A 1,153,433-nucleotide genomic window follows, 5' to 3' on the forward strand; every position below is an offset into this window, starting at 1 on the left:
GATTCTGGGTAACAGAACCTGTTCTGAGCCCCGCAAGTCACCCCTCTTTGGATTCCCCTAGGTCTCTAGTTTTCAGAAATGCACAGGTTTGGTAGGTTTCCCTAGGTGCCGGCTGAGCTAGAGGCCAAAATCTACAGGTAGGCACTTCGCAAAAAACACCTCTGTTTTCTTTAAAAAATGTTGATGTGTCCACGTTGCGCTTTGGGGCGTTTCCTGTCGAGGGCGCTAGGCCTACCCACACAAGTGAGGTACCATTTTTATCAGGAGACTTGAGGGAACGCTGGGTGGAAGGAAATTAGTGGCTCCTCTCAGATTCCAGAACTTTCTGCCACAGAAATGTGAGGAACATGTGTTTTTTTAGCCAAATTTTGAGGTTTGCAAAGGATTCTGGGTAACAGAACCTGGTCCGAGCCCCGCAAGCCACCCCTCCTTTGATTCCCCCAGGTCTCTAGTTTTCAGAAATGCACAGGTTTGGTAGGTTTCCCTAGGTGCTGGCTGAGCTAGAGGCCAAAATCTACAGGTAGACACTTCGCAAAAAACACCTCCTGTTTTCTTTGAAAAATTTGGATGTGTCCACGTTGCGCTTTGGGGCGTTTCCTGTCGCGGGCGCTAGGCCTACCACACAAGTGAGGTATAATTTTTATAGGGAGGCTTGGGGGAACTCTGGGTGGAAGGAAATTTGTGGCTCCTCTCAGATTCCAGAACTTTCTGCCACAGAAATGTGAGGATCATATGTTTTTTTAGCCGAATTTTGAGGTTTGCAAACGATTCTGGGTAACAGAACCTGGTCCGAGCCCCGCAAGTTACCCCTCTTTGGATTCCCCTAGGTCTCTAGTTTTCAGAAATGCACAGGTTTGGTAGGTTTCCCTAGGTGCCGGCTGAGCTAGAGTCCAAAATCTACAGGTAGGCACTTTGCAAAAAACACCTCTGTTTTCTTTAAAAAATTTTGATGTGTCCACGTTGCGCTTTGGGGCGTTTCCTGTCGCGGGCGCTAAGCCCTACCCACACAAGTGAGGTATAATTTTTATCTGGAGACTTGGGGGAACGCTGGGTGGAAGGAAATTTGTGGCTCTTCTCAGATTCCAGAACTTTCTGCCACAGAAATGTGAGGAACATGTGTTTTTTTAGCCAAATTTTGAGATTTGCAAAGGATTCTGGGTAACAGAACCTGTTCTGAGCCCCGCAAGTCACCCCTCCTTGGATTCCCCTAGGTCTCTAGTTTTCAGAAATGCACAGGTTTGGTAGGTTTCCCTAGGTGCCGGCTGAGCTAGAGGCCAAAATCTACAGGTAGGCACTTCGCAAAAAACACCTCTGTTTTCTTTCAAAAATGTTGATGTGTCCACGTTGCTCTTTGGGGCGTTTCCTGTCGAGGGCGCTAGGCCTACCCACACAAGTGAGGTATCATTTTTATCAGGAGACTTGAGGGAACGCTGGGTGGAAGGAAATTTGTGGCTCCTCTCAGATTCCAGAACTTTCTGCCACAGAAATGTGAGGAACATGTGTTTTTTTAGCCAAATTTTGAGGTTTGCAAAGGATTCTGGGTAACAGAACCTGGTCCGAGCCCCGCAAGCCACCCCTCCTTTGATTCCCCCAGGTCTCTAGTTTTCAGAAATGCACAGGTTTGGTAGGTTTCCCTAGGTGCTGGCTGAGCTAGAGGCCAAAATCTACAGGTAGACACTTCGCAAAAAACACCTTCTGTTTTCTTTGAAAAATTTGGATGTGTCCACGTTGCGCTTTGGGGCGTTTCCTGTCGCGGGCGCTAGGCCTACCACACAAGTGAGGTATAATTTTTATAGGGAGGCTTGGGGGAACTCTGGGTGGAAGGAAATTTGTGGCTCCTCTCAGATTCCAGAACTTTCTGCCACAGAAATGTGAGGATCATATGTTTTTTTAGCCGAATTTTGAGGTTTGCAAACGATTCTGGGTAACAGAACCTGGTCCGAGCCCCGCAAGTTACCCCTCTTTGGATTCCCCTAGGTCTCTAGTTTTCAGAAATGCACAGGTTTGGTAGGTTTCCCTAGGTGCCGGCTGAGCTAGAGTCCAAAATCTACAGGTAGGCACTTTGCAAAAAACACCTCTGTTTTCTTTAAAAAATGTTGATGTGTCCACGTTGCGCTTTGGGGCGTTTCCTGTCGCGGGCGCTAAGCCCTACCCACACAAGTGAGGTATCATTTTTATCGGGAGACTTGGGGGAACGCTGGGTGGAAGGAAATTTGTGGCTCTTCTCAGATTCCAGAACTTTCTGCCACAGAAATGTGAGGAACATGTGTTTTTTTAGCCAAATTTTGAGGTTTGCAAAGGATTCTGGGTAACAGAACCTGTTCCGAGCCCCGCAAGTCACCCCTCCTTGGATTCCCCTAGGTCTCTAGTTTTCAGAAATGCACAGGTTTGGTAGGTTTCCCTAGGTGCCGTCTGAGCTAGAGGCCAAAATCTACAGGTAGGCACTTTGCAAAAAACACCTCTGTTTTCTTTCAAAAATTTTGATGTGTCCACGTTGCGCTTTGGGGCATTTCCTGTCGCGGGCGCTAAGCCCTACCCACACAAGTGAGGTATCATTTTTATCTGGAGACTTGGGGGAACGCTGGGTGGAAGGAAATTTGTGGCTCTTCTCAGATTCCAGAACTTTCTGCCACAGAAATGTGAGGAACATGTGTTTTTTTAGCCAAATATTGAGGTTTGCAAAGGATTCTGGGTAACAGAACCTGTTCCGAGCCCCGCAAGTCACCCCTCCTTGGATTCCCCTAGGTCTCTAGTTTTCAGAAATGCACAGGTTTGGTAGGTTTCCCTAGGTGCCGGCTGAGCTAGAGGCCAAAATCTACAGGTAGGCACTTCGCAAAAAACACCCCTGTTATCTTTCAAAAATTTGGATGTTTCCATGTTGCGCTTTGGGCCGTTTCCTGTCGCGGGCGCTAGGCCTCCCCACACAAGTGAGGTATCATTTTTATCGGGAGACTTGGGGGAACGCTGGGTGGAAGGACATTTGTGGCTCTTCTCAGATTCCAGAACTTTCTGCCACAAAAATGTGAGGAACATGTGTTTTTTTAGCCAATTTTTGAGGTTTGCAAAGGATTCTGGGTAACAGAACCTGGTCCGAGCCCTGCAAGTCACCCCTCCTTGGATTCCCCTAGGTCTCTAGTTTTCAGAAATGCACAGGTTTGGTAGGTTTCCCTAGGTACCGGCTGAGCTAGAGGCCAAAATCTACAGGTAGGCACTTCGCAAAAAACACCTCTGTTTTCTTTAAAAAATGTCGATGTGTCCACGTTGCGCTTTGGGGTGTTTCCTGTCGCGGGCGCTAGGCCTACCCACACAAGTGAGGTATCATTTTTATCGGGAGACTTGGGGGAACGCTGGGTGGAAGGAAATTTGTGGCTCCTCTCAGATTCCAGAACTTTCTGCCACAGAAATGTGAGGATCATGTGTTTTTGTAGCCAAATTTTGAGGTTTGCAAACGATTCTGGGTAACAGAACCTGGTCCGAGTCCCACAAGTTACCCCATCTTGGATTCCCCCAGGTATCTAGTTTTCAGAAATGCACAGGTTTGGTAGGTTTCCCTAGGTGCTGGCTGAGCTAGAGACCAAAATCTACAGGTAGACACTTCGCAAAAAACACCTCCTGTTTTCTTTGAAAAATTTGGATGTGTCCACGTTGCGCTTTGGGGCGTTTCCTGTCGCGGGCGCTAGGCCTACCACACAAGTGAGGTATCATTTTTATAGGGAGACTTGGGGGAACTCTGGGTGGAAGGAAATTTGTGGCTCCTCTCAGATTCCAGAACTTTCTGCCACAGAAATGTGAGGATCATGTGTTTTTGTAGCCAAATTTTGAGGTTTGCAAACGATTCTGGGTAACAGAACCTGGTCCGAGTCCCACAAGTTACCCCATCTTGGATTCCCCTAGGTCTCTAGTTTTCAGAAATGCACAGGTTTGGTAGGTTTCCCTAGGTGCTGGCTGAGCTAGAGGCCAAAATCTACAGGTAGGCACTTTGCAAAAAACACCTCTGTTTTCTTTAAAAAATGTTGATGTGTCCACGTTGCGCTTTGGGGCGTTTCCTGTCGCGGGCGCTAAGCCCTACCCACACAAGTGAGGTATCATTTTTATCGGGAGACTTGGGGGAACGCTGGGTGGAAGGAAATTTGTGGCTCTTCTCAGATTCCAGAACTTTCTGCCACAGAAATGTGAGGAACATGTGTTTTTTTAGCCAAATTTTGAGGTTTGCAAAGGATTCTGGGTAACAGAACCTGTTCCGAGCCCCACAAGTCACCCCTCCTTGGATTCCCCTAGGTCTCTAGTTTTCAGAAATGCACAGGTTTGGTAGGTTTCCATAGGTGCCGGCTGAGCTAGAGGCCAAAATCTACAGGTAGGCACTTCGCAAAAAACACCTCTGTTATCTTTCAAAAATTTGGATGTGTCCATGTTGCGCTTTGGGCCGTTTCCTGTCGCGGGCGCTAGGCCTCCCCACACAAGTGAGGTATCATTTTTATCAGGAGACTTGGGGGAACGCTGGGTGGAAGGAAATTTGTGGCTCCTCTCAGATTCCAGAACTTTATGCCACAGAAACGTGAGGAACATGTGTTTTTTTAGGCAAATTTTGAGGTTTGCAAAAGATTCTGGGTAACAGAACCTGGGCCGAACCCCGCAAGTCACCCCTCTTTGGATTCCCCTAGGTCTCTAGTTTTCAAAAATGCACAGGTTTGGTAGGTTTCCCTAGGTGCCGGCTGAGCTAGAGGCCAAAATCTACAGGTAGGCACTTCGCAAAAAACACCTCTGTTATCTTTCAAAAATTTGGATGTGTCCATGTTGCGCTTTGGGGCGTTTCCTGTCGCGGGCGCTAGGCCTCCCCACACAAGTGAGGTATCATTTTTATCGGGAGACTTGGGGGAACGCTGGGTGGAAGGAAATTTGTGGCTCCTCTCAGATTCCAGAACTTTCTGCCACAGAAATGTGAGGAACATGTGTTTTTTTTAGCCAAATTTTGAGGTTTGGAAAGGATTCTGGGTAACAGAACCTGGTCCGAGCCCCGCAAGTCACCCCATCTTGGATTGCCCTAGGTCTCTAGTTTTCAGAAATGCACAGGTTTGGTAGGTTTCCCTAGGTGCCGGCTGAGCTGGAGGCCAAAATCTACAGGTAGGCACTTCGCAAAAAACACCTCTGTTTTCTTTAAAAAATTTGGATGTGTCCACGTTGTGCTTTGGGGCGTTTCCTGTCGCGGGCGTTAGGCCTACCCACACAAGTGAGGTATCATTTTTTCGGGAGACTTGGGGGAACGCTGGGTGGAAGGAAATTTGTGGCTCTTCTCAGATTCCAGAACTTTCTGCCACCGAAATGTGAGGAACATGTGTTTTTTTAGCCAAATTTTGAGGTTTGCAAAAGATTCTGGGTAACAGAACGTGTTCTGAGACCCGCAAGTCACCCCTCCTTGGATTCCCCTAGGTCTCTAGTTTTCAGAAATGCACAGGTTTGGTAGGTTTCCCTAGGTGCCGGCTGAGCTAGAGGCCAAAATCTACAGGTAGGCACTTCGCAAAAAACACCTCTGTTTTCTTTCAAAAATTTGGATGTCTCCACATTGCGTTTTGGGGCGTTTCCTGTCGCGGGCGCTAGGCCTAGCCACACAAGTGAGGTATCATTTTTATCGGGAGACTTGGGGGAACGCTGGGTGGAAGGAAATTTGTGGCTCTTCTCAGATTCCAGAACTTTCTGCCACAGAAATGTGAGGAACATGTGTTTTTTTAGCCAAATTTTGAGGTTTGCAAAGGATTCTGGGTAACAGAACCTGGTCCGAGCCCCGCAAGTCACCCCTCCTTGAATTCCCCCAGGTCTCTAGTTTTCAGAAATGCACAGGTTTGGTAGGTTTCCCTAGGTGCCGGCTGAGCTAGAGGCCAAAATCTACAGGTAGGCACTTCGCAAAAAACACCTCTGTTTTCTTTCAAAAATTTTGATGTGTCCACGTTGCGCTTTGGGGCGTTTCCTGTCACGGGCGCTAGGCCTACCCACACAAGTGAGGTATCATTTTTATCAGGAGACTTGAGGGAACGCTGGGTGGAAGGAAATTTGAGGCTCCTCTCAGATTCTAGAACTTTCTGCCACAGAAATGTGAGGAACATGTGTTTTTTTAGCCAAATTTTGAGGTTTGCAAAGGATTCTGGGTAACAGAACCTGGTCCGAGCCCCGCAAGCCACCCCTCCTTTGATTCCCCCAGGTCTCTAGTTTTCAGAAATGCACAGGTTTGGTAGGTTTCCCTAGGTGCTGGCTGAGCTAGAGGCCAAAATCTACAGGTAGACACTTCGCAAAAAACACCTCCTGTTTTCTTTGAAAAATTTGGATGTGTCCACGTTGCGCTTTGGGGCGTTTCCTGTCGCGGGCGCTAGGCCTACCACACAAGTGAGGTATCATTTTTATAGGGAGACTTGGGGGAACTCTGGGTGGAAGGAAATTTGTGGCTCCTCTCAGATTCCAGAACTTTCTGCCACAGAAATGTGAGGATCATGTGTTTTTTTAGCCAAATTTTTAGGTTTGCAAAGGATTCTGGGTAACAGAACCTGTTCCGAGCCCCACAAGTCACCCCTCCTTGGATTCCCCTAGGTCTCTAGTTTTCAGAAATGCACAGGTTTGGTAGGTTTCCATAGGTGCCGGCTGAGCTAGAGGCCAAAATCTACAGGTAGGCACTTCGCAAAAAACACCTCTGTTATCTTTCAAAAATTTTGATGTGTCCACGTTGCGCTTTGGGGCGTTTCCTGTCACGGGCGCTAGGCCTACCCACACAAGTGAGGTATCATTTTTATCAGGAGACTTGAGGGAACGCTGGGTGGAAGGAAATTTGAGGCTCCTCTCAGATTCTAGAACTTTCTGCCACAGAAATGTGAGGAACATGTGTTTTTTTAGCCAAATTTTGAGGTTTGCAAAGGATTCTGGGTAACAGAACCTGGTCCGAGCCCCGCAAGCCACCCCTCCTTTGATTCCCCCAGGTCTCTAGTTTTCAGAAATGCACAGGTTTGGTAGGTTTCCCTAGGTGCTGGCTGAGCTAGAGGCCAAAATCTACAGGTAGACACTTCGCAAAAAACACCTCCTGTTTTCTTTGAAAAATTTGGATGTGTCCACGTTGCGCTTTGGGGCGTTTCCTGTCGCGGGCGCTAGGCCTACCACACAAGTGAGGTATCATTTTTATAGGGAGACTTGGGGGAACTCTGGGTGGAAGGAAATTTGTGGCTCCTCTCAGATTCCAGAACTTTCTGCCACAGAAATGTGAGGATCATGTGTTTTTTTAGCCAAATTTTTAGGTTTGCAAAGGATTCTGGGTAACAGAACCTGTTCCGAGCCCCACAAGTCACCCCTCCTTGGATTCCCCTAGGTCTCTAGTTTTCAGAAATGCACAGGTTTGGTAGGTTTCCATAGGTGCCGGCTGAGCTAGAGGCCAAAATCTACAGGTAGGCACTTCGCAAAAAACACCTCTGTTATCTTTCAAAAATTTGGATGTGTCCATGTTGCGCTTTGGGCCGTTTCCTGTCGCGGGCGCTAGGCCTCCCCACACAAGTGAGGTATCATTTTTATCAGGAGACTTGGGGGAACGCTGGGTGGAAGGAAATTTGTGGCTCCTCTCAGATTCGAGAACTTTATGCCACAGAAACGTGAGGAACATGTGTTTTTTTAGGCAAATTTTGAGGTTTGCAAAAGATTCTGGGAAACAGAACCTGGGCCGAACCCCGCAAGTCACCCCTCTTTGGATTCCCCTAGGTCTCTAGTTTTCAAAAATGCACAGGTTTGGTAGGTTTCCCTAGGTGCCGGCTGAGCTAGAGGCCAAAATCTACAGGTAGGCACTTCGCAAAAAACACCTCTGTTATCTTTCAAAAATTTGGATGTGTCCATGTTGCGCTTTGGGGCGTTTCCTGTCGCGGGCGCTAGGCCTCCCCACACAAGTGAGGTATCATTTTTATCGGGAGACTTGGGGGAACGCTGGGTGGAAGGAAATTTGTGGCTCCTCTCAGATTCCAGAACTTTCTGCCACAGAAATGTGAGGAACATGTGTTTTTTTTAGCCAAATTTTGAGGTTTGGAAAGGATTCTGGGTAACAGAACCTGGTCCGAGCCCCGCAAGTCACCCCATCTTGGATTGCCCTAGGTCTCTAGTTTTCAGAAATGCACAGGTTTGGTAGGTTTCCCTAGGTGCCGGCTGAGCTGGAGGCCAAAATCTACAGGTAGGCACTTCGCAAAAAACACCTCTGTTTTCTTTAAAAAATTTGGATGTGTCCACGTTGCGCTTTGGGGCGTTTCCTGTCGCGGGCGCTAGGCCTACCCACACAAGTGAGGTATCATTTTTTCGGGAGACTTGGGGGAACGCTGGGTGGAAGGAAATTTGTGGCTCTTCTCAGATTTCAGAACTTTCTGCCACCGAAATGTGAGGAACATGTGTTTTTTTAGCCAAATTTTGAGGTTTGCAAAAGATTCTGGGTAACAGAACCTGTTCTGAGACCCGCAAGTCACCCCTCCTTGGATTCCCCTAGGTCTCTAGTTTTCAGAAATGCACAGGTTTGGTAGGTTTCCCTAGGTGCCGGCTGAGCTAGAGGCCAAAATCTACAGGTAGGCACTTCGCAAAAAACACCTCTGTTTTCTTTCAAAAATTTGGATGTCTCCACATTGCGTTTTGGGGCGTTTCCTGTCGCGGGCGCTAGGCCTAGCCACACAAGTGAGGTATCATTTTTATCGGGAGACTTGGGGGAACGCTGGGTGGAAGGAAATTTGTGGCTCTTCTCAGATTCCAGAACTTTCTGCCACAGAAATGTGAGGAACATGTGTTTTTTTAGCCAAATTTTGAGGTTTGCAAAGGATTCTGGGTAACAGAACCTGGTCCGAGCCCCGCAAGTCACCCCTCCTTGAATTCCCCCAGGTCTCTAGTTTTCAGAAATGCACAGGTTTGGTAGGTTTCCCTAGGTGCCGGCTGAGCTAGAGGCCAAAATCTACAGGTAGGCACTTCGCAAAAAACACCTCTGTTTTCTTTCAAAAATTTTGATGTGTCCACGTTGCGCTTTGGGGCGTTTCCTGTCACGGGCGCTAGGCCTACCCACACAAGTGAGGTATCATTTTTATCAGGAGACTTGAGGGAACGCTGGGTGGAAGGAAATTTGAGGCTCCTCTCAGATTCTAGAACTTTCTGCCACAGAAATGTGAGGAACATGTGTTTTTTTAGCCAAATTTTGAGGTTTGCAAAGGATTCTGGGTAACAGAACCTGGTCCGAGCCCCGCAAGCCACCCCTCCTTTGATTCCCCCAGGTCTCTAGTTTTCAGAAATGCACAGGTTTGGTAGGTTTCCCTAGGTGCTGGCTGAGCTAGAGGGGCAAAATCTACAGGTAGACACTTCGCAAAAAACACCTCCTGTTTTGTTTGAAAAATTTGGATGTGTCCACGTTGCGCTTTGGGGCGTTTCCTGTCGCGGGCGCTAGGCCTACCACACAAGTGAGGTATCATTTTTATAGGGAGACTTGGGGGAACTCTGGGTGGAAGGAAATTTGTGGCTCCTCTCAGATTCCAGAACTTTCTGCCACAGAAATGTGAGGATCATGTGTTTTTTTAGCCAAATTTTGAGGTTTGCAAACGATTCTGGGTAACAGAACCTGGTCCGAGCCCCGCAAGTTACCCCTCTTTGGATTCCCCTAGGTCTCTAGTTTTCAGAAATGCACAGGTTTGGTAGGTTTCCCTAGGTGCCGGCTGAGCTAGAGGCCAAAATCTACAGGTAGGCACTTTGCAAAAAACACCTCTGTTTTCTTTCAAAAATTTTGATGTGTCCACGTTGCGCTTTGGGGCGTTTCCTGTCGCGGGCGCTAAGCCTACCCACACAAGTGAGGTATCATTTTTATCGGGAGACTTGAGGGAACGCTGGGTGGAAGGAAATTAGTGGCTCCTCTCAGATTCCAGAACTTTCTGCCACAGAAATGTGAGGAACATGTGTTTTTTTAGCCAAATTTTGAGGTTTGCAAAGGATTCTGGGTAACTGAACCTGGTCCGAGCCCCGCAAGCCACCCCTCCTTTGATTCCCCCAGGTCTCTAGTTTTCAGAAATGCACAGGTTTGGTAGGTTTCCCTAGGTGCTGGCTGAGCTAGAGGCCAAAATCTACAGGTAGACACTTCGCAAAAAACACCTCCTGTTTTCTTTGAAAAATTTGGATGTGTCCACGTTGCGCTTTGGGGCGTTTCCTGTCGCGGGCGCTAGGCCTACCACACAAGTGAGGTATAATTTTTATAGGGAGGCTTGGGGGAACTCTGGGTGGAAGGAAATTTGTGGCTCCTCTCAGATTCCAGAACTTTCTGCCACAGAAATGTGAGGATCATATGTTTTTTTAGCCGAATTTTGAGGTTTGCAAACGATTCTGGGTAACAGAACCTGGTCCGAGCCCCGCAAGTTACCCCTCTTTGGATTCCCCTAGGTCTCTAGTTTTCAGAAATGCACAGGTTTGGTAGGTTTCCCTAGGTGCCGGCTGAGCTAGAGTCCAAAATCTACAGGTAGGCACTTTGCAAAAAACACCTCTGTTTTCTTTAAAAAATTTTGATGTGTCCACGTTGCGCTTTGGGGCGTTTCCTGTCGCGGGCGCTAAGCCCTACCCACACAAGTGAGGTATAATTTTTATCTGGAGACTTGGGGGAACGCTGGGTGGAAGGAAATTTGTGGCTCTTCTCAGATTCCAGAACTTTCTGCCACAGAAATGTGAGGAACATGTGTTTTTTTAGCCAAATTTTGAGATTTGCAAAGGATTCTGGGTAACAGAACCTGTTCTGAGCCCCGCAAGTCACCCCTCCTTGGATTCCCCTAGGTCTCTAGTTTTCAGAAATGCACAGGTTTGGTAGGTTTCCCTAGGTGCCGGCTGAGCTAGAGGCCAAAATATACAGGTAGGCACTTCGCAAAAAACACCTCTGTTATCTTTCAAAAATGTGGATGTGTCCATGTTGCGCTTTGGGGCGTTTCCTGTCGCGGGCGCTAGGCCTCCCCACACAAATGAGGTATCATTTTTATCGGGAGACTTGGGGGAACGCTGGGTGGAAGGAAATTTGTGGCTCCTCTCAGATTCCAGAACTTTCTGCCACAGAAATGTGAGGAACATGTGTTTTTTTAGCCAAATTTTGAGGTTTGGAAAGGATTCTGGGTAACAGAACCTGGTCCGAGCCCTGCAAGTCACCCCTCCTTGGATTGCCCTAGGTCTCTAGTTTTCAGAAATGCACAGGTTTGGTAGGTTTCCCTAGGTGCCGGCTGAGCTGGAGGCCAAAATCTACAGGTAGGCACTTCGCAAAAAACACCTCTGTTTTCTTTCAAAAATTTGGATGTCCCCACGTTGCGCTTTGGGGCGTTTCCTGTCGTGGGCGCTAGGCCTACCCACACAAGTGAGGTATCATTTTATCGGGAGACTTGGGGGAACGCTGGGTGGAAGGAAATTTGTGGCTCTTCTCAGATTCCAGAACTTTCTGCCACCGAAATGTGAGGAACATGTGTTTTTTTAGCCAAATTTTGAGGTTTGCAAAGGATTCTGGGTAACAGAACCTGTTCTGAGCCCCGCAAGTCACCCCTCTTTGGATTCCCCTAGGTCTCTAGTTTTCAGAAATGCACAGGTTTGGTAGGTTTCCCTAGGTGCCGGCTGAGCTAGAGGCCAAAATCTACAGGTAGGCACTTCGCAAAAAACACCTCTGTTTTCTTTAAAAAATGTTGATGTGTCCACGTTGCGCTTTGGGGCGTTTCCTGTCGAGGGCGCTAGGCCTACCCACACAACTGAGGTACCATTTTTATCAGGAGACTTGAGGGAACGCTGGGTGGAAGGAAATTAGTGGCTCCTCTCAGATTCCAGAACTTTCTGCCACAGAAATGTGAGGAACATGTGTTTTTTTAGCCAAATTTTGAGGTTTGCAAAGGATTCTGGGTAACTGAACCTGGTCCGAGCCCCGCAAGCCACCCCTCCTTTGATTCCCCCAGGTCTCTAGTTTTCAGAAATGCACAGGTTTGGTAGGTTTCCCTAGGTGCTGGCTGAGCTAGAGGCCAAAATCTACAGGTAGACACTTCGCAAAAAACACCTCCTGTTTTCTTTGAAAAATTTGGATGTGTCCACGTTGCGCTTTGGGGCGTTTCCTGTCGCGGGCGCTAGGCCTACCACACAAGTGAGGTATAATTTTTATAGGGAGGCTTGGGGGAACTCTGGGTGGAAGGAAATTTGTGGCTCCTCTCAGATTCCAGAACTTTCTGCCACAGAAATGTGAGGATCATATGTTTTTTTAGCCGAATTTTGAGGTTTGCAAACGATTCTGGGTAACAGAACCTGGTCCGAGCCCCGCAAGTTACCCCTCTTTGGATTCCCCTAGGTCTCTAGTTTTCAGAAATGCACAGGTTTGGTAGGTTTCCCTAGGTGCCGGCTGAGCTAGAGTCCAAAATCTACAGGTAGGCACTTTGCAAAAAACACCTCTGTTTTCTTTAAAAAATTTTGATGTGTCCACGTTGCGCTTTGGGGCGTTTCCTGTCGCGGGCGCTAAGCCCTACCCACACAAGTGAGGTATAATTTTTATCTGGAGACTTGGGGGAACGCTGGGTGGAAGGAAATTTGTGGCTCTTCTCAGATTCCAGAACTTTCTGCCACAGAAATGTGAGGAACATGTGTTTTTTTAGCCAAATTTTGAGATTTGCAAAGGATTCTGGGTAACAGAACCTGTTCTGAGCCCCGCAAGTCACCCCTCCTTGGATTCCCCTAGGTCTCTAGTTTTCAGAAATGCACAGGTTTGGTAGGTTTCCCTAGGTGCCGGCTGAGCTAGAGGCCAAAATCTACAGGTAGGCACTTCGCAAAAAACACCTCTGTTATCTTTCAAAAATGTGGATGTGTCCATGTTGCGCTTTGGGGCGTTTCCTGTCGCGGGCGCTAGGCCTCCCCACACAAATGAGGTATCATTTTTATCGGGAGACTTGGGGGAACGCTGGGTGGAAGGAAATTTGTGGCTCCTCTCAGATTCCAGAACTTTCTGCCACAGAAATGTGAGGAACATGTGTTTTTTTAGCCAAATTTTGAGGTTTGGAAAGGATTCTGGGTAACAGAACCTGGTCCGAGCCCTGCAAGTCACCCCTCCTTGGATTGCCCTAGGTCTCTAGTTTTCAGAAATGCACAGGTTTGGTAGGTTTCCCTAGGTGCCGGCTGAGCTGGAGGCCAAAATCTACAGGTAGGCACTTCGCAAAAAACACCTCTGTTTTCTTTCAAAAATTTGGATGTCCCCACGTTGCGCTTTGGGGCGTTTCCTGTCGTGGGCGCTAGGCCTACCCACACAAGTGAGGTATCATTTTATCGGGAGACTTGGGGGAACGCTGGGTGGAAGGAAATTTGTGGCTCTTCTCAGATTCCAGAACTTTCTGCCACCGAAATGTGAGGAACATGTGTTTTTTTAGCCAAATTTTGAGGTTTGCAAAGGATTCTGGGTAACAGAACCTGTTCTGAGCCCCGCAAGTCACCCCTCTTTGGATTCCCCTAGGTCTCTAGTTTTCAGAAATGCACAGGTTTGGTAGGTTTCCCTAGGTGCCGGCTGAGCTAGAGGCCAAAATCTACAGGTAGGCACTTCGCAAAAAACACCTCTGTTTTCTTTCAAAAATTTTGATGTGTCCACGTTGCGCTTTGGGGCGTTTCCTGTCGCGGGCGCTAAGCCTACCCACACAAGTGAGGTATCATTTTTATCGGGAGACTTGAGGGAACGCTGGGTGGAAGGAAATTAGTGGCTCCTCTCAGATTCCAGAACTTTCTGCCACAGAAATGTGAGGAACATGTGTTTTTTTAGCCAAATTTTGAGGTTTGCAAAGGATTCTGGGTAACTGAACCTGGTCCGAGCCCCGCAAGCCACCCCTCCTTTGATTCCCCCAGGTCTCTAGTTTTCAGAAATGCACAGGTTTGGTAGGTTTCCCTAGGTGCTGGCTGAGCTAGAGGCCAAAATCTACAGGTAGACACTTCGCAAAAAACACCTCCTGTTTTCTTTGAAAAATTTGGATGTGTCCACGTTGCGCTTTGGGGCGTTTCCTGTCGCGGGCGCTAGGCCTACCACACAAGTGAGGTATAATTTTTATAGGGAGGCTTGGGGGAACTCTGGGTGGAAGGAAATTTGTGGCTCCTCTCAGATTCCAGAACTTTCTGCCACAGAAATGTGAGGATCATATGTTTTTTTAGCCGAATTTTGAGGTTTGCAAACGATTCTGGGTAACAGAACCTGGTCCGAGCCCCGCAAGTTACCCCTCTTTGGATTCCCCTAGGTCTCTAGTTTTCAGAAATGCACAGGTTTGGTAGGTTTCCCTAGGTGCCGGCTGAGCTAGAGTCCAAAATCTACAGGTAGGCACTTTGCAAAAAACACCTCTGTTTTCTTTAAAAAATTTTGATGTGTCCACGTTGCGCTTTGGGGCGTTTCCTGTCGCGGGCGCTAAGCCCTACCCACACAAGTGAGGTATAATTTTTATCTGGAGACTTGGGGGAACGCTGGGTGGAAGGAAATTTGTGGCTCTTCTCAGATTCCAGAACTTTCTGCCACAGAAATGTGAGGAACATGTGTTTTTTTAGCCAAATTTTGAGATTTGCAAAGGATTCTGGGTAACAGAACCTGTTCTGAGCCCCGCAAGTCACCCCTCCTTGGATTCCCCTAGGTCTCTAGTTTTCAGAAATGCACAGGTTTGGTAGGTTTCCCTAGGTGCCGGCTGAGCTAGAGGCCAAAATCTACAGGTAGGCACTTCGCAAAAAACACCTCTGTTATCTTTCAAAAATGTGGATGTGTCCATGTTGCGCTTTGGGGCGTTTCCTGTCGCGGGCGCTAGGCCTCCCCACACAAATGAGGTATCATTTTTATCGGGAGACTTGGGGGAACGCTGGGTGGAAGGAAATTTGTGGCTCCTCTCAGATTCCAGAACTTTCTGCCACAGAAATGTGAGGAACATGTGTTTTTTTAGCCAAATTTTGAGGTTTGGAAAGGATTCTGGGTAACAGAACCTGGTCCGAGCCCTGCAAGTCACCCCTCCTTGGATTGCCCTAGGTCTCTAGTTTTCAGAAATGCACAGGTTTGGTAGGTTTCCCTAGGTGCCGGCTGAGCTGGAGGCCAAAATCTACAGGTAGGCACTTCGCAAAAAACACCTCTGTTTTCTTTCAAAAATTTGGATGTCCCCACGTTGCGCTTTGGGGCGTTTCCTGTCGTGGGCGCTAGGCCTACCCACACAAGTGAGGTATCATTTTATCGGGAGACTTGGGGGAACGCTGGGTGGAAGGAAATTTGTGGCTCTTCTCAGATTCCAGAACTTTCTGCCACCGAAATGTGAGGAACATGTGTTTTTTTAGCCAAATTTTGAGGTTTGCAAAGGATTCTGGGTAACAGAACCTGTTCTGAGCCCCGCAAGTCACCCCTCTTTGGATTCCCCTAGGTCTCTAGTTTTCAGAAATGCACAGGTTTGGTAGGTTTCCCTAGGTGCCGGCTGAGCTAGAGGCCAAAATCTACAGGTAGGCACTTCGCAAAAAACACCTCTGTTTTCTTTAAAAAATGTTGATGTGTCCACGTTGCGCTTTGGGGCGTTTCCTGTCGAGGGCGCTAGGCCTACCCACACAACTGAGGTACCATTTTTATCAGGAGACTTGAGGGAACGCTGGGTGGAAGGAAATTAGTGGCTCCTCTCAGATTCCAGAACTTTCTGCCACAGAAATGTGAGGAACATGTGTTTTTTTAGCCAAATTTTGAGGTTTGCAAAGGATTCTGGGTAACTGAACCTGGTCCGAGCCCCGCAAGCCACCCCTCCTTTGATTCCCCCAGGTCTCTAGTTTTCAGAAATGCACAGGTTTGGTAGGTTTCCCTAGGTGCTGGCTGAGCTAGAGGCCAAAATCTACAGGTAGACACTTCGCAAAAAACACCTCCTGTTTTCTTTGAAAAATTTGGATGTGTCCACGTTGCGCTTTGGGGCTTTTCCTGTCGCGGGCGCTAGGCCTACCACACAAGTGAGGTATAATTTTTATAGGGAGGCTTGGGGGAACTCTGGGTGGAAGGAAATTTGTGGCTCCTCTCAGATTCCAGAACTTTCTGCCACAGAAATGTGAGGATCATATGTTTTTTTAGCCGAATTTTGAGGTTTGCAAACGATTCTGGGTAACAGAACCTGGTCCGAGCCCCGCAAGTTACCCCTCTTTGGATTCCCCTAGGTCTCTAGTTTTCAGAAATGCACAGGTTTGGTAGGTTTCCCTAGGTGCCGGCTGAGCTAGAGTCCAAAATCTACAGGTAGGCACTTTGCAAAAAACACCTCTGTTTTCTTTAAAAAATTTTGATGTGTCCACGTTGCGCTTTGGGGCGTTTCCTGTCGCGGGCGCTAAGCCCTACCCACACAAGTGAGGTATAATTTTTATCTGGAGACTTGGGGGAACGCTGGGTGGAAGGAAATTTGTGGCTCTTCTCAGATTCCAGAACTTTCTGCCACAGAAATGTGAGGAACATGTGTTTTTTTAGCCAAATTTTGAGATTTGCAAAGGATTCTGGGTAACAGAACCTGTTCTGAGCCCCGCAAGTCACCCCTCCTTGGATTCCCCTAGGTCTCTAGTTTTCAGAAATGCACAGGTTTGGTAGGTTTCCCTAGGTGCCGGCTGAGCTAGAGGCCAAAATCTACAGGTAGGCACTTCGCAAAAAACACCTCTGTTATCTTTCAAAAATGTGGATGTGTCCATGTTGCGCTTTGGGGCGTTTCCTGTCGCGGGCGCTAGGCCTCCCCACACAAATGAGGTATCATTTTTATCGGGAGACTTGGGGGAACGCTGGGTGGAAGGAAATTTGTGGCTCCTCTCAGATTCCAGAACTTTCTGCCACAGAAATGTGAGGAACATGTGTTTTTTTAGCCAAATTTTGAGGTTTGGAAAGGATTCTGGGTAACAGAACCTGGTCCGAGCCCTGCAAGTCACCCCTCCTTGGATTGCCCTAGGTCTCTAGTTTTCAGAAATGCACAGGTTTGGTAGGTTTCCCTAGGTGCCGGCTGAGCTGGAGGCCAAAATCTACAGGTAGGCACTTCGCAAAAAACACCTCTGTTTTCTTTCAAAAATTTGGATGTCCCCACGTTGCGCTTTGGGGCGTTTCCTGTCGTGGGCGCTAGGCCTACCCACACAAGTGAGGTATCATTTTATCGGGAGACTTGGGGGAACGCTGGGTGGAAGGAAATTTGTGGCTCTTCTCAGATTCCAGAACTTTCTGCCACCGAAATGTGAGGAACATGTGTTTTTTTAGCCAAATTTTGAGGTTTGCAAAGGATTCTGGGTAACAGAACCTGTTCTGAGCCCCGCAAGTCACCCCTCTTTGGATTCCCCTAGGTCTCTAGTTTTCAGAAATGCACAGGTTTGGTAGGTTTCCCTAGGTGCCGGCTGAGCTAGAGGCCAAAATCTACAGGTAGGCACTTCGCAAAAAACACCTCTGTTTTCTTTAAAAAATGTTGATGTGTCCACGTTGCGCTTTGGGGCGTTTCCTGTCGAGGGCGCTAGGCCTACCCACACAACTGAGGTACCATTTTTATCAGGAGACTTGAGGGAACGCTGGGTGGAAGGAAATTAGTGGCTCCTCTCAGATTCCAGAACTTTCTGCCACAGAAATGTGAGGAACATGTGTTTTTTTAGCCAAATTTTGAGGTTTGCAAAGGATTCTGGGTAACAGAACCTGGTCCGAGCCCCGCAAGCCACCCCTCCTTTGATTCCCCCAGGTCTCTAGTTTTCAGAAATGCACAGGTTTGGTAGGTTTCCCTAGGTGCTGGCTGAGCTAGAGGCCAAAATCTACAGGTAGACACTTCGCAAAAAACACCTCCTGTTTTCTTTGAAAAATTTGGATGTGTCCACGTTGCGCTTTGGGGCGTTTCCTGTCGCGGGCGCTAGGCCTACCACACAAGTGAGGTATAATTTTTATAGGGAGGCTTGGGGGAACTCTGGGTGGAAGGAAATTTGTGGCTCCTCTCAGATTCCAGAACTTTCTGCCACAGAAATGTGAGGATCATATGTTTTTTTAGCCGAATTTTGAGGTTTGCAAACGATTCTGGGTAACAGAACCTGGTCCGAGCCCCGCAAGTTACCCCTCTTTGGATTCCCCTAGGTCTCTAGTTTTCAGAAATGCACAGGTTTGGTAGGTTTCCCTAGGTGCCGGCTGAGCTAGAGTCCAAAATCTACAGGTAGGCACTTTGCAAAAAACACCTCTGTTTTCTTTAAAAAATTTTGATGTGTCCACGTTGCGCTTTGGGGCGTTTCCTGTCGCGGGCGCTAAGCCCTACCCACACAAGTGAGGTATAATTTTTATCTGGAGACTTGGGGGAACGCTGGGTGGAAGGAAATTTGTGGCTCTTCTCAGATTCCAGAACTTTCTGCCACAGAAATGTGAGGAACATGTGTTTTTTTAGCCAAATTTTGAGATTTGCAAAGGATTCTGGGTAACAGAACCTGTTCTGAGCCCCGCAAGTCACCCCTCCTTGGATTACCCTAGGTCTCTAGTTTTCAGAAATGCCCAGGTTTGGTAGGTTTCCCTAGGTGCCGGCTGAGCTAGAGGCCAAAATCTACAGGTAGGCACTTCGCAAAAAACACCTCTGTTTTCTTTCAAAAATTTGGATGTCCCCACGTTGCGCTTTGGGGCGTTTCCTGTCGTGGGCGCTAGGCCTACCCACACAAGTGAGGTATCATTTTATCGGGAGACTTGGGGGAACGCTGGGTGGAAGGAAATTTGTGGCTCTTCTCAGATTCCAGAACTTTCTGCCACCGAAATGTGAGGAACATGTGTTTTTTTAGCCAAATTTTGAGGTTTGCAAAGGATTCTGGGTAACAGAACCTGTTCTGAGCCCCGCAAGTCACCCCTCTTTGGATTCCCCTAGGTCTCTAGTTTTCAGAAATGCACAGGTTTGGTAGGTTTCCCTAGGTGCCGGCTGAGCTAGAGGCCAAAATCTACAGGTAGGCACTTCGCAAAAAACACCTCTGTTTTCTTTAAAAAATGTTGATGTGTCCACGTTGCGCTTTGGGGCGTTTCCTGTCGAGGGCGCTAGGCCTACCCACACAACTGAGGTACCATTTTTATCAGGAGACTTGAGGGAACGCTGGGTGGAAGGAAATTAGTGGCTCCTCTCAGATTCCAGAACTTTCTGCCACAGAAATGTGAGGAACATGTGTTTTTTTAGCCAAATTTTGAGGTTTGCAAAGGATTCTGGGTAACTGAACCTGGTCCGAGCCCCGCAAGCCACCCCTCCTTTGATTCCCCCAGGTCTCTAGTTTTCAGAAATGCACAGGTTTGGTAGGTTTCCCTAGGTGCTGGCTGAGCTAGAGGCCAAAATCTACAGGTAGACACTTCGCAAAAAACACCTCCTGTTTTCTTTGAAAAATTTGGATGTGTCCACGTTGCGCTTTGGGGCGTTTCCTGTCGCGGGCGCTAGGCCTACCACACAAGTGAGGTATAATTTTTATAGGGAGGCTTGGGGGAACTCTGGGTGGAAGGAAATTTGTGGCTCCTCTCAGATTCCAGAACTTTCTGCCACAGAAATGTGAGGATCATATGTTTTTTTAGCCGAATTTTGAGGTTTGCAAACGATTCTGGGTAACAGAACCTGGTCCGAGCCCCGCAAGTTACCCCTCTTTGGATTCCCCTAGGTCTCTAGTTTTCAGAAATGCACAGGTTTGGTAGGTTTCCCTAGGTGCCGGCTGAGCTAGAGTCCAAAATCTACAGGTAGGCACTTTGCAAAAAACACCTCTGTTTTCTTTAAAAAATTTTGATGTGTCCACGTTGCGCTTTGGGGCGTTTCCTGTCGCGGGCGCTAAGCCCTACCCACACAAGTGAGGTATAATTTTTATCTGGAGACTTGGGGGAACGCTGGGTGGAAGGAAATTTGTGGCTCTTCTCAGATTCCAGAACTTTCTGCCACAGAAATGTGAGGAACATGTGTTTTTTTAGCCAAATTTTGAGATTTGCAAAGGATTCTGGGTAACAGAACCTGTTCTGAGCCCCGCAAGTCACCCCTCCTTGGATTCCCCTAGGTCTCTAGTTTTCAGAAATGCACAGGTTTGGTAGGTTTCCCTAGGTGCCGGCTGAGCTAGAGGCCAAAATCTACAGGTAGGCACTTCGCAAAAAACACCTCTGTTATCTTTCAAAAATGTGGATGTGTCCATGTTGCGCTTTGGGGCGTTTCCTGTCGCGGGCGCTAGGCCTCCCCACACAAATGAGGTATCATTTTTATCGGGAGACTTGGGGGAACGCTGGGTGGAAGGAAATTTGTGGCTCCTCTCAGATTCCAGAACTTTCTGCCACAGAAATGTGAGGAACATGTGTTTTTTTAGCCAAATTTTGAGGTTTGGAAAGGATTCTGGGTAACAGAACCTGGTCCGAGCCCTGCAAGTCACCCCTCCTTGGATTGCCCTAGGTCTCTAGTTTTCAGAAATGCACAGGTTTGGTAGGTTTCCCTAGGTGCCGGCTGAGCTGGAGGCCAAAATCTACAGGTAGGCACTTCGCAAAAAACACCTCTGTTTTCTTTCAAAAATTTGGATGTCCCCACGTTGCGCTTTGGTGCGTTTCCTGTCGTGGGCGCTAGGCCTACCCACACAAGTGAGGTATCATTTTATCGGGAGACTTGGGGGAACGCTGGGTGGAAGGAAATTTGTGGCTCTTCTCAGATTCCAGAACTTTCTGCCACCGAAATGTGAGGAACATGTGTTTTTTTAGCCAAATTTTGAGGTTTGCAAAGGATTCTGGGTAACAGAACCTGTTCTGAGCCCCGCAAGTCACCCCTCTTTGGATTCCCCTAGGTCTCTAGTTTTCAGAAATGCACAGGTTTGGTAGGTTTCCCTAGGTGCCGGCTGAGCTAGAGGCCAAAATCTACAGGTAGGCACTTCGCAAAAAACACCTCTGTTTTCTTTAAAAAATGTTGATGTGTCCACGTTGCGCTTTGGGGCGTTTCCTGTCGAGGGCGCTAGGCCTACCCACACAACTGAGGTACCATTTTTATCAGGAGACTTGAGGGAACGCTGGGTGGAAGGAAATTAGTGGCTCCTCTCAGATTCCAGAACTTTCTGCCACAGAAATGTGAGGAACATGTGTTTTTTTAGCCAAATTTTGAGGTTTGCAAAGGATTCTGGGTAACAGAACCTGGTCCGAGCCCCGCAAGCCACCCCTCCTTTGATTCCCCCAGGTCTCTAGTTTTCAGAAATGCACAGGTTTGGTAGGTTTCCCTAGGTGCTGGCTGAGCTAGAGGCCAAAATCTACAGGTAGACACTTCGCAAAAAACACCTCCTGTTTTCTTTGAAAAATTTGGATGTGTCCACGTTGCGCTTTGGGGCGTTTCCTGTCGCGGGCGCTAGGCCTACCACACAAGTGAGGTATAATTTTTATAGGGAGGCTTGGGGGAACTCTGGGTGGAAGGAAATTTGTGGCTCCTCTCAGATTCCAGAACTTTCTGCCACAGAAATGTGAGGATCATATGTTTTTTTAGCCGAATTTTGAGGTTTGCAAACGATTCTGGGTAACAGAACCTGGTCCGAGCCCCGCAAGTTACCCCTCTTTGGATTCCCCTAGGTCTCTAGTTTTCAGAAATGCACAGGTTTGGTAGGTTTCCCTAGGTGCCGGCTGAGCTAGAGTCCAAAATCTACAGGTAGGCACTTTGCAAAAAACACCTCTGTTTTCTTTAAAAAATTTTGATGTGTCCACGTTGCGCTTTGGGGCGTTTCCTGTCGCGGGCGCTAAGCCCTACCCACACAAGTGAGGTATAATTTTTATCTGGAGACTTGGGGGAACGCTGGGTGGAAGGAAATTTGTGGCTCTTCTCAGATTCCAGAACTTTCTGCCACAGAAATGTGAGGAACATGTGTTTTTTTAGCCAAATTTTGAGATTTGCAAAGGATTCTGGGTAACAGAACCTGTTCTGAGCCCCGCAAGTCACCCCTCCTTGGATTCCCCTAGGTCTCTAGTTTTCAGAAATGCACAGGTTTGGTAGGTTTCCCTAGGTGCCGGCTGAGCTAGAGGCCAAAATCTACAGGTAGGCACTTCGCAAAAAACACCTCTGTTTTCTTTCAAAAATGTTGATGTGTCCACGTTGCTCTTTGGGGCGTTTCCTGTCGAGGGCGCTAGGCCTACCCACACAAGTGAGGTATCATTTTTATCAGGAGACTTGAGGGAACGCTGGGTGGAAGGAAATTTGTGGCTCCTCTCAGATTCCAGAACTTTCTGCCACAGAAATGTGAGGAACATGTGTTTTTTTAGCCAAATTTTGAGGTTTGCAAAGGATTCTGGGTAACAGAACCTGGTCCGAGCCCCGCAAGCCACCCCTCCTTTGATTCCCCCAGGTCTCTAGTTTTCAGAAATGCACAGGTTTGGTAGGTTTCCCTAGGTGCTGGCTGAGCTAGAGGCCAAAATCTACAGGTAGACACTTCGCAAAAAACACCTTCTGTTTTCTTTGAAAAATTTGGATGTGTCCACGTTGCGCTTTGGGGCGTTTCCTGTCGCGGGCGCTAGGCCTACCACACAAGTGAGGTATAATTTTTATAGGGATGCTTGGGGGAACTCTGGGTGGAAGGAAATTTGTGGCTCCTCTCAGATTCCAGAACTTTCTGCCACAGAAATGTGAGGATCATATGTTTTTTTAGCCGAATTTTGAGGTTTGCAAACGATTCTGGGTAACAGAACCTGGTCCGAGCCCCGCAAGTTACCCCTCTTTGGATTCCCCTAGGTCTCTAGTTTTCAGAAATGCACAGGTTTGGTAGGTTTCCCTAGGTGCCGGCTGAGCTAGAGTCCAAAATCTACAGGTAGGCACTTTGCAAAAAACACCTCTGTTTTCTTTAAAAAATGTTGATGTGTCCACGTTGCGCTTTGGGGCGTTTCCTGTCGCGGGCGCTAAGCCCTACCCACACAAGTGAGGTATCATTTTTATCGGGAGACTTGGGGGAATGCTGGGTGGAAGGAAATTTGTGGCTCTTCTCAGATTCCAGAACTTTCTGCCACAGAAATGTGAGGAACATGTGTTTTTTTAGCCAAATTTTGAGGTTTGCAAAGGATTCTGGGTAACAGAACCTGTTCCGAGCCCCGCAAGTCACCCCTCCTTGGATTCCCCTAGGTCTCTAGTTTTCAGAAATGCACAGGTTTGGTAGGTTTCCCTAGGTGCCGGCTGAGCTAGAGGCCAAAATCTACAGGTAGGCACTTTGCAAAAAACACCTCTGTTTTCTTTCAAAAATTTTGATGTGTCCACGTTGCGCTTTGGGGCGTTTCCTGTCGCGGGCGCTAAGCCCTACCCACACAAGTGAGGTATCATTTTTATCTGGAGACTTGGGGGAACGCTGGGTGGAAGGAAATTTGTGGCTCTTCTCAGATTCCAGAACTTTCTGCCACAGAAATGTGAGGAACATGTGTTTTTTTAGCCAAATATTGAGGTTTGCAAAGGATTCTGGGTAACAGAACCTGTTCCGAGCCCCGCAAGTCACCCCTCCTTGGATTCCCCTAGGTCTCTAGTTTTCAGAAATGCACAGGTTTGGTAGGTTTCCCTAGGTGCCGGCTGAGCTAGAGGCCAAAATCTACAGGTAGGCACTTCGCAAAAAACACCTCTGTTTTCTTTCAAAAATTTGGATGTCTCCACATTGCGTTTTGGGGCGTTTCCTGTCGCGGGCGCTAGGCCTAGCCACACAAGTGAGGTATCATTTTTATCGGGAGACTTGGGGGAACGCTGGGTGGAAGGAAATTTGTGGCTCTTCTCAGATTCCAGAACTTTCTGCCACAGAAATGTGAGGAACATGTGTTTTTTTAGCCAAATTTTGAGGTTTGCAAAGGATTCTGGGTAACAGAACCTGGTCCGAGCCCCGCAAGTCACCCCTCCTTGAATTCCCCCAGGTCTCTAGTTTTCAGAAATGCACAGGTTTGGTAGGTTTCCCTAGGTGCCGGCTGAGCTAGAGGCCAAAATCTACAGGTAGGCACTTCGCAAAAAACACCTCTGTTTTCTTTCAAAAATTTTGATGTGTCCACGTTGCGCTTTGGGGCGTTTCCTGTCACGGGCGCTAGGCCTACCCACACAAGTGAGGTATCATTTTTATCAGGAGACTTGAGGGAACGCTGTGTGGAAGGAGATTTGAGGCTCCTCTCAGATTCTAGAACTTTCTGCCACAGAAATGTGAGGAACATCAGTTTTTTTAGCCAAATTTTGAGGTTTGCAAAGGATTCTGGGTAACAGAACCTGGTCCGAGCCCCGCAAGCCACCCCTCCTTTGATTCCCCCAGGTCTCTAGTTTTCAGAAATGCACAGGTTTGGTAGGTTTCCCTAGGTGCTGGCTGAGCTAGAGGCCAAAATCTACAGGTAGACACTTCGCAAAAAACACCTCCTGTTTTCTTTGAAAAATTTGGATGTGTCCACGTTGCGCTTTGGGGCGTTTCCTGTCGCGGGCGCTAGGCCTACCACACAAGTGAGGTATCATTTTTATAGGGAGACTTGGGGGAACTCTGGGTGGAAGGAAATTTGTGGCTCCTCTCAGATTCCAGAACTTTCTGCCACAGAAATGTGAGGATCATGTGTTTTTTTAGCCAAATTTTTAGGTTTGCAAAGGATTCTGGGTAACAGAACCTGTTCCGAGCCCCACAAGTCACCCCTCCTTGGATTCCCCTAGGTCTCTAGTTTTCAGAAATGCACAGGTTTGGTAGGTTTCCATAGGTGCCGGCTGAGCTAGAGGCCAAAATCTACAGGTAGGCACTTCGCAAAAAACACCTCTGTTATCTTTCAAAAATTTGGATGTGTCCATGTTGCGCTTTGGGCCGTTTCCTGTCGCGGGCGCTAGGCCTCCCCACACAAGTGAGGTATCATTTTTATCAGGAGACTTGGGGGAACGCTGGGTGGAAGGAAATTTGTGGCTCCTCTCAGATTCGAGAACTTTATGCCACAGAAACGTGAGGAACATGTGTTTTTTTAGGCAAATTTTGAGGTTTGCAAAAGATTCTGGGAAACAGAACCTGGGCCGAACCCCGCAAGTCACCCCTCTTTGGATTCCCCTAGGTCTCTAGTTTTCAAAAATGCACAGGTTTGGTAGGTTTCCCTAGGTGCCGGCTGAGCTAGAGGCCAAAATCTACAGGTAGGCACTTCGCAAAAAACACCTCTGTTATCTTTCAAAAATTTGGATGTGTCCATGTTGCGCTTTGGGGCGTTTCCTGTCGCGGGCGCTAGGCCTCCCCACACAAGTGAGGTATCATTTTTATCGGGAGACTTGGGGGAACGCTGGGTGGAAGGAAATTTGTGGCTCCTCTCAGATTCCAGAACTTTCTGCCACAGAAATGTGAGGATCATGTGTTTTTTTAGCCAAATTTTGAGGTTTGCAAACGATTCTGGGTAACAGAACCTGGTCCGAGCCCCGCAAGTTACCCCTCTTTGGATTCCCCTAGGTCTCTAGTTTTCAGAAATGCACAGGTTTGGTAGGTTTCCCTAGGTGCCGGCTGAGCTAGAGGCCAAAATCTACAGGTAGGCACTTTGCAAAAAACACCTCTGTTTTCTTTCAAAAATTTTGATGTGTCCACGTTGCGCTTTGGGGCGTTTCCTGTCGCGGGCGCTAAGCCTACCCACACAAGTGAGGTATCATTTTTATCGGGAGACTTGAGGGAACGCTGGGTGGAAGGAAATTAGTGGCTCCTCTCAGATTCCAGAACTTTCTGCCACAGAAATGTGAGGAACATGTGTTTTTTTAGCCAAATTTTGAGGTTTGCAAAGGATTCTGGGTAACTGAACCTGGTCCGAGCCCCGCAAGCCACCCCTCCTTTGATTCCCCCAGGTCTCTAGTTTTCAGAAATGCACAGGTTTGGTAGGTTTCCCTAGGTGCTGGCTGAGCTAGAGGCCAAAATCTACAGGTAGACACTTCGCAAAAAACACCTCCTGTTTTCTTTGAAAAATTTGGATGTGTCCACGTTGCGCTTTGGGGCGTTTCCTGTCGCGGGCGCTAGGCCTACCACACAAGTGAGGTATAATTTTTATAGGGAGGCTTGGGGGAACTCTGGGTGGAAGGAAATTTGTGGCTCCTCTCAGATTCCAGAACTTTCTGCCACAGAAATGTGAGGATCATATGTTTTTTTAGCCGAATTTTGAGGTTTGCAAACGATTCTGGGTAACAGAACCTGGTCCGAGCCCCGCAAGTTACCCCTCTTTGGATTCCCCTAGGTCTCTAGTTTTCAGAAATGCACAGGTTTGGTAGGTTTCCCTAGGTGCCGGCTGAGCTAGAGTCCAAAATCTACAGGTAGGCACTTTGCAAAAAACACCTCTGTTTTCTTTAAAAAATTTTGATGTGTCCACGTTGCGCTTTGGGGCGTTTCCTGTCGCGGGCGCTAAGCCCTACCCACACAAGTGAGGTATAATTTTTATCTGGAGACTTGGGGGAACGCTGGGTGGAAGGAAATTTGTGGCTCTTCTCAGATTCCAGAACTTTCTGCCACAGAAATGTGGAGAACATGTGTTTTTTTAGCCAAATTTTGAGATTTGCAAAGGATTCTGGGTAACAGAACCTGTTCTGAGCCCCGCAAGTCACCCCTCCTTGGATTCCCCTAGGTCTCTAGTTTTCAGAAATGCACAGGTTTGGTAGGTTTCCCTAGGTGCCGGCTGAGCTAGAGGCCAAAATCTACAGGTAGGCACTTCGCAAAAAACACCTCTGATTTCTTTCAAAAATGTTGATGTGTCCACGTTGCTCTTTGGGGCGTTTCCTGTTGAGGGCGCTAGGCCTACCCACACAAGTGAGGTATCATTTTTATCAGGAGACTTGAGGGAACGCTGGTTGGAAGGAAATTTGTGGCTCCTCTCAGATTCCAGAACTTTCTGCCACAGAAATGTGAGGAACATGTGTTTTTTTAGCCAAATTTTGAGGTTTGCAAAGGATTCTGGGTAACAGAACCTGGTCCGAGCCCCGCAAGCCACCCCTCCTTTGATTCCCCCAGGTCTCTAGTTTTCAGAAATGCACAGGTTTGGTAGGTTTCCCTAGGTGCTGGCTGAGCTAGAGGCCAAAATCTACAGGTAGACACTTCGCAAAAAACACCTTCTGTTTTCTTTGAAAAATTTGGATGTGTCCACGTTGCGCTTTGGGGCGTTTCCTGTCGCGGGCGCTAGGCCTACCACACAAGTGAGGTATAATTTTTATAGGGAGGCTTGGAGGAACTCTGGGTGGAAGGAAATTTGTGGCTCCTCTCAGATTCCAGAACTTTCTGCCACAGAAATGTGAGGATCATATGTTTTTTTAGCCGAATTTTGAGGTTTGCAAACGATTCTGGGTAACAGAACCTGGTCCGAGCCCCGCAAGTTACCCCTCCTTTGATTCCCCCAGGTCTCTAGTTTTCAGAAATGCACAGGTTTGGTAGGTTTCCCTAGGTGCTGGCTGAGCTAGAGGCCAAAATCTACAGGTAGACACTTCGCAAAAAACACCTTCTGTTTTCTTTGAAAAATTTGGATGTGTCCACGTTGCGCTTTGGGGCGTTTCCTGTCGCGGGCACTAGGCCTACCACACAAGTGAGGTATAATTTTTATAGGGAGGCTTGGGGGAACTCTGGGTGGAAGGAAATTTGTGGCTCCTCTCAGATTCCAGAACTTTCTGCCACAGAAATGTGAGGATCATATGTTTTTTTAGCCGAATTTTGAGGTTTGCAAACGATTCTGGGTAACAGAACCTGGTCCGAGCCCCGCAAGTTACCCCTCTTTGGATTCCCCTAGGTCTCTAGTTTTCAGAAATGCACAGGTTTGGTAGGTTTCCCTAGGTGCCGGCTGAGCTAGAGTCCAAAATCTACAGGTAGGCACTTTGCAAAAAACACCTCTGTTTTCTTTAAAAAATGTTGATGTGTCCACGTTGCGCTTTGGGGCGTTCCCTGTCGCGGGCGCTAAGCCCTACCCACACAAGTGAGGTATCATTTTTATCGGGAGACTTGGGGGAACGCTGGGTGGAAGGAAATTTGTGGCTCTTCTCAGATTCCAGAACTTTCTGCCACAGAAATGTGAGGAACATGTGTTTTTTTAGCCAAATTTTGAGGTTTGCAAAGGATTCTGGGTAACAGAACCTGTTCCGAGCCCCGCAAGTCACCCCTCCTTGGATTCCCCTAGGTCTCTAGTTTTCAGAAATGCACAGGTTTGGTAGGTTTCCCTAGGTGCCGGCTGAGCTAGAGGCCAAAATCTACAGGTAGGCACTTTGCAAAAAACACCTCTGTTTTCTTTCAAAAATTTTGATGTGTCCACGTTGCGCTTTGGGGCGTTTCCTGTCGCGGGCGCTAAGCCCTACCCACACAAGTGAGGTATCATTTTTATCTGGAGACTTGGGGGAACGCTGGGTGGAAGGAAATTTGTGGCTCTTCTCAGATTCCAGAACTTTCTGCCACAGAAATGTGAGGAACATGTGTTTTTTTAGCCAAATATTGAGGTTTGCAAAGGATTCTGGGTAACAGAACCTGTTCCGAGCCCCGCAAGTCACCCCTCCTTGGATTCCCCTAGGTCTCTAGTTTTCAGAAATGCACAGGTTTGGTAGGTTTCCCTAGGTGCCGGCTGAGCTAGAGGCCAAAATCTACAGGTAGGCACTTCGCAAAAAACACCCCTGTTATCTTTCAAAAATTTGGATGTTTCCATGTTGCGCTTTGGGCCGTTTCCTGTCGCGGGCGCTAGGCCTCCCCACACAAGTGAGGTATCATTTTTATCGGGAGACTTGGGGGAACGCTGGGTGGAAGGACATTTGTGGCTCTTCTCAGATTCCAGAACTTTCTGCCACAAAAATGTGAGGAACATGTGTTTTTTTAGCCAATTTTTGAGGTTTGCAAAGGATTCTGGGTAACAGAACCTGGTCCGAGCCCTGCAAGTCACCCCTCCTTGGATTCCCCTAGGTCTCTAGTTTTCAGAAATGCACAGGTTTGGTAGGTTTCCCTAGGTACCGGCTGAGCTAGAGGCCAAAATCTACAGGTAGGCACTTCACAAAAAACACCTCTGTTTTCTTTAAAAAATGTCGATGTGTCCACGTTGCGCTTTGGGGTGTTTCCTGTCGCGGGCGCTAGGCCTACCCACACAAGTGAGGTATCATTTTTATCGGGAGACTTGGGGGAACGCTGGGTGGAAGGAAATTTGTGGCTCCTCTCAGATTCCAGAACTTTCTGCCACAGAAATGTGAGGATCATGTGTTTTTGTAGCCAAATTTTGAGGTTTGCAAACGATTCTGGGTAACAGAACCTGGTCCGAGTCCCGCAAGTTACCCCATCTTGGATTCCCCTAGGTCTCTAGTTTTCAGAAATGCACAGGTTTGGTAGGTTTCCCTAGGTGCTGGCTGAGCTAGAGGCCAAAATCTACAGGTAGGCACTTTGCAAAAAACACCTCTGTTTTCTTTAAAAAATGTTGATGTGTCCACATTGCGCTTTGGGGCGTTTCCTGTCGCGGGCGCTAAGCCCTACCCACACAAGTGAGGTATCATTTTTATCGGGAGACTTGGGGGAACGCTGGGTGGAAGGAAATTTGTGGCTCTTCTCAGATTCCAGAACTTTCTGCCACAGAAATGTGAGGAACATGTGTTTTTTTAGCCAAATTTTGAGGTTTGCAAAGGATTCTGGGTAACAGAACCTGTTCCGAGCCCCACAAGTCACCCCTCCTTGGATTCCCCTAGGTCCCTAGTTTTCAGAAATGCACAGGTTTGGTAGGTTTCCATAGGTGCCGGCTGAGCTAGAGGCCAAAATCTACAGGTAGGCACTTCGCAAAAAACACCTCTGTTATCTTTCAAAAATGTGGATGTGTCCATGTTGCGCTTTGGGCCGTTTCCTGTCGCGGGCGCTAGGCCTCCCCACACAAGTGAGGTATCATTTTTATCAGGAGACTTGGGGGAACGCTGGGTGGAAGGAAATTTGTGGCTCCTCTCAGATTCCAGAACTTTATGCCACAGAAACGTGAGGAACATGTGTTTTTTTAGGCAAATTTTGAGGTTTGCAAAAGATTCTGGGTAACAGAACCTGGGCCGAACCCCGCAAGTCACCCCTCTTTGGATTCCCCTAGGTCTCTAGTTTTCAAAAATGCACAGGTTTGGTAGGTTTCCCTAGGTGCCGGCTGAGCTAGAGGCCAAAATCTACAGGTAGGCACTTCGCAAAAAACACCTCTGTTATCTTTCAAAAATTTGGATGTGTCCATGTTGCGCTTTGGGGCGTTTCCTGTCGCGGGCGCTAGGCCTCCCCACACAAGTGAGGTATCATTTTTATCGGGAGACTTGGGGGAACGCTGGGTGGAAGGAAATTTGTGGCTCCTCTCAGATTCCAGAACTTTCTGCCACAGAAATGTGAGGAACATGTGTTTTTTTTAGCCAAATTTTGAGGTTTGGAAAGGATTCTGGGTAACAGAACCTGGTCCGAGCCCCGCAAGTCACCCCATCTTGGATTGCCCTAGGTCTCTAGTTTTCAGAAATGCACAGGTTTGGTAGGTTTCCCTAGGTGCCGGCTGAGCTGGAGGCCAAAATCTACAGGTAGGCACTTCGCAAAAAACACCTCTGTTTTCTTTAAAAAATTTGGATGTGTCCACGTTGCGCTTTGGGGCGTTTCCTGTCGCGGGTGCTAGGCCTACCCACACAAGTGAGGTATCATTTTTTCGGGAGACTTGGGGGAACGCTGGGTGGAAGGAAATTTGTGGCTCTTCTCAGATTCCAGAACTTTCTGCCACCGAAATGTGAGGAACATGTGTTTTTTTAGCCAAATTTTGAGGTTTGCAAAAGATTCTGGGTAACAGAACCTGTTCTGAGACCCGCAAGTCACCCCTCCTTGGATTCCCCTAGGTCTCTAGTTTTCAGAAATGCACAGGTTTGGTAGGTTTCCCTAGGTGCCGGCTGAGCTAGAGGCCAAAATCTACAGGTAGGCACTTCGCAAAAAACACCTCTGTTTTCTTTCAAAAATTTGGATGTCTCCACATTGCGTTTTGGGGCGTTTCCTGTCGCGGGCGCTAGGCCTAGCCACACAAGTGAGGTATAATTTTTATCGGGAGACTTGGGGGAACGCTGGGTGGAAGGAAATTTGTGGCTCTTCTCAGATTCCAGAACTTTCTGCCACAGAAATGTGAGGAACATGTGTTTTTTTAGCCAAATTTTGAGGTTTGCAAAGGATTCTGGGTAACAGAACCTGGTCCGAGCCCCGCAAGTCACCCCTCCTTGAATTCCCCCAGGTCTCTAGTTTTCAGAAATGCACAGGTTTGGTAGGTTTCCCTAGGTGCCGGCTGAGCTAGAGGCCAAAATCTACAGGTAGGCACTTCGCAAAAAACACCTCTGTTTTCTTTCAAAAATTTTGATGTGTCCACGTTGCGCTTTGGAGCGTTTCCTGTCGCGGGCGCTAGGCCTACCCACACAAGTGAGGTATCATTTTTATCAGGAGACTTGAGGGAACGCTGGGTGGAAGGAAATTTGAGGCTCCTCTCAGATTCTAGAACTTTCTGCCACAGAAATGTGAGGAACATGTGTTTTTTTAGCCAAATTTTGAGGTTTGCAAAGGATTCTGGGTAACAGAACCTGGTCCGAGCCCCGCAAGCCACCCCTCCTTTGATTCCCCCAGGTCTCTAGTTTTCAGAAATGCACAGGTTTGGTAGGTTTCCCTAGGTGCTGGCTGAGCTAGAGGCCAAAATCTACAGGTAGACACTTCGCAAAAAACACCTCCTGTTTTCTTTGAAAAATTTGGATGTGTCCACGTTGCGCTTTGGGGCGTTTCCTGTCGCGGGCGCTAGGCCTACCACACAAGTGAGGTATCATTTTTATAGGGAGACTTGGGGGAACTCTGGGTGGAAGGAAATTTGTGGCTCCTCTCAGATTCCAGAACTTTCTGCCACAGAAATGTGAGGATCATGTGTTTTTTTAGCCAAATTTTTAGGTTTGCAAAGGATTCTGGGTAACAGAACCTGTTCCGAGCCCCACAAGTCACCCCTCCTTGGATTCCCCTAGGTCTCTAGTTTTCAGAAATGCACAGGTTTGGTAGGTTTCCATAGGTGCCGGCTGAGCTAGAGGCCAAAATCTACAGGTAGGCACTTCGCAAAAAACACCTCTGTTATCTTTCAAAAATTTGGATGTGTCCATGTTGCGCTTTGGGCCGTTTCCTGTCGCGGGCGCTAGGCCTCCCCACACAAGTGAGGTATCATTTTTATCAGGAGACTTGGGGGAACGCTGGGTGGAAGGAAATTTGTGCCTCCTCTCAGATTCCAGAACTTTATGCCACAGAAACGTGAGGAACATGTGTTTTTTTAGGCAAATTTTGAGGTTTGCAAAAGATTCTGGGTAACAGAACCTGGGCCGAACCCCGCAAGTCACTCCTCTTTGGATTCCCCTAGGTCTCTAGTTTTCAAAAATACACAGGTTTGGTAGGTTTCCCTAGGTGCCGGCTGAGCTATAGGCCAAAATCTACAGGTAGGCACTTCGCAAAAAACACCTCTGTTATCTTTCAAAAATTTGGATGTGTCCATGTTGCGCTTTGGGGCGTTTCCTGTCGCGGGCGCTAGGCCTCCCCACACAAGTGAGGTATCATTTTTATCGGGAGACTTGGGGGAACGCTGGGTGGAAGGAAATTTGTGGCTCCTCTCAGATTCCAGAACTTTCTGCCACAGAAATGTGAGGAACATGTGTTTTTTTTAGCCAAATTTTGAGGTTTGGAAAGGATTCTGGGTAACAGAACCTGGTCCGAGCCCCGCAAGTCACCCCATCTTGGATTGCCCTAGGTCTCTAGTTTTCAGAAATGCACAGGTTTGGTAGGTTTCCCTAGGTGCCGGCTGAGCTGGAGGCCAAAATCTACAGGTAGGCACTTCGCAAAAAACACCTCTGTTTTCTTTAAAAAATTTGGATGTGTCCACGTTGCGCTTTGGGGCGTTTCCTGTCGCGGGCGCTAGGCCTACCCACACAAGTGAGGTATCAGTTTTTCGGGAGACTTGGGGGAACGCTGGGTGGAAGGAAATTTGTGGCTCTTCTCAGATTCCAGAACTTTCTGCCACCGAAATGTGAGGAACATGTGTTTTTTTAGCCAAATTTTGAGGTTTGCAAAAGATTCTGGGTAACAGAACCTGTTCTGAGACCCGCAAGTCACCCCTCCTTGGATTCCCCTAGGTCTCTAGTTTTCAGAAATGCACAGGTTTGGTAGGTTTCCCTAGGTGCCGGCTGAGCTAGAGGCCAAAATCTACAGGTAGGCACTTCGCAAAAAACACCTCTGTTTTCTTTCAAAAATTTGGATGTCTCCACATTGCGTTTTGGGGCGTTTCCTGTCGCGGGCGCTAGGCCTAGCCACACAAGTGAGGTATCATTTTTATCGGGAGACTTGGGGGAACGCTGGGTGGAAGGAAATTTGTGGCTCTTCTCAGATTCCAGAACTTTCTGCCACAGAAATGTGAGGAACATGTGTTTTTTTAGCCAAATTTTGAGGTTTGCAAAGGATTCTGGGTAACAGAACCTGGTCCGAGCCCCGCAAGTCACCCCTCCTTGAATTCCCCCAGGTCTCTAGTTTTCAGAAATGCACAGGTTTGGTAGGTTTCCCTAGGTGCCGGCTGAGCTAGAGGCCAAAATCTACAGGTAGGCACTTCGCAAAAAACACCTCTGTTTTCTTTCAAAAATTTTGATGTGTCCACGTTGCGCTTTGGAGCGTTTCCTGTCGCGGGCGCTAGGCCTACCCACACAAGTGAGGTATCATTTTTATCAGGAGACTTGAGGGAACGCTGGGTGGAAGGAAATTTGAGGCTCCTCTCAGATTCTAGAACTTTCTGCCACAGAAATGTGAGGAACATGTGTTTTTTTAGCCAAATTTTGAGGTTTGCAAAGGATTCTGGGTAACAGAACCTGGTCCGAGCCCCGCAAGCCACCCCTCCTTTGATTCCCCCAGGTCTCTAGTTTTCAGAAATGCACAGGTTTGGTAGGTTTCCCTAGGTGCTGGCTGAGCTAGAGGCCAAAATCTACAGGTAGACACTTCGCAAAAAACACCTCCTGTTTTCTTTGAAAAATTTGGATGTGTCCACGTTGCGCTTTGGGGCGTTTCCTGTCGCGGGCGCTAGGCCTACCACACAAGTGAGGTATCATATTTATAGGGAGACTTGGGGGAACTCTGGGTGGAAGGAAATTTGTGGCTCCTCTCAGATTCCAGAACTTTCTGCCACAGAAATGTGAGGATCATGTGTTTTTTTAGCCAAATTTTTAGGTTTGCAAAGGATTCTGGGTAACAGAACCTGTTCCGAGCCCCACAAGTCACCCCTCCTTGGATTCCCCTAGGTCTCTAGTTTTCAGAAATGCACAGGTTTGGTAGGTTTCCATAGGTGCCGGCTGAGCTAGAGGCCAAAATCTACAGGTAGGCACTTCGCAAAAAACACCTCTGTTATCTTTCAAAAATTTGGATGTGTCCATGTTGCGCTTTGGGCCGTTTCCTGTCGCGGGCGCTAGGCCTCCCCACACAAGTGAGGTATCATTTTTATCAGGAGACTTGGGGGAACGCTGGGTGGAAGGAAATTTGTGGCTCCTCTCAGATTCGAGAACTTTATGCCACAGAAACGTGAGGAACATGTGTTTTTTTAGGCAAATTTTGAGGTTTGCAAAAGATTCTGGGTAACAGAACCTGGGCCGAACCCCGCAAGTCACCCCTCTTTGGATTCCCCTAGGTCTCTAGTTTTCAAAAATGCACAGGTTTGGTAGGTTTCCCTAGGTGCCGGCTGAGCTAGAGGCCAAAATCTACAGGTAGGCACTTCGCAAAAAACACCTCTGTTATCTTTCAAAAATTTGGATGTGTCCATGTTGCGCTTTGGGGCGTTTCCTGTCGCGGGCGCTAGGCCTCCCCACACAAGTGAGGTATCATTTTTATCGGGAGACTTGGGGGAACGCTGGGTGGAAGGAAATTTGTGGCTCCTCTCAGATTCCAGAACTTTCTGCCACAGAAATGTGAGGAACATGTGTTTTTTTTAGCCAAATTTTGAGGTTTGGAAAGGATTCTGGGTAACAGAACCTGGTCCGAGCCCCGCAAGTCACCCCATCTTGGATTGCCCTAGGTCTCTAGTTTTCAGAAATGCACAGGTTTGGTAGGTTTCCCTAGGTGCCGGCTGAGCTGGAGGCCAAAATCTACAGGTAGGCACTTCGCAAAAAACACCTCTGTTTTCTTTAAAAAATTTGGATGTGTCCACGTTGCGCTTTGGGGCGTTTCCTGTCGCGGGCGCTAGGCCTACCCACACAAGTGAGGTATCAGTTTTTCGGGAGACTTGGGGGAACGCTGGGTGGAAGGAAATTTGTGGCTCTTCTCAGATTCCAGAACTTTCTGCCACCGAAATGTGAGGAACATGTGTTTTTTTAGCCAAATTTTGAGGTTTGCAAAAGATTCTGGGTAACAGAACCTGTTCTGAGACCCGCAAGTCACCCCTCCTTGGATTCCCCTAGGTCTCTAGTTTTCAGAAATGCACAGGTTTGGTAGGTTTCCCTAGGTGCCGGCTGAGCTAGAGGCCAAAATCTACAGGTAGGCACTTCGCAAAAAACACCTCTGTTTTCTTTCAAAAATTTGGATGTCTCCACATTGCGTTTTGGGGCGTTTCCTGTCGCGGGCGCTAGGCCTAGCCACACAAGTGAGGTATCATTTTTATCGGGAGACTTGGGGGAACGCTGGGTGGAAGACAATTTGTGGCTCTTCTCAGATTCCAGAACTTTCTGCCACAGAAATGTGAGGAACATGTGTTTTTTTAGCCAAATTTTGAGGTTTGCAAAGGATTCTGGGTAACAGAACCTGGTCCGAGCCCCGCAAGTCACCCCTCCTTGAATTCCCCCAGGTCTCTAGTTTTCAGAAATGCACAGGTTTGGTAGGTTTCCCTAGGTGCCGGCTGAGCTAGAGGCCAAAATCTACAGGTAGGCACTTCGCAAAAAACACCTCTGTTTTCTTTCAAAAATTTTGATGTGTCCACGTTGCGCTTTGGGGCGTTTCCTGTCGCGGGCGCTAGGCCTACCCACACAAGTGAGGTATCATTTTTATCAGGAGACTTGAGGGAACGCTGGGTGGAAGGAAATTTGAGGCTCCTCTCAGATTCTAGAACTTTCTGCCACAGAAATGTGAGGAACATGTGTTTTTTTAGCCAAATTTTGAGGTTTGCAAAGGATTCTGGGTAACAGAACCTGGTCCGAGCCCCGCAAGCCACCCCTCCTTTGATTCCCCCAGGTCTCTAGTTTTCAGAAATGCACAGGTTTGGTAGGTTTCCCTAGGTGCTGGCTGAGCTAGAGGCCAAAATCTACAGGTAGACACTTCGCAAAAAACACCTCCTGTTTTGTTTGAAAAATTTGGATGTGTCCACGTTGCGCTTTGGGGCGTTTCCTGTCGCGGGCGCTAGGCCTACCACACAAGTGAGGTATCATTTTTATAGGGAGACTTGGGGGAACTCTGGGTGGAAGGAAATTTGTGGCTCCTCTCAGATTCCAGAACTTTCTGCCACAGAAATGTGAGGATCATGTGTTTTTTTAGCCAAATTTTGAGGTTTGCAAACGATTCTGGGTAACAGAACCTGGTCCGAGCCCCGCAAGTTACCCCTCTTTGGATTCCCCTAGGTCTCTAGTTTTCAGAAATGCACAGGTTTGGTAGGTTTCCCTAGGTGCCGGCTGAGCTAGAGGCCAAAATCTACAGGTAGGCACTTTGCAAAAAACACCTCTGTTTTCTTTCAAAAATTTTGATGTGTCCACGTTGCGCTTTGGGGCGTTTCCTGTCGCGGGCGCTAAGCCTACCCACACAAGTGAGGTATCATTTTTATCGGGAGACTTGGGGGAACGCTGGGTGGAAGAAAATTTGTGGCTCTTCTCAGATTCCAGAACTTTCTGCCACAAAAATGTGAGGAACATGTGTTTTTTTAGCCAAATTTTGAGGTTTGCAAAGGATTCTGGGTAACAGAACCTGTTCCGAGCCCCGCAAGTCACCCCTCCTTGGATTCCCCTAGGTCTCTAGTTTTCAGAAATGCACAGGTTTGGTAGGTTTCCCTAGGTGCCGGCTGAGCTAGAGGCCAAAATCTACAGGTAGGCACTTCGCAAAAAACACCTCTGTTATCTTTCAAAAATTTGGATGTGTCCATGTTGCGCTTTGGGCCGTTTCCTGTCGCGGGCGCTAGGCCTCCCCACACAAGTGAGGTATCATTTTTATCGGGAGACTTGGAGGAACGCTGGGTGGAAGGAAATTTGTGGCTCCTCTCAGATTCCAGAACTTTATGCCACAGAAATGTGAGGAACATGTGTTTTTTATGCAAATTTTGAGGTTTGCAAAAGATTCTGGGTTACAGAACCTGGGCCGAACCCCGCAAGTCACCCCTCTTTGGATTCCCCTAGGTCTCTAGTTTTCATAAATGCACAGGTTTGGTAGGTTTCCCTAGGTGCCGGCTGAGCTAGAGGCCAAAATCTACAGGTAGGCACTTCGCAAGAAACACCTCCTGTTTTCTTTGAAAAATTTGGATGTGTCCACGTTGCGCTTTGGGGCGTTTCCTGTCGCGGGCGCTAGGCCTACCACACAAGTGAGGTATCATTTTTATAGGGAGACTTGGTGGAACTCTGGGTGGAAGGAAATTTGTGGCTCCTCTCAGATTCCAGAACTTTCTGCCACAGAAATGTGAGGATCATGTGTTTTTTTAGCCAAATTTTGAGGTTTGCAAACGACTCTGGGTAACAGAACCTGGTCCGAGCCCCGCAAGTTACCCCTCTTTGGATTCCCCTAGGTCTCTAGTTTTCAGAAATGCACAGGTTTGGTAGGTTTCCCTAGGTGCCGGCTGAGCTAGAGGCCAAAATCTACAGGTAGGCACTTTGCAAAAAACACCTCTGTTTTCTTTCAAAAATTTTGATGTGTCCACGTTGCGCTTTTGGGCGTTTCCTGTCGCGGGCGCTAAGCCCTACCCACACAAGTGAGGTATCATTTTTATCTGGAGACTTGGGGGAACGCTGGGTGGAAGGAAATTTGTGGCTCTTCTCAGATTCCAGAACTTTCTGCCACAGAAATGTGAGGAACATGTGTTTTTTTAGCCAAATTTTGAGGTTTGCAAAGGATTCTGGGTAACAGAACCTGTTCTGAGCCCCGCAAGTCACCCCTCCTTGGATTCCCCTAGGTCTCTAGTTTTCAGAAATGCACAGGTTTGGTAGGTTTCCCTAGGTGCCGGCTGAGCTAGAGGCCAAAATCTACAGGTAGGCACTTCGCAAAAAACACCCCTGTTATCTTTCAAAACTTTGGATGTTTCCATGTTGCGCTTTGGGCCGTTTCCTGTCGCGGGCGCTAGGCCTCCCCACACAAGTGAGGTATCATTTTTATCGGGAGACTTGGGGGCACGCTGGGTGGAAGGAAATTTGTGGCTCCTCTCAGATTCCAGAACTTTATGCCACAGAAATGTGAGGAACATGTGTTTTTTTAGGCAAATTTTGAGGTTTGCGAAAGATTCTGGGTAACAGAACCTGGGCCGAACCCCGCAAGTAACCCCTCTTTGGATTCCCCTAGGTCTCTAGTTTTCAAAAATGCACTGGTTTGGTAGGTTTCCCTAGGTGCCGGCTGAGCTAGAGGCCAAAATCTACAGGTAGGTACTTCGCAAAAAACACCTCTGTTTTCTTTCAAAAATTTGGATGTGTCCATGTTGCGCTTTGGGGCGTTTCCTGTCGCGGGCGCTAGGCCTCCCCACACAAGTGAGGTATCATTTTTATCGGGAGACTTGGGGAAACGCTGGGTGGAAGGAAATTTGTGGCTCCTCTCAGATTCCAGAACTTTCTGCCACAGAAATGTGAGGAACATGTGTTTTTTTAGCCAAATTTTGAGGTTTGGAAAGGATTCTGGGTAACAGAACCTGGTCCGAGCCCCGCAAGTCACCCCATCTTGGATTACCCTAGGTCTCTAGTTTTCAGAAATGCACAGGTTTGGTAGGTTTCCCTAGGTGCCGGCTGAGCTGGAGGCCAAAATCTACAGGTAGGCACTTCGCAAAAAACACCTCTGTTTTCTTTCAAAAATTTGGATGTGTCCACGTTGCGCTTTGGGGCGTTTCCTGTCACGGGCGCTAGGCCTACCCACACAAGTGAGGCATCATTTTATCGGGAGACTTGGGGGAACGCTGGGTGGAAGGAAATTTGTGGCTCTTCTCAGATTCCAGAACTTTCTGCCACCGAAATGTGAGGAACATGTGTTTTTTTAGCCAAATTTTGAGGTTTGCTAAGGATTCTGGGTAACAGAACCTGTTCTGAGCCCCGCAAGTCACCCCTCCTTGGATTCCCCTAGGTCTCTAGTTTTCAGAAATGCACAGGTTTGGTAGGTTTCCCTAGGTGCCGGCTGAGCTAGAGGCCAAAATCTACAGGTAGGCACTTCGCAGAAAACACCTCTGTTTTCTTTCAAAAATTTGGATGTCTCCACATTGCGCTTTGGGGCGTTTCCTGTCGCGGGCGCTAGGCCTACCCACACAAGTGAGGTATCATTTTTATCGGGAGACTTGGGGGAACGCTGGGTGGAAGGAAATTTGTGGCTCTTCTCAGATTCCAGAACTTTCTGCTACAGAAATGTGAGGAACATGTGTTTTTTTAGCCAAATTTTGAGGTTTGCAAAGGATTCTGGGTAACAGAACCTGTTCGGAGCCCTGCAAGTCACCCCTCCTTGGAGTCCCCCAGGTCTCTAGTTTTCAGAAATGCACTGGTTTGGTAGGTTTCCCTAGGTGCCGGCTGAGCTAGAGGCCAAAATCTACAGGTAGGCACTTCGCAAAAAACACCTCTGTTTTCTTTCAAAAATTTTGATGTGTCCACGTTGCGCTTTGGGGCGTTTCCTGTCGCGGGCGCTAAGCCTACCCACACAAGTGAGGTATAATTTTTATCTTGAGACTTGGGGGAACGCTGGTTGGAAGGAAATTAGTGGCTCCTCTCAGATTCCAGAACTTTATGCCACAGAAATGTGAGGAACATGTGTTTTTTTAGGCAAATTTTGAGGTTTGCAAAAGATTCTGGGTAACAGAACCTGGGCCGAACCCCGCAAGTCACCCCTCTTTGGATTCCCCTAGGTCTCTAGTTTTAAAAAATGCACAGGTTTGGTAGGTTTCCCTAGGTGCCGGCTGAGCTAGAGGCCAAAATCTACAGGTAGGCACTTCGCAAAAAACACCTCTGTTTTCTTTAAAAAATTTGGATGTCTCCACGTTGCGCTTTGGGGCGTTTCCTGTCGCGGGCGCTAGGCCTACCCACACAAGTGAGGTATCATTTTTATCGGGAGACTTGGGGGAACGCTGGATGGAAGGAAATTTGTGGCTCTTCTCAGATTCCAGAACCTTGTGCCACAGAAATGTGAGGAACATGTGTTTTTTTAGCCAAATTTTGAGGTTTGCAAAGGATTCTGGGTAACAGAACCTGTTCGGAGCCCCGCAAGTCACCCCTCCTTGGATTCCCCCTGGTCTCTAGTTTTCAGAAATGCACAGGTTTGGTAGGTTTCCCTAGGTGCCGGCCGAGCTAGAGGCCAAAATCTACAGGTAGGCACTTCGCAAAAAACACCTCTGTTTTCTTTCAAAAATGTTGATGTGTCCACGTTGCGCTTTGTGGCGTTTCCTGTCGCGGGCGCTAGGCCTCCCCACACAAGTGAGGTATCATTTTTATCGGGAGACTTGGGGTAACGCTGGGTGGAAGGAAATTTGTGGCTCCTCTCAGATTCCAGAACTTTATGCCACAGAAATGTGAGGAACATGTGTTTTTTTAGGCAAATTTTGAGGTTTGCAAAAGATTCTGGGTAACAGAACCTGGGCCGAACCCCGCAAGTCACCCCTCTTTGGATTCCCCTAGGTCTCTAGTTTTCAAAAATGCACAGGTTTGGTAGGTTTCCCTAGGTGCCGGCTGAGCTAGAGGCCAAAATCTACAGGTTGGCACTTCGCAAAAAACACCTCTGTTATCTTTCAAAAATTTGGATGTGTCCATGTTGCGCTTTGGGGCGTTTCCTGTCGCGGGCGCTAGGCCTCCCCACACAAGTGAGGTATCATTTTTATCGGGAGACTTGGGGGAACGCTGGGTGGAAGGAAATTTGTGGCTCCTCTCAGATTCCAGAACTTTCTGCCACAGAAATGTGAGGAACATGTGTTTTTTTAGCCAAATTTTGAGGTTTGCAAAGGATTCTGGGTAACAGACCCTGGTCCGAGCCCCGCAAGTCACCCCATCTTGGATTCCCCTAGGTCTCTAGTTTTCAGAAATGCACAGGTTTGGTAGGTTTACCTAGGTGCCGGCTGAGCTGGAGGCCAAAATCTACAGGTAGGCACTTCGCAAAAAACACCTGTTTTCTTTCAAAAATTTGGATGTGTCCACGTTGCGCTTTGGGGCGTTTCCTGTCGCGGGCGCTAGGCCTACCCTCACAAGTGAGGTATCATTTTTATCAGGAGACTTGGGGGAACGGTGGATGGAAGGAAATTTGTGGCTCTTCTCAGATTCCAGAACTTTCTGCCACAGAAATGTGAGGAACATGTGTTTTTTTAGCCAAATTTTGAGGTTTGCAAAGGATTCTGGGTAACAGAACCTGTTCGGAGCCCCGCAAGTCACCCCTCCTTGGATTCCCCCAGGTCTCTAGTTTTCAGAAATGCACAGGTTTGGTAGGTTTCCCTAGGTGCCGGCTGAGCTAGAGGCCAAAATCTACAGGTAGGCACTTCGCAAAAAACACCTCTGTTTTCTTTCAAAAATGTTGATGTGTCCACGTTGCGCTTTGGGGCGTTTCCTGTCGCGGGCGCTAAGCCTACCCACACAAGTGAGGTATCATTTTTATCGGGAGACTTGGGGGAACGCTGGGTGGAAGGAAATTAGTGGCTCCTCTCAGATTCCAGAACTTTATGCCACAGAAATGTGAGGAACATGTGTTTTTTTAGGCAAATTCTGAGGTTTGCAAAAGATTCTGGGTAACAGAACCTGGGCCAAGCCCCGCAAGTCACCCCTCCTTGGATTCCCCCAGGTCTCTAGTTTTCAGAAATGCACAGGTTTGGTAGGTTTCCCTAGGTGCCGGCTGAGCTAGAGGCCAAAATCTACAGGTAGGCACTTCGCAAAAAACACCTCTGTTTTCTTTCAAAAATGTGGATGTCTCCACGTTGCGCTTTGGGGCGTTTCCTGTCGCGGGCGCTAGGCCTACCCACACAAGTGAGGTATCATTTTTATCGGGAGACTTGGGGGAACGCTGGGTGGAAGGAAATTAGTGGCTCCTCTCAGATTCCAGAACTTTATGCCACAGAAATGTGAGGAACATGTGTTTTTTTAGGCAAATTCTGAGGTTTGCAAAAGATTCTGGGTAACAGAACCTGGGCCGAACCCCGCAAGTCACCCCTCTTTGGATTCCCCTAGGTCTCTAGATTTAAAAAATGCACAGGTTTGGTAGGTTTCCCTAGGTGCCGGCTGAGCTAGAGGCCAAAAACTACAGGTAGGCACTTCGCAAAAAACACCTCTGTTATCTTTCAAAAATTTGGATGTGTCCATGTTGCGCTTTGGGGCGTTTCCTGTCGCGGGCGCTAGGCCTCCCCACACAAGTGAGGTATCATTTTTATCGGGAGACTTGGGGGAACGCTGGGTGGAAGGAAATTAGTGGCTCCTCTCAGATTCCAGAACTTTCTGCCACAGAAATGTGAGGAACATATGTTTTTTTAGCCAAATTTTGAGGTTTGCAAAGGATTCTGGGTAACAGAACCTGGTCCGAGCCCCGCAAGTCACCCCATCTTGGATTCCCCTAGGTCTCTAGTTTTCAGAAATGCACAGGTTTGGTAGGATTCCCTAGGTGCCGGCTGAGCTGGAGGCCAAAATCTACAGGTAGGCACTTCGCAAAAAACACCTCTGTTTTCTTTCAAAAATTTGGATGTGTCCACGTTGCGCTTTGGGGCGTTTCCTGTCACGGGCGCTAGGCCTACCCACACAAGTGAGGTATCATTTTATCGGGAGACTTGGGGGAACGCTGGGTGGAAGGAAATTTGTGGCTCTTCTCAGATTCCAGAACTTTCTGCCACCGAAATGTGAGGAACATGTATTTTTTTAGCCAAATTTTGAGGTTTGCAAAGGATTCTGGGTAACAGAACCTGTTCTGAGCCCCGCAAGTCACCCCTCCTTGGATTCCCCTAGGTCTCTAGTTTTCAGAAATGCACAGGTTTGGTAGGTTTCCCTAGGTGCCGGCTGAGCTAGAGGCCAAAATCTACAGGTAGGCACTTCGCAAAAAACACCTCTGTTTTCTTTCAAAAATTTGGATGTCTCCACGTTGCGCTTTGGGGCGTTTCCTGTCGCGGGCGCTAGGCCTACCCACACAAGTGAGGTATCATTTTTATCGGGAGACTTGGGGGAACGCTGGATGGAAGGAAATTTGTGGCTCTTCTCAGATTCCAGAACTTTCTGCCACAGAAATGTGAGGAACATGTGTTTTTTTAGCCAAATTTTGAGGTTTGCAAAGGATTCTGGGTAACAGAACCTGTTCGGAGCCCCGCAAGTCACCCCTCCTTGGATTCCCCCAGGTCTCTAGTTTTCAGAAATGCACAGGTTTGGTAGGTTTCCCTAGGTGCCGGCTGAGCTAGAGGCCAAAATCTACAGGTAGGCACTTCGCAAAAAACACCTCTGTTTTCTTTCAAAAATTTTGATGTGTCCACGTTGCGCTTTGGGGCGTTTCCTGTCGCGGGCGCTAAGCCTACCCACACAAGTGAGGTATCATTTTTATCGGGAGACTTGGGGGAACGCTGGGTGGAAGGAAATTTGTGGCTCCTCTCAGATTCCAGAACTTTCTGCCACAGAAATGTGAGGAACATGTGTTTTTTTAGCCAAATTTTGAGGTTTGCAAAGGATTCTGGGTAACAGAACCTGGTCCGAGCCCCGCAAGTCATCCCATCTTGGATTCCCCTAGGTCTCTAGTTTTCAGAAATGCACAGGTTTGGTAGGTTTCCCTATGTGCCGGCTGAGCTAGAGGCCAAAATCTACAGGTAGGCACTTCGCAAAAAACACCTCTGTTTTCTTTAAAAAATTTGGATGTGTCCAAGTTGCGCTTTGGGGCGTTTCCTGTCGCGGGCGCTAGGCCTCCCCACACAAGTGAGGTATCATTTTTATCGGGAGACTTGGGGGAACGCTGGGTGGAAGGAAATTTGTGGCTCCTCTCAGATTCCAGAACTTTCTGCCACAGAAATGTGAGAAACATGTGTTTTTTTAGGCAAATTCTGAGGTTTGCAAAAGATTCTGGGTAACAGAACCTGGGCCGAACCCCGCAAGTCACCCCTCTTTGGATTCCCCTAGGTCTCTAGTTTTCAAAAATGCACAGGTTTGGTAGGTTTCCCTAGGTGCCGGCTGAGCTAGAGGCCAAAATCTACAGGTAGGCACTTCGCAAAAAACACCTCTGTTATCTTTCAAAAATTTGGATGTGTCCAAGTTGCGCTTTGGGGCGTTTCCTGTCGCGGGCGCTAGGCCTCCCCACACAAGTGAGGTATCATTTTTATCGGGAGACTTGGGGGAACGCTGGGTGGAAGGAAATTTGTGGCTCCTCTCAGATTCCAGAACTTTCTGCCACAGAAATGTGAGGAACATGTGTTTTTTTAGCCAAATTTTGAGGTTTGCAAAGGATTCTGGGTAACAGAACCTGGTCCGAGCCCCGCAAGTCATCCCATCTTGGATTCCCCTAGGTCTCTAGTTTTCAGAAATGCACAGGTTTGGTAGGTTTCCCTATGTGCCGGCTGAGCTAGAGGCCAAAATCTACAGGTAGGCACTTCGCAAAAAACACCTCTGTTTTCTTTCAAAAATGTGGATGTCTCCACGTTGCGCTTTGGGGCTTTCCTGTCGCGGGCGCTAGGCCTACCCACACAAGTGAGGTATCATTTTTATCGGGAGACTTGGGGGAACGCTGGATGGAAGGAAATTTGTGGCTCTTCTCAGATTCCAGAACTTTCTGCCACAGAAATGTGAGGAACATGTGTTTTTTTAGCCAAATTTTGAGGTTTGCAAAGGATTCTAGGTAACAGAACCTGGGCCAAGCCCCGCAAGTCACCCCTCTTTGGATTCCCCTAGGTCTCTAGTTTTCAAAAATGCACAGGTTTGGTAGGTTTCCCTAGGTGCCGGCTGAGCTAGAGGCCAAAATCTACAGGTAGACACTTCGCAAAAAACACCTCTGTTATCTTTCAAAAATTTGGATGTGTCCAAGTTGCGCTTTGGGGCGTTTCCTGTCGCGGGCGCTAGGCCTACCCTCACAAGTGAGGTATCATTTTTATCAGGAGACTTGGGGGAACGGTGGATGGAAGGAAATTTGTGGCTCTTCTCAGATTCCAGAACTTTCTGCCACAGAAATGTGAGGAACATGTGTTTTTTTAGCCAAATTTTGAGGTTTGCAAAGGATTCTGGGTAACAGAACCTGTTCGGAGCCCCGCAAGTCACCCCTCCTTGGATTCCCCCAGGTCTCTAGTTTTCAGAAATGCACAGGTTTGGTAGGTTTCCCTAGGTGCCGGCTGAGCTAGAGGCCAAAATCTACAGGTAGGCACTTCGCAAAAAACACCTCTGTTTTCTTTCAAAAATGTTGATGTGTCCACGTTGCGCTTTGGGGCGTTTCCTGTCGCGGGCGCTAAGCCTACCCACACAAGTGAGGTATCATTTTTATCGGGAGACTTGGGGGAACGCTGGGTGGAAGGAAATTAGTGGCTCCTCTCAGATTCCAGAACTTTATGCCACAGAAATGTGAGGAACATGTGTTTTTTTAGGCAAATTCTGAGGTTTGCAAAAGATTCTGGGTAACAGAACCTGGGCCAAGCCCCGCAAGTCACCCCTCCTTGGATTCCCCCAGGTCTCTAGTTTTCAGAAATGCACAGGTTTGGTAGGTTTCCCTAGGTGCCGGCTGAGCTAGAGGCCAAAATCTACAGGTAGGCACTTCGCAAAAAACACCTCTGTTTTCTTTCAAAAATGTGGATGTCTCCACGTTGCGCTTTGGGGCGTTTCCTGTCGCGGGCGCTAGGCCTACCCACACAAGTGAGGTATCATTTTTATCGGGAGACTTGGGGGAACGCTGGGTGGAAGGAAATTAGTGGCTCCTCTCAGATTCCAGAACTTTATGCCACAGAAATGTGAGGAACATGTGTTTTTTTAGCCAAATTTTGAGGTTTGCAAAGGATTCTGGGTAACAGAACCTGGTCCGAGCCCCGCAAGTCACCCCATCTTGGATTCCCCTAGGTCTCTAGTTTTCAGAAATGCACAGGTTTGGTAGGATTCCCTAGGTGCCGGCTGAGCTGGAGGCCAAAATCTACAGGTAGGCACTTCGCAAAAAACACCTCTGTTTTCTTTCAAAAATTTGGATGTGTCCACGTTGCGCTTTGGGGCGTTTCCTGTCACGGGCGCTAGGCCTACCCACACAAGTGAGGTATCATTTTATCGGGAGACTTGGGGGAACGCTGGGTGGAAGGAAATTTGTGGCTCTTCTCAGATTCCAGAACTTTCTGCCACCGAAATGTGAGGAACATGTATTTTTTTAGCCAAATTTTGAGGTTTGCAAAGGATTCTGGGTAACAGAACCTGTTCTGAGCCCCGCAAGTCACCCCTCCTTGGATTCCCCTAGGTCTCTAGTTTTCAGAAATGCACAGGTTTGGTAGGTTTCCCTAGGTGCCGGCTGAGCTAGAGGCCAAAATCTACAGGTAGGCACTTCGCAAAAAACACCTCTGTTATCTTTCAAAAATTTGGATGTGTCCAAGTTGCGCTTTGGTGCGTTTCCTGTCGCGGGCGCTAGGCCTCCCCACACAAGTGAGGTATCATTTTTATCGGGAGACTTGGGGGAACGCTGGGTGGAAGGAAATTTGTGGCTCCTCTCAGATTCCAGAACTTTCTGCCACAGAAATGTGAGGAACATGTGTTTTTTTAGCCAAATTTTGAGGTTTGCAAAGGATTCTGGGTAACAGAACCTGGTCCGAGCCCCGCAAGTCATCCCATCTTGGATTCCCCTAGGTCTCTAGTTTTCAGAAATGCACAGGTTTGGTAGGTTTCCCTATGTGCCGGCTGAGCTAGAGGCCAAAATCTACAGGTAGGCACTTCGCAAAAAACACCTCTGTTTTCTTTCAAAAATGTGGATGTCTCCACGTTGCGCTTTGGGGCGTTTCCTGTCGCGGGCGCTAGGCCTACCCACACAAGTGAGGTATCATTTTTATCGGGAGACTTGGGGGAACGCTGGATGGAAGGAAATTTGTGGCTCTTCTCAGATTCCACAACTTTCTGCCACAGAAATGTGAGGAACATGTGTTTTTTTAGCCAAATTTTGAGGTTTGCAAAGGATTCTAGGTAACAGAACCTGGGCCAAGCCCCGCAAGTCACCCCTCTTTGGATTCCCCTAGGTCTCTAGTTTTAAAAAATGCACAGGTTTGGTAGGTTTCCCTAGGTGCCGGCTGAGCTAGAGGCCAAAATCTACAGGTAGACACTTCGCAAAAAACACCTCTGTTATCTTTCAAAAATTTGGATGTGTCCAAGTTGCGCTTTGGGGCGTTTCCTGTCGCGGGCGCTAGGCCTACCCACACAAGTGAGGTATCATTTTATCGGGAGACTTGGGGGAACGCTGGGTGGAAGGAAATTTGTGGCTCTTCTCAGATTCCAGAACTTCCTGCCACAGAAATGTGAGGAACATGTGTTTTTTTAGCCAAATTTTGAGGTTTGCAAAGGATTCTGGGTAACAGAACCTGTTCGGAGCCCCGCAAGTCACCCCTCCTTGGATTCCCCCAGGTCTCTAGTTTTCAGAAATGCACAGGTTTGGTAGGTTTCCCTAGGTGCCGGCTGAGCTAGAGGCCAAAATCTACAGGTAGGCACTTCGCAAAAAACACCTCTGTTTTCTTTCAAAAAATTTGATGTGTCCACGTTGCGCTTTGGGGCGTTTCCTGTCGCGGGCGCTAAGCCTACCCACACAAGTGAGGTATCATTTTTATCGGGAGACTTGGGGGAACGCTGGGTGGAAGGAAATTAGTGGCTCCTCTCAGATTCCAGAACTTTATGCCACAGAAATGTGAGAAACATGTGTTTTTTTAGGCAAATTCTGAGGTTTGCAAAAGATTCTGGGTAACAGAACCTGGGCCGAACCCCGCAAGTCACCCCTCTTTGGATTCCCCTAGGTCTCTAGTTTTCAAAAATGCACAGGTTTGGTAGGTTTCCCTAGGTGCCGGCTGAGCTAGAGGCCAAAATCTACAGGTAGGCACTTCGCAAAAAACACCTCTGTTATCTTTCAAAAATTTGGATGTGTCCAAGTTGCGCTTTGGGGCGTTTCCTGTCGCGGGCGCTAGGCCTCCCCACACAAGTGAGGTATCATTTTTATCGGGAGACTTGGGGGAACGCTGGGTGGAAGGAAATTTGTGGCTCCTCTCAGATTCCAGAACTTTCTGCCACAGAAATGTGAGGAACATGTGTTTTTTTAGCCAAATTTTGAGGTTTGCAAAGGATTCTGGGTAACAGAACCTGGTCCGAGCCCCGCAAGTCATCCCATCTTGGATTCCCCTAGGTCTCTAGTTTTCAGAAATGCACAGGTTTGGTAGGTTTCCCTATGTGCCGGCTGAGCTAGAGGCCAAAATCTACAGGTAGGCACTTCGCAAAAAACACCTCTGTTTTCTTTCAAAAATTTGGATGTCTCCACGTTGCGCTTTGGGGCGTTTCCTGTCGCGGGCGCTAGGCCTACCCACACAAGTGAGGTATCATTTTTATCGGGAGACTTGGGGGAACGCTGGATGGAAGGAAATTTGTGGCTCTTCTCAGATTCCAGAACTTTCTGCCACAGAAATGTGAGGAACATGTGTTTTTTTAGCCAAATTTTGAGGTTTGCAAAGGATTCTGGGTAACAGAACCTGGGCCAAGCCCCGCAAGTCACCCCTCTTTGGATTCCCCTAGGTCTCTAGTTTTCAAAAATGCACAGGTTTGGTAGGTTTCCCTAGGTGCCGGCTGAGCTAGAGGCCAAAATCTACAGGTAGGCACTTCGCAAAAAACACCTCTGTTATCTTTCAAAAATTTGGATGTGTCCATGTTGTGCTTTGGGGCGTTTCCTGTCGCGGGCGCTGAGCCTCCCCACACAAGTGAGGTATCATTTTTATCGGGAGACTTGGGGGAACGCTGGGTGGAAGGAAATTTGTGGCTCCTCTCAGATTCCAGAACTTTCTGCCACAGAAATATGAGGAACATGTGTTTTTTAGCCCAATTTTGAGGTTTGCAAAGGATTCTGGGTAACAGAACCTGTTCCGAGCCCCGCAAGTCACCCCTCCTTGGATTCCCCTAGGTCTCTAGTTTTCAGAAATGCACAGGTTTGGTTGGTTTCCCTAGGTGCCGGCTGAGCTAGAGGCCAAAATCTACAGGTAGGCACTTCGCAAAAAACACCTCTGTTTTCTTTCAAAAATTTGGATGTGTCCACGTTGCGCTTTGGGGCGTTTCCTGTCGCGGGCGCTAGGCCTCCCCACACAAGTGAGGTATCATTTTATCGGGAGACTTGGGGGAACGCTGGGTGGAAGGAAATTTGTGGCTCTTCTCAGATTCCAGAACTTTCTGCCACCGAAATGTGAGGAACATGTGTTTTTTTAGCCAAATTTTGAGGTTTGCAAAGGATTCTGGGTAACAGAACCTGTTCTGAGCCCCGCAAGTCACCCCTCCTTGGATTCCCCTAGGTCTCTAGTTTTCAGAAATGCACAGGTTTGGTAGGTTTCCCTAGGTGCCGGCTGAGCTAGAGGCCAAAATCTACAGGTAGGCACTTCGCAAAAAACACCTCTGTTTTCTTTCAAAAATGTGGATGTCTCCACGTTGCGCTTTGGGGCGTTTCCTGTCGCGGGCGCTAGGCCTACCCACACAAGTGAGGTATCATTTTTATCGGGAGACTTGGGGGAACGCTGGATGGAAGGAAATTTGTGGCTCTTCTCAGATTCCAGAACTTTCTGCCACAGAAATGTGAGGAACATGTGTTTTTTTAGCCAAATTTTGAGGTTTGCAAAGGATTCTGGGTAACAGAACCTGTTCGGAGCCCCGCAAGTCACCCCTCCTTGGATTCCCCCAGGTCTCTAGTTTTCAGAAATGCACAGGTTTGGTAGGTTTCCCTAGGTGCCGGCTGAGCTAGAGGCCAAAATCTACAGGTAGGCACTTCGCATAAAACACCTCTGTTTTCTTTCAAAAATTTGGATGTGTCCACGTTGCGCTTTGGGGCGTTTCCTGTCGCGGGCGCTAAGCCTACCCACACAAGTGAGGTATCATTTTTATCGGGAGACTTGGGGGAACGCTGGATGGAAGGAAATTTGTGGCTCTTCTCAGATTCCAGAACTTTCTGCCACAGAAATGTGAGGAACATGTGTTTTTTTAGCCAAATTTTGAGGTTTGCAAAGGATTCTGGGTAACAGAACCTGTTCGGAGCCCCGCAAGTCACCCCTCCTTGGATTCCCCCAGGTCTCTAGTTTTCAGAAATGCACAGGTTTGGTAGGTTTCCCTAGGTGCCGGCTGAGCTAGAGGCCAAAATCTACTGGTAGGCACTTCGCATAAAACACCTCTGTTTTCTTTCAAAAATTTGGATGTGTCCACGTTGCGCTTTGGGGCGTTTCCTGACGCGGGCGCTAAGCCTACCCACACAAGTGAGGTATCATTTTTATCGGGAGACTTGGGGGAACGCTGGGTGGAAGGAAATTAGTGGCTCCTCTCAGATTCCAGAACTTTATGCCACAGAAATGTGAGGAACATGTGTTTTTTTAGGCAAATTCTGAGGTTTGCAAAAGATTCTGGGTAACAGAACCTGGGCCGAACCCCGCAAGTCACCCCTCTTTGGATTCCCCTAGGTCTCTAGATTTAAAAAATGCACAGGTTTGGTAGGTTTCCCTAGGTGCCGGCTGAGCTAGAGGCCAAAATCTACAGGTAGGCACTTCGCAAAAAACACCTCTGTTATCTTTCAAAAATTTGGATGTGTCCAAGTTGCGCTTTGGGGCGTTTCCTGTCGCGGGCGCTAGGCCTCCCCACACAAGTGAGGTATCATTTTTATCGGGAGACTTGGGGGAACGCTGGGTGGAAGGAAATTTGTGGCTCCTCTCAGATTCCAGAACTTTCTGCCACAGAAATGTGAGGAACATGTGTTTTTTTAGCCAAATTTTGAGGTTTGCAAAGGATTCTGGGTAACAGAACCTGGTCCGAGCCCCGCAAGTCATCCCATCTTGGATTCCCCTAGGTCTCTAGTTTTCAGAAATGCACAGGTTTGGTAGGTTTCCCTATGTGCCGGCTGAGCTAGAGGCCAAAATCTACAGGTAGGCACTTCGCAAAAAACACCTCTGTTTTCTTTCAAAAATTTGGATGTCTCCACGTTGCGCTTTGGGGCGTTTCCTGTCGCGGGCGCTAGGCCTACCCACACAAGTGAGGTATCATTTTTATCGGGAGACTTGGGGGAACGCTGGATGGAAGGAAATTTGTGGCTCTTCTCAGATTCCAGAACTTTCTGCCACAGAAATGTGAGGAACATGTGTTTTTTTAGCCAAATTTTGAGGTTTGCAAAGGATTCTGGGTAACAGAACCTGGGCCAAGCCCCGCAAGTCACCCCTCTTTGGATTCCCCTAGGTCTCTAGTTTTCAAAAATGCACAGGTTTGGTAGGTTTCCCTAGGTGCCGGCTGAGCTAGAGGCCAAAATCTACAGGTAGGCACTTCGCAAAAAACACCTCTGTTATCTTTCAAAAATTTGGATGTGTCCATGTTGTGCTTTGGGGCGTTTCCTGTCGCGGGCGCTGAGCCTCCCCACACAAGTGAGGTATCATTTTTATCGGGAGACTTGGGGGAACGCTGGGTGGAAGGAAATTTGTGGCTCCTCTCAGATTCCAGAACTTTCTGCCACAGAAATATGAGGAACATGTGTTTTTTAGCCCAATTTTGAGGTTTGCAAAGGATTCTGGGTAACAGAACCTGTTCCGAGCCCCGCAAGTCACCCCTCCTTGGATTCCCCTAGGTCTCTAGTTTTCAGAAATGCACAGGTTTGGTTGGTTTCCCTAGGTGCCGGCTGAGCTAGAGGCCAAAATCTACAGGTAGGCACTTCGCAAAAAACACCTCTGTTTTCTTTCAAAAATTTGGATGTGTCCACGTTGCGCTTTGGGGCGTTTCCTGTCGCGGGCGCTAGGCCTCCCCACACAAGTGAGGTATCATTTTATCGGGAGACTTGGGGGAACGCTGGGTGGAAGGAAATTTGTGGCTCTTCTCAGATTCCAGAACTTTCTGCCACCGAAATGTGAGGAACATGTGTTTTTTTAGCCAAATTTTGAGGTTTGCAAAGGATTCTGGGTAACAGAACCTGTTCTGAGCCCCGCAAGTCACCCCTCCTTGGATTCCCCTAGGTCTCTAGTTTTCAGAAATGCACAGGTTTGGTAGGTTTCCCTAGGTGCCGGCTGAGCTAGAGGCCAAAATCTACAGGTAGGCACTTCGCAAAAAACACCTCTGTTTTCTTTCAAAAATGTGGATGTCTCCACGTTGCGCTTTGGGGCGTTTCCTGTCGCGGGCGCTAGGCCTACCCACACAAGTGAGGTATCATTTTTATCGGGAGACTTGGGGGAACGCTGGATGGAAGGAAATTTGTGGCTCTTCTCAGATTCCAGAACTTTCTGCCACAGAAATGTGAGGAACATGTGTTTTTTTAGCCAAATTTTGAGGTTTGCAAAGGATTCTGGGTAACAGAACCTGTTCGGAGCCCCGCAAGTCACCCCTCCTTGGATTCCCCCAGGTCTCTAGTTTTCAGAAATGCACAGGTTTGGTAGGTTTCCCTAGGTGCCGGCTGAGCTAGAGGCCAAAATCTACAGGTAGGCACTTCGCATAAAACACCTCTGTTTTCTTTCAAAAATTTGGATGTGTCCACGTTGCGCTTTGGGGCGTTTCCTGTCGCGGGCGCTAAGCCTACCCACACAAGTGAGGTATCATTTTTATCGGGAGACTTGGGGGAACGCTGGATGGAAGGAAATTTGTGGCTCTTCTCAGATTCCAGAACTTTCTGCCACAGAAATGTGAGGAACATGTGTTTTTTTAGCCAAATTTTGAGGTTTGCAAAGGATTCTGGGTAACAGAACCTGTTCGGAGCCCCGCAAGTCACCCCTCCTTGGATTCCCCCAGGTCTCTAGTTTTCAGAAATGCACAGGTTTGGTAGGTTTCCCTAGGTGCCGGCTGAGCTAGAGGCCAAAATCTACTGGTAGGCACTTCGCATAAAACACCTCTGTTTTCTTTCAAAAATTTGGATGTGTCCACGTTGCGCTTTGGGGCGTTTCCTGACGCGGGCGCTAAGCCTACCCACACAAGTGAGGTATCATTTTTATCGGGAGACTTGGGGGAACGCTGGGTGGAAGGAAATTAGTGGCTCCTCTCAGATTCCAGAACTTTATGCCACAGAAATGTGAGGAACATGTGTTTTTTTAGGCAAATTCTGAGGTTTGCAAAAGATTCTGGGTAACAGAACCTGGGCCGAACCCCGCAAGTCACCCCTCTTTGGATTCCCCTAGGTCTCTAGATTTAAAAAATGCACAGGTTTGGTAGGTTTCCCTAGGTGCCGGCTGAGCTAGAGGCCAAAAACTACAGGTAGGCACTTCGCAAAAAACACCTCTGTTATCTTTCAAAAATTTGGATGTGTCCAAGTTGCGCTTTGGGGCGTTTCCTGTCGCGGGCGCTAGGCCTCCCCACACAAGTGAGGTATCATTTTTATCGGGAGACTTGGGGGAACGCTGGGTGGAAGGAAATTTGTGGCTCCTCTCAGATTCCAGAACTTTCTGCCACAGAAATGTGAGGAACATGTGTTTTTTTAGCCAAATTTTGAGGTTTGCAAAGGATTCTGGGTAACAGAACCTGGTCCGAGCCCCGCAAGTCATCCCATCTTGGATTCCCCTAGGTCTCTAGTTTTCAGAAATGCACAGGTTTGGTAGGTTTCCCTATGTGCCGGCTGAGCTAGAGGCCAAAATCTACAGGTAGGCACTTCGCAAAAAACACCTCTGTTTTCTTTCAAAAATTTGGATGTCTCCACGTTGCGCTTTGGGGCGTTTCCTGTTGCGGGCGCTAGGCCTACCCACACAAGTGAGGTATCATTTTTATCGGGAGACTTGGGGGAACGCTGGATGGAAGGAAATTTGTGGCTCTTCTCAGATTCCAGAACTTTCTGCCACAGAAATGAGAGGAACATGTGTTTTTTTAGCCAAATTTTGAGGTTTGCAAAGGATTCTGGGTAACAGAACCTGGGCCAAGCCCCGCAAGTCACCCCTCTTTGGATTCCCCTAGGTCTCTAGTTTTCAAAAATGCACAGGTTTGGTAGGTTTCCCTAGGTGCCGGCTGAGCTAGAGGCCAAAATCTACAGGTAGGCACTTCGCAAAAAACACCTCTGTTATCTTTCAAAAATTTGGATGTGTCCATGTTGTGCTTTGGGGCGTTTCCTGTCGCGGGCGCTGAGCCTCCCCACACAAGTGAGGTATCATTTTTATCGAGAGACTTGGGGGAACGCTGGGTGGAAGGAAATTTGTGGCTCCTCTCAGATTCCAGAACTTTCTGCCACAGAAATATGAGGAACATGTGTTTTTTTAGCCCAATTTTGAGGTTTGCAAAGGATTCTGGGTAACAGAACCTGTTCCGAGCCCCGCAAGTCACCCCTCCTTGGATTCCCCTAGGTCTCTAGTTTTCAGAAATGCACAGGTTTGGTTGGTTTCCCTAGGTGCCGGCTGAGCTAGAGGCCAAAATCTACAGGTAGGCACTTCGCAAAAAACACCTCTGTTTTCTTTCAAAAATTTGGATGTGTCCACGTTGCGCTTTGGGGCGTTTCCTGTCGCGGGCGCTAGGCCTCCCCACACAAGTGAGGTATCATTTTATCGGGAGACTTGGGGGAACGCTGGGTGGAAGGAAATTTGTGGCTCTTCTCAGATTCCAGAACTTTCTGCCACCGAAATGTGAGGAACATGTGTTTTTTTAGCCAAATTTTGAGGTTTGCAAAGGATTCTGGGTAACAGAACCTGTTCTGAGCCCCGCAAGTCACCCCTCCTTGGATTCCCCTAGGTCTCTAGTTTTCAGAAATGCACAGGTTTGGTAGGTTTCCCTAGGTGCCGGCTGAGCTAGAGGCCAAAATCTACAGGTAGGCACTTCGCAAAAAACACCTCTGTTTTCTTTCAAAAATGTGGATGTCTCCACGTTGCGCTTTGGGGCGTTTCCTGTCGCGGGCGCTAGGCCTACCCACACAAGTGAGGTATCATTTTTATCGGGAGACTTGGGGGAACGCTGGATGGAAGGAAATTTGTGGCTCTTCTCAGATTCCAGAACTTTCTGCCACAGAAATGTGAGGAACATGTGTTTTTTTAGCCAAATTTTGAGGTTTGCAAAGGATTCTGGGTAACAGAACCTGTTCGGAGCCCCGCAAGTCACCCCTCCTTGGATTCCCCCAGGTCTCTAGTTTTCAGAAATGCACAGGTTTGGTAGGTTTCCCTAGGTGCCGGCTGAGCTAGAGGCCAAAATCTACAGGTAGGCACTTCGCATAAAACACCTCTGTTTTCTTTCAAAAATTTGGATGTGTCCACGTTGCGCTTTGGGGCGTTTCCTGTCGCGGGCGCTAAGCCTACCCACACAAGTGAGGTATCATTTTTATCGGGAGACTTGGGGGAACGCTGGATGGAAGGAAATTTGTGGCTCTTCTCAGATTCCAGAACTTTCTGCCACAGAAATGTGAGGAACATGTGTTTTTTTAGGCAAATTTTGAGGTTTGCAAAGGATTCTGGGTAACAGAACCTGTTCGGAGCCCCGCAAGTCACCCCTCCTTGGATTCCCCCAGGTCTCTAGTTTTCAGAAATGCACAGGTTTGGTAGGTTTCCCTAGGTGCCGGCTGAGCTAGAGGCCAAAATCTACTGGTAGGCACTTCGCATAAAACACCTCTGTTTTCTTTCAAAAATTTGGATGTGTCCACGTTGCGCTTTGGGGCGTTTCCTGACGCGGGCGCTAAGCCTACCCACACAAGTGAGGTATCATTTTTATCGGGAGACTTGGGGGAACGCTGGGTGGAAGGAAATTAGTGGCTCCTCTCAGATTCCAGAACTTTATGCCACAGAAATGTGAGGAACATGTGTTTTTTTAGGCAAATTCTGAGGTTTGCAAAAGATTCTGGGTAACAGAACCTGGGCCGAACCCCGCAAGTCACCCCTCTTTGGATTCCCCTAGGTCTCTAGATTTAAAAAATGCACAGGTTTGGTAGGTTTCCCTAGGTGCCGGCTGAGCTAGAGGCCAAAAACTACATGTAGGCACTTCGCAAAAAACACCTCTGTTATCTTTCAAAAATTTGGATGTGTCCATGTTGCGCTTTGGGGCGTTTCCTGTCGCGGGCGCTAGGCCTCCCCACACAAGTGAGGTATCATTTTTATCGGGAGACTTGGGGGAACGCTGGGTGGAAGGAAATTTGTGGCTCCTCTCAGATTCCAGAACTTTCTGCCACAGAAATGTGAGGAACATGTGTTTTTTTAGCCAAATTTTGAGGTTTGCAAAGGATTCTGGGTAACAGAACCTGGTCCGAGCCCCGCAAGTCACCCCATCTTGGATTCCCCTAGGTCTCTAGTTTTCAGAAATGCACAGGTTTGGTAGGATTCCCTAGGTGCCGGCTGAGCTGGAGGCCAAAATCTACAGGTAGGCACTTCGCAAAAAACACCTCTGTTTTCTTTCAAAAATTTGGATGTGTCCACGTTGCGCTTTGGGGCGTTTCCTGTCGCGGGCGCTAGGCCTACCCACACAAGTGAGGTATCATTTTATCGGGAGACTTGGGGGAACGCTGGGTGGAAGGAAATTTGTGGCTCTTCTCAGATTCCAGAACTTTCTGCCACCGAAATGTGAGGAACATGTATTTTTTTAGCCAAATTTTGAGGTTTGCAAAGGATTCTGGGTAACAGAACCTGTTCTGAGCCCCGCAAGTCACCCCTCCTTGGATTCCCCTAGGTCTCTAGTTTTCAGAAATGCACAGGTTTGGTAGGTTTCCCTAGGTGCCGGCTGAGCTAGAGGCCAAAATCTACAGGTAGGCACTTCGCAAAAAACACCTCTGTTTTCTTTCAAAAATTTGGATGTCTCCACGTTGCGCTTTGGGGCGTTTCCTGTCGCGGGCGCTAGGCCTACCCACACAAGTGAGGTATCATTTTTATCGGGAGACTTTGGGGAACGCTGGATGGAAGGAAATTTGTGGCTCTTCTCAGATTCCAGAACTTTCTGCCACAGAAATGTGAGGAACATGTGTTTTTTTAGCCAAATTTTGAGGTTTGCAAAGGATTCTGGGTAACAGAACCTGTTCTGAGCCCCGCAAGTCACCCCTCCTTGGATTCCCCTAGGTCTCTAGTTTTCAGAAACGCACAGGTTTGGTAGGTTTCCCTAGGTGCCGGCTGAGCTAGAGGCCAAAATCTACAGGTAGGCACTTCGCAAAAAACACCTCTGTTTTCTTTCAAAAATTTGGATGTCTCCACGTTGCGCTTTGGGGCGTTTCCTGTCGCGGGCGCTAGGCCTACCCACACAAGTGAGGTATCATTTTTATCGGGAGACTTGGGGGAACGCTGGATGGAAGGAAATTTGTGGCTCTTCTCAGATTCCAGAACTTTCTGCCACAGAAATGTGAGGAACATGTGTTTTTTTAGCCAAATTTTGAGGTTTGCAAAGGATTCTGGGTAACAGAACCTGTTCGGAGCCCCGCAAGTCACCCCTCCTTGGATTCCCCCAGGTCTCTAGTTTTCAGAAATGCACAGGTTTGGTAGGTTTCCCTAGGTGCCGGCTGAGCTAGAGGCCAAAATCTACAGGTAGGCACTTCGCAAAAAACACCTCTGTTTTCTTTCAAAAATTTTGATGTGTCCACGTTGCGCTTTGGGGCGTTTCCTGTCGCGGGCGCTAAGCCTACCCACACAAGTGAGGTATAATTTTTATCGGGAGACTTGGGGGAACGCTAGGTGGAAGGAAATTAGTGGCTCCTCTCAGATTCCAGAACTTTATGCCACAGAAATGTGAGAAACATGTGTTTTTTTAGGCAAATTCTGAGGTTTGCAAAAGATTCTGGGTAACAGAACCTGGGCCGAACCCCGCAAGTCACCCCTCTTTGGATTCCCCTAGGTCTCTAGTTTTCAAAAATGCACAGGTTTGGTAGGTTTCCTTAGGTGCAGGCTGAGCTAGAGGCCAAAATCTACAGGTAGGCACTTCGCAAAAAACACCTCTGTTATCTTTCAAACATTTGGATGTGTCCAAGTTGCGCTTTGGGGCGTTTCCTGTCGCGGGCGCTAGGCCTCCCCACACAAGTGAGGTATCATTTTTATCGGGAGACTTGGGGGAACGCTGGGTGGAAGGAAATTTGTGGCTCCTCTTAGATTCCAGAACTTTCTGCCACAGAAATGTGAGGAACATGTGTTTTTTTAGCCAAATTTTGAGGTTTGCAAAGGATTCTGGGTAACAGAACCTGGTCCGAGCCCCGCAAGTCACCCCATCTTGGATTCCCCTAGGTCTCTAGTTTTCAGAAATGCACAGGTTTGGTAGGTTTCCATAGGTGCCGGCTGAGCTGGAGGCCAAAATCTACAGGTAGGCACTTCGCAAAAAACACCTCTGTTTTCTTTCAAAAATTTGGATGTGTCCACGTTGCGCTTTGGGGCGTTTCCTGTCGCGGGCGCTAGGCCTACCCACACAAGTGAGGTATCATTTTATCGGGAGACTTGGGGGAACGCTGGGTGGAAGGAAATTTGTGGCTCTTCTCAGTTTCCAGAACTTTCTGCCACCGAAATGTGAAGAACATGTATTTTTTTAGCCAAATTTTGAGGTTTGCAAAGGATTCTGGGTAACAGAACCTGTTCTGAGCCCCGCAAGTCACCACTCCTTGGATTCCCCTAGGTCTCTAGTTTTCAGAAATGCACAGGGTTGGTAGGTTTCCCTAGGTGCCGGCTGAGCTAGAGGCCAAAATCTACAGGTAGGCACTTCGCAAAAAACACCTCTGTTTTCTTTCAAAAATTTGGATGTCTCCACGTTGCGCTTTGGGGCGTTTCCTGTCGCGGGCGCTATGCCTACCCACACAAGTGAGGTATAATTTTTATCGGGAGACTTGGGGGAACGCTGGGTGGAAGGAAATTAGTGGCTCCTCTCAGATTCCAGAACTTTATGCCACAGAAATGTGAGAAACATGTGTTTTTTTAGGCAAATTCTGAGGTTTGCAAAAGATTCTGGGTAACAGAACCTGGGCCGAACCCCGCAAGTCACCCCTCTTTGGATTCCCCTAGGTCTCTAGTTTTCAAAAATGCACAGGTTTGGTAGGTTTCCTTAGGTGCCGGCTGAGCTAGAGGCCAAAATCTACAGGTAGGCACTTCGCAAAAAACACCTCTGTTATCTTTCAAAAATTTGGATGTGTCCAAGTTGCGCTTTGGGGCGTTTCCTGTCGCGGGCGCTAGGCCTCCCCACACAAGTGAGGTATCATTTTTATCGGGAGACTTGGGGGAACGCTGGGTGGAAGGAAATTTGTGGCTCCTCTCAGATTCCAGAACTTTCTGCCACAGAAATGTGAGAAACATGTGTTTTTTTAGGCAAATTCTGAGGTTTGCAAAAGATTCTGGGTAACAGAACCTGGGCCGAACCCCGCAAGTCACCCCTCTTTGGATTCCCCTAGGTCTCTAGTTTTCAAAAATGCACAGGTTTGGTAGGTTTCCCTAGGTGCCGGCTGAGCTAGAGGCCAAAATCTACAGGTAGGCACTTCGCAAAAAACACCTCTGTTATCTTTCAAACATTTGGATGTGTCCAAGTTGCGCTTTGGGGCGTTTCCTGTCGCGGGCGCTAGGCCTCCCCACACAAGTGAGGTATCATTTTTATCGGGAGACTTGGGGGAACGCTGGGTGGAAGGAAATTTGTGGCTCCTCTTAGATTCCAGAACTTTCTGCCACAGAAATGTGAGGAACATGTGTTTTTTTAGCCAAATTTTGAGGTTTGCAAAGGATTCTGGGTAACAGAACCTGGTCCGAGCCCCGCAAGTCACCCCATCTTGGATTCCCCTAGGTCTCTAGTTTTCAGAAATGCACAGGTTTGGTAGGTTTCCATAGGTGCCGGCTGAGCTGGAGGCCAAAATCTACAGGTAGGCACTTCGCAAAAAACACCTCTGTTTTCTTTCAAAAATTTGGATGTGTCCACGTTGCGCTTTGGGGCGTTTCCTGTCGCGGGCGCTAGGCCTACCCACACAAGTGAGGTATCATTTTATCGGGAGACTTGGGGGAACGCTGGGTGGAAGGAAATTTGTGGCTCTTCTCAGTTTCCAGAACTTTCTGCCACCGAAATGTGAAGAACATGTATTTTTTTAGCCAAATTTTGAGGTTTGCAAAGGATTCTGGGTAACAGAACCTGTTCTGAGCCCCGCAAGTCACCACTCCTTGGATTCCCCTAGGTCTCTAGTTTTCAGAAATGCACAGGGTTGGTAGGTTTCCCTAGGTGCCGGCTGAGCTAGAGGCCAAAATCTACAGGTAGGCACTTCGCAAAAAACACCTCTGTTTTCTTTCAAAAATTTGGATGTCTCCACGTTGCGCTTTGGGGCGTTTCCTGTCGCGGGCGCTAGGCCTACCCACACAAGTGAGGTATAATTTTTATCGGGAGACTTGGGGGAACGCTGGGTGGAAGGAAATTAGTGGCTCCTCTCAGATTCCAGAACTTTATGCCACAGAAATGTGAGAAACATGTGTTTTTTTAGGCAAATTCTGAGGTTTGCAAAAGATTCTGGGTAACAGAACCTGGGCCGAACCCCGCAAGTCACCCCTCTTTGGATTCCCCTAGGTCTCTAGTTTTCAAAAATGCACAGGTTTGGTAGGTTTCCTTAGGTGCCGGCTGAGCTAGAGGCCAAAATCTACAGGTAGGCACTTCGCAAAAAACACCTCTGTTTTCTTTCAAAAATGTGGATGTCTCCACGTTGCGCTTTGGGGCGTTTCCTGTCGCGGGCGCTAGGCCTACCCACACAAGTGAGGTATAATTTTTATCGGGAGACTTGGGGGAACGCTGGGTGGAAGGAAATTAGTGGCTCCTCTCAGATTCCAGAACTTTATGCCACAGAAATGTGAGAAACATGTGTTTTTTTAGGCAAATTCTGAGGTTTGCAAAAGATTCTGGGTAACAGAACCTGGGCCGAACCCCGCAAGTCACCCCTCTTTGGATTCCCCTAGGTCTCTAGTTTTCAAAAATGCACAGGTTTGGTAGGTTTCCTTAGGTGCCGGCTGAGCTAGAGGCCAAAATCTACAGGTAGGCACTTCGCAAAAAACACCTCTGTTATCTTTCAAAAATTTGGATGTGTCCAAGTTGCGCTTTGGGGCGTTTCCTGTCGCGGGCGCTAGGCCTCCCCACACAAGTGAGGTATCATTTTTATCGGGAGACTTGGGGGAACGCTGGGTGGAAGGAAATTTGTGGCTCCTCTCAGATTCCAGAACTTTCTGCCACAGAAATGTGAGAAACATGTGTTTTTTTAGGCAAATTCTGAGGTTTGCAAAAGATTCTGGGTAACAGAACCTGGGCCGAACCCCGCAAGTCACCCCTCTTTGGATTCCCCTAGGTCTCTAGTTTTCAAAAATGCACAGGTTTGGTAGGTTTCCCTAGGTGCCGGCTGAGCTAGAGGCCAAAATCTACAGGTAGGCACTTCGCAAAAAACACCTCTGTTATCTTTCAAAAATTTGGATGTGTCCAAGTTGCGCTTTGGGGCCTTTCCTGTCGCGGGCGCTAGGCCTCCCCACACAAGTGAGGTATCATTTTTATCGGGAGACTTGGGGGAACGCTGGGTGGAAGGAAATTTGTGGCTCCTCTCAGATTCCAGAACTTTCTGCCACAGAAATGTGAGGAACATGTGTTTTTTTAGCCAAATTTTGAGGTTTGCAAAGGATTCTGGGTAACAGAACCTGGTCCGATCCCCGCAAGTCACCCCATCTTGGATTCCCCTAGGTCTCTAGTTTTCAGAAATGCACAGGTTTGGTAGGTTTCCATAGGTGCCGGCTGAGCTGGAGGCCAAAATCTACAGGTAGGCACTTCGCAAAAAACACCTCTGTTTTCTTTCAAAAATTTGGATGTGTCCACGTTGCGCTTTGGGGCGTTTCCTGTCGCGGGCGCTAGGCCTACCCACACAAGTGAGGTATCATTTTATCGGGAGACTTGGGGGAACGCTGGGTGGAAGGAAATTTGTGGCTCTTCTCAGTTTCCAGAACTTTCTGCCACCGAAATGTGAAGAACATGTATTTTTTTAGCCAAATTTTGAGGTTTGCAAAGGATTCTGGGTAACAGAACCTGTTCTGAGCCCCGCAAGTCACCCCTCCTTGGATTCCCCTAGGTCTCTAGTTTTCAGAAACGCACAGGTTTGGTAGGTTTCCCTAGGTGCCGGCTGAGCTAGAGGCCAAAATCTACAGGTAGGCACTTCGCAAAAAACACCTCTGTTTTCTTTCAAAAATTTGGATGTCTCCACGTTGCGCTTTGGGGCATTTCCTGTCGCGGGCGCTAGGCCTACCCACACAAGTGAGGTATCATTTTTATCGGGAGACTTGGGGGAACGCTGGATGGAAGGAAATTTGTGGCTCTTCTCAGATTCCAGAACTTTCTGCCACAGAAATGTGAGGAACATGTGTTTTTTTAGCCAAATTTTGAGGTTTGCAAAGGATTCTGGGTAACAGAACCTGTTCGGAGCCCCGCAAGTCACCCCTCCTTGGATTCCCCCAGGTCTCTAGTTTTCAGAAATGCACAGGTTTGGTAGGTTTCCCTAGGTGCCGGCTGAGCTAGAGGCCAAAATCTACAGGTAGGCACTTCGCAAAAAACACCTCTGTTTTCTTTCAAAAATTTTGATGTGTCCACGTTGCGCTTTGGGGCGTTTCCTGTCGCGGGCGCTAAGCCTACCCACACAAGTGAGGTATAATTTTTATCGGGAGACTTGGGGGAACGCTAGGTGGAAGGAAATTAGTGGCTCCTCTCAGATTCCAGAACTTTATGCCACAGAAATGTGAGAAACATGTGTTTTTTTAGGCAAATTCTGAGGTTTGCAAAAGATTCTGGGTAACAGAACCTGGGCCGAACCCCGCAAGTCACCCCTCTTTGGATTCCCCTAGGTCTCTAGTTTTCAAAAATGCACAGGTTTGGTAGGTTTCCTTAGGTGCAGGCTGAGCTAGAGGCCAAAATCTACAGGTAGGCACTTCGCAAAAAACACCTCTGTTATCTTTCAAACATTTGGATGTGTCCAAGTTGCGCTTTGGGGCGTTTCCTGTCGCGGGCGCTAGGCCTCCCCACACAAGTGAGGTATCATTTTTATCGGGAGACTTGGGGGAACGCTGGGTGGAAGGAAATTTGTGGCTCCTCTTAGATTCCAGAACTTTCTGCCACAGAAATGTGAGGAACATGTGTTTTTTTAGCCAAATTTTGAGGTTTGCAAAGGATTCTGGGTAACAGAACCTGGTCCGAGCCCCGCAAGTCACCCCATCTTGGATTCCCCTAGGTCTCTAGTTTTCAGAAATGCACAGGTTTGGTAGGTTTCCATAGGTGCCGGCTGAGCTGGAGGCCAAAATCTACAGGTAGGCACTTCGCAAAAAACACCTCTGTTTTCTTTCAAAAATTTGGATGTGTCCACGTTGCGCTTTGGGGCGTTTCCTGTCGCGGGCGCTAGGCCTACCCACACAAGTGAGGTATCATTTTATCGGGAGACTTGGGGGAACGCTGGGTGGAAGGAAATTTGTGGCTCTTCTCAGTTTCCAGAACTTTCTGCCACCGAAATGTGAAGAACATGTATTTTTTTAGCCAAATTTTGAGGTTTGCAAAGGATTCTGGGTAACAGAACCTGTTCTGAGCCCCGCAAGTCACCACTCCTTGGATTCCCCTAGGTCTCTAGTTTTCAGAAATGCACAGGGTTGGTAGGTTTCCCTAGGTGCCGGCTGAGCTAGAGGCCAAAATCTACAGGTAGGCACTTCGCAAAAAACACCTCTGTTTTCTTTCAAAAATTTGGATGTCTCCACGTTGCGCTTTGGGGCGTTTCCTGTCGCGGGCGCTATGCCTACCCACACAAGTGAGGTATAATTTTTATCGGGAGACTTGGGGGAACGCTGGGTGGAAGGAAATTAGTGGCTCCTCTCAGATTCCAGAACTTTATGCCACAGAAATGTGAGAAACATGTGTTTTTTTAGGCAAATTCTGAGGTTTGCAAAAGATTCTGGGTAACAGAACCTGGGCCGAACCCCGCAAGTCACCCCTCTTTGGATTCCCCTAGGTCTCTAGTTTTCAAAAATGCACAGGTTTGGTAGGTTTCCTTAGGTGCCGGCTGAGCTAGAGGCCAAAATCTACAGGTAGGCACTTCGCAAAAAACACCTCTGTTATCTTTCAAAAATTTGGATGTGTCCAAGTTGCGCTTTGGGGCGTTTCCTGTCGCGGGCGCTAGGCCTCCCCACACAAGTGAGGTATCATTTTTATCGGGAGACTTGGGGGAACGCTGGGTGGAAGGAAATTTGTGGCTCCTCTCAGATTCCAGAACTTTCTGCCACAGAAATGTGAGAAACATGTGTTTTTTTAGGCAAATTCTGAGGTTTGCAAAAGATTCTGGGTAACAGAACCTGGGCCGAACCCCGCAAGTCACCCCTCTTTGGATTCCCCTAGGTCTCTAGTTTTCAAAAATGCACAGGTTTGGTAGGTTTCCCTAGGTGCCGGCTGAGCTAGAGGCCAAAATCTACAGGTAGGCACTTCGCAAAAAACACCTCTGTTATCTTTCAAACATTTGGATGTGTCCAAGTTGCGCTTTGGGGCGTTTCCTGTCGCGGGCGCTAGGCCTCCCCACACAAGTGAGGTATCATTTTTATCGGGAGACTTGGGGGAACGCTGGGTGGAAGGAAATTTGTGGCTCCTCTTAGATTCCAGAACTTTCTGCCACAGAAATGTGAGGAACATGTGTTTTTTTAGCCAAATTTTGAGGTTTGCAAAGGATTCTGGGTAACAGAACCTGGTCCGAGCCCCGCAAGTCACCCCATCTTGGATTCCCCTAGGTCTCTAGTTTTCAGAAATGCACAGGTTTGGTAGGTTTCCATAGGTGCCGGCTGAGCTGGAGGCCAAAATCTACAGGTAGGCACTTCGCAAAAAACACCTCTGTTTTCTTTCAAAAATTTGGATGTGTCCACGTTGCGCTTTGGGGCGTTTCCTGTCGCGGGCGCTAGGCCTACCCACACAAGTGAGGTATCATTTTATCGGGAGACTTGGGGGAACGCTGGGTGGAAGGAAATTTGTGGCTCTTCTCAGTTTCCAGAACTTTCTGCCACCGAAATGTGAAGAACATGTATTTTTTTAGCCAAATTTTGAGGTTTGCAAAGGATTCTGGGTAACAGAACCTGTTCTGAGCCCCGCAAGTCACCACTCCTTGGATTCCCCTAGGTCTCTAGTTTTCAGAAATGCACAGGGTTGGTAGGTTTCCCTAGGTGCCGGCTGAGCTAGAGGCCAAAATCTACAGGTAGGCACTTCGCAAAAAACACCTCTGTTTTCTTTCAAAAATTTGGATGTCTCCACGTTGCGCTTTGGGGCGTTTCCTGTCGCGGGCGCTAGGCCTACCCACACAAGTGAGGTATAATTTTTATCGGGAGACTTGGGGGAACGCTGGGTGGAAGGAAATTAGTGGCTCCTCTCAGATTCCAGAACTTTATGCCACAGAAATGTGAGAAACATGTGTTTTTTTAGGCAAATTCTGAGGTTTGCAAAAGATTCTGGGTAACAGAACCTGGGCCGAACCCCGCAAGTCACCCCTCTTTGGATTCCCCTAGGTCTCTAGTTTTCAAAAATGCACAGGTTTGGTAGGTTTCCTTAGGTGCCGGCTGAGCTAGAGGCCAAAATCTACAGGTAGGCACTTCGCAAAAAACACCTCTGTTTTCTTTCAAAAATGTGGATGTCTCCACGTTGCGCTTTGGGGCGTTTCCTGTCGCGGGCGCTAGGCCTACCCACACAAGTGAGGTATAATTTTTATCGGGAGACTTGGGGGAACGCTGGGTGGAAGGAAATTAGTGGCTCCTCTCAGATTCCAGAACTTTATGCCACAGAAATGTGAGAAACATGTGTTTTTTTAGGCAAATTCTGAGGTTTGCAAAAGATTCTGGGTAACAGAACCTGGGCCGAACCCCGCAAGTCACCCCTCTTTGGATTCCCCTAGGTCTCTAGTTTTCAAAAATGCACAGGTTTGGTAGGTTTCCTTAGGTGCCGGCTGAGCTAGAGGCCAAAATCTACAGGTAGGCACTTCGCAAAAAACACCTCTGTTATCTTTCAAAAATTTGGATGTGTCCAAGTTGCGCTTTGGGGCGTTTCCTGTCGCGGGCGCTAGGCCTCCCCACACAAGTGAGGTATAATTTTTATCGGGAGACTTGGGGGAACGCTGGGTGGAAGGAAATTTGTGGCTCCTCTCAGATTCCAGAACTTTCTGCCACAGAAATGTGAGAAACATGTGTTTTTTTAGGCAAATTCTGAGGTTTGCAAAAGATTCTGGGTAACAGAACCTGGGCCGAACCCCGCAAGTCACCCCTCTTTGGATTCCCCTAGGTCTCTAGTTTTCAAAAATGCACAGGTTTGGTAGGTTTCCCTAGGTGCCGGCTGAGCTAGAGGCCAAAATCTACAGGTAGGCACTTCGCAAAAAACACCTCTGTTATCTTTCAAAAATTTGGATGTGTCCAAGTTGCGCTTTGGGGCCTTTCCTGTCGCGGGCGCTAGGCCTCCCCACACAAGTGAGGTATCATTTTTATCGGGAGACTTGGGGGAACGCTGGGTGGAAGGAAATTTGTGGCTCCTCTCAGATTCCAGAACTTTCTGCCACAGAAATGTGAGGAACATGTGTTTTTTTAGCCAAATTTTGAGGTTTGCAAAGGATTCTGGGTAACAGAACCTGGTCCGATCCCCGCAAGTCACCCCATCTTGGATTCCCCTAGGTCTCTAGTTTTCAGAAATGCACAGGTTTGGTAGGTTTCCATAGGTGCCGGCTGAGCTGGAGGCCAAAATCTACAGGTAGGCACTTCGCAAAAAACACCTCTGTTTTCTTTCAAAAATTTGGATGTGTCCACGTTGCGCTTTGGGGCGTTTCCTGTCGCGGGCGCTAGGCCTACCCACACAAGTGAGGTATCATTTTATCGGGAGACTTGGGGGAACGCTGGGTGGAAGGAAATTTGTGGCTCTTCTCAGTTTCCAGAACTTTCTGCCACCGAAATGTGAAGAACATGTATTTTTTTAGCCAAATTTTGAGGTTTGCAAAGGATTCTGGGTAACAGAACCTGTTCTGAGCCCCGCAAGTCACCCCTCCTTGGATTCCCCTAGGTCTCTAGTTTTCAGAAATGCACAGGGTTGGTAGGTTTCCCTAGGTGCCGGCTGAGCTAGAGGCCAAAATCTACAGGTAGGCACTTCGCAAAAAACACCTCTGTTTTCTTTCAAAAATTTGGATGTCTCCACGTTGCGCTTTGGGGCGTTTCCTGTCGCGGGCGCTAGGCCTACCCACACAAGTGAGGTATCATTTTTATCGGGAGACTTGGGGGAACGCTGGATGGAAGGAAATTTGTGGCTCTTCTCAGATTCCAGAACTTTCTGCCACAGAAATGTGAGGAACATGTGTTTTTTTAGCCAAATTTTGAGGTTTGCAAAGGATTCTGGGTAACAGAACCTGGGCCAAGCCCCGCAAGTCACCCCTCTTTGGATTCCCCTAGGTCTCTAGTTTTCAAAAATGCACAGGTTTGGTAGGTTTCCCTAGGTGCCGGCTGAGCTAGAGGCCAAAATCTACAGGTAGGCACTTCGCAAAAAACACCTCTGTTATCTTTCAAAAATTTGGATGTGTCCATGTTGTGCTTTGGGGCGTTTCCTGTCGCGGGCGCTGAGCCTCCCCACACAAGTGAGGTATCATTTTTATCGGGAGACTTGGGGGAACGCTGGGTGGAAGGAAATTTGTGGCTCCTCTCAGATTCCAGAACTTTCTGCCACAGAAATATGAGGAACATGTGTTTTTTTAGCCCAATTTTGAGGTTTGCAAAGGATTCTGGGTAACAGAACCTGTTCCGAGCCCCGCAAGTCACCCCTCCTTGGATTCCCCTAGGTCTCTAGTTTTCAGAAATGCACAGGTTTGGTTGGTTTCCCTAGGTGCCGGCTGAGCTAGAGGCCAAAATCTACAGGTAGGCACTTCGCAAAAAACACCTCTGTTTTCTTTCAAAAATTTGGATGTGTCCACGTTGCGCTTTGGGGCGTTTCCTGTCGCGGGCGCTAGGCCTCCCCACACAAGTGAGGTATCATTTTATCGGGAGACTTGGGGGAACGCTGGGTGGAAGGAAATTTGTGGCTCTTCTCAGATTCCAGAACTTTCTGCCACCGAAATGTGAGGAACATGTGTTTTTTTAGCCAAATTTTGAGGTTTGCAAAGGATTCTGGGTAACAGAACCTGTTCTGAGCCCCGCAAGTCACCCCTCCTTGGATTCCCCTAGGTCTCTAGTTTTCAGAAATGCACAGGTTTGGTAGGTTTCCCTAGGTGCCGGCTGAGCTAGAGGCCAAAATCTACAGGTAGGCACTTCGCAAAAAACACCTCTGTTTTCTTTCAAAAATGTGGATGTCTCCACGTTGCGCTTTGGGGCGTTTCCTGTCGCGGGCGCTAGGCCTACCCACACAAGTGAGGTATCATTTTTATCGGGAGACTTGGGGGAACGCTGGATGGAAGGAAATTTGTGGCTCTTCTCAGATTCCAGAACTTTCTGCCACAGAAATGTGAGGAACATGTGTTTTTTTAGCCAAATTTTGAGGTTTGCAAAGGATTCTGGGTAACAGAACCTGTTCGGAGCCCCGCAAGTCACCCCTCCTTGGATTCCCCCAGGTCTCTAGTTTTCAGAAATGCACAGGTTTGGTAGGTTTCCCTAGGTGCCGGCTGAGCTAGAGGCCAAAATCTACAGGTAGGCACTTCGCATAAAACACCTCTGTTTTCTTTCAAAAATTTGGATGTGTCCACGTTGCGCTTTGGGGCGTTTCCTGTCGCGGGCGCTAAGCCTACCCACACAAGTGAGGTATCATTTTTATCGGGAGACTTGGGGGAACGCTGGATGGAAGGAAATTTGTGGCTCTTCTCAGATTCCAGAACTTTCTGCCACAGAAATGTGAGGAACATGTGTTTTTTTAGCCAAATTTTGAGGTTTGCAAAGGATTCTGGGTAACAGAACCTGTTCGGAGCCCCGCAAGTCACCCCTCCTTGGATTCCCCCAGGTCTCTAGTTTTCAGAAATGCACAGGTTTGGTAGGTTTCCCTAGGTGCCGGCTGAGCTAGAGGCCAAAATCTACTGGTAGGCACTTCGCATAAAACACCTCTGTTTTCTTTCAAAAATTTGGATGTGTCCACGTTGCGCTTTGGGGCGTTTCCTGACGCGGGCGCTAAGCCTACCCACACAAGTGAGGTATCATTTTTATCGGGAGACTTGGGGGAACGCTGGGTGGAAGGAAATTAGTGGCTCCTCTCAGATTCCAGAACTTTATGCCACAGAAATGTGAGGAACATGTGTTTTTTTAGGCAAATTCTGAGGTTTGCAAAAGATTCTGGGTAACAGAACCTGGGCCGAACCCCGCAAGTCACCCCTCTTTGGATTCCCCTAGGTCTCTAGATTTAAAAAATGCACAGGTTTGGTAGGTTTCCCTAGGTGCCGGCTGAGCTAGAGGCCAAAAACTACAGGTAGGCACTTCGCAAAAAACACCTCTGTTATCTTTCAAAAATTTGGATGTGTCCATGTTGCGCTTTGGGGCGTTTCCTGTCGCGGGCGCTAGGCCTCCCCACACAAGTGAGGTATCATTTTTATCGGGAGACTTGGGGGAACGCTGGGTGGAAGGAAATTTGTGGCTCCTCTCAGATTCCAGAACTTTCTGCCACAGAAATGTGAGGAACATGTGTTTTTTTAGCCAAATTTTGAGGTTTGCAAAGGATTCTGGGTAACAGAACCTGGTCCGAGCCCCGCAAGTCACCCCATCTTGGATTCCCCTAGGTCTCTAGTTTTCAGAAATGCACAGGTTTGGTAGGATTCCCTAGGTGCCGGCTGAGCTGGAGGCCAAAATCTACAGGTAGGCACTTCGCAAAAAACACCTCTGTTTTCTTTCAAAAATTTGGATGTGTCCACGTTGCGCTTTGGGGCGTTTCCTGTCGCGGGCGCTAGGCCTACCCACACAAGTGAGGTATCATTTTATCGGGAGACTTGGGGGAACGCTGGGTGGAAGGAAATTTGTGGCTCTTCTCAGATTCCAGAACTTTCTGCCACCGAAATGTGAGGAACATGTATTTTTTTAGCCAAATTTTGAGGTTTGCAAAGGATTCTGGGTAACAGAACCTGTTCTGAGCCCCGCAAGTCACCCCTCCTTGGATTCCCCTAGGTCTCTAGTTTTCAGAAATGCACAGGTTTGGTAGGTTTCCCTAGGTGCCGGCTGAGCTAGAGGCCAAAATCTACAGGTAGGCACTTCGCAAAAAACACCTCTGTTTTCTTTCAAAAATTTGGATGTCTCCACGTTGCGCTTTGGGGCGTTTCCTGTCGCGGGCGCTAGGCCTACCCACACAAGTGAGGTATCATTTTTATCGGGAGACTTTGGGGAACGCTGGATGGAAGGAAATTTGTGGCTCTTCTCAGATTCCAGAACTTTCTGCCACAGAAATGTGAGGAACATGTGTTTTTTTAGCCAAATTTTGAGGTTTGCAAAGGATTCTGGGTAACAGAACCTGTTCTGAGCCCCGCAAGTCACCCCTCCTTGGATTCCCCTAGGTCTCTAGTTTTCAGAAACGCACAGGTTTGGTAGGTTTCCCTAGGTGCCGGCTGAGCTAGAGGCCAAAATCTACAGGTAGGCACTTCGCAAAAAACACCTCTGTTTTCTTTCAAAAATTTGGATGTCTCCACGTTGCGCTTTGGGGCGTTTCCTGTCGCGGGCGCTAGGCCTCCCCACACAAGTGAGGTATCATTTTTATCGGGAGACTTGGGGGAACGCTGGATGGAAGGAAATTTGTGGCTCTTCTCAGATTCCAGAACTTTCTGCCACAGAAATGTGAGGAACATGTGTTTTTTTAGCCAAATTTTGAGGTTTGCAAAGGATTCTGGGTAACAGAACCTGTTCGGAGCCCCGCAAGTCACCCCTCCTTGGATTCCCCCAGGTCTCTAGTTTTCAGAAATGCACAGGTTTGGTAGGTTTCCCTAGGTGCCGGCTGAGCTAGAGGCCAAAATCTACAGGTAGGCACTTCGCAAAAAACACCTCTGTTTTCTTTCAAAAATTTTGATGTGTCCACGTTGCGCTTTGGGGCGTTTCCTGTCGCGGGCGCTAAGCCTACCCACACAAGTGAGGTATAATTTTTATCGGGAGACTTGGGGGAACGCTAGGTGGAAGGAAATTAGTGGCTCCTCTCAGATTCCAGAACTTTATGCCACAGAAATGTGAGAAACATGTGTTTTTTTAGGCAAATTCTGAGGTTTGCAAAAGATTCTGGGTAACAGAACCTGGGCCGAACCCCGCAAGTCACCCCTCTTTGGATTCCCCTAGGTCTCTAGTTTTCAAAAATGCACAGGTTTGGTAGGTTTCCTTAGGTGCAGGCTGAGCTAGAGGCCAAAATCTACAGGTAGGCACTTCGCAAAAAACACCTCTGTTATCTTTCAAACATTTGGATGTGTCCAAGTTGCGCTTTGGGGCGTTTCCTGTCGCGGGCGCTAGGCCTCCCCACACAAGTGAGGTATCATTTTTATCGGGAGACTTGGGGGAACGCTGGGTGGAAGGAAATTTGTGGCTCCTCTTAGATTCCAGAACTTTCTGCCACAGAAATGTGAGGAACATGTGTTTTTTTAGCCAAATTTTGAGGTTTGCAAAGGATTCTGGGTAACAGAACCTGGTCCGAGCCCCGCAAGTCACCCCATCTTGGATTCCCCTAGGTCTCTAGTTTTCAGAAATGCACAGGTTTGGTAGGTTTCCATAGGTGCCGGCTGAGCTGGAGGCCAAAATCTACAGGTAGGCACTTCGCAAAAAACACCTCTGTTTTCTTTCAAAAATTTGGATGTGTCCACGTTGCGCTTTGGGGCGTTTCCTGTCACGGGCGCTAGGCCTACCCACACAAGTGAGGTATCATTTTATCGGGAGACTTGGGGGAACGCTGGGTGGAAGGAAATTTGTGGCTCTTCTCAGTTTCCAGAACTTTCTGCCACCGAAATGTGAAGAACATGTATTTTTTTAGCCAAATTTTGAGGTTTGCAAAGGATTCTGGGTAACAGAACCTGTTCTGAGCCCCGCAAGTCACCACTCCTTGGATTCCCCTAGGTCTCTAGTTTTCAGAAATGCACAGGGTTGGTAGGTTTCCCTAGGTGCCGGCTGAGCTAGAGGCCAAAATCTACAGGTAGGCACTTCGCAAAAAACACCTCTGTTTTCTTTCAAAAATTTGGATGTCTCCACGTTGCGCTTTGGGGCGTTTCCTGTCGCGGGCGCTAGGCCTACCCACACAAGTGAGGTATAATTTTTATCGGGAGACTTGGGGGAACGCTGGGTGGAAGGAAATTAGTGGCTCCTCTCAGATTCCAGAACTTTATGCCACAGAAATGTGAGAAACATGTGTTTTTTTAGGCAAATTCTGAGGTTTGCAAAAGATTCTGGGTAACAGAACCTGGGCCGAACCCCGCAAGTCACCCCTCTTTGGATTCCCCTAGGTCTCTAGTTTTCAAAAATGCACAGGTTTGGTAGGTTTCCTTAGGTGCCGGCTGAGCTAGAGGCCAAAATCTACAGGTAGGCACTTCGCAAAAAACACCTCTGTTATCTTTCAAAAATTTGGATGTGTCCAAGTTGCGCTTTGGGGCGTTTCCTGTCGCGGGCGCTAGGCCTCCCCACACAAGTGAGGTATCATTTTTATCGGGAGACTTGGGGGAACGCTGGGTGGAAGGAAATTTGTGGCTCCTCTCAGATTCCAGAACTTTCTGCCACAGAAATGTGAGGAACATGTGTTTTTTTAGCCAAATTTTGAGGTTTGCAAAGGATTCTGGGTAACAGAACCTGGTCCGATCCCCGCAAGTCACCCCATCTTGGATTCCCCTAGGTCTCTAGTTTTCAGAAATGCACAGGTTTGGTAGGTTTCCATAGGTGCCGGCTGAGCTGGAGGCCAAAATCTACAGGTAGGCACTTCGCAAAAAACACCTCTGTTTTCTTTCAAAAATTTGGATGTGTCCACGTTGCGCTTTGGGGCGTTTCCTGTCGCGGGCGCTAGGCCTACCCACACAAGTGAGGTATCATTTTATCGGGAGACTTGGGGGAACGCTGGGTGGAAGGAAATTTGTGGCTCTTCTCAGTTTCCAGAACTTTCTGCCACCGAAATGTGAAGAACATGTATTTTTTTAGCCAAATTTTGAGGTTTGCAAAGGATTCTGGGTAACAGAACCTGTTCTGAGCCCCGCAAGTCACCCCTCCTTGGATTCCCCTAGGTCTCTAGTTTTCAGAAATGCACAGGGTTGGTAGGTTTCCCTAGGTGCCGGCTGAGCTAGAGGCCAAAATCTACAGGTAGGCACTTCGCAAAAAACACCTCTGTTTTCTTTAAAAAATTTGGATGTCTCCACGTTGCGCTTTGGGGCGTTTCCTGTCGCGGGCGCTAGGCCTACCCACACAAGTGAGGTATCATTTTTATCGGGAGACTTGGGGGAACGCTGGATGGAAGGAAATTTGTGGCTCTTCTCAGATTCCAGAACTTTCTGCCACAGAAATGTGAGGAACATGTGTTTTTTTAGCCAAATTTTGAGGTTTGCAAAGGATTCTGGGTAACAGAACCTGGGCCAAGCCCCGCAAGTCACCCCTCTTTGGATTCCCCTAGGTCTCTAGTTTTCAAAAATGCACAGGTTTGGTAGGTTTCCCTAGGTGCCGGCTGAGCTAGAGGCCAAAATCTACAGGTAGGCACTTCGCAAAAAACACCTCTGTTATCTTTCAAAAATTTGGATGTGTCCATGTTGTGCTTTGGGGCGTTTCCTGTCGCGGGCGCTGAGCCTCCCCACACAAGTGAGGTATCATTTTTATCGGGAGACTTGGGGGAACGCTGGGTGGAAGGAAATTTGTGGCTCCTCTCAGATTCCAGAACTTTCTGCCACAGAAATATGAGGAACATGTGTTTTTTTAGCCCAATTTTGAGGTTTGCAAAGGATTCTGGGTAACAGAACCTGTTCCGAGCCCCGCAAGTCACCCCTCCTTGGATTCCCCTAGGTCTCTAGTTTTCAGAAATGCACAGGTTTGGTTGGTTTCCCTAGGTGCCGGCTGAGCTAGAGGCCAAAATCTACAGGTAGGCACTTCGCAAAAAACACCTCTGTTTTCTTTCAAAAATTTGGATGTGTCCACGTTGCGCTTTGGGGCGTTTCCTGTCGCGGGCGCTAGGCCTCCCCACACAAGTGAGGTATCATTTTATCGGGAGACTTGGGGGAACGCTGGGTGGAAGGAAATTTGTGGCTCTTCTCAGATTCCAGAACTTTCTGCCACCGAAATGTGAGGAACATGTGTTTTTTTAGCCAAATTTTGAGGTTTGCAAAGGATTCTGGGTAACAGAACCTGTTCTGAGCCCCGCAAGTCACCCCTCCTTGGATTCCCCTAGGTCTCTAGTTTTCAGAAATGCACAGGTTTGGTAGGTTTCCCTAGGTGCCGGCTGAGCTAGAGGCCAAAATCTACAGGTAGGCACTTCGCAAAAAACACCTCTGTTTTCTTTCAAAAATGTGAATGTCTCCACGTTGCGCTTTGGGGCGTTTCCTGTCGCGGGCGCTAGGCCTACCCACACAAGTGAGGTATCATTTTTATCGGGAGACTTGGGGGAACGCTGGATGGAAGGAAATTTGTGGCTCTTCTCAGATTCCAGAACTTTCTGCCACAGAAATGTGAGGAACATGTGTTTTTTTAGCCAAATTTTGAGGTTTGCAAAGGATTCTGGGTAACAGAACCTGTTCGGAGCCCCGCAAGTCACCCCTCCTTGGATTCCCCCAGGTCTCTAGTTTTCAGAAATGCACAGGTTTGGTAGGTTTCCCTAGGTGCCGGCTGAGCTAGAGGCCAAAATCTACAGGTAGGCACTTCGCATAAAACACCTCTGTTTTCTTTCAAAAATTTGGATGTGTCCACGTTGCGCTTTGGGGCGTTTCCTGTCGCGGGCGCTAAGCCTACCCACACAAGTGAGGTATCATTTTTATCGGGAGACTTGGGGGAACGCTGGTTGGAAGGAAATTAGTGGCTCCTCTCAGATTCCAGAACTTTATGCCACAGAAATGTGAGAAACATGTGTTTTTTTAGGCAAATTCTGAGGTTTGCAAAAGATTCTGGGTAACAGAACCTGGGCCGAACCCCGCAAGTCACCCCTCTTTGGATTCCCCTAGGTCTCTAGTTTTCAAAAATGCACAGGTTTGGTAGGTTTCCCTAGGTGCCGGCTGAGCTAGAGGCCAAAATCTACAGGTAGGCACTTCGCAAAAAACACCTCTGTTATCTTTCAAAAATTTGGATGTGTCCAAGTTGCGCTTTGGGGCGTTTCCTGTCGCGGGCGCTAGGCCTCCCCACACAAGTGAGGTATCATTTTTATCGGGAGACTTGGGGGAACGCTGGGTGGAAGGAAATTTGTGGCTCCTCTCAGATTCCAGAACTTTCTGCCACAGAAATGTGAGGAACATGTGTTTTTTTAGCCAAATTTTGAGGTTTGCAAAGGATTCTGGGTAACAGAACCTGGTCCGAGCCCCGCAAGTCACCCCATCTTGGATTCCCCTAGGTCTCTAGTTTTCAGAAATGCACAGGTTTGGTAGGTTTTCCTAGGTGCCGGCTGAGCTGGAGGCCAAAATCTACAGGTAGGCACTTCGCAAAAAACACCTCTGTTTTCTTTCAAAAATTTGGATGTGTCCACGTTGCGCTTTGGGGCGTTTCCTGTCGCGGGCGCTAGGCCTACCCACACAAGTGAGGTATCATTTTATCGGGAGACTTGGGGGAACGCTGGGTGGAAGGAAATTTGTGGCTCTTCTCAGTTTCCAGAACTTTCTGCCACCGAAATGTGAAGAACATGTATTTTTTTAGCCAAATTTTGAGGTTTGCAAAGGATTCTGGGTAACAGAACCTGTTCTGAGCCCCGCAAGTCACCCCTCCTTGGATTCCCCTAGGTCTCTAGTTTTCAGAAATGCACAGGTTTGGTAGGTTTCCCTAGGTGCCGGCTGAGCTAGAGGCCAAAATCTACAGGTAGGCACTTCGCAAAAAACACCTCTGTTTTCTTTCAAAAATTTGGATGTCTCCACGTTGCGCTTTGGGGCGTTTCCTGTCGCGGGCGCTAGGCCTACCCACACAAGTGAGGTATCATTTTTATCGGGAGACTTGGGGGAACGCTGGATGGAAGGAAATTTGTGGCTCTTCTCAGATTCCAGAACTTTCTGCCACAGAAATGTGAGGAACATGTGTTTTTTTAGCCAAATTTTGAGGTTTGCAAAGGATTCTGGGTAACAGAACCTGGGCCAAGCCCCGCAAGTCACCCCTCTTTGGATTCCCCTAGGTCTCTAGTTTTCAAAAATGCACAGGTTTGGTAGGTTTCCCTAGGTGCCGGCTGAGCTAGAGGCCAAAATCTACAGGTAGGCACTTCGCAAAAAACACCTCTGTTATCTTTCAAAAATTTGGATGTGTCCATGTTGTGCTTTGGGGCGTTTCCTGTCGCGGGCGCTGAGCCTCCCCACACAAGTGAGGTATCATTTTTATCGGGAGACTTGGGGGAACGCTGGGTGGAAGGAAATTTGTGGCTCCTCTCAGATTCCAGAACTTTCTGCCACAGAAATATGAGGAACATGTGTTTTTTTAGCCCAATTTTGAGGTTTGCAAAGGATTCTGGGTAACAGAACCTGTTCGGAGCCCCGCAAGTCACCCCTCCTTGGATTCCCCCAGGTCTCTAGTTTTCAGAAATGCACAGGTTTGGTAGGTTTCCCTAGGTGCCGGCTGAGCTAGAGGCCAAAATCTACAGGTAGGCACTTCGCATAAAACACCTCTGTTTTCTTTCAAAAATGTGGATGTGTCCACGTTGCGCTTTGGGGCGTTTCCTGTCGCGGGCGCTAAGCCTACCCACACAAGTGAGGTATCATTTTTATCGGGAGACTTGGGGGAACGCTGGATGGAAGGAAATTTGTGGCTCTTCTCAGATTCCAGAACTTTCTGCCACAGAAATGTGAGGAACATGTGTTTTTTTAGCCAAATTTTGAGGTTTGCAAAGGATTCTGGGTAACAGAACCTGTTCGGAGCCCCGCAAGTCACCCCTCCTTGGATTCCCCCAGGTCTCTAGTTTTCAGAAATGCACAGGTTTGGTAGGTTTCCCTAGGTGCCGGCTGAGCTAGAGGCCAAAATCTACAGGTAGGCACTTCGCATAAAACACCTCTGTTTTCTTTCAAAAATTTGGATGTGTCCACGTTGCGCTTTGGGGCGTTTCCTGTCGCGGGCGCTAAGCCTACCCACACAAGTGAGGTATCATTTTTATCGGGAGACTTGGGGGAACGCTGGGTGGAAGGAAATTAGTGGCTCCTCTCAGATTCCAGAACTTTATGCCACAGAAATGTGAGGAACATGTGTTTTTTTAGCCAAATTTTGAGGTTTGCAAAAGATTCTGGGTAACAGAACCTGGGCCAAGCTCCGCAAGTCACCCCTCCTTGGATTCCCCCAGGTCTCTAGTTTTCAGAAATGCACAGGTTTGGTAGGTTTCCCTAGGTGCCGGCTGAGCTAGAGGCCAAAATCTACAGGTAGGCACTTCGCAAAAAACACCTCTGTTTTCTTTCAAAAATGTGGATGTCTCCACGTTGCGCTTTGGGGCGTTTCCTGTCGCGGGCGCTAGGCCTACCCACACAAGTGAGGTATCATTTTTATCGGGAGACTTGGGGGAACGCTGGATGGAAGGAAATTTGTGGCTCTTCTCAGATTCCAGAACTTTCTGCCACAGAAATGTGAGGAACATGTGTTTTTTTAGCCAAATTTTGAGGTTTGCAAAGGATTCTGGGTAACAGAACCTGTTCAGAGCCCCGCAAGTCACCCCTCCTTGGATTCCCCCAGGTCTCTAGTTTTCAGAAATGCACAGGTTTGGTAGGTTTCCCTAGGTGCCGGCTGAGCTAGAGGCCAAAATCTACAGGTAGGCACTTCGCAAAAAACACCTCTGTTTTCTTTCAAAAATTTGGATGTGTCCACGTTGCGCTTTGGGGCGTTTCCTGTCGCGGGCGCTAAGCCTACCCACACAAGTGAGGTATCATTTTTATCGGGAGACTTGGGGGAACGCTGGGTGGAAGGAAATTAGTGGCTCCTCTCAGATTCCAGAACTTTATGCCACAGAAATGTGAGGAACATGTGTTTTTTTAGCCAAATTTTGAGGTTTGCAAAGGATTCTGGGTAACAGAACCTGGTCCGAGCCCCGCAAGTCACCCCATCTTGGATTCCCCTAGGTCTCTAGTTTTCAGAAATGCACAGGTTTGGTAGGATTCCCTAGGTGCCGGCTGAGCTGGAGGCCAAAATCTACAGGTAGGCACTTCGCAAAAAACACCTCTGTTTTCTTTCAAAAATTTGGATGTGTCCACGTTGCGCTTTGGGGCGTTTCCTGTCGCGGGCGCTAGGCCTACCCACACAAGTGAGGTATCATTTTATCGGGAGACTTGGGGGAACGCTGGGTGGAAGGAAATTTGTGGCTCTTCTCAGATTCCAGAACTTTCTGCCACCGAAATGTGAGGAACATGTATTTTTTTAGCCAAATTTTGAGGTTTGCAAAGGATTCTGGGTAACAGAACCTGTTCTGAGCCCCGCAAGTCACCCCTCCTTGGATTCCCCTAGGTCTCTAGTTTTCAGAAATGCACAGGTTTGGTAGGTTTCCCTAGGTGCCGGCTGAGCTAGAGGCCAAAATCTACAGGTAGGCACTTCGCAAAAAACACCTCTGTTTTCTTTCAAAAATTTGGATGTCTCCACGTTGCGCTTTGGGGCGTTTCCTGTCGCGGGCGCTAGGCCTACCCACACAAGTGAGGTATCATTTTTATCGGGAGACTTTGGGGAACGCTGGATGGAAGGAAATTTGTGGCTCTTCTCAGATTCCAGAACTTTCTGCCACAGAAATGTGAGGAACATGTGTTTTTTTAGCCAAATTTTGAGGTTTGCAAAGGATTCTGGGTAACAGAACCTGTTCTGAGCCCCGCAAGTCACCCCTCCTTGGATTCCCCTAGGTCTCTAGTTTTCAGAAACGCACAGGTTTGGTAGGTTTCCCTAGGTGCCGGCTGAGCTAGAGGCCAAAATCTACAGGTAGGCACTTCGCAAAAAACACCTCTGTTTTCTTTCAAAAATTTGGATGTCTCCACGTTGCGCTTTGGGGCGTTTCCTGTCGCGGGCGCTAGGCCTCCCCACACAAGTGAGGTATCATTTTTATCGGGAGACTTGGGGGAACGCTGGATGGAAGGAAATTTGTGGCTCTTCTCAGATTCCAGAACTTTCTGCCACAGAAATGTGAGGAACATGTGTTTTTTTAGCCAAATTTTGAGGTTTGCAAAGGATTCTGGGTAACAGAACCTGTTCGGAGCCCCGCAAGTCACCCCTCCTTGGATTCCCCCAGGTCTCTAGTTTTCAGAAATGCACAGGTTTGGTAGGTTTCCCTAGGTGCCGGCTGAGCTAGAGGCCAAAATCTACAGGTAGGCACTTCGCAAAAAACACCTCTGTTTTCTTTCAAAAATTTTGATGTGTCCACGTTGCGCTTTGGGGCGTTTCCTGTCGCGGGCGCTAAGCCTACCCACACAAGTGAGGTATAATTTTTATCGGGAGACTTGGGGGAACGCTAGGTGGAAGGAAATTAGTGGCTCCTCTCAGATTCCAGAACTTTATGCCACAGAAATGTGAGAAACATGTGTTTTTTTAGGCAAATTCTGAGGTTTGCAAAAGATTCTGGGTAACAGAACCTGGGCCGAACCCCGCAAGTCACCCCTCTTTGGATTCCCCTAGGTCTCTAGTTTTCAAAAATGCACAGGTTTGGTAGGTTTCCTTAGGTGCAGGCTGAGCTAGAGGCCAAAATCTACAGGTAGGCACTTCGCAAAAAACACCTCTGTTATCTTTCAAACATTTGGATGTGTCCAAGTTGCGCTTTGGGGCGTTTCCTGTCGCGGGCGCTAGGCCTCCCCACACAAGTGAGGTATCATTTTTATCGGGAGACTTGGGGGAACGCTGGGTGGAAGGAAATTTGTGGCTCCTCTTAGATTCCAGAACTTTCTGCCACAGAAATGTGAGGAACATGTGTTTTTTTAGCCAAATTTTGAGGTTTGCAAAGGATTCTGGGTAACAGAACCTGGTCCGAGCCCCGCAAGTCACCCCATCTTGGATTCCCCTAGGTCTCTAGTTTTCAGAAATGCACAGGTTTGGTAGGTTTCCATAGGTGCCGGCTGAGCTGGAGGCCAAAATCTACAGGTAGGCACTTCGCAAAAAACACCTCTGTTTTCTTTCAAAAATTTGGATGTGTCCACGTTGCGCTTTGGGGCGTTTCCTGTCACGGGCGCTAGGCCTACCCACACAAGTGAGGTATCATTTTATCGGGAGACTTGGGGGAACGCTGGGTGGAAGGAAATTTGTGGCTCTTCTCAGTTTCCAGAACTTTCTGCCACCGAAATGTGAAGAACATGTATTTTTTTAGCCAAATTTTGAGGTTTGCAAAGGATTCTGGGTAACAGAACCTGTTCTGAGCCCCGCAAGTCACCACTCCTTGGATTCCCCTAGGTCTCTAGTTTTCAGAAATGCACAGGGTTGGTAGGTTTCCCTAGGTGCCGGCTGAGCTAGAGGCCAAAATCTACAGGTAGGCACTTCGCAAAAAACACCTCTGTTTTCTTTCAAAAATTTGGATGTCTCCACGTTGCGCTTTGGGGCGTTTCCTGTCGCGGGCGCTAGGCCTACCCACACAAGTGAGGTATAATTTTTATCGGGAGACTTGGGGGAACGCTGGGTGGAAGGAAATTAGTGGCTCCTCTCAGATTCCAGAACTTTATGCCACAGAAATGTGAGAAACATGTGTTTTTTTAGGCAAATTCTGAGGTTTGCAAAAGATTCTGGGTAACAGAACCTGGGCCGAACCCCGCAAGTCACCCCTCTTTGGATTCCCCTAGGTCTCTAGTTTTCAAAAATGCACAGGTTTGGTAGGTTTCCTTAGGTGCCGGCTGAGCTAGAGGCCAAAATCTACAGGTAGGCACTTCGCAAAAAACACCTCTGTTATCTTTCAAAAATTTGGATGTGTCCAAGTTGCGCTTTGGGGCGTTTCCTGTCGCGGGCGCTAGGCCTCCCCACACAAGTGAGGTATCATTTTTATCGGGAGACTTGGGGGAACGCTGGGTGGAAGGAAATTTGTGGCTCCTCTCAGATTCCAGAACTTTCTGCCACAGAAATTTGAGGAACATGTGTTTTTTTAGCCAAATTTTGAGGTTTGCAAAGGATTCTGGGTAACAGAACCTGGTCCGATCCCCGCAAGTCACCCCATCTTGGATTCCCCTAGGTCTCTAGTTTTCAGAAATGCACAGGTTTGGTAGGTTTCCATAGGTGCCGGCTGAGCTGGAGGCCAAAATCTACAGGTAGGCACTTCGCAAAAAACACCTCTGTTTTCTTTCAAAAATTTGGATGTGTCCACGTTGCGCTTTGGGGCGTTTCCTGTCGCGGGCGCTAGGCCTACCCACACAAGTGAGGTATCATTTTATCGGGAGACTTGGGGGAACGCTGGGTGGAAGGAAATTTGTGGCTCTTCTCAGTTTCCAGAACTTTCTGCCACCGAAATGTGAAGAACATGTATTTTTTTAGCCAAATTTTGAGGTTTGCAAAGGATTCTGGGTAACAGAACCTGTTCTGAGCCCCGCAAGTCACCCCTCCTTGGATTCCCCTAGGTCTCTAGTTTTCAGAAATGCACAGGGTTGGTAGGTTTCCCTAGGTGCCGGCTGAGCTAGAGGCCAAAATCTACAGGTAGGCACTTCGCAAAAAACACCTCTGTTTTCTTTAAAAAATTTGGATGTCTCCACGTTGCGCTTTGGGGCGTTTCCTGTCGCGGGCGCTAGGCCTACCCACACAAGTGAGGTATCATTTTTATCGGGAGACTTGGGGGAACGCTGGATGGAAGGAAATTTGTGGCTCTTCTCAGATTCCAGAACTTTCTGCCACAGAAATGTGAGGAACATGTGTTTTTTTAGCCAAATTTTGAGGTTTGCAAAGGATTCTGGGTAACAGAACCTGGGCCAAGCCCCGCAAGTCACCCCTCTTTGGATTCCCCTAGGTCTCTAGTTTTCAAAAATGCACAGGTTTGGTAGGTTTCCCTAGGTGCCGGCTGAGCTAGAGGCCAAAATCTACAGGTAGGCACTTCGCAAAAAACACCTCTGTTATCTTTCAAAAATTTGGATGTGTCCATGTTGTGCTTTGGGGCGTTTCCTGTCGCGGGCGCTGAGCCTCCCCACACAAGTGAGGTATCATTTTTATCGGGAGACTTGGGGGAACGCTGGGTGGAAGGAAATTTGTGGCTCCTCTCAGATTCCAGAACTTTCTGCCACAGAAATATGAGGAACATGTGTTTTTTTAGCCCAATTTTGAGGTTTGCAAAGGATTCTGGGTAACAGAACCTGTTCCGAGCCCCGCAAGTCACCCCTCCTTGGATTCCCCTAGGTCTCTAGTTTTCAGAAATGCACAGGTTTGGTTGGTTTCCCTAGGTGCCGGCTGAGCTAGAGGCCAAAATCTACAGGTAGGCACTTCGCAAAAAACACCTCTGTTTTCTTTCAAAAATTTGGATGTGTCCACGTTGCGCTTTGGGGCGTTTCCTGTCGCGGGCGCTAGGCCTCCCCACACAAGTGAGGTATCATTTTATCGGGAGACTTGGGGGAACGCTGGGTGGAAGGAAATTTGTGGCTCTTCTCAGATTCCAGAACTTTCTGCCACCGAAATGTGAGGAACATGTGTTTTTTTAGCCAAATTTTGAGGTTTGCAAAGGATTCTGGGTAACAGAACCTGTTCTGAGCCCCGCAAGTCACCCCTCCTTGGATTCCCCTAGGTCTCTAGTTTTCAGAAATGCACAGGTTTGGTAGGTTTCCCTAGGTGCCGGCTGAGCTAGAGGCCAAAATCTACAGGTAGGCACTTCGCAAAAAACACCTCTGTTTTCTTTCAAAAATGTGAATGTCTCCACGTTGCGCTTTGGGGCGTTTCCTGTCGCGGGCGCTAGGCCTACCCACACAAGTGAGGTATCATTTTTATCGGGAGACTTGGGGGAACGCTGGATGGAAGGAAATTTGTGGCTCTTCTCAGATTCCAGAACTTTCTGCCACAGAAATGTGAGGAACATGTGTTTTTTTAGCCAAATTTTGAGGTTTGCAAAGGATTCTGGGTAACAGAACCTGTTCGGAGCCCCGCAAGTCACCCCTCCTTGGATTCCCCCAGGTCTCTAGTTTTCAGAAATGCACAGGTTTGGTAGGTTTCCCTAGGTGCCGGCTGAGCTAGAGGCCAAAATCTACAGGTAGGCACTTCGCATAAAACACCTCTGTTTTCTTTCAAAAATTTGGATGTGTCCACGTTGCGCTTTGGGGCGTTTCCTGTCGCGGGCGCTAAGCCTACCCACACAAGTGAGGTATCATTTTTATCGGGAGACTTGGGGGAACGCTGGTTGGAAGGAAATTAGTGGCTCCTCTCAGATTCCAGAACTTTATGCCACAGAAATGTGAGAAACATGTGTTTTTTTAGGCAAATTCTGAGGTTTGCAAAAGATTCTGGGTAACAGAACCTGGGCCGAACCCCGCAAGTCACCCCTCTTTGGATTCCCCTAGGTCTCTAGTTTTCAAAAATGCACAGGTTTGGTAGGTTTCCCTAGGTGCCGGCTGAGCTAGAGGCCAAAATCTACAGGTAGGCACTTCGCAAAAAACACCTCTGTTATCTTTCAAAAATTTGGATGTGTCCAAGTTGCGCTTTGGGGCGTTTCCTGTCGCGGGCGCTAGGCCTCCCCACACAAGTGAGGTATCATTTTTATCGGGAGACTTGGGGGAACGCTGGGTGGAAGGAAATTTGTGGCTCCTCTCAGATTCCAGAACTTTCTGCCACAGAAATGTGAGGAACATGTGTTTTTTTAGCCAAATTTTGAGGTTTGCAAAGGATTCTGGGTAACAGAACCTGGTCCGAGCCCCGCAAGTCACCCCATCTTGGATTCCCCTAGGTCTCTAGTTTTCAGAAATGCACAGGTTTGGTAGGTTTTCCTAGGTGCCGGCTGAGCTGGAGGCCAAAATCTACAGGTAGGCACTTCGCAAAAAACACCTCTGTTTTCTTTCAAAAATTTGGATGTGTCCACGTTGCGCTTTGGGGCGTTTCCTGTCGCGGGCGCTAGGCCTACCCACACAAGTGAGGTATCATTTTATCGGGAGACTTGGGGGAACGCTGGGTGGAAGGAAATTTGTGGCTCTTCTCAGTTTCCAGAACTTTCTGCCACCGAAATGTGAAGAACATGTATTTTTTTAGCCAAATTTTGAGGTTTGCAAAGGATTCTGGGTAACAGAACCTGTTCTGAGCCCCGCAAGTCACCCCTCCTTGGATTCCCCTAGGTCTCTAGTTTTCAGAAATGCACAGGTTTGGTAGGTTTCCCTAGGTGCCGGCTGAGCTAGAGGCCAAAATCTACAGGTAGGCACTTCGCAAAAAACACCTCTGTTTTCTTTCAAAAATTTGGATGTCTCCACGTTGCGCTTTGGGGCGTTTCCTGTCGCGGGCGCTAGGCCTACCCACACAAGTGAGGTATCATTTTTATCGGGAGACTTGGGGGAACGCTGGATGGAAGGAAATTTGTGGCTCTTCTCAGATTCCAGAACTTTCTGCCACAGAAATGTGAGGAACATGTGTTTTTTTAGCCAAATTTTGAGGTTTGCAAAGGATTCTGGGTAACAGAACCTGGGCCAAGCCCCGCAAGTCACCCCTCTTTGGATTCCCCTAGGTCTCTAGTTTTCAAAAATGCACAGGTTTGGTAGGTTTCCCTAGGTGCCGGCTGAGCTAGAGGCCAAAATCTACAGGTAGGCACTTCGCAAAAAACACCTCTGTTATCTTTCAAAAATTTGGATGTGTCCATGTTGTGCTTTGGGGCGTTTCCTGTCGCGGGCGCTGAGCCTCCCCACACAAGTGAGGTATCATTTTTATCGGGAGACTTGGGGGAACGCTGGGTGGAAGGAAATTTGTGGCTCCTCTCAGATTCCAGAACTTTCTGCCACAGAAATATGAGGAACATGTGTTTTTTTAGCCCAATTTTGAGGTTTGCAAAGGATTCTGGGTAACAGAACCTGTTCGGAGCCCCGCAAGTCACCCCTCCTTGGATTCCCCCAGGTCTCTAGTTTTCAGAAATGCACAGGTTTGGTAGGTTTCCCTAGGTGCCGGCTGAGCTAGAGGCCAAAATCTACAGGTAGGCACTTCGCATAAAACACCTCTGTTTTCTTTCAAAAATGTGGATGTGTCCACGTTGCGCTTTGGGGCGTTTCCTGTCGCGGGCGCTAAGCCTACCCACACAAGTGAGGTATCATTTTTATCGGGAGACTTGGGGGAACGCTGGATGGAAGGAAATTTGTGGCTCTTCTCAGATTCCAGAACTTTCTGCCACAGAAATGTGAGGAACATGTGTTTTTTTAGCCAAATTTTGAGGTTTGCAAAGGATTCTGGGTAACAGAACCTGTTCGGAGCCCCGCAAGTCACCCCTCCTTGGATTCCCCCAGGTCTCTAGTTTTCAGAAATGCACAGGTTTGGTAGGTTTCCCTAGGTGCCGGCTGAGCTAGAGGCCAAAATCTACAGGTAGGCACTTCGCATAAAACACCTCTGTTTTCTTTCAAAAATTTGGATGTGTCCACGTTGCGCTTTGGGGCGTTTCCTGTCGCGGGCGCTAAGCCTACCCACACAAGTGAGGTATCATTTTTATCGGGAGACTTGGGGGAACGCTGGGTGGAAGGAAATTAGTGGCTCCTCTCAGATTCCAGAACTTTATGCCACAGAAATGTGAGGAACATGTGTTTTTTTAGCCAAATTTTGAGGTTTGCAAAAGATTCTGGGTAACAGAACCTGGGCCAAGCTCCGCAAGTCACCCCTCCTTGGATTCCCCCAGGTCTCTAGTTTTCAGAAATGCACAGGTTTGGTAGGTTTCCCTAGGTGCCGGCTGAGCTAGAGGCCAAAATCTACAGGTAGGCACTTCGCAAAAAACACCTCTGTTTTCTTTCAAAAATGTGGATGTCTCCACGTTGCGCTTTGGGGCGTTTCCTGTCGCGGGCGCTAGGCCTACCCACACAAGTGAGGTATCATTTTTATCGGGAGACTTGGGGGAACGCTGGATGGAAGGAAATTTGTGGCTCTTCTCAGATTCCAGAACTTTCTGCCACAGAAATGTGAGGAACATGTGTTTTTTTAGCCAAATTTTGAGGTTTGCAAAGGATTCTGGGTAACAGAACCTGTTCAGAGCCCCGCAAGTCACCCCTCCTTGGATTCCCCCAGGTCTCTAGTTTTCAGAAATGCACAGGTTTGGTAGGTTTCCCTAGGTGCCGGCTGAGCTAGAGGCCAAAATCTACAGGTAGGCACTTCGCAAAAAACACCTCTGTTTTCTTTCAAAAATTTGGATGTGTCCACGTTGCGCTTTGGGGCGTTTCCTGTCGCGGGCGCTAAGCCTACCCACACAAGTGAGGTATCATTTTTATCGGGAGACTTGGGGGAACGCTGGGTGGAAGGAAATTAGTGGCTCCTCTCAGATTCCAGAACTTTATGCCACAGAAATGTGAGGAACATGTGTTTTTTTAGCCAAATTTTGAGGTTTGCAAAGGATTCTGGGTAACAGAACCTGGGCCAAGCCCCGCAAGTCACCCCTCTTTGGATTCCCCTAGGTCTCTAGTTTTCAAAAATGCACAGGTTTGGTAGGTTTCCCTAGGTGCCGGCTGAGCTAGAGGCCAAAATCTACAGGTAGGCACTTCGCAAAAAACACCTCTGTTATCTTTCAAAAATTTGGATGTGTCCATGTTGTGCTTTGGGGCGTTTCCTGTCGCGGGCGCTGAGCCTCCCCACACAAGTGAGGTATCATTTTTATCGGGAGACTTGGGGGAACGCTGGGTGGAAGGAAATTTGTGGCTCCTCTCAGATTCCAGAACTTTCTGCCACAGAAATATGAGGAACATGTGTTTTTTTAGCCCAATTTTGAGGTTTGCAAAGGATTCTGGGTAACAGAACCTGTTCCGAGCCCCGCAAGTCACCCCTCCTTGGATTCCCCTAGGTCTCTAGTTTTCAGAAATGCACAGGTTTGGTAGGTTTCCCTAGGTGCCGGCTGAGCTAGAGGCCAAAATCTACAGGTAGGCACTTCGCAAAAAACACCTCTGTTTTCTTTCAAAAATGTGAATGTCTCCACGTTGCGCTTTGGGGCGTTTCCTGTCGCGGGCGCTAGGCCTACCCACACAAGTGAGGTATCATTTTTATCGGGAGACTTGGGGGAACGCTGGATGGAAGGAAATTTGTGGCTCTTCTCAGATTCCAGAACTTTCTGCCACAGAAATGTGAGGAACATGTGTTTTTTTAGCCAAATTTTGAGGTTTGCAAAGGATTCTGGGTAACAGAACCTGTTCGGAGCCCCGCAAGTCACCCCTCCTTGGATTCCCCCAGGTCTCTAGTTTTCAGAAATGCACAGGTTTGGTAGGTTTCCCTAGGTGCCGGCTGAGCTAGAGGCCAAAATCTACAGGTAGGCACTTCGCAAAAAACACCTCTGTTTTCTTTCAAAAATTTGGATGTGTCCACGTTGCGCTTTGGGGCGTTTCCTGTCGCGGGCGCTAAGCCTACCCACACAAGTGAGGTATCATTTTTATCGGGAGACTTGGGGGAACGCTGGGTGGAAGGAAATTAGTGGCTCCTCTCAGATTCCAGAACTTTATGCCACAGAAATGTGAGGAACATGTGTTTTTTTAGCCAAATTTTGAGGTTTGCAAAAGATTCTGGGTAACAGAACCTGGGCCAAGCCCCGCAAGTCACCCCTCTTTGGATTCCCCTAGGACTCTAGTTTTAAAAAATGCACAGGTTTGGTAGGTTTCCCTAGGTGCCGGCTGAGCTCGAGGCCAAAATCTACAGGTAGGCACTTCGCAAAAAACACCTCTGTTATCTTTCAAAAATTTGGATGTGTCCATGTTGCGCTTTGGGGCGTTTCCTGTCGCGGGCGCTGAGCCTCCCCACACAAGTGAGGTATTGTTTTTATCGGGAGACTTGGGGGAACGCTGGGTGGAAGGAAATTTGTGGCTCCTCTCAGATTCCAGAACTTTCTGCCACAGAAATATGAGGAACATGTGTTTTTTTAGCCCAATTTTGAGGTTTGCAAAGGATTCTGGGTAACAGAACCTGTTCCGAGCCCCGAAAGTCACCCCTCCTTGGATTCCCCTAGGTCTCTAGTTTTCAGAAATGCACAGGTTTGGTTGGTTTCCCTAGGTCCCGGCTGAGCTAGAGGCCAAAATCTACAGGTAGGCACTTCGCAAAAAACACCTCTGTTATCTTTCAAAAATTTGGATGTGTCCATGTTGCGCTTTGGGGCGTTTCCTGTCGCGGGCGCTAGGCCTCCCCACACAAGTGAGGTATCATTTTTATCGGGAGACTAGGGGGAACGCTGGGTGGAAGGAAATTTGTGGCTCCTCTCAGATTCCAGAACTTTCTGCCACAGAAATGTGAGGAACATGTGTTTTTTTAGCCAAATTTTGAGGTTTGGAAAGGATTCTGGGTAACAGAACCTGGTCCGAGCCCCGCAAGTCACCCCATCTTGGATTGCCCTAGGTCTCTAGTTTTCAGAAATGCACAGGTTTGGTAGGTTTCCCTAGGTGCCAGCTGAGCTGGAGGCCAAAATCTACAGGTAGGCACTTCGCAAAAAACACCTCTGTTTTCTTTCAAAAATTTGGATGTGTCCACGTTGCGCTTTGGGGCGTTTCCTGTCGCGGGCGCTAGGCCTACCCACACAAGTGAGGTATCATTTTATCGGGAGACTTGGGGGAACGCTGGGTGGAAGGAAATTTGTGGCTCTTCTCAGATTCCAGAACTTTCTGCCACCGAAATGTGAGGAACATGTGTTTTTTTAGCCAAATTTTGAGGTTTGCAAAGGATTCTGGGTAACAGAACATATTCTGAGCCCCGCAAGTCACCCCTCCTTGGATTCCCCTAGGTCACTAGTTTTCAGAAATGCACAGGTTTGGTAGGTTTCCCTAGGTGCCGGCTGAGCTAGAGGCCAAAATCTACAGGTAGGCACTTCGCAAAAAACACCTCTGTTTTCTTTCAAAAATTTGGATGTCTCCACATTGCGCTTTGGGGCGTTTCCTGTCGCGGGCGCTAGGCCTACCCACACAAGTGAGGTATCATTTTTATCGGGAGACTTGGGGGAACGCTGGGTGGAAGGAAATCTGTGTCTCTTCTCTGATTCCAGAACTTTCTGCCACAGAAATGTGAGGAACATGTGTTTTTTTAGCCAAATTTTGAGGTTTGCAAAAGGATTCTGGGTAACAGAACCTGTTCGGAGCCCCGCAAGTCACCCCTCCTTGGATTCCCCCAGGTCTCTAGTTTTCAGAAATGCACAGGTTTGGTAGGTTTCCCTAGGTGCCGGCTGAGCTAGAGGCCAAAATCTACAGGTAGGCACTTCGCAAAAAACACCTCTGTTTTCTTTCAAAAATTTTGATGTGTCCAAGTTGCGCTTTGGGGCGTTTCCTGTCGCGGGCGCTAAGCCTACCCACACAAGTGAGGTATCATTTTTATCGGGAGACTTGGGGGAACGCTGGGTGGAAGGAAATTAGTGGCTCCTCTCAGATTCCAGAACTTTATGCCACAGAAATGTGAGGAACATGTGTTTTTTTAGTCAAATTTTGAGATTTGCAAAAGATTCTGGGTAACAGAACCTGGGCCGAACCCCGCAAGTCACCCCTCTTTGGATTCCCCTAGGTCTCTAGTTTTCAAAAATGCACAGGTTTGGTAGGTTTCCCTAGGTGCCGGCTGAGCTAGAGGCCAAAATCTACAGGTAGACACTTCGCAAAAAACACCTCTGTTATCTTTCAAAAATTTGGATGTGTCCATGTTGCGCTTTGGGGCGTTTCCTGTCGCGGGCGCTAGGCCTCCCACACAAGTGAGGTATCATTTTTATCGGGAGACTTGGGGGAACGCTGGGTGGAAGGAAATTTGTGGCTCCTCTCAGATTCCAGAACTTTCTGCCACAGAAATGTGAGGAACATCTGTTTTTTTAGCCAAATTTTGAGGTTTGCAAAGGATTCTGGGTAACAGAACCTGGTCCGAGCCCCGCAAGTCACCCCATCTTGGATTCCCCTAGGTCTCTAGTTTTCAGAAATGCACAGGTTTGGTAGGTTTCCCTAGGTGCCGGCTGAGCTGGAGGCCAAAATCTACAGGTAGGCACTTCGCAAAAAACACCTCTGTTTTCTTTCAAAAATTTGGATGTGTCCACGTTGCGCTTTGGGGCGTTTCCTGTCGCGGGCGCTAGGCCTACCCACACAAGTGAGGTATCATTTTATCGGGAGACTTGGGGGAACGCTGGGTGGAAGGAAATTTGTGGCTCTTCTCAGATTCCAGAACTTTCTGCCACCGAAATGTGAGGAACATGTGTTTTTTTAGCCAAATTTTGAGGTTTGCAAAGGATTCTGGGTAACAGAACCTGGTCCGAGCCCCGCAAGTCACCCCATCTTGGATTGCTCTAGGTCTCTAGTTTTCAGAAATGCACAGGTTTGGTAGGTTTCCCTAGGTGCCGGCTGAGCTGGAGGCCAAAATCTACAGGTAGGCACTTCGCAAAAAACACCTCTGTTTTCTTTCAAAAATTTGGATGTGTCCACGTTGCGCTTTGGGGCGTTTCCTGTCGCGGGCGCTAGGCCTCCCCACACAAGTGAGGTATCATTTTTATCGGGAGACTTGGGGGAACGCTGGGTGGAAGGAAATTTGTGGCTCCTCTCAGTTTCCAGAACTTTCTGCCACAGAAATGTGAGAAACATGTGTTTTTTTAGCCAAATTTTGAGGTTTGCAAAGGATTCTGGGTAACAGAACCTGGTCCGAGCCCCGCAAGTCACCCCATCTTGGATTGCCCTAGGTCTCTAGTTTTCAGAAATGCACAGGTTTGGTAGGTTTCCCTAGGTGCCAGCTGAGCTGGAGGCCAAAATCTACAGGTAGGCACTTCGCAAAAAACACCTCTGTTTTCTTTCAAAAATTTGGATGTGTCCACGTTGCGCTTTGGGGCGTTTCCTGTCGCGGGCGCTAGGCCTACCCACACAAGTGAGGTATCATTTTATCGGGAGACTTGGGGGAACGCTGGGTGGAAGGAAATTTGTGGCTCTTCTCAGATTCCAGAACTTTCTGCCACCGAAATGTGAGGAACATGTGTTTTTTTAGCCAAATTTTGAGGTTTGCAAAGGATTCTGGGTAACAGAACATATTCTGAGCCCCGCAAGTCACCCCTCCTTGGATTCCCCTAGGTCACTAGTTTTCAGAAATGCACAGGTTTGGTAGGTTTCCCTAGGTGCCGGCTGAGCTAGAGGCCAAAATCTACAGGTAGGCACTTCGCAAAAAACACCTCTGTTTTCTTTCAAAAATTTGGATGTCTCCACATTGCGCTTTGGGGCGTTTCCTGTCGCGGGCGCTAGGCCTACCCACACAAGTGAGGTATCATTTTTATCGGGAGACTTGGGGGAACGCTGGGTGGAAGGAAATCTGTGTCTCTTCTCTGATTCCAGAACTTTCTGCCACAGAAATGTGAGGAACATGTGTTTTTTTAGCCAAATTTTGAGGTTTGCAAAAGGATTCTGGGTAACAGAACCTGTTCGGAGCCCCGCAAGTCACCCCTCCTTGGATTCCCCCAGGTCTCTAGTTTTCAGAAATGCACAGGTTTGGTAGGTTTCCCTAGGTGCCGGCTGAGCTAGAGGCCAAAATCTACAGGTAGGCACTTCGCAAAAAACACCTCTGTTTTCTTTCAAAAATTTTGATGTGTCCAAGTTGCGCTTTGGGGCGTTTCCTGTCGCGGGCGCTAAGCCTACCCACACAAGTGAGGTATCATTTTTATCGGGAGACTTGGGGGAACGCTGGGTAGAAGGAAATTAGTGGCTCCTCTCAGATTCCAGAACTTTATGCCACAGAAATGTGAGGAACATGTGTTTTTTTAGTCAAATTTTGAGATTTGCAAAAGATTCTGGGTAACAGAACCTGGGCCGAACCCCGCAAGTCACCCCTCTTTGGATTCCCCTAGGTCTCTAGTTTTCAAAAATGCACAGGTTTGGTAGGTTTCCCTAGGTGCCGGCTGAGCTAGAGGCCAAAATCTACAGGTAGACACTTCGCAAAAAACACCTCTGTTATCTTTCAAAAATTTGGATGTGTCCATGTTGCGCTTTGGGGCGTTTCCTGTCGCGGGCGCTAGGCCTCCCACACAAGTGAGGTATCATTTTTATCGGGAGACTTGGGGGAACGCTGGGTGGAAGGAAATTTGTGGCTCCTCTCAGATTCCAGAACTTTCTGCCACAGAAATGTGAGGAACATCTGTTTTTTTAGCCAAATTTTGAGGTTTGCAAAGGATTCTGGGTAACAGAACCTGGTCCGAGCCCCGCAAGTCACCCCATCTTGGATTCCCCTAGGTCTCTAGTTTTCAGAAATGCACAGGTTTGGTAGGTTTCCCTAGGTGCCGGCTGAGCTGGAGGCCAAAATCTACAGGTAGGCACTTCGCAAAAAACACCTCTGTTTTCTTTCAAAAATTTGGATGTGTCCACGTTGCGCTTTGGGGCGTTTCCTGTCGCGGGCGCTAGGCCTACCCACACAAGTGAGGTATCATTTTATCGGGAGACTTGGGGGAACGCTGGGTGGAAGGAAATTTGTGGCTCTTCTCAGATTCCAGAACTTTCTGCCACCGAAATGTGAGGAACATGTGTTTTTTTAGCCAAATTTTGAGGTTTGCAAAGGATTCTGGGTAACAGAACCTGGTCCGAGCCCCGCAAGTCACCCCATCTTGGATTGCTCTAGGTCTCTAGTTTTCAGAAATGCACAGGTTTGGTAGGTTTCCCTAGGTGCCGGCTGAGCTGGAGGCCAAAATCTACAGGTAGGCACTTCGCAAAAAACACCTCTGTTTTCTTTAAAAAATTTGGATGTGTCCACGTTGCGCTTTGGGGCGTTTCCTGTCGCGGGCGCTAGGCCTCCCCACACAAGTGAGGTATCATTTTATCGGGAGACTTGGGGGAACGCTGGGTGGAAGGAAATTTGTGGCTCTTCTCAGATTCCAGAACTTTCTGCCACAGAAATGTGAGGAACATCTGTTTTTTTAGCCAAATTTTGAGGTTTGCAAAGGATTCTGGGTTACAGAACCTGGTCCGAGCCCCGCAAGTCACCCCTCCTTGGATTCCCCTAGGTCTCTAGTTTTCAGAAATGCACAGGTTTGGTAGGTTTCCCTAGGTGCCGGCTGAGCTGGAGGCCAAAATCTACAGTTAGGCACTTCGCAAAAAACACCTGTTATCTTTCAAAAATTTGGATGTGTCCATGTTGCGCTTTGGGGCGTTTCCTGTCGCGGGCGCTAGGCCTCCCCACACAAGTGAGGTATCATTTTTATCGGGAGACTTGGGGGAACGCTGGGTGGAAGGAAATTTGTGGCTCCTCTCAGATTCCAGAACTTTCTGCCACAGAAATGTGAGGAACATGTGTTTTTTTAGCCAAATTTTGAGGTTTGGAAAGGATTCTGGGTAACAGAACCTGGTCCGAGCCACGCAAGTCACCCCATCTTGGATTGCCCTAGGTCTCTAGTTTTCAGAAATGCACAGGTTTGGTAGGTTTCCCTAGGTGCCGGCTGAGCTGGAGGCCAAAATATACAGGTAGGCACTTCGCAAAAAACACCTCTGTTTTCTTTCAAAAATTTGGATGTGTCCACGTTGCGCTTTGGGGCGTTTCCTGTCGCGGGCGCTAGGCCTACCCACACAAGTGAGGTATCATTTTATCGGGAGACTTGGGGGAACGCTGGGTGGAAGGAAATTTGTGGCTCTTCTCAGATTCCAGAACTTTCTGCCACCGAAATGTGAGGAACATGTGTTTTTTTAGCCAAATTTTGAGGTTTGCAAAGGATTCTGGGTAACAGAACCTGTTCTGAGCCCCGCAAGTCACCCCTCCTTGGATTCCCCTAGGTCTCTAGTTTTCAGAAATGCACAGGTTTGGTAGGTTTCCCTAGGTGCCGGCTGAGCTAGAGGCCAAAATCTACAGGTAGGCACTTCGCAAAAAACACCTCTGTTTTCTTTCAAAAATTTGGATGTCTCCACATTGCGCTTTGGGGCGTTTCCTGTCGCGGGCACTAGGCCTACCCACACAAGTGAGGTATCATTTTTATCGGGAGACTTGGGGGAACGCTGGGTGGAAGGAAATTTGTGGCTCTTCTCAGATTCCAGAACTTTCTGCCACAGAAATGTGAGGAACATGTGTTTTTTTAGCCAAATTTTGAGGTTTGCAAAAGGATTCTGGGTAACAGAACCTGTTCGGAGCCCCGCAAGTCACCCCTCCTTGGATTCCCCCAGGTCTCTAGTTTTCAGAAATGCACAGGTTTGGTAGGTTTCCCTAGGTGCCGGCTGAGCTAGAGGCCAAAATCTACAGGTAGGCACTTCGCAAAAAACACCTCTGTTTTCTTTCAAAAATGTTGATGTGTCCAAGTTGCGCTTTGGGGCGTTTCCTGTCGCGGGCGCTAAGCCTACCCACACAAGTGAGGTATCATTTTTATCGGGAGACTTGGGGGAACGCTGGGTGGAAGGAAATTAGTGGCTCCTCTCAGATTCCAGAACTTCATGCCACAGAAATGTGAGGAACATGTGTTTTTTTAGTCAAATTTTGAGGTTTGCAAAAGATTCTGGGTAACAGAACCTGGGCCGAACCCCGCAAGTCACCCCTCTTTGGATTCCCCTAGGTCTCTAGTTTTCAAAAATGCACAGGTTTGGTAGGTTTCCCTAGGTGCCGGCTGAGCTAGAGGCCAAAATCTACAGGTAGGCACTTCGCAAAAAACACCTCTGTTTTCTTTCAAAAATTTGGATGTCTCCACATTGCGCTTTGGGGCGTTTCCTGTCGCGGGCGCTAGGCCTACCCACACAAGTGAGGTATCATTTTTATCGGGAGACTTGGGGGAACGCTGGGTGGAAGGAAATCTGTGTCTCTTCTCTGATTCCAGAACTTTCTGCCACAGAAATGTGAGGAACATGTGTTTTTTTAGCCAAATTTTGAGGTTTGCAAAAGGATTCTGGGTAACAGAACCTGTTCGGAGCCCCGCAAGTCACCCCTCCTTGGATTCCCCCAGGTCTCTAGTTTTCAGAAATGCACAGGTTTGGTAGGTTTCCCTAGGTGCCGGCTGAGCTAGAGGCCAAAATCTACAGGTAGGCACTTCGCAAAAAACACCTCTGTTTTCTTTCAAAAATTTTGATGTGTCCAAGTTGCGCTTTGGGGCGTTTCCTGTCGCGGGCGCTAAGCCTACCCACACAAGTGAGGTATCATTTTTATCGGGAGACTTGGGGGAACGCTGGGTGGAAGGAAATTAGTGGCTCCTCTCAGATTCCAGAACTTTATGCCACAGAAATGTGAGGAACATGTGTTTTTTTAGTCAAATTTTGAGATTTGCAAAAGATTCTGGGTAACAGAACCTGGGCCGAACCCCGCAAGTCACCCCTCTTTGGATTCCCCTAGGTCTCTAGTTTTCAAAAATGCACAGGTTTGGTAGGTTTCCCTAGGTGCCGGCTGAGCTAGAGGCCAAAATCTACAGGTAGACACTTCGCAAAAAACACCTCTGTTATCTTTCAAAAATTTGGATGTGTCCATGTTGCGCTTTGGGGCGTTTCCTGTCGCGGGCGCTAGGCCTCCCACACAAGTGAGGTATCATTTTTATCGGGAGACTTGGGGGAACGCTGGGTGGAAGGAAATTTGTGGCTCCTCTCAGATTCCAGAACTTTCTGCCACAGAAATGTGAGGAACATCTGTTTTTTTAGCCAAATTTTGAGGTTTGCAAAGGATTCTGGGTAACAGAACCTGGTCCGAGCCCCGCAAGTCACCCCATCTTGGATTCCCCTAGGTCTCTAGTTTTCAGAAATGCACAGGTTTGGTAGGTTTCCCTAGGTGCCGGCTGAGCTGGAGGCCAAAATCTACAGGTAGGCACTTCGCAAAAAACACCTCTGTTTTCTTTCAAAAATTTGGATGTGTCCACGTTGCGCTTTGGGGCGTTTCCTGTCGCGGGCGCTAGGCCTACCCACACAAGTGAGGTATCATTTTATCGGGAGACTTGGGGGAACGCTGGGTGGAAGGAAATTTGTGGCTCTTCTCAGATTCCAGAACTTTCTGCCACCGAAATGTGAGGAACATGTGTTTTTTTAGCCAAATTTTGAGGTTTGCAAAGGATTCTGGGTAACAGAACCTGGTCCGAGCCCCGCAAGTCACCCCATCTTGGATTGCTCTAGGTCTCTAGTTTTCAGAAATGCACAGGTTTGGTAGGTTTCCCTAGGTGCCGGCTGAGCTGGAGGCCAAAATCTACAGGTAGGCACTTCGCAAAAAACACCTCTGTTTTCTTTCAAAAATTTGGATGTGTCCACGTTGCGCTTTGGGGCGTTTCCTGTCGCGGGCGCTAGGCCTCCCCACACAAGTGAGGTATCATTTTATCGGGAGACTTGGGGGAACGCTGGGTGGAAGGAAATTTGTGGCTCTTCTCAGATTCCAGAACTTTCTGCCACAGAAATGTGAGGAACATCTGTTTTTTTAGCCAAATTTTGAGGTTTGCAAAGGATTCTGGGTTACAGAACCTGGTCCGAGCCCCGCAAGTCACCCCTCCTTGGATTCCCCTAGGTCTCTAGTTTTCAGAAATGCACAGGTTTGGTTGGTTTCCCTAGGTGCCGGCTGAGCTAGAGGCCAAAATCTACAGGTAGGCACTTCGCAAAAAACACCTGTTATCTTTCAAAAATTTGGATGTGTCCATGTTGAGCTTTGGGGCGTTTCCTGTCGCGGGCGCTAGGCCTCCCCACACAAGTGAGGTATCATTTTTATCGGGAGACTTGGGGGAACGCTGGGTGGAAGGAAATTTGTGGCTCCTCTCAGATTCCAGAACTTTCTGCCACAGAAATGTGAGGAACATGTGTTTTTTTAGCCAAATTTTGAGGTTTGGAAAGGATTCTGGGTAACAGAACCTGGTCCGAGCCACGCAAGTCACCCCATCTTGGATTGCCCTAGGTCTCTAGTTTTCAGAAATGCACAGGTTTGGTAGGTTTCCCTAGGTGCCGGCTGAGCTGGAGGCCAAAATATACAGGTAGGCACTTCGCAAAAAACACCTCTGTTTTCTTTCAAAAATTTGGATGTGTCCACGTTGCGCTTTGGGGCGTTTCCTGTCGCGGGCGCTAGGCCTACCCACACAAGTGAGGTATCATTTTATCGGGAGACTTGGGGGAACGCTGGGTGGAAGGAAATTTGTGGCTCTTCTCAGATTCCAGAACTTTCTGCCACCGAAATGTGAGGAACATGTGTTTTTTTAGCCAAATTTTGAGGTTTGCAAAGGATTCTGGGTAACAGAACCTGTTCTGAGCCCCGCAAGTCACCCCTCCTTGGATTCCCCTAGGTCTCTAGTTTTCAGAAATGCACAGGTTTGGTAGGTTTCCCTAGGTGCCGGCTGAGCTAGAGGCCAAAATCTACAGGTAGGCACTTCGCAAAAAACACCTCTGTTTTCTTTCAAAAATTTGGATGTCTCCACATTGCGCTTTGGGGCGTTTCCTGTCGCGGGCACTAGGCCTACCCACACAAGTGAGGTATCATTTTTATCGGGAGACTTGGGGGAACGCTGGGTGGAAGGAAATTTGTGGCTCTTCTCAGATTCCAGAACTTTCTGCCACAGAAATGTGAGGAACATGTGTTTTTTTAGCCAAATTTTGAGGTTTGCAAAAGGATTCTGGGTAACAGAACCTGTTCGGAGCCCCGCAAGTCACCCCTCCTTGGATTCCCCCAGGTCTCTAGTTTTCAGAAATGCACAGGTTTGGTAGGTTTCCCTAGGTGCCGGCTGAGCTAGAGGCCAAAATCTACAGGTAGGCACTTCGCAAAAAACACCTCTGTTTTCTTTCAAAAATGTTGATGTGTCCAAGTTGCGCTTTGGGGCGTTTCCTGTCGCGGGCGCTAAGCCTACCCACACAAGTGAGGTATCATTTTTATCGGGAGACTTGGGGGAACGCTGGGTGGAAGGAAATTAGTGGCTCCTCTCAGATTCCAGAACTTCATGCCACAGAAATGTGAGGAACATGTGTTTTTTTAGTCAAATTTTGAGGTTTGCAAAAGATTCTGGGTAACAGAACCTGGGCCGAACCCCGCAAGTCACCCCTCTTTGGATTCCCCTAGGTCTCTAGTTTTCAAAAATGCACAGGTTTGGTAGGTTTCCCTAGGTGCCGGCTGAGCTAGAGGCCAAAATCTACAGGTAGACACTTCGCAAAAAACACCTCTGTTATCTTTCAAAAATTTGGATGTGTCCATGTTGCGCTTTGGGGCATTTCCTGTCGCGGGCGCTAGGCCTCCCCACACAAGTGAGGTATCATTTTTATCGGGAGACTTGGGGGAACGCTGGGTGGAAGGAAATTTGTGGCTCCTCTCAGATTCCAGAACTTTCTGCCACAGAAATGTGAGGAACATCTGTTTTTTTAGCCAAATTTTGAGGTTTGCAAAGGATTCTGGGTAACAGAACCTGGTCCGAGCCCCGCAAGTCACCCCATCTTGGATTCCCCTAGGTCTCTAGTTTTCAGAAATGGACAGGTTTGGTAGGTTTCCCTAGGTGCCGGCTGAGCTGGAGGCCAAAATCTACAGGTAGGCACTTCGCAAAAAACACCTCTGTTATCTTTCAAAAATTTGGATGTGTCCATGTTGCGCTTTGGGGCGTTTCCTGTCGCACGCGCTAGGCCTACCCACACAAGTGAGGTATCATTTTTATCGGGAGACTTGGGGGAACGCTGGATGGAAGGAAATTTGTGGATCTTCTCAGATTCCAGAACTTTCTGCCACAGAAATGTGAGGAACATGTGTTTTTTTAGCCAAATTTTGAGGTTTGCAAAGGATTCTGGGTAACAGAACCTGTTCGGAGCCCCGCAAGTCACCCCTCCTTGGATTCCCACAGGTCTCTAGTTTTCAGAAATGCACAGGTTTGGTAGGTTTCCCTAGGTGCCGGCTGAGCTAGAGGCCAAAATCTACAGGTAGGCACTTCGCAAAAAACACCTCTGTTTTCTTTCAAAAATTTGGATGTGTCCACGTTGCGCTTTGGGGCGTTTCCTGTCGCACGCGCTAGGCCTACCCACACAAGTGAGGTATCATTTTTATCGGGAGACTTGGGGGAACGCTGGATGGAAGGAAATTTGTGGATCTTCTCAGATTCCAGAACTTTCTGCCACAGAAATGTGAGGAACATGTTTTTTTTTAGCCAAATTTTGAGGTTTGCAAAGGATTCTGGGTAACAGAACCTGTTCGGAGCCCCGCAAGTCACCCCTCCTTGGATTCCCACAGGTCTCTAGTTTTCAGAAATGCACAGGTTTGGTAGGTTTCCCTAGGTGCCGGCTGAGCTAGAGGCCAAAATCTACAGGTAGGCACTTCGCAAAAAACACCTCTGTTTTCTTTCAAAAATTTGGATGTGTCCACGTTGCGCTTTGGGGCGTTTCCTGTCGCGGGCGCTAAGCCTACCCACACAAGTGAGGTATCATTTTTATCGGGAGACTTGGGGGAACGCTGGGTGGAAGGAAATTTGTGGCTCCTCTCAGATTCCAGAACTTTATGCCACAGAAATGTGAGGAACATGTGTTTTTTTAGCCAAATTTTGAGGTTTGCAAAAGATTCTGGGTAACAGAACCTGGGCCAAGCCCCGCAAGTCACCCCTCTTTGGATTCCCCTAGGACTCTAGTTTTCAAAAATGCACAGGTTTGGTAGGTTTCCCTAGGTGCCGGCTGAGCTCGAGGCCAAAATCTACAGGTAGGCACTTCGCAAAAAACACCTCTGTTATCTTTCAAAAATTTGGATGTGTCCATGTTGCGCTTTGGGGCGTTTCCTGTCGCGGGCGCTGAGCCTCCCCACACAAGTGAGGTATCATTTTTATTGGGAGACTTGGGGGAACTCTGGGTGGAAGGAAATTTGTGGCTCCTCTCAGATTCCAGAACTTTCTGCCACAGAAATGTGAGGAACATGTGTTTTTTTAGCCAAATTTTGAGGTTTGCAAAGGATTCTGGGTAACAGAACCTGGTCCGAGCCCCGCAAGTCACCCCATCTTGGATTCCCCTAGGTCTCTAGTTTTCAGAAATGCACAGGTTTGGTAGGTTTCCCTAGGTGCCGGCTGAGCTAAAGGCCAAAATCTACAGGTAGGCAGTTTGCAAAAAACACCTCTGTTTTCTTTCAAAAATTTGGATGCGTCCACGTTGCGCTTTGGGGCGTTTCCTGTCGCAGGCGCTAGGCGTACCCACAAAAGTGAGGTATCATTTTTATCGGGAGACTTGGGGGAACTCTGGGTGGAAGGAAATTTGTGGCTCCTCTCAGATTCCAGAACTTTCTGCCACAGAAATGTGAGGAACATGTGTTTTTTTAGCCAAATTTTGAGGTTTGCAAAAGATTCTGGGTAACAGAACCTGGGCCGAGCCCCGCAAGTCACCCCTCTTTGGATTCCCCTAGGTCTCTAGTTTTCAAAAATGCACAGGTTTGGTAGGTTTCTCAAGGTGCCGGCTGAGCTGAGGCCAAAATCTACAGGTAGGCACTTCACAAAAACACCTCTGTTATCTTTCAAAAATTTGGATGTGTCCATGTTGCGCTTTGGGGCGATTCCTGTCGCGGGCGCTGAGCCTCCCCACAGAAGTGAGGTATCATTTTTATCGGGAGACTTGGGGGAACGCTGGGTGGAAGGAAATTTGTGGCTCCTCTCAGATTCCAGAATTTTCTGCCACAGAAATGTGAGGAACATGTGTTTTTTTAGCCAAATTTTGAGGTTTGCAAAGGATTCTGGGTAACAGAACCTGGTCCGAGCCCCGCAAGTCACCCCATCTTGGATTCCCCTAGGTCTCTAGTTTTCAGAAATGCACAGGTTTGGTAGGTTTCCCTAGGTGCCGGCTGAGCTAGAGGCCAAAATCTACAGGTAGACACTTCGCAAAAAACACCTCTGTTATCTTTCAAAAATTTGGATGTGTCCATGTTGCGCTTTGGGGCGTTTCCTGTCGCGGGCGCTAGGCCTCCCACACAAGTGAGGTATCATTTTTATCGGGAGACTTGGGGGAACGCTGGGTGGAAGGAAATTTGTGGCTCCTCTCAGATTCCAGAACTTTCTGCCACAGAAATGTGAGGAACATCTGTTTTTTTAGCCAAATTTTGAGGTTTGCAAAGGATTCTGGGTTACAGAACCTGGTCCGAGCCCCGCAAGTCACCCCATCTTGGATTCCCCTAGGTCTCTAGTTTTCAGAAATGCACAGGTTTGGTAGGTTTCCCTAGGTGCCGGCTGAGCTGGAGGCCAAAATCTACAGGTAGGCACTTCGCAAAAAACACCTCTGTTTTCTTTCAAAAATTTGGATGTGTCCACGTTGCGCTTTGGGGCGTTTCATGTCGCGGGCGCTAGGCCTACCCACACAAGTGAGGTATCATTTTATCGGGAGACTTGGGGGAACGCTGGGTGGAAGGAAATTTGTGGCTCTTCTCAGATTCCAGAACTTTCTGCCACCGAAATGTGAGGAACATGTGTTTTTTTAGCCAAATTTTGAGGTTTGCAAAGGATTCTGGGTAACAGAACCTGGTCCGAGCCCCGCAAGTCACCCCATCTTGGATTGCTCTAGGTCTCTAGTTTTCAGAAATGCACAGGTTTGGTAGGTTTCCCTAGGTGCCGGCTGAGCTGGAGGCCAAAATCTACAGGTAGGCACTTCGCAAAAAACACCTCTGTTTTCTTTCAAAAATTTGGATGTGTCCACGTTGCGCTTTGGGGCGTTTCCTGTCGCGGGCGCTAGGCCTCCCCACACAAGTGAGGTATCATTTTATCGGGAGACTTGGGGGAACGCTGGGTGGAAGGAAATTTGTGGCTCTTCTCAGATTCCAGAACTTTCTGCCACAGAAATGTGAGGAACATCTGTTTTTTTAGCCAAATTTTGAGGTTTGCAAAGGATTCTGGGTTACAGAACCTGGTCCGAGCCCCGCAAGTCACCCCTCCTTGGATTCCCCTAGGTCTCTAGTTTTCAGAAATGCACAGGTTTGGTTGGTTTCCCTAGGTGCCGGCTGAGCTAGAGGCCAAAATCTACAGGTAGGCACTTCGCAAAAAACACCTCTGTTATCTTTCAAAAATTTGGATGTGTCCATGTTGCGCTTTGGGGCGTTTCCTGTCGCGGGCGCTAGGCCTCCCCACACAAGTGAGGTATCATTTTTATCGGGAGACTTGGGGGAACGCTGGGTGGAAGGAAATTTGTGGCTCCTCTCAGATTCCAGAACTTTCTGCCACAGAAATTTGAGGAACATGTGTTTTTTTAGCCAAATTTTGAGGTTTGGAAAGGATTCTGGGTAACAGAACCTGGTCCGAGCCACGCAAGTCACCCCATCTTGGATTGCCCTAGGTCTCTAGTTTTCAGAAATGCACAGGTTTGGTAGGTTTCCCTAGGTGCCGGCTGAGCTGGAGGCCAAAATATACAGGTAGGCACTTCGCAAAAAACACCTCTGTTTTCTTTCAAAAATTTGGATGTGTCCACGTTGCGCTTTGGGGCGTTTCCTGTCGCGGGCGCTAGGCCTACCCACACAAGTGAGGTATCATTTTATCGGGAGACTTGGGGGAACGCTGGGTGGAAGGAAATTTGTGGCTCTTCTCAGATTCCAGAACTTTCTGCCACCGAAATGTGAGGAACATGTGTTTTTTTAGCCAAATTTTGAGGTTTGCAAAGGATTCTGGGTAACAGAACCTGTTCTGAGCCCCGCAAGTCACCCCTCCTTGGATTCCCCTAGGTCTCTAGTTTTCAGAAATGCACAGGTTTGGTAGGTTTCCCTAGGTGCCGGCTGAGCTAGAGGCCAAAATCTACAGGTAGGCACTTCGCAAAAAACACCTCTGTTTTCTTTCAAAAATGTGGATGTCTCCACATTGCGCTTTGGGGCGTTTCCTGTCGCGGGCACTAGGCCTACCCACACAAGTGAGGTATCATTTTTATCGGGAGACTTGGGGGAACGCTGGGTGGAAGGAAATTTGTGGCTCTTCTCAGATTCCAGAACTTTCTGCCACAGAAATGTGAGGAACATGTGTTTTTTTAGCCAAATTTTGAGGTTTGCAAAAGGATTCTGGGTAACAGAACCTGTTCGGAGCCCCGCAAGTCACCCCTCCTTGGATTCCCCCAGGTCTCTAGTTTTCAGAAATGCACAGGTTTGGTAGGTTTCCCTAGGTGCCGGCTGAGCTAGAGGCCAAAATCTACAGGTAGGCACTTCGCAAAAAACACCTCTGTTTTCTTTCAAAAATGTTGATGTGTCCAAGTTGCGCTTTGGGGCGTTTCCTGTCGCGGGCGCTAAGCCTACCCACACAAGTGAGGTATCATTGTTATCGGGAGACTTGGGGGAACGCTGGGTGGAAGGAAATTAGTGGCTCCTCTCAGATTCCAGAACTTCATGCCACAGAAATGTGAGGAACATGTGTTTTTTTAGTCAAATTTTGAGGTTTGCAAAGGATTCTGGGTAACAGAACCTGTTCTGAGCCCCGCAAGTCACCCCTCCTTGGATTCCCCTAGGTCTCTAGTTTTCAGAAATGCACAGGTTTGGTAGGTTTCCCTAGGTGCCGGCTGAGCTAGAGGCCAAAATCTACAGGTAGACACTTCGCAAAAAACACATCTGTTATCTTTCAAAAATTTGGATGTGTCCATGTTGCGCTTTGGGGCATTTCCTGTCGCGGGCGCTAGGCCTCCCCACACAAGTGAGGTATCATTTTTATCGGGAGACTTGGGGGAACGCTGGGTGGAAGGAAATGTGTGGCTCCTCTCAGATTCCAGAACTTTCTGCCACAGAAATGTGAGGAACATCTGTTTTTTTAGCCAAATTTTGAGGTTTGCAAAGGATTCTGGGTAACAGAACCTGGTCCGAGCCCCGCAAGTCACCCCATCTTGGATTCCCCTAGGTCTCTAGTTTTCAGAAATGCACAGGTTTGGTAGGTTTCCCTAGGTGCCGGCTGAGCTGGAGGCCAAAATCTACAGGTAGGCAGTTCGCAAAAAACACCTCTGTTTTCTTTCAAAAATTTGGATGTGTCCATGTTGCGCTTTGGGGCGTTTCCTGTCGCGGGCGCTAGGCCTCCCCACACAAGTGAGGTATCATTTTTATCGGGAGACTAGGGGGAACGCTGGGTGGAAGGAAATTTGTGGCTCCTCTCAGATTCCAGAACTTTCTGCCACCGAAATGTGAGGAACATGTGTTTTTTTAGCCAAATTTTGAGGTTTGGAAAGGATTCTGGGTAACAGAACCTGGTCCGAGCCCCGCAAGTCACCCCATCTTGGATTGCCCTAGGTCTCTAGTTTTCAGAAATGCACAGGTTTGGTAGGTTTCCCTAGGTGCCGGCTGAGCTGGAGGCCAAAATCTACAGGTAGGCACTTCGCAAAAAACACCTCTGTTTTCTTTCAAAAATTTGGATGTGTCCACGTTGCGCTTTGGGGCGTTTCCTGTCGCGGGCGCTAGGCCTACCCACACAAGTGAGGTATCATTTTATCGGGAGACTTGGGGGAACGCTGGGTGGAAGGAAATTTGTGGCTCTTCTCAGATTCCAGAACTTTCTGCCACCGAAATGTGAGGAACATGTGTTTTTTCAGCCAAATTTTGAGGTTTGCAAAGGATTCTGGGTAACAGAACATATTCTGAGCCCCGCAAGTCACCCTTCCTTGGATTCCCCTAGGTCACTAGTTTTCAGAAATGCACAGGTTTGGTAGGTTTCCCTAGGTGCCGGCTGAGCTAGAGGCCAAAATCTACAGGTAGGCACTTCGCAAAAAACACCTCTGTTTTCTTTCAAAAATGTGGATGTCTCCACATTGCGCTTTGGGGCGTTTCCTGTCGCGGGCGCGAGGCCTACCCACACAAGTGAGGTGTCATTTTTATCGGGAGACTTGGGGGAACGCTGGGTGGAAGGAAATCTGTGTCTCTTCTCAGATTCCAGAACTTTCTGCCACAGAAATGTGAGGAACATGTGTTTTTTTAGCCAAATTTTGAGGTTTGCAAAAGGATTCTGGGTAACAGAACCTGTTCGGAGCCCCGCAAGTCACCCCTCCTTGGATTCCCCCAGGTCTCTAGTTTTCAGAAATGCACAGGTTTGGTAGGTTTCCCTAGGTGCCGGCTGAGCTAGAGGCCAAAATCTACAGGTAGGCACTTCGCAAAAAACACCTCTGTTTTCTTTCAAAAATTTTGATGTGTCCAAGTTGCGCTTTGGGGCGTTTCCTGTCGCGGGCGCTAAGCCTACCCACACAAGTGAGGTATCATTTTTATCGGGAGACTTGGGGGAACGCTGGGTGGAAGGAAATTAGTGGCTCCTCTCAGATTCCAGAACTTTATGCCACAGAAATGTGAGGAACATGTGTTTTTTTAGTCAAATTTTGAGATTTGCAAAAGATTCTGGGTAACAGAACCTGGGCCGAACCCCGCAAGTCACCCCTCTTTGGATTCCCCTAGGTCTCTAGTTTTCAAAAATGCACAGGTTTGGTAGGTTTCCCTAGGTGCCGGCTGAGCTAGAGGCCAAAATCTACAGGTAGACACTTCGCAAAAAACACCTCTGTTATCTTTCAAAAATTTGGATGTGTCCATGTTGCGCTTTGGGGCGTTTCCTGTCGCGGGCGCTAGGCCTCCCACACAAGTGAGGTATCATTTTTATCGGGAGACTTGGGGGAACGCTGGGTGGAAGGAAATTTGTGGCTCCTCTCAGATTCCAGAACTTTCTGCCACAGAAATGTGAGGAACATCTGATTTTTTAGCCAAATTTTGAGGTTTGCAAAGGATTCTGGGTAACAGAACCTGGTCCGAGCCCCGCAAGTCACCCCATCTTGGATTCCCCTAGGTCTCTAGTTTTCAGAAATGCACAGGTTTGGTAGGTTTCCCTAGGTGCCGGCTGAGCTGGAGGCCAAAATCTACAGGTAGGCACTTCGCAAAAAACACCTCTGTTTTCTTTCAAAAATTTGGATGTGTCCACGTTGCGCTTTGGGGCGTTTCCTGTCGCGGGCGCTAGGCCTACCCACACAAGTGAGGTATCATTTTATCGGGAGACTTGGGGGAACGCTGGGTGGAAGGAAATTTGTGGCTCTTCTCAGATTCCAGAACTTTCTGCCACCGAAATGTGAGGAACATGTGTTTTTTTAGCCAAATTTTGAGGTTTGCAAAGGATTCTGGGTAACAGAACCTGGTCCGAGCCACGCAAGTCACCCCATCTTGGATTGCCCTAGGTCTCTAGTTTTCAGAAATGCACAGGTTTGGTAGGTTTCCCTAGGTGCCGGCTGAGCTGGAGGCCAAAATATACAGGTAGGCACTTCGCAAAAAACACCTCTGTTTTCTTTCAAAAATTTGGATGTGTCCACGTTGCGCTTTGGGGCGTTTCCTGTCGCGGACGCTAGGCCTACCCACACAAGTGAGGTATCATTTTATCGGGAGACTTGGGGGAACGCTGGGTGGAAGGAAATTTGTGGCTCTTCTCAGATTCCAGAACTTTCTGCCACCGAAATGTGAGGAACATGTGTTTTTTTAGCCAAATTTTGAGGTTTGCAAAGGATTCTGGGTAACAGAACCTGTTCTGAGCCCCGCAAGTCACCCCTCCTTGGATTCCCCTAGGTCTCTAGTTTTCAGAAATGCACAGGTTTGGTAGGTTTCCCTAGGTGCCGGCTGAGCTAGAGGCCAAAATCTACAGGTAGGCACTTCGCAAAAAACACCTCTGTTTTCTTTCAAAAATTTGGATGTCTCCACATTGCGCTTTGGGGCGTTTCCTGTCGCGGGCACTAGGCCTACCCACACAAGTGAGGTATCATTTTTATCGGGAGACTTGGGGGAACGCTGGGTGGAAGGAAATTTGTGGCTCTTCTCAGATTCCAGAACTTTCTGCCACAGAAATGTGAGGAACATGTGTTTTTTTAGCCAAATTTTGAGGTTTGCAAAAGGATTCTGGGTAACAGAACCTGTTCGGAGCCCCGCAAGTCACCCCTCCTTGGATTCCCCCAGGTCTCTAGTTTTCAGAAATGCACAGGTTTGGTAGGTTTCCCTAGGTGCCGGCTGAGCTAGAGGCCAAAATCTACAGGTAGGCACTTCGCAAAAAACACCTCTGTTTTCTTTCAAAAATGTTGATGTGTCCAAGTTGCGCTTTGGGGCGTTTCCTGTCGCGGGCGCTAAGCCTACCCACACAAGTGAGGTATCATTTTTATCGGGAGACTTGGGGGAACGCTGGGTGGAAGGAAATTAGTGGCTCCTCTCAGATTCCAGAACTTCATGCCACAGAAATGTGAGGAACATCTGTTTTTTTAGTCAAATTTTGAGGTTTGCAAAAGATTCTGGGTAACAGAACCTGGGCCGAACCCCGCAAGTCACCCCTCTTTGGATTCCCCTAGGTCTCTAGTTTTCAAAAATGCACAGGTTTGGTAGGTTTCCCTAGGTGCCGGCTGAGCTAGAGGCCAAAATCTACAGGTAGACACTTCGCAAAAAACACCTCTGTTATCTTTCAAAAATTTGGATGTGTCCATGTTGCGCTTTGGGGCATTTCCTGTCGCGGGCGCTAGGCCTCCCCACACAAGTGAGGTATCATTTTTATCGGGAGACTTGGGGGAACGCTGGGTGGAAGGAAATTTGTGGCTCCTCTCAGATTCCAGAACTTTCTGCCACAGAAATGTGAGGAACATCTGTTTTTTTAGCCAAATTTTGAGGTTTGCAAAGGATTCTGGGTAACAGAACCTGGTCCGAGCCCCGCAAGTCACCCCATCTTGGATTCCCCTAGGTCTCTAGTTTTCAGAAATGGACAGGTTTGGTAGGTTTCCCTAGGTGCCGGCTGAGCTGGAGGCCAAAATCTACAGGTAGGCACTTCGCAAAAAACACCTCTGTTATCTTTCAAAAATTTGGATGTGTCCATGTTGCGCTTTGGGGCGTTTCCTGTCGCGGGCGCTAGGCCTCCCCACACAAGTGAGGTATCATTTTTATCGGGAGACTTGGGGGAACGCTGGATGGAAGGAAATTTGTGGATCTTCTCAGATTCCAGAACTTTCTGCCACAGAAATGTGAGGAACATGTGTTTTTTTAGCCAAATTTTGAGGTTTGCAAAGGATTCTGGGTAACAGAACCTGTTCGGAGCCCCGCAAGTCACCCCTCCTTGGATTCCCCCAGGTCTCTAGTTTTCAGAAATGCACAGGTTTGGTAGGTTTCCCTAGGTGCCGGCTGAGCTAGAGGCCAAAATCTACAGGTAGGCACTTCGCAAAAAACACCTCTGTTTTCTTTCAAAAATTTGGATGTGTCCACGTTGCGCTTTGGGGCGTTTCCTGTCGCACGCGCTATGCCTACCCACGCAAGTGAGGTATCATTTTTATCGGGAGACTTGGGGGAACGCTGGATGGAAGGAAATTTGTGGATCTTCTCAGATTCCAGAACTTTCTGCCACAGAAATGTGAGGAACATGTGTTTTTTTAGCCAAATTTTGAGGTTTGCAAAGGATTCTGGGTAACAGAACCTGTTCGGAGCCCCGCAAGTCACCCCTCCTTGGATTCCCCCAGGTCTCTAGTTTTCAGAAATGCACAGGTTTGGTAGGTTTCCCTAGGTGCCAGCTGAGCTAGAGGCCAATATCTACAGGTAGGCACTTCGCAAAAAACACCTCTGTTTTCTTTCAAAAATTTGGATGTGTCCACGTTGCGCTTTGGGGCGTTTCCTGTCGCGGGCGCTAAGCCTACCCACACAAGTGAGGTATCATTTTTATCGGGAGACTTGGGGGAACGCTGGGTGGAAGGAAATTAGTGGCTCCTCTCAGATTCCAGAACTTTATGCCACAGAAATGTGAGGAACATGTGTTTTTTTAGCCAAATTTTGAGGTTTGCAAAAGATTCTGGGTAACAGAACCTGGGCCAAGCCCCGCAAGTCACCCCTCTTTGGATTCCCCTAGGACTCTAGTTTTCAAAAATGCACAGGTTTGGTAGGTTTCCCTAGGTGCCGGCTGAGCTCGAGGCCAAAATCTACAGGTAGGCACTTCGCAAAAAACACCTCTGTTATCTTTCAAAAATTTGGATGTGTCCATGTTGCGCTTTGGGGCGTTTCCTGTCGCGGGCGCTGAGCCTCCCCACACAAGTGAGGTATCATTTTTATTGGGAGACTTGGGGGAACTCTGGGTGGAAGGAAATTTGTGGCTCCTCTCAGATTCCAGAACTTTCTGCCACAGAAATGTGAGGAACATGTGTTTTTTTAGCCAAATTTTGAGGTTTGCAAAGGATTCTGGGTAACAGAACCTGGTCCGAGCCCCGCAAGTCACCCCATCTTGGATTCCCCTAGGTCTCTAGTTTTCAGAAATGCACAGGTTTGGTAGGTTTCCCTAGGTGCCGGCTGAGCTAAAGGCCAAAATCTACAGGTAGGCAGTTTGCAAAAAACACCTCTGTTTTCTTTCAAAAATTTGGATGCGTCCACGTTGCGCTTTGGGGCGTTTCCTGTCGCAGGCGCTAGGCGTACCCACAAAAGTGAGGTATCATTTTTATCGGGAGACTTGGGGGAACTCTGGGTGGAAGGAAATTTGTGGCTCCTCTCAGATTCCAGAACTTTCTGCCACAGAAATGTGAGGAACATGTGTTTTTTTAGCCAAATTTTGAGGTTTGCAAAAGATTCTGGGTAACAGAACCTGGGCCGAGCCCCGCAAGTCACCCCTCTTTGGATTCCCCTAGGTCTCTAGTTTTAAAAAATGCACAGGTTTGGTAGGTTTCTCAAGGTGCCGGCTGAGCTGAGGCCAAAATCTACAGGTAGGCACTTCACAAAAACACCTCTGTTATCTTTCAAAAATTTGGATGTGTCCATGTTGCGCTTTGGGGCGATTCCTGTCGCGGGCGCTGAGCCTCCCCACAGAAGTGAGGTATCATTTTTATCGGGAGACTTGGGGGAACGCTGGGTGGAAGGAAATTTGTGGCTCCTCTCAGATTCCAGAATTTTCTGCCACAGAAATGTGAGGAACATGTGTTTTTTTAGCCAAATTTTGAGGTTTGCAAAGGATTCTGGGTAACAGAACCTGGTCCGAGCCCCGCAAGTCACCCCATCTTGGATTCCCCTAGGTCTCTAGTTTTCAGAAATGCACAGGTTTGGTAGGTTTCCCTAGGTGCCGGCTGAGCTAGAGGCCAAAATCTACAGGTAGACACTTCGCAAAAAACACCTCTGTTATCTTTCAAAAATTTGGATGTGTCCATGTTGCGCTTTGGGGCGTTTCCTGTCGCGGGCGCTAGGCCTCCCACACAAGTGAGGTATCATTTTTATCGGGAGACTTGGGGGAACGCTGGGTGGAAGGAAATTTGTGGCTCCTCTCAGATTCCAGAACTTTCTGCCACAGAAATGTGAGGAACATCTGTTTTTTTAGCCAAATTTTGAGGTTTGCAAAGGATTCTGGGTTACAGAACCTGGTCCGAGCCCCGCAAGTCACCCCATCTTGGATTCCCCTAGGTCTCTAGTTTTCAGAAATGCACAGGTTTGGTAGGTTTCCCTAGGTGCCGGCTGAGCTGGAGGCCAAAATCTACAGGTAGGCACTTCGCAAAAAACACCTCTGTTTTCTTTCAAAAATTTGGATGTGTCCACGTTGCGCTTTGGGGCGTTTCATGTCGCGGGCGCTAGGCCTACCCACACAAGTGAGGTATCATTTTATCGGGAGACTTGGGGGAACGCTGGGTGGAAGGAAATTTGTGGCTCTTCTCAGATTCCAGAACTTTCTGCCACCGAAATGTGAGGAACATGTGTTTTTTTAGCCAAATTTTGAGGTTTGCAAAGGATTCTGGGTAACAGAACCTGGTCCGAGCCCCGCAAGTCACCCCATCTTGGATTGCTCTAGGTCTCTAGTTTTCAGAAATGCACAGGTTTGGTAGGTTTCCCTAGGTGCCGGCTGAGCTGGAGGCCAAAATCTACAGGTAGGCACTTCGCAAAAAACACCTCTGTTTTCTTTCAAAAATTTGGATGTGTCCACGTTGCGCTTTGGGGCGTTTCCTGTCGCGGGCGCTAGGCCTCCCCACACAAGTGAGGTATCATTTTATCGGGAGACTTGGGGGAACGCTGGGTGGAAGGAAATTTGTGGCTCTTCTCAGATTCCAGAACTTTCTGCCACAGAAATGTGAGGAACATCTGTTTTTTTAGCCAAATTTTGAGGTTTGCAAAGGATTCTGGGTTACAGAACCTGGTCCGAGCCCCGCAAGTCACCCCTCCTTGGATTCCCCTAGGTCTCTAGTTTTCAGAAATGCACAGGTTTGGTTGGTTTCCCTAGGTGCCGGCTGAGCTAGAGGCCAAAATCTACAGGTAGGCACTTCGCAAAAAACACCTCTGTTATCTTTCAAAAATTTGGATGTGTCCATGTTGCGCTTTGGGGCGTTTCCTGTCGCGGGCGCTAGGCCTCCCCACACAAGTGAGGTATCATTTTTATCGGGAGACTTGGGGGAACGCTGGGTGGAAGGAAATTTGTGGCTCCTCTCAGATTCCAGAACTTTCTGCCACAGAAATTTGAGGAACATGTGTTTTTTTAGCCAAATTTTGAGGTTTGGAAAGGATTCTGGGTAACAGAACCTGGTCCGAGCCACGCAAGTCACCCCATCTTGGATTGCCCTAGGTCTCTAGTTTTCAGAAATGCACAGGTTTGGTAGGTTTCCCTAGGTGCCGGCTGAGCTGGAGGCCAAAATATACAGGTAGGCACTTCGCAAAAAACACCTCTGTTTTCTTTCAAAAATTTGGATGTGTCCACGTTGCGCTTTGGGGCGTTTCCTGTCGCGGGCGCTAGGCCTACCCACACAAGTGAGGTATCATTTTATCGGGAGACTTGGGGGAACGCTGGGTGGAAGGAAATTTGTGGCTCTTCTCAGATTCCAGAACTTTCTGCCACCGAAATGTGAGGAACATGTGTTTTTTTAGCCAAATTTTGAGGTTTGCAAAGGATTCTGGGTAACAGAACCTGTTCTGAGCCCCGCAAGTCACCCCTCCTTGGATTCCCCTAGGTCTCTAGTTTTCAGAAATGCACAGGTTTGGTAGGTTTCCCTAGGTGCCGGCTGAGCTAGAGGCCAAAATCTACAGGTAGGCACTTCGCAAAAAACACCTCTGTTTTCTTTAAAAAATTTGGATGTCTCCACATTGCGCTTTGGGGCGTTTCCTGTCGCGGGCACTAGGCCTACCCACACAAGTGAGGTATCATTTTTATTGGGAGACTTGGGGGAACGCTGGGTGGAAGGAAATTTGTGGCTCTTCTCAGATTCCAGAACTTTCTGCCACAGAAATGTGAGGAACATGTGTTTTTTTAGCCAAATTTTGAGGTTTGCAAAAGGATTCTGGGTAACAGAACCTGTTCGGAGCCCCGCAAGTCACCCCTCCTTGGATTCCCCCAGGTCTCTAGTTTTCAGAAATGCACAGGTTTGGTAGGTTTCCCTAGGTGCCGGCTGAGCTAGAGGCCAAAATCTACAGGTAGGCACTTCGCAAAAAACACCTCTGTTTTCTTTCAAAAATGTTGATGTGTCCAAGTTGCGCTTTGGGGCGTTTCCTGTCGCGGGCGCTAAGCCTACCCACACAAGTGAGGTATCATTGTTATCGGGAGACTTGGGGGAACGCTGGGTGGAAGGAAATTAGTGACTCCTCTCAGATTCCAGAACTTCATGCCACAGAAATGTGAGGAACATGTGTTTTTTTAGTCAAATTTTGAGGTTTGCAAAAGATTCTGGGTAACAGAACCTGGGCCGAACCCCGCAAGTCACCCCTCTTTGGATTCCCCTAGGTCTCTAGTTTTCAAAAATGCACAGGTTTGGTAGGTTTCCCTAGGTGCCGGCTGAGCTAGAGGCCAAAATCTACAGGTAGACACTTCGCAAAAAACACCTCTGTTATCTTTCAAAAATTTGGATGTGTCCATGTTGCGCTTTGGGGCATTTCCTGTCGCGGGCGCTAGGCCTCCCCACACAAGTGAGGTATCATTTTTATCGGGAGACTTGGGGGAACGCTGGGTGGAAGGAAATGTGTGGCTCCTCTCAGATTCCAGAACTTTCTGCCACAGAAATGTGAGGAACATCTGTTTTTTTAGCCAAATTTTGAGGTTTGCAAAGGATTCTGGGTAACAGAACCTGGTCCGAGCCCCGCAAGTCACCCCATCTTGGATTCCCCTAGGTCTCTAGTTTTCAGAAATGCACAGGTTTGGTAGGTTTCCCTAGGTGCCGGCTGAGCTGGAGGCCAAAATCTACAGGTAGGCAGTTCGCAAAAAACACCTCTGTTTTCTTTCAAAAATTTGGATGTGTCCACGTTGCGCTTTGGGGCGTTTCCTGTCGCACGTGCTAGGCCTACCCACACAAGTGAGGTATCATTTTTATCAGGAGACTTGGGGAACGCTGGATGGAAGGAAATTTGTGGATCTTCTCAGATTCCAGAACTTTCTGCCACAGAAATGTGAGGAACATGTGTTTTTTTAGCCAAATTTTGAGGTTTGCAAAGGATTCTGGGTAACAGAACCTGTTCGGAGCCCCGCAAGTCACCCCTCCTTGGATTCCCCCAGGTCTCTAGTTTTCAGAAATGCACAGGTTTGGTAGGTTTCCCTAGGTGCCGGCTGAGCTAGAGGCCAAAATCTACAGGTAGGCACTTCGCAAAAAACACCTCTGTTTTCTTTAAAAAATTTGGATGTGTCCAGGTTGCGCTTTGGGGCGTTTCCTGTCGCGGGCGCTAAGCCTACCCACACAAGTGAGGTATCATTTTTATCGGGAGACTTGGGGGAACGCTGGGTGGAAGGAAATTAGTGGCTCCTCTCAGATTCCAGAACTTTATGCCACAGAAATGTGAGGAACATGTGTTTTTTTAGCCAAATTTTGAGGTTTGCAAAAGATTCTGGGTAACAGAACCTGGGCCAAGCCCCGCAAGTCACCCCTCTTTGGATTCCCCTAGGACTCTAGTTTTCAAAAATGCACAGGTTTGGTAGGTTTCCCTAGGTGCCGGCTGAGCTCGAGGCCAAAATCTACAGGTAGGCACTTCGCAAAAAACACCTCTGTTATCTTTCAAAAATTTGGATGTGTCCATGTTGCGCTTTGGGGCGTTTCCTGTCGCGGGCGCTGAGCCTCCCCACACAAGTGAGGTATCATTTTTATCGGGAGACTTGGGGGAACTCTGGGTGGAAGGAAATTTGTGGCTCCTCTCAGATTCCAGAACTTTCTGCCACAGAAATGTGAGGAACATGTGTTTTTTTAGCCAAATTTTGAGGTTTGCAAAGGATTCTGGGTAACAGAACCTGGTCCGAGCCCCGCAAGTCACCCCATCTTGGATTCCCCTAGGTCTCTAGTTTTCAGAAATGCACAGGTTTGGTAGGTTTCCCTAGGTGCCGGCTGAGCTAGAGGCCAAAATCTACAGGTAGGCAGTTTGCAAAAAACACCTCTGTTTTCTTTCAAAAATTTGGATGCGTCCACGTTGCGCTTTGGGGCGTTTCCTGTCGCAGGCGCTAGGCGTACCCACAAAAGTGAGGTATCATTTTTATCGGGAGACTTGGGGGAACTCTGGGTGGAAGGAAATTTGTGGCTCCTCTCAGATTCCAGAACTTTCTGCCACAGAAATGTGAGGAACATGTGTTTTTTTAGCCAAATTTTGAGGTTTGCAAAAGATTCTGGGTAACAGAACCTGGGCCGAGCCCCGCAAGTCACCCCTCTTTGGATTCCCCTAGGTCTCTAGTTTTCAAAAATGCACAGGTTTGGTAGGTTTCTCAAGGTGCCGGCTGAGCTGAGGCCAAAATCTACAGGTAGGCACTTCGCAAAAAACACCTCTGTTATCTTTCAAAAATTTGGATGTGTCCATGTTGCTCTTTGGGGCGATTCCTGTCGCGGGCGCTGAGCCTCCCCACACAAGTGAGGTATCATTTTTATCGGGAGACTTGGGGGAACGCTGGGTGGAAGGAAATTTGTGGCTCCTCTCAGATTCCAGAATTTTCTGCCACAGAAATGTGAGGAACATGTGTTTTTTTAGCCAAATTTTGAGGTTTGCAAAGGATTCTGGGTAACAGAACCTGGTCCGAGCCCCGCAAGTCACCCCATCTTGGATTCCCCTAGGTCTCTAGTTTTCAGAAATGCACAGGTTTGGTAGGTTTCCCTAGGTGCCGGCTGAGCTAGAGGCCAAAATCTACAGGTAGGCACTTTGCAAAAAACACCTCTGTTTTCTTTCAAAAATGTGGATGCGTCCACGTTGCGCTTTGGGGCGTTTCCTGTCGCAGGCGCTAGGCGTACCCACAAAAGTGAGGTATCATTTTTATAGGGAGACTTGGGGGAACTCTGGGTGGAAGGAAATTTGTGGCTCCTCTCAGATTCCAGAACTTTCTGCCACAGAAATGTGAGGAACATGTGTTTTTTTAGCCAAATTTTGAGGTTTGCAAAGGATTCTGGGTAACAGAACCTGGTCCGAGCCCCGCAAGTCACCCCATCTTGGATTCCCCTAGGTCTCTAGTTTTCAGAAATGCACAGGTTTGGTAGGTTTCCCTAGGTGCCGGCTGAGCTAGAGGCCAAAATCTACAGGTAGGCACTTCGCAAAAAACACCTCTGTTTTCTTTCAAAAATTTGGATGTCTCCACGTTGCGCTTTGGGGCGTTTCCTGTCGCGGGCGCTAGGCCTACCCACACAAGTGAGGTATCATTTTTATCGGGAGACTTGGGGGAACGCTGGATGGAAGGAAATTTGTGGCTCTTCTCAGATTCCAGAACTTTCTGCCACAGAAATTTGAGGAACATGTGTTTTTTTAGCCAAATTTTGAGGTTTGCAAAGGATTCTGGGTAACAGAACCTTGTCCGAGCCCCGCAAGTCACCCCATCTTGGATTCCCCTAGGTCTCTAGTTTTCAGAAATGCACAGGTTTGGTAGGTTTCCCTAGGTGCCGGCTGAGCTAGAGGCCAAAATCTACAGGTAGGCAGTTTGCAAAAAACACCTCTGTTTTCTTTCAAAAATTTGGATGCGTCCACGTTGCGCTTTGGGGCGTTTCCTGTCGCAGGCGCTAGGCGTACCCACAAAAGTGAGGTATCATTTTTATCGGGAGACTTGGGGGAACTCTGGGTGGAAGGAAATTTGTGGCTCCTCTCAGATTCCAGAACTTTCTGCCACAGAAATGTGAGGAACATGTGTTTTTTTAGCCAAATTTTGAGGTTTGCAAAAGATTCTGGGTAACAGAACCTGGGCCGAGCCCCGCAAGTCACCCCTCTTTGGATTCCCCTAGGTCTCTAGTTTTCAAAAATGCACAGGTTTGGTAGGTTTCTCAAGGTGCCGGCTGAGCTGAGGCCAAAATCTACAGGTAGGCACTTCGCAAAAAACACCTCTGTTATCTTTCAAAAATTTGGATGTGTCCATGTTGCGCTTTGGGGCGATTCCTGTCGCGGGCGCTGAGCCTCCCCACACAAGTGAGGTATCATTTTTATCGGGAGACTTGGGGGAACGCTGGGTGGAAGGAAATTTGTGGCTCCTCTCAGATTCCAGAATTTTCTGCCACAGAAATGTGAGGAACATGTGTTTTTTTAGCCAAATTTTGAGGTTTGCAAAGGATTCTGGGTAACAGAACCTGGTCCGAGCCCCGCAAGTCACCCCATCTTGGATTCCCCTAGGTCTCTAGTTTTCAGAAATGCACAGGTTTGGTAGGTTTCCCTAGGTGCCGGCTGAGCTAGAGGCCAAAATCTACAGGTAGGCACTTTGCAAAAAACACCTCTGTTTTCTTTCAAAAATTTGGATGCGTCCACGTTGCGCTTTGGGGCGTTTCCTGTCGCAGGCGCTAGGCGTACCCACAAAAGTGAGGTATCATTTTTATAGGGAGACTTGGGGGAACTCTGGGTGGAAGGAAATTTGTGGCTCCTCTCAGATTCCAGAACTTTCTGCCACAGAAATGTGAGGAACATGTGTTTTTTTAGCCAAATTTTGAGGTTTGCAAAGGATTCTGGGTAACAGAACCTGGTCCGAGCCCCGCAAGTCACCCCATCTTGGATTCCCCTAGGTCTCTAGTTTTCAGAAATGCACAGGTTTGGTAGGTTTCCCTAGGTGCCGGCTGAGCTAGAGGCCAAAATCTACAGGTAGGCACTTCGCAAAAAACACCTCTGTTTTCTTTCAAAAATTTGGATGTCTCCACGTTGCGCTTTGGGGCGTTTCCTGTCGCGGGCGCTAGGCCTACCCACACAAGTGAGGTATCATTTTTATCGGGAGACTTGGGGGAACGCTGGATGGAAGGAAATTTGTGGCTCTTCTCAGATTCCAGAACTTTCTGCCACAGAAATGTGAGGAACATGTGTTTTTTTAGCCAAATTTTGAGGTTTGCAAAGGATTCTGGGTAACAGAACCTGTTCGGAGCCCCGCAAGTCACCCCTCCTTGGATTCCCCCAGGTCTCTAGTTTTCAGAAATGCACAGGTTTTGTAGGTTTCCCTAGGTGCCGGCTGAGCTAGAGGCCAAAATCTACAGGTAGGCACTTCGCAAAAAACACCTCTGTTTTCTTTCAAAAATTTGGATGTGTCCACGTTGCGCTTTGGGGCGTTTCCTGTCGCAGGCGCTAAGCCTACCCACACAAGTGAGGTATCATTTTTATCGGGAGACTTGGGGGAACGCAGGTTGGAAGGAAATTAGTGGCTCCTCTCAGATTCCAGAACTTTATGCCACAGAAATGTGAGGAACATGTGTTTTTTTAGCTAAATTTTGAGGTTTGCAAAAGATTCTGGGTAACAGAACCTGGGCCAAGCCCCGCAAGTCACCCCTCTTTGGATTCCCCTAGGACTCTAGTTTTCAAAAATGCACAGGTTTGGTAGGTTTCCCTAGGTGCCGGCTGAGCTCGAGGCCAAAATCTACAGGTAGGCACTTCGCAAAAAACACCTCTGTTATCTTTCAAAAATTTGGATGTGTCCATGTTGCGCTTTGGGGCGTTTCCTGTTGCGGGCGCTGAGCCTCCCCACACAAGTGAGGTATCATTTTTATCGGGAGACTTGGGGGAACGCTGGGTGGAAGGAAATTTGTGGCTCCTCTCAGATTCCAGAACTTTCTGCCACAGAAATATGAGGAACATGTGTTTTTTTAGCCCAATTTTGAGGTTTGCAAAGGATTCTGGGTAACAGAACCTGTTCCGAGCCCCGCAAGTCACACCTCCTTGGATTCCCCTAGGTCTCTAGTTTTCAGAAATGCACAGGTTTGGTTGGTTTCCCTAGGTGCCGGCTGAGCTAGAGGCCAAAATCTACAGGTAGGCACTTCGCAAAAAACACCTCTGTTATCTTTCAAAAATTTGGATGTGTCCATGTTGCGCTTTGGGCCGTTTCCTGTTGCGGGCGCTAGGCCTACCCACACAAGTGAGGTATCATTTTTATCGGGAGACTTGGGGGAACGCTGGGTGAAAGGAAATTTGTGGCTCCTCTCAGATTCCAGAACTTTCTGCCACAGAAATGTGAGGAACATGTGTTTTTTTAGCCAAATTTTGAGGTTTGCAAAGGATTCTGGGTAACAGAACCTGTTCGGAGCCCCGCAAGTCACCCCTCCTTGGATTCCCCCAGGTCTCTAGTTTTCAGAAATGCACAGGTTTGGTAGGTTTCCCTAGGTGCCGGCTGAGCTAGAGGCCAAAATCTACAGGTAGGCACTTCGCAAAAAACACCTCTGTTATCTTTCAAAAATTTGGATGTGTCCATGTTGCGCTTTGGGGCGTTTCCTGTCGCGGGCGCTAGGCCTCCCCACACAAGTGAGGTATCATTTTTATCGGGAGACTTGGGGGAACGCTGGGTGGAAGGAAATTTGTGGCTCCTCTCAGATTCCAGAACTTTCTGCCACAGAAATGTGAGGAACATGTGTTTTTTTAGCCAAATTTTGAGGTTTGCAAAGGATTCTGGGTAACAGAACCTGGTCCGAGCCCCGCAAGTCACCCCATCTTGGATTCCCCTAGGTCTCTAGTTTTCAGAAATGCACAGGTTTGGTAGGTTTCCCTAGGTGCCGGCTGAGCTAGAGGCCAAAATCTACAGGTAGGCACTTCGCAAAAAACACCTCTGTTTTCTTTCAAAAATTTGGATGTCTCCACGTTGCGCTTTGGGGCGTTTCCTGTCGCGGGCGCTAGGCCTACCCACACAAGTGAGGTATCATTTTTATCGGGAGACTTGGGGGAACGCTGGGTGGAAGGAAATTTGTGGCTCCTCTCAGATTCCAGAATTTTCTGCCACAGAAATGTGAGGAACATGTGTTTTTTTAGCCAAATTTTGAGGTTTGCAAAGGATTCTGGGTAACAGAACCTGGTCCGAGCCCCGCAAGTCACCCCATCTTGGATTCCCCTAGGTCTCTAGTTTTCAGAAATGCACAGGTTTGGTAGGTTTCCCTAGGTGCCGGCTGAGCTAGAGGCCAAAATCTACAGGTAGGCACTTTGCAAAAAACAACTCTGTTTTCTTTCAAAAATTTGGATGCGTCCACGTTGCGCTTTGGGGCGTTTCCTGTCGCAGGCGCTAGGCGTACCCACAAAAGTGAGGTATCATTTTTATAGGGAGACTTGGGGGAACTCTGGGTGGAAGGAAATTTGTGGCTCCTCTCAGACTCCAGAACTTTCTGCCACAGAAATGTGAGGAACATGTGTTTTTTTAGCCAAATTTTGAGGTTTGCAAAGGATTCTGGGTAACAGAACCTGGTCCGAGCCCCGCAAGTCACCCCATCTTGGATTCCCCTAGGTCTCTAGTTTTCAGAAATGCACAGGTTTGGTAGGTTTCCCTAGGTGCCGGCTGAGCTAGAGGCCAAAATCTACAGGTAGGCACTTCGCAAAAAACACCTCTGTTTTCTTTCAAAAATTTGGATGTCTCCACGTTGCGCTTTGGGGCGTTTCCTGTCGCGGGCGCTAGGCCTACCCACACAAGTGAGGTATCATTTTTATCGGGAGACTTGGGGGAACGCTGGATGGAAGGAAATTTGTGGCTCTTCTCAGATTCCAGAACTTTCTGCCACAGAAATGTGAGGAACATGTGTTTTTTTAGCCAAATTTTGAGGTTTGCAAAGGATTCTGGGTAACAGAACCTGTTCGGAGCCCCGCAAGTCACCCCTCCTTGGATTCCCCCAGGTCTCTAGTTTTCAGAAATGCACAGGTTTTGTAGGTTTCCCTAGGTGCCGGCTGAGCTAGAGGCCAAAATCTACAGGTAGGCACTTCGCAAAAAACACCCCTGTTTTCTTTCAAAAATTTGGATGTGTCCACGTTGCGCTTTGGGGCGTTTCCTGTCGCAGGCGCTAAGCCTACCCACACAAGTGAGGTATCATTTTTATCGGGAGACTTGGGGGAACGCTGGGTGGAAGGAAATTAGTGGCTCCTCTCAGATTCCAGAACTTTATGCCACAGAAATGTGAGGAACATGTGTTTTTTTAGCTACATTTTGAGGTTTGCAAAAGATTCTGAGTAACAGAACCTGGGCCAAGCCCCGCAAGTCACCCCTCTTTGGATTCCCCTAGGACTCTAGTTTTCAAAAATGCACAGGTTTGGTAGGTTTCCCTAGGTGCCGGCTGAGCTCGAGGCCAAAATCTACAGGTAGGCACTTCGCAAAAAACACCTCTGTTATCTTTCAAAAATTTGGATGTGTCCATGTTGCGCTTTGGGGCGTTTCCTGTTGCGGGCGCTGAGCCTCCCCACACAAGTGAGGTATCATTTTTATCGGGAGACTTGGGGGAACGCTGGGTGGAAGGAAATTTGTGGCTCCTCTCAGATTCCAGAACTTTCTGCCACAGAAATATGAGGAACATGTGTTTTTTTAGCCCAATTTTGAGGTTTGCAAAGGATTCTGGGTAACAGAACCTGTTCCGAGCCCCGCAAGTCACCCCTCCTTGGATTCCCCTAGGTCTCTAGTTTTCAGAAATGCACAGGTTTGGTTGGTTTCCCTAGGTGCCGGCTGAGCTAGAGGCCAAAATCTACAGGTAGGCACTTCGCAACAAACACCTCTGTTATCTTTCAAAAATTTGGATGTGTCCATGTTGCGCTTTGGGCCGTTTCCTGTTGCGGGCGCTAGGCCTACCCACACAAGTGAGGTATCATTTTTATCGGGAGACTTGGGGGAACGCTGGGTGGAAGGAAATTTGTGGCTCCTCTCAGATTCCAGAACTTTCTGCCACAGAAATGTGAGGAACATGTGTTTTTTTAGCCAAATTTTGAGGTTTGCAAAGGATTCTGGGTAACAGAACCTGTTCGGAGCCCCGCAAGTCACCCCTCCTTGGATTCCCCCAGGTCTCTAGTTTTCAGAAATGCACAGGTTTTGTAGGTTTCCCTAGGTGCCGGCTGAGCTAGAGGCCAAAATCTACAGGTAGGCACTTCGCAAAAAACACCTCTGTTTTCTTTCAAAAATTTGGATGTGTCCACGTTGCGCTTTGGGGCGTTTCCTGTCGCAGGCGCTAAGCCTACCCACACAAGTGAGGTATCATTTTTATCGGGAGACTTGGGGGAACGCTGGGTGGAAGGAAATTAGTGGCTCCTCTCAGATTCCAGAACTTTATGCCACAGAAATGTGAGGAACATGTGTTTTTTTAGCTAAATTTTGAGGTTTGCAAAAGATTCTGGGTAACAGAACCTGGGCCAAGCCCCGCAAGTCACCCCTCTTTGGATTCCCCTAGGACTCTAGTTTTCAAAAATGCACAGGTTTGGTAGGTTTCCCTAGGTGCCGGCTGAGCTCGAGGCCAAAATCTACAGGTAGGCACTTCGCAAAAAACACCTCTGTTATCTTTCAAAAATTTGGATGTGTCCATGTTGCGCTTTGGGACGTTTCCTGTTGCGGGCGCTGAGCCTCCCCATACAAGTGAGGTATCATTTTTATCGGGAGACTTGGGGGAACGCTGGGTGGAAGGAAATTTGTGGCTCCTCTCAGATTCCAGAACTTTCTGCCACAGAAATATGAGGAACATGTGTTTTTTTAGCCCAATTTTGAGGTTTGCAAAGGATTCTGGGTAACAGAACCTGTTCCGAGCCCCGCAAGTCACCCCTCCTTGGATTCCCCTAGGTCTCTAGTTTTCAGAAATGCACAGGTTTGGTTGGTTTCCCTAGGTGCCGGCTGAGCTAGAGGCCAAAATCTACAGGTAGGCACTTCGCAAAAAACACCTCTGTTATCTTTCAAAAATTTGGATGTGTCCATGTTGCGCTTTGGGCCGTTTCCTGTTGCGGGCGCTAGGCCTACCCACACAAGTGAGGTATCATTTTTATCGGGAGACTTGGGGGAACGCTGGGTGAAAGGAAATTTGTGGCTCCTCTCAGATTCCAGAACTTTCTGCCACAGAAATGTGAGGAACATGTGTTTTTTTAGCCAAATTTTGAGGTTTGCAAAGGATTCTGGGTAACAGAACCTGTTCGGAGCCCCGCAAGTCACCCCTCCTTGGATTCCCCCAGGTCTCTAGTTTTCAGAAATGCACAGTTTTGGTAGGTTTCCCTAGGTGCCGGCTGAGCTAGAGGCCAAAATCTACAGGTAGGCACTTCGCAAAAAACACCTCTGTTATCTTTCAAAAATTTGGATGTGTCCATGTTGCGCTTTGGGGCGTTTCCTGTCGCGGGCGCTAGGCCTCCCCACACAAGTGAGGTATCATTTTTATCGGGAGACTTGGGGGAACGCTGGGTGGAAGGAAATTTGTGGCTCCTCTCAGATTCCAGAACTTTCTGCCACAGAAATGTGAGGAACATGTGTTTTTTTAGCCAAATTTTGAGGTTTGCAAAGGATTCTGGGTAACAGAACCTGGTCCGAGCCCCGCAAGTCACCCCATCTTGGATTCCCCTAGGTCTCTAGTTTTCAGAAATGCACAGGTTTGGTAGGTTTCCCTAGGTGCCGGGTGAGCTAGAGGCCAAAATCTACAGGTAGGCACTTCGCAAAAAACACCTCTGTTTTCTTTCAAAAATTTGGATGTCTCCACGTTGCGCTTTGGGGCGTTTCCTGTCGCGGGCGCTAGGCCTACCCACACAAGTGAGGTATCATTTTTATCGGGAGACTTGGGGGAACGCTGGATGGAAGGAAATTTGTGGCTCTTCTCAGATTCCAGAACTTTCTGCCACAGAAATGTGAGGAACATGTGTTTTTTTAGCCAAATTTTGAGGTTTGCAAAGGATTCTGGGTAACAGAACCTGTTCGGAGCCCCGCAAGTCACCCCTCCTTGGATTCCCCCAGGTCTCTAGTTTTCAGAAATGCACAGTTTTGGTAGGTTTCCCTAGGTGCCGGCTGAGCTAGAGGCCAAAATCTACAGGTAGGCACTTCGCAAAAAACACCTCTGTTATCTTTCAAAAATTTGGATGTGTCCATGTTGCGCTTTGGGGCGTTTCCTGTCGCGGGCGCTAGGCCTCCCCACACAAGTGAGGTATCATTTTTATCGGGAGACTTGGGGGAACGCTGGGTGGAAGGAAATTTGTGGCTCCTCTCAGATTCCAGAACTTTCTGCCACAGAAATGTGAGGAACATGTGTTTTTTTAGCCAAATTTTGAGGTTTGCAAAGGATTCTGGGTAACAGAACCTGGTCCGAGCCCCGCAAGTCACCCCATCTTGGATTCCCCTAGGTCTCTAGTTTTCAGAAATGCACAGGTTTGGTAGGTTTCCCTAGGTGCCGGCTGAGCTAGAGGCCAAAATCTACAGGTAGGCACTTCGCAAAAAACACCTCTGTTTTCTTTCAAAAATTTTGATGTGTCCACGTTGCGCTTTGGGGCGTTTCCTGTCGCGGGCGCTAAGCCTACCCACACAAGTGAGATATCATTTTTATCGGGAGACTTGGGGGAACGCTGGGTGGAAGGAAATTAGTGGCTCCTCTCAGATTCCAGAACTTTATGCCACAGAAATGTGAGGAACATGTGTTTTTTTAGCTAAATTTTGAGGTTTGCAAAAGATTCTGGGTAACAGAACCTGGGCCAAGCCCCGCAAGTCACCCCTCTTTGGATTCCCCGAGGACTCTAGTTTTCAAAAATGCACAGGTTTGGTAGGTTTCCCTAGGTGCCGGCTGAGCTCGAGGCCAAAATCTACAGGTAGGCACTTCGCAAAAAACACCTCTGTTATCTTTCAAAAATTTGGATGTGTCCATGTTGCGCTTTGGGGCGTTTCCTGTTGCGGGCGCTGAGCCTCCCCACACAAGTGAGGTATCATTTTTATCGGGAGACTTGGGGGAACGCTGGGTGGAAGGAAATTTGTGGCTCCTCTCAGATTCCAGAACTTTCTGCCACAGAAATATGAGGAACATGTGTTTTTTTAGCCCAATTTTGAGGTTTGCAAAGGATTCTGGGTAACAGAACCTGTTCCGAGCCCCGCAAGTCACCCCTCCTTGGATTCCCCTAGGTCTCTAGTTTTCAGAAATGCACAGGTTTGGTTGGTTTCCCTAGGTGCCGGCTGAGCTAGAGGCCAAAATCTACAGGTAGGCACTTCGCAAAAAACACCTCTGTTATCTTTCAAAAATTTGGATGTGTCCATGTTGCGCTTTGGGCCGTTTCCTGTTGCGGGCGCTAGGCCTACCCACACAAGTGAGGTATCATTTTTATCGGGAGACTTGGGGGAACGCTGGGTGAAAGGAAATTTGTGGCTCCTCTCAGATTCCAGAACTTTCTGCCACAGAAATGTGAGGAACATGTGTTTTTTTAGCCAAATTTTGAGGTTTGCAAAGGATTCTGGGTAACAGAACCTGTTCGGAGCCCCGCAAGTCACCCCTCCTTGGATTCCCCCAGGTCTCTAGTTTTCAGAAATGCACAGGTATGGTAGGTTTCCCTAGGTGCCGGCTGAGCTAGAGGCCAAAATCTACAGGTAGGCACTTCGCAAAAAACACCTCTGTTATCTTTCAAAAATTTGGATGTGTCCATGTTGCGCTTTGGGGCGTTTCCTGTCGCGGGCGCTAGGCCTCCCCACACAAGTGAGGTATCATTTTTATCGGGAGACTTGGGGGAACGCTGGGTGGAAGGAAATTTGTGGCTCCTCTCAGATTCCAGAACTTTCTGCCACAGAAATGTGAGGAACATGTGTTTTTTTAGCCAAATTTTGAGGTTTGCAAAGGATTCTGGGTAACAGAACCTGGTCCGAGCCCCGCAAGTCACCCCATCTTGGATTCCCCTAGGTCTCTAGTTTTCAGAAATGCACAGGTTTGGTAGGTTTCCCTAGGTGCCGGCTGAGCTAGAGGCCAAAATCTACAGGTAGGCACTTCGCAAAAAACACCTCTGTTTTCTTTCAAAAATTTGGATGTCTCCACGTTGCGCTTTGGGGCGTTTCCTGTCGCGGGCGCTAGGCCTACCCACACAAGTGAGGTATCATTTTTATCGGGAGACTTGGGGGAACGCTGGATGGAAGGAAATTTGTGGCTCTTCTCAGATTCCAGAACTTTCTGCCACAGAAATGTGAGGAACATGTGTTTTTTTAGCCAAATTTTGAGGTTTGCAAAGGATTCTGGGTAACAGAACCTGGGCCAAGCCCCGCAAGTCACCCCTCTTTGGATTCCCCTAGGACTCTAGTTTTCATAAATGCACAGGTTTGGTAGGTTTCCCTAGGTGCCGGCTGAGCTCGAGGCCAAAATCTAGAGGTAGGCACTTCGCAAAAAACACCTCTGTTATCTTTCAAAAATTGGGATGTGTCCATGTTGCGCTTTGGGGCGTTTCCTGTCGCGGGCGCTGAGCCTCCCCACACAAGTGAGGTATCATTTTTATCGGGAGACTTGGGGGAACGCTGGGTGGAAGGAAATTTGTGGCTCCTCTCAGATTCCAGAACTTTCTGCCACAGAAATATGAGGAACATGTGTTTTTTTAGCCCAATTTTGAGGTTTGCAAAGGATTCTGGGTAACAGAACCTGTTCCGAGCCCCGCAAGTCACCCCTCTTTGGATTCCCCTAGGACTCTAGTTTTCAAAAATGCACAGGTTTGGTAGGTTTCCCTAGGTGCCGGCTGAGCTAGAGGCCAAAATCTACAGGTAGGCACTTCGCAAAAAACACCTCTGTTATCTTTCAAAAATTTGGATGTGTCCATGTTGCGCTTTGGGCCGTTTCCTGTTGCGGGCGCTAGGCCTACCCACACAAGTGAGGTATCATTTTTATCGGGAGACTTGGGGGAACGCTGGGTGAAAGGAAATTTGTGGCTCCTCTCAGATTCCAGAACTTTCTGCCACAGAAATGTGAGGAACATGTGTTTTTTTAGCCAAATTTTGAGGTTTGCAAAGGATTCTGGGTAACAGAACCTGTTCGGAGCCCCGCAAGTCACCCCTCCTTGGATTCCCCCAGGTCTCTAGTTTTCAGAAATGCACAGGTTTGGTAGGTTTCCCTAGGTGCCGGCTGAGCTAGAGGCCAAAATCTACAGGTAGGCACTTCGCAAAAAACACCTCTGTTTTCTTTCAAAAATTTTGATGTGTCCAAGTTGCGCTTTGGGGCGTTTCCTGTTGCGGGTGCTAAGCCTACCCACACAAGTGAGGTATCATTTTTATCGGGAGACTTGGGGGAACGCTGGGTGGAAGGAAATTAGTGGCTCCTCTCAGATTCCAGAACTTTATGCCACAGAAATGTGAGGAACATGTGTTTTTTTAGTCAAATTTTGAGGTTTGCAAAAGATTCTGGGTAACAGAACCTGGGCCGAACCCCGCAAGTCACCCCTCTTTGGATTCCCCTAGGTTTCTAGTTTTAAAAAATGCACAGGTTTGGTAGGTTTCCCTAGGTGCCGGCTGAGCTAGAGGCCAAAATCTACAGGTAGGCACTTCGCAAAAAACACCTCTGTTATCTTTCAAAAATTTGGATGTGTCCATGTTGCGCTTTGGGGCGTTTCCTGTTGCGGGCGCTGAGCCTCCCCATACAAGTGAGGTATCATTTTTATCGGGAGACTTGGGGGAACGCTGGGTGGAAGGAAATTTGTGGCTCCTCTCAGATTCCAGAACTTTCTGCCACAGAAATATGAGGAACATGTGTTTTTTTAGCCCAATTTTGAGGTTTGCAAAGGATTCTGGGTAACAGAACCTGTTCCGAGCCCCGCAAGTCACCCCTCCTTGGATTCCCCTAGGTCTCTAGTTTTCAGAAATGCACAGGTTTGGTTGGTTTCCCTAGGTGCCGGCTGAGCTAGAGGCCAAAATCTACAGGTAGGCACTTCGCAAAAAACACCTCTGTTATCTTTCAAAAATTTGGATGTGTCCATGTTGCGCTTTGGGCCGTTTCCTGTTGCGGGCGCTAGGCCTACCCACACAAGTGAGGTATCATTTTTATCGGGAGACTTGGGGGAACGCTGGGTGAAAGGAAATTTGTGGCTCCTCTCAGATTCCAGAACTTTCTGCCACAGAAATGTGAGGAACATGTGTTTTTTTAGCCAAATTTTGAGGTTTGCAAAGGATTCTGGGTAACAGAACCTGTTCGGAGCCCCGCAAGTCACCCCTCCTTGGATTCCCCCAGGTCTCTAGTTTTCAGAAATGCACAGTTTTGGTAGGTTTCCCTAGGTGCCGGCTGAGCTAGAGGCCAAAATCTACAGGTAGGCACTTCGCAAAAAACACCTCTGTTATCTTTCAAAAATTTGGATGTGTCCATGTTGCGCTTTGGGGCGTTTCCTGTCGCGGGCGCTAGGCCTCCCCACACAAGTGAGGTATCATTTTTATCGGGAGACTTGGGGGAACGCTGGGTGGAAGGAAATTTGTGGCTCCTCTCAGATTCCAGAACTTTCTGCCACAGAAATGTGAGGAACATGTGTTTTTTTAGCCAAATTTTGAGGTTTGCAAAGGATTCTGGGTAACAGAACCTGTTCGGAGCCCCGCAAGTCACCCCTCCTTGGATTCCCCCAGGTCTCTAGTTTTCAGAAATGCACAGTTTTGGTAGGTTTCCCTAGGTGCCGGCTGAGCTAGAGGCCAAAATCTACAGGTAGGCACTTCGCAAAAAACACCTCTGTTATCTTTCAAAAATTTGGATGTGTCCATGTTGCGCTTTGGGGCGTTTCCTGTCGCGGGCGCTAGGCCTCCCCACACAAGTGAGGTATCATTTTTATCGGGAGACTTGGGGGAACGCTGGGTGGAAGGAAATTTGTGGCTCCTCTCAGATTCCAGAACTTTCTGCCACAGAAATGTGAGGAACATGTGTTTTTTTAGCCAAATTTTGAGGTTTGCAAAGGATTCTGGGTAACAGAACCTGGTCCGAGCCCCGCAAGTCACCCCATCTTGGATTCCCCTAGGTCTCTAGTTTTCAGAAATGCACAGGTTTGGTAGGTTTCCCTAGGTGCCGGGTGAGCTAGAGGCCAAAATCTACAGGTAGGCACTTCGCAAAAAACACCTCTGTTATCTTTCAAAAATTTGGATGTGTCCATGTTGCGCTTTGGGGCGTTTCCTGTAGCGGGCGCTAGGCCTCCCCACACAAGTGAGGTATCATTTTTATCGGGAGACTTGGGGGAACGCTGGGTGGAAGGAAATTTGTGGCTCCTCTCAGATTCCAGAACTTTCTGCCACAGAAATGTGAGGAACATGTGTTTTTTTAGCCAAATTTTGAGGTTTGCAAAGGATTCTGGGTAACAGAACCTGGTCCGAGCTCCGCAAGTCACCCCATCTTGGATTCCCCTAGGTCTCTAGTTTTCAGAAATGCACAGGTTTGGTAGGTTTCCCTAGGTGCCGGCTGAGCTAGAGGCCAAAATCTACAGGTAGGCACTTCGCAAAAAACACCTCTGTTTTCTTTCAAAAATTTGGATGTCTCCACGTTGCTCTTTGGGGCGTTTCCTGTCGTGGGCGCTAGGCCTACCCACACAAGTGAGGTATCATTTTTATCGGGAGACTTGGGGGAACGCTGGATGGAAGGAAATTTGTGGCTCTTCTCAGATTCCAGAACTTTCTGCCACAGAAATGTGAGGAACATGTGTTTTTTTAGCCACATTTTGAGGTTTGCAAAGGATTCTGGGTAACAGAACCTGTTCGGAGCCCCGCAAGTCACCCCTCCTTGGATTCCCCCAGGTCTCTAGTTTTTAGAAATGCACAGGTTTGGTAGGTTTCCCTAGGTGCCGGCTGAGCTAGAGGCCAAAATCTAGAGGTAGGCACTTCGCAAAAAACACCTCTGTTTTCTTTCAAAAATTTGGATGTGTCCACGTTGCGCTTTGGGGCGTTTCCTGTCGCGGGCGCTAAGCCTACCCACACAAGTGAGATATCATTTTTATCGGGAGACTTGGGGGAACGCTGGGTGGAAGGAAATTAGTGGCTCCTCTCAGATTCCAGAACTTTATGCCACAGAAATGTGAGGAACATGTGTTTTTTTAGCTAAATTTTGAGGTTTGCAAAAGATTCTGGGTAACAGAACCTGGGCCAAGCCCCGCAAGTCACCCCTCTTTGGATTCCCCTAGGACTCTAGTTTTCAAAAATGCACAGGTTTGGTAGGTTTCCCTAGGTGCCGGCTGAGCTCGAGGCCAAAATCTACAGGTAGGCACTTCGCAAAAAACACCTCTGTTATCTTTCAAAAATTTGGATGTGTCCATGTTGCGCTTTGGGGCGTTTCCTGTCGCGGGCGCTAGGCCTCCCCACACAAGTGAGGTATCATTTTTATCGGGAGACTTGGGGGAACGCTGGGTGGAAGGAAATTTGTGGCTCCTCTCAGATTCCAGAACTTTCTGCCACAGAAATGTGAGGAACATGTGTTTTTTTAGCCAAATTTTGAGGTTTGCAAAGGATTCTGGGTAACAGAACCTGGTCCGAGCCCCGCAAGTCACCCCATCTTGGATTCCCCTAGGTCTCTAGTTTTCAGAAATGCACAGGTTTGGTAGGTTTCCCTAGGTGCCGGCTGAGCTAGAGGCCAAAATCTACAGGTAGGCACTTCGCAAAAAACACCTCTGTTTTCTTTCAAAAATTTGGATGTCTCCACGTTGCGCTTTGGGGCGTTTCCTGTCGCGGGCGCTAGGCCTACCCACACAAGTGAGGTATCATTTTTATCGGGAGACTTGGGGGAACGCTGGATGGAAGGAAATTTGTGGCTCTTCTCAGATTCCAGAACTTTCTGCCACAGAAATGTGAGGAACATGTGTTTTTTTAGCCAAATTTTGAGGTTTGCAAAGGATTCTGGGTAACAGAACCTGTTCGGAGCCCCGCAAGTCACCCCTCCTTGGATTCCCCCAGGTCTCTAGTTTTCAGAAATGCACAGGTTTGGTAGGTTTCCCTAGGTGCCGGCTGAGCTAGAGGCCAAAATCTACAGGTAGGCACTTCGCAAAAAACACCTCTGTTTTCTTTCAAAAATTTGGATGTGTCCACGTTGCGCTTTGGGGCGTTTCCTGTCGCGGGCGCTAAGCCTACCCACACAAGTGAGATATCATTTTTATCGGGAGACTTGGGGGAACGCTGGGTGGAAGGAAATTAGTGGCTCCTCTCAGATTCCAGAACTTTATGCCACAGAAATGTGAGGAACATGTGTTTTTTTAGCTAAATTTTGAGGTTTGCAAAAGATTCTGGGTAACAGAACCTGGGCCAAGCCCCGCAAGTCACCCCTCTTTGGATTCCCCTAGGACTCTAGTTTTCAAAAATGCACAGGTTTGGTAGGTTTCCCTAGGTGCCGGCTGAGCTCGAGGCCAAAATCTACAGGTAGGCACTTCGCAAAAAACACCTCTGTTATCTTTCAAAAATTTGGATGTGTCCATGTTGCGCTTTGGGGCGTTTCCTGTCGCGGGCGCTGAGCCTCCCCACACAAGTGAGGTATCATTTTTATCGGGAGACTTGGGGGAACGCTGGGTGGAAGGAAATTTGTGGCTCCTATCAGATTCCAGAACTTTCTGCCACAGAAATATGAGGAACATGTGTTTTTTTAGCCCAATTTTGAGGTTTGCAAAGGATTCTGGGTAACAGAACCTGTTCCGAGCCCCGCAAGTCACCCCATCTTGGATTCCCCTAGGTCTCTAGTTTTCAGAAATGCACAGGTTTGGTAGGTTTCCCTAGGTGCCGGCTGAGCTAGAGGCCAAAATCTACAGGTAGGCACTTCGCAAAAAACACCTCTGTTTTCTTTCAAAAATTTGGATGTCTCCACGTTGCGCTTTGGGGCGTTTCCTGTCGCGGGCGCTAGGCCTACCCACACAAGTGAGGTATCATTTTTATCGGGAGACTTGGGGGAACGCTGGATGGAAGGAAATTTGTGGCTCTTCTCAGATTCCAGAACTTTCTGCCACAGAAATGTGAGGAACATGTGTTTTTTTAGCCAAATTTTGAGGTTTGCAAAGGATTCTGGGTAACAGAACCTGTTCGGAGCCCCGCAAGTCACCCCTCCTTGGATTCCCCCAGGTCTCTAGTTTTCAGAAATGCACAGGTTTGGTAGGTTTCCCTAGGTGCCGGCTGAGCTAGAGGCCAAAATCTACAGGTAGGCACTTCGCAAAAAACACCTCTGTTTTCTTTCAAAAATTTGGATGTGTCCACGTTGCGCTTTGGGGCGTTTCCTGTCGCGGGCGCTAAGCCTACCCACACAAGTGAGATATCATTTTTATCGGGAGACTTGGGGGAACGCTGGGTGGAAGGAAATTAGTGGCTCCTCTCAGATTCCAGAACTTTATGCCACAGAAATGTGAGGAACATGTGTTTTTTTAGCTAAATTTTGAGGTTTGCAAAAGATTCTGGGTAACAGAACCTGGGCCAAGCCCCGCAAGTCACCCCTCTTTGGATTCCCCTAGGACTCTAGTTTTCAAAAATGCACAGGTTTGGTAGGTTTCCCTAGGTGCCGGCTGAGCTCGAGGCCAAAATCTACAGGTAGGCACTTCGCAAAAAACACCTCTGTTATCTTTCAAAAATTTGGATGTGTCCATGTTGCGCTTTGGGGCGTTTCCTGTCGCGGGCGCTGAGCCTCCCCACACAAGTGAGGTATCATTTTTATCGGGAGACTTGGGGGAACGCTGGGTGGAAGGAAATTTGTGGCTCCTATCAGATTCCAGAACTTTCTGCCACAGAAATATGAGGAACATGTGTTTTTTTAGCCCAATTTTGAGGTTTGCAAAGGATTCTGGGTAACAGAACCTGTTCCGAGCCCCGCAAGTCACCCCTCCTTGGATTCCCCTAGGTCTCTAGTTTTCAGAAATGCACAGGTTTGGTTGGTTTCCCTAGGTGCCGGCTGAGCTAGAGGCCAAAATCTACAGGTAGGCACTTCGCAAAAAACACCTCTGTTATCTTTCAAAAATTTGGATGTGTCCATGTTGCGCTTTGGGCCGTTTCCTGTTGCGGGCGCTAGGCCTCCCCACACAAGTGAGGTATCATTTTTATCGGGAGACTTGGGGGAACGCTGGGTGAAAGGAAATTTGTGGCTCCTCTCAGATTCCAGAACTTTCTGCCACAGAAATGTGAGGAACATGTGTTTTTTTAGCAAAATTTTGAGGTTTGCAAAGGATTCTGGGTAACAGAACCTGTTCGGAGCCCCGCAAGTCACCCCTCCTTGGATTCCCCCAGGTCTCTAGTTTTCAGAAATGCACAGGTTTGGTAGGTTTCCCTAGGTGCCGGCTGAGCTAGAGGCCAAAATCTACAGGTAGGCACTTCGCAAAAAACACCTCTGTTATCTTTCAAAAATTTGGATGTGTCCATGTTGCGCTTTGGGGCGTTTCCTGTCGCGGGCGCTAGGCCTCCCACACAAGTGAGGTATCATTTTTATCGGGAGACTTGGGGGAACGCTGGGTGGAAGGAAATTTGTGGCTCCTCTCAGATTCCAGAACTTTCTGCCACAGAAATGTGAGGAACATGTGTTTTTTTAGCCAAATTTTGAGGTTTGCAAAGGATTCTGGGTAACAGAACCTGGTCCGAGCCCCGCAAGTCACCCCATCTTGGATTCCCCTAGGTCTCTAGTTTTCAGAAATGCACAGGTTTGGTAGGTTTCCCTAGGTGCCGGCTGAGCTAGAGGCCAAAATCTACAGGTAGGCACTTCGCAAAAAACACCTCTGTTTTCTTTCAAAAATTTGGATGTCTCCACGTTGCGCTTTGGGGCGTTTCCTGTCGCGGGCGCTAGGCCTACCCACACAAGTGAGGTATCATTTTTATCGGGAGACTTGGGGGAACGCTGGATGGAAGGAAATTTGTGGCTCTTCTCAGATTCCAGAACTTTCTGCCACAGAAATGTGAGGAACATGTGTTTTTTTAGCCAAATTTTTAGGTTTGCAAAGGATTCTGGGTAACAGAACCTGTTCGGAGCCCCGCAAGTCACCCCTCCTTGGATTCCCCCAGGTCTCTAGTTTTCAGAAATGCACAGGTTTGGTAGGTTTCCCTAGGTGCCGGCTGAGCTAGAGGCCAAAATCTACAGGTAGGCACTTCGCAAAAAACACCTCTGTTTTCGTTCAAAAATTTGGATGTGTCCACGTTGCGCTTTGGGGCGTTTCCTGTCGCGGGCGCTAAGCCTACCCACACAAGTGAGATATCATTTTTATCGGGAGACTTGGGGGAACGCTGGGTGGAAGGAAATTAGTGGCTCCTCTCAGATTCCAGAACTTTATGCCACAGAAATGTGAGGAACATGTGTTTTTTTAGCTAAATTTTGAGGTTTGCAAAAGATTCTGGGTAACAGAACCTGGGCCAAGCCCCGCAAGTCACCCCTCTTTGGATTCCCCTAGGACTCTAGTTTTCAAAAATGCACAGGTTTGGTAGGTTTCCCTAGGTGCCGGCTGAGCTCGAGGCCAAAATCTACAGGTAGGCACTTCGCAAAAAACACCTCTGTTATCTTTCAAAAATTTGGATGTGTCCATGTTGCGCTTTGGGGCGTTTCCTGTCGCGGGCGCTGAGCCTCCCCACACAAGTGAGGTATCATTTTTATCGGGAGACTTGGGGGAACGCTGGGTGGAAGGAAATTTGTGGCTCCTCTCAGATTCCAGAACTTTCTGCCACAGAAATATGAGGAACATGTGTTTTTTTAGCCCAATTTTGAGGTTTGCAAAGGATTCTGGGTAACAGAACCTGTTCCGAGCCCCGCAAGTCACCCCTCCTTGGATTCCCCCAGGTCTCTAGTTTTCAGAAATGCACAGGTTTGGTAGGTTTCCCTAGGTGCCGGCTGAGCTAGAGGCCAAAATCTACAGGTAGGCACTTCGCAAAAAACACCTCTGTTTTCTTTCAAAAATTTGGATGTGTCCACGTTGCGCTTTGGGGCGTTTCCTGTCGCGGGCGCTAAGCCTACCCACACAAGTGAGATATCATTTTTATCGGGAGACTTGGGGGAACGCTGGGTGGAAGGAAATTAGTGGCTCCTCTCAGATTCCAGAACTTTATGCCACAGAAATGTGAGGAACATGTGTTTTTTTAGCTAAATTTTGAGGTTTGCAAAAGATTCTGGGTAACAGAACCTGGGCCAAGCCCCGCAAGTCACCCCTCTTTGGATTCCCCTAGGACTCTAGTTTTCAAAAATGCACAGGTTTGGTAGGTTTCCCTAGGTGCCGGCTGAGCTCGAGGCCAAAATCTACAGGTAGGCACTTCGCAAAAAACACCTCTGTTATCTTTCAAAAATTTGGATGTGTCCATGTTGCGCTTTGGGCCGTTTCCTGTTGCGGGCGCTAGGCCTCCCCACACAAGTGAGGTATCATTTTTATCGGGAGACTTGGGGGAACGCTGGGTGAAAGGAAATTTGTGGCTCCTCTCAGATTCCAGAACTTTCTGCCACAGAAATGTGAGGAACATGTGTTTTTTTAGCCAAATTTTGAGGTTTGCAAAGGATTCTGGGTAACAGAACCTGTTCGGAGCCCCGCAAGTCACCCCTCCTTGGATTCCCCCAGGTCTCTAGTTTTCAGAAATGCACAGGTTTGGTAGGTTTCCCTAGGTGCCGGCTGAGCTAGAGGCCAAAATCTACAGGTAGGCACTTCGCAAAAAACACCTCTGTTATCTTTCAAAAATTTGGATGTGTCCATGTTGCGCTTTGGGGCGTTTCCTGTCGCGGGCGCTAGGCCTCCCCACACAAGTGAGGTATCATTTTTATCGGGAGACTTGGGGGAACGCTGGGTGGAAGGAAATTTGTGGCTCCTCTCAGATTCCAGAACTTTCTGCCACAGAAATGTGAGGAACATGTGTTTTTTTAGCCAAATTTTGAGGTTTGCAAAGGATTCTGGGTAACAGAACCTGGTCCGAGCCCCGCAAGTCACCCCATCTTGGATTCCCCTAGGTCTCTAGTTTTCAGAAATGCACAGGTTTGGTAGGTTTCCCTAGGTGCCGGCTGAGCTAGAGGCCAAAATCTACAGGTAGGCACTTCGCAAAAAACACCTCTGTTTTCTTTCAAAAATTTGGATGTCTCCACGTTGCGCTTTGGGGCGTTTCCTGTCGCGGGCGCTAGGCCTACCCACACAAGTGAGGTATCATTTTTATCGGGAGACTTGGGGGAACGCTGGATGGAAGGAAATTTGTGGCTCTTCTCAGATTCCAGAACTTTCTGCCACAGAAATGTGAGGAACATGTGTTTTTTTAGCCAAATTTTGAGGTTTGCAAAGGATTCTGGGTAACAGAACCTGTTCGGAGCCCCGCAAGTCACCCCTCCTTGGATTCCCCTAGGTCTCTAGTTTTCAGAAATGCACAGGTTTGGTAGGTTTCCCTAGGTGCCGGCTGAGCTAGAGGCCAAAATCTAGAGGTAGGCACTTCGCAAAAAACACCTCTGTTTTCTTTCAAAAATTTGGATGTGTCCACGTTGCGCTTTGGGGCGTTTCCTGTCGCGGGCGCTAAGCCTACCCACACAAGTGAGATATCATTTTTATCGGGAGACTTGGGGGAACGCTGGGTGGAAGGAAATTAGTGGCTCCTCTCAGATTCCAGAACTTTATGCCACAGAAATGTGAGGAACATGTGTTTTTTTAGCTAAATTTTGAGGTTTGCAAAAGATTCTGGGTAACAGAACCTGGGCCAAGCCCCGCAAGTCACCCCTCTTTGGATTCCCCTAGGACTCTAGTTTTCAAAAATGCACAGGTTTGGTAGGTTTCCCTAGGTGCCGGCTGAGCTCGAGGCCAAAATCTACAGGTAGGCACTTCGCAAAAAACACCTCTGTTATCTTTCAAAAATTTGGATGTGTCCATGTTGCGCTTTGGGGCGTTTCCTGTCGCGGGCGCTAGGCCTCCCCACACAAGTGAGGTATCATTTTTATCGGGAGACTTGGGGGAACGCTGGGTGGAAGGAAATTTGTGGCTCCTCTCAGATTCCAGAACTTTCTGCCACAGAAATGTGAGGAACATGTGTTTTTTTAGCCAAATTTTGAGGTTTGCAAAGGATTCTGGGTAACAGAACCTGGTCCGAGCCCCGCAAGTCACCCCATCTTGGATTCCCCTAGGTCTCTAGTTTTCAGAAATGCACAGGTTTGGTAGGTTTCCCTAGGTGCCGGCTGAGCTAGAGGCCAAAATCTACAGGTAGGCACTTCGCAAAAAACACCTCTGTTTTCTTTCAAAAATTTGGATGTCTCCACGTTGCGCTTTGGGGCGTTTCCTGTCGCGGGCGCTAGGCCTACCCACACAAGTGAGGTATCATTTTTATCGGGAGACTTGGGGGAACGCTGGATGGAAGGAAATTTGTGGCTCTTCTCAGATTCCAGAACTTTCTGCCACAGAAATGTGAGGAACATGTGTTTTTTTAGCCAAATTTTGAGGTTTGCAAAGGATTCTGGGTAACAGAACCTGTTCGGAGCCCCGCAAGTCACCCCTCCTTGGATTCCCCCAGGTCTCTAGTTTTCAGAAATGCACAGGTTTGGTAGGTTTCCCTAGGTGCCGGCTGAGCTAGAGGCCAAAATCTACAGGTAGGCACTTCGCAAAAAACACCTCTGTTTTCTTTCAAAAATTTGGATGTGTCCACGTTGCGCTTTGGGGCGTTTCCTGTCGCGGGCGCTAAGCCTACCCACACAAGTGAGATATCATTTTTATCGGGAGACTTGGGGGAACGCTGGGTGGAAGGAAATTAGTGGCTCCTCTCAGATTCCAGAACTTTATGCCACAGAAATGTGAGGAACATGTGTTTTTTTAGCTAAATTTTGAGGTTTGCAAAAGATTCTGGGTAACAGAACCTGGGCCAAGCCCCGCAAGTCACCCCTCTTTGGATTCCCCTAGGACTCTAGTTTTCAAAAATGCACAGGTTTGGTAGGTTTCCCTAGGTGCCGGCTGAGCTCGAGGCAAAAATCTACAGGTAGGCACTTCGCAAAAAACACCTCTGTTATCTTTCAAAAATTTGGATGTGTCCATGTTGCGCTTTGGGGCGTTTCCTGTCGCGGGCGCTGAGCCTCCCCACACAAGTGAGGTATCATTTTTATCGGGAGACTTGGGGGAACGCTGGGTGGAAGGAAATTTGTGGCTCCTCTCAGATTCCAGAACTTTCTGCCACAGAAATATGAGGAACATGTGTTTTTTTAGCCCAATTTTGAGGTTTGCAAAGGATTCTGGGTAACAGAACCTGTTCCGAGCCCCGCAAGTCACCCCTCCTTGGATTCCCCTAGGTCTCTAGTTTTCAGAAATGCACAGGTTTGGTTGGTTTCCCTAGGTGCCGGCTGAGCTAGAGGCCAAAATCTACAGGTAGGCACTTCGCAAAAAACACCTCTGTTATCTTTCAAAAATTTGGATGTGTCCATGTTGCGCTTTGGGCCGTTTCCTGTTGCGGGCGCTAGGCCTCCCCACACAAGTGAGGTATCATTTTTATCGGGAGACTTGGGGGAACGCTGGGTGAAAGGAAATTTGTGGCTCCTCTCAGATTCCAGAACTTTCTGCCACAGAAATGTGAGGAACATGTGTTATTTTAGCCAAATTTTGAGGTTTGCAAAGGATTCTGGGTAACAGAACCTGGTCCGAGCCCTGCAAGTCACCCCTCTTTGGATTCCCCTAGGTCTCTAGTTTTCAGAAATGCACAGGTTTGGTAGGTTTCCCTAGGTGCCGGCTGAGCTGGAGGCCAAAATCTACAGGTAGGCACTTCGCAAAAAACACCTCTGTTTTCTTTCAAAAATTTGGATGTGTCCACGTTGCGCTTTGGGGCGTTTCCTGTCACGGGCGCTAGGCCTACCCACACAAGTGAGGTATCATTTTATCGGGAGACTTGGGGGAACGCTGGGTGGAAGGAAATTTGTGGCTCTTCTCAGATTCCAGAACTTTCTGCCACCGAAATGTGAGGAACATGTGTTTTTTTAGCCAAATTTTGAGGTTTGCAAAGGATTCTGGGTAACAGAACCTGTTCCGAGCCCCGCAAGTCACCCCTCCTTGGATTCCCCTAGGTCTCTAGTTTTCAGAAATGCACAGGTTTGGTAGGTTTCCCTAGGTGCCGGCTGAGCTAAAGGCCAAAATCTACAGGTAGGCACTTCGCAAAAAACACCTCTGTTTTCTTTCAAAAATTTGGATGTGTCCACGTTGCGCTTTGGGGCGTTTCCTGTCGCGGGCGCTAAGCCTACCCACACAAGTGAGGTATCATTTTTATCGGGAGACTTGGGGGAACGCTGGGTGAAAGGAAATTTGTGGCTCCTCTCAGATTCCAGAACTTTCTGCCACAGAAATGTGAGGAACATGTGTTATTTTAGCCAAATTTTGAGGTTTGCAAAGGATTCTGGGTAACAGAACCTGGTCCGAGCCCTGCAAGTCACCCCTCTTTGGATTCCCCTAGGTCTCTAGTTTTCAGAAATGCACAGGTTTGGTAGGTTTCCCTAGGTGCCGGCTGAGCTGGAGGCCAAAATCTACAGGTAGGCACTTCGCAAAAAACACCTCTGTTTTCTTTCAAAAATGTGGATGTGTCCACGTTGCGCTTTGGGGCGTTTCCTGTCGCGGGCGCTAGGCCTACCCACACAAGTGAGGTATCATTTTATCGGGAGACTTGGGGGAACGCTGGGTGGAAGGAAATTTGTGGCTCTTCTCAGATTCCAGAACTTTCTGCCACCGAAATGTGAGGAACATGTGTTTTTTTAGCCAAATTTTGAGGTTTGCAAAGGATTCTGGGTAACAGAACCTGTTCCGAGCCCCGCAAGTCACCCCTCCTTGGATTCCCCTAGGTCTCTAGTTTTCAGAAATGCACAGGTTTGGTAGGTTTCCCTAGGTGCCGGCTGAGCTAAAGGCCAAAATCTACAGGTAGGCACTTCGCAAAAAACACCTCTGTTTTCTTTCAAAAATTTGGATGTGTCCACGTTGCGCTTTGGGGCGTTTCCTGTCGCGGGCGCTAAGCCTACCCACACAAGTGAGGTATCATTTTTATCGGGAGACTTGGGGGAACGCTGGGTGGAAGGAAATTCGTTTTTTTAGCCAAATTTTGAGGTTTGCAAAAGATTCTGGGTAACAGAACCTGGGCCGAGCCCCGCAAGTCACCCCTCTTTGGATTTCCCTAGGTCTCTAGTTTTAAAAAATGCACAGGTTTGGTAGGTTTCCCTAGGTGCCGGCTGAGCTGAGGCCAAAATCTACAGGTAGGCACTTTGCAAAAAACACCTCTGTTTTCTTTCAAAAATTTGGATGCGTCCACGTTGCGCTTTGGGGCGTTTCCTGTCGCAGGCGCTAGGCCTACCCACAAAAGTGAGGTATCATTTTTATAGGGAGACTTGGGGGAACTCTGGGTGGAAGGAAATTTGTGGCTCTTCTCAGATTCCAGAACTTTCTGCCACCGAAATGTGAGGAACATGTGTTTTTTTAGCCAAATTTTGAGGTTTGCAAAGGATTCTGGGTAACAGAACCTGTTCGGAGCCCCGCAAGTCACCCCTACTTGGATTCCCCCAGGTCTCTAGTTTTCAGAAATGCACAGGTTTGGTAGGTTTCCCTAGGTGCCGGCTGAGCTAGAGGCCAAAATCTACAGGTAGGCACTTTGCAAAAAACACCTCTGTTTTCTTTCAAAAATTTGGATGCGTCCACGTTGCGCTTTGGGGCGTTTCCTGTCGCAGGCGCTAGGCCTACCCACAAAAGTGAGGTATCATTTTTATAGGGAGACTTGGGGGAACTCTGGGTGGAAGGAAATTTGTGGCTCCTCTCAGATTCCAGAACTTTCTGCCACAGAAATGTGAGGAACATGTGTTTTTTTAGCCAAATTTTGAGGTTTGCAAAGGATTCTGGGTAACAGAACCTGTTCGGAGCCCCGCAAGTCACCCCTACTTGGATTCCCCCAGGTCTCTAGTTTTCAGAAATGCACAGGTTTGGTAGGTTTCCCTAGGTGCCGGCTGAGCTCGAGGCCAAAATCTACAGGTAGGCACTTCGCAAAAAACACCTCTGTTATCTTTCAAAAATTTGGATGTGTCCATGTTGCGCTTTGGGGCGTTTCCTGTCGCGGGCGCTGAGCCTCCCCACACAAGTGAGGTATCATTTTTATCGGGAGACTTGGGGGAACGCTGGGTGGAAGGAAATTTGTGGCTCCTCTCAGATTCCAGAACTTTCTGCCACAGAAATATGAGGAACATGTGTTTTTTTAGCCCAATTTTGAGGTTTGCAAAGGATTCTGGGTAACAGAACCTGTTCCGAGCCCCGCAAGTCACCCCTCCTTGGATTCCCCTAGGTCTCTAGTTTTCAGAAATGCACAGGTTTGGTTGGTTTCCCTAGGTGCCGGCTGAGCTAGAGGCCAAAATCTACAGGTAGGCACTTCGCAAAAAACACCTCTGTTATCTTTCAAAAATTTGGATGTGTCCATGTTGCGCTTTGGGCCGTTTCCTGTTGCGGGCGCTAGGCCTCCCCACACAAGTGAGGTATCATTTTTATCGGGAGACTTGGGGGAACGCTGGGTGAAAGGAAATTTGTGGCTCCTCTCAGATTCCAGAACTTTCTGCCACAGAAATGTGAGGAACATGTGTTATTTTAGCCAAATTTTGAGGTTTGCAAAGGATTCTGGGTAACAGAACCTGGGCCGAGCCCCGCAAGTCACCCCATCTTGGATTCCCCTAGGTCTCTAGTTTTCAGAAATGCACAGGTTTGGTAGGTTTCCCTAGGTGCCGGCTGAGCTGGAGGCCAAAATCTACAGGTAGGCACTTCGCAAAAAACACCTCTGTTTTCTTTCAAAAATTTGGATGTGTCCACGTTGCGCTTTGGGGCGTTTCCTGTCGCGGGCGCTAGGCCTACCCACACAAGTGAGGTATCATTTTATCGGGAGACTTGGGGGAACGCTGGGTGGAAGGAAATTTGTGGCTCTTCTCAGATTCCAGAACTTTCTGCCACCGAAATGTGAGGAACATGTGTTTTTTTAGCCAAATTTTGAGGTTTGCAAAGGATTCTGGGTAACAGAACCTGTTCTGAGCCCCGCAAGTCACCCCTCCTTGGATTCCCCTAGGTCTCTAGTTTTCAGAAATGCACAGGTTTGGTAGGTTTCCCTAGGTGCCGGCTGAGCTAGAGGCCAAAATCTACAGGTAGGCACTTCGCAAAAAACACCTCTGTTTTCTTTCAAAAATTTGGATGTGTCCACGTTGCGCTTTGGGGCGTTTCCTGTCGCGGGCGCTAAGCCTACCCACACAAGTGAGATATCATTTTTATCGGGAGACTTGGGGGAACGCTGGGTGGAAGGAAATTAGTGGCTCCTCTCAGATTCCAGAACTTTATGCCACAGAAATGTGAGGAACATGTGTTTTTTTAGCTAAATTTTGAGGTTTGCAAAAGATTCTGGGTAACAGAACCTGGGCCAAGCCCCGCAAGTCACCCCTCTTTGGATTCCCCTAGGACTCTAGTTTTCAAAAATGCACAGGTTTGGTAGGTTTCCCTAGGTGCCGGCTGAGCTCGAGGCCAAAATCTACAGGTAGGCAATTCGCAAAAAACACCTCTGTTATCTTTCAAAAATTTGGATGTGTCCATGTTGCGCTTTGGGGCGTTTCCTGACGCGGGCGCTGAGCCTCCCCACACAAGTGAGGTATCATTTTTATCGGGAGACTTGGGGGAACGCTGGGTGGAAGGAAATTTGTGGCTCCTCTCAGATTCCAGAACTTTCTGCCACAGAAATGTGAGGAACATGTGTTTTTTTAGCCAAATTTTGAGGTTTGCAAAGGATTCTGGGTAACAGAACCTGGTCCGAGCCCCGCAAGTCACCCCATCTTGGATTCCCCTAGGTCTCTAGTTTTCAGAAATGCACAGGTTTGGTAGGTTTCCCTAGGTGCCGGCTGAGCTGGAGGCCAAAATCTACAGGTAGGCACTTCGCAAAAAACACCTCTGTTTTCTTTCAAAAATTTGGATGTGTCCACGTTGCGCTTTGGGGCGTTTCCTGTCGCGGGCGCTAGGCCTACCCACACAAGTGAGGTATCATTTTATCGGGAGACTTGGGGGAACGCTGGGTGGAAGGAAATTTGTGGCTCTTCTCAGATTCCAGAACTTTCTGCCACCGAAATGTGAGGAACATGTGTTTTTTTAGCCAAATTTTGAGGTTTGCAAAGGATTCTGGGTAACAGAACCTGTTCTGAGCCCCGCAAGTCACCCCTCCTTGGATTCCCCTAGGTCTCTAGTTTTCAGAAATGCACAGGTTTGGTAGGTTTCCCTAGGTGCCGGCTAAGCTAGAGGCCAAAATCTACAGGTAGGCACTTCGCAAAAAACACCTCTGTTTTCTTTCAAAACTTTGGATGTCTCCACGTTGCGCTTTGGGGCGTTTCCTGTCGCGGGCGCTAGGCCTACCCACACAAGTGAGGTATCATTTTTATCGGGAGACTTGGGGGAACGCTGGATGGAAGGAAATTTGTGGCTCTTCTCAGATTCCAGAACTTTCTGCCACAGAAATGTGAGGAACATGTGTTTTTTTAGCCAAATTTTGAGGTTTGCAAAGGATTCTGGGTAACAGAACCTGTTCGGAGCCCCGCAAGTCACCCCTCCTTGGATTCCCCCAGGTCTCTAGTTTTCAGAAATGCACAGGTTTGGTAGGTTTCCCTAGATGCCGGCTGAGCTAGAGGCCAAAATCTACAGGTAGGCACTTCGCAAAAAACACCTCTGTTTTCTTTCAAAAATTTGGATGTGTCCACGTTGCGCTTTGGGGCGTTTCCTGTCGTGGGCGCTAAGCCTACCCACACAAGTGAGATATCATTTTTATCGGGAGACTTGGGGGAACGCTGGGTGGAAGGAAATTAGTGGCTCCTCTCAGATTCCAGAACTTTATGCCACAGAAATGTGAGGAACATGTGTTTTTTTAGCTAAATTTTGAGGTTTGCAAAAGATTCTGGGTAACAGAACCTGGGCCAAGCCCCGCAAGTCTCCCCTCTTTGGATTCCCCTAGGACTCTAGTTTTCAAAAATGCACAGGTTTGGTAGGTTTCCCTAGGTGCCGGCTGAGCTCGAGGCCAAAATCTACAGGTAGGCACTTCGCAAAAAACACCTCTGTTATCTTTCAAAAATTTGGATGTGTCCATGTTGCGCTTTGGGGCGTTTCCTGTCGCGGGCGCTGAGCCTCCCCACACAAGTGAGGTATCATTTTTATCGGGAGACTTGGGGGAACGCTGGGTGGAAGGAAATTTGTGGCTCCTCTCAGATTCCAGAACTTTCTGCCACAGAAATATGAGGAACATGTGTTTTTTTAGCCCAATTTTGAGGTTTGCAAAGGATTCTGGGTAACAGAACCTGTTCCGAGCCCCGCAAGTCACCCCTCCTTGGATTCCCCTAGGTCTCTAGTTTTCAGAAATGCACAGGTTTGGTTGGTTTCCCTAGGTGCCGGCTGAGCTAGAGGCCAAAATCTACAGGTAGGCACTTCGCAAAAAACACCTCTGTTATCTTTCAAAAATTTGGATGAGTCCATGTTGCGCTTTGGGCCGTTTCCTGTTGCGGGCGCTAGGCCTCCCCACACAAGTGAGGTATCATTTTTATCGGGAGACTTGGGGGAATGCTGGGTGAAAGGAAATTTGTGGCTCCTCTCAGATTCCAGAACTTTCTGCCACAGAAATGTGAGGAACATGTGTTATTTTAGCCAAATTTTGAGGTTTGCAAAGGATTCTGGGTAACAGAACCTGGGCCGAGCCCCGCAAGTCACCCCATCTTGGATTCCCCTAGGTCTCTAGTTTTCAGAAATGCACAGGTTTGGTAGGTTTCCCTAGGTGCCGGCTGAGCTGGAGGCCAAAATCTACAGGTAGGCACTTCGCAAAAAACACCTCTGTTTTCTTTCAAAAATTTGGATGTGTCCACGTTGCGCTTTGGGGCGTTTCCTGTCGCGGGCGCTAGGCCTACCCACACAAGTGAGGTATCATTTTATCGGGAGACTTGGGGGAACGCTGGGTGGAAGGAAATTTGTGGCTCTTCTCAGATTCCAGAACTTTCTGCCACCGAAATGTGAGGAACATGTGTTTTTTTAGCCAAATTTTGAGGTTTGCAAAGGATTCTGGGTAACAGAACCTGTTCTGAGCCCCGCAAGTCACCCCTCCTTGGATTCCCCTAGGTCTCTAGTTTTCAGAAATGCACAGGTTTGGTAGGTTTCCCTAGGTGCCGGCTGAGCTAGAGGCCAAAATCTACAGGTAGGCACTTCGCAAAAAACACCTCTGTTTTCTTTCAAAAATTTGGATGTGTCCACGTTGCGCTTTGGGGCGTTTCCTGTCGCGGGCGCTAAGCCTACCCACACAAGTGAGATATCATTTTTATCGGGAGACTTGGGGGAACGCTGGGTGGAAGGAAATTAGTGGCTCCTCTCAGATTCCAGAACTTTATGCCACAGAAATGTGAGGAACATGTGTTTTTTTAGCTAAATTTTGAGGTTTGCAAAAGATTCTGGGTAACAGAACCTGGGCCAAGCCCCGCAAGTCACCCCTCTTTGGATTCCCCTAGGACTCTAGTTTTAAAAAATGCACAGGTTTGGTAGGTTTCCCTAGGTGCCGGCTGAGCTCGAGGCCAAAATCTACAGGTAGGCAATTCGCAAAAAACACCTCTGTTATCTTTCAAAAATTTGGATGTGTCCATGTTGCGCTTTGGGGCGTTTCCTGACGCGGGCGCTGAGCCTCCCCACACAAGTGAGGTATCATTTTTATCGGGAGACTTGGGGGAACGCTGGGTGGAAGGAAATTTGTGGCTCCTCTCAGATTCCAGAACTTTCTGCCACAGAAATATGAGGAACATGTGTTTTTTTAGCCCAATTTTGAGGTTTGCAAAGGATTCTGGGTAACAGAACCTGTTCCGAGCCCCGCAAGTCACCCCTCCTTGGATTCCCCTAGGTCTCTAGTTTTCAGAAATGCACAGGTTTGGTTGGTTTCCCTAGGTGCCGGCTGAGCTAGAGGCCAAAATCTACAGGTAGGCACTTCGCAAAAAACACCTCTGTTATCTTTCAAAAATTTGGATGTGTCCATGTTGCGCTTTGGGCCGTTTCCTGTTGCGGGCGCTAGGCCTCCCCACACAAGTGAGGTATCATTTTTATCGGGAGACTTGGGGGAACGCTGGGTGAAAGGAAATTTGTGGCTCCTCTCAGATTCCAGAACTTTCTGCCACAGAAATGTGAGGAACATGTGTTATTTTAGCCAAATTTTGAGGTTTGCAAAGGATTCTGGGTAACAGAACCTGGTCCGAGCCCTGCAAGTCACCCCTCTTTGGATTCCCCTAGGTCTCTAGTTTTCAGAAATGCACAGGTTTGGTAGGTTTCCCTAGGTGCCGGCTGAGCTGGAGGCCAAAATCTACAGGTAGGCACTTCGCAAAAAACACCTCTGTTTTCTTTCAAAAATTTGGATGTGTCCACATTGCGCTTTGGGGCGTTTCCTGTCGCGGGCGCTAGGCCTACCCACACAAGTGAGGTATCATTTTATCGGGAGACTTGGGGGAACGCTGGGTGGAAGGAAATTTGTGGCTCTTCTCAGATTCCAGAACTTTCTGCCACCGAAATGTGAGGAACATGTGTTTTTTTAGCCAAATTTTGAGGTTTGCAAAGGATTCTGGGTAACAGAACCTGTTCCGAGCCCCGCAAGTCACCCCTCCTTGGATTCCCCTAGGTCTCTAGTTTTCAGAAATGCACAGGTTTGGTAGGTTTCCCTAGGTGCCGGCTGAGCTACAGGCCAAAATCTACAGGTAGGCACTTCGCAAAAAACACCTCTGTTTTCTTTCAAAAATTTGGATGTGTCCACGTTGCGCTTTGGGGCGTTTCGTGTCGCGGGCGCTAAGCCTACCCACACAAGTGAGGTATCATTTTTATCGGGAGACTTGGGGGAACGCTGGGTGAAAGGAAATTTGTGGCTCCTCTCAGATTCCAGAACTTTCTGCCACAGAAATGTGAGGAACATGTGTTATTTTAGCCAAATTTTGAGGTTTGCAAAGGATTCTGGGTAACAGAACCTGGTCCGAGCCCTGCAAGTCACCCCTCTTTGGATTCCCCTAGGTCTCTAGTTTTCAGAAATGCACAGGTTTGGTAGGTTTCCCTAGGTGCCGGCTGAGCTGGAGGCCAAAATCTACAGGTAGGCACTTCGCAAAAAACACCTCTGTTTTCTTTCAAAAATGTGGATGTGTCCACGTTGCGCTTTGGGGCGTTTCCTGTCGCGGGCGCTAGGCCTACCCACACAAGTGAGGTATCATTTTATCGGGAGACTTGGGGGAACGCTGGGTGGAAGGAAATTTGTGGCTCTTCTCAGATTCCAGAACTTTCTGCCACCGAAATGTGAGGAACATGTGTTTTTTTAGCCAAATTTTGAGGTTTGCAAAGGATTCTGGGTAACAGAACCTGTTCCGAGCCCCGCAAGTCACCCCTCCTTGGATTCCCCTAGGTCTCTAGTTTTCAGAAATGCACAGGTTTGGTAGGTTTCCCTAGGTGCCGGCTGAGCTAAAGGCCAAAATCTACAGGTAGGCACTTCGCAAAAAACACCTCTGTTTTCTTTCAAAAATTTGGATGTGTCCACGTTGCGCTTTGGGGCGTTTCCTGTCGCGGGCGCTAAGCCTACCCACACAAGTGAGGTATCATTTTTATCGGGAGACTTGGGGGAACGCTGGGTGGAAGGAAATTCGTTTTTTTAGCCAAATTTTGAGGTTTGCAAAAGATTCTGGGTAACAGAACCTGGGCCGAGCCCCGCAAGTCACCCCTCTTTGGATTTCCCTAGGTCTCTAGTTTTAAAAAATGCACAGGTTTGGTAGGTTTCCCTAGGTGCCGGCTGAGCTGAGGCCAAAATCTACAGGTAGGCACTTTGCAAAAAACACCTCTGTTTTCTTTCAAAAATTTGGATGCGTCCACGTTGCGCTTTGGGGCGTTTCCTGTCGCAGGCGCTAGGCCTACCCACAAAAGTGAGGTATCATTTTTATAGGGAGACTTGGGGGAACTCTGGGTGGAAGGAAATTTGTGGCTCTTCTCAGATTCCAGAACTTTCTGCCACCGAAATGTGAGGAACATGTGTTTTTTTAGCCAAATTTTGAGGTTTGCAAAGGATTCTGGGTAACAGAACCTGTTCGGAGCCCCGCAAGTCACCCCTACTTGGATTCCCCCAGGTCTCTAGTTTTCAGAAATGCACAGGTTTGGTAGGTTTCCCTAGGTGCCGGCTGAGCTAGAGGCCAAAATCTACAGGTAGGCACTTTGCAAAAAACACCTCTGTTTTCTTTCAAAAATTTGGATGCGTCCACGTTGCGCTTTGGGGCGTTTCCTGTCGCAGGCGCTAGGCCTACCCACAAAAGTGAGGTATCATTTTTATAGGGAGACTTGGGGGAACTCTGGGTGGAAGGAAATTTGTGGCTCCTCTCAGATTCCAGAACTTTCTGCCACAGAAATGTGAGGAACATGTGTTTTTTTAGCCAAATTTTGAGGTTTGCAAAGGATTCTGGGTAACAGAACCTGTTCGGAGCCCCGCAAGTCACCCCTACTTGGATTCCCCCAGGTCTCTAGTTTTCAGAAATGCACAGGTTTGGTAGGTTTCCCTAGGTGCCGGCTGAGCTCGAGGCCAAAATCTACAGGTAGGCACTTCGCAAAAAACACCTCTGTTATCTTTCAAAAATTTGGATGTGTCCATGTTGCGCTTTGGGGCGTTTCCTGTCGCGGGCGCTGAGCCTCCCCACACAAGTGAGGTATCATTTTTATCGGGAGACTTGGGGGAACGCTGGGTGGAAGGAAATTTGTGGCTCCTCTCAGATTCCAGAACTTTCTGCCACAGAAATATGAGGAACATGTGTTTTTTTAGCCCAATTTTGAGGTTTGCAAAGGATTCTGGGTAACAGAACCTGTTCCGAGCCCCGCAAGTCACCCCTCCTTGGATTCCCCTAGGTCTCTAGTTTTCAGAAATGCACAGGTTTGGTTGGTTTCCCTAGGTGCCGGCTGAGCTAGAGGCCAAAATCTACAGGTAGGCACTTCGCAAAAAACACCTCTGTTATCTTTCAAAAATTTGGATGTGTCCATGTTGCGCTTTGGGCCGTTTCCTGTTGCGGGCGCTAGGCCTCCCCACACAAGTGAGGTATCATTTTTATCGGGAGACTTGGGGGAACGCTGGGTGAAAGGAAATTTGTGGCTCCTCTCAGATTCCAGAACTTTCTGCCACAGAAATGTGAGGAACATGTGTTATTTTAGCCAAATTTTGAGGTTTGCAAAGGATTCTGGGTAACAGAACCTGGGCCGAGCCCCGCAAGTCACCCCATCTTGGATTCCCCTAGGTCTCTAGTTTTCAGAAATGCACAGGTTTGGTAGGTTTCCCTAGGTGCCGGCTGAGCTGGAGGCCAAAATCTACAGGTAGGCACTTCGCAAAAAACACCTCTGTTTTCTTTCAAAAATTTGGATGTGTCCACGTTGCGCTTTGGGGCGTTTCCTGTCGCGGGCGCTAGGCCTACCCACACAAGTGAGGTATCATTTTATCGGGAGACTTGGGGGAACGCTGGGTGGAAGGAAATTTGTGGCTCTTCTCAGATTCCAGAACTTTCTGCCACCGAAATGTGAGGAACATGTGTTTTTTTAGCCAAATTTTGAGGTTTGCAAAGGATTCTGGGTAACAGAACCTGTTCTGAGCCCCGCAAGTCACCCCTCCTTGGATTCCCCTAGGTCTCTAGTTTTCAGAAATGCACAGGTTTGGTAGGTTTCCCTAGGTGCCGGCTGAGCTAGAGGCCAAAATCTACAGGTAGGCACTACGCAAAAAACACCTCTGTTTTCTTTCAAAAATTTGGATGTGTCCACGTTGCGCTTTGGGGCGTTTCCTGTCGCGGGCGCTAAGCCTACCCACACAAGTGAGATATCATTTTTATCGGGAGACTTGGGGGAACGCTGGGTGGAAGGAAATTAGTGGCTCCTCTCAGATTCCAGAACTTTATGCCACAGAAATGTGAGGAACATGTGTTTTTTTAGCTAAATTTTGAGGTTTGCAAAAGATTCTGGGTAACAGAACCTGGGCCAAGCCCCGCAAGTCACCCCTCTTTGGATTCCCCTAGGACTCTAGTTTTCAAAAATGCACAGGTTTGGTAGGTTTCCCTAGGTGCCGGCTGAGCTCGAGGCCAAAATCTACAGGTAGGCAATTCGCAAAAAACACCTCTGTTATCTTTCAAAAATTTGGATGTGTCCATGTTGCGCTTTGGGGCGTTTCCTGACGCGGGCGCTGAGCCTCCCCACACAAGTGAGGTATCATTTTTATCGGGAGACTTGGGGGAACGCTGGGTGGAAGGAAATTTGTGGCTCCTCTCAGATTCCAGAACTTTCTGCCACAGAAATATGAGGAACATGTGTTTTTTTAGCCCAATTTTGAGGTTTGCAAAGGATTCTGGGTAACAGAACCTGTTCCGAGCCCCGCAAGTCACCCCTCCTTGGATTCCCCTAGGTCTCTAGTTTTCAGAAATGCACAGGTTTGGTTGGTTTCCCTAGGTGCCGGCTGAGCTAGAGGCCAAAATCTACAGGTAGGCACTTCGCAAAAAACACCTCTGTTATCTTTCAAAAATTTGGATGTGTCCATGTTGCGCTTTGGGCCGTTTCCTGTTGCGGGCGCTAGGCCTCCCCACACAAGTGAGGTATCATTTTTATCGGGAGACTTGGGGGAACGCTGGGTGAAAGGAAATTTGTGGCTCCTCTCAGATTCCAGAACTTTCTGCCACAGAAATGTGAGGAACATGTGTTATTTTAGCCAAATTTTGAGGTTTGCAAAGGATTCTGGGTAACAGAACCTGGTCCGAGCCCTGCAAGTCACCCCTCTTTGGATTCCCCTAGGTCTCTAGTTTTCAGAAATGCACAGGTTTGGTAGGTTTCCCTAGGTGCCGGCTGAGCTGGAGGCCAAAATCTACAGGTAGGCACTTCGCAAAAAACACCTCTGTTTTCTTTCAAAAATTTGGATGTGTCCACATTGCGCTTTGGGGCGTTTCCTGTCGCGGGCGCTAGGCCTACCCACACAAGTGAGGTATCATTTTATCGGGAGACTTGGGGGAACGCTGGGTGGAAGGAAATTTGTGGCTCTTCTCAGATTCCAGAACTTTCTGCCACCGAAATGTGAGGAACATGTGTTTTTTTAGCCAAATTTTGAGGTTTGCAAAGGATTCTGGGTAACAGAACCTGTTCCGAGCCCCGCAAGTCACCCCTCCTTGGATTCCCCTAGGTCTCTAGTTTTCAGAAATGCACAGGTTTGGTAGGTTTCCCTAGGTGCCGGCTGAGCTAAAGGCCAAAATCTACAGGTAGGCACTTCGCAAAAAACACCTCTGTTTTCTTTCAAAAATTTGGATGTGTCCACGTTGCGCTTTGGGGCGTTTCGTGTCGCGGGCGCTAAGCCTACCCACACAAGTGAGGTATCATTTTTATCGGGAGACTTGGGGGAACGCTGGGTGAAAGGAAATTTGTGGCTCCTCTCAGATTCCAGAACTTTCTGCCACAGAAATGTGAGGAACATGTGTTATTTTAGCCAAATTTTGAGGTTTGCAAAGGATTCTGGGTAACAGAACCTGGTCCGAGCCCTGCAAGTCACCCCTCTTTGGATTCCCCTAGGTCTCTAGTTTTCAGAAATGCACAGGTTTGGTAGGTTTCCCTAGGTGCCGGCTGAGCTGGAGGCCAAAATCTACAGGTAGGCACTTCGCAAAAAACACCTCTGTTTTCTTTCAAAAATGTGGATGTGTCCACGTTGCGCTTTGGGGCGTTTCCTGTCGCGGGCGCTAGGCCTACCCACACAAGTGAGGTATCATTTTATCGGGAGACTTGGGGGAACGCTGGGTGGAAGGAAATTTGTGGCTCTTCTCAGATTCCAGAACTTTCTGCCACCGAAATGTGAGGAACATGTGTTTTTTTAGCCAAATTTTGAGGTTTGCAAAGGATTCTGGGTAACAGAACCTGTTCCGAGCCCCGCAAGTCACCCCTCCTTGGATTCCCCTAGGTCTCTAGTTTTCAGAAATGCACAGGTTTGGTAGGTTTCCCTAGGTGCCGGCTGAGCTAAAGGCCAAAATCTACAGGTAGGCACTTCGCAAAAAACACCTCTGTTTTCTTTCAAAAATTTGGATGTGTCCACGTTGCGCTTTGGGGCGTTTCCTGTCGCGGGCGCTAAGCCTACCCACACAAGTGAGGTATCATTTTTATCGGGAGACTTGGGGGAACGCTGGGTGGAAGGAAATTCGTTTTTTTAGCCAAATTTTGAGGTTTGCAAAAGATTCTGGGTAACAGAACCTGGGCCGAGCCCCGCAAGTCACCCCTCTTTGGATTTCCCTAGGTCTCTAGTTTTAAAAAATGCACAGGTTTGGTAGGTTTCCCTAGGTGCCGGCTGAGCTGAGGCCAAAATCTACAGGTAGGCACTTTGCAAAAAACACCTCTGTTTTCTTTCAAAAATTTGGATGCGTCCACGTTGCGCTTTGGGGCGTTTCCTGTCGCAGGCGCTAGGCCTACCCACAAAAGTGAGGTATCATTTTTATAGGGAGACTTGGGGGAACTCTGGGTGGAAGGAAATTTGTGGCTCTTCTCAGATTCCAGAACTTTCTGCCACCGAAATGTGAGGAACATGTGTTTTTTTAGCCAAATTTTGAGGTTTGCAAAGGATTCTGGGTAACAGAACCTGTTCGGAGCCCCGCAAGTCACCGCTACTTGGATTCCCCCAGGTCTCTAGTTTTCAGAAATGCACAGGTTTGGTAGGTTTCCCTAGGTGCCGGCTGAGCTAGAGGCCAAAATCTACAGGTAGGCACTTTGCAAAAAACACCTCTGTTTTCTTTCAAAAATTTGGATGCGTCCACGTTGCGCTTTGGGGCGTTTCCTGTCGCAGGCGCTAGGCCTACCCACAAAAGTGAGGTATCATTTTTATAGGGAGACTTGGGGGAACTCTGGGTGGAAGGAAATTTGTGGCTCCTCTCAGATTCCAGAACTTTCTGCCACAGAAATGTGAGGAACATGTGTTTTTTTAGCCAAATTTTGAGGTTTGCAAAGGATTCTGGGTAACAGAACCTGTTCGGAGCCCCGCAAGTCACCCCTACTTGGATTCCCCCAGGTCTCTAGTTTTCAGAAATGCACAGGTTTGGTAGGTTTCCCTAGGTGCCGGCTGAGCTAGAGGCCAAAATCTACAGGTAGGCACTTCGCAAAAAACACCTCTGTTTTCTTTCAAAAATTTTGATGTGTCCACGTTGCGCTTTGGGGCGTTTCCTGTCGCGGGCGCTAAGCCTACCCACACAAGTGAGGTGTCATTTTTATCGGGAGACTTGGGGGAACGCTGGGTGGAAGGAAATTAGTGGCTCCTCTCAGATTCCAGAACTTTATGCCACAGAAATGTGAGGAACATGTGTTTTTTTAGGCAAATTTTGAGGTTTGCAAAAGATTCTGGGTAACAGAACCTGGGCCGAACCCCGCAAGTCACCCCTCTTTGGATTCCCCTAGGTCTCTAGTTTTTAAAAATGCACAGGTTTGGTAGGTTTCCCTAGGTGCAGGCTGAGCTAGAGGCCAAAATCTACAGGTAGGCACTTCGCAAAAAACACCTCTGTTATCTTTAAAAAATTTGGATATGTCCATGTTGCGCTTTGGGGCGTTTCCTGTCGCGGGCGCTAGGCCTCCCCACACAAGTGAGGTATCATTTTTATCGGGAGACTTGGGGGAACGCTGGGTGGAAGGAAATTTGTGGCTCCTCTCAGATTCCAGAACTTTCTGCCACAGAAATGTGAGGAACATGTGTTTTTTTAGCCAAATTTTGAGGTTTGCAAAGGATTCTGGGTAACAGAACCTGGTCCGAGCCCCGCAAGTCACCCCATCTTGGATTCCCCTAGGTCTCTAGTTTTCAGAAATGCACAGGTTTGGTAGGTTTCCCTAGGTGCCGGCTGAGCTGGAGGCCAAAATCTACAGGTAGGCACTTCGCAAAAAACACCTCTGTTTTCTTTCAAAAATTTGGATGTGTCCACGTTGCGCTTTGGGGCGTTTCCTGTCGCGGGCGCTAGGCCTACCCACACAAGTGAGGTATCATTTTATCGGGAGACTTGGGGGAACGCTGGATGGAAGGAAATTTGTGGCTCTTCTCAGATTCCAGAACTTTCTGCCACCGAAATGTGAGGAACATGTGTTTTTTTAGCCAAATTTTGAGGTTTGCAAAGGATTCTGGGTAACAGAACCTGTTCTGAGCCCCGCAAGTCACCCCTCCTTGGATTCCCCTAGGTCTCTAGTTTTCAGAAATGCACAGGTTTGGTAGGTTTCCCTAGGTGCCGGCTAAGCTAGAGGCCAAAATCTACAGGTAGGCACTTCGCAAAAAACACCTCTGTTTTCTTTCAAAACTTTGGATGTCTCCACGTTGCGCTTTGGGGCGTTTCCTGTCGCGGGCGCTAGGCCTACCCACACAAGTGAGGTATCATTTTTATCGGGAGACTTGGGGGAACGCTGGATGGAAGGAAATTTGTGGCTCTTCTCAGATTCCAGAACTTTCTGCCACAGAAATGTGAGGAACATGTGTTTTTTTAGCCAAATTTTGAGGTTTGCAAAGGATTCTGGGTAACAGAACCTGTTCGGAGCCCCGCAAGTCACCCCTCCTTGGATTCCCCCAGGTCTCTAGTTTTCAGAAATGCACAGGTTTGGTAGGTTTCCCTAGGTGCCGGCAGAGCTAGAGGCCAAAATCTACAGGTAGGCACTTCGCAAAAAACACCTCTGTTTTCTTTCAAAAATTTTGATGTGTCCACGTTGCGCTTTGGGGCGTTTCCTGTCGCGGGCGCTAAGCCTACCCACACAAGTGAGGTATCATTTTTATCGGGAGACTTGGGGGAACGCTGGGTGGAAGGAAATTAGTGGCTCCTCTCAGATTCCAGAACTTTCTGCCACAGAAATATGAGGAACATGTGTTTTTTTAGCCCAATTTTGAGGTTTGCAAAGGATTCTGGGTAACAGAACCTGTTCCGAGCCCCGCAAGTCACCCCTCCTTGGATTCCCCTAGGTCTCTAGTTTTCAGAAATGCACAGGTTTGGTTGGTTTCCCTAGGTGCCGGCTGAGCTAGAGGCCAAAATCTACAGGTAGGCACTTCGCAAAAAACACCTCTGTTATCTTTCAAAAATTTGGATGTGTCCATGTTGCGCTTTGGGCCGTTTCCTGTTGCGGGCGCTAGGCCTCCCCACACAAGTGAGGTATCATTTTTATCGGGAGACTTGGGGGAACGCTGGGTGAAAGGAAATTTGTGGCTCCTCTCAGATTCCAGAACTTTCTGCCACAGAAATGTGAGGAACATGTGTTATTTTAGCCAAATTTTGAGGTTTGCAAAGGATTCTGGGTAACAGAACCTGGTCCGAGCCCTGCAAGTCACCCCTCTTTGGATTCCCCTAGGTCTCTAGTTTTCAGAAATGCACAGGTTTGGTAGGTTTCCCTAGGTGCCGGCTGAGCTGGAGGCCAAAATCTACAGGTAGGCACTTCGCAAAAAACACCTCTGTTTTCTTTCAAAAATTTGGATGTGTCCACATTGCGCTTTGGGGCGTTTCCTGTCGCGGGCGCTAGGCCTACCCACACAAGTGAGGTATCATTTTATCGGGAGACTTGGGGGAACGCTGGGTGGAAGGAAATTTGTGGCTCTTCTCAGATTCCAGAACTTTCTGCCACCGAAATGTGAGGAACATGTGTTTTTTTAGCCAAATTTTGAGGTTTGCAAAGGATTCTGGGTAACAGAACCTGTTCCGAGCCCCGCAAGTCACCCCTCCTTGGATTCCCCTAGGTCTCTAGTTTTCAGAAATGCACAGGTTTGGTAGGTTTCCCTAGGTGCCGGCTGAGCTAAAGGCCAAAATCTACAGGTAGGCACTTCGCAAAAAACACCTCTGTTTTCTTTCAAAAATTTGGATGTGTCCACGTTGCGCTTTGGGGCGTTTCGTGTCGCGGGCGCTAAGCCTACCCACACAAGTGAGGTATCATTTTTATCGGGAGACTTGGGGGAACGCTGGGTGAAAGGAAATTTGTGGCTCCTCTCAGATTCCAGAACTTTCTGCCACAGAAATGTGAGGAACATGTGTTATTTTAGCCAAATTTTGAGGTTTGCAAAGGATTCTGGGTAACAGAACCTGGTCCGAGCCCTGCAAGTCACCCCTCTTTGGATTCCCCTAGGTCTCTAGTTTTCAGAAATGCACAGGTTTGGTAGGTTTCCCTAGGTGCCGGCTGAGCTGGAGGCCAAAATCTACAGGTAGGCACTTCGCAAAAAACACCTCTGTTTTCTTTCAAAAATGTGGATGTGTCCACGTTGCGCTTTGGGGCGTTTCCTGTCGCGGGCGCTAGGCCTACCCACACAAGTGAGGTATCATTTTATCGGGAGACTTGGGGGAACGCTGGGTGGAAGGAAATTTGTGGCTCTTCTCAGATTCCAGAACTTTCTGCCACCGAAATGTGAGGAACATGTGTTTTTTTAGCCAAATTTTGAGGTTTGCAAAGGATTCTGGGTAACAGAACCTGTTCCGAGCCCCGCAAGTCACCCCTCCTTGGATTCCCCTAGGTCTCTAGTTTTCAGAAATGCACAGGTTTGGTAGGTTTCCCTAGGTGCCGGCTGAGCTAAAGGCCAAAATCTACAGGTAGGCACTTCGCAAAAAACACCTCTGTTTTCTTTCAAAAATTTGGATGTGTCCACGTTGCGCTTTGGGGCGTTTCCTGTCGCGGGCGCTAAGCCTACCCACACAAGTGAGGTATCATTTTTATCGGGAGACTTGGGGGAACGCTGGGTGGAAGGAAATTCGTTTTTTTAGCCAAATTTTGAGGTTTGCAAAAGATTCTGGGTAACAGAACCTGGGCCGAGCCCCGCAAGTCACCCCTCTTTGGATTTCCCTAGGTCTCTAGTTTTAAAAAATGCACAGGTTTGGTAGGTTTCCCTAGGTGCCGGCTGAGCTGAGGCCAAAATCTACAGGTAGGCACTTTGCAAAAAACACCTCTGTTTTCTTTCAAAAATTTGGATGCGTCCACGTTGCGCTTTGGGGCGTTTCCTGTCGCAGGCGCTAGGCCTACCCACAAAAGTGAGGTATCATTTTTATAGGGAGACTTGGGGGAACTCTGGGTGGAAGGAAATTTGTGGCTCTTCTCAGATTCCAGAACTTTCTGCCACCGAAATGTGAGGAACATGTGTTTTTTTAGCCAAATTTTGAGGTTTGCAAAGGATTCTGGGTAACAGAACCTGTTCGGAGCCCCGCAAGTCACCGCTACTTGGATTCCCCCAGGTCTCTAGTTTTCAGAAATGCACAGGTTTGGTAGGTTTCCCTAGGTGCCGGCTGAGCTAGAGGCCAAAATCTACAGGTAGGCACTTTGCAAAAAACACCTCTGTTTTCTTTCAAAAATTTGGATGCGTCCACGTTGCGCTTTGGGGCGTTTCCTGTCGCAGGCGCTAGGCCTACCCACAAAAGTGAGGTATCATTTTTATAGGGAGACTTGGGGGAACTCTGGGTGGAAGGAAATTTGTGGCTCCTCTCAGATTCCAGAACTTTCTGCCACAGAAATGTGAGGAACATGTGTTTTTTTAGCCAAATTTTGAGGTTTGCAAAGGATTCTGGGTAACAGAACCTGTTCGGAGCCCCGCAAGTCACCCCTACTTGGATTCCCCCAGGTCTCTAGTTTTCAGAAATGCACAGGTTTGGTAGGTTTCCCTAGGTGCCGGCTGAGCTAGAGGCCAAAATCTACAGGTAGGCACTTCGCAAAAAACACCTCTGTTTTCTTTCAAAAATTTTGATGTGTCCACGTTGCGCTTTGGGGCGTTTCCTGTCGCGGGCGCTAAGCCTACCCACACAAGTGAGGTGTCATTTTTATCGGGAGACTTGGGGGAACGCTGGGTGGAAGGAAATTAGTGGCTCCTCTCAGATTCCAGAACTTTATGCCACAGAAATGTGAGGAACATGTGTTTTTTTAGGCAAATTTTGAGGTTTGCAAAAGATTCTGGGTAACAGAACCTGGGCCGAACCCCGCAAGTCACCCCTCTTTGGATTCCCCTAGGTCTCTAGTTTTTAAAAATGCACAGGTTTGGTAGGTTTCCCTAGGTGCAGGCTGAGCTAGAGGCCAAAATCTACAGGTAGGCACTTCGCAAAAAACACCTCTGTTATCTTTAAAAAATTTGGATATGTCCATGTTGCGCTTTGGGGCGTTTCCTGTCGCGGGCGCTAGGCCTCCCCACACAAGTGAGGTATCATTTTTATCGGGAGACTTGGGGGAACGCTGGGTGGAAGGAAATTTGTGGCTCCTCTCAGATTCCAGAACTTTCTGCCACAGAAATGTGAGGAACATGTGTTTTTTTAGCCAAATTTTGAGGTTTGCAAAGGATTCTGGGTAACAGAACCTGGTCCGAGCCCCGCAAGTCACCCCATCTTGGATTCCCCTAGGTCTCTAGTTTTCAGAAATGCACAGGTTTGGTAGGTTTCCCTAGGTGCCGGCTGAGCTGGAGGCCAAAATCTACAGGTAGGCACTTCGCAAAAAACACCTCTGTTTTCTTTCAAAAATTTGGATGTGTCCACGTTGCGCTTTGGGGCGTTTCCTGTCGCGGGCGCTAGGCCTACCCACACAAGTGAGGTATCATTTTATCGGGAGACTTGGGGGAACGCTGGATGGAAGGAAATTTGTGGCTCTTCTCAGATTCCAGAACTTTCTGCCACCGAAATGTGAGGAACATGTGTTTTTTTAGCCAAATTTTGAGGTTTGCAAAGGATTCTGGGTAACAGAACCTGTTCTGAGCCCCGCAAGTCACCCCTCCTTGGATTCCCCTAGGTCTCTAGTTTTCAGAAATGCACAGGTTTGGTAGGTTTCCCTAGGTGCCGGCTAAGCTAGAGGCCAAAATCTACAGGTAGGCACTTCGCAAAAAACACCTCTGTTTTCTTTCAAAACTTTGGATGTCTCCACGTTGCGCTTTGGGGCGTTTCCTGTCGCGGGCGCTAGGCCTACCCACACAAGTGAGGTATCATTTTTATCGGGAGACTTGGGGGAACGCTGGATGGAAGGAAATTTGTGGCTCTTCTCAGATTCCAGAACTTTCTGCCACAGAAATGTGAGGAACATGTGTTTTTTTAGCCAAATTTTGAGGTTTGCAAAGGATTCTGGGTAACAGAACCTGTTCGGAGCCCCGCAAGTCACCCCTCCTTGGATTCCCCCAGGTCTCTAGTTTTCAGAAATGCACAGGTTTCGTAGGTTTCCCTAGGTGCCGGCAGAGCTAGAGGCCAAAATCTACAGGTAGGCACTTCGCAAAAAACACCTCTGTTTTCTTTCAAAAATTTTGATGTGTCCACGTTGCGCTTTGGGGCGTTTCCTGTCGCGGGCGCTAAGCCTACCCACACAAGTGAGGTATCATTTTTATCGGGAGACTTGGGGGAACGCTGGGTGGAAGGAAATTAGTGGCTCCTCTCAGATTCCAGAACTTTATGCCACAGAAATGTGAGGAACATGTGTTTTTTTAGCCAAATTTTGAGGTTTGCAAAAGATTCTGGGTAACAGAACCTGGGCCGAGCCCCGCAAGTCACCCCATCTTGGATTCCCCTAGGTCTCTAGTTTTCAGAAATGCACAGGTTTGGTAGGTTTCCCTAGGTGCCGGCTGAGCTGGAGGCCAAAATCTACAGGTAGGCACTTCGCAAAAAACACCTCTGTTTTCTTTCAAAAATTTGGATGTGTCCACGTTGCGCTTTGGGGCGTTTCCTGTCGCGGGCGCTAGGCCTACCCACACAAGTGAGGTATCATTTTATCGGGAGACTTGGGGGAACGCTGGGTGGAAGGAAATTTGTGGCTCTTCTCAGATTCCAGAACTTTCTGCCACCGAAATGTGAGGAACATGTGTTTTTTTAGCCAAATTTTGAGGTTTGCAAAGGATTCTGGGTAACAGAACCTGTTCTGAGCCCCGCAAGTCACCCCTCCTTGGATTCCCCTAGGTCTCTAGTTTTCAGAAATGCACAGGTTTGGTAGGTTTCCCTAGATGCCGGCTGAGCTAGAGGCCAAAATCTACAGGTAGGCACTTCGCAAAAAACACCTCTGTTTTCTTTCAAAAATTTGGATGTGTCCACGTTGCGCTTTGGGGCGTTTCCTGTCGCGGGCGCTAAGCCTACCCACACAAGTGAGATATCATTTTTATCGGGAGACTTGGGGGAACGCTGGGTGGAAGGAAATTAGTGGCTCCTCTCAGATTCCAGAACTTTATGCCACAGAAATGTGAGGAACATGTGTTTTTTTAGCTAAATTTTGAGGTTTGCAAAAGATTCTGGGTAACAGAACCTGGGCCAAGCCCCGCAAGTCACCCCTCTTTGGATTCCCCTAGGACTCTAGTTTTCAAAAATGCACAGGTTTGGTAGGTTTCCCTAGGTGCCGGCTGAGCTCGAGGCCAAAATCTACAGGTAGGCACTTCGCAAAAAACACCTCTGTTATCTTTCAAAAATTTGGATGTGTCCATGTTGCGCTTTGGGGCGTTTCCTGTCGCGGGCGCTGAGCCTCCCCACACAAGTGAGGTATCATTTTTATCGGGAGACTTGGGGGAACGCTGGGTGGAAGGAAATTTGTGGCTCCTCTCAGATTCCAGAACTTTCTGCCACAGAAATATGAGGAACATGTGTTTTTTTAGCCCAATTTTGAGGTTTGCAAAGGATTCTGGGTAACAGAACCTGTTCCGAGCCCCGCAAGTCACCCCTCCTTGGATTCCCCTAGGTCTCTAGTTTTCAGAAATGCACAGGTTTGGTTGGTTTCCCTAGGTGCCGGCTGAGCTAGAGGCCAAAATCTACAGGTAGGCACTTCGCAAAAAACACCTCTGTTATCTTTCAAAAATTTGGATGTGTCCATGTTGCGCTTTGGGCCGTTTCCTGTTGCGGGCGCTAGGCCTCCCCACACAAGTGAGGTATCATTTTTATCGGGAGACTTGGGGGAACGCTGGGTGAAAGGAAATTTGTGGCTCCTCTCAGATTCCAGAACTTTCTGCCACAGAAATGTGAGGAACATGTGTTATTTTAGCCAAATTTTGAGGTTTGCAAAGGATTCTGGGTAACAGAACCTGGGCCGAGCCCCGCAAGTCACCCCATCTTGGATTCCCCTAGGTCTCTAGTTTTCAGAAATGCACAGGTTTGGTAGGTTTCCCTAGGTGCCGGCTGAGCTGGAGGCCAAAATCTACAGGTAGGCACTTCGCAAAAAACACCTCTGTTTTCTTTCAAAAATTTGGATGTGTCCACGTTGCGCTTTGGGGCGTTTCCTGTCGCGGGCGCTAGGCCTACCCACACAAGTGAGGTATCATTTTATCGGGAGACTTGGGGGAACGCTGGGTGGAAGGAAATTTGGGGCTCTTCTCAGATTCCAGAACTTTCTGCCACCGAAATGTGAGGAACATGTGTTTTTTTAGCCAAATTTTGAGGTTTGCAAAGGATTCTGGGTAACAGAACCTGTTCTGAGCCCCGCAAGTCACCCCTCCTTGGATTCCCCTAGGTCTCTAGTTTTCAGAAATGCACAGGTTTGGTAGGTTTCCCTAGGTGCCGGCTGAGCTAGAGGCCAAAATCTACAGGTAGGCACTTCGCAAAAAACACCTCTGTTTTCTTTCAAAAATTTGGATGTGTCCACGTTGCGCTTTGGGGCGTTTCCTGTCGCGGGCGCTAAGCCTACCCACACAAGTGAGATATCATTTTTATCGGGAGACTTGGGGGAACGCTGGGTGGAAGGAAATTAGTGGCTCCTCTCAGATTCCAGAACTTTATGCCACAGAAATGTGAGGAACATGTGTTTTTTTAGCTAAATTTTGAGGTTTGCAAAAGATTCTGGGTAACAGAACCTGGGCCAAGCCCCGCAAGTCACCCCTCTTTGGATTCCCCTAGGACTCTAGTTTTCAAAAATGCACAGGTTTGGTAGGTTTCCCTAGGTGCCGGCTGAGCTCGAGGCCAAAATCTACAGGTAGGCACTTCGCAAAAAACACCTCTGTTATCTTTCAAAAATTTGGATGTGTCCATGTTGCGCTTTGGGGCGTTTCCTGACGCGGGCGCTGAGCCTCCCCACACAAGTGAGGTATCATTTTTATCGGGAGACTTGGGGGAACGCTGGGTGGAAGGAAATTTGTGGCTCCTCTCAGATTCCAGAACTTTCTGCCACAGAAATATGAGGAACATGTGTTTTTTTAGCCCAATTTTGAGGTTTGCAAAGGATTCTGGGTAACAGAACCTGTTCCGAGCCCCGCAAGTCACCCCTCCTTGGATTCCCCTAGGTCTCTAGTTTTCAGAAATGCACAGGTTTGGTTGGTTTCCCTAGGTGCCGGCTGAGCTAGAGGCCAAAATCTACAGGTAGGCACTTCGCAAAAAACACCTCTGTTATCTTTCAAAAATTTGGATGTGTCCATGTTGCGCTTTGGGCCGTTTCCTGTTGCGGGCGCTAGGCCTCCCCACACAAGTGAGGTATCATTTTTATCGGGAGACTTGGGGGAACGCTGGGTGAAAGGAAATTTGTGGCTCCTCTCAGATTCCAGAACTTTCTGCCACAGAAATGTGAGGAACATGTGTTATTTTAGCCAAATTTTGAGGTTTGCAAAGGATTCTGGGTAACAGAACCTGGTCCGAGCCCTGCAAGTCACCCCTCTTTGGATTCCCCTAGGTCTCTAGTTTTCAGAAATGCACAGGTTTGGTAGGTTTCCCTAGGTGCCGGCTGAGCTGGAGGCCAAAATCTACAGGTAGGCACTTCGCAAAAAACACCTCTGTTTTCTTTCAAAAATTTGGATGTGTCCACGTTGCGCTTTGGGGCGTTTCCTGTCGCGGGCGCTAGGCCTACCCACACAAGTGAGGTATCATTTTATCGGGATACTTGGGGGAACGCTGGGTGGAAGGAAATTTGTGGCTCTTCTCAGATTCCAGAACTTTCTGCCACCGAAATGTGAGGAACATGTGTTTTTTTAGCCAAATTTTGAGGTTTGCAAAGGATTCTGGGTAACAGAACCTGTTCCGAGCCCCGCAAGTCACCCCTCCTTGGATTCCCCTAGGTCTCTAGTTTTCAGAAATGCACAGGTTTGGTAGGTTTCCCTAGGTGCCGGCTGAGCTAAAGGCCAAAATCTACAGGTAGGCACTTCGCAAAAAACACCTCTGTTTTCTTTCAAAAATTTGGATGTGTCCACGTTGCGCTTTGGGGCGTTTCCTGTCGCGGGCGCTAAGCCTACCCACACAAGTGAGGTATCATTTTTATCGGGAGACTTGGGGGAACGCTGGGTGAAAGGAAATTTGTGGCTCCTCTCAGATTCCAGAACTTTCTGCCACAGAAATGTGAGGAACATGTGTTATTTTAGCCAAATTTTGAGGTTTGCAAAGGATTCTGGGTAACAGAACCTGGTCCGAGCCCTGCAAGTCACCCCTCTTTGGATTCCCCTAGGTCTCTAGTTTTCAGAAATGCACAGGTTTGGTAGGTTTCCCTAGGTGCCGGCTGAGCTGGAGGCCAAAATCTACAGGTAGGCACTTCGCAAAAAACACCTCTGTTTTCTTTCAAAAATTTGGATGTGTCCACGTTGCGCTTTGGGGCGTTTCCTGTCGCGGGCGCTAGGCCTACCCACACAAGTGAGGTATCATTTTATCGGGAGACTTGGGGGAACGCTGGGTGGAAGGAAATTTGTGGCTCTTCTCAGATTCCAGAACTTTCTGCCACCGAAATGTGAGGAACATGTGTTTTTTTAGCCAAATTTTGAGGTTTGCAAAGGATTCTGGGTAACAGAACCTGTTCCGAGCCCCGCAAGTCACCCCTCCTTGGATTCCCCTAGGTCTCTAGTTTTCAGAAATGCACAGGTTTGGTAGGTTTCCCTAGGTGCCGGCTGAGCTAAAGGCCAAAATCTACAGGTAGGCACTTCGCAAAAAACACCTCTGTTTTCTTTCAAAAATTTGGATGTGTCCACGTTGCGCTTTGGGGCGTTTCCTGTCGCGGGCGCTAAGCCTACCCACACAAGTGAGGTATCATTTTTATCGGGAGACTTGGGGGAACGCTGGGTGGAAGGAAATTCGTTTTTTTAGCCAAATTTTGAGGTTTGCAAAAGATTCTGGGTAACAGAACCTGGGCCGAGCCCCGCAAGTCACCCCTCTTTGGATTTCCCTAGGTCTCTAGTTTTAAAAAATGCACAGGTTTGGTAGGTTTCCCTAGGTGCCGGCTGAGCTGAGGCCAAAATCTACAGGTAGGCACTTTGCAAAAAACACCTCTGTTTTCTTTCAAAAATTTGGATGCGTCCACGTTGCGCTTTGGGGCGTTTCCTGTCGCAGGCGCTAGGCCTACCCACAAAAGTGAGGTATCATTTTTATAGGGAGACTTGGGGGAACTCTGGGTGGAAGGAAATTTGTGGCTCTTCTCAGATTCCAGAACTTTCTGCCACCGAAATGTGAGGAACATGTGTTTTTTTAGCCAAATTTTGAGGTTTGCAAAGGATTCTGGGTAACAGAACCTGTTCGGAGCCCCGCAAGTCACCCCTACTTGGATTCCCCCAGGTCTCTAGTTTTCAGAAATGCACAGGTTTGGTAGGTTTCCCTAGGTGCCGGCTGAGCTAGAGGCCAAAATCTACAGGTAGGCACTTTGCAAAAAACACCTCTGTTTTCTTTCAAAAATTTGGATGCGTCCACGTTGCGCTTTGGGGCGTTTCCTGTCGCAGGCACTAGGCCTACCCACAAAAGTGAGGTATCATTTTTATAGGGAGACTTGGGGGAACTCTGGGTGGAAGGAAATTTGTGGCTCCTCTCAGATTCCAGAACTTTCTGCCACAGAAATGTGAGGAACATGTGTTTTTTTAGCCAAATTTTGAGGTTTGCAAAGGATTCTGGGTAACAGAACCTGTTCGGAGCCCCGCAAGTCACCCCTACTTGGATTCCCCCAGGTCTCTAGTTTTCAGAAATGCACAGGTTTGGTAGGTTTCCCTAGGTGCCGGCTGAGCTAGAGGCCAAAATCTACAGGTAGGCACTTCGCAAAAAACACCTCTGTTTTCTTTCAAAAATTTTGATGTGTCCACGTTGCGCTTTGGGGCGTTTCCTGTCGCGGGCGCTAAGCCTACCCACACAAGTGAGGTGTCATTTTTATCGGGAGACTTGGGGGAACGCTGGGTGGAAGGAAATTAGTGGCTCCTCTCAGATTCCAGAACTTTATGCCACAGAAATGTGAGGAACATGTGTTTTTTAAGGCAAATTTTGAGGTTTGCAAAAGATTCTGGGTAACAGAACCTGGGCCGAACCCCGCAAGTCACCCCTCTTTGGATTCCCCTAGGTCTCTAGTTTTTAAAAATGCACAGGTTTGGTAGGTTTCCCTAGGTGCAGGCTGAGCTAGAGGCCAAAATCTACAGGTAGGCACTTCGCAAAAAACACCTCTGTTATCTTTAAAAAATTTGGATATGTCCATGTTGCGCTTTGGGGCGTTTCCTGTCGCGGGCGCTAGGCCTCCCCACACAAGTGAGGTATCATTTTTATCGGGAGACTTGGGGGAACGCTGGGTGGAAGGAAATTTGTGGCTCCTCTCAGATTCCAGAACTTTCTGCCACAGAAATGTGAGGAACATGTGTTTTTTTAGCCAAATTTTGAGGTTTGCAAAGGATTCTGGGTAACAGAACCTGGTCCGAGCCCCGCAAGTCACCCCATCTTGGATTCCCCTAGGTCTCTAGTTTTCAGAAATGCACAGGTTTGGTAGGTTTCCCTAGGTGCCGGCTGAGCTGGAGGCCAAAATCTACAGGTAGGCACTTCGCAAAAAACACCTCTGTTTTCTTTCAAAAATTTGGATGTGTCCACGTTGCGCTTTGGGGCGTTTCCTGTCGCGGGCGCTAAGCCTACCCACACAAGTGAGGTATCATTTTTATCGGGAGACTTGGGGGAACGCTGGGTGAAAGGAAATTTGTGGCTCCTCTCAGATTCCAGAACTTTCTGCCACAGAAATGTGAGGAACATGTGTTATTTTAGCCAAATTTTGAGGTTTGCAAAGGATTCTGGGTAACAGAACCTGGTCCGAGCCCTGCAAGTCACCCCTTTTTGGATTCCCCTAGGTCTCTAGTTTTCAGAAATGCACAGGTTTGGTAGGTTTCCCTAGGTGCCGGCTGAGCTGGAGGCCAAAATCTACAGGTAGGCACTTCGCAAAAAACACCTCTGTTTTCTTTCAAAAATTTGGATGTGTCCACGTTGCGCTTTGGGGCGTTTCCTGTCGCGGGTGCCAGGCCTACCCACACAAGTGAGGTATCATTTTATCGGGAGACTTGGGGGAACGCTGGGTGGAAGGAAATTTGTGGCTCTTCTCAGATCCCAGAACATTCTGCCACCGAAATGTGAGGAACATGTGTTTTTTTAGCCAAATTTTGAGGTTTGCAAAGGATTCTGGGTAACAGAATCTGTTCCGAGCCCCGCAAGTCACCCCTCCTTGGATTCCCCTAGGTCTCTAGTTTTCAGAAATGCACAGGTTTGGTAGGTTTCCCTAGGTGCCGGCTGAGCTAAAGGCCAAAATCTACAGGTAGGCACTTCGCAAAAAACACCTCTGTTTTCTTTCAAAAATTTGGATGTGTCCACGTTGCGCTTTGGGGCGTTTCCTGTCGCGGGCGCTAAGCCTACCCACACAAGTGAGGTATCATTTTTATCGGGAGACTTGGGGGAACGCTGGGTGGAAGGAAATTCGTTTTTTTAGCCAAATTTTGAGGTTTGCAAAAGATTCTGGGTAACAGAACCTGGGCCGAGCCCCGCAAGTCACCCCTCTTTGGATTTCCCTAGGTCTCTAGTTTTAAAAAATGCACAGGTTTGGTAGGTTTCCCTAGGTGCCGGCTGAGCTGAGGCCAAAATCTACAGGTAGGCACTTTGCAAAAAACACCTCTGTTTTCTTTAAAAAATTTGGATGCGTCCACGTTGCGCTTTGGGGCGTTTCCTGTCGCAGGCGCTAGGCCTACCCACAAAAGTGAGGTATCATTTTTATAGGGAGACTTGGGGGAACTCTGGGTGGAAGGAAATTTGTGGCTCTTCTCAGATTCCAGAACTTTCTGCCACCGAAATGTGAGGAACATGTGTTTTTTTAGCCAAATTTTGAGGTTTGCAAAGGATTCTGGGTAACAGAACCTGTTCGGAGCCCCGCAAGTCACCCCTACTTGGATTCCCCCAGGTCTCTAGTTTTCAGAAATGCACAGGTTTGGTAGGTTTCCCTAGGTGCCGGCTGAGCTAGAGGCCAAAATCTACAGGTAGGCACTTTGCAAAAAACACCTCTGTTTTCTTTCAAAAATTTGGATGCGTCCACGTTGCGCTTTGGGGCGTTTCCTGTCGCAGGCACTAGGCCTACCCACAAAAGTGAGGTATCATTTTTATAGGGAGACTTGGGGGAACTCTGGGTGGAAGGAAATTTGTGGCTCCTCTCAGATTCCAGAACTTTCTGCCACAGAAATGTGAGGAACATGTGTTTTTTTAGCCAAATTTTGAGGTTTGCAAAGGATTCTGGGTAACAGAACCTGTTCGGAGCCCCGCAAGTCACCCCTACTTGGATTCCCCCAGGTCTCTAGTTTTCAGAAATGCACAGGTTTGGTAGGTTTCCCTAGGTGCCGGCTGAGCTAGAGGCCAAAATCTACAGGTAGGCACTTCGCAAAAAACACCTCTGTTTTCTTTCAAAAATTTTGATGTGTCCACGTTGCGCTTTGGGGCGTTTCCTGTCGCGGGCGCTAAGCCTACCCACACAAGTGAGGTGTCATTTTTATCGGGAGACTTGGGGGAACGCTGGGTGGAAGGAAATTAGTGGCTCCTCTCAGATTCCAGAACTTTATGCCACAGAAATGTGAGGAACATGTGTTTTTTTAGGCAAATTTTGAGGTTTGCAAAAGATTCTGGGTAACAGAACCTGGGCCGAACCCCGCAAGTCACCCCTCTTTGGATTCCCCTAGGTCTCTAGTTTTTAAAAATGCACAGGTTTGGTAGGTTTCCCTAGGTGCAGGCTGAGCTAGAGGCCAAAATCTACAGGTAGGCACTTCGCAAAAAACACCTCTGTTATCTTTAAAAAATTTGGATATGTCCATGTTGCGCTTTGGGGCGTTTCCTGTCGCGGGCGCTAGGCCTCCCCACACAAGTGAGGTATCATTTTTATCGGGAGACTTGGGGGAACGCTGGGTGGAAGGAAATTTGTGGCTCCTCTCAGATTCCAGAACTTTCTGCCACAGAAATGTGAGGAACATGTGTTTTTTTAGCCAAATTTTGAGGTTTGCAAAGGATTCTGGGTAACAGAACCTGGTCCGAGCCCCGCAAGTCACCCCATCTTGGATTCCCCTAGGTCTCTAGTTTTCAGAAATGCACAGGTTTGGTAGGTTTCCCTAGGTGCCGGCTGAGCTGGAGGCCAAAATCTACAGGTAGGCACTTTGCAAAAAACACCTCTGTTTTCTTTCAAAAATTTGGATGTGTCCACGTTGCGCTTTGGGGCGTTTCCTGTCGCGGGCGCTAGGCCTACCCACACAAGTGAGGTATCATTTTATCGGGAGACTTGGGGGAACGCTGGGTGGAAGGAAATTTGTGGCTCTTCTCAGATTCCAGAACTTTCTGCCACCGAAATGTGAGGAACATGTGTTTTTTTAGCCAAATTTTGAGGTTTGCAAAGGATTCTGGGTAACAGAACCTGTTCTGAGCCCCGCAAGTCACCCCTCCTTGGATTCCCCTAGGTCTCTAGTTTTCAGAAATGCACAGGTTTGGTAGGTTTCCCTAGGTGCCGGCTAAGCTAGAGGCCAAAATCTACAGGTAGGCACTTCGCAAAAAACACCTCTGTTTTCTTTCAAAACTTTGGATGTCTCCACGTTGCGCTTTGGGGCGTTTCCTGTCGCGGGCGCTAGGCCTACCCACACAAGTGAGGTATCATTTTTATCGGGAGACTTGGGGGAACGCTGGATGGAAGGAAATTTGTGGCTCTTCTCAGATTCCAGAACTTTCTGCCACAGAAATGTGAGGAACATGTGTTTTTTTAGCCAAATTTTGAGGTTTGCAAAGGATTCTGGGTAACAGAACCTGTTCGGAGCCCCGCAAGTCACCCCTCCTTGGATTCCCCCAGGTCTCTAGTTTTCAGAAATGCACAGGTTTGGTAGGTTTCCCTAGGTGCCGGCAGAGCTAGAGGCCAAAATCTACAGGTAGGCACTTCGCAAAAAACACCTCTGTTTTCTTTCAAAAATTTTGATGTGTCCACGTTGCGCTTTGGGGCGTTTCCTGTCGCGGGCGCTAAGCCTACCCACACAAGTGAGGTATCATTTTTATCGGGAGACTTGGGGGAACGCTGGGTGGAAGGAAATTAGTGGCTCCTCTCAGATTCCAGAACTTTATGCCACAGAAATGTGAGGAACATGTGTTTTTTTAGCCAAATTTTGAGGTTTGCAAAAGATTCTGGGTAACAGAACCTGGGCCGAGCCCCGCAAGTCACCCCATCTTGGATTCCCCTAGGTCTCTAGTTTTCAGAAATGCACAGGTTTGGTAGGTTTCCCTAGGTGCCGGCTGAGCTGGAGGCCAAAATCTACAGGTAGGCACTTCGCAAAAAACACCTCTGTTTTCTTTCAAAAATTTGGATGTGTCCACGTTGCGCTTTGGGGCGTTTCCTGTCGCGGGCGCTAGGCCTACCCACACAAGTGAGGTATCATTTTATCGGGAGACTTGGGGGAACGCTGGGTGGAAGGAAATTTGTGGCTCTTCTCAGATTCCAGAACTTTCTGCCACCGAAATGTGAGGAACATGTGTTTTTTTAGCCAAATTTTGAGGTTTGCAAAGGATTCTGGGTAACAGAACCTGTTCTGAGCCCCGCAAGTCACCCCTCCTTGGATTCCCCTAGGTCTCTAGTTTTCAGAAATGCACAGGTTTGGTAGGTTTCCCTAGGTGCCGGCTGAGCTAGAGGCCAAAATCTACAGGTAGGCACTTCGCAAAAAACACCTCTGTTTTCTTTCAAAAATTTGGATGTGTCCACGTTGCGCATTGGGGCGTTTCCTGTCGCGGGCGCTAAGCCTACCCACACAAGTGAGATATCATTTTTATCGGGAGACTTGGGGGAACGCTGGGTGGAAGGAAATTAGTGGCTCCTCTCAGATTCCAGAACTTTATGCCACAGAAATGTGAGGAACATGTGTTTTTTTAGCAAAATTTTGAGGTTTGCAAAAGATTCTGGGTAACAGAACCTGGGCCAAGCCCCGCAAGTCACCCCTCTTTGGATTCCCCTAGGACTCTAGTTTTCAAAAATGCACAGGTTTGGTAGGTTTCCCTAGGTGCCGGCTGAGCTCGAGGCCAAAATCTACAGGTAGGCACTTCGCAAAAAACACCTCTGTTATCTTTCAAAAATTTGGATGTGTCCATGTTGCGCTTTGGGGCGTTTCCTGTCGCGGGCGCTGAGCCTCCCCACACAAGTGAGGTATCATTTTTATCGGGAGACTTGGGGGAACGCTGGGTGGAAGGAAATTTGTGGCTCCTCTCAGATTCCAGAACTTTCTGCCACAGAAATATGAGGAACATGTGTTTTTTTAGCCCAATTTTGAGGTTTGCAAAGGATTCTGGGTAACAGAACCTGTTCCGAGCCCCGCAAGTCACCCCTCCTTGGATTCCCCTAGGTCTCTAGTTTTCAGAAATGCACAGGTTTGGTTGGTTTCCCTAGGTGCCGGCTGAGCTAGAGGCCAAAATCTACAGGTAGGCACTTCGCAAAAAACACCTCTGTTATCTTTCAAAAATTTGGATGTGTCCATGTTGCGCTTTGGGCCGTTTCCTGTTGCGGGCGCTAGGCCTCCCCACACAAGTGAGGTATCATTTTTATCGGGAGACTTGGGGGAACGCTGGGTGAAAGGAAATTTGTGGCTCCTCTCAGATTCCAGAACTTTCTGCCACAGAAATGTGAGGAACATGTGTTATTTTAGCCAAATTTTGAGGTTTGCAAAGGATTCTGGGTAACAGAACCTGGTCCGAGCCCTGCAAGTCACCCCTCTTTGGATTCCCCTAGGTCTCTAGTTTTCAGAAATGCACAGGTTTGGTAGTTTTCCCTAGGTGCCGGCTGAGCTGGAGGCCAAAATCTACAGGTAGGCACTTCGCAAAAAACACCTCTGTTTTCTTTCAAAAATTTGGATGTGTCCACGTTGCGCTTTGGGGCGTTTCCTGTCGCGGGCGCTAGGCCTACCCACACAAGTGAGGTATCATTTTATCGGGAGACTTGGGGGAACGCTGGGTGGAAGGAAATTTGTGGCTCTTCTCAGATTCCAGAACTTTCTGCCACCGAAATGTGAGGAACATGTGTTTTTTTAGCCAAATTTTGAGGTTTGCAAAGGATTCTGGGTAACAGAACCTGTTCCGAGCCCCGCAAGTCACCCCTCCTTGGATTCCCCTAGGTCTCTAGTTTTCAGAAATGCACAGGTTTGGTAGGTTTCCCTAGGTGCCGGCTGAGCTAAAGGCCAAAATCTACAGGTAGGCACTTCGCAAAAAACACCTCTGTTTTCTTTCAAAAATTTGGATGTGTCCACGTTGCGCTTTGGGGCGTTTCCTGTCGCGGGCGCTAAGCCTACCCACACAAGTGAGGTATCATTTTTATCGGGAGACTTGGGGGAACGCTGGGTGGAAGGAAATTCGTTTTTTTAGCCAAATTTTGAGGTTTGCAAAAGATTCTGGGTAACAGAACCTGGGCCGAGCCCCGCAAGTCACCCCTCTTTGGATTCCCCTAGGTCTCTAGTTTTAAAAAATGCACAGGTTTGGTAGGTTTCCCTAGGTGCCGGCTGAGCTGAGGCCAAAATCTACAGGTAGGCACTTCAGAAAAAACACCTCAGTTATCTTTCAAAAATGTGGATGTGTCCATGTTGCGCTTTGGGGCGATTCCTGTCGCGGGCGCTGAGCCTCCCACACAAGTGAGGTATCATTTTTATCGGGAGACTTGGGGGAACGCTGGGTGGAAGGAAATTTGTGGCTCCTCTCAGATTCCAGAACTTTCTGCCACAGAAATGTGAGGAACATGTGTTTTTTTAGCCAAATTTTGAGGTTTGCAAAGGATTCTGGGTAACAGAACCTGGTCCGAGCCCCGCAAGTCACCCCATCTTGGATTCCCCTAGGTCTCTAGTTTTCAGAAATGCACAGGTTTGGTAGGTTTCCCTAGGTGCCGGCTGAGCTAGAGGCCAAAATCTACAGGTAGGCACTTTGCAAAAAACACCTCTGTTTTCTTTCAAAAATGTGGATGCGTCCACGTTGCGCTTTGGGGCGTTTCCTGTCGCAGGCGCTAGGCCTACCCACAAAAGTGAGGTATCATTTTTATAGGGAGACTTGGGGGAACTCTGGGTGGAAGGAAATTTGTGGCTCCTCTCAGATTCCAGAACTTTCTGCCACAGAAATGTGAGGAACATGTGTTTTTTTAGCCAAATTTTGAGGTTTGCAAAGGATTCTGGGTAACAGAACCTGTTCGGAGCCCCGCAAGTCACCCCTACTTGGATTCGCCCAGGTCTCTAGTTTTCAGAAATGCACAGGTTTGGTAGGTTTCCCTAGGTGCCGGCTGAGCTAGAGGCCAAAATCTACAGGTAGGCACTTCGCAAAAAACACCTCTGTTTTCTTTAAAAAATTTTGATGTGTCCACGTTGCGCTTTGGGGCGTTTCCTGTCGCGGGCGCTAAGCCTACCCACACAAGTGAGGTGTCATTTTTATCGGGAGACTTGGGGGAACGCTGGGTGGAAGGAAATTAGTGGCTCCTCTCAGATTCCAGAACTTTATGCCACAGAAATGTGAGGAACATGTGTTTTTTTAGGCAAATTTTGAGGTTTGCAAAAGATTCTGGGTAACAGAACCTGGGCCGAACCCCGCAAGTCACCCCTCTTTGGATTCCCCTAGGTCTCTAGTTTTTAAAAATGCACAGGTTTGGTAGGTTTCCCTAGGTGCAGGCTGAGCTAGAGGCCAAAATCTACAGGTAGGCACTTCGCAAAAAACACCTCTGTTATCTTTAAAAAATTTGGATGTGTCCATGTTGCGCTTTGGGGCGTTTCCTGTCACGGGCGCTAGGCCTCCCCACACAAGTGAGGTATCATTTTATCGGGAGACTTGGGGGAACGCTGGGTGGAAGGAAATTTGTGGCTCTTCTCAGATTCCAGAACTTTCTGCCACCGAAATGTGAGGAACATGTGTTTTTTTAGCCAAATTTTGAGGTTTGCAAAGGATTCTGGGTAACAGAACCTGGTCCGTGCCCCGCAAGTCACCCCATCTTGGATTCCCCTAGGTCTCTAGTTTTCAGAAATGCACAGGTTTGGTAGGTTTCCCTAGGTGCCGGCTGAGCTGGAGGCCAAAATCTACAGGTAGGCACTTCGCAAAAAACACCTCTGTTTTCTTTCAAAAATTTGGATGTGTCCACGTTGCGCTTTGGGGCGTTTCCTGTCGCGGGCGCTAGGCCTACCCACACAAGTGAGGTATCATTTTATCGGGAGACTTGGGGGAACGCTGGGTGGAAGGAAATTTGTGGCTCTTCTCAGATTCCAGAACTTTCTGCCACCGAAATGTGAGGAACATGTGTTTTTTTAGCCAAATTTTGAGGTTTGCAAAGGATTCTGGGTAACAGAACCTGTTCTGAGCCCCGCAAGTCACCCCTCCTTGGATTCCCCTAGGTCTCTAGTTTTCAGAAATGCACAGGTTTGGTAGGTTTCCCTAGGTGCCGGCTAAGCTAGAGGCCAAAATCTACAGGTAGGCACTTCGCAAAAAACACCTCTGTTTTCTTTCAAAAATTTGGATGTCTCCACGTTGCGCTTTGGGGCGTTTCCTGTCGCGGGCGCTAGGCCTACCCACACAAGTGAGGTATCATTTTTATCGGGAGACTTGGGGGAACGCTGGATGGAAGGAAATTTGTGGCTCTTCTCAGATTCCAGAACTTTCTGCCACAGAAATGTGAGGAACATGTGTTTTTTTAGCCAAATTTTGAGGTTTGCAAAGGATTCTGGGTAACAGAACCTGTTCGGAGCCCCGCAAGTCACCCCTCCTTGGATTCCCCCAGGTCTCTAGTTTTCAGAAATGCACAGGTTTGGTAGGTTTCCCTAGGTGCCAGCTGAGCTAGAGGCCAAAATCTACAGGTAGGCACTTCGCAAAAAACACCTCTGTTATCTTTCAAAAAATTGGATGTGTCCATGTTGCGCTTTGGGGCGTTTCCTGTCGCGGGCGCTAAGCCTACCCACACAAGTGAGGTATCATTTTTATCGGGAGACTTGGGGGAACGCTGGGTGGAAGGAAATTAGTGGCTCCTCTCAGATTCCAGAACTTTATGCCACAGAAATGTGAGGAACATGTGTTTTTTTAGCCAAATTTTGAGGTTTGCAAAAGATTCTGGGTAACAGAACCTGGGCCGAGCCCCGCAAGTCACCCCTCTTTGGATTCCCCTAGGTCTCTAGTTTTCAAAAATGCACAGGTTTGGTAGGTTTCCCTAGGTGCCGGCTGAGCTGAGGCCAAAATCTACAGGTAGGCACTTCGCAAAAAACACCTCTGTTATCTTTCAAAAATTTTGATGTGTCCATGTTGCGCTTTGGGGCGATTCCTGTCGCGGGCGCTGAGCCTCCCCACACAAGTGAGGTATCATTTTTATCGGGAGACTTGGGGGAACGCTGGCTGGAAGGAAATTTGTGGCTCCTCTCAGATTCCAGAACTTTCTGCCACAGAAATGTGAGGAACATGTGTTTTTTTAGCCAAATTTTGAGGTTTGCAAAGGATTCTGGGTAACAGAACCTGGTCCGAGCCCCGCAAGTCACCCCATCTTGGATTCCCCCCAGGTCTCTAGTTTTCAGAAATGCACAGGTTTGGTAGGTTTCCCTAGGTGCCGGCTGAGCTAGAGGCCAAAATCTACAGGTAGGCACTTTGCAAAAAACACCTCTGTTTTCTTTCAAAAATTTGGATGCGTCCACGTTGCACTTTGGGGCGTTTCCTGTCGCAGGCGCTAGGCCTACCCACACAAGTGAGGTATCATTTTTATAGGGAGACTTGGGGGAACTCTGGGTGGAAGGAAATTTGTGGCTCCTCTCAGATTCCAGAACTTTCTGCCACAGAAATGTGAGGATCATGTGTTTTTTTAGCCAAATTTCGAGGTTTGCAAACGATTCTGGGTAACAGAACCTGGTCCGAGCCCCGCAAGTTACCCCTCTTTGGATTCCCTTACGTCTCTAGTTTTCAGAAATGCACAGGTTTGGTAGGTTTCCCTAGGTGCCGGCTGAGCTAGAGGCCAAAATCTACAGGTAGGCACTTCGCAAAAAACACCTCTGTTTTCTTTCAAAAATTTGGATGTGTCCATGTTGCGCTTTGGGGCGTTTCCTGTCGCGGGCGCTGAGCCTCCCCACACAAGTGAGGTATCATTTTTATCGGGAGACTTGGGGGAACGCTGGGTGGAAGGAAATTTGTGGCTCCTCTCAGATTCCAGAACTTTCTGCCACAGAAATATGAGGAACATGTGTTTTTTTAGCCCAATTTTGAGGTTTGCAAAGGATTCTGGGTAACAGAACCTGTTCCGAGCCCCGCAAGTCACCCCTCCTTGGATTCCCCTAGGTCTCTAGTTTTCAGAAATGCACAGGTTTGGTTGGTTTCCCTAGGTGCCGGCTGAGCTAGAGGCCAAAATCTACAGGTAGGCACTTCGCAAAAAACACCTCTGTTATCTTTCAAAAATTTGGATGTGTCCACGTTGCGCTTTGGGGCGTTTCCTGTCGCGGGTGCTAGGCCTCCCCACACAAGTGAGGTATCATTTTTATCGGGAGACTTGGGGGAACGCTGGGTGGAAGGAAATTTGTGGCTCCTCTCAGATTCCAGAACTTTCTGCCTCAGAAATGTGAGGAACATGTGTTTTTTTAGCCAAATTTTGAGGTTTGCAAAGGATTCTGGGTAACAGAACCTGGTCCGAGCCAAGCAAGTCACCCCATCTTGGATTCCCCCTGGTCTCTAGTTTTCAGAAATGCACAGGTTTGGTAGGTTTCCCTAGGTACCGGCTGAGCTAGAGGCCAAAATCTACAGGTAGGCACTTCGCAAAAAACACCTCTGTTTTCTTTAAAAAATTTGGATGTGTCCACGTTGCGCTTTGGGGTGTTTCTGTCGCGGGCGCTAGGCCTACCCACACAAGTGAGGTATCATTTTTATCGGGAGACTTGGGGGAACGCTGGGTGGAAGGAAATTTGTGGCTCCTCTCAGATTCCAGAACTTTCTGCCACAGAAATGTGAGGAACATGTGTTTTTTAAGCCAAATTTTGAGGTTTGCAAAGGATTCTGGGTAACAGAACCTGGTCCGAGCCCCGCAAGCCACCCCTCCTTTGATTCCCCTAGGTCTCTAGTTTTCAGAAATGCACAGGTTTGGTAGGTTTCCCTAGGTGCTGGCTGAGCTAGAGGCCAAAATCTACAGGTAGGCACTTCGCAAAAAGCATCTCCTGTTTTCTTTAAAAAATTTGGATGTGTCCATGTTGCGCTTTGGCGCGTTTCCTGTCGCGGGCGCTAGGCCTACCACACAAGTGAGGTATCATTTTTATAGGGAGACTTGGGGGAACTCTGGGTGGAAGGAAATTTGTGGCTCCTCTCAGATTCCAGAACTTTCTGCCACAGAAATGTGAGGATCATGTGTTTTTTTAGCCAAATTTCGAGGTTTGCAAACGATTCTGGGTAACAGAACCTGGTCCGAGCCCCGCAAGTTACCCCTCTTTGGATTCCCTTACGTCTCTAGTTTTCAGAAATGCACAGGTTTGGTAGGTTTCCCTAGGTGCCGGCTGAGCTAGAGGCCAAAATCTACAGGTAGGCACTTCGCAAAAAACACCTCTGTTTTCTTTCAAAAATTTGGATGTGTCCACGTTGCGCTTTGGGGCGTTTAGTGTCGCGGGCGCTAGGCCTACCCACACAAGTGAGGTATCATTTTATCGGGAGACTTGGGGGAACGCTGGGTGGAAGGAAATTTGTGGCTCTTCTCAGATTCCAGAACTTTCTGCCACCGAAATGTGAGGAACATGTGTTTTTTTAGCCAAATTTTGAGGTTTGCAAAGGATTCTGGGTAACAGAACCTGTTCTGAGCCCCGCAAGTCACCCCTCCTTGGATTCCCCTAGGTCTCTAGTTTTCAGAAATGCACAGGTTTGGTAGGTTTCCCTAGGTGCCGGCTAAGCTAGAGGCCAAAATCTACAGGTAGGCACTTCGCAAAAAACACCTCTGTTTTCTTTCAAAAATTTGGATGTCTCCACGTTGCGCTTTGGGGCGTTTCCTGTCGCGGGCGCTAGGCCTACCCACACAAGTGAGGTATCATTTTTATCGGGAGACTTGGGGGAACGCTGGATGGAAGGAAATTTGTGGCTCTTCTCAGATTCCAGAACTTTCTGCCACAGAAATGTGAGGAACATGTGTTTTTTTAGCCAAATTTTGAGGTTTGCAAAGGATTCTGGGTAACAGAACCTGTTCGGAGCCCCGCAAGTCACCCCTCCTTGGATTCCCCCAGGTCTCTAGTTTTCAGAAATGCACAGGTTTGGTAGGTTTCCCTAGGTGCCGGCTGAGCTAGAGGCCAAAATCTACAGGTAGGCACTTCGCAAAAAACACCTCTGTTATCTTTCAAAAATTTGGATATGTCCATGTTGCGCTTTGGGGCGTTTCCTGTCGCGGGCGCTGAGCCTCCCCACACAAGTGAGGTATCATTTTTATCGGGAGACTTGGGGGAACGCTGGGTGGAAGGAAATTTGTGGCTCCTCTCAGATTCCAGAACTTTCTGCCACAGAAATATGAGGAACATGTGTTTTTTTAGCCAAATTTTGAGGTTTACAAAGGATTCTGGGTAACAGAACCTGGTCCGAGCCCCGCAAGTCACCCCTCCTTGGATTCCCCTAGGTCTCTAGTTTTCAGAAATGCACAGGTTTGGTAGGTTTCCCTAGGTGCCGGCTGAGCTAGAGGCCAAAATCTACAGGTAGGCACTTCGCAAAAAACACCTCTGTTTTCTTTCAAAAATTTTGATGTGTCCACGTTGCGCTTTGGGGCGTTTCCTGTCGCGGGCGCTAAGCCTACCCACACAAGTGAGGTGTCATTTTTATCGGGAGACTTGGGGGAACGCTGGGTGGAAGGAAATTTGTGGCTCCTCTCAGATTCCAGAACTTTCTGCCACAGAAATGTGAGGAACATGTGTTTTTTTAGCCAAATTTTGAGGTTTGCAAAGGATTCTGGGTAACAGAACCTGGTCCGAGCCCCGCAAGCCACCCCTCCTTTGATTCCCCTAGGTCTCTAGTTTTCAGAAATGCACAGGTTTGGTAGGTTTCCATAGGTGCTGGCTGAGCTAGAGGCCAAAATCTACAGGTAGGCACTTCGCAAAAAACACCTCCTGTTTTCTTTCAAAAAGTTTGATGTGTCCACGTTGCGCTTTGGGGCGCTTCCTGTCGCGGGCGCTAGCCCTACCCACACAAGTGAGGTATCATTTTTATCGGGAGACTTGGGGGAACGCTGGGTGGAAGGCAATTTGTGGCTCTTCTCAGATTCCAGAACTTTCTGCCACAGAAATGTGAGGAACATGTGTTTTTTTAGCCAAATTTTGAGGTTTGCAAAGGATTCTGGGTAACAGAACCTGTTCCAAGCCCCGCAAGTCACCCCTCCTTGGATTCCCCTAGGTCTCTAGTTTTCAGAAATGCACAGGTTTGGTAGGTTTCCCTAGGTGCCGGCTGAGCTAGAAGCCAAAATCTACAGGTAGGCACTTCGCAAAAAACACCTCTGTTTTCTTTCAAAAATTTTGATGTGTCCAAATTGCGCTTTGGGGCGTTTCCTGTCGCGGGCGCTAAGCCTACCCACACAAGTGAGGTATCATTTTTATCGGGAGACTTGGGGGAACGCTGGGTGGAAGGAAATTAGTGGCTCCTCTCAGATTCCAGAACTTTATGCCACAGAAATGTGAGGAACATGTGTTTTTTTAGGCACATTTTGAGGTTTGCAAAAGATTCTGGGTAACAGAACCTGGACCGAACCCCGCAAGTCACCCCTCTTTGGATTCCCCTAGGTCTCTAGTTTTCAAAAATGCACAGGTTTGGTAGGTTTCTCTAGGTGCCGGCTGAGCTAGAGGCCAAAATCTACAGGTAGGCACTTCGCAAAAAACACCTGTTATCTTTCAAAAATTTGGATGTGTCCATGTTGCGCTTTGGGGCGTTTCCTGTCGCGGGCGCTAAGCCTACCCACACAAGTGAGGTATCATTTTTATCGGGAGACTTGGGGGAACGCTGGGTGGAAGGAAATTAGTGGCTCCTCTCAGATTCCAGAACTTTATGCCACAGAAATGTGAGGAACATGTGTTTTTTTAGCCAAATTTTGAGGTTTGCAAAAGATTCTGGGTAACAGAACCTGGGCCGAGCCCCGCAAGTCACCCCTCTTTGGATTCCCCTAGGTCTCTAGTTTTCAAAAATGCACAGGTTTGGTAGGTTTCCCTAGGTGCCGGCTGAGCTGAGGCCAAAATCTACAGGTAGGCACTTCGCAAAAAACACCTCTGTTATCTTTCAAAAATTTTGATGTGTCCATGTTGCGCTTTGGGGCGAGTCCTGTCGCGGGCGCTGAGCCTCCCCACACAAGTGAGGTATCATTTTTATCGGGAGACTTGGGGGAACGCTGGGTGGAAGGAAATTTGTGGCTCCTCTCAGATTCCAGAACTTTCTGCCACAGAAATGTGAGGAACATGTGTTTTTTTAGCCAAATTTTGAGGTTTGCAAAGGATTCTGGGTAACAGAACCTGGTCCGAGCCCCGCAAGTCCCCCCATCTTGGATTCCCCCCAGGTCTCTAGTTTTCAGAAATGCACAGGTTTGGTAGGTTTCCCTAGGTGCCGGCTGAGCTAGAGGCCAAAATCTACAGGTAGGCACTTTGCAAAAAACACCTCTGTTTTCTTTCAAAAATTTGGATGCGTCCACGTTGCACTTTGGGGCGTTTCCTGTCGCAGGCGCTAGGCCTACCCACACAAGTGAGGTATCATTTTTATAGGGAGACTTGGGGGAACTCTGGGTGGAAGGAAATTTGTGGCTCCTCTCAGATTCCAGAACTTTCTGCCACAGAAATGTGAGGATCATGTGTTTTTTTAGCCAAATTTCGAGGTTTGCAAACGATTCTGGGTAACAGAACCTGGTCCGAGCCCCGCAAGTTACCCCTCTTTGGATTCCCTTACGTCTCTAGTTTTCAGAAATGCACAGGTTTGGTAGGTTTCCCTAGGTGCCGGCTGAGCTAGAGGCCAAAATCTACAGGTAGGCACTTCGCAAAAAACACCTCTGTTTTCTTTCAAAAATTTGGATGTGTCCATGTTGCGCTTTGGGGCGTTTCCTGTCGCGGGCGCTGAGCCTCCCCACACAAGTGAGGTATCATTTTTATCGGGAGACTTGGGGGAACGCTGGGTGGAAGGAAATTTGTGGCTCCTCTCAGATTCCAGAACTTTCTGCCACAGAAATATGAGGAACATGTGTTTTTTTAGCCCAATTTTGAGGTTTGCAAAGGATTCTGGGTAACAGAACCTGTTCCGAGCCCCGCAAGTCACCCCTCCTTGGATTCCCCTAGGTCTCTAGTTTTCAGAAATGCACAGGTTTGGTTGGTTTCCCTAGGTGCCGGCTGAGCTAGAGGCCAAAATCTACAGGTAGGCACTTCGCAAAAAACACCTCTGTTATCTTTCAAAAATTTGGATGTGTCCACGTTGCGCTTTGGGGCGTTTCCTGTCGCGGGTGCTAGGCCTCCCCACACAAGTGAGGTATCATTTTTATCGGGAGACTTGGGGGAACGCTGGGTGGAAGGAAATTTGTGGCTCCTCTCAGATTCCAGAACTTTCTGCCTCAGAAATGTGAGGAACATGTGTTTTTTTAGCCAAATTTTGAGGTTTGCAAAGGATTCTGGGTAACAGAACCTGGTCCGAGCCAAGCAAGTCACCCCATCTTGGATTCCCCCTGGTCTCTAGTTTTCAGAAATGCACAGGTTTGGTAGGTTTCCCTAGGTACCGGCTGAGCTAGAGGCCAAAATCTACAGGTAGGCACTTCGCAAAAAACACCTCTGTTTTCTTTAAAAAATTTGGATGTGTCCACGTTGCGCTTTGGGGTGTTTCTGTCGCGGGCGCTAGGCCTACCCACACAAGTGAGGTATCATTTTTATCGGGAGACTTGGGGGAACGCTGGGTGGAAGGAAATTTGTGGCTCCTCTCAGATTCCAGAACTTTCTGCCACAGAAATGTGAGGAACATGTGTTTTTTAAGCCAAATTTTGAGGTTTGCAAAGGATTCTGGGTAACAGAACCTGGTCCGAGCCCCGCAAGCCACCCCTCCTTTGATTCCCCTAGGTCTCTAGTTTTCAGAAATGCACAGGTTTGGTAGGTTTCCCTAGGTGCTGGCTGAGCTAGAGGCCAAAATCTACAGGTAGGCACTTCGCAAAAAACATCTCCTGTTTTCTTTAAAAAATTTGGATGTGTCCATGTTGCGCTTTGGCGCGTTTCCTGTCGCGGGCGCTAGGCCTACCACACAAGTGAGGTATCATTTTTATAGGGAGACTTGGGGGAACTCTGGGTGGAAGGAAATTTGTGGCTCCTCTCAGATTCCAGAACTTTCTGCCACAGAAATGTGAGGATCATGTGTTTTTTTAGCCAAATTTCGAGGTTTGCAAACGAGTCTGGGTAACAGAACCTGGTCCGAGCCCCGCAAGTTACCCCTCTTTGGATTCCCTTACGTCTCTAGTTTTCAGAAATGCACAGGTTTGGTAGGTTTCCCTAGGTGCCGGCTGAGCTAGAGGCCAAAATCTACAGGTAGGCACTTCGCAAAAAACACCTCTGTTTTCTTTCAAAAATTTGGATGTGTCCACGTTGCGCTTTGGGGCGTTTAGTGTCGCGGGCGCTAGGCCTACCCACACAAGTGAGGTATCATTTTATCGGGAGACTTGGGGGAACGCTGGGTGGAAGGAAATTTGTGGCTCTTCTCAGATTCCAGAACTTTCTGCCACCGAAATGTGAGGAACATGTGTTTTTTTAGCCAAATTTTGAGGTTTGCAAAGGATTCTGGGTAACAGAACCTGTTCTGAGCCCCGCAAGTCACCCCTCCTTGGATTCCCCTAGGTCTCTAGTTTTCAGAAATGCACAGGTTTGGTAGGTTTCCCTAGGTGCCGGCTAAGCTAGAGGCCAAAATCTACAGGTAGGCACTTCGCAAAAAACACCTCTGTTTTCTTTCAAAAATTTGGATGTCTCCACGTTGCGCTTTGGGGCGTTTCCTGTCGCGGGCGCTAGGCCTACCCACACAAGTGAGGTATCATTTTTATCGGGAGACTTGGGGGAACGCTGGATGGAAGGAAATTTGTGGCTCTTCTCAGATTCCAGAACTTTCTGCCACAGAAATGTGAGGAACATGTGTTTTTTTAGCCAAATTTTGAGGTTTGCAAAGGATTCTGGGTAACAGAACCTGTTCGGAGCCCCGCAAGTCACCCCTCCTTGGATTCCCCCAGGTCTCTAGTTTTCAGAAATGCACAGGTTTGGTAGGTTTCCCTAGGTGCCGGCTGAGCTAGAGGCCAAAATCTACAGGTAGGCACTTCGCAAAAAACACCTCTGTTATCTTTCAAAAATTTGGATATGTCCATGTTGCGCTTTGGGGCGTTTCCTGTCGCGGGCGCTGAGCCTCCCCACACAAGTGAGGTATCATTTTTATCGGGAGACTTGGGGGAACGCTGGGTGGAAGGAAATTTGTGGCTCCTCTCAGATTCCAGAACTTTCTGCCACAGAAATATGAGGAACATGTGTTTTTTTAGCCAAATTTTGAGGTTTACAAAGGATTCTGGGTAACAGAACCTGGTCCGAGCCCCGCAAGTCACCCCTCCTTGGATTCCCCTAGGTCTCTAGTTTTCAGAAATGCACAGGTTTGGTAGGTTTCCCTAGGTGCCGGCTGAGCTAGAGGCCAAAATCTACAGGTAGGCACTTCGCAAAAAACACCTCTGTTTTCTTTCAAAAATTTTGATGTGTCCACGTTGCGCTTTGGGGCGTTTCCTGTCGCGGGCGCTAAGCCTACCCACACAAGTGAGGTGTCATTTTTATCGGGAGACTTGGGGGAACGCTGGGTGGAAGGAAATTTGTGGCTCCTCTCAGATTCCAGAACTTTCTGCCACAGAAATGTGAGGAACATGTGTTTTTTTAGCCAAATTTTGAGGTTTGCAAAGGATTCTGGGTAACAGAACCTGGTCCGAGCCCCGCAAGCCACCCCTCCTTTGATTCCCCTAGGTCTCTAGTTTTCAGAAATGCACAGGTTTGGTAGGTTTCCATAGGTGCTGGCTGAGCTAGAGGCCAAAATCTACAGGTAGGCACTTCGCAAAAAACACCTCCTGTTTTCTTTCAAAAAGTTTGATGTGTCCACGTTGCGCTTTGGGGCGCTTCCTGTCGCGGGCGCTAGCCCTACCCACACAAGTGAGGTATCATTTTTATCGGGAGACTTGGGGGAACGCTGGGTGGAAGGCAATTTGTGGCTCTTCTCAGATTCCAGAACTTTCTGCCACAGAAATGTGAGGAACATGTGTTTTTTTAGCCAAATTTTGAGGTTTGCAAAGGATTCTGGGTAACAGAACCTGTTCCAAGCCCCGCAAGTCACCCCTCCTTGGATTCCCCTAGGTCTCTAGTTTTCAGAAATGCACAGGTTTGGTAGGTTTCCCTAGGTGCCGGCTGAGCTAGAGGCCAAAATCTACAGGTAGGCACTTCGCAAAAAACACCTCTGTTTTCTTTCAAAAATTTTGATGTGTCCAAATTGCGCTTTGGGGCGTTTCCTGTCGCGGGCGCTAAGCCTACCCACACAAGTGAGGTATCATTTTTATCGGGAGACTTGGGGGAACGCTGGGTGGAAGGAAATTAGTGGCTCCTCTCAGATTCCAGAACTTTATGCCACAGAAATGTGAGGAACATGTGTTTTTTTAGGCACATTTTGAGGTTTGCAAAAGATTCTGGGTAACAGAACCTGGACCGAACCCCGCAAGTCACCCCTCTTTGGATTCCCCTAGGTCTCTAGTTTTCAAAAATGCACAGGTTTGGTAGGTTTCTCTAGGTGCCGGCTGAGCTAGAGGCCAAAATCTACAGGTAGGCACTTCGCAAAAAACACCTGTTATCTTTCAAAAATTTGGATGTGTCCATGTTGCGCTTTGGGGCGTTTCCTGTCGCGGGCGCTAAGCCTACCCACACAAGTGAGGTATCATTTTTATCGGGAGACTTGGGGGAACGCTGGGTGGAAGGAAATTAGTGGCTCCTCTCAGATTCCAGAACTTTATGCCACAGAAATGTGAGGAACATGTGTTTTTTTAGCCAAATTTTGAGGTTTGCAAAAGATTCTGGGTAACAGAACCTGGGCCGAGCCCCGCAAGTCACCCCTCTTTGGATTCCCCTAGGTCTCTAGTTTTCAAAAATGCACAGGTTTGGTAGGTTTCCCTAGGTGCCGGCTGAGCTGAGGCCAAAATCTACAGGTAGGCACTTCGCAAAAAACACCTCTGTTATCTTTCAAAAATTTTGATGTGTCCATGTTGCGCTTTGGGGCGAGTCCTGTCGCGGGCGCTGAGCCTCCCCACACAAGTGAGGTATCATTTTTATCGGGAGACTTGGGGGAACGCTGGGTGGAAGGAAATTTGTGGCTCCTCTCAGATTCCAGAACTTTCTGCCACAGAAATGTGAGGAACATGTGTTTTTTTAGCCAAATTTTGAGGTTTGCAAAGGATTCTGGGTAACAGAACCTGGTCCGAGCCCCGCAAGTCCCCCCATCTTGGATTCCCCCCAGGTCTCTAGTTTTCAGAAATGCACAGGTTTGGTAGGTTTCCCTAGGTGCCGGCTGAGCTAGAGGCCAAAATCTACAGGTAGGCACTTTGCAAAAAACACCTCTGTTTTCTTTCAAAAATTTGGATGCGTCCACGTTGCACTTTGGGGCGTTTCCTGTCGCAGGCGCTAGGCCTACCCACACAAGTGAGGTATCATTTTTATAGGGAGACTTGGGGGAACTCTGGGTGGAAGGAAATTTGTGGCTCCTCTCAGATTCCAGAACTTTCTGCCACAGAAATGTGAGGATCATGTGTTTTTTTAGCCAAATTTCGAGGTTTGCAAACGATTCTGGGTAACAGAACCTGGTCCGAGCCCCGCAAGTTACCCCTCTTTGGATTCCCTTACGTCTCTAGTTTTCAGAAATGCACAGGTTTGGTAGGTTTCCCTAGGTGCCGGCTGAGCTAGAGGCCAAAATCTACAGGTAGGCACTTCGCAAAAAACACCTCTGTTTTCTTTCAAAAATTTGGATGTGTCCATGTTGCGCTTTGGGGCGTTTCCTGTCGCGGGCGCTGAGCCTCCCCACACAAGTGAGGTATCATTTTTATCGGGAGACTTGGGGGAACGCTGGGTGGAAGGAAATTTGTGGCTCCTCTCAGATTCCAGAACTTTCTGCCACAGAAATATGAGGAACATGTGTTTTTTTAGCCCAATTTTGAGGTTTGCAAAGGATTCTGGGTAACAGAACCTGTTCCGAGCCCCGCAAGTCACCCCTCCTTGGATTCCCCTAGGTCTCTAGTTTTCAGAAATGCACAGGTTTGGTTGGTTTCCCTAGGTGCCGGCTGAGCTAGAGGCCAAAATCTACAGGTAGGCACTTCGCAAAAAACACCTCTGTTATCTTTCAAAAATTTGGATGTGTCCACGTTGCGCTTTGGGGCGTTTCCTGTCGCGGGTGCTAGGCCTCCCCACACAAGTGAGGTATCATTTTTATCGGGAGACTTGGGGGAACGCTGGGTGGAAGGAAATTTGTGGCTCCTCTCAGATTCCAGAACTTTCTGCCTCAGAAATGTGAGGAACATGTGTTTTTTTAGCCAAATTTTGAGGTTTGCAAAGGATTCTGGGTAACAGAACCTGGTCCGAGCCAAGCAAGTCACCCCATCTTGGATTCCCCCTGGTCTCTAGTTTTCAGAAATGCACAGGTTTGGTAGGTTTCCCTAGGTACCGGCTGAGCTAGAGGCCAAAATCTACAGGTAGGCACTTCGCAAAAAACACCTCTGTTTTCTTTAAAAAATTTGGATGTGTCCACGTTGCGCTTTGGGGTGTTTCTGTCGCGGGCGCTAGGCCTACCCACACAAGTGAGGTATCATTTTTATCGGGAGACTTGGGGGAACGCTGGGTGGAAGGAAATTTGTGGCTCCTCTCAGATTCCAGAACTTTCTGCCACAGAAATGTGAGGAACATGTGTTTTTTAAGCCAAATTTTGAGGTTTGCAAAGGATTCTGGGTAACAGAACCTGGTCCGAGCCCCGCAAGCCACCCCTCCTTTGATTCCCCTAGGTCTCTAGTTTTCAGAAATGCACAGGTTTGGTAGGTTTCCCTAGGTGCTGGCTGAGCTAGAGGCCAAAATCTACAGGTAGGCACTTCGCAAAAAACATCTCCTGTTTTCTTTAAAAAATTTGGATGTGTCCACGTTGCGCTTTGGCGCGTTTCCTGTCGCGGGCGCTAGGCCTACCACACAAGTGAGGTATCATTTTTATAGGGAGACTTGGGGGAACTCTGGGTGGAAGGAAATTTGTGGCTCCTCTCAGATTCCAGAACTTTCTGCCACAGAAATGTGAGGATCATGTGTTTTTTAGCCAAATTTTGAGGTTTGCAAACGATTCTGGGTAACAGAAAATGGTCCGAGCCCCGCAAGTTACCCCTCTTTGGATTCCCCTAGGTCTCTAGTTTTCAGAAATGCACAGGTTTGGTAGGTTTCCCTAGGTGCCGGCTGAGCTAGAGGCCAAAATCTACAGGTAGGCACTTTGCAAAAAAAAAACACCTCTGTTTTCTTTAAAAAAGTTTGATGTATCCACGTTGCGCTTTGGGGCGCTTCCTGTCGCGGGCGCTAGCCCTACCCACACAAGTGAGGTATCATTTTTATCGGGAGACTTGGGGGAACGCTGGGTGGAAGGCAATTTGTGGCTCTTCTCAGATTCCAGAACTTTCTGCCACAGAAATGTGAGGAACATGTGTTTTTTTAGCCAAATTTTGAGGTTTGCAAAGGATTCTGGGTAACAGAACCTGTTCCGAGCCCCGCAAGTCACCCCTCCTTGGATTCCCCTAGGTCTCTAGTTTTCAGAAATGCACAGGTTTGGTAGGTTTCCCTAGGTGCCGGCTGAGCTAGAGGCCAAAATCTACAGGTAGGCACTTCGCAAAAAACACCTCTGTTTTCTTTCAAAAATGTTGATGTGTCCAAATTGCGTTTTGGGGCGTTTACTGTCGCGGGCGCTAAGCCTACCCACACAAGTGAGGTATCATTTTTATCGGGAGACTTGGGGGAACGCTGGGTGGAAGGAAATTAGTGGCTCCTCTCAGATTCCAGAACTTTATGCCACAGAAATGTGAGGAACATGTGTTTTTTTAGGCAAATTTTGAGGTTTGCAAAAGATTCTGGGTAACAGAACCTGGGCCGAACCCCGCAAGTCACCCCTCTTTGGATTACCCTAGGTCTCTAGTTTTCAAAAATGCACAGGTTTGGTAGGTTTCCCTAGGTGCCGGCTGAGCTAGAGGCCAAAATCTACAGGTAGGCACTTCGCAAAAAACACCTGTTATCTTTCAAAAATTTGGATGTGTCCATGTTGCGCTTTGGGGCGTTTCCTGTCGCGGGCGCTAAGCCTACCCACACAAGTGAGGTATCATTTTTATCGGGAGACTTGGGGGAACGCTGGGTGGAAGGAAATTAGTGGCTCCTCTCAGATTCCAGAACTTTATGCCACAGAAATGTGAGGAACATGTGTTTTTTTAGCCAAATTTTGAGGTTTGCAAAAGATTCTGGGTAACAGAACCTGGGCCGAGCCCCGCAAGTCACCCCTCTTTGGATTCCCCTAGGTCTCTAGTTTTCAATAATGCACAGGTTTGGTAGGTTTCCCTAGGTGCCGGCTGAGCTGAGGCCAAAATCTACAGGTAGGCACTTCGCAAAAAACACCACTGTTATCTTTCAAAAGTTGGATGTGTCCATGTTGCGCTTTGGGGCGATTCCTGTCGCGGGCGCTGAGCCTCCCCACACAAGTGAGGTATCATTTTTATCGGGAGACTTGGGGGAACGCTGGGTGGAAGGAAATTTGTGGCTCCTCTCAGATTCCAGAACTTTCTGCCACAGAAATGTGAGGAACATGTGTTTTTTTAGCCAAATTTTGAGGTTTGCAAAGGATTCTGGGTAACAGAACCTGGTCCGAGCCCCGCAAGTCACCCCATCTTGGATTCCCCCCAGGTCTCTAGTTTTCAGAAATGCACAGGTTTGGTAGGTTTCCCTAGGTGCCGGCTGAGCTAGAGGCCAAAATCTACAGGTAGGCACTTTGCAAAAAACACCTCTGTTTTCTTTCAAAAATTTGGATGCGTCCACGTTGCGCTTTGGGGCGTTTCCTGTCGCAGGCGCTAGGCCTACCCACACAAGTGAGGTATCATTTTTATAGGGAGACTTGGGGGAACTCTGGGTGGAAGGAAATTTGTGGCTCCTCTCAGATTCCAGAACTTTCTGCCACAGAAATGTGAGGAACATGTGTTTTTTTAGCCAAATTTTGAGGTTTGCAAAGGATTCTGGGTAACAGAACCTGGTCCGAGCCCCGCAAGTCACCCCATCTTGGATTCCCCCCAGGTCTCTAGTTTTCAGAAATGCACAGGTTTGGTAGGTTTCCCTAGGTACCGGCTGAGCTAGAGGCCAAAATCTACAGGTAAGCACTTCGCAAAAAACACCTCTGTTTTCTTTAAAAAATTTGGATGTGTCCACGTTGCGCTTTGGGGTGTTTCTGTCGCGGGCGCCAGGCCTACCCACACAAGTGAGGTATCATTTTTATCGGGAGACTTGGCGGAACGCTGGGTGGAAGGAAATTTGTGGCTCCTATCAGATTCCAGAACTTTCTGCCACAGAAATGTGAGGAACATGTGTTTTTTAAGCCAAATTTTGAGGTTTGCAAAGGATTCTGGGTAACAGAACCTGGTCCAAGCCCCGCAAGCCACCCCTCCTTTGATTCCCCTAGGTCTCTAGTTTTCAGAAATGCACAGGTTCGGTATGTTTCCCTAGGTGCTGGCTGAGCTAGAGGCCAAAATCTACAGGTAGGCACTTCGCAAAAAACACCTCCTGTTTTCTTTCAAAAATTTGGATGTGTCCACGTTGCGCTTTGGGGCGTTTCCTGTCGCGGGCGCTAGGCCTACCACACAAGTGAGGTATCATTTTTATAGGGAGACTTGGGGGAACTCTGGGTGGAAGGAAATTGTGGCTCCTCTCAGATTCCAGAACTTTCTGCCACAGAAATGTGAGGATCATGTGTTTTTTTTGCCAAATTTTGAGGTTTGCAAACGATTCTGGGTAACAGAACCTGGTCCGAGCCCCGCAAGTTACCCCTCTTTGGATTCCCCTAGGTCTCTAGTTTTCAGAAATGCACAGGTTTGGTAGGTTTCCCTAGGTGCCGGCTGAGCTAGAGGCCAAAATCTACAGGTAGGCACTTTGCAAAAAAAAAACAACTCTCTTTTCTTTCAAAAAGTTTGATGTGTCCACGTTGCGCTTTGGGGCGCTTCCTGTCGCGGGCGCTAGCCCTACCCACACAAGTGAGGTATCATTTTTATCGGGAGACTTGGGGGAACGCTGGGTGGAAGGCAATTTGTGGCTCTTCTCAGATTCCAGAACTTTCTGCCACAGAAATGTGAGGAACATGTGTTTTTTTAGCCAAATTTTGAGGTTTGCAAAGGATTCTGGGTAACAGAACCTATTCCGAGCCCCGCAAGTCACCCCTCCTTGGATTCCCCTAGGTCTCTAGTTTTCAGAAATGCACAGGTTTGGTAGGTTTCCCTAGGTGCCGGCTGAGCTAGAGGCCAAAATCTACAGGTAGGCACTTCGCAAAAAACACCTCTGTTTTCTTTCAAAAATTTTGATGTGTCCAAATTGCGCTTTGGGGCGTTTCCTGTCGCGGGCGCTAAGCCTACCCACACAAGTGAGGTATCATTTTTATCGGGAGACTTGGGGGAACGCTGGGTGTAAGGAAATTAGTGGCTCCTCTCAGATTCCAGAACTTTATGCCACAGAAATGTGAGGAACATGTGATTTTTTAGGCAAATTTTGAGGTTTGCAAAAGATTCTCGGTAACAGAACCTGGGCCGAACCCCGCAAGTCACCCCTCTTTGGATTCCCCTAGGTCTCTAGTTTTCAAAAATGCACAGGTTTGGTAGGTTTCCCTAGGTGCCAGCTGAGCTAGAGGCCAAAATCTACAGGTAGGCACTTCCCAAAAAACACCTGTTATCTTTCAAAAATTTGGATGTGTCCATGTTGCGCTTTTGGGCGTTTCCTGTCGCGGGCGCTAAGCCTACCCACACAAGTGAGGTATCATTTTTATCGGGAGACTTGGGGGAACGCTGGGTGGAAGGAAATTAGTGGCTCCTCTCAGATTCCAGAACTTTATGCCACAGAAATGTGAGGAACATGTGTTTTTTTAGCCAAATTTTGAGGTTTGCAAAAGATTCTGGGTAACAGAACCTGGGCCGAGCCCCGCAAGTCACCCCTCTTTGGATTCCCCTAGGTCTCTAGTTTTGAAAAATGCACAGGTTTGGTAGGTTTCCCTAGGTGCCGGCTGAGCTGAGGCCAAAATCTACAGGTAGGCACTTCGCAAAAAACACCTCTGTTATCTTTCAAAAATGTGGATGTGTCCATGTTGCGCTTTGGGGCGATTCCTGTCGCGGGCGCTGAGCCTCCCCACACAAGTGAGGTATCATTTTTATCGGGAGACTTGGGGGAACGCTGGGTGGAAGGAAATTTGTGGCTCCTCTCAGATTCCAGAACTTTCTGCCACAGAAATGTGAGGAACATGTGTTTTTTTAGCCAAATTTTGAGGTTTGCAAAGGATTCTGGGTAACAGAACCTGGTCCGAGCCCCGCAAGTCACCCCATCTTGGATTCCCCCCCGGTCTCTAGTTTTCAGAAATGCACAGGTTTGGTAGGTTTCCCTAGGTGCCGGCTGAGCTAGAGGCCAAAATCTACAGGTAGGCACTTTGCAAAAAACACCTCTGTTTTCTTTCAAAAATTTGGATGCGTCCACGTTGCGCTTTGGGGCGTTTCCTGTCGCAGGCGCTAGGCCTACCCACACAAGTGAGGTATCATTTTTATAGGGAGACTTGGGGGAACTCTGGGTGGAAGGAAATTTGTGGCTCCTCTCAGATTCCAGAACTTTCTGCCACAGAAATGTGAGGATCATGTGTTTTTTTAGCCAAATTTCGAGGTTTGCAAACGATTCTGGGTAACAGAAACTGGTCCGAGCCCCGCAAGTTACCCCTCTTTGGATTCCCCTACGTCTCTAGTTTTCAGAAATGCACAGGTTTGGTAGGTTTCCCTAGGTGCCGGCTGAGCTAGAGGCCAAAATCTACAGGTAGGCACTTCGCAAAAAACACCTCTGTTTTCTTTCAAAAATTTGGATGTGTCCACGTTGCGCTTTGGGGCGTTTCCTGTCGCGGGCGCTAAGCCTACCCACACAAGTGAGGTATCATTTTTATCAGGAGACTTGGGGGAACGCTGGGTGGAAGGAAATTAGTGGATCCTGTCAGATTCCAGAACTTTATGCCACAGAAATGTGAGGAACATGTGTTTTTTTAGCCAAATTTTGAGGTTTGCAAAAGATTCTGGGTAACAGAACCTGGGCCGAGCCCCGCAAGTCACCCCTCTTTTGATTCCGCTAGGTCTCTAGTTTCCAAAAATGCACAGGTTTGGTAGGTTTCCCTAGGTGCCGGCTGAGCTAGAAGCCAAAATCTACAGGTAGGCACTTCGCAAAAAACACATCTGTTATCTTTCAAAAATTTGGATGTGTCCATGTTGCGCTTTGCGGCGTTTCCTGTCGCGGGCGCTAGGACTCCCCACACAAGTGAGGTATCATTTTTATCGGGAGACTTGGGGGAACGCTGGGTGGAAGGAAATTTGTGGCTCCTCTCAGATTCCAGAATTTTCTGCCACAGAAATGTGAGGAACATGTGTTTTTTTAGCCAAATTTTTAGGTTTGCAAAGGATTCTGGGTAACAGAACCTGGTCCGAGCTCCGCAAGTCACCCCATCTTGGATTCCCCTAGGTCTCTAGTTTTCAGAAATGCACAGGTTTGGTAGGTTTCCCTAGGTGCCGGCTGAGCTAGAGGCCAAAATCTAGAGGTTGGCACTTCTCAAAAAACACCTCTGTTTTCTTTAAAAAATTTGGATGTCTCCACGTTGCGCTTTGGGGCGTTTCCTGTCGCGGGCGCTAGGCCTACCCACACAAGTGAGGTATCATTTTTATCGGGAGACTTGGGGGAACACTGGGTGGAAGGAAATTTGTGGCTCCTCTCAGATTCCAGAACTTTCTGCCACAGAAATGTGAGGAACATGTGTTTTTTTAGCCAAATTTTGAGGTTTGCAAAGGATTCTGGGTAACAGAACCTGGTCCGAGCCCCACAAGTCACCCCTCCTTGGATTCCCCTAGGTCTCTAGTTTTAAGAAATGCAAAGGTTTGGTAGGTTTTCCTAGGTGCTGGCTGAGCTAGAGGCCAAAATCTACAGGTAGGCACTTCGCAAAAAACACCTCCTGTTTTCTTTCAAAAATTTGGATGTGTCCACGTTGCGCTTTGGGGCGTTTCCTGTCGCGGGCGCTAGGCCTACCCACACAAGTGAGGTATCATTTTTATCGGGAGACTTGGTGGAACGCTGGGGGGAAGGAAATTTGTGGCTCCTCTCAGATTCCAGAACTTTCTGCCACAGAAATGTGAGGAACGTGTTTTTTTAGCCAAATTTTGAGGTTTGCAAATGATTCTGGGTAACAGAACCTTGTCCGAGCCCCGCAAGTCACCCCATCTTGGATTCCCCTTGGTCTCTAGTTTTCAGAAATGCACAGGTTTGGTAGGTTTCCCTAGGTGCCGGCTGAGCTAGAGGCCAAAATCTACAGGTAGGCACTTCGCAAAAAACACCTCTGTTTTCTTTCACAAATTTGGATGTGTCCACGTTGCGCTTTGGGGCGTGTCCTGTCGCGGGCGCTAGGCCTACCCACACAAGTGAGGTATCATTTTTATCGGGAGACTTGGGGGAACGCTGGGTGGAAGGAAATTTGTGGTTCCTCTCAGATTCCAGAACTTTCTGCCAAAGAAATGTGAGGAACATGTGTTTTTTTTTTTAGCCAAATATTGAGGTTTGCAAAGGATTCTGGGTAACAGAACCTGGTCCGAGCCCCGCAAGTCACCCCTCTTTGGATTCCCCTAGGTCTCTAGTTTTCAGAAATGCACAGGTTTGGTAGGTTTCCCTAGGTGCCGGCTGAGCTAGAGGCCAAAATCTACAGGTAGGCACTTCGCAAAAAACACCTCTGTTTTCTTTAAAAAATTTGGATGTCTCCACGTTGCGCTTTGGGGCGTTTTCTGTCGCGGGCGCTAGGCCTACCCACACAAGTGAGGTATCATTTTTATCGGGAGACTTGGGGGAACGCTGGGTGGAAGGAAATTTGTGGCTCCTCTCAGATTCCAGAACTTTCTGCCACAGAAATGTGAGGAACATGTGTTTTTTTAGCCAAATTTTGAGGTTTGCAAAGGATTCTGGGTAACAGAACCTGGTCCGAGCCCCGCAAGTCACCCCTCCTTGGATTCCCCTAGGCCTCTAGTTTTAAAAAATGCAAAGGTTTGGTAGGTTTCCCTAGGTGCTGGCTGAGCTAGAGGCCAAAGTCTACAGGTAGGCACTTCGCAAAAAACACCTCCTGTTTTCTTTCAAAAATGTGGATGTGTCCACGTTGCGCTTTGGGGCGTTTCCTGTCGCGGGCGCTAGTCCTACCCACACAAGTGAGGTATCATTTTTATCGGGAGACTTGGTGGAACACTGGGTGGAAGGAAATTTGTGGCTCCTCTCAGATTCCAGAACTTTCTGCCACAGAAATGTGAGGAACGTGTTTTTTAAGCCAAATTTTGAGGTTTGCAAAGGATTCTGGGTAACAGAACCTTGTCCGAGCCCCGCAAGTCACCCCATCTTGCATTCCCCTTGGTCTCTAGTTTTAAGAAATGCACAGGTTTGGTAGGTTTCCCTAGGTGCCGGCTGAGCTAGAGGCCAAAATCTACAGGTAGGCACTTCGCAAAAAACTCCTCTGTTTTCTTTCATAAATTTGGATGTGTCCATGTTGCGCTTTGGGGCGTTTCCTGTCGCGGGCGCTAGGCCTACCCACACAATTGAGGTATCATTTTTATCGGGAGACTTGGGGGAACGCTGGGTGGATGGAAATTTGTGGCTCCTCTCAGATTCCAGAACTTTCTGCCAAAGAAATGTGAGGAACATGTGTTTTTTTAGCCAAATATTGAGGTTTGCAAAGGATTCTGGGTAACAAGACCTGGTCCGAGCCCCGCAAGTCACCCCTCTTTGGATTCCCCTAGGTCGCTAGTTTTTAGAAATGCACAGGTTTGGTAGGTTTCCCTAGGTGCCGGCTGAGCTAGAGGCCAAAATCTACAGGTAGGCACTTCGCAAAAAACACCTCTGTTTTCTTTAAAAAAAATTGATGTGTTCACGTTGCGCTTTGGGGCGTTTCCTGTCGCGGGTGCTAAGCCACCCACACAAGTGAGGTATCATTTTTATCAGGAGACTTGGGGGAACGCTGGGTGGAAGGAAATTAGTGGCTCCTCTCAGATTCCAGAACTTTATGCCACAGAAATGTGAGGAACATGTGTTTTTTTAGCCAAATTTTGAGGTTTGCAAAAGATTCTGGGTAACAGAACCTGGGCCGAGCCCCGCAAGTCACCCCTCTTTGGATTCCCCTAGGTCTCTAGTTTTTAAAAATTCACAGGTTTGGTAGGTTTCCCTAGGTGCCGGCTGAGCTAGAGGCCAAAATCTACAGGTAGGCACTTCGCAAAAAACACCTCTGTTATCTTTCAAAAATGTGGATGTGTCCATGTTGCGCTTTGGGGCGTTTCCTGTTGCGGGCGCTAGGCCTCCCACACAAGTGAGGTATCATTTTTATCGGGAGACTTGGGGGAACGCTGGGTGGAAGGAAATTTGTGGCTCTTCTCAGACTCCAGAACTTTCTGCCACAGAAATGTGAGGAACATGTGTTTTTTTAGCCAAATTTTGAGGTTTGCAAAGGATTCTGGATAACAGAACCTGGTCCGAGCCCCGCAAGTCACCCCATCTTGGATTCCCCTAGGTCTCTAGTTTTCAGAAATGCACAGGTTTGGTAGGTTTCCCTAGTTGCCGGCTGAGCTAGAGGCCAAAATCTACAGGTAGGCACTTCGCAAAAAACACCTCTGTTTTCTTTCAAAAATTTGGATGTGTCCACGTTGCGCTTTGGGGCGTTTCCTGTCGCGGGCGCTACGCCTACCCACACAAGTGAGGTATCATTTTTATCAGGAGACTTGGGGGAACATAGATTAGCAAAACAAGTTTTATTGCCCCTTGTCTTTCTCTACATTTTTTCCTTCCAAATATAGGAGAGTGTGTAAAAAAGACATCTATTTGAGAAATGCCCTGTAATTCACATGCTAGTATGGTCACCCCGGAATTCAGAGATGTACAAATAACCACTGCTCCTCAACACCTTATCTTGTGCCCTTTTTGGAAATACAAAGGTTTTCTTGATAGCAAATTTTTACTCTTTATATTTCAGCAAATGAATTGCTGTATACCCGGTATAGAATGAAAACGCACTGCTGGGTGCAGCTCATTTATTGGCTCTGGGTTCCTCGGGTTCTTGATGAACCTACAAGCCCTATACATCCCCGCAACCAGAGGAGTCCAGCAGACGTAACGGTATATTGCTTTTGATAATCTGACATTGCAGGGAAAAGTTACAGAGTAAAACGTAGAGAAACATTTATGTTTTTTTCAACTCAATTTCAATATCTTTCTTATTGAGTTGTTATTTTCTGTAGGAAACCCTTGTAGGATCTACACAAATGACCCCTTGCTGAATTCAGAATTTTGCCTACTTTTCAGAAATGTTTAGGTGTCTGGGATCCATCATTGGATTCATGCCCATTTCTGTCACTCACTGGAAGGAGGCTGAAAGCACAAAAAATTGCAAAAATGGGGTATGTCCCAGTAAAATGCCAAAATGGTGTTGAAAAATTGGGTTTTCTGCTTCAAGTCTGCCTGTTCCTGAAAGCTGGGAAGCTGCTGAGTTTAGCACCACAAACCCTTTGTTGATGCCATTTTCAGGGGAAAAACCACAAGCCTTCTTCTGCAGCCACTTTTTCATTTTTTTTTTTTTAAAACGAAATTGTCACTGTATTTTGGCCAATTTCTTGGCCTCCTTCAGGGGAACCCACAAAGTCTGGGTACCTCTAGAATCCTTAGGATGTTGGAAAAAAAGGACGCAAATTTGGCTTGGTTAGCTTATGTGGACAAAAAGTTATGAGGGCCTAAGCTCGAACTGCCCCAAATAGGCAAAAAAAGGCCTGGCACAGGAGGGAGAAAAGGCCTGGCAGTGAAGTTGTTTTTTCGAGATGAAAATCCTTCGACCGGGGTAAACCTGGACCTTGATCCGATGTACATGGAGCCCTTCTCGGATACGATGGCTTGGAGGTCCCGGTCAACTTTTTACGTTCGGACTTAGGCCCTCATTCGGACCTTGGCGGGCGGCGGAGGCCGCCCGCCAAAGTCCCGCCGTCAAAATACCGTACCGCCAAAGTCCCGCCGTCAAAATACCGTACCGCGGTCGCCGAAAGGCCGCCCGCCAGCCCAGGGGAAAACGACCTTCCCACCATGAAGCCGGCTCGTAATCGAGCCGGCGGAGTGGGAAGGTGCGACGGCTGCACCTGTCGCGTATTTCACTGTCTGCTATGCAGACAGTGAAATACTAGCGGGGCCCTCTTACGGGGGCCCCTGCAGTGCCCATGCCACTGGCATGGGCACTGCAGGGGCCCCCAGGGGCCCCGCGACACCCCCTACCGCCATCCTGTTCCTGGCGGGCGAACCGCCAGGAACAGGATGGCGGTAGGGGGTGTCAGAATCCCCCATGGCGGCGCAGGTCGGGCAACGGAAAACCGGCGGGAGACCGCCGGTTTTCCATTTCTGACCGCGGCCAAAGCGCCGCGGTCAGAATGCCCAAGGGAGCACCGCCGGCCTGTCGGCGGTGCTCCCGCCCCCGTTGGCCCTGGCGGTGCAACACCGCCAGGGTCATAATGAGGGCCTTAGTCTCTTTTTTGGATGTTTTTCTTTACCGGGACGAACCACGAAGTCAGGCCGGGTCGCGGTTGAGGCAAGCCGGCTAGAATTTCCGCGGCGGGTCGGTCCCTCTCTGGAGCTTTTTTCCAAAAATTCTCAAATCTTTTCCAAACTTCTGGGGCTTCACCCAGATGTTCTTTTAAGGTTCTTTTGGGGTCCACAGCTCACCCCAAGGGTCCAGAAGTTCTGTGATGGTCCTTGGGGGGTGCGGACTTCAACTCCCAGAATGCACCTGGCGCAAACTCCTTTTTGGCCACTGGACAGTGGTCAGCTGGTCGCTTTCTTCAGGAGTTGGTGCAGGGGACTCTGGTTAGCAATTTTTCACCTGTAGCAAACAGGGAGTCCCTCCTTGAACCAGTTGAAGCCAGGCAAAGTCCTTCTTGTGGTGAAGCCCAAGTGTGCAGCTGGTGCAGTCCTTCTGAGTGCAGGTTCCAGGTGCAGGCCAGGAGTCCAGCAGGGCAGTCCTTCTTCTTCTTTAGTTCCTTTCTTGTTGAATTCTGGAGGGGATCTGAGGCGTGGGTGCAGGTCTGCCAGTTTTATCCTTGCTCCTGGGTGAAAAGCAGGGGGGCCCTGGTTCTCCAATCAGGGACAGGGTCGTCCCCCTGTGATGACCACTTCTAGCGAAGTGTGTTCAAAAATCCATCCCAAAAGGCAACAGTCTCTAAAAATCCAACATGGCTGAATCTGATTTTTGGAGGTTACATCTGGCTGAGCCCACCCACTGGTGTGGCTAAAAATCATAAACACACCCCTCTCCTGCCCTCTCCTAATCTAATCAAGGGGGCACCTAGCTGTCTGGGGTTGCAGGATGTGGGGGTGTTGCTGGGTGCTGCAAATGTCCTTCTCTGCCTTTGAAGACCAGTTTGGCAGCCCTCCCCCTTCCTGCCTCACCATCTGCTGAGGGGAGATTCTCTCCCCCAAGCACATTCCTTTGTGTGAAGTCTGGCCACTTCACACCTCATCAAGGCAGCCTGGCAGAAGCTGCTGCAGGCTGGCCAATCAGAGCACAGCAGCAAAAACAATGCAGAGCTGAAATTGGCAACTTTTTAGGTAAAGTCTAAACTTTTTACCTGAACTAGTTATATTAAATCCAACAACTGGAAGTTGTAGGATTTATTACAACAATTAATTTGATACCAAATTCTTGGTATGCAACATTTAAGGAGACTTTAAAATTTAAAATAAAGTCTGCCCATTCTAGCCTATGAAGGCCATTTACTTCAATGAGGGAAAAACGAATTTGGCTGTTTTTACCTCACCAGGGCTTATAAATCTATTTTTATAAAGTCCCTGCTTATAATTACATGGCACCCAGCCCTAGGGGCACATAGGGCACACCTTAGGGGTGACTTATATGTAAAAATAAGGTAGTTTAAGACTTTGGAAGTACCTTTAATTCCAAAGTCGAATTTGCATATAACTTTATTTTAAAAGCAGCCAGCAAGGCAGGCTTGCTTTTAAAATGACACTGGGCACCTCAGCAGTGCACCTAGGTGTGCACCACCTATGCTGTGGTCCCTAAACCTACATGCCCTACCATATACTAGGGACTTATAGGTAGGTTAACTTAGCCAATTATAATTAGCCTAATTTGCATATCCATTTTACACAGAGCACAGGCCCTGGGACTGGTTAGCAGTACCCAGGGCACCTTTAAAGTCAGGAAAACACCAGCAAAAAGTGGAAAATGGGGGCAAAAAGTTATGGGGCCTGTTAGAAATGGGGTCTTTGGTTGACAGTCAGGTTACCCCCTGTTCAAGCAAGGACCCTCACTCTAGTTAGGATAAAAGAGAATCACCCTCAGCTAACCCCTGCTTACCCCCTTGGTAGCTTGGCAGAGCAGTAGGCTTAACCTCAGAGTGCTAGGTGTAAAGTATTTGTACCAACACACACATTAACTTAATGAAAACACTACAAAATGACACAACACCAGTTTAGAAAAATAGGAAATATTTATCTAGACAAAACAAGACCAAAACGACAAAAATCCAACATACACAAGTCAAGTTATGATTTTTTAAAGGTTTAAAATAAAAAGAGTCTTTAGGTAGTTGTAACAACACACTAGCGCTGCTAGCGTGAAAATGTACCTGGTTTGCGGCAAAAATAACCCCGCACGGGCGGTGTGCGTCGAAAATAACCCTGCACGGGTATATGCGTTGAAAACAGCTCGGCACGGCGAGGCGCGTAGAAAAAGCCAGCCACGCGACGGTCCGAAAGTCCCGCGGCGCTGGTTGCGATCTCTCAGCCTTCGTCAGCGATGCTGCGCGTCGTTTCTCCTGCTCCGGGCGTCGATTCTCCGGTCGCGTTTCCTGCGGCGTCGTTTCTCAGCTGCGGAGCCGGCGTCGCGTCGTTTTCTCAGCCGCGATCGGATTCGCGTCGATCTTTTCTCCGCACGGTGCTCGGTGCGTGTATTTTTGTCCTTAGGCTGCCAGCCTCTCCTTTCAGGGTCCCAGGAACTGGAAGGGCACCACAGAGCAGAGTAGGGGTCTCTCCAGAGACTCCAGGTGCTGGCAGGAAGAAGTCTTTGCTATCCCTGAGACTTCAACAACAGGAGGCAAGCTCTACATCAAGCCCTTGGAGATTTCTTCTTCAAGATGGAAGGCACACAAAGTCCAGTCTTTGCCCTCTTACTCTGGCAGAAGCAGCACTGCAGGAAAGCTCCACAAAGCACAGTCACAGGCAGGGCAGCACTTGTTCCTCAGCGATCAGCTCTTCTCCAGGCAGAGGTTCCTCTTGATTCCAGAAGTGTTTCTAAAGTTTGTAAGTTTGGGTGCCCTTCTTATACCCATTTTAGTCTTTGAAGTCACCTTCCTTCAAAGGGGACTCACACCTTCTTGTGAAATCCTGCCTTGCCCAGGCAAGGCCTCAGACACACACCAGGGGGCTGGAGACAGCATTGTCAGAGGCAGGCACAGTCCTTTCAGATGAGAGTGACCACTCCACCCCTCCCTCCTAGCAGAGATGGCTAATCAGGAAATGCAGATCACACCCCAGCTCCCTTTGTGTCACTGTCTGGTGTGAGGTGAAAAACAACCCAACTGTCAAACTGACCCAGACAGGGAATCCACAAACAAGGCAGAGTCACAGAATGGTTTAAGCAAGAAAATGCTCACTTTCTAAAAGTGGCATTTTCAAACGCACAATCTCAAAATCAACTTTACTAAAAGATGTATTTTTAAATTGTGAGTTCAGGGATCCCAAACTCCACCTGTCCATCTACTCTCTAGGGGAATCTACACTTTAATCATATTTAAAGGTAGCCCCCATATTATCCTATGAGAGAGAGACAGACCTTGCAACAGTGAAAACGAAATTGGCAGTATTTCACTGTCAGGACATATAAACCACATTACTATATGTCCTACCTTATGCATACACTGCACCCTGCCCTTGGGGCTACCTAGGGCCTACCTTAGGGGTGCCTTACATGTAAGAAAAGGGAAGGTTTAGGCCTGGCAAGTGGGTACACTTGCCAAGTCGAATTTACAGTGTAAGAATACACATACAGACACTGCAGTGGCAGGTCTGAGACATGATTACAGAGCTACTTATGTGGGTGGCACAACCAGTGCTGCAGGCCCACTAGTAGCATTTGATTTACAGGCCCTGGCACCTCTAGTGCACATTACTAGGGACTTACTAGTAATTCAAATATGCCAATCATGGATGAACCACTTACATATAATTTAAACAGGAGCACTTGCACTTTAGCACTGGTTAGCAGTGGTAAAGTGCCCAGAGTAACAAAAACAGCAAAATCAGAGTCCAGCACACATCAACAACCTGGGGAACAGAGGCAAAAAGTTAAGGGAGACCACGCCAAGGATGAAAAGTCTAACACGTGTCCCCCCCAGCTAAAAGTGGGGAGCAACTACCCAACCTCATGGGAGTTCTCATCACTAAGGCGGAAGAACCTGGACAGACCATCAGCATTGGCGTGCTCTGTACCGGGTCGATGTTCCACCGTAAAGTCCATCCCCTGTAGGGAAATGGACCACCTCAACAGTTTTGGGTTCTCACCCCTCATCTGCATTAACCATCTGAGGGGTCTGTGGTCGGTCTGAACTCGGAAGTGAGTCCCAAACAAGTAGGGTCTTAGCTTCTTCAGTGCCCAGACCACAGCAAACGCTTCACGTTCTATGGCACTCCACCTACGTTCCCTGGGTAGTAACCTTCTGCTAATGAAGGCTACGGGTTGATCTAGGCCCTCTTCATTCAGCTGTGAGAGTACTGCTCCAATACCATGCTCTGAGGCGTCTGTCTGTACAACAAACTCCGTGGAGTAGTCAGGTGCCTTCAGCACCGGTGCTGTGCACATGGCAGCCTTCAGGGCATCAAAAGCGTTCTGGCAAGCCTCTGTCCAGATCACTTTCTTGGGTTGCTTCTTAGAAGTCAACTCAGTTAAGGGGGTAACAATGGTACCATATCCCTTAACGAACCTCCGATAGTATCCTGTGAGACCTAAAAAGGCTCTCACTTCAGTCTGGGTCTTGGGAGGCTCCCAAGCCAGAATCGTGTCAATCTTAGGCTGTAGGGGTGCCACCTGGCCACTCCCCACCTGGTGTCCTAAGTACACAACAGAACCCTGCCCTATTTGGCACTTGCTCGCCTTAATAGTGAGGCCTGCCTTCTGCAGGGCCTCTAACACTCTCCAGAGGTGTTGCAGGTGTTCCTCCCATGTGGAACTAAACACAGCAATGTCATCCAGGTAGGCGGCACTGAACTCATCCAGTCCTGCCAACACCTGGTTGACCAACCTCTGAAAGGTGGCAGGGGCATTCTTCATCCCAAAGGGCATCACATTGAAGTGGAAGTGCCCATCGGGGGTAGAGAATGCTGACCTCTCCTTTGCCCCTTCAGTTAAGGCAATCTGCCAGTACCCAGATGTTAAATCAAACGTACTGAGGTACTTGGCAGCTCCTAACCGATCAATGAGCTCATCAGCTCGGGGGATGGGGTGTGCGTCAGTCTTGCTGACCGCATTGAGACCCCGGTAGTCCACACAGAACCTAAGTTCTGGAGTGGCACCAGGAGCAGTAGCCTTTGGGACCAAGACCACTGGGCTGGCCCAAGGACTGCTGGAGTGCTCAATAACCCTTAGGGCTAACATTTTGGAGACTTCCTCCTTAATGCAAGCCCTCACCCTGTCAGTCACCCTGTAAACCTTATGTTTAACAGGTGTACTGTCCCCAGTGTCCACATCATGTGTGCACAGGTGTGTGACTCCTGGGATCAGTGAAAACAGTGAGGCGAACTGTCCCAGCACGTGGCGACAGTCCCTCTGCTGTTCCTCAGTCAGGGAGGGGGAGAGGATCACTCCCTCCACAGACCCATCTTTCTCTCCTGCAGACAGGAGGTCAGGAAGAGGCTCACTCTCTTCCTCCACCCCGTCATCTGTCGCTAGGAGCATGGATAGCTCAGTTCGCTCAAAGTGTGGTTTGAGGCGGTTGACATGTAGGACCCTCAAGGGGTTCCTGGGGGATTGCAAGTCTACCAGATAGGTGACCTCGCTCTTTCTTTCCACCACCTCAAAAGGCCCAGTCCACTTATCTTGGAGAGCCCTAGGCTCTACTGGTGCCATGACCCACACTTTTTGTCCAGGCTGAAACTCAACCAGAGTGGCATTCTGGTCGTACCACCGTTTCATGTCCTCCTGGCTTGCTTCCAGGTTCTCCTGAGCGAGACGCCTGAAGCGGGCAGTCTGGTTTCTTAGTGCCAGCATGTAGCTAAATACATCCTGGGGTGGTTTACTAGGAACTTTCTCCAAAGCCTCCTTCACCAGACTGAGCGGTCCCCTCACAGGGTGGCCATAGATGAGCTCAAAGGGGCTAAAGCCAAGTCCCTTTTGAGGCACCTCCCTGTAAGCGAACAGAAGGCATGGCAAGAGGACGTCCCACTTACGCCTCAAGGGCTCTGACAGGCCCTGAATCATGCCTTTCAAGGTGCGGTTGAATCTCTCAACCAGACCATTACTTTGGGGGTGGTAAGGGGTGGTGAACTTGTAGGTTACCCCACACACCTTCCACAGAGACTTCATATAAGTGGATATGAAGTTTGTACCCCTATCAGATACTACCTCCTTGGGGAACCCCATGCGGGTAAAAACCCCCATCAAGGCACGTCCCACCACGGGGGCGGTGACCGTCCTTAGAGGAATAGCTTCTGGGTACCGTGTGGCATGGTCCACCAAGACCAGGATGAACCTGTTGCCCAGGGCTGTCTTGGGATCCAGAGGCCCCACAATGTCAATTCCTACCCTTTCAAAGGGAGTACTGACTACCGGTAAAGGTTGGAGGGGAGCTTTGCATTTCCCCCCACTCTTGCCACTTGCCTGACAAGTCTGACAAGATCTACAATAAGCAGCTGACTGCTTGTTCATCAAGGGCCAGTAAAAGTGGGAGACAAGCCTCTTATAGGTCTTGTCCTGCCCTAGATGTCCTGCCAAAGGCACATCATGAGCCAAACCCAGTAGGAAGGTCCTGAAGCCCTGGGGTACCACCAGCATACGAGCTGACCCCGGCTCAGGAACCTTAGGCTCACTATACAGGAGGCCATCCTCCCAATAAATCAGGTGAGTACCTGGCGCCCCGCCAGCCGCCTGGGCTGCAGCCTGCTGCCGCAGTCCCTCAAGAGTAGGGCATTCCTTCTGCGCTGTGCAGAATACTTCCCTGGTGGGTCCCCCTTCCTGCTGCCACTGCGACAGCTCAGGGACCTCCCCCAGTTCAGCCACCTGTTCCCCTGTAGGTTCCGGGGCATCACCCTCAGGCTCTGCCTCCTCCCGGACCGTGGGAACTTCTGGGGCGGGTTTCCCGCGCCTCCTGCCTTTCCTCTTCTTGGCGGTCCCCTGGGCCACTGTTTCAGGCTCCAGGGGCTCTTGACTACCCTGATTGGCTGCCATAGACCGGGTGGATACGCATACCCACCCAGGCAGACCCAACATCTCCAAGTGAGACCTGTGTTCCACCTCCTTCCAAGGGGAATCCTCCAGGTCGTTGCCTAGCAAACAATCAACAGGCATGGTTGGACTCACAGCTACTTTCCAGGAACCTGAGACCCCCCCCCATTCAAAGGGAACCTGCGCCACTCTGCAGAGGCGCTCTGAGTTGTCTACTGCAACCACTTGGTGAAGTACCCGGGGATCAATCTGCTCTTCAGACACCAGGTGACTCCTCACTGTAGTCACACTGGCTCCTGTGTCTCTCAGAGCCTCCACCCTCTGTCCATTGATGGTCACCCATTGCCTGTACTTCTTAGTGTTATCAGGCACTAGGTTTCTCTGGACCATCTCACTGTCCCCTAGTGAGACAAGGGTCATTTCTGCTGGTTCCCACCCACCTGAAACCAACTCCTCCCCAAGCGCTACACTGGCCAAACCCTGGGACGGTGCACCAGTGGGTGCCGGTGTACTTTTGGGGCATTTGGGGTCCCCCCTCACATGACCCACCTGGTCACATGAGTAGCACTTACGTAGGGGACCACCTGCCATGGGCTTCCCTTTGGAGAACCATGGCCTCTTTTCACTGGGGGGTTGGGAATCCTTACCCTGGGAATCAGTTTGGGGCCCTTTAGAGAACTCATCCTGTTTGCCCTTACCCCCCCCTTTCTTCTGAGAGGGACCCTGCCCACCCTTGGCGTGGTCTCCCCCATACCTCTTTTGGACCCTGGTGCTCTCCCAGCGGTCCGCTTCCTGTGCAAGCTTCCTGGGGTCAGTCAGCTTGCTGTCAATGAGGTGCTGGCGCAGCTCTGGAAAACATAAACTGTACAAGTGCTCCCAAGCAATTAAATTGTAAAGCCCCTCATACGTGTTTACCTTACTGCCCTTCACCCAACCATCCAGTGACCTGCAAAAAGAATCAACACATTCCAACCATGTTTGGGATTCCTTTCTCTTGTAGGATCTAAACTTCTCTTTGTACTGCTCAGGGGTGAGACCATACCTGGTAAGTAAGGCCTCCTTCATGGCAGGGTAGGTGAGACTCTGAGCATCCCCTAAGGCCGTCAGTGTGTCCCTCCCCTCTGCTTCAAAATGCTTCCACAAGGCTGCCCCCCAATGAGCTTCAGGGACCAGGTTCATGTGGAGAGCTGACTCATAACCCTTGAACCACAAGTAGATATCATCCTCCCTTTTATAATCCCTCACAAGGTCTTTTGGGATGTGTACCCTTCTCTCAGGCTGCACTGTAGAATTGCTGCCACCATCCCTACTGGACTGGTTTCTATGATCTATCTCTTTCAAGCTAAGCTCATGAGCCATTGTTATCTTTTTCTCCTCAAGGGCTAGCCTTCTCTGCTCCAATTGGTACTCCCTTTCTGCCTGTCTGTCCTGCAACTCTTCAGGTGTCAGACCCTTGGAGGATACACTGCTACTTGCCCTAGAGATTCTCCCTTGAGACATAGCAGGCCCACCCACTACATCAGTGTGAGTGACTTGCAACTCCTCTTCCCCCTCTGGCTCCTCATCTGTGTGCCCCTCAGCTGCTTTGGCTGCCACCCAGGCCCTCAGCGCCTTTTGCAGCTCAACCTTCTTGGATGAGCTCTCAATGGGACAGCCAACATTCCTACAAAACTGCTTCAACTGAGCCACCTTGTAGCTCTCCAATTTCTCCAAGTCAAAAGCAGTTTCAGCTAGGGCATCTCCAGACTGAGACATGATGAGAGGTTAAAAAAATATGCACAGTTCCAAAAACAGAAAAGCAAGTTCTCAAATGAAGTTTCAGCAAAGTCAATCCCGGGATCAGTGAAAAAAAAAGAAACTGAATGTAGAGAAACACAGTCCAAGTAAAAAACAAAAATCACAAGACTAGTAGTATGTGGTCACGTAGTGGTCTGAGATCAAAAACAGTAGTGTACACTTAATCACTGTATGTCAAGTACAAATACAAGTCCAAATCCCGACCGCTGGTCACCAATGTTAGAAATGGGGTCTTTGGTTGACAGTCAGGTTACCCCCTGTTCAAGCAAGGACCCTCACTCTAGTTAGGATAAAAGAGAATCACCCTCAGCTAACCCCTGCTTACCCCCTTGGTAGCTTGGCAGAGCAGTAGGCTTAACCTCAGAGTGCTAGGTGTAAAGTATTTGTACCAACACACACAGTAACTTAATGAAAACACTACAAAATGACACAACACCAGTTTAGAAAAATAGGAAATATTTATCTAGACAAAACAAGACCAAAACGACAAAAATCCAACATACACAAGTCAAGTTATGATTTTTTAAAGGTTTAAAATAAAAAGAGTCTTTAGGTAGTTGTAACAACACACTAGCGCTGCTAGCGTGAAAATGTACCTGGTTCACGGCAAAAATAACCCCGCACGGGCGTGTGCGTCGAAAATAACCCTGCACGGGTATATGCGTTGAAAACAGCTCGGCACGGCGAGGCGCGTCGAAAAAGCCAGCCACGCGACGGTCCGAAAGTCCCGCGGCGCTGGTTGCGATCTCTCAGCCTTCGTCAGCGATGCTGCGCGTCGTTTCTCCTGCTCCGGGCGTCGATTCTCCGGTCGCGTTTCCTGCGGCGTCGTTTCTCAGCTGCGGAGCCGGCGTCGCGTCGTTTTCTCAGCCGCGATCGGATTCGCGTCGATCTTTTCTCCGCACGGTGCTCGGTGCGTGTATTTTTGTCCTTAGGCTGCCAGCCTCTCCTTTCAGGGTCCCAGGAACTGGAAGGGCACCACAGAGCAGAGTAGGGGTCTCTCCAGAGACTCCAGGTGCTGGCAGGAAGAAGTCTTTGCTATCCCTGAGACTTCAACAACAGGAGGCAAGCTCTACATCAAGCCCTTGGAGATTTCTTCTTCAAGATGGAAGGCACACAAAGTCCAGTCTTTGCCCTCTTACTCTGGCAGAAGCAGCACTGCAGGAAAGCTCCACAAAGCACAGTCACAGGCAGGGCAGCACTTGTTCCTCAGCGATCAGCTCTTCTCCAGGCAGAGGTTCCTCTTGATTCCAGAAGTGTTTCTAAAGTTTGTAAGTTTGGGTGCCCTTCTTATACCCATTTTAGTCTTTGAAGTCACCTTCCTTCAAAGGGGACACACACCTTCTTGTGAAATCCTGCCTTGCCCAGGCAAGGCCTCAGACACACACCAGGGGGCTGGAGACAGCATTGTCAGAGGCAGGCACAGTCCTTTCAGATGAGAGTGACCACTCCACCCCTCCCTCCTAGCAGAGATGGCTAATCAGGAAATGCAGATCACACCCCAGCTCCCTTTGTGTCACTGTCTGGTGTGAGGTGAAAAACAACCCAACTGTCAAACTGACCCAGACAGGGAATCCACAAACAAGGCAGAGTCACAGAATGGTTTAAGCAAGAAAATGCTCACTTTCTAAAAGTGGCATTTTCAAACGCACAATCTCAAAATCAACTTTACTAAAAGATGTATTTTTAAATTGTGAGTTCAGGGATCCCAAACTCCACCTGTCCATCTACTCTCTAGGGGAATCTACACTTTAATCATATTTAAAGGTAGCCCCCATATTATCCTATGAGAGAGAGACAGACCTTGCAACAGTGAAAACGAAATTGGCAGTATTTCACTGTCAGGACATATAAACCACATTACTATATGTCCTACCTTATCCATACACTGCACCCTGCCCTTGGGGCTACCTAGGGCCTACCTTAGGGGTGCCTTACATGTAAGAAAAGGGAAGGTTTAGGCCTGGCAAGTGGGTACACTTGCCAAGTCGAATTTACAGTGTAAGAATACACATACAGACACTGCAGTGGCAGGTCTGAGACATGATTACAGAGCTACTTATGTGGGTGGCACAACCAGTGCTGCAGGCCCACTAGTAGCATTTGATTTACAGGCCCTGGCACCTCTAGTGCACATTACTAGGGACTTACTAGTAATTCAAATATGCCAATCATGGATGAACCACTTACATATAATTTAAACAGGAGCACTTGCACTTTAGCACTGGTTAGCAGTGGTAAAGTGCCCAGAGTAACAAAAACAGCAAAATCAGAGTCCAGCACACATCAACAACCTGGGGAACAGAGGCAAAAAGTTAAGGGAGACCACGCCAAGGATGAAAAGTCTAACAGGGCCTCTGCAATCAGCACTGTTTTCTCACACAACCCCCCCCAGCCCACACGCCCAGGAGACTCAGCCCAACCCTGGGAGAGTCTTCCTGGCTTGTTAGGCGAGGAAGACAGTGAAGAAAACTGGCTGTCCCTTTGCAGGGCCTACTCTGCCTTATATCCTCCTGTCAGGGTCACTCCCTATGGGTAGTGAAGCCATCCCAACAGTAAAAGGACCCAACTCAAACTGAAAATTCCCTCTAGGGGGGTCATCCTCCTTTCTCTCTGCCAACTTGGGTAGTGAGGTGCCCACCTCCCCTACTCCAAACTTTGCTAGGGCAACACCTAGCTTACCCAAAGAGGTCACCCAACACTTGAGCAACCCCACCATGACCAATAGGGTCAGGGGGCCTACTTTGCTATTGGCCCTGGGGTCTGCCTCCCAGGCCAAGTACAGTGCTGCCAGGAAGGCTAGCACCCAGCAGAGGCTACTGACAGCTGTCAGTACCCAGAACCACACCCTAAGCTCTCCACTGACAGGTGGCTGAGCTGTCTTAGGGGCATCTTTGGGGTCCTGGCACCCCTCTTGCTGTCCAGAGTGGGGGGCTACCACCTCCTGTGGCAGACACCCTCCTTCCACTCTCCCTTCTGTCAGTGCAGGGGCAACACCTTGCATCTGGACAGCTGCCTGACTACACAGGACTTCCTTGGGGTCAGGTGAGGCCTCACCAGTGCCAACTCTGGGCTCCCCCCCTACTGGGGAAGAAGGCCCTTGGCTCCCTGGAACTCTCTTTAAGAGTGGCCTACCCTTCCTTTTCTTCTTTCCTTTTCTTGGGGACCCCTGTCTCCTAACTGTAGGGACTGACTCCCCAGGACTTTTGGTTGGGGGGGCGCCCTGGGCGACCACCCCATCTGTGACCAGACTCACCTCTGGGAGGTCATTGCCCAGGATACAATCTAGGGGGAGGTCAGCACTGACTACCACCCTAATCCAGTCAAGGATACCCTCCCTCTCTAGGGGCACTATGGCTACAGGTTTGGAGGTGACCTCCCCTGTGGATATCCTGATTTTCTTTGTCTTTCTTGGGACATACATGTCTGGGGTCACTAACCGGTCACTCACTATAGTGTGACTGGCACAGGTGTCTCTCAGGCCAGTGGTAGGGATCCCATTCACTTGAATGGGGTGGAAGTGTCTACTCCCACCCTCAGGGATCACCAGCTTACCATCTGGTCCTGTCTCCCAGCACAATGCTAGGAGGACTTCATCATCTGAGGAATCCTCCTCTATGGCTACACTGGACAGCCCAGTGCTAACCACCTTCCTTGGACAGGCTGCATCTCCTCTGAAGTGACCTGTCTGCTGACAGTCAAAGCAAGCCCTACTGTCCAAGAGTTTTTTTAACCCTGGGTCTCCCTGTCTCTGCTTGTCAGAGTGGGAGTGGGATTTATCTCCTCCTTCTTAGGGTTCTGGGGTACAGAGGGAGTCTCTGTGGTGGGCTTACCACCTCCCTCCTTAGGTTTTTGGGGACCTGTGCCCCCCTTCTTGGAGTCTCCCCCCTGGGACTTGACAACCACCCTGGTTCTCAACCACTCATCAGCTGCCTCCCCTAGCTCTCTAGGGTTGGTCTGCTTAGAGTCCACTAGATGCTGGCGTAACCTTTCTTGGATACAATTGGTCAAGATGTGCTCTCTCATGATCAGATTGAATAACCCCTCATAAGTATCTACTTTGTTACCAATAGTCCAGCCCTCTAGTGCCTTTAGTGAAATGTCCACAAAGTCAACCCAAGACTGGGTACTGACCTTCTGGGTGTCCCTGAACTTCATTCTATATTGCTCTGGGGTCAGACCAAACTTCTTGGCTAAGCACCTCTTCATACTAGGGTATGAATCTGCCTCCTCCCCCCTTAAGGTCAGAAGCCTATCCCTCCCTGAGTTGGGGACCAACTCCCACAAAAGGGAACCCCAGTATTGAGGCCTAACCCTTCTCATTTGGCGTGCCCTCTCAAAGGCCCCCAGCCACTTATCTATGTCATCCTCCTCTACATAAGCAGGAACTACCCCCTTGGGTAATCTGGGGCAAACTCCCCCACCCATGGACACCTCAGCTTCTTTATCGCTGCTTCCATCTCTTTTCTCTTTGTATGCCCACTTTTTCTTTTCTAGGGCCAGCTTCTCTGCTTCCAAAGCTATGTATGCTAGCTGGGCCTCCAGCTCTCTTTCTCTGATGGATGGGTTCTCTCCTCCTGAAAGGACCCCCTTCCCACCACTAGCTTTGGATCTGCCCCGAGTGACTGTGTTTACTGAGGACCGTTCTTCCTCATCCTCACTTGGGCTCAGATGCCTTCCCTCCCCTGAGTGGTTAGAGCTTGCATCCTCCCTTCTTTCTCCCTCCTCTGGAGCTTCTTCTGACTCTACCTCTTGGGCCTCAGCCCATGCTGTCAGGGATGTGATCAGGATTTGCTTCCTGAGATCAGTGGTTGCAGGCAACCCTCTTTCAATACACAACCCCCTAAGCTGGACTACTGTCAGTGTGGGTAGGCTAGCCAGATCAAGCTCCATGGTTCCCTAGTTTTGTGTCAACAAAAACTTTTTGCAAAAATTGGAAACAAGACTTTAGAAAAATTACAAAAATTCAATAATTGAAATTAATCCAAATAAAAAATTAAAAACAATTTTTGCACTAGGACAATTTAAAGGATTTTTAATTTGTTTTACCTAAAACTGTAACGTGATATTGAACACAAGTACAGGATCCCGTCGCTGCTTCCAATTATGTTGGAAAATGGGTTATTGGTAGGGCAGGTAGGTACCTACACCTAGCAACAAGCCACTAACCTCCACATAGGTACAGTTAGGTCTCAGTAAATTAATCCCAGCTCAACCCTTGGTAGCTTGGCAACGAGCGTCAAGGCTTAACTTAGGAGACAAAGTGTAAAGCATTCAAATATCACAAAACAGTAATTAAATAAAACACAGGAAACAGTTTAAAAATCCAAAACCAATTTATAAAAATAGTTTATATTTTTATCTTTAAAATGACACAAAAACGATTAAAATCGGTTCAGGGGAACCGGAGATATGAATTTTTAAAGAATTATTACTTTTCTAGCGCTTAGAAACAAAAAGCGCCAATCGGGTCATCTGGTTGCACCTCGACCGGGGCAAAGTCAAACTTTCAGGCCGACCGCGATGGAGCCCTGCTCGGCTACAGGTCGCGGGAGGCCTCGGTTAAAAAGTTACCTTCTGACTTAGTCTTTATTTTGAAGTTTTTCTTCACCGGGACGAACCTGCCAGTTGAATCCGACCTCCTGGAGCCCTTGTCCGGATACGCGATGTGGGTTTCCTCAGTGGAGACTTTTACCTTCGGACTTAGTCGTTTTTTCGAGATGAAAATCCTTCGACCGGGGTAAACCTGGATCTTGATCCGACGTCCATGGAGCCCTTCTCGGATACGATGGCTGGGAGGTCCCGGTCAACTTTTTACGTTCGGACTTAGTCTCTTTTTTGGATGTTTTTCTTTACCGGGACGAACCACAAAGTCAGGCCGGGTCGCGGTTGAGGCAAGCCGGCTAGAATTTCCGTGGCGGGTCGGTCCCTCTCTGGAGCTTTTTTCCAAAAATTCGCAAATCTTTTCCAAACTTCTGGGGCTTCACCCAGATGTTCTTTTAAGGTTCTTTTGGGGTCCACAGCTCACCCCAAGGGTCCAGAAGTTCTGTGATGGTCCTTGGGGGGTGCGGACTTCAACTCTCAGAATGCACCTGGCGCAAACTCCTTTTTGGCCACTGGACAGTGGTCAGCTGGTCGCTTTCTTCAGGAGTTGGTGCAGGGGACTCTGGTTAGCAATTTTTCACCTGTAGCAAACAGGGAGTCCCTCCTTGAACCAGTTGAAGCCAGGCAAAGTCCTTCTTGTGGTGAAGCCCAAGTGTGCAGCTGGTGCAGTCCTTCTGAGTGCAGGTTCCAGGTGCAGGCCAGGGGTCCAGCAGGGGAGTCCTTCTTCTTCTTTAGTTCCTTTCTTGTTGAATTCTGGAGGGGATCTGAGGCGTGGGTGCAGGTCTGCCAGTTTTATCCTTGCTCCTGGGTGAAAAGCAGGGGGGCCCTGGTTCTCCAATCAGGGACAGGGTCGTCCCCCTGTGATGACCACTTCCTGGGAAGTGTGGCAAAAATCCATCCCAAAAGGCAACAGTCTCTAAAAATCCAACATGGCTGAATCTGATTTTTGGAGGTTACATCTGGCTGAGCCCACCCACTGGTGTGGCTAAAAATCATAAACACACCCCTCTCCTGCCCTCTCCTAATCTAATCAAGGGGGCACCTAGCTGTCTGGGGTTGCAGGATGTGGGGGTGTTGCTGGGTGCTGCAAATGTCCTTCTCTGCCTTTGAAGACCAGTATGGCAGCCCTCCCCCTTCCTGCCTCACCATCTGCTGAGGGGAGATTCTCTCCCCCAAGCACATTCCTTTGTGTGAAGTCTGGCCACTTCACACCTCATCAAGGCAGCCTGGCAGAAGCTGCTGCAGGCTGGCCAATCAGAGCACAGCAGCAAAAACAATGCAGAGCTGAAATTGGCAACTTTTTAGGTAAAGTCTAAACTTTTTACCTGAACTAGTTATATTAAATCCAACAACTGGAAGTTGTAGGATTTATTACAACAATTAATTTGATACCAAATTCTTGGTATGCAACATTTAAGGAGACTTTAAAATTTAAAATAAAGTCTGCCCATTCTAGCCTATGAAGGCCATTTACTTCAATGAGCGAAAAACGAATTTGGCTGTTTTTACCTCACCAGGGCTTATAAATCTATTTTTATAAAGTCCCTGCTTATAGTTACATGGCACCCAGCCCTAGGGGCACATAGGGCACACCTTAGGGGTGACTTATATGTAAAAATAAGGTAGTTTAAGACTTTGGAAGTACCTTTAATTCCAAAGTCGAATTTGCACATAACTTTATTTTAAAAGCAGCCAGCAAGGCAGGCTTGCTTTTAAAATGACACTGGGCACCTCAGCAGTGCACCTAGGTGTGCACCACCTATGCTGTGGTCCCTAAACCTACATGCCCTACCATATACTAGGGACTTATAGGTAGGTTAACTTAGCCAATTATAATTAGCCTAATTTGCATATCCATTTTACACAGAGCACAGGCCCTGGGACTGGTTAGCAGTACCCAGGGCACCTTTAAAGTCAGGAAAACACCAGCAAAAAGTGGAAAATGGGGGCAAAAAGTTATGGGGCCTCTGCAATCAGCACTGTTTTCTCACATGCCTGTATTACTGAAATTGAATCTTAGTTATTGTGACCCTTGTCAAACCATTTTTGTAGAGAATAAAGGATACACTTTGATTCACAACTTGTATGGTCTACAGCACTTTTAGAACACAAGGAAGAAAATGTGGCCCAGTGGTGATCACAGCATTTTCTAGTGGATAACTTTTAGGCACTGATATTGCCACTGGAGAAGAAAGACCTAGAGCTTGATTTAGGAGCTAGCAGATGGGATACAAATTTGATGGATACCCTGTCCACCACATTACAAGTGTATTACTTTCTATGGCCCTTGTAATGAAGCAGATGGAATATTAGTCGTGTTTATGATGGAGGAACCTGCCCACCAGAATCTAAATCAGGCACCTAAATTCTTCAAGCCCCATCTCTAAATAGCCATGACATTAATGTTATCTTGTTTTCTAGCAGTGGATGAAGAGGATATCAAAATGGACTTTGACCTAGCCAAAATGTCCACTTTGACAGTCTAGCATTATTCTGAGCAACGGGAACCAACCCACCATTGGACCACCATTGTCCACTAAAATAAGGTTTGCTTTTATCATAGGAGTTGTCATAGACAGCACCTGAACTTTTGAGGCTCAAGCTAAACCGGTGTCAGCCATCTATTTTTGGGTTCTTGAGAAGTCTCAAACCCATCCTTGGCCTCTTTGACTTTAGCACCTAAAAAACTATCATTGAGGCAGTATTTCTGTCTCAGCTCGACTATTGCAACATCTTGTACCTAGGTACCAACAATTCAGTCGTTAGAAGACTTCAATTTGCCCAAAATGCATCAGCCAGGCTTCCTTTTCCTCTCTCAAAATGTTGCTGTTTCTGGTCTTCTCCATAAACTGCACTTGGATCCCTGTTGAAAAGTGCTTCCACTTTAAAACCTTGTGTGATTCTCATAAGATTTTGTGTTCCCAGAGGGCTCCAATTTTGTCAACTTTTTTATCGGAGTATCAACCCACCCACCTTTTTCGCTCAGTGATCTCTTACTTGCAAATGCCCCTATTCTGTGCAATTCGCTACCTCTTCCTACATTGAAAACCATCTGCACTTCAGGAAATAACTAATGACATTGCTTTTCTCCATCAAATGCCTCTCCTTTTCTGTTTGGCCGTGGGCTGCAATTTATCTATCTTTTAGGTCTATCGCTGGAAAGCCCTGTTTCTGGGACAGCTATGCGCTATATTAATCCCCTTATAAATACATACAGAAGAACTTCAGACCATGGGCATATTAATGCATCTGTTCCTCCAAGATTCTTTCTCCTAAACCGTTTAGAGAAAACTTTGTAAGAGTGTATTTTGTGGGCTGACAAAGTGATCTAGCTTTGAAGTACTAAACTATTGAGAAATTTCACTGAGTATATGATTGGTGTTAGAAATGGGGTTTCTGGCTGGCTAGGGTATGCACCTTAGCCAAACAGAACCCACCCACTCTAGTCAGGGCAAGGGAGTTACATGTCTAAGATAACCTCTGCTCGCCCCCATGGTAGCTTGACATGAGCAGTCAGGCCTGTCCCAGAGACAATGTGTAAAGTGTTTGCACAACACACACAACAAACGTGATGCATTATTCCCACCACAAAGGGAACACAACACCAAGTTATATAAAAATAAACTGTATTGTACATAACATAATTATTAGACCAAATATTACATGTCAGTAATACCCTGCTACCCATGCAGTTGTCAGAATGTTATACAATAGTTACTCTGCAGAACCAGCAATAGTCACATATAATAAACAGGTTACTTATTATTCTGAAAGATAAGCAGTAATCAGGAATCACATTACAAAATCAATGCACTTGTCATAAAAGTATCATGAATGCCTAAACTAAGAGCATTATAAAACACATAGCAAGTCATAAAACATATTAGCATGCCATACCCATAATAGGAACATCATCACATATATGTAGCACATCAGAAACAAACAGGTTGACATATAAATCAATAATATCTATACTAGGAGCATAAGAAATATGTATGTCCTCTAAGAGTACCTGGTTTATTATGAAAAAGGCACTTCCAGTGCCAAGAAGAATAAAAAGGGGCCCCGGCGCTCCATTGTGCAAAACGGGGGCCTTCTGGTAATTCTGGGAGGAGGGGGGTGACGCGCACCCCCTCCGGTTTATAACGGGCCCTTCTGGGGCCTGCTATATCTGGGGCAATAGAGGGTGGGGGCAAAGCCAGGACGCAACACATGGGGCTACATATGGGGTGCCTTACTCAACTCACGCGGGGGCCCCCAAAACACAAGGGAGGACCACGCGGTGCGGGGCGCCTCTGGCGAGGGTTCCACCCCACCCGTATCCTCGGGAAATGGCTTGGGGCTCCCCTGGGGCAGGGGGAACCCCGATGAGGCTTCCGTCCCCCATGCCCGACTTGACTACAATGGAGAAGGGGCTCTGGTGGGGCGGGGAGCCTCCAATGAGGCTGCCTTCCCCGTCCGACGTCTTCTGCTTCAGACAGGCCCACCCGGGCCACAGCGGTGTGCAGGCACCAAAGTAGGTACCTGCTTGTGCCCCGGGGGCGCTCCTCAGAGCACGCTGTCCCGTGGGCACAGTAGGAGCACGCTTGCTCCTCTTCCTCAAATGATGGTGCCCCGGGGGTACCAGGTACAGCGCTTTACTCGTGCATCACAGAAGCAGCCCGTCCGGGCTGTGGCAGTGATTCCAGCAAATTCGCAAAGCGGATACAAAGTGCTGGGAGGGCCAAATGCAGTGCTCACTAGGCGCTAGGATCCAATAGTAGAGTGCTTCACAAGGGGATGGGGTCCGGCAGGGACCACCCAGGCAGCGCTTCTCACACACTGCCAGCAGAAAGTTGCAGGGGTCAGTGGACAGAGCACCCTGCCCCTGGGGGACAAAGTACACAAAAAGCACAGGGTGGCAGGGCCCAGCAGCAGGCCAGCACAAGGTGAATGCAGGCAGTTGGCAGTTCCTCCACATGACCAAGCAGGTCACAAGTCAGCACAGCAGTATTAGTCCATGGCAGTTCCTAGTGAGTCCCTCCAGCAATCTGTGTCCAGTTCCAAAATGTCACCAAATTGTGGGATAAACTCCTCTGTACTTATACTCAGTTTTGCAAGGGTTTTCACAAAGAAGGGGAGAGGAGGTTCCAGCCAGTTACAACTGGTTCTGAGAGTGCCCCCTCTCTCCTCCAGCACAGGCTCCAAAAATCAGTTGGGGGTAAACCACCCTTTTGTGTGAGGCCAGGGCACAACTTTTACAAATGCATACGTGCCGCACCTCTCTCTTCTCTCAGCCCAGGAAGACTATTCGGCATGCAGATGCACCTCTGTGACACCTCAACCCGCCCTGTGTACAGGCTGTCTGAAAAGTATGCACAAAGCCCAACTGCCACTCTGCCCAGACATGGATTAGAGTCAAGCTGCAAAACACCAGAGTCATAAGCACAGAGAAATGCTCACTTTCTAGAAGTGGCATTTCTGCAGTAGTAATAAAACAAAATCCACTTACACCAGTAAGCAGCATTGCTCACTGCCATTACAACCATACCAAACATGCCTATGCTACCCCTCATGAATCAGACAGTACCCCCTACACATATGGCAGAGCATTTCCAATGCAATCCTCTGAGAAGGCAGCACTCACAGCAGTAAGAAACCAAATAGGCTGTTTGTCACTACCAGGACAGGCCACACAACCATGCACATGTCCTGCCTTCTACATACATAGCAGCCTGCCCATAGGGCTAGCTAGGGCCTACCTTAGGGGTGACTTACATGTAGTAAAATGTGAGTTCTGGGCCTGGCAAGTAGATTTAGATGCCAGTACCCTGTAGCAGAAAACTGTGCACGCAGGCCCTGTGCTAGCAGGCCTGAGAGGTTTGGAAGACTACTTAAGTGGATGGCACAAGCAGCACTGCAGGCCCACTAGTAGCATTTAATTTACAGGCCATGAGTATAGAGATACCACTGTACAAAGGACTTATAGGTAAATGAAATATGCCAATTAGGTATAAGCCAATCATGCCAACTTTAGAAGGGGGAGCACCTGCACTTTAACACTGATCAACAGTGATAAAGTGTTCAGAGTCCTAGAGCTAAAAGCAAGAGGTCAATAAAAATAGGAGGAAGGAGGAAAAAAGTCAGGGGATGAACCTGTCAAAAGGGCCAGGTCCAATAATTGGCTAGACAAAAGCCCCATTAAGCTTTTCATAGGTCACCCCTAAGTAGACCTTACTACCCATAAGGCAGGGTGTGAGGTATTTAAGAGTAGGTAATGTTAAAGTTTAGTGTTAGACATGCCTAAAAGCTATTTTTACCCTAGCATGGTTGGCTACTCCATAGGAAAGGTGTGGGATTTAATATGAAAGTTAATAATGTTATCTTCATCAAGGAAGCAGCTTCTAATTTCATTTTGGACTTTTGAAATATTTCTTACATGCTCAAATCCATGGTGAATTTGGAATTGTAATAAATATTTTGGAAAAGTTACGTTTGCATAGTTACCTGTTCCCTGCCTAAAGGCTCTGTATGTCTATTTGAAGGAGCCCATGTGTCGCCTACTAGCTAAATAGCTTCCTTCCAGAGGTGTGAGCTTACATTCAGAACTGAGTAAAAAACTTCCTTTATTGCTGCCCATTGAACCTTAGATATTGTGACAGTCTTACCCTTGTCAAACCCTTAATGGAGAGACTGAAGGATCCTTTTTGACTGCTGCTGATCATCGAAGGTGCACAAAATGCACGCTGACATGGACGCAACCAACCGTAAGTACACACACCTACCTGTGTCATTATACTCAACAACATATTATTGTGTCGTCATTAACATCATATGGGGTCAAGCGATGGGCATCAAGTACACGTCATTGTGTCTAGGTGCAGAATCATTCACAAAGAGGGACACAATCACAGTCACAAAATACCTCCTTTGGGCAGGTCACTCACACTGCACCCCAACACTACACAAAAACACCTAATGCACAGGGACAGTGAAGTGAACACAACATTGTGTTACACGACCTCAACAGCACAGCAAAATCACATCTACAAATACAACTCACACACTCACATTGTACACATACCACGGACTGCCATCATATTCAACACACATATGAATGGATATGTCATAGAACACAAACACCACTCCCATTAAACAGTCCTGCAATAGACACACACATCACCCACAGAGCAACACAATGTAAGGACAATGGGATGCACAATAATTAACGAGACAAATATACAAATCTCACTATGCAAACAATATCTGCACAATAGGGATGGGGGCATCAGGAACACTCAGGAAAGGATAATGCACTGTGATAGATTTCTTTTTGCACATGCCCCTAAAACAACATCTGCACAGGAACTGGCGCTACATGTATCTCAGGGACAAATAATACTAGAGTCAAGTGACATGCCAATCTGCACAATGTTGAAGTACAAGTCAAAAAAACCAACACAACATCAACTGCATGGGACATACCTCTACATGAAGTTGCTGAATGGTACCCACAGCTAATTGGACACGTGCACAGTTAAATGCAAACAAAGTTAGCACAATTTAACACACTCCATGTCTGCATGAACAAAACTTAAGCTGCCACACATGAACTAAATCTACAATCCATATCAGGGGGACAAGTCTGACACCATACATGTTCACATTGGACAACACAAGATAAAATAATTACCATACCGAACAAAACACAATGCTATGACAGCACAATTGCATTTACACCCACTGATCCATACAGTCAACAGCTACCTTTGTCTTGGGTGACACGAGCACTACCCACAAAGTAAAATGCTGCAAACAACAGCAAATGGATCAGAAAGCACGCTGATACACACACACTTGTAGGCAGACAATACAAATTAATCAGGAACAACACAAAGGTAGGAAAGGAATTGCAGGACAAATGTGTTCCTAAAAAGAGAATGGGGGGGATTTGGAGCTCCAAGGAGTGGGTGTCTGCTGTGTTGGTGTGACAGGGGAAGGCTTGGAGGTGGAAGGGATGGGTTGGAGGCAGGTCTTTGGTTTGGGTCAGGGTTGGAGGGAACAGGGAAAAGGGCAAGCTCCAACAAAAAAAAATGTTTAGGAACACAGGGACTGCCAGCAGAATGGGGGGGATTTGGAGGTCCAAGGAGTGGGTGTCCGTTGTGTTGGTGTGGATGTCTTGGGTGTGTGTGTGTTTGTGTGTGAGATATGCTTATGTGTGGGTGGTGTCTTTTGCATGTGTGAGTGTGGGTGTTTGCATCTCTTGGGGGCTGGGAGGTGGAGGTGCAGGGTGATGGACTGGTGGATGTGTGTCTGTTGGGGAGGTGTCTGCGTTTATGCTGGATGTGGTGGATGTGTGTGTGCCTGTTGGGGTAGTGCCTGAAGATATGAATGATGTGGTGGATGGCTATGTGTCTGTTGGGGTGGTGTGTGTAGGCATGGGGTTGTGGTGAATGTCTATGTGTCTGTTGGGGTGGTTTCAGCGGGAATGGTGGATGTGGTGGGAGTGTCAGTGACTGTTGTGGTGGTGCCCATGTGTATGCTTGATGTGGTATGTTGGACTTTGGGGTGGTGTGGGTGTCTGGGAAAATGGTGGCTGATGTGAGGTGTATATATGTGTCTGTTGAGTGCTTGTGTGCCAGTGTGTTTTGTGGTGTTTGTATTTATGTGTGCTGCTCTTGTGTGTTGAGGTGGGTGCTAGTGGATCTGTCTGTGTGCTTTGAATTGGTAGGGGAATGGTGGATTTGGATAGGGAAGAGGGAGGGGGAGGTGGAACAGAAGGTGGGGGGTGATTGACTGCCATCAGTGAAGAGGCCAGCACCTGAAAAGATCTCTGTGGGCCAGACAATGCACTTTGAATGCCTTCCAGGAATGCATTCATCTGCTGCAGTTAGGTGGACAACCCCTCAATGGCATTCACAATGGAAGTCTGGCCCACAGGGTTACCCCTCAGTCGGTCAATAGCCTCCTCACTCAGGGCAGCAGGGGTAACAGGGGCTAGGGTGGAGGTGCATGCGGCAAAGAAGACGCCTGCTCTCTTGGTGTGAGCGGGCACAGCCAACTGGGTGGGGAGCAACAGGGAGGGTGGCAATAGAACTGGGGGTGGCAGCCAAAGATGGTACAGGAGTACGTCCTGATGGTTCTGCCACCACTAGGGAATGGCCACTGGAGGAAGAAACCAATGATGATGAGGATGTAGATCCGGTCTCCACTCCCCTCACACTCTGGGTTCTGGGTCCCTCTTTGCCAGTGGTGTCTTGACCTGAGGCCCCATTGCCAAATGCTTCCCCACTCAACTGTGCGCTGTCTCCTTTGCTTCCCTGGGATGATGCTGCAAATACAAAGAGAAATAGAGTCATCACATGATCATGATCACACTTGAACAAAAGTTGTGATTTACAAACATTACCATGATGTCAAGTAGTCCCAGCCACAAACTCCACCTAAGTGGCCCATACATGTACCATACCACGTGCATGTATGCCATCTGAATTGTTCACAGTTGCCCATGGGAAAATAAGAATCTCAGACAGCTACAATTCCATGGCTGAAGTTGTGCAATCACAGTAACCATTTAACAAGTAGGAGGCCATATTACCTTCAATGCTTAGCCTCATGAAGCATACATCACTTACCTACTGTCATAAAATAGTAGGCCAATGCCAACTCAATTTCCACAGATCTCATACAAGGTAATCCAGACATCTATTTGTCACATACACAATAACACAACAATAAGAACGGATACTAACAGAACATGCCATGTTGCTGACAACAGCTCAATAGCCTGGAGAAGGTGACATGGAAACACTCATGTCACACTGGAAACATATCCACAATGCACACTTCAACAAGTGAAATTTGTCCCAATGGAGTCGTGGAGGTAGTACTAATGTTGCTCAGAGATGCCACACATTTGGCATGGAAATTTACACTGAAAGCAAAATGTGCAAAATGTCAGGAAGATATGTCTCTAGAGTCCAAAACACAATTATTCAACAAGTACCAGGGAAATCACCGTTAATGTCTTGCAACCCTTACCATGACATACTCTGAGGGCATCAGTAGATGCCATTAGTCCTTTAGAAGTTGGAGAGGCCGAGAGGTTTGCAAGTAGAAGGCCCTCAGCATATTCCCCAATGGGAAGCTACATCATTGTCTCTATTTTGGATATGCAAACCCAGAAGTCGGCCAATGAATGTTGGACCCAACCACATCTGATTTTAACATAACTGCAAGTCACTCCATAATGCCTGCCAACAGTCAGGTTACAAACCTTCCCCATTTCACATGTGGAAAAGACTTTGCTTCATGATTCTACATCAATGGCATGGAAATGCACATTGTGGGTAAAAACTCTAGGCCTACCCATAATGTCCCTCATTGCTACTGCAGTTGTACATGCAAATGACATGCTATGATAGATGTGGGTATGTTGCAGCCAATAATCAATGGTGACACACTCCTGTCTGCAGTACCGCATGAAATAAACCCCATTGTAAATGTCCTATTCCACACACAGGTTGGCATGCACATATATGTGAGGGAATACAGAAATTATCCCATGAACACAGGTAGACCATGCATCAAACAGCAGCTTATAAATGTTTTTCAAATGAAAAAGGGACACATGTTGACATGTTATGTTATGTTATGTTATGAGGATTTATAGAGCGCGTGGCTACCCTAAGGCCTCCTAGCCCTATACCGAAATCTACAAAACACACAATGGACACAGGTCAGAATAGCCAAGTTTTAAGTAGACGACGGAAGGACAATTCATGACTGGTTAGCCATAGACCTATGGGCAGAGAGTTCCAGAGCTTAGCCCCCAAATAAGCTATGGAGCTTCCGCCCCAGTTAGATTATTTTTACCGATGGAATAGTGGTCAGAGCGGCCGAAGAGGATTTGAGATGCCTAGCAGGATTAGGAAAGGAGGCAAGAGTTCACAAAAATGGAGGACCTTTGTTGTGAAGAGCTCTGTGGATACAACAGAGTGATTTAAATTGTATCCATTGCTCAACTGGAAGCCAAGGTAAAGTAGCAAGAGCAGCTTTAGTCTATTCATGTCTAGGTATATTAAAAAGAAGACGAGCAGCAGTGTTTTGGGCCATCTGTAGCTTCCTTTTGACATATTTCGGCACGCCAAGGTACAGGACATTCCCATAATTCAGTTGCGAGATAATGAGAGCTTGGATAATAAGCCTCTTAGCAATGGGTGGGAGTATTTTAAACACCTTTCTAATGAGTCTTAGTGTACCAAAGCAGGTAGAGGCAATTTTCTTAGCTTGATGGCCCGTGGTTAACTGTGGTTCGAGCCACACTCCTAAACCCTTGATATGTTCCTTAGGAGGGGAAGATCACCTAGGGATTGAAACATATGGACGGTAGAGTTTGGCTGAGAAAGATGACCTAAGATCATGACCTCTGTCCTATCATAATTTAACTTAAGTTTACATTCAGATGTCCATTTGGACACAGCCCTTAGGAAAGGAGCAAGGGATGTCTCTGATGAACTCTGTTCCGTTGAAAACGAAAATACCAACTGGATGTCATCCGCATATGTCACTAGTGAAAGACCAAATGGCTCCACTATCTTTGCCAGTGGAGGCATATAGATATTAAATAAAGTAGGGCTGAGTGAAGAGCCGTGAGGCACACCCCAGTTGCTATTAAAGCAGCTGGAGAGGATCAGTCTAGTACCTGAAATGATCTTGGTTTAAAAAAAGAAGAGAGTCAACTCAAAGCCTTGCATCTCACTCCAACCTCCCTTATTCTTTGAAGTAGGATGCTATGATCCACAGTGTTGAAAGCGGCACTGAGAGCTAAAAGAATAATAGTTGATACCAGACCTTGGTCAAGACTCTTCCTAACCTCCTCAGTGACTCCAATCAGTGCTGATTTCGTACTATGAAGATGTCTGAAGCCATTCTGAAATGGATGCAAGATATTATTGTCCTCAAGAAACTTGGAAAGATGCAAATTAACATGTTTTTCCAATATCTTGGAGTACGCTGGCAATAAGGAAATAGGGGCCAGATGTAGGAAGCCTTTTGCGCCTCGCAAATAGCAGAAAACGCAGTTTGCGAGGCGCAAAAGGCCTTACGCGATGCAGAGTCACATTTTGCGAGTCGGTACCGACTCGCAAAATGTGATTCCGACTCGCAAATAGGAAGGGGTGTTCCCTTCCTATTTGCGACCGCATCGCAATGTAGAGTTGCTTTGTGACCGTGAAAGCGGTCGCAAACCAACTCGCAGTTACCATCCACTTAAAGTGGATGGTAACTCATTCGCAAAAGGGAGGGGGTCCCCATGGGACACCTTCCCCTTTGTGAATGCCACAAAAAATATTTTTCAGAGCAGGCATTGGTCCTATGGACCACTGCCTACTCTGAAAAAACCGAAACTAAATGGTTTCGGTATTTTTTCTTTTTGCAGCTCGTTTTCCTTTAAGGAAAACGGGCTGCAAACAGAAAAAAAATACTGCTTTATTTAAAAGCAGTCACAGACATGGTGGTCTGCTGTCTCCAGCAGGCCACCATCCCATTGAGTGCCTAGACTCGCTATGGGGTCGCAAACTGCGACCCACCTCATAAATATTCATGAGGTGGGTCTTTGCGACCCCATAGCGAGTCGCAGAAGGTGTCTGAGACACCTTTTTGCATTTCATTTTGCGAGTTGCAAATTGCGAGTCGCTAGGACTCGCAATTTGCAACTCGCAAAATGAAACCTACCTACATCTGGCCCTAGGTCTGTAATTATTAAGGACGGAAGCATCTAGATTGGGTTTCTTGAGCAGGCGTTTTACTATGGCATGTTTCCACTGGTGGGGAATATTACTGCTGGACAACAACAGATTCAGCATATCAGTCAAGATAGGAACTATAACGGATGCACCCAGAGCTAAAATCGTGGGAGGTGCTGGGTCTTGGGGAGAGCCAGATTTGAGGGAGTCAAGTAGTATTGCGACTAATTCTGAGGAAAGGGGCGGAATCTGCAATAGTGATGCTGCACAGATTGTATCTTCCTCATTAGGAGTATAGGAACCATGAGTACCACTCTTGAAGCTTGAATATATGTCTGAGATTTTTTGCTGAAAAAGTGATCCCAGATTGTTACTGTGTTCTTGGGATGGCTCCACTGAGTCTAGAAAATGGTGCGGGTGAACAATTTCTCTAAATAGCTGAAAGATCTCTTTAGGAGAACTAGAACTCTGTTCTATTTTAGTAGCATAATAAATGCTTTGTGCTGATTTAAGTTCTGCATGAAACAATCTGATGGCTCTCCTATATTCCACTTTCAGCGAGGTCTTGTATGTTTTCCTCCATCTTCTTACCAGGCGTCTACAGGCCCTCTTTAACTGACATAAGTGGGGGGGGAAACAAGGGACCCCTTTTTTCAGATGACCTCCTGGCCTTGATGTAAATCGAAGGACAATATCTAGGCTTTTAGTAATCCAATTGTTAAATGTCTCTAATGAACAGATCAAGTTCCCCCTTAAGACTGATTTCAGGTTCTCTAGAATGCTAATCCATTCTTTAGCGTTAAGAGTATGCCAGCACCTATAGGGCTGAGTTACCGTCTGGGAGGTTTTGCTTATTACTGAAGTAGGAAGGTTAGTAGTAATTAGGAAGTGATCCGACCAAGCCAAAGGAGTGGGGGACAAAGCCGTTAGGCCGGTGGCATTACTAAAAACAAAGTCAATGGTATGACCTTTGTTATGTATTGCACCTCTGACCAGTTGCAGTAGGTCCAGAGCTGCCATATCAGCAAAAATCATTTCGCGGTAGCATTATCTTGATTCTCTGCATGGATATTAAAATCTCCAAGAATACTAACATTTGGGTTGTTATAGGTGAGTTCGGCAACTTGTTCTGGAAATGATTGTAAACACGGTTGTGCTGGGCCAGGGGGACGTTATATTAAGGCCCCTGAGAAGCTATACTGTGAACTTAATAAAATGGAGAAAAAAAACATACTCTCGCAATCGGGTATCTGAAGGGGACGGGACGAGACCTTGAACGAATCCCTAAAAATAATGGCAATTCCACCCCCTTTTGCATTGACTCTATCCAATCTAATTATTGAATAGTCTTTAGGTAATGCTAAGGCTAAGTCTAATGCCGAATTCTCATGGAGCCAAGTCTACGTGAGAAACATGGCTGAAGGTTTCCGATCGCTCAGGAGAACATTAATATCCAGATTGTGGGCACCAAATGAGTGACAGTTGGCCAGAAGAAAAGTACTTTGTGAGGCTGTCTGAGGCATGTGGTTCGTCAGTGCATTAGACTGTGGGTACCAATGGCAGCTAGCACAAGTAGGAGTAGTATCACTAAGATATAATTGGACATGGCAGACCTCTACGGCTCTGGTTTAAGTGAATAAAGAAAATCAGCATTATAAGATATTCTAGGACTATGAAAATGAGCAGGGGTCCTGGGCCCAGCTGGGTGCAAATGGGCGCAGATGAGCTTGCCTTTACCATGCCTTTGGCGTGCCGGCGGAGCGGCCGCTGAATTGCCATCCTTAAATACATGTGCAATTACGGAGAGTCAACCGGCTAGACCACTGACCTCCAAAGATGGCGTCTCTCATTGTGCAAATAGCTTGTGAGGAAAGACGGCTGTCGGGTGCATCTGATGAAGCCAGGCAGTCCCCTGGGTGTCAGACCCAAAACCCAAGTAAGATCAACACAACTATTAAAATGTTAAGATGCACACGGAAGTGGGGAGGACGGAGGAAGCAATAGAATGGGCAAGTTCACTGTCTACGGCCTCTGAACATGGGCCGTAGGCAAAGATACAAATAAGCCAGAAGAGATCAGGGTTAAAATGTGCTATTTTAAAAACCAACAATTAAGACCATGAAACTTAGATTAGAAAATAGAATGTCACCTGTGGCAGTGTTTTAATGTAGTCTGCTGCGCGGCTACTGCATTGCCGTTCTTAAATATATGGGCAATTAGGGAGTCAACCAGATAGACTGCTGACCTCCAAAGATGGCATCTCACTGTGCAAATAGCTTGGGAGGAAAGATGGCTGTCGGCCGCTTCCGATGAGGCCAGGCAGCCCCCTGGGTGTCAGACCCGAGATGCCCAAGTAAGACCATCACAACTATTAAAATGTTAAAATGCACACAAAAGTGGGGAGGAGGGAAGGAGCAATAGAATGGGCGTGTTCACTGTCTACGGCCTCTGAACACGGACCGTAGGCAGAGATACAAATAATCCAGAAGAGATCAGGGTTAAAATGTGCTGTATGACATGTAGGCACAAGGACTGTTGCCAACAGCAATGGCACATAAATCATGTCAATGGACTTTCCCCACTTACCAAGGGAAAGTATTGATCTATAGCTGCAACCCAAAATAAATGTATGCACTATCACATGTATGATGGCCATCTTCACATTACAAACAGTAGTCAGGCACCAGCACCCGCCGTACCCTGAAGACAAGTAGCCTCTGGGGGCATAGGCCAATATACTCATTCCACCAGACACATGGCTGAGGATAGTGATACATCACGCCCTTTCTTTTGGCCTGTAACACTGAGAAGTAGTGGTTTGTTGCATACAGGTCTAGCGCCAAAGTATGAATATGGAGTTAAATTTGCGCAGAATTTGTGCCAAAATAAATGACGCAAATCCGGCGCAAACAGAGTATAAATATGGGCCTTAGTGTGTGGTCCAGCAATAACAGATCATCAGCGTTTGCATATTAGCAAGGTTGGAATTACCTAATTTGGGAGGAAAGATTTGACTCTTCAACAGCTCCACACCCAGGTCTGCTGTATAAAGATTGAAAAGAGTTGGAGCAATAACACAGCTCTGATTAAGTTCCTTATCGGTGTATATTTTTCCAGTAGCGTGGCTATGTGAGATCCTAATTCTCACCCATGTGTCAATATATAAAGCCATGATTGCTGCCAGTAATTGCTTTGGAATGCCCCACTTAGCAAGTTTGGCCCAGAGGGTATGCCAATCAGTTCCATCAAAAGCGGCACTATGGTTGATGAAACATGAATACAGATGGGGTTGCTTTCTTTGGGGGCCCTTTTCACTAGGTAAGAGAGTGCAATCACATTATTGATGGTTGATGCATTTGGCCTGAAACCCATCTGATAGAATGTAATGATATCGCTCTCACTAATCCAAGCCTCAAGTTCATGAAATAGGCCCTTTGCAAACACCTTTCCATCAACATCGAGCAGGGCAATTAATCTGTAGTTCTCGGGCGAAGTACAATTGCCCTTCTTGTGGATGGGAAACAAGATGGACCCTTTCAAAGATTCCAGAATAACCTGACGGCAAGATACATTCCTTGATTAAACTATGTATATGCGGTTCTCAGAACATATGCTTCCTGGTAAACCATTAGGGCCCAGTGCTCCATCTGCCCTAATGCTATTGAGAGTACTTGATATCTCTTTTGCAGTGATTCATATTGGATTCCCCTCCAGATCATCCAGGACTTCTCTATGTAAGTGGCAGTGTTTGTTATCTCTGTATCAAAATATAAGGTTGTAGCATGAGTGCACCACCTATCTGCGGAAACTGCATTGCCTTTAACTAATGGTTTGCTTGCTATATTGTTGATAAAGTTCCAGAACTCTTTTATCTTACTTGGTGCTAGCAAAGTATAAACACATAACCACTCATCTACTGTGTTACACTTGGCTAATCTTTAATCGTCAGGGGAGCTGCCAAAACCTAAAATATTAACTGGGCGAAGTGACGAGCAGGTATATGCCATATACTCCACACCGTGGCTGCTGTGCTGTCCTCAATCACCCATCAATGTCTGGGTAGGTCACCACCAGAATGTGGGCCATTAGGGGGGTCATGGTCCGACGTGCACCCTGTCCACGTTGGGAGTACATCCCCAGCTGGATCTATGTGATCCTTCACGTCCAGCGTCTCGTGCCTTTCCACCTCAAACAACCGAATGCGCTCACCAACTGTGGACCCTTAGGGTCCGCACCATGTGGACAATGTCTTTCCATAGAACCTTCTTCTGATGGGCGGGGGCCTGCATGGATGCAAAAGACAATTCAAGAGATTACAATCACAAGTTTTGGCACAATTGATTGAGTCACATACATGTCAGAAACACTAAAGTAGAGCTTTTCAATTTGTTAACCCTCCACAAGTGCGATACACACAAGCCAATAAGTACAGAGACATGACAACAGACATATGTATTACCACCTGCAGACTAACCCAATTAACTGCTCAGCACCTGCAATAGCTAAGCAAGCTTACTGATATGAAGTAATCCCTGCTCCAGCAACCTGTACTGGGATGTGAGCCCCAATGAAACACTACACAGCTATGTTGCTTCTGAATGGTAAAATCCTTAGGCCTGAATAGACCAACACATTCACACTCTGTAAGATTGACTCACTACATACAGTCCCTGCAGGCAATAGCAATAGTACAAACGTCACCATTACACTTGAGTGACAATCAAAGGGCTGGCATGGTTGATACAGAAAGTGTCTTCCTTGTCCATACGTGGACATGTGGACTAACACATGCATACTTGTGCCACTTTAGGGGGTGGGTTATGTGGTACATACCTGTACCACAGAGCACTCCCTTGGACATATGTCTATCCTACAGAGCTGGCATCCAACATACAAAGGAATGCATTGTACACTTTCTGCTTCGTGACCAAGCTACTGAGTCACATATCATGGCCTCCCAGTAATCAAGACACTGTCTGCACTGTGGGACTGTAATTTGTGTAATAAGCCTGTGCATGCCAAATATGACCTTTGTGAAGATGACAAAAGAGCTGTGGAGTAAGGGACCTGCCATAATTCAAAGACTCACATTGACAATGCAAAATACACATATGGACTTGTTTAATGATTTACCTCTGTACCCATTCATAATCCAGTTAAAGAACCGAGGCAGTCAGGGCAGATTTTGCCACTAGTGCATCATGTTGGTCACATGCCAGGATCTGCTGGCGTACAAGGAGTAGGCATAGTGCTGTAGTTGCATAGCCACAGTGACTCTCAAACAGCATGGACTATGTCCCATAATGGGCTATGCATTTTTACAGGCTCTGGTCTCTGCAGGCTGAGCAGACAGAACCTACATGACACTCCATTTCCATAACTTCCATGCATGACAGTACACTATGTGGGTGGCCATCAGCAATTTGGCATATGGTTTGTGTATCAACCTGAAGGGCAGAGTCAGTCATGATATGCCTTCCACACAACAGTTTTACAAGGCCAAATGTGGGTTGAAAGATATGTGGCACTGCACACATTGCTCACATGATTCTCAAATGAGTCATACCCAATGCATTCACAGCTCATCTGTCATGCACAAACATGTTGTTCAACATGTACAACAATCAAAAAGAAAAAAATGTCATTGGTTGGCATTAGTGTCTCCTTACCTATTTATGTGCATCCAACACATGGATGTTCAAGGCCCCCAAAAACCTCACAAAACACAATGTGACTGAACTTAACATATAGTACTGGCAACAAATACCAACACATTGTACATCCCATTGATGCCTCACAGACTGCAACAACAGGCACACAAGAAGTCTAACTGGCACACAGGTATGCATTGTAGCCTGGGAAGAGGGAAAGGATGGTGAAGTACAGAGAAAACTGTCCACATGAGCTACTTATCTGTTCCTCTGGTGAGCAATAGAGCTGTCCATACATGGGTAGAACCTAATCAACTAACATCTCCAGCTCCTCTGGAGAGAAGGCAGGGGCCCTATCACCTGCTGGGCATGGCAAGATTGCTCCCAATGTTCACTCTGGAGTTAAAGATGCTCTCTCAGCAGTGTTGAAACACCTTGACAGTTAAATTAGGTTTCCCAACGTGAGGATTTAGCCAATGTCATGTCTGACTTTTACGGTTTTGCCCGCCTCCCACATGAGGTGGGAGCCATTGATGGTCTGCATGTTGTTTTGGTGCCACTGCAGGCCAATGAACAAGTTTATTGTAACAGACAGAACTTTCATTCCATCAACATACAAGTCCCCTGCGTAGCGGATCTCTACATTTCACATCTTTGCATGTTATCCTGGTTCAGCCCATGATTCCTTCATAATGCAGAACAGCACCATACTCCAGCTGACACAATTGTACCCAGAGAGGGCCTGGCTCATTGGTAAGTAACATCTGTCCTGATTCTGTGAGTGCAATGTCAGGTGCTATAATCACTAAGAGAATGACTTATTGTTGCACATATGTGCCATGCCTTATTAGGAGATTCCCCATAGCCAAACCATCCTTGGTTGTTGAAGCCACTGAGGAATCCAACTATGCCAGGAGAAGTTCACTTCAATGAGGCCCATGGAAGAACACAGCGAGTAGTGTAGTGTGCTTTTGGGCTCGTGAAGACCAGATTTTGATGTCTGGACGGGACTGGTGGAGCACTCCTCTTCCCACCTGGAAAAGTGTGTCAGTTCACTGTGGCATGCTGCATGCTCCACAACATCACCCTGCAGAGGAATATTCAGTATGTCCGAGAGGACAGAGAGCCTGACGTGCCATTGAGTGCAACTCCTAAAATGCCAAGTGAGGATGACAGTGGTGAAGAGGAAGGAGCTGACTTGCAGGAAGGTCTCATCAACAGCTACTTGTTTGCATAAGTGTAAGCATGTCATGTGATGTAATGACTGACTGTACAATGAACTGTAGTTGTGAGAATGTGTGGAGTTTGTTGTTTTAGAAACAGCTAAGGAACTGATACTCTGCAATTTTCAGCCAGAGGCTGCTTGATGAGATAGGGTTTGACACATCCTAACCTTGATGATGTTTCTTTGTTTTTGTCAGTTTCATTGCAATGTACTTGGTTTTCCAGATGTTTGCTATGTGATTTGAGTCATAAGTATGTTTGCAAGCCCATACTGCTTGTTTTGTCTTTGTACAGGTACCTTCACCATGACCTCCTCATGTAGGCATTTCAGAGTTGTGACATTGTCAGGTATCTGATGCTGTTCGGACATAGAAAGTGTACATGGATTGTTCTAGGTAATGTAGGTCACAGAGTTTGGATGTCCCTGACCTGTGCCAAGACTGCTTGCAGTGTGTGGGTGGAAGGTATGAAATATGTAGTGATTGATTGAAACCAAGTCATTTTACCTCCACATGCACTACACACTTTTCTACGTAGCTGGAGATGTGTTACAATATGGCAGGTCACAGTGCCTATGCCACAACACTGACATATGTTTGTGTCATACCACCAGATACATGGGAGTTGGATTGAGATGGCCCTGTGATCAGGGATTGTTCTACTGCCATCTGTTTGTATCTTGGATTATGTGATGTTGGATTACTTTAGTGTGGTATGTGATAAGGCTCAAGCTAGTGACATCATCCACTTTAATGTTTGCCTATTCTACAGGACAATGTCTAACAAATCCTTTCCATCCGTAGTCCAGGGGTCTGTACCATGGGATATGTACTTTGACTCAGTATGAGTCCCACATTCTTGTTTCTAAAAGTCCAGACATTGGGATAAATTTTTTGGTTTAACCAGACACCTGTACTAATATGCTTGTGTGTAATGGTTGTGATCCTGAGCAGGACACTGTGTACCTGTAATATATCACTGCCTGCGCAAGGAGCTTGTGTCTTCATCATATTGTTCATTTTCTCTACATAGTAAAATGTTGAAATTAAGCAAGCAGACAATGAGTTTGTGATGGGTGAATTTATTCCAAAATTAAGGCAGAAAAGAACATTTTGACAGAAAGGAACAAAAGTGAAAAGAGAATGGGTCAGTCATGGTGAATGAAATCATTGGAGTGGATGCCACACCATTGGGGGTCCAAAGTCCAGAGTACTCCTCCCATTGGAAATGTTAGGTGGATGGGGATCTGACAACATAGTGAATGTGTGACACACATAGGAGGTTCTTTAGGAAGAGGTCACTTGCTGGTGGTGGTGGATATCTTGCCATCCATGCCTCGTGGGTTCTTTGCTGGACTTCCCTGCTTGTGAGTGTGTGGGGAGATCTGCTGATACAGAGGCAGGGGTGTCTCGGGTTGGTTCTTTCTCTAGCAGGGCCTCCCTTCCAGAGGCTGGCACCAATGTTGATGGGCCTGGTGTTGATGGACCAAAGGGTGGGGAAGATTTGTTTTAAAAAGCCCTCCTCAGGACTGTGTGAATGGCCCTCAGCACCTCTATTAGGGAGGCTATGTTGGTGATGTGGGCCTCCACCTGTTCTCGCATGTCTCTATGCATGTTCTTCTATAGCTGCTTGATTTCCTGGAGCTCGGTCAAGACCTGGCACATCATGCCAGGGACTCCTGATAGACCCCAAGACATGGCTGATGGTGTACAGGCCAAGAACAGCCCCAGTCGCCTCAACTGGCTGACCCACAGCATCACTCCCACACACCCTATCCCCACAGGCTTGTGATCTTGCCACAGGGTGCCCTCCCATACTGGTTCCTTGAACTTAATTGTCCAAAGTGTTGCATTGCAAAACAGGATCCAGAACTGGGGGACACAAGATCGTAGACACTGTGCTTGGTACACAGGTTGGGGGGAGGTGGGGGCAAATGACTGCCTGTGATGTTGAGACAATGGGCTGGGAGGTGTTGATGTGGCCACAGCGAGGCTCACTGTTAGTGTCTGACCAGGTTGCCCAGAAGGGCCAAAATTGTTCTCCACACCCAGACATCCAGGAGTGGCTTCTTCACTGAGGGCTTCATCCAGGGAGGTAGTGGCGGTCTCTTTTGTGGCCTCAGAGTGCCCAGTGGTAGCCCGACCTGTTGATGTGAAATGTACAATGTTACTGGTTGTATTGTGACATGGACCTCAAACACTTTAGTGCTACAGTAAACAGAGACCGTGTGCAAAGTTATGTTGCAGTTAATCCTATTGTGCCAAGTAGCCATGTTATTGGTTGTATTGACATGACATTTGTGGAGCATGCCAGATCTTTTTGAATGAAGCAGCTGCTGAAATTTGCAGGACATTGGCAATTGGGAGGATGGGTTGGGAATTACATCTTGCCACCAGGGCAGACATAACAGTAACTAGACAAGATAAGGATTTGACCATTTTGAAGCATAGTCGAGTGTGATGCAGGCAGACCCAGGACTATTTTTACATGTGACTGGAGTCATCATGTGCACAGTGCAGTGTGAATGTGTCTGCTGCTGCTTCCAATCTGGTGGTGCATACGGAGGCCTTAGGAATGCGTGTGGTACACAATGGGTAAGGTGTCCTTACTATTCTCAATAGTTTCATCTTGGGTTAGCAGGTCAAGATGGAGCTAGATAGACAGACACATATCTGAGTTGGGCATGATCTGTATATTGGCCACTCACAGGAGAGTAAACTTCAATTGAGAGCTAGCAAGCAAGTGTATTTGGACAAGTGCCCAGTGTCTAGTGTTTGGAGTCAAAGAAACAATGCCTCCTGGGCTTTGCCGTCATGTCGCTCTCTATACTAACCACACTTGACAAATCAAATGTTATCCTCCCAGGTGAGTAAACTTCATATAAGAGATCACTAATAGGTGGATTTGAGCAAATTAACACTGGGTTTGAGGTTGGAGTTAGAGGAAAAGGGCCTATTGAGCTTTGCATTCAGATCACTCCCTCTACTTCCCACCACTATACAAATGGTAAGAGTTCACTAATAGGTGGATTTGAGCAAATTAACACTGGGTTTGTGGTTGAAGTTAGAGGAAAAGAGCCTATTGAGCTTTGCATTCAGATCACTCCCTCTACTTCCCACCACTATACAAATGGTATCCTCCCAGGTGAGTAAATTTCAATTGAGAGTTAACAAACATGGGTATTTGGGCAAGTGAACACTGGGCTTGTATTTGGAGTTAGAGAAATAGAGCCTCTTGGCCTTAGCAGTCATGTCACTCCCTCTACTTCACACACTTGATAAATGTTAGCCCCTCATGTAAGCATACTTCATTTGTGAGTTCCCAAACTAGGGCTTTTGGAGACGGGAACACTGGACTGGCGGTTGGAGTGAGCTTCATGGGAATTGAAATCATGTAACTTCCTGTACTACACACACTATGCAAATATTACTGCTGCTCCCAGGTGAGTATACTTTATGTGTGACTTACCAAACAGGGGTCTTTGGAGAAGAGGCAGGACATTGGGCTGGTGACTGGAGTAATAGCAACAGAGCACCCTGGCCCTAGCAGTCATGTCACTCCCTGTACTATGCCCACTATACAAATGGTGACCCCCCCAAGTGAGTATGCTTCATTTGAAAGTTGACAACAAGGGGTATATGGGCAAGTGACCACTGGGCTGGTGTTTAGAGCTACAGATACAGGACTTCTTGGCCTGCAGCTGATATCTGGAGACCAGCTCTACCTGATGTCCATGCTTGTGCGCAGGGTGGTGCCTACAGTATTCGCTATGTCAACTATCCTGTCCCACATCAGATTTTCATTCTGACAGGAGAATGCTGGACTTGTGCTCCATACAACTGTGGCTCTGCTCTCATGATTTCATCCACCATGACTCTTAACTCATCTTTTGAAAAATGTTTTTTTTTTTAAATGTGACATGAGTGACATGAAATATGAGTGACAGTAACTTACTAAACAGGGGAATTGCAAAAGGGTGTGAAAGTACAAAAATGTGTACAGGGTTTTCTATGGGATGGTGAAAAAATGGGTGCCTGGTCTATGCAGTGTTTTGGAAAAAAAGTGCTCTGGCTTCAGTGTTTGGCGTTGATAATGGAAAGGATTGTGGTCTGTGAAGAATGTGTTTTATGATGTCTTTTGCAGGTGGGTCCAGTGTGGTAATGTGTGTCAGCTGTGTTGTTTTCAAATATATCCAATGTGTAGTTGTGTATTACTTTGCTGACCGTGAAATGCGATGGTTCGGACCTCCATGGGTTACCGCCATGGCGACTGTGTGTTTGTAATAATGTTGGTGGCTGGTTGAGGTGCTCTCAGTGCTGGAGATCAGACCGTCTATATCCAGGCCGCTGTGCTGCTGGCGGTCTGCATTTTATGCTTGGCAACCGGTGGTCCTGGAGGTATAATTCTTAATAGGGAGGTCTGTAAGACAGCCAACATGGTGGTCTTTTCAGGACCACCAACATGGTGGTATGGCGGACTGACCACCAAACTTCAGTCTGAAGGTAACTCTTCTGACTCGGTTGAACCTAATTTCTGTACCCGACCTGTGTTCTATCCCAGCTGGTCTTAACTTGCACCTAGGTATCCATCAAGTTTAATAGCTTGGTGCTTACCATTTTTTGGTGCTATTTGAAGCTTTAACTTAAAAAAGTTTGATGACTGACACAATATTGTGGAAAAAATATAATTGACAAAATAAATTGTGTTAAAAATATTGCTTACCACAATATCGTGTTCCTATAATTATACTTGTAAGTAACAAACATCAGAAAAACATATTATTAAAACTAATATTGTCCAGGAACATACACAAATTTAGATTTTAACATATATATATATATATATCTATATATATATATGTATATAGATATCTATATATAGATATATATATATATACAGTTTAAAGTAGCAAATCTTAAATATCTAAATCCATAACATTAATTTAATGTAAATTAAATACATTTCACTAATACTTAATACTTTAAATAGATACTTATAAAAACACACATATAAATATGTATGTGTTTATATATATATATATATATATATATTTGTATATATATATATATATATATATATATATATATATATATATATATATATATATATACATCCACAAAAACCACTAATAATCGCACACTCAGGACTTCAGAAAAAAAGCAAGGCTTTAATCACAACGTGTTTTGGCTGTCACAGCAGCCTTGGTTACGTGAAGTTCAGCGCCGATTAGCAACAGTTAAATACAAGCTAGTCAGTTACATAGAAACAGAACAGAAAGAAACAGAATATATAGAATAAGCATCAAACCATTTGTCACAGTTACTATTAATAATTCAAGTAATAATGCCAATTAAATACTTCTTCAAATATCTTAAATATAATATACATGATTATTCAATTCCATTTACCAGAGGTTCATCAATTTCAGAAATGGTCCCACATGTATATCCATTTAATCCAATAAAAGAAGGAAAAAATGGGAAAAATGTATGTAAAAGGGAATATACATATTATATTAGAATATTTCAAGGCAACATATAAGTTTTGATAAAATATCGTAATTTTTTAACGCCTATTCATGTTACTCCAAATACATAGAGATATAGGAGATTACGAGAGTGGAAGGATTTTGACTTTCAGTAGAAAATGTGATCATCTGTACAAATCTGTTACCACCTGCCATACAATAGATAGTCAGTTAGCAACTTCGGAAAGTGATTTGGGAAGTGTGAGGGAGACAGATACCCTGAGTTCAACAGAGAGTGAACTATCGAATGGTGAAATAATTAATAAAGCTGCAACTTTTTTAGACGAGTATCGCCTGCTGCGACTGGGCAGGCAAGTCTCCAAAAACCAGAAGGGAGAAACATCAAAATACAGAGGCAGGACAACTGGTCGAAGAGGAAGATGGGACGGAGCCAAAAGAGGCGAGAGAGACTTAGAAATCACAACAAAAACAGATCCAAACATGGGGAAAACGGGAAAAATAACAAGAAGCTCCAACACATAGATATAATGGATATCAATATGGTGAATAAGACAATTGTCAATTTGTCAAATTATGTTTTATCAGAAAGTGATAAATCAACATTGTGTTTAGGTCTTTCTTTTTGCCCTACTGAACATTTTAATTATGCTGAGACTCGGATCGATTTTTTCAAGTTTATTAGAAAATTGAAATTGAGGAAATGGTTTAAATTAAAAAATCACACAAGAAACAGTATTGAATGTTCTAATAGTTCTGATCAACAGTATGTGTTGTGTATTAGTGATGTTGATTCATTGATAACTCTGCATGAGTTAGAAAATAATGAGGTAGCACGTGACAACATTAAAGATGTATACCAAACCTTGGATGATTTAGGTGTTTCATATGATTTTTCTGCACCGTTGGGATTTAAACCCAGATCTACTTTCCTTTCAAGTATGAATCATGATAATATTGATACCTTTCATGATATGGTGGTTCAAAATCGTATTCAATTTCGACATAGAACATGGTTCAAGCCAAGATATAATCAAAATTTGACACAGGCTCAGAGAGCCATGATCAAACTGTTGGCCAAAGATAAAGATACTATTGTAGGTCCATCCGACAAAGGTGGCAGTATAGTACTTATGGATAGACAGAAGTATATTGATGAAGTTATGCGTCAGTTAGACAACACACAATTCTATATGACTGTTACTAAAGACATATATACTAATAGAATTACAGGAATTTGGCAACTTTTGACCGAATGGAGGGCTAAAGGTCTATTAGTATGGAAGGAATATTGCTTTCTTAGGAAAGATTTTTACAAATTGCCGGTCCTATATATCCTCCCTCTAGATTCATAAAGACAGGAACCACCCTCCGGGGAGACCAATAGTATGTTCTTGTGACAGTGCAGTGGAGAATGTTTCGAAGTATGTTGATTTTGTTCTGAGGAAATCTGTAGTAAACGTACCTTCATATGTCTGTGATATCAAAGACTTTTTGGTAAAATTGTAAGGTATTTTGTGGGAAGATGATTTTATATTATTAACCCTGGATTGTAATTCCCTTTATACTATTATAGATCGTGATAAAGGTATACAAGCATGCACGCATTTTCTACATACAAGGTCACTAAATTACCTAGCACATACTGATATGATCATTGATATGATTAGATATTGCCCTACCAACAATATTTTTTTGTTTAATGGAACACTGTACAAACAGATTCTCAGAACTGCTATGGGTACTTGTTTTGCTCCCAGTTTTGCCTGTCTGTTCTTAGGCGGTGGGAAGAGGAGATTTTTAAGAATGAGGATAGGTATCCAGAAGCCAATCAGGCTGTTTTGTGGCTTCGATATATCGATGACTTGTTTATTATTTGGAAAGGAACTGAGGATGAGGCTAAAAGGTTTATTGTCAAATTGAACAGTAATGATTTAAATATAATATTAACATATAATATGAGCAAGTCATTGATAGAATTTTTATTGATCAATACAGAACTCTTCTGGAAACCCACGGCAGGCAATAGTCTATTACATGCCTCAAGTGTGCATCCAGACAGCTTGAAATGGAGCATCCCATATGGAGAACTATTGAGGGCTAAGAGAACTAGCAATACTGATGAAGCTTTTGAGAGGGAGCCAAAAGGTATGATTGTGAGATTTAAACAACAGGGATATCCTGATTGGGTGATCAGGAGAGCCACAGAAAGAACTAAGGGAATAAACAGAGTAGAGACCTTATTTGATAATATAACCAAAACAAAGGAAGATGATATTGATGGAATCAGACTGATTATGACTTATAATGAAGATACAGCACAGATAAGGAAAATTGTTTCGAAAATCTGGAATATTTTGAAGAGTGACCCTGCTATTGGCAATTTAATTGAGAAAAGACCACATATTTCTTATAGAAGAGGGTGGAGTTTTCGTGATATTGTAAGATCCAATGATATCACTACTATTCCTCAAATGAGACAACATAATTTCCCTGTGGACACTGTAAGGCATGTCGTAACAGCATTATGTGTAAATAATTTTCTACATGTAAACCAGGAAGTATCCGACAGATGAATCAGTTTTTGACTTGTAGTACCCCCTCTACTATTTATATACTTGAGTGTCCATGTCGTAGATGGTGTGTGGGTAGCACAAACCATAGTGTGAAGAAGCGTATCTTGGAACATATGCAAGCTATTACATTGAAAGATGTGCATTACACTGTAGCTAGACACTTTGAAGAAAAACATAATTCTGATTGTGCTTTGTTGTCGTATTTTGGTATTGAACATGTGTCATCATATCATAGAGGCGGCAATAGAGAGTTGACATCACGTTAAAAAGAGTTCAGGTACATCTTAGACTTGGAAACTAAGATGCCCAAAGGATTGAATGCTGGTGAGGAATTAAATACCCATCTGTATAAGAATTAGTGGAAGGTCGTATGATGTAAAATCAATATTTATGAATTTTTTTCATTTTTACATTCTTGAGAGTGGAGCCAGTTTTATTAAGTTGTTTATATTTTGGGTTCTGGAAGGTTATTTGCGTAGGATTGTAATTAAATTATTCTATTATTTATTTTTTAGGTTGATGGGTCTGATGGAGAATATCTGGATTCCTTCTATCTGCACAGTTTTTTGTCTATTTACTTCTACACATGGTGCACTGGGTGTTGGTGACACAGATAAGAATATATTTGTTTGCACAAATTTCTTTGCACAATTTTCTTGGCACTTTTTCTTGTTTAGTTTACCGCCATTTTATTTTGAGTAAATGTGATGTCGAATTATCTACAGGTCAGGACAGTTGGATTGTTAGAGGTGACATTGATTGGTTTTTGGAAAATTTGAGTTTATGATATATATTTTGATGAGGAGTAACATGAATTAATGTTATGGGTATTTATAGGCGTTAAAAAATTACGGTATTGTATCAAAACTTATATGTTGCCTTGAAATATTCTAACATAATATGTATATTCCCTTTTATATATATTTTTCCTATTTTTCCTTCTTTTATTGGATTAAATGGATATACATGTAGGACAATTTCTGAAATTAATGAACCTCTGATAAATTGGATTAAAAATTAATGTATATTATATTTAAGAAGTATTTCATTGGCATTATTATTTGAATTATTAATAGTAACTGTGACAAATGGTTGGATGCCTATTCTATATATTCAGTTTCTTTCTGTCCTGTTTCTATGTAAGTGACTAGCTTGTATTTAACTGTTGCTAGTTGGCGGTGAACTTCATGTGACCAAGGCTGCCGTGACAGCCGAAACGCGTTGTGATTAAAGCCTTGCTTTTTTTCTGAAGTCCTGAGTGTGCGAGTATTAGTGGTTTTTGTGGCTTGATTTAATACTGGCTTGCTCCTTCCGGGTTTTGCACCACCCCTTGCGGGCCTTTCTAAGCCCAGAATGAGCATTTGTGAATACTATAATACAATATATATATAGATTTAAATTCTTATATATATATATTTATATATATATATATATATATATATATATATACATATAGAGAGAGAGAGAGAGAGAGCGAGCGAGAGAGAGAGAGTGAGCTGGAAAGAGATAGATAGAAAGATAGATAGATAGATAGATAGATAGATAGATAGATAGATAGATAGATAGATAGATAGATAGATGTATTTTGGCATAATTAGTGAAAATATATATTGTACATTATATTACATTAATTTTTTTAATTCTTATGTATGTGTATAGATATATATAAATATATATATATGTATACACACATTCATATATATACGTGCATATAAAAGAAATCATAAACAATATAAGCGATTCAGTTACAAAATACATTAATTAAATTACCCAATAAATTAAGTATGTAACATTTAAAAACTCAAAAAAAACATTTACAAAAAACTATTATAAATAATAAAAATAAAAACAAATAATATAAAATATATAAATTGAATAACCATTACTATGAAACATATCTAACTAATATAGAGAAAAGTATAGGTGTTTTGGAACAATAGATATACCATTCCCATTCCACTTCTTGAACAGCATAGTACGTATTAGAGTTCAAAGGGATTAGATTTACTATTCCTACTCTAGTCAGCACAACAGGAGGGAAAGTGTTGGGCTTTGGGTGGCTTGATTTACTATTCCGCTCCAAGAAGCACAACAGTAGGGAACAATTTGGGCTTTGGTGGTGCTAGATTTACTATTCTCACTCTAGACAATACTGCAGAAGAGTGTTGGAATTTTGAAGGGTTACATTTCCTATTCCTACTCAGTCAGCTCATTAGGTGGGAATGCTGTTTTCTCAAGAGGGGTTATGTTTATTATTTCCACTCCATGCTAAACCTTTCTGGTTGTGGGAATACATAGGGCTTGTAGGCTGTCTAATAACCCAGGATACCTAGAGCCAACAACTGAACTGCACTGTACAAGATGTTTTTTATTGAGTACCAAGTACAGACCCATTCATAAAGTGAAAGAGGCAGAGTGTAAAATGGGTATCAAGGAAATCTATATATTTTGGAAATGGTTGCAGGATATGGGGTGTAGGAGCAGTGGTTAACTGTACCCGTCTGAATCTGGGGGTCCCGGTACTAGTGCATGATTTAGAGGGATTTTCAAAATGTCACCTTTCTTATACACTAGCTCACATTTGAAAGGTAGAAATGCAGCAAAATCCAATCAGTAATAACAAATGTTCTGCTATTCTACTGTATGCCCCCACGAGTACCTCACTTGTGTGGTTAGACCTAGTGGATGTTACAAGAAATAGACCAAAATGCAACATGGACAAGCCACATTCTTCTATTGAAAACTGACCCTTTTTTCCCACTGTGGGTAGTGCTAGATTTTGGACCCTAGCTCAGCTGGAACCTAGGGAAACCTAGCCTACTTGTACATTCTTGAAAACTAGACTTCTAGGATTATCCAGGTTGAGCTGACTTTTCACCATGATTTTTTTAACCCGACTCCCTTGCACACTTCAAACTTTGACTAAAAACACATTTTCCTCTCATTTTTGTAATGGAAATATCTGGAATCTGAGGAGAGCACCAAACTTCCTTCTATCCAGTAGCCTCTGAAATCTCCCAATAAAAATGGTACCTTGCTTGTGTGGGTAGATCTAGTTCCTGCAACAGGAAGTGGCCCAAACCACAACATGGATACACTGCATTTTTCCACTGAAAGATTTTACTTTTTCAAATGCGGGCAGCTCTAAATTGTGCACCCTAGCTCAGCTGGCACCTAGGGAAACCCAGCCAACCAGTAAATTTTTTAAAACTAGACACCTAGGGATATCCAGGTTGGGCTAACCTGTGTGACTCTCAAAAGGTTTTTTTACCCAGAATCCCTTGCAAACCTCAAACATTGACTAAACAAACACTTGTGTTCTCATACTTCTGTGATGAAAAGTTTTGGAATCTGTGGAGAGCCACAAACTTCCTTCCACCTGGCATTTCTCCACGACTCCCTATAAAAATTGTACCACAAAAGTGTGGGTAGCCCTAGTGCCCGTGACAGAAAATGGCTGAAAACGCAACATGGACGTATCATATTTTTCCACTGAAAGCTGACCTTTTTCTAGATTTTGGGCCCTGGCTCAGTTATCATCTGAGGAAAGCTAGCCAACCTGTACATTCTTGAAAACTACACACATAGGGGTATCAATGGTGGGCTGACTTGCATTGGTCTCCCCACGTTTTTAGCCAGCATCCCTTGCAAACCTCAAACTTTGACTAAAACAGCTCTGCAATCTGTGGGGAGCCACAAATGCCCTTCCACCTTGCATTCCCACAAGACTCCCAAGAAAAATGTTTCCTCGCTTGTGTGAGTAGACCTAGTGGCCAGATCAAGAAATTGCCCAAAACTCTACATGGATACATCACAATTTTCCACTGAAAACTGAACCTTTCTTTCCAATGTGGGTAGCTCAGATTTTAGTCCCTAGCTTAGACAGCACCTAGGGAAACCTACCCAACATGCACATTTTTTAAAACTAGGCACCAAGGGGTATCCAGCGTGAGCTGACTTGTATGGGTCTCACCACTTTTTTTTCACCTTGAATCCCTTCCCTTGCAAAACGCAAACTTTTATTAAAAAACACTTTTTTTCATTCCCATTTCTGTGATGAATGTTCTGGAATCTGCGGGGAGCTATAGACTTCCTTCCACCCAGCACTCCCCAAGTCTCCCAATAAAAATTATACTTCACTTGTGTCGGTAGGCCCATTGCCCATCCCAGAAAACAGATCAAATGAGAGTCAATGGAAGTCCCCTGGCCGGGGTCCCAATGACCTTGATTTGAGCGTTTCTGTAGCGAGCACCAGGTCCAGCCATACAAGAGGGGCAGCATTTTCACTGGCGTAATTGGGATAATGCTGAGTGGTAGGAATTTTGTGGATTCCAATATTTCCATCACAGAAATAGAAGGTAAATGTGTGATATATATATTCCTGCTTCTGCAACATTAAGACTTTTAATGATTGACAACTGAAAGTCAAGGAAAGACATAAGTCTTCCTGTAGTTGTCTAACGATAAAAACATGCATCATATGTTGCCATGTTGCCTGACTTGTAACTACTTGAAGTGTAACACAGAGAAGACAGAGGTGCTCTGCTTTGGAAATAACTTTGTTTTAAATCTGGATGTCCAATGGCCTCCAGGGGTGCCCACGCCAGATAGCCAAGTTACTTTTGCAAAAAATTTAGGGATTAAATTCAACAGTAAATTGCCATTTTACTATCAAATCATTTCTGTGCTTGGTGTATGATTTGTTATCCTGCACCTTTTGTCACCTACTAAGATTTCTGTGACTCTGGCCCTGGTGATGTCCAGATTGGTCTACTGCAATGCATTACATGCAGGCCTGCCAAAGCATATTTTGAATGGACTCTAGATGGTTCAGAATGCAGCAGTTCAGTTGGCTCTTGGTCTTCCAAGACAGGGAACATATTGTCAGTCATTTGCATAATCTGCACTGGCTTCCCATTTAAATAAACTCTTTTAATGTACAGAGCTCTCCATCAGTCTGGACCTGACTATCTCCCAGCCAGGAGTGCTCTTTATAGCTTAGCGGGAATTTTACACTAATCTGGTAATCATCTGGCTAAAAGCCCTAGGAGTTGTCTGGCTACTGCAGGCGGTTGTTCCTTTTCTTTTCTTTTTTTGGGCCCTTTAAAAGGAATAAACTCCCTCTGGACCTGCGTCAAACAAAGGTTGAGGCTGTCTTTGCGAAAAAGCTTCAGATCAGGCTATTTTCACAGTAATTGCCTTTTGCTTCTCCTTCTTTTAGAAACAATATAGTGCCGGATACTCCTGAGTAACCGTTCACTTTATAAATCTCCATCACTATCACTATCTGGATCAGGTGGGTAAACAGTTTCTTCAAGTAACTGCAAGTTTTATGACTCACATTGTATAGCTAACTAAACTGGGCGCTCTTATCCACTCCGCCCATGTATTTTCTGTAATCAAGTATACAGGTGGGCTTGTGAACTTCAGCAATCTGGCCCCAGACCTCAACTGGGTGTTATGCTCTCATCATGAATTCTAGTGAGCATTTACACATTACGGCTATCCGAGAACTTGACTGTGGGCAGTTCGCTGGAATGTAGCACAGTGCTCTAAGATTTCTGGAACTTCTTACAAATAAGCTCCTGTGAAAATCCTGAATGGCAACAACACTACCACGGGCCATAGTGTCAGCTTTGAACTGCTCACTGAAAAGCTCTACTCCCATATAGAAATTGCTCACATAAAGGTTATAAACTTTGCAAAGGATTGGCAGTACAAGCTCCTATACAACTTTTCTTGTGACTCCCACTGTGGGAGGGCAATCTACAGGGGTTAGAGTGGAATCCTTCCCTGTATAAAACTCTAGCTGTACACATAGCCAGTAGAGCTCTCATACAGCATGTAAAGGTTGATGCAACAGCGATCTCTTTTGCTCGCAATGTTCTGCCTGAGCAGCACCTGCCCGTAGTACAGGATCAAGGACTCATCACTGGCTATATTCTTTCCAGGGGTATAAATCTCCAGGAACCTGGCAGACAAATGTTCCACAACAAGCTGAATTGTGATTAATCTGTCATCGTCTGAATGGTCCTGTGGAAATGCAGCAGAATTGTCATTGAAATACAGCACGCTCTGCAATAGCGAAAAACAATCTCTGCTCATGTATTGTGCAAAGGGGGGGTTACCAAAACCGTGTGAGTAGACCAGTAGAAGTGAAAGATTGGTTTCTGCACTAACCCTCTTTTGAGTGTAGAGGCCAAAAATATCTTCAACACCTCAAGCGAAGTTGGAGTCCACTGGCGTGCCCTAGAACAAGACCCTAGACTGCCTCCATGATCCTCTGTAATTGTCAGCACATACATTTGTTTACTGAACAATTTGCTCAAGGAAGTCAACATACAAAATCCTAAAAAGAGATGGACATAGTCAATTGGCAAAAAGATGGCCATATTGACTTTACATCCAGTGTCGCCAGTGAAATATGGAATTTGGGGCTGAAATGAAGTGGGGACTGCCAAGAAAGCACTTTTTCTATACTTGCCGCAGAGGCAGCCTGCTCTCTGGGTTGCTCAAACCTGCTACCCTCGCTCCACTGCACAGAGTGTGCTTGGGAAGGGACAGCACGATTGCCATCTCTGTATCCCTCAGAATCACCGGAAAAAGAGCCGTAAGATGAGACTCTACCAACGGAAAAATCAGTACCAGATGCTGCTCTATTTTCCGCTCCCTCAGATCCTGTCACAGTATCTGCTGTCTCAGTCTCTAATCCTGCCTCAGAACTGTCATCCATAACCAGGCCTGGGCTTGGAACTCCACTCCACCAGTGGAGTTTGCACAATTCGGACACTTCACATGACACAGAGTAGGTAGTAGTTCTTTAATTCCGCTCTCTGGCATGAAGTGGAGTTTGTTTGCGCTTGCTGGATTGGGTTTTGGTGCTCTCTCGTGAGAATGGTGATATTCCTGGGACACTAGTAAGCACCCGTGAGACTTCACATTTGCTCGTGTTGCTTCTAGCCGTGCCATCAGTCAAAAAAGAGCTGCTCGCAAGTGCAAACTCACTTCTGAAGTAGATTTTCTACCACAAAGAAAATAGATTTTGACTAGATTTTCTTTTGTTTTTCAGACTGAGAAGTCTTTCTTTTTTCAAACAGGAAGAAAGTGTGTCAGAGTCTTCCTGTTCCTGTCCAGGAGGCTCCTCCCAGTGCTTTGTCCATCTCCTGGTCACTTTCCACTTGGTTTTCAAAGTTTAAGGGTCACTCTCTTTGTCTCCTGGATATACCTTTGTATAAGGACTTTGTTATTGTTGAATCACACAGGTCAGTTCAGAAACTTTTGTATAATGATATCTGTTTTCTTTGGTATGCACCAGTATTTCATTTTACTTTAATTTGATTTTAAAATGTCAAGGTGTTGTGTGGGCTGGAGTTTAAGTATGGGCCTAGTTATTATTTATTTTGCATTTCATTGATTTTTCACCTTTTGTAAAGGAGAAGTGTTGCACAGCTCTACCTGTTTGTAACATTTGCAATACTATATTAGTATGTGGTCTATATTGCCATAGTGCCATTTAGCCTGTTGTCCGAGTACTAGTAGTCATCAGTGCATGACATATATGTTTCATTGGAGTATGTTTTTAAAACTTCATTTAGGACAAAGATGACTTTGGATTAAATTTAAAATGTTGGCCATTGTGTGCATTTCATTGTTTTTGCACAGTGTATATATTGTGGGGTAATAATATTTGATGGCATGAGAGGATGTTGTTTAACCATGCCTCATTGCTCCTTGTTGTTCTTTGCTCATGTGGATGGCAGACTTTTTCTGCATCTAGCCAGTGCCCCTCCCTTTGCCATAGGCCTGCATGTGTTCTTTGTTTGCTGTGCCTCCTTGCTCCTTGTTGTTGTTGTTTGCCCATGTGGCTAGCTGGCAGCCATGTTGTCCATCCAGCAAGTGTCCCTTGCCATTGGCTTGCATCTGGGCTTTGTTTGCAATGCATCCTTGCTTCTGGTAGTTGTTTGACCCTGTGGCTAGCTGGCAGCCATTTTGTCCATCCAGCCACTGTCTATTGCCATAGGCTTTCATGTGTTCTTTGCTCTGGGTGGCAGCCATTCTGTGTGTGCAAACACTGTGTCTTTGACATAGACTTACATACAAACATCGTAATTATTGATCTTTTGTTTTTTAAAGTTCTTTTTATTTTTTCTATTTTAATTTTTACATTGTTATTTTTTTTTTATACCATTTTTTATGTCTTTTTTTATTTCTTTTTATTTTCAGTTTTATAGTTTAGGTTTCTTCATATAATTGTTTTTTCAACTTTTTTATTTTTATTTTTAATTTACATTTTTAAATTTCTTCTTTATTTTATTTGTTATATTTTATTTCTTTACATTTTTTAATAAGTTTTTATTTTTATTTTATGTTTTGCAATTCTGCATTTTGCCTGGCTCCATCCATCTACATCTATTTCAATCCTCAATCCATCCACCAAAGACACACAGCTCTACTACATCATTCAGCTTCTTAGGTGTAATTCTATATCCTCCAGGACACCTTGGCTGCGGAGCACGACAGACAAATCAACAGCATAATTCATTCTGTTAATGATTATTCTGTTTCTCCTGCACCACCTTGCCGCAATAGGTTATTTAAAGGATTGTGCCATTTACCCATGCACCACTCTCTCACTACCCTAGGTGTCTCCTTTAATACAGATGTAGATAAGGCAAAGAGCTAGATCTGCCTGTTGTGCTGTCTGATTTGAAATGCATTTTTTGGTGCAGTTTGCCTTTACAATGCTTGAATAAATAAGTAACCAACCACACTTAGATTGGATCTTACTGTACTATTTTTCAACCTGCAAAAATGCCGCATTTCACTATCTGCATGTTTTTCTTGCTTGGTTGTTTTTAGGTGCACAAGAGAAGAGACCCCAACATTACCCACAGTACTGCCAAAGAGAAGGCTTTGCAGTTACTTCGGTCTACTGGCACCAAACTCTTTAGCTTGTGCATCTTAGTGCCACTGCCAACCTAGAGCTTAAGATGGCAAAAAAGAAGGTTGCTCACAAGAAAGTGGTCCGTGAGAAGAAGCAGCTTTATGCCAGTGGCGTGCCAACCTCAACCTTTTTTGGGAGATGTGTGTCTGCCACACTGGCCTCTAGAGAGGAACATGGGAGCAGCACTCCGGCATCAACAGAACCACCCCAACCCAAGCCCAATACTATGTCTGTCAGTGAGACTGCCACTGTAATCATGGTGACGTTGACAAGCAGTGATGTTGAATTGAATTTGTCCCTTTCACAAAGTAGTACCCAATCATTTCAGGAAGCAGAGCAAAATGGACAGCAGACACAGCCAGATCTTCCCGAAGGCAGAGCAGAGGAAAATGTCGAGCTTCCTGCTGAGCAAGAACCTCTTCTGGAATCAATAACTCGAAGATCTCCAGCAAGAAAAAGGAAAGGTATTACTCTACCATCTTCTCCAAGCATTACTTCTGATGACCATGATAGGGACATGGAGTGGGCTCCAGCATTGTGGAAGCTGGCACAGAGGAGTCCAGCATTACTATCCAACCTGCTCTGAGGGAGGTGGTACAGGCAGCACCACTAGCTCCCATATTTGTAAGGCTCCAGCACAGACTCGCACCAACCCTTTACTCTGTAGGAGTATAAACTACAGAGAGGCAATCTACACACCCACCTACATCCATTTGTTCTTCAGGCATTGGCATTGGCCCAATAAGAAGCACTATTCCTCAGTTTGGGACTTTTTTCCAATTAGCAAACAGGAGGAGAACAATGCTCCATGCTCCATTATCCATGCAAGTGTTTGTCGAGGTAAGCCTGGTTCCAAGTATAGCACTGGAGGCCAGACACCCCATTTGAAACAATATCACGCAATCCAGTGAGAGGAGTACCTTAAAAAAATGGCTCAACATGGGTGCGGTGGTGAAGGTGAGTAGAACCAGGAAACATCAGCTACAACTGGTAAAATCACAGTGGAAGGTGAGGAAGAAGAGGGTGACATCCTCAAGCTAAGGTGCCCTGTCCCCAGCGGTGTGCCAGAATCACCAGCCCCAGTGACCTCACAATGGCACAGGAAGACTCATAGTCAGATTTTGGAACCACAGCATACAGTAACTGCACCACCACGATGCGTTGAGTCTACCACTACCTACTTCTCAAAAGTCATCTTTGTCAGTAGCCCCACATAAAGAGAATATTCAGACAACAATTACAGGCATGTTTAGGCAGATGGATGTTTGTACAATGGTAAGATGGCAAAAATGTTAGCTCTGGACCTCCTTCCTTTTTCTTTTGTGGACTGAGCAGGATTCTTAGAGTTTGTGACAGCCCTCTGCCTGAAATGGAAAATTCCAACCCAGACCTATTTTGCCAGAGCTGCTGTTCCAGACCTGCATCATGACATGCTGCAAGCGGTTAGACTAGGTTTGCCGCAAAGTGTTGTCCACACTACCCACCTGACGACAGACATGTAGACCAGTTGTCAGTCGACAGACTAGATGTGCATAACTGCACACTGGATCTCTTTTCTGTGGATAAAGCAAAAGCTAGCTACAGGTTTTGGCACTCAAGACATTTTTAAGGGCATTCAGTGGCATGCAACAATAGTCATGTTCGCCATGGAGAAATCACACTCAGCTACAAACATCTTGGAGGAATTTAACATCAAGGTGTCTGAATAGCTGCGACCCTGAGATTCTATTGAATACGGCACATCCCTGCATATTGGAAATGACGGTGTGTGATGCTGCCAAGGTTGGCGCTGAGCCACGCACCACAATTTTTTGTTAAATCTAGCCCCTAAAGTCTAAACCACAAAAAAAAGATTTAAGATGCAAATGAAGTCAAAATAAATCCCCTTTATTATTTCCAACTTGAATAGCCTCCCACTCCACCCACAACAGTCCCACCCCTGTCCCCAAACAAATATCCAATCCCAAAAAAGTCCAACAAAAAATCGAAAGTCCAGCCCAAATCCCTCCCCACCCTTTCTCTCCACAACAAGTTCCTCCCACCAAAACAAAAAAATGTAAAAGGGCTTAAAAAAGGGTACTGTCATTATGGTCTGGAGCTGGTCGAGTCTCTGCTCAGTGCTGGCCAACTGGCTCTCCATCTGGTCCATCCACTGCAGGATGCGACGTCGCAATGCCCTGGTGGAGCTGGAGGGTACAGCAGCATGTGCAGAAAGGGACCCTGACTGCTGGAGGTGATGGCGTTAGTGATGTATTGACTAGGAGTCTTGGGTCTGGCATACTGTTCTGCTGGGTCCTGGGCCCGAGGATGCTGTTTTAGCCTCTTCCTCCACTAGAATCAGCAGGAGCAAATATTCTGCATGAATGTTCTGCAGCTCCTGATGCTGCAGGCAGGCCGATATCTCCTGCCTGTTTGGGGAGGTCATCGGACAGGAGTATCTATATCAAGAAAAAGAAGAATAACAAATTATTAATTGTAAACAATGCTCTGAACAAACACTTCTTCAAATGACAGATAGTGGGTGGCACAGTAGCACTACATTGCTGGTCCCCTAGGGACTTTGGAATTTGATCTGATTATTTATGATTAGGAAAATCACAGGGACAATATTTTATTTGTTCACCTACACATGCCTCACATAAGAAGCACTAAGGGGGTCATTCCAACTCTGGCGGGCGGCAGAGGCCGCCCGCCAGAGTTCCCCCGACAGAACACCGCTCTGCAGTCCTAAGACCGCTGCGGTGATTCTGTGTTTCCCGCTGGGCTGGCGGGCGACCGCCAGAAGGCCGCCCACCAGCCCAGCGGGAAACCCCTTCCCACGAGGAAGCCGGCTCCGAATGGAGCCGGCGGAGTGGGAAGGTGCGACGGGTGCAGTTGCACCGTCGCGAATTTCAGTGTCTGCTAGGCAGACACTGAAATTCTTTGTGGGGCCCTCTTACGGGGGCCCCTGCAGTGCCCATGCCATTGGCATGGGCACTGCAGGGGCCCCCAGGGGCCCCACGACACCCCATACCGCCATCCTGTTCCTGGCGGGCGAACCGCCAGGAACAGGATGGCGGTATGGGGTGTCGGAATCCCCATGGTGGCGCAGCAAGCTGCGCCGCCATGGAGGATTCCATAGGGCAGCGGAAAACCGGCGGGAGACCGCCGGTTTTCCCTTTCTGAGCGCGGCCAAACCGCCGCGGTCAGAATGCCCTTGAGAGCACTGCCAGCCTGTTGGCGGTGCTCTCGTGGTCGTTGGCCCTGGCGGTCAATGACTGCCAGGGTCAGAATGACCCCCTAACTGTCTTGTAGAAAAGAATTAAGGTAGAATAAGACCTGATTAAAAAACAGTCATTTTATTTTTTTGTTAAAGGGTTTTCTAGTAACTAAACAGATATATGTAGTGGAAAAATAAAAATGAATTACCTCTCATTATGATGAGTAAGACATTATGTACTATGGAGTACAAGTGTAGTTTCTAACCTGACTCCAAAGAGGCAGATGAATAAATAAGACACACCACACATGTCATGTATAAAATGCAGATATATTTATCCTGTCTGCTGTAAGTAGACAGGGGAATGATACACTGCTCTACAGGGAAATGAACGGCCTATATAGATTGTATTTGGCATGTTCGTCACAGAGTATCCCCAATGACAAATTTGAAATCACATCGGGCACTTACTGGTCCCACTTTACTCACTGATCTCACCCACCATCAAAAATTCTTTCCAACAAAATGATTCATCAGGAGGTAAGGAAAGTAAAGAAACTTGACTTGCTCTACTGCAGACTAAGGCAGATGGATTAGGCAGGTAGATAGAGTTTTTGCTACAGAAGAATAGAGGGGCAACACTGATCTCTCTACAGAAGAAGAGCTCCATTTTTTATTCATCTAAGCAGTTATTCAATCGTCCTTTAATTTTTCCCCAACATACACTCACAGCCACCGTGATTTTAAGCTTTACTTTCTCTCATCAGGTCTTCCACCCAAATTCACAATCCTTTGTCCAGCCATTCAGTATCCGCACTATCCCCCCTTTCTTTCAATTATCCTTTCACCCATCCATCCATTTACCCAGTACCAATACTCACCTGTGCATCCTTTTTCAATCACCCATGCATCTTTTCTTTTCACTCTTCTCACCCATCTTTTCTTTTAACCTTCCATTCCTTCACGTTTCCATCAAGCTATCATTTTTAGAATATGTGTGTGCTTTTGCTGAGTTGCAGATAGAAGAGGCCATAAGTAACCCAACCACCTCTGTAGCATGTATGCGTAACCAGTGAGTATGAGTAATTGTCTATAAGCAAGCAATGTGCCTTAGCAGCTCCCATGCCTGCTGCTGCGTCTTCCCCCTGCTCTATCTGCTCTTGCAGCAGTCAAAGTTGAGCCAACTCCACTGGTTGGTGTGGCTAAAAAAACAACAGCATACAATTTCTAGATTCCAGGTACCCCTCCCATTCTTAATTTTTGAAATAAAAAAATGCAACCACAGCAGTTTGGTTAGCACTGATGAATCTTCTGAAAAAAATATCACTCTGGGAATTTTGTTGGAATGTTAGAAAAGCCAGATAATAAAGCCAACCACAAGCTTTGCGTAATAGAGGGACAGAGCTATAGACTATGATTGACAATGACTCTGAATCACTGAAAAGAAAATAAGGGGTGTAATACAAAATGGTCAATGAAAGACAGAAAAAAGATAAATCAGGGATAACAGGAATTAAACAAAACATGAATAGGGGAGTTGTAAAAAAGGTAGACAGTATAAAAAATAGCAAACAAGGCAAAATTAAATGTAGTATAAAAGTGGCGAGAGGTAAAAGTTAGTGAAATAATAGTAATAATGTTAAAGAATAGGACTTACTGGAATGATTAGAGAGATCAGCATCGGCTCTAGTGGTCGGCGCCTCACCTGCTCCTATTGGACTGGATGGTGCAGTGCCCCTCTTATGGTCCTTGGATGCTGATATAATATTAGAAAGAATATTTTTAAAAATCAGTATAAAAAAGGCAAATGCAATAACATTATACTTAAATCAGATCTCCTCTGGGACTATATCAGCATGATAAAGTATCGTTGATTTGGCTATACTCCTAAAATCCGTATTCCAAATGCCCTTAACAAAAACTACATTTGGAACTAATGCATTGCATCTGGAATGAATGATATTTCATTCTATTCTCATTTCTCAAGCCCCTTGATGTGTCCCTTTTTTGTAATGCATGCATACTCGCATCACTGTGAAATTGCTTGGGACTGTACGAGCTACAACAAGTCCATCACTAATTCACTATGAAGACAGGAGAATAGAGGAGTCTGTGTCACAATGGCTTCTTAAATAATTAGCCAAAGCGAGGGCCTTACTATGAGTACACAGGTGTAGCACCAAGCACCTGCCTAGTTCCAACTGGATCACATAATAAAAAATATTCTTAATGTAAGCTAAACATAACTTACTTCCGAGTGGAAGTCACATGCTATTCAGAAAAAAATTAGCATTGTAGAACAAAAACACAATAAAAATACAATACTCACCAAGACCTGGGATCTCAACTCCTATCAGGTCGAGAAGGTCCTGCTCATGGTCGATGATATCTGCCCAGCTGTGCCTCAGCTGCTGGGTGGCGTGCTGGACCTGGGTGCTCCCAATACAGTGCTGCTGATGCTTCCGCAGGGGATAACTGCATCCAGACCTGCTGCCAGAATGAAGGGGAGGTGGCACTGCAAGTATAAACCAGTGCAGCCATCTCCTTCTTACCGAAGATTGGGCAACGCTGCATCCCTTTATGGTAGCGCCACCCGCAAGGCAGGTGGCTGGTGTTGCTTTGCTCTGCCATGGTGCCTGGGTATGGTGAAGAAGAGAAAAAAAGAAAGAGAAAAAAGGAAGGAAGCAACATGAAAAAAATAAACAAATATACAAAAAGTCACAAAAAAACACACACAAAATTAAAACAACTTAAAAATAATGAGACACAAAAAGACACACTAATTCAATAAATAAGAAAAATAGGTTTAGATCAAGCGAAGGTTGGAGGATTACAAAGATTGGGGTCAGATTGAAGTTGAAGGCCCAGCAGAGTGAAAAACAAGATGGCAGCACCCATGCAAACCGTGTGATGATGTTCACGGGCAATTTTGAATGCAAGTATGTACTTCATGTTGCGTTTGATATCAAACGCAATGGGAACTGGTGCAACAGAGAACTCCGCCCACTTGCGGAACTCCACAAATCTCCTTTTTTAGCAACTTTATGGAGTTCTGCATCGCCCAACTCTGCGCACTCTGCCCGGGCCTATCCATAACCTGAGATAGGGCTTGGGCATAAGTCATCCACCAAGATGCCATCTCTGCTACTGGTTAAAACTATCCTTCTAAAACACTATTCTACGTAGAAGGAAGATTTGCTTTTCTAAAACAGTTGGTGAGTGTGTGCATGAGAGATATGTGCAACAGTAAATAAAGATTGTCACCTTACCTTATTTTCTTTCCTAAGCTGCAGATTCTCCAAAGACGGTAAAAAAGACAAAAAAGGACCCAGTATTACTTCACTTTGTCACATACCCATCATCAGAGACTTTAGTGCTTGAGGCCCGCAGTGCGACAAACATTTTTGACCACCTCCTCACATTTCCTCAATACCACCCAGCAAAAGTGCCTCTCATGTCTCCATAGTCTCTCTCCCACATACATTTCCTTTATTTAAAAGTGCTGGTAAAGGCTACCTTTAGTAATCCACTATGCTATTCACATAAAATAAAAATCTGCTTTTTGCAGCAGGGAAATTAACCCTCTGCACTTCTTTATGGCAAATCAAAACACCACTAGATAAAACTCCATCTCTTTCTCTAGCAGGAGATCTTGACATTTGTATTGCTGCCTGAAAGCTGGATGTACAAAAAAGTCTGCAGCAGGTGTTTTTATATCATGTCATTGCAGTGATGTCACAGAGGGGTGGGAGGCGGGATGTGGAGAGACATAAAAGTGATTTTGCATCTCTCCTGGTTAAAAAAAAGTAAAGCACCCAGGATCCTTTTGAGCCCTCACCGGTGTCGGCCAATGGGCAACACATGCACTTCCGTAAGGGGATAATAATAATAATAATAATAATAATAATAATAATAATAATAATAATAATGATAAAGATTTGTAGAGTGTTTGGCTACTTCACTGAAGTATCCTAGCTCTAGGACTCTGCTCAAGCTCTGCTCATATAGGAGGTTAATAACATAGGGTGAAGAGCTTAAAGGAAGCTTCGGATGATGCCCGCTGGATTCTTAAAGTCAAAGTGTTCCAGATCTTAGGAGCCAGATAACTGAAAAAGCTGCCTCAATTACATTTTAGAAACAGGACTAACGTAGCATCAGATGATCTTACATTTCAAACAGGAACTTAAGGCTTATTCAGAGAGTGATCATACAGTCCAGCTATTGACAAAACCTTGTAACAACAGCAGAGAGCTTTAAAGATAATTCACTTGTTAATTGGGATCCAGTGGAGTTTGTTCAAATTAGCCTCAATGGAGGTGCATGTAGGGAGTTTCAGTAACAGACTCACACAGCAGATTTTAGATGAGCTGTAGTCTATTGAGTCTCGTTTGTGAAAGCCCGAGATAAGGGGCGTTTCAGTAATCCGGCTTGGAAATGACCATCGCCTGAATGACAGCTTTTTGGATCCACAAAGTTAAAAGTCTCAGTATCTTCTTAAGGACATTTAATATCCCAAAACATTTTCCTGCTAAAAGTCCAACTTGGTGGTCAAACAAAAACTCATGAACTAGCCAGATGCCAATATTTCTAACTTTTTGTTTTGGTGATGGTAAAGAACCCAGGATAGTAGGCCACCAAGCGTGAATCAAATGTCAGGCTGTTTGCCCAAGTACCAAAGAGTCATTTTCAAATGATTGTTTATTTGCAGGAAGGGACACCTTCCCGCGCATGAACAATCATTTCTGGCATTTTGCTTTTTCTATGCGTGCGGGAGAATGCAGCATACATAGAAAAAGCAAAAAACGAGGAGGTATAAAAGTATTCCTCCTCGTTGCACCTTGCTAACGCCACCTGTTAGATTTTTGGTGCTGCCTCAGGTTAACAAGAGTTCTTACATCTGAGGCATCATCGAAAAGCAATGGGTGTTGCTGTGGTACGCCCACAGCAACACCCATTGCATGCCCCTTCCACGCACAGTGCTGAGTAGGAATGGGCCGTATTTACATGGTGGTGTTAAGCCACAAAAAGTGGCTTAACACCACCTTGTTAATACGGTGCTGTGCTTAGCGCCCCCCCAGAGCGTCATTAAAAGTGACGCTCCGGTGGCACTAGGGGCCTATAAATATAGCCAGAATTCTTGCAACGAGTGTGTTATTTTTCAAAGCAACATACGTACTAATAAGTCACTTAGTAAAATATGGACTCATAGGAGGTTTCAATTCGACCTACCTTATGAATATTAATGAGGTAGGTGGCAGAAATAGTGGCTGGCTAGGGTAAACAGACTCCCATGTCTGTGAATGGTATTAAATAAAGCAATATTTTTTAAAGCACATCCCGTGTTCCTTAAACAAAAATGGAATGCTTTAAAAAAAAAATAACAAACATTTTAAGGCCAGGCAGTGGTCCTCTTAAAAAAAAAAAAATCTCAACCTTTACAAAAGGGGAGCAGTCCCTTGGGGACTACTCGGTAAAATATTATTTTTTTGCTATTGGATTTCGGTCATAAAAACGTAATGCAACTCATTGCGAATTGCTATTTGAAAGGGAAGTCCTAAACACACCCCTTCCAAACAGCGATTCTGCATGTATGAAATTGCAATTCAGTAATGTGATACCAAATTGAAATTTGGGTTTAGTAAATAACATAAGGCCATTTGGTGGCTGCAAAATATCAGATTGTAATAATCTGACCCTTTGAGACTGCAAAATGCCTTAGTACATCCGGCCTTATTTCTTCAAACATAAATATGAATTACCATTTTAACCCTTTTCTCTTGCACAACTTCCTATCTCAGATTTCCCACCTCCCATCCAGGCACTTCAGACATTAAGGATGTATTGGACAGGTACATTAAAAGGTATATTAATCCTTACCCTGGAAAACTAAAGGTAAACCCTGGAGTTGCAGGGTTGCAGGGGTAGGTTTCAGGAAATTCCTTTAGTGTCCATGGTAATTATGAAGGTATGCTTTGCCTGCAATTTGGGCTTTTTATGCTTTGCCCGCATTTTGAGCTTTCTTTTTTGAATGAGGGACAATCCTGAAACCTAGCTACGACCCACAATGGGTGCATACTCATTTATCGTGGGGGCATGGTTGCTCTGTTTGCTATTACAGGGGTTCTCTGCCTAATGTTTGCATGATTGCACCATGCTTTATAGGACTCTTTTGAACTTTATTTAAATGTATTTAACACTTCTTGAAATGTGTTGTTTACAGCTGTTGTTTAACGTTTATGCAGACCGCCGTGCTCATTCCCTCTGTGATCGGTGTAACATTGAGTCCTGATTTTCCCATGCTTCTCGGACTCACCTGATGAGAAAGTTTTGGTAGCAGGAGGTGGAGCTAGGCATCTATTCTGAAGTCCCCTTTAAGTGCTCAGTTTTTTCTGGGTCACAACAATAAACCCAATTTCGGCGACAGGGGGATGTTTAATGGCACGTCCTGTGGTTTCATGTTGGCATTTCCCAAGTGTAGTCTGGAGAAGGATCTGCACGCCTCTGTCTCACTCTTTTTTTTTTTTTTTTTTTTTTAAAGGGAAGGAGTTTTGAGAGATGTGTTTTTTTAATCCATGAACTTTATTGTTTCCACATGAACTCGAAGCGTTAGTTTTCTGATGTGTGATACATGAACAGTCAGGCTACTAAACGGAATGTAGCACTTTATACATTTAAGTTGTTAAATGAAAAAATAATGATCAGAGTTAAGGAAGGATATTAGTGTATAAATATATACTTGCTTTTTAAAGGTGAATACAGGATTGAAGCATAATGGTACACATGTGGGGGCCTTGAACTAGAATATATATGGCCCTTTAATTCTATTCCCCTCATTCTTCACTATGGATCATACAAAACATTTAGTACAAATGGGTCATTAAAGATGTGGGTTGAAAGAAAGAGACAAAAGGAGGGTAAGACTGTTTTTCTGGTCCCCTGAAGAGAAAGTGCAAATCCTAATATCATCTCTGTATGAAGCCCTGGGGAAACATTACAACAGCCATTGTGATCCCTTTTTAAGTTTTAAGAGGTCACCCTCAGTCTTTCATTTTTATGGGACTCACCTCCTTTTAATATTGAACTGTAATATTAGGATAAGGTCATCCCATGCCCAATGTCTGTAGTCGGACCTGTAAAACATACCAAATTGGCTAAAATCTGATTAGTACATTTAACGTCCCTATAAGTCCATGATATGTGATGCAGACCCATTGACCAATAACATATATGCATGTGCCACTTGTGGACTGCAACACCTTTTGTGCCATCCACTCTATTGGCAAGTTTAACATGGCTTCAGACCTGTCCTCTGTATTAAATAACTCATCCCTAAACTCACCTGTCTGCTAGCAAGGTAAGGTGGGTAATATTTGAGAGTGAAACGACTGAGATCAGGGAAAGCTCCTGGCCCGGATGGGGTTACGGGTGATCTTTTTAAATCTATACTGGACCTTTGGGGCCCGTTAATTACAAATGTATTGAGCAGCGCAGTAAAAAGTAATGTTCCTTCTTCATGGAAAACGTCAATAATTGTTCCCATTTTTGAAAAGGGTAACAGGCACAATCAAACTTGCCACAGACCAATTTCCCTCATAGATTCCACGGTTAAGATCCTGGGAGTGTGATTTTGACACAGCTTGGGGACTGGGTGGGAAAGACCAAAATCCTTTCCCCAATCCAATATGGATTTAGACCTGGTTTAGGTACAGTGGACCATGATTTAAACTTGCACCTCATCCTTAGTAAATTTGTCACCGCCAGGAGACAATCTATTCACCTGGCTTTTATCGATATTCACCAAGTGAATAGAGAGAAGCTTTGATGAATTATGGAATTAATGGGTGTTGATCATGACTTGCTTGAGTTAATTAAACGCCTATATAGTGATCTCATGATTTCAGTTCAGTATGGTCATCACGGTGAGAGGTCCTCTCCCTTTCCATCTATACGAGGAGTTAGACAGGGTTGAATCCTAGCACCGTTTTTATTTTTGTTATATATCAATGGCCTTTATGGATTTTTAGTAAAAAATGCTAAGGATTTCGCCAGGAGGGGATTAAGACAGCTTCTGGTTCTATTGTATGCCAATGATGCAGTATTAATCGCTCGCACAGCTAATGGCCTTCAAAACTTATTGGATCTTTTTGTAACCTTTATGCAGGAACTCGATTTGGAAGTTAATTTTACAAAGACATATGTTATGGCTTGTGGCCCCCGAAATACACAAACTAAATGTTTCACTATGGGCGGAAATATCTTAAACAAAGTGAAAGATTTCTGCTATCTAGGTGTGTATTTAAGCTCTTCCTTATCATGGAATTCCCATCTCACCTTTAAGACTCAACAAATGGTGAGAAACTTGGAAGTGATTTTTCGTTTTGCCCGTAAATTGGGACATAGACCAGTCCATCAGATTATCATGCTTTATAAGTCTAAATGTGTATCAGCAGCCACTTACGGGGCAGGCCTGTGGAGCAATACTAAATCCATTTCCCTACAACATACTGTGAACACATTTTTGCACAGGTTACTATTGGTACCCAAAAATGTAGCAAACATCATCTGCCATGAGGAGCTGGGAGCACAGCACATTCAGGATCTGATTGGTGTCACCCTACTCTCTGGCTGAAAGTCTAGTCAAATCCTGCGGCTAATTTGGGACAAGACTGCTTGACGAACTGTATTCAATCAGTTAATCCTAATAGAATTCCGTGGCTTATATTTGTGCAAAATTCCTTTCGGAACTTAGGGCTGGAGAACATGTTTACTACCCTGGTACCCTGCTTACTAATGCTAAGGAATTGGTTAAAACTCGATATATAGAGCACACCTCGAACCTTAGATATCAGGGGGCAGTAAAATTGAAAACATATGATTCTTATGTCCAGATTTCAACTTCGAAATAAAGTAGGAGTTTTCGACAAGTTAAGTGTTTTAAATAGAGAATGATACATATATATGAAATGTGGCAAATTGAAACATTTTTGTTTTTTCTCAATTTTTTTTCAAACAGCAAATTACTAAGTATGTCCATTATCTTGTGCACACCTTCATTTTAAAAATATGTTGTGGCGCCAGCTGCATGTAAAAATCTTTCTTAGTAATGATTCCAGTATAATTATTCCACCCGGCACACTTGATCAGGATACTATGCATACGTGCAATGTGAACATAATTAATGTACTGTTAATGTTTATCTGCTTAATTGGCTATACTCTAATCATTATTTTATGAACTATTGGAATTCTCCCGAAGTACTGTTTAGCAACTCTTGATAAACTCCCAAATAGAGGAGCAAAATAGAATGGTATAAATCGGGGCTACAGTTTAAAAACTGAATTGAAGACTTCATATGTGTCTATAACAACTCAATGAGTAAACACAAAATACTATTTAAAGATATATGAACAATACAAAATTCTCTCTGAACTAAAAAAAAAAACAGGCACAAATTATTAATCGCTGTTGATCAAGTAATATGTTGCAAAATGTGTGTGAACAGCATATTTAATACACATTGGATTTTACTATATTAGCAAGTTCTGTACCAAAGGTTTGAGAGTGCAGACACAAACTGTGATCTCACCTTAAATATGTAGATATATCGCTGTATGGTCAGGAACAGTTAACCATATTCCTAAACCCTTAGTTTTAAAAATTATATTTGATAATCAACCACAAAATAAAATAAAATAAGTAAAATTTAAATAGTTAACCCTAGAAATCAAATCAAAATAAATACGATTAATGTAACCCTTATCCATCAAATAAATACCTTCAACTTAAATTGCAAATGTAGTTAACTAATTTGCGTATTTGCATTCTCTCCACTGTTGGCATGTATGTACTGACTTGACGTAATCGTGTTAGGATACTGTGGTGGTCATTATGACATTGGCGGTGACTGTTAAAGTGGCAGTAATACTGCCAGCCTGTTTAATTACCACCAAATTATGACCATGGCGGAGATAACTCCCATAGACAGCCAATGTACCACACCAACCACCATGGTGTTAACACCACTGACCACAGCAGTAGCTATCAACAACCAGGCGGAAGACAAAGTACCGCCCACCATATTAAGACGTTGCAAACCACCAATTTCTGAGGCAATACCAACGCCATCAAAAGCCTGGCGGAAACAAAACACGGAAGATGAACGACTCACCATCAGAGACACAGAGAAGATCAACACTGCCATCAAACCAGAACTTAAAGTTTTCCTGATGCTCTTCTGTGCCATCTGGAACACCAATGCCGACGAAGACGACGATGGTGAGTATAGCACACAAGGGAGGGAGGGAGGAACAGAAGAGTGACACACACACACACACACAACACACACCATTCACACACATCATACACACAACCAGCTGCAGAGGAAAAATAATGTCACAGGACTTGCATCATAATAATGCAAGGACAACAGTAATTGTATGCAAACAGCCACCATATTGTCCATATGACAAAAAATACTTGATTCACTGTTCCCAAAGGGCCAATGGCAAGTCCAAAGTACAAAAGGCCCGCATGGCCACAGAGCACAGTCCAAGCCCCAACTCGCTCCCTGACCTAATCCGCACTACACTGTGCAGGGGCATCATGTTGTGAAAGGCCAGGCACCTCAGGGGGAAGGAGGTGGGGGGCACCTCAGCTGAAGTGGGGGACTTGCCCACTGGTTCTGGAGCGGGCTCCATGCCCATTAGCTGGGGAGTGAAAGGTCACAGTCTCTGAGTTGAGGGACTTGGGACTTGCCCACTGCTAATGGAGGGGGCTCCGTGTACAACAGTCCCTGGAGGGTGCCCTACATGCCCTCTGCTGGTGGTGAGGGCTGCTGTTTTCAAACTGGAGGTGATGGTTGCTGTGTCCCAGCTGGAGGTGAGGGCTGCTGTTTTCCAACTGGAGGTGAGGGGTGCTGTGTCCCAGCTGGAGGTGAGGACTGCTGTGTCCCAGCTGGAGGTGAGGGCTGCTGTTTTCCAGCTGGAGGTGAGGGCTGCTGTTTTCTAACTGGAGGTGAAGGCTGCTGTTTTCCAGATGGGGGTGAGGGCTGCTGTGTCCCATATGGAGGTGAGGGCTCATTGCCCACGGCTGTCGGAGGGGGCCTCTTGCCTGCCTTAGTTGGTGGAGTGGGAACCTTCCCTTTCCTGGATGGCATAGTGGGATCCTTCCCTCTCTTGGGTGGTGGAGTAGGATCCTTCCCTCTCTTGGGTGGTGGAGTGGGATCCTTCCCTCTCTTGGGTGGTGGAGTGGGATCCTTCCCTCTCTTGAGTGGTGGAGTGGGATCCTTTCCTTTCCTGCCTCCACAACTAGGAGGTGCCTCCACTATGCCCGTGGACTGTTTGGCTGAGGTGCTGGGCTGGGCCATTGTGACCCTGCTCTTACGGGCAGGACGGGGGGGGAAGAGGTCAAGTTGGGCAAGGAAAAGCTTCTTAGGGATGGTGGGGCGGGATTAGGGAGGAGGGATGGGAGTGGAGGTTGAGGGAGTGGTTGTTGGAGGTGTATGTCTGCTGCCTTTGGGTGCAGTTGTATGGGCAGTGTGCTCAAGTGAGGTGAATGGCTGTTGGGTGTCTGAGTGTATACGTTTGTGTCTCTTAGGAGGGCAGGCAGACAGTGTGGGAGAGGACACAGAGGGCACGTGGATGGATATTGTGGAGGTGTCTGCAAGTGAGGTGTGTGTGCTGCTTGGTGTGGTGATGGTGGTGGTGGCTGTTGACGCAGTACATGCAGGTGAGTGTGGATGTGACAGTGAGGAAGGAGGAGGAGGAGAGGGAAACAATAGAGGCAGTGGATGTTGTTGTGTGTGCAACAGTCTGTTGTTTATGTGAGTGCTTGTTGCCTGAAGTGTGCTGCATGTGTTTGTTTGTGCCACTCTTGTGTGATGTTTTGTGTGCATGCTTGTCTGTATGTGTGCATGGGTTGGGAGTGCAGAGATTGGGACTGGGAAGTGGTAGTTGGAGGGGGGGTGTTAGGAACAGGGACAATGGCTGCCATCAGAGATGAGGCCAGAGCCTGGAATGATCTCTGTTGGGCCTCCAACACACCATGAATGCCCTCCAGGAATGCATTGCATTGCTGCATCTGGGATGCCAGCCCCTGGATGGCATTCACAATGGTTGAATGCCCTACAGAGATGGATCTCAGGAGGTCAATAGGGTCCTCACTTAGGGCAGTAGGGCTCACTGGGGCGAAGGAGATGCCCACCACCCTGGGTGAGTGGGCACGGGCAACTCGCTGAGGGGCTACTAGGAGGGCAGTGCTGGTACGGGGGTAGCGGCCATAGCTGGGGTGGTTCCAGAGGTGTCTGCCACTGCCACAGAGCTTCCATTGGAGGAGGTATCGGAGTCAGTGTTGTCACTTCCTGTCCCCGCCATGGTGCTTCTCTCTCTCTGCGTCCCACTGGTCCCCTCAGTGACGGTGGACTCTGACTCCTGGGTCCTGTTGGATGTAGCTCCCTCTGTTGCCTGTGCCCCTGCTCCTCCGCCAGATGATGCTAATGCACACATGGACAGGATGTCAGAAGAAAAAAGAAGGGGGAGAGAGAAAGGGAGCACTGGGTCAATTACAGCACCAACACCACAGATGGCATACACATTACCATCACACACAGGGATCAGGATTGAGCACCATGCATCGCACTGGCATTACATTTGCTAGGTACCACAGGAAGATGGAAGCAAAACACCACCAACTGCACCCCTCCTAGGAGTCACTAAGCCATGTCTGACATGGAATGCAACCTAGCTAGGTTACCAGATTTAGCAATACAACCATTACCCTTGAGCTGGCTCAGGCTGCTTTCTCTGAGCTGGCATTAAGGGGCAGCCACTAACTGACACTCACCACCAGGATCCCATGCCACCTACTAATCATAGTTGTAACGCCCACTGTACTCACCCCCTTGTGGCTGCTGTGCTGCCCTCAAGTGCCTATCCAGCTCTGGGTAGGCCACCGCCAGTATGCGGGCCATCAGGGGGGTCAGGTTCCGACGGGCACCCGACCTCGTTTGAAGATCATCCCCAGCTGGGCCTCCGCGGTCTTCCGGGCCCAGTGTCTCAGGTCTTTCCACCTCTTCCTACAGTAGCTGCTCCACCTGCTGTAGAGCCCCAGGGTCCGCATGTCCTTGGTGATGGCACGCCACAATCTCTTCTTCTGATGGACGCTGACCTGCAGAGGAAACACAGACAGAAGGACACCATTACCCAGACAATCCAGTGAGGTTATAGTTGGAAAATTGCAGTCACGTACGATGCGGTGTACACCGTCACTGCCACTGACGATCCCCATTGGCCACTGTACTCCATAGATCCCCATGTTATCCAATGAGGAATAGCACGGCGGTGCAAGACCGCCTTCCGCCATGACATGCAACGCCGACGGAGTTAGCTCACTTCCACCTGTCCCTACATACAGGACAGGCGGTCACCATGTTATGGTGGTGGACGATATCCAGATAATGAAGAACTGCGTCTTATCCATAATTTGCACATACATTGCTATTACCAATGTCCCATCACGTTACTGCTCCATGTACACTGAGGTGGTGGTTCCATTGTTCAAATTGTGACAGCCTACTCACTCTTATGTCCCTTAGATACCTACCACTCTGTAGGAATAGGAGGAGGAGGCAAGACCCCATGTACAGACCCCTTGTGGGCTTGGCTACAATGGAAGACAGGCACATAATACTCACCTGTAGACTGGACAGGGCCACACTTATAGAGCTGGGTGCTCAATTTGAGCCTGATCATATATTTGCTATCCGTCATCGCACTGGGATCCCCCCTTTTGTGCAGGTTCTATCTGTGCTTCATTTCCTGGCAACTGGCACTTTCCAAGTGACAGTGGGCTTGGCAGCAGGAATGTCACAGCCAATGTTCTCAATCGTGTTGGCAAAGGTTTTGTCTGCCGTGGTGAAACATGTGCAGCTACATTGCTTTCCCCCAGGTGGAAGATTTGACCACTGTGAAGGCTGGATTTTATGCAATGGGACATATCCCCACCATTATTGGGGCGATTGATGGTACACATGTTGCTTGGGTCCAACCCGACCAGAATGAAGAAGTGTTCGGGAATCTGAAGAGTTTCCACTCCCTCAATGTGCAAATGGTATGCCCGGCTGAGCAGTACATCTCCCATGTCTCTGCCAAGTATGCTGGGACAGTGCATGAGCCTTCTTCCTGAGGAATAGCAGCATCCCAAATGTGATGGCACAACTACAGAGGCACAGGGTATGACTAATTTGTGAGCCAGAGTCCCCACCCAATGTATGTCAGTATATGCCTTCTGGTGTTGACTCTATACCATTGTGTAAAGCTAATGTTTGTCCCTCAATACTTGCAGGTGACCCTGGCTACCCAAACCTATTGTGGCTCCTGACCCCTGTGAGGAATGCCAGGACAGGGGCTGAGAATCATTATAATGATACACATGGGCGAACCAGGAGAATTATTGAAAGGACCTTCAGCCTCCTGAAGGTCAGGTGCAGATGCCTTCATCTGACAGGTGGATCCCTGTGCTACTTACCCAAGAAGGTCCTCCAGATAGTAGTAGCATGCTGCATGTTGCACAGCCTGGCCCTCAGACGACATGTGCCTTATCTGCAGGAGGAGGAGACTGGAAATGCCCCTGTGGCAGCAGTGGACCCTGAGGACAGTGAGGATGAGGAGGCAGAGGATTGGGATGTGGACAACAGAGCATCAGTTATATGTCAATACTTCCAATGAATCACAGGTGACATGGTGGGACTGACCATTCCTCTGATTAATGATGTTTTCTGTGTGGCTGTAGCAGGATGGCATTCACTTTCTTTGCATCTCTACTTATGTCCCCTATGGCTTCTCATTTTGCAGATGTTGGTAATATGACAAAAAGTGTACTTGTATTTGGGTGGCCATTCTGAGCACACCGGTGTGTACCACCATTAGTTTTCCACCATTGAATGTCCGCCGTGATGATTCGTGGGTCATAAGGTGGTGGGTGTTGTTTTGTTGGCGTAATGGTATGGGTGTTCATACCGGCAATTTAGCACTGACCTTTGGGCCGTCAGATTTGTGTATGTGGCAGTATTCTGTTGGTTTGGTGTGTGTGTGTCATAATATGGAGAATGGATATTCACACCGCGGCAGTATGTTGGTGGCTGTCACCGTGGCGGTATGCAGCATTTACCACCAATGTCATAATGAGGACCTATGTGTTCAACAGAGGACGTGTTCATTTTAGATCATTAACCATAAAGTTAAAAATGACTGATCTTCAGTTGTCATCATGACATTAGTGAATTCACGCCCAGCAGCAGTCATAAGTAATGGTTTCACTGGCTACTGAAATCTTGAAAGGTCATCAAGGATCAATACTTAAATGAAAGCTTCCTGCTCAAAGACTGCACCCTTTCCTATGCTGCTGCTAGTATGTCCTGGAAGGACTAGTCACTTGGAATCTCAAATCATTTTTCTAAAGTTATATACTGATGACATTCTATGGCAGGACCAGAGATGAGTACTATTCTTGCTGTATTTCTTTACAGAAACAGCAATATAATAACATGAACACAATTAAAAAAGTCTGCGTCTACTGCAAGTCTCATCTACAATGTTCACAAATGAAGTCCCCCATCACATTACTGTATACCAATGAGATCTCAGGTAACATTCAATAATAATGCATAACACAGCCACCTGCCTATTTGTTTGCTACTCAGCCAACCATATACGTCAGATTTCCTTTACTTGTTTTTTAATACTTTATGGTTGATGCTGCTCTTGATTTATTGTCTGTCATTAAAAAGTATGGAACAGTTTTATGCAAGTAAATGATTGTCCTACGTAATATTTTGCCTATATTTTACTCCTGCAGCTCACGCAATCAAAGATAGCTATGCTCTCACTTTAGAGGCATTATGCCCTTCCCAATTTGCAGTTATGATTCTACCTGGCAGAGTCCTCCTGCCACTCTGCAAAGCAAACATCATACACAGGCCAGAGTGCCCTTCACAAGATTTCTCCTTGCATCTTCCCTCTACACTTTCTGCTTTTTTCGTGTGGAGTAGGTGGATGGGAAATCAGCATAAACAGATAATATTGCCTGAAGTTTCACATCTGCTTAACACGTATTTTTAAAAAACAGGAATTCACCTACCCATTTATTACACCAATAAATGTAGTCCTCTAAGCATTTGTGAATGTAGGACTATCGGGACATCACAGAAATTCTATAAACCAATGCACTCTGTGTCAGTTGTCAATCAACCACCCACCAATCTGAAAAGGAGACATGACGTTTGCCATGTCTAGTAGGTCACAGGCCTTGCTGTCATCACATAGTCCACCCATTTGTGACCTAAAGCACTGGGGTCCACTGAGACTTGTTGCTTCCTGTCCAGGAGATTGTGGGAGGCAGTGTGCACAGCGGACCACCTCTGGCAGCGAAAGCCCTCTTGAATCTCTTTTGAAGACAGGCGCTCCGAAAAGACTCGAGATCAGCGGGGTGTGGCTTCTCTATAAAAAGGAACTGTCCCCTCAAAAAACTGTAACATGGTACCCACCTGTAGGAAGGTAGCACAAAATTCGCGCATAAGAAACAATCTGATAGCAAGTGGAGGAGGTGATTGGTGTCTCCTTGGCAGTCAGCGAACATCTCTGAGTGACATCTGCAAGGTACATGTGTAGTTTGGGAAGTTTGCTTCCTTCGAAAATCTGCAAAACTGTGTGTTCACAGCCAGCAGGACAAAACGGTGTACTTTTGCTGTTTTTTGACCAGCAAGATGGGGTGCTTGATCAGAGCTTGGCGAAAGTGTGATCATAGTACATTTTGGTGAAAAGAGTGTGAAAAATTAGATAACTAGAAGTTCTTTTGATGTCCTTACCGCTCCACCAGATGGAAAAAAAATTCTTGCTAAATTGACTAGGAAACCTGACTCAATTTTACTACCAAATGAAGCCTTCTCCTGAAGGAAAAGAACAAAAAGAGCCCAACGTTGTTCTGTGTGCAGTTAAAGACTACAAAGAGACTTGATCAAGACACAATTTTCTGCAGTAAGTCAATCACTCCCTCCTGGTGAGCCTATATTCTGCCAAACTGTGCTCTGGTCAATGCGGTCCTAAGGAAGAAAATGTATTAAATCTAGAATAAGGTACTATTCTGATACTGTCAAGAACTACTAGGAGATCCACTCCTCTACTTCTTGGAATCTACTCCCTGGCATTCCCTGCCTAACCCTATCCTCCAGTTTCTACTTTCAGTTCACCATTGACTTTCTGTCACAGAGTGGCGAGTTGTTATATTCTTTTCCTGGATAAGGATTAGCCCCAACACTCTGACTCAAGGACCAGCAGGACAACCATGTTACTGCAATTATCCACAGATTGGAAGCTCTAACTGCAGACTATTGCAGTAGTGTAGTCCTGTTCCACCCAAGGCTTTAGCACATTCTGTATTATGAAAGAGGTATATATCATACAGTTTTTATAAGATTTGAAAAGCATATTTTACAGTTTTGAATGCATTTACATTGGCCCGGGACATCCATAAACTTTCCATCAATAATGTAAATGCTAATGTTGCAGTGATGTTATCAATGATGTCATAGAAGATGTCATGAGTGAAGTAATATGTGATATAATTATCAGGCTGTCAACGCCACTCACAGCATTTGGCGAGATGCATAGGGTTGCCCTTCAGGCCTTGAGTACTTGATCCCCAAGGGCCAAAACATATATAAAGGGAGAGGGCCATGCACTAGCCTCTCGAGCCTTAATAGGACACAGAGACCTCATCTGCTGAGACAAATACAATGAAAAAGGCAAGGGGCCATGTGCCCCCTTCCCCAAGTGTTATTAGACCCTGGGAACCCATTCCCCAGGGCTACATATTATTATAAAGGGTGGGGGGGCACACAGCCCCTTTGCCAGACTCATGGAAGCTATCTCCCACAGCTGTATGTTATTTAAAAGGGGAGGCGAGTAATGGTACTCCCTCCCTGAGCCTAATTTGGCCCCAGGGACTCCATCCCCAGGGACTGCATTAATTATGTATGGTTGCTCAGGGCCACCCCCCAAAAAACACGCTCGGTGCTGTGGGGGAAGCCTCAGGCCCCCGCAGCCCCAGGCAGCTCCGAGCATGTTGTGGAACGTGGGATTGATCCTACACAGAGGCAGCAGTTATCTATGCTTGCTCCCTCCAGGCAGGGGCAATATGGCCCTCATTACAACATTGGCGGTAAATCCCGCTTACCGCCGTGCAGAAGACCGCCAACACACTGCTGCGGTGGCGGAATTCCGCTACAGCTATTACGACCCACAGCTCGGAATCCGCCATAATCCAGACACCCACACAAGTCCGCCACACCAAAGGTCAGTGATAAACTGACGATAACAAAACCGACACCGTCACGCCAACAGGAATACGCCCACACTATCACGACCCACGAACCTTTCAACCGAGGTATTCCATTGGCAGTTCACACCGCCGCGCTCAAAATACACACACATTTACAAAACACAACCACATTGGACAATTGGTATACACACCACTCCCACACACCTAATCAAATATAGAGCACACACCCACATCACCCACAAACCCTTACTACCAACATTTTTGAAGAAGGCCAGAGAGAGACACCACCAGAAACAACACTAGCATCCACAGACACACAACATTATCACTCACACAACATCCACGCACCTCAAACAACACACAACAACACATCCCCTCACACATCACAACCGACACGACCTCACACATCATCCACACCACATCATGGCACCTCAACAACACCCCAGGTTCTCTGAGGAGGAGCTCAGGGTCATGGTGGAGGAAATCGTCCGGGTAGAGCCACAGCTATTTGGATCACAAGTGCAGCACACCTCCATTGTTAGGAAGATAGAGCTACGGCTCTGAATCGTCGACAGAACTAGGGATGACATCAGGAAGAGGTGGAACGACCTACGGGGGAAGGTGCGTTCTGTGGCCTCCAGACACCATATTGTAGTACAGAGGACTGGCGGTGGACCCCCACCTCCTCCCCCACAACTAACAACATGGGAGGAGCAAGCCTCGGCAATACTGCATCCTGATGGCCTTGCAGGAATAGCAGGAGGAATGGACTCTGGTAAGTCAACTCTTAACTATTATATCCCCACCCTGCCTGCATGCCATCACATACCCCCACCCTGACCCTCACCCCCATCACTCCAACACCTCACATATGTCCCACTATCACAACCCACCCATCCCAACACCAAGCCCTGCATGCAACACCAAAGCATGGACACCCATCACCAAAGCATGTCCACTACAGATACCCACACACACCTTAAACCAAATATCACACAAGGACCTAGACAAGAATGCAAGCACTGGAGTACAGGGTCACTCACTCATTGCCCACGATGGCACACACAGATGCAATAATCATGCCTTTACACCCCTGCGGGACCCCTACCCAACGTCACCGGACAGGAGGTTCCAAAAAATAGCCAGTGCCCCCACAGAAGAGGCCCACAGTGATGACAGCAGCTCTGCACAACTGGATCAAGATGACCAGCCGGCCCATCAGGGACCACTGGACAGTCGGTTGCCCTGCCACAGTCCCAAACCAACACTGAACCTCCCCCTAAGGAAATACCACCATAGCACCCACCCAGCAGGGACATGCCACTGTCCCCAGGACACGTCAAGCAGCAGTGTGTCCACCACTAAAGGGAACCCAGGCAAATCCACCACCCCAAGAAAATCAGGGACCTGGGGGTAGTGGCAGTGGGCACACAGTTCAGGGGACAGAGGAACAGGAAAACAGGGAACTGGGAGGACTTCTTTGCGACATGGGGAGGACAGGCCCAGGGAACCCACTCTCCACAAGGCCCTCTCCAACATTATGGGAACGTACCGTCATTCCCAGGAGACGATGGCAACGGTACTGGCCAACTTTCAGGAGACCCGGCGGCTGCGGGAGGAACACTATCTGGGGATCAGGGAGGAACTCAAGTCCATTAACACCACCCTGGTCACCATTGAAGGGGTGCTGCAGGTCCTTGTCAACACCAGGAGGAACACTATGGCACAACAAGGGGCCCCTGACACTAGCCTGGATGATGAACAGCCCTCCACCTCCGCCGGCGCTAGTGGACAGGAGGCACTGCCACAGGACCAAGACACCAGCACCCCACCCCCTGCAGATTGTAGGTGCAGTACTCACCGTGGTCGTTGCCGCCGTCGTGGGAGCTCCTGATAGAGGAGCAGGAAGACCATCGCCGGCAGGATCTGCAGTTCTGGCTCCATGGCGTCCTGGTTCCTTGTGGGGTGTGAAGAGGTGAGAGTTTTCCCTTCTGTGTACTGTTTATGCCGTGTTTTTATTCGCGTTGGTTCCGCCCCGGAAAAGGTGGCGGATTGCCGTATTGTGATAGGGTGGGTGGTACATTGTCTTCCGCCTGTCTGTTGGCGGTTACCGCTGCGCTGTTTGTTTGTCCCGCCATGGTGGTCGGAGTGTTAAAGTGGCTGTCTATGTTGGCGGTTTCCGCCGGGGTCGTAATTCTATTTTTTTTCCCACTGGCCTGTTGGCAGTCTTACCCCCGCTTTAACACCGACCGCCAGGGTTGTAATGAGGGCCTATGTGTTTTTTGTTTGCCGGCACTTACTCCTCAGGGCAGGAAAACAGAACACACATCTGCTCCCATCCGGTGGTAGCTTTTTCAAATCTCCCTCTGGCTGGGAGCAGACTTGTATCTTTGCTCCTGCTTAGTGGGAGATTTAAACATGCTCCCACCAGATGGGCAGGGAATCTACTGTGTCCTGGTGGTGGGCTCGTGGGGCAGACTTAGTGAGCTAGAGATGAAGGCTGAGGTCCCGGCACCTTTAAAGGGTTAAATGGCTCGGGAAGGGGGAATTTACACAAAATTTTAAAGTTTGTGCTATATGGTATATTAGGGGTGCTTTCCCTTCAAATGTCCATAAAAGCCCTGTGTCCACCATGACAAGGCTCTAATTTCACATGGACCACATTATGCTCCACTTGAACTGCAGACCAGAAGCCTACATGGATAACTCACACTGCTTCATCAATGTATTGGGGTGGATGATGGAAAAGTCCCTATGCTTGCTTAGATCATAAAATCAATTATTGTTCTTGCCAAGTTGAACCTCAAGCTGGTTCTGATAGCAGTCCAGTCATCTCCCACCTTGGAATCAAAGCAAACTTTTGAAGTTAGTTTTCAACTTAGGGACCTGATTATGAATGAAATATTTATTGCACATGATAAAATTTGACACCTTGGTTTCAGTGTTCATCAGGTGACTGATAATTGCATATTACTAGTTAAACCCCAAAATGGGACATAGTGTGGATTTTGGAGGTTATAGTGCAAAAATGCATACATTTTAGTGTACTGTCCAGCTGATATGTACCTAGCATGGTGTGGACTTTATTGCACCAGGTAATTACAGGGTGAGGTGAACTTTGCACAATTCATAATTCTTTCCAGCAGGGTGAAATATTTAATCCCAGTTTTAATTGGGGCGTCAGTGTGCTTTGGCTCCCAAAGTGACTGAGGTAACAAAGAATGTACCCTTTCTGCTTCAGAAGGTGAGCAAAGATAGCTCATGACCATACACATTAGAATGTGGACATAGTAGAAGCCTTGCTATTAAAGAAGTGCACATAGGTTTGCTAAAAAATACAAGGAATTACTTCAGCTATGCAAAATCATTCAGTAACATTAATCCAATACCTGAAATGGATACTACACAAAACGCCTGTATTACAATCCTTCCATTTGCCAAAGGATGGAATGAATTGTGTCCTTGAAAATACTGTAAAAGTATTAGGCACTGACACCTAACTCTCTAAGACAGATCATTAAGTATTTTTAAACAAATAATGCATGCATCAATAAATGATTATATGTACCCACCTCTAAATCTTTATGAGCTTTGTAATTGAATTCACCATAAAACCCTGATCAAAGTCTGGGATATATAAAAGACAACAGGAACTCAAAGAATTGTTTATCAAAAAAGGAACAAGACATGAAAGGCCAGCTGTACCAACCTATTTTCTAGTCATAAACACATGATTCGCAAATTAGTGCTGTGTATTTCAATGTAAGAAAGCCCTTTTACAAGTCAGTAAACTTTAACTGACTCCTAAAATAGGTTTACAAAAGGTTACTAATTTGTAATTGGTACCATATGTGTCACATTTTGGCAACCATTCCATTCGCAAACCATTGAAAGGATATCCACTCCCAAATTCCACCTTCGACTTTGTGATTTAGTGGTACAAGATTCAGGATGAGTGAGTCATAATTTCCCACCTACTCAATCAATATTGATTGTAACCCACTTAATTTCCTTTCTGTGCAAACCAACCTATTAGTATGTAGTTCAGTTAGGAAACTAATGGCCTGATTTAGAGTTTGAAAGATGAAGGTACTCTGTTACAAATGTGACGAATATCCCTTCTGGAGTATTACGAGTTCTATAGGATATAATGGTATTGTAAAATGGCGGAAGGGATATCCGTCATGTTCGTGATGAAAGAACCCCATCTACCAAACTCTTAATCAGGCCCAAAGTTTCTGATGTCAGACAAACTGGTTGCAAATTGCAACAATTTTTGGGGGCTAGAAATTTAGTATATTTGGCCCATAATATTAGAGGTGCTGTGACCAGAAGTTCAGTTTGTTTCTGAGAGAATGGGAGCCACTACAGATTAAAAAAAAGTAATGAAAACGTCTGTCTGATACCAGCTTGCCCCTGCAAAATAGGCACCTGCCTTTGAACTATTGAAAGCCAGCCTGAATCAGGCCCATACAGACAATTCACCACACAACTAGGGGTGGGTGTAACTGGCATGATTCTGTCTGGCGTGAAAACTCATAATTACAGATAAATTGCTCGTAATTGGAAATAATTCAATGAAAAACATAATCCAGCATTTAACGCTATTCTCTCATCCAAAGTGGGCAACAGGATGCATCTCGCACTACAAATATAGCACTAATTGCTACAAGACATGAACAGTGGTACCCAGCAGCTGCTTGCTTTCTCTTAGATTGCTATTTCTGTGCTGCTGTGGTAGGATTTTTCCCCAAATTACTGTTAATTACCCAACCTGGCATATTGTCTGTGATTTCACATCACAATATTAATGTGTATTGACTGAAATTACTCAGATTACTCCGGCATAAATAAAATGTTGCCCAAGCCTATAAACAACATTATCCAAAGGTGTCTGCAAGCCTACAATTTGAGGAGGGCCTAGGGCCAGATGTATGAAGCCACTTAGAGGCTTCAAAGCCTGCGATTAACTAAATCCATATTTCCCAAATCACCTTTCTAGAATCAGTGGCCACATTTTCAAACAGGTGAGAATGTACCCCAGCAAAAAAGCCAATTGCAGTGGTGTCTACGGTTTGCAGATATTCACTTTGTTATTAGGTTTTTACTGATTCTTTCAGATACTTGAAATGCACCAATGGCCATAAAACAGACAAAATAAACCGTTATGGCCCTCATTATGACATTGGCAGTAAATCCCGCTTACCGCCGCGCTGATGGCCCAAACTTACTGTCGCGCTGGCAAATATCCATTCACCATATTATGACACACACACACACCAATCCAACAGAATACAGCCACAAACACAAATCCGCCAGTCCAAAGGTCAGTGATAAACTGGCAGTCCCAAAACCCACACTGTTATGCCAACAGAACAACGCCCATCACATTATGACCCACAAATCACAACAGCAGACATTCAATGGCGGTAAACCATAGGCAGCACACACCGCCGCGCTCAGAATGGACACCCACATACAAAACTTAATTGGACAATACCAAAAACACACACCTGACACGCATACACACACCACACCCACACACCCACAACACTATAAAACACACACCCACATTACCCACAACCCCTTACGTACAACAATTGCCACTAGGAGACTGAGAAGGAGAGCACAGAAACAACTACACACACACACACCACATACACCCATACACCGCTCACACACTCCACATCACACACCCCACCACATTACCCAATACACCCTTACAAACACACATCACACAACACCCATGGCACCACAAAGGCACCCCTGTTTCACTTAGGAGGAGTTAAGGGTCACGGTGGAGGAAATTATCATGGTAGAGCCACAGCTCTTTGGAGCACAGGCACAGTAAATATCTATAGCAAGGAAGATGGAGCTATGGTGAAGAATCGTAGATAGGATCAACGCTGTGGGACAGCACCCAAGAAAAAGGGATGACATCAGGAAGAGGTGGAAAGAGCTACGGGGGAAGGTACGTTACATAGCAGCAAGACACCCTCACCCTCATTCCCATCACTCCACCATATCCCACACACTCCACCAACACATCTCATTCATCCCAATGCCAGGCCCTGCATGCTGTTCCAATGCATGGACACCCTTCCCAGCCCTGCATGGACACTCATTATTAAAGCATGCACAGCATAGGGAAACTAACAATCCCACAAAACACCAACATAAACAATCAAAAGCCCGCAGGGTAACAACAACCATAGAGGGGAATCTACAGAAGTACAAATGTCATACACTTGAAGCATAATACATAATTTACATTCCCACAGGTACCCCAGCCAATGTCACTGAAGAAGAGGTGCCACCACTATCCAGTCCCCCAACAGAAGAGGCCCCCAGTGATGACAGTAACTCTGGATCTGGACGACCTACCCGGCCCCTCAGTGACCACTGGACAGCCGGTCACCCACGCCCACTCACAGACCACCACAGAGCTTCCCCCATCAGGAACCAACACCACAGCTCCCACCCAGTGTACCCACACCTCTTTCAACAGGACACGCCAATCAGCAGTGTGCCCACCTGTACAGGGACCCTGGACTACACCTCTCCCACAAGACAGTCAGGGACCTGGGGTCAGTGTCAGTAGGCACACCGTTCAGGGGACAGAGGCACAGGCCAACAGGGACACTCGGGACACTGAGAGGATTGCTGTGCGCTGGGGGAAGACAGGGCCAGGGAATCGACTCTCCAGGAGGCACTCTCCGAGATCCTGGGAGCCTACCAACATTCCCAGGACACGATGGGCCATATCCTAGACAATGTGCAGGCGAACAGGTGGCTGCAGGAGGGACAGCATTAGGGGATCTGGAGGACTTGCAGGCCATTAACAACACCCTGATCTCCATAGCAGGGGTGCTGGCAGACATGGGCAACATCATGAGGGAGACAACAGCACATCAGCAGGCCCCTACTACTAGCCAGTAATCTGAACAGCCCTCCACTTCTGCTGCCGCTAGAGGGAAGGAGGCAGTGCCACAGGCCACCAGCACCCCTCCCCCTGCGGAAGGTGAACCACCCCACAAACGTTCCCTGTAAACCAGACAGATGCCAGAGACACTTGCCAAGACCACCACCAGGAAATGAGACTCTCCCGATTGTCTCCCTTGGGTCCCACTTTGTCCCCTTGTCTATCTTGAACTGCCATTGCTCCCCTTCCTATGTCCCCATGGACACTGCACCTGTGCTACAAACAGACTGGAACAATAACCTGGACTTTCTTCCATCATAACCCCATTCCATTGCATTTTCCCCTCTATATTTTAGGACAACAATAAACACCCTTGGATGAAACTTGACTACTAGTATTTCATGTTTTGCAAATTTGTATTGATTGAAACAGCTACAACCATTGCAAATAAACTGTACATAGTCTGAGCATAGAATTAATGACCTGTTGCTGGCTGTTGTGATCACATCAGGACATTGTTGTCATATCACCAACATCTGTAAAATGAATATCCATAGATAACAGTAAGCAGGGTAAAGAATTGGGTAATGCCAGCATGCCAATGCCTCACAGAATACACCAATAGTCATTTAAATTTGAAGTTGCACTGTCTCACCTGTGTGTCATTAGAAGTACTAACATATCACCTATGTTCAGTTGTCCACATCCTTAATCTCTGCCTCCTCATCCTCACTGTCCTCGGGGTCCAATGCTGCCACTGGGGCATCTCCAGTCTCCTCCTACTGCAGAAAAGGTAAATGGTGTCTGAGGGCCGGGTTGTACAACATGAAGCATGCCACTACTATCTGGCAGACCTTCTTGGGTGAGTAGCACAGGGATCCACTTGTCAGCTGGAGGCACCTGAACCTGGCCTTAAGGAGTCAGAAGCTCCTCTCAGTGATCCTTCTGGGTCACCCACGTGCCTCATTGTAACGTTCTTCTGCCCTTGTCCTGGCATTCCTCATAGGGGTCAGCAGCCATGAAAGCTTTGGGTAGCCAGAGTCACCTGCAAATATTGAGGGAGAACATTTAGTCACTCACTATCCTATGTGGCCAACAGCATAGGCATACACCAACATATATTGGGCGGGAACCAGGGCTTACCTATCAGCCACACTCTGTACCTCTGCAGTTGGACATCACATTTGGGATGCTGCTATTCCTTAGGACAAAGCCATCATGCACCGACCCAGGATACTCAGCATTGACGTGGCAGATGTACTAGTCCACCAGGCACACCATCTGCACATTTATGGAGTAGAAACTCTTACGAATCCTGAACACCTGTTTGTTTTGCCGGGGGGGGGACAAATGCAATATGTGTTCCATCTATCGTCCCAATTATATTGGGGATATGTCCCATTGCATAAAACCCTGCCTTCACAGTGGCCAAATCCTCCACCTAGGGGAAAGCAATGTAGCTGCACATGTGTTTTATCAGGGCAGACAATACTCTTACCAGCACTATTGAGAACATTGGCTATGACATTCCTTGTGCCAAGCCCACTGTCACTTGGAAAAAACCAGTTGCCAGGAAATGAAGTACTGAGAGAACTTGCACAAGAGGGGGGATCCCAGGGGGATGACGGATAGCTGAGATCATTTCAGGTTCCAACTGGGCACACAGCTCTGTGATTGTGGCCCTGTCAAGTCTATAGGTGAGTATAATGTGCCTGTCCTCCAGTGAAGCCAAGTCCACCAGGGGTCTGTACATGGGGGTATGTCTCCATCTCCTATTCATCCGCAGCGGTCGGTATCTATGGGACACAAGAGTGAGTAGGCCGTCACATTTTGAACAACTATACCACAACAGCAGTCCACATCATGCAATCTTGTTTTGAGACAGTGTAATTTGAAAGTATGTGCCTATAAATCCTGTGACACAGTAATAATCAATAGGCCTGTTCCCCCACCCTGAAGTGGCGACCACCTGTCCTGTGTGGAGGGACAGGTTGAAGTGAGGTAATGCTGCCGACGTTGGGCGCCTTGGTGGTGCAATTCGTCATTGGTTTATGTTGGGCCCTATTGGGTACAGTAGCCAATGAGGATCTATGCCGGTGGTGACGGTATGTAATGCTGCAGACGTGTCGGCCATTTTATTTTCACATTCCTCATTTGTTTCCTGACCTTCCATAGGAGAGGACCTACACTGCATGTGCTGCTGTGAACTGTGTCTGGAACCTACCATGGCCCGTGTGAATAGGGAAATGGCCCAAGCCTTCACTTTGGAGGAGTTGGAGCGACTGGTGGATGGGATCCTACCCCAGTACGGACTGATGTATGGGCCTCCAGACCAAAAGGTGCATACACTGTGGGCACGATGCATGTGGCATTAATGCATGGAGTTTTGTGTGAAGGCATCATGTAAGGGAGGGGGGTGGATGTCCTCTTGGCGGTGTACGTGTTTTGCGCTGGGCTAAGTGTGTGCCAATGGTGATGGAAACTATTATGGTGGGCCATTTGTGTGACAGGCTGAACTGATTGTCTAATGCTCTTCTCCTATCTGTATTGCCTCTGCAGGTCAGCGCCCATCAAAAGAAGAGAATAGGGCGTGCCATCGCCAAGGACGTGTGGACCCTGGTGGTCTATGGCAGACGAAGCACCCACTGTTGGATACGGTGGGAGGACCTGAGACGCTGGGCACAAAAGCCGTGGAGGCCCAGCTGAGGATGGTCTCCCAATGAGGAAGGGGTGCCCGTCGGACCCTGACCCCCTTGATGGCCCGCATACTGAGCTGGATGGGCGCTTGAGGGCATCACAGCAGCCACAAGGGGGTGAGTAAAGTGGCTATCATTACAGCTTACGCCTGGTGGGGTGGAATCTGGGTGGTGGTTGTGTGTCCTTGGGTGCCCCTAGGCCAGGCCAGACATAGCAGCGTAGGTCCACTGGAGGCTAAGGGTTTGAATGGAAAAGTCTGCGTACCTACTTGTTAACATTCACTTCTGGGCAGGGCTGCGTGGGTCCCACATGTGCTGCAGTTGACGGTGTGTGTCCCTCGTCATGCTTTGGTGAATAGCCATTTCACTGGTAACACAATGCATAGTGTGTAGGCCTGTTACCTGTGTGTGAGGCTGCTGTATACGCCAACAGTGGTGTTGGTGCAGTCATTGACCCAGTGTATCCTTTGTCTATCCCCCCCTTTCTTATTTTGTCATCCTGTCCTTATGTCCATTAGCATCATCTGGCAGAGGAGCAGGGGCACCGGCGACAGAGGGAGCTGCATCCCACAGGACTCAGGAGGCAGTGTCCACCAATGCTGAGGAAACCAGTGGGACGGAGAGCGAGGGGAGTACCATGGCGGACACTGGAGGGGACAACACAGACTCTGATACCTCCTCTGATGGGAGCTCCCTGGTGGTGGCGGACACCTCTGTGACCACCCCAGCTGCAGGTACAGCCGTCACCCCCGTACCAGCACCACCCTCCCAGCAGCCTCTCAGCGAGTTTCCCGTGCCCGCTCACGCAGGAGGGTGGGCATCTCCTTCACCTCAGGACAACAGGCCCTGGCCTAGTGAGCCCTGCTGCCCTATTGACCTCCTGAGACCCATCTCTGTAGGGCAATCAATCATTGTGAATGCCATCCAGCAGCTGGCATCCCAGATGCGGCAATGCAATGCATTCTTGGAGGGCATTCACAGTGGATTGGCTGCCCAACAGAGATCTATTCAGGCTCTGGCCCCCTCTCTGATGGCAGCCATTGTCCCTGTTTCTACCATCTCCCATCAAATTTCCACTTTCCAGTCCCATTCTCCTCAAACCCAACACATCCCAAGCACACAAGCATGCACACAAGACAACACACAAGATTGGCAGAGGCAAACACAAGCACCACACTTCATCCCACATGCACTCACACAAACACCATTCAGTTGCAGACACGACAACATCCACTGCCTTCACTGTCTCCCCTTCCTCCTCCTCCACCTCCCACTCAGTTACATCCACACCACTAACACCTGCATGCAATACATCAATATCCACTACCAGCATCATCATCACACCAATCAGAACACACACCTCACTGGCAGACACCTCCACAACATCCATGCACGTGTCCCCTGTCTCCTCTCCCACCATGTCTGTCCCCCCCTCCTAAAGGACACAAACGCAAGCATTCAGACACCCGACAGCCATCCACCTCACAACAGCATACAGCCCATGCACCTGCACCCAAATCCAGTAGACATACACTTCCAACACCCACTCCCTCATCCTCCACTCCCACAACTCCTCCCGCCCCAACATCCCTAAAAAGCTTTTCCTTTCCCAGATTGACCCCTTCCCTACCCCCCGTCCTGAACGTATGGTTGGAGTACCAAGGACACAGCCCAGCATCTCAGACAAACAGTCCAATGGGACAGTGATAGCACACCTACTTATGTTGGTAGGGATACCAGACCAAAAACATTGAAGGGGAAGGAGGCAGCACAACCTGGGATGAAAGGTAAGAGCCCGGCACCAGCTGTGAGGAAAGGGAAGGAGCCTGCACCAGCTGTGAAGAAGGGGAAGGAGCCTGCAAGAGCTGTGGAGAAGCGGAAGAAGCCTGCACGAGCTGTGAGGAAGGGGAAAGAATCTGCACCACCAGGCAGAGAGGGGAAGAGCCCATCCACCCCTGCCAGGAAGGGTGAGGGATCCTCAACCCATGACCAGGGGGACAAGGGGCACTCTACGCTAGCAGTAGAGGTCAGGCAAACACCACCACCACCAGGAGCTGTCACTGGGCATCCACCGCCAGCCGTGGATGTGCTGCCATCACAGAGTGCAGGGCCTGCCCATGAGCCTCCCCCAACACCCACCAGCGTGCAGCCATCACAGAGTGCAGGGGATGCCCACGAGCCTCCCCCAACCACCACCAGCGTGCGGCCATCACCGCCGGCGGATGCCATCTAGTCTACCCTCCAGGGGCTTCTGTGTGGGCTGCCCCCTCCAGAACCAGTTGGGTATTCACCCACTCCAGTGACTGTGGCCTTGCACTTCCCAGGACAAAGAGCAAGGGGCATGTTGCCCCCTCCAGGACCAGCGGGCAAGTCACCAACTTGAGAGTCTGTGGCCTTGCAATCCCCAGGACAAAGCAACGGGCATGTTGCCCCCTCCACAACCAGTGGGCAAGTCACCCATTTCAGAGACTGTGGCCATGCACTTACCAAGACAAAGCAATGGGCATGTTGCCCTCTCCAGAACCAGTGGCCAAGACACCCACTTGAGAGGCTGTGGCCTTGCACTCCCCAGGACAAAGCAATGGGCATGTTGCCCCCTCCAGAACCAGTGGGCAAGGCACCCACTTCAGAGACTGGCCTTGCACTCCCCTGACCAAGCAATTGGCATGTTGCCCCCCAGAATCAGTGGGCTTGTTCCCGTATCTTGCTGACGTGCCCCCCCACCGCTGAGGTGCCTGCCTATTTGCAAACTGATGCCCCTGCAGTGTTCTATCCGGATGTGCTCAGGATTCGAGTTGGGCCTTCGACTGTGCCCTGTGACCATGTGAGCCCTTTGAACTTTGGACTGGGCAGTGTCCCTTTTTTTTATACAAGTTTACAAATCTGTTTCATGGCCAAATCAACTTATTAATTTTGGTGTTGAACTCATTACAGTCAGTTTCGTCAATTCCTGTTGTCCTTGCATTATTCTGCAGATTTTCGGGGTAAAATTGTTTTTGTAGTGCAGCTGGTTGTGTGTGTGGTGTGTGTGTGAATGGTGTGTGTAGTGTGTGTCATTCTCTTTTTCCTCCCACCCTCCCTTGTGTGCCAGACAGATGTACTCACCATCATCATCTCCGTCGGCATTGGTGTTCCAGTTGGAGCATAACATAGAAGATCATAGGGAAAACTTACCGATCTGGTTCCAAGGCGGCGTGGTTCTTCCCTGTGTCTCCAGTGGTGAGTCCTTTCACTTTTGTGCTCTGTTTCTGCCAGGCTTTGTTGGCGTTGGTACTGCCCCGGAAAAGGTGGCAGTTTGCAGGGTCCTAATATGGTGGGCGGAACTTTGACTTCCTCCTGGCTGTAGGCGGTTACTGCCGTGGTGGCTGTTGTTTCCACCCTGGCTATTGTTGTGGTACATGATTGTCTATCGGAAATATCACCGCCATAGTCATAATTTGGTGGTACTTACCGCCAGCCAATTGGAAGTATGACTGCCACTTCATCACCCACCGCCCGGGTTGTAATGAGGGCATAAATATCTTACCAAAATAGGACAAAGGCCCTCATTCCGACCCTGGCGGTCGGTGTTAAAGCGGCGGCCAACCCGCCAACAGGCAGGCGGTAAAAAAAATGGAATTCTGACCCTGGCGGGAACCGCCAACACAAGCCGCCACTTTAACACTCCGACCGCCACGGCGGGGCAAACAAACAGCGTGGCGGTCACCGCCAACAGACAGGCGGCAGACAATGTACCGCCCACCCTATCACGACCCACCAATCCTCCACCTTTTCCGGGGCGGGAGCCCCGCCGATAAAAACACGGCGGAAACAGACCACGAACGGGAAAACGCTCACCTCTCGTACACTCCACGAGGAATCTGGACAGCATGGAACCCAAATTAAACATCCTACAAGCGATTGTCTACCTACTCCTCTACCAGGAGCAGGAACGCCGCCGCAGGAGACAACGGTGAGTACTGCACCTACGACACAGGGGACGGGGGAGGAGAAAAGATTATGGGCACACACATACGCGACACCCCCCCCCCCAAATCCCCACACACCAATGCAGAGCAACAAGACAGATTTACACCCCCCAAATCCCCCGGAATAATTCAAGACAAAATAAAATGATCATTAAAATAGAAGTATATTAAAGCATATTTGAACTTAAGTGAAATATGAGATTTTTGAAACATATAAATCACAACATGAACAATGTATACATAGTCCAAAAGTCCGGCACATATTGGCTACATGCCATTGTTCGTGGGCCAATGTGCATAAACACATGGGCAAAGCCCACACACGAGACCCGATTCCATTGGAGAGAACACTGCTGGGGCATCAGATAAAAAACCACAGGCACCTCAGGGGGAAGGGAAGGGGGGTCACCTCAGCCACATGAGTCCACGACGCCAGATCCACGAGGGGCCTCCATGCCCACTGTACCATCCTGGGGAGTGCAAAGCCACAGTCTCACAAGTCTTTTCAGTGGGTGGATTGCCCACTGTACCATCCTGGGGAGTGCAAAGCCACAGTCTCACAAGTCTCTACAGTGGGTGGGTTGCCCACTGTACCATCCTGGGGAGTGCAAAGCCACAGTCCATCTGGTGGATTACAGACTCCACTGGTTCTGGAGGAGGCATGGTGCCCAGAGTGCTTCGTGAAGCCCTGCCCGACACAGATCCGGCCCTGCCAATGGGCCAGCGGTGCTTGACAGGAATGGCCCAGCGGAGCGGTGCAGAGACGGAAGGGCCCAGCGGAGCGGTGCTTGACAGGAAGGGCCCAGCGGAGCGGTGCAGAGACGGCGGGGCCCAGCGGAGCGGTGCTTCTCACGGCGGGGCCCTGTTCATCGGTGCTTCTCACGGTGGGGCCCTGTTCAGCGGTGCTTCTCACGGCGGGGCCCTGTTCAGCGGTGCTTCTCACGGCGGGGCCCTGTTCAGCTGTGCTTGTCTTGTGTTCCTAGGAAACCAGCTCTGGGCAATCATTCCCGCTCAGTCGCCATCCGACCTATCGCTTGCGGGGCCCTCCTGTGCTGGACTCCTAGGCACCTGGGTGTCCTCCGTCACACCCCAAATGGGGCTGGTGGGGCCCTCCTGGGCAGCTCGCCTGCTGCCGGACTTCTTCGCCTTGCTGCCCTTGCCCTCCTTGGAAGAATCTCTGGGGCTCTTGCCTCCCTTGGAAGAATCTCTGGGGCCCTTGCCCTCCTTGGAAGAATCTCTGGGGCCCTTGCCTCCCTTGGAAGAATCTCTGGGGCCCTTGCCCTCCTTGGAAGAATCTCTGGGGCCCTTGCCTCCCTTGGTGGATGGGCCAGGTGACGGTGCAAGGCTGGTGTCCTTGGGGGCAGCCGTCTCAGGCCTGTGGCGATGGCCCTTCCCTTTATTGCTTCTTTTCCCAGGGGGTGGGCTGGCTGTCCCCTTGCTGCTGGCTGATGTTCCTGCCCTAGGAGCTGGTGGACTCCAATAGCCCTGAACGATGGTCCTAGTAGGTGCAGGGCTTGTGGTGGCTGAGGTGCTGGTTGGAGTCTTACGAGATGGAGGGGGTGGGTCAGTTGTTGGAAAGAGGTCAAGGTTGGAAAGGAAAATCAATTTCGAAAGACAGGGACGGGTAGTTGTAGTGGGTATGGGAGTGGAGGAAGAGGATGTGGTTGTAGGAGAGTCAAGTGTGCTGTCTTTGGGTGCAGGTGCTTGTGACGGAGGCTGTCGTGAGGTGGATGGCTGTTGGGTGGGTGGCTGCCTGCGTTTGTGTGGTTTGGAAGAGGGGGTGACAGACACACTGGGAGAGGACACAGGAGATGTGTAAATGGTAGTGGGGGTGGTGACTGCACGTGTGCAGACTGTTCTGGTGGGTGTGGTGGTGATGGACGTACTGGCTGATGGTGGTGTGCATGCAGGTGTGAGTGGAGACGTCACAGGGAGGGAGGAGGGAGACGAGGAGGAGGGGGACACAGTGGAGGCAGTGGGTGTTGCTGTGTCTGCATGTGGATGTTGCTTGGGTGAATGCTTGTGTGATCTGTGATGCTTATGTCTGGATGAGCTGCCCTTGGGTGTTGATGTGTGTGCAGGCTGGTCTGTAGGTGTGTCTGGGATAGGCAGAGGAACAGGGGAGTGGGACTGGGTCGAGGAAGTTGGAGGGGGGAGGCTAGACACAGGGACAATTGCTGCCGTCAGTGCTGAGGCCAGAGCGTTGAACGATCGCTGATGGGCAGCCTGACCCGAATGAATGCCCTCCAGGTATGCATTGCTCCGATGCACCTCCCTTTCTACCCCCTGGATGGCATTCAAGAGGGTAGACTGCCCAACAATGAGCGTCTGGAGGAGGTCAATGATCTCCGCACTGAGGGCAGCAGGGGTAACTGGGGCAGGACCTGAGGTGCCAGGGGCGAAGGAGATGGCCGGCTTCCTGGCCGAGCGGGCACGGGGCGAAAGCTGAGGGCTGCTGGGAGGGCGGAGCTGGTGCGCTGGGTGGCGGCTGTACCTGTTGTTGCGGTGGGCACGGATGTTGCCGCCACCACAAGGGAGCTCCCTTCCGAGGACGTGTCGGTGTCGCTGACGTCTCCACGGGTCCCCATTGTGGAGCCCCCCTCGCCCTCCGTCTCACTGGTAAACTCAGAGTCGGTTGCAGGGCCCTCCTGGGCCATGTGAGATGCAGCTCCCTCGTGCGCCAATGCCACTTCTCCTCCGCCTGATGATGCTAATGCACACATGAACAGGTAAACCACAAAAAAGGGGGGGAGAAGAAAGGAAGACATGTTGAGTGCATGCATTGGCGGCACCGTTGGCGGAGAGGACAGACACAGAAGCCCCCTGCACTACGCCGCGCACTCGGGGTACACTACTCAATGATAGTGACTTGGCCTACCAGTCTATGGAGGACAAATGCACACATAGGTGAGCCCGGGCCATGGATAGCTGTACTTAGCACCCTACAGAGGTGGGGGGCGGGGGCACAGGGCCATGTCTAACGGAGGGGCCTAGCCCACAGAAAACGCCCTGGCCTAGAGATAACCACAGCCCTCCTCCCTCACCCAGACGCCTCCACTGTGCGCTAATATAGCGGAATGTGCTGATACTCACCCCCTTGTGTCTGCTGTGATGTTCTCATGCGCCCATCCAAATCGGGGTAGGCCACCGCCAGCATCCAGGACATCAGGGGGGTCAATTGACGACTGGCACCCCTCCTACGTTGGGAGGCCATCCCCAGCAAAGCCTCGGCGGTCTTTCTGCTCCCGCGGCGGATGTCCTCCCACCTCTTGCGGCAGTGGGTGCCCCGTCTGTTGTGGACCCCCAGGGCCCGGACGTCCTTGGCGATGGCACGCCAAATGTCGATCTTCTGATGGGCGCTGAACTATGTGACATGTACAGGGTTTAAAAATAAATATCATCACTTTTCTGCATGGTCGATGTGCGCGGCCCCCCTCCCCAACCTTGCCATGTGGCACATGCTCTCATCTGTCGTGCGTTGCACTCCTCATTCACTCCCCTCCCCACCATCTTACATCCACCCCACTCAACACAGGCATAGCCCATACTACGTGCTCCCAGTGTACTTACCTGTTGGTCTGGAGGACCGTAGAGTAGCGCATACTGGGGGAGGACCCCATCAACAAGTTTCTCCAATTCCTCAGATGTGAAGGCAGGGGCCCTTCCCCAGTCGCAGCAGCCATTGTCTCTTCCAGACCGAGTTCACAGCAGCACTTGCAGTATAGGTCCTCTCCTGTGGATGATCAGGTCTCGAGTGATTAAGCAAGTAGAAAATGGCGGTCATGCCCGCGGTGGTGCGTACCGCGACCGCCGGCGCACATCGTCATTGGCTCCTGAGACCCATAGGGTTCACTGTTAACCAATGCTGCTTTGCACCGCGGTCTTCGACCGCCTACCGCCACGGTGTGCCACGCCAGCGCATTGACCTCACATCCCATTGTCACTTTTTCACAGGTCAGGCAGCCGCCATTTCAAGGGCCCACATGGCTGAATTTCTACGGGGTCACACAGGCCTAGGCCTTGCATTGCCACTCATACAAGCCATTCAATGCATAGCGAATCGTGTAATGTGCAAGCTGTGGTTACGTACCTGTGGGTTGATTGACTCTGTGCTCCATGTTGTCCTTCCTAGGCACCGTCTGCTGGGACTTGCGAGGAGATGGAGGAATCCTCCCGTGTACAGACCGCTGGTGGACCTGTCGACAATGGATGAAAGACATGTCATACTTACATACAGACTTGACCGAGCCACTATACAGGAAATGTGTGCCCAGCTGGAGCCAGACCTGATGTCCCCCATTCGCCAACCCACAGGGATTCCCCCTCTGGTGCAGGTTCTGTCAGTACTCCATTTTTTGGCAAGTGGATCATTCCAAACAACAGTGGCCATATCATCAGGGATGTCTCAGCCTATGTTTTCTAAGGTTTTGTCCAGAGTGTTGTCTGCCCTGCTCAAACACATGCGGAGATACATCGTTTTCCCTGAGGTGGGAGATTTGCCTACAGTGAAGGGTGATTTCTATGCCCTTGGACATATTCCCAACATCATTGGTGCCATTGATGGGACACATGTGGCTTTGGTACCCCCCAGAGAAAGTGAACAGGTGTACAGGAACAGAAAACGTTATCATTCCATGAATGTCCAGGTGGTCTGTTTGGCTGACCAGTACATCTCCCATGTAAATGCCAAGTTCCCTGGGTCAGTGCATGACGCGTACATCATGCGAAATAGCAGCATCCCTTATGTGATGGAACAGCTACAGAGACACCGTGTGTGGCTAATAGGTGACTCTGGTTACCCCAACCTGTCGTGGCTACTGACCCCAGTGAGGAATCCCAGGACAATGGCAGAGGAACGTTACAATGAGGCCCATGGGCGAACTAGGAGGATTATAGAAAGAACCTTCGGCCTCCTGAAGGCCAGGTTTAGGTGCCTGCATATGACAGGGGGATCCCTAATGTACTCACCAAAGAAGGTGTGCCATATCATCGTGGCCTGCTCTATGCTTCACAACCTGGCTTTGCGACGCCAGGTGCCTTTCCTGCAGGAGGATGGTCCAGATGGTGGTGTTGTAGCAGCTGTGGAGCCTATGGAGAGTGAAGAGGAGGAGGACGACGGGGACGACACAGACAACAGGGACACAGTGATACAACAGTATTTTCAGTAGCACACAGGTATGAATCAACCACGCCATTTTACATTTACTTAAAGTATCCTGCCTCTCTACTGTCGAAGTTCCCCCCCAGTTCCTGTTAACTGAGTTGTGACTTTCCCTTCCGTTTTCAGAGCTGTGCGCCCCACTGCGTGACCTCTGCTTTGTTTGCCCATGGACTACAGCTGTGTGACAGTGGTATGTTGTCATCTCAATGTAACTGAACATTTTGGCACGTTATGTCTAATACATTGGTTCAAAATACAAGCAGACTCCAGATTTTTTTAGTGCAAGAAGTGATTTAATTCAAGTGCTAAATTTAAGGAACATGATTGTAAAACGGGGATGGGTGATGGTGGAGTAATGTCCATGGCAGAGTCCAGTTCTCAGTCGCACAGGTGCATTGTCCATATGCCGGTGGAAAGATGGAGCAGGGGCAGTTCAAGGTTGGACAGGGTGAAAATGTGGGACAGTGGGATGACATCGGGGGGTATCGTTTGCTGGCGGGGGTCTTGCAATCCTACTCTGTCTTCTTGTGAGATCTCAGGTTCCGCTTGCGGGTGGTTCTTCTTCTGCAGGAGGTGGGGTTCTGGTGGCCTGTTGTTGTGTGGGGGCCTCCTGTCCACTAGCGCCGGCGGAGGTGGTAGGCTGTTCCTGGTCCAGGCTAGTGACAGGGGCCCTCTGTGGTGCCACATGGTCCCGCAATGTGGTGACTATCTGGGTTAGGGCCACGACGATGGTCCCCATTGCGGAACTAATGTTCCTCAGTTCCTCTCTGAACCCCATGTACTGTTGCTCCTGCATGACCTGGATGTCCTGGAACATGGCCGGCACCGTAGCCATCGTCTCCTGGGAGTGGTGGTATGCTCCCATGATGGAGGAGAGGGCCTCTTGGAGAGTCGGTTCCCTGGGCCTGTCCCCCCCTGTCGCACAGCAGCCCTCCCAGTTCCCCTGTTTCCCTGGGCCTCTGTCCCCTGAACGGTGTGCCCACTACCACTGCCCCCAGGTCCCTGTTGTTGTTGGGGTGGTGGGTCAACCTGGGTGCCCTGTAGTGGTGGGCACACCGCTGATTGACGTGTCCTGGAGACAGAGGCATGGGCCCGCTGGGTGGGAGCTGTGCTGGTGTTCCCAGAGGGGGTTATGTCTGGTGTAGCCTGTGGCTGTCTTTGGGGAACCGACTGTCCCGAGGTCCCCGATGGGCCGGGCTGGTCATCAGGGTCCAGGGAGACAGAGCTGCTGTCATCACTTGGGGCCTTTTCTGGGGGTGGGATGGACATCTCTTGACCCTCCGTGGCAGTGTGGTGGCGTTCGGGTCCTGCAGGGGTATAAGAGTATGGTTATTGGCCGTGTCCCCCAGTGCTGGCATTCCCTTGTGGGGGCTTTTGTGACGGTGGCTTGTGGGGGTGATGGGTGTGTGCAGTGGGCATGCTTTGGGGATGGGTGTCCATGCTTTGGGGACGCATGCAGGGCTAGGTTTTGGGATGGGTGGGATGTGATGGTGAGCCATTTGCAAGGAGTTGGTGTGATGGGGGTGGGGGTGAGGGTGGGGGTATGATTTGGCATTCAGGTGGGGTGGGGGGAATGGAGTAGTGAAGATTTGACTTACCAGAGTCCATTCCTCCGCCTACTCCTGCGAGTCCCTCAGGATGCAGGATGTGCAAGACTTCCTCCTCCCATGCTGTGAATTCTGGGGGAGTAGGTGGGGGTCCGCCGCCAGTCCGCTGTACCGCGATGTTGTGCCTTGATACCATGGAACGCACCTTCCCCCGTAGGTCGTTCCACCGCTTCCTGATGTCGTCCCGATTGCGTGGATGCTGTCCCACGGCGTTGACCCTGTCCACTATTCTGCTCCATAGCTCCATCTTCCTGGCAATGGTGGTGTGCTGCACCTGTGTCCCGAAGAGCTGGGGCTGTACACAAACTATTTCCTCCACCATGACCCTGAGTTCTGCGTCAGAGAACCTGGGGTGTCTTTGGGGTGCCATGGGGTGGTGTGGATGAGGTGAGGGGTGGTGTATGTGTTGTAGAGTGTGGTGAGTGTGGTGGTGTATGGTGTTTTGTGCGTGGAAATTGTGGGGGTGATGTTGTGATTTGCCTCTGTGTGATGGTGTACTCTATGCTGTGCTCTCTCTCTCTGTCCTTCACTCGCAATTGTGGTCGTAGGGGTTTGTGGGTGATGTGGGTGTGTGTTTTATATTTAATTGGGTGTGTGGGAGTGGTGTGTGTATGTGTCTCAGGTGTGTGTATTTTGAATTATCCAATGTGGTAGTGTTTTGTAAAGGTGTGTGTATTTTGAGCGCGGCGGTGTGTACCGCCAATAGAATACCGCGGTTGAAAGACCGCTGCGGGGATTTGTGGGTCGGAATGGCATGGGCGTATTTCTGTTGGCGTGACGGTGGAGGTTTGGTCATCGCCAGTTTCCCGCTGACCTTTGGTGTGGCGGACTTTTGTGGATGTCGGGTTTTTGGCGGTTTGCCAGTTGCGGGTCAGAATGACCGTGGCGGTTTACCGCGGCCGTGGCGGTGTTATGGCGGCCTTCTGGCCGGCGGTAAGCGACTTTTACCGCCGAGGTCAGAATGACCCCCAAAGTCATCTGTTTTGACCTATTTCTAATTTAGAGAGCACAGACCTATTATAGAGTAGTGGTTCAAATCTAAAACCCCACATGGACAAAATATTGATAAAATACAGTAATATGTTTGTTTGAATACAGTGCATAAATCTGTGACAGAGCCTTTGGGAATGTGTGAGTGATGTGCCCATAGCAGAACAGATCACATTATGGGTGCCTATCCTTCTCGCTCCTTCATTCTGCTGCTTTCTAATCCTGGGCATGAATTGTTCGTGCCTCCTGCCTAAACCTTAAATTAAGACCTTGCCAAGGCTAACCTCAAAAAGGACATAGACAGACATGGGCTGATCTAAGTTGACCAAGACTCGTATAGCAAATGACAGTCAGGACTCTTCTGCAACAAACTCCTCAGCAACTATCTCAGACAAATTAGATTCAATCTTGGCTGCCATCAACATAACAAGAATCTCTCTAGAAAAACACATTTACACCATTGTATTTGATGTTGGCCTGTTGACAGAGGGCCTTAAGTGACTGATTGAAAGAGTAACTGAATCAGAGAAGGCTATCCAGGAGCTGCAACCATATACATCTGACCTATTGAAGGAAGTCCTTGACCTTATAAACTGTGCATGGTTCTTTGAGAGTAGAGATGAAGACATAGAGATGCGCTTCAGACTTAGAAGCATTTGAGAAGTTGGCATACCTGAAGGAACCAAATTTCAAGACTCAGCAATATTCTTAGAAGCATAGACAAAAGCCCATTAGGAAGCTCTGTTCCTTCTTCTCTATTGAAAAAGCTCACTGAAGTCTGCCGAATAAACCCCTCCTGTTGCCTCGTTGAGTCCCTTAGTTGCCCAGTTGCTACACTTCAAGGATCTTGACAAGATACTATGTTCAACATCAATACCCCTTCTTCATGATAGTCAAAGGAAAGCTCAGACAACTGGGCATAAAGTCCTTCCTGTTATTCCTGGCGAAGCTCAAGATTCTTTCTGGATAGTCAGCATTTTTCATTACTGAACCCAAAATGGCATAGGACTTGGTGGAAAAGAACTCCTTCCCAGGTGGCAATCCTCAAATATGTAAGGTCTCAAAATCCAAATGCTGATGTAGATGGCTGGGGCTGAAACCAGGTGCTTCCCCATCTACTATTGCGGCGCCTTCTAATGTGCAGGCCCATGAAAGAAAACACTTTGGCTGGAAGTTCCATCCCTCTGGGGTTTCTTGCTGATAGAGCTCTCCTCTCATCAACCTTGCCTAAAGAAAGTGATAATTACCCTTGCCTGACACCTCTCTGAGACCTGGGTCGAGTCCAAGTGGTGACTGTTCAGACTTTTGGTGACTCTGCCCAGCAAAAATATTTCTTTTTCTTTAAATGTAATTGCTGTATTAGTTGCTTTTTGTGACAACACCTGTCCAAGGTGCGGCTGTCTTCTATTCCAACACAACACAAACTGATGACATTGTCTACTATAAACCTCCACGTGAAGTGGATGCACCGCCTCCTGTGTTTGTAGAGACTGCTTCTGATTATTTCATCAACAATTAAGACTTTTCTTTAACTTCATCCACACCTGCTAGTGAAATTATTTCAAAGACACGGAAGCTGTACATATGGCTCACAAATAACTTTTCAATTTACCCATGGAAATATAAGGAGAAAATATATTGGATGCTTGTATTGTACACAATCTTAATATTCTTGCAGGGGCCAAAAAGTTTCAATCGTACAGTGTATTTGTTTCCTTTCAGTAAACTTGGATAGAGTGCAAATTAGAAAAATAAATAAATTTTAGTGAACGTTTTACCTCAACAGATGAATGAGCATACATTCTAGTCAATTATATATTACTTATTCGGACTTCATATTTTTCCAGGCAGTGTAATTTAGTAGCCCATCATGTTCTAGCATTCACAATTCTACAGCTTATTGAAAGCAATCTTCAAAATAAAGAACAAGTGAAAAAATATGGAACATACTCAAAACTCTATAATGCAATATAGTAACTGAACGCAATCCAGACTTCGCAAAAAGTGTTTTTGAAGCTGAATGTAATTAGACCTTTTCTGTAATTTCTTCCTTTGTGTTTTGTTCCAAACAATGCAAGAAAATAAGAAAGGATAATTGTAATTGCAATACACTTGAGCAATCAAGTACAGTACATTTAAGGGGTGTCATAATAGTTCAATAGTCACAAAGTAAATTAATTGTAATGCAAATTTCCTAAATAGGCAATGATTACATGATGTCTTGTATTAAACAATATAGATCAGCATTGAATTGTGGTATGCCAAGAAAAGTGTAGAAGTCACTGCTAGGTCTTTGCAGTTATACATTCCAACTCCAAACAGTGAACCTAAATATGGTCAGCCTGATGAGTGCCTGAAGGCCTACTAAAGAGTAAGATAGGCCTTTGAATCAGTTGAGTTAATATGTTTGAGAGAATGGCACAAGGAGTTAGTGTAGTGAAAAGAGATGCTGCCTGTATCTCCGCGGGCAGGGAGACAGAGGAAACCTAAGCTTGCAGCGAGGGAGAACTGATTGACAAGCAGCATGTGGTCCCGGGAAGGTGGTGGTCCGTGGGGCTATGGGTGGGCTGCATTAAAATAGCAATGGCCCTGGGACTTGGTGCACTTGGAGGCTTCAGAATTAACAAGCAAAGGAGCCCGCACTTGTTTTTTTTTTGTTTTTTTTCAGATCCACTGAAAATAGTGGCAAAACTTTTTAAAAAACAAAGCATTTTTACCTCTTGAGGGGTACCTCTGGGATGACAGCACCAAAGCTATGGGTATGAGGGTTTTGCTAACCTGGACCCTTTTCTTCTTTTTTACATTTTTTTCTGGGACTCGGCTGAAGCGTAGTCCCAAGATGTCTGCCAACACTTCCTGGTTTGAAGTGTTAGCAGCCAGTCAGATCTCTGCTGCTCCATGCGCACGCTCTTATTTTTAGTGAAGTAATTCTGAAGAGCGTAGTCTGTATACCGAAAGCTAGCTTTCTACCAAATGTGGTGCAATTCCATCCTGCGGTTTGGGCTGTAGTTGTTAACACCAGGACAGTGCGCGCTCTACGGGCGACTAGAATGCAAAAACCCAACACTCTCAAGATAATGTAATTTATGCATTGTGCTGATATGTTATTGTTTAACCTTTTGCACTGCAGAATTCAATCCTGAAGACTCATTCCTAAGGTGCTCATAAATACTGTTCATTTGTAATGTATTGCTGCAGGCTTTCAGAGTGAGTCAGGGTGTGGTCCCCTTCCAGGGCCTTCTAGAAGCTTTCCCTGCAGCATGCTTGGGTGTGGATGTGGGCTGTGCCAAGACTCTATAAAAGGGAGCCAGCCCAGCTCCACATGCTCACTATTCAGAGGTCCCTGTGCAGAGCAGCAGCAACTTCCTGAGCTCCTCTTCCAGTGGTCTACCTTGATCTTCCAGGCCTCTGCCCTTTATACTACAGTGGTGATCCTTAGTCAGGGCGGTAAGACGGAGGTTGGGCTGGGCCCCCGACCCCGTAATCAAGGACGCTCGAATTCTTATGCCTAATTCTTCAAGCTAAACAATTTGCCTTTGCGCGTGTGAATGTGCGTTTGGACTTTTCATGGCATTTGCATGCTGGCATTCGACTCGGCAAGATGCGCAATTCTTTCCTTGTGATTAATTCATGATACTCATAGTGCGCTACCATTTCTTGGCAGTTTCATGGTGGCGTTCAAATCGGCAAGACGCGCGATTTGTTTCTTAGTGATTTAACCCTTGATGTTCATTGTACGCTACCATTTCCTTGGCAGTTTCATGGTGGCATTTGAATCAACAAGACGCGCTATTCTTTCCTTGTGCGTAATTCATGATATTCATTGTGCGCTATCGTTTCTTTGGCAGTTTCATGGTGGCACTCGAATCAGCAAGACGTGCGATTCTTTCCTTGTGCGTAATTCATGATATTCATTGTGCTACCATTCTTTGGCAGTTACATGGTGGCATTCGAATCGGCAAGACGCACGATTCCTTCCTTGTGTTTAATTCATGTTATTCATTGTGCGCTACTATTTTTTGACAGTTACATGGTGGCATTTGAATCGGCAAGACGCACAATTCTTTCCTCGTGCTTAATTAATGTTATTTCCTGTGCGCTACCATGCTAAGGCATTTACTTGGTAGTACTTGAGTTGACAAGTTGCGTGATTTATTCCTTGAATCTACTTGGTGTTATTCATGGTGCACAATCCTTCTATGCTGTTTAATACTATGAAAACCAGCAATGTGCGCAATTCACTTTTTCAATGTTTTGAGAGAACACAAAAAGACCAGAGTTCTAGATGTAATGTGATGTGTTCCTGATATGTATTCTTAAAAATAAGATTCATATGATGGTTCAGAAATTACTCCGATTGTTTCCTGATTCTTATGCTAAAGAAAGTACTTGAATCTGAAAGTTTTATCTAACCTCTCTTGTTTCCCCCACAGGTATTCAGTCATCTAAAAGTCTTGTCATTTTAAGACTATTTCATAGGTTGTTCATGTTTTCAGAATGATGATGCTTAGAGTCATAACATAGTACTGATTTCATGAGATGTAATTTTGATGTTGTGTGTTTTACCTCTTGCTTCCTACAGGTCTCCTTCCCAGCTGTTCCCTTCCTAATCCCCTTTTCCCCACTTGGACTCTCTTAGACTCTGTGACAAATCTAATCAGAGTATTGGAGCTGTCTTGTGGTGGAAGTGTTGGGAACATGCACAGACCCCGAGGATCTGGTGACTCTGACAGTGGTCACGTCTAAAGGTCCTCAGAGAATGAAGACGCAACTTTTTAGACTCCCCCTTTTTCTCGGCCCGGCTTGACGGATCCCCCTGAAACTTTTTATGCCCCAGAAGAATCACTGGGGCACACTTTTTGGAAAAAAGTTGTGAAGATTCGAAAAAGGGTGCCAAAGATATATTCAAGACAAAAAACGCTTTTTTCTCTGGAAACAGGGTCCTAACTATATCTAGTGGCGACTGCCACTAGGTAATATATATATATATGTGTGTGGATATATATATATATATATATATATATATATATATATATATATATATATATATATATATATATATATATATGTAACATTTAGCAATTATGGGTGACTTGGCAGATATGCTTTGTATCTAGCATGTTGTCAAGGGCTATGTCCATGATCCTGTGAATCCTGATATTAAACTGCCCACAAAGTAACAACAGGACACTGTCACAATTTCTGGATGAAGTCATCAATGATGTTGTTTCAGGTGTCATCAATAATCTCATCAAACATGTAATTTAACATGTCATGATGTTTTGAATTGTGTACATAGTGCGTGAGGAGGAAGAGGAGGAGTCTCAGAGCCACGAGCACCACGACCTTTACCGTTCATGCTGAGATCATCTCAGGGCGCTGAGGCTCTCGGTGAGAAGCAGGGCAGCGGTGGTGATCGCAAATGCCGTAACAGCCGCAGAGAGCACCTCAGGAGAGCACTGCTAGAGAGCCACAGAAACTGTGACCCCCGCAACCAGGTTCCCAGAGGTGTGGGTCATTGCTGGTGGCACAGAGCTGCAAATACAGCAAGCAAAGCACTGTAACCGCTGCTCGAGAGCACTGCGACTCCCCATGTTCACAGTGGAGAGCGGAGAGTAGGTCACGTTTGCAGCTGAAGCAGGGGGGGGCAGTGGGTGGCGCAAGGCCAAGTTGAGTGGACTGAATGAGTAAGGGGGGCATGGGAATTTGGAAGGAGCCCCCCCACCCCCTACGTCCCACCATCAGAAAAGTCAGGGTGCTCATCCTATATTCTCCACTATCATCCAAAAGCTTTCATATTTCTGAGGGGGAGAGTCTGAGGAAGCACCAGTATCAGAATCTCTGAAGGACTGAGTCTGCTCAAGCAGCCAAGCAGCCAAGCAGCCAGATAGCCAAGCAAGGGGTGTGAGCAGGATAGTAGGAGGCTCAGAGCCACAGTCCCTGCTGGGTAGGTGAAACTGGGCAGCATTATGTTGGTGTGGCTTGCACTTACAGTAGTGCTGGTCCACACACTAGCTTTCAATACAGTATAGGCATCACTGAGCCTTCTGTTTCATAGCAAACTGATACAACCAAGAGGGCCTCGTGAATGTATCTGCCTGTGTCCGTAGTGGGTGTCTGCTTCTGCTAGTAACTGCTTGGTGGTGACTGGCGGTGATTCTTGACCTGTGGATGAATGAGAAGTCCTGTGTTTCGAGTCCTGTGATTGGAGCGTGCTCATGCCCCACCTCGCTCAATGCTTAAAGAGAAGGAGAAGGTGAAGGAGAAAGGCAGGTGGTGTGGTGGTGCTCTTTGGTGTAAAGTAACAAGCATTAATTACCAAGTACTAAATGATCCGCGGGTGTTGTTTGGAAAGATACCTGGAAATTACAACCCCAAGCCAGCAGTTAGACTGGGAGACATATAAGGCTCTCGTGGACAAATTCCACTGCAGGCATATGCCTTTTCCAGAGCAGGAGGAAAGGTGTGTGCTCGGACTGCCAGTATTTCACGCACATGCCTCATCAAATACACTAAGATTCTTGAGAACTTTGAACTCCCTTGGATCAATATTTGAGACACAAAACACACAGAAATATCTTGTAGTTTTGGGGGGCAACTGGAAGTTGTCCCATAGAAGTTTCTGTGTACGGAGAAATTGCATTCAAATGAGGGGGTGGCTTATGGCAGCGTAGTAGCCTTATTTTCATTCAAAGGGTGGCTGCAGTGCCCGTAAATTAGCCAATTAAGGAACTGGGAAAGAAATTGAGGAAGAAGTTGGAAAGTTGATAGGTGCAGGGAAGGTCATAGGTGATTTGGGGGAAATGGGACTCCAAAGTGACAACGGAAGTGCAATGGAAACTGAGGCCGACTATCCATTGCCACAGTGGCTTAAGCCCTGTAAGGAACACTAGATGGGCCTCAAGGGCAAGGGGTTACATGGTCCAGGCCTGAGCACCAAAAAAACTTTTATTCACAGCTATTTCACAAGAGCAAGGGGTGAGGCATCAGAGGACACTAAGGGGGTCATTCTAACTCTGGCGGGCGGCGGAGGCCGCCCGCCAGAGTTCCCCCCTCCAGAATACCGCACCGCGGTCAGTAGACCGCTGCGGTTATTCTGTGTTTCCCGCTGGGCTGGTGTGCGACCGCCAGAAGGCCGCCCGCCAGCCCAGCGGGAAACCCCCTTCCCACGAGGAAGCCGGCTCCGAATGGAGCCGGCGGAGTGGGAAGGTGCGACGGGTGCAGTTGCACCCGTCGCGAATTCCAGTGTCTGCTGAGCAGACACTGGAATTCAAAGTGGGGCCCTCTTACGGGGGCCCCTGCAGTGCCCATGCCATTGGCATGGGCACTGCAGGGGCCCCCAGGGGCCCCACGACACCCCATACCGCCATCCTGTTCCTGGCGGGCGAACCGCCAGGAACAGGATGGCGGTATGGGGTGTCTGAATCCCCATGGCGGCGCAGCAAGCTGCGCTGCCATGGAGGATTCATGTGGGCAGCGGAAAACCGGCGGGAGACCGCCGGTTTTCCTCTTCTGACCGCGGCCAAACCGCCGCGGTCAGAATGCCCTGCGGGGCACCGCCAGCTTGTTGGCGGTGCTCCCGCCGACCCTGGCCCCGGCGGTCCTTGACCGCCGGGGTCAGAATGACCCCCTAATTTCTTGGTTGGGCAGGATACACTGACTACCTCTTTGACATCTGAACATGGACAATCAACTTCACTGATAGCGACAGCATCAGTGGGCAGACTCGGGGCAAGCTCACAAAGCAGTGCTGCAGGTTCCGGCCTATATGCTTCAACTGTTGCTGAACTGTTAGAGCTTGCAGACACAGCATTAGAAAAAAGCAGAAGTAGCCATATCAACAGGCCTTGCCTAGGGACTAGCCAAATGGGAATGGACAATGACCCACAGGTAATTGAGATCTCCTCAACTATGGTTAGCCGTCCATCAGTTGTCATCCATGCCACTCCATCAAGTAAACAAAAGTTGTTAGTACAAGCAGTGATACATCAGCCGTCCCACTATCTATGATAGGATCTTTATGATCAAGAGGCCCCAGGTAACAGCCAGTCTTGTTCTACCCCTTTGCCAGGCTCATTGGAGGGCCCCCAGGAAAAGCTCACTGTACCAGTACATGGCTGTTGGTCACTACAAGGAGGTCCATAGTGGGGAAGTGGAGACGAGGGAGGCACCCGATGCTGAAACTGCAAGGGAATACTCGCCTTGTGGGGAGGCGGTGGTAGAGAAAAGATCAGATTCTATTATAAACACCATAAACGCATCTATCTTAGTTGTCAGTTAAAGCCCTTACCTGGCAGTCACACAAATTAGCGATCCACCTGTAATTAACTCACACGGTGCCCCAAAGGCCCCTATTTATACTTTTTTAGCAACGCATTTGCATCATTTTTTGAAGCAAAAGCAGCGCAAACTTACAAAACACAATTGTATTTTGGAAGTTTGCGCCACTTTTGCGTAAAAAAGTGGCGCAAATACGGTGCTAAAAAAGTATAACTATGGGCCAAAGTATGCTCACGCTTGATAGAAAGCTGGACAGACTAAGCAGAAAACTGGACAATTGGGTGAACAAATGGAATAAAGGTAGTGTGGCGAAGGAAGTCTTGACAATGCAAAAATAGATAAATTAGTCACTCTGCCTGAGGTATTAGCAACACTTACTAGTTACTGAAATACCACTCAAGAAATGAGCAGGAAACACAGCTGCCTGACTCCTGATAAGAAGCAGTGGGATTTATCGGTCTCAGAAACAATAGAAAGAGTGGGAATATCTACTTTAAAAGATGCTGATGAAAGAAGAAGGGGTACACCATTAAGAAACGTGCCCAAAACCAATAAACAATTAATGACGACCACACCTTTGGGTGATGAGGTTGCGCAGGATGACATAAATGGGCATACAATAGAAGTCTCTAACTACCTGTCAGGTGGGCAGACCTCTGAAAACAATCAACAGACACAGTTAACAAGACATCAGAGGAAGAAGCTGAAGAAATCACTCATAAACATCAAAAGAAAGAACAGACTGAGTCTTAATGGGAACACCAAAAGTGATCCCAGACATAATCCTGGGATGCTCAAGACCTACCCAATCTTCCATCCAAAACCTTCCCCACATCATGCACCCAGTTGTGTCCCTTAATCAGTTGAAGCTGTGGAGGAACTGGCCAGTTCAGGGGGTCATAAAATCCCCATTGATAGCAAAGAGGAGAATGGTCATGATATCCAGCCAATTCTGCCTTCAGCATATACTGATCAGGTGATTACGCTTGCTCAGGTGGTACGATCCAACCTTACTTTCTAACCTTACCACTGAGGACCGATTTTGGTAAAATGTAATGTTTATGCTTACATCAACCAGAGAGAATCTATATTGACAACATGGTCTGAACGGAGTATTGAGAAAGGATCCTTGAAAATGCTGATCTCTTAACAAGCTCTGACATATTAATTAGCAAAGCGGAAACAGAAAAATACCCCTTTGTTTCATCAATGAGAAAACATCTGTTGCATTCAGATAAAAAACATTCAACACTCTGAGAGGAACACCTACAATAAGTGCTTTGATGATGGGCAAAATAATTACTATACATCTGTCAAGAGTCACAGGAGACTTACAGATGTACTCAGATGTGTGAACAGAATACAGTAACCAGTGCCGTCGGAACTGGGATTGGCTCCCTGCCACCCTCACTACTAAGAGAACATCTTTAGCCACAAAGGACTACACCTCAAAACAACAAAAGTATGATCAAGCTAGTAAACTGGAATGCGGCAGGCCTGTCTTCACTGATTGCGAGTTCTACCACTAATGTTTCCAGGAAACCTGGTCAACGGAGCCTCTACCCATTCCTGGCTTCCTAGCAACTTAGACTCCGGGACAAAAGAAAAATCTGTTTGGAAGACACATAGGAGGCCTTGCAACATATGTAAAATTAGACTTAGTTGTCAAGCTAGAAGTCTGGGATAAATCAACAGGGGACGTCCAAGTGGTAAGCATCCATGGCCTTGCTTTGAATAATGACCCAACCCAGGTCTCAATTATAAATTTGTATCTAAACCCTGGCTTGGTGAAAAAACAGGAGGCAAATGTCAAGTTCATTTTGTCCTCGCTAAAAGAACTATTACATGAGCACCTGACTCATGAATGCCTGGTAGCAGGAGACTTTAACCTTGATAAATTGGGTCGGGACACTGAACTCCCAGAAGTACCTGAAAGAAGGGCCTTAGAAAAATGATTTAAGGAGTTTGGATTAAGAATGACCAATCACAGTGAAATCGTAGCCAGCACACTTATATCAACATTTAGAAATATCTCTACACTAGATGACATCTTGGTAAATACAACCCTGTGGGCTAGATGCCTAATTCATCAGGTCACAAGCAAAACTGAAAGCGACCACAATCCTGTGGTAATTGAAATCAGGACTTGGAGCGACAAGGCATCAGACATATACAGCTAGTGGGAAGCAATTATCATCTAATCTATGTCCATTGGCAAACAAGATCAAATGGGGCATGGCTTGCTCTGCCAAGTATGCATTATGGAAACTGGCTAATGGTTCTCAAACGTTTGAAAAGAGACAAGTCGGGTGGTCGGCCAGTGGGGAACCAAGGTTATTATGCTCCAGGGTACTCCCACTGGCTCCAGTCAGCATCCGCAATTAGGGATTAAAAGAAGCAGGGTCGATAAATTTTCAGCATCCTGGGAGTATCAGTGCAGTAGAAAAGTGTGCTGGCAGAGGAATCACAATACAAGAAAAACAAAACACCCTCTACGAAAGCCTTTAGGAGGCTGGCAAGTAGAGAACATAAGAAAATCATTTGGAAACTACATACAAAGGATATAGTGGAACGCTGGATTCAAATACATGCTTTGATCCAAACTATGCAGATGCTCAAAGTACTACAGTGTTGCAACACGTACTAGATGGCCTTGATAAAAGACCTCTAAATGTTACATCCGAGTCAGTGCAAACTATCCTTAGCAGTATCTGCGGTGATGTGGCACCTGGATGTAATGTCCCTACAGGGAGCACCTTCAAGGATAATTACAGTTTTTGGGTTGAGGTCATAACAACACTATTCAATGACTGCCTATATTTGTCTGTGGCACAGGAAGCCTGGAAGGGGTCGAGTCTGCATCCAGTCCACAAAAAGGGGACATTACTCAACCTGAAAATTACAGGTTGATAGCATTATTAGATGTGGACGATAAGGCCTTTGCAAAAGTTCTTTTACAAGAGCTAAAAAACTGGATAACAGAAAATAACATCATTCTCATATATCAGACAGGATTTAGATCCAATTCTTCCATTATAGATAATGTACTTGCTCGTTCATATTTGGGGGCCAAGGCACAGAAGTCTTCATTCCCTCCACTTTCTTCCTGCTTTTTGGATGAAAGTGTGGCTTTTGATGGTGTTGAACGCAATACCTTTGGGAAAAACTAGCTGCTTGGGGGATTCCCAAAAAGTTGCTAGCGTCCATAATTGCTTTATATTTGGACACATGGGTGCGGATTAAGATATCTCAAATGCATGCAACAGGGAAACTTTATACCAACAGAGGCTTAAAACAAGGCTGAGTCATTACGCCCACTCTTTTCAATCTTTATACCACTGACCTGGGTGCGAAGTTGCTCACAGGGAACACATTCCACCCAAAACTGACTCAGATAATGCTCCCTATAATGCAGTATGCTGATGAACTTGTTTTGCACTCCCAGACTTGGATAGAGCTGAAAAGGGGTTTGGACATACTGCACTGCTATAACATAAAGCACGTTTTGCAGGCAAATGCAGCTAAGACTAAGGTTCTGATCTTTGGCCACCAATTAAAAAAACATCGGATGGAATGAAATCTTGGCCCAATAAAGATAGGGATGGAAACTAAATACCACTACCTTGGGGTTTGGATATCAGACACCAGCAAAATCTCACATCAGGCAGCATCGCTGGCAGTGAAAGCGAAGAGAACTACCTATGCCCTGTCCAAACTCTATCATTAGCTTAAATCTCCAACTGCAAAGTCAATTAGGAAAGTTATCAAGGCCAAATTACTACCAACAATCACCTATGGCCATCTTGAAAACCCTGGCAAGCTACTCGAGAACTGTCATATGAAAGCCTATAAGAAAATATTTCAGATTCCTAGACTCACTAGGCATCCAGTGATATGTCTGGAATTTGACTTGGTGAGGATGGAGATAGAATACAAAAAGGATGCAATCAAGTTCTAGCACCAGGTTTGCAGGGCCAATGCTGACAACTTGCGCGGGTATCTGAAGGTAATTATCTTGGATAATTCTAGGAACTGGGCCAAGTATTTAAGGAGTACAGAACAATTCTTCAATCTGGTTCCAACTTACGTGCAAGACCCACTTATACAATGGTGCGGCTAAAGGAGATCATTAAAGAGCGTGGGGTGGGGTCCTGAAGGGAAAGTGACATTGCTTGTATTAGGAATATCAGAGGAGCAGATGGTCTTGTGGCATTATATGTGGCCACCAGCTGCCAACTGTACCTAAAAGCAGCATTGAGTGTTTGTGCTTTCCCAAGTATTCTGTGGATGCGACTCTTAACTCTTCCTGCCTGGGAGTAAAAATATTATTGGAAGTCCCCACACGGTTTTCAGCCACAATGTACCTCATACAGAATCAGTAATCCATCTTGTATGCTGCTGTACGGAACTTGCCTCACAGAGACGCTTATTATTAAAGCCTCTATTTTTTAAATATGGGTGGAGAACATGCATAGGGGCCTGAAGTATATGTTTACAGTGGAAGTCCCCATGGAACTTGCCTGCTTCAGGATTTTATTTGCTGAAGGTGGGAGAGTCCTCCGGGAACCTAGGGATCAGAATGGGTTAGCATCTGGAGGGGCAGAGCTGCCCAAAAATGAGCTTCATATTTACATGTTCAATAGCTATATATCTTTCATTTTATTCTAAGTCCAATATTATCTAGGATTGCACAGAGCACTTTAGCCTCCTTGCTGCAATTAAATTATATGGTACATAGGTAAAACACATTCACACTGGTCAAGTAGATTACCTGTAATGTGGTCATGCATGGGGATTACATGTTTTGACCTTGTTATTACTTCTTTTAAGCATCTCCTGTTAATGTCGCACTATTATAGCTCTCAATAGTAGTGCACTTGTTAGATTTTTTTACTGCAAGAGGTGATTTGTAATGATGGTATGCACTTTTTAGGTATTCCAATCTTATTCCTTTACCTCTTTTAAGTATTTTTTGTCAATGCCGCAATAAGATAGCTCCTGATAATAATGCACTTTTTCCATTATCTTACTGGAAGTGGATGATTTGTAATTTTGGTATGCACTTTATTTTGTTACATAGTTTTGGGGGGAGCATTGTTGATATTTAGGCGCCGCTTGTGCCGCTTTGATATTTTTGTTCCTCAGCTCATTGTAAAGAAGGAGTGTGGACCTGCTAGAGCCCTCCCCTTTGGAATCAAGGCAGCTACCATTTTGGAGGAACTCAGGTCAGCGGTCTAGCTGCTGACCTGGGGTCACATAGTAATTGAGCCTGCTGCTCTTATACAGGGGAAGATGCGGCCACGCAGCAGCAGTAGCGTGTGAGTGCCCGTTTCTTGTTTTAATTATTTTAATCGTTTATTTGGTGTGATTTTTATCGTCAGATACAGCATTTGTTTTAATAAGTCATACCGCTGCCTTGGCTTTTTATTGGGTCGGGTATGAGCTTTGGAGGGAGCATTGTTGATATTTAGATGCCGTTCTGGCTGCTTTGATATTTGTGTTCCTCAGCTTATTGTAAAGAAGGAGTGTGAGCCTGTTAGAGCCCTCCCCTTTCGAATCAAGGCATCTACCATTTTGGAGGTATTCAGGTCAGCGGTCTAGCTGCTGACCTGTGGTCACATGGTTATTGAGCCTGCAGCTCTAATACAGGGGAAGATGCTGCCGCACAGCGGACGGGCTCAGCGGCTGCACACAGCAGGTGCGGCAATGGCACGCCAAAGGCGCATCTAAGGGAAGCCCGTCTGCGCCCGTCCCTGTACGTTCAGGGCCAGATGTTATGTCCCTTTTCGGCCCACTTTGACCCGTTATTCTTAAACCTCCCATGCCCTCCTTTTGCAGGAGGACAAGGTTATGAACATAGGTTTGGAATTTCCCCAGCAAATTTAGAAGGGTGGAGCTGTGAATTTTGCAATTGGTCAACCGGGACACCATCTAATACCACTTCTTCCCATACTATACCATTGGTGGTATGAGAAAACCTTAAATATAACGAGATGGTCACTACTGATTCTCTGATCTGTGCACTGGTCAACGCATGCCCTTTGGTCAAACATAAGACCAAAATAGAAGATTTGATTGTCTATTATAATTTAGATTGCCTCTTTATTACCGAAACCTGGGCGAGAGAAGATTCTAATCCTGATTTAACAGCAGCGACTCCTTTTGGATATTCATTTTTAAGACTAGACAGAACTACAGGTGTAGGAGGTGGGTTGGCGATCATTTTTAAGGCCAATTTTTGCTGTCAGTGGGAAGCCATAAATGTTGCTTCTGAGATCTGTCAGGGATAGTAGACTTCGACTGGAATCTAAAAGTTACAACAGCCACTCACAGGGCTAGCCATCTGCTGGATGGAATTTTTGCCTGCAATAATGATCTAGGGGGTCATTCCAACTTTGGCGGGCGGCGGAGGCCGCCCGCCAAAGTTCCCCCGCCAGAAGACCGCACCGCGGTCAAATGACCGCAGCGGTCATTCTGACTTTCCCACTGGGCGGGCGGGCGACCGCCAAAAGGCCGCCCGCCCGCCCAGCGGGAAAGACCCAGCAACGATGAAGCCGGCTCCAAATGGAGCCGGCGGAGTTGCTGGGGTGCGACGGGTGCAGTGGCACCCGTCGCGATTTTCAGTGTCTGCTAAGCAGACACTGAAAATCATTATGGGGCTCTGTTAGGGGGCCCCTGCACTGCCCATGCCAGTGGCATGGGCAGTGCAGGGGCCCCCAGGGGCCCCACGACACCCGTTCCCGCCATCCTGTTCCTGGCGGAACAGGATGGCGGGAAGGGGGTCGGAATCCCCATGGCGGCGCTGCTTGCAGTGCCGCCATGGAGGATTCCTATGGCCAGGGGAAAACCGGCGGGAAACCGCCGGTTTCCCTTTTCTGACCGCGGCTTTACCGCCGCGGTCAGACTTGGCCAGGAAGCACCGCCAGCCTGTTGGCGGTGCTTCCGCAGTCGTTGGCCCTGGCAGTCCATGACCGCCAGGGTCAGAATGACACCCCTAGTTTTTCTATTACCGACCGACAACCATCTTCTCATTTTTAGACTGACTAATCCATCATCCCCCCAGGATGTCAGCCCGTCTGCAAACCCAATTAGACGTTGGAGCAGCATTAAGGATCATTAATTAAGACCAGCAATGGTTGCAGGTTGGGAAGCAGCAAAGAAACTCCCTTGGTCGGCTCCAGACAGGTTCAGTCAGGGGGTTAAAATAGCTATTGTTCAGTTGGCTCCGCTTAGAACTCACCAATTTTTAGAGAAGAAAAAGGTCAGCTGCCCCTGGTTTACTAATGACCCTAAGATTCTGCAGAGAAAATACCGACAACAAGAACGGAGGTGAAAATTAGATTCCAACTCTAAGGAAAAAGGAAAGCTTAGAGCAACCCTTAGTATTTATAAAGATGCAATTATTAAAGCCAAAACTGAGTTCTACTCTCTGAAAATTAAGGAAGCTGGAAATGCCCCTAGAGAACTCTTTAAAGTAGTGCTTTCCCTTATGACTCCTACTATACCGTCAGAATTGGAGATTTCTCAAGAATACTGTAATGATGTTGCCACTTTCTTTGAAAATAAAGTTTTTCTAATTCAAGCTAGCTTTACTGAATCTGTGTATGGATCAGATTCACATGAGTGTCCAAATAGTTCTACAGACGATAACAGCCCCATGTTGACTAATTTTCAGCCGCTACATCTAGAGAGGGTTAAAGAGCTTCTGATGTGCATTAAATCTGGCTCCCCTAGGGACCCATGTCCTCCACACATATTACAGCTTGCTCCCAATTTAGTCTCCACAGCCCTCGTTCTGATATTTCAGGAGGTCCTGACAATGGGAGTTTTCCCCCTGCTTTGGAAGGAAGTGACGGTGGTGCCTCAAGAAAAGAAAATAGATGGTGATGCAAATGATTTTAAGAATCTCCGGCCTATCACCTTGCTGCCTTTTCAAACTAAAATGTTTGAAAAACATATTAATGAAGAACTCACCAAATTTCTCCAAGATTCTGGCAGTTCGATCTTTTGGCTTTTTGTCCACTTCCTATGCGAACAATATGCAATTAATAATTCCCGTTGATTAGAATTGGGGGGAAGGTGCAGATCTTTTTTACTGTTGCATGAGTGAGGTTGCTAGATGGATGAGCCTGAACTGGCTTAAGATGAATGGCGACAAGACAGAGATTTTGCTTTTTGGCTCTAGCAGGGATCTATGGAGTGCACTCTGGTGGCCCCATCAGCGGCACTAAGAATTTGGGGATTATCTTTGATAATGGCTTATCTTTTAAAATGCAAGTCAATGCTATTACCAAAGCCTGTTTCTGGACTCTTAAAATTCTGAAAAAAGTTTTTCCATACTTACAAAAGGAGCTCAGAATTACGGTTTCCATTGCTCTAGTGATCTCTAAACTGGACTATTGTATTGCTTTAATAATTAATATTGATAAAACCTTGCTTAGTAAACTCCAATTCATTCAGAATACAGCAGCCCATCTAATATTAGATCTTCCCCGTTCAGTCTCGGCTAGTGGTAGTCTGAGACAGTTACATTGGTTACCGGTCAAGAAGCGCATCATCTTTAAGACGATGTGTCTGACACACAAGTCCTTATACATGCGCGGACCTGAATACCTGATGTCAAACTTACACTGGTATGTTCCAGGTGGTCAGCTTGGATCAACAGGAGCTTACCTGGTCAATGTTCCTCGCACTTGTAAGGTCAGATGGGGCAATAAACTTTCATAGTGGCTGCTGTCAAAAACTGGAATTTACTCCCCATGCCGATCAGGAAGGAACATCATTTTTTGTTCTTTTGAAAGCAACTAAAGACCTGGCTTTTTCCTCAGTAATCTTGTCTCTTTTCCTTTTGTTTCTCCTTGGTCACTCTACTCACTGTTGCTTAGCGCTTCGATGCTACAGCCGGAATGCGCTTTATAAATACAAAATACAAATACAAATATATAGACAGAAGCTGATTCATTATGATGACGTAGCATTTCTTTGTCAACATTGCAACATGTTAGTTCTTGATAGTAATACATTTCTTAAAATGATCTTATTTATTGTTAGTCAATGATTTGCATTGAAAGTATGCATGTTATGCTGTCCTGCACAAAGGCAGAAGATGCTTTGTGATGATGGAATGCACCTTTGATTGCTTATTTTATACATACATTTCTTATGATTTTAATCTATGTTTTACTTCTGTGTATTTTTGCAAAGATTTCAAGTAATCATGCAATAACGTTATTACTTACTTCCAAAAAATGTCATGAGTGATAAAATATGTGAAGTTTTAAGCAGTGCATATGAGGGACGCAAGGTATACTTAGCACATTAAACTATCACTTGTGAATTTTGTAGTTTATTGATTTTTAAATGTTAGTTTTATCTCATTTAAACACCTAGATAAATTTGAATGCTTTGTAATAATACATTTTGGTAACATTATTTGGAAAGTGACTTTTTCAAAGTGTACTTTGTGCTGCCTTAGAGAAAACCAGATTATAACTCATTTGCCTCACACCTCTGCTCCACAGAATGAATATACTTCCTGGCTGACCCTTAACGACCCTTTGCCTGGAAGACAATATCCTGGCCGCTGGAAGCAATGAGGCAGGAGTGGTGTTAACAGTATCCTCTCACAAAAGCAATCCAACTTCATCTAAATAAAGGAGTAGCTGGATGGTGGGATCAGGCTTTTGCAGCAGGAGGAATGATAGGGATTTTTTGGATGAGAGACTCCATGGAATGTGCATTAAATTTGAAAACGAAGTGATGCAAAATGAGATAGAAATTCTATAAGAAGGTGGCCAAGATGGGTTGTAGAGAATTCTTAACAGAACACTGAAAAAGCCTGACACATCACCACATTCACCTCAGAATATTCCTGAGAAGACTGCACGTGATGAAAGAAGACTTTGTCTGAAAGCTTAAAGACCCACAGATTCCACCTTCCTGCATGCAAACAAAAACTGGAACTGCTCTTCAAGGGACAAATGATTGAGCTCCTGGACACAAAAGGCACAAGGACTCCCAGTTTCAAGAAACTCAAGCTGGCCACTGTGGTCTGGACCCTGCCTAAAAAGAGACCTGTGCGTAGATGCCTGCTTTGAGGACCTAGGGCTTGTAAGAGTTTTTGTGAGTGCTTTTCCCAGCATCAAGAAATAATTGGGTAACTTTTTCAACACTAGATTACCAGGGCAGGGAGTTGTTTCCTTTCTAAGTCGGGGACCTTTGACTAGTGTGACCCACTTGGCTTAACCAACCTCAGCTCAATCACAGTCAGTCTGAAATTGTGCTAGGACCTGTGCATCCATGACCTGTGACTTTCAATCTGCTTTCTTAGTGTTTTTTCTTTAACATTTAAAATTAATAATTACCATTCCCCTCATCAATTAGACTTGTTTCCTAAGTTTTTGTTTAATATTTTTTTCATTGAGTTTGCTGATTTTATTTTGTTGTTATCTTGACTTTAGAATTGTTTGATACTACTTAAACTTAACACTTATAGCCAGAGATTCTACTGCTGCTTGTGCCACTGCTACTAAAGGTTGAACAGAGGGTATGCCCCTCCCAAATTATAAACCTAATTTCTGCCAAAAGATAAACAGGATTTTATTACTGGAAGATATATCCTAGCCCATGCTGAGGAGCAAGCCACTTTCACTTTTACAGTGGAGGTTGGCAAGATGGCTTTGGCCAGGCAGACTTTGGGCCAGATGAACTATTACAGTGGTTGCAATATTTTTGCGACCAGTTTAGATTTTTAAGAACCAACTAATGTGCTAATAGAGCAGTTTGTAAAATTGTGATTTGGATTGAGTGCATTTCAGCCTTTCTAATTAATATGAATTCGAGCGGTCACAAATGATGGTTCAGTCTATTTGGCCACTGAAATGGAGGCCTAGGAGGCTCAACAGAGCATAATGTGTGTGAATGATTTAAAGTAAAGTATTTTATTCGTACAAGAAGCCCATTTTCCTCAAAAGAAATGGGGATGTTTTTTTTTTAAAAGAAAGAAAGTTCTGATTTCACATAAATTCCCTTAAGACACTATTTGTGCAATTCAGGAAGGGGAAAGGATCTAAAGCAGACCACTTCCCTTTTGCAAATGTGTTGCCATCCAAATTTGTGAGTCGGGAACTTTTTAATGATTTGCAACTGGAACTCTGACAACAAACAGTTAATACATATGATTTTGCTGATTCGCAAATTCAGAATGGACGCCGTCAACATTCCCCTTCCAAATGAAAAATCGGTACCCATTCGCAATCCCATTTTAGGAGTCACTGAATGTTTACCGACTCCTAAAAGGGGATTCTTGCATGAGAAAACCCTGTTTTGCCATCACACGTGCTCGTATTTTGTGAATTGGTGCACTTAATCTTTACGTTTGTTGTGAGTGAGTTCACATTTTCTGACGTTGTTATTGAGATAGTTTCATACAGGTAAGAGCAGTTTTGAGTGGCTATCCCAAAAGGCTGAGATAATAAATACCTGGCACAGATTATAGCTAGTTTAAAAAGCGCATGCCAATTTTCTTAAATCCATTCAGGGAGTTGTACCCTAAAATATTTTTTAAATTGTGGCCAAATAGTACAGTACACATTTCACAAAAATGTGATAACAGCTATAGGTTCAGAGGGTTACTTTCGTAATTTTCCATTTCCTGACAGTGTATTGAGCATACTTGACCTCACACCAGATTTTGATAGTTTACATATTATCAGAATACTTAGTAAAACAATGGCAACATTTTGAATTTTCTAGCGCAGTTGTCCTAATAAATGTCATGAAGATTTTGTTGATACAGCCAGATGCATTTATAAAAAAAAGTTTTATCATTTTTTCATAGAATCCCATTTCACTTCTGCATTTACTTCCTTTCATTTTTAAATACTGTCTCTTTCAAGCACATTCTCTCTCATATGCAATCACTGATAATGTATTTGGCAGGGGTGAGGAGTAAACGTACAAATCTCGCAGTCTCATTCCAAAGACAATAAAAGCAGATCGATTTATAAGCAGTACATTGAGTGCTGTTGCTCAGGTTACAGAGATTACAGTTTAGGAGACCAGACAGGTCGTACCAATCGGAGGGTAGAGTAGCAGAGAGCAGCATTCACGATGACAAAAAATATGCTTTAAATATGTTTCTGGAAATATTTTACACTGTTCCGCAAACATCTTTTCAACACATGAAAATACACACATTTTGCCATTAATACGAGTTATAGTTTAGAAAATAGATCCGCTGTCCCAAAATAAAATAATAGCATTTGCAATAAATGATCCCATTTTTGTCCTCAAATACCAATGTTTTAATTATTATTGAAAAAATGTTTGTTGCACAATCATCGGTTTGTACTTTCATTGGATACTCACATGTAGGAGTTTCACACATGGATAGATTCTGCTTTGGATTTTCGAAATCAGCTCACCAGTGTTAGCGCGTCTGACCTTATTTGGCTTCTCTTCATTAATTTATAAGGGGACGCGTTTGAGGTTTGATTGATCTTTTGACTGCACTTAGAGTAGTTCCCACCATAGGACTCTAATTCCAATCTCAATCAGCAGCTATAACAGTCAATAGAGTTAATAATCTTTGGAGTCAGTAATTTCCACATCCCATGATCCCTTGTCCATGAATAACCTTTATGTAGAGGTCAGAACGTTTATTTCCCTATATTAACAATGCCAATATCACATAACATAGGCCCTCATTTGGCCCAACGCGTCCTAACCTTGATAATTTTTTTTACATAGGGACTCGTTTTAGGCCAATGAATCTTTTGACCCTGATTGGAGTCTCCTTAAGACGAGATAGCTCATGGACATCTCCTGATATAAATCAATGACCTAATCAATATGCGCAGCATCTAATCAATTCAGCTCATCAATAACACTTAATAAGAATCAAACACACCGTGACTTTTCAGCCATGAATAACCACACAAATCTAGTAAGATTTTGGATATTTATTCCCTATTAGTTACAACCTACTAACATATTCGTTAGTCTCAATACCAATAAGCACATCAACAAAACTACAATATGGCAACTGGAATATGACTTTATCAATGCAAAGATCATGAACATTAGAACAAAGCACAAAGTCAACATGTATCAATCTTTAGCAGAGTATCACTAGTACATTATTCAACAAAGCAAAGATTCAGGCATTTGTCTATTTGCATCCGATTTAGTGAATTCCTTGACTAAACTCTAATCAGCATCAGCATGTTGGGCTTCATGCAAAACAATTTAGCAACATGAATTTGGAAAACATCTAGCTATGGACACTGTCAAAAGTTGGTACCTAGAAAGAAAAGGCAAACAGACAATTACACTTTATCATCAGATAGTTACCCATCCAAATGGGTCGGCATACAGTTTCAGTCTTCGTCCTCTGGACAGCAGTCGATTCGCCATCAGCCAGGATAGAATAGCAAAGTCTCAGCAAGGCAGGGCAAAAAGCTCTTCCCTCATAAGGAGGAGAAGGAAAGGCAAGAAAGGTGAGGATGGTTTAAAGTATCGAACAGCAAAGGCTTAAAGCCGAATATCAGAGTAACAGCACAAGTGTCCCTCTAATGGCTGATTTCTCCTTGTGTCACATTGTTATATTGAATTTGGCGGACAAGTCCCTAATTTCCCATTGGGCAATATTTGGTGCCTCGTTATCTTTGTCCAATAGTCCGTCGCTCACCTTACTAGAATTTTCACCTAAGACAGTTCTCATGCAGTTTATTGGCTCCTGTGATTGACGTCTTCATCGGGTAGAATGTCAGGTAAGAAAAAAGTTACACTCATCGCTCCAGTGAGTAGTTCCATTGTCTTTACCAGTTTAGGCGACCTTGTACCTGTTACGAATTACACTGTTGCATTCAGCAAGAATGTCTCCTTGAGCAAGTCGGGTCTCATGCGAAAGAATTTACTACGGTTACACACACATCTCTAGCTTCTGGAAAAGTACAGCTTCATGTCCTTCAGAGAACAGCACATTGCACATTAGAAAAACACATTAATATGAGACCAGGCAGCTAGGCCTAGACCCTTACTAACTAAGGCCTAGTGATCAATTTAGCAAAACCTTAATACATAACTCATAAGACTAATTGAAAATCATACATTAGTACATTCTTATTTCATTATTAGTCAGTTTCATTAATCAGCGTATACATTGGTGGCCACTCCCCGTGGGCACATTTCAAACGTGTGCATTAATATTTATTCTACCACGTTTTCTATGCAGCTGAATTATACATTACATGGCAAGCTTTCATGTTAATATTGATTATGAAAATTACACTCCAACACTGATTTCCACCATTATTGAGGTGGATAGCCACCAGCAGTCATGCTGGCGGTCGGCGCTGCAGAGGCGGGTTCCTCGCCGGCATCGCCACGCCAGTTGACTCCGCCTGCTGTATTACAAGCCGTAATGACATTGAGATCAATAACATAGTCTTATACCTTGCCTCAGAATGGCTCAGCAAGCTGCAATAGTCTTCATCAATTGGACATCTGTTCGGTCAGCAAAGGCATCAGGACTCAGCAATAAAGTTCAAGATAGAAATGTCTGAGGAACGTACGTAATAGGAATGCCGCTTCTCAGTAATAGAGTTAGGAAAAGTGAGTTCTCTCCTTTCCATGCAGTTAGGAAAAAGTGTGCACTTCCTCTATCAGTGCAGTCTGGCTAAGTTAGATTCCCTAGGACATCTTCCCACGTTGCTATTGGTCAAAGAATCTTACAATTACAATTAGACCAATGAAAATAGAATCTCAGATCTAAGACATAACTGAACTGTCTTTCACATGTTGATGGTTCGCTCCTCTTCTCCTGTTCCCATCGTTGGGCTTGCCAGGTAACAATTTCGTATCGCCTTGTACTCCAGTCAGTGCATCCATTGTTAGTTCCTTGGAGCATTGCCTTTACACACACCAAATTCTACACGGCATCAATAGCTGGTAGAGCATATTTTAGCAAGCAGTTCTCATGGGAAAGAAATTTAGCTACTACCATTTGGTCAATGCAATGGAAAAATACAAATCTAATTCACTAGGCCCAAGACCTCGCTAATTTAGGCCTATGAGTAATAAAGCAAATACGTAATACGTAATCAATAATATAACATACTACTACTTTACTTTAATCTAAACATGAGCACGACATTTCTCATTAATAAGCAGTTAATAAAGACACTTTGTGATTACCGGCGGTCACTCAAGTAGGCACATTTTCAAAGTCATGTATTATTTTTCTATATTAATTCATTTTCTAATCAGATTTAACATTTGGAATACATGAACATTTATTAGTAAAATTCAGCGTTAGCTATACCTCCTCTGATGACTACATATGTCAACACACTTACATTTTCCCACACAAATTTGCTCTCAGCTAAAATTTGTCAACTCTATCCCCTTTAATTTTTTGTTCCCTCTTTGAATTTTCCCTGAACAACTTTCCATTTTTATTTCTTCCGTCCTATGATAATTTTTCATTTTCTTCGATCAAATCACATGATGATATTTACATGTTCCCCATGCTCCAATTATACAAATCACAATAATCAATATCCATTGCATTATTTTCAATATTATCTATTTCCCAAGGTTGCCAAGCCAATTTCCCACCAAAGCAAATCCTTTGCCATCTTTTTCCCAAACCCCTGGTTCTTTCAGCTCTTTTAAATTAGCACTATTATTAGCTAGATTATTAAGTAAGCTTCTAATTTCTTTGCTATTATCAGGAATATATGAACAACAATGTTTCAAATTCAACATTTTGCAAACACCGCCATCCTTTGCTAAAAGAATGTCTAACGCAAGGCGGTTCTGAAGAGTCATAGATCTTACCGCAGCCATTTCTGTGTCATTAGGATCATGTCTCCTGAAAAATGTGTCAGCATGTTATCCACAATAGTAGACCACTTTTGAATCTTTATAGAACTTAGCATAACTCCCACTGAAGGAATTATCGCTCCAAATGTATCTCCACCTATACTGAAAGAAGTCTCTGTATTTTGTCTAACGTGATGTAACTCAGTAATTTTCGGTAACCTTTTAAGTCCTCAAGTTGAAATATCTTTGGGAAACCTATGCCTAAGTAACATGTGCCATACCATCCTCTTGGAAGACGGTAATTGGCATTTGATTCACAGATGTAAAAGACTCCGGGAATTGCCGGATCCTGCCCATTCAACATGAATGTTCATTTACTCTGAAACAAGAAGACATATCTACATTAACTCGTTCCCACAAACAACATATCAGTCCTAGATTTTGGCCTGAATATACATAGCTTTCCTACGTGTTGCACATCTAAAGCTAACTTTCCTTGTGTTTTTCTTTCACTAAATGCATCATCATTTCTAAATGTTCTTTTCTCTAAGCTCTTTTATAAGTTCTCCTTTAATGCCTTTATCCTATCATCTGTTTGATATAAGAAGGTCTTTTCCTATGGTTGTAAGCAAGCATGTCAAATTGTTTCTATGTGCATATGCAGTGCCAAAGGTTAACGTAGGCTCAAAGTATCCTCTCACTAATTCTATAGTGTTCTCCTTAGCTACTCTACTCAGGTATTTAATCATAGGGACGAACCAAAACACAGCATTGTAATTGTAATAGAAATACTGAATGTACTCCTGGTTATAGAATCTTATTAGTAACAGACTACAACTTATCCCAAAAGTGAGGGGTAAACTATGATAATTAACTGTTTCCTCGACTGATGAATGAATCTGTGTGCAAACATAACAATCTCTTGCATCCATCATCTCAATGTACTCACTCAATGAGAGATACAAAACATTAGAAGAAAGTTCTCCTTCAATAGTTCAGTTCATTGGCTTCCTTCAAGTGCAATATTGACCTGTAATGTCTCGATCAAAACAAAAAGACAAAAATGCTCTTTGCCATTCACTTGTTGTTGCATATGCCAATTCAGGACCAGCGTACCTTCAACTTGCGATCCTTTTTCTTTTCAGCTTTCTATCTCCATTTAATTCTCCTTCACTCAAATCGTTTTTCCTTGTTGTGTCTACTTCCTCCTCAATTGTTATCAATGTAAATGCTTCTTTTCTTTGCGTTTGTAACTCCGGCCACTTATCTCCCTTCAGTGGACCCATCGTAAACACTCTTTTCAGTGTCGAACTTGTAACTTCTTCTTTCTCTGCAGGACTTCTTTTTACAGACCTGCAACTGGTTCAGGAGGAGTCAGACTACAGTGGCTTTGATCTGCCTCAACTCCTTCCCGCTAAGAGTCTGACGTTTGCTCTGTTTGTCTCTCAAGACCGTCTGCTTCTGGGAGAGCCCTTTCGGACTAGACTCTCCTGCTGCCTCAATTGAGGTCAGTCTACTTTCTCTTTTCTGTGGGTCTTCTCCTTTGTCTCTAACAGAAGTAGCTGAACCGCTTTCGATTTTCTCAGATTCCGTCTCAGTTCCTCTTTCCCCCCTTTCCGGCTCTGGAGTTGGTCTCGTTGTTGCTGATACTCTCAACAACTACTCTTGACTGTCCAAAGGAAATGCCAATTTCCTGGTATGGCTTGCATGGATCTGGTTTGGAACACCAGCGCACTTCACAGCTGTGATAAAGATCAGCACTACCTGGTAAGGGCCTTTCCACTGAGGCTCCAAACACATTTTCCTCACATGCTTTCTGATCACAACCCAGTCACCTGCTCTCAGATTGAGTCCTTGATCTTGAGACGGTCGCAGTGTGGTGGCTTCCACCTGATGAGAGAAAGAGCGAACCACATCAGCCAGACCTTTGCAGTAGTCCAACACCATATCATCTGCTATGTTCACAAGGGCATTTGAATCTCATGCGGTAGCAGTCCTGTCTTCCTGTTGGGTGTATTTCTCATTGTCATCAGAACTAACAGTAGTGCGTCGGGCCATTTCAGATTCGTGGATGCACACATTTTCACCATTCTTGATTTCAAGGTACCATTCATCTGTTCCACAAGTCATGATGCTTCAGAGCGTTAGCTACAATGAAACTTCTGCCCAATGTTTAAGGCTGAACATAGTAATTTAATCACTTCATTGTTGAGGTCACTTCCTCTATCTGATTCTAAAGAGATCGGAAACCCAAAATGGGGTATCAGTTCCCTAAGCAGTAATCTTGCTACTTTGAGGCTGTCATTTCTTCATGTAGGGTACGCTTCAATCCAATGACTAAAAATCCAGACAATCACCAACTCATATCTCAATCCTCCACACACAGGCATCTCAATAAAATCCATCTACATTCTGCTAAATGGACTGCCTGTTCTTCCAATGTGACTCAAATTGACCACTGTCCCTTTATCCGAGTTAGTTTGTTGACAAATGATGCAACAAAGGCAAACTGCTTCAGCAACCTGTCTGAACTTTGGATTAAACCAATTCTGTTTGAACACATGAATCATTTCATCCTTCCCAACATGTGCTTGACCATGGTAATATCTAGCCATTTGCATCAACAAACTATTCGGCAATGCCAATTTGACGCTCTTCTGAAACCCATAGTTCATCCTGCTGTTGTACACATTTCATTTTGACCCATTACTTTTTCGCCTCCTTCTCAACGTTGTTCGGCAATGTTTTCAGTTCTTCTTAGGTATCTATAACATGTAATGCATTACTTGGATATGTCTCATCTTCCTCAGGTAACAATTCCTACTTATCTTTGAACGATATACAGTTCAATGCGCAAAACCTTGTGACTTGATCCACATATACATTTCCCATTGATACAAAATCTTGTGATTTCAGGTGTGCACTGCATTTCACCATGGCAATCTTCTCAGGCATTTGAATAGCTTGCAACAATTCATGTATTCTATCACCATTTCTGACTGGTGAACCAGAAGAGGTCAGGAAACCTTGCTGTGACCACAACCAACCAAAAATCCTGCACTATTCCAAATCCATACTGGCTGTACGTATAGATGGTAACTTTAAGCTGTGCAGAAACATTGCATGCCCTGGTAAGGGCTACTAGTTCTGCCACTTATATAAAATATACTCCTTGAAGCTAGGACGCTTCAAGTATACCAGAAATTGTGCATACAGCATATCCTGCTTTCAGTATTCCTGCATTATACCTTACATAGGAACCATCAACAAAGATGATTTGGTCATTTTCTTCCAATCAGGTATTTCTGATATCAGGTCTCGGTTTTGTGCACAAATCAGTTACTTCTAAACAATCATGTTCAACGTCTTTAAATTTATCAATTTCAACATTCTCATTTGGGAAGAGGGTTGCTGGGTTAAGCACTGTACACCTTTTCAGTAACACATTTGGGGACCCCAGAATGCTTGTTTCATAAAGAGTCAGCCTGGCACCTGTAAGATATTGGGTCTTGGTTTGTGTCAGTAAAACTTCAATTGAGTGAGGGACCATAATAGTCATGGGATGCCCACTCACAATATCCTCAGACTGAGTGAGACTTTGTCCAACAGCAGCGACTGAACACAGACAGCCTGGTAAGGATGCTGCAACTGGGTCCAAAATAGCTGAAAAATATGCTACTTGGTACTTTACGCCACAATGGACTTGAGTCAAGACAGACAAAGAACATGCATCACGCTCATGACAGAACAACATGAAGGGTTTTGTGTAGTTAGGCATTTCCAAAGCTGGGGCTTTGCACAAAGTTTCTCTCGACTCAGAAAATGCTTTCATTCAGGCCTGATCCAACACTAAGGGATCCGTAACTTCTTTGTGAGTCAGCTTCTACAATAGTTTCAAAATAACTGAAAAGTTGGGAATCCACTAGTGACAATAGCCTACCATTCCCAAAAACATCCTGACATCTCTCTGTGTGGCTGGGTGTCTCATCTGTAATATGGCAGTAACCCTTTCTCTGGATATTTTCCTAACTCCCTCCTCAAACTGGTGACTCAAATATTTCACTTCTTTCTGACAGTACTGTAATTTAGCTAGGGACAATTTATGACCATTCTTTCCTAAATGGTTCAGTAAGGCAATCGTATTGTATTTGCATTCTTCCTTTGTTTTGGACGCAATCAATAAATCATCGATGTACTGCACCAATGTGATTGGAAAGGCATTTCCAATGACTGCAGGTTCTTTTTCAAGATCTGGTTGAAAATGGAAGGTGATTCTGAAAACCCTTGAGGAATTCTACACCAACAGTAGACTTGATCTAAAAATTTGAAAACAGAAGAGAAATTGACTATCCTCATGAACAGGTAAAGAAAAGAATGCTTGTGACAGGTCTATTAAGGTGAACCATTCAGCATTGCATTGGATCGGAAACAAAATGACTGATGTGTTTGGTACTGCGGGGCAACATTTAACCACAATGTAATTTATTTTTCTCAAATCCTGAACAATTCGGAATTTCCCACAGGGTTTTATCACTCCCATTATTGGTGAAATACATGGACTGCTCAGCACTTCTTTAAAAACCCCTTGGTTCACAAATTTTGCAATTATGAGAGCAACCTTTTCAATGGTGTTCTATGTCATGTGGTATTGGGGAAACTGGGGACAAATCACGTTCAGCTTTACTGGGACCTTAACTGGCTCAACTTCTTTTATCAGGCCAATGTCTTTTCCTGTCAAGTCCCACACTTTCACTTTAACTGTTCCTTGTAAATCAGAAGGACGATCATTTACTGTGAAAACATGAAATAAACTAATCAAAGGGGATACCTCATTTATTGGCCCACAATCTGTCTCTGGGGCTGGGTCTTCCTCATCATCACTTTTCGTCTGAATTTCAATTCATCATTTGAGCAAGTAATCGAACACCTAGTTTTACAGAACAAGTCCCTTCCCAGTAGGGATACCGGACTTGAGTTGCAAACTATGAATTTGTGTAATCCTTTGAGGTTGCCAATTTTAACCTGAACTGGTTCTGTAATTGGGTTGGTCAAATACTGATTCACAACTCCTACAATCTGGACTGTTTTCCCTGTAAGATGCAAATATGGAACTTCTGCAGTTCTCACTGTAGAGCGTGTAGCTCCTGTGTCAACCAAGAATAAAACCTTATGACTCATTACTTTTCTCTTCACATATGGACCTTTTTGATATACTTCTAGAGAAGCTGCAAGCACACATTCGTCTTCATCCGAACTCTCACTCACCCAGTTATCGTTTATTCCATTCTCACTGTGTAACGGGAATTGGTGTATTGTGTTATTACTCTGGTTAAACCTTTGACCGGTGACCTGTTGAGGAAGCATAACCTGCTGCTGCTCCACTGGGGCTTGAGGTATTTGGATTTTCTCTCTAGGTGCCATTTAAACCTGCTGTTGCATTGGCTGTGACTGTGCCATCTGCATACGTGGCATTTGCACCTGTTGCATGGGCACCTTGTATCTGATTCACATTATTTTGAAAATGTGGATTATGACTTTTCATTCTCGGTCCTCTCATGTTTTGGAAAGAATTGATGTCACTTGTTTGCTGAACTACACTTTCCTGTATCAACATCAGACAATCCCGCTTCCAATGTCCGATCCCTTTGCAAGCGTGACATGGCAACTATCTCTTCATTCCCTGTACATCATTCTGAAAAACAATAGTACCCAAATCGGGACTATGGTTTCCGTTTACCATTCCTCTGCGACCTCTATCTCTCGCCTGATTCTGAAATATAACATTTCCCTGCTCCTGGTGCTTTGGAAAATTTCCCTGCATCCCTGTTTGTGCTGCTTTAATCTGCATCACCATTGCCTTCCCTTTTTTTTACTTTCTCTGCTTCAGCAGCTCAATCTTGTCACTACAGTACTTTGCATACTGCAATACCTCTTCAATTGGCTTTGCTTGCCAGCAAATCAAATGGCTCTTCATCATCTGGCTAATTTCAGGTCTCAATCCTTCAACAAAGATGAACACAAAATGAATCATGTCTTTCGGCTCAATTGTTTCTGTGCCACTGTAATGTTTAAACTCCTGCAACAATCTCTCATAGTACACACAAATTGACTGCTTAGCTTCCTGTGATGTCCTGTCTGTGCACTGCCAATCAATATTTTTAGGTGAAATTCTGGTTTTCAAAACATCAATCACTTTATAGTAATATTTCATCACCTCAGGAGAGGGTGCACCTGTAACTGGGTCTCTCTCTGGTTCCTTTGTCGGCCAATCCAAGCTCCTCTTGCATTCAGTCCATAAATCTGCTGGAACTACTATCTCTAACAGGGTGTTCAAATCTTCACATAGGCATTTTGTGAGTTTCATAAACCTGTCTGTCTGCTGGTACCATTCTACTGGTTTCTCTCTCAAGCTGGGATAATCATTGGTAAATGACAGAATGTCACTTCTGCTCCAAGGGACATGGACAAAATTCCCTCCTGGAATTTCTCACATTGGTCGAACTTTTACCGGGTCCTCAACCTGCTGTACATTTGCAGTAAGATTTGTGGAATCCCTTTTCTTCTTATCTCTTTTCTTTACCCATCTGCCTTCCCATTTTCCTAATGCTCCCCATGTTTGGAGGCTTTGAAGTGGCTCCCTAAGGTGTGCTTTCATTCCTGAGGATCTCATGTGTTCGAAATCTTTTGAGTCAAAATCTAATCTGTCACTCCTCTTTAAGTGTTTTATTTTTTCAGTTTCTATGCAGTATTTCCATACTAAGTCTGCTAGCCGTTGATGTACGTCACCCGCTTCCTTTGTAATTTTTGGGCACAAATATCGCAATTCTGCTTCTGTGTAGGATTCGAGTCGGTTCACACCCATAATTCCTTCAATAAGTTCACCCATTTCCATCGCAAGTCTGGGATATTGCAGGTACTCTTCTTACCTAGAAGCATTTTGTGGACTATTAATCTTATCTAAACATTCAATCAATTGTTGGGCTGTCAAACCTTGCAGTAAATATTGTTGGGCTGAGTATTTGGCAACGGCTGTACAGTTAGTTTTGGAGATTGCAGCGTCAGTAATTTCAGGCAGGACTGATGTTTGACCCTGTTCCACTATTCAGTGGAGCTATGAGAGGACTAAGGTCTAACAATGATCCTGTTCTATCAAAGGTCTGTCCCACAGGAGAGGCTACTCTGGCAATCTCATTGAATCCTCCTCCTATTAAATTCTGACTAAAGACTCCCTGACCGTTTGTGCTGTTCTTTCCCTGAGCAAACAATGGTATTACTGGACCAATGGTGACTGGTACAGACACTGCATCTGGGCTTGGTCTAACATTCAGGGTTTGTGGGTGCATGATTCCTGTATTCTGACTCATCAGTACGGACATCTACGCCTGTGTTCCTGTTATAGGAGTGTACTTTGGCATTGTTTGTGTCTGCACTCGAGGCAGTAAGAATGGAGTTGGCTCCATCTGAACCAATGTAGGTTTTGGGAAAACCTGTCCTGTTAAATTTGTTGCAGTTTCCACAATCGGTACATCGGGGTAGAATCTAGGGATCTGTGGCATTGTATTTTGAGCTGCAGTAAGCAGGTTAGGACTGCTCTGCATTGGGATCTGTGTCAGGTTAGGATTAATCTGCACTGGACTCAGGGGTTTACAATAGTGCTCAGACCGCTCTCTTGTGCTGCATGTGGTGGGGGACCATTTCTCCGTAACTGTAAAATTAACTCATCATCATCTGACTCTTCATTCAGTGTTGAAGGTCTCCTAGACTCCTTTGATTTCCACTCTCTACTGTCAGCAGGACTTCTCTTTATCTTTCTGGTTGCTTTCCTTTCTTCTCTCTCGCTGTCCTGTGTAATTACAGGAAACAACTAAATTCCCTGTAAAGTCTCGGTTCTCCAGAATTTCTGATACCCGTCCCATCTAGCCTCCACTAGTGTCTTTTCTGCCTTTTTCATTCTCCTCTCAAATTTATGTTGCTGTTGCTGTCTGGCTACTAGTTACCAGACTGCTAATGCCTCAAACTGTGCTGGCCTCGGAGGAGGTTTCAAATCAAATAGCACCCTACTCACATTCTCTAAGCTACTCAAATTAAATGTTCTATGGGCAGAAAACTCTAAACTCCCATCTTTCTCTGTCACTTTGCACAATTGCTTCAGCCAAAGACATGGCGCATCACCCTTCTCTTCAAATACAATGTAGACAGGTGTACCGTCTGGCAGAGCAATGTCTCCTCTACTCGTTGTAATGTATGTATCTCCCCTTAGGACACTCTTTAAAGCTTTAAAAAGTTTCATTTCTGTGACCTTTATGTTATTTTAAATCAAATCAGGAAGTGACTTTCAGTCCCAGAATTCTTTTTGCTGACCTTCTCCACCAATTGCGCTTCCCCGCTGTCCTCCAATCTGTGCGTGACCCTTCTCGCTAACCAACCTATCCCAGCGCAGCTCTAATGACCTTACACTCACACGTACAGCGGCTGATGAAGTCTTGCGGCTTGTCCTCCTAAACTCAGATTCATACTAAACTAATGCAAAATTATTGCGAGCACTAAACAAAATCAAAACCCAATTTATCCATTTACTACAGGTGGGGTAACACAATCGCTTCAGAAATCTTACGGATTTTTCACTGACAGCCTTTCACTCTAGCAGGTACTCTTTCTTTCTCAGTTTCCCTGATTCGCAAGCAAAATTCGACCTGCAAATTTTACTCTCAATTGATCAGTGGGTCTGTCCTGGTGCACATAGGACTCACCAGATCTCAGCCAAAAGACTCTTTCACTTACTTTGACTCACACTCCGACTCGTCGACCTCACACGATGGACCTACAAAACAGACAAATTCCAACAATAACCAAGTGTCTCATACACTTTTCAATATACTCTGGAGTCTTAGACCTCACAGGGCCCGTATACCAGCAACCTCATGGACAATTGTTCAGCACAAAGAGACATACATATGAGAAGTCTGACTACTTCCCTACTCTCACACTTCGGTGTACGCAAACTCCTCAACAACTAAATTTGGAGTATACAAACTCCATAAACCCTCACAAACATCTCAATTCACCTGTGATTTGCATCAGCTGTGCAAGCACAAAACCTATTGCATTCACACTGTCACTAGAATGCCAAGAACATCCTCAAACAATCATTGGTAAGCTCCAAGGTTCTGGGAAAGTCATTCTAAGTTCTTAGGGATCCATTTTCTCTCCATTTTGTATCATCAAATATGAAAATCCTTTCGCCAATTTGTCTTACCCGATCTGCAAATCATTTTCTCTCTAGAGACTGACCATGCTACTCTCTTACCTAGAGGGCGTAAATGCTTATATGATGGGCGCTTAAAGAGACATGCCATCATACTCTTCTACCTATCTCTAAACTTTATGATGGGCTCCTAAGAAGACTGATCATCATACTCTGCTACCATCTCTGTTAGCACATCTGACCTTATTTGTCTACTCTTCATTAATTTTTAAGAGTACGCGTTAGAGGTTCGATGGACCTTTTGATTGCGCTTAGAGTAGTTCCCACCATAGGACTCTAATTTCAATCCCAATCAGTAACTGTAACAGTCAATAGAGTTAATAATCTTTGGAGTCAGTAATTTCCACACCCCATGACCCCTTGGCCATGAACAACCTCACCTTTATGTAAAATAATGTTTATTTTCCTATATTAACACTGCTAATATCACATAACTTAGTCTCAAAATCAAATGATACACATACAGAAACAATACTGGTTGACCAAACCTTCTGAAGAATCTCAATTTAATCAATGTATGGATCACTACACATTCTAGAGTCACAGTACAAATCAATAGCAAGAACAACTGCGCAATAGAAATAGCATACATTTAGTTTCAGCAAAGAAAAGACATCAAGTGTTGTTAATCATCATCATCAATTTACTTTATGCGGTACAAAGAAGACCATAAAAGACAACAAATAAATAAATAAAACATACAAATTCCTTGATCATAAAATATGCTAAATACATTATTGATACATATTTCGAATTCTGTAAGCAGCGTATATAAAATTTAACACGGCCTGAATTATATCCACGTTTCCCAGGTTATGTATATATAAATAAGCAAGCTGACTAGTTCTAATGCTTTCTAATAAGAATAACGGACGTAAAAACCTTTTTATCGGGACAACATAAAGAGTGCAATATGCTCTGGGATGTCTTTCCGTCACATCGACATGGGGGAAGATTCCTAAACCAAGTTCCTCGAACTGGAAATGCTACCAAGTAGTGTAATGTGTTCAGGCGTAACCTCGTAAGTAGCAACCTTTGTCGCTCAGGACTAATAATAGTCAGGTATAACTTTGGATACATTTGCTGTGTCTGGTTTCTCGCCTGTGTTCTACTTGTTCCTGGGATTGACTCCGGGTCATGGCATTTCTGCCAGTATATATCTTTTACCTTTTTAATGTCCCATTTTGTTAAAATGTCCGGTTTGAGAAAAAATTCTCCTAATCCTAAAGATAATAGGGATGAGTGGACGTATTTGAGCCAAGGTATATCCGAAAATCATGATAGAAGGAGACAGTCCTGAATCACCTTTCTGCAAAGAGAAGCTTCTGGTTTTGTCCAAATTTGTAACCATAATAATACAGGTTGAAGCTTAATGTAACTAGATATATGTCTCAAGACTACTTCTTCATGACAGAACATTGTTGATGTGGATTGGGGGACTGCTAAGAAGGTTCTTTAAAATGTATTTTCTGTAATCTGGGGGCTCGAACATTCTGCATATCCCCAAACCCCGGCTCCAAATGTTGCAATAGAGAGACATTTGGTGGAGAAAACAGTCATCATCTCTTTGACAGGTTTGTGTCGGAGTCTTTTCGCGAATCTAAAAACTGCTTCTATAGCTTTTTGGAATTGTATTGAGCGTATATTAACTAAATATTTCCAGTTAAAATCTACATCAGTGGGGACCCCCAAATACGTAAAATGTGGAACCTTGAGTATCTAATGCCCAACTAAAACGATTTTTTTTGTTTTTGCTAGCTTAGGCCCAGTCTTCATCACATATGACTTAGATCTATTTATTTGGAGTCCAAGGTTCCCCATAAGTGTGTTAAAAGCATTCAGTAGAATCTGGAGGCCATTTACTGTCCTGGAAATAAGTACGGCATTATCCGCATACAGTAATACAGGGATTGGGGAATTATTGATAACTGGAGAATCCTTCCCTGATTCACAGAGAAATTTCTGAAGCCCGTTTATGTATAAAGGAAAAAGAAAAGGGGCCAGCACACAACCCTGTCTGACCCCCTTTAATGAGGGAAACTTCTCTGTTAAACCACCCTCCCGAGAATAGTGGACCCGAGCCACTATACAGGTGGGAGTCTACTAAGTAAAATTATCATATCTTCCTCCACACCCATATTCAACATCGCCATCCACAGTTTCTCTCTGTTAACTGTATCGAAGGCACAGGACAGGTCATAAATGCTAAATGTATGCACCCCATTTTGGCTTTAGTATATTTTTGTACAATAATTGTCAAATCAAGAGTTTGTTCTACTGTGCCCACACCGGGCCGAAAGCCAAATTGAACTTCTGAAAGAGGGTGAAATTCAGTCGCCCAATTTTCCAACTTATTTAAAATCACTCGGCCTAAAATTTTGACCGAGCTGTCCAGTAAAGAAATTGGCCAATAGCATGAAGGATCTGCCCTGTCCCCCTTCTTAAAAATCGGGACGATAATCGCCTCTTTCCAGGTGTCTACTAATGGGCCTGTCACAGCGGATCTCAAAACGTTGGTGAGCAGTGGCCCCCAAAAATCTGGAAGCGCTTTATATAAATCAGCAGGGATTTTATCTGGGCCCGGGGCTTTCTCTGAGGGACAATCTTGTATAGCTTGTTTTACATCATCCAGGCTTATGACATTACTAAAAGCCACGCTAGACTGATTCATTCCTCTTGTCTTTGAACAGTTTGTCTTGTCTAGTTGAGGATTAATCTCTATTGCAAAAATGTTTGTAAAATAGTTCACCCAAGTTTGGGCTGGAATAAAAGTGTCCATAGACATTTCATGCTTGTCATTGAACAGTGGAGAGTTGACCACACGCCAAAACGCAGTTGTATCTCTAGTTTGGCTAGCTTCCATCAATTCCTCCCAGGCAGACTTACTTAATTCAGCTTTCCTCTTAGCAAGGACTTCCTTGTAATTTTTCCTGGCAACTTTACTAGCTTGTCGATCTAGGGGGGATGCGTTGGTTATTTTCTTTAGATTATTTAAAGATGCAGTACATGCATGATTGAGCCATCTCGGACCGTGTGCCTTATTAGTGCCAGAGGACTGTAATTTCTCAGCCATATATTTTGTTAAAGAGGAGAATGCACAGACAATTTCATGGGGGGACCTATCTATGTCCAAGGTTGTCATACCGTCAGACCATCTTTCCATCATTAGGTCTTTAAAAAAACTTTTGCGATCTAACTTTCCCCATTTAATTGTGAGGCCTTTTTGGGCTGAAAACTTCATATCAGGGTGTCGCTTCTCTCTTCTTGAGTCACTCTTCAAATCCAAACTTATTTCCATAGATAAAGTATTATGGTCACTAACACAGGTTGGAGACACCCTAAACTGCCCAACGAGGGAGGATAATTCTCTAGAGTAGATGATAAAATCAATAGTAGTGTGAACATCTCCTCTTATAAATGTTGGTACCCCTCTGACAGCTGGTATGGGAAACAGTAAAGAATTTGCTGTTATCAGGGAGTTAAGAGCATTCCAATATGGAGAGTGCTTAAAATGCTGGATGGGACTATCATTTTCATCCAAAAGAACACAACAGTCCAAATATTCTGGCTCACACAAGTGAGCATTAAAGTCACCAACCCAGATTATTCTTAAGTCCTTTTTGCTAGTGTTTACTGTCTTATGTATTATCATCTCCAAACTACCAACCACACTAGTGTCTGAATTATCAAAGGTGTTATTATAATAATTAATCAGTAATATATCAAATAGTTCTACTAGTTTCAATATCAAGACCAAAAAAAAGGGGGATATGCCCACAACACGCACATCTACCCCCTTAGCTGTTACTGATATGAAAGTGGCCAGGCCTCCCTTAGCCCTGCCTACAGAGGTCTTGATTGCCGGGACATTGTATGTGGTATATCCATTATTATGCGGGGGCTCTACAAGCCAGGTCTCCTGGCAGCAAATGAAGAGATTTTCTGTCACTTACTCTAGCCAGTCGGGATTTCCAGTTTTCGATTTTAAACCTGCACATTCCAAGAAATAATTCCTGAGGCTATCATACCACGTGTGTTATGTGTGTATAAAGCTCCCTTGAACTGCAGGAGAGATTGATGCGGTATGTTTGTCTCCAAGGGGGCTTGCAAGAGGGGCCCAATTACTGGTGGTCAATCTATCTGCTCCAGTGAAGCCAAAGACTCGAATCTGTTAGACAGTGGCAGGGCAGCAACAAAAGAGTTGGAAACACCGAAATCACCAGAATTCTGTTTTCTTAAATAAATTGAACCAGAGTGACATAAGTTTGATGTTAAGGGGATAAACATAGATAAGCGTTGTACACTTATAGACCCTACAGGTAACCTAGTAGATGAAAGAATATGGTACAAATCATTAACTATCCGGGGACTCCTGAAGTTTATAATGATACAATCCCCCTGTGAGGCTTTAGGGGATCGGCCGATCCAGGGGACCCTTCTTACAGTTAAGATGTCCCAGTGGAAGTCTAACCTCCCTCCCGAGTACTTTCCAACCCAGTGCGTCACCTTATTTAACAGTGAAGCATGAGACTCACGGTGAGTATTTTCTAATGTAGGAGCATTTTCCAGAATTAAAATATATGGATCACATGCCTGCGGGATCCTTGGACAAGCTAATTGAATTTTCGTAGTCATCTGACCCACTGGACCCTCCCATTTATTTGTACCTCGCTGGGGGTGTGCATTTGTAAAATTTTGTATTGCCTCTGGATTCGGGGAAATTGGGCAATTTCTGGGGGGGAATCAGCCTACAATTTTGATGTTGATGAATTGCCGGGATGGATGAGCATACAGCGACAGTATGGGTATTCTGGGGTTCAACCCTCAAGAGTGTGGAATTTGCTGTCGTTGTTATTGATATAGATTCAACCTTTCCCTCAAGAACGGCCACTTTCTCCAAGACCAGAGAACATAACTTTTTTATGTCCCTGAGTTGGTCCTCAATCTGGGAAAGACAATTATTAGAGGAGTCCAAAATCTTGCTGTCTTTTTTCTGTTTTCCTGTAGTTTTTTTCAATAAGTTCGGTAAACGGTTCCCCTTTTTTTTCTCTGTTCCTACTGAGTCCTTTTCAACCTCGTGACCATTTATAGGAGACCGGGTTGAATACAAGGAGTGTGGTACGGAGTGGGGGGAATTATTTGCCTACTTTTCTTTGAGGGTGGACTCTCTGGGGTTGTAGGAGTGATTAAATCAATTTGAGGTTCCGTGTCCGATATTACACAGGGATTTCTTGTTCTTGTCTTGCCTGGTTGAAATTTTGCAAGAGGTATCCTTTCCTCCCCCCCACCCTTCCCTATTTTCTCAAGGGATGACTCTAAGGTGGCTTCCACTCTCCCTATCCCCGACTCAATGGCACCCATCACTGAGGTTAAGTAGCTGGTTATCAGCCTGGGGGGGGCCTCCTGGGTGGGATCCCTTTCCCCACAGTCTCCTTTGTGTTTCCCCATCAAATGAACTGGTCTTTTAACAAGAGGAGAAAACACCAAATGATTCTTAGCGAGATCCTATGCTCGGTGGAAGTAGAGAACTGTATTTTATGTTTTTGTATTTCCAGTCACAACTTACTGGCACAAATACCCTAGAATTGTGGTGCTATAATTTCTCGCCGTACCCTAATACATATGTGAGGCAGCAGTGCACTACAAGGGCTAAATAAGAGAAAGTCTTAGATATCCAAGATGGTACTGGCTTTTCCTCTTCTCCCCATCATCAACAGCTCTCCATGTATGAATCTTACCCACCGGGCCCCTGATGACAAAGTTGAAAGAGGGGGGGCCCAGCCCAGCCTCTTCCTGGCGATGACGGGCGAAGGACGGGCCTGCCCTTGGCCCGGGCTTTGCCCGCGCGCCGCCCGCGCGCGTCCCGCAAAGCGGGAGCGCGATGTAGATTTAAAGGGCTCCTGCCCTCTTTGACACACCTGTAGCAAGCATCCTGTGGCGAGCGCGTCCCACAGTTAATTAACTGTTGTTAATATTTAGCAAGCATCTTCTGTAACTCTCCTACTGATTAGAATAGCATGTTTGCTCTTCATGCAAAACAATTTAGTCAACACAAATTTGGAAAAACATCTAGCTATGGCTCTATCAAGTTCGCGGTTGGTACCAAAAGATAAAAGCAAATGACATTGATATCAATAACATAGTCTTATACCCGGCCTCAGAATGGCTGAGCAAGTTTCAATAGTCTTTGCCAATTGGACATCTGTTCGGTCAGCAAAGGCATCAGGACTCACAATAAAGTTCAAGAGAGAAATGTGTGAGGAACAGACATAATGGGAATGCCGCTTCTCAGTAATAGAGTTAGGAAAAGTGACTTCTCTCCTCTCCATGCAGTTAGGAAAAAGTGTGCTCTTCCCCTCTTGGTGCAGTCTGGCTAAGTTATGTCTTCCCACGTTGCTATTGGTCAAAGAATCATACGTTTACAATTGTTCCAATGAAAGTAGAACATCTAACTAAACTGTCTTTCACATGTCGGTGATTGGCTCCTCTTTTCCTGTTCCCATCATTGGGCTCATCAGGTAACAACTTAGTATCGCCTTGTACTCCAGTCATTGCATCCATTGTTAGTTCCTGGGAACATTGCTTTTACACACACCAAATTCTACAAAGTATCAATAGCTAGTACAGCATATCCTAGCAAACAATTCTCATGGGAAAGAAATTTAGCTACTAGCATTTGGTCAACGCGGTGGAAAAACACAAATCTAATTCTCTATGTATCCATTTTGTGTGACTCATTTAAGCAATGCAACTTGACAAGGGGCTGTGCAACTAGGTTCAAGACCTCGCTAATTTAGGCCTATGATTTAAAAAGCAAATACATGATACATAATCATTAATTTAACATACTACTACATTAATCTAAACATGAGCACAACATTTCCCATTAATAAGTAGTTAATAAAGACACTTCATGATTACTGACGGTCACTCAAATAGGCACATTTTCAAAGTGGTGTATTATTTTTCTATATTAATTCATTTTCTATGCAGATTTAACATTCAGAATACATGAATATTTATTAGTAAAATTCAGTATTATCCATCAAAGAGCAGAAAACGTGCATCTTTGTTGAGCTAGATTTTGGATCGCCACCACCCCACTGCACGTGCACAGTTTTTCATTCCCTTTCACTCTGGAAGCGTGGAACAGTGCATGTCTATGAAGTGGTCCTGCACAACTCTGGATCCTTGGAGAAATTGTAAAAATCTTAATGGGTTCAATGCCTACAATCGGGGCTAGTCCCTTGCTCTTGTGTTTATGTGACCCTTACATCTAAGAATATTTGATAATAGCATCTGTATTTTACACTGAGTTGTTTGTCATGATACTGAGGGGCATATTTATAAGCCCCTTGCACCACATTAGCATAATTTATTTTTACGCTAATGTGGCTTGCTGCACTGCCCTACAACAAATCCCCATAAATCTGGCCCTAAATATATTGGGAGAAAGGATTTTTAAATTTGGCTAATTGATGCATGTAAGTGTATGCTGTTAATTATCTGGTCGCTAATGATGATGGCATCCTTTGGGTAGATTCAACTACAGTGAATTTTCTTTGCAGAGCTGTGTTTACATTTAATGGGATTTCTGTGAATATTTTATGATCCTATGGATTAATGAGTATTGTGTTTATTACGTTAATGTTTATTAATGGTTAGTGCAGGTTTTCTTGCATACAACTGCCATGTTTATAGGAAAACAATGGATCACTAGATATAAGTGTTAAAAAGTAGTAATATGTGAATATTATGTACATTAGGTTTTGGGTAGCATTAAATATATTGAAATGCTTAAATAATCAAATTAAAATTAAATAAGGCTTCCTTGTCGGGTTATGGTGTTTTAAATTTCATATAAACGTCAAGGAGTCCACATAAGCTGGTGAAAGGCCAGGTTGCTTTTAAGCACAAAAATGCTCTAATAGGTAGCACGCTTTTGTAGCTTGATGTGCAAGTTTCGAATTCATTATGAATTGTCACCATGAGGTGTCGACAGAAATAATGGTGGAGCATGTTATTTAAGAGCGAACAAACGTACATTTTATTTTCTTGAAGACGTTCAACGAACGGCTTTTTGAAGGTACTCGTTTGCATTGTGTGCATGTGTGTGTGGTGTGCTGTCTTGAGAGTGTCGCTTTATGAATACTTCATTAAATACATAAAATTAATAAGCCCTACAGGTGGAACTATCAATAGGAGGAGAAATTCCTAAACTATTTTTAAGAATATCGGGCGAAGGATTCTCTAGTAATCCTGGTGCTTTTCAATGACATAATACTTTATCATTTATGTTTAATTATTTCCAGTTTTTTAATTTTAAAATAACAAATTAATGAGATGGTACAAAGCAATAGAACTTTATAATCACACTTAAAGACCAGCCAAACCCATATTACTGAATTCCATATTATATGCATTTTGTTCTATTAATTACTATTTATTTTAATTGAAATTTCAAAAACCTTGCAAACAATGCCAGTGTATTTTTACACGAATATTATCCACACATTCGCAGGCCTTGTATCCTGAAGTGTGCTCAGGTAGTTTATCAATGAGCTACATTTGATTGGTTGCCTGGCTAGAAACTGAGACGCCTAGAAGAGGTAGCAAAGAAATGGACCGCCCTCCTGTCTTTCAAATGGGACAGCTGAGGAAATGATTATTGCCTTCTATGTTGCTGCCTTTCTCCCTTCCTGTTCTGCTGAGAAAATATAGTGTGAATACTGATGTGTCTTGGATATCACTGGACTATTCATTGAACTGATCCCTTGATGTGAAATGGCTATTTGTAGGCTGGTTCCTAGCGATTCAACTGTGTCTCAAGAGGCCTCTTGATGTAAACAATGCCTAGAGCTGTTTGTTGTGACATGGTAGGGGTATTTGGTCTTCCAGGTATGAGACAGATTATAGTGTTCCTTGGTAGGATGGATAAACCAATTGTATGTGACTGTTTTGCTTTAGAATTAGCAGGTGTCAGTAAATATTGATGGAAGTTCTAGTCAGAGGGTATACAATTAGAGCTCTTCTCACAGCATTGCTGTTGGGTACCCTTGAGTCTCTTTATGAGAAACTGGGATCTCTAGAATGTAATCTCTTGTTAACCTTGCCCAGAGACTCAAACTCCACATCACTAAACAGGCTGAAACACCAGTACACATTTGGCACTCCTTGTTGCCACATGTAGCTAGAATGTGGCCAAGCATAGTGAGACATTCTTTTGCTAGAGAGTTAGATTTGATTGAATATTGCTGCTGATTTTATGAAGAGACAGAGACAAGTTAACATGAGAGAGAAAATCCTATTAGTGGCATTGTTAGACTTGGCATCCTTGGCGTGGTCTCCCCTAACTTTTTGCCTCTGCTTCCCAGGATGTTGATGTGTGCTAGACTCTCTTTTTGCTGTTTTTTGATACTCTGGGCACTTTACCACTGCTAACTAGTGCTAAAGTGCAGGTGCTGCTGTGTAAAATATATGTGTAATTGGGTATCCATGATTGACATATTTGATTTACCAGTAAGTCCCTAGTAGAGTGCACTAGAGGTGCCCAAGGCCTGTGAATAAAATGCTACTGGTCGGCCTGCAGCACTGAGTGTGCCACCCACATTAGTAGCCCTGTAAACATGGCTCAGACCTTCTACTGCAGTGTCTGTGTGTGCTGTTTTAGACTGCCAATTCGGTTTGGCAAGTGTACACACTTGCCAGGCCTACATGTGAGGCACCCCTAAAGGTGGACCATGGTAGCCCCATGGGCAGAGTGCAGTGTACGTTAAAGGTGGGACATGTACTGATGTATGTTACATGTCCTAAAAGTGAAATACTGCTAAATTCAGTCTTCACTTTTGCAAGGCCCATCTCTCTCATATGTTAACATGGGGGCTGCCTTTAATCAACTTTAAGGTGCAGATTCCCTTTGAGAGCAGATAGAAATTTCGAGTTTGGGGTCTCTTAACTCGCAATTTAAAAATACATCTTTTAGTGAAGTTGGTTTTTAGATTGTCAGTTTGAAAATGCCACTTTTAGAAAGTAGGCATTTTCTTACTTAAACTATTCTGTGACTCTGGCTGTTTGTGGGTTCCCTGTGTGGGTCAGATTGACAGTTGGGCAGTTTGTGAATTCCTTCTTGACATTGAGACAAAGGGAGCTGGGGTGTAGCCTGTATATCTTGATGAGCCATCTGTGCTAGAGTGGAGGGAGGAGTTGTCACTTACACCCGAATGGGCTGTGCCTGGCCTCTCTCAATGCAGTCTCCAACCTCCTGGTGAGTGTCTGAGGCCTGGCCTGGGCAAGGCAGGAGCTTGTGAACAACAGAGTCTTTCCATTGACGTATGCCCACTTCAAAGCCAGAAAGGGTTATAAGTATTGGGCCCAAAACCCCTGAAAATTAGATCACTTCTGGAACCAAGAGGAACCTCTACCAAGGAGAAGAGCTGAAGAGCTAAGGAGAGGTGCTGCCCCTGCCTGTGACTGTGATTTGTTGGGCTATCATGCAGTTGCTGCATCTGTCTGTGAAAGAGGACAAAGACTGGTCTTTGTGATATATTTCTGCTTGTAAAGCTTGTAAATACCCCATGGTAGGGGTATTTAGCCTTCCAGGTATGAGACAGATTATAGTGTTTCTTTGTAGAATTGATAGACTAATTGTATGTGACTGTTCTGCTTCAGAATTAGCAGGTGTGAGTAAATATTGATGGAAGTTCTAGTCGGAGGGTATAAACTTAGAGCTCTTCTCACAGCATTGCTGTTGGGTACCCTTGAGTCTCTTTATGTGAAACTGGGACCTCTAGAATTTAATCTCTTGTTAACCTTGCCCAGAGACTCAAACTCCACATCACTAAACAGGCTGAAACACTAGTACACATTTGGCACTCCTTGTTGCCACATGTAGCTAGAATGTGGCCAAGCATAGTGAGACATTATTTTGCTAGAGAGTTAGATTTGATTGAATATTGCTGCTGATTTTATGAAGAGACAGAGACAAGTTAACATGAGAGAGAAAATCCTATTAGTGGCATTTTTAAACTTGGCATCCTTGGTGTGGTCTCCCCTAACTTTTTGCCTCTGCTTCCCAGGTTGTTGATGTGTGCTAGACTCTCTTTTTGCTGTTTTTGATAATCTGGGCACTTTACCACTGCTAACTAGTGCTAAAGTGCAGGTGCTGCTGTGTAAAATATATGTGTAATTGGCTATCCATGATTGACATAGTTGATTTACTAGTACGTCCCTAGTAGAGTGTACTAGAGGTGCCCAGGGCCTGTAAATGAGATTACTTCTGGAACCAAGAAGAACCTCTGCCAAGGAGAAGAGTTGAAGAGCTAAGGAGAGGTGCTGCCCCTGCCTGTGACTTTGATTTGTTGGGCTATCCTGCAGTTGCTGCATCTGTCTGTGAAAGAGGACAAAGACTGGTCTTTGTGGTATATTCCTGCTTGTAAAGAATCTCCATGGGCTTGAACTGAGCTTACCTCCTGTTTTGAAGTCTCAGGGCCATGAAAGACTTCCTCTGCCAGCACCTGGACTCCCTGCTGAGTCTCCTGCCCTGCCAAGTGGTGTCCTATCTAGTCCTTGGGCCCTTGAAGGGTAAAGTTGCCAGAACAAGAGTTGAAAATCCACGCACAGAATGCCGTGTGGGGAAACGTTCGATGCACCATCTGCTTTGTGGCTGAATTTGACTCTCCACCTGCATCGTGGCTGGGAGATCAATGTATCACGGCTGGATAAATGATGCACAACACCCTATTGCGGCTGCTGATAACGACACCCTGCAACCAGATTTTCCACATGTCGTCCCTGGGCATCAAAGTCAACCCAACTTTGCACGGATCCGAGGTGCCCTGTCTGGAAATCGATGCATCGCTCTCATGTGAGGGAGAAAAATGATGCATCTCAGACCCGACCAGAGAAGAAATGATGCACGGCCTCCCTTGCAAGGAAAGAAGCAACGCATCGTTGCCTTTTTTGACACCCGTTCTGACTGCCAACCAAAGACCCCATTTCTAACAGGCATTCAGTTGGTTTAATACATATTTTTGTGTCTTTCCACACATCAGATATATGTTAAGACTTATTCCATGGTATGAGAATATGAAGAAGGGCATACAAGAGACTCAAGTTATTTCTTGTTCATGCTGGTCACTGAGACCTACAACAAACAGCTGTATCCAGCAAAAAAGTAGCTTAACAGTTTTGGCTTGAAACTGTCATCAGGAGTGGAAGTAAATTTATGTTTATATAGTTGAGCCCTTCAGTAATGATCAGTTTAAGAGATAGAGTGATGTGTATATGGTTGAACCCCTTCAGTAATGATCAGATTATGAGGAATACATCACACTCTTTGTTCTAGAATCTTTGTGGCTATCTAAGGATCACTTTTTTCACTTGTTAAGATCCTGCTGCCCTGTCATAATCCTTCGTGTATTAAAGTAGACCATATTGATGGATCATTTTCAACCTTGGCCAGGAGAAATCCCAGACACACAGAGTACCCAAAACTCAGATCTGACTGAGAAAAGTGTGTTATGAAGGATTACACCTTTCAACTTGGTTTTAAAACAGTTGAATTGGGCACAAAATGTGCACAAAACTAGTTCAAGTCTAAAATGGTCAGCTTAAAATAGACAAAACGTGTTTTATGGTTATAAGCACATTTGTAACTGTATTGGTTGCTGTTCAATTTAAGGCGTTATTCATCTTTCCTCTCACTGTAGGAACTAAGGCCCATAGTTATAGATTTTTTTAGCCCTGCATTTGCGTTGTTTTTTGATGCAAAATCAGTGCAAACATACAAAATACAATTGTATTTTGGAAATTTGCACTGCTTTTGCGTAAAAGAATTACACAAATGCAGTGCTAAAAAAGTAAAAATATGGGCCTAAGGGCCTGATTTACAAAGGTAAATTACACTTTAAAGTAACTTTACACTTCGTGGTAAGTTTATTTATTTTGGTTTTCACAAACTGTGAGTGTAAGCTTATTACAAAGCAAAAGTTACATGTTTTCACCCTCAAAGTAATACAATTGGCTTACTCTTGTGTAACTGGAGTCTTCAATCCCTAAACCTTTACCCCACCCTTCCTAAACACATTTTACTCCTCCCTAATCCCATCCTCCTTTGTAGTAATTCTCCCCTGTGTTCCTTCCTATTTGCTAGTAAAATCTATCATTAAGGGGGCAGAGCCCAGCCAGGCCGCAAGATGGATGATCCTACAGAGGATTCTGCCAGCCAAACTCATAATACACCATGCATCCTGCACACAGTGACCCCTAAACAGAACCAGAACACCGCAGTGGCACCAAACCCTAAGCGACATTGGGTTGGCACGTATGGTGAAGATCGTACCCCTCCTTAACTCGGTGAGGCGCATACCCACACTGTGGCCTACCACCGAGCATGGGGCTTGGACCGTGTGGAGGCCGGTGAGACACTTCGCCTGAACCTTGCACCATGGATGGAGTGTCTGCCTCTCTAGACTGCACAAAGGGCTTCCATGGCAGCAGACACACATTATTGGAGATAAGGAGGGCCACTATGTGATGATCTAACGTACTCTGCACAGATATCTATGATTCTAGCAGCCTTGTACAGTCTAAATATAGACAACCTTGATTTATTCTCTGGGATCTAAAGGCCGATTGCTGGTCTGGACCACAGGGTTGTGATCTGGGGTGGAGATTTTAATGTGACCCTGGATGACCAGTTAGATCATTCTGGAGTTTCTAGGTGCACTCACCCTAACGCAGCACTGACACTTGCCACAATTATACACAACAACAATCTGCGGGTCATATGGAGACACATACATGTCACGGCGCAACAGAGCACATGTTTCACAACATGTCACAATGTATGGTCCAGGATTGATTACCATCAGCCTACCAAGATGTCCAGAGGTGGACTGTGAGGGTGTTGCATTTGCCTCACATTCTTTCAGACCATGCTCCAGTAAAGCTTGAATTGTTAATCCTTTCAGCTGCCCCTCATGCTTTCATCTGGCAGCTGCTTCACACACAATGCAGGCTCTGTGCAGTAAACCTCTGCACTCTGGGAAGTTCTTATGGTTGTTATGTGGGGCGCAGCCATTGCAAAGCCGGCAGGGGTGCTTAGGGCCATTCGCGAGAGACATCTATGTCTGGAGCATGATATTTGTGACCTAGAGATGGAGCACTGCTGTTGTGGGGAGGGGATTTCACTGACCACTATTCAAGATATGCTCTCAAACTATACAGAGGAGGCTAATAGAGAGGTTTCCCTTCTGCACTGTGATGCACAGGACCGGTGCTATGGGAAGGGAGACCACCCAGGTAAGACACCTGCGGACTGCTTTACACACCATGGACTGCTTTGTATGTGACTGAACTCCTAGATGGTGACTCTAATCATGTGTCCTCTCCCTTAGAATTGCTTACTGTGATGTCCTCTTTTTATTTTGATTTGTATACTGCTGCCCCGGCCTCAGATGTTCCCAACTTGACAGTGTATTTAGACACAATCCAACTGGTATGGTTAGGCCAGGCCCATCGCACTTACCTAGATTCACCTAATATGACTGCCTAAGTTATCCAGAGCTTGCCTGTGGATAAGGTGTCAGGGCTAGACAGCCTTACCACTGCTTTCTACAAAGAATATGCCCCCTTTTTGATGATGTACCTCTTGGCAATGTATGAGGAGTCCCACAAAACCGGAGAACGTCTTCCGTCACTCAGAGAGGTGGTCATCATTACATTTCTTCAACTGGACAAACTGGCCTCATTATGCAACTCTTGCAGACCCCTTTCCCTGACAAATGTTGACAGTGACAGTAAAATATTCACAAAGGTCCTTGCACATTGACAGTTACTACTCCTTCCCACAATAATCTGTCCTGATCAATCTGTCTTTATTCCTGGCCAATGAACATCACACAATCTCACCACCATCTTTGCCTGCATCCACCATCTTGACCCTCAAGTCACTGCTACTGCCGCCTTCTTGGACGACACTAAGACGTTTCACACAGTAGAGTGGTCCTGCCTATTCACACTGCTCTCGAACACTGGCCTGAGCCCGCGCTTCATTTGTCAAATACAACTTCTTTACAACCTCCCTACTGCACGGGTGAGGGCAGGTTACTGTCTAACTGTTTCGGGATAGCGTGCAGCATGCGGCAAGGCTACTGCTATCACTGCTTTTATTTGATAAACAATTAGAACCATTAGCAGTAAGACTCAGGCAGCATCACGCATGGCATGGCATTGGTTTCAACGCGAGGGGACTGGTGGTCAGATGCATGCGGATAACTTAACCCTATATGTCTGTGATCCACGGGAAAATCTAGGCCTATCACACATGAGGTGGTGTATTTTGGTGGCCTTCAGGCATTAAGATAAACTGGACCAAGTCTGTGCTGTTCCCTCTCACTGATAGTACCCGTCTTTTCAACACCTAATACCCCTTCACTTGGGACACAGACCCCGTGCATCTAGCTTAGTTGCAACCCTAGCAAAATTTGGCAAGCAAACTATGTCCACACCATCACGTGGCAGGAAGACAGACTATTGCTGTGGACCAAACTACTGCTGTCACTTGCAGGAAGAATAGCAATATGAAAGATGGTGGTCCTGCCCATGTTCCTTTACCTCTTTCTCAACATTACCATCCCACGGACTACCCAGTTCTTTAAACGTTTAAGGACTGCTATGACAACATTGATCTGGGCCTGTAAAAAACCATGAGTGAACAGGGAACTCCTTACACTCCTGCCTGCTCAAGAGGGACTCAGGGCACCTGACATGCAATTATGTGTCCTTTGTGCTCAGGCCCAATACCTAAATGACTGGATAAACCTGATATGATTTGTGCCCGCGCTGCAATAGCACATAACCAAAATAGATCTTGCTTCTCCATGGCCATATCTATAATGCTATATGCACCTTACAAGGCCCCAAGGATGGATGTAGACATGGTTGAGATGGTACGCTGGACAAGAGATCTTGTTTTTTATGTCTCTTTGCCCCCTCCATCCCACTAAGCAACGATCCGCAAATGCTGTCACTGCTGGATAAGGGTGACAACATCGTAAGCCCACAGTCTTAACATTATAAAATACACAGACCTATACCCTGAAAACCAATTCATCTCACCCCCTGACCCTGCATCCTTATTGACTCCCACAATGCTAGATCTGCTACTCTATTAACAACTTCGAGCCACTCACTGAGTCCTACATGATGCGTTCCCAGCCCCTGCTCGGACATTCCACTCCCTACACTTCTCCCTCACCATGCAAGTTGATCACCCGCCTCTATACCAGTATGCAGTCATCAATACCCCTTACTTAGCCAGTGGCGCACATGGCGTGGGAGGCTGATACAGATCCACTATTCCTGATAAACAATGGTCACATTGTTGCAGCCATCTTAAGACATTGTCCCCAAACTACAGAATGTGTTTAATATACTTTAAATTCCTTCACATACTCTACTGCCTCTCAATGCAGCTGTTTAGAGAGGGGCTCATCCCAGACTCCCATTGCCTCTGATATGCTCTGCCCCAGCCTTCTTTAATACACCTTGCATGCCATTGCTTGAGTGTAGCAACCTATTGGGAGCAAGTGTCCTTGACAATCCAAAGAATCACTGGTCATCAGACTCCCTGCATCCCGCTTGTGAGATTATTGGGTTACGTTTAGGACTCCACGTCAAGGACTCACCACCCAATGTCCGTCAGCTTACTGCCATGCTGTTCCTATTGGTCAAACACAGGGTGGCCATGAATGGGGCCAGAAACTGTTCCTGCCATTTGTGCATGGTTCCGAGATGTGACCTTTTGTCAGGAGCAGCTGTCCCAATTATCGGAACTAATGCCCCCATGCTCACACCCTAGGCACATATGGGACCCGTTCCGTTCACATCTCGGACAACATGAAGCCTCAAAGTTTCTTGCATAACTTGCAGCATTGGTGCGCACCCCACACTCCCACACATCTCTAGTCTAGAATCGGCACCTATGCCATAGAACTTTCGGAGGCCAGACATAGGCATTGAAAATGTGATTTATAGGTCGGGAAAAGTAATATGGACACCAATACAGTGCACAGAGGCACAGCAGAGAGCTAAAAGGGGCACCGCCCTCCCCAGAAAGAGTGGTATTAGGCACTCTTCAGGGTTTCCAAAAGTTTGGTGTGCTACGGAAGCGACGTTCCTAGGCGTGGTTGTGGCAACTAGAGTGCTGTAGAAGAGGGGGGCCACTACATCTTTAAAAAGAATGATATCCGACACGATGAAGAGGATTACTCTGGAATTCCAGCCTAAGGCTCGTTGAACAGGAAAAAGCATGAGGGTGCTGCAAAATAAAAAAAACAAATGCCTTGATCCATGGGAAAAAACCTCTAGCATAAGCTCAACCTCCCTAGAACTACAACTCCCCTCTCAAGCTTCACTCACCTCCATCTTTTTCCAAACCGTCCCTAAAGAAAAAGGAATGATAATGGAATCTGGCAATGATCACGCAACTGATGGCCGGATAGAGAGCAACTTGCAGAACTTCAGTGTCAGTAAGAGCAGATCACAAGACTCGCCCTCAGCCAAACCGCCAGAGCAAGGTCAGGCTTACGTCCAACCAAATAGTAATGGGCACCTACAGGCACATCCATTATTTGTCGCAACCGGATCTAAGGAACCCAAGGAACCATTTAAATCAGCATTCCTGATGGAGTGCTTAACTGAGGGGGGGCAGGTCAGGCGAAATTCAGTATCTACTCACCAGTCCTCATCTCTCTATAATGCATGAAATATGCAGAGACGTTCAGACCTTATAGCTCTCTTGGGTTAATAAACTACTTGCCAACGCCAGACCCAATTCAGATGGGGGTCCAGCAGGACACCAGGAAGTAGGTAAAATAGGGGGGATTATAAACTCTTCAGTCAGCTCTGGTGCAGGTTCTGGGCATCCTGGGCTGGCCTCCCACAATCAAACTGGAGAGATACAAGAAGGTGAAAGTTCCTCAGCTACAGAAACTATGCTTCTCCAGATCCTTATTGAACTTAAGGCTCTAAAACTATCATAGAAGAAGGCAAATCGCAAGACGGAAACTCAGCTCAGTCTCATAAACAATAACATGCAGCAACTAAGTACTGGTGTCAAGGAAGTCGAACAATGGGCATCAGATCTAGAAGATGGCGGATCACATATGGAGGCGGCAATTGCTAGGTACCAAACTGATTTGACCGACTTACAGATCCGGGTCGATAATGCAGAAAATCACTCCCGCCGCTCCATATTTAGGTTCACAGGGATACCGGAAGGTAAAGAGACTGTCCAGATGGTCACCAAGCTACTCTCAGATTTGATCATCAGTATGTTCTAATGGAGCCAGCCAATAGTAAGATGGATCATACCATTACACGTGCTCATTGAGTTCCAGCAGTTCAGTCCCCCAGCGCCAAATATCCACGGACGAAAGTGGCTAACTATGGAGACTACTGCATCAAAGAAAGAATACTTACACTGGCCATCAAAGCTAGTGCCTTTGCACCTTCGGGGGATTACGCTTTCAAAATCTTCTCTCGGATGTCAGCACCCGCAGCGCACAGATGCCTGGAGTTTAAAGAGCTGATCACAGGTTTTTCAGAAAATAGAGACACCAGCCGGACTCGTACAGCAATCAAAATTGAAAGCCTTACATAATGGCTGTGTTAATATAGTTCATACGGTGGAGGTGCAAAAAACGCAGATGTTTGTTTGCTCACATGGGGCAGCGAGGTAACGGATGGTGGACTTGGGGGGGGCTGGATGAAGGACTTGCACCTGCTAACAGAAAGGTAATGTCTTGCATATAGAGTGGGTTTAAGAGAGGCAATTTATTCATGAAAAAGATATAAGCTCAAAAAATGTTCAAAGTCTGCTAGTGTCCGAGAGGAGGAAGACTACGATGACTTCTGGATGTTCCGGTGTCAATGGCGTAATGTGAAGGCATCACAGTAGGGGAAATGGGGCAGGTCAACGTAACAGGCTAGTGGAGACAATGCAGGACTATGGGATGGGATCAAGGGAGGGGAGTTTTCTGAGACCCCCTAGGTGGAGGGGTTCGGGGTGGGACCAGGGGTTGAGCGAGGGATTGCACATGGGGAGCACTAAGAGGTTGAGAAAATTCAGGTGTTTATACGAAGTAACAGGTACTAGGTATGGCTGGAAAAGGGGTACTGGTAAGCTAATTAAAAGTTATGCTGAAATTGAAGATTATCTCCTGCACTGCAAATGGATTCTCGAATAGGCAGAAATATAAGGCAATTATCTGATATCATTTAACCCCAAAGTTATTTATTTTCAAGAAACTCATCTAAAAATTAACAATCCCAAAATATATATCCCAAAGCAGTACTCTGTAGCTCTCTTCACCTCATCTGGACTGGCAATAAGAGGTGTGGCAATATATCTGAGCAACAGAGTTGATTGGGTCATAAAAGAGGCAATTAGAGACCCTAAGGGGCGACGGCTCTGAATAAAAGCTGCACTATCAGGAACTCAAACTAATCTCGTTAATTACTATGGGCCACACATGGATGAGGTGGAAAGACTGGTCCAACTCTATAATACAGCAATGAGTGCCACAGGCCCCTTTATTATGGGAGGAGATTTGAACTACATTCAAGGTATTTTATTAGATACCTCTAATTGTGGGAAAAGACAACTAAAACCCAAAACCAAGAAAATTATAAATCCATTAAAACTGACCTTTGGCAAGAAGAATACCCAACAGCCACTCAATACACTTGCTTCACACACTGTTATAAAACAGCTTCACGGATAGATTTATTTTTAGTTTCTCGTACACTGAAGGAGGTTTGCTTACACATATGGGCAAAACAAATTTCTGACCATTCAGTTGTCATGGTGAAGACAGAGCTTGTGGCAGTTAGCAAAGAGAGACTCAGATGGCAGTTTGATAGATCCTCACTCAGCAATCACGAGTGGTATGAGAAAGTTCATACAGATGTTCTTCCAGTTCAATATGAATTCTGCATCCTTGTTTAATGTATGGGAGGCGTTTAAAGCTACAGCTAGGGGTCAGATTATTTCTTTCAAGGCATCATTGACTAGACAGTGAAAGCTTGAGATTAAAAATCTCCAGATGGCTATTGATAAGGCTACAAATTGTTGTATGAAAGCAGAGGTGAAGGAAGCAGAAAGGCGGGATCTTACACAAACAAAGGACAGTTAAGATTTCTTTATATTAGAAGAGGTAACTAGCTTGAGGGCCTATCAACAGCAGGTCTATGAGGAAAGTCAGCAAATAGGAAAATACTTGGCTTGGACCACTCGTGTGAAACATGATAGGCAGATAATACATAAAATTCAGGATCCTGAGACAAGTCTAATTGTTACCCAGGAGGAGAAGGCTATTGCTTGGGTATTTATGCGACATTACTCGAAAATGTATGCAATCAATTATGGCGTTCCAGCAGCACAGATATAGACCAGTATTATAAGTCAATTATGATACCAAAGATGCAGTTAAATATTCAGAACAACATAGTACAAAAGATTTCACCCTCTGAGATTAAGGGAGCCATCCAGAAAATGCAGTGTGCAAAAGCTTGTGGTGGTGACGGTTTTCCAATAGAATTCTATAAAACTTTCTGTCAGGAGCTAGTACCGTTTCTAACAGAGGTATGCAATACATTACTTGAGGGTGCAGAAATACCTGCAACATTTAAAGAATCAATAATAGTTAGTTTCCTAAAAAAGGGATGCTTAATGCAGATTATAAAATCTTAACCAAGGTCTGGGCTACCAGGATCACACCGTTCGCGCAGCAATTAATACATAAAGATGAAAACGGCTTTGTAGCCGACAGACTGATGACATCTAAAACAATGTTTTAAATTAATACTGGCAATCGAATATTTTTCAGTCGATGTAATCCCGATGGTAATGATAATTCTAGATGCAGAGAAAGCCTTCGACCTAGTGAACTGGGAAGCCTTACTATATAGCCTGACTAAATTTGGGTTCCCCTTGCAATTCACATCAATGATAAGGCAGTAGTATCAGGGTGCCTTTGCAAGAATTGCTATCAACTCAAAGATTAGAGGCACAATTCAGATTAAAAGAGGCACTAGACAGGGTTGTCCTCTTTCTGCTATTCTGTTTGCCTTTCTTATCAAATCTCTGGCACATATAATATGTAACACAAGCAGAATTATGTCACCAATAGATGAGATGCCAAAAATGAAGCTCTTTGCTGACAATGTCATTTTATATCTGAAACCAGAGATTGGGAAGATACAAAGGGTCCTGGATAAAATCAATGAGTTCACTCAAATAGGGGGCTATAAGATTAACAATAGCAAAACAGAGGTTGTCCTGTTCAACACAGGAACAGAGAATCTTCCTCCAGTCTTGCAACAACAAGCTAACACATCCAGACCATTAGGTACTTGGGGACATATGTTATGAAGAACTATGATCATTTGTTGAACCTAAACTACGTCAGAATGCTTGAAAAAGTGCAGACATTTCTGGATAGATGGATGACTCTCCCGTTGACCCTGATATGGAGAGTCTCTTAAAACAAGATGTCTGGTCTTCCACTTTTCTGTTCTTATTTAATAATCTGCCAAAAAGAGTAAATAGATCCTACTTTCACAAACTCATTTCTATGATATGAAGATTTCTATAGAGGAAAAAAAACAAGGGTCAGGCTCTCTGTTGTGCAACTTAATAAAAACCAAGGGGGCTTGACACTCCTAATTTTAAAGTTTATTATCAGGCTGCATTGCAGGATACACTGGCACAATATTTGGATAGCAGAGAAGCCCTGGAAACATTTTTGGTAGATAAGATGATTGAAGAATCAGAAATAAGTCTCCCAGTATTTATTAAAACCACTAAACTTGGAAAAAAAACTAGATACAAATATATTCGCGATTACAGGAAAAGAGCAGAGATTTTAAGTAAAACATATTGAATAATATCAGGCTAGGTTTACTTACAACTACAGGAGTGTAAATATCCTGGCTTTCAACTTCCAGAAATGGTGATAGCTCAATGGAAAAGCAAAGGGTTTAAACAGCTGGGGGATTTTTTTCTAAGAGTCAAATACATCACTTGGGAGGAGGTAGCAATAAGGGTGGAGAGTATGGCAAGTAGACTGTTTCTGAGCTATCTCCAGATCATGCATTTTCTTAGTATTAATATACCCTTGGGAAGTACTCAAGAACACCCGATGTGGAGGGCTCTAATTAGGAGTAAAGTAGAGGGATACAGGAAACTGGTATAGATTGCTGGTTGATCAATCCGCTCCTGAATTAATTACAGATTTCAGGGATTAAATCTATAGAACAACACAATGTGTTATTTCTAGCAAAGATTGGAGAATTATTTTTGAACTTGGAGATAAAGCTTTGAGGGCAGCCAACTATGAAAGAATGTGTTTTCTCTCCAGATGGATGGCTTATTACACTCCAGCAATGATACATAAAATGGTTCCATCAATCCCTGACCAATGTTTTCATTGCCATCAGGAGGGCCAGGACAATTTGCTACATATTTTTGTAGATTGTTCTAAATAAGCAATTTTTTGGTCAGAGATAAAGAAGATACTAAATCACAGCCCTAATTTAACGATTGAGATAGAGCCCAGTCTAGCTCAGTTTGGAGTATCTTAGAAAACACTCTAACTAGTTAAATCTCAACAATATTTTCATTGTCTTTGCAGTAGCTCGTCATTAATACTCCAGCTTTGGCGGACGCCAATGACTCCTACACGCCGGAACTGGTGGAATAAGATGTTACGAACCAAGAAATATGAGGAGGGGTATTCAAAACGTGTTGGGAGTATGAAAAGGTTCACAGTGATATGGCAGTATTTAGCGGAATCGATAGCTGAGTAAGGGTATATAATTAATAGAAATACCGAAATAGTATGTTATCTCCATATAGCATGACTGAGACCTGGATGAGTCTATACATCGGGAAGTGACTAAAGGGTTGTTCTGAGCACTTGGTGCATTACACAATAAATATTGTCGATCAATACAACAAATTGACCAATATGAAGGGATCAGCAGAGGGCATGGCAATGGCACCAGCCAAAGTAAATGATTTCTTAGTGATAAATGCTACTCATGTATCGTTTCAGTTATTTTGGTAATAGCTGCATCTGAAGTGAAAAAAAAAGCCTCATCCCCAGAACCAAGAGTTACACATTCACCTGGCAGCTCTGCACCTGTAGCCACTCCAGTTGATATCCACATGGCCTGAGTGGATTATTGCTCTGACGGATCACAACATCTCGCTGCCCACCAACTTATAGAAGGGGTACTACAGATGTCTCAGTTGGCCACCGTGGTTTAATCCAATGCACCAAAACTGTGAATCACTTCAGCCCTTGTATGCTGGTAGACACCTTGTTTCTGTATACCCCCCTCTTGAGGTATCCGAAAGGGTATATGTTAAGCGTGTGTTAATAAATGTTAAGATGATATTCCATACTGTGTCCCTCCTCCTCTTACCCTACCCACTCACCCTGTTCCTCTTCTGTCCAGCCAACCTCATGCATCCTGGTACACCAACCCTCCTTTCTTTCTCATTGTAATGTTTGTTGCATTGTTCTTGGTCGAAATGATAATAAGATGTTTGGAAAAAAATCTATAATTACATGTGTAGATACTGCGAAGTCGGAACTGAGAACTATGTTTACACAAGTGCAGGCAAAACTTACATTTTGTGATACATTTTGTAGTACTACCAAATATATTACAAAGTGCAGTTTGAGAATCAGTTCTCAATGTTATATTTCTTTTTCTGAATTAACCTGGATTTATATGCAACTGGGTTTTCATAACTCATGCATAAATAATAATTTATGGGTGTTAGAAGGTACATCAGAAATACTTCTTTTAAAATGTACATGAGCTCCAGAAAATGGCAAAAATATTAATGCAAGTATGAAATAATTGATGGCTATCCTCCTCAAAGTACCCCCAAAGTATGTTTTTGTGCTGTAGGTCTACTGTACTGTATAAAATGGAAAAGCCACAAAGTAAGCCTCACATGGCCACTTTAACTCAAGACAGAATGATTCATCTCATTGCATGTCAGTACGTTAGAAGTGGTATCTTATAGTGTTGGGAGTATATGCAGTATTTTTCTATTACAACCAAAAACTAAAAATACTGGTATTTTATTTGGTTGCCTAGTGACACTGTTTTTTTTTCCATGAAAGCTCTGCTTCCAGCTGAGTGCAAATTATCTTCTGTTATTTTCAGAGGTTAGGGAAATAGAGAAGCAGGTGTATAAGTTATTGTTAAGTTGTTGTTGCATTTGAATTTGGGCAAGAATGAATCAGGATGAATAAGATAGTTATTAATTCTGTTGGAAAGTGGATTATCGGTAAGGGCAGGTAAGTAGCTACACTTAGCAATAGGCCACAAATACCCACTAGGCTCTAGTCAAGGTCTCAATAAATGGATCCTGGCTCAACCCTCTATAGCTTGGCAATGAGCAGTTAGGCTTAATTTAGGAGACAGGTGTGCGTTAAGCATTCAATAACCACAAAACAGTAAATAGGTAAAACACAAAACACAATGAAAATCCAAAACCAGTTTATAAAATTACACTATGTACTGTTCAGGGTTAGCACCAAATTTTGGTGTGCCATATTTTAAATACAGCACACATATGGTGGCAGTAGAGGGCGCTAAGGTGTGCAAGAAAAGTGGCGCTGTACCCAGTGCAACGCCACTTTTCTTAAATCCGCCCCTAAATGTTTTCTAGCGCTGAGAAATCAAAAGAACGAATCTGGACATCTGGTCGCACTTGACCGGGGCAAAGTCAAAAGTTGAGATCCACCGCAATGTAACCCTGCTTGGCTACACTGAGAGGGAGGCCTTGGTCAAAGTTTAACCTTTACACTTAGACAAATTTTTGAAGATTTCCCACCCAACAAAGTAACAAGTTGAGGCTGGCCTCGCTTGAGCCTTTTTCGGGTTACATGTGGGGAGAGGCCTAGGTCCAGGTTCCTATGTTCGGAGTTAGAAACTTTTTCGGGATGGAAATCTTAGTCCGGGACCAAGTCGAAAGTCGAAACCTTGATGGAGCCCGCCTCGGGTACACTGCGCAGGAAGTCTCTGTCAAACTTTTACCTTCAGACTTAATAACTGTTTGGGAGCTTTTCTTCCCAGATGTCGGATGACCCTTTTCAGCAAGCCAATTTTGATGCAACATCATTGGATTGCCTTTCATCGAGCCCCCAGTGAAATTGTGGAAGTTTGGGGCTCCTTAGCTTTTCAGCGGGACAAACCTGCAAGTCAGGCAGGGTGGCGGTCGACGTTGGCCAGCTTGACTCATGACGTCGGGTCAGTCCACTTATCGAGCTTTTTTCCAAAGTTGTTCCAGAAGTACTTTTAAGGTTCCTTAGGTGTTCAAACTCACTGTTCCAGATGCTCTGAGTTGCTCCTTTTGGGGGGGCACCATATTCAAGTCCCTTAAATGACCACTGGTCACTGATCAGCTGGTTAATTTCTACAGGGCTTGATGCAGGGGACTTTGGTCAGCTCTTTTCTACCTGTAGCCTACAAGGAGTCCCTTTTTGGAGCAATAGTAGCCAGGCAAAGTACTTTTCTTGGTGAAGCCCAAATTCTGCAGCTGGTGCAGATGCAGGCCAGGGATCCAGCAAGGCAGTCCCTTTTCTTCTTGTCTTTTTCCAGGAGCAATCTAAAGTGTGGGGCTGCCATGCCATATTTATCCTTGCTCCTGGGTTGAAAGCAGGGGGGGCGCCTCTGTCCAATCACGTGCAGGCAACACCCTCTTGAGTGACCACTTCCTGGGAAGTGTGGCAAAAATCAATCCCAGGGATCAATATTCCTCCAAAATCCAAGATTGCAAAGATTCAATCTTAGAGTTTAGATTTGGCCGATCCCATCCACTGGTGTGGCTAGGTTTCCCCTTTCCAACCCTCTCTTAATCTATTCAGGGGACACCTGGCTGTCTGGGTTTGCAGGAAATGGGGATGGTACCTTTTCTGTCTCAAATGTCCTTCTGTCCTTTGAAGTCCAGTTTGGCTGTTCTTCCCCCATCCTGTTCTCCCATCTGCTGAAGTAGATATCCTACCACCCTATGCTTCCTTTGTTACAGCCCAGACCACTTCACACCTCATCAAGGCAGCCAGGCTCAGGCTGCCAGAGGCTGACCAATCAGAGAAGGGCATTACAGGGCTGAAGCTGATAACTTTTAGCAAGAGTTCTAAAACTCTTTCTAGGTACAAGTTATATTAAACGAAACAGTGGCAAGATGTTGGATTAATTATAACTTTTAATTTGATACTAAACATGCTGTATTTAGCTCCTTCCTATTGAAAATTAGACTTTATTGTTTTAAAATAAAGTATAATCATGTTAGCCTCAGGAGCCTATTTACTACAATGGGGAAAACAAATGTGGCTATTTTTCCCTCACCTGGGCTTATAAAACATATTTTATAAAGTTCCCGTTTATAGTTACACTGTACCCTACTCTGGGGACACTTAGGGCATACCTTAGGGGTGACTTATATGTAAAACTAAGGTAGCCTAGGACTTTGGAAGTATGTTTAATTCCAAAGTCGATTTTGGGGTTAACTTTAACTTAAGAGCAGCTAGCAATGCAGGCCTACTTTTAAAATGACACTTGGCACCACAGCAGTGCACCTATGGGTGCCTTATCTATGCTGGGGTCCCTAAACCTACATGCCCTACCATATTCTAGGTACTTATAGGTACTTACAGCCAATTATAATTAGCCTAATACGCATTTTCCATTTTACACAGGGAACTCGGCCTGGGACTGATTACCAGTACCCAGTGCATAGTCAGAGTCAGTAACCACCAGTCTCAGTCAAAAAGGTTGGGGATGACCAGGGCAAAAAGGAGGACTTTCCTACAAATTCCTTCACTGTCATGGAGGAGGTACCAAACATTGCGTTCATTAATATTTAGACCATGTTTCGCTGATTTCAGTTTTTCTACATTTTCACTGCTCAAAATGTTGTAACTTGTGAAAGCAACACTTGAGGAAACCCGTGATTCTCATCTTCCTAAAAAGGCAATCACATTGGTCAATTTATCTACATACTTATACTTTATACTGGTGTTTTTATTCACAGGCTCTTTATAATATGTTTACTGTCTGTATAAAACATGACAGATTAAAACATGTCCATGTAAATGTCACTTCTCCTAGTTCACTTAGACAATTTAAATGAAACTTAACCTATGGCAATGCATACATGATAATATTTCACATTTAGGTATGGAAGCTGCTTTTGCACCTAACCCCCAATCCTTCCAACTCTGGGGCTTAATTACAAGCCCCTTGTGCTGCCAGTGCGTACATTTTCCCATATAAAAAGTGGCACACCAGCGGTGCAAGGAGCTTGTCAAGAAGCCCCTCTATCTTTATCTTTTCCAGTGTATATGCATACAATTAAAATAAACTGATCCCAGACACCATCTCTGTTGGGGACAAGATTCTTGGTAGCTGCTTATCTGTCTCAGAAGATCTTCTTGAGCTGGGCTTTTTGTTTAAACAATATCTTTCCTAAATGTCATTGACATTTGCACAATGCAGAATATTAAAAGCGGTTTAAGCTCTCCATATTGTTCTTCACTAGAAAGCAGTTTGGTTTCCATGTCATATCAGCATACTGCGGCATTTTAACAACAAAGTTGCAATAGAATATTTCTTCAAGAGATATAACCAGGATAATCCCAGCACCATGATTTTACTTTAATTCTATTTTTATTATTTGCTTGCAAATAAAAATATATATTTTCAAGGTTTAAACAAGAATCAAACCCATTATGGTGAACAATTACATAAAATACATATTTGTAAATTTTCATTTTGTCATGGATTCTGTTTTTCTGCTCCAAATCACTGTAGTGGATTGCTAACATGCAAGATTGTAATATTCAGACAAAACAAATTGATTAACTTTATGGTATTCTTTATTAAATTCAGTTGGAGAGTTTTTTAAAGAATTAAATGTAGTTCCAATGAGAAGGATGTGAATTTTCATTTGAGGATGTAGAGAATGATGAAATAGTTCCACATAAAATACACCATAGGCTTCACATTTACACAATTCATGGGTGCAGTGACTTAATGTTCAAACAGGAAAGAATCAGCAAATGTAGAATATCATATGCACCATGAATTGGTTGCAAACTATAAATGTATAATACCTTACAACGTGTAAATTTTGCACATTTTATTGGAGTTATTCAAAATACTATTCTGGGCTCTACATGGACAAAAAAGAAATATTTATTTTATAAAATATTTCTATGGTTGATTCCATATCACAGAGAGTACCAGGGTTCCTAACAATAAGACATCCCGGATAATGAAGGTACAGCAAAAAAAACAGGGGATCACAGCTGCAGCAACACAGCATGAAGAAGGAGGACAACAACATATCCAAAGTGGTATATCACTTCATACAGCATAAAAAAAAACTAAAAAGGTTTGAAAACATCATCCTGAATGTGTGTCATTTTAGAGAGCATTAGCGATGTCACAACTTTGTACATTTTCATTATGCTACAACTCTGTACAGTATTTACAACACTCTTTAACAAACTACCAGACCAGCCTAGCCTGGAATATCAGTTTCCCACATTTTTGTTAACATAATTAAAATATTTCACTTCAGATTTGCTTTTCTATGCTACGCTATATGTTGTTCTAGTGTTGATACATTTGTCTGTAAAGTTGACTTTTTTTGTTGTCCCGGGGAATCCATTGAGGTCTTCCTGTTCAGTCAGATCATGGTCAGGGCTGTCATGAGAGCTGTCTTTCATAACACTGTAGTACACTGGGACATTGTACTTGGCTGCCTTGTCTGTTTTCTTCTGTTCACACTTACATAGCTTCTTGAAAGCAGCTCTAAACTTCTGAGACATCAGGTTGTAAATAATAGGATTAATTGCGCTATTAAGATAGACACACAATCTGCAGAATAAAAGGAACCATACATTTAAGTAGGGCGGGTCCATGAAAGAATTTACCACCACCAAAGTTCGGTAAGGCATCCAAAGTAGAGCAAACAGGATTACCACCACTGCCAACATTTTAGTGACCTATGAGAAATAAGAAAAGGCAATACAGTTTCAGTTGTTTAAAAAATAAGTCTTTTAATTACATTCATATCAGTTCCTAACTTAACATTCATTCATTTTTATTTCTAACAGTTTAATATTTTAATAAATTCAACATGCTTTACGACCAGAGTTTCTCGAATTCAGTCAACATCAATGACGGTGACTGATAATCAAGTTTTAATACAACCTCCCCCAAAAAAAATCTTATTGACCTTGTTTTTACCAGAAAAATAATATTCCTCTAGGTTTATTTGGACACTGGTGTAAGCTGCAGAAGCAAAATCAGTACCACTGCTACAACAGGTACATAAATGATTGCCCCTGTGTGTTGACCTACTCATAGGATGTAGACTATCTCTAAATGTAATGGAAACCTAGGTTCGTCTATCTTTCTGGTCCCATATCTTAAATTAACAAGCATATCAATTAATTTCCCTCAAACCTTGATTGAAGAATATACCACTTCTCCTGAATAAGTCCTCCTTGAGAATGGTGTGATCTCTCAGATGCAACACCTTTCCCAAGAGATGGGCCTCATTTGTTTCGAATGATGGGAAATAGTGACAGCTCTTGGACCATTCTTACCAAAGTAATGTATTTTAGATGAGTTCTTTCTACCTCTAGCCTAATATGAAGGATATAAAAGAAATTATAACTTTTGTACAGAATAGAAATCGCATAGACAAAGTTGTGCACAATTACCACATTTTGCTCTTTCAGATATTGTAAAGTTTCTTTACTTTGCACAGCTCCACCCATAGCTTAAAATTTCCCCAAGAATGCTGTTTTAAGAGAGCTACTTCATGCACAAATTCTTTTTTTCTTTTAGGATTTCCAGCAGCATTTTTTATATTCATTGCCAACCTTCTGCTATATGTCAAGTTTAAAAAAAAACATTTATAAAGTTAACTGAAACAAAATTCACCAACTTCACACTTAACTTATATTAATGATTTCACCTTTTTATGGGAATGTTCCCATAATTCTTCAAATACGCTTACATTGTGTGATGGACAATTTATTTTCCTCAAAATGAATCCATAATGAAAGTATGGTATAAAAGGTTGTTTAAATGATTGTCATGAAAAACCTGCTTGATGCGATGTGCAACATTTAATGCTCATGTCAGCACAACAAGGGGTCCTTTGTAGCATTTACTGCATCATGAAGTAATTATAACCTTCCTCTTAATAAGGGTATCAAGGTTCTGATTGAGGCATATTGCACAAAGCTAATAAATGTCTAATCTTGGGGTTCAGGAAGGCTGATATACCTATATTTAATGCTACAGATCATTTCCCTTCTACAAAGTGAGCACCTTCAGAAATATTGTCTTAGCAATATACTCTCCATGTAGAGTTTAGTACATAACACATAAAAATAGGAATAATGGCAATTGCATCTGTCTGGTCTTGACATAATTAAACCAAAATGTTTATTTGAGTGCTAATACATTACTCATAAAAGTATTTCACCATAGCTGGCGGTCAACAGGGCATTTAAATCAATGTGCTTCATTAGGGCAGTCTTGCTTCTGCATAACAAGATAAATTATGGATGAAAGTGCAGCATGATGATGCTAGGGAGAGGAGTTTAAGTTTATACATATTGTCCTTTTTCATTGTGTCTGTTAGTAATTTAAATAGGGCTGATTACCTTGATCATTACAGAAGGACACAATGCATTAGTAACAGATGGGGAGAGGGAGATACAAAGAGATGGAGATGGGAGAGAGTGAGTGAGAGAGCATGTGAGAGGGAGAGAGAGAGACAAGGAGACAGGGAGATAAATAAAGAGAGAGCAAGTAAGAAGGAAAGCTGGCCGACTGAAAATGTAATTGAACCCAGTGGTTGAAACACCAGCATTGGCACTAGAACTCACTATAGGTGTGTTTTTATCATTGTGGATACAAAAAGGTTATGTTTCGGTTATTACATTATTATGTGCATTTACTCATTCTAATTGTATGAAATTAAGAAATTAGAGTTTTAGTTGAGGTGTTTAGAGCGCACCTAAAACAATATTCATGCTCTTTGTCAGGGTGAACCACAAAAGTCATAAATAAACCTATGCTTAACTCTCTGATGTTGTGATACAAAAACAGTCAGGATTCACTTAGGGGCAAAGTGTAAAGTATTTATGAATTATTCAAACAATAGCACAAGAAAACTCCCAAACCAATTTAAAATAATAGAGTAACTTTTGATGAAAACAATGCACCAAAAGAAGGAAAATCCAATAAGTAGAACCAGAGATATGAATTTTTAAAGTTTGAATTAAAAATAGCACTAAAAGCACAAACACCAATCATGGTTACCTCGTGAGGCTATACCAGGTCAATGTAAAAGGTTGTTCTGGTTGAATGCAATGGAGGCCGGGTCTTATACAGATACAGGGACCAGGTTTGTCCTGTTGGAAAGTTTCTCACTTAGAAACATTTCTGAATGCAAAGTGGTTGTCAGCAAATCGCCTGCAGGGCAAGCTGCAGTTCTGTCCGAAGCAGGGCTCAACGATGGTGGGTTGTTGCATAGTGGAGTCCAAGTGATGTAGTTGATAAAGGTAGCAAAGCTCACCGTGGATGAAGTCCCGAAATTTTGGTCCTAATGTCAATAGGTTGCTGCTTGGCACTAGTCTCGATGAAGACATGTACATTCCAACTGGAAAGTCAGATATACTGCAGCAGGCAAACCAGCAAGTTGAATCTGACGAGTGATTTGAGGTCAACAGCTTTTGCTTAACTGCCACCTCTGTCTCCTTTCACTTTTTTAGAGGAAAGGTTGGCAAACAGCTTCTAATTCCCAGCTTTTGCAGTATTCAAGGGCCCAGGACCTGAGGTGCACCACTTGAGGGTTAGACTTCACTGCAGCAGCAGCCAGCAGCAGGATCAAGAGCAGTTAGGGTTTTAACTGGTTAGCATTTGAGTTTCAGGGAGATAGAGCTCTGGAAGCTTGTTGTGTTCCTCTAGCTCAAACAGGTCATCCAACTCACCCTTGATGTCACCTCTTTGTTCCTGGGTTCAAAGCAAGCAGGTCCAGCCTTTGTTTAGGTTCTTTAGACATCAGGGTTTTCCTTCTGATCCACACAGGTCCAAGAGTGTTCTGAGATGAGGTATGTGGGGTAAAGTGTTATGCCCAGTGTTGGCCTGTGTTTGAATGGCAACCCTTTGTCCATTGGCTACTTGCATCCACATGGTCACACCCCTAAATCTATGATTTTAGGGGCTCCCCTGGCACCAGAACCCTAGGTCTACAACAACTTGCGACAAGGGGCCAAGAGAAGCCATGCATTGATGACAATTGTGACCTATACTAACCAAAGGTGTTATAACTTGACCCTGTGGCAACTGCTCGACTACGGCTTGTTCTGTACCAAAGGCTACTTCATCCAGCAACAGGGAACACTTTGTGAGCCAAAGACAAGGACAGACTCCCTTGATCTAGTTGTACTAGTCCCCTGCTCATCACAGGTAAAAAGTACTTACCAGTTCCAAAAAAGCATTGGCTATTGGGCCTTCCAAGGGACAGCCCAATGACCAGTGGTTCAGTACATTGTAGGTAGTGTATTCCTGCTCCCTGCCAAGTTACAGCTGGCTACTGTTTTCCACTGGACCTCGGGAAGGGAAGATACTTTCTCATCTAGCTTACCACTGCCAAAGCATGTTGGTGGCCAGTCATCACCACCTTCACTCAATGCTGCTACTCGATGGCAGACTGCAACACCTTCACCCGAAGTCCCCTGTGGCTCCGTTGTTGAGTTTTGCATCTGTTTCCTAACCTGCCCATCTCAGTTGTAAAACTAGCAACTCCAACTCCCGTTCAGCACTAAGGATAGCCAAACACACCTCTACACCGAGACGCCAAGACTAGGTGGAGTTGTTCTGCCTGGTAAATCCTAGTCCAGGGGCCCACACAAGCTTACCCCCCATAAACTGCACTAACAAGTCTCCAAGTGCCACAAGTGCCATGTTTCAGGACCCGGAGCTCCCAAATTCAGCACAAAGGACAGCCAGGACACTTCTGCACCTGGGTCCCACATGCTAGGTAAAATTAGTCTGACATTCGCAGCTTTGTTTTGGGACACCCACAACCTTAACTATCAGTGGGTTTCTCTGAACGCACCCCGCAAGTGACCAAATGTCACTAGTAACTTCTCCCTTTGACATGGTGAGATTTGACAGCTTGTAAATGCACTGATTTTATTTATGCTTTAAAATCCATTACGTGGGTTATGCTTAATTTATGTGCTTTGTTTTGTTGTCTAAGTTTATATAAAGATCTTGTCTTTTTTCATAAATTGGTGACTGACTTCCTTTGAGTCATGTCAATTACTTATCATCTTATCATCCATGTTGGTACTCTCTGATACTTAAAATATGTTCCTCTAGTAAAGCCTGACTTCTATTTGCCACATTACGAGGACTGAGCCAAGGGCTTATTATTGTGGATCTGAGGGGCCATCTTTGGGGCACTCTGAGAGTATTACATAGTAAGGTTTAACCAGCATCACTGCATAATACTCCACTCTCCTACAATAACCTTTTAACAAACACCCTAAAGTTCTCTGTTACACTTTCAATTACTCATTTAATCAAGTCAAGAGTTAAACAAGGTTGTTGTTTGCTGTTGATTCTTCTAGGAGGTCCAAAGTTAGACATTCACTAACAAAAGTCTCAAGTATTTACCCTGGTGCACTGAAATCAATTCCTGGTTGAAATATGTGTTGGGGGCGGAGTCACAAATAGTATCTTTATTTGCTAGGCAATGAAGGACACCAAAGAATCTCTGTTTCAGCACCATTTAACAGTAGCCAGTTATGACTCATCAAAGGTTCTCTGATGAACAGTTTGTAATCTGCTAGTACTGGCACTTAATAAAACTGAAAGGTAAATAACATGTATTGGTAAATGTAACAAATGTATGCAATTAATCTGGCTTTAAAGTGATTGACTACATCAAATTGGAGTTGAAATTGTCGAGGAAGATGTAAAATAAAGAAAGAAAGACCTACACCCAAAGCTTCTTCAGAGAAACTTGCACCAATACATCTACAGCTACCATCAAGAAGAAAGCAATAATGATGATGGAATCATTCCCCGCAAGAACAAATCACAACCCAGGTATCAAAGTGGGATCCAGGAAAGCACAACTGCTGAGCAAATAGGCAAAACTTGCCTGACCAAAACACACAAGGAAGGATCAGACATTCATCCCAAGTAAAACAACCATGTTTTCCATTAAATGAACCCTGCCTAAAGACCAACTTAAGGAACAAAGAATAAAACATCATGGGAATGAGGAAACAATTGCCTATTACACTGACCACCGGAAGACCTGGGCAATATACTGGAATACCGAAAATATCTCCAGGACAATACTAAAGCACACCAAAGACTATTGTAATCAACAAACGAGTATGTGTACATAGGTACATGTATTAACTTTTATAAACATTACAGTAGTGCAATCAATGCCTTATACCGCACTCTCATACCCCACTGGGCATGTATTCATGCTAGATAAATCTCTAAATAAAATAAATAAAAAAAAATAATGTTGTGTCCTTCATTATTACCTATAATCATCCCGCAAATTGAGAATTTAAAAAGTCATTTTTATTACATACATATGTTATTTTATGTACCTGTTTTGTGGCGGGCTCCTGCAAACCACTGCCACTTCTGCTTCTCCATAGAAGCTGCTGTTGTGTCTCTCTCCTTGGGTATACCCACTACCTCTTCCCCCAGCTATCTTCTTTTACCACTTCTGTAGACCCTCTGTCCACAGACCATGAACCCCAACTCCTTTCCTTTTCAATGGTGGTCAACATCTGTGCTCCTCTTTTGCCTCTCACCCCAAAATCATCTTCATAAATAGGAGGATGCCTCCATTTTGCTGCTATTAGTGCAGTTAACGTTTTCCAGGGGAAAGGCACTTTTCCTTTTTACTGCGCTGTTTCCATAGCAGCTGAAAAACCATCAATGAACTCTCATATTGCCCCTACTGCAAAACATCTACTGACTACATCATTAAAATGTCATACAATACATAGACAGACACAACCTTTTTGAATTTTCCTTTTTCCTCAACATATTTATTTATTTGCAATTTATTTAAGACGTTGCTTTGACGTTTTTACTGCACACAAAGAAATGTTCACTCTGAAGGCTATCTTGTTGCATAAATAAGATGTTTATTTTTACTCCTCTTGCAGGTACTCATTTTATCACCCTCACAAAGACAAAAGGCTAAGTGCACCTGTTGTAATTCAATCCTGTTACCACAAAGTCATACACAGATCCCCAGATGGATGTATTAGTCTACTGAGCCACCCAAATGCAGATAAAAGTGATTACTGTGCACTCAGTGTTTAATTGGTGACGCAATGGCAATGCTCGTTTCAGGATAAACATTGGGAGATTGCCATCATCTGACACTTGAAGGGGATTTTAGGAATGTCCAGTAGTACAGTTTTGATGCAATTATAATTCATGAATGCAGATTGATTAAGGTCAAACTTTCAATACCAACCTAGGACACTCTGAAGTCAGCATGTGGCCACCTTTTTTCGAGAACCTCCCTAGTTTCTGATAACTTTGTGATTAGACCCTAACTCTTAGGTTCATGGAGACGCCGATTTTAGTAAAGAAGTGACAAATTCTGAAGTTATTACATGACCACCTTTTCCAAAAGCTAGTTGGTTACTGGTAACCATGTGATAGATACCTACTAGGTTCATGCAGAGTCGTGTTTTGGTAAAGATGTGACAATAACGTTTTTTTAGTGTCCGTGGCACTATTTTAGAGATGCTTCATGGTTACTCAAACGTATCCGTCATAAAGAACAAAGCACATTCCTAGAAACCAGCTTGTGCAAGATCCTGTACAGATTCTCTGTTAGCCGTGCAAGCATAGGTAAGACATCATCAATAGAAACTGAGGAGAAGATAAGTGTTTTGACTAGTGATGGAGGTTTTTTCCAGTACGTTTTTCACTAGTAGCCAAAAATCCTTTTCCTGAAAAATGGACTAAATTTAAACCATTTATATGAAGTATCACCATTATGAAAGTTGCTTAGTATTAAAAAATAAACTGATATATTCATGAAATATATTATTTAAATGTTTAAGTTGGAACTTAGAAGTTAAAGTGTCACAAACTCTACCTTGGCTGCTTTACATTTTCTGCTAACACTACACAAGAATATTAGATGTTTCACACTCAGGAGATCGCAGAACTAGGAAAGGTGAGAGTACTGAGAGTGATAAATAATATATTAGGGTTTGAACCACTACAAAGTGTAGGAATAACATTACCAAGTGCCTGCCATGTTACTGCTAAATGAGGATTTTTTATCATTTTCTGTCCCTCCTCATGCTCCTGGACTTCTCTGTAGCCTTCAGTACTGTGAACCATGATATTCGCCTTCAGCATCAAGATGGGAAGTTCTCATCCTTCCTATAAAATCCAAGTCAACCATCCTTTAGCAAGTTGTTCATCAAGTATAAAAATTCTCACCATAATTATTCAACACATATAGGGAACTCAATAACATTGTTAAACAATCAAACATCAACTATCACTTTTGTGAGGATGAACTGCAACTCTTTGTAATTCATCTCACAGAAGAAATAGAGATGATGGGAAAATGAGATACAAACTTGGATTACAATGCATCATTTGATGCTCAAACTATCCAAAAATTGAATTTTTCTTCATAACAACTTACTGCAGCACCCCTGACCAAAACCAAAAAGTTCTGAAACAAACATTGCCTCTTAGCAGTAAACCAATGATTATTGACTCCTCAGTCTCTAAATGCACAGCAACATTATTGTAGGTGGTGCCAGACTCCAGCTAAGACAGCTGAAAGTTATCAAACAATTCATCCAAGACCATGATTTCAAATGTGGTCCAGGCACTACTTTGGTCTACATTGGTTAGATGAACTATCTACTAGTGAGGTATACTAAAATTTACATAGCTCCCATGAAAGTAGTCTCCCACATGGCTGCCAGGTTACAGTCATTGATGAAAATATTTGGGTTGCATGTGCGCTATATAAAACTGCTTAATAAAAAAAATAATACCTCTGCAATGTGGTCTAAAATATTTTGACATAGGCCTGTTGTGTGTCAATCATGAGTAAGTTCATTGCTACATTTGTCATAGTGTGCTAAAATATACATAGGAATGATAATAACAGCAGTATTTATAGTTATTGACCAACAAGGATTACAGAAAAAAGTGAAAGCTTACATAGGATTTATGGAATACGAAAAGTGCTCAGGACTTTTAATGCATGTCTTCATTTCGGATTCTTCTCTCTCTTTCTTAGAAACACTAGCCTTTCTACTGTTAAATGCAACCATTGAGAACTTAGGCTCAGATTTAAGAAGGTCTAGCGCCACATCATCATCATTTTCTTGACGCTAATGTTGTGTTAGACTTCAAAAATCGCTGCTCCATGTTTGTACAGTAGCTCAATGTATTACGCCACTTTGTAACCCTTTGCATCACTGTTAAACCTGGAATCCTTGGCGTGGTCTCCCCTGTCTTTTTTGCCTCTGCTTCCCATGTTTTGACTATGTGCTGGACTCTGTTTTTGCTGTTTTTAGTACTCTGGCCACTTTACCACTGTTGACCAGTGCTAAAGTGCAAGTGCTCCTGAGTGAACTGTATGTGTAATTGGCTTTTTCATGGCATATTTTATTTACTAGTAAGTCCCTAGTGAAGTGCAGTAGAGTTGCCTAATGCCTGTAAATCAAGTGCTAGTAGTGGGCCTGCAGCACTGTTTGTGCCACCCACAATAGCAGCCCTGTCAACATGGCACAGACCTGCCACTGAAGTGTCTATGTGTGCAGTTTTAAACTGCCAATTCGACCTGGCAAGTGCCTAAACATTCCCTTTTTATAGGGTGGTAGCCCCATAGGCAGGATGCACTGTATGTTAAAGGTGGGACATGTACTGTTGTGTTTTTCATGTGATAACAGTGAAATACTGCCAAATTCGTTTTTCACTGTTGCAAGGCCTCTCTTTCTTATAGGTTAACATGGGGACTGCCTTTAAATATAATAATGTGTAGATTCCCTTTGAGAGCAGATAGAAATGTAGGGTTTGGTGTCTCTGAGCTCACACTTTCAAAATGCATCTTTTGGTAACGTTGTTTTTTAAATTGTTAGTTTGAAAATGCCACTTTTAGAAAGTTTTCTTGCTTTAACCATTCTGTGATTCTGCCTGTTTGTGGATTCCCTGTCTGGGCCAGTCTGACAGTTGGGCTGTTTTGTGAATCCCCTCTAGACAGTGAGGCAGAGGGAGCTGGGGTGTAGCTTGCATATCCTGACAAGCCATCTGGGCTAGAGTGGAGGGAGGAGTGGTCACTTACACGTGACTGGGCTGTGCCTGCCCTCTCACAAATCAGTCTCCAACCCCCTGGCATGTGTCTGAGGCCTGGCCTGGGCAAGGCAGGATCTTGTCAACAACAGAGACTTTCCTTTGAAGTTTGCCTACTTCAAAGGCTTAAAGGGGTATAAGTAGTGGACCCAAAGCCCCAGACTTTAGATTTCTTGAAGATCACTTTTGGATTCAAGAGGAACCTCTGCCAAGGAGAAAAGCTGAAAAGCTGAGGAGAAGTGCTGCCCCTTCCTGTGGCTGTGCTTTGTTGGGCTATCCTGCAGTTGCTGCTTCTCCCTGTAGAAAGGGACAAAGACTGAACTTTGTTGTACATTCCTGCTTGAGAAGAATCTCCAAGGGCTTGAACTGAGTTTGCCCCCTGTTTTGAAGTCTCAGGCCCAATATGGTCTTCCTCTGCCAGCACCTGGACTCTCTGCTGAGACTCCTGCCAAGCCAAGTGGTGCCCTATCGAGTCTCTGGGCCTTTGAAAGGTGAGGTTGGCAGACCAAGAACTGAAGTCCACGCTCAGAATGCCGTGCGGGGAAATTTTCAATGCACCACCTGTAACATCGCTGAAAAACAGCATACCACCAGCTTTGCGGCTAAAATCAATGCTCCACCATTCATTGCGGCTGGGAGATCGATGCAATGCGGCTTTGTGCAACACCCCCTTGAGGCTGTTGATAATGACGTAAACCCCAAGCAGCATGGTTTTCTAACACTATGCAACTGTATTTCTCACGCATCGTCCCTGGGCATCAGTCATTGTGAACCTGTGCGGATCAAAGGTGCCCGGTCCAGAAATTAACGCATCGCTATCTTGTGAGGGAGAAAAAAGACGCATCGCTAACCTGACCGGAGAAGAAATGACACATGGACTCACTTGCAAGTAAGGAATTGATGCATCACTGACTTTTCTGATGCACATTCGCCCGTGAGGCTTTATTTTTGACCCAAGCCAAGTACTTTGTGTAAGATCAACGGCGACGACGACCACGGTGAGTACTGCACCTAGCACACAAGAGAGGGGGGTGGAAAAAGAGAGTGACACACATATGCAACACGCAACACCCCCACCCCCACACCCACCCTGACCCCCAACACCATACACACAAACACATGCAACAACATTACATATACAACCCGTATCCCTCAGGAATAACGCAAGGACAAAAGGAATGGAGTCAAATGAGTGTAATATTATCAATACTTAGAAATAGGTACATAAATAAATGAACAGTATGTACAATATATACAATATATACAAAATGAGGGACAATGTCCACACAAACATAGTCTTTGCCCACTGGGCCATCACACATAGGCCAAGCCGACACTTGACTCCTGCTTCAAAACGGAGAGAACACTGCAGGGGCATCAGGTCGAAAAACACACAGGCACCTCTGGGAGACGGGGAAGTGGGGGCAACTCAGCCGGAAGATGGTACTACTCCACTGCTCCTGGAGGGGCTTCATGCCCACTGCTTGGTCCTGGGGAGTGCAAGGCCACAGTCTCTCAAGTGGGGGGTTTGCCCACTGCTTGGTCCTGGGGAGTGCAAAGCCACCGTCTCTCAAGTGGGTGGTTTGTCCACTGCTTGGTCCTGGGGAGTGCAAGGCCACAGTCTCTCTAGTGGGTGGTTTGTCCACTGCTTGGTCATGGGGAGTGCAAGGCTACAGTCTCACTAGTGGGTGGTTTGCCCACTGCTTGGTCCTGGGGAGTGAAAGGCCACAGTCTCTCAAGTGGGTGGCTTCTCCACTGATTTTGGAGGGGGTCTTGTGCCCAGTGTGCTTCATCCTGCCAAGGATAGGGCGAGTGGATGCCTTCTTTCACTGGTTGTGGAGTGGGCCTTGTGCCCAGTGTGCTTCATCCTGCCAAGGATAGGTTGAGTGGATACCTTCTTTCACTGGTTCTGGAGGGGGCCTTGTGCCCAGTGTGCTTCATCCTGCCAAGGACAGGGTGAGTGGATGCCTTCTTCCACTGGTTGTGGAGTGGGCCTTGTGCCCAGTGTGCTTCATCATGCCAAGGATAGGGTGAGTAAATTCCTTCTTCCACTGGTTCTGGAGGGGGTTTTGTGCCCAGTGTTACAGCACTTGGGGAGTGCCAGGTCACAGTCCCTCACCTGGGTGTCAGAGCCACAAGATTTGCAGTGGACAGGATGCATGATACTCCCTGGAGGCAGGACTACAGTCCATCTGCCAGCGGTTATGGCTGCACAGTGGTGGTAGTGCCGGTGGGGGTGCTGCCAGTGGTGGGGGAAGGCTCCAGCCCTTCCCCTGCAGCCTCGGACGGCTGCCCACTGGGGCTGCTGCTGCTAGCAGTGGTGCTACTTTCAGCCGTACAGGTGGCGGTGCTTGCGGCGTTGCTTGCAGCGGTGCAGGTAGCGGTGCTGGCCGCAGTGCAGGTGCTGGTGCTGCCAGTGGTGGGGGGAGGCTCCAGCCCTTCCCCTGCAGACTCGGACGGCTGCCCATTGGGGCTGCTGCTGCTGACAGTAGTGGTGCTTGCGGCGGTGTAGGTAGTGGTGCAGGTGGCGGTGCTTGCGACAGTGCTTGCGGCGGTGCTGGCGGTTGTGCTGGAAGCCACCAGGCCTTCACCTGCAGGCTTGGATGGCTGATGTGCCTTGGCTGGTGTTCTGTGCCCCTTCCTGCCCTTGGCAGATGGTGGTGCCTCTTTGGGTCTGCCAGCTAGAGTCTTTGACGTGGCCTTGCTGGGTGGTTGTGGCTCCTTCTCCTTGCTGGATGCTGTCCCCTTCTTGACCTTGCAAGGTGGCGGAACCTTCTTGGCCTTGGCAGGGGTTGATGGCACACTGGCTGGGTTGATGGGTGCCCCCTTAGAGCCTCTGACAGCTGCAGAAACCACAGCAGACATGGACTTGGTGGCTGAGGTGCTGGGCTGGGTTCTGGCCACCCTGGCCCGAGGTGAAGAACTGGGGGTGTGGGGGTAGGGAAGAGGTCAATGTTGGCTAGGAAATGTTTCTTAGGGGCATTGGGGTGGGAAGAGGGGGAAGGTTTGGGAGTGGAGGAAGAGGGTGTGGTTGTAGGAGGTGTCATTCTGCTGTGTTTGGGTGCAGGATGCTGTTGTCGGGTGGATGGCTGTTGGGTGGGTGTGTGCTTGCGTTTGTGTACTTTGGGAGGAGGGGTCACAGAAACAGTGGGAGAGGACACAGGGGATGTGTGCATGGATGTGGGGGTGGTGACAGCCAGTGAGGGGCATGTGGTGATAGGCGCGCTGGTGATGGAGCTAGTAGATGAGGATGTAGAGCATGCAGGTGTGAGTGGAGACACTACTGGGAGGGGGGTGAACGAGGAGGAGGAGGGGGACATAGTGGAGGCAGTGGATGTTGGTGTGTCTGCATGGGGATGGTGCTTGTGTGAGTGCCTGTGAGATGAAGTGTGGTGCTTGTGTGTGCCTGAGCCACTTCTGTGTGTTGATTTGGGTGAATGCTGGTCTGAAGGTGTGCTTGGGATAGGCTGGGGTTGAGGGGATTTGGACTGGGTAGAGAAAGTTGGAGGGGGGAGGCTGGAGACAGGGACAATGGCTGCCATCAGTGTGGAGGCGAGAGCCTAACATTCTCTCTGTTGGGTTGCCACGCCAGAGTGAATGCCCTCCAGGTATGCATTTGTTTGTTGCAAATACCTTTCAACACCCTGGATGGCATTCAGTATGGTTGACTGCCCAACAGTGAGGTATCTCAGGAGGTCAATAGCCTCCTCAGTGAGGGCAGCAGGGCTGACTTGGGCAGGGCCTGAGGTTCCTGGGGCAAAGGAGATGCCCACCCTCCTGGGTGAGCAGGCACCGGAAACACGCTGAGGGGCTGCTGTGAGGGTGGTGCTAGTACGGGGTGGCAGCTGTACCTGTTGTTGGGGTGGGCACAGAGGTGTCCGCCACCGCCAGGGAGCTTCCATTGGAGGAGGAGTCGCTGTCCATAGTGTCCCTTCTCGTCTCCGGCGTGGTGCTCCCCTCTCCCTCCATCCCACTGGTGCCCTCAACGTCAATGGATACAGCTTCCAGGACCATGTGGGATGCAGCTCCCTCAGTCGCTGTTGCCTCTGCTCCTCCACCAGATGATGCTAAAGCACACAAGAACAGGGTGACAAAACAAAACTGGGGGGAGAGACAGAGGATACACTCGGTCAATGCCAGCAACAACACTACCATTGGCGTACACAACACACAGGGAGCAGCCCTATGCACTAGACCATGCACTACCAGTTACAAAGATAGTCACCAGCCCATGGGTTACATAGCATAATGCCATCAGCTGCACACCTGAAACAAACATGACCCTGCCCAGTAGTAGATGCCCACTAACACTATTGGGGTGGAGTGCTTCAGAACCTGCCCAACAAGGGACCTACCCTGCCATGTTCGCCCTGGCCTAGGGGCACCCACAACCCACATACCCCACCCAGGTGAAACCTTAACGCGCGCAAAGTCATGATTCAGAATCTGTACTCACCCCCTTGTGGCTGCTGTGATGCCTTCAAGCACCCATCAAACTCCGGATAGGCCACCGCCAGGATGTGGAACATCAGGGGGGTCAGGGTATGATGGGCACCCCTTCCTCGTTGGGAGGCCAGCCCCAGTTGGGCCTCTGCCGTCTTCCTTGCCCAGTGGCGCAGGTCCTCCCACCATTTGCGGCAGTGGGTTCTCCGCCTGTCAAAGACCCCCATGGTCCGCACCTCCTTGGCGATGACACGCCAAATACCTTTTTTTTTATGGGCGCTGACCTGTGGGAAAAGACAGCAGAAAAAGGATTAGTCATTCTGTCCGGACTGTCATACTCATAGCCCACCATATCCCTCCCGTCCCCTTACGCACATACATTGACCACCATACATGCAGCACTCTGCCCAGGACCCCTCAGCCCCCCCCCAATGAGGACGACACACAGAACTCCATACATTCATGGCCCACACATCATGCTCACAGTGTACTCACCTGTTTGTCTGGAGGACCATAGAGTAAAGTGTACAGGGGTAGGACACCATCCACCAGCTCCTCCGAAGTGAAGGCAGGGGCCTCTTCCCTAGACCCTTGAGCCATTGTCTCTTACAGACAGAGGTCACAGCAGCACTTGCAGTGTAGGTCCTCTCCTGTTGAAGGTCAGGTAGCAAGTGAGTGAATAGATAGAAAATGGTGTACTGTCACCGCCGGCGTACATCGCCATTGGCTCCTGGAACCCATAGGGCCTAATGTTAACCAATGCGACGTTGTGTATTGGTCATCGACCGCTGACCGCTATGGCACACAACACCAGTGGAATTACCTAATTTCCACTTGTCTATCCTCAGAGGTCAGGCAGCCACCATTTCAGGGGGCACAGGCCATGGCACTTAACTGCGTCACAGCAGACATTGGCACATCAACTGACTCTCAAATTCACATACTGTTTCTGTAAAGGAAGAGATGCATAATTATTTCAATAGATGTGTGAATATGACCCTCTGCTCACTGTTTTACTCCCTAGACTTCAACCGCTGAGGATGAATATGAGATGGAGACCTCCTCCCGTGTACAGACCCCTGGTGGACCTGGCGACAATGGAGGACAGACACATTATCCTAACCTACAGACTTGGCCACGATCCAAGAAATGCATGCCCAATTGGAGCCGGACTTGATTTCAGCTATCCGCCAGCCCAAAGGTATCCCCCCTCTTTTGCGGGTCCTGTCAGTTCTACATTTCCTGGCAAGTGGTTAATTCCAAGCGACAGTGGCCATTGCATCAGGGAAGTCACAGCCTATGTTCTCAAACGTGTTGACCAGAGTGTTGTCAGCCCTGCTGAAACACACGCGCAGCAACATCGTATTCCCCCAGTTGGAGGATTTGGCCACAGTGAAAGCTGACTTCTATGCCCTGGCACATATCCCCAACATCATTGGTGCCATTGATGGTACACATGTAGCATTTGTTCCTCCCCCCCGGAGGAATGAACAAGTGTTCAGGAATAGAAAAAGCTATCACTCTCTGAATGTGCAGATGGTGTGTTTGGCGGACCAGTAAATTTTCCATGTGAATGCCAAGTATCCTGGCTCTGTGCATGATGCCTTCATCTTGAGGAATAGCATAATTCCATATGTGATGTCTCAACTCTAGACGCACCGGTTGTGGCTAATAGGTGAGCCCATGGTCCCCACCCAGTTGATGTACGTATATGGGTGTGGGGTTGTCCCTAAGGGTGAGTGTATGTCTAACAGATATCCCTCGAATATTTGCAGGTAACTCTGGTTACCCCAACCTCTCATGGCTACTGACCCCAGTGACGAATGCCAGGAAAAGGGCAGAGGAATGTTACAGTGAGGCACATGGGTGAACAAGGAGGATAACTGAAAGAACCTTTGGCCTCCTGAAGGCCAAGTTCCGGTGCCTCAATCCGACAGGTGGATCCATGCACTACTCACCCAAGAAGGTGTGCCAGATCATCAGTGAGGAAGAGGAGGCAGATAAAGAAGATGTGGACAACAGAAGATCACTCATACAACAGTACTTCTAGTGACACAGGTAAGACACTGCAACTTCACTTTCCATTGCAGTTTTGTGTTGGACATTGTACATGCCAGCCTGATTTTCCATATTGTATGGCCACTTACTGTACCCTTTGGCATCTCTATTTTCAGATCTCTGTGCCCCTCTCTGGCTCCTGGTGTGTTCCCTGCTGCCCACTACAGGTCATATCTATGTATACATGACTGTACAGCTGAATTGCAATGTTTACAGCTTGTTAAAGAAATACATATTTCAATCAATTGACAGACTCCATACTTGTATTAGTTCTAAGGGTGTTTATTTATGTGCAAATAAGTGGAGGGGGTATTGCAATGGGCTGGGTTGATGATGGTGGAAAGTCCAGGGTAGAGTCCCGTCTATTGGTATCACTGGTGCATTGTCCAATGGGGCATAGGACGGGGAGCAATAGCAGTTCAAGGTGGACAGGGCAACAGAGTGGGACAGAAGGGTGACAATCAGGAGAGTCTTATTTCCTGGTGGGGGTCTTGGCAATGTTCTCTGGCTTCTGCCTGGATTGCAGGGACCGTTTTCAGGGTGGTTGTCCTTCTGCAGGGGGTGGGGTGCTGGTGGCCTGTTGGTCCTGTGGTGGGGCCTCCTGTCCACTAGCGCCGGCAGAGATGGTAGGCTGTTCTTCGGTGTGGCTAGTGTCAGGGGCCCGTTGGTGTGCCACTGCCTCCCTCATGGTGTTGGCCATGTCAGCCAGCACCCCTGCAATGGTGACCAGAATGGTGTGTATGTGTTTGAGGTGTTCCCTGATCCCCAGGTACTGTCCCTCCTGCATCCGCTGGATCTCCTGCAACTTGTACAGTATCTGGCCCAAGGTCTCCTGGGAATGTTAGTATGCTCCCAGGATCCCTGGAAGTGCCTCGTGGAGAGTGGGTTCCCTGGGCCTGTCCTCCCCCTGTCACACAGCAGTCTTCCCAGCTTCCCTGTTGTCCTGTGCCTCTGTCCCCTGAACCGTGTACCCACTGCCACTGACCCCAGGACTCAGATTGTCTTGGGTTTGTGGGGTTGCCTGGGGTCCCTGTAGTGGTGGACACACTGCTGATTGACATGTCCTGAGGACAGAGGTATGGGCCCACTGGGTGGGTGCTGTGCTTGTATTTCCTGAGGGGTGAGGCTCTGTGGTGGTGTGGGACTGTGGCAGGGTAACTGACTGTCCAGAGGTCCCTTTTGGGCCAGGTTGGTCATCCTGATCCAGGCATGCAGAGCTGCTGTCATCACTGTGGGCCTCTTCTGGGGGGGGCTGGATGTTGGTGGCACCTCCTCTCCGGTGACATTGAGTGGGGGTCCTGTGGGGATGAAATGTAGTGTTATTGTATCTGCTTGAGCCATCTTGTGCATGGGTATGTTTCCCTCTATGGTTGTTATTGGTAAGGCAGCTTTGGCTTGTGTGAGTTGTGATTCGGTTGGTTAAGTGATGGTCACTAGTATGCATGCTGTGGTGATGGGTGTCCATACAGGTCTGTGATGGGTGTCCATGCATTGTTGTTGCATGCAGGGCTTGGTATTGGGATGTGTGGGTTGTGATGGTGGAGTATATGTGAGGTGGTGGAGTGATGGGGTGAGGGTAGGGGTGGGAGTTAGTGATGGCATGCAGGTAGGTTGAGGGGATAGAGTAGTAAAGATTTGACTTACCAGAGTCCAGTCCTCCTGCTACTCCTGCGAGGCCCTCAGGATGCATGATCGCCAAGACTTGCTCCTCCCATGTTGTTAGTTGTGGGGGAGGAGGTGGGGTCCACTGCCAGTCTTCTGTACAGCTACCTGGTGTCTTGCTTCCGCGGAACGCATCTTCCCCCGTAGGTCGTTTCACCTCTTCCTGATGTCATCCCTTGTTCTGGGGTGCTGTCCCACGGCTTTGACCCAGTCCACGACTTTCCGCCATAGATCCATCTTCCTAGCAATGGATGTCTGCTGCACCTGTGAGCCGTATAGCTGTGGCTCTACCCGGATGATTTCCTCCACCATGACCCTTAGCTCCTCCTCTGAAAACCTGAGGTGCCTTTGTGGTGCCATGGGTGTTGTGTGTGTAGTGTGAGTGAGGGTGTGTGGGGTGATGTGTGGGGTGTGTGGTGTGAGGTGCGTGGATGGTGTATGGGTGATGGTGTTATGTGGCTCAGATTGAGTGAGTGCTCCTGGCTTGTCTCTCTCTCAGTTGGCAATAATGTTTTTTCATTGTAAGGGATTGTGGGTAATGTGGGTGTGTGTTTTATAATGTTGTGGGTGTGGTGTGTGTATGTGTGTCAGGTGTGTGTAGTTTGAATTGTCCAATGTGGTGTAGTTTTGTTAGTGTGTGTGTATTTTGAGCATGGCGGTGTGTACCGCCAATGGTTTACCGTGGTTGAAAGACCGCTGGGGTGATTCATGGGTCCAGATGCTGTGGGCATATTTTAGTTGGCGTAACAGTGTTGGTTTTGGTACCGCCAATTTATCACTGACCTTTAGGCTGGCGGACTTATGTGGGTGTCTGTGTAGTGGCGGATTTCTCTGTGTGGGTCACAATACGGGTAGCGGTATACCGCCTCGGTCACGGTATCTTAGCGGCCATCAGCACAGCGGTCGGAGGCATTTACTGTCAGGGTTAAAAATTCATATTTTTGACTCTTGTATGTTGGATTTCTGTATTTTGGTCATTTGATTTTTAGATGAATATTGCTGATTTTTCTAAACTGGTGTGGTGACCATTTTGTAGTGTTTTCACTGTTTTACTGTGTGTGTTGGTACAAATACTTTACACATTGCTTCTGAGTTAAGCCTGCCTGCTTGTGCCTAGCTTCCAAGCGGGTGAATGGGGGTTAACCAGTTGTGTTTCTCCTTTGCCCTGACTAGAGTGAGGGTCCTTGCTTAGACAGGGGGTAACCTGACTGCCAACCAAAGATCCCATTTCTAACAGTGCAGCGCCAGTCATAATGTACGGAAGGGGGGCGATCCCCTTTTGGGGGGGACAAAATGGGGCAATGAAATCTAAAAGATTTATTTCTGCCATTTTTAGCGGTATTTGTTAACACCTGCTCTCAGCAGGCATTAAAAGGAAGGACACCATTTATTAAAATGGGCCTCAGTATACTGTGCAGGACTAGCGCCAACATTTTTGGTCCTATTCCTTCAAAGTACATCAATAGCATGAAAAAATTTGGTGCTTTTGTCCCTACCCTGCGCCATGGTGCACCGTATATTAAATATGACGAACACATTGTGGTGGTAGGGGGGCACTAGAAAAGTGTTGCAGCATTGGATGCAGCACCACTTTTCTTAAATATGCCCCTTACAGGGCCTGCTCTGAGCAGGCGTTAAAAAATGCCAGTAAAAATGTCGCAAATAAATCTTTTAGATTTCACTGCACCATTTTTTCAGCCCCCGTAATGGAAGAAAAAAACCCTTGCATACATTATGGCTTTTGCAGGCATAATGTGGCGCAAGGGTTGCAAAGTTACTTTGTAAATATGGTGCTGCGATTTGTAAAGCCTAACACAATTTTAGCATCAAAACATGACGCTAATGTGGTGCTAGAGCTTCTTAAATCTGGGCCTATGTCTTTATTACTTTTTTTTATTCCCCTGATGGCAGTGGAGCACATATGTGAATGCAGGCTCCTGCACAACGGCCAGCTTGTAATGGGTTTTCTTACATGATGCAATTCAGCAAGAACTGACATGCTTAAAACCAAGAACAAAGTGGCACCAGATAATGGGTAATGATGATGGCAGGGGATGGCGGAGGCCACATGCTGCACTTACTCGGGGCACAGAGTCAGAGAGATGGGGGCAGAACAGTGAAGCAGTGACCACAGGAGACTACGTAAAGCCCAGTGAGGCACCCTTTAATGAAAACCTACAGCTTTAGTGACAGCCGACTCAGCCAGTGTCAACTCCTCGGAAATACCAACACTCAATGGCTCAAGGGGATTGAGGAAAAGACCATGGCCCTTGGCATGACCCTGGTAGTCAGTGGTAATTTGGTGGGAAGTACTTCCAACAGGCTGGTGGTACTGTCCACCATATTATGACATTGGGGGTTTGGCTGAAGCCAAACCGCCAACGTACCACACCGACCGCCACAGCGGTAATGGCCACCGGGCTGGAGATATCAATCTCCAGCCCGGCGGCTGTGACTATACCTCCTGCGGGATAAAGACCCCGCCTACCGCCATGGTTTCTGTGGCTCCCTTCCTGCCACGAAAACCATGGCGGTAGACACTATCAGCGACGGGGAATCCCTTCCCTGTCACTGATAGGGGTCTTAAACCACACTGACCCCCTCTCCAGATTCTCCCACACCCCCTCTTCCTCTCCAAACCCCTTCCCTTCATTTACGCCCCTCCCTTCACACACACACGCATACACACACCTATTCCCACATTCATCCATGCCTGCATACATCCATTCACACACACACTTTCATACATACATGCAGACAGGCATTCACAGAACACAATATACACGCACTTCCACATACATGCACACACATTTGACACGGAACACACACCTGCATACAAGCACACACAAACATTCACACACACACCCCTCACACACACAAAACACCCCTCACCGCCCTCCCCTGTCGGATCACCCACTTACCTGTGTTTTGGGGCTCCTCCGGCAGGAGACGGGTCGGGCGCATCTGCCAGCTGCAGCATCCGCCAGCAGAGTACCACCAGGCTGCATTATTTCTCATAATACGGCGGTCTACTGGCGTGGCGCTGCTGGTGGCAGCAGCCCCACTTTACCGCCATCCGCCTGCATGGCCACAGCCGGATTTCCGACAATCCTCTGGCGGAAACTCGGCTGTGGTCATAATACAGTGGATGGCTGGTAGCCGCGGTGATGGTCTTTTGTTGCCCTTAGCTGCGGCGGTAGACGTTTTTTACCGCCAATTACATAATGAGGGCCTATGTTCTGTATTGCATGTATGTATGTGTGTCTGCAGATATGCATGTATGCATGCATATTCTATAGTATTGCTTAAATGCGGTCTCCTAGAGGCCTACGAGTTAACCTCTCCAAAACATTTATATTCTCGCTGAAGCACAACAATCCCTCCTGTGACCTTATGTTTAGCACTGACAGATTGCACTGGGCCGCACACTCCTTCAAATACCTTGGAATTAACATATTCTATACCCCTGAAGATCTCCTTGAGGGCATCCTAGAGGCTGCGATGCATACCACAAGATATCAGTTAAACTTCTGTAACACTATATTCCTGAAAATATGGGGCACATAGCTCTTTCCAAAATGGTGGTCCTTCTACATTATTATGCTACTTTACTAATTTAACTGCATTAACCCCTGCAAAACTGTTACAAAGACTTAAACACTATACTTCTTGAACTGATTTGGAATATGTGGGGTATCTTTTACCATACATTTCCTGTCTCCCAAATCCAGAGGTCTCCGAACGCCAGATTCCTGAGCCTATACGCAGCCCAACTACAATGGGCTGTGTATTGGCTAGCTGGACATCATTTAGCTGAGACTGGTCTCAAGGCCGGATAGATCTAAGAAAGTTTTTTTCACACTTTGCTGTCCCTCCAAGGCACATGGACAGGAGCTGTGGCCACGTTATTGGAGATAGAGCGTACTTTCCTCTGTAATGTATAACATTACAGTAAGTAAACACTTGCTTACACCTCAGCAATACCCCTATTGGGATTCCTAGTGCAACCCTCTGTGCTTTCCCTATGTGATCTCCTCACCTGGGAGGAAGCTGTACTGCCCACAGTGGGAGACCTACATGGGAGCGGTCTCTTATTGTACTTTCTGCGTGTGAGTGGTTGTAATGAGCACCCACTGGAGAGTTTCTCACCTATTGCAGGATCAGCATGGCAAAGTTGTGGCAAAACCCACAAAGGGATCCCCCAATGCATACTGGGTTAGAGACTTCTGAAACTATTGGCCACAAGAGATGCCTGTTGGCCTGGCTATGTACTGGCCTCAGGCCTGTGCCAGGGGGATTTTACAGGCTCTATGCCTCAACTGGGAAGATGAATTGATCACAGCTTTTAATGATAAAGAATGGAAGGAGATCCTACAATACAAATCCCGCATTAGATGTGCTTTCATTTTATTTAGACATGCATACACCATAAAGCATATCTCACCCTGCAAAGGCTACAGGCTATATTTTCCATGTCAACTGCAAACTGTCCTAGAAGTCACTTAAACCCAGCACACCTGATTCACCTTATCCAGGACTGTGAACAGCTAAATTCCTTCAGGACGATGGTCCTCTCTGTGCTTACACAGCTTACGGATAGACCGCCTGTACACTTCCCACAGCTGGTACCCATTAGGAGTTATCCTTGACCTGAAACAGCCAAACTTAGAACTGAATCCTGGACCTTGCTCTACTGCTTCAGTGGCAAGCAATTATCGTTCTTGGAAATGCAAGACTCCCCCCTTATTAGTGACACGGCACACTGACCTTCCAAACTGGGCCAATGCAGAAGGTACTGTTTAGAGATGAGTGGAACAGCGTAGGCAAGGGTGAGTCTTGATAACCGACCATTGTGGTAACCCAGTGCAGGCACACAAATCATTGGTCAGCAATGATGCCCTTCCACCCTGAACACAAATAGTAGAGATTCTATACATCAATAATTTCCTGACACTCTGGAGCCCATTCGCCCCGTTCAGGTGCCTCCCGAATAATATATGCCTATTGTCCTACATTAGTACCGTCTATGCTCCCCTCTCCCCAAATGAAGCAGCTCATGTTTTGTTGTTTTTTGTTTACCAGGGAAGTACGTCTTTCCCACCAGTGATTTGCCTCAGTGGGATTTTCGGATGTGATATATCCGAATAAAATTGTAAAATATTGTATCTTGTGATACTACCTGCAGTGCTCTACCCTTTGAGCATAGCTCCATTATCTTTCTGTCAAAATAAATAAAATGTTCTTTTTTAAAAAACAATATAGAAATGTATCAAGTGTGTTGATGAGAGTTATTCTTTATAAGAGTTTCTGTCAAATTAGGGTGACACTTCAGTTTCCAGAAGAGTCTGTTCTAAGTTGAGAACAACCTGGAATCCAGATGCTCAGTCATGTCCTTTAGCTATCTCTTTGCAAAACAAAGATAGTTTATATTTATTATAAAAACAATTTCAACATTTTATTAAAAAGACTGATCCCGGAGCGAGTGAAGCAATTCAGGAGGAAATTTAGCTTATTAAAGTTAGCAACGCCTTAATTATTGCAAGTGCAATCATTCCTTAAGTGTATAATTCTATGTAAATTACAATGTTATTTAGGAACACACATTTGAGGCAACATTACTTATGTTTATTTGGAACTGTATTTCTAAATGTTATATTATTATGCTAAAGATAAGCAGGTGGAATACACGTTCGCCCCCAGTAATTACCCATAATTAAATGGTGATTGCCATTTACTTAAGAATCAATTATCATTTGTACCTTTGTCCGTGTGCACTTAGCAAATTATTACCACAATTTAAATAAATTATGTGCCATCTACGCTTAAAATGATTATGTTTCATAGTTGAAGTAGTTGTGTTAGGAATTATCAGCTTCGAAATTAAATAAAAGTATCTCCTACAAGATTCATCTATATTGATTTTCTGTGTCACGGTGCGTTAACCCAGCATTTCACAAAGGTGCAAGAAACTTTTAAACGTGTTTTAATACTTCATGTTTCCTGACCTCACGGTGTAGTAAGGCTATAAAAACTAAATTAGCAAACGGCATTTGATTCAAAAGGCAATACATTGATTAAGAGGGTAGTGAACATTTATTTTTCAATTTGAAAATATATCTTTTAAAACAAAAACAGAACGCAAGAAAGAATAGGGTCGTGGACCTTTTCATGTTTTAAGTTGTTCACAAGATGTACGCATAGGAAAGAAAACACCGACGTTTATATAGAATACATCATCACATCAAGATGTGAACACCATGTAATACTCAATTAATCAACAATAGACCTTTGCTTTCTATGTATTTGTAATGAGAAATTCACGTGTGGCCTATAACATGAACTTGCAGAGCACACGTTCGCCCCGAAGGGTGCTGAAATCACAGATGTTTGTTGCAATCATTTATCGTCCTCAGAAGGATGAAAAGCTGATAACAAGAGCCAAACTAGGGACGAGGAGGACAGAGATGCCTGCAGTGCATGTATTAGGTCACTTAACCTCTCCGCCTACAATATGATGACAGTATGCATTTGCAATAAAATGTTGCTTTTGTGTTCAAAGTTTCTACTGGATGGAGGTGCAATTACTTCTCTGTAATTTCAATCGCAATGTCTAATATTTTATATTTCACTCCTTTTGTTCACAAAATTAGACAGGAATTGATTCAGAAAGCTATTTGTACATCAGTTCAGTTCACATGTGCAAAATATGAATTTGCATTTTTAAAAGGATGTACTCATGCACAATATCACTCTAGTATGGTCTAATGGGCTCTCTGAGTAGATGTTTGTCAACAGGGATAAACTAAGTAAAGATGGAAACATCAACAAGTGTGTAAGATTGTGAGTATTCATAAATTTGTCCATGGCCTAGTCCCACCCTTCATATTGTTGGTGATTAAGGGACCGAGTAACAAACTGCATTTTGTAGTACATAAAGTAGTACTACAGTAGCAATACTGATTTACTACAAAATGCTATTCACAAATCTATGGGTGAGGACTTACACCATTTGCTTCCTCTATCTTTTCTGTGTGGAGATCACCATGGTGGCGGAGTACTCGACACACAGATATATGTTTCAGTAGGAAATGTGATAGCTAAAATGGGATTAGCTGGGAAATGGGAAATATCTACTTCTAAATGGGATGGATTTAGGGAAATTTAAGAAGGGGTTTAAGGAGAGACATGCTAATACATACTAATACCCACAAATGACTAAGACTATTGCTATTCCAAAAATACTCTGCTAAACATACTACAGCTGTAAAGTGTCAAAAAAAAATGTGAATGTACTCCAGCCCATCCTTGGATTAAGTCAACTACCAGACCTAGGCACTCACAGGTACACCAACACACCTCCATTGTCAAAAAATGGAGGCTTGAGAATAAAATAACACCACCTTGGAAAAAATGTGAAACTAATCAAATTAAACTATTTAACATTAAATAGCTCAATTGTATGTGTAGCAGAGTTTATAAGCACCAGATTATCCCCCACTATCCACACTGAGCCAGAAAAACGACAAAGCATTTTGATATTTTTGCCTTTCATTGTGTATTCATTTAATAAACTAGAGACAGCTGAAAAGTTAAAATTATTTTAAATTAAACACCCACTTTTTAATTCTTATTAATTCTTATTAATTCTTGGTTAAAAATTATTGGTTGTGGTAGTCTACCGGAAATCAGCTTGGAGGCACTGCAGCTTTGGTATATCTTCAAATAAGAAAAAGAACGGGGTGCAAAAAAAGCAAACTGTTCTACAGAACTAAATATTCACGAAAACAAAGGTAGGTAGCTATTAACGAATATTAGGAACAACAATGATACCTTTTCTATGCCCCTACAGCCGACAATCCCTCCTTCTGGTCTACATTATATGCAAAGATAGATGATCCTCATCCAGACAGTAAATTGATCATAGCCGGATATTTTAACTTACCCTTTGACACTTCCTTAGGCAGACTATCACAATTTAAATATAAACCTAACAAATCACACACTCAACTTCATAAACTAGTTGAAGATCATGATCTGATGGATATATGGAGATTGAACAATCAGACAGGCAGTGATTTGACTTTGTATTCTCACACACGTAACTCTCTAACTCGGAGAGGTTACTTCTTTGTAAGTAAAAATATTGCACACACAACATTACAAACGACAAGAGATTGTATGTATCACCTTAAGCCCTCATGCCATTTTCCCCAGCAAAAAACATGTTTTTGGAGAATGAATGAGGGTCTAATAAAGATGCAGATTCTAACAAACAAATAAGGATTGCCCTGGATAATTGTTTGCGGAAAATATTAACAATACAATCACGTCCTATCCCCTGACCTTTGGTCATTCTTCCACACATTTGAGAGTAGTGGGGTAATAAAATTCACTGGCATCGAGCAACACATTGTGGTCCTTCCCAAAGAAGGCAAGCACATGTTAGAAATTAATTTTTTTTGCATAATCTCACTTCTTAACACAGATTATAAAATGTACACAAAGACTCTAGCCCTGAGAATGAAGAAGGTCCTCCCAACACTGATACATTTGTCACAAACTGGGTTTGTTAAGGGCCGTCTAACTGCAGATAACACCAGACCCTCTGTCTTACAATTAAGAAGACAAAAGTTACTTTCATCCTCATCAATGGCCATGGCCTTAGATACTGAAAAGGCATTTAATCACTTGGGCGCCAAGGACGTAATGGTTACGCCTGATGGCGCGGCACTGAGGCGCCACGGACGTAACCCTTACTTCCTTGTACTGGCCCCTAGGGGAAGCACAGGGTTGGAAGGGGAATAGCTTCCCCTTACACCCCTGCCCCCACTGACCCCACGTGGCATCTGATGACTCTGCCCGCGATCACGTGCTGACCACATCGGAGGCTTCCCCCTCCAGGGCGGATCAGAGGAGAAATGCAAAAGCATTTTTCCTCGGTCACGTGGAGGGTGCGAAAGAGACATTAAAGGAAAGGAAAGGCCTTTCATTTCCTTTGATGTCTCTCTCTGCATTTCTGCTGCCCAATCGTTATGCGATCGGGCAGCAGAAATGTCCACTAGACACCAGGGAGTTTTTTTTTGTGTGTGTTTTTTATCTATAAGGGGGGGCGGACCCTTGTACAAGGGCCGCTCCCCAGGGGGGCAAATTATTTTTAGGCCTTTTCTGCCCTCCCCCCAGGGGCAGATCGTCTAATCCAATTAGCAGAAACCGCTAGACACCAGGGATTTTTTTTAAATTTATTTTTATGTTTACATGTGGGGAGCGACCCATTAGGCAAGGGTCGCTCCCCCAGGGGGCAAATTGTTCTTAGGCCATTTCCTATTTTTATTAGACTTATATGCCACGAAGGGGGACAGAAACCACTAGACACCTTGGGCAAGGGCTGCTCCCCGGGGGGGGCACATTATTTTTAGGCCTTTTCTGTCCCCCGGGAGCAGATCGGCCTATTCTAATTAGGCCGATCTACCCCAGGTGTTGTCTGAAACCGCTAGATATCAAGGATTTTTTTTAAAATATTGTTTACATGTGGGAAGCGACCCCTTAGGCACTAGGGATTTTTTTTTATTTTTACAGATGGGAGGGACCCCTTAGGCAAGGGTCGCTCCCCTGAGGGGAAAATTTATTTTAAGCCATTTCTGCCCTCAAGGGGGGCAGAAACCACTAGGCACCAGGATTTTATTTTTATTTTTTACAGATGGGAGAGACCCCTTAGGCAAGGGTCACTCTATTGGGGGGCAATTTAATGTTAGGCCCTTTCTGCCTTCCTTGGGGGCAGATTGGCCTATTTTTATTAGGCCAATCTGCCCCAAAGGAGGACAGAAACCACTAGGCACCAGGGATTTGTATTTTGTTGTGTCAGTTTCATGCAAGGGTCGTTCTCCCGGGGGGCAAATTTATTTGAATCCATTTCTGCCCCCAAAGGGGGGGAGAAACCACTTAGGCACCAGCGATCGGTGTGTGTGTGTATGTGTGTGTTTTGTTTGGGGAAGATCCCCATGGGGGCACATTACTGTTGGCCATATCTGCCACCCTTAGGGGCAGATCGCCCATTTTTGGAAGGCCCACCGGTGACCAGGGAAGATTTTTTTTCAAAAAAAGAGGGTGGGGGTATGGCCATACTCCCACTCCAAATAAATTGGTCCAAAGTTGCTCTGCCCACCATTAGGCAGATGGGGCAATTACCCCCGATTCATCCCTGGGGCACGAAACCTACTAGATGCCGGGGAATTAAAAAAATATAAAAAACAGTGGGGTGGTAGCTACCAACCAGTAGGGGCATGGTTATGCCCCCACCACAACTGAAGGGAGTAACAGTCTTTCAGCTTTCCCCCGCACACTAAAACATCTTATCCCCACTGCAAGCAAGAGGACATTTGATTATTTTGTGTTTTGGTTTTACATTTGGGCCATGAGAGCTTGTCTAACTGTCAAAATTGTCCCACTTGGAATGGTGAGGGCTGCACTTTTTGAACTTTGGGACACTGCCATGTAGAAAAATCCTCAAGACCTAAATCATATGAAAACTAAACAACTGGGTGAGTCCAGGGTGGTGTGCTTCACATGCACCCCTCACCATTTTCTTACCCACAATGCCCTGCAAACCTCCAACTTTGCTGGAAATCACACATTTTTCCCACATTTTTGTGATGAACCTTCCAGAACATGCAGGAATCCACAAAATTCTCACCACCCAGCATTGTCTCATCTAAACCGATAAAAATTCTGTCCCACTTGTCAGGCTAATTATTTTTTTTGTTCAAGCTGCCCTTTTGGGCCCGCTTTTGTTCTCCCTCAATTTTGACATGTTGTTGGCTCTTCCCTGTCACAGGCACTTGGCCCACCTACACAAGTGAGGTATAATTTTTACCGGAAGACTGAGGGGAATGTTGGGTGGTAGGAAATTTGTCCTGGTGCAGTGATCCCACACGGAAATGTGAGAAAAATGTGATTATTTTTAGTTAAATTTTAGGTTTTCTGAGGATACTGGGTAAGAAAACACTGGGGGGATCCGCGCAAGTCCAACCTCCATGGACTCCCTCAGGTCTAGTTTTCAGAAATGTTTGGGTTTGGTAGGTTTCCCCATATGGCTGCTGAGTCCAGGACGAAAAACACAGTTGCCCCCAGTAAAAACAGGTAGTTTCGGATTTGATAAATTTGATGTGTCCGTATTATGTTTTGGGGCATTTCTTGTCGCGGGAACTAGGCCTACCCATGTATGTGAGGAAAAAGTGTGTTTTGGCCAAAATTTGAGGTTTGCCAAGGAATCTGGATAACAGATCCCAGTAAGAGCCCCACATGTCACTCCACCCTGGATTCCTCGAGGTGTCTAGTTTTAAAAAATTCACAGGTTTGCTAGGTTTCCCTAGGTGCCGGCTGAGCTAGAGGCCAAAATCTACAGCTAGGCACTTTGCAAAAAACATCCTGTTTTGTTTGGGAAAATGTGATGTGTCCACGTTGTGTTTTGGGGCATTTCCTATCACGGGCACTAGACCTACCCACACAAGTGAGGTACCATTTTTATCGGGGGACTTGGAGGAATGCTGGGTGGAAGGAAATTTGTAGCTCCTCTCAGATTCCAGAACTTTCTGTCACCGAAATGTGAGGTAAAAGTGTTTTTTTGTTACCAAATTTTGAGGTTTACAAAGGATTCTGGGTAACAGAACCTGGTGAGAGCCCCACAAGTCACCCCATCCTGGATTTCCCTAGCTGACTAGTTTTCAAAAAATGCTCGGGTTTGGTAGGTTTCTCTAGGTGCCGGCTGAGCTAGAGGCCAAAGTCCACAGCTAGGCACTTTGCAAAAAACACGTCAGATTTCAATGTAAAAATATATGTCCATGTTGTGTTTCCTGTCAGGGGCACTAGGCCTACCCACACAAGTGAGGTACCGTTTTTATCGGGAGACTTATGGGAACACAGAATAGCAGTGCCCCAAGTCTTTCTCTACATTTTTTCTTCCAAATGTAAGACAATGTGTAAAAAAGACGTCTATTTGAGAAATGCCCTGTTATTCACATGCTAGTATGGGGACCCCAGGATTCAGAGATGTGCAAATAACCACTGCTTCGCAACACCTTATCTTGTGCCCATTTTGGAAATACAAAGGTTTCCTTGATACCTGTTTTTTCAATCTTTATATTTCAGCAACTGAATTGCTGTACACCCGGTATACAAAGAAAACCCACTGCAAGGTGCAGCTCATTTATTGGCTCTGGGTACATAGGGTTCTTGGAGAACCTACAAGCCCTATATATTCCCGCAACCAGAGGAGTCCAGCAGACATAATCGTATATTGCTTTCAAAAATCTGACATTGTAGAAAATAGTTACAGAGCAAAGCGTGGAGAAAAATTGCTGTTTTTTTCACCCCACTTTCAATATTTTTTATTTCAGCTGTTATTTTCTGTAGGAAAACCTTGTAGGATCTACACAAATGGCCCCTTGCTGAATTCAGAACGTTTCGTACTTTCCAGAAACGTTTAGATTTCCAGGATCCAGCATTAGTTTCCTACCTATTTCTGTTACTAACTGGAAGGAGGCTAAAAACACAAAATATAGTAAAAAGGGGGGATGTCCCAGTAAAATGTCAAAATTGTGTTGGAAATGTGGTTTTCTGATTCAAGTCTGCCTGTTCCTGAATGCTGGGAAGATGGTGATTTTAGCACTGCAAAACCTTTGTTGATGCCTTTTTCAGGGAAAAAAACACAACCCTTCTTCTACAGCTCTTTTTTCCCATTTAAAGAAAAAAAATGAAATCTTTGCAGTATTTTGGCTAATTTCTTGGTCTCCTCCATGGGAACCCACAAACTCTGGGTACCTCTAGAATTCCTAGGATGTTGGAAAAAAAGGACGCAAATTTTGCATGGGTAGCTTATGTGGACAAATAGTTATGAGGGCCTAAGCGTGAACTGCGCCAAGTAGCCAAAAAATGGCATGGCACCTGAGGGGAAAAGGCCTGGCAGCGAAGGGGTTAATAAGGTTTCAGGGGGCTTTCTAAAAGCAACACTAGAAATATTTCATTTAGGACCCCTCTTTATATGCTTTTCCGTGGCCAGTTATCAAAAACCAACTGCTCATATTAAAACCAATGGACAACTTTCATATAACATCATGCTTCATCAGGGGAGTAGGCAAGGCTGCCCTCTATCTCCCCTTTTATTTTTAGTATCAATTGAACCACATCTTCACTCCATTGGGTCTAATGAAAACATCCTTCTCCACTGAAGCTGAATGGATGATACCTGTAATTCTTGATTCCATTTCTTCCTTTACGAAAGTCTCAGGTTATACCCTTAACAAAGAAAAAAATGAAATTTTCTCTCTCAATCATTTTTGCCTACAACACATTGCTTCCCCATATCACTTAAAAAAGCAACATCTGCATTTAAAATACCTAGGGATTGAATTTGAAAACTCATTAGAAGAAACAAGACAACGCATTGAAAACACACTAATCAATAATACAAATAAATTGACAGAATTCTAGTCTCCAAAATGTATTAAATGGTGGGGGAAAGACTGAAGCAGTGACAAATGCTGTTAACCCCACAAGTCAATTTCTTTCTTAGCATGTTCTGCACTAACTGTTCATTCTTTACATTTGTTACTTTACAGTCATTACCATTCCACAAAACAATTAATACTATTATATCGAACTTTATATGGAAAGGGAAAAAAGGAAGAATATCCCTTCATAAACTCCACAAATGTAAACCAGAAGGGGGTGTGAACCTACCAAATTTTATTCACTATCAAACAGCCTTTCGGGTTAGACATCAAAGGGTAGCCCTCACCCCCCCGCTTGACATTGAAAGAGAATTGGTTTTCCCTTTAACACTCATTAATACTTTTACTACTAAACAAATTAAGGTTACTCATTCATGTAGTATTGTTAAAGAGTTGTTGAAGACAATAAAAAATGTAGACAAGTGCCTTACAAATAAATTGAAAGGCTCAGGGTGATGCAACGTTATGGTTCAATAAACACAATAGATTGAACCCTTTCCTTCATTTTTTAAAACAATGGGCTTCTACTGCTATACTTTTTATCAAGGACATTATGCCTGATCAACCTATACCCTGCTCCATCCTCGCTGAGAAATTCAGGGGTTTGCAATAGAACTCTACAATTTCTTAACATTAAAAATAGATCTTCAGAACATTAAGAATTCCCACAGAGAAGAAGGTAAGACTTTTTCACACAACTTATGGTCCAAGTCTAATTTAGGTTCCTTTATATACGAAATGCTACAAAAAGTGCTAAACTAGATCTTGTGATCATACAAAAGAAATGAAATGATCATGCACCCAACACAATTTACCTACCATTCCAGTACAAAACTGCACAAATATATGGAAATCCCTATTGAGGTATGACATTTATATGATATGATATGATATCACAATGAAACTTCTGGCCTATATGTAGAGGATACTGGCCACCAGATCGCCTACACAAAAGAAATCTACTAGACTCTGATACATGTTAGAATTGTAATGAACAAAAAAGGGATCTAGATCACTGACTCTTTTATTGCAAGCAAATTCTCCCGCTCCGGAAAGCCATCAAAAGCACAATAAGGGACATTTTCAAAGTTAGAATTACTTTGAATCATATTCTGATCTCACTGGGTATTGACGCATATATGAATATAGTCCTACTCAACAAAATATCATTCTCGGACCAACTCCTTTTAGACATGCTAACGGCAGCAGGGATTAAAACAATCCTATCCAACTGGAAAAATATAATAATATTTCCTATCACACATGGTGGGCTTGGGTCTGCTTTGTTAGGGTTACCACCCCTCTCCTTCCCCCCACTTCTGCTCCGCCTCGTTCCCCCTATCTCTCTAGCTTCAGCCGCTGCTCATATTAACTATCGAAATGGATAATGGTGTGATGTAGAAGGTCTTTTATTTGTTTCCATCTGTTTTGGTGACATTCATATGTCTTGTGATACTGTACATCTGTTCTTGTATTATACTGTTTTCTTTATACAAAAATAATACAACTTTTTTAAAATAAAAAATATTATTTATTAAATAAATTAGTATACTTTAATTAATTATTAAGTACACATTTAATTAGATGAATTTAAGTGATTTAACATTTTACTTTCTTAGTTGTAGATTAAAGTAAATATTTGCAATTCATTTAGATTCTTATTTTAGATTGAAACATTTGTAATGTTTTTTATTAAAGATTAATAAACATGCAATTTTCTGCATACATTCCCATAGGAACATCTCCATCTACCTGTAACAGATATCTCCACTTGCATGTGCAACATTGATAGTAGTAACTTTGTATTCATAAATTGAACAGTATTTTTCCTGCTTCAGTATACTGTTTATTATCTATGTACAGCCTTTGCTAGGGTTATGAGATCTTTTAACATGAAGAGTCTCATACACTGATGATACCCAGCTGATTGTGCACTTCAACTGGCCTATTGCTGATCTATTGGGCCCTCTGCAGACCTGCTTAGTTGCCATCAAGAGATGGATGAGCAACGTAGTTCTGACACCCGAGATAAACAACGCAGAGGTGTTGATCCTTGGCAAGGAGGGCTTGAGCAGTATGGATATGACACACATGCAATGTCAGATGATATGGTAATAGCTTTGGTTTTCATTTTGATTAGTAACTTCATCTAAAGTCACTGATAAATACTCTAGTGGTTTTCATCTTTTACATAGTAAGGTATCTTAGTAGGATTCCTTTCCTTCTCTATGGGGCTGTGAACACCGATAGTTGAAACCTTAACGCATGCCAGACTAAAATACATGCAATACATGCAATCTAGAAGTTTCTGTGTGTTTGACTCACAAATTACAAAAACCATGGTGGAAACATAGGTTCATACTATTAGACAGTTTGATCAAGTATTGGATGCCTTTTGGTGCCTTTCATAAGCTTACTTTCCAGTGGTGAAACATATTAGGCCTGATTCACAAAGGTTGTACGTGTGCGTTGCTGTACAAAAGTGTAATTATAATAAAAGTGTGAGTTATCACAAAAGTGCAGTTCGTGATTCATGTAAACTAGCACACTTACTCAAAAATATAAAATTGCATTTTGTTAATTAGACCCATACAGTTCAAGGTACTTTATATTACTCATTATACCTTTTATGAGATGGTTTTCAGGTAAGGCTTTTCTGCCATCTTTTCTCGGGGCTTTACTCATCATAGCTGTTCAACAATTTAGACATGTCCACATTTGTGGCAGGGTTGTCCCTGGCCTCATCCTGCAGATAAGAAACCATGTGCCCATCACCTTCCATCGGAAGGAGAGTAACTCTATTTTCTGGAAGGCTCTTCGGTTCAATTCATTCTGCTAAATGGTTCTTTGCTGCATTGATATGCTAGATAGGGCTTTCTTTTCCTTGGGATTTGTTTTAATTAGAGTATTAAGGACTTGTAGAAAAACATTCCAGAAATCTATACAGAAAGGGATGGTATTTTGCTTTTTTCTGCCTCAGTTTCTTTTTAGGTTTCACATAGACTGTGCAGGCACTGCCTCTGCAAGACTTTTATTTACATACTGTGGGCTTACAGCCTGTCCATAGATTACCATTTGTTAGTTTCGGTTTCACTCTCATTTGCTTTACTCCCATTTGTCATGGCATGGGTGCGTTATGTCCTATTATTATGGCACTCCTCTGGAGCATGATGCAAGTACTTGTGTTCATCCACTGCTCCCATTTTTGGAGCTACTTTTTTCTTTGTGTACAAGCACTCCATATGAGTGCTTGTGTTTTCAGTCAGTCTTCCATATTCTGGTCTGTGTAGCTCCTATTCTTTCCCAGTCATCCCCTCTTGATGTTACTTTTTTGCCTCTTACCCCCTGCCCAATACTCTACACCACAGCACTCTACTCTGCGCTATTGCACTCTATTCTGCTCCACCCTACTCTATGCCACTGCACTTTAAGTCACTGCACTATGCTCTGCAACATTCTACTCTGCACCACTCACTCTACTCCACTGCACTTTACACTGCTCCACTATATGCACCTCTGCTCTATACCACTTTACTCTACACCACTGCGCTCTCTGCCACTCTGCTCTTCTTTGCACCACTCCAATTTGCACCACTCTATGCCACTGCACTGTATTTTATCTGCTCTTCCCTATGCCACTGCACTCTACGCTACTCTGCTATTCTCTGCACCACTTTCCTCCATGCAACTCTAGTCTTCACCGCTATCTGCCACTGTACTTTACACCACTCTGCTCTTCTCTACAGACTCTAGTCCACTGCACTCAATGCCACTATACTCTATTCTGCACCCCTCTATGCTGCTGCACGTTATGCCACTGCACACTAAGGCACCCTACTCTGCATCACTGGACTCTACATCACTGTACTCTGTCTCAATGCACTCTACACCACTCTACAGCCCTCTATTCCACTCTACACTACTCTGCACCACTGCACTCTAACCACTCTTCTCTGCACCACTGCACTCTAGCCTCTCTACTCTACACCCTGCACTTTAGTCACTCTACTCTACCCTACTGCACTCTATGTCACTGCACTCTACTCTGCACCACTCTGTGCCACTGCACTTTACTGTGCACCACTCTACTATATGTCACTGCATGCCATGCAACTGCACTCTACTCTGAACAACTGCACCCTATGCAACTCTGCTCTGCACCACTACACTGTCAGACACTGCACTCTATGCCACTAAATTCTAGGCCACTGCACTACACTCTATGCCACCTTATTGTGCTCTGTACCACTCTATATTAATGCACGCTATGGCATTCTACTGCACTCTATGCCACTCTACTCTACTTTGCACCACTCTACTTTATGACACTACGCTGTACCCCATTACACTATATAACACTCTACTCTACACTACTCTGCATCTCTGCACTCTATGGCACTGTGCTCAACAGCACTTTACTCTAAGCTCTACACCATTGTACTCTGCGCCACTCTGCTATACATGACTCTACTCTATGCCACTTTACTCTACACCAGTCTTCTCTACTCTACTGTACTCTATAAAAGTCCACTCAACACCACTCTACTCTTTTCTATGCCAGTCCACTCTACACCACTCTACTCTACTCAATGCCGTTCCATGCTACACCATTCTGCTCTGTGCCAGAACACTCTACACAACTCTACTCCATGCCACCCCACTCTACACCACTCTGCTCTACTCTATGACAATCTACTCTACACCACTTTGCTCTGCTCTATGCCATTCTATGGCATCCCACTCTCAGTTCTGCCAAGTGCCACGCATGTCACATTAGAGTAATAGAATTTAAGTTAGGTTCCTGCATTACGATATGATAGTAATTTGTCACACAAACAAGAAGAGAAAGCTAAGCCATATAATTTCTAAATTCCTGCACTGGCTCTACAGTTTCAATTAGCTACTAGACAGTGACACCTAGTGGCAGGCATCTCTGTTGATCAAAATACCCATAAGAGTGTTCCTGACACATAGCAAGCTACATAAGCACCTGAGAAAGCTGATCTTACATGAACAGGCCTGGAAGTGTTCCAGAACTATGCTGCAGCTGCTGATAAGAGTATTGAGGAAAGTAGATGGGGTAGCTTAACACTTGCTGACTGTAGTGTTGTAGTGCAAGGGTGACAAAGTAAACCCAATAACTTCTCTTTGTGCTGCCTGCTCCATTATTGTAATTGCCGCTAGCACCTTCTCCAATCCTTACTTAATTTACTTTTAGCTCATCATGATCATGGGCTTGAGTAAACTGGAGACTAAGTTATTGCCCTTCCATTTCTGGTGCTTTGCAGCAGTTGCAAGATCTTTTTAGAGTTTCTTGCATAAAAATTAGTTTTCCTGGATGGCAAAAGCAATTTTCTTTCCAAGTATTACTGCATTGCTTTAAAACAATATACCAGCCATAGCACAGTTGGGCTCCTGGCAGACATATATTTTATAAATGAATGTATGATACACTCCAAGGTTAACAAGGTACATATATTGTTGTTGTGTAAGTGGGTGGAAATACACACTGCAGCCCATGCATGACAGTTAACTGTCCTTGGCACAGGTGAATGTAAGGCACCATCTACAATAGACGTATAGGTAAGTTAAATATGCTACACAATGAGTTACAAATGCCCAGCACATATTTTAGAGCAGAAGCACAGGATATCAGTGGTAGAGCACATGGACTTCTAAAGCCAGCAAAATCAGACTGGAACAATTGTGAGGGACAGCAATAACAATGACATTCCCTACACTGGGTGAAAACAATTGGGCAACACAATTAAATGAACTAAACATAATGATTGTGGCACTGAATAACTATGTCGCAGTTCACTAAGTCATAATACCAAATAAATGCATTCATAAAAAGGTGAAATAATCTGGGATGACAATACAGAAAAGGATGCTTTACTTAAGTCAACCCCATCCATTCCCTACAAGATACGTTTGTTTTAATACATGTATGGATTATAGCTGATTTGTGATAATGTGCACATGACCCAATTTGCACCCCTTAGTAATTATAATTGGGAAAAGGATTTTCAATAAAAAAATCGATGAAACTATATCTTGAATCAAGGTGTGCGTCAATGTAACCATTGCGGTATTAAAGCATTCTAAATGTATGTTGTGCCTATACGAATCCCATGAACATTTGCACCATCATCAAGGACCATGCACCCCTTCTTTTAGCTATTACTTGCATCTAGATCTCTTGCTGATAACATTGTATGTGGGAATAGAACAAAGATATGAGAAGATGCTCTATTAAGATTCAGAGACATATCCTAAGTACATCCTAGGGCCCACTTAAGAGTAATTTAGCCAAAGTTTTGAAACTTATCTCACCAGTGCCATCCCCTTGTGTCTCTGCACTATCATTAACTACATACCTAAGAGCAATACAGTTGTTTCTTAAGGTATTAGTGTAATAACTGTACATATATTGACTTTATCCAGTAAATCCTTTCCCAACCATCATTCTTAATTTCTCTTCTGGTAAAATATAAATGTATATGAGCAAAGGCTGTTTGCAAACATGGACAACCTTGAATTTTCTTATTTGGCTTCCATTCCCAGATACAGCTCCATAAAGTCGCAAACTACAATTCCAAAACAAATAAATGAGCAACTGGAACCACCATCCAGAGTTGTGGTCTATCCATACAATAACCAATGACAATTTAGCCATCCAACTGTAATCCCAGCCAAAACCCAGTTTGAAAGACCAACCACTGCATGCTTTAGGAACTTCAAGAACATCAGCCCAGATTATTTTATCCCAGCATTCGAAAGCATTGATATTCATGTAGACTTACCGACAATTGTCAGTGTCAAGCTAGAAACGGTGATGATCCAAGCTCCGGCTAACAATTTGTTCTGCGAAGATATCTGAGTTAAATGCTCACCATCAGTGCTGTTTATTTCATACACAAGATTGGCAGAGATGTGCACACTTGCAAGTGTAAAAAAGGTTGCATTCAGAGCCATATTGCTAATGCAAAACTTACCTTCTCAAGAGTCGAGTCTAAAATATTTTCACCAGTCAATAACATTGTGAGAATGTAAGAAAGATCTTTCTTTAGATAAGTGATTGTTGCTATCATTCTCGGGGGAGGCTGTGCAGCCCTGCCCCTAGAATCAACTAATTTTGTCTAGCCCTCTCCTAAATTTTACATCTGACACAGAGATCGAATTACTCAGGCTCTAAAATCACTCATCATTTTATCCTTTTAGCTATCTGAAATTCAGGATCCCTAGCATAGTCCATATCTTCAGAAATGTCTCTGCCACTAGGAAGGATATTGGTAGTGACCTTATTACTGTCACTGAAATTCAGGGCCTCTACTCTTCTCATAGGCAATCACCATACTCAATTCTGTCCTCTCTCCCTAGTGAGCCCTCATCGGGTGGGTTGAGCATGATGTAAAGCAATGTAAACACATTCAGTCACTTCTGTTAGGTTTATTGTTTTAATTTTCTCACTTTCTATCTTATCACATCTGTCTTAAATTTTTTTCTTTTCGTTCTCTGCGAATCACATGTCAACATGTCTGGTGGCATGAATAATCATTTAGTTAATTAGGATATGATTTGGCATAATTCTTTCCTAATTTGGAGTAGTTTACTCCTTCATTAACATTCTTTAACACAGAACAGGTGCATTTATGATATCTGGAATTGTAGGCATAGAATATTTAAATATCTCAAATGCTCATTGAAACAAAATCTGTTTTGGGACGATGGGTAGCTTAACATAAATCTGTCACAGTTCAGAACATAGTGCTGCTGTGAAAGAAAAGTGATGGCTGACAGGCAATTTAAAGAAGAAATATCTTTTACATAGGCACAGGGAGTGTGATGGGCCCAAATGCCAGCAGAGAAATGCTCTTATCCATTTTACTTACCCACCCACCCCCTAAAAACGGAACCCACAACCCCGATGCCTCGTTGGATAGTAAAAGAGCAAAAAACAGCGATAATCGTGGTGCATTGTGCTCCAGTGCCACTGCAATTTGTTGCTCTAATAATGTTTACACATCTAATTGATGGAGCTATCACGTTTATTTTCCAAAATCTAAGTGGCCAGATTGTCGGGAAACGATGAGAATAATGCACTCAGAAAAGCTTTGACAGAACCATGAACCACGAAGTACATTACTTCTAAAAGCTAGGAAAAGCTTTAATATTGGAAAAAAGCAGAGGTACTATTTCACTCCTCCCTCTCCCAAAACGGGAGGGAGCAGGTAAGAGTCGACCGGCTTTTCCCCAGACCCTTCAGCACCACATGAGAGGATGCAACAGGATTTAGAAGTGAAATGATTTGATTAAGAGCAGTCTGGTTTTAAAATGGAAAGGGCATTTAAGGCAAACATAAGTTGAATTATATAATGGCCAGAACAAGGGGACAAACATTAAGATATTGATTGATCGATGTGATCTACTAGAAAGAACTACAGTATCTTTTAACTTAGAATAATGATGAGAAAATTAAAGGATGTTGGGTTTGAGGACAGGTAATTACTAAGAGGCCAGATCTAAATTGATTCCCAGAGGAGGAAAATGAGATTCCGGCTTTCCACCACACAAAAACAGCGCTTTTATCAATTATTTTCATTGTGGTAGTAAAATAGCATTGCATATGCGTTGGCACCTAAGGTCTGTGTATTTGCATAGTTTGTATGTAAGGGTTACATGCTCTATCCGTCAATCTGAGTGGAGAAATAAGCAATTTAGGAATCAGTCTAGTATGTGGTAATTTAAGCATGGAGCAACCATGTGCAGCACAGTCCCCTTTGACCACAGAAATGTTTGGGCCCCATTTAGGATTGTTTATGAGTCTTAAACATCACCAAAGAGGCCAGCGGGCAAGGAGTTGACATAACAATTAAACTACCAGAGCCTTCAAACAGGTCACACATTATCGCACAGCTGTCTGCAGTGCAAGAATAATGTTGTGAACATAAAAAATTAGGCTGACAGTAGAACTTTTTGCTAATGTTCTCATCATTGGAATGTCCTCCTCTGCAGTACGTGAAAGAAATGAAGATGCATGTCAAAGAGTGCATGAATAAATCTGTCGGCAGGAGATTTACTCTCAAAATGGGAGGGCCTAGTTGAATAACAGAAGAAGTAAGATGGGGGAAAAATTGAGCTTGTGTGTATTTAAGTTTTAAAATATCAACAAATGTAAGGTTTCTGTGGAGATAAACACAGAGGACCATTAAGATAATGGAGTAGGTGGAGATGAGAAGAAAAGCTGAGACATATCAGTGTAAGGGGTCATTAGACCCACAACACTGAGGCCCATATTTATAATTTATTAGCGCCGCATTTGCGCCGCTTTTGCATCACAAATAACGCAAATGTGGCGCTAAAGAAGTATAAATATGGGCCTTCATTTTTGTTGATTTTTTCTAGTTAGAACTGCCGGGACAAAAAATCAACTCAGAACAACTTTATAAGATATAGACAGTGACGATGGGAGTTTCTGTATCCACTAGTAATGAGTCTCACCGAAATATTAAAAACTATATTTTGGACCCGATTCACAATTCTATTTGTGGCTGTAAAAATATATCTACAACTAGGAAAAGCTCAATTTATGGATGACATCTAGCCACCAGAGGATACCTATCAGTTGTAAATTGTTTTACTACTGCACAAATCTCTGCTAAGAGTGTGAGTGGAAGGGAGTGGGAGGAACAAGACATGGTTTCCCTTTTCACTTCGTGAAAGCCAAAAACATATGTGTTTATGGGCATTCACAGACTTCTTTCTGACTCTTTTCCTCCTTCGGTGTGGTCAGAGTTTTACTCCTACAAATGGACAGAGTAACTCTTCTTCCAGGGTAGCAATGGGAATAGATCATCCAACAGTTTCGCTACGAGGAAACAAAAGTGCATTTGTCCATCTGGCTGCTGTTCCACAGTGCTATTCCACATTACGTACTATTATTTCCCTTTTTGAAGAAATTAAAAATCATGAATCAGCACCAACACACAGTTTTATGATTTTATTTGTGAATTGGACCATTTGTAGAGTTTTAAATTTCAGGAATTTGGAAAGATATGCTGAAAAAACGGCAGCAGTACTCATGGATATCTTCTGTGAACTTTGCGTGCATTATTGTTCATGGTTATGTTATGTCATGTTTTGTCATGTTATGTCATGCGATGGTACTTAAACTTGCACAGCACAACTGATCCTCATAGAGATGTCCTGGTAGTGAAGCTAAAAGAAAAAGAGAAACAAACAAGCTGATTAACTATGACAGAAGCTTACCTAAAAAGCACAGTTTTTAGAGATTGCTAAACTGAGGTTAATTATCTGTAACCCTAAGAGAAAGAGGGAGGGATCTCCAATGCTCAACTATGATCAGATGTAAAGCAAGTTCACCAACTCTTGCTCTTCTAAAATGTGGAAAAAGGTTGATTTTGAAAGTATCTTAGAAAGTTTTTGTCAAGTTCTTGGATTCCCAGTATACTATTTTATTGATAGTTGTGGCTATCAAGGATCTTAACAAAAAATGAAGTTTTGATCTGTTTGATTTACATACTTTGAAGGCACAGCCACCCATAATTTTTATTTCACTCTGGGGGACAATAGATTTTGACTGTGGTGCTTAGGAGAACATTATTTCTGAGAGATTGTCTGATCCTGATAATTAATTGTGTAGGCCAAGTTGAGAGTAAAGGAAGCTTAGCATGTGAAATCCGTCTGTCAAAGGAATAATTTCAGAGCTGAGATTATGTCATTCTATTACTGCCAATCAGACCCTCACCCTTACTGGGCTCAAGTGTGTTGAGGCTATTCTGCCTTTGCAAACACTGGTGGTGAATACTGCTGTTTTTCAACAGTGTAGAATAATCTTCCCAATTTTACTTCTGTTGATCAGAAGAGTGGAATTATGATAATTCTGCATCCTTTGCCCTGGTGTAAAAAACAAACAAACAAAAAAAAACAGGGAGCTCAATTCACAAAGTTATGTTGTGGTACATAAAGTAAGACTACAGTTCTGCTTACTTACTACAAAGTGCAGTTCACAAACATATGGTGGAAATTTCCTCCTGGATATTTCCTGTATTTTTTATTGGGAGATGGCAGTACATGTACGTTCACTACTTAGTAATACATGTGGGAGGGACCTGAGGGAGTGGTGGAAAAATGAGGACTATCTACTACTAAAAGGGAGGGATTTGGGAAGGGATTTAGAGGGCTTTTAGGTAGGGGTATGGAGGGCTTTTAGGGAGGCAAATGCCAATTCAATCACCTTGAGAAAATGAGGCATTAGTTAAGTGTGTTAAGTACTCACCTCAAATAATAACCACAATCCCAGGTGTTAGCTACATCTTCCTGTGACAGGACAGGCCCCTGTGAAGTTAATTAAGTTCCTGGGAAAGCCCAGATGAACAGAAAACCTCCCCACACCCAAGGCTTTTGTCTCAGCTCTTGATAGAAATTCACCCCTCACTAAATGGGCTATTAAGCACCTAGGTGAACGTTGGAAGCTCATGCAAATGGGTTTATAGAGGGTTTAGGCAGACAACAAGCATTTTTTCAAAAGTAGCTTTTCTAATTATGTATCACAAACCTTTTACAATGAATTGGGTTTGTAATAAATATTTTCATTAGTCCAAGAATGAACTCTGTAGCTGTGTCCTAAGTGGAGATGGCAATATTATTGTATCCCTAAGTTTTCATGTAACAGTTATCTCTGCTACAGTGAAAATAGCCCCTTGGGCATTTTCTCTGTAAGGACATGTTTAACATTAAACCTTTGCATGGTCTACCCTTTTATACCGTATGCCCTGTCTTAGTGGGCAGTACTACCTATTTTGGGGCGTCTTATTTATATGAAAAAGAAAGGTTTAGGGCTCTCAAAATGGATTATATTGGCAAGTTGGAACAGCAGTTAAAATCTGCATCACTGTGCTACTCATAGCAGGACTGTAGTCATGCTTGTTTTGTTACTGGATTCTGTGCCACAACATGTTCTGCATCTCACTTAAAATTGCTCCTAGAGGAATGGTTTAGATATAGTATGTGAATGTATGATCCAGTCTTCAATTAATGACTAAGACAACTCCGTACTGTTATAATCCAATATATTACTCAGTGGGATTCAGGAAGTACAAAAACATGTACAACAAATCCAACGAATGTCCATCTCATAAACAAGAACACTGTATATAACCCCCCTAGATCACAAGTTGGAATCCCAACAGAAGATCCAGGAAGGGGTTATAACCCTCCTCAGGACAATTCTGAACAATAATTGCCTGGTTTTCAGTCCCAGATCAAGCAATATCATGGACTTTCAATTCAGCTTGTCAAAAGAAAAGGTAATGTTGATGTTTTGGCCTGTGGTGGCAGTCAGAGGTCCCTCAGACCATCATCAGGACTCAGTGTTGTTAAATAATACCTACTGTTAGAAATGGGGTCTTTTGGTTGACAGTCAGGTTACCCCCTGTTCAAGCAAGGACCCTCACTCTAGTCAGGGTAAAAGAGAATCACCCTCAGCTAACCCCTGCATACGCCCTTGGTAGCTTGGCAGAGAGGTAGGCTTAACCTCAGAATGCTAGGTGTAAAGTATTTGTACCAACACACACAGTAACTTGATGAAAACACTACAAAATGACACAACACCAGTTTAGAAAAATAGGAAATATTTATCTAAACAAAACAAGACCAAAACGACAAAAATCCGACATACACAAGTCAAGTTATGAATTTTGAAAGATTAAACTCAAAAATAGCGCTTAGAAACAAAAATGCTTCGATGAGATGTTAACACAGCGTCGTGACGGGGTCGTTCCCAACAAGCCGACACCAGCGGCATCGGACACGGAGTCGTGTAGACCCCCCAAGTACAGTATCTTTGGTGAAGAGTGAAAACAAGCCGATGCGCGAAGTCGGGGATCGCGGCGCCTGTGCGAAACGTTGAATCCGTGCACTTCGAGCGGCGTCGGTCACGACGTGGTGCGGCGACTTCCACGGAGCCGCGGACTTCAGCGGGGCTGCTGCGGCGTCGGGCCTGCGAAGAGCGTCGCGTTCCAGCAAAGGTCACGGCGTCGGGTGCAGGCGGTGTTACCAGATTCAGCAGCGGCGTCGGTCCGGAGTCGTCCGAAGTCGATTTCCTTGGATTTCCACCAGCTTTTCTTTCAAGGGCCCAGGGACTGGATAGGGCACCACTGGTCAGAACAGGAGTCTCTCCAGAGACTCCAGGTGCTGGCAGAGAGAAGTCTTTGCTGTCCCTGAGACTTCCAACAACAGGAGGCAAGCTCTAAATCAAGCCCTTGGAGACTTCTTCACAAGATGGAAGGTACACAAAGTCCAGTCTTTGCCCTCTTACTCTGGCAGAAGCAGCACTGCAGGAAAGCTCCACAAAGCACAGTCACAGGCAGGGCAGCACTTCTTCCTCCTCAGCTATCAGCTCTTCTCCAGGCAGAGGTTCCTCTTGGTTCCAGAAGTGTTTCTAAAGTCTGTAGATTTGGGTGCCCTTCTTATACCCATTTTAGTCTTTGAAGTCACCTTTCTTCAAAGGGGACTCACACCTACTTGTGAAATCCTGCCTTGCCCAGGCAAGGCCTCAGACACACACCAGGGGGTTGGAGCCGGCATTGTCAGAGGCAGGCACAGTCCTTTCAGATGAGAGTGACCACTCTACCCCTCCCTCCTAGCAGAGATGGCTAATCAGGAAATGCAGGTTACACCCCAGCCCCCTTTGTGTCACTGTCTAGTGCGAGGTGAAAAACAACCCAACTGTCAAACTGACCCAGACAGGGAATCCACAAACAAGGCAGAGTCACAGAATGGCTTAAGCAAGAAAATGCTCACTTTCTAAAAGTGGCATTTTTAAACGCACAATCTTAAAATCAACTTTACTAAAAGATGTATTTTTTAATTGTGAGTTCAGGGACCCCAAACTCCACATGTCCATCTACTCTCTAGGGGAATCTACACTTTAATCATATTTAAAGGTAGCCCCCATATTATCCTATGAGAGAGACAAGCTTTGCAACAGTGACAAAACCAAATTGGCAGTATTTCACTATCAGGACATATAAAGCACATTACTATATGTCCTACCTTATCCATACACTGCACCCTGCCCTTGGGGCTACCTAGGGCCTACCTTAGGGGTGCCTTACATGTAAGAAAAGGGAAGGTTTAGGCCTGGCAAGTGGGTACACTTGCCAAGTCGAATTTACAGTGTAAAAATACACTTACAGACACTGCAGTGGCAGGTCTGAGACATGATTACAGGGTTACTTGTGTGGGTGGCACAACCAGTGCTGCAGGCCCACTAGTAACATTTGATTTACAGGCCCTGGGCACCTCTAGTGCACTTTACTAGGGACTTAACAGTAAAACAAATATGCCAATCATGGAGAACCAATTACGTACACATTTTAAACAGGAGCACTTGCACTTTAGCACTGGTTAGCAGTGGTAAAGTGCCCAGAGTAACAAAAACAGTAAAATTAGAGTCCAGCACACATCAACAACCTGGGGAACAGAGGCAAAAAGTTAAGGGAGACCATGCCAAGGGTGAAAAGTCTAACACCTACGCATTAGGAAAATTAATTATAAAACAGTATGTGCAATCTATCAAATTACACCATGTGTACCGCCTGTTGAACCCAGGAAAACACCAGAAACACAGGTGTGAATACTAGTATAAGGCACCACCTACAAGACAAGGAAAATTCAAAAAATACTTTAAACACATAGCAAATGTGCACCATAAACTACAATGTGTCAGGCTCCCAAGCAGAATAGTTGTATTCTGATACTTACAACAGGTTGCAAAACTAGACCCTGTAGCATCACACGAGGGGACTTCCATCTACAAGCCCAGGTAAACAAATCCACCAAGATTAAAATATTAAAATTGCTAAACCGTCATACAACATAAAATCTAGAAAATCGCTGCCTCCATTGCATCATACTCATACCTTTTAAATGTGGGACCGTTAGCACCTGTCTCCATCCGTATCCACTCAACACATGCGAGTGAGGATCAGACATCGCTGGCCTTCCCGGTGAGTTTAAATAAGGAAGTGAAAGGTCATGTAACCATTCCAGTCACTATGGCGGCCATCCTAAACTGGTAAAAATGCCTAACTAATTCCCAGAGTTTGGAGACTGTTGTAATTACGGTAAGTATATTGTTGTGGACCTCAGGAAGTTAGTACATAAAATATCCATCTAGGCCATCAGCTCACTCCATGCTAGTAACATACACACGCTGTCTGTCTCCCTATTACAGAGCATTCAGGTAGACACATGTTACATGACCAATGCAATAACTGTGGCGGCCATCTTTAAATGTAGTAATGGCCCATCTTAATGCTCTCCAATAGTAAATCTACTTTCACAACCCTGCTGTAGGTAGCCCAGAGTCTACCCCAGAGTCGAGCCCAGAGTCTAGGTTATACATAGAACAGAATGGAAAGATTGACCCAACCAATTATTCTCAGAGCATTATTAGCCAGCCATCACAACAACCAATACAACTAAATGTAAGAAGTGAAAATACAGATAAAAGGACTCACGGACGTCATACCAACCATAAGAAAGAAAAGAACACAATAGGAAACCCTGACCACAGCCTCTCTAGTAGTACTGCTAGATATCAATTCATTGTCCACAATTGCAGGTACAGAACCATGAAAGGTGTTTAAGATCCATAGCCCTCTATGTGGAATACATCACATCAACTGTTCCATTTAAGGTAGTCTATCTATGACTTTGCCAGTATTTGCCATTCCACCAGTTGATTCAGACCCTTTTCAGCTGTATCTGCAAGCCAAGTCTACCGGTTCGCTTTAATGGTCAACAGGTGGTCCACATTTACGTGTCTTTTCGAGGGTTTTATAACATCAAGTACAAACCAGTGCATATCATTGGGGGCATGTTTCATAAGATTTTAATATTCAACCATGGGAATATTCACAACATTACACTGTATTTGTGACTGATGTTGGATAATCCACTTTCTTACCTCCTGAGTTGTTTTACCAATGTAAAACAAAGAACATGGGCATTGAATACCATAAATAACATTTTTAGAAAATGTTTCAGCTGCCAAGTGTTCTCATTTAGACAACATGTTTTTACAATTTTAGTGGAAGCACATTCACTGTAAGTCCCACACAAGTAATGTCCAACCCTTGGTGTTAGCCCCCAGATGTTGCTCAGTGTGCATGCTTCTGGTTCAATGCAGGCCCTCATTAGACTGTCTCTCAAGGGTGTATAGGCCTATATACAGCTCACCTAAAACCTAAAAAAATATTAGATTGGTATCATACTCCAGGGTTCATTTTAAGTTTGTATTTTGATTATTAATCCATTTTGTGAGCTGTACATAGGCCTATATTCTAAACCCACTGCCAGAAATACTCTTCTGAGAAATGAGCCATCATCCCAGGAATATAAGGGTCAATTTACAGTTTGTCAATACTTAGAGATTAAAGTAATTGCAACAAGAAATACAACTATTCTTTGGAAGCCAAGACTCTAATGTCTAATGAGACTACTGGATTTTGAGCAGCAGAATCGCCTAACTAAGTCTAACCCACTGCAGGTGACACCTGTCACTCCAATCCAGGTTTTGCTCTGGCTAACCAGCAGTGTCTCATCTCTACCCGAGGGCAAGGATGACTGGGCAGCCGAACGTATGACATAATTGGTTTCCCATGGAAGCTGTGGTCACTCAGGTCTCTTCCGTTTCTCTCAGTTACATTAGTCTCATATATACAATGACAAACAGAGGCAGTATATGTTTCAATAATGATTTTAATAAAGCAACTGCATCTTAGATAGCAAAGCATGAGCTGCAATAACCAGGACGACACAGCATGACAGTATTAAAATTGTGACAAGGAAAGTGAAGCATAAGAATAACGCTACCATATTGACACTATAGTCAGTAGACTAATTCCTACCTAAGTTTCATAGAGCACAGTGTGTTAAGCTCTAAATCTGCCCTTCAGGTTCCCCTGGAAAGACATCATCCCCCATACGTGAGCAAAGGCATGTAGTATGCGTTAGCATCTGTAGTGAAGCATTTAGCATACGGTCGTAGTTCTCTGGCTGGAATCTCCCTCTTTTTAATTTCATTTGACTCTCAACAAAAAGTAGTTACACAATTCATACAATAGTGCACAGCTTTCTATTTGACCTGGAGTAAGGTAGTCAATTATAATACCAGGCATGTTTCAGGGATCTTTTAACCAGTTTATATGGATAGCTTCTTTTAATCTAACGTGTAAGGGACAGGGAAGTGTATTTATAATAAAACAGTTAATGTTCTGATAAAATGTCCCTGCATAAAGGTGTTCAGCAAGACTCCTTAATTTCGAAGATCGTGGCATATCCTACGACTCACAAGGGCAAAGCAAGCCCTTGTCTATGAGTGTGTTACCATCACCACCTTCCTGGACCTCAACCTGACCATCCAGGTGGCGAGCCAAGAGTACCTGCCACTAAAGTTCAAACTGCAAGCAGGCAACCCTCATGCCATGGTCTGTCCTGTACAAATGAAGGTTATGTACCACAACAAGTCACAAATATTTCATGGTCCATACAGTGCTGCCCTGGAGTGAGACTTTGGAAAGAGATAGAATATGCTCCCTTGTAATCATCCATCAAGCTTGGGATTAATATAGAGCAAACTATAACATCCTTATCCCACAGACATTCTTAATCACCCCACCAGGATGTGCTGGAATATGCTGATGAGCCACAGTTGAACTTTCATGCTGGACACAGACTAGCAGGTGGATTGCATAGCATTTTTTGTTTTCTTCTGCAAAAACATGCACAAGAGGCGTTAGTTCACCAGAGCTCTGGTTTCCCCCAGGGGAAAGCCCCTACTTTTTATGATAACTGTTACTAATGTGTATGCTTGAGTTTGTGACACTTTGGCGCAGATGGGAGGTCGGATGAAATGGGATCCACTGGCAGGTTTGGTTGTGGTCAGGTTAACTCCAATTTGAATAAAGGTGAAGTGACACATCCCCATTTCATGACCTGCAATGTTAGGTCTCAACAACCCCCAAAAGATCAGACAGGTCTTTTTATATTTAGACAGGCAGCATATAGATATAGGGGGTCATTACAACCCTGGCGGATGGTGTTAAAGCGGCGGTAAGACCGCCAACAGGCTGGCGGTCTTTTTTTTGGTATTATGACCATGGCGGTTACTGCCATGGTCATCCGCCGCTTCTCCGTTCCGCCCGCTAAGGCGGAAACGACCGCTGGGCTGGAGACCTGGGTCTCCAGCCCGGCGGCCGTCACAATACCGCCGCCGGTATTTTGACCCGGCTTACCGCCGTGGATTTCCAGCGGTAGGAACCGCCATGAAATCCATGGCGGTAAGCACTATCAGTGCCAGGGAATTCCTTCCCTGGCACTGATAGGGGTCTCAACCCCACCCCCCTCCCCCACCCCGACTCCCTCCCCTACACCCCCCACCACCCCTGCCACCCCCCAAAGGTGGCAGGGCCCCCCTCCCTACCCCGACCCCCAACATCACATAACTCACACACACACGACATGCACGCAGGCACCACCAACACACACACGCACACACACTGACATAAATGCCTACATCCACACACTCAGTCAGACACGCACACCCATACACAGACATACATGCACACATCCATACAGACATACATACAGACATACTCGCACTCATTCCCAAAACACGCCACACACCTGAAAGCATACATGCACTCACACACCCCCTCTACATACACAGACGCACACCCCCATGCACCCACACAACACACAACACCCCCCACCCCCCTCCCCTAACGGACGATCGACTTACCTGTTCCGTCGATCCTCCGGGAGGGGACGGGAGCCATGGGGGCTGCTCCGCCGACACCACACCGCCAACAGAACACCGCCGCGCAGAATCACAGGACGTGATTATCTGGGCGGTGTTCTGTTGGCGTGGCGGTGGAGGATGAGCAACCTCCACTTCCCCGCCGCCCGCCAGTATTGCTGTTGGCGGCTCTCCATCGGAAAAAGGACGGAGATCAGCCAACGGTCATAATACGCAGAGCGGCAAACCGCCACTACTGGCGGTCTTCCACACGGCGGTCTCTCGGTGGTCTTGTTAAAAGACTGCCGAGGTTGTAATGACCCCCAGCGTCTTTCTTCAAGAAATGCACATAGTGGGATGGAGAAGGTCTGGTAAGTCCACACTCTAAATAAGACAAATTCCTCATGCTAGCTTATCAAGAGCAAAACACATATACAAATATTTGTGGCCAGGGTATTTAATGAAGCGGAACACCAGAGCATGACTCTGGTGGCTCAATCACATGGACAATGGGCAAACTCAGCAATCACCTGTAGGAAAGTACCATCTTGCCTGGCATGTTACCCCCATTTTTCACTGTATATATGTTGTTTTAGTTGTATGTGTCACTGGGACCCTGTTCACCAGGGCCCCAGTAGTCATAAGTGTGCCTGAATGTGTTACCTGTGTAGTGACTAACTGTCTCACTGAGGCTCTGCTAATCAGAACCTCAGTGGTTATGCTCTCTCATTTCTTTCAAATTGTCACTAACAGGCTAGTGACCAATTTTACCAATTTACATTGGCTTACTGGAACACCCTTATAATTCCCTAGTATATGGTACTGAGGTACCCAGGGTATTGGGGTTCCAGGAGATCCTATGGGCTGCAGCATTTCTTTTGCCACCCATAGGGAGCTCTGACAATTCTTACACAGGCCTGCCACTGCAGCCTGAGTGAAATAACGTCCACGTTATTTCACAGCCATTTTACACTGCACTTAAGTAACTTATAAGTCACCTATATGTCTAACCTTTACCTGGTAAAGGTTAGGTGCAAAGTTACTTAGTGTGAGGGCACCCTGGCACTAGCCAAGGTGCCCCCACATTGTTCAGGGCCAATTCCCCGGACTTTGTGAGTGCGGGGACACCATTACACGCGTGCACTACATATAGGTCACTACCTATATGTAGCTTCACAATGGTAACTCCGAATATGGCCATGTAACATGTCTATGATCATGGAATTGCCCCCTCTATGCCATCCTGGCATAGTTGGCACAATCCCATGATCCCAGTGGTCTGTAGCACAGACCCTGGTACTGCCAAACTACCTTTCCTAGGGTTTCACTGCAGCTGCTGCCAACCCCTCAGACAGGCATCTGCCCTCCTGGGGTCCAGCCAGGCCTGGCCCAGGATGGCAGAACAAAGAACTTCCTCTGAGAGAGGGTGTTACACCCTCTCCCTTTGGAAAATGGTGTGAAGGCAGGGGAGGAGTAGCCTCCCCCAGCCTCTGGAAATGCTTTCTTGGGCACAGATGTGCCCAATTCTGCATAAGCCAGTCTACACCGGTTCAGGGGACCCCTTAGCCCTGCTCTGGCGCGAAACTGGACAAAGGAAAGGGGAGTGACCACTCCCCTGACCTGCACCTCCCCTCGGAGGTGTCCAGAGCTCCTCCAGTGTGCTCCAGACCTCTGCCATCTTGGAAACAGAAGTGCTGCTGGCACACTGGACTGCTCTGAGTGGCCAGTGCCACCAGGTGATGTCAGAGACTCCTTCTGATAGGCTCCTTCAGGTGTTAGTAGCCTATCCTCTCTCCTAGGTAGCCAAACCCTCTTTTCTGGCTATTTAGGGTCTCTGTCTCTGGGGAAACTTTAGATAACGAATGCAAGAGCTTATCCGAGTTCCTCTGCATCTCTCTCTTCACCTTCTGCCAAGGAATCGACTGCTGACCGTGCTGGAAGCCTGCAAAGCTGCAACATAGTAGCTAATACGACTACTGCAACTCTGTAACGCTGATCCTGCCGCCTTCTCGACTGTTTTCCTGGTGGTGCATGCTGTGGGGGTAGTCTGCCTCCTCTCTGCACTAGAAGCTCCGAAGAAATCTCCCGTGGGTCGACGGAATCTTCCCCCTGCAACCGCAGGCACCAAAAAGCTGCATTACCGGTCCCTTGGGTCTCCTCTCAGCACGACGAGCGAGGTCCCTCGAATCCAGCAACTCTGTCCAAGTGGCCCCCACAGTCCAGTGACTCTTCAGTCCAAGTTTGGTGGAGGTAAGTCCTTGCCTCACCTCGCCAGACTGCATTGCTGGGAACCGCGACTTTTGCAGTTACTCCGGCCTCCGTGCACTTCCGGCGGAAATCCTTTGTGCACAGTCCAGCCTGGGTCCACGGCACTCTAACCTGCATTGCACGACCTCCTAAGTTGTTCTCCGGCGACGTGGGACTTCTTTGTGCGACTTTGGGTGAGCACTGTTTCATGCATCCTCGTAGTGCCTATTTCTGGCACTTCTCTGGGTGCTACCTGCTGCTGAGAGGTCTTCTTTTTTTGCTCGATGTCCCTTCTCTCTCCTGACGCAATTTGCTACATCCTGGTCCTTCCTGGGCCACAGCAGCATCCAAAAACACTTACCGCACGATTTGCAGCTAGCAAGGCTTGTTGGCGGTCTTTCGGCGGGAAAACACTTCTGCACGACTTTCCAAAGCGAGAGAGATCCGTCCACCAAAGGAGAAGTCTCTAGCCCTTTTCGTTCCTGCAGAAACCCCAGCTTCTTCTGTCCAGAAGAAGCTTCTTTGCACCCGCAGCTGGCATTTCCTGGGCATCTGCCCATCTCCGACTTGCTTGTGACTTTTGGACTTGGTCCCCTTGTTCCACAGGTACCCAAGATTGGAAATCCATTGTTGTTGCATTGTTGGTTTGTGTCTTTCCTGCATTATTCCTCTAACACGACTTCTTTGTCCTTAGGGGAACTTTAGTGCACTTTGCACTCACTTTTCAGGGTCTTGGGGAGGGTTATTTTTCTAACTCTCACTATTTTCTAATAGTCCCAGCGACCCTCTACAAGGTCACATAGGTTTGGGGTCCATTCGTGGTTCGCATTCCACTTTTGGAGTATATGGTTTGTGTTGCCCCTATCCCTATGTGTCCCCATTGCATCCTATTGTAACTATACATTGTTTGCACTGTTTTCTAAGACTATACTGCATATTTTTGGTATTGTGTATATATATCTTGTGTATATTTCCTATCCTCTCACTGAGGGTACACTCTAAGATACTTTGGCATATTGTCATAAAAATAAAGTACCTTTATTTTTAGTATAACTGTGTATTGTGTTTTCTTATGATATTGTGCATATGACACTAAGTGGTACTGTAGTAGCTTCACACGTCTCCTAGTTCAGCCTAAGCTGCTCTGCTAAGCTACCATTATCTATCAGCCTAAGCTGCTAGACACCCTATACACTAATAAGGGATAACTGGGCCTGGTGCAAGGTGCAAGTACCCCTTGGTACTCACTACAAGCCAGTCCAGCCTCCTACATCACCCTACTACAAAGCAACATTAAACAAACATTACAGGAGATGGAGAAGATACTGGTGAAATTTGTTAAATACTTCTCTATATTGTATACCTCATGCACATGGAACACCCCTACTGATTACATTCCTTGCTTCCACTGTATAACTTTAGCAAATCTTAAATGCCCAAGAAGACAACTCTTGGATGCACCTCTCTCTTTGGACAAGATTTCTGCCGCGATCTATGGCCTGCTAACATGAAAGGCAGCTGGTAGTGGTAGATTCTGAGTGAAATTCTATAAAGCCTACCCACACCAACCGGCTCCCAAGCTTCGGAGAGTAAATATTGAGGTGCTCATTCTAATAGTACCTGGCAAAGCTGCTGACCACTTTGATTATTATTGCCCCTTGTCCTTAATAAAGGTGGACACTAGAATCTTGGCCAGGATGCTAGCCAATCACCTGATCCTTTTTCTCCCAGAAATCGTTATCCCAGATGGGACTGGATTTATTCCTGGCAGATTCACCTCTCGCAGCCTCTGTAGTTTATTTGCGCTCATGCACCAGTTAAACCTGCAACTGAATGTTGTAAAGGTCTTCCTAGATGCCACAAAGGTGGTTGACTCCTTGGAGGGGGGCAATTCTGTTTGCTGTTCTTACTAGGATTGCTTTCCTAATGGATACATCATCTGGGTAAAACTGCAATACACAGTCTAAACTGCTAGGGTGCGGCTAAACAGCCTCTTCCCTGACCTCATACAACCAAGCAGGGGCACCCTACATGGCTGCCTCCTCTCTTTACAGCTCTACACCTTCACTTCTGAACCCCTGGTGTAAAAGTTCACCCCTTGAAACCTTCTCATATCATTACAAGCTGATAATATCAACCTATACTTTTGTGATCTGGCCAATGTACTGGGACCAGTCATCAGTGAGTTCACAATATTTCAGACACTGTCAGGTATTACCAGGAATTCTCCTAAAGACCTTTGGCGGGAACCTGACCTTGGTCTACTTGAAGCCGGCGACAAAATCTTTGATTTAGACCCCTTCACATTTGTTCCAGTCCTTCGTATCCTACCTATTACATCGCGGGTCATGCACTTCATTATATAGACAAACTACTATCTCGTTATGGTGAGCTTGTGGAAAAAGCTTATGAACAATTCCTTTTTTCCCCCTTTTTTTCCCCTTCTTTTCCTTTCCTTCTCTTTGTCTCGCTTCTTTTGCGCTATTCCTTCTTTTTTCTCCTCTTTCTCCTTTTGATTTCTTCCTCCCTTCTCTTCTCTTGGTTCCTTCTCTTCCTGCGCTCTCCCTCTTCCCCCTTTCCCCCTTGCCTTGCTTACTTTCCTTCTTTGTCATCTTCTCTCTTTCCTTCCTTCCTCTTTCCTTTTCTTTAGTATTTCATATTGTTGTTTTCTTTTTCTTGTACCTTTCCCCCTTCTCCTCTTTGCTCGCAATAAGGTTGAGGATGTCGACATTGAAAGAACTGAAAGTCTTATATAGCCCCCATTTTTCCCAAATACTTTTGTCTTGCCTTTTTTTCTTTTTTGTGGCTGAAAAAAAAAGGAATACCTGAATAGATCCTAACATACACCGCTGCACATTGGTATCACCTGCTGTCTCTCTTGGTTCTTACTGGTGCTAATCCGGTACTCCTGGGAGCCGACAATGCCATCATTGTTGCAGCCTTTCATTGTTGAACTGACCTGAGGGTATGGAAAATTAAAGCCGCAGGTCTGTTTCCTCCACCCAAAACCAGCTCTAGGGAGCAGAAAATCCAAAACCGTCGCCTCCCTTCGGCTTCTCCCTGGTTCCCGGTTCTTAGTTCCCCGCCGCGACGAGGATCCGGGCGAGGGAAATACTTCCCATCGCTCCTAGGACAGGACAGATGCAGGGAAGCAAACACCGCACCTCCCCATGGAGTCGCGTAACGCTGTCCTCGGTGCTCCGACCGCGCTGACACTCTTCAGCGCTTCAGCCCTCGGTGGAAGCCGAATACCCCGTCTTTTGCTGTTGTCCTTTTGCTGGCATATAAGAAGGGGGAATGCCCCGCTTAATTCGATCGGGCCACAAAGAGATCACTCTGCTGTTCCGCTTTCCGCCGCCATCCTGCGAACCCTTCAGGCTCCTAGCCACGGAGCATGACGGGAGCTCACGTGACCATCCGACCTCTTGTTACTACTTGCTACAGAGAGATTTCTCAGCAGAACAGGATATCTTTCAACATATATCCACCCTCCAACCAAACTCTGCTGAACTTCAGAGAACCAATCCGTAGAAGGTCGCTCTAATCCCCTGTTCATGCAGCATCAGCAACAGAAAGGTCAACATATCCCCACACAACAAACACCATCATGTCCTCAGGCAGTTCTATCGCTTCTGATAACATTTCTTATATGGCCCTGGTAGATAGCTCGCAACACAAAGAGAGGACTATATATCCTTTATTTGCATCTTACAGCAATCACGCCCATCCCAGGACAGTCATAAAGGACAATGATAAGGGCTCTGGGCAACCTTTGATTCCTTCAGGAGATGAAAGGGGCATGTTGCCAACTCCTGTAGCCACAACTCTTGATTGTACTACAATAGACAATCACGGTTCGGTATCTGACTTTGTATTTTCAAAGGCTGGAGCCGCTAAGGAACTAAATCCCGCCACTTCTAGTTCGAGCTGTGCTATTGCATTCAATTCGACTTGTGCAAGCTCAATGGAGGACTGGATGTGATAGATTTTAGCAGAGTTGCGGGCAACCAAGCTATCTTAGGAGGAGGCTCACAAGGAGGCTAGGGATCAGCTTAGTCAGCTAAACACCCATTTGACTCACTTATCCGCAAGGCTATCTCTGGTCAAACAGCGTGTATCGGACTTGGAGGATTTGGGAAATCAATCTGGGTCGACCATACCATGGATTCAATCAGAATTAGAAGAGCTTCAGATAAAGCTAGAGGATTTGTAAATAGATCAAGACACTCGAATCTTAGATTTACAGGGATCCCAGAGGATTTGGAGGCAACATCATCCGTCACCAAGATAGTTTCAGACCTTATACGCAATGCTATTCTCCCGAAGACCGTCAAGACGGATTTAGATCTTTCCATAATGCGAGCACATAGGGTACCCTTTGTACGCCCTACAAATCCAAAATATCCTCGTACTATTTTAGTTAACGTTGGGGATTCCAGGATTAAAGAGCAAATCATCTTACAGGCAATTAAAAAGAGGATCTTCAAGTCAGGAGATCTATTTAGCTTTAGCGTGTTCTTAGACATGTCAGCCTCAGTGGCCAAATGGCGACGTGAATTTGTGGGACTAATTGATGACTTCAAAAAGCTTGGGACACCGGCAGGGATCGTTCAATTAGCCAACCTGAAAGTTTTGAGTAATGGCAAAATGCATATTTTTCAACATGTGCAAGATGCCAAAGACTTTTTAACCTCCTTAAAATGATATTTAGAATGACATCTACCCACAAAGGGCAAGGAAATAAGCTATGTGGAGGGTGGGGAAATAGGTGGGATATATAACCCTATGCAGACATTATATACGCATCTTTATCTTCTTTAAGGGTATCTTGTAATAGGAGGAGACTTTAACGTTATTCCAAATACTCTGTGGGATTTCATCACCGAAGAACAAAGTACAAAATAAACCAAAAACTTCGCAACAAGTGACTGTTCTGCATTCTACCACGCAGACTGGGACTACTATGATTGCTCACAATGCCAGACTGGCTAGGAGGCAGATGTCAGGGGGACTATAACTGATAAGCAATGAAGACACTGCCGTGAATAAACCAGCAAATTATCTCCCAATGACACTTTATGACTAATAGATTTAGGGGCATATTTATACTCCGTTTGCGCCAAATTTGCGTCGTTTTTTTCGACGCAAATTCGGCGCAAAATTAACGCCATATTTATACTTTGGTGTTAGACGCGTCTAGCGCCAAAGTAGGAGTAAAGAGCGTCATTTTTTTGCGTGAACGCCTTCCTTGCGTTAATGAGATGCAAGGTAGGCGTTCCCGTCCAAAAAAATGACTGCGACGCAAATGCGTCGTATTTATACTCCCGGGCAAAAATCACGCCCGGGAGTGGGCGGGTCAAAAAAACCCGCATTTGCGCCGCTTTTTAACGCCTGGGTCAGGGCAGGCGTTAAGGGACCTGTGGGCTCAAAATTAGCCCACAGCTGCCCTCCCATGCCCCCAGGGACCCCCCTGCCACCCTTGCCCACCCCAGGAGGACACCCAAGGATGGAGGGACCCACCCCAGGGACATTCAGGTAAGTTCAGGTAAGTATAAATAATTATATTTTTATATTTTTTTTGTGGCATAGGGGGGCCTGATTTGTGCCCCCCTACATGCCACAATGCCCAATGACCATGCCCAGGGGACATAAGTCCCCTGGGCATGGCCACTGGGCAAGGGGGCATGACTCCTGTCTTTACTAAGACAGGAGTCATGTAAATGGCGTCTGGGCGTCGTTAAAAATGGCGCAAATCGGGTGGAGGCGATTTTTTAGAGTCAACCTGACTTGCACCATTTTTAAGACGACCTAACACCATTTTTCCCTACGCCGGCGCTGCCTGGTGTACGTGGTTTTTTTCCACGCACACCAGGCAGCGCCGGTCTGCTTGCGCCGGCTAACGCCATTCAATAAATACGGCGCCAGCATGGTGCTTCAGAATGGCGTTAGCCGGCGCAAAAAATGTTGACGCTAAACTGCGTTAGCGCAGTTTAGCGTCAAAAAGTATAAATACGGGCCTTAATTTAAATTCCGACATCGTCTCTATCACTCACCCTTCCGCCTCTTGAGATTCCAAATTCTTCCATACTCCCTCTTCCTCGTGTGCAGGGCCCTAGATGCAGACTTCATGCATCTAGCTTTGGGGTTGCACACTGGTAACTAGGCATTGGGCTGACATCTTTGACATTCTCATTAGAATGACTAAAACCTCACTGGAGCCCACTTCAAAAGTAGCACTCTTGAGCGACATAGCTAATATCCCCAGCACTGCGTGATGCTTTGTCACCATCGCTGTACTGCTGGCAAAAAATAAGTTGACATGAACTAAGGGAAGGGATAAAACAAGTAAACATTCCACTGTTTTAAAAAGTAATAGTGCATTAACAATTTGATTGTTAAGCTTATATTAAAGATTAAATTGTAAAACGTAATTTTGATTAATTAGACACAATACTTACATTTAGTAAATAATAATGAAACAAAATTGTTAGGCAGGGTGTTTTTGTTTCATTTTGTTTAAATTGTACATTTACAAATTAAATTCATATATTTAAAATATTAAAACATTTTATAAACATTTATTTTGAACAGGAAATGTGCTCTAACATTTTATGGTATTGGCATAGGGGCAAAAATAATTATTTTACATTTATATTATACAGTGAAAAACCAATATTGAAAAATGTTTTTATTATTTTCCATATGTTTCCATGTTGAGATCTCGACCACAGTGGCAGAGATCACCAACAAGGTGGACTTATCTACCTGCATATGGAAAGGTACAAGTATTAACTCCACACTCGTAAGTTTGGGTCGATCCGTGTTTTCAGTGGGTGGAAACATTTAAGTCTACACTTCAGAGTACACTTACTCTTGAAAATGGTGAGTAGCCAAAAGTGGTACATTTACTCCACAATGTGAGAGTAAGTTCACATGCCTTGATTTACTCAAGTCTAAATTTACCATTGTGGGTAGGCCTCAGAAAACAGCGTTTTCCTTGCACAAATTTCACAATGTTTCGTATGGGGATATTGGTGTGGAAAAAACTGTTGGGTTTGAGCAGCACAAGTTTAAGATTTGGTCACACATTCCTACATGAATCAAATTGGCATTAGAACCTTAACAGCATGTGGACTTGAATGCTAACTAAAGAAATTCAATGCTATTTTAAAATCATGTCAGTTCAACAGATTTTCTACCTTGATCTGCTTCAGGTATAGTCTAATTCCTTTCGGGAATCTGAGTTGTTATATTCAATGTCATAGCTCGATACTTAAAGGAGAAGATTTGCAAGACAGTGGACCATTGGTCCTGTCCCGTCCCTTTTCTTGCGTTCCCGTACCACTACCTAACACCACCATGATTGCGCCGTAGTTTTTGATACGGCGCACCAGGGTGATCGTTAGCATAGTAGCATCAAAATGTTTTACGCTATTGTGGCGCTTTGCTGCACTAGCATCAAAAATGCTGATGCCAGTGTAGCAAAGCACAGGGGGGGCCATAGGTTAATATGGGTGCGTCATTCTGATGCCTGCTCAAATCAGGTGTTAAAAATGATGGAAAGAAAGGTAGTGAAATGTTGTAAATTTCACTGTGCCATTTTTTTGGGCCTCCTTACATCGGAATGCCCCCCTTGCATTCATTGTGCCTGGTGCAGGCATGATGTAGCGCAAGGGTCTATAAATGGTGCAACCCATGCATTGTGCCAATTTGTAAAATGTTGCAGGAGAAAGGCCTCCTTAACTCCACCTTGGAGTAAAAAAAATGACACTAGGGAGGCGCAAGATGGCACAAGGGGCTTGTATATATGCCCCAAAGTGTCTAAGCTGACATAAGAATACATGTATTAATTGTAACTACATTCTAAGTAATTTATTGAGTGAATGCATTTATTGAATGTTGAGACTATGATAGTCAATCACATTCCCTTGACTGCAACAAAAAGTACAGGCATTCAGCTGTTGCGCTAACATCATTTAACTGATGTTGTTGCAAAGCCCAGGAAAGTGGTGGTGACAGTTTATGTGCCAATAGAGCCCTTAACTTGTCTCATAGTGCACTCCTCAAGACCCTTTTCTTGATGTCAGCTGACTACCTGCTTCCCTGAAGGCTATTGACATCAGGCCGTAGCTTTTCCACCAAGATGAACCAGATTGCCATCTTCAATGTCTTCTAATTAACTTTATTGTAGGTACTGGTCATTCACAACCAGATGACCACGGTTGTTGCTTAACGCTGATGATAAGGTATGGTAGATTTATCTGCTTATGTTGTGATCCACTGCACTGGGCCCTGCAGATGGACCAGAAGTATAAACATTCATAGTTATTTATGTTTTACTGCAATAAATACATCAATATTCAATAAGACAATGTTGCTGACTCACAGGGGTCTGTAATCAAATTTAAGTTTTTCAAGGCACCTCATCAACAGATTTTATGGAAGGGATTGGTTGACAGCGATATATTCCAAAGTCTTAGTTACAAAAGGGAATTTTCATGCAATATTGCATGAACATGAAACAAATGTGGTATTGCCAACAAAAGGAAATTAATATTTTACAAGATTATAAAGTGGAAACTCACCAGCCTTATCCTAAAATGTATTTGAAAAATAATGAGAGAAACTGTAAAGAAAATTAATGGTCTACTCAATCGCTAACATAATTTATTGCTCAAGTAAGGTGCGATTATTGCAGAATAATTATGTTTTAAGACTTTGTCACAGCCAACCAGGAAGTTGCTTTTTTGGTGCACATTTTCAAGCAAATGCCTTAGAAAAGAAAAGGGAGCATGTTTCCATGAAGAGAAAGTCTTGTCAAATGCATTTGCTTGTTCATTAAAATTAGTATCCATGTAAGCAACTGATAGATCTACGCTGCCGTACGGGGCCATATTACAGAAGTGTCCCAGGGGTTCTACGGGGGTTCTACGGCTGTTTGCACCCCCCTTTGTGCACTGTCAAGGCACGTTTGTATTACAGTATACACAAGGGGATGTATATGATTGTATTGCCCCTTTTGTAATACAGACAGCGCTGGAGCACTTGTGGTGCCAGTGCTATTATTAGAGTATGATGCCTCAGAGAATGTCTCTGCCTCTGCACCCACGCTCAATTACCAACATAGATGTGGAGATAAACATGCCTTTAGAAGGTGGACTGAAAGTGCGCCACAAAAAGGTGGTGCACTTTCAGAGAGCCTGCTAAAGGCAGCCCTCTGGAGGGACAAAAGGGGATCCCATGGACCTTGCGGACATCACCGTGCAGGCGGATGCAGTCACTCACTGCACCCTCCTGCAAGGGAATCTCTAATCCTTCTCAAAACTGCAGGCAGGTTGCCACCTGCACAGATACACAGAGGAATAGCTGCTCAGTATTTCTCCTGAATGTGCTGAGGGCAGCACGAGTTTGCGGCTGCCTGATGGCAGCACATTACACATAGAAAGGTGCACTTTCCCAGTTTGCAATTTGATCATGGTGATGTTATTTACTTATCTTAAAATGGTTTGAACTGTGGAAGAGAAGCAAGGACAATGAAAGGAAATAAGATATGTGATCAGGAAGAATGAATAATTGATGCAGCATCATAAATCAATTGTACCATGTGATTTATGGCGTTTATTTAACATTTGGAGATGATGTACAACTTAATTAATATTGACAGACAAAAAATGTTCCAGAGAGGAAAAAATAATTGGAACCGTATCCTAAAATTAACCTATATGTGGTAAATCGAGGCACCTAAACCCACAAACACTGGAGGAGTGCAAAAAGAGTGCATGACAGATTAGACTCACATTGGAAGTATATAGGCCCTGATTTATACTTTTTGGTGCAAAATTGCACTAACTCAATTTTGCACCAAAACGTTTAGCACCGGCTTGCACCATTTCTGTGCACCAGGTGGGCACAATATATATGGAATGGTACAAGCCGGTGCAAAGGGTGGGCTAGCGTAAAAAAAATGACGTTAGTTGGGTGGGGCTGGCGGTATGGAAGGTGGGGGTTTTGCACCAAAAAATGACTTTAGGCTGGTTATAGTAAAAAAAACAACTCTATCCTGCCTAGAGTCATTTTCTGATGCAAAACCATACATACAACATGACTCCGGTCTTAGAAAAGACAGGACTCATGCCCACCACCCCAATGACCAGCACAGGGGACCAGGGCCCCTTGGGCATGGCCATTGCACCCATTGCCATGTTGGTGGTCCCATTTCAGGCACTTAAAAAAAAAAAAAATCTTACTTGTACTTACCTATACTTACCTGGGATGGGGTCTCCCATCCTTCGCTGTCCTCTGGTGTGGGTGTCCCTGGGGCCTGGGGAGGGCAGCTGTGGGCTTATTCCATGGTGTTCCATCATGGAACTAGGCTCACAGGTCCCCTAATGTCTGCCCTGACCCAGGGGTTAAAAAATGGTGCAAAGCAAGCTGTGCACCATATTTTGACCCCTCCTTCCCCCCGTGCGTGATTTTTGCATGGGAGGATAAATAAGACGCTAGGGCCTTAGAGTAATTTTTTGCAGGGGAACGCCTACTTCGCATCTCATTGACACAAAGTAGGTTTTCAAATCTAAAAAATGACTTTGACTCCATAAATTTAGTGCTAAATATAGAGTTAGTTTTGCACGGAATTCGCGTTAAAAAAATGATGCAAATTTGGTGCAAAACAACTATAAATATGCCCTAAGGCCACTGAGTAATTTTTTGCACACTTTGCATCTCATTGACGTAAAGTAGGTTTCCACATCTGAAAAATGACTTTAACTCCATAAATTTGGCACTAGACGGGTCTAGCGCCAAAGTATAAATATGGAGATAGTTTTTCACTGAATTTGCGTAAAAAACATTACGTACTGAATTTGCGTAAACAAAATTATGCAAATTTGGCGCAAAATAAATATGCCCCACAGTTTGTTAATGGGCCCAAGGTAGTTTCTCAAGAAATGCAAATCTTAAACACAGATGAAAGAATTTATGGCTAAAAATGGGAGGTCAACTTGTAAGTATTTCCTGAAACTTGAATACAGAATAAATGAAACGTATTCCCATCAGAAGGATGGGGATACAATCATACAAAAAATTCAGAAAGCATGAGAACCAATAGAAAGAGAGAGAGAGAGAGAGAGAGAGAGAGAGAGAGAGAGAGAGAGAGAGAGAGAGAGAGAGAGAGAGAGAGAGAGAGAGAGAGAGAGAGAGAGAGAGAGAGAGAGAGAGAGAGAGAGAGAGAGAGAGAGAGAGAGAGAGAGAGAGAGAGAGAGAGAGAGAGAGAGAGAGAGAGAGAGAGAGAGAGAGAGAGAGAGAGCAAATATATTGATATGGCAAAGTGAATAAAGTACAGAAACCGATCTGGGGGGTTAGAAATTCCACAGTGTTGAAGACAATGGATATCGGACTGTGTGGACTTTCGCTATCTCTCATGCTATACTAGATTCTTCTTTCTCACATACTGTGATTTCCTTTGTTCTAGCTATTCCTTTTAAGGTCATTTCTGTTGTGTTTTCACTCGCTGTTTGCAAGTCGCCACATTACTCTTATGTTCTTGTGTTAATTCTTAAATATAATGCTACCAAAATTACTGTTATTTCCTTTGTAAAAATGTTATTTTGGTGAAATGCTATATAACTCTCCCGTACCACTTCTCTACAGTCTATTGCAGAATAAATAGCCTGTCCACTTATATAAACTTCAAAGAATACGAATACAAATGAAGAGCTTGTAGAGATGCAATTAATCTCCAAATTGTTTTTTTATAATGAGAAGCCTGATGCATCACACGCAGAAATGTCCACCACTTGAAGACCAATTTCACTGGGTAAAGGAATATTTAAAGCAATGACCTAGTGACCTAAAATAGCACCAGCTTTTTGGCAAGCAGTAGGACGTTTTTTGTGCTAAATAGAAGCATAAGAAATGTTTGCTCTATATTTAAAAAGATGATTTTGGATCTAGAACTTCAGAGTCATTTCATATGCTTGTAAGGAGGGTAATATTTGCATTTTGTGAAGTTAATCATCGATGATATTAAAACGTATTTCAAAAGTGTCAGTGGAATTAATAATAAAACAAAAACCTGTAATTGTGGCACAGTATTCTGACTTGTTTTTACTGTTTTGTAATTATTGTCCAGCACGTATTCTATGTAGTGTTTTTATCACTTATTTATAACTGAATAAAGATCTTTATAAATTAATTAATATTAGACAACTCAGATACTAAGTAATAACAGTTAAGATTTGAGAATGAAAACTTTTTCTGTAAAACATCTCAGAAACTTGGTTTATTTGAAAATGTGCAGTTATAAAAGACGCCCATAATCCAGAAGGCCGAATTACCAAACAGAGTTGTCTTAAAACAGTACCTGATAACACTATACCACCGAAGACTGTCTCTTATTTTCAGTCAAAGAGTAATTTATGGTAAAAACACCATCTTAATAAAATGCATACATGGTAGAGGTTGGGGCTAGAAAATGTCAATTTCAAAATGTTTTGGACCACACCGTAATTGGTTTGAAAAATGGAGCGATATTTTGCCGAGTGGATATATTTTTTAATCTAATGGTATTAAATTGACAGCTTTCAAGACACAATAATCACTTCCTCTGGTATGTATGGTTTAAATGACGCAATCTCTTTTTGTTAATTGAAAGTGCAGGCCAATTATATTTTATTGAGTGTGAAATGTAAATTCAAGCTTTGTAAACGAAGGAAACGAAATATTAATTTCTGTTTAATGCAGTTTGTTTCTGTTATAAAAGGCGTGAATGGGAAATGTACTTTTTATAAAAGTAGAACATTGTCATTCTGTTTGTTTCTTTCTAATGGTTTTATAGCTAAGCTTGGGAAACTTTTAAATTACACCAGGGAAATTGGTCGAATTCCAAAGTTTGATGATAGGCACAATTAATGAAATATCACGAAAGTCATATTATGGTATTTCCAACTTTGTGTACTCGAGCCTGCATTTGCGTGCTAAACAAATCTCACCATGGCAGACTTGTTCTAATAGAAAATGTCTCAACAAGAGACATACTATCAGACCAACCTCCTGCTGGTATCCCGCTCGTCTTTTTGATGCAAAGTACACATCTGGGTGTACAAAAGAGACGTGAGATACCAGCAAGTCCCACTTCAATAAAAAAAAAGATATATATACTTTCACCACATTTTAATGGAACTTCTCGAGAAAAATATCACACAATTCCGACCAGCCTTACTTATAATGTGTAAAGAAGTAATAAGAGGATGAAAACGCCCCAAAGATCAGCATATTAATTACTGAGTGATGCTTTTGGCTGTTATAAAAACAATTAACAGCAAAAGTGGACTAATAATATGGAAATAGTCCCAATGTGAATACATCACTATGATAACAGAAAAGCTCATTTTTTGCAGGAAAGGGAAGATGTGGCTATATATATACATATATATATATATATATATATATATATATAAACCAGGAGTCTGAAAACTGGTGTTGCATTCACCTGGGCATAATAAGAGTTGTGGGGGGGAACTGGAGGCCGTTATTAAATCTATGCAGATTATCTGAAGATGGGGGAGGGTTCTGAGTTTGCCATGATTGGTCAAGCTGAGTACTGGGCCTGTCCTTAGCCAATCGTCTATGTAAAACCCCAAATGATTGTACTATGTTGAATTTTCTCCTTTCTCTATTTTGACATTCCAATGAAACACTCGAATTCCAGGTCAGGTTTTACCTGGACAAATATACACAGGAATAGATCCAGATTCTTAGTTTTGAAGGTCTGCAATGTGCTAAAAAATATGGGGGCATATTCAAGAGCCCCTATCGCCACCTTAGCGTCGCCATAGCATCAATATTTTTACGCTGAGGTGGCGCTAAACTGGCATTTTCCCTGCATCATCTTTACAAAGTGGCACAATGCATGCATTGCGCCACTTTGTGAATACTTGAGCCACATTATGCCTGTGGCAGGCATAATGTATGCAAAAGGGCGTCCCCCCGTTAGGGGGGGGCGAATAAATGGTGCAAGAAAATCTAAGGGATTTCCTTGCGTCATTTTGTACGTCACTTTTAACGCCTGCTCAGAGGAGGCGTTAAAAGGGGGCATACCATTATTTATAATGTGCCTCTATGTACTCTGCAGGAGTAGCGCCAAAATGTTGGTGCTACTCCTGCAGAGTACATCAATAGCGTCAAAAGAATGGTGCTATTGCACCCTACCCTGCACCATGGTGCTCCACATTTTAAATATGGCGCACACATGGTGGGGTTATGGGGTGCTAAGAGGCACAAGGAAAATGTCGCTGTACTTGGTGCAGCACCACTTTCCTCAAACCTGCCCCATGGTTTCACTGAGTGATAAATGCGTATCCAATAGTTGGCTCTTTTTCCGACCGTGGAACAAGAACTGGAAGAAAAACTCTGTTCTGCAGTTCTGATATTTCCTTTGCCTGTTTCTCATACTGGTTTTCTCTCACGATCTGAGATGGCTGTGGCATTTGTTTCTGTGACCATATTGTGGCAATAACGGTTCATTTTAAGAAGGTCAGAGTAAACTTTAAATTACACTGGTATAATTTATGTAAATTGGTATTTTTGTATTACTCTTGTTATGTGAAAAGATAGAAATCATTCTATTGTGGAACGCACATTACTTATTTGTAGTAACATTTTACAGCGAGCATGCAGCAATAATGCGAACGCCCAGAATAGAGGCTGCTGCTCGTGCCAATTATGTTTTTGCACAATTTTGTAACTGCAAAATGTGCCCTCACATCAAAAATGAACGCAATGATGCTTTCGCACTAAAATATAGGGCTACACTATTGATTTGCATTTCGCTTAATTTCCGCCTGGAAATTCTTTCATGATGTTACACATTATTGATGGGAAAGCAGTACTCCCATAGGTTCTATTAAATTTCTCTCATTTCCCCAAGTGTGATAACTATACAGTTAAAGCTGCCAGGCCAGACCCAATAAACAAGCTTTTGGGGTAGATTCTCTGCCTCCTCATGGGTCTCCACCGATCTAAGGGAAGTGAGGGAAAAACTGCCACTAGCACATCCACACCATCTCCTGGGTTTCAACCATCCCACTGAAAGGGTGGTCCCAACTGAAAGTTGATCAACCAACCTTCAAAGGTCTTCACAGGCCAGAGGGTTTCCAGTGAGTGAGACATGAAAGAGTATGACGGTGTCTCCCACTGCCTTCCATAGACCCCAACTGTTCTAGAGTTCACAAGGAAGAAGCATAGAAGATGTGGCTGCACCACTTCACACTGTCTGCTCTCTCTTTCGTCCCCGTGGGTATGTACAAAACTAACGGAAGTAGAGGAAGTATGATCATGTTTGGCTGCAGCTACTTTTGACTGAGATGCAAGCGGATAGGAAAGCCTCTCAGAAAGTGGGAACATCTGATACTTTGGTATGGAGTGAGAAAGAAGGATGAAATAGTCGTGGGTGAGGGTTTCTGGAGGCTAGTATTGTGCAGTATTTGTGGGGGTGTTTTTCTGAAGCTAGTAGATTTGAAACAGACTGAAGCAGAGTGAACATAAATTAATGGAACCAAGACAGAGAGGAGCAGAGTGAACACAAATTTCTTATAAATTTAAAAGAGGGATGTATGCGGGAGTGAGATGCTTAGAGAGGTTTTAACGGTTTCACATTACCTTGAAAAATTTCCAAGTATTTCAAGCGAGGATGTAAGGAAATCAAGTGCTTTTGTTGTGGGGCGACTAGAGGGGTCAACAGTGAAGATATTTTATTTATAGCTGCCCATATACTACTGTGTTCACTCACTTAGCTTGTCTTTAAGGGTAGCTAAGATTTGTTGATGGGACATTTGGAGTGTGCATGCAAAATATCACTGTACATTGATATGTGTCAATAAGAGGATGTCTTTCACGTTGAAGATTTAATTAACATGGACAATTTGGTGTTCACTCTCAGTCATTACAACGTCATTCTAAAGCCACCGTTTGTTGGTAATAACCGAGGGGTGTTTCCACATCATACTGAGTAAGTATCGTCATCTCCTATCCATTTTTGTAAACACACAGTCAGTTGATCTTTTGCCTATTCAAACTGTTCTTTCTAGAACTCCCCTCAAATTTTACAGTTCACAACGGATTTGTAGGTTTTTAAAATACTTTCTGAAACTGCCTAATAACTCTTAGTGACAGAATATTGTCTGACAAGCTGTGCAATTGCACATAGAATTCAAAATGAGTAACAGTAAATAATGGAGAAGTTTTTCACTAAGGAGAATCATCGAATAGAAGACAAGAGCAAAGCTCATGTTGTCTATGATGTCAGTTGGAACCCTGAGGGGAAAAACAACCGCTATGTATTGTAACCCACCTACAATTTTATGTAATGTATGGGCCACCCAAATAATCTGCCCCTGTTTTCAAAAGCTAAGTAGAAGTAAAAGAGTAACTGGAAAACCAAACACAATGGCCCAGAATTATTAATACTGTTAATTTGCACAGGAAGGTACTCTTTTCTCAGCACCAAAAGCACTTTCTACTGCTTAATTGCGCTTTGTAAAACAACAGATGATGGACAGAATGCTGAAAAATATCAAACCTTCACCCCAGTCACAGGTCAGGACCATTCCAGTTTGTACCAAGTCATATGAAAATCAGTCTTGACCCTGCCCCCTTTGTGAACAGTCCAGCCAGAACTGCCAGGCCAGGTTCCCGCTGGACTGGAACAAGCATCCTGGAACCGGTTTCGGGGTATCACCCCTTATCACCCAAGCTAGCTTGAATCCGGTGCCATAGCAAGCCACATCTGGGCATACTCTTCTCATTTAGGGCAACAAATGCAAAAAGAATAGAGGATGGACAGCATGCTCAACAATTTTATAAATTCACCCCTTTCACAGATCTGGGCCTAAAACTATTGTTGTTTTGTTCATCACGCTATTCGAGTTTGGACGTAGCCATGTGCTAATCAGTCTTGACCCTGCTCCCCAAGGGAACAGTCCAGAACCTAGGACCCCGTATATACAGGTTTACTCAAGGGTAAGCTATGAGTATAATAATACAATTGTAAAGTGGTGAGATTTCCATACATCTATTTATTTTAGTATAATTTGATAATACCAACATTGTTTTACGTACCAAAGATTCTCAGGAAGGCCAACCGTTCCTTCCACCCTTCGAAGTCAGAGAGTTGAATACCATTACATTGGTTAATGGTAACAATTTACAGCTACAATTTACATACTAATATGTTTCACAAAATGTCATCTAAGATGCTTTAGAAGGCACATGATTACTATAAAGCCACATTATCTTGAGGTTGTTGTGCATCTAAAGCAATGCCTGGGTGTTTGAAGCAGTTTCAGGATATATGTTGCACGTGCCTTTTAGTCTCGTCTGCTAACTGTCAGGCTACTGTAAAATTCGTACATGTATTGTAGTATATTTCTCAGTGTCAATATTACTTCCTGTGATTTGAGCCGCGTCCAATGTCCTATGGCAGCAGGACCTATGATATCATCGGAATCAACGACCATGTAAGGACATGAAGCATGTCAGCAAGGGTTCAAAACATCGCTGTATTAAGGTGATTTGAAAAATCTGCGAATGTGAGACTATACAGTTGGGCACTCACAAGGTACAGTGAAGTGGCTCTTCTACCAGGAGGAAAAGCTTAAATAGCTTAATTGGCAAAAACATGTTTTCCTATTTCTGACGAGTTATAGTGTGATATCGCTGGGAGCTCAGTGAGAGCTGCAGGGGCCTACAAATGTTCATACACTTAGATGCAGTGGATGTATGTGAAGAATAGTAAAGAGGTGGTCTCCGCTAGGACTCCCGTGCATTGCTCATAGACAATAATGTAATGTAATGTAATTCGAGATTTATAAAGCGCGTTCCTACTCAAAGAGCATCGAAGCGCTGGGAAGAAAGCACGTAGTAAAAATTAGACAGAGGATAAGAAAAATAACAGAAATAATGAAGATAGAAAAACATCCAATAGAAGAAACTGAAACAAACTAAATCAAAGACCCTGATCTTGATGTACCAAAAAATTAACTAGGAAAGAGCCAAGTTTTCACCATTTTCCTAAATTTCATATAAGCTGATTCTTGCCTAATATTCTGTGGGAGAGAGTTCCATCCTCTGGCTGCAGCTACTGTAAAAGCTTTGTCTCCCCATTTGGCTTTATGTGTGCGAGGGACCTGAATCAAGTGAGCTTGGGAAGACCTCAAGCTTCTTTTAGGTACATGCAGGAGGAGTCTGGAAGTCAGGTACAGTGGTCCTATTCCATGAACTGCCTTAAAAGTAAGACAGAGCGACTTAAACTGGATACGCTGCACCACTGGTAACCAATGTAATTTCCTAAGACTCTCTCTAACTGATATACATCGTGGGAGATTAAGAACCGCTCTGACAGTGGAATTCTGAACTAATTGGAGTCTTTTTATCAGCCCCTTATCCAGTTAAGGAACAGTGCATTACAGTAGTCTATCTTGGACATTACCAATGCCAGGATAGCAGATACTCTCCATTCATGTGACAGATAGGGGAAGATTTTTCTGAGCATTTTAATTGGCCATAAACTAATGTTTACCACATGATTAATCTGTTTTTTAAAAGACAGATGTTCGTCGAACAAGATGCCTAAGTTTCTAGTAACAGTAGTGGGCACAGGGCAGTTACCACATTCAGAGGGCCACCGCCGTGAGTTCCATAAATTCTTTCCAGGTCCAAAACATAAAACTTCAGTTTTGGTGGCATTCATTTTTAGCCAATTGGTCTTCATCCATTTACTCACTTCCACCATACAATTACTAAACCGATCTGCAACCTCTTCCCATGGCTGATTAATAGGAATAATAAGCTGGGAGTCATCAGCATAGGAAGATGGAATAAAACCAAAAGTACGAATTAGACTAGCCAACGGCGCTGCATACACATTAAACAATGTGGGGCTGAGGGAAGATCCCTGCGGAATCCCACATGGCAGAAGATAAGGTCTAGATTTGAAATCACCACAGCTAACTGTGGTCCATCTATTTGTAAGAAAAGACTTCAAAAGTTTAAGCGCCTTGTCCCTCAAACCCACATGATGCAAACGGGACATTAATAGTGTGGGAGAGATAGTGTCGAAGGCAGCGGATAAATCTAAAAGAACCAAAACGGCCCCCTTGCCTTCATCAACCATCCTTCGAATAGTATCAGAGGATGAGATTAGGGCAGTTTCAGTACTATGCCCTTTTCTGAACCCGTATTGGGAGATATCAAGAGCATCCGCTTTTGTTAAAAACTCGATCAATTCAGAGTTCAAATTTTTTTCTAGAATCTTTGCCAAAAATGAGAGACGTGCTATTGGCCGCAAATTACTCATGTCCTGATTATCCCCCTCTGGTTTTTTCTTGAGGGGTACTACTATCGTTTCTTTCCAGATAGATGGGTACTCCCCAGACATAGCTACCTCTTGGTAAATGGGGACCAACATCCGTGCCATTAAGTCCGGAACCAAGTGAAAAATGGAAGGAGTACACGGATCCAGAGGGGAGCCCGATTTAATTTCAAGAATCTTCTTTTTAATAGTATCCATGGAAGGGGGTTGGAAATATGACATTAGTGACTGGTCATCTGCTGTAGCACTCTCTGTTACCATGGGGGGTAATACTTCGGAAATAATCAGGGTATCAAAGTTGCTATGTATTTGCAATATCTTAATATTGGCAAATAATGGCAAATTGCCAACAAGGTAATCAGGGCACTGTCCTGCTATGTTTGAGTCACCAGTTGCTTGCCTCTGCTTAAGCTGCTTTTTATTTAATTCATCAGTGTTCATGAAAACACAACTTTCATGATTTAGTGAACACTGACGGTGCACAGGTCAGCACTCTCCACCTCGCAAGGCTCCTGAAGACAGAAGGAGGAATGGGGCTGAGAAGGAGGCTGACCTCTGGAGGTGGATGTCTGGACAGCAGATGAGTGAGTGAAGAAGTTTAACTACAGTCCTCTCACACACAATCTACTTATCGTACGTACTGCACATGCCACAGGCAGCATGGTATATCTGTTACAAAAGGGTAAAATAGGATTCCATCCTTGTGCCCAACAAGAATCCAGACAGAGTAGCTTGGGAAGGATCACAAGCCCTGTCCCATTTTCTGATAGAGCTAGGATTCCTGCGCTGTCAGAAGCTGGGTGGGGGCTTAAGTCAGGTCTTCCTCATGCCTCTGCTGCCCTGTTTGGATCCCCATTTGTACTATGCCATGCTGGTTCATATGTCCACAACTGGATCCCATTCCTGCTCTGCGTTCAATTAAAACTTCATTAGCAGAGAGAAGGTAAGTAAAAATATATTTCAAATGTGTTGTTTTTGGGAGTGAATATATGAGAGTGAGTGTATATGAAGTAAATGTATATGAGCGAGTGTGCATGAGTGTGAAAGTGAGAAAAGTAGTGTGAATGTAAGTGTGCACGTAAGGGAGAGTGAGTTTGTGTAAATGAGAGTGAATTAGATTGAGTGAAATTGATTATGAGTAAGTGAGAGAAAGAGAGGGCGTATAAGACGGGATGAGTGTGGAGTGAAAGTGAGTGAGACCGAAGGGAGTGGAGGAATGAGAGAGCAGAAGTGTGAAAGAGTAAGAATGGGTATGTATTTGAGTGTCTTGTGAATGTGTGTGAGTGACTGAGAATCAGTGGAGTAAGAGAGAAATGAAATAGTGAGAGACAGTGAAAACAGTGAATGCAGGTAAGACAAATGAAAATCAATGAGTATGTGCAAATGAGTGTGTGAGATTGAATGTGTGTGTTTGTTAGTGTGATTGAGTGAAAGTAGTGAAAGTCAACTAGAGTGAATCCAAATCAGCAAGATTTAGTGAGTGAGAGTGAGTATATATGTGTGTGTTTGTGAATGTTTGTCAGTGAGACTAAGCAAGAGAATCTGTGTACCTGAGAGAGAGTGAGATAGTGAGTCAAATTGAGTATGTTTGAGAATGAATAAATGAAAGAGAGAAGGAGTTGAGTTAATGAGAATGAGTGAGGAACTGAGAGTGGGTGTGATAGAGTGAGTAGGAGTTAGAATAAGTGGGTTATGGTGAGTGTGATTGAACTGTAAAAGTGGGAGTGAGTGTTTGTGATTAAGTAGAGTGAGCATCAATAAGTGAAAGGAAGAGTGTGAGAGAGAGTGAATGAGTTTGTATGTGTGTGTCAGTATAGTTTTGGTAGCAGGAATTAAAATGAGAGCTTGATGGTGAGGCAGTTTGAAAGTGAGTCAGAATGAGTAAGTGAGGTAGAGTGGGTGAGTGTGAATGATCGAGAGTGTAAGCCAGTATTTGTTTTGCTTATATGATGACCTCAGGTCCTGGCATACTTGAGATAATCTTCGGTTTAGTGGAATATCTGTGGCCACCTACTGCAATGACATATTGGAGGTAGTTCTTGTAAATTAGGGCATCCTTTGCAAATTGCAGCCCCTGGCATACTGAGGTGATTCTTGTAATATGGTAGTACCCACGCCAAAATCAGGGTGCAGGCATACTGGAGGAGGAGAAAAATCTTGGCTTAAGGGAGATCAAGCACAGCATATGGGTGGGATGGCGGGACCTGTGAGAAAATGCTGCCTCTGACATACTAGAGAATTTTTTAATTTATTGAGCATCCATCATATACGGATGGCATGAGGGACAAAATGTGGGTACTAGCATACTATATATAATTCTTGGAATAAAGGAGGTACCCATCACAAAATTCTGGCAATGGGGGTTAATTCTGAGCTACAGAGGACCCAGAGCAAAAGTATTTAAGACAGTTAATACCTGACAGTTTGCTGCATTTTGTAGATTAAATCCATAGACCTTTATATCTCTTCTATTCCTTAGAGTCTGATGCACATACCTGATTACAGTACAGCAAATTAACTCTGAATCCAGACACACAGTAGAAATGTAAGATTCATCCCAACAACTAAAATTATTCATGCACAAAACAGGGTGTAAGAATTGAGCTCTGAGAATTTTATAAAAACTACAAAAAAAATACAAAAAAGGAATAAGAGATTGCTGTCTGGTGTTGTCACAGAGACAATAAGGCAAGGTAGAAACCAGCGGTGCTGTTGTGGAAAAGCGAGCAAGAAATTAACTGTACACAGCCTAAAACTGGTTAAATAAAATCAATGCTCTTAGTTTAAAATCCAAACTAGATACTAGTGATCCTGATAGATGTGATTGCTATATGATGGCAACCAGTATCAATAACCTGGATCTTACTGTTTCTTTTCAAATCTATATTGTATTGGAAAAGAGTTCTGACTAAGGACCTCGAATTATTATCTATTTCGCTGAGTTAATAAAATAAATTAGGAACGCCAAGTTCTACGATTGTTGTTCTGATGTAAACTAACCAGGGAATGTTGTCCCTATGATCTAGTTTGGTGCAGTCTGTAAGAACTTGACGTGAAAATTTGGTATTGAGGGAACACCAGATTTTCAGTCATAATAAAGGAGGAGCAATTTTAATCGTATGCTCTATGTAAGGAAGGTCTACTTCAAAGTGGGCAATGATGTTTGTGGTACTTTTAGGGACCACAATCAATCTTCCAAGGAATTCAATGCTTCAATAGTTTGTAAGCCTCCTGGATCCAGATAGCCCCACACCCCAGCCTAATAAGTGCCCAAAGAAAGACTTTTAACATTGGATAGGCAAATTAATTATTAATGGGCTTGTGTCTAAGTCTCTCAGCAAATTAAAAAATAGCGTCCTCTGCACCTGCACCCTCTGGGTCAAAAGCTTATCCCATTTAAAATCTCCATCCATTATGATACCAAGGTAATTGAAGTTCAGAACCTTTATGGTAGGAATACCATCGATAGTGAACCTACGGGACTGTGTATTTCTGGGTCCACAGATCATGATGTACGACTTTGTAGGATTAAACTTAACCTTCAAGTTCCCCATAAACTTGTTTAAGGAATCTAATAGTAGTTGTAATACATTGGTAGTGCAAGAAATAAGCACAGCGTCATCTGCATAAAACGGGACTGACTGAATGGTCCCCAATCATAGGCAAATCCTTCCCTCTGGCCAGCAATACTTGATTGAGGGGGTTAATATGAAAAAGCAATAAAAAGGGGCTGGTATACAACCTTTTGGATCCTAAAAGGGGACGTGCATTCCCTGGCAGTACCAGACCGGATCTGAGCTAATGTATCCCAGTGCAGGCACTGAAGGAGTTCTATCAGAGATGCTTCTACCCCTAGATTGCTCATTAAGTTCCACAACCTGCCCCTGTCCACCAGATCAAAAGCACTGAAAAGGTCCATAAATGCTAAATGTAAAGAACCTTTGTTGGCCTTAACATACTTTCCTTTGATCAGGAGCAGGTTAAGGGGCTGTTCCACTGTGCCCCCACTTGGTCAGAAGCCAAACTGTTCGTGCAAAAGGAAGCCTTTTTCTTCCGCCAAATCTCCCAATTTCTGGAGAATCACCCTCCCCAAGATTTTAACTAAAGAATCCAACAGGGAAATTGAGTGGGAGCATATTGGATTCCCTCTATCACCCTTCTTAAAAACAGGACTATAATGGATTTCTTCCAGGAACTGGGAATTTTAATTGTTAGTGTGGAACAGAGCACATTCGTAAGCAAAGGGCTGAAAATGTTGAATTTTGTCTGTAGGCATCATGGGGACCTCATCTAGGCACAGTGTCTTGTCAGCATTTCTTCTTAAAATAGCCAGGGTAACACTGTTTACATCAATAGAATATGCAAGAGAGTTTGCAGCACTAATAGGATTAACAAGAGGGTTTGCACTATCTGTGGCAGAATAGGATACACCTGGAAGGGATGGATTAGGCAGCTCCTCTTTAAATATTCGTGAAAAATGGAACACATAATCTTCTGGGGGGATATAACATTCAATTTTGGAGTGTTTACCTTCTGTAAAGTAGGGACAGTTAATAACATCCCTTGGAGTCATTGACATTTGCAACTGATTGTTGGCTCTCCCATGCCTTCCTTCCTATTTCACTATTCCTTTTGTTTTAGGGTCATCTTTTAAATCCACCTAGTTTGCCTGATATCTTCAATATTTCAGGGTAAAGTCTTAACTGCTGATTTTAGGTATTAGAGGCAGCCAAACAAGCATTATTAAACAATCTACAGGTGGAAAGTTCAGTATGTGTTTTCTTGGTGACAATCAAATTGGGCACCATTTTAGAAAGCTCACTAAAACATCCTAATACTGCTTGTGGCAAAACTACATCAGATAAGCGAAACATCACTTCATTTCTCCATTCAATGAATACATTCTCCAAAAATGTTTTCTGGTTCAAATTCTTCCATTTGGAACTTATCCCCCTATTTATACTGTAATGCAAGTTCAAGGGACAAACAGGGGTGTCACCACGCCAGTGACCAACATGGCCACTTGGCACTGAAGCTGCGGCAGCTTAAGGTCCCAAAACACACCAGATGGGCCCCTACTGCCAACTCAAACTGTCTGCAGTGCACCGGGAGAACCATTAAGTGTAATGGGGGGGGTGACACACCATTTTTAGGGGGTCTCTCACTCCTGCGATGACGGCGCCTCCAGTGCAGCTGCCAGCCTTGGAGGCTCATGGTGGCAGGGGCCGCAGTCAAGCCCAAGGCCCCCGCATGGTGTGACCCATGAATGTAAATGATCTCCCCCATCAGAAACGCAGTGGACCAGAGGGAGGATGCCCTCCCAGTCGCAGTGATCTGCCGGATGTAGCCTGGTGGGGCCTGGGTGCACTGTGGCCTACATCTGGAGATGCCGCCTGGCCCAGCCGGAAGAACGCTTACCTTTACATAGCAGGACACAATAATGATGAGCAGCGGAACCAGTAGGAGTATTTATGCTTTTCACCTCCTGCATCTGACCACAATGTCACCTTTCTGGGCCCTTTCAGACACATCTTGACCTCCCCTAACAGGGGTCCACAGATTACCTCTTCCTCCTGGCCATACTATACTGCTACAATTGCACCCACCGCCTGAGTGGTGTGACCTGGAGATTCTTATCCACTCCTGCTGGAAAGATATTGGTTGAAATGCACCTTCCGGGCTGTTGCTGCCCCCCTCTTCTGCATATTGCTGCCATTTCTTACTTTGGACTCTGTGGTGCACTAAGACTATAGTGCCTGGTGAGGCTCTTGGGGCACATTGCACCACAGTAATATTCTCCCCATGGAGACTAGAATCTTGCTCAGACTCTCGGGGATTGCACTACTATCATACTTGCTTACACCCACCATTCTGTACACACCCTTGCAGTGGTGTGGGGTGACCCAAAACAGCGCAAGCTCTCCTTTGAAAAAACTAAGGCCCATATTTATACTTTTTGACGCTAAACTGCGCTAACGCAGTTTAGCGTCAAAAAGTTTTGCGCCGGCTAACGCCATTCTGAAGCGCCATGCGGGCGCCGTATTTATTGAATGGCGTTAGCCGGCGCAAGCAGACCGGCGCTGCCTGGTGTGCGCGAGAAAAACCACGTACACCAGGCAGCGCCGGCGTAGGGGGAAAATGGCGCATGGGCGTCTTAAAATGGGGCAAGTCAGGTTACGTCGAAAAAATCGTCGTAACCCGACTTGCGCCATTTATTTTCGACGCCCATCCCCCATCAACATGACTCCTATCATTGTAAAGATAGGAGTCATGCCCCCTTGCCCAATGGCCATGCCCAGGGGACTTCTGTCCCCTGGGCATGGTCATTGGGCATAGTGGCATGTAGGGGGGCACAAATCAGGCCCCCCTATGCCAAAAAAAATTATTAAAAAAAAATAAAAAAATACTTACCTGAATGTCCCTGGGGTGGGTCCCTCCAGCCTTGGGTGTCCTCCTGGGGTGGGCAAGGGTGGCAGGGGGGGTCCCTGGGGGCAGGGGAGGGCACTGTGGGCTCATTTTGAGCCCACTTGTCCCTTAACGCCATGCCTGACCCAGGCGTTAAAAAGCGGCGCAAATGCGCGGTTTTTAGCCACGCCCACTCCCGGGCGTCTCTTTTGCCCGGGAGTATAAATACCACGTAAAGGCCTGGGAGTCATTTTTTAGACGGGAACGCCTCCCTTGCATATCATTAACGCAAGGAAGGGGTTCACGCTAAAAAATGACGCACATTCCGGGAACTTTGGCGCTATTCGCCTCTAACGCCATAGTATAAATATGGCGTTAGTTGGCGTTAGTTTAGCGTCGAATTTGCGTCGAAAAAAACGACGCAAATTCGGCGCAACCAGAGTATAAATACGGCCCTAACTCTACAGACACTGCTGTATCTTCTCCTACTCTGTAGTAGGGGGAAATGGGAGGCACCCACCTGTTCCAGCACCAGGAAAAGATGATATAATGGCCGAAATTCAGACTGGGTTCCATGCAATAGATGCTGACTTCACATTCACAAATCGCTTGGACCAGGTGGGAGAGCATCTTGACCGCTACCATACTTGACTGGAGGGAGCAGAGTAGCACATTTCGGGACTAAAAGATGGTGCAGCCCAAACTGGGAAATGCCTTGAGAAGCTTCAATACAGCCTTAAGACGATTGCCACTAAGAATGAGGACTTAGAAGCCATGGGACGCTGTAACAACCTGCACACCTTTGGAATTGCGGAGACTACCAACACTGAACGCTTGGACCTGTTTGTGAAAATCTTCTCGCAGAGCTTCTGGGATGACAGAAATTCACCTCCATGTTTGTGGTGGAGTGGACACATGGATCCCTTGGGTCCTGCCCTGCATCCGGCACCTCTGCATGCCCAACCCTCATTCCTATCCTCAATTACAGGGAATGCGATATTGCTTTGCGACTTGCGCAGGAGAGGGGCCCCCTCCACTACCAGGAAGCAGGTGTATCCCTCTTCTCTGATTTCAATCTGTCAGTCCAAGAAGCCAGGAGAAAATTTGCAGACACCAAGAGTGCGCTTCTTAAATTGGACCTCCACTACAGCATGCTTTACCCTGTCAGATTGCGAGTGGATGTGAACGAAAAAGACTGTGCCTCCTCCACAGAGGTGACTCCAGAACGTTCCCCTCCAGACACTGCAGCGACCTCCAGAATGGGCTTGCTTCCCCCAGACTGAGTATCCAGTTTGTTACCTACCTCTCCACATTAGGATACACGCCATTCTGACAAAGGTTCTCCACCCCTATAAAGCAATGTTGGCCCTATTGACATGCTCAGTACTGATTACTGACATTCTGACCTTGATATGTGCCCATCTACATTCTATGTGATATTTCCAGCTCTACTTTGAAGCACTATCTGGCGTAGCATTTTCACTCTCCAATGGTTGTAGCCACATAGATGATTGTTGGGTTTTGCATTGGTTCTGCTGGTGTTTATGGGATTGACCTGGCCTGTTCCCACCGGGTGTGGGCGCTGGGTAAACCTTAGTTGGGATGTTTGCTTCTGTTTCCCCATCTCTTTTCACTGCACAATGCTGTCTTATTGTAAGAGATTGCTCCTAGTGATTACTATATGCTGATGACAAGTGTGGTTTATCATAGGAAGTCAGCTGAAGACATTGTTTTCTTATCTTGGAACATTAGTGGCTTTAACAATCCCCGAAAGAGCAAACAAGTGTTACAATATCCGACTACAATTGGAGTGCAGGTAGCTTTCTTTCAAGAAACACACTTCTCCCTGGTTGTAGTGAATACTTTTGGGGCCCCCTGGGGTCAACATCACGTTTTCTCAAGCTACAGTACTTACTCTCAAGGCGTCTGCACCTTGATCCATAAAAGCCTCCCATTCCATCCTTATGCCCACCATGTAGAAAAAGGGGGCAAGTACGTTTTGGTTGCCAACACATCCTTCTCACCAACATTTACACCCCTAACACTGATGATCCAGACTTCTTTCAGACCGTACATTCTCACCTTGGCCGCCTTAACGCTGACAGTATGATATTAGGAGGTGACCTCAATATGTTGCTTGACCCCACACACAATACCTCAACCACAGCCCCAACTTGCAAAGCCCGCACTTTGTGCATCCTCTGCGATATCTGCAACACCTATACAATAGTGGATCCTTGGTGCCTAAGAAACGCTGAGACCCCGGCATATACCTTGCATTCGGCGCTGCACAATACATGGACGCGCATAGACTTTTGACTGAACACTGTTATTATAACTCCATGGCTAACCGGTATCCAGCATCACCCTCTCTCCCTCTCAGACCACTGTTCAGTGCAGATGTCTCTCTGAATCCCAGTGAAGGCCAATATCTTATTGTCAAATATAAGGAAAGACAGCAAGCAATAGGAGCCACATCTATGCAGATCCTTCCCCGGCTTGAGGAGGACAGTTATTACTGCTTCTCGGAGCATAACCAGGAGCATGCCAACTTCCAGGGCTTTTATGTACATAACGAGTAAATGTGGCGCTGATGTGTGCTTATAATGTAGGAAGTGGAACTAGGAGGGCACACCAACCTAGCAAGCGTTCATCCAGGTCCTTCTCCCTTCCCATATTTATAGGCCATTGTGTACTTCACCCAGTAGTTCGCCTCCCGATCCGCCAAATCCTGCAACTCATCTAAGAATGTGATAGGTGTGTGTAGTTGAAAGTTGGTAGCATGTTGTATGGTCACTTTCTCAAGGGCCATCAGTTGGGCCTCCATGTGGGCCAAACTCTGACGTATATCCCTCAGCACCAAGAGTGTTTAGCTTTGCAAACACCCCTGATGTATGCTTTAAAGACTTCCTATAGTGTTGCCTGTGTGCCGACCAAACTTGCATTTAGTTCAAAATATTCTGTGGTCTCCGAGTGCAACTCAATACGAAAAGGTTCTTCATGTAACACCATTGTGGGAAAGCACCTTGGTCTCGCTAGACCCCATCTCACTGAAGTCTTCTCTAGGTCTTCTCTAGGGCGCAAAGTATAGTAAAGTTTGCATAGTAATGTAAGTGTTCTGATTGTACGTTCTCGGTTCCTACTCCGCTCGTGTCATCAGCCCTTCGCAGTTCAGGAAAATAGGAAGCGGAGCTAGGAGGGTGCACCAACCTAGCAAGGTCTTTCTCCCTCCCCATAATTACGGGCCATTGAGTACGTCCCCAGCAGTTCACCTTCCGGTCAGCCAACTCCTGCAACTAGTCCAAGAGTGTGATGGGTATGTGTAGTTGTGAGCCAGTGACGTGTTGTATGGTCACTTTCTCGAGGGAGATAATCTGGTTGAGTGCTTTCTCATAAGAATTAGGTAAAAAAATGAGTTAGGTTATCCCTCTGCCAATCTTTTACACCACAGACACTATCTCCCAGGAAGGGGAATTTCATAATATTAAAATCTCCCAGCTGCAGAACAGCCAGCCTATCAGCATGGTTCTCTAAGAAGTCTGAGTTGTAAGTATTTGTTCAAAAATCAATTCAACCAGATGATTTACAAAAAATTAAAATAAAGAAAAACCAGGAGGAGGGCAGGGGAACCTGGAAGGATCAAAAGCAAGATTTGATAGCAAGACATGCACTGCATCACTTCAATTTTTGCACTACTTAATTTGAGAGGGATGAGTGCTCGTAATCCTGCCTTTGGTCGACCATACAATGAATGTGTAGCTGAAACACAGGATTGTAAGCCATTTCCATGAACATTTTAAGAGCCCATGTCTCTTGGTGACACATAGCATCATAAAAATTTACAATTTCTAACCAGTCTATCCAATTTCTTACAAATACCCGATGTATTCCAAGAAAGGAAAAGTAAGCCACCTGGCCTAGGCCTTTCAGGTTGAGTATTAATAACAATAGGGGGTACCATTACTGAGGGGACAGGTTCAGCAAAAGGGGCAGTTGAAGGAAATGTAGAAAGCAGCTCTGAAGAAGCAGTAACTCAATGTCTGAAAGGCCAGAAAGAGGGGCAAAACGGATCTCATGAGCATGTGGGTCTGGGACATGATTGGTCAGCCTAGACCCTTGCCTGTACTTCCTATCACTAGGGCCTGCTGAAAATGATGGATGGTGGAGAACGCCCAGAGGAACTGCACATATCTTGGCATGTTTTTTGGCTAAGTAAGCCAAGTGATGAGCTTACCAACCAAGAACTTTTAAAATTCATAACCACAGAGTCTCCTTGGATGGAATTAGTAGCATATTCAACCCACACTGACCTTCGGACCATAAGAATATCACCCACCAAATCAGAAGCCCAGTCTGATTTGCTCGTAAGCCAATGAGCAACTTGATGTTTTAGCATCTGCCAATTTTTTTGTGAGTCTTTACTCAAAGGGCAAACACCTGTGAGAACTATGATGTATGATGTACAATTAACGGATAATTACAGATGAGCCAAATGCTTACAGTCACTGGCTTTATCCCCTATGTCTTCTGATAACTGTTGAAGTTCTGTCAAGCTTAGATCCAGCACAGAACTAACATAACTGAACTGTAAGGTTGGACATCTTGGAAAAACTGAGCACAAGCTGGCTGAAAACACTGGCAATCAAAAGTGGATTTTATGCAATGGCTGTAGGCATGGAACATGGCCTCAGTTGTGGTGACAGGCCTGAATGAGACCTCAGGAAGTCATGCTGATTTTCCAACAGATTTTGAACTTTTTCAATATGAAGCTTTAGTTGCAAAGATACTGCTTTGTGAAAGCCGGTTAGTAGGGACTTCAGATTTTCAAAAGAAGGTTTACAGGTGTTTAGCAGGGTGGTACTTCCTGAGAGACTAAGGCCCTCATTCCAACCCTGGCGGTCATGGACCGCCAGGGTGGAGGGACACGGAAGCACCGCCAACAGGCTGGCGTTGCTTCGAGGGCCATTCTGACCGTGGCGGTAAAGCCGCGGTCAGAAAAGGGGATCCGGCGGTTTCCCGCCAGATTTCCCCTGGCCCGGAGAATCCTCCATGGCGGCGCTGCTAGCATTGCCGCCATGGGGATTCCGACCCCCTTCCCGCCAGCCTGTTTCTGGCGGTTTACACAGCCAGAAACAGGATGGCAGGAACGGGTGTCGTGGGGCCCGTGGGGGCCCCTGCACTGCCCATGCCACTGGCATGGGCAGTGCAGGGGCCCCCCTAACAGGGCCCCATAAAGATTTTCACTGTCTGCTTTGCAGACAGTGAAAATCGCGATGGGTGCAACTGCACCCGTCGCACCCCTGCATCTCCACCGGCTCCAAATTGGAGCCGGCTTCATTGTTGCAGGGTCTTTCCCGCTAGGCCGGCGGGCGCCCTTTTGGCGGTCGCCCGCCGGCCCAGTGGGAAAGTCGAAATGACCCCCGCGGTCTTTTGACCGCAGAGCGGTCTTTCGATGGGGTTACTTTGGCGGGCGGCGTCCGCCGCCCGCCAAAGTCAGAATGACCACCTAAGTTATTAGATAAATCGGCAAACTAGGATTTAGTTTGCTGATCTTAGGCTCACCTCTTTGGGTTTTTCCCTCATTCCACTTACATTTTTTTTATTATTTTTTTAATCTGTTTATTGCATTTATGACATAAATAAAAACACATCCATTTAAAACAATACAACTGAGATACTTAAAAGAGATAGGAACAGAATAGGAAATGAGAATAGATAGTAGGGAGTATGAAGATTATAGTTTGCTTGGTGAATGACCGCGGTTCTAATGTTGGTGATCCGGTGGAGGGGGCAAGGCTACCATGGAGGGGGCACGCATAAGAGGCAAACAGGATATGAGTTATTAATTTCGAGCAGGGTTTTTTTGTCATAGGAGGAGTGTACTCCTGTGGGTGTAGCTTTGCAGCGGTATATCTAGGGCATGTGTTTGTATACTTATCATCTGCGTTCAAGTTAAGGTTCATATCTGAGTGGTTGCGCGTGCAAAGTGTGTCGGTTGTAATGTCTCGGGTGATTATTATCCCAGAAGACTAGGGAGGTTGTGTATCGTCTTTTTCCTGTAGTTGATCTGCAAAGGAATTCCTATGTCAGCACCCTTGATTACCACCCCTATGTCGCGTAATGTATGTAATACCTGTATTTCTGCGTTGGCCCATCGCTGTAAGTCAGTAATCCAGTGGCGGGAGTCTGGGGCGCTATGTGATTTCCACTGCGTGGCGATGAGTTGTTTGAGGATAACAAATGCGAGATCTGCGCATCTATGTTTTTGTTTATCTTTGCTACGTCTGTGTTGGATGCCCAATAGGCAGGACTCAGTGGTAGGTGCTAGAGGTATTCCCAGCCATGTCGCGGTTTGTTGTGTGATGTCTTGCCAAATGCGGAGTAGTGGTGGGCAGTTCCAGGTCATATGTAAGAAATCAGCTTCCGTGTTACCACATCTTGGGAAATCTGGACTGACTTGGGGGTACATGCGGTGGATGCGGTGTGGAGTCAGGTATGTCTGATGTAGGTAGTTGAGTTGGGTGTATCTGAAACGGGCATTGCTCGATACCTTGCGCGTGGTTTTGAGAGCCATGGACCATGTTGGTGTTGTAAATTGTGTGTGTAGTGCTTTTTCCCATTTATTCTTGCCTTGTAACTGTACTTCTTCTGGATTGGCCCGTAGTGTGTTGTGGATCCATGAGATTCATGTTTGTGTGCCGGTGTCTAAGAGCAATTCATGTAGAATAGGTGATGACTGTTGTTCCCTGCTGCCGTGCCCCCATGCGTTATGTATTAAAGATTGCAGTGCGCCGTACATAATGAAACCGCCCTGTCCCAGAGTATACGTCATCGCAAGTGCTACAGAGGAGATAAATTGGCCCTCTGCGAATAATTCTCCCACTAACTGGAGACCTTTGGTGGCCCAATCAATAAGGCACGCACTGCCATGTAGTTTGTGTATACCTGGGATGGCAAGTAATGGGATCTTGGGCGAGTATGGTGGTTTTCCAGACCCCCGTTCACGTAGCGCCGCCACACCCGGTCAGCCACTTTTATCAGGATATTACCATGACGCGGAAGGGCCACACGTCCTATAAGCCATTCCAGTGTATTTAAGCCACCCAGTTGTACGCCTACAGTGTGGCTTTCAGAATGAGTGGGGTCTTGTAGCCAAATTAGGATCCAGTGCAGCTGAGCTGCTGCGTAATAAAGTTCGAATTGTGGTACTCCCATCCCGCCTCTGTCCAGTGGTAGACAGATCTTAGCCAAGGCCACACGACTGCGTACGGTGCTCCATATCAAATCTATCAATAGCTTGTTCAGCTGTGCATAAAAAGTGCTGGGGAGCCATAATGGTAGGGCAGCAAACAAATATAGTAGCCAAGGAAGTATAATCATTTTGATTAATGCCACTCTGCCCATAGGTGATAGTGGTAGTGCACACCAGGAGGGCAACAATCCTTTTATTGATCTAATCGTCCGGTCTAAGTTGCCCTCCTTAAGGTGAGATTCATCATGATATATGTGCACACCTAGGTATTTAAAAGTGCTATGAGTCCATTGTAAGTTATGCTCGGCGGATGTGTGGATCTGTGTGTTGGGTAGTCAGCGCATGGGGAATAGACATGATTTAGCCCAATTGACGCGCAAGCCGGATATGTCTCCAAAAGAATTCAATAATTGTAGCAGGTTTGGCAGGGATTCGGATTAGTTACGTAGGTATATTAATGCATCGTCTGCGTATAAAGAGACTATGCGGTGTTCCATGCCACCCGGTAAGCCCCATCTCGTGGCTTCATTGCGCAATTTAGCCGCGAGGGGTTCAATGGCTAGTGCGAACAAAAGTGGTGATAGGGGGCATCCCTGGCATGTGCCTCAACCGATCTTGAATTTTTCCGAGGTGATGGTGCCAGTTCGTGCTATGGGGTCTGAGTATAGGATATATATCCAACGTGTGAACGCTTTGCCAAATCCCATTAACTGCAGAGTTGCCATCAAGTATGGCCAACCCAATGTGTCAAAAGCTTTTTCGACATCTAGTGAGACCGCCACTCTGGAGTAGTCTGTGTCAGGAGTTTCAGCTATCAAACGCAATAGGTTCCTGATGTTTATAGAAGTGCTGCGTCCAGGTATGAATCCGGATTGATCTGGGTGTATCAGGGAGGAGATTATTGGGAGAGGTCGGTTCGACAGTACCTTACCCAATATTTTAGAGTCCATGTTTAATAGTGACAGGGGTCGGTAAGAGTGTACGTATAGTGGGTCACAACCCTTTTTATGGAGGACTACAATCGTTGCTTCACGTTGTGAATCTGAGAGACGACCTATTTCATATGCCTCCTGTAACATAGTCAGATATGGAGTGAGCGTTTGTGATGAGAAAATCTGGTAGTACTCGATCGGTAGTCCGTCTCCCCCTGGGGCTTTATTGTGGGCTAGTTGTTGCAGTGCTTGCTTTATTTCGTCCCTTTCTATGGGTTTGTCTAGCTCTAGTGCTTGTGCTGTCGTTAGGTGATTTACATGGGAGGTCTTGAAAAAATCTTTTAATTGTGTTGCGAGTGGGGGAGGTTCTGCCTGATATAACCTTGCATAATACTGCTTGAATGCGGCATTTATTTCTGATTGTGTATTCACAATCACACCAGTATCTAGGCGAATGGCGTTTATAGGAGTATGCCGCTGAGTTCCTTTCGCTAACCAGGCCAACATGCGGCTTGATCGATCACCCTCGGCGTGTAGTCGCGCCGTGTAGTGTCGATAGTCAAATTTTTGCAAACGGGTTTCAATGTCACCTCATTGCTTTTTGAGTGTGATTGTGATATTGTTAGCAGTACTATTTGAAGCCGCTTTTCATTCCGCCTTATGTAATATCTCCTCAGTATCATGTAGCTCTGAGAGTAAAGTGCGTTGAATACCTCCTGCAGCCCCGATACACATACCCCTAATTACCACCTTGTATCCGTCCCATTCGATTGCGCGTGTTGTGGCTGTTTGGTTATTGATTGTGAAGTAGGACGCTATGGTGTCATCTAGTTGTTCCCGGAAGGGCGGGTCGCACAGCAAGGTGGGTTGTAAGCGCCAAGTAGGTGTTCGTGATAACTGAGTGCCCCATCTCAGTGTGGCGATTAGAGGGCAATGATCTGATAGGGTTTTGGCCAAATAATTGACGTTGTGTATTAAGTGTGTTATCGCATAAAAGTACATCAATCCGTGTGTGGAGGTTGTGTACCGGTGAATAAAAGGAGTATTCTTTGTCAATGGGATGAAGACTTCTCCATGTATCATGTAGCCTCCGTTCTGTTATCCAGGACCTTAGCATCTCAGATACCCACCTACTAGGGGCGCTTGCCATTGGCGGGTGTGATCTGTCCATAGAGATGTCCATTACACTGTTAAAATCACCACCCCAGATAATTGGTATGGACGGGTCTTGTGAAATCTGTGCAGATGTGGCCCGCAGGAATTCCCCTTGTCCCGTATTTGGAGCATATATACCAGCTATGGTTAATTTTCTACCGTCCAGCTCTCCACTGAGGCAGACATATCTGCCATCTGTGTCTATATATGTGTTTTGGACCGCGTAAGGGACCCCTGAAGTGATCCAAATCAGTACTCCCTTCGCATATTTTGAGACTTTAGTGCCATAGACAGTGCCCGGCCAGCTCTTATTAATTTCCCCTAGTTCTTGTGTAGTGGCATGGGTCTCTTGTAGTATAGCTATATGCGCCTTGTGGCGTCTGAGATAGGCATGTACTCTGCGTCTTTTAGTAGGATTGGCCAGGCCCCTTACGTTCCAGGTTACACTATTGTATGTCTTTGAAACGTTTTGTGGTCGCACCGCAAGCGGTGCGCGTTTTTAGATAGAATTCACTGCGTCCCCCTGCCCACCACCCCCACCCCCGCGATTCAGACCATCCCTCGAGTTTAGGGTGATTAGCACATGCCTTGAGGAGTTAAGAGTGAGAGGAGTATGGAAGAAAGGAAGAAAAAGGAAGAAGTGTGAATAACCAGGCACAACAGGTGCAAGAGTGGCTTTGAGCCGATTCGTGTCCATACGGGAACCCATCTGGGTTAGGGGGCTGCTGTAGTATATGGTCCAAGGAGGCCGCGGGGTCCGGCCTAATCGGATGACGCCATCTCCTGTTCAGGCACAACATGGTCTCTGGAGGGATTCCAATGTGCTTGGTGTGATACGAATTAGGGCAGCGCATCTTTCACCCATAGGCAGGTTAAGGGGGAGACGATCGATTCTGGGATGTGGGGTCTGCCCAGGTGTTGACAAGGGCTGCCTATACAGGCTGGAGAGTACGCAGGCCGCGGTCACATAGCGTTTATATCTTACGGAATAGGTTGATTGCTGCATTTATGTGTTATTTTTAAAGGTCGTCCGCTGTGCGCGGTGTGAACGCCGGCCCCAAGATCAGAGGGGATGCGGGGGGCTCTGCAGGGTCCCCATCGAGTCCGAGTCCGTGGTGCAAGATTTGCGGTTGTGCTGTATTCGGATGTTTGAGAACCTATTGACGTCCTTTAGCGCTTGGGCTTGCGCGTCCGCTGCTTGTTTTTCAGTGGGACGTGATCCGGTTCTGGGTTTCTATTTCCTTTTCTCACGCTTCTTTTGTGTTAGCCATTCCTTTTGCTCCGTGTGTTCATCTGTGGGGTCTGCTAAGCCCTTGGCGTAGATCCAAGTCCAGACATCTTCTGAGGACGGGAAGACGTGGGTTTTGTCACCATCCACTACGCGTAGTCTAGCAGGGTACATGAGGGAGTATGAAAAGTTCTTGTCGAGTAGTACCTGTTTTGCTTTAGTGAAAGTGGCGCATTTGCGTTGGACCTCCGCTGTATAGTCCGGGTAGGCCGTGACTTTTACGTTTTCAGTTTCAACAGGACCCAGCGTGCGAAAGCTCTTTAGGATTTGATCTCTGTCACGGTAATTCAATAGCCTGGCTATTAATAGGAGAGGGGGGGCCCCTGGGCGTGCGGGTCTGCCCGGGATCCAGTGTGCCCGCTCCACCGACAGGAAAGGGGAGGCCTCCTGTTTCAGTATGTGATCTTTTAGCCAGCGCTCCAGGAATGACTCTGCGTTAGGGAGCTCGATTCGCTCCGGGAATCCCAGGAATCTAATGTTATTACGGCGTGAGCGGCCTTCCGCATCCTCCGTTCATCTTTGGAGCTGTATTATCTCAGATTCCTGTTGTTGTATTCGGGTTTTCATGACCTCAATATTTGGTTGAGATATTTCTAGAGTTGATTCGACTGTGATTACTCTGTCTGCTAGCTTTCGGTGTTCAGTGCGCAGTATAGTGACTTCCACTGCTATCGCCTCTATCTTTCCTTCAAGGGATGTTTTAGTTTCTAATATCGCCTGCAGTACCTTGTCAATTTGTATAGAGTGAGCAGCTAGCATTTCAGTCACTTTGTGCAGTGAATCTGAGCCCTCCATCAGTAGCGGGGCCCCCGAGTCTGGCCTCCAATTGGCTTTTCGGCAGTTTCGGTTTCAACATCGTGGTGCATCCCCTGAACTCTCCCCGTGTTACGTTGTGGTTTAGGTGGACAGTTTATAGGGTTCCAACATTTGTGTTGTGCTTTGATTTCAAGATTTCGGGGGAGGGTCTTTATATGTCACAATTAGGCCAAACTTCTTTTTTTTTTGTCTTTACTTGCTGCGTTGTTACATCTGTATGGCGAATTTTATAACATCCAGCATAAAGAGCGCACACAGAGGGAGCACCCAGCCCGTCGAGCACTGGAGAGCGGCAGTGTCGTGTGTCCGGCGGCAGGCGCGTGGGAGTTTGATACGCTCTGCAAGAGACATGCGCCGGATATTTACAGTTGACGATTGCGCGGTGCAGCGCTCGTATCTATGCGTTCTATGTTAGGAAAGACTCAGCATTGCTCCCGGGCATTATACAAAATTAAGAAGTGACATTGAACCTGATTTCGTTGGTGGGTGTGGTGGTTAACTCACAAATTGCTTGATTTCTGGACCCAGGGGCTCCCCCAAGTCACTCTATCAAAAGGGCACAGCGTAGTTTGAGTTCCCCTCTGAACTCCGGTGTATGTTTCGTGCAAGAAATAGCTAGCGCTCCTCGTTTTTGCAGGGCCCCATACCTTATCTCAGGCCCAATGGCCTAGCCGCGCACCCCGGTGGGGACAGAGGCCCCGTCCCACACCGTCGGATCCTTCTTCTGCACGCAGGTGTTCGGTGTCATTGGGCAGCAGTTCTGAACAATAAGTCACGCCGGTCCTCGTCTGTCCCGCACCGCGGCCCCTTCCTCATCCGCAGCTGGATCGCAATCAGGCCACGCAGCCAGGCGCGCGCCCAGCAATCAGGCCCTTTTTTCTGCTCGGAGTCTTAAACCACCCGTCAGGTTGGGTGCCTATAACATGCGCCTTCACGAGGGTCAGCACCTACGAGGGTGCACCCGCAGCACTCCGCCGTCTCCGCCCACTGCGGTGGTATCCCTCCGTACCTGCACGCAGGGATCAGCTGCCACGACCGCCGGTCCGCTCGGCTCCGTGTTGGGTCCGTGTCCTCATCTCCGTCCGGGCCCCGAACGAGCCGCAGCACCGGTCGGGTCGAATTTTCAGGGTGTCGGGATATTGTTGCATACAAGGCATGCGGGTCTGGGGGGTTTTATCGCCTGGGGACAGAGGGATTGCAGGATAATTGTAGGCCGCGTGCGGAGCTCTGATTCAAGCGACCGCACTCGCCGCCATCTTGGCCACGCCCCCCCATTCCACTTACACTTAAGTGCACTTGGAAGACTGATTAAACCAACAATATACATGTCTTCTGGAGGGTAGTGCACAATGAGGAGGTTTGTGTCTTGAGCAGAAGCAGTTAATTGTGGACCATTTTCGCCGTCCCTTGAATGAGTGGTGTTTTCCCCGCTTGATGGTATAGTATGTGGAGTCCCCTGGAGATCATTAATCAACTTTTGGATGGGGTTGCTGCAATTTTCCACTAATTCAAGCTTCATGGATATCGCTCCCATGGCAGAAGATAAGTATGAAGGTATTATGAGTGATGGAGCAGCTCCTTCAGCTCCCATTTTGGGTTGTTGGATGGACTTTTTGTTCCCCATGTTGTTTGTACATGTTAGCAGACACCAGGGCATTAAAACAAGAGACATGTCCTACCTTAAAACTGGAGAATTCCACCTGAGGGCCAAGAGGGGTAGGCTAGCCCAGCCTCGTTCAGCTACAGACAGGTGCAGATGGGCCCATTCTTGGCCCTGTCTTCACCCGCGCACCACACCATGGGGAGCTAGAAGTGCTTTAAGCGTGTTTAGTCAGCTGTGCCTCTCCTCCACGATATGCAGACTCATTGGGATGAAGCCTTACCCCAGGGATGGCCAGGTGAACAAAGTGCAGAGAATGGCAGACTAGGCATCCCATGCCATGGGTGGGCTAGAAGCGATTTAAGTGTGTTTAGTTGGCAGTGTCCCTCCTCCTCACAAAGCAGACTCCTGAGGAATGAAGTCCCACCCCAGGGATGTCCAATTGAACAAACAAAGGCAAAATGTAGCAGAATAGGTGTCAGGGGGCCAGAAGTGCTTTAAGCGCATTTAATCAGCAGTGTTCCTCCTCCACACAATGCAGGCTCCTGAGGAATGAAGTCCCACCCTTGGGATGGCCAGGTGAACAAAGGGCAGTGTGAGGCAGATTAGGTGTCCTGCACTGTGGGGGCTAAAAGCAATTTCAACACGTTTAGTAAGTAGTGCTCCTCCTCCTCACAATGCAGACTTCTGGGGGATGAAGCTCTAACCCAGGGATGGCCAGGTGAATAAACAAAGTGCAGAGTTCCGCAGAATAGGTGTGATAATATCCATATAAAAGCATAGATGGTTTTAAATATAATTACTTTTAAAAATTGAGACATTCACATATGAGAAGAAATATTTTAATCCAGGCTGCAACAATAAAATCAAAGAATCCATTAAGTTCTACAGTACTTTGGCTTTCATCAGAAGAAGGGTAAAGTTGCTAGTAATAGAGGTATAACTGCTAATAGTGGTGGGTTGATTTGTGAAAGATGTTTGACGAAACATGTTATTATCATTGATTATCGCTAGTTTGTTTGATGCCCTCCTGGGTTGCTCTGCATCATGCCATTATAAGTAAAGTGTTTCGTAACTATCACCAAACTGGATGTCTGTGAGTAGGTGAATTTGGCAAAACTGTAAACCCTTGTGTATGTGTTCTTTAATTGGATATAGACCTACTGCCGGATATTAAAGTTTGAAGTATGTGCAACACTTACATTCAGGCTCCATAAATGAAAGGCCATGAGGAGGTCATGATCTTGTTTTACTCTGTTATTGTGTGCATGAGTCAGATTATTACAGCCAATAGTATGTCTCGGACTGTGATAGGACTTACATATCCTTGAGTAACTTTATACTTAACAAAATAAGGGTTTAATAACACTGTGTCAGCAAAGTGCCACAATAGCACCAAAAATGTTGATGCGATTGTTCTAAGAACCACCATGGTGCGGTGTATTTTAAATATGGTGTTAGTAGGTGGGGCTGGAAAAGAGGCGCAAAGGGACCGATGCGCCACCTTCTTGTAAATATGCCCCTAAGTGGCTTTGCAGGAAAACTTTGACACAAACTTCCAAAGACGTTCTACTCATCCTATATAGCACTAACATTTGGCATATATGTGACTGCCCAGATAGACAGAGAAACAACCAAATTATATAACTCCTTTGAAACAACTGTTCAATTCTCACTTCAATTCTTGATAAATTTTAAGGCTGCAGATAGTTGCAAAGACTGCTTTCTTTCATTTTCAACTATTTGATTAAATCTTCTCCAAGCTTTGAAAAGTGTAAAGCTTGCTATTTTTAAAGGATATTGCTTTTGAAAGGGCGCATGCAGTTTTAGTGCCCCTGTGCAGTAGTGGCAAAATATTTATGCTGCTGTTCATGGCTTCAGGGGCCAAGTGTACCGCCACTGATCGGGAGCCATCATTGCCATGCCCTGTTTCAGAAGCCCCATCTTCACAGGAGCAATACCCACTGCAACTGGTCATCCGCCGTGCATGACTTCCTTTTACTTGCTGCCAAGGCTAAGTGCAGTCCTGAGAGGTTCATGGTAAATCACCCCTGCTCAGCAGCTAGGGCAGGTCCTTCAGTGTATGGCCATGCCACACTAACGATTCCCAGTGAATGTACTTCCAGCCAGTCACTGCTCGCTGACCTGTAAAGGAGCAGGAAGGGTGCAGCACACGCGGGGGGATTTAAAAAAAAACTACAAAAAAAGTACCTCCTCCATTGCCGCGCCGCTCCTCTCTCCATCATTGCTGCAGGTAGGCACATTCTCCCAGGTTGCCCTGCGGCCAATCCTGACACTTCTCAGAGTAGCATCTGGATTGGCTAGGAGTGCCCTGACTGAGCGCTCCCAGGCAGACTGGGAGCCTGTGCAGGCTCTATCCAGCCTGGCAACACAGTACCTGGCTGGAGAGAGCATACTGCGCATGTGTGTTTGGCCGGCCTGAGATGGCTGGCCAAACACACATGCTGTCTGAGGGGAGTGCTCTGTGCACTCCCCACACTGCCCATCACCTCCATTTCCCTGCCACTTTCACCATGAAGGGATAATAAGCCTAGTTTATTATCCCTTCCTGGTGAAAGCTTTGCAGCTTCTGCTGCTGGTGGTGGGGTGACACACCTCCGCCCTAATGGGGGAGCCACCCCTGCTTCCAGCCACATGAAATCATTACCTGAGTGGCAAGCAGCATAAACTATGGGTTGCTTGAAGTCAGGAATTTGTGTTTGCCTAAACAAAGGGTAAAATGTTACCAATTCATCGACAAAGTGGAAAGCTTTACCAGTATCAAATCTGAAGTTTCCCCAACTTCACCATCTTTATGGATGAAGCATTAAACCTCATTAGCAACTTGGAAGGAGTCCAGGCCAAGGCATATCAAAATTATATGCATGCGATGCATGATATGGCCACCATTTGTTAGCACTTTTAGAAAGAGTGTTATTTGTTAAACAAATTTGTGTCAACATGGTTTGCAGATCTAGGTTATATTTTTGAGCTGGGAATCTACTGAATAATAGGTAATGAATGGAAATACACCGATAGTTGGCTTTTACTCATTGTAACACCATAAGAATTCAAATTCAAATTAATCTTTTTCTATGTGTGTTTATTCAGCAAGTTTACATTTTTAATGTATTCTTTGTTCAGTGCGGCAAGGTGTAGGTTTCTGGTATATAACTGAGAAAAGAGTCAACAGTATCAGGATCCCTGGCATCTCTCAGTATACAAACTGAAAATATCACCCAGCACTAGCAAACCATGCTATTGCAATAGAAGAACCATAACTGCATACAGGCAAACGCACAACCCCTCTTTTTCTGTTTCTGTTTCTGTTGGGTGGGATGGGATGGGTCAAAGACAACCCTCTCCTCATTAGTGCTTGACCCACAATTCTGCTCAAACACCCATGCACTCACTCTAACCCCCAACAATCCTGCTGCACAATGACCAGACACTGAGTCATTGGAAGACATACACAAAGTTGGATGTAGACAGCTGCAACTGGATGCATATTTCATATATAATATATTAGAGACTCAATCAATCAGTACTTCTATAGCACGTCTTATCATCCGTGGGGTCTCAGGACACTGTTGAGACTAACAGGGCTATTCACAACAATAACCTATACTTGTGAATAATTTTACTACTTTTCACTATTTACCATTTATTATTGGTAAGTATTTAAGAATGTAGATTTACATGTCTCTATCCCCTGCAACAGGGAGTGAAGCCAAATTTTTGCATGTAAGTTACTATAGCCAAGAAGGAGCTGTAATAAGTTCAGCAGTAGTTTTGGGAAGCTAAATTTCAATCTCAGGGCCCTGCTCACCAGCCCTGTAGGTAACAGGGCTGATCATAATAAGTCATGGTTCAATAAGATATGCAGATAAGCTAACGTTGGATTCAAAAGGAAACTAAGTCATACCATCAGAGATAGGGAAGCTATAAGAGCTTGTAGGAAGGAATACACGCTGTGGCTAAAAAAGAATAAGGCTGATTTGAAGACTGAACATTGGGAAAAAATTGATGTATGCCTGTAAACTTAAGGATACCCAGTGCTTTATGAGAGGAGACCAGCATGCACTCAGTTCCAGAAGACCATCATGCACTTCAGTATAATCTACTGCCCAATGATTGTAACCAGGCTAGTGAGAATTGTGTCTGCTCATTACCCGCCTAGATATTTCATTCTTTTCTAAGGAGGTGTTTGATTCCATTATTTACATGCCTTCCAAAAAAGTTCCGGGCTGAATGGCATCCCCATGGATCTATATGAGGAAAATCTTGTGTTTTGGGCTCTCCTGCACATCATAAATTTGGCATTTAGGGTTGGCATGCCAACCTCTTGGTGCTCATCCATAACTCTGCCTGTTTATGGACAGGCAGAGTTATGGACCTATCCAGCGCTTTTGACTGTGTAAATCGATGAAAAATGTGGGATATTCTAACTGCCATGGGTCTTGAAGGGGGATTGGCGACCTTTCTGAGATCCTTACGTCAGGAGTTAGTTGCTTCTGTGAGATATGGGGAAGGATGCTTCCTTTCCCATAAGGGAAACTGTTACAGTGCTCAATTTGGTGCAATGAGCAGGGTAGTCTAACTAGGGAGATAATACAAGATTTCATCTCCTGTGCCTCTGGGAACCACATCCCCTGACTTAAATATATGAAGTGAGTCATACTGATATCTGCAAGTAGGAGAAGGGGTGAATTTGGGATCACTTTTTATCAGACAGAGGGACCCAAAAGGACGGCAAAGAATTAATGAAGCCCAATGTTAGGGATTACAGTTTCGTATAAACTATGCTGGTGGTGGTGCGCTATTTGGACTTGGTCTCAGGATCCTGAGAGCATATGTTATTGTCCTGGTTTATATTGGGTTCCATCAGATGTGTATTATGATTTCCACAAGGTCAATTTGGCTCCTCTAATATATGAATTTGCCCATATGACATGGGGCCAGATGTAGGAAACAGTTTGCACGTCATAAACAGCGATTTTCGCTGTTTGCGGCGTGCACACTGCACTATGCAATGCACAAAACCCGTTTTGCAATTTGGTAACCTGGTTACTGAATCGCAAAACGGGTTTGCGAGTTGCAATTAGGAAGGGCAGTCCCCTTCCCAATTGCGAGCGGCAGTGCAATGCCAGATTGCTTTGTGACCGCGAACGCAGTCGCAAACCAATCGCAGTTAGCACCCATTTCAAATGGGTGCTAACCCATTCGCAAAAGGGAAGGGGTCCCCATGGGACCCCTTGCCCTTTGTGAATGGCATTAAAAACATTTTTCCAGAGCAGGCAGTGGTCCTTTAAGGAAAACAGGCTGCATTACATAAAAAAAAGTGCTTTATTTAAAAGCAGTCACAGACATGGTGGTCTGCTGTCTCCAGTAGGCAGGCCACCATCCCTGTGAGTGCCGCGAGTCTCAAGCGGGTCGCAAATTGCGACCCACCTAATGAATGTTCATGAGGTGGGCATTTGAGACCCCCTTGCGAGTCGCAAACAGTGTCAGGGACACTGTTGTGCATAGGGTTTTGCGACTCACAAAATGCGAGTCGCAAAACCCAACTTACCTACATCTGGCCCATGGTTTCTACCCATTCCTTGCTGCACTTGTTCTTTTTTTGCTTAAGCTTAATCTTCCCTTTACACAACTTTACTTGTTGCCTCTTTTAGAAAAACACAAATTGCATAGGTGCAGAGTGACACTGCTTCAGTTGCAACAGTTAAATTACTTTAACATATGTTCAGATGTGGTTTCATTTTTTAAAAAGTGCAATACGATCACATCATTTAATGACCTTTTATGGGTTTTCTGATTTTATGAATGACAATGTATTTTTATCCTGCTGATGTTGTGCCCTGTATTTATGCTATATTTATATGTATGTTTTGTACCTTTTCTGATTTGTTTTCAAGAGATTGAATAAAGATTACTGAAATTATGTTAAATATATTAAATTAAATTCACATTATTTTTCTGAAAGTTAGATTCAAATAAATGCCCAGCTAAAGTAAGCAAATATTATGAATTAAACATCATTAAAATTGATAAAAAATAATGAATTACAAGCAATTTGATGATATTTTATCATATATTTTAATACAACATTGTTACATTGAATTTAAAATGAAATGTTATAAAGATAATTTAAAATAAAACAATAAATATGTTGTATTATTAGTTTTAATACATTAAATATATGTATTTATTTTTGTAACTAGTTTCAATATTTTCATTTATTTCACAATATTTTCTATGGGTTTTTTTTAAGTCCTTGGCCCCATTTTTTTCTACGGAACTGAGGTGGAGCACCAGTGATTATCCATGTGTTGTATTGGACTTACTCCAGCTCTGAGTTGGAGTTCATTTATTACTGTTATGGGTCTGTTTTGCCTATAGTATCTTTTGAAGTGCAGTTTAGTAATTGCAATGGGCTTACTCTTTTGTAGGTGGGTGCACATCTCTCCCAAACCTACACCCTCATTAAAAACCCTCTTTACTCCTCCCCAAATCCTTCCCATGTAGAAGTATGTATGCCCCTTGTTCCAGCCACTCCTACATTTGCTACTAAATAGTAATTGTACATGTATGAGGATCTACACATAGATAAGACAGGAGCAATGGAGGTTTAGATTTACACTTGATTGAATGCGAAATATAAATAGTAATACTGAAATACTATTTTACACTTTGGGCTCCTTATTATTTTGGTTGAGGGGGGTAGCACTAATCTGCATTAACTAGTAAATTTCCAGTAATAATCACCAGGTGTGGGGTGAAGTTTGCTTTACTGATTAATGAATTGTCATTGAATGAGGGACTTGCATTGCAGGGCATATACCCTCAATAATGAGCTAAGAAAGGAGTGCAAATTCACAAGTCACAATCCCAAATCTCAACCCTGGTCATGTCCCATGCATTCTTTGGATCCAACCTAGTTGAACTTATGCTCTTAGAGCAGGTGGTTTTACCAGTTTTGTATGTTGGTACCTCCACTGCCTGATCATCACACTGACCATCATACTGAAGCAATCTGCACTTCACAATGGTCAGGATCCCCCACCAACTAGCAACTAGGGCCAACTTGACACCAATGGAGACTGCTTATAGCCTGCGCTGCTGTATCTTAAAAAGCATGCCTATTTCAAGAGCCATATCATGCTTATCCCCCTGATGTGTAAAGACTTAAGTATTCATATGTAAATGAGATTTGGAGAACTTTCAATTATGTTACCTCTATATTGGTGAATGGGTCAACAAGGGATTCCAACCCTTTAAATGTGCGCAGTTTCTAGGACATCATGTGGTAGCATTTTCAGTGGGCACATATAACACTCATACCATTTAGGCCTCCAATGGTCCACCTTCATAATACTGCTGCTGTCTACTCCAACTGCTGCAACCCGCGATGCCGCAGCTACTTAAAAGAAATAAGACATATTTATGATCCACCCCACACTGCTTAGAAGCTACCATCAATTTGGTACTGAACTGATAAACTGTAAAAGGAGCTTCCTACCTAAGCACAGACAATTATTACATTAGTTTGGTCATATATGCATGATGATTGCAATCAGCCTGAGCATGCCACAGACCTTTCCTGATCCTAACTGATAATTCAAGTACCATAACCCAGCTGATATATGTTCGACTGAGGAATCTTCAATAATACCATGATTGTTTCTGAATCTGCCTTCAAGCACTCCCATTTCTCCTAGCCACTGCCACCTTATTGATCCTCGGTGCTGCAAAAAATGTGGATTCTGGAAAAAATGAAGCCTTGTAGTGGGGTTTGCAGACAGCCTTTGCAACACTTACACTGTGGCTTCTAACAGTGCTAACATAATGCCTTTGGCTCTTTGAGGGTAGCCTACTTCACATACTCGAAACTGACACTCACATGTTTACATGAGTAACTCTAGGTATCAAAAGATCCATTTCACCTGCAGATTCCCCTGGGTTCCATTCACTCCCCTGTCATCTTCAAACTCTACATTGAGCCTCTTGGTGGTCTTCTTACAGACAACAGCATTGAGATTCGACAATATGCTGATGATACGCTACTCTTCTTGAAAGTCTCTTCTGCTTCAGACATTCAATGCATCAAACACTTCCTGTACATCATCCATACTTGATATCCAGCATCTACCTGAAGCTCAATTCAACCAAGCGAGAGTCTTTGCTATTTGCCAAGAATGACAAACAATAAACAGCACTATCATGGCTCAGTGACATGAACCTTGATCGTTTCAAACCCCATTTTTCTGTCAACATCAGGGCAGTGCGCGCTCCACAGGCAACTAGAATGCAAAAAACAAATAATTTAAAGCTAACATAATGTATGCATTGTGCTGATATGATGTTGTTTAACCTTTTGCATTGCAGAGTTTAATCCTGAGGTCTTGTGTTCAGCATGCACATAAATACTGTTCTCATGTAATGTACTGCTGCAGGCTTTCAGACTGTGTCAGGGTGTGGTCCCTTTCCAGGGCCTTCTGGAAGTTTTCCCTGCAGCATGCCTGGGTGTGGTTGGTGGGCTGGGCTAAGACTCCATAAAAGGGAGCCAGCCCAGCTACACGTGCTCACTATTCAGAGGTCCCGGTGCAGAGCAGCAGCAACTTCCTGAGCTCCTGTTCCGGCGGCCTACTTTGATCCTCCAGGCCTTACCCTTTTTTCTCTTTCAGTGGTGATCCTAGATCAGGGCGGTAAGACGGAGGTCGGGCTGGGCCCCCCACCCTGTTATCGAAAACTCTTGAGTTTTTGGGCCTAATCTTTGCATGATAATCTAAAGTACTCTTGTGCGTGTGAATGTGCGCTTGGTAGTTTTGAGGCATTTGCATGCTGATATTTGAATCGGCAAGATGCGCAATTCTTTTCTCGTGCTAAATTCTTGATATTCATTGTGCGCTACCATTCCTAGGCAGTTACATGGTAGCATTCGAATCGGCAAGACGCGCGATTCATTTTCTTGTGTGTCAACTCTTGATATTCATTGTGCGCTACCTTTTTATGGCATTTACAAAGGTAGCATTCGAATCGGCAAGACGCGCAATTCTTTTCTCATGCTTAATTCTTGATATTCATTGTGCGCTACCATTCCTAGGCAGTTACATGGTGGCATTCGAATCGGCAAGACTCGCGATTCGTTTTCTTGTGTGATAACTCTTGATATTCATTGTGCGCTACCATTTTATGGCATTTACAAAGGTAGCACTCGAATCGGCAAGACGAGCGATTCTTTCCTCGTGCTTAATTCATGTTATTCATTGGGCGCTACCATTCCTTGGCAATTACATGGTGGCATTCGAATCGGCAAGAAGCGCAATTCTTTCCTCGTGCTTAATTCATGTTATTCATTGTGTGCTACCATTCCCTGGCAGTTACATGGTGGCATATGAATCGGCAAGACGCGCAATTCGTTTCTGGTGCTTAAAATCACTGTGTTCATTACGCCCTACCATTTTAAGGCATGTACTTGGTGGCTTTTGAGTTGGCAAGTCGCATGATTTATTTCTCAAGTCTAATTTGTGTTATTCATGGTGCACAATCAACCTATGGTATTTTTACTACCTATGTAAAGATCTGCAATGTGCGCAAGTCATGTTCCAGCAATTTGAGAGAACAAAGAACCAGGTTTTTTAGATGTAATGTTGTGTGTTCCTAATATGTTTCTCAAACACGATTCATATGATGGTTTAGAAATCATTCAGATTCTTTCCTGATCCTCATGTAAATGATAATTCTTGAATTTGAAAATTGAATTTAACCTTTCTTGATTCTCTCACAGGTATCCAGTCATCTTAAAGCCTAATCATTTTCAGGCTATGCTTAGATTGTCCATGTTTTCAGAATGACAATGCTTAGAGTCATAGCCTAGTATTGATATTCATATGATGTAATTTTGATATTGTTTGTTTTCACCTTTTTGCTTCCTACAGGTCTCCTTCCCAGCTGTACCCTTCCTAATCCCCTTTTCCCCACTTGAACTCTCTTAGACTCTGTGACAATTCTAATCAGAGTATTGGAGCTGTCTTGTGGTGGAAGTGTTGGGAACGTGCACAAACCCCGAGGATCTGGTGACTCTGACATTTTCACTGAATGCCAAACCATTTGGACTCATCCTGAACAACAAATACACCCTCAAAGATCAGATTACTGAAAATCCAAGATGGCCTTGTACCAGTTTTCTCTTCTAAAGATTTGCAAACCCTTAGTTGCAGAAAGCTACTTCAGAAATACTGTTCAAGCCCACATACTCAAGCATATGGATAGTTGTAAAGCAGTGCTCCATATCCTTCCAGACTCCACACTGGCACTCCTTCAGGCAATACTACATGGCACAGAACATTTAACTATAGGACTGGCCTGGGCACATCCTAGTGGAATTCCATTGAGGCCCATTGCCGGCCCACGCCATGTTCAAAACATGCTGCATCATTTACAAACAAATCATGACCAGCAGCTCCACTTATCTTGCAGACATGTTCACCATCTCAGATGGCTCAAAACACCCATAGACAGACCACCATCAGAATACAGACTACAAAGTGTAAAAAACATAAACAAGGCAACAGGCCTTTATTCATCTATGCACCCAGGATCAGGAACAACACCCTGGTACCCAACAGGACAGCACCAATGCTGCTCCAATTTAGGAAAAAAGTAAAGGAACACCTCTTTAAAAGCACCATCTCACAATGCATTAACCATCTACAAACCTGCATCTTCCTCTATCACTCTTTGACTTTATGCGTGTCTTTAAACCTGTACAACTCTGCTGCTTTTTGGTTAGGTGTATGCTGTATAGAAATACCACAAAGAGAGATAAATATATGCCACAGCCTAGCATCATCTTCCTGATGAAAAATCAGCAGGTAAGTCACACAGGTTCCCTGCCCTAACTGAGAAACGCCATGCTGCTAACCTTACTGCAACTCAAGGCCTGCTCTTACTTATTATGGCGGTCATTCTGACCACGGCGGGCGGCGGTCGCCGCCCGCCATGCGGTCACCGCCAAATGGCCGCTCTGCGGTCAGGAGACAGCGGATGCCATTCTGGCTTTCCCGCTGGGCCGGCGGGCGACCGCCAAAAGGGCGCCCGCCGGCCCAGCGGGAAAGGCCCTGCAACGAGGAAGCCGTCTCTGAATGGAGCCGGCGGAGTTGCAGGGGTGCGACGGGTGCAGTTGCACCCGTCGCGATTTTCACTGTCTGCAAAGCAGACAGTGAAAATCTTCATGGGGCCCTGTTAGGGGGCCCCTGCACTGCCCATACCAGTGGCATGGGCAGTGCAGGGGCCCCCAGGGGCCCCACGACACCCGTTCCCGCCATCCTGTTCCTGGCGGTAAGAACCGCCAGAAACAGGGTGGCGGGAAGGGGGTCGGAATCCCCATGGCGGCGCTGCAAGCAGCGCCGCCATGGAAGATTCCCTGGGCCAGGAGAAAACCGGTGGGAAACCGCCGGTTCCCCTTTTCTGACCACGGCGGATGGACCTGGAAGCACCGCCAGCCTGTTGGCGGTGCTTCCGTGGTCCCCGGGCCAGGGTCGGAATGACCCCCTATATCTTTACTTCATGTAATTAATTCTTCAGTGACATACTTTATCATTTACTTACGCAGAACCCACCATCTCTTCTTTATCGAATCTTTTAATGCATCATATTTACCTCAAACCTTTACAATGTCTGCTTCCTAATCAAGCGGGGTTCCAGCTGATTTAATCAATATGTCCAAAACTTCAAAGACCTTGCCTGGAGGTATTTCCTCAGCATTTAATAGCCTCTCCTGAACTCATCAAATTTGCATTGAGACAAATAATCTGCAGTTATGTGTTTGCACTCTATATCAAAGCAGTCAGCATAAGAAATGGTCAGCTTCATACACTTTAATGTTCACATCTTGAACAACATAATTTTTGTGGGGGCAACTTGTGGATTGCCTGTTCAAGGCTTGGATTACAGACACCTTTTTGGACCAAAAGATATTGTTCCTGTTCTTCAAATGATGTTCCAAAATTGACATCACTACCAAGATCGAAAATAGCTCCAGAAAGTGTATTCCCACTTTAATGGCCCCATTCTGGCCACTGCATTGCACATTGACCTTGCTGACCCGAAACCCACTGCTGTCTGACACATTAGGTTAGAACTCCAGCACTTTGCTGGAAACTCTTTTCCCTTTCAACAGTTAAATCCTGTTGAAGTTTGCCAAGAAGTCACTCCACACTCTTAAATCTAATTTCTTTCCCTTGGATAAACTGGTAATGAGGGACTTGTGACTCAGCTAGGCCATGGTCCTTTCCACCCTCCAAGAAAATGACCTATCCAGTGAAGACACACTAAAATATTGAGGTGGCCAATTACCATTTGCAATAAACATAAAGAAAAAACATGTGTAAACATTTTAAGCAATTTTCACAGAAAGGAAAAAACAATGGCCCTCATTTCAACCTCGGCGGTCTTTTTCTAAAACCGCTGAGGTTCCGCTGGGCAGAAGACCGCCAGTGGTGGTGGTCTTCCGCCAACTATATCATGACTGCTGGCAGCCCTCTGCCCTTTTTTGGATGGAGAGCCACCAGCAGCCATACTGGCGGTCGGCGGTGAAGTGGAGGCTGCTCCACCGTCATCGCCACATCATCAGAACATCACCCACCGTAATACGAGCCAGTATTCGGTGTGGCGGTGTTCTGGTGACCGGGTGCTAGCGGCAGAGCAGCCCCCATGGATCCCTTTCCCTCATGGAGGATCACCGGAACAGGTTAGGTGATTGTCCGTTAGGGGAGGGGGTGGGGAGTGTTGTGTGGTGTGTGCGTGCATGGGCCTGTGCGTGTGTAGAGGGGTTGTGTGCGTGTGTGTATGCATGCAGGGGTGTAATGTGTGTATGGCAAATGTGATGTGTATGTATGTGTGCATGTATGTGTGCGTGTATGTGTGCGTGTATGTGTGTGAGTGGTGTGAGTGTGGGGGGTGTGGGGGTTGTGTGTGGGGGTTTCTGTAGCTGTGGGGGGGCAGGGGACAGGGGTGGGGAGGGGGTCCTACCACCTTATGATGGTGGTAGAGGGGTCGTGGGTGTTGGGGGAGGACTCAGGGGATGGGGAGGGGGGAAGGGGAGACCCCAATCAGTGCTAGGGAAGAAATTCCCTGGCACTGATAGTGCCTACAGCCATGGATTTCGTGGCGGTACAAAACCCCATGAAATCCATGGCGGTATGCGGGGTCCTGATACCGCCGGCAGTCTAGTGACAGCCGCAGGGCTGGAGACCGTAGTCTCCAGCCCAGCAGTCGTTACCAGCCTGGCGGTCGGTGTGTTAAAGTGGCGGTTTTGGATGGTGGTCTCCGCCATGTTCAAAATCCAATTTTTTTTACCGCCGGCCTGTTGGCGGTATTGGCGCTGCTTTCACACCAACCGCCAGGGTTGTAATGAGGGCCAATGTATTAATTGGTTCTTGAATTGTTTTTCTCAAAACAATATTATGTAAATAGTTCATGTGGTTGCTCATGGATTCAAAACAACATAACATACATAGAATAAGTGTGCATAAAATACAAAATTATTATGTACAATACACACAGTCACAAAAAAATTCATACAAACGTGTATACATACAGTGAAGATGTGTATGAACACTTTTTATGGGAACATGGAAGCAAACATGTAGATATTTTTAAGAAATTAATTGAAAATAAACTTATGTACCAGAAAGCTTAAGTCTGTCCTTCAGGATAAGGGATGAATCAGGGATAACTGACTGTAAGATTCTGGGGAGCACATTGATATCCTTTGGGCTTTCTCAAAATGGCTCCCCATTATTACTTATCATCATATAATGTCCCTCGTAAACATTTTGACCTGGAATGATTCAACCTGGAATGATGAGAGGGTCTCCTCAGAATTGGCGTATTGCAAGAGAAGGGAAATAAGGAACAATGTCTGAGAATCAAAAATAAATATAAAAATGTGCTTCACTCAAATGTGCAGTGAAAAGGGAGTTTGGTATTGTCTATACCATAGTCATGACCAAAAGCTCCAAAGTCCTCGAGAATATTGGAAAGTTATCATCATGACTAATTTCGCATGACAATTATTTGGTATATTTCTGTGCAAACACATTGGAAAATCCCAATGCTTAAAAGGATTCCTCAATGCATGAAAAATACGCTGAGACTGATAAATCAAGATCCTAAGACAATGAGTGGATATTTTCAAGGAGTACCAGGAGTTCAGATGCTGGAGGTGTTGAATCCTGTGAGAAAGTAATGGTATGCTTGAGCGATGTACTAACGCTAATATTTGGGTACTGAAGAGAATGTGAAAAGAGAAGGGTTGGAAGTAGTTTAAAAATACCTTTAGTCCCTATATTCCTTGACACTGTTCTTAGGCAAATCAGAATCTTCAACAGAGCACACTGCGTGGTTGACTACTCAACAGTGATTGTGAGCTTTATGAAAAAAATAGTTACATTTGTTTTGCTATGCTGATAAAGTTGTGATGATTGGAATGATGAGATGTGTGGATCTGAGTGTGCGGGTGTTAACATGGTAACAAAGAGTCTATGGGGCAGTACTTATGGCCAATCCACGATGGGAAATGCAGTTTGGTAAAGAGGTGTAAATTAAAATTAGTGCATTTTCAATGCGAAGTGTGATCTCGGATGTAGGATCGGTCAGGTGATAAAGACATAAAAATCTTGTATTTAGTGATCATAAGAATTTTGTATTTTGTGTACTCTTATTCAGTGTATGATATGGTGTCTTGAATCCATGTACAACCATATGAACTAATCACATAAGATGGTTTTAAATGAAACAGTTTAAGGATCAATTAAATGTCATTGCTCCTTTCTATGAAATAGTCCTTAAAAAAAAATCATGTGAGGTTTTTCTTTGTGCTTATTAATTATAGTGGTCCATCCTCCAAAGATTCATTTCTCATTCCAAGAAAATTCTCAATGGAACATTTGCCCCAACATTTGACTCGGAAGTAATGTCATCTACCTTGCTAACAGATAAAATCACACTGAGCCACATTCTCCCCTACAGTAGCATCAGTGACAGTAAGGGCTAAAGGGGAATTAATTATTTTTGTATCGGTAGAGTTATCTGGACATTTTAAGGATCTCAAGTGGGACTCAAACTTGTTGCAGGCACTGAAGTGATCCATTCTTGGATCAGCACCACTAGATTTGATAAATTTTTACCACGCATAAGTGGGGTTGACTGAGGCATTGAACCGCTTCAGCTTATAGTCCGCTATAGACTCTTTGGCGGGGCATGGTTCTGGTTGGGATAAACTTATATTAGTGGGTGATTTTAACTGCCATCTGTGTGTTTACCCAAAATGCATGTTGGTAGATGGGCTTCACATGGTTCACACAAAAGAGGGTACGGAGTTAAACACAAGCTTTAGCACCTACAAACTATTCTTTGCTTTGAAGAAGTTAGTTAACTCAGCTAAGCCACGTATTTTTCCTGCGTTCAAAGAGAGAGGTTGTGCATCTATTATAGATTACATCTTTGTGTCAGTACCTTTGTTTATGCAAATCTATAATTTTAACATAGCTTACAGCCCTATCAGTGACCAGAATCCTCTGTCTTTAGCCATTGGTGGAGTAAGGAGTGGTATTAGCCCAATGGCAGAGATGCAAGGTGGTCCCTCTATTTTTGCCCAGTTCAGGAGACTTAGGCCCTCATTACAACCCTGGCGGTCAGTGCTAAAGCGGCGGTAATACCGCCAACAGGCCGGCAGTAACAAAAATGGAATCATGACCACGGCGGAAACCGCCAACAGATACAGCCACTTTAACACTCCAACCGCCACGGTGCTAGCAACAAACACCACAGTGGTAACTGCCAACAGCCAGGCAGAAGACAATGTACCACCCACCCCATTACAACCCGCCCATCCGCCAGCTTTTCCAGGGCAGCACCAACGCCATCAAAAGCACGGCGGAAACAGTACTTTGAAGGGAAACCACTCCCCTCTCGACACTCAAGGAAGAACCAGGTTACCATGGAGCCTGAGCGCCAGGTCCTCCCCATGCTGGTGTATCTGCTCATATACTAGGAGTACCAACGGCAGCGACGTCGACCACGGTGAGTACTGCACCTAGCACATAGGGGAGGGATGGGGGAAAAGAGAGTGACACACACACAACATGCAACACCCCCACCCCCACCGTCACCCCCAACACCATACACACAAACACATGCAACAACATTACATATACACCCTGTACCCTCTGGAATAACGCAAGGACAAAAGGAATGGAGTCAAATTAGTGTAATATTAGAAATAGTCAGAAATACGTTCATAAATAAATAAACAGTATGTACAATATATACAATATATACAAAATGAGGGACAATGTCCACACAAAAATTGTCTGTGGCCCACCGGGCCATAACACATAGGCCAAGCCCACACTTAACTCCTGCCTCAAAATGAAGAGAACACTGCAGGGGCATCACGTCAAAACAACACACAGGCACCTCAGGGGGACAGAGAAGGGGGGCACCTCAGCTGGAATATAGTACTACGCCACTGCTCCTCGAGGGTCTCCATGTCCACTGCTTGGACCTGGGGAGTGCAAAGCCACAGTCTCTCAAGTGGGTGGCTTGCCCACTGCTTGGTCCTGGAGAGTGCAAAGCCACAGCCTTTCAAATGGGTGGTTTGCCCACTGCTTGGACCTGGAGAGTGCAAAGCCACAGTCTCTCAAGTGGGTGCTTTGCCTACTGCTTGGTCCTGGGGAGTGCAAGGCCACAGTCTTTCAAGTGGGTTGACTTCTTCCACTGGTTCTGGAGGGGGCTTTGTGCCCTGTGTGCTTCATCCTGTCAAGGATAGGGTGAGTGGATGCCTTAATCTACTGGTTCTGAAGGGGGCTTTGTGCCCAGTGAGCTTCTTCCTGCCAAGGATAGGGTGAGTGGATGCCTTCTTCCACTGGTTCTGGAGGGGGCTTTGTGTCCAGTGTGCTTCATCCTGCCAAGGATAGGGTGAGTGGATGCCTTAATCCACTGGTTCTGGAGGGGGCTTTGTGCCTAGTGTGCTCCATCCTGCCAAGGATAGGGTGAGTGGATGCCTTCTTCCACTGGTTCTGGAGGGGGCCATGTGCCCAGTGATGCAGCACTTGGGGTGTGCCAGGTCACAGTCTCTCACCTGGGTGTCAGAGCCACAAGATTTGCAGTGGCCAGAATGCATGATAGTCCAAGGAGGCAGGGCTACAGTCCATTCGCCTGCAGCTACGGCTGCACAGTGGTTATAGTGCTGGTGGGGGTACTGCCAGTGGTGGGGGGAGGCTCCAGACCTTCTCCTGCAGCCTCGGACGGCTGCCCACTGGGGATGCTGCTGCTGGCAGTGGTGCTACTGTCAGCGGGGCATGTGGCGGTGGTTGCGGCAGGGCTTGCGGTGGTGCAGGTGGCGGTGCTGGCCGCGGTGTAGGTACCGGTGCTGCCAGTGGTGGGGGGAGGCTCCAGCCCTTCTCTTGCAGCCTGAGACGGCTGGCCGATGGGGCTGCTGCTGCTGGCAGTGGTGCTACTGTCAGCGGGGCAGGTGGCGGTGCTTGCAGCTGGGCTTGCGGAGGTGCAGGTGGCAGTGCTGGCTGCGGTGCAGGTTCTGCCTGTGGTGGGGGGAGGCTCCAGCCCTTCTCCTGCAGCCTCGGATGGCTGCCCACTGGGGCTGCTGCTGCTGACAGTAGTCGTGCTTGCGGCAGTGCAGGTGGCGTGCTTGTGGCGGTGCTTGCGACGGTGCAGGTGGCAGTGCTGGCCACAGTGCAGGTGGCAGTGTTGGCGGTTGTGCTGGTAGCCACCAGGCCTTCACCTGCAGGCTCGGACGGCTGAAGTGCCTTGGCTGGTGTTTTGTGCCCTTTCCTGCCCTTGGCAGATGGTGGTGTCACCTTGGGTCTGGCAGCTGGAATCTTTGGCGTGGCATTGCTGGGTGGTTGTGGCTCCTTCTCCTTGCTGGATGCTGTCACCTTCTTGACTTTGCCAGGTGGCAGAATCTTCTTGGCCTTGGCAGGGGTTGGTGGCACACTGGCTGGGCTGACGGGTGCCCCCTTGGAGCCTCTGATAGCTGCAGAAAACAAAGCGAACGTGGACTTGGTGGCTGAGGTGCTGGGCTGGGTTCTGGCCACCCTGGCCCGAGGTGAAGGACGGGGGGAGGGATAGGGAAGAAGTCAATGTTGGCTAGGAAAAGCTTCTTAGGTACATTGGGGCAGGAGAGGGTGAAGGTTTGGGAGTGGAGGAAGATGTAGTGGATGTGGTGCATGCAGGTGTGAGTGGAGACGCTACTGGGAGGGAGGTGGAAGAGGAGGAGGAGGGGGACATAGTGGAAGCAGTGGATGTGGGTGTGTCTGAATGCGGATGGTGCTTGTGTGAGTGCCTCTGAGTTGAAGTGTGGTGCTTGTGTTTGCCTGAGCCACTTCTGTGTGTTGATTTGGGTGATTGGTGGTCTGAAGGTGAGCTTGGGATAGGCTGGGGTGGAGGGGATTGGGCCTGGGTCGAGGTAGTTGGAGGGGGGAGGCTGGAGACAGGAACAATGGCTGCCATCAGTGCGGAGGCCAGAGCCTGAAATGCTCTCTATTGGGCCGCCATGCCAGAGTGAATGCCCTCCAGGTATGCATTTGTTTGTTTCAAATGCTTCTCGACACCCTGGATGGCATTCAGAATGGTTGACTGCCCAACAGAGAGGAATCTCAGGAGGTCAATAGCCTCCTCACTGAGGGCAGCAGGGCTGACTGGGGCAGGGCCTGAGGTGCCTGGGGCAAAGGAGATGCCCACCTTCCTGGGTGAGCGGGCATAAGAAACAAGCTGAGGGGCTGCTGGGAGGGCGGTGCTGGTAGGGGGGGTGGCAGATGTACCTGTTGTTGGGGTGGGCACAGAGGTGTCCGCCACCGCCAGGGAGCTTCCATCGGAGGAGGAGTTGCTGTCTGTAGTGTCCACTCTTGTCTCCATCGTGGTGCTCTCTTTGCCCTCCATCCCACTTGTGCCCTCACTGTCAGTGGATTCGGCCTCCAGGCCCATGTGGGATACAGCTCCCTCCATCGCCGGTGCCTCTGCTCCTCCGCCAGATGATGCTAATGCACACAAGGACAGGGTGAAAAAACAAAAACGGGGGAGAGAGACAGAAGATACACTTGGTCAATGACAGCAATAGCACTACCGTTGTCGTACACAACACACAGGGAGCAGCCCTATGCACTAGGCCATGCACTACCAGTTACAAAGATAGTCACCAGCCCATGGGGTACATAGCATAACGCCATCAGCTACACATCTGAAACAAACAGGGCCCTGACCAGTAGTAGATGCCCACTAACAGCATTGGGGTTGGAGTGCTTTAGAGCCTGCCCAACAAGGGACCTAGCCTGCCATGTTCGCCCTGGCCTAGGGGCACCCACAGTCCACATCCCCCCCAGGTAAAACCCTACACGGGCAAAGTCATGATTCTGAATCTGTACTCACCCCCTTATGGCTGCTGCGATGACCTCAAGTGCCCATCCAACTCCGGATAGGCCACCACCAGGATGTGGAACATCCAGCGGTTCAGGGTACGACGGGCACCCCTTCTTCGTTGGGAGGCCAGCCCCAGCTGGGCCTCCACCGTCTTCCTTGCCCAGCGGCACAGGTCCTCCCACCGTTTGCGGCAGTGGGTGCTCCGCCTGTCAAAGGCCCCCAGGGTCTGCACCTCCTTGGCAATGGCACGCCAAATACCCCTTTTCTGATGGGAGCTGACCTGCAGGAAAAATACAGCAGAAAAGGGATTAGTCATACCGTCCGGACTGTCATACTCATGGCCCACCATATCCCTCCCATCCCCTTACGCACATACATTGAGCACGATACATGCAGCACTCTGCCCAGGACACCTCAGCCCCCCCTACATGTGGCTTTTACACACATAGCACGCCATACATTCATGGCCCATGCATCATGCTCACAGCGTACTCACCTGTTTATCCAGAGGACCATAGAGTAGAGTGTACTGGGGTAGGACCCCATCCACCAGTCTCTCCAACTCCTAAGAAGGGAAGGCAGGGGCCCTTTCCCCAGACACATGAGCCATTGTCGCTTCCAGACACAGGTCACAGTAGCACTTTCAGTGTAGGTCCACTCCTGTTGAAGGTCAGATAGCAAGTGAGTGAATAGATAGAAAATGGCGGTCACATCCGTGGCGGTGCATACCGTCACCGCCGGCGTACATCGCCATTGGCTCCTGGAACCCATAGGGCCTAATGTTAACCAATGCATTGTTGCACAGTGGTCATCGACCGCCGACCGCTACGGCGCAAAACGCCAGCAGAATTACCTCATTTCCACTTGTCCCTCCTCACAGGTCAGGCAGCAGCCATTTCAGGGGGGCACAGGCCATGGCACCTAACTGCGTCACTGCAGACATTGGCACATCAACTGACTCTCGGATTCACATACAGGTTCTGTAAAGGAAGAGTGCATCATTATTTCAATAGATGTGTGAATATGACCCTCTGCTCACCGTTTTCCTCCCTAGACTTCAACCACTGAGGATGAATATGAGATGGAGACATCCTCCAGTGTACTGACCCCTGGTGGACCTGGCGACAATGGAGGACAGACACATTATCCTAACCTACAGACTTGATAGGGCCACAATCCAAGAACTGTGTGCCCAATTGGAGCCAGATCTGATTTCAGCTATCCGCCAGCCCACAGGTATCCCCCCTCTAGTGCAGGTCCTGTCAGTGCTCCACTTCCTGGCAAGTGGTTCATTCCAAGTGACAGTGGCCATGGCATCAACATGTCACAGACTATGTTCTCCAACGTGTTGACCAGAGTGTTGTCTGCCCTGCTGAAACACATGCACAGCTACATCGCATTACCACAGGTGGACGATTTGGCAACAGTGAAAGCTGACTTCTATGCCCTGGGACATATCTCCAACATCATTGGTGCCATTGATGGTACACATGTAGCATTTGTCCCCCCCCCCCCGGAGGAATGAACAAGTGTTCAGGAATAGGAAAAGCTATCACTTTCAGAATTTGCAGATGGTGTGTTTGGCAGACCAGTATATATCCCATGTGAATGCCAAGTATCCTGACTCTGTGCATGATGCCTTCATCTTGAGGAATAGCAGCATTCCATATGTGATGTCTCAACTCCAGAGGTACAGGGTGTGGCTAATAGATGAGCCCATGGTCCCCACCCAGTTTTGTAGGTAGGGTGTGGGGTTGTCCCTGAGGGTGAGTGTATGTCTAACAGGTATCCCTCAAATATTTGCAGGTGACTCTGGTTACCCCAACCTCTCATGGCTACTGACCCCAGTGAGGAATCCCAGACAAGGGCAGAGGAACGTTACAATGAGGCACATGGGCGAACAAGGAGGATCATTGAAAGAACCTTTGACCTCTTGAAGGCCAGGTTCCGGTGCCTCTATCTGACAGGTGGATCCCTGTTACTCACCCAAGAACGTGTGCCAGATCTTCGTTGCATGTTGCATGTTGCACAACCTGGCCTTGAGATGCCAGGTGACTTTTCTGCAGGAAGATGAGCCCGGAGATGGTTTTGTGGCAGCGGTGGAGCCTGTGGACAGTGAGGAAGAGGAGGCAGAGGAAGAAGATGTGGACAACAGAAGATCATTCATACAACAGTACTTCCAGTGACACACAGGTAAGACACTGTAACTTCACTTTCCATTGCAGTTTTGTGTTTGACAATGAACATGGCAGCCTGATTTCCCTATCTCTATGGCCACTTACTGTACCCTTTGGCATCTCTATTTTCAGATATCTGTGCCACGCTCTGGCTCCTGGTGTGTTTACTGTTGCCCACTACAGGTTATACCAATGTAAATATTACAGTTGATTAGAAATGCAATGTTTAGTTTGGGAAACTAATACATTTGTCATATAATCCACAGACTCCATACTTGAATTTGTTCAAAGGGTATTTATTTAGGTGCTAATAAGTGGAGGGGGTATTGCAATGAGCTGGGTTGATGATGGAGGAAAGTCCAGGGTAGAGTCCAGTCTATTGGTATTACAGGTGCAATGTCCAATGGGGCATAGGAAGGGGAGCAATAGCAGTTCAAGGTGGACAGGGTGACAGAGTGGGACAGAAGGGTGACAAACAGGAGAGTCTTATTTCCTAGCGGGGGTCTTGGCAATGTTCTCTGGCTTTTGCCTGGATTGCAGCGACCGTTTGTGGTGTGGTTCTCCTTCTGCAGGGGGTGGGGTGCTGGTGGCCTGTTGGTCCCGTGGCGGGGCCTCCTGTCCACTAGCACCGGTGGAGGTGGAGGGCTGTTCATTGGTGTGGCTAGTGTCAGGGGCCTGTTGGTGTGCCACTGCCTCCCTCATGGTGTTGGCCATGACAGCCAGCACCCCTGAAATGGTGACCAGGATGGTGTGGATGTGTTTGAGGTCCTCCCTGATCCCCAGGTACTATCCCTCCTGCATCCGCTGGGTCTCCTGCAACTTGTACAGTATCTGGCCCAAGGTCTTCTGGGAATGTTGGTATGCTCCCAGGATCCCTGCAAGTGCCTCATGGCGAGTGGGTTCCCTGGGCCTGTCCTCCCCCTATCGCACAGCAGTCCTCCCAGCTTCCCTGTTGTCCTGTGCCTCTGTCCACTGAACCGTGTGCCAACTGCCACTGACCCCAGTTCCCTGATCGTGCTGTGTTTGTGGGGTTGTCTGGAGTCCCTGTAGTGGTGGACACACTGCTGATTGACATGTCCTGGAGACAGAGGTATGGGCCCACTGGGTGGGTGCTGTGCTGGTGTTTCCTGAGGGGGGAGGCTCATGGGTGTCCATGCATTGGTGTGACATGCAGGGCTTGGTTTTGGGATGGGTGGGTTGTGATAATGGGGTATATGTGACGTGGTGAAGTTATGGGAGTGAGGGTGAGGGTGGGGTATGTGATCGCCTGCAGGTAGGGGGGTGAAAGTAGTAAAGAGTTGACTTACCAGAGTCCAGTCCTCTCGCTACTCCTGCGAGGCCCTCAGGATGCATTATTGCCAAGCCTTGCTCCTCCCATGTTGTTAGTTGTGGGGGAGGAGGTGGGGGTCCACAGCCAGTCCTCTGTACAGCTACCTGGTGTCCTGCAACCAAGGAATGCACCTTCCCCCGTAGGTCGTACCACCTCTTCCTGATGTCATCCCTGTTCTGGGGTGCTGTCCCACGCCGTTGACCCTGTCCACGACTCTCCGCCATAGCTCCATCTTCCTTGCAACGGACGTCTGCTGCACCTGTGATCCGAATAGTTGTTGCTCTACCTGGATGATTTCCTCCACCATGACCCTTAGCTCCTCCTCTGAAAACCCGGGGTGTCTTTGGGGTGCCATGGATGTGGTGTGAGTGGTATGTGTGAGGGTGTGTGGGGTGCTGTGTCGTGTGTGTGGTGTGAGGTGCGTGGATGGTGTATGGGTGATGGTGTTCTGTGGCTCAGATTGAGTGGGTGCTCCTGGCTTGTCTCTCTCTCAGTTTGCAATCTTTTTTTTCATTGAAAGGATTGTGGTTAATGTGGGTGTGTGTTTTATAGTGGTCTGAGTATGTGGGTGTGGTGTTGTATGTGTGTCAGGTGTATGTATTTTGAATTGTCCAATGTGGTGTAGTTTTGTTAGTTTGTGTGTATTTTAAGCATAGCGGTGTGTACCGCCAATGGTTTATCGCGGTTGAAAGACCACTGCAGTGATTCGTGGGTCCTGATACTGTGGGCGTATTTCTGTTGGCGTAACGATGTGGGTTTTGGTACCGCCAGTTTATCACTGACCTTTGGGCTGGCAGACTTGTGTAAGTGTCTGTATAGTGGCAGATTTCTCTTTGTGGGTCATAATACCCGTAGCAGTATACCGCCGCGGTCACGGTATGTTGGCGGTCGTCAGCACGGCAGTAGGCGGCATTTACCCCCAAGGTTGTAATGAGGGCCTTAGATCTCTCTTTGCTGAGTGTTGGCAGGAGATGCTTTGATGCTGGGACTGGGCTTTTCGGAGGAGGCTATTTTATCTGCATTTTCACATAGTGCCCTGACGATATCAGCATCACTGAAGGCCCCTGTGACAAATCTCAGCATTGCAGGACCTAAAATGCTTTGATCACAATTGCTTGAAGTCCCTTTGTCTTTTTAAGGCTGCCTTAAAGCAGGTCTTCAGAGACAGGGAGCTTATTATCTTCTGTCGGAACTGTTAAAATCAGGTCCCAGAAAGAGTGTGTGGGAGGATTTAGCTCAGGCCTGCACAACCAGAGACAATTCTTTGTGATGGAGGGTGATGAACAAGACCTGTTTGTTGACATCACTGGACTGGCATTATGTCATTATATCTCAGAGCAACAATGGGTGAAATATTTTGAAGGGGTTTATACTTTTGGGGTCAGTGAAGATGAGGAGGATCAGGGCAGCTAATGTAGTTTTTACCCTAAAGAAAAATCCCAGGTTATTCAGGCATTATTGCACAATAAGGCCCCAGGACCTGAAGGTATACCCTGGATTTGTTTATGGACAACATTGAGATCTGGGGGCCAGCCTTGACACAGGTACTTAATTTTGCAGTGAGGGAGGGTGTCTGACCCTCAGGGTCTAGTGCCGTAATTGTCCCAGCTTTTAAGAAGGAAGATAAGGAGAACCCTCAGTGTTATCGTCCGATAGCACTGGTTGATGCAGCGGTGAAGGTCCTTGGAAGGGTACTTCTAAACAGGCGGATGTTGTGGGCAGATCAAATGATATTTTTTCTGAGGTTCAATACAGCTTTAACCCAGGCAAATCAACCACGAACCAATGCCTACACATATTTTTAATCATAAACAAGTATACAGTTTCCTGACCCCCTTTACTTCACTTGGCATTTATGGACCATGTCCTCCTTTGATAGGGTCAGTCGTAGGAAGTTGTGGGGCCTGATTCTTACAATGGGGGTGCTCTCAGATATTATGCTCCTCTTATCAAATTTGTATGCCATCATCTCTGCCTCTGTGAGATATTCCTAGGCGGCGGACTGTACCCAGCACTGTGGCACCATAGAGTAGTCCAACACATGTTTATTCTCACCCCATTTCTGCTCACCCTTTATATCAATAGGCTGGAACAAGCTCTTCTCTCAGTGCAGGCAGATTGCCCGAGGGTAGGAACTAAACCACTCCTGGCCCTATTGTATGCTGAGGATGTGGTTTCATGGCACGTACCGCGGTGGTACTGCAGTCAATAGTGGATAAGCTTGTTGCTTTTATGAACAGTTTGGACCTCGCTGTGTACATTACGAAATCATATGTTATGGAAGTTGGCCCCTGGTCCACTAGCTCTAAAACTTTCAAGGTGGGTAATCACACATTGGCCAAACTTTCACCTTTTTCTTAACCTGGATAGCTATTAGATGTGAATAATTACTTGAAGTCCTTGGGGAGGAGGTACAAGTTTGCTAAGGCCATGGTTAAATAACTGTCTGACTCCCACAGGCGATCTGGCTTGGACATAATTGCCCACCCCTGCAACCCAGAGTGATGATAGTGTTGTTCGCCAAAATTGACTGCCTCTTTTGCTGTGGACTCATAGATGCCTGTCACAATGCTCTAGCATAATTGATGTCACTGTTTTTTCATTTAGTACCCTATGGACCCATGTGCATAGTGTGCACTACAAATCCTATTGGGCCTTAGCACTGGTTGCTTGGAGTTACCATTGACTTCAAGCAACCTGGAGGAGAAAAGTGTTCATTGACCTCAACAGGCCATTGAAATGGTACATCAATGGTAAATTTGACACCTTTACCACAAAGCTGGTCTGTCAAAAGGACAGGCAGCATAAAAAATATGTCAGACTGAACTTGGCAGAGCATTGCAGCTCAAACATTGAGGATGATACAAGTGTACACATACAAAATGGCTGAGTGCCATCATAGAAGGCAAAAATGAAGACCTTGAAAAAGGCTAACCCTGTAACAGCATGACAATCATGGGGTTAGCTGAATGCACATAAATGAGGAGGATAGGGATGTTTGTTGCTTCTCCCTGATCTTTTTGGTCTTTGCAGCTTCTTAGATGTTTTAATGATGGAGTGAGAGCATCACTTCTTGACCCTGAAAATGACATTGGGAGTTCTGCCTGGGCTGATGATTGAGCAACTACTGAATTAATCCAATTGAAGCATCAGATTTATATTGGCCAAATAGAAAGGTCCCTTAAAATGTGAAGGTATGTTCATAACTCTTGGCCTGATTTAGAGGTTGGCAGAGGGGTTAATCTGTCACAATGGTGATGGATATTCCTTCCAAAGAAATACAAATCCCATTCAATCCTATGAGATTTATATTATGGTAGACAAGATATCCTTCACCATTGTGACAGAGTAACCCCTCTACCGAACTCTAAATCAGGCCCTCTATATCAGGATGTCACAGCTTCTGTAACAGTGGGTAAGCACATATTTTCAATGTTAACAAAACACTATAATCTAATGTTATACAAAAATCGACCTCATGGTCGTCTTGTCAGAGGATTCAGTTTGGATTCCCAATGCAGCATGAACTTTTCCTGCTATGCCAATTCCTGTTTGAATCATATATAAAGTAGACATTAACAAGGTGAGTATGCATCACATGCATCACAGCACATTTATTCCCTCATTTTTCTTCATGTTTCTATTTATGTCCTTGATTTTTGCATCTCTCCCTTTTAATTGTCTTATGGTTTTCTTGAACGGCTATTTCCTCTTTCCTACTAGGAACGTGAAGCCTCTTTTATCTACTTCTACTTTACTCTCATCTTCAATCAAGAACTGTAAGATTGTCAAAGAGGTTTTTTACTCTTGTGCTTGTGATATTTTCCTCTCAACTAGGATCCTCCTATGGAGACACTTGATAACTTTTTCTCGTATATTAAGGTGCAAGGTGGAACAGTGACTACAGGGAGGAGTTGTTAGGCGATCAAGGAGAAGACTTAACAGACCTTTGCAGTATGCAGTTTTTGACAGGAAACATGGAAGAGCATGCCACTGACTGCAAAAAGCTCAAAGCCTATATCAATGGCATAGTTATTTCTAAACAAATGAGAGTGCTTAAGGCTTAATACCCACAACTACATCTGAGAGTGAAGTAGAAAGCATGAAAGATGCCATGTAGAATGTAGGGGATGCCAATCACCTAATTGTGATGAATTATCTAATATGTTTCTCTTTAGAACTGGAAGTACAAAGAGGTGACATACATGCATAAATATGTGCCAGACTGACAGCACAGAGAAGGGGAAAGTCCAGGCAAAATCATGGCATGTTTGCTTTGAGGGGTAGAGGGGGGTGAGGTTGTTACAGCGATAGGGAGTGCTGAGTTGGTACATGAGCATCAGATAGCACAGCTTGGAAAGAGAGAAAGGTAGCCACTGCCCAATTTCTCCAAGCTGTGTAGGCTGCCACTCATGGACTAACTTGCAGAAATCTGGCGTTAAGTGTATGCACTTTAGCTAGTAAAATCGTATAAAAACAGGTGCATAGCTGTGTATGCATAAGTGCACCCTTTAGTACTGCAGACCCTGTTGCTGAGAGGAGCATTTCAAGCATCTGCATTACGTTGTTGCTGCCCAGGGGTTGTGGGGGTATTACAAAGTGTTGATCCTTGTGTGAAGTAAGTAATATGTGTGTGTCATCACAAGGCACACACACGATCAATAATGCTGTGGGAGTTTATTCATGTAAAAATAGTTCTATGTACCTGCACATTGGCTGATTGAAATCATGGATGTATTGCCAATAGTGTGTGGCCAACCATTGTTGGCATGATATACCATTATTTGTCCAGGGGGGGATAAGAACATGGGCATAGACATATGCCTCAACACAGAAACACTTGCTCTGTGGTCCAAGGATGCATTTGTTGGTGCAGTTCACTGAGTAATGTGCCAGTGATGGAGCAGCTGCAGGGCAGGCCCATACAGTCAGTGAGAGGTGGCAGGCCTTTGGAACTAATTCAGCACATGTGTTTGTGGTAATAGACATAGTTTATGGTGTATGTGATACACAATGTACAGGAAGAGGTAAGTGCTAATAGTCAGAACCCAGTGCATGCTCAAACTCCCTTACATGGCCTTGGCCTATGGTACAAAGGGGCTGATAGTACAATGGTGGTGCAGCACCAATTGCATCACTACAGTCCTTGTGGCCCTCAGTGCACCTCATACCCCCTCCATGTATGCACCTAATGAGAATTAAGGCACCACATGATGCAGGTAGGGTCCAACTGCATTTATTTATGTGTAGGTAAATGATGTACTCAGCAGGAGTTGCAAAATAACAGATCATCATGACTTCTGCTGAGTACGTGGGGACCCATCACATACATTTGTATGTCCCCATATCACACCTGCTCTTCAGAGTGTATGAAATATGGAATTTAGGTATTTCACATTTTTTCAAGTGTCTTATACCTTTGTTATACCTTTGTCTCCCAAACAGGTTTTGGGACCCCCTCCCAAACATGATGCATGGTGCAGGACTCATTTTGTGCTGCTCAATAGTGCATTGCCCTATGCATGCATCACAACACTTTGTAATGGTTGTGCAGGGAAAATGGTACATCTGCCCTGCCTCTGCTTCATTATTGTACATTTGAATGGCATGTCTAAGGTGGCGCCAGGGCTCTTCATACATTTAGCATACAACATGTCCATATCCAGAACCATGACATGCAACACTCAAACGTATCTGCAACTCTCATGCACAAGCAAAGAATGGACTTTGTATGGGAATGGGATACTTACCAACTGCTCCATTATTCTCAATGCCCAGATGACCCAGCAGATCTTGCTCCCTTGTAATGAGGTCTGCCCAGTGGTGCTTCAGTTGGTGGTCATTCTGTCCTGTCGCAAACATTCTTGTCAGATGGTGGAGCACCATGCCCCACCACAGCTTCCTGGCCCGTGTGGCATAGCCTTAAATGACATGGCCACCCAGTACCAGCATCATGAGCAGGTAGTTCTGTACCAGCAATATAAATACCCCAGCTCATCGGGCCGACATCCTGGCCTTCCTCCCTTTCCCTGACATACTGGACTGCAAATGCAGTTCACCCAAAAGAAAATAATTCCCTACAACTACCCCTACTACCCAAACAACTATACTTCCCCAGACAAACACCCTACAATACAGAGACATAAACAGTACACATACAATACAAAAGACAGGTTTAAAGACAAATAAAACACAACAGCTACAGGACACAGCACAATAAACACTCCAAACTCCAACAGCACTAGCTCCACACACCTTCACACAGTCACAGACAATAAAACTGTAAAGCCAAAGTGGACTCACTGTACCATGTTTGCAGGCAGGATGTCCTGTTTCATCACTTCCTGGGCCTGTGAGTCACGTTTCCAGTCATGCGTTGTGTTTTTTTCTTTTTTACGTATGATGGTCCCGTGTCAATTTTTTCCATTTTGCGTGAAATTGCCTGTGGACATTGGATAGATGTTCAGGAGCTAGACATCTTTTAGCTTAGAAGATTAGTATGGTATATGCATATGCGTATAAATGTTTGTCGCATGACGGTCACGCGTCAATTTTTCACCGTGGTGCGTGAAATTCCTGGTGGACGTGCAATCGACATTCATGGGCTAGGTGTCATTTAGCTTAGGATAATAGTAAGGTATATGTTTTTTGACGCATGGTGACCATGGTGCGTTAAAAGGCGTATGAGCATGTGATAGACGCTCAGGGCCCAGGCGTCCTTTTACTGACGTTGCAGAGTATAGATTTGATGTGTTTACATAATTTTTTTTTACGCATGACGGGATTGCATAGAATTTTGCAATGTAGGCCTTGAGTGCACCCTGATTCATTTACCATGTCACATGAGCTATGCTGCAATATTGTATATATGGTATGTCTACATGTGTATAACTATCCAGTAAAGCAATAACGGTGACATTGGTATGTTGAATCCATAGGTTTGTTAATGGGTCTGCTGCATGAGATTACTCATACCTTGTGCATATCTGTATGTGTAGCTACACTGTGTCCACATACATGTTGGCACATGTGTGCTATGTGTGCACATATGTGTTTGAATTTTATTTTGTGGGAGTACTACATTGTTATGTCTGATATACAAATGTACACATACCAACAACACAATATATATGATGGTCTATGTCCAACACATGGTAAGGCATGTGACACCCATGACAATTTGTACTCAGAGTACGCAGTGGACTAGGACTTGGTTGACATCAGGTTACCCCTGGCAATTTGAGTGTGCATGTGTGTCCACTCTGTGGTGTAGTATTGATTTTTACTTCATGATGCTCTGCTACACGTGTGACACTTGGTTCCCCATGCATCTTAGTTGCAGGAGATGGTCTGTACACGTGTCATTGAAGGCTGGTATATGCTATGTGTGTGTAATGACATGTGTAGTGTCATTTCTGTAACATTTGACCACAGTGGTGTGCTCATGGCATGTGAAACCTTAAATTACTATCTTCCTAAATGGATACATGTTGGCATTTGACAAATGCATGTGTAGTCGCATCAGTGCCACCTATGTTTCTGTATGTCGGAACACATGTGAACGTCATTTCTTACAGTCACTGATCTTGTGATACCTATACCCTTACATTTTTTGCTAGGTTGCCTTTTGTTCAGAATCCATACACATTACCATGCCCAAGCCATGACAGTGGTACATGTCTGCTGAGATATGTCGTATATTTGTGCATGCCGTCAACTATGCACTCACATTTGTCCACATCATGTTTATTATGACTGTCACATAAAATCGCCTACAACTATGTAGCAGTGTTGCAGTCTGGCATAGATGGCAGCCTACTTATCATCACAACTGTGTGAGTTTGTATGGTAACACAAACCCAAGGTTGCATTGAAGGGGCAGGTTAATGGAGCTCCATTTTCCTCAGCACCCTGTACACATGCATCAGGCCCCTGACAAAGTCATCCAATTATGAAGTCAAGGCAGTGGTGTTTGGGTTTTTTGAGCAGGGATCTGGCCTCTTCATGATTACTACTCAGCAGAACAATGCACACTCCCCTGCAGGCAGACACATGCACCATTGTGATCAAACAGATTGGAATATCACATTTTCGTTTGTGGTACTTGATGTCAGCCTTCCCCTCTCATGTACAGAGGAATGGGTACTTGCACGTGTAGGACATGTCTCATATTTTGATGTCCTTAGTTATTTCCATGGGCAGCTTGTTTAGGGGTTGTATATCTGTTGTGACTTCAATTTGTCTGTCACTGCCTTCTGTCATGGTGGCATGCGATGGGCATATACCAGGCTTTGGTAATGGCAAACATGTCTGGGTTATGTACTGACCTGGCCACCCCCTCTATACATATGTTAAATGTTGACATGTAAACACTGATGTGTTGCACAGTCGGTATTGTCTACATGTTTTCTCACATTACTGGTAAGGTATGTATTGTCTCATACATTGCTCCCATTCTTTAGACTGCTTGCACTTTGTACACATCTTCTACAACAACATTGTCTGGTCATACATGGACAGGATGCAACATGTGACTTGTGTAATTTGTAAATGTACACATCTCCTACTACTGTCTACATGATAGTTACCGTCCCATTGATGGTATTTGTCATATGTAATGAGTGCCAAGCACACATGAAATGCCTCAGAATTTGTGTTGTCTCCAAATGACCTCCCATGTTGTATTTGCAAGTATCTGTGGGTATCTCTCAGCTGTCCATTCACATCCTCCATTGAACATGGTTATGCATTTCTTCCAGTACACCACAACCTGGGTAACTCTTACCATGACTGAATGATGTTGAGGTGCGAAATCATCCCAGTGCTGTATTTATCATTAGCCAAATGCAACATATATGGCTAATTCTACTCCCATTCAATGGGTCTTTGACATTATTGAACAATGCTGGACATAGTTGCACATTCCACACCTGATTGTGATGTTGGAGCCCAAAACAGGTACAGGATAATTTGTTACTGTTGCTACCATGCACTTGTTCTGTCATTTGAGTGACAACGACTGATGTGTATTGCTATGTGCTGTGTGATGTTTACATCCTGGAAGCCATGGTGTTGTTGTGGGGAATGGGCCAGGAATTAGCACTTTGGCCACTTGAGCACACAATATATGTAGTGGTGCATGGATCGAAGACTTCTGGAGTAACATGCCTGTGAATTGCATGTTTAGGAAAGTACTCTTTTTGGCATGTTACCCCCAATTTCTACCTGGTGTCAGTGTGTTTTGACTGTGTCACTGGGATCCTGCTAGTCAGGACCCCAGTGCTTGTGGTTTGTGGCCTGCTTGTCAGTATGTTACACTGTTTTTTGAAGTATACTTGACTCTGTCACTGGAGTCCTGCTAACCAGGACCCCAGTGCTTATGCTCTGTTTCTAAATTGATCACTGCATTCTGGTAACTCAGTATTTAACTGCAAATTAGCATACTGGTCCCCTCTTATAAGTCCCTAGTATATGGTACCTACGTACCCAGGCCACTGCGGTTCCAGGGGATCCCTATGGGCTGCAGCATTACTTTTACCACCCATAGGGAGCCCATGCAAAGGTTTCTACAGGGCTGCCATTGCAGCCTGTATTAAATGGTGCATGCACCCTTTTAAATCCATTTGCATTGCACCAGGTCACTTATATGTTACCTATATGCCAGACCTTCCAATCCTGAAGGCTGGGTGCAAGGTACATGTGTGTGAGGTCACCCCTGTACTAGCAAAGGTGCCCCCACATTGTCCAGGGCCATTTTCCCAGACCTTGTAAGTGCGGGGGAACTATTTTACACGTGCACTGGACATAGGTCAATACCTATGTCCAGCTTCACAATGGTAACCCCGAATATGGCCATGTAAGGTGTCTAACAAGTTGGAATTGTACCCCAATACTAATCCCAGTATAGGTTGCACAATCCTATGCACTCTGGAGGATTCACAGTGGACCCCCAGTACTGCCGTACAAGCCTTGTGAGGTTTTCCAGACAGCCCCAGCTGCTGCCACCTCACAGAAAAGTTTCTGTCCTCCTGTTGCTTGAGCAGCTCAAACCCAGGAAGGCAGAACAAAGGATTTCCTTTGGGATAGGGGTGTTACACCCTCTCCCTTTGGAAATAGGTGTTACAGGAATGGGAGGGGTAGCCTCTCAGAGCCTCTGGAAATGCTTTGAAGGGCACAGATGGTGCCCTCCTTGCATAATCCAGTCTACACTGGTTCAGGGACCCCCAGTCACTGCTCTGGTGTAAAACTGGACAAAGGAAAGGGGAGTGACCACTCCCCTGTCCATCACCACCCCAGGTGTGGTGCCCAGAGCTCCTCCAGAGTGTCCCTGGGTTTTGCCATCTTGGATTTCAAGGTGGTGGGGCACTCTGGGAGCATCTGAGTGGCCAATGCCAGCAGGTGACCTCAGAGACCTCCCCTGATAGGTGCTTACCTGGTATGGGGACCAATTCCCATTTAAGGGCTATTGAGGGTCTCTCCTCTCAGTGTTTCTGCAGATTTGGATTGCAAGACTCCAGAAGGAATCCTCTGTTTTCTATACATCATCTTCTACCAACGGAACCGCAGCTGAACTCTCCAGTAACTCTACAAACAAATAAAGAAGCAAATGCAACTTCTGCAACATTGGAACTTCAGCTCCTGCCATCAACTGCAACAGTTTCTAGGTCATGCATCCTCCGAGGGCTACTTGTCTTCCGGCTGCACCAGAATAACTAAAGGAATCTCCCGAGGAGTGAAGGAGTCACTTCCCTGCTTCAGCATGCACCTCTCTGCAGTGACGACTGGTTGTGTGGGTCCCCTCCCCAGATGGCGAGCGTGGATTCAGCAACACAGGTGGTGGACTAAAGTGACCCCAAAAGTCCCAAGGTCCAACTGTTCAACTTTGGTGAAGGTAAAAACTTGCCAGCCAATGCAAGACAGTACCCTCTTGCACCACAGGACTTGCAGTTGCCAAGGCTTGTGTGCAACCTTACAAGAAGTTCTTCGTCCACAGCTTACACCCCCAGCACTCCATCCTGTGACGCACAGCTTCCTGAGTGGTTCTCCGGCAGCATGGGATTCCTTTGTGTCGTGCTGTGTGGGCCTCCATTTGCACCTTCTTTGTTCCCATGCGAGGGACTCCTGTGTGCACTTCCTGGTCTTCTGAGGGCTCTCTGAGTTTCTGAGAGCCCCCTCGGTCTACCACTCCTACATAGAGGCCACCAGGTCCCTCCTGGTCCCGGGCAGCATCATTTTCTGCTAACCACGAGCTTTGCATGTGCCAAGTCTTGTTGGCGGAATCCAGCGATGCAAACCAGACTGCAATGATCCATCCGGAGTTTGATATCTTCTGCACCAACAAGGAACCTGCATCTGTCTTCTTGGGTGCATAACTGACTTTGTCTTCTCACCAGTGGTTCTTCTTTTGCACCTTCATCTGGGTTCTCCCTGGACTCTTCAGTGCTTCTTGGACATGGTCCTCTACTTCCACAAGCCTTCAGGTCCAGGAATCCATCATTGGTGTCTTGCTGTCTCTTCTGGTTCTTGCATAATCTTCTATCATGACTTCTTGTGTGTTTTAGGAAACTTACTCTGATTTACTCCTGTTTTCCTGGGCTCTGGGTGGGGTCTATTACTCACCTTTGGTGTTTTCTTACATTCGTAGAACCCCTCTACACACTACACTTTCCTGGGTGGGAAACCGACTTTCGCATTCCACTATTTTAGTATATGGTTTGTGTTCCCCCTAGGCCCATTGCAACCTATTGTGATTTTCGCTATTTGCACTGCTTTCTGACTGTGTACTTACCTGATTTGGATTCTAGTGTATATATTGTGTATATTACTTACCTCCTAAGGGAGTATAGTCTCTAAGGTATTTTTGGCATTTGTGTCACCAAAATAAAGTACCTTTATTTTTGTAACACTGAGTATTTTCTTTCCTATGTGTCAATACTTTGTGACTACAGTAGTATTGCAAGAGCTTTGCGTGTCTCCTAGTTCAGCCTTGGCTGCTCTGTTACAACTACCTCTAGACATCCTGGGTGCTAGACACTGACTATATTTCACTAACAAGGGATATCTGGACCTAGTATAAGGTGTAAGTACCTTTGGTACCCACTACAAACCAGGCCAGCCTCCTACAGCGTATCACTGATATGTGAGATTGCAGTAGACCATCTTACATCATAAACGATGTTGCTACCAAACTTGTAACCTTTGTGTTTCTTACCTGCTCCCTGAGTTTTGAGTCACATTCCAATGGTATATGTAGTGGATAATGAGTATAACAAGGAGAATCTGGTGCAAAGCATTTTATTTGTGCTATTTACAATTGGATGTTGTTAGTCCAGTGACTATGTAAAGAAGTTCTCTACAATGTAGAGTCTACTGTGAACTCCTGCAGCAGTGTTCTGTTGTTCCTCCTCCAAACTATCTGCTCCATCATCATCCTCCTCCTCGTTGTGGACATCAGTCTGTTCATCCCAGGGGACATTTGTTCTCACACATATGCTGTGGAGGACTGCACATGCCAGAATGAGCTGGCACGTGAGTGGTGGAGCATCTAAGAGGTTTCCGTCTGTCATGGCCAGGCACCTGAACTTTGACTTCAGAAGCCCAAATGTCCTCTCCACCACATTGTGTGTTATTCTGTGCTCTTCATTATAGACACGCTCCCATCATTGTGAGATTGGCAAATGGAGTCATTACCCATGGCTGTATGCCCTAACCTTGATCAGCTGCAAAGGAATGAGAGAAGATGTATTGGTAATGCTTGATAGTGGTTTGGGTTATACCATGGAGTTGTTGTATGGGTGACTCAGATGTGTTTGTTGTATAGTGTATGTTCCTGTGCTTGTTAAATGATTTCATTGGACTGTGTTGATGGACATGACAATCTTGAGTAGTAGCTTAAGGACCTTGGAATTTTCATATTGATTCCAAAATTATTATTATAATTTAGCAAAAATGTTTTGTGTAGTCCACATTTGAAGCAGTATCCTATTGTTAGATGGAACCTACCACCTCCTTGCACCACAATGGTGTCAGAAGTAAAGACACCATAGTAGCCCTAAAAAGCCAAACTGTGCCGTCCATGTTACCATGTGGCACTACGCATGCAGTGCAACACTTAGGGGGTCATTTTGACCCCTGCGGTCGGTGGTAATGTGGTGGAGGTGCCGACAACAGGCTGGCGTTACATGACGCCACATTATGACATTGGCGGGTTGGCAGAAGCCAGCCTGCCAATGTACCACTCTGACTGCCATGGCGGTAGCAGCGCCCAGTGGCCGCTATTGTACTGCCTCAGGCATTTTGACCGTGCCTACCGCCACGGTTTTTCTGACGTTCGTAACACCACAAAAACCATGGCAGTAGGCACTATCAGTGACAGGGAATTCCTTTCCTGTCACTGATAGGAGGCCCCCTCCCCCACAAACACTCGCCAGATGCCCCCCACTCCATCTACGCTCCCCCCTCCCAATCCCCCATCCTCCACCCCCACACTTAAACATGCAGACACACACCACGCATACACACTCCCTCAAACAGGCATACAAGCATTCATACACGCATGCATCCATTCATTCATGCTCACATCCATACCACATTCACAATGACACACAGACGCGCATTCACATATCCATTCATACACTCATTCTCACACATGCATACACGCACACATACATTTGCATTCACACACACAGTCACACATTCATGCACACACACCCACACACACACAACACCCTCCACACCCTCCCCTGTTAGAAACCCAACTTACATGGATCCAGGGGGTCTTCCGGCAGGGGACAGGATGGGGCGCTGCTGTCGCCAGCAGCGCCCGCCAGGAGTACACCATCAGGCCATGTTATTTTTCATAATACTGCTGGTGGCGGTCTACTGGCGTGGTGCTGCTGGTGGTAGCAGCGCCACCTTAACTCCATCCGCCAGCATGGCCACAGCTGGATTTCCACCCTTCTTGAGGCGTAAATCCGGCTGTGGTCATCATTTGGTGGATGGCTGTTAGCCGCAGCGACGGTCTTTTGGCGGCTGTCGCAGCGGCGGCAGGCAGCATTTACCGCCAATGTTTTAATGAGGGCCTTAGTGACCTTTTGTGGTAGATGATGGTTGTGACAGCCATCATGTGTACGAGGGTGTGTATCACACATTTGTAGGATGATCTAATTTGGTGCAGTAGTATCTCCTAGCACCCTATACATGATTTATCACCGACACTTTCAACACATGCACAGTGCAGGCTTTGGGAGGGGGCACAGCTATTTTTCACATGGGTCCCTTGCATGTAAGGTCAGGTACGCACTCTATACTCCTACTGAGTCCTATCATAGCATCCATAATTTTTACAGTTTTTCACAAACTCTGCACCATGGTGGACCAATTGTAGTATACGGAACAGACATGATGGTGTTAGGGGGCACTAGTGGCACATGTGAGGTGGCACTGGAGTTAGTGCTGCCCCATTTCTCATGACTTTGCCCATGGTATTTCATTGACAGGTTATTTTGTATTCGCCCATGTGTGACACAAAACAGCAGACAAGTGAATGTGCACACTACAGGAATGTCAGACATGTGTAGGTGATGTGTAGTTGGTAATGGCACCACTTGAGTGCCATTTGATATAGGTTCTGCCAGAGGTTGCACACCATGATTTACATAGGACTGTGCCTATGTGTGACTTTCTTTAGATGGCCATGGCCTATGCCATTGACATGGTTGAGCTATTCTTTGTTTGGTGTAATGTGTGTGGAATTTGTATTTAGTTGTCAATCAGTGGACAGTTCTAGTGGTTTGTGAGCAGCTTCTGAATGCAAAGGGGACATAGCTCCACCTGTCCACATGTGGTGTGTCAGTCAGTGTGTGGCTGTGTTATACACACATGGGTGTATGTGTTTGTTAAGTGCAATGATTGTGGTGTAGTATGGCATGTTGCATATGTGTTGTTGACTTTACATCTATGTTCGACCTGCCCATGTGTATTTTGTGTGGTATTTGTCGTGTTTGTCATACATGGTTGGTGTGTTGTGTGTTTAATGATTGGTATGGTGGCTTACCTATGAGTAGACCACTGCCATATTGTCCATCTTGGAACCGTTCGTTGAAGGTTCAGTGGCGGAATATGAAAACATCATGGACGTTGCCAGGATATTTTGCTAGTGAAGAGCCCACGGTGGTCCACAATGGCCTGCACATTGATTGAATGGGTGTGCTTGCAGTTCTTATATAGGTGTTTCATTGCTGTAGGTGGGACCAGGTGCACATGAGTGCAGTCCACTGCACCCAGCACATGCAGGAATGCAGCAATTTGGTAGAAATCTTGCTTGGTTTTCTTGGCAGATGCTGGGTGTTTGGGAGGCACATGTGCTGGGGTGTGAGGTGTATGATAGTGTTAGAAATGGGATCTTTGGTTGACAGTCAGGTTACCCCCTGTTCAAGCAAAGAACCTCACTCTAGTCAGGGTAAAAGAGAATTACCCTCAGCTAACCCCTACTTACCCCCTTGGTAGCTTGGCAGAGCAGTAGGCTTAACTTCAGGGTGCTATGTGTGAAGTATTTGTACCAACACACACAGTAACTTAATGAAAACACTACAAAATAACACAACACAGGTTTAGAAGAATAGGAAATATTTAGCTGAACAAAACAAGACCAAAACAACAAATATCTACACTACACAAGTCAAGTTATGAATAAAAATGCAAAAAGAGTCTTTAAGTTGTTTCAAACACACACTAACGCTGTTAGCGTGAAAAATTACCTTGGGTGCGTAAAAAATATCCCGGTACTGGCGAGTGCCCGTCAAAAAGGACTTGCGATGTGTTGATTCCACTCACGAGCGGGACCTTGCGTTGTTTCTCCTTTCGCCAGGTCGAGCACGTCGTTTCTTCTCTCCGCAGGAGAGCGATGTGTCGATCCAGTTGGCATTCTCGAGTCCGGGCAGACCTTGCGCTGTTTTTCCATGTACAGCAGTACTTGAGTCGGAAATCCAGCCGCACGATGATCTGAAAACCCCACAGCGCGGGTTGTGATCTCCCAACCTCCGTCAGCGATGCTGCGCTACGTTTCTCCCGCTCCATGCATCAATTCTTCGGTCGCATTTCCTGCGAGTGTCGATTCTCAGCGGCAGAGCCAGCAGCGTGTCGTTTCTTCAGCCGCAGATCAGAGTTGCGTCAATCTTTTCCCCGCATGTCGCTCTGTGCGTGGAATTTCTTGCCTTTAGGCTGCCAGCTTCTCCTTTCAGGGTCCCAGGAACTGGATGGGCACCACAGGGCAGAGTAAGGGTGTCTCTCCAGAGACTCCAGGTGCTGGCAGAGAGAAGTCTTTGCTGTCCCTGAAACTTCAAACAACAGGAGGCAAGCTCTAAATCAAGCCCTTGAAGAGTTCTTCTCAAGTTGGAAGGCACAAAGTCCAATCTTTGCCCTCTTACTCTGGCAGAAGCAGCAACTTCAAGATAGCTCCACAAAGCACAGTCACAGGCAGGGCAGCTCTTCTTCCTCAGCTCTTCTCAGCTTCTCCAGGCAGTGGTTCCTTTTGTTTCCAGAAGGGTTTCTAAAGTCTGTGGGTTTGGGTGCCCTTCGTATACCCAACTTCTCCTTTGAAGTAGGCCTACTTCAAAGCAATGTCTCTTTTGAGTGTGAAATCCTGCCTTGCCCAGGCCAGGCCCCAGACACTCACCATGGGGTTGGAGACTACATTGAGTGAGGGCAGGCACAGCCCTTTCAGGTGTGAGTGACCACTCTTCCCCTCCCTCCTAGCACAGATGGCTCATCAGGATATGCAGGCTACACCCCAGCTCCCTTTGTGTCACTGTCTAGTGTGAGGTGCAACCAGCCCACTGTCAAACTGACCCAGACAGGGAATCCACAAACAGGCAGAGTCACAGAAATGGTATAAGCAAGAAAATGCTCACTTTCTAAAAGTTACATTTTCAAACACATATTGTTAAAATCAACTTTACTAAAAGATGTATTTTTAAATTGTGAGCTCAGAGACCCCAAACTCCACATGTCCATCCACTCCTAAAGGGAATCTATACTTTAATCAGATTTAAAGGTAGCCCCCATGTTAACCTATGAGAGGAACAGGCCTTGCAACAGTGAAAAACGAATTTAGCAATATTTCACTGTCAGGACATATAAAACACATTACTATATGTCCTACCTGAACCATACACTGCACCCTGGCCTTGGGGCTACCTAGGGCCTACCTTAGGGGTATCTGATGTGAAAGAAAAGGGAGGGTTTAGGCCTGGCAAGTGGGTACACTTGTCAAGTTGAATTTACAGTTATACCTCCACCTACAGACACTGCAATGGCAGGTCTGAGACATGATTACAGAGCTACTTATGTGGGTGGCACAACCAGTGCTGCAGGCCCACTCAGTAGCATTTGATTTACAGGCCCTGGGCACCTCTAGTGCACTGCACTACGGACTTACTAATAAATCAAATATGCCAATCATGGATAAGCAAATTACATACAGATTTTGTAAAGGAGCACTTGCACTTTAGCACTGGTTAGCAGTGGTAAAGTGCCCAGAGTAACAAAAACAGTAAAATCAGAGTACAGCACACATCAACAACCTGGGGAACAGAGGCAAAAAGTTAAGGGAGACCACGCCAAGGATGAAAAGTCTTACAGATCGCATCCAGGACCTTAGGTAGGAGGATTGAGAAGGATAGCTGGGACATATGAGCCACTTGTTCACCCGTTATCTGAAACGATGCAGACGCCAGCATATGGAGAACACGGAGGAGTTTTTTATGGGTGGAATAGTACTGGGAGTTTGCACCCTTGCTGTGATTTGAAGCACATGGTGGTGTAGTACGCGTACAATGGACTCCCGGTTCAGATGATACATCCTGATCACATCTTGTTCCCTGAGGCCAAGGATTGTTGTGCGCTGCCTGAAGATCATCTCATGCCTTCTGCGCTGCCTTTGTGTTTGCTGTGGTACTGTTTGGGGTTGCTGTGATGGTGGTGAAGGGGCCTGCTGTCTTCGCTGAATTCTGCGGCGTGTGGCAAGCTGAAGCAGTACCACTTCCATGTTGTCCTGGAGGTTTCATATGCTCCTTCCGTGTGTTTTCCTTGAGTGGTAGTGCGTGCGTCGCTTTTTAATGCTTTGTCTAACCTGGCGTTACATTTTGATGCTAATCAGACTTAGCACAATTTTTTCGGTCCCGTTGTTTTTGCATCTGGAGGTAAATATGGCACTAGAGGGCTAGAGTAATTTTTACGAAGGTAATGCCTACCTTGCATCTATCTCATTATCGCAATGAGATGCAAAGTAGATTGGCGCTCCCTAAAAATGTCTCTAACTCCTAAATTGTGACACTAAACAAGTCTAGTTTCAAAATATAATTATATATGGCGCTAGAGGGCTAGCGTAATTTTTACGAAGTTAATGCCTACCTTGTATCTCATTGTCGCAATGAGATGCAAAGTGGATCGGCGCTCCCAAAAAATGGCTCTAACTCCTAAATTGTGACACTAAACAAGTCTAGTTTCAATATATAATTATGGAGTTAAGTTTGCGCCGCTTTAGTGTAAAAAAAAAAAAAGACGCTAATGCAGCGCAAACATTTCATAAATATGGGCCTAAATGTTAGCCACTTCAATGGTCTGGGGTCTGTAACATATGAATGATTGTTTGCACATATTAATTGCAATGACTTTGAATTTGAACCACTTTAAATCTTTGTCCTTCCATGTTTCAACTGACCTCTGATTTCATGGTGTCCATCTTGTATATTTGTTGGACCTGGCTCTGCAGGGTCACTCTCCAATGGTTTTCCTTTACCCTCCCCTTTTTGCTGAATTTGTTTTTGGTGCCTTAGGACTCTGTGCACTACACCACTGATAACCACTACTACAGTGCTTACGATGTTTCCTGAAAACATGGTAGAATTGGCTTATACTGAATGTTAGAAATGGGGTCTTTGGTTGGCAGTCAGCTTACCCCCTGTCCAAGCAAGGACCCTCACTTTAGTCAAGGTAAGTCACACACAATCCAAATTATCCTGTGCCCACCCTCTGGTAGCTTGGCACTGAGCAGTCAGGCTTAACTTAGAAGGCAATGTGTAAAGTATTTGTGCAATAACTCATGCAATAACACAGTATAACACCACAAAAATACACCACACAGTGTTTAGCAAAATATATAATATTTATCTGATTAAATGCAGGTCAAAACTATCAAGATTCAATAAGTACAGGTTAAAATATCACTTTAGAGAATGATGAAAGGAGTCTTTCATCTTCAAAAAGCAACAAGTGTCTCTTGCAAGCACAAAGTACCTGCTTTGTGTTCAAATTCTCCACAAGGGACCATAGAGGAAGAGATATTTGGAAAACAGTGATGTGTGCATCGGTTTCTCTGGGCGCACATAGACAATGCGTCGATAATGTTCCACGCCGGGAAGGCTTTGCGCCGTTTTTAGGTGTGCTGACTTGGATCCTCTTCAGGTTGCCGGGTATTCGGATGCCCCGGAGATAATGTGGAGAAATCCTAGGCATGCAGGAGGAAGTCAACAGGAGCTGCGTTGATCCGGTGGGCGATGCGGAGAACTTATTGCTGCACGGCAGGCGCTGAGTCGATTCTTCTCGCAGGAAGCTGGGCTGCGTCATTCCGGCTCAGCTGTGCATCAATCCAGTGGGCTGTGCGTCAAAGTTCCGGTTGCAATGCTGGTGTGCTTCGATCTCCACCAGGGGAGCTGGGCTGCATACTTCCAGGTAAGTGTGCGGTGATTTTCTCACCACGATGCAGACTGTGTGTCGTTTCTGGCAGGCTGTGCGTCAAATTTTCGCCGCACAAGGAGTTCTTTGCAGGAGGAAGTCTATTTGGTCCTGAGAGTTCAAGGAACAGGAGGCAAGCTCTATCCAAGCCCTTGGAGAGCACTTCTCAGCAGAGTCAGAGGGCAGCAAGGCAGCAGGGCAAAAGCAGGGCAGAAGTCCTTTGCAGAAAAGCAGTCAGGTGAGTCCTTTGGGCAGCCAGACAGTTCCTCTTGGCAGGTTGTAGGTTTTGGTTCAGAGTTTCTTCACCAGTAGTATCTTGCCCAGAAGTGTCTGAATTGGTAGAGGCAGAGGCCCTGTATAAATACCCAAATGTGCCTTTGAAGTGGGTGAGACTTCAAAGAGTGGCTTAGAAGTGCACCAGATCCCCTTTCAGTTCCATCCTGTCTGCCAGGGTCCCAGTAGGGGGTTTGGCAATCCATTGTATGAGGGCAGGCCACTGTCCTTTCAAATGTAAGTGTCAGTCCCTCCACCCTCCCAGCCAGGAAGACCCATTCAGTATGCAGATGTTAGCAGGTGTGACTGAGCATCCTGTGTTTGGGGTTGTCTGAGTAAAATGCACAAGGGAGGGAGCTGTCAAGTAACCTAGCCAGACATGGATTGTAAGGCACAGAAAGATTTAAGTGAAGAGAAATGCTCACTTTGTAAAAGTGGCATTTCTGAAATAGTAATATTAAGTCCAACCTCACCAGTCAGCAGGATTTTACTATACCATTCTGGCCAAACTAAATATGACCCTGTTACTCCTTTCAGATCAGAATCTACCACTCAAACAATGTATGAGGGTAGTCCTAATGTTAGCCTATGAAAGGAGCAGGCCTCACAGCAGTGTAAAACGAATTTAGGAGTTATACACCACCAGGACATATAAACTACACATATAAACTACACAGGTATATGTCCTGCCTATTACCTACATAGCACCCTGCCCTATGGGTTACCTAGGGCCTACCTTGGGGGTGACATATGTAGAAAAAAGGGAGTTTAACGCTTGGCAAGTACTTTTAAAAGCCAAGTCGAAGTGGCAGTGAAGCTGCACACAAAGGCCTTGCAATGGCAGGCCTGAGGCATGGTTAAGGGGCAACTTATGTGGGTTGCAAAATCAGTGCTGTAGGCCCACTAGTAGCATTTAATCTGCAGGCCCTGGGCACATTTAGTGCACTTTACCGGGGACTTACAAGTAGATTAAAGAAGCCAATTGGGTATGATCCAATATTACCATGTATTAAGGGACAGTGCATATGCACTTTAGCACTGGTTAGCAATGGTAAAGTATGCAGAGTCCTAAAACCAGCAACAGCAGTGTCCAAAAAGTGGAGGGAGGCAGAAACAAAGTTAGGGGTGACCACCCTAAGGCTGTCAAGTCTAACACTCAATTTGCAAATTTAATTTACTTGTAAGTTCCAAGTAAAGTAGTACTATGAGTACCTAATGCCTGTAAATGTAATACTACTAGTCGACCTTCAGCTCAAATAGTGCCACCAACTTAAGTAGCTGTTTCCAACAGGTGTCAAGCCTGCCTTTGTATCCTGTGTGTGCCAGGCTCAAACCTTTCTTTTTAAATCATACAAATCACCCCCCTATGAAAGGACCTAAACAGCCCAGAGGTCAGGGTGCAATGTATTTATACATAGCATATGTACTTTTAAGTGTCCTGGTAATGAAAAACTCTTACATTTGTTTTTCACAACTGCCAGGCCTACCTCTCCCACAGGCTAACATTGGAATCATCCTACTACATTTACTAAGCTGTAATTTCCAAATGGGAGCATGTAACCAGAGTATGTTTCATATCTTTTGAAATGTGATGAAAAATTATCTTTCATGATAAAGATGGATTTTAAATTACAATTTTGAAAATACCACCTTTAGAAAGTTGCCATTTTACTGCCTTACCCATCGAGTGCCTGTAGCCTGTCCCTGGGTCACATAATTTGGGTTTAGCTGACAATTTGCCTTTGTATATTCTTCCTAGCCAGTCACATAAAAGAGAGAGAGCTTAGGTGTGCCTAGATGGGCCATCGCTGTCAGGATGGGAGGATGGAGCTGGGCTCACCCCTACTTACACTTGAATAGGTTTGGTCCTGCCTGCACACAAAGGGCTGCATAGTCCCTGTAGTTAGTCTTGAGCCAGGAAAGGGAAGTGAGGATGCCTCCGGACTTCAAAGGGGAACTTCTAGAAGCCTTCTTCACCTTTCAGAGGAAGGGTAACAGGAAAAAATATGAGGCCCTGGGTGGAGCTGGAGGATTTCTGCTACATGGAATTTAGCAGAGCGGGCGCAAAGCTCTGCGAGATTCTATGTAATTGCACCAGCGAGAAGAATTCCCAGCCATTCGCATTACGTTTATGATGTTCAAGAGTGAGATGCACATTCTTGTGCTGAAAACAGCATGCGAACGGCACCACGCAGTTCACATGTACGTGCCCAGTTTGTTTTCTTCTCTTTCTCTCTGTGCTTGGTGCCGGCTTAACTCAATCCACCCTTAATCTTTTCAATCCCACCCTTATCTAGTTCATCCATACCTAATTTTTCTTTATTGTATCAGTGTGTGTCTTTGTGATTTTGTATTTTATGTTTTTGTCATTTTTTGTGTGTTTTTCATGACCCTTTTGCTTTTCCTTTAGCTTCTTCTTTTTTTCTTTTTCTTTCTTCCTTCCTTCTGTGTCTTCCCTCTTTTTACTACCCAGATTCATAGCAGAGCAGGAGTGGCGGTGCCAGTGGTGCTGCTGGCTTACAGTTGTGCAGCACCATCTCACCCGCAATGCTGGTAGGAGGGGACAGGACTGGGAGTGGTTACACCCTGCGGGAGCATCAGATGCTGTGTGGGAGGATGCGTTGGAGTGTGAGTCAATGGAGTCCAGCACGCCCAGCATCAGATAACCCAGGATCTGCTGGGTGGAAAGATGTTGGGATTCGGTGAGTAAATAATTATTTATTTGTTGTGTGTGTTCCACAATGTTAATTTTGTTCAAATAGCAGTGCTGACTCTCAGAGGTAAGTTAAGTTTGCATTACAATGAATATTATGTGATCCAATTTAAGCTAGAAGGTGCCCAGTCAGTGTTACCTAATTGTACTTGTTGGCGCTTGTTTGGGCTGATTATTACGAAGCTTTGCAGAATGAGCCCTGTCTGTCCTGTCACGAAGAATCAGATAGTGGTAGTAGTAGTAATATCAGTGAGTTAGTGTTCTCTTCTCTGTGCCTTCCTTTATTTTGCTTATGCAATCCCAATCACAATCTCCCAGCGATGTGTAGTATGCATCTATGCATTGAAAAGGGAGTCTGAGTTGGCCCATCAGAGGTGGTTGAGAAGCAAAAATCATTCATTGAAATATCAATGCTTTAGTGGTTGGAAATGAAGTTTAGGTTCAGGAAATGTGGAGTAGGGCTTAGGTGTTGGAAATTAATATGTGAATTGAATACTAGTACTATGGGTAATATGATTTAGAAAAGTACAATGTCATTGTGTTTGCCTTTGCCCATCAAAATATTTTTGGGAGGTTAACAATATAACTTATCTATAGGCAGCTGGCAGATCTGCTGGCCCCAGTAAGTCTTCCTGTTACATTATTATTATTTCGCTAACTTTCACCCCTCCCCATTTAGAATAACTATTTTTTACTGTGTCTGTCCATATATTGTTTTCCTACTTACCTGTGTTTTGTCTAAGGTATGTTAAATTCTTCTTATCCCTGCATTGCCCTTTTTTTCTACTTTTCATGTTTCTATACCCAACTTCCTCTTGTCAGTACTATTATGTGTCTTTCCTCTGCTTTGTTGCTAAGCTTAGCCTTCCCTTCTCCCACTATTTATCTTTTGGACTGGTACTGTAAGACTAGATATTAGGACAGGTACTCTACAGAAAAGATTGCATGCCCAAGTCTATTTTTTTACCCATGTTTGTTTGAAGGTTTTCTTTTCCTTGCCCATGCTCAAACAGTAAATTGAGAGAGAGAAGCCTTGGTCATGGTGGACCCCCCATGTTGAATGTATGTATTACCCATTTATACAGCAGTATACCGTACCAGGAGTTTCGATGGCAGTGCATCATGGCTGGAAAGTAGTATGAAGAAAGTCCCATTGTATGTGACAACCAAGACCACACCATAGGTCCTTGATTGACCAATTATTCCACTTCTTCAAATAGCTTCAGTGACTTAGCTCTGCCCCTCCATTATGAAACATTTGTGGTTGACTTGACTTGACTACCTAACTTTTCTAACATAGTTAACCAACAAAGGGGCAGATGTATGAAAATGCAATTTTGTATTTCTTAAATAACGACTTCATAGAAATCGGTATTTAAGAAATGCAAAAATGCTATGTACAGAGGTACCGATTTCCTAATATCGATTTACAATTAGGAAATTGGTATTCAGAAATCCCATTCCATTTTTGTCAATAGTCCAGTTTAGCATTTCCTAAATAGTGATTTCCTATTAAGAAATCTCCATTTAGGAAATTCAAAACCAGGGATGGCAAAAGGCAAACGGCTACCTTGGTGCACCCCAAAAATAGGGGTGCATCTGTAGAGCACCCACATGCCTAAGGGGCATGTGTGTGCTCTATTGCAACTTAAAAAAGCACTATGGGGTGCTTTTTTTAAAATTGCACCTGGTTCCCACTGACTTCAAATCAGTGGTAAATGCTCCTGATAAATGTCTAAGGGCCCAATGTACAAAGATCTGGTACTGCGACTTGCAAACTGCGAGTCTTAGCGACTCGCAATTTGCGAGTCGCAAAACCGGATGTACAACAGTGTACTTTACACTGTTTGCGATTCCCAATGGGGTTGCAAATGACCTACCTCATGAATATTCATGAGGTAGGTCGCAATTTGCGACCCTATTGGGATAGGCTGCCCTCACAGGGATGGTGGCGTGCTGGAGACAGCAGACCATGTCTGTGAATGCTTTTAAATAAAGCAGTTTTTTTTTTTTTAAATGTAGCCCGTTTTGACTTAAAGGAAAACAAGATGCATTTCAAAATCAAAAATGAAAAGTTTTCTTTTAATTTTTTCGGAGCAGGCAGTGGTCCGTGAAAAAATAATTTTGCTGCCATTCACAAAGGGGAAGGGGGCATTTGCGTTCACAAAACAATCATACATACCATTTGGATTCGGTATTAGGAAGGGACGCCCTTGACACGCTCTTTCCAAATACTGAATCGCAAACCCCAAACTGCGATTCGGTAACAAGTTACAGAATCACAATTTGGGCTTTGTACATCCAAAAAAGCATTTTTCAAGTTGCAAACAGGCCAATTTTGCGGATCGGCCCGTTTGCAAAATGAAAAATGCTTTGTACATCTGGCCCTAAGTTGCATTTAGGAAATGCTCTGTACATCAGAATAGGGATCGCAAATAGGGATACCCTATTTGCGATTTCCTATTCTGGGAATCGCTATTTCTACAAGGTGGAAATCGCAATTTGTGATTCCTTAAGGGCCTTTGAGCGTAAGGAAAGGTCTTTTTTGCATTTCTTAACGCCCCAAAATACTGATTCAGACCATTAGGAAATGCAAAAGGGCTTTGTACATCTGTCCCTCTATTTGATAAGCAAGGCAGATATTTATCCCAACCACCATCATTCATTACCTCCCTGCCCATGGCATTTAGCCACCCATGCAGTGACGTAATTGCAGCATGGTTCAATTCGGCATTACAATAGTGTTGTCTGTGCAAGGCGCATCTGATTCAGTTAATACAGCATTACAAAATTGTCAATCCATTGTAAACTTAAAACAATGTGTGTTTCCCTTACCTCCAAGGCCTTCTCTGACACTTCCTAGTACTTCAGTCCTTTATTCCTTCACAAATTCTGTCTCAGCCACCCCACAAAAGTTGAAAAATCCCTTTCTGGCTTGCGCCACACTTTTATGCACAAGTGATTAATATTTCATGTCGTCCATAATGGATTCATTGCATTTCAATTTTTATCCTTTTGACATTTGTCAACTATAGTGAGGCAAGTGTGGGTAAAAAAATGGCCCTGTGACTCGTAATCAACACATCGCATTCCACTGGCCCTAGGGCACTAGCAATATACTGCTACTATGTGTAGGAAAGAACCATCTTGCCTGGCATGTTACCCCCATTTTTACTGTATGTATGTTTGTTTTTGCCTGTGTCACTGGGATCCTGCTAGCCAGGACCCCAGTGCTCATAAAGTATGCCCTGTATGTGTTCCCTGTGTGGTGCCTAACTGTATCACTGAGGCTCTGCTAGTCAGAACCTCAGTGTTTATGCTCTCTCTGCTTTTAAAATTGTCACTGCAGGCTAGTGACTAAAATTACCAATTCGCATTAGCACACTGGAACATCCTTATAATTCCCTAGTATATGGAACCTAGGAACCCAGGGTATTGGGGTTCCAGGAGATCCCTATGGGCTGCAGCATTTCTTTTGCCACCCTTAGGGAGCTCAGACAATTCATACACAGGACTGCCACTGCAGCCTGAGTGAAATAACACCCACGTTATTTCACAGCCATTTTACACTGCACTTAAGTAACTTATAGGTCACCTATATGTCTAACCCTCACTTGGTGAAGGTTAGGTACAAAGTTATTTAGTGTGTGGGTACCCTGGCACTAGCCAAGGTGCCACCACATTGTTCAGGGCAAATTCCCCCGACTTTGTGAGTGCGGGGACACCATTACACGCATGCACTACATATAGGTCAACACCTATATGTAGCGTCACAATGGGAACTCCGAACATGGCCATGTAACATGTCTAGGATCATGGAATTGTCAATTGACAATTCCATGCATTACCGGGTCTCCAGCATAGAGCCCGGGTACTGTCAAACTAACTTTCAGCAGCTACCGGCAGCCCAGTCCAAGGAAGGCAGGACAAAGGATTTCCTCTGAGAGAGGGTGTTACACCCTCTCCCTTTGGAAATAGGTGTGAAGGGCCTGAGAGGAGTAGCCTCTCCTGGCCTCTGGAAATGCTTTGAAGGGCACAGATGGTGCCCTCCTGGCATAAGCCAGTCTACACCGGTTCAGGGATCCCCCCAGCCCTGCTCTGGCGTGAAACTGGACAAAGAAAAGGGGAGTGACCACTCCCCAGACCAGCACCTCCCAGGGTAGGGGCCCAGAGCTCCTCCAGTGTGTCCCAGACCTCTGCCATCTTGGATGCAGAGGTGTGAGGGCACAATGGACAGCTCTGAGTGGCCAGTGCCAGCAGGTGACGTCAGAGACCCCTCCTGATAGGTGCTTACCTTTCTCTGTAGCCAATCCTCCTCTGTGGGCTATTTAGGGTCTCTCCTATGGGTATCTCACAAGATAACGAATGCAAGAGCTCACCAGAGTTCCTCTGCACTTCTCTCTTTTACTTCTGCCAAGGATCGACCGCTGACTGCTCCAGGACGCCTGCAAAACCGCAACAAAGTAGCAAGAAGACTACCAGCAGCATTGAAGTGCATTATCCTGCCGGCTTTCTCGACTGTTTCCTGGTGGTGCATGCTCTGAGGGCTGTCTGCCTTCACCCTGCACTGGAAGCCAATAAGAAATCTCCTGTGGTTCGACACAATCTTTCCCTTGCCAATGCATGCACCAAACTTCTACATCATTTGTCCTCTGGGTCTCCTCTCATCCTGACGACCATGGTCCCTGGAACACAGGAGCTGGGTCCAAGTGTCCCCGACAGTCCAGTGGCCCTTCTGTCCAAATTTGGTTGAGGTAAGTCCTTGCCTCCCCACGCCAGACAGTAATCCTGTTTACTGCGTGAACTGCAGCTGCTAGGGCTTCTGTGCACTCTTGCAAGACTTCCTTTGTGCACAGCCTAGTCCAGGTCCCCAGCACTCCGTCCTGCATTGCCCAACTTATTGAGTTGGACTCCGACTTCGTGGGACTCCCTTTTGTTCTGCTGAGTCGACCACCATCCTCAGATATTCTAAGTGCTTGTTCAGGTGCTTCTGCGGGTGCTGCCTGTTTCTGTGTGGGCTCTCCATGTTGCTGAGCACCTACTCTGTCTCCTCCTTCAAGGGGCGACCTCCTGGCCCTTTCTGGGCCCTGGCAGCACCCACAATCCTTAACCCCAACTCTTGCAAGTAGCAAGGCTTGTTTGCGTTTTTTCTGCGTGGAAACAACTCTGCGTCCTCCAGCGCGCTGTGGGTCATCTTCTGACCAAAGGAGAAGTTCCTGGCACCTTCCGTTGTTGCAGAATATTTTGATTCTTCCACCCAGAGGCAGCCCTTTTGCACCTTTATCCGGGGTTTAGTGGGCTCCTGCCCCACCTGGACACTTGCGTGACTCTTGGACTTGGTTCTCTTCCTTTACAGGTCCTCAGGTCCAGGAATCCATCTTCAGTGCTTTGCAGTCAGTTGTTGTCTTTGCAGAGTCCCCTATCTCGACTCTATTATCTTTCTGGGTTAGTAGGGTAACTTTACTCCTACTTTTCAGGGTCTTGGGGTGGGGTATCTTGGACACCCTTAGTGTTTTCTGACACTCCCAGTGACCCTCTACACACTACACTAGGCCTGGGGTCCATTCATGGTTTGCATTCCAGTTTTGGAGTATATGGTTTGTGTTGCCCCTAGGCCTATTGTCTCCTATTGCATTCTATTTTGTTGTACAGTGTTTGCACTACTTTTCTAACTGTTTACTTACCTGATTTTGGTTTGTGTGTATATTTTGGGTATATTACTTACCTCCTAAGGGAGTATATCCTCTGAGATACTTTTGGCATATTGTCAGTAAAATAAAGTACCTTTATTTTTAGTAACTCTGAGTATTGTGTTTTCTTATGATATAGTACTAAGTGATATAAGTGGTATAGTATGAGCTTTGCATGTCTCCTAGTTCAGCCTAAGCTGCTCTGCTATAGCTACCTCTATCAGCCTAAGCTGGTAGAACACTTCTAATCTACTAATAAGGGATAACTGGACCTGGCACAAGGTGTAAGTACCACTAGGTACCCACTATAAGCCAGCCAGCCTCCTACACAGGGATTCTTGCGGCACGCCTCAAGAAAGTTATACCTTCTCTTATTCACCACACGCAGGTTGGTTTTGTGCCAGGCCGTTCTTCCAGAAATCACCTTCACACTCTACTCCATGCTCTATGGACAACGTGGAGCTCTAGCTCTCTCTTTGGATGTTGAGAAAGCTTTTGACCGCATAGAGTGGGGGTACCTTTTCGAGACACTAAAGCATTTCAGCCTCTGAACCAGTTTTATTAACATGGTACACCTCCTATATGATTCTCCTACCGCACAGGTCAACTGCGGGGGGTTCCTTTCTGACACATTCCTGGTGTGTAGGGGATCCCACCAGGGTTGCCCTTTCTCACCCTTGCTGTTCATCTTGGCTGTGGAACCCTTGGCAGCCACAATACGTGGTTCAAGTGCCATCTCACGGATACACATTCCTGGAGGGGATTCTACTATTTAACTATATGCTGATGATATTCTACTCAACCTTACTGACTTTACCAACTCTTTGCCGACACTTCGTACCATCCTCTCTGAGTTTAAACTCTTGTCGGGATACAGAATCAACTGGGGTAAGAGCGAGGCGTTGCTGCTATCCCCTGTAACAGTGAGCGCATCAGTCAGAGATCTCTCGGTAAATTGGAAACTATCTCTCCTTCAATATCTTGGCATATATATTAATAGGGGACTAGAGAACATGATCACAGATAATCTAGATCCGTTCCTCACCAAAATGAAATGTTTCTTTGATAAATAGACACACTTAGGCCTATCCATGTGGGGCAGAGCTCAAGCGGTGCAAATGGTAACCCTGCCAAGCTTTTTATACGTTCTGGGTATGCTACCTCTGCAGATCCCTCTGTCTACACTACAGGAGATTGCCTGACGAATACGGGCCTTTGTGTGGGGGTCAATGCGTCTGAGACTACCCAAGGCAGCATTGCTAGCTAGACGCGAGTATGGGGGTCTAGGCATTCCTTCCTTGGATCACTACATGCTCGCGCTACACCTCTCACAACTGGTATACATGCTGCCGAAGGCACATGCTCCACCCCCCTGGGTAGAGATGGAGAAAGCTCTCTTCCGTCCCTCATCGGGATTACAGATACTTTATGACACAATCCCTACTCCCTTGCTCTCCACCAACCCCATGGTCAGGGCCATGCACAATTATTGGCATCAAGCACATCGCTTACTTAAAATTGATCCCCGGATCCATGACAAAGCGCCGCTGTGGGGCAATGGGGGATTGATCATAGGAAAGAAAACCATTCTCTGGGAAAAGTGGCGTTCAAAGGACCTTCATCGACTGGACCAACTTCTAAATAGAGGCACAATCAAATCCTTCACAGAACTACGGGAGGAATTTGATCTACCCAAACACCACCTTTGGCGCTACGTTCAGCTCAAACACTGTATGGAGGGTCGTCTGGGAAGGACCCCATGGAGCCTTCCCCAATCTCCAATACTCCACTACTTAGAGACTTGGGGATCTTTCCGGGGCTTGGTCTCCGGGCTCCACTCCCAACTAAATCGCCATCTTGTCTCCCTCCCACTTTTACTCTCAACTAAGGCAAAATGGCAGGCACGTCTCCAAACTGAATACGAATTGGAGGACTGGGCTGAAATAATAGCAGCCAGAGACAGGGGGGCTAGAGAAGCTCGCCTAAAATTTTGTCTATTTAAGTCACTGCATGACTGGTACTGGACCCCTCAGATGCTGTGCTCAGCGGGATTATTATCCCACACTTGTTGGAGATGCCCTCATACCCACTGTGATATACCTCATATTCTGCATGACTGCCCTGTTATTCACACTTTCTGGCAGAAAGTAGGATGTACCCTCAGAGAGATACTCCCATTACCGACACCTCTCACCCCCTCCCTGTTAATATTACATGATACCAGCGAGTTAAGTTGCCTGACACGACCACAACAACGTCTACGGCATACTGCGCTGGCTACAGCCAAGGTGTGCATCCTCAGACACTGGCGATCGACTAACGTTCCTCTTCATGGGGAGTGGATTTCTGCTATGTTCCAAGCAGCCACACATGAAAAACTTATCTATGGTCTCCAAGACAAGCTTGATTTGTTTCTTCAGACGTGGGTACCTTTCTTGTCTACACCGAGAGATTAAGAGGCCACAAATCCGCGCACTGGGCTCCCATCAAGTCTTTTCATCTGGAGCTGATAACACCATCTCAGCCACCGGCGATCACTATTGGTCAGATGTGACTGAGTTATACCCCACTAGTACCCAATCGCTGGGCTCCCACCCTCTCCAGTACCTCTCACCTCCGCCCCCCCAAATTAGTAGCTGCAACACTTTTGCCTCCCCCTAGGACTCACCACAATGCATTACTCCACCCTCCCTCACTGCATTTTCGTCTCTTCCCTCTCCTTCTTCCCCGGCCGATAGACTTATTCTTATTCTTAATCTTATTCTGCTTCCTGTTATTGTTCTTGTTCCTATTCTTGTTCCTGTTATTATCCCTATTATTGCTATGATCGGTCATATGTTATTATTTGTTCTACTCTACGTATGCTCTCTTCTCCTCCTCCTCTCTACACCATCCTCATAGCTTCTTATTTACTGTTTAATTCTTCCCCCATTTCTCCTCTCTCACGAATGTTGTGTACTTTATTGTTGTATCCTCCTTTCAATTCTTGGCTCCTCTACCATACAGCCCAAAACTAGCCCTCGTTCAGTAGAGTAGCACATCAGATGTACTATTTTTAGGGCTCCAAACCACACACTAACTCCTACCACCCTTCTACTAACATGATTCATATCACCTTAATAATCTACTTAATATGTGGGGGCACCTTAAACACCTCAATATTCCCCAGTGTGTTCTTGACGGGACGATCAATCAAGCTACCTCATCACAAATTTTCCTCTTCTCGATCTTCTCAGCATGTCTATGGACCTGCTTCTTTGGACCTCTGGGCCTGGCTGTCTAATTTTCTGGTCTCAATCTCTCTCCTTAGTCAATTGTCTCTTTACCACGGATTCCAGGTTGTACGTGAGCCATTCATCCCCTTTCATGGGCACCTTCACTGGCAACCCCCCCTCCATGACTTTCCCCTTGCTACCACCCACAGCGGGAATTGTAGGGGTGGGGGGGAGGTTTGGAGAAAATAAATTTAATTTAATTAAGGTGGGGAAGGACACAATACTCTGGATCGCTTGTGAATATTGACATAGGGACATGATTGGAGGCATGGCCACAACTATAAGATTGCTTATGTTGAACCATTGGTCACACTGTACTGTTGCAAACAGGTATTGGTGTTGAACCCATACATACTGATTATCTGTCCCTGGTCATGTTATATGTTCACACGGTTTTGATTCTCTTAATTTCTGTAAAAGTATTGGGCCTATGTAAAGGACAGTGGTCCATAACAAGTTGAAAATGATTGGAGCAGTATGTTAATATTCTTGTTCTTGATTTGTGCTTGCACAATTTTTAATAAAGAAATACAACACAAAAAAAAGAAATGGGGTCTTTGGTTGACAGTGAGGTAACCCCCTGTTCAAGCACGGACCCTCACTCTAGTCAGGGTAAAAGAGAATCACCCTCAGCTAACCCCTGCTTGCCGCCTTGGTAGCTTGGCAGAGCAGTAGGCTTAACTTCAGAGTGCTATGTGTAAAGTATTTGTACCCACACACACAGTAACTTAATGAAAGCACTACAAAATGATACAACACAGGTTTAGAAAAATAGAAACCATTTATCTAAACAAAGGAAGACCAAAACGACAAAAATCCACAATACACAAGTCAAGTTATCAATTAAAAAGCAAAAAGAGTCTTTATGCAGTTTAAAACACACACTGACGCTGTTAGCGTGAAAATGTACCTTGGGTGCGTCAAAAATAACCCTGCACGGGCAAGTGTGTGTCAAAAAGGGCTTGCAATGCGTTGATTCCCCTCACGAGTGCGACCTTGCGACGTTTCTCCTTTCGCAGGGTCGGGCGCATCATTCCTTCTCTCCGCAGGTGAGTCATGCGTTGATCCGGTCAGCACTCTCGGGTCTGGGCAGGCCTTGCGTTCTTATTACATGCCCAGCGGTGCTTGCATGGGAAATCCAGCCGCACGATTATCAGAAAACCATGCAGCGTGGGTTGCAATCTCTCAGCTTCCGTCAGCGATGCTGAGCGTCATTTCTCCAGCTCCATGTGTCGATTCTTCGGTCGCGTTTCTGGCGAACTCAGATTTTCAGCCGCGGAGTCAGCAGAGCGTCGTTTCTTTAGCCGCAGATCGGAGTTGCGGCAATCTTTTCACCTGCACGGCGCTCTGTGCGTGGATTTCCTCCTCTTAGGCTGCCAGCTTCTCCTTTCAGAGTCCCAGGAACTGGATGGGCACCACTTGGCAGAGTAGGAGTCTCTCCAGAGACTCCAGGTGCTGGCAGAAAGAAGTCTTTGCTATCCCTGAGACTTCAAACAACAGGAGGCAAGCTCTAAATCAAGCTCATGGAGAGTTCTTCTTAAGATGGAAGGCACACAAAGTCCAGTCTTTGCCCTCTTACTCTGGCAGAAGCAGCTCCACAAGCTATCTGGCAGGATAGCTCCACAAAGCACAGTCACAGGCAGGGCAGCTCTTCCTCCTTAGCTCTTCAGCTCTTCTCCAGGAAGAGGTTCCTCTTGTTTCCAGAAGTGTTCTAAAGTCTGTGGTTTTGGGTGTCCTTCTTATACCCAATTTCTCCTTTGAAGTAGGCCTACTTCAAAGTAAAGTCTCTTTTGAATGTGAAATCCTGCCTTGCCCAGTCCAGGCTCCAGACACTCACCAGGGGGTTGGAGACTGCATTGTGTGCGGGCAGGCACAGCCCTTTCAGGTGTGAGTGACCACTCCTCCCCTCCCTCCTAGCACAGATGGCTCATCAAGATATGCAGGCTACACCCCAGATCCCTTTGTGTCACTGTCTAGTGTGAGATGCAACCAGCCCAACTTTCAAACTGACCCAGACAGGGAATTCACAAACAGGCAGAGTCACAGAAATGGTATAAGCAAGAAAATGCCCACTTTCTAAAAGTGGCATTTTCAAACACACAATCTTAAAATCAACTTTACTAAAAGATGTATTTTTAAATTGTGAGCTCAGAGACCCCAAACTCCACATGTCCAACTGCTCCCAAAGGAGATTTAAAGGTAGCCCTCATGTTAACCTATGAGAGGGACAGGCCTTGCAACAGTAAAAAACAAATTTAGCAATATTTCACTGTCAGGACATATAAAACACATTACTATGGCCCTCATTACCACCCTGGCGGTCGGTCTTCAAAGCGGCGGTAATACCGCCAACAGGCCGGTGGTAAAGAAAATGGGATCACAACCACGGCGGAAAATGCCAACACATACAGCCACTTTAACACTTCGACCGCCACGGCAGTAGAAACAAACACCACGGCGGTAACGGCCAACAGACAGGCGGAAGACAAGGTTCCGCCCACTGTATTACAAGAGGCCTATCCGTCACCTTTTCCAGTGCGGTACCAATGCCATCAAGAGCACGGCGGAAACAGTCTGTGGAACTGAAACCACTCACCTTTCAACACCCAATGAGGAACCAAGGCGCCATGGAGCCCGAGTTACAGGTCCTGCCCATGTTGGTTTACCTCCTCTTGTATCAGGAGCAGCAAAGACGCCAGTGACAACCACGGTGAGTACTGCACCTAGCACACAGGGGAGGGGAAGAGGGAAAAGAGAATGATACACACACGCAACACCCCCACCCCCACCCTCACCCACAACACCATACACACAAATACATGCAGCAACATTACATATACACCCCTTCACCACCTGGAAGAACGCAAGGACAAAATGAAATTATTGTAATGAGTGTATGAAAAATCAAATAGGCCAAATTAAAATATCAGTATATACAAATATGTACACCAACTACACAAGTCCGGATAGTAATGAAATCATTGTCCGTGGACCAGTGGTCCCAAAATGCACACATGATAGCTGACTAGAAACGGAGAGAACACTGCTGGGGCATCAGATCGAAAATAAACAGGCACCTCAGGGGAGGGGAAGGGGGGCACCTCAGCCGGATGAACGGACGACGTTACTGCTCCACGAGGGGGCTCCATGCCCACAGTTCAGTCCTTGGGAGTGCAAAGCCACAGTCTCTCAAGTCACTCCATATCTACCTTTGCGCGTCTGCCCTGGCCTAGGGGAACCCACAGCCCACCTCCCCCACCCAGAGACCTCGTCAAGCACGCAGAGTCAGCTGAATGAGAGTGTTCTCACCCCCTTGTGGCTGCTGTGATGCCCTCAAGCGCCCATCCAACTCCGGATATGCCACCGCCAGGATCCGGTACATCAGGGGGCTCATGGTGCGACGGGCACGTTGGAAGGCCATACCCAGCTGGGCCTCCGCCGTCTTCTTGCTCCAGTGACGCAGGTCCTCCCATCTTTTCCGGCAGGGGGTGCTCCATCTATGGTAGACCCCTAGTGTCCGCACTCCCTTGGCGATGGCACGCCAAATACCCTTCTTCTGGTGGGCACTGACCTAGAGGAATAGTGAAGTTAAAAAGGATGTTACTTTCCAGTACAGTTCTTCTCACACAATGGCCACAAACCTCCCATCCTGTCCCAGAAAAACATACACTCACCATCCTCACATGCTGGCCTGTCCCCCCGTCTCTTCCATCCACGACACTCCATACAATCATGACCCATCCACCATGCACACGGTTCACTCACCTGTTTGTCTGGAGGACCGTAGAGTATTGTGTACTGGGGGAAGACCCCATCTACCAGTTTCTCCAACTCCTCCGCAGTGAAGGCAGGGGCCCTTTTCCCAGAAACTGTAGCCATTGTCGCTTCCAGACGCAGGTCACAGCAGCACTTACAGTGTAGGCGTACATCGTCATTGGCTGCTGGAACCCATAGGGCCCAATGATAACCAATGCTGAATTGCGCAGCGGTCTTTGACCGCCTACCGCAACACTGCACAACGCCAGTGCAGTTACCTCATTTTCCCTTGTCCCTCCTTACAGGTCAGGCAGCTGTCATTTCAGGGGGCCACATGGCAGGCCAACTAAAGGCGTCACACCTATTTAGGCCAGGAATACAGACAGACAAAGGCACATAGAGATAATTTCACTATTGTGCAAAACACCCATGTGAAACCTATGTGGTGTATGACCCTCTGCTCACCCTTCTCCTCCATAGGGCACGTCCGCTGGGGCAGGTGATGAGATGGCGGCATCCGCCGGTGTACAGACCCCTGGTGGACCTGTCGACAATGAAGGACAGACTCATCATTTTCACTTACAGACTTGATCGTGCAACAATCCAGGAACTGTGTGCTCAGTTGGAGCCAGACCTGATGTCAGCTATCCGCCATCCCACAGGAATCCCCCCTCTCGTGCAGGTCCTGTCAGTGCTCCATTTCCTGGCAAGTGGGTCTTTACAAACAACAGTAGCCATGGCATCAGGGATGTCACAGCCAATGTTCTCCAACGTGTTGTCCAGAGTGTTATCTGCCCTGCTGAAACACATGCGCATCTTCATCGTTTTCCCTCAGGTGGAGGATCTGCCCACAGTGAAAGGTGACTTTTATGCCCTGGGACATATCCCCAACATCATTGGTGCCATTGATGGTACACATGTGGCATTTGTCCCCCCCCCCCGCAGGAAAGAACAGGTGTACAGAAACCGGAAAAGCTACTATTCAATGAATGTGCAGATGGTGTGTTTGGCAGACCAGTACATCTCCCATGTAGAGGAGCAGTCACAGAAATGCTATAAATAAGAAAATGTCCACTTTCTAAAAGTGGCATTTTCAAGCACACAATCTTAAAATCAACTTTACTAAAAGATGTATTTTTAAATTGTGAGCCCAGAGACCCTAAACTCCACATGTCCATCCGCTCCCAAAGGGAATCTACACTTTAATCAGATTTAAAGGTAGCCCCCATGTTAACCTATGAGAGGGACAGGCCTTGCAACAGTGAAAAACAAATTTAGCAATATTTCACTCTCAGAGACATATAAAACACATTACCATATGTCCTACCTTAACCATACACTGCACTCTGCCATTGGGGCTACCTAGGATCTACCTTAGGGGTGTCTGACATGTAAGAAAAGGGAAGGTTTAGGCCTGGCAAGTGGGTACACTTGCCAAGTTGATTTTACAGTTACAACTGCATACACAGACACTGCAGTGGCAGGTCTGAGACATGATTACAGAGCTACTTATATGGGTGGCACAACCAGTGCTGCAGGCCCACTAATAGCATTTGATTTACAGGCCTTGGTACCTCCAGTGCACTTTACTAGGGACTTACTAGTAAATCAAATATGCCAATCATGGATACGCCAATTACATACACATTTTGTACAGAAACACTTGCACTTTAGCACTAGTTAGCAGTGGTAAAGTGCCCAGAGTAACAAAAACTGTAAAATCAGAGTCCAGCACACATCAACAACCTGGGGAACAGAGGAAAAAAGTTAAGGGAGACCACGCCAAGGATGAAAAGTCTAACAGGCCAGTTGAGAGTTGAAAGGGTGAGTTTATCATTGTTAAGAATAAAGAGGGAATGCTTTATTTTACTTTAGTTATGCCTTAAATATTTATTTTGGTGTTTTAGTTTGCACTGCTGTCTATTAGCACAGCCGGTTTTTCAAAACTACTTAAAAAATAATGTTAAGTAGTTACACCCTTGTTCTATTACCCTCTCTAACTATATTGACCACTAAGGGACGATTGCCATTGCCTATTTCACCTAAAAAAGCCTAGATACAAACAAATACCATCTTCAGTGGAAGGTAATTACTAATTAACTGATTTCACTTCACTCCATAGTTCTTTTACCTGAATGGATAAATCAAGGGCTGCTACCTCAGTCTTCTTACTGCAGGGTTTTCCCAAGGTGACATTTTATGGTGGAGTAGTAGTAGCAGGCTAGCACGCCACAGGAAGACATCACAAGCTAGGTTCAACTCCCCCTTATGTGAACTCCTACTGTAGGATTCAAAGGGTTATCCATCGAAGTCAACTAGATTGAAAGAAAACAGAGTTAGTGGGTTATATTATATCATAACTTTAGAACGACTGAGACCAGACTACCATGATGATACACAACAAAGGAGAACAGAATGGGGAATAAGGATATGGTATTTAATTAAAACTAAACTTAGGAAATGTAATCCTCGAGTCAGAAGAAGTGGACTCCGAGTCAGGAGTGAAGAGGACAAGGTTAGGTGTCTATGCATACAACACAAGGCCTAAATGATGCGTGGGTGGGTAAATGGGGCCCATGTGTCAGGTAACAGAAGATCATGCAGTGAGTTGGTGTCACTTTCAACACATCTACCTCAGCAAGTGCGTTTAATTTATTGAGTAAATTTCAGTCACACCTCAATAAATCACACAGCCAGAGGAAAGAGGGTTAGGAGTTTGATGAATAGATAGGAAAGGGGATTTTGGGAAATGTCGTCTGACAATGACAAACATTACACAAAACAACAACAACATTCTTCAGGGCATTGAGCAGCACACCATTATCAATCTGTTGTGGAAGGAAATTAAGGAATGAGTATGACACAGTTCAGTTAAATGCATTGCAAACAATCCTTCAGCCTCAGAGAGACCCAAAAAGTATATATGCACATTTTCTGTCTTCTAGGTTTGAAACATACAAATTATGGAGGAGTGAAGCAAATCCACCCAGTTCTAAAAATTATGATTGTTAAAAGAAAAATTATACTGTATTGCCAAAGTGGGCAGTGCATCTGCATTCTTCACAAACTTTCTATCACTCTTGGGTGCCTGGCTGAATCTGTCCAGTAGGTAAGCAGGAGTGTTGAGCTTTCAGCAAGTTTCATTCATACAGGAGAGGAGAAGGCCTATAGACTGAAAAACAGAAATGGTATTTTAGATTCAAGGAGAAGGACAGAAGGAAAGTAAAGTTCATGAGGAGTCAGAAGAGTATGAAGAAGACTCAGAGGCAGAGAAAGAACACAAGAAAAATTTCACGTTTGAGCCAGCAATGCAACAAGTACATACTCTGCAGTATTTCCCAAATCATCGTACATCTCTCCAGTCCACAGAACTGAGTGAAGCCTCAGAGTCTTCAGCCTCATCACGGTTTCTCTTTGAAGTCAATAACTTTCTTCTTCTAGCTTTTGAGGTAGTCCTTCCATCTTCCTCTTAATTTCAAGTTCCTCCATCCTACTTCCCTCCCAGGTGAGATAGACCTGTAGTGCACTGCTGTTTAAGAACAAATAGAGAAACAGAATTGGAATATTTTGTGTAGATTGGTGTTTGTTAATTAAAGTGACTGGTCTGGTCTCTGAAGAACCAGAACACAGGAGTGGGCCCTGCACGTAATTTTTGCTATTTTTTAAAGACCAATGACGTTCAGTAAAAATTATCACTCCTCAGCCTCCAAACATTGCAAATCATCAAAAAGCATATTAAAACAATTGTTGAACACCCTCCCTCACTGTCTGCCACCACATACATCATCAATCATTACTCACAATCACTCAATAATGTATCATCACTCATTGGAGCAATTGTTAGTAGATACCTCTTCCAATCTAAGCATGGTGGTAGATGCAAAAATGTATCTCCTCTTTGATGCTAGCAACATATTGGAATGTGGCACTGGCACGGGCAGTTTGATAAATCAATGATCTTCTGGGGCAGCCCTGCTTGGTGATGCAAAAAAAGGATAACTTTAGCAACACAAGAGGATGATGGAGAGAGTGCTGAAACTTTTCAAACACTCAACCCCAGTAACAGATCTGGGTTTAAAACATGGTTCGACTGGGTCCATGCCACCCTAGTTTGGACCCAGTCAAGTGTAAATAAGTCTTGACCCTCTTTCCCATGGGAACAGTCAAACCTCAACTGCCAGGCCATGCCTTCCCTAGACATTAAACTAGCATCCTGGGAGAGGTTACAGAATATTATCAGGCAGGCTAGCTTGAATCCAGTGGCACAGTGAGCTCGGGATGCACATCTGGGCATACCTTTCCCACTTAGCGCAACTTTAGCAACACAAAAGGATGATGGGCATAGTGCTAGAACTTTTCCAACACTTACCCCCAGTTACAGATCAGGGTTTAATCCATTGTTCTTTTGCTTACCATGCCACCCCATTTGAGGCCCAGCCATATGCAAATCTGTATTGACCCTGTTCCCCATGGGAACAGTCCAGCCCCAACTGCCAGGCCAGGTCCCCCCTCACCTGAAACAAGCACTCTGGGATCGATTTCAGTATATCACCCTTCATCAGCCAGGATAGTCTGAATCCAGTGGCACAGTGAGCGTGGGACCCACGTCTGGAAATACCCTTCCCACTTAGGGCAACTTTAACAACACACAAGGATGATGAAAGGAGTACTCAAATTTTTCAAACACTCACCCAAAGTCACAGATCTGGGTTTAATCCATCTTTCTTTTGCTCACCATGCCACCTCAGTTTCGACCCAGCCATATGCAAATCAGTCTTGACCCTGTTCCCCATGGGAACAGTCAAGCCCGCACCTCCAGGACAGGTCCTCCCTGGATTGGGAACAAGCATCCTGGGATCAGTTACAGAGTATCACCTTCATAAGCCAAGCTAGCTTGAATCCAGTGGCACAGTGAGCATGGTATGCAAGTCTGGGCATGCCCTTCCTGCTTATGGCAACTTTAGCAAAACAAAAGGATGATGGACGGAGTGCTGAAACTTTTCAAACACTCCTTCCAGTCACAGTTCTGGGTTTAATACATTGTTCCTTTGCTCAGAACACCACCCCAGTTTGGACCCAGCCACATGCGAATCAATCTTAACCCTGTTCCCCATGGGAACAGCCCAACCCAAACTGCCAGGACAAGTTCTCCCTGGACCGGAAACAAACATCCTGGGACCAGTTTCAGGGTATCACCTATTATCAGCCAGGCTAGCTTGAATCCAGTGACACAGTGAGCATGGGCCCTATCTCTGGGCATACCCTTCCCATTCAGGGCAACTTTAGCAACAGAAAAGGATGAAAGACAGAATGCTGAAACTTTTTAAATACACACCCTAAGTCACAGATCTGGGTTTAATCCATTGTTTTTTGCTCACCATACCACCCCAGTTTGGACCCAGCTATACGCAAATCAGGCTAGACCCTCTTCCCCATGGGACAGGGCTGCTTTGAGTGAGGATGTCACCATCTTCTTCCTCATCATCATCTCATCATCATGATGTCACCAAGCTCTCCTCATCGTCACCACCACAACCATGTTCAGTAATGTTTTAAGGTGCTCCTCTATCGGATTGCATGATGTTTTTTTCATATGGGTCATGTGGCCTCCAGTACCATAATGTGAACCAAGCTTACCTTTACGAAAACTTGTGGGGAAAATGGAGCATATTGTAATGTTCTCCTTCTTTTTGCGCAATGTAAAAAAAAAGTCCCAAACTGGGAAGGAGTACCTTCTTAGTGGGACACTGTCAATGTCCCACTTCTACTAAGGTAGGGGTTAGTCAGGCCTCAGCTGGGGCCTTACAAATATGGGAGCTGGTGGTGCTACCTGTGCTACATCCCTCAGAGCAGATTGAATAGGAGGAGTGCTATCTTTGACAAGGAACAACTCGTCATCGTCATCTTCCTCTTCCATAATTCAAAGGCTTTCAGGAACTTTTCTTTTCTCTTGCCTCACCTGGTGTCTCCCGGACTCTGCCGGGACCACTCCATGTCCCCATCATCATCATCAGAATTTGAGCTTGGAGAAAATGGTGGCATACCCTTCCTTTTCCTTGCTGGAGATCTGGGAGCCATAATTCTAAAAGAAGAGGTTCTTGCTTGGCAGGAAGCTATCCCCCTCCTGTTCAGGTCCAATTTCACTAAGATTTACTATTGCTGACTATAGCTAATGTCCACTTTGCTCTATTTCTGGAAATTACTGGATACTACTTTGCGATAGGGACAAATCCAATTCAGCATCACTGCTCGTTGGCAAACATGGTCTTGGGCTTAGGTTGTGGTGGTGCAGTTGATGTAGGAGTGCTGCTCCCAGGTTCCTCCCCGGATGCCGGTGCAGCTGGCACACGTCTTTCAAAAAAAGGTTGCAGTTGGCACCCCACTGGGGAAAAGTTGTTCTTCTCACTGACCCATTTCTTGAGAGCAACTTTCTTTGAGGCCATCTTTAGTGAAACGTGGCATTGTTGCAGTTTAAATTAGTACATACAAAGGCAATATTGGTGTGATTGGCTACTTAAGTAATAATAAAACAACCACTTTAAAGTCAAATCACACCACCATACCATAAAATGTAATTTCCAATCAGGATAACACAACATACAAATGTAGCTCTTTGCCTTATGTCCATCTTTTCTAAAAGAGGAACCTGTGGCAGGCAGGGAGGTGCACAGGTAAATGGAATATTATTATAAAAAATGAAGGTTGTGCCTATGGCAGGCAGGGTGGCCCAAGGAGAATAGAATAATCATTGAAAAATGTAATTATGCTGGTGTGTTTGCAGTGCACCACTGTCAGGGGCCCTGGGAGGAAATGGAATTATACTTTTAAAAAATGAATATTTTTTGCAGCTGTACGCTCATGGTGCATGGATGGATTGAGACAAAATGCAAAAAATAATAAATAAATAAATAAATAAAATAAAACAATTAAATAAAAAAAATGTAAAATGTAAAAATCTAAAAAAAAATGTTTTTAAATAAAATAATTGAAATACAAATTAAAATTAAAATAAAAACATATAAAATTCAAAATAAAAAAGATAAATAGTTGGCGATGTTTATATGGGAGTATGAGAAGAAGCATACTGTGAGACAAGGAAGTGGTAAACGAAAAATGCAGAAAAATGCATGTAATATAAGCACTGTTCATCAAAATCATATTCATAATGCACATAAACTACAATGATCATCAAGCATATTATTAAACTGATATCACATCCATCCCTGCAAGCTTATGGCAAAGACTGACTGGCTGGATGCACAAAATGGCTGACAGTCACATGGTCAAACAATAACAGTGAGCAAGAAGGCATGGGGAACAAAAAACACATGCAAGCATATGGCAAAAAGCACACCGGCTGCACAAAATGCTTACCAGCCACATGGTCAAACAACAACAACAAGAAAGGAGGCATGGAAAACAAATAACACATTTAGGCCTATGGACACAGACTATGCAAAATGGTCCCTGGCCACATGGCATGGAGAACAAAGACAAACGGTGGCCAATGACAAAGACACACAGACACACACTGGCCAGAAAAAGGAGACATGGTGGTAACACTGAAGAAAATGCATCCTCCTATGGCATCAAATATTACCCCACATATATACTTTTTTGCAGGAAAAAACATAAAATGCAAACAATAGCCGACATTTTTAATTAAATCCAATGCCATCCCTGGCCTAAGTTAAGGTTTTAAAACATATAACACAGAAATGTTTCATGCACTAATGACTAGTAGTGTAGTACTGGGCCTACTGGCTGGATGGCCCATTGGAAGACTAGGTCACACAGTAAAATAACAAAAAATTGCAAATGTAACAAACATGGAGAAAAGTTACTAAACTGTGCAACACTTTCCCTTTACACAAGGTGAAAAATTAAATGGAAAAACACTAACTAGGCACCTACTTAAACTCCAGGCCACCCACCACAATGAAATTTTAAAATCAAATAAAAGTACAAGAAATTAGTGATGGATGCCCCATCAAACAAACAACACCCTTATACAATAGTTTTTGAACTTACTTGTGTGAAATCACAAAAAAACAAAGTCCTTATATCCAAAGATATTTATCCAGTAGGCAAAGAGAGTGATCCTTTCAACCTCGAAATACAAGTAAAAAGTGACCAGGAGATAGACAAAGCAACGAGAGGAGCCTGCTGGACAGGGACACAAAGTTGGAGTTTCTAAGGGACTTCGTACTTGCTGAAACGATATTTTTAAAAAGGCTTCTCACCCTAAAAAACCACTTGAACAGTCAATTGGAGAAGAAAATCCACTTGTATGTGTCTTTTTGAGCAGATAAAGCTGCTTATTGAGGAGAAAATCTATTTGAGGTGGTTTCGTGAGTGGCACTATATCAGAGCCATCGCGGCCTGAATGTGAATGGGTGGGCAGGAAATCTCACACTCCCTCGCAAACGACCTGAGAATATTGTGGTGTGAGTAAGCACCAAAAACAAATTTCATGCACGTGAACAGAAAACAAAAACTCCACCTCACGCTGGATTGTAGAATGCGGGAACTCCACGCTACTCCGCGAAGTGCAGAGTGCCTTAATTCAGAAAACTCTACTGTCTAGGCCTGATAAATATTGGACCTCCGACACCACATCTTCAGAACACTTCTGGGCCTGTGGATAATCTGCCAGGAAGTAGGAGTGGTGTACTGGTGAAAGTACTGCCACTCTTTTGGACTGCTGCCCTGCTGTGCTGTCCTGATGTCTGCTGCCATCCTGTCTAGGTGAGAAGGACTGGACCTGTATTTGTTGAACGCAGGACCCTAGAGTGATCCAAAGGCTAGTTGGATGGCCTCCTGACTTGAGCTTCAGGGACAGAAGTCACCAACAACCTTGACTCCAGCACCAGGACTCTGCCATCTGTGAGTCTACCCTGCCAAGTGGTGCAACCCTAGTTTTGGCCCTTTGGAAGTGGCCCTACGGTACTCTGCTAGCCTCTCTTGGTCCAGCAGAAGTGATGCATCACAAAACTGACCCATCACAGCTGCTCAGGGGATCACCTCGTCTCAAAGCCCTACATCGCAGACTACGGCCTCATTGGAACCACTACTTAGTGTTGTATCCTGGGTGCAGGCCCCCACATCCCTCGTCAACTCCAGCCTTGATGACGACAGGCTCTGCATTGCAGCCTCCCAGCCTTAGAGCTCCTCAGAATCAATGCCTTGCCCCAACTCCATGAAGCATTCTTCCTGCCAGACTTTGCACAGAAGCCCCATCGACAGGATGCTCGATGCTGATGCAAGCCCTCGTATCGCAACCTCATCACATATCGGAACCAGAGGATCGCTTCGGCGACACAAGACATCTTTGACGTGGGCACTCGCAATGCCCTGCACACCAGGATTTAAGGTATTCTGTTCAGTGGACCTAACTGGGACCCTGTAGCGGGCCAATGCTCCATCATGGTGGGCCTGAACTTGTGGCTTTGTCCCAGTCCGGGGCAACCAGATATCCACAGTTTGCGCTTTGCGCTTTTTTACATTGTTTTCCCCTGATACCTTTAAAATTGTGTATGTGTGGTTTACTGACTTTTTTGTCATACTGGTCATGTTTCATTTATTAAAAACTACTCTACTGTTCTAGTCTGGTGTGGGATAATTTTTGCTTGATGGTTTTCACTTTATTACTGTTTGAATTGCTGCCGAAATACTTTACACATTGCCTCTATGTTAAGCCTGGCTGCTCTGTGCCAAGCTTCCATAGGTTTGAGCACTGGTGAAAGTATGGTTGTATTATGCCTCACCCTGACAAGTACTGTGGTTGCTGCTTTACCAGGGCTCACAACCAAGTCAACCAGTAACCCAGTTTCTTACAATTTTCATATATATGTAGATTGAGCTCATATTGACTTCAATAACAGGTCAGGAATATGCTCATTGATGCTACATCACATTACTATGAAACCAACCAGGTCTTCTGTGGTGCTATGGGAGGCTTATATCTATAATAATGTGAGGAAAGCGTATTTGATCAGTGTCTTATAAAAAGAAACAATGGCAATGTAATCAATGCATCAACTAATCAACTAATTGAGGTAGGAGTCCTAGAGGCTGAGAGGAAAGATGAATCCAACTCGTTCCATAGACTGGCCCTAGATAAAATGCAAAAAAGCGGCTTATAAGACATGGATGTCAGCACTAAATAAACTTTGTGAACAGAAAGACAAAACAGGTATACGTACACATTGCCTTGTATGCAAGGAAGGGTCACCTAAACACATTCATGAACTAGTGCTTGGAGATGGGTGGCTTCACACTTTTCCCAAATAAATTGTACAAGTTTGCACTATATAATTTGAATGTGAAATTATCAGATCTTTTTGTTAACAACCTTCCCATGTATCCATCCTTCACAGAAATGCCAAGATTAACTGTCACAGAAAACATCACAATTATATGAACCTATCATGGTGCAGGAGATTTAAGATGACATTACACTGATGTCTTCAGGTACACCTCTGGGTCTAAATGGATTCCTAATTGAATTTTACAAAAAAAATGCTTCGCTTCTCTATTGGTGCAACTGGTCTAAGTCAAGGCTCTAACCCCTATATTCAATAAGTAGACGACCATAATATTAAGATCACCACATGTAACATTAGATAACTTGTGATTCAACTCATTCATGTGGCTAAAGTAGCGAGAGCCAATAATATCACCTCGGTGATGAAGTGAGCTGGTAGTGACACTCAAACAAGAATGCTGCTTCCTCTTTCAATGAAGGGGTCGATTACATTGTTGAAGATGATTATTCTTCCCAAAATATTGTGTGCATTCTAAAATATTTGTTTTTCTCTCCCCTGTGAATGCATGCAGAGTTTGACATTATTGATTTGCCTCTGCTCCTATGGAATAAAGACCAATTCTGGGTTTTTTATATTAATTGTTGCAAATCAACGTATAACAGGGGATTACTAATGATAGACCCCTTGTCGTATGATAGGACCACATATCTGATCATAGTGAATGACTGGATTTACTCTACCAAACTAGAAATGTGCAAGGCCATGTTTATGTCGCCGAACCTTGAATCAAAAGAGAGAGAGAGAGAGTCCCCTACCCAGATTGTTGTACACGGGAAGGCTTCCAACTGGGGCCCTTCCAGATTCAAGCACGGTTGAAAAAATGTGGAAGGTCTCTAATAAACAAATTAGTTGTTCTGGTAAACTGGGCCTATGTCTCTAATAAAAGAACGGCCAGGGAGAACAAATCTGCTCTCATTCTTATGGATCTTAAACAATTAGAACACACATATTTTACGTCCTAATATAACAAAGCTGATTTGGATGCACTAGTAGCAGTGAAAATTCTTGAACGATGGTAAGATGCTATCTTGGCATCACTGGCTCAATCACGGTTTAGTTACAGTTTCTAAATTACCACATCATAATAATGAAGTAATTTCCTTTGAATCACTTTCCTCCTTATTTAATCTCTCCCCTAAATGTCTGAAGTAACATCAGCTGTTGGAACCACTGCTTATCACCACACTCGGTTCCTACCCATCCTCTCTCATACGAGGTCAGGATTCACAGATCGCTCCCAATTCCATCATCAACTCCTCCAAAGCTTCAATAATTTAAAGCATTGATACTACCTTTAACATCAGACCTAATTCCAAAATCAAGCTCACGTGGGAATCTGGCTTGCAATGCAGCTAGCCAATACCCTTTTGGGAGAAAATATAGGGGAAAACTTAAACTACTGCACATCCAGCCAAGCTTACTCAAACACCACAACACAACTTTTTAAACTAAAATTGCTCTAACAGGATATCTGTTGACATTGTAATACGAATTCTGGCACATACCTATACAGTATGTTTTTACTGTGTTTCAAGCTATCTTAATTCTGTGTGCTTGTCTGAACAAGAATAAGAGATAATACTGGAACCCACACTCCATTGTCTATAGATGTTCTGTTTCTGGGTGGTTTGAGTAATTTTTGGCCCCGTAATAAAATGTATGGCAAGCTAATAGATCTTTCAAATGTGCTTTCCGCTAACTGAAAATCTACAGATAATATCCCCCTCTAACAGTGGTGGAACTTGGTATATAATAACCATTGACTGGATCTATGTAATCTAAACTCAACCTCTTCATTTTCAAAGCATGAAACATTGGGGGAACCGCTCACCAGATATTTGACTTCGCTTGCAAGCAATTCAGTCTTAGTATTTATAAGTGATGTTACATTCCTCTTACATTGTCATACTGCATAATTGACATGCTGCTTTTTATCATTATTTATATGTTAATACATTATTTCCATCTCTCTCTCTGTCCTCTCTTCCTCCCCTTCTCTTCCAGCTTTTTATTCTCTTTTCACTTTCTTTTCTGCTCCTCTTATTATTGCTTACTAAGTTTGCATTTAGTCCAGACCTGGATCGAGACAAGAATTTTATTTTTTTGTCGGCTAATGGTTGTGGCATGTTGGAGTGATTGCCTTCTTTGTAAAATATCATTTAAATGGTGGACTGTTTAGTTATATTTCCTGTATACACTTCTCTTTACTTAATAAAACTATTATACTAAAAGAAAGACTGTAACTAAAAGGTAGCATTATTACACGCACTGAATGAGGAGGGCTTCGTGAGCACTGACAAGACCCCTTTCTGATTGGTTTCACGTTCGAGAAACGAACATTACACAAAATTGGATAAAATCAGACCCCCAGTATTGCAAAAGGGAGGCTTGGTATGAACAGAAGTCATCCTTGAGATCCGTATATATGCAGCTAAAGGCTCGACCCGCAAACACCATAAGATATGGGGTTGCTGGGAGAATGACATTGATGACACAACTGATGATTAACATTAATCCGATGTTCACCAGATTTGACAGCAATCATGTTGTGATTAAAATGTGTATGAACAATTAAAGTGCCAAAATGCTAAGTAGAGAGCAATTCTGATGCAATAATAAGTCGACTATCTTGTTATGTGAGACTCCATGCTCATGCTCTGTGCTACGTGTTCTTAAGTTTATGTAATACTCAATAACAAAAAAAAAAACTGCAGCCCATGACCGAGCAACAATTAAGTCTGAACAAAATTGTTTCCGAGCTGCATGACCTGGTTAAGTATGCAGTAGTGTTAGTTCACACACTGGACAACATATGGTGATGTAAGACGTTTGCTCCATCCTGTCAGACTTTTAAGGGCATATAGTGGTGCGTCAGATATGTGTGATATTTGTTTAGCCAATTGGAGGGATTACGGGTATAAAGAAGTATAGATTCAGCACTATTATGAAATGAAGGTAACATAGATTCTGTATGACTAACCCGTGTCCTGTTGAAGTAATAAATTGTACTGAGGAGCCTTTTCATATGGTCAGAGCTATTTACTGTCTATTTACTCTCATTTAGACAGGGTGAGTTGATGATATGTATGTGTTTTAAGGAGGTCAACGTACCTAATAGTGTTAGTAGCCGTGTGGGATGTATATTTAGGGCTTGCTTTAACGATGCAATCTGCTTATAGGATAGCCTTTTGGGTTATCGTGTTTGTTTTGTTGCCTCACTCAGGGGTCGGGGGGGGGGCTGCTATTAATCTCATCTTCCTTGTGATGAGGTGCATTGGCGTACACAGTAATGTGGAGAGACTGTCTTGCAGTTAGGGACCTGGTTTTGGAAATTGTAGGTAGAGTGCATGTTGTTTCTTATCTCGAGGTTTTACCTTGCGTGTCAGCAGGTGTGACTGTGTGTTTCTGTGTGTTGTGAAAGGAGGTATCTGTGTGGAATTCTTGTGTTTGTCCTTTTTCTCAAAGAGGGAGATGACGCATGGAGCATGTGATCTTAATGTTGACGACGTTCCCCTTCTACTGGTCTCACCAGTGACTGCTGTTGGGTAAGGAGCTGGTAACTATGGAATGTATCATTAACCTGATAGCTTGAAGTGACGCCCGTCAGGAAACATGACAACTAAATGTCAATATGGCCTGTCTGATAGCTTGCTTCACAGTAAGGGCGCTTCAATATTTGTTCTAACTTGTTTCATATATTTTTGTACCATGTTTGTATGTAAATATCCGGTGTTTGTATACTGCGAACCTATCCAAAAGACAACTCCGTACAGTGCCAGGGGAACTCCAGGAACCAGCGGTTGGCGGAGTAGCTTGGTTCCTGGATCAGAGGCAATTTATGTTGCATTCTGATGGTGCGTCTTCAGCTTTTCCTAAATTGCAGCAGGATTTGGCCAGTCCTGGCGAATTCAGGAATTGCGTTTTCTCCCTCTTCTTCAACCCTAGATACTAAAAAATGATTAATATTCCCATACATTTCTCAGCGTTGTTCCATATGTTTTCAATGAGCTCAATGCAACAACTAACGTTGAAAATTAATTTCGAGTTTATTTGCCAGGTGGCTGAATAACACTTTTCATAACTATGTGTGTCATGTGACATTCTGTAAATGTCTAATCCTTCCTTAATTTTTTAGGGTAGGGGATACGACTTCAACAATTCTTTTAAACAAACTTCCAGTGCAATTTCCTTCTAAAGCATGTAATTTACTAACATTTTATTAATAAAACCGGGAAAATGTACAGAGGAATCGAATCCTGACTACCTTATTTTGGATGGTGCAGTACCTCTAAAATCTCGTGCACATTAAGTTTCAAGCCATGGGAGCAATACAAATTGCACGACGCTAAAAGTTTTATCCTTGCAGTTTACTTTCTTAGTACTTGGAGTATTTTTAGCGGGCAAACAACGCACAAATGGAAATAAAACGGATTAATACTTCAAGGGGAAAAAGCTAGAGGGCAAAAAAATATTTGAAACGCAAACGGTTTACCCCTTGGTGCAGTTTTTGCACCTTGTTTTTTCTGAGTTTCTCGGAATTAGGGTGTGATAAATTAACCTCTTCGGATATTATTTTGTTTACATCCCTGGTGTAATTATATGGAATTCTGCTAATGAACAGCAGGAAGAGGAGTTCAAAAAACGAAACTCACTCAATTACACCATCTGAAGACGGTCTGGAGGAATAAAAACAAAACACTCTAAGTCATTTTTCTAGCAGAACTTCAGAGTTGCCAATTACTACATTTTCAAGCATCATCTCCAGGCAACATCATCAGCACTAATGTGACACTCTTAAACCCATTTTATGGGATCAGCTATTTTCCCGTCTACGTATATGACCACATCTACTTAACGCGTGGAGACAAGCTATAATTCAATTTTGCAACCCCCGCACACATTATCTTTCATGAGGGCACAGTAAAATCTTAGAGAAGCAGAACACGTTTACTTACACCTGGGCTGAAGGAATAAAGTCGGGAGTAGGAACGTGCCTTAATCCTTTTACCAACAGAACAGAGCAAAAAAAGCTAACAAATGTATTTTTTAATTAATTGCGTTTTAGCTTATACATATTGCTTTGCATGTTTAACCAGCCTTTCAAACACACATTAAAGAGCGCACACACGTATTAAAGGACGCACATACATTACTGAGCAAAGTGCACATGTCATTGACAGTTTTGTGTACATGTGACTTCACGCCTTTAACTCTCAGGAGACTGTCACGTGGGATACGCTGTCTTGGTTCCATGTACCCCATTGCAGCAGTGCATGTGGCGACACACTGATGTATCGCGCGGTGGAGCTTGAAAAGTTTTAATGTGGAATATTGTATTATACAGTAACAACGAAAGTATTAATGCAAAAGCTGAATCATTGGAAAACAAGTATAAAAGAAGTCAGGGCACAAGTGCAGATTTTTTCTCCATTGAAAGAAAAGCTGCTGCTCTAGAATTTAATTTCATTTGAAATTATATTAAGGCAGTCACAAGTACTGTTCCAAAAGAAGCAAATACGCAATAAAGGACTGCTTAGGGTGATTAAGAGAAACACGTTCCCATCTCTGGGAAATTGGTTTGTTGGTTGAATGGGGTGGGGACCCTGGTCAAGCAACACATGCAGACATGCCATTGAGTCTGCTCTCCGACACTGCACACCTAGTTTTGCCTGTGCCCACTTTCTCAGGCTGCCTGTCAAGGAAGGCGCTGAGTTACTTTTGGCACATGGACTGATGCACCTCCAGAGCGTCACCAGCAGCATCACCAGCTGTTGCTCCATCATTAGGATGGAAGGAACAGCACAAGAAATATGGGTGGAGCGCAAGTTTTAGCATTCCTGCCATGAGCCACTAAATTCTCTGGAAGATCTCTACACTCCAGATGACCCCCTATGTATGGAGGGAAGATACCGCATTTGTATTTGTGATTTTGGTATTTTGATTTTAGTTGTGCACCAGGAGAAATTTTGATGCTATAGTAAATTTCCAGTTTTCCAGAAAGAAGAAATCCAATTAGTGACTGCTAAATTAATTAAGCTAGGTTTTATGGCTCTCTTAAACTTTAGTAGTTTGGTCTCCTGGTGTTGAGACATGGGAAGGTGGCTAGATTGAATCACTACAGCAACGGAACATGCCCTACCTTCAATTGGTTTTAGGGACAGGAAGTAAAAACTGTCCAGCTGACCTCATGAAATGGAAATGGGTGGGGAGATGCTGAACTTCTTAGACAAATGTGTACGTTTTTGATTGATTTCTGAGCAATGCTCATCGATTTGAACACATTCCACTTTTGAATAAGCTGCCAGTACAGTAAAGCCAACACTAGAGTTATATGATGGTGTAAGAAGAGGCCCGGAAGCATTCTGGCGGTTGTTTTCTATGTCAGCTCAAGTCTATGTAGTGACGCTTTAGGAAAATCGAGGTGGACTGTATTATATTATTATTTTATTATATTTTGAAACATATGAATGTGTTGAAATCAAAATTTCACGAGAAGAAAAGAAAACAATGAGGCCCGTATTTATACTTTTTGATGCTAAACTGCGCTAACGCAGTTTAGCGTCAAAAATTTTTGCGCCGGCTAACGCCATTCTGAAGCGCCATGCGGGCGCCGTATTTATTGAATGGCGTTAGCCGGCGCAAGCAGACCGGCGCTGCCTGGTGTGCGTGGAAAAAAAACACGTACACCAGGCAGCGCCGGCGTAGGGAAAAATGGCGTTAGGGCGTCTTAAAAATGGTGCAAGTCAGGTTGACGCTAAAAATCGCCTCCACCCGATATGCGCCATTTTTAACGACGCCCAGACGCCATTTACATGACTCCTGTCTTAGTAAAGACAGGAGTCATGCCCCCTTGCCCAATGGCCATGCCCAGGGGACTTATGTCCCCTGGGCATGGTCATTGGGCATTGAGGCATGTAGGGGGGCACAAATCAGGCCCCCCTATGCCAAAAAAAATATATAAAAAAAATAAAAAATATACTTACCTGGACTTACCTGAATGTCCCTGGGGTGGGTCCCTCCATCCTTGGGTGTCCTCCTGGGGTGGGCAAGGGTGGCAGGGGGGGTCCCTGGGGGCATGGGCGGGCAGCTGTGGGCTCATTTTGAGCCCACAGGTCCCTTAACGCCTGCCCTGACCCAGGCGTTAAAAAGAGGCGCAAATGCGGGGTTTTTTGGCCCGCCCACTTCCGGGCGTGATTTTTGCCCGGGAGTATAAATACGACGCATTTGCGGCGCAGTCATTTTTTTGGACGGGAACGCCTACCTTGCATCTCATTAACGCAAGGAAGGCGTTCACGCAAAAAAATTACGCTCTTTACTCATAGTTTGGCGCTAGACGCGTCTAACGCCAAAGTATAAATATGGCGTTAGTTTTGCGCCGAATTTGCGTCGAAAAAAACGACGCAAATTTGGCGCAAACAGAGTATAAATATGCCCCTGAATATCTCTTTTAAACATGTTAGCTGTAAAAACAAGCATTTGGAATGCAATAGTCTCGTGTTTGCTCGAGTTAGAGCTCATAGCGTTGTAAATTACTGACTGGACTTTTATTGCCACACAGACTGAAAATAACAAGAGGCAGAGCGAGAGCGAGCTGGCCCTGGGAAAGCCTCCCTCTTATGTTGGTTTACGTTTACAGAGGGAGCTGGTGGGGAGGAGGGACTGAACACACACCAACAGTGCAGGCAAACAGGCCAATACTGAAAGAAAAAGTCCCCTTCAGAAGAGATAAAAAGGACAAAGCGTAATTACACAGTACTTTGTGCTGCTCCCAAAGTGAAAAAAGGTAGGACAAAGATGCAGAACTGACCACTAGCAAGCAAGGAGTTTTGAAGGACACTGCAACTAACAAATCAAAATGCTGGAACTCACTCACTCTATTGTATACTTTAGTATACAGCAGGCCGAACGCTAATGCTCAACCGAACTAGGCTGGTGCGAAATTTCAGTTACCCCAACATAATCTTTCATAATTTCAGTCGTTTTTTTTTACGCCTCTAATGCAAAAATCCCCAAATTACACTTTTACACAAAAGTCACATAATTAAGCTTGTTTGCAGTATAAGATTGGGGCAAGTGTATGGGAACAACACAAATAGGCAGAAGGCAAAATGCATCCTCACGTTCAAAATAGAATATAGCACCAAATGCCGGTTTTGTATTTCACGTAGTTATGCATAATTTTTCTGTCATTTTTGCAAAATTCTATGTAAATACGTATATGCAAATTATGAGAATATCACATGCCCCTAGCAAAAACGTAAACTTCTGACTAATTTGAGAAGCCATGACCAGTTTTATATTAATGTTGATGCCAAGCTTTCTCTCGTGGGTGATGACAGTAGAAGGTATTTTCCAAGCATTGAGGTCAGAAAAGGTGAAATCTAAGGGAGTAAAGATACATGGACGCAATAGCCGTTTTTGTCCCTATCCAGTTTCAACTGATAGTGACAGATCTTTAGAGGCAGCAGAAAAATGTGGCAAATGGTATGGAAAAGTCAATTTCTTTAGTGACTGTAACATAATCGGCTTCTGAATCCACGGTGAGAACAGTGAAACTTGGCAGTGAGTCTATCACTGAGGTGATTAAGATTATAGATATTATATTACATTCTTAAATTTTTGAGTTCAGAAAACAGGGAGAGTGCAGCGCCCTTGATACCAAGATCACAGAAATTAGAAATTGCAATCTCAAATGCTGTAAATATAACCTATAGTACGAGCGCAACCACATTATCTGCTCTCATTTGATTACGAGGTTCATTTAAGCTGCGACCATAGCCATCTGTATCCAACGTAGTACACAACCTTATGCCTGCATCGAGAGAGAATATTGTTTTATCCATGAATTTCTGCAACTGACTGTTAGCTGACCTCTGTAGTAGGTTAGATATAGACGTCACTGAGCTACTCATACTGGTCCTTAGCTACAAATATGATCTTGATCTAGCCTGAGTTTCTTCAATAAAGGGAACACTACATCACAATGCATTAACCGTACACAATCCAGCTTCCTCTACTACTACTACTCATTGATTTTATGTATGTCTTTCACCATCTACAGCTCATTGCTGCCTTTTTGTTAGCGTTATGCAATAGATATACTGTAGTGTGGTTAGTTTTACGTATTCATTGCACTTTAGCTTCAGGCTTTAGGCCTTTGTGCACTTTGCCCTGAATATATTTTATTCATTTGCTGACAGCTTAGAGCCTCTGTGCACTTTGCTCTACATGCTTTTTATAAGGCTTCGTACTGTTATTTTTCAAATAGCCAGTTCTACGGTGTTGTTTTTTATTCATATCACACTGTTTTGCCTACTTCAGCACTGGAGTTCTCCATAACATATTTACTCTGTGCTTCAGTCAAGGATACAGTCTGGTACATTGCCGATAGACGTGGTAGGAGTTTAGACTTGGCATTCCTGCGTAGGGACATTTTGTGATCATGATGACATGTTAGTTATAAAATCACTTCCTTGTCCCAATACACGCAAGAGGGAGATTCCGACCAGAGAACCACAACTAGACGCTGACTGCCTCGTTGCAGATGCTGAACCAAGATCACAGGTCTTTGCTCAGGTATGAGGGCTGATGTCTCCACAGTGATTCTAATAGGCAAGCTAGAAGCTTAACATGCTGTGCTCTAAATAGAACAAGCAGAGGGAGAGTAGAAACTGTTAGACAATATGATAGCTTTGTTCTTATGTTTTACTCTCCTGGTGACTATTTCAATCCTACTGTGTTGTATCGTTCTGGTTATTGCGGCTCACGCCTTAATATCTAAAATACAGTCGTTTTATTAAAACATTATATAAAACTTATACTGTCTTTGTCATTTGTATATGAGATCATATTGGAAATAAGAGAGTTGGTTTGGATCTGAGTAACCACGACTTCCCTGAGAAGTTCCAAAGATGTTATGCGCTCGGCTGCCGAATCATTCCTTCCACATGGGAGAAATGAGGCACTGCTAGTTAGCCGGAGCAAAAACCGGATTTAGGGTGACAGAGTTCTTTACACGTGGGTCAGACTCAGTCCCCCACACCGTTATAGATCCTGCTACCTAGAAATCCAGTAGTCTCATTTAGAATAATGAGAGCCCACGCGACAATACCACATACATACATACATACATACACACAAACATACATGCATTCATAAAAACAAGGGGACCAGCAATGTAGAACAAATTCCAGTGGAACGTTCCCTTTACCAATGTGGAGGTGATTGGGTTTTCCAAATCTGACCCTCTCACATTGCAAAAGTGCTAATCACTGTGATTTTGTCTTAAAAATATTTGCAGTTCAGTAACAGTTTTAATTAGAAACTTAAATTGTGCCATTTTCAGAGGCGCTCTTATCAAATCCAATGTTGAAAAAATGTTAACCTGCGTGTTAATTATACATTGACCTCAGAGACTTGGGAACAGATACAGCAAGGTCTGGTTTTATCATTGCATAATGCAGGGTAATGCAAGGCTACAGAAGCCCTTAAGTCAGATTTACTATGCCACACAGAGCCACCTTGCATGCTTCTGCATGGCATACTAAATGTGGAGTAATGCAAGGAAAAGTTGCTGCCTTGCGTTAGTTAGCAGCACACACAGAAAGAGGAAAATGCCCATGGGGATTGTTTTTGTGCAGGAAGATGTCCTTTCCTGCACCAAAACAAGTCTGGCTGCAATGCAGGCACCCTTGCATCATGGTGCAAGGGTGTCTGCATTGGTGCTTGACAGCCACAAGTGCACCAGAGCTGTGAGAGCAGGTTTGTGCCATATGTTAGTGATTATGGTGCATTGCTGCTCTCTCCATTTAACAGTGCAGCACAGAAATGTGGCTCTCAGTTTACACCACAATGCTTGATGGACCCTTAACTCATTGACTTTGACACAGCCTGTGCTTCAGATTACTTGAAAAAATGAGCTGTCTCCTCTGCACCTACAATACCCTTGCCACCCAAACAGTCCTACCCACCCTAAACGCTAAAAATACGCTTGCCATCCACACTACCCTTACCCAGTCCAAAGCCTAAAAATGCCCTTGCCGCCCTAACACCATAACCCTCCCTAACCTAAACCCTAAAAGAACCCTTCCACCGAATACCCTCACGCACCCTAATATATGTATATTTATGAATATATATCTATCTATATATATATCTATGTCTACATATATAGATATATATAGATATATATACATTTATATATAGATGTATATATATATATAGATACACACACACACACACACACATTGTACACTCACCTGTGAAATACTTACATTTTCGTTGGAAATGCATGTGTGGTAAAGGCATATGAGGGCTAAATGCATGCATGGTAATGGCATATGAGCTGTAATAGACATGTTGAAAAGGCATTCGTGGTTCCATCACACAACCCTCCAAGGATAGTTTTTGTGCAGGAAGATGCCCATTTCTTCACAAAAATTATCCAGATCATAACACAGTCACCATTGCACTATGGCACAAGGGTGCCTGCATTGACACTAGGCAGTCCAAAGTGTCCTAGTGCATGGGGATAGCAGAATTGCAGCATTTCTTTGAAGAGATGTCACAGTTCTGCTCTCCTCAAGTGATGCAAAGCAGCAGAGCAACTTTACTTCTTTGGAAATTTGCCCCTTAGTGATGGTTTACGGAAAAAGTAACAAAGTAGCACCCAAAGAAGTACTCCTTGAATGGATGCAAATTTACTACTTTTTACAATTCACAAATATTGGCAGTAGTAGGTTTGGAAAGATGCAGTCTCAGGTTTACAATCATATTTCTGACAATAAACCACCCAAAAGGTCGTGGTACGAATGCACTGGTAATCCCTTGGGGTAGAATTCCAAACAATTGTTTTTCACTCACTGTGCTACTCTAGACAGAAGGCCTGATTTATGATTTAGCAGATGGGGTAAAGCCACCACAAAATCCTGGACATCCACAACAGCTTCATACCACACACACCCACCACACAAAACCCTCACTCACCCAACTCAACCCCCACTCATGACACCCCCACCACACTTACCACCTGGTCCCCTACCACACATGAAGAAACCGAAAAAAACATGAATTCCATCCACTCCGGATCCCCCTCCGACCCCTGTCCTCATCGCATCTACAACAAAGCCAGCCCAACCATCGCCCCCATACTCCGTGACATAATCAACTCCTCTTTAGACTCCGCCACCTACCCAGACCCCTGGAAGCACGCAGAAATCACTGCTCTCCTAAAAAAAAACAAAGCCGACCCGTAGGCCCTCTCCAACTATCGCCCCATCTTCCTCCTCCCTTTCCCTGCCAAGGTCACCGAGAAACTAGTCAACACCCGCCTATCCCACTTTTTCGAGGAAAACAACACTCTTGACCCCTCATAATCCGGGTTCCGCAAGAACCACAGCACGGAAACCGCCCTCATCGCATGTACTGACGACATCAGGACCACAGTCGACAAAGGCGAGACCATCGCACTCATCCTCCTAGACCTCTCCGCAGCCTTTGACACAGTCTGTCACCACACACTCCGCACACGCCTCCACAACACAGGAATTCACCACAAAGCCTTAGACTGGCTCACCTCCTTCCTCACCGACCAGACCCAAAGAGTCCGCCTTCCACCTTTCCACTCCACCGCTGCCAAAATCATCTCCGGAGTCCCCCAAGGGTCCTCTCTCAGCCCCACACTCTTCAACATTTACATGATCCCCCTAGACAACATCCTCCGACCACACAGAATCACTGTCCTCTCCTACGCAGACGACACACAACTCATCCTCTCCCTCACCCGCAACCCCACCACCTCCAAAACCAACCTACACGCTGCGCTCCTCGACACCGCCAACTGGATGACAACTAACCACCTCAAGCTTAACTCCAACCGAAACCAACAAAACCATATGGGATGACTCCTGGTGGCCCACCGCCCTAGGCCCCGCACCCACCCCCGCAAACCACGCACGCAACCTCGCCATCATCCTGGACCCCTCCCTCTCCATGACACAGCAAATCAATGCACTAACCTCCTCCTGCTTCCACACACTACGCACACTGAAAAAATCCTTCAAATGGATTCCCCCAGAGACCAGGAAGACAGTCACCCATGCACTCATCAGCAGCAGACTAGACTAGAGTAATGCCCTCTACGCTGGCACCACACTCAAACTCAAACGCAAACTCCAGAGAATCCAGAACACAGCCGCACGCCTCGTCCTTGGCCTCCCCCGCCACAAACGAATATCACCGCACCTCAAATCCCTTCAATGGCTCCCTATAGACAAGAGAATCACTTTCAAGATCCTCATCCATGCACACAAATCCCTCCACAACACCGGCCCAACCTACCTCAACGAAAGAGTGAACTTCCACACTCCCACCCGCAACCTCCGATCAGCTGACCTCGCACTAGCTACAGCCCCCGCATCCAATGAACCACCACAGGAGGCAGGGCCTTCTCTTACCTCACCCCCATAACCTGGAACTCCCTCCCCATCAACCTCCACAAAACCAAAGACCTCCTGCTCTTCAGAAAAACCTCAAGACATGGCAGTTTGAACAGTAACTCCCCCACAACCCCCCCACAAGCGCCTTGAGACCCTCACAAGACATGGCTGTTCGAACAGTAACCCCCCATGACCCCCCCCCGACAAGCGCCTTGAGACCCTCACGGGTGAGTAGCGTGCTCTATAAAAAAATTTGATTGATTGATTGGAGGACTTTATTGCCTTTATGCAGCCCACCATACTTAGACATGTCTGCCAGCCCAGCAAACATCTCTACACATTGGCAGCAACCATCATCATGGTGGTTTCAATCAATGGAGGAAAAGTTTAACGGATGGCTCTGTCAAACATGGCGGCTGCCGGTCAAACTTTTCCAAAATGTTTTTATTTTTCAAAACAAAATTGAGAGATTTGTTTTTGAAAATTTAAAAAGTAATGGCCATCACATCAGTGTTCCCCCATTGTGTATGGGTAATTTTACTTTTTTTTTTTTTTACTGTTCATCACACCATGATATACCTGGCAGTGCTGGTCAGTAAAAACAGAAAACCCATCTGACCTTATACTCTAACTACTCTAATTAGGGCAGGCAGTTGGATGGCTTACTTCCGATGACCCCTTCTCCAATGAGAAGTCAAAGGAAGTTTTACACTGAAAGTGTAAATTCAACTCTGTCAGCGCAAAATGTGTGGCCTACCTGACTCAAAACATTGAGTTTGAGGGACATGGTACGTCAGAACTTTTGCAACAGAGCACCTGTCTGCTAAACTCTGAATCAGCTCCAGAGTTCCACCTAATGCAAATCATTACTGAAGCTGCTCCTCATGGTAACATCCCATACTGTACCTTGGTCACCTCATACATTCACCCTGTGTCCCACTGCTTTTTAGTTGGCAAATTAGAGATTCACTCCCATTGATTCTCATTAATTGAGCCTTGTCCCGCATATGGGGGCTTGGAAGGTGAGTGTGGAGGTTGCTCTTGTTCATGCTCATAACCAAAGTTAACTATATGATATAGATGTTCCTGTTTTAGTGCATTTGTACTAGAGGAATATGAGGTATAGAGCAAAATATCGGAGAGAACAACTCCACTGCTTCATAACACTGTGCATTTCCCACAAAGACAAAGGGAGGACGTGACACAACAGTGGATGGGTACAAATGTGTTTTGCTTTTAGTGAATCACTGTGAGCATCAACTGCTTGGAAGCACAGAGCCCAGTCTTATTAAGCTGAGAGATACCCGGCACATGACCAGTTAGAAATAAAATGCTAGACAGCATTAAAATAACAGTTAACAATCAGAACAGAAGGCTATACTCCGAGGATGGTATCCAAAAATGAGCTGACTTGCGTAAGAAACAAAGACAGGGCCCTAAACGCAAACAGAAATTTTATAATAAATATTTGCATGCAAAAATATAAGTAATATATAATGTTGAAATAGAATAAAACCTCAAGAGTATTGTAATTAAAAACAAAAGTAAATTTCCTTAAACAAAAGAATGGCTCTCTGAAAAAATGATTATGAAGCAATGAGTGTAATAGCGAGTTGCAAATAAGATATTTTATTCAATAATTTTTCCACCTTAAATGACCAGCATAGGATTAAAAATAGCAAAATGCCATTTCCAACAATTTAATGGTTAACAGTGATCAGATAATAGTAAACAGACCTCTAATATCTGGCTTTCCCGAGACACAAAGATAAGGCCATAAGCTAATAGAATATTTTCACAATAAATATTCCACACAAACACATGAGAAATATGCAAATTTGGAAGAAGATAAAACACTGAGATTATTGAAATTAAAAACCAAAATAAACTGACACAAAAGTAGTGAGTAGCCAAAAAAGCTAAAAAGCAATTTCGAAAGCAAAATGTGTAGTAGGCAGGTGTAAATAATGGGACCTCAAACTTCAAATTGTTGTGGGAGATCTAGGATTGCCACTGTGCTTGCTGCTTGCCTGGAAACAAGCTTGCTTTTGCACACTGTTGGTGGATCAATTGGACCATATCCTCTGAATGCTGCTCCCCCTCCTGCCTTTACTCATAGACAAGGTGCAGGTACCTGTGTATGAGAGCACCCCTGCACTAGCAGAGGTTCCCCCACAAACTCAAGATCCATTTTCCTGGACTTTGAGAGTGCAGGGATGCCATTTTATGCATTTTATGCATGTACTGGACATAGGTCACTACCTATGTCTAGCTACATAATGGTAACTCCGAACCTAGGCATGTTTTGTATCAAACATGTTGGAATCATACCCCAATACTTTTGCAACTATTGATTGTATGATTCCATGCACTATGGGGGCTGCTTAGAGGATCCCCAGCATTGCTTCTACAGCCTTCCGAGGTTTTCCAGGCAGCCCAAACTGCGCCACCCCACAGACAGGTTTCTGCACTCCTGTTTCTTGAGCAGCTAAGGCCCCGGAAGGCAGAACAAAGGATTTTGTTTGGGAGAGGGGTGTTACACCGCCTCCCTTTGGAAATAGGTGTTACTGAACTTAGGAGGGGTAGCCCCCCAAGCCACTGGTATGCTGTCAATGGAGTCCTGCTAACCAGAACTCCAGTGCTTATGCTCCTTCTGTTGTCCACATTTTTCACTATAGTCCAGTGACACCATATTCCACTCCAGATTGGCACACTGGACCCCCCTTATAAGTCCCCAGTATATGGTATCTACTTACCCAGTTCATTGGGGTTCCAGGAGATCCTTATGGGGTGCAGCACTTCTTTTGCCACCTCTAAGGAGCCCATACAAACACTTCTTCAGGACTGCCATTGCAGCCTGAGTGAAATATTGCATGCACTATTTCACAGCCATATTCATTGCACCAGGTAACTTATAAGTCACCTATATGTCTAACCCTCAGTTACTGAAGGCTAGGTGCAAAGTTACTGTGTGTGAGGGCACCCTTGCAGTAGCAAAGGTGCCCCCACGTTGTCCATGACCAATTTCCCGGACTTCGTGGGTGCGGGGACACCATTATAAGAGTGTACTACATATATGTCAACACATATATGTAGCTTCACAATGGTAACTTCGAATATGGCCATGTGAGGTGTCTAAGATTTAGAAATTGTACCCCGATCCCATTTTGGTATTGGAGGGCCAATTCCATGCATCCTGGGTGCTCCACCATGGACTCCCAGTACTACCAAACCAGATCTCTGAGCCCCAGCTGCTGCAACCTCACAGACAGGTTTATGTCCTCCTGGGTATTGAACAGCTCAATCCCAGGAAGGCAGAACAATGCATTTCCTTTACGAAAGGGGTGTTACACCCTCTCACTTTGGAAATAGGTGTTACTGGTCTTAGGAGAGGTAGGCTCCCCAAGCCACTGGTATGCTTTGAAAGGCCCATTTGGTGCTCTCCATGCATAATCCAGTCTACACCGGTTCAGGGACCCCCAGCCCCTTCTCTGGTGTGAAACTGGACAAAGGAAATGGGAGTGATCACTCCCTTGTCCATTATCACCCCAGGGGTGGTGCCCAGAACTCCTCTAGAGTTTCCCTGGTACTGCCATCTTGTTTTCAGGATGGCCAGGGAACTCTGGGTGCATCTGAGTGGCCAGTGCCAGCAGGTGATGTCAGAGAACCCTCCTGATAGGTGCTTACCTGATTAGGTGACCAATCCCCCTTTCAGGGTCTCTCCTCTGGGGATTTCCTCACATTTGGTTTGCAAAACACCACCAAGACTCCTATGCATCCTCTGCCTCAGCTTCTGACCGTCGGATCAACCGCAGACTGCTCCAGAAACACTGTAACTGCAGCAAAGTATTCAAGAAGACTACTGCAACTCTGTAACTTCCGCTCGTGCCAGCAACTGCAAGTGTCCAGGTTGTGCATGCTCTGAGGATTGCCTGTCTTTATTCTGCACAAGAAGGACAGAAGGAATCTTCAGCAGGCATCTCTCTGCAATGACAAGTGGTACTCTGGGACTCCTGTCCTGTTGACGAGCATGATCCTTGGAACACAGGTGGTGCACTGAAATGATCCTAACTGTCTAAAAGGACAAACTGGCCAAATTTGGTGGCTCCCTGAGCCAGACAATACCCCTGTGCACTGCGTGTTCTGCTGCTCCTAGGGCTTCTGTGCGCTTCTTCCAAAATCCTTCATGCACAGCATAGCCCAGGTCCTCAGCACTCTATCCTGCAACGCTCAGCTCCCTGAGTTGATCTCTGGCGGCGTGGGATCCCTTTGTTTAGTGCTACAACAACTGCATTTTGCAACTCCTTTGTCCCTGTGTCCTGGGACTCCGGTGGGTGATGGATGTCTGGTCTTCTGAGGGCTCTCTAAAGTGCTGATGGCCCCCTTTGTCTCTTCAGTCTGAGATGTGATACCCAGGTCCCTCCTGGGCCCAAGTAGCGACTTTTCCCACCAACAGCATCCGATTTCCATAAGCCAAGGCTTGTTGGTGGAATCCAACAACGAACACCAGCCTGTATCCAACAACTCGAAGTGGGACATCACAGGAACCCGCACCTGTATTCTTTGGTGCATTTCTGACTTCTTATTCCAACTGGAGAAACCACTTTTGCACCTTTCTATGGGTTAGCAGGGGCTCCTGTTCTTCCTGGACCCTTTATCTTTTTTTGGACTTTGTCTCCTCTCTCCACAGGGCTTCAGGTCCAGGAATCCATCATCGGTGTCTTGCTTTCTTCCTTGTTTTTTGCGTAATCCTTTACCACGACTTCTAGTGTGTCCTGAGGAAAATTGCTTTACTTTACTCATGTTTTCCTGGGCTCTGGGGTGGGGTAGTTTACTTACCTTTGGTGTTGTCTTACACTCCCAGCACCCCTCTACACACTACACTTGCCTAGGGGGGAAACCGACATTCCCATTCCACTATTTTAGTATATGGTTTTTGTTGCCCCTAGGCCCATTGCAATCTATTGTGGTTTTCACTGTTTGTACTATTTTATGACTGTTTACTTACTTGATTGTGGTTACTAATGTATATATTGTGTATAATACTTACCTCCAAAGGGAGTATAGACTCTAAGATATTTTTTGGCCTTGTGTCACTAAAATAAAGTGCCTTTATTTTTGGTAACACTGAGTTTTGTCTTTCTTGTGTATAAGTAATTTGTGACTATAGTGGTACTGCAGAGCTTTGCATATCTCCTAGTTCAGCCTTGGCTGCTCTGACACCTCTAGACAGCCTAGGCTACTAAACACTGCCTACATTTCACTAAGGTGGATCACTGGACCTGGTATAAGGTGTAAGTACCTCTGGTACTCACTACAAACTAGGTCAGCTTCTCACATTGGCTGTATGATTCCATGCACTCTGGGGGATTCTTAGAGGACCCGCAGCATTGCTCCTACAGCCTTCTGTGGTTTTCCACTTGGCTCAAGCGGCACCACCTCACAGACAGATTTCTGCCCTCCTGTTGCTTGAGAAACTAAAGCCCCGGAAGGCAGAACAAAGGATTTCCTTTGGGAGAGGGATGTTACACAATCTCTCTTTGGAAATAGATGTTACTGGACTTAGGAGGGGTAGCCCCCCAAGCCACTGATGTGCTTTGAAGGGCACATTCGCTGCCCTCCGTACATAAACCAGTCTACACTAGTTCAGGGACCTCCTGCTCTGGCACAATACAGGGCAATGGAAAGGGGAGTGATCACTCAACTGTCCATCACCACCCCATGGGTGGAGCCCAGAGCTCCTCCAGAAGGTTCCTGGTTTTTGCAATCTTGAATCCAAGGTTGGCAGGGAACTCTGGGAGCATCTGAGTGGCCAGGTCAGGCAGGTGACATCACAGCTCCCTCCTGATAGGTGATCACCCAGCTAGGTGACCAATCCCCACTTCAAGGCTATTTAGGGTCTCTCTTTTTGGTGGTTTCTCAGATTCGGCTTGCAAGATTCCAACAGGATTCCTCTGCACCCTCCACTTTGACTTTTGACCAAAGAAACTGCATTTGGACTTTCCAGGATCCGACAATCTGCAACAAAGACGAAGACTTCAACTGCAACATTGTTTCCACTGCTCCTTCCAGCTTCTGCAACATTTCCTCAGTCATGCATCCTCTGAGGACAGCCCATCTTTAGTCTGCAAAGGAAAGAAGAAGGAATCTCGCTTGGAGTGAAGGAGTTACTCCCCGGCATCTGCAGGCACCAACAGCAATAATGACCGGCTGCGTGGTTCCCCTCTCTTGCTGAGCTGCGTGAATCCTGCATCACAGGTTGTAGTCAGAAGTGGTCCCGTTGGTCCTCTTTACCAGCTTTCCAACTTGGGTGGATGTAAGCCCTTGTCTTCTCATGCAGGACAGTACCCCTTTGCACCACATCTCTTGCAGATGCCAAAGCTTGTTGACACTTCTTCTGAGGGGTCTTCTGGCATTTTGTAGCTCCAGCCCCCAGCACTCCTTCCTGTGATGCACAGCTCCCTGAGTGGCTCTCCTGCGGCATGTGACTTGCTGGTTCCCGGCAGCACCACTTTCCACCAACCAAGAGTTTTGCCTGTGCCAAGGCTTGTTGGTGTAATCCAAACACACAAACCCAATTGCAATATTCCTTCCGGCGAGGGACATCACCTACATCCCCCAGGAACTCAAATCCAACTCCAGTGCTGCAGTGCTGACTTTCCTTCCTCACGTTGGACAAACTCCTGCATCCTCAACTCAGTGGGTAGGGCCTCCTGCCCCCACTGGACTCTGCTGTGTCTTCTGGACATTGGCCCCTTTTTCCACAGGTCTTCCTCTTCAGGAATCCACTGTTTGTTTCTTGCAGTCGCCTCTGGGTTTTGCAGTTCTCTTCTTTTCTTCTAAGTGGGTGTTTTGGGAAATTCTAGTGATTTACTCCTTCTTTCCTGGCCTCTGGGAGGTGTTGTAGTACTTACCTTTGTGCTTTCCTTTTACCCCCAGCTCCCCTCTACACATTCCATTTGCCTAGGTGGGGGTCCACCTTTAGCATTCCATTTTTTTAGTATATGGCTTGTGCTCCCCCTAGGGTCACTATTCTCTATTGTGTTTTACACTGTATTGTTTTCTAACTATTCTTATCCCTATTTCTGACAACTAGTGTATATATCCTGTGTATTACTTAACTCCTAAGGGAGTATTGCCTCTAGAGTATTTTTGGTGCTGGTTTACCATGATAAAATATCTTTATTTTTGTAACACTGAGGGGCATATTTATACTCAGTTTGCGCCGATTGTGCGTCAAAACATTTGACGCACAATCAGCGCAAACGTTGCCCCATATTTAAACTCTGACGCCCGAGCCCGCGGACGACAAAAATCCGCAGTGTGCGTCATTTTTGGGATGCGGCAACCCGCCCTGCGTTAATGATATGCAGGGTAGGCGTTCCGGTCCAAAAAACAACGCACACGGCCGTGCATCGTATTTATGCTTCCGGGCAAAAATTACTCTCGGCCAGGAGGCGGAGCAAAAAAATGACGCAAAGCCCGATTTGCGTCAAAATTTAACACCTGGGTCAGGGCAGGCGTTAAAATGGGGCAAACACACCTGTATTTAATTAAAACACACAGAACAAACAGCAGAGCAGCAGAGCAGCAACAGGGAGACATGGAGGTGATCTTTATCCAGCATGCACATAGACGCAGAGCCCAGCAGCAACAACAGCAGCTACAACAACACCAGCAGGGACCCCAAAGGCAGCGCAGAAGGCAGGAGAGGATATTCCGCCCAAGAACAACCCTGCATGGCCTCAGGGAACACGACATCATACAGAGGTACCGGTTGAACTGGCAGGCCATTCAGCAGCTGCTGGGAAACATTGAACCGCAGTTGGCCCCCACTTTAGTGACACCCCGCACTATCCCAACAGAAACAAAGCTGCTTGCCGTACTTCACATGCTGGCAAGTGGCTCATTTCAAACAACTGGTGCCCTGGTTGGCGGAATATCACAACCATCATTCTCCGCATTTCTGCCAAAAGTACTGGATGCCATCATTCGCCTGACACCCCTCCACATCTGCTTCCCTAACACACTGCAGAAGCAGCAGGAAACAAAACAGGGGTTTTATGCCATCAGTGGCTTCCCACACGTCCTTGGTGCAATCGACTGCACACACGTACGCCTTGTGCCACCTGCTGCAACAGAACACCTCTACCGCAACAGGAAGCACACACATTCAATCAACGTGCAGGCCATAGTCGATCACCAGGGATTGATCAGCAACATCGTGGTTAATATCCTGGGAGTGTACATGACTCATTCATCTTCCGTCACAGCACCATCAACCAACAATTCCAGGATGGACGGTATGGCAATGGACTACTTGTTGGTAAGTACAAAAACCTACTTATATACACACTGCACAGCAACCCTCTAGGACACACATCACATACACCACAACAGCAACATCTAGACAGGAACACACTGAGGTCCTTACATCACTAGCCATGTTTCTTATGTCACCATTGAACCTGTAACACATTGGAATTTACTGTACAGCCTAATGTGAAGACATTAATGAGTGTGGTTGCCTAAATGACACCTTGCAAATTGTAAGTGTCACAATAGCCTTTACATTAATACATTGCATAAGTTTCAAGGGATGGGATGTACAGGGTACTTTGATATGAACGTGTTAACAACACTTCCAAATTTAAATGTGCATGGAACTTTCATCTCACCCTCAGTGAAGACACACGGACACCTGTATCACAAATCACAATGCTAGGGAGGGCACACTCTACAGCAAATCCCAAAACATACTGCTGACAAACGGTTAGCAGACAAACACTTGCTCAGCCAAGGAAAAAACACAATGCAGATGGTATAGCCTACAAGTATAGGATGTCACATTAGTACACAAAAGAGTCACAGACAACACAAAACAACTGCTGCCATTAAAGGTCTTTTCAATAGTGCCAGCTACATCTACATGATCCCATTCTGTGTTTTTCTTTCAGCTGATCAGGGGTATGGCATCCAGCCATGGCTAATGACACCATTTGGGAACCCGACTACTGCTGCAGAGCGGGCATACAACGATGCCCATAAGAGGACACGCAGCATTGTCGAACGCACCTTTGGGATCCTAAAGTCAAAGTTCCGCTGCCTTGACATCACTGGCGGTAGCCTACTATATTCCCCAGAGATGGTCTGTAGGATCATACTCACTTGTGCCATATTGCACAACATTTGTGTAAAAAGGAACATTCCCCTCCTGGAACCAGACCCATACATGCCTGAAGACGACGAAGAGGAGGATGCTGGCCTGCAACAGGAGCGGGAACAACCAAACACGGCTGCTGGAGTGCGTAGGCGCCAACACATTGTAAATAATTTATTTTCATAATTATCACTATCATCACTTAATGCACTATTGTAAATAAACACTGATAACAAACACCACATCATGGTTTGGCCTATTATTTTCTGCCCACCTTTAGCTTGAAATAGCTGAAGAAGAATGTCGTCTCATTGAGCAATAATGATATAACAATCAGGACACTAAAAAATACACCACAAATGTAATGGCCACCATACAATGGTCAAATACACACACCATGTAAATGACAGACATCCTGTACAGTTCACCTTTGAAGGGCAATAGCTGAGGACCACACATATGACTCACATACATGTAGGAAACATGGATCATCGCAGCAGATGACACACAACTAAAACACCATCACTCAACTAGCGGAAAACAGGCCTCATACATCAGGCAGTTCACATACTAATGCTTCAGGAACAGGACTGTAGTACTAGACTCTTGCCAACAGTAATTCCAACTACTTACTATCATTGCAATGACTATCTGTCACTAGAGTTACACATAAGCAGAACATACACAGCACAAGTGCTACACCTATGACAAGCATCCAGCACATCACATCCCATCTACATGTCAGCCCTTTTCTAAAAACATTACACACACTTGCAACTGCTCACACCCCACCTGTCTGAAGAGGTCCCTGGAATGCAGATTTGTGTACACTGAGATTCCCTCATCTACACACACACACACACACTCACAAGAGTCATCCAGTGTGCCACACCCTTTACTATGCCTACCAGTGTCATACTACCATCTCACTGCATGGAACACAGCTCATATAATACACTGCCTTGGAGTTTATAAGGCCTGGTATCACCTGAAGATTGATTCTTCTGTGAAAGGTACTGTAGGCTATTTATCAGCAAATCCCATCTGACAGGACTAGTGAGACACAGATGGAGGCCACACCTGTGATCCCCTCCATGCACACCACCCAAATGTACATGCCCCGTCCCTGCAGATGCCTCCTACTGCATACATGTTTGAATGTGAGCTATTACATCATTAAGCTATGACACAAATGTTGCTGTTGAAAACTTTATCTGGGTTCATGTGTCACCTTCAAAGCAACACAGGACATACACAGTGTGACATCTCAACTGTCTATTGCTCCCTCTGACCAGTCCTAGTCAGAACATGTGATCATGTAATTACTGAAAGAGCTTGCTCCTGATTGACCCAGCATCTTGTCAGCCTGACTGGCACCTGTCCGTGGGTCACTCTACAGATATCTGGGGTCCACCTATGGACCACATGTGCTGTCCAAAACCTTTTGTACCTCAGACACTAATTTGTCATTAGCCTCATCAATGTATACTCAAATACATAGTAGTGCATCATCTGACTGTCATTTGCATCCGATTTGTGACAGTGCCCATGAATAGCCAAATCTTGGCCCTTCCGTTGTCTGACCTTCATTAATGCCTAAACTACAAAGTGTGACAGTGGACCAGCACCATAGTGTATGATGGTGTAAATGGCCTCCATCAAAGCCAGCAACCTCAGATAATGTCCATGAAAAGGTTACACATATGAGGACCCTGACTGTTCAAAACGCTGAGTAACACTTTTTCAAATGATAAAGATGAGTCGTGTGTTGAATACCAGCCATTTACTTCTGCACAGAGGCTATGATGTTTCATGATACATTACCATCCACAGAGGCCAACTGGAGTAGAAATGTTGCAATTACACATGCCAGATCCAGACACCTGAGACATTCTCTCACTCAGCACACCAAGGTTGCCCATTCGAAAGTGTCATTACACGTGTTCAGTGACAGGGTGGGACCATCCATGTGTAGGTGACCATGTCCTCAATGGCTTCTCTCCATTTTTGCTACAAAAAATGCCCAATTGAAACAAGATTATCTGCCACTAACTCATGAGGAGACCTGGAAGTTACAGTGACAACATACACCCTGACAGTTGATAGTGGATCTATATTGGACCACACACATAAACATGTACCATCCAATCAACAAAATATTTTCAAGCAGCCGATCACAGTAGTGTCCCAGTTGTAACCTAGCAGGAAGAATGAAACATGCCACTAAACCAGGTAATGCATAAAGGGCCACATACATCAACAACCTATTTGTCATCAGCACATGAGGAACGTTGAGATTTAGCTACAAATATCAATGCAAAATGGTATGTCAGATTTCTCCAAATAATCAATAGGGCAAACGTCAAATGGGCAAATGGGATTACAGAATGGCAAACAGTGAATCATACCCTATGTGCTTCCATGAGCCTGCTGCTGCAGGTTTAGCATTACTGAATGTGGGAAACCCTTGGATAAATTAGCAAGTCTGGAAGAGCAAACCCTAGGGTGCTGGGGGCCTAAGTCCACCTCTACCGCCCCCCAAATATACATTATATATGCACATGTGAAGCACACACATGCATAAGGCGCATGTGTGGCCTACATGTCAAAAGTAAAACACATATAAGATACATAAACTCGTAATTAGGACATGGTTACCCCCTTAAAAAGTGTAGGTGACAATTGCACTACCTATTTGGCCTATATATAATTTTGATTACCGTGATAAATGTGGACACATTTTTACTAAGGAATACATCCTGGTATCCCATTCATATTTTGAAATTAGCCATCAGCAATTACCCACATATGTGTACAATTATGAGTAATAACCATTCTGAGCAATCATTACTATTGCACTGTGAATACCTTCTATACATCCTATAAGGGACATTTGCCATAGCTAACCCCAAATGTGTATCACTTAGCACCGTTTGGTCATGACAAAATTCATTTCACAATTTGACAAATTAAAGACATATTTGTCATAATGCGTCATATTTCCACGCATACAGCTTGTGCATCATAATTTTTGACGCATAGGAGTGCACATAATGCTGAGTCAAAAAAATCAATTAAAAATAAATATATTAATAACCAGCATTACATGGCCTCCATTTTTTTCCATAATGCGTCATATTTCCACGCATACAGCTTGTGCGTCATAATTTTTGACGCATAGGAGTGCACATAATGCTGAGTCAAAAAAATCTAAGAAAAATAAATATATTAATAACCAGCATTACATGGCCACCATTTTTTTCTATAATGCATCATATTTCCACGCATACAGCTTGGGCGTCATAATTTTTGACGCACAGGAGTACAGATAATGCTGAGTCAAAATTAATTTTCATATTTGGATATCATATTTGCCAGCGGCTTAAATTTCAACTCTAGAACTGTAAAATAAGCCTCAAACAAATATAAGGGAACAATGATGAACATTTTTTTGCATTATGTGCACTCCTATGCGTCAACAAATATGACGCACAATCTGTATGTGTGAAAAAATGACGCATAGCGGGGGAAAAACGGCGGCCATTTTATGCAGGATGTGATGTAATAGGATATCCTGTTTACAGAATCTGTACTGTGGGTGTACTTTCACTTTCACTTTGCAGTCTCAGATTATTCTAGACTGTGTGGCTGTGTGGAAAGTGTTGTCCTGTGTTTTAGTGCTTTTGTGTCCAGTGTACCTTCTCTATTGTGCTTTTGTCATCATTGTCTTGTTGTTGAATACTGTCTGAGTCTGTATTGTATTATTTTGTCAAGTCCAGTGTTTCTCTTATCGTCTGTGGGAGTCTGTTGTGGGTAGTGTAATTTAGGGGTTAGTTGGGCTCTTCTTCTTAAGTTTCCTTTGTTTTTCACTACTCTACCTTTCCCCATTTCCCCCTTTTCCTTTTTCTCCAACTTTTTCCACTTTGTCAGTGCTGAGATGTCAGGTAGGCCACGGCTTGCCAGGATGGGTGAGGAGGAATTGGGGGGATTTATATGGCTTGTTTGCCATTTCCTCCCACTCATGCTGGAGGCTGGGGGTCGTGTGATACAGGGGTATCACACGGAGGCACGTAAAGTCCGGTGGGGGAAGGTGCGCCATCACTTGGTCCCTGTCTATGGTAGCCTGAGGAATGACCATCAACTTAAGCACCGCTGGGCTGATCTGATTCCAGGGAGCAAGATCTGCTGGACCACCTGGGAAGCAGGATTGGTGGCCATGTTGGTGAGTACACATCAATTACATGTGCACAATTGAAAGCTGTGTGGGGACATGTGATGATTGTTACCCAATCTGCCATATAAGTAGCTGACTGTGTGTAATGCTAGGGAAACTTACTGGGTAATTGTTGCACAATGTGAAGGAAGACAAATGCTAGCAGTCAGGTAGCTCATGTTTTCTACACATACCGGTTGCCTGTAGCAGTATGTAATGTTGTGCTGCCTTTGTGTCAGACAAGCAACACGTTAATGACTCATTTTGAACTCTACAGGTCACAATAGCCAGTGAAAAATGGATGTTGAAACATCATACCTACATATGTAGACGCCATAGCTAGACTGACATTTGTAAACCCAATATGATGCTATAAATGAGTGCTGCCTTCACGTCAATTGAAGTTAGCTATGTTGTCCACACATATGTCACATGTGTGTCTGGTTGGTGTGTGGAGAAAATGACCACATAGGCTGTTTGAGTTTGAGGGGTCATGCAGTCCTCAAGTAACCAGCTTTTGGATGTCTCTCTTGGATGCACATGATGAGATGAATGCACCCCTATATTGTTGGGGCATACTAATGGAGGTGCATCTTTGACACCACATGACTGTCCAGGCCACTGCATGTGTGTAGTAGGGTGTGTATCTGTAGCAGGAGACTCATCCAATGTAAATGGTGCTCAAGAATTATTCCATGCAGTATGAGCATGTGTGAAAGTGTTTCATTACGCATGTCATATTCTCACATTGTCTTTGTAATTGCACTTGTTTGTCAGTGCACGGATTCTGAGTATATTCTTCCTTCCATGCTTTGCAGGTGGACCTGCACCGTACACAGTGGGAGAGGTGGCTCATTTTGCGGACCCCGACACCTACAGTGAGTGTTGCATGTGTGCTATTTTTATTGTTTGCTGGTGATGCATGATGGACTACTGTGTGTTCAACAGAATTCAAGGTTTGATGCGCTGCCCATTCATTAGTATTGTTCCATTAGTGGGATTTCAAATATCACTTCAGTTTGAGTAGACCTATGCTTATCCATTTCTCAGATTTTGGGTCTGTAGGCCATTCCAGTAGGGCCCGCTATGGGGAATGGGAAGAGTCATGTGGAATACACTGGTTAATGTAAGAGTTGCTCTGGGACTTGTCTCGGACTGAGTCTGCATTTCAGACTGACATTCTCCCAGATAGCTTCTGCAAAAGGCTTGTCTGAAATATGCTGCTTCCCTAGTTGAGGATGGACTGAGTACACTGTAGGTTGGATCTTCCGGGGGCATGTACTTCCACAAGTTGAACTAGAAGTGTGTGGGACTAGAGTGCAATGGCCTAGGTGTACATTCAACTCATGATCATGGGTGTTCTTGCTCCTCTGTGTGTGTGGTAAAATATGCCTCACTGGTAGTATGTGATGTTGGCCTAAGTCAGTACATTTTGACATGTGTGGACCTTGGATAGGACAAGGTTTAGCTGACTCCAATTTGTTGCTAGCCCTTCACTGGTGTTGTGTGTGGAGGCAAATACTTGTTGACCTTTCTAGACCCTCCTGGGTGTGCATTGAATATGGGATTGTTGGTTGTTCTTCCCACCCCACCCTCAAAGACTGCCATGTGTTTGGGAATAGGGTACCTAGGACTGTAGCAACCAGTATGTTACACATACTTGTGACCATTTGCAACTTTGTTTTGAACCTAGTGAACACACTCGGTTATGGCACATGAGCTCTATACTAGCAAAAAACAATTACAAATGGCAGATATTGAGGGTTGTGATTGTTATCACATAGACTGACATATGTAGTGAAGTCAGTAGGCGGAAGAGGTGCAGCCATAATGTCAGCTGCATTACCAATTATTTGGATGAGAAGTTTAGGCTGATGTCACCCATCATGTAGAGACATGGATATGCTAGGTGTGAGATGCCCTTTTGTATGCAGGCTTCCCATGTACTTCCTCTGAGACTTTCAATGATCTATGTGGTGAAAATAGCTGTTACAACTACAGTAAAAGTAATGTGCAATTGACCCATTGTGCTATTACACCCAATGCATTTCCTATGGTAAATAGTTGCCCTTTCTCTTCACAGCTACAAACATGAGTGCCGCACAGAGGCATGATTTTGAAAGGCGGGCAATGAGATACCGGCACATCCTGCAGGTGCAGTCGGGGTCCCGAAGGATGGCCCGAAAATACCAAGCGGATCAGGCCTCCGGAGCATGGTGGGCCTCACCACAGGGTGGGCCAACGTTGCCCACTACAGCCACCACCACCACATCCACCAGTTCTCCCCAAGTGGCCCCAGCAATGGCGGGGACAGTTGACCCTGCCTCTGCAGCACGACCTGGACCCAGCAATTTCAGAGCTGCAGGACAGTCCAGTGGGCTACCAACAACTCCCACACCGAGCACCTCTGCCAGCACACAGACAGCAGCAGCCCCTCCTATTGACCCTGCGGCATTCCAGGCTTTAGACAGGAAAATGGACAAGTTAATTCGTAAGGTGGACACGCTGAGCCAGGATGTGGCGTATATTAAGAAGAGGGTTAGGTCCATCAGGCGGACCCTACGGAGGGCCAACCTCTAGGACTTAATTGATTCTTTTAAATTTATCCCTCCCCTCTCTCCTCTTTCCTTTTTGTCATGATAGTTGGGTTTTGGGGATTAGTGTTAGGTTAGTATAGGTTGTTAGCTTAGTTAGTGTTAGGGAGGAGGGTGGGGGGTCCTTATTCTTTCTATTTTTAATTTTTGTGTGTGTGGGTGGGTTGGGGTCAATGTTGGGATTCCTGTCTGTTTAGCAAAAAAAAAAAAAAAAAAAACTTTTTAAAAATATGTATATATATATATATATATATGATTGTTTAGGATAGTATAGTATGTGTGTAGGTTAGTATGTGTTGTCCTGCATGTGTCCTGTCTCATAATGGTGGGTGGGGGGTTGATGTTTAGATCGATTCGTTATATGTGTAGAGTAAGTTTAGCTTAGGTTAGTTAGGGACAGTTGTGGGTTAGGAGTAGTCAGGTTAGATTAGTGTAGGTATGACTTTTCCCTTAGTTGCCTCTGGTGTGAATACATATGAATAAACATATAGTTAACCCTTTGCATTATGTGTTAACTGCTACTTGATCATGGCCTTGACATCAGTGTAGGTGATTGTTTTTCTATGACATTTGGGTCCTATGCTACACACCAAAGAAAATAAAGGTTTAAAATGGCAGCTACCCCTGTGCTAACTTGGTAAGTATCCACCATTTGATAGACCCACCATTAGTAGTTTACATGGATCACCAAGGATTTGTGTTGATGAGTAGGTATTCTACATCACAAAGTGTGCTTCCAGACTTGGTATTGTGGGTCATTTATTAGGTCGGACTGCAGTGTGATGTTCAGGGACATCTTTGTAGATGAGGTGTTGTTAACACTCTTGTCTTGTTGTCTTCATTGCTGACATATATCATGTGTGCAAAAACTCAGCATGACTTCCCTTAATGGAAGTATACTCAGAAAGGGTGATTGATGCTGTGTTTAGTTGTGTTTGCTTAGATTATACTGCATAATTTCATGTTTTAGTATTGCATGGTGCCTACATTTATCAGCCACCATTAGTTGACTTTGATTGCTATAGTAGGAGCATTTTCTGTCCAACACAGCATAATTGTGTGTGGTTTGTCCCTTCATCAGTTATTCTCCTCAGGATGGTCTGGCTATGATGCAATCCTGGCCACTGCACAGATGTATCAGACTACATGATGTCAGGACAGTTGTATTGACAAGCTACATGGTTGTCACACAGGCACTTTAGAGTTATCTACTGCACAGTTGATGTGTCAAATAACACAGAGACATATTAGGTGTGCAAGTGCTATTTATTGATAGGTGCTGTAGTGCAAAATGTACATTGTCCATGTTTGCTGAGTCCGTTCTGGTGCATTCTTACATGGTGATCCTACAGAAGGGGTGTGGATGATGCTCCTGACATGGTGGGGTGATGTAACAGACAGTGCAGAGGGACAGGATTTGCTGAATAGTAGGAGAGAGACATTCACTGGCAACGCTGACAAGTCATACAGTGGTTAGCAGAACAGTCATTGAATATAGTTGTAGTGAGACTGGCAATTGACAAAACGTAGGACCTTGGTCAAAGTAGGCCATGGTGCAGGGACTAGTGCTTCCGGGTACTCTTCCGTGAGAATGTGATCTGTTCCATGTCTTCTTCTTCTGATGTGTGTGTTTCCTGCTTTGTCCTTGTTGTTGTTGGTTGTGAAGGGGCAACACACATCTCAGTGTTAGAAGACGTGGAGTCAGACATCCCGGTCGCTGCTCCCTGTGAAGTTCTTAAGGGCAGTACTGCAGCAAGGAGGGCCTGCTGGTTTTTGAGAATAGCAGCTACATCACGATGGTAGGCAGCCAGGTCAGCCCTGAGGGAGTCATGATTGCATTTGTGCATGCAGTGGAAAGTTTGGGGTGCGAGGTGTTGTGGCAACTCCCTTACTGCAGTGGTGAATTCCTTTATAGTTTCTTGTAGTCCTTGCAGTATGGATGTTAGGGCTTGCATAGCTGCTGCCTGATCTGCAGATGACATCATGCACGAGCGCACCCCCTCAAGGCTGGCTGCCATAGTTTGCATCCCCACCCGCACCTCCTTGGCCAGCTCCCGCTGTACTCTAACTACAGTTCTTTCAAAGCTGGTGCCAGTGTCGTCAGAGTCCTCAGCTGTGTAGGAGCTGGCAGGTCTTGCAATTGGGGTGGTGGGTGGTTCTTCTGTGATGGCTGCTTGTTCTGTGCTCCTCCTTGTGACTGAAGGTGGGGTCTGGAGGGTTTCAAGGACCTTTTGGATGGTCTCCTGGGGAATGTTTATGGGCTCGTCATCCATGTCATCAGGGAAATCAGGGACAGGCATATCGGCAGGAGATCCATGTTCCTCTGCAATGAAACAGGGTACAATTAGTGTGTCTGTGTTGTGACAATTTTGCTGTAACATACAAGCCTTTGGATGAATTTACTTTGTGATCTTGTTTGGTATTGGTATCTGCTGTCCTTCATATGGGCATTGTTATAGGCCTATGGCCCACCTGTGTGTCACATGTATGATATAGAGTTATCAGACTTGTCTGCCTAATCGCCTCTAGGTGTTGCTTTGTACCAATTAGGGAATAGCCATTTTTTTGTCGTACTCGACCCTCCGTGTATATCTATTCTTATGGTGAGACCTTTCACTGGCTGTGGGTGTTGTGATTGCCCTGGCAGCACACTTGCCTCTCAGGACCTGCCCCAATCTCTGATTGTTCACATTGACCTAATTGTAATTGTTATGTGGCATATCCTATGCATGGCAATGTTACGATGTGATATGGATGTAGACATTGTTAATGTTTCCAGCTGATGTTGGGTAATGTGTGTTTAATTGGATTGCCCTGTTTATAGTATCAATGTCCTATATGGTCCTCTGACTGTGCAGGTGTATTTCAGTGACCAGTTGCATGTGTCCCCTCCTCAACGTTGTTGTCTGAGCAGTATGACATTTGTGATGTTGCCTTGTTAGCCAGGCACGTGAAGGACCCTGACATATGCAGCATGTGTGTGTCCTTAGTGCTGTGTGGCTCCTATTGCTGTTTACTTTGGCTGATGTATGTGACAGCTATGGGCATTGACATTTGAGTGTACTGGTGCCTTTGTCTTGTTTCTGGACATTGTTGCAGATGTCATCCTCACCCCCTAATTTAGGTATGTATGTTCCATTGCGAGGTTACTGCCATTGGCTACTATAGCTGCACAGAGATCAGAGGTGTTAGTGTCAACTGTTGTTGCAGTTACATTGCAGTTGTTGTTTTGGCTACTGGATTACTGATAGGGACCTAGTTGATGTAGGAGATATTTTGGCTGACGAGTGCCAGGATGTAAGTTTGACGTAATGGCCTTCCCACCTGCCGAGGCTTTCCCTTAGCTCCATTGTTGTCATGACAGGATGCCCCCATGGGACTGTTGTTGGTGTTGTGTAATGTCGTGCCCCAGCTTCTGTCTGTGCAGGGCATGCCCCCCTGCTGTGCCCCTTTACCCATGCCACTCCATATATATGCTGACTTACATGCATTGTGTAGTAGGTATTCCCCACCCCGGTTGCAGTTAACATTATTGTATTATAATTCCCCATGCGACTTACCCTGCATGTGCGTTGTCTCGTGGTAGTCTGCGCTGTCCTGTCCTTGAATCCCTGTGACGATCTCATCAGGTATGACGGCTGCGACCATCTCCTCCATGTGGTCTAGGGCCTCCTGGTGTGCTGGACTCCCCCCTCCAGTCTGCAGTGCTGCCTTCCTGTTCCTGGCCATTTTTTCCTTTGTCCTACGTTTGCAGTCATGCCAGCGTTTCTTACACTCTGTGACTGTTCTGCGTACTTCAGCCACACTGTTGATCTTGTCAACAATTTGTTGCCATATGGCCTCTCTCCTGCTGATTGGCAACTTAGAGGTGATGAACAGTTGGTGCTGGTGTTCCGTCACCTCTTTAACCAGGATTTCCTGCTCCTCTGCACTGAAGCGACACTTTCTTTTTTTTCTATATATGTCCTGGTTCCTGTATGGATCATCCTGGCTGGTTCCTGGTCTGCTATCATCTTCCTGGGGTCTGTTGTGGCATCTGGGATCCATTTTGGCTCTCCTCTGCTGAAAGGGCAGTGTTCGCAGGTATTTTTGACGCTATTGCGTAAAAATAAACAGCGCTTTCCGGGTTGCGCTGTCGTAAATCAACCCACAGTCATTTACGTCGCGTTAACGTCGTTTTCCTTTACGACTTGACGCCGCAATGTGCGTAAAAAAAAATGACTTCCACCTGGTGGTTGCGCCGCCGTGTGTCAAAGTATAAATTTGACGCCCGCACGGCGCATCGAAATGGCGTTAGCCGGCGGTAAAAGTTTCGGCGGAAAACTGCGCCGGCGCAGCTTTGCGTCAAAAAGTATAAATATGGGCCTGAGTGATTTATTTCATATGTGTAAGTGCTTTGTGACTACAGAGGTATTGCATAAACTTTGCATGTCTCCTAGGTAAGGCTTAGCTGCTCACCCGCGGTTATCTCTAGAGAGCCTGGATTCTAGACACTGCCTACACTACACTAATAGGGGATACCTGGACCTGGTATAAGGTGTAAGTACCTTAGGTACCCACCACACACCCACTACACTACCAACAAGACTCTCATTACCAGCAAAGAGTCAGTCCTTCAGTCTGCATATATCTTGAAAATGTTCCAGTCCCTGAGCAAACCAAAACTGCATTCAAAATCCTACCACTTTCAGTGGATAGCACTTCTGCACTGTTCACTGTCAGGCGTATGGTAATTGTTGTATAAACATGGGGCATTATCAGTTTTGGCATGGAGGTCAAAGAAGAGTAGCTACTTCATGTGGCCACACCACCACCAACTTAGCTTTTTCAATAATTGTACCCAGGTGTGGTCCACTTACTATAAGTCTACAGTTGTCTCAATTTAAAGGGTCAAGTGTGAAAGTCTTCAGTGCAGGCATGATCTAGGAGGCCTTTATATCTTGAGGTTAGGTCACATCAAGCATGGAAGTGTTGCGAATGATTCAAACTGCAAAGGAGACTGTGTTGAGTGAGAAGCACATTTGGAAGATATCTGAAGGATTCTGAACAATCAAGTTCAAGTAATCATTGTGGGATGTCTGAGATCTGTAGCTTTCTCATGAAAGTAATTAGCCAATGTATTATTGTAGTGATGAGATGAGATAACTATTATTAAGATTTTATTGGGTTTTGCATTCAAGACAAGGTTGTAAACAGTTCAATCAAGGCACAGCTGGGGTTCAGAAGTGGGATACACCCCTGTTTAGATCCTTAATGGCCACAAGAACTTTTATGACTGAAATAGAGACTCATGAAAAGAATTCCACAGCTTGCTAGTTCTGGTATAACTAGGCTTCTTAATACATACGTTCTAACTGGCCCATAGAGCAATTAGGAAGTGCCAGAACAGCTGCTCTGAGAGGTCAATGCGTGAGACTTTTTTTGTGGCTGTACATGTGCCTGTTTTGTGATCTGTTGTGACAATTTTATTTCTGATTTCCACGATATTAAAACAAACAATGCCTGCAGCAAGCTCAAATCTATTTACTCTCTGTCACGATTCACCCTGGGCTTACCGTCGAGGTTGGTGAGAGGTGGTGAACGGCCCCGGTTCCTGCAGGTCCTGCTTTGGCCGAGGTAGGGGCGACCCCTTCCAGTAGCCACGGTGCTGTTTGACAATAGTAAGCCACTACAGTCCGTGCCCTCCAGAAGGAGTCCCAGAGGAAAAACCCCAAAAGGGTAAAAAACCTCGAACAGGAACTCCCTGAAACAGAAGGAGGAAACAAGGACGTTAGGACGGAAGATACTGGAGTTCAGGAATACTGGAGACGAAAGACAGGTCAAGAATAACTGGCTTCACAAAAGGAAACCAGCCGGAGCGTGACTCCCACCACAGGAGTGTTGCAACGCAATGAGAAAGAAGCTAGATTCCCCTTATATACCCCTAGACAGAAAGTGAAAAACAGGAAGTAGAAATACCACCATCTTGGATTGGGGAAAAGATCATGATTAATGATAGAGAACATGTGTCTAAAAAAGAGAAGCAATGCATGCAGGGAAGAGAGGATGTGAACAGCATTCTGGGAAAGGGAAAAGCATGCATAAAAGGCAATCATGTGCATGCATTCGGCTTTTGCCTGTGTGACCGGTAAGTGAGGGCAAAGAGGGTTTCCCGAGGTTTCCCAAACATGTGTTAAATAAACAGAGTGTTGTGCGCGCTGAACGCGCTATGCGCGGCAGGTTTGAGACCCGACTCGGTGTCTCTTCCCCTGCCGCGCCTGCCCTGGAATCCGTGGTCGAAGAAAGGGGGCGGGGCAAGTGCCGCGACCCCTGACTCGAGCCGCGGGTTCCCCCGCGGCCTGCTCGTGGGCCGCCGCGTTTCCTAAGTGCCGCGCCGCGGCGGTCCGTACTCGCGGCGCGACACTCTCATATCTTGAAAACGCATACATACAGGGTGTCATTAAAAGTTGAAAACTGCCCCCATTCGGCAAACATGGGCCACTTTTCATGTGACCTATGTGGGACACATTTATTTTGATGCCTGGGTGTATTTTCTGCCCCAGTCCTTCACTGGAAAGGGAGTGCAATAAAAAGGTCATGTCACGAAGGACATTTAGATTGGATGGAACATGTAGCAATCCCTTGGACGCTGTGTATTCCTGCAGCGGTCACATTGCTACAGTAGAAGCTGCCCTTCACGGAGTCTTGACTTTCCAGTTTGTGAATGAAGACAGTACTGAGCACAGCTTCAAATGCAAGAGATGCAACCATTACTGACAGTGTTTCAAAGCTGTGCTGTCTGCAGTGCATTAAGGGGCATATTTAAGAAAAGAGGCGGTGCACACAGTGTAATGCCACTTTACTTGCGCCCCTTAGCGCCCCCCTAATGCCACTATGTGTGTGCCGTATTTAAAATATGGTGCACCATGGCAGTAGTTAGGGGACTAGCGTCAAAATGTTTGATGCTAGTCTGGTGCTTTGCAGGATTAGCGTCAAAAATCCTGCAAAGCACCCAGAGGCCAATGGTAACCAATGGAAGCCTCCTTTTAACGCCTGCTCTGAGCGTTAACGTCAGAACGCCCCCTTTGCGCTACATTATGCCTGGCACAGGCATAATGTAGCGCAAAGGGTTACAAAGTGGCGCAATGACTGAACTGTGCCACTTTGTAAATATGACACGCGCTTTTGGTCTTCTAACGCCACATTACCATAAAAAAAGATGCTAATGTGATGTTGGAATTGCGCTTGAGTCTCCTAACTATGCCCCTAACTATTTCAAAGAAACGTTTAGAACTATGGACTCTAGAAAGTGCGACTGCATAAAGGAAAGCGCACACCTGCATCCTTCATGCACACACAGAATTATGATACAGCACCAGGCTAACAATGTATTACTACTATTTCCAGGACCCCTGAAGGTTGAATCCAGGTGACCGACAGCCAACCAGACAAAAACCACCTGACATGGAAAGCAAAAAAATCACACGAACAGCAGGAGATGACATTTGAAGTTTCAAAACAATACATCAATGTCTAAATGTATAATACCCAAATTATATTGCTATTATATATTACCATTTTTGTTACTATCATGTATCTCTGATAATGCCTTGATCAGCCACTGACTTCTGGCTCACGTGAGATGGAGACTGTTCAGGTTCATCTTTTTATAAATTAAAAATTAGAAAACAAGCAGAACAGACCATAGGTCTCGCACGCAAATCATAGCGAAGCCTTTCATTGATCTGAGCGTTCCTATCTCATTTACACTGTTGACGACTGAAGCGGAGGACAGCGGTGACGGATTATTGGAGGCGGGTGATCTGTCATGCCAAGTGTGCTGACAGTTAACAGTGATGTCTCGGGGATTTATCTGTTCAGGCGCTCATCTCTGCTCCATGCCAGATAACATGAGGCGAGGTGTTTGAGTGGCGGATTATTCTGAAGGTAAACCGACCCTTCAGACGGAACCATCTGTCTATTCTGGATGGATGCTTATGTTCAAACAAAAAAATCTTATTACTTGTCCTGCTTAGGCGTTAAAACGCGAGAAATACGGTAGATATATTCTTCGGTAAATGATTTGTGTCAGAGCTCAATGTTGAGCGAGCAGGTTGCAGTTTAAACTGATGGACCAATTCCACATGCAGTGTGATATTTGCTTACTACAAGGGATAAAGATTTTTGCTCTGATCCTTTTTGTTTTAAGTTTATGTAAGAGACAGTCGTCAATGTCGTTGTTTCAAAGATAAGATCATTATAGATTTTCCTTAATGTAAAGATAATTACGTTCTGTGGGGAGTTTACATTGAATTTAGTGGACTCTATTGAATTATATTGTTTCGGTGCTTTTGGTAGACTGCAAACATGCACCGCAAAATAAGAGCGTAAGTCAATAAGCTTAAAGTTAATCACTACCTGGATATTCGTTTTCCAGCTATAAATGTCTCCAGTCTTACAAAAAAATTTTTTTTTTTGATTTTATTAGGTCAATATATTTTTGAAGTTCCGCCCCGAATAAAAGTTCTGGGCGCTCTATAATACAGAATCAATACAACACTTGATAATAGAAAACACTATATCAGAAGAACATAATACAACAGAGTATACGTTGCCTTTTGGCTAAGTTCACACTATACAGTACCAGTACCATCCACATACATATATACATGAAAAATAAAACTTAAGAGAAAAACAATGAAAATAAAACCAAAACACACATCGTCACATATTTGACACAAACAGATGTGTCTTCAATACCTTTTTGGAGTGAAGATAGGGAGAGATCTGAGAAACAAGGGAGAGAATTCTGAAAGGAGGTTGTCATCCTTGAGAAAGGCTGGGAGAGAGTTTCTGCTTAAGAAATTTCAGGCTCTGAAGTGCATTGGCATATATGTAGCCTTTTCTTTCTTCTTGTAGGCGGACGTGTGCCTAAACTGTAATGGTAATTGAAAAATAATTGGTTGAAGTTTGGATCTGTATTGTATTTGTACTGATGTTGTAGATAAGAATCGTCATAAGACTGCTCTATTCTTGTAGACATGGAGATGTCATCAGGCAAGATTGTAGGAGGTATGATATTAAAGAGTGTTAGAGATAGGATTTCAGTTTGAGGTTATTGAGAAGTAGTTCTTGTAGGCTGAATACATTTGAAATTATGTTTTAGGAAATCACCAAGTCTTTATTGCCTTTATAAATTCTAGATGATTGATAAATATCCTCAATCTCTTTGGGGCCAAGTCCCAGAAAAGTACATTCAGATGGGACAGTGGATCCTTCCTGGTACAGACCAAGAATGATGTCCTACCCATTAATGTTTTTAAAAAAGAAGAGATGATCTGTAGATGGACATTCCAGACATGAGGTTAATCCTAGAAGAGCATGTGTTTATATTCTATAAAAATAGGCCCTATCCTATAGATCATCAAGTGGGCCATGCAGAGATCCAGAAAAGAAATTCTTGAAGCAACAGGAAGGTAGTGCATGGCCTCGAGTGCAGGGGTGATGTGCTCATGTTGGCATATGTCGAGCACTGGCATTGCAGATGTATTTGAGCTTCCTGATTACATGTCTTGAGAACCCAGTACAGAGCCAACTAGAGTAATCTCAGTGTGAATGAACAAGGGCTCATGAAATCACATTTAAACAGTGGTTGCCCTCTATAGCGAACCAATGCAAAATGATCTGTCAGTCCAGCCACCAGTCAGACAGCAAATAGCAGTAGAGTTGTAAATTGGGCTAGTGAGAATTTTAGATCACTAGCTAAGGACATTTCTCTCCATCATTCCTTGGCAGAAAATGTCCTGCACCAGAATCGTCAATTAATCTTACACGCTCATGAATAAAAAAGAAAAATTAGGAGACTTACAGAGAATATTTATTTAATTATGCATGCCCAGGGAGAACTCAAGCAAAACTCTCAAAGGTTTGACATAGGTAAAACACATTAAGAGATGCCAATTGTGGACTTTTCAGTATGCCACTACTTTATAGGATATGTATAAGGAAAAAAAAGAATGGAAGAAGCTGGTAATCTGGGTTTCAAATTTAGGTGATGATTTAGTGTCTATTCCATGAATCTGTGATATCTGAGTTGTAACATGATATCTTCCAACATTATATACAAAATATGTACTATAAAATGAAATAAAGTGTACACCTAGTTCTTCTATTCACAATCATACCACCATTTGCAATCATTTTTAATGTTAACAAAAACTGCTGATGCAGACCACACTCATAGGAAGATATTGGCCAATATTGTTCCATGAAGGTTCAGCAGGTGTTTCAATGGAAGTTGACAGACCTGTCCAAAGGCCTGAAATAATTATCCCATGGATTTGCCTCTGGCAATATATTACATTTGGAAGTGCTTCTTTGTTAGATACTACTGTTACTCTTGAAAAAAAACTATTGAAATTTATGGACAATATTAGTGAAATCATGAAGTCATGTGGAATTAAGTATAAAAGAAACTTAATAAAAGTCTTTATACCTTAGTACCTGAGGTGTGCCAGTGTGTTTTTACAACTTTAAACTTGTCCTGGTATCTCAAGTTAGAAACCTATTCAGTTTTAGCACCCCTATTATTAAAATCCATATAACTCTTGAAGTGTTGGCTTGGAAATCTCAGTGGTAGATTGCCCAGGAAAACCAGCTGTGTTTCTCACATGACGGGTAAAAGAGTTCTGTGGGTCATGTAGGAAAATGCCTCATTTTGGATGATCACTCCCAATGTTTTTTGACAGATCTGATGCTGCTGCTTTTTGGACTTTGCACTGGGAATCTGCTAACCAGCCCTAGGTGTATGTGCTCTGATCCCTAAAACATGTTGAGATTGGCTATACTCCTGGTTGGCATATTTAACTTAACTATAAGTCCCTACTATAACGTGCACCAAGGGCCTGTAATTTTAAGATTACTGATGGACTGCAATACCTATTGGGCCACCCACTACAGTAACAATGTAATCATGACTGCAGACATATGACTCCAGCCTGTATGTGCAATCTTAAAACTGCAAATTGGATCTGTCCAAATAACCCCTTTTGACAAACCTAACCCCCCTTTAAAATATTAATGTAATCAAAAGCTATTTTTACTGTTGCATGGTTAGCTATTCATATTGGAATGCATTCGGATATATTAATGAATTTAATAATAATCTTATTTTTGCATATGAAATACCTACAAAGTTAATTGATGGACTTTTAAAAATATTTATGACAGACCCAATGCCCTGGTAAAGCTGGATTTGTTGGATTTGTAATACATATTTTAGGAAAGTCACCTTTTACCTGCCTGATTCCACAGGAAACTTATTTGCATGAGCTTCCAAATGCCACCAAGTTGCTAAATACCTCTTTGAAGAGTTATACATTTGCTTCCAGAACTGGGATAAAGTCCTTGGGTGTTGGGATGTGTTTTGCTTCTCTGGAAAGGGGGCCATCTGGGCTATGCCCAGGAACTTAATTAACTTCAAAGAGACATACTATATCACAAAGATATGTTGAACTGGGCAGGACCCTCTTTTGTACACCTATCCAGTCAAGCACCAACTCTGTGCCATAGCTACACATACTGGATTTAGGTTTAAATTACTGACAGCTTTTCAGAAGCTAACAATAATAGTAACATTAATATTTGTGGTGGACTACCATCCACTCTAACCAATAATCCACATTCTCTCCTTGGTGGTCAGTGATGGAATCAATAGCTTAGAGTTCTGGTACACAATGATAACACTTGATAAGTTTAGTTTTACCACATATTGCCTATGCATTCATCCACAAGTATCAGAGCACACGTCTGTGGGAAGGGTTCAAAGGATGAGCTGTATGAACTCAAATTGTAGGAGAGGAAAGCCCCCACACACATATATGCCATGTGAAGACAATGATGTTTCAGGTGTTAACTGTGTTTATAATGACAGTTCTGTATATTTCATATTATGTGATGAAAGGTTGGCCTTTCACACAGTGTTTCTATTACAGTGTTCCAGGCCATAGTGTCCATTGAACCCCAACACTACACACACTAGGCTTGTCTGAGGAGGATGCTTCTTTATAGGTTTGGGAGACTGCAACTGCTACCCACACCATAGATTTGGGGCATGTGTGGGTCCTGCTACCTGGGTTGTAGGAGATGATAGATGGGCTCCAGGGAATTGTTGTGCTTGTCATGGGCAAGGCAGATTTCCCATGAGGAAGCCCATATTAAGTCATTCTTTTTGCAGAGATTTTACCATCATTGACACTGGCCATAAGCCACTTGAAGGGTAGGTTGGGAGAGTATTCAGAAGTTAGTGCCAAACCCAGGGGCTCAACTTAGGAAGCTGGTGGGGGGGGGGGAATCCAGAAATGTTCCCACAGTAAGGTGTGGGGGTACAAGAAAAAAGATTTAGGCCCTCATTATGAACACGGTGGTTGAAACCGCCGTGTTCATGCTGGCGGTCAAACCACTGACCACCAGCGTCCTGGATCCCTGCCGGCCGTCTAATGTACATTCCTGTGGGCCTGCGGGTGGAAACATTGTTCCCGCCTGCTGGCCCACAGGTATGCCTGGCCGGGACATTGACGGCGGCTCCACATGGAACCTCCGCCAATGCCTCTGTGTGGCAGGTACAGCTGCACCCGTCGCGCAGATCTCGGGCAGTGACCTGCGTGATGGGGCACTGCACAGGGGCCCCTGCACTGCCCATGCCAAGTGCATGGACAGTGCAGGGCCCCCCAGGGGTGCCTCTGTGCACCCCTTCTGCCAGCCCTTCCCTGCCGGGTTTCCCCGAAAGGCTGGAGGCTGAGGAATCATTATCCGAGGGGCAGCACCGCTGCACTGTCGGATAATGATCCCAACCGCAGCCAGGCTGCCTGACGGAGGCAGCCTGACGGTGAGTGAGGGCCGCCAATGGCGGCCCTCATAGTGTTCGTTATGTGGCGGTGTGGCCCACCATGCCGGCTGGTGGGTTTTCCTGCCACCGCCGGCATGGCGGGCCACACCGGCATGTTCGTAATGACCACCTTAGTTCCCACAGTCACAATGGGTGATCTATTGGGGAGTGGGAATTGCCGAAAAGTGGCCCATGGTGATAGCTGGCTCAGTAAGAGAATGATTCTTGAATTAGAAGGTGTAGTTTTAGCCCAATTTCTCAAGGTGGACTAATGACTGACCATGAGGAGATCTGAGCTGAGGAGGGGATGGTGGACTCCCTAGATTCCAGGGATAAATTAGTGGTGGACCCTGAGATTTGATGGTAGAGTAGGTGACTACTAGAGTAAAGAGAAGGATGTCATCCTAGAGACTGTTTTACCCAGAACCGAAGGTGGTGACTGAGGTGAGTCCCTGACTGGTATTTAATAAAGTAGGCCCTCTGGAGTCAGACCCCAGAACAAGGGGCAAAGGCCCTGTAGATGAAGTATGTGTAGACAGTGGGTGAGCCCACTATGAGGCGAGCCAAACCAGGTGGCAGGGTGGTGGCTACTCCTAAGGGAGGGTACCTGGGGATCAGTCTGGGTTGGTGCTAAACATGTATGTCCAAGACACTTACTCTGAGCTCTCAGAAGGGCAGAATACAGGGGACTTTATCTGACAGACTTCTAATGAGTGCTTTTTAGGTGTACCAATTTTGAGTTGGATGTCCATGAGATGGAAGGTGGTAGTGTACCTACGGGTGACCTGACACATTTTACAAAGGAAACTTTACGGTCCCTAGGTGGTCTCCAGCCTGACTGCTGGCAGATGCCCTTAGTAGGTGGCGGTCAAACTAGTCTGACTCAAGGCCCATTGGCACTCTTAAGGCCTGTGGGAGACATAGGGATCTAGGTTTCAGAGAAGGTTCTCTTGGGAGGCATCAATCTTCCTAATACCAAGAGCTGTTTGGGAGTTCCTGTGGGGAAGTATGGACAATGTTCTAGCCATGGATAACAGGAGGATTTAGGTTCACAGGGTAGTTCCTATGTCTCGACAGGGACAAAAACTCTTGGTAGGGGACATGGACCTGTTCTTGCAGCATTGGAAAGGGGGATCTACATTCCCAGTGTGGTCCCCGTGGGGGAGCTGTGAAGAGGAAGGCACCACTGGTTCTGCAGAGCCTTCCTATGGCCGACAGGGGTTTCCTGGTTTTAGGGGCTGTTAACAAAGGCCCCGTCAACTCAGAGGTCAGGGGATCTAATCCATGGTGTTTCCCTTGTGGAGCTGCCAGACAGCAAAGTGCTGCCAGTTTCCCTCATAACAGACTACAGCCCACTTTACCCTGCTAGCGTCGTGATGCATGATATTAGATTGACCTCTGGGGTCACAGGGCTGGACTCTGTTGTCTCAGCTGAGATGCATGCCAAGAGTGCAGGGATGCTTCTCTGTTGGGGGCGTATCTGGATAATATTTGTGAGTGGGCTGTTCTTTCCTTAGGAAAGTTAGTCATTCCGCATGGGTGGTGGCAGCTATAGAGCCCAGGGAATGTGCTGTGGGTGAGAGGTCTGTAAGACCATGCACCTGCATTGTTAGGGTGTAGTGACCTAGATAAGTGAGGGTACTGAAATGTGTATTCTCCAGAGGGAGACAGCCTGTGAGCCAACCTGTCTCTTGTGACAGCATCAGGACTGAGGCACCGGACCATTATCCGGAAGAGTGTAGTGGAGGCAGTGTTGTGTGACCAAGTGCATGAGTGGTACTAGACCTTCACAGGCTACGTAGGCACTTATGGCCTGATGTAGATTTTGGTGGATGAATTACTACATCACAACAGTGATGGATATCCCCTCCGCCGAAATCTAAATCCCATCCATAGGACATAATGGGATTTAGATTTCAGCGCATAGGATATCCGTCACCGTTGTGACAAAGTAACTCATCCACCAATATCTAAATAAGGCCCTTAGGCGGTCATTCTGACTTTGGCGGGCGGCGGAGGCAGCCCGCCAAAGTCCCGCCGTCAGAATACCGCTGCGCGGTCAGAAGACCGCCGCGGTAATTCTGAGTTTCCCGCTGGGTTGGCGGGCGACCGCCAGAAGGCCGCCCGCCAGCCCAGCGGGAAACCCCCTTCCATGAGGATGCCTGCTCCGAATGGAGCCGGGGGAGTGGAAGGGGTGCGACGGGTGCAGCACCCGTCGCGATTTTCAGTGTCTGCTTGGCAGACACTGAAAATCTTGGTGGGGCCCTGTTAGGGGGCCCCTGCAGTGCCCATGCCAGTGGCATGGGCACTGCAGGGGACCCCAGGGGCCCCGCGACACCCGTTACCACCAGCCAGGTTCTGGCGGTCAAAACCGCCAGAGCCAGGCTGGCGGTAAGGGGGTCGGAATCCCCATGGCGGCGCTGCCTGCAGCGCCGCCATGGAGGATTCCCCAGGGCAGCGGGAAACCGGCGGGGCACCGCCGGTTTTCCGTTTCTGACCGCGGCTGTACCGCCGCGGTCAGAATGCCCATGGGAGCACGGCCAGCCTGTTGGCGGTGCTCCCGCGGTCGTTGGCCCTGGCGGTCCATGACTTCCAGGGTCAGAATGACCCCCTTAGTGTCTTGGATGCATACGACATATAACCAAGGGGATTCTTAGAGCAGTCTGATTTCCCTATGGAAAGAAATGGCCTGATGGTTGATTAGGTGGATGGTCTTGGTGTAGAAAAGCCAGCACAAGGTATATGTGTTAGCAAACAACTGGTGAATGATGTGTCTGGCCTTGCCAGTTTTTTCTGCTGACTAGGTAAGAGTGCCCATGTGCAATGTCTAGTTCTTCCCATAGTTTCAGCTGGCATTTGCATAGTAATGTAGTTCTGTCCATTTAGTTCATTTGTTAAGTCTCATCTTCGAGCCTTCAACTTCTTTATAGATGTTATATGTTTATTTTTATCTATAGCACTTACTGTGCCAAAGGCCATGTGGCTCACTTTAAAATCCCAATAAGGAAAGAACATTAACAGGGACTGAAGACTGAATAAGCATAGATATATCAATGACTCCTTTTTATGTGGAATTTAAAGGTGCTATACTTAAGTTGTATAAGAAGGCAAGATATTCAGGCTTCAGATGGACATGGTGGGTCTACTGGGGTCCTTCTTGTAATTCCCCTTAACTCCACCCCCAGAGTTACTGATGCTGCCTGAATTGGTAAAACTGGGGTCATAGTTACTGAACATCAAACCTGGGATTTTGCAGTGAAGACCCCAAAGTTGTGCACCTTTATCAAAAACATGATATGGAGATATTGAGGTCGTTTTACTGTGGTTGTTGTTTTAAATGGAAATGAACACTAAACAAAACCTTGTTTCTAAACAGTAGGGGTATGTATACTCTATAAAACATTTAATTATGGAAACCTCGTTTCGAGGCTATAGGAGATTCTTCACCCAAAACAGTAATTTGTGGTGTGAGTAGTTGCAAGTAAAACTGTGATTAGTTACTAAAACGAACGTTGAAGGATGAGTACGGAAAACTAATGGTGAATTTCTCCAACAAATGTCTGTAGATACCGAGCTCCACGACATTTGTCAATTAATGCATCTCGAAAATAATGCTCCATTTTAAAACATTTTCCTTGTGATAATGTCAGTTGCAGTATGTGTAAGAAATCAGAAAGTAACCAAGCACAGAATATCGCAAAAGCTTTTGAAAAACACCCTTCCTGGCACTGTGGTTGTCAAATGTTGTAACCTCAAGAAATAAAACTTGTGCTGACTTTCACGGATTTTGTTGAAAGGTAATGCACTGGCTAATCTAAGTCTTCCATACCAGACCTTGTTCGATTTTGAGTAAGGAAAGCAATGGCACAGGTCCACGGACGTCATTTAGGGGTCGCCAGGCTTAGTAGCTGCGACCCCTGGCTTGCCCTCGGCAACCCCTGACATTGCCTTTGAGATCCCTGGCCTTGAAGGTAGCAACATCAGTGTCAAGAACACAAAGGCTGTTCCGCACTCATTATTGTCTGCAAATTTGCACCATACTAATAATGAAAAATATTCTATTATTCAGGAGAAGTGTACCAAAAATGGAACACACGTAGGACCTTTGGTGGCAGCAGTGGTAAGTAAAAATGGTTTCAAATGTATGTTGTATGTGTGCTTGCAGGTGAGAGTGTGTTTATGTGAGAGAGTGTGTCTGTGTGTGAGTGAAAGTGAATGAAAGTCAAGTGATAGGTAGTGAGTGAGATTGTGTCCCGGAGTTTCTATTCACTTGACCCAAGTTTCAGTGGCACTTTTTTTCATGACATTGTTGAACATCTCACACATTGCTCAGTGTTTGCAGGAGCTGTGTGGTTGATGCAGGGTTGCAGAACCCAGATGAGACTTTAGACACATTAGCTTGTGGCTCTGTCTAAGGTAGCATTTTATAAACTTCTAACTTAAATCTGTAAATGGAAATAAAGAAATATATTGCCCAATATGTGCATCAACCTAAAACTGAGTCCCATATTTATACTTTTTTAGCACTGCATTTGTGCCATTTTTGGCGCAAAAGCGCAGCAAACTTACAAAATACAATTGTATGTTGTAAGTTTGCGCCACTTTTATGTCAAAGAATGACGCAAATGCAGTGCTAAAAAAGTATAAATATGGACCTGAGTTACTGCGATTCAGGTCCAGGACTAAGATTTGGACATTCATTTTTATGTCAATGCCCTTTTGGATGTTTCTTCTATACTTGGAGATTTATTTTGCAAAAACCAGTATGGTATTTCAGCTGCAGCATAAAAAAATGTTTCACTACGTTGGAGGGAACCAACACAACTGGTCACAGTGTTGAAAGAGTTCAGTATTTTGTTAGCACAGGTATCCAGAGGGTCGGGCTGGAATTCAACCGTCACATAAATTGCACACAAGGCAAAACAGAAAATTAAACTTATTAATTATTCAATCGGTGTTATTTGTGGAAAGCACTAGTAAAGGCAGCCATCTTTAAGATTATTCAGTTAAAAAAAAAAAAATAACACAATTTAAGAGACTTACATTTTGACACATTAGACCTTGTTTAATAAACTTCCTATATTTTCTGAATGAAGTAGGTAAATAAGGTGCCTTCTTGGTGGGGGTGTTCCTTTGATGCTACTGTCAACATTTATTGTACTTCTCTTAGTTGTACACCGTGGTGGTGGCAGTGGAGGCGTTGTTGGGAGACCAGTACAGGCAATGTGTTGATTCTTTTTTAGGTCACTGGATGGTTAGGTGAAGGGCAGTAAGGTAACAACTTTTGAGGGGCTATACAATTTGATTGCTTAGGAGCATTTGCATAGTCTTTGTTTTCCAGAGCTTCGCCAGCACCTGATTGACAGCAAGCTGACTGACCCCAGGTAGCCTGTGCAGGAAGCGGACCGTTGGGAGAGCACCAGGGTCAAGAAGAGGTATGGGGGAGACCACGCCAAGGGTGGGCAGGGTCCCTCTCAGAAGAAAGTGGGGGGTAAGGGTAAACGGGGGGGGTTCTCTAAAGGGCCCCAACCTAGTTCCCAGGGTACGGATTCCCAGCCCCCCAAGGAGAAGAAACCATGGTTCTCCAAAGGGAAACCTGTGGAGGTGGGTCCCCACAAGTTTTATGCATGCAACCAAGTGGGTCATGTGAGACGGGTCACCAAATTCCCCAAGGGTACACCAGTACCCACTGGTGCTCAGTCCCAGGGTTTGTCTACTGTAGCGCTTGGAGAGGAGTTGGTTCCAGGTGGGTGGGAGCTAGCTGAGATGACCCTTGTCTCGCTAGAGGACAGTGAGATGGTCCAGAGAACCCTCGTGCCTGAGAACATTAAAAAGTACAGGCAGTGGGTGACCACTAATGGGCAGAGGGTGGAGGCTCTGAGAGACACAGGAGCCAGTGTGACTACAGTGAGAAGTCACCTGGTGTCTGAAGAGCAGATAGACCACTGTATACTTCACCAAGTAGTTCCAGGTAACAACTCAGAGTGCCTGTGCAGAGTGACGCAAATTCCCTTTGAATGGGGGGGGGTCTCAGATTCCTTCAAGGTAGCTGTAAGTCCAACCATGCCTGTGGATTGTTTGCTTGGCAATGACATGGAGGACTCCCCTTGGAAGGAGGTGGAACACAGGTCATACTTGGAGATGTTGGGTCTGCCTGGGTGGGTATGCTTCAATGGCAGTCCATCAGGGTGGCCAGAAGCCCCTGGAGCCTGAAATTCTGACCCAGGGGACCGCCAAAAAGAAGAAGGGCAAGGGGCAGGGAAAGTAGCCCCAGAAGTTCCCATGGTCTGGGAGGAGGCAGAGCCTGAGTGTGACGCCCCAGAGCCTACAGGGGAACAGGTGGCTGAGCTGTGGGAGGAGGAGCTGTCACAGTGGTAGTAGGAAGGGGGACCCACCAGGAAGGCATTCTGTGAGGCATAGAAGACATGCCCTACTCTAGTGGGTTTGTGGCAGCAGGATGCAGACCTGGCGGCTGACAAGGAGCCATGATCTCACCTGATTTATTGGGAGGACAGCCTCCTGTATAGTGAGCCTAAGTTTGCCGAGCCTGGGTCAGCCCGTCTGCTGGTGGTACCCCAGTGCTTCAGAGCCTTCCTACTGGCTCATGATGTGCCTTTAGCTGGACATTTGGGGCATGACAAGACTTTTGAACGGCTTGTCACTAACTTTTACTGGCCCCTAATGGGCAGGCACTCTGATGCTCATTGCAGGTCTTGCCAAACTTGTTAGCCAAGTGGCAAGGATGGGGAGAAGTGCTAGACTCCACTCCAACCTTTTCATGTGGTTAGTATCCCCTTTGAAAGGGTTGGAATCAACATTGTGGGGACTCTGGATCCCAAGACCGCCATGGGCAACAGGTTCATCCTGGTCTTGGTGGACCATTGTACCCAATACCCAGAAGCCATTCCTCAAAGATCAATCACCTTCACTGTGGTGGGCTGTGCATTGATGGGGGATTTTACCCACATAGGTTTCCCCAAGGAAGTGGTATCTGATAGGGTTACCAACTTAATATCTACGTATATCAAGTCTCTGTGGAAAGAGTGTGGGGTAACGTATAAGTTCACCACTCCTTACCACCCCCAAAACAATTCAACTGTACCTTAAAAGGCATGATCATGGGCCTGTCAGAGCCCTTGAGGTGGAAGTGGGACGTCCTCTTGCCATGCCTTCTGTTTTCCTAAAGGGAGGTGCCTCAAAAAGGGCTTAGATTTAGTCCTTTCGAGTTAGTGTATAGCCACCATGTCAGGAGACCCTTGAGTCTGGTGAAGGAGGGCTTAGAGAAAGCCTCCAGTAATCCTCTCCAGGTTGTATTTAGCTCATTGCTGGTCTTCAGAAACCAGACTGCCTGCTTCAGAGCTCTCACACAAGAGAACCTGGAAGCAAGCCAGGAAGACATGAAACAGTGGTATGACCAGAATGGCACTCTGGTCGAGTTTTAGCCTGGGTAGAAAGTGTGGGTAATGGTGCCAGTGGAGCCTAGGCCTCTCTAGAACAAGTGGACTGGGCCTTTTGATGTAGTGGAGCGCAAAAGCGAAGTCACCTACCTGGTGAACTTGCGCACTCCCAGGAACCCCTTGAGGGTATTACATGTGAACCGCCTCAAGCCATACTTTGAGTGGACTGCATTGTCCAAGCTCTTAGCAACAGATGATGGAGTGGAGGATGAGAGTGGGCCTCTTCCTGACCTACTGTCTGCTAAAGAGAAGTATGGGTCTGTGGAGGGAGTGAACCTCTCCCCCTCCCTGACTGAGGAGCAGCAAGGTGACTGTTGCTACGTGTTGGGACAATTTTCCTCACATGATGTGGACACTGGGGACAGTACACATATTAAACAGAAGGTTTACAGGGTGACTGACAGGGTCAGGGCATGCATTAAGGATGAGGTATCCAAAATGCTTACCCTAGGGGTTATTGAGCACTCCAGCAGTCCTTTGGCCAGCCCAGTGGTATTAGTCCCAAAGGCTGCTGCTCCTGGTGCCACCCCAGGACTCCAGTTCTGTGGGGACTACCGGGGTCTCAATGCGGTAACTAAAACTGACGCACACCCCATCCCCCGAGCTGATGAGCTCATCGATCGGTTGGGAGCTGTCAAATACCTTAGCAGATTTGATTTGATATCTGGGTATTGGCAGATTACCCTAACTGAGGGGGCCAAGGAGAGGTCAGCATTTTCTAAGAGAAACATCACTAATAACACGGTCAATGCAACTATATGCATTTACCACTCATATGTGTTTAATACACATGTGTTTACCACGCATATGTGTAGTAACGGTAGAGAGAGCAGTCAGGCGAAAGAAAGGAAGCAAGCAGGAAGGAGCAGCGACCAGAGGAGAGACATAAGTGGGGCCTGGGTTGGGGAGGGAGGGTTGTGGTCGTTTTTAGGACAGGGTGGGGGATCAGGGTAGGTTTTAGGACAGTGCAGGGTAAGCTTTAGGGTGTAGGGCGGGGCGGTGGGATGGGGTAGTTTTGAGGACAGGGTGGGGTAGGTTTTAGGACAGGGTAGGGTTTAGGGTTTAGAGCAGGGGTGGGGTAGTTTTAAGGACAGAACGGGGAAGGTTTTAGGCCAAGGAAAGGGTAGGTTTTAGGGTTTAGGGTGAAGGCGGCGGTCGGGCAGTTTTTAGCACAGGGTGGGGTAAGTTTTAGGACGGGGTAGGTTTTAGGGTTTAGAGCGGGGTCGGGTAGTTTTTAGGACAGATCAGGGTAGGTTTTAAGACAGGGCAGGGTAGGTTTTATGGCTTAGGGTGGGGCGGGGTCATGGTAGATTTTAGGACAGGACAGTGTAGATTTTTGGGTTTAGGGCAGGGGGTCGGGTAGTTTTTAGGACAAGACGGGGTAGGTTTTAGGACATGGTAGGTTTTAGGGTTTAGGGTGGGGAGTCAGGGTAGTTTTTAGGACAGCGCAGAGTAAGTTTTAGGACAGGAGTAGGGTAGGTTTTATGGTGAAGGCATGGGTCAGGGTAGTTTTTAGGACAGGGTGGGGAAGGTTTAGGACAGAGTAGGTTTTAGCGTTTAGAGCGGGCCAGGTAGTTTTTAGGACAGAGCGGGGTAGGTTTTACGACAGATCAGGATAGGTTTTAGGTTTTAGGATGGGGCGAGGGGTCAGGGTAGTTTTTAGGACAGGACAGTGTAGGTTTTAGGGTTTAGAGCAGGGGGTCGGGTTGTTTTTAGGACAGGGCGGGGTAGGTTTTAGGACAGGGTATGGTTTAGGGCAGAGGTTCAGGGTAGGTTTTAGGATAGCATGGAGTAGATTTTAGAACAGGAGTAGGGTAGGGTTTACGGTTTATGGCAGGGGTCGGGGTAGTTTTTAGGACAAGTGGGGTCGTTTTCAGGCCAGGGTAAATTTTAGAGTTAGGGCAGGGTCGGGGGTCGGGTAGTTTTTAGAAAAGTTTGGGACAGGTTTTAAGACAGTGTAGGTTTTAGGGTTTAGAACGGGGGTTGGGTGGTTTTTAGGACAGAGCAGGGTAGGTTTTAGGACAGGGGAAGGGTAGGTTTTATGGTTTAGGGTAAAGGTGGAGGTCGAGGTAGTTTTTAGGACAGAATGGGGTAGGTTTCAGGATTCAGGGTGTGGCGGGGATGGGGTAGTTTTTAGGACAGGGTAGGGTTTAGGGTTTAGAGCAGGGTCGGGTAGTTTTTAGGACAGAGCGGGGTAGGTTTTAGGACAGGAGTAGGGTAGGTTTTAGGGTGAAGGCAGGGGTAGGGGAAGGATAGGTTTTAGGGTGAAGACGGGAGTCTGGGTAGCTTTCAGGACCCTCAGGTGGGCGAGGGCTGGGCTAGTTTTTAGGACAGAGTGGGGTAGGTTTTAGGACAGGGTAGGTGTTAGGGTTTAGAGCGGGCTTGGGTCATTTTTAGGACAGAGTGGGGTAGGTTTTAGGACAGGGCATGGTAGGTTTTAGGGTTTAGGGTGGGGCGGGGTTTGGGGTAGTTGTTACGACAGGACAGTTTAGGTTTTAGGGTTTAGGGCAGGGGTTGGGAAGTTTTTAGGACAGGGTGTGGTAGGTTTTGGGACAGGGCAAGGTAGCTTTAAGGGTTTAGGGTGAAGGCAGGGGGATTGGGGTAGTTTTTAGGACAGGGCAGGGTAGGTTTAGGGTTCAGGATGGGGGCTTGGTTAGTTTTTAGGAAAGAGTGGGGTAGTTTTTAGGACAGAGTAGGTTTTAGTGCTTGGGGTGGGGTGGCAGGGGGCGGGTAGTTTTTAGGACAAGGCAACGAAAGTTTTAGGAAAGTGTAGCATTCAGGGTTTGGGGTGGGGGAGATGTAGTTTTTAGGGCAGGTCAGGTTTTAGGGTTTAGGGCAGGGGGTCGTGTAGTTTTAAGGACAGGGCAGGGTAGATTTTAAGACAGAGATGATTTTAGGGTTTAGGTCAGGGTAGTTTTTAGGACAGGATGTGGTAGGTTTTTAGGGTTTGGGGAGAGGGTGGGAGTAATTTTTAGGGCAGGGAAGGGTAGTTTTTAGGCCATGGTAGGGTTTACGGTTTATGACAGGGATCGGGTAGTTTTTTAGGACAAGTGGGGTAGTTTTCAGGCCAGGGTAAGTTTTAGAGTTAGGCCAGGGTGGGGGGGTCGGGTAGTTTTTAGGAAAATTTGGGACAGGCTTTAGGACAGGGCAGGGAGGGCTGGGGGTTAAGGCTCTGGGCAGGGGTTGGAAGGGGAAGTTTTAAGGGCTTGGGCAGGTGGAGTTGGTTGTCAGGTTTACGGGGTACGGCAGGGGGAATTTACCATGCATGTTACTTTACCAAACATGCTTTTACAACTACATTCGTTGTAAAGGCATGCGTGGTAAAGGCATGCATGGTAAAGACGCGGTCGTTGTAGATACTGCGTTGTAAAGACAAGCATTGTAAACACATTCATTTTTCCATCATACATCAATTTTCTACCCCAGATGGACATTTCCAGAGTTAAAGTGATGACATTTGGGATAAAAAATGCCCCTGCTATATTTCAGAGGCTGGTCAACCAGGTGAACCAGTGTTCAGTTCAACTTGGTGGGAACACTTGCAGCACCTCTGCAGAGTGTTGGAGGCCCTGCAGAAGACAGGCTTCACTATTAAGGCCAGTATGTGCCAAATAGGGCAGGGTTCAGTGGTGAATTGGGGACACCAGGTAGGGAGTGGCCAGGTGGCACCCCTGAAGCCAACGATTGACACTGTTCTGGCTTGGGAGGCTCCCAAGACCCAGGCTGAAGTGAGGTCCTTTTTAGGCCTCACTATTACAGGAGGTTTGTCCAGAGATATGGCACCATTGTTGTCCCACTGAATGATTTGACTTCCAAGAATTAACCAAAGAAGGGGATCTAGACACAGGCTTGCCAGACCGTTTTTGATGCCTTGAAGGCTGCCACGTACACAACACCTGTGCTGCAGGCACCTGACTACTCCAAGGAGTTTGTTGTGGAAACAGACGCCTCCGAGCATGGTATAGGAGCAGTACTCACACATCTTAATGAAGAGGGCCTAGATCAACCTGTAGCCTTCATCAGCCGGAGGTTACTTCCCAGGGAACGGAGGTGGAGTACAATAGAGCTTGAAGCTTCTGCCATCGCCTGAGCGCCGAAGAAGCTAAGACCCTACTTGTTTTTGGCTCATTTCTGGGTTCAGACCGACCACAGGTCCCTCAGATGGTTAATACAGATGAGGGGTGAGAATCCAAAATTGTTGAGGTGGTCCATTTCCCTACAGGAGATGGACTTTATAGTGGAACACCGCCCTGGTACAGAACATGCCAATGCTGGTGGTCTGTCCAGATTCTTCCGCCTTAGTGATGAGAACTCCCATGAGGTTGGGTAGTTGCTCCCCACTTTCAGCTGGGGGACACGTGTTAGACTTGGCATCCTTGGCGTGGTCTCCCCAAACTTTTTGCCTCTGTTTCCCAGGTTGTTGATGTGTGCTGGACTCTGTTTTTGCTGTTTTTGATACTCTGGGCACTTAACCACTGCTATCCAGAGCTAAAGTGCAAGTGTTACTATGTAAAATGTGTGTGGAATTGGCTTTCATGATTGGCATATTTGATTTACTAGTGAAGGGTTGGCAGACAAGAAGTGAAAATCCATGCATAAAACGGCGTGCTGGGAAATTTTCCACACACTTTCCGCAACACAGCTGATAAAAAACATGCCACCGGCTGAAATTGACAGTCCACTTGCAGCGTGGCTGGGAGATCGACACTTTGGGGCTAGAGAAACGACATGCAACTTCTGCTTACAGAGGCTGATAATGATGCAAACTCCACACAGTGTGCTTTTTTGATACCGTGCAACTGGATTTTCAGCGCATCGTCCCTGGGCATCCAAGTCAACCCGACTCTGCACGGACCCGAAGTGCCCAATCCGGAAATCAACGCATTGCTCTCTTGCCAGGGAGAAGAACAACGCATCACTGATGTTAGAAATGGGGTCTTTGGTTGGCAGTCAGGTTACCCCCTATCCAAGCAAGGACCCTCACTCTAGTCAGAGTAAAGTAGAATCACACTCAGTTAACCCCTGCTACCCCTCTTGGTAGCTTGGCACGAGCAGGTAGGCATAACTTCAGAGACAATGTGTCAAGTATTTGTACCAACACATGCAGTAACACAGTAAAAACACTACAAAATGACTCAAAAGCAGGTTAAAAAATTTGCCAATATTTATCTGAACAAAACAAGACCACAATGACAAGAATCTGACATACACAAGTGAAGTTAAGAACTTTGAAAGATGAAACTCAAAAATAGCACTTAGAAACACAAATGCTTCGATGAGGTGACAACACAGCATCGTGGTGGAGTCGTTCCTAACAATCCGATGCCAAAGACGCCAGTTACTGAGTCCCACAGACCCCCAGGTACAGTAACTTAGTAAAATGTGTAAACAATCAATGCGTGGAATCGGGGATAGTGGCGTCGCTGGATCAGAGTCGGCATCGGTTCCAGTTTTGCAGGGCGAAGGAGACGAGGCATCACGGAACGGCATCAGGTCCTTGCTGCCGAGCGGTGGAGGTGTGGCAGTGTTGGTGTGAAGGGTGGGATCCGCGCACTTCGGGCAGAGTCGATATCCGGCGGTCACAACATGGTGCAGCAACTTCCACGTAGTCGTGGACTTCGGTGGGGCTCCAGCGGTGTCGGACCTTCAAGGGTCGTCTCACTCCAGTGAGGACCACAGCTTCAGCTGCAGGTGGCATCACGGGATTCAGCAGCCACGTCGGTCATGAGTCATCAGAAGTTTTTTTCTTGGATTTTCAACAGCTTTTCCTTTCAAGAGCCCGGGGACTGGATAGGGCACCACTTGGCAGGGCAGGAGTCTCAGCAGAGAGTCCAGGTGCTGGCAGTGGAAGTCTTTGATGGTCCTAAGACTTCAACAACAGGAGGCAAGTTCAGTTCAAGTCCTTGGAGATTCTTCTCAAGCAGGAATGCACAACAAAGTCCAGTCTTTGTCCCCTTTCACAAGCAGAAGCAGCAATTACAGGATAGCCCAACAAAGGACAGTCACAGGCAGGGGCAGCACTTCTCCTTGGAAGAGGTTCCTCTTGAATCCAGAAGTGATCTAATTTTCTGGGGGTTTAGGTCCAATACTTATACTCCTTTCTGCCTTTGAAGTAGGCAAACTTCAAAGGAAAGTCTCTCTTGTTTAAAAGATCCAGCTTTGCACAGGCCAGTCCCCAGACACACCAGAGGGTTGGAGACTGCACTGTGTTAGGGCAGGCACAGCCCTTTCAGGTGTGAGTGACCACTCCATCCATCCCTCCCAGCACAGATGGCTCATCAGGATATGCAGGCTACTCCCCAGCTCCCTTTGTGGCACTGTCTAGAGGAGAGGTGCAAACAGCCCAACTGCAAAGACAGGGGATCCAAGCAGAGTCAAAGAACGGTTTTAGCAAGAAAATGCCTTCTTTCTAAAAGCAGCATTTTCAAACACACAATCTAAAAACAACCCTCACCGAAAGATGTGCTTTTAAATTGTTAGGTCAGAGACCCTAAAGTCATGTTACCCTATGAGAGGGATAGGCCTTGCACAGTGAAAACCAAATTTGGAAGTATTTCACTGTTAGGACATATAAAACACATTAGTATATGTCCTGACTTAAACATACACTGCACCCTGCCCATGGGGCTACCTAGGGCCTACCTTAGAGATGCCTTACATGTATGAGAAGGGAAGGTTTTATGCCTGGCAAGTGGATACACTTGCCAAATCGATTGGCAATAAAAAACTGTACACACAGACACTGCAGTGGCAGGTCTGAGCCAGGTTTACAGGACTACTAATGTGGGTGGCACAACCAGTGCTGCAGGGAGATCTGGAGAAACTGGTTGATAACCATGAACACAGTGCAGAGATCAAGGTGGAGCAATGCGGGAGGAACCCTGACTGCATGGGGGTATATGATCCATCAAAGGGGAGATGTGTGTAACAATAATGTCATTGTTGTGGTTTAACAATGACAAAGGCCTATAAGATGTGCAGAAATGAGGGGGTTTCCAGGTTTAAAAAGCAGAGTAATAACGGCTTCTCAATGGGGTGGGGAGGTACCCAGTACTAAAGATTCAGGGTGCACTTCCAGTAATTAAAGAGTTAAAATAGTTTTATACGCTTTGTAAAAGTCACCACTGAATCCATCAAATCCAAGGCCTGAAGAGCTACTCAGGGCATCAATGGCTTGTGATAGCTCCTTGCAGGTGATGGGAGAGGCTAAGAATTGTTGTTGGCCACCCTCTAGCAATACCACGGCAATTTCAGATAGATAGTCTGCCAAAGCTGCTTCAGACATACCATTTGAGGGAGGTATACCACAGTAAGCAAAATGTGATTGAACGACCAAATAATAGAGACATAGGTTGGGGACCCCAAAGGCACCACAATCATAAGGAAGTGTTAATGTATCCTAACATATGGGGGCAGTGGCCAGCCCATATGAGCTGTGTAAGCAGGCTGCACAGTGTGTTGCTAAAATTATTAGTCAGCGCAATTAGGTGCCTATTGTTAGACCTGGCCCTTTTCAACGGTAATCCTCAAACTTTTTGCCTTCTTCCTCTTATTTTTTCTGTCCTGTTTTTCTTGGCTTTAGGATTCTCTGCACTTTACCACTTCTAACCAGTGGTAACATGGATATGCTCCCTCTCTAAATTGTATTGATGATTGGTTTATCCATGACTGGCATATCCGATTTACTGGTAAGTCCCTAATATAGTGCACCATGTGTGCTCAGGGCCTGTAAATCAAATGCTATTAGTGGGCCTCCAGCACTGATTGTACCACCCACATGAGTAGTCCTGTAAACATGTCTCAGACCTGCCACTGCAGTGTCTGTCTGGGCAGTTTAAAATTGCCATTTCGAGCAAACCTTCCTGTTTACTAAATGTAGGTCACCCCTAAATTAGGCCCAAGGCAACCCCATGAGCAACGTATAGTGTATTTAAAAGGTAGGACACGTACTAGTGTGTTATGTCCTGACAGTGAACTACTACTAAATTCAGGTTTCAGTATTGCAAGACATGTCCCTTCCATAGGGTAACATGGGGGTGCCTTGAAATACCTTTTATGTGTAATTTTCCATTGGGAGCAGATAAAGATATATTGAGTTTGGGTTCTCTGAACTCCCAATTTAAAAATACATATTTTTGTGTAGTTGGTTTTTGAACTGTAAGTTTGAAAATGTCACTTTTAGAAAGTGGGAATTTCTTTGCTTAACTATTCTGTGACTCTGCCTGTCTGTGGAATATATGCCTAAGCCTAGGTCAGGATGATAGTTGGGCTGTTTGAGAGTTCACGCTAGACAGTCACAGGGAGTTGAGGTGTGCTCTGCATTTCCTGATGGGTCTTCCTGAACTAGAGTGGTGGGAGGAGCTGACACTTGCACCTGAAGAAGGCTGTGCCTGTCCTCACAAAAAGCAGTCTCCAACCTTGTGGTGTGGGTCTAGGGACAGGGCATGAAAGGCAGGGGTTTGTGCACTACAAAGACTTCTCTTTAAAATGTACCTACTTCAAAGACAGAAATGGGTTTAAGTACTGGACCCTGACTGCACATAGTAGGACGGTTCTGGACAGAGGACATTCTGCCAGAAAGAAGAACTGGATGCTGTAGGACTGCCACTCTGACTGTAGCTTTCTTGTGCTGACTTGCTGCTTCCTGCTTCTGCGTGCTGCTTCTGTCCTGGTAGTGAAAGGACTGGACTTTGCTTTCTACATTCTGCTTTCCAAGATTCTCTAAGGGCTTCAGTTGACCTTGCCTCCTGTTAAGAAGTCTCAGGGACATCAAAGACTTCATCTGTCATCAACTAGGCTCCTCTGCTGAAAGCTCTGTCCTCCTGTCAAGAGGTGCCAAATCCAGTTCTGGGCCATTGAAGGAGGTTTTTGGTGCTGCATGAATAAAATTCCATGCAGCGTCTCACAGTGTCATTCTGAACTGAAGCATTGCTTTAAAGATTCAACGCATCACCACTGCTCGCAATGGAGCATGGTCCTCGCTTGACACATCAACCATAGTTTTCAAAGCAGGCCACAGCTTTCCATTTCAGCATGTCAGAAGAACCACAGCTGTGTGAGTTTTATAGCACCACATCACCAAAGTCTGTGATGCACCCCCTTGACTCCAACTCAGCTCCTGCTTCATCAATCAAGCAGGAGCTCATCTGCTCATCAAGACCGCACCGCACTTAGGAACCGATGGTTCATGCCACAAACGATGCATCACCTCCCCTGTGACAGTAAGGAACTGACATATCACCTACCCTGCCTAGCAGTAAGGAACAGACACATCACCTCCCATGGGACAGTGAGTAACTAACACATCTCCAGCTCCTTTGACACATCACCTCCCCTGTGGCCAGTATCATCTTTGTTTGTGATGCAACTCAGGTACTTTGTCTCATACATGAGCTTCATTGATTTCAAGGAACTATAACATAGTTGCCGTTCTGGAGAGAGCCTGTACAGGCTCCCAGTCTGTCTGGAAGCGCCCTGGCTGAGCACTCCCAGCCAATCCTGATGCTGCTTTTAGCCTGTGCCTGCATGCAGCAGTGGAGACAGAGGAGCAGAGTGGCGCAGCGTCGAGCAGGGAGGATTTTTTTTTTTCTTTTACATTAAATTGTACCCCCTACCACTTCCACACATCCCCATCCCCACGCATTGCACCCACCCTGCTTCACGTTAGCGCAGTGAGCCACGACTACGTGCAGTGCATTTACAGGAAAACACCCATTTCTAACTGGTAGGCTTTGGATTGGAATGTGCAATGTTGCTGCCACTGGGGAGTGGTCTGACAGAGTGTGTGGATTGTGAGGAATGTCTGAGAGCCACAGGAGTATCCCAGGAGACAAGTACCAGTGATCTATGTGGCTCCAGACATTGTGTGGAGCCAAATAAAAAGTGTAGCCCTTTGTGTGGGGATAACAAGTACACCATGCATCAGTGATATGAAAGGTATCAAGCAGGTCAGTAAGGGCTTGGAATGAATGTGGTTTAGTGATCCTGGTGAAACCAGTGTAAACAAGGTTAGGGTGGCATATAGTGATGAAGTCCCCACCTAGGAGGATCAACTTGGAAGCCACTCATGTGAGCCGAAAGTTCATGGAAGAACTCCAGTGAATCGTCACTGGGCAAGTACATGTTTACCATTAAAATCATCTTGCCAGCCAGGTCCCTGGGCACTAGGAGATATCTCCCCTCTGGATCGGAGATGGAGTTGTGACGCACAAAGGGGATGCTTTTATTTTATTAAAGTGCACATTCCCATGGAGTATGAACTGTAGCAAGCAAAGAAGTGATTAGGGCCCCAAGGTGTAGAGTAAGAGTTGTCAGAGCGGGGTGATGAATGAGTCTGTACTAGGAATGATAACTTAATACTGTGTCTATTCAGTTAAGAGAGGACTTGAGTCCCATCGTCTGATTACTAGGCCAATAATGCTCCAGGTCATATGTGATAGTGCAAACAAGCAATTGCCATCATCTTGTGGCCTCATATAAGCAGCTGAGTGTGTTTTGCATGTAGACAGCATAAAATACCCTGAATGACATGCTATAGAGAGCAGCGTAGCATCTGTGGATAGGCATAACAAAAACAACAATTGCCATACCCCACCCTCACACCAGAGTGGACATCTACTGGTGAATCCCAATAACTTCCCAACAAAGCAGATAAACAAACATGATGGTGTTCACCTAAATTATGTGAGGACACACTAGAAGGACATCACTAGTGTGTACAGTGGGTCTGGAGAAGTGTGAAGTATTTCTAACTTAGAATACAAATATGGTCTTCAATATTCGTGGAGTTCCCTCATGTGCCAAGCCATTCAGTCAATTGCAGGGTCAATGTCACAAAGTATATGCATATGCTGAAATAAATTTTCAGGGTGAGGGATCACCCTAAGGTCTAGATGGTGAGGGGGCCTGGGTGCCAGCGGAGGAACGGCGTCCAGGCAAGAATGATCTGAGCTTGTGTTTTTTGCAGAATAGTGCGGCACCTGGAGGTGTGTTGAACACTTAGGGGCATATTTATACTTGTTTTTAACGCAAGACCTGTCTAGCGCAAAATTTATGGAGTTAAAGTCATTTTTAGACATGAAACCTACTGTGTGTCAATGCGATGCAAAGTTGGAGATCCAGTGCAAAAAATGACTCTATGGCTAAGCGCCATATTTATCTCCCTGTGTTAAAATCACACACAGGGGGGAATAGGAGGGTGTCAAATAATGGTGCACAGCTTGCCTTGCACCATTGTTTCATGCCTGCCTCAGGGCAGGCGCTAGGGAATCTGTGGGCCTATTTCCATGGTAAAACACCACGGAATAGACCCACAGGTGCATCCCCAGGGACACCCCCACCCACACCAGAGAGACATGGAGGATGGAGGACCCCATCTCAGGTAAGTATAGGTAAGTACAGGTTTTTTTTAAGTGCCATTGGGGGGCCTGAAATGGGACCCCCTACATGGCACTGGGTGCAATGGCCATGTCCAGGGGACCCTGGTCCCCTGTGCTGGCTATTGGGGTGGTGGGCATGACTCCAGTCTTTTTTAAGACAGGAGTCATGTGGTATTGATGGTTTTGCATCAGAAAATGACACTAGGCTGCTTAGAGTAATTTTTTTTTACTCTAACCTGCCTAATGTCATTTTTTGTTGCAAAACCCCCTTCTTCCATCCCCCCATCCCCACCCGGCTAACGTCATTTTTTTTATGCCAGCCTACACTTTGCACCGGCTTGCACCATTACATCAATATGGTGCCCCGCTGGTGCTCAGAAATGGTGCAAGCTGGTGCTACACTTTTTAGTGCAAAACTGCTTTAGTGCAGTTTTGCACCAAAAAGTATAAATCGGGGCCATAAGGTTTGCAGTTCGTCTCAACGCATAGCTTTGCTCGATACAGCATACTGTATCGGAGGCTGCATTTCTGAAGTGTAGATTTAACTTCAGCATCTCCTGAAACATCTGTGTGAAGTCTGAGAAGAGCTATAGGACCTTGCCTTGATATTGTATGTCCTCTTCTTGTGGGATAAGCATAGTGCGGTACCCTGATCTCGAAAGCTGCGTGGCAAGGCAATTATTATGCACTTGGGTGCACCAAGAACAGGCATCGGGCCAAGTACCCTATGGGCTCTCTCAACAATGAAGGTGTCAGTAAATGACTCCCTGCCAAACAATTCCACCAGGAGTTTTTCTACAAAAATGTTCATACGCTCTGTGTTGGTGGCCACCACTACTCCTGCAAGGCAAAAAATATTGCTAAGGGGCGCACCTCCAAGTCCTCATTTTTGGTGTGGACAGCTCTCAGCAGGTGCTCCACTCCATTGAGCTGCTTTCTAGTTTCAGCATTGTAATCCTCCATCTCTGAAATCCGATCCAATCTGGTAGCATGTTGGTATTCATGTGGTCGAATCTCATGGTCAATGTGTTGAAGTGCAAGCCTATGGGTTTAAAGTCAGCTCGGCCATAATGGGAGCTGGACCATGAATTGGGAAGGGAGGCAGAAGCAGCATCAGTGAGGGGATCTCCATAAGCAGATTCTTCTGGATTTTGATGTTGCAAAGTCTTAGCAGATTCGAATGACAGTTGCTTCAACAGCCCAGCAGTAATGGATCGAGGAGTAACACATAACCATTGCAGAGTCAGTGAGTATCCATGTGGGCCAACATTCAATGTACCGTCTGCAGGTGAAATATCCACGCCACCAGCACAGCACGTAAAGACACTGCAGGCACCATTGCATCAGATTTAGGGTGTGTCAGGAGAAATTCAGGGTGAGCATCACTACGATCCTAAAGTGCAAAGTCTACATTCTCAGTGTTGCGTCCGTGTGGGATAGAGATTATCCCTCTCAAGTGCTGCTTGATGTGTGCCAGGGGAATGCGTTTTTCCTTGAAGCACAGAGTCAAAGCAGAGGGGTAATGGCCCAGGAGAGCAAGCTGCAGAAGTCCTTATGGCCCTGGACACCAAAAGGTGTCTTACTGTGCCTCCTCCAGCTCTCATACGATATCCAGGGATACTCAGCAGTGAAGTGGGAGAGAGGGAGAGGAGAGGCTCTCAAGCTCGGTAACCAGGGTGGCCCCGCAGAGGAGCAGTTTCCAGTGAGAGGAAGGCATGTGGCCTAGTCTGTGCCGCAGGTCAGCTTGCTCAGAGGTCAGGTATGCGGGGGGAGGCAGAGGTAGAGATGTAGAGAGGGCACATCCGGCCTTTCCATGTCGTGGAGCGATGCAGCCGCCAGGTCTCGGATTCATGACACGCTCACCGTGGACCCTCCCTCAGGCTTGGCCACGGACCCTGTCTCCATGGGGCCTTCAAGGGCTCCCTCAGTCCACAGTGGCTGGCAGATCATATGGTGGCTGTTCCAGGGGTACTTGCAGCACACAGCTGATTGTTTTGGGCACAGTGCCCCGAAATAAATGAAATCTGAATTACAGGCACATTGAGGAGGCAGGTGGTGCCCGTAGACAGTGGTGTTTGGGCGAGATCCCCAGAGCTCCAGTGCTGTGCAACCATCTTGGTCAACTGCTCGGCCACGCCACCCCAATTCACTTTCACTGTTATGTCATTTGGTCATTTATCGAGCTTGAAGGTGATCTGTGGAATCAACAGAGCCTTAATTATTCAATATGTCAGTCCTCTGCCTGCCAGCTATCAGTCATGATACAGTCATTGAAATGGATTAATCCTATCCATGGAACAATAGTCTTTCCACCTGTGCCTCCTACAGCTGCTTTCCCTCATCAAACCTTGGCACACATCTTTGCATTGCCGAGATGTGTCTCTCGCTCTTCATTTCCATTTGTATTCGCTATGGGAAAGAGCACAAATGTGGGGATATATCTGCAAATAGTGAGATGTTAAAGAAGCCATCCCTATAGGAGAGAGAAACGGTTGTTTTCCAGTCCTGCATCTCTAGCAGTTATCAATTATAAGCATCTTGAATTTTTCTTTGTTTGATGACCCCTGCTCAGGTTTTGAGATATATTGTGACATCATTCACTGCATGGTCCATGGGAGTTTGAAACAGTTCCAACAAACAACATTCACGACTCATGATCATTAACTTCCACTGTTATTCCATTTGGTCATTTAAGGATGTGTTTGGGAGCTTGAAGATAATCTATGGAATCAACAGAGCCTTAATTATTCGATATGCCAGGCTTCTGTCTGACAGCTTTCAGGCATGATACAGTCACCGAAATGGATTAATCCTATCCATGGAAAATACGTTTTCCACCTGTGCCTGCTACAGCTGTTTTTTCCCTCATTAAACCTTGGCACACCTTTGTCATGCCGAGATATGTCTCTCCCACTTCATCAGCCAAAATGTGTTTTTCACGCAAACTATTTATATATTGAGAACACGTAATTTATGTATTCACTTTTCCTTCCTTGTTTGTGAACAGAAATGTTTGCTACCATGCCCAATTTACCTTCCCTTCTTAATACTTTATTTTCTCATGCAAGACAAGCCAGGAGTTTGACTATTCTTCAGTTAGCTCTTGATCCTGTGATATAATTCATTGATCAATCACTATTAAAAATCTGACCCAAGAGGTAGACTAGATGATTGGAAAATGTTTAGGGCTGACCTCTCTGTCACAATGACAGAGACTTCTCAGATCCCAGAATTTCCTGTAACCTTGGATATTCAAGGAATTTGTTTTTAATGTTTCCCTGCTTTGTACTACTTTGAATGGACTTAACCATCCAATGAAGGTGCTGCATGGATTTACGCACCCTGCATGTTGTGTTCCATTATTGGAACTGTTTTCCACTTGGGTTTATGATGGCTGTATATGGCTTATTGTGATGTGTTCTAGTTGCTATATAACTGACCTTTAAACCCACAGACCTAGGTTCTGATCCCCACTTTGGCAATGGAACAACAATCGCCGTCTCTCTCTGTGTCTTAACCTGCAATAATATAAAAAGTACATGTGTGCATTGTATTATATATAATACATGAGATTCTATAATCCCTGTATGAACATCAGTTTCTAATTTCTTTATAATCGGCAACTGGAAGCGTCACAAATCTCCAATAATAATTAAAAGACCTCATAACTCTTCTATTATAAGGTATTTCAGTCAAGTTTTGATGTCTTCACTTTAGAATGTGTGACTTGTGATGCACCCAGAAGCCGATTAATTGAAGCAGCTGTTTCAAGCAATAGTAATCGAATATTGCTTTTCATTCTTCCGCTCTATTTCAATAACAAGTTTACAATGACAAACAGTGGGAATATGTTTATTTTCTGCACTTCCTAAAGAAAAGCTCTTATCTTTCTGCATGTGTCTAGACATTCCAAGTTACTGCAACTTTTTTTAAAAACTGAGTTTTAATGAACTGTAATATCTGTTTGTAACAAATATCTAACAGGTTATTTATGTTTTAAATTTTGCACTAGAGGTTTTATTTTTATTCTTTATGTTTGCAAACATGTTCTTTCTTTAGCTTGAAAGAACTACAGTCCTTTCTGCCTTTGACTCTCTGCCTCGTTTCTGCCTTTGACTCTCTGCCTCGTTTCTGCTTTCTACCTCGTTTCTGCTTCCTGCTCTTTGCCTTTTTTTCTCAGCCTTTACTGCTTTTGCCTCTTTTTCGAACTTTAATTCTCGGCCCTTTTTTGCCCTCGTTTAGTTTTTTTCACGGTTTTCCCACTCCTCTGCCCCCTCCCCCCACCAGCCCCTGCACCCCCATTCGCCCGCTTATAATGGACGCCGTCTTGAGGGTAGGTCCACTACGCGGGACCGAAGACATAAACTGGTCTTTAGCTTCCATAGAACGTGCGTCCTAAGGAGCCTGGTCACAATTTTGGGGATGGGCGACCTGACTTTACCAGTTGACTTTAATGTAAGTAACTGTCTTTAATTCTAAAAAATTAGGGTATATAGTATTTTTGGAGAAGAAGTTTAACCTTTTTTGGTCCTGATGAAGCGTCAATGGATCCGGCTGGACCGTTAGGACGCAAAACATGTTGACCTTGGTATAGAGGTACTATATGAATTATAGTCCCCCAGGTTTTGTTTTTTGAGAGTCACTTGATCATTGTACTCTTGCGTGCCTCTCACCGATAAATTATTTTAGTCTTGGTCTTCATCCACCCCATACTGATTAAAATTATGATGTTTTGGCGCGATGAATAACCAATTTTAACTCTTTTCTCTGTTCTCTCCAACCCAAAATCTACTCCGATTGTAGGTTAACATACTTAATTAAGTAGAACAGTACTGCTTAAGAGCCCCCTCGGGGAGCCCACTAGGCGTTGCAGTGCTGGCCTGGTGAGGAGCATTTCCCGATGATGATGCTAGTCATCCAGTGTGATGCTTGAGGGCTCTTGCTCCTGAGACTACAGGTCCCCCAGGAGGTCAGAGTATTTTGGAACAGTGTACTCTAATTCACAGGAATACCTTATCGTGTACAGCAGGGGGTACTTTATCACATATAAAACATGGTCACAATGCTCTGTCAGTATATTGTCTCACTTATGACCAAGGGCCACATGTACGAAAGCTTTTGCATGTCACAAACAGCAAATCTGTCAGTTTGCGACGTGCAAAATGCACTTTCCCATGTACCAACCCATTTTTGTGATTCGGTAAACTATATAATGAATCGCAAAAAGGGATTGCGACTCACAATTAGGAAGGGGTGTTTCCTTCCTAATTGCGACTCGCAGCCCCATGTATGATTGCAAATGCGGTCGCAAAACAATCGCAGTTAGCAACAGTGTCACACTGGTGCTAACCCATTCGCAAACAGGAAGGTATCCCAATGGGACCACTTCCCATTTGTGAATGCCAGTGAAAAATGAAACAAAAACATTTCATTTTTTGTTTTTGAAATGCAGCTCGTTTTCCTTTAAGGAAAATGGGCTGCATTTAAAAAAATTAAAAAAACAGCTTTATTTAAAAGCAGTCACAGACATAGTGGTCTGCTGTGTCCAGCAGGCCACCATCCCTGTGAGGGCTGCCATTCCCAAGGGGGTCACAAATTGCGACCTACCTCATAAATAATCATGAGGTGGGCATTTGCAATCCCCTTGCGAATCGGTAATAGTGTCATTGACACTATACAACATTCGGTTTTGCAACTCGCAATTTGATAGTCGAAAAACCAAACGTTGGTACATGTGGCCCCAAGTACCTTCACCAAGTTTATTCAACCATCTTAGCTGCCAATGATCTAATGTACAGTAATGTTGTATTTACAGCATTTCTGGTAGGAATGCCTTAATCATAAATGATTAAGCAGGTGACTGTCCTAACCCCCTAAGGCTTACCTAGTTTTGGATCTCCATCCAAGTGAGTCTCTCTTGGACCTGGCTCCTGCACCTTGTGGACACCCTCATTGCTCTTCTTCGTGTCATGCTCTCTCTCTTTCTATCTCCCTCTCTCTATCTCATACCCAGGCTTGTTTGCTTCTGCTATTCCATTGTTTGTAGGTGCCACTGTTTGTGGCTTGCTTATTCTGCTATCGTCTGTTCTGCTACCTAATTGTCTGACTAAGCCACTGTCTGTTTCTGCAACTGTTCCTTCTGTTATTGTCTGTTCTGCTTTTAATTTCCATCTGTTTAGCACCCTTCTCTGTTATCTCCTTCATTGTTTGTGTCTGTCTCTCTGCCTCATTTCTCTAATCACTTTTCTGCTGTTTTCTTTCACTTGGTGCTCTATATCCCAAGCTATATGCTCCCCTTCTAACCCTCAGCTCCTTACCTCCTTCATTGCTCTTCCTTATCCTCCCCTGTTTCCCACTATCCTGATTCCCATGCAATTCCCAACCCTGGCCACAACACCCTGCGATCTTCCTTCCTCCCAGGACATATTAATGGTAGCTGCAGTTCACCTGTCTGTGCCTGGACCTCACCCTGCACCAGGACCACTGGTCTTCGACCTACCTATTGCTACACTGAGGCATCCCTTCACACCCTCAATCCTGGCTGTCTCCTGCTGCGCTGCTGCTGCACTACACAACACAAAAGGAGAATTTGCCTGTACCACTAGCAGGTCTCTTGTCCTGTCCCTTCCACTACACCAACTACTGATGCACTGACAGCCCCTAATACCCCACCTGCTCACACACTCACAAACCAGCCTCTACCAGTACACTACTCTACACATGCATGCATGTTACTCACACTCTGCAAGAACACCACAGAGACATATGACTTGCTGCACATACATACTTCAGACCTGCTCTTCCTCACGGAAAACTTGCTGAACCCAGCCTCCACACCAGACGTCTTTGCTGCCGTCCCTGGCGCCTACCAGATCACCAGAAAAGACCATAAGAAGAGGCCTGGAGGTACAATCACCCTTACATTTAGGAACATCGTCAGCAGTGGTGTCCGGTAATTTTAGGAGGGATGGGGTGGATGGGACACACAGGCACACATGCACACTCACACTCATTTATTCACACACGTGCGCACACACACACATCCATTCAGAACAGTCATTACCAAATTTTCAAATATACATGCACGCACGCACCAAACATCCATTAAAAAAACCACACTCACACACACACTCACATGCAGCTCAGCCTTAGCGGTCCCAGGAGGGTTTGGACTGCTGCCTTCCCTCATTGGTTGACCTTAAGTCAGTCAGTGAGGGAAGGTAGCAGTCCTACGACTCAGAGGTCTTAAGAGGGTTAGGAGTGCCGCCTTCCCTCAATGGCGCATCTTATGTCAGCCAATGAGCAGGTCAGTCAATAAGGGAAGGCAGCAGTCCCAATCTTCTCAGAGTGGGATGGGGTCAGTGAGATTGCAGACCCCACCCCACTCTGTGACGGGGAATCACTGATTGAAACTCGCCTTGGGTGCTTCAGAGCTTAAAACTGAAGCACCCAGGTCGGAGGCAATAAGTGATACTACCTTCAGCACTGAGAGGGAGGGTCTTGAGGACCTTTGCTGAGCTGAGGAGGTCACGCCCACAGGATCTAGGTCACGCTCTCAGTCTCCTTCAACACAGTGTCACACCCCACCCTCTCAGATGCTTACACGAGGTAAGCCTATCACTGTGCACCTCAGAAGCACTGAAACCCATCTGTAAACCACCTCTAGGTTCATCCCTCAGCCCTACCCTCTTCAACACATATATGAGTCCACTAGCCAACATTATACACACCCATGGCATCAAAAGACTCTCATAAACTGACAGCACACAACACATATTGTCCCACTTGGACAAGACCCCGACCCAAGTAACAAGTTCACAGTCCATGACTGAGATTGCCTACTGGGTGATGGTAAACTGTCTCAACCTCAACACTGAGAACACAGAAGTGATGATCTTCAGAAATAACACCTCACTCTGGGAATCCACAGTGACCATACTCATCCTTGCTGCCATGCCAGGAACCTCAGAATCATCATAGACAACAAGCAAGACATGCTTGTACAAGTCCACACCATTACAGCTTCCTGATTCCACTATATGAGGATGCTGAGGAAAATCTTCAAATGGCTCATGAGCAAGGCCAGAAAAAAATATCACCCATTCCCTCTGTACCAGCAGGCTGAAATAAGGGAACACTCTCTATGCCAGACAGGCTTATCCTCAACCTTCAACTCAGGACTCTCATCACGCCACACCTCAAGGAGCTCAACTGGCTCACAATACATTAGTGCGCTCAGTTTAAACTCCTCATCCACACATTCAAAACACTACATAACTCAGGGCTAGTCTACTTGAACAAAGGCATCTGCTTCCACCAACCAGCCAGACACCTCCACACAGCCAAACTCCTACTTACACACATCCCACACATGTGCAGAAACAGAGCCAGAGATCAAGCCTTCTCATAGGTTGCTTCTAAAGTGTGAAACAATGCCCTACTATACATTAGAGCTCCCTTCTCTTTTCTTCAGATGAGCATGAAGCTGGGGCCTGGTCTCTTTGAGTAACCCCCCATGACCTCGGAGTATGGCCCATACATCTGCTTAGCGCCAGGACACCCTTGGGGGTGATAGTGCTCTCTACAACTATGCATACCATAATACGTTTAAAGAAAATAATTGGTTTTGCTCTATCAGCTCTGATATATCATCACAAAACCCTAATTATAATATGGTTCAAAAATGTAAGTAACATTTATTTTACCGGATCAGCTCTCTTCCCATTTTTGTGATACAACATTTTACTTCAGAAATCTAATTTCATGTGATGACACCTCAGTGCAAGTCATATGGGATGACGTCCTGTGATGTCTTCCTTGTCAAACATATTGAGATGTAATTTCTTTTGATAGCTGAAGGAGGTATGAAGTGGCGATTTATGTTACTTCTGCTATACTTGCATTTTTGTTCAGTGACATCAGCTACATCAATGTTTGTCCTATGTCTACTTTCTCAGAAAAAAAGACCTTATTCATAATTCTTTCACACCTGCTACTCGCTATTTTTTTTTTTAGGTTGATCAGGTTACAAAGGAACCACATAAATGCAATCAGTTAAATAAGTCAGTGAACTGAACTATATTTTCTTTCTTTATTTTATTTTATATTTATTTAGAGAGTTTTCTGTAGTGCTGGCAGGACCCAAGGGTATCAGAGCGCTTGACAACTGTACAGGCAATCAAAGAACATATTCATAATAATACAGGAAGGTTTCACATGGGCATAGAAGATGGAGTGTAGGCAGTGGTGGGGGAGAGGGAATTAGAGTGAACAATGACTCTTTTCTGAGATGTTGGTTGGTTGAGGAGGAATTCTTTTAGTTGCTTCTTGAAGATCTGAAGGGAGGGGTTTGATCTTATGTGAACTGGTATGGAGTTCCAGATTTTGGGGGCGTTTGCTTGTAATGGAGCATGCCCGGGTTTTTTTTTTCTGAGTTTTGGGCGGGATGAGAAGAAAGGTGTTTGAGCTTCTTAGTGTTCTTGTCTGTCCTGCTTTCATGAGTTTAGTGGTGAGGTATTCTTGTTTCCCAGTGCATAGGGCTTTGTGAGATAGGTAGGCAGTTCTGAAGTTGCAGCGGGCTTCGTTTGGGAGCCATTTTAGTCTTTTCAGGGCAGGGGAGATGTAGTCATATTTTTTAATTCCTGTCACCATTCTGGCCACTGCATGGAGAGTGGATCTCATGGGAGCAAGCTGGGATTTAGCCGTGCCGGTGAGGATGGAGATCCTGTAGCCTAGTCTGGAAAGCACCAGTGCTTGCGTTCCATGTTTTAAGTCATCTGGAGGTATAAATGATTTAATTTTGTTCAGTAGTTTCCGGCTGTGGAAAGCATTTTTTGTGTTATTCTTTTTGTGGTCCTGCATAGTCAAGTTGATGTCCAGAGTGATTCGTGGCAACTTGACTGAGTTTGTTGGGGGAAGATTGCATTTGAGAGCGTCTATGGATTTTAGCCATTATTGCATCTGGGGGAGCTGATTCATTTTGATATGAGAAGAATTTCAGTCTTATCCTGGTTGAGTTTCAGGTGGTTGTAGGATAGCCGAAGTTGAGCTTCCTTAAGGGTGGCATTCAGTCGGTGTATGTCCTCTATGGAGGATATTTCCATGTAAAGTTGGGTGCAGTCAGCGTATAGGTGGAAGGGGATGTTAGCTCGGTTGAAAATGGTGGGGGGGGTCAATGTAGATATTGAAGAGTTTGGGTGAGAGGACAGATCCTTGGGGAACCCCTCTTGTGACTATAGATGTGGCAGAGGTCCTGTTATTTATTTTTACATGTTGTGTGCGGTTCTGTAGAAAGGAAGAGAACCAGCATAGGACTGCTCCTTCCATGCCAATTCTTTTTTGGAGGGAGTCTAGTAGCAGCTTGTGGTCAACCGTGTCGAAGGCCGCCAATAGGTCTAGGAGAATCAGCAGACAGCATCGGTCAGAGTAAAGGGAGTTGCGAAGGTCATCTACTATGTTTAGAATAGCTGTTTCTGTGCTACATCCTTTTCTGAACCCGGACTGGAGAGGATTAAGAAGGTTGTTGTTGTCTATGTGTTGGATTAGCGGAGAGAGAACACATCTTTCTAGAGTTTTGGCAAGGAAGGGTAGATTGGAGACTGGTATGTAGTTGTTGAGGTTGTTCGGGTCTGCTCCCGGTTTCTTTAGCATTGGTGTCACTTGACCCAGCTTGAGGCAGTCAGGTATCACACTGGTTTGCGGGGAGCTGTTGATGATCTTGGTCCAGATGGGGGTGAGAGTCTGGTTGAGTTTTTTTGCCAGGGAGGCTGGGAGAGGGTCTGCCAGGTGAAAGGATGTTTTGGAAGTGGCCAGTAGTTTGGACATATCAGTCTCCAGGAGTGGGTTGAAGGTCTCCCAGCTTCGGGGAGTTGTCGTCTGCATATGGGTAGGATGATACCCATGAATTATTATTGGGGGGATAGGAGCCGGGGAGTTTGAGCAGGGTGAGTGGTGGTTATCTTTACTGGGAAATATAATCCCTGTAGTTGGCAGAGTATCCGTTTCAAGGGGGATCTCAATCTTGGTGATTTTGTCATTGAAGAAGTTACCAAAGTTGTCACAGCATTCTTTGGTTGTTAGCGGGTGGTTTTGGGGTGGTTTGGAAGTTTGTTGTTTGATGATGTTGAAAAGCTCCTTTGGGTGGTTTTTGGCTCTATCTAGTGAATTGCAGAAGAACTTAGGGCCATATTTATACTTTTTGACGCAAAACTGCGCTAACGCAGTTTTGCGTCAAAAAAATTAGCGCCGGCTAACGCCATTCTGAAGCACCATGCGGGCGCCGTATTTAATCAATGACGTTAGCCGGCGTTAGCCGCCGGCGCTGCCTGGTGTGTGTGGAAAAAAACGAGGTACACCAGGCAGCGCCGGCGTAGGGGGATATGGGGCTTGGGCGTCAAGAAATGGGGCAAGTCAGGTTGAGGCAATTTTTTCGCCTCAACCCGATTTGCGCCATTTTTTTTCACTCCCAACCCCATAGAAATGACTCCTGTCTTAGCAAAGACAGGAGTCATGCCCCCTTGCCCAATGGCCATGCCCAGGGGACTTCTGTCCCCTGGGCATGGTCATTGGGCATAGTGGCATGTAGGGGGGCACAAATCAGGCCCCCCTATGCCACAAAAAAAAAAACACTTACCTGAACTTACCTTAATGTCCCTGGGATGGGTCCCTCCAGCCTTGGGTGTCCTCCTGGGGTGGGCAAGGGTGACAGGGGGGGTCCCTGGGGGCATGGGAGGGCACCTCTGGGCTCCTTCAGAGCCCACAGGTCCCTTAACGCCTGCCTTTTGCAGGCGCAAAAAAACGGCGCAAAAGCGGCCGTACGTCATTTTTTTTTACCCGCCCACTCCCGGGCGTGAATTTTGCCCGGGAGTATAAATCCGACGCACATGCCTCGGAGTCGATTTTTTAGACGTGAACGCCTACCTTGCATCTCATTAACGCAAAGTAGGTGTCCACGCAAAAAAATTACGCAAACTCCATGGACTTTGGCGCTAGACACGTCTAACGCCAAAGTATAAATATGGAGTTAGTTTTGCGTCGAAATTGCGTCTAAAAAAACGACGCAATTCCGGCGCAAACGGAGTATAAATATGCCCCTTATTTTTTTCATTCGTTATGTGTTTTTTGTAGTTTCTGCGTTCTCTTCTGAGTTGTTCGAGGTGCCCTGTGGATGGGTCAGATCTCCAAAGTCTTTCAGCTGCTCTCAGTTGTCTTCTTTTCGTGTTAAGATCTTCATTAAACTAGGCTCTTGAGGGTGTGTTTCACACTCTTTTCAGTTTCATAGGGGCTATTTGGTCTAATATGGAGGAAACTGTTGTGTAGTACTGGGCTTGGTTGTTGAGAGGTTATCAGATGGAGGCAGTAGAAGCAAGCTGATTCTTTCTTCTAGGGTTGCTACTGGAATTTGATTTATGTTTATTTTCCATTGGAGAGACTTTTGCGTGTGGTTTGGGTGTTGGGGTGTTTTATTAAGATGGAATAGAATAATGTGATGATCTGACCAGTCGACAGGGAGGATGTCATCAATCATGAGTGATTCTTTCTGAGCTATTATGGCATCCAATGTAGCACCTTTATTGTGGGTTTGACTCTTGCAGAGCTGGGCAAGATCTTTTCTATGTAGGAGGACATTTAAGGATTGGATTAGAGTATTGCTTACATCACTCCCTTAGAGGTGTTGTCATTCATTCTTATTGAAGCGCTGAGATGTTCAAATGAGTTGTAGTTGAAAGTGTCTTTTATCTCTACATTGATCTTGTTCTTGTGAATGATGGCAATGCCTCCGCCGTGGCGGTCTTTCCTATCTTTGTTGGTAATTGAGAATCTTAGTGGTACTAGGGGATCCATGATCGGTTGTGAGTATTCGTTCAGCCACATTTCTGTGATGAAGACAATGTCAATGTTGGGGTTTAGGATTGCATCTGCTAGTTCCATAGCATGTTTGACTGCAGATCTGAGGTTAATGAGCATGCAGTTGGTTTGACATTTATTCTTGGGTCTTGAGTGATTGGAGTGATTGAGGAAAGGGGGATATTGATGAGGTGAGCTGGAGGCCTGTAGTCAGAGGTGCGTGGTTACGACCTAGACCCGTGATGACCTGGATTTTGGATGGGGGGTTAGGTATAGACGGGATCAGGTTGTATGTTTGGGCAAGTTCCACTGCTTCATTATGTGATAATGAAGCACTCGTTCTTTTCGGTCTTTGGGCATTGAGGTTGCGGGCATGGAGGGCCAACTAAATAGTTAGGAGTTGGTTCATTATAAGTGTGCTACTGCATCATCATCAACAGAACTCCGGACAGACATACTCCAAGATACAGGGACTTTAAATAGTGACATCCACAAACATTTAGCACCACAAGCATTATACTGAGTCAGCACAAGCATCATTAGAGCACTATAAGTCTCCAAGGATCCAAATTACAGTGTCTTGTTTGTCAAACAGCAATATATTTTAACTCAAGCAAAGAAACAAATAAGATATTCTAAGCAGAATTGATGCAATCAATGTTCAAACAGAGACATGAAACTAGAAGAGCCACATGCAATTAGGCAAGTTAGGTTATTAATGTATGTGTCAATGTATGGCCTTCTATTATTTAAAATGTTATAGCAAAGGTATTCTCATCTATTACACTAAAGACCACAATAATTTATTTAAATATTCATGGAATCTAGCTAGGTTTAATGTTTTTCTTACATCAAATTACCATACAACATAGATGAACAGGAACCCATCATTAGAAACAACAGTAAAAAATACTATGTTTTTCCATAGTGTGTATAATTCATTATATAAATAATATACAGATATAAAGAATGCATTAATTACCTACAATGCTTAATGTGTTTTTTGGTGTGAAATGATTATAGAGTGGAGAAAATACTGGGAACAAACCACAAAGGCTTTTTAAATCCGTTTTTGAAATGACATCTAAGCATCCAAAATGGGGCTATTCTGCAAATGCTTATATACAATATATAAAATTAGTGCAAAGAGAAAGGACTAAGGGCCAGATGTAGGAAGATTCCAAATTGCGAGTTGCAATTTGCGAGTCCCAGTGACTCGCAAATTGCAACTCGCAATTTGGAATGCAGAAAGGTGTCTCAGACACCTTCTGCGAGTCGCTATGGGGTCGCAAAGACCCACCTCATTAATATTAATGAGGTGGGTCGCAATTTGCGACCCCATAGCGATTCAGGGCACTCACGGGGATGGTGGCCTGCTGGAGACAGCAGACCACCATGTCCGTGACTGCTTTTAAATAAAGCAGTTTTTTTTCCAAAGTGCAACCCGTTTTCCTAAAAGGAAAACGAGCTGCACTATGAAAAAAACCCGAAACCTTTAGTTTCGGTATTTTTCAGGGCAGGCAGTGGTCCATTGGACCACTGCATGCCTTGAAAAATTATTTTTTGTTCCAGACACAAAGGGGAAGGGGTCCCTTTGGGACCCCTTCCCGTTTGCGCCTGGGTTACCATCCACTTCAAGTGGATGGTAACTGCGTTTTCATTTGCGACCGCAATCGCGGTCGCAAATGAAAATGCATAGCATTGCGAGTCGCAAATAGGAAGGGAACACCCCTTCCTATTTACGAGTCGGAAATGCATTTTGCGAGTCAGATCCAACTCGCAAAATGCATTTCTACATAGCAATGGGGCTTTAGCGACTCGCAAACGGCCGTTTGCGACTCGCTAAACCCTTGCTACATCTGGCCCTTTGCCTTATTTGCACTTTGACTTATAGGGAGTTGATCACTTTGGGAGAAAATTCACTAGGGCATTTATGAGTGCCTGAGGTCGTATGCTTGTAGGACTATTTCATATGCTCATAACTGCCTTTGTGAAGTTATGCAACCTGAGTAATCTATGACACAAACAGCACAATCTTCAGAAGAGTGTGTGTGTTAAGTTCAATCAGTACCAACAATTGTAATGTAACAAGTTGCCCCGATCAGTCCAGGTGAGTCAAGACGTTCAAAGCCTGTCATGCTACTGCAAGACTTTAGCCTTCTTGGCACGCCTGGAGTGCTCATGGACAGCTTGTTATGTTTTGGAATTTGTTCCAGTTGAAGTATTTTGTGGTGGCATTCTCTCCCCTCATTGAGCACTCACTTGTTTGAATATATTGCTAATTATTTTATTACTACTAGTTTGTGTGTGCTGCTTATTACGTAGCCATCTCTGTTTTCAACAGTTTCACTGAAAAGGACACACAGTAAAATTCCCAAACAATTTTATACAAATAGAGAAAAAAATTAATGAGCAAGAATACCCAAAATCATCAAATATGGCTAAGGGGAATTCAATTGGAGATATGAATTTTTACAAATTTTAGGTCAAAAATTGCCTCTAAAAATAAAGCATTGTTGAAAGAGAACAGTTTGCTGTTGATTGGGACATAACCATGATTTCAGACAGAGCAGAATGGAGCAGAGGTCTGGTACACCAATAGGGTCCAATAGGCAATGGTTTAACCTTTAAAATTAGTCTCTGAAATGAAAGTCAAAACCCTATGATGGGACAAGTTACAAAGCTGCAGCTGGCCATGGTCCCTTAAAGTTAGATACATTATCGTCTTCGACTGAAGCTGTTGGGTTTGGTGATAACTACAAAGATGGATTTAGCCTCTGCCGAGATTACTTAGCAAATCAAATTAGCTTGATATCTTACCATAGTCCTAGGTTTTACCTTCAGACATTGGCATTTTTTTGGTTCTCAAAACCTCCCACTGGGTCACCACTGGGAGCTTCAACTGGGCAGGACTCCATAAGGCTCAACATATTCACGAGGAGGTGCTTCTGAACCCATTTTAAGCACACTAGAAAAGCTCAGAGCAAAATTAGCCTGTTTTTCCTGCCTGCCTTGGGTGGGTTCTCCCTGGGCAAATCTGAACAGGTTGTCCCAGATCTTCAGAAGTGGAATATGTGACAAAGTCCTACTTTTCATCAAATGTTTGGAAATTTCTTTCTGATCAGTCAAGGATTCAGGAGCAATCTTTGTTTCCAGGAAGGTCTTCTTCCTGAGGAGTAGGAATGTTCTGATGAAGTGATAGTGACTGAAAAAAACTTCCCTATTCAATCCTGGCTACTTTCTTGCCTTAGGTCTTCCTCCTTTTCATTTTACTGCATACGTTTCCAGAAAGCCCTGATTTTAAGATTGTTCTACCCTTTAACATCTGAAGGAGTTCCAGGCACGTTCTAATCCACATCCTTATTTAGATGAGTGAGTTATCTTCCCCTTCATTATAATTAGAACTGACTGGGTCACCCTCCTGCTGGGGCCGGAGTAAAACCCTTATGGGACTCCCGCAATGAATGAGAGCAGATCCTACCCGTCTTATTTGGGACTAGCAACCCAAAAAGCTAAGGTTGTCTGTTGATTTTGCTTTTACCAGCTGTCCTTAATCACTTCCAGATTGCTAATCCCTGCTTAGTGGCTAGTTGTTGTCAGCACTTCTGATCGCCTAGGCTTATAAGTCAGCCTATGTCCTCTGGCAGGCATCAGCTCCTGCCAAGAATATGTACTGGTCTCCAAAGCTGTGATGAGTAACTGACTGTTGGCAGTTACTCCTATTGAAGTGAAGTTTTAGGATATATTAATGCCACAGACCCTGATTGCACCAGGGGCGTTCATCCCCCACCAGCCCATGAGCCACAAGGAGCAGCTGCAGATTGATGTCCAAGGGGGTGGTCCTCCTACTATTGCACTCTTAAGCGCCTCTACTATCCCGCCACACATGATATACTAAAGTGAAGTTTTGGGGTGTACTACCACCACAGACACTTCTTGCACCTGCCAACTCCATCCCTCATCAACACATGTGCTAGAAGGCACAGCTGCAGAATGCTGCCCAAGGGAGCCAGGCATCCTCATCACACTCATGAGTGCCTTTTCTGTCCCGCCACATGGGACACATGCGTGCCGCGCCCGAGTTAAGCCCAGTCCAAGACACGCCCGTCCTACACCTGTCAGCATGTGAAAGAGGCTGGGCTGGACCACCCCCCTTTGTTTATTCTCTAGAAAGGTACTGTGCTTAAGATAACTTTTTGGCTGCCAAAACTTACTGTTCCACTGTGTTTGGGTCTGTAAGCTTTCCATTTGTATTGGGCCTTGGATGAGATACACAATTTGCACAGGGACTTTAACCACATTATAATGCCCCTAGTAGTTTTGACTCTAATTTTTTTAATAAGTTGCTCTTTTATTGTGGGACTTGATTGGTCTACTTGACTCTTACCCACATTAAATGTATATTATCATGGAAAGTGCAAAACAACTGACTTAACACAGGATATTGCGAAGCATAGTGAGGCCTCCACTTAAGTAACTGTACACTCAATTAAATTAACCTTTTAAAAGAGGAAGTTGAAACTATCATTAGTGCATATTCCACCCCTCGAGGTGACCTTACAGGCATTACAAAGAAACCTTCTAAATCCCTCCCCAGTTATTTTTAAAAGAAGCCGATCAAAAACATGACCTGGAAAAGCTCAACTCTTCATGCTGATGCTGATTTTTCTCCTGTGAAGGAGCAGCAAGCCTCAAATGCTTTGCACATTCCTCCTTCAGGTGATGTTGTACCCTGTAGAAACCGGTTCCTTTCTTTGCTGGAGCTGACTAGGGAACACGCAACTCCAGATCCTCCTGGCAGGCCCACACCCATCTCTATATCACCAGCTCCCACTTCTCTTTATCCAGCTACTTCTATGCCACACATCACGGAGCTACACGCAAGGGAGTGGGACCTCAAGCATATGATAGTGCATCTGAAGAACTTAATGGACCAACTCCTTATATTCAGGGGCAGGGATATGTTAGATATTCAAGAAACATCAGGTAACCCCATGTACTCGGATCAACCCCTAATATCTACTTGGTGACATGCTAGCCTAGGGCAAACTTCTGAAACAGGCCTGAGGCAATTTAAAAATCCAGAGAACAGTTTACTGAGGTGTGACCATCCATGACTCACAATGACAATTAGATCCTTGGGTAACTTCCACCTGTCAAAACCATCTAGTGTTCACAAAAAATAGGTACACCAAATAACTTTTCTATTCCACTACATGTGAGAAATCATCAACTAGACTCGATGAATAATAGCAAACATCTATTTTCTACCAAGTCAATAGGTATGATTAATGTCACAAATTGCACTCTCGTGCTCACTTTGAGGATGAGGATTCCATTAAATACAATGTTCTACGTTGGATAAGACATGTGAGGGGATGCCTCTCTGTCATTAAGAATGACATTCTAAGGGTTAAGAGAATCTCTACAAGTGATGCGCATTGTGATATGATTGAGCTAACGGTTAGGGAATGGAAGATGGCTAATAGTTTAGTGGCTCCATATATTAGCCACCCCTCCAAACAACTCAAACATTCAGTTTAAGTATCTTGGGGCAGGTATGAGCTGGCCTACTGCCTCATGTGACATCATGAGTTCTATATCTGGCTCCTCTCCGCTGGGTGATATTAATTGGTAGATGGACTCTTCTAGATCTATTGGACAATCTATTCCTCAATCCTCTTTGTCACTGGAAGATATTTTATGCACTGAGGTTCAAATCACTTATGCTTCATCAGTTTATATTGCTGCATTAGATTCTAAGGCCAACACTTCTTCAGTCACTAACTCCATTCAATTTAATGTTATTACAATCTCAGCAACTACCCACTCTGATCTACCTGCCCACACAACTTAGCTCAGATGTCTTTAGCTAATGTGCCCATTGCCGTTGATCAGTTATTAGTAACTGATTCTAATCCATCAGTGGCGACCCTTTCAGCCCAGCCGCATTCATTCATTGCATCAAAAGGCTCTACACAGTTAACTTTAATCTCATGGAATGTGGCTGACATTAGAATTAAAATGGTCCCTGGCATGATATGTGCTTGTTTTAAGAAACTTGGGGCGCTGAACCAATTTGTAAACCGGGGTATTTAAACTACTATATTCCTGTTAAGCCAAGTATGTATGGAAGATCCAAGGGGGACTTAGCATATGGGTCAGAGCCCATGAATTTTAAATTTCATTAATTAATAAACAATTGCCTAACATTTTTGGTATTAAAACTCAGGAAGGATGAGAATACTAGTGTGAATATTTTCTACATCTACACTGGAGGGGTCAAGGTTGGTCTGGCCTCTAGGACTTTATAATCCCTTGAGGATTTTCTGTAAAGGCACCCCACTCAATTCCATCCTGTTTTAGCAGGTGACTCCAATACTACTTTTAATCCCCTTGATAGTGATGATGCCAGGCTAGCTCATGAGAAGAATGAAAGAAGGGCCATTCCTCAAATGGGTTTAGCTCCTGTAAAAAGGTGGGCTCATGGTGCCTTGCAGTGAAAGGCTTTTTTGATTGAAATGGGTGTCAGAGCCACTAATGGTCATACAATATCAGAGGTAAGAGATCTTTCACATTGAATAGGTAAAACCACATCAGTCGTACTGACTATATACTAATTGATTTGGGGCTATGGCTTTTGGTTGATGTCATGGTCATTGTGCAAAGAACCACGAGTGATCTTAATCTGTTGTGTCTTACTATGACCTCTCTTTTTGGCAGGCACTGGTTTGATCCTTGAAAGGAGGGGGTAGGAGCACACTGCCTCATATCCATGCGCCATTATCCTTTAGCATGCTGGTTATCGTAGTACAAATATTCAGCAGTCATTACTGTATCTCTTAAGCACACAGGTTTCAAAGTTCATCAAAATATTCACCTCATCTGGTGCAGTCATTGCTGTATCTCTAGACACGTGTTCCTGGATTATTCCATCATCAGTAGAGAAAATTTGGAGTTGCTTGGACATGCTGCCATTAATTTCTCGGGTTTCAATACCGCTACCAGCGTGCAGGTGCTCCCAAGCTCGTCAGCTAATCGGCTCACGGGAGTCTTTTAACAGGGAAAGGAGGGGGTAGGAGCACACTACCTCATATCCATGCGCCATTACCCCTTAGCATGCTGGTTATCGTAGTGCAAATATTTAGCATTCATTACTGTATCTTTTAAGCACACTCGTTTCGAAGTTCATAAATATATTCACCTAATTTGATTTGATGCAGTCATTGCTGTATCACTAGAAACATGTGTTTCTGGATTATTCCATCATCAGTAGATACAATTATGGGGTTGCTTTGACATGTTGCCATTAATTTCTCGGCTTTCAATACCACTACTGGCGTGCAGTTGCTCCCAAGCTCCTCAGCTTATTGGCTCCCGGTAGCCTTTTAACAGTGAAAGGAGGGGGTAGGAGCACACTGCCTCATATCCATGCACCATTACCCCTTAGCATGCTGGTTATCATAGTGCAAATAGTGGAGTCTACAAGCTGATGAGCTTTGGAGCTCCTGCGTGCCCGGAGTGGTATTGGTACCTGAAGAAATTTGTGGCAGCATGTCCAGCAACCTCAGAATAATTCTCTACTGATGACGGAATAATCCAGAAACACATGTGTGTAGAGATACAGCAATGTCTGCACCAATTTTGGTAAATATTTTGAGGAACTTTGAAATTAGCGTGAAAATATGCACTACGTTGACCAGCATGCAAAGGAGTAATGGCACACTGATATGAGGAAGTTTGCTCCTACCCCCCTTTGACTGTTTAAAAAGTCTCCCGAGAGCCTACAAGCTGACAAGTTTTGGAGCTCCTGCGTGCCCGGAGTTGTACTGGTGCACAAAGCAATTTGTGGTAGCATGTCCAGCAACCCCAGAATAATTCTCTACTCATGACGGAATAAACCAGAAACACATGTGTCTAGAGATACCACAATGGCTGCACCAATTTTGGTAAACATTTTGATGAACTTTGAAATTAGTGTGAATCTACGCACTATGTTGACCAGCATGCAAAGGGGTAATGGCACGTGGATACAAGGCAGTGTGCTCCTACCCCCCTTTGACTGTTTAAAAAGGCTCCTGAGAGCCTACAAGCTGACAAGCTTTGGAGCTCCTGTGTGCCTGTAGTGGTATTGGTACCTGAAGAAATATGTGGCAACATGTCCAGCAACCCCAGTATAATTCTCTACTGATGATGTAATAATCCAGAAACACATGTGTCTAGAGATACAGCAATGGCTGCACCAATTTTGGTAAACATTTTGATGAACTTTGAAATTAGCGTGAAAATATGCACTACGTTGACCAGCATGCAAAGGGGTAATGGCGCGCGGATAGGAGGCAGTATGCTCCTACCCCCTTTTGACTGGTCAGATTCTTGTCTGCCTACCCTTATGGGGGTCTTTAAGTCTTCTACCGACTTGCATCTTCCTAAACACTGCAAAGTTGTTGTTTATTCAGATATTTTGCCTGCTATTGGCCATAACCTGTAAGTAGTCATGCCTTAAATGCTTACCTGTTTTATTAGTGAAGCAGACCTAACAGCAGTAGGTGAAATGCACACAAATGTGTTTGAGCATAGCTTTACATATTTTATAACTACCACTTAATCAAGTAAAAAGTGTATTCTTATATGTAATCAGTAGTTCAATGGGGATTGCTGCGATGTTCCCTGGCGTGGGCTACAAAAAGCAATGATCCTGACTGGAATCCCTCTATTAAACAGGCCTATAAAATAAGCTTGCAAAACGCCAAAAGGGTGTGGTATGAACAAAGGTGGTGAGAGTTAAAAAATGCTTAATCTGTTAAAGATTCTACTAGATTTCGGTTGCTGGTTTAGGTGATAAGACCTTTGTTCCTGAACCCACTAAGTATGTAGCACTAACTGACTGGTCAAAGCATTATAGGTTCCTATATCATGGTAGTGCCTGATTCCTTCTTGAGGGATCACCTTTTGCAGTAGGTCGTCTGGGACATTATTCTCTAGTATTTGACCTATCAGATGTTATAGCCACCCTGAGAACGTTTATAGTGGTAGGGCTCCTCGTCAGATGACAGGTTCATGCACAATCTAGATGCTTGGTCTAAATAAATACTTACTCATGGAAACGCCATTGCAAATGGAGCTCCAATCACAGACTCTTGGATGGGTGCTGAAGTGATACCCATTTACAGACAGGGAAACAGAAGGTCTCCGTCAAACTCTCCACACCTATCAGCTTAACTATTTGCATTCAAAAGGTCTTTAGTTGCCCTGTATTATCCAAAATGCAGGATTGGATTACTGATAATGATATACTAAGCCCTACCAAGCTGAGTTCAGAGAAAAAATGTTTACCATTGACCAAGTATTTTATTTTATTCTGTTATACTGGAAGACAGTTTTGATTGGCAGAGACAACATTTATATCACCTTTGTCGACCTAAAATCTACTTTCAATCTGGTTCCCAGATTTAGGCTTTGGCAAGTCCTGCACAGCAAGAGCATGCCACCAGACACTTTGTCCCTAGTCATACGTTTGCATGAAAATAATTATTCACAAATAGTTTGGGGAGCACAGGGCCAGAGGATCCCTGTTTCCAAAGGGATCTAACAGAGCTGTGTCCTGGCCCCGACTTTCTTTACATTGTATTTTAATTACATTATGCAATTTCTTTACAGATTGCTGCTGATGCCCCTTCTCTAGCAAACATGAAAACTCCTATTTTCTTTTTTGCTGATTACATGCTATTGATCTCTAAACCCCCAGGCGGGCTTTAAAAACTTTTTAACAGCTTCCCTGAATTCTGCCATGATCATGGTTTAGAGATTAATGCTTCACAAACAAACCTCGTGTCATTTAGCCAGCATAAACATATCAAGGGAAGCTAGTTTTAGGTGGAATGCTGCCAGATAGGGTGGATTTGTTTGATTATCTGGGTATAAAGCTTGCTTCTGATATGAGATGATGACAACATGTTGATACAGCAACTGTCAAGCATTGGCAGATGGTAGGTGTGATTCTAAAGGAGCATTGTGCATCCTTTAGTAAACTCATACAGCCTGCTCTTCAGATGTATGCAGCCAAAGCCCTGGGCTCGGCCCTCCATGGACCACAGCTGTGGAACTTTTCTAACATTACTGAATTGATAGATCAGAGAGAACACTGTTTATATCTTTAGACTCTTTCCCTCCTAGTACCCCTCTTTCTCCTTTGTTACCAGACATGACCATGAAGTCAATTAAATGCAAAGCTAAGCTGTGACTCTTACTGTTTTGGATGAGCATCTGGCCACTCCTGAGTTTGCCCACTATGCAGCTGCCTTGCAGGATGTTATTAAGGCAAACATATTCAGTAAAACTATCTGGCTTTCTACCATAAAGAAGCTCTTGTTTCCTTGGGTCTATCTGACCTTTGGCAGCCACTGTCTAGTGACCACATTTCCTCGACAAAGCTCCTAAAGAAACAGTTTTAGTCACAAACAATGCAAACTGAGTTACAAAAAGAAGCTAGTGCCTCTTTGTCAGGGCAATTCCTTGATTTCAAGACCACTTGTGTTTTGGAGCAGGCATTGGTGGAGTTTGTGGAGTCGTACTATGCGAAACTCCGTGGTGTAGTTAAAAAACTCTACTGTACTACATAGACATTGTTGGGCATGCAGAGTTTCCTCGTTGCACCTGTTCATGTTGAGTTTATGTCAAACACAAGGAGGAGCATGTCCTCAAATTCAAAATCTCGAGTGAAATGCACCACGTCATTTGCATGGATGAGGCCGTCTTGTTTTCTCACTCTGTTCATGGTGCTGGGCCTGTTTTTAAAAAATTTGGTATCCCTTTCTAATATTTTCAGTCCTCTGCCCCCCTGATAAATCTACCCCTATTTTTTATTTATCCTATGTTTTTGTGTCTGTGTATTTTGTCATTTTATTATTTTTTGTGTGTTTTTTGGGAATTTTTGTATTTTTCTCTTTACTTCCCTGTTTCTTTCTTTCTTCCTTCTCCTGTTTCTTTCCTTCACCCCACTCAGTGCCATGGCAGAGGAGGGCTGTGAACAGGGGAGCTCCCCAAACAGCCAGCAGCAGCTGTCTACCATGTGGACGGTGGCGTCGCCAAGGTGTGCAGCTCTGGCTATTTTTTGTGAGGGGGAAGTGGCAGCACAGGTTTTTTTACATTCAGCACCACCTCTCCCCCATACTGGCAGCAGGTGGCAGTCCTGGCAGTGGGTCCCCCCTGCAGGAGCGCCGGCTGCTTTGGTGGAGGGTGCACAGGTGTGTGCGGCGCACCAGTCTGCTCCAGCGAGCCACCAATCAGCTGACTCACTTCTGGGCAGACATCCTCGACCGGAAGCAGGACCTGCTAGGCAGTGAGATTCCAGGGCTTCAAGAGTATTAACTATATTATATATTGTGTTTGTGTTCTACAATGCTAACTTTTTTTCCGGATAGCATGCTACCCACACTTTGAGGTGAGTTATGTTTAGTTTACATTAAGAATATTATTATGTGCTCCAGTTTGAGCTATGCAGGTGCTAGGCACTACCTCATCGTACTCGTGAGGCGCTCATTTTGGCTGATTAATTAAGAAGCCATTGCAATGCAGACTCCTTCTGTCACCTTCTGTCACCATACTGAATTAATGAAGTGATATCAGTGAGTTAGCATTCTCTGCAACTTTCTTTATGTAGCTCATACAGTTCCAAGCAATTTCACACTGTGTGGTCCTAGTATGCATCTATTCATTGCAAAAAAGGGAGACGGAGTTGGTCTATCAAAGAGGTTGAGAAGTGACAATATAATCAAAGATCATTCATTACAATGCATTAGTTCCAAATGTAGCTTTTGTTAAGACATTTGGAATAGTGAGTATAACCAACTCAAAAATAGTCGATACTAGTACCATAGCTGATCTGAGTTAGATAAGTACAATTTTACTGCATTTGCCTGTTATAATATTTTTGTGGAGATTAACTGTACCACAAATCTATTTTTTATCTTCTTTATCAGCACCCAAGGGCAAAAAGAGGGGCAGCACAGAGGCGGGTCCAGCAAGAGCTAGGGAGGAGGCGCCGACCGCCAGCGTCGATGCTGAAGGCTTTGCTCACTCCAGTAAGTCCTATTATTTATTATTATTATTTCCCTAACTTTTACCCCTTCCCATTATTATACTACTTTTAACTATGCCTTGTTTATTATTTTTATACTGACTCCTTTTGTTCCAACTTCTCTCTCCAAATTTTGTGTAATTCCTGTTATCCCTTCATTATGTTTTTTCGGTCTGTAATATTCTGTACATTTCTTCTGCTTTCTTAGCAATCTTTCCCTCTTCCCTATGTATCTTGTGGTACTGTAAAATTGGGAACAGATTTTTGGTACTCTACGGTCTACTGTGAAGATTGCAGGTTGTAGTAAGCAAGTATAATAAATGAATTTCACACAGCATGTTTGTTGAGAAGGCTTTTGTATTCTTGTTCATGCTCTAACAGTTAACCAGAGAGTGGCTATGGTCATATTCCACCCATCCCAATCCCCAATATTGTGCTCTGTAATTTATTTATACAGTATACCAGCAGTGCCCATGACAGTGAAGTTTGGCTGGAAAGTATGAGGTCCCATTGCATTTGCCAACCAACACCAAGGCCCAAATTTAAGAAAAGTGGTGCTGCATTATATGCAGCACCACTTTTCTTGCACCCCTTAGTGCCCCCCTACCATCACCATGTGTGCGTCGTGTTTAACATATGGCGCACCATGGCGCAAGTTAGGGACAATAGCGTCGTTGTTTTTGACCCTAATGTGTAGTACATTGCAGGATTAGCACCAAAAATGTTATTGCTAACCCTGCAAAGTACATAGGGATCCATTAAGAATAATGGTTTGCCCCCTTTTAACCCATTAAAATAGCCATAGTTTCCACTGCACCAATTTTGGGGTCCCCCTAACTGGGGAATGCCCCATTTGCATACATTATGTCTGGCACAGGCATAATGAGGCGCAAGGGGTTATAAAGTGGGGCAACGCATGCATTGCGCCACTCTGTAAATCTGGCGCAGCAAATTTGGCCTCATAGAGCCACAGTGGCATCATTAAAAAATTATGCTAATATGACGCAAGGAGGCACTAGGCCTTCTTAATTCTGGGCCCATATATCTTTCATTGACCATTATTATTCCACCCCTTCATTGCACTTCAATCATCGTATTCTATAGGCCTGCTCCTCCATTGCGAATAGATTTTGGTTGGCTTGACTACCTGGCAAAATCCCCAGAGTGATATTTTTGATAAAAGATACTACTTTGCTAATCAAACTGTAGTGATGTATCGTGAATGTACTTTTTTTTATTAAAAAACTCAAGGGGAGGCATGTCTGGCATCTAAAATATGTACGTTTTTTTCCAGTCAAAGCTACTACCAGTGCACAAGTCCCGCTGCAGGAGGAGTGTCAGATGGAGTGGGAGAAGTGGTGGCAGGGACAGTCAAATTTCTTGCTTATTGACAATTACTATCATACTCACTAGCTACAAGGGTGACACTGTGACTCATGATTGTGAACTCCCCGCTTTACCAACTACATCGGAGGTTGAGTTATAGCCTATTCTATCTGCAATTCAGCAAAAGCTCACATAATGCATACAAAAAACAACGGCTTGATGGAAACAGGAAAGAACGTAAGGTTAAAAGAAAGGATAGGTGAAATAAGTGAAAGGAAAGGATGCGTGGGTGGGTGAAAAGAGGAACGAGTGAGTATTGGGTAAATGGATGGATGGGTGGAAGGGTGGAAGGATAATTAAAAGAAAGGGTGGCTACTGAATGGATGGATAATGGATTGGAAATTGTAGTGAAAAACTGGATGAAAGAAAGTTAAGCTTAAATCATGGTGGCTATAGGTCAATACAGTAGGAAAAATGAAATAATGATTGGATGATTGCTTGGATGAATAAACAAGGGAACTCTTCTGGAGAGGGACATGATGCTCATCTACTGCGCTTACTTTGTTTTATGGGTAACACAGCTGCGGTTCAAAGTGCGGGGGTATTTTTAGTTTTTGTTCTAGTCCCTTGACTCACTGTATTTTTTAAGCAAGGCAGATGTGTATCCCACCCATCATCAATCATCAACCTCCTCCCTGCCATTGGCCTTTCACCACCCATAACTGAAATGTGGTATGGTTCAGTTTGTGACTGCAGTGCTTGCTGTGCAATGTGTGTCTGTTTCAGTTAATGTGGCATTTACAAAGCTTTCAATGCATTGCAAACCAACTACACTTAGTGTGCTTTCCTTCTCCCACTCAGTCACCTCTTAGTAATTAACTCCTTTATTCTTTCTTAAGTTCTCCCATCCCAGCCTAACAAGATATTGAAAAACCTATTCCTGGCATGTGCCACATTAATGTGGCCAGGTGAAGTGATTACATAATATAATTCATGGTTCCACATAATAGATTTATTTTACGCCTGTTCAGATTTTTCCCTTTAGACTTCGGTATTACAGTGACTTAATAAGCCAAAGCTTAGACACATGACGAATCAATGATCAGTGATACCCTTCTATTTTATAGCAAAAGTTCTACCTACCCACCTAATCCCTCTACGTCACCCTGCAGTGGAGTAAGGCAAGTTTCCTTTCCTTACTGCCCAGTGAATTAATTTTTTCAAAAATAATATGTAGTGGTGGGCGAGGCCAGTCAGTAAAGTGAGACTAAGGCCCTCATTACAAGGCTGGCAGTCATCAGGCCGCCAGCCTCGCTGTGGCCGTCTTACCACTGCGGACCCAGCAGTAAAGACCACTGCATTACAAGTTGTGGGGTTTGGCAGTAGCCAAACCTCCACAAAACGCCGCTTGGCCCGACGGTGCGGTCGCACTGACACGGCCGGCCATGTGCATCTCATGCCCAGTGGCAGGCCTCAGCCTGCCGGGCGGATTACAAGGCTGCAGACCGCCAGGCTTTCTGTGGCAGTCAACACACCACGAAAACCCTTGTAGTAAATCACCCGGTGACAGGCATCCCCATTCACTTCCATGCACCCCCCACCAGTACACACACTTCCAAACACCCCAAACCCATCAACACAGTTCCAAACACCCTCCAACTTTACACCTTCATCCAAGCACCCACACCCGCTCTCACACTTACATACACACAACCCCACTCACACATATGCACCCCCTCCACAAACATTCACACCCCTTCCCCTGCACCGCTTACATACACTCACCTGCTCGCCCTGTTCACTCACACAAACAAATGCATTTGCATACATGTACCCACAAACACCCCCTACCTCCCCATCCACATACACTCACTTACCCCACTCCATCCACAATCGCTCACACCCCCCCATTCACAATCATTTACACCACCACCACCTCCATGCACATATACATTCACACACTCCCCCTCCACATCCGCACACTTGCACACATGCACCCCCACTCACTCTCAGACTTGCACACATGCATCACCATTCGCACACATACATGCACTCAGACACCCACATTCACACACATTTACGTACTCAGACACCCACATTTGCACACATACACACACACACATTCACACACATACCTGTACACACCACACACATGCACCTAACACTCCCCACCCTCCCTCCATTTCGTATGATCACCTTACCTTTTTCTAGCAAGCTGGTCATCCGGGAGGGGAGGGGTCCTGGCGGTTGTGCATCACCAGCACCACCACGCCAGCAAGACTCTTCCAAGCCATATTACGGCTCATAATATGGTGGGCGAAGTCTTGCTGGGGATGCACCCGCCTCTTCACCTCCTTCGGCCAGGATGACGGAGCCAGACTTTTACCCATAAATGGGTGGAAGTCCTTGTACGACCTACACCATGGTGGTCTGTTGGCTGCAGGGCTTTGGCAGTCTTTGAAAAAGACTGCCGAAGCCGTAATGAGGGCATAAGTGCCTGATCTGATTCAAGTTTGGCAGAAGGGATACAATCTATCTAGCCCTTTCCCTGTGGTGCAGTGTATCATTTCCCCTACTTTTGGCAGACAGGATAATAATATCCACATTTTATACATGAAATGTGTGATGTAATATCTTAATTATTATTCATCTGCCTCTTTGGAGTCAGGGTAGAAAGTGAAAGGCGTTTGGAGAAGAGCAGGGCCAGTGGGATTAAAGATAGATAATTGTTAACTACTGTTTCCCCAGCTGCAGGCAGTAGCAAAGTACCTGAAGTACTGGCTAGCATGCCTCCATTCATTTAGCAAAAACAACAGAAGATGGACAGAATGCGGAACAAATCAAACATTCCTCCCCAGTCACAGATCTGAGTTTAATCCATCAGTTTGTTTGCTCACCGTGCCATTCCAGTTTGGACCCAGCCATATGCAAATCAGTCTTGACCCTGCTCCTCATGGGAAAAGTCCAGCTTGTACTTCCTGGCCAGGTCCTTCCTAGACATTCCAAAACATATGTCTTTTACTAACGGATTATGTGACCATCACTGGCTTCTGATTCAGAAACTTGTTACTTTTAAAGCTATGTTTATTGTGCACAAAGCACTGTATAGTGTCAGCCCAGTGGGGATTAAAAATATGTTCCAATGGTATGTGCTATGCAGACCTCTCAGATCAGCTTCTCAGATCTTTATTGTCATTCACAAAGTGTGCAAGAAGAGATGGGGAGAAAAGGTGTTTTTGGTGGCTGCAGCAAACATTTTGGAGCTCCCTTGACTGTCATATTGTAAAGAATGAGCTGCACCATCCTTTCAGGAAAGCATTAAAAACTAGTCTTTTAAGGGCAGGGCTTTCCAAGATGGCCGACAGGTTGTGAATCCCCATGGCTCCGCTATTGCCCACAGCAAAGTTTGGTGAAAGAAGACGCTCTTCGGAGTGGAGAGACCGAATGGGGGAAGACTGAGATGAGGGTGAGACAGGCGAGCCCCCATTGACTTTAAAGTGGATCTCCGGAAGCAAGAAGGCACAGAGCATGTCCCGGAGCCGAGGCCATACCAGAAACAGGACACAGAACGCAAATCGCTGACACTACAGACTGAGATGTGTAGATCTGTGGGGGCACTTGCTGCCCCCAGCCCTAAATATAAAACACCCTAAAAGGATAACAGCACCAGCGGGGGAGGCATCGGTGGTGGGCTAATCCCCAGGAGAGGGGAGTCAGGCATGATGCCTGACCTTAAGATGGCGGTCGAAACCAGGTGGAAGGAGAAGGAGAGACACTAAAACATGGGGAGAGGGCACGAGATGTGCACAAGGAGACTCCGGCATACTGTGACACGAGCATGGAGCCCCCTGTGTTGTATGCTATGTGATGCACTAAAAATCAGACATAACATCTTATATTAGCAGTTTACCGGAGGTCCGCGTTTTGAAGGGACAGGAGAGATGGCTAACATATGACAGGCAGGGAACATTATGAGGGAGTACACACGGTGGAGGAGGATGGAGGCACAAATTAAGAGACGCTGATCAGGACACTCGGCTACATAACATTTCCTACTCAGGAGCAATCAGGAAGAGGGCTGACATGCGACTGAAAGGTGAACCACTTCACAGGATTGAAGCAGGCCCCCAGAGCTCAACTTAAAACCACGGTGACCCATACATGATGCCCTAGATGCTTGGAGGTGCTGGCTCAAGGTGGGATATCAGAGACTGTTACTTAAACACATGCCTCCAAAAAAACAGAATACCAACAGGGTCTCAAATTACTTTGCACCCGTCAAAGTGGAAACAACCCATCTGAGATTGCCGGGATAGTCCTAACACAGGAGAAACTGCTTGCCTCCTTGAGAGACTTTAACAAGGAATTAAGAGATGAATTGAAGGCGGACATGACTTCTTCCTTGGAAAAGCTGCAAGCAGATCTCAATGATAAACTGTTGACGCCGCAGCAAGATGTGGACTCCGTGGGCACTATGGATGCTGGATGCAGAGGTGAAGACTGGAGAGCTGGAAGCTCGTTCCAACCAGTTAACGGCAATAATGCAATCTCTCAAGCAGGAGCTTCAGACTGCCATACTTGAGCAAGAGGACATGGAAAACAGGGCACAGCATGACAACATCAGGATCTGGAATCTTGCTGAGGAGGCAGAAGGGCCTGATCTCAAAGTCTTCGTAATGGGCCTGTTCCAGGATATAATGGGCGGTACACAGCTGAAGATAAAAATAGATAGCATCCACAGAGTGGGCTTCAGAACCTCCAGTGATAAGCGATGGCCAAGGGATGTTCTTGTCAAGCTGCATTCTTTCAAGGTTAAGGAAGCCATCCTCCGGGCGGCAAGAAAGGCAGATAAACTTACGTTACAGGGAGAATCATGTTTCCTTTTCCAAGATATAGCTCCAGGCACGCTAGCTCGGAGACAACAATTCAAGCCAATCACAGTCAAATTAAGGGAAGACCATGTCCGGTACCAATGAACCTTTCGCTTTGGCCTCACCTTTGAGTTACATAACAAGGCATTTCATGTCACTGACCTCCCAAAGGCAATGACACTGCTTTGTTTCCCTTACTCAGGGGAGAGTGGTGGGGGGGGAAACTCCAGAGACGAGGTCAGAAGAAGCACCCAGATCCTCAATACCTGGGTTGTGGCTAACCCGGAAGAACCCCCGAGCACAGAAGAAACACTGACAGGTGAGGGGGAGCCTATGTCATGTACCAGCAAGCTACTTTGCCAGCTCAACATAATCTATATGAACTGAGACCCTCCTTGTGGGGATGCAGAAGATCCCCCTTCTTCAAAGAACAGAGTCCTTGCTAGACTGGACGGTAGAGCACCCTGGACCAATTAAGGAGATGCATGTCTAGCTGTGCCTCTTTCACAATAGATCGTTATTGCACATGTAACTATCACCTCATTTGTCCCTATGGTTGATCCCAACACCACAAGATCACAAAGCGACATAAGCAGTATTGAGCCTTAGACCACGCTGTTGCCCGCAATACCATTTAGATTTCATGGTTCTGGACAAGTTGTCCCTACATGGTTTAATGTTTGTTTTTCCCCAGGGTTTGGGAGACCCGGTATGGCTAACAAGGAGTATGAAGCAGATGAAGGGGGGGAGGGTAGGAGGAGGATGAGTCTTGCATGTATATTTACTAGTCTGCAGGGGAATGACTCAAGGGAAGGAAGGTGTGACAGCTGGTCTGCACTCTTAATGATATCACAGTTAATAATGTACCCCTGAAATCATTATGTCAGTTACGCTAATTACATGGAACATTAAAGGGCTAAATTTGCCTGCGAAACGCCATAAAATGTGGAAATACTTCACAGACAAACACTATGATGTAGTAGCTCTGCTAGAGACCCTCCTTAGATGGGGGAGGATCATAGGCTCAAACATAAACAATACCTTCGAACTTTTAAATCATCAGCCACAACAAAACATAATAGGCTGGCACCCATGTTTCACCAATCTTTACAATTCCAACCCACCAGTCATCACACAGATAAAGAAGAGCACTTTGTCATGGTGAAAGGAATGCTGCAGGGACGCCAAGCCACCATTGCCTCAATATATGTCCCCAACACTAACCAAGAAAGATTCCATGATGGAGGCCTAAAAGTACTGGGGGCCTTCGTGGAGAGAGATATGTTTATGCTGGGGGACTTTAACCTCACTTGGCATGCGATCCATGACAGCACACACCCTCACCGTTCACCAAAGGGCAACTTCTCCCACGCACTAAAACAAGCAATGCAGGATATAGGACTGGTGGACACTTGGAGGACACTTCACCCCATATGTTAAAGACTACACATTCTTTTTGCACATTCATCGCACATATTCTAGAATTGACTATGCATTCTCCAATCAGGGGGTGATCCAGGAGCTCCATAAGGTGGCAATTCACTCTATCACCCTTTCAGATCATGCCCCAATAGATGTCAAACTGAATTGGAATGCGACCAGATTGAAGACCTTGCGATTGTACTTCCCCTCCTCCTTGATAAGAGATGAGTCCTCAAGAGATGCCATATACAACACCATTAGGGAATATTTTTTGCTTAACAACCCTGAAGACCCTAATCTTAGCATAAAATGGTATGCATTTAACCCCTTCGCTGCCAGGGCTTTTCCCCTCCTGTGCCGAGCCTTTTTTTTGGCTATTTGGGGCAGTTCGCGTTTAGGCCATCATAACTTTTTCTCCAAATAAGCTACCCATGTCAAATTTCTGTCCTTTTTTCCAACATCCTAGAGATTCTAGAGGTACCCAGACTTTGTGGGTTCCCCTTGAAGGAGACCAAGAAATTAGCCAAAATACAGCCAAAATGTCGTTTTTTTTCAAACAAATTGGAAAAAGGGGTGCAGAAGAAGGCTCGTGTTTTTTCCCTTAAAATGGCATCAACAAAGGGTTTGCAGTGGTAAAATCACCATCTTCCCAGCTTTCAGAAACAGGCAGACTTGAATTAGAAAACCCCATTTTTCAACCCAATTTTGACATTTTACTGGGACATACCCCATTTTTACTGTTTTTTGTGCTTTCAGCAGCCTTCCAGTTAGTGGCGGAAATGGGAGGGAAACTAATGCTGGATCCCAGAAAGCTAAACATTTCTGAAAAGTAGACAAACTTTTGAATTCAGCAAGGGGTCATTTGTGTAGATCCTACAAGTGTTTCCTGCAGAAAATAACAGCTGAAATAAAGGAATATTGAAATTGAGGTAAAAAACAGCCATTTTTCTCCACGTTTTGTTCTGTAACTTTTTTTTTCGATGTCAGATTATTTAAAGCAATATACCGTTACGTCAGCTGGACTCTTCTGGTTGTGGGGATGTATAAGACTTGTAGGTTCATCAAGAACCCTAGGTACCAAGAGCCAATAAATGAGCTGCACCTTGCAATGGGTTTTCATTCTATACCGGGTATACAGCAATTCATTTACTGAAATATAAAAAGTGAAAAATAGGAACCAAGAAAACCTTTGTATTTCCAAAAGGGCCACCAGATAAGGTGCTGAGAAGCAGTGGTTATTTGCACATCTCTGAATTTCGGGGTGCCCATACTAGCATGTGAATTATAGAGCATTTCTCAAATAGAAGTCTTTTTTACACACTGTCTTACATTTGGAAGGAAAAAATTTAGAGAAAGACAAGGGGCAATAACACTTGTTTTGCTATTCTGTGTTCCCCCGATAAAAATGGTACCTCACTTGTGTGGGTAGGCCTAGCGCCCACGACAGGAAATGCATCAAAACACAAAGTGGACACATCACATTTTCACAAAGAAAACAGAGCTGTTTTTTGCAAAGTGCCTTACTGTGGATTTTGGCCTCTAGGTCAGCCGGCACCTAGGGAAACCTAGCAAACCTGCACATTTTTGAAAAACAGACACCTAGGGGAATTCACGAAGGGATGACTTGTGGGGCTCTGACCAGGTTCTGTTACCCAGAATCCTTTGCAAACCTCAAAATTTGGCCAAAAAATACTTTTTCTTCTCATTTCGGTTACAGAAAGTTCTGAAATCAGAGAGGAGCCACAAATTTCCTGCCACCCATCATTTCCCCAAGTCTCCCAATAAAAATGGTACCGCACTCGTGGGGGTAGGCCTAGCGTCCGCAACAGGAAATTCCCCAAAACACAACGTGGACACAGCACATTTTCACAAATAAAACATAGCTGTTTTTTTGCAAAGTGCCTAGCTGTGGATTTTGGCCTCTAGCTCAGCCGGTACCTAGAGAAATCTAGAAAACCTGTGCATTTTTAAAAACTAGACACCTAGGTGAATTCAAGATGGGGAGACTTTTGGGGCTCTGACCAGGTTCTGTTACCCAGAATCCTTTGCAAACCTCAAAATTTGGCCAAATAAACACTTTTTCCTCTCATTTCGGTGACAGAAAGTTCTGGAATCAGAGAGGAGCCACAAATTCCCTTCCACCCAGTGTTTCCCCAAGTCTCCCAATAAAAATGGTACCTCACTTGTGGGGGTAGGACTAGTGCCCGCGACAGGAAATGCCCCAAAACACAATCTGGACACATCATAATTATCAAATACAAAACTACCTGTTATTTGCAGGGGGCACCAGCGTTTCTGGTCCTGGGCTCAGCAGCCATCTAGGGAAACCTACCAAACCCAGACATTTCTGAAAACTAGACACCCGAGGGTGTCCACGGAGGTGGGACTTGCGTGGATCCCCCAAAGTTTTCATACCCAGAATCCTCAGCAAACCTCAAATTTAGCTAAAAAATCACATTTTGCCCACATTTCTGTGTGGGATCACCGCACCGGGACAAATTTCATACCATCCAACGTTTCTCTCAGTCTCACGGTAAAAATGATACCTCATTTGTGTAGGTGGGCCAAGTGCTTGTGACAGGGAAGAGCCACAAACATGTTGAAATTGAGGGGAAACCAAAGCAGGTCCAAAAGGGCAGTTTGAAAAAAAAACATTTTTAGGCTTACAAGTGCAGCAGAATTTTTATTGGTATAGATGGGACAGTGCTGGGTCATAGAAATGTTGTGAATTCCTGCAGATTCCGGAAGGTTCCATCACAAAAACGTGGGAAAAATGTGTGATTTCCAGCAAAGTTGGAGGTTTGCAGGGTATTGTGGGTAAGAAAATGGTGCGGGTGCATGTAAAACACACCACCCTGGAATCACCCAGATGTTTAGTTTTCAGATGTGTCAAGGTCTTGTGGATTTTTCTACATGGCAGCGTCCCAAATTCCATAAAGTGAAGCCCTCACAATTCCAAGTGGGACGAATTTGAGAGTTAGCCAAGCTCTCATGGCCCAAATGTAAAACCAAAACCAAAAATAATCAAACGTCTTCTTGCTTGCTGTGGGATAAGATGTTTTACAGTGTGGGGGAGAGCTGAAAGACTGTTACCCCCTTTGGTTGGGGTGGGGGCATAACCAGGCCCATACAAGTTGGTAGCTACTGCCCCACTATTTTTTTTTATTTCCCTGGCATCTAGTAGACTTTCGGTCCCCCCACGGGTGTGGATTAGGAGTAATTGCCCCATCTGCCCACTGGTGGGCAGAACAACTTTGGCCCCATTTATTTGGGATGGGGGTATGGCCATACCACACCCTCTTATTTTGGAAAAAAGAACTTCTCTGGTCTCTGGTGGGCTTTCTGCTCCCCCTTGGGGGCAGATGGGCCTTCCAAAAATAGGCCAATCTGCCCCCAAGGTATGGCCAACAGTAATGTGCCCCCATGGGGATTGACCCTTGCCCAAGGTGCTGCCCCCCTAAAGAAAACACACACATACACACACATCAATTCCTGGTGCCTAAGTGTTTTCTGAAATACTGAAATAGAAATACGCCAATCTGCTCTCAAGGGGTCGCTCCCCACCTCTAAAAAACAAAAACAAAAATAATAAATCCCCTTGCCTAAGGGGTCGCTCCCCACCTCTAAAAAACCAAACTAAAAGAAAAATGATGCCTGGCGCCTAGAGGTTTCTGCCCCACAGGGGCAAATCGGCCTAATAACAATAGGCCGATCTGCCCCTGAGGGGGCAGAAATGGCCTAAAATCAATCCCTCCCCCCCCCAGGGAGCGACCCTGGCCTAAGGGGTCGGTCCCCATGCCTGAAATTGGTGCAAAAAAAAATCCCCAGTGCCTAGTGGTTTCTGCCCTCCGTGGGGGCTGATTGGCCTAATAAAAATTGGCCTGAATATAATTTATGCCCTAGTGGAGCGACCCTTGCCTAAAGGGTCACTCCCCAACTCTAAAAACAAAAAAAACACAAAATAAAATGATCCCTGGAGCCTAGTGGTTTCTGCCACCCCAGGGGGCAGATTGGCCTAACAACAATAGGCCGATCTGCCCCCAAGGGGGGGGGCAGTAAAGGCCTTCTAAAATATTGCTCCCCTGAGGAGCGACCCTTGCCCAAGGGGTCGCTCCCCTCATGCCAATTTCCATTTAAAAACTAAAACCCTGGTGTCTAGTGGGCATTTCAGAAGCTGGATCGCTTTACGATCCGGCTTCTGAAATGCTCTCAGAGACTTCAAAGGGAAGGGAATTCCTTTCCTTCCCTTTGAAGCCTCTCAGGCCCCTATCAAATGATCGGAAGAGAAATGCTTTGCTGAGCTTCCAGCGTGATGGGGAAGTGGCCTCTGATGAGGTCCTAGCGCAAATGCGCGCTTATGTCATCAGACGTCCCTACGGAGGTCGGGGGGGTCGGGGTGGAAGGGGAAGGGCTTCCCCTTCCATCCCTGCCTTGTGGGGGTGGGAGGGAAGCCCACTGAGGGAGCGCTAGTGCTTCCTCTGAGCTCAGTGCCGAGGACGTAATGGTTGCGTCCTCTGCACAGGAGCACTATGCCGGTGGACGTAACCATTACGTCCCCGGCACAGAAGGGGTCAAAGCAGTGCTCTGAGAGAAATGTATCCCCCTGATGACAGAACTGAAAAAACAGCGGAAAAAGGAATGCCTCGCACTAGAGGCGGAACTACACACTGCTGAAGAACACAAAGCACACCCAACCCTCCCCCTCCAATGCTCTGTTACGGCTCCAAGAGGTAAACTAAACGCTATGTACTCAAACAGAGTGGAGCTCACATTGCTACATTCATGAAGAACATCTTATGAGCAAGGGAATAAAGTTGGTTCTCATTTAGCCAGACAGCTAAGGGGGAACTGAGACCGAGAATGTATAGGGGACATAAGACAACGTGGAGAAGGCAAACATATTCGGGAGGTTCTATAGAGATCTTTACAAAGCAGCACCATCCCCAGATATTACCCAAATAGAGTACTTAGAAAATATTGTTCTTTCCAAGGTCACTGCAGCACACAATGAACAATTGGGGACATCCATTGAAGAGACTGAGGTACAGATGGCGATTAACTGCTCAAACGTCACAAGTCACTGGGGCCAGACAGCCTGACAGCACAATTTTACAAGAGTTTTAGCTCAGAGCTGACGCCACACCTGACTACCCTACTCATCTACATAGGCACCTCAGGAGCTTCCACAATTACAATGAGGGAGGCTCTCATTTGGTCATTCCCAAGCCAGCGAAGGACCTTCATGACTGTAGGTCCTATAGACCCATAGCCCTCTTGAACCTAGATGCAAAGCTTTAGGCGAAGATACTAATATCTTGACTAGAAGACTTGCTTCCTGATCTGGTTCATCCGGACCAATCTGGATTTGTTAAGGGCCTTCAGGCACATGACAAACATTTATAGGGTGATACATCTAATCAAAAAAATCTCATAATAAAACGATCCCAGGCATTTGTTGAGCCTTGATGCCAAAAAGGCATTTGATTGGGTTGATTGGGACTTTTATGACCCATGCTCCTAGGGCCTATACATTTTGTGAACAATTTATCAGGAAGATTAAGGCCAAATATGCAGCACCCACTCCAGAGTTTTGGTGAATGGCTCCAGCTCTAAACCTTTCTCTTTGACAAGAGGGACGAGACAAGGTTGTCCTCTGTCACCATTGTTGTTTGTACTCAGTGTAGAACCCTTGGCAGTGTGTATTCGCGCATCACTCAGGATTTATGGGATTACCTTTGGGACAACAGAGCATAAGATTTTGCTATTCTCTGACGATGTTCTCTTGACACTGATAGACCCTGCCTCGTCGATCTCCTCCCTTCAAAAGGAACTTCAACTTTTCGAAGCAGTAGTGGGCTTCAAAATTAACCACTCTAAGTCTTATATGATGAATCTGACCATGTCCCTACCAAAGATGGAAATGCTTGCAGCCTCCGCACCCTTTCAGTGGGCAAAGAAGGAGATAACATATTTAAGCATTAAAATCACACCAAACATAGCTGATCTCTTTAGGGAAAATTACCCCCCACTGCTGACCAGCATAAAAGAGGATCTGAAACAATGGGCTCTGTCCTATCTCACATGGTTCGGGAGGATCAGTGCCATAGAAATGACACTTCTGCCTAAGATACTCTACTTGTTGAAAGGCCTCCCACTAGACATTGACTGCGCATTTTTCTCGACTCTGCATACATACCCTTATTGTGTGCTTTATCTTGCAAGCAAGGCGAGACAGATCATCTTATAAAATGTTAAGAATGCCAAAGAAAACCAGAGGCCTCAGTCTACCAGATTTCCAGTTATATTACAAAGCCGCCCCGCTAAGAGTTGTTACAGAATGGTCACTTAGAGAATCTGACAAACACTGGCTACCTATGCAGAAGGCCCTAGTGGGGAGGGTTATATGGTACTCACTATGGGAGCCAAAGATAGACCGCCCCGCAATGCAAATCTTAGTACACCAATAAAAACTACTCTAAAAGTCTGGGATGAAGTGACAGAAACAATGGGCTGGACGACCTTTCCCACCCGCACACACTGCTACATTACAACCCAACCTTCCCCGCCGGCCCTTCGACTTGGGCCATTTGATGTGTGGAGAGAAGGAGGCTATCTTATGTTAGCAGACCTTTTACACAATAATGACATACTAACGTAATTTGAACAGTTTGTCAACCAGACGGGCCCCCCCCCACGAGGACTATTATCCGCCTTTATGCCCTACTATCTACTACAGTGAGCACAACACAACCCCGTCATCTCACCTTCTGGGGGCATTTATTGGGGGAAGACATCCCTGACACATAATGGAATGGATTGTATTGAGACTTACAAAAATGTAATCAGTCCATGGCCTTGAGAGAAGCCCACTATAAGACTCTGTATGACTGGAACCTTTACCCTACCAAATTGAACAAAATATTCCTTGCTACATCTGACCTTTGCTGGAGAGGGTGAGGACTACAGAGAGATTTTAGACATATGGTAGGACTGCCCCACAATTCGCCCATTTTGGAATGACATTTTAGCTCACATTGAAGATATACTGGGATACCTCATTCCTAATACAATCCACTGCATCCTCTTGGGACTAAGAGATGAGAATCTCCAGTACCAAACGGGAAGTGATAAGACGACTATGAAGCGTTGCTTGGGTGTGGCTAAAGTGGCGATAGCAGCAGCCGGGAAAAAGAAAGAAGCTCCAGCGCTTCCTCAATGGCATGCCCACCTTTGGAGAGCACTGACAATGGCAAGGATGGCAGAAATCTTTGCAGATCACTTTAAAAACTTTGAATAGAAATGGGGACCTTTAGTGTCATATCTGTCAAGGGTACTCCTGCTGTTTGCTGGTCACACTAGAACCCAAGCCTTGCATTTGTTTCAATTATAGAGGGGTGGAACCCACCATAATGCTGTATCCACCTCCAAGCTCAGAAGAATATGGGGGTAAGATCTAAGATGAATCCCAAAGTCTTCATTAGAAGGATGAACTTAATGGTCACATGTTCTGCCCTTGCTGTGTCAAACTCCAGATTTGGACTTTTCCTGTCTCCCAAGCTCCATATTATGTTTGAAGATTGTTATTTGTTGTACGTTTTTTTTTGTTGTTGTTATTATCACTTACTGAAAATAGTTGGAAAATTCGATATGTGACAATGTGGATGAGAATCTCTGTCTCGTTAAACACTGTGTATTACAGTTCCACCTGTACTCTCAATATCAAGGTATACTGGCTGCAAAGAAGCAACTGGAAATAAAATTGTTTCTTTCCTATGATTACTGCTGTGCAGTCTCTCATGGGCTCATGGCTCAGTGAAATGCAAAGGGGAAGCAAACAGGTTTTCCATATATGAAACAGCCATAATCTTGAGGTTAAAACATTTAGAGCCCCTAGTCCACATGACACTTCACAAGCACTGCTGAAAATCCATTCAAGATGGCGGTTAACATAGCTGACCCATTATTCAAGAGAGTTGTGTTACCAGTAACTGTTCTGAACTGTTAGGACAGCTTTTACTGAAGAGTTGTTCTCACCAGAAACAAACAAAGATGCCTTAAGGTAGGGGCAAATTGGGAAATTGCCCAGGGCCCACACCTTCCAAGTGCCCCCCTCATAAAGTGACATTGGCAGTAATATATCTCTTTCTTTCTCTATCTCAACCTCTGTCCATCTAACTACCTCTGACTGTGTTTATACCTAGCGATACCAGACTTTTTGGGCTGCCCACCCACCTCACCTAGCTCTCAATCTACTATCTCTCTCTACTTACCTGGTGTTCAGACAAAATATCAGGGAAAAAATATTTTGTGGACAAAATATTGTGTCAAGAGTATCAAGAATAAACATATTGTGAAGGTAGGTTTCTATAGGTAAGCACCCTTTTACTATATGTAGCTTCACATATATGTACCTTCACAATGTATATATCTTCAGGGTACGTAGATGTGGATTTAGGACTATTAAATCCATACATACATATTTGCATTCACCTTCTCGATATTTTGGTCCTTGATACTTTTGACACAATATTCTGTCCACGTAATTATTTTGTTTCAGATGCTCTGTCAGTGATCCTCCCTACTTTGTTTAGCCCTCATTATCACTCTCCACCTCTATCTCCCTCTTACTCCTACCTTCCTCTGTCTGCCCAGCCTCTCTCCCTACTTTTCCACTCTCAAGTGCACCTTTCTATACTTCATTTTCCTACCTCACTGTCTTTTTGTAACTCATCTCTACCTGAGCAATCACTAAGGACCAGATGTATCAAAGATCCGTTTTGAATTTCTTAAATACTGAATTTTAAGAAATCGCTATTTAAGAAATGCAAAATGGGATGTATGAAATTAGCGATTCAGTATTAGCGATTTCTTAAAATACTGAATACCAAATTGCAATTAGAGAATGGGACTCCATTCATCCCTGTGGGCCTGTCGGCCCATAGGTGTAAATGGCTTTGCATTTCCCAATATGCAAATTCCAGTTAGGAATTCACAAATTAGGTAATGCAAACCCCAGGGTGCTGGGCGCCTAAGGCCACCTCTGACGCACCCCAAACAAATATTTGCGGGCATGTGAAGCACCCTAGGGGCATGTGTGCGCTACATGTCATTTTTGAAAATGCATTTTTAAAAATTGTACATGCTTACCACCAAATTTGATTTGGTGGTAATTGCATTTCCTAAATGCCCAATTCGCATTTAGGAAATGCTTGATACATGTGCTTTGGAAATCGCAAATAGGAATGTTTTAGCGATTCCTTAAAATTGCACAGCGAATGCCTTTCATACATCTTGAAAGGCATTTTGCATTCGCAAATGGCCACATTTTGCGATTTGCACTGTTTGAGAATGCAAAATTGCTTGATACATCTGGCCCTAAATACCCATCCTTCCCCCTCCTTTCCCTTTCTCTCTAAAAACTCCTATCGCCCCACTATTCCACAACGTACAGCATGCTCTAGCTAACATAGCTTTCTGTCTCACATCTCTCTCCTTACACTCCTTATTTCACCTCATCTCTGCCTACCTCACCTCTATTTCAACACACTTCTCCACCTGTCTCTCATGTTATCACTTGTGTCTCTGCCATACTGTAACTATGTATGCCTCTCTACATCATTCCTTACTCTGTCAATCTCTTTTCTATTTCCCTTTTATCTCACTGTGAGGGTTGTAAATAGACCCCTGTATCTATCCATCACATACCTTGCCTCTCTCAACCTAATTTTTAGGGTTGAGTGCGCAAGCGCTCTGTCCCTGTTGTAATCTCTCTCTGGGCTTTTAACCACGCCCATGTCACGCCCATCAGTTTGGGTGGTTTGTGGGCTTGCCTTTTAAAACGCGCTTGATTTCTTTAGTGAAAGGCATGCATACGTCATGCCTTTTCCGGTGTTTAGCCCTCCTCAAGAGCACCGGTAACTACTAAAAACATACGAGGCTCCATGTTTTCTGCATGGCTTCTGGGCTACTTTTTAATTTTATTTCTTAGGCAGCGAGATCTCACTGGGCAGTAGTCAAACGCTTTGCATGACATCGATCCTGTTACATGGATAATTGCACTTTTGCCGATACTTTTGGCTGCGTGCGAACATCTGTTTCCTTATGTGTGTCTCCTTCATGGCGGCTGTCACCTCATTTATGTGAAACAGTTACTTTTCATTTTCAGTTTATGTGGCAAGAAAAGACCGGTTAAGACATTACAATGCTAATAGCTCTAAGCCGAGCAAAGGCGAGACCCATTGCATTGCAAATGCTTGTTTTACATTACCACTCCTCTACATTTCTCTCTAACTCACCTCACCCCTCTCTCTACTAACCCCCTGCCAGATATCATATCTCTTACTTTTAAGAAGCAGAGGTCACAGGCTTCGCAGGGAGAAAGAGACAGAAAGAGGAGGGGGGAGGGCAAAGCAAAATAAAGATCAGATATACCACAATGTAATGTAGAAAGTCCACGGATCAGGGCTTTAATTCTCCTTGTTAGAGCGAGAATGTCAGGTATAAAGTGGAATTTGTTTATGAGTACGAATATTTGACAATTAAGGCTAAAACGTTAAGCGCTGTAGACATATGTTTTATTTTAATATTATGAACAAGCCCACTAAAAATTTACCAAGTAATTGTTTTCCAACAGTAGGAGGAATATGGGGCCAGATGTATGAAAGCTTTTTGCATTCGCAAACGGTGAATAAGAAATAAGAATAATCGCAAATAAGGATTCTTTATTTGCGATTTCTAAGCACATGTAAGAAGCAATTCCTAAATGCGATTTGGGCATTTAGGAATCGCTATTTACCACCAGGTTGAACCTGGTGGTAACCATGTGCAAATTTTAAAATGCATTTAAAATGCATTTTTAAAATTCACTTGTAAAGCACACATGCCCTTTTGGCATGTGTGCACCTTACATGTTGCAAAAAAATATTTTGGGGTGCAGCAGAGGGGGCCTTAGGCCCCCAGCACCCTGGGGTTTTGCATTTCCAAAATTGTGATTTCTGGTTAAGAAATCGCAATTTTGGAAATGCAAAAAATTCGCAGGTTCCGGCCCATAGGTGCGAATGGGGCCGGTATCGCAATTTGCGATTCGGTAATAGCATTTGCGATTTTTAAGAAATCGCTATTACCGATTCGCAAATGTGATACATTGCATTTTGCCAATCAGAAAGAGCGATTTCTTAAAAATCGCTATTTCCGACTCGCAAAAGGCCTCCTTGATACATCTGGCCCATGGGTCCTAGCCATTCCATGTAAAATATAGCAAGAAAAAGGAAATCTAGATACAAACACAAAAAGGAACAGTCCTGGGCAAAGCTTATTCAAGCTTTCTTTTGATACTCTGGCTCGCGGATGCCAGACAGCGGATGCCAGACAGCTTGTGGTTTTGTCTGTTTTGTTTCCCCTTTTTCTGAAGCTCTAATGTACATTTACGTTGCATTGCACGAGCCGCCACATAACCTCTAGTAAGTATGGCCCAGCCCCCTGGTCTTTTCTACTCTCTGTACAAAAAGGGGGCGAGCTAGTTTCCGCGTCATACCCTTTGATAATGAAAGGAGTGTGACGCCATACTAAGGAGGATACGGTTCTCTATATCAATGCCGAATCCGAAAACATTTTAATTGCCATGGTATTCCCAATGAATCAATTCCATTTTTGTTTGCTTTTGTGGCAGAACCCCGTGCCTGAGAAGCGAACTGGGTTTGCAGGTGCTACACTCCTAACGATCAGTGTGTACTATTTGCACAACAAGCCAAAGAAACCATAAGAATTTGTGGTAATTTTTTCTGTTAACATTCATTAACTTTTCATCAGCTTTTAGTCATGCTGATAGAGGAGTATTATAAATCAGAGTAACAAGCATTTGTTGATTCACCATCCAAAACAATTAAATAATGACAGCCAACAGGGGTGAATTTTGGTTCCCGATTCGTTTTGTTTATAATTGAGAGACATGCATGAATTACAAAGTAAACTTCATCATCCCCTCATAAAATTACACACCACAACCTCGCAGTTTTGTGGCAGGCCAATGGAGGAGCGAAGGCACTAATGTAGTTTCTAAGAGGTGGGAGAGTTAACATGAATATATAAAATTAATATAATCCAGTTTTCATTGCATCAATGTTCATGCTTGCAAAACCCAGCCAGGCCCACAGCCATCAGTCACGCACCCACTGCGATTCATCCTTTCACAGATGTGTATTACAGTTCTAAGACAGAAAATGTTTGCAAAATTATACCTTTGCAATTTACACTTTGGAGTGATTTTCTATATATAATAGCATTGTGCAGGAGAACACTAACTTCTCTCTACAAAGTATATGTTCTCTTAATTGAGAATAATCGCAAAACGACTAGAGTTAAAAGTATATTTACAGCACAGAAAAATTTAGCAGACTGATGAAGTTACCGCATTTCTTATAGATCTTCAAAGTGTTGCAAAAAACTTTGATTTTCGTACACCCCTAGTCTTGATGTGCGACTGCGGAAGGGTTTCTTTTTTTGTTTACTTGCACATTATGAAATGAGCCATGCTTTCGATCCTGAGATTATTAAGCATACATTTGTCAAAAGTGAGTTATAATTCGGATACCAATAATCCAATGTGGCTATGAATAAATGTATCGGGCTGATTACTGTTGTTCTCTGAAATGTTTGAAAAATATAGTTCAGGGACTGGGGCACTCATTACGAACCAGGCGGTCTTATGACCGCCAGGTTCGCTGTGGGGTCAGACCTCTGCCAATGCGGTGGTCCAAGCGACATATCACAACTGCGGCAGTCGGACGGTTTCCGGACTGCCAGCACCGCCAGGATTAGTCATCCCGGTGGTCTGGCAGTCACGGCGGTCCAAATCCGTCAGGGCATCACTGCAAGGAGTACTGCCCTGGGGATTACGACTTCGTTCTCTGCCAGCGACTTTATTCCTGTAGCACCGTCATGAAAAGGCTGGCAGAGAATGGGTGCAGGGGGCCCCACAGGACCCCCCCCGGCCAGCACTGTTGCAAAGCAGACAGTGAACATTGTGAGGGTGCTGGTGTACCCTGCACACTGCAGCATTGCTTCTGGCTCTGTTACAAGCTGGAGACAATGCTGTATGCCATTTCCCGCTGGGCCAGCGGGCGGACTGACCCAGCAGGAAACTCATAATGGGCCCGGCGTGGAGGCAGCCCCATTGGAATTTCGGCGGAGGGGCTTTTCCATCTGCTGAAATCATAATGAGGCCCTGAGTGAGCAACTGGTTGTGGTCCTCCAAAGTTGAACCAGCTATATCGTCCTCAGTGAAATTGCTCCGGATAAAGGAGTTTGCATGGAAAATTTATGTTTTCATGTTTTTGTAAAGGTATAACTATTTCATCAATCTTATGTTTTCGATGTAAAGAAATTAAATTTGTACAGTTTGAAGATGAAAGAAGCATACTTGCTAGAGCCAGACGTTAACTGATGCAACCCACCACTTGAAGCTATACAATATTTGCATTCAAATGCAGAACTGCAATATTAAAGAGGCATTGTATTATACATTGTCACAACAATGTATTCTGTCAGATATTACATTCACCCTCACTAGACAAAATGCTAATATTTAAAGGCATAAATGTAGGGACCTTTGGGGACCTCTAGAGTAATTAACACAAAGCATCTTATAGTCTCTAAAACAGGACATGGCATCTTCAAAGATCAGTCTCTGCATCTACCTCCGACACCCCTTCATAAAAGGTTGTTTGGTCCAAATATTGTTCAAATATATTTTTACGTTTGCTTAAAGTTCTCAGACAGAAACCTACTTTAAGTTTTATATTGCTTCAATATATCCTATTCACTTACCAATTTTCTTTTATCTACAGAAGTCACATCTTTAAAAGTTTATGTGTGCATGGAACTTGATCTTTCTACTCTTAGCTTTGTTTGCTGTTTTTCTTCCAACTTAAGAAGGGACTAGAGCTTCATTTTGAGTTTGGATGACAGGGTAGTCTGTCACAAACATGTTGATGACCATGTGTGCCTCAAAACTCTACCTACTCAAATGAGAGTCATGCAACTGTTGTGTAGCTTGACTCATTGTCTGGCCGGCTCCGCCAGCTGAACCTTTACATAGATGGCCTGACAGACTTGGAGCAGTCGGTTTAACCCCTTCTTTGCCAGGCCTTTTCCCCCTCAGGTGCCAGTTCTTATTTTGGCTATATGGGGCAGTTAGCGCTTAGGCCATCATACAGTTTTGTCCACAGAAGCTACCCACGCAAAATTTGTGCCTTTTTTCCAACATTCTAGGGATTCTAGAGGTACCCAGAGTTTTTGGTTCCCCTGGAGGACACCAATAAATTAGCCAAAGTGCAGAAAAAATGTTGTTTTTTAAAAACAAATGGGAAAAAAGGGCTGCAGAGGAAGGATTGTATTTTTTCCCCTGAAAATTGCATCAACAAAGGGTTTGCGTTGCTAAAATCAACATCCTCCAAGCTTTCAGGAACAGGCAGACTTGAATCAGAAAACCACATCTGTTAACCTAATTTTGCATTTTACTGGCACATACCCCATGTTTACTATTTTTTGTGCTTTTAGCCTCCTTCCAGTTAGTGACAGAAATGGGTGTGAAACCAATGCTGGATCCTGGACAGCTAAACATTTCTAAACAGTAGACAATATTCTAAATTCAGCAAGGGGTCATTTGGTATATCTTTCAAGGTTTTCCTACAGAAAATAACAGCTGAAATAAAACAATATTGAAATTGAGGTAAAAAAAACAGCCATTGTTCTTCACATTTTACTCTATAACTTAAACAAAAGTAATATACTGTTACGTCTGCTGGGTTCTTATGGCTGCAGGGATATATAAGGCGTGTAGGTCCATCAAGAACCCTAGGTACTCAGAGCCAATAAAGGAGCTGTACCTTGCAATGGGCTTTTATTGTATACTGGGTGTACAGCAATTCATTTGGTGAAATATAAAGAGTGAAAAATAGGTATCAAGGAAGCCTTTGAATTTCCAAAATGCACATCTCTGAATTCGGGGTCCCCATATTAGCACGTGAATTACAGGGCATTTCTCAAATAGAATTTCTTTTTTACACACTGTCTTACATTTGGAAGGAAAAAATGTAGATAAAGGCAAGGGGCAATAAAAATTGTTCTTCTATTCTGTGTTCCCCCAAGTCTCCTAACAAAAATGGTACCTCACTTGTCTGTGTAGGCCTAATGCCCGCGACAGGAAGCACAACATGGACACATCACATTTTTATGGTGAAATTTGACGTGTTTTTTGGAAAGGGCCTAGCTGTGGATTTTGGCCTCTAGCTCAGCCGGGACCTAGGGAAACTTACCAAACATGTGCATTTTTTAAAACTAGACACCTAGGGGAATCCTGGATGGGGTGACTTGTGGGGCTCTCACCAGGTTCTGTTACCCAGAATAATTTGCAAACTTCAAAATGTGGCAAATAAAACACTTTTTCCTCACATTTCGGATTAGAAATTTTTGGAATCTGAGAGGAGCCACAAATTTCCTTCCAGCCAACGTTCCCCCAAGTCTACCAATAAAAATGGTACCTCACTTGTGTGGGTAGGCCTAGTGCCCACAACATGATATGCCGCAAAACACAACATGGACGCATCACATTTTCTCAAAGAAAACTGACCTGTGTTTTTAAAAGTGCCAAGTTGTGGATTTTTGCCTCTAGCTCAGCCGCCACCTAGGGGAACCCAGGATGGGGTAACTTGTGGTGCTCTCACCAGGTCCTGTTACCCAGAATTCTTAGCAAACCTCAAAATTTGGCCAAAAAAACCAAAACACTTTTTCCTCACATTTCGGTGCTGCAAAGTTCTGGAATCAGAGGGGAGCCACAAACTTCCATCTACTCAGCATTTCCCCAGGTCTCCCAATAAAAATGGTACCTCACTGGTCTGGATAGGCCTAGTGCCCGCCACAGGAAATGCCCCAAAACACTATGTGGACACATCAAAATGATCAAATACAAAACTACCTGTTTTTGCTGAGGGCACCTGCGTTTTTTGCTCCTGGGCTCAGCAGCTATCTAGGGAAACCTACCAAACCTAAACATTTCTGAAAACTAGACAACTGAGGGAGTTCAGGGAAGTGTGACTTGCGTGGATCCCCCAGTGTTTTCTTCCACAGAATCCTCAGCAAACCTCAAATTTAGCTAAAAAATCAAATTTTTCCCACATTTCTGTGTGGCATCACCACACTGCCACAAATTCCCTACCACCCATTGTTCCCTTCAGTCTCCTGGGAAAAATGATACCTCACTTATGTAGGTGGGCCAAGTGCCTGTGACAGGGTAGAGCCAAAAACATGTTGAAAATAAGGGGGAACCAAAGCAGGTCCAAAAGGGCAGTGTGAAAAAAAACACATTTTCAGGCTGACAAGTGGGGCAGAATTTGAATTGGTATAAATGCAACAATGCTGGGTGGTAGGAATTTTGTGGATTCTTGCAGATTCTGGAAGGTTCCATCACAAAAAAGTGGGAAAAATGTAGGATTTCAAGAAAAGTTGGAGGTTTGCAGGGCATTGTGGGTAAGAAAATGGTGTGTGGTGCATGTGAAGCACACCACCGTGGACTCACCCAGATCTTTAGTTTTCAGATGTGTCTAAGGCTTTTAGATTTTTCTACATGGCAGCCTCCCAAAGTCCAAAAAGTGCAGCCCTCACCATTCCAAGTGGGACGATTGTGAGAGTTAGACAAGCTCTCAAGGCCCAAATGTAAAACCAAAACCCCAAATAATCAAATGTCCTCTTTCTTGCCATGGGATACGATGTCTTTGTGTGCAGAGAGAGAGCTGAAAGACTGCTACCCCCTTCAGTTGGGGTGGGGGCATAACCATTCCCATACTGGTTGGTAGCCACCACCCCACTATTTTTCTTTTTTTTTTTTATTCCCTGCCATCTAGTAGGCTTTCTGCCCCCCTGGGGAGTGGCTGAGAAGTAATTGCCCCATCTACCCACCGGGGGGCAGAACAACTTTGTCCTCATTTTTTTGGGCTGGGGGTATGGCCACACTCCCACCCTTAAAAAAAAAAAATCTTCCCTAGTCTCTGGTGGGCTTTCTGCCCGCCTTGGAGGCAGATGGGCCTTACAAAAATAGGCCGATCTGCCCCCATGGGGAGTGGCCCTTGCCTAAGGGGCTGCCACCCCAAACAAAACACACACACACCAATCCCTGGTGCCTAAATGGTTTCTGCCCCCCGGGGGCAGATGGGCCTAATAGTAATAGGCCGATCTGCCCCCAAAGGGGTCAGAAATGGTCTAAAATAAATTTGCCGCCCAGGGGAGTGACCCTTGCCTATGGGGTTGCTCTCCATCTGTAAAAAAAATAAGAAAAAAAACTCCCTGGTGCCTACTGGTTTCCACCCATCTTTGAGGCAGATCAGCCTAATTAAAATAGGCCAATCTGCCCCCAATGGGGGACAGAAATGGCCGAAACTAAACTTGCCACCCAGAGTAGCGACCCTTGCCTTAGGGATAGCTCCACTTGCTTGAAATTGTTGCAAAAAAAATCCCTCATGTCTCATGCTTTCTGCCCCCCTTTGGCGGCAGATAGGCCTAAGAAAAATATACATATTTGCCACCAATCGGGCAGAAATAGCCTAAAAACAATTCCCCCCCCCGGGAATGAGCCCTAACTAATTACTATAGGCTGATCTGCCCGGGGGGGGCAGAAAAGGCCTTAAAAATGCCCCCCAGGGGTGTGACTCTTGCAAAAGGGGTTGCTCCCATTTATTGTTTATAAAAAAAAAACCTCCCTGGTGTCTAGTGGGCATTTCTGCAGCCCCATCGCTTCGGGATCGGGCTGCAGAAATGCTCAGAGAGACATTAAAGGAAAGGAATCGCCTTTCCTTTCCTTTGATGCCTCTCCCGCCCCGGCCCGTAGTCAGAAGAGAAATGTAAAGCATTTCTCTTCTGAACTGCGCTGGAAGCTCAGCTTCCAGCACTATGGGAGGCAGCCTCTGATTAGGTCAGTACGCGATCACACGCTGACGTCATCAGACGTCACTGGAGGGTCAGGGGGCGGGGTGGAAGGGAAAGCGATTCCCCCGAGGGCCTGTACCTTGACGAGGTGGTTACGTCCCTGATGCCTCAGTGCCACGGCAGCGGACATAAGCACCTCGTCCTGGGCAATCAAGAGGTTAAGGCATCAACTGCAAAGAGACAGATGGAATACATGAATTTGTCAGGGAAATGGGAAAATGGTTCGGGCCTCATCCCAATCCTTTTTTTTTCTCCCACCATGTCCCCTCAGTTTCGACCCAGCCTTATGCAAATCAGTCTTGACCCTGAGTAATAAGGAAAAGTTCAAACCGAACTAACAGGCTAGGTCCTCTCTGAACGGAACACAAGCAACCCAATCAGGTATAGCTTGGTTCCAGCGGCATAGTGACCAAAGGACTCCCTTCAAAAAAAGTTACTCTGCTGGTGAGTGACCCCATGAAAATCTGTTTGAGGTCATTGGGTCTCACACTAGAGTAGGAGTGAAAAACGTGAGCCCCGATGCATTGAAAAGATCAGGCAGACATATCCCACACGCGGGTGGGGGCTTCTCCAGAAATAGTTTCTAGCAAAAATGTAAAAGAGACTTCACTTAAGGAAATGCTTTCATGGGAGGAAGCCTAGAAATCAGAAACACATGTGAAAAGCAGCATTTCAACCTTCATGGTCAACCAAGGAATGTTGAAGGTATAAAGGCTAAATATCTGATTTAGAGTTTGACAGTGGGATTCCTCAGTCACAAAAATAATGGATATCCTGTCCTCCGTATTACAATTTCCATGGACTATAATGGAACCATAATATGGCGGACGTGATATCTGTCACGTTTGTGATGGAGTAACCCCCTTCGCCAAACTCTAAATCAGGCCCTAAGTCTTCTGTGACTCATTCCTTCTTGGTAGACTTATAAAGGGGTATCTGTGAGAATAATGCACATCTGATTGAAGATGTTGCAAAGAATCTCCAAGACATCAAGATCAATGTGACAACATTGGGCCGTAGGGTGGAAACCCTGGTAGTCTTAGGCCATGTAAGAAATTGGATTACTCTTTGAAGTAGGTAAGTACCCACCTTGTGTAATAATCACAATCCTTGACTGGGCGAACCACTAAAATCACCAAATAAACCTAGGCACAACCCCTCAGTAGGTATGGGACAAGGCAGAAATCTTATAGGCAATGTGTCAATTATTTATGCAGTAGTAAAATAGTAAAAAACCAAGATACAAAATCATAGACATCTCAAAATAGAGTGCAATTTAATAAGCACAATGGTACAAAAATGACAATAAGCTTATTCGGGGTTCAGGGGATAAGATTTCTCAATGTTTTAAGTAGAAATAGCACCAAGAATCACAAAGTGTCATTGATAGTCATTAGTTCTGGTACAGTTGGACCTATGCACAATTTGACACTGACAGCGATGGAGCGGAGGTCTGATACACCAACCAGGTTCATCCTGGATAAAAGATTTTACCTTCTGACTGAGCCCTTCAAGCCTCAATCTACCACAGGAGTACACTCCTAAAACCCCCAGGACCAAATCAAGGTGCTTAGAGACTCACTGGATGTCAATCAAAAGACAACAGCAGGGCCCATTTTAGGTCCAGTTGCCACTGGTCATAGGGAAAGGCCTTTTGTAGCGTGTTGTATCGCTGTAGTTTGAATAGGTGAGCCTTGTGACTCTTGGAGTCAACTTCTTTTTCGTGGGTACAAGACGGAGAGCAGGTCAAGTCCTTTAGGGTTCTTCTCAGTTCTCAGACAGTAGGTTCAATCTTCTTCTGATATGCCACAAATTCAGGAGTGTTCTGAAGTGGGTGCTTGGGGATGCCAGGATGCCACATGTATGGTTGGCACAAGCTAGTGGGTGGAAATGGCCCCTACGCATTCCCTTTCCAATGGGGTAAAGGTACCCAGGGGTACCCGCACTCACTTTTGGCCTTTTCAAGATGGTGAAAATCTTCAGCCGCACTAATCAGGGGCTCTGTGGGAGGGTGTGTGAGTGTGTGTGTGTGTGTGGGGGGGGTGTTTTATGGTAATCCTTGTGCCCTCCCACATCTAACTCTAATATCCAGTTCCAAGCAAGTCCTATACTCACAACAAATGCAGAGATAGCAGTCTGATAGTACAAAAGTTGGGTTTTCCAGCAACCAGACAGTAGATACACAAGAATTGACTTGGCATCCTAGTCTCAGCCTTTGAAGTGTGCTCCTAGTGTAATATGTAAAACCTCAGCAGATCTGTCAAATGAGTGGGATGAAGGTTCCTAGGGGTACCCTACACACTTTGGGCATTTTCAAGGTGGCAAGAAGTTGAAAATCTTCAACCACAGTAAACATGGACTCTGAGGGAGTGGGGACTGTACTATGGTAATCCTTAAGCTTGAAGCCATTTCAATACCCACAACAAATGCAGAGACAGTAGTATAGTAGAGCAAAAATCTAAGTTGTCCTGCAACCAGACTGTAGATACACTAGGATTGTTTTGACATTCTGGTCTAGCCCTTAAAGATGTGGTCCCAGTAGTATATGATTTGACATTCCAGCAGGAATTGACATTGTAAGGTCAATCAATCAATTAATTGATTACTTTATAAGATCATTAAAAAAGAATTCATAAAATCACATCAAATCCTTAAAAAACTGCAAGCAATAAAAACAAACAAATTCATCATGCAACAACATATGCAACGCAGACAAAAAGCAGTCACAAGTACACTTTAAAAATTCCTAATATACAGCACCTTCATAAGGGTAGAAAAAAGCAGCAATTTCCTCCAGTCCAGGGAAACTTCAAGAAAGGAAAAAACATCAAGTAATTTAAGCAATTGTAAGTGTCCCAAACCTTTAGGAACAGGTATAAAAAATGTAATGGTAAATTGGTAAAAAAAAAAAAAAAAAAAAAAAAGTAAAATGAAACAGACTCTGCCGGGAGATCTCATCACATGGTCAGAAAGGGTTGGCAGTGGGGTTGTGTTGTCTGAGGAGGAGTGTTATATCCCAAGTGTTCAGCACTGAATGAAGATACGTCTCCTGGCCAGCTGTAGTCCGGATCGTTACATATTCTGTAGCTTGAGGCTCGATTGGCTCCACCACCTCATTCTCCATCTGGCTAAAACCCATAAAAGACTTCCTGACCCATGATCTAGCCAATTTAGTTAGCTCCAGCAGCTTAGAAAAAAGGATAGTCTACATAGGGCTGTACACACCATTTTAATGTATTAAAGTTACAAAATACGGTGGGCCAAGTTGCATTATAGGTACCAATCAATAATGTGCTTGTTAAACACATCACAAGGGTTTGTTCAATCAGAGCACCAGAGCTGCAAAGGATCCAATTTGATTAGATCTTCCACATATTTAAGATCTATCTTCTGATAAATCACACAGATGTGCCAGCTAGGTGGGAAGCCAAGGAGGCACACGCAAAATCTATTCTCCTCTGTAAGTTCAAAGAGACACCCACTGTGATTGGAGTCTGCTGGCTGGGGAGGGACAAAGAAAGGGGAGCAGAACTGGATGTTAGCAATATATATACAAGTGACAGGGTAAGCCTCTTTGAGTTTAATCAAGAGCCTGGGCTTAGTAACTATTAAAAGTAGCTGTTTAATTATTTTCCTAGCTAGTCCCATTCCTGAGATACAGTACTGGTATTTAATATTGCATCCTAGTGTTTTTGCATGGAACAGCCACCCTGCTACAATGCAAATAGTTTTTGGGGCCTTTTTACTGTAAGGACATGTGTCAAATTTCAGTTTAAAACTGCAACAGCCAAGCTACAAACAGTAGGCATGCAGTCCTCTTTGTGCTGTCACTATAGTGGGTGGCAGAATGCGTGCTGCAGCCCACTAGTTACGTTTATCTTGCAGGCCTTGGGTAGAAAGTGTTCCATATATTACGGACTTATAGGCAAGTTAAGTATGCCAATGAGGAGCATGCCAATTTACCCTTGTTGAAAAAAGGAGCACACACACTTTATCAATGGTTCAAAGGGGTAAAGTGCACAGAGTTCCACAGTCAACCAAAATATAGGGTCCAGTAAAAGCAGAAAAATCCAAGGTATCCAAGCAGAAAAATGGGATTTCCTACAGGACGCAAGAGAGAATGAACTGGCAGATTGGGGCTCATTAGTGCCAAGATGCCATGTGACATTGCATTTTTTCTTTTTTTGTCATCGATACATACATATACACATAAAGTGGGCACCCGGGGAGGAGAGAAAATAGTGTCCCAGACATTCTAAACTGACAATTTTTTTATCAGCAAGAAGTCATTATTTCAGCAAGGAAGTTGTTTGTGGGTTATGTGATTCACATATATCAGGACTTGTCTGTTGCCACACAGAACAGGAGAGAGTTTAAACCAGTGAGTGCATTCCTGATGGACAAAGTGATTGGGGGGCAATGCCATCAGGACTGTATTTGAGAAGGATAGAGTGTGGCATTGGGTATATTCCTTCACAGAGGGCCAGTGAATTATAGGCTTAGAAGGACCTGGGTCTTGCCACAGGGGTCACAGAACTCAGAGCACAATGCCTCAAGACCCATCTGGTGGAGAAAGGTTCAGCACATGAAAAGCAGATCTAAGCTGATAGCAGAGATGATGCTGTCAGAGAGGAGAGTGGTCCTGTCACAACTTTGGTGTGACTGGCTCCATGCTAGCATTGAACAAAGACTACTAGTGTGTGTTAGAAATAGGGTCTCTGGTTGGCAATCAGGTTTTCCCCTATCCAAGCAAGGACCCTCACTCTTGTCAGGGTAAAGGAGAATCACACTCAGTTAACCCCCGCTCACCACCTTGGTAGCTTGGCACGAGCAGGCAGGCTTAACTCCGAGACAATGTGTAAAGTATTTGTACAAACACACACAGTAAAACAGTAAAAATACTACAAAATGACTCAACACCATGCTAGAAAAATAGCCAATATTTATCTGAACAAAACAAGACCAAAACGACAAAGCTCCAACAAATCGAGTTAGGAATTTTTAAAGATTAAACACAAAAATAGTGCTTAGAAACACAAATGCTTTGATTAGGTGATATCAAGACATAGTGATGGTGTCATTTGCAGCAATCAGACGCCAAATGCACTGGTCACGGAGTCACACAGACTACCAGGTACAATACCTTGTAAAAATGAGGAAACAAGATGGTGCACGGAGTCAGGGATAGTGGGTCGCTGGATTCGAGCTGGCGTCGGTTAAAGTGCTGTGGAGCGACGGAGCGTAGGTGCCATGAAGAGGCATCAGGTCCTTTCTGCAGAGCAGTGGAAGTGAGGCGTCTTTGGTGCGAAACGTTGGATCTGCGCACTTCGGGCAGAGTCAATGTCCAGCAGTCATGGCATGGTGCGGCGACTTCAACAGAGTCGCGGACTTCAGCAAGGCTGCAGGGCTTCTGCCTGCGAGGTCGTCGCACTCCGGCGAGGACCACGGCTTCGGTTGCATGCAACATCACGGGATTTCAGCAGTGGCGTGAATCCGGAGTCATCCGAAGTTGGTTTTCTTGGATTTTCGTGGTTTTCCACTAGCTTCTCCTTTCAAGGGCCTAGGGACTTGATTAGGCACCACTTGGTAGGGAAGGTGTCTCAGCAGAGAGTCCAGGTGCTGACAGAGGAAGCCTTTGATGGCCCGGAGACTGAACAGGGGGCATGCTCAGCCTAAGCCCTTGGAGATTCTTCTAAAGCAGGAATATACCACAAAGTCCAGTCTTTGTCCCCTTTCACAGGCAGAAGCAGCAACTGCAAGATAGTCCAACAAAGCACAATCACAGGCCAGGGCAGCACTTCTCCTCAGCTAATCCGCTCTTTTCCAGGCAGAGGTTCCTCTTGGTTCCAGATGTGATCTAAAGTCTGGGGTTTTGGGTCCACTACTTAAACCCCATTTTACCTTTTAAGTTGGCAAACTTCAAAGGAAAGTCTCTGTTGTTCACAAGATCCTGCCTTGCCTAGGCCAGGCCCCAGACTCACACCAGGGGTCAAGACTGCATTGTGTGAGGGCAGGCACAGCCCATTAAGGTGTAAGTGACCACTCCTCCGTCCACTCTAGCCCAGATAGCTCATCAGGATATGCAGGCTACACCCCATCTCCCTTTGTGTCACTGTCTAGAGGAGAGGTGCAAACAGCCCAACTGTCAAACTGACCCAGAAAGGAACTCCACAAACAGGCAGAGTCACAGAATGTGTGAAGCAAGAAAATGCCTACTTTCCAAAAGTGGCATTTTCAAACTAACATTCTAAAAACCAACTTCACTAAAACATGTATTTTTAAATTGTGAGTCCAGAGACACCAAACTCCAACTTTCCATCTGCTCCCAAAGGGAATCTACACTTTAACAGGAAAAACTAAATTTAGCAGTATTTTACTGTTAGGACATATAAAGCACCTCAGTATATGTGACACCTTTAACATACACTGCACCCTGCCCATGGGGCTACTTAGGGCCAACCTTAGGGGTGCCTTACAGGTATGAAAAGGGAAGGTTTAGGCCTGGCAAGTGGGTACACTTGCCAAGTTGGCAGGTTTAAACTGCACACACAGACACTGCAGTGTCAGGTCTGAGTGATGTTTACAGGACTACTTAGGTGAGTGGCACAATCAGTGCTGAAGGCCCACTGTAAGCAGTTGATTTACAGGCCCTGGGCACCTCTAGTGCACTGTACTAGGGACTTACTAGTAAATCAAATATGCCAATCATGAAAAGCCAATTACACATGCATTTTACATAGGATCACTTGCACTTTAGCACTAGTTAGCAGTGGTAAAGTGCCCAGAGTATCAAAAACAGCAAAGGCAGAGTACAGCACACACCAACAACCTGGGAAGCAGAGGCAAAATGTTAGGGGAGACCACGGCAAGGATGCCAAGTCTAACAGTGTGGATATGAATATCTTGAAAAAACTGATTGCTCCTCAGTGGTGGACCTGGGGTTCTAGCTAGACTAAAGTTAGTGTTCAACAAAACATGTGAGGTGAGGGGAAAAAGAGATGGAGATCAAAATATGAATGGCAGGTAATGCTTTCCATTTATGGTTTGAGGGAATGGTTGCCTCTCGTTTCTGTATAATTCCGTGAGGGAGACGTGCTACATATTAATTATTGTTACTTTTTAAGTGGTGTTCGAAGGAGAGGAATGTTAATTCATTTGAATCGGGGATGGGGGGAATGGGGAAACTACTGCCAGTAGAGGCTTTATGTATGCTACCTCTGATTTTTTTTAAAGTATTGTCCTTACTGATGTATGCTTCCACAAACAAACCTGGCATATCAACACAAACCCAAAATGGTAATATGGGAAACCTGCTTAAGTTTGTAAGTCGAAATGCCAGAGGCCTTAATGTTTGGGCCAAACGCGTGTAGTACTATTGTCTGTATGTAACACCAATAGTGATATTTGTTTAAGAGTGATTGGTCTCTATTACGTTCAAAATGGTTCACACTTCAGTATCTTTCTTTTGGTCGAAAGAAAAAAAAAGTTGGGGTGGCTGCTATGTTGTCCAGTGCTTTCAGAGGAGTGGTCAGGGACACTGTAGTAAATTTTGATGTTAGGGTGTTGGCACTTAGCATTGAACTGGGGGCCTACAACTTTATAGTGACATCTGTATATACCAGCAATGAGGGTCAAGAAAGGTTTCTGATGTCTGTGTTGCCACAGGTTCTGCATATAATCATAGGGGGTGCCCCTATCCTGGTGATAGACAATGCATTAGATTGCTCTGCTCTGAGTGGGGCCAGACAGATGAATTCTCTCAGAGCTACAAGACAGGGCTTAGGGACATGCCTATTAAAACTGGGCTGGGAACTGCGACTCACACTGATGCGGATATTGGACATTAAGAGACTTTTATAAATAGCTGTACACTGCAGACAAGAGGATGAATGATGAAACAGTGGAGTATCTTCAGTATGCAAAGGTATCTCAGCTCTCGGAGACACAAGTAGCCACCTTAAACAAACCCATTACATTGAAGGATGTGACAGCAGGCGTTTCCAAACTAACTGCAACCGACTAAGACGCTGCGCCTTAATGGGTTTCCCAGCTATGTTTTATAACACATTTTTCCATCTGTTAGCACCTGTCCTCATACATTTCTATCGTTCTTTCAGGGATTCCATCCCCCTAACAGAGTCCATAAGAGAGGCCTTAGTGGTTCTGCCTAAGCCTGGTAAGGAGCCTGGCTATGTGCTCCTCCTTCACCATTAATTGACATTTTGCAGGAGCAGCCCAAAGACTGACCCACACAATGCACTGCATTCTGTGCTTTCTACAAAGCGTTCTGTACTTTTTCAAGATGGTAGATTCAACCAAGAGTTTTGAAGATGTCTCCTTTGAAGTCAACTCTCCCCCATTAAAACTGATTTCTTTCCACCAATATTCAGCTCATCACCCAGTGCAGAGAATGTTAACCCTTACAAATGACTGATTGAGGAGGGGGTTGGTTTGAAATGCAAGGCTGATAATGGGTACACATCAGGCTTAATATCTATGAATACATGATTGCTTATATAGTACTTAGCTACGCCTCCTGACTTGTTTATATCTTGAAGATCTTGGTCTGCAAACCTGCTTTGTTTCTCCACATGCCTGTAAAGCTCCTGAGGGCTGAGACTGCAGTGGAACATTTGGAAGCTGAAAGACTGTTTTATGTTCCACCGTGCATAGTTCTGTACATGGTGACTAAGAGAACTTGGTCAGAAGGCTCGTACCTGCCTCAGAGGCATTAAAGGCAGCAAACCATGTCAACTAAAGAGAATATAGGCCACAACTGCTAGATATGTTTGGAGAAACACAAGGGGATACTATTAAGGAATTTTTGCTCAGTCCCCTTATGGCTCTGTGTGAAGGTTGCTGTAGGAGCACAGCTGTGGCTCATGCAAACATCTATCACTCTCCTTGCTTCATCTTCCAGGAAGTTCTCAAAGCCTATACATTTTTTTTAACCATTATTCTCTGAAAATAATTTTTCAACCCTGTCCGAGATACATTTGGTGAACAAATTTCAAGACATATCCTAGAACCTACAGTGGATTACTTTTGCATAATTTTCACTTTCTATGAGCCCAGGCGTCTCCAGGCAGTGCTTTTACTCATGTTGCTCAGAAATCAGCCATCCATCTGCAGCAACACTTGGAAAATACATAGATTAGTCAGTCTGAATCAGAGGTATTATCTAATTCAAGGCATTTTTTAAATAACTAAACTGTTTTTCCAAGTAGGTCTTTACAATATTGTCATCAAATCTTTTTTCAATTAATTTGTTGATCCTAGTGTTAAAAGTGACATAGCTAGAGTGTTCCACCTATACAACAGGAACTTATGTGCCTTTACTCAGATTAACATTATAGTACATTCAGTACACCACAATCTACTAAAATGACTTGACATAATGTTTGTTCACAATATCCTGAAAACTAAAGCCACTAACTAAGAGAATTTCTTCTATTTGGAGCTAACCAGATTTTACAACTCAGTTTTAGCTGTATTTTTTAACCGTACCTCCTATTTAAAGCCTTTACTAGTTTGTTCAAATGATTATTTGGTACTCTACAGGTCCCCAATGAATGATTCTGTATTATTGGTTCTCACATTTTTTTAAACTTTGATTCCTGACTAATTCCATACTCTAACCCTTCAAATAGCCTGTGTGTAGTATGTAATTGATTTTTTCTCAAATTATTCTATCACTAGCAAAGAATCCATATTTGGTATGAGAAGTATTTCAAAACATTTCTTGACCATTTCCATGTCAAAAACCTCATTCAAGTATTACAAAATAATGATTTCCCTGGCCTCGAGTCAATTGGTTTTAATAACAAATGCTTTATCTTCTTTTTTGTAAGCCAGGATAGTAAAAGTGTCATGCAAAGGGTCATTATCATTAATAGTGAAAACCGTAAATGCTGGAAATCCAATGAAAGAACTCTACAAGACCTGAAGGAATTTACCAACCCTATTATGTGTACCTCCACTATTCCAGCATCTCAGCCTCTCTGTGACGATCTTGCAGTCCACTTTTAACAAACAATCTCTAAGATTTATCAATCTTTTCCAAAAAATGCTGAATCTGTAGAGCAATATCCATCCAAACTCTCTGCTACTCTCCTCTATGCAACTCTTGAAACTTTTAATCCTGTCTCTCCTGAGCAAGTGCTGATCCTTCTGAACCAGATTAAATTTGGTTCACCAGAGGATCTGGCTCCACCATATATTATGGCTACTCTGGCCTCAGCGCTTCCCGACCTAATCACAGACCTGTGAAACCTCCCTTTGAGTCTGGAAGCTCTTCTAACTAAATGGAAAGCAGCCCGGGTCCGATTGACTCTCAAGAAACAAACGGCAGAAACAAAGAATTTGGTCAATTACAGACCTATATCACTGCTCCCCTTTCTTGGAAAGATCATGGAGACCCTAGTCAACCAACAACTTGTATCTTTTTGGAAACCCATTCCCTTCTGGGCTTCTTCCAATTAGCTTTAAAAATGCAAATAACATAACAGAAATCCTAGACAGTTTTGTTCATTAAACATTTGAATAAGAACATAATAAACACATTAAACACCAAGGAGTGTTTAAAGATCAGCTGGGACAGGTCCCCAAATAACAAGAACAAACAAAAGGTGGACCAGGGTCTTGTGACTAATAAATAAGGTAATAAGTTAATAACTCCACTGTCAATAAATGACAATGTTTCTGACAAGAAAGAATAAAAATATCTTTAGGACAAGAACCCTCACCTACCATAAGGTGGCATGCTTCATCATAGGGGCCCTCCTCACACCACAAGTTGTGTTGTGGGCTACAGCTCCTGAAGCAGGGAGAGCTCTTTGATGTCCAATGAACCCAGTAAGGTAAATGAGAAGAAAAAGAAGTGTAGTGTAGTTAAAATTATCTTAATGGAACACTGCAACTTTATTCTGACCTCCAAGGATAGGATTGAACATAGTGAGCTAGTGCTGTGAGGAAATTCATCCTTGACAGCACATCAAGGTCCATATCAGGATGATAAGTTTTCCAAATAATTTCTTGATCATTTCCATGTCAAAAACCTTAATCATGTTCTACAAAATAATTATATCCACACTTAGGGCCTGAAAATCCGATCCCAAGACCTGTGGAGAGGAGACCACCATCCAGGTGGCGGTCTCCCCACCAGCCCTATTACAACTTTTCCACTGGGTAGACGGGCAGAAACCAAGGTTTCCGCCCGTCTGCCCAGTGGGAAAGGTGCAGCAGCATTGTTACCAGCTCAAAATTGAGGCGGTGGCAATGCTGCTGCATGCAGGGTGTGCCAGCACCCTTGAAATGCGCACTGTCTCACACCACAGTAGGCAGTGCGCATTTCAAGGGTGCTGGGCGAGGGGGGCCTTTTTGGCACCCTGCACTTGTTCTCTATTAGCCTTTTCATGGTTTTGGAACCGCCATGAAAAGGCAGGAACAGAACAAGGTTGTAATCAGCAGGGCCGAGTTCAGTGTCACCCTGGCTGATTACAACAAGGACCTTCATTAGCCCATCGGGTTCACTGATCCTGGCAGAGACAGCGGGAGGTTGCTAGCTCTGCCCGCAGTCTTAATGTGGCAGTCAGACCGCAACAGCTGCAGCGGTCCGACTGCGACCGCGAGGCTGGTCGTCTTCAGACCGCCAACCTCATGATAATGCCCTTAGTTATAATAACTAACCCTTTCTATTTTTTTCTGCACCAGGATAGTTTCTCACACCTCAAAGTAAAAGTGTCATGCAAATGGTCATAGTCATTCTTAGGTGATACCTATAAATCCTAGACAGTTTTGTTCCGCAAGGAAGTCAACAAGAATTTTATCTTGAAGTGATTTACTTCTGAATTTAGCAAATGTATTTCTACATTTTCTGATCTCATACATCAAGTGTTCTAAACTATAGGTGATACAGATTGAAATTACTTGCTATGAAGAAAGTTGTGAATAAATGAATGGAAAAGTCAGAGAAATGAATCAAAAGAAACACTGTTTGTATTTAGCCATGCCATTCACATGTTAGGCCATGGTACAAAGAGGAAATAAAAATATAAACAGATGAGGAGCTAAGAAACCACATCATGTGAAAAAAAGAGAGGTAAATAAGGCAGAAAGTGAAAACAGATAAGGCAGAAATTGAGAGAAAGACGCAAAACAGAGAAAATAAGATAAAGGAAAGTCTAAAGATAAAATCAAAAAATGAAAAGGAAAAAAGGGGAATAAAGACACAAAAACAAAACAAAAGAAAAAGAAATAAGGGTGAAAAGATTAAAAGATTAGTTGGCTCAATAAGTGTGCTTTTATTATAGCGACCCTACAGTTACCTCAAAATTAAAACAAATCAATTTTGACAAAGGCATGTTAGGTGGGAAAACAGTGTTGACCACTGATCCGTTTGGGCTAATAAGTGAGATATAATTGGGCAGAATCTCAATATTCTATTGTATTTAGTAATATACCAAGGATCAAAGAATAAGTTCAGGATTTAGTACTCAGTCTCTCATTTCTAAATTCACAGAAAAAGACACCAAATGAACTAACAGTAAACATCAATATACAACCTTGTTAGCATGTTTTTGGTTTTTAATGATCTAGACACTTTGGAATTAAGTACATGTATATTAATTAAGTCAATTCAGAATAATGAAGAGAAAAGAACGCTATTTCTTGAGTGTCACACCTAGATAAAATATAAAACATGTTCCCGCCTTTGCATATGAAATGTTTCTAATATTTTTGTATCACAGACATAGGTTAATTTGTATTTGTGCAAAACTCTCAAAATGCAGAACATATATTTTTTCATAAAGCAATTCTGTGAGAAATAAACGAGTCCTTTATGTGAAAGCCATGCTGCTACATACCTACAAAAACATTTCACTGTTTCATTAAGATAGTAAGAGACTTTTCTGTTCTCGGCAAACAGAAGAACGTCGAATGTAATTATTCACTGTATTGAATAACTGGCTTTGTTATTTCCTTGTCGGAAGAATCCTTTCACTTACAATTCGAAAAGATATTCAGCAACCTTGGGACTTCAATACAATACAACTATTTGAACTTTAAAAAAAAATAATCCCTTTTATACCATTGCAGCTTTGAAAAACTAACCCATGTTCCTTAGTTACTTTAAGCAATTTGTCTTTTAACCAGCAAAAAGCAAAATTCAGAGGCAGCAGTAAACCAGGACACATTACACATTTTACTCAAGTAGCACATATTCACAAATCAACTTGATATAATAATCTTTGCGATGAAAGAAGACATGTACTATGGGCCATATTTATACTTTTTGACGCAAAACTGAGCTAACGCAGTTTTGCGTCAAAAAAATTAGCGCCGGCTAACGCCATTCTGAAGCACCATGCGGGCGCCGTATTTAATCAATGACGTTAGCCGGCGTTAGCCGCCGGCGCTGCCTGGTGTGCGTGAAAAAAAACGACGTACACCAGGCAGCGTCGGCGTAGGGGGATATGGAGCTTGGGCGCCAAAAAATGGGGCAAGTCAGGCTGAGGCAAATTTTTCGCCTCAACCCGATTTGCGCCATTTCTTTCGACTCCCAACCCCCATAGAAATGACTCCTGTCTTAGCAAAGACAGGAGTCATGCCCCCTTGCCCAATGGCCATGCCCAGGGGACTTCTGTCCCCTGGGCATGGTCATTGGGCATAGTGGCATGTAGGGGGGCACAAATCAGGCCCCCCTAAGCCACAAAAAAAAAAAAAAAAAAGTACTTACCGGAACTTACCTTAATGTCCCTGGGATGGGTCCCTCCAGCCTTGGGTGTCCTCCTGGGGTGGGCAAGGGTGACAGGGGATGTCCCTGGGGGCATGGGAGGGCACCTCTGGGTTCCTTCCGAGCCCACAGGTCCCTTAACGCCTGCCTTGCCCAGGCGCTAAAAAACGGCGCAAAAGCGGCCGTACGTCATTTTTTTTGACCCGCCCACTCCCGGGCTTGAATTTTGCCCGGGAGTGTAAATACGGCGCACATGCCTCGGAGTCAATTTTTTAGACGGGAACGCATACCTTGCATCTTATTAACGCAAAGTAGGTGTCCACGCTAAAAAATGACGCAAACTCCATGGACTTTGGCGCTAGACGCGTCTAACGCCAAAGTATAAATATGGAGTTAGTTTTGCGTCGGAATTGCATCAAAAAAAACGACGCAATTCCGGCGCAAACAGAGTATAAATATGCCCCTATGTGTTCCCGGTTTGGTTGCACAATATAATCAATATTAATCACGAGAAATGTAACTTTTTTGTGTTTTGCGTTATGTATTATTAAGGGAAATCTCCTCTGTTCATACCTTTTTCACGGTGTATTGGAAAGACTAATTATATTAAGTTTCACGTCACAAAGCAACCAATGCTTTATGTAATATCTAGACAGAAGCCTTATACTGAGAGGGAAATTGATGTGTAGACAAACAATTCCCAAGCAACATTAAGAGATCTCTGTCGTTTTCAGAACTGAAAACCCACAATTTTAAAGTAGCTATTGAGATATCAGGTATTTGGAAATTCACCGAACACAGTATATTTCTCCAAAAAATGCTATTATCAACCCAGTAGGAGTTTTATTAATTATGAGCCCATATCAAAAACATATTCTCATAAAATATGTTCGATTTTCCCACTCTCAGTTTGCAGAATATTCACGTCTTTAAGGGCAAGGCAAATTTTCTCAGCTCACTTCCTCATGTAGTTTTGAAGTTGTAATGTCTATAGACAGTCAGACCCCCAACTTAATACTTGTTTCCATATTCAAATGTTAACTTTTTCTATTGCATCGTCTGAAAATCTGCTCATGGAATTTTGGATGTCTTTACCAGCCGATGAAAGTGCTGGTTCAGTCTACTGTTATCCTTTCCAGTATTTTTCCCATTCCCCTATTTGTTGAGGGGCTATTTGTTTTTCTCCAAAGCTCCCTTCCTTGGGCAGCAGTAGTAAACGATGTCTAACAACTGTGTTGATCCCCAGCTTTTAGTCTAGTGTGTCCAAGATGCAGTCAGTGTTTTGATTATTTGTGTTGGTTTCGAATGATCGCTCCTTTAAAGTTCTTGTATTCTTCTTGTACTGTCATCTGTGATGGTTTTATATAATATATTTTTACAGTGGACCATATATTTGTTTTCAATGTATCTGGGTGTCAGCCTCGAGCTAAGCACATTTTATGTTGGGAAGTAGGACTTTTAAAAATGCAATTTGGTGGTAAAGGTCTACAGACGAATGAAGGGGCAGATTTATACTCCGTTTGTCGCCGAATGTGCGGAAAACATTTTGTCGCACAAACCGTGCACCATATTTAAACTGTGACGCCCGAGCCCGCAGACGTCAAAATTTCACCGTGTGCATCATTTTCTGGATGCGGAAAACCGCCTTGCGTTAATGACATGCAAGGTAGGCGTTCCCGTCCAAAAAATGACTCAAACACCGTGCGCCTTATTTATGCTACCATGCAAAAATCCCACACGGCCGGGAGGCGGAGTCAGAAAATGACGCACATCCCGATTTGTGTGAAAAATTAATGCCTGGGTCAGGGCAGGCGTTAAAATGGGGGAAACACACCTGTATTTAATGAAAACACACAGAAGCAACAGCAGAGCTCCAAAAGGAAGACAGGGAGGTGCTTCTCTTCCAGCGTGCACGCAGACGCAGAGCACAGGACCAGCAACTGCAGCTTCCACAACACCAGCAGGGACCCCAAAGGCAACGCAGAAGGCAGGAGAGGATATTCCACACCAGGACAACCCTTCATGGCCTCACGGAACATGACATCATCCAGAGGTATAGGTTGAACTCGCAAGCCATTCAGCAGCTGCTGCGCAACATTGAGCCACAGTTGGCACCCAGCTTGCAGACACCCCGCACCATCCCACCAGAAACCAAGCTCCTATCGTACTACACATGTTGGCAAGTGGCTCCTTTCAAACCACTGGTGCCCTGGTTGCTGGGATCTCACAGCCATCATTCTCCGCCTTCCTGCCCAAGGTACTGGATGCCATCATCTCACTCACACCCGCCACATCTGCTTCCCCAACACACAGCAGAAGCAGCAGGAGACAAAAGAGGTTGTTTTACCTCATTAATGGATTCCCACACGTCCTTGGTGCCATTGACTGCACACATGTACGCATTGTGCCACCTGCTGCAACTGAACATCTATACCGCAACAGGAAGCACACACACTCCATCAATGTGCAGGCCATTGTGGATCACCAGGGATTGATCACCAACATCGCGGCAAAGTATTCTGGGAGTGTACATGATTCATTCATCTTCCGTCACTGCACCATCAATCAACACTTCCAGGATGGACGATATGGAAATAGACTACTTGTTGGCAAGTACAGAAACCAACTTATGTACACACTGCACAGCAATCCTCTAGGACACACAACACATCCACCACAACATCGACATGTGGACAGGAACACACTGAGGTTGTGACACCACGAGGCATGTTTCATATCTTCACCCAATGGGAGACACACCTATGGACAAATTACCGTTCCAAATAACAACTGATGCCACTCCACAGACACAAGGGGAAAATGTAAAACAACACAATGACAAACAAATGGCCCCAACAGGCATTACATCTGTGAAGATTAAACTTCAATAACACATCAATAACACTCAATCAAACACCCTTCAAATCAATACGTACTGTGTAAGGGGTGTGGAATGTTTCTTGCTGCAGGTCAAACACCATTACACACATAGCATCATGATGACTACAATAAAGGTCACGTGCAATCATTGAGGCCATTCCAATATCTCACATCACTCCTGCTCTCACATTGCCCACTACCAGGAGGCAAGTGGACTGTGCGAAGAACACTTGATGGGACAACATGGAAAGTGCACATTCCTACACATACGCATTGTGACGCCGTCTCTGCCAGGATCAGTGAACCCGATGGGCTGATGTTAACACACACACAACAGATGTACTGCCATACGGACCTTCTGAAACTCAAAATGACAACCTCACAACCAAGTTAGCCAGCTGAACTAGACCATGTGCAGTAGTCTAGGTACACATTACAACTTGAGTCAACTTGGCAAGGGCAGAGAAATAGGTCTGCAGTGAACTTGTCAAACATGTGAAATTAGTGTACACTCAAATGTTAACACGTCAGTGATCACAACGTACGGAGAAGTTTGGCTAATTGTCATCTTGCAAAATCTAAGGGTCTCACTGATGGTTAAATTAATCTATTGCATATGTCAAAATATATGGGATGTCCAGGGTACATAAATGAAAACGTGTTACCACCACTGTTGATTTGATTCTGTGTATGGAACTATCATCTCACCCCCACTGAAGACACATGGACACCTGTATCACAAGTCACAATGCAAGGGAGTACACATGGTTCTGCAATTCTCAATATATACTGCTGACATCGGGTCAGCAGCCAAAAACTCATTCAGCAAAGGAAACAACCCAATGCTGATGGTACATCCTAGAAGCCTAGGAATCAACACAATAACACAAACACAAATGAGTCACAGACAACACAAGAGAACTACTGCCATGCAAGGTGATATTAATGGGGTAAGCTACATCAACATGATCTCAATCATTTTCTCTTTCAGCTGATAAGGGTTATGGGATCCAGCCATGGATTATGACCCCATTTGCCAACCCAAGCACTGCAGCAGAGCGTGCCTATAATGAGGCAAATAGGAGGACACGCACCATAGTCGAGAGGACCTTTGGCATCCTGAAGTCAAGATTCAGGTGCCTCGACATCACTGGAGGCAGCCTCCTATACTCACCAGAAATGGTCTGCAAGATCATTTTGACCTGTGCCATCCTGCACAACATATGTGTACGAAGTAACATTCCCCTATTAAAACCAGAGCCACAAATGCCTGAAGAGGAGGAAGAGGAGGATGCTGGCCATCAACATGAGGGGGACCAACCAAACACAGCTGCAGGATTACGTAGGCACCAACATATTGTCAACAATTTCTTTTGACTCCACTCACCATCACCACTGTTTTAACATATGTAAATAAACACCTATAATAATCACCATATCATGGTCTGGGTAATCATTTTTGCATAACATTTTCTCTAACTATCAGAATAAGAGTGTATTTGCTGATATACCATCAGGACACAGAAAATTCCAAAGCTATTATGATGCACATGAATCTACAGTCACATTCACACACACTGTAAATGGCATATATCCTGTACATTTCACATTTAAAGGGCAATAGCAGAGGCCACACCTATTTCACACATACATGTTGGCAACATGGTTCATTGCAGCATATGGCACACAACTAAGACACCATCAGTCAATAATGGAACAAAAAGCATCATACATGAGGCAGTGGATATGCTATTGCATTGGTAACAGGAATGTATGACCAGACCCTTGACCCTTGACAGCAGTAACTGTTACATCACATATCTTTGCAAGGACTATGTGTGACTAGAATTCCATAGAAGCAGCAAATAGATAGCACAAGTGCCACAGCTATGACAAGCATTGCGCACATGACATCCCAAGACATGACATGACGTCCTAATTCCTGACACACCCATGTTCCTGGTCTCACCCCACCCGTCTTCAGAGGTCCCTGGAATGGTAATGTGTGTACCCAGATAATCCCTCCTCTACACACTCCCAGACTCACAATGTTAATCCAGTGTGCTTCCCCCTTTAGTATGGTATACCATAGTCATTGAACTTCTGTCTGAATGGACGTCATGTTAAATAATGCACTGGCTTGTAGTTTGTAAGACCTGTTATCACCTGTATAGTGATTCCCATGTGAACAGTACTGTTGGCCCTTTGTACTTGAATCTCATTTACAGGACTTGGGAGAGACTGATGCTGCACACACCTGTGAGCACCTCCATGCAGACCAGACATTTGAACATGCACTGCCCTTGCAGATGCTTGGCACAGCATAGAAGCTGCCATTTTTTCGATAACTGTGTTATGCATTGCTGTGTAACTCAGCTGTGTAACACAGCCCTTGGGTTAATGTGTCACCTTCCAAAACACAGGACAAGCACAGTTTTCCATTTCAAGTGTCTTGTTCCTCCTCTGACCAGTCTCAGTCAGACCACTGAGTATTTACCTTGTGAAATGTCTCGATCCTGATTGACCCTGCATCCTGTTAGCCTGACTGGCTCCTGTCTATGCGTTACCCTAAAGGTTCCTTGTGGCTACATTTGTCTCATAGTTGCTTTCCCAACCCTCACATTCCTCCTGGGGCATTTTGTCAGGTGGGTCTACAATGCATAATCAAATACATTGTATAGCATAATCTGTTTATTTATCGTACCATTGTTGGGAACTTGTATCTAAATACCCAAATCATGGCCTATCCCTTGTCTGGGTCACATGTATGCATGAGTGACAAATTGTGACAGTGTACCATGGCCATTTGCAGGGATTGGGTATGGTGCCTCCAGCAGAACCAGCTACGTAAGATAATGTGCATGAAATGTCCACACATGTTAGGACCCTGACAGTCCACACGCTGATTCACATTCTCACAATATATTGATGGGCCGTGCATGGTGAATAGCTGCGAGAATAATCAGCACAGAGGCTATGATGTTCCCAGATGCAGTGGGAATTTTAGAGGCCAACCAGTGTACAAATGTTGAGATGACACCTGCCGGTACAAGAATCCTGAGATATTATCTTACTCAGCACACCAAGGTTGACCTTTTGACAGTCTCATAACACGTCTGCAGTGACAGGGTTCGACCATCCCCATGTGGGTTCTCAAATCCTCATTGACTTTACTTCCATTGATCTCCGAAGGATACTTAGTAGATACAGGAATAGCCACCACAGACTCATGACTAGACCTGGACGTAACTGTTACACCATAAACCCCTAAAAATATACAGGCTAAACATTGGCCCACACACATGAACCAAACACCTCTGTGCTTCTGACGAATGGAAATATGTGGCCACGTGCTGCTTGGTGTGCAGGTCCTTCACTGCCACAGGAGAGTTGTGGGTCAGTTATATGACCTCAGCTGTGGTGTGACATTTCAAATGTGGTTTATCTTTGGCTCTCTGTGTCACAAACACGGTACCCACTTAGTACGTACACGTGCCTGACTCATGGTGGGTTCACCAACAAGTGCCTAGGAAGTAGTATCCAACATTCCAGGACATGTGATGGCCAAGTTTTGGACTATTAACAAGAACAACCTTCTGCTATCTATCCAGTGCATGCTTTGTCATTTGTGATGTTTATGTTACCCAAAAACGAGAAAGTGCACACAGCAGTTGTTGCTACATGTATGACTAACACATGTCCTCTCTCATTTCCACACTGACTTGCATCTGAGGATTGGACACATTGACTCCACATGCACACATATTTGTTGTAATACATCTTGTGATGGTCACACAGTGGGTCAACAACAATATTAGTAGCTAAAGCACACACATGGACCCACAGGCATTGAGTAATTGTACTTATGTGCGTCACCTTGCTATCCTCTCCTGACACCAAACATGCCCAATTTGTGTAATACATATATGTACCCCACACGTTTGGCCATCTATTGCGTCAGTGAAGAGTGAAAATCCTGTACATCAAGTAGCGGATCATGGTCTGCAGTAGTATGATGTGTCACATGTGCCCATACACCGTCATGCCCAAAGTGGGTGCAATCAGCCTATCTCAGTATTGTCACAACTGGAATGTACCATTAAAATGGTTAAATGACCCAAACCCAGTTAATGCCAGAAATTGTGCTGCATACTCATCAAAAAATGATGCACATGCGTCTAAAAATGACGCTTATGCCCGAAATATGACGCATAATGCCCTGAAACATCCATTGGCCCTGAGTGGTATTTTCCACACTGTACCCCCGGAAATTGGTTAAGTTTGAAACAATTTGGAAACATATGGATGCAGGGTTAAATCTACTCCTGTGCGTCAAAAAAAAATGACGCGCAGACTGTAAGCGTCATAATATTTTGATGCATGACAATAAAAACGCACCGCATTTTAGGCAGGAAGTGATAGGATATCCTGTTTACAGATTTGGTACAGTGGGTGTACTTTCACTTTCACTTTGCAGTCTGTGATATTTCCTGACTGTGTGGCTGTGTCTCGATTTGTCTCTGTGCATTTAGTGATTTTGTCTCCAGTGTGGTCTTTTAATTGCCTTTTTGTGTATAATAACTGTCTGTGGTATCCTGTCTGAGTGTTTTTGTGGTAATTTGTGTTGTCAACAATTGTCTTTGTTGTGTTGGGAGTCTGATGTGGGTAGTGGTAGTTTCGGTATAGTTGGGCTGTGTTTGTAGTTTTTTAAAATTTTTCCTGTCCTACTTTCCCCCTATTCTCCTTTGTTCTCCTTTATCCCCTATTTCTTTTTGTACCATTATGTTGGGTAGGCCTCGTCTTGGCAGGATAGGAGACGAGGAGCTGGATGGGTTCATTTGGCTGGTGTGCCATTTCCTACCCCTGATGATTGAGGCAGGTGGTCGTGTGATCCAAGGGTATCACACTGAGGCACGGAGGCTCCTGTGGGCAAAGGTGTTGCATCATCTGAAGAGGATATACAACACACCACGAAAAGACCACCAGCTGAAGCACCGCTGGGCTGACCTTGTATCCAGGGAGCAAGATCTACTGGACCACCTGGGGATTGTGATTGGTGGCCGTGTTGGTGAGTACAAATCAGGTTAATGTGCACGTTTAAATGCTCTGTAGTGACATTAGCTGATTTTTACAATATCTGCCAGCAATGTTGTTGAGCATGTGGAATGCTAGTGAAACATACAGGGCCATATTTCTACTTTGTTAGCACCGCAATTGCGACCTGTTTGGAAGCAAGAGCTCCGCAAACTTACTAAATACATTTGTATTTAGTAAGTTTGCGCCGCCTTTGTGTCAAACAGCAACACAAATCTGGTGTAAAATATGTATAGATACAGGCTAGAGTTGCCTGTGAGGTATAGAAATTTCCGACACATTACCGTAATTTGTTGACGCAACAGCTAGATTAACTTTATAAACACAACAGGAGCCTGAAAATTAGTGCAGGCTTCACGTCAATTGATGATAGCAATGTGGCGCAAACATATGTTTCATGTGTGTTCAGTGAGTGTGTCAGGAAACCGATCATGGAAATCCCGAAAATATTTGGAATTATTGTGCCCCTCCATTCTTTTCGGATACATGTCTGATCTGTATTTGGACACATATGTAACATGTTCTAGCTGCGCTCAGCTAACATCTCAGACTGATATTTGGAGTTTGTAGTGCCATATTTAAATTAGGGATGTTAGGCAAAAGGTATGCACATGGGTTCATATCTCTGTGGTTGGTGCAACTCATCATAGCCGTGCCACATCAACTGAAGACACTGATACAAATTGAGGGCTAACCACTGTCCCTGGCCCTCTGTACATTGTACCTGTGTGTCATAAATTGGTCATAGTCACAATGGCTGGTTGACTGGTAATGCAGTCCTCACGGAAAGTGGCTTTGGATGTCTCTCATGGATACACATGATGAGACGAATACACTCCATGATTTTGTCTCCTCACTAATGAAGGAGCATGTTTGCCACCACATGATAGTTAGGGCCACTGCATGTGTGCAGATATGTGTGTATCATTTACTGGAGTCCCTGGGTCTGTACTTGTTTGCCGTGGTATGTAGGATGCAGTATCATCATGTTTGAGAGGCTTTACTTTCTGATTTAATCTTACACATAGTATTTGTCTTTGGAATTGTTGTACAGTGCACAGACATTGAGCACATTTCTCCCTTCCATGCCTTACAGGTGGACCGGCACCCTACACTATTGGTGAGGTGGCTCGATTTGAGGACCCAGACATCTCCAGTAAGTGTTCATATTTCTGTTATGTGTTGTGTTTGCTGGTGATGTGTGATGGACTCCTGTGTGTTGGACACATAGCAAGGTGTGATGCGCTGGCCAATCATTTGTTTTGTTCCATGAGTGGAATATCATTTTATCACCATCTTTGAGTTGGCCAATCCTTATCGTATTGTCATATTTTGGTATTCTAGGTCAGTCCTGTAGGCACGGCAATGTGAATAGGGATGAGTCATGTGGATAAAACTTGATTCAGAAAAAGTAGCAGTGGACCATATTAGGGAATTAGTCAGCCAGTCAGACCCGAATTATTCCAGAATAGGGATGCCAAAGTCTTACCCACAGACTTCTGCTTCCCTATTTACTAATGAACATGTTAAACTGTATGTTAAATTTCTTAGCAGCATGTAGCTCCACATGTAGTGCTACGAGTATGTGGCACTTGAGTACAAGGGCCTAGGTGTGCATGCAACTCATGGCCAGAGGTGTTCTTGCATCTCTCTGTTTGTTGTAAGTCATGGCTTACTGGTAGTAAATGATGTGGACAAAGGTCTGCATTTCCAAACATAAGTGTTGATGGGATTGTCCAAGGGTTGGCTGTCGCCTATTTGGAGTTCTTCCTTACCTGTGGTGTGTGTGCTGGGCCAAACCCATGTCCATCTTTCCTAAGCTTCCTGGGGGTCCTTGTTGTTAGAAATTATTAGTTGATTGTCCACCCTCCCTCAGACACAGGCATAGGGTTGTGAATAGTGTACCTAGAACTGATGACACAAGTTTGTTACACAGACATGTAAATCAGTAAATCACTTGTCTGCACCTAGTATACCCACTCATGATTAGCACATGCTTTCCATACTGGCAAGTCCATTTACAACTTGCAGATCCTGTGGCCCTAGATTGCCATACAGTACAAAGACATTTGTTGCCCTGGCAGTGGTGGAGGATATGCAGCATGATTTTTAGCTGACAACTGGCAGAACTATGATGCCAAAATCATGCCAGTTGTTAACCATCTTGTAGGGTTTGGATGTGCTATGTGTGATAGGACCTTTGTAGGCTGGCTTTCCATGTTCTTCCTCAGGGACAATCAATGATCTCTATGATGATATGTGCTGTTACACGTGCATTAGATGTATTGTCTGATTTACTTATTGTGCCATTTCACACAGTGCAGTACCTAATGTTTGATTTGATATTTGTGTTAACAGCTGCAAATATGACTCCCATTCAGGTTAGGGAGTTTCAACGGTGGGCGATGCGATACCGCCACATACTTGATGTAGAGTCTGGGAACCGCAACATGGCCCGAAGATATCACCATGAACGAGCCTCCCGAGCTTGGAGGGCATTTGCACAAGGGGGCCCTTCTGTGTCTACCACAGCCACCACCAGCAGCACCACCACTACCACCCAGGTGGCACCAACAGCAGCTGGGACCTTTGCGGGACCATCAACTGCAACTGCTCCAGGACCAGTCACAACGCCACCTGCACGGCAGCCTACAACCATTGCAACAACAAAGGCCCATACTTCCTCAGCTGGCACCCAGACCACCCCTGCTGCAGCCATTGACCCTGCTGCTTTTGCTCAGATGCAAAGGAACTTGGACCGTGTCCTACGTAGGATGACCAGACTGCACCAGGAGGTGGCACAGGTCAACCGGCGGGTGCGTTCCATAAAGAACACCCTGAGGACGGCCAACCTGTAGGCATCCACATGGACATGATTCCCTACCCTCCCTCCTCTTTCCTGGTTCTTACATTTTGTGGGTTTAGGGGGCTTAGTGTTAGGTTAGTATAGGCTGTGAGTTTAGTTAGTGGTAGTGGGTGGGGGTTGGGGGTTGGGGGTTTCTGAATATTTCTACTGTTTATTATTATGTGTGTGAGTGGGTGGGGGCAATGTTGGGGTTGTGTTTTTCAAAAATAAAATAAAAAAATAAATAAATTAAAAATGTACTAAAAAATATATATTTGTTTAGCATAGGATAGCATGTGTTTAGGTTAGTATCTGTTGTCCTCCATGTGTCCCGTCTTATAAGGGGGGGTGGGAGGTTGATGTTTAGATCATTTTGTTAAATGTGATAAGTAGGTTTAGCTAAGGTTAGTTAGGGACAGTTGTGGGTAATGAGTAGTTAGAGTAGATTAGGTTAGGTAAGGTGTTTTCCCTAGTTTTCACTTCTGTTTTTACTGTTTAATAAATATCTAGGTAACCCTTTACAGTATGTGTCAAATGCTTGTAGATCAGGGCCTTGGCATGAGTGAACAGTGTCTCTTTTGTATTACAATTTGTGTCCTATGCTGCAACCATATTCCAACTGAGCTGTTACTTTGGCAGCTACCCCAAAGCTACTTAGCTAAGATAAAGCCATTCATTGCAACCACCAATCACGGTTACTATGGATCCCAAAGTGTGGTTATTTCATGATGTATGTTTTCAATGTCACATACTGTGCTTCCAGATTTAGTATTGGGGACACTGTGTTAAGTCTGACTGCAGTCTGATGTCCAAGGAAATCCTTGTAATGTGAGTGGTATATGCTCTCTTGTAGTATAGTGTACATAACTCACATAGATCATTTGTTACACTGTTCAGCATGGTTACTTATTTGGATGTAAACTCATACACCTCCATTCATGCAGTTTGGTGTGTTAGCTTAAATTTGTGGCAAATGTCACATACGTTAGTTTTGCATTGAAGCAAAAATTTGAAGGCACTATTTTCTGGCTTACACATCCCTTGAGGAAGTGTTGTTCTGTCCAACACAGCATTATGGTGTATAGTTTCTATTTTCCTCAGAAATAACCCTCAGGAAGGGCAGATGATGGTACAATCCAGGCCACTGTGCATAGTTTTCAGCCCACATTATTTCAGGACAGTTGTATTGACAATCTATAATAATTGACAATAGGCAAACTTCCCTGATCTACCGCACGGTTGATGTGTCACATTACACAGAGAAAAAGTGGTTGTGTAAGTGCTATTTATTGAAAAGTGCTGTAGTGCTATATGTACATTGTACATGATTGTGAGTCCATTATAGTGACATCTTCCATTGTGATCCTTCACAAGTGCAAAAGGACATGTCATTGGATATGCTGGGGTGAAGTGTCAGACAGTGCAGAGGGACAAGATTTGCCAATGAGTTAGTGAGAGACAATCACAGGGCAGGCTAACAAGATAAACAGTGGGTTGCAGAACAGTGCTTGAGTACAGTTGTTGCAAAACTGGCATGTTACAAAGCACAGGACCTTGGTAATAGGTGGCCATGTGGCAGGGACTAGTGCTACCGGGTACTCTTACGTGTGCAGGTGATCTGTTCCTGGTCTACATCTTCTGATGTGTGTGTTGCCTCCTCTGCCCTTGGTGGTGGTGGTTGTGAAGGGGCAATACACACCTCAGTGTGTGAAGACGTGGAGTCAGACATCCCGGTAGCTGCTAACTGTAGGGGTCTTAAGAGCAGTACTGCAGCAAGGAGGATCTGCTGGTTCTTAAGAACAGCAGCCACATCATGGTGGTAGGCAGCCAGGTCGGCCCTGAGGGGTTCAATGTTGCATTTGTGCACGCGTTGACAGGATTGCTGTTGTAGGTGTTGGGTCAACTGTATTACGGCTGTGCTGATTTCCTTCAGCCTTTTTTCTACTTCCTGCAAGATAGTTGTTCGCCCTTGCATAGCTGCTGCCTGTTCTTCAGTTGACATCATGCACGAACGCACCCCCTCTAGGCTGGCTGCCATAGTTTGTATCCCCACCCGCACCTCCTTGGCCAGCTCCCACTGTACTCCAACTTCAGTTCTCTGAAAGCTGGTGCCGGGGTCATCAGAGTCCTCAGCTGTGTTGGAGCTGGCAGGTCGTACAATAGGGGTTGTGTGTGGGTCCTCTGTGATGGCTGCTAGTTCTGTGCTCCTCCTTGTGACTGAAGGTGGGGTCTGGAGGGTTTCAAGGACCTTTTTGAGGGTCTGCTGGCTGATGTTTGTCAGCTCGTCATCCATGTCATCAGGGTAGTCCTGGACAGGCATATCCCCAGGAGATCAATTGTCCTATGCAATGAAATACTGTACAATTAGTGTGTCTGTGTTGTGGGCTTTGTAATGTGACATGCCTGCTTTGAGATTATTTTCACATTGTGATCTTGGTTCCTGTTCATTGTTCCTGTCTTTCAGATTGGCATTCTCCCAGGCCTATGCCCCACCTGCATGTCACATGTATTGTGGTCAGTTTGTGGACTTGTCAGCATCATATCCTCTAGGTGTTGGTTCTTGCCAAATTGTGAATTGCCACCTTCTTGTCCTACACAACCCTCCATCTACTTCCATTCTCATGGTGAGGCCTTTCACTGGCTGTGGGTGCTTTGATGGTACTAGCACCACACTTAACAATCTGGACCTGCCCCAGTCTCTGATCTTTCACATCCACCTATATGTAGTTGAAATGTAGCATATACTATGTATAGTATTGTTGTGGCACAATATGGGTGTCAGCATTGGTAATGTGTACTGCTGATGTTGGAGAATGTGTGGTACATTGGATTGCCATGATAGTCGTAGGAGTGTCCTATTTCCTCCTCTGACTGTGCAGGTGTATTTCTGTGACCAGTTACATGTGTCCTCCCCCTCAATGCTGTTGTCTGAGCAGTATGACATTTGGGATGTTGCATTGTGACCCAGGCACAGGGTGGACCCCGACATATGCAGCATGGGTATTCCATTAGTGCTGTGTACCTCCTAATGTTGATGACATTGGCTGATGTTTGAGGCAACTATGGACATTCACATTTGACAGGACTGGAACATTTGTCTTGTTTCAGAGGATTGTTAACGTTGTCATCCTGAACCCTCTAATTTGGGTGTTTTAGATCCATGGGGACGTTACTGCCATTAGCTACTTGACCTGCAAACACAGCGGAGGTGGTAGTGGTAACTGTTGTCAATGTTACATTCCACTTGTAGGTATGGCCAGAGGTTGTTAGTTGGGCCCTAGTTAATGTAGGGAGTATAGTGGCTGATGTGTGACGGGATGCCAGTTTGACGTAGTGCTCTGCCCTCCTGGCCTGGCTTTACCTTTGCAACATCCTTGGCATGGCAGCATACCCCCATGCAAAAGTTGTTGGTGTTGTGTAGTGGTGTGCCCAAGGTTTCCTCTGAACGGGCCATGCCCCCGTGCCATGCCCCTTTACCCATGCCACTCCCTGAATATCATAACTTACATGCATTGTGTAGTAGGCATGCCCCCCCTGCTTACAGTTAACATTTGTGCATTTTAATTCCCCATGCGACTTACCCTGCATGTGTGTTGTCTCCTGGAAGTCTGCGCTATCCTGTCCTTGAATCCCTGTGACGATCTCCTCAGGGATGATGGCTGCCATCATCTCCTTCATGTGATCCAGGGCCTCCTGGTGTGCTGGACTCCCACCTCCAATCTGCAGTGCTGCCTTCCTGTTCCTGGACATCTTTTCCTTGGTCCTGCGCTTGCAGTCATGCCAGCGTTTCTTGCACTCAATGACTGTTCTGCGTACTTCTGCCACACTGTTAATCTTGTCAACAATTTGTTGCCATATTGCCTCTCTCCTACTGATTGGCAACTTTGAGGTGACAAACAGTTGGTGCTGGTATTCCGTAACCTCTTTCAGCAGAATTTCCTGCTCCTCTGCACTGAAGCAATACTTTCTTTTCTTCTTCTCACTGTCCTGTGTCTTGTGTGGGTCCTCCTGGCTGGTTCCTGGTCTGTTGTCATCTTCCTGGGGTCTGTGCAGGCATCTGGGATTCATTTTGGCTCTCCTCTGCAAATATTGCTGTGTTTGCAGCGAGTTTTGACGCAATTGCGTAAAAACGCCACATATCCGGTTTGCGGTGTTGTAAAACAGCTCACAGTCATTTCCCCCGCATTAACGTTGTTTTCCTTTACGACGTGACGCTGTGGTGTGCGTCAGAGTAAATGACTCACACCTGTGGTTTGCGCCGCCGTGCGTCAAAGTATAAATTTGACGCCGGCACGGCACACAGAAATGGCGATAGCCGGCAGTAATATTTTTGACACAAAACTGCATCAGCGCAGTTTTGCGTCAAAAAGTTTAAATATGGGCCTAATTGTATACTAAAACACTTAAAAAGTCATAGTTCAGAATTATGGACCAGATATACCAAACACAAGTTGTGAAGCTGAAGTACTGGAACCGATTTGTCAGTATCACATGAGTCACAGTCTGACCAAAATCATCAATAATCACAAGTTAGGTTTCAAATTACTGCTTAGACCTCATTGGATGCCATCACAGAGATGGTGGTGTGTTGGGGTCAGCAGAGCACCATGTCTTTGATAGAATTTCAATAAAGTACATTTTAAAAAATGCAATCCGTTTTTTTTTTTCTTTTTTTCTTTTAAATTCATAAAGGAACAGGGTTCCCATGTCGACCACTTTTGCAAATAGGTTGCTAGTCACATTCAGAAGTCAGTAACTTTTCAATGTTTGTCAAACAAATTTCATTTGCAAAACATTGATGCATTGCATTACAAATCACTATTTGGAAGTGGTGCTCTAAACACACCTTCTCCAAATTGCGCTTTATGATTAAACAGTTTTTATTGGGTTTTATCAGCTATAGATTAGCAGTTGTGGCAGCATGAGAAAGAAATGAGTGGCATTCTTTTTAGGCATTAGAAATAGTGGTGGGATAAGAACGAAAAAAATGTAGCAATCTTCAGATACATTTAATTTTCAGTACATGAAAGAAACAAAGGTTCAGTACTTGCACAAACAATAGGCTAGGAATGAATTGCACTGGCTTATAATGATGTAAAATGTCGGACTCCTTCAACTATGTGCTGCTGCGTAAAGAGTTCTACCTATGTGTTCTAAAAGGATGATGGGGACCCAGTGAATGATGAGGAAACAAGGGAGAGCACAAGCGATAATGACGTAATGCTGCGAAACAGATTTGGGGTGTTCGCAGAATGGGTGTTAACTCTGGCTTATTGTGATGGAGGAGGGTTGCCAGGGAGCCGGAGGCCTTTAAATTTGACATATTGAGGGAGGGAGGTTTTCCTTGTTCTGTCTAAGCATACTGTCCCAGGCAGCAGCTATAGTGAGCCAGCATATTCAATGGACTTCCTCCCAATGCAGCGCTTTCTGCTTCTCCCCATCTAAGTAATGCCTTCCACCTTTGGGAAAGACCCAGAACCTGTTGGGCCCTCTAGTGCATGGTTAGTAGAAGCTTGGCCAACAGGAGCACAAGGTTCATGAAGTTCACACGTACCCTCTGATTTTGTTTGTCTGTGAACAATTCCTAAGGCAGTAGCCTCCCATGAATTTAATGCGATGAGTTCTTTGCCCATTGTCAATGAAGCATGTACTGTGTGCCAAAAACTTGCTATGCTGAGGCAAGACCTGAGCATGTGCAGACCAATGGCAACCTGGAGCTGTCCTCCTGGCTAGCGGAGTGTTGCCCATTTGGATTACTTTAGGGTGGGCATTGCTGTGAAATGGAAAGAAGCATGATTTCCCCCACTTCATTAGGAAGCCAGCTGCTTCCTCAAAATCTCAGAAAGTATACAATATTAAGGACATGTCTGCTGAAGCGTCTCAGATATATAACATATCATCCACATAGAGCAACACAGCGTATGTGGTTCAGTCCAAACGGATCCACCACTGCTGGCCCTCCAAGCAAAGGCGATGAGTCAATGGCTCTATGGTGATTCTGAATAGGATAGGAGAGGGTGGGCAGCCCTGACATGTGTCATGACCTATTGGAAATCAAGCGACCAATGTGCGCCCTTAATGATGGATTTGTGTACAACAGCTTCGTGTAGGTCAGTAGACGCTGGCCCAAACCTGGTGCCTGTAGAACCTCGAAGAGTTACTTCTAAGATAAATTATCAAAGGCCTTCTCAAGGTCCAATATGAGGCATGCTGCCTGTGGGTATCGCATAGGCCTGGGTGGAGTGCACGGGTCTGAGCTACACAGATCTTCACAAAGTGGCTAAAAAGCTCCACCGCAGTACAAGGAGTTTTGCGAACTGGCAGCGTTCTACATTGCACCCGTTTGCATTCCGTTTGATGTCAAACGCAATGTAAAGTATGTACTCATATTCAAAATAGCGGAAGAATGGCACCATGCGATTCACATGGGTGGGGCCATCTTGTTTTTCACTCTGTTTATGGTGCCGAGCCTTCAACTTTTCAAGTTTTCATCCAACCTCAGTCTTTGTAATCCTCCACCCTTACACTAAATCTACCCCTATTTTTTATTTCTTGCATTAGTGTGTCTTTTTGTGTCTGATTATTTTTACTTTTTAAAAATAGTTTGTGACATTTTGTATTTTTGTTTATTTTTTCCCTTATTTCTTCCTTCCTTTTCTTTCTGTTTCTTTTCTTCTCTACTTCACCCTACCCCACTCAGCACCATGGCAGAGCAAGGCAACAGTGGCTGCCTGCCTTGTGGGTGATGCTGCTGTCAAGGGGGGCAGCCTCATCGATTTTTAGAGCAGAAGAGGTGGAACACTGGTTATTTATGTGCAGCACCACCTTCCCTCCATGCTGGCAGCAGACAGCAGGACTGGGAGCGGTTAACCCATGCAGGAGTGCCTGCAGCACTGGGCTAGAGTGCACTGGTTGGACAGGGCCGCAACCCAGGCCCAGCGCACCACCCAGCAGCTGACGCACCGCTGGGTGGATATACTAGACCGTGAGCAGAACCTGCTCGACCTGCTAGGCCTCAAGATGCCAGGGCTTGGTGAGTATTCAACTTTTAGTGTGTTTTTGTTCTACAATGCTAGCTTTTTTTCTGAATAGCATGCAGATTCCACACAAAGGTGAGTTATGTTTAGTTTACATTAAGATTATTATTTATTATGTGATCCAGTTAGAGCTAGGCAGGTGCTTGGCGCGATGTCATCATACTCACAGGCAGGCATTCAGTTTGGCTGGTTATTTAGGAAGCCACTGCAATGCAGACTTTTCTGTCCTCCTGTCTCCATAGTGAATTAGTAGTATTAGTGAGTAACCGTTCTCTGCAGCTTTATGTAGCTCGTACAGTCCCAAGCAATTTAACAGTGATGCAAGTATGTATGCCTTGCAAAAAAGTGAGACTGAGTAGGTCCATTAAGGGGCTTGAGAAATGGAAATAGAAAGAAAGACATTCATTGCAATGCATTACTTCTAAATGTAGTTTTTGTTAAGAAAATTTGGAATAGGGATTTTAGTAGTATAGCCAACTCAACAATAGTTGAGCATAGGAGTATAGTACCATAAGCAATCTGATTTAAGTACAATGTTATTGCATTTGTCTGTTATATAATACTTTTGTGAAGAATAACGGTACCATTAATGTTTTTTTTTGTTTATCTTCTTTATATCTAATCTTACATCAGCACCCAAGGGCAAGAAGAGGGGCACCAACTACCAGGGTCGATGATGGTGGCTCTGCTCATCCTGTTAAGTCCTATTATTTAATACTATTAGTTCCCCAACTTTTACCTCTCCCTACTTTTATACTCCTTTTAATTTTGCCTTGTTTACTTTTTTATACTGTCTCCCTTTTTTCCAACTTCCCTAGCCAAGTTTTGTTTAATTCCTGTTATCCCTGCATTATCTTTCTTTCTGTCTTTTATTGACCTTTTGTATTCCACCCCTTCGTTGTTCTTCAATGATTCACAGTCATTGTCAATCATAGGCTATAGCTCTGCCCCTCTATTACACAAAGCTTTTGGCTGGCTTGACTGCCTTGCTTTTCTAACATTCCAGCGAAATGCCCAGAGTGATATTTTTGACAGAAGATACTGAAAGGATGATTGACTAATTGCTCGGATGAATAAAAAAGGAATCTTTTCTTCTGTAGAGAGATCAGTGATGCCCCTCTACACATCTACAGAAAAAGCTATACCTACCTGCCTAATCTAGCTGCCTTACTCTGCAGTAGAGAAAGTCAACTTTTTTTAGTTTCCTTACTGTCCAGTGAATCAATTTGTTGGAAAAAATAATTGTGATGGTGGGCGAGTAAAGTGGGACAAGTAAGTGTCCAATTTGATTTCAAATGTGGCATAGGGGATACTCTGTGACAAACCTGCCAAATCTATATAGGCAATTTCTTTCCTTGTAGTGCAGTGCATTGTTTCCCCCTTCTACTTATCTTAGACAGAATAAAGATATCCGCATTTTATACATAATATGTGTGACGTATCATTTATTCATCTGCCTATTTGGAGTCAGGGTAGAAACTAATCTAAGTTTAAGGCATATGGAAAAGAGCAGGGCCATTGGAATTAGAAATATTTAATGGGCAGCTGTAGCTGCCCAAGCTGTAGACAGTAGAAACGTACTTGAAGCGCTGGCTAGCATGCCTCCAATTATTTCTCACAACAACTTTTACTCCATAGTGCATAATGCCTTACTCATCATAATGAAAGGTAATTCCGTTTCATTTTTCCACTAAGTGTGTCTGTTTATTTACTAGGAAAGCATTTAAAAGAAAAAAAAATGAAATAATAGTTTTTTAATGTGGTCTTATTCTGCCTTAATTCATTTCTACCAGACAGTCAGTGCTTTTTAGTGAGACACATGTAGGTCAACAAATAAAATAATGGCCCTTTGACTCTGCTAATCATAATTAGATCAAATTCCAACACCCCTAGGGGACCAGCAATGTAGTGCTACTGAGCCACCCACTATCTATTATTTGAAGAAGTGTTTGTTCAAAGCATTGTTTGCAATTTGTCTTTTGTACTCTTCTTTTTCTCGATATAGCTACTCGTGCCCAGAGACCACCACCAACAACCAGACAGGAGATAGTAGCCCATCTGTGGCAGCGGAGGCTGGGGGACGTTCGGGTAGACTATCAGTGCCAGGTGATCCTGGAGGAGGAAGAGGCCGAACAGCTGTCTCGGACCAGGACCCACCCGAGCAGCATGCCAGTGCCCAGCCTCCTGGCCAGTACATCGCCAATGTCACCTCCAACAGTCAGGGTCCCTGACTACACATGCTGGTGCACCCCCTCCCTCTAACAGGGCATTGCTCAGATGCATCCTGCAGTGGATGGACCGGATGGCGAGCCGGCTCGCCAGCATAAAGCAAAGCCTGGACCAGCTCTGGACCCATTTTGACAGTGTCCTCTTTTATTCCCTCTTTTTGTTTTGGTGAGAGGGACTTTTTGTAGGGGGGGAGAGTAGGGAGGGATTTGGGCTGGACTTTGTTTTTTTCGTTGGACTTTTTAGGGACAGGGTTATTTGTTCAGGGAGAGGGGTGCGACTGTTGTGGGTGGAGAGGGAGGGTTTTCTATTTGTAAATAATACAGGAGATACTTTTTTATACTTCATTTGCATCTTAAATTTTTATTTAGGTGTTTTAGACTGTTACTTTGCATTGTTGCACTTAGTATAGAATGTTATTTGAATCTGCTAAAATAAGTGTATGTCATTTACAGAGACCCTTACTCTATTGCCCTCTGCAACTATATATTGACCACTAGAATATGATTGCCCTTGCCTATTTTGCCTACAAAAACCCAGTACACACAGACATCTTTTTCAGTAGGAGTTAATTATTAACTAAATAGGTTCACTTCAATCCATAGTTCTTGTATTACCTGAATAGATGAAGTGAGGGTGTCTTCTTACTGCAGGTTTTTTCCTGAGATGGCATCTTAAGGGGGTGGTAGAGTGCGCTAACAGCGAAGTAAGAAGCTGCCACTCCCACCTATGCAAATTCCAACTACAGGATTAATTGAAGGGTTCTCTATCACTGCCAACTACATTGAAAGAAAACAGCAAGTTTGTAGGTCATATTACATAAATTAGGAAGACTGAGGCCAGACTTCTGCAATGACAGCATTAGACACCCAACAAAGACCATATGATAATAAAATCTAGCAATATCAATTTCTTCTGAGAAATGGTGGGGAGCTATAAAACTAAACTTAGGAAATGAAATCATGGAGTCAGGAAAAGTGGGCTCAGACTCAAGAGTGTTTGGACCAGGTTAAGCCTTTATGGAACACACACACACAAGGCATGAATGAAGATGCTGATGGGGCCAATGTGGAACATTTCTCAGGTAATATTAGGTAGAAGGTCATGCAGTGAGTTGGTGTTGGGTTCACCACATCCACCCAAGCAAGCATGTGATTCATTTTATTGTGTAAAATTAGCTCACACCTCAATAAATCACACAGCCTGGGGGAAAAGGTTTAGGGGATCAATGAGTGGATGGGGAAGGGGATTTGGGGAAAGGTGTGACAAAGGCAAAAACTACACAAAAGAAACTATAACAATATTAATTGGGGGGGTGAGCAGCACACCATCATCAATCTATTGTGAAAGGAAACAAATGGATAAGTAAATATGACACAGTTCAGTAAATTCATTGGAAACAGTCCTTCTGCCCCAGAGAGACCCCAGATAGTATATCCTAAGTGTTATGCCTTCTAGTTTTGAAATATGGAAGATAGAATGTAACCCACCGGGTTCTAAAAATTATGATTGCTGAAAGGAAAATGATTCGGTATTGCCAAATTAGATGATGCATCTCCATTCTTCTTGGAATGTCTGTCACTGTGGTGTCTGTCTGAACCTGTCTGGGAGGTAAGCTGGAATCTTGAGCTTTCTGAGTTTTGTTTGTGCAGGAGAGGACTAGGAGAAGGCCTGTGTATTGAAAAAGAACAGCGGATGTGTTATAGAGTAAAGGAAAAAGGCAAAAGAATGCAACGTAAGCTTCAAGAGGATTCAGGAGTGTACTAAGAAGACTCAGAGGCAAAGCAAGATCATCAAAGGAGTTTCATGTTTGAGCTAGCAATGTAGCAAACACATACTCAGCAGCATTTCAAAATCAACGCACCTCTCTTCAGTTCACAAAGCTGAGTGAATACTAGGCCTCATACTCTTCGCCATCATCATGGATTCTCTTTTATGTTGATAACGTTCTTCTTTCTAGCTGTTGAGGTAGTCCTGCACTGAGACGTTCCATCTTCCTCCTCCAGATTCAAAGTAACTCTATCCCAGTCCCAAACCAAGCAAGGTAGACCTGTGAAGTGCACTGCTATTGAAGAACAAATAGAGATACAGAACTGAAGTATTTTTTGTGTAAATTTGTGTTTTGAAACTAAAGTGGCTGCCTTGATATGAGGAACCAGAAAAGAAGTAGACCCTGCAGATAAATTTGACTACTTTTGAAAGGGCAATCACTTTCAGAAAAAAACGATCACTTATCAGCCCCCAAACATTGCAAATCATCGGAAACAAGTTTACAAATTTGTTGAACTACCTCAGTCACTATCAGCCACAACAAACATCAGTGATCACTCACAAATTCACAATCAATCAATATATCACCAATTTTGGTGCAATAGTTACCTATTCTAATCCAAGCATGGTGGTTGAAAAAAATATCTCTTCTTTGATGGAATCCACACATTGGAATTAGGCATTGACACTGACAGTCTTTTAATCAATGATCTTCCAGGGCAGTTCTACTAGGTGATGTAAAAAAATAGATTAGGCAATGGCATGTGAGGGAGGCAGGCATCATCTCCACTGTCCAGATGGGAATCTGGGGGCTTCTTCACTGCACACGGGTCCAACTCCAATCAGGGCTTAAATGTGTCTGTAAAATCAATGGTGGGGCAGCAGAAGTCCGACACAAACTTAATGATGCACTAGAATTTTGTTTTGTAAAGAAAGAAAGAGAAAATGAAGCTGAATGAGAAATATTTAAAAGTTCTATGGTGGCACTGGCATACTCAATCTGGGAAGTAGAATTCGCCCTCAAACTCTGGTGGTTCTGTCAGAAGTTAATCAGCTGCCACGCTTGATTCTGACCAATCATCCTCTTCCTCCTCCTCCTGTGGTGTTCGGGAATGGTGTAATCATGTGATATAAAATGTTGGTTCATTTTGATCATGGTCAATCTTTTTATGTTTTAAGATGAGAGACTGGTCCTTCTCACTGTAGCAACTGCACCAGCTGCACTGAATACATGCTGGCAACAGGACAAGCCGGAAACATTATTGCCAGTCTGGTGAGCTCTTGCCATTGGCGCATCTTCCCATACCAATAAACTAATGGATATTGATCCACAAACACCTCTTTTGGGTCAACCAGATTCTCCTGGAACTTCCTCTGAATGGTCATTGGTTCTGCCATCTCCTCAACCACTTTTTCCTTAGCCTCTGCACTGGACTTAAGACCTGCCACATGAAACCTAGCCAATACAGAGGTTGGGTTCAAATCCTCTGTTGTTTTTGTCACCGGTTTTCTTGTTGGTAGAGTTGACGGATATGAGACAAGACTGCCCTTTCTGGAAATTAAAGGCAGCACCCCAGAACTGCAAGATGGTACTCTAAGGCCCATGTTTATACTCCCTTTGCGCCAGATTAGGGTCATTGTTTTTTTTACACAAATCTGGCGCAAACTTAACACCAAATTTATATTTTGATGCTAGACCCGTCTAGCGTCAAAATATCAGAGTTTGCATCATTTTCTGGATGTGTGAAACCACCTAGCATCAATGAGATGCAAAGTAGGCATTCCCGTTCAAAAAATGACTCAAACACCCGTGCGCCATATTTATCCAACCGGGCAAAAATGACGCACGGCTGGGAAGCAGACCAGAGAAATTACGCAAAGTACGATTTGCATCAAATTTTAACACCTGGGTCAGGGCAGGCGTTAAAATGGGACAAACACACCACTAATTATGGAAAACTCACACAAGCAACAACCTTGCTCAAGAAGGACAACATGGAAGTGCTACTAATGCAGCATGCCAGACGACGCAGAGCACAAGACCAACATCAGCAGCTACCACCACACCAACGTGGACCCCAAAGGCAATGCAGAAGGCAGGAGAGGCTCTTCGGGACCAAGACAACCCTCCTGGGCCTCAGGATATCATCCAGAGGTACAGACTCAACTTTCAAGCCATACAGCAGCTGCTGCGCCAAATTGAGCCATAGTTAAAAGCCAGCCTGCAGATATTCCACTGGAGACCAAAGTGCTAGCTGTCCTGTACATGTTGGCAAGTGGCTCATTCCAAACTACGGGTGCCCTGGTTGCTGGGGTATCACAGCCCTCATTCTCCGCCTTCCTACCCAAGGTTCTTGATGCCATCATCTCCCTCATATCCCACCACATCAGCTTCCCCAACACACAGCAGAAGCAGCAGGAGACCAAACAGGGGTTTTGGCAAATACATGGTTTCCCACATGTGCTTGGTGCTATTGACTGCACACATGTCCGGATTGTGCCACTTTCTGAAACCAAGCACCTATACTGCAACTATACCCACTCCATAAATGTGCAGGCCATTGTTGACCACCAGAGATTGTTCACCAACATTTTGGCAAGGTACCCTGGGAGTGTACATGATTTCTTCATCTTCCGCCACAACTCCATCAATCGGCACTTCCAGGACGGATGATATGGCAATGGCCTTCTTGTCGGTAAGTCCTTAAAACTAGTCATATACACACGGCACAGCAACCCTGTAGGATAGACAAGACATACACCACTACATTGACATGTGGCCAGGAAGACACTGAGGTGTGACACAGGTAGTTATGTTGTACACCCTGACACAATGGGATACACACCTATGGACAAATGACGGCTGCCAATACAATAGATGGCACTCTAGAGCCACAAGGGACCAATTTAAAATCACACAGTGACAATGACATGGCCTGCCCTGGCAGTACAACTTGGAAGATTAAACATTCAATATTACACATTGTCCACATAGTCAATCCCACACCCTCCCAAGCAATAAGTACTGTGGAAGGGGTGTGCCACGTGTGTTGCTGCAGGTCAAACACCATGAGACACATAGCATGATGATGCTGACTCACATGTAGGTGACATGGTAATACTGAGGCAGTCTCAACAGCACACATCACTCCTGGGGTGACGTTGCCAGCTAGCAATAAGGAAGTGGATTGTGCAATGAACACATATTGGTGTGACACTAATGCAAACTGCACACAGCTGCACAGACTGAAAGAGCCAATTCTCCATCCACATAACGGATGTACAGGGAGATGGCCCTTCCTGCACACATACATCCACCTCCACAAGCCAGTTAATCAGCTCACCTGGAACAAATTCAGCAGTGGAGGTGCACAGTTGCACATGAGCCACTGGCAGAGGGAACCACAAAGGTCTACATAGAACCAAGTCGCACATGGGACAATTGGGCATTGTCAATACTGATCACCTCCGTGCTGCCAACTTAACTTAGGGAAATGTGTTGGGCATTGCCACCAAGCCCAATCAAAAGGCCTCACCTCTGGTTTTCATCTGCAATTACATATGTCCAAGTGGATGGGTTGTCCAGGCGATGTAGTGCAACCATGTTACTGCCACATTGGAATCTATTGTGTGTGTGGAAGTATCATGTCCCCTCCAGTGAACGCACACTAAAACATCTTCCTCACTACATAATTCATGGGAGATACACACTGAACTGAAATTTTGAAACTAAACCATAGATATCAGGTCAATGAGCCAAGCACAAGTTTTCAAGTCAAACAACCCAATGCAGAAAGAACCTCACAGAAGCTCAGTATCCCATACAATGCCACAAACACATATGAGTCATAGACAACACAAGATATCAACTGCCATGCTACATGACATTCCTGGTGCAAGCCACAACAAAATACTTACTCCTATTTTCTCTTTCAGGGTTACGGGATCCAGCCATGAATCATGTCCCCATTCCCCAACCCAAGGACAGCAGCAGAGTGTGCTATAATGAAGCACATCGGAGGACACGCACCATTGTTGAACGGACCTTTGGCAACCTGAGGTCCAGATTCAGGTGTCTGGACATCACCCAAAGCATCCTCCTATATTCCCCAGAAATGGTCTGCAAGATCATATTGACTTGTGCCATCCTGCACAACATTTTTATTAGGAGGAACATCCCCCTATTTGAACCTGAACAAGAACTGCCTGAAGAGGAGGAAGAGGTGGATGGTGCCCGGGAAACTGAGGGGGAACATCCAAATACAGCTGCAGGAATGTGTCGCAGACAAAAGATAGTTCAAAACCTTTTTCAACAACACTCACTAAAAACACATTGTTACGATATGGAATTAAACACCTCACTTTATCAGTGAATCCTGCTCTTGGTAATTATTTATTCATCACAGTTTCTTTAGGAATGTGAGTATTACCTCAGGGAGCATGTCACAAAGACAAATCTGACTACTTCTGATGCCCCATCACATTTGATGGGTTTGATTGTACAGCAAACATCACACACAGTTTGTATGAAAACCATCTTTTCTATTTCACATTTGAAGGGCATATTCATAGGACCACAGCTATGACAGACAATCATGTTGCCAACATGATCTACTGTAGCATATGACACACAACTATGACATCTTTAATCATAAGCGCATCATACATGAGTCAGTGGATGTGAAATTGCATTGGTAACATAAATGTATGAACAGACATCAGTAAGTTTGACATTAGCTATCTCTGCAAGGAGCTTGTGTGACAAGTGGTGCATCAATCCTGAAAATGGAAAGCACAAGTGTCCCAGGTATGACAAGCAATGCTCACAAGACAAGCCCTGCACAGTCCATCACAGGTAATAAGACCTGCCACAGCCATGTTTTAAGTCTCTGAACTCCCTTCTCTAGGGAGCGCTGTAAATTGACTATCTGTGCCCTTGGAATCATCATCAAGACTCACCCAGACTCCCATTATGACTACTGTTTGCTTCCCTTTTCAGTATGGCATGCCATAGTACAACTACATTAGGCTGCATGGACTTCATGTCCCAAAATGCACTGCTTGATGGACGGTAAGACCTATAATCTTCTGTCCATTATTCCCATGGGCAAAGATCGGTTGGCCCCTCATACTGGATTCTCTCCTCCAAGACTTGAGAGACTGAAGCTGCACACACCTGTGACCTCTCTCATGCAGCCCAGCCATTTGATTCTGCCCTGGCCTTGCTGCTGCCTGGAACAGCTTAAAAGCTGCCATTCCCTGAAGCTCCTTCTTGTGCATTGGATTACAATTTATTTGTGTACCAGAGCCCTTGTTGGATTGTGTTAGAGTTCTGAGTACCCCTGAAACTGCTCTCTGTTTCCACAGTGTTGTTCCTGCTTGTTCCAGTCAGACTCTGTGCCCTGTTTCTCTGCCTTGTTCATGTTTGTGCCTCACAGAGCCTGCTTCCTGTTAGCCAGACCGGTTCCAGTCTTTGCGTCAAGCATGTTCCCTGTGCCTGCATTTGCCTCCTAGTTGGTTTCCATGCCCTCCGTATCCTCTTGGGGCATTGTGTCTGGTAAGTGTACGATCACTCCTCAACTGTATAAAATAGTTTAATTTTGTACTTGAACTGGCACATGTTTTCCAGGGGGCTATTCCAGCCCCCATCCTTTGTCTGCTTTTGCATGTATTCATTACTGACAAACAGTGACAGTGTGCTGTGGCTGTATTCCTGGATTTGGTACTGTGCCTCCAGCCAAACAAACATGGGCTGGTCTTGTGTATGTAAGGACAATCCATGTTTGTGCCCTGACGGTGCAGACACAGATTCACTTCTGCCGACACCTTTCGAGGGGGTTTGCGTGGTGACTAGCTGTGAGATTAATCTGCACAGAGGCACTGATGTTCCCTGTTACTGTGGGAAGTTCAGAGCCCTACCCTGTATACAAACGTAGTGATGAGACCTGCGTGTTTGTCCATTACTGATCCGTAACATATTTGTCCACACCAAGGTTTCTCTGTCTTCACTCTTCTGTATTTTCTGCTGTACCGTACCTGCCCTACCCCTCTGTATGCCTTAAGCGGATCTTCGGCTTTAGGTCAAATCTGCTTTGAAAGATACTCTGTGAACTCAAGGGTTGCCTCCACAGGCTCCTGGCTAGACCCGCACAAAATCGTTACACCATGGAGGCGAATACTGACACAGGGTACACATGCCCACACACTTGAACTAGACACTTTTGTGCAATGCACCTCTGAAATATGTGAACACATGCAGCCTGTCCTGCTGGTCCACCACAGCCACAGGGGGAACATAGGCAATTTACATTAGGCAAACAGACATGTACATTACAATTTAATGATTGGAATTGAGGCTCTGTGTCGCACACACTGTACCTACCAAACATGTTCAAATGCCTGACTTATGGGTAGTATACACACAAGTGACCATGAAGTGGTAGGCAACAATTAATGACATGTGAGGGGTAAAATATTCGACATAGCCCTCATAAGCCATCATCGAGCTTCCCTGTGTATTATTTGTGTTGGAAAATGTATTGTCCCCAAAATCAAACAACTACACACAGCAAAAGCGTCAACACTTATTACAAACACATTTCATGTCTGTTGTACCTCCTTGATTGGTATTTGATGTTGATACACATTTGTAACACATGCATACATGAACATCATGCATATTGTATTGCATGCCGTTCCAACAGAAGTACACAATTAGCTGTAACAGTCAAATCACACACAAAACACACAGGCCAGGATTCATATTTTTGTAGCGTAGCCTTGCTGTCCTCTATTGACCCAACATCTGTGTAAACTTACAAATTCCATTTTAATTACCTAAGGTTGCGCTGCTGTTGCTTCAGGTAAAAAAGAAAATCCTGCACAAAGATATTAGAAATGTGGGCCGCAGTTGCATGGCTTACCACATGTGGCCAAACAATAGAACACACACTGCAGGCCATACCATCCTATCTTTGTCTGGATATAGGCTGCATGCATGTTAAATAGAGAGAAATGACCAAACACAGTTTAAATCAGAAATGTTGACACAAATGCGTGGGAAAAATGATGCAAACGCACACTAAACATCAGTGGGTCCAGGCATGCGGATATCCATTGAAGTTGTATTTTTCTGTGAATGCGTGGGATTTTGACGCTTATGTAGCTTATGCAGCTTATGCATCATAAATATTGATGCAAACTACGTAAGCGTAAAAAATGTACATGCAAGACAGAAAACAGGGCGCAAATGAGACAGGAAGTGATGTAATAGGATATCCTGTTTACATAACTGGTACAGTGGGTGTACTTTCACCTTCACTTTGCAGTCTGTGATTTTTCTAGACTGTGTGGCTATGTGTTGGTCTTGCTGTCTTGTGGATTGTGGATTTTGTCTCTTGTGTGATCTATCTTTTGTCTTTTGGTGTTACCTAACTGTATTTTGTACCTGTGTAAGTGTTTTTGTGTCTTTTATTGTTGTTAGAATTGTATTTGTACTGGTGGGGGTCTGTTTGTGGGTAAGATTAGATGGGGTAGTTTGGCTCTTTCATTGGGGTTTGTAAGTTTCCTTTTTTCTACTTTCTTTTCCTTTATTTCACATTTTACTGTTATGCATTGTGTACTGTACCATGTCGGGAAGGGCTAGGCTGGGCGCATCGGTGAGGAGGAGCTTGGGACCTTTTTGTAGCTGGTGTGCCAATTCCTCCATATGATGCTGGAGGCAGGGAGCTGTGTGATACAGGGTTATCACACGGAGGCAAGTCGGCTGTGTTGGGCAAAGGTGCTGTTCCAACTAAGAAGAATATTCAACACCTCCCGGAAAGAGCACCAGCTCATGCATCTGTGGGCTGACATGGTGGCCCGAGAGCAGGACCTGCTGGTCCACGTGGGTGTGGTGATTGGTGGCCTTGTTGGTGAGTATCACATTGACAAATGTATACAGTTGAATGCTCCTGAGTGACAACAGCAGATGTTGTGACATGCTGCATTCAATGCTTGTGGCCATGTGGAATGCAAGTTGAACAAACTGTTAGTTTACCAGTTATGTGATGTATTACTCATGTTAATACATGGTAACAATGCAGTCCACAGTTTCGTGGAGCCGTGTCCGACTATTATTCAGGGCCATACGTACCAAGCTCTTGATAACTTTCACTAATGGCTACGTTTAGTGAATTTTTGTGTTTACATCAGGACAAATGTTTGGTCAGATGGGCAAACTCAAATGGCCCATTCTGCTATCAAATTACACAATCACAAAGCAGGGTCTTCAAACGACATTTAGGATTAGGTGTTCAGATCCTATCATTGAGTTGCAGGCGCCTATTACATTTTTCTCTTGGGCACAATTGCCAGTTCTGAACTATTGCAGTTACCATCTGTTTCAAATTGGTACCAACCATTTTCAAAAGGGGAAGTGTCACCATGGGATCCCTCCTCTTTGTGACTGCATGACCACAAACTATTTCTGAACATGAAGTTGTGCAAGGGACCACTGACTTCTTCCAAAAATCTATTTTATTAATGAAATAGGTTGGTAAAACACTTTCTGTACACCCCTGCTGAAATAGTGCCTCATTTCAACAAATGTAAACATCTCAATATGAAAGCAGTCACAGACATTGTGGTCTGCTGAGCTCAGCAGGCCAGCATTCCTGTAAGTGCCACCATTCCCAAGGGGTTTGCTAAATGAGACCTGCCTCATCATGATTGAAGAGGTAGGTCATTTGCTACCCCATTTTTTTTATTTGCAAACTGTCGTTTTGAGTGTTCTACCTCTGATCATCCAACTTGCTAATTGCTAGTTGCTGAGTCTCGAAATATGTGAATCACAATACCTGATATAGGTACATATGGCCCTGATTGACACATTTCAGGTGCAATGCCTACACCTGTGCCCAAGGATTCTGTCAACGATGATCAGCTAAGACACAGTTAGCATACATTCTTTTGCAGTTTTGGAACAGCAAAGTGCGAAATCCATGTTTAGCGCCACATTGTCATCATTACACAGACACACAGAATCCCTGCCATCATGTTGTCATAGGGGGCATATATGGCTTGGGGATAAAGCCATTGGGGCATGTTACCTACATACAACACTGGCATACCAATTATGGACCCCTAAAAGCACGATAATTCCTGAAAGCAAATCGTCCCACATGTCCATCACACAGTTACTCATTGTCCCTTGATGCACAAGTCACAATACCTGAGTCACTTGTATTGCAGTGCTCTAGGAAAGTGCCATTGCGATTGTCACCCAATTACAAATGATGAAATGGAGTACCATCTGAAATGGATTAGCCACTAAAGTGTGCAGTCAGGATTAGCACCACATTATTATTAGGGCCAGTGCATGGGTGCATATGTGTGTCTATCACTCACTGGAGTGACAGTGTAAATTCAAGTCTGCAGTGTTATGTATGTTGGAGTGTCTACATGCCTGATGTGCAGCTCTATCACATAAATGTCACATACTGTGATATGTTGTTCCCACGTACAGTGATCAGACATTGACCATTTATCTCCCTTCCATGTTTTACAGGAGTACCGGCCCCCTATACCACTGGGGAAGTGGCTGGATTCGAGGACCCAGATGTATCCAGAAAGTGTGAAAATGTCTGTCCTGTGTTGTGATTGCAGCTGTTGTGTGATTGACTCTTGTGTGTTGGACTCATTGCAAGATATGATGAGCTGGCACGTGATCTGATGTGTGACTTGACTGGAGGTTGACATAGTGTTCCATGCAAGGATTAGACATTCACTGGCAGAGAGTCAGATCTTTGGAGTCTAGTGCTGCACAATAGGCAGGAGTAGGTGAACAAGGTGATTTGTAGCCACATGTAGGCCCACATTTGATTTGGAGGTGGTCCAGTGTCAGAATTTTGTCAGCAAGTCATACCATAATTTACACAAGACATTGATGCATCAGTTTTACACACAAACGTGTGCATCCTTGTAATGTAATGAACACGTAGGATTGTATGGGTGACTGTCCCCCAGCATCTGGCCCCACAAGTTGTAATTCATTTACATTGCACGTAAGTGGTATGTTGTAGGTATGCATGCAGGTCAAGGCCAGATGTGTGCTTGCATCAATGTGGGTGATTTAGGAAATGTGTCAGTGAGATCTGATGTTGATGGTTGTCCACAAATGGAAACATGAATGTAGATGTGATTGACCAATGGTTGACTCACTCCTAGTTGGCAGGCCTCCTTACATGTGTTCCACTCACTAAATCCATGTACAGCTGGACAAAGCTTCTTGGTTGTCCTTGACGGTTGAAAAAATGTATTGCATGCCCATCCCCCTGAGGCACAGGGTTAGGGGAAGAAAATATATGTAGCTAGGTGTGATGGTCACAGTGTAGATGACAGACATCTAATTCAAGCCTGCATGTGTGCCAAACTACACTGACCCCTTATGACTAGCAACTGCGTACCATCCTGCCATTTCCACATACAAATCACAGGTGAGCCTAGAAGTTGAGCCAGATGATAGGGATTAGTTGGCCTGGCATATACTGATGTCTTGCTGCATTTGCATTGTGTCACATTGCATTACATAAGTGCACAGATCAGTTAATTTGGTACACACCTTGTTGTGCATGCATCACAAATCTCCAGCACAGTAGATGTGTCACATTACACAGAGACAAAGTGGTTGTGTAGGTGCTGTTTATTTTAAAGTGCTGTAGTGCAATATTTACATAGTCCAGGTTTGTGAGTCCATTGGTGTGACGCATTTTATTGTGATGAAACACAACTGCAATGTTGAGGGACATGTCATTGGTCATTCTGCGATGGACTGTCATTCAGTGCAGAGGAACATGAATTGCCAATTGGGTAGTGAGAGACAATTGCAGTAGATAGTGGTAATGTTAACAATGTGTCGGAGAAGAGTGCATGTCACCAACTGTAGCACGATTGGCATGTGGTCAAGCACAGGGCAAAGGAAAAACAGTCCCCATGTGGCATGGGCTGGTGCTACCGGGTACTCCTACGGGTGAAGTCGATCTGTTCCACATCTTCATCCTCTGATGTGTGTGTCGTCTCCTTTGCCCTTGATGGTGGTGGTGGTGGGTTTGAGGGGGCAACTCACAATTCAGTGTTTGGAGAAGTGGACTCTGAATTACTGGTAGCTGCCAACTATTGAACTATTGAGGTCATAACAGCAACAAGGAGTAGCTGCCGGTTATTGAGTGTGGCAGCAACATCCCTGTGGTAGGCAGCCATGTCTGCCCCCGAGGGAGTCCTGGTTGTTGTCATGCATGCAGTGAAAACATTGGGAGGCCAGGCCTCCCCTCAAGGCTGGCTGCCATATTTTTCATCCCCACCCGCACCTCCTTGGCCAGCTCCCGCTGTACTCCCACAACTGTCCTCTCAAAGGTGGTCCCAGTGTCATCAGAGTCCTCAGCTGTTTTGGAGCTGGCAGGTCGTACAATTGGGGTTGTGGGTGGGTCATCTGGGCTGGCTGCTACATCTGTGTTCTTCCTTGTGACTGGAGGTTTTGTCTGGAGGGTTCCCAGGACATCTTGGAGGGTTTCCTGGCTGATGGTTGTCAGCTCGTCATCCATGTCATCAGGGTAGTCCAGGACAGGCAGATCAACAGGAGAGCCATTGTCCTCTGCAATGAGATATTGTACAATTAGTGTGTCTTTATTGTGGCAGTTGTAATGTGATGTCACTGACTTCCTATCAGTGGAACATTGTAGTCTGATTTCCCGTTCATTGTTCCTCTCATTGATGTTTGCATTGTCACAGGCCTATGCCCCACCTGCATGTCACATGTAGTGTGGACAGTTTGGGAAATTGTCTGTGTCACATCCTCTAGGTGCAGGTTCTGTCCAAATTGTGTCTTGCCACCTTCTTGTCCAACTCAACCCTCCCTCTGCTACCATTAGCATGGTGAAGCCTTGCAATGCTGGTTGGTGTTGTAATGCCACATCCACCACACATAACAATATGGTCCTGACCCAGTCTATGATATTTCGTATACATCTATACGATGCTGAGACCTATCACCATACCATGTATTGCATTGGCATGACATGATACAGGTGTCAGCATTGGTAGTTTGTCATGTTGATGTTTGCGTATGTGTGCTACATTGCATTACACTGATGGGCCTGGCAAAGTTCCATTTCCTCTTATGACTGTGCAGGTGTGTTTCACTAGCTACACACAAATGTCCTCCCATCTTCAATGCTGTTGTCTTAGCAGTATGACAGTTGAGATGTTGCAAAGTGGCATTGCGCTATTGTAACACAGGCATTGGGTAGACCCTAGAACGGGCAGCATGGGTATGAGATTACTGCTGTGTACTTCATAATGTAAGTGACAGTGCCTGATATTTATTGAGTCTATGGACATGAGCAGTTGACAGGAGTTGCACTTGGATAGGAGTTGAAGGGAATTGATCACATAGTTATCCTGATCCCTTATTTTGACTGTGTTTGTGCCATGGGCACCTAACTGCCATTTCATAATTGACCAGCACACACAGCACAGGTAGTAGTGACAAATGTTGTCAATGGTAAATGCTGCTTGAGGCAATGGCCTGAGACTGGGCATTGTCCCCTAGTTCACATTATGGCAATACCAGCTATCCTGTGATAGCAGCCCAGTTTGACATTCTACCCTACCCTCCTGGACTGCTTTTGCCTTTACAGCAGCCTTGGCATGGCGGTTTATGCCTATGCAAAGGTTGTTGGTGTTGTGCCCCTGGATTCCCCTGCACAGCCCAACGTGTGCCGTGCCCCTTTGCCCTTTCCACTGACTGATTTCCATGGCTGACGTGCATTGTGTAATAGGTGTGTACCTCCTCCTTCTTGTACTTGACATTTTTCCCCCATGCAACTTACCCTGTGTTGTTTCCTGAAAGTCTGCACTGTCCTGTCCTGCAATTCCTGTAACGATCTCCTCCGGGATGATGTCTGCAACCATCTCCTCCATCTCGTCCTGGGCCTCCTGCTGTGCTGGACTCCCATCTCCAGTCTGCAGTGCTGCCTCCCTGTTCCTTGCCATTTTCTTGTTTGTCCTGCGCTTGCAGTCATGCCAGCGTTTCTTACCCTCTGTGACAATTCTCCTGACCTCTGCCACACTGTATATCTTGTACACAATTTGTTGCCAAATTGCCTCTCTCCTCCCAATTGGCAAATTAGAGGTGATGAAGAGTTGATGCTTGTGCTCCGTCACCAGTATTTCCTGCTCCTCTGCACTGAAACAACACTTCTTTTTCTTCTTGTCCGTCCCCTGGGTCTTGTCTGTGTCACCCGGGCTGGTTCCTCGTAGATTGAGGTCTCCCTGGGGTCTCTCCTGGCTTCTAGGATCCATTTTGGGGCTCCTTAGCACTGTTTGTTGCGTTTGCATCGCTTTTTGACGCTGTTGCAGGGATAAATGGCACATATCCGGTTCGCTGCGTTTTCCATGTCGCAAACAGGATTAGAGACATTGAACCTGCGTTAGCCTTATTTTGCTTTGTGACGCGGCGCAATGGTTAGCATAAAAAAGATTACTCTAACCAGTTCTTATCACCACCATGGGTCAAAGTATAAATTTGACGCATGGGTGGCACTAAGAAATGGCATCAGCCAGCGTTAAATTATTTGACCCAAAACTGCGTTAGCGCAGTTTTACATCAAAAAGTATAAATATGGCCCTAAGTTCCAGTCATTCTTCTTCCAATTCTCCTGCTTGCTCAACAACCTCTTGTATTGTGAAAACATCCCCTTAAAAAAAATTTAATTTTAGCGGAAATACTTTTTTGTAGCATGGATGAAGTAGGCTGGCACAGATATACTCTTTGGAAGAGAGGATGTCATTTTGCAGCCTTGCATTGCAAATCAAGCCATAGCTTAGTCTATTAACCAAGATATACGCTTTTTGGTTTTCATTCACACTTCATATTAGAACCTTTAGACACCTTCTTTAGCTGCTCAAGTAGCAGATGCAATACCGGGATAGCTTGACCCATTGTACTGTTCTCCTTGCTAAATTCTCGGCTGAAAACCTCAAAAGGGAGAAGCATCTGTGTGAGGCATTTGACTAGGCCCCATTTGTCCACAATTATGGTCATAGCTTTCTCAATTGTATCAGCTCCTCTTTGAATGACATGGTCATTGATCTGTTTGTACTGCTCAAACAGATGTTGCAACATATAATAGGTTGAGTTACAACGTGTTGGCACCTCCTATAGCAGGGCTTTAAATGGTACTCTGTTATCATGCTGAATAATTTGCAACTGTTTTCAGGCTTTAAAAGTATAGCTGAAATTAGTGCAGAAGCATCTGCAGATGGTTAGTATGTTCCTGGCTATGCATTCATTTTTAAGAAAGTCTTGCACAACTAGGTTGATACAGTGCACCAAAAACAGGGCCCAAAAATAGCCACCATCTGCCATGGTCTTGACTATGTTACTGTCATTGTTCGTGGCAACAAATCCAACTCTAAAAAATCTGGGTGGCAGCCATTTATATACTTTGCTATTAACTTCCTCCAAGATGCACCATGTGTGATTTCTCCACGGCAAACATGGCTACTGTTGCATGTCGCTAAACGCTCGTAAACATTTCTTCATGGCCAAGACCCGTGGATAGCTTTTGCTTTACCCCCAGAAAAGAGATCCAGCGTGCAGTGATACACATGTAATCAGTCGCCTGACAACTGGTCCACATGTCTGACATCAGGTGGATAGTGTGGACAACAATTTGCTGCATATCTTGTACAACCAACTGCAGTACAACGTAATACAACCTTAGAACAGCAACCTCACAAAATAGGTCCAGCTTGGAACCTTCATTTCGGACAGAAGGTTGCCACAAACTCTGACAATCCCTCTCATTCCACAAATGAAAAATGGAGGAGGTTCAGAGCTAAATTTCTTGCCAGCTTCCCACTGTAAAAACATGCCATTGGGTGGTTGCAGTCATAGGGCCCTTCCTGTCTAAACATGCCCGTTATTGTATCCTGGATTTTCTTCTTATGTTGGGCTACTGACACAGGCAACTTTTGAGATGTAGGTGATGGTAGACTCAATGTGTGTCGTGGTGCAGTCACTGTATGCTGTGGTGTCTCGATCTGACACTGAATCTTCCTGTGTCATTGTGCAGTCGCTAAGGCGGGTGATTCAGGCACACTCCTGGGGATAGGGCTACTTTGCATGAGGAAATCACCCTCTTTTTCCTTACCTTTCAATGTGACTTTACCAGTTGTAGCCGATGTTTTTTGTTTCTCCTCATCTTCACCACTGCAACAACGTTGAGCCATTGTTGTAAGGTGCTCCTCCCACCAAATTACATGGTGTTTTTCCATATTGGTTGTCTGGCTTCCAGTACCCTAATGGGAAACTGGCTTATCTCAACGAACACTCATGTGGCAAAAAGAGCATATGGCTAATTTCTCCTCCTGTTTGCTAATCATAAAAAGTCCCAAACTGGGGAGGAGTACTTTCTTATTGGGCCACTGTCAATGCCTGAAGTAGAACTGGATGCTGGTGGGTGAGTCAATTGCCTCTCTGCACTGCATACTTCTACTGAGGTACAAGGTGGTGCAGGTCTCTGCTGGGGCCCTACAAATATGGGAGCTGGTGGTGCTGCCTGTGCCACATCCTTCAGAGCAGGTTGGATAGTAATGTCAGACTCCTCTGTGTCACTTCCACAATGACCGACTCATCGTCATCATCCTCCTCATCATCATCCCCTTCCATGAGTCTAAGGCTCTCTTGAATGTTTCTTTTCCCTTGCCTCTCCTGGCTTCTCTCGGACTCTGATCGGGTCTACTCCATGTAACTATCATTGTCATCAGAAGTGGTGCTAGGAGAAGATGGTGGAATAGAACCTTTCTAGAGATCTGGGAACCATTGATTCTAAAAAAAGATGTTCTTGCTGAGCAGGAAGCTAAACCTCCTGTCCTGCTTCAACTTCAGGAAGATCTGACTGCGGCTGCTGCTGTCCACTTTGCTCTGTTTCCTGAAAGAATTGGGTACTACTTTGTGAAAGGAACAAATCCAATTCAATATCACTGCTCATCAGCGTTGCCATGATTGTAGTGGCTGCCTCACTGACAGACATGGTCTTGGTCCTAGGTTGGGGTGGTGGTGTTGATGTGAGATAACTGCTCCCAGGTTCCTTTCCAGAGGCCGGTGAGGCAGTCGCACATCTCCAAAAAAAGTTTGCAGTTGGCACGCCACTGGTGGAAAACTGCGTCTTCTCACTGGCCACTTTCTTGGGAGCAACTTTCTTTGGGTCCATCTTAAGCTCTAGGTTGGCATAGGCACTAAGATGCACAAGTTAAAGAGTTAGGTGTCTTTGGACCGAAGTAACTGCAGGGCCTTCTATTTGGCAGTACTGCAGGTGATGTGGGGTCTCTTCCCTTGTGCTGCTACAAACCAAGCAAGAAAAACATGTGACATATGGCATTGCTGCAGGCTGAAGTATTACAAAGAAATGCAATATTAGTGAAGTGGGTTACTTATGTAATATACCTATTTAATCAAACACTGTAAAGGCAAACCGCACCACCACACCATTAAAAAAATACATTTCAAATCAGATGGCACAACAGGCAGATCTAGCTCTTTGCTTTAGCTGCATGTATTTTAAAGGAGAGACCTGGGGTAGTCAGAGAGAAGTGCATGGGTAAATGAAATAATCCTTTAGAGAACCTATGGCAGCAAGGTGGTCCAGGGAAAATGGAATAATCCTTGCCAAAATGAATTATGCTGTTGATTTGTCTGCTGTGCTCCGCAAACCAGGGTGTCCTGGACAAAATGGAATTACACCTAAGAAACTGAATGCTTCATTGCAGCAGTGCATCTTTGGTGGATGGATGGAGGAATGGATTGGATGGATGTGGATGGATGGATGTGGATGGATGGATCAAGGCAAAATGCTGATTTTTTTTTTTTTTAAATGAACAAAAATAAAATAGAACAATTAAAATAAAAAAGAAATTACAGAAATTCAAATTAAAAATAAAAAGTAAAAAACATTTATAAATAAAAAATAAAACGAATATATAAGAATTAAAATATAAAAAAGAAGTTAAAAAATGAAATAAAAAATGACATAAAAATTTAAATTACAAATAAAAAAGTAAAAAATAAAATAGAAAAAAATTAACATAGAAACATAAAAAACAAATGATCTATAATTAGCAATGTTTGTATTTAAGCCTATGTCGAAGAGACACTAGCTGCAGGCACAAAATGGGCGACATCCAGACACATGGTCAAACAACAGCAGCAAGGAGGAGGCATGAAGAACAAAGAACACATGCAAGTCTTTTGCAAGGGGCACTGGCTAGATGGGCAAAGTGGCTTACAGCCAGCCACATGTTCAAACAACAACAACAAGGAGCAAGGAGGCATGCCAAACAAAACCACATGCAAGCCTATGGCAAGGGGCACTGGTGGTTGGACAAAATGGCTGCCAGCCAGCCACATGGTCAAACACCAACAACTAGGAGCAAGGAGGCATGGCAAACAAAGAACACATGCATGCCTATGGCAACAGGACACTGGTTGCATGTACAAAATGTCTACCAGCCACATGATCAAACAACAACAACACAGTGCAAGGAGGCAAGGCAAACAAACAGCATATGCAAGTCTATTGCAAAGGGACACTGGCTGCATGGACAAAGTGGCTGCCAGCCCCATGGTCGAACAACAACAAGGAGCAAGGAGAACAAAGAAGAACACATGCAAGCTTATAGCAAAGGTACACTGGTAGCATGTACAAAAGGGCTGCCAGCCACATAGTCAATGTCAAACAACAACTACAAACAAAAAGGCATCGAGAACAAAGAACATATGCAAGCTTATGGCTAAATCGACAAAATGGCTGCCAGCCAGACACTTGGTAAAACAACAACAACAAGGAGCAAGGAGACATGGCAAACAAAGACCACATGCAAGACTTTGGCAAAGGACACTGGCTGGATGGACAAAATGGTTGGTTGCCAGCCACATGGTGAAACAACAACAAGGAATCATCTGCGGCGTACCCTAGGCTTCGTCCCTCAGCCCAACCCTCTTCAACGTCTATATGGCCCGCTTGCTAACATCGCCCAATCCCACAATCTTAACATCATCTCTTACGCCAAAGACACCCAGCTGATCCTCTCCCTCACCAAGGATTCCACCAAGACCTACCTCCACAAAGGAGTGAAGGCCATCGCCGAATGGATGAAGAGCAGCTGCCTCAAACTCAAGTCTGACAAGACAGAAGTCCTCATCTTTGGCTCCACCCCCTCCGCATGGGATGACTCCTGGTGGCCTGCCACTCTTGGAGCCACTCCGACTCCCACCGACCATGCACACAACCTTGGATTCATCTCTGACCCCTCACTATCCATGACCCAGCAAGTCAACGCCATCTGCTCCTCCTGCTTCAACACCCTCAGCATGCGCCGAAAGATCTACAAATGAATACCCACCAAAACGAGAAGAACAGTCACCTAAGCCCTCGAAAGCAGCAAGCTGGATTACGGCAATGTCCCCTATGCTGGAACCAGGGCCAAACTCCAGAAGAGGCTCCAACGGATCCAGAACGCCTCCGCACGCCTCATCCTGGACATCCCCCGCCTTTGCCACATCACAGGCTACCTGAAAAACCTGCACTGGCTCCCAGTCAACAAGAGAATCACCTTCAAACTCCTCACCCACCCTCACAAAGCACTGCACATCACCGGACCAGAATACCTCAACAGACGGCTCACCTGCTACACCCTGACCCGGCATCTCTGCTCTGCCGACCTCGCAACCATTCCACGAGTCTGCAGAACTACAACCGGCAGTAGATCATTCTCGCACCTCGCTGCCAAAATGTGGAACACTCTTTCCACCCGCCTGCGCCAGACCAAAGACCTCCTTACCTTCAGGAAACTTCTGAAGACCTGGATGTTCGTGCAAAAGCAGCACCTCCCCACCTTCTCCCTCGTCCCCTCCACACCCCTTTGAGAACCTCACAGGTGAATTCACAAATTCCTGATTGATTGATTGATGGAAGGAGCAAAGAGGCAAGGCAAACAAAGGCCAAATGCAAGCCAATAGCAAAGGGACACTGGGTGCATGAACAACATGGCTGCCGGCCACATGATCAAACAACAAGGAGCAAGGAGAACAAAGAAGAACACATGCAAGCCTATGGTAAAGGGACACTGGCTGCATGCACGAAATGGCTCCCAGCCACATGGTCAAACAACACCCTCCTATAACAGCAAATATTATTACCGCGCAATAAATATACTTTTTGCAAAATAAATTAAATGCAAACAATAGCCAACATTTTACATTTAATTCAATGCTATCCCTGGCCTAAATGATGTTTTAATATCATATTTCACTGAAACATGTATTTCATGCACTGATAACTACTACTACTGGGACTACTGGCTAAATGGCCCTTTGGAAATCCAGGCCAAATACTAAAATATTAGTGCACATGTTATAAACATGCAGAAAAGGTACTGAACTGTGCATCAATTTTCCTTTACAAAAATCAAAGAAATGCAAAATAAATAATAACTAGGACCATACTTAAACTCCAGCTCATCCAACACTATATAATTTTAAAATCAAATATCAAGTTAGAGTACAAAGAAATACTGGTGCATGCCCCCAGCAAAAAATACAACACCCATAAACAATAATTGTTGAACTTACTTGTGTAATTCAACAAAAAGAAAGTACTTATCTAAATGTATATCCAGGAAAAAAGAGAGTGATCCTCCCACCTTGAAATCCAAGTGAAAGGTAACCAGGAGATGAACAAAGCACTGTGAGGAGCCTGCTGGGTAGGAACAGGAAGTTGGAGTCTCTGACACACTTCCTCCCTGTTTGAAAAAAAAATAGCTTCTCAATCTGAAAAACAAATTGCAGGGTTACTGGACAAGAAAATGTAGTCAAACTCTCTTTTTGACCAGATTTCTAGAGTACAAAATCTACTTCAGAAGTGAGTTTGCACTCACGAGAAGCCCTGTTTTGGCCTCCAGCGTAGCTGAAAGCAACGTCAGCAAACGCAAAGTCTTGCAACCGCTCACTATCTGCTAGGGAGTATCGGCATGAGAGAGCACGAAAACCCAATCTTGCGAGCACGAACAAAGTCTGCTTTGAGTCGGAGTGCAGAATTCGGGAACTCAGCGCTCCTCCACGTAGCAGAGTTCTAAGACCAGGCCTAGTATCGCAGTGAGGCCTGATCCATCACATGGACAAACAGCACTTTATAATGCGTTTATGAATCCATTGAGCAATACAGTAACCTAACATCCAATCACTAACTGGTTTTAGTACAGGTCAACAAGCCATGTAGCTGTTGCAGTCCCTGTGATTCAGTAGTTCATTGGGTTTATGACTTCATACATCTGGCCCCAAATTACTTAGTACATACATGATAAACACTTTTTACAATAGAGCACAGGAAGCAAGTTATTTGCAGACCTAGATTAATGGGTTAATGGTTGGTTTACAGAGGACATGAACCATACATGCTGAATGTGGGAATATGCAGAAAGAACATTACACTTTTGGGAGTCCACAGCGAAATGAGTGATAATTTGTCAATGAGTGATAATTTCTAATGTGGAGTGCTGCCTCAGTTGCCTATATCAACAACACTGCTTCGGCTATTTCTAACAAGAGTAGCCTTTCTACTCTCGTCAATAGAACAGTATCAATACTACAATTCTGTGAAAATGGGGGTGCAAAACATAGCCCAGAAGAACAAAGTCCATATCAATTTTCCAGATAACCCTTAATTATACAAATTAGCTTCATTGTATTAATTATGGACATTTATTTCAATTGGAAATCATGAATATTTTTCATTGATCTAGCCCTTGTAGATCAACATTTGACTACCCTTTTTCAGAGCATGATTTCTATTATGGATGTTACTGGCATCTTAGAGCACCAAGGGCACTCTCATAGCATGCTGCTGTCTTTGTAGCCCAATTAATCTAACAATGTGAAATCTTGCTGACATCCTAGCCCTTCCCTGTCTCAATTAGTCACAATAGATAATAACTCTTCGCACATCATGCCTGTCTCAAATGTATTGTCCAATCACCTCTGGGCCCCCAGGTGAAAGTGACAGTATCGCTGTCCATTTTAGGATGGGCTTACTATAAGTGGAATACTCTACCCTGGGTCTTCATGCATGTAAGTCCCATGCACAGAAATCACTCAATGGCCACCAACTTACAAGGGAGGACTCCACTTACTTATCAGCACCATTCATTTTGTTTTTTAAGGACCAGCTCCAGCTTTAAGAGTTAATTCCTGTAAAACAAAAAAATAACATCCCCTGTGGATAACATCCACTTAACATTTTGGCCTTCAGAGCAGCTGCTGCAGTGGCGACTGGTGTTCCAGACCTGAGCGCCTTAATCTACTGTTGTTGCCATTTGGGTTTATGTGGTTGACATATGATTTTAGGTTCAAGGAACATATTACGGAGAACATTTATATGTTTGTGAAAACCATATGCTGTAGTAGAGAGCGTAGTGCGTCACCTCTGAGTCTGTTTGATACTAGCTACAGAAATATGTTAGGGTATGGCCTGTGAGCATGTATTTGGTGTATGTGAGACAGTACCTATATATTTATATTACACATATTAACATTTTTAGACATGGTGAGATAAAGTGATTTGTCCTGTGTAATGGTCGCTATGGCCAGCAGAAAAATGACCATTGGAACACATCACCTTCTGCTATTAGATGTCAGAGAGATCATAAACTCTTAATTCAAAAATTAAGGCCCATATTTAAGGAAAGTTAGCATTGTCTTAGAGTCATTTATTTTGACGCTGAAGCGGCTCTAACATAACTCCATATTTTGATTTTGACTCTAGACCCGTTTAGCTTCAAAATATTGGAGTCAGCCTGATTAGCGTCACTATTTAACGCCTGGTTCAACCAGGCATTAAAGTGTAGGTAGGCCCATTTCCATGGGAAAACACCAAGGAATAGGCACATAGATCCCCACCCCAACCCCCAGCATCACCACCACCCACAACACAGGGACACTACAGAAGGAGTGAGTCCATCCCAGGTAAGTTGCAGGTAAGTGTTTGTGTATATGTGTGGTGTGCCACTGGGGGCCCCTTACATGGGGCCCCCATCTGGCACTGGATATGTTGGGCTTGCCCTGGGCACACTGGCCCCCTGTGGTGGGCATTGGGGTAGTGGTAATGACTACTTTCTATACTGAGACAGGAGTCATTTTTGGCTGCTTGTGTGTAACAAAAAATTAGCTAGGCTGACTAGCAGCAGATGTTTTGCCACTAATCAGCCTACCATCATTTTTGACCCACTAGCTCCATTTCCTCTAACCCCATCCATCACCGGCTACCGTCTTTTTTTGAGACACATTCTTTTGCACCATAGTGCGGCATTTTTTATATCTGGTGCACGGATGGCGTTAGGAAAAGGCGCTAGCTTGCATTAAATTAAATGATGCACAACTGCATTCGCTCGGTTGTGCACCATTTTTCATAAATATGGGCCTAAATAGTTAAGAAATCTAGATATTCCTTCTTTGCAATATTTGAGCAACACGTGTCTCAAAAATATGAGTCAATGGAAAGTATTTACATTTTAGAATGTGCCTCATGCATAAGATAACATGTTGCACCACAAAAAGATTGAACTTCTGGTATTCTTTGGATTCCAGTACTGATGAGACATGGCTTAATAAATTGGAATTAGCTGAGTAGGGGCAGGGTCTAAAACACATTTGCAAAACTAAGTGATCTTATTGCTAAAAGCTAACAGATTTGACTTTAATATGCTAATATATGCAAACAGCATTTGTGCATGTCTGTGTCTGCATATGTTAGCAAACTGGAAATGTCTGTGTTTGCATGCGTTGCACATTAAAGGCAGCCCAGTTTGCTTTATTGATGCTTCTTTTTCAACTGTAGCCATGATTATTGGTCCAACTGGGTCAGGCACATGTCCCTGAAAATCTTTTAACTAAGCTGCAGTAGCCCGTGTCAATACTAGATGTCCTACTTGAGTCAGCCACTAGTGCTTGATGAATCTCCCACAAGCTGGTGCTGTACCAAAAGCTACTACCACATGATCCACTTCAGTCAGGCTCATACGCTTAAAGAATATGTCAGAAAGCTACAGGACAGCGAGCCTTCATGTCCCTCCTGGGTCACAAACAAATGCTTTCTGTACCGATTCGTAGTATTCTAGTACAAGAGGTTCCTGAAACTCCATCTCTACCACTGAGTAACAGAATACCAAAACATTCGGAACAAAGCAGACTCCCTTCATTGTCCTATTTGTGGAAAGTGGGATGACACAATAGGAAATAAAACAAACTTGACAGCTTGAGCAAATACATTTGCATGGTCACTTTCGCTAGTCTAATGAGTTTATATGCACTAAGTATGTTTATGCTGGCGTACGATAAGGATAGTTACTATCACAAGTCTGCATCTCCTTCATACTGTAGGAAACAGATAGAGACACTCTAATATGTTTCTAGGTGTTACCATTCTCTTATACTTACAAAGTACTTTTATTCTGTGCACCAAAAAGCTTGTTAGCTGTTTGCCTAGAAGATGTTTGTTAAACAGTGCACAACCCACGTGACTAGCCACTGGGGGCAATAAACAAAGAGAAAGAACCATCTACTTGCCACCAACGAGTTCTGACGTTTTGGATCCCCTGAAAATTGGGTGTCCAGAAGTGAAAATGGAAAAACATAACGATGCGAACATGTTAGGATCATGCTCTCACTTGAGTTCTAAAAACATCAAGTCTAATAGACAGCTACACATTCGAGCCCGACCCAAAAAGATAGAATATGGAACAGGATGCTATCTACGGAAATTCCAAGTGTTGAAGATCTGTTAGTATCCACATTTCTTTTTGTTATTATTTGAAATCTGCCTTTTTGTAGGTTCAAATATATTTTCTTATTATGGTTGCATTGTAAGCAAAAAGCCAGAGGCTGGAGAGGAAACTTTGGACCTGATTTACAAGAAACTGTTGCAGTGCTAAAATTAGCAGCAGAGCGCTGTGCCAGTTTTAAAATGCAGAGATGCGCTGTATTTGCAAGAATAAGGCGCACCCTTACGTTTTCTTTTGCGCTGGTGCTAAATTAAGCAGCCTGCACCAACGCAGGCATCCTCGCACAGCAGTGCAAGGGCATCTGCGTTGAGGGGTGTGAATGTTTATGTGCACATAAACAATCATACAAGGCATTATGCTTCTTCTATGTGTGCTGCATAATGCAACGCACATAGAAAGAGCAAAAAACGGGAAGGAATAACAGTATTCCTCCTCATTGTGCCATGCTAACCCCACCCTTGGGGTGGTGTTAGATTTTGGTGCTGCCTCAACTTTATGAATTCTGGGTCAGCGTCAAAAACAATGGATGTTGCAACACCCATTGCACACCCCTCTGACACCAGAAAACTGCATCGAAGGGGCCCATATTTACAAGGCGGCGTAAAGTGACAAAAATTGGCATTATAGCTCCTTGTAAGCATGGAGAGGTTTTTGTCACCACCGGAGCGTCACAAAAAGTGCTGCTCAGATGGCGCTAGGGCCTTGTAAATCTGACCATTTATATGTTAACTGGAACCCTTTCCTCCCTCCTCCCTCAACTACCGTAATATGCACAAGTGGCTTAAGATGAATTTTACTCTGATATGTACTGAAGACTCCCCTCCTATTTCAGAGTCACTTAGAAAGGTGCTAAGATTCTTAACACACACAAGTACCTGGAGTAGGAAAGTTCTCTTATTTGCGGATAATAATGTAATAGTGGTGCTCATTGGGATTCATAATGTTTTTCTATGCTTGCCCTAGTGTTAAATATTTTTTCTCGTTTCCAAGATGTGCCAGAGATGATGTTGTCATTCTTTAATGTCTGGGAACTTGTCTTTGCCCCACAGTGGAGTTATCAATTGCGTCAACGCACAAAGAAGTGGGAACATCAACGCACCTTTTGAGTATAAAAGATATGTTTGTAGGTTGATATTGTGCACTGTGTTTCTTGCATTGTAGCTGTTCTATCATGTTACAGGCTCTAACATACACCTACGCCCATTCGATCTGAGACACTTCCCTGCCCAGTTCATTCTCCCATTGCTTCTGCTCTAGGACCTGAAGTTTTTGCTCCCTGTAATAACAATTTGTAGATGTCCCATACTAATTTCTTACTATTGTTTTGGGACAGCAACTAGTTTAACTGTCTCAGGGCAGTTAAAATTGGTTAGGATTCTGCAGGGCTGAAGTTTAATGGAAGGATTACAGGATCTAGTGCCTGATCTGCGTTTACCAACATCTTTCTGAACCTGGCATTTCAAAGTCCAATGCTCTGACTTTGTAATGCATCTATTACACCTTTCCCATATACTCCCTGCTACAATCTGATCCATGAGACCCCAGTGTCTGTCTGATTTGGCTTGGTTCACTGCAACATATACTTTAATGGGGAAGACTGGTGTCCATGCTGCTATCCTATATTTTTTCACCAACACACACACAAAGTACCTGCATCTTTTGCAAGGTTATATCCTTTTCTATGATTAGGAGAACAGAAAGTGCATAGATGATGTGTGGGAGTAACATCATCTTTATTATTGGTAAGTTACCCAGCCAGTAGACTCTGCATATCGGCTGCAATGAGAGTAACAGCCATCACAGTGCCATTGAATGCTGCTAAAGGAGTACTGCTAAGCTTGGGCACATCAGGGAGTATCACTCTTGTGCTTCCAGGGTCCATTGAATGTATCCACCCACCATTAGGTCAAGGTTATTTGTCATCACTAGAAAACAGTAACACTTACTAAATTTAGTAGTATATTTGTGGAGCTAGTAAGAAATAATATGGAAAAGAATGTCCCTAATGATGCGGACAACAGACCAGAAATATCTAATTCTACTTTCAAAAAGACCATTGACCAGCTAGCTCTACCAGAAATCAAATACAAATCATACGTCTCTCCACTCGTGAATAGAAGAGAAAGAAATCCCTGAGGCAACTAAGAAGAACATGGAGACACTTTTCAATCCTCAGAATAAGATGATCTGTTTGAGGCAGGTGCAGAAATATAACTAGCTGCTTTGATATGAAAATAAAGTATATTTCTACCTTAAGACATAAAGGCGGTCATTCTGACCCTGGCGGTTGAAAACCGCCAGGGCAGAGTGCCGCGGAAGCACCGCCAACAGGCTGGCAGTGCTTCATGGGCAATTCTACCGCCGCGGTCAGAAAAGGGCAACCGGCGGTTTCCCGACGGTTTACCCCTGCCCCAAAGAATCCTCCATGGCGGTGCTGCTCGCAGCACCGCCATGGGGATTCCGACCCCCTTCCCGCCATCCTGGTCCTGGCGGTAAAAACCGCCAGGAACAGGATGGCGGGAACGGGTGTCGTGGGGCCCCTGGGTGCCCCTGCTCTGCCCATGGCACAGGCATGGGCAGTGCAGGGGCCCCCTAACAGGGCGCCATAATGATTTTCAGTGTCTGCCAAGCAGACACTGAAAATCACGACGGGTGCCACTGCACCCGTCGCACACCAGCATCTCCGCCGGCTCCATTCGGAGCCGGCTTCATTGTTGCTGGGGCTTTCCCGCTGGGCGGGCGGGCGGCCTTTTGGCGGTCGCCCAGCGGGAAAGTCAGAATGACCGCTGCGGTCATTTGACCGCGGTGCGGTCTTCTGCCGGTCTCCGCCCGGCGGGCGGCGCCCGCCGGGGTCGGAATGAGCCCCAAAATGTTGAAAACAACCCACAGTAACTGTATAAAATCACTCACTTTCTTGCTAACCCGCAAGTCGGCAATTGTAATGCTTCCCAGATAACAGAACTTCTGAACCCTGTATCTCACCACTTTCATGATAAAATAACAAAGATAAGGGACAGCCTTAGAAATGATCCATCCTATAATAGCACAAACCTACCCACTGTCAGCAGCGTGTCTGTTAAGGAGTTGAACGTCATTAAATTCTCTCGAATTTCTGAGGAGGAGTGCCTTAAACTTATCAAAACTAGTAAACACTTGGGGTCACCACATGACATCTGTCCAGCTGCTTGCTGTAAAACATTTAATGGTACTATTGCTCCCGTGCACTGTCAAATTATTAACACCCCTCTAGAAGAATAGTCAAGCTCTTTCAAAGGGCCATCATCAGAATTCTAAAAAAAAACAAGAAAAACACCATAGGATCCCACAAGAAACAGGCCCGGTTTCGGTTCTGCCATACAATGTTAAACTTCTGGAAACGGCAAAGATATAACTTTACTCAAGAGTGGAACAGCGTAATGTTACATTCAAGCCAGGTCTGGTTTTGGCCTAGGTTTGGTACTGAATTGGTCATTACATCTGTTATGGGTAATCTAATGATATTTGCAGAGAACAGAAGTTCAGGAACACTGATACTGTTGGACCTATCTGCCGACTTTGATACCATTCATCACCAGATCTTGATTCAGCACCTAAAATAATCTTCATAATGAGGACAGAGCCCTTGCTTGTGTTGACTATTTCCTCTCTAACACATCCCAAGAAATTCAACAGGGCCCTTTTTTATTCTGACCTACTCCCTTACTTTAGAGTGTGTCATAGAGCTCAGTTGTCTACTCACTACTTTTCAATTATTGTGTCCAATGTTTACTGTCAAGGTTTATCTTTAAACTAATAACATGCATCTTATCATTACCTTAAAAGGTGATCGCACTTATCTCTTTACAGACTTGACCACTAAAAACAGTGGCCCAAAGGTTGAGCAAAATTGCCTTAAAAGAAGTCCTACAAATACAGAAATGGTGCTGCTATACAACAGTATAAACTGATGGGACGAACTTGAGAATGCCCCTGCCCAGTTTCTTCTGTGTGAATTGTAGGTATTCTAGTGGAACATGACTTGACCATTGAGACGCAAATATTCAGCTTCATCTCATGCTGCTTCCACAAGGGTTGGTTATAATGATGCATTATGCCATTTTAATCATACCCTCTTATGATCATGGTGGCTAATCCTCTCCTACAATTATGCTTAGATTATGGCAGTTCTGGCTGTCTTGGGCTTCCAAGAAATCAATACATCGCCCCAGAAAACTTAAATCTTATTAGCTAGCGCCATTTGTATTCTCAAGAAGCTTTATTCATTGATGGCTACATTCAACAACTATATTGGCTCCCATTGAACAAACAAATTCTCTTTAACTCTTTATGCATTATATATAGAATCCTTCATGGCACTGCTCCAACATTTCTGACAGACAAATTCAATAAGCATGCCTCTGCTAGAAGCCTCAGATCCCCCAAAAATGCTAATTTGCCTGTTCACTGCTACATATACAACAATCAAGGGCACCAGAACATTCAGGATACACAGGATCACACAACGGAATTCCATTCCGCTGGAGATTTGTTCTCAGTCTCAGCTGCTAAAATTCAGATTGCTTTAAAAACCTAGATTCTCTTGCAATTAAATCAGGCAGCTCTCAGACTTTCTTGTTAAGAAGCGCCAAGAGACTCCATTGGAATTTTAGCCGAACTCTAAAAATCCTTATAAATAAAAGTGGATGAGATGTGCCTTAGTTGAAGATAATGGTTAAGTTTGCATCACAATGCATTAATTGAAAACATTGGGAACGTTTTGAGCTATGGAGAGCTGAGACTTGGTGCTATTACATCTGAACAAGATGTGAACTTGATAGGCAAGATTTCCTTGCTGGTTCTGCCCAGAAATTTGTGCAGGTATGTTTGACGTTTCAGTGGGACAGCTGAATTCAGATATCTGTCAAGCCAGAATGAAGGCTGATATATATGAACCTGTTGAGGGTCCTCCCACAAGCTCTCAGAAAAGATGCTATGTTAGGAAAAACATTCAGTGGACATGTGAAAGAAAAAAAGAAAAGAAAGGAGAATAGGAGTCTGCTGTCAGTAAGTACAGGTTCTGTTGCAGGGACTTCATATATGTGCACTTGCAGTCTTAGTGCAGAAATAAAAAATTAGCACGAATGCAAAATTTGTAAGTGTAGTCAGATGTACATTCAAGCGATGCAGAATGCAGGGTATGTTGACAAGTTAATGAAGCTCACTCTGCACATTTTACTCTGCCTCACCAACAAACCCACAATGCATGGGATTACTAATGAAATGAAAAAATTTCCCTGGAGCAAGTTTTCAGCTGGTATGCATGACCAGTGCTTGCAGTGCTTGCTTTCTCTGTTCAGGACTAGTATGTCTTGCACAGAGGAACCAGGCAGTGAACATATGCAGGAGGAGATAGTTTAGCACGGCAAAAGAACTGCTGCTTATTGCAGTTGTCCCATCCTGCTAAATTCTAAATGATTACCAAGGTCTTCTTAACTGGTAACTCAAATGTGTGTCTTTTGATAATGACTACAGCACTACAATGACTGCTGCAACTGCACAGTAATACTATGGAGACAAGAAGATGTTCATGCCTTTGCATTCCTTGACCACTGACTACAATATGAAAAATAATTTCTTTGGCAATCTTGCTTAATTGTTTGCCAGTTTTCAAACTTATCTCAACAAGAATATTATTTAGACAATTATTTGTTCCATTTATTAGTTTAATTAGATGGTGACCTCTGGGAATTAAATATGTTTTCAAAGATTTTCCTGCTCAATCTATTTATTTCAAGACACATAAATATTTAAAAAATCAAACATTAACTGAGTCATTTCATGCACTATTAAATGTACAGCACAGGTCAGGGTGAACAATACCCAAACATAGGGATGTTATGAGTTTTTTAGGTTACATTTGGATTGTCATATTTTCAAAAGGCACTTAAAACTGTGCTTCACAAAGACACATCAGGAAATTCAGAAATATGGAGATTACATTTTCTCAGTCCCCTACATTTGGCCACCTTGTTAAGCTGTAACTTTCCCTTGGGTTCCCAATTTCCACAAACAGCAGTTGGACTACACCCCAAAATGTTTAAATACTAATATTTACACTGCAGCAAATTCTGCTCTGCATGCCTCTTGAATCTATTTATTTCTCTATATGATACATTGGGGACCATGTCTTTTCTGTCCCAAAAATGCAACAGGGCCCACCACACACAGTTTGAACTTCACTTATCCTGGATCATAATACCCATATGAAATAATCAATCTTTATTTGTCAGAGTGTGAATTCAGATTGAGTCATCCTTAGCACACAACAACAACTACACCACCAGCATTAAGAACTACTTGATTCATGTGCTAACCTGTTAGAAAACAATAATATAATTGTAACAAAACATCCAGAATGTCCACATTCAAATAGCCTTTGCCACTAAAGATGCACATAAAATTGAACTGTCCCTGGTGCGCAAAAAGTGAATGACACATTTCTCAGTGACAAGCCTAATTGTAGAGCTGTTGGCTTACTGAAGCAGAGACACTTCGTGAAAGGACAAATGACAAACTATACATGATAAAAATTGAAAAAGGGAGAAATAACTCTATGATAAATGTTTGCTATATATCAGCAGTGAACAATGAAATTTACATTTCCTATATTTAGATTTACTCCTTTTTATCGTCTGTGAGTGAGTCACAGTAAGCTGGTACTTACTGACGACATGGGCATTGAGTCACAATCGTTTTTGAGGCTTTAGTTTAATTTATTTTTAGGACCAAAGTTATAATGTAGGCATGCACAAATATGTGTGATTCACTATTCTTGAAATATGCATAACACATGCACTATGAAAGATGTAGATTTGCACACTGTCTTAACTCCTATGCACTAGACAATTATAGTAGTGAGCACATTTGAATAATAAGGGGCATATTCACAAAGTTAAATTTACACATGTAAATCTACCCACTTGTAAATCAGTGCCTAATACTGCACTTAGACATACATCTTAGCAGTCTTGGTTCTTATAATTTCTGAGTGCAGATTTACCCCTCATTTCAGTGGCTGGAAACATTTAAAACTGAATTGATGAGTGTAAATTAATTTTTCACATGTAGATGAAAATCTTTGCCCAGTGGCAGAGATCTCCATATAGAAAAGAACAGATACAATTATTAAAGTTTAGTATTTTTTTTAAATTGCAAACATTTCAATGTGAAATATAAATGGACAAACATTAAGAATATTTATTATTAACATAGAATTAGTAAAATAAAACATTACAGCACATAAACTCATTAAATTAAAGGGATTTTAAAATGTTACCTAATGATAAATGTAGTTTTAAAATGATGTTTCTTGAACTTTAATCATAAAAAACCTGCTATAATTGTAATGTTTAATTTATTTAATATGTATTTCATTTTATTAAATGTTGTGTGACAAATTAATTTAAATTATCAGTAATTTGTAAAACAAGCTTAAATATTTAATTTCCATTTATTTGTAAAAAAAGTTTAATATTACATTTTCAGCTAATAAAGTAATTAATAATGAGATATAAGTCGTTCAATTTTAAACAAAATGTATGTATATATTTTAAGAATCAAATAAAATTACTTTATTCAACATTATTTTATATGTATAGGATGTTATTTTAAGCCCTTACCTCCATTATTTTCTATGGGGTTGTGTTGCAATATTTGTGTTGCCCTTTGCAGTGCTTGACTTACTCCAAAGAGGGTCTAAAGTACATTGAGTATGGTTTTGTCATCATTACAGCTCTAGTTAATTCAGAGGTGTAGTATATGCCTGGCAATGGGCTTGCACTGTTGTAGATGTATGTTTCTAATAGTTTGCCTCTCCATAAACCCCTCCACACATTTCCCTTCACCCCTCCCATGTTGTAGTTGATATTGCCAATTTTCCCACCATTCTCCCGGTCCTGCCCACATTTCATAATCACACCATCAAAACCTGTTGAAATGTATCAGGAGAAAAGGCCTAGCAAAGAGGCAAAAATGGAATTTGTGTGTTAACACATGACTCCACATGCTCTACTGTCATAGGACTCCTGTTATGGGGACAAGACTGCTGGTTTCGGGCAGCAGCAGCACTGTGTGTAAGGGACTGAGTTGATTCCACACTGTCTGGTAGCTGTTGGACTAACTCTTTTGGCTAGCTAGCAGCACCTCGCCCAAACCCAGAAGTAAAGGTGATTTGTGGAAGCCTGCTACATGCCACTTTATGACCCCACAGGGAAGTTGTGGTTGGCCAATCTTGGCCTTTTCTCTCATTAGCACAGGTCTCACACAAACATAGGCAGACAAAGCAATATGGGGCAGTTTTCAATGCATTTATTGAAAAGACTGCAAACTACAATAAAATAAATGAGCTGCAACTTTTAGGGAAATTAAACATAGCACAATCAGGATTATTACCATGAGTGAAAAGAAATAAACAACCCTAGCATATTGGGATAAAAGTGTGCCTAAGAATTATTTTCCTTTTAAAAGATTGGAAAAAGGGGTAATTATCACAGGTGGTAACTACCTCACCCTGGTGTAATGGTATTTACCATGTGTGATAAATACTGCGGTATTTACCATGTATGGTAAATACTGTACCCTGTTCTGACACACTCAAAATGAGCACATAAGTAGTAAGCATATATATATATGTGTGGCGATATCACCATTGAAAATATGAGAGAGGCAAGGGAAGAGAGGTAGACTTTTAAGTTTGTGAATTGAATTTTGTAAACAAATAGCACTACTGTAGGACTACTATATGTACTACAAAAAGTTTGTATGTATGCAGACATGTACCATTGCATTTTTCACACCTGTCTGCATATCACACTTAAACCTGAATAATCCTGGTTTTGATCACCGTATGTGGTGCACAAAGTCTGAAAAGCTAGCCTGTTGTGCCCAGTTTTTAACTGATGTGCGTGCGAAGGAGAACTATTCATTTCAAGTGAGGTACAACGAGGATAGCCTACATTTGAAGTAAACTAGATATGTCGCAAATAAAAGAAAATCAAACGCTGAACGCTTAATAACCAGAATTTACTGTTTTTCAATCCAGGCACACATAATAATGACACCTAATTGGTTTCCTGTGGTAATTGGGTACCACGGGAAAGAAAACGAGGTCCCACGTTTTACACCATCAGGCCATAAAAGCAACATTACAAGTAATGGGTGAAATTCTGATAGTTTGCACAGGGATCAGAATTATCACACCGTCCAACAGGTCTAATCTTCCAAGATGTATGGGAAGGGGGAGTGGAAGACCCCAAAAAAAGGGTAAAACATGCAAAATTCGTTGTGTTAAACAGTGATTTACATGTTAAGGACCAATTTCCTTTTTAAAACTCGAAATGGGACGTATTTACCACATGTGCTCCTTACACTCCCTCGGGTGATATTATTTAAAACGTGTAGTGAATACCCCACCCTATTCCAACAAATTGGTAATGAGGGCCAAATTCTTACTTGTGTTTTCCACTCTATAACTTAAGAATTTGATAATTAACCACTGGTCTATGAAGAGACATCCACCCAATGGCCACCATCTTCTGCTTTGGATACTATTTAGTTCAGATAGGAGCATTTGAAATATTCAGAAATGTACCTCAATATGTTGAAATATTCAGAACTGCACCTCAATATGTTGTACTGAGCCACAATAGTTGGACACAGGGTGTGGAAGAGTAATGTTGATTTAGGCTACCTTAAAAACAAGATGTTGTCAGGTTTTGTTGGAGCCCCGCATTTTACCCTTTAGCCATCCAGCCCTTGGAGCAATGCTACGTTCCACAGTCGGAGAGGTCAGATTAGGGGAGTGCATTTATGGGTTGCTGTTATTGTATACACACAAATATTGTAGCCAGTGCTCAGAAAGACGAATGTTACTATTATTGTAAAACACAGCCAGAAGTACAGAAGTGGATTCGGATTTCTACGATCTAACAAAACAGGATGATGTAGCATTATTCAGGGTAGAGTGGGCTGGATCGGATCCAAGGTAATACATGAAAACTATTGACTGGAGAAGCCAATGGTGAAATAGAACAGTACATGTTTCAGAGAATATAAACACCAACAAGCAAAACTGAAAGAAGGCAGGAAGTAGCGTCTAACGCTGCTCTTTGTCAAAACTCTCTGAACACATTAAAGCCATTAACAGCATTTGTAAGAGACTGTCCGCCAAAGAGCTCGTGGGTTTCATAAATTGCAATGCTTTCACTCCAAAGCATTTTGTTCTTTATAGCCAGTACAATAGGTTATTTGGGCAAACATAGATTCATCTTTGGAGAAAATAAACACTACGGGCAACTCAGGAACTCATAGAACAGCACAAAACTGATGAAGGTCAGCTCAAGGTTAATATTGCTGGCATCTTTCATGATTTATACGTGCTGCAGATTGTTAGACTTGTTCGTGCCAAGGGCCTTATTTTGAGTGGCCCCTGTAAGGGTTGCGATAATTAGTGTTTCTGTGAATTCCAAAACCAACCCGTTCCGATTTTATCAGGTGTGAGAACTATCACCTATTACAAGTTTTCCCCTTGAAAAGGGGGCATTACAGAAAGACTTCGGTGATTAACACATCAAAATCTGCATGTTCCGGTACTCAGCGGGAATTTTCCCTTTATTAAATTATGGTTTGATCAGCCGAATTTATGGGCGATGTTAACTTTACAACATCTCGTAATTACAAGCTGTAATGAGAAAGGTGCATCCGCAGGAATTGCAATTCACTGGTAATAAGGGCCTTACAAGCCTTTTTGCTATCTTGTGATATAGGCTCACAACCTGCTGCTAAAATATGTGTCTAGACATAAGTCATGGTGGCAAATCCAACCAAGTGAGTCTCCATAGGTTTTCTGGTGTTATTAGCAGAGAGTCATCAGTTGGTTTTAAATGATAAAACACCTGTTGTACAGAAGGCTACATTGGTGCAAGCATATAGCAGTGTGTTGTATATTGGTGTATTTTAACTAAAGCTCTTTGTGCACAAACACAATAATCCACGTCTCAACTTCAATCATAAGAATACACACATTACCTCCCGTCCCTCCCTCGCCTTCCTTTTAACCAATGAGGCCTCCTGCCTCCCCCCTAGACCCTCCCTTCCCCTTTCAAAACCCCCCCCCACCCTTATCCCCTCCTGTTCTTTTGTCTAGCCCACGCTAGACGGTTTTCTTTCCCTTTCTTACCTGCACGGCGGGGCCTGGAGGTCGTCGATGGAGGCACTCCTCGGGACGCGGTGCTCCGCGAGGAGTGCTACGGCTGGGTCACGTCTTGAGCGAACGGCATGGCTGCTCGAGAGGCGTGTACTGGGGGCCGGCTGACGGGGTCAGCCGGCCCTCTGTGGCTGGGGCGTTAGTTTCCGGGTTTCCGCGCTGCGGAGCCGCGAGGACCGAGGAACTTCAATTTTTGGATGCTGGTCAGGTAGGACGGGCGTTCTGCCCGTGGTTTTTTGGAGTTTTACAAGGATTGTGACCTTTTTAGGGTTTGGTGGAGCCCTGTTAGGGAGGACCAGGGTCCTATATGTAGGGTAGTGTTTTGGAATGAAAGGCAGTGTTATTTTGGTTACCATGCCTAAAGCTCCAGCAAAGGGACGTGGTTGTCTCTTCTTCCTCCTCGGAGGTGGGAGGGGAGGGTAGCATTGCTCTTCCTGAGAACCCACAGGTACCTGGCAGGGGTACTCCCCTCATGTCTAGTGAGGAAGTGCAGGATATGGGTGAAATGGCTGTCACCAGGGCACTGCAAGCTGGCGTGGCCAGGACTGATCAGTCTAAGCGTGCGCACTCATCGGTAGCGGCAAGGAAATCCTCATCGGAGAGTGAGGATGAGGCCCCATCAACGTCATCTGGGGGAAAATAGGTTTCCAGAAGAGGTAATGTGGGAAGTGATGACACATGTTCGGGACAGTTTAGGTTTCCCTGTGTTTCAACCTACAAACTCAGAGTCTCATTTATTTCCTCAAATATCAGACGCCTTTTATGTTTGCCATGCCTTTCCAGGGACCTGTGAAGGATATGGTGTTTCGTGAGTGGAAGGATGTGGAGAAGGCTCAGGTTCCACGATTCCTTCAGTAACTTTACTTACTTGAGGGTGAGGGGGTTTTTCCTCCTTCAATACGCCTGGACTCTATTCTGGCTACTCTAATTGGCAAAACGGCAGTCAATCCGGAGGATTGTGTGCCTACGTATGCCACAGACCGTAAAGTGGATTCAGGTCTTAAGAGGGCTTTTGCGGCGGAGAATCTGGCGCTGAGGCAGGGATTTATTCTGCTTATGCGTCACAATCATTGGTTCAAGGCTTTGATAAACTGGCGGTGGCTGTACAGGAAGGGGCGGAGTGTTCGGAGCTCCTGGCTGGTATGGAACAGCTGGCCAGATTATTGGCGGATGTGTCTTCAGATATAGTCCGTACTTCGGCTCTGGCATCTGGGTCTCTGATTGGGGCTCGTAGGTCCCTCTGGTTGCGTTCATGGAAGGCTGATCCAGGGGAAACGGCGGCCTTGTTGAGACTGCCGTTTGAGGGTTGTAACTTGTTTGGAGAACTATTACCATCCATACTTTCCAAGGCGTTTAAGGAGCGGAAGCATGCCTTACCTTATAAAGGGGTTTCTTCTTCGGGTAAAGGGTGGAAGAAGCATTCCAGATCTTCTCCTACTAGGGTTGCTAAATCCTTTTCGTTTAGGAGACGGCGTTTTCATCCGCGTTTTTCACCTAAGAAGTCTACTCCTGAGACCCGGGGTGGTTTCAAGAAGGGGTCCTGGCATTCGCTGTGGGCCTGGCAGAGGGCCGGTTGGGGGATGACTGTGTCACTTTCTTTAAGCTTGGGAGGACAGTGTAACCGATCATTGGGTACTAGACATGATGACCAATGGTTATGTCATAGATTTTGTGGCGGTTCCTCCAGATTCCGGGGTGCATCCCACACCTCTGCCTTCAGAGGGGTCTTGGAGTGGAGCATTATTGGACGGAGTGCGGGACTTACTGGTCATGGGGGCCATTTCCCATGTTCCGCTAGACGACCGAGGTCAGGGCACTTATGCGGTCTTGTTTCTTGTGCGGAAAGTTTCAGGGGGATTTTCAACCGGTGCTCAATCTGAAGGAGGTGAATACCTGGATCAGGACAGGGCATTTCCGCATGCTGTCCATTCGGACTATTTTTCCATTGGTCAGGCAAGGGGATTTTCTGGTGTCACTGGATCTGCCGGATGCTTACCCACACGTACCGGGGGCATGGTCCTCTCAAAAGTTCCTGAGGTTTGCTGTGGGGCAGGATCGTTTCCAGTTTTGCGTTCTGCCTTTCGGTCTGAAATCTTCTCCCCGAATTTTCACGAATATGCTGGCTCCTCTAGTGGCTTTGCTTCATTCAGAAGGGGTGTTTCTGCACCCTTTTCTAGTCGACATTTTGATTCATGCCCATTCACGAGACCTTTTGCAGAGGCAGGTGGCCCAAGTTCTGGGGGTCCTGCAATAACACGGGTTTTTGATCAATTGGGTGTAATCGGACTTTGTGCCGTCCCAGGATCTGGTTTTTCTAGGGGCTCGGTTTCAGCCTATTCTAGGGTTGGTGACTGTGTCTGAAAAAAGGTTGGATGCTCTCCAGGCTTTGGTAAAGAAGGTATGGTTACTGTCTGCTCCCCGAGCTCTTCTATGGTTGCGACTGCACATTTGGCGTCAGTGATATTTTGGGTTCTTGGGCACGTTTCCATCCCCTGTGCTTGATGACGTGGTTCTTGAGTAGGTGGGATCCAGGGTCCGGTTCTCTGAAGGACGGGGTTCCAGGGTCCGGATTGATTCACAGAGAGTTGCAATGGTGGTTGGATGCAGACCACCTGAGGGTAGGGGTGTCTTTGTCACCTCTGAGACCCGTGGTGGTGACGACGGATGCCAGCCTCTCCGGTTGGGGGGCATGGATGGGGTCAGCTCAGATTCGGGGGTTTTGGTCCCCTCGGGAGGCGAGTCGGTCATCTAATTGGCGAGAATTGCGGGCTATATTCCTGGCTCTGGTCCATTTCCAGGATTCCCTGAGGGGGTTGGCGGTTCTGGTTCGCACAGACGACTTAGTGGCCGAGGCTTATGTCATTCGGCGAGAGTGGTAAATGTTCGGGCGGATCTACTGAGCAGCGTGATTCCTTCCTCTCAACTTTTCTCTCTCCGGAGGTCTCTGTTTCGGCATCTGGTTCGGCTTTGGGGTCTTCCAGTGCTGGATGTGTTTGCGTCAGTAGAGAATGCGATAGTGGAGTGCTTCTGCTCCCGGTTTCGGTGTCCCCAAGCATGGGAGGTGGACGGGATGTCATGTCCTTGGCCGCAGGGCCTTTTATATGCATTCCCTCCGTTTCAACTATTCAGGGCGTTTCTGTTAGGTGCCAGTGGCTTTGAGTTCTACCTTGCTGGCTTCATGGAGACGTTCAACTTTGCTTTCTTATGGTAGACAGTGGAAGGTGTTTTCGTCTTGGTGCTTAAGTCGTGAGTTGGATCCTTCCTGCGCTTCTCTCTTTGAGGTGATGCAGTTCCTGCAGGACGGTGCTCGTTTAGGGTTGTCAGTGGCTTCTCTTCGGGTACAGTGGGCGGCTATTCAGGCATTTAGGGACCATGGCGTAATCTTCAAGTTGAAGGGCGATTGATGCCTGGATTTTTTCAGGGGCTTATTAATTTATTTCCTCGCCCGGTACGTTCTTTTCCCTCATGGGATCTGTCCTTGGTTTTGGATGTGTTGACGGGGGCCCCTTTTGACCCATTGGGGGACTGTGATTTGCGACGTCTATCTTTGAAGACGTTCTTTTTGGTCGCCATTACTTCGGCTCGTCGGTTGGGGGAATTGGGGGCATTGGCATGTTCCTTTCCTTTTTTGTAAGATTTTTCCCGATAGGGTGGTTCTGGTTCCGGTGCCTTCCTTTATTCCAAAAGTCAATTCTTCGTTCCATTCCAGGCAGGCGGTCATCCTTCCTTCAATTTGTCCGGATCCCTCATCAGGGGAGGAGGTCCGTTTGCATTCGTTGGATGTACGTAGGGTTTTGTTGGAGTATCTGCAGGCGGTGGCTCCTTTTCGTACAGGGGATTCACTGTTTGTTACTTTTGGTCCGGCGCGCTAAGGTGAGAAACCTTCCACGGCTTCCTTGAGTCGGTGGGTTCGATCTTTGATTCTGTTGGCCTATTCCTTGAAAGAGGTGGTTCCTCCTCTAGGGATTCAGGGGAGGTCTTCCAGAGGCATGGCGGCGACGGTGGCAGAGCTTCAGGGGACTTCAGTGGTAGAGATTTGCAGGGCCGCCGCTTGGGCTTCTCCTTCGGCGTTTGTGCGTCATTATAGGCTGTCGGACTTGGATGGTTTGGAGTCGGTGTTTGGTCACCGGGTCTTATCCTCTATGAGATAATGTTTGGGATGTTCTTGGTGCAGGATATTAACTAAGGGTCTTGCAACTCGATGTCCGTCTCCTGTGTGTTTTTCTTGCTATGTCTCATTGGTTAAAAGGAAGGCGAGGGAGGGACGGGAGGTAATGCTTCCATTTTCTTACGATAATGGCATTACTCCTAGTCCTACTCCCTCGCCTTCCTTTTCCGTTCCCTCCCACCCTCCCGGTACGGACTGTCCGAGTTGCGGCTTGGGCTTGGTTTTTGTACAGGAGGGGATAAGGGTGGGGGGGGTTTTTGAAAGGGGAAGGGAGGGTCTAGGGGGGAGGCAGGAGGCCTCATTGGTTAAAAGGAAGGCGAGGGAGTAGGACTAGGAGTAATGCCATTATCGTAAGAAAATGGAAGCATGATTCAGCTCTTCAATCAATGCCTAGCAATTACAGGTCAGTGATTGACAGGGTCCGCCAAGCTGCAACAGATGCATAAGAGAATAAATCTTCAAAGACCAAAGTTGTTTCTGAAAGATAAACCATACTTTAGTAAGAAAGGTAAAGATAACTGTACTTCAAAGTACTTTTGCTAATCAAAATAGCGAGGGTTACCCAAAGCTGTGAAAATTGATCCTATGAAAATTATTTAGATGATGCTTTTCAGAGGACGTGATTGTCAATGTTTCATTAAGTACTGAAATCTTCAGGATTTTGCCAACTTGCTGCAAAATGTTTTTTATGTGCCAAATGTTTACCCTAAGTTGCATATTATAGTGCAAGAATGCGTAAGGGCAATGGTCCGTGGCATTATTTTTATTTGGTTCAACAGAACAACCATTCACTTTATTAAGGAGGTTGAACACAATGTAAGATCCACAAAGAAATGTACACGCATATAGTTTCATAATTTTGACTTTTGAAGGTCGTGGTACAAAATCATCATAACTAATATCAACTAAGTCACTCATTATATGTTAAATGACATAATTGATGATATAATTTTATAGAAAAAAAGACGGCGGGGTTGGGAATGAGCGCACTCAGATGGCTGGGTATGTATGTAATGTGTCATGTTTTATGTGAGGTCATAAGCAGCGCATAACAGGGGTGCAAGTTATAATTAGCTCACTAAATAAAAAGTGGAATACTTTGTTTTTTTCAGGTTTTTCAACATTAGTTCTTATATCAAAACATAACTATAAACTATAACGTCACTTTAACCTTTGGTTTGTTCTGTACATATATGGTATACATTTATTTTGCACAGAGTGTAATATTCTATTTATTACCATTGTCAAGCGTGTGGGAGTCTCATTACTCACACGGAGGAAACAGAAAATGTGTTGCTGAGGGACATTTTCTGCTCGAACCAGCCTCCTGCTGGGATCTCACAAAGATATTTGCTCACAGTGCATGTTCATGCGAAACAGTCACACCAAATACTGACAAAACACATTTTGCTCTAAAGCATATTTTTGCAACATGCGAATTGAAATTTGTAACAGTTAATTAGAAAAAATTGCATACATGTCCCTGGTGGTCTTTTTTTCTGTTTTTATATTTCTCCATTGATGGAGCAGACTGAAGCCAACAAGGGCTCAACAGTATGTTATCCTTCTTTTCACTGGTCTCAATATAGCCTTGAAATTATCTGAGAATGATTAATTGGTACAAATTGCAAATTCATGGCTAACTATAAGGCATTTTCTGAGGCTGCTTTCATGCATTTCTTCGGTCTTTGATACTTTAAAAAAATTCTACTTTTTGACAAGACTGGAAAAGAGACTTATGGAGACTCCCATAGCTTCGTAGCGTCCATGTCTTTTACTAGCCAAGACTCCCACAGTGTCCACGGCAGTTCACTCCGAATTGGGCAGCTGGTTCAAAGACATAGGATATAGACCCTCCTCAGCCCCCTGTTGCAGTAGAGGCAGGGTAGCAAACTGCGACGTAGAGAGGACTTTCGTATCTAAGTTTAGGTGGATAGCAGGAGACACATCAGACATTTTGGCAGACAGGTCTGGTCTGATTCATTCTTCCTCTGGTAGTTGTTTCAGATAATTCCAGGCGTGTTCTAATGTGCTGCTGTAGAGGTGCCATTTTTCCAAGTACATTATTTTGTGATTGGTGACATTTCCTGGTCAATTTGTGCAACATTCACTCCATCAGCTATCCAACTTTTGGGCATCCTACCTTATTTGCCTCCAAACTATCTGAGAAGTCTGTGTTCAAATGGCAGAAGTCATGATTTACCAGGTCTAGCCTTATGGAAAAGAGGAACAATCCCCACTCCCTGATCTGGAAAGAGGTTTTGGTGATACTGGGAGCAGAAATACCCACCTGAGAGTGCTTCCTGATGAAAATTCTTATTTCACGCAAGCCTCCTCTTGGCATCATCATTAGGGCTGGGGAAATTTCAATTATGCATCAGTAATCTGAGTAATTTCAGTAACTCTGCCCTACTCTTTGATGTGGAATTACCCATACTAATGTGATTACTCAGGTTCTGAATGCGGGCACCCATGCTCAAGTGCGGATCGGTGGAGTGATGTTTGATGCCTTCCTGGTGATGAGGAGCACCTGTTAGGGATGCACCTTATTCTCCTACTATTTGCACTTGCTATCGAGCCACTGGTAGTGTGGGTCCATTGTGATGTACGGGTCTGGGGCTTCAACTGGGGCTTGGCCATAGAAGACTGCATAGCACCATATGCAGACAACATTCTCTTATTCATGTCCGAACCAGCAGAAACTGGGTCTCGGCTACTCCAGATTCTTAATAGCTTTGGGAATACCATGGGACTTTGGGACAATTGGGATATGTTCCTAGTGGTTCCACTGTGGGGAGACTTTTGGAATGAATCCTGGCAATCACATTGCACTGGGTTAGCTTTCCATACCTGGGGGTATACATATCATGGGAACGAGGCTTGGCATGGAGCCTGAGTTTGACCCCTGTACTGTGTAGGGTGAAAGAGGATATTGTGCGCTGAACTGCCTCACCTCTTGACACCATGGAGAGAATTGCCTTATATAAACTGATGATCCTTCATACATTCGCATATAACCTTAAAAACTACCCAATGTGCATCTCCCAAAACTGGTGAGACTCCATACAAGCCCTGAGCTGCAAGTTTATTTGTGTCCTTTGGCAAGTGCACATGTGCGTTGTATGACGGGGCTTCACCATGGCCGATGTGCGCCTCTATTACTGGGCCTCTCAACTACTCTCTATCAATCAATGGCTGCAGAAAGAGTGGGATGGCCCAGCTTACAGTGGACAATAGAAAATGTCCTGCATATCCTTTATGGTGCCCCTATCCCCTCTGATATTCCTGGGGTCATCCAGGCGGCATTGGACTGTGGAGGAACACATTATGATGGTTGGGTTGGAACCGCAAGCTGACTGAAGAAACTCAGTTGTGGAGAAGACAATGGATGGAACAGGTATCCACCCAACAAGGACTCAAGGGGTGGGACTCCATTGGAATTTTGAAGCGATGTTTGGAGTGGCAACCATTTAAAGACATTCCACAAACTCCAAGCTGCTTTCCATAGGCCCTACCCAATTTTACTGGTATTTACAACTCAGGCATGCACTACATGTTTACAGCTACACTCTCCAGATCATTACTGAATATAGTCCCCTGCAAAGTTAGATTCTTATGGGCCACCTGGGTAAAGGGGGGAATTCCCAGATTCATATATACCTGCTAATACATGCCCCTACATCCCTGACTCATCGGAGGGACAGATGTGAAGGCCTGGAGTGGATTGGAGAGATGTTTTTATGGCCCACCACACTCTGGTCATTTCTGCTAGACTCCACTTTATACAATTCAAATACTGGCATCAAGCATACATGACCCTTCTCCGTTTACACAATGCTGGCATTCTTGCCTCCTCTATGTGCCTGAGGTGTAGGAGCTTGGTGAGCAATTTTTTTCACATGGTCTCGCTATGTCCAGTCATCCAGGACTACTGGGGGGGTCGAATTAGACATCTAATTGCTGCGGTTGGTACAATCGTTGCTAAGGATCCCAAGATTGCCTTACTGGGTATACTTGATGATCTGGGAGGACCCGGGGGGGGTAGGATATTGGTGGGAATAGGCACGAGATTGATAAAAGAGATATTACCTGAATCGGGACTTCCTCAAAAACCACCTCAATCACAGCCTAGTTTTGTGGCATGGACTGGTGTGGTAAATTAGAAGAAGTCTTTTCTGAGGCTCAGGATGTACCCACAGATATGACAGAATTTGGACTAAGTGGTGGGAACATCGACCAAGCGATCCTGGGACATTACACCATTGTAACTATGTATTCCGTGATTTTCACAATTGGCTTGGGAGGGCAATTGGATGTTGATGAATTGCAATGGGAATACTTGTTTGGGACAAGTAAATGTTATGTTGCTGTTACTGTGCAAAACCGCAATAAAATGCCTTTATCAAAATACTGTGATTACTTCTGTTCACATAATTAAGAGTAATTGGAGGGAAAAATCCTACAGGAAGAGCACATTTACCAAGTGTGAGTGGCTTCTTGTGCTCGCTAGTAGTGTTCTGTTTCATTTAGTGCTATTTCGTAGCTCAAAATATATCCTCACACGCTTTTTGGACATGAGTGTATTTTGAGCTAAGAAACTAGCGCTAAACACTTGGAGTAAGCTGGGGAGAATTCCTACCGCAAAAGAGGACACTTAGTGAGTGTGTGTGGCTCCTAATTCTTGCTATTCATGTTCTTTTGCATTTAGCGCTATTTCTTAGTACAAAATCCATCATTGCATCCATTTTGGATGTAAGTGGTCATTTTTGTATGCAGAAAATAATGATAAATGTAGAATTAACCCTCATTGTGTAATTCCGCGTACTGTTGTAATTTTGGGGTAATTCTGCATCATTACACCACACAGAATTATGCAACTAATTATCATACCAAAGCTAGGCTATAGCCACAGCGCTCTGATTTTATTAGTGGATATGCCACACCACATACCTCGTAGCGCATGCATAATATGCATAACATTCCCCAGGCTTCCTGATCACAAATGCTTTCCTATTGTTCAACTGCCAAAGTAGGTTTTTCAAGCCCCTTCAAGGCTTACCACTGTCAGTTTAACAGCCAAGCAGACTGGAATGAGTTAATCCGGAGGCTACCACATAACACAAAGTATGTTTATTTATAAAAAAATAAATAATAATTTTACAATATAGTTATCAAATATCTACCTTCACCACGGAACTAGATTTCTGACAATCATGAAAAATGAGTCACAAAGCAATTTTTCAGGAATTCCTACCAAAAATATAAAAATACACTTTAAATCTCAACTTAAGCTTCTTAGAGAAAAATATCACTTTTTCTACAATGTGAAAACCGCATTTAGCAGTTTTACAAGTGCATACTTTTCTTTTACAGTTAGCATGCCCCACTTTTTCACATTACATACCAAATTCTTTGGACTACATGGCATGCTTGGGGTGAGTTTTCATAGGTTTAAAGCTAGGTTTTTCTACGTGGCTGAGCCCTTTCTGTGACGTGTTTCCGCAGTGCCTAATCTGCAGTTGACCAGATTTACAGCCCCAATGTTTCTGTCATACACCTGAATGGTGCAACTGTACAGTGTAACGTGTCACTGGATCATTTCCTGTACCAAGTCACTTTTGACTTACTGAAAGCTAAATAAGCAAATTGAGTGTAGCCAATTTTATCTCAGGCTTATAGGGATATTTTAACCCTCTCCAGGTCAGTACTTTGTTACTGGAGAGAACTTTCAAAATCAAAGGAAGCCATGCCAAGAGTGTGTTTTTTTATCCATGATCATAGCTTTCTCTCTAGTAACAGTTATCTAGAAGTCAGACTACCGTCTCAAGTTTATAGAATTGTTAAGTTATATCTAGGTTAAGCAGTTTTAAACATTGCTTCCGTTTAGGAACCTATACCTGGTTAATGCCCAATACAAAATAAGTTATATATTAGCAGAAATTACTTAACAAACCTAGAATACTTTTTTTAATTAGTAATATAAAGACTTCGGACATTCATAAATTGTACACTTATAATTCATGTACAGGTGGTCATACACTCTGTGTTATGTTTTAATCAGAGTTTCACGTGAAAAGAAGTGTTATGTTTTCTTGATAACTTTGACATCATTCGATGAATCAGCACGTTTTCCGAATAAAGTAAATCTAAATTGGGTTCCTTGTGTCTGGTTTCGTGCAGACCAGTCGATACACAAAAAAGGCTAAATGTATTTTACACAGTTGATATGTAACTAGAACTGTGCTCAAGGTTCTGATTTTTTTTTATTTTGCTTGGCTTTAAATTCATTTAGTAATTTTAGAGACATTATCGTTTAAAAAGTGTTCCTGTCTGGACATGAATTGGTTACATCTTGACAATTGGAAAGGTGTATTTTTGATTTGCCTATAACTTTGGCACTGTTTGACACATTTGCACAAAATCTGGCTGATGCTTCACTTTTTAGTTTAGGCTTTGCATTTTTAAACTTATGCAGGATCATTAGCAGAGGCACATTTAAAAGCGAGGTCAAATAATTATTCATTTGCTATCAACTATGGCACAATTTTGCAAATCCAGATGAAGTTTGACAGGCATTTGTCTTCTGTGGCCATGCCAAGTTTTATATAGATCCGTCATGGGGTGGGAGGGTTAAAGCTATATGAGGGTGCAAAAACGATTTATTGTTCTAATAACTTTAGTGTTTTTTAATGAATGAACATAATGTTTGGCAGGCTGTTAGCATGTACAGGAATTGCAGGTTTGCTGTCGATCTGAGAAGGGTGGGTTCAAACAGATGATGTAAAAAAATATTTTGTAATAACTTGAATGCAGTTTTCTGGCATGCACAACACCTGGCCGACACGAGGATATAATATGACTTGCGCTCCCGCAACGCAGGGTGATTTAGCGCTGCACATCGACATAGGATCACTATATGATCCAGCCTGCATCTCGGGCAATCCACTAGGGTGACCACCTGGCATTGAGGCAAATTCTGGACAGGACTGTAAAAAATTCAGGACAAAGGTTCAAAATTCAGGACAAAAATTCAGGACAAAGGGTCAAAATTCAGGACAAAAATTCAAGAACAAACGTCAGTTTTACAGACACATGCAAGAGAGGTCACTATGTTGTCAGTGCATTTATGTACTCTTTTTTAACATAGCACTATTTATTCACTGTGGACCTTTTGTGATGGCCTCCTGGTGTGCTACATTCAGGTGTCACATTACGTCCTTGTTCAGTAGTAAATTAATGCCCTTCACGGCAAGGCCATCACCCCTACCCAAATCTACCCGATCTTTCCTGAAGAGAAAGTAACAGCCAAATTTTTATTATGTTTCTGAACATTTCAAAACCCCTGGCAAACAGTTTGGGAAACATTAAGGTAATTAACCTTATGCTAGTTTAAGCAAATTGAACAAAAACATCTGGCTTACCCCAACCACCCATCGACTTTCAACCTACTTTTTTTTAAAGAGGCAGGGCAGATGGTGTGGGTGACAATCTCACACCTAATGACAGGATGTGATATACCCATTAATTGTCCGTAGTCTCACTGCACTAGAGTGCATGTTTTGGACTCTACATTTATCTCAGAAATGGGAGCCCGGACTACCAATCAAAGATAATAAAAGAGTAGGATGAAATCGAGATCAAATGGGAGATCCACGGCAAGTAATTCAAAGGGCTGTTGCTAACAACTGGATAAATAAAGAAGAGAAGAACAAGGTGGGACAATTCCTAAAATCAGACAAGATGGGTCCACCAAGACTTTTTGAAGGTATTGGGTACCTGGGGAGTTGTCTGCACACAGGAGCGAAACAGAAGGAACAATCAACACCCATCCACCTTGGCAAACTCTTCTGGTGCAATGGTTCGCTGTTAGTGCTTGTGAAGGGTGAGCAGGGGCCAGACCCCGTGCAAGGTTGTGCAAGGCAATTGCCCGCTTGGTCCATGTCTTTATATGGTTTTGAAATTGAGCAAAAGCCAAACTAGAGATCTGGGTTATCCCTAAGTGTCAAGTACACATAGAATCTTCAAAATATTTGGGATGTAAATTGCACAAACAAAATTTACAAATTTTTAAATTTAATTAGTGTTTCTTTAACATATGGCACTGTTTTCGCCTTCATACACAATTAGATCTCAGATTGAACTGGGAACCAGTTACCTTTTGATACCTGGTGATTAATATCTACCATTCTTACACTGATTTCCAGGATGAAAATCTCGGCAGAGCGAACGGTCCCTCCAAGCCCAGTTTGCTTTTTGGTCTTCTCTTCTACTTTCTGTAGAGGCCATGTGGCACTAGCGAAGATGGTGTGCTACCCCAATGATAGTTTTATTTTGCAAACCTTCCCCTGCTCGTCCTTCATTCCTTCTTCAGACAGGCCACACATCTGATTTGGTCGCTGCGGCGCCATCGGGAGCTCTTTCCACTCTAAAGCTAACTGTGACTGCGGGTGGATTAGATCTTCTGGACTTAGAATGCTTTTATTCAGCTGCAGATGTCCAATGGGTGGCTCACTGGCTTTCTGCCCACCTCCCTGCATGAGATGGGGTTTACCAGTAAAGACTTTTAAGAAAGGCTTAATGCACTGCTCATCGTTTCCTACTGACCATTCTATGGATCACCATCCGGGGTTATCATGCATGGCTTTCTCTTGCCTTGCCAGAACCTGTAAACTCACTGACACGAAGAAACCCTATGCTCCTGCACTACCTTTGCTAAGCCTTCCCACTCACACAGGATGGCTGTGCTCAGAGCAACTCCACCAGTGGCATGTTGCAGGTGTCTTAAAATTGTGGACTTTGTTTCTGAACAGTGAGCTACTAAATTTCCAAACCCTTGTGGCAGACTACAATCTTCACCCCGGTCAACTCCTTACCTACAACCACCTTAAATAATCATTAAATGCCCTATTTCATGTCTGCTACCTAGCACTAACCCTACAAGAGGTGTGCCAGAAGCTCTGTACCATAGGAAATGGTGGCAAACTGATAGAATTGGTGTACAGACCTATCCTGCAACATGGAAACCCCTCCAGGTCTTCTTGTCATACTACCAGGGTGATTGATGTATCCAAACCTCTGCAAGATATGGACTAAAATACTGGACTTTCCCCACAAAGTATCCCACAGCTGTCACTTTAAGTAAGTTCATAGTGCTTCCTTGTGAATGCATTCTGCCCGTTGCTTGCCATTGGCCTTGTGGTTTGTAACTCACAATTTGTTGCTTTCAATTTGCTGGCTTTATTTGTTTTAGGCTATGCAGCTTGAATTCGTCCCTTCCCTTGCCAAAACCTTATTTACAGTATCCTGCTGAGTGCTCCCTTTCTGTAAACAGGCCTGTAAATCTTGTTCTTATCTTATCATATTTGCTGTGCATTCAAAGAACAAAGTCAAATGTCAGGCGCTGTCTTCGGTGGGAACTTCGTGTTTACTTTCCTTTCTCTGACTTCAACGTGAGAGGATTTATGCAACAATCTTGCTGGATACTGGGGTTAGGAAAGAGTTTTTTCTATCACATGACAACATTTGAATAGACTTCAGAATATATCAGAATTAGAAGTACAAATCAAGCACATTTTTGTTAATTCTGAACTGTGCTGGAAACAAATACCTTTACATGATTAAAACAAATCATTGCATTAGGTGATACAATTCCCACACATCATCGTCTGTGCACAATATAGTTTGATTTGAAAAACTGTATATCTGTGCAAATGTAATGGTCATTTCAATCAAAAATGTGTTGTCAGTAATGGCAGTGTGTTACCACACCATGCATGCTCCACTCTGCTCTGCACCACTCCACACCATTGCACCCTACTCTGTATCACTCCACTTTACGCCACTCCATGCCACTGTTCTCTTCTCCATTCGGAACCACTCCACATTATGCCACTGCTCTCTATGCTACTTCACACTATGTCTCTCTACTCTACTCTGTACTACTCTACTCTAAGCCACAGCACTTTACGCCTCTCTACACCACTGCGCTCTGCTCGTCTGCACGCCATCCCACTCCAGTCTAGGCAACACCAATCTAATCCGCACAAATCCACTCTCTGCCACTATGCAACGCTGCACTGTACGCCACTGCACTCTAAGCTAATACACTCTATGCTAATGCACTTTACTCTGTAACACTCAACTCTATGCCCCTGCACTCTACATCAATACACTGTACATCATTCTAATCTACTCTGCACTCTATGCCACGGCACTCTACACTACTTTACTCTATGCCATCACACTCTATGCCACTTTATGCAACTCCACTCTAACCTGCACTTCTCCACTCTAAGCCACCTCACTCTACTGTAAAATAATCTACTTTATGCCACTGCACTCTGTGCCACTGCATTCTATGCCACTGCACTCTACCCTGCACCTCTCCACTCTATGCAACTGCACTCTACTCTGAAACAATCTATTCTACACCACTGTACTCTATACCACTCTGACCACTGCACTCTAGTTCAATGCACTCTACACCACTGGAAGCTGACACTCTGCAACACTGCTATGGCCGCCACTATACTCTACACCACTCTGCTCTGTACTACTGCATTTTGCACCAATATACTCTATTCCACTGCATTCTATGCCACTCTACTCTGCCCAATGCCACTCTATGCAACTGCACTCTACACCAGTGCACCCTAAACAACTGCACTGCCCTTTACTCTGCACCACTGTACTCTATGCCACTGTTCTCTGCCCCACTCTACACCACTGCACTGACACTCTACTCTGCAACTCTGCACGCTACACCACTCTACTCTATGCCATTGCACTCTAGGCACTATACTCTACTCTACACCACTCTACAATACTCCACTCTGCACCACTATACACCACTACACTCTCTGCCACATGAGTCTACTCTGCACTCTATGACACTGCACCACTCTGCATTACTGCACTCTCTGCTACTCTATTGTATGCCACTCTACTCCACTGTATGCAACTCTACCCCATGCCACTCTATGCCACTGCACTCTGCGCCAATGCACTCTAAGCAACTGCACTGTACGCCACTGCCCTCTACTCTGTACCACTGTACTCTACGCCACTGCTCTGTGCCACTCTACTCCACTCTACATCACTGCACTGACACTCTACTCTGCAGTGTTGCACTCTCCATCACCGTACTATACACCAATGTACTATGTACTACTGCATTCTATGCCACTGCACTCTATGCCACTCTACTCTGCATCACTCTACACTACACCACTGCACTCCCTGCAACGTGAGTCTACTCTGCAATCTATGCCACTGCACCACTCTACACTACTGCTCTCTCTGCTACTCTATTGTATGCCACTCTACTCCACTGCACTCTATGCCACTCTACTCTGTCCCATGCCACTCCATGCCACTGCACTCTAAACCACTGCACTCTACGCTAACGCACTCTAAACAACTGCACTGTACCCCACTGCACTGTACTTTGCACCACTGGGCTCTACGCCACTGCTCCTATGCTACTTTACTCCAATCCACACCATTATGCCACTAGCTTTAAGCCATGCTGAACAGCAGCTACTCTGGTGTATAACATGGCTAATGGCTAAAACACATTAGCAAAGCCAGTAACTCTTTCGTTGATGAGACCTATTGGCTTTGCCAATGTTTGTTAGTACTATGAGGTACCGAGGTACCTGAAAGAACTGTGAAAAAAATAATTACATCATAATAAAGGCTGCTACAAAATGCGCAAATACCTTTCAGTTAAATTTAAAAAAAAGTGCTTCTCAAATACAGATTTGAATAATATACAGTTTATACCTAGTGATAATTTTTTTTTATAACACTCCATTAAAACCACACACTCCACAGCTCACCTTGGAACACCATTACAATACCTCTCTGAAAGAAATATCTTTGCCAGCAGAAAACTTCAAGTGACTCCTTTTAGTAAAGTCAATGCAGGTTTTCAAGCCCCTTTGTATTTGCAGATTTACCAGTTGCCCACATTTGCATGTCTTTAGGGAAGGAGACCCCCTGGCAAGAAGGCCTTTTCTTATCTGTCTACCCCTCCCTCCCTCAGAGCACAGGAGACCCTCTGCCTTCCAGCCCAGCTGGGGAAACTCCTCTGCCTGTAATTTCGCCCTGCCTCCGTTGCCCTTTAGGTGAAAGGCTAAAATTACAGAAAAATGCCGTCCTTTAAAGCTTTCATCACGGACAACGGACAGCAGAGCGAAATTACGGACAGTCCGTGAAATTTACGGACGGGTGGTCACCCTACAACCCACCCATCGTGGTTACCACGCCAGGAGATATGAGGAACTAAATGAACGGCGCTCCTGCAGCATTGGTGTGGTTTAGCGTCGTGCATCATTATTGGATCCAGCCTTCACCTGGAGCACACTGCCCATCGTCATTACAGCGACAGGGAGCGTAAATTTATAATCTACATGGCGCTCCCGCAGCGTGGCACATGCCTGGGCTAAGACCGGGCCAAGAGTGGGCCCGCCTGAGCCCCTCTGCGCCTGGATGAGGCTGGGCAGGGCCAGGGCTTCTGGCTTGGTCATCTGAGACACTTGAGTGAATAATTTCAGCAGTTGGTGTAAAATGGGTACAAACAAGGCAACTGCCATCACCCCAGCAGCCAGCGAATGCCCATAAGTGAGGTCTACAAAAAGTTATTTGAATACTGCCATTACAAATATTAATTCAGAAATTTGGACTTTAAAAGAACAAATAGGAGCCATGAGGAGGTCACTATCCCTTACAAACTGGCTCTGTTCAGGTAGACCCTGTTCTAGCTACAGTAACATCTTCTAATATACACCTCGCGGGACCCCCTTGTGGACCTGCTATAGATCCAGGCTCTGAGCCAAACAACTTGATTGCATTTCAAGGGAATCTACTTATAACTGCGTTCTCCATGGGGCAAGAAATTGGTGCTATCAAAGGGTCTAAAAGAAACCTCTGCCTATCTCAACATGTGAAGATTTCGGTTAATAAAACTTCTGTGCATGCTTGAGTGGGCCATGAGGGCAGAGGACTAGACTGTGATTGTGAATTGACTAAGCGAAGTCAAATTTTGCAGTCATGGGTGGCTGGTACCACTAACACAATCATTGTCCCTTCTAATAGCACTCTATTGGAAGGAGTGCTTGCTAAACACCTTAGGGGGTTATTCTAACTTTGGAGAAGGTGTTAATCCGTCCCAAAAGTGACGGAAAAGTGACGGATTTACCACCAGCCGTATTACGAGTCCATTATATCCTATGGAACTCGTAATACGGCTGGTGGTATATCCGTCACTTTACCGTCACTTTTGGGACGGATTAACACTCCTCCAAAGTTAGAATAACCCCCTTAGTCCCTTGCTGACTGGTCACCAAAAAATTAGCGAGACTTTGACTGACCTATCGCTGGCAATAAGGTCAACACTGCCTGGCCAAGCTGTAGACGTTGTAACAGAACTTTATTCGCTGGAATTGTAAGCCAGGCAGTGCATGAATATTGCGGTGCGAAGCAGCGCTAGCTGAGCTATTCCATCTGCTGAGTCTCAGACTCGTCTTGATTGTCCTGCACCGAACGCAGCAAATCTGCCACTTCAGCCTGCTTCTATATCTTTAGACAGTCCAGACCTAAGTCCCCAAATCGTGCAGCTACCTCCTGAATGTGCCCCATTTGTTGCTATACTAAAGAATGTACCACCTTTGTGTGCAGTCCAAAGAAAGCAGGATTATCAGTTAAAAAATAAAGTGGTGCATTGGCTATCCTCAGTTGTTGGGTGTATTAGCAGAGATGTTTTTGCCAAAACCATTATTGGCGTCCACAGGGTCCAGTGGGTCAGGAAAGAACCAAAAAGAGAATTTTCTGATTGCATTGTAATTAACTTTTGCAATGCAAAAATGTTGAAATGTGTTATGAATGGGTCTTGCGGCTCCAATTGGTCATACTCAGGGGTCTACCTAGTTCCATTGGCCTATTTCTATAGTCCCAATTTTATTCCTAATTCGCTTATTAGGCCAAACCCTATGCATGACATCACTAGACAATATACGGTGCCAACTTACAATCACTATGCAGCCCTTGATGATGTTGATTGACTATTTGGGAACTATGCTCTGCCAGTTAACTCAAGACAAGATGCACAGGCACCTGGTTCAATTGTAACACTCAATTTTCTCATTTTACAACTCAATTCAAGAACCAATGTTAGACCTGACAGCCTTAGGGTGGTCACCCCTAACTTTTTGCCTGCCTCCCTCCACTTTTTAGGTACTGTTTTTGCTGGTTTTAAGACTCTGCGCACTTTGCCACTGCTAACCAGTGATAAAGTGCATATGCTTTCTCCCTTTAAACATGGCAACAATGGATCATACCCAATTGGACTACTTAATTTACTTATAAGTCCCTAGTAGAGTGCGCTATATGTGCCCAGGGCCTGTAGATTAAATGCTACTTGTGGGCCTGCAGCACCGATTATGCCACCCACTTAAGTAGTTCCTCAACCTTGTCTCAGGCCTGCCATTGCAAAGCCTGTGTGTGCAGTTTCACTGCCAAATCGACTTGCCATTTAAAAGTACTTGCCTAACCTAAAACTCCCCTTTTTCTACATATGTCACCCCTAAGGTATGCCTTAGGTAACCTATAGGGCAGGGTGCTGTGTAGGCAAAAGGCAGGACATGTACCTGTGTAGTTCACATGTCCTGGTAGTGTAAAACTCCTAAATTCGTTTTTACACTTCTGTGAGGCCTACTCCCTTAATAGGCCAACATTGAGACTGCCCTCATACATTGTTTGAGTGGGAGCTGCTGATCTGGAAGGTTTAGGAAGGTCATATTTAGTATGGCCAGAATGGTGATACAAAATCCTGCTGAATGGTGAAGTTGGATTTGATATTACTATTTAGAAATGCCACTTTTAGAAAGTGAGCATTTCTCTGCACTTAAATATTTCTGTGCCTTACAATCCACGTCTGGCTGGGTTTAGTTGACAGCTCCCTTGTGCATTCACTCAGACACACCCCAAACACAGGATACTCAGCCTCACTTGCATACATCTGCATTTTGAATGGGTCTTCCTGGCCTGGGAGGGTGGAGGGCCTGACACTTACATGTCAAAGGACAGTAGCCTGTCCTCACACAAAGGACCGCCACACCCCCTGCTGGGACCTTGGAAGACAGGATTGAACTGAAAGGGGACCTTGTGCACTTCTAAGACACTCTTTGAAGTCTCCCCCACTTCAAATGCACATTTGGGTATTTAAACAGGGCCTCTGCCCCTACCAACTCAGACACTTCCTGGAGAAGAAACTTGAACTAGAACCTGCATCCTGCCAAGAAGAACTGCCTGGCTGCCCAAAGGACTCACCTGGCTGTTTTCTGTGAAGCACTGCTGCCTTGATGTTGCCCTGCTGTCTTACTGATCTCTCGCTCTGTGATGAAGAAGTGCTCTCCAAGGGCTTGGATAGAGCTTGCCTCCTGTTCCCTGAAGTCTCAGGACCAAAAAGACTTCATGTATACAATAAGTACTCCTTGTGTGGCGAAATTCAACGCACAGCCTGCCAGAAACGACGCACAGCCAGCACCATGGTGAAAATTTCACTGCACGTCAAACCGGAATGATGCAGCTTGAATTTGCAGCAAGAAGATCGACACAGCACTAGCGTAGCGACCGAAAATTTGATGCACGGCCCACTGGATCGACGCAGGCACGACACAGCCCGACTTTCAGAGAGGAATCGATGCAGCGCCTGCAATGCAGTAGAAAATTTGGCACAACCCCCACCAAATAGATGCAGCTCCTGCGACTTAGTTCTGCCAGCGCCGGAAATCGACGCACAGCCTTCCCTGCGTGAAAACTAAACAACACATCGCCATGTGCTGCCCGAGTAATCGCCGCACATCCCTTTGTTTCCACGCATTTCCTCCTCTGCGGTTCTTTGCGGAGATTTTGCACGCAAACCAGGTACTTTGTGCCTGAAAGAGACTTTGATTGCTTTTAAATGATATTGAAACATATACTTATTGCCTTTTAATCGTTTTGACCTGAATCTTACCAGATAAATATTATATATTTTTCTAAACACTGTGTGGTGTATTTTTGTGGTGCTATATGGTGTTATTGTATGATTTCTTGCACAAATACTTTACACATGCCTTCTAAGTTAAGCCTGACTGCTCAGTGCCACGCTACCAGAGGGTGGGCACAGGATAATTTGGATTGTGTGTGACTTACCCTGACTAGAGTGAGGGTCCTTTCTTGGTCAGGTGGTAACCTAACGGCCAACTAAAGACCCCATTTCTAACAACCGACAAACCAGCAGCATTTCTAAGGGCAGTCCAGATGATTACCTCTTTTATTAGCTGTATCTGTGAAGGCTTCTAGCACCAAGGTCCATTGACCTGTCTTTGGAATGTCATGATAGTCCTCAGCATTTTCCTAATGCAGGGCATGTGTGCTCATGTGTAACAAAGTATTCTCACCCTAGTCACAAAGCATGTGCACTCTACTGAGAGATTGCAGGGATAAGTAATAAAGTGGCTGATAACATTTGGATCAACTTGGTGTCTAATTATCAAGTTGTTTGTCTCCAGGAGACCCTGTCCTGTATGAATGTGCAAACAGCTTCTATTCAATATCTCCCCCAGCAACTTCGTCACCCTCAGTGTGCAATAGTGGTGGTATTTTAACCCTAGTGAGCACCACATTTCCTTCTAAAGTTGGGAGCGTCTCTTTAGACTCAGCTTTCTTCCAAATAATCTGCCTTTCAATTGTAGGGTTGCCATTAATAGTGTTGATCAATTTTTATAACAACAATTTTGATAAAACAAGGTAACTGCCATTGGCTCTCTTAAAAATGCTATTGATGCAGTGTTAGCTGGGTTGACAGTAGACTGTGTAATATTATTGGGAGGGGACTTTAATTTTAGACTATGTCCAGTCTCTGATGATAAGGTATGTGGGACGGGGAATGAGGACTCCTGTTATGTCTCCCATTTTGAGCACAAACTCTGTGGTGACATTATGAATCACTTGCTAATGACGCATGACCTCTTTTTATTGGTAGACCTGCCTCCCCTAGAGATTTTTGAGCAAGTTTCATTTACAGGCAGGCGCAATGGCTCCATGATTGATTTCATCTAACTTTATAAGTCCTGAGCTGAGAAGGTATGCAAGTTCTCTATCATGGAGTGCCCGATAAGTGACCATAACCCACTGGAACTTTGTCTTAATTTTTAAGTTGCCCTTAGTGACCCATAGTAAGATGGCTGCTCTGGTTGATTATTCTACAAACAGGGGGTTACGCCATGAATGGAATAGTATTGACCCAGAGGCATTCCTAGGGCTACTTTAGGAGTGAAAGGGGGCATTTTGAGTTATGTCTGTGTATTAGCCTGATCTTACTGGCGTCATAGGGGCGTTCTTGGGAATATGCTAGAAGGCAACCGAATTACTTACAGTAGTTCACCAGAAATGAGCATGTAGGAGCAAGAAACGGTTTAACGCAGCCTGCTTCCATACACACAGCAATTTGCTGCATGCCCTAAAGAACTCTCAGAGAGACATGGCAAAGATTAGGAAGCTCAGAAAGCATTTTTAAAAAAACAGTGGACGAGAGAAAAGAAGAGGTTAGAAGGGAGGCTTGGGAAAAACTAACTGTTGCCTATGCCAGTAATGACACAACAAAGTCTTGGGAAACAGTGAATGCCCCTTTTTCTCAAATTGTTCCTTCATCAAGATAGAAGCAACAATCACTGAACATGCGTGGATGGACCATTTTTCCACTCCTCGTGATTCTCATATTTTAGCCAAGGCTGTTATGCTGTGCCATTTGAGCTCAATGGATCCAGCGGCAATAAGCAGCTAACAATTTCCCTGAAGGACGTTATGCTTGCTGTAGAAAGATGTCCATGCAACAAAGCACCTGGACCAGGTGGGGTCACTATTGATCTTTTAAATTGGGCCCCAAACCTTGTCGTTGTTATATGGAGTACGATTATCATTGGTCCCAAAAGGGTGACAGGTGAGATCCCCGCTGCTACCGCCCTATATTCCTAATCAAGTCCTCCGCTAAGGAACTGGGTGAATAATACTGGATCACCTGGAGGTCTGGGCAAATAAAAATGATATCTTAACACCTGCCTAGTTCGGCTTTAGACAAGGACTCGGAGCAAATGATCAGTGCCTGAATTTGCATCTGCTAATCAGTAAATATGTGATAGCCAAGCAAGGGTGCCTTTTCTCAGCATTTATGAACCTCAGTGCAGGTTTTCATAATGTGATGAGGGGAAGGCTGTGGGACATGCTAATCAAAAATGGTGTGGACCCAGGGATTGTACAGCTACTTGCTCAACTTCATGAGGATGTGGAGGCAAGTGTAAGGTCCGGGCCGGTGGAGAGTGTTCAGCACCTTTTAAAATTAGAAAAGGGGTCAGGCAGGTTTGTGTGCTGGCCCCGTTTCTTTTTAGTTTTTATATTAATGGGCTTGTCGAGTGTCTGGGAGAGGTGGAAGCAGACCCTCCACTGGTGGGAGAAAGACCACAGTTAATGTATGCAGAGGATTGTGTCCTAATAGCCAGAACTGGGCAGGGCTCCTAAAACGTCTAGACAGGTTTGTGGTATTTATGTCCAGCCTGGGGATCTCCACCAATAAAACCAAATCTTTCCCTGTGGTGTGTGGTCACTCCCAAAGCAAGATACCCTCCTTTCACCTCACTCAGACTCCCCTTAAGTTCATCTCCACTTTCACATATCTTGGAGTCCCATTTGATAAAGCTAGCTTGTGGAAATATCTGATGGGTGCCAGGGCAGCACAACTGGATAAGTCTATAGATGCACTATTTAAATTTGCTGCCATATTGGGATCTATGCCACCAGATGTGCCATTAATATTTCTAAAACTAGATCTGTTTGAGTTGCCTCCTATGGTGCAGAAGTTGGGGGTTTATTGATTGGTCCCCTCTCCAGCAAACTATTTATTATGAAGACTTCTTTCTCATCGGAAATGCTGCCCATCTTCTATAGTGCATGAAAAATTAGGGCTTTATTATCTTGAGAACACATTAAGGATAGCACATAGTCTTCTGTGGCTGTCTCTTTTGTCTAGGTCTCAGACCGTTTTGACACAAGCAGTGATCACCAACTGTTGGGACGGGTTGATAAAATAGAGTGGTTTATGCATGTCAAGAAAAACCTGTGGGCAATTGGAAGAATGAACCTTTATGATAACGAGAAAACTATCAATCAGTCATTTAAGGCCACTGTTGAACATGAATTGCTAAATCATTTTGCTGCCAGCAGGTCATTTCTGGAATCAAGAAAAAAAATAGGGCATATCTTCCACTGTGTATTACACCTGCATGGAATATTATGGCCCTCATTACAACCCTGATGGTAAATCCCGCTTACCGCCGTGCAGAAGGCCGCCAACATACCGCTGCTGCTGTGGAATTCCGCTACAGGTATTACGACCCACAGCCCGGAATCCGCCACAATACAGACACCCACACAAGTCCGTCAAATCAAAGGTCAGTGATAAACTGGCGATAAGAAAACCGACACCGTTACGCCAACAGGAATACACCCACAGTATCACGACCCACAAATCAACACAGCGGTCTTTCAACCGCGGTAATCCATTGGCGGTACACACCACCGCGCTCAAAATACACACACATATACAAAACACAACCACACTGGACAATTCGAAATACACACAGCTGATACACATACACACACCACACCCACACACTCAATCCAATATAAAGCACACACCCCCATCACCCACAAACCCTTACTACCAGATTTGTAAAAGCACGCCAGAGAGAGACACTACCTAAAACAACACCAGCATCCAGAGACACACAACACCATCACTTACACATCACCCATGCACCTCAAACAGCACACACCAACACACCCCTTCACACATCACAACAGACACTACCTCACACATCACCTACACCACATCATGGCACCTCAAAGACACCCCAGGTTTTCTGAGGAGGAGCTCAGGGTCATGGTGGAGGAAATCGTCCGGGTAGAGCCACAGCTATTCGGATCATAGGTGCAGCAGACGTCCATTGCAAGGAAGATGGAGCTATGGCGCAGAATTGTCGACAGGGTCAACGCAGTGGGACAGCATCCAAGAACTAGGGATGACATCAGAAAGAGTTCGAACGACCTACGGGGGAAGGTGCGTTCCGTGGTCTCCAGACACCAGATTGCTGTACAGAGGACTGGGGGTGGACCCCCACTTCCTCCCCCACAACTAACAACATGGGAGGGGCAAGTCTTGGCAATACTGCATACTGAGGGCCTTGCAGGAGTAGCAGGAGGACTGGACTCTGGTAAGGCAAATCTTTACTACCTTATCCCCCCCACCCCACCTGCATGCCATCACATACTCCCACCCTTACCCTCACACCCATCACCCCAACAACCCACAGATACCCCACCAACACAACCCACACATCCCAAAACCAGGCCCTGCATGTAGCACCAATGCATGGACAGCCATCACCCAAGCATATCTACTACAGAGACTCACTCATGCCCCAAAATCACCATTCACACAAGGACCAAGCCAATAATGCAAGCACTCGAGTAGAGGGTCAACCAACCATTGCACACAATGGCACACACAGACACAATAGTCATGCATTTACACCCCAACAGGACCCCTACCCAACGTCATCAGAAAGGAGGTGCCAGACATATCCAGTCCCCCCACAGAAGAGGCCCACAGTGATGACAGCAGCTCTGCACAACTGGATCAAGATGACCAGCCCGGCCCATCTGGGACCTCGGGACAGTCGGTTCCCCTGACAGTGTCACAAGCCACCACAGAGCCTCCCCCTCAGGAAACACCAGCACAGCACCCACCCAGCGGGCCCATCCCTCTGTCCCCAGGACACGTCAATCAGCAGTGTGTCCACCACTACAGGGAACCCAGGCAAACCCACCAACCCAAGAAAATCAGGGACCTGGGGGCAGTGGCAGTGGGCACACGGTTCAGGGGACAGAGGCACAGGATAACAGGGAAACTGGGAGGACTGCTGTGCGACAGGGGGAGGACAGGCCCAGGGAACCCATTCTCCACAAGGCACTCTCCAACATCATGGGAGCTTACCATCATTCCCAGGAGACAATGGCAACGGTACTGGCCAAGTTTCAGGAGACCCAGCGACTGCAGGAAGAACACTACCTTGGGATCAGGGAGGACTTGAAGTCCATGAACACCACCCTGGTCACCATTGCAGGGGTGCTACAAGACCTTCTCAACACCAGGAGGGACACAGTGGCACAACAAGGGGCCCCTGACACTAGCCTGGACGATGAACAGCCCTCCACCTCCGCTGGTGCTAGTGGACAGGAGGCACCACCACAGGAACAACAGGACACCAGCACCCCACGCCCTGCAGATGGAGAACCACCCCGCAAACGGTCCCTGGCATCCAGGAACAAGACAGAGAACATTGGTAAGACCCCCGCCAGGAAATAAGACCCCCCTGAATGTGAACCTTCTGTCCCACTATGTCACCCTGTCCATCCTTAAACTGCCATTGCTCCCCTTCCAATGCCCCTTTGGACAATGCACCTGTGAAACAAATAGACTGGACTCTGCCATGGACATTACTCCACCATCCCCCCAGCCCATTTTACAACCCCCTCCACTTATTAGCACAGGAATAAACACACTTCAATCACAAAACAATCTGGAGTCAGTCTGTGCTTTCACAAATGTGTAATTGCAATAACTATGGAACATAGCAATGTCAATTTAATTTTTCACATACCAATGTAACACAGCTGTAGGCCAGCAGTAAACATCGCAGAGGGCACAAAGTGGGACCCAAATCTGTGAAATGGAAAGTCAAAGTGACAAGTCAGGGTCCATACACTAAATGAACATGACACACTTATGCTAGTTGCAACAATAGAATGAGATGTGGGAAGCAGTGGAATCTTCTTACCTGTGTCTCACTGGATGTATTGCATGATGATGTTGTTTCGGTTGTCGATATCCTCTTCTTCTGCCTCCTCTTCTTCACTGTCCACAGGCTCCACAGCTGCCACAAGACCAACATCTGGCTTATCCTCCTGCAGAAAAGGCACCTGGCGTCGAAAAGCCAGGTTGTGCAGCATACAGCAGGCCACGATTATCTGGCACACCTTCTTCTGTGAGTAGTATAGGGAGCCACCTGTCAGATGGAGGCACCGGAATCTGGCCGTCAGGAGGCCGAAGGTGCGTTCGATCTCCCTCCTAGCTCGCCCATGTGCCTCATTGTAGCATTCCTCTGCCCTTGTCTTGGGATTCCTTACTGTGGTCAGTAGCTATGACAGGTTTGGGTAACAAGAATCACCTGCAAATGTCGAGGGGCAACTGTTGGACACAAACTAACCCCTAGGGACAGCCCCATACCCAGGCACCTATGTCAACTGTATTGGGACCTTGGCCTCACCTATTAGCCACACACGGTGCCTCTGGAGGTGGCCCATCACATAAGGGATGCTGCTATTCCTCAAAATGTAAGCGTCATGCACAGAGCCAGGATACTTGGCATTCACATGGGAGATGTACTGGTCTGCCAAACACACCATCTGCACATTCATAGAAAGGTAGCTCTTCCGGTTTCTGTACACCTGTTCATTTCTGCGGTGGGGGTACAAATGCCGCATGTGTACCATCAATGGCACCAATGATGTTGGGGATATGTCCCAGGGCATGGAAGTCACCTTTCACTGTGGGCAAATCCTCCACCTGAGGGAAAACGATGTAGCTGCGCATGTGTTTCAGCAGGGCAGACAACACTCTGGACAGCACGTCAGAGAACATTGGCTGGGACATCCCTGATGCCATGGCCACTGTTGTTTGAAAAGACCCACTGGCCAGGAAATGGAGTACAGACAGGACCTACACTAGAGGGGGGATTCCTTTGGGATGGCGGATAGCTGACATCAGGTGTGGTTCCAATTAGGCACACAGTTCCTTGATTGTTGCACGATCAAGTCTGTATGTGACCAGGATGTGACTCTCTTCCATTGTTGACAGGTCCACCAGGGGTCTGTACACCGGAGGATGCTGCCATCTCATCACCTGCTGCAGCGGACGTTCCCTATGGAGGAGAACAGCGAGCAGAGAGTCATCAAACACTGAGGTATCACAATGTCTTATTTTCAGAAACTTTATTAATCCACAATGTGCCAGTATCTGTCTATATTTCCGGCCTAGATAGGTATGACGCAGTTAACATCCATCCCATGTGGCCTCCTGAAATGGCGGCTGCCTGACCTGTAAGGTTGGACAAGGGGATATGAGGTAACTGCGCTGGCGTTTTACACTGTCGCGGTGGGCGGTCGAAGACCGTGGCGCAATTCTGCATTGGTTAACATTGGGCCCTATGGGTCCCAGGAGCCAATGACGATGTACGCCGGCGGTGACGGTATGCACCACCGTGGACGTGACTGCCATTTTCTGTCCGTTCACTCACTTGATACTTGACCTTCAACAGGAGAGGACCTACACTGCAAGTGCTGCTGTGACCTCAGTCTGGAAGCGACGATGGCTCAAGTGTCTGGGGAAAGGGCCCCTGCCTTCACTTCGGAGGAGTTGGAGAAACTAGTGGATGGGGTCCTCCCCCAGTACACGCAACTGTACGGTCCTCCAGACAAACAGGTGAGTACACTGTGAGCATGCTGCATGGGCAATGCCTGTTTTGAGTGGTGTGGATGGAAGATACAGGGGGGGGCTGAGGGCTGCATGTGCGGATGGTGAGTGTATGTGCGTCAGGGCAAGGGTGGGAACTGGGGGGCAATGAGTATGACAGTCCGGATGGGTAATAATTTCCTTTCCCCCTGTACCATTCCTCTAGGTCAGAGCCCACCAGAAGAAGGGTATTTGGTGTGCCATAGCCAAGGACGTCCGGACCCTGGGGGCCTACCACAGACGGAGTACCCACTGCCGTAAAAGATGGGAGGACCTGCGCCGCTGGAGCAAGAAGACAGCGGAGGCCCAGCTGGGGATGGCCTCCCAACGTCGGAGGGGTGCCCATCGCACTATGACCCCCCTGATGTTCCGGATCCTGGCGGTGGCCTATCCGGAGTTGGATGGGTGCTTGAGGGCATCACAGCAGCCACAAGGGGGTGAGTACACTCTCATTCAGCTGACTGCGTGCATAACGAGGTGTCTGGGTAGGGGAGGTGGGCAGTGGGTTCTCCTAGGCCAGGGTGAAGTTGATAGGCAAGGTCCCTTGTGAGGCAGGCTATGTGGCAACCCAACCCCACCTGTGGTTGGAGCCATCTACACCTAGTCAGGCTCCTGTGACTTCCAGGTGTCCAGCAATTGGTCTTAGGCCTCGTGCCCCATGGTCAGCTGAAATTTCTAGGAACTGTTAGTGCATGGCGCAGGGCAGAGGGCTGCTCCCTGTGTGTTGTGTCTGCCAACGGTAGTGGTGTTGCATGCTCTGAACATGTCTTTCTTATGTCTCCCCCGCCTTTTTCTGGTCTCCCTGTTCTTGTGTGCAATAGCATCATCAGGCGGAGGAGCATTGGCACCGGAGTAGGAGGGAGCTGCAGCCCACTTGGCCCTGGAGGGCAAAACAACGGAGTCTGAAGCCACCAGTGGGATGGAGGGAAAGCGGAGCTCCACGGCGGGAACAGGAGCAGACAGCAGTGACAGCGTCTCCTCCTCTGATGGGAGCTCCCTTGCGGTGGCGGGCACTTCTGTGCCCACTGCATCAACAGGTACAGCTGCCACCCCCCCTACCAGCAGCGCCCTCCCAGCAGCCCCTCAGCGTGTGACCCGTGCCCGCTCACCCAGGAGGGTGGGCATCTCCTTCGCCCCAGGCACCTCAGGCCCTGCCCCAGTCAGCCCTGCTGCCCTCAGTGAGGAGCCTATTGACTTCCTGAGATCCCTCACTGTTGGGCAATCTACCATTGTGAATGCCATCCAGGGTGTAGAGAGGCAATTGCAACAAACAAATGCATACCTGGAGGGAATTCATTCTGGGCAGGCAGCCCAACAGAGAGCATTTCAGGCTCTGGCCTCAGCACTGATGGCAGCCATTGTCCCTGTATCCAGCCTCCCCCCTCCAACTTCCTCCACCCAGACCCAATCCCTTGCACCTCAGCCTATCCCAAGCACACCATCAGACCAGCATGCACACTCATCAACACACAAGAGTGGCTCAGGCAAACATAAGCACCACACATCCCACAGGCACTCACACAAGCACCATCCCCATGCAGACACAGCAACATCCACTGCCTCCACTGTGTCCCACTCCTCCACGTCCTCCTCCTTCCTCCCTGTCTCATCTCCACTCACACCTGCATGAACTACATCCTCAGCCACTGCCTCCATCACCTGCACGCCCATCACCACACACCGCTCACGTGAACTCACCACCCCACTACCATTCCCACCTCACCTGTGTCCTCTTCCAGTGTGTCTGTGAGCCCTCCTCCCAAAGTACACAAACGCAGGCACACACCCACCCAACAGCCATCCACCTCACAACAGCCTCCGGCCCATGCACCTTCACCCAAATTCAGCAGACGTACACCTCCTACAACCACTACCTCTACCTCCACTCCCAAACCCCCTTCATATTCCCATCCCAGTGTGTCTAAAAAACTCTTCCTGGCTAACATTGACCTCTTCCCTACACCTCCCCCCGTCCTTCCCCTAGGGCCAGGCTTTCCAGGTCCCAGACCAGCACCTCAGCCACCAAATCCCCAGGCACAGTGGTGCCAGCAACTGCAGGGTCATCGAGTGCGCCACACATCAGGGCTGCCAGTGTGCCACATAGCGAGGGCAAGGACGTTCCGCCACCTGCCAAGGTGAAAAAGGTGCCCACATCCTGGAGGGAGAAGCCGAAAGTACCAGCCACCAAGGGCTCAGCAAAAACCAAAGGGGATAGTGGCAAGACAACTGCGGCACCATCAAAGCTGGGGAAGGGCCAAAAGCTGAAGAGCAGATCAGGAGAGGGCATGGTTGCACCGACTGAGGGACCAGTGTCACACTTTCTGTCCACGACCACGCCAACCTGTACGGCGGCGAACACCGCTATCTGCCCTGCCACCACAACCGCCACCTGCACCGCCACCTGCACCGCCCCCGGCACGTCTACAGCCTCAGCTACAGTCCCCAGCCTCTTCCCCGGTGGGCAGCCGTCCGAGGCTGCAGGAAACGTCCTGCTGTGTCCCCCTGCAGGTGCTGACCCATGCACCGCCGCCAGCACCGCCGCAAGCACCGCCGCAAGCACCACCGCAACAGACACCGATGCAAGCACCGCCGCGACAGTCACAGCCGCAAGCACCGCCACCGGCCCCGCGGCATCCTCGGACACAGGCACCACCGCTGACATGGCTACCATCCCCAGTGGTCAGTCGTCTGAGGCTGGAGGAGAGTTCCTCAACCCTGGGCAGCTTCCATGAGGCATTTCTTCCATCACTGTTTACACCTGCAGGTGGAAGGCAGAGCCGCAGCACAGTGGGGTATGTCTCTGCCTCCATGGCGTATCATGCTACCTGAACTTCGCAAATCTCGTGGCACGCACACCCAGGTGAGGGAATTGTACCGGCCACAAAGCACGTGGAGCACTGTGGGCACCATGCCCCCTCCAGAATCAGTGGAGAGATACATCCACTACCTCAGTCCTTGGCAGGATGAAGCACTCTGGGCACCATGCCCCCTCCAGAACCAGTGGAGAGATACATCCACTACCTCAGTCCTTGGCAGGATGAAGCACTCTGGGCACCAGGGCCCCTCCAAAACCAGTGGAGAATCACATCCACTACCTCAGTCCTTGGCAGGATGAAGCACTCTGGGCACCAGGCCCCCTCCAGAATCAGTGGAGAGATACATCCACTACCTCAGTCCTTGGCAGGATTAAGCACTCTGGGCACCAGGCCCCCTCCAGAACCAGTGGAGAAAGGCATCCACTTGAGAGACTGTGGCTTTGCACTCCCCAGGATAAAGCAGTGGGGAAACCACCCACTGGAGAGGCTTGAGAGACTGTGGTTTTGCACTCCCCAGGACCAAGTAGTGGGCAAACCACCCACTGGAGAGACTTGAGAGACTTGGGCTTTGCACTCCCCGGGATAAAGCAGTGGGCAAACCACCCACTGGAGCAACTTGAGAAACTGTGACTTTGCACTCCCCGGGATAAAGCAGTGGGCAATCCACCCACTGTAGAGACTTGAGAGACTGTGGCTTTGCACTCCCCGGGTTAAAGCAGTGGACAAACCAGCCACTGGAGAGACTTGAGAGACTGTGGCTTTGCACTCCCCAGGATAAAGCAGTGGGCAACCCACCCACTGGAGAGACTTGAGAGACTGTGGCTTTGCACTCCCCAGGATAAAGCAGTGGCAAACCACCCACTGGAGAGACTTGAGAGACTGTGGCTTTGCACTCCCCAGGATACATCACTGGGCATGGAGCCCCCTCGTGCAGCAGTGGCGTCGTGCATTCATCAGGCTGAGGTGCCCCCATCCCTCTCCCCCTGAGGTGCCTGTATATTTCCGAACTGATGCCCCAGCAATGTTCTCTCCGTTTCCAGTCAGGTATCATGTGTGGGCCTCGCCCATGCATTTTGGGCCCAGTGGTCCACGGACAATGATTAGTACACTATCAGGACTTGTGTAGTTGGTGTACATATTTGTTTATACTGAATTTTGACTTTTGAATAATGGATTTTTCTTGATTACAATGGTTACAATAATTTCCTTTTGTCCTTGCGTTCTTCCAGGGGGTGGGGAGGTGTATATGTAATGTTGCTGCATGTATTTGTGTGTATGTTGTTGTGTGTGAGGGGGGGGTGTTGAGTGTTGCGTGTGTGTGTCACTCTCTTTCCTCCTCCCCTCCCCTGTGTTGTAGGTGCATTACTCACCATGGTCGCCGCCGCAGCCGTTCGTACTCCTGGTAGAAGAGGAGGTAAACCAACATGGGCTGTACGTGTAGTTCGGGCTCCATGGTGTCCTGGTACCTCGTTGGGTGTCAAGAGGCGAGTGTTTTCTCTTATGTGTACTGTTTCCGCCGTGCTTTTGATAGCGTTGGTTCCGCCCTGGAAAAGGTGGCGTATAGGCCTCTTGTAATACAGTGGGTGGTAGTTTGTCTCCCGCCCGTCTTTTGGCGGTGTCCGCCTTTCTACCGCCGTGGCGGTCGGAGTGTTAAAGTGGCTATCTATGTTGGTGGTTTCCGCCACGGTCGTAATCCCTTTTTTTTTCTGCTGTTCCGTTTACGGTATTACCGCCGCTTTAACACCGACCACCAGGGTTGTAATGAGGGCCTATGTGACCAAAGTCCTGCACCACCAGAGATTCTATTTGGTTGGATTCAGGATTGCCACTGTTCATCTTTTGATGTACCATCCCTCTAATGTTTATAAAAAACAAGGCCTGTTACCATGTCCATGTGATTCAGTATTGTCCCAATCAAAATTGCATCTATTTTTTTCTGTGATCAGAGGCTATGGATCGTAAGACCTCTATTGAGGAACCTCAATATTAGAATATGCAAAGAAGCTTTGTGTTACCTACAACTGCTCCAGACACAGGCAATCTGTATTAATATCCACAGGTTTATTACCTCAGTGGTAATTTCTCAGAAAGTGTAGGCAAATTATCCCTGAACAGTCCAAACAGACTGATATGTGAAATTAAGGGTTAGCTTTTTATGATTAAATGAAAGTCTATTTAGTTTGAGCCCCTAATTCAAGGCACTATCCAATGTGCACTGTTTTACATTTTAGATATTTAATATTGTGGTACTGTATGTAATTAAAAAAACAAAAGGCAACAATGACTTCAATTAGCTGCACATCCCTCTAATTCCTTCAAATCCAGATGTGTCTATTGCTGGTGCTCAAAACACTATAACACATCTGTTGCCACCATGTGTAAGCTAGAATCAAAGAACCAGTTAATAACAAAAACAAAATATAGTGGAGCACACAAGGACTATTTTTTCCAATCAAATTATAGTAATCATTATGACCACCTGGGTGAGTGCGTTGGATAAATGTATGAGGAAAGGGGAAAACATGAAGAAATCAAATACAAAAACAAATGGGTGTAAACTTTCTCCTAATTGTTACCATCTTTGATAATATTATGTTTCTTTGTATTAAAAAAGCACTGTATGACTCATCACATCCATGATTCATAGAATAACATAAAAGTTTTTTAAAATTTAGAAAACTAATGTCCATTCATATAAAATTCAATCTGGCAGTGGAGCCCAGATATTCAGTCTTTATAAATCCTCAACCAATGGAAATAAACTTCAGCCAGTACGATGTTCAGCCAACAGGTGTTTTGTCCCATTCCCAGAGTTTATCAAGGCTTATGTTCTATTCATAATAAGCTCCAAATTCCAAATTCAGTAGAATCCAACAATTATATTTTTTTGCATATTTGCTTTTCAATGTCCTAGTTTGACTGGAAGTTGTATTTCTTGTTCAACCCCGGTCAGGGTTCCCAGACTGTGTGCAATGGTCTATATTAAACATGCATTAGCTTATGAATATCTCTATCATTTCTGAAACCCCCACAGACGGTGCACAGTATGTACGATCGTTCATACTTCCATTATTATTAAAGATGGTAACAACTAAGAGAATGTTTACACCATTTGTTTTTTTATTTGATTTCTTCATGTTTTCCCCTTTCCTCATACATTTATCCAATGTAATCACCCTGGTGGTCATAATGATTACTATAATTTGATTGGAAAAAAGAGTCTTTGTGTGCTCCACTATATTTTGTTACTGTATGTAATTAAGGCCTGGTACTGATTTCTACTGTTTTTAACTATGTTAAACATGTGATTTGTTTAAAAGGGCTCTGTTTTTAATAATACCATTGATATCTGTTTTATTTATGTGCTTTTATGGTTAATTTCAAACCAAATAAAGCTTGATTTAACTTTGACCTGGCAGTCGCCTACCATGATTAGCTTACTCTAGATATTTGGAGTGTCATGCAAATCTGTCAAACAGGCGAACATTTACTGAGGTGATCAAAAAAGCAGCATTTCCCATTTCAACTCCCATACATTTTGCTCTACATCACAGAAAAAAACATAAATAGAATTAAAGAAACTTTGGCATGAAAACAAATCTTCACTTAGGGAAATTGCATAGTTTAGGTGGTGTAAATATTTTAAAACATTATGAAGAATTGCATTGATTTAGTATGTTAGTGGGCTCAAAGGTGTACACTAGGCATTGTTTGGGGTTAAGGGGTGCCCAGTGCAGTGCCAAAAGTAGCATATTGTCTTTTGTGATGCCTCAGGCAGGAGCCCCACCAGCAACTAATGAAGTGTGTTGGGGGGCTGCAGGAAGTGTAGCAGAGCCTACCAAAATGTTTTCTGCAAATCTACCCTATGTCTTTAAGGATTGCATTACTGTCCCTGGGAGAGGCTACCCATGTTATCTAAGCCCTTCTGAAACTTTGGTTCATAAACACTGGAATGTGAGGATTCTTGTTGGCTGGTCCTAAGGCTGCAGTAGCAGTGCAATAAAAGGAGAAATAAAACCTGAGGACATATTTTCTTTAATATAATCCTTTATTGACAATTGTAATGTTATAAATAGTATTGAATGTGGTTACTGTTGCTATTGAATGCAACGTTGCTATAGTATGATATTGCATCTAGTATAGGTGGTGGTTATTCTGGTTACCGGTTTCAAGATCCACTTGGGGTGTGACATGTAACATGTTCTGAAGATGTCACCAAAGATATTTCCATGTACTTGATTGGATATATTTATAATGAATATGCACTAGTGTGTGCAATAAACCGATTTTCCTTTATATAAAAAAAAGGTACTTACTGGTAAATGATCTATTGAGTGTTGTTGTGTGAACCAATCAGCTGGAAGATCCAGCCCACACTATCTTCCCTGAGTAGGCCTTGAACTGATCTGCTTCGCTGCCCTGACAGAGTCAAATGCTACAATGGTCTACTTAGTTCACAGGAAGGAGAAATTTGCAGACTTATTACTTGTCAAAGACTAACATTGTTCATAACGAATGACCCAATGTGTTGCAGGGTCCATGGAGAAGGTAGAGCACAATCTGTTAGGGACTCACTTCAAACTTTGAAGAGATCAATAGTTTATAGATCAATGTAACTCTGAGGAGGGAATACTGAATTATTCAGGTATTCCATTTTGCTGTGTGACACTTACCATGCCATTGCAGAAGGATGGGGGTGACTTGTCTTTATTTCTCATGCTTTAATACACTAGAGTTAATGTTTCCACATGGGTCAAACAACAACCATACATTCTAACAAACATGCATTGAAGTCATAGTTTGCAACAATTTGCACATAGAACTTTTAAGTCACATTGGAGCCACATGGGAATAGACAGTACAATATTAAAAAAAAAGAAAAAAAAAGTGGTGGCCTATTCACAATAATCCGCACTAGTACCCTCTTTATAGACACTGGGGTGCGGGGAGCTTAGATCCCTGAAAAGAGGTTGTGTAGTCGGATAGTTTGACTGCACCGCCTGACGAAAGTCAACTACTGGCCTTCCGAATACTTCCTTTCTAGCACAGTCTTACAACAATTTATCTAAGGAGGATCCAAGAGGTCAAAAGAGGTAGAATCCGAGCCACAATTTATATTGCCCAATAAACGTTTTGAATTATTTATGACTACAACCCTTCACTCGACGTGGAAAACAAAACATTTGTTTTACATTTCCTTCAAAGAGGAAGTTAACTCATGCAGTTAGTTCAGATATTTTGTATTGCTGTATATCGCAAAAGTCAGTTCACTTCATCAGCTGACCAGTTTTAGCACCTAAAAAATCTAGTAATCCGATTCACAAAAAAAATCATACATTTTCTCCCGCTGACAAATTCTTATGTTTTTGTATTCATAAAAATCGGACTGTGCCCTCAGGAGTCGCTGCATTCCACTAGCACTCACATTCATAAGCATTAAAACATGCATACATTTTTCTAAGGTGCATTTTGTGTGTGTAAATGTCTGATAAAAGTGTATTTGTACTTGCCAACATGTTTTTTCATCGTAGGAAAATGTTTTCCAAGCATAAAGCTCTTCCCCTACAACCAAAGTGAATTAAGGTCATTTCTTTCATCCAGCACACAATATGCAAAGGCATACTTTAGTTCTAGAAGACTTTCTATGAGTTAACTACAGTGCTTTTACAGACTCCCATGTACTCCTGCGAACACCCCCAAGCAAGAACACTAAAGACATCAATATTTGTTGAAACTAAAGTGCTCTCTCTGCTATTAACTGTACATGGAATATGAATTTAGTGCACATTATGGCTCTTTTCGGGATGCATGATGATGAAAGAAGTATCAGTCACATCTAAATGAAAATGTAGCATTATTGATTTATTCATAGGCTGCCAGATTTATGCGATCAACCTATCTAACTCTTTCAAGGCGCTCCCAGTTATCTTCTGGAGAGGGATGGTATATTTTTTCATCTGGTCCAACTATAGAAAATTGTTTTTATGACATGAAATAGTACCACTGAGCACGAGGTTCCTGGGGTTCAATATTTCCTACCAGCTGAATTTATGGACCTTTTTGGAACAGTGAAACTATTTTGGTGAAAAGACTACAACAGTCCAAAAGAAAACTAGGATGCCTGGCTCTGTGGGCGTGGACATGTGCACAAATGCTCGTGTTGTGCGAGTGTGTTTGTGAGTGCTTGTACTTGTGCTTTAAAATGGAAGAAGAAAGGTTCTTCAATTGTGAAAAGGAATTCTGTACTCTATACGGTTTAATCTAACTGGAGGTATTTTACCCCTATAAATTAGAGGTTCGGACTGCACCCCCCTACCGCACCTAACAACACCATGGTTGTGCCGCATTTATTATATGGTGCACCATGGCGGCCGTTAGAACAATAACATCAACATTTTTTACGCTATTGTGGTGCTTTGCTACACTAGCGTCAAAGATTTTGATGTTATTGTAGCAAAGTGAAAGGAGGTCCATATATTTCTATGAGAGCGTCATTTTTGCAGGCCTCCTAGCACCAGGATGCCCACCTTGCATACATTATGCCTGGTGCAGGCATAATGTGGCGCAAGGGTTAACAAAGTGGTGCAATACATGCATTGCTCCACTTTGTAAATATGGCACATGGAAAAAGCCACTTTAGCACCACCTCAAGGTTAAGAAAGGTTGTCATGGTGGAGCTAAGGTGGCACTAGGGGCTCTTAAATATGCCCCCAAAAGCCTAAACTTGCATTACTGAATTCAATATTTAGCTGAAGCATTTTGCAAACTCATATGGATGTTCATGTTTCACTTGTGTTGATAGTTCTCATTCAAAAGTAGCTAAAAATCTGGCTTTAAATATTTGAGGATCAACTTTTGAAGGTAGGGTTAGCTACTGAGTAGAATCTTGCTTGTACATGGGGCGAAACTGGAAACCAAAATCAGTCCTGGGAAAATGTTTAAACCCAGCCACTCTTCAGGTGGTAGTGACTAGATTAGGGCCATGAAGGCTTTCATGACTGGCTCATAGCAGTCCATCCAGGTCTGAGTCTGAAAACATCCTGCAGGTAGATTGCAGGAAAGAGCAGCCGAGTTCTTTTTGCGGATTTGAACAAGTTGTGGAAGTATTAAAAGTCGACAAATCTCAATTAATTGTTTTTAATCGTTTTTCCTTTATGTAAAATGGCATATTTTAAAAAAGACAAACTCATGAATTTGGAGAAATCTATTCTGGATCTTAATTAATCAACTATTTAGGGTATGCTTGCTCCCACCTCGTTTTAGCTTTACCACTTACTTGCCTATTAACTTCAAAGGGTTATTATTGGTATGGTAGGTGTAAATAAATATGTTTCTGAAACACAAACAGGCATGTCACTAGGCCAAATGGGATATCCTTGATGCTGCTATAAATACTAACAACTTGCTTGTTTTTTTTTAATATTGTGGACTTAGGGGCATATTTTTACTAGAAGTGGCAAAGCGCGACAGCTGAGCCAAAATTGGCAACACCATGCTGCGTCACCTCTAAAATGTATTTAAAACGATGTGTTTCTCCCTGCACCAGAGTTAAATTAGCTGCCGAGTGCCAACACAGCCACCCTTGCACCATGGTGCAAGGATGGCCACATTGCTGGGGAGATTGTTTTTTTGCAGGAAGGGATACCTTCCTGCACAAAAACAATCTTCAATGGTGATTTGCTCTTTCTATGTGTGCTGCAGAATGCAGCACACATTGAAAGAGCAAAAAACGAGGAGAAATTAAAGCATTTCTCCTTGTTGCTCCAGGCCAATGCCACCCCTGGGCGGGCGTTAGATTCTGGCGCTGCCTCAGGTTTATGAAACCTTGTAAATCTGGGTAGCATCAAAATGCAATGGGTGTTGATGTGGAACGCTCACAGCAACATCGATTGCACGCCCCTTACACGCAAAGTGTTGCTTGTTAAGGGGCCATAGTAACAAGGTGGCGTTAAGCCACAAAAAGTGGCTAAACACTGCCTTGTAAATATGGCACAGTGCAAAGCGCCACCACAGCCTCACAAAAAGTGACACTCCCATGGCACTAGGGGCTTGTAAATATGCCCCTCTAGAGAAAGTTACAAGCTCAGCAACTGCTTGGTTTCAGGCAGAGCCTTGTGGTGTCATTTTACTACATTATGAAACCCAAAAAACATACATGACCTATTATTATGAGCACCCCTCATAGTTAGGACTTTGAGCTCTGAGACACACTCCTGATAGCCTGAGGTCTCTGAGACATTCACAGTTTGAGAGAGGGAAATACTCCTTGCTGTGGTCATGTCTAATCTAACTTTAGTCTATTGAGGCTTTTAAAATAGTTATCATTTGTGCTTCATGCAGCCAACATTGTCCTCTTGAAAATCATAGAGCAAAGGTGTATTTCTTTGGGTCTCTAAAAATCTGGTGAGCATCATCTACTAGAATTCAAAATCCATCTTCCTCATACATGCCATTTGCTAAATACTTGGAAAATAAATCCTTAATGATAGCAGGAATGATGATGATCTCAGGAAATGAATATCATTCATTCTGCTTGAACACAAAGGAGCCAGCAGAACAGATCAAGCATTCAATCCCCATGCAAGCACTGTGAAACTGATTCAACTGGGTAAGTCAGGCTTTATTTTGCTTTTCTGGTCCAAAAGACAAAAGAGACTGCCTTGATTTGCTTCAAGGTTTAAATCAATGCCCGAAAATGTGGTCAAAAGCCTTTGGGATACTCGTGGACGAAGATTTATCCATGAAGCCCCAGATCAGTGCAGTCATCTTTGCTTGTTTTTTCAGGTTCAAAAAATAAAGTAGGTTCAGAAGTATTTCCCAAAAGAAGCTATTATTCAGATCATCATTGCACTAGTTATGAGCCGGGTTGATTACGCTACCTGGGACTTCCCCAGAAGCTAAGCCAATATCTGCAAATTGTCCAAAATCAGGCAGCTAGGCTGGTGTGGCACCAGCCCAGACCCTGGCATATTACTCCTCTATTGGAAAAACTTCACTGGCTCCCAATAGTTAAGAGAACTGCATTTAAAACCAGTGCATAATCTTAAAAGTCTTACATGGGAAAAGCCCCACATTTGTTTAATCAAAAATCCAGAAAAATATACCTAAACATAACCTTAGATCATTCTATCTAAACGTCCTTGAGGTTCCAAGATTTAATAGAACAAGCCTTGTTGGCTCCAGATTTGCAGTGATGTCTCCAAAGTTATGGAATTCCCTTCCCCCTGAGATCAGAGCATTCACCACTAATATGAAATGCAGGCCTCTGCTGAAAACCTGACTCTTTAGACAGGTTAATAGCTATGTCAAGGTGTTTGCACCACTGTTTTAGCACCATGAAACCAATTAAGGTGTACGTGCGCTTTATAAATCTGCTTTAGCATAACATAATATGAAGCAGTCCTACATCACAGCATAACTGAAATAACTTATCTGCTGCTACACTTTTCCAACTGGTAGTTCCTTTTCTATTTTAGCAGCTATCTTCCTGGGTCTCACCATCCATTTTAAGATGACCGCCAACCTTTTCCTACAAGCAGTCCCTTGGTCATTTTGTTTGGGAGATGTTACACTTTCTTCCCCTCCCACACCCAGGGCATTAAAACTGAAGATCTCCTGTCCCCTGCCACTTCTGGGAGGCCTGGAGGTCAGGTAGGTCAAATCCACCGGCTGGCATGGGGGGGTTTACTCTCCAATGCTCCAATGCTGACTCTTGGGCTTTATTCTCCCTGCATTTTTCTTGACTCATCAAATCTCAGCCTCTGTACTATATTGACGGGGACGTCATCTTTTATGTTGTGCCTCAAAAGCATGCTCAATATGATTTATTCTTAGTATGGTTACACTCGCATCATGCATGGATGCCGGCGGTAGGTTCTCCAATGCTCTACTACAAACTATGGGGCTTCTTTTCTCCCGCACTTAATATCCAGCCTTTTCACCATACTGGTAGTGGCTGTCATGTTATGTGTCATACCTGCAAATCGTGATCATCGTCTGTAGGGGGCACTGCAATTTTACATACGGGCTAGTGGCTGTATACCTACCATTAAGTGTAAGCTCACGTTAATGCTATCTGTGTCCAGCTATGCTGGCGGGAGCTGCCAATGCTTTGAAGAGTTCTACTAGTTCCCATTTCAGTGTTCAACCATGATGACAGGAGCTGTTAAGTGCTTTGAAGAATTCTACTAGTTCCCATTTCAGTGTATGGGGGATAATTATTTACCTACTGACTGCTTACGCATGCTCTCTGCAATTTGATTAAATTTAATCTCTGTAGATTGCTTTTATTGAAAAGCAGCAAACATTGATGATATCCCCAAGGGGCCAGTGCTGGAAACTAGGAGGGTAGGAGAAGACTCCACATGTATCCATACTAAATATCAAGCATAATTTGCGTTCTAGAATATTGTTCCACACTGTACAAAAGGCATGAGTTTGGCATGATCACCTTCACGTAATTCACTATTGGGCGAGTTGATGGACACTTCCAATAATTGCATTGGCTTTCAAAATGTTTCATGTTTATATTCTTTTGTTTAGGTCTCCACATTAGATGAGTTACAACCTAATGGGATGTGATAGGTTTCACACACTTTGATTAGTAGGAGCATTCTTACTCTATTAGTGAGGACTAGGATATTATCTAAGTAGGTCCTGATGAATCCCCAACAGGTCCTTAGTGACTAGAAAGGCAACAAACAAGTAAACTTTTAATTCTGTAGTGTAGGCAGTTCCCACACACAGATTTTCTTTTTCATATTCCTGCAGTTCAACGATCATATACACACGTTTACACTCACGGAAATCAGACCATTAAACTTGAAATGTTCCCTATTTTGTTTTTACCCCTGACATAAGTGTCACTGTTATTATAGTAAAGGTTACTTTTTTGACACATGTAGTCAATTTTACCCCATCGTTTCGAGTTCCTCACACACTTATCTTTGTCTAGTAATTATTGACAAAGGATCTCTCTCAAAGAGCCCTTTTGCAGGGCCCGACAGACATTGAAGTGTAGGCCTGACAAGAACCAATGCCTGATGATGAAGCATGTCACCTAATGGTGAGTGAGGCCGTTTGTTCCTAATGAGCAAATTCTTGTAGTGACCTTCGACTCCCACCGGAATTGATAGTGTGAAGTTCTACATCTCAGAACAGTGTTTTTTTGTTGATGTTTTGCATTATTTTGGGTAATTGTACAGTGGACCGTATAATTTCTCTCTTTCCTTTTTCTTTCGTTTTTCTGTATATAATACTGAAATGTGTCAGTTTACTAATGAAATCTGGAATCACAAAAGGTGCACTCTTGCTAAAGAGTGGCTTAACAGATTTAAAACCAGCTTAAATGATAAAATGTAACTGAACATACATACTCTTGGTTCCTACACTTGATTCTGTACCACTACCTAACCAGTTCTTTATTAGGACTGAAAACAGCCTAATAAATAGTCACTTGACCTGTTCCTTTCCATTCTGAATATCAGCTAATTATAAATGTTCCTATATGTAATTGATAATCTTTTTATTGTCGGCCGTTGGACCTGGCATCCTTGGCATGGACTCCCCTAACATTTTACCACTACTTCCCAGGTTGTTGTTGTGTGCTGGACTCTGTTTTTGTTGTTTTGGTTACTCTGGGCACTTTACCACTGCTGACCAGTGCGAAAGTGCAAGTGCTCTCTTTGTGAAATTATGTATGTGTAATTGGCCTTAACATAATTGGCATATTTGATTTACTAGTAAGTCTCTAGTAAAGTGTCCTAGAAGTGCACAGGGCTTGCAAATCAAATGCTACTAGTGGTCCTGCAGCACTGATTGCCACCCACATGAGTAGCCCTGTAAACATGGCTCAGACCTGCCACTGCAGTGTCTGTGTGTGCAGTTTTTCAAACTGCCAATTCGACCTAGAAAGTGTACCCACTTACCAGGCCTAAACCTTCCCTTTTTATACATGTAAGGCGCCCCTAAAGTAGGCCCTAGGTAGCCCCATGGGCAGGGTGCAATGTATATTTAAGGTGGGACATGTACTGGTGTGTTTTTACATGTACAGAGATTGAAATACTGCCAAATTCAGTTTTCACTGTTGCAAGGCCTATCTCTCTCATAGGTTAACATGGGGGCTGCCTTTAAATTTCCTTAAAATGTAGTTTCTCTTTGAGAGCAGTAAGAGGTGTGGAGTTTGGGGTCTCTGAACTCACAATTTAAAAATACACCTTTTAGTGAAGTTGTTTTTTAGATTGTTAGTTTGAAAATGCCACTTTTAGAAAGTGGACATTTTCTTGCTTAAAGCATTCTGCAACTCTGCCTGTTTGTGGATTCCTTCTCTGGGTCAGACTGACAGTTGGGCATTTTGTGCATCTCCACTAGACAGTGACACAAAGGGAGCTGAGATGTAGCCTGCATATTCAGATGGGATGTCTGGGCTAGAGTGGACGGAGGAGTGGTCACTTGTGAGAAATTAGCCTCTTTTTATCATGGTTATCCCCATTTTTGGCCTGTTTGTCAGTTTGCTTTGACTGTGTCACTGGGATCCTGCTAGTTAGGACCCCAGTGATTATAGTTTGTGCCCTACATGGCAGTCTGTTTGTTAGACTTTTCATCCTTGGTGTGGTCTCCCTTTACTTTTTGCCTCTGTTTTTGCTGTTTTTGTTACTTTGGGCACTTTACCACTGCTAACCAGTGCTAACGTGCAAGTGCTCCTATACAAAATGTATGTAATTGGTTCATCCATGATTGGCTTGTTTGATTTACTGGTAAGTCCCTAGTTGAGTGCACTAGAGGTACCTAGGGCCTGTAAATCAAATGCTACTAGTAGGCCTGCAGCACTGGTTGTGCCACCCACATTAGTAGCTCTGTAATCATATCTCAGACCTGCCACTGCAGTGTCTGTGTGCAGTTTTTAACTGCAAAGTCGACTTGGCAAGTGTACCCACTTGCCAGACCTAAACCTTCCCTTTTCTTACATGTAAGACACCCCTAATGTAGGCCCTAGGTAGCCCCAAGGGCAGGGTGCAGTGTATGGTTAAGGGCGGACATGTAGTAATGTGTTTTATATGTTCTGACAGTGAAATACTACTAAATTCGTTTTTCACTGTTGCAAGGCCTGTCCCTCTCATAGGTTAACATGGGGGCTAACTTTAAATATGATTAAAGTGTAGATTCCCTTTGGGAGCGGATAGATATCTGGAGTTTGGGGTCTCTGACTCACAATTTAAAAATACATCTTTTAGTAAAGTTGATTTTAAGATTGTGTGTTTGAAAATGCCACTTTTAGAAAGCAAGCATTTTCTTGCTTAAACCATTTCTGGGTCAGTTTGAAAGTTGGGCTGGTTGCACCTGACACTAGACAGTGCCACAAAGGGAGCTGGGGTGTAGTCTGCATTTCCTGATGAGCCATCTGTGCTAGGAGGGAGGGGAAGAGTGGTCCCTCACACCTGAAAGGGCTGTGCCTACCCTCACACAATGCAGTCTCCAATCCCCTAGTGTGTGTCTGGGGACTGGCCTGGGCAAAGCAGGATTTCACAAAGTATGCCTACTTCAAATGGCAAAATGGGTATAAGAAGGGCACCCAAAACCACAGACTTTAGAACACTTCTGGGAACCAAGAGGAACCTCTGCCTGGAGAAGAGCTGAGGAAGAAGAGCTGCCCTGCCGGTGAATATCCTTTGTGGAGCTATCCTGCAGTTGCTGCTTCTGCCTGTGCTAGAGGATAAAGACTGGACTTTGTGTTACCTTACTTCTTGTGAAGAACTCTCCAAGGGCTTGATTTAGAGCTTGCCTCCTGTTGTTTGAAGTCTCAGGAACAGCAAAGACTTCTCTCTGCCAGCACCTGGAGCCTCTGCTGAGACTCCTACTCTGCCAAGTGGTGCCCATCCAGTTCCTTGTACCCTGAAAGGAGAAGCTGGCAGCCCAAGAGTGAGAAATCCACGCACTGACTGCTGTGCGGGAAAAGATCAACACGACTCTGCTCTGTGGCTAAAAATCGATGCTCGTCTGCAACGCGACCGGAAGATCGACATACGCAGCGTGAGAAACGACATGCTGCATCGCTGACGGAGGCTGGTGAGATTGCAACCTGCGCTGTGTGGTTTTCGGATCATCGTGTGGCTGGGTTTCTGACGCAAACACTGCTGGGCGTGTAAAAGCGACACAAGGCCTGCCCGGACCCGAGAGTGCTGACTGGATCGACGCATTGCTTTGCTGCGGAGGAAAGAAACGACGCACGCCGACCCGACTGAAGGAGAAACGATGCAAGGTCTCACTTGTGAGTGATATCGACGCATCCCAAGCCCTTTTTGATGCACACTCACCCATGCGGGGTTATTTTTGACACGCCGAAGGTACATTTTCATGCTAACAGCAATAGCGTTGTGTTTGAAATTACATGAAGACTCTTTTTACATTTGTATTGATAACTTGACTTGTATATTGTGGATTTTTGTCATTTTGGTCTTGTTTTGTTTAGATAAATATTCTCTAATTTTCTAAACCTGTGTTGTGTCATTGTTTGGTGTTTTCATTGAATCACTGTGTGTGTTGGTATACATACTTTATACCTACCACTCTGAAGTTAAGCCTTCCTGCTTGTGCCAAGCTACCAAGGGGGTAAGCAGGAGTTAGCTGACTGTTATTCTCTTTTACCCTGACTAGAGTGAGGGTCCTTGCTTGCACAGGGGGTAACCTGACTGCCAACCAAAGTCCTCATTTCTATCATTGGTGATCAGCGGTTGGGATTGGACTTGTATTTGTACTTGACATACAGTAATTAAGTGTACACTACTGTTTGAGTGCAGACCACTACGTGACCACATACTATGGGGGTCATTCTGACCCCGTCGGTCTCAGACTGCCGGGGCCAGGGTCGGCGGGAGCACCGCCGACAGACCGGCGGTGCCCCGCAGGGCATTCTGACCGCGGCGCTTTGGCCGCGGTCAGTGCAGGAAAACCGGCGGTCTCCCGCCGGTTTTCCGCTGCCCGTCAGAATCCTCCAAGGCGGCGCAGCATGCTGCGCCGCCTTGGGGATTCTGACACCCCCTACCGCCATCCTGTTCCTGGCGGTTCGCCCGCCAGGAACAGGATGGCGGTAGTGGGTGTCGCGGGGCCCCTGGGGGCCCCTGCAGTGCCCATGCCAATGGCATGGGCACTGCAGGGGCCCCCCGTAAGAGGGCCCCGCTTGTATTTCACTGTCTGCATAGCAGACAGTGAAATACGCGACGGGTGCAGTAGCACCCGTCGCACCTTCCCACTCCGCCGGCTCGATTACGAGTCGGCTTCATGGTGGGAAGGTCGTTTTCCCCTGGGCTGGCGGGCGGCCTTTTGGAGGCCGCCCGCCAGCCCAGGGGAAAACTCAAAATACAAGCCGCGGTCTTCCGACCGCGGTACGGTATTTTGGCGGCTCCCGCCGGGCGCGCGGTGACCGCGCCCGGCGGGAGTCAGAATGACCCCCTATTTGTCTTGTGATTTTTGCTTTTTCTCTTTTGCTTGGATTTTTCCGAACATCCCTTTTGGTGGTAATCTTTGATTGACTTCTGAACTTCATTGGGAACTTGTTTTGTGCCTTTTGGAACTTTGCACTTTTGTTGAGTTTTCATCATGTCCAAATCTGGACAATGCATCAGTTGGAGCTCCTTTTGTCCTAGATAAATTAGAGAGCTATACAAAGGCTCAGTTGAAGCAGTTCAGTTAAAGTTTTGACTATCCCATTAACAGCTCATCCAAGAAAGAGGAGCTACAAAAGGCGCTGAGGTCCTGGGTGACAGCCAAGAGCACGGAAGGGCACACAGAGGATGAGGAGGAGGAAGAGCATTACATTTACAATGGTATTGTGGGTGGGCCTGTTATGTCCAAGGAGAGGGTCTCCAGGGCAGATAGCAGTGTCTCTTCTAAGGGTCTGACACCTGAAGAATTGCAGGACAGACAGGCAGCAAGGGAGCACCAGAGGGAGTTGGAGAAAATGAGGATGGCCATAGAGGAGAAAAAGTTGTTGTTGGCTCATGAGCTCAGCTTAAGGGAGCTGAATAGAGGAGCCAGTCTAGTGGGGATGGTGGTAGCCACATCACAGTGCAGCCTGAGAGGAGGGCACACATTCCTAAAGATCATGTGAAGGATTACAGAAGGGAGGATGACATACTTGTGGTTCAAGGGGTATGTGTCTGCTCTCCACATGAATCTGGTCCCAGAAGCTCATTGGGGCGGCAGGTCTGTGGAAGCACTTTGAGGCAAAGGGTAGGGATACACTGACAGACTTAGGGGATGCTCAGAATCTCACCTACACTATCATGAAGGATGCCCTACTCACAAGATATGGTCTCACCCTTCAGCAGTATAAGGATAAGTTTAGGTCCTATAAGAAGAAGGAATCCCAAACATATCTGGAATGTGTTGATTCTTTTTGCAGGTCACTGGATGATTGGTGAAGGGCAGTAAGGTAACAACGTATGAGGGGCTTTACAATCTGATTGCTTGGGAGCACTTGTACAGTTTATGTTTTCCAGAGCTGCGCTAACACCTGATTGACAGCAAGCTGACTGATCCCAGGAAGCTTGCGCAGGAAGGGGACCGCTGAGAGAGCACTAGGGTCCAAAGGAGGTATGGGGAGACCACACCAAGGGTGGGGAGGGTCCCTCTCAGAAGAAAGGGGGGTAAGGGTAAACAGGGGGAGTTCTCTAAAGGGCCCCAAACTGATTCTCAGGGTAAAGATTCCCAACCCCCAGTGAGAAGAAGCCATGGTTCTCCAAAGGGAAGCCAGTGGCAGGGGGACCCCCACGTAAATGTTATGCATGTGACCAAGTGGGTCATGTGATGGGGGGCCCCAAATGCCCCAAGAGTATTCTGGCACCCACTGGTGCGCCGTCCCGTGGTTCGGCTAGTGTAGCACTTGGGGAGGAGTTGGTTCCAGTTGGGTGGTAGCCAGATGAGGTGACCCTTGTCTCACTAGGGGACAGTGAGATGGTCCAGAGAACCCTCGTTCCTGAGAACACTAAAGTGGGTGACCATCAATGGACAGAGGGTGGAGGTTCTGAGAGACACAGGAGCCAGTGTGACTACAGTGAGGAGTCAGCTGGTGTCTGAAGAGCAGATTGATTCCCTGGTACTTCACCAAGTAGTTGCAGTGGACAACTCAGAGCGCCTGTGCAGAGTGGCACAGGTTCCCTTTGAATGGGGGGGGGTCTCAGTTTCCTTAAAGGTAGCTGGGAGTCCAACCATGCCTGTAGATTGTTTCCTAGGCAATGACCTGGAGGATTCCCCTTGGAAGGAGGTGGAACACATGTCTCACTTGGAGATGTTGGGTCTGCCTGGGTGGGTATGCGTATCCACCCGGTCAATGGTAGACCGTCAGGGTGGTCAAGAGCCCCGGGAGCCTGAAACAGTGGCCCAGGGGACCGCCAAGAAGAGGAAGGGCAGGGGACACGGGAAACCAGCCCCAGAAGTTCCCACAGTCCAGGAGGAGGCAGAGCCTGAGGGTGACACCCCGGAGCCTACACAGGAACAGGTGGCTGAACTGGGTGAAGTCCCTGAGCTGTCGCAGTGGCAACAGGAAGGGGGGCCCACCAGGGAAGCATTCTGTGCAGCACAGAGGACATGCCCTACTCTGGAGGGTTTGCGGCAGCAGGCTGCAGACCGGGTGGCTGGCAAGGAGCCAGGATCGAACCTGATCTATTGGGAGGATGACTTCCTGTATAGCGAGCCTTAGGTTCCTGACCCTGGGTCAGTCCGTATACTGGTGGTACCCCAGTGCTTCAGGGCCTTTCTACTGGGGTTGGTTCATGATGTGCCTTTAGCTGGACATTTGGGGCGGGACAAGACCTCTGAGAGGCTTGTCACAAACCTTTACTGGACCCTAATGCACAGGCACTCAGATGCACATTGAAGGTCCTGACAAACTTGTCAGGCAAGTTGCAAGAGTGGGGGGAAATGTAAGGCTCCCCTCCAACCTTTACCTGTTGTTAGTACTCCCTTTGAGACGGTAGGTATTGACATTGTGTGGCCTCTGAATCCCCTAGCAGCCATGGGCAACAAGTTCATCCTGGTCTTGGTGGACCATGCCACCCGTTACCCAGAAGCCATTCCTCTAAGGTCAATCACCTCCCCTGTGGTGGGTTGTGCTTTGATGGGGGGGTTTGACCCGCATGGGGTTCCCTAAGGAAGTGGTATCTGATAGTGGTACCAACTTCACATCTACGTATATGAAGTCTCTGTGGAAGGAGTGTGGGGTGACCTACAAGTTCACCACCCTTTACCACCCCCAAAGTAATGGTCTGGTAGAGAGATTCAACCGCACCTTGAAAGGCATGATTATGCGCCTGTCAGAGCCCTTGAGGCGGAAGATGGATGTCCTCTTGCCATGCCTTCTGTTTGCTTACAGGGAGGTGCCTCAAAAAGGACTTGGGTTTAGTCCCTTTGAGCTCATCTATGGCCACCCTGTGAGGGGACCTTTGAGTCTGGTGAAGAAGACTTTGGCGAAAGCTCCTAGTAAACCCCCCAGGATGTATTTAGCTACATGCTGGCTTTGAGAAACCAGACTGCTTGCATCAGGAGTCTCACTCAGGAGAACCTGGAAGCAAGCCAGGAGGATGTGAAACAGTGGTATGACCGGAATGCCACTCTGGTCAAGTTTCAACCTTGTCAAAAAGGGTGGGTGATGGAGCCAGTGGAGTCAAGGGCTCTCCAGGATAAGTGGACTGGGCCATTTGAGGTGGTGGAGCACAAGAATGAAGTCACCTACCTGGTGGACTTGTAGTCTCCATGGTACCCTTTAAGCCGCACTTTGGGTGAACTGAACTGTCCATGCTTCTTGCGACTGACAACGGGGTGGAGGAGGAGAGTGAGCCTCTTCTGACCTCCTGTCTGCAGGAGAAAAAGATGGGTCTGTGGAGGGAGTGATCCTCTCTCCCTCCCTGACTGAAGAGCAGCAGAGTGACTGTCACCACAGTTGGGACAGTTCACCTCAATGTTTTCCCTGATCCCAGGAGTCACACACTTGTGCACCCATGATGTGGGCACTGGGGACAGTACACCCATTAAACAAAAGGTTTACAGGCTGACTGACAGGGTCAGGGCTTGCATTAAGGATGAAGTATCCAAAATGCTAACCCTAGGGGTTATTGAGCATTCCAGCAGTCCTTGGGCCAGCCCTGTGGTATTGGTCCCAAAGGCTGCTGCACCTGGTGCCACCCCAGAACTCAGGTTCTGTGTGGACTACTGGGGACTCAATGCGGTCAGGAAGAATGACGCACACCCTATCCCACGAGCTGATGAGCTCATAGACCGGTTGGGAGTTGCAAAGTACCTCCGTACCTTTGACTTAACGTCTGGGTACTGGCAGACTGACTTAACTGAGGGGGCCAAGAAGAGGTCAGCATTGTCTACCCCAGATGGACACTTTCAATTTAACGTGATGCATTTTGGGATGAAGAATGCCCCTACCACCTTTCAGAGGTTGGTCAACCAGGTGTTGGCTGGGCTGGATGAGTTCAGTGCCGCCTACCTGGATGACATTGCTGTGTTTGGTTCCACATGGGAGGAACATCTGCAAAACCTCTGGAGAGTGTTAGAGGCCCTGCAGAAGGCAGGCCTCACTATTAAGGCAAGCAAGTGCCAAGTAGGGCAGGGTTTTGTGGTGTAATTGGGACATCAGGTAAGGAGTGGCCAGGTGGCACCCCTACAGCCAACAATTGACACCATTCTGGCTTGGGAGCCTCCCAAAACCCAGACTGAGGTGAGAGCCTGTTTAGGTCTCACTGGCTACTATAGGAGGTATGTCAAGGGATATGGTACAATTGTTACCCCTTTGACAGAGTTGACTTCTAAGAAGCAACCAAAGAAGGTGATCTGGACAGAGGCTTGCCAGACCGCTTTTGATGCCCTGAATGCTGCCATGTGCACAGCACCTGTGCTCAAGGCACCTGACTACTCCAAGGAGTTTGTTGTGCAAACAGATGCCTCAGAGCATGGTATTGGAGCAGTACTCTCACATCTTAATGAAAAGGGCCTAGATCAACTCGTAGCCTCATTAGCAGGAGGTTACTACCCGGGGAACGAATGTGGAGTGCCATAGAACGTGAAGCGTTTGCTGTGGTCTGGGCGCTGAAGAAGCTAAGGCCCTACTTGTTTACGTCTCACTTCCGGGTTCAGACCCACCACAGGCCCCCCAGATGATTAATGCAGATGAGGGGTGAGAATCCAAAACTGTTGAGGTGGTCCATTTCCCTACAGGGGGTGGACTTTGCGGTGGAACACCGCCCTTGTACAGAACACGCCAATGCTGATGGTCTGTCCAGATTCTTCCGCCTCAGTGATGATAACTCCCATGAGGTTGGGTAGTTGCTCCCCACTTTCAGCTGGTGGGACACATGTTAGACTTTTCATCCTTGGCGTGGTCTCCCTTAACTTTTTGCCTCTGTTTCCCAGGTTGTTGATGTGTGCTGGACTCTGTTTTTGCTGTTTTTGTTACTCTAGGCACTTTACCACGGCTGACAAGTGCTAACGTGCAAGTGCTCCTATACAAAATTTGTATGTAATTGGTTCATCCATGATTGGCTTATTTGATTTACTGGTAAGTCCCTAGTACAGTGCACTAGAGGTGCCCAGGGCCGGTAAATCAAATGCTACTAGTGGGCCTGCAGCACTGGTTGTGCCACCCACATTAGAAGCTCTGTAATCATGTCTCACACCTGCCACTGCAGTATCTGTATGTGCAGTTTTTAATTGCAAAGTGTACCCACTTGCCAGGGATAAACCTTCCCTTTTCTTACATGTAAGACACCCCTAAGGTAGGCCCTAGGTAGCCCCAAGGGCAGGGTGCAGTGTATGGTCAAGGGAGGACATATAGGGGGTAATTTTGACCTCAGCGGTCTTTTCTCAAGACCGCCGATGGATCGTCGTGCGGAAGACCACCAGTGGTGGCGGTTTGCCGCTCGGCGTATTATGACTGTTGGCAGCTCTCTGTCCTTTTTCGGACGGAGAGCCGCCAACAGCCATACTGGTGGGCGGCGGGGAAGTGGAGGTTGCTCCACCTCCACTGCCACGTCAACAGAACACCGCCCACCGAATCACGTCCTGTGATTCGGCGTGGAGGTGTTCTGTTGACGGTGTGGTGTCGGCGGAGCAGCCCCCATGGCTCCCGTCCCCTCCCAGAGGATCGTCGGACCAGGTAAGTCGATCGTCCGTGAGGGGAGGGGGTGGGGGGGGTGTTGTGTGTTGTGTTTGTGCATGGGGGTGTGCGTTTGTGTATGTAGTGGGGATGTCTGAGTGCCTGTATGCTTGCGTGGGTGTCGTGAGTATGGGAATGAGTGCGTGTATGTCTGTAGATATGTCTGCATGGTTGTGTGAGTGTATGTTTGAATGTGGGTGTGCGTGTCTGACTGTGTGTGTGGATGTTTGCATGTATGTCGGTGTGTGTGCGTGTATGTGTGTTGGTGGTGCCTGCGTGCGCGTCGTGTGTGCATGAGTGAAGTGACGTTGGGGGTCGGGGTGGGGGGTGGTGGAGACCCCTATCAGTGCCAGGGAAGGAATTCCATGGCACTGATAGTGCTTACCACCATGGATTTCATGGCAGTTTAAACCACAGGAAATCCATGGCGGTAAGCCGGGTCCAAATACCGCCCGCTTTATAGTGACGACCGCCGGGCTGGAGACCTTGGTCTCCAGCCCAGCGGGCGGAACAGAGAAGCGGCGGATGACCATGGCGGTCATAATTCCAACAAAAAAGACCGCCAGCCTGTTGGCGGTCTTACCGCCGCTTCTCCGCCATCCGCCAGGGTCGTAATGACCCCCATAGTAATGTGTTTTATATGTCCTGACAGTGAAATACTGTTAAATTTGTTTTTCACTTTTGCAAGGCCTGTCCCTCTCATAGGTTAACATGGGGGCTACCTTTAAATATGATTAAAGTGTAGATTCCCTTTGGGAGCGGATAGATATCTGGAGTTTGTGGTCTCTGAGCTCACAATTTAAAAATATAACTTTTAGTAAAGTTGATTTTAAGATTGTGTGCTTGAAAATGCCTCTTTTAGAAAGTGAAAATTTTCTTGCCTAAACCATTTCCGTGACTCTGTCTGTTTGTGGATTCCCTGTCTAGGTCACTTTGACAGTTGGGCTGGTTGCACCTGTCAGTAGACAGAGACACAAAGGGAGCTGGGGTGTAGTCTGCATTTCCTGATGAGCCATATGTGCTAGGAGGGAGGGGAGGAGTGGTCATTCACACCTGAAAGGGCTGTGCCTGCCCTCACACAATGCAGTCTCCAACCCCCTGGTGTGTGTCTGGGGCCTGGCATGGGCAAGGCAGAATTTCACAAACAAGAGAGACTTTGCTTTGGAGTAAACCTACTTCAAAGGGAAAAATGGGTATAAGAAGGGCACCCAAAACCACAGACTTTAGAACACTTCTGGAAACCTAGAGGAACTTCTGCCTGGAGAAGAGCTGAAGAGCTGAGGAAGAAGAGCTGCCCTGCCTGTGACTGTGCTTTGTGGATCTATCCTGCAGTTGCTGCTTCTGCCTGTGCTAGAGGAGAAAGACTTGACTTTGTTTTGCCTTACTTCTTGTGAAGAACTCTCCAAGGGCTTGATGTAGAGCGTGCCTCCTGTTGTTTGAAGTCTCAGGAACAGTAAGGACTTCTCTGTGCCAGCAGCTGGAGCCTCTGCTGAGATTCCTACTCTGCCAAGTGGTGCCCATCCAATTCCTGGGACCCTCAAAGGAGAAGCTGGCAGCCCAAGAGTGAGAAATCCACGCACCAACTGCTGTGAGGGGAAAAGATTGACGTGACTCCGCTCTGCGGCTGAAAAATCGAAGTATTGCCAGCTTTGCGGCTGAAAATCGATGCTCGCCTGCAACAAGACCGGAAGATCGACACACGTGGCTTGAGAAACGACACACAGCATCGCTGACGGAGGCTGGTAAGATCGCAACACGCGCTGTGTGGTTTTCGGATCATCGTGCGTCTGGGTTTCTGACGCAAACACTGCTGGGCATGTAAAAACGATGCAAGGCCTGCCCGGACCCGAGAGTGCTGAATGGATCGACGCATTGCTCTGCTGCAGAGGAAAGAAACGACGCACGCCGACCCGACTGAAGGAGAAACGATGCAAGGTCTCGCTTGTGAGTGATATCAGTGCATTCCAAGCCGTTTTTGACGCACACTCGCCCGTGCGGGGTTATTATTGATGCACCCAAGGTACATTTTCATGCTAACAGCGTTAGCGTTGTGTTTGAAATTACATGAAGACTCTTTTTGCATTTGTATTGATAACTTGACATATATTGTGCATTTTTGTCGTTTTGGTCTTGTTTTGTTTAGATAAATAATCTCTATTTTTCTAAACTTGTGTTGTGTCATTGTGTGGTGTTTTCATGGAATTACTGTGTGTGTTGGTATACATACTTTATACCTAGCACCCTGAAGTTAAGCCTTCCTGCTCGTGCCAAGCTACCAAGGGGGTAAGCAGGGGTTTGCTGACTGTGATTCTCTTTTACCCTGACTAGAGTGAGGGTCCTTGCTTGGACAGAGGGTAACCTGACTGCCAACCAAAGACCCTCTTTCTAACACTGTTTCACTGTTTTCGTCAGTACGCTTGACTGTGTCACTGGAGACCTGCTAATCAGAACTCCAGAGCTTATGTTCTCTCTGGTTCCAAATCTGTACTTAGCAACCCAGTATTCCACTCCAAATTGGTATACTGGACCGCCTTATAAGTCCCTAGTAGATGGTACCTAGGTACACAGGGCATTGGGGTGCCAAGAGATCCTTATGTGCTGCAGCATTTCTTTTGCCACCCATAAGGAGCTCATACAAACATTTCTTCAGGACTGCCATTGTAGCCTGAATGAAATAGTGTAAGCACTATTTCACAGCCATTTTCAGTGCACAGGTCACTTATAAGTCACCTATATGTCTAGCCTTCAGACCCAGAATCTAGTTCCATAGCACCTGTGTGTGAGGGCACCCCTGCACTAGCAGAGGTGCCCCCACGTCATCCAGGCCCATTTTCCCAGACTTCATGAGTGCGGGGACGCCATTATAAGTGTGCACTAAATATAGGTCAATACCTATAAATAGATTCACAGTGGAAACTCTGAATATGGCCATGTGAGGTGTCCAACAACTGGGAATTGTACCCCAATACTGATTCCAGTATTGGTTGCACAATCCCAGAACAATGCATTTCCCTCATGAGAGGGCTGTTACACCCTCTTCCTTTGGAAATAGGTGTTGCAGGCATGGGAGGGCTGTCCTCCCAGAGCCTCTGGAAATGCTTTGAAGGGCACAGATGGTGCCCTCCTTGCATAACCCATTCTACACTGGTTCGGAGACCCCTAGTTCCTGGTCTGGCATGAAACCGGACAAAGGAAAGGGGAGTGACCACTCCCCTGTCCACCACCACCCCAGGTGTGGTTCCCTGAGCTCCTCCGGATTGGACCTGGGCTCTGCCATCTTGTTTTCAGGATGGTCAAGGAACTCTGGGAGTATCTGAGTGGCCAGTGCCAGCAGGTGACGTCAGAGACCCCTCCTGATGGGTCCATACCTGGTTAGGTAGCCAATCACCCTCTGAGTGCTATTTAGGGACTCTCCTCTGGGTGTTTCTTCAGATTCTGATTGCAAGACTCCAGCAGGACTCCTCTGCATCCTTTTTTTCACCTTTTACCATCGGATCAACTGCAGAACTGCTCCAGGAACTCTACAACTTGCAACAAAGTATCCAAGAAGGCTACTGCAACTCTGTAATGTCAGCTCCTGCCAACAACTCCAACAGTTTCTATGTTGTGCACACGCCGAGGACTGCCTGTCTTCATCCTGCATCAGTAGGACCGAAGGAATCTACCATGGAGTGACGGAGTCACTTCCGTGCTTCAGCAGGTACCCGTTTGCAGCAATGACCAGTACTCTGGGTCCCCTCTCCTGATGACTAGCATGGATCCTGGAACACAGGTGGGGGACTGAAGTGACCCTGACTGCAAAAAGGTCCAACTGTCCAAATTTGGTGGAGGTAAGAGCTTGCCTCACCGTGCCAGACAGTACCCCTGTGCACCATGTGCTTTGCAGCTCTTAGGGCTTCTGTGCACTTCTCCAAGGAATCCTTTGTGCACAGCTTAGCCCAGATACCCAGCACTCTATCCTGCGACACTCAGCTCCCTGAGTTGTTCTCTTGCAGAGTGGGATCCCTTTGTGTAGTGCTACAACAACTGCGATTTGCAGCTCCTTTGTCCCTGGATCCTGAGACTCCTGTGAGTGCTGCCTGGTCTTGGCAAGGTTTGTTGGTGGAATCCAATGATGAAAACTAGCCTGCATCCATCTATTCGACGGGGACATCTCTTGCACCAAGCAGGAACTTGCAGCTGTCTTCTTTGGTGCATCTCCGACTTTTTCTTCCAACCGGAGGTTCCAATTTTGCACCTTCATCCAGGTTAGCACGGGCTCCTGTTTTCCCTGGACTCCTCAGCAGCTCTTGGACTTGGTCTCCTCTCTCCACAGGTCTTCAGGTCCAGGAATCCATTGTTGGTGTCTTGCAGTCTTGCTTGGTTTTTGCATTATTCTTTATCACGACTTCTAGTGTGTTCTAAGAAAACTTGATGTACTTTACTCTTGCTTTCATGGATTCTGGGTTGGGGTACTTTACTTACCTTTGTTGTTTTCTTATACTCCAAGTGCCCCTCTACACACTACTCTTGCCTAGGTGGGAAACCAACATTCGCATTCCACTATTTTAGTGTATGGTTTGTGTTTCCCCTAAGCCCATTGTAGCCTACGGTGATTTTCACTATTTGCACTATTTTCTGACTGTTTACTGACTTGTTTTTGGTTACTAGTGTATACATCGTATAATTTACTTACCCCCTAATGGAGTATAGTCTCCAAAGCATTTTTGGCTTTGTGTCACTAAAATAAAGTACCTTTATTGTTGGTAACACTGAGTATTGTCTTTCATGTGTGTGAGTTCTGTGTGACTACAGTGGTATTACAAGAGTTTTGCAGGTCTCGTAGTTCACCCTTGGCTGCTCTGCCTACAGCTACCTCTAGACAGCCTGGCTTCTAGACACTGACTACATTTCACTAATAAGGGTACCCACTACGAACCGGGCCAGCCTCCTGCATCACTTACACCGGAAAGGGCTCTGCATGCCCTCACACAATGCAATCTCCAACCCCCTTGTATGAGTCTGAAGCCAGGCCTGGGGAAGGCAGGATCTTGTGAACAACAGAGACTTTCCTTTGGGCAACTTCAAAGACAGAGAGGGGTATAAGTACTGGACCCAAAACCACAGATTTTTAGATTATATCTGGACTCCAGAGGAACCTCTGCCAAGGAGAAGAGCTGAAGAGCTGAGGAGAAGTGTTGCCCCTGTCAGTGACTGTGCTTTGTTTGGCTATCCTGCAGTTGCTGCTTCTGCCTGTGGGACAAAGACTGGACTTTGTTGTGCATTCCTGCTTGTGAGGTGTCTCCAAGAGCTTGAACTGAGTTTGCGCCCTGTTCTGAAGTCTCAGGGCCATCAAAGACTTTCTCTACCAGCACCTGGACTCTGTGCTGAAGCTCCTACCCTTCCAAGTGGTGCCTAATCCAGTCCCTGGGCCCTTGAAAGAAGAAACTGGTGAAAGAAGAACCAAAAGCACCGACTTCAGAGGACTACGGACTGACGCTGCTGACGTCTACAACTGAAGCCGATGTCCTCGCTAAAGTGTGATGATCACGCAGGCCTGACACCACCACAACCTCGCTGAAGTCCACGACTCCGTGAGTCCTGAAGTGCTGTGTCACCGATGACCGTGACACCCCACTACGCTGCACCAAGTCGTGACCGCTGGATATCGACCCCACCCGATGTGCGCGGATCCAAATCTTCACACCCATGCCACCTCACCTCCTCCGCTCCGCAGCAAGGACCCGACGCCTCACACCGACACCTTCGCTCCACAGCACGGGAACCGATACCGCATTGGATCCAGCGATGCCTCGATCCCCTACTCTGTGCCCCCGCTTCTTTCCTCATTTCCACAAGGTGCTGTACCTGGGGGTCCGTGTGACCTCGTGACCAGTGCCCTTAGCGTCGGATTGTTGGGAATGACTCTGTCATGATGCTGTGATATCACCAATTCGAAGCATTTGTGTTTCTAAGCGCTATATTGAAGCTTTATTTTTAAAAATTATAACTTTGCTTGCATATGTTGGATTTATGTAGTTTTGGTCTTGTTTTACTCAGATAAACATTGGCTATTTGTCTAACCTGGTGTTGAGTCCTTTTGTAGTGTTTTCCTTGTGTTACTGTGTGTGATGGTACGAATACTTTACACATTGCCTTTGAGATAAGCCTGACTGCTTGTTCCAAGCTTTCAAGGGTTTGAGCAGGGGTTATCCAAGTGTGTTTCTCCTTTACCCTGACTAGAGTGAGGGTTCCTGCTTGGGCAGAGTGCCAACTGACTGCCAACCAGACACCCCATTTCTAACATCGGTCAATTAAAACAAAAACTGTAAAAAAAAAAATAATAGTAAATTGTTAGAAATATACTATTAGTAGGAGAAATTTTATTCTGAAAAATATATCTCTGACCTTACGTGGAAGACAAAGGGTTATGTGTACTGGTAATGGGTACAAAAAAGCATGCTAATTAATATATTTGGCATTTCAGCTGGCGTTAAAGTTGGTCAAGCAGAATGATTTTTCTGAATCCCACTGTGGTTTAATAGAAGTTCTCCAAAAAGTCAAACAAAACACTAAGCATTATTAGAACAACCCTTCCTTACTACCTCTTGCCAAATGACACGTGTGAGACACTGGTTTAATGGTTGCAGTAGATGATAGTACTGCAAAAGTAATAATGTCACTCCTCCTGTAGGTCCAGTAAATGTTTTAATAATGTGTATCTGAGCTCAATCTCTCATGGCTATGACACAGAGCAGACAGGTTTCGCTTAAGAACATGTGTAAGGCACTTAGAAGTACAAAGGCAGTCAAACGTCAAAAAACACAATCCAAAAACATCTCACTCCAATTTACAAAAATAGAAAATACTTTAATGACACCAACATGACAAAATTGCATTAAGGGCAACTTGAGAGGACTTTGTTAAGTTTAAATGTAAAAAAAGAGGCAAAAAGCATTAAATGCCATCTGCAGTCATCTGGTTGCACTTGATCAAGGCCTAGATATGATTTAAGGCTGACCTCGATGGAGTCTGATACAAAAACCAGGTTCATCCCGGTCAGATGTTTTACCTTCTGACTTGGGGTCTGATTTAGATATTGGCAGGCAAGTTACTCCGTCACAACACAGACGGATATCCCATCCACCAAACTCTAAATCCCATTATACCCTATGGGATTTAGATTTTGGCAGACAGGATATCTGTCACCATTGTGAAGGAGCAACCATTATTATCTAAACCTGGCCCAAAGTCTTTGGAATGTAAGTCAAAAATCCTCAATGGTGGAATGTAAGTCAAAAATCCTCAATGGTGCAAGACAGCAGGCTGTGAGCAAGAAGGACTCCATACTGGGGAGAGCCATTAGACTTAGGGGCATATTTACACACATGTGGTGTGGCGCTATACCAAAATTGGCAGCGCTGCCCTGCGTCACTTCTGAAATGTATGGATGTGGCGTATTTACACAAATACAGCGCACCCCTGTGCTAAATTTAGCTGCCAGTACCAACGCAGGCATCCTTGCACCATAGTGCCAGGGTATCTGCATTGAAGAGAATGATTGTTTATCTGCAGCTCACATAGAATTAGCAAATATTCATTATTGAGTGATTGTTTATGTTCAGGAAGGAAGACCTTCCTTCACATGAACAATTGTTCATGGCATTTTGCTCTTTCTATATGTGCTGCAGAATAAAGCCAACATAGAAAAAGGAAAATCGAGGAGAAATAAAGGTATTTCTCCTCATTGCGCCATGCTAACACCACATAGGATAGCGTTCGTTTTTGACGCTGCCACAGATATACAAAATCTTGGGTACACCCACAGCAACACTCATTGCACTCCCCTCTGTGCAGAAAACTGCGTCGGTGGGCCCATATTTACAAGGTGGCATTAAGCCACAAAAAGTGGCATAGCGGCACCTTGTAAATACGGTGCAGTGCACAGCGCCACTGGAGCGTCACAGGAAGTGATGCTCCAGTGGTGCTAGGGGCATGTAAATATGCCCCTAAGTGACAGTGAAGCTGTGAGATATCACATTGAGGTAAAAATTCAAGATTTGCACCCAAGGAAAGTCACTTACTGGCGGGATACTTTTAGCGCTTTCACCTACTGAAGATTTCTACCTTCAGTCACTGTTTGGAACTTTGATTCCTCCAGCTGGACAAGGCTGCAAGCTGTAGCCAAACAGGTCTCCTAGAGGCCAGATACCGTTTTCTGTGATGTCTTTCTGAAATGGATCTGCTACTGCAGAACAGCTTAGAAAGGGAGCAACATGAACCTTTGGTACAGAGGAAACACACTTTTATCAGATTGACTTGGCTAGTTTGTTTCAGTCTTCTGGAGGTCTTTGGAGCCAAAAGTTTCTAAGTCTCAGGTTTTTCAGGATCTTAGAAGGAGTACACTTTGACATAGCCAAGGGCCCCAGAACCTCATGAACAACACTTGGGTCAAGACTTCAGCAGAAGCCACCTGCATGCTCACAGGCTGTTCTAGTTTGATCTGGCCAAAAAAAGGCTTCTAGCAGCTTGTTGTGTTCCTGTAGCTTAACAGGAGGCCAGCCAACTGACTCTTGGAATCCACTTCTTTGTCCTGGGTACAAGTGGGAGCAGGTCCACCCCTTCAGATGTTTTTCAATGGTCTCAACATCTTGTGCAGTCCTTTTTTGTCCTCCACAGGGCCAGTAGTATTCTGAAGAGAGGGCACTTGTGTGCCACATTTATGCCTGGCACAAGCTGTGGTTGTGGATGACTCCAAACCCCTCCCTAACCAATTGGGAAAAGTTCCCCAGAATAACCTTATACACTTTTGCAGCAGGTCCTGTGGGCCCCTCTTCAAACAATTCCAGGGTGCACCTCCGTATCTAAAACCAAGATGGCAGAACCTTTCTCTGTGCATAGGTCCTGAGAGGAAAAGGATAGAAAGAGGTGATCATGCAAAAAGGGGTATTTTCTACAGCAGGTTTCCAAGAGGCTTCTTTATACTAGCTTGAAGACCAGCACAATTGATAACTGTGTCAAAATGTATTATTCTAGATATTGGTCAGCAAAGGCCTTCAAAATTGAAATATGTCATCAATTAACCTTATCTGCACACAGCTTTGATGACATGGAAATAAATATTGGTAAAATAAGACCCTGGGCAGTGCAGATGAAGAGGAGCACAAATGCTCCAGCTATTCAACTAGTGCATTGAACTGATTTAACAAGAGGCCTGGAGACTAGATTATACTGGATGCCTAAGAATTAAACAATGCTAAATCTTTATTCAGAGTTGCATGCAGCTCATTGTTATGGAATAATTGGAGCATTCAGACTCTAACAAGGCAAGAAAATGAAGAAATGTGTACTTTGTTAAGCTTACCTACATTAGGTACTATGAATATAAGGGCATAATTGGATAGAGTAGCAGTTAACCAGTCAACTTCATTGTGGCTCCTTGCTCTTTTGAGTCTGAGTTTGGACTAACCCTAAGTGAGGAAAAGAGTATTTTGACTACCCATGATATGTTTGTTAGCAAGCTTAGGCACAGCCCAATTGCCTTGGCTGGCACACAGTAAGTTGCAGACTGTGTCATTGGTATTACCAAACATACTATAAAAGTCTGATTACACAAAAGATAAGGTTTGCATCTGTACAGCTCTGTACTGGCAAATGGTTGCACAAAGGTCTCTGGGGGAACCCAGGTGTTTATTTGAAAATCCATGTTCATTGAATAGAGGACAGTTTTATGAACATTAACATTAACATTAGCATTTTTCTAAAAGGTAGCCTATTTGCCCTATTTTTGTACTTTTACCCTACTTCCAGTTTTTGGTAGAAAACAGTGTGAAACCCATTGGTGATCTAGGAAAGCTAAATATTTCTGAAAAGTAGACAAAATTAAAAAGTCAGCAATGGGTCATATTTGTAGGTCCCTTAAGGTTTTCCAAAGGAAAATAACTGTTGAATTAAAGAAATATCGAAAAGGAGTGGGACAAAATGGGCATTTGTGCCAAAATTTTCTTCTGTAACTTTTTGTCACAATGACCTATTGCCAAGAGCAATATATCATTGCATATGCTAGGACTTTCTGGTTGCCTGGATATACAGGGTTTGTAGGTTCTGTAGGAATCCAAGTTACCCAGAGTCAACAACTGAGTTGTACCGTGCAATGCTTTTTCATTGAGTACCAAGTATGGACAATTCTTATAACAAACTAGGCAGAGTGAAACATAGGTATCAAGGAAGCTCATGTGTTTCAGAAATGGGAACAAGACATAGAGTTTAGATGCACTGGTTATTTGGACATCTCTGAATTGTGTCTACCTATACTAGCGTATAATTTTGAGGGTATTTTTCAAAATGTCATCTTTCTTATATACCGGCTTACAAATTAAATGCATAAATGCAGCAAACACTATATGGTAATAACAAATGTTCTACTATTCTATACTCCTACAAGTCTACTGATAAAAACAGTACCTCACTTGTGTAGGTAGATCTAGTGTGTTCAAAAGAAAATGGTCCAAAATGAAACATGTATGGAGCGCATATTTCCTCTGAAAACTGACCCTTTTTTTTTGATGTGGGTAGCTCTAGATTTTAGACCCAAGCTCAGCTGGCACCTAGGGAAACCTAGCCAACCTGTACATTTGTTAAAAACTGGACACTGAGAGGTATCTAGGGTGGGCTGACTTCCGTGTGTCTCACCAGATTTTGTTTTTACCCAGAATCCCTTGCAAACCTCAAACTTTGATTAAAAAACACATTTTCCTCACATTTCTGTGATGGAAAGTTCTAGAAGGTAGGGAGAGCCGCAAATGTCCTTCCACAGGGCAATCCCGAGAGTCTCCCAATAATGATAGTATCTCATTTGTGTGAGTAAACCTACAGCTCACCATAGGAAACAACCCAAAACACAACATGTATGCAGAGCATTTTTCCACTGAAAACTGGCCCTCTTTTTCTGATGTGGGTAGGTCTACATTTTGGAAACTAGCTCAGCTGGCACCTAGGGAAACCTAGACAACCTGTACATGTTTGAAAACTAAACACCTAGAGGTATCCAGGTCATGCTGACTTGCATGGGTCGCACCAGGTTGTTTATCCAGAATCCACTGCAAAACTCAAGCTTTGACTAAAAAAATATCATTTTTTTCTCACATTTCTGCAAAGGAACATCCTGGAATCTGGTAGGGGCAGCAAAAATGTCCGTCTACCCAGCCTTGCCCCAAGTATCCCAATACAAATGGTACCTCACTTGTGCGGGTTGGCCTGGTGCTCGCAACAGTAAATGTCCCAAAACACAATATGTATGCAGCGCGTTTTTCCACTAAAAATGGACCCTCTTTTTCCAACGTGGGTAGCTCTAGATTTTGGACCCTAGCTCAGCCGGCACCCTGGGAAACCTAGCCAACTTGTACATTTTTTAAAACTAAACACCTACGGGAATCTTGGATGGTGTGACTTCGGTGGATCCCATTAGGTTTTCTTATCAACAATGCCCTGCAAATCTCAAATGTTTCTTGAATTCACACATTTTCCTTATATTTCTGTGATAGAAACTTCCAGAATCTGCAGGAATCCACAAAATTCCTACCATCCAGATTTGCCCCACCAGGTCCAATAAAAATGCTGCCTGACTTGTGTGGCTGGACCTAGTGCTGTGACAGGAATGTATCAAACCAAGAACAATGGCAGCCCTTGTGTGAAATTCCTATTGACCTTGGTTGGATCTGTACCTGTCACTGGCACTAGGCACAGCCACACAAGTGGGTCAGAGTTTTTATAAGAAGAAGTGGGGTAATGCCTGGTGGTAGGAATTTAGCGGATTCCTGTGAATTCCAGAAGTTTCCATCACAGAAATGTAGGGAAAATGTGTGGCTCCAGGAAAAGTTTAAGGTTTGCAGAGCATTGTGGGTAAGAAAATAGTGTGGGGGGCATATGAAGCACACCATCCTGGACTCCCCCAAATATCTAGTTTTCAGAAGTGTCTGGGTCTGGTAGGGTTTTCCAGGTGGCAGCCTACCCAGCTCAAAAAACTCAGCGGCTCACCATTGCAAGTGGATGATATATGGAGTTAGGCAAGCTCTACTGGTCCGTATATAAAATCAACACCCAAATGTCCTCTCACTTGTTCTTGAGATGAGATGTTTTAGTCCGCAGGGGAAGCAGAAAGACCATTGCTCCCTTCAGATGGGGTGGGAGCATAACCATCCCCATGGTAGTGGGCTTTTTAAAAAAAATTACTCCCTGGTGTCCAGTGGTCTTTCTGCCCCTCACAGAACAGATCGGGGGCAATTACTCCATCCGCCCCGGGGGCAGAAAGACTGTCCCATTTCTTTAAAAATCCTGGTGCCTAGTAGGGCCTCTGCCCCCATGAGGGGCAGATCGGGAGCTATTGTCCCCATCTGCCCCCCGGGGGGGCAGAAAGACTTGAGCTCCATTTATTGTGGGTGGGGGCATGGCCATGCTCATTGTGTGCAACAGCCACCCATATTTTATTACAAAGAAAAACCCTGGGGTCTAGTGGGCTTTCTGCCCCAGGGGGTAGATTGGGGTAATTATCCCATCTGCTCCTGGGGGCACAAAGACTGTTCCCATTTTTGTGGGGTGATAGCATTTCCAGGCCCAATCTGGGCAGCCCACCCAGGCATTTATTTAAATAAAAATCTCTGGTGCCTGGTAGGCTTTCTGGCCCCCGGAGGTGCAGATCTGGGGCTATTGCCTCCATCTGCCCCCAGGGGAGTCAGAAAGACTTCAGCCCCATTTATGTTGGGGAGACATGACTATGTCCATTTTGGGCAGTCCCCACCCTATACATTGTAAACAAAAGCAGACCCTGGTGCCTTGCACACTTTCCTCTGCCTTGTGGGGGAAGATCAGAGGCATTTTCCCCTATCTACACCCCAGGGGGCAGAAAGACTGAACTAATCACAAAAAAATAATGGGGGGGGGCTGCTCCTCCTCCCTGGTGTCTAGTGGATGGATCCCTGACTGGGGATTGCCCTCCCTAGACAATCCCCAATTGGGGTTCAACTTGGGAAAGATACCATTGGAAAGGGGAGGTTGTCCTCTTTCCATTAATATTTTTCATGCCAGCGTCTGTACTTGGGGGCTGAGATAGCCCCCTGAGCACCGAGACAGGAACAGTGAATTGAGCTAATCCGCTCATTTCACTTTCGTTTTCATTGAAATTACATCAGCTAATTGTAATTTCAATGAAAACAAAGAAACAGCGTCAGGAGTCAGGAAGCTCTCCCCCAGTCCTTGAGGTTGTTTCTTTGTAAAAGAAATCCCTCTGGTGCCCGCACAAGAGGGATTTCAAGTGCCATGTGCACAGACAGCCAGGAGCCATCTGACACACATGAGCACTGCAGCATCTGATGGCTCCCAGCTGTCCAACGCACCAAAAAGATAAAAATTCTTATATAAATGAATGTCTTATATGCTATATATAGGAAAGGAAAAAAGAATAGGGTGAAGCCCTTGACACACATTTTACATAATTTTTCATTTTTTAGTCTGTACTATACCAATCAGAGGAGGCAATGCTTGCCTCCCTTTCTGAAAGAAGCAGAATGTCCACTAAGACTTTTAAAGCTACTACTAACATTGTTGCAAAGTTTGCTGTGGCTCAATACACAGATCTTAGTTGGGATGGATGCAGGAGGATTTTGAAAAGGACACACTGGAGAGAGATATCAACAATAGATCTGTTTGCAAACCCTGAAAGAACATTGGGCCATATGTACGAACACTTTTTCCCATTGACACAGAATGGGTAAAAACCTTTGCTACATCTGGCCCATTGAGAATTAACCTGCTCCCGAGCCAAGAAATTATATATGAAATATGCAAGTTCTTCGTACTTTGTGACATCAATAGCTTGCCTCAGGGGCATGTTCCCTGCTGTGTCCTGATTTTTTAGACTATTTCATACATTACTTGACTATACTCACCCTCTGCTAGCTTCTTTAAATGGCTTTTCAATAATTATTTTCTTTTGCTTTGTTCTTTCCATTTGGCTTGCCTTGCTTCTGATTATAGAAGCTTGGTTTTTAGGTACTGTTGTGCATTAAAAATAAATAATCTGAAGTTATTAAGACAAGCCGAAAAGTAATAATTCTGTATCTCTGCTCCTCTACAGATAATATTGTGTCAGCTGTGAATATATTTGATCAAATAAAGTTATATTTATTTAGAAATATTTTAGTATTTAGCATTTATATGGTATCATTTTAATTACATATTTTTACATGTATTAAATAGTATGTTTGATATATATTAATAATACGGATTAGCAAAACATTTTCCAAAGATGCTCTTATTTTTGTATTAAATACATGTTATATTTGCATTTTCTGAAGGTTATTATGTTTCATTTAGGTTTAATTTTTATGTGACATAATTATTTATTATTTATTTTATTGCAGTAATTTTAATATAATACTTAAAATGTAATATTATTTTGTTTAATTAAATTCTACTGTAATTATTTTACATTTACTGATTAATTATCATATTTAAATTAATAAAACATCTTTGAATATTACTTTAATAGCGTGTAATATATAATGTGTTCACGTAAATGTTTATTTTTCTAATTATTTTATTTTGATATTTTATTAAATTTAATTTAACAGTATTTTGTTTTGTCACATTTTCAATACAAATTAACTACAAAGACCCACTCCCTCACCCCAACCAGGAGGAATACCATAAATACAATTCATAAGAATGGATTCTTACAGATTTAATGAGACCATGTACTTTTTAAAAAAAATTGTTAAGCATCTTTATTGTACAGATAATAAAATCCAATACAATTGGACAGAAGGAAAAAGAAATGCAAATACAAGCGGAAGCTAACTACATACTAAAACACATCATAATTAGAACACACAGAATAATAATAAGAAAGCATTCCTACCTAAAAATATAAAAACAGTACTAAGTATAAAAATAGAATAAACCACCAGACCGGAACTCTACATAATGCATAACAAAATAAAATACATAAGCTCAGGCCCTAAAGTACAAAGTACAAAAAAAGTCTACAATGAGTGCCAGCCTATGCCATTAAAATCCACAACTTAACCAACAACAACGGCGTGGCAAGAGCAAATTCCAATCCTGCCTATCCTTTGCTCGCAGTGGCACTAAATTTAGATTGAGCAATTTAAAATTTTTTAATCAGTAACACATTTAACATTGAGTTAGGAGGGTCCAGAGACTGAATAATGGCCTGTAGACAGGAGCGAATTCCCAATTCATTCCATTTGCGTTGAAGCAAAAATCTACGCTCATTAAGTAAAGCTGGACACAGACAAACCACATGATCTAGAGTCTCCTACGCATTATTACAGCCTCTGCATATCACCCCTTCCCCAGAGGATAGCCGCCACTGAGGTAGATGTTTAAAAAAAAAACAATCACCCATCCTTAAGGCCAAAAAGTCCCTTTTCAACCGAAACCCATAAGAACAGGAAAAGAAGCTAGAAGGCATACCTGGCTTAAAGGAATTAATTGCTGACTACGCATGCTTCCGTTGAACAAGGAGGGAACGATCTGAGTGATATGAATACTGTTGAACAAGCCTTTTTACACCTAATTTGAACAGAGAATGGGAGGGGTTACTTTTCCAGAGTTCATCAACACCCAGTCGACATTTGCATTCGGCCAAAAAATGGAAGTATGATCCCTTCGATTTGGAATCACTGATTTCTTGCCACAGGACTGCCTCTAAACGGCTGTCTGTGGCACTGCGCAGCTTATGACAGAGCTTCAAAAAAGCACCAGCAACAACTGCTATCAAATCCGGAAGCCCAAATTCCAACCGTACCTGCGCAGTTGAGGCAAGGCACGGAATATAGAAGACACTCTTATAGATTTTATTAACCAGCCTATTTAATAGGCAGGAACCTTTGCCCAACAGAATTTCTTGACCATAGACCAATCAAGGGACATTCTTTACTCTCATAACTTCCATTAAGGGAAGAAAGGTCGGCCCCCTTAAAGCTTTGGATAATTTGGATAAGGCCACCTGTGCAATGCCAAAGCTTTGAGTTCGATCTCCTTCTTGTGTTTAACAAAACTGCCCCTAGAATCAAAATGCACCCCTAAATATTTGTAAGACTGGTCGGAGACAAGTTTACAGCTTTTATAATACCAACTGAAACCTGAATGTTTTTTCCTTCCAAAGGAAGCCACTTTGGTTTTAAGCAAATTAACTTCCAGTTGATTCTCTGAAGTATAAGATACAAGTTGATTATGCAGTCATTGAAGGCCAATCTTAGTATAACTAAATAGTACAAGGTTATCGGCATAAAGCAGATGATTGAGCCTAAGGTCACCAATCTTAGGGGAATGAGAATTAACAACATCAAGAGATGTAGATAGATCAGCAATAAACAAATTAAAAAGAAGAGGAGCAAGCACACAGCCCTGTTTCACACCACAAAAGGTGGGGATTTTTCTAGAAAGAGAACACCCATCACCGAGCTTAATACGAACCCAAGTATTTGTATGAAGATCTATGATGGCACCAAGGAGTACTGGGGGGATACCCCAATTCAGCAGTTTGGCCCACAAAGCACTCCGGGGGACCCGGTCGAAGGCCGCCTTAAAATCAACAAAACAGCAATTCAGCGTTAAGCCTGATAAAATCGTCCTGTCGATCAAAATGGAGAGTGCTAGCAAATTTGGCAAAGTGCCTGAGCCAGCAGAAAACCCTGGTTGAACAGCAGGAATTAGGACCTTTGAGTCAGCCCAGGCACGCCTATCTTCCAACAAAAGACTGGCATACAACTTTGCCTCGTTATCCAGCAGGGCTATCATCCTAAAATTAGTAGGATCTGACATTGAACCATTTTTATGTAAGGGATGAAGAATGGCACCCCGCCAAGACTCAGGAATTGTTGAAGTCAAAAGGCAGTGCTCAAACAGATTGGCAAGATGGTTTGCCCAAAAGAGAGGATCCTGTTTGAACAGTGCCTGGGGAAGACTGTTGGGGCTGGGAGCTCCAAATTGCTTAGCCCTCGAGATAATAGGAGGAAGGCGTAATTTAAAGGACTTCTTCACCCTTTGTGTTGGAGTTGGTGACCCAAAGGGCATGGGACACGTCAGATAAGAGGTCCAAACTCCTTCAGAAATTTTGGCAATACCAATGACTCTTTGATTTCTAATTAGATTGTTAATAAGGGACCAAAATGTCCTAGGATTTGAGTATTTGCTTGCACTTAAAAGTTTAGCCCAAAACTGATTAAGGTGGAACTGGTGGTCATCGTAAACAGCCTTCCTGTAGTCTTTCCTCAATTATTTATATTCAATAAGTAAACACTTGGAGTCAAGACTTTTCCTGAGTGCCTTTACTAGTCTGTTTCACGATTTCTTTACATTCCTGGATTCCCTAGAAATGACCAAGGACTGGGGTGGAGCACGATTACGCGCAGGTCAGTGAAACCTTGACAACAAAAGGCAGGAAAGTTTGGCCCAAGAAAAGAATTGGAGACTCACAACCCGCTCTCTCAGATTAAAAAAAGTTAATACATTCAGATAACACTATACTGCCAATAGAAGAATTCCTTTTTATGCGCTTTAAAGATTCAGAGCAGATGCCACCACCTACATAACATCATGCAAATGAAATCTGGATTTGATGGATACAATTTGTGGACAGTGGTCGCTCTCACTTTGAGGCAAAATGGAAAACTTCTCGATAAGGGGAAACAATTCACTGTTGCAAATAGTAAAATCTAAATAGGAGTAGGATAGACCATCCAATATTGTCCACCGGGGAGGCACATCGTCGCATAAGCGCCCATTCAGGACTTTAAAGCCCATACTATTAAGGTGCATTACTGTGTACTCTCCCAATGGACAATGTAAACAGCCCTGAGGCCTCAGTTGTTCGGGAATTAACTGGTGGTTACAGAGATCAGGGCCGTCCAGAGCCTCCATTGTGTCTTGAAACAAATTTGTATTAAATTCACTGGTTATGAGGTAATTGGCACGAGGGTACTCCCCAACTATATCGCCCATAATCTGCATCAGTCGAGACAAAATGCCCCTTTTATCCTTTGTGCCAGGCATGATATAAACATTAACTACTATAAGGGTTTGCTGTACAGTCCTATCCTTAATGACTGACCCCTGAATCCAATTATCATCCCAAACCAGTGGCAGAATACTCCTGTTTAGTTTGACAGTTACAGAGATGGCCAGTCGTCTCTTGGCACGACCATTCTTGCTCTTTCTAAGAGCAGGTTTCCACATTTCTAAATACCCGGACAGCGGACAGCTGGTCTCAGCCCAGGTTTCCTGAAGGGCAATTACATCATAGCTATTAAAAAATGCTAAGAGATCAGCCGAGACAAACTTATGCACAATCCCACTGATGTTCCAAGAGCATAGGGACAGACATCCAGATGTTGTCCCAAACCCACCCACCTGTGATGGTCAGTGAGGACGCACGTGCAGGAGGGTGGAGGGCAGCCAGTCCCAATTGGATGGCCCCTGGGAACCAAGACCAGTGCAAGGGGACCTATCAAAGGTAGAGGTTCCACCTAGAGCACCTTTCAAAATTGAAAAAGGCTTCAATACTGTGGGAGCCGTTGGACGTTGAAGTTCTGATAGTAATGCAGGATAACCAGACTCCTTATAAGGAATGATTGCAACGCCCCATGAGAAAAATAGGTCTCTCTTAGAAAGAATGGACTGAGCTATTGAGGCACAAAATAAGGAAACCAGTGTGGACTCTCTTGAACTAGACCCGCCCGAGTCCAGAAATTCAATAGATACAATGTCCTCAGAGCCGATGTTATTAAGATCCGAAATAGCATTGAACAGCCTCAAAATGTTCCCCCTATTCAAAATGTCATGGGGCCTCCTTGAACGATATTCAGGAATAAACACAAGTTTTGAGGTTATACCCCCCAATGAGGCTGTTGGGGGACGCAGGGGTATAAGGACTGTAAATGATCTTTTACAATATGTGAGCCTACAGGGCCCACCAGGGCCGGCATGTCCGCACAAACTGACTGACGGTTTGATGACAGGACTGGAGGAAGGCATCTTATGTTATCAAAAGGCAACTTAAGGGAATTAGGAGAACCAGGGGCCAGGGCCTTACCACCAGTGTTTCCATACACAGTTTTGAATTCAGACAATGTGGCGTGGAGCAGGCAGGCATTCCACCTCCCCGAATTGAGGCTACTGTATCTAATACATTACCTAAATTGCCTTCTTCAACCAAAGTCAAAGTGTCCTTGAAGGGGGGTTCAGTTCCCCGCACTGTGATAGCAGCCAAAAGGTCTTTAACAAGCTCAATCCGGGGAGGAGGACCAACCAATGGGGTTAACGGAGAACAGGGCAATTGTGACACCCTGGGGACCACCTGCGGCTACAAGGGTTGCAGTGCCTCAAGACTTTCCAATGGCTGAGCCTTAGTTAGGAATCCTTGAGGGGATTGGCTCCACCTTATATTCCGATGTTTGCGGAGTCTTTTTTTCCCTCTTGCTCAGCGAATGTTGAGCCCCAAGATCAACTCCTAGGGGCGTTGGATGTGTTGAAGCTGGTTGAGCAAGAATGCAGGGGGGTGGGCGATGACAGGCACCATAGACTCAGGTTCAGGTAAGGGAGAGATCTTGGGAGTACACTTGGCCAAAGTAACATGCTCCAAAGTTCCCGTAGCAGCTAGCCGAGAAGAATTGATAGAGGTTGCATTTTTGACTGGAAGGAAATAGACGTCCAATGTTTTTGGTTTGATAGGATCGTGAGCCAAGTCAGAATGGGTGATTGAATTCAGCTGAGGCACCACGGGCGCAGAAGCTGGAGATAGCCTCTTAATTTTGCATAGAACCCAACTTTAAAAGGTGGGCAATGATGAAAGACTTTCAATAATTGGAGAGCAGCAGCATGTTGGTTAAACAAGATTGGAACTCACCTGAGCTCTGGAAATCAGATGGTTAAGATTTTCTACTTTTTGATCAATACCAGCTATGTAAGAGGCCAGTGTATTCAGCAAATCATCTTGGACGTCCAACTTATCGGAATGATCAAGGCCAATACAGTGGATTGAAGAGTTAGCAAAAGCTGAGGCCAAACAGAGTCAGTTGCTGCGACCAAAGAGGAGGGCACAGGGTTGGGTGCCCTACCAGCCCCTCCTGAAGAATCGTGTTGAAGACAGGAATGATCAAGGAGCAATTGGTCTTTAAATCCGCCCTTGATAGGCTCCGTTTGAGAGCTAGGGTCGCCTGCCTCGCTAAGAAAACTTATTGGTAACATTGGATGAATACTGCCAGTTGAACAACTAATCCATTGAGCTGCCGGTGGACTAGATGGCGTAGAAATGTTGCAGTCCTGTGGTTGGAACGTGACAACTCACAACCAGCCCCTCCTGCCGAGGGAGGACAGCTGGGGAGGCTACCAAGGAGGACTCCCACTCTCCAACGTTGAAAGAATGATCGCTGGAAATAATAATTGGCGAAAGATCATGTTTTGACAAGGACACAGCCGGCTGGCCCTCATAGGGTGGCGAATGTAATACTTCATCCTGAGATCCTGACTGAGAGAAGGCAGATAAAGCAGGACAATGAACTTGAGCCACTGTTATAGAATGACCACAAGCCATAGGTAGGGCATCAATGACTGCAGATTCTGAAGAGACGCCCCATCCTGGCACCAGCGCATTCTCCATAGCGTTTGCCAGAGGTTCCTGCCTAGGTTTTTTCTTGAAATAATCCAGAAGCGAAGATTCACAAATTTTTTAGGGGCATGGATGCGGTGTGTGAACAACGGAGAGTTGAGACTTCAAAGTGACTGGGTTGGAAGGATCTGCAGCCAGTGGAGAAGTGGCCGCTGCAATTTTGATTGGTGAAAGAGGATAAGTCCACTTTTCAGGGGTTGATGGCAAATGCAAAATAGCATTACTGGGGCAGCATTTCTTGCATTTTTGAGGGTTTGGGTGCTCATTCCTTACTTTACCAGACCTCATGTTTAAGCAGACTCTAGAAGTCCTTCTTTATCTGGCAAAGCTCGGGTCAAAGGGAGATTTGACTCAGCGTAATAAGTTCTTAGAAATGCTTGTAGCGCTTTAGAGGGGTGTCAGTACTCTACTTGAAGACTTGCAGTTTATGGTGAAAGAGAAGAAATAGTATAGACCTGTTAAGTTGGATTGAGAATGAGAGACAGGGGAGCAGGAGAAGCAAGGCAACACAGTCCAGACAAGCTGCACTGGCCGAACGCCAGCTGCTTCTGTCAAAGACAGGTTGCATGCAGCCGAGCTTCAATTTATTGGAGCCCCAACACCTTGACCGTGCATGCAGAATGCTGTGCACTTGCCTTAGGTCGCCGTCCTCTATGAATTCCGGTCCTGGGCAGTTCTGGGAGTCATAGGAGGATCGAAATAGACTGCAACCAGGAATTCTCTCAGGAGTTCTCTTAGTGCTTCCACCAAGGGTCATCGGTCATCCATCGTGGGATGTGTGACCCTGCACCGGGCCCTCGCTGGCCCCACCAGAGGCTGCCAAACTCGGATCTTCTGTGAAAGTTTTAAAAGACTATGAAACTTTACCTTTCTATGATGGTCGCCAGATTAGAGAGAGCAGAGCAGTTTGCTTCAAAAATGTCCTTCTACTATGTTCACAGCACTATTCACTTCCAACTGTGACTTCCTGAATCCTGCTGCCGCGTCACATTCACAGACAGAACTTGTGAATGAGGGAGCAGAACCGACAACAACTACCACCACAAGACACAGCAGCAGACGAGGGCTCGGCGCTCCCAAAACACAGGGATGATGTTTGGCCTGGGCAGCCGGCCAGGCCCGGAAACAGAGGAGCACCCTGCCCAAAGCCCGGCACAAGTCGAGCCCGACAGTGGGGCAGACAGCCCTGAGCAGTGGCGGCAGCAGTCCGAGGAGGAGGGGAGCGGCGATCCCCAGTGGCCAGCAGACCCCGAGGACCAGGAGGCGCCGCCGAGCCAATATAGATTAGGCTGGTGTGGCGCATGTGAGGCAGACAGTTGGCTGCTAAAGCAACGCAGGAAGTGCAGATGTTTCGCGTTAGTCTGGTTGGTCAGGTCAGTTGCAGTCAAACTGATTTCCACTCTCCTGCTGAGACCATGTACTTAATTAATTCACAGAAATTCATAAATTCATGAGTTAAACCAAAAACCTCTAATCATTCAATTCAGGGAAGTGCACAACACTAAAGCATAACTTATTATGCCTCTCCCAAGATTCAGCGTAGCCAACACCCCTAGACCCACTAAGCTCAACCGGACCACGCCACTACACCTTTTTTTGTTATTTAATACAGCCTGCGAGGAGTGCCCAAGTCTTCACCCACCCTTTCCTCACCCTTTAACCCTTCGGGAGATAAAGAACCTTTCCAGATTTCCGTGGCCAGCAGCTAGGCCTGCCATTGACTAAACACAGGAGGTATCGGATCGAACCAAGCTGAGGCAACCAAAGTACCACCATAGCCACAAACAAGAACAGATGAGCTCTTTTGGAGACCCCTTCTTTCTGAACCCTAGTAAGATCACTTGTGGGGAAAGAGAAATTCACAGTTTAAGCTTTTTTTTTCACAAAACTTGGCAATTTCATCTAAAGTTCCAAGTACATACAGCAAACATATCAATCACGTCTGCCCCATAAAGTTGACATTAAGGTCACTGAGTCCCTTTATTCCTCTCCCACCTAGCTATCTTCCCTGGAGTGCAGTAGATGTCAAAACAAGTTTTATAATGCTGAACTTGTAGATTTGTGGAGAGAAAGACCATTTGGGCCACTTGAAGATACTCTGGAAGAGTAGGCCTCTGTGTAGCAAAGTTCTCCTGCACCTCACAACATGTTTATCCAGTTTGTCTCCCATAAATGAGTTCAGGAGACCACATATTTATCCTATTGGACACAAACTTCTGCTTAATAGGACATCCATCAGGTCTATTCTGGAAAACCCAGAGAGGCCGGGGCCTTGCATCTGAGAAAATCCAGAATCTCAAGGACTTTAAAAAAACTCCTGATGCTTAATCTTAAATTCAGTTTTGAGTTTCTCAAAATAAATAATGCCAGAGTAGTTATAAAAATCCGCCAGCCTATTAAGTCCAAGCACCTTCCATTTTGGCATACAGGAATCTTGAAATATATCAGGAAATAGAAAGTTATTGCAGAGTGGAGTATAAAAGTTCAATCTGCCAATGCCCAGTTTTCTAAGAACTACAGATCAAACCCTAAAGATACCCTGCAAATTCTTGATTCAGACTCTCTTAAAAACCAAATTCTGTTTGTCTCCACAAACACCCCCATGCCTGTTTCCCGAATAGTAACTCAAAGGGGGAAGGAACAAATTTTTCTACCCTGACAATTTCAGCCTTGTTTTGCACCAATATAAAACTTTGTTGTAGAGTAGTAGACTAATAATATAATTTAAATGCCCAAAACCTTTTTTCTCAAAGAAGTGCAACGAACCGCAATGCTCTCCTAGCCTTAGCATAAGCTCATAAGAATCCTGTTGTGATATTCTCAAGTTCTTTAAACCACAAATTCTATATTTCCAAAGGTATAAGCGGGAAAAAATATAAAACCTTTAGGAGAAACAACATTTTCAAATTATTTAATCTACCGACCAAGGATAGATGCAAGTTACTGGTCCTAGAAAAATCCTTTCTTGCTTTCTCCATTAGGGGATCAGGATTGCTGTCAACAATTTTATCAACATCAGCACAGATGTTGACCCCCCAAAGTAAACCACACCCTTTAGCACTTGGGTATCAGTCAATAGGGTATCGCTATTAATGATGACTTATGTTTTATACTTGTTCAGTAGATACCCAAAGATGTTCCCAAACCAAGTAGCCTCCCTTTCAATCTTTTTTAGAGCTATTGTGGGATGAGATGTAACCAAGGCTACATGAGCAGCATAAGTTCAAATCTGTGTGTCCCAGCCCCGAAAATGTATTGGTGGGATTACGGGGTTGCTGTCAAATCTCCATATGTCAGGATTGATATATGTCGCAAAAAATAGAAGGGTGCGCGGTCAACCCTGATGTGTTCCCCTCTGGATCAGAACTGGACCTGACTGGGAACCCATCACAATGGCCCTTGCCACCGAATCATGATAAAGTGTGGCAACTGCCTTAATAAATCCCAACTGATACCAATTCTTTGCATAACATCCCATAGTTACAGACAGGAGACCCTATAGAATGCCTTTTCGGTGTCCAATAGAATTAAAGTCATAGGATCCCTGGCTACCAAAAAAGCATCCAAAAGGGGAATGACCTGGCATATGTGATCAGTCGTCCCTTTCCTAGGGATAAACCCATGCTGCCTGGGGGACACAATTTTACTAATGACCCCAGAGAGATGAGTAGCCAAGATTTGAGAATAGAATTTGGTATCCCCATTCATCAGGGTAATTGGACAGTATGAACTAAGGCCCATATTTATACTTTCTTAGCGCCGCACTTGCATCATTTTTTGACGCAAAAGCGGCGCAAACTTGCAAAATTCAATTGCATTTTGTAAGTTTGCGCCGATTTTGCGTAAAAAAGCGGCGCAAATACGGCGCTAAAAAAGTATAATTACAGGCCTAAGTTCTTGCAGGGCTTATTTTTCTTAGGGAAAATTAGAACGTTGGTCATAGACCATGATTTGGGTGGCAGCACCACTGTTAACCTGTGCAAAGAGAGCCAATAAGTATTCTTTTAGAGTAGCAGAGAATACCAAATAAGATTCGTAAGGGATGTAATCCATGCCAACCACTTTACATCAGGGAAGACAGGAAATAGCAAGGAGGACTTCTTCCCAAGAGAAAGGAACCTCCAGTGCTTCACGATCCTCCACCCCAAGGATATAAAGTAAGGCCTATTCTCAAAATTGCACCATCTCATCATCTTCCCACATAGTATTTTCAGTATAGAGATTCAAGTAGGACCTCTGGAAGGCGACATGAATATCCTCGGGGTTGGAAACTAGCCCAAGAGTGCGATCTCTAGTCTCCCTAATTTCCCCTTGGACCTGTTTTTCTCTGGTACGGATAGGGAACAGGTGGCCCACCCGCTCTCCACACTCAATAGACTTTTCTTTCCAAGCCAGGAATTTATTAACTGCCTTTTGCGCTGATATTGCCAATATTTCTGCTTTGACAATTGCCACCCTGTATGGGATTTCCTGAACACTGTCCCTTGTTGGAAGAAGCAAGTACCAAGTTAATTTAGGGGGTAGATAGGGCCTCATATAGTTCGAGTAAATTGAGTTTTTCCTTCTTTTGCTGATTTAAGCTAGATCAGAGGGTCTCCTCATAGATACCAGCCTTAAATGAGTCCCAGGAGCCCACTACGGGAGCACTCCCTTTATTACCTTTCATGAAATCGGTATCCATTTATTGATGTAGTCAACGTAATCTTCATCCCATAAGAAAGAACGTTCAAAGCTTCACTTCAGGGTCTGCCCAAGCCCATCTTTTAACTACCTCCTACATCACTAATGGGCTATAATGCAATATTACCATGGGAAACGTCTCAATTCTACCATTTTGAAAAAGAGAATCTGAAACAAAAAAACATTGAAGACGTTCATGCGTCTGATGTGGGGCATAAAAATAGGTAAAGACAGGATCCGCCATCATTTTATCCAACCAGACAACCACCAACCCATGATTACTGATCATGTTACATACTGCCAGAAACACTCTTGGTTTCTGACCGGAATAGTCTTTGAGAGACTCCCCAGACCAGTCTCCTGTAGCATTTATACTAAAGTCTCCACAGATAATTATAGGAGAGGTCCATTAAGCCAATTTGTTGTTCAGACAATCAAACAACCCGAGATCATCCTAAACCATACCATACACAGTGCAGAGTGTAAATACCCCATTTGAAAGATGAAATTCTGAGATCACCCATTGCCCCTAGTTATCTACCAGTGTACGTTCAAAGTTAAAGGTTTGGTGCCTAATGAGGATTGCAACTCTTCACGTCTTAACACCTTGCAGGGTACCTCCAACTAATTGAAATCCAAAAGATTCAAGAATATCCTGCTAAACACCTTCAATATGTGTCTCTTGGAGGCATAATATATCTGTTTTTAATATCTGGCGTTCAAAGGCTATTCTTTGTCTTTTTGTCCTGATCACTGAGCCCACAGATATTAACCAAGGCTATCTGGATGCTACTCATGATACAGGTTGAAGAAAAACCTGAATGCAATGACCATGAATAAACCACTTGCCATGGCAAATCCAATAATTCCACATTTACAAATGTAGCCTACATCCTGGGGTGCAACCAACCCCCACTCTTCTCACTCTCACCCCATCACCCACTCTGGCCCTCACCCAAAACCCCCCTCAATGTCCCCACCACCCCACCACCCACAATGAGCAATGAGACCTAGAATCCTGAAGGATGTCACCCAGTAGTAAGCCTGATTCTGCCCCCCAGAACTAACAGCTGATAACATTATGACAAAAGAAAAAAGAAACGAGTGACACTGGTAATAGCATCCGCTTATGAGCGGTCAAGCTCAGTGAGCCCTCCCAACGCCGTCAATGTCACCCCACAGTTCAAGGCCACCCTGAGATACATTTCTTAGTTCCCAACTATGCCTCCAGCAGTAGGTTCCTTTAAATATTGCTGGGCTTTTATTTCAGAGTCAAATAACAAAGACTTCCCCCTGAATGTCACTTTTAAATGGGTTGGGTTCAGTAAAACATTGTGTCCTCCCACTTTCTGAAATGGGTCAAGGAGTTGTCTCAGATGCCACCAATGCCCCTCAGTGGCATGACAAAAGTCAGCTCTAACAAAAAAGGAATGCCCGTTAGCCTCCCTGTTGGCATTGGGGGAGCTTTATCGTAGATGATTTGTCTTAAGAGGAAATTTCCAAAATACCCAAGTATGGCTCTGGCTTTCTCAGGGTCTTGCAGTGTTTTTTTAACATAAAGGGAAAACGATCAACCTGTCAGACTTCGGAATCCCAGTCCCAGTGAGAGAGCTCGGGGAATGCCTACTTCAGTAAGGTCAGCATAAAAGAACAGATGTTGTCACCCTCAGCCCCTTCAGTAATCCCAAGAAATCATAAATTGTTTCTCCGCTATCGGTTTTCAAAATCTTCCAGCTTCCACATGACATCCGTCATCTTCATATCTTGGGACTTTTGCTGGGCTTTCAAGACCACCACCTCGATCTAAAGCACTTCTGCTCACTCTTCAATGACAGAGATCCGTTCAACTATTTTTAGAGAACACTCTGCTCACTTTACGAATAGCACCTCGTAGTTTTGTGGAAGCCAACCGAGCCTGGTGGCAGTCACTCCATACTTCCTCCTGGAGAAGTTTTATTGACTCCAGAATAAGAGAGAGTTAGGGCCAATGTTCCCTCAAATTTTTTTCCACTGTGTGCGGCAGTGTGCGGTCTCTGGGCGCTGCAGCCAAGGATACGTGCACCAAGAAATTGACCATTCACGCGCACGCAGCACATAACTAGCCAAGATCTTTGGCATTAGCCTCTCCATACCACTAAAGCAAAAAAGGGATATCATTGCTCCATGCAATAGGGCATCAAGGCAGTTTTGTGACCTTGTTGCACACCCCAAGGACATGACCTGTTAAGTGCCACCTACACCCCAGTTAGAGAAAACAGAGGAACATTGCCCGCGGCCTTTAAACGCTGTTTTCATTGACTTCAATCCAGATTCAAATATGAGCATTTTCTGCAATAGGAGAGCACGACTATCGCTCTAAAAGGCTTATTTGATCTGAGAAAGTGATAATGCATATAAACAACTATGAAGTATGACAATGATGGAAAAGTTGATAACAGCACATTTCCTACTGTTCTGAAGCATTTCCTAGCTCATTATCCATTAATTTTCAACATAAATATCACTTGCTCGCTTGTATGCTAAAGTACGCCAAATGATGTTTAAAACCCTCCCCGCGGCATTTAAACGCTGTTTTCATTCACTTCAATCCGGATTCAAATATGAGCATTTTTTGCAATAGGAGAGCATGACTATCACTCTAAAAGGCTTATTTGATCTGAGAAAGTGATAATGCATATAAACAACTATGAAGTATGACAATGATGGAAAAGTTGATAACAGCACATTTCCTACTGTTCTGAAGCATTTCCTAGCTCATTAACCATTAATTTTCAACATAAATATCACTTGCTCGCATGTATGCTAAAGTACGTCAAATGATGTTTAAAACACTCTTTGCGGCATTTAAACGCTGTTTTCATTCACTTCAATCCAGATTCAAATATGAGCATTATCTGCCTTAGGGGAGCACGTATATCGCTCTAAAAGGCTTATTTATTAACGTGCGCGCTTGCCGAAGGGGCCTGCGCGATGGGGGAAGGAAAGGTGCGCGCGCGCCTTACAGGGAACATTGGTTAGGGCTCCGGTGGTGATGTAGAGCCATTAGAGTAATTTCTTGAGTTGGATTCACCGGTGATACATTCTGCCTACTTTTCCCTTCTGGGTACACCTGCTGAGTGGCTGAGTAATTCCATTTACGCTCATGGGTGGCAATCTCATCAAAATTCCAGCCGTTGTCACCCAGAGCTCCCCGCTTTTACTCCCCAATTGGGATCACTTCTGAGTAGTTGTGATATAAGAGCCCCCAGCAGCACTGCTACTGCTGAGGTCGGAGGCATTGTCATCTAGAGATGCTGAGCTGCTGAAGCTGGACAGCTCAAACCCATCCCTGTCAATGAAAATCATTTTTCCCCAATATCTGGGGAGCCCACAGTTTTTGCCCTTCGATGATGCATGTCATCCTTCCTTAGCAGGAGATTCTGCACATTAGACAGGTCAGTGAGAGCAGTATCAGAGGTAAGAGAGCCCATGTCACCTGACGCCCTCCCACATTCAGTATCTCTCTGGCGCCCCACCCCGAAATGATGTATTAGTGATCACCCCAATCTCAGTACAGTCCCCATACCTGTAATTGGGGTGCCCATTGGGTGTGTACTGGCACATCCTTGGGGATTCCCAGAAACTCCTTCAACTCCTCTGGCATGTTGACTCTCATCATCAAAATACGAGCCTCCTTGGCCTCCTTGGCAGACAGACCCCCAGCCATGGAAAATTGCTTCCCAATTAAAGGCTGAGATGCCTGATTGGTTGGGGCGAGAGTCCGCTGAGCCCCACGTGATTGCTATTGCTGCTTTCTGGTGTCTGGTCCTCAGGTTGTTGCAGTGGTTCCTGCTGGCTCCTCTGACTCTTCCGTGACTCCTGTCCTGAGGTGCATTGGGCAGGAGCTATACTGCCTGCCATGCCACCTGCAGGCTGGCTCTTGCCAAACTTGAATCCTGTCTGCCAGCATATTAATCCCCAGGAGCCCCCAAAGAAAGGAGCCTCTGGGTGCTTGGGAGAAGTAACATTCCAGCAGGAGAGCTGCAGTGGAGAAAGTACTTTGCTGTCCCTGGCACCAAGACAGGAGCACGCTGGGCATGCCACAGAACAGTTACACAGGCATTCTTCACCTAGCCGGGCCTATCAGTTCTACTCCGTTGCTTACTATGCAGGCTCAGACAACTGGAATGGGGAGGACCAGTGAGCACAGCATTCTACTCCGTTGCTTACTATGCAGGCTCAGACAACTGGAATGGGGAGGACCAGTGAGCACAGCATTCTGCTCAGGCGCCATGTGGCTCTGTTTGTTTATGTGCCTAAGTTTGAAGTGGACGAGTTAGTATAACACCTTCCCCCTGAAACAAAATACAAATCTTTCACCAATGTGGTTAATTTGGAGAGGGATAATAAATATAACTGCCTAAAGCTCAATGCTTTCCCACATGTGGCTAAGCTTAGAGTGGGAATAGTAATTGTAAACCCTTCAAAGTCCAACACTTTCCTCAGTGTGCTAAGGGTGGAGAAGGAGTAATATATCAATCCCAAGCCCCTAAAGTCTAACTATTTAACCAGTGTGGTTAAATTTGGAGTGGGAATAGTAGATATACATCCACTTTTGCAATTGTAATGCTTTCACCCATGCATTTAACTTTGGAGTAGGTCTAGTAAGTAAATGCTCCTCCTACCCAAAGTCCAACACTTTTTGGATTTTATTGGTTTAATTTATGTTAGGGATTGTTCTGGTCATTGCTCATGCTAACTTCACTTTTTTAATGGTTCAAGGAATTGATGAAGTGTAGGGTAGCTTCTTACAATTGTTCCTTAGAAGGAATTGTCCTACCCTTCCACTGTGTTGTTACTTTTGGCCACTTATGAGATGGTGCGGTCATGCCATACACATTGCCTCCTCTAAAGTGAAATTTGGGTTAATGTCAGTGTCCTGATCTGTGCAGGGCACCAAACGTTCACTAACATTTACTTTTCTTTGATGCAAGGCAACACTGCATCTTGCATCAAAGGGATAGAGAACAAATGTGCCATAACTACTAAAATATGGTGTATTTTTTCTCTGCCATACTGCAGCCATTCACAAACACACATACTCTTGCAGCATAGTGCAAGGGTGTGTACGCATTCTCTGAAGCATAGGTTTTGTACTGGGAGGGAGCATATAGCAACATCTGCTGATGTCTGTAGATAGGGATTTCCATCAAAACCTTTTGGTGGTTGCATGGGAATACCTGTACAGTAACCATGGTACACCACCTTAACTTAAAGAGATGTAAAGCATGTGTATTGCTAAACTTTGTGTTACTTTGAAATACTGTACAAGTCATCCTTATTTGCATTTCTTAGTAAATCACACCACTTTTTGCTGTCTGTACAATAATGCACTTTTAATCAGTTTTATAGTTAGATTTATGTTATAATTTAATTGAGTACTAATTGGTTGAGCTTTATATCTTGAGAGTGTGATAATATTTCTGGTGTAGCTTCAGGGGCACAGTGACACTTGTCAACAGTGGTGTATTCTGCAGCAGTTGTTTATACCTTTTTTTTTTCCTTTTTAAAGAGTCTTTTAAATTCAGAAAGAGTTTCTATTTGCCAACTGATTCTAATGTCAGCGTTGGAAGGGGCATTTCCAGGTCTTTTTTTTATTTTTTTAACCTGATATATTAAATGTTAAATATGCTTGTTTGATTTAGAGTATATGTGTATCAATATATTATAAACTTGTTTTAACACTGTTTTATTGTTATTGTGCAATTTTCATTAACATATAGCTGTATTCCAATGTCTTTCAATATGACAATCTTCCATGATACATTTGGACCTTATGCCACTATCCTCCAGCTGTAGTCTTGACTTTCAGAACATGTAGTGTAAACACATCCTAAACAAATATACCCAGCAACTTTCCCAAGCAAATCTTAACCTTGCGGACTCTTACTCAGTTTGTCTGTCCCTTTTGAGTGCCAGGAATTAGGCAGGATTAGCTGTGTGTATGGGAGTAGGGGACTTAAGATTTGACCCCTTTTTTCTGAGGGATTGTGTGTTGACTCTAGTTGTGGTAAGCCTTCCCATAATATATATGTTTGTGAGCACCCTCTCTAAGGTTCACTGGTATCAAGACCTATCCTCCTCTGTCATTCAAACTGCGTACCACTTCTTCCCACTGATCTGCCTGGGCGTCCCTCTGTAATTCTTCAGTCATAGTGCTGTCTCATCTGCCCCAGCCACATCTCCTATGTCTTTTGGCCACCTACTATGTGGGGGCTGTCTGGCCACTTCCACTGCCTGGCAATATCCCTATGAGCCTTGCCTGGCGCTTGGTCTAGGAATCTGTTTCCAGTCTTCTTGCTCAACTTAGGAGACAAATCTTTGCAGTTTGTAGTCACCCATCACCAGCTCCAAGAAGTGTATAATTACTGGGCAGCTCCAGTCCATATGGGCAAAGTCTGCATCTGACAAGGTGCACCTGGGGCAGCTGATGTTAATGGTGTGGTGCATAACAATTAGGTGGCGGGATGAGAGCTAGGTGATGTACACGTAGTTAATATTGTGTATATTTAAAGCATGTTTTCCTGGAGACCTTCAGTGTCCGCTCCCATACCTTCCCCACAAATTGTCTGCCAATTATGGTCTTCTATTGGCTCCAAACACTGGACTATCCATCCAGGGTTATGGCAAACATTGACCAATATGATCAAGAAATTAGGTGGCAGCCACGCCCAAATGTTCACGTCTTTTTCATTAGATGTTGGAGGTTCCTAGTCACGCTCCTCCAGAGTTGGCCCTCCACCCATGTTAACACCCAATAAATCTGAAACTGCATGCCTGGGAGGTTATATTCTTCTTCTAAGTTCTCCAGGCTATGAAAGGCACTGTTTGCATAGCAATTCCCTAGCATCGTAGCTCTGCCACCGTCCACTCCTCCATCTGTTAAGCAGTGAAGAAGCTCACTCTAGCAATGGACAATCCCATCAGTGGTATTGCCAGTGCGTCCAGTGCATGCTCGGTGATCCGCTCGAGCATGCCCTTCCAGCACATGAGGGCCATAGCCACCAGTCATGGCTTTCTCAGCAAACATCCCTCCCTTCCAGGAGCAGTGCTATGGTAGCTTCCTCCCTGTGTCCATCTCCAAATTCCCCCATTTCTGCCATGCTGTGCCCAGCCAGTCATTGGACCAGCTACTGTAATTGTGCCACAAGGTTATATAGTTTGAAATGTTGGTACCCCTAGGCCATCTCCTGTGGTGGTCAATGCAACATGGTGGTCAATGCAACATGTGCAAGGGCACCCTATTCCACTTCCTGTCCCATTTCAATTCTCGGAGTAGTGTTCTGAGGGAACAAAACATGGTTTAAACTGTGAGGTTAGCAAAATATTAGACTATACATGGCAACATTTTAATCTTTACCAGTGCTATTCTTGCCATGATGGGCCGTTTCAGCATAGCCAAAACATTACAGTCCCCCTCAGGGCCCTTAGGGAACTCCCAAAGTTACTCTCCCTAGTGCCCTCATCTTTGAGGTAAACTCTGACTCCCAGGTAAAGTACACCATAGGCTCCCAGTGGATCCCAATTGCCAGATGTACCCAGCGAGTCACCACCATAGAAAAGGGAACATCTTGCTCCAATTCATACATAGCCTAGACACCTCTACCACATAACCCAGAATCATGACTGCCTACGGTATGCCTGTGCAGTCCTCTCGCAAGTACAGCAGTATATCATCTTCCTGTATGCTTTGGACCTCATTATGTGAGCAAACTATTCAATGGCCAGCACAAATATCACCAGCAATAGTGGCCAACCTTGCCCTCAGCCCCTCTGTATCTTGAATGGTTCAGATATAAGCCGGCCCATGAGAACATGTGCATGCGCATTAGAGTACAGACGTGACACCCATTTGCACCACCTCTCACCCAATATCGTTCCAAACATAACCTCTCCCAGGTATTCCCAATGGACCATGTTGAACGCTTTCCTGCATTATTCGATAACACCACTCAGGTCGGAAAATAATCCAGCGGAGAGTCCCCTAACACTCAGTAAAGGCATAGGATGTTAGGATGTTGTGAGGGGTGGTGCGTTGTGTTATAAAGCTGTTCTGGTCAGCCTGCACCAATGGTTGTAAATATTTTTGCAAACAATTCACTAGTACCTTACGAAGGATCTTATAATCCAAGTTAAACATGGACAAAGGGATCTAGGTGGTCATCTACAAAGCGTCACCAATGGAGTGAGGCATGGACACTATTGGGGTTTCTCTGGTTGTATCAGGCAATGTCCAACAGGCAAAGGCTTCCTTGTACATCTTTGCAAGTCGCAGGACCAATAAAAAAGCATGTGTTTGATAAAACTCGACCAGCAGTCCATCTGTACAAGGAGTCTTGCCCTGCACCAACTCTTTGATAGCTCCCTGAATCTCAGGCTCCCTGACTGGTCCTGTAGATCCTCCCTATCCACGTTTGTCAGTTGCATGAACATCGATCTATCAAAGAAAGAATTGATAGCTCCAGCTCTTTTCATGGCATGCAGCTCTTACAGCCCCCTGTAATATTGGGTGAACACTGCATGTATGTCATGTTGGGAATGGACCATGTCACCAGTTTGGGTCTGTACTTGTGTGATGTGGTGGCCCGATCCTTTGTTGCCAACTGATTGGCCATGTTGATGCGCACAATGATAAGGCATCTCTGTAAATGAATTATACATTTTGTATTCAAACGAAATTGCATCACCGGTGTTAGATTTCACCCATCATGAACTCTCCATTGATCCCAGGATGAATGTATTTGGTCAGGCAGGCCCTGCAACCCAGGCCTGGAGCTTAATTACTGACAGGTCGCAGGTGTGTTAACATTTAGCTGACAGCCAACCACGCACACAGGACATCTTAGATTAAGATCCCACAAATAGGCAGCTGCACCACAACAACAAAGAGATTGGCCCCAATAAAGCACATATGGCCAGAGGGACACAGACATTCCGAAACACTATAAAGTTAAACACCACATGTAGTTAGGTACACCCAACCAATCAGAGCGCAAAACACACATCAGATGCGGTGACCACGAGGGCCACATGCTGGACACCTGGACAAGAACTTGCTGGCCCACATTTGTGTCCACATCAGGTCAGGTCTACCTGCATTCACTATCTAGAATTTATGTTCAAGTCTCCAGGGCAGCTGTTCTCATTTTATGGTCCCTGAGGATGGCATAAAATGTGTTCTGAACATACGTACATTGAGGGACAGTCCTCGTACCCTATTCTGTAACTGATCTCCTGGCCGAAATGTTTGATTAAACAAACTGTTTCCTGCTCTGCCAGACACCTCTTGTCTTTTGTTTTTTTAGATAAAATCTAATTCAAGCAACATTTTGACGAGCCAGATAGGAGAGATTGGCATCTCGGACCCGACTGCAGCTGAAGGAAGAGGGCCCTTCTAGGGAAAGATTCACATTTGCCCAACAAGGAAGGCCATCAGACGCCACAATTGATTGAAAGTTCTGCTGAATCCGGAGGCCGAAGTTCCACCCTAAAGCTGCAGCCATAAGGGTAAGGGACCACCTCTGATCCTTGGCCCTAATTTTTGTCCTGTGGCAAATTAGGACACCATAACCCGCAGGCAGTCACCTTTTGATAGTCAGGTTCAGGGAGGGTGACTCTTGCGTTAGATTGTGTTGGTCACTGGGTGTCAGATAGAGCTGACATCTATGTTTTAAGAGGTGCCTATTACACACAGGCTCTGTATGTAGTATAGGGTCCACATTTCAATCTTCTGCTAAGGTGGGTATCTCAGCATTATCTATTTCTTAACACTGTTAGAGTCTGAAAGAAGTGAGAGGTGTTTTCAGTACACACAGTCTCTGGGTGATATAGGGCCCACAACTCAATCTTACTGGGCTAAAAAGGTTATCTCAGTATTATCAGTTTCTTAGCACTGCTGATGTTGGAAAGAAGTGAGAAGTGTGTTTCCTTGGACCGCTTGGCATTATGCAGATGGTACGCAGGACCCCTGGGTGTGACATAGGGGGTATTTGGATGCTAAGAAACTAGAACAATTGGAAATCCTGAGAGTAGGCAAAGCAAGGAAGGGTATATAATCATGAAGGTAGTCCCTTTTTTCTCCATGCAAATTGTTATAATCCTTTTCCCTGAGCTGGTATCGACTAGAATATTGGTCTCCCCTGATTCCCACACAGCGCAGGGCTTCCTTTAGTCATGGGATAATGTGCGTTAGCAGTGAGATGGCTTGGCTTGGGAGATGGCTGTTCCTATGATTCCTTCTTAATGGGCTTGGTCCTTAAACACCTGTGCTTTTGATATTGTGATGCTGACTGATCATTGTGACCATGCTTGTCCTAAATGTTGAATAATGTGTTTTTGTCAATTTTTTTTGTGTATGAAGAAAATTGGTAATTCACACAAAATTGTTGTTTGATGACAAGGTAATGCTTGCTATGTTGTCGACAAATTTCTAATGCTGCTATGAATTCACAATTGCACTTTTTCTAGGGGTGTGATTTGTCACACGTTGTTGGCTAAATGTTTATTTTGATGCATCTGTGAATAGCATTGATATTGTTAAGGTCAATGAATGCCAGTGTATATCTATCCTCGGTAAAACCCTCTGTAAATATTTCCCTCTACCGGAGCAGACCTAGTAACCCCTGTACACATTCCCCTCCAATGGAGAGAAAATGTTCTTAAAAAGTAAAGCAAAGCCTATAAAAAGAGAAAAGCTAACTATTTTGAGAAAGAAAATCTTATCAATTTAGGTAAATTGACTGCATGTAACTAGATTGCATAGAAGACGTAATACTGAAAGAGTAACAGGATACCTAAAGAAAAAGAGACTACCCAACTCCTACCATGGTGACCCCTCTTGAGTGCATGAAGAGTAAGTTCCCCACTCATACAAGAAACATAGCAAGTTCTGCCATGAGCTGTACACAAATACCAAGGCACACACGTACCCTTGGTCTATAGAGGGAACTTTCGACACCAATATAATTGAGCACACTAAAATCTACATACAGACAAAGTATGCAGTACAGAAGAGGGACAAACCGGAAGCATTATTGAAGCTATGGGCCGTCTTTGAGGAGGCCCATGCCAATATCCTTGACCCACCTTCGGCAGACAAGGCATCTGTTCCTCTGCGGCCACATGTAAGCATGGAAGTGCTTTCACTGATGCCTGCCATCCCTGCATTTGGATACACTAATCTGGCCATTGAGGGAGCCAAAGGGCCCCCACCAGACAAGAGGCAACCAGATTTAAGCATGGTGGACCAACAGGCTGACAAACTCCAACACCCCCTGCATCGCTCCAGTACAGCAATAAAGAACCCCAAAGCTCAACCCCCTCCATCCGTAACACCAAGCCAGTCATGGTCAGCGATAGTAAGGGTGGGGACACCAAATCTCCAGGATCCGCCTACGGGAGTGGGTGCCGTTAAGCCCACCCACATGACAATTGCAGTGTGAGTCCTTGAGAGGTAATAGTGATAAAAGACAGGGAATACTTAGCATGCCCGTTCTGCGACTTACTGGCGGGCTGGACTAGGGAGAGGAGCATATTCAACCGGTCATGGCCTAGGGGAGGGTTGTTCGAGCCAGAGGACATGGCCATGGCCATCAACTGCATCAGGTGTGGGAATGGCAATCCAGTTTGAAACTTCCCCTACATGCCGCAGTGTCTCATAAGATAGGAGGAAGACAAGTTAAGACAAGAAGGGAAAAGTACAAGGACAAGAAGTGGTTATGATGCAACCAGGTTTTAACTGCAAAATTCATGAGCTGGAAACAGATGGCCCTGATCAGAGAGACTGTGGCTGCAGTGGTGCAGACAGAGATGGCACCAATGGGGGTACCACCACAGAGGTCCAGGAAAGGTGAAGAATGTAGTAGTAGGATTCAAGGAAGTCATGTTGGGGGCTCCCAAGGCCAGGACCGGGGCATAACCTCCCTTCCACTCCCAGGACCGGGCAAGCCACGGAACCAACACAGGTCAGCTTTGCGTCAAGTGAACAACATGCACCCGCCAACTTTCACATGTCCCATACTGTCAGTAACTCAACGATCTGAGGAGGAGCCCAACATGACAATTCTAGCAAATGACACACGCTATCACTTCCAAATAGATTGAGGCAAAACAAAATTGTATACAAAGGACGGGATCGTGCCCATATCCCGAGACTCCATGAATATGCAGGGGCATTCAGGGGCGGTCATAAGGGTCCCCATCATGAAGCCCCTGGAACTTGATGTGGGAGGCAGCCATGTGAGGGAACAGCTGCTGTACCACTCCTCATCCAGACTAATCTTTTGGAGAGAGATTTAATGGCCAAACTAAATATGACAGTTTATTTTTCAGACAAATGGGATGATAATTTGCTCTACCTCTGAGATTAATGCCATGAGACATATGTCTCTAACCCGACTGCCCAGCACAGACCGGCCAATAATAGCAGCATCCGTCGACCGACAGCCTCTACCAATGCAGTGCTCCCAGTAGTTGCTAATGCACCAGTACTGCTAGATCACAAGGTGCAGCTACCCTGCAAATTTGTGTTCCGCCGAGAACATGACCTAGACACAGCACTTCAAGAGGAAGCTTTGCTTTGCTTGGAGGTTGTCGAAGTGCAGCCTGAGTATGGGTCCTGCTGGTCACGGACCAAGCGGACACCATGTTGGCATGCATCATCTTCCTCACACCTGGACTCAGCATACGGTAGATAGCCAATAAGCAACTGTAAAGCAAATTTCCAAGAGCTTCAGAGATTGTATTCACCAATTTCGTTACAAACAGGGTTGAGCTCCAAAGTGGAGTCCCGTGGTCCACAGCCGTATTTACAACAGGGAAAGAGCAGGACTTATCGGTGGTGCCTCTGAGTCATGCTGGGACACCCCCTATGCAAGCAGGTGCTAGTGGGCACAGTCTATGCCATGGACAAAAGCACCTCCATCATAATGGGGACCGCAATGACAATATATAAAGAACACTCTGTGTTTGCAGTTATTCAAAAGAGCAAGAGCACACTGGCTACTTAATGGGTTTTGGGCTATGAGTTGATTCTTCCCAGACCATCTCTGAAGGTTACTAAAGTGCCACCTTGAGATGCAGCCACTTTCTAGCCCACAAGGTTCAGGAGGGGGGAGATCCATACCTGTGCAATGTACATCCCTGAGGGGATCAGCCAGGCAGAGGAGGACCCCATTACAGACAACCAGGCATTATTCATTGCTGGCTTCTCCACAATCGATCAAGAGACAGGGGTAAGGCATATAGGGGCAGCAGTAGTCATGGCCCATAGCCACGTACCCTCTGAAAAGCTGCAGGTCATTGTGCAGCCAACTCTCATACCCTAACTGTCAGTACAGGCAGCCGAACTGACAGCACTATTTGAAGGCCTCACCCAAAGCACATGTGAGTCAATAAGAATATATTCAAACTCAGACTATGTAACCACCACGGTATAGCATAGGAAGGTGGAGAAAGAGATGGTTTCTGAAGTTAGACAGCACACCTGCCACCCACCAAGACCTCCTAGAGTTACTAATCAACACACTGACCCTGCATAAATGCGTGGCTGTAGTGAAATGCACTGCCTATACTGGGGAGCAAGGACTTTGTATCCTGGAGAAATGCTCTGGCCAACCACACTGCAAAGAAGGCAGCATAAGGTGCCATTGAGGAGGCTGGGGTACTCTCTGTACAACAGATTTCAGAGTCAGAACTCTCCTCTGGTGAGCCTTACATGGAAACCACAAGCTTGTACCTGAGGAAAATGCAGGAGATTGCACTGCCTGAAGAGAGAGAACGATGGGAAGCCAGGGGGTAGTTCCAGACAGCACACAATCTCATATACAGACACACACCAACTTGGAAGCCTGTTATAGTCTGGTCAACATAGCTGTGCACCAATTACACTTACCTACACACACAGGTTAAAAACATGATGGTAGAACTTCAAAGCGACTGATTTATTCCAAATCTCTCTGAAACAATAATGATGTATTTGAACTGAGGCACGTCCCCCTACTCTCAAGTCAAGTTTTCAGCCATCCCTAGGACCACAGAGCCTTTCAGGGCGTTACACATCGACTTCATTGATATGATTGATAGATCTCCTAATTATTACTACCTGATTGTAGTGGTTTGCCCTGCTCTAGTTGGATTAAACCTGGTTCCTATGCACACTGCCATGCCAGGGAAAAACAACGTTCCAGGTCAGAGAGATAATAGTAAGGTGGTGGGTGCCAGACGTCATATTGTTGGACAGCAGGAGGAACTTTGTTAACTCTATGTTTGACCATATCTGTACCCTATTGGGGATCACACATAAACTAGCTTCTGTTTACCATTCCCGGAGCAACGGTAATGTTGAAAGGCTCAATGGTCTGTTGAAAAGCATAATAAGTAAAATTAGTGCCAGCCTCCACAAGAAGTGGTTCCACTGCTTGACCCTAGCCTTATTCGTGCTGAGGAACACACCCAGCAGCAATCATCACCTCACACCACACAAAATAGTAACTTGTAGACCGATGAGGATACCTATCCCCAAGGCTTAGTTCAAACTGAGTGCTGAGACTAGCTCTCAAGCCCTATGGGATGAGATGCATGTGTATCTCTCATAACTAACAAAAACAGCCAAGTTCTTGTCCAAACAGGCCATTCATTGGAGCGCTAAGTACACCACCACCAAACTATCATACTAAATACCCCAATCTGGTCTGGAAGTTTACATTTGGAACTTTGTCCGAAAGTGGAAGCAAGCCAAATTCAAAGGACCATACCGGGTAATATTCACCACGTCTACTGTCCTCAAGGTGGAAGGGAGAGATGCATGAGTTCAAGTTTTCACTGTGCTGCTGAAGTCCTCCATAGCACAACCACCATGACCTACACCACCCAAGCACAGACATAGGGGGTGAGGAGTAACTCTTCGATCTTCTCCATGTAACAACAGCCATGATCGAGAGGGCTAAAAACATGCCCAAGAGTCCAACAACGGAGCCCAAAACTAGCTTGGAGGAAACTTTGAGAAAAGGGCATTAGTCAAGACACCTGGCACCACTTGGGAGGGTCACACAGCATGCTGAGTGCTGGGACCAGATGGGTGCGTACATAACCTTACGGCACGCTTCGATCGCCGACCCTCAATCAGTATGACATGCCTCCTCTTTCACATGCCCCTCACAAGCACAGGTTTGATACACCGCCTCTCTCCGATGATACACCCCATGCATACATAAGGGCACTGAAGGACTGGTGGCACCGGCAGAACACCAGTTAAGGTTAGACAAAACCCAATCACACCATAACATATACCACTCCAACTTACAGCTGGTCAGGCTAAAAGAAAAGGGGAAGGAAACCTGATGACCTGTCAAGAAAAGAAATGGGCAAAAAACGAGAATATTATATATAAACTAAAATTTGATAAAACAGCCCTGTTTTCCTCCAAAACCAGGTATCTTAATCAAGGCCACCCTCTGGTATCTCACTAAGAGCATGGGAAACACAAAATGCTCACAGGTTAAGCTGTGTCAATGTACAAAATGCAATTTTCTCTTCTCTTATAACATCTTGCACAACAGGCTTGTAGTTGAGCCACTAAAAGTGCACCACCCCTTCAGTGGACCAATGCCCTCTCATCAGCTGCATCAACACCACTAGCACAGAACAAAATACTTTTTTGCAAGAAAGCTCTTGTGTTAAGGGCTACAACACATCGCAAAGTCTTTCCTCATCCACACCCAAATGGGATCCCGTACAACACCTTGCCCCAAATACTTTTTTGAAATTTCCCTAATAGTTTTTCATGAAGAAGATCAGTTGTCTCATCACAAAGAAAATCACAGTCGTCTCTTCATTGGAACCACTTCGAAAACTCAAGATGTTTCTTAAGTTATATACACTTATGCATTTTTGCCTTCTCTGTGTCATAGAGATGCTACTGCATCCTTGCGTCTCCAAATAGCAGCCCAGTCTAATGGAGTCTATTCATAAATTGTTACCCCATTGCAGAGGGACCTCTCGCATGTCACCTTTAATTACACTGCACTCAACATCACCATCCCACACGCACTACACAGTGCACTTTTACACAACATGTGGTATCAGCACATGACAGCCGTGGGCTGGATCATGTTATGCCTGTTCACTGACACCACAAGCAATATGCCTCCTCTATCTGTACCTGTGTAGCATTAGGGCCAAGTTGCAACCAAGTAGATTAGAGCCCCATAGGGTAATGGTGAACCTAAGATGCTATGATACCAATTTTACGGCACTGTACTATTTTGTCGAGCCTAGCAACATCCAAACTGAGTTAGTCAGGAGGGTAGCTATAGGGGAGAACACTGTTTGGCCCCAAAACTTTCATGAGAAGAGGTTCTTGGGGATCTAGCCAGTCTCTAGCATCTAGCGAGTGCTTAAACGATTCCGCTGCAGCTTCCATCTGCGATCCTTGGGTGGCCCTTAGCCTGTCTAGGTCTGTCTTTGTTAATAGAAAATAGACCCTAGACATAGAGTTTCAGTACAGGGCATCCATCTTGATTATACAAAGGGAAATGGGTCTTGTAGAGGAGGGTCAACTAATAGCACTGATACCCCTTGGCATGAATGAGAATTGTGGCACAAAACTGCATATCCTGGACATGCAATGGGGCACCTCCATGCTGATGGACATCTATTGGGTGTGGGTCAAGTTGGCTTACAACAAGCTCATCCCAGATGGTGCAGCCTTTGCTCCCTCATCACCATCCATCCCAACGCTGGTCATCCTTTGAGAAGATTTATCTGAATTGTATCAACTTCCCTAAGTAAGAAAACAAATTTTTTGCATCAGACTCAAAGGAAAAGAACTGCTGACTATTTTGGCTGGGTTCACTACAAAGACAATATCTGGGGATTCACTTGGCTCACCAACCCCAAAGTATTGGAAGGAGGGTCCATAAACTTATTTACCTTGCAGACAAAGGTTAATACCCACTGATTGCAAATAAACAGGTGGGAAATGCTTAAAATCATTAACAATATTGAGCTTGGATTTAATGAAATAAAGGAATTACTTAGAGCAATTTGCCTCATGGTGATGCAAAATTGGTACGTCTTGGACTTAATGGCCTCAATGGAGGGTGGGGTGTACACCAAGATCGGCGCCTCTTGCTGCACTTTTGTACCGGTATTGACATAGACAATGGAACTTTGACACTTGTCCATCCAAGCTCTGCACTAACTACAGAAGGTCATGCGTGACGAGGGAAGTGCCCCTGAGCAGGAGTGGTTCACAAATAGGTTCTCCTGGCTCCTCCGGTGGCTAACTGGGTTGTGGACATAATTGTTGCCATTTTTCATTGTGTTACCATTTCTATGTGGTTTCCTACAATTGGGGGTTTCCTGCTGTAAAAATGCAGTCCCCATATTTGGTAGAGTACAGGTAGCAAGGGAGGCGGGACAACAGGTAACAGACACTGTGGCTGTCGAATGTGACAGTGTAGTTGAAGATTAAACTAGAGGTGGGATGTTGACGTGCACAATAATAAGGTATTCCTGTATGTGAACGCTACGTTTTCATATTCAAACAAAATCATATTGCAGCTGTTAGATTCTCCCATCATGAACTCTCCAATGACACTAGCACCAACGTATTTGGTCATGCAGACCCTGAGACCCAGGCCATGAAGGTTATTAACTGACAGATCACAGATGGGATAACATTTAGCTGACAGCCAAAAACGCACACAGGAAATCTTAGATTAAGATCCCACCAATAGGCAGCTACACCACAACAGTCCCAAGAGATTGGCTCCAATAAAGCACATATGGCCTGAGGGACACAGACGTTCCAAAACACCGTAAAGTTAGACACCACATGTAGTTAGGTACATCCAGCCTCTCAGGATGCAAACACACAGCACACAAGGTGACTACACACACCTCAGGCCTGATATGTGGACGAGAACTTATTGACCCACATTTGTGTCCACACTAGGCTGCCACCTGCATTCGCTCTTTAGAATTTATGATCATGGCTCTAGGGCAGCTGTTCTCATTTTATGGTCACTGAGAATCGTCTAAAATGTGTTCAGAACCAATGCACTTTGAGAGACAGTCCTCAGACCCTATTATGTAACTGCTCTCCTGGCCGTAATGTTTGAGTAAACAAAATATTTCTTGCTCTGCCAGACACCTCTTACCTTTCAATATTTAAGGTAAAATATCATTCAAGCAACAACCAAGGCAAAGACTGCACACTACCACCTTCAATGCATCCCAAAAGATGTTACTGTGCAGCGCCAACTGGCAGCTGGGCTGAAAGTATTCCTTAATCATACCATCCAGCGGTTCTCTGAATGTGGTTTTACCAGAAACACAGTCTCGAGCCTTCATTTGAGGATGGATGACAAGTGTTTGGCCTAGTTCATATTCATGACCAGCAGATTGTAATCCAAATAGCTGTGACCCAAATATTTCATTTGTGCAATCTTCCCTGCCACCTCTGGGGAATATACCAGCATATCACGACAAATATGGAGATCATTGAGCAGAGAGTAGAACAAATTCTTCCTCTGCCCTGCTTTTTGCAGCTGCCAGGGGTCACAGAGGCCCCAGTTGCCCATCTAGTCCTGAAAAGTCCCTCACAAGGCAAACAGTCAGGGAGTCTGCGTGTGGTGGAACTGACCTATCAGGGTGTACGTCTGCTACACAGTTGTGGTCCCCCTGCCAAATTTCAGCAGAGCAGTTCCCCACCATGTGTGTCTCCTGCAGAAAGGCTATATCTGTGCCCCTGTATTTCAGAAGTGCATGGATTTTATATTATTTTGCTGCAAGGCCACTCCTCCTTACAGTCCATGTGAGGAAGGTGTATTTAGTGACCCTAGGCTGCATTGCATCTGGGATGTGTACGCCTTCCCCATCTTTTCACTCACCCACAGTGTGGTTCCCCCATCTTTTGCCCACTTCGATCATATAATTCTTGCCCCTAAACTCCCCATGCAGATCGAGGATGCTTTGGCACCTCCTGCGACAATCAATCTTGGGTAAACACTAATCAGTTAACCCTAATGTTCCAACCCTAGGCTGAGCTGGCAATGGCCGGCCAGTGGACCCAGTACAAAACAAACATTAGTGAGATTGAAAACACCAATACAAGTACAACGGCAGAGGTTTCCAAGGGGTAACCACCTCTGCTCCAATTGCTGTAACACCTTCTTTCTGATCCCTGATGGTAGCAACAGCTCAATAGTTCCTGGCTGTCAGGCCCCAGAGTTGGCCAGCAGACTTATATATCATTAGAATGCCCTTTCTTCTGTCCTCCTCCTCTGTGGTAATTTGCCGCTCTCAGCTTCACAGGGGCCATCAGGAGCCCCAAGGGCTTCATAAGTCATCTTCTGATTGAGGCATCACCTTTGGTCTTTGGTGGAGGGTCCTAAAGTAACTCTCTGAGTCCATTGACCAAGGCATCATATCAGTCTGATGATCATTACCACTTTGTCACAATATCACATGGAAGGTAGACGCTATGTCAATAGCCACCACTTTCTCATGCGCTGTCTGGGTTCTGGTGGATCGAGCCCTCCACTCCACCCCCTTTATCTTTCTCCTTCTGCATTTTGGCAGCAGTTGTCTACTCGAAGGATCAGAATCTGTCCCTGCCTTGTTCTTCTCAAGCTAGTCCTCAGCACTCTCGGGTTCATCGAAGAACCAGGACTTCTCAGTCATCACTGTATCTCCTTTTTGACTGCCATAAATGATGTCCATTTTCTCTGCACTGACATCATGTAATTGGGGAATATGACAACCGTAATCCCATCCACCATTGGAAGGCCAAGTTTTCAAGCCCTCTGCAGGACCAAGACTTTGTCCTGTAATGTAACATCCTCACCTCCATCGGTCTGGGCAACAGAGGGGATATGCAGGCATCATCCCCCATCTTGTAAAGATATGTACCTCATCCTGTTACTCTTTCACCTGAGGGCAACCTCTTCAAGGATTTTAAACTTTATCTGCCAACTTCCAGTAGTCATATTGGAGTATATTTAAATCAATAGACACCCTCTCAATCTTGCACTCCAGCACTTCCCTGGTTGCCTTGACAGTGCTCAGTATCTGGTCCAGCTTATCAGGCGCTGCTGAGCCATAGTGGGAGTCTTGTGCCCCTTGCTCCTGTAGGTCCTAGCACAGAGGTGAGACACCTTCTGCCTCCTGTTGCAGGAACACTGGGCATCCTTAGTTACACGGACCAAGCCATCCTGCTCTAATGACAGTTTACCAGCTCATAGTGGGGAGAGCCTCCTAGGTGCACCATCATATTCTTGTCCCAGCGCAGCCCAGGTGCCTCACTCAGCTGGTCTGTGAGTGATGTCTACTGTCTCACTCCCACCCGTGCTCCAGTAAAAGGAAACCCTCTCCATCTGCTCCCCGGCCTCTCTAGACTGAGCTGTCTGTCCAACTTGCCAGTATGTCACGCACTCCAGTCTGTGCTGGTGCACAAGACGTGCCCTGTTGCCCCTGCATACAAGTACCATAGGAGGCAGTTCCAGGGGGACTGCTTGTAAGTACTTTTGCACCGCAAAGTCTTTCTTTATCTTCACTCTCAGCACTCTCCTAACCAGGGGGGTTTCTGAATACCTTTTAATGCATCAAAAACAAAAGCAGTGACTCTGTGGTGCTGCTTTTGGCCCACTTTGGCATTGCCATCCCTGTGTGCAGTCTCTCAAGCTGCCAAGAGTCTCCCGGGTCGGCAGTTCTTCACCTCCTCCTCTGCAGGTTTAGTTGGGAAGGCTCCGGTTTTGCAACTACCCAGAAGGTGCCACGCTCTCTGCTCCACCGGACAAGCCTCTCATGTGGCATTGGGCCTCTCCCCATGGTCACTGCTTCCGGCCACTGATAACACAGTGGCTAATACAGTCAGCCACCGGCTGGTGCCATCTTGCTGGTCAGGCCACCGAGCTTCTGCTCTCTGCCTTGCCTTTTCTGGATCCAGCAGCAGGTTGTTCAATGGCACCAGCCATCCTGTAGGCACTCCACAGAACGCTGAGGATGCTGGTGTCGCTGCTAGCTCCCTTGTTCCAGAGGTTCATCAGGGATTGGAATGCCATGGCTCTTAAGGTCTTGTGGCCATCTTGCAGCACAGTCCAAATTTGTTTTAAAATATGCTATAAATAAATTTTCATTTTGATTTAGTGATACTTTGTTTGACAAATATTATTTTTTTGCTCCTGTAGTTGAGCCATGGTTTATTGGTTTTAATATGTTAACAATGTTTTGAATTTCTCTATATTTAATAGGTGTTTATTTACTATACTTTTTACAACTATTTTTTCTTTCAATTATTGTGTTTTTATGCTATATGTGTAAAATTTAAACATAGGGGATAGATTATTTTATCAAATAATTTTGTGACTCAATATCGTTAACCTTGATACTATGTCATAGACGTTGCACAGGGAAAACAGTGCGGTTTAGCAAGGGACAGTTAATGTTTCAGTGCCTCATGGCAGCAAATCCAAACACAGCCCTCACCCCTATCTTCTATTCTATTCTATGTCCTGCCCCTTGTTGTATTGCCTATGCACATTTAGACCCAGATTTATGTTTTTTTCCCCAAATTGCGCTAACCCAACTATAAGAAACCCATGTCCCCCAGGCTACCACAGTCCTGATGAGACCCTCACATCCAATGAAGGGTCGAAATGTCGACACCAGCGATGGACAGGCCTTCACTTTTCACTAGACCCTGGCAACATACACCAGTGTTTAGAGATATATGTGTATATTCAACTGTATATAATGCTAGAGGCTGTCTATGTGAAAAACAATTTTTGATAATCTTTATCACATATGTTGTCACCTTCTTTTGATTTTGGGGTTCTGGTTTCTTGCAATTGGGGCTTTGAGTAGACACCTTTTCTCTTGATCACATTTTGCTGATTATAAAGTTGCTCTTCGATGCCTATACAAATTTTATATATTGCTTATTGATAGCTACTGTTTCATACTGTGTGCTCATTTTGTTTTGTTAGATTGAGTGTCAAGAATATTTTCAGTTTTGATTAAATAGATATTATGCATGATTAATTATTTACAGGATTTCCTGCTTTACCACATTATAGTTCAAAATGAGTTCCATGTGAATGCTTCTCTTAAGTTAATACAATATCTCAACTCGGCATAACATAGTATTTCTGACTTGTCCAAATGAAAGTCCTCTTTATACTGCATGAAAGATTTAATTGAATCCCTTTGAATAGGTTTGTTAGCATTCTCATTCTAAAGCCCCCTTCTGTCCATTTATTAAAGGGATACATCCTTGAGACTGGGGTGAACTCACAATTTAACAGTGTTGGAATGCGTGGAAATGGAGAGCCTGTGAGACTTAGCCCTACTGCCTGCTACTGGGGTACTAAGATACATGTTACGTTACTTATACCTGTTCTCCAGACAAATAACGTTGCAAAAATATATGCCTACAAATGTATGATCTATCATCCAGGGTTTGACAGTCTAAGGGCAGGACCAATATACTATCACTCAAAGGCCCTGATTTATACTTTATGATGCAAACCTGCGCTAACGCAGGTTTGCGCCAAAAAGTATACCGCCGGCTACCACCATCTCTAGACTGCAGCCGGGTGTCATACTTGAGAAATGATGCAAACTGGCTCTAAGGCCCGGTTAGCGTCAAAATAAATGATGCCAACTAGGTAGGGGAGGAGTAGGGAAGACTGGAGGTTGTGCGTGAAATAATGGCGCTAATCAGCTTAGTGTCAAAAAATGACTCTAACCTGACTAGTGTCATTTTTTGACACACAACCCCCATGGACACGGCTGTCTTAGCAAAGACAGGAGTCATGCCCCCCTGCCCAATGGCCATTAGGCACAGTGCCATGCAGGGGGGTCCAAGTTAGCCCCGCCATGGCACTTTTAAATAAAAAGATAAAAAATTACCTAGACTTATCTGGGATGGGTCCCCCCATCCTTAGGTGTCCTCCAGGTGTGGGTGGGGGTGGCTGGGGGTGTCGCTAGTGTGCAGGGAATGGCACCTGGTCTCAGATCATTGAAATGAGCCAACAGGTCCCGTAATGCCTGCCTTGACCCAGACGTTAAATAATGGTGCTAAACAGGCTTAGCGCCATTATTTAAGGCCCTCCTCCTCCAGTGCATGATTTTTGCATGGGAGGATAAATAAAGCACAAAGGTCTTAGAGTCCTTTTTTGCCCAGGAATGCCTACATTGCATCTCATTGACACAACGTAGTTTTCCGCAGACAGAAAATGACTCTAACTCCATAACTTTGACACTAGACGGGTCTAGCACCAAAGTATAAATATGGAGTTAGGTTTGCACGAGATTTGCGTTAAAATAAAATGACGCAAATCCGGTGCAAACAGAGTGTAAATCTGGGCCAAAGTTTGTCAGCATGCATAATCTGGGACATGGAAGTCCCAAAGCTTCCCTCAAATATGATTGTTGTTATCTCGTCAAGATTCTCCCCACAGACAATCCAACCAGATACGGATCCCATATACACTTATTTTACCTGCATGAATTCTTCCCAGCCAAGAGATAGATGAAGGTCATGATTATCACACAATTTCCATGATGTCTTCAAGCAGAGAAGAAAGATAGTATTGCACTGTTCTCTCACTTGCAGTTAAATTCCAAAATATTTCATATATGTCCCTGCCTATTTCATAAGAATTTACCTTCCGAACCATACCCAAGGTTGGAGATAAATTGAGGTTCACCGAATTGATCACACTGGTTTTAAAGCCTATCACCTTTGTTTCAGCTGTCTGATCACCTTTGGCAAGATGGTTTCTGGACTACCTAGTATCAAAAGGAAATCACCCCCATAATGATCTATCTTATAAACTTAATACTAAGGGCAAAGAGCACCAGCAAGAAAAGGAACCCCTATCTAGTTGCCCTACTAAGATGAAGCATAAGCAAAAGCTGCCCATACAATGCAATCCTTGCAGTAAGATGTCAATAGTTTGGCAGTACCATGGTCTGAAACTGAGGGACAAAACTCACCTCCTTCAAAATCAGTGACAGAAAGGCACAGTTCACACCATCCAAGGCTCTTTCTGTGTCTAAAGACAAAAGGAAGGCTTAGATGTACTTCTTACATAACATCTTGAGCAAGTGAACTGTGCACAACGTTTTCATTTGCCTTCCTATTCTTAATAAAGTCACACTGGTTAGCATTATTCAAAGTAGAAAGCCCCACTTCAAGACTGGTAGCTAAAATGTTTGTAAAAATATTTATCATTCACATTAAGAAGGACTGTAAGTCTGTGGGAGGAACAGAGCCATACATCTGAGCTCATCTTGAGGATGAGTGAAATTGTTCCTTCTGTCACTTTGTCACTTCCCCAGCTCCAGCAAATTATTTAAAATGAGCAGTCAATTTGTGGGTTGCTCAGAAGCTATGCATTTTATCGAAATTGCAGATAAACCCATCACTTCTAAGGGCTTTACTAGTGTTCAAGACCATGAATTGTCTTCAGGTCCACAATCAAACTGTTAAGTTCCTCCCTCTGTTATAGCGAGAGGCTGGGTAGCTGTGCCTCCAAATACAATAAGTTGATAAGCATGTGAATAAACCCCATTCTCATCTTGTTGTATAGCCATGTGATGTACATAGGCACATTATTTGAGCAAATAGGCCCGCTGCTTGTGCCCTTTAGTCCATTTACATTTAATTCTGCTTAATTTTTATTATTTCAGAATCTGCCACATTTATGGTGCTCGTATATTTTCTTTATCTAGTTCCTTTGCCTAGGCAAGCATTGCATTTCTTAGAAAGATGTTCTTTTCACTTTGTGCTTTCCTCAAGGCTGCAGCGAGATAGGGTTGCTGGCAATGTGGTGCACTGCATCTCCAACATTCACAAAAACACACACATTCTTACATGGGGACATTTTCTCAGAACATCAGCTGTTTTATTATAAAAACACTTCTCTGTGTCATGCACGTTAGAGGGAGATTCCAGCCAGATGACCACAACCACATGCTGACTAACTTTGCTACAGCTGCTTGCTGAGACTACCGGTTCCCTGGACTACATGGGGATGGTGTCTCTGTAGGCAACAGGCTTCCTTGCTCAGGTATGGGGAATGATATCTTCCCGGGGGGAATTGTGAAGAGCGCATTAGGGCTTATCACACTGTGTTCTAACATAGCTTAGGTAGGAACTGCATATATTATGCAAAATTACAGTATGGTGGGACTTTTCTTGAATTTCACTTTTCTTGTCACCATTTTGCTTCTATTATGTTTCATCATTTTAATTATTGCAATTCATGCCGTTTTAGCTAAGATTCAGCTGATTCAATAAATCGTATTGATCCACTTCCTGCTCTTGTTTGTCTGTGTATGTGTGAGACTAACGAACTAAGAGAAAAGGATGAGATCTGACACACTACTATTTCCCCGAGAAGTTAGTAGATCATGCGCCCGGTTGCTAGAAATCATCCCTGCTCTTGGGCAGAGATGAGGCTCTGCTAGTTGGCCGGAAACAGATTAGGCTGACAATTGTCACAAGGTGTGGGTTTGGACTCAGTTACCACAATTCAAGTGATGCTGCCGCCCCAATCCAGCAGCCTCATTAGGATAATGAAAGCCCATACGACTATATAGTGAGGTATAGTATTTTCTGAACTCGTCCACTTTCTCTTACTGTAATTGCAAAAGTACTCCCTTAAGGCCTTTATTTCTTTCACATATTCTCACCTCCTTCTACAGCATCTGTACCACACTATGGGTCTGATTATGACTTTGCCAAATGGAAAAGCCTGTCCCCCTAAATCCAAACTGGTAGGTTGCCGCCATTGTGGCTGAATCCCCGTCTGCCCCTGCCCACTGGCCCAGCAGGAAATGCCCTGCAGCATTGTCACCGGCTCATTATAGAGCCGGCGGCAATGCTGTAGTGCGTAGGGTGCACCAGCACCCATCGCACAGTTCACTGTCTGACTCCACATATATGTACTATATATACATGTATGTATGTATAAGTTCACAGTACGTAGATGTGGAGTTAAGAATAGTTTTGTGTCTTGATACTCTAGTCACGATATTGCGACTCGTCGATATTGTGGCTTCAGTATTTTCTACCACAATCCTAAATCTCACTCAAGGTGGTGGGTGCGTGGTAGTCTTGTAAGTTTAGAAATGTCCACAAAAATGTACGTTTGTGGGCATTAGCAAACTCTGAAATGTTTGGAGCGTTCCTTTAGCTAAGGGCTGGGCAAACTCCTCTTCGAGGGTGGGAAGCAAAATTGTTCACCCCTACATTTGGTGAGGATGTAGACATAAGAAAGCGTTTTCCCAATGCAGAAAGAGATGAAAACGTATGCTTTCATACGAATGGTTTCAGTCCCTCTGTGCTATCTAGAGTTCTACGCAGGGGTACAAGAGCGTGTAGGCAATATCACATAACATTATCAGTAATATTTCTAGAAATCTCCAACAGGTATAATGCAGGAATTTTTGTGAACTGAAAAAACACGTAAAAGTACATTCAGGCGAAGATGTTAAGCTCCACTCGTACTTTTGTTATTTGTCATGAATCATTACTACATAATTGGATTTTCTGAATTTCTGAGCACCCTGATACCGCTGTGATAATGTAACGTGAACATTCCATTGTTTAAGCAAGCGCAATGATGGTTGTGATGACGATTATTTATTTTGCTGCAGTGTCTTTCTCCAAAGAAAATTGTTTTATTTCTGAGCAGCTCTCTTCTCAATACTTCAGCTCAGTCAGTATCTATGTACCTCGTCATCCAAATGATTAAGATAACATGAACTCTGCTGAGCTGCCAAAATTAAAACAACCAAGGAACGTCAAACGCAGTAATGCACCTAATAAAATGGAATTAGGTGCCATGCTGTTATTATCTGCTATGAAAGCCCCCCTAACTTTCCTTTTTGATGACTTGAAAAACTGCCAATAGGCTGTTGAGTGGTTTCTGGAGTTGCAATTTGCGTTCACTGGACAGTTTGCTAAAGCTCAATTCTTTTGAAGGGGACGCCACCTCAAATAAACTTTATTTTTAGTCAAGTGATGAGAAAGAAAAACAAATATACATTTCCAAAGACACCGATTTTATGAACTATTTCCATTCATCAAACCAGTACAGTCTGCCTAATAGAGCACCTGTATGCAGCTGAGATTCCGGTAGTCTGTATTCCACTCATTCCTGAATGCCAAAGTGAGCTCTGAAAGCATTTTGAATGCTGTATGTGTGTATTTTTCCTTAAACATTAAGAAAGAAAGTGCTTTATTTATGAGCTTCAGAACGTATGATGAACAGGTAAATTAAGGCAAACTATATATTCATATTCCATTAGTTATATTTTATTATCATATATAATGACTATTTTCTTGGGATTTAGTAAACTTCCATGAACCTGCACTGAATTATTGGATAATCATTGCCTTCTTTATCCCTAACAGAGTAGATTTTTCATAGTCGAGAAATCCACCAGTTTCAAATTAGTGTAGAAATGCACCATAAATATTTAGATTAGGTCATGACCAGGAAGTTTTTCCCAAATTGCCCCCCCTATTTCAGTGTTTTGGGATCCAGAGATAAATGTGAACCTTAGTTGTAAAAGACATGGAGAAGGTTTGAAAAATATCCATGAAGGTAGGACTTAATACGTGATCATCACTTTCGCACTTGCTAAACCATTCCCTCCGCTCTGAGATCACCCATGTTCTCAAATGTAACCCTAACATTGCGACTGCCTAAAATCTGTTACCGCTGCAGCTAATCCCCAGCATCCTTATGCACTAGCATATGCCACTTTTTTGTACAACAAAATTAAGTGTAGATGTACAAACATTTTTGTGAAGCAGTCTGCGTACTCCACGATGTTTACTGTTTTCAGCATCTCAGCTAAACTAGAATGAATATCTGTAATTTTCATTTCTACTGTTATCATATTCCCCTGATACATGCCAGATAAGAACGCTTGTGTCCAACTAGACTGACAAAAGTTCTAATTCTGAGTAGAACTAAACAAGTCAAATTTGGAAGGAATTTCCTTGCTTCTATTGCGTGGTTGTGTTGGCAGTAGGTTCCGATGGACACAGTGTAAAAAGAGACTCAGCACTTGATAGGTGGAGGTAAGTGCCGAATTTATTCCAGGCGAAGGTCTCCACAAGTGACCTCGACCACATCGTCCTCCAACTGACTCTTGTAACCCATAGGAGACCAGCATTCGACATTATACACCCCCCAAACGGGATCACAACACATTTTCCAATTTGATAAAACAAAATAGTTTCAAACCAATATAACTCAGGCAAAGTGCTCAATCAGTTTTCACGAAGAAATCTAGTAATGTAATCCTAAGAAATAACAAAATAGACAACCAAAGGTAGACAGTAAAAAACATGACGTTCTTAACCCACAACATGGAACCAGTCTTTCACTTTCCTTCAGGGAGCTCCATACCAAAAATGGGCATTCAATATCCACTTTCACCTGAAGTCAGAATTAAGTTCTGTCTTTATTTCCATTCCTGACATTCTTGGTATGCACTACACTAGGCGTTACTCGTACTGCCTGCATAACGGATCCAACTACCCACCTCAAGGGTTTCCAAATCATTTTCCCCAAGCCAACTGTTATGCTAGCTCAGTACTCTGCATCTGATATTGATCAGACAGACAAACATTGTCAACCATTTGTCGCTCCATCTATTCTCCTGTAAGCATGGAATCAGGTGTGCGTCCCCATAGAAGTACAAAAGATGCTACTTCAATCAACACACTGGGAGTCGTTCTTTAAGCCCACAACATGTCTTCCACAACTGACTTCCAACTTCACTTGTTAGCAAGTGCTAGTTTTAGCTGTTTTTTTAATATGGGGTTAAAACACTTGACTACACCATTGCTCCTGTGATGGTAAAGTAATGTTCTAACATGCTTAATACCACCTGAATCAAAAAATGCCTTCATCTCCTCTGACACTAACTGCATACTATAATCAGTTACATTTTTCCCAGTAAAACCCTCTCTCCTGAACAATCTTCGCAGAAATTGAATTGTAGTAGTGGAGTTTATGCTACTAACAAAACTGAATCCGGGCCACTTTGACATGTAATCAGTAAAAAAGATGGTAAACTTCGAATCTTCAGCCGAAACGTTTTTGAGTTCAGCTATGTCCAAAGCCAACTTTGTACAAGTCTCGGAAAGCTCATCCTAGTTATCCACAGGGAAAGGTTGAGTTACCAGGGTTTTATCACTCATTATGCAAGGACCACAATCCCTCACAAAGCATTGCATGGTTTTACCCAGTCCTGGCCACCACAGTCCTCACACACTCTGTGTTTCATCTCTCGGATGCCTATATGTCCTTTATGTGCTAACTCTAACAATTTCTTTCTCATGGCATAAGGCACTGCCATTTGTACCAGCCTGCGTAAAAGACCCTTGTCGCGCCTAAGTTCTGAGACAACTTTAAAAATCCATGACATGCCTTTGGAAAGAACAATATCTTTGTCAAATTCGTCCCTCCACACTCTCTCCACTAGGGCGCCACCCATCACACTACCATTCTGATTGGTCATACAAACCTTCTCATCATCCTCCAGTGACATATCACGCAACACATCCAAAGGCATTCTGGACAAGAAATCTGCAACCACATACTTGCTGCCAGGAACATATTATATCTTGTAAGTATACTTCTGCAATCAATACTGTTATTTGGCAACTGTCAGTGTGACCTGAGCACCACTGTTAGTGCTGAAAAAAGTAATTAGGGGTTTGAAATCTTTGCAGAGATTTAAAGGAACTACCCACACATAAGTTAAAAAGAGCTGAGCTCCCAACCACAATGCTAATGCTTTCTCCTCAATAGCAGAGTAGGTGTGTTCTGCTCCACAAAACGTTCTTGACTCAAATGCCACGAACTCCTCTCCATCATTGTATCTTTTTGCATATGAACAGCTCCTAAACTGAAGATGCTGGCATTTGTCACAATAATAACCACATCCTTAGTCTCAAAGAAATTCAAAGGTTGGACTGAAACAACACCCTTTTGATATCTCTTCAAAACCACACTGACAATCCATACTTGGTTCATACAATATACATTTTTCCAGTTAACTTCTTAACTCCTTGGCAGCCAAGGAGGTAATGGTTACCTCCTTGGACTGGCTCATGGGGGGAGCTTCCCCTTCCACCCAGGTGCCCCCTGTCCCCCTGTGGCGTCTGATGAGCACTGACCTCATCAGAGGCCTGCCCAGCTTCCAGCACAGATCAGAGGAGAAATGCTTTTGCATTTCTCCTCCAATTACGTGGAGGGGCCGAGAAAGGCATCAAAGGAAAGGAAAAGCCTTTCCTTTCCTTTGATGTCTTTCTTAGCATTTCTGCTGTTCCATCGCATCCCGATGCGATCGGGCAGTAGAAATACCCACTAGACACCAGGGAGTTTTTTTTTCTCACTTTATTGTCATGAGGGGAGCGGCCCCTTGGAAAAATGCCGCTCCCACGGGGGGGAAATTATATTTAGGCCATTTCTGCCCCCATCTGGGGGCAGATCGGCCTAATATAATAAGGCTGATGCCCCCGGGGGGGGGGGGGGCAGAATCCCCCTAGACACTAGGGATCATTTTTTTGTTGTGTATTTTTTTTCTTTATATGTGGGAAACCACCCCTTAGGCAAGGCTCGCTCCCCGGGGGCAAAATTACTTTTAGGCCATTTTGTTTTTATTAGGCCAATCTGCCCCCAAGGGGGACAGAAACCACTTGGAACCATGGATTTTTAAAAAATATATTATTGAATGAGGGGAGCGGTCCCTTGGGTAAGGGTCGCTCCCTGGGGGGGGGGGTATTTTTAGGCCTTTTCTGCCCTCCCGGGGGCAGATCGGCCTATTATAATTAGGCCGATCTGCCCACGGGGGCATAAACTCCTAGAGACCAGGGATATATATTTTTTTATGTTTACTTTAGTTTTTTATGTATGGGGAGCAACCTCTTAGGCAAGGGTTGCTCCCCTGGGGGGCAAATTGTATTTAGGCAATTTCTGCCCCCTTGGGGGAATATTGGCCTATTTTTATTAAAACCACTAGACACCAGGATTTTTTTTTTTTGCCCCAATTTCATGCAAGGAGAGTGACCCCCTAGGAAAGGGTTGCTCCCCTGGGGGGGAATTTATTTTTAGGCCATTTCTGCTCCCCTTGGGGGCAGAAACCACTTAGTCACTAGGGATTGGTGTGTGTATGTGTGTATTTTGTTTGGGGGTGCAGCCCCTTGGGTGAGGGTCACTCCCCATAGGGGCACATTACTGTTGGCCATGTCTGCTCCCCTTGGGGCAGATCGGTCCATTTTTGGAAGGCCCATCTCCCCCAAGGGGGGCAGAAAGCCCACCAGAGACCAGGAAAGATCTGTTTTCCAAAATAAGAGGGTGGGGGTATGGCCACACCCCCACCCCAAATTAATGGGGCCAAACTTGTTCTGCCCGCTAGTAGGCAGATGGGACAATTACCCTGATCCACAGCTGGGGGGGACAGAAAGTCTACTACATGCCAGGGACTTAAAAAAAAATAGTGGGTTGGTGACTAACAACCAGTATGGGCCTGGTTATGCCCCCATCCCAACTGAAGGGGGTAACAGTCTTTCAGCTCTCCCCCGCACACTAAAACATCTTATACCACGGCACGCAAGAGAACACATTATTTTTTGGGGGTTTTGGTTTTACATTTGGACTATGAGAGCTCGGCTAACTCTCAAAATTGTCTCCATGGAATGGTGAGGGCTGAACTTTTTGGACTTTGGGACGCTGCCATGTATAAAAATCCACAAGACCTAGACACATCTGAAAACTAAACATCTGGGTGATTCCAGGATGGTGTGCTTCACAGGCACCTGGCTCCATTTTCTTACCCACAATGCCCTGTAAACCTCCAATTTTGCTGGAAATCACATATTTGTCCCACATTTTTGTGATGGAACCTTCTGGAATCTGCAGGAATTCACAAAATTCCTACCACCAAGCATTGTCTCAGCTATACTGATAAAAATTCTGCTGCACTTGTCAGCCTAAAAATGTATATTTTCAAACTGCCCTTTTGGACCCGCTTTGGTCCCCCCTCAATTTCAACATGTTTTTGGTTCTTCCCTGTCACAGGCACATGGCCCACCTACACAAGCGAGGTATAATTTTTACCGGGAGACTGAGGGGAACGTTGGGTGGTAGGGAATTCATCTCGGTGTGATGATCCCACACAGAAATGTGGGAACATTTGATTTTTTAGCTAAATTTGAGGTTTGCAGAGGATTCTGGGTAAGAAAACATTGGGGGATCCACGCAAGTCATACCTCCCTGGACTCCCTCAGGTGTCTAGTTTTCAGAAATGTGTGGGTTTGGTAGGTTTCCATAAATGGCTGCTGAGCCCAGGACCAAAGACGCAGGTGCCCCCGCAAAAACAGGTAGTTTTGTATTTGATAATTTTGATGTGTCCAGATAGTGTTTTGGGACATTTTCTTTCGCCAGCACTAGGCCTACCTACACAAGTGAGGTACCATTTTTATTTGGAGACTTAAGGAAATGCTGGGTGGAAGGAAATGTGTGGCTCCTCTCAGATTCCAGAACTTTCTGTCACCGAAATGTGAGAAAAAAGTGTTTTGTGGCCAAATTTTGAGGATTGCAAAGGATTCTGGGTAACAGAACCTGGTGAGAGCCCCACAAGTTACCCCATCCTGGATTCCCCTTGGTATCTAGTTTTCAAAAATGCAGAGGTTTGGTAGGCTTCCCTAGGTGCTAGCTGTCTGAGATGGAGACCAAAACCTAAAGCTTGGCACTTTGCAAAAAACAGCTCTGTTATCTTTGGGACAGAACTTTCTGTCACAGAAATGTGAGGAAAAAGTGTTTTGGGGCCAAATTTTAAGGTTTGCACATGATTCTGGATAACAGAACCTGGTGAAAGCCCCACATCCTAGATTCCCCTTGACGTCTAGTTTTAAAAAATGCACAGCTTTGGTAGGTTTCCCTAGGTGCCGCCTGAGCTAGAGGCCAAAATCCACAGCTAGGCACTTTGCAAAAGACAGGTCAGGTTTCTTTGGGAAAATGAGATGTGTTCACACTGTGGTTTGGGGCATTTCCTGTCGCGGGCGCTAGGCCTACCCACAGAAGTGAGGTACCATTTTTATCAGAAGACTTAGAAGAACACTGGGTGGAAGGAAATTTGTGGCTCCTATCATATTCCAGAACCTTCTGTCACCGTAATGTGAGGAAAAAGTGTTTTTTGGGCAGAATTCTGAGGTTTGCAAAGGATTCTGGGTAACAGAACCTGGTGAGAGTTCCACAAGTCACGCCATCCTGGATTCCCCTAGGTATGTAGTTTTTAAAAATGCACAGGTTTGGTAGGCTTTCCTAGGTGCTGGCTGAGCTAGAGGCCAAAACCCACAGCTTGGCCCTTTGCAAAAAACAGCTCTGTTTTCTTTGGGAAAATGTGATGTGTCCACATAGGGATTTTGGGGCATTTCCTTTTGCGAACACCAGGCCTACCCACACAAGTGAGGTACTATTTTTATCAGGAGACTTGCCGGAAAACTGGGTGGAAGGAAGTTTGTGGCTCCTCTCAGATTTCAGAACTTTCTGTCACAGAAATGTGAGGAAAAGGTGTTTTTTGGCCAAATTTGTAGGTCTGCAAAGGATTCTGGGTAACAGACCCTGGTGAGAGCCCCACAAGTAACTCTATTTTGGATTCCCCTAGGTGTCTAGTTTTAAAAAATGCACAGGTTTGGTAGGTTTCCATAGGTGCCGACTGAGCTAGATGCCAAAATCCACAGCTAGGCCCTTTGCAAAAGACAGATCTGTTTTCTTTGGTAAAATGTGATGTGTCCACGTTGTGTTTTGGGGAATTTCCTGTTGCGGGCGCTAGGCCTACCCACACAAGTAAGGTACTGTTTTTATCAGAAGACTTTGGGGAACGCTGGATGGAAGGAAATTTGTGGCTCCTCTCAGATTCCAGAACTTCCTGCCACCGAAATGTGAGGAAAAAGTGTTTTTTGGCCACATTTTGAGGTTTGCAAAGGATTCTGGGTAGCAGAACCTGGTGAGAGCTCCACATGTCACCCCATCCTGGATTCCCCTAGGAATCTAATTTAAAAAAATGCACAGGTTTGGTAGGTTTCCATAGGTGCCGGCTGAGCTAGAGGCCAAAACCCACAGCTTGGCACTTTGCAGAAAACAGCTCTGTTTTCTTTAGGAAAATGTGATGTGTCCAAATTGTTTATTTGGGGCATTTCCTTTCGTGGACACTAGTCCTACCACCACAAGTGAGGTACCATTTTTATCGGGAGACTTAGGGGAATGCTGTGTGGAAGGACATTTGTGGCTCCTCTCAGAAGCTAGAACTTTCTGTCACCGAAATGTGAGGAAAAAGTGTTTTGTGGCCAAATTCTGAGGATTGCAAAGTATTCTGGGAAAGAGAACCTGGTGGAAGCCCCACAAGTGACCCCATCCTGGATTCCCCCAGGTATCTAGTTTAAAACAATGCACAGGTTTGGCAGGCTTCACTAGGTGCCACCTGAGCTAGAGGCCAAAAGCCACAGCTTGGCACTTTGCAAAAAACAGCTCTGTTTTCTTTGGAAAAATGTGATGTGTCCACATAGTTTTTTGGGGGCATTTCCTTTCGCAGACACTTGGCCTACCCATACAAGTTAGGTACCGTTTTTATGAGAACACTTGGGGGAATGCTGGGTAGCAGGAAGTTTGTTGCTTCTCTCAGATTTCAAAACTTTCTGTCACAGAAAAGTGAGGAAAATTTGTTTTTTTTTTGCCACATTTTTTGTTTTGCAAAGGATTCTTCGTAACAGAACCTGGTGAGAGCCCCACAAGTCACCCCATCTTGGATTCCCCTACGTGTCTAGTTTTAAAAAATGTTCAGGTTTGGTAGGTTTCCCTAGGTGCCAGTTGAGGTAGACGCCAAAATCCACAGCTAGGCACTTTGCAAAAGACAGGTCTGTTTCCTTTGGGAAAATGTGATGTGTCCACGTTGTGTTTTGGGCCATTTCCTGTCGCGGGTGCTAGGCCTACCCACGCAAGTGAGGTACCATTTTTATTGGAAGACTTAGGGGAACGCTGGGTGGAAGAAAATAGGTGGCTCCTCTCAGATTCCAGAACTTTCTGACACCGAAATGTGAGGAAAAAGTGTTTTTTTGGCCAAATGTTGAGGTTTGCAAAGGATTCTGGGTAACAGAACCTGGTGAGAGCCCCACAAGCCACCACATCTTGGAGTCCCCTATGTGTCTAGTTTTAAAAAATGCACCAGTTTTGTAGGTTTCCTTGGGTGCCAGTTGAGCTAGAGGGCAAACTCCACAGCTAGGAACTTTCCAAATAACAGTTTTCTATGGGAAAATGTGATGTGTCCATGCTGTGTTTTGGGGCATTTCATGTTGCAGAACCTCGGCCTACCCACACAAGTGAGGTACCATTTTTATCAGTGGACCTGGGGGAACGCTTGGTGGAAGGAAATTTCCTCTCAGATTCCAGAACTTTCTGTCACCTAAATGTGATGAAAAGGTGTTTTTTGGCCACATTTTGAGGTTTGCAAAGGATTCTGGGTAACAGAACCTGGTGCGAGCCCCACAAGTCACCCCATCTTGAATTCCCCTAGGTGTCTAGTTTTCAAAAATGCACAGGTTTGGTATGTTTCCCTATGTGCCGGCTGAACTGGAGGCCAAAATCTACAGCTAGGCACTTTGCAAAAAACATGTCAGATTTCAGTGTTAAAATGTGATGTGTCCATGTTGCGTTTCCTGTCAAGAGCATTAGGCCTACCCACGAAAGTGAGGTACCGTTTTTATCAGGAGGCTTGGGGGAACACAGAATAGCAAATCAAATGTTATTGCCCCTTGTCTTTTTCTACATTTTTTCCTTCCAAATTTAAGGCAGTTTGTAAAAAAAGACGTCTATTTGAGAAATGCTAGTAGGGGCACCCCGGAATTCAGAGATGTGCAAATACCCCACTGCTTCTCAACACCTTTTCTTGTGCCAATTTTGTAAATGCAAAGGTTTTCTTGATACCTATTTTTCACTCTTTATATTTCAGCAAATTAATTGCTGTATACGCGGTACAGAATGAAAACCCATTGCAAGGTGCAGCTCATTTATTGGCTCTGGGTACCTAGGGTTCTTCATGCACCTACAAGCCATATATTTTCCTACAATCAGATGAGTCCAGCAGCCATAAAGGTATATTGCTTGATAACATCTGACATCGTAGGAAAAAGTTACAGAGTAAAAGGTGGAGAAAAATGGCTGTTTTTTACCTCAATTTCAATTTTTTTTTTTATTTCAGCTGTTATTTTTTGTAGGAAACCCTTGTAGGATCTACACAAATTACCCCTTCCTGAATTCAGATTTTTATCTACTTTGTAGATATGTTTAGCTTTCTGGGATCCAGCATTCACACCCATTTCTGTCACTAACTGGAAGGAGGCTGAAAGCACAGAAAATAGTAAAAATGGAGTATGCCCCAGTAAAATACAAAATTTTTGTTGAAAAATTGGGTTTTCTGATTCAAGTGTGCCGGGTCCTGAAAGCTGGGAAGATGGTGATTTTACTGCTGCAAACCCTTTGTTGATGCCATTTTCAGGGGAAAAACCACAAGCCTTCTTCTGCAGCCCTTTTTCCCATTTGTTTGAAAAATAATGATTTTTTGCTGTATTTTGGCTAATTTTTTGGTATCCTTGAGGTGAACCCATAAAGTCTGGGTACCTATAGAATCCCAATGATGTTGGAAAAAAGGACGCAAAGTTGGCGTGGGTAGCTTATGCAGACAAAAAGTTATGAGGGCCTAAGCGCGAACTGTCCCAAACAGCAAAATAAAGGCTTGGCACCTGAGGGGGAAAAGGCCTGTCAGCGAAGGGGTTAAAGGATTGATTTTATCAACAAAATAGGGAACACAGTTGGAGTGAAACTTAGTTAACACCAAGAAGGACCTAAACTGACCTCTATTGGCATGAGCTTCTTCGATAGCTTTTCCAATTTGGGACTGACATCATTTTTAGAAATGTGATGTCCCAAATAATCGACTCCAGTTTGCTCAAATTCACACTTTTTACTCCGAAGCATTAAACCACTACCTTTCAAAATCTGCAGAACCTTGCTTACTCTTGTGTAAGGAGACAAGTGCAGGAAAAATATCAATACATGTGGTGCCATGTACAATAAGCAAAGATTCTGTGTGTTTTCCCCCTTGAACTACAACATTAAATAGAGGTATTCACTGCATTCAATACATTACCATTACTGGACAGTTGTTCTAAAAGCCTCATCTAAAAAAGAAGCACTCAAATGTACATCCCCAGAATACATTTTCAGAACTTATTACATTTTATACAATATGATGATAATAAAATGTGCTCACAAAGCTGCACCGCAGTTAGGGGCATATTTATACTCCGTTTGCGCCGGAATTGCGTCGTTTTTTTTGACGCAATTCCGACGCAAAAGTAACTCCATATTTATACTTTGCCGTTAGACGCGTCTAGCGCCAAAGTCCATGGAGTTTGAGTCCTTTTTTAGCGTGGACACCTACTTTGCGTTAATTAAATGCAAGGTAGGCGTTCCCGTCTAAAAAAGTGACTCCGCGGCATGTGCGCCGTATTTACACTCCCGGGCAAAATTCACGCCCGGGAGTGGGCGGGTCAAAAAAAATGACGTACGCCCGCTTTTGCGCCGTTTTTTAGCGCCTGGAAAAGGCAGGCGTTAAGGGACCTGTGGGCTCGGAAGGAGCCCAGAGGTGCCCTCCCATGCCCCCAGGGACACCCCCTGTCACCCTTGCCCACCCCAGGAGGACACCCAAGGCTGGAGGGACCCATCCCAGGGACAATAAGGTAAGTTCTGGTAAGTATTATTATTTTTTTTTTTTTGTGGCATAGGGGGGCCTGATTCGTGCCCCCCTACATGCCACTATGCCCAATGACCATGCCCAGGGGACAGAAGTCCCCTGGGCATGGCCATTGGACAAGGGGGCATGACTCCTGTCTTTGCTAAGACAGGAGTCATTTCTATGGGGGTTGGGAGTGGAAAAAAATGGCGCAAATCGGGTTGAGGCGAAAAATTTGCCTCAGCCTGACTTGCCCCATTTTTTCACGCCCAAGCTCCATATCCCCCTACGCCGGCGCTGCCTGGTGTACGTCATTTTTTTCAACGCACACCAGGCAGCGCCGGCGGCTAACTCCGGCTAATGTCATTGCTTAAATACGGCACCCGCATGGCGCTTCAGAATGGCGTTAGCCGGCGCTAATTTTTTTAACGCAAAACTGCGTTAGCGCAGTTTTGCGTCAAAAAGTATAAATATGGTCCCCAGTGTTTATGCAAAGCAATAGGTGATGTAATTTATAATTTCCTTTTCTTTATTTCCTATATTTCTATATTGAAGGAAGGAAAGATTCTAAATAAAGTACGATAACAAGCAGGTAATTATACTGAATGCATGTTTTAAAAAAAACACATCCTTGTTATTCAACAGGGCAAAGACGAATGTGGCATGTCAAAATTCAATTATCAGGTTATCCTATACAATTACACCAGGTGTTACATCAGTAACTGATAGATAAAACCTTGTTATATTGATATGCTTCAATCTATTAGAACTGGTGTCTTTGCTATACTATATTTTATTTTTAAATAAAATGAAATAAGGGTGAAGCAGAGAATCGAATACATTTCTTTCTTGCATCATAATTAGCAGAGGTCATTAAGGTAAGACAAGGTTGTAAAACTGTGGTACAACATATTAGTTTCTTTGAATATTTATAAAGTGCTTTGGGTCTCATGATATTTTAATCTCTTCCAAAGAATATGCATTGAAAAGTTAGGAAAGTTATTAAAAAACAACACGTTTTAATATCCTGCATTGGGTGGGTTCTGTCATTTGACTGAGGGTTTTATTTAGAGTTTGGCAGATAGGATACTTCTTTTAAATGTGACATATACTATATACCCTATATCACAAGTGTCATAGGCTATAATGCTGTAACTTGTAATATGAACTGGACATTCACCATGTTTGAGATAGTGTATCTCATCTGCAAACTCTCCATTTGGCACACAGATTTTGCTCTTTCGGGATGGTGGTTGAAAATACCTATGCTGTTGCAAGGAACCTCCGCTCACCAAATTTAGAGCTGTCCATGAGCTCTGTGGACAACTTTCTTGTCAATTCATGGCAATATAGAGAAAAAAAAAGGGACAGATGATACAGTCAGCCAAGACTCCGGGAAACCACAGTTTTTAAAAGATTTTTATTTTTCAAAGCAAACTCTCAAAAGTGGGAGTTTGTTTTAGAAAAGCAGAAAAAAATGAATGACCTCCGTACCCTTGGAGTTTTCTCCTAGAGTTTGGGAGTCTGTTATACCTGTCAGCCTTAGAGTGGTCTTCCCCCAAACCTTTTGCCTACTTACCTCCATCTTTGGTGTTGAAATTCATTTTGTTGACCTTAGAACTCTCTGCACTTTAACACTATTAACCACTGCTAAAGTGCCTATGCTCACTCCCCTAAACATTGTTTGGTTGGCACTCAACTAATTGGCATATTTGATTTACTTGTAAGTCCTTTCTAGAGTAGTACAACATAAACCCACGGCTTGTAAAATACATGCTTCCAATTGGCCTGCAGCACTTTTTGTACCACCCACTTAAGTAGTACTTTAAAACATGTCCCCTGATCTGCCATTGCAGCCTGAATGAAGCTTTAAACTGCCAACTTGACAAAATCACCATCTTGCCAAGCCCTAAACTCCCCTTTTATTGCATGTAGGTCATCCCTAAGGCAGGCCCAAGGTAGCCCATAGGGCAGTGTTAGAAGTTGGGTTTCTGGTTGGCAGAGACCATGTCCAAGCAGGAACCACAATCCTAGTTAGGGTAAGTCAAATGCACACCATAAATTCACACGTGGTTACCCTCTGGCAACCTGGCACAGAGCAGGCAGGCTTAACTTAGGAGTCAATGTGTAAAGTATTTGTGCAACACTTAAGGCAGTAACACAGTAAAAACACCACCAAAAAATCTCTACACCAAGTTAGAAAAATATATATTGATTTAATGAACAAAATAAGACCAAAATGGCAAACACCAAATCATTAGAAGTTGAGAGATTCATTTTTAAAGGATATCTGCAAATATAGGCCCTCACTATGAACATGGTGGCAAACACCACTCCGCTGGCATTGGCAGTAACTCCCGCCAACAGGCTGGTGGTCCGGCCTGCCAAATAATGAAGCACATGAGAAACAGCCAGCGGGAAATCTACACTGCCAGCATTGAAATGCCGGCAACAACGGAAGAGGCCACCCACGGGCCGACGGAAAGGCCCCACCTGCCCAAAAAATAATGAAGCACAAGACCGCCGTCAGTTCCGGGGGGGGGGAGCCACTGGTGGAAGCGAACCAAATAAAAGGAAACGCTCACTTTCGCCACAGACAAAACTCAGAAGCAGACACGGAGACAGAGTTGCAAATAATGCCAGTTCTGCTCCTTGCAATATACCTCCACCACCGTGACTGCCGACGAAGACAACAAAGGTAAATAACGCAACCTAGTAAAAAAGGGAAGAAAGGGCACAGTTACACACCCACCCATCCCACCAACCCTGCAACGCACTCCCAACCCCTCACACCATCACAAGCCATACACACCAGAATAAGAGGTACTTACCCGGCACAAGGCAAATAAAACCTGCCCAAAGTACACACATGTGCACACCACACCCCCACAATGAAACAATGAACCACGTCTCCATATTGTGCCAACAGCAACACTGGGCACACAAACTTTAATCGAACATTTAAATGTAATGTCCAAATAAGACCATTGGCCAGTCCATGATAAACAAGCTGAAGGACCCAAATGGCCAGAACTTGACTCCCTCATGTGCACATGGTACTCCACCGTAAAGGGACATCAGTGAGGCAGCCAGGCACCTCAGGGAACAGGGGCAGGAGGTGGCGGGTGGGACTTACATCTGGGGGGCTTGGGCTCACGTTTGGGAGGTGGAGGGGGTTTGGGTTTGCTCTTGGAAGGTGGGGGAGCGGGCTTGTACCGGGCGTGGCAGATGGACTAGGGCCAGCACGGGGCTTCTTCCTCTCTGGGGAAGGGGCATGGGAATGGGAAGGGCGGACTGGGGCGGACTTAGACGAGAGGAGTGGACAGGACAAGGAGATGTACACGTTTAGAAACGAGACGTGGTGGGCCAGTGGGTTTGAACAGGTCAACACGGGCCAGGAAACATTTTTTAGGGGCAGTTGGGGTGGACATGGAGAAAGGTGTGGGAGTGGAGATAGTAGGAGTGCATGTAACTGGTGTAGGTGTGCTGTACGTGGATGCAGGTGCCTGTACAGTATGCTGAGGTGTGGTGGATGTGTGATGAGTGGGTGTCTGGGAACGTTTGAGTGTCTTGGGAAGAGGAGGGGTTGACACATTGGGACAAGACAGGCTGCCAGTGTACATGGATGTTGTCTGGGTGTCTGCAGGTCTGGTCAGTGTGCTGCATGTGTCAGTCAATGTCATTGTGGTGAGTGCAGGTGTGGTGTCTGGGGTGGATGACTGGATGTCTGATGTTGTGGTGACTGCAAGAATGGGGCCAGCAGCAGTAACGGAGGGTGCAGTGCTTGTGGGTGTGCATGTTGAGGTGACAGACAAGGAGGCAGGAGAGGGGGACACACTTGGGGAATTGGATGTTGTCATATGTGCCTTAGTATGTTGGCTGTGTCTGCCTGAAGTGGGAAGTGTGGTGCTTGTGTTTCTCTGTGTGCTTCTTGTGTGTTGAGGTTTGTGCATGGCTGTCTGAATGTGTGCATGGGATGGGTGAAGGGAGTGGGGTGCTGAAAGAGGTAGAGGAGGGGGGACAGAAAGACCAGGGACACTGGCTGCCGTCAAAGAGGAGGCCAGAGCCTGAAATTATCTCTTTAGGCCAGACCTGGCACTGTGAATGCCTTCTAGGTATGCATTACATTGCTACATTTGGGATGTTAGCCCCTGGATGGCATTCATGATGGTTGTCTGCCCTACAGAGATGGTCCTAAGGAGGTCCATAGCCTCCTCCGTGAGGGCAGCAGGGCTCACTGGGGCAGGGGGTGAGGTGCCTGGGGCGAAGGAGACACCCATCCTTCTGAGTGAGCGGGCACGGGTAACTGGGTGGGGGGCAACTGGGAGGGCAGTGATGGTATGGGGTGGCAGAAGATGACACTGAATGAGTGGGCCCTCTAGGGTCCGCCACCACCAGGGCGCTCCCATCGGAGGAGGTATCAGAGTCACTACTGCCAGAGGTAGGTGCCTCCCCCGTGGTACTGCCCTCACCCTCCAACCCAGTGGTCCCCTTGGCGTCAGTCGACTCTGCCTCCTTGGAACCATGGGCCGCTGCATCCCCATTTGCCGGTTCCACTGCTCCTTTGCCAGATGATGCTCATGTACACAAAGAACACAAGAGCACAGGAGTGGGGAGACAAAACTTGAGAGAAATCTGTAAATACCTTCATGGATGTACATACTTGGTGCGCACACACTCCCATCCAGCTCACACACTTACATGCAGCACCTACAACTATAGTCATGACTATGCCCCTCACTAGTGGCCACTACTCCAGCATAAAACTCATTTCCCACAAGACACACGGACTAGATGAACTGTGAGACATGCCCCTAACAATTTCTGTGCCCATGGGGAGCAGGACTGCTGGAAGACACCTGTCAGCTGCTGTGCTGCCTTCAAGCGCCCATCCAAATCCGGAGATGCTACTGCCAGAATGCTGCACATTAGGGGGGGTCAGGGTCCGACGGGCACCCCTTTCTCGTTAGGAGGCCTTCCCCAGCTGGGCCTCGCAGGTCTTCCTAGCCCAGCGCCACAGGTCCTCCCACTGTTTCCTGCAGTGGGTAGTCTGCCGGTTGTGGACCCCCAGGGTCCGCACCTCCATGGCAATGGCCTGCCAGAGTCCCCTCTTCTGATGGGTGCTGACCTGTATGGGACACACAGAGAATAAAAACAGAGGTCAGGATATGGCCATTTGAGACAGCTGACAATACGTCCCCTGTGGAACGGACACTTCACAGGATCATTTAACCACCTCACTCACAGTACTTGCCACACAATCTATGCCTGTGCAGTTACATATCGACCACACATGCATACAGGCGTCCTCCGCCATCACACACATCCATGTAAGCCAACCGCCTACTCACCTGCTCCCCTGGTTGCCCATATAACTTGGCATACAGGGGTAGGACCCTGTTCACCAGCTTTTCCAGCTTCTCTTGGACCGGAGTCAGGACACAGCAGCACACTCAGTGGAGTACTTGCATGCACGGGATCTGGGAGTCAAGTGAAACTTGGGTGGCACATGGCGTACGCTCCGAAGGGTTGTGCACGGTCACCGCCGGTGGTGCTCATGATGGGCCCAAGTTCCCCATTGACAACCATGTAAACCAATGAATGGGTGCAAGGCGGTGAACACCACCTTACGCCATGACAACCACTGACAGCGCAATGAGGTTGCTTCCACTCCTTCATCTCTGGATGGAAGGAGGCTGCCATTTTGCTAGCACCACAAACATATTTTCTTGTCAGGGGGCACATTCAGGGCCTTCAGGTCCCAGCCCTTTATTGCCTGAACACATGAGTGTCTGTTCCTCACATCAGTCCAGGGGTATCACTGCATACATGTCCCAGATATTGTACATCATACATCGCTTGTGTGTGTAACCAACGTACTGTACAGCAGTTATTCATACACAACATGTTTGGCATGTGTATGTCTGTCCCTGATATGTGTTTTTTTCCTCCCCATAGGTACAGACCCATGTGGCAAGGGAGGGCCCCTTCTGTGTACAGACCTCTTGTTGATTTGGAAACCATGGTGGAACGTCACATCATTGTCACTTACAGACTCAATCGTGCAACAATCCATGACCTATATGCTTTACTGGATCCTGCACTGAGACCGGCTAATCGGAATCAGCATGCCATCCCTACTGAAGTGCAAGTGCTCTCTGTACTCCATTTCTTGGCTACGGGCTCATTTCAGGTGACAGTAGGCATGGGTTTAGGGTTCTCACAGCCAATGTTTAGCCTTGTCCTGTCCAAATTCCTGGATGCATTTATACAACACCTGCAGACATATGTCAAGTTTCCCCAAAGGGCTGAACTCCCTGCCATCAAGTCTGAATTGCATGCCTTTGCTAACATTCCTCATGTGATAGGTGCCATCGATGGCACCCACATAGCTCTTATTCCCCCAAGAGTGAATGAACAGGTGTACAGGAACAGGAAGAACTTCCACTCAATGAATGTACAATTGGTGTGTACTGCTGACCAGTACATTTCACATGTAAATGCCAGGTTTCCTGGATCAGTTCATGATTCCTTTGTCCCGAGGAACAGCAGTGTGCCACACATGATGGAACAACTACAAGGGGACAGAGGATGGCGTGTAGGTGAGTGTGTATGAGACTGGATCAGTGCATAGCTGACAGCCAGGCTGTCTGCAAGTAATGGCACTTTGTTACAGTCCTGTTTCACCCACTTTTGCAAGTGGTTCTGGCTACCCCAACATCAAATGGCTCCTGACACCTTGGAGAAAACCAGGGCAAATGCATAGAGAAATTATAATGAGTCCCATGGACGTACTAGGAGGGTGATTGAGCGCACTATAGGTCTCCTGAAGGCTAGATTTCATTTCCTTCATCTCTCTGGGAGATCCCTGTGCTATGGCCTTGAGAAGGTGTGCAGAATAGTGGTGGCCTGCTATATGCTGCACAATGTGGCTGTGAGGAGAGCTAACCACCTACTAGAGGCAGAGGGTGCTGTACTTCCAGACCTGCTACCTCTAAGAGGGGATGAGAGTGATGGTGAGGATGAAGAGGGGGACGATGTCCACTCCAGGAACCAGCTGATCCAACTATACGGCCAGTGACTATGAGGTACTGTTCACTGATGATGTTGTCTGCATTGCATAATGTTTGTCTGACTCATTTGTTTGGGGATGTCGGGTCTATAGTCATTGACACTGTTACCTGAAGAATAAGGTGGCATGTGTCATGGAAACAAACATGGTGTACATTTTGGTTTACTCCAGGCGATGTTGTGCGTGTTGTACCATTCCTGCAATAAGGTATGAATAGAATAGAATCTACATAATGACAGGGGACATACGAATTGGTGTAAATGTGTTTTATTTGGTATCACAAATGCATTGGTCTGCTGTACAGTGATAGAGAGTGGGCTAATGGTGGATGTCCATACTAGGTACATAGGCTCAGCGATTGGTGGCAGTGGGTATAGGTCCAAATGTCCCTTGCAAGTTGTTAAGTTGCTATTGGCAGGTGAAGATGGTAGCACAGTGGCATACTTGTGAGACAGTTCAGGTCAAAGTCACTTCTTTGTGGGGGCCTTGGTCTTGGCAGGTGTTCCAGTGCCATATCTGGGTCTGAGGGCCCTTTGAGTTTCTGGTCCTGGGATGAACAGTTAGGGGTACTGGTCTCTTGTGTGTCCTCTGCCAGTGCCACCAGTCCAGTTGCTGATGATGATGTAGAGGGCTGGTCTGTGTCCTGGGCAGTGTTAGGGGCTTCCAGGTCTGTGGGGGTCTCAGGCTGGGTTGGGTAGTGGTGCTGCATCACCCCTGCAATAGTGCCCATGGTGGCATTGAGCTGTTTCTACTGCTCCATGGTCTCTTGATATTGGGCTATCCTCAGCCTTTGACTCTGTTCCAGGGTGGTCAGGATCTAGCCCATCCTGTCTTGTGTATGGTGGTATGCTCCCAGGACCTCAGAGACCACCTCCTGGGCTGCACCATCAATCCTTTGGCCTCCCCCCTGGGCCACAGATGCCCTCCCACTGGGCCTAGCCCCCTGTTGCTGTGTCCCCTGCACAGGTCTGGCAGTCCCACTTGCACTGGGGGCCATCATCATCCTGCCTGTTAGTAGGGGGTGAGTCTGGCCTCTCTACTTGTGGTCCGCCAGTCTGTGGCCTGGAGACACTGGTGTGGGGTCGTTTGGCCAGAGCTGATGTTGGTGGCTGGTTGGTAGGGGTGTAAGTGGTGTACTGGGTGGGCTGCTGGAGGGTGACAGTCCAGGACTGTGTGACGGGCCAGGGTAATCCGCACTGTCAATCCTTCCCTCTCCAGTCTCCTGAGTGGGGCCTCTGTCTCCATGTGGGGTGCTGGCACTCCTTGGCCTTTCTGTCAGGGTGGCATGGGTGGTGGTGCCTGTGGGGGGGATGGGCATGTATGTTACATGTACTAATTTAAATAAGGATGCACAGCTCTGTCCTATTATGTGCTGTTTATTCCCCTGTCGGGCCATGCAAGGACCTATTGTGGGGTTGTCCTTACATTTTGCATGGGATGTGGAGGTGCATTGTGGGTGCAGTAGTGCCATTGTGATTCCTTGCAGGGGTAGGTGACTGTGCACAGAGGGATGTGGGCCTGTTGGGTTTGTGGGCATGCGGGATGACTGGATGTAGTGATTGTGGCCTGAATGGGGTAGTGGTCCTGGTGGTAATTGGAGGGGTGGGGTGGTACATGCATTACAGGTGTGGTGGATATGAAGTAATTGTAGATGACTTACCCGAGTCCAGTCCTCCAGTGAGTCCAGTGAGGCCCTCCGGGTGCAGGATGGCCAGTACCTTCTCCTGCCAGTCGGTGTATTCGGGCAGTGTAGATGGGGGTCCTCCCCCAGTCTTCTGGACTGCAATGTTGTGCCTGGACGCCATAGACCTCACCTTCCCACGCAGGTCATTCCATCTCTTGCAGATGTCGTCCCATTGTGCGTGGATGGTTTCCCACTGCGTTGACCATGCTTACTATAGTCTGCCATAACTCCATTTTCTTGGCGATGGGTGTGTGCTGGACCTGTGCCCCGAAGATTTGTGATTTGACCTTCAGTATTTCATCTACCATTGTTCTTAGCTCCCTATCTGTGACGAGGGGGTGGTTAGGGGGTGCCATGGTGTGTGTTGTGGGTGGTGTGTTGTAGGATAATTGGTGAGGGTGCTGTTGTGTGGTTGGGTATGTGTCTTGTGTGATGTTGCATTCAGTGTATGCGTGTTGTGTTGTCAATCTCAGTTGTCCTATTGGTGGTGCAAAGGATTGTGGGTTGTGAATGTGAGTGTTTTATAGTATTGTGGATGTGAGTCAGGTGTGTGGGTTTCAAACTTGCCAATGTGTGCATTTCTTGCTGTTGGGTCCACTTGCTGGCCGAGGCGGTCCGTACCACCATTGGTCGTTCGACATCCACTATCCGCTGCGTGATTTGTGCATCATTATTTGGAGGGCGGGGATTTGTCTGCTTGGCCGTGGCGTGGTGGGGTGTGCAGCCTTTCCGCCATCAAGGGCCCTGGTGGTGGCTAGAGGTAGCAGAATTTTTTGAGGTTTATTGTTTTGGCATCATTATATGGCGATGTGCTGTTCACCACCAATGGCGGTCTTCTGTTCACTGTCGCCACGGCGGTCGGCGGTGTTTCCCGCCATGTTCATAATGACCGCCATAGTGCTTAGAAGCTTAAGGCACCAACCGAGGCTATGTGGTCCCACTAGACCGTGTCAAATCTCAAATGTCAAACCTACCACGATTGAGTGCAGGACAGATACAGGAACCAACCCTAACCTGGCTAAAAGAGTACCTTGGATGGAAGGATGTGTCGAAGCCAAAGACCCGATGTGAAGAACACAGAAGGGGGAGATGCATCACCTTTGATCCCTTCAAATGCAGGTGATGCATCAGTTCTGATCCGTGTAGGCGGAGATGCATCATTGACAAGTCACGCAGCTGTCGATGCGATGTCCTTGAGCAGTGCTGCATTGATGATCCCCTTTGCAATGAAGGTGATGCGTTGTTGTCGAGCCGTGCAGCCGCAATGCAAGGGTGATGAGTTGGGGCTGAGGGCGATGCATCAGTTCCAAGCCACGCCTTTGGAGCTGCAATGTCCTGGTACTCAGCGGCAGTGGTGATGTGTCAGTGTCAAGAAAGCTTTGCTTTCTGCTTTGATCAGCGGAGTGACGGCAAAGCTTGGGTGTTTGTATATACAGCTGCAGAACTGCTATCCAAGAGCCCAGGACTAGATTGACATCACTTGGCAGGGCAGAACTCACAGTTGTCAGAGTCCAGAGGCTGTAGCAGGGTTGAGTGAAGGCCGTGCTGTCCTTGAGACTTCAGAATAGGGGGCAAGCAAGCAAGTGACTTAGAGACGCTTTGGTTCTGAGGCTGTGGAAATGCAGGCCCCATCTTTCTCACTCCCAGGCACAGAGGGCAGCAGGCAGTAGGTCAAACACAGAAAAGCAGCACAGCAGTCCTTCTTCCTGCCAGAATGTCCTCAGGTCCAGAGTACTGATTTGGTAGGGTCAGAAGCCCAGTTCTTATACCCAATGGTGCCTTTGAAGTTGGGGAGACTTCAAAGAGAGGCCTTTGAAGTGAACAAAGTCCCTGCCCTTCCAGCACTGGCTCCAGACATGTGTGAGGGCCGATGACACAGCCCATTCCGGTGTAAGTGTCAGCTCCCTAATCGCATCATGCCCAGGATGGGCCATCAGGATGTTGATGGTCCATCAATTAGACCTAAGCTCCTTTTGTGTGTGCCTGTCTGGAGGGAATGCACAAGAGCATAGCTGTAACCCACCCAGATGTGTATTCAGAGAGAGGTAGAAACTACTAGATAATTTAAAGGAATAAAATGCCAACTTTCTAAAAGTGGCATTTTCAGAATTACAATTTAAAATCCGACCTCACCATAAATTGGGATTTTAAATTGTGGTCCCATAGACACTAACCTTAGAGGATCCCATCTCTTACTAATTCAAAGGTACCCTTATAAAATGTGATAATGCAATGTTAACCTATGAGAGAGAAAAGCCTTGCAGTAGTGAAAAACGAATTCAAGAGTTTTTTACTACCTGGACTTGTAAAACTTAAAAGCACATATCCAAAATTTTAAATACACTGTACCCTGCCATTGCAGCTTTCTAGGGCCTACCTTAAGGGTGATCTAAATGTATTTAAAGCCCGGTTTAGGCCTGGCAAGGGGGTTAACTTGCCAGGTCAATATGACAGTTTGAAACTGTACACAAAGGTTCTGGGGTGGCAGGCCTCAGGTATGTTTAAAAGGCTACTGAAGTGGGTGTCACAATCAGTGCTACAGGCCCACCTGTAGCCTTTAATTTACATGCCCTGGGCACATATAGGGCACTTTACTAGGGACTCTTAAGTAAGTTAAATATGCCAATTGTGGATAAACCAATGGTACAATGTCTTAGTGAAAGAGCACATGCATTTAAGAACTGGTCAGCAGTGGTAAATTTCCCAGAGTCCTAAAGTCAGCAAAAACTAAGTGAGCAAACAGGATGACAAAAGGCAAAAAGGTCAGGGGAGACCACACCAAGGATGTCAGGTCTAAAAAGCAAGGTGGACTGTAATTAAAAGGTTGGATGTGTATGTTCACATTTCACATGTCCTGGTAGTGAAAAACTCCTAAATTCATTTTTCACTACCGTGAGGCCTACCTGTCCCTTAGGACAACATTGGGTTGCCCTCTTACATTTAATAAGTGCAACTTTTCAATGGGACTAGGTATCTAACTCTTGTTTGGTATTTATCAAATTGTGATGAAACATCCTCTCCAATAGTAAAATTTGATTTTTAATTAAAATTTTTAAAATGCCACTTTTAAAAAGTTGGCTTTTTTGTGCACTTAGCCCTTGTGTGTTTGCATTCTACCTTTTGTCACATGACTAGGTACAACTGGCAATTAAACTCTCTAAATTCCTCCCAGACATACACACAATAGAGAGATTACGTTGCCTGAATAGGCCGCTGTTAGACCTGACAGCCTTAGGGTGGTCACCCCTAACTTTTTGCCTGCCTCTCTCCACTTTTTGGACACTGTTTTTGCTGGTTTTTAGACTCTGCACACTTTACCACTGTTAACCAGTTCTAAAGTGCATATGCTCTCTCCCTTTAAACATGGTAACATTGGATCATACCCAACTGGACTATTTAATTTACTTATAAGTCCCTAGTACTGAGCACTATATGTGCCCAGGGCCTGTAGAATAAATGCTACTAGTGGGCCTGCAGCACTGGTTGTGCCACCCACTTAAGTAGCCCCTTAGCCTTGTCTCAGGCCTGCCATTGCAAGGCCTGTGTGTGCAGTTTCACTGCCAATTTGACTTGGCATTTAAAAGTACTTGCCAAGCCTAAATCTCCCCTTTTTCTACATATGAGACACCCCTAAGATTTGCCCTAGGTAATCCATAGGGCAGGGTGCTATGTAGGCAAAAGGCAGGACATGTACCTATGTAGTTTACATGTCCTGGTACTGTAAAACTCCTAAATTAGTTTTAACACTGCTGTGAGGCCTGCTCCCTTCATAGGCTAACATTGGGGCTGTCCTCATATATTGTTTGAGTGGTAGCTGCTGATCTGAAAGGAGTAGGAAGGTCATATGTAGTATGGCCAGAATGGTGATATAAAATCCTGCTGACTGGTGAAGTTGGATTTAATATTACTATTTTAGAAATGCCACTTTTAGAAAGTGAGCATTTCTCTGCACTTAAATCTTTCTGTGCCTTACAATCAACATCTGGCTGGGTTTTGTTGACAGCTCCTTGTGCAGTCACTCAGACACACCCCAAACATAGGATACTCAGCCTCACTTGCATACATATGCATTTTGAATGGGTCTTCCTGGGCTGGGAGGGCAGAGGGCCTGCTCTCACACAAAGGACTACCACCCCCTACAGGGACCCCGGAAGACAGGATTGAACTGAAAGGGGACCTGGTGCACTTCTAAGCCACTCTTTGAAGTCTCCCCCACTTCAAAGGCACATTTGGGTATATAAACAGGGCCTCTGCCCCTTCCAACTCAGACACTTCCTGGAGAAGAAACTTGTAACCAGAACCTGCATCCTGCCAAGAAGAACTGCCGGGCTGCTCAAAGGACTCACCTGACTGCTTTCTGTGAAGGACTGCTGCCTTGCTGTTGCCGTGCTACCTTGCTGCTCCCTGGCTGTGGTGAAGAAGTGCTCTCCAAGGGCTTGGATAGAGCTTGCCTCCTGTTCCCTGAAGTCTCAGGACCAAAAAGACTTCTCTCTTGCAACCGGACTCCTTGTGCGGTGAAAATTCGATGCACAGCTTGCTAAAAATGACGTATAGCCTGCCCCACAGTGACAAATTCACTGCACGCCGAACCGGAACGAGGCAGCACTTGTGACTTCGCTCCACAAGCCCAGGATTCCACGCACAGACCCCAGGGCGTCGGAAAACCCCGCAACCCGAAGAGGATCCACGACCGCGCGGCAGAGATCAACGCATAGCCGTCCCTGTGTGGAAACTAAACAACGCATCACTGTGTGCGGCCCGAGAAATCGACGCACACCTCCTTTGTTTCCACGCTTCTTGTCCTCTGCGGCCCATTGCGGAGATTTTTCCCACAAACCAGGTACTTTGTGCTAAAAAGAGACTTTGTTTGCTTTAAAAAGACTTAAGACCCTTTATATCACTTTTCAGGGACATCTCTACATTTACTTATTGCATCTTTGATCGTTTTGACCTGCAAATAACCAGATAAATATTATATATTTTTCTAAACACTTGTGTTGTATTTTTGTGGTGCTATATTGTGTTATTGTATGATTTATTGCACACATATTTTACACATTGCCTTCTAAGTTAAGCCTGACTGCTCAGTGCCAAGCTACCAGAGGGTGGGCACAGGATGATTTGGATTGTGTGTGACTTACCCTGACTAGAGTGAGGGTCCTTGCTTGGACAGGGGGTAACCTGACTGCCAACCAAAGACCTTATTTCTAACAGCCGTCTGCTGGTAGGATGGGGGATGAGCTGAGCACAGCCCCACTTGCAAATGAATAGGATGTGCTCTGCCTTCACACAAAGGACCTATCAGCTCCACATTGTCACTGTAGCCACTTTGGTGCCAGGGCAGGGGAGTCAAGAAATGACAGGCACTTCAAAGAACCTTTCTAGAAGTTTCTTACACCTTCCAGAGGCAGGGCGCAATTGTATAAAAATAGGTGCTTCAAACCCCCTCTACAGTTGACTCCTGGACCTGCAGAAGAACTCTCAGAGGACTGCCTGCTGCTGTGTCCTGCTATGCACTCTGCAAGAATTATTTGCTTACCGAGAAGGACTAATTTGCTTCCTGGAGCCTGCCTTAAACCCTCAGAGGCCAACCTTGCTGTTGAGCCCTGCATCTTCACCTGAACCCAGGATTAGCAGAGTGACTCAACTCCGAGGGCTAGTTTGCTGGCCTGCTGTTCAAGACCACAGAGACACAGAAGGCTCTCACCATCTTGAACCTGCACCTGGTCTCAGCCTGAATGAGTCCTGACCTGCAAAGTTGTGTCCCATGAGTCCAGGACACTTGGTTGTGTTGCTAAAGGTGCTCAGATGACTAAATCACAAAACTGAGGTCTTAGAAATTGTTTGCCTAAAAACTGCTCTGAGAACCAGGAGAAGACTGGTACTAGCCTGCTCACATATCCCCCCCAAAGTGCATCGCTGGTCATATTGACTGCACGGCTACTTCTGCTATGGTCTTCTCCAGAGCAGCAAATCTGTTTAGTGGTCCATTGACAAAGAGGTATCTAGCTTCGTGGAACTATCTTTGACTAGAGCCCTGTACCTCATCCCGTGGTGATTTACATCTTCTAAAAATAAGACTAAGGTGATCATTATGAACACGGCGGTAAACACCGCCGACCGCTGTGGTGGCAGTGAAAAGAAGGCCGCCGTTGGCGGTGAATACAAACCTGCCATATAATGAACCAAAATCCCTACCCCGCCAAATATCACCAGACCACCAGTCACCGTCAGGACCCTGTCGGCGGAAATGCTGGACCTTCCACCCCACCATCGCTGAGCACACACAAATCCTGCCCTCCAAATAATGATGCACAAATCACCTTGGCGGTCAGTGGAAGCCGAACGACCATTAGCGGTGCCGACTGCCACCGGCGGCAAGTGTACTCAACAGCAAGAAGTGTACACATTGGATAAGCTTCAAACCCACACACCTGACACACATCCATAACCCCATAAAACACTCACAGACACACCCCATAATCCTTTGGAATGAAACTAGGCTAACGAAGACAGAGAGCACCAGAAGCAGACACCGAACGCCCCTATACACGAGATGCACACCGACCCACAGAAGAGCACTCTCACCGCATTTCCAGCCTTGACACCATCCACCACACTCACCTCGTCACCCCCCAAACATCCACGCTTCACAGAAAGGAAGCTAAGGACCATGGTGGACGAGATCCTGAAGGTGGAGCCACACATATTTGGGGCTCAGGTGCAGCACACACCCATCGGAAGGAAGATGGAGCTATGACAGACCATTGTCAACAGGGTCAGTGAAGTGGGACACCATCCACGCACCAGTGACGACATTTGCAAGAGATGGAATGACCTGCAGGGGAAAGTCCAGGCCATGGTATCCAGGCACCACATTGAAGTCCAGAAGACTGGGGAGGACCTCCACCAACACCACCCGACTACACCGACTGGGAAAAGGTACTGGCCATCCTGCACACTGAGGAACTCACTGGACTCACTGGAGGAATGGATTTGTCTCTATTTACCCCGTATGCATCATACCTGTAATGCATGCACCACCCCACCCCACCCACACCCACCATGACCAATAGCCCACCCAGCCCACAGCCACTGAATCCCCCCCTGCATGACCACAAACCCAATAACAGGCCCACATCCCCTCCCCTGTGCACAGCCACCTACCCCTGCAAGGATTCACAATGGCACTACACCACCCACAATGCAACTCCACACCCTAAGCAAAATGCAGTGAAAACCTCACAAAGGCACCCTGCATGGCCCCAAAAAGTTACACTTGCAAAAAACAGCCCAGCCCTGTGCACCCCATCCAATCATGAATTTGTAACACACATGTCTATGTCCTCCAACAGGCACCACTACCCATGCCACCCTCACGGACAGGACAAGGAGTGTCAGTGCCCCCCATGGAGCCAGAGGCATCTCACAGGAGACTGGGGAAGGATCTCTGGATACTGATGAGCAGGCAGGCCCCTCACACAGTCCTGGACTGTCACCATGCAGCAGCCCCACCCAGGACACCACTGACACCCCTACCACCCAGGCAGGAACAACAGCCCAGGGCAAGCGTTCCCACACCAGTGTATCCAGACAACAGACTGGTGGAACACAGGTACAGAGGCCACAGTCACCCCCTACCAACAGGCAGGAAGATGATGGCCCCAGTACAAGTGGTACCGCCTGACCTGGGCAGGGGGACACAGGCACAGGGGGCTAGGGCAAGTGCTAGGGCCTCAGTGGGCCAGGGGGAGGCCACAGGATGGATGCAGCAGCCCAGGACATGATATCGGAGGTATTGGGGCCTACCAGCATACCCATGACAGGTTGGCACACATAGGCGGTCATTCTGACCCTGGCAGAGTGCCGTGGAAGCACCGCCAACAGGCTGGCGGTGCTTCATGGGCAATTCTGACCGCGGCGGTAAAGCCGCGGTCAGAAAAGGGCAACCGGCGGTTTCCCGCCGGTTTACCCCTGCCCCAAAGAATCCTCCATGGCGGCGCTGCTCGCAGCACCGCCATGGGGATTCCGACCCCCTTCCCGCCATCCTGGTCCTGGCGGTAAAAACCGCCAGGAACAGGATGGCGGGAACGGGTGTCGTGGGGCCCCTGGGGGCCAACAGGGCCCCATAATGATTTTCAGTGTCTGCCTAGCAGACACTGAAAATTGTGACGGGTGCCACTGCACCCATCGCACACCAGCAACTCCGCCGGCTCCATTCGGAGCCGGCTTCATCGTTGCTGGGGCTTTCCCGCTGGGCGGGCGGCCTTTTGGCGGTCGCCCGCCCGCCCAGCGGGAAAGTCATTTGACTGCGGTGCAGTCTTCTGGCGGTCTCTGCCCGGCGGGCGGGGCCCGCCGCCTGCCGGGGTCGGAATGACCCTCATAGTATCCACCCCGGAGCACAGTCAGAGGATGCAGCAGGAACAACGCCACAATGGCCCGCATAGCAGGAGCACTGCTGCAGCTGATACAAACCAAGTCTGAGACCCACACAGGACAGGAGGCCCCCACTACAGCACCAGACACAGACCGGACAATTACACCATCATCAGCAACATCCCAGGAACTACCCTGAGAGGAAACCCAAGGGCCAATCATGCCATCCCCTCAAGGTCAACAGCAGGCGCCCAAACGGACCCTCAGGCCAAGATATTGGACTGGAACCCCTGCCAAAAACAAGGCCCCCTTCAAGAAGTAACTCTGCATCAATCTGCACAGCAACCATCCCACACAATCAACCACCAAACAGTGCTAAGAAGCAATAAGAACTAGAGTAAGCATTGATGGACCCATTAATACTACCAACAAGGCTGCCACCATGTTGGCATTGAGGACAACAACCCATGACCAACTGCCATCACTGTAAATTGCACTATTCAGTCCCTGCCACCAATATTGTAACACTGTCCCCTGTCATAATATGTGAACAAACTGAAGTATGGATGCAACTGGCTGATAACCACTTTATTGGTAATGCGTTGAATGAAAGGACTCCTGTGTGCCTAAATGTGGCTCCAAAATAAATGCACTAAATTGTATTGGGTACCATGCAGACCTGGACCCAGTTATAAATAGAATATTCTAACCCACCCCTAGATGGCAAACCACACTGTCAGTATGTGTCACAAACCCCAATGTCAGCCCTTAGTCCCACATAGTTACTGGAAGTAGCGTTGTATTAGTTGAGTCCTGGAATTGACATCTTCCTCTTCCTCATCATCACCATCACTCTCCTCCCCTCTCTGAGGAAACTGGTCAGGACATACAACACCCTCCACCTCCAAGAGGGGAATAGAATTTCTCACTGCCACGTTGTGCAGCATGCAGCAGGCCACCACTATTCTACACACCTTTTCTGGCCCATACACCAGGGAACCCCCAGACACATGTAGACAATGAAACCTAGCCTTCAGGAGACCTATTGTGCGCTCTATCACTCTCTTAGTCCGTCCATGGGCCTCATTGTAATCCCTCTCTGCATCCGTCCCAGGATTCCTCACTGGTGTCAGGAGCCAACGCAAGTTGGGATAACCACAATCACTTAGAAAAAGGTACAAATCAGAGTTGTCATTGTCAAGCCTCTGAGTCAAACAGCCAGGCTGTCGGCTAGGTGGCAGTTTGTGTCAGAAACCCTTACCTATGATCCATCCTCTGTCCTCTTGCAGTTGTTATATCTTCTGTGGCACACTACTGTTCCTCAGCACAAAGGAATCATGGACTGAACCGGTGAACATGACATTCACATGTGAGATATACTGGTCTGCAGTACATACCAATTGAATGTTCATGGAAAGAAAGTTCTTTCTGTACACCTGTTCACTGACTCTTGGGGGTATGATAGGTATGTGGGTGCCATTGATGGCCCTGATCACATGAGGTATGTTTGCAAATTCATAGAAGTCAGTCTTGATGGCAAGGAGGTCAGTACTTTGGGGAAACTTCACATAGGACTGCAGGTGTCATACAAATGCATTTAGAAATCGTGTCAGTACCATGCTGAACATTGGCTGTGAAAATCCAGCACCCATGCCCACTGTCACTTGAAATGATCCAGTGGCCAGGAAATGGAGTGCAGAGAGCACCTGCACCTCAGTAGGGATGGCATGCTGATTACAATTTCCAGGAGTTAGTGCAGGATCCAGTAATGCACAAACTTCAAGAATAGTTGCACGTGTGAGTCTGTAATTGATTATGATGTGACGCTCCACCATGATCTGCATATCCACAAGTGGTCTGTACACCGATGGGGCCCTTCCTCGCCACAAGGGTCGGTACCTAGGAGGGATTTGAAACATGTGTGAGGAACACACATACATAGCCACACATTGTCATTCATTGTGAACTGCATACTTGTTTGTAGGGACTCATAAGTTAGATGTTCTCGACAGATCCTCATCTACACCTTAATGAGTGAACATTGTTTGTTATGTGTGGTATTGTTAATGGTCACATGCATAGGTGTTTTATGTGAAAAATAGGGCCTGCATTTTGCACATTTCTTTTTTAATAGATGCATAGTTAGTGCCAAATGTCTGCCCCCTGTAATCCAGAACTGTCATTGTGAAAGTGACCTCATACTGCTAGCGACTGACATAACAGCGTAAGGCAGTGTTTTCCGACGTTCGCACCGTCATTGGTTTACAGGATGCCAATGGGGAATCCTGGCGTATCATGATCGCCACTGGCGGTGATGGTGCACACCGCCGTGGTACGTACGTGAATTCGTCATCCCAACTTCACTTGACTCCCGGATCTTGTGCGAACAGGTACTCCACTGTATGTACTGCTGTTTCCTGCCTCTGGACATGGAAGTGGCTCATGTTGTAGGGGAAAGGGCCCCGGCCTTCAGCCAGGAGGAATTGGAGAGGCTAGTGGGCGGGGTCCTGCCCCTGTACGGCAAGCTCTACGGACAGCCAGAGGTACAGGTGAGTAAGGGGATTGGGGGGCACTGTTTGGGTGTACGTCCTGTGAGTCTGACAGTACAGTCCGTCCCATAGTGGACATATAGCCAGCTGTACATATTTAGCAAGTGCCTGACCTTTGTGTTACATTTCTGTGTCTCTCTTTTAGGTCAGTGCCCACCAGAAGATGGCACTTTGGCATGCCATCGCCAAGGATGTGCGACTCCGGGGTCTACAACCGTTGGAGCACCCACTGCAGGAAGAGGTGGGAGGACCTGCAGTGCTGGGCGTGAAAAATATGTGAGGCCCAGCTGGGGAAATCCTCCCAATGTGGAATGAGTGCCTGCCGGGCACTGACCCCCCTCATGCTTCTCATCCTGGCGGTGGCGTACCCAGACCTGGATGGGCGCTTGAAAGCTGCACACTCAAGGGGGTGAGTACTCATGTCACAATCTTAGCCCTTGATGGATGTCTGTATGTGCATGAGGGTTCATTCTGCTTAGTTGCAAGGACTCTGACTGTTGTCAATCTACATGATGGCATCCATAGGGTGTAGAGGTGTCTTGGGCAGGTCTCCTACACGTCAGATCCTTAGGTAATTCAGGGGATGGATGTAGAGCAGGGTTCTGGTCACTAGTCAGGTGCATGGCCATGGGCATAGTGAACGGGCTGCCTGTTGGGGGGGTCTTCTGGGTGGGTGTATGTCTGCCCACTATGTTCACACCTTTCAGCTATTTACAAGTGTCTCTCCTGTTTTGTCTCCCCATCCCTGTTCTCTTGTGTTGTTTTTGTACATCAGCAACATCTGGCAAGGGAGCTGAGGCACTGTCAAGTGGGGATGCAGCGGACCACGGATCCTCGGAGGCAGAGTTATGGGACGCCAAGGGGACCAGTGGGTTGGAGGGCGAGCGGAGTACAACGGGGAAGGCATCTACCCCTGGAGGTAGTGACTCCAATACCTCCTCCGATAGGTGCTCCCCAGCGGTGGCGGACCCTAGTAGGCACACCGCTACAGTAACATCTTCTGCCACCCCCATGCCATCACCGCCCTCCCCACGAGTTGCCCATGCCCACTCACCCAGAAAAGCGGGTGTCTCCTTCGCCCCAGGCACCTCCTCCCCTGCCCCAGTCAGCCCTGCTGCCCTCACAGAGGAGGCTATTGACCTCCTAAGAACCATCTCTGTAGGGCAGACAACCATCGTCAATGCCATTCCGGGGCTAGCATCAGAGATGCAGCAGACAAATGCCTATCTGGAATAATTCACGGTGCCGTGTCTGGCCTACAGAGATCTTTTAGGCTCTGGCCTCCTCTTTGACGGCAGCCAGATACCCCAGTCATTCCGTCCCCCCTCAACACACAAGAAGCACACATCTAAACACAAGCACCACACCTCCCACCAATAGCATTCACACAGCCAACATCCACATGCACACACAGCAACATTCACTTCCCCTAATGTGCCCACCTCTTCTGCCTCCTTGTCTGTCCCCTCTACATGCACACCCTCATACACTGCACCTTCTGTCACTGTTGCTGATCCTCTTATAGCAGTCATCACAATAGCAGACATCAATACAAGCATCCCAGACACCACACCTGCACTCACCACTAATACTGTTGTTGACACATGCAGCACACTCACCAGACTTGCAGACAACCACACAACATACATCCACAGTGGCAGCCTGTCTTCTCCCACTGTGTCCACCCCCCTCCTCCAAAAACACACAAACGCACCAAGACACCCACCCATCACACATCCACCACACCTCAGCATCCAGTCCGGTCACCTGCACCCACAACACGCACCCCTACACCACTGACGTCCACGCCCTCTGCCTCCACTCTCACGCCCTCCTCCAGACCCAACCCAATTGCTCAGAAAAAACGTTTCCTCTCCCAGGCTGACCTCTTCCAACCCACTGGCCCACCACGTCTTGTTCCTAAGCGTGCGCACCTCCTTGCCCTTTCCACTCCTTCCACTTCACAGCCCGCCCTTGTCCGCCCTTCACATTCCCGTGCCCCTTCCCCAGAGAAGAAGAAGCCCCATGCAGAGCCAAGTCCATCTGACTCCACCCGCTCTAAACACACACCCACCTTCCAAAGCCAAACCCAACCCCCCTCTATCTTCCGAGCGCAAGTCCAAGCCCCACCCCTGTCGCAAATCCCCACCCCCGGCACCCCCTGCCCCCATTCCGTGAGGTGCCTGGATGCCCCATTGTTGCCCCATTCGGTGGAGTACTGTGCACTCTTGGGAGTCAGGTTGGGGCCATTGTGGCCCATGGGACTTCTTACACTACGGACTGGCCATTGGCCTTGTTGAAAATAGTTGGCTCTGTGAGCTCAAATAAATATTTATGTGTGCACACTCTTGAACCCTGGACTTTCGTTTCATTGGTTGTGGCTGTGGAGCACTTGTATGTACTATGGTCAGGTTGGATTTGCCTTGTGTTGGGTAAGTACCTCTTGCTGTGGGGTGTATGGCTTGTGCTGCTGTGAAGGGTTGGGGGCGTTGCTAGGTGGGTGGAGGGGTGGGTATGTAACTGTGCCCTTTCCTCCCTTGTATTGTAGGTTGGGGTACTTACCGTTGTCGTCTTCGTCAGCGGTCTCGGTCGTGGAGGTATATGGCAAGGAGCAGGGCTGGCATGCAGCTCTCTATCCATGTCTGCTTCGGTGCGTTGTGTGGGCCTCTGGTGAGAGTTTCCTTATATTAGGTTCATTTCGCCTGGACTTGCGTGGTGGTGGTTCCCACCCCGGAACTGGCGGCTGACTGATGGTTCATTATTTGATGGGCGTTAGGCCTTTCAGTCGGCCTGTGGGCGGACTCTGCTATCGTCGTCGGCAGTCCTCTATTTACGGTGGGTGGTTTTCTGGTTGCCTGTATTTCAGTAGGTTCATTTTTTGGAAGACCTCTGTTGGTGGTTTTTACTGCCACCGCCGGCGGCACGGTTTGGACTGCTATGTTCCTAATGAGGGCCTAAGTCTGATGTAGAACACTTCACTGAGGCATCAACCTAGGCTCTCTGATGACAATACTTATTCCTCGGACACCTCCTACAGAATTGTGCCACTGAACCTTACCTTCTCAGAGCATTTTTTCTCAGAATTTCTTTTAAGTCTGAAGGTAAGCGCTGACCGGGCCCAATCCACTTTGTGATCTGAACTGCACTCCATCACGATCAGCCATATTTTCAAACCTTGACACAGTCTTGAGCGACTAAATGTCCACGATTAGCGCTTTGATATTTCAGGTGCCAGTTTTTACTAAAAAAAATTAAAATTCATAACTCCTGTTCACATGTTTTTTTGTTGCTTCGGTGTCAATTTATTACACTTTACTCTATTTTTCAAAATTGGTGTAGTATTTTTCTTGTGTTGTGTTTTCACTTTATTACTGTTTCTATGCTCTATGAATGCTTTACACTGTAAGCCTGACTGTGTTTTGTTCCAAGCTACCCAGGGTTAAGCACAGGTTTCACTTTTTGTAATTTACCCTGCAAGGAATTGTGGTTGTTAATGCTTGACCAGGGCTCCCACCCCAGCCAACTAATAACCCAATTTCTCACGGGATCATTATTTTTTTTGTCTTGTACTTTTCTTTCCAGTGATAGACAAGAAAAATGTTTTACATGGTGCACCCTAAACATGGTAGGAGGTGTAAAATCCTTGCTTCAACAGCCCCTACTTCACCTGGCCATGGGTGGAAGTATTCCATTGACGCAATCAGCAGGTCCGTCTGACCTTAAATGAGGTGGGAGAACTAGGGGTTTAATGGACAGGGTACTTCATCACGTTTGTGAGGGAGTACCTTGTCCAACGAAGTCTAAATCAGGCTTAATGTCTGTACTCCTATTTCGATGTTAGTCTCATTGATAGATTGTGCAAGGCTAGCATATCAATTGAAAGGCCTAAAGAGCATAAAAACAGATCCGGGTGCATATTATGGTGTCCTGTCAGTTCGAAGTAGCTCACAGATGTTTGGAATCAATACTAAATTGTACAGTGTCACAAGAGCCTGTTTAACTTCAGGGTTACAACAGGTCGATCACATCAGGATCATGAATAGTTGCTCAGGAATGCATTTGACTCATAAACTAGTATCGATGTTCCAGCACATTCTCTTAGAAGGGACCCTATATAGGAATAATAATGTCTACATTCTCATTGAATTTATATATGATTCATTCAAGGTCTGAAATTGATCTCATTCCTTTTTCTAACACGAACGTCCTGGAAACAATTGCAAGAACTTATGCTAATATATGTCATACAGTGTCACTATTTTATGTTAATAATGTTATATGTCATGTATATAATTATAAACAAGGATAGAATGCTGTTCCCCGTCCTTCTATAGAAAGATTTAAAAAATATTGCAAATTGTTCTACTACATTTTCTGAAACTTTATGGCTCACAAACATTAATGTATGGTACCCCTCTATTAAACCTTAACATTGCATGATGCACATGTACCAAATATTCACTTGTACTCCAGGAAGTTTAACCTCTGGGACAGTAGTCAAGATAATATTGGCAAACTGATGTTGGGAATAATTTCTAAGTGCCCTTTTTTCATCTCTGACATTTCGTAGTATGCAATGGCTTTTTAAACAAAGGCACGTTGCATTTTGGAACTGTCAGTTTTGCTTTTAACACTGAAAGTATGGACTAAAATATCCCATGCGAAGCATTGTGGTAGAGAAATAAAGACAGTACTACAGAAAAAATGACAATACTCGAAGGAAGTTAGATCGTGAAATAATTGCTTATCAATGATAGAGCACAGCGGGGGGAACAAAACCGTTAATTTGCTGAATTTGGATCTAGCCGGAAGCCAAACACTACAGCTTCCTGCAATTTAAAAACAATGGCTTCTCTGTCGAGTCTGAATTTGACTGTTTTGGCCACATGCACTAGAGAAAGTCTTCATGTCCGTGAATAGCAATTAAAAGTATTCACTTAGCCACATAGGATTATATTCAAGCAAATGGATGGAGGCACTGAGCATTCCGAAGGGAAAAATAACTATTTAGTGCCATGGTAGTATTTTTTTCATTCCATTCAGAAGAGCGCCAAAATTCACGAGATAAAAGATCACACTCTAGCTACTAAACTAGTCTCATAGCCAGAGTCATAGGCAGTGTTCCAAGTTCCTCTATGCTCTCAGGGAATTACTAACCTTAGATGCCCCCTCAGTCCGTGCTTAATTTGAGCCAGTGCCTGCAGGTGGGGTCCTCAACAAATTTTGATCCAGAGCAAATGAGAGAAAATAAACAAAAGGGGCGAAGGAGGAAAAGAAAAATGGAAAAAAAATGAAAAAGGTGAAAGCAGTGATGAAAAAGAACTTTCACGAGTGAGATAAAGAAGCAGTGAATGGCCGGTGGTAGATTAAACAAGCATTTGCAATGCAATAGGTCTTGCATTAGCAAAAGTTAGAGCTGTTGGCTTTGTAAATGACAATCTCGCCTTTGGGATCTTATAAGTATTTAGTCATGAAGCATCTTAACCCTTTATCAGAAATAAACTGTTAGTGCATTCTTTCATACACTTGGCATTATACTGTATTGATCAGGACATTCCCTAGAGGGCACCACAATAAAAATAGCATTTGGAAGAAACATGGTCATGTAATTATTGACAAAGAGCGTACATTTAAAGAGCATGCACACATTGCACAGTCTGTACAATGGTCTATGCACAATGTCCAAGTAAAATCATCTTGGATAAAGCGAGCAGGACTCGACAATGGAGGAATGAAGGAGCTCAAGGCTGCATCATTAGCTTGTAACAGAGGCTTGAGAGCAGGATGGGCAGTCCATGGTGAGTGCAATGGGTGTGCTGCCAGGTGAGCAGTACCGAGTGAGAAGTGACTTTGTGATATGATCTATTGTCAAAGCCTATGTCCTGCAAATTATTACAACTACTCGCAACTATACCGGATTCACTTACTTCTGTTCACCATTTTGTTACCACACATAGAGATGCTATAGTTTGAGGAATGCCAGTAGGAATCTTTAAAGTAATGTAAATGGAATGTTTCCGGTGTATATAAAGTGTATATATCCTAGTTCATATATATGTTATTAATGCCTTAAGCTATACTTGGGCATAAAAAAAAAAAATTTAACATAACTTCACCTTTTGAGTCACAGAACGAGGAGTGGTGGAATTCTACATATGATATATTTGCTAATGTGGCTGTTCTGGTGGTATGGTTTTTGGGTGACCCACACTATCCTAGGTTTGTCAGTCTTGCCAATAGTTTTGGAAATGCATGCTGGATTACTCTTCCCTTTATACGGTGGGAATGGGGAGGGAACCTTCCCATATTTATTTTGCGTGCAAAGGCAAGAGGATTCACCACAAAAAACAGTATTTTGCCTCTTTAGGTAATAATGCTCAGCGTTCACATGCATATTAACGCAAAATTTTATGTTCAGATTTTTATCACGTGTCATTTTTTTGCAGCACAGTATTAAAGGACAAAGGGCCATATTTATACTTTTTGACGCAAAACTGCGCTATCGCAGTTTTGCGCCAAAAAGATTAGCGCTGGCTAACGCCATTCTGAAGCGCCATGCGGGCGCCGTATTTATTGAATGGCGTTAGCCGGCGCTAGCAGACCGGCGCTGCCTGGTGTGCGTGGAAAAAAACCACGTACACCAGGCAGCGCCGGCGTTGGGGAAAATGGCGTTAGGGCGTCTTAAAATGGGGCAAGTCAGGTAGAGGCAAAAAAATCGCCTCCACCCGATTTGCGCCATTTTTAACGACGCCCAGACGCCATTTACATGACTCCTGTCTTAGTAAAGACAGGAGTCATGCCCCCTTGCCCAGTGGCCATGCCCAGGGGACTTATGTCCCCTGGGCATGGTCATTGGGCATTGTGGCATGTAGGGGGGCACAAATCAGGCCCCCCTATGCCAATTTTTTATTTTTTTTTAAATAAAATTATACTTACCTGAACTTACCTGAATGTCCCTGGGATGGGTCCCTCCATCCTTGGGTGTCCTCCTGGGGTGGGCAAGGGTGGCAGGGGGGGGTCCCTGGGGGCATGGGAGGGCAGCTGTGGGCTCATTTTGAGCCCACAGGTCCCTTAACGCCTGCCCTGACCCAGGCGTTAAAAAGAGGCGCAAATGCGGGGTTTTTTGCCCAGCCCACTCCCGGGCGTGATTTTTGCCCGGGAGTATAAATACGACGCATTTGCGTTGCAGTCATTCGTTTAGATGGGAACGCCTACCTTGCATCTCATTAACGCAAGGAAGGCGTTCACGCAAAAAAATGACGCTCATTCCTCATACTTTGGCGCTAGACACGTCTAATGCCAAAGTATAAATATGGTGTTAGTTTTGCGCCGAATTTGCGTCGAAAAAAACGACGCAAATTCGGCGCAACCGGAGTATAAATATGCCCCAAAATGTCCTAGATTTCAAAGAGAACTCCAGGGATTCCCGTTGGGTACTGTTTCAAAATAGGAGTAAGCCAATAGTCAATGGTAAAATAAATATGTTTTAAATATGCACTTGGAATTTTGTAAATCTAGCCTTCCCCATTCTCAAGACAAAAATGAACTCCAGTTTTCCGACTCTCTAGCCACACAGCAGGTTGTGTTTTTAATTATTTTTTGTTTTCATTGCAAGCGATACAGTTACTAAAAATTACCCTGGGGCACAAGGACTCCTGAAATGATTGCTAATGAACTTGTGCTTGTTAGCCTTCAGCGCTCTCCTAGAGATTCATGACAACTGTCTCCTCTGAGGAACAGGTGACAAACGCCATGTCTCGGTTCCCATTCATTGTCGCTGCTTTTGTAATGCATCGAAGATAATAATTAGCCCTAAATGGATATTTGCTGTAAAGTGCAGAACACGGAAATGGCATGTTGTTGAATCTGCAGCAAAAAGTGAGGATGTCATTCTATTCAAAGTCAAATTTAATAACAAGGGGAGAAAAAAAGATAAGCGCGACTCTGAAATTTGTCCCCTGCTGCAGCTGAAGCACAGGATTCCTGATAACCACGCGCCACAGCGCCCAACTAGGATTAGAGTAAACATTGAGAAATATTTATGGAAAACACACAGGTAATCTTCCCCGAGATGCTAATAGTTCTACGCACTCATTAAAACCGTAACACCACATATAACAAATGAAGAAGGTTAGCTGAAGATTTTAGCTACCACTTGCCCTACCGATGTGCACTGATTTGCGGCGTGGAATAAACTAACTGTAAAACTATTGAACCCGAGTCGAGGGAACAGCCATAATTGTGTTCTCTCCGCATTATTAGAACATTCTGAAAGCATTAGGGGGGGAGTTTCCAGGTGAATTTTGCAGTATCACCTCTCCGGCTGTGCAGGGAGAGCTGCTTGAATTTATAAGGTTCGTTCACAGGATGCGAACCTTTGTGGATAAAGAAATGCCCCGCAAAGCATTATGGGATGAATTTCCCAGTGAATATTGTAGTATCGGCTCTCCCGCTGTGCAGGGAGAGACACTTTAGGATTTAATAACTTCTGGTTGATTTCATGCTACATGAAACCATGAATAAAGGAAAATGAACAAAAAAAACATACACATGACACAACTACGTGCATTTTCTGATTGTGTAATGAACAAGAAAATGCAAATTCAGAAAAGGAACTGCGTATGAGAACACTAGTGCTTTCTCCCAGAGCTGAGGCAGGAAACAATTAACAAAGAGTTAGAGCTACTAGCGTTGTAAACTGCTAACCGGAGTTTCCTTGGCACACAAATTAAAAGAAAAAAAAACGTAGCGCAATTGTGCTGCGTGCAAAATAAACAGATAAAGTAGTCCAGACCCGAGGCTGAAAACATCGAGCCTCGTATGTTTTTAGTACTTTACTGGTGCTGTGTAGGTGGGCTAAACACCGGAAAAGGCATGATGTATTCCTGCCTTTCACAAATGAAAGCAAGCGGATTTTAAAAGGCAAGCCCACAAACCAATGAAAGTGACTAACGTGACATAGGCGTGGTTTGAAGCCTAAAGAGTGATTACAGAATAGAGGAGCGCTTTGCGCTGGCCCATAAAAAGCATGAGTTGAAATCCAAACAATGCAGCTTTGGTATTCTGTCCTTCTTTATTTGGATGTTACTCATACACACCTGTGTTTCAGGTGCAGTTCTGGTGCGAGGTAGTCTCTTCAATCGAATGCTGATACCCTTTGAGCACTGTTCAGCTTAGCAGTAGCAGAATATGTGAGTCGGTTTGTTAAGCCCATCCATCCAATGTCAGGCAACTTTGAAGGCGCACACACTGTACTCCATCAATGGTTTCCATCAACTATTATAGCCCAAGACAGGTGCACTGTTCAATGCAGCTGTATTTTCTGTGTGTTTTAGAACTTCTGCAATGTATAGTGGGTCAAGAAAAGCAATAGGACACCGAGAATGCTTTTAAAAAATATACTGTCAAATCAGCTGATTTGGTGATGACCTGAGACCGTGTGGCGATGCAAGGAATTCTCCAATCTGTGCTAGTACACTCGGCAGGCCTGCAAGGCATCTATACTGCCTATTAGAGTTGCTGCCTCAGGGCAAGGTCACAGAAGTATTTACTTAAGCAGACAGTAGGAGACAGAGACCGAATCCACTGATGAGTGTGTTAGGGATAGAAAAGTTTATTTTGAGAAGGGGTCACTTGGAGGGCTAGCTTCCTTTCCAGCTTACTCTTTAACTATCCAACATAAATATATACTTAATAATTAGTCATCAATGTTACTGAATTATTTTTAACACATTTTTGAGATGTTGTGATACTAATAAATCAATTAGACATTGTACCACCAAATTTTAGATTACTTTTTTTGAACTCCAATTTTTGTTACCACATTTTTACCATTAAATTTTAGTACCATTGCTTAAAGAACCCTTTTTGTTTTGTAATGTTTGAGCGTTGTTATTTTTTTAGACCCATCTGCCCCCAAGGGGGGCAGAATCCACTTAGCGCCAGGGATCATGTGTGTGTGTGTGCGTATGTGCACACTTTGTGTGGGGGGTGGCACCTTGGGCAAGGGTCTCCCCGCAAAGGGGGTAATATATTCTATGCCATTTCTGCCCCCCTTGGGGGCAGATTGGCCTATTTTTTAGGCCCATCTGCCCCCAGAAGCCAAAGAGACACCAGGGATTTTTTTTATCTCCTTTGTTTTTTTTTGTGTTGGCGGTAAGGGTCCCCCCCCCCAAAGGGGACACAGCACTGTTGGGTAGTTCTGCCAACAGATCGGCCGATTATTTAAAACCCCAGGGGGGTAGAAGCCATAAAGACACCAGAGATTTTTTTCTTTCCTTTGTGTTTTTTTGTGTTGGGGGCGCCCTCTTTGGCAAGGGTCGCCCTCCAAAGGGGGCAAAGCACTGTTGGGTAGTTCTACCCTCCTTGGGGGCAGATGGGCCTATTTTGTTAGGCCCATCTGCCCCTAAGGGGGGCAGAATCCACTTAGCACCAGGGATCATGTGTGTGGTGTGTGTGGAGGGGAATGGCTTCTTGGGCAGGGATCGCCCCCAAAGGGGTCAATATATTCCGTGCCATTTCTGCCCCCTTGGGGGCAGATTGGCCTGTTTTCTTTAGGCCCATCTGCCCCCAAAGGCGGCAGAGAACACTTGACACCAGGGAAAATATATAAATGTTTGGTAGCGGGGTATTTGTCAAATGGAAAAGTATTTGCATTTGTGATTATAACAGTTTGTTTCTCCATTTATTTCTAGTTCAAAGCTTTTGCTTCCTTTGCTGTAGCTTGTCGCAGTTGTGGCAGTGGTTGTCCTGCAGTGTGCGTAGTTGCATGTTTTAGGTAAGTAAATAAATGTACTCCAAAGGAGTATTGTTGCCATGCATGAATGACATGTTTGTAGGTGGTGTACTAAATGCAGGATTGTGTGTGAAATTGTCCATAGATTTATGTACACTGATATTTGTGTTGTTTTATGTCTAATTTACATTTCTTTTTTCTTTTTAGTGGGATATCATTGGTGATTACTATGGCTGTGCAGAGTAGTTGCTGGTGAGTCAAGCTTTTTTAGACAAGTGAGCATTATAGTTTTTGAGTTTATAACTCTTAGTGATAAAGCTACACTTTGTTTATTACTTATCTTACACCGTGCTGGTTGTTGGTGGTGCATTTGTCCAGTTACTTTTTGTAAGAAGGATCATGGCTAGCCATAGGATGACCACTCAGCAGGTTTTTGGTGTGCTTTTTGAGTCGTCTTCTGACCATGATTATGAGAATGACTCTGCATCTGAGGCAGAGGAGGAAGTGCAAGATTCTAGAAGTGAATTTTCTGTCAGAGAGGAATCATCAAATGAAGCCACTCTCAGTACTGATGAAGTGCCTGTTTTAGAGGAGGACACTGATGTGCCAATGGTGCAGCAGCCAGCGGCTGAAAGGCTTCCCGTTGGAAGACCGGACACATGGGTTGCATCAAACATGGAGCAGACACAGTTGCCTGCCTTTACTGGTTTCCCAGGGTGTAGAGTAAATACAGAAAACCTTTTGCCTGTCAACTTCTTTGAGTTGTTTATGTACGATGTATTTGTGTAAGAGATTGTTGAGCAGACTAATTTGTATGCAGAGCAGTATTTGAGGGACAACGCTGCAAGACTTAGGCCCCACTCTAGAGCTAGCCGGTGAATTCCCACAAGTCTGGAAGAGTTGGAAAGGTTCTTGGGTTTAACTGTTTTGATGGGGCTGATAAGGAAGCCATCACTGTCTTCATATTGGTCTACAAGTCCCTTGATGGCAACTGCTATATTTCCTGCAATCATGAGTTATACCCGGTATGAGCTTCTTCTTCGGATGTTGCATTTTGTAGATAATGCTTTAGCCTTACCACAAGATCAACCTGATTCTGACTGTGTTTTTAAGATTAGACCTGTCCTTGATCATTTGGTAGATCGGTTTTCAGAGATCTATGTTCCAGGCAAAGAAATATCTGTAGATGAGTCCTTTGTCCTGTTCAAGGGTCGTTTGTTTTTTAGGCAGTACATTCCTAGCAAGAGGGCACGGTATGGAATTAAATTGTATATGCTGTCTGAAAGTAGTACAGGATATGTTTATAATTTCCAGGTCTACACTGGTAGGGATTCCATTATTGAACCCCCTGGTTGTCCACCCACTTTTGGAGTTAGTGAGAAAATTATGTGGGAACTTGGTAGTTGACTGTTTAACAAAGGTCACCATTTATATTTAGAAAACTTCTACACTGGAGTTCAGTTATTCAAGGAATTGTTCAGAGTGGACACTGTTTCTTGTGGCACAATCGCTCTAATCGGAAAGGCAATCCAAGAGAGCTTGTCTGTAAAAAACTTGAGAAGGGACAGTGCAGTGCCTCCCGGAATTATGAGCTGCTAGCTCTGTAATTTGTAGACAGGAGGGATGTGTAAATGCTAACTACCATCCATGATGATAGTACTTCACCTGTGGCTGTTTGGGGTCAAGTTGCTGAAGTGCAAAAACCTGTGTGCATTTTAGACTACAATAAGCACACAGGTGGTGTTGATAGAATAGATCAGAGGTTGGAACCTTACACTGCTGCTCGTAAGGCTTATGTTTGGTATAAGAAATTAGTGGTTCACCTGTTCCACTTGTCAACTTTTAATGCTTTTGTTGTGTTCAAGGATAGTTCTCCAGAGTCAAGGATGACATTTGTGAAATTTCAGGAGTCTATCATGGTGAGCCTTGTTGTGCTGGAACAGGCAAAGGTTCCTAGAGAAGCAGTGGTGGAGGATGTGGCTAGACTGAAAGATCGTCACTTTGTTGAGCACATTCCTCGCACGGCCAAAAAAAACTTTCCTGCTAAGAGATGTAGAGTCTGTGTTTGAAGAGGTATCAGGAAGGAGACTAGGAGGTACTACCCTGATTGTCCTTCAAAGCCTGGGCTGTGTGGGTGGCTGTTTTAGGAGCTACCACACAGAGAAAAAGTATTGGGAAATACCGTGAGCATAAACTGCTGTTTTATATTTTCATATGTTCAGTTTCACGGTTGGCATTACTGTCATGTATTCAGTTAGAGCTTTTGTGTTTGTAGTTTTGTACTTATTTATAATTAGTGGTTTCTTTGTAGTTTAAAAAACAAAAAAAGTGATGGCGTGTGCATGAACTGGCACTTGGCTGGCAGTGTGTGTGGGGTGCCGCTTGGCTGGCGGTGTGCTTGGGGTGGCGCTTGGCTGGCGGTATGTGTGGGGTGGCGCTTGGATGGTGGTATGTTTGGGGTGGTGCTTGGTGGGCGGTGTGCGTGGGCTGGCGCTTGGCTGGCGGTGTGTGTGGGTTGGCGCTTGGCTGGCTGTGTGTGTGGGGTGGTGCTTGGCTGACGGTGTGCGTGGAGTGGTGCTTGGCTGGTGGTGCCAGGCAAACGCCAGTCCACACACTCCCATCGGCTGGTGTGATTGCTGTATCAGGCATGTGGGCGTATGAAAGTGATGGGCCCTTCAGTAGCGCTGTCTGTTGATGCAAGTGTAGTAATGTGCTGGGCCCGCAGCTGGCGGCTTGAATGGCCTTGTGCATGTCATGTATGAAAGGTGTGTGAATGCACTGTATAGCGGCTGGTGCCTTGATGCGGCTTTACAGCTCACGAGCTGTGAGTCATTGGTTCAGTTTTTTGGCCTTTCAGAAATTAACAGTGGATTTCACTTTTGTGAAATCTCTTGCTAATAAAATTTGATCTACTGAACCATCACTCACCCTCGTGCCAAATCCAACCAGTACGTGTGGTAAAAATGACAAAACCTGCTCCGTGGTAATCAGGTGTCGCAGCACACCTGTGAACCGCTAGGTGTCTCAGGTGGGACCCCGATGATGAAGCATGCCACCAACTTGGTTGGTGGGTGAGATGTCTTTTAACATAACCTAAGTGTGTTTCTTTTCACAAGTTTAGTGTTTGGAACATCACAGAAGTACGTGGACACATCAAAATTACCTATTGCAAAACTACCTGTGTTTGTGAGGGGGCACCTATATTTTTGTTCCTGGGTTTTGGCCTTCATCTAGGAAAACCAACCAAACCCAGTCCAGGGAGGTCTGGCTTGCCTGGGTACCCCAATATTTTTTTACCCAGACTCCTCTGCAAACCTCAAAATGTGCTTAAAAAAGCATATTTTCCTCACTTTTCTTTGTAGGATCACCACTCCAGCACAAATGTCCTACAACCCAGTGTTCCTCCTCAGTCTTGTGTGGGTCCCCAAAGAAGAGTCAGCCTAAAGATGTATAAAAGAAAAATATGTGCTTATCAACTCGCTGTGCTATCCCCTCAATCTCTACAGGATTTTAGCCTTCATATGTTGCAGGCACCTGAGCCACCCACACCAATGAGGTATCATTTTTATCAGGAGACTTGGGGGAACACTGGGTGGAAGGAAATTTGTGCCTCCTCTCAGATTCCAGAACTTTCTGTCACAACAATGTGAGGAAAAAGTGTTTTTTTAGCCAAATTTTGAGGTTTGCACAAGATTCTGGTTTTACAGAACCTGGTGAGAGCCCCGCAAGTCTCCCCATCTTGGATTCCCCTAGGTGTCTAGTTTGCAAAAATGCACAGGTTTGGTAGGTTTCCCTAGGTGCCGGCTGAACTAGGGGCCAAAATCCACAGCCAGGCACTTTGCAAAAAACAGCCCTGTTTCTTTGGAAAAATGTGATGTGCCCACGTTGTGTTTTGGGGCATTTCCTGTTGCGGGCTGTAGGCCTATCCACGCAAGTGAGGTAGCATTTTGATCAGGAGGCTTGTGGGAACGCTGGTGGAAGGAAATTTGTTGCTCCTTTCAGATTCTAGAACTTTCTGCCACCGAAATATGAGGAAAACGTTTTTTTTTTGCCAAATTGTGAGGTTTCCAAACGATTCTGGGTAACAGAACCTGGTGAGAGCCCCACAAGTCACCCCACCTTGGATTTCTCTAAGTGTCTAGTTTTCAAAAGTGTGCAGGTTTGGTAGGTTTCCTTAGGTGCCGGCTGAGCTAGAGGCCAAAATCCACAGCTAGACACTTTGCAAAAAACAGCTCTGTTTCCTTTGGGAAAATGTGATGTGTTCACGTTGTGTTTTGGGGCATTTCCTGTTGCGGGTGCTAAGCCTACCCACACAAGAGACGTACCATTTTTATTGGGAGACTTGGGGGAAAGCTGGGTGGAAGGAAATTTGTGGCTCCTCTTAGATTCCAGAACTTTGTATCACCGAACTGTGAGGAAAAGGTGTTTTTTTGGCCAAATTGTGAAGTTTGCAAAGGATTCTGGGTAACAGAACCTGGTGAGAGCCCCACAAGTCACCCCATCTTGGATTCCCCTAGGTGTTTAGTTTTAAAAAATGCACAGGTTTGGTAGGTTTCCATAGGTGCCGGCTGAGCTAGAGGCCAAAATCCACAGCTAGGCACTTTGCAAAAAACACCTCTGTTTTCTTTGGGAAAATGTGATGTGTTCACGTTGTGTTTCGGGGCATTCCCTGTCGCGGGCGCTAGGCCTACCCACAAAAGTGAGGGACCATTTTTATTGGGAGACTTGGGGAAACGCTGGGTGGAAGGAAATTTGTGGCTCCTCTTAGATTCCAGAACTTTCTGTCACCAAAATGTGAGGAAAAGGTGTTTTTTGCCAAATTATGAGGTTTGCAAAGGATTCTGGGTAACAGAACCTGGCGAGAGCTGCTTAAGTCACCCTATCTTGGATTTCCCTAGGTGTCTAGTTTTCAAAAATGCACAGGTTTGGTAGGTTTCCCTAGGTGCCGGCTGAGCTAGAGGCCAAAATCTACATCTAGGGATCTTGCAAACGTCAGATTTCAATGTAAAAATATAATGTGTCCATGTTGCGTTTCCTGTCACGAGCATTAGGCCTATCCACGCAAGTGAGGTACCATTTTTATTGGGAGACTTGGGGGAACACAGAGTAGCAAAACAAGTGTTATTGCCCCTTGTCTTTCTCCACATTTTTTCCTCCTTCCAAATGTAAGACAATGTGTAAAAAAGACGTCTATTTGAGAAATGCTGTGTAATTCACATGTTAGTATGGGCACCCCGGAATTCAGAGATGTGCAAAAAAACACTTATTCTCAACACCTTATCTTGTGCCCATTTTAGAAATACAAAGGTTTTCTTGATACCTATTTTTCACTCTTTATATTTCAGCAAATGAATGGCTGTATACCCGGTACAGAATGAAAACCCATTGCAAGGCGCAGCTCATTTATTAGCTCTGGGTGCCTAGGGTTCTTCATGAACCTACAAGCCCTATATATCCCTGCAACAAGAAGAGTCCAGCAAACATAACGATATATTGCTTTAAAAAATCTGACATCGCAGAAAAATGTTACAGAGCAAAACGTGAAGAAAAATGGCTTTTTTTCTACCTCAATTTCAATATTTGTTTATTTACGCTGTTATTTTCTGTAGGAGAACTTTGTCGGATCTACACAAATCACCCCTTGCTGAATTCAGAATTTTATCTACTTTTCAGAAATGTTTAGCTTTCTGGGACCCAGCATTGGTTTCACACCCATTTCTGTCACTAACTAGAAGGAGGCTGAAAGCACAAAAAATAGTAAAAATGGGGTATGTCCGAGTTAAATGCCAAAATTGTGTTGACAAATTGGGTTTTCTGATTCAAGTCTGCCTGTTCCTGAAAGCTGGGAAGCTGTTGATTTTAGCACTACAAACCCTTTGTTGATGCCATTTTCAGGGAACAAAACACAAGCCACCTTTTGCAGCCCTTTTTTCCCATTTGTTTGAAAAAAAACGAAATTGTCACTGTATTTTGGCTAATTTCCTGGTCTCCTTCAGGGGAATCCACAAAGTCTGGGTACCTCTAGAATCCCAGGATGTTGGAAAAAAAGGACTCAAATTTGGCGTGGGTAGCTTATGTGGACACAAAGGGGCATATTTATACTCTGTTTGCGCCGGAATTGCGTCGGTTTTTTTGACGCAATTCCGATGCAAAACTAACTCCATATTTATACTTTGGCGTTAGACGCGTCTAGCGCCAACGTCCATGGAGTTTGCGTCATTTTTTAGCGTGGACACCTACTTTGCGTTAATGAGATGCAAGGTAGGCGTTCCCGTCTAAAAAATTGACTCCGAGGCATGTGCGCCGTATTTACACTCCCGGGCAAAATTCACACCCGGGAGTGGGCGGGTCCAAAAAAATGACATACGGCTGCTTTTGCGCCGTTTTTTAGCGCCTGGACAAGGCAGGCGTTAAGGGACCTGTGGGCTCGGAAGGAGCCCAGAAGTGCCCTCCCATGCCCCCAGGGACACCCCCTGTCACCCTTGCCCACCCCAGGAGGACACCCAAGGCTGGAGGGACCCATCCCAGGGACATTAAGGTAAGTTCCGGTAAGTGGTTTGTTTTTATTTGTTTTGTGGCATAGGGGGGCCTGATTTGTGCCCCCCTACATGCCACTATGCCCAATGACCATGCCCAGGGGACAGAAGTCCCCTGGGCATGGCCATTGGGCAAGGGGGTATGACTCCTGTCTTTGCTAAGACAGGAGTAATTTCTATGGGGGTTGGGAGTCGAAAAAAATGGCGCAAATTGGGTTGAGGCGAAAAATTTGCCTCAGCCTGACTTGCCCCATTTTTTGGCGCCCAAGCTCCATATCCCCCTACGCCGGCACTGCCTGGTGTACGTCGTTTTTTTTCACGCACACCAGGCAGCGCCGGCGGCTAACGCCGGCTAACGTCATTGATTAAATACGGCGCCCGCATGGCGCTTCAGAATGGCGTTAGCCGGCGCTAATTTTTTTGACGCAAAACTGCGTTAGCGCAGTTTTGCGTCAAAAAGTATAAATATGGCCCAAAGTTTTGAGGGCCTAAGCGCAAACTACACCAAATAGCCAAAAAAAGGCTTGGCACCTCAGGGGGAATAGGCCGTTCAGCGCAGGGGTTAACTTGCCTGCCACAATCAACAAAAACATAAATAAATACATTACGTCTTTAGAAAATAAACATGCTCTTTGTGAATTACCTAAATGTATCTAGTTATTCATCTTCATACCTTTTACATTCCCTCGAATCATTTCTCACATTTTATGAGTTTGTATGTGGGGAATTAATTACTAAAGTTTGTTTAGTGAAATTATTGAATAATATTAAGCATCACAGTACTCCTTCTCTAGTTGCTTCAGAATCATTTTTAAGTAATTGTAATTTTTTTGGTACACCCCAAGTATATTAATGCATCAAAAGTAAACTTGGGTAAGCAACATAAGTATGAATGTAAATCTAAGCAGATTCTTTTTTAAAAAATATTTCAGAAGAACAGCAATTATTGAATGCAGGCCCGCTAAGGAAATCCATTCCATCACATCTGAGGGGCAACCGAGAACGCATATTTCACTGCAGGCAACCGCAATTAAAATAATAGTCTTGGATACAGTCTGCTAATATATTTTTTGTTCCTACGGATATTTCACAGCAAGTTGTTTAGTGCATGGACTTCCGATGCTACACAGAGAAAGACTCGTTGAAATGGCCACATGTTGTTCCCTTGATAACTAGAAGAGAAAGTATGCCCTGGGCTACGAATGATATGTGAAAATGTATGAACGCCCTGGGAGAGGAATGCTGCTGCATGAAATAAGTTGTTTTTCTGTAATAACGTATACAAAGTGGCCCGTATGTTTTTCAAAAAAATTAACACGCACGCAGCAACTGAAGTAAATGTTCTTATTCATAAGGATATTTGTAGTGCTATTGCAAAAAAATAAAATTGGACAACTGCTTCCACGGACTGTAACTTGTCATTCTATTAAGAGCTTCATCAGATTTGTTTCATAGTTGTTTTGAATTGGTAGGTGTTTTCAGTGGTATGTTAATAAAATGTGAAAAAGTATGTGAATATATATGAATTAACTTTGAATGTAATATAGAATTTCAAAAAGTGTACTTCGATTAAATTAGGTAAAGTGATCAAGCCAAGCAGATTTCCAAATCTTTAGTTTGGAGTGATAATTGTCATGAGAACAGACAGATTAAAAGTTGAACTTTCGAAAATAGATAATGATGGATAGAAGAAGGAAGGTCTTTTTAGCCCATGTAGCTTGTTCCACCGGCCCACCAGATCAGTGGAGACTATGACCTCTGCTCAACTGGCAATGAAAGTCCACCCTATGAGGAAATCCCCACTTGCTGGTCAGGCATCTCTAAATGATTCATTGCGTCCCTGGTTGCCCTGAAGGCTGTGACTTTACCCTATGAGCATCATGTGTGTTGATCTTGTTTAGCAAAGTATTTTATTTTCCAGAAACAGACCCCTAGAAGTGGGTTTGGTGCTGGAAAAAATACAAATGGCACTGACACACACACATTTTCTACCTGTACTTGTGGGTGATTGATTCATTTTCCTGTAAATAATTCCATGCCTTTCAGGCAAATCTACTACTGGTCCCTAGGGCCAGTAATCCAGGTGTATAGCCTCGGAAGGTTTCGCAGGTCCAGTCTGGTGCCTCTGATGCCTTTAGATGGTGCTTGTGGAACAACGTGTTCCACAGACGGGAGAACCACAGATTCACTGCTGTCCTCCCTTTCCCTCAAACCTTTCATGACCCTGTTTTTTACTTTACTACCAATATACTGGACATTACTCAAGAAAAACGTACTAGGGAAGTGGTAGCACATGTTAATCTCATACATCTTGTTAGTAGACTGTAGAGATGAATCATTCTTAAAAGCTTTGCTGGATTTTTTCAATTGTATCCCTAATTAGATTGCTTCTATCCTTTCAGTTTTCTTTAGTTTAACTTGTTCGGCACATCATTCTAAATATGATTAGCAGTTTAATGTGTGCATTTATCCTTGGGTAATTAGACAAAACTATTTTGCATCCTGTAGAATTCAATTCGGGGTGTCATATATTCTAGATCTGAAGCATTTCTGTAAGAGTTCAGTACAGACCAAATGAAATGTGGCAGATGTGACTGATCATGAAATAAATCACACAAAAGGTGATGAGAGAAATGCTTGCAAATAGTTTAACAACTGGCAACCACTGGGGGCAGTTCCAACCCACACTTGTCACTCACAGTGTCATTTTAGAAAAAGGCCCCTATTATGCAACTCAGTACTGAGCCTGCTTTTCATGGAAAAACTCCACCGCAAGCTGCCAGGCGAGCAATCTAAGGCAGCATGGTGGGGAAAAAAACAATGGGCTAGAAGGCTACCGTGAGCCATTGCCAGTGCTTATACTTTTTGCAAACATTCCTCCCAGCACTTTTTAAGTGATTGATTTTATGCCTTAAGTAGCCAAGGGTATTGCTCTCTGTGCCATAGGATCCAATTCTCACTAACAATTCCTAAACGGGGTGCAACTGGTCTGTGGCTGCTTGTATTTCTTTCTGGAGGGGGTTTCACTTGTCAGTATGGGATAGACTGGTCCCATGAGAAGTTGGTCCAATGCTAAGTTGCATAAGATAGGCCTTTGTCTGGAGTGACAATGTTGGCAAAAAATATCATGGCCCTAATTATGACATTGGCGGTAAGTGCCGCTTACTGCCATGCTGACTGCCGCCAACATACTGCGACCGCGGCGGTATACCGCTACCCATATTATGACACACACATAGAAATCCGTCACTATACAGACACACACACAAGTCTGCCAGCCCAAAGGTCGGTGATAAACTGGCGGTATCAAAACCCACACCGTTACGCCAACAGAATAACGCCCACAGCTTTATGACCCACGAATCACCGCGGCGGACATTCAACCGCCGTAAACCATTGGTGGTACATACCGCCAAGCTCAAAATGGACACACTCTAACAAAACAACACTACATTGGACAATTCAAACTACACACACCTGACACACATACACACACCACACCCACACCAATATAAAACACACACACACTATCCACAACCCTTTACAACTCCAAAAATGTACAACTGAGAGAGAGAGAAACACCAAGAGCACCCACAGAACCAGAGCCACAGAACACCATCACCCATACACCATCCACCCACCTCACAGCACACACCCCAAAAAAATCGACCCACCTACCCTCACACACACCACTCACACTACACCCATTGCACCACAACGACACCTCAGGTTCACTAAGGAGGAGTCAAGGGTCATGGTGGAGGAAATCATCCCGGTGGAGCCACAGCTATTTGGATCACAGGTGCAGCACACATCCATTTCTAGGAAGATAGAGCTATGGCAGAGAATCGTGGACAGGGTCAACCCCGTGGGACAGCACCCCAGAGAAGGGATGACATCAGGAAGAGGTGTAAAGACCTATGGGGGAAGGTGCCTTCCGTGGTAGCAAGACACCAGATAGCAGTACGGAGGACTGGCGGTGGACCCCCACCCCCACCCCCACAACTAACAACATGGGAGGAACAAGTCTTGACAATCATGCATCCTGCGGGCCTGGCAGGAGTTGCAGGAGGACTTGACTCTGGTAAGTCAACTCTTTACTACTATCATCCCCCACCTGCATGCCATCACAAACCCCCACCCCTACCCTCACCACCATAACTCCACCACCTCACATACACCCCACTGTCACAATCCACTCATCCCAATGCCAAGCCCTGCAAGCCCCACCAATTCATGCACACCCATCACGGACCTGCATGGGCAACCATCATCACTGCATGCACACCAGAGACAATCACTGCATGCACACCAGAGACAATCACCTAGCCCAACAAATAACAACTCTCACTAAGGCCAATCTGCCATGACAATATCAACCATAGAGGGCAACATACCCATGCACAAGATGACACACGCAGAAACTATAACACTGCATTTACATCCCCACAGGTCCCCCACACAACGTCACAAGAGAGGAGGTGCCAGCAACATCCAGTCCCTCCACAGAAGAGGCCCACAGTGATGACAGCAGCTCTGCATGCCTGGGTCAGGATGACCAACCTGGCCAATCAGGTACCTCCGGACATTCAGTTACCCAGCCACAGTCCCACACCACCACAGAGTCTCCCCCCTCAGGAAACATCAGCAAAGCACCCACCCAGCAGGCCCATACATCTGTCCCCAGGACACATCAATCAACAGTGTGTCCACCACTATAGGGACCCCAGGACCCCCCACAAACACAGGACAATCAGGGACCTGAGGTCAGTGGCAGTGGGCACACGGTTCAGAGGACAGAGGCACAGGACAACAGGGAAGCTGGGAGGACTGCTGTGTGACGGGGTAGGACAGGCCCACAGGGCACTCACCAACATCGTGGGAGCATACCACCAATCCCAGAAGATGATGGGCCAGATACTGGCCAAGTTGCAGGAGAACCAGCGGCTGCAGGAGGGACAATATCTGGGGATCAGGGAGTACCTGAGGGACATCCACACCACCATGGTCACCATTTCAGGGGTTCTGGCTTACATGGCCAACACCATGAGGGAGGTAGTGGCACACCAATGGGCCCCTGACACTAGCCACTCCGATGAACAGCACTCCACCAATGCCAACGCTAGTGGACAGGAGGCCCCACAACAGGAAAGACAGGCCACCAGCACCCCACCCCCTCCATAAGGAGAACCACCACGCAAACGGTCCCTGGGATCCAGGCAGAAGCCAGAGAATATTGCCAAGACCCCCACCAGGAAATAAGACTCTCCTGATTGTCACCCTTGTGTCCCACTCTGTTACCCTGTCCACCTTGAACTTCCATTGCTCCCCTTCCTATGCCCCATTGGACAACGCACATGTGATACAAATAGACTGAACTCTATCCTGGACTTTCCTCCATCATCACCCCAGCCCATTGCACATCCCCATTTACTTATCAGCACTGAAATAAACACCCTCTCAAAAAAAACAAGTATGGATTTTGTCAAATGTTTTAAGGATGTATTCGTTTAACAAGCTGTAGACATTGCAATTAGACTCTACAGTTGTGTATACATAGGTATGACCTGTAATGTGCTACAGTCAATACACCAGGAGACAGAGTAGGGCAAAAAGATCTGTGAATAGACATGTCATAGGGTACAGTAAGTGGCCATAGTAGTGGGAACAGCAACCTGCCGGAGAAAAATCACCACACAAAACTGCAATGGAAGGTGAAGTTACAGTGTCTTACCTGTGTGTCACTGGAAGTATTATCATATGATAGTTGTTCTGTTGTCCACATTCTCATCCTCTGCCTCCTCTTTGTCACTGTCCACAGGCTCCACAGCTGCCACGCACCCATCTCCAGCCCCATCCTCCTGCAGAAAAGGCACCTGGCATCTCAAGGCAAGGTTGTGCAACATGCAACATGCAACATGCCACAGTGATCTGGCACACCTTCTTTGGTGAGTAGCACAGGGATCCATCTGTCAGATGGAGGCACCTGAACCTGGCCTTCCAGAAGGCAAAGGTGCGCTCAGTAATTCTTGCATGCCCATGTGCCTCATTGTAATGTTCCTCTGCCCTTGTCCTAGCATTCCTCAATAGGGTCAGTAGCCATGAGAGGTTGGGGTAACCAGAGTCACCTGCAAATATCGAGGGATACCTGTTAGCCACACACTCACCCTTAGGGCCAACCCCACACCCATATACCAACAGACACTGGGTGGGGACCATGGGCTCACCTATTAGCCACACCTGGTGCCTCTGGAGTAGAGCCATCACATATGGGATGCTGCTATTCCTCAGGATAAAGGCATCATGCACAGACCCAGGATACTTTGCATTCACATGGGAGATGTACTGGTCTGCCAGGCACACTATCTGCACATTCATCGAGTGAAAGCTCTTTCGATTTCTGAACACCTGTTCATTTCTACGGGGGGAACAAAGGCAATATGTGTACCATCAATTGCTCCAATGATGTTGGGGATATGAACGATTGCATAGAAGTCAGCCTTCACTGTGGCTAAATCCTCCACTTGGGGGAAAACGATTTGGCTGTGCATGTGTTTCATCAGGGCAGACAACACTCTGGTCAGCACTATTGAGAACATTGGCTGTGACATCCCTGCTGCCATGGCCACTGTCACTTGGAAGGAGCCACTTGCCAAGAAATGTAGAACTGATAGGACTTGCACAAGAGGGGGTATCCCAGTGCGCTGACGGATAGCTGAGATAAGGTCTGGCTCCAATTGGGCACACAGCTCTTGGACTGTGGCCCTATCAAGTCAGAAGGTAAGGATAATGTGTCTGTCCTCCATTGTTGCCAAGTCCACCAGGGGCCTGTACACGGGGGATGTCTCCATCTCCTAATCATCCTCAGTGGTTGTAATCTAGGGGGCAAAACCGTGAGCAGCTGGTCATTTTCAAATATCTCCTCAGAGTAAAATGCATTGCATGTTGTGACAGAAACAGTATGTTTACATGTAGTCCCTAAATGTGCTTATGTCTGCTGTGATATGTTTATGTGCCATGGCCTGCCTCCCCCAGAAATGGCGGACACTTGTCCTGTGTGGAAGGACAGGTGGAAATGAGGTAATTCCGCTGACGTTGTGCGCCGTTGCGTGAGGCAGTCGAGGACCGCCGTGCAACTCCTCGGTTATCATTGGGCCCTATGGGGTTGAGTAGCCTGTGGTGATATATGCCGGCGGTGACGGTAAACACCGCTGTGGACGTGACTGCCATTTTCTATCTGTTCACTCACTTGCTACCTGACCTTCAACAGGAGAGGACCTACACTGCAAGACCTCCTGTGACCTGTGTCTGGAAGCAACCATGGCTCGAGTCTCTGGGAAAAGGGCCCCAGACTTCACTTCGGAGGAGTTGGAGAGACTGGTGGAAGGGATCCTACCACAGTAACGATTGCTTTATGGGCCTCCAGAGCAACAGGTGAGTACACTGTGTGCACGATGCATGGGGCATGAATGCATGGAGTGCTGTGTGTGAAGGCCTCGTGTGGGGGAGTGGTTGAGGGGTCCTTGGCAGAGTTCTGCATGTATGGTGGTTAATGTATGTGCGTAAAAGGATGGGAGGGATATGGTGGGCCATGGGTGTAACAGACCGGACCGTATGACTGATACCTTTTTTCTATGTTCATTTGTCTCCAGGTCAGCGCCCATCAGAAAAAGGGGATATGGCGTGCCATCTCCAAGGATATGCGGACCCTGGGGTCTACGGCAGGCGGAACACCTACTGTCGCAAACGGTGGGTGGACCTGAGACGCTGGGCAAGGAAAATGGCAGAGGCCCAGCTGGGGATGGCCTCCCAACGAGGAAGGGTTGCCTATCGAACCCTGACCCCCCTGATGTTGCGGATACTGGCGTGGCCTATCCGGACTTGGATGGGCGCTTGAGGGCATCACATCAGCCACAAGGGGGTGAGTACAGTTTCCAATTCTGCAAATTGCACGTGGTGGGGTGTTATCTGGGTGGGGGATGTGGACCCGTGGGTGCCCCTAGGCCAGGTCGAACATTGCAGGGTAGGTTCCAGGTTGATCAGGGTCTGTTGCACTCCACCTCCAAACAAACAAGCTAGTGGGCATCTACTATTGGGCAGGGTTTTGTGGGTCTCAGGTATGCTGCTATTGGTGTTAGGCATTATTCTCCATGGCCTGGTGACTAGCAGTGTGACTGGTAGTGCATTGCCTAGTGCATAGGGCTGTTCCCTGTGTGTTGTGTACGCCAACAGAGGTGTTGTTGCTGGCATCGATTAAGTGTATCCTCTGTCTCTTCCCCCCCTTTTTGTTTTGTCACCCTGTCCTTATGTGCATTAGCATCATCTGGCGGAGGAGCAAAGGCACCGGCAACGGAGGGAGCTGCATCCCACAGGGCCGATGAGGCCGAATCCACCAACGGTGAGGGCACCAGTGGGATGGATGGCGAGGGGAGCACCAGGGTGGAGTCTGGAGAGGACAGTTTTGATGGTGATACCTCCTCCGATGGAGGCTCCCTGGTGGTGGTGCTACCTCTGTGCCCACCCCAACTACAGGTGCAGCGCCACCCCTGTACCAGCACCGCCGTCCCAGCAGCCCCTCAGCGTGTTTCCCATGTCCACCTCACAACAGCATCCAGCCCATGCACCTGCACCCAAACACAGCAGACAGACACCTCCTACAACCACTCCCTCTTCCTTCTACTCCCAAACCTTCACCCTCTTCCCACCCCAATGTCCCTAAAGAGCTTTTCCTCTCCACCCTTAACCTCTTCCCTGCCCCTCCCCCCGTCCTTCACTTCAGGCCAGGGTGGGCAAAACCCAGGCCAGCACCTCAGCCACCCAGTCCACGGCCACTGCAGTTTCGGCAGCTACTGCAGGTGTGAGAGTCTCCAAGGAGACACCAGTCAGCACTGCCAATGTGCCTGCACCAGCTGTCAAGGGCAAGAAGGGACAACCAGCTACCAAGGGCAAGGAGCCACCACCAGCTGGCAACGGAAAGAAGAGACGACCAGCTACCAAGGGCAAGGAGGCACCACCAGCTACCAAGAGTGAGGAGGCACCACCAGCTGGCAAGGGCAAGAAGGGACCACCAGCTGTCAAAGACAATGACAAAGGGCCGGCCACTGCAGGTCGGATGGATAGGAGGCCTGGTACTGGAGCTGAATCTGGGCACACTACACCAACCATGGCACTTCAGCTGTCCGAGGCTGCAGGGGAAGGGCTGGAGCCTCCCCCCACCACTGGCAGCACCGCCACCTGCACCACTGCCAGCAGCAGCAGCCCCAGTGGGCAGCCATCTGAGGCTGCAGGGGAAGGGCTGGAGCCTCCCCCCATCACTACCAGCACCACCACCAGCATCGCCACCTGCACCACCAACTGCACCGCCACCTGCACCACTGTCAGCACCACTGCCAGCAGCAGCAGCCCCAGTGGGCAGCCATCCGAGGCTGCAGGGGAAGGGCTGGAGCCTCCCCCTACCACTGCCAGCACCGCCACCTGCATCACTGTCAGCACCACTGCCAGCAGCAGCCCCAGTGGGCAGCCATCCGAGGCTGCAGGGGAAGGGCTGGAGCCTCCACCCACCACTGGCAGCACTGCCAGCTGCACCGGCACTTCAACCACTGTGCAGCCGTCACCGCCGGTGGATGGACTATAGTCCTGCCTCCATGGAGCGTCATGCATCGTGCCCACAGCAAATCTCGTGGGTCTGGCCCCCAGGTGAGGGAGACCTTGCCCTACCCAAGTGCTGCATCACTGGGCACAAAGTCTCCTCCAGAACCAGTGGAAGAAGACATCCACTCACCCCCTCCTTGCCAGGATGAAGCACACTGGGCACAAAGTCTCCTCCAGAACCAGTGGAAGAAGGCATCCACTCACCCCCTCCTTGCCAGGATGAAGCACACTGGGCACAAAGCCCCCTCCAGAACCAGTGGAAGAAAGCATTCACTCATACCCTTCTTGCCAGGATGAAGCACACTGGGCACAAAGCCCCCTCCAGAACCAGTGTAAGAAGCCACCCAGGTGAGAGACTGTGGCCTTGCACTCCCCAGGACCAAGCACAGAGCATGTTGCCCCCTCCAGAGACAGTGGGCAAGTCACCCACTTGAGAGACTGTGGCCTTGCACTCCCCAGGACCGAGCAGTGGGCAAACCACCGACTTGAGAGACTGTGGCCTTGCACTCCCCAGGACCAAGCAGTGTGCAAAGCACCCACTTGAGAGACTGTGGCTTTGCACTCCCCAGGACATCGCAGAGGGCATGTAGCCCCCTCCAGGAGCAGTGGCGTTGTACCATCTTCCGGCTGAGGTGACCCCCCCTCCCCCTTCCCCCTGAGGTGCCTGTGTATTTTTGACCTGATGCCCCAGCAGTGTTCTCTCCGTATTGAGGCAGGAGTCAAGTGGAGCCTTGGCCTATGTGACATGGACCCGTGGCACACGGACATTATGGACTGGGCAGTGTCCCTCCATTTGTATTTCTGTATATACTGTGTTTATTTTTGAGGACATATTACTGTTATTTTATCTTATTACAATCACTTCACTCACTTCCTTTTGTCCTTGCATTATTTCTGAGGGGTACGGGGTGTATATGTAATGTTACTGCATCTGTTTGTGTGTATGGTGTTGGGGGTGGGGGTGTTGCATGTTGTGTGTGTGTGTCACTCTCTTTTTCCTCCCTCCTCCCCTGTGTGCTAGGGGTGGTACTCACCATGGTCGTCTTTGCCAGCACTGGTATTCCTGGTGTAGGAGGAGGTAGACCAACATGGGTGACACCTGTAGTTCGGGCTCCATGGCGTCGTGGTTGTTCCCTGATTTTCCAGAGCTGAGTCGTTTCCCTTCTGTGTACTGTTTCCGCAGTGCTTTTGATGGCATTGGTACTGTCCCGGAAAAGGTGGCAGATTTGGTGTCTCATAATACAGTGGGCGGAACCTTGTCTTCCGCCTGGCTGTTGGTGGTTACCGCCACGGTGCTTGTTGTTACTGCCGTGGCAGTCGGTGTGTTAAAGTGGCTGTCTGTGTTGGCGGTTTCTGCCGTGGTCATAATTCCCTTTTTTTTACCGAAGGCCTGTTGGCGGTATTACCGCTGCTTTATCACCGACTGCCATGGTTGTATTGAGGGCCTATGTGCTGAATGCTACCCCAAGCGATTGCTAGTTGTTAGATTTTTTACACGCATTCTTCCGATCACCTTTTTGAACAGGAAACAAAACATATTTTTGTTGGTGGGAGTAGCCCTGCCGTTTTAGATAACTATTTCTCTTGTTTGTTAAAGAAGAAAAACGTGACTATTTAATTAATTCATGTATTACAATGTCCAATGCATAGTGTGCAGCCATGCTAGGTTTACTAAGGACCCTTAAGAGCAACCATTTGATTACATAGAAAGTTTAGTCCTAAATATAAAAAGTGGCATCCTAAGGGTCACTAAGTGAATATTAATCAACAAAATGGATATATCTAGAGTCATAAGAGAACATGCTTTTAGCGTTCCCAGGAGAATGGCATGCCTAAATAGCTGATCATGTTGAACTGAAAATCAGCCCACTTCAAGCATCCACTGTGATTCTTACCTTCCACTCTCAGTAATTCCATTTCAGTAAAATACAGGTAGTGCCTGAAGTATCCGGCCCAACGAAATCAAAGTGATGAATCTATTTCATCCAAATTCTCTTTGACATGGCTTTCCATGCACTGAAAAAACGACCTGATGAATGACTATTTAAATAAAATAGATTTTCAAAGTTTAGTTATGTGATGGAGGTGCGGCATAGGCTGTTCTCACTTTTTCTTTAAACCAACCCTTACTTATCCACACCTGCATCCTTTAGATACTTTTATTTTTGGGAGGACGCTATCAGCTAGCTCAAGGTGACTTTACCTCACACACAGCTTCTATCTCCTGGTTCGGACCCTCTACAACCCTAACGTCTCTAAGCTACTTCCTTTGCCCCCCTTTTTCTTATTTGTCCTCTATTGCTTCCCCATCTGTCCTCCTCCACTAATTCCCCACCGCTTTTTCCTATTCCTTTCTACATGTTTTGGCTCATTCCTAACACTCTGCTTGATTTAAAGATGTATTTACAATTTTTATACTTCTTTCTTCATTCAAGACCCTGAATTCAACACCTGGGAAACGGAGTTGCTTTATGAAAATCGTCAGCAGATTGGATTTTGGTGTGTTTAACCAGACTCTAAGTTTTAATTTTATATGTCTGGATTGAGAAAATTTAAACTGTATGTTGGACTTTTTTGCTTATGCAGGGTCATCCCCAATCTTTTTGCCTCCTGCCTCCTATTTTTTCTGACCTGTTGCTGTTGGCTTTTGAACTCTGAGCACTTTACCACTGCTAACCAGTCCTAAAGTGCATATGCTCTCTCTGTAAATTCTATTGTTGATTAGTTTATCCATGATTGGCATATTTGGTTTACTAGTAAGTCCCTAGTAAAGTGCACTAGAGGTGCCAGGGCCTGTAAATCAAATGCTACTAGTGAGCCTGCAGCACTGGTTGGGCCACCCACATAAGTAGCTCTGTAATCATGTCTCAGACCTGCCATTGCAGTGTCTGTTTGCGCAATTTTAACTGTAAATTCGACTTGGCAAGTGTACCCACTTGCCAGGCCTAAACCTTCCCTTTTCTTACATGTAAGGCACCCCTAAGGTAGGCCCTAGGTAGCCCCAAGGGAAGGGTGCAGTGTATGGATAAGGTAGGACATATAGTAATGTGGTTTATATGTCCTGACAGTGAAATACTGCCAACTTCGTTTTTCACTGTTGCAAGGCCTGTCTCTCTCATAGGATAATATGGGGGCTACCTTTAAATATGATTAAAGCGTAGATTCCCCTAGAGAGTAGATGGACATGTGGAGTTTGGGGTCCCTGAACTCACAATTTAAAAATACATCTTTTAGTAAAGTTGATTTTGAGATTGTGCGTTTGAAAATGCCACTTTTAGAAAGTGAGCATTTTCTTGCTTAAACCATTCTGTGACTCTGCCTTGTTTGTGGATTCCCTGTCTGGGTCAGTTTGACAGTTGGTTGTTTTTCACCTCACACCAGACAGTGACACAAAGGGAGCTGGGGTGTAACCTGCATTTCCTGATTAGCCATCTCTGCTAGGAGGGAGGGGTGGAGTGGTCACTCTCATCTGAAAGGACTGTGCCTGCCTCTAACAATGCCGGCTCCAACCCCCTGGTGTGTGTCTGAGGCCTTGCCTGGGCAAGGCAGGATTTCACAAGTAGGTGTGAGTCCCCTTTGAAGAAAGGTGACTTCAAAGACTAAAATGGGTATAAGAAGGGCACCCAAATCTACAGACTTGAGAAACACTCCTGGAACCAAGAGGAACCTCTGCCTGGAGAAGAGCTGAATAGCTGAGGAAGAAGAGCTGCCCTGCCTGTGACTGTGCTTTGTGGAGCTATCCTGCAGTTGCTGCTTCTGCCAGAGTAAGAGGGCAAAGACTGGACTTTGTGTGCCTTCCATCTTGAGAAGAAATCTCCAAGGGCTTGATCTAGAGCTTGCCTCCTGTTGTTTGAAGTCTCAGGGACAGCAAAGACTTCTCTCTGCCAGCACCTGGAGTCTCTGGAGAGACTCCTACTCTGCCCTGTGGTGCCCATCCAGTTCCTGGGACCCTGAAAGGAGAAGCTGGCAGCCTAAAGACAAGAAAATCCACGCACAGAGCGCCGTGCGGGGAAAAGATTGACGCAAATCCGATCTGCGGCTGAAAAAAATCGACGCGCCACCGGCTCCGCAGCTGAGAAACGATGCTCGCACGAAACGCGACTGAAAAATCGACGCACGGAGCAGGAGAAACGACGCGTAGCATCGCTGACGGAGGCTGGGAGATCACAACCTGCGCTGCGGGATTTTCAAATCATCGTGCGGCTGGATTTTTGACTCAAGTACTGCCGTGCTGAGTTATTTTTGACGCACACCCGCCCGTGCGGGGTTATTTTTGACGAACACCAGGTACATTTTCACTCAACAGCGCTAGTGTGTTTTTAAAACTACTTAAAGACTCTTTTTGATTTTTAATTGATAACTTGACTTGTGTATGGTGGATTTTTGTCGTTTTGGTCTTGTTTTGTTTAGATAAATATTTCCTATTTTTCTAAACTGGTTTTGTGTCATTTTGTAGTGTTTTCATTAGGTTACTGTGTGTGTTGGTATAAATACTTTACACCTAGCACTCTAAAGTTAAGCCTACTGCTCTGCCAAGCTACCAAGGGGGTAAGCAGGGGTTAGCTGAGGGTGATTCTCTTTTACCCTGACTAGAGTGAGGGTCCTTGCTTGAACAGGAGGTAACCTGACTGTCAACCAAAGACCCCATTTCTAACACTGTACAACTTAAAAATTAAACACACTGACATAGAGCTCTGTCTGCAGCTTAATTCTTTATTTGTCTACCTAAATTGCACCCGAATGTGAAATCATAGACCCCGCTAAATGAATCTGAGTACAGGCGGTCTGGCCAAAGAAATTCTCTTTTGGCTTTAGCACCATTTGAAAACTGGCAGAGAAACAGCGCAAAACATGAATTTGAAAATGTAAAATAGTGTTAATAGATTTTACATCATTTCTATTTTTTATGCCAACTTCTAAGTGGGTTTCAAGATAAAGGAAAGAAGTACCAAGACAATGAAGAGGCAGCTCTACCTTCCCCACATAACATCCCTACTGATAAACAAAACTCCATGTTGCCATCAAGGACCCCATCACAACACTGATGTACTTTCCACTGCCAACTTAGGTTTGTATGCAGCCTTCGTGCTGGTGAATTTTGTTGACTGTATTGCACCAACTAATTAAACAGGGCGGCAAACACGGGTGCCAAAATGCCATGGCTGGAAGCCAGAGGAAGCATAGCCCCCCAGTGATAAAACAGGAGGTAGCCACTGGGGAGGGCATCCTCATTAAGAAAACACAGGCGGGGTGCAATAACACATGCAGGGCGCAAGTAGGGGTGCATAGAAGTCATGCGTGTTTGTCCTGTGGTAAAATAGCTGCAAATCATTATTTGGTTGTCTTTGCATTCATTTTATGATTTAGCTTCTGTTCGTTGTGATTAGTGTGTGTCAAGTTGCATTGTTGTTGACTTGGAAGTACTCATAATTCTCTTAAAAAGTACACCATGCAGAGGACCCATAGTTAGTGAGTTATTCACGTGAAAAAGCTAAGCAAGATTTCTTCTCATAATCTGACCTAAATGACTGTGTACGATTTTATTTTCGATTAAAGTAAGTGTGTATCTGGTGTACACTCTGGACATAGCATAATTATGTTCACGTATGTCTCTCAATTAATTGCTTCTGAAAAGACTTAATAAGGAGAAACGTAAATATACATTCTAGACAGATATGCTACCAGAATGGTGCATTCTAAATATTGTGTTACAAAAATACCCTAATCAAAATATCGACCACAAAAGTATATGATGGTAGGGAGTTAAGAATAGTAAAACTATATCCTCATATTATTTAAATACTCAGTATATTTTAGACTACACATTTTTTGTAGCACATTATCTTATTCGGCAGCAACCTCTTGAGAATTCACTGCTAAGTTAGTACAGACTTCGGACACAGTTGATTGGTCTCTAACCTATTTAATAAACGCCTTTATGAAAACCAACGATACTGTGCTGAGCAAAAGGGCAATTCAGAGTTCTTGTCCTATCAATCATACTCGCTATACTGTGAATGTCAAAGTATGGGTTATTGATTGAATGATGGAGCCCTGGAGTTGATGATCACAGGGAGTCTATCATCCCATGCAAGTGCTACTTCTTTGAAAGAGGAATAAGAAAGACGTTATTTTACAAGTTTCTCAATTTATGTCTACAAGGCAGGGATTTGCATGCTGAGAAAAACGCCAGTTAGCTAAGTTGTTCAAAGAAAAACAAATATGTGTTAAATTTTGTAGGCCTCATCTCATTATCTCCTTTACCAATTTTTCAGTAATTCCATTTACAATTTCCTGTTCGCTTTGAAAATGATTATGGGTTCAACTGACTTATTGTTAATTTAATGTAGAAATAGGGGCTAGTGAATATTCAGTTTGTTGACTCTACACCCAACAGCTAATGAATGGGCTGACATGTTTTGAAACCTTCTTGAGTTGGTAAGAAATTGAATAGGGAAGCTCAAGCTAAATTATCTAGTATGGAATATAAAATTTGATTAAAACGGAGTTATTTTTTGAAGTTGGAAAGTAGTACTATGTGGACAAATTAACACATTTCTTCATATCTGCTTCAATTACCACTAACAAATTAGTGTCAAGTACATGTTTGTGTGTCCCTTGCTTAGCCTATCTATTGGATGGATATTGCACTGGTATGTCTGCGCATTGTGTAATCAGTAGGGGGCATCTATCCCTTAGATAAGGACCTGTCATTTTAATAATTGTGCCCATGGACTGTCTTTTTAAAGCATGGGCAGACCATAAATCCTAAGTCATGACGAGGTGTATTGAGTATTTCAATGCGTCATAAGTTTCTTCCTAATTAATCAACATAGCAGGTGTGGAGATGCAGACAATCTGAGGGAGCAGTCATTAAATTATCTTTATACCATTACTATGATAAGTTAGCTCTTTGTAAAGCAACCAGTTAGCATGATTACAGTATCCTCACAAAGTTAACCAAAAATATTTTTGATAGCCTGAAGTAGTCATGTTGGTTCCTTCAAGACTGGCAATGCACCAGAAATTTCTGTGTGACGTAATCACAGCAACGCTCTTGTTTGAGTAATATGACAAATTATGATGTGATCACGCAAAAGTAACCAGTTATTATGATTTTATAGATATTGTCATTTAGAAAATTAAGTAATAACAAACATACAATAAAAGAAAAATGTAACTTGTGTAGACATTGAAGGGCATATTTATACTTGTTTTGCGCCAAATTTGCGTAATTATTTTAATGCACATTCAGTACAAAACTAACTCTATATTTATACTTTGGGTCTAGACTTATGGAGTTAAAGTCATTTTTTGGATGTGGAAACCTACTTCACGTCAATAAGATGCAAAGTAGGCGTTCCCGTGCAAAAAATGACTCTATGGCCTTAGCGCCATATTTATCCTCCTGTGCTAAAATCACGCACAGGAGGTAGGAGGGGTCAAAGAATGGTGCAAAGCTTGCTTTGCACCATATTTTAACTCCTGGGTCAGGGCAGGTGTTAGGGGACCAGTGGGCCTATTTCCATGGTGGAACACCATGGAATAATCCCACAGGTGCCCTCCCCAGACTACAGGGACACCCCCACCCACACCATAGGGACAACGGAGGACGGGGGACCCCATCCCAGGTAAGTATAGGTAAGTATTATTTTCTTAAGTGGAAATGGGCCCCCTACATGGCACTGGGTGCAATGGCCATGCCCAGGGGACCCTGGTCACCTGTGTTGGCCATTGGGGTGGTGGGCATGGCTCCTGTTTTTTCTAAGAAAGAAGTCATGTGGAATGGATCGTTTTGCATCAGAAAATGACTGTGGGGAGGTTAGAGTAATTTGTTTTTCACTCTAACCAGCCTAGCGTCATTTTTTGGTGCAAAACCCCATTCTTTCATACTGCCAGCCCCACCCGACTAACATCATTTTTTTTACGCTAGCTCACCCTTTGCACCGGCAACATTTTTTGGTGCAAAACTGCGTTAGTGCTGTTTTGCAACAAAAAACGCAGTTTTGCACCAAAAAGTATAAACCAGGGCCAAAATAAGTTATTTTTAAATACAGCTTGAACCAAAGTTAAGCAACAATGTCCATGTGGTCACGTGTAAAACAGACATTGAAGAGATACTGTAGTTACAGTCACACATCCATAGTGGTTAATGAATTGCAATCATATCAGGGGTTTGATTACTGGACCTGGTATAAAAGCGTAAACAGCCACGTCCTAAATTGTGTTAAAGAAGGAGTTGGAGTTTGTGCCTTGGATGTGTTCTAAGAACATTAAAACCCCAGGGTTTGATAACAACTCCACTTAGTAAGTCAAACACTGAGAGTTAATTAACATGGGCACTGTGGTGACAGCTGGATTGTTTACTTATCCCTAAAGTGATGTGTACCCTAACACAACACACTTAGTGAGTGCTTGTCATGTCCTTGTGTATTCGCCATGGTGCCCCCCCCCCCCTGTAATGGGGGTTTGGCATTCTGAACAGTCTTTATCTGAGGTTCTTGTATGTACCCTAACCATGATGTGTAAAATACTTGAAATAATCTCTGCTACTTGTACAGAATGTCATTTTACCTTGAGCAATGACAAAGAGGGAACCAACAATATAAAAAATAGTCTTGAGCCCATTTCGTAATGCATACTGCATGCTGAAATACCAGCCACAAACTCTCTGGACAGGTAGAAAGCAACCCCACAACACAAAGTGTGTTTGACAAATTTACAACACCTGTTAGGCTCAAGCATTGTAAGCTACTGCCATACTTGGACATCAATGATAACACATGACGGTCACATGAAAATGTTTTGATATCTGAGAGTCCAGTGCATGAAATCAGCACCCTGTGTTACTCAGCTTTACATGCATGCACTGCTTAAGGTGCAAACAAGAGACAGTATGAATTGACCAACAATATTTTAGAAAAGCTTCTGATGTGGTGGTGGTGGTACGCAGTCTCATTACTGACGTTCAGGTTATTTCTCTTGTGAGTGATCAGCCACACGTCGATTCAACAATAGCTGGCAACCTTCCTGCTTTCAGAAGTTGTGGAAAATGTTGTCCTCGTTATTTCCTTTTCCTCAGCTGAAAATGCTGAAGGTTTAATTCAGACAATTTGTTTTCAGGCCAATGTGCTTGAGCTTACACCACCCAATAGGGCTATTGTTCAGTAACCAGCCCATGTGAAGTGTGGAAAAAGCATTAGTTCGCTTTATAAAATGTATATTTCTGGCACGAAATAGGCACTCAGTCTTGGAGAAGATCAACCCCTTCACCTTCGTTCCTGTTAAACGGATTGTCAGAATTTGTTGGAACAAGTCAGCCTTTTCATCAGTAACACTTGTTAAGTGGGTAACCACTATTGGCAATTTGTCATGCAACTGTCATTCTAATGGCACAATACCAGCCCACTGCAACAGGAAGGAGCAAACATTGGTTAAAGGTAAATGTCGATTTACTGAAAATACCATTCGAAATGTTATCGATCTAACTCTGTTTGATGGTTATAGCTTTTTCATACAGGAAACAAGTCTAACGTCTAAATCTGATATTTTGCTGAGATGTGTTTTTCCCAAATGTCAGTAAACTAGGTTTTGCTTACTGAGTCTGCAAATACATCCCTGAAGGGTCAGGGAGAGGGCGTCCAAAAACCGCATTGTGTACAGAGAACTGTTGGGAAATTAACTTGTGTAGTCTTGAAGGAAGTCAGGCAATCTAGATCAGAATACATTTTGGGTAGTTTGTAGTAGGACATTTCTAGGTTGCAACTCCAACTTTAGTATGTTTTTTTTTAACTTTGTTATAAATACAGGGTAGTGAGATGTTTGGGTAAAGAGAATCTCGTCTCAATATATATTTTCTTTGACTATTGTAAGAAAGCGGGCTATTGGTAGTGAAGGCTGTTAGTCCTTCACAAGCAATAAGTCTGCAGCATTACCTTTTCTGGGAAGCAAGTACACCATTGAAGCTCTTCCAAAGCCCAAAGCCTACTTGGTATAGAAGGTGTGGGCTAGTACCCCAGCTCGCTGGTATGCAACAACAACACTCAATAAACCATTGTCCAGCCAGTGCTTTTTCATATAAAAAAGAAGAGTACTTTATCACAAACACACACACCACTAATTAATATGCATTACATTGCAAATATGTACAATCAGATGGATAGAAATATATTTGGTGATACCCTCAGAACGTTTCACACTATCAGCAAACTCTAAACTCAAAATCACAATCCTGTGCACATACTAGATACAATATAAGGGGGGTAGTATAATTAAAGAAGGCCTAATGGCTTTGTTAGGTTGGCTCACATTAGTAAAATAGAACACATGCTATAGTCCACCATTGCAATCAATAAAAAAAGTACAAAAATGTAACACTATTCGTTAGAATTTATGTTCTTGCATTTTCAGCCATCAATATTATCAATAAAGCATTGTGTTAAAGAACACGTGTTCCAGATTGTTAACAATATCTTTGTTGTGCTGCTACTGAAGCGGTAGACCCAAATAACCAGATTATTCTGCACTTCAGAGCCGATGTACAAAAGTACAGCCTCAGTGAGCACTTTAAAACAGGAAAAAGCTTTCCGGTAGATATAAATACAACTACCTGGGACGCATAGGGCCACTTTCAGGGTATAACTCCCAAGGTTTGCTACTGCTCTGCCAGCAGATCCACACAACAGTTTCTCAAACTGTTGATGGTGCCTTGCCCTTCCTATTGCACCACAGGGCATAAGTATGTAAATTGTAAGCTTATGAGGGTGCTTAATGGGTGTTCTCAAGCTTAAATAACTTAGGCCCAACTTTGCCAACTTTGCCCTGGGAGTTTTCCTTTGCTGTATGGCCACATGACACATCTTCTTTCTAAATGCAGTCTCGATTGGGCTTCGGATGTGCTCTCCTGCTTCGGGTGGTCTGCCATAGCCCCTCCAGAGTCAATAAACAAAACAATCCCAGTTGGAAGATGATGTCCATTAAGTATGCCCCACTGACTGCCATCTAGGAGAGGCACTAAGGATTCCAAGAACCTCTGAAAAACCTGCAGACTGCCCTTTTGCAGATACCAAGAATGAGCCAGTTTTCTGTACCTCCACAAATGTATCCTGCTTCTTGGCACCACTTGGAGGAACCTTCTGACTGATGGTCTGCCTTCCTTCAGCTAGTCAGGGAATGTACATCAGAAGGTCAGTCCTACTTAGTGTGGTCCGGCACACATTTTTATCCGTTCAAGACTGCCTGGAAAAGCCAGGTGGTGTGGAAAAGGAATCAAAAAAATTACCCCCACACTCAAGGAGATAGCTCCCAGCGAAACATGGCCATTGATTCTTTTCTGTTTTTCAGAAATAAACTCCTGCTTTAAAAGTTTATTTATACAAAATATGAATTGCAGAGCAGCTGCCAAGCATAACAGTGGCTGGCAATTTAGGTTATCTGAATTGGTTTCCAATGCACAACCACAATCAGTTTTAGTAAAACAGCCCCCTTATTTTAGTACCCTGGTGGACTTCCCACCATACTCTAATAAACACCGTCAGTCACCAAAATGTTAGTGAAGACAATGTCGCCTTAAGCTTAAAGATTGTGGATTTTTGGGGCCCCCTGTTTGGATATTTGAATATTGTTTTTTTTTTTGCTAATTCGAAGCTCTCTGTTGCCTAATTATATTGAATGATACTTAAAGGGTAAAGTACAGACATACACATAAGTGACCTAGAGAGAAATTTCACTTTCTCTTGGTGACCCTTGGAAGGTGGAGACCCTAGGAATTTGCCCACTTTGCCATGGACCCACAGAAGATAAGAAAAAACAATAAATATTTTGGTAAATAATACTACGAACCTAAAGAACAGCTACTTGAAGAGCTGAAAATAAATGACAGTTTAAATTGACAAGGTTTAGTATTTGCGAGGGTAAAATACCGAAATATACATAACTGAGCTAGATAGAAATGTCACTTTCTCATGGAGCCTCTTGGAAGGTGGGACCTTAGGCAAATTCCCACTTTGATCATGCCTTGAAACGTCTCCGAGTGAATATTGTGTCTGTACCAATCATGCATATTTCAAGATTGTTCTGTGGAACGATGCACATCATAATACATACCATTAACTGATTGCCATTATTGCACCATAGATTATGGACACATAGAAGAAGAGAAATGTCAATAAATATTATGATAGAGAATACAAAGAACCCAACGAACAGCTACTTGAAAAGCTGAAAATGTCAATTCAGATTGATGCAGTTAAATATTTGTGAGAAATTGGGTTCTTGGTTTGGTGAGCTCTTCTCAAGTAATAAGTCTACAACATTATCTTTGCTGGGAAACAAGAACACCACTGAAGCTACACACACACACACACACACACACACACAATAATAAATATCATGCATTCAATTACAAATATGTACAATCAGATGGATGGAAATACCTCTGGTGATGCACTCAGGACGGTTTACACCATCAGCAAACTCTAAACTCAAAATCATAATAATGTGCTTTTACTGGATACAATATTAGGGGCTGTTAGTATAATTAAAGCAGGGCTACTGGATTTGTCACGGTGACTAACTTTAGTAAAATCAGAAAACATGTTATAGTCCACCATTGCAATCAATGAAAAAAGAAAGTGGGTTTTTGGTTTAGAGGGTGTGAGTTCTTCTTAAGTTACAGCCACAATTCTTGTCAGGGCACTAAAGTCACTAAATTAATGTATCCTTAACCATCTGGTAGTTTGGCAGAAAAGCACTGAGGCTTAACCTAGAGGCAATGAGTAATGTATTTATGCAGCACTCAAACAATAATAAAGTGAAAACACAACATAAGAAAGATCGCACAGTACTTTAGGAAAAAGGAGTAAATTGTAATAAACTGTTTGACACCAAAAACAAGAAAAATCCAATCAGTTGAATTGAGTTCTGAATTTTTTAAGTTTTCAGTGGAAGCTAGCATCTAAAAGATCAGAGCACGAACCACGAACATCTAGTCGCGTAAGACTATGCCAAAGTCTAAAGTTATGGCTGACCACAACAGAACCTGGTTCAAATAAAAGTGAATTGGTCCCAGTCCTGGCTTCTCTTCGGACGTTTAAGAAATTTCAAAGAAAAATGTCTGAAAAGGGGTTGAATTCACAGTAAAGATTTCTTTGACTCTTTTTTTTAGGCTGAAGAATTCCAGCCCGGTGAAACTGCAGGCTGTATCTGATGAGTGCTCCAGGAGGCCATATATCCTTCCAGAGTGGAGAGGCTGAATAGGAGTTGCTGCTGCAGAAAAGAATATAGTGTGAGCTACCAGAAATCAGGCCAACCAGCGAAGCATTATGGGTGGATCGGCGAACCAGTAGGTCCCATTCTTCCTTCTGTTCTCAAAACACGTTTTGACACTTTTTAGCATCACAATGCACAAAATCCCAAGGTTTGGATTTTGGCTAGGCGGGCACCGTTAGTACCATCTTACTCAGGTCCACTTGGAGGGTCAGGGTTCATTTCAGACTGAATCAAAGTGCACTTTGAAAGTTGTTGGAGATGTTGTGTCCCTGTATCTCTGCAGAGGAGGCCATCCTTCAAACTCAGCATTGGAGTCATTCTTGTGCCCTGGGTTCATGCAGAAAAGCAGCTTTTAAGCAGCAGGGAAGTCATCTGGGAACACAGGGCAAGCTTCAGACAGCAGGGAAGTCCTCTTGGAGCAGTAGAGCAGTCCTCTGAAGTACTCAGAAGCTTCAGGCATCAGAGGATCCCTCTGAGAGACCTTTGCAGGTCCATAAGTGAAGTAAAGAGTGGGACTGAGGGTCGTATTTTTATACCTGGTGCCAGCTTTGAAGTGTAAGAAACTTCTGGACTTTTATCCCCACATCTGATTCTGTAATTTCCTTCCTTCCTGCCCTGGTCCTAGGATGCCTGGGTTACAAAAGGGTAGTGTTAAGTTCTTAGTGTGTGCTTGGGCAGCTCCTTCGAAGTGCAAGTATGGTAGATGACACTTTCACCCCTCCCATCAAGTCAGGAAGGCCTATCCTGCAAAACCCACTATCCCTTTGTGATACTATCTACAGGGAAAACACAATTGCTGTTAGAAATTGGGTCTCTAGTTGGCAGAGGTATGCACCCTTTCCAGGTAGGGACCACAGTCCTAGTCAGGGTAAGTCACAACAGAACCCAAGTTATCCTGTGCTCACCCTCTGGTAGCTTAGCAGGCTTAATTTAGAAGGCAATGTATGAAGTATTTGTGAATGACCTCAAACAGTAACATAGTGAAAACCCCACAAAAAATACTGCACACAAGTTTAGGAAAATGTATATTATTTATCTGAATAACAGAGTGCCAAAACAATAAAAATCCAAAATGCTCAAGTCAAGATATCACTTTTTAAAGGTTTAAGTAAGTCTTAATCCATAGGAATCAATGGATGGGTCTCTTTAGCACAAAGTACCTAGGATGCATCAAAATAACAACACTAGGATCCACAGAAGAGGCAAGGCATTGGAAAGTAAAGCGATGTGTACATTTTTCCAGTGCAGCAGAGGTGATGTGTTGATTCTTTGATCACAGGCAAGGTGATGCATTGACTTCCAGGCAAACAGCCTTAGTTCTTTATTGCAGTGTGGGTTTTGATGACAAATTGATGCCCAGGAACGATGCGTGGAAAATTTGAACGTGCTGTGATGATAAAACAGGTGCTGCACTGATTCTGTAGGTGCTGTGGTGATTTTTCAGCCGCAATTTGGGTGCTTTATCGATTCTGTAGGCGCAACGTAAATTTTTCCAGCATGGTGGATTTTGTCCCTTATCTGAAGTTTTTGATGGCCCGGAAATTAACTTCTTAACAGGAGGTAAGCTGGCAAGCGCTGGAGATCACTACTGGGAAGCGGGGGGCAAAGTCCTTCCAGCAGAGTCAAGGAGCAGCATGAAGCACGGCAACAAGCAGGAGAGTGGCCCTTCCAGAAAAGCAGTCCAGATGAGTCCTGTGGGCAGCACAGCAGTCCTTCTGAAAGAGTTTAGTTGTAGGTCCAGAAGTATCTTATTTTAGGGGGTCACAGACCCAGTATACATATCCTAATGTGCTCCAGAGAGAAGTCGCGCCATTGATCCACCTGTCGAGAGCCTACAGTCTTCTGAGACTCAGATGCAACTCCCCGGCCAAGGCCGACACCTTCCTGGCAGCTAAGTGTCCAAAACTTAGCGCATGCTTGTGCGAGTGTTAAAAGAAGTTCCGATCACTTGTCGGGCTTTCAGCCCACTTTAATCCTGCCACACACCAGTGCAAAGAACGCTGTCTGATCCTGTTGCATGTAAGTTTGAGAAGCCCTGTGTGGAGAAAGACACAAAGACTTGGACCAAGGCCTTAAAAAAGGCATAACTATTGGTACTTTCAGAACATTTTTACAAGACTTTGGACCCAGGATTTTTCAGTATTGTGCATGACTAATAATGCACGTGTGCCAAAAAGCACCTACACATTAGAGTATAGACATAGTATGTTTATGTGCGTGAGTGAGTGCAAGTCTGAGGTCCAGATTTAAGGAAATGTGGCGCAGCGCGGTGCTGTGCCAAAATTGGCAGCGTTGTGCTGTGTCACTTTAGAAACACAGGGATGCGTTGTATTTAAGTGAACACATCGCACCCCTGCGTTTCCCCCTGAACTGACGCTAAATGTAGCTTCTAGTGCCAATGCAGGCATTCTTGCACCATCATGGAAGGATGTCTGCATTGAGGGGTGTGATTGTTTATGTGCGGGAAGGAGTCCCTTCCTGCACATAAACAATCACTAACAGCGCTTTGGCACTTCTGTGTGTGCTGCAGAATGCAGCACACACAGAAGTGCCAAAGCATCATTTTGAAATTATTGTTTATGTGCAGAAAGGGACACCTTCCCGCACATAAACAATCATGTCTGGCATTTTGCTCTTTCTGTGCATGCTGCAGAATGCAGCACGCATAGAAAAAGCAAATAACAATGAGGAATAAAAGTATTCCTCTTTGTTGCGCCCTGCTAACGCCACCCAGCGGGTGGTGTTAGAGTTTGGCGCTGCCTCAGGTTTACAGAATTTCATAAATCTGAGGCAGCGTCAAAATGCAATGGGTGTTGGTGTGGCACGTCCACAGCAACACCCATTGCACGCCCCTTCTACGCACAGTGCTGCGTGGGAAGGGGCCGTATTTACAAGGTGGCGTTAAGCCACAAAAAGTGGCTTAACGCCACCTTGTAAATACAGTGCAGTGCTTATTGCCACAGGAGCATCACAAAAAGTGACACTCCTGTGGCGCTAGGGGCCTATAAATACGGCCCTGAGTGCTTATAAGTAAAGTCTTGGGAGGATATGAGCATAACTGCTAAACAGTACACATGACTGTGACATTGGAAAGATGAAAGTCTTCAATGGAACCTATTCACAAGTGCATAATCCTGTTCTATCCTAAAGAAACTCTCTAATTCCTTGGCAATTCGATTCAGCTTGACAGCCTACAATTACAGTAGGTGTACTGCATTTTGTACGAGTGACTGAGGTGCCTGAGTTAAGCAGGGGTAAGTGTACGGTCACTTATACCTATTCACCATCCCCTTTAAAGCAGATATACGACCACATAGTGTAGTGTGGTCAGTTTTACGTATATTTTGCGCATTAGCTTCAGGCCTTAGGCCTCTGTGCACTTTGCCCTAAATATATTTTATTCATTTGCTAACAGCTTAGAGCCTCTGTGCACTTTACTCTAAATGCTTTCTATTAGGCTTCGTACTGTTATTTTACAGAATAGCCAGTTCCACTGTGTTGTTTTTTATTCATATCACACTGTTTTGCCTACTTCAGCACTGGAGTTCTTCATAACATATTCACTCTGTGCTTTAGTCAAGGATACAGTCTGGTACATTGCCGATAGACGTGGTAGGAGTCTAGACTTGCCATTCCTGCGCAGGAACATTTTGTGATCACGATGACATGTTAGTTATAAAATCACTTCCTTGTCCCAATACATCAAGAGGGAGATTCCGACCAGGGAACCACAACTAGACGCTGACTGCCTCATTGCAGATGCTGAACCAGATCACAGGCCTTTGCTCAGGTATCAGTGTGTCCGTCTCCCTAGTGATACAGAAAGGCAAGCTGAAAGCTTAACATGCTGTGCTCTAAATAGAACAAGCAGAGGGAGAGTAGAAACGGTTAGGAATTATGATAGCTTTATTTCTATGTTTTACTCTCCTGGTTACTATATCAATCCTACTATGTTGTATTGTTCTGGTTATTGCGGCTCACGCCTTAATATCTAAAATACAGTCGTTTTATTAAAACATTATATAAAACTTATACTGTCTTTGTCATTTGTATATGAGACCATATTGTGAATGAGAGAGTTGGTTTGGATCTGAGTGACCACGACTTCCCTGAGAAGTTCCTAAGATGTCATGCGCTCGGCTGCCCAATCATTTCTTCCCCGTGGGAGAAATGAGGCACTGCTAGTTAGCCGGAGCAACAACCGGATTTAGGGTGACAGAGTTCCTTACACGTGGGTCAGACTCAGTCCCCCACACCGTTATCGATCCTGCTGCCTAGAAATCCAGTAGTCTCATTTAGAATAATGAGAGCCCACGCGACAATAGGTCCTACCCGAATACAAGTACCCACTGAGCAATTCCAGATGGCACGCAGTGATACAGAGAGCAAGGACGCATCAGACGAGGTACCAACTGCAGATCACTACAGAAGGCTGCTGTTTATTGTTTTATCCCAAACCCCCATTCCTTTGAGTGGACTCTTGGCAAACAGAATTATCTGTTCGCTAGCTGTACACCAGGGGGAGTGGATGTCTTCACACCATTGCGCCTGCTTCTTCTGGAGAAATCAGGTTAGTGAACGTGTGCAGGCTTCTGACAGAGAAACTTCAAAGAGTGGTTTTAAAGTGCACCAGTTCCCCTTTCAGCCTAGTCTTGTCTGCCAGGACATCTGTGGGAAGTTATAAGTCCTTTGTGTTGGGTCAGGCTACTAGCGTTTGAAGCATAAGTGAGAGCCCCTCCACCCTTCCTGCTTTGAAAGACCCATCAGTATGCAGATGAATGCCGATGCAGCTGAGTGTCCTGTGTTTAAGGCTGTGTGGTTGGAATGCACAAGGTGAGCTGTCAACCAGCACAGACCAATTGAAGGCAGTCTGTAAGGCAGAAAGAGCAGTAAGTGCAGAGAAATGCCTATTTTCTAAAAGTGGCATTTCTAAAATAGTAATGTTAAATCCAACATCACCATTAAGCAGGATTTCTCACTATCAGTCAAGTCATACCAAACATGATAATGCCACTCCATTAAGACCAGAAATTACCACTCAAATGTATATAAGGGAATTTTCATTGTTGGCCTATGAGAGAAGCAGGCTTCACAATAGTTAACAATGACTCTGGGTGTTTTTCACTACCAGGATATGTAAAACCTATAACTACATGTCTTTATATATCAACCTGTACTGTGGGCTACATAGGGCCTACCTTGGTGATGACGTATATGAAATAAAAGGGGAGTTTAAGGTTGGGCAAATAGTTGTTAATACTTGCAATGGCAGGCCTGAGACAAGGCTTAGGGACCATTTATGTGGGTGGCACAATCGGTGCTGCAGACTCACTAGTAACATTTAGTTTACAGACCCTGGGCACATCTAGTGCACTTTACTAGGGACTTAGAGATAAATTAAATATGCCAGTTGGGAAGGGGCCAGTGTTACCATGTTTAGGATAGAGAGCACAGGCACTTTAGCACTGGGTAGCAGTGGTAAAGTGACAAGAGTCCTGAAGTCAGCAAAAACGAGATCAGAAATATGGAGGAGGCAGGCAAGAAGTTGAGTGGAAGACCAGCCCAGGGCTGTCAGGTATAAAGAACGCCAACTGCAAACTACATATAATAATGTGACCCTGGGTACAGGCTGCAGGAAGCAAATGATTAGGACAAGAAAACATTAACTTTCTAAAAGTGGCACTTTCACCATTAAGAGGGAATTTAAACTACAATTCTTTGAGTGAGATTTCAACCTGTTCCCACTCAAAATATATCTCTTATTAAAAGTAATTAACTAACCCAAATTATTTATTAAAAAGAAATTTAAGATTTTTTCACTACAAGGACATGTAAAAGTTAGCAGTACAGGCCCAACTTTTTAAATACACTGCACTCTGAGCCATGATGTGTGTAGGGCTTACACTAGGGGTGTCTTATATGAATTAAAAAGACAGTTTATTTTGCCAGGTCAAAATGGGAGTTTAAAACTGCACATAGGCTGCAGTGCCTGACCTTAGACATATTTAATTTAACAAGGTTACTTAATTGACTGGCACAATTGGTGCAGCATGCCCACTAGTATAACTTAATATACAGGCCCTGGGTACATAGAGTACCACTTTACTAGTAACTCATAAGTAAATTAAATGTGCCAAGAGAGAGCACAAGCACTTCAGCGCTGCTCAGCAGTGGTAAAATGCACCAAGTCCTAAAAGCCAACAAAAAGGGTTCAGTAAACAGGAGGAATGAAGGCAAAAAGTTTGGTAGTGACCCTGCAGGTAGGCCAAGTACAATCGTATTCATGTAGAAAATAGTAGAGGGTGAAAGGAACAATTTAAAAATGACAAGGAGAAGGAACATTGTACCCCTGGGACCTCCTGACGAGATAGAACCTGATGGAAACTCAAGGTCATTGCTGGAAATCATTACAATTATTAAGCACCAATCTGAGACTCTGCAATATCTGCAGACATTTAACTGAGAAACATCAACTCACTTATGCAATTTCCACAATCAGCCAACAAAAAAATCCTATAACAACGGGGCCTACCAATAACATTAAATAAAGAGGTAGTGAAAGAAACTAAAGGTGTTCTGTACTCACAGCATTTAGGTGAACCACTAGGGCTGAATTATGTTGCTGCACATGTATCGAAATATGAACCAGACACATGTACACCACTGCTCACAAAGATTTTCAATGACTTATGTAAGTCCTTCATTATCTCCTGAAATAAAGCATCTGTAATGCCAATATTTTTATAAGGTAACAGGAAGATGGACTTTAACTTACCAATATTTTCAGGAGACTCTCATGATAAACTATATAGATGAGTACTACATCCAAGAGTCATAAAATTGATTACAGAGGAAGGAGTTATTTATTACTGATGTACGCTATGGCTTTCAACCAGAGGGCAATACTATAAGCTGAGTTTCACTACGTTGATGGTGGTCTGTATTACCAGGAAATATTTGCTTTTAGCAATTATTGATCATCAGGTGATCTTTGGCATGGTGAAGAAATGAGTGCTGTTGTCAGAATGTGTATGGCTCAGTTGACCATTTTGTTTGTTGCAGTGTGTTAGGGTCCATTATGAGGACAACACACCTTATAATAGGTGTGGCAATGATATGAAATTGTGAGAAAGTCATCCTTTTTGCCCTGATCACCCCGATTTTATGACTGATACTGGTGGTTTCTGACTTTGATTGTACCCAGGACACTGCTAACCGGACCCAGGGCCAGTGCTGTGTTTAAAAGGTATATTTAAATTAGGCATAATTATAAATAGCAGGACAACCTACCTGTAAGTCCCTAGTATATGGGAGGGCAGGTATGGTTAGAGGCCCAGCAGATTTAATGCACTCAGGTGTGCAATGCTGTGGGGCCTGCTGTCACTTTAAAGGTCAGCCCAGTTTTGTAGGCTGCTTTTAAATTAAATTTATATGCAAATTCGACTTTGGAACTAAAGGTACTTCCAAAGTCTTAAACTACCTAACTTTACATATGAGTCACCCCACGGTCTCCCCTAAGTGCCCCAGGGGTAGGATGCCTAGCAACTGTTAGCAGGTGTATTATAAAATATGTGTTTAGGCCCTGGTGAGGGAAAAACTGTCAATTTCGGTTTTCCCCTATTGTAGTGCATTAGCTCAATAGGATAACATGGGAATACTTTAATAAGGGATAACTACTGCTAGGAAAGAGCTAAAATGTCATTCGTGGACTTAAAATGATACTTGCAATAACCCAGCAACTTGCCACTGTTAGATCTAATATAACTATCACAGAAAAGAAGTTATAGAACTTGCTTTTCTTATAAGACAAAATCCATCCTTTCAGCAGCTCTTCTCTGAATGGCCAGTTTCTGCCAGGCTGAGCCAAGCTGCCTTAAGGAGGTGCAAAGTGGCCTGCACTGAGACAATGGGACATCTGGTGGGTAGCTATCTGCAAGCTGCAAAGCAAAAGGCAGGAAGGGGGTTGGGTAACCAAACAGGTCTTGAAAGTGGGAATGACAGTTAGGAAAGGACACAGACTCAACTCCCCCTTCCTGCCACCCCAGCCAGGTGGGAGCCCCAGTAATTAGATTAGCCGAGGGGCTGGAGGGAGAGTGTTAAGGACATTAAGCCACACCAGTGGGATGGCTTAATCAGATCGTAGCCTCCTGGAGAGTGTTTCTCGATTTTGGATTTTGATAGTATAGCACTTTATGGGATTGATTGTTGCCACACTTTTCATTAAGTGGTCACTTCGGAGGGTGGCACCCTGCATGGCATTGGTTAGGGTGCTCCCTGCTTGCCAGCCCAGGAACACTGAATAAATGTGAGAGAGTTGCCCAGCAAACCACAAAGAGAATAAGGACTGCCCTGTTGGAACCTGGATCTCAACACCTAAATGACTGCACCTGCTTCACACTGAACTACTACAGCTATAAGGACTTTGCCTGGCTTCCAAAAGTGAAGGAATGGGCTCCCTGAAAGCAGTAGGTTAAAACACCTTTATCTGCATCATCTCCACCAAAAAGAACCCAGCTGACCACCTTCAACTGGACTTTCTAAGGACTTGACAGGTGCATTCTGGGTAACGTAGTCCCAATATCTCAAGGAAAATCTTAGAGCTTCTAGACCCTGGGAATGGTGCTGTGAACCACTGAGGACCAAAAGGAAAGCTTCTGGAAGAAGATCCAGTAGCTTAGAGAAGTGTGGAGCAACATTGGAAAAAAGCTCCATAAGGTGACCGACCCATCGACGAGAGTCAACCCGCTGATGTTGAACTGCGACCCGGCTTGAATTTCAGGTTGAGCCTGCTGAAGCTCCAGAGCTTTTCCCCAATGACAGGACTTTCAGGAGTTGACCAGGACCTTGCGCTGAGCCAAGCCGACAACTTTGCATTGAAAGCCGGTCTGACAAAGAGCCTCGGCCAACGAAGAATAAAAGATTTAGAAAAGTGAATACGTCAGAAGGCAAAAACTTGACTGAGCTCTACCGCTGAGTGTGTCTGACCCACGTTCCATCACGGTCAGCCTGAAACTTTGTCCCAAGTGGCGCTTTGGGATTTTAGGCACTTGAAAGCATTCTATCTTTAAAAAAGTAATGTCTCCGATTCCCTATACTGGATTTTTGTCATTTTGGTGTCATTTTACCCATAAAATACCTCCTATTTTTATAAATTGGTGTTGGATTTTTTATTGTGTGTTGCGTCGTACTTATTTAAGGTATTGGTGTTTCTAAATGATTTACACACCTGTCTCCTAAAATAAGCCTGCCTGCTCGTTGCCTGCTACCGGGGTAGAGCAAGGGATTGATTTACTGAGATCCTGACTGAACCTTATCTTTTGATTTTTGCCTTATTGCTAGAGGGGGATGCCTACCAACCCCTACTAATAAACCACCTTCCAACAGCAATAAAGTGCTAAAACCTTGGAAATATAAAGGAATGGAGAATGGGGTTTGCCTCAGGATTTTCATTGCTCTTTTTTCTATCTTTTCTTCAATGTTCTGAATACATATCTAGGAGCAATATACTCTTAAAGACTAAAGGCTGCAGGCTATCAATCTCCATCATTATGGATGAAAGTGTTTTAGAAAAGAAAATCAAAATGCCCTAAATTGAGTGGGTTGTCGATGGGAGACCTATGCAATATAATGGGTTTAATGAATTATGGCAGCATATTTAAAGGACTTGGTGTCAGGAAAAAAAGATATATTAAACTATAATTATAATGCTAAAGTCTAACCTTATAGAAAAGGTAAAATGTTAATGATAATAACCTATTAAATGATGCTCAAATGTAGTCTAAGCATATTATTATAAAAATATAATTGCATTAGCTGAATCAAATAGAGCCCTATCTGGCTATTTTGTAAAAGCAGCATTAGCAATTAAATTGCTAACAAATGTCACCTATAAAACACAGTTATGGGCTATTAAGGCATGAAATTTGCTGGATCAACATCAGAACACATGGTTCTAGAAATTGCAAGGTAAACTGATGAGTGACATTAGGACTAACAGGAGGTGGACACACGATTTTTGAGGTATTAGACATACTATCTTAAATAAAATTCCGGTTCAGACATTTTACTGTCCTACCCGTAGCCAAACACTGTTCACGAGCTCCATGTATAAACTATATCTAACATGAGATTAGAACATTGTTTATGGAATGTATCAGTAATTTACGTCAATATTTATGATGCTACTGTGGTCCCTTGCAGGATTAGCACCATAAATTGTGGCGCTAATCCTCTAAAGTAAAGGGAGGACCATTGAAAGTAATGGGCACGTCATTTGAATGCCTGCTCTAAGTAGATGTTAAAAATATGCTAAAATGGTGCAGTGAAATGTTGTAACTTTCACTGTACCATTTTTACGGGCCTCCCTGTGGGGGAAGTCCCCCTTGCATACATTATGCTTGGCGTGGGCATAATGTGGCGAAAGAGGGAGCAAAGTGGTGCAATGCAAGCATTGCACAACTTTGTAAATATGGCAAAGGATAATGGCCTCCTTAATGACACATTAGCGTAAATAAAAATGACACTAGTGTGGGGCTAAGAGGAGCTATGGCCTTGTAAATCTGGCCCTTGCTTTCTTAAATATCACACTGGCAATCACTGAAAATTATTGAATATAAACAAATGAAAGGCCAGATTTGCCAGAAAGTGGAGTATCAGCTGTGATGCGCCACTTTTCTTGCGCCCGCTTGCTGCACCCTCCTACCAACACGATGTGTGCACTGTATTTACAATAAGGCACAGCATGGCACATGTTAGGACAATAGCATCAACATTTACAATGCTATTGTGGTATTTAGCAGCATTAGGGACATCAATTTTGGTGCTAATCCTGCAAAGTAATACGAGGCCCATTGAAAGTAATCAGCAATTCATTTTAACACCTGATCTGAGCAGGCGTTAAAAATAACGCTAAAAATGGCACAGTGAAATGTTGTAAATTTCACCGTGCCATTTTTATGGGCTTCCCCTTGCATACATTATGCCTGGCGCAAGCATAATGTGGCGCAAGGGGCGCAAAGTGATGCAAAATAAGCATTACGCCACTTTGTAAATATGGTAAAGGAGAATGGCCTCCTTAACGCCACATTAGGGTGAAACAAATGATGCTAGTGTGGTTCTAAGAGGCGCTAGGGCCTTGTAAATGTGGCCTGAAGAGTGTGGGGAATTCCACATGTCAAAAGGAATCCTCTCTCGATTACTCAAAAATTAGAAAACAGAGAAACACATATTGGAATTAAGCACATTCATTTTTCATGTAAGGGAGCTGCACATGTAAAGTGGGTACCGGTAATTTAGCTTTTTGCTTGGATCAGTTGATCTGAAAAAGGTTATTTTTAATCTGCAACTTAAAGGCCTCTGTTTCTAAGTATTGATTCCTGTGAATCCTGTGAATGAGAGCTTTAGTAAAATAGACAGAAGCATAGCTTGCTCAGTAAGATCAGGGGGGTGAAGGTGTGAGCTGCAGATTTTCCAACAATCATGCAGGCATGTAATGTTAAAACACATTATATGATATTAAGGGTATCGGATAGAGGCTTAAGGGGCAGTGGAAAGGGAGAGGAATGCAGATCTCTAGGGGTACTAAGCAAGAGAAATCACATTATTTAGTTCAATAACCAACATTTTTGAAGACTTTCAATATAGAGAGAGGAGAATGTGTCTGTGTGTTTTTGTCTGTGTTTCTGTAAACATTCTTGGCGAAGTGTGACAGACACTTCACCATGCCCATCAAAAAGCAGGTGTACTCAACTAATTATCAGACAATACATTACTAAAGGGGTGTAATCCCCTAATCCCCCACCGCCATAGCTACTGCCTTGAAAATAGATGTGAAACCAGTGCATTAAGTGAAAATATTGAAGTGTGGGTACTCATTATTTAGAGTACCTGTTAAATCCAGAGAAGTGTTGGTGCAGGTACTCTGCCTTTAAAATTAAAGAAGTGCAGGTACTCAGTAACACATAGCACTGGCCCATTTAAATTGTGTGTAAAACTAATGTAGACTGACAGAAGACCTGAACACAATATAAGGAACTAATGGAACTATTAGCAACTTCCTTCTTGTTAAAAACACCCTTTTCTTTTTAGGTTTCGCCTGCATGCACGCTTGTGCGCATGCTTGCGAAATCTTTTGTTAGTAAAAAAAAAAAACTTGAAAGGGTAATGAGACCAGCCCCTTACTTACCTGAACTTACTATTGGATTACGGGGGGCGTGGCTAGGGAAGCCAAGATGTCAGACGCGTAGTCCGTGTGCTCCGACGGGGCCTTGCAATTATCTGCAAAAACGGAGCCCCGCCAGAGTGAAGCTGGCGCCTGAGAAGTGCTGATGTACCGCTAGAGAAAGCGGTGTCGCGTGAGGAAGAGCCGCTTGACTTGGGGGGCCCAGGGGCCAGGGGCCAAGGGGCCAGAAACCCTGCCGCACCTGGGGCTTACCGGGAGCTCGAGTAAACGTAGACGCCGAATGACAGGACTCGAACGACTGAACAGAGGAGGCGCGGACATATAAGGCGAGTGGAACGCTGGCGACCCCTGCCCCCGGGTGAACGAACAGAGCGGAGGACAGCTACCCTCGCTTGATCGAACGGGGGAAGTGACGCCCGTCTATTGAGGCCGTAACAAACGGAGCGGAGAGAGCGGGCCTGCCCCTGAGCGTGGGGGACACTCCCGGCTCCTGAGAAGTTCTGATCTGCCGCTAGAGATAGCGGTGCCACATGAGGAAGAGCCGCTTGATTTGGGGGACCTGGAGCCAGAAACCCCGCCGCACCTGGGGCCTACCGGGAGCTCGAGTAAACGTAGAAGCCGGACGGCAGGGCCCGAACGACTAAACAGAGGAGGCGCGGACATATAAGGCGAGTGGAACGCTAGCGACCCCTGCCTCTGGGTGAACGAGCAGAACGGAGGACGACCACCCTCGCTTGGCCGAACGGAGGGAGTGAAGCACGCCTATTGAGGCAGTAACAAGCGGAGCGGAGGGAGCGGGCCTGCCCCTGAGCGTGGGAGACGCTGTCGGCTCCTGAGAAGTGCTGATCTGCCGCTAGATATAGCGGTGTAGAGTGAAGAAGAGCCGCTTGACTTGGGGGGACCAGGAGCCAGAAACTCCGCCGCACCTGGGGCCTACCGGGAGCTCGAGTAAACGTAGACGCCGGACGGCAGGGCTCGAACGAATGAATAGAGGAGGTGCGGACATATAAGGAGAATGGAATGCTAGTGACCCCTGCCCCCGAGTGAACGAGCAGAACGGGGGACGACTACCCTCGCTTGGCAGAACGGAGGGAGTGACGCCCGCCTATCGAGGTCGTAACAAGTGGAGCAGAGGGAGCGGGCCTGTCCCTGGGCGTGGGGGATGCTGTCGGCTCTCCCCCGAGGCGCAGTAAATCGCTGGGATACGGGGCGCAGGGACTACCCCACAAGCATAAGAACCGAGAGAGCAGGAATCAGGGAGAGCCTGGCAAAGGGCGAAACAGACCTGTGACGCAGCCCTAGCACTGAGGAGCAGCACCACATACGCATAAACAACTCAGGCGAGTGGTACGGCTCCCAACAGAACCACCCGGGGGTTAAAGCAGATGGCAGTAGAAGCACACAGAGGCCCGAGGTACAAGTGATATCCAAGGCTGGAACCCGATATAACAGCGCTGATGACATCAAAAAGCCGCTGAGGAGGGAAAAAAATGGATCGTCAGGCACTTGATGGAAGTAGAGGTGGGGACAAGCATGAACCAACACAATCCACGATGCAGGAAAAATTGGACAAAATCCTAGGAGCAATAGAAGACACAAAAACCACACTGCAACACGACATCAGTCAGGTCGCAGTGGAAGTGGGTCTCCTCCGAGCAGATCATCAAAAGCTAGCAGACAGAGTTAAAGACACAGAGAGGATCCTGACAGACATAACCCCGAGACAAAAGGAATTGGAATCCACTGTACTGCACTTGACGGAGAGAATAACAAGGCTGGAACAAAGAGCAGAAGATGCAGAGGGACGAAGCCGAGGGAACAATGTACGAGTGGTGGGTCTGCCAGAAGGAACAGAGGGCACAAACATGGTGGAATACCTTGAGAAGTGGATGAAGGAGACAGTAGCTCCAGACTGCCTGACACCATTCTTTGCGCTAGAGAGAGCGCACCGAGTTCCTGCGAGACAGCCGGCACCAGGTCGACCGCCAAGGGTGGTGATAGCACGTCTGCTACATTATAGAGACAGGGACATCCTGCTCCAGAGGGCTAGGGAGATGGGCCCCCACAACGGAGAAGTGACCCTCTTCCCAGACTTTACTCTTGAGGTTCAAAATAGGAGAGCCTCCTTTATGGCAGTAAAGAGAGCACTGAGAGAAGAGGGAATACAGTACTCACTCATCTTCCCGGCCAAACTGAAGGTGATGATCGACGGTAGCACCAAGTTCTTCCCTAGTCCAGAGGAAGCCTGGGAATGGCTGGAGACCCGAGGAAGCGGCGGAAAGCAAACTGAGGGCCCAGGACGTGATCCCACCTACCCGGCCAGAGGCGGGAACAAGAGGACGAGACACAGACCCCGCTCACGAGCTGGTCCATCACAGACTCAGAAAGACCTGAGTAAAAGAGAGGCACTAAGAGCAGCGGCCTCAATGAACAAAGAAACTTCACCAAAGAGGAAAATTGACAATGAATCGGACGACACAGCAGCAGCATCCGCGGAGAGCACCTGCGGCTCAGAGAACCAGCCGACAGTGACACCGCAGACGGCGGACGAATTAGGGTGATTGTGGTGCAGCCGCGCACCAAGGTGGGGCACACCGACCAGAAGTAAGGCCCCAACGGACTCTGTACCAGCCCCCCCAACAGACTTCTCGCCTATTCAGTAGAATGGCGAGAACTAGACAGACTTGTTGTATTAAGTTGCTCGTTGGCACATTTTTTCTGGGCACCCTACAGTTAGGGAGGGGCATTGGGGCGGGGGAGTTGGGTTGCGTAAGTTTGGAACCAATAGGTGCATAAACCGAAAATATCATACACATGTGGGTCGACAGAACACACAACAGAGAGAAGAGATTAATGGGAGGGGGTGGGACCAGCATCCCTCACAGACATACCCAGATGACAGACTATAGCATCCTGACATGGAACGTACGGGGAATGGGGTCACTGGTAAAACGACACAAAGTATTGGCCTACTTGAAAAGAAGAGGCATACATGTAGCAATGCTTCAAGAAACCCACTTGACAACGAACGAGGTAGAAAAGTTAAAACGCAGATGGCGAGGACAGGTGTTTGCCACCGGGTACTCGTCTTACTCCAGGGGAGCACTGATTTGGATCCGTGCTGGTGTGCCATTTGAAGCGAGATCAATAGAGGTAGATCGGGAGGGCAGATTTGTGGTGGTGGAGGGACGACTACATGGGATCCCAATAATGCTGGGAAGCATCTATGCCCCCAACCAAGATCAAGCACCCTTCCTGCAGCGTCTCTCGAGCCGCATCACCTGCCAACAAAATGGGGACTTATTATTAGGAGGAGACTTTAATAGTGTCATGAATGTAGACTTAGATCGCTCTTTACCTCCACTACAAGGGGCAGCGACACATAAAACAACGAAGAAAGTAAGAGAGTGGATAGAAGCTTGGGGAATGGTAGATATATGGTGAGAAAAACACCCAAACAAAAAGGATTACTCCTTTTACTCTGCACTACACCAATTACACACTAGAATCGACAGGGTGGTGTGTACTACTGGGATAGCAAGAGGTATCTTTCATATGGAATACCTGGGACGAACAATATCAGACCACAACCCGCTTTTGGTGAGATGGAGACTAGATGAGGATAGGCCCCCCATTCCGATCTGGAGACTTCCACCAACAGCATTAGAAGATCAGACATTTAGAGAAAATCTTAGATCCCACCTAGCAGACCAAATTAACATAAACAAAGGATCAACGTCTTCTAGGTATATAGAATGGGAGGCACTAAAGGTGGAGGTGAGGGGCTACAGTATAGGGCAGACAGTCGGGATTAAGCGCACACTAGAACAAGAAGTAATCAAGCTTGAAGACGTGATAAATAGGTGGGAAAAGAAAGTGCACAAGAGTGCACAAGAAAGGGAAGAGTACGAACAGGTGATGAAATCCTACTCCTGCGCTGAGGAACAGCTAAGATGCCACTGTTTCCAGAAACACTTGGACACAGTACAAGCAGAAGAGGGCAGATCGGGAAAGATGCTAGCATGGCTGGTGAAAGCGGGAGGAGAGGGAACACCTATAGTGAGTGTACGCAACATGAGAGGAAATCACAGATTCCAACCTGGACCCATTAACGAGGCCTTTAAAGAGTATTACACTCACCTATATAGGGAACCAGACGAACTAGAGAAAGACAAACTAACTGAATTCTTACGATCACTCACGCTCCCGACCTTAGACAGGGGAGAAGGTGAAACACTAGGGGGCCCAATTACGAAGGAAGAGGTACTGGAGGCTATCACACAGCTGGCCCCAGGCAAAACACCAGGAACTGATGGGTTGCCAATGGATTTTTACAAGAAATACCCCAAGCTATTGGCCCCACAGCTGGTAGACCTTTATGCAGAGGCACTACATAGAGGCCTTCTCCCAGACACACTCAGGGAAGCAGTGGTGATTCCACTGCCCAAAATAAAGTCTAACGAGGCCTCAGTCACCAACTTTAGACCACTTTCAATGTTAAACAACAATTTTAAAATCCTCAGCAAAATCCTAGCTAACCGGCTGCTGCAACATATACCAGCTCTGGTACATGTGGACCAAAACTGGTTTGTACCGAATCGCAATACATCACTCAACCTCCGACGACTCTTTGCCATCTTACAGATGCCAGCAGAAGCGAAGCCACCCAAAGGGATGTTGCTGGCTATAGACTTTGAGAAAGCCTTTGACTCGATCCGCTGGGATTACCTTAGAGTAGTAATGCTAAAGATGGGTATGGGAGACAAATGGGTAAAATGGGTAGACCTGCTCTACACAGCCCCAAAAGCGAGAGTCAAGACAGGGAAAGTTATCTCAACCCCCTACGCCATCCATAGGGGAACCAGGCAGGGATGTCCATTATCGCCACTACTGTTTGCCCTGGCCATTGAACCGCTAGCCACCTACTTCCGTAGGGAGGGTAAAGACAGAGGGATGAGATAGGGAGGGAGTGAACACAATATCTCACTGTATGCCGACGACATCCTAATCTACCTTAATGACGGGGACACTGGACTTCAATGGGCCTTACAGGCCCTGGATAGATTTGCTGAGCTATCGGGGCTAAAACTTAATAGAAGCAAAACATACGTTTTCCCGATCACAAAGGGCTGTACCCAGCCAGCGACATTCCCGGAGACAGTGGTATGGGCTCCTGACACATTTAGGTACCTAGGCATCCAGGTGTATCATGACCAGATGGATCTACGGGAGGGTAACCTTGGTTACTCGGCTCTCTAAGAGCATCCGTAGGGTTCTGGAGAACCCTGAAACGCTCCATAATGGCCAGAACAGCACTAACCAAAATGATCATGTTACCTCGCCTCCTTTACTATTTTACTAACTTCCCGATATTGATCCCAATGCAATGGTTTAGCGAACTAAACTCACTACTCAGAGAGCTAGTCTGGGACGGAGGCCGAAGTCGGACAGCACTATCTACATTATGTAGGCCAACTACTGAGGGAGGACTGGGAGTTCCCGACTTTGAGTTATATTATTTAGCTTGTCAATTACAGTGGTCAGACAGATGGAATGCAGGGGAGGGCAAGCTAGAAAGACACACGGGGAGCAGAGTGTTAAGCATGGAAGAGATCATATCGGCAATGATAGGATGAAAGTACCAAGGAAAAAGCATGTTGACGAAAGTAGCTTTGAGGTGTTGGAAGAGATGTTCAAAGAGGATAGGAATAGGTAAACCCTACACCCCGGCATTACCACTACATGTGTTGAAGGCAGAGACAATTGATGGGAAATGGATGGACACAGATCTAGGGCCCTGGACAAGAGCTGAAATAGGGATGATAGGAGACCTATTGAGGAGGGGGTACTGAGCTCATTCACCGAATTAGTAGAAAAAAAAGGGGTTCCCAGAGGTCAGTTCCTAGTGCACCAAAGACTAACCCATATTATACAAGAACACTGGGAAACGGTTAACGCAGAACCCACCACGCACTGCATGTTACACCAACTACTGACAATAGGGGCAGAAGCCCACCAAATCACCAAGCTATACAAAACACAAATTGAAGGCACATTAGACCAATTGAGACCATTGAGAGATAAATGGGAAAGAACACTCGGAAAAGACCTCACAAACTTGGAGTGGAGGAAAATACTGGCGTACCCAAAGAAAGTATCGAGAAATACCTGTTTAAGATATAACCAGTATAACTACACTCATAAGACATATCTCACCCCACAGCACTTAACCCGTATATATGGGGGCACTCTGGCGGAATGCCCCAGATGTGGTGTGGTGAGTGCCGATCTAGACCATATGGTATGGCAGTGCCCAGAGATCCGAACTGGATGGGGACTGGTGACAAATGACCTAGAGAAGCTAGTGGGATGCCCAATCCCACAGACCCCGGCGATATGCTTGGTAGGCCTGAAACAAGACCTCAAAATCGGGAAAGTGCAGGAGCGGTACATAGATACTGCGCTAGCACTAAATAGGCGGCTAATAGCAGCAGGCTGGAAATCAACTAAGGCCCCAGTAATAACCGAGTGGAGGTGGGATATAGAGAGATGGGCGAGGGCTGAATTACAGGCCCTGAAGAGCGAGGAAGCAAGAGGGTTGCGTCAAAAACCAATATCCCAGGCCTGGGAAGAGATATTGTCAAATTGGAGAAGGGAAGTAATGGAAGAAAACAAGGACACAGAAGACTCAGATTAGCAACTGGCAAGTGAAATAAGACATAGCAAGAAGAAGACAAATGAATAGTAAATGACCCAACTTGTTAAAAGAAAGGGTAAGAACTAATCAAGAGCAGGATGATATAAGACAATGCTCTAAACTGCACCCACATAAAAAGACATTTGGGAAAATGGCACCAGAAAGTTTAGGATCATGTTTAAGTTTAGATAAGCCGACAGGATAATAGTAAGGACCAATCAATGACTACACCTCACTAAACTGAATGCAGAATAAGACATCGAACATAAATGAAGCGAATAACAATGACGCATGCTGAAAAGGAAAAAAAAAAAAAAAGAGGGGGAAAAAAAAAGAATGATGATGAAGAACCACAAATAATGTCTGAAACTGTACATACATATAGTAAAGAATGCAACCTGTAAATGGCAAATGTTAATAAAAATATTTATTTTAAAAAAAAAAACGTACTAATGGGTTACTCCAACGTCGCTCTGATTTACCTGCTTCAGATTGGCCAGCACATCATCTTCACATCACTTTCTGTCATTGTCTTCATCTTCTTTGCTAATCTTGCCATCGACTTTCCTGTGGACTCCTTCCAGTTAGACACTGGCTAGTGTCCTTCCTCTGGCTTCGACGCTGAACATACTTCTTTTTTCTTCTTGCATGACATTTTCTTTCTTTGCTGACGTCTTCTTTAATCACTGACATCTTCTCTGTCTTCTTTCTTCGTTGCTGTCTTCTCTTTTCTTAAAGTATGCCATTGTCTTACTTTGTTAATATCTTCTTACTTCAATGCCTTCATTTCTGTCTTCTTTCTTCACTGCTGTCTGTCTTCTTTTTTCTTTCTGCATACCATCTTCTATCTTTGCTGTCTTCTTTACCACATGCTGTCTTCTGTCTTCTCACATCTGCACTCTTCTCATGTATTCTGTCTTCTAATATCTTCTTTCTTCTCACACCTTCTGTCTTCTCTCTTCTCCAGTCTTCTCTCTTCTCCCGTCTTCTATCTTCTTCCCTTGTCTGCCTTCTCATGTCTTCTGTCTTCTTCCGTATTCTGTGTTCTTCCCCCTTGTGTCTTCTTCTGCCTTCTGTCTTCCGTCTTGCCTTCATCCGTCTTCTTCCACCTTCTGTCTTCTGCCCTCTTCTGTCTTCTGCATCTTCTGCTTTCTTCTTTCTTCTGTCTTCTTTCTTGTATCTTCTTTCTTCTAACATGCATGCCAATATGTTTCACAATTGTCTTTTTTTCTATGTAACTGGCTTACAAGTATTAGAAAACTGTTATAAACATTATGACATTTCTCTAATATTTGTAAGCCAGTTACAAAGGAAAAAAGAGAAAGGCGATGCTTGCTTTAAATCTATTTGTTACTGCCACTATCAATATGAGTAGCAGGAGCTAAAGAGAGACTAGTACACCTTTATCAATTTTGACAAACATTACAAAATTCTCAGGCACAATGTCACTGCTCTTAAGGCCTCATTCAAACTGACCAGGTAATGTCAACTCTGGCTTCAAACGGAGGGTTTTTCTCTGAGATCTCTGGAACTACTGCGCATGGAAGAACTTGCCCCATGCAGATTTGTCTTGAAAATCTCGATACATTGTCAGACAGAAAACCAGCTGAAAGTTGTAGAGCTTGTAGTATCCAGTCAGAATTCAATTTTTAAAACAAATTAAGTGCCAAGGCCAACAACTTTCTCAGACGCCCACCTCTGGCACTGCTGAATGGCAGGTTGCCAAATTCCAAGGTTTTCTAGCCTTTATTTTACCTCATAAATCTTTAAGTAGCATATCTAAACTTGAGGGGATCCCCCTGCAGGCTGCACGGAGGCCCCCACCCTCCAGACTCAGTCAGGAGCTCTTAGGCCAGAGTATTTTGCTGAGGGGGTAACCTGGAGCTTGCCGCCCCCGCACACTGGGGTTGCTGAGGCCTATGTTACACCACTGAAATGTTTCTTCACCAATACGCTATGCCTGCCCCATATCCCACTTTCAAGAAGTCCTTTAGAGCTCTGCCTTTTACCTTTGTCACTGATTTTCTGTAATTCTTTTCTCCTCTTTCTTTTAGCCATTGCTGCCTCTCTCTCTATCTCTCTACCTCTCTCTCTCTCGCTCTCTCTCTCAATCTCATTCTGGGTCAAAGTCTGATGATTATAAATAAATAATGGACCCCCAAAAAGAGTGACTTACCTGCAATATATGCCTCAAATTAATTATTGTATTAAGGTATGTAATCTCAAATAATGGTTACTTGGCAGGAAAAATTCAGAATGGGACAGTACTCTTGTCCCACGGAAAAAGGGCGCAATACCCCATGCTATATCGATGATTACCCCCAGCGGCAAAATTACTTCCAAGTATATCCGGCAATCCCAGACAGAGCCCCTCACTATTATAGAGTAACTGGCATGAATGTCAATTCACCAACATGCCCGGGGTAGCAGAAGTGACATCACATGCTCTTTGACCTTCTATTTCATTCACACACACATGCTTACACGTACACACATTCACACTTACACAGGCTCTCTCATGAAAACACACCCTTAAGCACACACACAACATGCATTTAGAAGCAGTTTTTACTTGCCTCAACTGCCGGAGGGGGACATAATCCAGCTAATTTTAATTTTAGTACACTAATAGATAGTAATTAAACATTATTTACTAAGAGTGTAATACAAAATGAGAGAAGGCAACGAGAAAGGAGCCTCAACCATAGCCTGTGAGGATGCACTGCCATTGTGCTCCTAGCACTGATTTTGCTACCTCTGAAACCAGGGGTCGCAAAGACAGTGCCAGGGGTCTCAAGGTATAAACCTGGGGTCACAGCTGCAAACCACTTGCAACCCCTAAATGACGTCCATGATAACTGTGCGTTTGTACTAAAGTGGATATTTGACCCCTCTCGGCCGTTCATATTGAAGCATTGGAAAAGCAACATTAGAAAAGTGGTGAGCAAATCAATAAGACTTTCAAAGTAGAAAAGAAGGGAAAGAGATCTGAATTATTTTTTTGTACTCTTTACCATTCTCCAGGATGATACTGTGATATTTTTTAATAAAATGTATACAAAGTCCAAATCATTCCTTACTTACTTTGAGCCAGCGGTTTCCGGTGTTGGGCAGCAGCACTTATTTTTGAGGCCCACCACTTATTTTTCTGCCTCAAGCATTTACTGACAGCAAAAGGCACATATGGGAAAGACAGAGGAGGAGTAAAATGAAAAAGCATCACAAAGGGAGAAAGCTGCAAGAATGAGCTAAAGGGGCAGGGAGTGGCTGTGACTGCATTAACGAGGCCCGAGATGGCTTTAGGATTACACTGCCTCAGTATTCTGTGTTCACACATTTAATTGCAGCAGCCGCATGTTTCAGAGTTGAGCTTTGCCCACCGGCACCTTTTATTTACAAATTAAGCACTGATTCCTAGGCAACACATACATGAGCACAATTATAAGACCAGTTGTGTATTTTAAATATGGTTTTAACCCTACAATACATAGGGACTTTGCACCACCTTAGCACTACCTTAGCACCACCTTAGTGTCATTTTGTTTATGCTAAGGTGGCGCTAAGGTTGGCTTTTCCCCATGCCAGGTTAATGCATTGCACCACTTTGTTACCCCTTGCTCCACAGTATGCCTGCGCCAGGTATAATATATGCAAGGTGGGTGTTCTGGCGCTAAGGTGCCTGCAAAAATGGTGCAGTGAAATTTAACAGGTTTCACTGCACCATATTTGGCGACATTTGTAACGCCTCCACAGAGCGAGCGTTAAAATGATGCATCGATAGAAACCTGTGGGCCTCCTTGCACTTTGCTACACTAACTTCAAAAAAATGTATGCTAGTGCAGCAAAGCGCCACAAGAGCGCCAGAAACTTTGGCACTACTGTGCTAATGACCGCTATGGTGTGCTGTATTATAAATATGGTGCAACCATGGTGTTGTTAAGTGCCGTAAAGGGGGGTGCAGAAAAAATGGCACAAGAGTTCTGATTTGCCACTTTTTTGTAAACATGGGCAATAGTGTCATTCAAACTGGTGATTAATTTCCTTAAAGAGAGAAAAATGGAAGAATTGTTTTTAGAAAAATAGCAGCAACTCAACCTTGTTTCATCATTGTTTTCTTCATGTTGGTGCAATTAAAGTACTTTAGATTGTGTTCCATTTCCGCTGCATCACTTTTAAATAATGATCTTAAAAAAGAAAAAAGTTAAAAGAGGCATGATGGTTCTATTCACTTTTAAGGTAACCTTCCGTGTAGCTTTCCTTTTAAGAACATTATAATTTAACAACCTATAATGAAGTGGATAACCTTTACGTTTGAAACAGATTTTTGGAAGGGCCTCTGAAGAAGAATATTTATGCTAAAGAGTTGTCTGTGGAAAAGGTTCTGAATTTGTTTCCAGTTAGTGAGAGATACAAAATTTCTAGAAATAAAGAGCAAGAGTCCTCTCTCTCACAGAATTCTAGGATCTTTAGGATTAGGATTTTAGTCCTGTGGTGTTTTCAGCAAATGGTTAAGTCTACTATGGATATATACTTGGACAATTTGTGTACTTTGTGATCTATTGTTTACATTACTTAAACCAAATAAATAAATCAGTGCAGATAACAAATATGATAATATCTGTTGAATATATCTTCCAAACAGAGGGCAGTCATGACATCTTATTTCATAAGTAAAGTGTAAGCATGTTCAGGTCTACCTTTAGATTTTTGGAAAATAAGCTCAGGAACAAAGCAATAACTCTTAAAAGTTGACAATTAATTTAACAGCATTTACCTTGAAGAGTTATTTGGAATAATTTGATTCACTCTATGGTATATTTTTAGCATTAAAATATACCTATATTATAAAACTTGACAATCCATACAAATCATAGAACGCACATACATTATTTACAAAACTCCTCAGAATTAGCATTATAAATGTGTGTGGAATTTTAACAGTCTTAATAGCTACAACTTATCCACAACTGACGTTGACAATCCACATGTTTTAATCACATCCTGATCTCCAAGTGGTGCTGCTAAGTTAGGTCTGTGTTGAAACAAGATATCCCTCACACCCTTGGAGTAATCAGTATCATGTTCAGCAAGATGTTACTAAATACTGTTACTGGTCCTACAACATAATGCCAATGCAACTTTTGCTGTCTTCATTTTGAAAGATAGGTCAAGTCTGTCAGATCCTAGCCTAAGTTATTTCTCCAAAAATATTAGCATCAGAATATCTTCCTTGGCCTTTGAAGTACTTGACAGGATAGCAGAACATAAATTACTGTTTTAGGCATATTCAAATAACTATTACACACCATGTTCTACCAAATGTAATGTTATTGACTTATCAGTATTTAATGAAAACCATCTCATAATGGGTATCTCAAATTATCATGTTTGACCACCCACAGCTATACCCAATTAGGATGGTGTGCCAGTTATTCTTTTCTATGGCTAGTATAAATCCATATGACCTTTCCTTTACTGTAAAACAGACCAAAGGTATACACCTTATGAAATCAGCATTACCTCGACCTGCGAGGTGGAGACCCTGCTTTCAGAAAGCTGCTTTAATATTTACAAGCCTAAGCACCCAGTTTCAGTCTCAAAGTCTAGAAGTAACCCCATTCACTCTCTTTACCTCGCACCTAAAATGTCTCTTGCTTCCAGTAGCAATTTTTCCATATCAAGACTTTCAAAAAATATAATTGTGGCTGCTTTAGCACAAACTCAAAAACTGTGAAGGTTATGTCCAGATGCAAATCTTGGATTGATGATAACTGTGGCTGACCAAGTACACACTTCTGGCATCTTCCCTCAAAGCAGTGCCAGTTTTATTCTGACTGGAGGGTCCATGCCAGACTGCCATACAAAACTGTGGAATTGTATTTGTCTTTAAGCTTACAATAAGGAGATTAGTGACAGCCCTCAGTGTACCTTACTAAACCATTTCAAGCCATACATCATAGTGGCAGTCATGTTCTCACTATGATCAAAGTATATGTTCAACCAGAGAGAGAAAACAAAATGACATACACACAGATATCCAGCACTGACAACCTCTTGGCATTAAGCCAAAAGATTCTGTTGGCCCTTTTGAAGTCAAGAGTAAAAGTTTGCTTTGTTCTCTCATTATTAGTGAGATTGTTGGTGAAAATTGTTTTTCAAAGAGCACAACTGAGCCAGTGGACCACTTGCATCCTGGTCTTGCAGCACTACACCATCTCCTTAAAAAATAGTATTCATCGGTTTTCCAAGGAACTTAGGGGAACAATCTTACATGCTTATACTAATGGCAAATCAGATACAAAAAGCATTGACAGCAAAGGGGTGACAAATCTTCTTGATTGGTACTCTGCATGTGTATAGACCCCTCAGCCAGTTATATTTGGGCTAAATTCTGTACTTGGAAAATTGAAAAGCAATTTAATTATTTCAATAGCAGTCAATTTCTTCCAAATGGCACTTCAGGTGAACAGTCAAATTAATGTTTGGTTGAATACTCGAGAGATCTTTGGGCGAAATACCATAACATGAATGAATTAAGTACAGTATACTTAATGCTGATTGAAAACCAGATTTTTTCCATGGGGTAATCCGGGGACATTTTAGGGATTTGGGGTCCCCTGAGCCAATTGCAGATTTGGGGCTCCTGTTTAAAACAGCTTTGCTTCCAATTTCAGGTCTTTAATGCCCTTTTTGCAGGGTGTCTGACAGTGCAGAGACACACTGATCTCAATTCTAAATGTGCTTAAATCTAATTCTCTGTGATACTGGCATGTTTTCAATATCCTAATAAAGCAGCAGCTCATGAATATTGCAAATAATCTCTGTGACTCCCTCCCATTTCTCATATTTGAGGTCCTGTTTCAACCCAAAACAAACAAACATAGTGTTTCTATGCAAAATGTCTGCTACAGAGCCCTACAGATCACACATTTTATTATATGTTAAATGAAAACGAGTTCCAAAGCAATGTGTCTAAAAATCTATCAAGGTCATCTGGAAAGGACTGTCTGCAGATCAGATCTGGCTCTATTTGGGGCAGGCCCAAAAGCTGGGGCCCTTGGCTACAGCCCATTTTTGCCATGGTTAAAACGTCTCTGGGATAGTCAGAGCTCTTGAACCACCCACTGTTCTAACCGCTCAGGTGCTACTGTTACAAATAGTTTAGCTGTTCAATACACTAACAAGATTAACTAGAGATGGTAGGCTACAGGAAAATGCCTGACAAATCATTTACTTCAATCAGATTGAGCAGTTCCTCCTCACATTTGTGAATTGTTTAATTATTTATTTCTACTACACCACTGCAAACTAGAGAGAGCAGACGTTTAGACCAAACCCTTTCATTCAAGAAGGGGCCTGAGTTTGGGTGAATCTTAGAAGCGACTGTTGGAAATTGAACTTTTGGCAGTGTTACCCCAATCTTTTTATCTTCCCCCTCCACTTTTGCTGACCTTGTTTATGTTGGATTTACAACTCTGAGCACTTTACTTTACTGTTAACCAGTGCTACAATGCATGTGCACTTTTTCCTAAACACAGTAACATTCGTTTACATCTGTTTGGCATACTTAACTTACTTGTAAGTCCCTCCTTGTAAAGTGGTATACCATAAACCCATGGCCTGAAACTTAAATTCTATTAGTAAGACTACAGCACTGATTGTGCCAATCACTGCATTAGCCCATAAACATGTTTGAGGGCTGTCACTGCAGAGACTGTATTTGCAGTTGCACTATGATTTCAACTTGCCATTGAAAACCCCTTGCCAAGTGTTAAACTCTCCCTTTACTACATATAGGTCACCCCTAAGGTAGGCTCTAGGTAGCCCATAGTGCAGGGTGGTATGTAAGTAACAGGTAGTACATTTACTTTTAGGTTTTACATGTCCTGGTAGTGAAAAACTCCTACAGTCATTTTTCACTACTGTCAGGCCTACTCCTCTCCTAGACTAACATTGGGAATTCCTTAATGTAATTTTAAGCTGTAATTCCTGATCAGAAAGGAATAGCATTGTCATGTTTCATATCATTGGAATGGTAATGATAAATCTTTACTTGTAAAGTTGGGTTCAACATTATTACTTCAGAATGCCACTTACAGAAAGTGGCCATTTCTCTGCTCTTACTGCTTTGTATGCCTTGCAGCCTGTGCCCAATACAAGTCTGGGATAGGTGACAGTTACACTTTGTGCATTCCCTCTAGAGAGCCACAAATATAGCAAGGCTAGGTGTGGCTGAGTACTCATCTACATACATCTGCATACTGATGGCCCTTCCTGGGCAGGAAGGGAGGAAGGGGCTCACACTTACACTTCAAAGGGAAGTGGCATGACCGCACAAAGGACTGATTACCTACCACAGGTAGGTTGTGTACAGGACTGGGTTTGAATGAATACTTGTGCACTTCAGAGAGCTGCTTTGAGCTCACACCCACATCAAAGGCACTTTTGGGTATAAGTTCTTCGTTTCTGATTCCCTAAAATCAAACACTTCTGGACTTGTAAATAAGTTCCATCAGAAGAACTGCTGTGCAGCCTGAAGGACTCACCTGGACTACTTTTCTGGAAGGACTGTTTGTTGCCTTGCTGTCTGCTGCTCTCTGACTCTGTTGAAGTACAGCTGGACTCTGCCTTCTGCCAAATGAGGCTTGCCACCTGTCCATGAAGTCTCAGGGCCATCAAAGACTTCATCCCTCCACCAATGCTGTCGCAGTCTGCAATCCCTTAGCCCAGCAAGGAGCAGAGTGTGTCTGATTGCCAGCTTGCTTGCCTACAGATGAAGCTGTTGCTTGCTCAGGATCAGCGCTGCATATTTGGAACTGTGACCAAGAGCAGAGCTTGCTGGATTGCCAGCTATTTTTCTTTTGATCAACCAGCACTTTTGCTCCATTTAAGATTAGGGTGTCATATTTGACCCGCGCTGCAACCCACAAAGGCTGTGTGTGCCAATCACTGCCTTTTCCCTAAGCTGCTGCAGCACCTCCAAGCATGGCTCTTCAGTACCACATTGCTTGGGATACTAGAGGCTTGCCTGAGGTATGAGGCTTGTCAGCGCGTCTCTGCTCCCAGGATCAACACGGTTTGTTTTACACTGATGATCCCTCATCTGTGAAGACACAATGACGCAGGACTCACTTCTGAGGTCCACTGCCAGCTCTGCAGCCTGGCACCTGCATCAGCACTGCCACGGGCTTGCTGACTTAAGCGATTCTTCCTACTTCATGGTGATGCTATTAGCTATGAGTACACCAGAGTAATAATATACTTGTGGTAGAACATAGCTGGTGAGGGTCTCCCAGAAGAACTTAGAGGGACTCCTTGGTGAATACTGGGACACATGGTTACACTCTTGTTGATATTAAAAGATTGTTGTTTGGATAGCTGAGTGGTAACCTGATATTTCTACCTCTCCTGTTTGATTCTGGTGTATTAAGCAGTTCTTCACCTTAAGATACTGTGTTCTGTAACTCAGACCTGCTAGGTCCTTGGAGCAGCCCTGTATCCTTGTGGATGACTGAACTTCCTGCACACCCCGGTCCTGAGAGACCAATACAGATCTTCATTGAGTTTCTACTGGGCAATGTTCTTGCAGGAGCTTTTGCAGAAACGGATGTAACATTCCATTGCTTGCATCAGTAATATTTAACCTTTGAATACTCTAGCACTCTGTTTATTGTGATGCTTACTATGTCAGAACTTGAAAAGGATACATGGGATTATTGTTGTTTTGACCTCATTTGTTTTACAGTAAAGTAACCTACTTTTATAAGCCTGTGTGAAGTTTTGTTGTGGTGCGTCATTGTGTTATTGTGTGTGTGTGTGTTGCAAAAATACTTTGCCTCTTTAGATAAGACTGACTGCTCTGTGCCAAGCTACCAAAGGGTGAGTACAGGTTATCCTTTAGCATGCCTCTAGCTTACAATGATAACAGTGGTGGTTCCTTTCTGACCCAGGTACATACCCCAACCAACCAAGAGCCTCTTTTATAACATAGACAATCACCACCAATTATCAAAATCTCCTTCACTCACCACTAACAACATCTTTCTCTGTGTGCGGCCAAACATTAACCTTGAGCTCTTAGATCTAAGATCTACGGTAGATATTGACTTCACCTTTCTCTATACAGCCAATGCTTTAAAGAAGATGAAAGCATGAGGATGTGAAATTTCTAGTAAAAATATGCTTTTCACCTTACAATTTGCAAAAGGCCATTTTGCACAGTACCTCATCTTCTATGCATCAAAATTAATTTGATCATATCTCTCACTTGAATTTGCCCTTTCTTTATCATTTGCTAGGAATTGGTGATGTGCTCACATGAGCTCACATATCATATGCATTTTGAGCTGTATTTGCTGCAGTTCATATATCATACATTTGTAATTCCTTAGAGTCACTTTTCATGAGTTGTGTATATCATCACACTGAAGGTATCATTGCACTTCTGTCACTCATTCTTGTCACACATCGTTATTGGCAGTTCACTGATGTTCTTTGAGGAAAAACCTCATATTTGAAATAACCTGTCTTGCATTCGACAAATTAAAAAAAATTATCTACTGAAAATTTGGTTTACTTTGACAAAAACATTCACCATGGTGGGCTATTCCTTCTAAATCAGCCAATTAGACCATGTAATTTTTAGCACTTGTGCAACATTATGCAGATAGATTCTTCTTCATTATAACTGTGGGATGTTGAAGTGAGCATCAAGGGACTTGAACTTATTATCTTCAAAATTCATTCGGGTCTGTAAATCACCCCTCTCCCATCACCAGACTGCTCCCAAAAAATACATCGGACCACTGCATATTCCTTCCTAATATGGGTGAGGCCTGCAACAGATTGTCCCAACTCTTCGTCTATTCAATTTTTCTTGGCTGCCTTGGATACGTTTTTCTTTTGTGTCTAGATCACTACATTTTTTCTGATTCTCTGACCCTGAAATGAGCTATGACAAGAGTGTTGTATTTACTATTCCCCACAAGCATTTCATTTTGGTAAATTAATCAGAAGTCTGGATGTTCTTTGGATGTTCTCAGTACTATTCCCGTTCTTAGCTCTACATGGGCCCACTTTGATTAGTGATCATCTGCACACCCTTGTCTATTAATACTGTTGTTCTTTAAATTACATTTGATAATGTGATGTAGATATGTGAGTTGTAATCATTAACAAATATCAAGTTCCTGTTGTGACTCATCACTATTGTAACATAAATATTCCCTTAAAGCCACAATGCTCATGATAACCTGTGAGATTCTCTTCTGACATGGATTCAATTCTCTTGACAGCAAAACAGGTGGAGGTAATGCATTGACCACTTGTAGTAATCTAGCAGTTTGTGCTCTTGGTTTCAAGATCAAATCATCACCAGGAGTCTGTGCATATTTGCTTCTGTCCTTCACTTTGTTTACTCAGGTTGTCCCCTCCCCTTCTCACAACATCAGGCACAATGCAGGTCAGCATTCAGGTTCTGCGATCCTCATCAAAAAGCAAGGCTGCATTAATGCCTTGGAAATGCACAGAGAGATAAAAAGAATTCCTGCAGCACCATAACTAAATTCCAACCTTTTACATCTATTTCACACAACCTTGTCATGCCACCATGAACCCAGAGACAGAATACAATGATCCCCTTCTAGCCAATGGACTACTTTCAGACTTTCATTGTTTAAATTTTGCAAGTGGGAATGGTGCAACCACCATATATATCCTCTTAGTCAACAATGAGCTTTGGATAGTGATATTTTACTGTACTATTCCAAATAGACTGTGCCAGTGATGTAATTTGTTGTACAGCCTGTTTCATCTCATTTCGATCTGGAATCTCACTGTGCATCTCGTCGTTCACTTTTTCTTTATTTCTTCATCTGGGTTATCTTGTGAAAACACTTTGAAATCATGTAGTTAAAAAAATAAGGACAGTAAAGATGCAAATATATTTAAAAAAATAAACACATATTAACTAAACTACAGAACAAGGAAAAACAGATATTTTGTTAAAAATTATCAAGAAAAAAGTTTAACCTTTTCCAAAAGAAACCTATAGAGGATTACCATTTATTATAGTCATTGGGAAATAACTGTCTTGAAAAATCTGCTTGCAGGACCAAGGGCTGAAGTCAGACAGAGGTGCGAGTGTACAAAGTTTGTTTTCAGCTGGGTCTAGAGTTAGGGAAGAGTATACCTTGAAACTGTGCCTTCTCATAACATTACTTCTAAATGAGATAAAGCCATTCTTACTCTGGTCTACCCCAACAGCGCTCTGTGCGGATTTCAAATTAAATGGCCACAAGGGGTGGCTGGAAAAAGGGGAAAGGATGTACACTGGTCTAAAACCTAAAGTTTTATGGTTTCTGTTACATCTGATGGACAATCATGAGTTGGTAGATGTTTGGCATAGGTTAAAGGCTCCTGATCATATTTCTCAGCACCGCACAAGTCACACGCTCAGCTAGATTTCATGCTGGCTGCCCATTCTTTGCTACACAGGGCCCAGATTGATAAATTGCCAAGAGTTGTGTCAGATCATAACCCACTAGTTTTACAATTAAAGGTGACTAGCTTGCAGACAGCAGTGTCAGCATGGACATTCGATCGAGCCTTCTTGCTGAATGAAAATTAATCACAGCATATGAGTTGATTGATTCCACAGTTTCTGGGGGCCAATAGAGGGAGTGCCTCAGTTGGGGCCATGTGGAAGGCCTTTAAGGCCGGTGTGTGGGGCAAAACACTTAGTTTCGAGCTCAGTCAACAAAAAAAGAAATGCAGCAGTAGGTAGAGTTATATAAGGCCCTTGAAGAAGCAGAAGCCCAGCTTATCAAAGGGTCCACCGTAGGGGACAATGTTAGTAGGGCTCTAACCCGGGTGGCTTTAGCTAAAGCGGCTGTCTTGGACACCTTCAGCAAACTTGCTGCTGTCAAATCTTCAGTTAGGAAAAGAGTTGCGGATATAGCGAGCAAGTGGGACATTAATTGGCTGTTCTTACTAGGCAAACAGGCACTTAAGGTGAAAAATTGGATGTCAGGGACTCCAGCAAGAATCGTTGGTCAAAGCCAATAGGATCCGGGAGGCCTTCTGCGGATTTTATGAGAAACTGTACAAGGAGGATTGGGACAGAAAAGGGGATACTCTAGGGGAGGTAGCACTGCATGTATGTTTTGGCCTCCCTTTCCTTAGAGACCTTGGAGGCTGAGGACTGACAAATGCTTAAAGCCCCACTTTTGTTGGAGGAGTTTCAGGCTGGTATTAGCAATCTTCCAGCAGAGAAATCGGTTGGAAGTGAGAGAATTCCATTTGAGTTTTCCTTTCATATCTAAAGATGGACTTGCTGTTCTTATTCTCCCAGATTTAGAAGGGGTGTCCAGCTCCAGATTCTCGGGCTTCAGCTAAATCTTCCCAAAGAACAGCACACCCCTAGACAATCCAGGGTCATACTGGCCTATAAAGCTTATCAATAATGGAGCAAAACTAAAATCTTACCTAAAGGCTAAGTTTGGAAACATCACTCACAACGTGGTGAATGCAATGAAATGCATTTATCACTATGCATTTACAACACATATGCGTTTACCACACATGGCTTTACCACGCATGCCTTTACCACAAATATACCTTTACCACGCATGTCGTTCCAATGAATTTTTTAAAGGTAAATACAGGTAAGTATTAGGTGGGTTGAGTGATTATATATATGGTGTTTATGGTGGGTAACAGTTATTGGTGGTAATTGCATTTTTAAGTTTTAGGGTGGGTATGGGTTTTGGGGTGGTAAGGGCATTTTTAGGTTTTAGGGTGGGCATTGGTTTCTGGAGTGGTAAGGGTATTTTTAGGTTTTAGGGTGGGTATGGGTTTTGGGGTGGTAAGGTAATTTTTAGGGTTTAGGATAGTTAGGGTTTTTGGGTGGAAAGATGTGTTTGTGCATATATATATATATATATATATATATATATATATATATATATATATATATATATATGTATATGCGTATGTTATACTTAGCTCTTGTTTTTACCATACATTTGCCTTTACCAACTATGCCTTTACAATGAAAGTTTCATGGTAGAGACATTCATCGTAAAAGCATATGCATTGTATAAACATTTTGTGGTAAGTGCATGCGTGGTAATGACCATGCATTGTACTTACCGCATTGTAAAGGCATGCGTTGTAAGTGCATGCGTTGTTCCATCATACATCCGGCTAAGTTCAGCTATAGCTAAGTCAGTGTCACCATGGCAGCATTCATTTATTCCCAAGAGGGGCACCACTGACCATATTCGCCGTATTATCACACTTTTTGATGTTGCATCAGTGCTGGTGACCCCGATGGACTTGATTCTGGTAGATGCAGAAAAGGCATTTAATAGGGTTTCCTGGGCCTATTTCTTACAAATTATGGGGTGATATGGCATTGGACAGCTTATATCAGAGCCTTACAGGCCTTATACCAAACCCCTAGTGCTAGTATACATCTGTGTTGGGGGCAGACAGGGGTGATTCAAATTCAGAGTGGCACATGGCAGGGGTGTCCTAGTTCCCCTCTGCTTTTTGCATTATATATTGATCCTTTCATTCGGACCCTGGAGATGTCCCCTCAGATTGCTCCTATGCAATTTAATGGTTGGGTTAGGGACCTGGAGCAACAGACTTGCTTCCCTTCCACTTATGAGGTTCTCCTCGGGAAATCTGCTAGAGGTAGCCTATTGAGACAGGATGAACCTAGTTATTTAAAAAAAGTCTGGTTTAAGATGGCTTATGGGGCACACACAGCTTTGGTCCAATTTGTAAAAAACTGGGACTGAGGCGTTATCATCATTTTATTTTGATACAGAACAATTCACTCCTAACAGGGATCTTCAGGGGCTACCCCACTTTGGGCGGCCTGTGGTATTGAGAGTTTTGTGGATTTCTTTTCACCTGAAGGAATTATTTCATTTGAAGAATTACAAGATAAGTTTGAGATTCCTCAAAGGGACTTTTTTAAGTATCTACAAATTAGGTATTTTTTGAGTCGGAGGTGTGAGCACCCATGGGTTTCAGATCTGGTCAGGAGGGAAACATGTTCTATCAGCCAACTTTATATACATTTAAAAGTCCTTACCCTAGATGACCTGGGTAATTATGCTGAAAAATGGCACAACGAATTTGGGGGCAATGGAGTGGTACTTACTGGAATCTTTATAGCTGGCACATACTATCCTAATATTGGCTTATTTTCAGTTCCAGCATTATAAAACTATTTTTGATGTGTATTACACCCGTCAGAAATTAGCGAGTTGGGGCTGGACAGCAGGCATTTCCTGCCCCCGGTGCCAACATTTAAAAGATGATGTTGTACATATGTTAACTACTTGTCAAAACCTTGATCGTTTATGGGGAAATATTGCACAGTTTTTTTCATGCTTGTTTTAGCTTTAATATTGTCCTGACCCACACAGCTTATCTTGTTGGGAATATGCAATGAGAGGGTCCCAAATGCAGCCCAAAGATTTGTATTTATTGTTATGGCGGTGGCACGCCTGTGTATAGCATCTTGCTGGCTCAATAAGGCCTCCCCTACCCTTCAGCAGTGGTTTGCCTATTTGCTGGCTACTTTCAATCTTGAAAGGGCTATCTATGAGAAAAGAGATCACAAAGTTCTGAAGAAGGGCAAAACAATTTGGCATATCTTTTGGGATTGGCACAGGAGCCAGCCAGCTTGAATGCCCCCCCTTAGGATTTGTGGGTAGGAGAATGCAGAATAGTAGAGGCGGGTTGACTTGCTGAGAAGTCTCAGGAAGGTGCATGAAAATTGCTGGCCGAAGTCCTGGCAATGGATGCTTCTGTCCACTCTTTATATATGATTGGTAGCTATTGGTCTCTTTTCAGCAGCACACATATATACTTGGTCAAATCTGGTTGTATGATTAGTGCTGTAAGTGTAAACCGCATTATTTGTATTTCATTTTAATATGTATATTATTGATTGTTAAGTGTTTTGGAGCTTTCAATGTGATGAGTTTTTACGGTAAAAAACAAATAAAATATATATTTTTTTTAAAAGAGATAAAGCCATTCAGTTTTGTGGATATGGTATGTCATCCCTAATTTCTAATGTCTTCTGTCTCGCTCTGTACCTCTAGCGACATGATGTTTCTTTCACTAAAGTCAATCTTTGTCGACCAAGAAGCAAATGAGGCACCGACTTTGGAAAAGTCACATACTCCCAAACTCATAATTCACTTGCACATTTAAACAGATGGGGGTGCCTCGTAAGCATCCAGTTAGTTAATTGTGCAAGATAATTATGTATACTTCATTGTGACATATTTGTAGTCTACTAATGTGTCTGAGAGTTCTGATGTTAACGAAGGCTGCTGTGTAAGCTAAAAGAATGATCCTTTAAATTGAAAGGACAAAGATGGGTCTATTCATTAGACTTCAGATCTTAATGTCAAAAAGTACCATATCTTAAAATGGGTCAAGTGAGTTATGATTGGCGAAAATTAAATCTACACCACCATCCCTGTGTAATGCAAGGGTGAGATTTTCACAAGCTTAATGGGGACCCAAACTAACTAGCAAAAATGTGGCATCTAGAATGCATGTTCAACTGTCAAATATGAACCCAGGAGGGATGTTGACGATCTCAGGTGATTTACTTGTCTTCCTTCATCTGCATGGCACACCTCAAAAACTTTTAGCTTGTCTGCACAGTGAGTTTTCTTCTAAGCTGGGTGCTTGGGCTTCTTTAGTCGCCATACAACTGAAAATATGTTTCTTTCAATGGAATGGGTTGTGTGTTCTGCCCAGAGTATGTGTACATTACAATAGCAGGGTACTGGTTAGTCCTGCCTATATTCAGTAGTCTGTGCTAAAAGTAATTAAAGACATCTATTTTAAAAATGAGCTCCTGGTGTGAAGAGCTTTACCAACAGTAAATGAACAGATAGCTTCTTGTGTGATATAAAAAGATGACTGACATTCATCGAAATAGTTGACTACCTTGAATTGCTTCTGCTTCTGGACACTAAATTGGCCAAATGCAGTATTATGTTCCCAAGTTCTTTTCAATGGCTTCTCCAATACACAGTAGCCACAGGAAGTCTTCATTAGAATCTGGGTTGTGAAAGCCTCCTGCTTTGGAATAGATTGGTCCTTTACCAATATTTGCTGTACTTTACCATTGCCAACACAGTGAGCAAAATCTCAATAAAGACACTAAGGCCAATATTTATACTTTTTTAGCGCCGCAATTGCGCCACTTTTTGATGCCAAAACGGTGCAAACTTACAAAATGATGCAAAGGGGGCACTAAAAAAGTATAAATATGGGCTTAAAGATCCACGACTTGTCTGACACTTGCTTGCTTACCTGGTTAGGCTGGTTAGATTTTAGATTTCACCAGAGTATAATAATTTCCTGTGCTGAATCAGGGGTCCTCTAAGTTAGACAGCAATGCGTTTCAGGCAGGTGACACTGACACTTACAAAGCCTTAGCACCATTTTAGAGGCACCAGGGGGGCATATTTATACTTTTGATGCAAAACTGCACCAACGTAGTTTTGCACCAAAATGTTTAGCACTGGCTTGCGCCATTCCTGAGCACCAGCCAGTCCCATATTTATGGAATAGCAGAAGCCGGTGCAAAGGGTGGGCTGGCGTAAAAAGAAAATGACGTTAACCGGGTGGGGCTGGCGGTATGGGAGAAGAGGGTTTAGCACCAAAAAATGATGTTAGGCTGGTTAGAGTAAAAAAAGATGACTCTACCCGGCCTAGCATCATTTTCTGATGCAAAACCATTCATACCACATGACTCCTGTCTTAGAGAAGACAAGAGTAATGCCCACCACCTCAATGGCCAGCACAAGGGACAAGTGTCCCCTGGGCATGGCCACTGCACTCTTTGCATTGCAGGGGGCCCCAGGTTAGGCCCCTTATGGCTCTTTAATTTGAAAAAAATAAAATTACTTACCTATACTTACCTTACTTACCTGGGATGGGGGTCCCCCATTCTCCGGTTTCCCTCTGGTGTTGGTGGGGGTTTTCCTGGGGCTTGAGGAGGGCACCTGTGGACCCATTCCATGGTGTTTAACCATGGAAATGGGTCCACAGGTCCCTCAACGCCTGGTCTGACCCAGGCGTTAAGTGCAAGCTTTGCACCATTATTGAGACCCTCCTCCCACCCATGCGTCATTTTAGCATGGAGGTATAAATATGCCATGTTAGCACCATTTTTTAAATGGGAACACCTATCTTGCATCTCATTGACGCAAGATAGGTTCATGTATTTAAGAAATGGTGCGAACTCCAATATTTTTTTGTGGCGAATTTGCATGAAAAAAGACCCAAGAGTGGCGCAAATGGGGTATAAATATGCCCCAGAGTGTTAAGTCAAATGAAAATTGCACCTGTGTCTGGAGAATTTTGATCTTGCAGTTTTTTGCTCAGACACATCAAGTATGCATAAATATGATTAAATTACCTCCAGAACTTGGCAAGCCTCAACTGCAGAAACGTCTACTGTTTTAGCTATGGATGGAACATTTGTCTTTGGTGACTCACTAGAAACTGTTGTAAGCCAAAATTCTGAAATTAGTTTTGAGGAGTCTACTTCAGAACACAGTGCAAGAAAAGTGACCAAGAAATATTGGACTGCTCAATGATCCTCATATCCAGTATCTAGATTACTTCACCTATAAAGTTGTTGATAATCTTGTTTTATATGCTTCTCAACTTGATGTTTGTAGGTATTCTCTTAACAGTGTGCCAAGAGCAAGCCAACAGTGGAGGAGGATCTTTCCCTCATCTAGTGGCCAAAGCATGGCACAACCTTCTCCTGCACCTCAGGATTATGTCATCTCTTCTGCAATTCAGGAAAGGACTCAAGATCTGGTTGTTCAAATGAACTGAGCACTACACAACAGCTAGCAGCTAGTATCTCCAGCACCTTGAGACCCTCAAACGTGAGTTGCCATGCTTTACAAATGACTGAATGATAGATTGATTAAATACCATGGGCATTCTCATTGGAAAGATCAGTCTGCTAGGAAACAGATCAGGGTGCAACTACAAAACAAGCCTACAAGGCAACCATACAGTACCTCTGGTGTATTGCTGTCATGTTTGGAGAGGGAGTCCCTCTTTCCACTAAAATATGTTTGTCAGATGCTGGAAGTTATGGAGGGGCTCACTATCCCCTTCTTTATCAGGTGTCAATAAATTTTGATAGTGGGGTTTTGATTTCTTGATATGAAAGTCACTCCAAAGTTGTTTTATGCTTTTCACGTGATTAGGGCAGTTCATGCTTAATCTTTCCAGACAGGGGAGTATCCAGAGAAACTATTTATTATGTCTGTGATGTTTAAAAACTTTATTGTCCAAGTTAAACGTCCAGACATTTTCCCTTTGCATTAATCTTCCATACATAGGATTGTTTCAGGCATCCTTATTATTGACAACTTTCTTCATACATTAGGACATCTTGACCTGGACCTAGCACATTGTCCATTATGCCACATCTTCAAGGGTTGTTGCTTCCACTGTCTCCAACATGGCTCTGAGGACCTTTTACAAGGTGACCAAGAAAAACTGCAAACAAACTAAAGAAAACATAGTTCTGTGGGACACCACTTATGGTGTATTCCATGGCATCAACAATACATCTCAAGTCTTGTTGAATCTCTTAACAACTCATTTGACTGGAGATGGAAATGTATGGATAACCTTTATTCATCACACATACTTTTAGTGTAGCCTGATATGAACTTGATCCCACATTCACTGACCAATTTTAGGAGGAACACCATTCAACAGAAAAAGTCATTAAATACATCAACCACCACATGTACACCAATGCTTCTGTGATTCACAGCCCTAGAGTACTAGGTGGCATGGTCTGTGCCCAAGAAAATGCAGCTGCTCCCACAGGTGATCTAAAGATCTGGAACATCAACAATGTCCACTTTATTCTCTCAAATGGCATCTCCGGCACTGTCAGTGGCATTAATGGTCTCTCAGTTTAGCCTTATTAATTTCAATTGTCTTAGCAGGTCAATCAGAAACAAGAGCTCTCTTTCATTTCTGGACAACCTCTTGTAGGAAGTGATCTTGCTAAAACATCCTCAACATTTTATGTCAAAAGACTTGTTCTACAAACACCTTTCATAACTTGTAGGCTTCATTAGTGTTCTTGTAATTTAAGGCTCACAATAAAGGAGATATTACTTCCAGGATACATATAACAAACAAGGATGCTTAGCTCTTGCCTGTGTTGTAGCCTTATGCCATTGTCATTCTTCAAGAGGCAGCTCTCGCTCTCTGCTTCACAGTGGACTTCCTCGCCAGTGCCTGCTAAATACATCTCGGCCAGCTTGTCGACCTCTTCCATAACCTCCATCCCATAGTCCTCTTCAGGAAAAATAGGTAACTCCTAGCTCAGTACTTTTTCCTATGCACATTTCCATGCACTTTGAGTATTCATGCCCTCTTAGGTGCCTGATCTGCTTTCTCATGGCAACTGGTCATTGATTTATTTTGTGAATAGTGACCTTCGGTCTAGTAGCAGCATCACCTAACACAGACTTCAGCTAATAATTTCCAAGGATACATCTGGGTAGATGAAATTGACATAGGAATATCATTGCAAATATTAAGCATTCAGGAAAACTGATGATCTGTTCTTCTCCACACTTTGATACCAGTGTCCTTCGGGCAGCCCTGAAAGGCACAATCATGGGGTAGCTTACAATATAGGTGAGCACACTTCCCAAGGTCTCAGGGTCCATCTACAAATTACCAATATAAAAGTAAAGTAAGCTCAATCTCTCACTCCCTTTTAGACCACTTTTCAGACTGAAAACCATGAATTATATGTATGTGTATTATTTATGATGCCCATTCTATGGTTGGCATCAAACCAATATTCAGTGGGTCACAAAATAAGAAACAAGTAATATTATGTAATGGAGAATATACAAAATAAATCAGACATCATAGCAAAATCAATAGGGCTGATAAAGCTAAATGCTTTACAAAACAAGTTGTCAGAAGTCAGGTACCTTTTGCCCTTCATAAAGGTGGGTCAAGTTTACCAACTTATCCAACTTTGCTAAAACCAATTTTACTCTTCCCAACTAGCCTCAAATGCTGATTGCCTGTAGCGCATTAAACATCTCATGACAAGTAGGGCATCTTGTACAATAGGTGCACTATTAATCTTCCAGACACATTTATGGTGAGGCCATTCAAATACAACAATCTTAAAGGTTCCTTTTCAGTTTGGCCTGTCAGCTGTTCAGTTTAGTGTAGGGTCTTTGTTTCATGCAAAGTAGAGAGCACATCTCCAGGTGTGGGGAGAAGGGACAGAGGTTGGCGGGAGAATGGTAGGGGGCAGGTATTCTTTTTTAACATTTGGGATAAGGTGCGAGACAATGTTATGTATGGCTCCCTCATTACCCCTTTTCACATGCAGAGCAGTTGAAAGCATTGGCAGATTATTTTAAGGGATGTACAGGTCATCAAATTATAGATGGGTAAAAAGGTTCACTCTCATTGTCTATTGATGTCCTTCAGACTCCCCCAATGAAAAAAATATATATATATCCAGAGTGAGACCAAAGAGATGTTTTTGTTAATGAATAACTGTCCAACACCCATAAAGATTAACTGGTGTACATGAGCATTCCTTAGTTTTGATATCACTTATAGGAATTATCTTTTCATTTGAAGTATAAAAAGAGTACAGCCTATTATAAAATAAATATGCTAGTTAATCAACCAATATATTCTGTTTGCAAGAATTTAACTATACGCACACATTCTCTACTCTGTAAATCCATGATATATCATTATGTCAATGTATTTGTAGCCACTTTTAGGAGCATTATCATGTATTCTGTACTTTTTAACAACATTTCAGTAGCCCCAAAAAACACCTAAAAATAGTTTTGTGCTTGATAATAAAGAGAATCACTTTATGCACTTCTCATCCCTTTCTGGTTGTGGAATTCACATTTCCAGCTTGACCACAGTGTCTTTCTACTAAAATGTTTAGCATATCATTGTACTGTTAATATGGCATAAGTGCAAGTCAAAAAATTGGAAGAAACAATGAGGTCACAAAAGATATTTGGAGATCAATCAATAGAAAAAATTACGTAGAGAAAAATATGCCCTGGTAGGGTGTTCATTGATTGCTTTCTATTTCTATTTCTATCTTGGGGACTCATATAGCACATGGCTACCTGAACTGAAATCGGAGTTCCACTGGGAGCCAATGCAATACTCTCAAAGCCTTGGAAGCTGAGACATATTTAGGCGTGTTCATCAACAGACGTGTGGCCGCATTTTGTAAAGCCTGTAACTTCCTGGTGACAACATGGTGAGCCCAAGACCAAGGCATTTCCGTGACAGAGACGAGATTAGTTTCATTTCTGAAAGTAAACAGTTTATTTAAAATGTCCATGTGCTTCTCCAAAGTGATATCACCTACCTTGATAAAAAATTAAAAAAAATTGGCCATTACCAGAAGATCAAAAAAGATTCTACATCAATTCCCACACAGGAGACGTTTACAAACAGTAATAATGATGATCTCCAAATGAAAGATGGCCCTATTTTATCTCTGTATCATTTAGTTACATTAGGAATTATAAAAATGCAAAAATATTAATAATGAGAGCAATGCAACCAGGAATAAGACCCAGAGAGATGAGATGTCCAGGCTAACAACAATGTCATATTTTAAAGTACTGCACACTTACATGAATGAATAGAAAGAAGTGTTAATGCTCTTGTCAGAATTGATAAAAAAGGGAGTGGCACTTACTTGTTTTCTTGAGCTAGTTGTACTCTTGCTTCCTTTAGAAGGGATCTTAATTGAGCTGTAGGGCTTGCCCTGATGCTTGTAGCTCATCCTGTCAGGGTCCTGTGGTGTTGAGGGCAAAGGATTCATGAAGAGTATCCGTGCTATTAAGCCATACAAAACAGTGGCCAAGACCAAGGGTATGACATAAAAGATTGTAAAGTCCAGAAAGTAGATGGGTGTATATAGGTTTCGTGAAACCCGGTAACCACAGTTGACTTGAACACCATCTGAGAATGTCACCTCTTTGGTGTCGACCAGAAAGAACCACATCACACAGTACAAAGAGGTGAACATCCACACGAAAGCAATGATCTTCTTGGCCCTGGAGACAGTGCATATAAACTGAGCTTTGATCGAGTGGCAAATGGCAATGTACCTTTCAACTGTGAACGCTGTGATGGAGCATGCTGAGATATTGATGCCAAGGTACTGCAGGTAGGTGATGCACAGACAGCCAGCATAGCCGTAAACCCATGAAGCGACTACCTCAGAGATGTTTGGAAGTCCAGCAGCAAGAAGGACAATCAGGTCTGCGATGGCCAAACTGACCAAATAGCAGTTAGTTGGGGTCATCATATGCTTGGTTCGTAACACAACCATCACTACCATGATATTCCCTGCAATGCCTATTCCACAAATTAGAAGCACTAGAAAAATGGTTACAACTTGCACTTCTAAAGCATTTTGTGGCATATTTTCTGATGTTTCGTTTCCTGATGTCATGTTCATAAGTGAGAACCCTGAAGTGAGTGTCTCGTTGTCCATGGTGTCTTCAGGTTCTTCTGCCTAGGGTTCCTGCGGCTAATGACGGTTGACACTGGGCGGATGTACTCCTATTCAACAAGTTCAAGAATACTGTGAAAGAGAAAGAAATAGAAATACACTTACTTCAGTGAATAAGATCACACTGGGTTTCATATTCGAACTACACAAAACCTAACGCCATAGTGCAATTTCTATAGTCGAAGATTGTTAGTGATTATTAAGTAGGTAATAATAACTATAATTGTAAAGCAGACTCCAACATTTTTCTGGTGTCTAGCCTTTATCAACTGGTGTTATTTATATTCTGCTCATTCGTGCTTATTTTATTGGCCACAGAACATTGAAAGGTTGAGTGGACCCGTCGAAATTGAAACCTGCGATATTCATGATGTACAGAGATCACCACAACAGATTCATTAGTCCGTTGAAATAGTTTTCCAGCTTACAAACGACTCAGCAAACACTACGGGATGAAGTATTTTAATTGAACGGGCCCTTCAAAAATCTCACAGACGGAAAGTAGATTTGCTTGTAACATGTATGGCCCAGTGTCTATTATGCTACTGTACTTTTAAAACATTCTGCAAGTACTCTCTGGTAAAGGTGATCTTAGTTATTTTCATGCTAAATACCGTTGACTTTAATGTATGAATTACTGCTCAAACCTTTCAACCAAGGTGTACTTCTGCATAAAAAAAGTAATGTACTACATGCATATGACATCTCTTAAGCGGTGAACTGAATGTTCTGAAACAGGACTAATTGCTTAATCTGTATATTCATGTAAGAACTGCATTGGGTGCTCGGGGTAGAAAATGCATGGTCATAAATGCAAAGTTACTCTTCAAATATTCTTATAAAATGAGAAACAACACAAGTTTTGGAAAGCATTGAGCACAAGTTCAGTTTTTAAATGACCGCTCCTAATCACAGTTTAGGGAAAATGCAGTTTAATAGTAAATCTGAACATGATAAGTGTCCGGATTCCTAAAGCGCTTAGAGGCATAGAAATGGTGGAAATACGCTATACAAGTCACTTAGAAAAAGTTAAATACTGCCGCGCTAAGAGATATAAATACCAACCCAGGCTTCATCGCTTTATCTCTTTATCCAAATTTCGTATATATATATCGTGATAGTTTCCCTAACTTCCTTTATTAGCCTCAACTGTAAGTCAATTGAAGCAGGTTGCGACAAAAACAATAAGAACTAGCAATTAACAGAACGAGGGAGCATGCACAAACGCAACGTTCAGAGAGCAAGCTCTCACAAAGCATACCAATCAATTAGGGAAAACAAACCTCGGTCCAGTGACTGTACATTACAAGTAAATTACCCTATAAGTAATTTTAAAAATGCCGTTGGTTGCCCATTTTTCTTTACCATTTCTTGAGCCGCGGTTCTTAAAGGGGGCTTTTTAGGCTCTTCAGAGGCAACGCAGAAGTGCTGGATGGCTGGATCACCCCTCTGGCTGCCGGCTGGGCTTCGCCTGTGCAATGTGCGCCGCTATTCAGGCAGAGTCTGTTCAGCACCACAGACAGCAGCATCAAGGCGGCGGTTCCGGGCCGGTCCTAGCGCCTACCAATTCAACACACGTTCGTTCACAACTTCAAAAAGAAATAATCTTACCACATTCGATTTGCATCCGTAGTGTAGCACAGAAGGGAAAATAGCCAAATTGCGTGATGAAATGTTTAAAGGAAGAGCAGAGGAACGGGCCGTCACCAATCTCAGCCCTCAACAGAAACACAAAATTGATTATGCTTGAATAAATCTGGCGTTGTACAGACAGAGGCAGGGGAGCTGCATAATAGGGAAAGGAAGTGTGCGACCCATTAATGTTTGTCAATAGAATGAATACTCCCGTCCCGAAAATAGAACACTTACATCGGACGTGTCTTATCTGTAATTGTGCTATAATTAGGTACCTGTAAAACATGTTAGCAGATTACGAATGTGTATGAAAAGGAACTGCTAGAGCATGATCTTGTGTACTGCTTTTCCTAAAGGATGTCAGAGAGCTATCTTTCACGAATAATTAAGCCCACCAGAGAGCCACACACACTACTCAAGATCATAGGACTGCTGGCCATTGACATGGGCGGAAGAGCAGCTTGATGCAAAGAAACACACTAAACATCATGCTGGCGCAGGTGTTCTAATAAAAATGATTAAGTGTTCACGTATTCTGATTAATAAGTTTATGTAGAAAATGTAATACCGTAGAAAAATAATGCACGCATTTGAAAAAGTAATCATAAAGAATGGCCACCACTGTTAACGAAATGTACTAATCAATGATTTAATAATATGAAAATATTGAGCATTTGTTAGATGAATGTAGTAATATGTCACATTAAGGGTTATGCAGTAAGCTTTAGCTTTACTAATTGTAGGCCTTAACTTAGTGGGTGTCTTGTCCGACTTGCCAGGCCTCATGTAAAAGCTGTATTTCTTAGTGTTAATAAAATGGCTGTCCTAGAGAGTTAAACTGTAATTTCTATTGTATTGTTTAAATGTGCTCATAATGGAAGCTTTTTTAATGAGAACCGACTGCTAGAAGATGATGTACCTCCTAATGCAACATTTTATGTGTAGTGCGTGTGAGACTGACTTTCCCAGGACAAGAACAATGAAGATACTGACTAGACTGGAAGCTGCAACGATATTGTTACCTTACAAGCCGGATGATGAGGACATTGCAAGACAAACCAATCAATGACACATGAACGGAGTAATATTAGAATTCATCAATTTGGGATTTTAGGGCCAGATGTATCAAACCGTTTTACCCATTCTGTGTCTATGGGGAAATGTGTTCGTACATATGGCCCTTAGTTTTATTGGACAAAGTGTGAACTGACCAATAGGGATTTGGGGGGTAATTTTAGCAGTTTTGACTTAACGGGTTTACACTGGGATGAGAGCACGCATTTTTCACCAGACATTCTGCCCATACATTTTGCCCATTGCCCATTTTCTTCTGGCCGAAAGGCTCATTCTTGCCCATATGGTGTCTTGATAAGAGACATGCTTAACTTTAATTCTTAGAGACTTTGCGTTTTCTGAACTTTGATGCTGAATCCTGATGCCTTGCTGATTGACTGATGGCATGAGGACGAAGCCTGCCTCTGCCTGCTGATCCACATTGAGGATAAGTATAATGCAACAGACTGTTGATTGTTATGCATATTTGCTTTTTCTTTCTAGGTACCAACTGCGCTGTTTGATAGAGCCATAGCTAGATGTTTTTCCAAATGTGTGTTATTAAATTGTTTTGCATGAAGCCCAACATGCTGATGCTAATCTGATGTTAGTTAAGGATCCTCACTAAATGAAATTATGATAACAGGGACTAATGCTTGATGAATTTCTCTGCTTAACTTCATGTATATATTCACGTTGACACAGTTGACTTTGCTATCGATTTGCACCATAACCTTAGAATGTGTTGTTGTTCAAGCTTTGATTAGATTACGTTTCTTATGCCACTTTTGACAGCCAGTGTTGTTTTTGGATGTGTTTCATTTGATTTTGAGATTAATCTACATGACCTTAGCATTGTTAATATAGGGATATAAATATTCTAACTTTCACTAAAAGGTATGGTTATTCATGACTGAAAGGTCATGATGCATGACAATTACTGCTTCCACTGATTATTGATTTATTGATTATTAATGATTATTGATTGTTATGTATTGATTGCTGATTATATACTGGAGCTATGGTAAGAACATCTTAATTGCGAGCGAAAAGGTTCATCGACCTATTCATGTCCCCTTGTAAGTTTACTTATTAAGGTCAGACGTGCTAACAGAGATGGTAGCATACTGATGGTTTGTCTCCTTTAGAGCTTGCCATAAGTGTCTGGTACAAAGTGACAGGTGTTAACAGAGGTAGTAAGAGAGACTGATGGTAATCTCCTTAAAAGCGTATCATAGACATGCGGCACACAGTAACAGGTGTTCCCAGAGATGGTAGTAGCTTGACGAGTTGGTCTTTTGAGAGTTCATTATTAGTGAGATTTGGATTTTGTTTTTCAATGATGCTAATTGTGAGAAAATGTTCCCTTGAGTCCAGAAATGACTTTCCCAGATCCTGAGTCTGCTAATGGTTGTTTGAGGGTCTTCTCGCCGTTCTAGTGACAGTGTGAATGAAGTAGGTTGCGCTTGCACAGCTTATGCAAATCGCAGGTGAATTGTGAAGTTTGTGAGGGTTTTAGGGAGTTTGCGTACTCCAAATGAATTTGAAGAAGGAGTGTGCCTACTATCAAGTGTGAGAGTAGGGAAGTCATCGAACTTTATATGTGTGTGGCGCTTTGTGCTAAAAAATTGTCCACGTGGTTGTTGATGTACGGACCCTGCGTGGCCTAAGACTCCGGAGTATATTGAAAAGTGTATGAGACACTTGGTTTTATGTTGTAATCTGTTTGGTCTAGTAGGTTGATCGGGCGTGGTCGACAAGTCAGAGTGTGAGTTCAAGGGAGTGAAAGAAAACTTAGACTGAGATTTGGCGAGTCCTATGTGCACCAGGACAGACACATTGATCAGTTGAGACAAAAATTTGCGGGTCGAATTTTGGTTGCGAATCTGGGAGACCAAGAAAGAAGGAGTAGCTGTAAGTGCGGAAAGAGCCATCAGTGAAAAATCCGTAAGGTTTCTGAAGCGATTGTGTTACCTTTATTGTAGTAAACCAGCAGATTTGTTTTTGGTTTTTGATTTTTTGATTAGTGCTCGCAATGTTTGCATTAGCGCGTGTGAATCAGAGTTTGGGAGGACAAGCTGAAAGACTTTTCAGCCACAGTACATTTGAGTGTGATATCATTGGAGCCACGCTGGGATGGATCGGTTAGTGAGAAGGGTCGCGCACGGATTGGCAGCTGTCCGTGAGAGGCAATTGGTTGAGAACATAGGTGAAAGGGATCTTGGGATTAAAAATCACTTCGTGATTTGATTTTGAACAGTAAAAAGGACCGAAAAGATGAAGTTTTTCAAAGCATTAAAAAGTGCCCTAAGGGGAGATACATACATTACAACGAGTGTAGGCAAGGCTACACCGCCAGAAGGTACACCAGCTTACATTATAATGGAAGAGAAGGGTGTCACGCCATGTCTTTGGCTAAAGCAATGGTGCAAATTGACGGAGAAAAATGGGAACTTAGAGTTTCCTACAAAAGGGACGTTCAATTTGAGGGTTTTCGAGCATTTCGGATGGTGCTGCTAATGCTGATGTCTTAATTATTAGAATTTATTAATGAATGTCTATGTATTTTTGAATTATGAATTCGTAGAAAATAATATAACATAGAAAATAATGTGCATGTTTGAAATTATGACTTCAGAGAATGGCCACCAGTGTTCACGAAATGTGCTAAATAAATGATTAACACATAAGAAATATAAAAAATGTATTAGATTAATGTAGTAATATGTCATATTGAGAGTTATAATTTATGTTCCTGCTTATTAATTTTAGGCCTTAACTTAGCAAGTGTCTTGGCCTAGTTTTGCCAGGCCTCATGCAGAAGCTGTATTTCTTAACGTTTAAGGGAAAATGCTGACAGACTGAACTAACTGTGAACTGCTTATTGTTTTAATAAAATGCTCATCCGAAACTTTCTGTGAGAACCGACGGACAGGAGATGATGTTTCTAGTAATTTTTCATATTAGATGTAAAATGTGCTAGATGTACTTTCCCAGGACGCGAACAATGAAGACACTGACTGGAGAAGAAGATGAAACAATTTTGATACATGATGAGCCGGATGATGAGCGATCGCAAGGCAGACCAATCAATAACTTGTGAAGTGTGAAATATAAGAATTCATAGAATTGATACATGGACACTATTGGATAGAGTAATAATATATGATTAATTGACCAATTGGAATTTGGGGGATAGCTTGGGTGACTTTGATATAACAACGCGACAGAGGGAACTTAGACGGATTGTGAGAATAGAGATCTAGAGTGACGGTGGGAAAAGAAGAGATTTGAGATTCTGTTGTTGCCCTCATACTCTCTGACTGAGAGCCTAATGTGCTGCTGATCGATTGATGACTTGGAGACGAAGACTGATTCTGTTTGCTGACCCATATCATGGATAGGTAGATTTGACCATATGACTGAAATTTATTTTTGTGCCTTTTCTTTCTAGGTACCAACTACGCTATTTTAATTAGTTTCTTAGCTAAACTCTGTTTTCTAAATTCTTGCTCTAAATCATTTTGCATGAAGACACACATGCTGATGCTAATTTGGGTTAGATGAGGGTTTTTCTACCTGACAATTGACAGATTACAGAGAAAAATGGTTGACGGATGTTTTGTTGAACTTTATGGACAGAGCTAATAAAAACTTGGAGTTGATTCTATTACTGATTTGTGCTGAAGCTCTAGAATGTATTGTGTTACAAGCCTTAATTAGATTATGTTTCTGGCATCTTTTGGCTAACTAATATTGTTCTTATATGCATTAGAAATTGATTTTGAGTATTAATCCACATGATTTAGTATTATAACCAAAGGGAAATAAAATTACTACACTTTACTAAAGGTGTGGCTATTCATAGCTGAGAAGTCATGGTGTGTGAAGATTGCTGACTAAATTGATTAATGATTTTTGATTTGACTATGATTATTGATTTTTGGGAAATGATTATTGTGTATTTTGCTACAACTCTGGCAGGATTATTCTAAGCAACTCAAAAGGTCCATCAACCTATTTGCATCTCTCTCTGTAAATTTCCTTATAAAGGACTGACGTGCTAACTGTGCTATATGAATCAAAGCCCCTTCTGAGACCAGCACACTTTGAGGCATTAGCGATTTGGGAGCTAGTAGCCAGGCAGCAACAGCAACTGAAATTCGAAAGGAGGATGAGGAAGGCAGAAAAGACTCTAGCGGAGGCTAGATGGGACTGTGTTCAGAAAGTTTGGAGGATGGAGACTTTGCAAGGGATTAAGGGCCAGATGTAGCAACCATTTTGCATGGCGCAAACTGCGAAATTCGCAGTTTCCGCCACGCAAAACGGGCATCGAGATGCACATTCCCATTTTGCGAGTCGGTACCGACTCGCAAAATGGGAATGCGGCTCACAAATAGGAAGGGGTGTTCCACAAAGGGTGTTCCGCAATGCAGAATTGCTTTGTGACCACGAACGCGGTCACAAAGCAATTCTGCAGTTAGCACCCATGTCAAGTAAGTGCTAACTCATTTGCCCATGGGACCCCTTCCCCTTTGTGAATGTCACCATAAATATTTTTTCAGAGCAGGCAGTGGTCCAATGGACCACTGCCTACTCTGAGAAAACAAAACCAAATGGTTTCATTTTTTCATTTGTATTGCAACTCGTTTTCCTTTAAGGAAAACAGGCTGCAATACAAAAAAAAACTGCTTTATTAAAAAAGCAGTCACAGACATGGAGGCCTGCTGTCTCCAGTAGGCCACCATCCCTGTGAGTGCAGGGAATTGCAAGGGGGTCGCAAATTGCGACCCACCTCATTAATATTGATGAGGTGGGTCTTTGCGACCCCATTGCGATTCGCAGAAGGTGTCATGGACACCATTCTGCATATGATTTTCCAACTCGCAAATTGCGAGTCGCACCGACTCGCAATTTCCGAGTCGCAAAATCATATCTTCCTACATCTGGCCCCAAGTTGTTTCCAGCAATTACGCAGGAGAATGAGAAGGAAGGAAAGAAAGCTACTAGGAAGTCTAACAAAAGTTCGTGCAAGAGTAAGGAGGTTAGAAAGTCTTCTACCGTAGAGGTGAAATTGGACGATGATGAGTTTATTACACAGTTATTGAGAGATTAACCACCGCCATCTACAGTACATGAGAGTGGTCTGAGTCCCATTGCTGATGGACAGCCCCGACACAGGTTAATGAGACAGTGAGTCTGGTTCAGGGTAATACTAACTTGACACAGAACGCAGTGCAAAGTGCCTACCACCCTTGTAGTGCATACCCAGATGTAACCACTACAGGTTCAGAGAATTTATCCTGATGAGCCCATTATGGAAACTACTTCTAACTAATTGGTGCCTACGGAGCCGAGACTGAACCAACTCCAATTTTATTGTCTCAAGTGCAGCCGCAGATAATGCCAAGATTTACTCCAGGGACACAGTCAGATATGACTCTGATGATGATTCAGAATATGGGAGTTACTCTCCCACTGAGCATAAATGCTAGAACAGTCCCAGATGCTATATTGCTACCTACTACTGTTGGTCCAGCGGTACCATTATTTGCACAGAATAAACCTACTGTAGGTGAACAAGGAGCAATGTCCCAGAATATAATGAGGGGAGGACTTAATAAAAATGCTCCAGTAGTCTCTCCTATGGGACAGACGTGTGACAGGTCAAGATCATTGATTCATTAGTTCATTTGTAGCACCTCCAGATACTGTGGCAGAGCCAAACGTTAGTCAGAATTTGAAATTATTGACACCACAGACTCCAAATGCATTTGCAAAGCAGGTGTCACCGGTCCAAGCAAGTAACATTGCGTTACAAGGATTGACAGCTCAGCAGTTGACTGAATGGTTAGACAAGCTGAATACCCCACAGAGCGCCCCTAAATGAGAGGAGAATTTGAATTATACTAGGCTAAGCATGGAAGCGGGTGAACACATTGAGGGAACTATGGGGGTGACTAGATTAGAATCCTACACAGAGGCAGAATTGAGATATTTGTGCCCGAAGATTACGAGAGAAGTGAGCAATGTGTATCAGAGACTAGCAGACTTGGCAGAGAAGTACGGCATTATAAATAGAGAAAACTAAGCATTTGAAAAGGAGTTACAGATTCGATTTTAAGGCTAATGATTTTGAACACATGAGATCTGCCGGAATGAAGGCACATCTTAAAGAATTGCTTCAGAGAACTCAGACCTGGGGAGCATTAGACAAATGGGAACGCAGATGGGTAAAGAAAATAGACTAGAGAAAAAGGGATTCTTTGGAGCTGACTGCAAATGTGCAGAAAGATAAAGATCCAGTAAAGATTTGACTGATGAGAGAGATTCCGGGGGGGAATTTTGTTCATGTCCCTTGGAGCAGAAGTGACATTTTGTCATTCACAAATGATTATCCAAAATTGAGAGAAAAGCCAGTAGAGTGGTATCAGCAGACAGACAGTTTTGTGAAACTTGTGAAGTGTTTGTGGGAGGACTTGAACACATTACTAGAGATAGTAGTTCCAGCTGATCTATGGATTGAGTGCAAGAGGATTGTATATTGGCCAATAAGTGAACCAGAGAGAGACGAGAATACAGGTGCACCATCTATTGAGGTAATGAAATATTACTATAAGGTGATTGAGTTTTTAAAAACGAGAATTTCGGCAAAGAATACTGATTGGCAGAGGATTGACAGGACAGCTCAGGAAGCAAAAGTGTCGATACATGAGTATTATGGGAGATTGTTGCAGGCATTCAAGCATTACAGTGGTACAGAAACAATAGAGGCGAAAGACATGCTTCATTTTGTGTTCAGATTTTTGGAAGGATTGAGGCCTGAAATTAGCCAGATGATTAATTTGATTTGCTGGCAAGCAAAGCCAATTGATGAGGTGTTGCAGTATGCAAAATATTGTAGTGACGAGATTGAGTTGAAGCAGAAAAAGTTGAATGGGAAGGCGATGGTGATGCAGATTAAAGCAGCTCAAACAGGAGTGCAAGGGAATTTTCCACCGCAGTTGCCGTAGCACAGTAGGGAAACATGATGTTTCAGCCCCAGATGAGAGGTAGAAGTCGTGGAAGCAATATGAATCGGGGTCAAGACCTGAATAGTGAAGTGGTACAGAGTAATGTACAGGGAATGGAGAAGCTATTGTCATGTCACATTTTTGGAGCCGTTGGACATTGGAAACGGGAGTGTGTGATGGTGGTACAGGAAGGTGTCGTTCAGCAGAGTAATGATGTCAATTCATTCCAGAATGTGAGAGGACCGAGAGTGAGGGGTCCTAATCCAACTTTTCAGAATAATGTGACTCAAGTGCAACATTTTCAATACGTGCAGCAGGTGCAAATGCCCCGTGCACAAATGTCACAGTTGCAGCCGATACAACAGCAGGTTCCCTTGGTACCTAGACAGCAAATTCAAATACCTCAAGCCTCAATGGAACAACAACAGATAATGCTTTCTCAACAAGTCACAGGTCAGAGGCAAAACAAAAGCAGTAACACAGTGCATCAATTCCCATTACACAGTGAGAATGGAATAAGTGATGACTAGAACAGTGACAGTTCAGATGAGGAGTCTTGTGTGGTGGTGACTTCCCTAGAAGTAGATCAAAGAGGACCCTATGTGAAGGGAAAGGTTATAGGTCACAGGTTTCATTCTTGGTTAACACAGGAGCTACACGCTCTACAGTGACAAGTGCAGAAGTTCCAAATTTGCCCCTTTCACGTAGAACAGTTCAGGTTGTGGGAGTAGCAAATCAGTATTTGACAAACCTGATAACAGATCCAGTTCAAGTTGAGATTGGCAACTTCCGGGGATTGCATAAATTTGTAGTCTGCGATTCAAGTCCGGTATCCCTACTGGGAAAAAACTTGCTCTGTAAAACAAGGTGTTTGATTACTTGTTCAAATGATGGAATTGAGATTCAGACGAATAGTGATGATGAAGAGGACCAAGCTCCAGAAATGGAATATGAGACTACAAATGAGGAGTACCCTTTGATTGAATTCTTCGCTATGTTCACGATGAAAGAGCTTCATCCTGAGCTGCAGAGGATGGTTAAAGAGGAAGTGTGGGACCTGACAGCAAAAGCAGGAGGTTTGATAAAGGGAGTTGAGCCAGTTAAAGTTACTGTGAAGCCGAATGCAGTTTTTCCTCAACTTCCACAGTACCACATGCCGCAAGATGTCCTTATGAAAGTAACCAGATAATTGCAGACTTTGTAAAGCAAGGTGTTCTGAAGGAAGTATTGAGCAGTCCGTGTAATTCACCAATAATGGGTTTGAAAAAGCTATGTGGGAAGGTTTGAATTGTTCAAGATTTGAGAAAAATAAATGAGATTGTGGTCAAATGTTGTCCCGTGGTGCCAAATCCAGCTGTGATAATGTTCCAGATTCCATGTGATGCCGAGTGGTTCACTGTCATCTATTTGTCACAAGCATTCTTTCCTGTGACTCTTCATGAGGACAGTCAATTTCTCTTTTGTTTCAAATCCCTGGATCGAATTTATTGCTGGTGCAGAATTTCTCAAGGGTTTTCAGAGTCACCTTCCATGTTCAATCAGATCTTGAAAAATAATTTGGAGTCATTGGAATTGCCTTTCCAATCGACCTTGTTGTAGTACATTGATGACTTACTGATTGCTTCTAAAACAAGGGATGAGTGCAAGTTTGATACGATTGCCCTGTTGAACCATTTCGGAAAGAATGTTCATAAAGTGGCTCCCCTTAAATAAATTGCAGTACTGTCAGAAAGAGGTGAAATATTTGGGTCACCAGATTGAGAAGGGTTCAAGAAAGATATCCAGGGAAAGGATTACAACCATATTGCAAATAAATCCCCCGACTACACAAAGAGATGTCAGGATGTTTTTGGGGATGGTAGGTTCTTGATCCCATAGTGTTAGACCAGGATGATATGAAAGCGTTCACTGAATTGAGAGAGAGTCTGTGCAGGGCTCCAGCGTTGGGTATGCCTTATTACACTAAACCGTTCACATTGTTTTGTCTTAAGCGTCATGCATGTTCTTTATCTGTCTTGACCCAGGTAAATAGAAGTTTAAATCTCCCAGTAGCATAGTTTTCATCTACTTTGGACCCAGTTGCAGCAGCCTTACCAGGTTGCTTGCGCGCAGTTGCAGCAGTTGGCCATAGCCTTACACAGTGTGAAGGCATAGTGATGGGACATCCCCTGACTGTAATGGTCCTTCACTCTATTGAAATTCTACTTACAAGGACCAAAACCCAATATTTGACTGGTACGAGGTTGACCAGATATAAAACGAGTATTCTAGGGTCACCAAATGTATAATTGAAAAGATGTACAGTGCTGAACCTGGCAACCTTACTTCTGAGTGAAAATGCTGAAACTGAAAAAGAGAAAGATGTTGAGCATGATTGTCTTGAAGTAACTGACTTGTGCACACAACCAAGACATGCCATTAGAGATACTCGATTAGAAGAAAATGACCAAATTATCTTTGTTGATGGTTCTTGTATGAGAGACAATACAAGGACACTGAGAGCAGGGTATGCTTTGTGCGCAATTACTGGTACCTTGGAAGCTTCTTTGCTTTGAGGAGCGTATTCTGCTCAAGTAGTGGACCTGGTAGCCCTTACTAGAGCGTGCCATGTCTCTGCTCAGCTGAAAGTTATGATCTATACGGATAGCCAGCATGGATTTGGAATAGTCCATGATTTTGGCCAGTTGTAGTCACAGAGAGGTTTCATGACCTCTTCTGGTTCACCAGTTAGAAATGGTGAGAGAATTAAAGAATTGTTACATGCTATTCAAATGCCAGAAAAGATTGCTGTTGTGAAATGCCGTGCACATCTGAAGTCGCAAGACTTTGTTGTTCATGCTGGCGGTCAAAACACTGACCGCTAGCGACTCCAGAACCCCACTGGCCAAATAATGAACATTTCTGTGGGCCGGCAGATGGAAACATTGTTTCCGCCTGCCTGCTCACTGAAAGGCCCGGCTGGGACATTGACGGCGGCTCCACATGGAGTGCAAAGTGCATGGGCAGTGCAGGGGCCCCCAGGGGTGCCCCGGGGTACCCCCTCCGCCATCCTATCCCTGGCAGGTGAACCCGCCACGGAAAGGCTGGGGGAAATGGAAACGTTATCCGAAGGGTAATGCAGCTACCCTGTCGGATAGTGTTTCCACTCACCACCAGGCTGCCTGACGGCAGAAGCCTGGTGGTGAGTGAGGGCTGCCTATGGCGGCCCTCACCATGCTTGTAATGCGGCAGGTTGGCCCGCCATGCCGGCATGGCGGGCCAACCTACCATGTTCAAAATGAGGGCCTTTGTGTCATTGGGAAATGTATGTGCGGATCAAGTCGCAAGGTTTTGTGCATTGAACTGTATATCGTTCAAAGACAAGTGGGAACTGTCACCTGAAGAAGAAGAAATTTTGTACAAGCTATGCATTGAAAATAATTGACACTTTGGAAGAATTGAAGACCTTGTAGAATAATGTTGACAGGGCGGAAAAACGTTCATGGATCAAAATGAAATGTGTGCAAAGGCAAGACAAATTGTGGGTTTCAGAAGAGGGTCAATTAGTTTTGACAAATAGCCTGCTGTCTCAAATGGCGAGTTACTATCATGGTTAAGCACATATTGGGAGGGATGCAATGATTAGTTTGTTCAAACATGATTGGATTAGACAAGTTGCTGAAGCAGTTTGCCATCGATGTGTCATTTGCCAACAACTGAACAAGGGGAAAGAGACAGTGGTTAATTTGAGCCACATTGGAAGAGTGGGAGGTCCATTCAGCAGAATGCAGATGGATTTTATTGAGATGCCTGTGTGTGGATGTTTGAGATATGTGTTGGTGATTGTTTGCATCTTTAGTCACTGGATTGAAGCTTACCCTGCACGGAGAAATGTAAGTCTCACAGTAGCGAAACTACTGCTTAGGGAACTGATACAGTGTTTTGGGTTTCCAATCTCTTTAGAATAAGATAGGGGAAGTCACTTCAACAATGATGTAATTCAATTACTGTGTGCAGCATTGAACACTGAGCAGAAGTTGCATTCTAGTTACCGCCCTGAAGCATCAGGACTGGTGGAAGAGATGAATGGTACATTGAAGTCAAGAGTTGCAAAGATGTGTGCGTCCACAAATTTGAAATGGCCCGATGCATTGCCTTTAGTGTTGATGTCAGTGAGAAACACACCTCACAAGAAGACAGGATTGTCGCCGCATGAAATCCTCATGGGCAGAGTAATGAGGTTGCCAGCACCTTGCCAGCGGTGCCTGTAAATGCACTTGTCAACATTACAGATGATATGATGTTGTATTACTGCAAAGGTCTGGCTGATGTGGTTCACTCTTTTTCTCAGCAGGTGGAAGCCACCACACAGCTACTGATCCATGACCCAGGGCACAACCTGCGACCGGGAGACTGGCTTGTGGTCTGAAAACACATGAAAACATGTTTGGAGCCTTGTTGGAAGGGACTTTAGCAGGTAGTTCTGACAACTACCACAGCTGTAAAGTGTGGTGGAATTCTGAACTGGATTTATGCAAGTCATAAAAGAAAGTGGCATGTCCACTGGATCATGAAGAAGTGTTGTTGAGAGTACCGACAAAAGTGAGACAAGGAGATCAAAGGTGAACTGAGACCGGATCAGAGCCCATTAAGGACGGTTCAGTCACTTCTGTGAGAGACGAGGGAGGAGACCTCCCGGAGGGTGACGGAGAGCCTATCTCAATTGAGGGAGTAGGAAAGTCTAGTCAGAGGAGGGCTTTCCCAGAAGAAGACGATCTTGAGAGACAAGCAGAGCAATTGCCAGACCCAGAAGGTGAAGGAGTTGAGGTGGATCAAAGTCAATATGATCTGAGTCCCCTTGAACCGGTTGCAGGTCTGTCAAGAGAAAATACCACAGAACAAGGAGAAGGTTCAAGTCGGACTCTGAAGAGAATACTGACAAAGGGTCCACTGAAAGGAGATAAGTGGCCGGAGTCACATGTGGAGAAAGGGAAAGAAGTGGTTGTTGAACCATCAATCGAGGAAGAAGTAAATACAACAAGAAGAGAAAATCTAAGTGAAGGAGAGGTTGAATGGTGTTCGAAAATTGAAAAGAAAAAGAATAGCAAGTCGAAGATACGCAGGTCCTGAATAGTTGGATGCAACTATGAATGAATGGCAGCAAGAGTTTATGTTTTTCTGTTTTGATAGAGAGATTCCGGGTCGGTATTTTGGCACGTGAAGGAAGCTAATGAACTGAACAATTGAAACAATCTGAGAGAAATGTTTGAGAAAAGCAACTGTTGAAAATACCTGGAAGAAACATTGATAACCTGCTTTGACTTTTGAAACCTGATTTTGACAAAGCTGCTAACCAGTTTTGACAAGAGATCCTGGAAGTGAGACTGAACTGCTGAAAGAAGAGTTGCCTATTTTTGATTTTTGCTACTAAGTTTTCTAAATTTCTTCTGCTTTCTGATTCTTTACAGATCATGAGTAACATTAGTAATAAGGTAGAGATGCTAGGCGCAGTAAATATATGAGCATTGGTTAGGCCATTATTTGTGGGATATTGTTTGTGGTATTGATTGTGGGTATGTTTGTTCTTGATAAGAGAGAAGCCAACTGTACTTCTGCTTTTGAGTTGACTGCTGCATTAACGGCATTAAAGAAGTTTAGGTTAGATGAGAAATATTTGCATGAGGATACTAATGTGCAAGGAGAACTTTCTTCAAATGGTTTCTATCGCTTTTTGAGTGAGTATGTTGAGACAATGGATGACAAGAATTGTTATGTGTGTTCGCAGATTCCTTCATCAGTCGAGGAAGGAGTAACCTATCACAGCCTGCCACTAACTTATAGGATAAGTTGTAGTCTGTTACTAACAAGATTTTATAACCAGGAGTACATTCAGTACTTTCAATCAAGTTATGATGTTGCGTTTTCATTTGTTCCTATAATTAGGTATTGGAGTAGAGTAGCTAAGGATAATGACATAGTAATAGAATTTTCTTTGAACCTACATTGACGTTTGGCACAGCTTATGCGCATAGAAATAATTTGACATGCTTGCTTACACCTTTAGAGAAAAGCTTCTTAGATCACACTGTTGACAGGAGAAAGGCATTAAAGGAGAAATTAGAAAAAGGCTTAGAGAAAAGGACTTACAGTAATGATTATGCTGATAGTGCAGTTAAAACAGAAGGGAAATTAGCTTTAGATGCACAACACATCGGGAAGCTTTGTATATATAGGCCTACTTCTCCCACTGACACTTTATTTGTGGGAACAAGTGAATGTAGGCATGTGTCTTTGTTTCAGAGTAAATGGATGTTTTTGTTGAATAGAAAGGACCCTGCTATTCCAGGGATTTATTATTTCTGTGGTCTTTATGCTTATTCCCATCTTCCAAGAGGATGGTATGGGACATGCTATTTGGGGATAGTTTTCCCAAAGATTTATCAAATGGAGGATTTGAAAAAATTTCTGAAAGTGACTGAATTGCATCATAGGAGACAGAACAGGGAGTCCTCCTCTGCTATAGTGGGAGATATATTTGGAGCAGTGATTCCTTCAGTGGGAGTCATTTTGAATTCAATAAAGATTCAAAAGTTGTCTACTATTGTGGATAACATGCTGACAAATTTCTCAGGAGCCATACTCCTGACAGATACTGAATTAGCTGCTGATAGAGCTATGACTCTTCAGAATCGTCTTGCTTTAGACATTCTTTTAGCGAAGGATGGTGGAGTCTGTAGAATGATTAATTCTAGGCATTGTTGTTTTATACACCTGATAACAGTAAAGAAATGAGGGACCAAGGGCCAGAGATAGGAAGCCTTTTGCATGTCGCAAACTGCGAAAAACGCAGTTTGCGGCATGCAAAAGGCTGAACGCGATGCTCTTCTTCAAATTTTGAGTCGGTACCAACTCGCAATTTGAGGATGCGACTCACAAATAGGAAGGGGTGTTTCCTTCCTATTTGCGCCCGCATCGCCATGCTGAGTTGCTTTGTGACAACGAATGCGGTCGCAAACCAACTCGCAGTTACCACCAGTGTCACACTGGTGGTAACTGATTCGCAAAAGGGAAGGGGTCCCCTTGGGACCCCTTCTCCTTTGTGAATTCTGAAAAAAACGAAACCAAATGGTTTCGGAAGTTTTTTCATTTTGCAACTCGTTTTCCTTTAAGGAAAACGGGCTGCAAAATGAAAAAAAAAACTGCTTTATTGAAAAAGCAGTCACAGACATGGAGGTCTGCTGACTACAGCAGGCCACCATCCCTGTGAGTGCAGGGACTCGCTGCGACCCACCTCATGAATATTGATGAGGTGGGTCTTTGCGACCCCATAGCGAGTCACAGAAGGTGTCTGGGACACCTTTCTGCATCCCATTTTGCGAGTTGCAAATTGCGAGTCGGTCAGACTCGCAATATGCAAGTCGCAAAATTTTACTTTACTACATCTGGCCCCTACTTACTAATCTGACTAATGCAAGTGCTGATTTGAAAGAATTGAAAAACCAGGTGTTTCGGAAAAGATTGGCAAAGGGTTTGCTTCAGTGGTAATTTGGCTCAGTAGCATTTGGAATTGGATTCTATTGAAAATATTACAGGGAATATTAATTGTTGTGGTTTATCTATTGGGGATATGGGGATTGAAAAGCTCAAAGAATAATCAGAGGAGGGAAGAAAAGAAAAGGGAAAAATTGAATAGGGAAAATTCAAAGTGGAAACAAAATTATGAAGAGATTGAATTGACAGAATTTTAGATGATGCAAACATTTGTGGGTAATAGTTAGTGTGATGACATATTTAGTCATCAGAGGAGGGTTTGCTAGCACAGGTGTTTTAATAAAAAATATGAATGAGTGTTCATGTATTCTGAATAATAAGTTTATGTAGAAAATGTAATGTAAAGAGAGAAATAATGCACGCATTTGAAAAAGTGATCACGAAGAATGGCTACCAATGTTAACTGTGGGCCACTGTCCATGTTCTATCGTCTTAAGCAGGGAAGTCCATCAGAATGTTGATTAGTATACCATGGCATTAGGCTGGAAGGGGGATATGTTGGAAATGGCCTTTCTGCAGGGTCACCCCCAAACATTTTGCCTTCCTCCTTCTCTTTTTCTCACCTCATTTTTGCTGGCTTTAGGACTCTTTACCACTGCTAATCAGAACTAAAGTGCATATGCTCTCTCCTTAAAACATGGTGACATTGGTTCATATCCAATTAGCTTATTTAATTTACTTGTAAGTCCCAAGTCAAGTGCACTACATGTACCCAGGGCCTCTAAATTAAATGCTACTAGTTGGCTGCAGCACTGGTCGTGCCACCCACATAAGTAGCCCCCTAACAATGTCTCGGGCCTGCCTCTGCAGTGTCTGTGTGTGCAGTTTCACTTCCACTTCGACTTGGCATTTAAAAGTACTTGTCAAGCCTTAAACTCCCCTTTTTCTACATATACGTCACCCCTAAGGTAGGCCCTATGTATCCCATAGGGCGGGGTGCTACGTAAGTAAAAGGCAGGACATGAACATGTGTGTTTTCTTTATGTCCTGGTTGTTTTACGCTGCTGTAAGGCCTGCTCCTTTGTAAATGTAAATTAGCACTTGTATAGCGCACTACTCACCCGTTAGGGTCTCAAGGCGCTGTACTCATACCGCTATGGAACCCCTCCTGGCTTTTCCCTGTGAGGCGCCTACTCCTGAGCACCCCCAGGGTGAAGCCAGGCATCCAAGCGCTGTTGGGGCCATTGTGGAGATTAAGCAAGCTATTGCCCAGAGTTGCAGAGTGGGACCCATGAATTAGATTAGGCACCGAGGCGAGAATTATCTGGTCAAGGGGAATTGAGCCCAAGACCTGCCGAAGCGGGACTTGAACCCTGCTCTTGAGCCAGATCTCTGCTTCAGGGTCTGCCGCTCTAACCATTGAGCCACACTTCTCCACAGCATTAGGGCTACCCTCATACACTGTTTGAGTGGTAGATCCTGATCTGAAAGGAGTAGCCAGGTCATATTTAGTATGACCAGAATGGTGATACAAAATCCTGTTTAATGGTGAAGTTGGATTTTACATTACTATTTTAAAAATGCTACTTTTAGAAAGTGAGCATTTCTCTACACTTAAATCCTTCTGTGCCTTTCAATCCACGTCTGGCTAGGTTTAGTTGACAGCTCCCTTGTGCATTTACTTAGACAAACCCCAAACACAGGATGCTCAGTCACACTTGCACACATATGCATATTGAATGGGTCTTCCTGGGCTGGGAGAGTGGAGGGCTTGCCACTTACTTGTCAAAGGACAGTAGCCTGTCCTCACACAAAAGACTGCCACACCCCCTACTGGGACCCTGGCAGACAGGATTGAACTGAAAGGTGACCTTGTTCACTTCTAAGCCACTCTTTGAAGTCTTCCCCCACTGCAAAGGCACATTTGATATTAAAACAGGGCCTCTGCCCCTACTAACTCAGACACTTCTTGACAAGACACTCTTGTCACAGACACTTCCTGGAGAAGAGAATCTCAATCAGAACCTGAACCTGCCAAGAAGCACTGCCTGGCTGCCCAAAGGACTCATCTGACTGCTTTCTGTGAAGGACTGCTGGCTTGCTGTTGTCCTGCTGCCTTGCTGCTCTCTGGCTGTGCTGAGAAGTGCTCTCAAAGGGCTTGGCTAGGGCTTGCCTCCTGTTCCCTGAAGTCTCAGGACCAAAAAGACTTCATTCCTGCAAGAAGAGCTCCGCGTGTGGTAAAAATCGATGCACAGCCAGCAGAAAATGACGCACAGCCTGCATCGCAGTGAAAAATTAATTGCATGCCGAAATGGAATGACGCAGCCCGACTTCGCAAGGAGAATATCAAAGCAGCGCCAGTGTAGCAACAGGAAATTAGACGCATGGCCCACTGGATCGATGCACAGCCGAGCCGAAATGCCGCAGCCCGACTTCCTGAGAGGAACTGATGCAGCGCCTGCCGCGCAGTAGACATTTCCACGCAACACTTACCAGATCGACGCAGCCCCTGTCACTTCGACCTTTCAGTGCTGGATTTCAACACATCGTCCCCGGGGTGTCCGAAAACTCCGCAACTCGAAGAGGATCCAAGACCGAGCGCCTGAAATGGATGCAAAGCTTTCACTGCATGAAAAAAACGACACACCAATGTGTGCGGCCGAGAAATCGACGCACACCTCCATGTTTTCCACACATCTCCTCCTCTGCGGTTCCTTGCGGAGATTTTGAACGCAAACCAGGTACTTTGTGCTTGCAAGAGACATTTGTTGCTTTTAAGAGACTAAAGGCACTTTATATCATTTCTACAATGATATTTTCAACATATACTTATTGCATCTTAATCATTTTGACCTGCATTTTACCAGATAAATATTATATATTTTTCTAAACACTGTGTGGTGTATGTTTGGGGTGTTCTACTGTGTTATTGCATGATTTATTTCAGAAATACTTTACACATTGCCTTCTAAGTGAAGCCTGACTGCTCAGTGCCAAGCTACCAGCGGTTGGGCACAGGATCATTTGGGCTGTGTGTGACTTACCCTGACTAGAGTGAGTGTCCTTGCTTGGACAGGGGGTAACTTGACTTGCCAACCAAAGACCCCATTTCTAACATTAACGAAATGTACTAATCAATTATTTAATACTATGAAAATATTGAGCATTTGTTAGATTCATCTAGTAATATGTCATATTAAGGGTTATGCAGTAAGCCTTAGCTTTATTAATTGTAGGCCTTAACTTAGCAAGTGTCTTGGCCTACTTGCCAGGCCTCATGTAAAAGCTGAATTTCTTAGCATTTAATAAAATGGCTGTCCTAGAGAGATAAACTGTGATTTCTATTGTATTGTTGAAATCTGCTCATAACGGAAGCTTTCTCATGAGAAGCGACTGCTAGAAGATGATGTTCCTGCTAATGCAACATTTTATGTGTAGTGTGTGTGAGACTGACTTTCCCAGGACAAGCACAATGAAGATACTGACTAGAATGGAAGCTGCAACAATACAATATTGTTACCTGACAAGCCGGATGATGAGGACATTGCAAGACAAACCAATCAACGACATGTGAAAGGAGTAATATTAGTATTCGTAGATGTTGGATTTTAGTTTTATTGGACAAAGTGTGAACATACGATTAACTTACTAATAGAGATTTGGGGGTAGTTTTAGCAGTTTTGACGGGTTTACACTGGGAAGAGAGCACGCATTTTTCGCCCAACAATCTGCCCATACATTTTGCTAAATGAAATTTTGATGACAGGGACTCATGCTTGATGAATTTTTCTGCTAAACTTCATGTATATAATCACATTGACACAGTTGATTTTGCTATTTATTTGCACCATAACATTAGAATGTGTTGTTGTTCAAGCTTTGATTAGATTATGGGGCTCATTATGAACACAGTGGTGTTTACCGCTGTGTTCATGCTGGCGGTCATTTCACTGACCACCAGCCCCCCTCGGCCCCCGCCGGCCACATAATGAACATTCTGCTGGGCCGGCGGGCAGAAACATTGTTTCCGCCCGCTGGCCCAGCAGAATGCATGGCCGGGACATTGTGGAGCCGCTGTCAATGCTGCTGTGTGGCGGGTGCAGCTGCACCCGTTGCGCAGATCACTGCCCATAAATCGGGCAGTGACCTGCGCGATGGGGCACTGCACAGGGCCCCCTGCACTGCCCATGCCAAGTGCATGGGCAGTGCAGGGGCCCCCAGAGGGGCCCCAGTGCACCCCTTCCGCCAGCCTTTCCCCGCTAGGGAAAGGCTGGTGGCAGAAGGGATCATTATCCAAGGGCAGCACTGCTTGCAGTGCTGCCCAGTCAGAAAATGATTCCCTCTACCGTCAGGCTGCCTGACTGTGAAAACCTGGTGGTGGAGGAGGTCCACCATAGGCGGACCACACTGTGTTGTTTATATGGCGGTTCAGACTGCCATGCCGGTGGCCGTCTTTTCCGCCGTCGCCGGCATGGCGGTCTGAACCGCCATGTACATAATGAAGGCCTATGTTTCTTACACTGCTTTAGACAGCCAGTGTTGTTTTTGCATGTGTTTCATTTGATTTTGAGATTGATCTACATGACCTTAGCATTGTTAATGTAGGAAAATAACTATTCTAACTTTCACCAAAAGGTGTGGTTATTCATGACTGAAAGGTCATGGTGTGTGACAATTACTGACTCCAATGATTATTGGTGTTATTGATTATTGATGATTATTGATTATTGCTTATTGATTACTGATTATGTACTGGAGATATGGTAAGAACATCTTAATTGCGAGTCAAAAGTTTCATTGACCTATTTGCGTCCCCTTGTAAGTTTACTTATGAAGGTCAGGCGTGCTAACAATCATGTACTGAAGAGCATGCATCACAGGGGAGACATTTCAGAAAGGCTTACTGGTCTGTTCACAATAGAAGGTGGAATATAGTGTTAAAAATTCTTACTTTTTCTTCACTGTCCCCATGTGTATTTTATTCGAGAACAATGCTGGGAGGTTATTATCAATTTAATCCAATCCATCACACTGAGTTCATCTAGATGCTTATAGGATGCATTGATTTTGAAATTGCATACTCTGTAGCAGGTATGGAACAAACGTAAAGAATTTATTTGTCAGTAGGCAGTGCACTTATGTTTGAGGGCGGGCACTTATTTTTCAGCCTCAGTCATTTACTGCGAAAAAAAAGACACATGGCAAAGGCGGAGTAGGCGAAAAAAGAGTGAGCTAAAGGGGCAGGGAGAGGCTGAACATGGTCTAAAGAGGCCCAAGATGGCCCAGGTATTCGCTACCTCAGTATTCCGTGCTCCCACATTTAATGACAGAGCTGGGTGTTTCAGAGGAGAGCCTTGGGTACTGGTACCTTTTTATTTACATACTAAGCACTGGCAGTAAGTCTCTAATACTAAATTAGGAACATTAATAATGTATCTGTACATAGGGCCAGAACTACAGCACACACTCATATATGCCACACAGTTCTTTTATTTAAAGTCTGTTCATGAGCAATTGACAGTAATCAATATTGTTCCACTTCGTCATGTTAAAAGGCCCTGTGGGTGGATCCACGTTGGCGACCAACATGGCCGCTAGGTACTGAAGCTCCGATGGGTCCATCCACGTTGCAGGGCTGCTCTGTGTGGAGTTGCACTAGTGCCAGACCTGTCCGATGAGCTGAGCAGACTGGAGAGCTGGTGAGCAAGGCGTAGGACTGGCATGAGGTGTGCAGCCGGTGGACCGCCAGGGGCCCTTCCCCAGCCTGCCTTGAGCTCTGGAGGCCCCTCAGTGACAGGGGCCATGGGTGACCCTGAAGCACGGGGCTGGTGGGCTGCATGGTGCAGCACAATGTGCTGGGCAGTTCCTCCACGACCATCTGGGATCCGCAACTACACTGCCACCCATTTGAAATTGCATGATACGCCAAGGCCTTTGTGCCCTGCCTCACGCTGCAGGGGCCCCACGGTGACAGGGTCAGTGGGCAAGCCTGGGGTGCGGGGCAAGCGGGCTGCACGGTGTGGGCAGGAACCACACACCGATATCTGTGTACTGCCAGGTGAACTCCTGCTGATGTCCCACCCATGAGAGACATAGATGAACAGCAGTGCTGGGAGATCACAGGTGAGGCCGAGATGGAGTGGAGAGGTGCCCCCCCTGACAATGCTAATACTGTTGGGGTCTGAGGCCTTCCTGCACATAGTTTGGAAAACAGAAAACTACCATCAATGGCAGTGCCTGCACATGATCCAGACCCGATTGATCAGCAGTGGCTCACCCCCTGGCGACCATGCGCTTAGACAGACTGGGATAGGTGGGGAACAAAAAAGCAGCTGTCAGCAATGAAATGGCACTCGGAGATTGCTGAGCTGTGGTGGGCAACTTCAAAGTCAAGTTTGTGGTGGAACCTGCCGTCAGGACCCTGGGGGCATGCCTGGGACACCGCTTAGGCCTATCTTGGCCCGCATACTAAATTTCAGGGACCGTGATGCTGCCCTACACCTGCCAAGAGAGAAAGGCACCTTGCAGAATCAGGGTATGTCGGTGTCAATATTCCCTGATTTCATGATCACTGTCCAAGAGGCGTGGCACAAGTTTATGGAAGCGAAACTACAACTGAGTAAGCTAGAGATCTAAAATGGGATGCTATATGTAGCACAACTGCGAGCTGACATTAATGGTAAGGCACGCATCTTGGACAACACCTCCGATGCTCTAGAGTTTTGTAAAAACATTGGCAAACACCGAGAAAGGGGCTCAGGAGATGAACCAGGACAGTCCTCGCCCATCACACAAAACTCAGCCAGTATGGACATGATTCCGGGAGAGTAGCTCAGCCACACAAACTGGGCACCGGGAGTGCGGCCACAGGTGGGCCTGGCCTATGTGCATCCTGAAAATGTGAATGAGTTGCTAAAAGAAACAAAAGATAGTGCTCCGAGCCAGCGCACTGGGCTCATCTAGAAACATGTCACAGACAGATCCTGAAGAGACCCACTTCCCGCCACAAGACATGAACAACTTTGCAGCTTGTTGGGGTCCTCACAGGTACTTCTCCTGTTATAGTTCATACTCCCTAGGGGTCTGTACATTGGTACATAGGAACCTGCCATTCCATCCAGTCTCCACTTTGATGGGTGACCAGGGCAGATATATATTAGTGGCGGGATCGTTGGCTGGGCACAAAGTTTTGATGGTTAATGTTTATGCCCTGAACACAGACGACCCTGATTTTATCCGGGCCCTCTCTCTCGAATAGACCAAATGACAGTGGACCACATTATAGTGGGTGGAGACTTTATTATGATTATGGATGCACTATACAACACCACAGCGGAACACCCCACCATCAAACCTCACTCTTTGCAAATCCTGCGGGACATCTGTGAGGCCCACAGGCTTCAGGACTCCTGGCGCATACAAAACACACATATCTCAACCTATAGATTTTATTCGGCTCCACATAACACATGGACACAAATAGACTACTGGCTAGTCTTGAATGCCACCGTTCTCTGGATATGCCACATCGCACATCTCCTGCGCACGCTGTCGGACTACTCCCCAGTCAAGCTTTCCTGTAGGATCCTGCAGTCAGTTCTGCAAGAGCATAGATGGAGATTTCACACCTCAGCATTACAAGACATGGGCCCTCATTAAAACCCTGGCGGTCAGTGATAAAGTGGCGGTAATACTGCCAACCGGCCGGTGGTAAAAAAAATGAAATTTTGACCACGGCTGAAACCACCAACACAGACAGTCTCTTTAACACACTGACCGCAACGGCGGTAACAACAAACACTGCGGCGGTAACCGCCAACAGCCACAGGGAAGTCAATGTACCGCCCACAATATTACAACTGACCTATCCGCCACCTTTTCCGGGGTGGTACCAACGACATCAAAAGCACGGCCGAAACAGTACACAGAAGGCAAAGGACTCACCTAAGGAGACTCAGGGAAGATCCACGATGCCATGGAGCCCGAACTGCAGGTGTTCCCTATGCTGGTCTACCTCCTCCTACACCAGAAATACCAACGCGGCAATGACCACCACGGTGAGTACTGACACCTAGCACACAGGGGAGGGGGGGAAGAGAGTAACACACACACACACAACACACAACACCCCCACCTCCACCCCAACACCATACACACAAACAGATGCAGTAACATTACATATTCACCCCGTACCCCTCAGGAATAATGCAAGGACAACATGATTTGAAGAAAGTGAGTGTAATAAGATAAAATACTAGAAATACATCCTCAAAAATCAAAACAGTATCTGCAGATATACAAATGAAGGGACACTGTCCAGTCCATAATGTCCGTGGGCCACAGGGCCATATCACATAGGCCAAGGCCCCACTTGACTCCTGCCTCAATACGGAGAGAACACTGCTGGGGCATCAGGTTGAAAATAAACAGGCACCTCAGGGGGAAGGGGAAGGTGGGGGCACCTCAGCTGGAAGATGGTACAACGCCACTGCTCCTGGAGGGGGCTACATGCCCTTTGCAATGTCCTCGGGAGTGCAAAGCCACAGTCTCTCAAGTGGGTGGTTTGCCCACTGCTTGGTCCTGGGGAGTGCAAGGCCACAGTCTCTCAAGTGGGTGGTTTTCCTACTGCTTGGTCCTGGGGAGTACAAGGCCACAGTCTCTCTAGTGGGTAGCTTCTCTACTGGTTCTGGAGGGGGCCTTGTGCCCAGTGTGCTTCATCCTGGCAAGGAGGGGGTGAGTGGATGCCTTCTTCCACTGGTTCTGGAGGGGGTCTTGGGCCCAGTGTGCTTCATCCTGGCAAGGAGAGGGTGAGTGGATGCCTTCTTCCACCGGTTCTGGAGGGAGCCTTGTGCCCTGTGATGCAGCACATGGGAAGTTCAAGGTCACAGTCTCTCACCTGGGTGTCATACCTACAAGATTAGCAGTGGGCAGGATGCATGACACTCCATGGAGGCAGAACTCCAGTCCATCCGCCAGCGGCGATGGCTGCACAGTGGTGGCAGTGCCGGTGCTGGTGGTGGTGCTCGCAGTGGTGGGGGAGGCTCCAGCCCTTCCCCTGCAGCCTCGGACGGCTGCCCATTGGGGCTGCTGCTGCTGCCAGTGGTCTGGTGGGGGTGCTGGTGGCAGTACTGGTGGCGGTGCTGCCAGTGGTGGGAGAGGCTCCACCCTTCCCCTGTAGCCTCGGGCGGCTGCCCACTGGGGCTGCTGCTGCTGCCAGTGGTGCTGGTGGGGGTGCTGCCAGTGGTGGGTGGAGGCTCCAGCCCTTCCCCTGCAGCCTCAGATGGCTGAAGCGCCATGGTTGGTGGTGGGGGCTCAGATCCTGTCACAGCACCAGGCCTCCTGTCCCTCCTGCCTGCAGGGGCAGGCCTTTTGCCCTTGGCAGCTGATGGTGCCTCCTTACCCTTGGCAGCTGATGGGCCAATGCTGATGGGTGTCTCCTTAGAGCCTCTCACACCTGCAGTAGCTGCCGAAACTACAGTGGCCGCTGACTGGGTGGCTGAGGTGCTGGCCTGGGTTCTGCCAACCCTGGCCCGGAGTGAAGGACGGGGGGAGGGGTAGGGAAGAGGTCAAGGGTGGAGAGGAAAAGCTTCTTAGGGACACTGGGGCGGGGTGTAGGTTTGGGAGTGGAGGAAGAGGGAGTGGTTGTAGGAGGTGTCTGTCTGCTCTGTTTGGGTGCAGGTGCATTGGCTGGATGCTGTGCTGAGGTGGATGGCTGTTGGGTGTCTGAGTGCTTGCATTTGTGTACTTTGGGAGGAGGAGGCACAGACACAGTGGGAGAGGACACATGGAACGTGTGCATGGATGTGGGGGTGGTGACTGCAAGTGAGGGGCGTGTACTGATGGGTGTGATGGTGGTAGTGGATGAGGATGTGGTGCATGCAGGTGTGAGTGGAGACGCTACTGGGAGGGAGGTGGAGGATGAGGTGGAGGGGGACACAGTGGAGGCAGTGGATGTTGTTATGTCTGCTTCTGGATGGTATTGTGTGAGTGCCTGTGTGATGATGGGTGGTGCTTGTGTTTGCCTGAGCCACTCCTGTGTGTTGTCTTGAGTGAATGCTGGTCTGATTGTGTGCTTGGGATAGGTTGGGGTTCAGGGGAATGGGACTGGGTAGAGGAAGTTGGAGGGGGGAGGCTAGAGACAAGGACAATGGCTGCCAACATTGAGGAGGCCAGAGCCTAGAATGATCTCTGTTGAGCCGCCACACCAGAGTGAATGCCCTCCAGGAATGCATTTGTATGTTGTAAATGCCCTGCCAGCCCCTGGATTGCATTCACTATGGTTGACTTCCCAACAGAGATGGATCACAGAAGGTCAATAAGCTCCTCACTCAGGGCAGCAGGGCTAACTGGGGCAGGGCCTGAGGTGCCTAGGGCGAAGGAGATGCCCACCTTTCTAGGTGAGCGGGCACAGGAAAATCGCTGAGGGGCTGATGGAAGGGTGGTGCTGGTACGGGGGTGGCGGCTGTACCTGTAGTTGGGGTGGGCACAGAGGTGTCCGCCACCAGCAGGGAGCTTCCATTGGAGGAGGTATCACTGTCCGAACTGTCCCCTCCAGACTCCACCGTGGTGCTCCCCTCCATCCCACTGGTGCCAACACGGTCTGTGGATTCAGCCTCCAGGGCCATGGGGGATGACGCTCCTTCTGTCACCGGTGCCTCTGCTCCTCTGCAAGATGATGCTAATGCACAAAAGGATAGGGTGACAAACAAAAAGGGGGGGGGAGAGACAGAGGATACACTTGGTCAATGCCAGTAACAACACCACCTTTGGCGGACCTTTGGCGTACACAACACACAGGGGACAGCCCTACACCCTAGGCAATGCACTACCAGTCACAATGCTAGTCACCAGACCATGGTTAGTAATACCTAAACCCAATAGCAGCATACCTGAGACCCACAGATCCCTGCTCAGTAGTAGATGCACACTAGCATGTTTGGGGGTGGAGTGCATCAGCCCCTGCCCAACATGGCACTTACCCTGCATTATCTGGCCTAGCCTAGGGGCACCCACAGGTGTGCATCCCCCACCCAGAGACCACCCCACCACACGCTATTTGCAGATTTAGAAACTGTACTCACCCCCATGTGGCTGGTGTGATGCCCTCAAGCGCCCATCCAGCTCCGGATAGGCCTCCGCCAGTATGCGGAACATCAGGGGGGTCAGGGTTCGACGGTCACCCCTTCCTCGTTGGGAGGCCATCCCCAGCTGGGCCTTCTCCATCTTCCTTGCCCAGCATCTCACGTCCTCCCACCGCTTGCGACAGTGGGTGCTTTGCCTGCCATAGACACCCAGGGTCCGCACGTCCTTTGCAATGGCATGCCATATACCCTTTTTCTGATGGGCGCTGACCTGCAGAAAAATGAAAATAGAAAAAGGGATCAGTCATACCGCCCGGCCTGTTACACCCATAGCCCACCATATCCCTCCCATCCACTTACACACATACATTGCCCACCATACATGCAGCACGCTGCCCAGGACCCCTCCATCACCCCCCTTATGCGAGGCCTTCACACACAGCACGCCATGCATTCATGCCCCATGCATCGTGCACACAGTGTACTCACCTGTTAGTCTGGAGGCCCATAAAGCAAATGGTACTGGGGTAGGACCCCATCCACCAGTTTCTCCAACTCCGCAGCGGTGAACATAGGGGCCTTTTCCCCAGTGACTCGAGCCATGGTCGCTTCCAGACACAGGTCACAGCAGCACTTGCAGTGTAGGTCCTCTCCTGTTGAAGGTCAGGTAGCAAGTGAGTGAACAGATAGAAAATGGCAGTCATGTCCGCGGCGGTGCGTACCGTCACTGCCTGCGTACATCACCATTGGCTACTGTAACCCTTAGGGGCCAATGATACCCAATGAGGAGCTGCACGGCGGTCTTCGACCATCTCCCGCAACAGCGCACAACGTCAGCGGCATTACCTCATTTCCACCTGTCCTTCCACACAGGACAGGCGTCCGCCATTTCAGGGGGGGGGCAAGCAATGGCACCTAACTGTGTCACAGCACAGATATGTACATTTTGGGACTAAACATCAACATACTGTTTCTGTCACAACATGCAATGCATTGTACATTGAGAAAATGTTGAAAACTGACCAGATGCTCATTGTTTTGCCCCCTAGATTACAACCGCTAAGGATGATTAGGAGATGGAGACATCCCCCGTGTACAGGTCCCTGGTGGACTTGGCAACAATGGAGGACAGGCACATTATCCTGACCTACAGGCTTGATAGGGCCACAATCCAAGAGCTGTGTTCCCAATTGGAGCCAGACCTGATCTCAGCTATCCGTCAGGCCACTGGGATTCCCCCTGTTGCGCAAGTCCTATCTGTGCTTCATTTCTTGGCAAGTGGCTCTTTCCAAGTGACAGTGGTCATGGCAGCAGGAATGCCCCAGCCAATGTTCTCAATAGTGCTGACCAGAGTGTTGTCTGCCCTGTTGAAACACATGCACATCTACATCGTATTCCCCCAGGTGGAGGATTTGGCCACAGTGAAAGCTGACGTCCATCCAATGGGACATATCCCCAACATTGCTGGGGCAATTGATGGTACACATATTGCCTTTGTCCCCCCAGGAGAACTGAACACGTGTTCAGAAATCGAAAGAGCTTTCACTCAACAAATGTTCAGATAGTGTTCCTGGCGGACCAGTACATCTTCCATGTGAATGCAAAGTATCCTGGTTCTGTGCATGATGCATGTATCCTGAGGAATAGCAGCATCCCATATGTGATGTGTTAGAAACTGGGTCTTTGGTTGACAGTCAGGTTACCCCCTGTTCAAGCAAGGACCCTCACTCTAGTCAGGGTAAAAGAGAATCACCCTAAGCTAACCCCTGCTTACCCCCTTGGTAGCTTGGCAGAGAAGTAGGCTTAACTTCAGAGTGTTAGGTGTAAAGTAGTTGTACCAACACACACAGTAACTTAATGAAAACATTACAAAATGACACAACACCAGTTTAGAAAAATAGGAAATATTTATCTAAACAAAACAAGACGAAAACGACAAAAACACGCCATACAAAAGTCAAGTTATGAATTCTTAAAGATTAAACTAAAAAATAGCGCTTAGAAACACAAAATGCTTCGATGAAGTGTTAACACGGCGTCGTGACGGAGTCGTTCCCAACAATCCGACACCAGCGGCGCCGGACACGGAGTCGCGTAGACCCCCAAGTACAGTACCTTTGGTGAAGAGTGAAAACAAGCCGATGCGCAAAGTCAGGGATTGCGGCATCTGTGCGAAACGTTGAATCTGTGCATTTCGAGCGGTGTCAGTCACGAAGTGGTCGGCGACTTCCACGGAGTCACAGACTTTGGCGGGGCTGCAGCGATGTCGGGCCTGCAAAGGTCATCGCGTTCCAGCGAAGATCACAGAGTCGGGTGCAGGCGGAGTCACTGGATCCAGCAGCGCTGTTGGTCAGAAGTCATCCGAAGTCGATTTCCACTAGCTTTCCTTTCAAGGGACCTGCTCCTTTGTAAATGTAAATTAGCACTTGTATAGCGCACTACTCACCCATTAGGGTCTCAAGGCGCTGTACTCATACCGCTATGGAACCCCTCCTGGCTTTTCCCTGTGAGGCGCCTACTCCTGAGCACCCCCAGGGTGAAGCCAGGCATCCAAGCGCTGTTGGGGCCATTGTGGAGATTAAGCAAGCTATTGCCCAGAGTTGCAGAGTGGGACCCATGAATTAGATGAGGCACCGAGGCGAGAATTATCTGGTCAAGGGGAATTGAGCCCAAGACCTGCCGAAGCGGGACTTGAACCCTGCTCTTGAGCCAGATCTCTGCTTCAGGGTCTGCCGCTCTAACCATTGAGCCACACTTCTCCACAGCATTAGTGCTACCCTCATACACTGTTTGAGTGGTAGATCCTGATCTGAAAGGAGTAGCCAGGTCATATTTAGTATGACCAGAATGGTGATACAAAATCCTGTTTAATGGTGAAGTTGGATTTTACATTACTATTTTAAAAATGATACTTTTAGAAAGTGAGCATTTCTCTACACTTAAATCCTTCTGTGCCTTTCAATCCACGTCTGGCTAGGTTTAGTTGACAGCTCCCTTGTGCATTTACTTAGACAAACCCCAAACACAGGATGCTCAGTCACACTTGCACACATATGCATATTGAATGGGTCTTCCAGGGCTGGGAGAGTGGAGGGCTTGCCACTTACTTGTCAAAGGACAGTAGCCTGTCCTCACACAAAAGACTGCCACACCCCCTACTGGGACCCTGGCAGACAGGATTGAACTGAAAGGTGACCTTGTTCACTTCTAAGCCACTCTTTGAAGTCTTCCCCCACTGCAAAGGCACATTTGATATTAAAACAGGGCCTCTGCCCCTACTAACTCAGACACTTCTTGACAAGACACTCTTGTCACAGACACTTCCTGGAGAAGAGAACCTCAATCAGAACCTGAACCTGCCAAGAAGCACTGCCTGGCTGCCCAAAGGACTCATCTGACTGCTTTCTGTGAAGGACTGCTGGCTTGCTGTTGTCCTGCTGCCTTGCTGCTCTCTGGCTGTGCTGAGAAGTGCTCTCAAAGGGCTTGGCTAGGGCTTGCCTCCTGTTCCCTGAAGTCTCAGGACCAAAAAGACTTCATTCCTGCAAGAAGAGCTCCGTGTGTGGTAAAAATCGATGCACAGCCAGCAGAAAATGACGCACAGCCTGCATCGCAGTGAAAAATTAATTGCATGCCGAAATGGAATGACGCAGCCCGACTTCGCAAGGAGAATATCAAAGCAGCGCCAGTGTAGCAACAGGAAATTAGACGCATGGCCCACTGGATCGATGCACAGCCGAGCCGAAATGACGCAGCCCGACTTCCTGAGAGGAACTGATGCAGCGCCTGCCGCTCAGTAGACATTTCCACGCAACACTTACCAGATCGACGCAGCCCCTGTCACTTCGACCTTTCAGTGCTGGATTGCAACACATCGTCCCCGGGGTGTCCGAAAACTCCGCAACTCGAAGAGGATCCAAGACCGAGCGCCTGAAATGGATGCAAAGCTTTCACTGCATGAAAAAAACGACACACCAATGTGTGCGGCCGAGAAATCGACACACACCTCCATGTTTTCCACACATCTCCTCCTCTGCGGTTCCTTGCGGAGATTTTGAACGCAAACCAGGTACTTTGTGCTTGCAAGAGACATTTGTTGCTTTTAAGAGACTAAAGACACTTTATATCATTTCTACAATGATATTTTCAACATATACTTATTGCATCTTAATCATTTTGACCTGCATTTTACCAGATAAATATTATATATTTTTCTAAACACTGTGTGGTGTATGTTTGGGGTGTTCTACTGTGTTATTGCATGATTTATTTCAGAAATACTTTACACATTGCTTTCTAAGTGAAGCCTGACTGCTCAGTGCCAAGCTACCAGGGGTTGGGCACAGGATCATTTGGGCTGTGTGTGACTTACCCTGACTAGAGTGAGTGTCCTTGCTTGGACAGGGGGTAACTTGACTTGCCAACCAAAGACCCCATTTCTAACATTAACGAAATGTACTAATCAATTATTTAATACTATGAAAATATTGAGCATTTGTTAGATTCATCTAGTAATATGTCATATTAAGGGTTATGCAGTAAGCCTTAGCTTTATTAATTGTAGGCCTTAACTTAGCAAGTGTCTTGGCCTACTTGCCAGGCCTCATGTAAAAGCTGAATTTCTTAGCATTTAATAAAATGGCTGTCCTAGAGAGATAAACTGTGATTTCTATTGTATTGTTGAAATCTGCTCATAACGGAAGCTTTCTCATGAGACCCGACTGCTAGAAGATGATGTTCCTGCTAATGCAACATTTTATGTGTAGTGTGTGTGAGACTGACTTTCCCAGGACAAGCACAATGAAGATACTGACTAGAATGGAAGCTGCAACAATACAATATTGTTACCTGACAAGCCGGATGATGAGGACATTGCAAGACAAACCAATCAACGACATGTGAAAGGAGTAATATTAGTATTCGTAGATGTTGGATTTTAGTTTTATTGGACAAAGTGTGAACATACGATTAACTTACTAATAGAGATTTGGGGGTAGTTTTAGCAGTTTTGACTAGTTTACACTGGGAAGAGAGCACGCATTTTTCGCCCAACATTCTGCCCATACATTTTGCTAAATGAAATTTTGATGACAGGGACTCATGCTTGATGAATTTTTCTGCTAAACTTCATGTATATAATCACATTGACACAGTTGATTTTGCTATTTATTTGCACCATAACATTAGAATGTGTTGTTGTTCAAGCTTTGATTAGATTATGGGGCTCATTATGAACACAGTAGTGTTTACCGCTGTGTTCATGCTGGCGGTCATTTCACTGACCACCAGCCCCCCTCGGCCCCCGCCGGCCACATAATGAACATTCTGCTGGGCCGGCGGGCAGAAACATTGTTTCCGCCCGCTGGCCCAGCAGAATGCATGGCCGGGACATTGTGGAGCCGCTGTCAATGCTGCTGTGTGGCGGGTGCAGCTGCACCCGTTGCGCAGATCACTGCCCATAAATCGGGCAGTGACCTGCGCGATGGGGCACTGCACAGGGCCCCCTGCACTGCCCATGCCAAGTGCATGGGCAGTGCAGGGGCCCCCAGAGGGGCCCCAGTGCACCCCTTCCGCCAGCCTTTCCCCGCTAGGGAAAGGCTGGTGGCAGAAGGGATCATTATCCAAGGGCAGCACTGCTTGCAGTGCTGCCCAGTCAGAAAATGATTCCCTCTACCGTCAGGCTGCCTGACTGTGAAAACCTGGTGGTGGAGGAGGTCCACCATAGGCGGCCCACACTGTGTTGTTTATATGGCGGTTCAGACTGCCATGCCGGTGGCCGTCTTTTCCGCCGTCGCCGGCATGGCGGTCTGAACCGCCATGTACATAATGAAGGCCTATGTTTCTTACACTGCTTTAGACAGCCAGTGTTGTTTTTGCATGTGTTTCATTTGATTTTGAGATTGATCTACATGACCTTAGCATTGTTAATGTAGGAAAATAACTATTCTAACTTTCACCAAAAGGTGTGGTTATTCATGACTGAAAGGTCATGGTGTGTGACAATTACTGACTCCAATGATTATTGGTGTTATTGATTATTGATGATTATTGATTATTGCTTATTGATTACTGATTATGTACTGGAGATATGGTAAGAACATCTTAATTGCGAGTCAAAAGTTTCATTGACCTATTTGCGTCCCCTTGTAAGTTTACTTATGAAGGTCAGGCGTGCTAACAATCATGTACTGAAGAGCATGCATCACAGGGGAGACATTTCAGAAAGGCTTACTGGTCTGTTCACAATAGAAGGTGGAATATAGTGTTAAAAATTCTTACTTTTTCTTCACTGTCCCCATGTGTATTTTATTCGAGAACAATGCTGGGAGGTTATTATCAAATTATTCCAATCCATCACACTGAGTTCATCTAGATGCTTATAGGATGCATTGATTTTGAAATTGCATACTCTGTAGCAGGTATGGAACAAACGTAAGGAATTTATTTGTCAGTAGGCAGTGCACTTATGTTTGAGGGCGGGCACTTATTTTTCAGCCTCAGTCATTTACTGCGAAAAAAAAGACACATGGCAAAGGCGGAGTAGGCGAAAAAAGAGTGAGCTAAAGGGGCAGGGAGAGGCTGAACATGGTCTAAAGAGGCCCAAGATGGCCCAGGTATTCGCTACCTCAGTATTCCGTGCTCCCACATTTAATGACAGAGCTGGGTGTTTCAGAGGAGAGCCTTGGGTACTGGTACCTTTTTATTTACATACTAAGCACTGGCAGTAAGTCTCTAATACTAAATTAGGAACATTAATAATGTATCTGTACATAGGGCCAGAACTACAGCACACACTTATATATGCCACACAGTTCTTTTATTTAAAGTCTGTTCATGAGCAATTGACAGTAATCAATATTGTTCCACTTCGTCATGTTAAAAGGCCCTGTGGGTGGATCCACGTTGGCGACCAACATGGCCGCTAGGTACTGAAGCTCCGATGGGTCCATCCACGCTGCAGGGCTGCTCTGTGTGGAGTTGGACTAGTGCCAGACCTGTCCGATGAGCTGAGCAGACTGGAGAGCTGGTGAGCAAGGCGTAGGACTGGCATGAGGTGTGCAGCCGGTGGACCGCCAGGGGCCCTTCCCCAGCCTGCCTTGAGCTCTGGAGGCCCCTCAGTGACAGGGGCCATGGGTGACCCTGAAGCACGGGGCTGGTGGGCTGCATGGTGCAGCACAATGTGCTGGGCAGTTCCTCCACGACCATCTGGGATCCGCAACTACACTGCCACCCATTTGAAATTGCATGATACGCCAAGGCCTTTGTGCCCTGCCTCACGCTGCAGGGGCCCCACGGTGACAGGGTCAGTGGGCAAGCCTGGGGTGCGGGGCAAGCGGGCTGCACGGTGTGGGCAGGAACCACACACCGATATCTGTGTACTGCCAGGTGAACTCCTGCTGATGTCCCACCCATGAGAGACATAGATGAACAGCAGTGCTGGGAGATCACAGGTGAGGCCGAGATGGAGTGGAGAGGTGCCCCCCCTGACAATGCTAATACTGTTGGGGTCTGAGGCCTTCCTGCACATAGTTTGGAAAACAGAAAACTACCATCAATGGCAGTGCCTGCACATGATCCAGACCCGATTGATCAGCAGTGGCTCACCCCCTGGCGACCATGCGCTTAGACAGACTGGGATAAGTGGGGAACAAAAAAGCAGCTGTCAGCAATGAAATGGCACTCAGAGATTGCTGAGCTGTGGTGGGAAACTTCAAAGTCAAGTTTGTGGTGGAACCTGCCGTCAGGACCCTGGGGGCATGCCTGGGACACCGCTTAGGCCTATCTTGGCCCGCATACTAAATTTCAGGGACCGTGATGCTGCCCTACACCTGCCAAGAGAGAAAGGCCCCTTGCAGAATCAGGGTATGTCGGTGTCAATATTCCCTGATTTCATGATCACTGTCCAAGAGGCGTGGCACAAGTTTATGGAAGCGAAACTACAACTGAGTAAGCTAGAGATCTAAAATGGGATGCTATATGTAGCACAACTGCGAGCTGACATTAATGGTAAGGCACGCATCTTGGACAACACCTCCGATGCTCTAGAGTTTTGTAAAAACATTGGCAAACACCGAGAAAGGGGCTCAGGAGATGAACCAGGACAGTCCTCGCCCATCACACAAAACTCAGCCAGTATGGACATGATTCCGGGAGAGTAGCTCAGCCACACAAACTGGGCACCGGGAGTGCGGCCACAGGTGGGCCTGGCCTATGTGCATCCTGAAAATGTGAATGAGTTGCTAAAAGACACAAAAGATAGTGCTCCGAGCCAGCGCACTGGGCTCATCTAGAAACATGTCACAGACAGATCCTGAAGAGACCCACTTCCCGCCACAAGACATGAACAACTTTGCAGCTTGTTGGGGTCCTCACAGGTACTTCTCCTGTTATAGTTCATACTCCCTAGGGGTCTGTACATTGGTACATAGGAACCTGCCATTCCATCCAGTCTCAACTTTGATGGGTGACCAGGGCAGATATATATTAGTGGCGGGATCGTTGGCTGGGCACAAAGTTTTGATGGTTAATGTTTATGCCCTGAACACAGACGACCCTGATTTTATCCGGGCCCTCTGTCTCGAATAGACCAAATGGCAGTGGACCACATTATAGTGGGTGGAGACTTTATTATGATTATGGATGCACTATACAACACCACAGCGGAATACCCCACCATCAAACCTCACTCTTTGCAAATCCTGCGGGACATCTGTGAGGCCCACAGGCTTCAGGACTCCTGGCGCATACAAAACACACATATCTCAACCTATAGATTTTATTCGGCTCCACATAACACATGGACACAAATAGACTACTGGCTAGTCTTGAATGCCACCGTTCTCTGGATATGCCACATCGCACATCTCCCGCGCACGCTGTCGGACTACTCCCCAGTCAAGCTTTCCTGTAGGATCCTGCAGTCAGTTCTGCAAGAGCATAGATGGAGATTTCACACCTCAGCATTACAAGACATGGGCCCTCATTAAAACCCTGGCGGTCAGTGATAAAGTGGCGGTAATACTGCCAACCGGCCGGTGGTAAAAAAAATGAAATTTTGACCACGGCGGAAACCACCAACACAGACAGTCTCTTTAACACACTGACCGCAACGGCGGTAACAACAAACACTGCGGCGGTAACCGCCAACAGCCACAGGGAAGTCAATGTACCGCCCACAATATTACAACTGACCTATCCGCCACCTTTTCCGGGGTGGTACCAACGACATCAAAAGCACGGCCGAAACAGTACACAGAAGGCAAAGGACTCACCTAAGGAGACTCAGGGAAGATCCACGATGCCATGGAGCCCGAACTGCAGGTGTTCCCTATGCTGGTCTACCTCCTCCTACACCAGAAATACCAACGCGGCAATGACCACCACGGTGAGTACTGACACCTAGCACACAGGGGAGGGGGGGAAGAGAGTAACACACACACACACAACACACAACACCCCCACCCCCACCCCCACCCCAACACCATACACACAAACAGATGCAGTAACATTACATATTCACCCCGTACCCCTCAGGAATAATGCAAGGACAAAATGATTTGAAGAAAGTGAGTGTAATAAGATAAAATACTAGAAATACATCCTCAAAAATCAAAACAGTATCTGCAGATATACAAATGAAGGGACACTGTCCAGTCCATAATGTCTGTGGGCCACAGGGCCATATCACATAGGCCAAGGCCCCACTTGACTCCTGCCTCAATACGGAGAGAACACTGCTGGGGCATCAGGTTGAAAATAAACAGGCACCTCAGGGGGAAGGGGAAGGTGGGGGCACCTCAGCTGGAAGATGGTACAACGCCACTGCTCCTGGAGGGGGCTACATGCCCTTTGCGATGTCCTCGGGAGTGCAAAGCCACAGTCTCTCAAGTGGGTGGTTTGCCCACTGCTTGGTCCTGGGGAGTGCAAGGCCACAGTCTCTCAAGTGGGTGGTTTTCCTACTGCTTGGTCCTGGGGAGTACAAGGCCACAGTCTCTCTAGTGGGTGGCTTCTCTACTGGTTCTGGAGGGGGCCTTGTGCCCAGTGTGCTTCATCCTGGCAAGGAGGGGGTGAGTGGATGCCTTCTTCCACTGGTTCTGGAGGGGGTCTTGGGCCCAGTGTGCTTCATCCTGGCAAGGAGAGGGTGAGTGGATGCCTTCTTCCACCGGTTCTGGAGGGAGCCTTGTGCCCTGTGATGCAGCACATGGGAAGTTCAAGGTCACAGTCTCTCACCTGGGTGTCATACCTACAAGATTAGCAGTGGGCAGGATGCATGACACTCCATGGAGGCAGAACTCCAGTCCATCCGCCAGCGGCGATGGCTGCACAGTGGTGGCAGTGCCGGTGCTGGTGGTGGTGCTCGCAGTGGTGGGGGAGGCTCCAGCCCTTCCCCTGCAGCCTCGGACGGCTGCCCATTGGGGCTGCTGCTGCTGCCAGTGGTCTGGTGGGGGTGCTGGTGGCAGTACTGGTGGCGGTGCTGCCAGTGGTGGGAGAGGCTCCACCCTTCCCCTGTAGCCTCGGGCGGCTGCCCACTGGGGCTGCTGCTGCTGCCAGTGGTGCTGGTGGGGGTGCTGCCAGTGGTGGGTGGAGGCTCCAGCCCTTCCCCTGCAGCCTCAGATGGCTGAAGCGCCATGGTTGGTGGTGGGGGCTCAGATCCTGTCACAGCACCAGGCCTCCTGTCCCTCCTGCCTGCAGGGGCAGGCCTTTTGCCCTTGGCAGCTGATGGTGCCTCCTTACCCTTGGCAGCTGATGGGCCAGTGCTGATGGGTGTCTCCTTAGAGCCTCTCACACCTGCAGTAGCTGCCGAAACTACAGTGGCCGCTGACTGGGTGGCTGAGGTGCTGGCCTGGGTTCTGCCAACCCTGGCCCGGAGTGAAGGACGGGGGGAGGGGTAGGGAAGAGGTCAAGGGTGGAGAGGAAAAGCTTCTTAGGGACACTGGGGCGGGGTGTAGGTTTGGGAGTGGAGGAAGAGGGAGTGGTTGTAGGAGGTGTCTGTCTGCTCTGTTTGGGTGCAGGTGCATTGGATGGATGCTGTGCTGAGGTGGATGGCTGTTGGGTGTCTGAGTGCTTGCATTTGTGTACTTTGGGAGGAGGAGGCACAGACACAGTGGGAGAGGACACATGGAACGTGTGCATGGATGTGGGGGTTGGTGACTGCAAGTGAGGGGAGTGTACTGATGGGTGTGATGGTGGTAGTGGATGAGGATGTGGTGCATGCAGGGATGAGTGGAGACGCTACTGGGAGGGAGGTGGAGGATGAGGTGGAGGGGGACACAGTGGAGGCAGTGGATGTTGTTATGTCTGCTTCTGGATGGTATTGTGTGAGTGCCTGTGTGATGATGTGTGGTGCTTGTGTTTGCCTGAGCCACTCCTGTGTGTTGTCTTGAGTGCATGCTGGTCTGATTGTGTGCTTGGGTTCGGGGGAATGGGACTGGGTAGAGGAAGTTGGAGGGGGGAGGCTAGAGACAAGGACAATGGCTGCCAACATTGAGGAGGCCAGAGCCTAGAATGATCTCTGTTGAGCCGCCACACCAGAGTGAATGCCCTCCAGGAATGCATTTGTATGTTGTAAATGCCCTGCCAGCCCCTGGATTGCATTCACTATGGTTGACTTCCCAACAGAGATGGATCACAGAAGGTCAATAAGCTCCTCACTCAGGGCAGCAGGGCTAACTGGGGCAGGGCCTGAGGTGCCTAGGGCGAAGGAGATGCCCACCTTTCTAGGTGAGCGGGCACAGGAAAATCGCTGAGGGGCTGATGGAAGGGTGGTGCTGGTACGGGGGTGGCGGCTGTACCTGTAGTTGGGGTGGGCACAGAGGTGTCCGCCACCAGCAGGGAGCTTCCATTGGAGGAGGTATCACTGTCCGAACTGTCCCCTCCAGACTCCGCTGTGGTGCTCCCCTCCGTCCCACTGGTGCCAACACGGTCGGTGGATTCAGCCTCCAGGGCCATGGGGGATGACGCTCCTTCTGTCACCGGTGCCTCTGCTCCTCTGCAAGATGATGCTAATGCACAAAAGGATAGGGTGACAAACAAAAAGGGGGGGGAGAGACAGAGGATACACTTGGTCAATGCCAGTAACAACACCACCGTTGGCGTACCTTTGGCGTACACAACACACAGGGGACAGCCCTACACCCTAGGCAATGCACTACCAGTCACAATGCTAGTCACCAGACCATGGTTAGTAATACCTAAACCCAATAGCAGCATACCTGAGACCCACAGATCCCTGCTCAGTAGTAGATGCACACTAGCATGTTTGGGGGTGGAGTGCATCAGCCCCTGCCCAACATGGCACTTACCCTGCATTATCTGGCCTAGCCTAGGGACACCCACAGGTGCGCATCCCCCACCCAGAGACCACCCCACCACACGCTATTTGCAGATTTAGAAACTGTACTCACCCCCATGTGGCTGGTGTGATGCCCTCAAGCGCCCATCCAGCTCCGGATAGGCCTCCGCCAGTATGCGGAACATCAGGGGGGTCAGGGTTCGACGGTCACCCCTTCCTCGTTGGGAGGCCATCCCCAGCTGGGCCTTCTCCATCTTCCTTGCCCAGCATCTCACGTCCTCCCACCGCTTGCGACAGTGGGTGCTTTGCCTGCCATAGACACCCAGGGTCCGCACGTCCTTTGCAATGGCATGCCATATACCCTTTTTCTGATGGGCGCTGACCTGCAGAAAAATGAAAATAGAAAAAGGGATCAGTCATACCGCCCGGCCTGTTACACCCATAGCCCACCATATCCCTCCCATCCACTTACACACATACATTGCCCACCATACATGCAGCACGCTGCCCAGGACCCCTCCATCACCCCCCTTATGCGAGGCCTTCACACACAGCACGCCATGCATTCATGCCCCATGCATCGTGCACACAGTGTACTCACCTGTTAGTCTGGAGGCCCATAAAGCAAATGGTACTGGGGTAGGACCCCATCCACCAGTTTCTCCAACTCCGCAGCGGTGAACATAGGGGCCTTTTCCCCAGTGACTCGAGCCATGGTCGCTTCCAGACACAGGTCACAGCAGCACTTGCAGTGTAGGTCCTCTCCTGTTGAAGGTCAGGTAGCAAGTGAGTGAACAGATAGAAAATGGCAGTCATGTCCGCGACGGTGCGTACCGTCACTGCCTGCGTCCATCACCATTGGCTACTGTAACCCATAGGGGCCAATGATACCCAATGAGGAGCTGCACGGCGGTCTTCGACCATCTCCCGCAACAGCGCACAACGTCAGCGGCATTACCTCATTTCCACCTGTCCTTCCACACAGGACAGGCGTCCGCCATTTCAGGGGGGGGGCAAGCAATGGCACCTAACTGTGTCACAGCACAGATATGTACATTTTGGGACTAAACATCAACATACTGTTTCTGTCACAACATGCAATGCATTGTACATTGAGAAAATGTTGAAAACTGACCAGATGCTCATTGTTTTGCCCCCTAGATTACAACCGCTAAGGATGATTAGGAGATGGAGACATCCCCCGTGTACAGGTCCCTGGTGGACTTGGCAACAATGGAGGACAGGCACATTATCCTGACCTACAGGCTTGATAGGGCCACAATCCAAGAGCTGTTTTCCCAATTGGAGCCAGACCTGATCTCAGCTATCCGTCAGGCCACTGGGATTCCCCCTGTTGTGCAAGTCCTATCTGTGCTTCATTTCTTGGCAAGCGGCTCTTTCCAAGTGACAGTGGTCATGGCAGCAGGAATGCCCCAGCCAATGTTCTCAATAGTGCTGACCAGAGTGTTGTCTGCCCTGTTGAAACACATGCACATCTACATCGTATTCCCCCAGGTGGAGGATTTGGCCACAGTGAAAGCTGACGTCCATGCAATGGGACATATCCCCAACATTGCTGGGGCAATTGATGGTACACATATTGCCTTTGTCCCCCCCAGGAGAACTGAACACGTGTTCAGAAATCGAAAGAGCTTTCACTCAGCAAATGTTCAGATAGTGTTCCTGGCGGACCAGTACATCTTCCATGTGAATGCAAAGTATCCTGGTTCTGTGCATGATGCATGTATCCTGAGGAATAGCAGCATCCCATATGTGATGTGTTAGAAACTGGGTCTTTGGTTGACAGTCAGGTTCAAGCAAGGACCCTCACTCTAGTCAGGGTAAAAGAGAATAACCCTAAGCTAACCCCTGCTTACCCCCTTGGTAGCTTGGCAGAGAAGTAGGCTTAACTTCAGAGTGTTAGGTGTAAAGTAGTTGTACCAACACACACAGTAACTTAATGAAAACATTACAAAATGACACAACACCAGTTTAGAAAAATAGGAAATATTTATCTAAACAAAACAAGACGAAAACGACAAAAACACGCCATACAAAAGTCAAGTTATGAATTCTTAAAGATTAAACTAAAAAATAGCGCTTAGAAACACAAAATGCTTCGATGAAGTGTTAACACGGCGTCGTGACGGAGTCGTTCCCAACAATCCGACACCAGCGGCGCCGGACACGGAGTCGCGTAGACCCCCAAGTACAGTACCTTTGGTGAAGAGTGAAAACAAGCCGATGCGCAAAGTCAGGGATTGCGGCATCTGTGCGAAACGTTGAATCTGTGCATTTCGAGCGGTGTCAGTCACGAAGTGGTCGGCGACTTCCACGGAGTCACAGACTTTGGCGGGGCTGCAGCGATGTCGGGCCTGCAAAGGTCGTCGCGTTCCAGCGAAGATCACAGAGTCGGGTGCAGGCGGAGTCACTGGATCCAGCAGCGCTGTCGGTCAGAAGTCGTCCGAAGTCGATTTCCTTGGATTTCCACTAGCTTTCCTTTCAAGGGCCCAGGGACTGGATAGGGCACCACTTGTCAGAGCAGGAGTCTCTCCAGAGACTCCAGGTGCTGGCAGAGAGAAGTCTTTGCTGTCCCTGAGACTTCGAACAACAGGAGGCAAGCTCTAAATCAAGCCCTTGGAGATTTCTTCACAAGATGGAAGGCACGCAAAGTCCAGTCTTTTCCCTCTTACTCTGGCAGAAGCAGCAACTGCAGGATAACTCCACAAAGCACAGTCACAGGCCGGGCAGCACTTTTCCTCAATTATTCAGCTCTTCGCCAGGCAGAGGTTCCTCTTGTTTCCAGAAGTGTTCTAAAGTGTGTGGTTTTGGGTGCCCTTCCTATAACCAATTTCTCATTTGAAGTAGGCCTACTTCATAGTAAAGTATCTTTTGAATGTGAAATCCTGCCTTTCCCAGGCCAGGCCCCAGACACTCACCAGGGGGTTGGAGACGGCATTGTGTGAGGACAGGCACAGCCCTTTTCAAGTGTAAGTGACCACTCCTCCCCTCCCTCCTAGCACAGATGGCTCATCAGGAAATGCAGACTACACCCCAGCTCCTTTTGTGTCACTGTCTAGTGTGAGGTGCAACCAGCCCAACTGTCAAACTGACCCAGGCAGGGAATCCACAAACTGGCAAAGTCACAGAAATGGTGTAAGAAAGAAAATGCTCACTTTCTAAAAGTGGCATTTTCAAACACACAATCTTAAAATCAACTTTACTAAAAGATGTATTTTTAAACTGTGGGCTCAGAGACTCCAAACTCCACATGTCCATCCGCTCCCAAAGGGAATTTACACTTTAATCAGATTTAAAGGTTGTCCCCATGATAACCTATGAGAGGGACAGGCCTTGCAACAGTGAAAAACGAATTCAGTAATATTTCACTGTCAGGACATATAAAACACATTACTATATGTCCCACCTTAACCATACACTGCACCCTGCCCTTGGGGCTACCTAGAGCCTACATTAGGGGTGCCTTACATGTAAGAAAAGCGAAGGTTTAGGCCTGGCAAGTGGGTACACTTGCCAAGTCAAATTTACAGTTAAAAGTGCACACACAGACACTGCATTGGGAGGTCTGAGACATGATTACAGAGCTGGGTGGCACAACCAGTGCTGCAGGCCCACTAGTAGCATTTGATTTACAGGCCCTGGCACCTCTAGTGCACTTTACTAGGGACTTACTAGTAAATCAAATATGCCAATCATGGATAAACCAATTACATACAATTTTACACAGAGAGCATATGCACTTTAGCACTGGTTAGCAGTGGTAAAGTGCTCAGAGTTCAAAAGCCAACATCAACATGTCTGAAAAAATAGGAGGCAGGAGGCAAAAAGATTGGGGATGACCCTGCATAAGAAAAAAAGTCCAACATGATGGCTCAACTCCAGAGGCACAGGGTGTGGCTAATAGGTGCGCCCATGGTCCCCACCCAGTGTATGTTGGTATATAGGTGTGGGTTGGCCCTAAGGGTGAGTGTCTGGCTAACAGCTATCCCTCGATATTTGCAGGTGACTCTGGTTAACCCAACCTCTCATGGCTACTGACCCTAGTGAGGAATCCCAGGACAAGAGCAGAGGAACGTTACAATGAGGCACAGGGGCGAACAAGATGAATTATAGAGCGAACCTTTGACCTCCTGAAGGCCAGGATTTGGTGCCTCAATCTAACAGGTGGTTCCCTGTGCAACTCACCCAAGAAGGTGTGCCAGATCATTGTGGCATGTTGCAATTTGCACAACCTTGCCATGAGACGCCAGGTGCCTTTTCTGCAGGAGGATGAGGATGGAGATGGGCGTGTGGCAGCGTTGGAGCCTGTGGACAGTGACGAAGAGGAGGTAGAAGATGAGAATGTGCACAACAGAACATCAATCATTCAGCAGTACTTCCAGTGACACACAGGTAAGACACTGTAACTTCACCTTCCATTGGAGTTTTGTGTTGTAAATTTTCACTGGCAGGCTGCTGTTCAACTACTATGACCACTTACTGTACCCTTTGACATGTCTATTCACAGATATTTGTGCCCTACTCTGGCTCCTGGTGTATTGACTGCAGCACAATACAGGTCACACCTATGTATACATTACTGTACAGTCTACTTGCAATGTCCACGGATTATTCAAGGAATACATACTTAAATCATTTGACATACTATACACTTGTATTTTTTCAAAGGGTGTTTATTTAATTGCTGAAAATTTAATGGGGATGTGCAGTGGGCTTCGGTAATGGTGGAGGAGAGTTCAGTCTATTTGTACCACAGGTGCATTGTCCAAGGGGGCATAAGAAGTGGAGCAATGTCAGTTGAAGGTGGACAGGGTGACAGAGTGGGACACAAGGGTGACAATCAGGAGAGTCTTATTTCCTGGCGGGGGACTTGGCAATGCTCTCTGGCTTCTGCCTGGATCGCAGGGACTGTTTGTGGGGTGATTCTCCTTCTGCAGGGGGAGGGGTGCTGGTGGCCTGAAGCTCCTGTGGCGGGGCCTCCTGTCCACTAGTGGCAGCAGAGTCGGAGGGCTGTTCATCGGTCTGGTTAGTGTCAGGGGCCCGTTTGTGTGCCACTGCCTCCCTCATGGTATTGGCCATGTCTGCCAGCACCCCTGCAATGGTGACCAGGGTGGTGTGGATGTCCATCAGGTCCTCCCTGATTGCCAGGTATTGTCCCTACTGCAACACTGGGTCTCCTGCAACTTGGCCAGTATCTGGCCCATCTTCTCCTGGGAATGGTGGTATGCTCCCAGGATGTTGGTCAGTGCCTCGTGGAGGGTCAGCTCCCTGGGCCTGTCCTCCCCCTGTCACACAGCAGTCCTCCTGGCTTCCCTGTTGTCCTGTGACTCGGTCCCCTGAACCGTGTGGCCACTGCCAGTGACCCCAGTTCCCTGATCGTCCTGTGTTTGTTGGGTGTCCTGGGGTCCCTGTAGTAGCGGACACACTGTTGATTGACGTGTCCTGAGGACAGATGTAAGGACCCGCTGGGTGGGTGATGTGCTGGTTTTTCCTGAGGGGGAGACTCTGTGGTGGTATGGGACTGGGGCTGAGTAACCGACTGTCCGGAGGTCCCTGATGGGCCAGGTTGGTCATCCTGATCCAGGCGAGCAGAGCTGCTGTCATCACTGTGGGCCTCTTCTGTGGGGGGACTGGATGTTGCTGGTGCCTCCTCTCTTATGATGTTGCGTGGGGGACCTATGGGGATGTAAATGCAGAGTTATAGTTTGTGCGTGTGTCATCTTGTGCATGGGTATGTTGCCCTCTATGGTTGATATTGCCATGGCAGATTGGCCTTAGTGAGAGTTGTTATTTGGTGGGCCAGGTGATTGTCTCTAGTGTGCATGCAGTGGTGATGGTTGTCCATGCAGGTCTGTGATGGGTGTCCATGCATTGGTGGGGCTTGCAGGGCTTGGCATTGGGATGAGTGGGTTGTGATGGTGGGGTGTATGTGAGGTGGCGGGTGATGGGGGTGGGGGTAAGGGTGGGGATATGCGATGGCATGCAGGTAGGGGGGTGAAAGTAGTACAAAGATGACTTACTAGAGTCCAGTCCTCCTGCTACTCCTGCCAGGCCCTCAGGATGCAGTATTGCCAAGACTTGCTCCTCCCATGTTGTTAGTTATGGGGGAGGAGGTGGGGTTCACCGCCAGTCCCCTGTACAGCTAGCTGGTGTCTTGCAACCACAGAACGCACCTTCCCCAATAGGTCGTTCCACCTCTTCCTGATGTCATCCCTTGTTCTGGGGTTCTGTCCCACGGCATTGACCCTGTCCACAATTCTCTGCCATAGCTCCATCTTCCTTGCAATGGATGTGTGCTGCACCTGGGATCCGAATAGCTGTAGCTCTACCCGGATGATTTCCTCCACCATGACCCTTAGCTCCTCCTCTGAGAACCTGCTGTGTCTTTGTGGTGCCATGGGTGTAATGTGTGTGGTGTGTGTGAGGGTGTGTGGGATGATGTGTTGGGGTGTGTGCTGTGAGGTGCGTGGATGGTGTATGGGTGATGGTGTTCTGTGGCTCTAGTTCTTTTGGTGCTCTTGAGGTGTCTCTCTCTTAGTTGTCAATTTCTTTGTGTCGTAAAGGGTTGTGGGTAGTGTTGGTGTGTGTTTTATAGAGGTGTGGGTGTGGTGTGTGTATGAGTGTCAGGTGTGTGTAGTTTGAATTGTCCAATGTTGTTTTGTTTTGTATGTGTGTGTGTATTTTGAGCGCGGCGGTATGTACCGCCAATGGTTTACCACGGTTGAATGTCCGCAGCGATGATTCGTGGGTCATAATGTTGGGGGCATAGTTCTGTTGGCGTAAAGGTGTGGGTTTTGCTACTGCCATTTTATCATTGACCTTTGGGCTGGCAGACTTGTGTTTGTGTCCGTATAGTGACGGATTGCTATGTGGGTCATAATATGGGTAGCGGTATACCGCCGTGGTATGTCAGCGGCAGTCGGCATGGCCGTAAGCGGGACTTACCGCCAATATCATAATGAGGGCCATGATCTTTTGCACCGAACTACAAAAAGCGATTACAGAGTACATTGACCTAAAAAAAGGCACAATGGCCTCTTTCGTCACCTTATGGGAGGCCTTCAAAGCATACGCGAGGGGGGTCTGTATAGCAGAGCACACAGGAATCCTGCGTGATATCTGCAGTAGTCTGTCCAGGATGGAGAAAACGCTAGCTGAGATAGATCACACTGATGCGCAGCATGGCATGCAATCTAACAGGAGCAACAGGGCCTCCCTTGTGAAGGAGTTTCAAGAGCTCTCTGAGTGTGAAGCACATTACTTAGGCAAGTATGCTAATGCTCAGCAGTATGGGGAGGGGGAGCGACCAGGCTGAACCCTGGTAAACCTACTGTTAGAAATGGGGTCTCTGGTTGGCAGTCAGGTTATCCCCTGTCCAAGCAAGGACCCTCACTCTAGTCAGGGTAAAGTAAAATCGCCGTCAGTTAACCCTGACTCACCCCCTTGGTAGCTTGGCACAAGCAGGCAAGCTTAACTTCAGAGTCTAGTTGTAAAGTATTTGTACCAACAGACACAGTAACGCAGTGAAAACACTACAAAATGACACAACACAGGTTTAGAACAATTGGAAATATTTATCTAAACAAAACAAGACCAGAACATCAAAAATCCAACCTACACAAGTCAAGTTATGAATTAAAAAGCAAGAAAGAGTCTTAAACCCTTGAAAAAACAGTTAAAACACTGTTTGCGTTGAAACGTACCTCGGTAGCATCAAAATAACACACACGGGGGAGTGTGCTTCGGAAAAGGCTAGCGATCTGTCAATTTCTAACCCGCACACAAGACTGTGCATCTTTTCTCTTCCTCCGGTCGGGTCGGGTCGGCGTGCGTCCTTTTTCCTCTCTACAGGAGAGCGATGCATCGATCTGGGCAAGTACTCGGGTCCGGGCAGACTTTGCATTGTTTTTCCGCTCCCAGCGAGCTTTGCGTTGAAAATCCTGCCGCACAGTATCAGTAAAACTGCGCTATGTGGGTTGCGACATTATCAGCCTCCATCAGTGGGTGTTGTGTGTTGTTTCTCCAGCTGTGTGAGTCAATCTTCCAGCCGTGATGCAGGTGGAGCGTCAATTTCAGCCGCGAAGCCGGTGGCGCGTCGTTTCTCAGCCGCGTCTCAGAAGGTGTCAATATTTTCCCTGCACGGAGGTCTGTGCATCGATTTTCAATCTAGGTCTGCCAGCTTCACCTGTCAAGGCCCCAGCAACTGGATAGGGTACCACTTGGCCGGGCGGGACTCTCAGCAGAGAGTCCAGGTGCAGGCAGGGAAAGTCTTTGATGGCCCTGAGACTTCAACAACAGCAGGCAAGCTCAGGGCAAGCCCTCCGAGATTTCTTCACAAGCAGGAATGCACAACAAAGTCCAGTCTTTGTCCCCTTTCACCAGGCAGAAGCAGCAACTGCAGGATAGCTACACAAAGCACAGTCACAGGCAGGGCAGCACTTCTCCTCAGTTCTTAAGCTCTTCTCCAGGCAGAAGTTCCTCTTTATTTCCAGAAGTGATCTAATTTTTCAGGGGGTTTGGTGCTCTTCTTATACCCATTTGCCCTTTGAACAAGTCTCTCTTGTTTGTGAGATCCTACCTTACCCAGGCCAGGCTCCAGACACACACCAGAGGTTTGGAGACTGCATTGTGTGAGGGCAGGCACAGCACTTTCAGGTGTAAGTGACCACTCCTCCTCTCCCTCCTAGCACAGATGGCTCATCAGGATATGCAGGCTACACCCCAGCTCCCTTTGTGTCACTGTCTATAGAGAGGGTTAAACAGCCCAACTGTCAAACTAACCACAAACAGGCAGAGTCACAGAATGGTTTAAGCAAGAAAATGCCTACTTTCTACAAGTGGCATTTTCAAACACACAATCTCAAAACCAACTATATTAAAATATGTATTTTTAAATTGTGAGTTCAGAGACCCCAAACTCCACATGTCTATCTGCTCCCAAAGGGACTCTACACTTTAATCATATTTAAAGGTAGCCCCCATGTTAACCTATGAGAGAGATAGGCCTTGTAACAGTGAAAACCGAATTTGGCAGTATTTCACTTTCAGGACATATAAACCACATTAGTAAATGTCTTAAACATACACTGCACTCTACCCATGGGGCTACCTAGGACCTACCTTCGGGTTGTCTCAAATGTAAGAAAAGGGAGGGTTTAGGCCTGGCAAGTGCGTACACTTGCCAAATCGAATTGGCAGTTAAAAACTGCACACACAGACACTGCAGGGGCAGGTCTGAGACATGATTACAGGGCTACTAATGTGGGTGGCACAACCAGTGCTGCAGGCCCACTAGTAGCATTTGATTTACAGGCCCTGGGTACCTCTAGTGCACTGTAGTAGGGACTTACCAGTAAATCAAATATGCCAATCATGGATAAACCAATCAACAATACAATTTACACAAAGAGCATATGCACTTTAGCACTGGTTAGCATTGGTAAGGTGCTCAGAGTTCAAAAGCCAACAAAAACAAGTCAGAAAAAATAGGAGGCAGGAGGCAAAAAGATTGGAGATGACCCTGTAATAGGAAAAAAGTCCAACACGTACTAAGAGCCTCCGGAGCCTCCTTGCATATACCTGAACTGTCAGCTGCGGATGGCACGCACACAACCGACACCACTGGGAAAGACTCAACATTTGTTGCCAGCTACACACAGCTATATACTTCCAACCAGATTGTTGATAACCCCGCCCTGACACAATATCTTGATAAAGTAGTCATGATGTGGCTCACAAACGTGCAACAACGGTTTTTGAGCGAACCACTCACATGCGAAGAAATCATTCACACAATAGATGCGTTGAATTGCTCTAAAGCCCCTGAGCTTGATGGTTTCACTGGTGCCTTCTACAAGGCATACTGGAACATACTAGCACCACACCTATTGGAAGTGTACACTAAGGCACTAGAATACGGCATACTACCACCAACACTGAGAGAAGCAATACAAAGACCGAACAAAATGCAACTCCTATCAGCCCATTTCACTGATAAATCTTGATAATAAAATCCTGGCTAAGCTACTAGCAACGGGACTATCCCTTTGGACGGATAGCATTATCTCATAAGCCCAATCGGGATTTGTACCACAGCGGTCAACAGCCATCAACCTTCCTACATTATTTGCCATGCTTAATAAAGTTTCCCACGTGGTCCCTGTAGTGGCGGCACTCCTGGATGCAGAGAAAGCATTCGATTAGCAGGAGTGGCCATTTCTGGTGGCGACTTTCCATAAACTGGGCATCCCCTGTTGCTTCCTTTCTCTGATTAAACTCCTATGTTCTGAGACAACAGCAAGATTCCGAGTTAACAATATCTTGTCCCCGAACCTTTCTGATTTCATGAGGCATGCGACAGGGGTCCAGCTGTCCCCCCTACTTTTTATAATCGCTATGGACGCATTGGTGTGTCACTTCCAGGAAAAACACATGCATTGAGGACTACAATTCAAAACAGGCCCATTGCTCATATCATCATATGCAGATGATATATTACTGTTCTTAAGGAACCTTGGGGACAATTTAGACCCTGTCTTGCAAGATGTGGCCCTATTTGGTACTTATTCTGGGCTCTGAGTTAATCGGTCCAAGTCCGAACCCTTCCCACTAACAAACATGACAACACCCGGCCTTTTCCCGCTGACATGGTGTGCTGAACACGTAAAATATCTGGAAGTGTATATACACAGGGACAAGAACCAAGTGAATCGACTTCATTATGGGACTGTCCTAGACAGATCGCTCACACACAGTTAAAGAGATGTGTCCACCTTTCCCTATCTATGGAGGGCCTAATAGCCATTATTAAAATGGTTTTCCTCCCCCGATTTCTATATCTATTCACAAACCTTCCTATATTGCTCTACAATTGAATCTTCTTGGAACTTAGGAGACTCCTTACACGACTAATCTGGGTGAATAAACATTTTGACAACTTTCTAGTTATGTTACTGAATCAGAGCCTGGTAGTACAGCATTTCCTTGTTAGACATAGGCGTGATTGTGCTTCGCTTTTTTGTGGTGAAGCTGACAGTGATCCCAACCCAACAAACTTCTAAAGCGGTATGGGGCTAGAATGCTTTGGGGTGACAAAATAATATGCCACAATTTCTTGTGCCAAGTGGAGGTTAAAGCTTGTGAGAAAGTAGGTTATTAAATGGAATGGATGGTAGTCTTGCACAAGTATTAATATCACTATTCTTTTTACATCCAGTAAAGATTTCAGCAATTTGAAACTGAGAACAACCCCTGGTAGCTTTGGCACAGAGCAGAAAAGTTTAAGTTAAGTACATGCACAAAGCATTTAGAAGTTGACAAAACAATATAATACAAATCTCACTTCAATCTACAAAAATAGACAGAATTTTAATTAACAAAATGATACAAAGATAACAAAAATCCAATAAGGGGAACTGAAGATATGAGTTTTTAAAGTTTGAATTACATTTTAATGCCAAACAGCACAAACTGGGGTCAACTGGTCCTCCTAGCTGGGGAAAAGACAAAGCTAAGGCTGACTGATTGTGGTGTTGAGTAAGCAGTAGAATGGAGTTGAAGTGGGCCCGGTGGATTACAATGTAGAACAGAGAATGTGGCCAGAGATACAGCAAAGTCAGGCCCACCAGCGATGCACCCTAATAGATAGACTTGGCAGGTAGGTCCAGGTCTTCTGTAGGTTCTCCAGACAAAAAGCCCTGAAAAAGTTTCTGAGTCACAGCTTTAATGGTTTAGGCAGGTAGTCTACACTCGGACACTTATTTAAGGATCCTGGGACCATGGAGACACTAAGTAGGGGTCAGAATTCACTCCAGTGGAAGCCATCAGTGGAGTCCCTTGCAGGTACAGTTAAAACGGGTCAGCTTGGCTCTTGAAGAAAATGGCCTTCTTGTAACTTTTATTTCCATATAGCTTAAGAAGAGGCCAAACAACAGACACATGGAGTCCACTTCTTAGACCTGGGTACAGGTGGGAGCAGGTCCAACGTTATGGGGGGTATCCTCACAAGTTACAACAGCAGATGCACTTTTTCATATGTCTTCTAGTGGTCCATTTGTGTTCTGAAGAGGGAACTGGGAGTGCCACATTTATTCCCAGTTCCAGCCTGTGGTTAGGGGAATCTCCTTGTCACTCCCTAACCAATGGGGTAAAAGTTCAGAGGAGAGAATCCTTCCACTCTTGCTGCACTTCCTGTGTGTTAACTGTAAACCATCCTAGAGACAGGCTAGCTGTGAGACAAGGGGGATGCAGACTTAGGTGTAAGGTACACCTATCAGTGACAGAGAGTGCTTTATTTGAAGCTCAGGAAAGTGCTGAGCATAGACTGCTAGGATATCCTTCTCAGGGAGAAAAATATCTCCCTGCAATAACCCCTTCATCCACTGTCTGGGACGATACACATCTCACCGCAGGAGAGCCGTTAACAGTCATGTGATAGTGAACACTGGTAGAAAGGCTGTGGGCCTATTTCCATGGTGGAACACTATGGAATGCCTACAGGTGCCCTCCCCAGGCCCCAGGGACACCCCCACCCACACCAAAGGGACAGCGGAGGATGGGGGACGCCATCCCAGGTAAGTATTTTTTTTTTAGTGCCATAGGGGGCCTAACGTGGGCCCCCCACATGGCACTGTGCCCAATGACCATGCCCAGGGGACATAAGTCCCCTGGGCATGGCCATTGGGCTGGGGGGCATGACTCCTGGCTAAACTTAGACAGAAGTCATGTCCATGGGGGTTGTGCGTCTAACAATGGTGCTAGTGAGGTTAGAGTCATTATTTTGACTCTAACCTGATTAGTGCCATTCTTTGACGCACAACCTCCCCTACCCGGATAGCGTCATGTATTTTGACCCTAACCGGGCCTTAGCGCCGGCTTGCACCATTCCTTAATTATGGCACCCGGCTGGCGTCCTGGGATGGAGCTAGCCGGCGCTATCGTTTTTGATGCATCAAAAAGTAAAAATCAGGCCCTTCATATCTCCGGAAGACCTGAAAATGGTGGTTCAATCTCTAGTGCTATTAAGACTGGACTATGGGAATGCCACACTCATAGCTCTACCTAAAGCCAGCCTAGCCCCAATGAAAGTGACAATAAATGCAGAAGCAAGACTGTTACCAGGCACATTTCATTATGATCCCATTTGCCCATCACTCAGAGCCCTCAATTGGCTCACATTTGAGGATAGGATCCAACTGAAGGTTACATGCATAGCATGCAGAGCTAATCACAACTCTTGTCCCAAATACATGACAAACAGAACCAAGCTATCAGGAAGTGGAAGGTATTCAAAAAGTAGTAAATCACTCATACTAGAACCAGCTGGATCAAAACTCATGGCTGTACGTTTGCTGAATCTGCTCCAAGTATATGGAACCACCATCCACGAACGCAATTACCTCAATCAGGCTTTTGAAGAAGGAAGTGAACGCCAATCTACTAGAAAAACATGTTACAAGAGAACTCTTTTGGAAATTGACATTTGCCCTATTCTATATTCTATTCTATGGTTATGTACCTTCATGCTGAACGTCAATGTACAGCTTATCATAAGAGGATTAATTGAAGCTAGCTGTTTTGTCCTGTATTGTATTGTACCCCTCATCAATTATCTCTTTGTACAGTGCTATTATATCCTGGTGGTCATGTTCCTGCTTTATAAAACACTATGAATAAATAAATAAAATATGCTAGGGACTTATTAGGTGAGTTCAAAATAACAAACAGGAGTTTGGCCAATTTCAACATGTTTTAGGGGGCAAAGTACATGCACCTTGGCCTGGTTAGCAGTGCCCCAGTGCACATAGTCAAAAAGTCAGCACTATCACTCCATAAAAATAAAATAGGGATGCATGTTCAAAAAGAGGCATTTTCCTACATGTCCCACCCCCTTAGTGAAATGCCAGAAGCAACTCCGCCATTTCCCTGGCATTTCTCAAAATTTAAGCAGAAGAACCTGGAAAGGTCATCTGCATTGGCATGACAGTCACAGGTCTGTTCTCTATTGTGAAGTCTATGTAGAAGGATAGACCACTTTAACAGTTTGCAGTTTTCCCTCTCGTAAATAAGAGCTACCTGAGAGGTGATTGCTCTATTTGAAACCTGAAGTAAGCCCCAAACACCACAAATGCTTTCCTCCCTAAGGCACTCCAACTCTGTCCTCTGGGGAGTAGTTGCCTACCAATATAGGCAACTGGTTGTTTGTGACCCTCAAACTGTAGCTGAGATGACACTCCATGTTCTGAGGCATCTATCTAGACTACAAACTCCTTGCAGAAATCAAGTGCCTTGCATACAGGTGCTGTGCACAGTGTATCTTTTTGGTGTCCAATACCTTCTGATTCTCCTCAGTCCAGATTACTTTCTATAGCTGCTTCTTTGAAGCTAGCTCTGTCAAAGGGGCCACAATTGTGTCATACCCCTTGACAAACCTTCATAGCAACCTGTCAGACCCAGGAAAGCTTTCACCAGAGTCTAGGTTTTGGGAGACCGCCAAGACATGATAGTTTGGATCTTGGGTTAGAGAAGCTTCATGGTGGTCCAGGAACACTTCAGACCCGTGCCCTATCTGGTAATTGATGGCCTTTATGGTCAAGCCTGCCTGCCACAGAGTTTGAGACAGTTCCCTGAGGTGGATTAAGTAGTTCTGCCAGGTGGAGCTAGCTAATTATGGTGCACAAAAGGTCTGCAGCCTAAACAATGTCCTTTTCACCAGTCCCTGGAAAGTGTCAGAATCATTCTTAAACCCAAAAGGTATAGGGGCTCATTCCGACCCCGGCGGTCAAGGACCGCCGGGGCCAGGGATGCGGGAGCACCGCCAACAGGCTGGCGGTGCCCCGCAGGGCATTCTGTCCGCGGCGGTTTGGCCGCGGTCAGACCAGGAAAACCGTCTGTCTCCCGCCGGTTTTCCGCTGCCCTGGGAATCCCCCATGGCGGCGCAGCTTGCTACGCTGCCATGGGGGATTCCGACCCCCTCACCGCCATCCTGTTCCTGGCGGTTCCGACCGCCAGGAACAGGATGGCGGTGAGGGGTGTCGTGGGGCCCCTGGGGGCCCCACTTTGAATTCCAGTGTCTGCTCAGCAGACACTGGAATTCGCGACGGGTGCAACTGCACCCGTCGCACCTTCCCACTCCGCCGGCTCCATTCGGAGCCGGCTTCCTCGTGGGAAGGGGTTTCCCGCTGGGCTGGCGGGCGGCCTGCTGGCCTGCTGGCGGTTCCCTCCAGGCGGGCGGCTCCCGCCGCCCGCCGGGGTCTGAATGACCCCCATAAACTTGAAATGGATGGGGCCCTCAGGAGTTGAGAATACAGACCTCATCTTTCCTCTGTCAGTCAGGGCAATCTGCCAGTTTTCAGAAGTTAAATCAAAAGATACACAGCTACTTGGCAGCCCACATCTGGTCAAAGAGCTCATCAGCTCAGGAAATTGTGTGTTTGTTAGTCTTAGTGACAGCATTCAGGCCTCTGTAGTCCATTCAGAACTTGAGTTCCTGGTTACTCCCCTTTCAGGCTGACTTTGGACACCAGCACAACTGGGCTGGTCCAGGGATTACTAGAGTCTCAATCACCCCAGGACAATATTTTGGAAAGTTCTTCCTTAACCCTTTGGTAGCCAAGGATGTAACGGTTACGTCCTTGGCTGCGGCGGTGAGGCAACAAGGACGCAATCGTTATGTCCTGGTACTGGCTCATGAGGGGAGCCTCGCCTCAGCGCCCCCACTGTAGGGATGGAAGAGGAATCACTTTTGATTATTTTGGGTTTTGGTTTTACATTTGGGCCATGAGAGCTTGGTAACTCTCAAAATCGGCCATCTTGGAATGGGGAGGGATGCACTTTTTTGACTTTGGGACTCTGCATTGTAGAAAAATCCACAAGATCTAGTCACATCTGAAAACTAAATATCTGGTTGATTCCAGGGTGGTGTGCTTCACATGCACCGCACCATTTTCTTACCCACAATGCCCTGCAAACCTTCAATTTTGCTGGGAATAACACATTTTTCCCACATTTTTGTTATAGAACCATCTGGAATCTGCAGGAATCCACAAAATTCCTACCACCCAGCATTGTCTCATCTGTACCGATCACAATTCTGTTGCATTTGTCAGCATAAAAATGTTTTTTTTTCAAACTGCCCTTTTGGACCCGCTTTGGTTCCCCCTCAATTTTGACAGTTTTTGGCTCTTCCCTGTCACAGGCACTTGGCCCACCTACACAAGTGAGGTATCATTTTTACCGGGAGACTGAGGGGAACATTGAGTGGTAGGAAATTTGCCCTGTTGCAGTGATGTCACACAGAAATGTGGGAAAAATTTGATTTATTTAACTAAATTTGAGGTTTGCTGAGGATTCTGGGTAAGAAAACTTTGGGGGGATCAAAGCAAATCACACCTCCCTGGACTCCCTCGGGTGTCTAGTTTTCAGAAATGTCTGGGTTTGGTAGGTTTCCCTAAATGGCAGCTGAGCCCAGGACCAAAAAAGCAGGTGCCCCCTGCAAAAACAGGTAGTTTTTAATTTGATAATTTTGATGTGTCCAGATAGTGTTTTGGGGCATTTCCTTTTCGGGCACTAGGCCTACCCACACAAGTGAGGTACCATTTTTATCGAGAGACTTGGGGGAACGCTGGGTGGAAGGGAATTAGTGGCTCCTCTCAGATTCCAGAACTTCCTGTCACTGAAATCAGAGGAAAAAGTCTTTTTTTGGCCACATTTTGAGGTTTGCAAAGGATTCTGGGTAACAGAACCTGGTGAGAGCCCCACAAGTCACCCCATCTTGGATTCCCCTAGGTGTCTAGTTTTAAAAAATTTGCAGGTTTGGTAGGTTTCCCTATGTGCCGGCTGAGCTAGAGGCCAAATTCCACAGCTAGGCACTTTGCAAAACAGAGCACCGTTTTCTTCGGGAAAATGTGATGTGTCCACATTGTGTTTTGGTGCATTTTCTGTTGCAGTGAATAGGCCTACCCACACAAGTGAGGTAGCATTTTTATCGGGAGACCTGGGGGAACACTGGGTGGAAGGAAATTTGTGGCTTGTCTCAGATTCCAGAACTTTCTGTCACCAAAATGTGAGGAAAAAGTGTTTCTTTGGCCAAATTTTGAGGTTTGCAAAGGATTCTGGGCAACAGAACCTGGTGAGCGCCCCACAAGTCACCCCCATATTGGATTCCCCTAGGTGTCTAGTTTTAAAAAATGTGCAGGTTTGGTAGGTTTCCCTACGTGCCTGCTGATCTAGAGGCCAAAATCTACAGAAAGGCACTTTGCAAAAAACATGTCAGATTTCAATGTAAAAATGTGATGTGTCCATGTTGCATTTCCTGTCGCAAGCATTAGGCCTACCCACGCAAGTGAGGTACCATTTTTATCAGGAGACTTGGTGAAACATAGAATAGCAAAACAAGTGTTATTGCCCCTTGTCTTTCTCTACACTTTTTCCTTCCAAATGTAAGACAGTGTGTAAAAAAGACATCTATTTGTGAAATGCCCTGTGATTCACATGCTAGTATGGGCACCCCAGAATTCAGAGATGTGCAAAGAACAACTGATTCTCAACACCTTATCTTGTGCCCATTTTGGAAATACAAAGGTTTTTTTTATACCTATTTTTCACTCTTTATATTTCACCAAATGAATTGCTGTATACCCGGTGTAGAATGATAACCCATTGCAAGGTGCAGCTCATTTATTGGCTCTGGGTACCTAGGGTTCTTTATGAACCTACAAGCCCTATATATCCCCGCAACCAGAAGAGTCCAGCAGATGTAACAATGCATTGTTTAAAAAAATCTGGCATCACAGGAAAAAATGACAGAGTAAAACATAGAGAAAAATGGCAGGTTTTTTACCTCGATTTCAATATTGTTAAGCTGTTATTTTCTGTAGGAAACCCTTGTAGGATTTACACAAATTACCCCTTGCTGAATTCAGAATTTTGTCTACTTTTCAGAAATGTTTAGCTGTCTAGGATCCAGCATTGGTTTCACACTCATTTCTGTCACTAACTGGAAGGAGGCTGAATGCACAAAAATAGTACAAATGGGGTATGTCCCAATAAAATGCCAAAATTGTGTTGAAAAATGGGGTTTTGTGATTGAAGTTTGCCTCTTCCTGAAATCTGGGAAGATGTTCATTTTACCACAGCAAACCCTTTGTTGATGCCATTCTCAGGGAAAAATCACAAACCTTCTTCTACGGCCCTTTTTCCCCATTTTTCTGAAAAAATGATTTTTTTTCTGTATTTTGGCTAATTGTTTGGTCTCCTTCAGGGGACCCCACAAAGTCTGGGTACCTCTAGAATCCCTAGGATGTTGGGAAAAAAAGACGCAAATTTGGCATGGGTAGCTTATGTTGACAAAAAGTATGAGGGCCTAAGCGTGAAATGCCCCAAACAGCCAGAAAAAGGCTGGGCACCTGAGGCGGAAAAAGCCTGGCAGCGAAGGGGTTAATGCTGGTCCTACCTTTATCTGATAAACTATAGATTTTACTCCTGACAGTAAACTGTCATCATTTTCAATGGCATGACCACACACCTGGGTCAGTCCAGGTATCAGAAAAAACAGTCCACAGCCCGCACTTTCTGACCTAACTGATATTCCACCAAGGTTTCCCTTTGGTCATACCACTGCATAATACGTTTTCCGGTGACCTCCAAGTTCTTGTTTTCCCTCTTCATGTACTCAACAATGCGGGAATGCAGGTCCTGCACATTCTCTAAAATGCCCTGTTTGGGTTCCTAGAGAGGTTTCTCGCACCCTTCTTGGACAAGACTTCAGGGACCTCTGAGAGGGTGCCGGTACAAAAGCTGAAATGGGCTGAAGCTCACTGTCATTTGTGGTACCTCCCTGAAGGCAAATAAAAGGCATAGAAGTAGGACATCCCACTTCCTCCAAAGTTTCTCAGACAAACCCATGCCTTTAAGTTTTATGATCTTATTGTCTCTCTCCACAAGACCATTCATTTGGGTGGTAAGAGGAGTTGTAAACTTTCAAGTTACCCATAACCCCTATGGGAAACCCTACTCCTACCAAGCAGGGCACTGGCCACCAAAGGTTTGATTACCTCAGATGTAAGGCTTCCAGGACAGGCAATATCAATGTCTACCCTCTCAAAAGGTCTCTCTGCCACCTGTAGTGGAATTAAGGGAGACTTGGGTTGGCCATTTGACAGGAGTGACAGAAACCCTTTAATTCCTAAGATATCTAGGGGTAGGATAAGTGGCCCCAGGCTATGGACTACCCTAAATGCCTAGCCAACGAGATCACATGAGCTCAGTCTAAGAGGAAAACCCTGTACTATTGGGGTACCACCTCCTGGTTGCCTATAGGTTTGGATCTCCAGCGTCACTGTACAGGACGCCTTCTTCCCAGTAGATCTTATGGGTTCTGTAGCTCTTGGACTTCAGCCTAATGTAGAAGGCCTTTGACAGTTGGATTTGTTCTCTGTGCTTGACTGAATTTCTCCTTGGAGGGTTCTCCTGCCCCCTGCAGCTCAAGGAGCTCTGGCATGTCTCTCAGGGTTTGCTCTTCTTTTCATTTAGTCTCCAGATCCTCCATTGGGGGTCAAAATCATTCTGATATATTCTCTCTCTCTCTCTCTCTCTCTCTCTCTCATTTCTGCATGAGTTTTCTTTTCCACCTCAGCCCAAGCAGTGCATTCAAGGTTGTCCCCAAACAGATGCACCACTGTAATGACAGGGCTCACAACAACCTTCTTCAGGCTAATAACTTCTCCTCACTCAAACATTACTATTGGTGAAACCTCACCTGATTAAAAACATTGGCTAACCTGTGCAGAGTATCTGGGATAATCTGTTCATGGGAAATCATCCAGTCCACCACTGTGATAATCTAGCTCTGGTATCCATCAGAGATTCTACCCTGGTCCTGTTGATTATTGGCCTCTGCCTGTACTTCACCATGCTAGGAGAAAAGGAGACCAGGGTGTCAACATCCACCCCACCCACAAAGACAAATGTGGCTTCAGTATAACCCTTGAATTCCTTGGGCAAGCTCAACCCAGATTCCCACACAAGCAATCCTCTGGGACCCCCACCAGTAGGGACTACTTGGAACAGATTGAGTTTCCTTTCTCATGTCCTGGTTTACGCCAATCCAGATGCACTCCAGCCTTCATGGGGTCAAAAGCTTTATCATCCTTGTACTTTCCAAACTCAGGTTTGGCAAAGACACAGGTCTCCACCTCTTGAGTAGACCCTTGGAGTCCTTGTGAAAACTCAATCTTTTTTATCTATGTTGCTCCCCTCTTTACCTTGGGGGACCATTTTCTTGGGACTACCCACTGGGACTTTTTAATGACCTAGTGTGCACTGGCACATCAGCTGCCTTACGAAGCTGCCTGGGGTCAGACATCTTGGATTCTACTAGATGGTGGTGCAGCTCTGAATGACAATTACTCAACACATGTTCCTTCATGACAAGATTATATAGCCCATCATAAGTAGTGACTGTACTGTCTTTCACCTAGCCCTCTAGTATATTATCTGAGACATCTACAAGATCAACCCAGGATTGATAGGTGCCTTTGTCTGTGCCCCCATGGTTTCCATCAGTACTTCTCTGGTGTGATACCAAACTTTCAGACTAGTGCAATCTTTTATGTGTGTGTAGGAGTAAGCTATCTCGTCCCCTAGAGTCAGGAGTGTATCCCTACCTGTGTTGGTAGTAACTACCACAGCAATGCTCCCTAGTGCCATTCACCCACCCAGCAAAGTCTCCATGCACATTAATTTGAAGCAAACCTTTTATCAGTGTCTTACCCAAACACAAAGCTAGGCACAATACCCTTGGGTAAGTAAATAATGTCTGTGGCCCCGCTGGTAGACAGCTCATCATTTTTGCTGCCATTTTCACTGTGCAGCAAACCCAGTCTTGCCTTCTTTTCCTCCAAGACCAATCCAAGGCCAGTCCCTTTTCCTCCAGGCTATGGCTGCCAGTTTGGTCTTTAGCTCCCTTTCTGGTTTCTTGTCACTGAGCTCCATCTGGTGACTGGCCAGTTCAGAAAGGCTGACAGCACCAGCTTGACTTCCAGTCATGGTTGGTGCCCCAGCGAAACCATGTTGGGGCAGGCTAGCCCCTCCTGCTTCATTCTCTGTAAATGCCTTTTCCTCAGAGGGAAAGCATGCTTGGCAGGCTCCCTCCCAGGCCCTAAGTGTTCTCTCAAAATCCATCTTCCTTTATGGCATTGTGACCAAGTCTCAACTTTCTTTTCTTTCATAGGGACAGTACTTTATTTGAGCTGATGGTTTCCGGTGGTAGCCATGGCACTTAATTTTGTGGACAGGCGCGTACTTGTCCTCATCATACTCAGAACAAGAGAGAGGAAAACACACAAAACAGAAAGATGAAGCAAGAGAAATGTCAAAAAGAAAAAAAGCAGGAACTAGCAAGACTGTGATAAAGGGCCTGTGGTGTCTGTTAGTGGATTTAAGACTCATGAGGTGGATTAAAGACTATGCAGTCTTTGTATGAGGCATGCCAACATTCAATTGCACTGGCTCTGGGTTTTGGAGCAGAGCCCAGAACACTAGCACTTGTCCAAGTTAAGCACTGCATAAGACCTTTACCTGCAATATTTCGAGAGTTATCAAGATCCAACTTCAGGTTCTCTTGAGGTGATTATACAAAAAGAGGCATTTTCCTACACACATTAGGATTGGTATATCTGCTTCTAGTGCCAACAACATCTTATTCATTATCACTTCCCTCAGTTTGGGTTCTTTTATCTCAAGAACACCAATCGTTTCAAGTCACTTTTCCCACAGGATTGAATGTTTGCTTTTCATAAGGGTCAGCTGGCTCCCAGGACCAACATTTCCATGTTGCCTCCCATGATACAGTGCTTTGTACAAACTGTGAAGTCTGCAATTTGTTCCTCAAAGTCTAACTAAGTCCAAGCTCATGCAAGAGAGCTCCCTTAAAAAGCCAAAGCCAAAAGAAATTGTGGTAAAGGTAGGCAGGGTTTGCTTTTGCTTAGGCCTAGTTGGGACTAAGTTAAGGATTGTAGATGGTGCTGGGTGATGTAGTGGTCATACATGATTAGGCAGACTTTTTGCCTCCTCAATGCCACTATTTACATTAACAATCACTAGTTCATGTTCCTTACTACCAACTAGGCTTTCTCTAAAATACTTTTTGCTTTATCTCCTGTTATGGGAATCAAGGGTCCACTCCATGTCACATTCTTCTCAGGTAGGCATGTTAAGAATGGGGACAGACTTTGTTTTCCTCAGAGTAGGCAATGAAGATGTGTCCACTGTAAAAGCAGTCACAACATCCTCCTTCGCATTAAACTCAAAACCCTGTTCTGCTTCTACATCGAGAACACATCAGTTTTTGTTTTTGCTGGAGGAGGTATTGTTGTTGATTCAGGGTTCCAACCTATCTACCTAGCCAGAAGATGGTACAACAGGTTTACCAGGTGGAGCACCGAGGCAGAAAAAGGAAGAGAGCTTAAGGCCTCTGGTAACAACATACTTCTTTATCATTGGCTGTTTTCCTTGACTATTATTCCCAGGCAACATTTCCTCATGTCTTGTTGGTCAGCATTAGCAGAACACTTAGCAGAGAGGTATATTTACACGTGTCAGCTAACTCACAAACGTCTCTGTTTCAGTCTTGTCCATCTGCAGGCAATACAAAATAGGATAGATGACCTTCAACCATGACCATTTTAGTTGGTGAAAAATAAATGACCATATAGAAATGTACTCATGTGTAAACTAATTGTTCTGTTATACTGTGACAAAATCAGTGAAAAGCTACACCAATAATACCTGATGACCTTCCAAGGCCTTTGGGACCCCAGTGAAAACTATTGGGAGGCTTACAAAATTCTAATACATTGTTTACAAATAACATTGTCTCATAGTTCCTGTGAGAGTGTGGTTCTGCCTACCTGGTCCTCCCATCATTTTGGCTTTTGGATCACCTTTTGTTTTACCTTTTACTGTGAGGGAGCCACATAGTTTGGGACTCCCCCACAGTGAATTTATGGTAAAATGGACTGCCCATGTTCACCACAGGTGCCGCTTTGTTAAGCAAAGGCTGCTGTGACGCAGCAAGAGCAGAAGGACCAGGGCTTGTTACACATGATCACGTGTGAACATGCATGTGCACCCATATGAGTGCTGCGCAGGGAGGATTCCTACTGGGCACAGCCCAAGAACTGCACCTAGGTAGCCTGCCCCAAAAGGGAACATGCAGAGTGGATGGTGACCTGGAGTAGGCCTTATGAGATGGGTGTACACATGTGGGGGATAGTCAGTGTGCTTACTGTCTTCATTGTAGTGACACTCCATTATATGCCAATGCGAAAGGCTGCCCTAGGGCACAAGTCAAGTTCCCTAAGGTCCACAGACTCCAGAGTCGCACCAATGTACACTGTAACCTGTATGAAAAGAATAATGCAGTAAATCACAAATGCAAAGCTCTACAGCTTACGGGTCATCCAGGTATGTCATCTTTCTCTGACTCATCTCAGGATCAGGGCCTATTACTGCTTTCTCCAGCTGCAGGAGCAGGGCCGTGCAACAATCAGCCAAATGTCATTCCATGGTAGGAACCAGGCCTGCCCCAGGCCCCACAACAAGGAGGAGCTTCTTGGATGAATTGCTGGGAGAGGACTTTGCAGGAACGTAAGGGAAGAGGTGGGCTTAGTCCGTCAGAGCACACGTGGCAACTGACTCCTGGATGATGATGTTTTTTAACTGTCCCAGGAGACTGTGCAGGAAGGTTGGGATAGGGGTAGAAAAGTGATGTGGCACATCAGGATAGGCCAGAGGCACAGCCCTGCTGGACACTTCCATCCCCACTTAAAAGGTCTTGCACCGGAGAGAGAACTCTTTCTTGGATGTGCTTCTCTGCAGAACACTGGGAATAAAGATGGGCGTCATGGACAACTGGAATGAAAAAAAACCCTGACTGCCCAATATAGCAAGGACTCTACCCCTGGATGACCCCAGACCCAGTGGGGGACACTCTTGGAACAGATAATCTGGTCTCCTCACTCCCCCTGAGGACCAGTTGGGGGAAAGATTGGGCACTGGCGTAAGGAGAGCATGCTGCCCAGAAGAGAGAATGGCACCAAAATGGAAAGCTGGCGCAGGTCAGTGGGGTTGGCTCCCTACCGAGTTGGAAACCTTCTAGTCCAGGAAACCTGATGAAAATGTTACAGTTGGCAAGGGCTTCTCATCAGGAGCAAAATGATCCAGAAATCTTCAAAAATGGCCCATCCGGCCCAAGATATCTCTGTGAAAGATTTGGCAACTTTTGACCTTTACTGGCCAGCGATGAAGCGCGTGGGGCTCCGTGGCCAACCTCCAACTTGCCCCTGCGGTGAGCCATGATCTGGGGGCTGCCCCAAAGAAGATGTGTGCCGGAGAGGGCCATTGTGCCCACTTGATGATGGAGATGATGGGGCCAGGACCCCATCCCTGACCCCCCTAAGTGGGAAAATGTAGTCATGGAGCTCTGTCACGCTCCCCATGAATATAGCCATGGAGATGTGGGTGGGCCGGCGGCCAAAGTGAAAGACAGGGAGCGCTGTTGTGCTCCCATGAAGATCACTGTTGTAGGCCCAGGACCCCATCCCTGTGCCCCGGGAAGAGAACTGGAGCATAGGAGCACCATCACAATCCCCCCATGTAGGAGGGGCCCAGGACCCTATCCCTGGGCCCTGCACCGACCTCCGTCTGATGGACTACCAGCAACCAAGGAGGTGTCTGCCCGAAGGAGCAGGTAGACCAAAGCAGAGTGCTGTCTCCCATGGCAGCACTGGAGTGTGTTGGCATGAGGGGGAGCCAACGGGAGCAGCCCGGATGGGCTCCCTGCACTGTTCCTCAACTGAAACTTACCTGATGTGGTTGGTGTCCGGATGGGACCGGACAGACTGGAGAAAGAGGTCACCGCAGCACGAGGCCACAGGAGAGCCATTCATCAAATGTGCACACTCCTGCAGGAGCGCCCCATATTGCCCTATGTGTCCTCACCCAAGTTTCTCACAAAATCACTTGTTTTGTCATGGTGGTGATTCCAGGAGAGTGAGGTCACGAACAAAAGGTTCACCAGGTTGGGGGTAGCACAGCCTCCCCCAGGAAGTTATCAAAATGTCCTCAACCTCAGGTTCAGGGGACTTGGAAATGATAACCCCTCAAAGGTTCCAATGTGTTTTCAAGCTTAGTCCCACCTGGAACTAGGGGTAAAAATCATGGCTGCAGTCCTTGTGGCCTAAATAGTGATAACTACGAATTGTTATAATGGTGAACACACTCTAGGTGTGAAAGGCTTCAAATATATGTGATTTTACAGAAATGGAGACCTTTCGGGACTATGGATAAAGTACAGCATGTGGTACTGAATGTGATTAAAAATGTATGGCTGAAGGGCTGTGGCCTATGATGTGACATGTATGATCATATGAAAAGGCACCCTCTAGGGGAACAAGATGGCACTACGCAACCATTAAGATTTACGTGAGGACCTTTAGGGAATGTGTCAACCGTGCACCATTTTTATGTTAAATGCTTCAATGTGGAATATGATGACCCTTTTCCCACACCCTTTAGGGGTGTGAATAGACTGTGTAGATCATGCTGAGAGTAATTGCAGCAGCACAAATCATTCCAGCCTGCCTATACATGTTTCTTGTCGATGCAATTTTAAAAAAACTTTTTTCCAGTTTTATTTTAATTTCAGGTATACTTATTACAAAAATAAAACATGAACTATACGTAAGCAGCATTCAACAATAATATGTCATTGTCTTCGGCTGTTCACATCACTATAATCTCCTCTAATCCCTTCATATTGGCCCGTCAGAGGTACTTCTAAAAAAAAGAAATGGTTGCTTATTTTGCCTTAACTGGAGAATCAACAAAACACTCATAACTTCCCTTCAATCACCTCCCTATATATAAACACATCCTGTTTTCAATCATTTTGTATATAGTGAGCTTAACCCCTTTGCTGACAGGCCTTTTTACCCTCAGGGGCCAGGCCTTTTTTTGGCTATTTGGGGCAGTTCGCAATTAGGCCCTCATAACTTTTTGTCCACATAAGCTACCCATGCCAAATTTGTGTCCTTTTTTTCCAACATCCTAGGAATTCTAGTGGTACCCAGAGTTTGTGGGTTTCCCTAAAGGAGACCAAGATATCAGCCAAAATACAGCAAAACATTTGTATTTGGAGAAAAAGGGTTGCAGTAGAAGGCTTGTGATTTTTTTCCCTGAAAATGACATCAACAAAGGGTTTGCGGTGCTCAAATCAACATCTTCCCAGCTTTCAGGAACAGGCAGACGTGAATAAGAAAACCACATTTTTTAACACAATTTTAGCATTTTACTGGGACATACCCCATTTTTACTATTTGTTGTGCTATTAGCCTTCTTCCAGTTAGTGACAGAAATGGGTATGAAACCAATGCTGGATCCTAGAGAGCTAAACATTTCATAAAAGTAGACAACATTCTGAATTCAGCAAGGGGTCATTTGTGTAGATCCTACAAAGTTTACCTACAGAAAATAACAACTGAAATTAAAAAATATTGAAATTTAGCTGAAATAAGCAGCCATTTTCACCATGTTTTACTCTGTAACTTTTTCCTGCAATGTCAGATTTGTGAAAGCAATATACCTTTATGTCTGCTGGACGCTTCTGGTTGGGAGGATATATAGGGCTTGTAGGTTTATCAAGAACCCCAGGTACCCAGAGCCAATAAATGAGCTGCACCTTGCAATGGGTTTTCATCCTGTACCAGGCACACAGCAATTCATTCGGTGAAATATAAAAAGTGAAAAATAGGTATCAAGAAAACCTTTGTATTTCCAAAATGGGCACAAGATAAGGTGCTGAGAAGCAGTGGTTATTTGCACATCTCTGAATTCTGGGGTCCCCATACTAGGATGTGAACTACAGGGAAATTCTCAAATAGTCGTCTTTTTTTACACATTGTCTCACATTTGGAAGGAAAAAATGTAGAGAAAGACAAGGGGCAATAACACTTGTTCTGCTATTCTGTATTACCCCAAGTCTCCCGATAAAAATGGTACCTCGCTTGCATTGGTAGGCCTAACGCCCACGACAGGAAGCGCAACATGGACACATCACATTTTTACATTGAAAACTGATGTGTTTTTTGGAAAGTGCCTAGCTGTGGATTTTGATCTATAGCTCAGCCGGCACCTACAAAAACCTACCAAACCTGTGCATTTTTTAAAACTAAACACCTAGGGGAATCCAATATGGGGTGACTTGTGGAGCTATCACCAGGTTCTGTTACCCAGAATCCCTTGCAAACCTCAAAATCTGGCCCAAAAACACCTTTTCCTCACATTTCGGTGACAGAAAGTTCTGGTATCTGAGAGGAGCCATAAATTTCCTTCCATCCAGCATTCCCGCAAGTCTCGCTATAAAAATGGCACCTCACTTGTGTGATTAGGCCTAGTGCCCGCAAAAGGAAATGCCGCAAAACACTATCTGGACACATCAAAATGATCAAATACAAGAATACTTGTTTTTGTGGGGGAGGCACCTGGTTTTTGGGTTTGGGCTCAGCAGCCATACAAGAAAACCCACCAAACCCAGACGTTTATGAAAACTAGACACCTGAGGGAATCTAGGGAGGTGTGACTTGTGTGGATCCCCAAGTGTTTTCTTACCCAGAATCCACAGCAAACCTCAAATTTAGCTAAAGAAAATCACATTTCTGCGTGGGATCACTGCACCAGGACAAATTTCCTACCACCCAACGTTTCTTTCAGTCTCCCGGTAAAAATGATACCTCACTTGTGTATTTGGGCCAAGTGCCTGTGACAGGAAGAGCCAAAAACATGTTGAAACTGAAGGGGAACCTAAGTGGGTCCAAAAGGGCAGTTAATGAAAAAAAACATTTCTAGGCTGACAAGTGCAGCAGAATTTATATTGGTATAGATGAGGCAATGCTGGGTGGTAGGAATTCTCATCACAAAAATGTGGAAAAAATATGTGATTTCCAGCAACGTTGGAGGTTTGCAGGGCATTGTGGGTAAGAAAATGGTGCAGGGTGCATGTGAAGCACTCCACCCAGATGTTTAGTTTTCAGATGTGTCTAGGTCTTGTGAAATTTTCTACATGGCAGCGTCCCAAAATCCAAAAAGTGCAGCCCTCACCATTCCAAGTGGGACGATTTTGAGAGTTAGCCAAGCTCTCATGGCCTAAATATAAAACCAAAACCCCAAAAAATCAAAGGTCCTCTTGCTTGCCGTGGGATAAGATGTTTTAGTGCGAGGGGGGAGAGCTGAAAGACTGTTACCCCCCTTCAGTTGGGTAGCCACCACCACACTATTTTTTTTCTAAATTCCCTGCCATCTAGTAGACTTTCTGCCCCCCCGGGTGTGGATCGGGGGTAATTGCCCCATCTGCCCACTGGTGGGCAGGACAACTTTGGCCCCATTCATTTGGGTGAGGGTATGGTCTCTTGGGGGCAGATGTCCCTTCTAAAAATAGGCCGATCTGCCCCAAGGGGGGCATATATGGCCAAAAGTAATGTGCCCCCACGCGGAGCGTCCCTTGTCCAAGGGGCTGCCCCCAAACAAAACACACACATACACCAATCCCTGGTATCTAAGTGGTTTTGGGGGCAGATCAGCCTAATGCAAATAAGCCACTCTGGGAACCAGAATGACCTAAATTAAAATTGCCCCCTTGTGTGAAATTGGTGCAAAAAATAAATCCCTGGGGCCTAGTGGTTTCTGCCCCCCTGGGGCAGATCGGCCTAATAGAAATAGGCTGATCTGTCCCAAGGGGAGCAGGAATGGCCTAAAATAAATTTGTCACCCCAGGGGAACGACCCCTTCTCAAGGGGTCGCTCCCCTTTAGTGAAATTGGCACAACAAAAACAATCCCGGGGCTTAGTGGTATCTGCCCCCCTTGGGGCAGATCGGCCTAATAACAATTGGCTGATCTGCCCCCAAGGGGGGCAGAAGTGGCCTAAAATAAATTTGCCCCCAGGGGAACAACCCTTGCCTAGGGGGTCGCTCCCCTTGCGTGAAATTGACGCAAAAAATCAAAATCCCCTTGGGGGCAGATTGGCACAATAAATGTAGGCTGATCTGCCTAAAGACAATTTGCCCCCCAGACGAGCCATCCTTGCCTAAGGGGTCACTCCCCATATATAAAAAATAAAAGAAACAAAAAAAATGATCCCTGGTGTCTAGGGGTTTCTGCACCCCCCGTGGGCGGATCGCCCTAATTATAATAGGCCGATCTGTCCCCGGTCGGGCAGAAATGGCCTAAAAATAAATTGCTCCCTGGGGAGCGGTCATTGCCCAAGGGGCAGCTCCCCTTATTCAATAATAAAAGAAAATAACAAACTCCCTGGTGTCTAGTGGCATTTCTGCTGCCCGATCGCATCATGACCGGGCAGCAGAAATGCTGAGAGAGACATGAAAGGAGAGGAAAGGCCATTCCTCTCCTTTCATGCCTCTCCCGCCCCTCCACATGATCAGAGGAGAAATGCTTTGCATTTCTCCTCCAATCTATGCTGGAAGCTCAGCTTCCAGCACGGAGGGATAGGCCTCTAATGAGGTCAGCGTGCAATCGCATGCTGATGTCATCAGACGCCATGGAGGGTCGGGGGAGCCGGGGTGGAAGGGGAAGTGATTCCCCTTCCATCCCTGCCCAGGGGATGGGGGTGCGAGGCCCCCGGGGGGAGCGCTAGCGTTTCCCCCGAGGGTCTCTATCTGGACCTAACGGTTACGTCTTGGTCACCCGAGCGGTGCTGCCCAGAATGTAACTGTTACGCCCAGTGCACCTGAGGAGTTAATTCTATGGTTACGTAGCCTTGATTGACTTACTGTTTCACTAAATTCTGCCATATAGCTATTTATGTTGTATTACTCTTGACACGTTTTGAGTAGACTTCCTCATATTTCTTGTTTCTTTCCATCTTTTCCCTCCAGTTCTGCAGAGTAGAAATATTTTCAGTCTGCCAAAACTGCAATATTAATGATCTAGCTACTGCAAAAACAATCTCAATAAAGTATTGATGATATTTAGTTAGCGGGCATTTATTTTCACATACTCCAAACAGAAATAAGCTTGGCTCTAGCTCGTTCCTCACGTTAGAGCTGTGATTTATTACCTTGCTTATCTCCAAACAAAAAAGAGTCAATTTGGGGCAGTCCAAAATGATATGTAGTGAATTCCCCTGCCCCCCTCCCGATGGCACCGAAAACATTGATCAAGAATTGCTGGAAACATTTAATGTATTGTCTCAGGGGTGCAGTAAGCCATTCATCTGGAGAGAAAAGACATTCTTTTATAATTAGCTGCCCTTAAAGATTTGTACACAACTTCTGAAATAATTCTCCAATCTTCGTTTGAAATTACACATTGTATTGTTTTGAAAATGTTGTTCCGGAATTCTGTAATTAATTCAGCGATTGATTGATCGTCTAATAATCTGTACCAATTTCCTGTCCCAGTTACTTTACTCTTAATTAGAGCCTTCCCTATCGGGTGCTTTTGGGTATTTGCCATGTGTTGGAAAATGGGTTATTGGTAGGGCAGGTAGGTACCTACACCTAGCAACAAGCCACTAACCTCCACATAGGTACAGTTAGGTCTCAGTAAATTAATCCCAGCTCTACCCTTGGTAGCTTGGCATCGAGCGTCAAGGCTTAACTTAGGAGACAAAGTGTAAAGCATTCAAATATCACAAAACAGTAATTAAATAGAACACAGGAAACAGTTTAAAAATCCAAAACCAATTTATAAAAATAGCTTATATTTTTATCTTTAAAATGACACAAAAACGATTAAAATCGGTTCAGAGGAACCGGAGATATGAATTTTTAAAGTATTATTATTTTCTAGCGCTTAGAAACAAAAAGCGCCAATCGGGTCATCTGGTTGCACCAGGACCGGGGCAAAGTCAAACTTTCAGGCCGACCGCGATGGAGCCCTGCTCGGCTACAAGTCGCGGGAGGCCTCGGTTAAAAAGTTACCTTCTGACTTAGTCTCTTTTTTGATGTTTTTCTTCCCCGGGGCGAACCTGCCAGTTGAATCCGACCTCCTGGAGCCCTTGTCCGGATACGCGAAGTCGGTTTCCTCGGTGGTGATTTTTACCTTCGGACTTAGTTGTTTTTTCGAGATGAAAATCCTTCGACCGGGGTAAACCTGGATCTTGATCCGACGTCCATGGAGCCCTTCTCGGATACGATGGCTGGGAGGTCCCGGTCAACTTTTTACGTTCGGACTTAGTCTCTTTTTTGGATGTTTTTCTTTACCGGGACGAACCACGAAGTCTGGCCGGGTCGCGGTTGAGGCAAGCCGGCTAGAATTACCGCGTCGGGTCGGTCACTTTATGGAGCTTTTTTTCAAAAATTCTCCAATCTTTTCCAAACTTCTGGGGCTTCACCCAGATGTTCTTTTAAGGTTCTTTTGGGGTCCACAGCTCACCCCAAGGGTCCAGAAGTTCTGTGATGGTCCTTGGGGGTGCGGACTTCAACTCCCAGAATGCACCTGGCGCAAACTCCTTTTTGGCCACTGGGCAGTGGTCAGCTGGTCGCTTCTTTCAGGAGTTGGTGCAGGGGACTCTGGTTAGCAATTTTTCACCTGTAGCAAACAGGGAGTCCCTCCTTGAACCAGTTGAAGCCAGGCAAAGTCCTTCTTGTGGTGAAGCCCAAGTGTGCAGCTGGTGCAGTCTTTCTGAGTGCAGGGTCCAGGTGCAGGCCAGGGGTCCAGCAGGGCAGTCCTTCTTCTTCTTTAGTTCCTTTCTTGTTGAATTCTGGAGGGGATCTGAGGCGTGGGTGCAGGTCTGCCAGTTTTATCCTTGCTCCTGGGTGAAAAGCAGGGGGGCCCTGGTTCTCCAATCAGGGACAGGGTCGTCCCCCTGTGATGACCACTTCCTGGGAAGTGTGGCAAAAATCCATCCCAAAAGGCAACAGTCTCTAAAAATCCAACATGGCTGAATCTGATTTTTGGAGGTTACATCTGGCTGAGCCCACCCACTGGTGTGGCTAAAAATCATAAACACACCCCTCTCCTGCCCTCTCCTAATCTAATCAAGGGGGCACCTAGCTGTCTGGGTTTGCAGGATGTGGGGGTGTTGCTGGGTGCTCCAGATGTCCTTCTCTGCCTTTGAAGACCAGTTTGGCAGCCCTCCCCCTTCCTGCCTCACCATCTGCTGAGGGGAGATTCTCTCCCCCAAGCACATTCCTTTGTGTGAAGCCAGGCCACTTCACACCTCATTAAAGTAGCCTGGCAGAAGCTGCTGCAGGCTGGCCAATCAGAGCACAGCAGCAAAAACAATGCAGAGCTGAAATTGGCAACTTTTTAGGTAAAGTCTAAACTTTTTACCTGAACTAGTTATATTAAATCCCACAACTGGAAGTTGTGGGATTTATTATGACAATCAATTTGATACCAAATTCTTGGTATGTAACATTTAAGGAGACTTTAAAATTTAAAATAAAGTCTGCCCATTCTAGCCTATGAAGGCCATTTACTTCAATGAGGGAAAAACGAATTTGGCTGTTTTTACCTCACCACGGCTTATAAATCTATTTTTATAAAGTCCCTGCTTATAGTTACATGGCACCCAGCCCTAGGGGCACATAGGGCACACCTTAGGGGTGACTTATATGTAAAAATAAGGTAGTTTAAGACTTTGGAAGTACCTTTAATTCCAAAGTCGAATTTGCATATAACTTTAATTTAAAAGCAGCCAGCAAGGCAGGCTTGCTTTTAAAATGACACTGGGCACCTCAGCAATGCACCTAGGTGTGCACCCCCTATGCTGTGGTCCCTAAACCTACATGCCCTACCATATACTAGGGACTTATAGGTGGGTTAACTTAGCCAATTATAATTAGCCTAATTTGCATATCCATTTTACACAGAGCACAGGCCCTGAGACTGGTTAGCAGTACCCAGGGCACCATCAGAGTCAGGAAAACACCAGCATAAAGTGGAAAATGGGGGCAAAAAGTTATGGGGCCTCTGCAATCAGCCCTAGTTTCTCACACAACCCCCCCCCAGCCCACACGCCCAGGAGACTCAGCCCAAACCTGGGAGAGTCTTCCTGGCTTGTTAGGCGAGGAAGACAGTGAAGAAAACTGGCTGTCCCTTTGCAGGGCCTACTCTGCCTTATATCCTCCTGTCAGGGTCACTCCCTCTGGGTAGTGAAGCCATCCCAACAGTAAAAGGACCCAACTCAAACTGAAACTTCCCTCTAGGGGGGTCTTCCTCCTCTCTCTCTGCCAACTTGGGTAGTGAGGTGCCCACATCCCCTACTTCTAACTTTACTAGGGCAACACCTAGCTTACCCAAAGAGGTCACCCAACACTTGAGCAACCCCACCATGACCAATAGGGTCAGGGGGCCTACTTTGCTATTGGCCCTGGGGTCTGCCTCCCAGGCCAAGTACAGTGCTGCCAGGAAGGCTAGCACCCAGCAGAGGCTACTGACAGCTGTCAGTACCCAGAACCACACCCTAAGCTCTCCACTGACAGGTGGCTGAGCTGCTTTAGGGGCATCTTTGGGGTCCTGGCACCCCTCTTGCTGTCTAGAGTGGGGGGCTACCACCTCCTGTGGCAGACACCCTCCTTCCACTCTCCCTTCTGTCAGTGCAGGGGCAACACCTTGCATCTGGACAGCTGCCTGACTACTCAGGACTTCCTTGGGGTCAGGTGAGGCCTCACCAGTGCCAACTCTGGGCTCCCCCCCTACTGGGGCAGAAGGCCCTTGGCTCCCTGGAACTCTCTTTAAGAGTGGCCTACCCTTCCTTTTCTTCTTTCCTTTTCTTGGGGACCCCTGTCTCCTAACTGTAGGGACTGACTCCCCAGGACTTTGGGTTGGGGGGGCGCCCTGGGCGACCACCCCATCTGTGACCAGACTCACCTCTGGGAGGTCATTGCCCAGGATACAATCTAGGGGAAGGTCAGCACTGACTACCACCCTAATCCAGTCAAGGATACCCTCCCTCTCTAGGGGCACTATGGCTACAGGTTTGGAGGTGACCTCCCCTGTGGCTATCCTGACTTTCTTTGTCTTTCCCGGGACATACATGTCTGGGGTCACTAACCGGTCACTCACTATAGTGTGACTGGCACAGGTGTCTCTCAGACCAGTGGTAGGGATCCCATTCACTTGAATGTGGTGGAAGTGCCTACTCCCACCCTCAGGGATCACCAGCTTACCATCTGGTCCTGTCTCCCAGCACAATGCTAGGAGGACTTCATCATCTGAGGAATCCTCCTCTATGGCTACACTGGACAGCCCAGTGCTAACCACCTTCCTTGGACAGGCTGCATCTCCTCTGAAGTGACCTGTCTGCTGACAGTCAAAGCAAGCCCTACTGTCCAAGAGTTTTTTTAACCCTGGGTCTCCCTGTCTCTGCTTGTCAGAGTGGGAGTGGGATTTACTCTCCTCCTTCTTAGGGTTCTGGGGTACAGAGGGAGTCTCTGTGGTGGGCTTACCACCTCCCTCCTTAGGTTTTTGGGGACCTGTCCCCCCCTTCTTGGAGTCTCCCCCCTGGGACTTGACAACCACCCTGGTTCTCAACCACTCATCAGCTGCCTCCCCTAGCTCTCTAGGGTTGGTCTGCTTAGAGTCCACTAGATGCTGGCGTAACCTTTCTTGGATACAATTGGTCAAGATGTGCTCTCTCATGATCAGATTGTATAACCCCTCATAAGTATCTACTTTATTACCAATAATCCAGCCCTCTAGTGCCTTTAGTGAAATGTCCACAAAGTCAACCCAAGACTGGGTACTGACCTTCTGGGTGTCCCTGAACTTCATTCTATATTGCTCTGGGGTCAGACCAAACTTCTTGGCTAAGCACCTCTTCATACTAGGGTATGAATCTGCCTCCTCCCCCTTAAGGTCAGAAGCCTATCCCTCCCTGAGTTGGGAACTAACTCCCAAAGAAGTGAACCCCAGTACTGAGGCTTGACTCTCCTCATCTGGAGGGCCCTCTCAAAGGCCCCCAGCCACTTATCTATGTCATCCCCCTCTACATAAGCAGGAACTACCCCCTTGGGTAATCTGGGGCAAACTCCCCCACCCATGGACACCTCAGCTTCTTTATCGCTGCTTCCATCTTTTTTCTCTTTGTATGCCCACTTTTTATTTTCTAGGGCCAGCTTCTCTGCTTCCAAAGCTATGTATGCTAGCTGGGCCTCCAGCTCTCTTTCTCTGATGGATGGGTTCTCTCCTCCTGAAAGGACCCCCTTCCCACCACTAGCTTTGGATCTGCCCCTAGTGACTGTGTTTACTGAGGACCGTTCTTCCTCATCCTCACTTGGGCTCAGATGCCTTCCCTCCCCTGAGTGGTTAGAGCTTGCATCCTCCCTTCTTTCTCCCTCCTCTGGAGCTTCTTCTGACTCTACCTCTTGGGCCTCAGCCCATGCTGTCAGGGATGTGATCAGGATTTGCTTCCTGAGATCAGTGGTTGCAGGCAACCCTCTTTCAATACACAACCCCCTAAGCTGGACTACTGTCAGTGTGGGTAGGCTAGCCAGATCAAGCTCCATGGTTCCCTAGTTTTGTGTCAACAAAAACTTTTTGCAAAAATTGGAAACAAGAATTTAGAAAAATTACAAAAATTCAATAATTGAAATTAATCCAAATTAAAAATTAAAAACAATTTTTGCACTAGGACAATTTAAAGGATTTTTAATTTGTTTTACCTAAAACTGTAACGTGATATTGAACACAAGTACAGGATCCCGTCGCTGCTTCCAATTATGTTGGAAAATGGGTTATTGGTAGGGCAGGTAGGTACCTACACCTAGCAACAAGCCACTAACCTCCACATAGGTACAGTTAGGTCTCAGTAAATTAATCCCAGCTCTACCCTTGGTAGCTTGGCATCGAGCGTCAAGGCTTAACTTAGGAGACAAAGGGCCTCATTATGACCCTGGCGGTAGAGAACCGCCAGGGCCAATGGGGGCGGGAGCACCGCCGACAGGCCGGCGGTGCTCCCTTGGGCATTCTGACCGCGGCGCTTTGGCCGCGGTCAGAAAGGGAAAACCGGCGGTCTCCCGCTGGTTTTCCACTGCCCCTAAGAATCCTCCAAGGCGGCGCAGCTCGCTGCGCCGCCGAGGGGATTCTGACAATCCTTACCGCCATCCTGTTCCTGGCGGCTCGCCCGCCAGGAACAGGATGGCGGTAAGGATTGTCGTGGGGCCCCTGGGGGCCCCTGCAGTGCCCATGCCAATGGCATGGGCACTGCAGGGGCCCCCGTAAGAGGGCCCGCTAGTATTTCACTGTCTGCATAGCAGACAGTGAAATACGCGACGGGTGCAGTAGCACCCGTCGCACCTTCCCACACCGCCGGCTCGATTACGAGCCGGCTTCATGGTGGGAAGGTCGTTTTCCCCTGGGCTGGCGGGCGGCCTTTTGGCGGCCGCCCGCCAGTCCAGGGGAAAACTTGGAATACCCTCCGTGGTCTCTGGACCGCGGAGCGGTACTTTGGAGGGGGGAAGTCTGGCGGGCGGCCTCCGCCGCCCGCCAGACTCAGAATGAGGGCCAAAGTGTAAAGCATTCAAATATCACAAAACAGTAATTAAATAGAACACAGGAAACAGTTTAAAAATCCAAAACCAATTTATAAAAATAGCTTATATTTTTATCTTTAAAATGACACAAAAACGATTAAAATCGGTTCAGGGGAACCGGAGATATGAATTTTTAAAGTATTATTATTTTCTAGCGCTTAGAAACAAAATGCGCCAATCGGGTCATCTGGTTGCACCAGGACCGGGGCAAAGTCAAACTTTCAGGCCGACCGCGATGGAGCCCTGCTCGGCTACAAGTCGCGGGAGGCCTCGGTTAAAAAGTTACCTTCTGACTTAGTCTCTTTTTTGATGTTTTTCTTCCCCGGGGCGAACCTGCCAGTTGAATCCGACCTCCTGGAGCCCTTGTCCGGATACGCGAAGTCAGTTTCCTCGGTGGTGATTTTTACCTTCGGACTTAGTCGTTTTTTCGAGATGAAAATCCTTCGACCGGGGTAAACCTGGATCTTGATCCGACGTCCATGGAGCCCTTCTCGGATACGATGGCTGGGAGGACCCGGTCAACTTTTTACGTTCGGACTTAGTCTCTTTTTTGGATGTTTTTCTTTACCGGGACGAACCACGAAGTCTGGCCGGGTTGCGGTTGAGGCAAGCCGGCTAGAATTTCCGTGTCGGGTCGGTCACTTTATGGAGCTTTTTTTCAAAAATTCTCCAATCTTTTCCAAACTTCTGGGGCTTCACCCAGATGTTCTTTTAAGGTTCTTTTGGGGTCCACAGCTCACCCCAAGGGTCCAGAAGTTCTGTGATGGTCCTTGGGGGTGCGGACTTCAACTCCCAGAATGCACCTGGCGCAAACTCCTTTTTGGCCACTGGGCAGTGGTCAGCTGGTCGCTTCTTTCAGGAGTTGGTGCAGGGGACTCTGGTTAGCAATTTTTCACCTGTAGCAAACAGGGAGTCCCTCCTTGAACCAGTTGAAGCCAGGCAAAGTCCTTCTTGTGGTGAAGCCCAAGTGTGCAGCTGGTGCAGTCCTTCTGAGTGCAGGGTCCAGGTGCAGGCCAGGGGTCCAGCAGGGCAGTCCTTCTTCTTCTTTAGTTCCTTTCTTGTTGAATTCTGGAGGGGATCTGAGGCGTGGGTGCAGGTCTGCCAGTTTTATCCTTGCTCCTGGGTGAAAAGCAGGGGGGCCCTGGTTCTCCAATCAGGGACAGGGTCGTCCCCCTGTGATGACCACTTCCTGGGAAGTGTGGCAAAAATCCATCCCAGAAGGCAACAGTCTCTAAAAATCCAAAATGGATGAATCTGATTTTTGGAGGAGAGATCTGGCTGAGCCCACCCATTGGTGTGGCTAAAAATCATAAACACACCCCTCTCCTGCCCTCTCCTAATCTAATCAAGGGGGCACCTAGCTGTCTGGGTTTGCAGGATGTGGGGGTGTTGCTGGGTGCTCCAGATGTCCTTCTCTGCCTTTGAAGACCAGTTTGGCAGCCCTCCCCCTTCCTGCCTCACCATCTGCTGAGGGGAGATTCTCTCCCCCAAGCACATTCCTTTGTGTGAAGCCAGGCCACTTCACACCTCATTAAAGTAGCCTGGCAGAAGCTGCTGCAGGCTGGCCAATCAGAGCACAGCAGCAAAAACAATGCAGAGCTGAAATTGGCAACTTTTTAGGTAAAGTCTAAACTTTTTACCTGAACTAGTTATATTAAATCCCACAACTGGAAGTTGTGGGATTTATTATGACAATCAATTTGATACCAAATTCTTGGTATGTAACATTTAAGGAGACTTTAAAATTTAAAATAAAGTCTGCCCATTCTAGCCTATGAAGGCTATTTACTTCAATGAGGGAAAAACGAATTTGGCTGTTTTTACCTCACCAGGGCTTATAAATCTATTTTTATAAAGTCCCTGCTTATAGTTACATGGCACCCAGCCCTAGGGGCACATAGGGCACACCTTAGGGGTGACTTATATGTAAAAATAAGGTAGTTTAAGACTTTGGAAGTACCTTTAATTCCAAAGTCGAATTTGCATATAACTTTAATTTAAAAGCAGCCAGCAAGGCAGGCTTGCTTTTAAAATGACACTGGGCACCTCAGCAATGCACCTAGGTGTGCACCACCTATGCTGTGGTCCCTAAACCTACATGCCCTACCATATACTAGGGACTTATAGGTGGGTTAACTTAGCCAATTATAATTAGCCTAATTTGCATATCCATTTTACACAGAGCACAGGCCCTGGGACTGGTTAGCAGTACCCAGGGCACCATCAGAGTCAGGAAAACACCAGCATAAAGTGGAAAATGGGGGCAAAAAGTTATGGGGCCTCTGCAATCAGCTCTAGTTTCTCACACCATGAGTATATTAGTACTAAGAAAATGGGATATCTGAAAAAAGCAAAAACAAAGTCTAGTTGCCATATTATCCAGCCTTATCATGACCTCCTCCTATGTAATGTATCTGCCTCTTAAAAGAAAGTCCTCATTTCCTTAAACACTTTGCTATTCCATTGAGCTATCACCATTTCTGAAAGGTGCAGGTCAAAGTAGCTACACTCCTGCAGCTGAAAATCAGTATAACCTGATGGTATTTGATGGATTTTACTTAAAATCTCTGCTCTTTTACTTAGATTGTAAACATACTTGCATAGTGATTTGTTTGGAAGTTTGGTAGTTTTAATAAATGCTGAGAGACTTATTGCTGATTTTGTGATCATCCTATGGACCAAGAATGTTTCTAGGGTATCTCCGCTATCCAAATATTGTGCCAATGTGTCCTGCAATGCAGCCTGATAATAAAATTGAAAATTAGGAAGTGCCAAACCCCCTTGGCTTGTGTTGAGCTGCACTACTGAGAGCCTCACCCTTGGGGCTTTTTTCCTCAATATAAAAGCTCTTATCATGGAATCCAATACACGAAAAAGGAGCTATTTATTCTTATTGGCACATTATTGAATAAAAAAAGAACAAGCAGAAGAATTGACATCTTAATTTAAGAGACTCTCCCTACCAGAGTCAACTCAACAAGAGAACCATCCATCTGTCCAAAAGTGCTTGTACTCTTTCAAGCATCCTGGTGTAATTTAGGTTAAATAAGTGGAAATGGTTCTTTGTGACATATATTTCTAATTACCTAATGGGTTTGTGTGAATGAGCCTGCGCTAATGATAATGTTAGCGGCAGAGAAAGCCTTTGATCTAATGAACTGGGAAGCCTTGCTATACAGCCTGACCAAATTTGGTTTTCCCTCGCAGTTTACATCAATGATAAGGCAACTGTATTGGGGTGCTAATGCCAGAATTATCAACTCAAACGTCAGAGGTACAATTCAGATTAAAAGAGGTACTGAACAGGGCTGTCCTCTTTCCCCTTTATTGTTTGACTTTTTTATTGAACTTCTGGTGCACATAATACGCAACTCTAGTGAAATTTTGTCACCAATAGCAGCTGTGCCAAAAATTAAGCTCTTTGCAGATGATATTATTTTATATATAAAACGAGAGACCGACAACATACAAAGGGTCCTGGATAGAATTAATGAGCTTACTCAAATAGGGGGTTATAAAATTATTGAAAGTAAAACAGAGGTTCTCATATTTAACGCAGGAACAGAGAATCTTCTTCTGGCTTGCAACAACAATAGTGATCAAAGTAGATGTACTTTATTGCTAGTATTGCTCTCACTATAAAGTACAGTTAAATATTGCACTGGAATACAAATGGATGTTTTGCCACATGGGCTGTTAGTTTATATCTCCCTTTGGGAGAGATAAGAATGATTATGCAATATCATCCAAAGTAATTCCATCAGCTTGTGTATATTTGAAAAATTGTTTTAGTGTATTGAGCAGTGTGTATGTAATAAATGTACTTCTTTCTTTTCAGAAGAAAAAGCACAGACTGGACAATCATTTATTGAGTGTTATTCTTGTGTGCGTATGAATGGTGATTACTAGCCCACACCACCTCCTTTGAGTAAGGCTTGGACACCTCTGCAACACTACCCTATGACAGTCAAGCGATACAATAGGATGTTTGGTTCCCAGTGGTGGTTGAGTGCAGACCCATTAATTGCACAGGCCATACAACTAATGTTCCCCCCTCCAACAGGCCAAATCCATTGTAGAGTATGGATGGAAAATTTTAAAAAAGGGAAATAAGTGATGCCTGGTGTTCCTCCAACACAACAATACAACTAGTACTACTAATACCACTACCACTACCACTACTGCTACTGTTAATAATAATAATAAACTAAGTAATAATATTAACAGTAATGGCAGTAATAATAATAAAAAATATTATTATTAATAATATTATTATTATTTAAATTATTATTATTATTATTATGTCTCAGAGAGCATTATCCATGTGGCAGAACATGAGGATCTAAAATCTCAAAAATGGGAAATAAATGACACTTGACATCCCTCCAGGACCAATGAGCTCCTAAGACAGCCGGTGAAGGAAGACAAAAATCACTTAAATTAATTAAAAATAAAAGTAAACATTGGCTACAGACTGCTACTCATACTGCCTACAAAGACAATATAATAATATGAAAATATTTACATTAAAAAAAGGAAAAAGGAAACAAACACAGTTGTGGGCATCTAAGTGACTATAACAAGAAGCCTTTTAAAAATGGCAAGAAATTGTTTAAAATCAAAGCTCACACATGCTTATCATAAAATAATGGACAAGCACCTGCCTTGTGAAGGAAGAAGACATAGAGAACAAAGATACCATAGTGGCCTAAGAGGCACATTCTGGTTTCATAAAAAGGTGGATGGGTACATGCCTTGGCAAAGTGAAATTATTGGTATTTTCTGTGAAGTGAAGAAAAGGAGGGAGAGGCAATCTATGAAAAACAGAAAACTCAGAAAATTGCTTCTGTTTTGCTTACGTTTAATTAATTTCTATGATTTTGATTATAGACAAATAATTTTTCCAGGAATGTATAATACCCTTTAAATAATTTAGGAAACGTGTCAGAAACATACCAATAACCATAATGCATTCATTTAGTACAACTGCTTATCTTGACCTTGAATTCTTTGTTTCTTAGAAACAGATCAGCTTAAATAAATAAATATAATAAGATGGAAAAAAACACAATTCGTTAAGGGGATGATAATGAAGCTGTATAGAGGTGAGATCAGTGTAAATGAGAACACCATGGTTACATGAATGCAACAAAAAATGGGCCCAATATGTTGCAAGTTGCAAAGCCATTTAAGGAGTCACTCAAAATCTACCAACTCCTAAAATGGCTTTCTTAAGTATATAATAAACAATGTTTTTTTCAGTTTCAGGAACGACTTGTACTGTTTGAATTGAAACAGTGAAAACTTTTAGTGCATCTTGCCCTAAATTCTTTTTGTATAAATGTTGACATGCATAGTATATATATATATATATATATATATATATATATATATAACTCTTCACTTTCACCTGAAGTGTATATTGTCCATTCATTTATCTTTGCGCACACTGTTTAGACTGAGTGAATTAGGTCCTCATTACGAGTCTGGCAGCCCAAGGACTGCCAGACTCGCTGGGGCGAGAATAATGCTGTTGCACTGTTCCTGCTGCATCTGCAATGTTCCCACCGGTCAGCCCAATGGGAGCATTGTAATACAATGGGGGAGACGCCATTGGCACAATGGTAGCGTCCTCCCCGTGGCTTTGGCGGTACCACGGTGGAACCAGCAAAGTCGTAATGACCCACTTAGTGCCTGATTTAGAATTTTGGAGACAGGTGTAGTCGAGTTTTTGTCAGAAATAAAGAAGTGACACAATTCTCATAATAATTGAGTGTATTTATAAGTAAATAAAATACGGCCGGGAATACAGCACAGTTCTGTAACTGAAGCCACACTCAACTCAGCTCTTACAAACAGCGGTTTCTATACTCTTGGTCGGCACCTAAGTTCCACCTCCTTCATAACATTTACAATTAACAAAGACTATAATTCTTTCAAAGCTACCTGACTGCTTGTTACAAAAATACAATTATAACACATATAATACATATATATATATATATCTTCCTACATACACAATGTCCTTCGATCCTACCTGTTGAACTCTATCAATATGTCCTCCCTACATGTCTACCAGACTTTGAAGTTTTACGGTCTGTCTCCCACTCCCTGCCAACCTTGAAACACAAACATCTAGTGCTGTGTCTTCCTTTCAGCCTGTCATGATTTACCCCTTCTCCTAACCTTGGTATCAGAAAGTAGCTCGGACTATCCTTTGAGTATGCATCCTTCTAAATTATCTATAGCATGCAAAGTCAGACTGAGACTGCTTTTACCCTGCACCTGGCCTCTCTCCTCATTCTCCTGTCTGTTGCTGAATCCCTACGTGACCATTGTATTCAAACCGATGCCTGTACTTTTCATATATCATATACACTTCTGCACATTTGTTTTCCTCGTCGTGTGTTGACCAGAGTAGGCCTTCTGTCATTTTCTTGAGGCTTATTACACAGGTTACTCCATGTGACTGATATTGCATCCACCTCATTACAAGTGCATAGCAAATAATGCACATGTAATACGGTGGATGGCATATCCATAGGTGATTTATGGTAACTCCTTTTATGACTTAACCTGATTTTTCTATGACTGATATATGATAAAAGTAAAAACACACTGCACAATAATACACATCTATATGATGCTCAAGCTGTGGCAAATTACAAAGAAGTTATCTGTGGGAATTGATGTTTGTAAACAGTGTTTGAATTTCTGGATATGGTGATTCAGTGACAGAATGAAGCATAATCGACATAGTTAAAGTTCACAAACACACCTGAGGTGATCCGATCAGTAACAGTATCAATAATAAGCAAAAGTCTTGTCAATATTAAAATTAGCTACATAACCTTTGAAGAATACAGTTAATATATGGATATTGTTAAAATCATTTAGAATATTTACACAGACATTTTGACTTTTTGAATGCAGAAGAATATGGTCAAAGTATTTTTAGTTAAGTTTACAAAGCCCAAATGGCATGTTTGCAATTATTTTCTATATAATGCATCCAGCCCTTTGAACTGGAACATGGTGATTTTGAGTGTTTCTATTCTCTCTGCCCATTTGCGACCTTTGCTTCTGTTCTTAGTTTTCTTAGCCCCCTGCCCTTCACTTCTAGGATTGGGAAAAATAGTGACGTATTAATGCTGCTGTGGGTCCTGAGGCAGTCATGCTAATGGGCCCCTCTCACACAACCTGATATTGAAAGACTATCATTGGCATGTAGTGGCCTTTCACAACCCTGGGCCCCTTTGTCACTAATGCACTAATGACAGCTAAACCAGTGGACAAAACCCCATTCGGAATGATGTCTAAACATAACAGCAATCAGGCAACTGTCTGGGGATGCTTCTGGCCAACAATAGAAACCTTGAGGCTCTTGGTCAGATTCAAACTCAAATCTGTAGGCCATACTTTTCACTATTTAGATCTGAAAGAATTGCAATGTGACACCCCCAAAATACCTCACAAAGGAGCTGACGGTTGAAAAGCACTGGTTGACATGCAATATGACACTTTTATTTAGGTGTCTAATTGAATACTCCTCTTTAAATTACAGCTTGCTTTGGATGTCCTATGTATAGAAATGTATCTGCCTTGTACATGTTTTCATGGAGGGAGATTCTGAGGGCTTCGATTCCACCTTCCCAGACCTTGATAGGATGAGCATGGCCATTCATGCTTTCATCAAGGAAAAAATCAGCAGATATTGGGGGTCATTCTGACCCTGGCGGCCGGTGACCGCCAGGGTCCCCGACCACGGGAGCACCGCCAACAGGCTGGCGGTGCTCCCTCGAGCATTCTGACCGCGGCGGTTCAGCCGCGGTCATAAACGGAAAGTCGGCGGTCTCCCGCCGACTTTCCGCTGCTCGGGGGAATCCTCCATGGCGGCGGAGCGCGCTCCGCCGCCATGGGGATTCTGACACCCCCTACCGCCATCCTGTTCCTGGCGGGTCTCCCGCCAGGAACAGGATGGCGGTAGGGGGTGCTGCAGGGCCCCTGGGGGCCCCTGGGGGCCCCTGCAGTGCCCATGCCAATGGCATGGGCACTGCAGGGGCCCCCGTAAGAGGGCCCCACTTAGTATTTCAGTGTCTGCTTTGCAGACACTGAAATACGCGACGGGTGCAACTGCACCCGTCACACCTTCCCACTCCGCCGGCTCAATTCTGAGCCGGCGTCCTAGTGGGAAGGTTGATTTGCCCTGGGCTGGCGGGCGGCCTTTTGGCGGCCGCCCGCCAGCCCAGGGCAAATCCCAAAATACCCTCAGCGGTCTTGCGACCGCGGAGCGGTATTTTGGAAGGGGAACATTGGCGGGCGGCCTCCGCCGCCCGCCAATGTTAGAATGACCCCCATTATGTTCTTGGAGTCACATCGCAGTGTTGTGCTTCTTTCATTGATGTCTGCTGGTCAGTTTTCAGAACTGTGAAGCATCTACTTAAGTAGAAAAGTGTGGCTTTTATACAACACCACTGCCTCTGAGGTGGATTAAACACATAATACATCAGGAATGGATTTGTTAGAAATGGGTCTGTGGTTGGCAGTCAGTTTGCACTCTGTCCAAGCAGGGACCCTCACTCTAGTCAGGGCAATGCAGATACATACTTAAGAAAACCCCTGCTCACCCTCTTAGTAGCTTGGCACAAGCAGTCAGGCTTATCTCAAGGGCAATGTGTATTGTATTTGTACCAACACACACATTAGTACACTGAAAACACTACAAAAGGGACACCACACCAGTTTAGAAAAATAAGCAATATTTATCTAAATCGGACAAAGACCAAAACAACAAAAATCCAACATACACAAGTCAAGATATGAATTTTCAAAATAATAAGAGTCTAACTCTATAGAAAACAATGGAAACATGGTTGTTACACAAAGTACCTGGTTTGGATCAAAAATAAAGCCGCACAGACGAGCATGCGTCGAAAAATCAGCGATGCGTTGATTCCTTACTCGCTAGTGAGGTCGTGTGTTGTTTTTTTCTTCGGCCGGGTAGGCGATGTGTTGTTTTTCTCTCATATAAGAGAGCGATGCGTTGATTTCCATACTGGGCACCTTGGATCTGTGCAGTCTTGCATTGATTTTTGATGCCGATCGATGGTGCATGAGAAATCCGTCCACCCGGTGTTGGAACACCGCACTGTATACAGTTTGCATCGTTATCAGCAGCCGCAAGTGGCTTTTCAGCTCTTCTCCTTGGCAGAGGTTCCTCTTAGTTCCAGAAGCAAATTTGAATACTTGGGGTTTTGAGTCCACTACTTATACCCCTTTCTGCCTTTGAAGTAGGCAAACTTCAAAGGAAAGTCTCTGTTGTTCACAAGATCATGCCTTGCCCAGGCCTTGCCCCAGGCACACACTAGGGGGTTGGAGACTGCATTCAGGTGTAAGTGACCACTCCTCCCTCCACTCTAGTTCAGATGTCTCAATGGGATATGCAGGCTACACCCCAGCTCCCTACCTGGGGCCTACCTTAGGGGTGCCTTACATGTAAAAAATTGAAAGGTTTGGGCCTGGCAAGTGGGTACACTTGCAGGTCGAATTGATGGGTTAAAACTGCACACACAAACACTGTAGTGGTAGGTCTGAGCCATGTTTACCGGGCTACTTATGTGGGTGGCACAACCAGTGCTGCTGGCCCACTAGGAGCATTTGATTTACAGGCTCTGGGCACCTCTATTGCACTTTACTAGGGACTTACAAGTAAATCAAATATGCCAATCATGGAAAAGCCAATTACACATACAATTTACACAGGGAGCACTTTAGTATGGGTCAGCACACAGTCAAAACATGGAAGCAGAGGCAAAAAAGACAGGGAACACCACACCAAGGATGCCAGGTCCAACATGTGTCCCCCCAGCTGAAAGTGGGGAGAACTACCCAACCTCATGGGAGTTCTCATCACTAAGGTGGAAGAATCTGGACAAACCATCAGCATTGGCATGTTCTGTTCCAAGGCGGTGTTCCACCGTAAAGCCCATTCCCTTTAGGAAGATAGATCACCTCAACAGTTTTGGGTTCTCACCCCTCATCTGCATTGTCATCTGAGGGGCCTGCGGTCTGTCTGAACCCGGAAGTTCATTTAGCTGTGACAACACTGCTTCCACACCATGCTATGAAGCATCATTCTGCACGACAAATTCTTTAGAGAAGTCAGGTGCCTTCAGCATGGGTGCCGTTCCCCTTTGCTGCCTTCAGGGCATCAAAAGCTCTCTAGCAAGACTCAGTCCAGATCACTTTCTTTGGTTGTTTCTTGAAGGTTAACTCTGTTAAGGGAGCAACAATGGTGCCATACCCCTTAACAAACCTGCTATAGTATCTTGAGAGACCGTAAAAGTCTCTCACCTCAGTCTGGGACTTGGGAGGCTACCAAGCCAGAATAGTATTAATCTTAGGTTGTAGGGGTGCCACCTGGTCACTCCCCACCTGGTGTCCCAAGTATACCAGATAACCCTGCCCTATTTGGCACTTACTGGCCTTAATAGTGAGGCCTGCCTTCTGCAGGACTTCTAACACTTTGATGAGGTGTTGCAAGTGGAGCTGAACAGAGCAATGTCATCCAGGTAGGCAGTACAGAAATCATCCAATCCAGCCAACACCTGGTTATCTAGCTTCTGAAAGGTGGCAGGGACATTTTTCATCCCAAAGGGCATCACCTTCAACTGGTAGTGCCCATCTGGGGTAGAAAATGCAGACCTCTCCTTAGCCCCCTCAGTCAGGGCAATCTGCCGATATCCAGACGCTAAGTCAAACGTGCTGAGATATTTGGCAGCCCCCAACCGATCAATGAGCTCATCAGCTCGAGGATGGGGTGTGCGTCAGTCTTAATGACCGCACTGAGTCCCTGGTAATTCACAAAGAACATAAGTTCTGGAGTGGCACCAGGAGCAGCAGCTTTTGAGACCAAGAGCACAGGACTGTCCCAAGGGCTAGTGGAGAACTCAATAATCCCAAGAGCTAACATTATGGATACCTCATCCTTAATGTTGGCCCTAACCTTGTCAGTCACCCTGTAAACTTTATGTTTCACAGGTGGACTGTCCCCAGTGTCACACCATGTGTACACAAATGAGTGACCTGTGGGATCAAGGAAAACTGTCCCAATACCTGGTGACAGTCCCTCTGTTGCTCTGTGGTCAGGGAGGGGGAAAGGTTCACACCCTCCACAGACCCATCTTTCTCCTTAGCAGACAGGAGGTCAGGAAAATGCTCACTTTCTTCCTCTACCCCATCATCTGTTGCTAGGAGCATTGTCACTTCAGACCTGTCGAAATGAGGTTTGAGGCGGTTCACATGCAGGACCCTCAAATGGTTCCTACGAGTCCACACGTTCACCACATAGCTGACATCACTCTTGCACCCCACCACCTCAAAAGGCCCAGTCCACTTGTCCTGAGGAGCACGAAGCTCCACTGGGGCCATCACGGACACTTTCCGGCAAGGCTGAACTCAACAAGGAATCATGTCCTCCTGGCATGCTTCTAGGTTCTCCTGAGTGAGCTTCCTGAAGCATGCTGTCTGGTTTCTAAAGGTCTGCACGTAGCTGAATACATCTTGGGGGGCTTACTGGAGGCTTTCTCCAAGCTCAACCTAACCAGACTCAGGGGTCCTCTCACAGGGTGTCCATACAACAATTCAAAGGGGCTAAAACCAAGTCCCTTTTGTGGTACATCCCTGTAAGCAAACAGAAGGCATGGCAAGAGGAATTCCCACTTAGGCCTCAAGGGTTCTGACAGGCCCATGATCATGCCCTTCAAGGTCCAGTTGAATCTCTCAACCAGACTGTTTCCTTGGAGGTGGTAGTGAGTGGTAAACCTGTAGGTTACCCCACACTCCTTCCACAAAGACTTCAAATATGTAGATATGAAGTTGATACCCCTATCAGATACCACCTCTTTGGGGAACCCCATGTGAGTAAAAAATCCCATCAATGTGTGTCCCACCACATTGGCTGTGATTCATCTCAAGGGAATGGCTTCTAGGTACCCGGCGACATGGTCCACCAGGTCCAGGCTAAACCTGGTGCCCATAGCTGTCTTGGGATCCAGAGCCACCACAATGTGAATACCAACCCTTTCAAAGGGGGTGTTGACAACCGGAAAAGGTTGGAGGAGAGCCTTACATTTCCCCCCGCTATTGCCACTTGCCTGGCAAGTTTGGCAAGACGTACAGTGCGCATCTGAGTGATTGCGCATTTGGGGCCAGTAAAAGTGGGTGACAAGCCTATTAAAGGTCTTGTCCTGCCCCAAATGTCCAGCTAAAGGCACATCATGAGTCAAACCCAGTAGGAAGCCTCTGAAGCACTGGTGTACCACCAGCACACAAGAGGCTCAGCAACCTTAGGCTCGCTATATAGGAGGCAATCCTCCCAATAAATCAGATGAGAACCAGACTCCTTGCCAGAGGCCTGGTCTGCAGCCTGCTGCCGCAAACCCTCCAGAGTAGGGCATGTCTTCGGTGCCTCATAGAATTCTTCCCTGGTGGGTTCCCCTACCTGCTGTCACTGAGTCAGCTCAGGGACCTCCCCCAGTTCAGCCACCTGTTCCCCTGTAGGCTCCGGGGTATCCCCCTCAGGTTCAGCCTCGTACTGGACCATGGGAACTCCTGGGATGGGTTTCCCATGCCTCATGCCTTCCTCCTTCTGGCAGAGACCTGGGCCACTCTTTCAGGCTCCAGGGTCTCCTGATCATCCTGACGGGCTTCCATTGACCAGGTGGACACACACACACACACCCATCTTGACAGAGCCAACATCTCCAATTGAGATCTGAGTTCCACCTCCTTCCAGGGGGAATCCTCCAGGTTACTCACAGCTACACTCAAGGAACCTGAGACCTCCCATTCAAAGGGAATCTGCACCACTCTGCACAGGTGCTCTGAGTTGTCTACCGTGACTACTTGGTGAAGTGCATAAGGAACTACCTGCTCTTCAGACACCAGGTGAACTCTCACATAAGTTACACTGGCTCCTGTGTCTCGCAGAGCCTCCACCCTCTGTTCATTGGTGGTCACCCATTGCCTGTACTTTTTAATGTTCTCAGGCACAATGCTCCTCTGAACCATCTCACTGCCCCCTAGTGAGACAAGTGTCAGCTCAGCTGGCTCTCACCCACATGAAATCAACCCCTCCTCAAGAGCTACACTGGCCAAACCCTGTGACTGAGCACCAGTGGGTGCCTGTGTCCCCTTGGGACATTAGGGATCCACCCTCATGTGACCCACCTAATCACATGCAAAGCACTTGTGGGGACCCTTCTCTACAGCTTTCCCTGTAGAGACCCATGGTTTCTTTTTAACTGGGGGCTGAGAATCCTTACCCTGAGAACTAGGTTGGGGCCCTTTAGAGAACTCCCCCAGTTTATCCTTACCACCCCACTTCTTCTGATGGGGACCCTGCCCACCTTTGCCATGGTCTCCCCCATAACTCTTCTGGTCCTTAGTGCTTTCCCACCAGTCCACTTCCTGAGCAAGCTTTTTGGGGTCAGTCAGCTTGCTGTCAATTAGGTGCTGTCACAGCTCTGGAAAACAAAGACTGTACTAGTTCTCCCAAGCAATTGAGTTGTTAAGCCCCTCAGAAGTTGTTACCTTACTACCCTTTACCCAACTATCCAGTGACCTGCAAAAAGAGTCTACACACTCCAACCAGGTTTGGGATTCCTTCTTCTTATAGGACCTAAACTTTTCCTTACACTGCTCAGGAGCAAGACCATGCCGGTGAGTAAGGCGTCCTTCATGATCGAGTAAGTTAGTCCTTGAGGATCCCATAAGGATGTCAGAGTGTTCCTCCCCTCGACCTCAAAGTGCTCCACAGACTAGCCCCCATTGTGCTCCAGGGACCATGTACATGTGGAGAGCAGACTCATACCCCTTGAACCACAGATAGAAGTCATCCTCCCTCTTATAATCCTTCACCAGATCTTTAGGATTGTGTACCCTCCTCTCCAGCTGCACTGAAGTACTGCTGTCACCATCTCTACTAGACTGGCTCCTCTGGTCCAGCTCCGTTAAACTGAGCTCATGAGCCAAGAGCATCTTTTTTCCTCTATGTACAACCTTCTCTCTTCCATCTCCATTTTAAGCTTCTTTAACTCCAAATGATTAATCCTCTCTTCCTGTCTGTCCTGCAACACCTCAGGAGTCAGACTCTTGGATGACACACTGCTACCTGCCCTGGAGACCCTCACCCCAGGCAGAACAGGTACATCCACTACCACATTATGAACACTCTGCACCTCCTCCTCCTCTGTGTACCTCCCAGAATCCTTGGCTGCCACCCAGGCCCTCAATGCCTTTTGCAGTTACTCCTTCCTGGTGGATCTCCTGATTGGGCAGGCAAGATCCTTACAAAACTGCTTTAGTTGTGCCACTGTGTACTCCTCCAATTTCTCCAACTCTAAAACAGCCTTTGTGGACACAGCTGGTGCATCCCCAGATAGGGACATGTTGGTAAGGTTCACTCAGAAATTCAAAGTTCCAAAAAGAACAGGGAGTTCCCAAGAGAAGTTAAAAAAAAATCATCAAAAACTATGGAAGTAGAAAAAGTCCCAAAAGAGAAAAATCAAAAACAAGTAGTATGTGGTCACATAAAGGTCTGCACTGAAAACAGTAGTGTACACTTAATCACTGTATGTCAAGTACGTATACAATTCAATACCACCGCTGCTACCAATGTTAGAAATTGTGTCTCTGGTTGGCAGTCAGTTTACACTTTGTCCAATCAGGGACCCTTACTCTAGTCAGGGCTATGGGGATACACACTTAAGATAACGCCCTCTTGGTAGCTTGGCGTATCACCCTCTTGGTAGCTTGGCACAAGCAGTCAGGCTTATCTCAAAGTCAATGTGTATTGTATTTGTACCAACACACACAGTAATGCAGTAAAACACTACAAAATGGACACCACAGCAATTTAGGCAATATTTATCTAAATCAGACAAGACCAAAATGGCAAACATCCAACATACACAAGTCAAGATATCAATTTTCGAAATAATAAGAGTCTTACTCCATAGAAAACAATTGAAACATGTTTGTTACACAAAGTACCTGGCTTGCGTCAAAAATAAAGCTGCACAGGCGAGGGTGCGTTGAAAAAGTCAGCAATGCGTCAATTCCTTACTCGCAAGTGAGGCCGTGTGTTGTTTCTTCTTTGGTTGGGTAGGAGATGCGTCATTTATTTCTCCTGCAAGAAAGCCATGCGTCGATTTCCAGATGGGGCACATCTGATCTGCGCAGGCTTATGTTGATTTTTGTCACCCAGCGATGATGAGTGAAAAATCCGGCCACACTGTGTTGGAAAACTGCGCTGCATGGGGTTTGCTTCGAGTCACAGAATGGTTTAAGTAAGAAAATGCCCACTTTCTAAAGGTGGCGTTTTCAAATTGACAAACCAGCTTTACCAAAAGTTTTATTTTAAAATTTTGATTTCAGAGATATCAAACGCTATATCTCTATCTGCTCTCAAAGGGAAACTGATTTTAAAGTTATTTAAAGGCAGCCGCCATATTAACCTATGAGAGAGATAGGCCTTCAATAGTGAATGCTGAATTTTGCAGTATTTCACTGTTAGGACATGTAAAACACATCAGTATATGTCCCACCTTTAACATACACTGCACCTTGCCCATGGGGCTACTAGGGCCACCTTAGGGGAGTGTGACATGTATAAAAAGGGAAGGTTTAGGCATGGCAAGAGGATACACTTGCCAGGTCAAACTGGCAGGTTAAAACTACACACACAAACACTGCAGTGCAGGTCCGAGCCACGTTTACTGGGCTACTCATATGGGTGGCACAACCAGTCCTGCAGGCCCAGTAGTAGCATTTGATTTACAGGCCCTGGAGCACCTCTAGTGCACTTTTACTAGGGACTTACTAGTAAATCAAATGTGGCAATCATGGAAAAGGCAATTACACATACAATTTACATAGGGAGCACTTGCAGTTTAGCACTGGTCAGCAGTGGTAAGGTGCCCAGAGTACCAAAAACAGAGTCCAGCACACAGTCAAAACATGGGAAGCAGAGGCAAAAAAGACAGGGGAGACCACGCCAAGGGTGCCAGGTCTAACAGGATTGCACTGTTTTCCTCAAGAGGCTTAATTTGCACCTAACACCTCATCATTCCCATACACGTATCCCATTTAATTCATACTTTCTAAACCTAAGTTGTAGGACTCAGAGGACTTGTCTGAAAAAAGGGACAACATATTCCGTACAGCATTGTTTTTAACTGAATCAAATGCTTTAGATAGGCCTTGAAATAATAAATCCAAATAGGAACATGAAATTACAATACATTACTAACTTGAAAAATGTCAACTTTAGAATGAACAAATTTGCAGAGTGCAGAATCTTTCACTATAAAACCGTAATATATTTCTGTAACTGTGTACTTCTCAAGTTTATACACATATCAGAAAGGTGTTCCATAATCACACAACTCATCTGCCAGTTTTGTGGATGCCTCGTTTTATAAAGTAGTCAACATAAGAGCCTAAAAAACAAATAGTGTGGAGCTTATTGAGAAAGATTGTGGCGATCCCTTCTGAGGGCCCGATTTCACAAAGGTGAACTTTCACTTTTGTGAAATTTACCTTTATTTTAGAATTCGCAGAAGTAAATTTACTGGTGCGGAGTCTCCACAGGGGTGAGAACTCCGCACATAAAAAGATAGGACGTGCCGACCTTTTTATGTACGGAGTTCTCCGGTCTGACTGCGGAGTCTCCCCCCTTGTAAACTTACTATTAAAATGCAGTTTTGTGAATTCCGATGTAACGATATAAACGTAAACGCACACAGAAGTGTTCGTTTACATATGTTAATCAGGCCAAAGTCGGAACATCACAGTTCAAATTCTAGAAAAGCTGACATGGCCTTCCATCATTCCAGGCACTACAGGACTATCACCGAACCAGATGATAGTGACAACTGCCACTGCCAGAGATGGGAAGTCACCACATTACGACAGATGGCAATCTATAAATGCAAATCGTTATTACTGCTATACATCAGGGCATTGTTTTAATTTATATTAGTTGTATCACCAGTAGCATGCTGCTCATTTATTGATGTGTTGATGATCAATTAGCATTATATTAGCAATCAAGGCTATTTCTGAGAAACAGTGACATGAACCACATCCATCAGTGAAAATGGCAGTTCACAAAGTGAAGTCAGTCATCATAATTAGCATCTTTGCAGCACAAAGAGCAATAATGCAAGCATTCCTAGAGTGTAAAGGCAGACAGGATTGGGCAGCAGTACAGCAAGCTTGCCTCAAATGTGGGACCATTGCAGCAATCAGTAGCAGCCGTACAACATTCCCTCCGGCTCACGAAACAGGTTGTACTGGGAAACAGCAATATAAGGTTATGTACTGCACACAGAACACGGGGGTGCAAAAGGAGATGCTTGATTCACACTCTTTGAAAAATACATATCATTGCAAGCATTCTGCAAAAACTCAGAATAGCTGTCAGGAAGGGCATCAACAGTGCAATCTTCCTTCACACAGACAATAAAGGTATGAAACTGTGCAGCAACAGTGCAAGGTTGCACCACATGTATAGGTACAACCCAGGCAGGAGGACAACCTTCCCTCACACACAAAGAGGAACATTATCTGGGACAGCAGTAATAATGTTGACCTCATTCTCACACAGAGCAGATGCAGCACTGGAAGACATTTGTATTAGCTTCACCCACAGAAAACACTAATACAGTTTGGCAGCAACAGCAACATCTATGTGCTTGCCACATGCAGGACATGTCCAGCACATGCAGGAGCTGAGCAAGACATGTACACGAGAGGCAGAGGCAATGCACGTTTCACTTAATTAAATCAACAAGTGTGGCAGGTACATTTTGCATTTCAAGCCACGGGGCACTGTACCAAGGTACACAACACTGAATAAAATCCCGCTCCAATTAACCATTAAGTACACTTTTGCATTCTACAGGGGAGTAATAAACATGTGCTCGACGAGTGGTTACATAGTTCAATGTTTATGTTTGCCATTTTTTATCGTAATAGAATTTTCCAAATGCATTTTGGCAGTATTAGTAATTCACTGCAAGACTATGAGACTGCTCAAGCATCTAGTAGCAGGCCAGGAAGTGAACAGGGCAAAAAACGCACTGCCTTTCAGGTTCTTCTTTTCATTTTAAACGCAACGTGTCATGTTTGGTTTGAGGAGATTAAAACATCTTTCAAGTTTTCAGAGTCTATAAGTGTGCCCTTTCCATTGTCTCAGCCTGCTTATATGTGACATTCCATTTCCTATATGCGACACTTTGAGTGACACTTTATCGGGAGCTAAAACAAGTAGTAAAATCCATGAAATGACATAACCGTCAAAAAGCACCACTTTTGTGGAAAGAGAAAGCTCTAGAAGTTGCATTGAAACAGCTGCACCGCCCATAAAGTGCTTATGAAAAGCTATTAATGCAGCTATTAGTTCAAAACATGATTATACTGTGGGCCTGACAACGATTCGTCGTTACAGCAGGAATTTTACAGCGCTGTGTGGCGGAGTCACAAGATGGATAAGGTCTAAGCTCAGGTGTGCGGCACTGACACTAGGCGGACTAATCTTTGAAGTGTATGATATACCTCATGCACACTGCACGCTGCCGTGCACTGCAGGACAGCCTCGATGCACGCAGCAGGCCAAGGGCTGCAAAGTGTGCTGCAGGCAACAGGAGATAATCACTGAGGACAATTTGGAAAGTATGACTAGGTTTATTAATTGAACAGTCGGTCTAGAACAAGCAAAGCCTGGGGTACAGCCAAGAACAGACATACATTAATCAAACAGGCTATGCGCTGCCCAGGGTTGCGGATGAACCCTGAAGGGTTTGCTGGCCTCTGACCTTGTACTAGCAGCTATAAAGAGACTTTCCATTGACTTTTTACTTAGGTTTATATATTCTTTCGTGACAGAATTTAATGGAAATCTCAATAGCAGAACGCTAATAGGATTTTCTTGATAGCCTATGAAACAGACGCAAATTGGGGCCTGTGTAATTCTGATTGCCGCAAGTCTATTCAACACGAACCTTTGATAGCATCTGCAGAAGGTGATAGTGGGTTGCTTTGAAGCAATCACTCATGGTAGATTGGGAAAGAGGTACGGCAGCCTGTGCATTAGCGCTCACGGCTGTCTTTACAAAATGGGCATATAGAAGCCTGAGTTGTATGTACTTGTGCAAACCTTTGTGCTACCTGTTAATAAAAAACTGTGCAATAGGTACTAGAGAATTCTGTGTGGCGTGCGCTTAAGGGTGTCTTTGTGGAGGGTTCTTATTTGAACCTATGTCATACCGACTAATAGAAGTGCAAAAGGTGCTATTAATAAATTGTTGTGTAGACATTTTAGTTATAGCTTCATGTACTTTATTTTAGCACCCTAGACTTGCTGCTGTGCTCTTTAACCTAGATATATTTTACTCAGCTTCGTTTATTATTTTAACAATAGCCACTTTAGCGGTCTTGTTTTATTTCTCTCTATCTAGCTGTTCTTGCTTAGGCCAGCACTACGTTCTCAAGACATTCTTGTTCTCTCTGTGCTTCTTTCAAGGCTGCAGTAAGACAGTTTGCCAGTGAATGTGGTAAAGGTGTTGTCTCTCGTATTCATAGAAAAGCACACATGCTTACCTCTGGACATTTTCTCAGAACATCAGCTGTTTTATTATATAAACACTTCCCTGTCCCTTACACATTAGAGGGAGATTCCAGCCAGAGGACCACAACTGTATGCTGATTGCTGAACACATTCGCTACAGCTGCTTATGCAGAGGTCAGGCCTCTGCTCATGTACGGGGGATTATGTCTTCCCAGGAGAACCGGAAGGGCAGAACTAAGGCTTAACATGCTATGCTGTATTATAGCCTAGGTAGGAATTAGTCTATTGAATCTAGTGACAATATGGTAGTGCTATTCCTATGCTTCACTCTCCTTGTCACAATACTAATTCTGTCATGCTGTATCATCCTAGTTATTGCAGTACATGTTTTGTTATCTAAAATGCAGTTGCTTCATTAAAACCTTATTAAAACATATACTGCCTCTGATTGTCATTGTGTATGTGAAACTAATGTAACTGAGAGAAACGGATGAGACCTGAGTCACCATGATTTCCTTGAGAAGTCAATTGTGCCATGCGCTCAGCTGCCCGATCATCCCTGCTCTTTGGTAGAGATGAGGCACTGCTAGTTTGCCGGAGTAAATACCAGATTAGGGCGACCGGTATCACCTGCAGTGGGTTAAGACTCAGTCTCCCACACAGCAGGTGATTCTGCTGCTCAAATCCAGTAGTCTCATTAGAATAATGAGAGCCTACGTGACAAAACTGTGTGACAGATGCAAGTGAAAGTTTGTATGATACACACAAATGTAAGCATAGAAATAAAACTGCGTCTGGGGTGGTGGCAGGTTGGAACAGGGAGCTCCGATTCACAAAGGTAAACTTTGGTCTAAACTTAGACCAAACCTTTAAGTTTAGGACTTTCGGAATTCACAAAGAGCATTAACAAGTTTAAGTTTACGACTTTCGGAATTCACAAAGAGCATTTACAAGTAGTATCTTTAGGTCTGCATTTGCGGCAGAGATCCGCCTGAGGAGAAATAAAAGTATTGCTCCTCGTTGAGCCATGCTAGGGCCACGCCTGGGGTGGTGTTAGTTTTTGGTGCTGGCTCAGGTTTACAAATCCTCATAAATCTGGGGCAGTGTCAACATGCATTTGGTGTTGCAGTGAAACACCGACAGCAACACCCATTACATGCTCCTTTTACGCAAAGTGATGCCTGTAGAGGGGCCACATCTACAAAGCGGCATTAAGCCACAAAAAGTGGCTTATTGCTGCTTTGTAAGTATGGGGCAAGGCATTGCACCACCGGAACGTAGGTAGAAGTGACGTTCCGGTGGCGCAATGCCCTTGTAAATGAAGGCCTATCACTTTTAATAAATGTCTCTCAATAATCTGATGTAGTAAGGTGAAACTCCTATTTAAGAAATACATGATATTTAGATGATGTTTTAGATCATAATGATCATATTTTTTAGATAATGTTTGTTGCATGATTTTCATGTCAAATATTTTCTAGGCTTGTGCATGGTCTCTTAGAGTCAACCCAGATCTTTGGCTTGATTTCTCCTGTTATTTTTTTGGGTCACCACTTCAGCTCCTTGTGTGCATGATGGATCACCACTTCATCTCCTTGTCTACATGAAGGGTGGTGTTAGGATACCCTGCAGGAAACTGCATGCATCTTACAGAAGAATTCACAGTGTTCACTTTAACATGGGTCACAGGAGCGGCAGCATGTGCCCGACCTTGAGGAAGTGCTTATCGCTAGTGGTGTTATTGAATTTAACATTACGGGCATTTACAAAGGGGCCTGAAAGCACATCAGTCAACAAGAGCACAAACTTTCCACGTGGCCTTGACAGCGTTGACCTCTCCTTAGCCACTGATTATACAGCTGGGGTTCAAGGGGCACAGCTACAATCCAAATGCTGTCAGGATCTTGCATGTCAAATACCTTTTTTAGATATTGTGCTGAGCTCAAAAGAGCTCCCAGAATTGTGTGACAATGTGGTGCCAGCCTAGACAGTGGCGGCCGATAATTTTAGGAGGGAGGGGGCGGGCAAGAAGCACACTCACCCTCATTCATTCACACATGCACGAACATCCATTCACAACACTCATCAACATTCAAGCATACAGTCACGCACCAAACATTAATTTAAAAAACACACACACATGTACCTTCAGCTCGGAGGTCCCAGGAGAGTTGGGAGTGCTGCCTTCCCTCTCTGGCTGACCCTAGGTCAGCCAATGAGGGAAGGCAGCAGTCCCAACTTCGTCACAGAGTGGGAAGGGGTCAGTGAGACTGTCACTGACTGACACTAGTCCTGGGCGCTTCAGGGCTTAAACCTGAAGCACCCAGGTCTGACTCAATGGGTGACGCTTCCCCTCATCACTGAGGGGGAGGGCCTCGAGGCACCTTTGCTGAGCCTAGGAGGTCACGCCCATAGGAGCTGTGACCTCTTGAACCCAGCAAAGTTCAGCTCAGACAGCCAGGAGTCTGCACAAATCGCTCATGTCTCACTCCTGGCTGCCTGAGCTGAACATGAAGAATGGAGGCTGACCTTTGCTCAGCCTGACAGCGACTCTTCATGAGGGGCATAAGGTGTGGGGGCATGGCCCCTCCACCTAAAAAGGACAGGCCACGGCTGAGCGTAGAAATGCGGGAATGATAAAAGATTGTGTGAATCTGCCCCATGATACGTGGCACTTTGCAAGGCTACGAGAATTAGAAGCAAACATTGAGATATATAACAAATGTATGATGGTTACAAAACAAGGCATGGTCGCCTATTTCTTCCTTTGTGTTGGTAAGTCCACTGATTGTTGCAGACTATTTGACCCAATCAGCTGGACAGACTGCACTCCACATCCATTAGTTTCTAAATTAAGGTAGCTGCCGCCCAACATTTTCATTCACCTGTGGGGGCAGCAGGCAGCCAAGACTAAGAGGCCTGTTCTACCTTACGAATCTTGAACCTGGACATTGCAGAATAATCATTCATGTAATGCGCACATGTGCGCACATTTGCAATTTTAGCACACACATACAAGCTTCTTTGAGACTGGTACTTTCTGAACAGCTTTGGTATAGTGCTACTGCTACTTCAACTCTAAATCTAAACCGTTAAGTCTAGGACTCAAAGCTCACATCCACGCACAAGGTGTAGAGGCTGCTAATGCAGCATGTGTGAGCCTTTGCTGTGCGTCCTGGGACTGCACTAAGAGTTGGAAGAAAGAAGCCACTGTAGTGGAGCTCCTCTCATCTTTGAGTCCCTGTGCCTTTGCACTGACTGCTCAACCGACATCAAACCTTTGTGTTATTTAAATTGTTCAAAATGGTAGTGATAACGCGTCCCTCTATGATAATTTATTACACATCAGGACTCGTTTTAGGCCAATGAATCTTTTAACCCAGTTGAGAGACACCTTAGGACGAGATAGCTAATCAATATGTCAATCAATATGTCAATAATGTCGTCAATATTTATCACGACAATACATTTCACTTTAGTCAAAGTCATTAATCAATCCAAGATCCTACCATGACCTTGCAGCCATGAATAACCACACCATTTTAGTAGAATTTTATGAGTTTTATTGCCTATTGATTGCAGATCTAAGAGCAGATACGTTAATCTCAACACCAAGAAACACAATAGCATAGTCACGATATGGCAACTTTGATAAGATTTCATTAATGCGAGAATCACAAACATCAGAACATAACAAGGCGTGAACATAGATCAATTTAGCAGAGTGTCAATAACACGTCAGTTCAACAAAGCATAGTTTTGGTCATTTGTCTATTTGCGTTAGTTTGGTGAACACCTGTCCTAACCACTGATTAGCATTCGCATGTTGGTCTTCATGCAAAACAATTTAGAACACCAATTTGGAAAACATCTAACTATGGTCTCTGTCAAAAGTAAGCAGTTGGTACCTAGAAAGGAAAAGCAAACAGACAAATTACAAATGCATTGTCATAATTACCCTCCAAAGTTTAGGTCAGCGCACAAGTTCAGTCTTCGTCTTCAGGACATCAGTCAAATCGCCATCAGTCAGGACTCAGCTCCGTGGCAAAAGGGCACTTCCCTCATAAGGAGGTAAAGTGTAAAATGGACAATTCTAAGGGCGAGGATGGTTTTAAGTAAACCAACAAGTCACCAAACAGAGTGACAGAGTTTCTGGATAAAATCAATAGCATTCCCTAACCCTCCTATATGACTCCCCGTGATATGGGTTTTTATCCCTTTTTCGTTGTACATTCGCCCAAAATTCTATTGGACATTTGTTATACCCCACTATCTTTAACCTATCAGAAAACACATTAGGTCACCTAACTTTCACCCCATATTATTTTACAAGTCTCTGATTGGTCCTCTTATTCGTTGTCTTCAGAGGTGGCACATCCGGTATGATTTCATCTTTCTGTAATTCTTTGCACATCTTTTGGTCAGGAGCTCCATTGTTTTCACCGGTTTGAATGACCTTGTACATTACATTAATTTACACTGTTGCATTTTGTTTTAACATTATTCTACAAGCAAGGAAAAATTCATGGGAACGGATCTAGCATGGTTACATTCGTCTTTTAATTTGAAGAAAAAAAGAAAAGGTTGTGTCCTTTGTGAGTGAGCACACTGCAAGATAGGAAAAAATACATTTAATATGAGAGCCAAGCAGCTAAGCTTCGGCTCATGCTAACTTAAGACCTACGAGGATTTCAGCACAAATTCAATAATGCAATCATTAATAATTAGTATAAACATATTTGATATAATAGTAATACATAAACATTTTAGTCATCATTATTAGTATACATTGACGGCCACTCCCCCGTGGTCACATTTCAGGTGCACATTTGAGCAAAATTACTACTGCAGTTTCTATGCAGCATTGTCGCACATTAATTCATAAACATTCATGTAAATATAGATTATATATAAACTACGCACTCTCAGTCCCTCCTCTGATGACGTTCGTCATCACACAAACCTTTCCCTTTTTGACCTTTCACTTTAATTTTTCACCTTGCGCATAATGCGCATTTCAACATCTTGTCCTTTGTGTGAACTCTCCCAAATTTCATTAAACATTTTCTCCCTTTCACTTTCTTCATTCTTTTTATTCCTCTTCGTCCAATTTCTTTTAATTTTGTCATTAATTTTGCATGCTCCCCATAAACCTGATAAACAGGCCAGAACAATTAATAGACCCCCTAATATTTTTGCAAGTACCCCATTCCAAATATTGCTAAACCAAATCCCTACTCTGGCAATTCCTTTTCCTAATTTCTCCCACACTCCAGGTTCCTTCAAATCCTTCAAATCAGCACTATCTTTAGTTAGGTTACTAAGCATACCTCTAATCTTTTTTACTATTTTTGTCATGCATATATGAGCAACAATGACGCTCGTTGAGCATCTTGCAGACTCCGCTGCTCTTTGCTAAAAGAATGTCTAAAGCAAGCCGATTTTGAAGAGTCATAGCTCTTTCTGCAGCAAGTTCAGTATCTATCAGGAGTATAGCCCCTGTAAAATTTGTCAGTATGTTATCCACAATAGTAGACAACTTTTGAATCTTTATGGAGTTTAAGATAACCCCTACTGAAGGAATTATGGCTCCAAATATGTCACCAACGACAGCAGCCGCTGTCTCTTGTTTTTGTCTAACGTTGTAATTCAGAGAAGAGGTATTTTTTTTAAGTCATCGATCTGGTAAATCTTTGGGAAAACTATTCCCAAATAACATGTCCCATACCATCCCTTAGGGAGACGGTAATAAGCATTAAGTCCACAGATATAATAGATCCCAGGGATCGCTGGATCCTGTCCATTTAACATGAATGTCCATTTACCATGAATGTCCATTTACTCTGAAACAAAAACACATGCTTGCATTCACTCGTTACCACAAATAACGTGTCATGTTCAGATTTCAGCCTATATATACAAAGCCTTCCTACATGTAATGCATCTATAGCTAGTTTACCTTGCATCTTTATTGCAGTGTAAGCATAATCATTTGCATATGTGCGTTTCTCTAGCCCCTTTTCTAGTCTTTCTTTCAATGCTTTGTGTCTATCATCCATGTGATCTAAGAAGCTTTTCTCAAGCAAGGCAGGTTATTGCGGTGTGCATAAGCTGTCCCAAATGTAAGCGTCGGCTCAAAGAAACCTCTCACTAATTTTATACTATGCTCCTTAGCTAACTTATTCAGAAACTCAATCACTGGCACAAAAGAAAACACCACATCCAAATTTTTATAAAAATATTGCACATGCTCTTGATTATAGAATCTTGTTAGTAGCAAACTTCAACTTATCCCGTAAGTTAGAGGAAGACTATGATAGGTGACCCCCTCTTGTACTGAAGAAGGAATCTTTGTGCACACATAACAGTTTTTCGCATCCATGGTTTCAACATACTCATTCAGCAAGCGATAGAAGACATTAGTGGAAAGTTCCCCTTTTGAGTTAGTTCCCTCATGCAAGGGTCTTGCATCCTGCTCAAACTTTTCCCACGGTGTTAGTGTTGTAGTCTCAGGTTTTAAAGCATTGTTAGTTGCTTTCTTATCCAACCACGGCATTCCCACAATCACTCCTACAATTATTATCGCACACACAATACCTAATATAAGACTTAACCAACCACACACCTTACCCCTTTTGTTACTACCTCTATTATAGGCCATGTCTGTAAAGAATCAGACAGCAGAACAACAATCAACTTGAGGACAATATGAAACTCTTTTTCTTGATTCAAAAGTCTCTTTCTCTCTGCGTGTATTTACAGCGTTTCACTCACTCCAGGACCCTTTTGTCAAATCAGGTTAGCAGCTTGTCATAATCAAGTTTTCAAAGTCAATTCAGGTTATCAGTGTCACATCTGGTAATTTATAAGTCTCTTTCTCAGCTTTTCAGCTTTCAATTTCACTATTTTAGTTTCAACGCAGTCTCTTTCCCTGATTGTTTTCAGGTACCGTAGTATTGGCCTGGTACTTCTCGATCAAAACAGAACGTTAAGAATTCTTGTTGCCATTCAGATGTCGTTGCATATGCCCACTCAGGACCTGCGTACATTCTATTTGCAGTTCTCTTTCTTTTCAATCTGCATTCGCCTTGCAATTCTCCTTCACTTAGATCCTCCATTCGGGATGTATCAGTTTCTTCTGTTATTGTTTCACCTGGTACGATCCTTTCTTTCACAACCTGTTTCTCTGGCCACTTATCACCTTTGTGCGTCTTCTTCCTGCTTGTCCTTTCAGGACGCTGAACAGCACCCTCCTCTTGTGCTATGGTGTTTTCTCTTGATGGACCTGCAACTGGCTCAGGGGATGCCGGTGTGCTTTGATCTCTCTCTACTATTTCCCCTTCTTCTTCTTCTGGATTTGTGACAGGTTCAAACTCTAGCCCGTATCCGTCTACTTCTGGGAGAACCTCTCCTTGATTTAGTTCTCCTGATGCCTCTACTGAGACAAGCACACTGTCACCTCTCACGAAATCGTTTACTATTTGAGGGACTAGGCTGTTCTCATTGGGCTCTCCTACACTCTCAGTTCCCCCTTGGCTATTTTCAGGCCCTGAGACTTCCTTATCTGGACATGCTGAGTCGGATACTTCAAGTTCCATCTCAGTTGAACATGTTACCTTCTTTGTGTGACTGGCATGTATCCAATTTGGAACGCCTGCACATTTCACAGCAGTGTTTGTTGTCAGTATTAGTTGATGTGGCCCCGTCCAACGCGGCTCCAAACACGATTTCCTCACGTGCTTCTTGACAACCACCAAGTCACCGGCTTGATGGTGGCAATGTGTTGGCTTCCACTTGGTGAGAAAAAGAGCGAACCACATCAGCCAAGCCTTTGCAGTAGTCCAACACCATATCATCCGTGATATTCATAAGAGCATTTGCAGGCACTGCGGGTAGTCTCATAGCTCTACCCATAAGAATCTCATGGGGTGATAGTCCTGTCTTCTTATCAGGGGTGTTCCTCATCGACATCAGCACTAAGGGTAATGCATCTGGCCATTTCATATTGGTAGCTGCGTACATCTTTGCCATTCTCGACTTCAAGGTACCATTCATTTGTTCTACCAGTCCTGATGCTTCAGGGCGGTAGCTACAATTCAGATTCTGTTCAATGTCTAATGCAGCACACAAGAGCTTAATCACCTCTTTGTCGAAGTGTCTGTCCCTATCTGATTCTTTAGAGACCGGAAACCCGAACCTGGGTATTAGTTCCCTAAGCAGCAGTTTTGCAACCGTGAGACTGTCATTTCTACGTGTGGGGTAAGCTTCAATCCAATGGCTGAAAACACACACAATCACCAACACGTATTTCAGTCCTCCACAAAAAGGCATCTCAAGGAAATCCATTTGCATCTTGCTAAATGGACCACCAGCTCTCCCTATGTGGCTCTAAGTCACCACAGTCCCTTTTCCGGCATTCATCTGTTGACAGATGATGCCCCTGTGACAAGTAACCTCTGCGGCATGTCTGAATTTTGGGTTAAACCAGTCAATCTTGAATGACCTGATCATTGCATCTCTCCCAAGATGTGCTTGTCTATGATAAATCCTTGCACATTGTGACAGAAGACTGTTTGGCAAAACCAATTTCCCCTCCTCTGAGACCCATAAGTCGTCAGCTCTTTTTACACATTGCATTCTCTGCCAGGAGCGTTTCTCCTCTCTGCTTGCACGACCCTGTAGTGTTTTTAGCTCATCTAGTGTATCAACCACCCTTAATGCAAGGTTCAAACGTGTCATTTTCACTTTGCGGTAACAATTCCCGCTGATCCTTGAACGATATACAGTTCAATGCACAAAACCTTGCGACTTGATCTGCATAGCCGTTTCCCATGGACACAAAGGGGGTCATTCTGACCCTGGCGGTAAAATGCGCCTACCGCCGGTCAGAAATCCTCCATAATTCCGCCGCGGTCGCGGTAATCCGCCACGGTCATTCTGACCCGCAGCAGCCAAACCTCTGAAAATCCGACAGCCACAACAGACCGCCAGACCAGCGGTCGGCGGAAAAGTGGAGGTGACCAAACCTCCACCGTCACGCCAACAGAAATACGCCCATGCCATTACGGCCCACGAATCCACGCGGCGGTCTTTCAAACGCGGTTTTCCATTGGCGGTACACCCCGCCGCGGTCAGAATACACACAAACGAACAAAACTCAGCCACATTGGACGATTTGAATTCCACACACCTGATACACATACACACACCACTCCCACACACACAATACAATATAAAACACACACCCACATCACCCACAAACCCCTTCGACCAAAATCCAAAAAGAAGCACTGAGAGACACAGCAGCGATCACAGAACACCATCACACAGAGGCACACTACACCATCACCCACACAATATCCACACACAAAACAACACACACCACCACACTCAACACACTTAACTACACATACTCTACCCCACACATCATACACACCACTCCATGGCACCCCAAAGACACCCCCGCTTCTCAGACGAAGAACTCAGGGTCATGGTGGAGGAAATCGTTCGGGTAGAGCCCCAGCTCTTCGGCACACAGGTCCAATACACCAGCATTGCCCGGAGGACGGAGCTATGGCAGAGGATTGTCGACAGGGTCAACGCTGTGGGACAGCACCCCAGAAATCGGGAAGACATCAGGAAGCGATGGAACGACCTACGGGGGAAGGTGCGTTCCATGGTATCCAGGCACAACATCGCCGTGCAGAAGACTGGCGGAGGACCCCCACCTCAACCCCCACAATTTACAACATGGGAGGAGGAAGTCTTGAACATCCTGCATCCTGACGGCCTCGCAGGAGTCGGCGGAGGAATGGATTCTGGTAAGTTGAAGCTTCAATACTGCTTCCCCCCCACCTGCATGCCAAATCATACCCCAACCCTCACCCCCATCCTCGAACCCCACCCTCACCCCCACCCCCATCCTCACCCCCACCCTCACCCCACCACCATCCTCACCCCCACCACCATCCTCACCCCCACCCCCAGCACACCTATTCCCTGCCAATGTCTCACCATCACAACCCACACATCCCAAAACCTAGGCCTGCATGCGTCCACTAAGCATGGACACCCATCACCAAGGCATGCCCAATGCATATACACATCCCCCCCACAAGCCACCCTCACCAAAGCCCCCACACACGAATGCCAGCATTTGGGGACACGGGAACCCACAGATACACCCATATGGCACACATTGAAACTATAACCATACCTCTATACCCCTGCAGGACCCGACCGCCAACACACCGCCACGGAGGGCCCAGAATTCTCCACACCCCCCACACAAGAGGCCGTCAGCGATGACAGCAGCTCTGTCGATCTGGACACTTATGACCAGCCCGGACCATCGGGGACCTCTCGACAGTCGGTTCCCCTCAGACAGACACAGGCCACTACAGACCCAAACCCCTCCAGGAACACCAGCACAGTTCCCACCCAGCGGGCCCATGCCTCTGTCTCCAGGGCGCGTCAATCTGCGGTGTGTCTACCACTACAGGGCACCCAGGATAACCCACCACCCCAACAACAACAGGGACCTGGGGGCAGTGGTAGTGGGCACACCGGCCAGGGGGCAGAGGCCCAGGGAAACAGGGCAACTCGGAGGGCAGCTGTGCGACAGGGGGGGGACGGCCCAGGGAACCCACTCTCCACGAGGCCCTCACCACCATCATGGGAGCATACAACCGCTCCCAGGAGACGATGGCGACGGTACTGGCCAGGTTCCAGGAGATCCAGGTACTGCAGGAGGAACACTATCGGGGGTACAGGGAGGACATCAGAGCCCTCACCTCCACCCTGGTTACCATGGTCGGGCTGCTGCAGGAACTCATCAACACCAGGACGGACACTCAACAACAACAAAGGGCCCCTGCCACTAGCCTGGACCAAGAACAGCCAACCACCTCCGCCGGCGCTAGTGGTCAGGAGGCCCCCACACAACAGCAGCCCACCAGACCCCCACCTCCTGCAGGAGAAGAACCACCCCGCAAGAGGGCCCTGAGATCTCGCAAGAAGACAGAGTAGGATGTCAAGACCCCCGCCAGCAAAGGATACCACCTGATGTCATCACACTGTCCCACATTGTCACCCTGTCCATCCTTGAACTGCCCATGCTCCATCTCTCCACAGGCCTATGGACAATGCACCTGTGTGACTGTTACTCTGGACTCTGCCATGGACATTCCTTCACCATAGCCCCCACCCACTTGAAACCACCCATCCCATTTTGAGCACTGAAATAAACACCTATTTTGCACAAAACTATCTGGAGTCTGGCTGTGATTTCAAAATATTGTAATTGACATGACAGTGCAAATATGTCCTTGTACATAGTGAAGTCAACAAACAGCTGCCACAAAGCTGTAGTCCATGGGGAAACGAAGCACAGGACTCGTAGTGGGGACCCCAGATCTGAAATAGGGAGGGAACAGCCACAACTCAGTCATCATACACTGGTGCAGACAGGCAGCAGAGATGCAGGAGAGTAGTTTACATTTACTAAATTATGTTTGAATTTTTACCTGTGTCCTATTGGAAGTACTGTTCAATGATTCTGTCCCTGTTGTCTGTTTCATCCCCGTCGTCTTCCTCCTCTTCACTCTCCACAGGTTCCACAGCTGCCACAACACCACCGTCTCGACCATCCTCCTGCAGGAAAGGCACCTGGCGGCGCAAAGCCAGGTTGTGAAGCATGCAGCAGGCCACGATGATGTGACACACCTTCTTAGGTGAGTACATTAGGGATCCACCTGTCATATGCAGGCACCGAAACATGGCCTTTAGGAGGCCGAAGGTGCGTTCGATCACCCTCCTAGTACGCCCATGGGCCTCATTGTACCGTTCCTCTGCCCTGGTCCGGGGATTCCTTACTGGGGTCAGTAGCCACGACAGGTTGGGGTACCCAGAGTCCCCCAATAGCCATACACGGTGTCTCTCTAGCTGTTCCATCACGTAAGGGATGCTGCTATTCCTTAGGATGTAGGCGTCATGCACTGACCCAGGGAATTTGGCATTTACATGCGAGATGTACTGGTCAGCCAAACACACCACTTGGATGTTCATGGAATGGTAACTTTTTGTGTTCCTGTACACCTGCTCCCTGTCTCGTGGGGGAACCAAAGCCACATGGGTCCCATCAGTGGCACCAATGACGTTGGGAATATGTCCAAGGGCATAGAAATCACCCTTCACTGTAGCCAATTCGCCCACCTCAGGGAAAAGGATGTAGCTCCTCATGTATTTCATCAGGGCAGACAACACTCTGGATAACACCTTCGAAAACATGGGCTGAGACATCCCAGAAGCAATTCCCACTGTTGTCTGAAATGACCCACTTGCCAAGAAATGGAGTACTGACAGGACCTGCACCAGAGGGGGAATCCCTGTCGGTTGGCGGATGGGGGACATCAGGTCGGGCTCCAGCTGGGCACACAGTTCATGTATAGTGGCACGGTCAAGCCGGTAGGTCAGGATAATGTGGCGTGCTTCCATTGTCGACAGGTCCACCAGCGGCCTGTACACGGGAGGATTCATCCGTCTCCTCGCCAAACCCAGCGGACGGTGCCTAGGAAGGACAACATGGAGCACACAGTCAAGCAACCCACAGGTACGTACTCACAGCTTGCACAGTAAACGATTCTCTATGCAGTGAATGGCGTGTATGAGTGGCTATGCAAGGCCTAGGCCTGTGTGACGCAGTTGAAATTGAGCCATGTGGACCCTCGAAATGGCGGCTGCCTGACCTGTGAAGTGTGACAATGGGATGTAAGGTCAATGCGCTGGCGTGGCACACCGCGACGGTCGGCGGTCGAAGACTGCGGCGCGAAGCCGCATTGGTTAACATTGAAGCCTATGGGTTTCAGGAGCCAATGGCGAAGGGTGCCGGCGGTGGCGGTACGCACCGCCGCGGTACGCACCGCCGCGGGCGTGACCGCCATTTTCTATCTACTTATTCACTCGCGACTTGAACTTTCACAGGAGAGGACCTATACTGCAAGTGTTGCTGTGACCTCGGTCTGGAAGGGACAATGGCTGCTGCGCCTGGGGAAAGGGCCCCTGCCTTCACTGGAGAAGAGTTGGAGAAACTTGTGGATGGGGTCCTCCCCCAGTATGCGCTACTCTACGGTCCTCCAGACCAACAAGTGAGTTTAATTCAATATGGATTTGGGGCCACTGGCTGGCTTGGGGGCCTGGCGGGGGGCATGGCGGGGGCCTGGCGGGGATGGGGGGCATGTTGGGCCTGGCGGGGGGCATGGCGGGGGGCCTGGCGGGGATGGGGGGCATGTTGGGCCTGGCGGGGGGCATGGCGGGGGGCCTGGCGGGGATGGGGGGCATGTTGGGCCTGGCAGGGGGCATGGCGGGGGGCCTGGCGGGGATGGGGGGCATGTTGGGCCTGGCGGGGGGCATGGCGGGGGGCCTGTCGGGGATGGGGGGCATGTTGGGCCTGGTGGGGGGCATGGCGGGGGGCCTGGCGGGGATGGGGGGCATGTTGGGCCTGGCGGGGGGCATGGCGGGGGCCTGGCGGGGATGGGGGGCGTTGGGCCACTGGCAACGAAAATGCAGACAAACTTGAACGTGGTATTTCTCCCTCCCTGTACGTGTCACATAGGTCCGCGCCCATGAGAAGATCGGGATTTGGCGTGCCATCGCCAAGGAAGTCTGGACCCTGGGGGTCCACCATCGACGGGGCACCCACTGCCGCAAGAGGTGGGAGGACATCCGCCGCGGGACCAAGAAGACCGCCGAGTCTCTGCTGGGGATGGCCTCCCAACGTAGGCGGGGTGCCTGCCGTCAACTGACCCCCCTGATGTTCCGGATCCTGGCGGTGGCCTACCCTGATTTGGATGGGCGCGTGAGGGCAGCACAGCAGACACAAGGGGGTGAGTACAAGCATAATCTACTCTGTTGTCGCGCAGTGGAGGTGTCTGGGTGGGGAGGAGGGCTGTGGGTCCCCCTAGGCCAGGGCGATATCTGTAGGCTGGGCACCCCCGTAAGCCCCTGTGTCCCCAGCCACCACCCTCAGTAGTGTGCCAGTACAGCCATCCCTGGGCCGTGTCATCCATGGGTGCAGTTGTCAACTCTAGGCGTGTAGGGCATGTTCCACGGAATGCGTAGCGGACCCCAAGTGCGCAACTTAGTGCAGGGGGCATCTGTGTCTGTCATGTCCGCTAACTGTACCGGTGATCCATGTACTCAAAATCTCTTTATTTCTCTCTCCCCCCCCTTTTTGTTTGTCTTTCTGTGCTTGTGTGCATCAGCATCATCAGGCGGAGGAGAAGTGGCATCGGGGCAGGAGGGAGCTGCATCTCACATGGCCCAGGCGGGCCATGCCACAGAGTCTGACTGGACCAGTGAGACGGAGGGCGAGGGGAGCTCCACTTGCGGGGGGCAACATCCGTGCCCCCCGCCATTACAGGTACAGCCGCCACCCAGCGCACCATCTCCGCCCTCCCAGCAGCCCCTCAGCGTTCGCCCCGTGCCCGCTCTGCCAGGAAGCCGGGCATCTCCTTCGCCCCAGGCACCTCAGGCCCTGCCCCTGTTACCCCCGCTGCCCTCAGTGAGGAGGTCATTGACCTCCTCCGAACGCTCATTGTTGGGCAGACTACCCTTTTGAATGCCATCCAGGGGGTGGAGAGGGAGGTTCATCGCAGCAATGCGTACCTGGAGGGCATTCATTCGGGTCAGGCTGCCCATCAGCGATCGTTCCAGGCTCTGGCCTCAGCACTGACGGCAGCCATTGTCCCTGTCTCCTGCCTCCCTCTACTAACTCCCTCCTCCCAGTCTCCTGTTCCTCTGCCTGTCCCACCCACACCATCAGACCAGCCTGCACACACCTCAACACCCAAGAGCAGCTCATCCAAACATAAGCACCACAGATCACGCAGACATTCACACAAGCAACATTCCGATGCAGACATGCCAACAGTCACTACCACCTCTGTGACCCCCACCTCCTCGTCTCCCTCCTCCCTCCCTGTGACGTCTACACTCACACCTTCATTCACCTCACCATCAGCCAGTGTTTCCATCACCAGCACACCCTCCAGTACAGTCCGCACACGTGCAGTCACCACCCCCACTGCCATTTACACGTCCCCTGTGTCCTCTCCCACTGTGTCTGTCACCCCCTCTTCCACACCACACAAACGCAGCCACCCACCCACCCAACAGCCATCCACCTCACGACAGCCTCCCGCTCCTGCACCTGCACCCAAAGACAGCAAACTTGTTTCGCCTACAACCACATCCTCTCCCTCCACTCCCATACCCACTGTACCTACCACTCTCCATTGTCCCAAGAAAATCTATCTCTCTACTGCTACCTTCTTTCCTGACCCTGAGCCCCCCCTCCTTCTCGTCAGGGTAAGAAGAGCACCTCAGCCACCACCAGCCCGGCAGCCCCCTTGACAAGGGTGCAGGGGTATTGGAGCCCACCAGCCCGCAGGTCTGGATCTTCGCCCAGCAGCAAGGGGACAGCCAGCCCACCCCCTGGGAAGAGGAGCAGAAGGCGGAAGGGCCGCCGCAGGAGCCCGGGTTCTATATCCCCCCAGGACACTAACCAGCCACCGTCAACAGCCACAGCTCCAAAGGGAGGAAAGGGCCACAGACTCCCGACTAAGGAGGGCAAGGGCAGCAAGGCGGAGAAGTCAGGCAGCAGGCCTGCTGCCCATGGAGGACCCGTCACAGCTGCCCAGGAGGAGCCCACAACCCCCATAGCCGCTGCCCAGGGAGGAACCGGCACAGCTGCCCAGGGAGAGCCCACCACCCCCATAGCCACTGCCCAGGAAGGACACAGCCCAGCTGGCCAGGAGGGCCCCACCACCCACAGCCCAGGTGGGCATTGAAGGAGCACCATCCCCGCTGCCCAGGAGGGCACCACCAGGCAATGAGCAGTTGGCCATAGAATGGCCGCCGTCTCCAGCACTGCTCCGCTGGGGACCGCCGTCTCAAGAACCGCTGAACTGGGCCCTTCAAGGCAAGAACCGCTGAACTGGGCCCCGCCGTCTCCAGCACCGCTCCGCTGGGGACCGCCGTCTCAAGAACCGCTGAACTGGGCCCTTCAAGGCAAGAACCGCTGAACTGGGCCCTTCAAGGCAAGAACCGCTGAACTGGGCCCTTCAAGGCAAGAACCGCTGAACTGGGCCCCGCCGTCTCCAGCACCACTCCGCTGGGGACCGCCGTCTCAAGAACCGCTGAACTGGGCCCTTCAAGGCAAGAACCGCTGAACTGGGCCCTTCAAGGCAAGAACCGCTGAACTGGGCCCCGCCGTCTCCAGCACCGCTCCGCTGGGGACCGCCGTCTCAAGAACCGCTGAACTGGGCCCTTCAAGGCAAGAACCGCTGAACTGGGCCCGCCGTCTCCAGCACCGCTCCGCTGGGGACCGCCGTCTCAAGAACCGCTGAACTGGGCCCTTCAAGGCAAGAACCGCTGAACTGGGCCCCGCCGTCTCCAGCACCGCTCCGCTGGGGACCGCCGTCTCAAGAACCGCTGAACTGGGCCCTTCAAGGCAAGAACCGCTGAACTGGGCCCTTCAAGGCAAGAACCGCTGAACTGGGCCCTTCAAGGCAAGAACTGCTGAACTGGGCCCCGCCGTCTCCAGCACCGCTCCGCTGGGGACCGCCGTCTCAAGAACCGCTGAACTGGGCCCTTCAAGGCAAGAACCGGTGAACTGGGCCCTTCAAGGCAAGAACCGCTGAACTGGGCCCCGCCGTCTCCAGCACCGCTCCGCTGGGGACCGCCGTCTCAAGAAACGCTGAACTGGGCCCTTCAAGGCAAGAACCGCTGAACTGGGCCCCGCCGTCTCCAGCACCGCTCCGCTGGGGACCGCCGTCTCAAGAACCGCTGAACTGGGCCCTTCAAGGCAAGAACCGCTGAACTGGGCCCTTCAAGGCAAGAACCGCTGAACTGGGCCCTTCAAGGGCAAGAACCGCTGGCCCTTTGGCAGACGTGGCAGGGCAGGATCTGTCTCGGGCAGGGCTGCAGGATGTCCTCTGGCCAACATGCCTCCTCCAGGGGCAGTGGAGTCTGTTATGGACTGTTTGGACTGTGGCTTTGCACTCCCCAGGATGGCCCAGTGGGCAGGCCACCCACTGTATGGACTGTATGGACTGTGGCTTTGCACTCCCCAGGATGGCCCAGTGGGCAGGCCACCCACTGTATGGACTGTATGGACTGTGGCTTTGCACTCCCCAGGATGGCCCAGTGGGCAGGCCACCCACTGTATGGACTGTATGGACTGTGGCTTTGCTCTCCCCAGGATGGGCCAGTGGTCATGGAGTCCCCTCGTGGATCTGGCGTCGTGTACTCAAGTGGCTGAGGTGCCCCCCTTCCCTTCCCCCTGAGGTGCCTGTCCTTTTTTCTTTCTGATGCCCCTGCAGAGTTCTCTCCGTGGAGTTCTTGTCGTGGGACTGGGCCTTGCCCCTTTGCTCAGGACCCCTGTGGTCCACGGACAGTGGTTGGACTACATATAGTAGATGTATATATTTTGTACATAGTTTATTTATTTATTAGGATTACTGCTGTCCATTTTTCAATATATCTGCCCGTTTAAGATCTCTTCTTTTGGTCTTTGCATTATTTCGGAGGGGGGGGTTTGTGGGTTGTGACAGTGATCTGTGGGAATGCATTGATGTGTGTGTTGTAGTGGGTGTGGGTGGGTGGGTGTGTGCCGGTAATCTTTTCCCTCCCCTGTGTCGTAGGTGCAGTACTCACCGATGTCTTCCACGCCGCCGGGCTTGCTCCTGGTACAGGAGTAGGTATAGGAGTGCGGGGATGACCTGTAACTCGGGTTCCATACTGCCGGAATCTCCCGTGGAGTGCGTAGAGGTGAGCGTTTTCCCGTTCGTAGTCTGTTTCCGCCGTGTTTTTATCGGCGGTGCTCCCGCCCCGGAAAAGGTGGCGGATTGGTGGGTCGTGATAGTGTGGGCGGTACATTGTCTGCCGCCTGGCTGTTGGCGGTGACCGCCGCGCTGTTTGTTTGTTCCGCCGTGGCGGTCGGAGTGTTAATGCGGCGGGCTGTGTTGGCGGTTCCCGCCAGGGTCAGAATTGCATATTTTGGACCGCCGGCCTGTTGGCGGGTTGGCCGCCGCTTTATCACCGACCGCCAGGGTCAGAATGAGGGCCAAAGTCTTGTGACCTAACATGAGCATTGCATTTCACCACGGCAATTTCGAGAGGTAACTGAATTGCATGTAACAAATCCTTAATTTGTTCACCATTTTTCACTGGAGAACCAGAAGAGGTCATGAAACCTCTCTGTGACCACAATTGGCCAAAATCATGTACAATTCCAAATCCATATCTGCTGTCAGTATAGATAGTGACTCTCAGATTTTCAGCTGCTTGGCATGCCTTAGTAAGGGCAATTAGCCCTACCACTTGTGCGGAATACACACTCTCGAGCCAGGAAACTTCAATGATACCAGCTATGGTACATACAGCGTAACCGGCTCTCAGCATTCCGACTGAGTCTCTCGAACAGGATCCATCAACAAACATAATGCAGTCATTTTCTTTTAACTGCGTATCTTGAATATCAGGTCGGGGCTTGGTACATAGTTCTGTTACCTCAAGACAATCATGCTCCACTTCCTCTTCATTATTAATCTCGGTACTTTCAACAGGAAGTAGAGTTGCAGGGTTCAATACAGTACATCGCTTTAGTGAGACATTAGGCGACCCCAAAATGATTGCCTCATATCGGGTAAGTCGGGCATTTGTCATGTGCTGGGTTTTAGTTTGAGTCAACAAAATCTAAACTGAATGTGGAACCATTACTGTCAAGGGATGTCCCATCACTATGCCTTCACACTGCGTGAGGCTTTGACCAACTACTGCAACTGCACGCAAACAACCCGGTAAGGCTGCTGCGACAGGGTCCAAGGTAGCTGAAAAATACGCTACAGGACGGTTTGCACCTCCATGGACCTGTGCCAAGACAGACAAAGAACAAGCATCATGTTCATGACAAAACAGTAAAAAAGGTTTTGTGTAATCAGGCATATCCAAAGCTGGTGCCCTGCACATGCACTCTCTCAATTCCATGAATTATTCAAGCTCTTCCTTGGATAGTGTTATGGTATACAGTTCATCCTTAATCTCTTTGCCTGTCAGTTTTCTCAATGGTTTAGAGATAATTAAGAAGTTGGGTAACCACTGGCGACAATAGCCCACCATTCCCAAAAAATCCTGACATCTCTCTTTGTTGTCGGGGGTTCATCTGCAAAATATCTGTCACCCTTTCCTTTCATATTCTCCTGGACCCTCTCTCAATCAAGTGTCCTAAGTATTTCACCTCTTTCTGACAGTACTGCAGCTTCTTTGGCGACACTTTATGTCCGTTCTTTCCCAAATGATTCAGTAAGGCAATTGTGTCATACCTACAGTCATCTTTTGTCCTGGACGCAATCAGCAAGTCGTCAATGTACTGTACTAGAGTCGAACTGAAAGGCAGTACTAAGGATTCTAAGTCCTTTTTCAATATCTGATTGAAGATGGACAGTGATTCAGAAAACCCTTGAGGAATTCTGCACCAACTGTACACCTTGTCCAGGAATTTGAAACTGAATAAAAACTGGCTGTCCTCATGAAGAGGCACCGAAAAGAAAGCTTGTGACAAGTCTACAACAGTGAACCATTCAGCATCACACGGAACCTGAAACATGATCACTGCTGGGTTTGGCACTATGGGGCAACATTTTACCACAATCTCGTTTATTTTCCTCAAGTCCTGCACAATTCGAACCTTCCCACAAGGCTTTTTCAGACCCATTATCGGTGAATTACACGGGCTGCTCAATACTTCCTTCAGGACTCCCTGTTTTACAAAGTCAGCAATTATTTGCGACACCTGAATAAAGACATCTTGTGCCATGTGGTACTGCGGCACCTGGGGAAACACTGCATTTGGCTTTACTTGTACTTTAACTGGTTCCACTCCTTTTATCAGTCTCACTTCCTTTCCTGTCAAATCCGACACTTTCTCTGTCACCGTTCCTTGTAACTCAGCTGGTAAGTCAGTCAGTCACTGTAAGCATCGGGAATAAGGTTATCAAAGGGTAATCTTCATTTGTGGTTTCTGCTTCTAACTCTGAGAACTGACCATCATCCCCTTCATCATCACTGTTTGTCTGCACCTCAATTCCATCATTGGAACAGGTAATCGAGCATTTCGTCTTACACAGTAAGTCTCTTCCCAGTAGGGACACAGGACTCGAATCGCAGACTACAAACTTATGCAGTCCCTGGAAGTTGCCAATCTCAACTTGCACTGGATCTGTAATCGGATTTGTCAAGTATTGGTTTGCTACTCCGACCACCATTATGGTAGTCCTGAAAGTGGTAATTTTGGAACCTCTGCACTTCTGACTGTAGAGCGTGTAGCTCCGATATCGACCAAGAATGAAACCTTGTGACCCATTACCTTTCCCTCTACATAGGGTCCCCTCTGATCTACTTCTAGGGATGCTGCAAGTCTGCACTCTTCACTGCCTGAACTGTCATCCGACCATTCCTCATTCATTCCATCTTCACCACGCAATGGGAATTGCTGTACTGTATTATTTTGCCTCATCACTTGACCTGTGACCTGCTGAGGAAGCATCACCTGTTGCTGTCCCATTGGAAATGCATTTGCATTTGCTGCATGGGCTGTAGCCCTTGCATCTGAACCATGTTATTTTGAAAGTTCGGATTTTGACTTCTCAATTTTGGACCTCTCATATTCTGTAATGTACCGATATTAGTGCTTTGTTGAACGACACCATCCTGCACCACATTTGGGCATTCCCGTTTCCAATGCCCCACGCCCCCGCACACGTGACATGGTGACATGTTTTTCATCCCTTGCACATCATTTTTAACCACCACAGTATTCAAATCTGGACCGCGATTCACAAAACCTCGACCTCGGCCTCTCGGTTGCACCTGAAACACACCATTCCCTTGTGGTTGCTGCTGTATCATCTCCTGGATTCCATTTCTCTGCATTCCTGCCTGTGCAGCCCTTATCTGCATCACCATCACTTTCTCCTTCAACTTTTTCTGCTTCAACTCAATCTCATCACTACAGTATTTTGCATACTGCAACACCTCATCAATCGGCTTAGCTTGCCAACAGATCAAATGATTTTTAATCATCTGACTAACCTCTGGTCTCAGCCCTTCAACAAATCTGAACACGAGATGGTTCATGTCTTTCGGCTCAATAGTCTCAGTACCACTGTAATGTTTGAACGCTTTTAACAACCTCTCATAGTAAGCATGGATCGATTCTTTAACCTCCTGTGAGGTCCGGTCGATTTTCTGCAAATCAGTCACCTTCGGCGACACTTTCTGCTTCAAAAACTCAATCACTTTGTGATAATACTTCATCACCTCCTCAGAGGGTGCTCCGGTCACCTTATCCCTTGCCGGCTCCTGTGTCGGCCAGTCTACACCTCTCTTGCACTCAAGCCATAAGTAGGGCGGAACAATGATTTCAAACAAGGTATTCAAGTCTTCCCAGAGACACTTTGCAAGCTTCACAAACCTATTTGTCTGTTGATACCACTCTATTGGCTTCTCCCTCAACCTAGGATAATCATTTGTGAAAGATAGGATGTCTCCCCTGGACCACGGTACATGGATCAGAACCCCACCAGCGGTTTCTCTCATGGGTAACATCTTTAATGATTCCATATCTGGTGAAGCTTTAGCTTTACTCGATCCTGGACTGTCACTTTTCTCCTTGTCTCTTTTCTTTGCCCATCTGCCTTCCCACTTTTCTAAAGCCCCTCAAATTTGCACACTTTGCAGTATTTCCTTTAAATGTGATTTCATTCCGGCATACCTCATATGCTCGAAGTCTTTTGAATCAAAGTCTAACCTGTAGCTTCTTTTCAAGTGTTTGGTATTCTCAATTTCAATATTGTATTTGTCTGCCAGGTTCGCTAATCTCTGATGTAACTTACCTACTTCTTTAGAGACCTTAGGGCACAGATATCTCAATTTTGCTTCTGTATATGACTCTGATCTGTTTACCCCCATTGTTCCTTCCACTAATTCAGCAGCTTCCACACCCAATCTCACAAAGTTCAGGTACTCATCTCTCTCCAACCTTTCCGGTTCCACTGCAGTTACTGTAGTCTTTTGTGAAGCATAGGTCTTCTCTAACCACTCATTTAGCTGTTGTACCGTAAATCCTTGCAGTGAAATATTCCCTGCATGCATCATTGGCGACTGTGAAGCATTTGTACTTATCGTTTGTGGAGTTAGCACACCTAGCCCTGCCTGTCTCATTGCCTCCAACGGTGCTTCAGCCGGGTTAAGGTCTAACAAAGACCTCGGTCTTTCGACCGCTGTCTCTCCTGGGGCCATTAACTGGGGAGTTCCTATGGGCCCTCCTCTTATTATCTCTTGTGTCATTACCCCCTGATCCCATATACCAGGCTTACCATGTGCATACAATGGCACCGGTGGACCAACAGTAATTGGCAATGATATGGCAGCTGGTGTCTGACCTGGTCCCAAACCTCGTGGAGCAGCGACCCCAAAGGTTTGATTCTCTGAAGCCGGGGCACGTATTAATGGAGGACCTGCTGCTGGATTATACCTGGTATCAGAAGTGGCTGCGGCTGGGGCAGCAATTGTGGAGTTGGCTCAATCTGCACTAACCTCGATTTTGTATATATCGGGTCTGGCGGCACAGATTTGTAGTAGTCTCTAGTACTGGGACGTCTGGATAGATTCTCTGGGGCATATTTATACTCTGTTTACGCCGGATCTGCGTCGTTTTTTTTTAATGCAAATCCGACGCAAAACTAACTCCATATTTATACTTTGGCGTTAGACCCGTCTAGCGCCAAAGATCTTGGAGTTTGCGTCATTTATTTAGCGTGGACACCTTCCTTGCGTTAATGATATGCAAGGTAGGCGTTCCTGTCTAAAAAATGACTCCGAGGCATGTGCGCCGTATTTACACTCCCGGGCAAAAATGACGCCCGGGAGTGGGCGGGTCAAAAAAAATGACGTCCAGCCCCTTTAGCATCATTTGTTTAACGCCTGGTCAGGACAGGCGTTAAGGGACCTGTGGGCTCGGAAGGAGCCCAGAGGTGCCCTACCATGCCCCCAGGGACACCCCCTGCCACCCTTGCCCACCCCAGGAGGACGCCCAAGGATGGAGGGACCCATCTCAGGGAACTTAAGGTAAGTTCAGGTAAGTAATTTTATTTTTATTTTTTTGTGGCATAGGGGGGCCTGATTTGTGCCCCCCTACATGCCACTATGCCCAATGGCCATGCCCAGGGGACATAAGTCCCCTGGGCATGGCCATTGGGCAAGGGGGCATGACTCCTGTCTTTGCTAAGACAGGAGTCATTTCAATGGGGGTTGGGAGTAAAAAAAAATGGCGCAAATCGGGTTGAGGTGAAAAATTTGCCTCAGCCTGACTTGCCCCATTTTTTGGCGCCCAAGCTCCATTTTCCCCTACGCCGGCGCTGCCTGGTGTAAGTGATTTTTTTTTACGCACACCAGGCAGCTCCGCCGGCTAACGTCATTCCATAAATAAGGCACCCGCATGGCGCTTTGGAATGGCGTTAGCCGGCGTTAAATATTTTGACGCACAACTGCGTTGGCGCAGTTGTGCGCCAAAAAGTATAAATACGGCCCTCTGTATCTGCGGTGGAGATTACAACTGTATCTGCATGTCTGGCGCAGTGGGTACACTAACACCATTCTGTATCGAACCCGTATCACTAGTCTGTGCTGTATCAGTAACTCCCTTCTCCTGCGTCTGGTTCCCAGGATCCGCACTAGTGCTCGGGACATTGTCGCTTACCGCATAAGGTGGTGGGCGATCATGCAATAGCTGATTTAGAAATTCTTCGTTATCTGAATCATCTTCTTCTTCCCAAGTTCTCTTAGTTTCTTTAGGCTTACTAGAGTCCTTGTCTGTTTTACATGTGGCTTTCTTCCCCTGTGTCTCGTCTCCCTGTGTTATTGCTGGGAACAATTTTAGTCCGTCAACTATTCCCCGTCTCCACATTTTGCTCTCATTATCCCACCTAGCTTCCGCTAGAGTCTTTTCTGCCCTTTTCATTCTTCTTTGGAACTTCTCTTGTTTCTGTTTAATTAGCCATTAAATCCCAAATTGCTAAAGCCTCATACTGAGCTGGCCTCGGAGGTGGCTTCTGTACACTTAACATCCACCTTAAATTCTCTAGAACTCTCGTATTGAACGTTCCATGCTCCGGGAACGCCAAACATCCCTCTTTTTCTGTTAATTTGCGCCATTGTTTCATCCATAAACAAGGCGCAACACCTTTTTCCTCCATGACTATGTAAGCTGGAGTTCCCTCAGGCGGTGTAGGCTCCCCTTCACTCGCCATAATATATGCGTCTCCTTTCAGAGCACTCTTAAAAGCTTTAACAAAGTTCATCTTTACGTCTTTCTTTTGTTTGTATTTAATCAAGAAGTGACTTTAATTCCAACGACACTCTTCACCCACCTTTCTCTACCTATTGCCTCTCACGGACGGCAGCCAATCCGTGTGCAACCCCTCTCGGCAACTGACCTATCTCAGCGCAGTACCACTGATGTCACACTCACACACTGCAGCTGACAAAGTCTTGCGGCTCGTCCGCCCCTCTCTAGAGTCACACCAAACTAATGTGAAAATTACTGCAAGCACCTTATCAACAACAATAACACAAATTTGCCGGTTTAATACAGGAAGGGTAACACATTTGCTTCAGAACTTTACAGAGATTTCACTTGAAGCCTCGGGCGCTACTCTCGCCTTCTCGGTTCCCGCACCGCAAGTAGAATTCGACCCACAAATCCTACTCTCGACTTGTCAATGGTTTGTTCTAGTGCACCTTAGAACTTGCCAAATCTCCATCAAAGGTTTCATACATACAATTTTGACTCAAACTCGACTTGTCAACCACGCCTGATTGACCTAATTAAATCGCACAAATTACAACATAAACCCAAGTGTCTCCTACACTTGTCAATATACTCCGGAGTCTTAGACCACGACGGGTCCGTACATGAACAACCAACCACGTGGATAATTTTGAGCACAAAGGTCCTCACTCATATGAAGTACGCCGACTTCCCTACTCTCATACTGCGGAGTACGCCCACCCCTACTAACACAACATTTACCTGACCTAAATACACACAAACTTCACAAATCACCTGCAAAATGCATAAGCTGAGCAACCGCAAGATCCTACACCACACATGCTATGACGCCGAAAACATTCCCAACTCACTTAGGCAGGCTCTGAGATCCCAGGAAAGTCATGGTGAATTTAGAAACACATCATACCTCCAGTTTGCATTATCTCAGAAAGACAATTTAAACAATAATTCTCCGTCCTAGGGCCCCAAAGGGCCAAACCGTCGCTCTGCTACCAGAACTGATAACGCGTCCCTCTATGATAATTTATTGCACATCAGGACTCATTTTAGGCCAATGAATCTTTTGACCCAGTTGAGAGACACCTTAGGACGAGATAGCTAATCAATATGTCAATCAATACGTCAATAATGTCATCAATATTTATCACAACAATACATTTCACTTTAGTCAAAGTCATTAATCAATCCAAGATCCTACCATGACCTTGCAGCCATGAATAACCACACCAGTTTAGTAGAATTTTATGAGTTTTATTTCCTATTGATTGCAGATCTAAGAGCAGATGCGTTAATCTCAACACCAAGAAACACAATAGCATAGTCACGATATGGCAACTTTGATAAGATTTCATTAATGCAAGAATCACAAACATCAGAACATAACAAGGAGTGAACATAGATCAATTTAGCAGAGTGTCAATAACACGTCAGTTCAACAAAGCATAGTTTCGGTTGTTTGTCTATTTGTGTCAGTTTGGTGAACACCTGTCCTAACCACTGATTAGCATTCGCATGTTGGGCTTCATGCAAAACAATTTAGAACACCAATTTGGAAAACATCTAACTATGGTCTCTGTCAAAAGTAAGCAGTTGGTACCTCGAAAGGAAAAGCAAACAGGCAAATTACAAATGCAACGTCATAATTACCCTCCAAAGTTTAGGTCAGCGCACAGGTTCAGTCTTTGTCTTCAGGACGTCAGTCAAATCTCCATCAGTCAGTACTCAGCTCCGGGGCAAAAGGGCACTTCCCTCATAAGGAGGTAAAGTGTAAAATGGACAATTCTAAGGGCGAGGATGGCTTTAAGTAAACCAACAAGTCACCAAACAAAGTGACATAGTTTCTGGATAAAATCAATAGCATTCCCTAACCCACCTTAATGACTCCCCGTGACATGGGTTTTTATCCCTTTTTCATTGTACATTCCCCCAAAATTCGATTGGACATTTGTTATACCCCACTATCTTTAACCTATCAGAAAACACATTAGGTCACCTAACTTTCACCCCATATTATTTTACAAGTCTCTGATTTGTCCTCTTATTCGGTGTCTTCAGAGGTGGCACATCCGGTATGATTTCATCTTTCTGTAATTCTTTGCACATCTTTTGGTCAGTAACTCCATTGTCTTCACCAGTTTGAATGACCTTGTACATTACATTAATTTACACTGTTTCATTTTGTTTTAACATTATTCTACAAGCAAGGAAAAATGCATGGGAACGGATCTAGCATGGTTACATTCGTCTTCTAGTTTGAAGAAAAAAAGAAAAGGTTGTGTCCTTTGTGAGTCAGCACACTGCAAGATAGGAAAAAATACATTTAATATGAGAGCCAAGCAGCTAAGCTTCGGCTCATGCTAACTTAAGACCTACAAGGATTTCAGCACAAATTCAATAATGCAATCATTATTAATTAGTATAAACTTATTTGATATAATAGTAATACATAAACATTTTAGTCATCATTATTAGTCCATGTACAGTATACATTGACGGCCACTCCCCCGTAGTCACATTTCAGGTGCATGTTTAAGCAAAATTACTATTACAGTTTCTATGCAGCATTGTCGCACATTAATCCATAAACGTTCATGTTAATATAGATTACATATAAACTATGCTTTCTCAGTGGTACATTGTGAGTGAATGTTCATGGTCCAAAACAGTAGTATGACACATACGAGGTTTTGTGGCCATGTAATTTGTATCTGTTTAGTGAGACCAAACCCTCACTTCTTTTCTCAGCTCTTGTGAACAAGACAGGTATCAAAAACATCATTTTATTTTCAGTTGCTAGTTTAAAAAAAAGCATTGCACTCAGTGTAATGCCTGTGTGCTCCCTGAACACATATACACCCATACATTTTTGTTACCAACACCTCTAAAGAAACACATTTCATTGTCAAGCCTTGACATGAATATCTCTTGCATGAGAAAGACAGGATGAAATTACCATGTTTAGGAAAAATAATATTTTATTAAGAACCTGACAAAGGCCATGTTTGGTGCAATCTCTGCCAAAGAATCAGCTTGATTGATGTCTTGCACCCAGCCACGGAAACCTTTGGATGTATAGATGTTAAAATGTCTGTTACCTCCATGCTTACGAGATCTTGAGGAACCTGTCATTTGGTCATGGATATGCATGGAAATATACCATACAAATATATTTGAAACATATTCACATCCAAAGGATTCCATATCTGGCAGCCCTCATGATGATTCTGTGGCTGGCGGTCTCATTGAACATGACCTTTCTCGGATTTTTCAAAACATATTAAGTTCATCTAGCCTTCCTCATGCAGGAAATATCCATGCCAAGGTGTGATCGCCAAATTTGTTCCTGTGTGACACTATTGTATGGTGGTACCAGATATATATCAGGTTTTCTATGTGGTCATGGCGGGCACAGACATCATCCTGTGTGCACTGCATTTAGGAGCTTTGGAAAGCAACTGTAAGCAAAATGCTGATTTTGGATACCAGCCTTTTAGTTGCAGGTATTACCCCTGAATGTTATAAAACACACTTCCCCACCATGCACAGTGCTGCCATCAATGATGTAATTTCACATGTTGCAGTCATGTTATCAATGACATTATAGAACGTGGCATGAGTGATGTTTTATGGGAGAAACTTAGGAGCATATGGTAAGAGTGTAAATTATTGTTACTTTAAGGCTTGAGTTACAATGACTTGAGATAACTACAGTGGTTTTGTTAATTTGAAATGTGTTTTAACTAGCATTTACACCTAACTATAAAATCCCTTCAACTTATGTTTTTGAAAGTGAATTTTTAAAGTTTTTACTACCATGCCTAACTAGAATATCACTTTAACCCATGGTTTATTTGGGTGAATTTCTAGTTTTTTTTAAAATGTAAAGTAATATTTTATCACCATACATAAAGTCACTCCCACTCCACGTGGCCAGGCCATGCACCCAACCACTCACTGGCAGCCATCCCATGCCATCCCTGGCAACAGGCCTTGTGTTGCATAGGTTGTGCCGCAGGCTGTGCACCCAGCCCCTCACTGGCACCCATCCCACGGCATCCATGGCAACAGGCCTTGTGCTACATGGGGTGTGCTGCAGGCCAGGCCTGCAAACTAAACCCCACTAGTGCTCAACCCACCACCCCCGCTCCTGAGGCCTAGGCAGTGGGGAGCTGTTGGGCACAAGGCCTAGGTGTCATTTTAGGTAAAGCTGACCTACTGACTTTAGCAAAGGATCAGAACAGCAAAATATAAGAAGTGGGCCTATTAGCTTTATGAAGGTATCAAGATGTCAACATATATAAAACGCATATAATTACATATATTTGAAACTATGTATATTTCAAAAATTCATAGAGTGCAATATTTAATAAAATTATTTTTGTTAAAATTGTGTAATAAAGTTTGAAGTTTCATCAAGTTGCAAAGAGCAGCCATAGAACTCAACTCAAGGGAGCTCTGCACTCCAGTTAAAAAAATTAAAGCTCCGCTAAGAATTGTTTAGAAATATAGGCTAAGCTCTTGCGGGTCATGGATTTAATGACCTCAAAGAATTACTGTTTTCTTTACGTTGCTAATTGCTGCAAGTTGCTGGCTGCTGCTGTCCTCTTTGCAGCACCCACAACATTATAAACAACACTTAGTGGTGCCACCACTAACCTCCAAATGAAAAGTTTAAAGTGCCCTCAAAGGCGATTGTGGGGTATTCCTTCAAGGAGCAGTGAACAATAAATAACCAGCTTCTGCCACTGATTTATTATTCTATTTTAATTTTTATTTTAGGGCAATGGTGTCCACTAGGGACACCCAGACTCTTAGGGGCATACTTATGAGACCCTAGTGCCTCTAGAGTGTCACTGTACGTGATGCTCCAGTGGCACTAACCTCTGCTCCATATCTACAAGGACGTGTAATGCCACTTTACGTGGCGTTACACCGCCTTGTAAATATGGGCCCCTCCAATGCAGTTATCTGTGTCAGAGGGGTGTGCAATGGTTGTTGCTGTGGGCGTGCCACAGCAACACCCATTGCATTTTGACTCTGCCTCAGATTTACAAGATTTTGTAAACCTGAGACAGCACTAAAATCTAACACCACCCCCAGGGGTGCCATTAGAAAGGCACAACGAGGAGGAATACTTTTATTCCTTCTCGTTTTTTGCTTTTTCTATGCCTGCTGCATTCTGCAGCATGTATAGATAGTGCAAAATGCCAGAAATTATTATTTATGTGCGGGAGGGTGTCATTTGAAGATGGCACTTTGGCACTTCTGTGTGTGCTGCATTCTGCAGCACACATAGAAGTGCCAAAGCGCCATTAGTGATTGTTTATGTGCAGGAAGAGGCACCTTCCCGCACATAACCAATCACACCCCTCAACGCAGACATCCGTGCATGGTGGTGCAAGGATGCCTGCGTTGGCAGTTAAATTTAGCACCAGCACAGGGGACAACACAGGAGTGCACCGTATTCACTTAAATACTGCCCATTTTGGCGCAGTGTCGAGCTCCGTCATTTCCCCATACATATGGGCCTTAGTTTTTTGTTGGGGCTAGAGAGAAGCCCAAGGCCCTGGCAGTCCTGCTGGCTTCCCTGCCAGTACCCATCCTGAGTGCAAGGGCGAGCTCACATATGTTTATTTTTCTCATTTTTATTTTTTGGGGAGGTTGGCAGTGGCCCCCTCTCCAAACTCGTGAAGACCCTCCAGACCCCATCTCATGGGCTGTATTTTTGTATGGTCAGTGGGTTCACAGCACTCCATCCTAAGCCAATATTGGTCCCAGGTACACAGTCCTCCAGGTCCTTACATGGGAGCCCCAGTGCTCACCCTGGGCACCCACAAAACAGAATACTGAGGGCCATGAAAGTTGCCCCAAGACCACCTCTGCTCTGCCAGCTCCCTGCATGCACCCATCCTAGGTGCTCTGGTGCTGGCTTTATTCCTACCCAGTAGAAGAAGATGTTTTCCTTGGTGGTGCAAGGTAGGAGCAATCTCTGTTTCCCTGCCTGAAAGAGTGCGGGCAGGAAAAAATGTTTGCTCCAACTCAGCAGGAGCATTTAAAATGGTTCCCACTGGTTGAGATCACACCTTTTGTTTCTCTGCCATTGATCTTGTGGGCAGGAATACAGTGTCCCAGGGGTGTGTTCCCAGGGACAAACAGTGGAACTGGCTATGGGAGGGGGGCCATGTGCTCAACTACCTTTTCCAGAATAGCAGCCCCAGGGAATGCTGTCCCAGGGCCTTATGGGCTAGAAGAGGGGCCTCCTTCCTCTTTTAAATATTTTTGGCCCAAGGGGATGGATCCCAGGGCATTTACAGACTTGGGAAGGGACGATGTGAATTCCCGCCCTCTTTAATTTTCTATTGGTCCTGTAGAATAGGGTCCCTAGGGCCTCCTGAAGGCCTGGGGAGGTGGGAGCTGCACCCCTCTCCCAAAAATATATATATGTGCCACACCTTTGGGCCTTGCCCCACCCCAGTGGTGTTGTTTGTTTAAGCAGGGAAACCTGCACTTTACCTAAAATGTGTTTGCCACTGAGGACCCCCCAGGACTAGGAGGCAGGGTATCAGTACCCTAACCCTTATATCTCTTCTTAAACTTTTTTTCTTTGATTCATGACTGTGTCTGGAGTTGTAAGATGGCTATCACCATATCATTGTTTATGTGATGGCAGTCAATCACATTTCATCTTGAGATCTATTGGCTCCGCGGATCCCCTGCAGCATGAAACATACAGAGTTTTGAAGCTTAATTTCTCCAAAAACACTAAATGGATTTAAACCAATTCACATCAAGCACACTTTCTGGACCAGGATTTAGCTTTCCACCAAATTTGGTGTAAAGCCATCCAGACTTTTGGACTGTGGCTCTGTCTAAATATAACATGGAAAAATTAATGGGGAAACACATTTTGGGACCACTTTTGCCTCGGCCCCCGTTTGATGGATCACCCTGAAACGTTCAAGGAATGAGCTCAGGTGGATGACACTTTTTTGGAAGGTTTCTTGAAGATTCGACAAAGATATGGGGAAAGCAAATATATGAAGCCACTCTTTATTTATAATTAGAATGCCCAGAGACAGGAATTGCTCTGACATTTGCATGCTAATAACTTTATGTCCCTAAAACGAGTTGCCATGAAACTTTCCAGGCATGTAGCTTTTTTTAATTGGAAGACAATGCAATGATTCATGGAGATCTGTCAAGAGAGTGCAAAGAAAGAAGTGGGGTCCCAAAACATGTGTTGGCACTAATGCATTTTCCATAGGCTTTGTACTCATGCCTAGCAGGCTCAACCACAGACTCTCCTTCTACACCCCCGCCAGACAACTCTGCTCCACCGACCAGGCCCACACCAAGGTCCCCCACATCCGGAAAACCACAGCCGGAGGAAGATCCTTCACCCACATCACCGCCAAGAGCTGGAACACCCTCCCCATCCACCTCAGGCAATTTCCCACCTTGTCTCAGTTCAGGAAGGTCCTCAAGACCTGATCCTCATCATCCCCCCTTCCTCTCCTAGCCCCTTTAGACCCTCACGGGTGAATAGCCGCACTCTACAAACCCTGATTGATTGATTGATAGCAGTCATACACCCTTCTCCGATTTGGGTGCAGTGTGGCAGGATTATAGATTATAGTGTGCAGATGATCCTTTTTGGTAGTTCAGATAAGTAGGGTAAGCATTTTTAAAGTAAAAAGGCATTTTAAATTAGTGATATCCGTTGTCTTGTAGGTTTAATAAAATTTCACCACAGTACATGCCGATTACAAGGCATTATATGACTGGCTAACAACTGCCTTTACAAAATGTAAAGACAGCTATGTTGTTTTAGGTACACTTTAGTTGTGTTATGTGTTAGGGCCCTAGATATTGTTTACCCACTTATTACCACTTTATCAGAGTGACAATAGGTAGGAAAAATTATTTATTAGTTTCTATATACTTTAAAAAAATATAATGTATACTGCGGTATTTAAAGAAATAAAAAACATGTAAGTTAAACAATCCAAAATACACTACACAACACTATATTTCATATATGTAGTGTAGTACAATGTATTTTCAATTTTTTACATATTTAATTCTTTACAAAAAATAGACAGAGTACGACAGTGATAGATACAAACTGATGCACCACTTGAAAACATTTCTAAAACATTCAGTTTTTAAAAAAGAAAAATATATATACACACTGTGTTACACAGTGGTAATAGGTAGAAAATACCAATAGCATCTTCTATTTACCTATCGCCGAAGCCCTAAACTAGGAAACAGCCAGAGTGTGCTAAAAAATTAAGGGCCATATTTATACTTTTTGACGCAAAACTGCGCTAACGCAGTTTTGCGTCAAAAAAATTAGCGCCGGCTAACGCCATTCTGAAGCGCCATGCGGGCGCCGTATTTATTCAATGACGTTAGCCGACGTTAGCCGCCGGCGCTGCCTGGTGTGCGTGAAAAAAAACTACGTACACCAGGCAGCGCCGGCGTAGGGGGATATGGAGCTTGGGCGCAAAAAAATGGGGCAAGTCAGGCTGAGGCAAATTTTTCACCTCAACCCAATTTGCGCCATTTTTTTCGACTCCCAACCCCCATAGAAATGACTCCTGTCTTAGCAAAGACAGGAGTCATGCCCCCTTGCCCAATGGCAATGCCCAGGGGACCTCTGTCCCCTGGGCATGGTCATTGGGCATAGTGGCATGTAGGGGGGCACAAATCAGGCCCCCCTATGCCACAAAAAAAAAAAAAAAACACTTACCTGAACTTACCTTAATGTCCCTGGGATGGGTCCCTCCAGCCTTGGGTGTCCTCCTGGGGTGGGCAAGGGTGACAGGGGGTGTCCCTGGGGGCATGGGAGGGCACCTCTGGGCTCCTTCAGAGCCCACAGGTCCCTTAACGCCTGCCTTTTCCAGGCGCTAAAAAACGGCGCAAAAGCGTCCGTACGTCATTTTTTTTGCCCCGCCCACTCCCGGGCGTGAATTTTGCCCGGGAGTGTAAATACGGAGAAAAATGCCTCGGAGTCACTTTTTTAGACGGGAACGCCTACCTTGCATCTCATTAACGCAAAGTAGGTGTCCACGCTAAAAAATGACGCAAACTCCATGGACTTTGGCGCTAGACGCGTCTAACGCCAAAGTATAAATATGGAGTTAGTTTTGTGTCAAAATTGCGTCAAAAAAACGACGCAATTCCGGCGCAAACAGAGTATAAATATGCCCCTAAATGGCTGCCTTTTCTGTTTTGTAAAGACAGTTATTACTCAACCATATACTGATTTGTCATCGGCATGTACAGCAGGTTTACCAGAAAGTTGCGACAATATACTGCAGCATAATATATAACTAAATATTTTCATAGTTATAACTTTAACACTACTTAACCTAATTACACCAACATTTACCATTTACATCCCATAATCGATGTTCCTGCCACATTACATCTACATGAATTCACTCACTTTCATGCTATGTCTCTTTAAACCACCACACTCCACTGTATGTTACTCTTCTCTATGCCACTCCACTCTAATCAACTCCGCAGAATGCTAATCCACTCTATGCCACTCCACTCGACATCACAGCACAGTATGCCACTCCACTGCACACCATTCCATTGTATGCTATTATCCTTTACATCACTCCATTCAGCGACACTCTAATCTACCCCACTCCCCTACAAGCATTTCCACTCTACACCACTCACCTCTATGCTATCCCATTGTATGCGACTCCATTCCACGGCAGTACACTCTATGTTATGCCACTCTATGCCACTCCACTTTATGCCTTTTGAGTGTATGCCATTCCCCTCCTTCTTATTCCATTGTACACCACTCCATTGTACCCCACTCCACCACACAGCCTATGCCACTCCACTCTGCCCTATTCCACAGTACGCCACTCTACTCTATGCCACTCCAGTGTACACGACTACACTCAGTGCTGTTCCACTCTAACCCACTCCCCTCTACGCTACTACTCTATGCCACTACAGTCTAAGCCACTCCAATCTATGCCACTCCACACTGTGCCACTCCACTCTACAACACTCAACTCTAAACCACTCCATTCTACTCTATTCTGCTCTCTGTCACTCCATTCAATGAAAATACAATCTACACTACTCTAACGTCCGCTACTCTACTCTTCGCTGCTCCACTCTACGCCATTCCACTGTTAACCACTCCTCTCTTTACAACTCCACTCTGCCCTACTCCACTGTATGCCACTCCATTCAATACCACTCTATTCTATGCTAGTACTTTCTATACCACTACAGTCTAAGCCACACCACTATACACCACTCCCCTTTATGCAACTCCACTATATACCACTACACTATATGCCATGCCACTTCACTATATGCCACTCCACTCTACACCACTCAAATTTGCAATGCTCTGGTCTACGCCACTCCATTCAATGCCACTGCAACCTATGCCACAACACTTATCTATTTATGGACCTGATTACGAGTTTGGAGGTCCTGTGATCACTATGTTGGTGGTGGCAGTCTGACCTCCAGCAGTCTCGTGGAGCAGACCACCAAATTATGAGTTTGACAGTGCTGCACACAGAAGACTGCAGCGGTCCACCTGCACGGCAAGACAAGTACAGACCACAGCGGTCATCTAGAAGCACAAACAGTCCAGTGGAGACCATGCTCCACTGAAACTATCAGGTGGTTGCACACCGCCAATGTGACAGCCACGGTCCAACCACAATGCATCAGAATGCAGAAACGAACACAATAAAGGTAGACACTCACCTTCTGGAAGACATAAACGTATATAGGCGCCATGAGACCACAACTAGACATCATTTTGCTACTCCTGCTCGCTGTAAGACAACAAAATCTGCCCGTGAGGACGACAACTGTAAGTACACACACTCACCAGTTACGTTTGTAAAATGGATACGTTTTTGCAGTTATATAACATATCATAAGGAAGGTGGTGTGAAGGTCTTCACTTACACGTAACAGCATAGTGACACTCACACTTACATACTGCATCAAGGACACCCACACATACACATCACACACTCATCAGCCAGCACACACCTCACGTCAGTTCCACACATATATGCACAGCAACACAGCACAGGCTCACAGATTCCCATACAACATACAAACTTGTAACAACAACACAACATTTGCACAAATACAAATACATGTCACACACTCACACCCAACATGGGCCAGGAACTGGACACACATACTACACACATGTACATCCATGTTGAATGGGACACACACACCACCATCTAAGAACCCAGAAACTGACAGCCACATCTCACACACAGCACATCGAACCTATTATGCCATGCACAATACACGCAGACACAGAGACCCTTATTTATACTCTGTTTGTGCCAGATTTGCGTAATCTTTTTGACACAAATTTGGCGCAAACTTAACTCCATATTTATTCTTTGGCGCTAGACCTGTCCAGTGCCAAAGTTATGGAGTTTGAGTCATTTTTTGTACTTGAAAACCTACCTTGCGCTAATGACATGCAAGGTAGGTGTTTCCGTGCAAAAAATGACTCTAAGGCATGTGCGCCTTATTTATCCTCAGGCGTCAAAATGATGCACAGGAGGAGGCGGGCCTTAAAACATGGCGCCCAGCCTGATATGTGCTGTTTTTTAAAACCTGGGTCAGGGCAGGCATTAAGGGACCTGTGGGCTAATTTCCATGGTGTGAGACAATGGAGGCAGTCCACAGGTGCCCTTCCCTGCTCCCAGGGACACCCCCTGCAACCCTCGCCCACCCCTGGAGGACACCCTTGGATGGGGGACCCATCGATGGTGAGTGCAGGTAAGTGATTTCTTTTTATTAAGTGGCATGGAGGGCCTGACTTGGGCCCCCTTACATGCCACTGTGCCCAATGGCCATGCCCAGGGGACAGAAGTCCTCTGGGCATGGCCATTGGGCAGGGGGCATGACTCCTGTCTTTGCTAACACAGGAGTTATTTCCATGGGGGTTGTGTGCCAAAAAATGGCGCAAGTCAGGTTAGAGCCAATATTTTTGACTATAACCTGACTTGCACTATTCTTTGGTGCACAACCCCCAATCTTCCCTTTGCCTCCGCTGCCCGGTTGCCGTCATTTATTTTGACGCTAACCAGGCCGCAGCACCGGCTAACATTCCATGAATAAGGCGCTAAGGCGTTCAAGTAATTAAAAAAAAAAAACCTTTGTGCCTAAATGAGGTTTTTAAGTAATATATACCTTTTATTCAATTAACAGTTTCACATGATCACCAATTAAAAACAGATCGAGGTGCTTCTACAGTGACGGTGCAGTGAAACTGAATGGCGTGATATATAAAATGCCAGAGTGTTATGTACAATAGATACAAAGGTGTGGTTAAAAAGATCAGTGATCTTCAAAAAGACCCCTTCAATCCAGGTTTCTAGAAGTCACCTTTCTACTGTGACATTAGGGAGGAGTGATCAGTTGGTGGGAACTAACACTCACCAGGGCAATAAAAGCAGATTACTGGAACACAAAACACAGTCATATGTGCTCCATTATGTGCTATAGGACTGAGGGTCCCAATAGTTGAGTTCCATGTCCCAAACCAAAATGAACGTGCACACCTGTTGCCAAAAGATGACCCCTGTACACCAATGTGAGCACAGAAGGTCTGTGACACATGATGTAGAAGGCTGGACTGGCTTGTAGTGAGTACCAAGGGGTACTTACACCTTGCACCAGGCCCAGGTATCCCTTATTAGTGTAGAGGGGTGTGTAGCAGCTTAGGCTGATAGAAAAGGAAGCTTAGCAGAGCAGCTTAGGCTAAACTAGGAGACGAGTGAAGCTACTACAGTACCACTAGTGTCACTTGCACAATATCATAAGAAAACACAATACACAGATATACTAAAAATAAAGGTACTTTATTTTTATGACAATATGCCAAAGTATCTCAGTGAGTACCCTCAGTATGAGGATAGCAAATATACACAAGATATATGTACACAATACCAAAATATGCAGTAATAGCAATAGAAAACAGTGCAAACAATGTATAGTCACAATAGAATGCAATGGGGGCACATAGGGATAGGGGCAACACAAACCATATACTCTAGAAGTGGAATGCGAACCACAAATGGACCCCAAACCTATGTGACCTTGTAGAGGGTCGCTGGGACTGTAAGAAAACAGTGAGGGTTAGAAAAATAGCCCACTCCAAGACCCTGAAAAGTGGGTGCAAAGTGCACCTAAGTTCCCCCAAGAGCACAGAAGTCGTGATAGGGTAATTCTGCAGGAAAGACCAACACCAGCAATGCAACAACGATGGATTTCCAGACGAGAGTACCTGTGGAACAAGGGGACCAAGTCCAAAAGTCACGATCAAGTCGGGAGTGGGCAGATGCCCAGGAAATGCCAGCTGTGGGTGCAAAGAAGCTGCCACCGGATGGTAGAAGCTGTGGATTCTGCAAGAACGACAAGGGCTAGAAACTTCCCCTTTGGAGGATGGATGTCCCACGTCGTGAAGAGTTGTGCAGATGTGTTTCCGTGCAGAAAGACCACAAACAAACCTTGCTAGCTGCAAGGGTCGCAGTTAGGGTTTTTGGATACAGCTGTGGCCCAGGGGGGATCAGGATGTCGCCAATTGTGTGAGGAGACAGAGGGGACGTCCAGCAAGACAAAGAGCCCACTCAGAAGCAAGCAGCACCCGCAGAAGTGCCAGAACAGGCACTACAAAGTGGAGTGAACCAGAGCTCACCCAAAGTTGCACAAGAGGGTCCCACGAAGCCGGAGGACAACTCAGGAAGTCGTGCAATGCAGGTTAGAGTGCCGGGGACCCAGGCTTGGCTGTGCACAAAGGAAATCCTCGAAGAGTGCATAGGAGCCGAAGTAGCTGCAAAACACACGGTTCCCAGCAATGCAGTCTAGCGTGGGGAGGCAAGGACTTACCTCCACCAAACTTGGACTGAAGAGTCACTGGACTGTGGGAGTCATTTGGACAGAGTTGCTGATTTCAAGGGCCCTCGCTCATCGTGCTGAGAGGAGACCCAGAGGACCGGTGATGCAGTTCTTTGGTGCCTGCGTTTGCAGGGGGAAGATTCCGTCGACCCACGGGAGATTTCTTCGGAGCTTCTAGTGCAGAGAGGAGGCAGACTACCCCCACAGCATGCACCACCAGGAAAACAGTCGAGAAGGCGGCAGGATCAGCGTTACAAGGTCGCAGTAGTCGTCTTTGCTACTTTGTTGCAGTTTTGCAGGCTTCCAGCGCGGTCAGCATTCGATTCCTTGGCAGAAGGTGAAGAGAGAGATGCAGAGGAACTCTGATGAGCTCTTGCATTCATTATCTAAGGAATTCCCCAAAGCAGAGACCCTAAATAGCCAGAAAAGGAGGTTTGGCTACCTAGGAGAGAGGATAGGCTAGCAACACCTGAAGGAGCCAACAGAAGGAGTCTCTGACGTCACCTGCTGGCACTGGCCACTCAGAGCAGTCCAGTGTGCCAGCAGCACCTCTGTTTCCAAGATGGCAGAGGTCTGGAGCACACAGGAGGAGCTCTGGGCACCTCCCAGGGGAGGTGCAGGTCAGGGGAGTGGTCACTCCCATTTCCTTTGTCCAGTTTCGCGCCAGAGCAGGGCTGAGGGATCCCTGAACCGGTGCAGACTGGCTTATGCAGAGATGGGCACCATCTGTGCCCATCACAGCATTTACAGAGGCTGGGGGAGGCTACTCCTCCCCAGCCCTGACACCTTTTTCCAAAGGGAGAGGGTGTAACACCTTCTCTCTGAGGAAGTCCTTTGTTCTGCCTTCCTGGGCCAACCCCCTTCCACGAGGATGCCGGCTCCAAATGGAGCCGGGGGAGTGGAAGGGGTGCGACGGGTGCAGTTGCACCCGTCGCGATTTTCAGTGTCTGCCACGCAGACACTGAAAATCTATGCCAATGGCATGGGCACTGCAGGGGCCCACAGGGGCCACACGACACCCGTTCCCGCCAGCCAGGTTCTGGTGGTGGAAACCGCCAGAACCAGGCTGGCGGGAAGGGGGTGGGAATCCCCACTAGCCTGTTAGTGACAATTTGTAAAGAGAGAGCATAACCACTGAGGTTATGGTTAGCAGAGCCTCAGTGAGACAGTTAGGCATCACACAGGGAACACATACATATAGGTCACAAACTTATGAGCACTGGGGTCCTGGCTAGCAGGGTCCCAGTGACACATAACAAACATACTGAAAACATAGGGTTTTCACTATGAGCACTGGGCCCTGGCTGGCAGGATCCCAGTGAGATAGTGAAAACACCCTGACATACACTCACAAACAGGCCAAAAGTGGGGGTAACAAGGCTAGAAAGAGGATACTTTCTCACACATGACACTTCCCACATTGTCAGAGCTGGCATTCTGTCCCTCACTTAATCACCTAGTAAAGGGTCAAACATGAGTAAGGTCTGTACTTATTCCCCTATGGCTGCTGTGCTGCCCTCAAACCCCCATCCAACTCAGGGTAGGCCACCACCAAAATCTGGGCCATTAGTGGGGTCGTAGTCCGACGGGCACCCCATCCTTGTTGGGAGGACAGCCCCAGCTGAGCCTCTGCAATCTTCTGGGCCCAGTGTCTCGGGTCCTCCCACCTCTACCGACAGTGGGGGCTTCACCGGCTGTGGAACCCCAGAGTCTGTATTTACTTGGCAAAGGCACACCAAATCCCCTTCTTCTGAGAGGCAGAAAATCATGTTCACAAGTCCCACACAAGAACAGGCAGAATTAACTACAAGTCAGTCCAACAAGACAATAACAACCTGTCTTGACAATCCTGTCCATCTATGGCACATAACAGACATTGGATAGGGGGACACACCTGCTGGTTGTTAATGTCCTTGGGACACAGGTTACCAGGTGACTGGTTCTCTGGGATGTATATGCAACAGGACTGGGAGGAGTCGATGGGGGCAGGTTGAGGCTGAAAGTTGTCATCTGATCAGGTTGCCCAGATGGGCCAGAGCCGTCCAAACATCAACACATACAGGAGTTCTCTTGACTTATAGCTATCTTTAGGCGTGGGTTATGGTTAATTGAAATAAATCTAACTAAAACTGATGAATTTCCATGGTTTTGCATGAGTAAATTCAGAACCTAACTATAACATCCCTGTAACCTTTGTTTTTTTTTTCAGTGAATTTCTAAGATTTTTTATTGTAAAGTAATTTTAATTACTATACGTTATTCCAACCCCCACCACACATGGCCTTTGGCGACCAGGCCCTGCATCCAAGCCCTTACAACCACCCAACACCGCACAATGCATGGCCTTTGGAAGCCGAGGTTAGCCTCAGGGCCTGTCTCTGTCCGTGGATCTGTGAATGGGTGCAACGGGTTCTGGCCAGGAGTCCACTTGGCTCCACCAGCCTGCCCCCTTGCCCCTGATCCTACCGACTGCTGCCTGGACAGCAGTTCGAGGCCCTCCTCCACCCGCAGGCACTCGCCTGCGCCTCATCCCTGGTGCCTAGTGGTAGGCATTCCCTGGTTTTGACGCATAAGTAATCCTTCTGTGTTTTTACTTTTGTAATTTGTACCGCCATTGTATTGCTGTTTTGTGCATCCTTATTGTCATAGCCATACTTTCCTGACCTATTGTGTTTTTCTGCGCTGGTTTCGTTTAGCGTGTTCTGCCCCCGTGCCCCAACTGTATTTCTTTGTTGCCTGTTTTTTTCACCGCCCGTTTTCTTCCGGCTCCAGCCGGTCACTGTTTTCCCCTGCCGCTGCCTCCCCTGCAGCCCCGCCCCCCTCGCACCCCCATTGGCCCTCCCTCCCAACTCCCATCTGCTCCACCCTCCCACCCCACCCTCTTAATGGCGGCCGCTGCGTGGAGCCCCGTGTGACCTCCTGACCAGGTTCTGGCCAGGAGTCCACTTGGCTCCACCATCCTGCCCCCGTGCCCCTGATCCTGCCGACTGCTGCCTGGACAGCAGCGCAAGGCCCTCCTCCAACCGCAGGCACTCGCCTGCGCCTCATCCCTGGTGCCTAGTGGTAGGCATTCCCTGGTTTTGTTGCGTAAGTAATCCTTCTATGTTTTTACTTCTGTGTTTTTACTTTTGTAATTTGTACCGCTGTTGTATTGCCGTTTTTTGCATCCTTATTGTCCTAACCATACTTTTCTGACCCATTGTGTTTTTCTGCGCTGGTTTCGCTTAGCGCATTCTGCGCCTGTGCCCCCCCCAGTATTTGTTTGTTGCCTGTTTTTTTCACCGCCCATTTTCTTCCGGTTCCAGACGGTCAATGTTTTCCCCTGCCGCTGCCTCCCCTGCGGCCCGCCCCCCTCTCAGACCCATTGGCCCTCCCTCTCGCGTCCCAGCTGTTCCACCCTCCCACCCCACCCTCTTAAAGGTGGCCACTGCACGGGGGCACCGCTGGCGTGCCTGAGGCGCGCCAGAGGCAAGCCCGTCTGCGCCCATCCACGCCTGGACCGCGCCCAGCCCCTGTCCCCCTGGTCCTCCTAACCCACCCAGACAACACTACTCAACTTCCACACTCCACTCCCTCAACCCAGGACCACTCCCCGCCTGCACCCAAGCCAACCCCAAACACACACAGGACCTTTCACATGCTACGCTTGCAGGTTCTCCTGCTCCCCCACAAACACCAGAAACTCCCACACACCTCACACCACCCCCAATGCTCCCCACAACAAACACCACAACATCCTCACCCACCTAAACAGACCCTACACCAACAACAACAAGCCCCACAACCCTAACACACTCCACAACAACACCACTACCCACAGCAACACCAAAACCCCCCACACCAACACACCCCACAACGCTGCTAACACCCCCATACCAATACTATTACACACCACAACAACAACAGCCACCACAACCACCGAAACTGCATACTCCTAAACACCCGCACCATACACAAGCATGCCATTGAACTCTGGGACCTCATCACATCAAACTCACCAGACATTGCCTTACTCATGGAAACTTCGATGACCCCCTCATCTGAGCCCGACATAGCCACTGCCACCCCAGATGGCTACAAACTCCATCAAAGAGACCGTTTGAACAAACCAGGATATGGCATCGCCATCATACACAAGAACACCATTAAGGTCACCACCAACACACACAACACACTAGACAGCGCAGAACACATGCACTTCCTAATTCACATAAACAACAACACCACCCTCAGAGGAACCCTCATCTACAGACCACCAGGTGCTCGCCCCCACTTCTGTGACTCCATCGCTGACACCATCAGCCCCCACGCCCTCACTTCCACAGACTACACCCTCCTTGGTGACTTTAACTTCCACCTGGAGAACCCCCACAATCACAACTCCACATCCCTTCTAGACAACCTCACGAATCTTGGACTCAAACAACTGGTCACATCACCCACCCACTTAGCAGAACACACACTAGACGCAATCTTCACCTCAAGCAACCACATAACCTACATTCACACCACCGAACTCCTCTGGACTGACCACCACTGCGTCCACTTCTCCTTCTCCAAACCCCCCACACACCACTATCAACACACCACACCCTACCGCATGTGGGACAAGATCCCCAAAGAACACCTGAGCGCCCAACTCGCACAGAACCCCCCCAACACTGACGACCCCAACATTGCCACCCATAACCTCACACAATGGATCACAACCTGCGGAGACTCACTCGCCTCTCTTAGAAAAAAACATCACCACCCACAATATAAAGAACAACCCCTGGTTCACCACTGAACTCCAAGCCTCCAAGCGTGAATGATGCAAAACAGAGAAAGCTTGGAGACAGGAACACTCTACCACCAACTTTTCCCCCCTCAAAACCACCACACGCAAACATCACCAACTCATACGCAGCACCAAAAAGGCACACTACAAGGAACGCATAGACAGTAACTGACACAACAGCAAGGAACTCTTTACCATCATCAAAGAGCTCTCCAAACCCAAAGCCAGCAACATCGACCACACTCACACACAACACCTCTGTGACTCCCTCTCCAACCATTTCCACCTCAAAATCTTAGACATACACAACAGCTTCACACCACAGGCACTCAACACCCCCACCACTGACACGATCAGCAACGACTCACCCCCCTCAACCTACTTCTCACCTGGGCCCCTACCAACGATGAACAAACTGACAAAACGATGAATTCCATCCACTCAGGCTCCCCCTCTGACCTCTGCCCTCACTGCATTTTCAACAAAGCCAGCTCAGCCATTGCACCCATCCTTCGCGCCACAATCAACAGCTCCTTCGATGCCGCCACCTTCCCGGACTCCTGGAAGCACGTAGAAGTCACTGCACTCCTGAAAAAGCCCAAAGCAGACCCTGATGACCTCACCAACTACCACCCTATTTCGCTTCTCCCCTTCCCCGCCAAAGTCGCTGAAAAACTAGTGAACACCCGCCTGTCTCACTTCATAGAGGAAAGCAACGCACTCAACGCCTCCCAGTCTGGATTCCGCAAGAACCACAGCACTGAGACCACCCTCATCGCTTGTACTGATGATATCAGAACCAGAGTCGACAAGGGCGAAACCATCGCACTCATCCTCCTGGGCCTCTCCACTGCCTTCGAAACTGTCTGCCACCAAATACTCAGCACACGCCTCCACAACGCAGGTATTCGACACAAGGCCCTAGACTGGCTTGCCTCCTTCCTCACCGAACCCAGAAAGTCCGCCTCCCTCTCTTCCACTCCACAGCCACCAAGATCATCAGCTGCGTCCCCCAGGGGTCCTCCCTAAGCCCCACCCTTTTCAACATTTACATGGCCACGCTCGCCAACATCCTCCGACCACACGGAATCACCATCATATCCTACGCAGACGACACCCAGCTCATCATCTCCCTCACCCGAAACCCTACCACCGCCAAAACCAACCTCCACGCTGGACTCCTTGACACCGCTAGATGGATGACAGCTAACCACCTCAAGCTAAACTCCAACAAAACCGAAATCATCTTCTTCGGCCCCAACAAAACTAGATGGGACGACTCCTGGTGGTCCACCGCCCTAGGATCCTCACCAATGCCCGCAAACCACGCACGCAACCTCAGCATAATCCTAGACCCTTCCCTCTCCATGACCCAGCAAATCAACGCCATCACCGCCTCCAGTTTCAACACCCTCTGCATGCTATGAAAAACCTTCAAATGGATTCCCATAGAGACCAGAAAGACCGTCACCCATGCACTCATCAGCAGCAGGCTAGACTACGGAAATGCCCTCTACGCCGGCACCACACTCAAGCTCAAGCGAAAACTCCAGAGGGTCCAGTGCGCAGCTGCCCGCCTCATCCTGGACCTCTCAAGCCATAAACACATCTCCTCACACCTCAGTGCCCTTCACTGGCTTCCAATCGACAAGAGGATCACCTTCAAAATCCTCATCCACGCACACAAATCCCTCCACAACACTGGACCAACCTACCTCAACGAAAGAGTGAACTTCCACACCCCCACTCGCCACCTCCGCTCCGCCGACCTCACACTCGCCACACTCCCCCACATCCAACGTGCCACCACAGGAGACAGATCCTTCTCCTACCTTGCCCCCAAAACCTGGAACTCCCTCCCCACCAACCTCCGCAAGACTCAGAACCTCCTGCTCTTCAGAAAACACCTCTAGACATGGCTTTTCAAACAGCAATTGGCCTCTCCCCCCTCTTTACCCACCCTAGCGCCTTGAGACCCTTATGGGTGAGTATTGCGCTCTATACATTTTTTGATTGATTGATTGTGTTGTGTCTGAGTGGGTCTGAGGGGGTGCATGAGTGTCTGATCGAATTAATGAATATATGAATGAGTCTGTGAATGTTTTTTTTTTGTGCATATTCTCGAATATTCAAGAAATATCCTCAAATCTATTTGAGTATATTCAAAGATATTTAAGGATATTCACAAATATCGCAAATGGTGAAGAAAAATCATTTTAAACCCATAATTTAACAAGAAAATACCCCAATATCACATCCCTGCGGTCAGGGTACCTCCACACGGACCCCCATACCACTTATCATTTCTATTTTCAGCCCCTGGGACCCTCTTCGTTAACGTAAAATGTCGGGTGCAACTTTGTGGTCAGGTTGTTGCCGGCCAATTGCAGCGCTTCTATTTGCGCTTGCATTCGCGAAAATTTGATTTATTCAATATATTCAAGAAGGATCCACGTCCCTAGATTTACAAATGTATTTTCCCCTTAATCTCTCAAAAACTATTGAACACATTTACACCAGATAAGTGAAAGCATAATGTGCGTACCGAAACCTAGCTTTCTGTTAAATTTCATGTAATTATGTACGGCGGTTCGGGCTGGAGTCATGTGTAAAGAACCTGTGGGAATTAACATGGGAAACAGAACTTTTCTAACCACCTCTTTTTCTCGGATTCATCAAACGGTGCCGAGGATATAGTCAAGCTAAAAAATGCTTTTTCTTTGGAAACATGGTCCTAACTATAACTACCTAATGGTGACCGCCACTAACTTATTTTATTTATAAATATATATATATATATATATATATAAACTTACAAAAACAAAGGTTACAAGGATGTTATAGTTAAACTCAGATTTCTTACATATAAAACCATAGAAATTCACCTGTCATAGTTATTTTTTTAAAGAGGTTTAAATAGCGCTGGGTCGAGACTATAGGAGCACTTTACAGAATCATTAGTTATTCCTTAACAGTCATTCACAATACAATATGATTGTAGTTTCAGGAGTCCAATCATTATCAGTCCAAAAGAAACAATACAGTACGAATGTAGCGATGAGTGTTCAGACATTGCAAGGACCTTGAAGGAGATAGTGTTATAATACAGTGGCTATCCAGTATGGTACCATTTAAGTAACTATAACTTGTGCCCTAAGGTAACTAGAACTCATACCCCACAGTTTTTTGCTCAAATCTGTACCTGCAAATATTCCATTGATATTATCAATTATGTTATCTAATATGTCACAAGTTCTCTAATATGTGAAGTAAGTAGCAGTGCAAGGTGAGGGAATGAGTTATAGTTACTTTAGGGTACAAGTTATAGTTACTTGAAATAACTCTAACTATAATAGATTACTTTCTATGGTTTTGTATGTTTAAAATGTGAAACTAAATTAAAAAAAACTGTAACCTTATACATTAATCCAAGTCTGTGGCACGGCAGAGGTTGACCCTGCAGCGAACCCCTTATAATCACCCAAACCTGTGCCACAGCCTCCCAATCCCTCATTAAGGTTTACCAATAACTTTTCCTGGTGAAAATGTAGAGAAAAAAACACTTACATTGCCTTCACCATGCAGAAGAAATTTGGATGATCAGTACTTTATAGAAGTGTAGCTTCAACTTGGGCACCTGCTTTATTTATTTCTGTAAACGCTGCATGTTGATGTTTCATTTCTGTGAAATGAGCATTGTGCCAGACTGAATCCTTCCCTGCGTAACTATCCAAGAGGAGGCCAGAATTTTGTGCAGAATTTCTTTCCAACTTTCTACTGACTAATTAGTAAGTGCTACCTCATCCGGCAAATGTATTGTGCATCTCCTACACTACAGATACCTAAAAGAGGTGAAGGAAATATCTCCAGTTGCCTTGTGTGTCTTTAACTTTGCCAATGTGATTGTTCCTCATGCATTGCCATCAAAGAACATTGCGAGGTGGAACCACAGAGAAAACATGTTTGGTTTGTTTTAATTTTTATAAGAAGGGGCTGTAGAGGGGAGCCTCAAGGCCCCTGTGGTCAAAGCCAGCTTCCTGCCACCTGCAGGAGCCGGCATTGCTCAACCTTGCAGGGAGCTGCTGAAAATGCAGGTCCCTCTGTGCTTGAGCAATACTTTCATTCTTTTCCCTGCCCGCATGATAGTGGGCAGGGAAAGAGATGAAAACTCTGCCTTCAACAAGTGGGACTATTTTCAAAGCTCCCACTTGCTGAAAGAGGAGTGTGATCTTTAGCTTGGCAGAAGCTGTCAAAGTTCCCTCCAAGCAAAAGATAACAGCTACTTTCTGAAGGTCGGCATCCTGGGAGGTGGCAGGACCTGGCCCTGGGGGACGGCAGTCCCCAGGGCCATATATGGCTCCAAGAAGGGTGGCTCCCCTCCTCATATTGTATTTGCTCCAGGAAGGTAGTGATCCCTGGGTCTCGTGTGAGCCACACAGCCCCACCATACTTGATGAACTCATTGCCCCAGGGAGATGGCACTCCCCGGAACATGGGGGCCCGTGCTGCACCCCCCATTCTTCGTGGATTCATTTCCCTCAGGAAGTGGCAGTCCCTGTGGTGCAGAAGGGGCCTGTGTGGCACCCTCCACATTCTAGCTTCATTCATTGCCCCAGCGCACAGGGGGCTCACACAACACCCCCCTTCATTCTCCATTCATTGCTCTGGGGAGGTGGGGGTCACCGGGTTGCATGGAGGTCCAAGTGGCATCCTTGCATTTTACATTAATTGTCCCAGGTAGGTGCTGTGCAGCACGCCCTGCATTCTTCATTCATTGACTGATGGAGGTGGTGGTCCCCAGGGCATATGAGGACCGCGCATCCCCCCGCATTCTTAACCATTGATTGCCCCAAGGAGGTGGCGGTCATTGAGGCGTGAGGGGACAGCGCAGCACCCCCGCATTCTTAATCTGAACGGAATTATACCAAATAAAAAAACAGCAATCTGCAGACCAAAAGACCCATTGTGTAAAATTTGATGTGATTTTGTCCAGTGGTTGGGGCGCAGGCTTGTCTTAACAGTCTATAGGAATTATCATGGGAAGAGCACTTTTTTACTCCCTTTTTCTCTGCCGCTGCTTGATGGTTCATCCCCAAACTTTCCATGTACAACAAGATCTTTGGGCACACTTTTTGGGAAAAGTTTGTGAAGATATGTCAAATAGTGTCAAAGATATAGGCAAGTCAAGAAACATTTTTTCAATTGAAACAGCTCCTTCTTGCTGAAACCAGAGTTTCTATCTCTTTCCTTGCACACAAACATGTGTGAAAGGAAAAAGAGGTGACAACATTGCTACTGCAAGCAGGGAGCTGCTATTTAAAGCAGCACCAAGCTTGCTGGAGCAATATGGGCTTCTGCAGGCGATAGGAGATAGCTGGGACAGAGGGGGCCTTGAGGGTCCCCCTGCGGTCCCAGGTGAGCATGGAGAAAACAGTGAGAGGGAAGGACAGGTAGGCAGCAGGAACACACACAAACCAGGCTTAGTGCAAACACAAAACATTGAGGAGGGAGACAGGCAGGCAGCAGGCAGGCAGGCAGGCACAAAACTGGGCTGAGTGAAAGCAGAAAACAGTGAGAAGGAGGGTGAGGCAGGCAGTAGGCAGGCACAAAACCAGGTGGAGAGTAATGAGAAAGCGGTGTGGAGGAAGAAGCAGGCAGCAGGAATGCGCAAAACCAGGCTGAGTGCAAGCAGAAAGTAGTGAGAAGGAGGGACAGTCAGGCAGCCGGCATGCACAAAACTGGGCTGAGTGCAAGCAGAAAGCAGTGAGAAATAGGAAGAGGAATGTGGCAGGTATGCACGAAACTGGACTGAGCACAAGTAGAAAGCAGTGAGAATGGGGGGAAAGGAGGGCATCAGGCACACCTAAAATCAGGCTGAGCACCAGCAGAAAGGTGAGACGGAGGGAAAGGCAGATATCAGGCATGCACAAAACTGAGCACACTTATAAAGCAGTGAGAAGAAGGGAGAGGAAGGCAGCAAGCATGCACAAATCGAGATCAAGCAGAAAGCAGTGAGATGGAGGGAAAGGGGGCAGCGGGAACACACAAAACACAGCTAACCACAAGCAGTAAGCAGTGACAAAGAGGGAGATGCAGGCAGCAGGCATGCACAAAACAAGGCTGAGCACAAGGACAATGCAGTGAGAAAGAGGGAGAGGCATGCAGCAAGCACACACAAAGCCGGGCTGAGCTCAAACAGAAAGCAGTGATAAGGAGGGGGAGGCAAGCAGCAGGCACACAAAACCAGGCTGAGTGCAAGCCGAAAGCAGTGAGAAGGAGGGAGAGGCAAGCAGAAGGCATGGACAAAACCAGGCTCAATGCAAGGACAAAAACTGAGGAGGGAAAGGAGGACAGCAGGCATGTACAAAACCAGGCTGTGTGAATCTAGACAGCAGTGAGAAGGAGGGAGAGGCAAACAGCAGACACACTAAACGAGTCTGAGCACAAGGACAAAGCAGTGAGAATGAGGGAGAGACAGGCAGCAGGCATGTACAAAACTAGGCTGAGCGCAAGCAGAAAGCAGTGAAAAGGACGGAGAGGCAGTCAGAAGGCATGCAGAAAAATGGGGCTTAGCGCAAGCAGAAAGCAGTGAGAAGGAGGGAGAGGAAGGCAGAAGTAATGTCCAGAATTGGGCTGAGCGCAAGCAGGAAGCAGTGATAAGGAGGGTGAGATAGGCAGCAGGAACATACAAAAACAGGCTGAGCACAAACAGAAAGCAGTGAGAAGAAGGAGAGGTAGGCGGCAAGAGCGCACAAAAAACAGGCTGAGCACAAGCAGAAAGCAGTTAGGAGGGAGAGGCAGGCAGCAAAATTGCACAAAACTGGGCTGAGGGCAAGCAGAAAGCAGTGAGAAGTAGGGGGAGGCAGGCAGCAGGCATGCACAAAACTGGGCAGAGTGCAAGCAGAAATCAGTGAGAAGGAGGGAGAGGAAGGCAGTAGGCATGCACCAAACTGGGCTGAGAGCAAGCAGAAAGCAGTGAGATAGAGGGAGAGGTAGGCAGTAGGCAAAGACAAAACCAGGCTGAGCACAAGCAGAAAGCAGTGAGAACGACGGAGAGGCAGGAATGCACAAAGCTGAGTTAAGAGCAAGGAGAAAGCAGTAAGAAGGAAGGAGAGGTAGGCACAAACAAAACTGGTTTGAGTGCAAGGAGAAAGCAGTGAGGAGAGAAAGGAGGACAGCAGGCAGGCAGGCGCAAAATGTGGCTGAGAGCAAGGAAAAAGCAGTGAGAAGGAGGGAGAGGCAGGCAGCAGGCAAACACAAATCTGGACTGAGCGAAAGCTGGAGCAGTGAGAAGGAGAGACAGGCAGGTAGCAAGCACACAAAAATGGGCTGTATAAAAGCAGAAAGCACTGAGAATGAGAAAGAGGAAGGCAGTAGGCATGCACCAAACTGGGCTGAGCACAAGCAGAAAGCAGTGAGGAGGAAGAGGCAGGTAGCAGTTACACACAAGACCGGACTGAGCATAAGGACAAAGCAGTGAGAGCCAGGTAAAAAAGGGCAGCAGGCATGCACAAAACCAGGCAGAGCACAACCTGAAAGCACTGACAAGGAGTTGGAGGCAGGCAGCAGGCATGCACAAAACTGGGCTGAGCACAAGAACAAAGCAGTGAGAAGGGCAGAGAGGCAGGCAGCGGGTACACACAAAACCGGGCTGAGCACACAGACAGGTAATAGGAGGGAGAGGCAGGCACACACAAAATTGGGCTGAGTTCAGGCAGAAAGCAGTGAGAAGGAGGGAGATACAGACAGAAGGCATGGACAAAACTGGGCTGCTCATAAGGACAAAGCAGTGAGAAGGAGGGAAAGGAGGACAGTTGGTATACAGAAAACTGGGCTGAGAGCAAGCAGAAAGCAGTGAGACACAGGGAGATGCAGGCAGCAGACACACACAAAACTAGGCTGAGAACAAGCAGAAAATAGTGAGAAAGAGGAAAATGCAGGAAGGTACAAAACCAAGCTGAGTGCATGTAGAAAGTAGTAAGAAGGAGAGAGAGACAAGCAGGCAGAAGGCACGCACAAAGCTGAGTTGAGAGCAAGGAGAAAGCAGAAAGAAGGAGAGAGAGGCAGGCACACACAGAACTGGGTTATGCATGTGGAAAAAGAAGTGAGAAGAAGAGAGAGGAGGACAGGTGGTACACAAAACGTGGCTGAGAGCAATGAGAAAGAAGTGAGAAGGAGGGAGAGGCAGGCAGCAGCCAAGCACAAATCTAGGCTGAGTGCAAGCTAAGCACTGAGAAGGAGAGAGAGGCAGCCAGCAAGCCCACATAGAAATGGACTGTACGAAAGCAGAAAGCTGTGAGAAGGAGTGAGAGACAGGCCGCAATTGTGGGCAATACCAGACTGAGTGTAATGAGAAAGCAGTGGGAAACAGGGAAAAGAGGACAGCAGGCACACAAAAATCTGGGGTGAGACCAAGGAGGAAGTGAGAAGGAGGGAGAGGCAGGCACGCACAAAACCTGCTGAGGGCAAGCAGAAAGTAGTGAGAAGGAGGGAGAAGCAGGCAGCAAGCATGCACAAATCCAGGCTGAGCAAAAGCAGAAAGCAGTGAGAAGGAGGGAGAGGCAGGAATGCATAAAACTGAGCTGGGTGCAAGAACAAACCAGTGAGAAGTAGGGAATGGAGGAGAGAAGGCACCCACAAAACAGGGCTGAGCTAAGGACAAAGCAGTGAAAAGCAGACAAAGGAGGGCAGAAAGCACACCCAAAATCAAACTAAGGCAATCAGAAAGCAGTGAGAAAAAGGGGAAGCAGACATGGACAAAACCAGGCTGAGCGCAAGGAAAAGGCAGTGAGAAGGAGGGAAATGAGGACAGTAGGCATGCACAGAACCGGGTTAAGAGCAAGCAGAAAGCAGTGAGACGGAGGGAAAGGTAGAAATCAGGCACACACAAAACAGGGCTGAGCACAAGCAGAAAGCAGTGAGGCAGAGGGAGAGACAGGCATGGACAAAACCCGCTAAGCACGAGGACAAAGCAGTGAGAAGGAGGGAAATGAGGACAGTAGGCAGGCACAAAACTGTGCTGAGGGTAAGCAGAAAGCAGTGATACAGAGGGAGTGGCAGACATCAGGCAGACACAAAACCAGGATGAATGCAAGGACAAAGCACTGAGAAAGCATGAGAGGCAGGCAGGCAGCAGGTACACATAAAACCAGGCTGAGAGCATTGAGAAAGCAGTGAGAAGGAGGAAAAGGAGGACAGTATGCATGCACGTACAAAACCGGCCTCAGCACAAGCAGAAAGCAGTGAGAAGGAGGGAGAAGCAGGCAGGAAACATGCACAAAACTGGGCAGGTTGCAAACAGAAAGCAGTGAGAAGGAGGTAGATGCACGCGGCAGGCACACACTAAACTGGGCTGAGAGCCAGGAGAAAACAGTGAGAAGGAGGGAGAGGCAGGCAGCAGGCATGCACAAAACCCAGCTGAGCACAAGCTGAAAGCAGTGAGGAGTATGGAGAGGCAGACACACGCAACAATGGGTTCAGCACAAAGAGAAAGAAGTGAGAAGGAGAGAAAGGAAGGCAGCAGGCATGCACAAAACTGGGCTGAGTGTAAGTAAAAAGCACTGAGAAGGAGGGAAAGAAGGGCTACAGGCACGCACAAAACTAGGCTGAGTGCATGGAAACAGCAATGAGAAGGAGGGAAAGGCAGGCAGCAAGCGTGCACAAAACAGGGCAGAGAGACAGGAGAAAGCAGTGAGGAGGAGTAAGAGGCAAACAGTAGGCACAAACAAAACTGGACTAAGCGCAAGGACATAAGAATGAGAAAGAGGGAGAGGCAGGCATGCACACAACTTGAGTGAGAACAAGGAGACTGCAGTGAGGAGGAGGGAGAGGCAGGCAGCACGCATGCACAAAACTGGTCTGAGCACAAGCAGAAAACAGTGAGAAGGAGGGAGAGGCAGGCAGAAGGCACGCACAAAACTGGGATGAGTGCAGGCAAAAAGCAATAAGATGGAGGGTGAGGCAGGCACAGAAAAAACTGGGTTGAGCGTAGGGTCAAAGCAGTGATAAGGAGAGAGAGGCAGGCAGCAGGCACGCGCAAACCTGGGCTGGGAGCACAGAGAAAGAGTGAGAAGGAGGGAGAAGGAGGCATGCATAAAACCAGGCTGAGTGCAAGCAGAAAGCAGTGAGAAGGAGAAAGAGAAAGGGGCAGGCAGCAGGCATGGGCAAAACCGGACTGAGAGCAAGGACAATGCAGTGAGAAGGAGGGAAAAGAAGTCAGCAGGCATGTACAGAACCAGGCTAAGAGCAAGGAGATAACAGTGAGAAGGAGTAGAGGCATGCAGCAGGCACAGACAAAACTGGGCAAAAAAACCTATGTGGGTGATGGAAAGGAAGACCTCTGGAATGCACAAAACAGAGCTGACAGCAAGGAGAAAGCAGTATGTAGGAGGCAGGCAGCAGGCACACACAAAACCAGACTGAGAGCAAGGAGAAAGCAATGAGAAGGAGGGAGAGGTAGGCAGCAGGGATGCACAAAACCAGGCTGAGTGCAAGGACAAAGCAGTGCGAAGGAGGGAGAGGTAGGCAGCAGGCACTCACAAAACCAGGCTGAGGACAAGGAGAAAGCAGTGAGAAGGAGGTAGAGGCAGGAATGCACAAAACTGGGCTGGGAGCACAGAGAAAGAGTGAGAAGGAGGGAGAAGGAGGCATGCATAAAACCAGGCTGAGTGCAAGCAGAAAGCAGTGAGAAGGAGAAAGAGAAAGGGGCAGGCAGCAGGCATGGGCAAAACCGGACTGAGAGCAAGGACAATGCAGTGAGAAGGAGGGAAAAGAAGTCAGCAGGCATGTACAGAACCAGGCTAAGAGCAAGGAGATAACAGTGAGAAGGAGTAGAGGCATGCAGCAGGCACAGACAAAACTGGGCAAAAGAACCTATGTGGGTGATGGAAAGGAAGACCTCTGGCATGCACAAAACAGAGCTGACAGCAAGGAGAAAGCAGTATGTAGGAGGCAGGCAGCAGGCACACACAAAACCAGACTGAGAGCAAGGAGAAAGCAATGAGAAGGAGGGAGAGGTAGGCAGCAGGGATGCACAAAACCAGGCTGAGTGCAAGGACAAAGCAGTGCGAAAGAGGGAGAGGTAGGCAGCAGGCACTCACAAAACCAGGCTGAGGACAAGGAGAAAGCAGTGAGAAGGAGGTAGAGACAGGAATGCACAAAACTGGGCTGAGCACAAGCAGATATCAGTGTGAAGGAGAGGCAGGCCCCAGGAACAGATAAAACCAAGCTTAGCAGAAGGACATAGCATTGAACAGGAGGGAAAGGGGGACAGCAGACATGCAGAAAACCAAGCTGAGAGCAAGGAGAAAGCTGTGAGATGGAGGGATAGGCAGGGAGCAAGCACGTACAAATCTGGAATGAGAACAAGGAGAAAGCAGTGAGAAAGAGGGAGAGGCAGGTAGCAGACATGCACAAAACTGGGCTGAGTGCAAGGCAGAAAGTAGTGAGAAGGAGGGAGAGGAGGAAGCTGGCATGGATGAAACTGGGCTGACAACAAGCAGAAGACACTGAGAAAGAGGGAGGGGCAGGCAGTAGCCATGCACAAAAGCGGGCAGAGCACAAGGACATAACAGTGAGAAGGAAGGAAAGGAGGACAGCAGGCTTGCACATAACCAGGATGAGAGAAAAGAAAAAGCAGTGAGAAGCAGGGAAAGGCAAGCAGTAGGCTGCACAAAATGGGTCTGAGAGCGATGAGAAAGCAGTGCGAAGCATGGAAAGGCAAGCAGCAGGCAGCACAAATTGGGACTGAGAGGAAGGAAACCAGGGGAGGTGAAGCAAGGAAAAAGTAGTGAGATTCATCGAAAGACAAGCATTAGGAATGTACAACACCTACATTTTTGTGTGCCTTCTGTTTGCTTTTCCCACAAGTAATTTGGGTGGACGTACGTAGAGAGGTTAGATGCACTCGGAGGGAGACCAGGTCCTTTGGTCAAACCTCTTGGTGCATTAAAAAAACATAGATATTCACTGAAAGAAAACCAACGTTACAGGGACCATATAGTTAGGTACTAAATGTACTCACACAAAATGAGCCCTAACTATAACTTATGCCCCTGCAATGCACTGCTTATGACATCACATATTACATCACTCAAGAAATGGTCAGTGACATCACTGATGACATCACTCATGGCATTTCAAATGCCATCAATGATGGCATCATCCACCTTGGGACTCTCATCCCCCACTCATGCACCCATACAAACCTCTCATACACCCTCACACAACTACTTACATACCCATTCACACACTCATACAATTAAACACTCACTCACTGTAAAATGCACTCACACAGCCATTCAGTTACTCATGTAGCCAGTCACACACACCACTCACTTTGCCATGCAATTACTTACACGCCAACCTTAACACCCATAAAGCCATTCAGACAGCTACGCAGCCACTACATAGCTAATACAATATTCACTAATTCTTGTGTACAGCCACTGACTAAGACACTCACACACCCATGCACCCACTTATACACACACTTACTCAGCATTACAGCCAAACAGACTCCCGGTCATACTGGCAAATAGCCATCCAGACAATGAGTAACTCAACCATAGAACTACTTGTATATCCCCTCACTCACCCATACAACAAATAACACAACCACTCACTCACCCACACAGTCACACAGTCACACACTCACTCACTTTGTCATGTAGCTACAAACACACATACTCACTCTCCTATACATGTTACATACTCACCCACACACTCACCCACAAATTCACTGACACAATCACTCATGTATACAATCACTGACACATCCACTAACTCACTCACACAAATTCTGAACAGCCTTTAACTGACTTAAACAGCCACTCACACAGCCCCTCACTCAGCCATAGACGCACTCAGTCACTCACTTACCACCACAACTACAGAGAAAACCACTCACCCACAAATAGAACTACTCACACATCCACTTGTTTACCCATACAGCTACACTCAAACCCACTCAATCATTAAAAAAGCTACCGACACAGCCACTCACCCAACTGTGCGGCCATGCACACAACCACTCATTTACAATTGGAGATGCATACATAGCCGCTCAGATGGTATATATTATAAATACTATCACTGATCAGTATTACCGGAAGAGTACTACTTTAAATTATGCAATCCCTTCGTATGTATCTTTAACTCGCATACACATTTTTTACACACTTACTCAGACTGGATGATGTCATTAGTTATGTCATTTGAGATGTCATTACTGATGTCACTGATCATGTCATGAGAGATGTACTATGTGAAGTGTTAAGCAGTGCATTCTGGGGGCGTAAGTTATAGTTAGGGCTAATAACTAGAAGTGCTGAATTTCTATGGTTTTGTGCGATTAAACTTAGTACCTAACTATAATGTATGTGTAACCTTTGTTTTTCCCAGTGAAATATATATATATATATATATATATATATATATATATATATATATATATATATATATACATAAATATATATGTATGTATATATATATATATATATATATATATATACATGTATATATATATATATATATATATATATATATATATATATATATATATATATATATATATATAGGCGTATATGTGTGTGTGTGTGTGTATGTATTTATATATAAAAATGGGCCAAGGACAGGATTAATATAACTTGTTACTCTTTGTGAGAGGGAAGGGCTGCCCAGTCAAATCTTAAACTTCATTACTGTTGTCCAGTGTAACACTGGGTATAGTATCTGCTGAAAATGTGCTTTGATGAGATGAGAGCGCCATTTTTCAGAACACTGACTATTGGTCATACCCTGTGCTTATAATCCTCTCCTTAGGTTTCCATGGGCATATCCTTTGACTATGTCCAGTAGGTACTGATTATAGGTCTTAATCCTTTTGGGCACCTTAGGTAGACACAGCTCAAGTACCAAGTAGACATGATCTTTGAGAAACATGTGTGTATTCTCACTTACCAATAAAAATTTCAAATACATCTTTTGGTTTATTCTTAAACATTTACCCCCATAGACTTTAGAAGATATAATTGGATTTTGAAATGGCTTTTGTAAATTTGCTATACACTTCCAAATGTATTTAAAATGTAAAACTATATTTGGAGTGGTGAAAGTTAGGTTTGAGGTTAGAGTTAGGGTTAGGGCAGGATTAGGTTTAGTTTTGGGGTTAGGGTTGATGTACTAAAGCAGTGGTTCTTAACATGTGGTCCAGAGAGTCCCTGGGGTCCAAGAGGCCTACTAAGAAGGTTCATAACTGCATAGAAAATGCAATAATATTAACAGATTAATAAAATGTATTAAGTAAAATGTAAAATTAAAAGTTTTGAGTCACTTTTAGTTAATTTTGAGTACATTTAGGATACAGAAATGTGAAGTAATTTGCAATTGGAGGCTGAAAAATAAGTTTGTATACTCCTACTGATTTGTGGGAATGGCGGCAGTGCATCAAACAGAATATAGTATGGATAACAAATGGCCTTAGTTGAATTTAAACAATCCCCAACATTGTGAATAAAATAAAAATATATATTTTTTTATATTTGTTTGTAAATTTTGTTTCAAATATTTCATCATTTGTGTATTTTTTTTTTACAAATGCTTGTTTCCCTATTGTTGTGTACTGTTTTGGGGTTCATATCATACAAATGGCTTAAGAAGGGACATCCAGCTTCCAGTAATGACGCACTGGTGGTCCGTAGGTTTCAATAACCTATGGACCACCACCATTGGGTTTCGCCCAATTCTACTAAGGAGTAAGTGGAGGTCCACAGAAGACAAAATGGTAAGAACTACTGTCATAAGGTATAGTGGCATTTCACACTTAGATTGGACAACATATATATGCTTACTGTCTTTAGACACCTGTGGTTAAAATAGTCATGTGTTGTGGTGGAAAAAGCATGTTGCCCTCTGTCCCATTTGTGTGTTCCTTCTCTTCCATTGGTTGAGAGATCCCTCTCTTCCATAGAGATTTCATTGTTTAGACACTAAAAAAGTATCAATTATGTGTACATTTTTACTTTCATTCAAGTTTAGATTTAAATCTGTTCAGAAGTTTTCTTGTGTCAAAAAGCAAACATTCAGATTGGAGCCCAAATGGATTGCATCATACATGATCCCCACCTTTCATGGACTCATAGTGCACTTGGGCTTTGCTATAATTCAGACACCTCTCTAAACCTACCCAGTCTCTCTGCATCTATCAACCTCCATGATGGCCCATAAGTCACCACCCACTGTGGCTAAAGACATATTGCTTTTGGCCCAGATGCAAGTTTTGAAAAGTTAATCTCCTGATCCACTGGTTGAGTCCCATCCTTGCCTAATGTGAATGAGGTTTGTCAGACTTATGGCATTTTTTACAAACCAGGGTTCAGCTACAATTGCAGTCCCTCTTCAGTGATTAGACCTTTCCTCAATACTCCAGAGTAGCTCACTGCCGCAGTCTCCTCTGGATGAAATGTTTATTCTTCCATTACTTCCATATATTTAACGTATCCCAGTAATTTAGTTGAAGCTGTGCTGATTTTGGAATGCAGAGCATGTCGGGCAAAAGGCAGTTACGGATTTTAAATCTCAACAATCTAATTTGCCTGCCATTTCTCTCACCATTTTGGATCATTGATTCATACAAGAAGCTCCTTGTATCCCATTTGTGTGACTATTCTGAGTTGTTAGAGTTCTGATGTTTTGATTGCCATTTCAAATTCTTAATAGTCATAGAGCCAGCATTTTTGATTTTGAGTCCTCAGGAAAACTAGTAAACATCCTAAACTAGCATTGTTTGGCAATGGATTAGCCTCTGTAAAAACAATTTTTCTCACATATGTTGTAGCCGATATGGAGGTGCCAGGCCCATTGCCCCCTTCATACAACCACTAGAATCACTGTTCTTCCTTATTATTTAAATACCAGTCTTCAATATTTGTGAACAATAATTTCCTCCACAGTTTTCTCATTTTCCAATAACCAGTAAGACATACCCAAAACCCTACTTTTGGTAACCTTAGAATATTAACCGTGAATAAGATCCAAATAGGTACCTTGTAACTGAGTGCTACCCTCCCCTGTGACACTTATCGGCACAGCTGCTGAGTATTATGAAAGAACATGCTGAGACACAATTACCATTACAACTATTTCTGCAAAAGGCTTCAATGCCACTTATGGGTCATGTAACATATTCATTCAATTTATTATGCAAAGGCACAATCATGCTTTAACAAATTACTAGAGATTACCCAATTCAAAATATTATGAGCATATCACCAATCCACTGAGATGAATAAAACTCTAAGACCCACTGCTCATTGTCCTTGACTACCTCCTGGCATGTGATACCTTAGCATTGCACTTTAATCAGAATTATAGAAAGAGACACAATAGGCTGGCAGAGGGAAGCAAATGCAGCCAGAGGTCTAATTGATATTAATGTAAAATTAGAATTGGGAGAGCTCAGTAGAAACATTTTGAGATAAATTGACCTAAGGAAAAAGGGGAGGTGTGGTCACTCAATGATCCTCCTATGACTTTCACAGCCCAGAAACGTACAATAACCTAAAATGGAAATAGGCTTATGCCCTCCACGGAGACCTCCACATTTCTTGACTGACAGGTGTTTTACGTAGTTGAAGAGCAGATGCAAATCTATTTTATCAATTGGACAGTGCTAACTGGTCGCTGTTACATGGCCATTAGAAAATGTGCTGCTTTTGTCTGGGAATGGAGCAGCAGAACAGAAACTATAGAAACATAACACAATACACCGACCAGAGTGCAACACGATTATAATGAAATGCATTGAGCAGCTAAATAACACTATCAAAAGAAACAATACAACCTATCATTATCACAAAAAATACAACATATGAAATATGCACAAATACTCTTGTCACACATTACTCTGACATAAGTCAGAATTCACAATGCAGTGGTAAACGATGTTTGGACCAATAACTGCCTGACTACTGAGGACATGTAACAGCATTAGTCAAAGGTATTTTGGGAGCTATTTCTACAACTTTGTGCTTACAGACCCAGACCAAACAGAACCATAGTTCACTAACAGCTGTCCCTTTGTAGTGGATACAATCTTCCCTAAAGGCTTCAAAATTCTCTTTAAGAACTAACTGGATAGAGCCATAACAGAATAACAGAGATAGTTGTGCCATGCTGCAATAGACTAATCTACTCTCAGAAATCCATGAAAGAATCAACTACATTTGAGTCACTAAACATTAGATGCAAGGATAATTATACTCTTATTTAGATGCCCTAGGCTAGAATTTAAAAGTGCTGGATGTATTCCTTGAAACTATACTTCATCTGCTCTTGATAGCAAACACAATTCTTATTTAGGAGACTTTAATCTTTGGACTGCCAGCATCGTAAACAAGAATATCAAAAGGAACAACCTGATTGTCAAGCTCACAGTCCACGCATCTGCTCAAGTAGAGGGTCATACCCCAGGTTGTTCTATCAGATTACAACCTGATGGTACAGTGCTCAATTTTCTAAAAGCCCTCAGTCCCGACATTGAAGATTTGTGTACAGAACCCCTTACAAATCTTTCAAACAAGGAATTTGTACAACATAACCCAGTAGACCCCTTATAATCCAGAGCACACATTTCACACACGTCAAACATTGAACAGCTTCCACAATCAACTCTGAAGAACTCTGGAACTGTTCTAAGTCTAATCACAGAATGAACTATCCAAAGATCTGTTTAAGTGAACACATTGGCAACATAAAAGACAATATTTCATACCCCATTCATACACAGGAATAGATGAATAAAAGCAGCCTCAACTTCAATTGCTCAATAAAAGAAATGCTACTCTTTGGGAAATAAAAATTCAATCAAAGCCTGCAACCGTTAAAGTGGTGTACTACAATGGAAGAACCACCTTCACTAATGCTCAAAGCTAGAAACTTTGGAATGAGGAGTCACTTCACAAGCTAATGCAGTTACACAGAGCACATACGCCCAACTTAAGATGCTTTGTGATGTTATACCAATTGGAACTAGCACTGTAAAATGAATCGTGTTTGATAACTGGTAGTATCATGGCTGACATGTGTACAGGCCTCCAGAATAAAGACCCACAACAACTTTTAGGAGCGCATGGCTGGGCAGCATGAGTAGTACTAAGTTTCAGAAATTCAAACACATCAAATATGTCTCTCAAATATCAAATATAGTTGTCCTTCAAATATAGGGTAAATTTAAAGATGTTTTAAAATATTGACATGGCATACTATTGTTGAGATCCCAAACTACCTATCTAAACTACTGAACAACTACAAAGCATCTTGCTGACAGAAATCAATATATGCAAACTTGATCACTCCAACATCTTAAAACAACAGGGTGCCAGTGCTAGTGGACACCCACTAAGCACATGCACACCAGGCAACAGTTAGTTCCTGCTTTGGACTGTAGCACAGCCATCTCACCGTCAAAATAGAACTGAAGACTGCCTTCTCATGTCAGGCCTTTTCTAGAATCACTTAAGAATAACCTGACCCCACAATTTAAATTTTCAATGTAATTCCCAGTCAACACAGTGTATTTGCTGCCAGCCTACCAGGAATTAAACCTCACGGATAACACTGGTTCAAATTAAAGGCTCGATTTACGACTTTAGGTACTATATATCACACATCATAATCAATTATACCATTTGGTCTCTTAGTTATTGGATGTGATAATTAACACCTATTACGCCTTGGTAGGGAATAACATGCATAAATCCTCGTGATATAGTAAAAACAGTATGTTTTGTCCTGTAAAGTTTATTAAACAAAGATTGAGATAATTATAATTTGTAATTCTGACACATAGATGACCAGAGGTTTATGCACAGGTCTGATTTAACCAACCTACTAGTCATCAGGTCCTTAGACATTTTTCTTACATTCACATACATGAACTGGAATTCAGTATTGCCATTGCTGAGAATGTTGTGTAGAGTTTTTGTTTCTATTTTGCCAAATTCATTCCCGCTCTCCACTCTTCTCACTGCCCCAGTACCCAACCCATCTAAATAGGCCTTCAGCAAAATGTAGCATCTTACCCATAACTAATAAATAAATGGAATAATTAATAGAAAGTACTTGTGAGATTCCCTTATGCAACATTTGACACCCCTGACCAATTAGGTATAAGTTTGTTTGTGAATACCCAAAAGTGGTAAATTTATTTTTTTTAAACTGTAAGTTTACCTTTGTGATTCAGGCCCTAAGTTTTAGTGAGTCTCATTGTGGTTAAGCCATACTTTTGATATGAAATGACTTTTCGGATTTTCTAAAAGTGGCTGATCAGACGACAACAAGATCAAAAAAGCCTTAATGTGCATGTCTTGAGGAATCGTAGGAATAGTCTATGCTTGACTATGCTTGACCAGGATATTTATTTTTACCACATAAAATGAGCAGTTAAATCAGAGAGGAGAAGCAAAGGAAGAAATATAGGAGACCAAGAAAAACACACCCCGAGAAAAGGCTAAACCCTAAACTAAGTTTAGAAGGCTAATTTATTATTACCACATAGCATAATACTGTGCAACTAGGAAAAATAATATTTATCAATTCAAACTACACACATAAATACACAATTGTTAGAAATGGCGTTTCTGGTTGGCTAGGGTATGCACCTCAGCCAGGCAGAACCCACCCACTCTAGTCAAGGCAAGGGAGTTACAGGTCCAAGATAACCCCTGCTCACCCCCTTGCTAGCTTGGCACGAGCAGTCAGGCCTATCCCAGAGTAAATGTGTAAAGCGTTTGCACAACACACACAACACATGTGATGCAATACCCCCACCACAAAGGAAACACAACACCAGATTATATTAAAATATACTGTTTTGTACACAATGCAATTATCAGACCAAACATCACATGTCAGTACTATCCTGCTACCCTCGCAGTTGTCAGAAGGTTACACATTAGTTACTCTGCAAACTAGCAGTAATCACATATAACACACAGGTTACTCAGTATTCTGCAACATAAGCAGTAGTCAGGAAACACGTTATTACACCAAAGCACTTGTCATAAGCATATCATAAAACACCCATAGTGGGAACATTAGAAAACATATGCAAGTCATAAAAACATATTAGTATGTTATGCCCATAATAGGAACATGTTCAATCATATATCCACACATCAAAACACAGGTAGGCAATATATATATTCAAGCCTGTAGCAAGAGCTTTAAAATAAGTATATAGTTCCTGGTAAGGAATACCTGTTTGCCTGATGAGGCACCTCTAGTGTCTAGAAGATTAAAAATGGGGCGCCCTGTGCTCCTCTGCACAAAATGGGGGACTCCCTTATCAGTTGGCCATAGCAGGGCGGCATGCACCTCCTCTCTTCTGTGGACGAGCCCCTCTGGGGACCTGTGAGCACTAGGGGCCCAACTGGGCCTCCACCGGCCCTCACGAGTGGGGGGCCAATGTCCTCAGGGTAATGTAAGAGGAAGGGGGTGCCACGCATCCCCTCTGACTTTATAACAGGCCCCTCCAGGGGCCTGCAATCTCCTGGGGTCTCCCCCGGGCCTGTCCTGGCCCTCCGCAGTGGGAGGAGACCACAACTACCTACACCGTCCCGCACGGTGCCACACAAGAAAGTCCAGCGCGTCAGGGAAGCAGGGGGAGCCTCCGGTGAGGCTTCCCTTCCCCCTGCCCGGCAGAAGAATCCAAAAGGAGCCTGGTGGGCTGAGGGAGCCTCCGATGAGGATTCCTTCCCTTCCCACCGGCTCCTACAGCACTCGGTGGCCCGTCCAGCCATCGGAAAGGGGCAGGCACCAAAGTCGGTGCCAGCCTGTGCCCCGGGGGTGCTCCACGGAGCGCGCTTCACCCCAGGGGCACGACAGGATCGCTCGTGCTCCAAGTTGGCTGTCAATTGAATCTTCTTGGGCCCCGGGGGCACGAAGCAGCGCGCTCAGTTGCAGCAGCTTCCCAGGGCTGGGGAGGTGATTTTGGCTATCAAGACGCACTTCTACAAAGTGCTTGGACCACCAATAAAGCCCAGGGCCGCGACTGTGATGTTTTTATGCAAAAAGGAATAAGTGCTTTTTAAAGCACAAAGCACCAGCAAGCGGAAGCGCTTTCAAGCACTAAGGAACAAGGTGAAGCACCCCTCATGCTTCAGGGTGGATGCAGGGGTCAGGGGCCACAGCACCCTGCCCCTGGAGAGCAAAGTTCCAAGAAAAGGCCCACAGGTGGAGGGGCCCAGCAACAGGCCAGCACAAGGAGGATGCAGCAAGTGGAAAGTCCTTTTCAGTGACCAAGTAGGTCACAGGTCAGCACAGCAGCAGCAGTCCATGGCGGTTCCTGGTGAGTCCTTCCAGCATTTCTGTGTCCAGTTCCAAGATGATTCCAAGAGTCTCCAAATTGTGGAGAAAATTCCCCTGTACTTATACTCAGTCCTTGCAATGTTTTGCAATGGTAGGGCTAATTCCACAATGGTTCCAGCCAGTTACAACTGGTTCTGGGAGTGCCCCTTCTCTCCTTCAGCACAGGCTCCAAACATCAGTGGGGGATTAACAACCCTATTGTGTGAGGCCAGGGCACAGCCTTTACAAATGTAGGTGTGCCCTGCCTCTCCCTTCTCCCAGCCCAGGAAGACTATTCAGTATGCAGATGCACCTCTGTGACACCTCCACCCTCCCTGTGTACAGGCTGTCTGAAAAGTATGCACAAAGCTCCAACTGTCACTCTGCCCAGACGTGGATTGGAGTCAAGCTGCAAAACACCAGAGTCATACGCACAGAGAAATGCGCACTTTCTAGAAGTGGCATTTCTGTAATAGTAATAAAAAATACACCTACACCAGTAAGCAGCATTTATTATCCCCATCACAACCATACCAAATATGCCTACGCTACCCCTCATAAATCAGACAATACCCCTTACACATAAGGCAGGGCATTTCTAATGCAATCCTATGAGAAGGTAGCACTCACAGCAGTGAGACACCAGGTCAAGCTGTTTGTCACTACCAGGACAGGCCACACAACCTGGCACATGTCCTGCCTTCTACATACATGGCACCCTGCCCATAGGGCTAGCTAGGGAGTACCTTAGGGGTGACTTACACGTAGTAAAAGGGGAGTTCTGGGCCTGGCAAGTAAATTTAGATGCCAGGTCCTTGTGGCAGAAAACTGTGCACACAGGCCCTAAGCTAGCAGGCCTGAGACAGGTTTGAAAGTCTACTTCAGTGGGTGGCGCAAGCAGGGCTCCAGGTCCACTGGTAGTATTTAATTTACAGACCCTGGGTATAGAGGTACCACTGTGCAAGGTACTTACAGGTAAATAATATATGCCAATCAGGTATAAGACAATCATACCAACTTTAGATGGGAGTGCACCTGATCTTTAGCACTGGTCAGCAGTGATAAAGTGCTCAGAGTCCTCGAGCCAACAGCGAGAGGTCAGAAAAAAATAGGAGGAAGGAGGCAAAAAGACTAGGGATGACCCTGCTTAAGGAAAAAAGTCCAACAACAATCATTTTCACATATACTTCACTTCAAAAGACCCATTTGGTAACAGACCTCAGATTTTACATTCGATCTGTGACTGGTACATTTATATCAGTCTGGTCCTAAGGTCCCTGGTTGTCAGAATAAAGGTGCATTCCTCTGATTTAACTACGGTTTGCTGTCCACGGAAATCTGAATTCATGTATGAGTGCAAGGGTGTCAAATCTCGAAGCGTTTAATGTATTTAAATATGCCATTTTTTGTACAGCAAACAAACGGTACCATGTTATTCCCCTGCTATTGTTTAAGTAGTGTACATCATTGTTTTGGCACAACGTGACACTGACAATTAAAAAATGGACTTCGGCTGTTCCAATGAGGGCATTCCGGGATTTAAAGAAGGTACACACCGTTGATAACGGTTTTAGGCGATTTAAATCAGTTAATGTTAAAATATGTTGCAATGTTTTCCGATAGTTTGTGTCCATGTTAATTCGTAAATTCGTTTTTAAGCATTTATTTTGTTCGACTGTAGGAAATACCTCTCAGAACCTAAAATGGAATATATAAACAAGCACCAAATTATATTTTGTAACTTTCAAATATTCCAGTCAATGTATGTGACAGTTTATATAGTTTATTTTATACACTGTGCGCTCTTGCTACAATAAAAATATTTCTTTTCACTTACTCTATTTCACCCCTTAAATTAAAATGAAGAATGCTTGGTTAGTGACGTCAGCCTGGAGAAGATATAATCAAAACGGATTAGCAGAACCAGTAGGTCTGCTCTTAGCACGTTTGGCAAGCTAGTGTGATAGTTTAGTTTTTACAGTTTTTAATTGCATTTCTTTCTTGCAAGAATAAGCCACATGCCTCGGCCTAAATGAGGAGGACATATGCGGCGAATTGATATGTATATTTCGTAGCTGGCTAGTGTACGTAGAATAACGTTTAAAAGCTATTTCAGTTTTAATGTGCATAACAAGAAAATAAAATCTTGATGTAAACAAAAGATACTATTGGCTTCGAATTACTGTAATCTGACGACATATCCTAATCACACAGCAAGGAGTAAAATAATAAAAAAGGGTAAAATAAATACAAAGAAAAATCAGTGAAGTAAAATATTGACACACTAGTCTTGGCTGTCCAATATAGTCTTTTTACGCAGACTTGCACATCTGACCAGGCAAAATGCCATTACTCACAGTGTAAGAAAACAAGTAGCTGAAAAGGACTGAGACATTGACTCGAGCTTTTGGATGTGGTGACTGAAGATACATGGGCAGAAAATTGGAACAGAACAATGAATGAAGAGTGCTGATCAAATCTCCCAAGTAGGCATCAATGGCCACAAAGGCAGGGTGTATGTTTTTTAAAAGTAAGCAGCGAAGATCCTTACCTCTCCCCCCCTCCAGGCCCCCTGGCACTGCTCTGCAGAAAGCGGCAAATATATAATGGTAGTAAACTGATTTTATTACCATTTTATTTTTGACACTTTCTGCCAGCAAACAGAGTGTGAGGGCAGGGCAACTGCGTCACTGCTGCCAACAACTGGCAGCAGTGAGGAGTGGCCTCTTCAATTTGAAGTGTGCATGTGGGTTTGGTCAGCTACTTTGCCACGGCCAAACCGAATTGTGCAATTCAAACCTCTCAACCCGGCTGTCTTTGACAGCTGGGTTGGAAAGCAGGCACAGGGGCACAGTGCCTTTTGAAGCATAAAGCCGGCCCACTCCAGCCAGTCAAGGTGATTTTTTCATGCTGCTTCACAGCATGAAAGCAGCACCTTGATTGAATGCGGGAGTTGGCTGTGAGCTTCATGCTCGGAGGATGTGCTGCAGAAGAATGGGGACATGCTGCAGAGCATTGAGTAAGGTAAGTTTTTTAAATCTTTATGTTGGTGTTTATGTTATGTGTGTATGCGATGTATGTAGTTTTTTGTGTGTGTGTTTTGTGCCCCCCAATTTAATTTGCTACCAACCACCACTGAAAGTAAGACAGTATAATGCTGAGCATGTCTTTACAGTGACAAGGCTCCAAATGCCATTTTTACTGTGACAGGGTTAACTGTTCTATATGAAAGCATTAGGATACAATATTATATTCAAGCATTTTATTCTGCCTAGGAAACAGCTATAAAGATTATCCTTGGACCTTTACAGATATTTATTACACACCTGATTCACTGGTAATGTCAGATTTGTAATGAATATCATAGAAAAGAAAATTTTGTTAGGTAAGCGAGAGAAAGAGGGCAGGACTGGTTTAAGAAGCCACATACAGCCAGAAAGATGGGTTGAGCATTTTTTAGGCCTATATGGAAAAATTGAGACCCCTACAATCTTAGTTACAGGGGAAGCAGGCCAAGACCTTCTTCCTATTCCTGATGAGCATCACGGGCCATCTCCCCTTGCAGGGGGCTCACAGGATCCTAAGGACCATATCTGCTTTACTATCAAAGAAACTGCCGAGTCTATTAGTTCTTTAAAACTTGGGAAAGCTCCAGGTCCAGACAAAGTTCCGCAGGATCTTTATTCGTCAGAACCAATAGTCTGGACCTGGTACATCAACACACTCTCCAATAAAATTGCCGAAGGGCGGCAGATTCCCACGACATGGAAGGGTGCAGAAATTATTCCCATCCTTAAAAAGGGTAATGTAAACCTCCGACAAACTATAGACCAATCAGTTTAATTGACAACCTTCAAAAAATATTTGCCAAGCAACTCCTAGGTAGATTAACCCACTGGGCCAAAGATCAGCACATTCTCTCTCCTCGCCAAGCTGGATTTCAACTAAGGATCAGCACAGTAGACCAGGTCTTTAGACTGGCCATACTGTACTGGAAATACACAGCCCTGGCAAAACAACCATTATACATCGCTTTTGTTGATTTGAGATCAGCATTTGACCTTGTCCCGAGGGAAAAGCTGTGGGAGGTGCTACAAAAAATAGGGACTCCGGCCAACTTAATCCAACTTTTGAAGCGGTTGCATGAGGACACATATGCGCAGGTGAGATGGGGTAACCAAGGCGAACTAACGGACAAAATCCCCATAAATAGGGGCGTTCGCCAGGGTTGTGTGTTGGCACCATTTTTATTTACTATTTTTATCAATGAGGTTGTACAGGTTTTAATGACGTGCCAGAATGATGCCCCCACCCTATGCGCCCAAAAAATTCCAATCCTTCTTTTCGCTGACGACTCTCTTCTTATTTCTAAATCTCCCATGGGCCTTCAAACTCTTATCAATAGATTCAACTCCTTTTGCCGAGATTACGGCCTAGAGCTGAACCAAAAAAAAACCAAGTTAATGGCGTTCCGTTCAGGAGTGCGGAAGAAATGTACTATCCATTTAGAAGGGAACCTCCTGGATAAGGTTTCCTCCATTGATTATCTGGGTGTAAGGTTTACTGATAATCTGAACTGGGCAGAACAGGTCAATAAAAGTGTGGGTCGCCTGCAGCACAGTGCAGCATCAATCCTGCGTTTCTATAGGGGTACGACAGCAAAAACTGTCTCCCCGGCAATTAAGATCTACATTGCCAGAGCACAGGGTGCCGCCGCATACGGACCTGAGGTTTGGGGTTTTACTGACTGTAACAGGCTTACTATTAGTGAGAACAGTTTTGCAAGGTCTTTGTGTGCCTGTCCTCCTAGTACTCCATTGATACCACTGTTCTTAGATCTGGGCCTGAGACGCATAGCCGATCTAATTATTTTAAGACCATTATTATATTGGATAAGACTATGGACCGTCCCTGAATTAGACGTTTATAAGACCTCACTCCACGACCTGCTAAAGTGTTCCAACTCAACCACTATTCCCTGGGTTAAACATGTATCCAGATGGTTCAATAAATTAGACCTCGGCCATTTTTGGGAGGAACCCCATAAACTAGAAAAGGCTCACTCCAATGTACTGAAACGCATATACTGGTCCTATGTACGCAACGATTATGTCACCCACAGAACCTATGGCACTTTAACAAATCACTTTACAGATTTTAAGTGGTATCCACAATTTGAACCATATCTAGACAATATTCCTGACATTCTAGGTAAAAGCTTATATGCCAGATTCCGTTTTGGGTCGTTGCCACTGAAGTCATTGGTGTGTAGAAACAAGGTACAGGGTACAAAAACAGATACAGGTACATGTCCAGCTTGTGGTGCAAAATCTGAAACAGTTGAACATTTTATGTTCTTTTGCCCTGTTTACTCCCTTCCCAGGTCTAAGTGGATCCGTTACATCTGTCACGAAATGGGGATAAGAGACTGTGCCTCTGCTTTGAGGATCTTAAAAAGCCACCATTCTACGGTTTTAATACATGCTGTTAGTAAATATTTATTAGTAGCATGGAGTATACGCAATTCTATTGTTAGGACTGTGTTTTAATTTAGTGTCTTACATTTTTACTCTTTACAAGAACTACAGGAGGGGGGTTGCAGCCGTATTATGTGTATTATGAGTACTGAGAATTTTAACTGAATCACGTTCTTAGGCATCTACATTTTATATTCTATATTTATGTATATGTATTATTATTATTATTATTGGTTTTTATTTTTATTCCTATCACTATTGTATATTCGCTTTGATGATCGATAGATCAAATAAAGCATATGTTAAATCAAATCAAAATCAAACTTTTAGAAAGTCACCTTTTCCCTGCATAAAGCCTCTAATATCCCATTTGCATGAACTCCCAACTGCCACCACTTGATGAGGTATTATGTTGCATGCAGAAATGAAGCACATGCCTTCAGTGTGGGGAGGCGGTCTGTTCCTCTTGCAGGATGGCCATTTGGGTTGTGCCCAGAAACCTAATTGACTTCAAAGAAACCTACTCTGTCACAGGCAGATGCAGCTAACACCTAGGTCTGCCCAATCATTTGTCCCTCTAATCAACCAAGCACAAGTCCCAAAGAGAGAGAAGCTGTCCATAAAACAGGCTTTGATTGACCACAGAGGAGAGATTGCTAATTTCCCTAGCCACACCTCTGGGGTAGTGAAAGAGCTCTGCACAGTGGACGAAAGGTTCTACCATGTTGGATTTAGGTAGCGAGTAGCACATTGGTATGTTCATTAGGGCACAAAGGAACAGCTGCAAAAATGGGCAGGGGCACATCTAGGCATTTTCCCTATTGGCTAGAGAGGTGCCTAGAGTCACCCCCACCCACAGGCTAGTGCCAGGCATAATGTGGCACCTCTAGCACCACCTTTGGAACAATGCTGGACCTGTGGAAGACAGAAGAAGGGCTTCACCTACTGTTGAGGCCTGTGAGGGGAAGTGAAAGACTGGATCTGCTCCTACGTGCACCCAGAACAAAGAAGTGGACTTCAAGGGGCAGTTGAATGGCCACATGTTAAGCTACAGGAACACAACATGATGCTAGAAGCCCATTTTCATGAAGAACCTAGCTGACCAGTTCTGATTAGATTTGGCCAGGACCTTGCTGGTAGCTTCCGCTGGATTGTATTTTTGCTGGAATGAGAATTTACCTTAAAAAACAAAAGACAAGAGGCGTCTGACAAAACAAGACAGTTAATTTAATTTAACATTACGGCCGGGAGAGCACTTACAGAACCTAACTACATGCAGTATTTAATTTTATGATGTTTTGGGAATGCATGCATCCCTCTGGCAGTGTGTGTTTTATTGGGGTCAATCTCCAGGGAGCATTGTAGTGTTGCTGTGCCTATCTGTGGGATCTGATTTAAGTTTCCCTACTTATGCATTTACCTGCTGTCTAAGTATTACCCCACCTGTCACCTGTCAGTTATTAACCTCAGGCTTAGGTCTCAGAGCCTGCTTGACCATGTACCTATGTGTTAGGGTTGATAGAGAGTTCACAACAGGGGTGATGTCACCTTGTTTGTGTATATAAATATATCTCTGTGTGCATCGACTTTGATTAATCCAATATTAACAGAGTCTTGATCCCCAAGTGCTGTTCCTGAAGTCCTGGGACCCTTGGCTTGGTCAAAGTGTTCTCCTCCTAAAATCTTGAGAAACTTTGGACTTAGAAATGTTTTGTCTCCACTGGAGATATATGAGCTCCAGTAAAGTGTATAAGTCTGAATGTAAAAATCTTCCCCAGGTTAAGGTTCTAATAGTGTCTGGATGGTGAAGGATTCTTCGGTGCAAATTATTAATTTCTCCCACATGGAGCTTTCCCACCAAAAGTCAGCAGCTTCAACAGGACCTCGTCCAATGGCTATCCGGCCTCATGGGCCCCTTCTTGGACACAACTTACTGTCTTGGTCTGCTAGTGATTTTGAATTTCCATTTTATTGACTCAGTAAGGAGGTAAACACCTGACTGGGATGGATCTGGTTCCTCTATCTTACCTGTGCTCCATAAACAGTTGCTCTTAAAACATTCTTAGGTTCCAGTCAAGTGCACCCACATGCCTGCAGTTGGCACTTAACACTTTTTGGCCATTTTTTATTTAACATTTTAGAAATTCATATCTACAGTTCCCCTGTTAGGCCTGGCATCTTTGGCGGGTTCTCCCCTGTCTTTTTTTCCTCTGCTTCCTATGTTTGACTGTGTGTTGGACTTTGCATTTGCTGGTTTTGGTACTTTGGGCACTTTACCACTGCTGACCAGTGCTAAAGTGCACGTGCTGTCTGTGTAAATTGTAAGTATAATTGGCTTTTCCATGACTGGCATGTTTGATTTACTAGTAAGTCCCTAGTAAAGTGCACTAGAGGTGCCCAGGGCTTGTAAATCAAATGCTACTAGTGGGCCTCCAGCATTGATTGTGCCACTCACATGAGTAGCCCACGTAAACATGGCTCAGACCTGCCACTGCAGTCTCTGTGTGGGCAGTTTTAAACTGCCAGTTCAGCCCAAAATGTTCCTTCTTTATACATGTAAGGAACCCCTAAGGTAGGCTCTAGGTAGCCCCAGAGGCAGGATGCCGTGTATGTTAAAGGTAGGACCTGTGCTGGTGTGTTTCTACATAGCCTAACAGTGAAATACTGCCAAATTCAGTTCTCACTGATGCAAGGCCTACCTCTCTCATAGGTTAACATGGGGGCTGCCTTTAAATAACTTTTAAGTGCAGTTTTCCTTTGGGAGCTAGAGATTTGGAGTTTGGGGGCTCTGAACTCACAATTTAAAAATACATATTTAGATAAAGTTGATTTTTAAATTGTCAGTTTGAAAATGCCACTTTTAGAAAGTGGGCATTTTCTTGCTTAAACCATTCTGTGACTCTGCCTTTGTGTGTATTCCATGTCTGGGTCAGACTGACAGTTGGGTTGTTTTTGAATCTCCACTGGACAGTGACACAAAGGGAGCTGAGGTGTAGCATGCATATCCTGATGGGCCATTTGGGCTAGAGTGGAAGGAGGAGCTGGCACTTGCACCTGAAAGGGCTATGTCTGCCCTCGCACAGTGCAGTCTCCAACACCCTTGTGTGAGCCTGGAGCCAGGCCTGGACAAGGCAGGATCTTGTGCACAACAGAGACTTTCCTTTGAAGTTTGCTAACTTCAAAGGCAGAAACGGGTATAAGTAATGAACCCAAAACCCCAGATTTTTAGATTACTTCTGGAACCAAAAGGAACCTCTGCCAAGGTGAAATGCTGAAGAGTAGGAGGAGTACAGCTCCTTTGCCTGTGATTGTGCTTTGGGGGTTGGCCTACAGTTGCTGCTTCTGCTTGAAAGAGGACAAAGACTGGACTTTGAGGTTTATTCCTGCTTGTGAAGTGTCTCCAAGGGCTTGAACTGAGCTTGCCTCCTGTTCTGAAGTCTCAGGGCCATCAAAGACTTCCTCTACCAGCATTGGGACTCTCATGCTGACATTCGTACCATGCCAAGTGGTGCCCTATCCAGTCCCTGGGCCCTTGAAGGTGAAGAGGTGGAACTAAGGCAGATATCCATGCACAGGAGCTGCGCAGGGAAAAATTGATGCACGACCTGCAATGCAGCTGTAAAAATGATGCACCACCTGCATCGAGGCTGAGAAATCGACGCACCACCTGCATTGTGGCTGGGAAATCAACGCATCACCTGCATTGCGGTTGGAGAAACGACGCAACAACCGCTTGCAGCTGGTGATATCGATGCAACCTCCCATGCAGCGTGGTTCTCCATCACCGTGCGGTGTGATTTCACACGCATCATCGCTGGACATCAAATTCAACGTGAACCTGTCTGGATACGAGGTGCCCACTTGGAAATCGATGCAACGCTCCTGTGCGGTGGAGAAAAATAACGCATCGCCTACCTGACCAGAGAAGAAACTACGCACAGCCTCACTTGCGTGTAAGGAATCAACGCATCTCTGACTTTTCCGACGCATGCTCCCCCATGCAGCTTTTTTATTTTGAAACAAACCAGGTACTTTCCATTGTTTTCTATGGAGTAAGACTCTTTAATTTATAAATTCATAACTTTACTTGTGTTTGTTAGATTTTTGTTGTTTTGGTTTCATTTGATTTAGATAAATATTGGCTATTTTTCTAAACAGGTGTGGTGTCCATTTTGTAGCGCTTTCCATGTATTACTGTGTGTGTTGGTACCAATACTTTACACATTGCCTCTGATTTAAGCATCACTGCTTGTGCAAGCTACCAAGGGGGTGAGCAGGGGTTATCTTAAGTGTGTATATCCATTGCCCTGACTAGAGTGAAGGGTCCCTGCTTGGACAGAGTGCAAACTGACTGCCAACCAGAGACCCCATTTGTAATATCCAAGATTGAATTTTTCGCATTTTGGAGATATTTTGTTTAATTATTTAAAAAAATTAAGAATTGGAGTTTGATTTTTATTTTGTTGTGTTTTCAACCTTTTAACAATGTTTGTACTTCTAAATGCTTTACACATTTTCTCAACATATGCTCTGTGCCATATATACTAGGGCATAGGTACCCATAAACTTTTCCCAGGGGCCAAAAACTTTGCTCTGTAGTGTGACAGAGGGCCACATTGATTCATTGGTAGGGGTGTGTAGAGGAAGAGAAGCATGAATGTCTAGAGGCTGCATTGTACAATGTGAAACTAGAAAACCTGGGATCATTTTTGGCTTTCCCACTTGACCAATTTTGTGATCCTAGGCAATTGCTTTATTTCACTTTCCCTTCTTTTCCTTCATTATCATGTAAAAGAGGAACTTGAAATACATGACTTCCAGATTTGCATTATGCAAAACATTTTCCTGTATTCGATTTAATAAACTATAATGCTGTTCATGAATACATAGCAACACTGCACACTCAAAGGATCAGCATAACAATTGACTTGCCTCTTAGTTCACTCTTGCCATCGTTGCCAGGGTGGAGGAAATGAATATTTCTAAATTCATGCTTCAGAACTATCACTTTTATGAATATAGGGGCATATTTATACTCCGTTTGCGCCGGAATTGCGTCGTTTTTTTTGACGCAATTTCGACGCAAAACTAACTCCATATTTATACTTTGGCGTTAGACGCGTCTAGCGCCAAAGTCCATGGAGTTAGCGTCATTTTTTAGCGTGGACACCTACTTTGCGTTAATTATATGCAAGGTAGGCGTTCCCGTCTAAAAAATCGACTCCGAGGCATCTGCGTCGGGTTTATACTCCCGGGCAAAATTCGCGGGAGTGGGCGGGTCAAAAAAAATGACGTACGGCCGCTTTTGCGCCGTTTTTTAGCGCCTGCAAAAGGCAGGCGTTAAGGGACCTGTGGGCTCTGAAGGAGCCCAGAGGTGCCCCCCCATGCCCCCAGGGACACCCCCTGTCACCCATGCCCACCCCAGGAGGACACCCAAGGCTGGAGGGACCCATCCCAGGGACATTAAGGTAAGTTCAGGTAAGTGTTTTTTTTAAATTTTGTTTGTGGCATAGGGGGGCCTGATTTGTGCCCCCCTCCATGCCACTATGCCCAATGACCATGGCCAGGGGACAGAAGTCCCCTGGGCATGGTCATTGGGCAAGGGGGCATGACTCCTGTCTTTGCTAAGACAGGAGTCATTTCTATGGGGGTTGGGAGTCGTAAAAAATGGCGCAAATCGGGTTGAGGCAAAAAAATTGCCTCAACCTGACTTGCCCCATTTCTTGACGCCCAAGCCCCATATCCCCCTAGCACTGACATAATCTGATGTACTAGAGTGAAAATTGTCTGCATGGTAATGAAATACACTTTTTGAATTTTGAAGGGACTTTATCATATTTTTATTCATGTGTTGCAAGATGTCTCTAAAAATTAAGGTATTCCATAATTCAAGATTTGCAGGGCACCCTAATCACTTCCTTTCTTTAACATCAATTAAACTTTTAATAAATTGCTATATATTTAGCATCTTCTTAAAGCTAATGCTGAGATGAGTAAACAGCAGCCTAGTGCTGCTGTTTACTAGGGGGCCGCATGTAAAGGTTAGGAGGGCCGCATGCACCCATGGGCAGTACTTTGAATATCACTGTACTAGGAATTGAGTTCAGGTAAAAATACTGAATCATTTACTGGAACTAGAAAGAATACCATCTACTAATACTAAAACTCAACTTTCTCCCTCCATTTTATTATGGGTGTTATGTTTTTAGAGTGAACTTTTTTATAATAAAAAGATCATCTGAAACTTGAGGTGCTACGCATAGAACATTGTCATGAACATTGGGCCTGCTGGAAACCAAATTAAATTTGAATATGAAGATTATGAGGGAATGACAGATAGCACAGCTGTACTTTCAAAACTAAAACATATAGGTGGTCATTACAACCCTGGCGGACGGTGTTAAAGCGGCGGTAAGACCGCCAACAGGCCGGCGGTAAAAAAATTCGCAATTATGACCGTGGCGGATACCGCCAACAAAGACAGCCACTTTAACACTCCGACCGCCACAGGGGTATAAACAAACAGCGCGGCGTTCACTGCCAATAGACAGGCGGAAGACAATGTACCGCCCACAGTATCACAACCTACCAATCCGCCACCTTTTCCGGAGCGGATTCACAGCGGATAAAAAAAACACGGCGGAAACAGCCATTTCAAAGGGAAAACGCTCACCTCTACACACTCCACGAGGAAGGAGGGCACCATGGAGCCGGAACTTCATATTCTGCCAGCGCTAGTCTTCCTGCTCCTCTACGAGGATCATCAACGCCGGCGGCGAAGACCACGGTGAGTACTGCACCTACGACATAGGGGAGGCAAAAACACAGGGACACACACACTCAACACCCCAACCCCTGACCCTCACCCACTACAACACACACCAATGCTTATCTATACATTACAGTAACACCTCCCAACCCCCCCCGGAAGAATGCAAAGACAAAAGGAAATGAGTGGAACCATTGCCATATATCAAAATACAGTAAGCAAATATATACATATATATATATATATATATATATATATATATATATATATATATATATATATATATATATATATATACACAATAAACAAAATATACACCAAGATTAGTAGTGCAGGTATTGCACCATTCATAGTCCGTGGACCACTGGGCCCAAAATGCATGGGCGAGGCCCACACAAGATACCCGATCCAAACGGAGAGAACACCGCAGGGGCATCAGATAGAAATACAACAGGCACCTCAGGGGGAAGGGAAGGGGGGGCAACTCAGCCGGATGAGTGCACCACGCCAGATCCACGAGGGGGCTCCATGCCCATTGATGTATCCTGGGGAGTGCAAAGCCACAGTCTCTCAAGTCTCTACAGTGGGTGGGTTGCCCACTGTTACATCCTGGGGAGTGCAAAGCCACAGTCTCTCAAGTCTCTACAGTGGGTGGGTTGCCCACTGTTACATCCGGGGGAGTGCAAAGCCACAGTCTCTCAAGATCGACAGTGGGTGGGTTGCCCACTGTTACATCCTGGGGAGTGCAAAGCCACAGTCTCTCAAGTCTCTACAGTGGGTGGGTTGCCCACTCTTCCATCCTGGGGAGTGCAAAGCCACAGTCTCTCAAGTCTCTACAGTGGGTGGGTTGCCCACTGTACCATCCTGGGGAGTGCAAAGCCACAGTCTCTCAAGTGGATGCATGTCTCCACTGGTTCTGGAGGGGGACTGGTGCCCAGAGTGCTTCATCCTGCCAAGGACAGACGGAGTGGATGTATGTCTCCACTGGTTCTGGGGGGGGACTTGTGCCCATAGTGATTCATCCTGTGCAGGACAGATGGAGTGGATGCATGTCTCCACTGGTTCTGGAGGGGGACTGGTGCCCAGAGTGCTTCATCCTGTGCAGGACAAACGGAGTGGATGCATGTCTACACCGGTTCTGGAGGGAGACTCGTGCCCAGAGTGCATCACTCACCACGTGACGGTCACAGTTGTGTTACTGCCCCTGCCGCAAATGGGCTACCCGTGCTTTCCCTGGCGGTCTTTGCCCTGTTCAGCGGTCCTTGGCCTGTTCAGCGGTGCTTGAGTTGCCAGTGTCAGACCTGTTCAGTTGTGCTTTCCATGGCGGTCTTTGCCCTGGTCAGCGGTCCTTTCCATGGCGGTCTTTGCCCTGTTCAGCGGTCCTTGGCCTGATCAGCAGTGCTTGAGTTGCCAGTGTCAGACCTGTTCAGTGGTTCTTTCCATGGCGGTCTTTGCCCTGTTCAGCGGTCCTTGCCAAGGTGGTCCTTAATTGCCCAGCAGGGCTGTGGCTGGCGGTCCTTCATGGTTCAGCTGGGCTGTGGCTTGCGGGGCCCTCCTGGCCAGCTGAGCTGTGGCTGGCGGTGGCCTCCTGGGCAGTGACGATGGGGCTGGCGGTGGCCTCCTTGGCAGTGACAATGGGGCTGACGGTGGCCTCCTGGGCAGTGACTCTGGTGGTGGCCTCCTAGGCAGTGACAATGGGGCTGGCAGTGGCCTCCTGGGCAGTGACTCTGGCGGTGGCCTCCTGGGCAGTGACTCTGGCGGTGGCTGCCTGGAAAGTGACGATGGGGTTGGCCTCCTGGGCAGTGACGATGGGGCTGGCGGTGGCCTCCTGGGCAGTGAAACTGGCGGTGGCCTCCTGGGCAGTGACGATGGGGCTGGCCTCCTGGGCAGTGACAATGGGGCTGGCGGTGGCCTCCTGGGCAGCGGGGATGATGGCGGTCTTCTCCGCCGTGCTGCTCCTCCCAGACTTTAAAGATTTCTTCTGCCCCTTCCCCACCTTGGGAGGAGTCACAGCTGAGTCGACACTCCCCCCGGGACCCCTGTGAGCGGCTTGGCTGGCTGGAGTCTTCCCCCTCTCCCGCCGGGCACTGTCCAACTTCTGGTGCTTCACGGGGGGACTGGCTGTGCTGTGGCTCCGTGCCACACTGGCTGGCCTGGTGGCCGGTGCACTCCACATACCTGTAACAACAGGCACCACGGGTCCCGGAGATTTTTTGGCTGAGGTGCTAGTACAGGACCTATGAGTTGGATGTGGGGGTGGTGGGAAATAGGTTAAGGGTGGACAGGAAAAGTTTTTTTGAGACACTGGGACGGGTAGCTGGAGGGGGTTTGGGAGTGGAGGAAGAGGTGGTGGTTGTAGGAGGTGTAACTTTTGTGGATTTGGGTGCAGGTGAATGGGCTGGAGGCTGTCGTGAGGTGGATGGCTGTTGGGTGGGTGTGTGTGCCTGCATTTGTGTATCTTCGGAGGGGGCGTCACAGACACACTGGAAGAAGACACAGGGGACGTGGAAATGGTAGTGGGGGTGGAGAGAGCACGTGAGCGGGGTGTGGTGGTGGGTGTGCTGGTGCGGGACGTAGTGGATGTAGTGGTAGTGCATGCAGGTGTGAGTGTAAACGAGACTGGGAGGGAGGAGGGAGACGAGGAGGAGGGGGACACAGTGGAGGCAGTGGATGTTGGTGTGTCTGTATGTGTGTGATGCTTGCATGACTGCCTGTGGGATGTGTGGTGCTTATGTTTGCCTGAGCTTCCCTTGTGTGTTGAGGTGTGTGCAGGCTGGTCTGATGGTGTGCTTGGGATAGGCAGAGGTACAGGGGATTGGGTCTGCGTGGAGGAAGTTGGAGGGGGGAGGCTAGACACAGGGACAATGGCTGCCATCAGTGCTGAGGCCAGAGTCTGAACGGTTTGATGAAGGGCAGCCTGACCAGAATGAATGCCCTCCAGGAATGCATTTGTGTGTTTCAACTCCCTTTCTACACCCTGGATGGCATTCAAAATGGTAGACTGCCCAACAGTGAGGGACCTGAGGAGGTCAATTGCCTCCTCACTGAGGGCAGCAGAGGTGACAGGGGCAGGGGCTGAGGTGCCTGGGGTGAAGGTGATGCCCACCCTCCTGGGTGAGCGGGCACGGGGCGAAGGCTGAGGGGCTGCTGGAAGGGCGGTGCTGGTAGGGGGGGTGGCGGCTGTACCTGTTGAAATGGGGGGCACAGATGTTGCCGCCACCACAAGGGAGCTCCCATCGGAGGATGAGTCCGTGTTGCTGGTTGCAGATCCTGTGACCGCCTTGGTGCTCCCCTCGCCCTTCGTCCCACTGGTGTATTCTGAGTCCGTAGTGTGTCCCTCCATGGCCATGTGGGATGCAGCTCCCTTGTGCTCCGGTGCCACTGTACCTCTGCCTGATGATGCTAATGCACACAAGAACAGGGAGACCACAAAAAGGGGGGGGGACAGAAGAAAGACAGGTTGAGTGCATGGCTTACCGCTACCATTGGCGGACTATACAGACACAGCAGCCCCCTGCACTACGTCACGCTGTTGGGCTCTACAGATGCAATTCCTGGGAAATAGCCTACAAGGCTATGGACGACATCTGCACACATAGATGACACAGGGACATGAATACATGTACTTGGCCTTCTACAGAGGTGGGGTGCCACATGGCTTGTCTTACGGAGGGGCCTTGCCCACGGAACTCGCCCTGGCCTAGGGAAACCCACAGCCCTCCTCCCCCACCCAGACACCTTCACTGTGCGCAAAGGCCGCTGAATGATAGTGTACTCACCCCCTTGTGTCTGCTGCGATGCCCTCAAGCGCCCATCCAACTCAGGGTAGGCCACCGCCAGGATCCTGAACATCAGGGAAGTCATGGTTCGACGGGCACCCCTCCCACGTTGGGAGGCCATCCCCAGCTGAGCCTCGGCCATCTTCTTGGTCCAGCAGCGAATGTCCTCCCATCTTTTACGGCAGCTGGTGCTCCGTCTGTGGTGGACCCCCAGGGTCCGGACTTCCTTGGCGATGGCACGCCAAATATCCTTCTTCTGGTGGGCGCTGACCTACATGACATGTACAGGGGAAGAAGAGAAGTCATTACCAACTGCACCGTCAAAGTGAGTGGCCCACATCCCTACCCTTGCCATGTGGCACATGCATTCACAGTCCTTCATGCACGCAGAACTCTGCCCCTTCCTTCTTACAACCAGCCCTCTCCACACATGCATAGCCCATACAACATGCTCCCTGTGTACTTACCTGTTGGTCTGGAAGACCGTAGAGAAGCGTGTACTGGGGGAGGACCCCGTCGGCGAGCTTCTCCCACTCCTCTGCAGTGAAGGCAGGGGCCCTTTCCCCAGACGCACGAGCCATTGTCTCTTCCAGACCGAGGTCACAGCAGCACTTGCAGTGTAGGTCCTCTCCTGTCGAAGATCAGGTATCGAGTGATTCAACAGATAGAAAATGGCGATCACTACCGCGGCGGTGCGTACCATCACCGCCGGCGTACATCGTCATTGGCTCCTGGGACGCATAGGGTCCAATGTTAACCAATGCAGCATTGCGCCGCGGTCTTCGACCGCCTACCGCGACGGTGTACAACGCCAGCGCAGTTACCTCACATCCCATTGTCCCAGTTTAGAGGTCAGGCAGCCGCCATTTCATTGGCCCATATGGCCTAATTACCAACTGAGTCACACGTACCTAGGCCTTGTCTCACAACACAAATACAGGCCACATTTTGTGTATGAATGGTGTTCTGTGTAGACTGTGGGTACATACCTCTGAGTTGTTTGACTCTGTGGTCGCGGTTGTCCTTCCTAGGCACCGTCCGCTGGGACATGTGAGGAGATGGCGGCATCCTCCGGTGTACCGACTGCTGGTGGACCTGTTGACAATGGAGGAAAGAAGTTTGATCATCACCTTCAGGTTTGACCGTGCCACAATCCAGGAACTGTGTACCCACTTGGAACCTGACCTGATGTCAGCAATCCGCCATCCCACAGGAATCCCCCCTCAAGTGCAGGTGCTATCAGTGCTCCATTTCTTTGCAAGTGGGTCATTTCAAACAACAGTGGCCATGGCATCAGGGATGTCCCAGCCTATGTTTTCCAACGTGTTGTCCAGAGTGTTGTATGCCCTTCTGAAACACATGCAGAGCTATATCGTTTTCCCTCAGGTAGAGGACTTTCCTACAGTAAAGGGTGACTTCTATGCCATGGGACATATCCCCAACATCATAGGTGCCATTGATGGGACCCATGTAGCTTTGGTCCCCCCCCACAGGAGTGAACAGGTGTACAGGAACCGGAAGAGTTATAATTCCATGAATGTACAGATGGTATGTTTGGCAGACCAGTACATCTCCCAGGTAAATGCTATGTTCCCTGGCTCTGTGCATGATGCCTACATCCTGCGGAATAGCAGCATCCCTTATGTGATGGGTCAACTCCAGAGGCACCGTGTGTGGCTATTAGGGGACTCTGGTTACCACAACATGTCATGGCTACTGACCCCAGTGAGGAATCCCAGGACCAGGGCAGAGAAACGCTACAATGAGGCCCATGGGCGGACTAGGAGGGTGATCGAACGCACCTTCGGCCTCCTGAAGGCCAGATTCAGGTGCCTCCATATGACAGGTGGTTCCCTATTCTACTCACCAAAGAAGGTGTGCCAGATCATTGTGGCCTGCTGTATGCTTTGCAACTTGGCTTTGCGACGACAGGTGCCTTTTCTGCAGGAGGATGGTCCAGATGGCGGTGTTGTGGCAGCTGTGGAGCCTGTGGACAGTGATGAGGAGGAAGCAGAGGAAGAAGACATTGACAACAGGGACTCAGTCATCCAGCAATATTTCCAGTGACACACAGGTGAGAAAACATTCCTGCCTACTACAAGTACTTTAACACTTCTACCTCTATCTTGTCTGTCGATTTCAACCAGTGTATGGTCACTGAGTTGTCATTTTCCCTTACGGTTTCACGGGTGTAGTTTCCAACGTGTGTCATCTGCTTAGATTCCTCATGGACTTGAGATGTGTGACATAGGTATATTGACATTACATTTGAAAAAGCATTTTGTCACTGTCATTGCTAATACACAATTTCGAAATCACAGACTGAATCCAGATTGTTTTGTGCTTCAAGGGTGTTTATTGAAGTGCTCAATATTGGAGGGGGTTGTAAAATGGTGATGGAGGATGGTGGAGGAATGTCCATGGCAGCGTCCAGTCTATTAGTCTCACAGGTGCATTGCCCATATGGGCATAGGAAGTGGAGCTGGGTTCCAATATAGACAGGGTTACAAAGTGGGACAGTGGTTTCACAATCAGGGTGGTCTCATTTCTTGGCGGGGGTCTTTGCATCGTGCTCTGTCTTGTTCCTGGACCTCAGGGACCGCTTGCGGGTTGGTTCTCCGTCTGCAGGGGGTGGGGTGCTAGTGTGGTGGTCCTGTAGCGGTGCCTCCTGTCCACTAGCGCCGGCGGAGGTGGTGGCAGTTCATCGTCCATGCTAGTGTCAGGGGCCCCTTGGAGTGCCACAGTGTCCCTCCTGGTGTTAAGTATTTCCTTCAGCACCCCTACGATGGTGCCCAGGGCAGAGCTGATGGTTCTGAGTTCCTCCCTGAACCCCAAATACTGTTCCTCCTGCATGCGCTGGGTCTCCTGAAACTTGGCCAGGACCGTTGCCATCGTCTCCTGGGAGTGGTGGTAGGCTCCCATGATGGAGTAGAGGGCCTCGTGGAGAGTGGGTTCCCTTGGCCTGTCTGCCCCCTGTCGCACGGCAGCCCTCCCAGTTCCCCTGTGTTCCTGTGCCTCCGTCCCCTGGACCGTGTGCCCACTGCCACTGCCCCCAGGTCCCTGTTGTTGTTGGGGTGGTGGGTTATCATAGGTTCCCTGTAGTGGTGGACACACAGCTGATTGACGTGTCCTGGGGACGGAGGTATGGGCCCGCTGGGTGGGTGCTGTGCTGGTATTACCAGAGGGTGGAAGGTCTGTAGTGGGCTGTGCCTGTGTGAGGGGAACCGACTGTCCTGAGGCCCACGATGGTCCGGGCTGGTCATCTGGATCCAGTTGGACAGAGCTGCTGTCATCACTGTGGGCCTCTTCTGTGGGTGGGGTGGAGATGTCTGGACACTCCTGTCTGGTGACGTTGGGTAGTGGTCCTGCAGGGGTATAAAAGCATGATTATTGTATCTGTGTGTGTCATGGTGTGCAATGGGTGGGTGACCGGTTACCCCAGTGCTAGCATTCCTGTGTGGGTGTTTGTGTGATGATGGTTGAGGGGGGTGTTATGGGTATGTGCAGTGGGCATGCTTTAGTGATGGGTGTCCATGCTTTGTTGTGTCATGCAGGGCTTGGTGTTGGGATGTGTGGTTTGTGTTATTAGTACATTTGTGAGGAGTTGGAGTGATAGGGGAGGGGGCGAGGGTGGGGGTCTGTGATAGCATGCAGGTAGGGTGGGGGATATGATAGTTAAAGGTTTGACTTACCAGAGTCCATTCCTCCACCGACTCCTGTGAGGCCCTCAGGATGCAGAATCACCAAGACCTGCTCCTCCCATGTTGTTAGTTGTGGGGGAGGAGGTGGGGGTCCGCCGCCAGTCCGCTGTACCGCCAGGTGGTGTCTTAAGACCACGGAACGCACCTTCCCCCGTAGGTCGTTCCACCTCTTTTTGATGTCGTCCCGTATTCTTGGGTGCTGTCCCACTGCGTTGACCTTGTCGACTAATCTTCGCCATAGCTCCATCTTCCTAGCTATGGAGGTGTGCTGCACCTGTGATACGAATAGTTGTGGCTCTACCCGGATTATTTCCTCCACCATGACTCTGAGCTCCTCCTCCGAGAACCTGGGGTGTCTTTGCCGTGCCATGAGGTGGTGTGGGTGATGTGTAGGGTGGTGTGTGTGGTGATAAGTGTGGTGATATGTAGTGGTGTGTGGTGTTTTGTGCGTAGAAGTTGTGTGGGTGATGGTGTTGAGTTACTGTGGCTGCTAGTTTGTGGATGGTGGTGTCTCTCTCTGGCCTTCTTTCGGAATTTTTGGTAGTAGGGGTTTGTGGGTGATGTGGGTGTGTGTTTTATATTGTATTTGGTGTGTGGGTGTGGTGTGTGTATGTGTATCAGGTGTGTGTATTTGGAATTGTCCAATGTGGCAGTGTTTTGTAAAAGTGTGTGTATTTTGAGCGCGGCTCGTGATAGCGTGGGGGTATTTCTGTTGGTGTGACGGTGGAGGTTTTGTTTTTGCCAGTTTATCACTGACCTTTGGTGTGGCGGACTTGTGTGGGTGTCTGAATTTTGTCGGATTTCGAGATGTGGGTCATAATAGCTGTGGCAGAATTCCGTGGCAGCGGCGGTGTGTTGGCGGTCTTCTGCACGGCGGTAAGCGGCTTTTACCGGCAATGTTGTAATTGCCCCCATAATGTGTGTACACCCAAGTCTCAATGAATGATGGTGATTGAACATGTTCTTGTGGTAACACATTTCTCTACAGTTCCTTTCTATGCATATCTATACAACCAATTAAACTACTCATTTGGTACCATTCCCCAAGTTTTGCTTCCCCCTGATATTGATTCCACTTTGCTTGGACCATCTGGAATTATGTGCATTTTCAAAGCATAATGCCTCAGTGCATGTTACGTAACAGCCTATTGTGCAATGGAACCTTCTCCTCTGCTGCAATGCCTCAATGAAGTCCAATTGAAATCCAAACCACATCATCGGGTGCACTCCATTAAACCAGCCTTAATGGCCTGACATACGTATCAGGCGATGCACTGAAGCAAGTATGAGTAAATGTATTATCACATGATCAACTAAATTAACCATAATGCTTGGATAAATACAAAGACAAAATATTTTGGGGTACCGCAGTTATGTGAGATGCTTTTAATTAAATCGTATTAATGGGCATCTGGAAGTATCCCTAAAGTGGTATGGGTGTCAGCTGGCCATGAGCAAACACACAGTCTTTTTCCTTGCCAAGCAGGGGGCATTACGGTAAGGATGAGTATGTGCCCTCTGACATTAGTTTAATGAAGGCAGCAGTGTCAATGGTTGCCAGGATTGGCTGGCCCCAAGCATTAGATGTCACTTGGCGAGTGGTTGGCGAGGCTGAGGGTGGGACCCTATCGCCAAAACTGTGTGGACGACATAGTCCTCAGTGTCATCATCCATATCTTCTAATTCCTCCGGGTCATCTGAGACTGCCTGAACGACCTCTGGTGAGTTCTTGGACTTAGACACGCAACACACTTTCGCAAAGTGGTTGTGTTTTCCACAGGGGGCACAGCACTGACCTTTTGCAGGGCTGTCTTTAGATCGGTGGGATGGTCCTTCACAATAGCCGGACTCCCGCCATTTCTGAGAACGTCCCTTCATGGTCACCTTGGACCCTTTCTCGCCCGGCCTGTCATGGGGACTTCTTTGGGTCATGGATTTGGGTCGTGTGCAGACGAATTTGACCTGTTCTGTCTTGATAGGCCAGTGTAGCCCTGCTTCTATGTGGGAGGCTCTAGCTTTTGATAGCTCCTTCGACCTCCCCAAGGTTAGGATACATTGGAGAGGCCTTGCCCGGTTCTTAGAGAATCATCTCCCGCAGTTTAGTTGAGGAGCACCCTTGTATGATTTGGCCCATATCTCTTCTTGTTCCTCAGTGAACCCACATGCCTTGGCTAATTCTATCAATTTGCTGTGGAACGTGTCTAGTGACTCCTTGTGCTCTTGTCGTGCTCTGTTCACCATTGGTTCGAAGTGGCATCGCAGTGCTTTCAGCTGGGTGTTGTACGTCTTTGGTGTTTCTTCGGTAAGTGTTTGATATATTTTATGGATAACTTTGCCCCCCAGATGTAGCAACAGAGATCTTTGTAGTTCTGCCGGAATGGCTTCGCCTTCAAAGTAAAACTGCAACCACTCCACCCAGTCTTTTCATTTGGGTGCAAGCGTTGAAGGTGCACCATCTGTGATGAAAGGTTTGATGGCAGGAATGGTGGCCATGTTGATTTACCCCACGGGGAAAGCTTTTGCCTACTCCCAGCACCACTACTTTGTAGGCACTATGCACTCACGACACGAGCACTGTCCAACATGTTGGGAGAGCTGCCAGGCCAAGTTCTCCCTGTCCCTCAAGGTGAGCTCATGTAGCAGAACCTGTGGTCTCTTCCGGCCATCTGACAAATAGCCTATATAGTACCTACGGACTCCCACGGCTCCCCAGTGTATACTTTTTTACTGCATCCCCTTTTGCATAACTAGAGTTCACAGGGTGAGCACCTGCAGTGTATTGTGAGGCAGCACGATTGCACCGCAGTGGCCGGGCATGCACTTTTGTTAGAGATTGTTCCAGGGAGCAAGCGCTAAGCCTGGGAGTGTGTGTCCCACGTGGTGCAGGAGTGCTGAGGCGGCTGTGTCAAGCAATGCGCTCAGAGCCATCCAACAAACAGTGTCGCCGCCAGTGTAGTATCGGCATGGGTCAGGGCTTATCATGGGGCCCGAGGGGCCTGGCGCTGTGGCAGAGAGGACACGGGAAACAGCATACTTACCAAGGCCGGACAAGACTAACTTCTTAGCCACATCCTGCATGCCTTTATTCACGCTCTCGCATCTGCGGGAGCGAACCATGTTACACCACACAACAGGGGTCTCGCGGGGACTACACTGGTAAAATACTTCTAGTGGGATATTACACTTTTATCCAATGCATGGCCACACTCGAAGTCTTGACTTTATTCCAAATATTGCTTTTGTACTCAGTGACTCGAATTTTAATTTTGCTTTCCATCTTACCTACAAACAGTTTCCCAAAAGGACATTTTAACGCATATATGACATGCTTTTTGTCACAATTTGCTGAATGCTTCAGTGGAATTATAATGCCTTTCGTTGAATGTACCATATTGTTACCTAGGATCACATTATTGCTACTAATGCATTTTTAGGCACCGTTGAGTTCCCTTATAATGTTCCAGTTGCATTGCATTTTTGGCAGATAAAATGTATTTAATGTTTCTGGAACTGCTGTATGCAAACATCGGTTCAATGGAAAAAAAATAAACCCTGAAAATCTGGTTTATTTTGCAAAATTTCCCAACTCTTATTTATGATAGATCTGATGGCCTGAGCTTTTGTCGAGTATTTTAATACACTTATCATGGCCTTTTCCTCCTTACTAGCATTTTTGATTAACAAGTCATTCCTGTTTAACTGTGTCACTCCATTCAAATATTCTGGTATCATCGGCATGGGTTTGCCCCTGTGTCTCAACCTTGATTTGAACTTTTCATTCATAGTCACTAGGTTTTGAGAGTCCGATGTAATTAATTTTAGTCTAATGAATGAAAACTTTGATAATATAAACTGTTATCACTACCTGTGAGCATGGTAAACACATTGGTGCAGATGCCTTCATGTGTGATCTCAATAAAGACATCTAAAAAAGAGATTACGTTCTTGTTAATTTGAAGCTTGAATTGTATGTGTTCATTCCTCTGATTAAGCATGATGATATGATGCTGTAATGTAGTTGAACCATCTTTCCATATCAAAAAGATATCATCAATGAAATGTTTAGGCATGATGAGATGTTGCCGGCATATTTCATCATGAAACACAAAATCCTCCTCAAATTTAGCCATGAAAATATTGGCATATGATGGTGCTCCATTGAGGTTCCATTCTTTTGGAGAAAGTAATTATCTTGCCACTGAAAATAACTGTGAAATAAAGAAAAATGTAACAGTTGGAACAATAGCACTTTATTAGCCCCTATTTCGCTGTGTTTGAGTAGGGCCTACTCCACTGCTTCCAGCCCCTCATTGTGGGCAGTTGAGGTATATAAAGCATTCACATCAATCATGCATAGCCACCGTTCTGACATAACATCCTGGGGCAATTGTAGAATGGTATTTAGGAAATCTGTAGTGTTCTTAATGTATGATTGCCACTGTTGGGCTGAGAAAAACAATTCAGATATCGTCTGATAGGTTCATAAATTGACCCACAAGCTGACACTATGGGTCAAAATGGAGGGATTGTTGGGTGTCTATGCACCTTTGGTAGCATATAAATTGAGGTCTATGTGTATACTGAGTAAATAAATAGTTGAAAGTATTGGTGCAGATCCATTTAGGGCCTGATTTATGAAAAATTAGCACCGCCTTTACGTCATTTTTTGATACAAAAGCGGCACAAACTTACAAAATATAATTATATTTTGTAAGTTTGCGCCACTTTTGTGTCAAACAATGACATAAAGGCGGCATTAACTTAAAAAAAATCAGGCCCTTATTCTCCATCGCCTTTTTAAGAATTCTTTTAAATGTGCTTTGGAAAGTCTGCGACAGATCTGGAAACAATCTCATGTAAGTGTAAGTGTCATTTACATGAGCATTAAAAGAACTGACATAATACTCAATGTCCATCACCACCAGTGCCGAGCTTTTGTCTGCTGAGTGAAATGTAAGACTCTTTTCCTTAGCCTAGGTTAATAAAGTACTCCATTTATTATTCTTGAGCTTTCTAGAATATCTGGCATCACATTTTAACATTTTGAAATCATTCCTGACTCGTCTTTCAAACGATTCTAAAGACTTGCCTGAAATAGGTGACAAAAAACTACTTTTGACTTTGAATTTCTTACATTCAGGTGTTTCAGTGATCTGCAAGATGATTCCAAAGCACTAAAAAAATAGTTAAATCTATGCTTCTCATGAATTTTCCGCCGGGCAGACGGGTGGGAACAGTGCTATGAGATAGCACTCCGCTCCATTAAATTGTTTCCATCATTTTCTATTTCGCAAAACTGAGGGGGTCAACCAGAGCCCTCCGAATGCACACTGTCTGCAAAGCATAGGCATGGGCAGTGCAGGGGTCCCCCTGTTGCCCCCTGAACTTGTTCCCTGCCAGCCTTCTATGGTGGGGAAACTGCCCTAAATAGGCTGGCGGAGAACAAGTTTGTAATCAACTAGGTGGTGCTGAGTTCAGTGCCGCCGTGGCTGACTACAACCAAGACTGCTGTCAGCCTGTCGGGAACAATGTTTCTGGCCGGGTTGACGGTCCCCTGGTGGGTCTGCCCACTAGGGCTGTACTTGGGCTGTTGGACCACCCCAAGTGCGACACTTCCATCGGTCAACATGAGTGTGGCAGTCCTCAGACCGCCACACTCATAATGAAGGCCTAAATCTTTGTCTTGCTGCATAAGGTCCTCCAATCTTTTTCTTGTTCTGTCTCTTTACTCAGCCTTGTCTTTCCATGTTTTTTGTGGTTGGTTGTTGGCTGCTAGGCTTATGGCTAATAAACCTGATTTAGTGAATTTGTGCCATGGTGACTTGTGGAAGGTTAGTCAGTAGTAGTTGTTTGACTAATTATTGGTGGTCTGTCAGTGTCTATATCAGTATCAGTTATGAGACTTTCTTTCAAAAATACAGTGGTAGGATTTCTTTGTCACCTCCTTTGCAAGCACACCTCTGCCCAGGTGTACACCTCATCAAGTTTATAATCTGTGGTGTTCCCCCTGAATTTCTTTAATTTCAGGTCATACATCTCTTTTACATAACTCTCTAATTTCTTATTGACACCATCCAAAATGTTTTTACACCCATCCTCCAGAAATCTTTTAGCTAATTCCAACTTCACATTGTATATTTCTTCCTCCAGTGTTTTCAAAATATAAGAGTTCTTCAATAATAAGTAAAGTCAAATCCGGTGAGCATTTATTTAATATTGAAAACCAGTTTTCCATAAATAATTTGTTGGATTTGCATAACAACGGTTTCAAAGATATGAGTAGACCTATCGGAATTTTTTTGACCTTGTGATATTGAATTAAGGTAATGGCATGTAATCTCTGACTTTTCTCTCTCTGGGATGAATACTCCAATTGCTGGAGAAGCTGTGTTGCTGAACGTTTTGATCTTCCGTATTAATCCATAAATGTCATTAGATGCTTCAGCAGTGAAAAACAAAGTGCCCTCTTTGTTAGTGATTATTTGAGCAATATATGCGAATTACACCTTTATCTTGGGTGTAGTTCAGTATGTGAGACCCATGGAATATCTTTGCTATGTTTTCATTGTAGTCGCCTGAGGAAGGGTTATTTTACCCTAAATGCATTGGGTATTTAGCATAGAACAAAGCAGATACTAGAAGTGACCATCAAAAAAATATCAAAACATTTGGAACTGCCTGTATGATTACTTTTTTTCAATGGCTTTACTAATGAATTACAATTGCACAAATCATTAATGAATAAACGTTTTGCAATTAAAGAACTAGTATTGTTGCAATGTTGGTTTGAATTTTGGAACTAGAACCAGACGGTTCAAACATGAAGTTCGACCAGGGTGGGACAGTGAGGATCCCCTGCCGACATATGAATTCAGTATTGTTCAAGCGCTACTCAGAGACATAGCACATTAATGGTCTGTACAGGAATGAGTATGCAATGAAATACGTACAGGTTTAGTTTAAATAACAGTGCCCATTTGGAATAATATTGAGGCTCAATTAACAAGAAATGTACCTGAAAATTATTAAGGCAGAATTGATGGCATGGATTCACGTTATCTGTGTAGGTACTATTATGACATAGGTAGACAGCACAATATATAATTATGGGGTCATTAAGGTCCTGGCAAGTAGTTTGCAAATGCCTTTGCTTTGGAAAATCCCAGCAGAGGATCTCCAGCAGTAATGCTAGGCAAGGATCTCTGTGCTAAAAGTAGAAACACTTGACGATGGATGAACTTTTGCCAAAGGAGAACATGAATGCCCTGATTACGATTTCCTTCATAAATTCCAGTCCATATGTAAACCCAATTATCAGATATGTTAAACAACTCAAGATTTGTTAAGTTTTGGCAGGTCAAACCTGCTGAAATGTAATGGAGAACAGCACATGATATTTAACAAATCATGCAGAATTTGGTGCATTAAAGACAAAAATCTGCATGTTTTGCCCCAGAAACGTGTAATGAGGGCTATTTATTACACCTGATAAATAACACACCCTATGGAATAATTATTTACCCAGTGTGATAAATAGCACCTATACTTCTAATCAGGCCTTAAGCAGTTTTTTTGACTGTCTTAAATGGGGCTTTGTTTCTGAGAAGAAAACAAACAAAATTGCTGATGCCTACAACACTTTCTCCCGGTGCTGGAAAGTGTTTTTTTACTGTCCCTAAGTATGTCGTGCCCTAGTATGTCAAACTGGGCAGGGAAACAAGGATCAAGAAGGTCAACCTAAATAAATAGTACTTTCTGACTATTGACCCTGTGGCGGATGAGCTTGGCAGGATGTAGTTTCTGGTTCGGGTTTCTTCTCCAGCAAGTGTCTGATGAGGTAGGGCAGAGGCCCTGTTTTATACTAAGTTGTGCCTTTGAAGTGGGGGTGACTTCAAAGAGTCTCTAAGAAATGCACCAAGCCCCCTTTCAGTTCAATCCTGTCTGCCAGAGTCCCAGTAGGGGGTGTGGCAGTCCTTTGTGTGAGGGCAGGCCCTCCACACTCCCAGCCCAGGAAGACCCATTCAAAATGCAGATGTATGCAAGTGAGGCTGAGTACCCTGTGTTTGGGGTGTGTCTGAGTGAATGCACAAGGAGCTGTCAACTAAACCTAGCCAGACGTGGATTGAAGGGCACAACAAGATTTTAGTGCAAAGAAATGCTCACTTTCTAAAAGTGGCATTTCTAGAATAGTAATATTAAATCCGACTTCACCAGTCAGCAGGATTTTGTATTACCATTCTGGCCATACTAAATATGACCTTCCTGCTCCTTTCAGATCAGCAGCTGCCACTTCAACAGTGTATGAGGGCAGCCCCAATGTTAGCCTATGAAAGGAGCAGGCCTCACAGTAGTGTAAAAACGAATTTAGGAGTTTTACACTACCAGGACATATAACTACACAGGTACATGTCCTGCCTTTTACCTACACAGCACCCTGCTCTAGGGGTTACCTAGGGCACACATTAGGGATGCCTTATATGTAGTAAAAGGGGAGTTCTAGGCTTGGCAAGTACTTTTAAATGCCAAGTCGAAGTGGCAGTGAAACTGCACACACAGGCCTTGCAATGGCAGGCCTGAGACAGGGTTAAGGGGCTACTGAGGTGGGTGGCACAACCAGTGCTGCAGGCCCACTAGTAGCATTTAATCTACCTGCCCTAGGCACATGTAGTGCACTCTACCAGGGACTTACAAGTAAATTAAATAGTCAATCATGGATAAACCAATCAGTAGTACAATTTACCCAGAGAGCATATGCACTTTAGCACTGGTTAGCAGTGGTAAAGTGCCCAGAGGTCAAAAGCCAACAACAACCGGTCAGAAAAAATAGGAGGAAGGAGGCAAAAAGTTTGGGGATGTCCCTGTCAAAAAGCCAGGTCCAACAACAATGTATGAGTCATGCCCTCCCTGGCTCCAGGCACTCTACAGGGGGTTATGCAGCGCTTTGTGTTAGGAGAAGCACAGCCCTATTCAGGAGAAAATGTCAGCTCCTCACACTCATCTAGCCCACGAAGACCTATCAGCCGGGCGATAGGCCATCAGGATCCAAATGTAACACCCAAGCTCCCATTGTGTGTGCCTTTCTATAGGGAATTCACAAGGTACAGCTGTCCACAATGCCACATGAGAATTAATCACAGACCAGCAGAGACACTGAGGGCCTCATTATGACCCTGGCGGGCGGCGGAGGCCGCCCGCCAGGATGCCGCCCTCCATAATACCGCTCCGCGGTCAGAAGACCGCGGAGGGTATTATGAGTTTTTCCCTGGGCTGGCGGGCGGTCTCCAAAAGACCGCCCGCCAGCCCAGGGAAAAACTCCCTTCCCACGAGGATGCCGGCTCGTAATCGAGCCGGCGGAGTGGGAAGGTGCGACGGGTGCTACTGCACCCGTCACGTATTTCACTGTCTGCTACGCAGACAGTGAAATACTAGCGGGCCCTCTTACGGGGGCCCCTGCAGTGCCCATGCCATTGGCATGGGCACTGCAGGGGCCCCCAGGGGCCCCACGACAATCCTTACCGCCATCCTGTTCCTGGCGGGCGAGCCGCCAGGAACAGGATGGCGGTAAGGATTGTCAGAATCCCCTCGGCGGCGCAGCGAGCTGCGCCGCCTTGGAGGATTCTTAGGGGCAGTGGAAAACCGGCGGGAGACCGCCGGTTTTCCCGTTCTGACCGCGGCCAAAGCGCCGCGGTCAGAATGCCCAAGGGAGCACCGCCGGCCTGTCGGCGGTGCTCCCGCCCCCGTTGGCCCTAGCGGTTCTCTACCGCCAGGGTCATAATGAGGCCCTGAATGTTAAAAGTAAGAAAATACCAACTTTCAAAAAGTGCCAACTTCACCCTAAGTTGTGATTTTAAATTGTCACTCCAAGGACACCAAACACCATATTTCTATCTTGTCCCAATTGGAAGTTACACTTAAAAGATGTTTTAGGGTCACCCAAAGTATATTCTATTGAGGAGATAGGCCTTGCAATAGTGAAAAATGAATTTAGGAGTTTTTCACTATCTGGGCATGTTAAATTTAAAAGTACATGTCCAACTTTTAAAATACACTACACTCTGCTCTTGGGGCTTATTAGTACTTGCCTTAGGGGTGGCTTACATGTAATAAAAAAGAAGGTTTGGGCCTGGCACGTAGGTGCACCTGGCAGGAAAAAATGACAGTTTAAAACTGCATACACAGGCTCTGCAGTGGCAGGCCTGAGACATGTTTAAAAAGCTACTGTAAGCAGTTGCACAACAAGTGCTGCAGACACACAAGGAGAATTTATTTACAGGCCCAGGGAACATATAATGCACTTTACAAGGGACTTACAAGTAAAATAAATATGCCAATTGTACAGAAGCCAATGTCGCCATGTTTAGAGTACAAATCACCTACACTTTTCCACTTGTCAGCAGTGCTAAAGTGTCCAGAAACCTTAAAAGTCAGCAAAAATAAGCCACAAAGCAGGAGGTCATAGGGCAAATGTTAGGGAGAAGCACGCCAAGGATGACAGGTCTAACAAGTGCCACCTCTAAATGAGAGAGGAACTGAAAATTTGATGGGAGCGTAGAAGGGTTGACTTACGTGTTTCTCTTGTCCAGTCAATCTCTAAATGACACCATTAGTTTTGTTTAGTACAAGAATTTCATGGTCAAAATAACTTCTGACATGAATATTGTGTCTTAACTATAGTCTTCAAAAAATCCTGTCAATTGAAATTAATAATAGAAAATGTACACACAATGGGGATATATTTTTGTAAATGATATGCATATATATATATATATATATATATATATATATATATATATATACCAAAATATTTATGTTGTAACTTATGACTGTATATAATATTCTGACATACAACTCTCAGTGTTTAATTGAGGTACAACAAGAAACACTGATTTGCCCATAATCACATTGATTTTAGTTGCATTTGGAAACCGGAAATGCAACCGAGGCTTTAAGGTTCGAATGTAAAAAAGGTTGTCACTCTAATTGGAAGGTGGAATTTGGGAGCCTGTGAGCACTCCAGCATTTGAAAACTATGCTTAGAATTTAAGAAGGAAATATGGTTACAATATATACCCCTGCATACAAAAAGGGTGAATAATCAGGATTATTTTGCTAAAGAACAGCCTCTTCGAAGTATAATATTTATAGAGTAGGGTTACCTAATGGCTCCACATGACCAAGGATGAAGGGCTACAACCAGAGGTTTTTTACACCTAATTTTATTCAGGTGTATTAGTTTAACTAAAGTGAACCAGGGCTCTGCCTTGTAGAATTAATAGGGTTGCTCCCTTTGGTGACACAGAGGCATTTGATAAACCCAATACTCTGGCCCATATTTATACTTTTTTAGCGCCGCATTTGCATAATTTTTTTATGCAAAAGTGGCATAAACGTACAAAATATAAGTTTGTATTTCTTTTGCGTCAAAAAGTGACTAAAAAGTATAAATATGGGCCTCTATGCTTTAACTATATTTCCTACTTCTCGCCAAATGAAACAAAAAAATAAAAAATTGATGTGTTCTCTTTTCCAACCCACTCCCCTTCTCCTACGTAAAACAAAATAGTTCTGAAACAGTGACATTTCTTTTTTTACTCCTCCTCTGCTCCTCTCCCCTTTTCCAACCCTTGACAAAATGTTGACATTGACTTTAAGTATGAGTCTCCCTCGAAAGAGTTGGAAAATAAAAATGTGAAAACATTTCTCCCTATCAAAAAGGAAAGACGCATAGTTTTAAACATGTGAAAGTTATTAGGCAGAGGTTCTTAACCTGGGAAATGCTGATCTCTGTGGATCCACAACACCTCAGTAAGGGTCCACAACTCTTGAGAAAATAAGTAATGTTGGCAGATTAATACAGCATATAAACATAAAAATGCAAGCTATAAAATTAAACGCTTTGTAAGTGTGAAATAATTTTAAGGTGAAATCTAAAAATAAAGGCCCAGATTTAAGAAGGTCTAGCGCCTCCTTGCCCTACATTAGTGCCAATTTTTATGACACTAATGTGGCTCAACGAGGCCAGATTCGTCATGCCAGATTTACAAAGTAGCGCAATGCATGCATTGCGCCACTTTCAAACACCTTGCGCCACATTATACCTGTGCCAAGCATAATGTATTCAAGGGGCACGTTCCTCTGTTATGAGGACTGCAAAAATGGTGCAGTGAGATTGCACTGCACCATTTTTTGCGGTTATTTTTAACGCCTGCACAGAGCAGGCATTAAAAACGTACACACCATTATTCTTAACTGACCCCTATGTACTTTGCAGGATCAACTTCAACATTTTTGGCGCTAATCCGCAATGTACAATAGCGTCAAAAATTATGACGCTATTGTTCCTAACCTGCACCATATGTTAAATACGGGACACACATGGTGGTACTAGGGGGACTCTAAGGGACTCTAGAAAAGTGGTGCTGCATGTAATGCAGCACTCCTTTTCTTAAATGTGGCCCTAAGTTTGTATTCATAGCTTGATTTGTGGGAGTGATTTCTGGCTTGAAAAACAAGCACTGGTTTGTGCTGTCAAAGAGAGCATGATTTAGCAGCAAAAATAACCAAAGCAATAGTGTAGCTGATCAGTTCACATTTTAGAAATAAAGCCAAATATTAAAAAGCTTGTCTTCCATCAAAATTAGAATTGTATTTTTTTGTGTCTTTTGTTTCTGAATTATTTATAATATGATGCACATTGAGTGTTGTTTGATGCACACTTGTTTCAGTATATTGTGTATTGTTTTGAGATTCAAATCGTTGAAGTTTCTTAAACAGCAATCTGTTGTTTTCAGTATTAACTTATCAAGGGAAATCAACAGAAATCAAAAGGTTAAAAACTTTGACTTAGGGGCATCAGCTGGTTACAGAGCCCTCAGACCTCACAGCATGGTAATTTCTGCCTTTGTTTCTCGTGCCATGGTGAGAGAAGGGGTTATTCTAAGTGAACACTTAAATTCATTTCAGAGGGACACTTTGGGGTATATTTACATAGAAATAGTGCAGCGCTGCGCCACAATTGGCAGTGCCATGCTGCGTCACTTCAGAAACACATGGATGCGCCGTATTTACCCAAATACAGAACACCCCTGTGTTTCTCCTAGAGCTGACGTTAAATTTAGCTGCCAGCACCAACACAAGCACCCTTGCACTATAGTGGAAGGGTGTCTGCGTTGAAGGGAATGATTGTTTATGTGCAGGGAGGTGTCCCTTTGTGCACATAAACAATCATTCATTGTATTTTGCTCTTTGTATGTGTGCAGAATGCAGCGCACATTGAAAAAGCAAAAAACAGGGAGAAATAATAGTATTTCTCCTTGTTGCGCAATGCCAACGCCACCCCTGGGGAGTTTTTGTAGCTGCCACAGATTTTCAAATTCTTGTAAATCTGGGGCAGCATCAAAAGCAATGGATGTTGTGGTGGAACATTCACAGCAACACCCATTGCCCGCCGAAAACTGCATTAGATGGCCCATATTTACAAAAAGTCGCTTAGAGCTGCCTTGTAAATATGGAGCAGTGGACAGCGCCCCCGGAGAGTCACAAAAGTGATGCTCCGGTAGCTAAGGGGCTTGTAAATACTCCCCTTTTTGTTACAGTGCTGCTGACCTCAGCTTAAACTTAGTAAAGGCACTGCATGCACCTAGGAGGCACAAGACCCAACTTGAAACCCAGGAAAACATTACCCAGCACTGTAACACCACAACTATCCCTCCACGCAGGGCTGGCTTTAGGGCGATGCGAGCGGTGCAGCCGCACCTGGTGCTGACCTGGATTTGGGGGCACTGACCTCGGAGGGGTGCTGAGTTTAGCAATAACTTACAAAACTTGCCATTTAAAAGCACTTGCGGAAAAGTTCCTTGTGCGTCCAGCCTCCAGGAAGCAATTAAATTAATGTTCCTGTTAGTGTGAGAGATAGGAGTTTTGTCCAGTGGCAGCTTTGACTCTCCGTAAAGTAGCGTAGGGGGTTAATGTGCCTGCTGCAAAGAACAGAACTATATTTTATGTGGATAGCTGAGTGGATTAGTAAAGTCAGCCTTTTACAAGCGCTCTAAAACAAATGAATGTATGTGAAATGGGGGCTATGGAGAGATGAGGGGCTCATTTACCGGGTGTTGAGGGAATCCAAGAAGGTGGTCATGGGGTGGTGGTGCCAAAACACACTGTCGCACTGGGCACCACCATCTTTAAAGCCTGCCCTGCCTCCACGGATAAGCTCTTGAGTATTTGCGATTCCTTAAAATACGGTTTTGGTTTTTGCTCATGTTAGTTAACTGCCCAGCATTCTGCTTGGATTCGTCTGCAAGCTTATTCTGTTACTTTGGCACATTTAACTCCACTGGTAATTGAACTTGTATTTGGGACTCCCTTAGTGATTGTTATAGGTGTTTTATAGAAAAAGATATTCGTACCGAGAAAGCTAAGGTATGAATAGGTTTGAATTGCTCCCAAGGGCAAGTAAAGTCCAGTGTGCGAGTGCTTTTAAAAAATCAATTCCTCCTCTTGAACCCTACCGTGCCCACCCTTTTGCCCTAATGAGTTCTACTGGGAAAATGCTTGCCGGATGCGTAAACTTCAAGGATGTTTTTATCATTGCTAACTACCTGGTCATGAGGTCATTACATGTCTTTTTCGTGCAGTAACCATTGTTATAGTGGAGCTTCTGCACAAAAATTGAGTCGGAACGATACACTTTTCCTATTATTAATGCGAGTTATCTTAAATTGATCGTAATTGATCGTGTAAGAGGTGTATTTTCCAGGGAAACAGCTGAAATGAGGAAAAAAATATGTTTAAAGAGAAGCCAGGCATTTCTCAAAAAAACTCTCTCATAGGAAATACACTTAGATTTGAAGGGCATGCAATGGCTGCTCTTTGCTGCTGTGACCAAGTGTTGAAAATAGGAAGCAACAATGAATCTGAAAAGTGAGTGGTAATCAATAAATCAGTGACCTACGAGTCAGAAGGTCAATCCGCACCGCGTGTGCTTAGAGACTATATTAAATTTGACATACACAGCATTTTCTGCGGATTTTATAATTTCTTAGTGATTTACAGATTTGTCTTTCTCTTCCTTTTCCTTCTTAGGTTCAGAGCATCCTGTCAGATCAACTTCTATATTTCTGTTTTTATTAAAAATCAATATTCCCTGACTTCTTCACAACCCACATGACATATTTTATGGTCAGAATAAATAAGCGGGTCTCTAAAACTATGAGGAAACGAGAAGCAACAGCCTCACTCGGTTACGGTCCTTTTTGAAGAAGTGGTTTTCTAATTTTCAGACAGATAATATTTGCTTTTATTGTATATCAGTTTAGCGAGATTGACAACATCACCCTGCAGTAATATGGCATCTGCTTTATCGCCTAACACTACATCACAATGTACATATTCACTATTCTCAACAATGTCTATCGGTCGAGCGATTGATATCCCCCTGGAGGGTAAGTATAAGTGTAGATGAGAGCTATAGTTATATACCTAACATGCGAGCGGTGGTAGTTTAATGTAGCCATGCAATATTTTGCATACAATATTGTGACTTATCGCCTTTACCACTGTCCCAGCATTGCCATCCTCATGGGTAGACCACACATGTACATTTGTCTGGGGAAGGTTGCACTCTTTGTAGCTCAATTCAATAGCTCATTTTGCTGTGAGCTTTAACTTTGTTTGCTTGATGCAAAAATGTGAGACTAACTTTTACCATGTGTGCATATCTATACACTTTCTTTAAGTTGGGCCTACCTAAATCATTATCAAATGGAATATATGGGCGAATTTTGAGCTATGGAAACAAGCCATGACAACCCCATAGGACTTACTTAAGGAATACGCAGTACTAAATGCATACAAGAATATATATGTAGAAAGTGGATCACCAGCTGGATTCGAATTCTTTCATCTCTCAGTGTTTGTGGATTTATTTACTTATTTATTTATTTAATGATGTAGAATTATTTATAGGAGATGATGGCATTTATGGGTATTACGTTGCTTATGGTGTCCACACATGATGCAGTGTAAGAATAGCACAACATGCCAACTTAATCCCATCATATGGTGATGACAATACCATTGCTTAAAACAATATATGGATGTTGAAGGCTATGACTTCACAACATGCCGAAATAGTTTCATCATATGGGCAAATACTGTACTCATGTATCAGATATTGGCATTTTATGTGCATGTCCTCAAGGCATTAAGACCAAGGGCCATATGTACGAACACATTTTCCCATAGACACAGAATGGGTAAAACCCTTTGATACATCTGGCCCCAAATGCCATGTAATACCATATTATGCCACCACAGGGAATAGGAGTGGTTTTCGAGAAGATCCGCCCTGCGGGTAATAATGTACTTTTTTCAATTGTATAGCACTACAGGGGTGTGCAGGTTGCAGCAGAGAAACATCTGTACTTTTTTACCCTACAAGGATGGCTCCTGAACAGAACTCACATGTAAAAACAAAAACACTTTTAAACCCATGTTTGTTAAGACAGTCCCCAGCAGTGCAGTGCTATATTCTTTTCGAAGTGCTGAAGAAGAAGGCAGGGAAAACCCATGTAAGGCAGTACCCGTTTTTTAAAGCTTGGCAGCTGAATGCAGAACTCCAAACGGCAGCCTTGCTTTTTGTATGTCCAATTGTATTTCTATTGTTATAGCGCACTGGTGGTTTATACACAGTTTTAGATTCTCAGAACACATCCACTGAAGCAATTGGTTCTTATTTGCGAAAACATTACCCACCTTTAAAGCACTGGCCCTTAATCCTCAGACTTTCATGGTGCACAAAATTATTTATTAGACAGAACAGGTATTCAAATAGAATGGCCACTCTTAAATAATTTGATTGTATCCACAAATTTCCATTCACAATTATTAAACAATTGATTTAGAAATAAATATTTCTTGAAATGCTTCGGAGTATCAAATGAACTCCTTCCTCAAGGAACATGCCTCTACCATAAAGTAAATGACAATATATTGTGACCATTTATGCTAGAAACACTGTAACAGAAAGAAAAACATACATTAATTTTTAATGTTATTTATTTTGCTTCATATCTGTGTTTCTACTTTATATCCAAATCATATTACTGACTGAATAAACGTTATAGTTTTTATGGAGCCAATGTCTTTAGACCAATATACTCATTTGTAATAGGACCTAAAATAACCAAAGCATATAAAATCAAAAGACAACTTGAAAGTGATGGGTACAATTGCTCTTTTCAAAAAATATCTTCTTACTGTGCATTTCGCATCACCCTATTCCCACAAACGAGAAAACTCTAATTTCATATTTTTTATATTATGTTAATAATTTTTCAATATTTATTTAATGCATATTTTGTATGTTATATATGCACATTATAAAATTAATTAAATTTTTTATATTGCATATTTATCTGTCTGTATTGTAAATTAATTGAATGTTTTAAGTTGATATGGTTTTAAATTTAACATTGATATTGTTAATTTTAATAGGCTTATATATTTAAAATTTTATATACTTACCTATTCTGTGATGATATTTTGATCTTCTATATTTTTGTAACCCGTATGTTGTCCTTCATATATGAAGTATATAAAGTTGATATTTTTGTTCTCAATAATTTTGATGATATTTTTGTATTGCAATATTTTTGTTTCCACTATTTTGTCATAGAAGCTCTTAGGAATGTTACAAAAACAGGTTTGTCTCACTCAGAGCTTTTTGCTGTGTTGAAAATAAGGAGTTGTGACCCACACACCTGAGAACTGACGTACCATGCATCATCCCACTGTTCCCAGAGCTAAGGAATAGCTACCCAAAGTCAGCAGTTTCAGGCTTTGAGTTTCACTTACTGGAGGCTGCCTTTCCTCATGCTCATGCACACATCGCTGATGCTCCTTCCTCTTCCGGCTCCAAAGTGGGAATCACCTGTCTGACGGTTTGCAGCTCCCTTTTAAAACTGCTCTGCAGTTAGTACAATTCAGGTTTTTGTTCCCTTTTATTTTCCTCTTAAGTCATAGTTGTTTCATCCTTGATTCCTTTCTGGTTGTTCCAATCCTTTTTGTTTCCTGTTGTGTGATATTTGGTGAAATTTATTTTCCTGTTATTTTACTATATAAAGGATGGAGTCTAGTTGGAAGTTGCTTCTCAGCAAAGCCATGTTCCTTCACTTGTTTCCTTAGTTCCTCTTCTTGCTGATGTTGAGTCCTTGCTCCTGAAGAATTTTACTATTGGAATCTGAACTCAGAGGGATAGTTACTACAACTATATGCCATGCTTGCATCACAAAAGTAACACAAATCGGCACAAAATCTTTTTTTCTTACCAATTTACTTTCCAGCACAAAGCTTGTTTTGCACTGCAAAATCACTTCAAAGTAACGCAAAGAAGCACATAGAGCTGCTTTGCATTCCTTAATGCTAAGGGGGTGTTCCATGGGTGGTCCAGGGGCTTTCACTTGCAGCCACCCAAGGATTGTGACGCAAACCCCTATTTAATTAAAAAAACAGGGTTTTGTGTAAAAAAATATCACCCATTTCAAATAGGCGCTATCATAGAGAAACACTTTTATTTCTCCTTTCTTTTCCTACTTTGCATGTGTGCTGTACTGTGCAGCACACATACAAAGCGGGAAAAGTTTTAAAGATAGTCTAAGCATAGTTTTTTGTACTGAAAAAGTATCCTTTCAGTACAAAACCTTTTCTGGAGTCACGCAGACACCCTTGCACTTAACTGTATTCATGGAGCACACCAGCAAATTTAGCTGCGGGTATAGGGAGAGAGGAGGAGAGTGCCAAATAACTCTGTAAATATGGTGCTGCCCTACAGTCTCATTCTCAAGCAGCCCAGTTCAGCATTTAACCTGCTGTGCTGTGTTAAAATGTATTGAATTTTTGCCTTAGTTTTTTCATCCCTCTGAAGTTTTCATCCAGAAAGTTGTGTTTGTTTACAGTTTTTGTTTTTTTCCTTCTGAGAAGGTGGCAATTTCTTGAGGGCACTTGCATATCACATATTCCAGTGTGTGGTGACATCAGGGCTTCTGGAAACAGTGACCTATACATCAGAAAGCACAAGAACTGGACAAAATTAGTGGTAAGCGTGCAGTCCTGGACACAGTTTTAGTAGAACCTGACGGTAAAGGTATCCCACCTCATTGAGCCTTGAAAAGCTAAAGCTTCCACCCTTGCTGGGGCGGAGAATTAGCCTTCCAAAAATGTGACTAATCTAAAAGCAAAACCTTGCACAGGGACAAAGCAGCAAATTTGCTGGTGGAAGCACCATCCAGCAGCCATGAAATACAGCTTTGTCCCATTCGGACCTTTTGCAATCAAAATCAATGGCTTTAGTGGGAGCTTTACAACGATGGATCCAAAAGTTGTTTTCTGATTGTGCTTCACTTCTTTGAGACGTGTTTAGCCTTTCTAATTTTAGTGTTTGTATCTATAGGTCTGTGCAACTAATTCTATTGATAGTGGTGTGTTTCGCTTAGTAATTTGTTCTCTAATGTATGTGTTGAGTTTTGTTTATCAATGTAAATAGACCCCACTCTAATGCAACGGTTTTTGTTAAAACTGTGCAAGCTTGCTTTTTATAATATGTACCATCAATACAGAATTAAAGATCTCCAGGAGTTGTGCAGAAATTCCCTCCACTTTTTTTAGAGAGAAAGGCAGCTCTAAATTAGGCCCGGGAAAATGCCAGAGTTCTTATTTTCACTAAACAACATGGCAGTGGTGACAGTCATATCTCAAACCTTAATTAAAGGTCTGAATTTAAGGTAGGGAAGTCCAAGGATATTGGAACGAGGCAGAAGGACCTTCCCTTTTTCACCGCAGAGTGTACATTGCACTGTGAAGTTATAACTGTAAATAATATGAATTTCTGCACTTGAGAAATGCTCCTTTTTATTTTGTCTGCACTTCATGTAAATGTAGCCACTTAATAGACTGTAACAGATTAGAGTAGTATTTGAATCTGAATCACAAATAAATCGGCTAAGGAAACACTATTTGCAAACCAGCCAATGCAGCAGAGACAAGACAGTGAAATTAATAATTACTTTCTGCCTGGCTAGGTTTTCTAACTCCTGCTAAATATATATTCTCATATACCATGGGCCACATGCCGAGCTGTTCCCGGGGAGAAGACAAACTGACTCTTCACTCACACAGATCGATCATTTTTTTGTATGTGCATAATATTCATGAATACTGCCACTCATAAATGTATATGGCTATTTCCTGTGACCCTGGCACAGGCTCTTGGGAATGTATCTGATCATAAAAGTCAAGCAGAACAGATGCACATGAAGCTCAAACTGAAATTGATGCCTGACAATAATGCATTTTAATATGCCTTCCGTGTGCTGTGTCAGTGCATTTTGCTGCAATATATCAAGTTTTTACCCTTGAACTGTTACAGTAATGCATATTACAATCCTGTTATATAACATTATCTAGAAGTAGGCAATTTTGACTAGAATAGGGAAAAGATAGTACATTTGATTCACAAATGTATTTGCGTACCTAAATTGAGCTGTCCAAAATCTGCACTTTCCAAACGTAATACAAACATCCTGATTCACAAAATTGTGCGCGGATCAAGTGCACTTACAAAGTACTCTGTTCAGAGAGTATGGGACAATTGCGGAATAAACAAGCTTAAGGTTGAGGACAGCATTTTGATGCAGAAATTTCAGAATTTTAACTTGTTAAGAAAAAAAGTATGGGGCAGGATCCAAAGTTTGCTTAGAAGCCGCAGCCCTCACTATCAAAGGTTGTGGTGCAGAATACCAAGGCTGCATAGCCTTGGTTTCACTTCATGCCTTTTTAATCCACCAATGGGCACTCCCTGCCTCTTTACCTCAGTTTTAGAGTTTTTTTTCAACCCAGCTTTCTACATTCGTCACTGATTTTCCATCTTTCTCTTCCTCCTTCCTTCCACCTTTTTGTGTTTTTCTCCCTCTTGCTCTAGATCAAAGTCTGTTGTGGAAAAATAATTCCCGTTCCCCAAACATGAGTGCCTGTTAGCCCCATGTTGCAACCACCAGCTCAAATTAAGCACCGAGAATTATACACCTGGTGGAAAATGGGCATGCACAAACTGAATACATTTTGGAGGATAGAGAAAATTATGACTGTTTTAGATGTCATGCAGTGTTACTGGGATGTTTTTGAGCATCAAAAAAGAAAGAAATGTGCTACAATACTAGGAGTAACTTCCCCGTTACTCTTTTGAAATATATAAGTGGTCTCTGCAAAATGAGCTAACTGTGGAATGATGGAAAAGAGGGTTGTCTTGCTCTCGTCGCAACACTTGAGGTTTATGAAAAACAGGTTAACCACATATGGGTTGGAACACAACTTTGAATCTAATGTATCTCAATCAACACCCACCTAAATAGATTAAACTACACCCAACTATCCATCCTGAAAGGATGCAGGGAAACCATTGCAAATTGAGGCAATTTTGGACTCATGAGGGGAATAATACCCCTGCTGGATGCTACAATGCAATAAATTACAAGACAATTCATCAAGCTGGGCAAAACGCTCCTCTCTACCAAGTGCAACCATGAGCGGCATGGCCCAGCAGACTCAACCAACGTGTTTGCACAATGCTATTCCCAGTCAAAGATGTGGGTGTTTAAGCTTCCTAGGGAGCAGGGCTCAACAGTGTTTTCAGCCTTAAAATGCTATTTCCTCACATGAAGTTGGAGCACTGGAGGGGATTATGTAGAGGATGATTCAGTCTCGCTCTCTCTATTAGGGTAGTTCTCTTTCAAAAGCCTCCGGTCTAGCAGATGTAAGTGCAGGATGTGGAACTGGTCAGGAAACCCAATCCAAACTGAAGTGTTTTGTGTTCTCATCAGGGGCATGAATTACTTCCAAAATGTCATAATACAGTACAGTGCAATATGTCGCATATGAACGAGCAGAAACTTGAATTAAGTATTAATTAAATTTTAATATTGTGAATTAAGTTAAAATATTTTCAGAGATTTATTCAAGAAAAACATTTATACGTATGTCCACATTGAATTTGAAATAATTTAAATATTTAATTATTATGTTTTGAATAGCTACTTTTTACATTTAAAGATATTATTAAAACACATTAGCATAAAATAGGACGTTTTGTATATTTATATATAAATTTCAACAATAAATTACATTTAAAGTACATCAATAGCATCACACTGAATGACGCTGTTGCCCCTACCTTCCGCCATGGTGCACCCTATTTTAAATACAGCACACACATGGTGGCAGTAGGGGTCGTTAAGGGGCGAAGGGAAAGTGGCACTGCACTCGGTGCAGTGCCATTTTCCACAAATTTGCCCCTAGCTCTCTTATTTTCAATGGGAGTGTATTGCATTACAAGTGGTTGCCCAGGTGTGGTGCCGGACTTTCTCCGGGTCTGAGCTGACCTATATCTATTAATGTTTTGGGTCTTTTTTGGCTGTAGTAACTTCAAAAGTGAAGTTTGTGAATAGCTATGGCCCTACTCTTTTGTGGGTGCATGTTTTAATCTTCATAAATTGTCCTTAACCTTACCTAAACCCTTCCTTACACTTCCCTTAACAGCTTCCAGTTAGTAGTAAGCATTACCCATTTTCTAATGACTCCCGATGGAACCTATTACTAAATAGTAAACTTACACATGTGAGGATTTCCCCATGGAAAAGATAGGAGAGGTGGAGATTTCCACTCGCAGGATTGTGATTTTCTAGTAAGTAGTATTGGTGTGACACTACTTTCGGTGCTACAAAATACAATTTGTGAATTAAACCTGTAATGTGTCAGCCTGATCCAAAAAGTCAACTGGCCCTTTAACACAGAATCTCCAGAGCCCATATCAAAGATGAGTGAGATTTAAATGGACTGTCCTCCACCCCAGGTGCAGCCCTTACAACATTCCTAATACCCCAGTGAGTAAGTACCCACATTTGCAAGAACCCATATATTGCTGGAGAAAAATAGGAGAGAGGAAAATGTACTATCCTCTAGGCCTGGGTGGAATTTTCAGTTCAGTGGGTGAAATCAGAGGAATTTTGTTAATTTTGTGTCACTCTTTGTTAGAAATTGGGTCTCTAGTTCACCGAGATATGCACCCTGTTCAAGTAGGGCCCACAATCCTAGTCAGAGTAAGTCAGATACACAACCTAAATTCACCTGGAGTCACCCTCTGATTGCTTGGCACAGAGCTGTCAGGCTTAACGCAAGAAGAAACACAGTGAAAAACACCACAAAAGTCTCCACACCAGTTTAGGACAATAGAAAATATTTATCTGAGTAAAACAAGACCAAAATGACAAAAAATCAAATAAGTAGATCTGGAGATATAAATTTATAAGACTAAACTGCAATACAGTGTTTAGAAATCAATAGCGCTACAAAGTTACTGAATGTTGTGCTAGACCAGGGTAGATCCAAAGTTCAGGCCAACAGCGAAGGAGGGCAGGCTGGTAACAGGACCCACACAGGGCCAGCTGAAAAGTATCCTGGATGGAGAGCTGCATTGATGTGGAGGAGATGTTGCAAAGGTGATGCATTGGTTCTTATCTGCACAGTCCTGGGGATGTTCCGTCACCAAGTCACAGAGTCATCGAAGCAGATTCCTCGAAGTGCAGTGTGGAACCCTCTGCGATTAAGCTGATGTGTTGTCATCAAGCCATGCAGCGATGCACCAGAGCCCGTGAAGAAGCATTTGACTTTGAGGCAGCAGGGATGCATCGAGGGAGAATGTGGCAGCTCCGATTGGCAGCATGTCATTGATGCACCAGTTTTTGTGGAAAAACAGATGCAGAGACCTCTCTCAAGGCCCAGGACTGGATTGGCACCTTTTGGTAGGACAGGACTAGCAGTCGGCAGAGTCCAGCATCTGCAGCAAAGAAGGGGGAAGTCTTTGATGGCACTGTGACTTCAGAAGAAAAGGGAAGCCAGCAAGCCAATAGAGTCATTTGGTTCTTGTGAGGATGTAGAGATTTAAGTCCAGTTCTTCTCACTCCCAGGCAAGAGGCAGAAGGCAACAGGCCAACACAGCAAAGCAGTTCAGCAGAGTAGCAGTCCCTCCTGGCAGCACAGCAGTCCTTCTTCCTGGCACAATGTCCTTGGATCCAGAAGTGTTCTGATTGGATGAGGTTTAGGGTCCAGAACTTATACCCAGTTGAGCCTTTGAAGTGCACATGGTCCCTGCTATTCCTACCCTAGCACCAGACACTTTATAGAGGGGTATGCAGATCTTTGCATGGGGACATGCACAGTCCTAACCAGGTGTAAGTGTCAGCTTCTCCCTCCCATCTATCCCAGGAATGCCCAATAGCCCGGTGATGGGCCATCAGGTTATAAATTTCACACCCAAGCTCCCTTTGTGTGTGACTGTCGAGAGGGAACACACAAAGTCCAGCTGTCACAAATCAAGATGTGATTTCAGATACATAAAGAGGCACTGAAGGGTTAAAACAAGAAAATGACAATTTTCTAGAAATGGCATCTTCAGACTTACAATTTAAAATCCAACATCATCATCAGTTGTGATTTTAAATTGTGAGCCCAGATACACCAAACTCCAAATCTCTATCTTTTGCCAATTGAAAGTTACACTTAAAAGCTGTTTCAGGGTAAGCCTAATCTTAACCTATGGGAGATCTAGACCTTGCAGTAGTGAAAAAAAGAGTTTTACACTACCAGGTCATGTTAAACTAAAAGGTACATGTCCTTTTTTCTAATATACAGCACCCTGCCCTTGGGGCTAACTAAGGCCTACCGTAGGGGTGACGTATCTGTAATACCAAGCATTGGCAAGGCCAATAGGTTTCACCTCTGTTTTTTCTTTTGCATTCTATCTTACTAACTAAATAATACATATTAGAAAAAGGTCATAATAATGTTGGTTTTAAATTTGATGAACCGTTAATAGTTGTTTATGTTGTGGTATATGTTTAATTAATATCCCAGGGTCCAAACCCCTAATTTGCACCTTGTTTAATATGGCAATACGGTATTAGAGTACAGTAATGTTTAGTAAGTAGAGTGCCACTGCCATTGCTGTACCATTCAAAATACCCTGTTTAACTGCAAGCTACCCACATTTGTAACTGCCTGTTTAGTAGTAAAATATAGCATATTTGGTGCTTAGAGGAGTTAAGACAGCTTTTGGCCCCAGTGCCTCTGCACCTGCTGCACCATTCAAATCATTACCTTAATGCCTGCAAGATAATTGCACTTTTGACTCCATGTTTAGAAGTAACATTGAGTAATAATTGGTGTTAAGTGTGGTTCCTAGCACTTTTAGGCACAGTGCCACTGCACCTTCTGCACCATGCAAATCATAACCCTAATGCCTGCAAGGTAACTGCACTTGTGACTGCCTGTTTTGTAGTACAATAGTGCAATATTCGGTGTTTAGAGGAGTTCTGACAACGTTTTGCCCCGGTGCCACTGCACCTGCACACCATTCAAATCATGACCCTAGCGCCTGCAAGATAACTGCACTTGTGACTGTGGATTCAGTTGTAAAATAGCCAGTAATCAGTGTTTCACATGTATATTCTTCTGCTCAGCCCACAACATGTGACATCTGCCAAAAACATGTGTGTGAGTATGTGAACCAGTCCCGCTCATAACACATCATTTTATGTCAGCGAACACCCTTCACTAAAGCCCATCACAAGGTGTGTCCCTGTATACCACAGTCATCATTAGGTTTGTAGTTTGCGTCCTCTGCCAATATGTCTGTGAGACAGCGGTGGCCAAGCGTGGTAGCAGAAAGTGTCTCTTTAATACTGTGCCAGGTTAAGGCTTAATAACCGCATGTGCCATGCCAATAAATATAGCACACTATGGGTATGAGCCTGAGGTGCATATCCAACATCACCACCCGCCTCTCGCCTCAACTGCTGCAGCACATGGAAGGGCTCGAGCCCCCAGTCCTTGCAAACCAACTATTGACCAAGGCTCGAGCTAGCCTTCCTTCCCATCTGCTAGGCATTCAGCATGGTAAATCCATCTACAATGTAAACAAAGCTGGAGGCTGGACTGTTTCAAGTCATTCAAAATGGGTGGGGCTACACGAAGCACAACCTCCCTCTGCTATTCTCGAAAGTTCACCATAGCAAAGCCTTAGAGTTGTAATGTAACTAGAGTGCTAACTTCTACTCCTCAAGTAGAGCAGAAGAGAGGGAGTAGCGAAGGGTGCCATATTACATGAGTAGAAACTAAACAGTTTAAAGCATTCCCCATACGGCAAAATAAATAACAAGATGGCTGGCACACCTTTTGAGTGCATAATGGAAAGCATTCCAAATGAGGGTCAGCCATCTTCTATGATCATCTCGAGGGGGGAGCATGCGGCGTAGGGGGTAGAGCGTCTGACCATGAAGCTGGGGAACCGTGTTTGAATGTCAGTAGAGGATCAACATCCTGTGATTCTCTGTAGTAAATCTGTTGCTAATGAACTGTTACCTGTACAAAGCACTCAGATACCTTCTGGTTGAGTTTGTGCTACGTATAATTGTAAAAAAATAGATAAGTAACCAAATAGAAATGCAAGGCTAATTGAAGAAAGTAAAAAAGAGTACAGATGAACAAGCAGAGTATGGTCATTTAGTAAAGGGAGTGAGGTGGTGGGAGGGATGGGCAAGCCACAGACTGGAATGCAGAATGTGATGTAAATAAATACACATTGAAAAGTTGAGGGGGACTACGAATGAGGGTAAGGGGGGAAGCAGTTAGGTGTGAGCCGAGAAGAGGCTGTAGGAGCAGGGTGAGGGGAAGACGGCAGGCCTGCAGATGCATAGATAGTGAGTGATCGTTGATAAGTAAAAATTAAAAGTACCTGCAGAGTAAGTAGTTCTAATGACCAGAAAGAGTACTTGTCCAGAATCCTCAAACAGCATGGACTGTAAAAGCAGAGCAGGAAGTGAAAGCAGACGATGTGCTAGCCAATCGGAAGCAAGTATATTAGAGTGACATTGGAATTCACAAATGGTAAGTTCAGGTATGTAAGGGGTGTTTTTTTTTTAATTCAAGAGACTTTGCAAGCACAGTACAAGCGATTTGCAGGCGAAACCTATAAAGGAAGGTTTGGGCCTGGCAAGTAGGTGCACTTGCTAGGACGAAATGGCAGCTTGCAACTGCACACACAGGTTCTACAGTGGCAGGCCTCGGACTTGCTTAGAGGGCTACTGGTGTGGGTGGCACAATCAGTGCTGCAGGCCAACTAGTAGCATTTAATTAACAGGCTTGAGCACATATAGTATACTTTACTAAGGACTTGCAGGTAAATTAGCTATGCCAACTGTGGGACTGCTAATGTCGCCATGTTTTAGAGTACAGAACACCTGCACTTTTGCACGGCTTAGCAGTGGTGAAGTACACATAATCCTAAAAGCCAGCAAAAACGAATTCAGCAAAAAGTGGAGGGAAAAGGAATAAATTCTGGGGATGACCCTGCAGACAGAACCAGGTCTAATACTCTTGTATCACAGAATTACTGGGAAATTAAAACTCCAGGGTCAGAAATGAAAACTATGCAGCGGTTTCAAAACTTTGGGAACCACTGCATATCACTTGTGTCTATACTCTGCAGTGATTAAACGTTGTAATTACTGCAGAGTATATACAGTAAGTGTGATATTCAGTGGTTTCTAAACTTTAGAAACCACTGCTAATCACTGCAGACTATGCAGGCCACTGATTTAACTGCTCCATTTTCTTACACAAAATGCATCCTTGCATTGATTTTTGGACTCAACGGTGCATTTTGTGCTAAGAGAACATCGCTAAATGCCCACTCAGCCAGTCATAGAATTCGGTAGAATCTCTCAGAATTTTTATATACTTCCACATAATTATGTGGACATCAACTGTGTGAATTCCACCCACCCCTACTATCCTCCACTCTCAGCAATCTTAATAATCACAGCGCACTACATTTCCTGAAATGGTCAGAGGCCATGGTGGGCAGCTTCTCTAAATGGCTGACTGTTGAGGGTTGCACATTACATGCCGTTCAGGAGAAAACCTTATCAAGCAACCTGGCACATAGCTTGAATTGATCTTACAAAGTTCATGTTAACACTAAGCCCTAATGTGTCTGGTTAATTTCCTATGTGCAGGAATTCTTCTAATAAAATATAGTACACCAAAAGCTCGCAAGTGCCTTTCGCAGCTCCCCCTATGGCATCACAGACTGGTTTGCCAGATTTAGCAGCCATAAAACAATAAAGTTGCAGACAGGAAAAAAATCAAAATTGACAGTTTTTTGTGACAAGCAGACAAGGTTCCTCTCACAAAAATATTGTGGCACAATCAGCATACCATCCCTGTGCAGCAAGCCCGAGCTGGAAAAAGATATGTCTGATGCCAGAGAGAGAGCAAATTTCAATTTTTGATTTTGACACCTCTGAGGCCAGGGGTCGCAGAAGCAGTTGCCGGGTTCTCAAGGGACAAGCTGGGGGTCACAGATGTGACCCCTGGCGCCTCCTAAGTCCATGATCTTGATACTGCTCTTCCCAGCATGATATACATTCTCCTGGAAATAGCTGTTAATGTGGCTACCTCCACTCTCCTCTCATTTTCTGTAAAATAGAAGGAGGGTGAAGTGGGTTACTTAACAGCTTCGTGCAGCAGCATGTATTTCACACTTCTCGGAGCCTGAGGCTGGTGGAACAGGAGGAGAGATCAGGGGATCAGAGTAGGTGAGGGGACTGATGAGAATTGTAAACAGTGCGGGCAGAATGGGTTGCAAAAAGGTGACAGGGAAGGGGTGAGAAACATTTAAAATGCAGATTAGCTGGAAGCAGATGAGTGCAGATGAATGGAGGTTTATGCTTTATTTTGAGCTTCTTGGAGGCCTTCTCTGCCTCCATAAAGTTTGTATTGTTGTCACACGCCACACACAGCAGGAAAGAGAATGAAAACATCTCTCTCTCTCCCACCTGCTTTTTACCGACACAGTACAGCAGCACCATGCCACTAAAAGGATGGTTTGATGACGTTTTTCTAAAGATTTTTCAGGAGCTTTTGTACGAATTGTAGGCTTTTTACAAAAGAGCTGATTTTGTGATTTAGTTTTTTGGCAAATTGCGAACTCACAAAATCCTGGAAGAATCTGCTTTCAGGTAACACAATCTCTTAGGAAAAGATATAATTAGCAAGGATACGAGAATATGCTCAAAAGCTCAGTGGCTGGAAATAATTCAAATTTGTCTCTTGCTATGCACAAGGGAAATCTGGCAATTTATGAATAATCTTACTTGCCTGCATTTAAAGGAATCTAGTAGTTCAGCCTCTGACAGAAACTGGACTGCCAACATCAACATGTTATATGTGGATGGCTTAGGAGCCTGGGCTTCCCCATGTACCCCCTCCATGCTAAACCTTCCTTCAGCCTCAGCTCACTCTAATACTTTCTTAAAAAGTCAAGATCAGAAGGAGCACCTGGGCCCAATGGCTCTCTCACTACCCTTTTTAATTCTAATACGATTTTTGTGCTCCTACTATAGCCAGTCTCTATGCCAGTGTGTCTAAAAATTAAATAGGCCCCTCATCATGGCGAGGATCTATTTTTCATCTGATTTATAAAACAAAACACCCCAGGGCTATCTACAAACTACAGTCAGATTGCACTGTTGGATGTAAAGGCTGAGGGCCTGATTCGGAAATGTACACTTAGACCTAAAGTCTAACTTTAGATCTGAAGTCAAAGTTTACACCTGAAGTCTAAGGTTAGACCTAAAGTCTTAATATAGACTCCAGGTCTAAAGTTAGATTTCAAATCTAAACTCAGACTTCTAATCTTAAACTTCAGGTCTAACCTTGGACTTTAGTCTAAACTTAGACTTCAGGTCTAGGTTTACTTTTGTAAATCGGGCCTTAAATTGTATGTATTATTACCATTAACAAATCTGGTGGATTGGACTACAGCAACAAACTTAATACCAATACCTCAAACTGGGTTTCGGGTGAACTGAAACATGATAGACAATATCCTGACCCTCGAGAAGCTTATACAGTGATCTACAAGACTATTTGTAATTGTTTTCTATTTGTCACTTTTATCAACTATCATGCGACCTTTGACCATGGAGATTACAATAAATTTTGGTCTAAACTTGCCAGATGCAGTAATCCAACAACCTTACTGGTGGCTATTCAGTCTTTGTACTGAAAATGTGGGTAGAAGTCAAACAGGCTTAAAAAAAACATGTTACAAAGACGATATTGTCAAACAGAGATCTAAAGCAGTAGTATATATTTAATCCTCTGCTTTTCAACCTGAACATTGCTGATCTAACTGACACGATTTGGGTTGAGGCAACTCACCCTCAAAGGCTAAATACGCTTTGCAAGCAATCACTACAATATGCAGCTGATACAGTCACATTGGAACACATAGGCCTCCATTAGCTTAAGGCAAGTTTAATGGAGATAACGAACTAACAATGAATACTAGTAAATCAGCTGACTTATTGTTCAGCATTAAATGTTCTTATGGGAAAAACCTGTGAATAGGTAATATCACAACTGAGAAGCATAAGAAATACATTTATCTTGGGGCATGGCTCACTTAGAGTGGCTCTGGCCCTGAACATTGGGCACATTCAAAAGCAAAGTTTGCTTCATTTTCTTTTGCACTTCGGTCCCCATACAGCAACATTGAGGTGCCAACGATCCTACCATTTCTCACAGTGTAAGTTCTTACTAACTTTGTCATAATGGCGGGTAGTGTTCACAGGGAAATAAGGCCCATGGCTAAGTTGTAAACATTCCACGCTGCTCAGGCACTCATTTCATTTCCCTAGCTCCATTTCTCAAACGCAAATAAGGCTGTAATTCCAGATCCACCAACTAGCTTTGAAATTATGCCTCAATTTCTGAATTCCTGCCTTGCGATATGCTCTGTTAAAGATACATTTAGAAATCACACTTGGGTGTAAAGTCGGAGTCCATATATTTGGTATGGAATATTTATTAAGTATAAACAGGAAATAAGGCTTGCCGAATCCACTGCACTGTGTGTCTCCGTGTCTCGTCTCTCAATCCTCCACCGATCTCCAACGCCTCTCCATACATTCTCGAATCCGAACTCCGACACGAGATGAAGACACGCGCGCAATTAAACAACATATTTCAAATAACAACTCAGTATATAGAATGATTACATACATAACAGTATCTATAATAATTACATACATAACAACACAACATTGGGGCATATTCACAAGCCCCATGGAGAAGGGCAATACAGCAAGTGCCTTGATGTGCTGCCCTGCACCACTGGAAAAGGGCAGAAATGTGCCATATGGCGCATTTCTGTCCTCTCCCCAGCACTGCTGCACAAATGGCTGCCATGTGCCAAAGCAGGGCCCCTTGCACCATGGTGCCTGAGTGTCTGCGTTGTGGGGATGATTGTTTTTATGCAGTAAGGGACACACCTTCCTTCACAAAAAACAATCTGTTGAGGTAATCTCCTCCTTCTATGTGTGCTGCAGAATATGTCTCTGTTGACAGCTAAACAGCCCCTGCTAATGGTTTAACTAGCAAAATATTTCAGGTCTCGACGAACTCCCAGACATCCCCCCAAAATATTGCAAATGTTACAAAACTGCTCACATGTCAAAAAGCAGTAGGGTTCCCAATAACAAACGTTGCACATTTCTATAATTTTAAGAGCAAGGACTGGTGTTAGTGACACATTTTTATTGTTTTTAATTGCATAGATATTTTAAGGCTGGGCCACCAGATCTATGCTACACGTTATGGTGTTTTCCCATTTAAGCTGATTTGAAGTACTTGATTCATTTTACAATAAACTTTGTCCCTGTGTCTTTCTGTACTATCCGCCAGGACAGGTAGAGTTTCCTGATTGTTTATAGATGCTTGTATAGGGCTAAACAACAGTAAGAGCCTACCTCCTCTTCATTTCCGCATCTTCCCCTAGTCTTGTAATGTGGCCTGGCCTTCCTGTCCCTTAATTGCTACTCGTGATAGGACTTGGATGCTGGAATGGGACGATTAAAGCTTATTAGCCACATCTCTTCTTGAAGCGAGTCCAGGCCATTTTGTTTCCTAGAAAAACACCACTGGCATAGCAAGGGGACAACTACTGGCATCTTCATTTACTTGGACCTATATGATGTTCTGCCCCCGAGGTCCTGCACTGAGGACCAATAAGTAATCTTAAGATTCCTGTCTGTGGACTGGTTCCCTGCTCTACCCTTCCGTACCTCCACTCATGCCACAGGAACCGGAAAGTACGGGAGCAAAGTCGGTTTGCCCTTTGGGAAGTACCCATAAACAATTAACATCTACCATGGTGGATAACCTCCCTGAGCCCCACACATTGAATCTTTGGGTGTTGATGAGTTACTGGCACAGGACAGAATTCGGGCTCCATGTGACAGTCGCCAAAATATTATGATCTGAACAGATTATCAATCTAACATACTGTCATGGAATACTATGGGTGGGAAGCTAAAGTGTAGCTTCAAGCATGAAGGTACACAAGTTCGGGTGGCATGCAACAACATGGTGAAGGAATCCTGGGGAATTTCCTGAGTGCTGCCAACGTATTTGAAACAATGTAGCGATGTGAATGAAATGTGACTCTTTTTCTATCTGTCCTCAATTTAGTTTTGTTAGAGAGCTTTGCTATTGTATGATCTGCAGTTAAATCTGACACACGGAAGGAATGGAATATGCACATTCATGTGAATATTTGCAGCAGTCCTGGAAAACAAAAATGTAATCCAAGTATGCCTGACTCCATAGTAATGATGAATGAACTACAAAGCACCGAGAAAACATATCGCAGCAAACAAGTGAGAAAGTTAAACTAAAAAATAAGAGAACACACCACCAAAGGCAAAGGAGCAAAAACACAGAAACAAAAAGGAAAACTTAAAAAATACAGCAGCTGAATAGGTTTAAGTGTCATATATCCAAGACTTAACTACTGACATCTTATTGCATTACCAGGATTGAAAACTGTTGGGAGGTGGAAACAGATTTAGCTGCCCAATACTGCCTATCGTGTTCAAAGACTAAACGTATATTTGTTTTCCAGCTTTCTGGGGTTTACAATGTGATATAACATCCAAATTGAAATCCCCATCAACTCAACGTGTATGATAGAAGATTGTGACATATATAAATCTCTTAAAGTTGCAATGGCTCTCAGTGTCAGAGAGTGTCGGAGAGAATAACATTAAAAATATTCTTTATTGTTTTCCAATTGCTTGAAGTTAGTGCTCTTAACTACTTCACCACCTGCTCCTTGAGAAACAGCCGTTTGATAACCTTCCACAGGGCCCCATACCAAATTTTGCATTGCTCCGAACTTCATCCAGCTGTGCTAATTTCGGCTTCACAATCCCACTTTTCAGGACAATCTTGTATCACAGGTGTTAAACCTGTTAGCCTTGGGGTGGTCTTCCCCTCCAATTTTTTTGCCTGCTTGTCTCCATCTTGTCTAGACTTTTGCTCTGTTGGCCTTAGGACTCTGGGCACTTTAACACTGCTAACCAGTTCTGAAGTGCTTGAATGGCAAATACCTGATTGGCATATTTAATTCACATGTTAGTCCCCTTGGAGTAAAATACCATATACCCAATACCTGTAAATTAAATGCTACCGATGGACCTGCAGCACTTACTGAACCAAAGACTTAAGTAGCACCTTAAAGTATGTCCCAGGCCTGCCAGTGCAACCTGGGGCAGTATCCCACTTCTATGTCAACTTGGCATTTACAACCCCTTGCCATGTCTTAAACTCCCCTTTATAAAATAGAAGTCATCACTAAGGTAGGCCCTACGTAGCCCATGGGGCAGGGTGCTTTCTAATTAAAAGGTAGGACATGTTCTTCCTAGGTTTACATGTCCTATTAGTGAAAAACTCCCAAATTTGTTGTTAGACCTGGCATCCTTGGTGTGGTTTCCTCTGTCTTTTTGCCTCTGCTTCCTTTATTTTTGACTGTGTGCCGGACTTCGTTATTGCTGGTTTTTGGTACTCTAGTCACTTTACCACGGCTCACCAGTGCTAAAGTGCAAGTGTTCCCTGTATAAATTGTGATTATGATTGGTTATCTCTGATCAGCATTTTGGATTTACTAGTAAGTCCCTAGTGAAGTGCATTAGAGGTGCTCTGCGTCTGTAAATCAAATGCTACTGGTGGGCCTGCAACACTGTTTGTGTCACCCACACGAATAGCCCTGTGAAAATGCCTTAGTTCTGCCAATGCAGTGTGTGTGTCTGCAGTCATCCACTCCCAATTCAACCTGGCAAGTGTACCTACTTGCCAGGCCCAAACCTTCCCTTTTACTACATGTAAGTCACCCCTAAGGTAGGCCCTAGTTATTCCCATGGGCACGGTGTAGTGTGTTTAAAAGATAGGACATGTATTGATGTGTTTTACATGTCCTGATAGTGAAATACTGCCAAATTTGTTTTTCACTATTGCAAGGCCTATTTCTCCCATAGGTTAACATGGGGAGCACTTTAAATATCTTTTAAGTGCTGTTTCTCATTTGGAGCAGATAGAGATCAGGAGTTTGGGATCTCTGATCTCACAATTTAAAATACACCTTTTGTTAGAGTTGGTTTTAGATTGTCTGTTTAAAAAGGCCACTTTTAGAAAGTGGGCATTTTCTTGCTTAACCATTCTATGCCTTTGCCTGCATGTGGAATCCACTTCTGGGTCAGACTGGCAGTTGGGCTGTTTGTGAATTCCCTCTAGACAGTAATGCAAAGGCAGCTGGCATGTGTCCTGCATATGCTAATGAGTCATCCAGGGCTAGAGTGGGGAGGAAGGAGCTGATACCTGCACCTGAAAGGGCTGTGCCTGTCCTCACACAATGCAGTCTCGAACCCCCGGAGTGCGTTGGGGGCCAGGCCTGGGCATGGCAGAATCTTGTGAACAACAGAGACTTTCCTCTGAAGTTTGCCTATTTCAAAGGCAGGAATGAGTATAAGTAGCAGACCTGAAACCCCAGACTTTTAGAAAAATTCTGGATCAAGAGGAACCTTTGTCAAGGAAAAGAGCTGGAGAGCTGGAGGAGGAGTACTGCACCTTTGCCGTTTGTGATTTGCTGTGTTGGCCTTCAGTTGCTGATTCTGCCTTAAAGAGGACAAAGACTTGACTTGACTTTCTGTGTGTACTGCTTGGGAAATGTCTCCAAGGGCTTGGACTGAGCTTGCCTCCTGTTAAGAAGTCTCAGGGACATCAAAGACTTCATCTGCCAGAACCTGGGCTCTTTTGCTGAGACCCCATGACTTGTCAGGGGTGCCACATCCAGTCCATGGTCCCCTGGAAGAAGAAGCTGGCAGAACCAGAGTGAAAATCCATACACCGGAGCCAAGCAGAAGAAAAATCGACACAATGCCTGCAGTGTGCCTGAAAAATCAACGCAATGCTGGTAAAATTGATGCAGCACCAGCTCAGCACGGATTCAGAGCTGCCGTGCATCCGGATTCTCCATGCACCGTCCCTGGGCGTCAAAGTCTTCAAAATCACCGCATGGATCCGTGGCTACTAGTTCAGACACCGACGCATCGCTTACTCAGTGAGGAAAGAATCGACACAAGGCCTCACTTGTGAGCAAGGAATCAATGCATCGCTTGCTTTTCCGATGCACACTCACCCTTGCAGCTTTATTTTTTATGCACACCAGGTACTTTGTGCTAAAACAATGCATCCATTGATTTCTATGGATTAAAGCTCTTTTTTACTTTAAAAATTCATATTTTTGTTTGTGTATGTTAGATTTTTGTTGTTTTGGTCTTGTTTGATTTAGAGAAATATTTGCTATTTTTCAAAACTAGTATGGAGTCCTTTTGTGGTATTTTCACTGTGTTACTCTATGTGTTTGTGCAAATACTTTACACATTGCCTCTGAGATGAGCCTGACTGCTTGTGCCAAGCTGCCAGCGGGTGAGCAGGGGTTACCTGAGCTGTGTATCTCCCCTACCCTGACTAGAGTGAGGGTCCCTACTTGGTCAGGGTGTAAACTGACTGCCAACAAGATACCCTGCTTCTAACATTCGTTTTTCCACTACTGTGATGCCTCCCCCCATAGGAGAACATTGGTGATTCCTTCTTATATTTAATAAGATATAATTCCTAAACCAGAGGTGGTAGATATTTAATGTTTGTATCTATGAATGATAAACCCTCTTTAATGGTAAAGTCAGATCTATCATTACAAGTTTGAAAGTGCCTCTAGCCCTCTGTGCCTGAAGCCTACCTTCGGTCGTGTGACTAGATGTAGCTGACAGTTGATACTTTGTGACTTAATCCCAGACAGTCACACAATAGTGAGATTAGGCGAGCCTGAGTAGGCCATTAACTGACTTTATGGAGGGGCAGGGCTAAGCACAGCCCCACTTACCCCTGAATAGTCTGTGCTCTGCTTCCATACAATAGGCTTAACTTCCCTGTATCATCAGTGCATCCAGCTAGGAGCCAGGGCAGGGGAGGCAGGCAACTCCTAGAACTTCAGTGAACCATTCTGGAAACTTCTCAGAAGTTCTATGATTAGGGAACCTGGTATAAAAAATAGGGCTCTCAAACCTACTCCTCGGTTCATTACTAGACTTGAGGAAGGACTCTCAGAGGACTGCCTGCTGCTATGACCTGTTCTGCACTCAACCAGACTTCTGGGCTACCTGGAAGAACTGTTTTTCTGCCTGGAGCCTGCCTTGAACCTTCAGAGGCCAGCCCTGCTTCGAAGCTCTGCATCTTCACATGCACCCAGGACTTCAGAAGAGACTCCAGTGCCTAGTTTAGCTGGCCTTCTGTTTAGAGTCACAGGTACATAACAGACACCCACCACCTTGAGCTGACACCTGGACCTCACCTGAATGAGCCCAAGTGAGTCTTTAATCCCCAAGAGGTCTCCATCTAGTCCTGGACCCTTGGCTGTGATGCTATAGCTGCCCAGGTGGCTATTTTCCAAAACTGAGGACTTGCTATTTGAACCTTAAAATGTACAAATTCATAACTCTGGTTCTACTGATTGGATTTTGATTGGACTCAAGGCTAAGCACAGGTTAAATTAGTGACTTTTTGCTGTTCACTCTTCAAGAGACTGTGGCTGTTGGTTGACCAGGGTTTACACCTCAGTCAACCAACAACCCAATTTCTCACAAAAGCTTTGAAAACAGCAAAAGTGAGAGAAAAAAAATATGGTTGCTAGAACTTGTCTCTTTCTAGATGTCACAACTCTGAAAATCAGGTGGATGAGCAACTACTCAGATTTTGTAATCAGAATGAGCAAATACAGAAAGGTGATCTCAGAACCCTTACCTGTGAGTCTATGGCAATCTTTAGTCCATAAATATTTAAGGGAACTGTTTTGTCTAGGTTACTTTCACCAGACACCTTTCAGTCTTTCTTTGAATGATGCCACTTGTTATTTCTGTCTTCCTCTTATGTTTAAAACCACACAGATTTTCTGTGGGAGACATCTTCCCTTTTCAAACTTGGGGCCATATTTATACTTTTTGACGCACAACTGCGCCAACGCAGTTGTGCGTCAAAATTGTTAGCGCCGGCTAACGCCATTCCAAAGCGCCATGCGGGCGCCTTATTTATTGAATGACGTTAGCCGGCGCAACTGACTGGTGTGCGTAAAAAAAAATGACCCACACCAGGCAGCGCCGGCGTAGGGGACAATGGAGCTTGGGCATCAAAAAATGGGGCAAGTCAAGTCTGAGGCAAAATATTGGCCTCAACCCGATTTGCGCCATTTTTTTTTACTCCCAACCCCCATTGAAATTACTCCTGTCTTAGCACAGACAGGAGTCATGCCCCCTTGCCCAATGGCCATGCCCAGGGGACTTATGTCCCCTGGGCATGGTCATTGGGCATAGTGGCATGTAGGGGGGCACAGATCAGGCCCCCCTATGCCACAAAAAAAAAAATACTTACCTGAACTTACCTTAAGTTCCCTGGGATGGGTCCCTCCATCCTTGGGCGTCCTCCTGGGGTGGGCAAGGGTGGCAGGGGGTGTCCCTGGGGGCATGGGAGGGCACCTCTGGGCTCCTTCCGAGCCCACAGGTCCCTTAACGCCTGCCCTTACCAGGTGTTAAAAAATGACGCAAAAGCGGCTGGACGTAATTTTTTCAGGCCCGCCCACTCCTGTGCGTCATTTTTGCACGGGAGTTTAAATAAGGCGCACATGCCTTAGAGTCATTTTTTAGAAGGGAACGCCTACCTTGCATATCATTAACGCAAGGTAGGTGTCCACGCAAAAAAATGACGCAAACTCCAAGATCTTTGGCGCTAGACGGGTCTAACGCCAAAGTATAAATATGGAGTTAGCTTTGCGTCGGATTTGCGTAAAAAAAAACGACGCAAATCCGGCACAAACAGAGTATAAATATGCCCCTTGATGTTTAGAGCTCTAATTTTCCTTAATGCTTAGTTGTAATTGCAATGGCAACACTTTTGCCTCGGTCTTTCTGATGATCCCAGGTATTGTGAACTGCCTCCTCCTCCAGCCAGCTTAAAATTCGTAAGAGTTTCTCAACGGTTGTGTGTATCAATTTAAATGGAGAAAAATGTGAAAAAACTAAAATGTAATTCAATCAATCATTAAAACAAAGTGGCAAGTTAGATGTCCCAGGAAATGATGGGTGTAGTCCTGTGCCTGAATGTGCAATTCACCAGCTACACCCTTACCATCTCACTAACAAGTTCAGATCCTTCTTTTTTGTTGTATTTTTGTCAGTCAATGGTTATTGCACTATTGTAGTTTTTATTGTCCTCATGAACCAATTCTTGATTCACTGTAGGACTTGCATGTTGACGAAGTACAGAAAACAATCGTCTCCTCACATTATCTTTCCTTTGTTATACGTTTTGAAACATCATCAGTGTTTCCTATGTTTCTTCTGATATGTAGCCTATAGGTAGATGTTTGGAACCCTGCCAGTTAGGGGTCTGCTAAAAAGCTCCTAATTCCATGTGGTCTGCCCTAAAACCGAAAATGAAATTGAATTAATTTGCCATATTTGAATTTTTGATGTCATTTGGGAGGTGTACAGATCATCCAAAGTGTACAAAAGTCAAGTTCTAGATTTAAGCTTGCAGAGAAAGTAGTTTCCTCTTACTTTAAATGTAAGAACTACAACATTATCGTATACACATGTATGTGGCTATGGCACAGCACAGACTGGGCATTTATTTAAATGAATCTGCAAAGCTGCTATTCACTTAAAATGTGAGCTTTACCACACAGTAATTCAGCTGCAAATATATAGTAAGCAGTTAGACGGCTTTTTGAAGCGAGCGCATCTCTAAATTGAAACGTTTTTCCTGACTGCAACTAACATGGCATTTGCAGCAATATATTGTGCAAACAGCTGCAGACATCAGACAGTGACAAGTTAGTTAAGTCAAAGTCAGGGCAGCTCACGCTAAGACGCACCTGATCGTCAAGAGGTTCTATGACGCTTCCCTTTCATGGCAAGATACCTACCAGATTTAGGGGAGTGCATCTGCTCATGGGCTAGAAGTAGATGTGTCCAAAAGGGATGAGTATTTTCTTTTATCCTCTGGTGGATTGAATGGGCCAAACATTGTCAGAGGTGTGAGAAAGAGACAGAATAAATGAAGACTCAAAGCTAACATTTAAATTACTTAAAGTGCAAGACACAAAAGGCTTGTTTTCACAATTAGGTATCATTGTGAAAGCGGAAATGGGTCACACCGCAGTCAAACTAAGGTGGAGAATATGTGGGAACTTTAGCTGGATTCACATGGGTTTTTTCTTCGATCAGAATTGATTTCATACTTTTGAGCCTGCTGCACCTCCTGGGAGTGGGAGGGCTAATCCGAACAGAACAGAAGAGAAGACTGTCAGCTTGGTAAAAGTATATCAATATGACTGATGAACGATTGTGAAGAAATATGCCCAGTGTGTGCTAACAACACTAACCTCTTTCTCACCAACTAGCTCAGAGGGGTCCTGTCCTTGACTAAGGGTGCATTCATGCTATGGCAACTAGTCTCCTCAGGCTTGTGTGCTTGGAAGATTCAATGGACAGAGAGAGCTGCATCTGACTGAAAGACAAGTGACATCTGAACATATACCTGTGGGTATGATGTAATTGGAGGTCGCCACAGACCTTTCCACAACTTCAACCTGTAAAAGTTGTTTTAGAATCATAATTTTGGGGTTAGAATATAGAGAACTAATGTTTTTGGTGAAAGATTTGAGACAAATGTTGAACGAATATGTTTGTAGTTGAAATTAGTTTATTGTGATGTGCAGAAGTAGGTTTCTTAATATAGTTTAGTTGTGCCACATTTTTATAAATTCTCCATATTAGTTAACGAGGATGCTGTTTTGATGCTGCATATTTCTCTCCTGCTCGCCCACCTTCTCCTGAGATGACTTCACTACCCACAGGCCCCACAGACCAGGATACATGCTGATGTAATTGTATTTTTCCAATGTGCATGTCTTTTCAATTAGCTTTCTAGTGTTCCTAACTGTCTCTACTTTATAAGATTCTACTGTTCTTCCACAGTACTGTTGCTGGGTTTAGCACACTCTTTGGCTGTTGTATAGCCTATTGTTCACAAATGTTGCATATTAGTTGAACTTCCTATGATAACGTGATTCTGAAGATGCTCGAATCTGTCTGTACAAATGGATAGTGATACTTTCTAATGCTATTTAAGTGGATTTCCCAGATTTTTCAAAGCAAATGATGCATGGGATCATACCATACTGAGTTTAGGGTTTAGCCAATGTCCTAAGCAAGAGTTGTGTATAAGGACCCCATGGGGGTGAGCCAGAAGAGTCAGAAGATTTTCCTGAACATCTAACAGCCAGGAATACTGTCAATTTCTCCTATGATGTTGCAGTTAATTTGGGACTTAGGATAATTCTGATTTCTAATAATGTATTCTGCATTTGAGCCTTCATAACTATTCAGACTTTTTATTCTGTACTGCTTCATTTTGAGATTTTAACACTCTTTAACTTTTACTTGATGTAGAAATCAGGTATTGAGTGGTCTAAATTCAATATTTGCAACTCTGCTAACTATTGTTAGGTCCGATGCTGGGGAGGTGATTCATGGTTCCACTTCCAAAAACCCATGACCCAGGATCAAATAACACTTGTGTGGACGTTTGGAAAAGAATTGCTAGTCAGAATATTTAGACATTGTAGCTTTGGCTACTTTTGTAATAACAATATTTGGTGGCAAATGTAACAGTTATTACAAGAGAGAACCTGCTCATACTATTCACCTTTAAACAAACTCCTTGTATCTTTCTCATACTGACCTTAATTTTCAGTCATTTCTGCTAAAGAAATATTGGTATTCTCTACTCATTTCATTAGGGATTCAAAATGTGGTTATTTCTGGGTGGTCATGTTGTTTTAATATTGCTACTATCTTGCTGTAATAAGAGCCCTGGATGCCTAGTTTAAACACCATGGGACTCATTTACAAAGAAGTGGTGCAGCGTGTTGCAGCTGCAAATTTTGTAGCATTGCGCTGCATCATTTTAGAAATGCATAGATGCACTGTATTTACTATAATATGGCTCACCCCTGTGTTTTTCCTGGTGCTGGAGCAAAAATCATCTGCCATCATAGCGCAAGGGTGCCTTCGTTGCTGGGATTGATTGTTTATGTGCAAGAAGGTGTCCCTTCCCAAACATAAACAATCAATAATCATGATTTGTTGCTCCTATGTCTGCTGCACGATGCAGCTCACACAGAAGTAACACATAATCATTATTTAAGGATTGTTTATGTGCAGGAAGGAACACGTTCCTGCACATAAACAATCATTAATGGCGTTTTGCTCTTTCTGTGTGTGCTGCAGAAAGCAGCACTCAAAGAAAAAGCAAAAACAAGCAGAAATAAAACTGTTTCTATTAATTGTGCCATTCTAACCTCACCCCTGGGGTGGCTTTAGTTCTTGGCGCTGCCTCAGGTTTACGATTTCTTGTAACTGTGAGGTAGCAACACCCATTCCATGCCCCTTTCATGCAAATGAATGCATGTGAAGTGGCTGCTTTGCAAACATAGAACATGGCATTGCGCCACCCGAACATCAGAAAAAGTGACATTCCGTTGGCACAGTACCCTTATAAATGAGGCCCCATGAGTCTCACTTCTAGAGGAAAAATTTAACTAAGGGCCTGAATCCGCGTTTGGTAGTTGGACCGACAGATCTCCAAGGAGGCGGTCCCAAAAAGACCGCTGCACCGGCGGTCTCTCGTCCGCCATATTGCGATATATCTATGCTTAGCTGTTGCCCGCCAAAACAAACAGCTGCACAGCAGGCTGCAATCTTGTCGGAGCACACTCCATTGCTGCCAGGGCCGTATGGAGCCGTAAAGCCATTTAAAAAATAGAGGTAATGTGGCTGTTCAGCAAAACAACAGAGAAGTGCCCGTTAGATGGTTTTAAAAACAACACAACTGACATGTCTTGGCCCAGTGAACACACCTGCAAAACACACTCCTTTTCAAGCCATGATTCTTTTCATTTCTACTTCAAGAAAGAGACCAGATTCTACTGTTTTTCACATCCTTGATAGATGGGGCACCCTTTTTTCACCATTCCATTCGACACCTTTCAAACACGGTTGTCCATTTACTCCCTATATCACTTTTTAAGTAACTCCCTGCCACTTACTTCATTTTACACCCATTTCACATTTCAAGAATCCCCGTTTTTCTGAAGATGAGTTGAGAGTCATGGTGGATGAAATCTTAAGAGCTGAGCCACAATTGTTTTGAGCCCAACTCCAGCATACTCCTGACAGTAGGAAAATGGAAATCTGGCAAAGGATAGTCGACAGAGTAAATGCTGTAGGCACCACCCTGCACACAAAGGAGGACATTAGGAAGAGGTGGAACAACCTGAGGAGGAAGGTGCATTCCCTGGCCTCCAGGCAACACATGGAAACAAATAAGACTTGTAGTGGTCCTTCCAGAACCCCATTGAAACTCTTTCCCTGGGAGAAGGTCTTGGCCATCCTGCATCCTGAGGGCTTGACAGAAATAGCCGGGGAGTGGAATCCGGTAAGTTACAACACAACAGCTGCCACAAATAGTCAATGTCCTGCAAGCTTACATCTCACCTTTGCCACTGTATTGTTCATATACTTTACCAACATGCTATATCCAGAGTAACAGATATGTAGGCATGTCAATGTACATTGTCGTACATAACATCACATGTATCAATGTCCATTACATGCCATATGTTTCAACATCAAAATGTCATCACAGTACCCATGGTATGTGTCAATGTGCACATGTATGGGCAACCTAACTGCAGTGTGGCAACAGATATGTAAGACTAAACATTTGTCAAGTGTTGGGAAGTACAGAACATGACATGACTACAATTACCAGGAGGCCCTGTTGCTGTACACCTAACCAACGAGCCTTCCTGCACTTGTCCAAATACACCTGTGTGCTATCTCTCAAATGATGGACCCTCCCATGGGAGTTCAGCATTTGTGTAGTTGGGGGGAGGCAGCAGATTACATGACTACAACTACCAGGAGGCCCTATTTCTGTGCCTCTAATTACCAGGCCTTTCTGCATTTGTCCAAATACACCTGTGTGCCTTCTCTCAATGATGTACCCTCCCTTGTGAGTTTACCATTTGTGTCATTGTGAGTCTCACTGTACCTACAGCAACACCTCCCACCCAAGTTGCTTCAACATCACAGACAACGTCCCCCAACCTGTGTACCTAGCACAGTTGCTACAATTTTGCATCCCCAGTCCTCAATCTTAAGGTGCAAATCAACAATCCTGACACTGAGGGTCCAGGACCCAGTTGGAGAAGGCACCCTGTGCCAAGGGCACAGGCTCATGAGGGTAGGGTCTGTGGGAGGGATGCTGTGGGCCACCAGAGTGAGGCCGTTGTGGCCACTCACATCCAGGATACCATCAGCCAAGTCTTGATTGTCTATCATAAGTCCCAAGGTGTGATGGGTCAGGTGCTCACTGAACTCCGGGAAATCAAGCAACTGCAGAGGGACATGAACCAACCTATGGAGGCCCATAATTCAACATGGACACCCTAACAGGGCTGCTGATTGATATTCATATAACCCTGAACAGGCTTTCCCCCCCAACATCTACCCCTTCCTGTGGGCCAACTACATCAGTCCAAGTACATCTGTGGCAGACACAGGAAGGGGGGCCCTGCCAAAGGACTAAACACCCTCAGACACCCATACTTGTTCAGCAGATGACCCCCCCTGTCCTCACAAGTGGGGACATCCATGTAAAAATCCAGGAGGTGCAGATGGCAAGGTACCTACCACTACCAGCAAGAAACCTTATCCTTAATGTCCTCCTTGGTGTGTCACACATTCACTCTGTGGACTGATCGTTAACCCCATGCCATTTCTGATGGGAGGAATACTCTGGACTTTGGCCTTCTGATGGTGTGACATGTACTTCTATGATTTTACTTACCATGAATGACCCTTTCACTTTTCATTTATGTTACTTTTTGCCAAAAATGTGTTTTCACTGTTAGCACTGTAATAAATTCACAAGTCACAAATTCATTACCTGCTGTCTTAAACTTCAGATTTAGCAATGTAGATATATAAGAACATGTGAACCACACAATTAAAAAACAAGCTACTTGTGGAAGCAGGGATATATTGCATGTATACGTGTCCAGCTCTGGATTACAACCATTACGCACAAACACATACATACAAGTGTCTTGCCAAAGAAGAAACGTTCTTCCATTGTTCATCTCATTAGCTGTCAGTATGTCAGAAACTTAGCAAATCATACATGATTGAATCATTCTGGGTACACACCTCCAGACCATGGAAGGAAGGGATATATCAGATATTGTCCTGTAGAATATGCAACCATGAAATTGGTTGATGTCATCAGCTGGAGCCACACCCCCACCTCACAAAAGAAATCCAACATCATATAATGCAAGACTAATGGCAGTACAACAGTTTCTGATCACAGGGTCATTACAATCCAGTGCTTTTGCATCTGGTGGTATGACACAAACAAATGTCAGTGATGTGCAACAGGCACTTTGGCCTACAATGACGAAACACATAAAAAGCTACATACAGTTCATACAAAAAGAGTGTTTAGCCAATGTTAAGGGAAAGTGACATGTATTCCGCTTAGGGCTACATATTTTCTGACAACATGATGACACACAAGATGCATCAGGGCCACCTTTCTTCCATGGTCTGGAAGTGGACGGTAGACTGGAGGATGTCACATCCTTCCTCTCCCAGGGTTCCTATTTGTGGAATGAAATTAGTTGGAGCATTAGTCACTGTGTCCAGACTGACATATCTGATGATTAAGACCAAAGGTATGTGGCAAAACATTGCTGACTGGAAATTTATTACAGCCATTACGCATCAAAACTGACTACTTCTCAAGGTCCAGCTATGATCCTCATGGCTGTCTAGACAAGTGTCTCGGACAAATATGTGCACAGAACACATCTATCTTCTCCTCTTGCACCCCTTGATATTGTAAAGCATGTTCTGATCACCAAATAAACTGCCATCTGTGACCAGCAATGCACTACACTGATGCCTGTGTAGGAGAATCTACATATCAAGGGAGATTTTACATCTATAGAGATGTTACTACACCTTATTAGAAGTTGTGATGCATTTACAATTCAAACAAACTGTCATTTTAGCTACTAAAATGATGGATGCCTGACTTCGTTCATTGGACTTTATGAACCTCCTCCTACCACCACTGGAAGTTGACCGTGCAGTGGGTGGTTCCAACCACAGTTGACAAAGCCATAGGCTAACATTGTTGACTGTGATGGTCACGGCCCAAAGGCTGTGCCCGTTGATGGTGATGACCACATACATGTACGATGCGGTTTGAAATATAACTCACTTGCCTTCTGACACTGCTGCCTTCAACACCTCCACCATTACAGCTGCAGTGTGCCACCTCTGGGAGCAATGTTGTGAGGCCAAGCAGATGAAAGGGCACCTGCCTTCTCTCCAGAGGAGCTGGAAAAACTTGATGAAGAGATCCTTTTTCCTATAGTCATCTCTACGGCTCACCAGAGGAACAGGTAACTATGATACATATTTGACTATGTTCATGACCGTCCTTTCTTTCCTCACAGTCCAAAATGTGCCTTTGCGTCCCAGTGAACCACTAGGGTGTCTGTTGTCCCACTGTGTGGTCCATACATAGGATGTACCGGTTGCGGAATGTACAGCCCTGTACTTTGAGTATTTCAAATGACCATTGTGTTTTGTGATGTGTGATAAGCCCTGAATCCTGATTCTGTTGGGATCAAATATCTATGCAAGTAAACTTTACAGCCAAACAATGATTTGTCTGATGATGGTAAATAACCCAGTACATGTATTTGCATTCCAGCATGAGCTGTGCATGTGTGCTGTTTGAGTCAGTTGAGGATTTTGCTAGCAAAGTGTTAAGTCCCACAAATCACTCAGTCCAGGTCATGCCTTGGCAAACTGGGGTATGAGACCCATGTAAAACTCACTGAGCCATTCAGAGTGCTACACAAGTCTGAACTCACATTTAGGGTGGCCATAGGATGTACTGTTGTGCATGGAAGTAATGGTAATGTGTTGTTCATGTAGGTTGTGTATGCACAGCCTGCAGAAAGCAAGGCTGCTCAAAGCCATTTCACTGTATGGGTCATAGCCCAGACTGGTGCACGGTAAACATGGCTATGCAACTAAGGCACTGGGCCCACTCCCTGTAGAACTTCTGATCCTTGGAAATAACTCCTTACCTTCAGGAGACTTCTCAAAGACCTCCTTACCTTCAGGAGACTTCTCAAGACCTGGCTGTTTGAGCAGTAGCAGCACCTTCCCCACCCCACCAACACCGACCGACCACGCACGCAATCTGGGCTTCATCCTCGACTCCTCCCTCTCCATGTCAAAACAGGGCAACGCAGTCTCCTCCTCCTGCTACAACACCCTATGCATACTCCGCAGGATCTACAAGTGGATCCCGACAGAAACAAGAAAAACAGTGACACAGGCCCTCGTCAGCAGCAGGCTAGACTACGGCAACGCACTCTACACAGGCATCCCGGCCAAACACCTACGACGCCTCCAACGCATCCAAAACGCCTCCGCCTGACTGATCCTCAACGTACCCCGCCGCAGCCACATCACACTCCACTTGAGAGACCTTCACTGGCTCTCAGTTGACAAGAGGATCACATTCAAGCTCCTTACCCACGCACACAAAGCACTCCACAACACTGGTCCTGCCTACCTTAACAACAGACTCAGCTTCTACACCCCCACCCGACAGCTCCGCTCCGCAGATCTCGCCCTCGCCGGCGTCCCCTGCATCCATCGAAAGACATCCGGCGGCAGATCCTTCTCTCACCTCGCCACCAAGACTTGGAACACTCTCCCTACCAACCTACGTCAGACCCAGTACCTACTCTCCTTCAGAAGACTCCTCAAGACCTGGCTCTTTGACCACTAGCAGCTAGCCCCCCACCCCCCTCAGCGCCTTGAAACCCTAACGGGTATGTGGTGCGCTCTATAAATATACTGATTGATTGATTGATTGATCCCCCCACTAACTCAGTGCCTTTTCAACCCTCATGGGTGAGTAGTGCGCTTTACAAATTCCTTGATTGATTGGATGTGGCCAAAATGAGCCTTCTGAAGCAAGATGTGGCCTGCACGCTTTTACATTGACTACATCAGGAATGAAGACTGAAGTAACTACTTGACCTGGTACTTTCCATTGACCCTCATTGTCAATGTGTATCATTGACTAATGACAGGCCCCTTACTTCCATCTTTCCAGAAGTCATGTTTGTACAGTACAGGCCTAATGCACAAGTGAAAACACCATAGTGCAGATAGTTGGTTGATGCAGGGGAGATCATTACACGTGAATCACTAGTTTTATTACATTCAATCAATCAGACCAAACATACCTTGCTATGTTGAATATCATCTCTGTAGGAGTGGCATATATGAGAAGAGGTATTTCCTGTGATACCAGTACATAACACACAAACCCACTGAGATGTAGGATGACATTCCATAATGTAGACCACATTTCCACATATCCACAGAGAAGAAGCTTCCAGTGGCACCCAGCCCAGCCCTTTCATTGTCACCTACGTCTTATGGCCTAGTCTGTACCATGGTAGTTGCCTGTATGGACCGAATGCAATGAGTCAATGTGACTGGATGTAAAAGTGTCTGTACAGTCATGCGCAAGTAGTTTACCCTTCCCAAGGTCACAATTTTGTTTTGTGTTTCCTGGTAGCTCACATTACAGTACATGTTGCTTGGACTTGGCTGGAATGTGTCAGTGGGCTTGCTTAGTCAGTGTAGTCCATGACCAGGTTTGTGGATAGTCAGCAGACTCCAAAAATGTGCATCTATGTCCCGGTACTTATCACCATGTGTGCTTTACACGTTATGTTTTGACAATTACAAAATGCTTGTGCCAGGTGTTTCAAAAATGTGTGCTATGTGTGGCCTATAGAGATCTTGTCAGGCCCCGGCCTCCTCTGTCACAGAGGCCTTCCACTGCCCAAAATCCATCCCCTACCACCTTCCTCTTCCCCATCCAATTTCAATATTCCCACAACTGTCCAAAGCACACTCACACATATTCACACACACACCTCAACAGCCACAAGCAGCACACATAAGCACAAACACCAAAAGGCACACAGGCACACAAAGACTCAACAGTCACTCACCCTACTCACAACCACCACCACATCCACCATGCACCCACACACCACCCCAACACCCACAGACATAACATCCACATCGACCATACCCCCAGACACCACCCCAACATCCACAGACACCACATTCACCATACCCCCAGACATCCCCCCAATACCCACTGACACTGCCACCACATCCACAATACCTCCAGACACCACCCCACCCACACAGACAAATCACCACTCCCACCATACCCATCACATCCACATCACAGCCCGCCAAGAGACGCAAACACCCACACAACCAACAGACAACTAAACACAACCTTACTTCAGACACACACACACCAACATCAACAACACCTAAAGCCATACCTAACACAGGCACTACCTCAACCTCCCAACCCATAATACTGACTGTGCACCCACCACATTTTCCCGAAGAAATTTTATTTTTGCCCTTGGCTCTACCCCCGTTGAACCCATACCCCAAAGCAAAAAGGGCCCCAATCACAGCTCAACCCATCCCTTCTACATAGCACCTGCCCCCAGACCCTGCCATACCTCACCCAAACCCAAGAAGAAGCTAACCCTCCCAAAGTAAAGCCCACCTCTCCCAAGACTAAACTCACCCATCCAAAATCCAACACCACCTAACTCAAGGGTGATCATTGAGGTGCTTGGAATGCCCTCCAAATGACCCTTCCTGTGCAGGTTTATGTGGCAGTGATCTGCGAGGCAGGTTGTAGGGCACAACACTGATCTCAACACACCTTTTACCAAGGACTGGCCATTGGCCTCTTCTCTATTTTTAAAGACTTTGAAATAAAGTTCATTTGTTTGATTTGCTGTGCATTGCTTCTGCAATTAATTTTCTACTTTTTTCATGTTAATGAATAATATGTGAGATATGACTACAGTTGTATTTGTTTCACCCTAATTGATGATCCATTTGCTGATGTTAGTAATATCCAACTTTGCAGTGAGTGCTAGAGTCACACAGTACAGGGGGAAATGTTCTATGAATGGAGGTATGGGACGTGATCCAAATGCGTTGGCATTGCATTTGGTGTTGTTTCATATGATAAGTATTTCTTATTGGCTTAGCCACTGTCAACATCTATTGGGTTACATTTTCCCCCTGATGTAGACCGGACATTTGTTTAATGTGTGCAAGCTAGAGGTTTGTTTGTCCGCACATGGAAGGTGTTCAATTGTGCTACCTTCCTTTATAATTAAATGGGCATGTGTCCATTTTAATGTCTGTACCTTACGCCTACTTCATCTAAATGTGTGACCTATACTATTACTGATGTATTTGCTTTCTAGACTTGCACTTACACATTTGTCACATGGGCATGGCACCTGGTTATGCTATTGGTTGCCCCTGATATTTATCATGCCACAGTTTCTGTGCAAAGTGTTTTTTGGGGCATGTGCAAAGTGAAATCTGTTCCAGGGCACCAGCCTTCCTGGGGCCCCCCTGATGCCCCAATACCTATTCTGCAGGGATTGTTTACATTGTGTGCTTTAAATGTTTATAACACAAATTATTTTGCATCCCATTTACCTTACATTCTCTTGCATTGTGGTTGATATGTGTGAGTCCATTACAAGGATGTTTGGGTTCGGTGACACATCCATACAGATATATGTGTTGTGTCACAACAGGCCATGGCATGTGTACAATGGGAGGGTGTCACTTCAATTTGCAGGTGTGATATTGATGTGGATTTGCTGTTGTGTGAAATAATGTTATGAACACGTCACATTCCCTGAAACTGGAACATGCACACACATATCAAGTGTTCTACAGTGTGGGGTCTAGTGTCAGTGTTCTGGCCAAAGGGGCTGCCATGGGGTTCTGTTGGGACTTATGTTGTGTACTACTTCGAACCCGGGCATACAAAATATAGAGCACAGAGCACCCATATACCAGTTCAATGGCGGCCAGTCGAGTTGCTGTGGAGTTGAAGGAAATGGGTAGCTCTTTGACTTACCATTGGTTACATCCATGATGAGGTTGATTTTGTTCACCATTGAGCAGCACAAGCAGTGGCAGAGCATCTAGGATCAGATCCATGATGGCATGGGATGTGTGAGGCTGCCTACAGGTGAGTTTCAGCTTTATATCCCTTTGTTTCCACCAGCTCAAATGTGGTGGTTGCACCACCTTGGACACGTCAATGGGAAACAACACCGTGATTTGGATGGCAGTTGCACTGGTGGTCCGCCTTCAAATAAATGCATTGGCCTATCTCGCCAACACTGAGGTCTAGGTTTGCTGATGGTGTGGGTGGGACTGTGGCAGTCTTTCATCTATGTGAGCACATATATCATAATAAGGAGGTATGCACCGGTCACACTCTGGCAGCAAGACAGCCACCACGACCATGGCAGTCCCTGGACCACCATTCTCGTAATCACCCCCTAACTGTTCACAGCAGAGGAGAATATTTATAGATACATGCTATAAATGTGAAAATGGAGGAATGCCACCCATGATGACACATGTGCTTGCTGTTCATGATACAGCCTCTGGCCTCAACAGATGATATGACTACTATTTAGAATAAGCAGCAAAAAAGGGATCCTGTAACCCGTGGTAAAGGTAAAAGGTAAAATATTGCACATCAAGAACAAACTCAAATAAAATCATCAGAAATAACAATAAAACTCATACAAAAATGAGAATGAGAATGAGGGGCTCTTACAAAGTGACGGTGCAATGAAAAGTGAATAAGGGTTATTTACTATTTAGAATAAGGCCTCTGCTTCTTTTGAAGAAATATTAGAAATAATTACTGCCAATTACAGAAAGTCCCTTCTTTTGTGAAATGCCTTCTTTCTTTCTGAGTTACTTAGGCCCAGATTTATACTCTGTTTGCGCTGAATTAGCATCAATTGTTTTACGCTAATTCAGCGCAAACCTATCTTCATATATATACTTTGGCACTAGACCGGTCTACCTCCAAAGTTGTGGATTTAAAGTCATTTTTTGCCAGCGGGAAACTACCTTGCGTGAATGAGATGCAAGGTAGGTGTTCACGGGCAAAAAACAGACTAAAAGGCGCAGGCGCCTTATTTATCCTCCATGCAAAAACGGTGCGCAGGCGGGAGGTGGGCCTAACTAATAGTGCTGAGCTTGCTTAGCGCCATCATTTAACGCCCGGGTAAGGGCAGGTGTTAGGGGACCTGTGGGTCCATTTCCATGTTGGAACACCATGGAATGAGTCAACAGGTACCCTCCCCTGGCACCAGGGACAACGCCACCCACAACAGAGGGACAGCGGAGGATGGGGGACCCCATGCCAGGTAAGTAGAGGTAAGTATTTTGCATTTTTTTCTAAATGCCTTTGGGGGCCCTGAAATGGGCCCCCCTACATGGCACTGGCTGCAATAGCCATGCCCAGGGGACCCTTGGGGTGGTGGGCATGACTTCTGTCTTTTTAAGACAGGAGTCATGTAGGATGGTAAGTTTTGCGTCAAGAAATGACACTAGGCTGATTAGTCATCTTTTTTTACTCTAACCAGCCTAACGTCATTTTTTTGTTGCAAAACCCCCTTCTCCCATACTGCCACCCTCACCCGGCTAACGTAATTTTCCTTGACATTAGCCCACCCTTTGCGCCGGATTGCGCCATTCCAAAAATAAGATGCCAGGCCAGTGTCTTGGAATGCCGCTAGCAGGCCGTAAACCTTTTGACGCAAAACTGCATTAGTGCAGTTTTGCGTGAAAAAGTAAAAATATGGGCCTTAATATTCTAATTGAGTTGCAATTACATGTTGTTAGAAATGGGGTCTTTGGTTGACAGTCAGGTTACCCCCTGTTCAAGCAAGGACCCTCACTCTAGTCAGGGTAAAAGAGAATCACCCTCAGCTAACCCCTGCTTACGCCCTTGGTAGCTTGGCAGAGCAGTAGGCTTAACTTCAGAGTGCTAGGTGTAAAGTATTTGTACCAACACACACAGTAACTTAATGAAAACACTTCAAAATGACACAACACCAGTTTAGAACAATAGGAAATATTTATCTAAACAAAACAAGACCAAAACGACAAAAATCCAACATACACAAGTCAAGTTATGAATTTTTAAAGATTAAACTCAAAAATAGCGTTTAGAAACAACAATGCTTCGATGAGGTGTTAACACGGCGTCATGACGGAGTCGTTCCCAACAAGCCGACATCAGCGGCGCCGGACACGGAGTAGCATAGATCCCCAAGTACAGTACCTTTGGTGAAGAGTGAAAACAAGCCGAAGCGCAAAGTCGGGGATCGCGGCGTTTGTGCGAAATGTTGAATCCGCGCACTTTGAGCAGCGTCGATCACGACGTGGTGCGGCGGCTTCCAAGGAGTCGTGGACTTCAGCGGGGCTGCAGCGGCGTCGGGCCTGCGAACATCGTCGCGTTCCAGCGAAGTTCACGGCGTCGGGTGCAGGCGGCGTCACCGGATTCAGCAGCAGCGGCGGTCCGAAGTCGTCCGAAGTCGATTTCCTTGGATTTCCAACAGCTTTCCTTCCAGGGGCCCAGGAACTGGATAGGGCACCACTTGTCAGAGCAGGAGTCTCACAAGAGACTCCAGGTGCTGGCAGAGAGAAGTCTTTGCTGTCCCTGAGACTTCAAACAACAGGAGGCAAGCTCTAAATCAAGCCCTTGGAAATTTCTTCACAAGATGGAAGGCACACAAAGTCCAGTCTTTGCCCTCTTACTCTGGCAGAAGCAGCACTGCAGGAAAGCTCCACAAAGCACAGTCACAGGCAGGGCAGTACTTCTTCCTCAGCTATTCAGCTCTTCTCCAGGCAGAGGTCCTCTTGGTTCCAGAAGTGTTTCTAAAGTCTGTGGTTTTAGGTGCCCTTCTTATACCCAATTTTCCTTTGAAGTAGGCCTACTTCAAAGTAAAGTCTCTTTTGAATGTGAAATCCTGCCTTGCCCAGGCCAGGCCCCAGACACTCACCAGGGGGTCGGAGACTGCATTGTGTGAGGACAGGCACAGCCCTTTCAGGTGCGAGTTACCACTCCTCCCCTCCCTCCTAGCACAGATGGCTCATCAGGATATGCAGGCTACACCCCAGCTCCCTTTGTGTCACTGTCTAGTGTGAGATGCAACCAGATCAACTGTCAAACTGACCCATACAGGGAATCCACAAACAGGCAAAGTCACAGAAATGGTATAAGCAAGAAAATGCTCACTTTCTAAAAGTGGCATTTTCAAACGCACAATCTTAAAATCAACTTTACTAAGAGATGTATTTTTAAATTGTGAGCTCAGAGACTCCAAACTCCACATGTCCATCCGCTCCCAAAGGGAATCTACACTTTAATCACATTTAAAGGTAGCCCCCATGTTAACCTATGAGACGGATAGGCCTTGCAACAGTGAAAAACTAATTTAGCAATATTTCACTGTCAGGACATATAAAACACATTACTATGGGGGTCATTCTGACCCTGGCGGTAAAAGGCTCTTACCGCCGGTCAGAAGTCTGCCATTCTACCGCCGCGGCCGCGGCAAACCGCCACGGTCATTCTGACCCACAACTTCCAAACCGCCAAAAACCCGACATCCACGGAAGGCCGCCTCATCAGCGGTCAGCGATAAACTGGAGATGACCAAACCTCCACCGTCACGCCAACACGAACACGCCCATGCCATTACGACCCACGAATCCACGCGGCAGTCTTTCAACCGCGGTATTCCATTGACGGTACACACCGCCGCGGTCAAAATACACACACCTTTACAAAACACAGCCACATTGGACAATTCGAAATACACACACCTGATACACATACACACACCACACCCACACATCCAATCAACTATAAAACACACACCCACATCACCCACAAACCCCCACTACTAGAAATTCGGAGAGAAGGCGAGAGAGAGAGAGAGAGAGAGAGAGAGAGAGAGAGAGAGAGAGAGAGCACAGCTAACGCAAACCCCAACACACAGAGGAACACAACATCATCACCCACACCACATCCACGCACAAAACACCACACACCACCACACACACCACACTCATCACCACAAACACCACCCCACACCACCCCATGGCACCCCAAAGACACCCCAGGTTCTCGGACCAAGAACTCAGGGTAATGGTGGAGGAAATAATCAGGGTAGAGCCCCAGCTATTCGGCACACAGGTGCAGCACACCACAATAGCCAGGAAGGCAGAGCTATGGCAAAGGATCGTCGACAGGGTCAATGCTGTGGGACAGCATCCCAGAAACCGGGAAGACATCCGAAAGCGGTGGAACGACCTACGGGGGAAGGTGCGGTCGATGGTGTCAAGACACAACATCGCTGTGCAGAAGACTGGCGGCGGACCCCCACCCACTCCACCCGAATTCACATCATGGGAGCAAGAGGTCTTGAACATCCTGCATCCTACGGGCCTCGCTGGAGTAGGCGGAGGAATGGACTCTGGTAAGTCTAATCCCAAATACTTCACCCCCTCCAACCACCAGCATGCCAACCCGCACCCCCACCCTCACCCCCAACCCCCCAGCACACTTCCACCCTGCCAATGTCTCACCAGCACAACCCACCCAACACAACACCAATCCCTGAATGCCAACACAAACCATGGACACCCATCACCCAAGCATGACCACTGCACATACCCCCCCCCCCAAACCACCCTCACAACTCCTCCCACAAGGGAATGCCAGCACTGGGGGACAAGGGCACCCACAAATCGCACGCCATGGCACACACAGAAGCAATAACCATACTCTTTTACCCCTGCAGGGCCCGAACGCCAACACACTGGCCAGGAGGGTCCAGATTTGTCCATCCCGCCCCCAGTGATGACAGCAGCTCTGTCGACCTGGAACCTGATGACCAGCCCGGACCATCGGGGACCTCTGGACAGTCGGTTCCCCACACACAGACACAGGCCGCAGCAGACCCAACCCCCTCTGGGAATACCAGCACAGCTCCAACCCAGCGGGCCCATGCCACTGTCTCCAGGACGCGTCAATCAGCGGTGTGTCCACCACTACAGGGCACCCAGGCTGACCCACCACCCCAACAACAACAGGGACCTGGGGGCAGTGGTAGTGGGCACACCGTCCAGGGGACAGAGGCCCGGGGAAACAGGGCAACTGGGAGGGCTGCTGTGCCAGATGGGGTTGACCGGCCCAGGGAACCCACTCTCCAAGAGGCCCTCACCACCATCACGGGAGCATACCACCGCTCCCAGGAGACGATGGCGACGGTACTGGCCAGGTTCCAGGAGATCCAGGCACAGCAGGAGGAACGGTACATGGGGTTCAGAGACGAACTCCGGCACATCGGGACCGCAATGGGGACCATCGTCCTGGCCCTCAACCAGATAGTCACCACATTGCGGGACCATGTGGCACCCTAAAGGGCCCCTGTCACCAGCCCGGACGACGAACAGCCTACCACCTCCGCCGGCGCAAGCGGACAGGAGGCCCCCACACCCCGACAGGCCACCAGAACCCCACCTACTGCTGAAGATCAACCACCCCGCAAGCGGAACCTGAGATCACACAAGAAGACAGAGTAGGATGCCAAGACCCCCGCCAGCCTAAGATACCCCCTGATGTCATCCCACTGTCCCACATTGGCACCCTGTCCAACCTTGAACTGCCCCTGCTCCATCCTTCCACAGGCATATGGACATCGCACCTGTGCTACTGAGAACTGGACTCTGCCATGGACATGACTCCACCCCCACCCATCACCGTTTTACTATCACGGACCTATACGCAGCACTTAAAATAAATCACCAATTGCACTTCAAATGTCAGGAGTCTGCTTGTATTCTTTACAAATGTATTACACACAACGGTGCAATAATGTTCTTTTACATTGTGATGACAACATACCAGTGTCAAGAAGCATTAGTCCATGGGCAAACAAAGCAGAAGTCACGCTGTGGGTCATACAGCTCTGAAAAGGGAAGGGAAAGTCAAAATTCAGTGAAAAGGAACTGGGGGGAAACACAGAAAGTAGAGATGCAGGAGGCCAGAAGTAAATGTAAAATGGCGTGGAAGATTCTTACCTGGGTGCTACTGAAAATACTGTTGTATAACTGTGTCCTTGTTGTCCGTGTCGTCCCCGTCGTCTTCCTCCTCTTCACTCTCCACAGGCTCCACAGCTGCTACAACACCACCATCTGGACCATCCTCCTGCAGGAAAGGCACCTGGCGTTGCAAAGCCAGGTTGTGAAGCATACAGCAGGCCACGATGATATGACACACCTTCTTTGGTGAGTACATGAGGGATCCCCCTGTCATATGCAAGCACCTAAACCTGGCCTTCAGGACCCCGAAGGTCCTTTCTATGATCCTCCTAGTTCGCCCATGGGCCTCATTGTACCGTTCCTCTGCAATGGTCCGGGGATTCCTCACTGGGGTGAATAGCCAAGGCAGGTTGGGGTAACCAGAGTCACCTATTAGCCACACACGGTGTCTCTGTAGCTGTTCCATCACATAAGGGATGCTGCTATTTCACATGACATACGCGTCATGCACTGACCCAGGGAACTTGGGATTTAGATGGGAGATGTACTGGTCAGCCAAACAGACCACCTGGACATTCATCGAATGGTAACTTTTTCTATTTCTGTACACCTGCTCATTGTCTTTTGGGGGTACTAAAGCCACATGGGTCCCATCAATGGCACCAATGATGTTGGGGATATGTCCAAGGGCATAGAAATCACCCTTCACAGTGGCCAAATCACCCTCCTCAGGGAAAACAATGTATCTCCGCATGTATTTCATCAGGGCAGACAACACTCTGGACAAAACCTTAGAAAACATAGGCTGAGACATCCCTGATGACATGGCCACTGTTGTCTGAAAAGAGCCACTAGCCAAAAAATGGAGTACTGACAGAACCTGCACCAGAGGGGGAATCCCTGTGGGTTGGCGGATGGGGCACATCAGGTCTGGCAACAGCTGGGCACACAGTTCATGTATAGTGGCTCGGTCAAGTCGGTATCGAAGTATAATATGTCGTTCTTCCATTGTCAACAGGTCCACCAGCGGTCGGTACACAGGAGGATTCATCCTTCTCCTCGCAAGTCCAAGCGGACGGTGCCTAGGAAGGACAACATGGAGCACAGAGTCAAGCAACCCTCAGGTTCGTTCCCACAGCTTGCACATTTCACGATTCGCTATGCATTGAATGGCTTGTATGAGTGGCAATGCAAGGCCTAGGCCTGTGTGACGCAGTAGAAATCAGGCCATGTGGGCACTTGAAATGCCGGCTGCCTGACCTGTGAAGTGTGACAGTGGGATGTGAGGTCACTGCACTGGCGTGGCTCACCGTGGCGCTAGGCGGTCGAAGACCGCGGCGCAAAGCAGCATTGGTTAACATTGAACCCTATGGGTCTCAGGAGCCAATGACGATGTGCGCCGGCGGTCGCGGTACGCACCGCCGCGGTACGCACCGCCGCGGGCATGACCGCCATTTTCTATCTGCTTAATCACTCGAGACCTGATCATCCACAGGAGAGGACCTATACTGCAAGTGCTGCTGTGACCTCGGTCTGGAAGAGACAATGGCTGCTGCGACTGGGGAAAGGGCCCCTGCCTTCACTGCAGAAGAGTTGGAGAAACTTGTGGACGGGGTCCTACCCCAGTATGCGCTACTCTACGGTCCTCCAGACCAACAGGTAAGTACACTGGGTGCACGTTGAATGGGCTATGCCTGGGTCGTGTATGGTGGATGTAAGATGGTGGGGTGGGGAGCGAATGAGGAGTGCAAGGCACGACAGATGAGAGCATGTGCCACATGGCAGGGTTGGGGAGGGGGGGGCAATCACATCTAACATGCAGAAAAATGTTGAAATTTCCTTTCCCACCCTGTACATGTCAAATAGGTCAGCGCCCATCAGAAAGTCGACATTTGGCGTGCCATCGCCAAGGAAGTCCGGGCCCTGGGGGTCCACACAAGATGGGGCACCCACTGCCGAAAGAGGTGGGAGGACATCCGCCGCGGGACCAGGAAGACCGCCGAGTCACTGCTGGGGATGGCCTCCCAACGTAGGAGGGGTGCCAGTCGTACCTTGACCCCCCTGATGTCCCGGATCCTGGCGGTGGCCTACCCCGAATTGGATGGGCACGTGAGGACATCACAGCAGACACAAGGGGGTGAGTACCAGCACATACTGCTATCTTTACGCGCAGTGGAGGTGCCTGGGTGGGGGAGGAGGGCTGTGGGTGACATTAGGCCAGGGCGCTTTCTGTAGTGTAGTCCCCTCCTTTAGGCATGGCCCTGTGCCCTTGCCCCCCACCTCTGTAGGGTGCCAAATACAGCAATCCATGGTCCTGCATCACCCATGTGCTCATATGTTGTCCAGAGACCTGTTGGCCTAGTCACAAGTACTGAGTAGTGTACCCCGATTGCGCGGCGTAGTGCATGAGGCTCCTGTGTCTGTCCTCTCCGCCAACGGTGTTGACAATGCATGCACTCAACCTGTTTTTATTTCTCCCCCACCCTTTTTCTTTGTCTTCTTGTGCATGTGTGCATTAGCATCATCAGGCGGAGGAGAATTGGCATCGGAGCACGAGGGAGCTGCAACTCACAAGGCCCCGGTGGGCCATGGTACAGACACCGAGGTCACCAGTGATACGGAGGGCGAGGGGAGCACCACAACGGGGACCCGTGGTGACACCAGCGACACCGACACGTCCTCGGAAGGGAGCTCCCTAGCGGTGGCGGCAACATCCGGGCCCCCCGCCTCTACAGGTACAGCCGCCACCCAGCGCACCAGCTCCGCCCTCCCAGCAGCCCCTCAGCCTTCGCTCCGTGCCCGCTCGCCCAAGAAGGCGGGCATCTCCTTCGCCCCAGGCACCTCAGGCCCTGCCCCGTTACCCCTGCTGCCCTCAGTGCGGAGGTCATTGACCTCCTACAGACCATCATTGTTGGGCAGTCTACTCTTTTGAATGCCATCCAGGGGGTAGAGAGGGAGGTGCATCGGAGCAATGCATACCTGGAGGGCATTCATTCGGGTCAGGCTGCCCATCAACGATCGTTCAATGCTCTGGCCTCAGCACTGACGGCAGCCATTGTCCCTGTTTCCAGCCTCCCTCTTCTATCTGCCTCCACCCTGTCTCTGTCTCCTGTTCCTCAGCCTATACCATCCACACCATCAGACCAGCCTGCACACACCTCAACACCCAAGGGCAGCTCATCCAGACATAAGCACCACAGATCACACAAGCATTCACCCAAGCAACACCCAGATGCAGACATGCCAACAGTCACTACCACCCCTGTGTCCCCCACCTCCTCGTCTCCCTCCTCCCTCCCTGTGACGTCTCCACTCACACCTGCATGCACACCACCATCAGCCAGTACTTCCATCACCAGCACACCCTCCAGTACAGTCCGCCCACGTGCAGTCACCACCCCCACTGCCATTTACACGTCCCCTGTGTCCTCTCCCACTGTGTCTGTCACCCCCTCTTCCAAGACACACAAACGCAGGCAGCCACCCACCCAACAGCCAACCACCTCATGACAGCCTACGTCACAAGCACCTGCACCCAAAGACAGCACACCTGACTCTCCTACAACCACATCCTCTTCCTCCACTCCCATACCCACTACACCTACCCTTTACATTGGTCCTAAAAAACTTTACCTCTCCAAACTTAACCTCTTTGCCCCACCTGACCCACCCCCTCCATCTGCTAAGAGTCCCAAGAGCACCTCAGCCACCACCAGCCCTGCTTCAAGTGTCACCATTGTGCAGGGGTTTTGGAGTCCACCCTTCCCCAGCACAGATACATCGGCCAGCAGCAAGGGAACAGCCAGCTCCCCCCCCTGGGAAGAGGACCCGTAAAATCAGGGGCCGCCGCGAGAAGACTGACACGGCTGCCCCCAAGGAGCGAAGTCCTGGGCCCTCACCTGCCACAACATCCAGGGGAGGCAAGGGCCAGAGAGCCTCATCGAAGGAGGGCAAGGGCAGCAGGGCGGAGAAGTCAGCCAGCAGGTGCGCGGACCAGGAGGGCCCCACAAGCCCCATCCCGGGTGTGAAGGAGGACACCCACGGGCCCAGGACTCCGTCACAGAAGGGTCCAGCAACTGCACGGTCGGAGGGCGACTAAGCAGGGAGTCCTGGCCAGGTCTGGCTCCCTGGGATGACTAGACAAGCACCGCTGAATAGGGCCCCGCCGTGCAGAAAGACTCCGCTGAAGAGGGCCCCGCCGTGCAGAAAGACACCGCTGAAGAGGGCCCCGCCGTGCAGAGAGGCACCGCTGAAGAGGGCCCCGCCGTGCAGAAAGACACCGCTGAAGAG

General features: G+C 45.5%; 1 protein-coding gene across 3 annotated transcripts; it reads right to left on the reverse strand.

The window, feature by feature from the left end:
• Nucleotides 1-350,721: 350,721 nt before the first annotated feature.
• LOC138303966 (thyrotropin-releasing hormone receptor-like) lies at nucleotides 350,722-912,954 on the reverse strand. 3 transcript variants are annotated; one of them, XM_069243570.1, is made up of 3 exons: nucleotides 912,838-912,954; nucleotides 910,651-911,544; nucleotides 350,722-352,055 (listed from the first exon to the last, which is right to left on the reverse strand). In XM_069243570.1, the coding sequence occupies exons 2-3, from the start codon at nucleotides 911,452-911,454 to the stop codon at nucleotides 351,639-351,641; spliced, it is 1,221 nt and encodes a 406-aa protein (XP_069099671.1). In that variant the 5' UTR covers nucleotides 911,455-911,544; nucleotides 912,838-912,954; the 3' UTR covers nucleotides 350,722-351,638. The 3 variants fall into 3 exon arrangements, 1 of the variants encoding a protein (XP_069099671.1); XR_011205472.1 differs by lacking the exons at nucleotides 910,651-911,544; nucleotides 912,838-912,954 and adding an exon at nucleotides 407,168-407,624 and having other exon boundaries at nucleotides 351,951-352,055; XR_011205473.1 differs by lacking the exons at nucleotides 350,722-352,055; nucleotides 910,651-911,544; nucleotides 912,838-912,954 and adding exons at nucleotides 393,214-393,353; nucleotides 407,168-407,624.
• Nucleotides 912,955-1,153,433: the final 240,479 nt, after the last annotated feature.

The sequence above is a fragment of the Pleurodeles waltl genome, chromosome 7, assembly GCF_031143425.1.
Source record: "Pleurodeles waltl isolate 20211129_DDA chromosome 7, aPleWal1.hap1.20221129, whole genome shotgun sequence".
NCBI lineage: Eukaryota > Metazoa > Chordata > Amphibia > Caudata > Salamandridae > Pleurodeles > Pleurodeles waltl.

What these genes read in the sequence shown, in the direction of transcription:
- LOC138303966 (XM_069243570.1), bottom strand. Translation starts at nt 911,454, where the DNA reads ATGGACAACGAGACACTCACTTCAGGGTTCTCACTTATGAACATGACA. An exon ending in CAACTAGCTCAAGAAAACAA is followed by an intron (nt 352,056 to 910,650) that starts GTAAGTGCCACT and finishes TATTTCTCATAG; the next exon opens with GTCACTAAAATGTTGGCAGT.